This window comes from Elephas maximus, chromosome 6 (genome assembly GCF_024166365.1).
Source record: "Elephas maximus indicus isolate mEleMax1 chromosome 6, mEleMax1 primary haplotype, whole genome shotgun sequence".
Classification (NCBI taxonomy): domain Eukaryota; kingdom Metazoa; phylum Chordata; class Mammalia; order Proboscidea; family Elephantidae; genus Elephas; species Elephas maximus.
Genome location: NC_064824.1, coordinates 75,580,011 through 76,719,972, shown reverse-complemented (window position 1 = coordinate 76,719,972; position 1,139,962 = coordinate 75,580,011). Strand labels below are relative to the sequence as shown.

The window sequence follows — 1,139,962 nt, the reverse complement described above, 5'->3', positions numbered from 1 at the left end:
TGTTCCAACAGACAGAAATTATTTGCACCTCTACCTACAATTTTCTACAAAGTGAGCAGGCTAAGTAAATTGTAGAGTCTTGTACTACAAACTACCAAAGTCTGTAAGTTAACATGAATAATCACTAAGCCTGGAACCTTTAATCAAGAATAAGCAAGTTTTGGGCTAACAAACTTAGCCCAAGACAGGAACCATCCCCAAAGCCAACCCTTCAGACAGGGATTGGACTGGACTATGGGATAGAAAATGATACTGGTGAAGAGTGAGCTCCTTGGATCAAGTAGATATGTGAGACTATGTGGGCAGCTCCTGTCTGGAGAAGAGATGAGAGGGCAGAGGGGGGCAGAAGCTGGCCAACTGGACACAAAAATATAGAGTGGAGGGAATGAGTGTGCTGTTTCATTAGAGGGAGAGCAACTAGGAGTATACAGCAAGGTGTATATAACTTTTTGTATAAGAGACTAACGTAAAAAGAAAAAAAGAAGCAGCAAGTTGAAGTATATTATTCTGGATAATCCTGGAGTAGGGAGTGAGAAAATCAAATCCCTACTTCTCAGACACCAAACTGTCTTGATCAATCCAAATCAATTATCAGTTCTGTTCCACTTCTGTTTTGACACCAGCTACACATGAAGTACTTCCTCCTCTGACCCTAAACACCGAGAGCTAGGTCAGAGCTCACAATTAAGGGGCTCAATCTTCTGGACTGCCCAAGACCTCAAACTCGGAAGTCTACGGGACACCCTCACTTCAGACTTGCTGGATGCAAATTCCATAGTTTCCTTTACACTCTCAGGATACCAGCCTTAAGCTCAGGGGTCCCCAGCTCCCCTTAATTCTGACCTGCTGGCTCCCACTACTCCGATGGGTTTGCTAATTCAGTAGAATGACTCACAACTCACGGAAAGAGCTATACTTAACAATTCCAGATTTATTACAGCAAAAGGATACAAAAAAAAGAGACCCATTGGGCAAGGTCTGGAAGAGTTCCCAACGCAAAGCTTCCAAGTCCCAAAAAGGAATTCGCTACCTTCCCTCGTGCATCAGTGTCTTTTACCAACCAGAAAGTCTAGGGAGCGTCAGTGTCCAGACCCTTTATTGGGGCCTCATTAAATAGTCACGATTGATTGAATGAGGCCACCTCCCCTGAAGTCAGCTGGTATCATGAGGTGGTCCTTCTGGCTTAGCCAGGGCCCACCTGAGTCACTACCTTAGCATACCTCAGGTGAGGTCTGGAGGCTTCATCGGAGATACTTCAATCACTGAAAATTTCAACGTTTTAAAGGCTCTCCCTCAGGAACATAGGACAAAGACCAAACTTTTCAGGTAAAGTTAATGTAAACCCCAAAGGTAGCCTTCACTCCCATATGTCATTGAAAGGACACACCATCCGCCTTTGTGCCTTATTTCCAAATGTTAGATAATTTATCTTAACAGCTTCCATTTCCTAATTTATGAAAGGTGTATTTATTTATAATTTTCTAAATCCTGTCATCATGCTTGTAAATTCTAAAAGAAAACTCTATTACCAGCTAAGGGGATCTACATAGCAGTGTTTCAGGAAGCATTTAGAAGGATCAACTCTTGGACTTGTTGTTTGGTGCCGTTGAGTTGGTTCTGACTCAGAGCGTTCCTATAAGACAGAGTACAACTGCCCCATAGGGTTTCCAAGGAGCAGCTGGAATACTTAAAAAGTACTAGAACCTTACTACACCCAGGTGTTCAACCTAACAGCATTACAGCATTACTTATAAACCAAAAAAATCAAATTCATTGCCACAGCGTCAATTCCATCTCATAGTAACACTACAGCAGAGTACAACTCCCCCCCACTTCCCAAGGAGTGGCTGGTGGATTCGAACTGCTGACGTTTTGATTAGCAGCCAACCTCTTAACTACCTTGCCACCAGGGCTCCCATTATTACATATACGTGTGTGTGTGTATGTATATATGTTAAATATCAAGTATTTTCTAGGAATTACCGTCAGTGGTGTCAATAGGGTTGGTGTCACCCAGCGTGGTAACTCATGGTGTCACTCCCCCACATGGACCTCCTCCAGTACCAGACCATACAGAATCCTTTGTAATGTTTTTTGTACTGTTACTTATAAATCGTAGTTCCCATATATTACTCCTTTTTCTTTAATTACTACTTCACTCTCAAAAAAGTTATTGATACAGGTTCAGAAATATTAATTACCACAGTATTTTAGCCAAAACACCAGAAAATTAAGCACATGCTTAAGGAAACCACATGACTCAAAGCACCACTGCAATTGGGTAATAATGACAGCTCTAACCTGAGGGCATTAGAATGTTCAAAAAGTAAATTAGCATAGAGTTTCAGCCTTGTAAGTATACTGGTACAGGTAAACTCAGGTTAGAAAAAATTTTTTGTTGTTATAACTATCCACAGAGATATTTTTAAAAAAGTAATAAGTTTCTGCTGAAACAATGCAGAAAAATTTTATAGACAGTCATTTTAGTGTCACCTCCTGTCATGGATTGAATTGTCATGGACTGAATTGTGTCCCCCCAAAAATGTGTCAACTTGGTTTGGCCATGATTCCCAGTATTCTGTGGTTGTCCTCCATTTTGTGATTGTAATTTTATGCTAAAGAGGATGAGGGAGGTCACCTCCCTGATCCAAGGTAAAAGGATTTTATCTGGGGTGTGGCCTGCACCACCTTTTATCTCTGAAGGAAAGGGAAGTAAGCAGAGAGTTAGAGACCTCATACCACCAAGAAAGCAGCACCAGGAGCAGAGCGCATCTTTTGGACACGGGGTCCCTGTGCCTGAGAAGCTCCTTGACCAGGGAAGATTGAGGACAAGGACCTTCCTCCAGAGCCAACACACAGAGAAAGCCTTCCCCTGGAGCCGATGCCCTGAATTTGGACTTGTAACCCACTAGACTATGAGAGAATAAATTTCTCTTTGTTAAAGCCATCCACTTGTGGTATTTCTGTTGTAGCAGCCCTAGATGACTAAGGCACCCCCTCTGACAGTGTCACCCAATGTGGTCTACAACCCCCATCCCATCTTAGTGATGCCACTGTACTCAATAATACACACCTCAACCCTCTGAGAAAAGTACTATTTCAGAATGTGGTAAATAAAACTCACAGGCTTAATAATTTTTAAAGCCATCCATCTGGGAAGTATTGGATCTTTTGAATGTTGATTCTAAGTCCAATGTTCTTTCAAAAACCCCATGATGGTCACTCTGAGTCACTCATTGTTCTGCAGCATGCTCAATCCCTTTGATTCCAATATTCTTTACATCACATGGACTCTTGAGCTTCATATTCCTCACCAGTATAAGCTGCTCTATCTACCTCCCAGGTTGTTGGGAAGATGAAATGAGATAATGAATGTACAGGTCTTTTGAAAACCCTGAAGATGCACAAATATAAGGCATTCTCCTTACAAAGTTGTAAAATTGAGGTGACTCAGGGAGTTTCCAGGTGGTGCAAACAGTTAATGCATTCACTTGTTAACTGCAAGGCTGGAGATTCAAGTCCACTCAGAGATGCCTCGGAAGAAAGGCCTGGCAACCTACTTCCGAAAAGTCAGCCACTGAAAACCCTATGGAGCACAGGTCTACTTTGACACCCATGGGGTTACCATTAGTCAGAATCAACTCAATGGCAACTGGTATAACATTTTGACTAAGCCTTGAATACAGGTTTACAGGATCAGCAGAGTAAATAGCAAAAGTTTCACCCAAGCACTGAAGTCATGTATGGTATCCTCTGAATCTCTGCAGCAGCTCCTGTTGTTAAAATCTGTATTATATTTCTGATGATAGGCTTTTATCTTAAATAATACTGAGATTGTTCCTATTTAACAGTTTAGATCAGTGCTGTCTGAAAAAACTGTAATTTAAAATTTTCTAGTCATGTTTTTTAAAAAAGTAAAATGAAATAGGTGAAGTTTTTTTTTACTTCAATATATAATCAATATAAAATCGTAAATGAGATATTTTATATTTTTTATACTAAGTCTTTGAAATGTGGTATACATTTTACACTTAACAGCCCAACTAGCCACATTTCAAGTGCTCAAGAGCCACAAGTGGATCATATCGAGCAGCTAAGTCTCACCTGTCAAGACTAGATTGCCAATTCCCTGAAGGGGCTCCTCCGCTTGACTCAGCATCCTTTATCTTTCCCTGACTTCCTAAGAAATTTCTGAAAATGACTTTCTAGACCTTTCCCATGTTCTTTCAGACCCCAACTTCCACTTAATTAATTGCCCACAACCTCTTCTGTTACCACAAAGAAGTCAGAAACCCTTGATTTACTCTTTCCTGCCACAAAACTTTGCTCTAGAGAAGTGGTGAAGCTGTTGCCTACATGAGGTTCCAGGGTGGGGTCTTAGAAATCAACATTTTAAACAAACACATTTTGAAATACATTACTCCAATCACTCACATCCCTCTCACCACTGGAGAATTTCTTCAGATTTTCTCTCTTTCACTATTCCTTTTCTCTTGTCTCAGAGAAATCTAGCTGTGTAATCCCACAATCTCCTCTTCTTTCACAGAATTTGTGGCATCAATGACTCCCCTTTCTCTTCTACATCTCCAATTCTTCCCTTTCTCCTCTGCATGATTAGTTTTCTCCTGGTCCAATTCGTCCCTTTCTTTTCTTTCACAGGCAACTCCAGATAACAGAAGATTATAATCACTTTTCTATTTCCTCACCATCCACAAAGTCCTTCATCTTAGTAACCTGCTTTTTGAAACACTCTACTGACTTGTTCCCTCAAAGTCACCCATGCTCTTCTCACTGCCATATGGAATGGTAATTCTAGAACAGTGTTTCCAATAAGTTAAGTTCCACAGGTTGTTTATAGCTTTTATAAGTAAGGAATTTTTAAAAGATTCTATAAATAGGAGCCCTGGTGGTGCAGTGGTTAAAAGCACTTGGCTACTAACCAAAAGATTGGTAGTTCGAACCCACCAGCAACTCTGCAGGAGGAAGATGTGGCAGTCTGCTTCTGTAAAGATTCACAGCCTCGGAAACTCATGGGGCAACTGTACTCTGTCCTATAGGGTCGCTCTGAGTCAGAACTGGCTCGAGGGCAGTGTATTTTGAGTGGACAAATATATCTGGCAAACTCTAGGTTAAAAAAGTTAAGCAAGTTTATTTATTACAGGATTTATCAGAACCCTTTATAATCTCCAGGGTTGGGTATAAAATCCCCATTGCCATCGAGTTGATTCCCACAAATAGCAACCCTATATGACAGAGTAGAACTACACCACAGAGTTTCCAAGGAGCAGCTGGTAGATCCGAACTGCCAACCTTTTGGTTAGCAGCTGTAACGGACACCAGGGTTGGGTATACTGAATAGCATCTGATGTGAGAATTTTTTGAACACTTCATGGGATTAGTGCAAAGGAACACACTGGGAATACATCGCTTTAACTACTCCATTCTCTGGATCCCTATAGTTCTTAATGCTTATAGCACTGATTTGAAACTCAGCGTATACACTCTTATATATATATATTTTTTCCAAATGTATGGATCTAATCTTTTCCCTTCTGAGTACATACTGTCTTGTATGTTTCCACACATCAGACTTCTACAGGAAATGTCATAGAAGGTACTCCTAAGTTAGTGAGCTTTGCCTTAGACCTAACAACTTAAAATTAGCAACTGCCTTTAACCATCATGGGGCGTCCCTGGGTTGTGCAAATGGTTACTGGGCTCAGCTGCTAACCAAAAGGTTAAAGGCTGTAGTCAACTCAGAGACATGTCGGAAGAAAAGCCTGGCAATCTATGCCTGAAAAATCAGACACTGAAAACCCCATGGAGCAGAGTGCTACTCTTGACACAATGGGATCACCACGAGTTGGAATTAAGTTCACTGGAACTGGTTTGGCTTGGTTTTTAACCATAGAAAATTCAGCATGGTGGCCGCTAGGGGTAGCCACACAAGCACAGGGGCGATCCCAGCTCCTCAAATCCAGCCCTACTGGCCTCTACCTACTCTGCCCACTCAAACCCCACCCAAGAGATGTTAACTACCATCCATTACATCCTATTGTGGCCACAGAGCTTGAAGCAAAATCATTTGCAAAGCAGAGTTTATCTAAGGCTGACCAAGCCAAGAAAAAGCTCACAATCAGATTAAATTTTTTCAGATGTTAGAGTAAAATTTCCTTAGGAAATCCTGCTGGCAAAGTGGTTAAGAGCTATGGCTGCTAACCAAAAAGGTCGGCAGTTCGAATCTGCCAGGCGGTCCTTGGAAACAATATGGGGCAGTTCTACTCTGTCCTACAGGGTTGCTATGAGTCAGAATCGACTCGATGGCAACAGGTTTAGGCTTGTCCATACTACCTGGGCATTTAATTTAGTTGTTGTTGTTAGGTGCCATTGAGTCAGTTACGACTCATGGCAACCCTATGCACAACAGAACAAAACACTGCCCAGTCCTGAGCCATCCTCACAAACATTGTTACGCTTGAGCCCACTGTTGCAGCCGCTGTGTCAATCCACCGCGTTGAGGGTCTTCCTCTTTTCCGCTGACCCTGTACTCTGCCAAGCATGATGTGCTTCTCCAGAGACTAATTCCTCCTGACAACATGTCCAAAGTATGTAAGACGCAGTCTCGCCATCCTTGCTTCTAAGGAGCATTTTGGTTGTGCTTCTTCCAGGACAGATTTGTTCGTTCTTCTGGCATTCCATAGTATATTCAATATTCTTCACCAACACCACAATTCAAAGGCATCAATTCTTCTTCGGTCTTCCTTATTCATTGTCCAGCTTTCACATGCATGCGATGCGATTCAAAATACCATGGCTTGAGTCAGGTGCACCTTAGTCTTCAAGGTGACATCTTTGCTCTTCAACACTTTAAAGAGGTCCTTTGCAGCAGATTTACCCAATGCAATGCGTCTTTTGATTTCTTGACTGCTGCTTCCATGGCTGTTGATTGTGGATCCAAGTAAAACGAAATCGTTGACAACTTCAATCTTTTCTCTGTTTATCATGATGTTGCTCATTGGTCCAGTTGTGAGGATTTTTGTTTTATGTTGAGGTGTAATCCATACTGAAGGCTGTGATCTTTGATCTTCATTAGTAAGTGCTTCAAGTCCTCTTCACTTTCAGCAAGCAAGGTTCTGTCATCTGCATAATGCAGGTTGTTGCTGAGTCTTCCTCCAATCCTGATGCCCTGTTCTTCTTCACATAGTCCAGCTTCTCGGATTATTTGCACAGCATACAGATTGGATAGGTATGGTGGAAGAATACAACCCTGACGCACACCTTGTCTGACATTAACCATGCAGTATCCCCTTGCTCTGTCTGAACAACTGCCTCTTGATCTACGTAAAGGTTCCTCATGAGCATAATTAAATGTTCTGGAATTCCCATTCTTTGCAATGTTATCCATAATTTCTTATGACCCACACAGTCAAATGCCTTTGCATAGTCAATAAAACACAGGTAAACATTCTTCTGGTATTCTCTGCTTTTAGCCAGGATCCATCTGACATCAGCAACAATATCCCTGGTTCCACGTCCTCTTCTGAAACCAGCCTGAATTTCTGGAAGTTCCCTGTCGATATACTGCTGCAGCCGTTTTTGAAAGATCTTCAGTAAAACTTTACTTGAGTGTGATATTAATATTGTTCTGTAATTTCCACATTCGGTTGGATCACCTTTCTTGGGAATAGGCATAAATATGGATCTCTTCCAGTCAGTTGGCCAGGAAGCTGTCTTCCATATTTCTTGGCATAGACAAGTGAGCACCTCCAGTGCTACATCTGTTTGTTGAAACATCTCAATTGATATTCCATCAATTCCTGGAGCCTTGTTTTTCACCAATGCCTTCAGAGCAGCTTGGACTTTTTCCTTCAGTACCATCGGTTCCTGATCATATGCCACCTCTTGAAATGGTTGAATATTGACTAATTCTTTTTGGTATAATGACTCTGTGAATTCCTTCCATCTTATTTTGATGCTTCCTGTGTCATTTAATATTTTCCCCATAGAATCCTTCACTATTGCAACTCGAGGCTTAAATTTTTTCTTCAGTTCTTTCAGCTTGAGAAACACCGAGCGTGTTCTTCCCTTTTGATCTTCCATCTTCGGCTCTTTGCACACACGTCATTATAATACTTTACTTTGACTTCTCGAGCTGCCCTTTGAAATCTTCTGTTCAGTTCTTTTACTTCATCAAGTCTTCCTTTTGCTTTAGCTGCTCGATGTTCAAGAGCAAGTTTCAGAGTCTCCTCTGACATCCATCTTGGTCTTTTCTTTCTTTCCTGTCTTTTCCATGACCTCTTGCTTTCTTCATGGATGATGTCCTTGATGTCATTCCACAACTCGTCTGGTCTTCGGTCACCAATATTCAATGCATCAAATCTATTCTTGAGATGGTCTCTAAATTCAGGTGGGATATACTCAAGGTCATATACTGGCTCTCATGGACTTGCTCTGATTTTCTTCAGTTTCAGCTTGAACTTGCATATGAGCAATTGATGGTCTGTTCCACAGTTGGCCCCTGGCCTTGTCCTGACTGATGATATTGAGCTTTTCCATCGTCTCTTTCCACAGATGTAGTCAATTTGATTTCCGTGTGTTCCATCTGGTGAGGTCCATGTGTATATTCGCCGTTTATGTTGGTGAAAGGAGGTATTTGCAATGAAGAAGTCATTGGTCTTGCAAAATTCTATCACTCAATCTCCAGCATTCTATCACCAAGGCCATATTTTCCAATTACTGATCCTTCTTCGTTTCCAACTTTCACATTAAAATCACCAGTAATTATCAATGCATCTTGATTGCATGTTTGATCAATTTCAGACTGCAGCAGCTGATAAAAATCTTCTATTTCCTCATCTTTGGCCCTAGTGGTTGGTGCGTGTCCATCAGTTTGTCATACTGTGGGGTTTGCGTGTTGCTGTGATGTTGGAAGCTACGCCACCGGTATTCAGATACCAGCAGGGTCACCCATGGAGGACAGATTTCAGCTGAGCTTCCAGACTAAGACAGACTAGGAAGAAGGACCCAGCAGTCTACTTCTGAAAAGTATTAGCCAGTGAAAACTTTATGAATAGCAGCGGAACACTGTCTGATATAGTGCTGGAAGATGAGCCCCCCAGGTTGGAAAAGAAGGACCCAGCAGTCTACTTCTGAAAAGTATTAGCCAGTGAAAACTTTATGAATAGTAGCGGAACATTGTCTGATATAGTGCTGGAAGATGAGCTCCCAGGTTGGAAGGCACTAAAAGATGACTGGGGAAGAGCTGCCTCCTCAAAGGAGAGTTGACCTTAATGACATGGATGGAGTAAAGCTTTCGGGACCTTCATTTGCTGATGTGGCACGACTCAAAATGAGAAGACACAGCTGCAAACATCCATTAATAATCGGAACTTGGAATGTACGAAGTATGAATCTAGGAAAATTAAAAATCATCAAAAATGAAATAGAACGCATAAACATCGATATCCTAGGTATTAGTGAACTGAAATGGACTGGAATTGGCCATTTTGAATTGGACAATCATATAGTCTACTATTCTGTGAATGGTGTTGCATTCATTGCCAAAAAGAATATTTCAAGATCTATCCTGAAGTACAACGCTGTCAGTGATAGGATAATATCCATACACCTACAAGGAAGACCAGTTAATATGACTATTATTCAACTTAATTTTAGGACCTGTAAATACAATTGCTTTCTAGATGCACCGTATAATCCTAAATCAATTTACTGTGGTAATAAAAGATAATTGGGTTAATATAAACTGTTCCAAGGGGCTTTCTCATCAAGGGCTCAATTTTACTTCATTTGAAATGAGGTCAGTGTTCAGTTTTGCGAGTTAAATAATCTTGACTTTATTCTCTTGAAGAGAGCCTGGAAGAGATGAAAGGAAATTTCTTTTTCATACATATCAGAAACAAACTGTTTCTTATACCTACATTCATCAGTTCGGCTTGAGTCCAAGCTGTGGCCCTTAGTATCTTCGTGATGAACCAAACCAAAACCAAACCCAAAGCTGTCGAGTCGATTCCGACTCATAGTGACCCTACAGGACAGAGTAGAACTGCCCCACAGGGTTTCCAAGGAGCACCTGGTGAATCTGAACTGCCAGCCTTTTGGTTAGTAGCCGTAGCTCTTAACCACTACACCACCAGGGTTTCCTTGTGATGAGAGAACCTTCTTATTTGAAGGACTGGCACTGGCCCCTCTGTACAGGGTCGCTATGAGTCGGAATGTACTCCACGGAAATAGGTTAGGTACAGAACCGTAAAATCTGAAGGAAAAATTCTGTTGATATCACTTTACAGCCAGTTATTATCAGGTCAATATCAATATTTACTATACTTAGAGGACATTTGTTTGCTTATTTCACAGCAAAGATAAAGATCTTTCTGGAAAATTCCTCACAAGAACACTAAAATTCAACCTCCTGCTCACTCTTCAGCCACCACTGTTCAATCCTGCTTTTTGTTCGCATCACCTTACCTTATTTCAACAGAAGAAATAAATTACTAACGGAAGAGTTGACTGCCGTAAAGAGGTTGTCCGCGAAGCCTTCCCTCAGCTCCTTCCTGGGGGCTGCGCGGGGCAGACGAAGGCAACCCCCAAGGGAGTCTGGGGTCCCCGATAGCTCCTTTAGAAATACAGCGGTCTGCTAAAACCAGCGCGAGCGGGAGGCGGTGGGACAATGGACGCCAGCGCGACGCCGGCAACGCCAGAGGGAGTGCGCGGTGCGGCCACGCATGCGCGAGGAGCACGGCGGCGCGCGGGAGGTGAGACAAGGGGTCCGGCAACCGTCTGAGGTCCTCCCCGCACCACACCAACACCACCCTTGGGAAGGCAGCCTTCAGTAGTGGGAAGTTCCTTGAGGTACCGGGTCTCCTAATTGGGTGGCAGGTCGGTGGGAGGGTGAGGGTTTAACTGTGTTTGAGCCCTGACCCAGAAACTCTGTCCTGGGCAGCTGTTTGGGAGCAACGAGCTGGTTGGGAATTAAAGACACTTGTGTATTGGAAAGGGGATGAGGGAGCAGAAGAGATAGGGAGCAGACAACGTTTTAGAAACTGATGGGGAAAAATGCGTGTAAATAATGAGGGAAAACCATCAGAAGATTAGAAATAGAATGTATAACTTCTTCCCACAAAATAAATTTCCACTTATCTAATGGAAAGCTGGAAAGGGAGAAAATATTTTTTGAAAAGGTACGCTGTTGTTAGTTGCTCTCAAGTCGGCTCTGACTCATGGCGACCCATGTGTGTGGAGTAGAACTGTAAGGGGGAGAGGGAGAGCTTGCACTCAGGAGGAGAGAGACAGGGGTGGTGACATTCCTTAGAGGGTCCCTGCAGGGGTCCCTGAGGTGACAGTTAAACGTTGAGCCACAAGAGCTTCCAGCCCATGAAAGATCAACAAAAAGGAAGGCGACTTCAAGAGATGACTGGAGGAGGAGGTAGGAGAAAAAGGTATAAAGCTCTAAGAAAACTACTGTGTCAGAGCTCTCAGCCTCTCGCTGAGTAGCGCGCTTGTCGCTCCCTAGTCAAGTGTACTTTCGCTGTTAAACAAACAAACAACAACAAAAAAACCTTTTGCTAGCTAATAAACCCCTGCTTGCTTGGCAGTATTTGTCTCAGTGTTTGAATTCTTTCCTACACCCAAGACAAGAACAGAGGCTCTTCTCCGATAACGGAACTGCACTCCATAGGGTTTTCAAGGCTATGACCTTTCGGAAACAGATTGGCAGGCCCTTGTTCCAAGAGGATTCTGGGTGGGTGCGTTGAACTGCCAGCCTTCTGGCTAGTAGTTGAGCGCTTGACTGTTTGCACCACCCAGGGACCCCTTTTAAATGTATAGTTGGTAAAAAATTAATAAAAATAAGAGAAATAAGTCCTAACAGCTATTTTAAAAAATTAAGTAGATAAAACTTACAAACTAAGGTTATCTGATTAAAAAATAAACAAGATCTATCAATATGTATCTAAGACAGACACCTTTAAAATAATAGAATACAAAAAGGTAGACAATAACAATATAGGAAAAGATACACCAGATTTTATGAACCATAAAAACCAAAGGAAGCAATTTTTTTAAACTTTTTTTTTTATTGTACTTTAGATGAAGGTTTACAGAGCCAACTAGTTTCTCATCAAACAATTAATACACGTTGTTTTGTGACACTCGTTGCCAACACCACAACATGTCAACACTCTCCCCTTCTCAACCTTGGGTTCCCCAGTCCCAGCTTTCCTGTCCCTTCTAGCCTTCTTGTTTTTGTCCCTGGGCTGGTGTACCCATTTAATCCTGTTTTGTTTTATGGGCCTGTCTAATCTTTGGCTGAAGGGTGAACCTCAGGAATGACTTCATTTATGAGCTATAAGGGTGTCTGGGGGCCACACTCTTGGGGCTTCTCCAGTCTCTGTCAGACCAGTAAGTTGGGTCCTTTTTTCTTTTGGGGAGTTAGAATTTTGCTGTACTTGCATTTCTGCAGTTCATTTCCATCATCTTTCCTTCAAAACTCATATACTATCCAAGGTCTATTAATGCTATTACCATTTTCTAAGTCTCTTAGGATAAAAATCTTATAGCACTTTCCAAAATGCGTTCTATGGAATACTAAGGACTGTGATATTAGGAAACCCTGGTGGCGTAGTGGTTAAGTACTACAGCTACTAACCAAGAGGTTGGCAGTTCAAATCCACCAGGCACTCCTTGGAAACTCTATGGGGCAGTTCTACTGTGTCCTATAGGGTCGCTGTGAGTCGGAATTGACTCGATGGCAGTGGGTTTGGTTTGGTTTTTTGGTGATATTAGGTTCTGACAAATGAAGATTCTACATTTTTCTCCCATTCTGTCCAGGACCCTCTACTGTGATCCTTGTCAGAGCAGTCGGTGGTGGTAGCTGGACACCATCTAGGTGTGCTGGGCTCAGTCTGGCGGAGGCTGTTGTAGTTGTGGTACATTAGTCCTTTGGACTAATCTTTCCCTTGTGTGTCTTTGGTTTTCTTGAAAGGAAGCAATTTTAATGTCTGACAAAATTTAAGGTGAAAAGCATAAGAAGGACAAAGAGGAACATAATATACAGATAAAAAGAATAACTGATCAAGAAGATATTATGAGATGCATGTATATAATAAAACAACTGACAAGACAATGGAGAGAAATAGATAAATTAATTCTATTTGTAGATTTAACACCCCTACTCAAAAACTGATAAAAAAATCAATTGGTGATAATATGAACAATTAATAAATCATAATTAATGAGCTCAAAGTAATAAAAATATGTTGTTGGCTTTAGAGCCAACAAAGAATATACATTCTTTCTAATTATGTGTGGAATATTCACAAAAAGAATTTCTATGACCCAGGTCACAAAGGAAGCCTCAGTGACTTCTGAAGAATCAACATCATGTGAACTGTAATTTCTGACCATAAAGAAAAAAAAACCCATTGTTGTCAAGTCAATTTCAACTCATAGCGACCCTAAATGACAGAGTGGCTGGTGGATTTGAACTGCTGACCTTTGAGTTAGCAGTCTAAGCTTACCACTCTACCACCAGGGCCCCTTTCTGACCATAGTGAAATAGAATTAGAAGTCAATAGCAAATTGAGAGCTAAATCCCATAAATCTGGAAACTAAAATATATAATATCAAACTCTTGGGATAAGGAAGAAATTATAAAAGAAATCCCTAAATACATAAGGCTGAATGATATTAAAGCATTTCAGTGCTTGTTGTTGTGTGCTGTTGAGTTGATTTTGACTCATAGTGACCCATGTGGACAGTAGAAGAGCCCCCATAGGGTTTTCTAAACTGTAATATTTAAGGGAGCAAATTGCCAGGTCTTTCTCCTGAGGAGCCCCTGGGTGGGTTCAAACCACCAACCATTCAGTTAGCAGCTAAGCACTTAATTGTTGCAATACCAGGGCTTGTTTCAACAAACATTACCTAAAGGGAAATGTATAACCAAAAGTTTATTTGATTGAAAACATAAAAGAAATAAGAAAAAAGAGATTAGAAAAGCTAACAAATATGTCAAAGAAAACAAAAAGGATAGAAAGAAGCGTAAGAAGAGGGGAAGCCATTAAAAAAAGAGAACAAAAATACTAGGGATTATTGAGGAAACCAGAGACAATCTTGCTAGACTTCTGGTGGGATTTGTCAAGAGATAAACACAAAGATGCAGAGAAAGAAAATGCATAATGAAAAGGGGGAAATAATTACAGATAGTAGATATTTTAAAAATAAACCAATAATATGAACAGCCATGCAGCAGTAACTTTCAAAACCTGGATAAAATTGGCAAATATTTGAAACATAAAAGCCCAGAAATCTGAATAGACTAATAACTATTAAAGAAATTGAATTAGGAATAAAAACCTCCCTAAAAAGTCAAGGCCTAAACAATTTTAGAGATATTCAATCAAACTTTCAAAGCACTAAAAAAAATAGACAAACCTGTTGCCATCGAGTCGATTCATAGTGACCCTATAGGACAGAGTAGAACTGCCCCATATGATTTCTAAGGAGTGGCTGATAGATTCAAACTGCCAACCTTTTGGTTAGCAGCTAAGCTCTTAACCACTGTGCCACCAGGGCTTCTTGCAAAGAAAATGAAAACCAACAACTTTTCTGTGGCTATGTAATCTTGAAACTAAAACCAGATTAAGGATAGTACAAAAATAGACAGTTTTAGACAATTTCTGTTATGAACTCAATGGGGCTAAAGATTTTCAGCAAAGGTTAATTATATTGCTGTGTTTTCTCACTTTAACAGGAATTAAAAAAAAATGTGTTATAACTATATGGACACTGTTATGGATTGAACTATACCTGTGGCTATAATCCCATTTGGAAGTGGGTTTTCTTGTTATGTTAATGAAGTTAGTGTAGTTAATGAGAGTTATCTCTTCTGAGATAGAAAGAAATTAAACAAGCAGTAAGCCGAGATGGGAAAGATAGATGCCATGCCAGGTGAAGATCATTAAGGAGACAAGGAACAGCTGGGCCTGCAGATACAGTGACAAGGACCTTCCCCCAGAACTGACAGAAAAAGAATGCCTTCCCCTGGAGCTGGTGCCTCCTAAACTGTGAGAAAATAAATCTCTGTTTGGTAAAGCCACCCACTTTTGGTATTTCTGTTATAGCAGCACTAGATAACTGAGACAGACACTGTACTGTAAACTCACTAAAGATTGGGACTAGTCTTGTTTTCTGTTGTATCCCCACACACCCACAATAGTTCCTGACACCTTGTAGGCACTAGATAAATATTGGTACAATGGAAAAGTGAGTTCCTAAGGCCCACTTTCTGTTTATCATAAATTTATTCAGTAGTCTTTAGATCTCTTTAAAGTAAGCAGAATAACGGCCCCTTCTTATCTTGGAAAAGTTACTTAATTCTTCTGAGCCTCTGTTCCTTTGTTATTGTTGTTAGGTGCCTTCAAGTTGGTTCCAACTCATAGCAACCTTATGTACAACAGAACAAAACATTGTCCAGTTGTGTGCCATGCTCACAATCGTTGTTATGCTTGAGCCCATTGTTGCAACCACTGTACAGTCCATCTCATTGAGGGTCTTCCTCTTTTTCGATGACCTTCTACTTTACCAAGCTTCATGTCCTTCTCCAGGGACTGGTCCCTCCTGATAACACATCCAAAGTATGTGAGATGAAGTCTCGCCATCCTTGCTTCTAAGGAGCTTTCTGGCTGTACTTCTAGGACAGACTTGTTCGTTCTTCTGGCAGTCCATGGTATATTCAATATTCTTCCCTAACACCATAATTCAAAGTTGTTGATTCTTCTTCTTCGGTCTTCCCTATTGATTGCCCAGCTTTCACATGCATATGAGGCAATTGAAAACACCATGGCTTGGGTCAGGTGCATCTTAGTCCTTAAAGTGATATTTTGCTTTTTAACACTTTAAAAAGGTCTTTTGCAGCAGATTTGCTCAATGCAATACATTGTTTGATTTCCTGAGTGCTGCTTCCATGGGCATCGATTATGAATCCAAGTAAAATGAGATCCTTGACAACTTCAGTCTTTTCTTCATTTATCATGATGTTGCATATTGTGAGAATTTTTGTTTTCTTCATGTTGAGGTGTAATCCATACTGAAGGCTGTGGTCTTTGATCTTCATCAGTAAGTGCTTCAAGTCCTTTTCACTTTCAGCAAGGGCAAGGTTGTGTCATCTGCATATCAGAGGTTGTTAATGAGTCTTCCTCTAATCCTGATGCCCCGTTCTTCTTCATATAGTCCAGCTTCTCAGATTATTTGCTTAGCATACAGATTGACTAAATATGATGAAAGGATACAACCCTGACACACACCTTTCCTGATTTTAAATCATGCAGTATCCCGTTGTTCTGTTCTAAAAACTGCCTCTTGATGTATGTACAGGTTCCTTATGAGCACAAATAGGTGTTCTGTAAGTCCCATTCTTTGCAATGTTACCCATAATTTGTTATAATCCACACAGTTGAATGCCTTTGCATAGTCAATAAAACACAGGTGAACATCTTTCTGGTATTCTCTGCTTTCAACCATGATCCCTCTGACATCAGCAATGGTATCTCTCATTCCACGTCCTCTTCTGAATCCCACTTGAACTTCTAGCAGTAACCTGCCAATGTACTGCTGAAACCACTTTTGAATGATCTCCAGCAAAATTTTACTTGTGTGTGATATTAATGATATTGTTCAATAGTTTCTGCATTCAGTTGGATCACCTTTTTTTGGAATAGGCACAAATGTGGATCTCTTCCACTTGGTTGGCCAGGTAGCAGTCTTCCAAATTTCTTGGCATAGATGAATGAGCACTACCAGCACTGCATCAGTTTGTTTAAACATCTCAGTTGGTATTGTTAACTGGAACCTTGTTTTTCAGCAGTGCCTTCAGTGTAGCTTGGACTTCTTCCTTCAGTTCCATTGGTTCTTGATCATATGCTGCCTCCTGAAAATGGCTGAACATCAACCAATTCTATTTGGTACAATGACTCTGTACTCCTGCCATCTTCTTTTGATGCTTCCTGCGTAGTTCAATATTTTCCCCATAGAATCCTTCAGTATTGCAACTGAAGGCTTCAATTTTTTCTTTAGTTCTTTCAGCTTGAGAAATGCAGAGCACGTTCTTCCCTTTTGGTTTTCTAATTTCAGGTCCTTTAACATAAGGTTAATAATACCTCCTTTGTATGTTGTTGGGAGGATTAGATATATATATATTTTAACATTTTATTGTGTTTTAGGTGGAAGTTTACACAGCAAATTAGTTTCCCAGTCAACAATTTATACACAAATTGTTCTGTGACATTGTTTGCTATCCCTGAAATGTATCAACACTCTGCCAAATTCCACCCTGCCTTCCCCATTTCCATCCTCCTCCTTGTCTTCTCATCTTTGTTTTTGGGCAAATGCTGCCCATTTAATCTCTGATTGTTTTTAACCCAAAAACCAAACCTGATGCCATCAGGTCGATTCCGACGCATAGTGAACCTATAAAATAGGACAGAGTAAAACTGCCCCATAAAGTTTCCAAGGAGCACCTGGTATATTCGAACTGCTGACCTTTTGGTTAGCAGCCATAGCTTTTAACCACTACGCCACCAGGGTTTTCCTGATTGTTCTTAGGATAGCGATAATATTTTAAAGCACCTGGTGCACAGTGTTGTTGTTCTTAGGTTCTGTTGGGTCGCTTCCAACTCATAGGAGCCCTGTGTATAACAGTGTGCAGTGTGTTCTTAACAAATCATTATCATTGTGTTGTATAAATATTGAATGCTCTTAATTGGGGAGCCTTGATATGTAGATGGAAAGAGAAGGAAGCCTATTTCTCATTATTGGGGCAGGCCGTAAAACGGCTTTACATCTTTATTACAGAACGGTTATACAAGAATTATAGTTTTTACTACTTGATCAGAGCCTGGATGTTGTTGCTTAAACTTTCATTTGTTTTGTCCTGCTTTTTTGTTTAGTTTTGATATGTCAGGGGGGTGGACCAGGTATGTTTTGTTGCTTGCTGGTTTGTGGGCGTGGTAGTTCTCACACCTTGTCCCAGTGAGTATGGCAGCAACAGGCAGGATAAGCCTGCTTTGATGTACAGTGGTTTGGCAAGGTGACTGAGGGTGAACTGGGCAGGTGCTGTCTGTCTCCTGATGTTGGTCCTGTGGTGTGGAAGCCTTCCTAGCCCCTCACCAGATAAGTATGAGTGTTGAATGGGCAGTGGTGTGGGCACACTTCCTACCATTCAGCAGCTGGTCAAGTGGTGGGAGGGGACAGTGCAGGCCCAGTGTGGCCACTGGCCTGAGCACTGGGGTGCTCTAGCTGTGGTGGCATGTCAGGGGCCAGTGGGAAGGGTGGAGATGGCATACAGGGCTAGGTGAGGGTGAGAAAGGAAAGAGAAAGATAAAAGTAGCCGGTGGTTGGGTGCTGGGCAGACCTGGGGGCTGGAGAGGGGAGACGGTGGCGTATTAGGCTAGGTGGGAGGTAAGGAAAGAAAGAAAGTAAAACGAAAAAAGAGAAAAAAGATAAGTGTTGGTGCAGTTGGGGAAGGGCAGAAACCTGGGGCAGCAGCAGGAACGTGGCTCTCCAGCCTAGGTGGCATAGCAGGGTCCAGTGGTAGGGAGGAGGTGGTGTATGGGACTAGGCCTGAGGGAGAAGGAAAAGGAAAATAAAGAAAAAATAAAATAAAATAGAATTAAAAAAACAGTGCAGTGGGGGAGGGGTGGACCCAAGGTAGGGAAAGGAAGGGACATGATTGTGCAGAGATAGATGGAAGGGAGAAAGAAAAGAAAGGAGAGAGGGAAAGAAAAGCAAAGAAAAAAAAATGGTGGCATGATGGGAGCCGGCACATAGGGGTGAGATAGACCCAGGGAGGCCGTGCGCTGGTGGCTCTCTAGCTGAGTGATGCAGCACAGTCTGTCGAGAAGGGGTGTAGATTACACATGGGGCTAGGTGGGAGGGAGAAAGAAAAGGAAGAACGCGAAAGAGAGAGGAAAAAAATGATGCTGAGGGAGCCAGCCAGTGGGGATGAGGCAGATGGAGGATGGTGGTGAATTGGTGTCTCTCTCACCAAGTGGCACAGCACAGCACAGCACAGCACAGCACAGCACAGCACAGCACAGCACAGCACAGCACAGCACAGCACAGCACAGCACAGCACAGCACAACCCATCAGGAAGGGGCAGAGGTGACGCACAGGTCTACGTGGGAGGGAGAAAGAAAAGGAAGGGAAAGAGAAAAAAAAATAGCTTGGTACAGGCTGGCTGGTGGGGGCAGGGCAGACCTGAGGGGTGGATGGAAGGGAAGGGATGTGATGTGTGGAGCTAGGTGGGCAGGAAAAAAGAAAGGAAAGAAGAGTAGGTGGGTGGTAGCGGGGCAGCCTGGGGAGGCTGTGTGCTGGTGGCTGTCTAGCCAAGTGGTGTGGCATGGTCCCTCAAGAAGAGGTGGAGGCAGTCTGTGGGGCTAGATGGCTGGGAGAAAGAGAAGGCAGGAAAGGAAAGAGAGAGAAGAAAAAAAACATATGGTGCTGAGGGAACTGAATTTGGGGGTGAGATGGAACCAGGGTGGCAGCAAGTTGGTGTCTCTTTGGCTGGCCTGTCAGTAAGGGGTAGAGGCAGTGCAAGGGCCTAGGTGGGTGGGAGAAGGAAAAGGGAGAAAGGGAAAGAGAAAAAAGAAATGGCACTGAGAGAGCCAACTGCTGGGAGCAGGGTGAACGCGGGGTGGCAGTGAGCTGGTGCTTCTCCAGCCAAGTGGCCATGGCCCATTGGAGGCAGTGTGCAGGGCAGAATGGTAAGAGGTGGGAAAGTGTGTATCTCTAGTTACCAGGTGCTCTGTCTCCTGTTGGGAGCTCCGTGAAGTTGCCTTCCTGCACTCCCTGTCTGGGGTTGTTGCTGCCTCTGCTCCAAGAAGGTAGATTTGTGCCATGTTAGCTGACTAGGGACCTCCACTTCATAGCTCTCCTTTTTCTCTGTTCTTTATCAGTTTCTTCTTCCACTTGGTGCTTGATCTAGTTCTTTGTCCCTTTATTTAATGCTTAAGGTTGCAGGATAGACATTTGTATCTGTTTTACTTAGTTTTTTGGGTCTTTGCTGCAGAGGGACAGCATGGTGCTTCTGCCTGTAGCACAATGTTGGCTCTGCCTTGAATGTCGTTGCTCAAGCTTTCAATGCATGCTACAAGATCATACAAGATATGAAAACCATTGGTTTTCGTCAAGCCGAGATATCAGGCCCTTTATAGGTGTGCCTTTTTCCTGGTGCATGGGGAACTCTGTCTCTCCTTTTATACTTACGAAACAACTCTGGTTTCTTGGTCTTGAAAGGCAAATGAAACTGTAAGAAGAGATTTTCCCTTAGTTTTCTCTACTGTCTGGCCCTTTGTGAGAACAATTTTCAGAGCCAGGCAACCAGAACTATTTCTTCCAGACGGAGTCATTGCAGTGAAGAATTTGAGATTTGGATCGTAGATGATAGAACTGGACAAAATCCTAGACATCACCTCCAATCCTTCATTTAAAAATTTGTGACTTGCCCTATTAAGAGAGTTGTTAATTGGAGTTCATAATTTTTTAGACCCTAGTTATTAGAGGTGGGAGAGACTAACTTTTTTCCAAGGAATGGGTAAATCTTGTGTCTTTGAATTTGGAAGGAAATATCTGCCACTGCAGTTTAGTCTTGACCAAACTATGCTATCAGTTGTGCCTTCATGGTGTGATATTGAGTGATATACTGGAGAGAATCTGGGCTGTATTTTATAACTTACATGATATACTGTTTTAGGGAAATGAGGCATTTGGCATACAGAGTGAATTATTGTTGGGGACTCTGCTCAATAGGAAGCCATTACCAAGACCCCATGTCAAAGGGAAAGCTTGTTAATTCAACTTCCCTTGAAGGCTAATAACTTGTAATAACCATTACAAGGATTACTCGGTCCTGCTGGGTCCCAGCTTGTGAGAGTCCTTCTGATCAAAGTTACTCTCCTGGGCAGACTGTGGTTAAACAGGCTCTTTAATCTCTGTTGTCATGAAGTTCTGTTACCCTGGTCCAGGAGATTGAGTTGGTTTTAGTCTATAACTTCCTTATCTTTGAAGAGTCCTCTTTTTTAGGCCTAAATCCTGAGAGAACTGATGACTACGGAAAGAGGAGCCTTTGAGGAGTTTAATTTGGGAAAGAAGGGATACAGATATATATTTGGAAAAAACCAAACCTGTTGCCATCGAGCCAATTCCAACTCATAGCAACCCTATAGCACAGAGCAGAACTGCCCCATGGGGTTTCCAAGGAGTGGCTGGTGGATTCGAACTGCTGACCTTTTGGTTAGCAGCCAAGCTCTGAACCACTGTGCCACCAGGGCAGGGTAGCGGCATAATTTATTGTCAAAACCAAGAAACTTTTGAGAACAAGGTGTTAAAAATAATTACAACTATATTATCTTTTGAAATATTTAGTTACTGATCAACAAATTCATTTTATTATACTGGTGGACTGACAGAATCGTTCTATTCTGAAACTACTTTCTAAAATAAGATTATTTTAAAACATCTAGAAAATATAGTGAGTTTTATTTCTAAAAGATAAAATCTATATCTAATTAGCTTAAAGCAAAAATTAAAAAAAAACATATTGATTATATGAACATTAAAAAAATGATAGCAGAATAATTACTTTGGTACATATTGGCATACAGCTGTCTTAGACATACAGTTTTATAGCTGCTGTTGAGTTGATTCTGACTCATGGCAACCCCATGTGTGTCAGAGTAGAACTGCTCCACAGGGTTTTCAATAGCTGATTTTTCAGAAGCAGGTTGCCAGGCCTTTCTTCCAAGGTGCCCCTGGGTGGACTCCAACTTTTTGGTTAGCAGTCAAGCATGTAAACCATTTGCACCTCCCAGAGACTCCTATTTACCTTTACTCTGTATATAAAGGAAGAAGGCATTGGAATACTTTGAAGAATTAATCTGCAGAGACCTAACAAAATGACTGGTATATTTCGATAGCAAGCATATTAATTACATAATTTTAAGTGTGTTTTGTTCTCCATGAGAAATGAGACAGAATAGAGTAAGATTTATTAAGATTTGAAATCAAATTTTAAGGAAGATGAGAAGCTTAAAAAAAAATAATTACTAAAAAGAACTGATAGCATATAGAAAATTCTAAGAGTTCCAGTGGAGAATGAAGCATTTTAGAGGAGAGTCTCAGGAAGAAGGGTTGAATGTGAGGTGCTTTAGTTTTCTTTTCCCATTCTTATGTTTCTCTTCCTAAAATTCTACAGATAATAACCCTAATTTGAAGGGCAGTTTAATGTATGTGACCTGTTAACAGTTGGGAAATTCACTGTTGGTAAACTTTAAAATTGATGGACAATTTCAGGAGTGATTAGGAACTGCTGGGTATGATTATTCTTTTTAGATCTTAGAGCACTTTTTATTCTTCTTAGAGTATTAACTGTGTGACAACTTTATTAGGGACTTGAGAGCTTCTGGGATGAGATTTATTTTTATAATTTTTACTTTTTTTTTCCCTTCCAAATTTAGGAAAACCCACTGTTTAAAGCACAGAACAACACTGTTCTCCTTCTGACAGTCAGTTGTCTGCATGGCACAGCTGCCTGGTGAAGCAGCTGTCAGACAGGCCTCCTCAGTTCTGAATCAGGCCAACTTGCTCCTTCAGTATTCAGCCTGCACCATCTGATGGCTTTCCCTCTGAACTGTTGTCACAAATTCAATTATGTTTATCCTAGCGTGCCATCCAAATGTACCCAATGGACTAAAAATAAACCAAGAAATTACCACCAGTACACCAGAAATACTCAGCTTAATGTAACTGGTACTATACATACTTATGAGTTTATTTCTCTGGCATGCTTTTATAATTGGACAATGGGGCTGATTTGTAGTAACTGTGATTATATAATCACAAACTCTGCAAATAAAAATGTCATCTATTACATTTCTTTGATATTTATTTTCAGTTTGCTTCCCAGTTACTGCATACAATAAGGGGTAGGGCATTTCTTTGATATTTCAAGTTCTTACCATTTTTCTCTTTCTCCCTCCCTTGCCACCCACATCAAAGCTTCTTTTGGTACAACTCTAGGAAAATTTCCCCAGGAGGTGACATTACAAGGCCCTCACATTTCTAGTGATTAAGCAACATCAGGAGTTGGCTGTGCACCATCGCATAAATGCACCACAGAGGGCCGGGCTGTTTAAAGATCCCAGGGCATATACAAGGGTGCGTCAATAGGTATTGCTACAAAATCATAGAAACCTTTATTGAACAAAAGTATCAAAATGTGAAGCTATTGTTTCTCAACATATCCTCCATCTAGGTCTATACACTTCTGAAGGTGATGTTTCCATCTTTCTAACCCTTCCCTGAAGAATTCTGTGCCCTTTGATATATACCAAGTCAAAATGGCAGTTTTGGCATCCTTGAGGGACTCAAATCCTGTCCCTTTTAAATATTCTTTGAGTTTGAGGAACAAAAAAGTCTGAAGGGGCAAGATCAGGGCTGTAAGCTGGATGGGGTAAAGTTTCCCAATGAAATTCTTGTAGGACAGCTCTTGCTGCCCTCAAAGAATGAACAGGTGATGGGAAAAAAATTCTCAGTGCAACTTTCCTGACCTTTTTCTCACCAATGCAGTTTTCAGTTTTCTTAAAACTTCTTTATAATAACCCCCTGTGATTATCCTGTGTCCTTTGAGAAAATATATCAAGATTATTCCTTTGGAATCCCTAAAACAGTCACCATAACCTTCTGAAGGGTCTTCCCTCTCTTGGCTTATTTTTGAGTTCTTCCTAACCTTCCCTAAAATGCTTGATCTATCTAAAAACTGTTGTTTTATGTAGGGCAGCAATCCCATAAACTTGTTGCAAAGCTTCAATGATTTGGGAAGATGTCCATTTGAGTTTTATTAAAAATTTGTTATTATCCCTGACCTCAAAATCGTTTTTTTTCCACAGCACAAAAAGTATCCTTTTTTGAAGGCATCCTAACAAGACTAAGACAAGTGTATTACTGAGAGAACTCGTCTGCAGCCACCCACTGATCCCAGAGACATACTGTCTTAGTCATCTAGTGCTCCTATTACAGAAATACAAGTGGATGGCTTTAACAAAGAGTCTAGTTGGCTACCCTGGTGGCATAGTGGTTAAGTGCTACAGCTGCTAACCAAAGGGTTGGCAGTTCTAATCCACCAGGTGCTCCTTGGAAACTCTATGGGGCAGTTCTACTCTGTCCTATAGGGTCGCTATGAGTCGGAATCGACTCGACAGCACGGGGTTGATTTCGGGGTTCCAGTTGGCTACAAGTCCAAATTTAGGGTATCAGCTCCAGGGGAAGGCTTTCTCTTCTCAGCTCTGGAGGAAGGTCCTTGTCATCAATCTTCCCCTGGTTGAGGAGCTTCTCCGCACAGGGACCCCGCATGCTCCTGCTCTTCATTCTTTGTAGTATGAGGTCCCCGTGTCTCTCTGCTCGCTTCTCTCTTTTGCATCTCTGAACAGATTGGCTTAAGATGCTATCTAATCTCATAGCTCTCATCAATATAACTGCCACTAATCCGTCTCATTGCATCATAGTGATAGGATTTATAACAGGGAAATCACATCAGATGACAAAACGGTGGACAATCATACAATACTGGGAATCATGACCTAGCCAAGCTGACAGATATTTTTTGGGGGACACAATTCAATCCATGACACATACTTAAACTCGTTTCGTTTGGAACAAACCTGTGCATGTATGAACTGGAACCCTAGTAGCAATACATTTTGACCTACCCTCGTACATGTTTAACATATTCCAACAGTATTGAAATAGGCTGACTGCCACTATTTTTGAAGAAACTGACTTTACTCTAGTGACCCAAATCTGGTATATTGTTTTGACACTCCCTCTAAAATCTTTCCTTCTCCAACTCCTTTTCAGAGATTAGAGACTTTGAGATCAAAACCGATAAACCCTCTATGCATGTGAAGACTCAAAACCGAATCATCCCTATTTTATTGGAAGTGCTTTTACAGGACACAGATAGAATTCCCATGAAAACTAATCTATTGGATAAGTGTGAACTAACTTTTAGGGCTTTTCCTGAGAAGCCAGCGATTGAAAAAACTTGGACCTGAGAGATCTCCATTTTCCTATGGTCTTTACAAGTATGAGTTACAGTTTTACTCCCACAGTAGAAATAAGTGGAAAACTTTCTAAGTGTTTCAGTATAAATATGCTCAAAAGCCAGGGAAAATTCTCTGTTCTAGTATTTGATTTGCAAATATGGGCATTGTAAAAAAAAAATAATAAAAAACCAAACCCATTGCCATTGAGTCGAGCTATATGAAAAAAAGAGCTTGAAATGTAGCCAGATAAGCTCTTGATCTTCTTTATACTCTATTTATAGTCTCTTGCTGGAAATAAAAATATTTAATAATTTCGTGGAATGGCCCAGGGACACAGTATACACACAAAAAACAGATCTCTTTATATAACTTACTTAAAATTTATTGAGTTTCCTGTGCTCTTACAAATGTAACATTCTTATAGACAACATTCATTGAAGAGGCACAATTCTTATTTTGAGGTGGCACAAATTAGACATCTTTTTCAGTGAATAATTAATCTTTCATTAGGAAATTGTTTTTTTGGTAAAAAGTTGCTTGAAATTCTATCCTTAACATGATAAAATTTAATTCTTCTATCTCAAAATGACCATAAGTGCAAACAGTATATGACTACTGCCTTTATACCTTCAATTATAAGCAGAATAATTTCACAGTGGAGTTTTTAAAACAAAAAAATTTTTAAATATATTATTTTCTGGGAATAAGCTGACCTGGGTAAAGAATTTGCTGCTTATACCTCTTTATGAAATTACCAATTAGGTGATCATGACTGTGCTTTGCCACAGAATTTCCTTGCAGGGTTCCCTACCAACTAGGATCCATCAGTCAATTTAAAGACTCCCCCTATTGACATACTGTATTTTTATGCAAATAACACATAATTATTTTTTTTTGGCAAACATGCAACCCCCTCGTGCATTATTTTTGTAAGGGAGCTATATGTGTGGGCGTGCTATTTACGTGGGCATGTTATTTGCAAAATATGGTAGGTCTAAGAGGGAGTGGAAAGTAGGACAGGAGGATCCAGAGATGGCTTTGAAGAGTAAACCTGTGGTTCTGTGGGCTGGTTAGAATGCCTCCAGGAACACACATTTATGTTATCTGGCTTAATGAATTGGGCCACCTCTTAAACTCCAATTTCTTCTTTTAGGTTTCAGAGTTCTGCCCTCCCCACTGTTGACCTCCATATAACAGCACTGACATCTGGATGGAAGCCTTGAAAGTTACCAGAACCAGGCACAGCAGAGTGAGTCACAGGTCACTGAACTCTAATTAGCTTCTGGTTCTTGAACTAGACTTCCTTCTATATGTTTAAAAAAAAAAAGTTTAGTGACTACTAAATGTCCTTATGAGAAAAACAATAAAAGGCTCAGGTTGGGGCAGGGACAAAGGAGCATGTTTCTCATGGTTCCTGATCTGCCTCTACTAGGGGAGAGTGCTTGTTGAAATGCAGGTTCTTGGTCCACACTTACTGAATCAGGATCTCTGGAGGCACGCTCAGGAGGCTGCCTGTCAACAAACATGCAAGGTGATTCTGTGGCCCATCTTGGATCCATCCATTTGCCCCCAAAGAGCATAAATTCCCACCTCCACTTAAGGGTACCTACTTCTTTTCTTTCCCAGGTTCCCACATTTCTCTTTTACTCATTCTTGCCTTTTCTCTTCATTAGCATTTAATGTCACTCATGCTGTATTTGATCATCTTTTGAAAGTTTTTCTGTTTTAAAGATCAGGATATAAGGAATATTCAACTTGCAAAGCTACCAGTGGTGGGAAGTTCATTCATTGAACTTGGTGCTTCATTTCCAGTTCTTTTCCCAAACTGCGTTTAACAACATTGTTTCCAGATGAGGGAGGACATTTGAAGTTTAAGATGTCTGTGACACAAAGATGGGCTGGGAGTTAAACAGTAAGTAACACAGGCTACTTCCCTGATTATCATCATCATCATCAAAACAACAGCATTTCAAGAGCAGTCATTCTGGATTCCCATGGCTTTGTCAGTGATTCTTTCATTAAGGACAAGAGAAAAACATTTCCCAGGGCTTCCTCAGCACTGCCAGCAAGCTCAGTGTTACAAGTATTTTGGACTCCCAAAGGATGGAAATTTATCTATTAATTTGCATGGCTATTTTGGTAGTTTATTAATTTTCTAAGCATTTCAAATCTACAATTTTTACTGGGCTACCAGAACTAGAACTTAATGGGATCCACTTTCTCTTGAACTGTGGTACTACATGATGGTGGATACAGAGCTAATGGGTGGGAGGTTTCAGGTACACATTGACCCATACTGCACACAGCCTCCTGTAAAATCCCATATACAATAAAGACAAGAAAATATGTAGACTTTTAAAAATAACTATAGTAACAAAAGCAGTCAATGATTGCCTAGGGGTGGGAGCTAGGGCAGGGTAGGACGAAGGGACTACAAAGAGGCACAGCAAGTTTTTGGGAGTGATGGATAAGTATGTTACTGCATTTGTGGTGATGGCGCCATCAGTGTATACATATGTCAAAACGTATCCAATTATACATTCAAGTATGTGCAGTTTATTGCATGTCAGTTATGCCTCAAAAAGCTTTTAAAAAGTCTTGAAATGACTGAAAAAATATTTCTAGGACCCATTTTGTTTCCTAAAGGACTAAATTAACCTGTTGCCATCAAGTCAATTCCAACTCACAGTGACCCTATATGACAGCGTAAAACTGCCCCATAGGGTTTCCAAGGCTGAAATCTTTACAGAAGCAGGCTGCCACATCCTTCTCCTGGAGAGCAGCTGTGGGTTCAAACTGTCAACCTATCCGTAAGCAGCGGAGTGCTTAACCACTATGCCACCAGGGCTCCTTAAAGAAATTACAAAGGGTAATTGAGAGAAGGGAGGGATGCACAAGATAAAATAGCTTTACTGTTATTTTTCTCCTTAAGAGTATTAAGTTCAGTTGCTTCCCGTATTAACTAAAAAGCATAAGACAAAATAGGTAGAACCCAAATAGGATTACACCCTTTTTCCATATATACCCCCCTTTTTAAATATACCTCTCTCTACAATTGTCCTAACCTATAAATATTCACTAGAAAAAAATTTTTTGCAGAAAATAAAAACATTCTTGTTTAATGTTTTTTTCTATCAATGTGGAGATACTGAGCTAACAAATAATGTATAATTATGGAGTACTTTTTAATACATGAAAAATAAATAATGTTCCATGGGAGGCTTCATAACCACATAAATGCAGTGGTTCCAGTATTGATATCACCCTACAGCTGTGCAAAATACTGTATATTTTACAAACATTTAGTGACAGTGCAAAAGAATAGACATGTGTATCCCTGCCCCTCACTATGTTAAGTACCACAGGTTGCTGGTTTTGGAAAAAAAAAACATAAGGATGTATACTACTGACAGGCAACTGCTTCGCTACCTCAGCCAACTGTTAACTGCCTTGCTCAGGCATGTCTGGATTGCTTAAGGTGTTGGGCATGCCGTTTTCATCGCAGCAATTGTTAAAGAATTCATTCTTTAGATCTCTACTTAGAAGAGTTAAAGCTAAACCTTTCTTAAACAATTTACCATTTTCTCTAAAGGTGAAGGCTGCAAAGAGGGCCTTACAATTCAGTAACAAATGTATGCTCTGACAATTATGTATTAAACAAAATCAGGACAGTTTAACAGAATGATTGGTGCAATGTACAATTTAAGTGTATCAATTTTCCAAAAGAAATTCAATTAAGAGGCTTAGAGGATCTAAGTATTTCTAAATGACTTTATCTTAATTCCAATGACTTGTTTTTCCATCTTTCCCCCAAAAGAACATTTCTAGAGCACAAAATAGATTCATAATTGTTTAATTAGATACATTTTATATATCCTAAACATAATGGCTCCCATAGAAATAAATATTTTGTACACAAACTTTATTTACTGTGCTACAGTCATAATATACCAACTTAACCCAAGTGCAGAAACATTTCTTATACCCCTGTGGTGTAAGGAGCTCTGCTCCCACAAACACTTCATTATCTAGGATGACAGTGAACAAGATTAGACAAGTTGGATAATTAAAATCCACAAAAGAGGAACAAAAATGTGCTTTAGATTATGATGATAAACTCTTCTCCAGCCACAGCAGTAACCAGTACTGAGCAAAACAGTTTTATCAGCGTTTCTTTAACTTCCTCCCACCCTGATCCTTGGGGCCAGATCTAATGATTGATGAAGGAAGAGCACAAAGGCATGGAGCCAGAATAATCAAGAGAAGCAAAAGGTTTATTATATCTACAACCTGGCATCCCTGGTATTGAAAATCTCTTGGTTTCTCTTACCCAGAAAGTGATGTGTGATAGGTTTTTATGTCACATATAATTGATATATATTATTAAGCTGTATCTCAAATGAGGTTTATTTTCATAATTACCTGGAAATGATGGGGTATTTTAAAGTAATCCATGAAAAACAATTACTTAATTAAACACACACACACATTAAAATAACAGCAAAATCCGAGAGTAAATTTGCACCTTGGGTGGCAGCCTACAGAATCAAAATAATTAGTTTCTGGTCTGCCTCCACACATGCTGGGCTGGGCCATCGATCTGTTCAGTCTAGCCACATCACAGGACCATCATCACTTATTACTGCTTTCCTTAATGACTAGCTCAAATGAGATGAAGGAGCTTATGAATAAATCACGAAAGAGGTATAAAGACATATTAAGTCCTACTCTATCCTACATCGTTTTAGGGAAAAACAAACAAAAGTTCCTGAAATAAAAAGATTTATGTAAAACCCTAAGAAATAAATCAGGTTTTATCAACAGAATGATCTAATATTTACTCTACCTTTTTGCTGTTTAAACTATCTCAAAAGGTCAAATATTATGTAGATTAAGATTCCAAACAGAATAAGTCTCACAGTGGTACAACTGCCGTGTCAATAAAAAGTAAACATGAAATGGGATGGAGATGCAGCCATTATACCAACGTGTGGTCAATGGGAGAAAATGGTGAACTGAGTATTAGAGGAGTATTATCTAAAACTTAACTGATCATTTGAAATGGAATTCTAATTAGGATACATAAATCTTAAAAGAGATTCTAAACTTGGGATATTTTAACATGTTGTAATTTTAGTTTATTTGTAAATTTAATTAGTAAATTTAGTTAATTTCAGGTTAGTTCTGTCCACCACCCACTTACTTGATTTGTAGCCAGAAGTTACTATGTAGCATAGATCCTTTCTACTATTTTTTTCTCCCTTACTTATTTCACAAATGCTAAGTACAAGAGTTGCTTCCCCGATGGATCCCTGGTTCTTCTGCACCTGCCTGACTGATATTTTACCTGTCAGTTGCCTGATGTCTCGCCTTCCTATGTCTCTACTTGTAGTACCCTTACTTTGATGCTTTCCTTGTATTTAGGCTAAATATTTTGAGAATAATTAGGAAAATACTAGTAAGTATAGACCAGGACCACTTTAAATAGTATTTAAAGCTTTACCAATCATGGGAGAACAGCCTATTATATGGAAGTCAATAGGTTTCTAATTAAATTCTACTTAAAATTAAAGGCATGTATCTTAGGATGCAGATAAAAATTTTCAAGATGAATGAGCAGAAAAAAAATCAATAACAAGGGGAATATTTTACCACCACAGAGCTGCCTATAAAAAAAAAAATAGATACATGTAAAACAGGAGTTTAGGGAATGGGAAAGCATAGGGAGGGTGTTAAGTGAATCGCTTCGATCTGGTGATGGATTAGGGCATTTACTTCAGAATCAAATTCCATTCTAAACCGATGCATACTGCTACATTATATACAGACTCAGATGAAAAGAGGGATGAGATGTAGGAAAACTGGAACATTGCTCCAACCTGTGGAAACTTCAGAGTTTTTCCTTATGTCCTCATCGGCAGTTTTATGTTTGATAGTGTATTAGCCAGTAGCAGGAATGCTTTGCTGAGGAGAAATAACGCTAAAATCAACACCTCATAACAAAATGTAAAATGTCAGTAACCTGTTATCAGAGTTTAAATACTTAAAGCCTGATGGTAAGATTCTAAGAATAAAATATATGTAATTTTATAATTCTCTAGGAAAATCTCTAAGAAGATTTTTTCTTTTAAACATATAGGCATTTATATAGTCATCTACGTGCAGAAACTTAAGAATACTGATGCAAGTTACCTACAAAAGCCTCTGTATTAGTGGAGGAAAAACCAAATCCTGAAGAATGCCAAACACATTTCTGCCCCACTTTTTTGGGATGAATAAATTCCTTAGCTTAAGTTTATATCTCTGCCAATAGCAATGTAAATGCCTAATACGTGGTCATGTACCGTAGAGAATCACTTGATGAAAAATATGAAATAGGATTTGCATAGAACTCATTTAAACAATGCAAATAAGCTACTAGCATTCTTGCTTCTGTTCCCAGTGGAATCTGACTAGTGCCAATGAGTCGGGCATGGGATAGAAGGGTGGGTTACATTGTGCTTCACTCAAAAACTGTTATGTTTATAGTACTACTTAAGCCCATTCAGGAATTTCATATGCTTTTTGTTATCTTCTTCCAAGGTTTTAACACTGATGCCAAGTGCTTAAATTAAACACATATTTTGCCAAATAACAGGGCACACTGTGAGGTTAGGTCGAAGAGGGACGGTTTATTATCTGGACACAGGACAGGAACTTAACGAGCAATGTCAATACAGAGATCCAATTAGTCACACCTTTTCCTTTTCAGCTTTTAGATATATGACATAGAGACTGACTTATCAAAGTAAAGCACATGTTGCTTTTTTTTTTAAATCCATCTAAGTTAGTCTCATAATTTCTGATCCCATAGTGAATCATGCCATGATTCAAAAGATCTGTCCTTCACATAAACCTATAAGCACACATTAAAAAAATGATTTATTGTACATCTTTGCATTTCTTAAGGCATGAACAATGGCGTACAGATGGAACAGGCTCTGAGAAGCATCACGTCTTTTTCGACAAGGCCAGCACAAGCACACATCAAACAGACACACCTGAAGTCTGAACTGACCGACCGCTGTGGCCCAGGAGCCCCTCTGATAAGGTGGTGGTGCTTCCAGATAAAGGACCAAACGCGTGGCTTCTATGTCACGTTGCTTTGACTCTCTTGATCAGCTTTGAGCACCAGTTGCAGTTTGTTTTCTTGAAAAACTCTTCAGACTTTGGATTTTATATTCTACTCTTTTTATTCTGCTTTTCGAGGAGGGTATGGATGTTTTTAAGGAATATGGTTGCAGCAAAACAGAAAGGATCCAAGAGTGGTTAGGGGCCTTGTCTAATGCACTTCTTAGAGTCCATTATAAAGATGAATAGAAAAGCAAATGGTAGGTTTTCAGTTGACCCACAAACCACGCTTAGCTATAAGAAACTGAATTGTGCATAGTTATTTCTTCATTCAGAGTGTGATATGTTGGCTAGCTCTACATTCCCAGTTTACCAAAGAACAGGGCTGTCTACTTTACTAAACCCAGGGTCTTTTCGCAGCTCCCAGTAAGTGTCGTTAGAAACCCAGACTTCCCTTTGATTGGCATTGATAACTTTTCTGTGAAAATATAAAAATGAAGATTAGACAAAAATTGCATCAAGGTAAGCTGATAATTGGATCCTCTCCTGTGAATAAGACATACATAGCAGTACTTTTTTTTTTTTAGGGCAGTTAGTGTCTTATCTGCTTACTGATGACTTGAATATTTTTGGCCAGAAATGAACTCATTTTGTTGTTAAATGGAAGTGGGTAGGGTCATGAGGAGAGAGGCTGAGGGCAAGAATAAATCATCTCCAGGCAGGACTAGAAAGTGAAGAGCCCCAACCAAAGCACATACAAGTATTAAAACTGAGAACCTCAGGCCCCAGAGCCGAGAGTCTCTTGTGGGGAAAAGTATGCAACGTCAGTAGCTCTAAGAGCCTCTGGTTGGTCAGTCTTCAAAGCATGCACTTTAGACGTCTGAAGGGCAAGGCTGCATTTCTACCTAGGGCAGTCTTGAAATGGCAACTATAGAGGGTATGAGGTTATGCTGAGCTTTTTGTCTTGGCTCTGGAGGGCAACAGATGGATTTGGAAACCAGATTAATCTGTGTGAGGTATATACAATCCTGTAAATAATCCTGTAATAATCACCCACAATCATACCACAGTGGGTATAACTGTTCAGATTTAAGCTCCATGTATTAGAAATAAAATTAAATACTAATCAAGCTAGGATGACCTTGTGGACAGTAGGGTACCATCCCATCTCTGGGTGAGGAAGTGGGAACAAGTTTCTATAATTCTAAAGGGTACAGCTGAAGAACAAAGAGTCTCCTGGGCAAGATCCTCAGTCTCTTTTGCTGTCTATGAAAAGTGCTATAGAGAAGAATTTATTTTTATGCAAATCTGATTCAGTATTTCCACTGCCAAAAGCAAAGTTACCAAAATCAGTTTAATTTTTCTACCTTTAAGTTCTCTGGATACCAAACTATTTGTAATTTTCTTTTCACCTGGTGTTTCCCATTGTTTATGCATTTACAAAACATTTACTTGCTATCTGATTGAACTGACTTACTTAAAAAATTTTGGTATATGTTCAAGGTTATTTTCTTCCATGTATCGTCTTCGAGATCTCTGAAGTTCTTCTACTCTTTGTTTCTCTGCTGCTGCAGCTTCCAAATTTCCTTCTTCCAAAAATCTAAGCAAAGAGCAATTGATCTTTTAATATATTATCCTCTTTTCTGGGAAAAAATAATCTCATGTACACAAAATTACCTTCTGGTTGCTGTAAGTGTAACACTCTGGTAATGTCCTCTCACCCCTGCCCTAGGCACACCGCCTGTTTGTCCATCAATCCACATGCTTTCTGTGTATGTGGTCTGAATTACTGTGTACAGCAATATAATGGTAGGAGTGAAGGATCAGTGATTTGGTCCTTGAAGACTTTTCTTTGCCATTTGGGGCTCTACAACTCGAGGTTTTCAGGATGGCTGGAGGGTCCAGGGTTAGAGCAACATGAAGTAATAACTTGTGCTCCTTTTCCATATTGTCAAGAAGCACTTGTTAACCCAAAAGAATTAAAACTAGGGACTCAATCAGATACTTGTACTCCAGTGTTCACTGCAGCATTATTCACAACAGCCAAAAGGTGGAAACGAGTTAAGTGTCCATCAGCAGATAAATGGATAAACAACATGTGGTAAGTATACATATGATAAAGAGATACAATAAAGCTAAAAGGAAAAATGAAGTCCTGACACATGCTACAACACAGATGAGCCTTGAAAATATTATGCTAACTGAAATAAGTCAGATAAAGGGACAAATATTGTATGATCTCACTTATGTAAAATATCCAGAATGGGCAGATGCATAGAGACTAAAGTTTATTAGTGTTATCAGGGCTGAGAGGAGGGGGAAACATGGAGTGATTACTTAAGGGGTACTGAGGTTTTGTCTGGGGCATGGAAAAACTTTTGGAAATAGTGGTGATGGTTTTATAACATGAATTTAATTAATGTCACTGAACTGTACACTTGATGGTTAAAATGGAGAATTTGTTATATCTATTTTACCACAATTTAAAAAATATGAAACAAAATAACAAAAAAAGCACTTGGTATAGACCATAAAATAGAGGATGATAACTGGCTATCATCCATCTACTTTTAGAAAAATTGAGGGGGGAGGAGTTTTCCTGTTTTATTTGCGAGAATAAAACTGATGGAAAAAAAAAAAAAGGTTAACAGTTGGAAAAAATTACAAAAGGCCAAAGAATAGGAAATGAAATTCAGGAAGGGAATATTAAAATAGAATTGAGAAACAAAAAGCAGATTAAAAAAAAGACCCACTGGTGATTTGCAAATATTTAAATTTCAAAATAAGAGCAAAGGACAGGGATACAATATGATATACATTATACAGGAAGTTATTGATAGATTTGAATGTCAAATCGTGAGACTGCATGTCTGGAGAGAGAACAGAATAGCAGAATATAAGAGATCTGAACAGTTGAACATTCAATACTGAAAACATCTTGGCAGAAGACAGATAAAGTAAAAAAATACACTGGAAACAGGAAACTGACGTAGGTCTGGACAGTGTTTCGTTCTGTTGTATACAGGGTCACTATGCATCAGAACTGACTCGATGACACCTAACAACAACATAGAAATTTTGGAAAAAGTAAGATGAATTCAGTAGGAGTGAAAATATAGGACACAGTGAGTGCAGAATTATGTACAAATAATAAAACATAAGAGCCAGAAGGTATTAAAGTACATCTTACTCATATCCTATGGGATCAAAACCATGTTGGGCATATTCCAGGCTTTCATTCAAAGCATTTCTCAGTGCCCCTGTCACTTCATACTCTTATTATTTAGTTTGAAAGATACTCCATGTTACAGAGTAATAGGAGAAAAGAAGTTAAACAAAAAAACCAGTGGGGAAGAGTGATTTTGTATTTAGTGGAAAGACAGAGTCTATTGAATCTGTAAACCTTTGGTAATTTTTTTTGGGGGGTGAGGAAAGGAGATAAAACTTTTTGTTGAAAAACATCTGTGTTATTTTCCGTGGGGAATATTTTAGTTGAGATAAACAACCTTCTGGTATGATCACCCTATGGATACTGCTTTACCTAGGGTTGTGGTTGTGGTTAGTTGGCGTCGAGTCCATTCTGACTCATGGTAACCCCATGTGTGTGGAGAAGAGCTGCCCTCCATAGGGTTGTCAAGGCTGGAAACTTTCAGCAGCAGATTGCTAAGCCTGTCTACCGAGGTGCCTCTGGGTGGGTTAGAATCTTTCGGCTAGTAGTGGAGCACTTAACTATTTGTGCCAGAATTACTGACTGAATGAATAAATGATGGTGGAGAAGATAATCTCCATGACCTCTGTAGTCCCGTGCTATGACCTATGTACACCTTAAATACCACTGTCGTCCTTACCTCTGATCTGGCCTAAATCGTGCATCTGTCGGTGGAAGGAGGTCTTTCAGCACAGGATCTAACTCATTGAGCTCAATAGCAAACCTTGTGAAGCCATAATAGAGTTCATAGTTGGTTGGCATGGAACCTGGAGGGTGACAGATGGGCTATTGCTGAGAGACAAAAAGGCTTACAGATCTCAGAGAGCTGACTTACCCCTGTGTTTCATTAATACCCACTGTAGTACCAAATTTGTATAGTCATAAACACTACATTATACATGTTTTTCAAGTGAATTAAATCAGTTATATTTTGCTAGGTGGGGAACTTTATGTTACCAGAACTGACAGGTTCATATATGTAATAATAAAATCCAGCTTTCAAAATAAAACTTTACACATATAGTAGTCTCACTGGGTAAACTATTCCATAACTTTTCTTTCAAAAGTTCAGTAGCCTTACTACGTGCAAGCCTGACTTGCTATAAACATTAAGATTTTGCTAGAAATACTTATTTACTTCCCTTTAGAAAAGAAAAACATGAGGTCTAAATTGATTTTTATTGGCACTTTTTAACTAACCCCCTCAAAGGCAAGGCCTTTGTCTGCTTTGCCCATTGATGTATCCAAAGCTCCTAGATCAAAGCCTCATACCTAGTCAGTAGTCAATAAATAGGTGCTGAAATGAATGAACGAACCACTCTACTAGCAGGAATTTAAATGCTCATTTATCTGTCTTAGGAAACCAACATTTAATTTTAAAGTTAGGGATTAACTGACAAAATTCCAATGAGAATAAATGTTTTGTAGAGACTTGTTCCATCTATACTAATCAATTATATGCTACTGTTATTACCAGAACTCTTTTGATGTCTTTTGTTAAATGCCAACATATTGCTGCTTTTTGTTGCTCAAGTGAAGATACGACAGAGAGCAATGGCCCTGAGATTGGAGGGTGCCTGTTTGAGAAATAGCGAAGAGACTGGTGTGGTTAGAGGAGAAGCAAGTAAAAGAGAAATAGGCTATACTATAAGGGAGATAATAGGGGGTTGAGTGTGGAACCTAGAAACTTAGAGAACAGAGGGGCCTCCAAATCTGCAAACAAAATAACAAGAAATGGGCCAGACAGCAGAAAAAAAGCCATTCCCTGAAACAGTGGGGCAGGGTATCTAAAAATAGCCCACAAACTTCTTTAAAGTTGCCTTTCAGAAGCAGCTGGAGAAAACCAGGCCCAGGGACGTGCGCAGAACATCCACCTGTGACCGCTGTGTGACCTCCCACCAGGGGCAGTGAGAGGCTACAGCCCCAGCCAGGGAATTGAACCCAGAGAGCGAGAGACCGCACAGACGCGTCACCCCATAATAAATCCTGCTACGAATCCCAGAGGCTTCCAGGACCGGAGCCATCTTGGAAAGCTGCTGCATGCACACCTTAGTTAACATATCCCTGCCTGTGTCTATGAATAAACATGAATCTTTTCCTGCCAGAGAACTTTTAAAAACTCGGGCCTGTCTTTTGTTCTGTGAGGTGAGGGTATGCGCTGCTCTAGGCCCTCCTCGTCTCCACTTGCAAGCCTCTTCAATAAAACTTTGCTTGTGTGGAAAACTATGTGCCTTACCTGCTCATTCTTGACCAGTGAGAGGCAAGAACCTTATTCCAGTAACAAAAAGATCACTTACTCTGGCGAGTTATTAAATTTGAGGATTATAGATGTTTGCGAGCTTTCCTTTGTTTAATTAAAACAGAGGATAAATAACATCAGGAAGGATTTAAGTTTGATTTCAATTGTCTGAACTTTTTAATAAATATACCTAGCTTTTGAGATGCAGGCATTATACTTAAGAGTGATTTTACATGAAGCCAAAATCTAACTGCCTTTACGCGCCTATGTTTTTATAACATCACTGTTAAAGAAAACAAAAGGTAAACTGCATGGGATGATCTAACATTCACTCCTGGTACCCTCCTGGGGGCAGGACGCACATGCCAGTCTCACCTGGTCTCCAGATGCACTTTGCAGAAGGAGCCACGCCACAGTAGAGCCCTTCATGCCACTTCCCAAACAGCCGGTGCACCACCTTTCCCTCTTGATCCATAACAACACCCTGGACTTCATTCACATTAGAATTCCAATAATTCACCTGGAAAAATCAACCCCCAATTAAGAGTCAATCTCTTCAACAACGCCAAATCTCTACAACTTCTGTATGGGAAATTTTCTTAACCTTGAAGTTACACATTCAAGCCATTTCAAGAAATCTACCTTGAAATGTTTTTTTACAGAAATGGTGGCTTCCTAAGTGTTAGACAGCTAAGCTTTTAAGAAAGGGACGATCTCTACTCTATCATGGTAGCATGAAATAGAGAAGGTTTAGGCTCTATCCTAGTAACCTAATATCAATTTATAGGTTGGTAATTTCTTCCTCAGATCCTTCTGTCTTGTATTTTCCCTTTGTTCATGGATTTTAATGAATTTCAGTTGGCAATTCTGCAGAAGTGGTTTGTGAAATAATTTTCCCAGTATTTGTAAATGGTTAAATTTTATCCTGGGGACCCTGCTTTGGCCCTCTTCCAGCCATGCCCCTCCCAAAGGGGTGAAAAGTCTATGGGTACCTACCCACTTAGAGCCCATGATCCCCCTTCTAGATCAAGCCCAAATACCCAAGACTCTTATTAAATTCTCTGTCCAAATGGCTCAGAACTTATTCCACAGCCTGCACAGGCCTTTTTCTTAGATTCATCCAAGGGCAAACAATCCACCAGTGTATGCACCTTTAGGCCTGAAGGGTGGTCAAGAGGTGGCTCTTTGCAGGGAGTGTGGACAGAGCTTAGATATATGGGCTGGACTGCCTACATATGTGTGTGTGAGGTCCCCTGCAGTGCAGAACAGAGCTGAAAGTGGGAAGAAAAGCGGGCAAGGCCATGGGCCAGGACTGGTTCATCCTGTGTTGCCATGCTTCCAGCACGAAGCTCTGAAGTATCCAACCTGGCCTTGTGGCTTGTGATAAAAGGCATATTCATCAAGGCCAAAGGACAGAACATATTTTCTTTGACATTCTGTAGGCTTAATTCATATATTTTAAAATATTTACACATGTGGTATAGGCACCTCCATTTGTACTCTTGCCCTGGGCTCTGCAAGTATCAATGACAGGCTTAAAATGAAGTTTCTCATAGCCCACAAAACTAAATGCACACATGTACTCTTATCACCAAGTCAGACAAATAATGATCCCAGATCTTCACTTCTAAGCCATCTAATGAGTCTATAAGGAGAAAAAAAAGAACATCTCGAGCTAAAATAAAGACATTAAATTAAAACTAATATGATCTTCCAATACGGTGTAAAAGGATTTAACTAAGGGTTCAATGTTACCTGTTTACCATATGAGAATGTGATCATGAGGGTTCATGTACCACAATGGATTCTGTAGCACACCTAAACAAACATGGAGGTGATACTGAGGGAAAGTGGTGTTCTGTGGGCATTTCTATCCCAAACATCTTTTCTTGTTAATAAAGGCAATGCTTTTTGTTGGACTTATTTGGACTACAATAGCAGCATTTTTGGATAAGGGTTGTGATGAATGGTAGCTATCATCTACATGGCTGCTCTATTCAACTTGACAGAAATTGTCAGGAAATAATAATTACATGATATTTATCTTAAATAAGATCACCTGAATATGTTATAATCAAGCAGGAACAGAATATAAACCAGACTTGTTATGGGCAAAAAGTATTTTCTGGGGTTTTGCTTTTTGAAATGCTAACTTGCTGCTTAATAAAGAAATCATTTCTGTTTTCTGTTTTGAGATGGTGCTTTGTTGAACCTCCATACATAGAGATGCCTTCATGCCTCAAGCAACTCCATCGGTTGATTTTGCTTTCTCAACTAAAATGTCCTTAAGCACCAAAGATACAGGACAAATTCACTTGCTGCTGTTTAAAGGTAATTGTACTACTTCTTCCTCAGTAAGTGTTTTATACTATTTTTCCTACACTATGTTGTATGATGTTATTTACCTTGACAAATGTGAGTTTGCAGATGCAAACACTGCTTTTGGTATTTCTGATGGTGACTTCTCCATAATGCTCTATCCATCTCCTCCCACTGAGAATGTTATGTATGCACGTGGTGACTTTATTCCACACATAGCAATCTCCGTATCTGCTGGTGAAGAAAGAACGTTCATATTGGTTAAAAACAGTGAAGGTCACAAATAGGTATTACTGTATATACTAATGACAATGTTCTGTGATCAAAGCTTCATTTCCCTTATATCTTCCTTGGAAGTTTCTTCGTAGTCACAAATATTTATATGACATGATTCACTCATTCAAGGAAGACTTTCTAGAGGATGTGAGATGTTGTCTAAGATTTGGTGGGATGGATAAAAGGGTATTATGGACTGAGGAAAAGCAACAACAGAAGGCACAAGGGCCAGAAGAGCACAATGCATCTAGGGACCTATGAGCAGTGTGTTACAGGTAAGTGGGTGTGGCAGGCTGCGAGGCTGGAGAGGTGTGCTGAGGCAGAAGAGGGAAGGCCTTAAATGACACACCAAGGAGTCTGCATTTACCTTGCAAGCACTGGGGTTACTGCAGAAGGATTCAAGGTAGAAGGCATGATAGGGTGTGCATTTAAGAAAGGTTACTCTGAGAATGTTGTCTCGTATTTCAAGTTAAGACCAAAGATGTGAATACTTCTTTGGGAAAAGACTGACTAGCATTAACTAAGATGAAACAGATCTAATGCAAATTCCGGAAAGTAAGGTTATGAGAATTTCCGCCAAGGAATGAGATGACAGCTTCAAATCACATTTAGGTTTGCACATTATGTATATTTATGCATATTTTCAAATAAAATGAAATGCTTCTAAATCCTTATAAAATTAATGAATTGCTATGATGCAGGCACTACATATGCACCTGGGAAATATTTCTTCTTTCCAAATTTGCAAATATTGAAAGTTTATTTTGTGTACCTGGGGATACTTTCTTCCCCTCACCTTCCTCCACCAACCCACCAGCAAATTCTGTGATTTAAGAGGAAACAAAAAACAAAACGTAGCAACCAAAAAAAAAAAAAAAGAGAAAGAAACAAAGAACTCAACCTTCCTTCCTTAACAAGATAACTTAGAAATTAAAATAAATAACCCTGGATCTAAAATGAGCTCAAAATTAGAATTATAAATCATATAGAAAAGGGGAATGTTTCACATAAAATGCAAACTAGCACAGTGACTGGAACATGGTAGGTGCCTGTTGTTGACTGATGAATGAGGATGTAAATAGACAAATAGGCAGCTTTGACACATATTCTAACATTCTCATTGATTTTTGGGAACCATTCTCAAAACTTTGGTGAAGTTCGCAGAAGCTTTGAGCATACAGAGAAATGAACCCTTGGCACATTTTGAGATTTAGAAATTTCATTTCTGATTTAGAAAAACAGATAAGAAGCCAAAAGGAAGATGGGACCAACGTACTTGGGAAGCATGACATTCAGTGTTCCAACAGGCAAGATTTCCATTGACTTCCCCCAGAACTTGTTTTTCCATCTGATATCTACACAACATAGGTAGAGGACAAGAAACATGTACATCATGTCTTATCATTTGTTCCGTAAAAAATAACCTTTGTATTACACTTTACCTTTTACAAAGCACTTTCGTAATAAGAATTGATTCCGTATTTTTTTAATTAAAATGACAAGAGGCTGAAGATGGCCCAAGATGAAAAGATTAACTGTGAACCAAAAAAACCTGAATATCTATGTTTCTCTATAATACATGCTCTGTATTTGTTGTCAACTAATAAATCTCAGAAAAGCCTGAAATAATATGTGTGTGTATGCATATTCATATACACATATATACACAGACTGTACTGTGTTTTGGAGCCCTGGTGGCACATTGGTTAAGAGCACTGACTGCTAACCAAAAGGTCAGCAGTTTGAATCCACCAGCTGCTCCTTGGAAACCCTATGGGGCAGTTCTACCCCGTCCTGTAGGATTGCTATGAGTCAGAATCGACTCGACGGCAACAGGTTTGGTTTGATTTTGGTTGTACTGTGCTTTAATATTACAGATAACATTATATGTTCTTACAAATTTTCACTACAAGACAGAAATAGTTAACATAGAGATCACGTATGAGCTGTATAGCAACTGCAGTGTGGCAGTATCATTGATTTATATACATACTTTTTCCCCACGTGGAAGAATTATACAATTTGGGAGAACAGTAAAACAAAATAAAATCTCTAAATATAGATACACAAGATTTATGAGAAAGTGGGATTAACTTAATGTACATGTTCCTACACTAGTTGTTAAGATACAGCTCAGGGCCCAGCACTTTATCTCACATGATGATCTTATGTTTTCCTCTTAAAACTCAAGTTTACCTGTGTATTTATAATAACTGCCCTGTTCCCTTTTCATGAACTAAGGGAGCTTAATGCTGTTGCCACAAAATTTCTGAATGTTTGTCATAACCAGGAAATGATTTACTCTCTTATTTTGGAAGAAGGTACAGTTCTGGTGCTCTATCATTTTGTGTATTTTTTAGGTTGAGGAAATTCCCATAAGAAGAGTTACTCTGTGAGCAATGAAGCACCCTTCAAACTGTGAAGGAACTATTTATACTTAATGGTCAAATTTACATATTTTTTCTTTCCTTTCCAAAAGGGTTTTGTAACTTTTCCTTTTAGGAAAGTTTTTAATATTTGACTGAACACAGGGTATTAAGTAAAGGCTTCAATCCAAACCTCTGAGCCTCAGTGAGTAAATGACCAGAAACTACTGCAATGTTTATCAATCCAAATAGACTGTGACCACTGGTGATATGCCGCAAAGCCTTTGTTCAGGATGAAAATCTCTTTGTACACCCCAAGAAGCAAGAAGGCAACCTGCATAACCTCCATGGTATGGATACAGACAATGAGGCACAATGAGGTAAAGTAATAGCCTTAAGCTGGCAGGGTCAGCATGAACCTCTGCTGTCCCATAAGGCTGTGCCTCCTAGATGAACAATCTCCTCTCTTAAATGACATGGTATCATATTTCAACCTAGAAATTTAATTTCTCAAACTGAACTCAGTGCCAATTGCCAATATTCACTAAGTTCAAAAAGAAAAAACCTAAACACAGTATAATGTACCTTTAGAAATGAGAAACTTTTTCATAGGCTTGTAAAGTTGATTTTCAAATTATAACTAAAATACAAACCTTGCCAAAACACAAAATTCTTTGATTCACAGTGACAGGCAGAAATGGGTGGATGATGGCTAACCTGGTAATTAAAAACAAAAAAAGAAGGCAACAGACATTAGTGTTAAAACTTCCACATATGATAATTTTTTACACCATATATTGGCCACCCTAAAATACTCAATTCATCCATATATATTAGTGAATTATTCTCAAAATGCATAAGTGAATTACTAAATCTTTAACTTTTAAGATGTCATGCTTAAACATGGAGAATTTACAAACATTTAGGCAGATTAGCTAAGTAACTTTTCTGTTAAATGGCATCATAAACCACCCAAAACAGATAGTTCCCTCCTACTATACAGAGACGTCACTCAGTCCAATGGGACTTACCTGTTCTGAGAAAAATCGGAAACCTTTGTCTTCTCTAATGCATTCATAAGTCTCCCCAAGGACAGGGTTGAATGGCTTACTTCCTGCTCTGAAATAGGTGGAGCAATATCCTGAAACTGCAAATGCAGCAATAAGAACCTGTTAAAACATTTAAGAAAGGAAAATAATATAGGAGAGACTATTTCCAGGTCTGTTTGTCCCTTATTACTCTAGATTTTACATGCTCCTTGTCAACGGGCACTGATTTGATGGCCTTTGCTTTTTCTATTATTTTCACAGGATCTTCTGGAACTTAAGGGGGAAAAAAGCTAAAATGAGGCTCCCATAAGGGAATCTGGAGGCAGTTGGGGTCGAGTGTTCTTTATTCATATATCCAGCCAAATTTCATGATCATGAGTGTTGTAGGTTGAATTATGTCCCCCGAAAAGACATGTTCAAGTCCAAATCCCCAATACCTGTGAATGTGTTCTTATTTGGAAATACGGTGTTTACAGAGGTACTCAAGATAAGGTCACAGTAGATTAGGGTAGGCCCTAATCCAATGACAGGTGTCCTTAAAAGAGGGATATTTGGACATAGAGACACAGAGGATAGACGGTGATGTGAAGGTGGAGGCAGGGTTGGAGTGCTAATGTCTAAAAACCAAGGAGTGCCAAGGATTGCTGGAAACAAACCTTGGCTAGGGCGGAGGCATGGGACATTTCTACTTGAGAGCTTCCAAGGAAATTAACCCTAACGACACCTTGATTTTGGGCTTCTGGTCTCCTGAACATTGAGAGACTCAATTTCTGTTGTTTTAAGCCACTCAGTTTATGGTAACTTGTTATGGCAGTCCTAGCAAACTAATACAATGAACATCAGAGTTCAAATATCTGATACTCGGTGTGTAGGTCATGCAGGACGGTTGTGGTGCTGGTGATGAGAGCAAGTAAAGTTTCCCACAGCCACACTGGAATAAAGCCCAGGCCAAAGTACAAACAGGAAATTACTTTCTCAAACCAAAGCTCCTAAACAAATGGGGTATCTTGACATTCAGGGAAAGCTGATAAAGCGAGGCTAACCAGTTCCTGGCAAGTTGATTCTGACTCATGGCAACCCCAAGTGTGTCAGAGTAGAACTAAGCTCCACAGAGTTTTCAATGGATGATTTTTCAGGAGATTGCCAGGCCTTTCTTTTGAGGTGCCACTGAGCGGGTCTGAACTACCAACCTTTCAGTTAGCAGCTGAGCGCATTAACTGTTTGTACCACCAGGGACACCAAAGCGAGGCTAGACATGCATGCCTTAAACCTGTAAGGAATATGATCTTTTACATCCTAACTTTAGAAACCCTCTAAACCAGAGATAAGTCACAAAGCTCACCTGAAACTTTTTGGCCCTGCATGACTTATGCAAACGAACTCTCTTACCTATGTAGTAGGAAAGTTATGCAAAAACCATGTCTCCAAATATATCATCCTAAGGAATTCTGGCTTAGCCCTGGTCTAGGGTTGGCATTGTTTTGTGGCACCGAGTTTATTACCATGCGCTCATAGGGATCGTCGGTCTCCGAGGCCTTGTCCAGGAGCTCACTGTATTCAATTTCCTCACAGAGATGCTGCAGAGTGTTGAGGGGCTCATTTAGCTCCACAGGCATAGAGACTTTAGAAAGGTCTTTGCCAATGTTGTTCCTCAAGATATTCCACAGGTTGATGTTACTGGTGTCAGGACAGGGAGCGGGCAGGCACGTTCGGCGTCCATTTCGGAAAGCCCCCCCCGTAAGCTCCCCATTCAGGACTGGAAGAGGGAGAAAGACAAGAACCACAGTGAAAGATCCTCTGGTTTTCTGATTTCATAAAACCAGAGGGAATTAACCCTTCCGATGGAGCACCCTTCTTAAGCCTTCATCATGCTCTCTCAAGAATAAACTGAATTATTTCAATACAAGGTTGCTAACAAATGTACAAATATCAGTGCAAAGTTTTTAAAACACGATTGGGAAATATTCTCAAATATTATTTAAGAAAAGGTAAGTTAGATTTAAAAATTTAACATTTAAGGATGAAAACTTTTTGCATGAGCAAGAAGTAAAACTTTTTGCTCTTAACCATCTACTTAATACCTTTTTAACCATCTATTTCCACAGAGTTTACAAATATATTGAACAATCAGCTCAAACAGGACACTTAGCGAGGGGAAGAAAATGACTTTGTTAAGTCACCAGAGTTGTAATTTGCTACGTAGACAGAACAACCTGGAAGCTCGAATGATGCATACTTTGCCGAGAAATGTTGTCTGCAACGCTGGTGTTGTCTTCAGATATGTTATCACTCACATCACTGATATAAGACTCATCATCTGAAGCCTAAGGAAGGCAATAGAAGGGATTAGAATTCTCATTCAGTCTTCAAAGCTCTGATAATTAAACACTTAAAAACAAGAAATTATTGTCCAAATGAGAACCAGAGGTCATAGTGAGGAATGTACTTGGCATATATGCAGTGAACGCTTGAGGTTCTACCTCAGCCAGTATATATCAATTGCTAGAAAGCAGCCTTTGTCTTTAAGTAGCTACTTCCTTGTCTTGTTTGGGGAGGCCAGTACATAAACAAAAAACCTTTAAATACAATACAGTAAGAATGTGCACAAAGGAAGGCCCCATGACTCCACCGGGAGGAGTCAGGAGAGACTGCCTAGAGAAATATTTACGCTAGGTGTTGGAGAATTAATATGTTTTCCAATTGTTAGAGACAGATGCACAGGAAGAAGGGAGAGGATCACAAGAGAAACCTTTATTCTCAGAATGGTAAGAAGTTTAGTGTGGCTGGGATGGAGGGTAGAGAACAAGAAGAGAGCCTGGCTGAGAAGGGCTTTTCATGCCACCAAAAAGGCCTCACACATAATCCCTACAGGTCTTTGAAAACCAACAAAAATGCAAGGGAATGAGAGAATTCAATTAGTTTTCAGGAAAATACTTGGTGCCAGTGTAAAGAAAAAGCTAGCAGGGAAAAAGTCTCCAGAGTCATCTGGAAGGCAAAAAACAGGATACTGCATAGATCCCCTTAAGAAATACTGACAGCGTAGATTAAGGTGGTAGCAGTGAGGATGTGGCGGTGAAGCTGTGTATGAGATACAAAAGACCAAACTTGGCCGTTCATCTGGGGAGATGGGAGATTTAGGGAAGAAGAGAAATAAAAAATTAAGCCTACACGTAAGGTCCGTTTTTGAGGAAGATATGGAACTAAAATGAAACCAAAATATACATGAAAATAAGCTTAAAGGACAATGTAAGTCCTAAGAGGAGTCAGAGACAGCAGATAATAAAGTCGGGGCATGAGACAGACCCCACAGGGAGAAATGGGAGCAGCAATGCCTCTACTGCAGGCAAGGCTGCTATTGGTGCTTATTTACTTTCTCTAAAACGGAAACAGCACTCTATTTTTTCTGAACACAAAACCAAAACATTCGTTTTGTAAAAAGTTAGAAATTACATAAGGGTATAAAGATGAATATGAAAATCTCTCAAATCCTGTTACCTAAAGGAAACTACTTTTAACATTTCAGTGGGTATTACTCCCCAATTTTAAAATACCAGTACACATATATAGATATATCTGTCTAAATCTACTGAAAATGAGGATTCATCTACATATTGTCTTCTAGTGTTCTGAATATATTTTCATTATAATAAATATAGTGCTCATGTTTATTTAGAAGAGCAACATATATCATTATATAGTCATAACATTAGGAATTTAACCAGCTTCTAAAGATGGACAACTAGGTGGTTTCCAACTTTTCATTATTATAAACAACACTTGAACATCCTTATAAATATGTGTTTTGTGTATCTGTTTGTCTGATGATTTCATTAAGATTTATTCCTAGGCGTGAAATGCCTGGGCCAAATGGTATGCTCACTTTTAGGCTTTTGTCTCCTGCTGTCAAATTGTTCTCAATTGAGAGCATTCATCTTTCAACCCCCTTGACCACTGTACACTGTTAGTTTTTAAAAATATTGTCTTAGTCATCTAATGCTGCTGTAACAGAAATACAATAAAGTGGATGGCTTTAACAAAGAGAAATTCATTTTCTCACAGTCTAGTTTAGTAGGCTAGTCCAAATTCAGGGCGTCAGTTCCAGGGGGAAGACTTTCTTTCTCTGTTGGCTCTGTAGGAAGGTCTTTCTTCCCCTGGATTGGGAGCTTCTCTGCGCAGCAGCCCCAGGTCTAAAGGACATGCTCTGCTCCTGGTGCTTCTTTCTCGGTGGTATAAGGTCCCCAACTCTCTGCTTGCTTGCTTCCCTTTCCTTTTATCTCTTGTAAGATAAAAGGCGATGCAGGCCAAACCCAGGGAAACTCCCTTTACACTGGATCAAGGATGTGACTTTAGTAAGGGTGTTACGATCCTACCCTAATCCTCTTTAAAATAAAATTACACTCACAAAATGGAGGACAGCTACACAATACCGGGAATCATGGCCTAGCCAAATTGATACACATTTTTGAGGGGACATAATCCAATCCATGACAAATGTCTACCATCTAATAAGGAGCCCTGGTGGCACAGTGGTTAAAGTGCTCAGTTGCCAACCAAAAGGTTGGCAGTTTGAACCCAGCAGCTGCTCTGCAGGAGAAAGATGTGGCAGTCTGTTTCTGTAAAGGTTCAGTCTTGGAAACCCAGTGGGGCAGTGTTACTGACATATAGGGTCACTGTGAGTTGGAATAGACTTGACAGCAATAGGTTTGGTTTGGTTTAACCTACCTGATGAAAGATCTCTTTCTAACATGTGAATTTCATCTTTTATGGATTCTCTTCTCCTATCTTTAACATGTTTTACTACTTTACCATATGTTATATTTTTCCTAGCTTGTAATTTGGGTTTTTAACTTGGCTTATGCTAATTTATTTTTTCAATGTAAAAGTTTTAAATTTGTATATAGTAAAAACAATCAGTCTCTGCTGTTAAGGTTTCTGGATTTATTGTTATTTTTAAAATGAGGGTAGTGGAGAGTTCATATAAATAAGGAGAGAAGAAATGATTGGCAGAATGATTGCATGAATGAATGAATAAATAGCGGTGGTTTTGCTTCTGCACACTGAGCTGCGTTTCAGCAGTCTATAAACAATGCAAAATGAGAATAAAGGCTTTCTCTGATACATATTTTCCTACTGCAATTGGTTCTAAAGAATAGAGTTTTACAGCTCCCGTTAACTGCAATGGAGCTGAAAGCTAAACCACCAGGCTCATGAAAAGCCACCTTCTTAAGCCTGATAAAATAAATAGATAAAAATTCTTCTAAGAGATTGCTCTGCAAAAGCTAAGTAGACTCAGTTTCATTAGAGGAGACAAATGCCTGCCTGAACCAAATTCACGTTGCATGAATGTTTATTGTTTGAACATTTGTTAGGAAAATACTCATGTTTATCCTACAAAAAGCTATTTATTCCTCTTGAATTTTCAATCTCTCTCAAATTGATACATCATAGAAAAAATCATAGAATTAAATGAGGTAAATACATGGTATTGCATTGTAAGGTATGCAAGTGCTATTTGGAGTTAATTAGTGGGTCCAAGAGGGATTCCGACACCACTCACTCTTCTTTCCCTTCCTAGAGGCACTTTCACGAAAGTGGTGATTTTTTTATGGATGGATGAACTTAGAACATGGTAAAATTAAATATATCTAGATAGATGATAGACTAATAGATACATAGATAGTAAAAATAACAAGAGACCAGCTACTAATTGTAAAGAGTCTTTGGTCAGGTGGATCAATGGTACATAGATTCTTCTGTTTGCCATTTCTTCTTGCTTCTGATAAGACTTGACATTATAGTTCGAAAAATGGTGCCATGAATAAAAGAAGTTGCTTTGATTAAAAAAAAAAAAAAAAGTTAGGGGGCAGGAGGAAATGGTAGTTTGAAATTTTAGGCAGGGCAACCAAGGTAGGCTTCACTGAAGGTGACTTTCTAGTAAAGGACTGAAGCGAGTGAGGTTGCTGACATGTGGATATTGGGCAGAAGAGCATTCTAGCTAAGGTGGATGCACATGGTGAGGCCCAATCGCCTTTGGCAGCTGTACTGCAGAGGATCCAGTCTGAGCCTCTATGCAGCTGCTGCTAGGATTCACACACATATAGTAAACTAACCAGGTGGGCTTGCCAAAAGTCTGTGAGTGTGAAGATTTGAAGAGCCTTCTGGGGTGACCTCATCATTTAGGAGAGTCGGGCAGATACTGCTGACCCAACAATAAAGGCTCTTAGCCGAAGTAGAGGAGCAGCTCTGAGAACACCCTGAGTCTGTCACTTGAGTCCGTGTCCTGGTCCAGCCCCTTCAAGTACTTAAGACTGAGTGTTATGATAAAGGAAGAAGTTTTAAGTAAAAACAGTTATTTCATGAAAATCTGTAAGACACAGGGCATAAGGGACAGGTGTGCAAGTCAGTTCTTTCTAGTGTGGGTTATAGATGAGTCACTCTCCCTATTCCAGCAAGGGATACAAGGTGTCTTTAGCAAATTGAGAATTCCAGGATCACTCCTTTGGCCTCTGGGAGGCTCCAGAAGAATAGAAGTGGCATGAGATGAGGCTGCAGCTGTCTATGGGCATGGCTCAGATACAAGGACCTTTGTATGAAAGCTGAGGAGTTCAGATTGCTATTCTCAGGACACTGGGAAACTGGGACATGACCAGGTTTGTATTTTAGAAAGATTAATCAGGGTACCCAGTGGAAAATGGATTGGAGGGGGCAAGATGGGAAACAGGAAAAACCAGTTATGGGACTGACAGGGTAATCAAAGTGGGGAGAAGATGGGGGGTTGAACTGGAGCAGTGGCAGTGAAGCTGAAGGGAAATGCATGGATCTAAGAATACTCAGATGACAGAAGGTACAGAATCAGATGAGTAAATCAATGTGGGTGATGGGAGTAATGAGAGAAGGAGTGAAGGAAAATACCCAGGTATTTGATGCAAACACTTGGGTAGAAGAGTACTGATATAGGCAACATGAGGAGTATGTGCAGGGTTGTTTTTTTTCTGGTGTGTATATGTAAGGGGTTTGTTGATTAATTATTTTTTTAGATGTGTTGAATTAGAGATTCTGGGGGAACACCAGGTGGCAATGTCCAACAGGCAGCTGGTTATATGGATTTGGAGCTGATTCTCCTCCCTTCCTCTCTAGACCTGCTCTCTCCTTGAGCTTCAGACTTCAATACCCAGATGCCCACCAGATAACGCCACGAAGAGGCCTAATAAACTCATGATGCCTCAAAAGTGAACGTATCATTGCCATGTACCCCTGCCGTGCACCTCTACATGCCTCCTTCTACCACTAGGTTCTTTTTCCTCCCTCACCTCCAAGGAAGGTGCACCACCATCTTGCTTAGATACCTATAGTAACCTGATTCACATCCTATTCATTTCTGTATCACCCCACTAGTACCTTGGCACCCCAGTCAAGTGAGACCCAACAACCTGGAAATAGGGGGGATTGGGTGCTTTCAGAGAGATAAGCTATAAAGTCAACAGATGATGGGTCAGAGTCCAGACCTGCAGAGTCTAATTTGACTGTAACCTGACTGAAAATGGAAGAAGCAATGGGAGCTTAGAAAAGAAACAGTCAGAAAAGGAAATGCTGGTTAACATGCTTCCAGTATGGCGGTTCCAGTTGAGGAGAGGTAGTGGCCTGGCTCAAGACACAGATAACCAGTCCGCTGGTAGGGGTATCCCTGTAGTGGAGACAGAAGCAAGGAGCCAGTGTATCTTTATCCTCCTAGCCACTGTGTTCACTCAGCTCACTTTTCCTGCTGTGTCTCATTCTGTGCTCACCAAGCAACCTGCCTGTCATGCACATTTGCCTACAGGGAAAGAAGCACTAATCAGCAAGCATGGCTATTCTATCCATCTCCTATCAGTTATCATTATAATTGATTAAACTGGCACTCAGCCTGTGAAGGGGAGTCTCTGTGAACCTGCTATTTTATCACTTGACATCTGAGAGGCAGGGGCAAACCTTGGTACATTAACAAATTCAGTGCCTGATACAGGAATTCTATTTTACCTTTCTCGTATTATAAAAGTGATGTACGTTCATTATTTCTTTCTCTTTTCTACTTTGTTTTTGTTTTTAAAATCACTCGTAATTCCAAACATCCAAAAACAACTACGACTAACTGTCAGGATGTTTCCTTCCAATTTCTTTTCCAGGCACGTGGAAAAAACATTTAGCAACTATTTCATTTCCTTTTTATACGAATGCAGAACAGATTCTGCAATCCTAAGTGACAAAATTCCTAATCGACTCTGTGAGAAAGGGTTTCAGCTGCTTCCTCTATTAAAAAGAAAAACGCCTACTTGACTAAATTTCAGTAATGTCTATAACCTGAACAAGGAAGAACATCCCTGCTTCCATGATCTTGCCAAGACTCATGGGCATTAAGAGCAATCCAATAAAGCTTTCATGGTAGCTGGTGGTTAACTGCCAAAACCCACAATTATTCAACTAGCTGTATACTAGACATTATCCTCCTAAGTGTAAATCCACATCTTGAGCAAGAATATACGTATGGTGACATTCTAATTTTCTCATTCTTTCTACAGTTATAAGATAGACTTCTATAAAGAACTCTGTGATCAACTATCTGATTACTCTGACATATGGATCATACAAGAAAGTCAGAACAAATGTTTGATTCTTTCCTTTTATTCACCCAATTTAAGAGTAACAAGGTAGTATCCAGACTGATAAGTGCCCAGTAAATGGGAGTCAATATAGTTTTCATGCTTTTGGCTTTGCTAAAATTTGGACATCTTACTATGATGCCAAAAAAAAAAAAAAGTCCAGTCATACTTTCTTCAACCCAAACTTATGATCATGAGTAGTTGTGGGTGACATGTCATAGAACCTTACTTCATTCTCTGATGAGCTTGCAGAGAGGAGCACCTCTTGGGCATCGAAGAACTCAGAGACAGATTCTGACATGGAGAGGCGGCTCTCATTGGCTACTTGCTGTGACAAGGGGAGACTAACATGGATTTGCTCACCAGCCTAGAGAAGAGAAAAGCACATAGTTTAATCATTTTTCTGTTTTAGAAAAGCTATTCATTCGTAGCATGATGCCAAGTATCTGGAGAAATCCACACTGTGCATTCAAAGAGTGGTGAGCACAAGTAATTTTCACTTGCAGCTCAATCTTGACCACAGCCTAAGTCTTCTTCCAGTATGTCTAAAGAATCCACAAGGCAGAGTAGGAAGGAATAGGTACTGTGATTTGATTTTAAATCTCTGTCCAACTGATATTAAGTGGAATTTCATAGTTTGAGCCCCTATCAATCTGCTAAATTGATTGTGGAGGTAAGTTCATTCTCTTATTCTCAGGTCTAACACTACTAGTCATATTCTAGACATTATACTAAACCTCAAGAAGTATGTGTAGAAACTACTAGAGACATGCTAACAAAACAATCTACAAGTCTAAATTTTGAGGCAAAGTATATAAAAGTTATTGTCCAATTTGATCAGGAATTTTAACCAATGAAACATATAAACAGAGTATTGAACCTCATTTCAAACTGTATTTTTATTAAATAAGTGATAAATATTGTTTTCAAGGCATCTATCTAAATTTCAATCGTAAAAACATGTAAGAGATGTATAGTAGATATTTCTGTGCAGTAGATATTTCTTTACAGGTTGTGAAGAGGAATCCAACTGAGACTATTTTAAAATTTTTAAATGGCAACTCTTTAGAGCTACTTCTAAAGATTTTGGGTGTTAGGTGTAATGACAGATCACAGCACTCGTGGAAATGAACAGGCATAGAGTGGGCAACTTAAGTTAAAGAGAAGCTGTCTTGGGATGATATTTCCTAAGCAGTTAGAGGGTAGAACCCTTGCACCTGTAGATTTCTTGCTGCAAATACGGCCTCAGTATTAGTTAAAACTCTTCCCTTGTTACATGTATCACTCAATATGAGGCTCTAATATTACTGCTGAAAAGTGTAAAACTTCACAGATATAAAATAATTGTTCTGTCAAGGGTCATAAACAAAATTATACATTTAAGTCTTGTCCAAATACTGAGTATTCTTCTATCCCATTTCCATTTCTTCAATCTGAAAAATAGGAAATGGCATAATAATAGCACCGACCTCAGAGGGTCACTGGGAGAATTACATGAGCTAATACACGTAAAGTGGTTAATACAGTACCTAGCACACAGCATATGTACATTTGACAAGTATTAGCTATTAATTATCATTATCAGTAGTAGCTGTAGTAGCACCATTAGTATTAGCAAGGTCAAGTGCCTTCTCTTCTTAAACGGAGCTTTCAAAAGAAACCTTAAGAAAACTTTTATTTGGCACCTTCTCAAGTAAAAATGATTTTTTCAACATTTCATTGACCATTTGGGGATAATGAACATTAAAAATGAAGACTGAAGACAGACACAGAAAATTCACAAGCAGCATAGATATATAAGCAAAAATTTAGCAGCATCATGTGAACACAGGAATAAATAAAAATCAGCACTGATCACCCAGAATAAATGATATCAAGCACATGAATGTTCTTCACTCCAAAGAATACAAATGTGTATGTGGGGAATCTTATCAACAGTGAAAGAGCTGTATAAAAATAAAAATGTGCAGTAAATTTAGAGGCTACAGAGTAAGTACTCAACATCTATTAAAAATCAGTCTTACCTCATCAGGGCTAGGAATAATATTTACACTGACAACCTGCTCACAAATAATAGACTCTGAATGTATTCTGTTCAACCGACTCCTTAGTTCAGCATTCTGGTTGAGTGCCTTGAAATAACAAAAATTGCACATGAAACTTCAAATTAATAAGCAAGCATAAAACAAAACAAGTACACAGGTACAACTTAGACAACAAATTCTCTGATGTTCTCAGCTGTTAACTTTTGGAGTCATCATAGGCCAGAACCTACTGGTAAGAAGGAAATAAATGGCTCAGAATTAAGGAATTCAAAATTTGTTTTATAAGATTACTATTTAGTAGCTTAGTGGGCTGAAAGAGTTTATGTATTTGATAAAACTGATTTATTTCATTCTTTTCCCCTTAGATTCAGGCCCATTATATCCAAGCCCAGTCTACCACCACACATATATTACTTTTTGCAGCCTGGGAGAAGATCTGTTAGGTACGAAAACTGTTGATTCTTTCAATTTCTTATTCTACTTTCCAAAGTTTGGGAGTTGTTTCAAAGTGGGATAGCTATCTTAAAAATTATTTGGAAATGGAACGGGCAATGAGCTGGCTTTAGTTTATAGAAGTATATTTTAGTCTGATGAAAGAAAACAGCTATATCTTCATGTTCCAGGTAGCTGATGTTCCAGGAGCACAGAATTAACACATGACAGAGCAGGAGAACTAACTCACGTGCAGATGAAAAAGTGCCTTCACTCAACAGTGTAGATGCTGACAACCACAACAAAAAATGTAAAAATGAAAGTAAACTGATCCCAAGTTACCTACATCATACTACTTTCAACAAGCCTGTCATCAGTAAAACATGACATGCTATAACACAATTTAGTAGGTACAGCCATTGTATTTATTACGAGAACAGCTGTACATAAACATGGACCCTGTGGACAAAGGTACAGTGAATCCTCAGGGAATAGACTTCTCAGTGATACATGTTTCATTTACATAATACAGATGCACCTAACTGGAGTTACATCAAGCCTCAAAAAAAAAACCTATGTGAGGACAAGATTCTGTAAGAAGTTGGGCCATGTCTGATTGCTGCTTTTCTTCCCATTAAAACTAGCAATTGGAAGATGGAGATGTGTGTTTCAGAGAATGGAAGGTCAATGTAGGGCTTATTAAAGAGCATCTGCCCCAGGGAGTGGGCATTGTTTTTCTTCATACAGAGTCAATGAATACACTAACCCCTACATATGTAAATATGAGATCCTAACGGCATCTCCGCACCTATTAAAACAGCCAGGGTAGATACAAAAGCAGCTTAACTTTCCACTTGCACTGAGAAGTGCACAGTCCTTGAGCACAGAACATAGAACAGCCTAGCCCCACCCGCCACGTGCAACTGTGATTCCTGCTTCTTCTTTCCCTTCAACCCAACATTCGCTTTTTGAACACTGAAAACTGTTCATTCACAGCTTTTGGCTTTTGTTTAAAGTCTGTAGACCTTATTGGAGGAGTAGCAGAGTGCGCACAGCTTTGCATACCTAAGACATTTCTATAACCTTTGCCTTAATTCTCTAGACAGGTCTGCAAGTTTGGGCTCTGGCCATTTGCTAGTGTCACAAACACAGAAACAAGCACTTGCCTCAAATCCATGTTGGGATGAGGTGACACATGAACAAGCAAGCAAACACGCAATGCAATGGGAGGATGTACTCAAAATAAGAGTATTTTTATATGAACAAAGGATCTCTGGTGGCGCAGTGGTTAAGTGCCTGTCTACTTCTCTGTGGGAGAAAGATGTGGCAGTCTGCTTCCATAAAGATTACAACCTTGGAAACCCTATGGGGCAGTTCTACTGGCCCAAAGGTCGTTATGAGTTGGAATCAACTCCACAGCAAATAGTTTATAAGAACAGCAGTGGGGTAAAGGAAGGAGGGGAGATAAAGCTTGAAGACCTGGAACTTCAGTTACACAATACATGATACACTCTTCATCTTTATGGAGGAAGGGTATGAACTGGAGCCCTTTTCTGGATGGTGGCAGCAATGATTTCAGAGAGAATTTTAAGAGTGAAAAATGCCCAGTTTGTAAAATACGTCAAATAACACACCTAATCTGGTAAGCTGTCAAACAGTGATGGACTAAAGGTGGATACAGAGTCTACAGTCGTTAAATTTGGGAATAGAAGGAAATACAGATCTGGCTAGCTGAGAAAACAGGGAAGTGTTAGAAAAAAAAGTGATTACATTTTTAGTATACACCATGTGCTCCAAAAGAAGAATCCTATTATCTTTACATCTTGCAAAAGTGCTCAGGAGCATTTTTCCTGGTACAAAATCTCAAACACTTGGAATTAAAAGATAAAATAAAATAAAAAACTGCCTTACTCCGGTCCTTCGTGACTATAATAAATAGGCTTATTTATTCTTCTGTGATTTTTTTTGCCCACAAATATAATGAGATCTTAGTTGTTTAAATCTTTGGAACCTGATATATTTTTGCTGCCTTGTAAATGTCAGCTGCTAACTGGAAAGGTTGGTGGTTTGAGCGCACCAGCTGCTCCTCAGGAGAAAAGACCTGGGGATCTGCTCCCATTAAGATTTCAGCCTAGGAAACCCTATGGGGCAATTCTACTCTGTCTTATAGGCTCTCTGAGTCGGAATCGACTCAATGGCATACAACAACAAAAACAACCACCTTGTAAACGTTAAGGCCTCACGGTCAGTTGCCTGGTGGTTTTAAGTGCAGAATCACAGTCTTGGCCTGAAGGTTACCATTCAAACCTCTACTCATGGTTCCTCCATAGTGAATGCACCTTCTATTGTCCCTGGAACAACAGAATTAACAAAACAACCCCACAAAAACTCAAAGGCAAGGATAGATAATTGTTCTTCACAGTGAGAGTTTTAAACATAGCTTTGCCATTTGTAAGGCAAACTGCAGAATTGTTTAGTCTGGATATTTTTTTTAAAAAGCAGATTCTCCTTTAAGCTCTCATCTAATCCAATATTCGTTAAATGTGCTCCTGACCACAGGTGTTTGCGTGGGGGGGGGGGTGGTACACGAGACAAACTCTGGCCTTAATTTCAATAGGGAATGAGCTATAATTTTTAAAGGAATTATTTTTTTTCATAATATATATGCAGTGGTAGAATAAAAGTTGTTACTTAGTACAAAAAACACAGAAATAAATACTGTTCCAATTCTGGCAACCCCTATGGTGGAAACTGTAAGCAGACAACCAAGCATGCAACAGCCCATTTCTGAACATCTTTCTGGGGCTGGCCTCTCTCCTTTTGCCTTGATCACACAGATGGTTTGAAGTTTTTTACAATGAAGTGTCATGAGCTTTGTGGTGCCGCTCTTAGGCATTGCTCAGGACCACATTTAATATTTCCCTTCCTGAAACGCAACTATTTTCCTATATAATGATATCATGGAAACCTCGGGAACATGGAGGAATATAAGTATTTTCAGTGAAATGATGCCAGTGTTAATTAACATAAAAGGCCCCAGAAACTGGCAGAAAGAACATAGGGAATGTACTCCAGGAGGGTGAACAGTGTTGAGGCAAGGAAAAAGGAGGCAGGTCACCAGCCACTCACATTAGCCTGTGAGCGAGAAAAGCTATGAAGACTTGTCAGTAATAACATTGTTCTATTAGTTGCATAAAGGAGGCTTGGTGGCGCAGTGGTTAAGCACCAACTGCTAATCAAAAGGTCAGTGGTTTGAACCCAACAGTGGCTCCGAAGGAGAAAGATGTGGCAGTTTGTTCCTTAAAAACTACAGCCTTGGAAACCCTATGGGGCAGTTATACTCTGTTCCATAAGGTTACCATGAGTCAGAATCAACTCCACAGCAATGGGTATTAGTTGCATATAGGACCAAAGGCCTTCTAGAGAGGGAGCACCTTGATGATAGGAACCGTGCCTAGATTCTTTACTACACAGGTTCTGTGCTTATTCTCACTCCGTGCTTTCGTCAGTGAGCTCAGACTACACTAAAACTCTCCATGACACTTTCATTTCCTCATGCCTGGTATTCCTTGATAGGGATATGAATCAGACTCAACTCGATGGCAATGGGTTTGGTTTTGGTTGGTGTCCCCTGTACATATTCAAGTGAATATCTCTAAGAAACACTGAATTCCTCCCCAATTTACAAAAGAAGTTACAGTCTTGAAGATCTGAGTCATAATCAATTGTCCAAACCCCACCTCTTTAGCTATTATCTTCCATTCATGAATCCTGGCAGACAATGGGTGAGAATTAACCTTAGTCTGGGTGAGACTCTGACTTACACATTTTACTAAATGGAACTGTGGGTTCTGGGAAGGAATCATGAAAGCCTGCCGGGTTGGAGAAGGATATGAAACATATGGCAAGATAGAAACCCTTTGGATAAAAGCAAGAACCAAGTCCTGGATACCTCTTAAAAATTACCATTTTTTTTCCAATTTTAAAACAAATATATACTATTACAGTATAGTATAGTTCCATTTAGTAAAATGTATAATATATACTATTATAGTATAAAACCCTGGTAGCGTAGTGGTTAAGTGCTACAGCTGCTAACCAAAAGGTCGGCAGTTCGAATCCACCAGGCGCTCCTTGGAAAGTTTCTATGGGGCAGTTTTACTGTGCAATGGGTTTTTTTATAGGGTCGCTATGAGTCGGAATCGACTTGATGACAGCAGGTTTGGTATAGGAGCCCTGGTGGTACAATGGTTATGTGCTTGGCTGCTAACCGAAAGGTTAGCTGTTCAAACTCACCAGCTGCTCCATGGGAGAAAAGACCTGGCAATCTGCTTCCATAAAGATTTATAGCCTTGGAAACCCTATGGGGCAGTTCTGCTCTGTCCTATAGGGTCACTAGGAGTTGGAATCAACTTCACAGCAATTTTTTTTTAATAGTATATTTGGAAAAGACAAAGGAGAAAAATATTTTCAAAATTCATACCTTACTACCCAATCAACCAACTATAGGTATTCAGGTGTATTTACTTGTAGTTTTTTTCCCCCTTGCATTTTATCACATTGTTTAATGTGTGACATAATTGACATCCTGTGTCTGCTACTTACTCTTTTCACATAAGCATTTTTTTGTTTGTTGATAACTCTTTATAAACATGATTTTAATAGTTACGGAATAGGCAATTGTTTCCCATTATTGGGCATTTATGCTGTTACAGATTTTTAATAATATAAATCTCACTGCCGCGAACATTTCTGTTATAATGAGTTTTTGCATTCAGCATTACTTCCTTACTAGACATGATCAGTTAAGCCCCTACAGGATCAAAGGATTAAAATTTTAAGGATTTTAAATAAACAAATTATGTCTAAAGTCACATCAATTTAAACTTGCTGGATAACTACAAAAATACGTAACGGATTATATGACGAATATCTTCATACACAACAAACCTGGCCAAGTCTTAGGGAACTGTGGAAATCTGCAATACACTTGGAACTTTTATCCCAACTCAGTATATTTATTTTGGGCATGTGAACAGTTGTGGACAGGCAGGATGGCAGATATGACTGGGCTTTTAATTATGCTACTATGTAAGCTAAGCCAATTTTTTTTTCATATATACCACATTTCATTAATTCTAAGATGCTCAGTTTCATCCACACTTAACATCTCTGAAATTGGGGCGCATCTTACAATAAATACGTAAGAAAGCACAAGTTCAATTTGATTGACAGCTGTTTTTCTTTGTTTTTGGTTCTGTTAGGTGCTGTTGAGTCGGTTCTGACTCATAGTGACCCTATGTACAGCAGAAAGAAACACTGTCTAGTCCTGTGACATTCTCACAATCACTGCTATATCTGAGCCCACTGTTGCAGCCACTGTCATTGAGGGTCTTCCTCTTTTTCACTGACCCTCTACGTTACCAAGCATGATGTCTTTTTCCAGGGACTTAGTGGTAGACAAAATGATGATGGTGCATCTTACAATTGAGGGCATGCTGATTCAAGGAAATACGGTATTTCTAGCTGGAGTACAGGGATCATATCCTGCTGCTTACATTTATATGGCCCTAACTCCACTGCATTTACCATAAGCTGTGCACAGATTCTAGGACAAGAAATTAAACCAGTAAACAGTGATTAAGTGATAGACTCAAGTCAAATTGAAATTTTTATTATGATAATTATTATGCTATGCTGAGGCTGCCTTATTCTTATTATATACTATTTGATTTTCATGTTCAGGGTATGACATTAAACGGGACGTGAAATTATAGCTGATGCAGAATATAGTCATTTATAAAGGAATAGATGCCACATAAAATTCCCTGCCTACAGGCTTGAGTTTAACATCTACGCTGCCTCTCAGGTATGAAAGTCAATTTCAAAGTTTCATGGAGGTAAAATAACAGAATTATGTATGTGTCTATGTACATATGGAAACCCTGGTGGCATAGTGGTTAAGAGCTATGGCTGCCTACCAAAAGGTCGGCAGTTCAAAACCACCAGGCACTCCTTGGAAACTCTATGGGGCAGTTCAACTCTGTCCTATAGGGTCGCTGTGAGTTGGAATCGACTCGACAGCAATGGGTTTGGTTTTTGGTATGTAAGTATAGATCAGGGAAGAAATATTACTTTAGAAGAGGAATTCATTAGAATGCCCAGCATTGCAAATTTTACTTGCCCCAGGCAGGTAACAATTATGTTAAACATGTAGTGAAGAATGCTAATTGCATATATTTTATATGCTACATTCCTTCTAAAAGGATGATGGAATTTGCTGAGTTGATATACTTAAACTCTTTATTGAAAAATGACATTTTAATCATGAGACATATGTCAAGTAGGGCTTATGTCAAATAAAAAGAAGTAACTTTAAACATATTAGACTACATTAAGAAATTATTTAAACACATTTTCTCTCCTTCCTTCCCTCTCTGGGGGAGACTGGGCTTGGCAACAGGTCATGAGAATATCTGGGGTTTAACTAATAACACATGAATATGGACCAATGATATCTTTAGACTACCTAAAATCATACTATAATTCTAAGTTATACTAATATAAAAGCACATTCAGAATATGGGAAAAAAACTGTCTCTATTTACTCAAACTATTCTGTATTTTGTTCAATCCCAAGTGCCGTACTGACAGAGATACACTGAAAATAGAGTTGGCCAACCAAGATGGCCCCATCATTTAACCCCATGCCCATCTTCGATGTCTTCTAATCCACCTCACTCCTTACCTTTATGAAGTAAACATGCTGAGGTAACTCCAACCTCAATTGCCCTACCAGATTGTACATTCTCTCTCCTTTTCTTTACAACCAGGTTTCTAGAAAGAAACAAAGAAGCCAATCCTAGAAATTTCTGCTTCTTCACCATTCATCAACTCTGGACAATCCCATCATAGCTTCCCCCCCAGTCTTCTGAAATATGCTCTCCTGACTGCCAAAATGAAGGTTTTTTTTTTTTTAGTACATGTATTATTTGCTGCTAAATCGGATTCTGTTAACTTTTTCCTTCTTGAGACTATCAAAACTCTTTACCCTTGATCTCAATCGTCATTGCTTTCTAAATTCTTTGGCTGCTATCCCTGGGTCTTCACCAAAAGTTTCCCTCTCTTAGCATGTTTTTTAACTATTAATCTTCCTCATGGCAGCACCACTGGGTCACTTATATTCTGACTCAATACACAATTCATCGATACCTATAACTTCACCTATGTATTAGGATATCCACATCCTTTTCTATAGCCTAGACCACTCTCTTGGGCTCTAGATCTATATATCAAATTGCCTGCATAGTTGTCCAAGTAAAAAAGCTGGAAATTAGCTTTGACTTGTTTCTCTCCAAAATGCGGCTGATCTCCAAGCCATGCTGATTCTCCCTCCTTGGTGTCTTTGAACCCATCCCCTCCTTCAAACCCTACTGGCACTTGCTTAGTTTAGACACACATCTCTGGATTATCATAATAGCCTTCTAAGTAGTTTTGCCTTCATTCCATTCATCTGCCATACTAAACTAATCTTTCTAATATGCAGAAATTGTTGTTGTTGTGTCCTCAAGTCAATTCTGACTCATAGCAACCCTACAGGATACAGTAGAATTACCCATAGGGTTTCCTAGGCTGTGATCTTCATGCGAGCAGATCGCCAGGTCTTTTCTCCCATGGAGCAGCTGATGGGTTCGAACTGCCAACCTTTCAGTTAGCAACCAAGTGTCTTAACCATTGTGTTACCAGGGCTCCCTTATATGCAGAAATACACAATAATATTTCCAATTTCTGACATGATTGCACACCAGTTAAAATTCTTTAAGTTCTCCCTATCACAATAAGATAAATCCAAACTCCTTTGTGTGGTCCCTGATGCATTGGTTGCTGTAAACTAGCTGCTTCTAGAGTAAGTCTTCCTTGTTCACCCCTTGTTTCAGCCTCTATGAACCACCTGCCATTCTCTAGACACCTCTCCAGTGGTCTAGCCATGGATAGTGGTTCACTAGGAAGGAGTGAGCTGTCAGTCAATGTAAATACTTAAGTAAAGGCTGGCTGAGGTGATTCTCAAAAGAGAGTCCAGCCTCAGAGGTGAAGGGAATAGACAGCCTGTGAGGGCATGGCTGCCCCAGTGGGAGGATCTGAACAGACACCAGAATGTGAACACGTAACTGAAAGCACTGAATTCTCTAGTAGAATAGCCCCAAATTACTCTCCTATCTTCTGAGGATAAAATTGAGCTTTTTGGTTAAAAAAAACTAAATATAACAACTAAAAACAAAACCCAACCAAAACCCCAACAAAAACTTATTGAGGCTCTAACTCTAGATGCAAATAAATATGTTTGGATAAGAGAAGGAGATGTTTAACCCAAAGGACACACAATTGATAATTATTATTATTATTTTAATTTTATTGTGCTTTAAGTGAAAGCTTACAAATCAAGTCAGTCTCTCATATAAAAATTGATATACACTTTGCTATATACTCCTAGTTGCTCTCCCCCTAATAAGACAGCACACTCCTTCTCTCCACTCTCTATTTTTGTGTCCATTCGGCCAGCCTCTGGCCCCCTCTGCCCGCTTATCTCCCCTCCAGACAGAAGCTGCCAACATAGTCTCATATGTCTACTTGATCCAAGAAGCTCACTCCTCACCAGTAACAACTGATATTATTTTGGTTTTGCTTTATTTTACTCTTATCGTGGTAGCATCAGCTCTTGCCTTGGGAGCTGCTGCTATCTGCCCAGGCCCAATTCAAGGTCCAATTCCTCCACGAAGCCTGATCTGTGGCTCCTTTGTCAGCTCTGACAACAGAGCCCTGGAAATCTGCACCATTCATTTGTGCTCTGAATGGACTTCTGTGTGGTCCACTGAACTGTTTCCTGAGTAAATGCTGCTCATCCCACTAATCAGGCCATGAGCTTCCTGTGAACAAGGCCAGGGCTGCTGTCATCACCTCATACAGTACCTAGCACAGTAGGCTGAGTGAAATAAAATCAATAAACAAGTGATTAACTACTGTAAAAGTTCTGTTCTTAATCATTCAAATCTCACTTGATGCCCAAATCAGGATCTCTATATACCGTTCCCAGTCTTGACCAACAAGCAAATAACACCAATCAACGAAGTTTCTCAGTTTTCTTAGCAACCGGCTTGACTAACACCGCTAAACTGCTATCACTCAATATGCCAGAAGGCAACATTCCAATACTTAGGAGAACAAGAGCATATTTTATATATTTACAAAATGATTATCTGCATGCTTATTTGACCATTACTTTGATCTCTGTGATGTGTGATCAATTAACTTTCAACACATGAGAACAGTACAGGGAAAACCATTAAAGCATTCTTAGGAATAAAGCCTTCTGCAAACTGGCAGAATAGGTGCCACTTTTAATATTAGCTCATGCTCCCAAAGCCCCGGGTTTTGCACTGGAAGCGACGTATGCACCTCAACTGACGGCATTTTATGGTGGACACAAAAAGTGTGACTCAGGTAACAGCACTGAGTAACATGAAGCTTAACATGGAAAATAAGCTGACAGTTCAGGTACATCAAACGCAGTCATACAGCTTAGGTGTAACTTATAGGGACTGAAGGAAACTATTCAAGCAGGATCTGATCCATATGGAGAACCACTTACCCAGGATTTGCTTGCTCCTTCACTCTGGTCCAAGGCACCAGGAAGTGAACAATATTTTATATAAACACTGAGTTCTCACACAAAAATCACAATAACAACATTGAATTCCCAAAGGAATTAAAATAAGTGCATTTATTGACTAAATGATGAAAATACTTACTTCAGAGGAAATGGAAAAGCTTAAGGCATGACTTTAAAGAACTTTCATTAGAAATTTCAACTTTTATATCTGTATACAGGGATTTGATTGGTAATATAAAATCAAGTGTATAGTATATGTTGAGATATAAAAATTGAGCTTCAGGGAGCATAACTCTGAAAGGAAGTAAATCCTAAGACTGTGCACATCAAAAAAGTAGAGGTGGGTAATAAAAAAAAAAAAAATAGTAATCAGTAAATTCGAACAGATTAATAATATGTGTAATAAGAGGGACAAGTATCACATGTGGAATATCTATATACTTTGTTCTATACAACACTGGGCTGAACATATATTCTGGAACATATTTTAGATATATAAATCATGTATATATGCACAATTACTTTTTTAAAGCCAGGAACTGCCTTATAAATGACTTTAAGATAGGCATTAAGTATTCCATCAGCCAAAATAACAATTATATGGCTTGCAAGCAAATTTGGTTTATTTTTGCTCTTACTTTGGTTTGTTTTTTGGAAAAAAATGCAGTAACATTTAATACTGACACCTCGATGACTTGGGAAGATTTCAGATGAATGAACCACACCCATGGCTGACCCTCCCCCTTCTCTGGCCTTATAGGATTAGAGTGTGTCTTTCATGTGAAAACAAACACTTGCATTTACCTGAGACAGTGACTGTCTGAGCCGAGCCATCTGTGTGCTGTGGCCTTTATTGTGATCCTGCTCAGAAACCATCTGCTTAAGCTTCTCCTTCTCTATAGCTATGCTGTTAAACGCAGACTTCAGTAGAGAATGAACTGGGTGGGGATGCAGTTAGGGTTGAAAGAAAAGTGAGAAACAGCTATCAAATGTATCCAGAAAGAATACACAAAATTATAAACTTCTCAGAACTTCAGCTCATACACAGACATTTCTTGGAAGGTTATGTTATCATCTAAAATTTAGCCTTAAAAATAGAATCTATTTGAATATCTATACTCAAAATAAATATGGTTGTTGAGTGCTGTTGAGTTGATTCAAACTGACAGTGACCCAATGTGACAGAGTAGAACTGCTCCATAGGTTTTTTAATCTTTATGGGAGCAGATTGCCAGGTCTTTTCTCCCACAGAGGGGCTTGTTGCTTCCAACTGCTAACCTTTCGGAGGCAAGTGCTTAACCACTGACCCACGAGGGCTCCTTAATAAAGTATGGTAGTGGTAATTAATCAGGGTGGAATTTTTAGCATTTCATACCAAACAAGACAACAAAGATTTGAAAGTAGCACAGAAAATATCAATTCGAAATACCAATATTTAGAAGCTAATCTATAAATCTTTTTTTTTTTTATCTATAAATCTTAGGAGAAAAAGTTTTTGTCACATCTGACGATGATACTTCCAAGTTCTGTGTATCATGAAGTCTCATGTAAATAATTTAGAACTATCCAAAAATTATTTCCATAAAGTATGCATCCCAAAAGAGCATTTTTATGAGTCCTGTCACCAAAAAACAGGCAGCTGAACTAGAAGTTCTGACTAGTTCTTTTGAGGTAGAAAATGATTTGGTTTTAGGAACAGCACTTGAATTACTCATAGCGAAGAATATGCTGATGTTAGAAGGGCTTTGATTTAAAAGCAATGATAAAGACAACTTTCCCATCCCTGCATACCCAATAATCTACATTAGTTAACACCTGTGGCAATCTTTAACTCTGAACTACAAAAAGGATGACTCTCCAACTGCTATCTTTACAACATCAGAGTTTCTATAGAATACAAAGTCTTCTAAAGTAGGAATTTCCTTTTTTAAGGGTTATTTTTAAAGAAGTAGGAAATTTTAGCACAAATTACTGTGGCCTGAATTAAAGGGGTGGGGGAATGGCAGCATTATGAGGGAGTCCCAATCTATTGATTTATATGTTAAATTCCAGTTGTAATCAATTTAAAGGTGATAACTCAATAACTGGAATACATTAACCCTACTGGCAGCTCTGAAAGCAGAGTCTTTGCCCATTTTAAAACTCATAATGCTTTCTAAAGAGTTCACTTAAGTCACAGAAAAGCCCCTTTTTCCCCTAGCATAGAGATTTTGTGTGTCTGTTGAAAAGAAAATATGCAGTTTCAACAGAGGCTTTAAAACTGTTGAAATCTGGATTTCCTGAAAGCTTCTCAGGATTGCAACCAAATACACAAAGCTTTCCTGAGCTGCCTTCAGATTCACCCATCTCCCTATAGCAGCTGTGCTATATTCAACACACAGGTTGTGATCTCATTCTAGCTGGCGCCCTCTGCTGGAATTAAGAATTACTGGATTAACTGGCCATAAATCTATCCTGTTAGGGAAACAAAAGAACATTGCTCTACTCTCATAACATAGTTGGCACTCAGCTGAGAAATGCAGTGAAAATGTACTTGGAGTAAAATGGCAGATGAGAGCGAGAGGTGGCCTTACACAACCCCAGCTGAGAAATCTATGGAAAAAAAGGGTAAGGTGATGTAGCTTAATTTTTTGGGACTACTGAATTAAGGAAAACTAAAATAGTACATCTTTGCTAATGGTTTGAGAGTGTAAATTTCTGTTGGTTCAACATTCCCAGAGAGGTTCTCAGTGTGGGTCCCTTCTTTTCCTGAGCCACCAGGTACTTGGGCATTAGGGGCAGTGGAGATGTTCCAGCCCTGGTGGCACAGTGGTTAAGAACTGAGCTGCTAACCAAAAGGTCGGCAGTTCGAATCCACTAGCCGGTCCTTGGAAACTTTATGGGGCAGTTCGACTCTGTCCAACAGGGTCGCTATGAGTCGGAATCGACTGACAGCAATGGGTTTTTGGTAAGAGATGTTCCATTTAACACACATTTTTTCAAGAATATATTATAGCCTATTACGAGCAGCCCCAGGGGAAAGAAATACGATTAATTCACAATAAAGTTAAGAGACCAAAAACAACATAATGTATATCTCTCTCCAGGAGATTACACATTTTAAAAAACAATACCTAGGAAGGTTCCTATCTTAATTAAAAAAAAAAAAAGCTTTCACTGGCTAAAAGTTAAATGCTATGGCAGCAAGGGGGAGGTGATTTGGGAGCCATGGTTCTTTTTCTTAAGCACAGATAGGACTGCTCAGTCCATCTATATTCTACTATCCACCCTACTGTTGTTATACATTACTCTCCGTGGCTGACAATGACAAGCTAACTAACACTGTAAGCCTTATTGAAAATTTAACATAAAAAAGAGATTTAAAGGTAGGATCTTTTTCCCCATCCTCAAAAATCTGGGCTGGTTTGTGATGCTCTGACGAGCAGACTACAGTGGAGGTAATGCTGTGCCACTTCCAGAACTAGCCTTGAACTAGACCAGCAAGTTCCTACGTCTGGTCTCTTAAAGTCCTAAAACCACGACGGGGTCCCTGAGAAGACATGAAGAGGGAGAGGGGCATGGCTGAGTGCAGTCTTCCAGCCGTCCTGCCACGGTCCCAGGCACAGGATTGAAGCCACCTTGGGCCTTCCAGACCAGCCCGGCCTCATACCATCAAGTGAGCCCAGCCAATGTGATATGGAGCAAAACTGTCTAGTTGAGCCCTGCCTGAATTCCTGACCCACAAATTGTAAAGCACAATTAAGTAAGTGCTGTTTAAAAAAAGAGACAGAGGAACTCAACCAGAATCTGTTTTTTTTTTTCTCCCTTCTTTCTTGCTAAGGATAGCCGATAAATACATACTAAATGACAACTAAAGACACTGGGGGAGGGGGGAGATGCTGAATAGTAGTATCTGCTGGACTGTCTAGGATAACCCTTTCTTTCTTTCCCTCTTTCTTCATCCCAGTGACACTATCTTTATTCAATCAAAACTGTAGACCTCTGATGTGTGTTCACATCCCAGGCATAGCATCCTGATGTACTTTGTATAAAGAACTCCAAATAGTATAGAAAAACATTTAATCTTTCTAGCATGATGACCTAGACAAAGATAAAAGAAAAAATGGCAACCTCTCATCAAAGAAGAGAGCGTCCCTAAAGGGCATGTTACATTTGTTGTTACCTTTCTGGGCAATTAGACAAAATTCTTCTTGAAGCTTTGTATAATCCGTTGAACTTTCCAGAGGGTCAGTGAGATGGCTGGGGGGAGTCTGAAATTCAATATCTGCACAAAGGTTGGGGTTGGAGGAATGCAAGCGAACCGGTGACATTGTAGCACTGAATGGAACCTGAAAGAGGAAGATACAAATTATTAAAGAGCAACAGGCATTGTTCCCCCTTCTCCTACACAGAAAAGATCTCTTCCAGGCTGACACACTCGAGACACTGTACTGGTTTATTTTGCAGTGGGCTGCGGGGCGGGAAGGGAATCTCATTTGCCATAGTTGACTTAGCGCTGCCCCTGACTCACCAGTCTTTCTGTTACAGAAAGAGATGACTACAGAATGACAGGAAGAGAAGGCGGAATCCCAGATCAGTTTCACTTTTGAACTCAAGAATTTTATTGAAAAAATAACTGGCAGAAAAACAAACAAACAAAACAACAGTCTGAGCTGTGACACAGCTGACCTTTCTTATAAAATCCGTATCAGAGAACTATTTGTGTTCACTTCTCTCTGAGCCTGGAACAGGATCTTAAGTCAGACTAACCATTAAAAATTCACAAAGGTTCACTTTTTTTCATGGCAAGCAGATAAAACACAAATCAAGTTCAAAAGTAGATAAAATAGTGGCTTAAAGAGACTAAATTTGAAATAGAATTTTTAGAACATATACTAGTAACGAAATATATAAATTAAAGTTTACCTGCATAGGTTACATATATGAATATGGTTTATGAGCTGTTTACATATATGAACACGGTTTACGAACTGGCCAATACTGAAAAGTACAGAGTTAAAAAAAAAAAAAGAAAAGTCATATTACTATAGATTTTCCTAAATGGCTAGAGGTGCACGTCCCTGCCCAGGCTGAACCTGGACTAGGCTTGTGATGAGGGAAGCAACATGCCTGCCCTCTCTTCTAGAAGGTTCTTCCTGACCATTACAAATGCTGTTACCAAACATTCTTGAAAAACGGAAATACCAATTCTTCTTGTAAATCAGATCACCAGTAGCCTCTCCCTAATACCTACTGCACAGATGTTCATGATGGTCTCCAAGGACCAGACTCGTAGACTCCTCCATGCACAGAATTTTGAATAAATTAAAGGATAAGTCACATCTCCTATCTAACAGGAACCATACTGTAGGAGCAAAGAACCAATACCTTGTGTGATATAAACATGTATGTATGTCAGAACCACTTATATCAGTTTCTGCTTTAAACTTCCTGACAGACTTGGAGAGTTGGGGAGGGAGAAAAGGGAAGGGAAGGCAGAAGGAACAAAGAGAGGGAATGCAAGCACACTGAGGATATAGAGGAGAGATGAAGGAAATGGAGAGAAGAACCAAAAAATCTGCCTGAGCTGCAGTTTGGGGATATGGGTGAGGATGGTTGAGACTGTACAAAGGATCCTTCTGGTGTAGCTTTGCTCTGGCAGGGAGTTATTTATCTCAAACGTATCTCCCTCTTACTGGAAAAGGGAGGGAACATGGAGCTTTCCCCCTAAATTCAGCTAAGGTAAGCATGTTAATATATGTTTTCCAAAGCATTTAGTATCTAGAGTTATCAAAGTAACTCTCTCTCACCCTCCATGGATACCCTGGCCACTCGGGGCTGGGAGATGTTAACAGCTTGCTTAGCTCATCCAACTGTTTTGGAGAAGAGATACACAGAAGTGGCAGGTTAGCTATTTGAGAAAATGGAGTTCTTGGGTTCAATAATCTGCTGGAATTCTGTCCAGGTAACTTTATGATAACAATCACTGGGGTCCTTTTGAGATGCAATAAAAGAAGGGGATTTATATGGAAAAATATTTGAAGATAGATAAAGGAAATTCCTGACTTCAACATTGGTGATGCTAAATCTAGAAAGAGCAGTCAGCCCATAGCCCTCTAGGAGGGGCACAAAGGATCCCTGAGAGAGGTTTATGGAGATTCGGAGGCCGTGGGGAGAGACCCTGACCTGAGGAAATGGGTAGACTAGGGAGTTTTTAGACTTACGGATAAGGTTTCTAATACAAGGAACCATAAAAGCATTAAGAAAAAGGAATGTGGGTGTTTGATGATAGGGTTGCAATATGTTGATGATCACAGTCTAACGACTTTATCTGTACGCAGGGGCCCCCAACACCCCAAGGATTAGCATGGTTTAGGAGAGGAGTCTCCTTCCTTGAGTAGGTGGGGAGGGGGTCAAGACACCTAGGAGAGAGGTTGGGACACGAGGCCATTATGCAGTGAAGACCCAGAGAGTCCAGTAAGGACCCAGAGTAGTCCCTCGGATAATGGCTCCCTAGTAAAAGTTGAAATTAGATGCTGAAAAAAAAAAAAAAAGTTACAAATTTATATTTTGAACATAATGGAAGTTTAAATTGGCAATTAAAACTGTAAAAGTGGATTTACAGTTTCCCCACAGGGAAAGGGACTTGGAAATTGAAAACTAATTTTTATATACTTCTGAATGAAAATGTTTATATTGTTATCTTTCTTGCTAAAAAGAAGTGTGTGGAATGGGTCAACTTAATTGAAGAATTCATGAAATGAAATTGAAAATACAAATTGGGATGTATTAATCTAATTGTGGAAACCCTGGTGGCATAGTGGTTAAGTGCTACGGCTGCAACCCAAAAGGTCGGCAGTTCGAATCTGCCAGGCACTCCTTGGAAACTCTACGGGGCAGTTCTACTCTGTCCTATAGGGTTGCTATGAGTCGGAATCGACTCGACGGCAGTGGGTTTGGTTTTGGAATCTAATTGTAATGGAAAATTTCTCTTCAGCCTGGGGACCTATTTATTCTTTTTTTTTTTTTATTTATCAATTTGATAACTACGTTCTATCAGTGGTGGCTGGAGTGGAGCTGCCCACAGCTCTTAACGCTTATTCCTGAGAAGCATCAGTGCTGGGTTTGGGCCTTTACACACTGCTCAGGACAGAAATCCAAGCCTTCCTTGAAGTTCTATGATAGGGAGGAAGCCTGATCCTGGAAAATTCTAGTACCAATAACTGTAGTTTGGAATGGGGATGTTAGGATATGCTCTTAACACCCAACTATGAAGAAGTTAAAATAGAAACAGAGGTGGCCATGGAATTGCTGGCACCGAAACTAAGCAATGGTAAACATGAAAGAAAAAACACACCAATATGTCTAAGGTAGATTCCAAGTTTATACAACTCATCAAGCCAATGTGCAAAAAGCCCTCTGCTGTTGTTATTCTGCATTTTGGGTACAGGAATTCTTTTGGGGACCTCTGAGTGAACTGGGACCCTCAGTGTTCCTCCACGAGGAGGGGGTCAGTATTTCTCTGCCCCAAGTTTCTGTCTGTTGGGTCTGGCTGATGTTACAAGTAGGCCATTCTGGGTGCTGGTTCTAAGAGTCAACAACAGTAGATTTCTGAAACATCTCCTTGGGTGTATTTCTTTGGAAACAATCTCAACTGCCCCAGACACCTGAGTAGGTAAGAGAAATCGTGAGTAGGAGCCATTTGGAAGGATTCTAAGTAAAAGGCACCTAGCAGGATAGGAGAGGATCAAAAAATGTGTGGGATGTAATGTTGGGAAGAGAAAAGACCGGGAATTAAGGGGAACCATTGCACTAAAAGAAATATATCTAGGTGTTACTGAGCTTCCGCTAAGGGTGATGGAAAAAACTGGAAATAGTGGTGATAGTTGTACAACATGATGATGGTAATTAATGTCACTGAACTGTACATGTAAGGAATGTTGAAATGGCAAATGTTTTGTTATATACCACACACACACAGACACACACAAATTTAAACAGGGGGAAAAAGAAATAGGAGGGTTGAGTCACCAGCATCAGGCTCTTGAGATGTAGGTGAGAGAGCTGAGGGCGCCAGCTCAGAGGGTCCTGCTAGGCTTTGTTATGCCCTGGTTTGTAGTTAAAGCTATAAATCCTGGAGAGAGTAGAATAGTCTGCAAGTGAGCAGTTATTCCTCCCAGTTGTGACATTACTAAATGTCATTCTTAACTTCTATAGTCACAGCTATCCTGGAAGGTGGACATTTATGCTTTCTTCTTTCAAAAGCTTTTTCTTTTCTACCCCCAATTTTTAAAACATAAACCCATTCTATTCAAATAGGTTCTAATCCCAGTTTTATTACAGTCATTACTTGGATCTACAATTTAAAAAAGGAACAAAGTAGAAACAATCATTTTCCTGCTTGTCATCTTTGAAATACTTAAAGGAAACAGTACCTGCATAAAATGGTTGACCCTTCCTTTCCGCTGAGATGCTGTTCTAATAATCATATGGATTTCTTAATTTTATAAATGAAAAATTGTTTTAAGAATTATTTATTATACATGTATCTACTGTCAGAATCTGCTACTGCGTCAGTGTCATAGACTGTACGTGTCTACATTTGAATACATGCGTAAGATATGTATTAGCTATGAAATCAATTCCAATATTTTGTTTATTCAAATGTTCACAAAATTCTGAGTTTAGGTGTCAGTTCCCTAAATGAATTCCAGGTCACTGGTTCATTTCATAATCAAAAGCAATTTTGTTTCTGAAACAACCCAGCTAAGTATGCATATATAAAGCAAGACTCAATTACTAATCATTAAGTAGAAAATCAACCACCTTGGCACAGGTATCCAATCTACAGCAACGCAACAAAAAATTCTTCATTTTTTTTTTTTCAATAATTCTGGTCTGAAACATACTCCAGCATTAGCAAGAAAAGACTGTTGTTAATTCAGGAAATATTATCTAACAGCCAAAAACTAACATCTATGATTGCTGTGACTCAGTCCTCTGCATTAAAAAAAAAAACCAAAAAATTCATAGGATTTCATGATTAAGTAAATATGATGCTTTATGTTTATCTAGCAAACAGTCCCTGTGCTTATTCTGTTTTATAAGCATTCTGTAGGGACAATTCACTATTCTAAACATTTCTGCTCAATTTAAAATTCTGGTTGCTAGGATTGTCCATCACAATACTTTATCTACATGCCTTACAGCCATTCTATTTTCTCTTAAAAAACTACATAAGCAAAACTCTAGATATAAACACCCTTTAACTTTGTTATATCTTTACATACTACATGTTCTGATTTTCATTTCAATATTTTTCCAGAAAATAATTTTCCCTTGCTATGTGTAATTTTTTGGGGGTTTATGTGTAATTTTGGTAGCCATTTCAAAACAACATCAAAATTCACCTTCTTACCCTCTCATTTCTTTATTCTCACATCCTTTTCAAATAGTCACACTGCTGCCAAAAAAAAAAAAAAAAAGGCACAGTGTACGTCTGTAGTAACATGACTTTTCTTAGAAAAACAGAAATCAGTTGTAAAGGTTCCAAAATCACAATGGCAGAAAAATAACAGTACAATCTCAGGAAATTCCACACCATGGGAGCTGTACTCAGTTTTGTAAGCTTGACTTTAATTATTTCTTACACAGAGAGCAGAAGTAAAGAAGTGGATTATGTAATAGTTTTCCATTGCAAGAAGGGATACCCCTGAGTGTCTCCTGCTGTGCAAAGACAGCCAGAGAACATGCACCGGATCAGCCAATACATTAGAATGGCACCAACAGAACAGGGAAATGACATTTGCACACCATTTCCCATCCTTATAAACTCCCCTTTGAGATGGAAATCCACTCACTGTTGTAGCCACTGCTGCCGCTAGCCTCTGCCGGCGCCGAGTTGTGCTGAACTGGCCCTTCGCAGGTGGCCCTTCCTGACAGTGAATGGGAGAAGAGAAGGGAGGAGAAAACATGGGATGGGGAAAGGAGAAGATGGGATATGGGAGGATGAAAGATAATCAGACAACGAAGAGGGAGAATTTTTAACTGAAGTTGACTTTTCCTAAATCTTAGCATTGAAAAGAGCTTGAAGGGACATTCATGCTGTAAGTAGCTCACCATTCTCCTCATGGAACCCCTAAATACCTAAGGGTTTGCTGAATATAACTCTCACCCCAGAAAGACCCGGAGGGTTATGAATTGATGAGTAGTCTGTGATTTTAAAATAAATGTGCATACCGTTTTTATTGCTGCAATCTCATATTATATGAAGTCACAAGGCATTCAATAAGTGGCAGCAAAGAAAAAATAAGTTTAGGTAAAGCTGATAAAATAGTTAACGTGGGAAGGTTAAAATGAAAGCCTATGGTTGACCAGGAAGAGTTTTGCTGTTGGCTTCCGGGAAGAAAAAAGTAAGAGAAAAAAGAGAAAGGGTATCATAAATTGCCCCCTTCCTACTTTTTCTCCTACTGGAAAGTTTGCTAGGATTCAACATTAGGAGTGGAGTTGAAGTTGGGATTTTCAGGCTGAAGAAACTTCTGAGGAGGAAGCATGGGAAATAATTTCAAGTCATTCAGTGTACTGTAACAATTAATGCCTACAAAAATCAACTATGAAAAGAAGAGGCATAGGTTTCATTTAGTGATGGGCCCCTATGCATAACATACAGGAAAATCCTAGAGCTTCCTCTCATTTGTTTTCTTCCTGTTTTGACTGATGGGATTAAGAGATAATGATATTTTCTTCTAACCACTGAACTCTGCCCTATCTGACAGACCTGATTTGTCTTTTATTTAACTGAGATGTACTTTCTTAAGAGGCACCTATCAGTTCAGATTGAGAGAAAATGGCATGACCTCTTTAGTCCTTCTAGAATGACAGAAAGTATTTTCAGATTCCTGTATCTCCAATTCTCTTTATATTTTACCAATTACATTTACATTTCTTTTCCATACTCACAAACACACACAGATACAGACACACACATACACACACAACCTGTTTTTCACAAAAAGTACCCTTTATGCTTAATGTAACAAAAGAAGGAAAAACTTATTTTTATTCTTAGTAGAATCTGAGTATCTGTGAGATCTAGGGCAGCTACATAGAATGGCATCAGATGTGCTACTATGTACTCCCTACTATTCCTAGTCCCTTCCAACATCTAGGGGTCCAGTACTTAATACATGCTAATAGTAACATGGGAAATCCAGTGGTTCTCCCTTCTACAGCAACTCCTTTTTAATCACTCTCTCCTTGCTCTCCTCTACCCATTTAAGCCACAGCCAAATTGTTATGGCATAATGATGATACTGAGATTCTATTAGAGCAAGAAAATTTTACGTTCGTAAGATAGGAAACCCTTTTTCTAAAAGGTAATCCCCACAGATCCTTCTACGACAAATGTTGCCTTCAGTGAGTTACACACTGGGTTCCTGAGGCCAACTTCCCAATGGCTTCTTAGAAATATGGCCATATAGGTCCAATTTAACTCTCACACTAAAATTAGTAGCACAATCTAGTGTTTGCAAAAAGAAGCAATCAAATATCTAGTATAACATGTTTTTACTTTTACTTTTCTGAGATCAATTTTTTAAACGATCTATTTTGCAGTTATTTCGAAATGACTATTACTATAGAATGTTCAAAGCAAAGTTCAGTGAAACAACATTAACAACAGTAACAGTAACAATAACAACCACCACCAAACAGTCTATGTTCCTTCACCTACAGCCGGTATGCTGAAAGTTATAATTGTTGTTGTTATTAGTTACCGTGGAGTTGATTTTGACTCATGGCAACCCCATGTGTTGCAGATTAGAAACTGTTTTATAGGGTTTTCAAGACTGTGACCTTTTGGAAGCAGATCACCAAGCCTGTCTTCTGAGATACCTCTGGGTGGGTTCGAACTGCCAACCTTTTGGCTAGAAGTCGAGCTCTTAACTGTTTGCACCACCCAGGAACTCCTAAAGTTATAACAAAGAGGATGAAAATGAGCTGCTCACTACAAAGCCTCTCAAATTGGCTGACTCAACGAATACCAGAGAAGATGGTTCAAGTAGTAAGATGATTATGAACTCAAAACAAATGGTTGGCATCATTAGAATAGATTCAACAGTCACAAAACACTTAAAATGGGGATAGGGTGGGGATAGAACCATGTGTTAGGGCTGGAGAAGGAGATGGGTATGTTTTAGAGTCCACTACATTAAAGATAAATGCTCTGTCTTTCTGTAGGCAAAATACTGATGAGTAATGATGCTCAATACTGGTCACAGTCACACCCAGATGAGCTTATGATTCCCCAGCCAAGTGTACAGGTTGAAGAAACTTCACGTAACTTCTGACTAGTTGAGAATGAGCATCCTAAGAACTCCTGGAAGGCCTACTGGCTTTTATGGGCAGAAAAGGTTCAGGGATGGTACCAAATTCTACAGCACTCACTCCTATGATACCTTTTGTTTTACTAGTACAAGTGAAAATGGGTTTCTCTGGGAGTAATTAATAGCTCACTGCCACCGCTAAGTCTATTTCTACTTGGGAGCTGGAACTGAATCTCCCAGTTTTTAAGCGGCAGAATTTTCTTTTGGCCTGGAGATGAAATCATTCCAATTTCCTTTAAAAAATAACTAGAGTCAGAAGGGTCATCTTATTACTCTTTGGCAAAATGAGAACAGAGCAAAACTGCATGAATAAAAACATAAAAACAAACAAACCACCCAAAGATGTGGCAGGAATATGAATGAGGAATATTTTCCTGCTTTTTGCGCAATTTTGTTTGATGACTCAAAAGAAGCCTGTGACTAGGAGGGGTATTCACAGTTGCATTCTGTTTCCTTCAGAAAAAAACACTGAGAGACACAGGTATTATGGTGGGCCTCGTAGCAGCAGCAGCAGGGAGGCCAAAGGCACCACACGCAGGTTCACTGAGAATCAACCTATTCAAGACAACACCTGTGAACCAGACAGCTCTGCCACAGCAAACCTTGTGAACATAGGACTGAAATACTATCTATCCACAACTGTGTATGTTCATACGATGCTAGCCTTCTCAATTATTTTTTCCTGGCTATGATAGCCATGGACCCCTGGTGGCGTAGTGGTTAAGAGCTCAGCTGCTAGTCAAAAGGTTGGCAGTTCAAAGGCCACCAGCCACTCCTTGGAAAACCTATAGGGCAGTTCTACTCTGTCCTATAGGGTCGCTATGAGTTGGAACTAACTCGACAGTACCTAGTAACAGCAACATGATAACCACAGATACCATGCCTAAAAAAACAAAACAAAACAAAACAAACTAGCCAATCACAAATTCAAAACAAATGATACTGCCAAAAGCCATTTTAGGTAATTTTTTTTTTCTTGTGAAATAATTTGGCACATTTGTCTCTACTGTACTAATTTTATGAATAGAATGGAAAACACACAAAAACATACTGAACAAAAAAATACAAAAAAATTGTGTTCATAGAATATGGACATTCTAAATTAAAAAAGCATGGATCCTTAGTGTTTATGAAGGTTTATTTTCAAATACATTAAATAAGCAAGCAAAACAACAAGAGTTTGTTATTGACACATTCATAATTACAATATAAAGAATGTTATTAATGCAGTCTGAATTAGAGGATTTTGTTATTCAGAAGACAGAAGAAAGCTGAAAAGCAGTTCCTTTTGTACTAGAATATAAATTCATTTTATAGTATAATAAAAAGAAAAGCCAAATCATAAGTTTAATTTTTATGGTCCAAGACAAGGGTCCATTATAATACTAAGCTAGTATTGGAAGAGTGGAGATTCTAGTTTAAAGATCTGAAAGTAATATTTATGCCATAAGAGGTTTTAGGCATTTACCCAATTTCCTAGCATTGTAATATAATAACATATAACATAAAATGGTCTTATTTAAAAAATTTAAAACTACCCATTTCAAATATATAATTTTTTCAAGTAACTTTATCATGAAACATTAAGACTTTAGTTCAAATTTTAAAAGTGATTGTTGATGACCAAATAATATTTATTTTTGGAGAATTTTGGAGAATTTTAGAGTTGAAAGGAAATTCAGAGATCATTAAGTTAAATTTATCATTTAACCCAGAAGCAAATGGAAGCCCAGAAAATTTAACTGAAACATGAAATTCGACTGTCTGGAAATCATGGTGATTAGACTAGAACTTCTCAATTAGACTAGAACTTCTCAGTTTGTTGATTTCTAGTCTACAGCACCCCCACCCCTTTTCTTGAAAGATAAAAGTTTGGACAAAGCTAACTATGTAACTCAGTTTGAATAGCACTGACTTTAAAGAAGTTAAGCTGCTCTCTGAATGGAACTCCCATGGACTGATACATATCGACTAATATTTTTAAAGTATATAAAAACACGAAGGAAGGAAAGGAAAAGTCTGTACCTGCAGTTGTATTTTTGTATCTTTGCTGACGCTTTTTGTTCTCCATCGTCTTGTAACCCGCTTGTCTTTCTTTGAAATATCTACACAGTTAGCCTACATTACATAAATAGTTAAAAGCAACAAAGTACTGTTAAGTTCACACAGATGATATAGGTATAGGCAGAGAGAGCACAGCAGGTTAGTAAAGACAATTGTTAGACACCTGTAAGCAAACCAGCCAGGAAAGAACGGCATGTCTGATACATAGTGGGCATTCAAAGCAGAGGCAAGAACTTAATTACAAAATGTATTTTTTTGATACACAAAATGGAAATGATAGTAGAGAACTTTAACATTTTTTTCCTATGGGGAAAGATGGTAATAATTCTGACAGTACTGAAATGGTATCATTTTAGTTGTCATTTCTAATGCAACATAAAAATGGATTCAGATATTTCTTCCAGTTTGCATTTTGATGTAAAATATTTTAAAATAGTCAAATTTTAACCCAATGACTGAGATTCAAAAATATTAAGAGTAACTCTGGAATATAAACTAGTCTGTACTATAGTTATTTCCCTTTAAACACGATATAGTCATAGAAAAATCCAGTAAAAATTATGTTTGTATCTTAAATCCTTCAACCAGCAGCAGTAATATGTTTACCTGCATGTCAGTAAAGTTAGGTGCTGACTGAGTTCTCTGCAGTATTTCCAAATTTTGAAGGAGTTTGCTCAGTTCCACAAGGTTTGACTGGCAGTGTGCAAGGTCTAATAAAAATCAGAAATAAGAATGTGTTAAAACTGGGGTAGGGGTAGGGAGAGCGCTGGTGGTGGAGGTGGTTAATAAAAAGGAGTCAATCCAAATTATGGTAAATATAATCAGGTGAATCCATATTTTTATGATGATATTGGGAAATGAATCAAAACAGACCCTTTTTACTGGCTTCGAATTCTAAGACCATTTAAGATAATTTCAAAGTCCACTCTTACAAATGACCAGCTATTAGTATACAGAGCCATTAAAATCTAAATCAAATTGTGTATGCTCACTTTCCTGCTGGGAAGGCCCTAGCCACATGAGACACACACTCAAGGGACTGTTAGCAGCCCTGGTTCTATCCTTAGGAACCTGTTCGCCTGCTCCTATTAAAATGGAACTTGGGTGGAGCTAAAGTCAAGTTCAGAAAACAGGATGGAACACAAAATCAGATAAACATTCATCTATAATTTAGCTCACTAACCACAGTGCAATGAATTATTTCTTTAAGATCTATGTCACTAAACCAATGACTATGGAATGGTGGTCTCCAGTCCAACATCAGCATCACCTGGGAACCTGTCAGAGAAGCAGACTCTCCGGCCCCACCTGAGACCTGCTGAATAAAAAACTATGGGGTAGGGCCCAGCATCCTATGTTTTAGTAAGATCCCTGTGCTAAACTTTGCCCTGAATAATTTGTGATTATGGTGACATTATTGTTCTATCACATTTAAAAGAGCGGTATATAACTCGTCCCCTTTCAGGGCATCATTCTACCTTGGATGACATCAGTATGAGATAAGCCAAAAAAGAGACAGTCCAAGTGGATTAGAGGTATTGACAACTAAATTACATTAATTTAAAAAATACTGTTTTTTTTTACTAAGGAAAACAGTCACACTGGTAGAATTCTTAAAAAATACTATTCTTAAAGTAACATCCGTTAGAGTAAAAGAGAAAAAGATAATAATTATTGTGTTCGATGATTTCACATGTCATTTAATTTCAATTTTTTTATCTGTGAAAATAGTCCTCGGTAGGTCCTCACGCGCCCAAACTCTGCTTGGAGTTAGAATTGACAAAGATAAAACTTCTCTGAAAGGTTATTAGTCTTAGTGCATCCGTATGAGAATTCTGTGGCTGGTGGAATTAAAACCTCTAGTCTACTTACCCGCTTTCGCCCCCTACTGTGCAAAATTATTCAAATTATGTAAACCTTAGAAATGAAGGAATAGTTTAAGAAAACTGCAGAGGGCATCAAAATCATTCTGTTTGAATGAACATTTAGAATGAAAAAAATTTTAATTTAATTTTTATTCTTCTGGTGTATTTGAGAGACTTTTTAAAGCTTCACATAATAAAATGTCACCCTTTAGAAAAAACTGGCCTTTAGTATGTGAAATTAAACACAGTAAAGAATACTGAGTTATTAGTATTACCTACTCCATATTAAACGTTTAGAACATGTCTTCCAGGTACTTGATTACTTTTGCACGTGTACTCTTTTGAACAGACTGTAACAGGGCAGGCCTATAAATCTCTGTTAAATTATAAAGTGGTTGTTCTTACCTTTGAGGCCTCTTGGTAAAAGTTTCCTTTTTATTATCCTTGCTTGTTATTAAATCTTAAAGATATGAATTGTTACCTATATCATACAGCCAGGAAAACACGGCCAAAGATGAAGTAAGGTCAATAAATATAGATAGCTGTGTTTGGGGGTTTTTGGGTATAATTTTTTACAGAGTTTTTGAAACATTTCATAACTTTACTAACTGCTTCATCTTAGAGAACGGAAGTATAAATTCATAAATCAGTAGCTAAAAATCCTATGTAACTTCATTTTCTATCAAATAAAAGGCAATATTCTGTCCCATGTATAGAAAAATACAAAAACAGATTCATAGATAGGCATTTTAATTGTTATAATAAAAAAACCCCAATGAAATAGCAAATGAATAAAGGGGTAACTTCTATGAGGACTTTTACACAGGGCTCAGAATCACTGGGTCCCTCCTCTTAGCAGCTAAGCCTCACAACAGAGCCTAGTGTTCAAGGGCCACTGCTGTTCTTCCAAGAAACACTTGGCCATCAATGGCCTTTGGATTCCTTCATGGAGCCTAAAGGAGGTGCAGAAGGAAGTCAGTATTGACAAGACAATGGAGCAGCTCTTGGCCGCCCCCTGCCTTCTTTTCAATGAAAATAAGGTAAAGTGGCTGTTAAGAATTGAACTGCGTCCCCCTGCAAAATATGTGTCGTAGACACTAACCCCTATAGTGGTTATAATCCCATTTAGAAATGGGGTTTCTTTGTTATGTTACTGAGGCTGTATTGGTGTAGGGTGTGTCATAAATCAATCTCTTTTGAAATACACAAGAGCAGATGATGCAAACAAGCCCAGTTTGGTGGGAGACAGATGCCAAGTTACAAGAGATCGCCAAGAAATCAAGGAACAGAAGCTAAAGAGGCAAGGGCCTTCCCCCAGAGTGAACAGGAAAAGAAAGCTTTTTCTACAGCCGTGACCTGAATTCAGATTTCTAGTTTTCTAAACAGTGAGAAAATAAATTTCTATTTCTTAAAGCCACCCGCTTGTGGTGTTTCTGTTATAGCAGCACTAGATAACTAAGACAGCAGCTAAGAAGGCTAGGAAATTCAGGAGATAAAAGGGAAAGAAAGAGGGAGAAAAGTAGTGCAAAGATAGAAAAAGGGGGTAGATGAAAGAGGTTGTTGTTGTTGTTAAACGAAACAACAACAAAAAACCTGTTGCCATAGAGTTCATTCTGACTCATATAGTGACTCTACAGGACAGCGTAGAATTGCTCCATAGGGTTTCCAAGGAGCAGGTGGTAGATTAGAACTGCCAACCCGCTGGTTATCAGCCAAACGCTTAACTACTTTGCCACCAGGGCCCCAGTTGTTGTTTTTAGGTGACGTCAAGTTGATTTTGACTCACAGCAACACCATGTGACAGAGCAAAACCCCCCCATAGGGTTTTCTTGACTGTAAACTATGAAAACAGATTGCCAGGCTGTCTAGCTTAGCCATTTGCATCACCAGGGGCTCCTCAGACAAAAGAGGAGAAGTGAAATGGTAGAAAAGGACCTAAGTCCTAACATGTCTTTCAAAGAGCAAAACTACACAGTAAGCATCCTGCTGGTAGGAACTTTAACATTATCTTGGTTATCATTCACTGAACATTGTATTTATGTTGTTGTTGTTAGTCAAGTCGACTCCAACTCATGATAATCTTATCTACGACAGAATAAAGTGTTGCCTGGTCCTGTGACATTCTCACAATCGCTAGCATGTTTGAGTCCACTGCAGGTAGTGCCAATACCCAGCACAATCTTTTAGGCATAAGGAATACAGCCATCGGGTAGGATTTGTAGAGTTAACATTCTGGTGAGAGAGAAAAAATCCTAATGTATACAAAAAACAATCTGTATGTTAAACTATTATGTATGCATTTTTAATGATGGCATATAAAGCTGTATATACAAATGGACATTAATGCTTCTATGAAAAAAAATGTGCTCCAACTTCCAAGCAATCACTTAATTTAGATATCTGAGAAGACCTGGACTGATCTAAGTCCACACTTACGAATAGCCAGCCATTTTAAGTATCAGGATTATAATTCAGATATGAGTTCAATAAGATGTTACATGATAAGCTTTTGAAATGCAACCAATCTCAATACTGGGGACAAATGATCAGCACAGACCAAAAAAAAAAAAAAAAAGTGCCATGGCAGTTTAGGAAAGGATAGTTTGAGGTCATCAGAGCTTACTTCAAAGAGAGTAGAAATTATTCTTGGTCTGGAAGAGAGATGAGAAAGATTCAGCAAAATAGGAAGGTAGAGAAGGGCAGAGAGGGCAATCCAGGTTGGGAAGAACAACCTGTGCAAGGGCATGGAAGTGAGGATGTGCAAGTATGTTCAAGAGACAGCAACTGAGTTTAGCTGGGCTATGGATTCTCTTTAAGGGACCCACAGAAGGCAATGCTGGAAGAATAAGTAGGGCCAAAAAGCTGAAAGCCTGGATGCTAAGTGCTGCACTAAGCAGTTTAAACTAAAGCCTTAGAGCAACAGAAAACCACTGAAGAATTTTTTGCATAAAATCTACTTTAAGAAGTATCAGTCTTGAGGGAGCATTACATAGTGGAAAAAGAACTGGCTTTGGAGTTAGTTAAATGTGCATAGCCTCAGTCTCACCAGCATGGCAGCTATGTGATCTTGGGTATATTCCTTAACCTCTATGCACCTCACTTTCCTCATCTGAAAAGTGGGAATAATGGCAATACTGCACTAAATCCTGGAGGAGAACTGAAAGGCAGGACAGAGGACACAGGTAGATAAGACAGGAAAGGAGGAACACCCCTGAGACTGGAGAAAGAGGCATGAAGGAGATGGGGCTCAGAAGTATTCTGAAGCAGAGAGGGAGAGAGAGAAGTGCATCAAAGCCCATGTCACCTCATTTGATCAGATGAATGGATATTGTCCCAACTAATGGTCTAAATCTTTTCAGTAACAGAAGCGGTAAGATTATATGCTGTGAGTGTGTGTAAGGGTGTAGAAGTTAAAAGAGAGGCTGAAATACCTAGAACCTCTGCTGAAGCAAACCTGCAGAGTTCTAGGAAAATGAGGGTTGGCTTCTTTCTTCAACCTGAATTTCATATACTCAAATTAATGTCTGTGTGTTTTGTGAATACATCCAAGTAAAACCCTTCAGTGGAATGTCAGCTGGATATGCCTTATAAATATGACATCCCTCTTCAAATCATATTTTTACATGAAGATAGAGTTCGGGATACTGTTGTCTCAAGGGGCTGACAAAAAAGCTGCAGACTTCTGGAATTTGCAGACTAGTAAAAAATATGTGTGTTTTTTTCCCAGTATGTATATGTGTATTATTTATTTAGTTTTTTGGATTGGGGATCAACACAAATTCACAAATTTTACTTTTTTAAGTGATGACATCAAAATATAATGTAATATCTACTTTCACCATAATCTCATAAAAGAAATAAGCTTCTTGCAAGGGTGATGGCATAATTTGGGAATGGATAAGGGTGGTTGAACATGATGAACAAAATTAATGTCACTCAACTGTACATATGAAAATTGGTGAAATGTCAAATGCTGTTACATATACTTTTACCACAATTAAAATAAGTTAGGCCCAACATAATATCAAAATAATCTTTAAAAATTAAATCAATTTAGCCTTACAAAACACTATATACTCTGCCCTTGTTTTTCTCACTTTTGATGGTATTATGAAAACTGTCTCAGAATAGAAATGGTCTGTGGACCAACCCTGGAAATGTGCTCTGGATGATTTTAAGGAAAGAGAAAGGCTTCTACAGATTAAGAGGCTCAGGGATGGCAGATTGAGGGAACTGTGTACTGGTTGAGAATATTTAATAACCAAAACAGTGGAATACCACTAACAGGTCACTGTAGGTCACCTCTGAATTTTGCCTTTTTACCGGTGAGTTGTCAGGGAACATATACTTATTCTGTGGTCAAGAAAGAGCAACAAGATCAAAAGGGGGGAAATGCAGAACAGAATTCAAATTTTCACGGAATCCAGACTTTCAGGATCCATGAAGGCTGGATGAACTGCCAAAACTATTGCCCTGAGATAATATTTAAACTGTAAACCAAAAACATCCCCTGATGTCTTGTTAAAACCAAACAATAGTTTAGCTTAACTAGTAAAGTATGTCTGCCTTGAGCATTGTGCTCTTTTAAGATCTATACGGGATCAAACTGACCAAAGCAACTTAAAGGCTCAGATAGGAACTTTAGGAGGCAGTGAGTTTAAGTTAATGGGGGAGGAACAACTCAGAAAAGGAGGGTGAGAATGGTTGTACAACCTGAAAAAGGTAATCAATGCCACTGAATTTTACATGTAGAAACTGTTGAGTTGGTGTGTGTTTTCCTGTGTATATTCTCAACAACAGCAAAAGAAAGAACAACACAGGAGGCAGCAGTGGAAGTGACTAGGGAGGAGGGCAGAGGGAGAGCCAAGGACTGCAGCGGGAAGGCAACACTGACTTATGGTGTGACTGCCCTGGGTCCTGGTGTAGAAGACAGAGGGGACTGGTGATGAGATGAGGTGAGAAGGTTGAAGTGGTTGAAAGTCAGGGTAAAGGTAAAAACCAGACTTAGTGTGCAGAAGTGACAGGAACTGTGAGTCGAAGGACAGAGATGGATCTGGTTTATAAAAATAAGAAAAAGGAAAGGTCAAGGCAATAAAAAGGGGTGGGGTGGAGGGGTAACACCCACAATTCACATATCTTTTTTTATTTTGGCATATTCTTATAGCCTACCCTGGGAAGGAACTAACCTTCTGCACACCTGTCCATTTCTTCTGAGTCCTGTAGCCAGGCTGCCACTTTACTTTGGCCCGTCGTGCAGGTTGCAGGGAGGCTATTGCTGCATGGTAAAGGAGACTGCCATGGAAAGCTGTTTGGTTGCACCTACCGCACACAAAAATAGGATGGAACATATGGTTACACTAAGCAGAAACAGCACATGTAAATGATTTAAAAAAATACAAGTATTCTCATAGCAACATTAAAAAAGAAAGGATATGTTCAAAATATGGAAGTAGCCTCTTGGCTAAATGTGGCATGATGTGCTCAGTGAAGCCAAAATTCATAAGCACCAGGACTGTTATGAGGAATGTCATCAAAATAAACAGCACTGTCATCAAGTTGCTATCTCCATCATTTAAAGAAGTGGACATTCAAGTATTCTGTATCTCATACTCACAAGGGCCATATTTTCAGTTACTTAGTAAGTTGTATCTTGCAGCACTCTTAGCTCATGACTGAAGGCCTTTTCTTTCCAATAGGTGCCTGTACCCTGATATGATCAGTTCAAGGTGCCACCAACCACATACGGCTCCTAAATACATTACCCACTAGCAAGCAATGTTGCAATGCTTGGAATGCATACTGGAATTTATAATATTTTAAAAGGCAGTCTTGGGAAGTTACTACTATCTGTAACTGATAAACTTTTCATTAAAGAGATATTACGTGAGAGGAGTTATCCATATTTGACTTTAATATTCAATTACAACTGATTGTGTCTCTTGTAAATCATTATGAACTGAAGGATGCACATACTTAGCAAACCCAGACTTATTTATTGCCCGCACAGGGCCACAAGCCAATTAACATTCAAAAGTCTCATAATTTGATATTTAGAAAGTAAGCAAAGTGATAAAAATATCTTTCCACTCTTTATTGCATTTTGATAAATGTAATAGAAATCTTATCACTGAGTTAAATCTTAGAAGTATGTCACTGGTAACCAGAGCAATAGATTTTTTATGAAAACAGAGTTGAAGAGGTTTCTTACTTCAAGGCAAAAAGTGGGGAGGACTGGGTTTCATTTCTTCATTCTCAGGTATCTCTCAAGTTATTTAAAAAATAACACTAGGGATAAAAATAATATATCTTTTATCAACACTCTGCCAAAGATGTAGGGAGAAGCTGGAGGACTCCAGTAACTAAACATGTATATTTATAAAAGATCCATCGGATCTCTCATTGAATTTGGACTAACTCTGAAAATTTATTCTGGTTCTCTGCTGCAAATACAGCAGGCCCAGAGAAAACTGGGGACTATCTGGGGCATCGTGAGATGAGTGAATCTGTACACGTCATCTCTTCCTAACCCCCCTCTCCCTTTTCATTTTCAAGCGATTTATATTAAGGTTAACCTAACACCTTATCTCTAGGAGAAAGATAATTAAACAGGCATAGTCCTTGGCCAGGCTGGTAGCCAGAATGAAATGATACAAGATTTGAGAGCCTTGTGAAATATAATTAATGAGATTTAACAAAAATTACTTAAGTAATTTTCACTGAATATAGTGATCTGATTTGATTAGTCTTGCAGTTACTCCATGAGATTTTCCAATGCGCTGTAAAGGGAGCCTGGACATGTAATAATATCACATTCATGCCTGCATAAGTCAACAGAGAAGAGCAGAATCTGCACCGACACGTTCTTGAACCCAGCTCCCCCGGTGGCTCGCTCCCTTGCAGCTGTCTCCAGTCTCGGTTTCAGGTGCCAAGTGTGAAGCTGCGGCACCCCTGGGCAATGCAAGGCGGCCAATATTTGAAAAACCTTAATTATTGAATCAAAGGCGCAAACAGCTGTCTCCTAGCCTGTTGTCACAACCTTGACATTTTACCAGGCACCATCTCTAGATCTTCAGTGCCATAAAAAATGAACTCTTAGCACAGTCCAAAGAATAACTTCGGCTTCCTTTAGTTAGTCTGGCACTTGATACAATGGAAAGGGCACTGAGTTTGGAAACAGAGACCTGGGTTTAGATTCTGGCTCTGCTGTTTAATGGCTATGTAATTTCTGGACAGATTATTTGTTGTCTTTGAGCTTCAGCTAAGATCAGAGATGAATGAGTGACATATAATTAACCAGTGCCTGGTCGCTCACACTGGCTACTACTTATATTATTGTCCTATTTTCTAGCTCACTCACATTAACTTTGCAGGCAAATTCACTGTCTCTCTGTGGGTCATGGGTATGTTACAGCTCAAGGCAAAAAAGCAAGTTTCATTTTCAAAACTTTGGGGTCTTCAGCTCTTTATTACCACCCAGGAAGGCACCCAGTTTCTGGGTGCTGATTATTTCCTGATATTCCTACAAAGACACATGAAAGTGCAGGAAGGAAAAGTACCCATTAATTCTCTTGGTGATGCACATTTCTGCCTTATCTATTCTTGTGAATAACTTTGATCCCAAATGTCACTGTTGTCTTCTGAGTGTTAGTTTACAAAATAAACATTCTCTCTCTGGGGTTTTTCAATTGAGACTCAGTTATATACTTACAGACAGTTACATACTTGTGTAATTTTTTAAACAACTTCCACAGAACAAAGTCATACCTTTTCATCTAAAACGGAAACATTAGCAGCTGGTGAGGATTCAGCTGTGGAGGTTGAAGGAAATATGTGAAAACTAGCATCCCTTGGTGACCTCACAATTTCATTCTGACGATACAACCGATGATGGCGCAGTTTGGAGACCCATGCATCAAACCAGTCCTGGGATTTTACCTAAAACAAAGAACAAGAACAGAAAGTAATTAGGAAACCAATTTCCTGATTACTATTGACACTGGCAAGTGATTTCCCTTGATAACGGCAGAGAAACTGTTGAAAAGTGCTTTCACCTTCAAATGATAGATGTGCTCTTCTGTGTCAAGGTCTATTCTCCGAGCTTTCTTTTTAATTGACATGACCGAGAGGCCAACATCGATGCTCCCATGGACCTTCCCTTTTTGAATCTGAAATCAAAAGACTAGTCAATGGGCTGGAGGGATATATAATTAGATGTTTCCATGTTTAATTTAAGTGACCTCAATGTAATCTTTAACGTATCCATGGGAATTAGAATATGACACCTCCTCCAAAAAGAGGAAATGGTTAAGGTTCTCTTAATTTGGGGATGGGTGAAGTTGCAGTGACTTCACACCAGTTTCAATAAGTAATTGTTCATCTCTTATTTCTATTTTTGGCATAACCTATAATGTCAATTCTTCATAATTATAGATTGCACCATTTATATCCCAAAAAAGACATCTTTAGTGGTTCCTCAAATAACAATGGCCAATCTTTGACCTACAACACAGAACATCCTCAAGTAATCAACTGGCGACAGCTGCTGGGGCAGAACTGGGCAGCTGGGACCAGAAAGCACAGAGCAGCAGGCTCTGGCTTCTAGCTGTCCCTTTCTGATCAAGGACGCACAACTGATTCAAAGACAGAGATGGGGACAAAACCTAAATTTGAGTCCTCTGTTCTTTCCCCTATACCACAATAATAACAATGAGGGAAATTTCTAGTTTTGCATGCAAACAACTACTTATATCAAAGACAAATAATTTGGAATAATTTTACTGAGTTGGAATTCCAAAGAAATAGGGATGTATGAAATAGAAATGAAGTTCAAAGGACAAGTTTTAAAAGGACGTCAACGAGGAACAAAGATTGTTTTAAATCTCAAAAAAAAAAAAAAAAGCATGCAAAGCACAGTTTATTGAGAGATGCTGAAAGCAGGGTATTTGGGTTTTCTCTTTGAGAAAGGGTCATTTTATGAGTACATCACTTTTAGAGTTTAAGCTTCTGTTTTTAATAACATACATCACAATAGTTGAATTAGATCTTCATGCACCAGTTTGAGATTTTACACTAGTCTGACTATAAGCATAAAACATGCCTTGTATGGAATGTAGAGGTTTGGTAGCTTGTTAAATGTTACAGGTATAGAAATGCACAAAGCTGGTAACTACAGCACAAAGCTTGTACAATTATGGTATTTACTCACTTCAAGAAGAATTCTAAATCAGTCTTTGGAAAACATCCTGTGTGCTACTTACATCAAGTGGTGCCTTTGAATACTTTAACATTCCATTATCCAGGACAAAAAAACGCTGCAAGAACCAGAAAACTCACAGTTACTGTCTGTATTTTGAATTATATATAACATTCACAAACGCGGATCTAATGTTGCTTGGCATTTAGCAATCAATATGTTCAATCATTTTAATGTATTTGTATCCAGTGTACCTGGACATGGTCTGTCACGCTAAATGGTAAGGAGACCAGAGCTTTATTCCCATCCTTTAAACCCACTATGGTTCTTTTCACACATAATCCAATAGGCAAGGAGCCTTTAAACTGTGTTTTTCTCAATAGGAAGAAATCTCAGGGCCTACATCTGAAAGACCTTCTGAGTTAACCACATTGGGATATTTTTGAAACTGAGGTAACAAGACAGCAGATAAAATTAAAAGCTAAATGCCTTGCCTCCTGGCAAGTGTGGAAACAATCATCTGGAGTAAGTCACAGGGTGATTCCATGAGGAGTTTGTATACACCAAACTTTTCACCCTGGAGGTGAACTCCTGAACTTCTCCCAACACCATGGGTAATACCTGAAAATGCTCACGTCCATTACAGAATACTGAATTATCAGGAAAGTTTAAGAAGTGGCATTAGCAATACGCTCCTATCGCCACTTAGCAAAACACTTAAATTTCACTATTAGCAGAAAAGATGAAAAATGATTTCTGAACTACATTAAGAATTAAAAAAATTATTTTTGTCTCCTCCAAGGTGTTCCTGGTCAAATATAAACAGATGCTGCCATTTTTGTCCAGCACCCACTCAGGAACTCTCTACTGTTGATTTCCCTCCCCTGGACAACTCACAGCAGAACAACAGCTGTCAGGACCTAACCAAACAGTGGATCTGCTGCTCTCCTCTATGATCTACAGGTTCAGGAAGTCTTTCTACTGCTGGAAAATCTTTATGTGATTCAGAAACTCTTAGCTGCTGAGGTGGCAGGCAGTCAGGCCCGAAGACACCTGCACAGAGCTCCGAAAAGTTCACTCTATTCCCTCTGCTACAGGTTCTGGGAGGCAACAAGTAAGCACAGGAAGATAGAATTGCTAGTTAAAACACACTTGATCACTCAACCACCCACGACTTGGGCAATCTAATGGGCTGAGGCTTAGTATAAACACATGGCAGCATTAGGGACCAGGAGGAAAGGCAATGCAAGGGATGTTGTTATTGGTTGCTGTTGAGTCAATTCTGACTCATGGTGACCCAGCATGTGCAGAGCAGAACTGCCACAGGGTTTTCAAGGCTGTGACCTTTCAGAAGCAGATCGCCAGGCCTGTCTTCCAAGGTGCTTCTGAGTGGGATCGAACCACTTTTGGCTAGTAGTTGAGCATTTAACCATTTGCATTGCCCAGGCACTCCCTATGCAAGGGATACCCTCCTGTTATTTATTTAGCAAAATATTTAAAGGCATGATTCAGAAAGAGTTGCTGTTGAAACAGCCAGTTTTGCTGAAACATAAATTTAGAGCAATAAATTAAAGTGAGTGACCGATATGAAACTGGTTTCTCTGACCTCTTTCTCATTTATCCATTTCTATCAAAGAATCTTAGCAGATAAAACCTATAGGATAGTCATGGGAAAACAAAGGGTAGCAAAGCTTTTGATTGGAGAAATTACAAAGTGGTAAGGTCAGGGTTAAAGGCAAAGGTGATCCTAGGAAGGTGAATGACTAGGGGGGCCAAATTAAAGGAAAAACAAGAGTGCAGAGAGACTCCTGGCATTGGGATAATATTGTGGGTTCAGGGGAGGTGGTCTCAGACTGGGGTAAGGGCACATTAGTCAGAAGCTCCTTTTGACTGTTTTCACTCCACCCTTGGAGACAGAGGAGTGAGGTAACATTTTCCATCCATTTAGTTTTAGGTCTTCCCCTTAAAGAACAAAAAATATATTTCCTCAAGGAAGTTATAATCCATAGCCACATGCCTTGAATATAACTATAAAGAACAGATGGGTTAAGTGGAGGGATCATTCTCCTAGTGATTTCATAGAAGAGACGCGGTGGTCTGTCAAAGAGTTTATACTGAAAATGGAAGACGACTTTTTCTTGTTGCTGTTGCTATTAGCTGCTATTGAGTAAGCCCCCGACTCGTGGTGACCCCATGTACAACAAAACAAACTGCTGCCATGCCCTGCACCATCCCCACAATCCGTTGTAGATCGGACCATTGTGATCCGCTGGGTTTTTATTGGCTGATTTCCAGAAGTAGATCGCCAAACCTTTCTTCCTAGTCTGTCTTAGTCTGGAAGCTCCACCAAAACCTATTCAGCAACCTAGCAACATGCAGGCTTCCACTGACACATGGGCGGTGGCCGTCCAAGAGGTGCATTGGCCAAGAATCGAGCCAGGTCTCTGGCAGTGGAAGGTGAGAATTCTACCACTGATACACCAATGCCTTCTTCTCTTTCTTAGGGTTACAGAATTCTTGCTCAAGTATTTGCAACAATGTAATAAAAATTCTTTCTCCATAATTAAAACTGGGATGCAGACAAAGGATGTGGAGGAATAAGGAAGGAATAAACCACATACTTCGAAGAGCAGTAAACAAGCTTTCAGGATCAGTAATTTTCCAAGTTTAGATTGCACTGACAGCAGTAATTCTAGGAACTCACACCAAGGAACTAAACGGACATTCATGTATAAAGATCCTCACCACAACATCATAAGAGCAGAAAATTAATCAGGTCTTATATACCCAGCAATAAGGAACTGATCAAATTTTTTTTATATACCCAGCAATAAGGAACTGATCAAATCAATAGTGGGATATACAATCCAACAAAATACAAGCCTGCACTTAAAAACATCTCATATTTAGAAGAATATTTGATAGCATGAAAACTTACTCATACTAAGTTAAGTGAAAAAAGATTATAAAACAGTATGTACAAAATTTACTTTAAATATCTGGTTAAACTGGATTTTAAATATCATGTAAAATATTTTTCTCTGCATACGTACTGTATCACAGATGACTTAAGTAGGTGTAATATGACCAAGAGGTCAGCAGATGCAGCCTGTATGGTTACGATAAGGCCTTGAAAACTAGTTTTACACATTTACACATACAACCGTACTCTGGGTTTCCTACCCTGCGATATTAAATAAGATCCTGTCTATTACTGAAGATAATTTGAACATGAATGTGATTAAAATTTTACCTTGTGCCAGCCTTTTAAAGGCCATTTTCTTTTTTTCAGCATAAAGCCTTCATGTTTATCTGGTTTCTGGACATTGGTTTGGCCTATTTTCAGCCCTTCTATAATTTCCCAGCTGTCAGCTTCCTAAGAGGAAAGAACAAAAACAAGTCACACATTTCTAGGTGCTTCATGACACACTTCCAGCAGATTTTTAAGTAGAAGTTGCTTTTGAACCACTAAAAGTATGAACAACATTCCAGGGCAAACTCTAACATCGGACACAGTTATGCACTTTTTTAATTGAAGTTAAAATGAGTTTCCCAGGTTGACCCGCAGGTATACAGGGTCCATTAGAGATCGGTTAGAGCTACCTCATCTACTTGGAGCTGAATGGAATTTTGATTCACCTGTACTCAGAATGTTTAAAATGCATTTTTCCAGGCAATTAACCTCCTGGCACAGAGGAACTTTAAAGTTTCAAACTAAGACTGTTTTAAAGACAAATGTTCAATTAATTGTGTGGACCTGGCTTTCTGTCTAGTAATGGAAAGGTCACTGCAGGTCTAAAGTGCCCCATAACCTACTATTAACAGTGCAGTGCATCGCTTAGTCATCTGTTTCCTCTTGGTGAGGCTGCGTGCGCCCGCTCGCTAAACACACACCAAGAAGTTGAGGGTTTGGAAGCATCCTGAGATACACACACCCCTGGGAGCCTCTGGAGAGAGAACCAGACTGTAAGGCCAGAAATCTTGCGTTCCAGAGTCCACACCATCACCCTCCGCTGTTAACAACAATGACTAAATGACGGTAATCTCATCAGTAAGATTTTACATGATTTGTTCATCTACAGAGTTTTAATTTCTTTTAATTAGCTGCCAACATTTGAAAATAAGATTTCAGACTTTGAAATCTCAAATTTTTAGTGTTTTTTGAAAGCCTATCAAATCTGGCAACTCAGGGCCTGCCCCAAGTAAAGGCAGCTCACCTTCACTTTGCCACAATCCCCAAAGGGGCTGCTTCTCTATTACCTACCTGGCCCTTAGTGACATTCTGAGTTGTAACCCTAGGAGGTGAATTCTAAGGTCCCACATAATGCTAAGACAACCACTGGCCCATGATACACCTTAACAGCCCATATTCTATACCCCAGGCATGTCTGGTGACAGTCAGGGCCAAGATGAAGCCCTTTTAAAAATTAAACAGAAGCTGTGGCTCCTGAGGCAGGAACACCACCACCTTTTCACATCCCACGTACAACTGCTACAATCCTGCCCTCAACGCAGGGAAGCAAATGCTCTCAGTGTAATCTGCTCTGCTGCCTCAGCCTCTGAAAGCTGGACGCAGTGACCATTGATCAGAGCAGACCCCCTGCAGAGTGCCCTATCCCAAACTGATATGGGAAGCTGCCTTCTGAAAAAATACGTTCTATCAGAAATTACTCCCTTAGACCATAGAATAAGGGCCTCAATAGGAATGGCTGATGGATTTCATCTTAGGGCAGACGGATCTGCTGCCCACATGGCCAGATGGCAGCTGACCCAGACCCTGCTGAATGACTGACTGAGAGGCTTCGACAAGCCTCAGAGGCAAAGGTGCCATAATCCATTACTGACGCTGGGGACAGGAAGGGAGAGGGCTGCGGATTCACCATCCCCTCCTCCTTCCCCTTCTTCCTCCTCTCGTCAGAGAAGCTGCTAACCCTCTGTCCAAGTCAAATCTGTATGTTTAAGTTCAAATATGTGGAAGGGGGTGGAATTTTTACATAAATTTTATGTTTCTAAAAGATGTGGCTGGACATCGCTTCGTTCTAATGTTATTAACAGTAGGATATGGCCCTGACCTCCAAAAAGCTCTCTAAACCCAGCATCACAGCTCCATCTTCCCACATTTCCCATCGTCAACTTCTTGGTCATCTCCGAAGGGACACTAATGACTCAACTACATACAGAAACACATCTATCCGTGTTCATTTGGCTACATTAAGAATTCTTTAAAGGGCCTGTAAATCTTGAAAGAGGCCGTAAATAAGAACCCAAGAAGTAGTTTTCTACTTGGAGATAATTTATCAGAAACTATGACTGATCCAGTCAAAACTGCTAATTAGATAATTTTTTTTTTTTTAATATTTCTGATAAGACATCTCAGGCTCTATACCAAGTTTTTGGAGAATACTTTATAAATGTAGGTAAAGTGTACAGCTTTGAAATCCTAATTTTTTAATACTGAATTGTAATTTGGCAAGTAACCCTGCTTCTGAATACTGTAGGAGAAAATAGCAGGTGTTTATGAAAAGTCCAATATCTTTGGCTTTCTACTCTCACCAGAAAACTAGACAACTACTCTATTCTATACAAATGGTTAATTTTTACCGATTTTGTTTTAAAGGTTTACTATAACCAATAAATTCAAACTCTTCATATATGTGTAAGTATATTCATTAGTGCTTTCTCAGTTCTTAGAGAGAGAACAGCTATATTTAATAGCATTTCTGTATGTGTGGCCCCATCCATGTACAGCATCTCTAGAAGAACAGCATTTTTGTTTCTGGCTAGGTCTTATTTGAAGGCTAGTGTTCATCTTCGATTTATTCTGTATGTATGTGACGAAGAATACCCTGTTTAACTTGTGCAAATGTAAACACTTAATAATAAGACCAAATGCTTTCAGAAATTCTTTTCTAATTAAACTCAGGATGTAATAAAAGCTTGTCCCTGTGGTGCTACAGCTACTGCTTTCTATCACAGTGTTTTTCTCTTTCCTTCTATGGAAGTTTAACTGCAGAGGAAAAAGGAAGGATCACATTGTAATGGCGAAAGTTAAACATTTTTAAGCATAAGTGTAGCAGCTCTAAGCAAATAATTCTATTCTCTCTGATGCAATATTTCTAAAGCCCAGCAAAATAAACTGAAAAGAATTCAAATACGGTTAAATAAGCTGTCAACCTGACAAAGAGGCAAAGGATAAAACTAGAGCAAACAACATTCTACCTATTTCAATTATAAATGATGACGAGAATGTTACAAATAAGGTAAGAAACGAAATAACCCACCCCAGGACAAGAAAGAAGCTTCTATGTTCTATTTTCTGTTATGTTCAAATTTTTCCCCTTTATGCTTAGTAAAAGGAGCCCTGGTGGTGCAGTGGTTAAGCGTTCGGCTGCTTACCAAAAGGTTGGTGATCCAAACCCACCAGTCACTCCATGGGAGAAAGATGTGTCGGTCTGCTTCTGTAAAGATTCCCTGTTGTCATCGACTCCATTCTGACTCATAGCGACCCTATAGGGCAGAGTAGAACTGCCCCATAGCGTTTCCAATGAGCAGCTGGTGGACTCGAACTGCTGATTTTTTGGTCAGCAGCCTACCTCTTAACCACTGAGCCATCAGGGCTCCATTCCCTTGGACACTCTACGGGGCAGTTCTACTCTGTCTTATCCGGTCACTATGAGTCGGAATCAACTCGATGGCAATGGGTTTATGTTTAGTAAACTAGGTCTACCTTAAAACCAAAAAACCAAACCCGCTGCCATCAAGTTGATTCCGACTCATAGTGACCCTACAAGACTGAGCAGAATTGCCCCATAGGGTTTCTAAGGAGCACCTAGTGGATCTGAACTGCTGACCTTCTGGTTAACAGCCATAGCTCTTAACCACTATGCCACCAGAGTTTCCGGTCTATCTTAAAGCTAAAATCCCTTTCTGAAAATTGAAGAAAACTGGCTGGCTGTCATGGTTAAGATTGTGTGTTAACTTCACTGGGCCTTGATTCTCAGTGGTTTGGCAGTTATGTAATGATATAGTTTGGCAGTTATGATGTAATCTGGCAGTTATGTAATAATGTAGTCATATTTCATGATGTGATCAGCCAATCAATTGTAAGGGGAGTTTCCTTGGGGGTTTGGCCTGCATCCAATATATAGATGGAGGTTCTGGCGCAGCTTGCTTGCTTGCTCTGGATCCTGCATCTAACTCATCATCATTTGACCTTCAGTTCTTGGGACTTGAGCCAGTGGCCTGCCATATTGCCTGCCAATCTTGGGATTTGTCAGCCTCCACAGTCTGTGAGCCAGTGGCCTGCCATCTTACTTGCCGATCCTACAGCTATGTGAGTCAGGAGGAGCCTCCAGCTCTCATATGTATCTCATATATATGTGAGTGTGTGCATGTGTGTGTGTCTGTATGTGTGTGCTTCACTGGTTTTGCTTCTCTAGGGAACCCATCCTAAAACAGGGGTTAATTTTGATTGACAATAATTTTCTGCTCAAAATCTCCCACTTTCCTACGTTAATTATAATAGAAACAGAGTCAGAAACCTTAATGTGGTAATGTCAGTACAGTACTCCCCCTAATCTGTGGTTTTGCTCTCCATAGTTTCAGTTACCCACGATCAATCATGGTTTGAAAATGTCGAATGAGTATGTAGCATGATGAAATCTCACACTGCCCTGCTCTATCATTCATACAACTTATTTCAGTATATTGCTATAACTATTCTATTTTATTATTAGTTATTGTTGTTAATCTCTTACTATACTTAATTTATACATAAACTTTATCATAGGTATGTATGTATAGGACAAATTATAGTATACTCAGGATTCAGTATAATTTATGGTTTCAGGCATCCATGGGAGGTCTTAAAATGTATCCCCCTGGATAAGGGGGGACTACTGTATTTGGCTTGAGTCAAATACACATTTTTTTTCCAAATACACATTTTTGCTATTATAGAAAAATTTAAAACACTTCTCTCTGTATCTCTCACTATTGTGGTCTCTATTTCCCTCTGCTCTAATTGTCACACACTTCCCAGGTGACTCTGGACAACTTGCTTATACTCCAAGTCTCTGATTCCTTATCAGTAAAATGACAATATCTTTATCCACTTCATTGAGTTGTATGTTGATTAAGAGAGAGAAAGCATGTACTAATCCATTGCCTGGTACATGGTAGGTGTTCAATAAATGTTAGTTATCTTTTCCATTATGCCTGTGCTTATCTATACTCTTTCTCCTTTAACTCACTATGAGATAAAACTGAGGTTCCAAAGAGAGTACTAGTTATATCCACAAAGCAGACATTCTTTATTTCTCATCCAAATGGAAACAATCAGACTATTTTTTAAATTTCTCTCTAAATTACTTTTTACAGTTCAATAACACCCCTTTTTTAAGTTTAGCAGCTTACTCCATCTGAAAGAATAAGCTTTATAGCTTAAAATATCTCTAAAATATAAATAGGTGCAATGTATATATTCTACAACACTATGGTACTACACTATTTTTTTCTTAAAGTATTGTATTTAATATTGGGAAAACAAAGTGGAAGTATCATTTATACATAGTAAGATGTTAACCTTCTTTGGAAATAAAGTGCTATTTTTATATCTGAACTCACAATTTATATGTATTGTATTTTCAGAGTTTCTTGATAAGGTAGTCAGGCCACTGGCTATCTCTGGGAGTCAGTGAGGGGTTGGGGATGAACAGGATGGTGTTTAGAGTCCCCTCAGCTTTTCTTCATGATTTTCGTGTTTTATACAGAAATGCATTCAGATGTTTCCTTAGTCCTGGGAAGAGAAGGCTGAAGGGGAGGGAACACTGGCTTCCACGAGAGGGAAAAGGTCTTAATAAATAATTTGCTCCTACTAGGAAGGTCAAATGTGAGGAGAAAACTAGAATTCTGAATGTTCAACAGGCCCCCTGTGTGGGGACTATTTTACCTTGCAGGTGGCGTAGAGCTTAAAAGCACCGGTCATAGAATTAGAGAAATCTAAGTTTGGGAAAGTTACTAACTCTCTATTCCATATTTGTAAACAGTGTGGAGCTGTTCATAGGATTATATGAAATGGGATAATGTATTTAAGCATTTAGCACAGTGCTCGGTGAGCAGGATGTAGCCCATAAATGGATGCGGCCATTATTACTCTTACTGCTGCAAGACTCAGTGGTCTTTTTCTGTTAGCTCTGCATGAAAATATTTGCTCATTTCTCCAACAGGGAATGGCAATAGAATTTTTTGCCTTCTTCCTTTCAAACAGCGAGAATTTTGTACTTTGGATGTAACCTTGAAAATGACAAGAAAATATACGTTCATCTATTGCCTCCTAGCCCCATAGAACCCCTATATACCGGGGGCAGAAAGAAATGAAAGACCAACCCTGTTACTGGCTTCACAGCTACATTAGGGGAGTCAAGTGTAAAGGTTATTTACACTTCAACAGGTCCCAGAGCAGGCACTATGCCTTCTGAGAAAGCATGATATTTCGTTACTGACCTTGGAGAGGAGGATTGGCTCTGGTTCTAGCAATTGCCGACTTACAGAGGGCTCGGTGCTAGAGGAAGCAGTCCTCTCCAATATGTGAATACTCTGAAAATAAATATAAATAAAGCCCAAGGTTAGACAACTCACTTCTCATATGGATGGGCATGGAGGTGAGATCACATACATCACAGATTACTATGTTACAAACGGCAAGTTCCTGAAGAGACTAAATTCAGCAGCAACAGTCAGAAAAATACGTCAGCACCAGATTTCGGTTGTCCTCTCTATTGCTGCTGAACATCTGCTGTGATGACAGTTTCAGTTTTTCTGTCAGAGTAATATTCCTTGAAAAATTTAGGACACACACATACAAAATAGTAAGTCCAGAGTAAGTCTGAATGTTTTTATAAATTGATGAGACTAGGATATCTAATACTGAGAAAAAGACAAAGGTCTAAATGAAAAAAAATCAAGTCCCTTAATCCTATTTAATTTTTTAGTGTCTTAGACATACACGCAGAGAAGAAAACAATTTATCGAATACGATAAACAGTAGATGTCTTTTATGAAGACAATAAAGAGCATTTGTAGAGCCATAAGACAACATTCCAAAAACAAAAAAAAAGGGCCAAGTACATGAACAGACAACTTGCATGGAATATTGGAAAAGACGTGCAACCTCAGAAATATTTAAAGAAATGAAATCCAAACTAATAAGATTTTTTACCCATCAGGTCTAGGATTGGGTTGAGATTGGGGGAAAGGAATATAAAGTGGGTATTTTTTTTTTTTTTATGATCCTTCTAAAGAATAATTTTACAGTTACATCACAACCTTTGGGAAAATAAATATATGTCTCATCGACCCAGCAATTCTACCCCTAAGTCTTTAAGAAAATAATCAGACAGGTATATAGAGGTGTAAGAACAAAAGCATTATTTCTTGTAAAGAAAAACAAATCAAGAAAACCAAATATTGAATACATACAAGAATAGTACAGACCTATAAGAAAATACCACACTTATAATAGTATGCTTATGATTCATAATGACAATATGGATCTATGTTTATTGGTATGGAAAAATAACCCATGGTATTCTATCAACAAAAAATCGGGCTATAAAAAGTACGCAGATATTCAGCCAAAAAGAGAAATGAAATTGTGATACATGCTACGATATGGATGACTTGAAAACATTATGCTGAGTGAAATAAGTCAGACACAAAAGGACAGTGTATAATCTCACTTATACAAAATATCTAGAATAGGCAAATTCATAGAGACAAGTTCATCAGTGATTACCAGGGGCTGGCGAGAGGGAGGAGTAGGGAGTTTACTGCTGAGGGAGTACTGAGTTTGTGTTTGGGGTGATGAAAAACTTTCACAAATAGACGTGGTGACAGTTGCACAACACAGCGAATGTAATTAATATCACTAAATTATTGTACACCTAAAAATGGTTAAAATGGAAAGTTTTTAAATATATTTTGCCACAATAAAATTATATATAAAAACGCATACACATGTATATAAGATGATGTTATGCACGTAATCAAAATATACTTCAGAATGTTAACAGCAGCTACACCTCAGGGGTGGGATTACAGGTAAATTTTAATTCTCTCGTTACTTATTTACCTCATTTTCATATATATTTTTTTGCAATAAGTGATACTACTTGTATACTTGGAAAAAAAATTAGTCGCTTTCTATGGCAGGCATACACTTGAAAGAAATCTAAGGGATAACCTAATAGAAATAATATTCAAATACAGGCTAAAAAATGAAATGTAGCATTTCACTTTAGTAATAATTTGTTGCTTTAATAAACAAGGTACATGTTTTATTTATGTATTGAAGTTTCTATTTTTGGTCTCTGGAAAACTATTAGATCAATATTTGCTTTTTTATGAAAAATTACACTTGGATCTGTGTCAAATTATTCTTATTTTTCTACAAATTTTCTAGCTTTTGGGTATTTCTATTACCTTATAATATGTACTCTTCAAATATATCTGAACAAAACTTCCTTAAAAGTAAATTAGATGAAGTACTTTTTAAACATATGAGTTGACCATTTCTGACAAAGAACCTTGACCAATAAAGATATATGTGTCACTGTATTCCCAAGATTGAAAAAGGCTTCCTCCCATCACCTAAAATAAAATAAGTTTATAATTTCAGATGATTCCCTTCAGATGGGGGAAAAAAAAAGTTCCCTAAGATACTGTTTCTAAATATCAAGAATTAGAACCAATTAGAAACCACACATTTTTAGTACCAAGTTCCCTCTTCACTATTTAATAACAACAAAACAAAGTTCAGTAAATATAATTAAGTAGAAAACCAGACATTGCCAGTGAAACGTGCCATTCACTCGTTCACGCAATCAACAATTCAGTACTGGGCACCCACACTGTGGCAGGCACAGATGACAAGGCTACGAAGAACGAAACAGACAAAAGAACTGCTCTTGTCATGCTCATATTCCAGAGAGAAGACTTATCACAAAAAGGCCTAATAATGCTAAAAACACTGTTTTTAAACCCGTGCTTTTTAAACCTGTTCCATGTGGCTGCTGCTTTTACTTACTGTCATTTTTTCCAGTCAGGTATCTTATGTCTGAGCTTCTCTTTAAGAACCACCCCCATTCATGTACTTTCAGGTTGCTGGGCAATAAAACACACATACCTCCTCCTCCCCTCCTCCGCCCTCAATTAAAACACACACACACACACACACACACACACACACACACACACACACAAAACAAAACAAAACAAAACAAAACAAAACATGATAAGAAAAGCAAATCCTGGGAAGAAACTTGATCTTAGCAACTATGTAGGCAAGAAATAAAGGATTAACTCAAGCAAGTTGGCCAGGGGAAGGAAACTAAACCCCTAATTTCCAAATCAAGCCACAGATACAGAAGTCAACTTGGTACATTTAACATGTACGAAAAATGAGTTTTGTCTTTATAGATACCTGAATATATTAAAATGTTGCTAGAATATCGTGAATCAGAGGGTTGGCAACCAAACAAATCACACAGGACTCTCCTTCCCCCAATTTAAACAAGATGATATCTATAAAATACCTACTGCAGTACCTGCACAAAAACACAATATTTGTTTCTTCCCCACTGGATTTTACAAATAAGTTTAGATTACTAAAGAAAAGTAAAAAGGTTGTTCAATTTAAGTACAGTACAATATAGTACATATTGCAACTGAGTGAAAAATCTAAAGTCCAAATGTCAATTTGCCAAGGCAAAAATGTTTACTTAAAAATAGTAATAAATACATTTTTTATTCAAACTAGCTACCATAAGTATATGGCATATATTTTACTGAAAAATATATTTTTCATCATTTATAAAATTTGCTGATACCCATTATTACAAATGTAACTAGTTTCACATATAAGCAGTTTCACTGAACTTCCAGAATGATAATGAAGACCCTCATTTCCAGTGTTATATTTGTATAAGAACCTAAACTACTGGTATCTATCCGGTAATAAATTCATCCATTACCTTAAGAATTATCTTCAAACTCATGTTGTAAAACCAAAAGCATATCTATGAATAGTTATACAATCACATATACACGATCATAATGTGTGCTGTAACTTTTTGTACTTGTCTTCACAAGATGTTTATTTTCATATTCTTTCACTGTAACTTGGAAAGACATGCCACATATTCTCAAGGCATTATACATATAAGCAAGTTAAATTAAAGGGTTACATACACTCATTATTTTTCTAAAATCAAGTTTCTTCTCAAATGCTAAAATTACAACTTCATTTCCAGGTCAGTTTTTTAAGGAACATACACAGTAGGTAAGAGTACTTACCCGCCCCTTGTTCCCCCTGCTCAGAGGGAAGAGCTTCATATTTAACTTGAAACCAGGAGTCCAGAACACATTTCACTGCAGCCCTCTAATCTGGTAAGTTTGTTTCCCAGGTTAGTATTCACTGATCTCAATACCTCCTGAATAGCAGTGGAAATCTGCCAACATGACTGTATTCTAGTTTACTTGGTATCAAAGATGTGGGTAAACAGACAATGAGATATTTAATAATGGCTGAATGGTTTAGCACAACTCACACAGAAAGCAACAGGACTCTCAGAAAGAAGAGAGTCCAGAAGATTGGGTGAGCAGGTCTTCTGCTTTCTTGGACCTATCATTTATTTGCTGTAATTTCATTTCAAAAATATAGGGGAACTACTGGAAAGTTTTTAGTCTGTAGATAAAAATTTCTGTATAGACTCACTTCCCACACAAATTTAGGACAGTGATAAGGAGAACTGGACCACTGCTCTCTGAAAGTTAATTCCATGGAAATTGGTCATGTGATGATATTATCTAAGCTATTTTTATATTCATGAATAATATAAAATATTTTCAAAGTAAAATACACAAAATAGCTTTGAAACTTCTAAGATATTTTCTTCTTCAAGCTTCTGTCTGCTAGGCATGTCTCTCTTCTCAATATGTCTAATTTTAACATACCAACACACGGAATGTGATAATAGTAAACTTTATGTTAGTGTTGATGGTGATGACGGTAATAATGGTAGTTAATTTTTTAGTCCTTTATATATTTCTGTCTCTATGCTTAAATGGATTGGTTTACTTCATCTTCACAACAACCTTGTGAGTGGTAAGTTCTAAATTTATTTTATGGCTGATTGAACTTACACACAAGAGGTTAAATCATTTGCCTAATGTCATTTAACCAGTAAGTGTTGGAAGTTGGAATCTGAATTAAGATTTTATTCTAGAGCCCATGCTTTTAAGCACTACTTTCTCCTAAAGTTAAATGACCAAAATTACAGCAACTTCAAGTAGCAGATGACGTTAAGATTAATTGAACACATCAAAAGGCATCCTCTATCATGGAAACCGAGCTGTAGACATGAGTAAAACAAAAAAGAAAAGATTACAGCACTCTTAAATATGGTGCAGCCTCAAGGTTAATTTCCTTGCCACTCTTATTTCCAGGGTTAATTTCCAATTTTCAAGAATTAAGTGTAAGTCAGCTAGCGTTTACTTCAGGGATGCAACGTATGATGTAGGGAAAAGAATGTAAGTTTTGTTGTCACACAGACCAGTGTACCGATCTTCATGCTGCTCTTTACCATGTGATTTAGATAAATCATTAACCTCTCTCAGCCCCAGTGTCCTTTACCTATAAAATGGGGATAATGTCTACCATATAAGATGTTGTAAGTAACCTAGTGTATGCACTGTGCTCCTAGAGGCTGGCACATAGCAGGCACTCAATAAATGACAGCTAACATCTCAGTTATAAATGCTGTAAGAATGTCAAGGAACCTTATGCATTCTCATTGCCACTAAAAGAGGTCTCCAAACACTCTGTAAGACTGTGACCTCCAGTCAGTCAGAGGCACTCCACAGTTGGGATACCCGTTTGGAAGTGATGAATCTATACCCTACATGACCATCATGTTTCCCAATTAACCGAGTAACCATAGTTAGCACCACCCGTGGCCAGAGCATCAGCATTAACTGAGGAAGCTGACCAAGTGAGTGGAGACAGATGCCCTAGTTACATGGCAGTGTAATCAAGAGCAGTGGATGGCAAAGCATACTCTAAGCCCCTATGAAGCCTGCAACAGAAGATGGGCAGGGACCTGCCTACAATCTTCTCCATTCCCTTTAGGAAAAAAAAAAAAAAATTTAGAAGATCACAAAGTATTAAAAGCACCAAGCCAGAAGGCCACAGCTGAAGAAGTAGTACTTTTACTGCTTTTTGACAGTCACAATTATCTCACTCTCACTGAAAGATGACAGAACTGCACTAATAATAAATCTCCATATAAAAGTCACAAAAAAGAATGAAAGTATAAAATTTTAAAAACAGTGGCTAGAAAAAGTCCGTACAGCACACGTGGAAACCCTGAAAGGAAAAAAGCAAAGTCATCACAGTTTTGACTCTTCCTGTACAGAAAAATGGAAGTCATCTTGAACCGATAGCTTTGACCCCACATTGAACTGGTATGTTTTTGAAAACCCTGCATTTTAAGAAAAGACCATTTGGATCCAACAAGTGGTCCATTTATTGCTAAGAGCAGTTCAGTGATCTTTACTTTGAAGTAGTAAAAGGCATAAGAATAAAACACTTACAAATCCCATGGCTGCCTTTATGTAAACTTACTTACTGGTAAACCTTACTGGTAAGCTTGCACCTTATTCTGTACTCTTAGCATTCACAACAGAGTAACAAAATCACTGGAAACCCCAGTGACCTCATGATGGTGAGATGGAGTAAAAGCATATAATGATCATACCACATAACAGCAATTACAAACAAGTGGAATATAAAAGGGACAATGCTAAGCTACTTTAAGAGCAAAGGGTCTGGGACAAGTAGAGTTAACCTAAAAAGGCAGGAGAAGAGTACTGTGTGACGTGAAAAGAAAATTAAAGGTAAGTTAATTTGTCATTTTCTATAAGGCTATTAAAATTGCTAAGAACAGACAAAGGGCTTCAGCGTGAAAATCACTCACATGATTTTGCTAATGATACAAGCCAAAAAAAAAACCCATATCCCATACATATCTTTTTAGGTTCATGTATGTATGTTTTAGGTAGAGGCTTGTACTGCTTTGATCAGCCTTGTAAACTCAGAACATAGATGCAGGACTATACCTAGATATGCTCAATAAATACTTGCTGAATGAATGGGCAAATAAATATCTGCAATAATATTAGTGTCTAAGTTCAAAGTCTCCCGCAGACATAATTTCAATTACCATGAGATATGTGACAAGATATGGTGTTTTCAATCACCCCTTACCCATGTGGAAACTGGACAATGAATAAGGAAGACCAAAGAAGAATTGACATCTTTGAATCATGGTGTTGGCGAAGAATATTGAATATACCATGAACTGCCAAAAGAACGAACGAATCTGTCTTGGAAGAAGTACAACCAGAAAGCTCCCTAGAAGCAAGGATGGTGAGACTATGTCTCATGTACTTTGGACATGTTATCAGGAGAGATCAGTCCCCAGAGAAGGACATCATGCTTGGTGAAGTAGAGGGTCAGTGGAAAAGAGGAAGACCCTCAACGAGATGGACTGACACAGTGGCTGCAACAATGGGCTCAAACACAAGAACGATTGTGAGGTTGGCACAGGACCAGGTGGTATTTCATTCTGTTGTACATAGGGTCGTTACGAGTCAGAACCAACTCAACAGCACCTAACAACAACATGTGACAAGAAGCTATGTTTTTTTGTGGAGGGGCTTATTTTCACATGAGAAGAGGAAATAAGATAATGTAAAAAACACAGTTAACACAGGGTTTAAAATGGAAGGAAGTGCTTAATAAATGCCAATCATCACTATGAGTCCAAACCAACTCAATGGAACCTAACAACAACAACCTTCAAAAACAAAAAATTACTATGAGATTATACAGGTAGTAAAGAGGACAAAATATGGCTCAGTTCCTGCCTCAGCACCTCAAAGTTGGTTTGAAAAACTTGCTCCAAGTTTCCCTTCAGCATATCCCTCATATTCACTTATTTTTTTTATCTTCTTATTTATGGGGTTAGGACTTAAGCTTATTATTAAAATAATACACATCATATTTGCTATTCTCTAAATACTGTTCTTAAAGCTACACACACACCCCCCCTCCAACAAAATAGGAACTTTAATACGTATTTTTGATTATAGAAGCAATACCCATTCATTGCAGAAAGTCAGGGGGAAAAGAAAAAAGAAATTAAAAACATCTGCACCAGCAGTACACTCAATATCTTGGTATATTTTATTTCAGCTTTTCTTCAATGCTCATATACATTCAATTCTTAATAATAAAATTGGAATTTACTGTTTTAAATTTAATAAGCTGTTTTTTAATTAGTAATATATAATTTTCCCATGGCATTAAATATTATTGGAAAACATTTTTAGCAGCTGTGCAAATGGCTATGGAACAGGTTATTTAAACAATTCTTTGTTAAATATTAGACTGTTTCTAAATTTTTACTATATAAAAATACTTCAGTAATAAATAAATAGATAATAAATTTAATAAATATCTTTGCACAGAAATCTTCACCTGTAACAACAAAAAACCAAACCTGTTGCCATTGAGTAGATTCTGACTCATAGCGACTGTAAAGGACAGAGTAGTACTGCCCCATAGGGTTTGCAAGGAGTGCCTGATGGATTTGAACTACCAACCTTTTGGTTAGTATCCGTAGCTCTTAAGCACTACACCAATAAGGTTTCCTCTTTACCTATAGCTTTGATTATTTTCTCAGGATACATTTTTAGAAGCTGAGTTACAGGGTCATATGTTATGACCTTTAAAGAGTTTAGGTACATATTGCTAAATTTCCCTCCAGAAATCAATTAACACGCTTACCAGTAGTACATAAGTATACATTACCCTGAAGCTTCACCAACCTTGGCTGTGATAATTTTTACAAAACTGGCTCTTAATCAGAATTTGAGGTCAAGAAGTCTACAACATGCATGGGAACTTTCTGCTACCTTTGTGATGTATTTTACTTAGAGCCAAATATAGTTATCGTGGATATTGGGTAGAAGGATGGTAAAATTTTCTATTTGTTCAAGTTAAAAATCAAATAAAGCAGTTGTATAGTCTTATGGCCTTTTGGGATGATGTTTCTATAGTCCTAATGAAACACAAAGTGTATTCTGTTAGAGTGATGATTTTCAAACCTGGGTGAACAACAGCATCTTCCGGGGAAGCGTCTATAAATGACAGACTCCTGGGCCTCTTCAACAACCCACTTAATGAGACCCTCTGGGGTTCATTAACTGATTATACTGCGGCTATATCCATGTGGAGTTGTGCCTAAGAACCTAACATGAAGTGTTAAGCTTGACCTGAACAGACAAATATGCTGATATAAAAATGTTATCCAAAACCAGTTATTTCAAGGCAAGAAGATATAACCTTAAGTGAGACATCTATAAGGCAAGTCCAGAGAATCAGAGGGTTCTGGCAAGGAAAGCAGCAGGTTCTTACTCAAGTAATGACGGGTTCTGAATCAGTAGTGGATAATGAGCGTCTGAGTGCCATGGCAAATTTCTTTCCAGTGGTCTCAATTTTAGCATACTTGAAACAGACTGAACACATACGGTAAACAACACACAACAGCAACAATGATCTCCAAATGGGGATTGCAAGAAAACTGCAGGGCTGCTCGTTTCTTTTAACGGAAAAGGCTAATAGCAGTTTTCAATAAACATATGATCAGAAGTTCTGATTCCGAAAGTAATACATGTAGTGAAAATACACAAAAGAGAGAAAAGCACAAGTTCACCTATGATACCACTGCTCAATGATAACTCCTAACATGTTGGTCTAGGTACCATGTAGCCTATAGTTTTCTTGGACCAATGAGGATCAGAAAAATAGGCATTATTACTGAGGGGAAAAAATGACAAGGCAATACATAACTCAAAAATTACTGATATTAACACACAACCATTGGTCTCTTCCCATCGGGAGCAAAGGAGAGTGAAGGAAACCAAAAACTCAAAGAAGAAATTAGTCCACAGGACTAGCGGCCCATGGGAACCACAGCCTTTTCTAGCCTGAGATCAGAGACACAACAGAAGGTCCTGGTAAGAATGGAACGAAAACATAGACCAAAACTCAAATTCATAAAAAAGCCCAGACTTATTGGACTGATAGAGAGCAGAGGAGCCTATAAAGACTATCACCCTAAGATACCTGTTTAACCTGGATCTGAGCACTCCCAGAGGTCATCTTTCAGCCAAATAATAGACTCGTCTATAAAATAAACAACAGTACCTGTGAGGAATGTGCTCCTGAGAATAATCAACTATATGAGACCAAACTGTCAACATTTACACAAAAGCAAAGACAAGAAGGCAAGGAGAGGCAGGGAAACTGGATGGATGGAAACAGGGCAGGCAAGGTGGAAATGGTGAGAGTGCTGACACATTTCAGGGACTGTAGCCAATGTCACAGAACAATGTGTGTCTGAATTGCTGAATGGGAATCTAATTTACTCTGTAAACTTCCTCCTAAAACATAATAAAATATTTTTTAAAAAATCATTGACAAATGCTGTCTTACAAAGTTCACTTAGAAGTGTAGAGAAGGTCCTTCTTCTGGGGATTCATCTTGCCACATGTTTTACAACAGGACAGAGATGGAGTGTCCAAGAGCAAGAACTCCAGAACTGAGTTTCCATAACACAAACCCTGTCTTAGCCGCTCATTAGCTGTGGGCAAGTTATTTCATCACTTTATGCCATAGGTTAGTCCCTGAAAAATGGGGATAATGATAGCTTCAACCTTACATGGCATAGCCTCAAGAAATATCAGCTGTTGTTGGTATCGTTTCATTGGTTTATTCACTAACTTTGTCCAACATTTAGACCTTTCAGAATACCCAGTTTACAAAATGCATGTAAATCAAAAAAGTTCATCATAATGTGCCCTTTTGCAAGCAAATATTATTTTCCCATTGACACTGGTCCAAAGTCCTAAAAAGTTTGTACTGTGGGGGGATTCCTTGCAAAAGGCTAAGTTGAAATCGGAAGCAATGCAACAGTTTCAAGATACCTACTACCAAGGGCTTTATTCACCAGCATCACTCTACAGAGGATGCTCTTATAAGCAGATTTTCAGATCAAGCTAGCAGAAAGCGAGAGCTGGGCTCCAGGGTCATCCAGCAAAACCCTAGGCCCAGTGTAATTCTACACAGAGCTAGGGCTTTTCTGAGTCTCACACCAGCAGATTTCAAGTTATACTCCTCTCTAACAAGGTTGGAGATGATTTAAATTGGGGTTTAGGTACTGTTATGAATTGAATTGTGTTCCTCCCAAAACATACTTTGAAGTACTAACCCCAGTACCTGTGAATTTGGTCTTGTTTTGAAAATAAGCCTCCAAATAGGGACTTTGGTTTTTTAAATGAACATCCTTTGGTTAGTCCCAGAACTACTGAAACTGTCTCAACATGGTGGTCTCATACATGCGTACTTTCAAAAAGTTCCCTAAGATATGTAAACATAAGAGTAATTATGAAAACAAACAAAATCTAGTTAGTCCATCACAAACTTAGTAAACCTCTTATAGAATGCTAACATAAAGTACTATGAGAGAGACAATAAAGATTATAATATGTTCCACAGAAGAATTCTATGTTTCAAAATAAATCCTCCCATCAACATTTTTAACATCTGCACAGAATGCTCCCAACTCTTTGCTTTTGTTTGATGCCACTTCCTTCAAAGGCCTCAAGTGGAGGCCATTTATTCCACCACACAGCCACTCTTTCAGGAGCAAACAGAAGGGTCTACACTCTCTTAGCTCCCCTCTGCCACCTTTGGACCGTCCCTCTTCTACTCTCAAAAATCCAGTCTTCTTGTGAGACTCAGAACTCCCAACTACACCACTCTCTATCCTTTTTGTCTTCTACTAACCTCACCATTATTCCTCCACCAAACCAAACCCACTGCCGTCGAGTCGATTCCGACTCATAGCGACCCTACAGGACACAGCAGAACTGCCCCATAGAGTTTCTAAGCAGTGCCTGGTGGATTTGAACTGCCGACCTCTTGGTTAGCAGCTGTAGCACTTAACCACTATGCCACCAGGGTTTCCTTATTCCTCCACAGGCCTCTGAAAACCTGGTTCACGATAATCCTTTCCATCCCAACTCCTCATTCACTTAATAATTTATTCATTCAGATATATACTGAGCCATACGTATGGTTCTGTGCTAGGTGCTAGGGACATACTGGTGAACAAAATAAAATTCCTATTCTCATGGAACTTACATTCCATTTGGGAAGTAGAGGAAAGGGATAAAGACATATACAGATAAACAAATGTGTAACATGTCAGGTTGTGATTAGTACTTAAAAGAAAAATAAAATAGGGTGGTGAACAGTGAGTGATGAGAATATTCAGGGAAGGGAAAAGAAGGCTTTCCAAAAAGGATACATTTGGAGATTGAGTCAAGTGTATAGGCAAGCCTGGGGATGCCTGGAGAAAAAGCAGGCTAGGCTAGGGTTACCACAAATGAAAGGCCCTGAGGTGGCGGCATGCTTGGCACATCTGAGGAACATGCTGGAGAGAACTGTGAAGGGGAGCATGGTAGGAGATGGGATCAGAAGGGCAGGCAGAAACAGATTATGAATAACCTTGTAGACAATGGTCAGCCACCTGAAGGCTTTGAGCAGACTGACACGATCTGACTTAGGTTTTAAAGTGATCACTCTATTATGTAAAGAATGACCTGTATGTCAGGCAACGCTAGAAGGAGGAAGATCAATTAAAAGATTATGGCAATAGTCTAGGTGAGAAATGATGGTGGTTTAGACCAGGGTGAAGATGCAGGAGGTGGTTAGCTGGTCACATTCCAGATACGTTCCGAAATAGAACCAGCAGGATTCACTAACAATTTAGAAGCTGGGTGTGAGAGAAAGAGAAGAATCAAGAAAGACTCCTAGGATTTTGGCCTTACCAAATGAAAGGATGGGGTAGCTGCTTACTGAGATGGGGGAAGACTGGGAAGGGGCAGGTTTGAGAGGGAAACGAAGAGTTCAGTTTTGGACATGTTAAGTTTGAGATGCCTTCTCAACATCTAAGTGGAGATCACCCTTGATAATTTCACTATAGTTGACCTACTGACATCCGGTGTCAGTGTTTACAAATTCATATGCTTTTCAGGGCCAGGCAGGCAACATACACAAGTGTTGAAATTCAATAGGGAGTAGGAGCTACTATGACCAACTGGGGAGTAAATGTTCAGTCTAGGAGGGAAAGCCACCAATGAGCCTCCGTTTAGCACTGCCATTTGGAATCTGGGCCCAGTATTGCTAAATCTTCCAGTATTTTAATAGAAGGAAGAATCTGGATAATTACAATCATATCTTAGAGGGGGAAAAAAAAAAAGTAGCTCCACAATCTAATAAATTCTGAAATCGCTAGTGAAATAAAGTTTGTAACTGCAGCATTTTATCGGTGTCCTTAATTTACTTGTATACATTGATGAACAAATGCTTAGAGAAATCACAGGGGCACTGAATCACTTTATTTTCCAACTCCTCTCTCTCCTTCACCTGTTGTGCTACATAATTTAGAGACAGGAAAGATAGCCAATTACTACTACGCCCTTGGCAGATGTTCTTTGTTTTACTTATCTATGAGGAAGGAAGATGGGAGAACACAAAAAAATCTGGAATGGGAAACTTGTAATAAAAAGACAAGACTAATATTGATGCAGGTCTTTAAAAATATCCTCCAGAATGTTATTAAAACATTTGATGTGCAAGACTTTTGTCTGTGAAGACTATTAAAAAGAGCTTACAATATTGTTGAGATGAGTACATAAAAAGATAAACAATGTAAAAATGGCAAATACTATGAAAAGGTTCCAGAAAAGCTCAAAGAAGGAAGAATGCAATGCAGGTTTGAAAGCCAGTGAAAGTGTCACATGAGTCAGTCCTTGAAGGATGGGGAGGCATAAAGTCAGGAGGAGGGTGGTAGGAATTCCATGCACAAAGGACATGGGCAGAGACAAAGATAAGCCAGTTTTAGGAACCATGAGAAGATAAGACTGTATTAGGTTGGGAGAAAAACAAGACAGGAGGCTGGATCAGATCATGGGAGTCACTGGATACCAAGTAAGGAAATCTGGCCTTAAATGTATAGGTAGAAGAGATTCACTGAAGGGTTTCGAGCATGAATCTGCCATGTTAATGAAATTTGATCTGATGATGACATGAGGGAGCTGACAGCTGGAATGAGAAGAAAAGATGAATGAGGTTGATATTAGAAGGAGAAAATAATCAATAGGATTTGTTTACTTACTGAATGTGGGAGAAACAAAAGAGAAAGGAATGGCTTTGACTCTGTGTCCCTGAGAGAATGAGTACCACGACAGCAAACTGTTTTATATATATTGATTTGAGATGACAGTGGTACATTTAAGTAGGAATCCACAATTAATTAATGACTTGGGACTAGAACCCAATAAGAAAAGAGAAATAATGTGCATTAAGGAATCACTGCATTTTCACTCTTGTGCTAGCTCCTTTCCCTAGGTGATCAATTTTAGGAGAAAAATCAGGTTGGAGTTTACAATTTAGCACCATCCACACAGATGTCAGAGTCAAAGCAGGAGAACAGACAGTATTCAATGAAGACCAATTTATCACACTTTCTCTGCATCCCTTTATTATTAAAACAGACTTCACACAAAAATAAATGCATATAAAAAACACTCCATCGTATCGCATCACATTATAGCTCAAGATTTCTGAATACCATAAGTTAATACTGGGTTCTAGGTAGCATTTGAGGTAGGGAAGCAAAAGCAGAATTATAATTGTCCTTTTTTAGTCTTCTCTTCCCTGAGAGGAAATGAACAGATACAAAAAAGAAGCAGGAAGGAACCAGAGCAGAAAGTATTTTGGAGAGTTTCCACCTGCTGAGGTAACAGGGAAAAAAGGAACTCTCAAAAAACAATAACCACTTGAATATTGTTTCTTACTTTTCTAGGATTCATTATCAATTTACAGACATGCTATTTTCATTCCCATCATAAAACTTTCCATTCACAACCTGGAAGGTGTCACGCGTTCCACCTTTAGGCTCCTCCTTTGGCCTAGCAGGGTCTCAGTTTTTGCCTGCTGTCTTACATGCTGGCTCTAGAGCACAGGTGCAACAGGCAGATGAATGCACGACAGATGTTTCTATAGCAGTCATCAGTCTTCCCATTAGCCACAATTCTCCAGGGTGAGCTGGGTAGATCCCTTTCTTCCTACAGCAGCCACGTAGGCCATGCTGCTTAAAATGTCTCTCAATTTAAATACCCAAAGCAAGGTAACAATGGAGAAGCCATGGTAAGAAAGGACAGAGGGGCAGGAACAGGGTGGACTGAATTTGCAACCCTAGAAAGCATCTGGGCATGCAGTAGTTATTTAACATAAAATTATTTCCATTCATGGTACTCCTTTGACTCTACCCATGCAATGCAATAAACAGTTTAACTGCATGAAAGTTCCCAAAAAGGAAAGTTTTTTTTTGTTAAATTAACACCACCTACTTATTGTGAATTTCCAGTTACACTATAAAAATCCTGTCACAAGATAATTTTATACTGGAAAAAATTTACTCAGACATACGTTGGAAAAAACCACCACTTGTTTTGACAATAAAGAACATTCATCAGATTAGTTCCCACACAATTTTGGCAGCAGCAGAACCACTAAAACAGTAATGAAGTAAGTCTGTAAACAAAAATAATTTACAGAATGGGCTCAAATGGGACAGTGGATGGTTTCTACCACAGTTAAGCAATAACAGTTCATTTTCTCTATCGACTTTAAACATCGCCTGGGTTCTCATTGCTCTGAATTCCCTGATACTACAATAATTTTTTTTAGTATCTTGAATCTGTATTTTAAAAGGTTCCAAGAAACACCAAACAGAAGTTATTGCTTGGCAGGCTTGTGAGAAACTTGTAGGAAGAAGTCCTTTGCTGGTTCACAGATTCCTTTCTACCTCACAATTGAAGAGAGGAAGAGTAGAACATTCTAGTTCCTGATGCAGGCTCTCCTCTCCAGATATTGGTGGTGAAAAGAACACTGCAGGGCTTCCCCAGCCACCACCCGGTCCTCTTGCCGTGATATGCATTCTAAAAAAAGAATCCTAAATAACAGGAAAGCTAGAGTAGGATAAGTAAGGTATATCTATAGGAAATAATGAATTTTCCTGTGGAATGAAAGGCTTCACAACAAAATTTTAGAATTCATTAGCAACCCCATCATATCCTATTCATACTATATTTACATAAATTAACAAAATACATTTTATACCCCTCTCTTACCTGCCTACTGTCCCTCTGGGTGGATGTTGAAGAGGAGGCACTTCTATGGGTTGGAGTGGATGTTTTATGAGCAGGGGATATGCCCTTCTCGTCTGAACTCATAGCTGCAGTTGGTCTAGTTATATGCACAGAAGACCATCCCAATAGTGTCTCAGACCCACAGGCAAAGAAATGGATGATTTCTCAGCTTTGTTCCATTTCATGAATCATGCTTGACTAGGAAAACGACGCCAATATTGTGGGTGTCCAAATCACCTAAAAAGCAAAACAAACAAAAAGACTTCAAGTAAGTAATTAAAAAACAAAAAAAGATCATTAAACTTAGGAAAGAAACATTAATTGGTGTTGGCTGAGAGGAACACTAGTAAATATTATTTCTTCCTCTAGATTTTTTAGAGGATAAAATATTTATAAAAGGCTTTTTCTTGAACCAAAACTAGTACATCAGCTTCTTCTAAAAATTAATTTACCCTGCCAAATGGATTACATAAGAGCTCAGTATGTTCCCGTCTTCATTTAGTTCAGCCATGCCACGTACTTGACGGTTAAATCTAGAACAAAGCAGTTAATCACAGAAGGGTTAATACATTATGTTAATGCATTACATGTATCATGTGATCCAGTATTATGTGAAGGATCAAAGAATATACAGTTATGTGCACCTCAAGGCTACAGCATGCCTGCATAAGACTTTCATCTCAACAACCAAAAGGCTCACAAGCATATAGATTGACAGGCATGTCCCGGAACTGGGGTAATTAAAGTTGCTTTACTGACTCACAGCCAAGAGCCACTTTGCTTTTTATTTGGATTGATGTTAGGAAGGTTTGCATTATTAAGGTTAAAAGCTTGTGACTGAGAGAAGCATTGTTAAATTGGCCTTGTCTTCCCACAAGTGTAACACAGTTAAAAAAAGATTTAAAAAATGGATTAAAAAAATTAAAGGAAAAAAAAAAAGCTAATCAGGATGGTGTAAGATGAAACATTCCAACAATAACATGCAAATCTGTGACCCAAAACACAGACCACTAAGTTCCAATTCCCAATTTAGTAGTAATATTCCTTGAAGGAAGTTCAGAACACGTGTGTAGATCTTTTAGCACAGGTTAGGAGAGAAAGATTCTGGGATTGAATAGAAATCAACCTTTACATCAAAAAAAAAAAAAAAAGTGAGACTTGAACTTCAATCCAGAAGCGAGACAGTAACACAGAGATGAAGATGCAGGAGGTATTATCAGGACACATGACAAAGGCAACTGACCAGGTCTGGAAGTTAGAGGTTTGCCTGAGCAGTGGGTTACAACTGAGATCTGAAGGATGAGTAGGAGCTAACGAGGGGCCTGGGAGTCCAGCATCTCATGATGAAAGAATTAGCAGAGGCCAATATGATTAGAGCACAGACAGGAAGTGACATGAGGGTCAAGGAAAGGCAGGGGCCAGACCCTGCAGGGCCTTTGTAGGCCACATTTGGCATTTTGATTTTTATCCTAAGAGCATAAGAAGCTGTAAAGGGACATGGCATAACCAAATTTGTTTTCGGGAAGTTATTTTGGCAGCCATGGGGAGAACCAAATTGGAACGGTAAAGAGAGTGAGGGAGGCCCGATCAGGAAGGAAGATGTGATGGACTACAGTGGCAGCCAAAAATCTAACACCAAGTCCCATAAACTGTGAGGATCACGGGGAGGAAGGAAAGGGAGGGTCGGGGATTACTCCCAGGATGACAATGTTGTTTGTGGAAGAGGGCTGGCCAAAGGCCATCCACAATTGAGGCGAAGGTCATGAGTATGGCTTCAGACATGTTGAGCTTGAGGTACCACTGAGGCATTCAAATGGAGATAGACACAAGGAAAATGTGAGTCTGGAGCTCAGAAGAGAAGTCCGAACTGGAGACATAAATGTTTAATAGATTATGTTAATACTACAGATATACTGAGTGACTTATGTATAAACCAAAACCTGCTGCTGTCAAGTAGATTCCGACTCAGAGAGACCCTACAGGACAGAGTAGAACTGCCCCATAGGGTTTCCAAGGAGTGGCTGGTGGATTCAAACTGTCAACCTTTTGGTTAGCAGCAGTAGCTTGCTGTGGCTCTTAAAAAAAAAAAAAAAATTGGCTCTTAGATCATGTAAAATCGTCAAGTAAAATTAAAATTTATACCGCCAATCAAGTTGTATTTTTTAAATCTGTAAGGCTATGTTAATGGACTATGTGACTCTAAATGTGATAATTACGATTTTTTATGGTTACCTGGTTATATACAGGAAACTAAAAAAACCAAACCCGTTGTCATCGAGTTGATTCTGACTCACAGCAACCCTATAGGACAGAGGAGAACTGTCCCATAGAGTTTCCAAGGAGCACCTGGTAGCCCTGAACTACTGACCCTTTGGTCAGCAGCCACAGCTCTTAATCACTATACCACCAGGGTTTCTACCTGGTTATATATTTAAAAAGCAATCCCAATACCTAAAAAAGAAATTATTATAAGCTGGGAAAATTATATATTCTGGAGAATAAGACTCATAATCCTTTACGATTTCACATTCGTTGTTGTTGTTAGGTGATGTCGAGTCACAACAGAACAAAACATTGCCCGGTTCTGCATCATCCTCACAATCGTTGTTATGCTTGAGCCACTGTCAGTCCATCTTGTTGAGGGTCTTCCTCTTTTTCGCTGACCCTCTACCAAGCATGATGTTCTTCTCCAGGGATTGGTCCCCCCTGTTACCATGTCCAAAGTACACGAGATGAAGTCTTGCCATCCTCGCTTCTAAGAAGTATTCTGGCTGTAATTCTTCCAAGACAGATTTGTTCTTTCTTCTAGGAGTCCATGGTATATTCAATATTCTTCAACACCATAATTCAAAGGCATTAATTCTTCTTCAGTCTTCCTTATTCATTGTCCAGCTTTCACACGTATATGAGGCATTTAAAAATACCATGGCTTAGGTCAGGCGCACCTCAGTCCTCAAAGTGGCATCTTTGCTTTTTAACACTTTAAAGAGGTCTTTTGCAGCAGATTGGCCCGACACAATGCATTGTTTGATTTCCTGACTGCTGCTTCCATCAGCGTTGATTGTGGACCCAAGTAAAGTGAAATCTTTGACAATTTCAATCTTTGCTCTGTTTATCATGAAGTTGCTTATTGGTCTGGTTGGGAGGACTTCTGTTTTCTTTATGCTGAGGTGTAATCCATACTGAAGGTTGTGTCTTTGATATTCATTAGTAAGTGCTTCACATCCTCTTCACTTTGAGCAAGCAAGGTTGTGCCATCTGCATATCGCAGGTTTTAATGAGCCCTCCTCCAATCCTGATGCCCCATTCTTGTTCGGATAGTCCAGCTTCTCGGATTATTTGCTCAGCATAAAGACTGAATAAGTATGGTGAAAGGATACAACCCTGATGCCACCTTTCCTTGTTTTAAACCACACAGTGTGTCTTTGTTCTGTTTGAATGACTACCTCTTGGTCTATGCACAGGTTCTGCATGAGCATAATTAAGTGTTCTGGAATTCCCATTCTTCACAATGTTATCCATAATTTGTTATGATCTACACAGCTGAAGGCCTTTGTTACCATAGGATAAATAAAAGCTGCTTATCCCCCCAAAACTGGAAGGCTTTCTCTTGAAGCAAAACTAGTCTTTGCGCAAACAGAAATGCAAAGAGCCATGGAGCTCTTTTGTTGGCCAGAATTGAAGTTTTGTTTAGTATTGGCAAAAGGTAGCAACAAGCTGACACTTGACAGATAACCGCCTAATCCTTTTTTGTTTTATGAAGGTGTCTTAATAAGTGTGAGTAAAGTTTCTGAAGCCAAGCTCTGGTGCCAGCAAACAGAAAGCAAGAACACTGTTCAGATCCTGGATATGAAGTACTGTTTTCTGGTCCAAGATGTTTCACAAGTAGATGCTGACACTTGAGCCAAAAGTATAGTGGTTTTATGATGTGCTCAAGTGCCCCCAAGGGATGAGGCTGAGACAAGTAAGCTCATTAAACTGGTATCCATTTGGAAGTAAATTCAATCCAAGCTACATCAAGCGCCAACATTTCCTCTGTTGAACTTTTTTTTTTCCCCAAACTGCATCCAACTCTACTTTCCTCATTCATACCAATGCTAGCACCTGGGGTTTTGTTTTAATTTAAAGTGATATTTACAGGGTAACCTATCCATGGTACAAGGGCAATATTTCAGTTCAATTATGAGTACCTTGATATAAAAAATGAGTAAAAAATTTTAATTCATTCCAAGAATTGTTTTGTGCAGTTGCTGTTTTTATTAGTTTTTGGTCTTTTTTGTTTATTAACAAAAAGGGGTGCAAGCACCTATTAAAGGGTTGAATTTGAGGACCTTTAAAGGTTCTTCCAACCCCTGATAACAACCCAAAAATTATCAATCAAGGGCTTGATCACCTACTCTATTTCACAATGCATTACAAAAGTAAGTGTGTCTAAACTTTGTAAGTAGGCTGCATCTAATTATTGTTTATTCTTAGGGTGTAAGAATTGCTGTGACATAAAAAGTACTTACTTTAGCTCTATTAAAACACATTTTCAGAAACTGTCTAAATAATATTTTAAACCCAGAGAGACCACAGATTGTAACATCAACACAAACATAATTACTATACTCAATAAGAACAGTATTGTGGGTGAAAATAACAGCAATATGAGAACTGAACATTGAATTTTCCTGTCTCATTCCTCCTTCGTATCAGTGAGAGCACTACTCTTGTTGCTAAATGCTGTAACATTTTCATTTACACTGAATGATATAAAACTCAGATTTATGGCCCAGGGAACTAACAAAAACAACCAGTGGCATAGAAGGCTTCTAGAACAAACTTGCTGTTTATACACACCGTAAATTGTAAATGTCCAGAAAAGACATTTGAAACTGGGGATTACCTGATCTTGAGCATCATAAGCTTACATAAAACAAGGGAAGGGGCTGTTTTATTTACTACGGAATCATCAGAACCTAGAGTAGTCCCTCATCATAGCAGCCACTCAATAGTGAATAAATGAATTAATGAACAGGTAATTTCATAAGGCAATTCCATACTCAACGTCTCATCCAACCTACAAAAACAACACTGTGAGATGTTTCACAGATATGGAATCCATCAATTTCAGAGCCTTCCACGGGCTTAGTGCTGGGGTTACAGGAAGAAGCCTGATGGTCATGTTAAAACATCACCACAAGACACATTATAGAGAATCCAGAGCGTGGGAAGACCTACAAAACAGAAGATGCAGATCTGCAATATGGCGTAAAAGGACAAAAGGGAGAAGAAATTTATAGATTAAAAGAGATTTAAGAGATTCATAACCAAACACGGGTAGACTTTAGATCCTATTTCAGGCAAACTAGTATAAAAAGGATTTATTGAGACTTGGGGAAATCTGAAAATGAAGTGGATATTAGATGGTAATAACGAAGTATTCATTTTATTAAGGTGTTAAAATAGCACTGTGGTTGTTTTTAAAAATCTTTATATGTTAGAAATACATACTGAAGTGGTTATACATGAAATGATACAGCCTCTGAGATCTGCTTTAAAATAATTTTAAAAAGGCATGAGAATAGCCCCCAAAAACCCAGCAGAATATTAATATTTGTTAAATTATGTGTAAGAGAGATTTTGGTTATAGTATTCTCCCCATTTTGTGTATATTTGAAAATTTCCATGAATTTTTTTTTTTTTTTTTAAGAAAAAGCAAACAATTGTTGACTACAGAAAGTTTACAATTTAGTTGGGAAGAAAGTCTACTAACCAGTTTAAATACCACTCAAGAAGTGCTGTGATAAAAGAAGCAAAGGGTGCTATGTATATACGGAGGAAAGGTACTCATTAGTCTTGTGAGGCCAGGGTAAGACAAGGTGAAAATTCAGTCTGTCACAATACAAAATGAGAAAATTTAAACATGGGATTATTTAAACCTGCAGTGTACATGTCGAAGATGGTGTACATCATCAAAGATGGTTCACTGCGGATATTCTATAATGAACAGGCCCAAGCCCAGCATCACAACCGCTCAGGCTCTCAGTACTTTCTTTAGCTGCCAGCAGGCCTTCCAAAACCCTCTTCTAGAGGGTTACACACAAGGCCTCCCTTCCACTTCTCTGAGGAAACCCCCCACCCCACTTTAACCCCATTCTGTGCTTTGGAAAGGTGCAGTAATAACTATACTGAATGCTAAGAAGGGCACATTCCAGGAAGGCCATTGAAAACTATCACAATGTGCTAAGCTGTAGCGGAGAAGGAAGGGCATTGCCCTGACAGGTTCCTCTCACATGTCTAATGAGAGAGACACAAGGTCACATTTATTTTTAGACCTCAATCCTGGCACAAAATGAAACTGATGAGTGGACAAAATGACAAGAGCTTGAAGAAATTTTACACTGTGAATCTTCAGATACCGATAGCATGGTATTTTTCAGTTTATAAATTAGGGTAAAAATCCAATCACTGTGGTTTTCCTTAAAACTTATCTTTATATTATTGCATATTAAAGAGATTTTCATCTGTTAAGATTGGTTTCTCTCAGTAGCTAACATTTTTATTTTTTCATTAACACACATAAAATATAAATTCAAGGTATAGGTCAGCTTGGGCTAAATTATGATGTGGTAACAAACAAGCCCAAACATCTCAGTGGCTTACAAGGAAGGTTTATTTCTTGTTCATGTTACATGTCGTTTAGAGGTCAGCTGGAGCTCTACTCTGTGTACTCTTCATTCCAGGCTGAAGGAACAGCCCCCATGACAGGGAGAGAAAAGAGCATGGTAGAACCAGGGAATAGCTCTTTTTTTTTTTTTTTTCCTTCGGTCGCAATTTGGGTCATTATATATATATATATTTATATATATATATTTTTTTTTAATTAACTTTTATTAAGCTTCAAGTGAATGTTTACAAATCCAATCAGTCTGTCACATATAAGTTTACATACATCTCACTCCCTACTCCCACTTGCTCGCCCCCTCTTGAGTCAGCCGTTTCAGTCTCTCCTTTCGTGACAATTTTGCCGGCTTCCCTCTCTCTCTATCCTCCCATCCCCCCTCCAGACAAGAGTTGCCAACACAATCTCAAGTGTCCACCTGATATAATTAGCTCACTCTTCATCAGCATCTCTCTCCCACGCGTTGACCAGTCCCTTTCATGTCTGATGAGTTGTCTTCGGGGATGGTTCCTGTCCTGTGCCAACAGAAGGTCTAGGGACCATGGCCGCCGGGATTCCTCTAGTCTCAGTCAGACCATTAAGTTTGGTCTTTTTATGAGAATTTGGGGTCTGCATCCCACTGATCTCCTGCTCCCTCAGGGGTCCTCTGCTGTGCTCCCTGTCAGGGCAGTCATCGATTGTGGCCAGGCACCAACTAGTTCTTCTGGTCTCAGGATGATGTAGGTCTCTGGTTCATGTGGCCCTTTCTGTCTCTTGGGCTCTTAGTTGTCGTGTGGCCTTGGTGTTCTTCATTTTCCTTTGCTCCAGGTGGGTTGAGACCAATTGATGCATCTTAGATGGCCGCTTGTTAGCATTTAAGACCCCAGATGCCACATTTCAAAGTGAGATGCAGAATGATTTCATAATGGAATTATTTTGCCAATTGACTTAGAAGTCCCTGCAAACCATGTTCCCCAGACCCCCGCCCTTGCTCCGCTGACCTTTGAAGCATTCATTTTATCCCGGAAACTTCTTTGCTTTTGGTCCAGTCCAATTGAGCTGACCTTCCATGTATTGAGTGTTGTCTTTCCCTTCACCTAAAGCAGTTCTTATCTACTGATTAATCAATAAAAAACCCTCTCCCACCCTCCCTCCCTCCCCCCTTCGTAACCACAAAAGTATGTGTTCTTCTCAGGTTTACTATTTCTCAAGATCTTATAATAGTGGTCTTATACAATATTTGTCCTTTTGCCTCTGACTAATTTCGCTCAGCATAATGCCTTCCAGGTTCCTCCATGTTATGAAATGTTTCAGAGATTCGTCACTGTTCTTTATCGATGCGTAGTATTCCATTGTGTGAATATACCACAATTTATTTACCCATTCATCCGTTGATGGACACCTTGGTTGCTTCCAACTTTTTGCTATTGTAAACAGAGCTGCAATAAACATGGGTGTGCATATATCTGTTTGTGTGAAGGCTCTTGTATCTCTAGGGTATATTCCGAGGGAATAGCTCTTAAAGCTTCTGCTTGTAGATGGCATATGTCACTTTCCCTCATATTTTATTTGCCAAAGTAAATCACATGGCCAACCTTAAGTCAGTGAAACGTGGAAGTATAATCTTCCCGGAGGGAGAGGCATTGAGTACTTAGCCACAATAACATAATCTACTGTATTCACCATAGGAAAAAAATAAAAAATGCAGATAGATAAATGAAAATATTTCAACTGTCTCTAATTTCACCACCCAGAGATAACCATTTTTAACATTTTCACTTCTACTTTAGCCAAAGTAGGAGAATAATATGCATACTGGTTTGTAATATACTTTTTAAAAATCAACAATATATTGCTAAGAAGTATTCCTTTTGAAAAAATAAACATTAACAACACAATTCTTAATCACTAAATATGTTGCCACCACAGAGATATTTTGCAATATACTTAACTGGTCTTCAGATGGACCATTTAGGTTCTATTAGTATACTTTGAAATAATGATATTTATCACAGAAGAGCTCATAATAGCTATATATTCACTTTTGATTATTATAAAATGATCCTTTATGTTTCTTTACACAGGGTCGCTATGAATCGGAATTGACTCGATGGCAACGGATTTGCTTTTGGTGTTTCACGTTTCTTTGAATACTTTTTGCTTTATCTGATGTCATCTGCTCTTTTTGTTTAATGAATGAAATTTTGTCCATCCTTTTGCATTTAAACTTTCTGTATCATTTTGTATTATGTGTTTCTCTAATAAAGATTATCTCAGGTTTTTAAAAAAAATACAGTTTCAGCAAGGTTTTTCCCATTTCCATTTAATATAATAACTAATAGTTGGCCTTACCCCATCATACCATTTTAAACTTTTTTTTTTTGTTTTTTCCTTTAATGTTTGATGACTTTTCCTTTATATTCTCCCTTTTGCAGAATAATGACTTTTATATGTACTTAACTGATTTTTAAGGACCCCTGGTGGTACAGTGGTTAAGTGCTCAGCTGCTATCTGAAAGGCTGGCGGTTCTAAACCCACCCAGCAGCTCTATGGTAGTAAGATGTGGCAGTCTGCTTCAATACAGATTAAACCAAAACAAAAAAACAAACCCACTGCCGTCGAGTCGATTCCGACTCATAGCAACCCTATAGGACAGAGTAGAACTGCCCCATAGAGTTTCCAAAGAACACCTGGTGGATTCAAACTGTCAACCTTTTGGTTAACAGAGGTAGCTCTTAACAACTACACCACCAGGGTTTCCTTCTGTATAGATTACAGTCTAGAAAACCCTACGGGGCAGTTCTAAGTTCTACTTTATCATACAGGGTCACTATTAGTTGGAAGCAACACAATGGCACCTAATTACCAGTAATTTGAAAGACATAAATGAGCCTTTTAAATTTCTATTTCTGTTTCAAGTTTTTCTAAATCAGGCTGGAATCTAGTCTGAAGTGACAAAGTGAAGGCAAAAGTAAAATGGTATCTTTTCAGTCTTCTGCAATATAAGACCCAAAAAGAAAAAAAAAAAAAAAATCACCAAAGTTTTTTCTTCTCAGTCTTCATTGTCAATCTTGATGATATGATCTAGAGTTTTAGGTCCAGATTATTACTACACCAATTTTTATAAATGTTTTATACCTTCCTTATTTTTAACTTTTACTTTTTTTTTTTTTTAATGGTGGCAAAGGGTTTTACCAGGAACCCCTGGCATTTTAAATTATAATATCCCTTATCTTGGTTTCTTATTTTTCTTCATCAGTCAATCTATAAATGCTAATTTTCCTAAAAGGTACCTGGGAAACAGATATATTAAGACAAAGAAGGAAAGGTGGGTGGGAGGAAAGTGGGCAGGAGGAGGAATGAAAACTGGGTGGGGCAGACGGAATGAGAGACACACAGGACAGACAGGAGGAAATCACACCTGGGATTCTAGAGCAAAAGAGAGGAGCAGCTACTACTTTTTTAGGTTGGAGTCACACTTGATCTCAGAGTGAGAAGACAGCCTAGAAGAAAAGTACAAAGTTTTCTTCTGCCGTTTCTCAAGCAGACTCCTTTTCTGCAAAAGAAACTGAGGTATGTCATAATCAAAAATTGCTTAGGTTTTCTTCAACTTGAGATATTACCTTTGTAAAATTAAAATCTAGTTCTCCACTCAACACTCTTTCTGTGTGTACGTGTGTGTGTGTGTCTAGTGGGGTGGATTCTTCTACTTAACTATAGGGTGAAAGACTAAAGAAAAAAGCAACTGAATAAACAAAACAATATATTGAGAATATTACATATCAAAAATGCAACACATAGCTAAAGGTACACGGAAAGGAAAATTCATGGCCTCAACCATTTATATTACTAACATGAAAGAATAAAAACAAATGCATTAATATTTATAACTTAGGAAATTAGCAAAGAACAATAAGACAAATATAGGAAAAGTATAAGGAAATAAATAACTTAATAGTTGAGTTGATAAATCTAAGGGCTATTTCTTTGAATTAACAAAACATGCATATAAACTGCTAACTTGATCAATAGGGGATAGAAGGAAGATCCATAAATATACAAATAAGGTAATAAAACATATATAACCAAAGAATAGAAGAAAATATATTATGAGATAACACCTACAATCTATAATCAATAACTAAAACTAATAACCTATAATTGTCATGGATTGAGCTGTGTTCTCCCAAAAAATGTGTGAACTTGGATAGGCTATGATTCTCAGTACTGTGTGCATGTCTTTCATTTTGGGATCTGATATAATTGTCCTATGTGTTATAAATTCTAATTTCTGCCTTTGGTTAATGAGGCAGGATTAGGGTGGGATGGATGGAACACCCTTATGCAGGTCACAGCCCTGTTTCAATCCATGTAAGGGGAGTTTCCCTGGGGTGTGGCCCATATCACCTTTCATCTTACAAGACATAAAAGGAGAGAAAAGCTAGCAGAGAGAGAGGGACCTCCCTACCACCAAGAAAGAAGAGCCAGGAGCAGAGCTTGTCCTTTGGGCCTGTGATCTCTGAGCTGAGAACTTCCTAGACCCAGGGGAAGACTGATGCCAGGACACAGGGAGATCTCCAAGAAAAGCAGGGCCCACAAACGCTGAAAGGAGACAAGGACCTTCCCCCAGAGCCAACAGAGAGAAAGCCTTCCCTGGTACCCTGGTTTTGGACTTCTAGCCTCCTAAACTATGAGTGACTAAATTTCTGTTTGCTAAAACCATCCACTTGTGGTATTTCTGTTACAGCAGCACCAGATAACTAAGGCAATAATTAATAACTAAAACTAATTGTAGGAAGAAGTTTCCTACAATCAGTCTAAGAAGACTGAAAAAGTATATCATCTATTCCATACCCATTCCCAAATTTGTAAAAACTCATAGAAAATACTAGGATACAAGTATTCTTTATATATTTGTGCTATTTCCACAAGTGCAAACACATCAACACAGACACATCTATGAATCGGCCCAGCATCAGGCTTAATGATGAAACATTATTACCATCTGCATTAAAGTCAGCAACAAGACACTGATGCTGGTTATTGCCCTATTAACACTGCTCAGAGTGTGTTAGCCAATGCAATTAGACCAGATAATAAAACTATCTGAAATACCCAAGAGAATCAAATGAAAATTAACAAAAGAGGGGGAAAAAAAAATGTAAAAGCTTTTAGTAAGGTAGCTGGTTACAAAAGTAATATACAAAAATAGTTTTCTTATATCCCAACATTAAATAATGTTTCATAATCACAGAATATTTGAGAATAGATCAAAGTAGAAAACAAAAATACCCAATCCGGGAAAAGAAGGAATATTCTCCTGTTATAAATCCTAATTCAAAAAGCCATAAAATTCCCAGAAGGGACCTTATTGACTTATAAAGGATCTATATGAAGATTAACAGCAACAATAACAACCAGCACCTTCTATGAACTCTGCACTCTTCTGAGTGTTTCATATGTATTCATTCATTCTGTCCTGCCAATATTGATGGGGTGATGCTTTCATCTCCCCCATATTATGAATGAGGAAACTGAAGCCAAGAAAGGTAATGGTCACACAACTGGAAAATGGTGGAGCTAGGATGGAAACCAAGCTGCCCGTTATGTGTGTACAACAGTGTTCACTGCAGCATATTGTATAACGGAAGCACAGCCTAAACAGTGTAATCATAATAAAATTGGTATATGAATTATGGTACATCTACGCAGCCTTTAAACCTGATGGACAGGGAGTGGGATGGAGGTAGGCAAAAAGAAGGGATAAAGGAATAATTTGTTCTCTATTTACATAAGAATTTAATTTTTTCAAGCATTTAAACTTTTATATTGAATTAAATACTGTAAAACATTAATTCTTCATTTATTGACCCAATTTAATACAACTTTTATTAAAATCAAGGAGCCCTGGTGGAGCAGTGTTAAAGCGCTCGGCCACTAACTGAAAGGTTGGTGGTTCGAACCACCAGCTGTTCCGTGGGATAAAGATATGGCAGTCTGCTTCTGTAAAGACTTATAGCTTTAGAAACCCTGGGGGCAGCCTACTCTGTCCTATATGGTAGCTGAGTTGGAACCAACTCAGTGGGTTTTATTAAAATCTTAACGGGAGTTTTGGGGACTTGACAAAACTATTCTAAAGTTCATCTGGAAGAAAAAACATGTGAGAATAACAAGAAAAATTAGAGATAATTTATTTCATCATATATTGAAGCTATTTTAAAGCTATAGTAGTTAACAGACTCAGTGGCACCTAACAACAACAATTAACAGTGGTACACAGCCAGGAAACAGAGATGGACCAAAGGAACAAAACAGAAAATTCCAGAAACAAATCTATGCAATAATAAAAAGGTCTTTAAAATACTGGCAAGAAAAGGATGGATTATTTAACAACTACAAATAAACAAACAAACAAACAAATAAATAAATAAACAAATAAATAAATAAGTTGTATCCTCTTGGGGTAGGAAATAATTTTTTTTAATCATGGCATCAAAACCAGCATTCAGGAAGAAAAGATTAATAGATCTGACTACTTGAACACTTAAAACATCTGAATGCAAAAACAAACAAACTCCACAGAAACACAAAAAAATCAAAAACGGGAAAAACTATATAACAAAACCAATATCCATTGCCGTCAAGATGAATATACTAAGAGCTCTTACAAATCAGTGAGATGAATAAAAATACTAACAGAAAAATAGATAACATGCATTGGCAATTCACAAAGGAAGAGAAAAAAACAACCAATACATAGCTTTAGCTTTCTGGAGGAGTTTGATTTGATTGCCTTAGCACAAATGCCTACTTGATCGACAGATCGTTATAAATGAATTCCAGCTAATAAATCTATAAGAAATCACAGAATTAGATAAAAACCACCATGTTGAAATCCACAATGAAATAACTGATTAAGGAAATAATCAGGTACATAAAGATATATACCTAATTAAAGTGGTGGTAAGATGAAAACAACTCAAGTGTCTTAAAATTGGTGAAATAAATTATGGCACAAATAGTTAAGTTTTGGTGGTGAAATCTGAGCTGATTTTTATTTTCTAAATCTTAAATAGAAAGTTTTTTTAATATTAGGTATATTATTAATTCTATTTCCATTTTGAAAAATATTCATTTGAGATAAAGCATACAACTCAACTTTGAAAAGTTGGTTTGTGATGATGGTTACACAAATTTATACATGTGCTAAAACTCTGAACTGTACACCAAAAAAGTCAGTTTTGTGTATGTTAATTTAATAGTTGTTTAAATTTTAAAACAAAAACATATAAACTTGATGAAAAAATATAAATAAAACATGCTTTAATTATTTGCCTTCTATTAAAAGTAGAGAATCATAGAAAAGGGTTGTGAGGAAGGAAGGCAGACACTCATGTGTACTCTTTGTCTCTCTCAGGGACACACACACACACACACACACCCAACTAAACAAATGGAAACTGGAATAATGAAAGAGAAATGTGACATCCCACACACATTCCCAAAAGTGTATTAAAAAACAGAGCACAAAGAAGACAGAGGTTTCCTGAACTATCAAGTAACATCCCAGTCTTGTGGCTTTTAAAAGTACAGTAACAAAAATAACAACATCATTATGTATGTTTTTACAACTCAATCATATGGGGAAATAAGTTAAATGAAATCATGCCTGATTTGACCCAAGAAGGAGAAATAATTTCTCATTGTATTTAAAGACATTTGTAATTCAGGTATAAGTAAACGTTTTGTTATCCAAAGGTTTTCACTTCCACTGGCTCACATTCCCTCTAACTTTTTGAACCAATCTCAATTTTCTTCAATGACTTAAGAATTATTTTTTTCTACCTATTTACTCATACCTTTGCAGATGGAAGTTGCCCTGAAATTTGGCTTAAATCAGCCGTTTTCCAATATCATACTACTCTGTTAAATTATAAAATGATAATGTCTTTATTTGAAAACTGTAATTTGAGCTCCCATACCCTCTAATTGGAAACCCTGGTGGTGTAGTGGTTAAGTGCTACGGCCGCTAACCAAAAGGCTGGCAGTCCAAATCTACCAGGGGCTCCTTGGAAACTCTATGGGACAGTTCTACTCTGTCCTATAGGGTCGCTATCAGTCAGAATCAACTCAATGCCAATGAGTTTGGTTTTTTTTTTTTTTTTTCAGGTTTTGCCCTCTAATTAGTACATATGCCCCTAGATTTACTAATTATATATTCTTTCCAATCTAATTTTAATTTTGTAATTGGAATGAATTTATATTCCCAGGATATGGCTCAGCTTACTCTACCTGTTTTGGGTTTTGTTAGTTCTTGGGCATTATGCAATGGATTGTTCTCAGAACGGGGTCTTAAATAGCAGCGACCATTTTTGAGTTCTTGCCATGTGGCAGGTGTGAATGCCAAGCGCCTTCCATCCATTCACAGCAACTCTCTTGTAATCTCCTATGCACAGATGAGGAAAGTAGAACTTAGGAAGCTTAGACACAGTCCTCAGTTTGGTTTCCAAATCTATCCGACATCAAAGCCCATGCAACACATTCTCTTATCACTCTTTACCCTTGACTTACTAATAAGCCAATAAATCAATCAAGGAATAAATCAAGTTTTCAAGAGTATGGAACAGTACCGATGGCATACTATACAAATGTGTAGAGGATCTTAACTGGGGTCCATAAATGCACGTAACACATTCTCCAAGGCCCAAAAATGAAATGAAAAGTGGTGGGTATACGCAATTTTATTTTACTGGGTGGGTATTTAATAGCTTTCATCAGAAACCCTGGTGGCATAGTGGTTAAAAGCTACAGCTGCTAACCAAAAGGTCGGCAGTTAGAACCCACTGGGCACTGCTTAGAAACCATATGGGACAGTTCTACTCTGTCCTATAGGGTCACTATGAGTCAGAATAGATTCAATGGCAACAGGTATGATTTTTTGTTTTGTTTTGTTTTTTTCATCATAATATCAAAGGGCTAAGAAGTGCAGCCTTAGGAGCTTATGTTTCTAAAAGGATCGTTACCAGTACAGATTAAAACAAGAAAAATCTATGCATACAGTGGCTGCATACCATATTTAGTGTAATGAGATCACAGGACATTTGATTTTGATGTGACTGTATACCATGGACACTCTTGACAAGGCCATTTTGATACAATACTTGACAGTTTTACCAGTGCTGATTTTCCAAGATTTGTCAACCACGTCTTCATATTGGCTTCTAAAAGGGACAGTTTTAAAAGGAAGATTTGGTAATGTCATATTCATATTTCAATAGGAAAAATAATATGGTAAAATATGGTTCTGATGACTGCTGGTAGATATTGGTGGTCAGCACAGTGTTAAAGACTTTTTGGCAATAAGGGAAAATACCAGAAGATTATGACCTTAAATAAGGACCCATAAAACCACTGTGGAGTGTGTACAAACTCATACTGAGGTACCAAGTGACCGGAATAGCACTCAACAGAGATGTCCCTGATCACCCAAGGACTCTCCTGTTTCTGTGCTGAGTTGAGGCATACTGAAGGGTTGGCTAAAGCAGACAAAATTACTTACATTAAAAGTGTTCCTGACATACTTTTGTGGTTACGAGGGGGGGAGGGAGGGAAAGGGTTTTTTACTGATTAATTAGTAGATAAGAACTGCTTCAGGTGAAGGGAAGGACAACACTCAATACATGGAAGGTCAGCTCAACTGGACTGGACCAAAAGCAAAGAAGTTTCCGGGATAAAATGAATGCTTCAAAGGTCAGGGGAGCAAGGGCAGGGGTTTGAGGACCATGGTTTAAGGGGACTTCTAAGTCAATTGGCAAAAAATAATTCTTTTATGAAAACATTCTGCATCCCACTTTGAAATGTGGCGTCTGGGGTCTTAAATGCTAACAAGCGGCCATCTAAGATGCATCAATTGGTCTCAACCCACCTGGAGCAAAGGAAAATGAAGAACACCAAGGCCACACGACAACTAAGTGCCCAAGAGACAGAAAGGGCCACATGAACCAGAGACCTACATCATCCTGAGACCAGAAGAACTAGTTGGTGCCTGGCCACAATCGATGACTGCCCTGACAGGGAGCACAATAGAGAACCCCTGAGGGAGTAGGAGATCAGTGGGATGCAGACCCCAAATTCTCATAAAAAGACCATACTTAATGGTCTGACTGTGACTAGAGGAATCCCGGTGGTCATGGCCCCCAAACCTTCTGTTGGCACAGGACAGGAACCATCCCCGAAGACAACTCATCAGACATGAAAGGGACTGGACAGTGGGTAGGAGAGAGATGCTGATGAAGAGTGAGCTAATTGTATCAGGTGGACACTTGAGACGGTGTTGGCATCTCCTGTCTGGAGGGGGGATGGGAGGATAGAGAGAGTTGGAAGCTGGCAAAATTGTCACGAAAGGAGAGACTGGAAGGGCTGACTCATTAGGGGGAGAGCAAGTGGGAGTAAGGAGTAAGATGTATATAAACTTATATGTGACAGACTGACTTGATTTGTAAACGTTCACTTGAAACTCAATAAAAGTTAATAAAAAAAAAAAGTGTTCCTGAATTATGAGCTATAAAGACTTTCACAATACAGAGTTATTAGTTTTGTAATATTTTGTGCTCAGGTTATGGCTTCTTTATGATATTTCTCCTGACTCTATTAGAATTGTCACTCCAATCTGTATTACTTCTATACCTATGCATACATATATTATTGAACGTACACTGCACTATATTTATTTGTATTGAGTCTGAGAGATTCTTGAGGGCAGAGACTATGTCACTTCATTGCACTCCAATGTCACAGGCTTAGACTGCTTACTGACTTGATACTTTAAGACTTAAGTCCTTCATTTTATTCATTACAAGTACAGGTGGTTGTGCTCACAGGCTGTGTGTAAATAACCACCTTTGAGTCAGTTCTCTGAGTGATTTCTGAAGATAACCCAAAATAATCCAAATGTTTTGCAGACTGGGGTTTCCTATCTGTTCAGCAGTCGGCTGGAGAGAAAGACTGTACAAAGTTCAACATTCCCAAGAGAAAACTGTGTGGCTGTCCTAAAAAAAGACCCATCATGCTACAATGGTACTCTAGAGGACTGAGACAATTATTAGGTTTTGTTCTCCCTCGCACTGTGTTGTACATTAGAAATAGAGGCAGCAGCGTTAATTCTTGCCAAACACTGCTGATGGGTTAGTCTGGCCACACAGAGTTACTGCACCTGCTACCTACCTAATTGACCAACCATTATCTACCTAATTACAGGTATTTCATGGTCAGAACTTTAAGCAGACTTTAAAAAAAAAAAAAACTGTCATTGCAACAGAATACCAATGTTTGGGCAGACCTTTACCCACATAGCAGGGTGCCCACAATTTTACTTGTGTTGGACACCAAGCATAAGTGTTGGTTTCAATTATTGCTCATTCGTTGTTAGTGGAAGGAACAGCTGACACTGACTGATGTATTACTAGGCCCGAGGTTCTTCAGTCTCGTGAACTCAGTTAATTAGGATGTGGTAACTTTCCTATACAAGGAGCCCTGGTGGTGAGGGGTTAAGTGCTCCCCTGCTAATCGAAAGGTCTGCAGTTCAAACAAACCAGCAACTCTGTGGGAGAAAGATGTGGCAGTCTACTTCCGTAAAGATTTACAGCCTTGGAAATCCTATGGGGCAGTGCTACCCAGTCGTACGTATAGGGTCACCTGAATTGGAATCGATTCGACAGCAATGGCTTTGGTGTTTTTGGGTTGGAACCTTCCCATATATCCAGTAGTGACACAATTTTATTAAAAGTCCCTATAAAAGAAGTTTTGCTAATTTTTCCCCCAGTCACTGTCTTAGACTAGATCAGGGATTGGGGCAAGCTGTTTATATAGAGGGCCAGATAGAAAATATTTAAAGCTTTGCAGGCCATACAATCTTTGTCCCAGCTACTCAACACTGCTACTATAATGGAGAAGCAGTCATAGATAACATGCACATTAACGAGAGTGGCTGTGTTCCAAAACTTTATTTACAAAAACAGGTTGCAAGTCAGATTTGGCCTGTGGGTTTTTTTGCTGACCCCTGGGCCAAACTACGAAACATTAGGACACATTCTCAGGACCAGATGTTGGAGAGTACTTTCAAACACAACAATTAACAAGCAGTTTCCCATGGTAGTTGGTTAATCAGCACTAAAGCTGACAAAGCATTTACGTAGGAGATTGTGAATTTAATAGCTTCTTGCCAATTTCAGATTCCTCTACTTCCCCTAACATGTGAAAGATGATACGTCATGCACAAAATAAAAAAATTACTAATAAGGCAAAGGGTAGATAAACTTGTCTGGATTAGGGTAAACTTTTATCTATGACACCAATTTTATTAAAAGTCCCATGTGAAAAAAAATTTGCTAACTTCCCACCTGAAGGCTAAAACCCTAAATAGTCCAAAAGTATCTCAAGAAAACGTATGAATTTAAAAAGGGGGGTGGAGGGTGGGTAGGATGTAAACTAACTTTTAAAGTGGGCTTCTGAAATTAAGAATTTGGCAAAACGATGTATAAAAATGGGAAAATTTGTTGTCCAAAAATGCAAGACTGGACAAAAGTCTAGACAGCAAGAGTATTCAAGTAATAGATTCTCAACCCACCTCTCTCTCTTAGTCCTTTCCTGCGGAAGTCTTCCTTCCTCATCTTTGCTGAGAAGTCTAAGCAACACTGTACTTTACATTGTTTTAATACAAACTTTGGTGTTTCTTCCTCCAGTTTTTATTTTGAAGTAATTTTAGATTTATAAAAAAGTTACATAGTACAGAAAGTTCCATATATCCTTCAACAGCTTCTGCTTTCTCCAATTTTTATGTTTTTCCAAAACTGAACAAGAAGAGATGCTAATCTTAAAGTTTAAGTATTTATAGTGTCAGTTACAAAGACACTATTTCAAAATAAATTCAAATGCCAAATTTGTAGTTATTGCTTAAATAAACTGTACAAAACCAAAACCCACTGGCATCTACTCGATTCCAACTACAGCGAACCTATAGGACAGTGCAGAACTGCCTCACAGGGTTTCCAAGAACTCCTGGCGTTTTGGTTAGCAGCTGATCTCTAACTCTAACCACTATACCACCAGGGCTCCAAATAAACTGTACTGTACTTTCAAATTTAGTATTTAGTCAGCAAATCACCCTTCAGTTCCAGGCTCAAGTGCCTCCTCAGATCCCAATCCTCCCACTTTCTAGTGTATTATTCCTTTCATTTTCTTGAGATCATTTCTCTCAATCTACAGTTATTTTATTTATCAGCTTTCTATTTTTCCCCAGAGGTCTTACCTGTCTTGTTTCCCTGATACAACCCCGGGGCTCAGTACAGTGCCTGGCATACTACAGATACTCCATAAACTCTGCTGGGTAAATAAATGAATGAATGAATATCTACGTGAAAGGGGGGAACACTTTAACTTTAGATATGGCAGGAGTGATAAAAAACCTTTTTTTTATTTACCTCACCGCTGGTTTTGAAATTGAAACCTTTAAAACTCTACCCACAGCCATACACAGTTGAAGGTTTGGGGAGCCTGGTTGGATAAAAGATTTGAGAAGATAGAAAAGTCAACTGCAAAGCACTGAATCATGAAATGCAAGGATATATTTATTCTCCCCTTCAAATCACTTTTCACAGTAAACATGGTTTATAAAAAGCAAAAGGCACATAAGAAGTGTGTCAGTCCATCATCTTTGAATCACTTATTATTGTGTAGTTGACAAAGTTTAGAATTGCTACCCCTGATATATCCTTGTTCCCTGAAAGTCTGAGCTTCCAGAGTAGATCTGTGTTAGTTCAATGTGCACAGGACTTCCTGGCATTATTCATTTGATGTGAATAAAGTACATTTTAAAATCACCCTCAAAATTAAGCTAGTAATCATCCTTCCTTATGTGAAACATATTCGGAAAAAAAACAAAAACAAAAACATAACAATACTAGATTCCAACCTTATGGTGGCTTAGAAAGAAGACATTTTAAAAAGACAGGTAAACCATTTAAAAGGCTAAAGAGGTATTTCCTTTCCTTCCTTTCATTGCCTAACCCCCAGCTTCAGGTTGAAGGAATTATCTGGTTGCAGGTAAAGAAGGAAGGAATGAAAGAAGGAAGAGAACAAGGGAAGGAGGAAAGGAGGGAGAGACTACCTGTTCACATATTCTCTACGAATACTTATATTTCTCCGAGGTCCCATACTACAAATGTATCCAAAACGCAGAGCACTTGATCACTCGACCAACCAAAGGAAAAGTCATTCAAAATAACTACTCATAAAATATCCATTTATCAAACAAAAAGAAGCAAGAAGATGAAAATGCTGGGGCACCTTCAGGCTTTCTGCTTCATTTAGTGCTTTTATCTTTCTTCTGTTCCTGGTCCTGTACTACAACGAAGAGTAAAAAAAAGCAAAAAACAGTGCCATCTAGTCGATTCCGAATCGTAGTGACCCTAGAGGACAGGGTAGAACTGCCCCATAGAGTTTCCAAGGAGGGTAAAAAAATAATAAATGCATTCAATGCAGCACAAACTGATCCACCATCCAAGGAGTACAACAATTCCACTGTCACTCCTGGAACATGGCCTGCTTATGATGTAATGAGTTGCAAATAAAAAACTCAAATTATCTGGTAAGCTCAAGATTTAATAGACTGACTCTCACTGCCAAGAAAGATATCAGCATTTACACTAAAAACAGAGTTGAGGGGAAAATTCCTCTTCTGACCTCATATACAAACTTTGAAAGACCAAAAATAACAATAATAATAAAAGGTAAAACTGGTAGTTAACTCCTTACCATGTAAGGTTCCCTACAAAAAAATAGAACAATGATTAGTAGCAGTAATGCTGAGATTATTAAACTGAAACTATTTATGTACTAATTATAACATAAACCAAGTAAGTTCATAATTTTATTTTGAATCACGATTTTTCATTGTAGTTAGAGAAAGAGATACAAATAAAAAAAATTAAATACTATTATGTTAGAACTCTATAACATTAACTTGGAAAATCAGCATAAACTCGTGATTATTTTTCTCTTCAAAAATATGTCTCCTGAAAAAGCCTAGAAACACTGACAACCTATAGGAATGAGTATGCCTAATGTCCAGATCGTGTTTTCTAAATTCCATTTCCCACTACAAGGAACCAAGGATCCTTGGAATGGCTAATTCTTAGACTGTGGTACAAAATATACAAGATGAGCTCAGGGAATCTTGTAATAAAAAGCAGGATCAAAGACTAATGGGACAGGGGTGCTTCTGGGATGTTCTGTTTATTGATTGGGGTACTGATTATATGGGTATGCTCAACTTATGAAAATTCATGGAGCTGTTCACTTATGATCAGTTCACGTTTTGGTGTCTATATTATTTTTTCAATTAAAAACTTTCAAAACATAACGTGGTGCTGTCAAAAGGACAAAGAAGCCAACTTGAAAGGGCTTCCAATGCATCAAGAAGGTTCTATTTGAGCATCAAAAAGAGTAAATAATTTAAACATATCAAGTATAAAAGAAAATCCATAAATTTAAATAATACTCAAGGAAAAAGGGAGTCCTTCCCCCAGAAAGCAAACAATAAGCATCATGAAATCACCTTTGCAAAAAAAAAAGCACCTTTTTATTATTTTGAAATTACCTACTAAAAGGGAAGTATTAAGCACTCACCTATTTTTCCTTTATGAACTGTATTTCAGGATCACCAAATGCTTAGTTGATGAAAGATACACCATTATAAAAGAATTCAAGCTAATAAGTACAGTATAAGTAATCACAGAATTAGATAAAAATCACCATGTTGCAATTTCCAATGAAATAGTGGATTCAGGCAAAGGTTATTGGTGGTGGTAAAATCACCAGGTGAAAAAGGTTGATGTTATCCTCTGAAGCCATTGTTCAATCTTTGCATCGCTAAAAGTAAATGAGTTAAAAAAGGGGGGGACGGGGAAGAGGGCAAGTCTGGAAAAAAGAGATTTAAAAGTCACAAAAACCAAATTAAACATGTGCACTTTTTTGGATGTGATTCAAATAAACCAAGTATAAAAAGACAATTTTGGAACAATCAGGGAAATTTGAATATGTAATGAATTAACGTTCAAATTGTTAGCTGTGACAACAGCATTATGGTTTTGTAGGAAAATATCCATATTTTTAAGAGATACTTACTTAAGTTGGGGTGGATATGACATGATTATCTACTTCTATTAACTTTGGAATAAAATGTTAACAGGAGAGACGAATCTGGATGAGTGCAAATGGGAATTTATTACATTGTTCTCTTTTATAAGTGAGAAAATTTTTAAATGTTATTTTTAAAAATACACACACACACACAAAAAAAAACAGCAAGAAAATCAAGACCATCCCTAGTATTTACATATGAAATAGTTTGGCATTAAGAGCATACTCTTATTTATTTATTTTTTTGTTTCCCACTTAACTACCTCTTCATTCCCACTTTTACTGGATATGCATTTAATGTACAGTTTATTTTTTTCAAAGCTGGTCTAAGTCTTTCAGCCAGTTGGGTGACTCATCTTTCTAGAACCTCACCTACCAGACTGAGAAAGAGAATGTATAGGGCAGAGCTGGTCTAACAGTTTTTATCTCTAGACAAGGATTCTTTCCTGGTTCTTTGTTTCCATTCTTTCCAAATCCAGGAAATGGAACTAGAAGTTTTTTCACTGCTCTTCCCTGGAGAGAAGAGGTGGCCAGCTTTCTGACACCTCACTTGGCCTCTTAAGCTCTTCAGAATTAGGTGTGTTTTGAGCAAAGGAGACCTTCAATCTGGGAGAATGAGAAGGAAAGAAAGCCAAGGAGGGGAAGAATGAGAACAGCTAAGATGGTAACACTCCTGCCAGCCTTTTTGGTATTCTCTCCACTTTTGCTCCTAACGGAGAAGTTTCCTCACCCTAGAAGCAGATAAAAGGAGGCTAATGTCAGCTTTCTTACTATGCCAGGATTGGACACTCTTTCTCCTCTTCCAGTTTGTGTCTAACCATATTGTATTTGCTGACTAGTTAGCCGATTTCCTGAGTTTACCTTTTCACATTTTTACCCGTTTTACATGCCAATAATGGCTTCTAAGCCATTAAAAAAGCCCTACCTTTTTTCAACTTTGTCAGTCTTGGCTGTCCTTTCCTCAGGGTGTTAAGTGAAACAGGGTGTGAACCTAATTACAGGAACTTCAACAAGAGGAGATTAAGGGTCTTTCTGTATGCTTTTCTGAGTATAAATGCATATAAACTCTAATTTTTGAGACAAAAGGGCTAAAAAAAAAAAAACCAAATTTCATTAAAAAAAAATGAGATGTCAGTCACCTGTATTTCCTTTTGAAAGAAGAGTCTAATTTTTTTCTTCATACAGTCAAGTCACAGCTTAGCAAATGTCTGGAAACAAATTTCAAGTTACTTTATTTCCATGAACTTAGATCTGATAGTCAAAGGACGCCAATATATTTAATCTATGCTTGTTGTAAAGTATCAGGAGATAATGGGCAATACTGACCTAAGCCTAAGAGATTCCATGAGATAGGGCAAAGTAATTCAGGCAGAAGGACACCAGGTACCAGAAATAAAAATCCAAACCAACTGGCCTCCTTTCTTGATTACATCAACATTTAAAAATGGATGCCCTAAGGCTTGAAATCTGCTTAACTAACAATCACTACCAGTTTAAAACTAAATGGGTGGTTGGGGTTAAGAGCCAGTTTTCCCCTCTTCAGTAAACTACAATCAAATGATGAATGTCTGAGTTTAGCTAACACAAAGAAGTGCTATACCCATAAGGACCCTAAGATTTGAAACACTTTCGTGGTCAAGGTGTAAGGGGGAGGGAGAGAGCTTGCACTCTGGAAGAGGGTGAGGCAGGGGGTGGTGACATTCCTCAATAAGATAGTCTCCACAAAGGAAGAGGCAGGGAGTGGTGACATTCCTCAATAAGACAGTCTCTACAAAGGAAGAGACAGGGGGTGGTGATATTCCTCAATAAGAGGGTCCCTACATAGTTAAACTTTAAGCCAAGGAAATGATCTTTACAAGGGTCCTTAATTTTTTTGATTTGATAAAGTCCTTAACTTGATAAAGTCCCTAACTTGATAAGGTCCCCAACTTGGTAATTAAATCTTAAGCCAAGGAAATAGTCATCATAGGGGTCCTATCCTAGCTTTTAAATGTTAACAGAGACACTGAAGAGAAGAGACAAGAAGGGTATAAAACCTTAAGAAAACAACTATGGGGCACACTCAGATTCTTTCTCTACCTGAGTAGACCGCCTGATGCTTCCTATCCAAGTGTACTTTTACTACTAACCCTCTGCTTGCTAATAAACCTCTGCTCGACAGACAGCACTCTTTTGCTTGGCACTATTTAAATTTTTTTCTTTATTTGTCTCAGTGTTTGAATTCTTTCCTACACCCGAAGACAAGAACCGAGGCCATTGTCCGGTAACAAAGGCCCTCTTTAACATATGAAAGTTTGATTTAAGCTCAAATTAACAGGAATATTACTGTATATATTTTAGCTCACAAAACAATATATGATGATCAAGGATGGGGAAAAAGTTTTGTGATTTACTAAAACCCACCGTGCTTGAATGTATGCCTAGTTCTGATGGCTACATTTCTCAGTGTCAGAAGTGCTGCAGATGTGGATGGCACAGCATACCAACACTCTATCAACCTGGCAACCAGAAAAAGAAAGGGGCTAGAAAATGGGCTCTAAATCACTACAGGTGTCACTAAAATTGAAGCCAACTCAATGGATTCTTTTACCTCCAAGGGACCAAACCAGTCAGATTATTATAAGGCAACGGAACTCAGTTTACGAAACACCAGACCCTGAGACGATAATCTCAAGGTCTGAAGAACTACTCAGACTTTAGCGCTTATGCAAATCAGATCTCCTAACTAAAAGCAATGGAATACTTTATTTTTAATGTCTTTCTTTTTCATAGGCAAGTGTCAGCTTAACCTCAGAGAGACATTATTCTCAAAGCACATGTATTTTTCTGAAAAATAATAAATGCTAAGACTAACAGTGTTCTGCATAAAGTACATAGGTGTGACTTTAAGTAAGTAAGAGAAGAAATTGACACTTAAGCGTACTTCAAAGCAGGACTCTTGAACTCAAACATCTGCAAGGGTCAGGTGAAAACATAAATATGTATGGCTGGTTGGGTTAGATACTTAGGGAATGGTAAAGCCTAGAAAACTTCAGCCCTTAGAATAGTAACAAGACCATGGTTCCCAGATTATTCATCTCCCAAGAGAAGCCTGGTATCTGACTTTTTATGAAGTTTCCAGAGAGTCAAATGTTGACAATTAACTCATTTAAAAACAGCAACAACAAAACCCTTATGGGTTAAACAAAACTGAAGTCTAAATTTGTCCCATGGGCCACCAGTTTGCTAGCTCTGCTCTAAATGTAATTTAATTTTAAATAATGCAGTAGTAAACAGAAAACTTGTCACATAACAATGATTATGCCAGATTACTGAACCATGGTTTGTGCTCGACAGAGAGGACCAGAACACAGGAAAGGATAGTGGTGGTGGTGGTTTCACAATACCCTGGGGAGCTTTTCCCAAATTACATATGCTGAACTATTATCACCATCATCATCACCACCACCACCACCCCTGTCCCCGAGGGCAAATAAGAGTTTGGGTAGAGAATACACAGCTTTCAAAACGGTCTAAGATGACAGAGTGTATATCAAGTGGCTCTGAAAATAATAACTACAAATATCAAAGATGACAAGGAGACCATGATAAGTATCACTAGTACCATATTCATCATTTCAACTTCAAGGACAAAGAGAAAACCATCAATTGTGTAAGTATTTACTATGAAAGTTTATAAAACGATGCATTTTAAGAATGTGTGCATGCATGTACGGGTGGATTTGTATATGTATGTGTGTGTATGTATATAAAAGAAGCAAGGGTAGCATTTCTGCTATTTTTAAGCTTAGGTCTTCAAGTTCATCAATCAAAAAAGGGAAGAGAGCAGTGTCTTATTTCCATATGATGTCAGACTGCAGATAGAAAAAGGTAACAAATATTGTTGTATGTTTTTCTACTTCCTATGCTTAAAAATATTAAAAAAGAATTTCTTAAAAAAAATTTTTTTAAGAGATGGCTAAAAATAACCAGAATTACTAAATATCATTTTAAGATTTGATATGCATATAAAAGTTACGAAGAAACACCTTCCTGGGACTTGGTATTGTCTTGCTAACTTTTTGCTGTAAGTACTACCTAAACCAACCCTGCTTTTGGTATTAAGCTTGCGCAAAACACGTTCTCCTATCTGTAGGTAACCTTTAGATCCCAATGCTTTCCCTCTGTATGAATGTACATTATTAGTGTTATTAAAATGTTATTTCTTAATACTCAAACATTTGAACAAGTAGTCTACAGGCTGTGTATTTGTCCAAAAATTTCACAGGTTATGCTTGTAAAAGTTAACAGTTCTCCAGTTTGCAAAATCGATTTGTACTAAATATTTAGGCTTATGTCACTGAATTGAAATATATCCCAGGTTACTAGAAAAAGTTTCTCAAGACATTATTTCCTTACGAATAGCATAAAAACACTGTCATAAGGAATACAGAAACCTGAGGCTTTCATATATAACTTGAATACTAAAGGAGGGATCGAAGTACTTTTCTCTCCTCCCCAAAACTTCTATCAGTTATATGTGCAACACTACTGTACACAATAGGGACTCCTTTAAATAAGTGTTTAAGTAAGCAAAGTAAAAGTGAATCTCAAATGAAGTTGTAATTCATCTTCTTTCTGGCAACAGGTTTGTTAAAAAAAAATATTAAAAACAATTTTGCAATGATTTAGAAAAAAACCCAAAACATGTTCTTGTACCTTGGAGTCAAAGTCTTCCAGGTTGACTTTATGGTAAAAGCTGTTCACAGTGGTTTATCCTCAGATGTCTGCAGCTTTTCTCCTTGGGGACGCAGTCTATGGCCTATTGGCTGTTCTGGGGCTATCTGGGCAAATTATGGGTGGCTCCTTAATTTCCTTCTCTTGAAGTTTTCCAGCAGCAGCAGAAGCTGAAAAAAGAGAGATTAAAGTCACACACTGCATCTTTACACAGCCTGCATGCATGAGCCCCTCTGGGAGAAGGTCTGTGGCCAATCAGAAAATTCCCAAGTTGTCTTTTGAGGAGAAAGTTCACAGGGGAAGGTGCTTCAGCTTTTTACCTACTTCACTTAATCTTATGTAATCTCAAGGATGTAACCACTGAACTGCTCAGCAATATTCATAATTTATATCTTACCCAGAGCTTGGATAAGAAACCTCTCAATTTATATAACAAATATTTTCTAAAAGTATATTTTCCAGAACGACATTTAACCCTCCAATTAAATGTAAACTCAAAACTGAGTTTTTAAAAATAAAGTATGAAGTAGTTTCATCACATATGTACAATCCCTAGTGCCCTGACAAAGATCCAATAATAGTCTCTAATTTGCCTTACAAGAGTAGAATTGTTGCCAAGCTCCTAGAACAATTCTCTAGCAGAAAGTGTGCATTATACTATCAGAGAATACAATTTCAACTTGGCATAATTTTACAGAAGGCAAAGAACCAGTATTTTATGAGAAAATGAAATATCTTCACTTTTCTTTAAAAAGAAAAACCAGACAAGCAATCATCCTGAAACACAACAGCAGTGTTTATCTTCTGGCCATAAACCTCTCTAGCAGGATCATTTATTGACATATTCACAAGGTAGCTTTGATGTTTTCAAAGCCTGTCCTTTCACTGTATTTTAGTTTTTCTTCTTCTCGCTCTCTTTTTTTCTTTACTTATGGTGAAAGAAAAAAACAAAGTATATATGTGGTTTTTTCCCAAAAGACTATGTGACTCACTTAAAGTGTAAACAATTGATGTCTAGCCAGCATCATGTTGTTCCTGAAGTACTATCTTTTTGCAAAACAAGCTTCTTCTAAACCCTCCCTCTTCAAAAACACATTTAAAAAAACTCCCCTATGTACGCATCTTACATGTCCTAAATAAAACTTAATTGATGATTATGATGCTGACACAGAAGACCTAAGGTTAGGGTCTATCAGGATTATTTCTGTATGCTCAGCAGTTTATCTTTTTGTTTTTCCCAAACACTACTCAATCTATACTCTCATGTAACTATAGTCAGGCTGAACATGAATGGTCAGGTACAGAAACTCACCGGCCCCCTTCCTTACTCTTTCCTATGGTAGACTAGGCCAAGCTTTGAAAAAGGAGAGCACACGGAAAAAGGAAGATGAGAGAGAGGAAAATTCTTCCCCACTCCCACCCCTATTCCTCTTCCCTAGTTTTACCCTAAAACAGCACAAAGTGAGATGGAAAAAGAAAATAGAGGACTGGGAGTAAGAAGTAGCCCTGGTGGTGCAGTGGTTACGCACTGGCTGCTAATCGAAAGGTCAACAGTTTGAACCCACTATCAGCTCCAAGGGAGAAAAAAAAAGTCCCGGTCAGCTTTTGTAAAGATTACAGCCTTGGAAGCCCCATGGGGCAGTTCTACTCTGTCCTACAGGGTAGCTATGAGTCAGAATGGACTTGACAGCAATGGTCCAATGGGTCAGGGGTAAGATTAAGGTTTCCTCTGCTTCTCTTTATTTCCCCCACTAAGAAGCAGAGAAGGGAGGGAGAGGACAGGGCCAATCTTGCTAGACATACCTAAGGAATTCCTCTTCTTCCCACATCACACACACTGTGTATGTCCTAGTCTCCAGCCTACATAAACCAGATTCGTGGGGAAAGGAGCCCTCTTCTGTTTCACTCTTATCTTTCTCCCATAGTCTTTGCCCTATTAAAAAAACAACAACAAAAAACAAACCCGCTGCTGTCTAATCGATTCTGGCCCATAGCAACCACGTCCTTCAAAATGCAGTATGAAACCACAACTCCCAACTTTTTTGCTGATCTTTCTAGTTAGAAAGCAGCTTTTCATCTCACATGGTATTTTTGGTCCATTCTACTCTTGGGAGGCTGTCCTAGTCTTACAGTTATATGCGCTTACTCATGTTACCGTAAGTAAATTGCGGGTTCAAGCCACCTACTGCAAAGCCAATACTAAGACAGGAGGAGGTAAGCAGTAAGAGGGCTTTATTGAATACCAGTATTCAAGAGACAGAGGGGGTTAAATTTCTCCCAAATTCTGTCTGCCCTAAAGGGTTGATGGGAGGATTTTATATGGGAAAGATCAGGGTTACCTAATATTTTGAGCACGTAGTCTACAGATGGTCTTATACATCACAAAACAACTACAGAAACTCTTTATTAAACTAAAGATAAACATGTCAGGCACCTTGGACTCTAATCAGTATATTTATAACAGGCTGAAAAACTCCCAAAGGAATTTCTCGGCTAGTGGGGCTGTTTTGCCAAGTCTACTGTGGCTAAGATAGGGAGCAAGAAAGCAAACCTTCTTGTTGGTTTGCAGGCTGAAGGCCATTTCTTAAGAGAACAAAGAAAGGAGACATCAAGGCCACAGGAGCTAAGATAGCTCCGCATCCCATTGGAGGAGACCGGTGCAGCTGGTGCAATTAAAAAATGTTTAGAGATTACTTAGGGCATCCTTATGGCATTAGCCATGTCAAGCTCTCAATCGCCTATTTCGAATAAGTGAAAATACGTTGTAAGGTATTGGGGTGTTTGTTATGTTTAAGAGCAGAACAGGCTGCTCAGCTATATTTTGAACAGAGCCTGCACCATTTTTCAAGGACTAGAGATTAATGACAGCTTAAGTTTTTTAACACAGCTATATTAAAACAAATGAGAAAATATATTCTCCCTAATATTAAAACACTAAAGAAAAAACATTTTCACTACTTCACTCACACCTTTTGTCTCTCCTGCCAGCTTACCTGGGCAAGCTTAGGAAACAGGGACCAGATTTTAGTCCCCTGTACACAGTAGGTTTGAGAACTAAAACTGAAATTCGCAAGATTTCTGCTTCCATGTATTCTGTAAGGAACTCATCTATTATTGTCCATTTTGCTATAAAAAGCACAAAAGTGTGTATTTTCACACTGTAAGAGTGTAATGTCAGATTATAGGTTTTAGTTTGTTCTCAGGCTATAATTAATGTTCATACGGACATTCTGTACAACCTTCAAAAAGACAATAATCAAGATAAAGAACAGTGCAGACCGCTCCAGGTTACAACTTGTCATACTATTTTACATGGTTCAGATGTAATCAATCATCTCTGGTAATTATTCAGGCCAGGAATATTAAAAATATTTGTTTTAAGTCAGCTTCAAAGTATTGATTAGGATAGAAAAATTTGCACCTTCACTTTTGAATTCCAAGTTGCCAGGTTACTAATATATTAAGTCCTATTTGAAAATCAGGAAGCTCATCAAGTAGGTAACTAAACCTTACTTTAATTAAGAAACTGTAGAGGGTCTTGGTTTACCTTGCACATAAGCTGTGTGCTGGGCAGAAGTCCAAAGGTAATAAGCTTCTAAAGGTCGGGCCTGATTGCTCCTGTGACAAAATATACTGAATTCCTTATGACAAAATACACTGAAGATTAATTCTTACAGTTCTAATTAAAAAAAAAAAAACTTGAAGAGTTTATTTTTAAACTATAACAAAAATTGATTTTTTTTACCAGTATATCCAATTTTTATCAACACATGTTTACCAAAGGAATCACGTTCCAATTTAAAGATATCCTCTTGCAGACCAAAAAGAACTTAACTGACCCTCCTCCATTAATTAACCATAATAAATTGGATGCTGCAAACTTTGTAAAGGCTGATTAGAAATAAAGTCACCCGCACCAACTAGTTCTGGTGAAGGAGTCTCTGGGAACTCTCACTCAGAGGAGACCTGTGATTTGGCAAAGGTTCCTTCTGCATGGCTCACTCAGGAAGCAACAGCATTTTTCCTGTAAGCTGTGACTAACCCTCCCACGACCTGAATTCTGCCCACTACACACCATGTTCTAGTCTAGTATTCCCCACACATTCCCACTCATTTCTTATTCAAGCCCATCACAGACCACGATGTACTCAACTCAAGACTAGATCGTCCCGTGTAGCTACCAAGTAAATGCATAATGCAAAATCAAGACAAGAGAAAGCAAGCACCATCATTCTATAAAATAATGAGGGAAAGATTCTTAAAACAGTAAAGACAATAACAACCAGGAGAGTATTTATACAAAGGTAGTAGCAAAGCCCATTTCACAACAAAAATAAAGAGATGAAAACATATGTATTTTCTGTGTATATGGGGCCCGTGGTTTTGCTTCAATGCTAACACCATTTTCACAAAGAACTGGTCTTAATGAAATATCCTAAGTTGCTTTTCCAGAAAACTGTAGCACAAGACATGGTATAAGACCTTCAGAAACTTGCTTACTTTGTCTACTGCCTCCACTAAACTGCCTTAGTTGGTGGAAAGGAATTGTTTTCCTTTTTTGCTCTGGCAGCAATGTTTAGATAAGAAATTGATTTTTCTCCCCCTCCCTGTGACAATTCCAAACGCACTGAGGGTTTCTGCACTGTGTCTAAGTCCCTAGAGAATACAGTTTTAGTGCACAACCCAATAGAGTTTTTAGAGACAAGGTTGTGCTGAGGTAACTTTTCAAAGATGCAAATCTCAATCTCCAGTCACTGTTGCAATTACTGGTGGCTTTCTTGTCAATGACTGAAGAGTATAACAGGTAATAAGACTTCTAACCTTGGAAATATAACTAATCTCCTTATGCTACTATATAGCAAGACAACTAAAATTCACCAACTAAAATAACATACCAGAGTTGTCATATCTGTCATTACTGACTGATTCATTCATTGAACGATAGGTCAATTGTACGCTTATTGTGTACAAGCATCAAATCCAGGCAAAAAAGGGGATGTAGAAATGTAATAAACAATAAAAGTAAGGTTCTTGCTATTAAGAAATTTAGAGTTTAGCCATACAGATAACAAGAAAGGGTACATGAATAATCTGTTTAAGTGATAAAGGCAGAAAAATGTGCTCTGGATATACATGGCATGAAAACATGAAGGAGTTTGTGGGTTGGGTGTGAAGCAGATCGGAGGAAGTTGCTCGAAGGAGTAGGCATTTAAAAGATGATAGAATTGGGCAGGAAATGGACAAGCAAAGATGAATAAAGGCATTTAAAACAATGAGATGAGTGCATGAAAATCAAAAAGTGGGAAAGTATAGGCTGTAGTTCCTGTGCCCAGCGTAGGGAACAGAAAAGAAAATGGGGAGGTGAGGATAGAGGAGGTATGGAGCAGTGTGGAAGGTTTTCAGTGCTGGTGAAAGACGAGATTTCACTGTGTGGGTTGTGCAGAACCAGGAATGGAGTTCAGAGCAGGGGAGTCCCATGATTAAGCTTCGGGGAGACAAGAAAGAACTTGGGAAGACCACACACATCAGCAGCCCAGGAAGGAAGGAAGACAGGGCAACCTACATCAGAAGTTATACCTGGCAGGACAGAAAGCAAACACATACAGTATCACATATTTCTTGTCTTATCTACATACTCGATGGGAAGATAAATATTAATTTTTTCAGGAACATGATTCAAGTAAAAGAAGACATAGCCAGTATGCTAATAAACTAAAACTAGTTTACTGAACACAAAACATAATTTTTTTCAATCTGTTATATTTATCTGATCTAAGCAAATCTTCAGAATTTTTTTGTTTATATCTAACTTGGTTCAAATTGACATGTATTTCTCTGGGGATAAAGAAAATGTTTTATTTCTCCAAAATAAGAACTCCATCAACTCTAAAGCACCGTAAACATGCTAAGGTCATATCCTACTCTTCTAAAAGTAATATGCTCTAGAGCAAGAGTTAGCAAACATTTTCTGTAAAAAGGCCATATCAGTAAATATTTTAGGTTTGTGGGCCATACAATCTCTGTCGCAGTTTCTCAATTCTGCTGTTACAGCATAAAAGCAGCCATTGGCAGAATGTAAATAAATGAGCAGGTCTATGTTCCAATAAAACTATATTTACAAAAACAGATGGCAGGCCACATCTGACCCTTGGGCTGTAGTTTGCGGCCCCTGCTCTAGACTAGAATCTTAGGATACAAAGATTCATGGTTGTCAACCATTAGCAAACAACTCCAAAAGCCCATGACATGTAACAATTTTTAATTTTTCTGGGAAACCAAATTTGCATTGGGTACCTCATGAGTCTCTGTGAAAACATGACTCAAAAAGCTGGCAAGTGGCCCTAGCACATAGCCCAGCTTTGGATACTTGGCGTGGCTCTATTTTTCTTAGCTTCTTAATGTGTATAACTTTGATGTGAAAATAAAACATTATTCGGAGACGGCTGCCTCAAAGAAAATTTCCACTGATAAGGTATGGAAACCCTGGTGGCGTAGTCGTTAAGAGCTATGGCTACTGAACAGTGATTAAAAAGGAAAAGTGAAGAGGTTCTAAGGAAGTAATGGGTTCTAAGAGAAGCTCTGAAAGAGAATGTCAGATTTGGTGATATCTCACACTCACTAAGACATCTACCATATATTCTACATGGAAATATAAAAATGTGACTCATGAAACCATTTCAGGGAATGCTCTAACCAAGGCTGAAAATGCTCATTAATTAAGGGAAAATTCAGGGGAAATGTTAGGACATGCCTGCCTCTTGACAGAAAATGTGCATAAGAGAAAGCCAGGGAATTCTGGAGATTTATGAAAGTCTCAGATCATATTTTCCTCATGAATTCTGATGATCATTCTCTTTTATTTTATGTAGACGGTGAAAAGTAAGGAACGCTAAGATGGAGGTCCCCAGGCTACAGAAAATTCCAGTGCCTCAAGCAGCCTGCTTGGCATGCCCAGTAGCTTTACATTAACATCCTAGTTCCCTTGCTTGACTGGCTTTACATTAATATCCTGGTTCCCTTTTTTTTAAACTGTTGCCCCAAACTAGAGGAAACTGGCAGAAACTGGTTTAGGTGCCACGCTGACATTCTGGATAACCTTTCAGTTCATTAAGTACCTCATACATAGTAACATCCCCACCTTTGGGTGGAGTTTAACCACCACCTTCTGAACATGCAATACATGAAGTTATATGTAAACTCCATTGTGCCTCTGTAGTATGATTAAGAATGTTGCAGATGTAACTTGTATGAACTTCCTGCTTGTAAACCCAATAAAATTAACCTTTCAATGAGCAGTCTTGGAGGCAGCAGCACCGACTGTTCCTTTCCTTGTACAATGAAATAAAGGTACTTTTCAAATCTCCTATCTTGGCCTCTTGTTTATTGGCTGAGATGAGTCACACTGAGCAAAACCTAGAGTTTCCACTCAGCAACAATACTATCATCTTAAATCAATTATATTAGGTTAAAGATGCTACCAGTGATTTGCCACTGAGAGTGACTTACTAGTTTTGTGATCTTGTGCAAGTTAATTTCTCTCTCTGTGCTTCAGTTTCTCCATCTGTAAAATGTGGCTCTGTCACAGGGTTGTTTGAGGATTAAGCAAATCAATGCATGTCAAACATTTAAAACAGTCCCTGGCACACAGGAAGCACTCAGTGTGATAAAGCAGCTGCTGCTGTTGATGATGACTGAAAATTAAACTCTACATACACTTGTCATCTTCTCAGATAAAGTATCAAATCAGACCTGATTAAGCTCCTGTTAATGAGATTCAGGTTTTATAAAAGAAAGAAAGGAGAGAGGGAAGAAATCAAGAAAGAGTAAAGCAGACAAATAATTTACAGTTGATAGGGAGTATCTTGCTGCTGTAACAAATACCACAAGTGGGTGGTTTTAACAAAGAGAAATTTATTCTCTCACAGTCTAGGAGGTTAGAAGTCGAAATTCAGGACGCCAGCTTCAGGGAAAGGCTGGCGCTCTCTCTCTCTGTCTGCTTTGGGGAAAGATCCTAGTCATCAATCTTCCTCTGGTCAAGGAGCATCTCAGGGCAGAGACCCCAGATGCATGATCCTGGCTCTTCTTGCTTGGTGGTAGTGAGGTCTCCCATCTCACTGCTCACTTCTCTTTGATAAATCAAAAGAGACTGACTCAAGATATAACCTAATCTTGTAGACTGAGTCCGGCCTCATTAACACAACTGCCTCTAATCCTGCTTCATTAACATCATAGAGGTAGGATTTATAACACAAAGGAAGATCACATCAGATGACAAAATGATGGACAATCACACAATACTGGCAATCATATCCTAGTCACTTTGGGGGGACAAGCTTTGGGGGGACACAATTCAATCCATAACGGTATGTAAAAGAGAATAATATGGAAAAATGACCACACTCTCATTTATTCCAGCCCAGGTCTTTCTTGTACATAGGACTCCAACTCCACTGATTTAATTAAGTGTCATAGGAAACAGAGGCCACCTACACCAATTATGATTAGTCCACCAAAAGCAGAATGTATTATAACCCAGAACAGAACCCTGGTGGCTCAATGGTTAAGAGCTTGGCTCCTAACCAAAGGATGGCAGTTCAAATCCACCAGCTGCTGCTTGGGAACACTTTGGGGCAGTTCTACTCTGTCTTATAGGGTCACCATAAGTCAGAACCGACTTGACAGCACATAACAACAACAATAGCTAAAACGTATTAACTCAGTGTGGTACCAATTATAATATTCATTCCTAAGTCTGTTTTCCGGCCTGAGACCTTCAGCAAATATACCTTACTTTTATGATTCTGATGACTGGTTTTTTTTTAATGACTGTATCCCACACGTGTCTGCCAGTTTGTTGTACTGTGGGGGCTTGTGTGTTGCTGTGATGCTGGAAGCTATGCCACCAGTATTCAGATACCAGCAGGGTCACCCATGGAGGACAGGTTTCAGCTGAGCTTCCAGACTAAGACAGACTAGGAAGAAGGACCTGGCAGTCTACTTCTGAAAAGCATTAGCCAGTGAAAACCTTATGAATAGCAGCAGAACATTGTCTGATATACTGCTGGAATATAAGCTCCCCAGGTTGGAAGGCACTCAAAAGATGACTGGGGAAGAGCTGCCTCCTCAAAGTAGAGTCGGCCTTAATGACGTGGATGGAGTAAAGCTTTCGGGACCTTCATCTGCTGATGTGGCAAGACTTAAAATGAGAAGAAACAGCTGCAAACATCCATTAATAATCGGAACCTGGATTGTATAAAGTATGAATCTAGGAAAATTGGAAATCGTCAAAAATGAAATGGAACACATAAGCATCGATATCCTAGGCAGTAGTGAGCTGAAATGGATTGGTACTGGCCATTTTGAATTGGACAATCATATAGTCTACTATGCTGGGAATGACAACTTGAAGAGGAATGGTGTTACGTTCATCATCAAAAAGAACGTTTCAAGATCTATCCTGAAGTACAACACTGTCAGGGATAGGATAATATCCATACGCCTACAAGGAAGACCAGTTAATACAACTATTATTCAAATTTACACACCATCCACTAGGGCCAAAGATGAAGAAACAGAAGATTTTTATCAGCTGCTGCAGTCTGAAATTGATCAAACATGCAATCAAAATGCATTGGTAATTACTGGCGATTCGAATGTGAAAGCTGGAAACAAAGAAGAAGGATCAGTAGTTGGAAAATATGGCCTTGGTGACAGAAACAGCGCTGGAGATCGAATGATAGAATTTTGCAAGACCAACGACTTCTTCATTGCAAATACTTTCTTTCACCAACATAAACAGCAACTATACACATGGACCTTGCCAGATGGAATACACGTAAATCAAACTGACTACATCTGTGGAAAGAGACGATGGAAAAGCTCAATATCATCAGTCAGAGCAAGGCCAGGGGCCGACTGTGGAACAGACCATCAATTGCTCATATGCAAGTTCAAGCTGAAACTGAAGAAAATCAGAGCAAGTCCACGAGAGCCAAAATATGACCTTGAGTATATCCCACCTGAATTTACAGACCATCTGAAGAACAGATTTGATGCACTGAACACTAGTGACCGAAGACCGGACGAGTTGTGGAATGACATCAAGGACATCATCCATGAAGAAAGCAAGAGTTCACTGAAAAGACAGGAAAGAAAGAAAAGACCAAGGTGGATGTCACAGGAGACTCTGAAACTTGCTCTTAAGCATTGAGCAGCTAAAGCAAAAGGAAAAATTCATGAAGTAAAAGAACTGAACAGAAGATTTCAAAGGGCCTCTCGAAAAGACAAAATAAAGTATTATAATGACATGTGCAAAGAGCTGGAGATGGAAAACCAAAAGGGAGGAACATGCTCGGCGTTTCTCAAGCTGAAAGAACTGAAGAAAAAATTCAAGCCTCGAGTTGCAATAGTAAAGGATTCCATGGGGGAAATATTAAATGATGCAGGAAGCATCAAAAGAACATGGGAGGAATACACAGAGTCATTATATCAAAAAGAATTAGTCAATATTCAACCATTTCAGGAGGTGGCATATGATCAGGAACTGATGGCACTGAAGGAAGAAGTCCAAGCTGCTCTGAAGGCACTGGCGAAAAACAAGGCTCCAGGAATTGATGGAATATCAATTGAGATGTTTCAACAAACAGATGCAGTGCTGGAGGTGCTCACTCATCTATGCCAAGAAATATGGAAGACAGCTTCCTGGCCAACTGATTGGAAGAGATCCATATTTATGCCTATTCCCAAGAAAGGTGATCCAACCAAATGTGGAAATTATAGAAAAATATTGTTAACATCACATGCTGAAGACTATTCAAAAACAGCTGCAGCAGTATATCGACAGGGAACTTCCAGAAATTAAGGTCGGTTTCAGAAGAGGACGTGGAACCACGGATATCATCATTGCTGATGTCAGATGGATCTTGGCTGAAAGCAGAGAATACCAGAAGGATGTTTACCTGTGTTTTATTGATTATGCAAAGGCATTTGACTATGTGGATCAGAACAAACTATGGATAACACTGCAAAGAATGGGAATTCCAGAACACTTAATTGTGCTCATGAGGAACCTTTACGTAGATCAAGAGGCAGTTGTTTGGACAGAACAAGGGGATACTGACTGGTTTAAAGTCAGGAAAGGTGTGCGTCAGGGTTGTATTCTTTCACCACACCCATATAATCTGTATGCTGAACAAATAATATGAGAAGCTGGACTATATGAAGAACAGGGCATCAAGATTGGAGGAAAACTCATTAACAACCTGCGTTATGCAGATGACACAACCTTGCTTGCTGAAAGTCAAGAGGACTTGAAGCACTTACTAATGAAGATCAAAGACCACAGCCTTCAGTATGGATTACACCTCAACATAAAGAAAACAAAAATCCTCACAACTGGACCAATGAGCAATATCATGATAAACAGAGAAAAGATTGAAGTTGCCAAGGATTTCATTTTACTTGGATCCACAATCAACAGCCATGGAAACAGCAGTCAAGAAATCAAAAGATGTTGTATTGGGCAAATCTGCTGCAAAGGGACCTCTTCAAAGTGTTGAAGAGCAAAGATGTCACCCTGAAGACTAAGGTGCACCTGACCGAAGTCATGGTATTTTCAATCGCATCGCATGCATGTGAAAGCTAGACAATGAATAAGGAAGACTGAAGAAGAGCTGACACCTCTGAATTGTGGTGTTGGCGAAGAATATTGAATATACCATGGACTGCCAAAAGAACGAACAAATCTGTCTTAGAAGTACAACCAGAATGCTCCTTAGAAGCAAGGATGGCGAGACTGCATCTTACATGCTTTGGACATGTTGTTAGGAGCAATCAGTCCCTGGAGTGGCTGCAACAATGAGCTCAAGCATAACAATTGTAAGGATGGCTCAGGACTGGGCAGTGTTTCGTTCTGTTGTGCATAGGGCCGCTACGAGTCGGAACTGACTCAACGGCACCTAACGACGACAACAACGATTGCATAGGCTTCTCTACAGTAGACCATTAATAAAGTAATTACATTTTTTTAATACCCTTTCTCCCAGTGTATTAGTCCTTTCCTTGATTTACTCTTTCCCTACCTGAACTGGATACCATGGCCAACAATTTCAGCAACACTTACCAATGCTCTAAATGCCTCATATTCCCTTGTTCTGCCACACCTACCTTGCCAATCAGCAACTCAGAAAAACAGCTTTCCATGCTTCCATGACTGGGCTCCCAAGCACAAATGAACACATACACACACACAGTGGCAGTAAAAGTTTACACCTTTTAACACAGGTGAATCTCAGCACTGCTAAGCAGCCATTTTGCTTGTTCCTGGTCAGCTCTCCTTCCTGATCACCAGGTGGTTGAGCTGAACCTTAACTCTCCACCTCAGCCTCCCTAATGCTATTTCTGTCAAGTACACTCTCAGCAGATGACTTAAACTCCCACTTGAGTGGGAAAATAAGCAGATTTAAACTCCGTCATCTCCCTTCCTCTTCACTCCCTAACTTATCAGTATCCTAACCCATAATTCCCTTCCTCCTGCTGATGAGGAAGAGGGTTGGTCCTCATTTTTCATTGGCAATTATCCTATCCATGCCCCAGATTCCATTCCTAACTCTTCCCCTGGAATTTGCTGTGTATATAATCTTCTACCTACACCTTTCAAGATTTCCTGGGTGGTAGAAATGGTTAATGTGTTCAGCCAGTAACTGATAGGTTGGTGGTTTGAATCCACCCAGAGGCTCCTAGGTACAAAGACCTGTCCATCTACTTCTGAAAAATCACAGCCATTGAAAACCCTATGGAGTACAGTTCCATTCTGAAACACATGGGATCACCATGAGTTGGAATCGATTTGATGGCAAATGGTTTGGTTTATACTGTCTTCAATAGCTTTTTCGCCATAAATTCCTTACACTGGACTTACCAATATACCCAAGTTTCCACCAGTCTGAAGAATGAATACAGAATGTCCTATGATCCTACCTCCCCTCAGGCTATCATCATTACTCTCTCATTCCTCACTCATCCATTCAATAAACTTTTTTTTTAGTTCTTATTTTAGACTAAGAACTGGCAATCAAAGATGAAAAAGATCTGCTTCACTGTTTTAGAGAAAATTACAGTCTAAAAACCTAAGCCAGTGTAATATAACTTCTGCCAAATTTTTCATCTTCACTCTACTTAATCTTTGTGGCAAATGACAAAGTTACCCTCTATTTCCTTGAACTTTCTTCTCTCTAGGTTTCTAATACACTGCTCTCTTCTCCTTTAAGTTTCTTCTCCCCAAGTCAGCTTGATTGGCTCTTTCTCCTTTGCCCTTTTCTTCTTCTACACTCCCTTTGGGTGGCCTTATCCCACTCCAAGGGCTCCAACCAACCATTTTCCAGAGACTGCTAAATCACTCTCTTCAATGCTAGCCTCTCTTCTAGACTGTATTCCCAACCACCTATATTCCCAACTGCCTACTGATTTTTCCATTGGAATATATTATGTTGTTTCTGTTAGATGCTGTTGAAATGATTTTCGATTCACAGAAACCCCATGTGGGGGAACTGCCTCTCAGGGTTTTCTAGGCTGTAATCTTTGGGGGAGCAGATCACCAGGTTTTTCTCCCTTGGAGCAACTGGGTGGGTTCGGACCACCAGCCTTTTGGTTAGCACCCAGGCGTTTAACCTTTGCACCACCAGGGCTCATGGGCACCTGAAATTCAAAGTGACTACAAATCAAACCCCTTCACAATTATAAATACTGTGGGACTGGTTTCCTATGTTTGAAAGATTAGGACCATTGTCTTGGTCAACTGATCCATCTTGGTCAACTGGCATAATATGGTTCATAAAGTTTTTGTTCTACATCCTACTTTGGTGAGAAGTGCCTGGGTTCTTAAAAGCATGCGAGAGGCCACCTAAGATACAACTACTGGTCTGTACTCATCTGGAGCAAAAGAGAAAAAGGAAACCAAAATTCTAAGATGAAACTAGTTTACAGGATTAATAGTTTACATGAACCACAGCCTCATCTACCCTGAGACCAGAAGAACTAGATGGTGCCTGGCTACCACTACCAATCGTTCTGATTAGGGCCACAATAATTGGACCCTGAAAGGATAAGAGAAAAATGTGGAACAATACCTCAAATTCCTAAAAACAAACAGGCTTGCTGGACTTGTTGAGACTGGAGAACTCCCAGAGACTACTGCCCTGAGATATTCTTTAAACCTTGAACTGCAACTAGCCCCTGGGGTCATCTAATTTTAGCTAAACAACAGATTGGCTCATAAAATAAAGACTATCACCTGTGAGTACTGTGCTCCTTTAAAAAATCATCTCAATGAGATCAATGATCAACAATTAGTTTAAAACAAAGATGAGAATGTAAGGGGGAGGGAACTAGATTAATGGAAACAAAACAACCAGAGTGGAAATATTGAGACTATTCCTACATGGTGAAGAATGTAACCAATGTCACTGAACAACTTGTGTAGAAATCGTTGAATGGGAATCTAAACTGTTGTGTAAACCGTTAATGAAAACACAATAAAATATTATTTAAAAAAAAAAAACAACCAAGCCCCTTATCTTTCTGCCCCGGTCCTTTCCTCTTCATGTGCTCTGTTTTAATGACTTCACTATCCATCCACAAACCAAGTTAGAAACCAGTTACTTTTAACCATTTCATTTGCAGCTTTCCCATTCAATGCATCCTAAGTCCTCTCACATCTTGTTCCCAAATACCTTTCAAAGACATCATTCTCTTTTTGCCATCTCAGCTATCTCTGGCTTAGACTATTTATTTCTGCCTCCTGGTTTCTCTGCTCCCAGTCATTTCTCATTTCTCTCCTCCAATTCATCTTTCACATTGTCATCAGTTATACTTCTTAGAATGTATATCTGATTGTGTATCCTCTTATACAATTACTTTCTATTAGTTGAAGAAGGGGATCTCTGGGTGAGCTCCAGAGAGGCTGGGCACTCTTTAAAGTGAATACAAAAATTTATATGTGCCCTTGATTTAAAAAAAAAAAACGGTCAAAGAACACTGTCCTGTAGGACAAATTTTAAACTGCTTATCAAGGCACAGGAAACCCTGGTGGCATAGTGGTTAAGTGTTTGGCTCCTAACCAAAAGGTCAGCAGTTCGAATCCACCAGGCACTCCTTGGAAACCCTATGGGGCAGTTCTACTCTGTCCTATAGGGTTGCTATGAGTCGGAATCGACCTGACGGCAATGGGTTTGGGTTTTTTTAAATCAGGGTACAATCTGCAATCTGGTTTCAATTTGCCTTATTGGTTGCACCTTAGTCACTCTCCTCACCTTTCATGTATACTCTCAGACTCAACAAGCATCCTATTTTTCTCCACACACGCACACCGAATGCCACTACACCTCTCCAAGCCTTTGCATGTGCTGTTCCCTCTACCTGTAATACTTTTCTTGTACATCAAACACTTCAACATCCTTCCAGTCCTCGCTCAGAACTCAAATGTCACCACTGAGGTGGTGCACTATGCCTGGACAACAAAAGGGATGCTAGATAGATATTTGAGTGTCTGTATAACTTAACACTGGTCTGAAAAATTTCTTAAATTCAAAGCTTCACACTATATAAATAGTCATAAATTACACACAATATATTTATTTAAGTCTAGGGACATCCTTACTGGTGTCCCTAGATTTTAGTGAGATCAAGGATAAGGTGTCTGGAGCCCAAATGTCCAAGTTCAAATCCTGGCTCAGCTAATTACCAGTAACGTGACCTGGGAAAGCTACATCTCAATGCCTCAGCTTCACAAGCTGTGAAGATGTGGATAACAACAGTACTTACCTTTTAGGATTATTCTGAGAATTAAATTAGTTTATACATATATAAACTACATATATATATATCACTTAAAACTATGTAAGTGCTTCATGGTTTCATAGGACACTCCACTTAATTGGCCTAAATAACATGTTTAGTGCTTCTGTTTTACCTCCTGGAACCCTGGTGGTATAGTGGTTAAGACCTAGGCTGCTAATCAAAAGGTCGGCAGTTCGAAACCACCAGCCACTTCTTGGAAACCCGATGGGGCAGTTATACTGTGTCTTATAGGGTCACTATGAGTCGAAATCAACTCAACGGCAAAGGGTTTTTGTTTTTGTTGTTCTACCTCCTACTTCACTGTGTAGTACCTTGGGTCTTAAAAGTTTGCAAGCAGCCATCCAAGGCATAATAATTGGTTTCTATTCACCTGGAGCAATAGTAGAAGAGGGAGAGTCAGGAATAGGAGGAGAAAATGGAATGTATGGCTAACTGCCTCCATAAACAACTGCATCCTTTGCCATGAGACCAGAAGACCTAGATGGTGTCTGGCTACCATTACTGAACATTTTAATCAAAGATCCTATAGAAGAATCCTAACTAAAGTGGGGGAAATGCAGAACAGATTTTCAAATTCTTCTGGACTCCAGAGTTTCTGGAGCCATGGAGGCTGGATGATCCCTGAAAATATTTCCCTGAGATAATCTTTAAACCTTAAACCAAAAATATCCCCTGAAGTCTTCTTAAGGCCACAGTAGTTTTGCTTAACTAGTAAAAAATGTCGCCTTGAGCATTGTGCTCTTCTAAGAACTATCTATAACCCACCAGAAACCCACTGCCGTCAAGTCAATGCTCCCTCATAGCAACCCTACAGGACAGAGCAGAACTGCCCCATAGAGTTTCCAAGGCTGTAAATCTTTATGGAAGCAGATTGCCACATCTCCCACGGAGTGGTAAGTGGGTTCAAACTGCCCACCTTTTGGTTAGCATTGAATGCTTTAACCACTGCACCACCAGGGCTCCTAACCAAAATCAAACCAAACCCAGTGCCGTCGAGTCAATTCCGACTCATAGCGACCCTACAGGACAGAGTAGAACTGCCCCATAGAGTTTCCAAGGAGCGCCTGGCGGATTCGAACTGCCGACCCTTTGGTTAGCAGCCATAGCACTTAACCACTATGCTACGAGGGTTTCCACCAGGGCTCCTAGAACTATCTAAGTGGGATCAAATTGACAACAGTAACTTGAAAGATTAGATAGGAACTGTAAGGGAGCAGTGAATTACGTCAATGGGGGAGGAACAACTCAGAAAAGAAGGGTAATAATGGTTGCACAACTCGGACAGAGTAATCAACGTCACTGAACTGTACATGTAAAAACTGCTGACTTGGTGTATGTTTTGCTGTGTATATGCTCAACAACAACAACAAAATAAATAAATAAAATTTTAAAAAACTATGTAAGTTCTTTCTATTATTATATGTATTTATGAAAGCAATTACCAGGACTAAAGGTTCTAAGAAATAATCACAGATAAGAGCAAAGCTAATTGACCTTGCCCACATAAGCCTCAAGCTTTAGTCAACTAAGTTAATTAGCCGGTGAATACTAGCAAAGACGGCCTTTTCACTTATGTTTTTTAATCAACTGAAGAGAAAATTATTTCAAATCTATCTGATAAAATTCTTCTATTAGTCTCGAATAGCAAAAAAATAGTAGCTGAGAATATTTCCAAGCCACACAACAGGTATAATAAAATGATTCCTTTGATTAGAAAAAAGCCAGAGCTACTCTTTCCTGGACAGCAAATCAATCAGCCACCTCACTGCTACCAAAGTGCCCAATATGAAGGGAAAGTGCTAAGTAGGAAATTGGGAAAAAGACAAAGAAGCTTAATGACTCAGCTATCAAACCACCTTCAATAAATATTTGCAGACCTGGTGGCTTGTTTGCCAGAGAAATAGGATATTAGGCATTTTAGCACCACCTATCACAAATTTTTTTTTTTTTTTTTTTTATCACATAGCCTAAAAAAGCTATGAAATGTCTATGCTAATATCATTGAACCTAACGAGGATTCAAAATCAGTGCATGGCTGTAGGGATGCAGCAACTGTTCATTCAAGTGATATGATTATGTGATGGATTTAAGACAGTATCTGTGGATACTTTGCAGCCAAAAAAAAGCCGTTTTGACTCAGACCATAAATATTGTAGTTATGTAACAGTATTTTTTTTGTTGTTGTTCCCCAGCAAACCATCAGAAAGGATCACCTTACTCTTTATTAATGGCAAAATAATCAGACCTTACGTTAAAATACTTGAGTTAATATTTGAAACGAGCCCAAATAAAGCCTAAATTTTCTTTTTTTAGTATTAAAGGTCCTCCATGTTCTAAACCCAACTAACTTTCCAACTTGATCTTCCAAGTCACGCTTATTGAGATGTTCAACCAAACTGAACTTCTTCCAATTCCTCCAGTCATACCCATTCCTTATCCAATGTGTGTTTCCTCTAGTTAGAATAGTCCTCCCCTACATCTCCAAAGTCTAAATCTCACTCTTTCTTTAAGAATCTATGGGATGCCATGAAGTCATTCCCTATGGCCCAGCTGGAAGTAATTCTCAGGGTTGTTAATTTTCATAACCCTTGTTCAGCACCTCTTGCACTTTTCTCAGTCTATCCCAAGCAGAGTTACTGCTACAGTGTCTTTTCTTCCCGCTAGACTGAAAGCCTTTAGGGCAATGTCCACACCTGCTTTATCTTTGTAAGCCCAACTGCACCATGGGCACTCTTTGTGCCTGACAGATGCTCATTCTTCTTGTTCATAATTTAGCAAGAAGTATGCTAAATATGTTAGAGCTCATTGTAACTGATCATTTAAACCAAATGTACAGGTCCACTCAGACAAGCTTTGTGGAAGAAAGGCTTTGGTTAAAAAGATATGCAAGAAGACTTGTTTCTTTGCGAATCAAATGGAATAAAGAGAATTTTAATGCTGCAGGGCAAAGACACTACCATTTACATTTACCACCCAGAGATTTGCTAACTACTAACATTAAAAGCTTCCCTCCCACTCAAGTAACTGATAATACGCTTGCAAGTGAGGTAAATCGTAAAACAACTGGTCTTGTCTTTCCCCTAATAGAAACTCAAAACACTGCTCCTCTCTGAGCTTTGATAAAGAGCTCTCAAGACCTGTGGATATAGTGATAATTTCAATTACTACCTCTAATATGACAAACTCTAGGACAAAAATGTAAAAAACAGAATCTGATACATAACAGAGCCCACAAGTGCCAATGAAGAGAGGGAAAGATTAACAAAAGAACAACTAAAACTTGGCAGTCTGATACTACTAGGGAAGAATTCACAAGTTCTAACACGCCACATGGACTATGCTAATCGAACTGCTTACTGGGTCACAAAACGAAGGCTGACTTTACTTTTATGTGATGCTCCAGGGCTGCCCACTGTCTATAGTTCTATGTTCATAGATGACATCTCTCTGCCTACTTGGTTCACAAACTGCTGCCTAAATGAGTTTTAACATTCACTCTTAGAAATTAAGTACTTTTCCTAAGCCCACAGTCCCGAAGGAATGGAGGACCTAAGTCCTAAACTCAGATGAAATAACAGACTCTGACAAGGATGTCTTGACTGAGTCGTTCTAATGGGAAATTTTCTGTTGGGCGCTCTACCTGATATGGTTTTCATATCAATGACGTTCGGAACATTCAGTCTCCAATATCATGTTTCTAGTGTCTCTTGGATCACTGGAATGGCAACTGAATCCTTGGAGCCAATAGCAAGAGACACTTAAGTGTTCTAATTTAGCCTTTAAAATAACATTATATATGTTCTTTAAAGTCCATCACAGGCAAACAAAAGTCAGAATCATGTTAAAATTTGTTAATAAATTAGGGAAACACTGTGGTACCACCATAATTATGCAATGTTTCAAACATAAAATAGACTCTCAACAATTATGAGGCTTATAAAATCTGTATTGTTTTTCATATATGGGTTAGCTGAATAATGCTGGCCTAATTTCTCTTTGATTCAATCGCTTACCTCCTATGCTGCTTTGATGGAATTATTTCAAATTGTCCCATTTCTTAGGCCTCCTGTTGTATCTTTTCATCTAGATTTCCATTTGGTTTCACAGTGACGTACTTCTTTGCTCATTAGAACACACAAAAAAATTCACAACTACATCAGACATATTAGTATTTCTATGACTAAAACTTCCTGTATTTAGATAAATGATGTTGGCAGTAAATGTGGAATAAATTTTAAAATATTGAGACAGTGAACAATGCCATCCATTACAACTCAAAACTCTTCTACTGGAAATTTATTTTGATGTCAGAGACTGATAAAAAAAAAAAAAAAAAAACAGGTGGGGAAACCAGGTGAGATTATGTTATTGCTTAACAGCAATTTCCCTGAAATTGAGTGCTTCCTTCAGGCCCAAGTGGGTCCTGGAAAGGGCATGGGCCTTGTGGTTGAACAGACGTGGTTCAAATCCCAGCATGATTTTTTTTAGCTATGAGACCCTGGGCATGTTACTCAGCCTATTTCAGCTTCAGCACTCTCATCTGCAAAATGGAGATTGGGCTAATAAACCCTACTACAGATAATAATATGTTCCAACCTAGTACTGCACATAACACATGACAGGTGCTCAAATGCTAATTATGTGTAAAGTATTTTAACTCACAAAATTTGGGACTTTTAAGAATTATTAATTCTGCTGCAGTCTTGAACCATTCATTCCAATATTAACTCAATGTCTACCACTGTACTAAGTACTTCAGGCAAGTTATGCATGGTCCTCATCTTTAAGGAGTTTGGATTCTAGGGGAGACACTCAAGATCCCTCAATTGCTAAAATACTTCACTGGTAGCACTGAATTCATCATGTCACCTTCCAACATCTCATCTGTTTTTTCCTTCAATTATTTGACGTTTTGTATGTTGTTTAAATTTATAGCTGATGTCAACTTAAAATGTAAATTCCTTGGTTGTTTCAAATCTTGTTTGTATGCCCTTAAATGCCTAGTGCAGCAGGACAGTGTCTTGTACACAACAAACTTTCTTGTTTATTTAACCTATCGCATCACAGTATTTTTCTCAGCCTCAGTTTTACTTGCCAATGTTCTTTAGGTTTTCATTTTTCTCTGCCACCCATGAAACTTGCAGATCTGAAAAAAATGCTTACTAGGATGGTGCACTGCTTATGTTTGCATACGCCACTTCTATTAGGAGAATGTAGGATATGGGTTACGTTAATCTAAGTTTTCTCTCATTAACCCTTTCATCCTATAATAGAGTTTAATATGGAAGAGGAAAAGTGGGGGAAAATAAAGAGATAATAGATAAATGTATGCCACTGGGAAGAAAATAGTAATCTAGCTTTGACAGCATCTTAGTTATCTAGTGATGCTATAACAGAAATACCTCAAATGGATGGCTTCAAAAAACAGAAATTTATTCTCTCACAGTTTAGGAGGTTAGAAGTCCGAATTCAGGGCATCAGCTCTAAGGGAAGGCTTTCTCTCTGTATCAGCCCTGGGGGAAGGTTCTTGTCTCCTTTCAACATCTGTGGGCCCAGCGTTCCTCAGAGATCTTCATGTGTCTTGGCATCAATCTTCCCCTGGGTCTAGGAGCTTCTGAGCACAGGGATCCCGAGTCCAAAGGACGCGATCCACTACCAGCTCTTCTTGCTTGGTGGTAGGAGGTCCCCCTCCTCTCTGCTCGCTTCTCTTTTTTATATTTCAAAAGAGACTGACTCAAGATGGGACATAATCCTGTAGATTGTGCCCTGACTCATTAACATAACTGCCTCTAATCCTGCCTCATTAACATCATAGAGGTTAGGATTTATTGCACATAGGATAATTACGCCAGATCACAAAATAGAGGACAACCATATAATATTAGGAATCAGGGCCCAGCCAAGTTGACACACATTTTGGGGGGGAATCATTCAATCCATAACAGACAGCTTACAATGCACTGGTGAAAACAATAATAACCATGTCTCTCTGGACTCCTCTTCCTATAATGCTCAAGGCCCTGCTGATGCCATATGTAACAACATGCCCAGAAAATACCCTTGAAAATTATACATAGGATATCATGCTTATCCATCTCCCCAGTACCTACTTTTTCTAAAAATGTGATTTTTCTAAGTCACTAATGAGGAAAAAAAAAAAGTGCCAGGGAAAAACCTAAGCCTAGCAATAGAATGTAGCAACAGTATTTGTTGATGCTCTTGCAGAAAGAGTCAAATGAAGGAACCGTGAATGACTCTAGTTTCATAATTTTCTTCTCTGTGGTCTTGTTGCATATATGAAGTCTCATGTGATTCTTGAAGCCACCTGTTAGCACCTGAAGTCACAAGACCTTGGGGGTTGCACCTACATGTCTTGGCCTCAATCTAGGAGTTAAGGCTTCATGCTCACTTTCCTGCTAGCTACAGCATCGGCGTGACTGGGTGCCATCTGCTCCTCAGAAGAGCCAGACCCACCTTACAGACAGAGCAAGCTGGTCAACCACAAGCCCTGTGGCTCACAAGATGGATCATGCTGACATAACTGAATCAGTTTCTGTTTGGTTCGTTCACTGATATTCCAAAGGGAGAGTCCCAAGTGCCACAGGGCTTTATTTTCCTCTTCTGAGATACCTGCCCACTGTAAATTATAAAGTATTGTCCTGGGGACAAGCATCAGAAGTTGGGACAGGTCAGTAAAGAGCTGCATGGTTATCATTATCCCATGAAAATCAGGGAACACACATGCATGGGGTCCTCAGGGTTCACTGGGCTCAGTGTGGTACTGAAGAATTACAGGGCCCCAAACGTGGTCCTGAATCACAGTGTGGTCCCCCTGAATCATATGGGCACAATGCAAGTAGTGCACTTCACATAAGAAGATCCATTCTTAGGGTTGAGACCATGTTATGAATTGAATTGTGTCCCCACAAAATATGTGTTGAATTCCTTGCCCCTCTACTTGTGGATATGATCCTGTTTGGAAATAGTTTTCTTTATTATGTTGATTACATCATACTCAAGTCACATGGGTTATCATTCAAACCACTTCTAAGTTATAAAAAGAGCAAATTAGGCACGGATGTACACACACAAAGGAGCCCTGGTGGCACAGTGGTTAAAGCACTCAGCTGTTAACCAAATGGTCAGCGGTTCAAACCCACCAGCTGCTCCAAGGGAGAAAGATGTGGCTATCCACTTCTACAAAGATTTACAGCCTTGGAAACCCTATGGGGCAGTTCTACTCTGTCCTCTGGGGTCGCTATGAGTTGAAATTGACTCTACGGCAGTGGGTTTGTTTTTATACACACACAAAGAGGGAGACAGATGCATCTACCGGCTGAGGAATGCCATAGATTGCTGACAGCTACTAGAAGCTAAAATAGACAAGGAAGAACCTCCCCCTACAGCTATTCCCTGAATTTGAACTTCTAGCCTCCTAACACACTGCCCACTGCTGTCGAATCAATTCCAACTCATAATGACCCTATAGGACACGGCAGAACTGCCCAATAGTGTTTCCAAGGCTATAATCTTTATGGAAGCAGGCTGCCACATCTTTCTCCCACAGGGCCACTGGTGGGTTTGAATCACCAAACTTTCAATCAGCAGCCAAGTGTTTAACCACTATGCCACCAGGGCTCCTTTCTAGCCTTCTGAACTGTGAGAAAATAAATTTCTGTTCTTTAAAGCTACCCACCTGTGGTATTTCTGCTACAGTAGCACTAGGTACCTAAGACAGACCAGAATACAAAAGAAGGCCTACAAACTGACCTTTGCTTCTCTCCTTGCCTCATCCCATGCCACATCACTCTTCCTTTTAGTTGCTTGGCATATTCTGTTCCTTCTGCCTGGAACACACTTCCTTCCATTTCCTCATCATTTAGTTAGCCGCAATGCTGCCCAACTGTCAGTTCCCCAGGGAAGTTTTCCCTGATCCTGCATGTTGAGTCAGATCTCTCTATTACAGTCTCACAGAGCCCACATTTTTTTCTTTAGCATTTATCACAGTTTGCAATTAGAGATTTGTGTGATTTCTTATCAGGCATATGTTTTACCCACGAGCTTGTAAGCGTGTCAAGGCTACCTGGTATGCAATAAATACCTGTAGAAAAAAAAGGGGCAGGAAGAGAAAATGGAAGCAAGAGTGTAGAGCAAAGGGTAGGAGAAGAAAGGGGAGGGAGAAAGAGGGCAAGGAAATGAAAAAAAAAAAAGGTTTAAAAATGTAGTACACGCTTCAGCCTTGACAGATTTAGGTCTGTGGTAGGGGAAGCTTCCTCACCCAGCTCACACTTACCACCAAAAGGCTGCTATCCTTCCAAAAGCTGGCCTAGAATTTCCAAGTCAAAGCCACCACAGAAGACTCAGTGACTTCTAATACACTGGGGGACAATTATTCAGCTCTGGAACATGGAGACAGTGTGAAATCCATTAAAGTGCCCTGTGCAAGCTCTCTGGCCTGTGTTCAGGCATTTTAGGCACATACACACATGCATGGACACACATGCACACACAAAGACATGCACACACTTTATAGATGGATATAATAATCAGCACAAAACATGAGGAAAAGTAAAAGAGAAAAAGTTACTGTGCCCACTGATATTACCCTCCTTTGAGGTTTCACACTCCCCTTGAGGTCTACACCAGTGATTATCAATGTAGGAGCCAGGGACCCCTGGGAGACGATGCAGTTTTTGCAAGGTGTCCCCAAATGTACATGCAAAGCAAGCAGTACCTGAAGACTAAATAAATAAAAACCCAATTATTGCCATGTTGGAGACCAGGACAGTTTGCAAGTGAAAAGGGATTCTCAAACTCCAAATAGTTCAATATCACACAATTTAGAAATCAATTATGATTAGTCCTGTTGCTCAGTGGGAATGCTGTCTATTTTCATCTAAGTAATAAAGCATTGATGGAAGAAGCCTACCTGTGAAATGGGCCTTTATTGCTCATTCTGAGCCAAAATTGTTTCCATGCTCATTAGTACACTCACAAAAAAGTACTGCAGTATTGAAGGGATATGGTCAGTATGCATTAAGCAACGTCTGTGAATTGCCATAAGGTCTTTAGAGGAAAAGATGTCATATAAACCCAGGGTCAGTGTAATGACAATACTTGTGAACCACAGTTTGGACATGTACATCAGAGAATGACGCTTTGCATTAGGTAATTTCAAAGGGCTTTATTTATTTTCATCTTCACACATTTTACTTTCACCTGATTGAATATAACTGGCATTCACACAAGAAGTTAGGGCAGTGACCAATTATGGGTCACAAGAAGAGGAGGCCTCACACCGGATAGCTCCCTGGGCATCATTTCAGCATACCACCAGCCCCTTCGCTATTCTAAATATGAGCTTAGGGGGACTCAAGCCATCTAAAGGGGTAAAAGCACCAACTAAACAACATGAGGAAACGCTGGTGGCGTAATGGTTAAGTGCTATGGCTGCTGACCAAAGGGTCGGCAGTTCGAATCTGCCAGGCGCTCCTTGGAAACTCTATGGGGCAGTTCTACTCTATCCTAATAGGGTCGCTATGAGTCGGAATCTACTCGACGGCACTGGGTTTGGTTTGGTTTTGGTTTAAACAACGTGAAAGTCTTCAAGAATTCTGAGGCAAGTTAAAATTTACCATCATTTTAGAAAATACGGAGAATTTTCTTTCTCACATCGTGCACACATACACATTTATAGTTGCATGTGCTGGTTAATGTTATGTGTCTATTTGGCTAGGCCATGATTCTCAGTATTATGTAATTATCTCCATTTTTTGTGATCTGATGTAATTATCCTCCATTTGTGCTTTGATGTAATTATCCTCCATTTTGTGATCTCCCATAAGACATGTGATCACCTCTATGTGATCTGATGTAATCAGCCCATCAATTGTAAGGGGAGTTCCCCTAGGGGTGTGGCCTAAACCCAATAAATATATGGATGTTCTGTCAAAGTTCAGCTGCTTGTTCTGGATCCTGTTTCTGGCTTGTTACCATCTGATCTCCAGTTCTTGTGATGTGAGCCAGCAGCTTGTCATCTGATCTGCCGACTTTGAGATTCGCTGCTCCCATGGCACTGTGAGCCAGCAGCTTGCCGCCTGATCTCCTGATTCTGGGTTTGTTACCCCTGCAACCACCTGAGGCAGGAGATGCCTCCAGCTGACATCTGAACCACAGACTTTGGAACTTGCCAGCCTCCACACGGTGTAAGCCAGTTCCTTGAGATAAATCTCTCTCTCTCTCACACACAAAAAAAGATATATATATATATTTCACTGGTTTTGCTTCTCTAAAGAACCCAGCCTAAGACACTGAGAGTAATTGGTATTGAGAGTGATTCTAGAGAAACAAAATCATAAGGATGAGTCTCCTCATTTGGTTCTCAAGTCTGACTAGTCTTAATAATATAATAAAGGCACTGATAACTCTGCCTCCAGTAATAAAGAGGGCCCTACTAATCCATGGAATGAGGTGGGGATATTAATACACAAAATATCATCATCATTAGATCACATATTGGTGAGAGGCGAGGCTCTGGGTGATCCCATGTTTGATACTTTTCTAAAATTTTTTCAGAATAAGTATAGGGAAGATGGTTGGTTGGTCCTCCTTTAGCTAAAATGGTGAAAGAAAGAGAAGAGCTCAGAATTTCAAAGTCACAGTTCAACTGCCATATAAAAGACCTTAAAGTTGCCACCTGTGCCCTGAAACAAAGCCTGATGATTTCTTGTAGTAACAGAACTGATATTGCTTAAAACCAAACTCATAAGAGTGGCTGAATTACAATGCCAATTAATACCCAACCTCAAATGGTGTCTGAAGTTAAAGCGAGGGCATTGATTGAGAAGAAATGGTATCCTGAAACCTGGGATGCAGACAAGTGGGCAGATAACCAGGAAGCTGGGGGCACTGAGCCCCCGAATTCCTCTGAATCGCCCCTGCCAAAAGAATCAGTCCTCTTACTCCCACCTGAAGTGATCTCTTCATCTTTGTCTGCTAAGCCACCCTCTCCAGGAAAACCATTATACCTTCTACCCTTAGACCAGATTCTCTAGAGAAGCAAAACCAGTGAAGTATGTGTATGTGTGTGTGTGTATAAAAGAAATGGCTTACACAGTTTTGGAGGCTGAAAAGTCCCAAATCTGTGGGTCAGGCAGCATGCCTCTGGCTCACAAGCTGCAGAGGCTGACGAATCCCAAGATTGGCAGGTAAGCTGCTAGCTCAAGTCCCAACAACTAGAGTTCAGATGCAAGATCCAGAGCAAGCAAATGCCAGCGACCTTTGCTAGAAAGTCCACACATATTGGATCCAAGCCACACCCCCAAGGAAACTCTTTTTCAATTGACTGGCTGCTCACAGCAGATCTCATCATGGAGGTGATTATTTTAAATCAGATCTCATTGCAGAAGTGAGTACATCATTACGTAGCTGCCAAACTACATAACTGCTGCACTGCTAAGAATCATGGTCCAGCCAAGTTGATATCCAACCTTAACCATCACACACCCAGATCTGATAAGATTAATCCAGCTGTGCCTGAAGAGTCTTTGTCAGAGATATCACTTGGGGTGGCACTTTGGGCATTGCCTGGGCCACTGCTTGAGGCAGATGCCTTACAAGACATTGCTGAATGTTCCCAAGACCAACCTGCACCACCCATTTTTGCTTCTAGACCTATAACTAGACTTAAGTCCCAGCAAGCCCCAAAAGGGGTAGTACAAAGTGCGACCCAGGAAGAGATATGCTACACTTCAATAGAACTATTTAATTTCTCTAATATGTACAAACAGAAACCTGGGGAATATGTGTGGGAATGGCCATTAAGGGTGTGGGATAGTGGTGCAAGGAGCATAAAGTTGGATCAGTCTGAGCTTATTGATATGGGCCCACTAAACTCAAATCCTTCAATGTTTCAGCTTGAGAAGTTAGAAAAAGATCTAATAGTTTATTTAGTTGGTTCACTGAAGCATGGATTAAGTGAAGGGCTACACTAAATCAAGTTGAAGTGCCAGACCTGCCTAGGTATATGGTAGAAGAAGGTATCCAAAGGCTTAGGGAAATTGGCATGTTAGAGTGGAATTGGCAGGTGAGGCCACAGACCCACACATAATTGCCCAGAGGGCACACTTTTTAGCACAAAAGTAGGGAACAAATTTGGGAAAGGAGCCCCAGCATCCTTGAAGGATGCTGTGATTGCTATTTTACGTTAAGTCAGATTTGAGAGTGAGAACTGCCCTAACTGAATTAATGGGGCTGACTGGACCCCATGGTAGTAGTAGCCAAGTGGCGGCACTTAATTGACCAAGACAAGGTGGGCATGGTTACCAGAACAGACAACAAAGTCAAAGCAATAATCAGAATAGCCTGACTTGTATGGACTTAAAACAATGGCCACTTAATCATAATGTCCCTAGGATGAAATAGATGGGAAATCTACTAAATATTTACTTGATCTAAACAAGCAGAAGAATTCTAGGTCACGTGAATGGCAGTCTAGCTTGAATCACCGGAATAGAGGGTCACAGACCCCCAATCCATTCCCAAACTTGAACCAGTTTACAGACCCACAACCCCTTAATGAACGGAAGGCCAGGGCCTCTTAAGAAAGGACCCCACTACACTGCCAAAAATTTACACTGTTATTCTTACTTGCAGCCTTCCCCAAAGGGATCCATGGCCTTTTACAAGAGTCACTGTGCACTGGGGAAAAGGATATAATCAAGACTTTTCAGGGATTAGTGGACACTGGTTCTGAACTGACACTAATTTCAAGAGACCCAAAATGTCACTGTGGCCCACCAGTCAGAATGGGAGCATACAGAGGTCAGGTTATAATGGAGTCTTAGCTCAGGTCTATCTCGCAGTAGGTTCAGTGAGTACCTGAAGCCATCCTGTAGTGACTTCCCCAGTTCCAGAATGCATAATTGGAATAGACATACTCAGCAACTGGAAGAACACTCACATTGGATTCCTGACATGTAGAGTAAGGGCTATTATGGTAGGAAAAGCCAAGTGGAAGCCATCAGAAATATCTCTACCTAAGAAAATAGTAAACCAAAAGCAATGCCAGGAGGGATTACAGATATTACTGCCACTATTGAGGACTTGAATGCAGGGGTGGTGATTCCCACCACATTCCTTTCAAGTAGCCTATTTGGTCTGTGGAAAAAAACAGATGGATCTTGGAGAATGACAGTGGATTATCATAAACTTAACCAGGTGGTGGCTCCAATTACAGCTGCTATTCCAGATGTGGTTTCACTGCTTGAGCAAATTAATACATTTCCTGACAACTGGGATGCAGCTACTGATCTGGCCAATGCCTTTATCTCAATTCCAGTTTTGAAGGATTACCAGAAGCAGTTTGCCTTCAGTTGGCATGGCCAGTAATACACCTTCACTGTGCTACCCCAGGGGCGTATAAACTTCCCAGCACTGGGTCATAATTTAGTCCATGGGGACCTTGATTGCCTTCTTCTTCTCCAAGATGTCACACTGGTCCATTTCACTGATGACATTATGCTGAGTAGACATAGTAAGGATGAAGTATCAATGACTCTAGACTTATTGGTAAGATATTTGCATGCTAAAGGGCAGGAAATTAACCCAACAAAAATTCAGGTGTCTTCAACCTCAGTGAAATTTCTAGGGATCCAGTGGTATGGGGCATGTCAAGATATTCCTTTTAAAGTGAATGATGTTATTGCATCTGGCTCCTTCCAAAACTAAAAAGGACACATAATGCCTAGTGGGCCTCTTAGGATTTTGGAGGCAACATACTCCATATTTTTGTGTGCTTCTCTGGCCTATTTATCAAGTGACTTGAAAAGTTGCTCCTTTTGAGTGGGGCCCAGAACAAGAGAAGGCTCTGCAACAGGTTCAGGCTGCCGTGCAAGCCCCTCTGCCCCTTGGACCATATGAGCTGGCTGATCCAATGGTGCTTGAAGTGTCAGTGGCAGATAGAGATGCTGTTTGGAGTTTTTGGCAGGCCCTAATTTGTGAATCACAGCACAGACCCTTAGGATTTTGGAATAAAACCCCGCCATCCTCTGCAGATAACTACTCTCCTATTGAGAAATACCTTTTGGCTTGTTACTAGGCCTTAGCAGAGACTGAATGCCTAACAATGGGCCACCAAATCACCACGCAGCCTGAGCTGCCCATCGTGAACTGGGTGTTATCTGGCCCACAGAGCCATAAATTTGGACATGCAGAGCTGCACTCCATCATAAAATGGAAGTGGTATATATGAGATTGGGTTCAAGCAGGACCTGGAGGCACAAGTAAGTTATCTGAGGAAGGGGCTCAAATGCCCACGGTCTCCACTCCTGTCACATTACCTTTCACCTCCCAGTCTGTACCCATGGCCTCATGGGGAGTTCATTATGATCAATTGTTTGAGGGAGAGAAAACTTGTGCCTGGTTTACAGACGGTTCTGAGCGATATGCAGGCACCACTCGAAAGTGGACAGTAGCAGCACTATAGCCTCTTTCTGAGACCTCCCAGACAGTGGTCCCTTTCTGGGACCTCTGGTACAATGGTGAAGGGAAATTCTCTCAATATGCCTAACTTTGAGCAGTGCACCTGGTTGTTCGCTTTGCTTGGGAAGAGAAATGGCCAGATGTGTGATTATATACTGACTCATGGGCTGAAGCCACTGGTTTGGCTTGATGGTCAGGGACATGGAAGGAACATGACTCGAAAATTGGAGACAAGGATTTATGGGGAAGAGGTATGTGGATAGACTTCTCTGAATGGGCCAAAGAAGTTAAGATATTTGTCTCTCGCATGAATGCTCACCTAAGAGTGACCTGAACAGAGGAGAGCTTTAACAATTAAGTAGATAGGATGATACATTCTGTGGAAACCATTCATCTTCTTTCCCCAGCCACTCCTGTCATGCCCAATGGGCTCGTGAGCAAAGTTGTCATTGTGGCAGAGATGGAGGTAATCAACTTGGACTTTCACTCACCAAGGTCAACTTGGCTACAGCATCTGCTGACTAGCCAATCTGCCAGCAGCTGAGACCAACACTGAATCCCCAGTAGGCCACTATTTCTAGAAGCAATCAGCCAGCAAGCTGGTAGCAGGTTGATTACACTGGATCACATCCATCATGGAAATGGCAGCATTTCATTCTTATAGGGATAGACACTTACTCTGGATACAAATTTGCCTTCCCTGCACACAATACTTCTGCCAAAACTACCATCCATGGACTCACAAAATGCCTTATCTACCATCATGGTATCCCATATAGCATTGCCTTGGGTCAAGAGACTCCCTTTATAGCAAATAAAGGGCAGCAATGGGACCATGCTCATGGATTTCACTAGTCCTACCGTGTTTCCCATCATCCTGAAACAGCTGGCTTGACAGAACGAAGGAGTGGCTTCCTAAAGATATCATTACAGTGCCAGCTATGTGGCAATATTTTACAAGGTTGGGGCAATGTTCTCCAGGAGGCTGTAGATCCTCAAAATCAGCATGCAATATATGGTGCTATTCCTCCCATAGCAGGATTCACAGGTACAGGAATCATGGTGGAAATGAGAGTTTCAGTATTATCTCTAGTCATCCACTCACAAGATTTTTGCTTCCTCTCCCCGTGACCCTATGGTCTGTGGGTGTAGAGGTCTTACTTCCAAAGACATGAATGCTCCCACCTACAGACACTAATTCCATTGAACTGCAAGTTAAGAATGCCACCAGGCCACACTGGGCTTCTTCATGCCTCTGGATCAACATGTAAAGAAGTGAGTTACCATATTGGCTGGTGTGACTGATCCTGATTATCAAGGGGAAATCAGATTGATATTAAATAATAGAGGTAAAGAAGAGCGTGTGTAATACAGGAGACCCCTTACAACATCTTAGTACTACCATGCCCTGTGATTTAAAAAAAAAATTTAATTTTTTTTTTTTTTTTTTTAACGGAAAACTACAGCAACCCAATTCTGACCTGACTACTAATGGTCCAGACCCTTCAGGAATGAAGGTTTGAGTCACTCCACCAGGAAAAGATCTACAACCAGCTGAGGTACTAGCCAATGGTAAAGGGAATATGGAATGGGCAGTGGAAAAAGGTAGTTCTAAATACGATACGACCATGTGACCAGCTGCAGAAACCAAGACTGTAATTGTTATGAGTATTTCTTTCTCGTTTTATTATACATGTCTGTGTGGATACACACACGGCAAATATTTTTGTTATCTTCCCTCCCTTTTCCCATCAATTAAAAAATATAAGATGTAAACAGGGCTAGCATGTTTTCAGTTATAAGCATATTAGTTGTATCATGAGTAGGATGATTTTATAATTGCCTTTATTTAGAGGTAATGTATGATTTAAGGAGACGTGTACAGGTGCCAAGTTTATAAGAGCTGAACTGTGATGCTTAATGTTATGTGTCAACTTGGCTAGGCCATGATTCTCAGTATTATGAATTATCCTCCATTTTGTGATTTCCCATAAGTAATATGACATAATCACCTCCATGATGTGATCTGATGTGATCAGCCAACCAGTTGTAAGGGGAGTTTCCTCAAGGGTGTGGCCTGTAGCCAATATATGTATGGATGTTCTGGCAAAGCTCATTTGCTTGCTCTGGATCCTGTTTCTGGCTCATCATCATCATCTGACCTCTGGTTCTTAGGACGTGAACCAGCAGCTTGTCATCTGACCTGCCAACTTTGGAATTCAGCAGTTGTGCAGGCCTGGGAGGCAGCAGCCTGTTGTCTGACCTGCCAATTTTGGGTTCGTCAACCCTGCAACCACCTGAGTCAGGCGAAGCCTCCAGCCGGTGCCTGATCCACAGACTTTAGGACTTGCCAGCCTCTACAACCACATGAGTCATTTCCTTGAGACAACTCTTTCTCTCTATATATCTATAACCACCCACTGCTGTCAAGTCGATTCCAACTCATAGCGACCCTATAGGACAGAGTAGAACTGCCCCAAAGAGTACCCAAGGAGCACCTGGTAGATTCAAATTGCCGACCTTCTGGTTAGCAGCTGTCAGTCACACTTAACCACTGCGCCACCAGGGTTTCCCTATATATCTATACACCTCACTAATTTTGCTTCTCTAGAGAACCCACAGTACGAAGCTAGACTATGTGAAGAACAGGGCATCAAGATCGGAGGAAGACTCATTAACAACCTACGTTATGCAGATGACACAACCTTGCTTGCTGAAAGTCAAGAGGACTTGAAGCACTTACTAATGAAGATCAAAGATCACAGCCTTCAGTATGGATTACACCTCAACATAAAGAAAACAAAAATCCACACAACTGGACCAATGAGCAACATCATGATAAACAGAGAAAAGATTGAAGTTGTCAAGGATTTCATTTTACTTGGATCCACAATCAACAGCCATGGAAACAGCAGTCAAGAAATCAAAAGATGCATTGCAGTCGGCAAATCTGCTGCAAAGGACCTCTTCAAAGTGTTGAAGAGCAAAGGTGTCACCCTGAAGACTAAGGTGCGCCTGACCCAAGCCATGGTATTTCCATCATATCATATGCATGTTAAAGCTGGACAATGAATAAGGAAGACCAAAGATGAGTTGATGCCTTTGAATTGTGGTGCTGACAAAGAATATTGAATATACCATGGACTGCCAAAAGAACGAACAAATCTGTCTTCGAAGAAGTACAACCAGAATGTTCCTTAGAAGCAAGGATGGCGAGACTGTGTCTTACATACTTTGGACATGTTGTCAGGAGGGATCAGTCCCTGAAGAAGGACATCATGCTTGGCAAAGTACAGGGTCAGCGGAAAAGAGGAAGACCCTCAACGAAGTGGACTGACACAGTGGCTCCAACAATGAGCTCAAGCATAACAACGATTGTAAGGATAGCGCAGGACCGGGCAGTGCTTCGTTCTGTTGTGCATAGGGTCGCTATGAGTCAGAACCGACTCGATGGCACCTAACAACAACAACAACAGAGAACCCCGCCTACAACATTGAGTATCTCTGCAAGCCCTTAGGCTTCCTAACCCAGTCATGGGAAACAAAGTTTTACAGACAGGAGGAGCCTGGCACAACCCTGAGCACAATTTCACAAAAAAATGAGCAATCCCCAAGATCCCAATATAGCAGAAAAACACACTGACCAGGAATGGAAAGTCTGGGTTTCTACTCCTAGCTCTGCTGCTATGAAGAGTGTCACTTTGTACAAATAACTTAGTGTCTGTGTGGCTAGATCTCTTTACTTATAAAGTAAAGGTTGTCAGATGATATCAAAGCTCCTTTCAGCTCTGACACTCTGTTATAGGTAGACTTTTGTCCAAGATCATACTAACACTTTGTTTTTAGAGAAACCTATTATGGGATTATTATGAGATGGTTCAACAAACAGATACAACCTTGGAAGTGCTCATTCGTCTATGCCAAGAAATTTGGAAGGCAGCTACCTGGCCAAAAGACTGGAAGAGATCCAATGTATGTGCCCATTCCAAAGAAAGGTGATCCAATGGAACATGGAAATTATCAAACAATATCATTAATGTCATAAAAAATATACACAAGTAAAATTTTGCTGAAAATAATTCAAAACCAGATGCAGTAGTACCTTGACAGGGAACTACCAGAAATTCAAGCACGAGGCAGAAGAGGACATGGAACAAGGGATATCACTGCTAATGTCAGATGAATCTTGGCTGAAAGCAAAAAGATGCTTACCTGTGTTTTACTGACTATGCAAAGGCATTCGAATGTGTGGATCATAACAAATTATGGATAACATTGCGAAGAATGGGAATTCCAGGACACTTAATTGTGTTCGTGCAGAATCTGTACATAGACTAAGAGGCAGTTGTTTGAACAGAACAAGGAAATACTGCATGGTTTCAAATCAGAAAAGGTGTGCATCAGGGTTGGATCCTTTTACCATACTTACTCAATCTATATGCTGAGCAAATAATTCAAGAAGCTGGACCATACAAAAAAGAATGCACAATCAGGATTGGAGGAAGACTCATTAATAACCTGCAATATGCAGATAACAACAACCTTGCTTGCTGAAAGTGAAGAGGACTTGAAGCACGTACTGAAAAAGATCAAAGACTACAGCCTTCAGTGTGGATTACACCTCAACATACAGAAAACAAAAATCCTCACAACTGGACCAATAAGCAACATTATGATAAATGAAGAAAATATTGAAGTTGTCTAGGATTTCATTTTACTTAGATCCACAATCAACGCCCACGGAAGCAGCAGTCAAGAAATCAAATGACATATTGCACTGGGTAAATCTGCTGCAAAAACCTCTTTAACATGCTAAAAAGCAAAAATGTCATTTTGAGGACTAAGGTGCACCTGACCCAAGCAATCATATTTTTAACTGCCTCACATGCATGTGAAAGCTGGACAATGAATAAGGAAGACTGAAGAATTGATACATTTGAAGTACGGTGTTGGAGAAGAATATTGAATATACCACAGGTTGCTAGAAGAATGAACAAATTTGTCTTGGAAGAAGTACAGCCAGAATGTTCCTTAGAAGCGAGGATGGCGAGACTTCGTCTTACTTTGGACATGTTATCAGGAGGGATCAGTCTTTGAAGAAGGGTATCATGCTTGACAAAGCAGCAGGTCAGAAAAAAGAGGAAGACCCTCAACAAGATGAACTGGCACAGTGGCTGCAACAATGGGCTCAAACATAGCAACAATTGTGAAGATGGCACAGGACCAGACAGCATTTCGTTCTGTTGCACATAGTGTCACTATGAATAGGAACCAACTTAATGACTCCTAACAACAACAACATTATAGACCTAATTTCTCATTTCAGAGCATATAACAGAGAACAGATTCAGTCCAAAAAAAAAAAAAAGGTTTAAAAAATAAATCTAATTTTTCCATCCACTTCCATTATAAGTTTGGAACTATATCTTCAGAAGACAAAGTCTAGAACTTTTGACAAGACCAGGATTAATGAAGTAACAGGTGCTGGGTATATTGAGTTTTATATGGAATTTGGACATATGTTCTCCAAATCTGAATTTCAGTTCTGTTTGATTTCTCACCTCTGACTCATATTTTCCCAATTTACTAATTCCAAGAAACAATTTAAATAAAGTGAGAGAGATATATACATTGACATCCCCTAATTTTCCCATTAAACAAAGGCTACTACGATGGTGAACAAAGCTGATTATGTCCTAAAGTCATATCTTCCAACAGTGGCAAATTTGAAGCTTAATAATTCCATTTTTTTCTCTTTCACCTTTAATCCACTGGATCCTACATGCCTAGGCAAGGAGGCTAGTAAGCTACTTTCTTTTGAAGTATCAGAAGGAAGCCTGCCCTTGCCACACTGAATAGACAAGCTCAGTGATGTCTATTTTAAAATACTCATGTTTCTTTTTTTTTGAAAATGGATATTAAGATTAAATAAACACAAACACACTTCAGATATCTTTCATGTATTTTGATTCATAAAATGTTCTCTTGGAGACAGATTTTGAAAAACACTAATGAAATGGAGCTTTACTAACATTTGATACCACTCTTAAAAGTTGGTAAATTTGAACTTTTCCTCAAAAAAACAACTCCCTCTTGCAATGGATATTATAGGAAATTTAATTCTCAAACAATTGGGGATCTTTAACATATTTGCTTCATTTGTTATGGATAATCAATCTGAAAACTTACATACTTTCAAGTCTGGCATTTTAAACCTATATGAGCAGGGTTTTTCCAGCAAATAAAAAATTTTATCTCTGCATTTAATTTTGAATTTTTCTATGGAGTAATTAAAATAACTGGATTCTGTATTTCAATTTTGAACAACACACAAGCGTAATGTTTTCTTTAGATAGTGCATGAATGTATATGTCTTCCAGGCTACCCTGGGGGCTCCAAAGTCTGGGCCTCCCGCCTTCACCCTTGCCTCCACTAGTCAAAATGTCTTAAACACTGTCTCTCATTAAATAATAATGAAGTTAAAAATCAACAAGAGAAATCTGACAAAAATGATAACTTAAAACTCACTTAACCATAAAGCAAAACCAGAAACCGCATGGACATGAAGGGCTTGTAGCCAGGTAATTCGGTATTGCATTCACACACTGAATTTCTCATTTCTAGAGATAAAAGCCCTTTTCCAAGAAAAAGTTCAAAGTGAGAAAACAGTTAAAGGAGCGTCAACCAAAGTTCAAATTTTCTTAATACAAAATTCCCCGTTCGAACTGCCTTAATCTGGTTTCTGATCTCTTCACCTAAATCACTTCACATCAAGGCCTCCAGCCATTTCTGCACTGCCGAAGCCAGTGACTAATATTTGAGTTTCACCTTTTGTTTTTTAACCTCTTCTCTACTCAACACATTCGAAATATAGCTTTCTCTGAAAGGGCAAAGGAGAAAGCAGAAAAACAGGTTGTATCATATTTCGAGGTCCCTTTGCAGTTCGATTTTCCAAGATTTTATAATCATTTCCTTAGCTCTTTCTACATTATCTTACAGTTCTTGGTTAGTTACTCCATGCTTTTCTAACTAATCATATTTTAGTTAGTTCTTTTGTGATTTTCTTCTTTAATTGTTTTATGGACATATAACATTCCTGATGAATAAAGTAAGTAATTCTTAAGTGTATACAAACCCAGTGCCATCGAGTAGATTCTGACTTATAGTGACCCTGTAGGACAGAACAGAACTGCCCCATAGAGTTGCCAAGGAGCGCCTGGAGGATTTGAACTGCTGACCCTTTGTTTAGCAGCCGTAACACTTAACCACTATGCCACCGGGGTTTCCTTTAATATCCTATACGCTTAACTATATAGGATGGTATTTTACAAACGAAACCCTAGTGGCATAGTGGTTAAGTTGGAATCGACTTGACGGCAATGGGTTTTTTTTTTTTTTGTATACACCTATAGCACCACCGTCTAGATCAAGGGATAGAACATGTCTCCCCAACAATGACTCCTCAAAGAATCACTATTCTGATTAGTTTTCCCCCTTTTAAAATTTCATATATATAAACATCAACTTTTAACTAGAAATCTGCTCATGCCCACCTTCTTTTCCCATGTCAAAAATCCTGCTTCTCAATGACATCAGCATAATTCTTCATTGCTCTTAACCACTATGCCACCAATAAAAATGATAATCTTCTGGTTCTATCATTGTTCTTCAATTATGCTGCTATAAAGAGAAACTGCTTCTCATCAAGGCCTTAATTTATTCTGAAATACTGTTTGTAATGGAAAAGTAGGATGAATGCTTGATTCTTTCCTTTTATTTACCAGTTTCAAAATAGTGAGTTGGGTTCCTGACCTCTTCCAAAGGTGACCAGTAGATTATTATTTTTTAAGATCATTATGAACTTACAGATTTAAACACATTTAATATGTTTAAAATGTTCCATTTGCAGACATTATTCTTTTTGATGATGAAATTGTCCGATTTTTTCTGAAATAGCCTCTTCAAATTGGCACCTGAGCTATATATGTATGTAATTATATGTATCTATCTATCTTTCTATTTATTTATAATATGACCTAATTGTCTCTGATAGGCAAAATATTCCAGGCTCATTGTACTTTTTTGTCCCCAGACCTGGAATTGGCCATTTCTCCAAAGAACTCTGGTTCCTTTTGATGGAAATGGTATTTGAATGTACAGTCTGGGCACTGGGAATGGTCATTGCTACTGGGTTACTCATTATTTCTAGACCTTTTTAGAGGATAAAGGTAGGAAATTTTATTTTTAACTAAACAAACTAATGAACTTACACTGACGCTTCCAATTCAAATTGAAGATTACAAGTGATTTTTTTTTTTTTAAACAAAAAATTTCCTACAGAAGAAAAATACATTTGGATCTAACTCTACTGTTGAATTCTCACTGATTTCTTTTAAATTAAATTGAATGCAAGCTCTGGGTACAGTAATTCAACCACTATTTTGATCATTCCTCTTCTGCTTAATTAGCAAAACCGAACCATTAAGTAATCCCATTGAGAATGATGAGACCGGTAAATGGCTTTCTGGATCTTACAATTATCAGTACTTGACCTTAAAAATTCAGCACAATCTGAAAAGGAATTTGATCAAGCGACCTCCAAAAGCATATAGACAGGTACATGACTGGAAATTAGTAGGGCACTAGGGGTGGTAATGCAATGCTTATAAGCAAAGGACTTAGCTAGTTCCAGGCCAATTATTTCACGGTGCAGCATCTCTTCTGTCACCAACCTTACTTACAGAATCTGCTCTGTCACTGAAGTGAAAAATACATCTTTCATGAGGAAAAACTGCTTATCTCTCTACATCAGCTTGAGCAATGATAAGGCAACTCCAGGGCCTCGGTTTCTCAGAGTATTGTTGAGGGAACCATTTTCTGTAACTAGGAAATAGAGATGTAGTTTCAGACTCAATAAAAAGCAGTGAACTCTGGCCAAATGACTAGAGCTTCACAGACATTCTGCTGAAAACAAGAAGCCAGACACAAGAATACACACTGAGAGGTTCATATGAAGTTCAAGAACAAGCAAAGTAATCTTAGGTGGAGAGAAAAATCAGAACAGTGGTAACCTGCAGAGGGTGGGGAAGTGACTAAGAAGGGGCATGAGGGAACTTTGTCAGGTGATGGAAACATTCTATATTGTGATAGGTGTGTACGTTACATTACAAAAACAAAACAAAACAAAACCCAAACCTGTTGCCATCGAGTCATTTCTGACTCATAGCAACCCTATAGGACAGAGCGGAACTGCCCCACAGGGTTTCCAAAGAATGGCTGGTGGATTCGAACTGCTTATCTTGGCAAGTAGCTGAGTTATTAACCACTGTGCTACCAGGGCTCTATATGTTACATAGGTATATCCATATCTCAAAACTGTACAGCTAAGATCAGTGCTTTTTAGTATATGTAAACCCTACCTAAAAAAAAAAATCGTCATGTGAGGATGAGAGTGGATGAAGGTTAAGGTGCAAATGATACAAGGATGACAGCATATTGATGATTGTTGAGGCTGGGCGATGGGTCCATGGGGTTCGCTATAGTATTCTGTTTATTTTGTACAGGTTGAAATTTTCCATGATCAAATTTTTTAATAAAGTTTATAGCTTCAATCTATTCTCTACCACTTAATAGCTGTGGTTCCCTGGGCAAATCACAACTTCATTTTATTCATCTATAAACCCCTGCACACCTCCCTCAACACAACTCTGGGTTTTGCTAAGTATTGAGTGAGTCAATGGCTACAAAAGCAATTTCTAAACTGTGAAGCAGTATATAAATATAGCAAATTAATAATAATGAAGAATTTGTAATTACTAATAGTCTACATTCCACCCTGGCAATTTTGAAGAGAACGTTAATATATTTCTTTCAATAGAAACATGAGTTGTATCTATTCACTTTTCAATAATTCCTATTTTATAATGCAGAAATATGGATAACACGAATGTTATTGATATTTGATTAAAAAGTATACTACGTGTTTTTTTTTCCCCATAACTTCCTAACAATGCAAGTAATTTGGCCTTTAGAAAAAGTCTGTATTCCTTGTACATACACCAACCTGACAGCAAGAGAAGATGGCCAAAAGCACACCCCATAAGGAAGTTAGTTCAGTGTTTTAAATGATGTGGCTAAATCATATGCTCGTAATTGAAAATCAACTATTAAAAAACCTATTGAAGTTTGACCATCTGAAATAACGTTCAGGAGCATATGCAGATCACCATATTAGGCATAAGAAACACTAAAGCCTTGACAGGAATCAATTATACTTAGAAACTAGAAGGCTATGCGTTTGACCATTCAGTGTTAAAACACATGTATAATAAACTCAAGGAAGCCCAGCTCAAAGTGGACATATGAATTAGTCTTCTATTTTTTAATTTGCCTCTGAGGCTAACCTCAGTTGCAGCTACCACCAAATATAACTCAGTGCTGAGAGAGAAAGTGAGTTGCAGGTGCAATTCTTGTCTAACGTTCTGGTCTAATCCCCACAAGTCAGGGTGAACTCTGAAAAGACAAATCAATGGCCTCTTGTGCTGTTGTTGGCTCAAGTTTCAAAGTAAATAAGCAGACTACAGTTATGTCTTAAATGAGCACATTCTAGTTCAAAAATATACTTTTAAGGAAATCACTTGGATAGATTCTTTTGTATTAGTCTTATCTTCAAATAACAGATGTGCGCACCAAGTGCCTACCTGCAGTTTTCCAACAGCTTTTGAGATCCTGGTTTCTGGAGCACGTTGCTTTCATTTGAGCTCTCCACCCTGGTCTTTCAGCTCTGCCATGAAACGGTCTGGTGAACTCATCCTTGTGCCATGTCAGATGCTGCAACCGCTCCTTTCCACATGACTTCCTAAGAAGCACCAGCTAACTCTACCAACTGCTGGGTTTTAGAAGTTGCCTGAGGAAGACCATCTGAGCTGCTGCGTATGAAATTACTAAACAAAAATGAGGCTGTAACTGCTCACTTCTTATTCCTTTGTTATGCACACAGCACATCGCACAGCACCATGAACCTTGGCAAAGACACTAAGGGCTGGTCACTTGAAGGCAAATCGAGGCTTTGAGCTAACAACCCTGCTCCAACTATCAGGAAAGCCTTCAAGATCTAATTCCACAAAATACCAAAGTATGTTCAAAGTTTATATCTACCCTTACAGTCTAATATCCCGTCTGTGGAAAGGGTCTTTCTAGTTCCTAAGAGGCTGTGCCGCTTTCTCTAAACACCAATTTTTTGCTTTTCCCTTGTAAGTTATCACAGAGCTTTTCTGCCACTGAAGAGGAAAGCTTTCCTATCAGCCCATGAAACCACATAACTCCCTGTGTGGTCCACCAGGTAAAGAGAAGAGGAACTCAAGAGGAGCTGAGCTTCTCTACTGTTTTATCCCAGACTAGGATGTTCTCCTCCTGTGGCAGAGAAATCATAGACATCAAGGTCAAACCACAGGATGGTGTGAACACCAAGGCCTGCATGAATTCCAAGGATTTTGGACTAGACCATTTCTTCCAAGGTCATTTTAACTCAAATTCTATCATTCAGAAAGACACAGGAAATTGGAAGAACAGAGGAATCAAGTGAGAACAGGCAGATAGAAGGAAGCTCTACAGGATTTTGGACTGAATCATTCCTCTGTCATCCTCCTCCCCCAAATCAGTTTATTTTATCAAGTTTTTCTCCGCCGTTCCTCCAAATGCAGGCCCTGATGTCACACTATGATACGAAGGGAAAGACAAGGTGAGGGGCTGGATAACTGGTATAAGGGCCTCAAGGCAACCTCTATAGCACTCAATCAACCACCCAATCAATGGAGCAAAATCCTTATTATGAAGTTTTAACCAGCAAAGGGCAATGGTGTTGATACCAGAGAACTACCTTTTTGAAAACTTCTGTTCCAGAGAGCCCTAGTGAGTGAGCATTATAAAACAGCAGGCCCCAAAACTTTTCACAATCATCTGGGGGCACTGTTTAAAGATACTAGTACCTGGACTCTTGGTAACGCAGTGGTTAAGAGCTCAGGCTGCTAACCAAAACGTTGACAGTTCGAATCCATCTGCTGCTCCTTGGAAACTCTACGAGGCAGCTCTACTCTGTTCTGTAGGGTGACTATGAGTCAGAATCAACTCAAGGGCAACAAGTTTTGGTCAGATCCCACCCTACTCCAACTAGTTCAGACACTTTGTCATGGATCTGAAAATCAGAATTTTTAATAAGCTCCCCAGGTGATTCTTAAGTAGCTATGCTAGTATTTGGAAACTAGTGTACACTAGTCTTTTTCAATTCTCAGTTCTGCTTTGAACTGAGTGAGTCTGAGGGGTGGATATATTATCTACTTGGAGATGCCCAACAGGTAGTTAGAAAGACAGGTCTGACATCACAGAGAAAAGTTAGGTGTGAGAAACAGAACTGGTGGTTAGCTGACTAGAGCTGACAATGGATGAGGCTTGCCTAGGTAGAATAAAAAGAAGAAATCATCAATTGTAAAAAAGAAGAGTCACGGGCGGAATCTTTTTTTATTATTATTATTGTGCTTTAAGTGAAAGTTTACAAATTAAGTCAGTTTCTCATACAAAAATTTATATACACTTTGCTATATACCTCTAATTGCTCTCCCCCTAATGAGACAGCACACTCCTTCCCTCCACTCTCCCTCTTCATGTCCATTCCGCCAGCTTCTGACCCCCTCTGCCCTCTCATCTCCCCTCCAGACAAGGGATGCCAAAATAGTCTCATGTGTCTACTTGATCCAATGAGCTCATTCTTCACCAGTATCATCTTCTATCCCACTGTCCAGTCCAATCCCTGTCTGGAGTTGGCTTTGGGAATGGCTCCTGTCTTGGGCTTACAGAAGGTCTAGGGACCATGATCACTGGGGTACCTACAGTCTCAGTCAGACCATTAAGTCTGGTCTTTTTATGAGAATTTGGGGTCTGCATCCCACTGCTCTCCTGCTGCCTCAGGGATTCTCTGTTGTTCCCTGTCAGGGCAGTCATCGATGGTAGCCAGATAGGGAGAATCTTGAAGCAAACAATATTTAAAGGTGCAGCTAAGGTGACCAACCATCCCGGTTTACCCAGGATGGAAGACTTTCAGTGCTGAAAGCAGGCAAGTTTTAGCAAACACGGAATTGATCACCCTCTGCACAGTACAGGCAAGGCCAACAAAGATGTCTGAGAAAGACCAACCGGGATTGCAGGCAGAGAACCAGGCATGTGCATACCCCAAAGGCCAAAGCTGCGCAGGGTCTCCAAAGGGAGCCAAGAGCGTCAGTGATGACTAACCCTTACATCTAAACATAGAGAGGCACCACCGCCTAGAGAAGAACAGCAGACTCAGACAGAAGGCAAGGATCCCAGTCATACTTCTGCTACTTACAAGACTCTGGGAACTAACATTTTTCTGCACTTCATTTCCCTAACTGTGAAAAAGGATTGATCAGATCTGTAATTCCATTAAATTACCAGATAATAAATAAACCTTTACCCACATCAAATTTAAACATCAATGGCCAAAATTCTCACGTCCCCTGGAAAAGGTTTTCTCACAAAACAAAATGACCAAACACTCAATTTGTTGTCCATTCCTACTTCTTCAAAAGCAATTCCTGAAACATGTCTTCTTACAACACATTGACAATCCACACGTGACATAACACAAGGCTTATCTCATCATAACATCCATGTTATCGGGCCACTTTGATCGCCACTACAGTAATTTGAATGTCCCCCATTATTTGTCACCTTCTAGAGATGCTGGCCATAGTACACTTTCTCATAAATGTTCAGTTGCTGCAGAGAAACCAGGGGCCATGATCACATGTCAGGATCCCTGATATACTGCTTCCAAAAAGGTCATATGATTTTAGCAAAAGATCCAAATAATACTTAGATAGGGGTTGTGTCATGAACAGTTATCTCATCAAGCCAGGAAGGAACAGCAGATAATTAATTCATGCTGATGAAAGACTGTCTAGAACTATTAGGATTAATTATATGTGATGGGGTAGTATCTATGTCTCTCTGCAGATTTAAATTAGTTCTATTCCAGTAGCCTCAAGTAATGTGATCTGTAAATTAGATGGCATCTGATCCAATTTTATTTGTTTAACAAAGACCACTGGGCTATTCTGTAAAATCTTAGTTTAGGTCCTGACCAGATTATGAGAGCCATAGTCTCCTGTTATTTGTTTCACCCAAATCTTCTTTCCTGCTTTAAAAGTCTTGGTTTGGGGAATTATGCTAAAATGCAGGGGTCAGGAAGCTATAGACGCTAGATCAAATCTGGCCCTCTGCTTGTTTTTGTAAACAAAATTTTACTAAAACCCAGCTATACCCACTGGCTTATGTATTATCTATGGCCGCTTTTATGCTCTAACAGCAGAGGTGAATAGATGACAACAGAGAAAACAAAGCCAAAAATACTTACTAGCTGGCCCTGTACAGAGAAAGTTTACCAGTCCCTACTATGAAATACTAACATTAACACTATTTTTTTAAAAAAGGAAATGAAGTGATAACATTAAAAGCTTTATACCATTTTGGCAACAATTAAAGAAACTGGATGGTGACTTTTCAATTCAGGAATTAGCAATCAACAACTCAGCCCTTGTAATCACCAAGGGCTCATGGAACACTTTTTGGCATAGTGGTTAACATGGCCAAGTGTACGTTCAATACAACACTGCTCTTCACTCTCCGATAGTCTTAGGAACACAAAGAATAAATATGTCAACACGGAAAAATGATAAAGCACATTTCTTTCTGCTTGGAGTCCAGCATTTCAAAAGGAGAAATTATACAATGACAAGCACACACACACAGGCTGGCTGCTGCCACCATCGTTTATAATCTAATGAAGAAAATGCAGTGAAGCAGCAATAAGGGAATTGTCTCCATTTGGTGCCAATGCCTATGAGGGAACTGTCACTGTTAGAGGAATCTGGAATTTAACTCAACATAGTTCTTCTGTGGCTTCACTGCTTTAGGCAGAACAATGTGTGATGAGAAAGAACAACTGCTTTCAAAATCGAAACTACTGTGAGCCTTAAAAGATCACCAACATAGATGCCTTGGAGACAGATTAGATTGCCAGAATGACAGATTATATTTACCGAGAGGCTCTTGGTGAAAGTCCACCTCCTCTGCAGTAATTAAGCATGAAGAGCCCTGCAATCTCCTTTCTGCTCCCATGGAAAGCCCTTGCAAGCAGAAATGGCACACTCACAATTTATCAAATTTCATGGCACAGAAAATTAAATGCAGATATTCCTCTAGTTGAGAGAAACAGGGAAAAAAACAACATAGTAATGGTTGCTAAGTTTGATTTTACATTATTGACAGAGTAAATGCCTTACCAAATAAAAAGTTTAAGAGCTGGGTATAATTCAATCCTTCAGTTCCTATTAAGGATCACAATGGGTTTCTCCTACTGGGACACTGAGATCTGGCTCTTTACACCTTCTTTGGAGTCTTAGTCCTCTAGTATCCATCACCTTCTGCTCCCTGAGCCCATTCACTCCCTTGTTTAGCTAAAGGTGGGTCCCATGCCTGAAGTCCTTGGGCTTTCACTGGACAAACACGGAGACTACAATGCACGCTCACTCTCCTATAAAGGAGGAAGAGACATCACAGACTGTCTCACAGCCAAGAGCATGAACAGCTAAATATGTTTACACTTTTTTTGTTCAAATATTTGCTGAATGTCTACTAAGTGCCAGGTATTGTATTCAGGGTCAAAGTTTGACAGTGAGCAAAAATCAGATCAATCCAACAATACCAGAAAATTAAAAATAGTTTAATCCTGGATAATGAGATTTTAGCTGATTTTTAAAAAATTTGTTTTGCTTCTTTGTAATTCTTGTTTTCCAAAATATCAGCATTGAGTAAGTATTATTTGTACAAATAGGAACTGGACAATTCTCATCTCTTCCTCTCAAATATCTGCCACTCATAACCCTTAAGTCTCCAAGCCAAAATCTTAGAAGAAACCCTGAGTCAAAAGACCTGACACTAACTTCTCCATCCTCATCTGTTCAACAACAGGAACCTGACATTCTTGTGTGTATACAAAGCAACACGTCCTGATCTTTACTTAATAGAATCATGTTGGTTGTTTACCAGTGGCTGTCCCCTCCAACTAACATCAGGGTTGCAGATCAGATTACATAATTTCTTTTGTTGATTTTAATAATATGCATGAAAAGAAAATCATAAAAATATAGATATTTCATTATAAAAAGGTCAAACTTCCAACCTGTAAATATTTACACACAATCACACACACAACCAAACCTCTGAAACTTTTTAAAAAGAAGCATTAAACATTTTGAAAGGACCTTCACTTCCGCACAGTACTTTTAAAATGTATCAAGAAAATTTACATTGCTCCTCTGCTATACCATAAATAAGCTTTATAATATGGGGTTACGGAGCCCTGGTGGCAAAGTGGTTGAGCGCTCAGTTGCTAACCGAAAGGTCAGCGGTTTGAATACACCAGCCGCTCCACGGGAGAAAGACGTGGCAGTCTGCTTCCGTAAAGGTTTATTTACAGCCTTGGAAACCCTATGGTAAACTTTCTCTATGATAGATACAAAAGAACAAAGTCTCCATATAATACCAGCACTTAGTATCTGTGAAATCCTGGTCAAGTCATTTAGCCTTTCAGAGTCTTAGCTTTCTCTTCTACAAAGTGGGTATGATGTAACTTTCCCTGCAGGAGCTTCCAGGTTTGGAGGATAATGGGTACTCCATGGACACACTGTTCCCAAAAGATCACAAAATCAACAAGAGAACAAAGATAATCACAAGACCCATGCTATTCAGCATTATTAGGAGACAGAGAATACCAAAAACTTCAATTACCTGTTAAGTGGAGAAATAAACACAAAATTCTAACAGAGCTCCTGCCGCTATTGCAAACCAGTGAGAACTAGGGGATAAAGGTGCAAAGAGGACTTAGATGAAACATAGACAAAATAACTCCCCAAAGAGAGAAAGTCCTGCACTAAACGCCAATGTATCAAACACAGGCCTCGGACCTGGTAGTTCCCAGTACCCCAGCAACTTGTAGGGGAAGGGCTTAAAGATAACAAGGATCTGAGACTTTGGATGGAGGCTTCCTAAAGTGTTGCTTCTGGGAGAGAAGGAAATAAATAGAAGGACTGGTGCTTCTTGGAGACATAGCAGTGAAGTAAGGAGGAGAATTAAGGATACTACACAAATGAAAGAGAAGCAAGACACAGCTTGCTTCTCACCATCCACTAAAGAAACTGCACTTCACTGTATTGACAGAAATGAGCTCTTTAACTAGGAAAAAAAACCCTGTTGCCGTTGAATCAATTCCGACTCATAGTGACCCTATAGGTTCTACTCCTACTCCTCTAGGAGTAAAACTGCCCCATAGAGTTTCCAAGGAGCACCTAGTGGATTCGAACTGCCAACCTTTTGATTAGCAGCCAAGCTCTTAACCGTTGTACTACGAGGGCTCTTTCGGTTTTCTGATTTTTTTTCTATTTCTGGGCATTTTGTGGGGGATATTCCTCAATAAGAATCCAGTAGATTTAAGGATCTACAAATCTACTAGAAAAGACTTTTATGGCTGCTGAATACTCTCTGCCCCCCCCCCCAAAATCATGAACCAGAAGAAAACTGCAATACAATACTCCAAACTGAATTAAATATCTTCATGTAAGCATTTGGAGAATTTATAAAACACCTGGAATCAAAATAAGTTAAGAACAGAAATGACACCTCTCCTCAAAATAAGGGAAGAAACTCAATAAGAGCTGACTGAACTCAACAAAGGCAAATCATATGAGAACACCAATAAAGAGAATGATGAAAAGGAAATCAGGAAAATAATACCACTTATAATAGCCCCTAAAAAAAAAAAAACTTGGGAATAAATCTAACCAGGGATATAAAAGACCTATACAAAGAAAACTACAAAACACCACTGCAAGAAACCAAAAGAGATCTACATACATGGAAAAACATACCATGCTCATGGACAGGCAGACTCAAAATTGCGAAAATGACAATTCTACCCAAAGCGATTTACAAAGACAATGCAACACCAATCCAAATACCAACAACATTCTTTAAAGAGATGGAAAAACTCATCATTAACTTTACATGGAAAGGGAAGAGTCCCTGGATAAGTAAAGCACTACTGAAGAAGAATAAAGTAGGAGGACTCGTACTACTTGACCTCAGAACCTACTCTACAGCTACAGTAGTCAAAACAGCCTGATACTGGTACACTGACCAGTGGAACAGAACTGAGAACCCAGATGTAAATTCGTCCACCTATGGTCAACTGATCTTCGACAACGGCCCAAAATCCATCAAATGAGGAAAAGACAGTCTTTTTAACAAACGGTGCTGGCAAAACTGGATGTCCATCTGCAAAAAAATGACACAGGACCCATACCTCACGCCATATACAAAAACTAACTCAAAATGGATTAAAGACCTAAATATAAAGCCAAAAACTATGAAGTTCATAGAGGAAAAAATAGGATCAATGCTAGAGGACCTAATACACAGCATTAAAAAAAAAAAAATAGGATACAAATCACAACCAGCAACACACAAGCTCCAGAGGATAAGCTAGATAACTGAGATCTTGTAAAAATTAAACACTTATGCTCATCAAAAGTTTTCACTCAAAGAGTAAAAAGAGAACTTACAGACTGGGAAAAAAATTTTTGGCTATTACAAATCTGACAAAGGTCTAATCTCTATAAGAAAATCCAACACCTCTACGAGCAAAAGACAAATAATCCAATTAAAAAATGGTCAAAGAATATGAACAGATACTTCACCAAAGAGGACATTCAAGCAGCCAACAGACTCACGAGGAAATGCTCATGATCTCTAGTCATCACAGAAATGCAAATCAAAACCACAATGAGATACCATCTCACCCCAGCATTACTGGCATGAATCAATAAAACAGGAAATAACAAATGTTGGAGAGGCTGCGAGGAGATCCGAACTCTTATGCACTACTGGTAGGAATGCAAAATAATACAACTATTTTAGGAAATAATATGGTGCAGCCTTAGAAAGCTAGAAATAGAAATACCATATGATCTAGCAATCCCACTCCTAGGAATACGTCCTAGAGAAATAAGAGTCATCACATGAATAGATATACGTACAACCATGTTCACTGCAGCATTGTTCACAATAGCAAAAAGATGGAAACAACCTATCAACAGATGAATGGATAAACAAACCGCAGGACATACACACAATGGAGTATTATACAATGCTGAGGAACAATGAATCTGTGAAGCATCACGTAACATGGATGCATCTGGAGGACACTATGGTAAGTGAAATAAGTTAATCACAAAAATCATATAAGACCACCATTATAAAAACTCATGAAAAGGTTTACATACAAAAAGAAACAATCTTTCATTGCTGGGAGCCAGGCTGCAAGGGCGGCCCCTCTGCACCCACTGCCCCCAGCATAAACATCGAAGAATTCCTGAAAAGTCAGGTGCTGGGAGCCAGGCTGCAAGGGCGGCCCCTCTGCACCCACTGCCCCCAGCATAAACATCGAAGAATTCCTGAAAAGTCAGGAATATCTCTGTCATCTGTGTTATGTTTCTGTTTCATTTTCAGCCTGTGTATAGCAGAATGTATAAGCATAAAATTCCATTATAGATTTAGGGACCTTTGGAGGGGGGCGTCCTACTCATAATCCCCTGGTGAAATCCCGGGTAGGGACAGCCCGTGTATTACCTGGGGATCAACATGAAGTTGTCTTAGGGGGAAAACGAATAGCTCAACTATGGAAAACAAAAACAGGATGGTGGAATCCTGGTACTTACCGAGGCCCTTTTGTGATTAAATCACCACCCACACATGATCCCATAAAAGTGGAAAAACAAAAGGCAGTGAGTTCTCTCAACCGATTTCTCAGCCAATTACAGGTCGACCTTCTCGTCTACCCCGCTCACTGCTGCGCTTGACTGGTCTTTGGGTATAGAGATTGGGCTAATTGTCCTTGGCATAATCATGGACAATATGACGTAACCCAAAGTGGCTGGACTTCAAGAACTTGGCCACCCTGGACAAGATGGACAAAGCCTATGTGGCAATGGTTTTGCAAAAAGATTAATTGTTATAAAAACTGTGGAAGGTATTGCAAGATTAAGCATAACTGTAAAGCAGTATGAAGTCAATTGTTACTTTGTGTAAAAATAAATCAACAAAATATTCTCTTCAATTAAACAAAAACTCATTGTACTTGTGTGCATATGCGGAACTGTACTATGTGTCACTTGGAAAATTATGTCTCTGGGAAATGATGTTATGTATAATGATTATATCTTGTACTGCCCCTTTATTGATCATGCGATGTTATGCTTTTGTAAGCTTATGATATAAAAGACCATGTAAAAAATAAAGAGCAGGCTTCTTTTTCTGCAGAATGAAAATATAAGACACACTACGTCTCATTCTTTTTCGCCAAACTCTACCCCTCCTCTGGTGACCCTGTTCTTTGCTGAGGCTGGCCCTCGGCATTTCATGGTTATGAGGGTGGGGAGAGTTGGGGATAGAAAAACACTTAATAGACAATAGATAAGCAGTAACTTTGGTGAAGAGTAAGACAGTATACAACACTGGGGAAGCCAGCACAGCCTGTACAAGGCAGGGCCATGGTAGCTCCACAGACACACCCAAACTCCCTGAGGGACCAAATTGCTGGTCTGAGGGCTGTGGGGACCATGGTCTCAGGGAACATCTAGCTCAACTGGCATAAGAGAGTTTATAAAGAAAATGTTCTACATTCTACTTTGGCAAGAAGCGTCTGGGGTCTTAAAAGCCTGTGGACAGCCATCTGTGACACTCCACTGGTCTCACCCCTTCAGGAGCAAGGAAGAATGAAGAAAACTAAAGACACAAGGGAAAGATTAGTCCAAAAGATTAAGGGACCACATCTACCATGGCATCCACCAGGCTGACTCCAGCACAACTAGATGGTGCCTGGCTACCACCACTGACTGCTCTGACAGGGATCATAATACGGGGTCCTAGACAGAGCTGGATAAAAATGTAGAACAAAACTCTAACTGAAAAAGACAGAGTAGGCTTGCTGGCCTGACAGAGACTGGAGAAACCCTGAGAGTATGGACCCCGGACACCCCTTGGGCTCAGTAATGAGGCTACTCCTGAGGTTCACCCTTCTGCCAAAGATTGAACAGGCCCATGGAACAAGACTAAAGGGGTACACCAGCCCCGGGACGGGGACTGGAAAGTAATAAGGAACAGGAAAGCTGGTAATAGGGAACCCAGGGTTGAGAAGAGAGAGGGCTGACATGTCGTGGGGTTGTTAACCAATGTCATGCAACAATGTGTATACTAACTGTTTGACGAGAAATTCGTTCGTTCTGTAAACCTTCATCTACAGTTCAATAAAAAAAAAAAATATGAAAAATGAAGAATAAGTTAAGAGGTGCTTGAGAAAGAATAAATCTGAATTGATATTTAGTATGAATCAGAATCGACTCCACAGCAAAGGGTTTGGTTTTGGTTTAAGAAACACAGAAGAAAAGCTGAAAACAAATGCAAGGAACAGTAAAGAGCTTGAGGTGTTTGGGAAATGGTTAGAAGTTAAGTACACAATAGCATGGGGGCAGGGGGGTGGCAGCACAAGAAGATAAAGTTAACAAGCAAGAATGGAGCCAGAGTAACTCATTCAACAAGTATTTTTGAGTGTCTACTGCATGCAGGGCACAGTTGCTTGCGACTGTGAATGGAATTGGCTCACGCCCCTACAGGCAAGATAAGTGGAAAGTCAGGGACCTTTCATCAGAAGAGTGATATGATCAGTCTAAATTGAGAGGAAGGTAACTCTAGAAGCGGAATGGAAGACATTCTGCAATGAGGTGAAACTGAAAGACAGGCTAATTAGGAGATCATAATAAATAATTCTGAGATAAAAGCATCAAGATTTCCTGATGACCTCACTGAAGAAGATAACGGAGGCTTTTATTTGGGGAAGCTGAAAAATGACTCTATGAATAGATGGAGAGAATCTGAGCTCTATTTAGTGGCATATGCATATATATAGAGAGAAGAACCTTGGGAGAGTGTGGAAACTGGAGAACTAGATTTGGGAGTGGTCAGAAGGGGTAGCTCCTGGATATAAGGAGAGGGCCCATGGATTATTCAGTTCTCATGCCTCAGAGGATTATGGACCAACTCTGGAAACATCAATAAATATTTAAGGGTAGAAGTGGAAGAAGAGCACTGAAAGACAAAAAGAGACAAGAGTAGAGCCAAAAGAGAAGATGCCCAGAACCCACAAGAAGAGAGATTTTTCAGAAATGGTGGCTGGTCCACAGAGGCAAAAACTGCAGGGAGACCGAGTACAGTAAGGACTAAAAAATGGCAACTCAACACCACCAGTGATCTTACTAATAAGCAGTTTCAGAAGTGTAGGAACAGAAGCCATAATGTAACGGGTCGATGAGTAAATGGTATTCACAAAGCAGAAAAAGGAAACAGAGTACTCTCAGAAGAGGTTTCACAGTAAAGAGAAGAAAGGAGATAGAGGTTGGTGCCTTGAAAGGGAAGTAGGATCAAAGAAAACACTGGGAGTGAAGGGACAGGTAAGAGCCAGTGGTAAAGTCAAAACTGCAGAAACCCCCAAAAGAGAATATAACTGATACAGTAAGAGAGAAAGGGGCCAGACGGTCTGGACAGAAGCTACAAGGTCAGCTTTTAGGGCCTCTACCAAAGCTGTGAGAGCAGGGACTTAGGACACAATCCCAGTAGTCCATGAACACTGGTCTGTTTCTTCTCTGAATTTCTATAGGATGTACTGTAGGATTTAGGGTTGGGGACATAGAGTCTAAGACATGGCTTTGAATGTCAGTTCTGCCACTTACCATCTAGGCATCTCTGAACAAATCATAATTCATCTGAAGCTCAGTTTTCCCATCAGTAAATCAGGAGTTACAATACCAGCTCCATCCTCTACCCACCTACTTCATGGTGTTTTTATGTGGATCAAATGAGATAGTATATGTGGATGCATATATACACAAAGACAGGACAGCTCTATACATAAAATACTGTATTAGTATCTAATTATTCCACATATACTTGTTTCCCATCAGAGACAGTATTTGTTCAATCTGCGGTACATCAGACCCAGTCTTTTGAAGACAGTAGATGTTTAACACACATTGAATGAGTTGGAATAAGCACCAGCCTCCTATTCATGAAGGGCGTGTTGCTGAATTATTTTCTGTGTCCCACACCACTGCACAGTAAAACCATCATGCTTAAACCTGGGGGAGGTTCCCAAACTGAGTTTTTGGTAAGACTCTGTCTTGGTCATTTAGTGCTGCTATAACAGAAATAACACAAGTGGATGACTTTAGCAAAGAGAAGTTTATACTCTCTCAGTCTAGTGGGCTAGCTGTCTGAATGCAGGGTACTGGCTCCAGGGGAAGGCTTTCTCTCTCTGTCAGCTCTGGGGAAAGTCCTTCTCATCAGTCTTCCCTTGGTCTGGGAGCATCTCAGTGAAGGAACCTTAGGTCCAAAGGACATGCTCTGCTTCCGGCACTGCCTTCTTGGTAGTATGAGGTCTCTCTGCTCACTTCTCTTTTATATCTCAAAAGAGACTGGCTTAAGACACTATCTAATCTTGTAGATCTCATCGATATAACTGCCACTAATCCATCTCATTACATCATAGTGAGAGGATTTACAACACATAGGGAAATCACATCAGATGACAAAATGGAAGACAATCATACAATACTGGGAATCATGATCTAGCCAAGCTGACAGATATTTTGGGGGGACACAATTCAATCCATGACAGACTCCTACTAAACAACAGAGTTCAACTGCATACATTTTGCAGCAGCATTTTCAAATTAGCAGAAGTGCAATCATGAAAAGGTTGCCATATGTTAAAGTCAATAATTTTTTCTTTTTTTTTAATTAAGAAAAACAATAAGAAATCCTGTTCCAAGAGCACTCAGCCATTGGGTCTAGAGAAGGCATGTATACATGAGAAAGTCAACCAGCACACCCCAGCTGAGGAAGAAGGCACGTGCTCCCCAAACTGCTGTCTTGTGGTAGAAATCCACTAGTGAAAGAAGTCATGCTTGAGTTCTATCAAATGCTCATATAAGAAGTCACCAAAGTCAAATCCATCACGTCATTTCACATTTGCTTCCCTGTTACCCCTGAAATGGAGCATACACTGGAAAAGTGCATTTTGCTGTAACTCCTACAGTCCCACCTACCATTCTATCGAAATCTTTTTAATTTCAGAGGTAATATAGCATCTGTACCTTAGCACTTTGTAGGCAGAAAAATAACACATGGAGAAATACACTTTTTCAATACCAAAGAAGCAAATTATTTTTTCCTGTTCTACACAGTAAGTACAGTAAGGCTCACACATTTTAAGCAACCTAGATAAGCTCTTTCTTGTTCATACGAGGCATGAACAAGTGTTTTAAAATTAAACTGTTAACCAAGTGTCAGGGACCATAAAATAGCATAAGCAGTAGTCTCCCTCTGAAAAGTAAACACCAGGGTATTCAGAATCACATGAAACTATAAAAGCATATAGTAGTAGCACTATCTATTCAATGAATTTGAGTCAAGAGACCTACGTACTACCGTCACTACTCAAGAGGAAAATGTTAGTATTTGATATTATTATTATTTTCATTTTCTACAAAGCCATTCATTTATTATTCATGCAAATATATTTTGGGCCCCTAATGATGTGCCAAACACAGTGCTACGACCTGGAGATAAAGTGTTAAACCAGATAACCTCGTCCTCATTCTCATGGCCTGATGGTCGAAAGAGAGAACCAAATTTTAAAAATTAAACAAAAACTAAGCATATGATTCGGGGCTCTGGTGGTACAGTGGTTAAGAGCCTGGCTACTAGCCAAAGGTCAGCAGTTCAGCAGTTCAAATCCACCAGTCACTACCTGGAAACCCTATGGGGCAGTTCTACTCTGTCCTATAGGGTCGCTATGAGTCAGGAATCAACACACAACAGGTAAGCATATGATCCACCACTTATCTGTCAGTTTGTTGTACTATGGTGGCTTGCGTGTACTGTGATACCAGAAGCCATGCCACCAGTATTTCAAATCAGGATCACCCATGGTTGACAGGTTTCAGCAGAGCTTCCAGACTAAAACAGACTAGGAAGAAGGACCTGGAGGTCTACTTCTGAAAAAATTGGCCAGTGAAAGCCTTATGAATAACAGCAGAACATTGATATAGTGCTGGAAGATGAGGCCCTCAGGTTGGAAGGCACTCAAAATATGACTTGGGGGAGAGCTGCCTCCTCCAGTCACCCTTAATGATGCGGATGGAGTAAAGCTTTCAGAACCTTCATTTACTGATGTGGGACAACTCAAAATGAGAAGAAAATGCTGTCAACATCCATTAATAATCAGAACATGGAATATACAAATCAACTAAAAAGCAGTATGATGATAAACGGAGAAAATACTGAAGTTCTCAAGGATTTCACTTTACTTGGCTCCACAATCAACGCCCAGGGAAGTAGCAGTTAAATTAAACACCGCATTGCATGGAGTAAATCTGTTGCAAAAGACCTCTTTAAAGTGTTAAAAAGCACAGATGTCACTTTGAGGACGAAGGTGCAAGCCACTGTATTTTCAATCGCCTCATATGTGTGCAAAAGCTAGACAATGAATAAGGAAAGCTGAAGAAGAAATGATGCCTTTGAATTATGGTATGGGCAAAGAATATTGAATATACCATGGGCTGCCAGAAGAACAAACAAGTCTGTCTTGGAAGAAGTACAGTCGGAATGCTCCTTAGAAGTGAGGATGGGGAGATTTTGTTTCATGTACTTTGGACATGTTATCAGGAGGGACCAGTGCCTGGAGAAGGACATCATGCTTGGTAAAGTAGAGGATCAACGAAAAAGAATTACATTCTGAGAAAGTAGAAAAATCTTTGTAAAAAACCCGCTACACAGGGTTTTAACCCATCTTTTACATTTTACAACGAAAAAGAGGAAGACCCGCAGCGAGATGGGATTGACACAGCAGTTGCAACAAAGGGCTCAAGCACAGCAATGATTGTGAGGATTGCACAGGACTGAGTAGTGCTTTGTTCTGTTGTACATAGGGTTGTTATGAGTCAGAACCAACCCAATGGCACTTAACAATAACACAAGCATACAATTACAAATTTTAAGTGCTAGATAGATCATGGTACTATGAAAAAGAATAAGAGCGGGACCTAATGTAATTTGAGAGGAGAAGAAGGCTTCTTAAAGGAAACAGCATTTAAGCAGACACTGAAGGGCAAGGGAGAACGGGACACTCCAGACAGAGGGAACAGCATGTGCAAAGTCTTTGAGGCAAAAAAGAGCTGGCACACTACGAAAGGGAAAAAAGGCTGGTGGAGTTTGAGCACAATATGCTAAGGGCAGAGAAGCATAAAATGAGGTGGGAGTTGTAGGCAGGAGCCAGAAAATTCAGAGCCCCACCCCCCCCCAAAAAATTTGGGTTGTTTTACTTCTAAATACAATGGAAAGCAGACAAAGAGGTTAAAAAGAGCAAAGACAGGGTCAGATTTGTATTTTTAAAAGGATGGAGGAGGGCAGGATATGGGAAAGCTATGGCAGTGGAGATGGGGACAAAAGAGGATGAGCTTGAAATGTATTTTGGAAATAAATGAACAGGGATGTTTAACTTGGGTAGGGTAGTGCAGTGAGGGAGGGAGGAGTCAAAGGTGAACGCAGCTTTCTGGCTGGAGTGACTGATTGAATGGAGGTGCTTTATATAAAGAACCACTATTGTTCCTTAGTTGCTGTTGAATTGATTCCAAATCATGGCGACCCCATGTGTGAAGAGTAGAACTACTCCATAGAATTTCCAAGACTGCGACCTTTCAGAAGCAAATCACCAGGCCTTGTCTTCCCAGGCTCCTCTGGGTGGGTTTGAACTGCCACTTTTCAGCCAGTAGTTGACTGCTTAACTGTTTGTGCCATCCAGGAACTCATTACAAAAGGTACAGTTGATAAGTAGGAGATCAAAAGTTTGGTTTTGAACAAAAAGTTAAAGATGTCTTTGAGACTTCCAGGTGGAAATGTCAAGTAAGTGGCTAGATTAAGTGAAAATAAAACATAATACATATGCCATTTCACTTTTATGAGCTATTTTTTTAGCAGCTTACCCAGGTAAAGATTGTCCAGCCTTCTTTGAAGGAGTCACTCCCACAATCTGACTCAGCAGGGCAAGGGGTTGGGAATACAGGTCCTTTCTAAGAACTCTGAACTCTGAAAGTGCTCCTTCTCAACTACCGGACATTACATTCTGAAAAAGTAGATAAGTCTTTGTAAAAATCCACGACACAGGGTTTTAACTCATCTTTTACATTTTACATGCAAACACACTTTCTAAGGTTTTATGTATAGATATACTGTGCCACCTGTTTTATAAGAAGCCCTTGTGGCACAGTGGTTAAGGTGTTCGACTGCTAACTGAAAGGTCAGTGGTTTGAATCCATTGGCCACTCTGAGGAAGAAAGATGTGGCAGTCTGCTTCCATAAAGATTACAGCCTAGGAAACCCTCTGGGGCAGTTCTATTCTGTCCAATGGGTCACTATGAGTCAGAATTGACTTGATAGCAATGGGCTGTTTTATAGCTGCCTTAAAAAAAAAAAAAAAAAACTTAAGTTATAGATGATTAAGTGAGCTCATCTACCATTTCTCTAATACACAGTTAAACCATCAGTCTCCTACTCATATTATAACCAACTGGTGGCATTTTGAAAAGCACCGCAAGGTGGTATGAAATCACTGTATCAACCACTGATTAACTGGTTTCATGTTATAAGAAACTCCCAGCCCATATGTAATCCCTGGGTTATTTTGTTAACTAAGATATTATAACTCAAAATCCATTGTTCACTCAAAATTTACAGTGAGCTAAGTAAGAGCAAAAGCTGCAGAGGCAGGCTCACCACGCTTGACTCTGGCAGAGTGACATTTAACACCAGGGCGACTGCCAAATAAAAAATATGACATCATCCACATCTGCTGATTCACAGGGAAGGGGGGGAATAGGAGGAGGAGATACGGAAGCCAAGAGAAATGTGGGAATTGTGATTACATTTTGCTGGAAATTGAGCTAGACAACTGCTTAAAAAGGTTACTAAAACAAAAAACCCACTGCCGTCAAGTCGATTCCAACTCATAGCAACCCTATAGGACAGAGTAGAACTGCCCCATAGGGTTTCCAAGGAGCGGCTGGTGGATTCCAACTGCCAATCTTTTGGTTAGCTGCCGACCTCTTAACCACTACACCACCAGGGTTCCAAAAAGGTTACTGGTAGCCAGTAAGGAAATAAAGAAAAGGCAGGTACTTTGTGCAATGAGATACCAAAAACCAAAACCAAACCCAGTGCCGTCGAGTCGATTCCAACTTATAGCGACCCTATAGGTCAGCGCAAAACTGCCCCATAGAGTTTCCAAAGACCACCTGGTGGATCTGAACTGCCGACCCTCTGATTAGCACCCATAGCACTTAACCACTACACCACCAGGATTTCCGCAGAGATGAGTCAATAATATCGGTGAAGCGGGGAAGTAAATGGGCAGTTTTAGCCATAGTCACAGATGGTTGACAGCACGTGTTCCGTTTTATTCTTCTGAATGCATATTTTACACACTGAATCCACTTAAAAACATAGCTCTCAATCACACTTCCACAACATATATTCTAAAAATCATCTTAAAGCCACTTTTGTCAAGGCAATCATTTCAACTAGGCACAATTTTACAAAATATCTTTTTAAAAAAGTAACAAAATAAATTTAAAAATGGTCAATACACAGAATACAGAAATACAATTTCTAGAGTAAGAAGCATATTTGTGCTACATGTGCCGAACTGCTTTCACTATAAATTTATACCATAAATATGCATGCATACAGAGTTCATTTATGGTATCAAATAGAAATGAATTAAATATTTAATCATAAGCCAAGTTCATTTTTCACAGAATAAAAGCCCTAAAATAAAGAAAAGCAAAAACAATTCATTGGCATCACATCATTTGTGCAATAATTATATCCTAGGAACCTACTATTTGGTTTAGGAACCTACTGTGTATAAGGAACTGTGTGAGACACAAGGGTAAGGTGGTGGATTACTGAACCAAAAGCAGAACACTCTCTGAGAAGTGGGAACAGGCCCCTGGGTGACAATTAATAATAACAGCGGTAGTAGAAATAATAGTAACAACTATTAACATTAACTTTTATTACGTGATTATTACACGATTGGTTCTCAGTTAAGCACTTTTTACGTATCATTATTTCATTTAATACTCATAACAGCCCTATGAAAGAGATACTGTTACAGACTTCCATTTGGAGATGAGAAAATTGAGTCTTAGAGATAAATCCTTTGCCCAGGATTTTATCGCTAGTAACCTTCCAGCCAAAGAGCCCCAGTGGCACAACAGCTAAGTGCTGGACTGCTAACCAAAAGGTCAGAGGTTTGAACCCACCAGCCGCACCACAGGAGGAAAGATCTGGAGATCTGCTTCCAGAAAGATTACAGCTAGAAAACCCCATAGGGAAGTTCTGCTGGAAATCGACTCAACAGCACCCCATGACAACAAACCTTCCTTCCAGCCAGGATACAACCCATGTCTGTACAGCTCTGGTGTCTGTGCTCACATTCTCCAACAATAAGAATCCCTAATTCCAATCTTTTTAAAAATAATTTATTTTTGTTGTTGTTGAAAATATACACAGCAAAACATATACCAATTCAACAATTTCTACATGTACAATTCAGTGATATTGATTATATTCTTCTAGTTGTGCAACCATTCTCACTCTCCTTTTCCAAATTGTTCCTCCCCTATTGACATATATTCACTGCCCCCTAAATTTCTATGTAATCTTTCGAGTTGCTATTGTCATTTTGATACCCTATAGATAGTTCAAGAAGGAGCCCTGGTGATGCAATGGTTAAGCATTCAGCTGCTAACCAAGAGGTCAGAGGTTCAAACCCACCTGCCACTCCACAGGAGAAAAGACCTGGTGATCTACTGCCATAAAGATTAACAGCCTGGGGCAGTTCTACCCTGTCCTGTATGATCACTGTAAGTCAGGATCAACTTGACGGCACACAACAAAAACATTGCTTTGTTTTAAGAAGTTTTCAGGGAATATTTTTGGTTTAAGGTTTAAAGATTACATGAAGAAGAAAACACCTACGTAGGACCCAAATTCTAGAGGCAATAAGGGAAAATATTGAGACTTTTCTCTGTAAAAAATTAACTTGAATTTTCCATATGGAAAAAAATACCCAAAATAAAATTAAGTAGAATATCTCATTTTTTTTTTAAAGTCTTTATTATTATTGCCTTTTATTATCACTATCTTTATAAACCCAGTTTTTGTCTTTGAGGGTTGGCACGAGAATGATAACATCAGCAAGTTACATGCTGCAACACTGGATGTAGTACACTTTACTAACGATGTACAAAAGGGGAAGAAACCAAAATGGATGGTGGTAAGTACTCGTAAGTGCTCGGTTCTTCCTAACTTGAATACGTTGTCAGTCAGGGACTACCTGTATACGTACATATCACAAATGACAAAAGGTCCCAAATCAATACGAAGTAGACAACCAATCTGTCATGGGTTGAATTGTGTCCCCCAAAAATATCTGTCAACTTGGCTAGGTCATGATTCCCAGTATTGTATGACTGTCTACCATTTTGTCTTCTGATATGATTTCCCTCTGTGTTGTAAATACTACCACTATGATGTTAACAAGATGGATCAGTGGCAGTTATATTGATGAGATCTACAAGATTAGATAGTGTCTTAAGCCAACCTCTTTTGAGATATAAAAGAGAGAAGGGAGCAGAGAGACAGGAGGACCTCATACCACCAAGAAAGAAGCATCAGGAGCAGAGCGCATCTTCTGGACCCACGGTTTCTGCGCAGAGAAGCTCCTAGTCCAGGGTAAGATTGATGAGAAGGACTTTCCTCCAGAGCTAACAGAGAGAGAAAGCCATCCCCTGGAGCTGGTCCCTGAATTTGGACTTCTAGCCTACTAACCAAAAAACCAAACCCGTTGCCGTCGAGTCAATTCTGACTCATAGTGACCCTACAGGGCACAGTAAAACTGCCCCATAGGGTTTACAAGGAGCAGCTGGTGGATTTAAACTGCCAATCTTTTGGTTAGCAGCCATAGCTCTTAACCACTACACCACCTAGCCTACTAGACTATGAGAAAATAGATTTCTCTATGTTAAGGGCAGAGATGGCAAGACTCTGTCTCTCATACTTTGGGCATGTTATCAGGAGAGATCAATCCCTGGAAAAGGACATCATGCTTGGTAAAGTAGAGGGTCAGCGAAAAAGAGGAAGACCCTCAATGAGATGGACTGACACAGTGGCCGCAACAATCAGCTTAAGCATAATAACAACTGTGAGGGTGGAACATCTCCGGGCAGTGTTTCGCTCTGTTGTACATAAGGTCGCTATGAGTCGGAGCTGACCTGATGGCACCTAACGACAACCACATAGAGGTGACAATAAAAGATATGAGAAGGGATGAGAATTATGAAAAAAGAAGACATTGACGGTCTACCAGAAGATAATCCATATATTTAGGAAATATAGGAGAAAGGGCATCTAAAGGAGACAGGAAGACCATGGGAGACCTAAGAGAATACAATAAAACAGGTACCATGAAAAGACGCCACAGTGTCCAAAGGTGCAGAAAACTAAGGAAGATAAGAGCTAAGGAAAGGCTACTCACTGGATTTGGCTGCCAGGAAGTCACCTCCGTCCTCTGAGAGCATTTTCAGTAATGAGTAGTGTCAGAAGCCTGATTCAGGACTGAGTAAGTAGAGATAACAAGTGAGAGCGGTCACAGGTAAACTTGGCGATGATGGGAATAAAAGGAAAAGGAGGATGGTGACGGATAGAATGACACGGTTGCAAGAAGAATCTTTAAAGCAGTAGTTCTCAACCAGGGGTGATTTTGCCCCTAAAGAGACATATAGCAATGTCTGAAGACAATTTTGGTTGTTACAACTCTGGGTGCTCCTAGCATCTAATGGGTTTAGACAGGGATAAGCATCCTGCAATGCAGAGGACAGGCCCCACAACAAAGAATATCCCAGCGAAAAATGTCAATAGTGCTGAGATTGAGAAACCCTATTCTAAAGGATCGGAGAGACCTGAGCATTTTTTGTATGGTTATAACTTAATTGTTACAAGAAAGGAAGAAAATAAGTGACAACTCAAGAGTCTCATAAGATTAGGAAGGTATAAGATTAAGGACAGAGGCAGGTGGGTGACCCTTTCCAGTTGTTTGAAGCAGGAGGAACGGAAATGAGGAAGAAAAGAATGTAGAGAGCTGGAGATCAAAAAAGAAGGAAATTGAGAGAACTCATATCTGATGACTTTGATCTTCTTAGAAAAATAACCAAGAATTCTATGGAGATATTGGGGTGGAAATAGGGTCTTCAGACAGTGAAATACTTGGAATAGCCTCTGTGGAGGTGGAATCAATTAGAGGGACATGAAAGGATTACCAAGTATCCCTGAAGCCCCAGTAGGGGGAAAAAAAAAGCTCGGTTTCCTGAGTATCTACAGCAAAAAGGTTATTAACCCCTGGAGCAGGAGGTAAGAGCATACCATTAGAGTTTTCCCAAGGTCAGGATTGGCCAGTTGGATTAGAAAACAAGAAGTGAGAAAATTTAGACATTCCAGCTGAATCTGCTCATTTGAGGTCAAGGCTAAGGCAATGAAACCAAAACTAGATGATCTGAAAAGATTACTTACTTTGGTATCGGTATGTCAATTACACTGTTACTGAATCCCCTTACATATTTTACAGCAGGCACTAGTGAGATGGTCGTCAGAAGTTAGTAAGTCTGTATCTGAGCAATTCAGCCTCCCTCTGACCAGTGCTAGCAGGCCCACATGAAAATCAAACCTCTCTGACATCAAACCCTCCTTATAGTCATAAATTGCAGAAAGATGGTAGTATGATAGAGTAACACATAATATTCATTATTGTAGGAGGAACATCATGGCCTACAGCCGTAGCTGTTTTTTGACCACTCCACCATGGTAATAAGCGGAATTCAACTTTACAACTAAAGCAAAATTAGCCTTCCTTTCTTGCCTTCTGCGCTCTAACCGATTGCACTGTCTGAAGACACAAATACCAAGTAAATAGTATTCGCTAGACTTATAATTTTCTTTCAAGATCAAGATATGGGGAATACAGTTGTATGCCATCGTTATTTTAACTATAGTTACCTTTAATACAGACCTATTTCAACATGTTCTATCATCTTAAAGAAACAATTCAATTTTTAATGAACTGCAGCACGTAAGAAAGTAGATTGAATAAAACCAATGGAAGGGAAACTCCAGGGTGGAAAGAATTACGTCTTATACTTCTGCAAATCCTCTCATGGCTTCCTGCATACATAACTGTGCAATAATTATGTACTGATAAAATAAATAAAATATATATACTTCTGAAGATTCAACTAATGGCAAGCCTTTTCTGCTCTTCGAAAGTTGCAAAATTAGTCAGAGACCCTAATGTTAACTTGAGTAACTTAGGTTTCAGACACAGCAAAGTGTTCCAGAATAGGAGGCTGGATATTTAAATTAAATTAGGTAATGCACATAAAACATTCAGTGCTGTGTGAGCACCTATATCCACTTCCTCCTTTCTATAACCTGTTGGGAAACCGTGGTGGCGTAGTGGTTAAGTGCTACAGCTGGTAACCAAAAGGTCAGCAGTTCGAATTCACCACGCTCTCCTTAGAAACTCTATGGGGGCAGTTCTACTCTGTCCTATTGGGTTGCTATGAGTCGGAATCGATTCGACGGCAACGGGTTTGGGTTTTATAACCAGCTGACCCACTGACTTTGTCATCAAGCAAAACACTTAAGTAACTTCTGTGAGTCTAAACTTCTTTTCTAGCTAACTGTGTGATTCCCACTTTGCAACCACCTGAAAGACTTTTTAAAAGGAGCGAAGTCCATTAACAAGTTACCTTATTTACAGCTGACAGAAAGTCTGTGTTTTATTGTTGTTGCTAAAATGGTCTATAATACTAACTTATGTCTGAGTTAAAATTTTTTCCCATAGAAATTCATTTATAAAATGATAATAGAAGTCATTGTAATTTGGTCATTATAACTGGAATGAAATGAAAAAGAGATTGAAATTCACATTCTAGCTTTGGGCACATTTCAGGAAAGCATCAATGAATAAAATGAAATAAAATATTAGTGAGTAGGAAAAGAAGTCACAAAACAGACTCAATTTTGCATACCCGTATGTAGTGGGCTCTAGTTTTCCTAGATGTGTCTCCACTATTCCCAGCTACTACTACACCCAGAGTTCTCGCCACAGCCACCTTTCAACACCTGTGTCAGTTGGATGAGGCTTGGTAACAAATATTTACTCAACACCTACTACTTTTAATTCAAAAAGTCCTCTTTGGATGACAAGGAAATACTTTGGGGAGACTCCAAGCACAACAGAGGAAACAGGTTTAGCACAGAACAAGGTGGTCCAGCTGCTCCAGTAATACTTCCTCCTCCAACAAGTCTCCAGCTTGGGACACAGTTCACATGCCAATAAAAATGGAGGATGGAGAGGTGTCAGTGGAAGACAGGTGGGGGAGAGGAGTTCCACATCTGTCAAGTTTGATTACAGAGCACACTCTTTATTTTTAAAAGAAAGGGGGGAGTAACAGAAATCATGCCTTCTTCTCTCAAGAAGCTTAAAATCTAACAGGAGAAACATTTATATAAAATCTTTAAAAAAGAAAGAGAGAGAGATAGTATAGTCCTGCACACTCTTTTAACTCAGTATTGAAGTCACCCTTCGACCAAAGATTATGCAGGCCCGTAAAACAAACAATAACACATGTAATTCAACCATGTATATGAGACTAAATGGACTTACCAGCCCTGGGGCAAGGACAAGAAGGCAGGAGGGGACAGGAAAGCCAGACAAACGAAAATGGGAAACCCAAAGTCAAGATGGGGAGAGCACTGGCACGTCACAGGGTTGGCAACCAATGCCGCAAAACAATATGTGTATTAATTGTTTAATGAGAAACTAATTTGCTCCATAAACTTTCACCTAAAGCACAATAAAAAAAAAAAAGAGGCTCATTGTTTCTAATATCTAGAAAAATCCAAATCTGATGCTACCTATGCAACAAAAAATTGAAACGAGAAAAATTGCACGCATGCGTGTGCGCACACACACACTGGTTTGGTTGTGTAAAAGTAACGATTATAGCATAATCATTTCAAAATAAAGTTTCTAAAAAATGTCTATTTACCTACCTATCTACGTATCAGAGTACATTAGTAACAGGCCAGTGACAGCCTGAAATATGTTTTATTCAAAAGGGATGAAATCCAACAAAGGTTGACAATTCACAACTTGTGAAATCTTTGATTATATTAACCTGAATTGGACAGATGTTCTAACTCCATATTTATTGAAATAACAATTGCAAAAGTTGCTATTGTTGTTGAGATTATTATTGTTATTATTTGACTTTCCAACTTACTGCTCTGATAAGTATAACAGAATTTGAGTAAATGATATGACTTCAGACATACAGACTAATTACCATTATAAACTAATATGAAAATATTTCTCTTCTTCTCCTACTAATGTAACACTGGATGAACATTCAGTTTTTAAGACTATCTGATTAGTACTATTACAAAACTGAATAAAGTAAATTACAGAGAAAAGGAGAAAAATTGCCATTATAGAACTATTACTGTCTCAATATATAAAATGTGTTGGCAAGAGTATCTTCAGTTTCACTAGAATTCAGCCTATTGTGAATAATAATATTAATGATAATTGCTAGTATTTATAAGGAGATTACCATGTGCCAGATACTGTGCTAAACTCTATATGTGAGTCATCTTACTTAATACAACCCACAAGGAGGTACTGTCATTAAAAGATGTGAAGAATAAGGAGATTAAATAGCTTGTCCATGGCCAGATCTGAGATGCCAAAGCTCAGGCTCCAACTAATAAACATCCTACCTGAAACCCTTCTCACTGTCCCCATATGTAATCCCCACCTTAACATTCTAGACAGGATGAGGGATCCCCCAGGAATGCCCTGAAATGTGAGAGAAATTAAACTCTGATGGTTTTAATCTGACATTAAAAATTATAACTGGAGTAAATTAGCAAGTAATGATATCAGTTAGTAAGTATATTAGTAACTAGAGTAAGTAAGTAAATAACTAGAGTAAGAAAGCAATGATATCAATAGTAACTCCAGTTATTATGACAGAATTAAGCTAGGGAAATCAACATTGAAAACAGAATTGCCAGAAACAAAAAAGTCCCATCTAAGCCCACAGAGATGCCTCAACAAATTATCAGCCATGATAAAATAAGGCCAAATAAACCCCATGAAAATAGCCATAAGAAGACCACGTCACAGAAATTATAAATTCATTATCTAAAGGGGTTGTTATCTGATTTCTAATTTCACCTTTACTGTGTATTTCATTTCTGTAGCCAATTCAAGGAACTCTTCTGAGTGTTTTCTAAGTTTTTTTAAAGGGTAGGCTCTCATCCCAAGCCTATTTGAAGACTGAAGAAACTCTTCTCCCTATTTCTATGCTCAGAATATTGATCACGTTTCTTGAATTAGACGTTCTGAAAGTGCTTGAAGAGTTGTAAAAATGGAAAATAATAATTTATGGCTCCCAATATTATGAAAATACATACATCCCAGGCAGTACACCACGTGCTGTTTCTATTCAGCCATTAGGAAATCTCTTTATGCAATTATTCAGTATCCAATGTCGGTTGCCATTACAAATAATCTGACAGTTTAAAAAAAAATCAGGTGTGCTGAGTTATTCTGAGCTGTTTCTCAGAGACAGCAGTGAGAGTGCTTAAATGGCGATATCTGAGGCCAAGGAACAATCAGGTCCTGCCTGGCACTTAGAAGAGGTATTGCTGGGGCTACTTTTGAAAGGCCAATCTGGAGCTGTTAATCCAGAAGAAAGTACTTGGCTGAGTGGAAACTCAAACATTTGGGGAATAAACAGACACACCAGGGATTTCAAGACAGTATAGTTACTTACCCTAACGACAAGCAAAATGTAAATATCCTATTAAACCCTGAGAGTACCAAGCAGATAAATCCATTTCCTCCTCTATAAAACCAACCCATTGCCTTCAAGTCGATTCTGACACACAGCGACCCTAAAGGACAGAGGAGACTGCTCCATAGAGTTTCCAAGCAGTGTGTGGTGGATTCGAACTGCTGACCTTTTGGTTAGCTCTTTATGCACTACCCCACCAGGGTTTCCTCCTCCTCTATAGGGGAATAATATTAGTAACAATATGTATTTAGTAAGCTGTGCCAAGTATATTTTGATTTAGCTATCACAACCACCTTATGATGTATGTTCTATTATCCAATTTGACAGATGAGGAAACTGAGATTCAAAGAAGTTCAATATTTTGTCTAAGATCATACACAGTTGGATTTAGACCCAGGCACTCTGAATCTAGAGCCTCCCTGCCCGCAACAGTTGTGCCTTGTGCCTCTTAGTCATTTCCAACTATTTACTTCCTTGAAGTCAAGGTGCTCATTAGAAAGCACAATAAATTATCCATATATTGAATCAAAAGTTAAAATACACCTTTATGTAAATTCAGGTTATCTTAGACTAGATTCTAGAATAAACAAACAGCAAGATATGGCAAATGTTTAGAATAGGAGGAAAATACCAAATACTGGAAAGCTATACTATGATTTATCTCTGAACTAGGAAAAGACTACTACTGTTTTACCCAGTGTATGGACTTGAGCAGCAAAACACCTGTGACCAGCTCCTAGGACATGTGAGCTCAGCTGAAGATCCTCTAAGATGGACATTAAAGACGTGTAAATTTAAACAAGGATTAACTATTTGTTGGTTTAATTTTATTAATTTGCTTATTAGATTTGCAGAGATTAAAAAGAATGCCGGAGTGGTGAGGATGTGGGGAAACAGTTGCTCATACTGTTGTGGGTGGAAATATATCCTCTCCTCACTTACTGACATGGCTAAGTTCCAAAGAGTAAGTCATTATGTGAAACCGTTGTTATGCAAAAATGGAGGATGACCACATCATTACATAACTACCAAATTACATCATTATGTAACTGCCAAGTCACATCTTACATAACTGTCAAGTCACATCATTATATAACTGGCAAGCTACATCATTATGTTGTTGTTAGGTGCCATCGAGTCGGTTTCAACTCACGGCAATCCTATGCACAAGAGAACGAAACACTGCCTAGTCCTGCGCCATCCTCACAATTGTTGCTATGCTTGAACCCATTGTTGCAGCCACTGTGTCAATCCATCTCATTGAGGGTCTTCCTCTTTTTTGCTGACCCTCTGCTCCTCCAGGGATTGATCCCTCCTTATAACATGTCCAAAGTATGTGAGATGAAGTCTTACCATCCTTGCTTCTAAGGAGCATTTGGTTGTACTTCTTCCAAGCCAGATTCATTCATTCTTTTGCCAGTCCATGGTATATTCAGTATTCTTTGCCAAAACCACAATTCAAACCCATCGATTCTTCTTCAGTCTTCCTTATTCATTGTTTAGCTTTCACATGCATATAAGGTGATTGAAAACACCATGGCTTGGGTCAGGCACACCTTAGTCCTCAAGGTGACCTCTTTGCTTTTTAACAATTTAAAGAAATCTCTCGCAGCCAATTTGCCCAATGCAATGCATCTTTTGATTTCCTGACTGCTGCTTCCATGGGTGTTGACTGTGGATCCAAGTAAAATGAAATCCTCGACAACCTCAATCTTTTCTCCTTTATCATGATATTGCTTATTGGTCCAGTTGTGAGGATTTCTGTTTTCTTTATATTGAGGTGTAATTCATATCGAAGGCTGTGGTCTTTAATCTTCACCAGTAAGTGCTTCAAGTCCTCTTCACTTTCAACAAGCAAGGCTGTGTCATCTGCATAATGCAGGTTGTTAATGAATCTTCCTCCAATCCTGATGCCCTGTTCTTCATATAGTCCAGCTTCTCGGATTATTTGCTTAGCATACAGATTGAATAGGTATGGTAAAAGGACAAAACCCTGACCTGACACACACCTTTCCTAACTTTAAACCACGTAGTATCCCCTTGTTCTGTTCGAACGACTGCCTCTTGATCCATGTACAGATTCCTCATGAGCACAATTAAGTGTTCTGGAATTCCCATTCTCCGCAATGTTATCCATAATTTGTTACAATCCACACAGTCAAATGCCTTTGCACGGTCAATAAAACACAGGTAAACATCTTTCTAGTATTCTCTGCTTTCAGCCAGGACCCATCTGACATCAGCAACAACATCCCTGGTTCCACGTCCTCTTCTAAATGCGGCTTGAATTTTTGGCAGTTCCCTGTCAATATACCGCTGCAGCCGCTTTTGAACAATCTTCAGCAAAGTTTTGCTTGCATGTGATGTTAATGATATTGTTCAAAAAATTCTGCATTCTGTTGGATCACCTTTCTCAGGAATAGGCAAAAATATGGATCTCTTCCAGTCGGTTGGCCAGGTAGCAGTCTTCCAAATTTCTTGGCATATACAAGTGAGCACTCCCAGAGCTGCATCCATTTGTTGAAGTATCACAATCGGTATTCCGTCAGTTCCCGGAGCCTTGTTTTTTGCCAATGCCTTCAGTGCAACTTGGACTTCTTCCTTCAGTACCATCACTTCCTGATCATGTGTTACCTCCTGATTGGTTGAATGTCGACCAACTCTTTTTGGTATAGTGACTCTGTGTATTCCTTCCATCTTCTTTTGATGCTTCCTGCCTCATCTAATACTTTCCCCGTAGAATCCTTCAGTATTGTAACTTAAGGCTTGAATTTTTCTTCAGTTCTTTCAGCTTGAGAAATGCTGAGTGTGTTTTTCCCTTTTGGTTTTCTATGTCCAGGTTTTTGCATATGTTATCATAATACTTTGTCTTGAGCTGCCCTTTGAAATCTGTTCAGCTCTTTTACTTCGTTTTTTCCTTTTGCTTTAGCTACTTTAAGTTCAAGAACAAGTTTCAGGGTCTCTTCTGACATGCATTTAGGTTATTTTCTTTCTCTCCTGTCTTATTGATGACCTCTTGCTTTCGTCTTGTATGATGTCCTTGATGTCATTCCACTCGTCTTCAGTCATTAGTGTTCAACATGTGAAATCTGTTTTTGAGATGGTCTCTAAATTCAGGTGGGATACACTCAAGGTCATACTTTGGATCTCGTTGACTTATTCTAATTTTCTTCAGTTTCAACTTGAACTTGCATATGAGTAATTGATGGTTGGATCCTCACTCAGTCCCTGGCCTTGTTCTGACTGATGATATTGGGCTTTTCCATTGTCTCTTTCCACAGAGTAGTCAATTTGACTCCTGTATATTCCATCTGGCAAGGTCCATGTGTATAGCTGCCATTTATGTTGGTGAAAAAAGGTATTTGCAATGAAGAAGTTGATGGTATGGCAAAATTCAATCAAGCAATCTCTGGCATCGTTTCTATCACCAAGACCTTATTTTCCAACTACCAATTCTTTTTCTTTGCTTCCAACTTTTGCATTCAAATTACCAGTAATTATCAGTGCATCCTGACTGCATGTTCCATCAATTTCAGACTGCAAAAGTTGGTAAAAAATCTTCAATTTCTTCATCTTTGGCCTTAGTGGTTGGTGTGTAAATTTGAATAATATTCGTATTAACTGGTCTTTCTTGTAGGCGTATGGATATTAGCCTATCACTGACAGCACTGTACTTCAGGATAGTTCTTGAAATGTTCTGTCTGGTGAAGAATGAAATGCCATTCCTCTTCAATTTGTCATTCCCAGCATAGTAGACTGTATGTTTGTCCGATTTAAAATGACCAATACCAGTCATCATTATACAACTGCCAAACCACTGAGAATCATGGCCCAGCCAGGTTGACACAAAACCTTAACCATCAGAGCCAGCGTTACTCTCACCTCGCACCCTGGAGATCATTACTACCAGGCTTATGTTGTTAATGTGCAAAATAGTCAGATAGTAGATTTTTTACTAATGTCCTAAACTCAAAATGTCAAATAATGAGACAGTCAATAAGTGAGGAGAAGGTGTATACATAGATGTTCACTATGATGCTAATTATAAAACAGACATAGGAAGTAAAAGAAATATTTCACAGTAGGAATTACTAAATTACAGCATGATGTGGTCTGTTGGAAACCCTCCCCAGTTGCATAGTGGCTAAGTGCTATGGCTGGTAACCAAAAGGTTGGCAGTTAAATTCACCAGGCGCTCCTTAGAAACTCTATGGGGCAGTTCTACTCTGTCCTATAGGGTCACTACGAGTCAGTATTCACTCAACAGCGACGGGTTTGGTTTTTTCGTTTGGTATGTGGTCTGTTAATGCAGACGTATATTTATTGACATGGAAGGTATTTATGCTATAAATTGGATGGAAAAACAGACTACAAAAGTATAAGCCCAGTTCTTTTTAACATTTATTTATTGTCCAGCAGATATGCCATGAGTTTTAGCATCTAAAGAGATAAACTGGACAAACTGTTTAACCTCCCTATTTTTCACATCTTTAATAACAATACCTACCTCATGGATTGCTGAGAATATTAAGGTAGATTGCGTGCTTAATAAAGATCAGATGGTGTGAAACAATAAAACTAAGGCTAAAATCTAGATTGCAGAATAAATCAGAATGTGTCCACCTACTGGGATGAGACTGCAAAGTTCCTCCTGTGTCCATTTTTCCCCCTTTTCAAGAAGAGAACTTCCTCTACCACCCCACTTACATAAGTTTTAGCTTGGCATATGGCCGTTCAGGTAGAGTCTACAATTCTCAGCCTTCCTTGAGCTAGATGTGGCCACATGACTTAGCTCTGGTCAATGGGATGAGAGCAGAAGGATGTGTGCAACTTTGGGTCACAGTCTTTAAAAAGAAACTGCTTGCCCGTTCTGTCCCCGTCCCCAGCCTCCAACCTTCCTGCAGGCTGGATGCAAGAGTCATGCTAACCACCAGCTTCTACTATAAGGAATGGAGCCTTGGTCTCTGAATGAGCTCTAGACCAACCAGTGGCCATCGAGTCGATTCCAACTCATAGCGATTCTATAGGACAGAGTAGAACTGCCCTATAGGGTTTCCAAGGAATGCCTGGTGGATTCAAACTGCTGACTTTTTGGTTAGTGGCCGTAGCTCTTAACCACTACGGCACCAGGGTTTCCAGTGATTTTCAAACCTTAGAGTGCATCAAAATCACCTGGAGAACTTGTTAAAACTAGACTGCTGGGCTCCACCCCTAAAGGTTCTGATTAATAATTTGCATTTCTAACAAGTTCCCAAGTGATGCTAACGCTGCTCATCCAGCAACCCCATCTTGACAACTGATGATCTAGGTATGCTTTTCCAATACTGTGGCCACTAGCCCCATGCGTTTTCTGAGTATTTGAAATGTGGCTAATGCCAATGAGGAACTGAATTTTTAATTTTAACAAATTTTAACTTTAAAGTCAACACTTGATTTAGTTAACAGGAAACTTTTTAAGCACATTTTGAACATCTTAGGCATATGAATCTACTTTTTCAACTGTAAATTTCATGAAATACAAATACAAATTAAGTATTTCTGATAAAAATTAACTGTCCTAATTAAGGGTAAAATACACATTGGATTTTAAAGACCTAGTACATTAAAAATAATACATTTCATTAATCATTTTATATTGATATTGTGATAAAATATTTCAGATATATTATTAATACTATTAAAATTATTTTCACTTGTTTATTTTTACATTTTAAGTGGCTACTTTTTTATTCTTACCATTTAAATTACATATGTGGCTCACATTATATTTCTACTGGAGAGCAATGATTTAGACTATTATGTGAAAGAGGAAGTGGGAGAGAGATTTATCTTGCCTGGACCACTGGCTTTCTTTCAGAGTTTCTTCATTATAGCTGCTTGGCCTATACTCTGATTATCCTTCTCTCATGCAAAATGTACAATTTCCAAATGCCTACTGGTAAATGTATTTTGCTATTTTTATTTTATTCAACCTCAGATGTACAGAATTAGATTAATCACAATCTTTGATGTGAAATACTTTCACACCATTGGGCCATGCATGCTGCCTTCATTTACTCATTCTTCATTTTCAATGCTGTAATAAGAAACCATGAACCTACTACCCAACATGAAAACTAGACTCTGGCAATAATTTATCCACCCAAATGATCTTTCTCATCTCACCATCCTACCTCCCAGTACCAGAGGTAAAAACCATCCTGAATCTCATATTCAATATTCTACTGATTTCCTTTCTCTACATTATCATTGCACATACATGAATTCTTAAAAAGTATGGTTATGGTTTCAGGTGCTTTTAAATTTACAGAAAAGGGTACTACATGTAGTATTTTTAGAACTTCATATTACATTATATTCCTAAAACTCATTGTTGTAGTTATTTCATTATAATTTATCCTTATTGTAGCAGGTATTCCATAGGTTGAGTACCAGGGGCAGATTATCCAGTAAGCAAAGATGTGGTGAAACCCATGTGAAACTGTTCACTACAGATTAGTAAGTAAGCACAAGTAAGCCCGTGTTTATCTTGCTTACTAGGTCATCCACCCCTGTCTGGGACTGTAAATTTGAAGACACTTTGATTCTGTAGCAAGATGCTGTGGGGCTGGGAGAGAGGCAGATGCCAGCCATACCTAGAAGTGGAGTCTTTGATGTGGTTGAAAAATGTGAAATTATTCACTACAAATGATCTGGTAAGCAAGGTAAACACCGTGCTTACCTTGCCCATTGGATAATCTGCCACTGGTGAATATAATAACAGTTTATTCATCCAGTGTCCTATCAGTGAGCATCCAGGTAAATAGAAAGTTAATCCAGACTTCTGATCTTCCCAGGTTTTTTTTTTTTTTTTATCACATTGTGTACAGTGCTACCATAAACCCTTCTGTACATATACTAATGGACATGTGCAAAAATTTCTCTTATATTTAGGAGTAAAATACTGAGTTATAGAAAATGTGACTGGTCAATTCTATGAGATAATGGTAGACTATTTTCCAAAGTAGTTGCATCAATTTACTAGCAGTATATGAATTAATACTTTTCCATTTTTGCCACTTTAATAGTATTATGAGTTATTGTGTCCCTAAATTGTGATAGCTACTTGTAACTCCTACCAAATAACTGGGTTCAGCTATGCAAATAAGGTGCCTGTGGCCCACCAAGGGGGGCTAGATAGCTTGTTAATAATGCAAATAAGGTACATGGCACCATTGTGGGGGTAGGGCCATGCAAATAAGGTATATGGTATCCTAACAAGGGAATTTGTCAGTTTTGCCATCCTACTATGCTTAAAATGAGCCATCCAAGAGATGGCCAAGGGGACCTCATTACCTCTAAAAAAGAAGAGCTAGAAGTGGAGTGCATCCTTTGGACTCAGGATCCCTGCACTGAAAACCTCCTAGGCTGAGGAGGCAGAGAGAGAGTTGTAACTCTGGAGACAGTGAGAAATGGTGAGAAGTAGCAGCAGAGAAATGGCTGTAGCAAAGACAACAGAACCAGGAGACCAACAGGAGATGGCATGGTGGGCTTCCTGGCCCATGGAGCAACAAAACTGAGAGCCTTCAGACAGAAGGCTTGCTGGTGGAGTAGGGAGCCTTCAGGCACTTGAGGAGCTAGGTTCACTGACTCAGAGAGAGAGAGTTGAGCGCCTCTGGGCAGGAGGCTTGCTGGCAGGATGGGGTGCCTCCAGGCACCTGTCAGCAGAGCTAGGCTCATCAACCCAAGGAGTTAGAGAGCTGAGCACCTTCGGGTCAAGGCTTACTGATGAAGTGGAGCTAAAAAGCTTTATAACACTTGCCTGAACAGGGCAGTGGTGGGGCCAAGAGGCTGAGGGCCAGAGAGAGGCCCGCCTACAGATGTGGCTGAAAAGAGGCTGTCTGGATTGAAGAACTGTATCTTTAGTCCTTCCTGATCCTAAATTGTAACCTGTTACTTCCCTAATAAACCACATACTTATGAGTATGGTCTGTGAGTTGTGTGTGGCCACTGCAATGAATTATCCAACCCAGCAGAGAAGCAGAGGATGTCATGGGAGAAACAGGTGGTGTAAGAATTGGTAAAAAGGTTGGAGAAAGGAGGCATGTGTGACCTCCTCCTCAAAGGAATCAGCCTTGGACTGTTAATGATGATCATGATTCTCTCTCTTTCCCTTCCTGAAATTAAACAAGAAGGTCAGATGCTGTTGCCACATCATTTTTACAGTCCCCGAAAAAGACATGTTGAAGTTCTAATCCTCACTACCTGTAAATATGACCTTATTTGGAAAGAGAGTCTTTACAGATACAATTAGTTAGCACAAGTTCATAATGGAGTACAACAACAACAAAAAAAAACTCCATTGCCGTCGACTCTATTCCAACTCATAGCAACCCTATAGGACAGAGTAGACCTGCCCCATAGGGTTTCCAATGAAAGGCTGGTAGATTCCAAATGCCAATCTTTCAGTTAGCAGCCATAGCCCTTAACCACTATGCCACCAGGGCTCCATAAAGGAGTACCAAACCAAACCAAAACCAAACTCATTGCCCTTGAGTCAATTCCAACTCATAGCAACCCTATATAATGGAGTACAGTAGGCTCTAATTCAACATGATCTGTGTTACTCTAACAAGAGGCAAAGAAACAGATATACAGACACGACACAGAGAAAAGACAGTCATGTGAAGATGAGGCAGGCTTGAAGAACCCTCAAAACTACTGCCCTGACTAACAAGTGGCCATCTAAGATGCATCAATTGGTCTCAACCCACCTCGATCAAATGAGAATGAAGAACACCAAGGTCACACGATAACTAAGAGCCCAAGAGACAGAAAGGGCCACATGAACCAGAGACTAACATCATCCTGAGACCAGAAGAACTAGACAGTGCCCGGCCACAACCAATGACTGCCCTGACAGGGAGCACAACAGAGAACCCCTGAGGGAGCAGGAGATCAGTGGGATGCAGACCCCAAATTCTCATAAAAAGACCAGACTTAATGGTATGACTAAGACTAGAGGAATCCCAGCAGTCATGGTCCCCAAACCTTCTGTTGGCTCAGGACAGGAACCATTCCCGAAGACAACTCATCAGACATGGAAGGTACTGGACAATGGGTTGGAGAGAGATGCTGACGAAGAGTGAGCTACTTGTATCAGATGGACACTTGAGATTGTGTTGGCATCTCCTGTCTGGAGGGGAGATAGGAGGGTAGAGAGGGTTAGAAACTGGCCAAATTGTAACGAAAGGAGAGACTGGAAGGGCTGACTCATTAGGGGGAGAGTAGGTGGGAGTATGGAGTAAGGTGTATATAAGCTTATATGTGACAGACTGACCTGATTTGTAAACGTTCACTTAAAGCTCAATAAAAATTATTACAACAAAAAAAAAAAACCTACTGCCCTGAGATAATCCTTAAACTTTAAACCAGAACTATCCCCTGAAGTCTTTAAGCCAAACAATAATTTAGCTCAACTAGTAAAGAATGTCTGCCTTCAAAAAGATGGAAGCAACCAAGGTGCCCATCAATGGATGAATGGATAAAGAAATTATGGTATAGTCACACAATGGAATACTATGCATCGATAAAGAACAGTGAGGAATCTATGAAACATTTCATAACATGGAGGAATCTGGAAGGCATTATGCTGAGTGAAATTAGTCAGTTACAAAAGGACAAATATTGTATAAGACCACTATTGTAAGAACTCGAGAAATAGTTTAAACGGAAGAAAATATTCTTTGATGGTTACGAGAGGGGGGAGGGTGAGAGGATAGGAGAGGGGTAGTCACTAATTAGATAGTAGATAAGAACTACTTTAGGTGAAGGGAAAGAAAATACTCAAAACAGGGGAGGTCAGCACAACTGGACTAAACCAAAAGCAAGTAAGTTTCCTGAATAAACCGAATGCTTGGAAGGCCAGCATAACAGTGGTGGGGGTTTGGGGACTGCGGTTTCAGGGGACATCTAAGTCAATTGGCATAATAAAATCTATTAAGAAAACATTCTGCATCCCACTTTGGAGAATGGCGTCTGGGGTCTTAAACGCTAGCAAGTGGCCATCTAAGATCCATCAATTGGTCTCAACCCACCTAAACCAAAGGAGAATGAAGAACACAAAGGACACAAGGTAGTATTGAGCCAAAGAGACAGAAAGGGCCACATGAACCAGAGACTACATCAGCTTGAGACCAGAACTAGACGGTGCCAGGCTATACGGATGACTGCCTTGACAGGGAACACAACAGAGAACCCCTGAGGGAGCAGGAGAGCAGTGGGATGCAGACCCCAAATTCTCATAAAAAGGCCAGACTTAATGGTCTGACTGAGACTAGAAGGACCTCGGTGGTCATGGTCCCCAGACCTTCTGTTAGTCCAGGACAAGAACCATTCCCAAAGCCAACTCTTCAGACAGGGATTGGACTGGACAGTGAGACAGAAAATGATACTGGTGAAGAATGAGCTTCTTGGATCAAGCAGACACTTGAGACTATGTTGGCATCTCCTATCTGGAGGGGAGATGAGAGGGCAGAGGGGGTCAGAAGCTGGCGTAATGGACACAAAGAGGGAGAGTGGAGGGAAGGAGCAGGCTGTCTCACTAGGGGGAGAGCAATTAGGATTATATAGCAAGGTGTATATAAATTTTTGTATGAAAGACTGACTTGATTTGTAAACTTTCATTTAAAGCACAATAAAAGTTTAAAAAAAAAAAAAAAGAATGTCTGCCTTGAGCATTGTGCTCTTTTAAAGGACTATCTATATGGGATCAAATTGACAACAGCAACTGAAAAGGTTAGATAAGAAACTTAGGGGGGCAGTGAGTCTATGTTAATAGGAGAAGAACAATTCGGAAAAGGAAAATGAGAATGACTGCACAGCTTGAAGAATGTGATAAATTTCACTGAATTGTACATGGAGAAATTGCTGAATCAACAATAAAAATAAGTAACCATTATTAAAAAAAAAAAAAAAAAAAGGCACCATTTGGATGCCAAAAGCCAAGTAACACCTGGGGCTACCAGAAGCTGGAAGAGACAAGAAAGAATGTTCCTTATGGCCTTCAGAGGGAGCATAACCTTGTCAACACTCTGAATTTGAACTTCTAGTCCCCAGAACTGAGACAATAAATTTCTCTTGTTTTTGTGGTACTTTGTTAAAGCACCCCCGGAAAACCAATATAAATAGGTATAAAACAGCATTTCATTGTGGCTTGGCTTGCATTTCCCTTCTAATCATAAAAGATGTTGAATATCTTTCATATACTTCTTAGCCATATGTTTTCTTTTCTGTAAAATACCCATTCATATTCTTTACCCGTTTTTTTCTAGCAGATTATTCACACTTTTCTTCTTGATTTGTAAGACTTCTTTACATATTCTACTAATCCTTTCATCTTTTGTGGGACTAGTATAATGAACCTCTATGTACCCATCACTCAGTTTCGAAAATGATCAACTCATGGCCAATCTTCTTTCATCTATTCCCACCTCAAGGAGCCCTGGCGGCACAACGGTTAAGTACCTGGATGCTAACCAAAAGGTTGGCAGTTCAAAATCACCCACTGGCTCCACAGGAGGGAGACCTAGCAATCTGCTTCCATAAAGATTACAGTCAAGAAAACCCAGTGGGGCACTTCTACTCTGTCACATGAGGCCAATGTCACTAAGAGTTGAAATTGACTTGATGGCACCTAACGACAACATTTCCCTCTTCCACTCTCACAGATTTCATTGAAGCAGGTATCAGGCATTATATGCAGTACTCTTAATAAGGCTTTTTAAAAAAAAAAAAAAAAATGAAAACCTCTGCTGTCAAGTAGATCCCGACTCATAGCAACCCTCCAGGACAGAGCAGAACTGCCCCATAGAGTTTCCAAAGTACACCTGGTGGATTCGAACTGCCAACCTCTTGGTTAACAGCTGTAGCACTTAACCACTGCGTCACCAGGGTTTCCAAGGCCTCTTTAGATGTACAAAATTCTTAATTTTAATACAGTTGAATTTGTCAACTCTTTTTATATTGAATGTTTTTTGTGCCTTAAGAAATCACCTGCTTCTCTGAAGACTAAAAGACTTAGGAAATCCTTTTTTCTTTTCTCCTAAGGATAACTATTTATTTTCAGTTGCATTTACTGAACAGTCCCTCGTTTTTCTACCAGTCTGACATATGACAAAATTCTAAACATGTGTGAGTGTGTTTCTGGGCTTCTGGTCAATTTATCTCTGTCCAGGACCAACACCACACTATCCAAATTTCTATAACTTCAGAACATGTCCTAATGTATGACAGGGTAAATCCCTTCTTCTTACTCGAATCTTACAAATATTTTCAAGGTTAAACTCCAATTTAACCTGCTTTATTACAGAGTTCTCCTATCCCCTCTTCTCTTTACATCTGGTGCACTTGATAGGCACCACCGTGCTCAATTCTTACCCAGTTTTACATTGCTCACCCATACATGTTCAATGGGTGTTGCTCACACACTTAATATAAGGACCAGTAAACATGCTGGTCACAGAGGAGACGCTCAATGCAATTTAATGGCTAATAAGAAGAAAACAAATGTCTCTGCTGTGGCCACTAACAGGGCAAAGCCTTAGCTGGTGGGGAACTGAGATTCATGACTCCTCCATACTTTTGGCTGAAACACAAAAGCGAAAAGGATTCAGCACTGGGGAAAGAAGGTAAACTGTTTCATTACGAAGACAATACGGAAGTCAAATTTGTCCTGACAGAGGCTAGAAAACAGTCATTCCATCATTTACACATGACATAAGTTGCTGCTACATGCCAGGCACCATACTAGAAACTAAGATGAATAAAACGAAGTTCATAATCTAAAGCACCTATAGTCTAGAGGAAAAACACACATATAAAGAGATTAACAGAAACTGTACAATACGTCCTAGATAGAGTGGTAGCACAACCAAGAGAGTAATCAACTAGGAAAATCAGAAGACTGGCATTCCTCTTCTGCTGCCCAACTTTATAAAAGGCACCCTTTTAAAAATACTTTGTCTTCCAAATTCTTATGCTTTGAATGGGCAAGTAGATCCTTTTAAAAACAGAAGGATACTTACATGTTGCTCTGATCATTCTCCATTGGCCCAACCCCACCACAAATCCATTGTCCAACCTCCTCAGCTTTTCTCTGGACTCTAGGTAGTTGACCTCTATAAACTACATTACCCAAAGTCCTTTGCCCTCTAGCATCCATATGGATTTGGCCAACAGAATACACCAGCAGGAGATCAGAGAGTGGCAAAGAAAAGAGGTCAGAATATTTATGCCCTGCCCGTCCTTGCTGTAGCTGTAGCTACAGCTACAGTTACAGCTCCATGGCCAGGGGCCCCCTCCACGGCCACAGGCTTACTGGGTCTCAGTAACAGCGCTTCTACCCTGTCTCCTTCTGGGCTAGAGACAGTAGTGGTTCCCACTGTTGCTACCTCTGGGATGCTTCACCATCACTTCTGAGTTCCCTGAACCCAGCACTTACCTCTTTAAATAATTCCTTTATCAAATGCTCTTCAGGTAAATCTTTTACCTGCCAGGACTTTGAATGAAGCCATGATGTTCTGAAACTACAAAGGCCAAACTCTAGAAGATATCTGAGCAAATTTTAAGTTTTCAAAGAGCCTGCAATCTGAACAATATCATCACTATCCAACATTTGCTGAGTGACTACTTTGAAAACCACACTGTATCAAGAGCTGGATATACCAGTTTCAACTATAGTAAACTTTCATCTCTCCTGTATCTCGTTTGGAAACCCTGGTGGCATAGTGGTTAAGAGTTTGGCTGCTAACCAAAAGGTTGGCAGTTCGAATCTACCGAGTGCTCCTTGGAAACCCCGTGGGGCAGTTCTACTCTCTTCTATAGGGTAGCTATGAGTCAGAATTGACTCAACGACAATGGGCTTTGGGGTTTTTTTGGGTACCTTGTTTAAGATCTGCAAAGAGGAAGATCGTCTGGGAAGTTCTGAGTATTTCAGGAGGAGAGTCACAGGCTTTTTTTTTTTTTAAGTAACGGGACAAATTAAGCACCTGACTGATGGTTCTGAGGGTAGAGAATGGTTGGCTCGTTGCTATCCCCAGACAGACTTTCATCCCAGGGCTGCACGATGATGTTTTTCTGTCTGAGTCTGCTTTCTGCTTATTGTCATTGTATGCCACTGAGTGGATTCTGACTCATAGCAACCCTATAGAACCTATAGGACAGAGTAGAACTGCCCGGCAGGGTTTCCAAGGCTGTAAATCTTTACAGAAGCAGACTCTCACATCTTTCTCCCACAAAGTGGCTGGTGGGTTCAAACCACCAACCTTTCTGTTAGCAGCCAAGTGCTTAACCACTATACTACCAGGGCCTCTTTCTGTTTAGTAAAAAAAGAATTAGGGCAGCTAAAAAGCGTCACCTGTCATAACAACCATCCTGGTATATTTGCAGATTTGTTTTGTTACCATAAATAAATAAATAAATAACCTGACTTTAACTACACTAGTTTCAAATCTGTTAACAGTTCTGATTCATGGAAGTAACTAATAAAACTGTGTCATCTGATTCTGGAAAAATCACTCACAATTTGTTCAGGCTACAATGGGGAATAAAGGAAGAATACAATGGCAGTTCCTTAAAGCAGAGTTGATCAAATCATTACATATACAAGTCTGCTTCTTTGGAAATGTATTTTTGTTGTATACTTTTTAGAAGTCTCTTCCATTATTCTTCCTTCTACAGACATTTATTGGCTGTGTATTTTTTTTCCTAAACATGACTTTCACCCCTTAAATCTCAGAGTGCTTCTGCTCATTCTGTTTTCTTATACATGAACATTTGCCTTTATTTATTACTCTGAATGCTACCATTTGGTTCAATGCGACGTTCTCTTTATTTCTTCAATCCCTGTTCTCTTGATTCTCTTTTCCTTTATTTTCTCGCTTCCCTGAGTTGATCATCAGATCATGGCATAACTCCACTTCCCCCCAACATGAGTAAAATGTCCTGAAATCAACAAACTTACTTCCGCTGCAACTCTATGGCCAGAGTTTCTCTTTCAGATGTCATGTTCCCACTGGAACTTGAGCTATCCTTTGGGCATTTGACTAGAAGCAAGCGAGGTTGCCCAGGCAACCATTCCAAATTGTCCTAGGATGCCTGGCAAGCGCAGCCGGATGTGAAGGTCACACTAGCCAACCCTGTGACAGTTAAAGGCAGTCTCCACGCAGCCACCAAGGGCTCAGGGAATAGACATCAAGATGAGCTCAATAACATTTGCATAATCATAAAATTATCAGGCTCCCAATGCCATAAGGACCCATGCAAACAGACTATTTCAAAGAGCCCAAGATTCTAAACTTGAAAATGAACAACAATAGGTGAGTGTGCTAAAATCACTAAAAACAACACTTTAAAAGCCAATCAGATGGAATTCAATCAGTTAGCTGGTGAGCACGCTTTAGCTACCTGGTTCTTTTAAATGATTTGGGGACAACCATACCCTGAGGAAAGGGAATAAAGGCCTGAAAAAAGTCACTCCATACCCTTTTACTTTTTATAATAGCCTTCTACCAGAAGTGTTTAACATGCTATACTTAAACAGCAAGGCCCAATATTGAAAAATACGCCCAATATCCACTAAATTAATATTACATTTGACTAAATCTCAATCAAAATACCAATCCAGTAGGAAAGATGCCTATAACAAAGCAGGTAAGAATCCATATCCCTAATAAATTAGGTGCTCCCACAAAATTATAAGCCAAGAGGAACACCACTAAAGAAAAATGGGGAAAGAATATGAACCAGCAATTCATTACCAAACTCAACTGGCCACTACAATATAGGAAAAATGCTCAGCCTAAATAAACAAAGATGTACTTTAAATCAATGCAAAACCATTTTTCAAATAAACAGACTGAGGTAAAGAACTGGAACTTTCAGGACTGCTATCTGGTAACGAGTCTCACAAGCTTTCAATATACGCAATGCTTTGATCTAATAATTCCACATTTAAGAATTTATCTTGAGAATATAATCAAACAAGTGTACAATCATGTATAAAAAGATGTTCATCACAGTATCGCTTATTACAGCAAAAAAAAAATCAGGACACAACCTATGCATTCAACAAGTCTCTACAGCCACTCTAAATGAAAATTTAAATATATATTCACTAATAAGGAAAAGCAGTCCAAATATTTCATTTGGTTGGAGCTAGGGAGTAAGAGGAGGGAGAGGTTTATTAAGAAACATTTGTAGCATAACTCTATTTTTGCAAAAAATAAATACAGTGATTCATAGGAATAAATATTCTAGGGGGAAAAATTGGGAATTCTACACCAAAGATTGTCTCTCTCTCTGGATAATGGAATTATGGGGGATTGTTATTTCTTTGGATAAAGGTCTATCTATCTTTTCTTTATTTCTGCCAGGAACATATAACTACTTCTTGGTGCAATGGTTAAGCACTCGGCTGCTAACCAAAAGGCTGGAGGTTCGAACCCACCCAGCAGCTCCACAGGAGAAAGACATGGCAACTTGCTTCTGTAAAGCTTAAAACCAAACCAAATCCATTGCCGTGTAATGGATTCTGACTCACAGCGACCCTATAGGACACAGCAGAATTGGCCCATGGGGTTTCCAAGAAGTGGCTGGTGGATTCAAACTGCCGACTTTTTGGTTGGCAACTGAGCTCTTAACCACCGTGCCACCAGGGCTCCTCCATAAAGATTACATAGCCTGGAAAACCCTACTGGGCAGTTCTATTCTGTTACATGAGATAACTATGAGTTGTTGACAACCCAACAACACCAAAATAACATTTAGTTTTTAAAACATTAAAAGGTATCATGCAGAGGCGGAGCCAAGATGGCGGAACAGACAGACACTTCCAGCGAGTCCTCTTTACAACAAAAACAACAGAGACCTGAAAAAACAAGTGAAAGGAGTATATTTCTGGCGGGCTGGGAGCCCTGAGCCTCAAACGGAAGTATGGAGAATGAGCTGAGGGGCAGGAGGAGGAGGAGACCCTTCAGAGGTGGAGAGAAGTTGCCGGATCTGAATTAAGGGAGCCCTCAGGCACCATTCCCGGAGGGGTGGCGGCAAGCTGGTACTAACTTTCGGCCGCAGTTTCCTCAGGGAGAAGCAGCCAGCCACACAGCCTACTCACACCTCCGGAACCCGAGAAGAACGGCGCTCTCAGCAAAAGCTAAGTACTTGCGTAAATTTTAATGCCCCCCGCCGCAAACTGGCTTCAGCAGCTGAATTCCTTGGGCCTGAGATAGGCACTGTTGAGCACCCAAAGCCACCCTCCCGGCCTTGGGGAAGGAAAAAATTTGCATTTGGAGGAGAAGATAATTTGCAAACTCCACTAACCAGGGGAACTCAGGACAGAAGCAACTCCTGTCCAGGCATAAACCGTCCATGGACTTTGAGCACCTTCCCCTTCTGCATGGACCTGTGTGGGCCTATTTTGGGAGAATAGGCCCTTGTTGGCAGGCTCCAACCATTTCAGCTGTGCGGTGGAGAGGTGGGTGTTTGATGTTTGACAATGCTTTGCCTATAAAATAAGGTCCCTACCTACCAACATCAGGGACCTGGGAGCTCCACTCAGGTCACCCCGCCACCTGCGACAGGGGTCCAAAGATAACTGGTACCTTCCAGTACTTACAACCAAAAACATTGGGTGACCATGGTCCATCTGCAGAACCCTCTCACCTACACGCTCTAGGGAACGGGGACGAGCTTTCCTCAGAGACACTCTGGGGTCGGTTCTCAGCCCCCTGCCTTGTTCAGACCGTTACCCCCTGTTGCAATCAGATACTGGTATATGCGCCAATCACCCCACCCCTCTAAGACTGTAGGACAGAGCCTGTACAACACACTTGATGATCAGCTACCTGGAAACCTGAGCTGAATTCATACAAGAAAACTGAGTGGACTCCTACACTGATAAACCTGATAACAGCTCTAGCCATCTGGGGACAGGACACCAGAGCTCCAAAGGTGAAAATAATCAAGCTAGCTCACTCAAACAACCCATACGGGTATACCAAAACAAAACAAAGCAAGAAGCTACAACACAGTAACCAAGCATAAACTAATAACTTATAGATGGCTCGGAGACAACAGTCAATATCAAGTCACATAAAGAAACAGACCATGATCACCTCAACAGGCTCTCAAAACAAAGAATCCAGGGATCTTCTAGTTGAAAGTGCATTCCTGGAATTACCAGATGCAGAATACAAAAGTTTAATATACAGAACCCTTCAAGACATCTGAAGGAAATGAGGCAATACACAGAACAAGCCAAGGAACACACAGATAAAGCAACTGAAGAAATTAGAAAGATTATTCAGGAACATAATGAAAAGTTTAGTAAGCTGGAAAAATCCATAGACAGGCAACAATCAGAACTTCAGAAGATTAACAATAAAATTACAGAATTAGACAACTCAACAGAAAGTCAGAGGAGCAGAATAGAGCAAGTAGAAGCTAGAATTTCTGAACTCGAAGATAAATCGCTTGGCACTAATATATTTAAAGAAATATCAGATAAAAGAATTTTAAAAAATGAAGAAATCTTAAGAATCATGTGGGACTCTGTCAAGAGAAATAACCTACGAGTCACTAGAGTACCAGAACAGGGTGGGGACAACAGAAAATACAGAAAAGAATTGTTGAAGATTTGTTGGCAGAAAACTTCCCTGATATCGTGAAAGATGAGAAGATGTCTATCCAAGATGCTCATCGAACTCCAAATAAGGTAGATGTTAAAAGAAAGTCACCAAGACATATTATAATCAAACTTGCCAAAACCAAAGATAGAGAGAGAAGTATAAGACCAGCAAGGGATAAACGAAAAGTCACCTCCAAAGGAGAGCCAATAAGAATAAGCTCGGACTACTCGGCAGAAACCATTCAGGCAAGAAGGCAATGGGATGACTGATTTAAAAAACTGAAGGAAAAAAATTGCCTTCCAAGAATCATATATCCAGCAAAACTGTCTCTTAAATATGAAGGTGAATTTAAGACATTTCCAGACAAACACAAGTTTAGGGAATTCGTAAAAACCAAACCAAAAGTACAAGAAATACTAAAGGGAGTTCTTTGGCTAGAAAATCAATAATATCAGGTAACAACCCAAGACTAGAACACTGGGCAGAGCAATCAGAAGTCAACCCAGACAGGGAAATCCAAAAAAAACAAAGATTATAAAAATTTAAAAAAAGCTCAAAACAGGGTAACAGCAATGTTATTATATACAAGAAGACAACATTAGAATAATAAAGAGGGACTAAGAAATGTAGTCATACACCTTCCATATGGAGAGGAAGATATGGCAATACAAAGAAATAAAAGTTAGGTTTAAATTTATAAAATAGGGGTAAATAATAAGGTAATCACAAAGGAGACAAACTATCCTACTCATCAAAATAAAATACAAGAAAAAAATAGAGACTCAGCAGAAACAAAATCAGCAATAACAAATATAAGGAAAGGACAATATATAAAGATAATCTACTCAGCACATAAAATTAAGTGGGAAAAAGAAACTGTCAACAACACACAAAAAAAGACATCAAAATGATAGCACTAAATTCATAACTATCCATGATTACCCTGAATATAAATAAACTAAATGCACCAATAAAGAGACAAGAGAGTGGCAGAATGGATTAAAAAACAAGATCCGTCTATATGCTGCCTACAAGAGACACCTTAGACTTAGAGACACAAACAAACAAAAACTCAAAGGACGGAAAAAAAATATATCAAGCAAACAATAATCAAAAAAGAGCAGGAATGGCAATATCAATTTCTGACAAAATAGACTTTCAAGTTAAATCCATCAGAAAGGATAAGGAAGGACACTATATAATGATTAAAGGGACAATACACCAAGAAGATATAACCATATTAAATAATTATGCACCCAATGACAGGGCTGCGAGATACATAAAACAAACTCTATCAGCATTGAAAAGTGAGATAGACAGCTCTACAATAATAGTAGGAGACTTTAACACACCACTTTCAGTGAAGGACAGGGCATCCAGAAAGAAGCTCAATAAAGACAAACCAAAAAAAAAAAAAAAACACATTGCTGTCAAGTCGATTCCGACTCATAGTGACCCCATAAGTCAGAGTAGAACTGCCCCATAGAGTTTCCAAGGAGTGCCTGGTGGATTTGAACTGCTGACCTTTTGGTTAGCAGCTGTAGCACTTAACCACTATGCCACCAGGGTTTCCCAATAAACACATGGAAGATCTAAATGCCACAGTCAACCAACTTGACCTCATAGACATATACAGAACACTCCACCCAACAGCAACCAAGTATACTTTCTTTTCTAGTGCAAATGGAACGTTATCTAGAATAGACCACATCTTAGGTCATAAAGCAAGCCTTAGCAGAATCCAAAACACTGAAATATTACAAAGCATCTTCTCTGACCATAAGGCCATAAAAGTGGAAACCAATAACAGAAAAAGCAGGGAAAAGAAATCAAACACTTGGAAATGGAACAATACCCCGCTCAGAAAAGACCGGATTATAGAAGACATTAAAGATGGAATAAAGAAATTCAGAGAATCCAATGAGAATGAAAACACTTCCTATCAGAACCTTTGGGACACAGCAAAAGCGGTGCTCAGAGGCCAATTTATATCAATAAATGCACACATCCAAAAAGAAGAAAGGCCCAAAATTAAAAAATTATCCCTACAACTTGAACAAATAAAAAGAGAGCAACAAAACGAACCCACAGGCACCAGAAGAAAACAAGTAATAAAAATTAGGGCTGAACTAAATAGAAAACAAAAACAACTGAAAGAATTACCAAGACCAAAAGATGGTTTTTTGAAAAAAATCAACAAAACTGATAAACCACTGGCCAAACTGACAAAAGAAAAACAGGAGAGGAAGCAAATAACCCAAACAAGAAATGAGATGGGCAATATTACAACAGACACAACTGAAATTAAAAGAATCATATCAGATTACTATGAAAAATTGTACTCTAACAAATTTGAAAACCTAGAAGAAATGGATGAATTTCTACAAACACACTACCTACCTAAACTAACACAAACAGAGGTAGAACAACTAAATAAACCCCTAAGAAAAGAAGAGATTGAAAAGGTAATTTAAAAACTCCCAACAAAAAGCAGCCCTGGCCCAGATGGCTTTACTGAAGAGTTCTACCAAACTTTCAGAAAAGAGTTAACACCACTACTACTAAAGGTATTTCAGAGCATAGAAAAGGATGGAATACTCCCAAACTCATTCTATGAAGCCAGCATATCCCTGATGCCAAAACCAGGTAAAGATACCAAAAAACAAAACAAAAAAATTACAGACCTATATCCCTCATGAATTTGGATGTAAGGATCCTCAAAATTCTACCCAATAGAATTTAACAACATATAAAAAAAAATAATTCACCGTGACCAAGTGGGATTCATACCAGGTATGCAGGGATGGTTCAACATTAGAAAAACAATGCAATCCATCACATAAATAAAACAAAAGACAAGAATCACATGATTTTAACAATTGATGCAGAAAAGGCATTTGACAAAGCTCAACACCCATTCATGATAAAAACTCTCAGCAAAATAGGAATAGAAGGAAAATTCCTCAACATAATAAAGGGCATTTATACAAAGCCAACAGCCAACATCACACTAAATGGAGAGAGCCTGAAAGCATTCCCACTGAGATCTGGAACCAGACAAGGACGTCCTTTATCACTGCTCTTATTCAACATTGTGTTGGAGGTCCTAGCCAGAGCAATTAGACTAGATAAAGAAATAAAGAGCATCCAGATTGGTAAGGAAGAAGTAAAAGTATCTCTATTTGCAGACGACATGATCTTATACACAAAAAACCCTAAGGAATCCTCCAGAAAACTACTGAAACTAATAGAAGAGCTCAGCGGAGTATCAGGATACAAGATAAACATACAAAAATCAGTTGGATTCCTCTACGCCAACAAAAAGAACATTGAAGAGGAAATCACCAAATCAATGCCATTTACAGTAGCCCCCAAGAAGATAAAATACTTAGGAATAAGAATGAAACAAGAACCACACCTCACTCCATGCACAAAAACGAGCTCAAAATGGATCAAAGACCTAAATATAAAATCTAAAATGATAAAAGATCATGGAAGAAAAAATAGGGACAACGTTAGGAGCCCTAATACATAGCATAAACAGTATACAAAACATTATTAAGAACGCAGAAGAAAAACTAGGTGGGAGCTCCTAAAAATCAAACACCTATGTTCATCCAAAGACTTCACCAAAAGAGTAAAAAGACTACCTACAGACTGGGAAAAAGTTTTTAGCTACAACATTTCTGATCAGCGTCTGATCTCTAAAATCTACATGATACTGCAAAAACTCAACTACAAAAAGACAAATAACCCTATTAAAAAACGGGCAAAAGATGTCAATAGACACTTCACTAAAGAAGACATTCAGGTAGCTAAGATACATGAGGAAATGTGCACGATCATTAGCCATTAGAGAAATGAAGATCGAAACTACGATGAGATTTCATCTCACTCCAACAAGGCTGGCATTAATCCAAAAAACACAAAATAATAAATGTTGGAGAGGCTGTGGAGATTGGAACACTTCTACACTGCTGACAGGAATGTCAAATGGTACAACCACTTTGGAAATGGATTTGGCACTTCCTTTAAAAGCTAGAAATAGAACTACCATGTAATCCAGCAATCCCACTCCTCGGAATATATCCTAGAGAAATAAGAGCCTTTACACGAACAGATATATGCACACCCATGTTTACTGCAGCACTGTTTACAATAGCAAAAAGATGTAAGCAACCAAGGTGCCCATCAACGGATGAATGGATAAATAAATTATGGTATATTCACACAATGGAATACTATGCATCAATAAAGAACAGTGAGGAATCTGTGAAACATTTTATAACATGGAGGAACCTGGAAGGCATTATGCTGAGTGAAATTAGTCAGCTGCAATAGGACAAATATTGTATAAAACCACAATTATAAGAACTTGAGAAATAGTTTAAACTGAGAAGAAAACATTCTTTTGTGGCTACTAGAGGAGGGAGGGTGGGACGGTGGGGGAGGGGTATTCACTAATTAGTTAGTTGGTAGATAAGAACTACTTCAGGTGAAGGGAAAGACAACACGCAATACAGGGGAGGTCAGCACAACTGGACTAAACCAAAAGCAAAGAAGTTTCCTGAATAAACTGAATGCTTCAGAGGCCAGTGTAGCAGGGGGCAGGGGTTTGGGGACCATGATTTCAGGGGACATCTAAGTCAACTGACATAATAAAATCTATTAAGAAAACATTCTGCATCCCACTTTGAAGAGTGGCGTCTGGGGTCTTAAATGCTAGCAAGCAGCCATCTAAGATGCATCAATTGGTCTCAAACCATCTGGATCAAAGGAGAATGAAGAACACCAAGGACACAAGGTGATTACGAGCCAAGAGATAGAAAGGGCCACATGAACCAGCAACTACATCATCCTGAGACCAGAAGAACTAGATGGTGCCTGGCTACAACCGATGACTGCCCTGACAGGGAACACAACAGGGAACCCGTGAGGGAGCAGAAGAGCAGTGGGATGCAGACCCCAAATTCTCATAAAAAGGCCAGACTTAATGGTCTGACTGAGACTGGAAGGACCCCGGTGGTCATGGCCCCCAGACCTTCTGTTGGCTCAGGACAGGAACCATTCCCGAAGCCAACTCTTCAGACATGGATTGGACTGGACAATGGGTTGGAAAGGGATGCTGGGGAGGAGGAGCTTCTTGGATCAGGTGGATACTTGAGACTATGTTGGCATCTCCTGCCTGGAGGGGAGATGAGAGGGTAGAGGGGGTTAGAGGCTGGCGAAATGGACACAAAAAGAGAGAGTGGAGGGGGAGAGTGGGCTGTCTCATTAGGGGGAGAGTAATTGGGAGTGTGTAGGAAGGTGTATATAATTTTTATGTGAGAGAGTGACTTGATTTGTAAACTTTCACTTAAAGCACAATAAAAATTATAAAAAATAAAATAAAAAGGAATCACGATTAACTTTCACGTGTACAGGAGTCTGTTTTATTTCCTCACCTAACTTTTGTTTTAGGCCAAGATTATTAAATCTCTTGGCAACATCTGAGCATCTACAGATCAGAGTATAGAAGTTTTAAGGACAACTATGGACGTTTCAACAAGCGGATACAGCGCTGGGAGTGCTCACTCATCTATGCCAAGAAATATAGAAGATAGCTACCTGGCCAAATGAATGAAAGAGATCCATATTTATGCCTATTTCCAAGAAAGGTGAGCTCACCAAATGTGGAAATCATCGAATAACACCATTAATATCGCACGGAAGTAAAATTTTGCTGAAGGTAATTGAAAAGCGGCTGCAGCTGTATATGGACAGGGAACTGCCAGAAATTCAAGCAGGATTCAGAAGAAGACGTGGAGTCAGGGATATCATTGCTTATGTCAGACGGATCCTGGCTGAAAGCAGAGAATACCAGAAGGATGTTTACCTGTGATTTATTGCCTATGCAAAGGCATTCAACTGTGTGGATCATAACAAATTATGGATAATATTGCAAAAGAATGGGAATTCGAGAACACTTAATTGTGCTCATGAGGAATCTGTACATAGATCAAGAGGCAGTCATTCAAACAGTGTGGTTTAAAGTCAGGAAAGGTGTGTGTCAGGGTTGTATCCTTTCACCATATCTATTCAATCTGTATGCTGAGCAAATAATCCAAGAGGCGAGACTCTGTGAAGAAGAATGGGGCACTAGGATTGGAGGAAGACTTATTAGCAACCTGAGATATGCAGATAACAACAACATTCCTTCCTGAAAGTGAAGAGGACTTGAAGCACTCACTGATGAAGATCAACGACCACAGCCTTCAGTATGGATTATGCCTCAACATAAAGAAAACAAAAATCCTCACAACGGAACCAATAAGTAACATCTTGACAAATGGAGAAAAGATTGCCAAGGATTTCATTTTACTTGGATCCACAATCAATGCCATGGAAGCAGCAGTCAAGAAATCAAATGATGCACTGCATTAGGCAAATCTGCTGCAAAAGACCTCTTTAAAGTGTCGAAAAGCAAAGATGTCACCTTGAAGACTAAGGTGCATCTGACCCAAGCCATGGTGTTTTCCAACGCCTCATATGCATGTGAAAGCTGGACGATGAATAAGGAAGACCAAAGAAGAATTGAGGCCTTTGAATTGTGGTGCTGGTGAAGAATAGTGAATATACCATGGACTGGCAAAAGAATGAACAAAGCTGTCCTGGAAGAAGTACGATCAGAAAGCTCCTTAGAAGCAAGGATGGCGAGACTGCATCTCACATATCCTGGACGTGTTGTCAGGGGAGATGGTGAGCAAAAGAAAGGAAGACCCTCAACAAGATGGGTTGACACAGTGGTTGCAACAATGGGTTTAAGCACAACAATGATTGTGAGGATAGCTCAGGATCATGCACTGTTGTGTTCTGTGTATGTAGGGTCACTATGAGTCTGAACCAATTCGACGGCACCTAACAACATAACAACAACATGGATTTTAGGTGGGAGTCCCTGGGTGGTGCAATGGTTAACATGTTCAGTGGCTAAGCGAAAGGCTGAAGGTCTGCGTCTACCCAGAGGTGCCTTGAAAGAAAGGCCTGGAGACCTACTTCCAAGCCCTATGGAGCACAGTTCTACTCTGACACACATGGGGTCGCCATGAGTTAGAATCAACTCAGACAGCAACTGGTTAGTTACTTACTTTATAACACATCCCTTCAAGTGTTATCATATGCTTACCAGGTATATCCTCGTTATGTTTCTACACTACCTTACCCTAAAAGTATTTAGTTTACAATATCCCCACCCACCCAAATTTAAATGTCCCTCAAATTCTTTATATTTACTCAGGTTTACATTTACTCTTTCTTTTTCCTTTCCTTCTCTCTTTTATTAATGAGATGCTAAGTGGCCATCTCTAAACTGCACACAACCAAGACTTCCAGGGACTTCTGTCGTGGTTAAAATTTGCAGACGATATGAATAGTCTAGTTGAAATAGCCATGCCCCAGAATGGAGGGGGAAACAAAGAGGTTCTTAACCACAGAGAATCCTTGAGTGGCCTCAGTGGGCTGAAGAGTCAATTACGTCTGAGCTAAGCCCATCACGAAGCCAGCATTCTGGGGCAGAATCTGGCTTAATGGACACAGTCATGGTCAGTTATCCCACGAGAGCAATCCTTTTCAGAAGCTTTCACTGCTCATCGTCACTCTAGCAACATCCTGCTACTGCAGTTCCCCAGGCAGGGTCTCAGAGACATCCTAAACATCCAAAATCTGCAGGAAAATCCTACCTGAGGAGATAATCCTAAGGTCAGCTACATAAGCAAAACCACAAGTGACAAAATCAGGTTGTGTATACAACTCAACTGGTGACGCTTCTGCAACATTCCATTTTAGCTTCAAAAGAGAAATAAGTTTTAATTTCTTAATTTTCTCTGTAAAGCAGAATAAGGATGTATACCTATAGGGTCGCTATGAGTCGGAATCGACTCCACGGCACTGGGCTGGATGGACCTATGAGACATATTTATAAAGAAAGATTTTAAATTCCATTTAGATGTTTGTTCATTTTTCAACCTAAAAAAATAGAGCATACATTTCCAATTAAATCAAGGTGGTCAATTGTTGTTATATGTCGAGTCAATTCCAATTCATAGGAACCCCATGCAACAGAGTAGAACTGCCCCATAGAGTTTTCTTGGCTGTAGTATTTATGGAAGCATATCACCAGGTCTTTAGTCTGTAGAGCTGCTGGGTAGGTCTGATCCTTTCAGTTAGCAGTCAAGCACTTAACCGTTGCACCACCAGGGGTCCTTGGTGGTTACAAAGGTCGCAACAGAATTTGGTTTCTCACATCTCTGCAGAGCCTGTTTTCACATTTCCAGCATCCTTTCATATATTTTCCACAGGTTCCATTGGTGCATAGGAGTCACTATGTGAGTACTGTGTGGGAACAAAGATGTTCCCATGAGCAGCTCATAGTTTAACATGTCCTTATCTTCCATCCAATATCTCCAGTCCCTTTCCTAGGTACTCAAAATCTTAACACACTCAGAATTAGCTGTATTTTCATGTTTCTGAAATCGAGGCTATCAGTTAGGAAGACATCCTGTACTTGCTGCCTTGAGATCGTGTTGTTGTTCAAGTGACAGTGGTGGTTATTTAAACCTATAAATCCTGCTAGTATCTGTCACCCACAGCTTAGCATATTGAGGGTGACACGTCACAATATCACTAATTGCTCCTGGCATGTGAGGTTTACCAACGGACCTCTGAATGCAAAATGGGTCTTGGATTTAATAGCACATAATCAGTTCCTGTTACACCCCAAAAGGAGAATCCTGCCGGAAAGTGGTCCAATGGGAAGGCTTTCAGCTGCAACATGTGCTGATTATAAATAATTACTTGTCAGGACCCAGACATACAGAGTCTGAGAAATAATTCAACTCACCACCCCCTCCCGCTACCCCAGATGGCAGTGTAATAAGCAATACAAGACTCACTATCCCTGGCTCCTTATTGATACTCATCTAAATGTCACCCTTGGCTCCTAAGACATTATCTACAGAATGCAGTTGTTATGGAACTAATACCGTTGGACTATACGGTAAAATCGAAGCCACACAATTTTTAAAATCACCTTAGGCTTGAAACTTGACTTTGCCACTTACCACTGGCTTTGATTTAGGGCAAGTTGTTTAACTTCTGTGCTTTAATTTCCTATCTGTAAAATGGGGATAAAAACACCTACCTCAAAACGAGACAGTGTGTGTAACACAGCAGATGCAGTGTAGACGTTCAGCTCCTCAGTGGCAACTGTTACGTTTCACCCCCTTTACCTGCCCCAGAATGAAACATCCTTTCCTCCTCTGGTATCACCCACCTCCATTACCAGTCTCAGCTCAGTCTCCATTTTTCAGGCAAAAAAATCTCAGTCATTTTCAAAAAAGACCAGACTTACTGGTTTGACAGAGACTGGAGAAACCCTGAGAATATGGCCCGCGGACACCTTTTTAACTCAGTACTTAAGTTACTCCTGAGGTTCACCTTTCAGCCAAAGATTACACAAGCCCATAAAACAAAACATGACTGAATGAGCACACCAGCCCAGGGGCAAAGATGAGAAGGCAGGAGGGGACAGGAAAGCTGGTAATGGGAAACCCAAGGTCGAGAAAGGGAGAGTGTTGACCCAGTGCAGGATTGGCAACCAATGTCACAAAACAATATGTGTATTATTGTTTAATGAGAAACTAATTCGTTCTGTAAACCTTCATCTAAAGTACCAAAAAAAAAAAAAACTCAGTCATTTTCAAATCTTCCCTCTCCCTCAGAGTCAAATAAACTGTGCTGCTGGAATACAGCCTCTTTTCTCTACTATTACTTCCAAAGCCTTAGCAAAACAAGTATTATGTATCAAACATCTATTTGATGGTCAGTTTTATGTGTCAACTTTGCTAGGCTACATTCTCCAGTTATTCAATTAAACACTAATCTAGATATTGTTGTGAAGGTATTTTGTAGATGTGATTGAAGTTCATAATCAACTGGCTTTAAGTAAAGAAGATTATCTCAGATAATTTGGGTGGGTCTGATTCAATCAGCTAGAAGGGCTGAAGAGCAGAGCTGAGGTTTTCTGGAAGAAGAAATTCTACCTGTGGTCAGCAGCTTGGCCCCATGCCCCCATGAAGTTCCAGCCTGCCCTTCCTGATGCCTGCCCTATGGATTTCGGATTTGCCTAGCCAGCCCCATAATCTCATAAACTGATTCTTTGCAATAAGTCTTTTAATATACATCTCTTATTGGTTTTGTTTCTTTGGTTAAACCCTGACTGATTCAGTCTACTTCCAGAATAAAGGGAGAAATAGGATGCAACAGCTGAACAGCTACCAAAATCTCCTAAATAAGGTCCTCACAGTATTGCTTCGTTAGGTAGTGGGAAGTGTTCAAGTTCCTAGAACATCAGATACCCCACGTTCAAACGTAAGTACAAGCACATATAACATATGCCACAGCTTCTGTCCAAGTGCATTCATTTAGCAAATATCTGAAGGCCCTGGGGATAGAATGGTGAACCTGATAAGCATGATCTTTGATTTCATGGAGTTTACAGCCTAGTGGGAGAATCGGGCATCAAACCAGTAATCATACAAATAATCATAATTATGATGAGTGCTAGAAATACAGGATGCTGTTGGCATATTTAGTAGGGGAATGTAATCAACCAGGGAGAACTTTTAGAAATATCACTGACAAATGATACTAAACTGAAGACTTGAAGGATAAGTAGCCAGGCAGAGCATAAGAAAAAGAGCATCCCAGCAGAGGGAACCACATGTACAAAGGCCTTAAGGTGGGAAGAACCTAGATGAATCAAAGCACCTGAAAGATGGAAAGTGAGTCTGGGCTACTGTGAATTAGTGGTGGAGATCACGCTAAGGAAAGACACTCATCTTTAACTTAACATCAGTGGGTAACTAGCTGTACACTTTCAAGCAGATGGCAACATGATCATATTTGTGCTTTAATATTTCTCTAATGGCTGTGAATAAATTCACAGGGCAAACTGGATTTGGGGGGACGAGCTGCCAGGCTTTTGCTACAGTCGAGGCAGGAAACAATGGGGGTATGGACAAGGGCAGGCTGATGGGGATGGAGAAATGTGATGGAGGACAAGGTGTTGAGACGGACCATTTCCTAAACTATGCAGCCAGGGCATGAAGGGGGGGGGACAGGCTTGGGAGGGAAGGTCACAGTTCTGTTTTGGGTATGCAGAGTATGTGATTCCTGTGATATAATCAAGTGGTGATGTATGTCTGGAATTCAGAGGAGAACTAGGCCAGATAAACAAATTTGGGATTTGCTAGCACAGAGTCAGTACTTGATGAGGTGAAACAGAAACAGAGTATAGAGTGAGAAGAGAACCCAGGACTGAGCCCTGGGAGCAATGACATTTTAAGTGGGTGGAAGAAAAGCTTCCAAAAGAGCCTGGAAAGGAGCAATAAGGAGGGTCCATGTTCATACAGTGAGCATTCCTTTATACAAAGAACTTCTCCATGAGCTTCTTTAGTTTCCCCTTCCATGTTCAAAAGGGCACATGTTTTCACTGAAAAGGAAATAACCAAGTGTAAGGGTAACAACTTGGAGGAAAACTCAACTGAATAGGCACGAATAATTGTGTTTTATACAATGGATACCACCTCAATGATTACTGTTTGCAACAGTTACTCAGTCTTTGGGTCAAACTGTACTTGCTGAAAAGTCACTTCTTATTAACACTAATGGCTTGGCCCTTTATACATAATTGGTTCAGGCAATTAGTTGTAGGGCTCACATTAGAACACGCTGCTTTAATCTTATGAAAATAGCTGTGTGTCACATTATTTGAAGAGTGTCTTACTTGAAAGAAAACACTGAAACGATGGGAAATACTAATTTAAAAACACTCAGAGAGGAGTGCCCAGGCCCCTAGAAGAATCACACAAATTAGTGCAGGTTCAGTGACTAAAAGAGCTTGGGCTCCTTGAAAGGACACATTTAAATTAAAACTGCACTTTCTTTCTCAGACTAGCAATGCTCCTTGCCTTAATCCTCCCCATTAGTACAACTCAAGATACGTCAGGGAAAGATCTCCAGTGCCGAGGTTCAGAGGGCAATTTGTAAGGCAGCCTTATTATAGCGTATAAAAACAGGCCCAGCAGAGGCCCCATGGAGCCAGCAGTACAAGAGCACAATGCACAAGTAAGAGCTTAATGAATATTGGATGACGACATTTTTCCTCCCTTGTATACTGGTATGAGGCAGCCCCCAATTTACCAATGGGACTTGGGCCAAAAAATTGGTTTTCAAGTTGATTACCTGGAACTTGAAACATATTTTTCCTTTAAAATTGTGTTATAAATGTTGGCGTCCAGGCTGTGCTGAACCATAATAGAGTTTAACTACAGTTCCTCTCCACCATTTGTAACAATGTTTTTATGAAGAAACTCACTGAGTTACAATCTAGTATTCCAAGGATATGTCTTCCCTCCACAGCTGTCCCAGAATGGACAATGACGCTACCCTTCGTAGCAGTAGGAAAAGGCCTCATCTGACTTCAAGCTGGGGGTCTGGACAGGGAAGTAATGACGGGGACAGCATTTGGGGGTTGGGGCTGGTGGCTGCCAGCTGAGAGATGCTAATCTCAAAACGAGAATGTGGAAAGTACTTCAGAGCAGGTTAAAACAAAGGTTTAAACCCTGGCAAGGTTGCAGGGATGGGGCGGATAAGGAAGCCCTAACAAAAGGGCATCAGGCAGGGGACAGGAGAGGAGCAGCAAGTGGTGGAAGGAATCATGTTTTGGCAGGAGCCCTGTGGGAAGAGTTAATTCTGAGGCTAGGGACAACCTTCAAGGTGAGTCCCAGGAAAGATCAGATAGTAATCCGAGACAATCCCCTTAGGTCTTCAGGGCACACTATCACCCAAAGTCTCTGGAACCATATAATAAATCTCGTAGCTGCTCTCCTATTTGTACATAAGCAGTCCCTCTGCCTGGCCTTCCTAGGATTGACTTGGTGGTTCAGGACCCCCCTTGACTTCATATCCTGGTCTATCCATCTACTATCACCCACTCAGGCTTGGCAGCTTGGCTCCAGAAGACCTTCTTCACCCAATCCATGTCTTCATGCTCCTGCTCCTTCCCAGAAGAGACTGTAGTCATTTGTATGTCCAGTGTACATAAGGTATATTGTATCTATGTTAGTCTTCCAAAACTGATATCCAAACTCTAAAGGCCATCAAGCCATAATACTCAAAAGATGGTAGCTTAGTTGTCTATTGCTGCTATAACAGAAATACCACAAGTGAATGGCTCTAACAGACAGAATTTTATTCTCTCGCAGTTTAGGAGACCAGAAGTCCAAATTCAGGGTGCCAACTCCAGCGCAAGGCTTTCTCTCTCTGTCAGCTCTGGAGGAAGGTCCTTCCCCTGGTTGAAGAGTATGTCAGCCCAGGGACCCCAGGTCCAAAGTACATGCTATGCCCCCAGTGCTTCCTTCTTGGTGGTATGAGGTCCCCTGTCTCTCTGCTTATCTCTTTTATACCTCAAAAGACATTGGCTTAAGGCACAATCTAATCTTGTAAACACATCTCATTAACATCATAGTGATAGAATTTACAACACATAGGAAAATCATATCAGATGACAAAATCATGGATAATCACACAATACTGGGAATCATGGCCTAACCAAACTGATACATATCTCTGGGGGACACAATTCAATCCATGCCAGATGGGTGTCAACTAATATCTTTAAAATGAATCCTTTAACAGTGAAATCTTAAATTGTCCTAACTGCAGAAGAAGGTCAGTTTGTAAGTCTTTGTTGGCTTTTCATATTTTTAATTTTCTTACAGTCTTTATTTTTTAATATGGTCTTATTTTCCAAAGTACATGCAGCAATAATATGGAGAAGGAAAAAGGAGAAAAAGGGCACCGTGTATAAGTTATTTAAAAAAAAAAAGTTTATGATTCACATTTAACCGCTGCAGGTTATTACTTAAAGTTATTAAAACCAAACTCATTGCCATCAAGCTGATTCCGACTCATAGCAACCCTATAGGACAGAGTAGAACTGCCCCACAGAGTTCCCAAGGCTGTAATTTTTAAGGAACAGACTGCCACATCTTTCTCCCACAGAGCAGCTAGTGGGTTGAAACCAATGACATTTCAGGTAGCAGCCAAGTGCTTAACCACTGCATCACAAGGGCTCCTCCAAATTATTTAGTGAATAAGAAAATGGCAGCCAGGCCCATAGCCTTCACGCAGATGCTTGAGAAATTGTTCTCTGTGAATCTGCCCAGCCCAATAGGAAAAACCTAAAGGTATTAATTTGGTGGTGAGGGCAGGCTTCCTCAGCAAACCAGATGAGCCTGTGAAGGTGTCAGTTCACAAGCCACACTTCCACAGTATTCTACTAGGCAGCATTTTACTTCTAATAAAACTTTGCTAATAATCATCACACTGGCACACAAGTTCTCTAAACTCAATTTCCATAATTTGATTAATATTTCCTCATCATATCAAGTAGCTGAGAAGGGAAAAAAATACTTTCAATATTAGATAGAAGTCATTACCTATATTAGATTTTCTCAAACCAGTTTCTATCTAGCTTTGGAAATATCTCCAAATATTTGATATCCTCCCTCAAAATTCTTTCAAAATACTCTCTCTACCTCCACCTTCCCCACTTCCCCAGAAACACCCAGGAGCTTTAACTCCAGCTGAGTGCAACTGGGATTCTTACAGGTGACTTCCCCCGCATACTCCTGGCATCCAGATGTTTGCTAATTTACCTCTGCAGGCATCTCCTGGTGGCAGGGGTACTCACAGCCAGAGAAACCATCTCTGTGGTAGGCTGAAAAATAGACCCCCAAATATATATTGACTTTCTCATCCCCAGAATCTGTAAATATTACCTTATAGGGGAAAAGAGAAAATTTCTTTATATGGCAAAAGATGTGATTAATTTAAGGCTCTTAGAGGAAGTGCTTATCTTGGATTATCTAGGTGGGCCCTCTCCTTTAAGAGAGAGGCAGAAGGAGTTTTTACACAGATGAGAAACACACACAGAGAAGGTGATGTGAAGATGGAGGCAGAGGTTGGAGTGATGTGGCCACAAGCCAAGGAACATCAAGGAATGCTGGCAGCCATCCGAAACTGGAGGAGACCAGGAATGGATTCTCCCTTAGAGCTTCCAAAGGGAGCACAGCCCTATGAACAGCTTGATTTCAGCCCAGTGAAAATAACTTTGGATTTCTGGCCTCTAGAACTGTGAGGAAACAAATTTGTATTGTTTTTAAGACACCAAGTTTGTGGTAATTTATTATAGCAGCCAAAGGAAACGAATGTTCTGCTGCTATTCATAAGGTTTTCACTGGCTAATGCTTTTAAGAAATAGACTGCCGGGTCCTTCTTCCTAGTCTGTCTTAGTCTGGAAGCTCAGCTGAAACCTGTCCTCTATGGGTGACCCTGCTGGTATCTGAATACTGGTGGCATAGCTTCCAGCATCACAGCAACACACAAGCCCCCACAGTACAGCAAACTGACAGACACGTACAGGGTCAGCAGAAAAGAGGAAGACCCTCAACGAGGTGGACTGACACAGTGGCTGCAACAATGAGCTCAAGCATAACAACGATTGTAAGGATGGCGCAGGACTGGGCAGTGTTTCATTCTGTTGTGCACAGGGTCGCTGTGAGTCAGAACTGACTCGATGGCACCTAACAACAACAACAACATAGGAAATGAATACACCAACAAGTACACACTCAGGTGCACAAAGACGGGGCCATCTTTATAAGCAGGGACCCACTGGTTATACCACTTTCTCATTTACAAAGGGAAAAAAACACCTTTAAGGGAGAGCTGGTAAAGGGTTTACTCAAACTTTTGGTACTTACACTTCAGTAAGTGATTCAACATGAATCAAATTTTCTAACTTGAAAACCAAAAGATGAGTAACAATATCACTAGGTATACAGGTTACACTATTGTGTCCTCCTGGTTTTGTGCTCTGACTTCTTGTCCTAATGGTCCACTAAATATAGAAGAAAATCATAAAGTAATGACTCTGATTTTCATATTTGGTTTGTGGACTCAATCTCCTATCTATATCATACTTCGTAATCCACAACGGCACAACATTAAGTGATCTGTGTGTTCTCGCTTTCCTTTGTGTTGACATAATATGCAATAGAGCTTTTTACTCATACAAGAACCCAAGAAGGTTTTTTTGTTTCACTGTTGAGAGTGCTACTGAAAAGTATTTTAAGCCCTCACACAAGACAAAAAGTAGATGCTGATTTTCTCAAAATGGCCAAGAAGTCAAGTCCTAGTCACATGTACTTGAAGTATTACATTAAGGAAAGAACTGTGGAAAAATGAGATGCCTAATATCATTATCCAGCATGTTGAATAGGCTTGAATAGTTTAAGGTTACTGACTCAATTGTGACTAGATTTTAACAGTTTGAAAAATAATTTTAAAAGATGGCAGAACTAATCCCACTTTCATGAGTGACGTATGGGGTCTTAAATGCTAGCAAGCAGCCATCTAAGATGCATCAATTGGTCCCAACCCACCTGCAGCAAAGGAGAATGAAGAACACCAAAGACACAAGGGTAACTATGAGCCCAAGAGACAGAAAGGGCCACATAAACCAGAGACAACATCAGCCTGAGACCAAAAGAACTAGATGGTACCCGGCTAACATCGACGGCCCAGCCAGGGAACACAACAGAGAATCCCTGATGGAGCAGGAGAACGGTGGAATGCAGATCTAAAATTCTCATAACGAGACCAGACTTAATGGTCTGACTGAGACTAGAGAGACCCTGGAGGTCATGGTCCCTGGACACTCTATTAGCCCAAGACTGGAACCATTCCCAAAATCAACTCTTCAAACAGGTATTAGACTGGCCTATAAGACAGAAAATGATACTGGTGAGAGTAAGCTTCTTGGCTCAAGTGGACACATGAGACTATGTGGCCAGCTCCTGCCTGGAAGTGAGATAAGAAGGCAGAGGGGGGCAAAAGCTGGCTGAATGATCATGGGGAATACAGGGTAAAGAGGAGTGTGCTGTTGCATTAGGGGGAGAGCAACTAGGATACATAGGAAGGCGTATACAAGTTTTTATATGAGAGACTGACTTGATTTGTAAACTTTCACTTAAAGCACAATAAAAAAAAAAGATGGCATAAGTGATATAACATCTTTGCCCAGCCTTTGACACTTGCATAGCCAAGAGCCAACTGCTCTAAAGTGGGACAAATGATCATTCTAATTGAAACTGATCAAACACTTAGCTGTGCTGCTTAGTGGTGTAATGCCCTTTGGAGGATTAAACAAACAATTCTGGAAATATACAAGGCCATCATGCTTGTTAACAAATGTCCGATTTGAAAGAATAAAATATTTTAGTGTTTCAATAAACAACTGCACGTAACTTTTCACTTGTCCAAATGACTGGCCTAAAAATTATTTGGACGTAAGTACTGGCAGTATCTTCTCCCCTCTGTTGATTGCCTTTTTGCTGTCTTTACAGTGTTTTTGATGAGAATTTTTGTACAGTCCAATGTGTCAATTTTTTCCTTTACGGTGAGTGCCCTTTGTGTGGTACTTAAGAAGTTTCTTTTTTCTGTTTAAATAGAAGCTTTATTGTTTTATCTTCCTCAGTTGGATTTATCACCTACTTGGAACTGTTATTAGACACTCAGGATTTATTAGAATATCAGATAAAATTCTGGGGACTTCTGTCTTCCACATCACTTTTCACTGTCATCATCCAGGGCTAACTATGAGCTCCTTTGTTCCTTTAAAACCATTGCAGCCACTGTCAACACCATATAAAGCTCCAAGCTTCTGAAGCTTATTTTTGCTCCATCCATCAGCCTTCTTCTTTGACTCTCCTCCTTTCCTATCTAGTTAATCATGGGCTGTCACTTCAACATCTCTCTTTTTACCACTCTCATTTCTCTACACCCTCACTCAACATAAATCCCAACCCTGGCAAAAAGAAGGTAGTATGGGTCAGTTGGCTTTGGAGCTACAGGAAACTAGGTATTAAATCCAATTATACAATTTACAAACTGCAGGAGCTTGGCAGTCACTTGATATTTCTATTTTCTCATCTGTTAAACTCAGAAAAGCTGGAGTTGGGTGGAGGGTGTAGGGAGGAAACGGAGCAGGGGTTGGGCAAGGTGGGGAGGAGCAGAATAACAATATCAACACTCTGCAGGTCTATTGTAGGGATTAGGACTAATATATGTCAAGAGCCTGGCACAGAGTGGACACTAAATAAATAAATGGATGGTAGCTAAAAAAAGAACAATCAATCAATAAAGCCACTAACCAACTCACTCCACTGCTTCTGAACGTTGCTAGAGAGAATCCTACCACCTCAGCCTGACTTTAATGATAAGACATCTTTCCCATTCACCACACTGGCTACATAAACTTTTGCCACAAGCCCTCAAGCCCTCTATTTCACTCTTTTGCCTGCCTACTCACTTTCAACATATCCCTGAGGTAATTCTGCTTCCAGCAAAAATGAAGGAACAAGGTTCAAATTTATCTTCCTGCCTGAAACAACCAAAAAATGGACAAAACATATGAAGATAGTTTTCAAGACACTATCAGAAAATGAAAGACAGTGATTCCCGACAAATAGAAAAGATGTGAAGTGATCCTCTGACTGTACTGGCTTACCACCTTGAGATAGTTTCCAGCTGTGGCACAGGGAGTGGGAACCCACGTGGAGACCAGTAGATTCGCTGAGTTGAGTTCAGAAACACAAGGCAGCTATAGTTCAGAGGAAAGGGGAGAGAGCTTCACAGAGAGAGAATTCTAGAGATCTGGAGAGAGTATTCAGTTGAATCCTGATCATGGAAGTAAGGAAGTAAGGAGGCTTGAGGAAAAAATCACTGGAAAGGACTAGAGGTTATAGTGCAGTGCCTGTACTCACACAGAATCGGGAACAGTTCCTATTCCCACCCAGAATGGATACGAATTCAAGGGACGCTGGATAGACTGCACAGAAGGGTCTTGCCTCACTAGTTCTGGCGAATAATTAGCTTTAAACTGAGCACCGTTCTGGTCCCATCTAATAAATCTTAAAGCAAGACCTACAAGAATCGAGCTATTTCCAAATAAATTAACTGCATCCCAGAATAAAGCTTAAGACTTTTTATAGGAATACAAAAATATTCAGCACCCAACAAAGTAAAATCCATCCTATCAAATTACCAGGCACACAAAGAAACAGGAAAGTACAACCCATGAGGAGATCAATCAATCAATCCCAACCAAGAACAGTCATAAATATTGGAATTAACAGACAAGAACATTAGAACAGTCCTCACAGTTGCATTCCATATGTTTAAAAAGGTGACCCTGGGTGATACAAACGGTTAACACGCTCAGCTGCTAACCAAAAATTTGGAGGCTTGAGTCTACACAGAAGTGCCCCAGGAGAAATGCCTATCTACTTCAGAATAATTAGTCCTTGAAAACTCTATGGAGCACAGTTCTACTCTGACACACCTGTGGTCACCATGAGTTGGAATCAGCTCAATGACGACTGATCTTGTAGGCCAGCAGATGCTGGGTACAAGGCAGGCAGACTTTAAAAGAGCTGCCATGAACCCTAATCTGCAAATATACTAGGAAAAAAAGACTACTACTGGCCTCCATTAGTATTTTATCCACATCTATAAAAAATCATTCCTAATGTGTATGTAACGGGTCAGGTTGATTTTGTAGCCAGGCAAGTGACAGTCAAGCCAAGTTTGGCACTAACTTGGACACCTCAAGCAACTTCTTCAGTTTTTCATCTACAGAATGAAGGAGGTAGACCAGATGACTTCTTCTAAGATCCTTCTGTGGTTTGGGCAATGTTAGGAAAGATAATGCCCTAGTTAAGTCTCAGGTACTAAGCCACTAGGAAAAGATGACAACTGATACTTTGGACATCTGCTTGTCACAAAATATTCTCATAGTACATAATCCCAGAAGAACCATTTTTTTTGAAGGATGGCCCTTCTTCCCCTCTTAAGTTGTCATTCTAGGCTGATTTTACAAAAATCAGCTGCACACCAACTGTCAACACCCCACACTGCCTACTAATATTTCCTTTAGACTGAGCATTAACCATGATTCTTAACTTATTCAAATCAGAAAGGGGAATTAAATCTTAATTCTCAATAATATAATACTATATATTTTTTAAAGCATAAAATTTTAGGAATATTTCTGCAAAGGCTTTCTGGAATTCCAAAAGAAATCCATCTATTTTTAGAAAGAATCCAAGGAATTATGGAAAATAGCATGAAATTATCAAGTTACGCCCACCCAGACACAATAATACATTCTGACACAAAGCACTCATATGTGATATTATCATCTAAGTCACATATTTAAGCTAAAACCGAGGGGTAGACGTGCGGACTAATTCATCAGGGACGGCACTCTACCACCACACTCAAAAAAAAGGTTACTAATTTATTTTTGGATTCATACCTATGACAGCAGAGGAGAAAATTACATCATAATTTGTGGATAGTTTTTTTTAAAGGGTCTAAAGAAACAGAATCTTGCTTGCATTTAGCTCTTAAGCTATTGCTTTACAGAGACATGTCAAATAGCCTGTTTTAAACTAAAAGGAAGCAATTAAAAAGCTCTAGCATCTACAACTTAAAGAAATGGGTTTAAAGTTTTGTTTATGTTGCTGGTGGCCTCAAAGATATGATCCCTAAGCCTCCTCATGTCACATTATTTGGCCAACTAACAAAGAATGATACATTCTTCTAGAAGAATTTTTACAAATATTTCTTGTACAGAGAAACAGAAATAATTGTCAGTTAAACCAAATCTGTTGCCATTGAGCTGATTTCAACTCCTAGCAACCCTATGGAACAGAGGAGAACTGCCCTCATAGGGTTTCCAAGGAGTGGGTGGTGGATTCAAACTGCCGACCTTTTGGTTAAAGGCCTGAGCTCTTAACCACTGTACCACCAGTCAGCTGCCCTATAACGGCCATTCTGAGAATAGATGATCAGCACTGCTTTATCCAAATATATGTTTTCTTTTAAATTTTAAAAGGAAAAGCTCTGCAAGATTTTTCTTCAGTTCTTCCAAAGATTAGAGTTTAAGTACAAACTCACCAAACCTGTAATTAGCATTTCTAATGACAAACAATGTACAGTGTAATTTTACATGAATCAATTAACAAAAATTATATATTCAATAACACTTACTGAATGTCCACTATGTACAAGGATATGTGACGTAGGAGTTAAAAAGATGAATAGAGCGAGCTTTCCACTTCTGTGAAAAGCTCCTTAATAGCATTAGTTTTGGAGACTTAACAAGTGAAAAAAAAAAACACTTAATGGTTTTTCAGTCCCGCTGAGGCTCCCACGACATCTGAGCAGTCACTCAAAGGCAGCTAAAGGTTGAAGACTCAATACCTCACAGAGAACCACAGGATTTAGACCCAAACCTAGGCAACAGAATTTGCCTCCCTTCTTCTACGAATGACCCAGCAAAACACTTAATAATAAATACTCAAGCATATTCAGGAGCAAATTAAGAGAAATATTAAGTGTATGTGGAATGGGTAATGGTTGGGGGACAGAGGGGAGCAGAAGGGAAGAAAGGAAAGAATATGAGTTTTTATTTGTCTAAAGCAGAATTTCCACAGTAAAGTCAAAAACTGAAACATTGCCTTGGATACTGACACGTGGGAGCTCCAGCTGATTTAAGAAAATGAGTTTTTTATGTTTCTCTTAACCACCAAACGAGATTAATAATTCTGGCCATTTTTTACTATCTGCCAGATAGTATTTATACGCTGAAGATAGTAAAGGCAGAGTTAAGAATCCAAAGTATCCAATGGACATATGTTGCACCCAATTCCTGCTCAGAAAAAAAATTTTTTAATCAAAGTTATCATTGTATAATAGTCACTAAATACCAATGTTGTACTAAATGTGCAGCGAGTTAGACAAAGTTGAATTTTGAAGGAAATTATTTGAATCCATTCACTGAAAAAAAAAGATCCAATTAAATTTTTCTTGGTCATTTCAGTTGTCATACTTTTGATGCTGCTACTGATATATATTTTTTTTTATATAATGGTGATGACTCCCTAGGTACTACTGGAGACATTTGGTGCGTTTTTACTATGGACCAAGAGTGAACAGAACACAAAACTCAGGAAGTAGGGGCTAATAAACCCATTGCCACCCAGTCAATTCCAACTCAGAGTGATACTACAGGAAAGAGTAGAACTGCCTCATAGGGTTTCCAAGCTGTAAAGCTTTTATGGAAACAGGCTGTCTTATCTTTCTCCTGCTGAGCAGCTGGTAAGTTCAAACTGCCAACCTTTTGGTTAGCAGCTGAGCACTTAACCACTGCGCCACCAGGGCTCAGGGGCTAATAGTCGGCCCTCTGTATCCGTCGGTTCCGCATCTGCGGATTCAACCAACCACGTATCGAAAATAATGGGGGGAAGTGGGGGAAAAGAACGTTCCAAAAAGCAAAACTTGAATTTGCCACAGGGGGAGCACTACGCTGAATCCACATGAATGAAGTGACGTGTAGGCATCCCCTTCTGTAGGCTCCTGCCATTTCACAGATTCTCAGCCTTTCTCCAGCCCTCGTTATTTGAGCCTTGTTCCTCTCCCATCTTGTCATTATTCCCTAAACAATACAGTACTGTGTAATAACTATTTGCATAGCATTTACATTATATTAGGTATTATAAGTAATCTAAAGATGATTTAAAATACACAGGAGGATGTGCATAGGTTATGTGCAAATACTACACCATTTTATAGAAGTGACTTGAGCATCCGCAGATTTTTGATATATGGGGGGGTCCTGGAACCAATTCCTCATGAATACTGAGGGACGACTGTATCCCCTATTACAGGTTAGGAAATCCACCTTGGGCAAGTTACTTAACCTCTCTGTGTCTTGGTTTTCTCATCTTGAAGATAGAGCTGATAACTGTTCCACCCAATAGCACTGTTGTGACGGTTAAATGAGTTAATATATACCTCAAGCGCTTAAAACAACGCCTGCCCCATAGTAAGCTGCACATGAGTCTAAAACACCTTGGTGAATAAAGTTATACAAAGTCTAGTCAGACAAAACCTAGTAAAGAAGTATTACCTAAAACTGGTTAAGAGTCCAAGCTTCAGAATCCTGCTTGGCCTCTTATTAGTGATGGATAGTGAGCTGGAAGGAAGAACACCTCCCTCAAGAGCAGCTTCACAGCTTGAAATAAGAGCATTATTATCTCGAATGCTTAGGAGTATACAAAAAACGCTGAACAAATTATAGCTAGTTTTAAGAGTGCTCTTTTAAGGAGTTTTAAAAACTCCTAGACATCTCACTGTATATGAATCACATGAACATAAGCAGACTATCCGGATCTAATACTTTTTCAGTTATATACAATGTCCTATTAATTGTATATATTTTATCAAGAAAAGCTGATGAGTCTCCAATCAAAGCTTACTGGCTCCATAAAGGGTGGGGAAAGAACAAATTTCGTGAGCTTTCTTTAACCCTCATTCTCAACTTCTTTGCAGTATTTATGATAGTTCATTTCTCTTTTTAGAAATTCTGTCTTCTCCTGACTTGGGCACATGATTCTCAGTCTTTTGCTTATTAATCTAATAGTTCCTTCTCCATCTCAGATTTCTCTCTCTATTCTTCCTGTGCCTAAAAAGCCATCAGCTCCTAAATTTTTATCTATGGCCCTCTTACCTATAAAATCTCTGATGCTTCCAGAAGTACTCTTAGCACTACATTACATTCGCCTCATTAAACTTCATATTATAGTAAATGATAACTTATCTTTCCTTTGGATGGGCTGGGTCTTGAAAGTAAGAGCAACATCTTAATTATCTTTCTTTCACCCTTAAGACCTAGCAAAATCTCTTAAACATAGTCATTGCTGTAAATGAATAAATGGGTAAACATATAAAACACTTTGAACAGATTATTAACATTAAAACAGAGCCTTGAAAATACCGTTAACAATTTCCTTATCTCTCTCAAATTAGCTTTTTGTTTGTAACGAGGCGTAAGAGACATTATGCCTGTATTTACATTTCACATAGTAAGTTTTCCAACTAATGACTATTACTGTATCTAATTTGCAATTAGCATGCTAAAAATATTAATAGCTAGCACTAATACAGCACTTGCTGTGTGCCCTTTTCTAAGGAATGTATGTGCATTAATTCATTCTATCTTCCCAACAACCCTATGTATTAGGAACTATTTTTATTTTCCCATTTTACAGATGAGGTAACCAAGGCAGAGAAGGGTTAATGGCTTGTTCAAGGTCACACAGCTAGACAAAACCAAACCAGAGTTTGAACCCAGGCAGCCTTATCCCCAGTCTGTGCTCATACCTAAGCCTTACCTAAACAGCCATTCACTATAAAAATTTGATTTTACATAAACATTTTTGAACTTATATTTAGAACTCTTCACGGAAGATTGTTGATTGTTAGTATTATCTTTTTCTGTAATGTAAACAAGTTATCTGTATTAACTGCATCAGAGTTCTGGCTTCAGGAAAACTGCAGAACAAAATTCAAACTCACAAAAAAAGACCAGTATTATTGGGCTGAGACTGGAGAAACCCTAAGAGTACGGCCCCGCAGACATCCTTTTAACTCAGTACTGAAGTCATTCCTGAGGTTCACCCTTCCGCCAAAGATTAGACAGGCCCATAAAACACAATGAGACTAAAGGGGTACAACAGCCCAGGGAGGGGCAAGGAGAAGGCAGGAGGGGACAGGAAAGCTGGAGGAATAGAAATGGGGAGCCCAAGGTCGAGAAGGGGGAGAGTGTTGGCACATTGTGGGGTTGGCAACCAATGTCACAAAACAATACGTGTATTAATTGTTTAATGAGAAACTAATTGGCTCTGTAAACCAACTAAAGCGCAAGAAAAAAAATTTTTTTTTAAACTTCTGGCTCCAGTATACATATACAATGTGCTAATGCATATTTCATAATGCTAATTTTGCATCATATCTTATTTTATATATATGCTAAAAAATCTTATAGGTTTAACACAAAATCTGGATTTTCTTGGGAAGCTTTCATTTTCATATAGATTTTTTTCTATATTCTTTATAAATTTTCAAATTAAAAAGGTAAGAATTTCTGTAAATATGTAACATAAATCACACCAATGCTACTCAGCACTAGGTGTCACACAAGACAGCCACAATGTTATAATCTTGTTGAAAATCACAATTTAATATGATCTCAGTTTTTAAAGGCTATGTTTAGCCTTAATTTCTTACCACTAAGAAAAAATTTCTTAATTCTCAGATGTTATACTTACTGCTTTTAGGCCATTAAACCTAAAAAAAAAAAAAAAAAAAAAAAAAAAAACACCTGTTGCTGTCGAATCGATTCGAACTCATAGGGACCCCATAGAACAGAGTAGAAATGCCCCAAAGAGTTTCCAAGGAGAGGCAGGTGAATTCGAATTGTCGACCTTTTGGTTAGCAGGGTAGCTCTTAACCATTATACCACCAGGGTTTCCAACCTAAGTACGGTGATGGAGAATTCCACTCTTAAAATGCAAAACACACTTTTAAATACACAGAATTCTCACACATGATTAGCCAGTGCTGGTAGAACTGATTTCTCAGGAGTCACTTTTTAAAGAAAAACTGTTGCTGCCTCTGTTTGACCAAAAGTAAGAGCATCGAAGAGTGTTCAAGATTAAACAACAAAGTAACCTGCCCGAACCACACTTTTTTCTTTACCCTTTCTAAGAGTTCAAAACCTAATATCATATTTTAGACCCCAACAGGCTCCTTCCCCCGGTCCTCGCACCTTCTGTCCCCTCTGCCAGGAAGGGATTTGCATGCACCCAGATTTTCTCAGGACCTGCCCTTTCCAATCAGTCAGGGTCAGCTCAATGTTTCTACCTAGCAAGGCTGTGCCTGGCCAGGCCACTCAGAGCACCAACAACCGTTCTCCTCCCTATCAGCCACTTTTATTGTCCCCTTTGTTTTGTTTTTTTTTAATATTTTGAATGAGGAGGACTTTATTAAAGTATGTCTCATATATATCTTTGTTTTAATGACAGCTTTGTATTTAAAAATAAGACAATATAGTAGAGTTGATCATTAAAAGTTCAAAACCTTTAAAAAAAAAGTTCAAAATCTTATTCATTATTACAGGTAGGAATTATTTATTTTAGAAATATGAAATATAAAGTCTTTACGGTAACAAAAGTAGTTCTGAAAATTACAAATGATTCTATTTGGATCATGGAATTTGTGTTTTACATTTATACCTCAAGATAAAAAGTATATTCTCATCACATTAGCCCCTTAGTTTTTTTTTTCCTCAAACCATGAGCATTTTTTTTCTTGTACTTTAGATGAAGGTTTACAGAAGAAATTAGTTTCTCATCAAACAGTTAGTACACATACCGTTTTATGACATTGGTTAGCAACCCCACGATGTGTCAACACTCCCTTCTCAGCCTTGGGTTCCCTATTACCAGCTTTCCTGTTCCCTCCTGCCTTCTGGTCCTTGCCTCTAGGCTGCTGTGCCCCTTTAGTCTCATTTTGTTTTATGGGCCTGTCTAATCTTTGGCTGAAGGGTGAACCTCAGGAGTGACTTCATTATTGAGCTAAGAAGGGGTCCGGGGCCATGCTCTCAGGGTTTCTCCAGTCTCTGACAAGCCAGTAAGTCTTTCTGTGAGTTAGGATTTTGTTCTACATTTTTCTCCAGCTCTGTCCAGCACCCTCTATTGTGATCCCTGTCAGAGCAGTCAGTGGTGGTATCCAGTCTGGTGGAGGACGTGGCAGTTGTGGTCCATTAGTCCTCTGGACTAATCTTTCCCTTGTATCTTTAGTTTTCTTCCTTCTCCCTTGCTCCTGACCTGGTGAGACCAGTGGAGTATCTTAGATGGCCGCTCACAGTCTTTTAAGACCCCAGACGCTACTCACCAAAGTAGAATGTAGAACATTTTCTTTATAAACTATATTATGCCAATTGAGCTAGATGTTCCCCAGGACCATGGTCCCCACAGCCCTCAGCCCAGTAATTCGGTCCCTCAGGGAGTTTGGATGTTTCTGTGGAGCTTCCATGACCTTGCCTTGGACAAGCTGTGCTGGCTTTCCCAGTATTGTGTGCTGTCTTACCTTTCACCAAAGTTACCACTTATCTATTGTCTATTTAGTGTTTTTCCATCCCCACCCCTCCCCTAGCCCCTTAGTTTTTAATGGCGCTGCAAGTTTATAGGCTGTCTCCCTTCCTTAGAATATATAATACATGAGAGCAGGGACCTTTTGCAATTTGAAAGCACAGGGCCTGGTACACAGTTGAGTGCTCAAGAAACATTTTGTCAAATAAATGTATGATCCTGAGAAAGATGACAGGCTTAAAGAATGTCAGAATGATAATCTATTTCCAATACTCTGAGCAAGTATAAACCTATAATCTAAGAACAATGTCTAATCCCGAATTTATCTAGCACTGAGTTAGGCTTCTTACCATCGTACCTATCTGGAAAACGAACCTCTGAGCTAAAGAAAAACAGCTTTAGCAAAATGAGAGGCAGTATGCACTCATTACTTACTACTTCGAAAATGTATCTGAAATAAAATACTTCTTGGACCAAATGCTTCCTATGTATCAGGAGAAAAGACTCATGGCGTGGGAGGGCAGCATGAACAGGTGTCAGAAGCCCGACGGCTAATGGAGAGAGAAAGCAAAAGATCTTCAGTGGAAAAAAAAAAGTCAGTTACCAGTTGAAGGAGAGTAATTCCTGGGTTATTTGTGAAGGAGCAATTAGTGCTGCCTGCCTCCACAGCCCCAAAGTCATCTGTATTACAGGCAGGAATAATAACGGACATTCTGTCTTGAATCATTAACATCATTTTTAGGGGTTCTGTTTTGGCATTCTCTATGCACAATTTTTAAAAGCGAAGTGTGGAATATTCTAGAGAATTTTCCAATTTTAAAAAGGTTTAAAATTCAAGGGAAAAGAAAATATTGTTGTTTAACAGGGATATGTGTCACCTGTGTATAACACTTTTTTTCTTCATAATGCTGGAAAAACAGAGAGCCGCAGAGTGGGGCCATGTGCTCAGGGGGAAGCAACTGAATGGCCAACACAGCGGACACCCAGGGAGCTTTAAAGACATAAAGAAATACTAAAAGGGCCTGGTCCTTAAAAAAGGAGGCCCTTCTCCCACGTGGGAAGATAAAATATATAACGGGGCAACCAAAGAAGACCCCCAGAAGCACAGAACAAGAAGCCGAGGAGCTGTACACAGTGGTGACTGCCAATAGGCTCTATGGGCAAGGAGAGGTGAGATGAGGCTAGGAGGCAGAGAGGAAGGAAAGAGATCTGGGTGTGGAAAGGGCAATGGGCAAAGGCCGGGAGCAGGGTGGAGTAAGGGGAGGACAGCACCCTTAGAAACAGCCAGGCCTTAGTGAGTGTTTTACCCTAAGCTGGTCAGGAATTGAGATTTTCTACTTAGAGTTTCCACAAATAATAAATATTAGAAGCTAATTTTCAAAAGAACTACAATATTGAGCATTAAAAAAAAAAAAACTACAGAATGTAATAAAATTTTAATTATTTGTATTTGATTTATAAGTCACTTTTGAATTTTGGTGTGCCACAAGGTAAGTATTATATCAATTATCACTGCAGAAGCCTACAGAAAAAAATGTTGTTATCTTTGTTCCCTGGTTATTTAGATTCTAGGTAAATGGGAATTTAATGCAATGATTAACATATTTTCTGCCTATATAAGGACTTAATAGTTCTCTAAGTGTTTTCACATAGTATTGTGAAATATGAATTCAGATGAAAGTTATAGGCCCTGGATGGGCGGTTCATTAAGGGGGGAAGCTGGGAACAGAACTTGTATATCCATGATACCTATCTAGAGCTCCCCCTGTCAAAAATACACTGCTTCTCTGGGAAGCACATGTCCAGATAAAAACAGCCACAAGGATGGAAAAACTGGGGAACAAATAAGAGTGATGATTGAACAACATGACAAACCTAAGTTAATGTCACTGAACTGTACATGTGAGAACTGTTGACATGGCAAATGTTTATTACATATATATTCACCACAATTAAAAAAAAAAAAAAAGCGCCACAAGATAGTAGGCTATTTTCCCAGAGCAATGTATTGACAAAAGAAGTTGAATCTACAGCCAGAAGAAGCAGTTTAGCACAATACCATGGTCACATGTGTGTAATATATGGTGGCACAATGGTTAAGCTCTCAGCTGCTAACCAAAAGGTCAGAGGTTTGAACCCACCAACTGCTCCACGGGAGAAAGATGTGGCAGTCTGCTTCAGTAAAGATTACAGCCTTGGTGTCTTGGTTATCTAGTACTGCTGTATCAGAAAATACCACAAGTGGATGGCTTTAACAAAGAGAAATTTATTTTCTCACAGTCAGTCCAAATTCAGGGCATCGGCTCCAAAGGAATGCTTTATCTCTCTGTTGGCTCTGGAGGAAGGTCCTTCTCATCAATCTTTCCCTGGATTACGAGCTTCTCTGCACAGGAACCCTGAGTCCAAAGGACGTGCTCTGCTCCTGGCACTGCTTTGTTGGTAGTATGAGGTCCTCACCTCTCTACTTGCTTCCCTTTCATCTCTTGTAAGATAAACAGGTGGTGCAGGCCACACACCAGGGAAACTCCCTTTACATTGGATCAGGGATGTGACCTTTGTAAGGGTGTTACAATCCCACCCGAATCCTCTCTAACATAAAATTACAATCATAAAATGAAGGACAACCACACAATACCGGCAATTATGGCCTAACCAAGTTGACACGTATTTTGGGGGGACACCGTTCAATCCATGATACTTGGAAACCCTACGGGGCAGTTCTACTGTCTTATAGGGTCGCTTATGAGTTGGAATCGACTCCAGAGCAATGGGATCTCTTAAAGAAACATACTTAAATGTTCACGTGTGTAAGATTAAACCTGCTCACAAAGGTCACAGTTTCATGGGACATCCCAGTTAATTGGCCTAATTACATGTTTAGAGCTTCTCTACCTCCTGGTTCATTGCACAGTTCATTGCACAGTGCACAGTAAAAGCTTACAAGTGGCCATCCCAGGCACAACAGTTGGTCTCTATTCACCTGGAGTAACAGAGGAAGAATGAGAGTGTCTGGGATAGAAGGAGAATATGGAATGTGTTGGTAACTGCCTCCAAGAACAACTGCTTCCTTTGCCATGAGACCAAAACTGGATGGTGCCCGGCTCCCGTTACTGAACATTTTAATCAAAGATTCTATAGAAGAATCCTTATCAACAGAGTGAAAATGCAGAACACAATTTCAAATGCTCATGGACTCTAGACTTCCTGGAGCCATGAAGGTTGGATGAACTCCTGAAACTACTGCCCTGAGACAATCTTTAAACCTTAAGTCAAAAATATCCCCTGAAGTTTTCTTAAAAACCAAACAATAGTTTAACTACTAAAAAACATCTGCCTTGAGCATTATGATCTTTTTAAGAACTATCTATATGGGATCAAATTGAAAGATTACACAGAATCTTAGGGGGCAGTGAATTTACGTCAGCGGGAGAGGAACAACTTAGAAAAGGAGGGTGAGAATGGCTGCACAACTCGAAGAATGTAATCAATGCCACTAAATGGTACATGTAGAAACTGTCGATCCGGTGTATGTTTTGCTGTGTATATTCTCAACAACTACAAAAATAAATAAAGTAAAATTTAAAAAAACCTGCTCACAAAATTCTATTGTGAATTAGATACACTAAGTACACTGTTTAAGGATCAAATACATCCTAAAATTTCAACAGCCCTGGAAAGTCATGGAAAGCATTCTCTAAATACTTTCACACATCCCCCACAAAGCCAAGCCCACCAAGGTCATTCCAGTGCCTCTTCTGTGATATCTATCGAGCTTCTCTGACCTTCCCCACTCACCTCTATCATCCTTGGCTCTTCAAATCGCCCCGTTTTCCTTGTCACACCATTTAGAAACTATAGAGCCTATTCCTCCTAGCTTTCAAATGAACTTGTTTCAAAAAGAACATAACCACTAAAAATTCAGAACCTCCAGTGAGAAAAGAAATACATATTATTTACTCAATTCACTTATTAGGATACATATTTAATCCTAACTTCATCCCTAGAGGTTAAAAAAAAGAGATTGATATAACTTTTTTTTCCCCTGCGTATTTTCTCAGTGTCATTTCTAGCTTAAAATTACCAATTCCAAAAGAAAAGCTACATGTATTAACTTTGAATATTTATTAATGATTATAATTAAACTTTTTACTTCTTTTTAGGAAACATATTTCGTAACACAACAGCTCTCTCTGTCAGTCACCCAGCTTTTTATGTCTTCAGTCTAACTCATAATTATGCATACTACAGCTTATTAAATTCATATCCATACATAATTATTCTTCCCAAAGCTGTGACCCACTAACCATTCAATTGCTTCCTCAGCTTTCTCCTCAATATTCTATCCCTTTTTTTTTTTTTTTGCAAGCTCTAGGAGGACAAAGGCATAGTGAAACCATTGCTCTTATAAATGCATGTGCATAAGAGTAGGATATCATAAAAGGTTTTGGAGATTAATATAAAAATATCCCAGGATATTTCAGGGGATAAAAACCCAAAACCCACTGCCATTGAGTCAAATCTGACTCATAGTGACCCTACAGGACAGAGTAGAATTGCCCCAAAGGGTTTCCAAGGAGCAGCTGGTAGATTTAAACTGCCAACCTTTTTTGGTTAGCAACCGAACTCTTCACCACTGTACCACTTAGGCTCCTTTCAGGGGATACAGGGGGATAATATTTTCTACAAAATGAGGGGGTTGGAAGAAATCAGTGACTCCCACAACTGGCTCCCAGAATGAGTGCAGTTTTAAAAGAATACAGATTCCTGGACCCCACACCAAGTGTGTAGCAGATGATCTCCAGGCTCCGACCTTTAAAATACAGTCTTCTCTATTGTACCACTGCAAGTTGCATTACAGGGGGTGGAGCAGTTAATAATACTATCTCCATTTCTGTGTTCTCCCAGCACAGGCTTCTGTCATCACCTTCTTTAAAGTCTATTCTACCTGAGCTCTAGTCAGCAACCTACTCCTAATCAATGTTCCTGCGGTCTCCCTCCCAGTGAGACTGGATAGCTGGGGCATAGTGGCAAGGGCAGGACAACTACACAGAACTAAGGTGCGTCAACCCTGTCCCAAAGGACAACCACTCCCAGTTTCCTTCTTCTTTGAACTTTAGCATCAGAGTAGTAGTTAGGGTAACACTTCATGGCAACTATTACATTCTTTTATCAACAGAGAATGGGCCCCAAATCTGCAAAGGAATTCTGTTGGTTACAACTACTTAATATTCTTGATCAGCACAAGTGATCTTAAAGAAATTTAAAATTATTTTGGTTTGAATAGATAACATGTTCACATGTTTAAAAATCCAAAAGAGTGTACTGTAAGAAACTAATTGCCCTTGCCTTCCCCACCCCTAGCTACCCAGTTCTCTTCTCCGGAGGCAGTTACCGGAGTTGGAATCTAGTGTAATCTTCCAGAGATAGTCTTTGCAGTCATAAGCGTAAAGACACTGACACACACACAAACATTCCTATTTAACACAGATGACCATATACTGCTCTACACCTTCCTTTGTTCTCATTTTACATCCTAGAGATTATTCCATATACGCCAACAGTGATTTCATTCTTCTTAACAGCTACTGATTTTGTTTGTTCCTAATGTATTTGAACAGAATCTATCAATCCCATATTGATATTTAGTTTTTTTTTTTTTTTTTTTGCTGTTACAGACAACGCTGCAATGAATGTCCTCGTGCAAATTCATTTTGCAATGTACATCTGAAGAAAAATTTCTTAGATTAGAGGGTAGGTGAATTTTTATTTTGCTGGATATTGCCAAATTGCTCTCCATAGAGGCTGCACCAATTCGTACCCTCACCAACAATGTATGAGCCTGCCAGTTCCCTCAAAGGCTTGCCACCATAAGGTATTAAACTTCATAATCTTTGCCAATCTAATAAGTGAAAGGGTTTAAAATTGCATTTCTCTTATAAGTTGAGCATAATTTCATATGAGTGCCATCTGTAAGTCCTTTCCTGTGAACGTTCCTTTGCCCCTTTTTCTATTAGATTATCAGACTTTTTTTTATTGACACCCCGAAGCTCTTTAGATATTAAGGAGTTACGCTTTGTTGATGACACATGCTTTCCTCCCAGGGTGGTGATGTCTATCTTCTGATGGTTACACATGCTCTCTCTTCTTTTAATGGAGTTTAATTTATCTGCCTTTTATGCCTTCTGTACCCTTCAAGATGTTTAAAAGATTTCTTCTTTTTCCCTGTATGAAGGCCAACATCTTCCCAAATAACTGATCTCCATATGCCTTCAAATTTGCACTTTTATTTTCTCTGTCTATACTTTTTGAAATGATATTGAAAAGCAAACTAGGATATAATACCCATCCCCTTCCTTCCTTGTCTATAACCTTCCTATTCCATTACCTTGAGTTCCTGTGTATTTTGCTCTTTCCTTCTCCTTTGCTTTCTCCATGGAGCTACACGTGAACCCCACGTTTGCTTGGCCAACCCTGGAGATCAAACTCTTTTTATAGTTCTTGCTTCAATGTGAAGTTTACTGAGATCAAATGGAATTTCATTAGTGTCTTTTCATAATCAACATGCCATTCAAATTGCACTACTTTTTCTATTCTAAGGAAATTATACAACAAAAACTGTTCAGATTGTTGCCTGATGGGGTGCGAATATGCAAAAGCTTTTCTAGCTGCTACAGATAAATAGGAAGTGAAAATGTTATCCTGATTTAAAATAAAATCATACTTCTAAACTTTGTCTCCAGAAATGACATGTAACTTTTTTTTTATTGTAATGTCTTTCAGATATTTTATTCTTCAAACTTTAGTAGTTGATAATAGTTTACTTAGAGCAACACTGTATTACAAAACTCAAGGTAACTTTATATTTATAATAAAAATTCAGACACCAGTTTAGGAGATGTGAAATAAAGCTATTGCTGGAAATTGAGGCCAGGATTATTTTAGGTACCACTTTTGGAAAGAAAAAAAAAAAAAAGATTCTAAAAATATACTACTGTTGTTCTCCCTTTTACTTTATGATCTTTTCAAAATGTGGATAGGTCTGTCTCAAGATTTACAGCGAGAATTGCCTCAATTAAGATGCAAGATAAAAAAGTTTATATCCCCGTCCACTGAGTTAAAAGGCAAAGCTTCAGGCATTAAAATAGCAAACACCTAAAAAATTTAAGTAACTATAATTGGTAACACCTATTCCTGTCATCATACCCTTGAAAACAAAGCCTTCTCTCTAAAATCCTAAGGAAAAAACATATTATTTCACTTTTTAAAGCCAACTCCTCGAAAAGGAGAATGATGGAAAGTAAGCCTAAAATCCGAATGTAGAAAGTTCCCATTGGCACATTTTCTCTTTCACCCACCCATAATTTGAGGAAGAGCTTTATTTCATAACACCACCAATACAAGTAATTACCTGTCACATTCTCTCCTAGTCATATCTGCACCTGGGGCTAGCACCTCCCTAGGTAAGAGGAAAATGGGAGAGGTTGGATTAGTTTTTTTTACAAGCCTTTTCAGCTCTAACATCTTATGAATCTAATGTAAAGGTCATTCAAGCATCAGCATATCAAGCAAATAGATTTCCAGTCTCTGGGTAGTTCCTTAGTATATTTTATAAACAGACACACAGTTTTTCTGGAACAGTAACCCCAAAGAGATAATCCATCACCTCTGAGGCACAGGAAGTTTTCTGTGTACTAATCACGAATTCTTTGAACTCAGTCTCATAGTACTGGTGAAACACTCAAATGTTGATGCCAACAATTCTCTTTAAATGTTATTAACTTACTTAAACTTATCTTGAGTTTAAGAGTTAAATTATATACTTAATGCTCTCTTTAGCCTAGTAATCTCCAAAATAGTCCTGGATATTAAGCTACTTCGATTTGGCCTCTTTTCTAGCTCTGCATTTTGTTAGCTTATTATAGATTTCCTGAGACACTGGCCCTGTCAGTTGGAATTCCCTCACACGTGGCACTTTTTACTTTCAAGTAAGCTGCCAAACCACTGTCATCGTTGGACTTTTCTGTTTCCTATAATTTGACCACTTCATTAAAAGAATCCCTTTAATTCATAGTTGTTTAACATTTTCATTATGATTTATTTTAATGTAAACACTACACTCATTCACAAAATGAACACAAATTCACAAGAGAATAGGTTCATCTAATCTACCAAGGACTTAATCTTGAGATCAATATACATGACTCAATATACTCAATTCCCTGTAATATCCAAGTCAGGTCTTCTAATAACTACTTGGTGGCACAATGGCTAAGCACATGGCTGCTAACCCAAAGGTCAGCGGTTCAAAACCACCAGCAGCTCCGTGGGAGAAAAGCCTGGTGATACACTCCCATAAAGATGTACTCGTTGCCATCCAGTCAATTCCAACTCACAGTGACCCTATCAGACACAGCAGAACTGCCCTATAGGGTTTTCAAGGAGCGGCTGGTAGATTTGAGCTGATCACCTTTGGTTAGCAGCCAACTCTTAACCACTGTGCCATCAGACACCCTATGGGGCAGTTCTACTCGTCATATAGCGTTGCTATGAGTCAGAATTGACTTAACAGCACACAACAACATCTTTGTCTATTTCTATTTTTCCCTTTAGAAGTCAATTCAACACTAAGTCACACTCCATTCCAAACAAATCCAAACTCACCCATCCAACTATCTCTTCCTTGACTTTTGTCTTGCTCCTATATGATAACATTTGTCTTCATGACAAGAGAACTTACCATGAGTGTAAAGCCTTCCTTTTTAAAAAGCCAATAAAACAGAACTTCATTTAAAATAACTGTTCTTTGTCAGGACTGCATTTTTTTTCATAGCACCCTTAACTCAAGAAGACCTAAACATAAATTTGGAAAAAAATTTAGGGAATAAATGAAAAAATAGATACTTCATGCAGGTTCAAAAATCACCACCAAATCCATACCACAAACATGCGTATTCAGTAGAGACTTGTTTTGTATAGGCTTTGTTTTGGTCAGACCCTGCGGGCAGTCATGTTTATGACCCAGCACTTAATATGGTATCTGGCACATACTAAGTGTTCAATAAACACTGGCTGAATGAGGAATGGCACTCAATGTGCCCATGTCACCTTCACATGAGACCCACAGACACTAGATCAGCCTAGAGTTCAGTCTTCAAATGGATAGACACAGAACTGCCTCCAAGTTCACGAAAACACAGAACCACGGCAGAATTTTAGTCACTGAGATGTACATCATGTCAGTTATCCCTAAATTTTATTTTACTTCATTGTCTTGACCAAAGCTACTAAGTCCACACTGGATTTCAAATCATTAAATAGTTATATCTATTCAGGGAATATAAGGAATGTGTAGCTGAAGCAAGGGATATGGATAATCATCCCCCAAATAACAGAGGCTACAGACTCCTTTCTAAGGAGAACTGGTGGTGCAATGCTTAAGCACTCAGCTGCTAATCGAAAGGTTGGTGACTTGAACCCACCAGCTGCCCCACAGGAGAAAGATGTGGCAGTCTGTTTCCATAAACATTTACAGCCTTAGAAACCATGTGGGGCAGCTCTACTCTGTCCAATAGGGTAGCTATGACCAGGAATTGTTTGGATGGCAACGTGTTTGTTTTTTTTGGTTTTATAGGCTCCTTTATTCTATTTATTCTATTATGAGCTTTTTTATAATTTCGGACTTTATTGGTAAGCAACAAGCTTTTTTCTTTGGAAGTCAGTCTTTTTTTTTTTTTGTATTAAAGACATTGCCACATTTCCATTCAACTGCTGTTGCAACTACCGGCAAACTGTTCTCCAAATCACTATGCCAGGGAAAGGCAATCAAGAACTAGAGTCTGTTGGAGAAAATTTTACTTTGCCACCAGTTATTATATCAGCTAATACAAAACCAGTTGGAAGATAAAATTAGAGATAATCAAAAGACTGTCAAAAACATGTAAAATCAGAAAAGAATTTTAGAATATGAGAAAATGCTGAAAATGTATTACAGTGTGTACAAGATCATCAGTTATGATGATATTCAGTCAAAATATCACTATATATTACTTCAAAATAGATTTAAAAGTAAAAAGTCTAACACTTGTCCCCATAGGAGAGCATAAGTAACTCTTATTATAATGCACAGACTTAAAGTATTGTAACCTCTTTATCTTTTTCAAGGGGGGTGTATGTGACAGAATTTAAAGGCATGTGTTATTATCTCACAACATGAGATAGAAAACAAGTATTATGCCTAAAGGTTCTAGTCAGGCAATCACATCTTATTCCCTGCATTACATGAGGTGGCTATTAGTATCTCCATTTTAGATCTGCAATAAGTAGGGGTCAGAAATTTCTATTCCAACTTCCCCATTTCTTCTAATTATAGTCACGCATCTTTGACTCTTTCCTCCTCCTCTGAGTTACGCTTTGGATTCTTCTCCCAGCATCTTTTTAAATCTCTTCTCTATACTTTTCTATAAACTTGATGACTCATCTCAATCAGCAACCTTCTAACTCAGGTCCCTGCCTTGGGTCTCTCCCATCCTTAATCTATCAGCTTCTTACACTTTTTTGTTATTGTTGTTATTGTCCTTCCTCAAACACTCTGTAATCTCTGCCTGCTTCTCCCCCGCCCAAAGAGGTGCTCAGATATGAAGGTTGAGACCTAAGATTTGTTAGCCATGTGATCTCGGGCAAGTTTCTTAAACTCCCTGAAGCACAGTTTCTGCTTTTGAAAAATGAGATAACATCTCCTCACAGGGTATTTGTGAGAACCAAACAGTAGAATGGACTTGAAAGCAGTGAGTAAACTGCAAAGCACTACGCAAATATGAACTTAATGATACAAATCTGTGCTACTCTATGAACAGAGACTGTCCTTACACTTATTTTATAAACGCTTTAGTTAGTTTGAAGCCCTGGTGGTGCAGTGGTTAAGAGTTCCGTGCTAACCAAAAGGTCGGCACTTCAAATTCACCAGCCACTCCTTGGAAAGCCTGTGGGGCAGTTCTACTGCGTTCTATAGGGTCACTATAAGTCAGAATCAACTCGATGGCAATGGGTTTTTTAGTTAGTTTACTGTTTGAAAATTTCTCATGGCTCTCTTCAATTCTGTTCATATCATTTTCTCTGTCTGAGATGGCCTTTCTCTTCTCAGCACAGCCATTTCCTGCAAATCTCTTCCATGAACTCTTGGTAACTCATGCACGTATACAGGGACTGCTTCCTCACCCCTCAATGAACATCCATCTTTGTGGGCAATTTCCTTTTGGTACAGAAGTCTGTTCTGCCTGGTGATAATTATTGTCCTTATTTTCTTTTTCCTTAGAACTTTAAAATTATCATTGGTCCATGCATGACTCTGATTCTTTTCTTTACTATGATAATCACCTATGAACTCACCACCAAGCCCAAGTACTAGATCATTAACAATAACTTACATCCACCTATGTGCCCTTCCCCATGCCATCCCTAGTGTTCCTAAGACAGCCACCATCTTAAGTTTTATTTTCTCTTGCTTTTTGAAAAATCATTCCCTTGCTTTTTTTTTTTTTTAACTTTTTTTTTAAAAAAGTATATTTCAACATGTACGTGTATGCAAAGGATTACACCTCAACATGAAGAAAACAAAAATCCTCACAACCGGACCAATATACAACATCATGATAAATGACGAAAAGACTAAGTGGTCAAGGATTTCATTTTACTTGGATCCACAATCAACGCCCATAGAAGCAGCAGTCAAGAAATCAAACAATGTATTGCATTGGGCAAATCTGCTGCAAAGACCTCTTTAAAGTGTTGAAAAACAGAGATGTCACTTTGAGGACTAAGGTGACGTGGCTCAAGTCATGATATTTTCGATCGCCTCATATGCATGCAAAAGCTGGACTATGAATAAGGCAGACTGAAGAACGATGCCTTTGAATTATGGTGTTGGTGAAGAATATTGAATATACCATGGACTGCCAGAAGAAAGAGCAAATCTGTCATGGAAGAAGTACAGCCAGAGTGCTCCTTGAACACGAGATGTTGAGACTTCATCTCACATGCTTTGGACATGTTATCAGGGGGGATCAGTCCCTGGAGAAGGGATATCATGCTTAGTAGGTAGAGGGTCAGTGAAAAAGGGGAAGACTCTCAATGAGATGAACTGACACAGTGGCTGTGAGGATGGGCTCAAACAAAGCAACAATTATGAGGATGGCATGGGACCAGGCAGTGTTTCCTTCTGTTGTGCATAAGATCACTATGAGTTGGAACTGACTCGATGGCACCTAACAACACATGTATGCAATAAATCAATATAACCACTCTGAAAATAATTTGGCAACATCTAGTAAGGTGAATATTCATATACCTTACAAATTACCAATTCTATTCCTAGGTATATACCCAGAAGACACTTGTGCATGTGCCCCAGGAAACATGAATGATGAGGGGAGCACCGTTTGTAATTTAAAAACAAAAACCTGGGAAAAAAGTGTCCACTGGCAGGAGAATAGTGAAACATACGGTATTATAGACACGTAACGGGATATTGTACAGCAGCGAAAGTTGATGAACCACACCTACATACAAAAAGGATGAGTTTTAGTTTAATGTTGGATGGAAAAAAAAAAAAGGCCCAGAAGACAATGGATAGCGTAAGACTCTTTTTATAAAAATTTTTTTAAATAACAAAAAATATCATAATTATTATTTAACCTTTTCTTTAAAAAAACTTTTAAGAATTTATACCTTATCCTCCCAATCTAGACTTACACACTCCTGAGGGCTGGGACATCTTTTTATTCTTATTTGCAATTCCAATGATGCCTAGGTCAGTGCCTTGAAAAGAACAGGTACTCAATAAGTAATTCTCGACTGAATACTGGACACCAGTTAACCAAGACATTTTAATAAAATTTAAACCCTCTTTCCCTACTCCAACAGTTTCATGAATAAAGTCACATAAAACTTTTATCTATTTATGCATTTTGCCTACCTCTATTTCTGCAGTGGTATTACTGACATCCAACCACAAACATTTCATCTTGCAAGGACTTTATCCCACTTCTTGGAGTAAAAACTATCAGGTTAAAACTCTAAAGCTAACATAAGGTTAAAGAAATTTAGGAACACAAAAACTTTTATTATGCATTCCTGTAAAAGTCCAACAGAATCACACTATACTAAAGTCAAGAGACAACTGATAAACCACCATAATTTGAAACTGAGGTATCCCCAAAGGCAATCCATCCACTGAAGGTAATTTTGTTGCATAATTGAGCTGTCAACATCACTTAACTGAATACTAGCAAATCAGGATTTTCAGGTCTTCTAAAAGCAAAGATTTTAATTTCAACATATTTTGCTTCTACCTTGAATGAGAAAAATGATTTTAAGGAAAAACATGAAATCCAGCTGCAAAAGACTACCAGGCAGAAAAATATTCCACCAATCAGGGCCTTCCTTATAACCCGAGGAGGGTTATGCATATTCTCTATAGGTGAATATAGCTGAGTTACACTGCAGCTTCCCTTCGACCTTGGGAACCCTGCTCACTCTCAGAGTTACTGCGAGGTCTTCTGTTTCATTTATTATTAGTCCTTTTATCTGCAATGCTGTAGCATTCAGTAGGAATATTATCAACAGTGTGAGCTTACAGCACCCGAAACTGTAGAAATGCTTCCAAAAAACAACGGTGGGGGAGGAAAAAAATATATAACCGAGAGGAAAACAAAGTTAATGCTATTAAGAAGGGAATTTTTTAAATTTTCCCTGAGGGTTACATTTATTAGTCAGTTCTGTGATACAGTAACAAGCCATCCGCATGTGATTTTTTAAATTTTAGAAAAGATTTTGAAGAAAAATTTTGTTACATGAAAAACACAATCACAACTGGCTATAACATACGATTGCCAAACCTAGTCCAGCGGTTTTAAAATGGAGAACCTTACGGAGAAAAAGCCTCATAGGACTTTGTGCCCGGGAGAGAGAAAACCTCACAGCCCAGTGAGTTCACTTAGTTTCCTGTCATCTGCTTCACGTCCATTATGTAATGCTCTCCCCAGCTTTAGGACACTATGTTTAAGCTACCGTTCAGGTATATCACGGAATTGCCACAAAATCAGTATCTGCTCATAACTTTCAAAACAGCTTAAAAGGTGCCTTGCAGATGTGCGTGTATACAGTACAGGCTTAAAACAAAAAAAAACTCCTGGTGTCATTACTTCTTCCCGGCTTCCTCCTCAGGTCCCTCATTCCTCCTCCCCCCAGCATCTCCAGCGCTGCGATCCGCAGGCAGCTCCTAGCTCCACGCAGAGGAAGCACGTCTTGACTGCATTGCAAACCCAGTCCGGGTCTGAACCAGAGCAGGCAGACTCAGCCCTGGCCTGGGGGTGTGGACTAAGGCAGCAGGAAGGCTGCAGGAGGGCCAGCAGGGGTGCTCTATGAGTGCAGCCCGCAGTGCACGCGCACAGTAAAAGCCACTGCACAACTTCCCCATCCGCTCCTCGCAGCTCCCCGGGTTCCCCGAGAGGTGCAGCGTAGGCGTTCGCTTGCTAGGGCGCGAGGGCTCTCACCCGCGCTAGTTCGGTTCTCCACTGGCAATTACATCAGTCCTTCTTGCTCCAGCTTCAATCCCCAGCCTGGGGCGAGCCCGGGCGCCGGGCGACGGGGGGGAATGCGGGTGTGAGCTCTAGGCAGCCAGAATTCCCGACTACGAGGGGGAGGGGAGGACGGCGAGCAGGGACCGTGACACAGACGCCCCCTCCCACCTCTGCTGCGGGCTGGACTGACACCACCGCCCCCACTTTTCAAGTGCCCGGGCTATCCGGCCGGGAAAGCCGGGAGGCAGCGATGCTTCGGGGGGCTGCAGCAGATGCTGCCTACCCGCGCCTCCCTAGGGATCCTCGGCCCTCCGGACGCGCACAATGCCCCCGGGCCGCGGTGCCGGCACCACGGTGTTCGCTCCGGCGTGCCCTCTGCAACTAAGACACCTACCTGGAGGGTGAGCGGAGGCTCCACGGGTCCTGATACTGGCGGCGGCGGGAGGCAGGAGGTGGCCCCGGCTGGCGGGCGGACAAGCGCGCAGGCTGGCTGGGGAACCGAGGCACCGGCGCCGCCTGCGCCGAGCCGCGGTTTCCAGCACGGACAGCGGCGGCGGCGGCGCTGCGCCTCCAGTGGTCCGCTGCGCCGCAGCCCCTCCTCTCCCACGGGCGGGGCGCGCAGGCGGGGCGGCGCTCCGGGCTCCCCGCCCCCGGCTCCCAGCTCGCTGGCCAGGCCCGAGCGCAGCTGTAGGCGGCCGGCGCTCCCGCCGCGTGCCCACCAGGCAGGCCGCACCTCCCTGCGCCGCCCGGAGAATGGCGGGGCCCGGCGCGGCGACTACGATGCCTGGGGTCTCACTGCGCGGACTCGTCCACGGCCGGGCCCTGGGGGAAACCGTGGTCTCTATTGGTCACCCGCTCCGGCGACCCTGTCCGGATATCCCCGGACCCGAGCGCAGTAGAAGCGCCCCCGCCCCGCCCCGCCCTGGCCAGCGGAAGTGAGCCGGCCAGCCTCGCAAGGTGTGAACCCGAATGGCTTCAGCGCTCAGTGCCTTGCAGCGTAGCGGCTAAGAGCACCGTGGGAGAGTGAATTCAGAAGGGAACGGCAGCCTGGCGGCCTGCCCCCCCGCCCCCCCCGCGCCCCGAATGCTGCAAAGCCCCTGCCACCGAGCGCTGCAAAGCCCCTGCCACCGAGCGCCCTCTGAGGCCGTCATCCAGGCTGGTCAGTACACAACTGTGTGTACCTCCTACCCCTGTCCCTGCTGTCACTCGGGAGCAAAACTTCCCAGGTCCAGGAAAACACTTGGATTCTCTGTGAGAGAAACAGTCTGTTGCTGCAAGCCTGGAGCAAAGCAGAGCAATGTCAGCCCCACCCCACCACTGCCCGACCCTTTCACAGTTATACTGTTCTCTGCCTATGCCTGAGGACAGATGAATCCAAAGGCAAATTTGCTTGAAAGGAGGGGTAATTTAAATATTTGCACAGACGTTTCTTCTGTGAACAGATGACTTAGGAAATGTCAGAAGTATTTCTAGACATTTCTGTCCTCACTGTCTTCAGGGGGGTAAATTCCAGAAAACACCGACTAAAGCCTAATACTCTGGGCGGTGCAAAGTTAAGCTTTCAACTAGCTAAAACGTTGGTGGTTGAAATCCACCCAAAAGCGCCTGGGAAGACAGGCCTGGAGATCTGCTTCAGAAAAGTCACAGCCTTAAAAAACCCTACGGAGCAGTTCTACTCTGCATATATGGGTTGCCATGAGTCAGATTCCAGTCCCGGCAGCAGGCAACTAACAACAGCAGCTGTTACAGAAAACAGCACTGGACTGATCTGTGGGTTCTCTAGGGGTCTGGATTGGATGAGCAATGCCTTTAAAAATTAAATTTTAGATATTGCTATCACTGAGGCAACTGTGACATCGTTTCACTGTTCTCTTTGCTGATAAAATCTTGATTTGCTGTGAAATAGTCAACTATATGTACCTTCTCTCATATGTGCTTTCTCTTGAATCTCCAGTCTCACCTTTTTGAATTAGCTTCTTCCACTCTGACTAGCAACCTTCTCATATCAATCCTGTCGTAAAATTATAGATGCTGGACCCTGTGACACATCACACTTTTACATGAGCTCCTTCCCTGGAAAACAACTCCTCAAGGTAAAGGCTCAGACGCTGACCTTGGCTTGATCATCTTCTCCCTTTAACTCCTCCTTCCATCTGGGCTCCACTGACAGAGCTCCACAGAAACCGCTCTCTTGCTGGGGTGAGAGAGAGAGCCAAGCCCCAGGTAAGACAGTACAAAAGTGTGGAAGGAGATAGAGCGTACTCAGTCTTTAACATAAAGAAGTAGTTCGCAAAAGTTTTCACTCAACCCTTAATAGCAGAGAACCGTAAACTATGGGGGTGAGAGAAGGGGACTACCACAACCTAAATCTCAGGTTTTATCTTAAGAATGCTTGCAGACTTTTCATTCTATCCCACAGTATTTGTGTGTGTGTTACTATTTTAAAAATAAGTTTAAAACTGTTTACCATCCGGAAAAAAATTCTCCTACCTGTCTAACTAAGTAATGTTCAAGTAAGATGTGAGGGCATTACACCCATTCACTTGGAGAAATGGGGTGGATTAAAGAGAGCTGATGCTGCATACCAAGGCAGCTTCTCCAATGTGTTCCTGCGTCACAGTGTTTTGAAAACTCAGCAGGCATAGGTATGTAAATACAAATAGCAGGCTTTTCACTACTTTTTGAGATATGGCAGGGTTATTGCTCAGAAAGTTGTCTGAAGACAGGAATGTTTTCGTATCATGTATATTCACGCTGGGAGTTTAAGTCATAATGTCATATGTTTGGCTAAAAGAATCTCAGCTCCCCTGAGCCGTCCCCTTTTTTTTTTTTTTTTGTCTCAGAGAAACACTTGTTAATGGGCTTTTTCAGTGAAGAGATAATCATGTTCTTAAAATACTGTTAATGCTATAATTTCATCACACGCAAATAACCTGAGCCTGGCATGAATCGTGGCCCCCACCATCGGCTCTTTTCATCAAACTCTCACACTTCATGTTCGTTGCTTTTTTTAATTTTAACTGTCTAGTTGGGATTTCCTAGGAAGGCTGAAGTAACTAATACTTATTGCGGGATGCAATCCCAGGGCATCGTGAGTGAGGAAAAGGGCAAGTGAGGCAGGGAAGGATGGGAAGCAAGTACAAGGTGATAGGTAAGCAACCTGGCATATGCTCCAGGAAACTGGAAAGACAAAACCAGTTGCTTAGCCATGTAAAATGTCTGTGGATATGCTGTGTAGAAAATTGTCCCTAGGAATAGTCTACCAAAGGGAGCATCAAAGAAGATATTTATCTGCAAAGCTCCCCCCATTCTCCTATCTCCCACTGGTCAAAATTTACCCCCCTGGTGGTTAGCTCCTCCCCAGCTTCCAGGATATGTCATCTGACCCCTTTGTCAAAAGCAAATCCCATGCCCTAGAGCCAAGGTATGGTACTTATGCTGAATTGTTCTACAGTCAATTTCATTATGTAGTAAACTACATTTCCCAGAATCCCCTTTCCTATATGGTTTCAGGTTAAACAAACAAACAAAAAAAGTTGAATCCACCCACCTCATGGCAACCCCATGTGTGCCAGTGTAGAACTATGCTTCATAGGGTTTTCAGTGACTGATTTTTCAGAAATAGGTCACCAGGCCTTTCTTCCAAGGTATCTGTGGATGTACTCTAACCTCCAACCTTTTGGTTAGCAGCTGAGCGCCGTTAAACTGTGCCATCCAGGTTAGAGATGGACAAAACTGAAGTAGGGTGAGATTTGAGAAGCAAAAGTAAAGCAGCAGCTCTGCCACTCTGAAAGTTGTCATTGTTAGAGGTGGTGAGAGAAAAACACAAAGATGCAAGAGGGTTCCTGATTGTTCTCACTCTTCTCTGCGCTATAGTCTCCTTTGCTGAGCAACTGAGACCAAGATCAGCTACCAGATTCTTCACTGTGAACTCACAGATGTGGTAGTCATTAAAGACAACAATCATCCCTAGACTTCTACACCTGTCTTCTTGCTCCCTCTGCAGCAGCTGGATGTGCCTAGTGTCTAAATTTCCTCGCAAGCTCTGACTCGTTTGCCTGTGCCAGCCAGGGCTGCTCAGCTACTTTCCTATGATATTCCACATCCCCCTTTTCAGACGTTTACTTCCCCAACTCATCCCTCAAATGTGAAGGTCTAAATCCTACCATAAATTCCTTATTAAAAACACTCATAGCGATTTTGCTTCCCTGACTGAAACTTGTCTGCCAAGGGCTTAAACTTGTAGCTGCACTGAGTCAATCACTTGGGGGCAGCTGAGGCAGGCAAGTGGCTCAGAGTCCTGAGAAATGTGAGGCCAAGAGAATCTGAGGAGGCACCTTAGTCATGTCCTATACAAGCAGCAAAACATTTTTAGTTCTAAGAATTTTAAGTTCTCATGGAATCCAGACTTCCTGGAGCCACTGAGGCTGGATGACTCCCTGAAACCATTACCCTGAAGAAATCTTTTAAACCTTGAACCGAAACTATCTAAATGAGTAATTTCTTTTATAAGGACTGGCACAAAGCTGGTTACTATGAGGGGGAGGTTAAAGATGTCCCAAATGTCCAACTTTTCCAAGCTGCTGTAACACTCTATCATCTCTAACATCGACTACTCTCCCCCCTCCGCCCAGTACTCTCCCTCCCGTCTTTCTGTTCCTATTTTGCTGCGACATCCCGCAGAACTCAGAAACCATATACAGAAATGGTTCATGCAGTTGTGGAAGCTGGCAAGTCTCAAAATCCTTGGTCAGGCACAGGCTTCTTCCAACCCACGTGGCTGCAGGAGCTGATGAACTAAACCCGGCAGTTCAGATGACAGGCTGCTGGCTCACAAGGCTGCAGAAGCTGGTGAATCAGGTCGCACGATAGGCCCCCAGCCCAAGGGGCTGTGGAGGCCGGTGATTCCCAGAATCACCAAGTCAGACAGCTGGCCTCTGGTGAGGTCATTGGATCACAAACTGGAGGCAAGATCAAGATGCAGAAAAACAGAGAGCCTCTCCAGGCAACACTCCAGGAAGGGCGTAACTTTCATAAGGGTGGGGCTTGAGTCATGTGCTCCTGCAAGGCTGTGACCCAAGACACACCTTACACCAATCCTGCCTCATCAACATATGGAGGTCAGGATCTACAACACATAAAATGGAGGACAACCATACAATACTAGGAATCATGGCGTAGCCAAGCTGGCACATAACCCCAACCATCACAGGTTCCGCATACCATATTTGCATAATCCCACTCAATCATATCTTAGTCTGGAAGCTCAGCTGAAACCTGTCCTCCATGGATGACCCTGCTGGTGTCTGAATACTGGTGGCACAGCTTCCAGCATCACAGCAACACACAAGCTCCCGCAGTATGGCAAACTGACAGACACATGAGGGAAATGATGAAGTAAAAGAACTGAAGAGAAGATTTCAAAGGGCGGCTTGAGAAGACAAAGTAAAGTACTATAATGACATGTGCAAAGAGCTAGAGATGGAAAACCAAAAGGGAAGAACACACTCGGCGTTTCTCAAGCTGAAAGAACTGAAGAAAAAATTCAAGCCTTGAGTTGCAATAGTGAAGGATTCCATGGGGAAAATATTAAATGACACAGGAAGCATCAAAAGAAGATGGAATATACGGAGTCATTATACCAAAAAGAATTGGTTGATGTTCCACCATTTCAAGAGGTAGCATATGATCAGGAACCAATGGTACTGAAGAAAGAAGTCCAAGCTGCTCTGAAGGCACTGGTGAAAAACAAGGCTCTAGGAAATGACGGAATATCAATTGAGATGTTTCAACAAATGGATGCAGCCCTGGAGGTCCTCACTGGTCTGTGCCAAAAAAATAAGGAAGACAGCTTCCTGGCCAACTGACTGAAAGAGATCCATATTTATGCCTGTTCCCAAGAAAGATGATCCAACTGAATGTGGAAATTATAGAACAATATCGTTAATATTACACGCAAGCAAAATTTTGCTGAAGATCATTCAAAAACGGCTGCAGCAGTATATCGACAGGGAACTGCCAGAAATTCAGGCTGGTTTCAGAAGAGGACAAGGAACAAGGGATATCATTGCTGATGTCAGATGGATCCTGGCTGAAAGCAGAGAATACAGAAGGATGTTTACGTTTGTTTTATTGACTGTGTAAAGGCATTCGACTATGTGGATCATAACAAATCATGGATAACATTGCTAAGAATGGGAATTCCAGAGCATTTAATTGTGCTCATGAGGAAACTTTACATAAATCAAGAGGCAGTTGTTTGGACAGAACAAGGGGTTGTATCCTTTCACCATACCTGTTCAATCTGTATGCTGAGCAAATAATCCAAGAAGCTGGATTATACGAAGAAGAACAGGTATCCGGATTGGAGGAAGACTCATTAACAACCTGCATTATGTAGATGACACAACCTTGCTTGCTGAAAGTGAAGAGGACTTGAAGCACTTACTAATGAAGATCAAAGACCACAGCCTTCAGTATGGATTGCACCTCAATATAAAGAAAACAAAAATTCTCACAACTGGACCAATGAGCAACATCATGATAAATGGAGAAAAGATTGAAGTTGCCAAGGATTTCATTTTACTTGGATCCACAATCAACAGCCATGGAAGCAGCAGTCAAGAATCAAAAGATGCATTGCATTGGGTAGATCTGCTGCAAAGAACCTCTTGAAAGTGTTGAAAAGCAAAGATGTCACCTTGAAGACTAAGATGCACCTGACCCAAGCCATAGTATTTTCAATCACATCATATGCATGTGAAAGCTGGACAATGAATAAGGAAGATCGAAGAAGAATTGACTCCTTTGAATTGTGGTGTTGGCCAAGAATATTGAATATACCGTGGACTGCCAAAAGAACGAACAAATCTGTCTTGGAAGAAGTACAACCAGAATGCTCCTTAGAAGTAAGGATGGTGAGACTATGTCTTACATACTCTGGACATGTTGTCAGGAGGGATCAGTCCCTGGAGAAGGACACCATGCTTGGCAAAGTACAGGGTCAGAGGAAAAGAGGAAGACCTTCAACAAGGTGGATTGACACAGTGCCTACAACAGTGACCTCAAGCATAACAACAATTGTAAGGATGGCGCAAGGGCAGGCAGTGTCTCATTCTGTTGTGCATAGGGTCGCTATGAGTCGGAATCGACTCTATGGCACCTAACAACAACAACAACAACTCTCAATCATTGTGTGTGAGTCACAAAGGCCATGGCTAGAAAGGCCATGTTAAATAATTCATTGCACGGCACTATCTTCTGAAGTCATCTTTGTACCAAATAATATTTTCACATAATTAGAAAAGAATGCCTGCATTAAACATTATGCTTTTTAAAATAATTATGTCTATGTGATCACACTGACAACAGCATCTCAAAAGGGTAGATGAGAAGCTTAAAGAATAGGTGAGTTTATGTTAATGATGGTGAAATGGTTTGGGAAAGGTTGTCAAGAAAGGTGGAACAAGTTGAAGAATGTAACCAATGTCACTGAATTGTAGAAATTGTTGAAGTGGTGTATATTTTGTTGTATATATTTTCACAAAAAATAAAAATGAAAAAAAAAATTGTAGTTTTGCTTTGCATTTGTTCTTCAAGAGTGCTCACTCTGGTGAATCACTCTCTTCTGAACAATGACTTATCTTGCCTTTGCTGAGACATTGTTTTGGTTCCTTGAAAGAAAATAACAAATCAAGCCTCAGTTGAAAAACTCTGACCAGTATATTCCCCTGGCTATGGGAGTATCCTATCTGAGTTTTCCATTTTGTCATAAATTTGACTCTAAAAATGAGTATTCTATTTGTAATTTACTGATTGTTAAATAAAATTTTTAGCTTAAAATTTAAATTACTGCTTTTATTATCCCAATGGAACACAGTGAAAACATTTCCAGAGGGAAACTCCTTGAAGCAATGAGTTCTTGGAGTGAGTTTTAGGGGTGAGGGGCCTTGATCTACTCTTACCTGCAGCCTGTTTGTTAGATTAGGTGCTGTCTTTGAATATATGCACACATTTTTCCAGTTGATACAATGTTCCTTAAAATCATATGTATTGTTGAAACTTACCAAGAATATTGCCATAAAGAACTATGTAAGTGAATGTATCTTCATAGACATTGTTATTTTGAATGTAGAAATCACAGATCAATAAAAGGACAAATCATTAACATCAATGCTTCAGTAAAAACTTTAAAGTTAAAAACCAGGATAGCCTCAGTCTTTCAGCTATTTGTGTATAGTTAAATGTGTCCTTAATTGGTATTACTCAGTGTGGAAATTTTTTTCAGCTTAGCTGCTTCTTTTTTAACCAAGACAGATTCATCCATAACTAGAATGTTAGGCTTCACAACATTCTTCCCATTAAATGAACTTCTTCCAAAAAGTGTCTAACACTGGCCCTGAATGATGTTTCAAACAGTTTTATTTTGCTGTTTGTTCATGCCTTCCATTGTTGCCAACAGCCAGGATACATTGCAAAATGGAAAAAACATTGGTGGTGTGATGGTTAGTTTTATGTGTCCACTTACCCAATTATTCACTTAAACACTAATCTTGGTGTTGCTGTGAAGGTATTTTGCAGATGTGATCAACATCTACATTTGGCTGACTTTAAGGAGATTATCCTCCATAAACTGGGTGGTCCTCATCAAAATCAGTTGAAAGGCCTTAAGAGCAAAACTGAGGTATCCCCTGAGGAAGAAGAAACCCTGCCTGTGGACTACAGCTTCAACTTCTGCCTAAGAGTTTCCAGCCCAGTGGCTGGCTATACAGATTTTTAATTTGCCAATACCAACAATCATATATGTGAATTCCTTAAAATAAGTCTCTTAATAGGGATGTATATTCATTACTGGTTCTTTTTCTCTGCTAGAATTTTGACTGATACAGGTGGTTCTGTTCTAAATTTTAGATGTTTCTATAGGACTTATGGTTTTTCATACAGTTATTCCTGAAGGTTTTCTTGTACAAGGGGCACTTAAGACTTAGGTTGATTTGCCTTTTCAAAATATGATACACACTTTTTTAAAACATCGCATTTATTGAGGTATCATTTATATAAAGTAAAATTCACCCCCTTTTCAGCATACAGTTTGATGAGTTTTGAAAAATGTATAAAGCTGTGGATTACTTGTGGAAGCACCATGATCAAGTTATAGGACTTGGGGGTGGGGCCAAGAAGGCAGAGTAGTCAGATGCTTCCAGTGAACCCCCTTACAACAAAGACCCCAAAAAAACAAGTGAAAAGATTACGCTTACGACAAACTAGAAGCCCTGAATATCAAAGGCAAAGTTAGGAAACGGACTGAGCAGTAGGGGGAGGGAGAGACAGTTTAGAAGTGGAGAAGAGTTGCCAGACCTGAATTGCCGGGAACCCTCAGGCACTACTCCCAGGAGCAGCTGCAGCGGGCTGGTGGTAGCGTTTGGCTGCAGTTTCCTCAGGGGGAAACATCCAGCTGCACAGCCTGGTCACACCTCCGAAACCAGAGAAGAACGACGCTCTCGGCAAAATATAAGTGCTTGCGTATATTTTACCACACCCTCTGCCCTGAAGCTGGCTTCAATGGCTGTTGATTTCCCTGGGCCTGAGATAGGTCCTGATGTGCAATCTGAACCATTCTCCCGGCCTTGGAGAAGGAATAAATTCACAACTGGGGAAAAGATAATCTGCCAGCTCCACTAACCTGGGGAGCTCAGGACAGAAGCAGCTCCTATCCAGGGATAAATGGTCCATGGACTTTGAATACCTTTCCCTCCTGCAGGGACTTTTGTGGGCCTATTTCAGGAGAATAGGCCCTTGTTGGTAGACTACAACTGTTTCATTTGTGTGGTGGAGCAGTGAGTGTTTGATGTTTGACACTGCTTTTCCTATTAAACAAGATCCTCACCTACCCACATCAGGGGCCTAAGGACTGGTGGCTCCACTCAGGTAACCGAGCCACCCACAACTGGGGGCCAAGCATAACTGGTACTTCCCAGTCTTTACAACCAAAAGCATTGGTTGCCCACGGTCCATCTGCAGAACCAGCCATCTGTGCGCTGTAGGGAACAGGGATGTGCTTTCCTCACGGACACTCGGGATGGTTGTCAGCCCCCTGGCTTGTTCAGAGCCTGACCCCTGCTAAAATCAGATATCGGTACCTACACCAATCACCTCTGCCCCTCTAAGACTGTAGGACAGAGCCTGGACCACACACTTGATGACCAACTACCTGGACACCTGAGCTGAATCCATACAAGAAAAGTGAATGGACTCCTATGCTTATATGCCTGGTAATGCCTCTAGCCATCTGATAAAAGGACATTAGAGCTTCAAAGACAAAAATAATCTAGCTAGCTCCCTCAAGCAACCTATCTGGACATATCAAAACAAAACAAAGTAAGAAGCTAGGATACAGTAAGCAAACATAAAATAAACTAATACAATAACTTACAGATAGCTCAGAGACAACAGTCACTATCAAATCACAAAAAGCAGCAGACCAAGATCATTTCAACAAGCTCTCAGAAAAAAAGAATCAAGCGATCTTCAGGATGTAGATGTCTTCCTGGAATTACCGGATGCAGAATACAAAAGATTAATATACAGAACTCTTCAAGACATCAGGAAGGAAATCAGGCAATACATAGAACAAGCCAAGGAACACACAGATAAAGCAGTTGAAGGAATTAAAAAGGCTATTTAAGAACGTAATGAAAAATTTAATAAGCTGCAAGAATCCATAGAGAGACACAATCAGAAATTCAGAAGATTAACAATAAAATTACAGAATTAGACATCTTTACAGAAAGAGGAGCTGAATTGAGGAAGTGGAAGGCAGAATTTGTGAGATTGAAGATAAAGTACTTGCCGACAATATACTTGAAGAAAAATCAGATAATAGAATTAAAAAAAATGGAGAAACCCTAAGAATTGTGTGGGACTCTATCAAAAGAAATGACCTATGAGTGACTGGAGTGCCAGAAAGGGAGGGATAACAGAAAATACTGAAAGAATTGTGTAAGATTTGTTGGCAGAAAACTTCCCTGATATCGTGAAAGATGAGAAGATATCTATTCAACATGCTAATTGAACTCCACATAAAGTAGACCTTAAAAGAAAGTCACCAAGATGTGTTATAATCAAACTTGCCAAAACAAAGATAGAGAATTTTAAGAGCAGCTAGGGATAAAGGAAAGGTCACCTACAGAGGAGAGTCAATAAGATTAAGCTCTGACTACTCAGCAGAAACCATGTAGGCAAGAAGGGAGTGGGATGACTTATATAAAGCATTGAAGGAAAAAAATTGCTGGCTAAGAATCATATATCCAACAAAACTGTCTCTCAAATATGAAGGTGAAATTAGGACATTTCCAGATAAACAGAAATTTAGGGGATTCATAAAAACCAAACGAAAACTATAAGAAATACTAAAGGAAGTTCTCTGGTTAGAAAATCAATAATATCAGCTATCAACTGAAAACTTGAACACTGAACAGAGCAATCAGATGTTAACCCAGATAGGGAAATCACAAAAATAAATCAAGATAAGAAAAATACTCAAAAGGGAGAAACAGCAACATCATTATGTAAAAGAAGACAACATTAAAACAATAAAGAGGGACTAAGAAATGCGCCATAGATCTTTCATATATAAGGAAGACAAGGCGATATAAAGAAATAAAGGTTAGGTTTAAACTTAGAAAAATAGGAGTAAATATTAATGTAATCACAAAGGAGACCAACGATCCTACTCATCAAAATAAAATATGGGAAAAAAATAGAGACTCAGCAGAAACAAAACAAATTACAACAAATACGAGGAAAAGACAATATATAAAGATAAGCTACTCAGCACAAAAAATTAAGTGGGAAAAAGAAACTGTCAACAACACACACAAAAAAAGACATTAAAATGACAGCCCAAACGCATACCTATCCATAATTATGCTGAATGTAAATGGGCTAAATGCATCAACAGACAGTGGCAGAATGGATAAAAAAACACGATCTGTCTATACGCTGCCTGTAAGAGACACACCTTAGATTTAGAGACACAAACTAAAACTTAAAGGATGGAAAAAATATATATCAAGTAAACAACAATCAAAAAAGAGCAGGAGTGGCAATATTAATTTCTGACAAAATAGACTTTAAAGTTAAATCCACCACAAAGGATAAGGAAGGACACTATATAGTGATTAAAGGGACAATATACCAGGAGGGTATAACCATATTAAATATTTATGCACCCAATGACAGGGCTTCAAGACACATAAAACAAACTCTAACAACATTGCAAAGTGAGATAGACAGCACCACAATTATAGTAGGAGACTTCAACACACCACTTTTGCTGAAGGACAGAACCTCCAGAAAGAAGCTCAATAAAGACATGGAAGATCTAAATGCCACAATCAACCACCTCGACCTCATAGACATATACAGAACACTCAACCCAACAGCTGCCAAGTATACTTTCTTTCCTAACACAAATGGAACATTCTCTAGAATAGACCACATATTATGTCATAAAGCAAGCCTTAGCAGAATCCAAAACATCGAAATATTACAAAGCATTTTCTCTTACCATAAGGGCATTAAAGTAGAAATCAATAACAGAAAAAGCAGGGAAAAGAAATCAAACACTTGGAAATGGAACAATGCCCTGCTTAAAAACGACTGGGTTATAGAAGTCATGAAGGATGGAATAAAGAAATTCAGAGAATCCAATGAGAATGAAAACACTTCCTATCAGAACCTTTGGGACACAGTGAAACCAGTGCTCAGAGGTCAATTTATATCAATAAATGCATACATACAAAAGAAGAAAGGGCCAAAACCAAAGAATTATCCCTACAACTTGAACAAATAGAAAGAGAGCAACAAAAGAAACCTTCAGGCACCAGAAGAAAGGAAATAATAAAAATTAGAGCAGAATTCAATGAAGTGGAGAACAAAAAAAGAATTGGACAAGTTAACAAGAACAAAAGCTGGTTCCCTGAAAAAATTAACAGAATTGGTAAACCATGGGCCAAACTGACAAAAGAAAAACAGGAGAGGAAGCAAATAACCCAAATAAGAAATGAGATGGGCAATATTACAACAGACACAACTGAAATTAAAAGAATCATATCAGATTACTATGAAAAATTGTACCCTAACAAATTTGAAAACCTAGAAGAAATGGATGAATTTCTACAAACACACTACCTACCTAAGCTAACACAAACAGAGGTAGAACAACTAAATAAACCCATAACAAAAGAAGAGATTGAAAAGGTAATTTAAAAACTCCCCCCCCCCCCAAAAAAAAGCCCTGGCCCAGATGGCTTTACTGAAGAGTTCTACCAAACTTTAGAAAAGAGTAAAACACCACTACTACTAAAGGTATTTCAGAGCACAGAAAAGGATGGAATACTCCCAAACTCATTCTATGAAGCCAGCATATCTCTGATGCCAAAACCAGGTAAAGACACCAAAAAACAACAAAAAAAAAAATTACAGACCTATATCCCTCATGAACTTGGATGTAAGGATCCTCAACAAAATTCTACCCAATAGAATTTAACAACATATCAAAAAAATAATTCACCATGACCAAGTGGGATTCATACTAGGTATGCAGGGATTGTTCAACATTAGAAGAACGATTAATGTAATCCATCATATAAATAAAACAAAAAGAAATTGAAACGGTAATCAAAAAACTTCCAACAAAAAAAAGTCCTGGCCCAGACGGCTTCACTGCAGAGTTCTACCAAACCTTCAGGGAAGACTTAACACCATTACTACTGAAGGTATTTCAAAGCACAGAAAAAGATGGAATGCTACCCAACTCATTCTATGAAGCTACCATCTCCCTGATACCAAAACCAGGTAAAGACATTACAAAAAAAGAAAATTTTGGACCTATATCCCTCATGAACATAGATGCAAAAATCCTCAACAAAATTCTAGCCAATAGAATCCAACAACACATCAATAAAATAATTCACCCTGATCAAGTGGGATTTATACCAGGTATGCAAGGCTGGTTTAATATCAGAAAAACCATTAATGTAATCCATCACATAAATAAAACAAAAGATAAAAACCACATGATCTTATCAATAGATGCAGAAAAGGCATTTGACAAAGTTCAACACCCATTTATGATAAAAACTCTTACCAAAATAGGAATTGAAGGAAAATTCCTCAACATAATAAAGGGCATCTATGCAAAGCCAACAGCCAATATCACTCTAAATGGAGAGAACCTGAAAGCATTTCCCTTGAGAATGGGAACCAGACAAGGATGCCCTTTATCACCGCTCTTATTCAACATCGTACTTGAAGTCCTAGCCAGGGCAATTAGGCTAGACAAAGAAATAAAGGGTATCCAGATTGGCAAGGAGGAAGTAAAGCTATCACTATTTGCAGATGACATGATCGTATACATGGAAAATCCTAAGGAATCCTCCAGAAAACTACTGAAACTAATAGAAGAGTTTGGCAGAGTCTCAGGTTATAAGATAAACATACAAAAATCACTTGGATTCCTCTACATCAACAAAAAGAACACCGAAGAGGAAATAACCAAATCAATACCATTCACAGTAGCTCCCAAGAAGATAAAATACTTAGGAATAAATCTTACCAAGGATGTAAAAGACCTATACAAAGAAAACTATAAAACTCTGCTACAAGAAATTCAAAAGGACATACTTAAGTGGAAAAACATACCCTGCTCATGGATAGGAAGACTTAACATAGTAAAAATGTCTATTCTACCAAAAGCCATCTATACATATAACGCACTTCCAATCCAAATACCAATGTCATATTTTAAGGGGATAGAGAAACAAATCACTAATTTCATATGGAAGGGAAAGAAACCCCGGATAAGCAAAGCATTACTGAAAAAGAAGAAGAAAGTGGGAGGCCTCACTCTACCTGATTTCAGAACCTATTATACAGGTACAGTAGTCAAAACAGCCTGGTACTGGTACAACAACAGGCACATAGACCAATGGAACAGAATTGAGAACCCAGATATAAATCCATCCACGTATGAGCAGCTGATATTTGACAAAGGACCAGTGTCAGTCAATTGGGGAAATGATAGTCTTTTTAACAAATGGTGCTGGCATACTGGATATCCATTTGCAAAAGAATGAAACAGGACCCATACCTCACACCATGCACAAAAACTAACTCCAAGTGGATCAAAGACCTAAACATAAAGACTAAAACGATAAAGATCATGGAAGAAAAAATAGGGACAACCCTAGGAGCCCTAATACAGGGCATAAACAGAATACAAAGCATTACCAAAAATGATGAAGAGAAACCAGATAACTGGGAGCTCCTAAAAATCAAACACCTATGCTCATCTAAAGACTTCACCAAAAGAGTAAAAAGACCACCTACAGACTGGGAAAGAATATTCAGCTATGACATGTCTGACCAGCGCCTGATCTCTAAAATCTACATGATTCTGTCAAAACTCAACCACAAAAAGACAAACAACCCAATCAAGAAGTGGGCAAAGGATATGAACACACATTTCACTAAAGAAGATATTCAGGCAGCCAACAGATACATGAGAAAATGCTCCCGATCATTAGCCATTAGAGAAATGCAAATTAAAACTACGATGAGATTCCATCTCACACCAACTAGACTGGCATTAATCCAAAAAACACAAAATAATAAATGTTGGAGAGGCTGCGGAGAGATTGGAACTCTCATACACTGCTGGTGGGATTGTAAAATGGTACAACCACTTTGGAAATCCATCTGGCGTTATCTTAAACAGTTAGAAATAGAACTACCATACAACCCAGAAATCCCACTCCTCGGAATATACCCTAGAGATACAAGAGCCTTCACACAAACAGATATATTCACACCCATGTTTATTGCAGCTCTGCTAACAATAGCAAAAAGCTGGAAGCAACCAAGGTGTCCATCAACGGATGAATGGATAAATAAATTGTGGTATATTCACACAATGGAATACTATGCATCGATAAAGAACAGTGACAAATCTCTGAAACATTTCATAACATGGAGGAATCTGGAAGGCATTATGCTGAGCAAAATGAGTCAGAGGCAAAAGGACAAATATTGTATAAGACCACTATTATAAGATCTTGAGAAATAGAAAAAACGGAGAAGAACACATACTTTTGTGGTTACAAAGGGGGGAGGGAGGGAGAAGGCTTTTTATTGATCAATCAGTAGATAAGAACTGCTTTGGGTGAAGGGAAAGACAACACTCAGTACAAGGAAGGTCAGCCTAATTGGACTGGACTAAAAGCAAAGAGGTTTCTGGGATAAAATGAAAGCTTCAAAGGTCAGCGGAGCAGGGGCTGGGGTCGGGGGAACTTGGTTTGAGGGGAGTTCTAAGTCAATTGCCAAAATAATTCTATTATGAAAACATTCTGCATCCCACTTTGAATTGTGGCGCCTGGGGTCCTAAATGCCAACAAGCGGCCATCTAAGATACATCAATTGGTCTCAACCCACCTGGAGTAAAGGCAAAGGAAGAACACCAAGGTCACACGACAGCTAAGAACCCAAGAGACAGAAAGGGTCACATGAACCAGAGACCTACATTATCCTGAGACCAGAAGAACTAGTTGGTGCCCGGCCACAATCGATGTCTGCCCTGTCAGGGAGCACAACAGACAACTCCTGAGGGAGCCGGAGACCAATGGGATACAGACCCCAAACTCTCATAAAGAGACCATACCTAATGGTATGACTGCGACTAGAGGAATCCCAGAGACAATGCTCCCCAGAACTTCTGATGCCACAGGACAGGAACCATCCCCGAAGACAACTCATCAGGCATGAAAAGGACTGGTCAGTGGGGGGAGAGAGATGCTGATGAAGAGTGAGCTAATTAAATCAGGTGGACACTGGAGAGTGTGTTGACAACTCTTGACTGGAGGGGGGATGGGAAGATAGAGAGAGAGGAAAGATGGCAAAAATGGCACGAAACGAGAGACTGAAAGGGCTGACTCAATAGGGGGAGAGCAAGTGGGAGAAGGGAGTAAGATGTATGTAAACCTACATGTGACAGACTGATTGGAATGGTAAATGTTCACTTGAAGCTTAATAAAAATTAATTAAAAAAAAAAAAGACAAGAACCACATGATCTTATCAATTGATGCAGAAGAGGCATTTGACAAAGTTCAACACCAATTCATGATAAAAACTCTCAGCAAAATAGGAATAGAAGGAAAATTCTTCAACACAGTAAAGGGCATTTGTACAAAGCCAATAGCCAATATCATCCCAAATGGAGAGAGTCTAAAAACATGCCCCTTGAGATTGGGAACCAGACAAGGATGTCCTTTATCACCACTCTTATTCAACATTGTGCTGGAGATCCTAGCCAGAGCAATTACACTAGGTAAAGAAATAAAGGGAATCCAGATTGGTAAGGAAGAAGTAAAATTATCTCTATTTGCAGATGACATGATTATATACACAGAATATCCTAAAGAATCCTCAGGAAAACTACTGAAAGTAAAAGAAGAGTTCAGCAGAGTATCAGGATACAAGATAAACATAAAAAAACCAGTTGGATTCCTCTACACCAACAAAAAGAACATTGAAGAGGAAATCACCAAATCAGTATCATTTACAGTAGCCCCCAAGAAGATAAGACACTTAGGAATAAATCTTACCAGAGACATAAAAGACCTATACAAAGAAAACTACAAGACACTACTGCAAGAAACCAAAAGAGACCTCAAAGTGGAAAAACATACCTTACTCATGGATAGGAAAACTTAACATTGTAAAAATATCTGTTCTACCAAAAGAGATCTATACATTTAATGCAATTCCGATCCAAATTCTAACAATATTCTTTAAGGAGATGGAGAAACAAATCACCAACTTCATATGGAAGAGAAAGAGGCCCCAGATAAGTAAAGCATTACTGAAAAAGAAGAACAAAGTGGGAGGCCTCAATCTACCTGATTTTAGAACCTATTATACTGCCACAGTAGTCAAAACAGCCTGGTACTGGTACAACAACAGATACATAGACCAACGGAACAGAATTGAGAATCCAGGCATAAACCCATCAACATACGAGCAGTTGATATTTGACAAAGGCCCCAAAACAGTTAAATGAGGAAAAGACAGTCTTTTTAACAAATGGTGCTGGCATAACTGGACAACCATCTGCAAAAAAATGAAACAAGACCCATACCTCACTCCATGCACAAAAACTAACTCAAAATGGATCAAAGACCTAAATATAAAATCTAAAATGGTAAAGATCATGGAAGAAAAAGTAGGGACAACGTTAGGAGCCCTAATACATGGCATAAACAACGTACAAAACATTACTAACAATGCAGAAAAAAAACTAGATAACTGGGAGCTCCTAAAAATGAACCACCTATGCTCATCCAAAGACCTCACCAAAAAAGTAAAAAGATTACCTACAGACTGGGAAAAAGTTTTTAGCTGTGACATTTCTGATCAGCGCCTGATCTCTAAAATCTACATGGTACTGCAAAAGCTCAACAACAAAAAGACAAATAACGCAATCACAAAATGGGCAAAGGATATGAACCGGTACTTCACTAAATAAGACATTCAGGTACCTAACAGATACATGAGGAAATGCTCACAATCATTAGCCGTTAGAGAAATGTAGATCAAAACTACAATGAGATCCCATCTCACCCGAACAAGGCTGGCATTAATGCAAAAAACACAAAATAATAAATGTTGGAGAGATTGTGGAGAGATTGGAACACTTATACACTGCTGGTGGGAGTGTAAAATGGTACAACCACTTTGGAAATTGATTTGGCACTTCCTTAAAAAGCTAGAAATAGAATTACCATAGGATCCAGCAATCCCACTCCTTGAAGTATATCCTAGAGAAATAAGAGCCTCTACATGAACAGATATATGCACACCCATGTTCACTGCAGCATTGTTTACAATAGCAAAAAGATAGAAGCAACCGAGGTGCCCATCAACGGGTGAATGGATAGATAAATTATGGTATAGACACACAATGGAGTACTATGCATCAATAAAGAGCAATGATGAATCCGTTAAACATTTCATAACATGGAGGAATCTGGAAGGCATTATGCTGAGTGAAATCAGTCAGTTGCAAAAGGACAAACATTGTATGTGACCACTATTATAAGAACTCAAAAAATAGTTTAAACAGAAAAGAAAATATCATTTGATGATTATGAGAGCGGGGAGAGAGGGAGGGAGAAGGATATTCACTAGATAGTAGATAGGAACTATTTTAGGTGAAGGGAGAGATAACACACAATACAGGGGAGGTCAGCACAACTGGACTAAACCAAAAGCAAAGAAGTTTCCTGAATAAACTGAACACTTCGAAGGCCAGCGTAGCAGGGGCAGGGGTTTGGGGACCATGATTTCAGGGGACATCTAAGTCAAATGGCATAATAAAATCTATTAAGAAAACATTCTGCATCCCACTTTGAAGAGTGGCGTCTGGGGTCTTAAAGGCTAGTAAGTGGCCATCTAAGATGCTTCAATTGGTCTCTACCCACCTGGATCAAAGGAGAATGAAGAACACCTAAGACACAAGGTAATCATAAGCCCAAGAGACAGAAAGGGGCACATAAAACAGAGACTATATCAGCTTGAGACCAGAAGAACTAGATGGTGCCCAGCTACATCTGATGACTGTCCTGACAGGGAACACAACAGAGAACCCCCGAGGGGCAGTAAGCAGTGGGATGTAGACCCCAAATTCTTGTAAAAAGACCAGACTTAATGGTCAGACTAGAAGGACCCCAGAGGTCATGGTCCTCAGACCTTCTGTTACCCCAAGACAGGAACCATTCCCAAAGCCAACTCTTCAGACAGGGAATGGACTGGACTATGGCATAGAAAATGATATTGGTGAAGAGTGAGCTCCTTGGTTCAAGTAGATACATGAGAGTATGTGGGCAGCTCTTGTCTGGGGAATAGATGAGAGGGCAGAGGGGGTCAGAAGCTGACTGAATGGACACGAAAATACAGAGTGGAGGGAAGGAGTATGTTGTCTCATTAGAGGGAGAGCAACTAGGAATATATACCAAGGTGTACATAAGTTTTTTATGAGAGACTGACTTGGTTTGTAAACTTGCACTTAAAGCACAATAAAAATTAGAAAAAAAAAAAATAATAGGACTTTTCCATCACCCCTAGGAGTTCCTTTGTACTTCCTTCCAGTCAATATCCTTCTCCTATCTCAGCCGGGCAAACGCTGATTTATATATACTGTACGGTTTTGCATTCCCACAGAGCTGTTTGAGAGATTGGACCTTTAAAACTTCTTTTTTATTGATAAAACCAGAACAGAATGAATGAGAACGATGACACATTGTGAAAAATATAGTCAATATCACTGAATAATTTGTGTAGAAATTGTTAAACGGGAACCTAATTTGCTGTGTAAACTTTCATTTTCAGCACAACAAACTACTACTTTTTTAAAACATAGGCTAAAGATTTGACCAGACACTTCACCAAAGAAGATATACTGATGGCAAAGAAGCACATACAAAGATATTCAACATCAGTAATCATTCCCTGTTGCTGTTCAGTTGATTCTATCTCATAGCGTTTTCAAGGAGTGGCTGGTGGATTCGAACGGCTGACCTTTTGGTTAGCAGCCAAACACTTAATGCCCATGCCACCAGGGTTGGTAGTTATTAGTGGAATGCAAATTAAAACCACAGTGAGAAGATGGCCCAAGATGGCAGCTTAGTCACACACACCTTGCCAGCCTCCTGCAGCAAAGAACCAAGAAACCAAGTGAAACAGATACAGATGACAGTCTGGGCACCCAGAACAGCAAACAGAAGGATGAAGAATTAGATCAGCCACTGAAGGGAAGGAGAAGTGGGATGAAAACAGCAAACAAGGAGACTTACGGACTGCAGGCACCCTTCCGGTCAACCTGTGCCAGCATGACCATCTTGAGACAAAGCAAGCAGCATTCCTGGGTGTGGAGTACAGGAAGGCAATTTCACGGAAGCCCCAATAGAAGACAGAGATATTGTATTGACAAACCTAGAGTAAAGCAAGGTGAGCAGAACATGAACTGGTCACCCACGTAGTGACCACTGCACCCTCACCCCAATCACCCGGCACACACAGCACCCAACCCAAGAACCAGTGAGAATGCTTCCTGCACCCACACCCAGGTTGCCAGCCAGACAGACATCACCTCACCAGTCACATCCTCACAGGTGCCAGCTATACCTCTGCCAAACAATGAGCAGAAGATGCTAGTGTCCTCATGTAATGTCCACTCAGCTGCAACAGCAGATACCCCATGGCCAAACAGTTCCTTCAGGCTGTCTGGACTTGCACTGAAATGCCTTGATACTTCACCACCTACTGAGATGCCAATTCATGCACACACAGTGGGCCTACTGCATCCAATTAGGTAACACTCCCTCACAGCAGATATGGAAATGTTCTGCTCTGCCCTCCAGAGAACACTCTTACTGTTAGCACTAAACTTAGTGCCTTGGAGACAGCAGACTTCATAACAAATCATATGAAGAACAGGATAAGGTGGCTCAAATAAGCGAGCAAACTAAAGGGGCAGAAAACCTTTCTGAGGAAAAAATTGTAAAAGAATTACTTGATAAGGAATTCAAAAGACTTGTATATAAGATCCTCAAAGAGATCAAGGAAAACAGAGACAAAATCCTAGAAGAATTCATGAAAACAACAGAAGAACAAAATAACAAACAGACAATTAGAAACTAGACAAAAACAACAACTAGAAATCTAGAAGATTAACAATAAAATATCAGAAATAGATAATCCGATACAAGGACATAGAAGTAGAACTGAATCAATGGAAAAAAGAATCACAAAATACAGGACAAATTCTTTGATACTAATTTGTTTGAGGAACAATCAGAAAAAAGAATGAGGAAAGATGAAGAAAGCCTACAAGTTATGTGGGGCACTATCAAGAAGAATAATTTTTGTGTAATTGGAATTCCAGAACAGGAGGAGGCAAAAAAAAAAAAAAAAAGCACAGCGTTAATTGTAAAAGATTTGTTAGGAAACGTCCCTAATATTATGAAAGATGAGAAGGTTTCCATCCAAGAAGCTCAACGAGCCCTATGAGGAAAAGAACCCAAAAGAAAGTCATAAAGACATATAATCAAACTTTCCAAAAGCAAAGACAAAGAAGGAATTCCGAAAAATGAAATATCACCTAGAAAGGGGCACCTTTGTAGTGAAAAACAAAATATCACTTATAAAGAGGCACCAATAAGACTGAACTGTGATTTCTCTGCAGAAACCACGCAGGCAAGAAGGCAATGGAATGACATGTATAAAACACTGAAAGAAAAGAATTGCCAATCAAGAATCTTATATCCAGCAAAATTGCCTTTCAAATACAGTGGTGAAACTAGGTCAGTCCCAGATAAACAAATTAAGGGAAATATGTAAAAACTAGACCAAACTTACAAGAAATATTAAAGGAAGTCCTTCAGACAGAGGACCAATGACATCAGACAACAATCTGAGATGAAGACATATGACAGCATTGCCCAGATACCAATCTGGATAAAGATTATCAAAAGCAAAATAAAGCGCAAAACTGAAAACAGGGAGCTGGACATATCAATCTGTAAACAATGACAACTTCAAAACAAAAAAGGGGAATAAATGGTGTAGTTATATAACTGCCATATGGAGAGGAAGTCAAGGCTGTGTCAAGATAAAACATACTGTTTTAAAATTAGGAAGAAAAGGTAAATTTCAGAGTGACTACAAAGAAAATTAATAAATTTCCTCACCAAAATAAAGAAGAAAATAAAAAAGACTCATCAGGCATAAAATCAAAAACGAAGGGAATGAAAATCCAAAAACAGAAAGAACTCAGCACAGGAGATTAAGTGGAGCAAAGAAACCATTAACAACACAATAAACAGCATAAAAAAACGGCAGCAGTAAATTCATACCTATCGATAATCACACTGAATGTAAATGGTTTAAATGCACCAGTCAAGGAACAGAGAGTGGCAGAATGGATAAAAAAACACATGACCCATCTATATGTTGCCTATAAGACACACACCTTAGGCCCCTGCCACTCTCCTAACTCAGAACTGAAGCCACTCCTGAAGTCCACCTTTCAGTGAAAGATTAGACAAGCATATAAAACAAACAATAACACCTGTGAGGAAGATGTTTCTTCATTCAATCAAGTATATGAGACCAAGTGGGCAATACCTGCCCAAAACCAAAGACGAGAAGAGAGGAAGGGGTAGGAAAACTGGGTGAATGGACACGGGGAGACTGGGGTGGAAAGGGGGAGAGTGCTGACACATTGTGAGAATTACAACCAATGTCACAAAACAATTTGTGTATAAATTTTTGAAAGAGAAACTAATTCACACTGTAAACTTTCACTTAAAGCATAATACAATTAAATTAAAAAAGACATAAATAGGTTAAAAAGCAAAGGATGGAAAAAATATATCATGCAAACAGTAACCAAAAGAGAGCAAAAGTGGCAATAATAATCTCTGATAAAATAGACTTTAAGTAAAAACTCATTATTAGAGACAAGGAAGGGCATTACAGAATGACTAAAGGATCAATCCACCAAAACTATATAACCATGATAAATGTGCACCCAATGACAGAGCTCAAAAGTACATAAAACAAACTAACAGAATTGAAAAGAGAAATAGTTCTACAATAATAGTAGGAGACTTTAACACACCACTTTTGATGACAGATGGAACAACTAGAAGCTCAACAAAACACAGATTTAAATAACACAGTCAACCAACTCAACCTCATAGACATATAGGGAACATACCACCCAAAAGCAGCACCATACACATTCTTCTCCAACACACATGGATCATTATCCAGAATAGACCATAGCCACAAAGCCACAAAGCAAGCCTCAATAAATTAAAAAACACCGAAATGATACAAAGCATTTTCTCTGACCATAACACTATAAAACTAGATAGCAATAACAGAAAGAACAATGAAAAAAATTAAATACATGAAAACTGAGTAACTCTTAAAAACTATTGGGTAACAGAAACCCAGTGCCGTCAAGTCAATTCCGACTCATAGCGACTCTATAGGACAGAGTAGAACTGCTCCATAGAGTTTCCAAGGAGCGCCTGGCAGATTTGAACTGCCGACCCTTTGGTTAGCAGCCGTAGCACTTAACCACTATGCCAATTGGGTAACAGAAGAAATTAAAAATGAAATTAAAAAATTCTTAGAATCAAATAAGCATGAAAACACAACGTACCAAAACCTTTGGGTTATAGCAAAAGCAGTGCTCGGAGGAGAATTTATGGCAATAAATGCACACATCAAAAAAGAAGAAAGGGCCAAAATCAACAGCTTATCCCTACAACTGGAAAAAATAGAAAAGGAGCAGCAAATCCACAGTCACCAGACAAAAGGAAATAATATCGGAGCAGAAATAAATACTGTAGACAATAGAAAAACAATAGAAAGAATCAACAAGACTAGAAGTTGGTTCTTTGATAAAAACTGGCTGAAGGAAAAAAATGAGAATATGCAAATAACCAAAATAAGAAATGAGATGGGTGACATTGCAACAGAACCAAATGAGATAAAAAGAATCATAAAAGAATATTATAAAAAATTGTACTCCAACAAATTCGAAAACCTAGAAGAAATGGACAAATTTCTAGAAAGACGCAATGTATTTAAATTAGCACAAGTAGAGGCAGAAAATTTGAAGAAACTCATACCAAAGGAAGAAATTGAAGATGCTATTAAAAAAACTCCAACAACAACAAAAACCGGGTCCAGATAGCTTCACTGGAGAATTCTACCAAACATTCTGAGAAGAGTTGACACCAATTCTACTCAAACTATTTCAGAACATAAAAAAGGAAGGAATACTCCCTAATTCATTCTATGAAGCCAGCTTAACCCTGATATCAAAGCCAGGTAATGCACCACTAAAAAAAGAAAATTACGGGCTAATTATCCCTCAGGAATATAGGGCCAAAAATTCTCATCAAAATTCTAGCCAACAGAATTCAACAGCATATCAAAAAAAATAAGCAGGATTTATACCAGGGATGCAAGGATGGTTCAACATTAGAAAATAATCATAAATAAAACAAACAAAAAGAATTACATGATCATCTGAATTGACACAGAAGAGGCATTTGATAAAATTCAACACTCTTTACTGATAAAAACTCTCAGCAAAATAGGAATAGAAGGGAAAATCCTTATCATAATTAAGGGCATATACGCAAAACCAACAGCCGATATCATTCTCAACAGAGAAAGATTGAGAACCTTCCTGCTGAGAACAGGAATGAGACAAGGATGCCCTTTATCACCACTCTTGTTCAATATGGTACTGGAAGGTCTAGCTAGAGCAGTAAGGCAAAAAATCGAAATAAGAGGCATCCAGATTAGAAAGGGAGAAGTAAAACTATCCTTATTTGCAGATGGCATGATCCTATACATAGAAAATCCCAGAGACTCCACAAGAAAATTACTGGAACTAATAGAAGGATTCAGCAAAGTGGCAGGGTATGAGATCAACACACAAAAATCAGTTGGGTTCCTCTATACTAAAAAGGAGGACTCTGAGAAGAAAATCCAGAAATCAATACCATTAACAGTAGCCCCCAAAAGGATAAAATACCTAGAAATAAACCTAACCAGGGACGTAAAAGACTTATGCAAGGAAAATTATAAAATAGTACTGTGAGAAACTAAACGAGATCTACAAAAATGGAAAAACATTCCATGCTTATGGGTTGGAAGACTTAACATTATGAAAACATCAATACTGCCAAAGCGATCTATAGAAAGAATGCAATCCCAATCCAAATCTCAACAATATTCTTTAATGAAATGGAAAAACTAACCTCCTACTTTATAAGGAAAGGAAGGAGGACCCAAACAGCTAAAGCAGTATGGAAGATGAAGAACAAAATAGGAAGCCTTTCACTTCCTGATCTCAAAACTTACTATACAGCCACGGTAATTGAAACAGCCTGGTACTGGTTCAATGACAGACACGTAGACCAATGGAATAGAATTGAAAATCCAGAAGTAATTCCATCCATCTATGGGCAACTGATCTTCGACAAAGGGTCAAATCCATTCAACGGGGAAAAAACAGTCTGTTTTACAAACGGTGCTGGTAAAACTGCATACCCACATGTAGAAAAATGAATCAGGATACATGCCTCATGCCATGCACAAACATTAACTCAAAATGGCTCAAAGGCCTAAATGCTAAAGTTGAAACTATAAAGTTCCTGGAATATAACGTAGAGTCAAAACTAGGGGACCTAATTTTCAGCATAAATAGTCTATCAAACAAAACTAAAAATGCATGAATGACAGAAGATAAATTAGACAACCAGAACCTCCTAAAAATTAAATTCTTATGCTCATCAAAAGACTTTACCAAGAAAGTAAAAAAAGAACCTACAGACTGGGCAAAGATCTTTGCCAACAACATGTTTGATAAGGGTCTAATCTCTAAAATATATAGAAAACTTCAACAACTCAACAACAAAGAGACAATCTAATCAAAAAATGAGCAAAGGACATGAACGGATAGAACAGAACAGGTTGTTTCATCAAAGAGGACATTCAGGCAGCCAACAAATACAAGAAAAGGTGCTTTCGACCATTAGCCATTACATACACATACATACATACCCCGTTGCCATTGAGTCGATTCGACTCATAACGACCCTATAGGACAGAGTAGAACTGCCCCATAGAGTTTCCAAGGAGCGCCTGGCAGATTCAAACTGCCGACCCTTTGGTTAGCAGCCATAGCACTTAACCACTACTCCACCAGGGTCTCCTTGTTGTTGTTAGGTGCTGTCAAGTAGGTTCTGACTCATAGGGACCCTATCTATGTACAATACAATGAAACACCTCCTGGTCCTGCACCATTCTCACAATCGTTGTTATGCTTGAGCCTATTGTTGCAGCCACTGTGTCAATCCATCTTGTTGAGGCTCTTACTCTTTTTTGCTGATCCTCTGCTCTACCAGCATGATGTCCTTCTCCAAGGACTGATCCCTACCTGATAATATGTCTAAAGTACGTGAGATGTAGTCTCGCCATTCTTCCTTTTAAGGGGCATTCTGATTGTACTTCTTCCAAGACAGATTTGTTCATTCTTTTGCGTGTCCATGATATGTTCAATATTCTTTACCAACACCACAATTCAAAGGCGTCAATTCATCTTCAGTCTTCCTTATTCATTGTCCAGCTTTTGCATGCATATAAGGTAGTTGAAAACAGCATGTGTTGGGTCAGGTACACCTTAGTCTTCAAGGTGACGCCTTTGCTTTTCAACACTTTAGAGAGGTCTTTGGCAGCAGATTTACCCAATCTTTTGATTTCCTGACTGCTGCTTCTATGGGCGTTGATTATGGATCCAAGTAAAATGAAAATTCCTGACAAATTCAACCTTTTCTCCATTTATCATGATGTTGCTTATTGGTCTAGTTGTGAGGATTTTTGTTTTCTTCATGATGAGGTGTAATCCATATTGAAGCCTGTGGTCTTTGATCTTCATCAGTAAGTGCTTCAAGTCTTCTTCACCTTCAGCAATCAAAGTTGTGTCATCTACATAACACAGGCTGTTAACGATTCTTCTTCCAATCCTGATGCCCTGATATTCTTCATGTAGTCCAGCTTCTCAGGTTATTTACTCAGCATATAGACTGAATAGGTATGGTGAAAGGATACAACCCTGACACACCCCTTTCCTGACTTTAAATCATGTAGCATCCCCTTGTTCTGTTCAAATGACTGCCTCTTGATCTATGTACAGGATCCACATGAGCACAATTAAGTGTTCTGGAATTCCTGTTCTTCACAATGTTATCCATAATTTGTTGTGATCCACACAGTTGAATGTCTTTGCATAGTCAGTAAAACACAGGTAAACATCTTTCTGATATTTTCTGCCTTCAGCCAGGATCCATCTGACATAAGCAATGATAATGGGTTCCACATCTTCCTCTGAATCTGGCTTGAGTTTCTGGCAGTTCCCTGTCAATATAAATGCTGCAACCACTTTTGAATGTCTTCAGCAAAATTTTACTTGCTTCTGATATTAATGATACTGTTCGATAACTTCCGCATTCAGTTGGATCACCTTTCTTAGGAACAGGCATAAATAAGGATCTCTTTCAGTCAGTTGGCCAGGTGGCTGTCTTCCAAATTTCTTGGCATAGATGAGTAAGCACTTCCAGTGCTGCATCCTTTTGTTGAAGCATCTCAACTGATATTTCATCAATTCCGCAGCCTTGTTTTTTGCCAATGGCTTCAGTGCAACTTGGACCTCTTCCTTCAGTACTGTTGGTTCCTGATCATATGCTATCTCCTAAAATAGTTGAACGTTGACCAATTCTTTTTGGTATAGTGCCTCTGTGTATTCCTCCCATCTTTTTTTGATGTTTCCTGTGTCGTTTAATATTTTCCCCATAGAATCCTTCACTATTGCAACTCAAGGATTGATTTTTTTCTTCAGTTCTTTCAGCTTGACAAATACTGAGCATGTTTTTCCCTTTTGGTTTTCCAGCTCTTTGCACATGTCATTATAATACTTTACTTTGTCTTCTCGAGATGCCCTTTGAAATTTTCTGTTCAGCTCTTTTACTTCATCATTTCATCCTTTTGCTTTAGCTACTTGACATTCGAGAGCAAGTTTGAGAGTCTCTTCTGACGTCCATTTTGGTCTTTTCTTTCTTTCTTGTCTTTTTAATTACCTCTTGCTTTCTTCATGTATGATGTCCTTGAAGTCATTCTACAGTTCATCTCATCTTCAGTCATTAGTGTTCAACACATCAAGTCTATTCTTGAGATGCTCTGTTAATTCAGGTGGGATATACTCAAGGTTGTACTTTGGCTCTCATGGACTTCCTCTAATTTTCTTCAGTTTCAACTTGAAGTTGCATACAAACAACTGATGGTCTGTTCCATAGTTGGCCCCTGGCCTTCTCCTGACTGATGATACTGAATTTTTATATCGTCTCTTTCCACACATGTAGCCAGTTTGATTCCTGTGTATTCCATCTGGCAAGGTCCACACATATAGTTCCCACTTATGTTGGTGAAAAAAGGTATTTACAATGAAGAAGTCATTGGTATGGCAAAATTCCATCATTCGATTTCTGGCATTGTTTCTATCACCAAGTCCATAATTTCCAACTACCAATCCTTCTCCTGATTATATGTTTGATCAATTTCAGCCTGCAGAAGTTGGTAAAAATCTTCAATTTCTTCGTCTTTGGCATTAGCGGTTGGTGTGTAAATTTGAACAGTAGTCATATTAACTGGTCTTCCTTGTATGCATATGAATATTTTCCTACCACTGACAGCATTGTACTTCAGACTAGATATTGAAATGTTCTTTCTGACAATGAATGTAATGCCATTCCTCTTCATTTTGTCATTCTCGTCATAGTAGACCATAGGTTATCTGATTCAAAATATCCAGTACCAGTCCATTTCAGTTCACTCATGCCTAGGATACCAATTTTTATGTGTTCCATTTTATTTTTGATGATTTCCAATTTTCCTAGATTCATTCTTCATACATTCCATGTCCTGATTATTAATGAGTGTTTGTAGCTGTTTCTTCTCATTTTGAGTCATGCCACATCAGCAAATGAGCGTTCCGAAAGCTTGACTCCATCCACATCATTAAGGTCAACTGTACTTTTTTTAATTGGTTTTTGGGTACTTTGAGGAGGTAATTCTCCCCCAGTTGTCTTTCGAATGTCTTCTAACCTGAGGGACATATCTTCCAGCACTATATCAGACAATGTTCCACTGCTACTCATGAGGTTTTCACTAGTTAACTCTTTTCTGAAGTAGACCACTGAGTCCTTCATCCTAGTCTGTTTTAGTCTGGAAGCTCAGCTGGAACCCGTCCATCATAGGTGACCCTGCTGTTATTTAAAATACCAGTGGCATAGCTTCCAGCATCACAGCAACACACAAGCCCCCACAGTATGACAAACTGATAGACGTGTGGGGGAATGGAATATTACACAACCATAAAGCATAATGAGGAGTCTATGAAACATTGTATAACATGGATGAATCTGTAGGACATTACATTGAATGAAATGAGTCAATTACAAAAGGACAAATATTGCATGGTCTCACTTTTACAAAAAGTTGGGAATAGGTATACATACAGAAAGCAATGTTCTTTGATGGCTACCAGGGATAGACGGGAGAGGTAGGAGAATCACATTCTAGATAGTAGACATTTGTTGTTTTGGGTGATGGGAAAGGCAATACCCAATATGGGTGAAGTCTGCACAACTTGTTCAAGATAAATGAAGACACTAAGGAATATGCAAGAATAAGGGACAATTTTGGTAAATGCAATAACATACAATTTTGCAACAATAAAAAGAAAAATAAAAAAATTTTGTGTGGTTATGTAAGTAGACATGTATGCATCTATGTGCATAGGAAATCTCATATGAGTATACATAGTGGGCACAGTTACAGATACTTCCTAGACATAACCAAACACCTCACAGGATTAGAATTCTGGGGTTGAAGGCCTGAGCCCATCTTCTTGCAGGACAATTCAGTCAATTGGCATAACGTAGTTCATAAAGATAATGTTCTACATCCTAGTTTGTGGAGGAATGTCTGGGGCCTTAAAAGCTTGTGAGCAGCCATCTGAGATACAATTATGGGCCTGTACTTGTCTGGAATGAAAGAGAATGAAGGAAACCAAAGACTCAAAGAAGAAACAAGTCCACAGTATTAACAGCCCATATGAACCATGGCCTCATCTGCCGTGAAACCAGAAGAACTAGATGGTGCCTGGCTACCACTATTGACCAGGGATACAATAGAAATTCTTGGACAAAAAGGGAGAAAAATGTAGAACAAACTAAAATTCCTAAAAAAGGCCAGACTTAGTGGACTGATGGAGACTAGGTGAATCCCTGAGACTACTGCCGTAAAATACCTTTTGAACTTGGAACTGAAGCTACTCCTGGTGGTCACCTTTCATTCAAACAATAGGCTGGCTTTAAAACAAACAATATTACCCAGGAATACTGTGCTCCCTTAAATAATCAACTATAGGAGACCCAACAGTCAATATTTACTGTAAAACAAAGATGAGAAACTAAGGAAGGGCAGGGAAGCTAGATTAATAGAAACAGAACAAAAAGAATGGAAATAATGAGGAGGTTGATGTATTGTGAAAAATGTAACCAATGTCATGGAACAAGTTGTATAAAAATTGTTAAACAGGAATCTAATTTGCTATATAAACTTTCACCTAAGACAGTAATATTAAAAAACTAAAACAAAAAACACAGTGAGGTATCACTACATGCCTTTTAGGATGACCAAAAACAAAAACAAAAACAAACAAACAAAAAACCCAGACAACACCAAGCGCTGGCCCAGAGACAGAGCAACTGGAACACTAATACATTGCTGGTGTGAATGCAAAATGGTGCAGCTACTGCAGGTAAATGTTTGGCAGTTTCTTTTCTTTCTTTTTTTTATTGTGCTTTAAGTGAAAATTTACAGTCCAAGTTAGTTTCTCATACATAAATTTATACACACATTGTTATGTGACCCTAGTTGCTCTCCCTATAATGTGACAGCACACTCCTCCTTTCCACCCTGGATTTCCTGTGTCCATTCAACAAGTTCCTGTCCCTTTTTGCCTTCTCATCTCACCTCCGGACAGGAGCTGCCCATTTAGTCTCATGTATCTACTTGAGCTAAGAAGCACACTCTTCTGGAGTATCATTTTATGTCTTATAGTCCAGTCTAATCTTTGAAGAGTTGGCGTTGGGAGCAGTTTTAGTTCTGGGCTAACAGACAGTGCAGGGGCCATGTCTTCTGGGGTCCCTCCAGTCTCAGTCAGACCATTAAGACTTGACTTTTTATTAGAATTTGAATTCTGCACCCCACTTTTCTCCTGCTCCATCAGAGACTCTCTGTTGTGTTCCCTGTCAGGGTGGTCATTGGTGGTAGTCAGGCACCATCTAGTTCTTCTGACCTCAGGCTGATGGAGTTTCTTGTTTATATGGCACTTTCTGTCTCTTGGGCTCATTTTCCTTGTGTCTTTGGTGTTCTTCATTCTCCTTTGCTCCAGGTGAGTCGGGACAAATTGATTCATCTTAGAGAGCTGCTTGTTAGCTTTTAAGACACCAGACGCCACTCACCAAAGTGGGATGGAGAACATTTTCTTAATAAACTTTGCTATGCCAATTGACTTAGAAGTTCCCTGAAACTATGGTTCCCAGACTCCCGCCCCTGCTACTCCGTCCCTCAGAGTGTTTGGTTGTGTTCAGGAAACTTCTTAGCTTTTGGTTTAGTCCAGTTGTGCTGACTTCCCCTATATTGTGTGTTGTCCTTCTCTTCACCAAAGATAATTCTTGTTTACTGTCTAGTTAGCGAATACCCCTGTCCCTCCCTCCCCACCCTCATAACCATTAAAGAATGCTTTCTTCTGTGTTTAAACATTTTCTTAAGTTCTTATAATAGTAGTCTCATAAAATATTTGTCCTTTTGTGACTGACTAATTTCACTCAGCATAACAGGCAGCTTCTTATAAAGTTCAACACACACGTATGTATTACTTTTAAAATGTGTCCTCAAGTTCTTTGACATTCCCTTCAAAGGTTGAGCTGAATTTCTCTGTTCCTGAGGGTTACTTGCTTTTCACGAATAGATTGTGGCAGTCCCCTCTGAGACTAGGTTATAAAAGATCATTACAACTTTTTTGTTCTATTGGGTCACTTGATCTAGAAGAAAAAAACTGTTACGATGGCACTCAAAGGTACGGAAAAGTTCATATGAGGCCTCATGCCAACAGCCAGCACCAACTGGCCATTTATATGAGTGAGTCATCTGGGAAGAGGATCCTCCAGCCCCAGTCGACTCTAATGACTGCAGCCCAGGCCAATATTGTCTGTAACCTCATGAGAGACCTAAGACAGAACTACCCAGATATGCTACTCCCTGTCCCGATGGAAACTGTGTAGATAGTAAATATTTCTTGTTATTTTAAGCTACTATGTTTTGGAATAACTTGTTATGTAGCAATAGATAACTAATACAATTTACCATATGTTATGGATTGAATTGTGTCTCCCCCCAATTTTTATCAACTTGGCTAGGCTAGGCCATGATTCCCAGTATTGTGTGGTTGTCCACCATTTTGTGATCTGATGTGATTATCCTATGTGTTGTAAATCCTAACCTCTATGATGTTAATTAGGCAGGATTAGAGAAGTTATGTTAAAGAAGCAGGACTCAATCTACAGAATTAGGTTGCATCTTTAGTCAATCTCTTTTGAGACATAAAAGAGAGAATTGAGCAGAGGGGAAAAGGACCTCATACTACCCAGAAAGTAGTGCCAGTAGCAGAGTGTGTTCTTTGGACCCCGGGTCCCTGTGCTGAGAAGCTCTTAGGCCAGGGGAAGATTGATGACAAAGACCTTCCTCCAGAGCCAACACAGAGAGAAAGCCTTTCCCTGAAGCTGGAGCCCTGAATTTGGACTTCTTGCCTACTAGACTGTGAGAGAATAAATTTTTTCTGTTAAATGCATCCACTTGTAGTATTTCTATTATAGCAGCACTAGATAACTTTTTTAGATAACTAGGATACCATACAACCCAGGAATACTACGCCTATATATTCATCCAAGAGGTGAAAACCAGTGTTCATGCAAAAACCTGTATGTGAATGCTTATAGCGACTTTACTCATAATCTCCCCAAATTGGAAACAACTCAGATGTCCCTCAACTTATGAATGGATAAACAAACTGCGGCACACCTGTACAATGCATTACTACTGAGCAAGAAAACAGATCAAAATACTGATACATGCAACAACAAGGATAGACCTCAGATGCACGAGAAAAAAGCCAGTCACATAAGGCTACACACTGTATAATTCCATTTATTTGACTTTCTGGAAAAATCAAAACTATAGGGGCAGAAAACAGACCAGTGTTTGCCAGGGGCTAGTGATGATTGGAAGATTAACTACAAAGGAATGTAGGATAGCTTTGCAATGTTGGAACAGCTCTATGTCTTGATTTGGTGGTGGTTACATATTTATATGTGTTTGATCAAACTCCTAGAATTTTAGACTAAAAAGGGTGAATTTTATTCATGTAAATTATACCTTAATGAATAAATCTGAACAAAAAAGTAAAAAAAATAAAAAACTTTCCTTTTATTACCTTAGACCTCCTTGCACAGGCCTCCTAGAGGAACTAAGGGAGTAAGAACCAAAGCTTGATGATGGACAAAGACGCTAAGGGATTTGAGACGTAAGGATACATTACCATAGCGATAGATGCTGCTAACCAGGGGCACTTATTATCCTTCTTCCAACTCCCTAAAAACTTTCTCAGTATTTATCTCTAGACCCTCAACTACTATAAGCAATGGGGCATGTACAATAGGTGTGGTGAGATGATTTCAGGTGGTTCACAGACATTGCATTTTAAGGCATTGAGTCACAGAGTGAGAAAGTCTCTTGTCAATTCTCTTTCATTCTTTCAGTTGACCTCAAGGGGCAAGGTTCAACTGATGCTCATATGTTTTTACCATCTCTTTAACACCTGCTTACCCCATTTTTTAACAAAGAGCAAGCAGACTCTAAGAGGCCTTGACTCTAGTAGGATGTTTCCAAAACTTAATAACAGTTTTTGTTTGTTTATTTTCACTGCATTTATTTTTTGGGTTACTTTCTATGTGCAGCTTGTGATACAAAGTTTACTTTTAAAATACACACATTTGAGAATATTTTTTAAAAAGAAGTCTATCCAAAAACATATAGATAAGCAATATTGTAGATAGTATATAGATGTGGTCAAAAATCATAAAAGCAGTAAAAGAACAACTGAAAAATGAGGAAAACTGGAAAAAGCAAAGTCATAAATGTTGAGATTCTAAACCAGTACCAAACTTTCCTAGCTGTTTGATCTTGAAATTGTTTTTGAGACTTCTCTAAGCCCCAGGTTTTCTCTTTAAAATAGAGTTGGGAAATTTTCCCAAAATTTAAAAAGGTTGCTGTGAGGGTTGGTACAGTAACTTTGTTACAAAGTCAGGGAGTCCTCAACACCACCCTCACTCCTGACACCAACCGAAAGTGTAGCGGTCTCCAAGACCACCCGCAGATTCATAATTTGCTAGAAGGACTAATAGGACTCACTGAAAGTTGCTATAATTACATTTATAGTTTGTTACAATGAAAGGATACATATTAAAATCAGCCAAGGGAAGAGACCTAGGGCAGAGTTCAGGACAGTTATGACTGCAAAGCTTCCAGTTGTCCTCTCCCAGTGGAATCATGGACTGCAGTAATCTCTTCCAGCAACGATATATGACACTGCGCATGGAGTATTGCCAACCAGAGCAGCTTACCTGAACCTTGGCATTTCAAGTGTTTATTATGGCTTGGTCATGTAGACACAGTTGACCACCTGGGTGGCTGGTCTGAGTTTCCAGACCACCCAGAGGTCAAGCTGAGACTGCATGATCCAAAGCCCCACCACAAATCATACTGTTAGTATAGACTATCTGCATATCATGGGCTATTAAACACATTTGAGTTGTTTAATTCAATTAATAGATATATTCAGTGAATAGATATATTCAATGACAAAAATGTGCTGAACACAAGGACCTTAAATCAACCTGTCTGCTGAAATGCCTTGGACGCAACAGTACCGTCCATAAACAGAATGCCTGTCTCACACGTAATATGATCTATGTAGAGTAGAGGGTCAATGAAAAAGAGGAAGACCCTCAAGAAGATGGATTGACACAATGGCTGCAACAGTGGCTTCAAGCATAACAACGATTGTGAGGATGGTGCAGGACCAGGCAGTGTTTCATTCTGTTATACATAGGGTCGCTATGAGTCAAAATCGACTTGGTGGCACCTAACAACACAACAGCATGCTTTTCTAATGTATGTGGATGCTGTTGTGATTAATAAAATATAATTTATTTAGAAGTATGACTAAGTTCATAGTAGTTTTGGTTATTATGTTTTTTTCTCAATCGATACTCTCACAAATGGTTCTGTGAAGTTTTGTTTGTTTTGAATATTATGAATCTTTGCCTTGAAAGTGATTGAGAAACACTGGATTAAATGACACTCAAAAGCATCATACAGCTCTTGACTTACACTCTCATAGCTAGTGTCAAGATATGTTTAGGTTGATAAAACTGTTCAGATTGAACCATAATATCAAACTAGTTCATGAGATGTAAGTATGTCTTGCCTGATACACAGTATAGAAAAAGAGGTTATATGTTAATATTAAGTGTATGGGTAATACTAAAAGTAGCAATATGTATTGCTACACAAATTATACATAGCATTATTTAGATATAATGTTTCAAGTTCATTTTCTCATTTTATCACATGGCCTTGTGAAATACACAGGAATATTTTCACTTGACATAAGAGAAAACTGAGGCACTAAGAGGTTAGGACTTGCTCAAGGTCATACTGGTCAATGGCAGGTCCTGAAATTCATTTGGACAGCAATACCAGGGCTCCAGGTAATCCAAGTATGATGCACAAGAGGGACAAAGGCTCTGGGTGGGTATGCTAGCTGGGTCCTGTACATTCCTTGCCCAGTGGGGAGGTGCATGGCTAGGGAATGGTCAGAGGGAACCTCTAAAACATGGAGCAGAAGCAAAGGTCCTTCTCACCTGATACTGTGGACCATTTTGATCCGCACTTACATTTATGAATGGTTTAATTTCAGCATTCCTCTGGAAGGAAAATTAGTTTAACCATTTGCCTCATAAATATAAACCCTCACAATCTTTCTCCTTTATTATGAAACTCCATTCCATCTTTACAGAACTGTAAAAATTTCAAATCACTATTTCTCAACTTCTAAGAAATGATTGCTTTTAATTTGATTTGGAGGTACTAATAAACAGTGATATCCAAATTCTTCTACATAGGATAGAGGAAATTATCAAAAGTAATTCATAACATATAGATTCTTTTTTTTCTTCACTTTTTTTGTGAAATGTAATTCTCAAATTAAACAGACAAAAACAATTTCTCTTAGGAGGTATGCCTTTGATATCCAAAGAATAAATGTATGTAGATGAGTAAAACAATATACTAACTCTTCAAAGTTTTATGAACGAAGAGGTCAAGAAATAAGTGTCAAGATCAGGGAAAGTACTGGATGTGTCTCACTGAGACTCACCTTCATTAGGTCTCCTCGTTTCAATTCCCCTGATACCCACACCTGGTTCCCAAAAATTCTGGTCAATGCACAAAATTCTTTTCTTTGGTTCCATTTAGCAGAGCTGAGACATGCTGACATTTTCCAAAATATCTTCACTAAACAATGAAACAAACAAAAAAAACCAAACCCATTGCTGTCAAGTCCAACTCATGGAGATCCCATGTGTTACAGAGTGGAATGTCTCCATAGGGTTTTTTTGGCTGTAATTTACAGAAGCAGATTGCCAGGCCTTTCTTCCATGGTGCCGCTGGGTAGGTTTGAACTGCCAATCTTTATGTTAGTAGTTGAGTACAAACCGTTTGCACCACCCACAGACCTTACTGAACAAAAAGGGCAAAGCAAATGGAGAAAACTAGAGAAAAGTACGAATAGCTTAAATATGGCCTTGTTGCCAGAATAAGGTTTCAGGCCCCAAGGTAATTAACTGCATTTCAACACCTGTGGTTATAATTTCCTAGATATCTCACATAATTTCTTTCCCTAAGGGCTCCCAGCCTTGCTTGGTCAAGGGACTTCTGGCCACCGCCTCTCATCTTTCTGGTTCTCCAGGTATAATTTAAGCATCCATTTTGTCCTGATCTGTGGATGAGTCTTAAATACCCAGATTCATTTATATTGACACATTCCTTTGGAACTCTTGACCTAGCCTGTTTTTAGTTGGAAACAAAGCTAATCATGAGGATTTTGTTCATAAACAAATAGATAAACTTCTAGGGCTGTGATCAACTCTCTCCACAGCTGAAGAACTCAGAAGAGGCTTTTCTCCTTTCCCCAAACACAGGGAACTCATCTGTTATCAGCCTGATGCAAGAACATATACTGACCACGTAACAGTGTGCATACACTGACATAACATTAGAGTAGCCCAAAGAGAGATGGCTTAAAATAGTTTTAAAAGGAAATTCTCTGAATTACTGAAGCCTGGGAGGATATTTATGTTATTATGAAAGAAGTGTAGTAGCCTTCTCTTTTTTGCCCAGTCAGAAATCTACTTTTATAACCTGACCTGTTGCTGTCGAGTTAATTCCGACTGATAGCGACCCTGTAAGACAGAGTAGAACTGCCCCACAGGGTTTCCAAGGAGCAGTTAGTGGATTCAAATTGCTGACCTTTTGGTTAGCAGCTGAGCTGTTAACCACTGAGCCACCAGGGCTCCCTACTTTTATAATGGAGTATAATTTATAACTCCACCGATCAATACAATAGCCTCTAGTCACTTGTACCTATTTAAAGTTTTAATTAACATTAAACGAAATTTAAAATTCAGCTCCACAGTTGCAGCAGCCATATTTCAGGTGCTGGATAGCTACACGTGGTTAATGGCGATTGTATTGATAGCAGAGAATAATTTCCACGGTCCACAGAAAGTTCAATTGGATAGTACTGATCTAGATATTCTTGCCACTAAAAAGGAACAAAATTTAAAATCTTTTTCCTGTTACAACAGCCTTGAGCAGAACTTGAAGTGCTCAGAAGGAATGAGATAAAAACTTCAGGGCTCACAAGTGGAAAAGGAACTTTTTTTCATCTAGTCTGTAACAAGTGTTAGGACATTTTCAGCATTTTGGAAGGAAGCAAAGTCTCCTTAGCAATCGATGTATAAAAAGTCTGTGCTTAAAGTGAATTTTTAGGTGCATAAATGGACAGTAAGAATAAATTTCCCAATTTAGGAAGTGGAATCCCAGAGTAAACTAGTGTTGGTAGAACACAGAAGAGAGAATCTACAGAACTAGTGAAAAAAAGAGATTGAGATTAGACCAAATCAGATATTATTATCTTAGTAGTCATATCTCAGAGCCCTGGTGGCACAGTGGTTAAGCGCTTGGGTGCTAACCAAAAGGTGGGCAGTTTGAATTTACCAGCCACTCCTTGGAATTCCTGTGGGGAAGTTCTACTCTGCCCTATAGGGTCAACTCAACAGCAACGAGTTTGGTTTGGTTTAGCCACATCTAGCTAAGAGTCTCGCAGTTCCTTCATGAAAGGAAAAAAAAAAAAAAATCATTGCCGTCGAGTCATTTCAGACTCATTGAGTAGAACTGCCCCATAGAGTTTCTAAGGAGCACCTGGTGGATTTGAACCACTGGCCCTTTGGTTAGCAGCTGTAGCACTTAACCACTGTGCTGCCGGGCAGCAGGGTTTCCTTATGAAAAATGATTATAAATTAATATAAAAACCCCAGTACATGTCTTTTATAGTTGATTACTTACTGACTCAAGGGCAACGGGGTTTATACATGATTTTGTTTAACTACATAGTAAAAATCTATATAGTGAAAAAGTGATATATGATATCAGAGAGTATTGTACCAGTTGCCATAGAATCGATTCCAACTCGTGGTGACTCCATGTGTGCCACAGTAAATCTGTGCTTCATAGGATTTTCAAAGGCTGATTTTTTGGAAGTAGATTGCAAGGCCCTCCTTCTGAGGCACCTCTGGGAAAACTTCAGCCTCCAACTTTTTAGTAGCAGGCAACCATGTTAACTGTTTGCGCCACCCAGAGACTCCAGAGAGCGTTCTAGGATGGTAAAAAAAAAAACAGATTAGAAGTCCTTACAAACATTAAAGCTATAAATAGAGCAGACAGAAAATGTAAAGAAAACTTAGCAGATAGACCTGAATTTTTGGGTCTAATTCTGTTTTTAGTTTATGTTGTCTTTAATACTTAGTCTCTATGTAGTGCAAATGGTTAGGCACTGGGCTACTAAGTAAAAACTTGGTGGTTCAAACCCATCTAGAGGCCCCTTAGGAAGACAAACCTGGTGATCTGCTTCCCAAGGTCACAGTCGTGAAAATTTTATGGAACACAGTTCTATTCTGCAACATATGGGGTCACCATGAGTTGGAATGGACTTGACAGCAACCAGTTTATCTTTAAATACGTATTCCCTATGTTACACAGCTATGTCTGTTATATAAGATTTGGTAATTCATTCACTCTTCCAAAGATTCCTGTCTGGGAAATGGATTCTTTTGAACATTTTTTTTAATTAATCTTATTTTGTTTTTGTGATTTCCCTATCTGAGTTGAAATCAGGATGTTCTGTTCTGTGTCCTTGTATTGTGTTGATATCTGATATTATTGATTTTTTGACCAAAGAATTTCCTTTAGTAATTCTTGTAGCTTTGGTTTGGTTTTTTGCAAATTCTCTAAGCTTGTGTTTATCTGTAAATGACTTAATTTCACCTTTGTATTTGAGAGAAAGTTTTGCTGGATATATGATCCTTGGCTGGCAATTTTTGTCCTTCAGTGCTCTATATATGTCATCCCATTGCCTTCTTGCCTGCATGGTTTCTGCCAAGTAGTGTGAACTTATTGATTCTCCTTTGTAGGTGACTTTTCATTTATCCCTGGCTGCTTTTAAAATTTCCTCTTTATCTTTGGTTTTGGCAAGTTTGATGATAATATGTCTTGGTGATTTTCTTTTGGGATCTATCTTGTATGGGTTTCGGTGAGCATCTTGGATAGATATCCTTTCATCTTTCACGATGCCAGGGAAGTTTTCTGCCAACAGATCTTCAACTATTCTGTCTGTATTTTCTGTTATCCCTCCCTATTCTGGAATTCCAATCACATGCAAGTTATTCTTCTTGATAGAGTCCCACGGGATTCTTAGGTTTTTTTCATTTTTTGAAATTCTTTTATCTGATTTTTCTTCAAATGTATTGGTGCCAATTGCCTTATTCTCCATCTCTCCAATTCTGCATTCCAATTCCTCGATTCTGCTCCTCTGGCTTCCTATTGAGTTGTCTAATTCTGTAATTTTATTGTTAATCTTTTGAATTTCTGAATGCTGTCTCTCTATGGATTCTTGCAGCTTATTAAATTTTTCACTATGTTCTTGATTAATCTTTTTGGTTTCTTCAACTGCTTTATCTGTGTGTTCATTGGGTTTTTCTGTACATTGCCTTATTTCATTTCTGAGGTCATCCCTGATGTCTTGAAGCATTCTGTATATTAGTTTTTTATATTCTACATCTGGCAATTCCAGTAATGTATCTTCATCTGGGAAAGGTTTTGATTCTCTGATTTGGGGGTTTGTAGAAGCAGTCATGGTCTGCTTCTTTATGTGATTCAATATCGACTGCTGTCTCTGAGGCATCTATAAGTTATATTTGTTTTATATTTGCTCACTGAGTCTTATCTTCTCATTTGGTTTTGTTTCAATACACCCAGATGGGCTCCTAGAGTGCACTAACTTGATTGTTGGAGCCTTTGAATCACTTATGTCCTGTTACCAGCTGGTTTGAGCTGTTACCAGGTATATGAGCCTATGAGTACATTGACTGTTCTTGAATAGAACCAGCTCAGGTGTCCTGATAGTGGTTCACCTAGTGTGTGGTGTAGGCTCTCGCCTACTATCTTAGAAGAGTAGTGGTGATGGTTGTATGCACTGGTTTCTAGTAGTGGCAGGGGGTCACGCTCTGAAGAGGGCAGGGTGCTGACAGCCTTCCCCCAAGTGCCGGTAAGGAAGGAGCATCTCTGTTCTTTAGAGCGCTCTGGTGGGTGGGCTCTGCAGCTGTACCTTAGGCACCCAATACTTGTACCTCTAAAGATTGGTAGGTGTCACTATCCTCAGACCTTTTTTGCAGGTGGCTAGGTGGTGTGGATGGAGCCTCAACCCTCAGTTCCCTGCTGTGGATCAGTGAGGGCTCTGTTTAATAGGTAGAGTGGTATCAGACCTCCAAAACTTGCCTCTCTGCTGCTCAGCTAAAACAATTACAGTCAGATCTCTAATAGAATTGCCTTTGCGTTATAATAGCCACCTGGTTCCATGTAGGGGTGAAAGCCAAAGACTGTGGATCTCTTATGCCTGGATGGAGCTGGTTCTGTACTGTTATTCCAGTTTAGGGAAATCAAGAAAGGATTTTTCCCCTGATTGTTAATTGCTGCTTTTCCCAGGCCAGGAGAATGGGTTAGAGAAAAACACACACACACACACACACACACAGAGCACTTCTCTCTCTGGCCCAGGGAATTCCAATGTTAATGAAGATGGGGCAGGGAGGGGAGGGATCAGATAGATAGGAGAGAGTAGCACAGGTAAAATAGACAAAATCATTTATCTTGTTTGGTGAGGGCTGTTTTATCTGAGATTCCAGAGGGGTGTGTAGCCTGTGTGTGCTTGCTGGGTCCCCACTGAGATTGTCCCAGGGGTTAGGGCTGTGTCTCGTGCTTGCCTTGTCTCAGGAAGACACCATCAGCCCTGCGGCACTTGCTCTGAAGCCCAGCACAAAGGGATCAGGGCTGGGTGGCTGCTTCTGTGTGATCTCTCTGTCCCCCGTCATTCAGGTTGGTTTGTAGCCTGTGTGCCCTGGCTGGGTCCCTGTGGTGATTGTCCCTGGAGGTTAAGGCTGCATCTCGTGCTTGCCTTGTCTCGGGAAGCCACTATCAGCCCCGCTGCACTTGGTCCAAAGCCCAGCACCAAGGGATCAGTGCTGGAACGCTGCGCACCAGGCTCTGGAGCCAGTTGCTGCTTCCGCGTGGTTTCTGCTTCCCCATCAGCCACGTTGGTGGGTAGCCTGCATATGGTGGCTGGGTCCCTGCTGAGATTTGCCCCAGGGGGTTAGGGCTGCATCCTGCTGAGATTTGCCCCAGGGGGTTAGGGCTGCATCCTGTGCTTGCCTTGTCTTAGGAAGCCATGATCAGCCCCATCGCTCTCGCACCAAAGCACTGCAAGGGCTAAGGATGCCGGACTCCAGAACTGGTAGCTACTTCAGCATGAGGTTTCTTGCTCCCCTGTCACTCAGGTCAATTCCTTAGTTCTGTGTTTGATGGTCAGGGTTCGTAGATTGTTATGTATGTAATTGATTCACTTGTTTTTTGGAGTTTTTGTTGCAAGAGGGATTAGCAGAAGCTTCTGCCTAGTCAGCCATCTTGGTCCCCATTGGAAATGGATTCTTTTGAGGAAGGGTGATCACTAGTCATATTTCTGTGGCTGTTAACTATTTTATATCCTGTGCATTTGATAAGCCTGTTGCCTCTTCCTGAAGCTGAGTGCTTATGACGAAGGACCTAGAGCTTAGTTCAGTATAAGAAGCAGGGTAGTATTTTTCCTTAAATACAGAAATCAAGAAACACACACAATTTTGAAGTCCCCCCCCAGTGAAATAACATGTTATATAACACATTTTGAATGTTCATATATCTTCAGTCTTCTGCCCTCAATTATAGGTAAACTTCAGCAAAACTATTTTTGGCCTATGGTAAAGTGAAAATACAAAGTTCCGTTTACACCAGTCTAGGTGCCATAAGAAGATAAGCAGAACTTGATTAAGACAAGAAAAAATAACCATGTGCATAACTGCCAGAAGGATACCCCCCAAATTCAACACCGTAATGAGTTAACAAAATGATTCCGTCCATCTGATCACGATTTCACTGTCTATCAGTCCCCTCCTATTCCTCACATCCCTTTTTGTCCACATTATATGCTAGGTCCACCATTATAATTTCTCCAGTAAAAAAGTCCTCAATGCCTGCACTGCTTCTCTGACTGCATTCACCTGACTTGATTCCAGCCCTGTAAGATTCTAACTACCTCCACCTTCTCTTGGTCTGCATCCAAGTAGCTGAACATTGATGGAGAAAATTACATATCAGCCTCATTCTACTTTTGGAGTGTTGTCTTTGAAAGTATTCTTAAGGTTCGTGGATTTACTGTGTACCACCTACTTTTTCCAGCTCTCAGGTTTTTGGTAGTACACTTTTACATCTGAAAGTATTTGCTGCCCTCCAGTGGGGTCTTTCATAATGGTGCAAGGTGAAAGAAACATTAGTTGAAGCAAAATAGCTGGGGTATGAGGCTTGCAAGTAAGGTAGTATAACCAGGAAGTGTGATTGGTTAAAAAGATTTGTCTCTCTTGGCTTTTGTATCCCTAGATAAGCTTTGTAAGCATATTTATGGTTTCCTGTGTGATAGTTATGGAGCCCAGGTGGGTTTTTGTTTTGTTTTTTGCACCATATTTGGAAAGCCAGAGGTTCCGCATGTAACCTAATGGAAGACACCATAAAAAACACGAGCAACCAAGGACTGGTGGTAAAGATGGGGAACTGCTATTTAAGGGGTTCAAGAATCTTAAAAATTCTGTGGTAACCAGGTAAAACCAGACAATATTTCTCAAAATCCGTATTACCAACAAAAAATTTAAACATACTCCGTGACTCAGCATTCTTCCATTAATGAAAACATATGGTATAAAAAAAAATTCAAAGCAGAAAATAATTAGATCTTGAGAGGGTTATATAATACAAACAATCATAGAAATTTTCCAGTGACTTTCATTTTCTGCTCTCAGGAATATAATTTCATATTTTCTTATCCATCCTTAAATTTGCTAACTCCTTTCAGTCCAAAACTCCCAGTTGACAATCTTGCCTCATTTTTTGTTGAAAAAATAGAAGCTATCAAACAGGAACTTCTCATTTCCTACTTTGCCCATCTATGAACCTATCTGCATCAAGGCCTACCTCCTGTTACAACTGATAGATCACCCCTCCAATAGAGGCCACCACATGTGCTCCTTCCGTCAGCTCAAGGACTTTGCCCTTTGAGTTTTTCCTCCCTCTCCTGTATTATCAACCACTCCTTTTCTCTGGGATCATTTCCAACAATATACAAACACGCTGTAGTACTGCCCATCTTAAAAAAGCCTCCTTGATCTTATCATCATCTCTCCAGTTACAGTCCCTTTCTCCGTTGCCTTTTATAACTAAATTTCTCTACCACCTCACTTTCTATTCCCTCCACCAGCTATTCCATCTGGTTTCTGTCCAACAGTCCACCAAAACTGCTCTTTTTAAATACCATAGGTTTTTCTTAGTGGCCTCCATGTGGTCAGATCCAATGCACACCTTTCTATTTACATTTTGCTTTTAGCTGCATTTGACAAGTTTACAACTTCTTCCTTGAAATATTTTTTTTTTTCTTGGTTTCTGAGAAACCAGTCTCATGATTTTCCTACTAACTCTCTGGCTTCTCTCTCTCAGTTTCCTTCATGGTTCCCCTTCTACCAAGTTTTAAATGTTGAAGTTCCCTAAGCTTTAATCAAAGACTCTGGACACTTCTCTTCTGCGTGCTTTTACTCAGGTAATCTCTCCAGTCCAAACTTGTTCTCTGAGCTATAAACATTAGCAGATGAAGTACATTTACCAGAAGAAAATGTTTCCATAGAGCAGCTGAAAATTATGATAAAATATTTCCCCATGAATTTTTAAAACTTAATGAACCAATTACTTCTATGAGTTAAAAACATAAAGTAGAGATGTTTAAGAGTCCTTGGAAGAAATGTTAAGACAACAGGAAGAAATGAAATGTGGGCTGATAAATCTCACGGAAGAGTGGAACAAATGTAACCATTGTAGAAATGAGAGCAAAATGAGAAGGAATACATGGATAAATAGAACCTGCTGAAAACACATAAAAGGATAAATTGAGTGGAAATGGGGAAGTGAGTAAAATAAAAGAAATGAAGAAACATTTAAAAAATTAAAAAAAGATAGCTATAAAGGCAAGCAAAGGAGATATAACTGCATAACTAAGGTGTGAGGAAAACAAATAAAGAGTAATTTAAAGATTTAATTACAGAAAACGTTCCTAAAATAAAAGAACACTTGAACCTATACCTTGAAAGGATCCAATGTATCCAAGAAGAAATTTACCCAAAAGAGCAAACAAGACATAGCCTAATAAAGTTGCTGAACTTCAAGATAAAAAAAAAGAGAATCAGTGAAAAAGATCAAGTCACTTACCAGGGGGAAAAAATAAAGTTGGGCTCAGTTTTCTCCAGAGCTATGTTCAATGCTGGAAAATCCTCAAAGAGGATTTTGGCTTTCCAATGGCTGCTATCAAGTATAAAAGCGTAAAACAAAGTGTCTTGAGCATGATTATGGTTCCCTCGAGTTTTATTTAAAGATTCTATTAGATGACAAACATACGACTAACCAAAAGATGTCCTGAGAAACATGACAAAGACTACCAAAGAGCAAAGACTAAAAAACATGGGGAAACAAAATCTAAATTTTATATGCTTGGTTATATAAAAATGAAAAACTAACAACAGTTACAAAAGGAGGAAGAAATAAAGTAAAAGTCAGTGTAAACATATTGATTTCTTTATCTTTAACAGTTGGAGCTCAATGGATAAATATAAAATTATGTAGAGCAGGAGGATGGGGTGGAAGAGAAAAATATATTAATACTTATTATAGGAAAAGGGAAAACTAAAAAATAGAGAATCGAGGTCATTATATAAAATCTGTAATTATCGAGACAACAACTAGAATAATACAAGCTTTCCTATTTAACAGATAAAACACATAAGAAAAAAATAATCAAAGGAAACTGACTAGTGAAATATTTTTTAAAATACAAAATATAAATAACATGAAAATGTTGAGACCAAATATATCGGTTAAATCAATAAACATAAATGGTATAAACTCACCTATTAAAAGAAATGTATATTTAGATTGTTTCAGAAAATAAAATCTAATTCAATGCTACAAAAATATCTATATTCTTTAAATCTTTAGGGAAAGCATACTGTTCTATCCACTCTCCTCCTCTTCTGACTTAGTTTTCCTGACCCATGAACCACTTTCCTGATCTCTATCTCTTAAGAGACAAGTGTGTTTTCTGTGCACCCTCTAGAGGAATTCCTGGTGTTCAATCTCTATTAATAATATATTATCATATAATATTTTGGGCAACCATGTTCCTGATCAGATCTGCTTGGTGTCCTTTAGCAAACTTAATGAAACAAGCCTGGTTGGATCAATAACCACTGTTCTTTTATGATCTTTAGAATATACCAAAAAAAAAAAAAACCCCAAATCCGTTGCTGTCCAGTCGATTCTGACGCATATATGATTCTCCTATTTCAAAGTATAGATCATTTTAGAGATTTTGTTGCTCTTAGCTGATAAGAAATGAGTAACACCCAGGAATTCAGAGGACTTCAGTCCTATACTCTCTCTGTAGTAGACACTGATACACTGCCAAGGTCCTCCTTCAGTACTGAAGGATTTATTCCCCCAAGCTGTTGAGAGTGGTGCAAATGGACAGCCCTCAGCTGTCAGCCCCCTTCAGGACTGGCACAGCTGAAGAGAGCTTCATTGTCTCAACTCACACTCCATTACAGGATGGTTTATATCCAATGACTGGTCAATATAGAGTTATAAAGGCCTGATCCCATCTTCGGAAGGTCTGAGGCTTTCCTCTGTCTGCCTTGTGTCCTTCCCTTCCCTTCTCTTACATAGGTGATGATCCCTAGAGTACTCCTGATGAATCTCCTGCCTGCTAATCTCCATCTCAGTCTCTGCCTAGCGGAGAAACCAACTTGTGCCATCCATTGTTGTTGATTTTTCTCTGCCACCAAGAAGAACCCTTCACTCCCAGAGATTCTGATTCTGTAAATTTTTAGAAGAGCCCAGGAATTTAACAAGCCCCCTGAATTACTCTAAAAGATGTTTTTGAGACCCACACTTTGAGAAACACTGCTTTAAAATGTAAAAGGAAATGAACCACGATTGTTTTGTGCACCACTTTATCCCTAGTGCCTACCATAGAACCTTACATGTGTAGTCTACAAACATTTGTTGGATAAATGAATATTCTTGTTCTGTCTTTCAAATTGCCTCCACACTCATTTCCCAGCAGAAAAATAAATGTGGTATTATTAAAGCTTTTACAGATGTGGAAGGGATGGTAAGGCATCTTGTAATGAAGCCATACCTGTGGCCAAGGAAAATGGCAATATGACAAATATCTGTGAGAGATTCTGCTATAACTTAATGTGCATTTAGTTTCGCATTTTTGCAAATAAACAAACAAAACCTTTTCCATTTGAAGTAATCCTGAAACAGAAAGAACTTGCCAGAAGAGTACAAAGAACTTTTTTTTTTTTTTTAACCTTTGAGAGTAAGTTGCTAACCTGATGTTCCATTATCCGGTCATATTTTAGCATCTATTTCCTATATAAAAGAACATTTTCCTACCTAACCATAACACAACCAATCCAGATCAGGAAATCAGCATTGACCTGTTACTACCATCTCATCCTAAGACCCTGATCAAGTTTTGCCAGATGTTTCAATAATGTCATTTATAGTAAAAGGATCCAGTCCAGGATCACTAGCCGCATTAACTGCATGTCTCTCTATTGTCTTCAACCTGTAACAGTTCCTTAGTCTTTTCTTGACTTTTATGACCTTGACACTTTTAAAGATCATAGGTAAGTAATTTTGTAGAATGTTCTCTAATTTGGCTTTGTCTGATGTTACCTTATAAGATTATACTTCTTTGGCAAAAACATTACAGAAGTGATGCTGTATTCTTCTCCTATCAGGTAGCCCACAATTTCAATTTGTCCCATTAGGAGGTTGTTCATTTTGATTATTTGATTAAAATGGTGTTTTCCAGGTTCCTGTATTATAAAGTAACTCCCTTTCCCTTTGTAATTAATAAGTAGTTTCTCAGGAGATGCTTTGAGATTATGTAAATACTATATCCTGTTCCTCATCAAACTTTCAATTTATTCATATCAGTATATTGTTGTTGTTAGGTGTCGTGGAGTCAGTTTCAACACATAATGACCCTATGTAAAACAGAAAGAAACACTGCCTGGTCCTGTAGCATCCTCACAACTGTTGCTTTGCTTGAGCCCATTGTTGCAGACACTGTGTTCATCCATCTCGTTGAGGGTCTTCCTCTTTTTTCTGACCCTCTACTTTACCAAGCATGATATCTTTCTCCTTGCTTCTAAGGAGCATTCTGGCTATCCTTACAATACAAATTTGTTCATTCTTCTGCCAATCCATGGTATATTCAATATTCTTTGACAGCGTCATAATTCAAAGGCATCAATTCTTCTTTGGTCTCCCTTATTAATCGTCCAGCTTACACATGCATATAAGGAGACTGGAAATATTATGGCTTGGGTCAGGCACACCTTAGTTGTCAAAGTGACATCTTTGCTTTTTAACACTTTAAAGAGGTCTTTTGCAGCAGATTTGCCCAATGCAATGCATTGTTTGATTTCCTGACTGCTGCTTCTTTGGGCGTTGATTGTGGATACAAGTAAAATGAAATACTTGACTACTTCAATATTTTCTCCATATACCATGAAGTTGCTTATTGGTCCAGCTGTGAGGATTTTTGTTTTCTTTATGTTGAGGTGTAATCCATACCAAAGGCTGTAGTCATCAGTAAGTGCTTAAAGTGCTCTTCACTTTAAGCAAGCAAGGTTGTGTCACCTGCATATTGAAAATTGTTAATGAGTCTTCCTTCAATCCTGATGCCGAGTTCTTTTTCATATGGTCCAGCTTCTCAGATTATTTGCTCAGCATACAGATTGAATAAGTATGGTGAAAGGATACAACCCTGACACACATTTTTCTTGACTTTAAACCATGCAGTATCCCCTCGTTCTGTTTGAACAACTGCTTCTTGGTCTATGTACAGGTTTCTCATGAGCACAGTTAAGTGTTCTGGAATTCCCACTCTTCACAATGTTATTCATAATTTGTTATGGTCCACACAGCCAAATGCCTTTGCATAGTCGAGAAAACACTAGTATTCTTTGTTTTTGGTTAAGATCCATCTGACGCCACGAATGATATCCCTTGTTTCCCATTCTCTTCTGAATCTGGTGTGAAGTTTTTGGCAGTTCCCTGTCAATGTACTGCAGCAACCACTTTTGAATGATCTTTAGCACAATTTTACTTGTGTGTCAGTTTGTCATACTGTGGTGGCTTGCGTGGTACTATGGTGCTGGAACCTATGCCACCAGTATTTCAAATACCTGCAGGACCACCCATGGTGAACAGGTTTCAGCTGAGCTTTCAGACTAAGACAGATTAGGAAGAAGGGCCTGGCGGTGTACTTATGAAAAAAATGAGCCAGTGAAAACCTTATGAATAGCAGCAGAACATTATCTGATATCTTGCCTGAAGATGAGTCTCTCAGGTTGGAAGGCACTCAAAAGACAACTGGGGAAGAGCTGCCTTCTCAAGGTAGAGCTGACCTTAATGACATGGGTGGAGTCAAGCTTCCAGAACCTTCATTTGCTGATGTGGCATGACTCAAAATAAGAAGAAACAGATGCAAACATCCATTAATAATTGGAAGGTGGAATGTATGAAGTATGAATCTAGGAAAATTGGAAGTCATAAAAAATGAAATGGAATGCATAAAGATCAATATCCTAGGCATTAGTGAGCTGAAGTGGACTGGTATTGCCCATTTTGAATTGGACAATCATATGGTCTACTATGCTGGGAATGACAAATTAAAGAGGAATGGAGTTTCATTCATCATCAAAAAGAACACTTCAAGATCTATCCTGAAGTACAACGCTGCCAGTGATAGGATAATATCCATAGGTCTACAAGGAAGACCAGCTAATACGACTATTATTCAAACTTATGCACCAACCACTAATACCAAAGATAAGGAAATCGAAGATTTTTACCAACTTTTGCAGTCTGAAATTGATCAAACATACAGTTAAGATGCATTGATAATTACTGGTGATTGAAATGCAAAAGCTGGAAATGAAGAAGGAACAGTAGTTGGAAAATAGGGTCTTGGTGACAGAAATGATGTGGGATATCACAGGAGAGAATTTTGCAATACCGATGACTTCTTAATTGCAAATACCTTTTTTTCAACAACATAAACAGCGACTATACACGTGGACCTCGCCAGATGGAATACACAGGATTCAAATCTGCTATATCTGTGGAAAGAGATGATATAGAAGTTCAAAATCATCAGTCAGAGCAAGGCCAGGGGTCAGCTATGGAACAGATCATCAATTGCTAATATGCAAGTTCAATCTAAAGCTGAAGAAAATTAGAACAAGTCCACAAGAGCCAAAGTATGATCTTGAGTATATATCACTTGAATTTGGAGACCATCTCAAGAATGGATTTGATGCATTGAACACTAATGATCAAAGAACAGACAGGTTGTAGGATGACATCAAGGACATCATCATACATGAAGAAAGCAAGAGGTCATTAAAAAGAGAAAAAAGGAAAGAAAGAAAAGACCTAAATGGATGTCAGAAGAGACTCTGAAACTTGCTCTTGAACTTAGAGTAGCTAAAGCAAAAGGAGGAAATGATAAAGTAAAAGACCTGTACATAAGATTTCAAAGGGCGGCTTGAGAAGACAAAGTAAAGTATTATAATGAAATGTGCAAAGACCTAGAGTTAGAAAGCCAAAAGGGAAGAACACACTCAGCATTTCTCAAGCTGAAAGAACTAAAGAGAAAATTCAAGCCTCGAGTTGCAATGTTGAAGGATTCTACAGGGAAAATATTAAATGACACAGGAAGCATCAAAGGAAGATGGAAGGAATACAGAGTCACTGTACCAAAAAGAATTGGTAGAGGTTCAACCATTTCAGGAGGTAGCTTATCATCAAGAACTGATGGTACTGAAGGAAGAAGTCCAAGCTGTACTGAAGACACTAGAGAAAAACAAGGGTCCAGGAATTGATGAAATACCAATTGAGATGTTTCAACAAATGGATGTGGCACTGGAAATACTCACTCATCGAATGCCAAGGAATTTGGAAGACAGCTACCTGGCCAACCAACTGAAAAAGACCTGTATTTGTGCCCATTCCAAAGAAAAGTGATCCAAAAGAATGCAGAAATTATCAAACATATCATTAATGTGTATCAGTATACACCCATATATTCCTATTTCATTCAATGGGTTATGATTTTTTACTATTATTTATTTTGATTCTTATATTGTCCTAGGTTTGTCCAGTGGAGGCTCCTTCAAGTTGACTGCTGTGTCCTTTTGATTTGAGGGCATTTTCTTATATTATGGCACAAATAAGATGTTCCAGGTTCATTTTGTACTTCCTCTACCGCAACCCTGGAAACAGACATTTCTCCAAGGAACCCTATTTAAAAGTACCTGTCCACTAGTCCACGACCTTTCACAAGGACTTATTATAAGCCTAAAATAAATGCTTAAAGAGGAGTTTATGAAAGCTATGTAATGAGTTGTTTCTTGCTTTTTGAATTTGAAAGATACTACACTCTGTGCTTGAAATTCTAAGCTCCAAATGTACAGGTTTCCTAAGAATTTATTGCATTATCTTCACTGTAGAGATATGTATCTTTAGCATATCTAGGAAGTAATGTAAAGTTAGTAATACCTTGCATAGTATAGTACATTTATATAACCAAGGCCCATAAAAGACAATAAAACCTAGTTAAAACTGCTTTGTGGTTAGATTTGTGACTGCCAGTTCAGCAGCATGGGGTGCTGGACTTTGAGAAGACAACCTTTGTTTGTGCCTTGGTGAAATCGTTTAGAAGGAAAATGATCTCTTCCTCACTAGTTTGTTCTAAATGAGACCCCCCCCCCCAAAAAAAAAAGAACCAAACCCACTGCCATCGAGTTGATTCCGACTCATAGCGACCCTATAAGACAGAGTAGAACTGCCCGAAAGAGTTTCCAAGGAGTGCCTGGCGGATTCAAACTGCCAACCTCTTGGTTAGCAGCCACAGCACTTAACCACTACACCATGAGGGTTTCCTCTAAATGAGACAGCTCCCATAAAACTGTCATGTAAACTGTAAAAAGCTGTTCTAATGTAAAGTGTGATTACTTGGAAATGCTAACAAATACATAGCTCTTCAAGCCTCTAAAAGTGAACTCCTTGGTTTTCTCAAGAAGAAAACTAACATGGCACAAAAACACCATCACTAGCGTGAAAACGTGTGATTGGCATTATATGCCAAAATTTTCATAGGACCTTTAACAATATATTTCAGATTTCAATTTGGCTGAAATCTCTCTGATAACCATGCTATTATTGCCTATTAATTTTCTTACATGCTTTGCTAAATTCAAATATTTTATTCCTTGGGGTCATCTACACATGAAGTGTTTGTTAAGCTTGTAAAATTACTGAGAATGAATCATTAAAGAAAATAAAGAAGAGTCTGTAGCTCTTTCAAAGGTAAGAAAATGGTTTCTTAGATTATGGGTGAACTTTGAATAATTAGTTCAGAAGAAGAGAAACACTGAAATCCCGCTTATTCAGTGGGAGTTTTGTAGAAAAGACAAAACTAATGAATTACCATTAATATTTTAGGGTATGAAAAGAATTGTTTTGTAAAGAGTTCTGTCTTTTACAGATACATATTGAGATATTTTTAAATAAAAAATAAAGGAAATATTTTTGCTATGAGGAGTAGGAGAGAGTATAGTTTAGGGGTGAGCAAACTTTCTGTAAAGGGACAGATAATAAATATTTCAGGCTTTGAAGCTATATGATCTCTATCACAACTATTCAATTATGCCATTGTAGCACAAAACAGCCATAAACAATACACACAAATTAATAAGTGTGCCTGTATTGTAATAAAACTTTATTTACAAAAGTAGGCAATGGGCCAGAATTGGTCTGTGGGCCATAGTTTTCCAGTCCCTGGTATAAATGAAACAAGACTGACAATGAGTTAATAATTATGAAAGCTGGATGATGGGTACATAGAAGCCTTATTACACTATTCTGCATGTTTTTTACGTGTTCAAATTTTTCCATAATAAATTTTCTGTAAGAAAGAGACAAAAAATAAAAAAGGGAGAGAGAGAGAGAAAATTTGGATAAGGGATGTAGAAGAGAATAGAAATAAGTAAACTGTGATAAAATACACTAAATGTTGTTGTTAAGTGCCGTTAAGCTGGTTCTGACTCATAGTAACCCTATGTACAGCAGAATGAAACACTGCCGGGTTCTTACCATCCTCATAACCATTGTTATGCTAGAGGTCATTGTTGCAGCTGCTGTGTTCAGTCCATCTCATCAAGGGTCTTCTTCTTCTTCGTTGACTCTTTACCAAGTCCTTCAGGGACTGGTCCCTCCTGAAAGCATGTCCAAAATATGTGAGACAAAGTCTTGCCATCCTTGCTTCTAAGGAACGTTCTGGCTATCCTTCTTACAATACAAATTTGTTCTTCTGGCAGCCCATGGTATTTCAATATCCTTCACCAAAACCGTAATTTAAAGGCACCAGTTCTTCTTTGGTCTTCCTTATTCATTGTCCAGCTTTTGCATCATATGAGGCGATTGAAAACACCATGGCTTGGCTCAAGTGTGCCTTAGTCTTCAAGGCGACATCTTTGTTTTTCAACACTTTAAAGAGGTCTTTTGCATCAAGTTTGTCCAATTCAATGAGTTTGATTTCCTGACTGCTGCTTCTATGAACATTTGCTGTGGACCCAAGTAAAATGAAATTCTCGACAACTTCACTAATTTTCTCCATTTATAATGAAGTTGCTTATTGGTCCAGTTGTGAGGATTTTTATTTTATGGTGAGGTGTAACCCATACTGAAGGCTGTGGCCTGATCTTCATCAGTAAGTGCTTAAAGTGCTCTTCACTTTCAGCAAGCAAGGTTGCATCATCTGCATATCACAAGGTGTTAATAAGTCTTCCTTTGATCCTGATGCCCCATTCTTCTTTGTATAGCCCAGCTTCTCTGAATATTTGCTCAGCTTACAGATTGAATAAGTATGTTGAAAGAATACAACCCTGACACACATCTTTCTTGACTTTAACGCATGCAGTATCCCCTTGTTATGTTTGCACAACTGCCTCTTGGTCTATGTACATGTTTCTCATGAGCACAATTAAGTGTTCAGGAATTCCCATTCTTCCCAACATTATCCATAATTTGTTACGATCCACACAGTCAAATGCCTTCGCATAGCCAATAAAACACAGGTAAACATTTTTCTGTTATCTCTGCTTTCAGCCAAGATTCATCTGACATCAGCAATGATACGCCTGGTTCCATATCCTCTTCTGAATCCATCTTGAATTTCTGGCAGTTCTGTCAATGTACTGCTGCAGCCACCTCTGAAGGATCTTCGGCAACATTTTGCCTGCGTGTGATATTAGTGGTATTGCTCGATAATTTCCGTATTCTGTTGGATCACCTTTCTTTGGAATAGGCACAAATACAGATTTCTTCCTGTTGGTTCGCCGGGTAGCTGTCTTCCAATTTTCTTGGCATAGATGAGTGAGTACTTCCAGTGCTGCATCCTTTTGTTGAAACATCTCATCTGATATTTCATCAAGTCCTGGAGCCTTGTTTTTTGCTACTGTCTTCAGTGCAGCTTGGACTTCTTCCTTCAGTACCATCAGTTCTTGATCACATGCTACCTCCTAAAATGGTTGAACCTCTACCAATTTTTTTTGGTACAATGATTCTGTGTATTCCTTTCATCTTCTTTTGATGCTTCCTGTGTCATTTAGTATTGTCCCTGCAGAATCCGTCAGTATTGCAACTTGAAACTTGAATTTTTTCTTCAGTTCTTTCAGCTTGAGAAATGCTGAGCATGTTCTTCCCTTTTGGTTTTCTGACTCCAGGTTTTTGTACATTTTGTTATAACATTTTAGTTTGTCTTCTCAAGCCGTCTTTTGAAGTCACCTGTTCAGCTCTTTTATCACTTCTTCCTTTTGCTTTAGCTACTCTAAGTTCAAAAGCAAGTTTCAGAGACTCTTCTGACATCCATTTTGGTCTTTTCGTTCTTTTTAATGACCTCCTGCTTTACGTATGATGTCCTTGATGTCATCCCACAACTCCTCTGGTCTTCTGTCATTTGTGTTCAGTGTGTCAAATCTATTCTTGAGATAGCCTCTAAATTCAAATGGGATGTATGGCTCTTGTGGACTTGTTTCAATTTTCTTCAGCTTCATCATGATCTTGCATATGCGCAATTGATGGTCTGTTCCACAGTTAGCCCCTGGCCTTGTTCTGAGGGAAGATACTGAGCTTTTCCATCATCTTTTTGCACAGATGTAGCCAATCTGATTCCTGTGTATTCCATCTGGCGAGGTCCACATGTACAGTGGCCATTTATGTTGTTGAAAAAAGGTATTTGCAATGAAGAAGTTGTTGGTGTTGCAAATTCTATCATACGATCTCCAGCGTTGTTTCTATCACCTGGACCCTATTTTCCAACTACTGTTCCTTTATCTTTGTCTACAACTTTTGCATTTCAACCACCAGTAATTATTAATGCATCTTGATTGCCTGTTTGATGAATTTCAGACTGAAAATTTGGTGAAAATCTTCAGTTTCTTCATCTTTGGCCTTATTGATTGGTGGGTAAATTTGGATAATAGTCATATTAGCTGGTCTTCCTTGTAGGCATATAGATACAATCCTATCACTGACAGTGTTGTTCTTCAGGAAAGATCTTAAAATGTTCTCTTTGATGATGAATGCCAGGCCATTCCTCTTCATTTTGTTATCCCAGGATAGGAGACCACATGATTGTCTGACTCAAAATGGCCAATGCCAGTACATCTCAGCTCACTAATGACTAGGATATTGATGTTTATGCATTCCATTTCATAATATACATAATTAAAAGTAATTTATTTTAATGGTCAGGTTTACTAGCAAGAATTGACTAATTTCTATTTCCTTTTTATAAAATCTGCCTCATCATTTTTTTAATGTACTGAATTTGAGTATTTATATCTACCCTTCAAGAAAGTAGCTATTTTTTTGTAACACACTAAATTTAGGCAAAATTAAGTGCCAAGAGATATTAAAATAGATTTTATTTTTAAAAGTCTGCACAGATAATAGAAGATATCATTCATATAGGACGTTAGGACACCTAGTAACAATGCTGTTGAAAATTCTTTGCTCAAAGTATACCCCTGCTCCAAATCCATTGCTATGATATGCAAAATATTAAATACAAATTAAAGACACAGCTAAAAAAAAAAAAAAAGACATAGTTATCTTTGATAGAATAAACATCCTTTTTTAGCTAGGAATTGAAGAGAAATGCAAAGAAGTAAATGGGGCTAGAGCCATGGTCCTGCTGGACTCTAGGTCTGTAAGTAGGTGGAGGTAATTGGGAGTTCATGCCCTTTGGGGTAGTAGAGAATCAAAGTGCCTAAGATAGGATGGATATCAGAGAAAGGGTCCCCGCCTAAAACCAGCAGCTAGGCTGATGATCCCCACTTATCCCACCCCCTTCACGAGGCAGTTTAAAAAAAATTGATGCTGACTATTGCCTGTCACTATAGCTTTATGGGAAGCTGCATGCTTCAGAATGCAGGAGGACAGAACCACCACAGCCTGGCAACAAATACCTCATGTTACCATGGAATATGTGATAAATTACTGGCCCAAATTCTTCTCTCCTGTCTGTACCCATATCCTTTAACTGTGACGTTCCTCCTCCACAAGGCAGCATATTTTTTCTACCCTTTGACATTGAGCTGTCATGGGACTTGCTTTGTTGGAAAGTAAAACTTCTCATCTCCAGCCAGTAAAAGATTCTGATTCAGCCTGGGTGCAAATATCAAATTGAAGGGGGAACTATGATATCCTGTCTTAAGATACCTGAAAGAATTAAGGTGGTGCCTGGTAGATCCTCATAGCTGAATAGCAGCATTTCTAGAAAGATTGAGGACAGGGTCCCTTGGAAGCCTAAAGAGTGGAAGGTCCCCATAATAAAGTCTGGAGTAAGAGAAATGTTTCAGAAATAATTGTGGATGTGCTTTTGGCAGATATTGTTCACTGAAAGCAAATGCATAGAAAATCTACATTTTTGAGAGAGCTGTATTGGCAAGCACACTGCCAGCTGGAACTTGAAAAGATTGAGAATGTTTGAGATGTTAAAGGATCTGGGGGCCAGCAACTTTTTACGTGCAGGAAGTACCTGAGGAAGCTTCGTAGCACCAAAAAGAGCATATTCTCTAACGCCCTCTTCAGAAGTGGCCAAAAAGACCAACAACAGCCAAAAAAATATGGGTATGGTTACACAAATATGTATGTAGGCATATGAGTATGAATATGTGGGTACATATGTATACTCTCGACGGCACTGGGTATGTATTCTCAGAGAGCAGTATGTGTGTGCATGCATGTATATACATATACATAATGAACTACATAGGGGACACAGATCGGGATATTTCTTAGACATAACCAAACACCTCACAAGACTGCCTTTTGGGATTTGAGGACTTATGACCACAGTCTCGTGGGACAACTAGTTAATTGGCATAATATAGACCATAAAGTGTATGTTCATCCCAATGTGGTATGTAGTGTCTAGGGTCTTAAAATCTTATAAGTGGCTATCTAAGATACAACTATTGGTCTCTACCCACCTGGAACAAAAGAGAAAGAAGGAAACCAAAAACTCAGGGAAGAAAGTAGTCTAAAAGACTAATAGTCAACAGGAACCACAGCATCATCTAACCTGAGACCACAAGAACTAGATGGCAGCCAGCTACCGCTATCGACTGTTCTGATCAGGGCCACAATAGATGGATCCTTATAGAACAGAAGAAAAATGTGGAACAGAACTCATATTCTTACAAAGTCCAGACTTACTGGATCAGCTGAGACTAGAGGACTCCCTAAGACTATGGCCCTGGGATACACTTCAAACCTCAAACCAAAATTATTCCTTGAGGTCACCTGTTAGCTAAATAACAGAATGGATCATAAAGTAAAGAATATCATCAGTGAGTAATAAGCTTCTTTAAAAAAAAAAAAAAAAAATCAACTGTAGGAGACCAAATGGCCAAAAATTAAAGCAGAGAAGAGAAGGTAAGGGGACAGGGAAACTATAGTACAGGAAATTGTACAACCAGAATGGAATGAACGAGAACAATGACACTGTTATGGATTGAATTGTGCCCCTCAAAAATGTGTGTCAATTTGGCTATGTCATGATTCCCAGTATTGTGTGATTGTCCACTATTATGCCATTTTGTCATCTGATATGATTTTCCTGTGTGTTACAAACCCTACCTCTATGATGTTAATGAGGCAAGATTAGAGGCAGTTATGTTAATGAGGCAGGACTCAACCTGTATCTTCAGTCAGTCTCTTTTGAGACATAAAAGAGAGAAGTGAGCTGAGAGACAGGAGGACTTCATACCACCAAGAAAGTAGAGCCAGGAGCAAAGCATGTCCTTTGGACCTGGGATGTCTGTGCTGAGAAGCTCCTAGATCAGGAGAAGATTGATGACAAGGATCTTCCCCCAGAGCTGACAGATGGAGAAAGGGTTCTCCTGGAGCTGGCACCCTGAATTCTGACTTCTAGCTTTCTAGATTGTGACAGAATAAATTTCTGTTTGTTAAAGCCATCCATATGAGGTATTTCTGTTATAGCAGCAATAGATAGCTAAGACAGACACATTGTGGAGAATGTAACCAATATCACTAAATAATTTGATATTTAAAATTGTTAAATGGGAACCTAATTTGCTGTGTAAACTCTCACCTTAAACACAATAAATACTAAAAAACAAAACAGTGGCCAAGACTAATGATCATAGTTTCGTTCTGATTCTAATCCCTGCTGAGAATTTGCATTTCCACCCCAGATACACTGAATAAGAATCTATTTTAACAAGATCCTCAAGCGATTCTTTTGTATGATAAATTTTGAGAAAACATACTAGTGGTTCTCAGAATTTAGTCCTTAATCAGCAGCATTAGCATCATTCTGGGAACTGGGGTGAACCAGTTCTAAGCCCTGGTTGAAACCAAGAGCAGTGGAGGACAATGGACTGGAGACTCAACCCCAGACAGCAGAATGAGCATCTAATCAAGGAACATTTTCCATCCCCAGAGAAGGTGAATGTGGCAACGTTTGTCTAGTGGTATTTCAGAACAAGGGAGCTAATGCCTTCTAGTTGTCCCCTTTTTGACTAAAAATCCAGTGCCGAGTTGATTCCGACTCATAGCGACCCTATAGGACAGAGTAGAACTGCCCCATAGAGTTTCCAAGGAGCACCTGGCAGATTCGAACTGCCAACCCTTTGGTTAGCAGCCATAGCACTTAACCACTACGCCACTAGGGTTTCCCCTTTTCTAGAGGGTTAATTGCAATTATCCTATCCTTGTTCCATCATCTCCCAAATCATACACACATTTGATATATAAGATTTTTTTTTTTTATTGAACTTTAGATGAAGGTTTACAGAACAAACTAGTTTCTCATCAAACAATTAGTACACACATTGTTGTTCGACATTGGTTAACAACCCCACGACATGTCAATATTCTCCCTTCTCAACCCTGGGTTCCTATTAGCAGCTTTCCTGCTCCCTCCTACCTTCCAGTCCCGGCCCCAGGGCTAGTACAGCCCTTTAGTCTTTTGTTCCATGGGTGTGTTCAATCTTTGGCTTAAGGGTGAACCTCAGGAGTGGCCTCATTACTGAGCTGAAAGGGTGTCTGGGGGCCATACTCGCAGGGTTTCTCCAGTCTATCAGACCAGTAAATCTGGTCTTTGTGAGTTAGAATTTTGTTTCACATTTTTCTCCAGCTCTGTCTGGGACCCTCTATTGTAATCCCTGTCAGAGCAGTCAGTGGTGGTAGCCAGGCACCATCTAGTCGTGCTGGACTTAGTCTGGTGGAGGCTGTGATAGTTGTGGTCCATTAGTCCTCTGGACCAATCTTTCCCTTGTGTCTTTGCTTTTCTTCATTCTCCTTTCCTCCAGACAGGGTGGGATCAGTGGAGTATCTTAAATGGCCACTCACAAGCTTTCAAGACCTCAGACACTACTTACCAAAATAGGTTGTAGGACATTTTCTTTATAAACTGTTATGCCAATTGAGCTAGATGTCCCCCGAGACCATAGTCCCCAGCCCTCAGCCCAGTAACTCAGTTCCTCAGGGAGCTGAATGTGTCAATGAAGCTTCCATGACCTTGCCTTGATCAAGTTGTGCTGACTTTCCCTAGAAGGCATTATTATTATACTGACAGTAAACAAACCTGTCCTTTGCTGCAGAGGGAGACAGTATCCTTATCTTCCAAGGCATCCTTGAAAAGTCAGTGCCTCTGCTTGCAAGATGTACACAAGGGACCCATAGAAATAGTCACCAAAACTGGGTTACATGTGTGTATGCATTTGTCAAAATTTAAGACTTACACTTAAGATTTGTGCAATTCACTGTAATTTTTCCTCAAAAAACAAAACCCCCAAACCCTGTAAAACAAACAAAATCAAGTGTGAACAAACTGAGGACAGGTAAGGGGAATTCTTTTGTTCTGGTGAATCCTTTGAAAGTGGTGAGTGATAGGCTTCAGAGGCTGCTGCCTTATTTAAGTGGCCCACTTTACTTCTTCAAACTATACCATAATTAGACTAACCTACATATAAAAAAAAAAAAAATTTTTTTTTTTTTTACATAAGAGCAAGGAAGTCATCTGTTTTTTTCCTTCTCACCATTGTGTTCCTGACACCCAGTACACAAGTGCTCAATATATTTCGAGTAATGTTCTACAACAAAGCTAAAAAAAGGAGCTAACACTTTGACCCAGAAACTACCAAACCATCACCTCTTTATCCTGCCATCTGTTCTTTTCTCTCTTGCTGTCTTCACTTCCTCTCATCTCAATTATACTTTTCCTTCCATCCCACCCTCAAGGGGCCATACAATAGGATAAAATGATCTCTTCATTCCTAATAAACAGAACATGGTTGAACTAGTATATGAACTTAGGTGATGCCCAAGTCATACTCCATAGATGAAAATGTGGCATCTAAACAAGTATTCATAAATATGGACTTGTTTACAGAATCTCTGCTGTAGGAGACATATGATGACGTTAAACGTATTTTTTAAAGGCAAAAACAGGAAGCCTTTGTGCTATAATCCAAATGAATAAACATTTTGTGTCTTTTATGTGTAAGGTGCATAGCTGGGTTTGAGGTGGTTACAAAGATAAATAAGGTGTAGCCTTTGCTCACAAAAGCTTACAATCTAGTGGGATAATCTTTTTAGATATTTTATTATTATAAAAGACATGTTCACCAAGGAAAAATGGGCAATGATGAAAAACAAATACACATTTTGACTTCTCAAACTTTCTAGCTGAAAACAATTAAAAATCACATTATATGCAATTTTGTACCCTGCTTATTTTCACTGAACAGCCATTTTTTCCATACTACCCATAGTTCTTGAAGGATTTGTTGTTACATAATATTCAGTTGGGTTGTCAGTGTTTCTATAATCTCAACGTTGTTAGTTGCTGCTGAGTTAATTTCAACTCATGGCGACCCCATGTGTGCAGAGTAGAAATGCTCCATAGGGTTTTCAAGGCTGTGACCTTTTGGAAGCAGATCACTAGACCCGTCCTCTGAGGTGCTTCTCGTGGGTTTGAACCACCAATGCCAACTTCTTGGCTAGTAGTTGAGTGCTTAACTGTTTATGCCACTCAGGGAACCAAATTTCTACTATAGCTATTTAGTGTAGTGGTTGAGTGTGGTCTTGGATTACTGCCTGAATCTGAAACCCAGCTTCCCTGTTTGATGGCTATGTAACCTTAGTCAAGTGACTCTCTCTGAATGCATTTCCACTTCCCTTTCTATAAAACAGGAATGATAGTACTTACCTCATTGGGTTGTGGAGATGTATGTAAAACAATTAGCCCAGAGCCTAGCAAATATTAAGGGCTCAATAAATTTAGTTATCTAAGCAGTTTTAGCAATTGCCTCATCAATGCCCATTTCATGCCTTACTCATTATATAGCGATCATGTAGCTGGGGGGAGAATAGACACTGATTTATTTATAGAAATCAGGCCAATCCTATCTGTCCAGCTAGTAATTGTTTCAAGTAAACCAGTCATCATCCAAACAATTCGTAGGATTTGTATGGTTACAGGAATGGACAAGTAACCAATTTGGGCAAACAGATCTCATTGTGGTCCTATTAAGATATGTATTACGGTATTTTTTTCCTGTAACGTGTGAATTACTCAAAGGATAAACCCTACATGATGATGGTGTAGTGTTCTTTTAACATATTATTTACATTTTTTAATGTTTTACTTAGATTTGTTTGCATCCATATTCATGGGTGAAAGATCTATACCTTTGATTTTGTCTTCATTAAATTTTGCTGCTAGGGTAAAGTAAATTATGCAAAATGGATTGTGTATATTCCACCTTTTTATGTCTACAGGGAAAAAAAAACCTATATACCACAGGAATAATGTGCTTCTCAAAAGACTGGAAGAATGCATAAAATGATAAGGGGTCATCTGAGGAGATACAACTCATTGATTATATGAAATTTTTCTTTGGTTACTACATGTTCAGGTTTTTTAACTCTTGAGTAGATTTTCTAAACTTGTTTATTGAACATTTCATAAAATTTGTTCAAATTAAAATAAAATTGAGGCTAACATTTATTTTTAAGTCTCCTCTATGTTTCAACACCTTTATTATTTCTGTTCTTGATTTAAAAAAAGAATACATTTGCCAGCAGGGTCGTCTATTTACTTTTTTCTAATTAGTCTTATGTTTATGCTACTTTTGTTTCTTGTGTTGCATGTTGAACATTCATTTTCCCTGTTTTTATGTAATAATGGCTGTGAATTTGACTTTCAGCACACCACCCTCTACTGTTTTGCCATTCTTTTCACTCTATTTCAAATTTTTTTTTTTGACAAAATAGCTGCTTGAAAGAGGGTTGCTTTTATTTTCCAGATGACTGTGCTTTATTATCTAGTTGTATTACCTTGTGGTTAAGGCACAGGGTCTGTACAACTTCTGCTCTTTAAAAAGTGTTACAGGGGAAAGGTCAGGCTCTGAGAATTACTATCAGCTCTTTTTTTTTTTTTTTTCTTTTACAGTCCACTCAGGTGCTGATGTATATGCAGACATTAGACCCATTTCATTTCTCCACGAATCCAAGAAGGCCAATCAGATCTATGCATAGGGTAAAAGAGGGCAAGTGATTTCTCTGCAATAAGACCAAAGTTGTTAGGACAAAAAGGCTGGAAAGAATGTTTCCAGTTTTTTTTTTAAATTATTATTATTATAGGCCACTGTCTCTGCCTCATACTTTCTCTCTTAAACTGCATTCTGAGATATTTTTTGTGTTATGTGTTCATGACAGAATTTGATTTAATGGTGAGTTTCGTGGAAAAAGCAAGCCATTCCATTCTGTTTTTAAATCTAAATTATATTAACCCTTTAACAGAATTTAAGCAGTTTAAACTGTTTTGGTCTTAAGGGCTTTTTTCTTTTAACTTGTGTCCTTACACTATTTTAGTCTTTTCTAGGATTTGGACAGTAGACATTCCATGATTAATTTTATTATTAACCACCTTAACAAATCTCAAAAAGATTGTTAAACTTATATTTAACTGTCAAAGTAAAAAAAAAAGAATAAAAAGTTTTAATTTTTTTTTACGAAAGATAATTTATCCCTCACCTCACCCTCCCCCAACCCCCCCCCCCCCAAAAAAAACTGCCTTCTCTTCTTGGTCTTCATTAACTTAATCTGGGACTATAAACCCCATTAAAATTTTTTGGAATAGATTAAGCCATACAATAAATCTCAATTTAACAATCACATTTACAACAATTATCTTTATTATCCTCATAGTTTCACTGACTTCAGTACTCACCAACTGGTCTTTCTCATTCTTTTATTCTTAATTTTGATTCATCTTGGTAGTCTCATAATTATATTCAAGTAATTTTGTCAAGAAATGGTAAAGGAGTAGTATGCTGCATATCACAAAATGTCTGTTACCTTCACAACTTGGATGAGTGGTGAAATCTTGAACTACAACAACTCTATAGACTTTGCTTCATTCCAGCTGGCATTTAATGTGTACTAGAGGACCTTCAGACTTGAGCTCTTTTCAGATCAACAAGGTTTCTTCTATTAAAACTGATTATTGTTTCATTTGTTTTGTCATCTTCTTTGAGAACACCTATTATTCAAAGAAATCTCTGTGATCAGTCATTTTTATCTGTGCGTCTTCCCTTACTGAAGGTGCTGGTTTATTTTAACTTATTTAAGCTGCAGAATCTCTTAAAGGAAAGCTTATTAGGCACAACATGTAACACTGATGAAGGCAGATCTGTTCTGATTGACAGACAAGGAGAGACACCTCCACATGTCCCTTCTGGGCTCATGTGAACCCCTAGGGTTCTGAAAAGCAGTTTGACATTCATAGTTTTTCATCACGGATTAGATTTTCTTCAGGGCTATTACTATTTACTGCTCCTGAAACAAAATTCAATTTAGCTTCTCACCTTTTTTTCTAGTCCCTGACTCCTACCTCGCCCTCGTCATTAAAATGCCCTCTTACACCACAACAGGAGGCGAAGCAGATGTTTTCTAATATTTCCTGTTATACATCCATTGGAAGAATAAAGAAAGCCCTTACTTCTAAATGCCTCAGGGCATTGCTCCTCTCACACTGCAGAACTGGCACATAAAATTTGCTGATTTTTTCTTTGCTCATCAAGAAACAAAAACTTTAAAGTTCTTGATACAGCAAAATACATAAACCACAGGGGGAAAAAACCCTTGCCGTCGAGTCTATTTTGACTCATAGTGATGCCATAGGACAAAGGAGAACTGTCCCATTAGGGTTTCCAAGGAGCAGCTTGGTGGATTCAAACTTCAACCTTTTGGTTGGCAGCCGAACTCTTAACTACTGTGCCACTGGGGCTCCACTACACAGAGTACAGTTCAGAAAGGTATCATAAAGTGAACACCAACCACCCTGGTCAAGAGATTATCAGATTATATTATAAGCTCCCTTTATGCCCGCCTTCCCACTCTATTATGCCCGAAAGGGAAGGTCTGCTTGTTTTTGAAATTTCTATGAATGGAAATCATAAAACACATTTTATTTTTGGCTTGGCTTCTTTTGCTCAACATTATGTTTGTGAGATTCATCCAAACTGTTGTATGTAGCAAAAGTGAGTTCATTTCCTTGCTGCACAGTATCCCATTACATGCATTCTATTGATGGACACTGGGATCATTTGCAATTTGAAGCTACTGTAATGCCGCTAAGAATATTCTGGTATGTCTTTTGGTACACATCTCTGTTGGATATATGCCTAGAAATGGAATTGCTGAAGGTATACAAATGTCCAACTTTTGTAGATACTGTCAAACATTTTCCAAAGTAACTGGGCAATTTACACGTCCCACCAGCAGTTCATGACAGTTCCTGTTGCTCCATACCCTCACCAACACTTGGTATTGTCGATTTTTAAATTTTTGCTGTTCTTACAGGTGTGAGGGTATGGTATTGCAGTTTTCATTTGTATTTCCTTGATAACTAATTTGGTTGAACACCTGTTTTGAAGATTCTTAAACTTATATTTAAATATTAAAGTAAAAAAGAATTTCTTTATAAAAAATAAGGAATTTACCTAACATTCCTCTGCCCTTTCTCCATCAAAAAAAAGAAAGTGCCATCCCTTTGTGGTATTCTTTTGTGCATGACTGTTTAAATCTCCTACCCATTTAATTACTCATTTCTGAATGAGGATAGATTTATCTAAGGCAATTTCAGGGGAAATGTCAGGCTCTGAGGATTGTTATCAGCTAGCTCTTTTATAGTCCACTGAGGAGATGATGCAATCCAACAGGTGGTCACCAAATTTAGACCCACTTCATTCCTCTAGGAAATCCAAGGAGGCCCATCAGATCTAGGCTTAGGGTACAACCCATAAACAACAGAGTAAAGGATTTTCTTGCAATAAGACCAATGTTCTTAGGAGAGAAGAGGCTGGAAAGAACATGTTTCAGATTTTTTTTTTTCTAAATCCTGTTTTAAGTATTTTAAAACAGCTGATGTACAGAAGCTAAGAAATCTTTCTGGGCCCCTTATGCTGCCTTTGTTACTCAGAATTGCTCTTCTAGTCAGAGGTGGGATCTCTTTTATGATCCCACCGCCCAGGTATATGCCAACTGTGGTTCTGTTGATTAAGCAAAGGCTTCAAGACACTGTAGCTTCAGTATCATCAGTGAAGTAATGCAGAATAGTCTATTATGATGGGACTCTCAGTATCTGTCTCAGATTATTGGTAGAGCCTTCTCATATGTAATGTTGTTGTTCTTTGGTGCCGTCGAGTCGGTTCTGAACCTATGCACAATAGAATGAAACACTGACAGGTCCTGTGCCATCCTTACAATCGTTGTTATGCTTGAGCTCATTGTTGCAGCCACTGTCTCAATCCACCCCATTGAGGGTCTTGCTTTTTTCCGCTGACCCTGTACTTTGCCAAGCATGGCGTCCTTCTCCAGAGACTGATCCCTCCTGACAACATGTCCAAAGGACACAGTCTCGCCATCCTTGCTTCTAAGGAGCATTCTGGTTGTACTTCTTCCAAGACAGATTTGTTCGTTCTTTTGGCAGTCCATGGTATATTCAGTATTCTTTGCCAACACCACAATTCAAAGGCGTCAGTTCTTCTTCAGTCTTCCCTATTCATTGTCCAGCTTTCACATGCATATGATGCAATTGAAAACACCATGGCTTGGGTCAGGTGCACCTTAGTCTTCAAGGTGACATCTTTGCTCTTCAACACTTTAAAGAGGTCCTTTGCAGATTTACCCAATGCAATGTGTCTTTTCATTCCTTGACTGCTGCTTCCATGGCTGTTGATTGTGGATCCAAGTGGAATGAAATCCTTGAAAACTTCAATCCTTTCTCTGTTTATCATGATGTTGCTCATTGGTCCAGTTATGAGGATTTTTATTTTATGTTGAGGTGCAATCCAGAAGGCTGTGGTCTTTGATCTTCATTAGTAAGTGCTTCAAGTCCTTTTCACTTTCAGCAAGCAAGGTTGTGTCACCTGCATAACACCGGTTGTTAATGAGTCTTCCTCCAATCCTGATGCCCCGTTCTGCTTCATATAGTCCAGCTTCTTGTATTATTTGTTCAGCATACAGATTGAATAGGTATGGTGAAATAATACAACCCTGACGCACATCTTTCCTGACTTGAAACCAATCAGTATCCCCTTGTTCTGTCTGAACAACTGTCTCTCGATCTATGTAAAGGTTCCTCATGAGTACAATTACATGTTCTAGAATTCCCATTCTTCGTAATGTTATCCATAATTTGTTATGATCCACACAGTCGAATGTCTTTGCATAGCCAATAAAACACAGGTAAACATCTTTCTGGTATTCTCTGCTTTCAGCCAGGATCCATCTGATAGCAGCAATATTCCTGGTTCCACGTCTTCTTCTGAAACCAGCCTGAAATTTCTGGCAGTTCCCTGTCAATATACTGCTGCAGCCATTTCTGAATGATCTTCAGCAAAATTTTGCTTGCGTGTGATATTAACGATATTGTTCTATAATTTCCACATGCGGTTGGATCACCTTTCTTGGGAATAGGCATAAATATAGATCTCTTCCTGTCAGTTGGCCAGGAAGCTGTCTTCCCTATTTCTTGGCATAGATGAGTGAGTGCTAAAACCTGGGAAGCTAAGGTACCATCTTGCTTTACTGACAAGTCACTTGATATGAAATCTGAGTCAGTCACTTAAAAAACAAAAAAAAAACTCCTTTGTACTTTATTTAGTAGAAATCCCTTCTCATTTCCACTATTCTTACGTAAGTTTCTATGACTGATATTTTTTTCTATTTGAATGTTTTCATGGGTTTTTCTGTAGACAAATAGATATTTGTATTTACACAAATAATTATTACCAATCTTATTTTCTAGATGAGAAAACAGGTCCACAGAGGCAATGTGGCTAACACGTATGAAACTTGCTTTTGGGGAACTGAATGCTAAAAATATCGACAAGATCTAGAAAACATGACAAATTTCTATGTTACAAGTGACTGAAAGCTATTAAATGGAAGCTGGGTATCCCAGGTACATTGCTAATCTTTCAATATGATGTAAAGGAGATCTAATTCCATTCTTTTTCATGAAATATTTCTTCTGAGTTATTGTAGTGAAGCAAGACTGAGGTAGGTGATAGATGGGACTACATTTCAGTGCCTGGTATAGGCTCCTTATTGCCTAACATTTCTGTATTTAGAGTAAAAGTGGGAAGAAATGAGCTCTGTTAGGAATTTCTCTTGATAGGTTTAAGCCAAGATCATACCTAATGGTAGATCAGCCCTGGCAAGAGTTTCTGATGATCAAGCAAGATAAAAGTTGTCTCTTCTGGCATACTCTTTTTTGTCTAGTTGTTATAATCTTGACATTGCCAAGCAGGTCAGCCTGTCTAGTGCCCTCAGAAACTACTGCAGAATTCTCTTAAAGCCAGTCCTACAAGTAAAAAATTATCTCCTTTCTCACCTTCCCTAAAACATCACATTGGCACTTGTATTTCTTAAGTTATCCTAATGTACAGATGTGGAAAGAGAAGAAAGTCTTTTGTGTCAATGGAGCAACGATGTAAGAATGCAAAACCAACTTCTCCTAGAGTCAAAAACTAACACAACAGGCAGATCTTCTACTAAATTCCATAAAAACCATTGGTGTGGAGTTGATTCCAACTCATAGTGGCCCTTAAAGTCAGAGTAGAACTGCCCCATAGGGTTTCCAAGGCAATCTTTACAGAAGCAGACTGCCTCATCTTTCTTCCACAGAGCGGCTGGTGGATTCAAACTGCCAACCTTTCAGTTAGCAGTGGAGGGCTTAATTAGCAGACATCAGATGACTTCAAAGTAGCTGACTTCAATTCCCTTCTTTTAGCATTAAAAAACTAACAAACCCCAAAGAACTTTGTGCTATTGAATACTGTGATATGTGTATTGGTAATTCTGGAAAATAATATAAGAACAAAAAAATCAGTTAATTGCAGCATCATTTACCTACAAAATCAGACACGGAGATAGAGGAACGAGAATTCAATAAGTAGAGACTCATAGGATTATCTGAGTAAGCACTTTGGTGGCCCTACTGTGCTCAATATTCTGTTCCATTTTTATGGAAAAAAGTCCTTGCCTGTCCATGCAACTCTTGATTCTTGTATTTCACATATAAATAATTTTATTAAAAGTCTTCTGCTGCCTTCCTTCCACCGTTTCTGCAGCAATATGGTCAGATTGGCAGTCTCTATGGATGCTAAATTTTGCAGTCTTGGTTAACATGTGGGTTAGCTAGCTCACATGAACCTTACCACCCAGATATTGGCTACAATTCATTTTAGCCATAACCAACCGGTTGCCATCAAGTCAATTCTGGCTTATGAAAATTTCATGTGTGTCAGAATAGAACTGTACTTCAGAGTTTTTCTTTTTTTTTTTTTAGTTTTGGTGAAAATATTCACACCAAAAGCATCGCCAACTCAACAGTTTTCCATGGGTGATTTTTCAGAACTAGACCACCAGGCCTTTCTTCTGAGGCACCTTTGGATGGACTTGAACCACTAACCTTTTGGTTAGCAGCTGAGCACTTTAACCATCTGCACGATAGTCAGAGTTCCCTTTTCCTGTGATAACCACTCAACTATATTTTTACAAGGCCTGGTAACTTTCTTAAAACATAGCGGGGACTGCGTTTTCTCCTGAGGACAAGTTTTAACTTATATGAAGTCAAAGTGTGGTTACTGTAATGAATAAACTGTAACTTCACATTTTAATTAAATATTTCTGATCCCCTAGCAATACCATACCTTCAGTTCCCAGGATCCATGTATTCTTGAGTTACTGTTTCTAGAAAAGGAAATAATGCAATCCATTTATTAGAATTCAGATATTAAAATGGAATTTACCTAATAAGGATGACCTCCATTTTTCCTCTTTATTAAAATCACATATAAAAATAATTGCTATACCTCTGGTTGAAGACTATAAAATATTTGTTTTCGCTCTCACTGATTTTTAGTTTTATATATTTATTAAAGTTAGTTATGGAAAGTTAAAATGCACCCATGTATCAACAGATTTTTGAGTGCACCAAAAGAGCATTCATTTTATAAGAGAATTCACTTTAGGATTACAAGAACACCCACATATAGATATATTTCTGTACCCTTTTGATTATTCTATTCCAACTTTTTAAACATTGTTGATAACATCTCCTCCATGCTTGTCATTTAAGAATATAATTTAACTTTGAGGATGAATAATATAATGTACTTTAAGATCAATGTAAATAAGAAATAAAATTAGGTGGCAGCTTTAAATGACTGCTAAAACAATCCTCACCTTTTAAAAACATCAAAAATACTGCTAACATGAAAAAGCCGGCCTTTATTTTGTTATTAGTGAGGCTGCTTGTGTTTTTCTACATCTTAATGCAATTCATATTTAAAGACACTAAACTGAAGGAAAAGTGAATGCTTAATGATAAAAAATTCTAGAAGACTTGAAAACTTCTCAGTGCCTTACTTTTATACAATCCAACCTAAGTTTAACCTACAGAATCTCTTTAGGCCAGTGTATTGCAAAGTGAATGTCACTGACCGCCCATCACAACAACTAAAGGAGCTTACTGAAAAATCTGCACTCTGGGGCCCACCCCAAGCCTGCAGAATCAGCATATCTGTATTATAAACGAAACCCAAACTGATTCTTGTACATACCAAAGTTTAAGAACCACTGCTTCAGGCAATACAAATCTTTCATTTAAGGCATGGTGCCTTAAATAACATTGAAATGCTGTATTTCACTGTTTTTGAATAGCAAGGTTTATCACCATCTAGTGGTAAAATCCCTTACTTCTATTTTTCACTATTTCATTAATTTTGGGTAGGATTCCAAATGAAATAGAACAAAGTTCAGAAAAATTTAAAATTTCAGAGTAATAATTTCCTTAGTATTTTTCATTAACTTTTAACCTAAAGTAGGATAAAAAAGCCTGAAAAATAAAATGGTAAATAAAATCATACCAGACCATATGGATGAAAAAATACACATATTCTGGAAGAATCTTACCTAAAAGATACTCCTCAGAATACCAGCACCCTGTTAGTAGTGCTCCTCTAAAAACACATTTCATAAAAAAAAAAAAAATTTATTTTTATTTTTTATAGGTCAAATAAAATTGAAAACAGTGCATACTATGGCTCTCTCTTACAGACTCATGTTGTTCACTGCCACAGTTATGGCTCTGAGAAGTTCCATGGCCAAGAAACCTGTGCAACTAACATTAACTGAACATTTTCTAAATGTATCTGACCATGAAATTTTTTCTTCCTGAACAGTCATCAACTCCTCTCAAGACCCTAGTATTTCCAGTAACACGGTTTGGGAGATGATGCTCTAGAAGCTGTTTTTGACACCTGTAATAGATCCATACAAAACCCGAGTCAATGAATTTACAAGAAAGTTTTGATCAGGTCTTATTTTAAATGTTATGTATTACCTGAACCACATACTGAAGAGTTTACTGACTAGTACTGTTTATCATCTTTTTTAAAAATTAAGGAACTATTGTTGTTGTTAGGTACTATTGAGTCAGTTCCAACTCATAGTGACCCTATAGGACAGAGCAGAACCGTCCCATAGGGTTTCCAAGGAGCAACTGGTAGATTTGAACTGCCAACCTTTTGGTTAGCAGCTGAGCTCTTAACCACTATGCCACAGGGGCTCCAAGAAACTATATATCTAATAAAAACTCACTAAGTCAACAGTTTTAATAACTGACATATGTAGAACATCTAAATATCCACATATTATGTTTATTTTCAATGCATTTGAGAAATAAATGTTTAGGTGAAGACGTAAGCACTAGTTTGATGTTTTTTCTCAGGTTCCAGAACTTCTTCGTTTTAAGAAAAATGTGACATTCTGGCTCTTAAAAAGTTTTAGGGATCAACTTCAACAGACAGCAAAGCATCTAAGACTAAATATTTGAGATTAAAATTAAATGCACAGTGAAGCATTATTCATTGAGGCATGTAACTGGAAGAAAGAACATAAAACAGAAGATTGCACTGAAAAATCAAAGAAGTGCTTTGTAGGCTGAAAGGTATTATACAAGTCTCTTTAGAGCTTATATGAGGGACTAGAGGATATAAACCTGTATAAGGAACCTTAATAAAATTACAGCTGTTTGCTGACAATGGCTGGGCGATCTTAAATGCAGGAAATGCTGGAGAAATGGGGATTATATAATCTGAACAGAAAATTTATAGAAGGCAGGAGGTTATGTGATGGCTACCATGTGAAGGATTCAACTTCTATATGGCCCAGTGAAAAACTTAAGAGGGTGAAAACTGAACAGAATCAGATTTTATCTCAATTATGAAGATTAAGCAAAGATGCAATGGACTCTTGTAGAAAGTAGTGTTCCCTGCCTATTAACTGTTACTTTTGCACTGTTTAATGAGCTGGTGGGAATATTTTTGAGGAAATTCAAGCATTACTTGGGTGACAGAGGTAGACGATTTTTAAAGCATAATTAAACTCCCATCTGTGAAATTTGAATTATGGATGCAGTAAATGAGTTTGGGCTGAATAAATCTATCTGTTGCTAATTAATTTTCATTTCTCCTGATTAAGGTTTTTGATTTTTAAAGAGAATTTGCTTTTATTTTTAAATATGTCGTTTGGCCCAAAGAAAGATACTTGGTTCAATTATTATTCACTAAGTCCTACTACCTGGGAAGACAGGAGTGGATTTTCTTACTGAAATTTACTAAAATTACTGATTCAAAAAAAGGATTAAATTTTTCAGTGGAAGGATGTCCCAGCATGAAATACTCTACTATGTTAAGTGAATTTAATCTTTCACTATTTTTAGTTTAACTCAGAATGCGACAGGCATAATGAAATAATTAAATGATGTTTTAACAATTGTATACCATAAATACCTTTTTTAAGGTGCCATGTGTTTGATTTAGATGCGCCATTTCTGATATATATTGTTTACCTCAAGAGCTGACAAATTTTTTTCTTAGGTTTTTAAAATATAAGCGGAATAGGTTCCTAATGAAAATTTTAGTCTTTAACTTTGAAATTATTATCTCTTATCCTAGTATGTCTTGAAAATTGTTTACATGTTATATTTTTGCAGTGGTTACTATACTTCTGTGTTTATAAGGGAAAAACATCCACCCCCAAAACCTCTGTGATTTATTGAAACTTATTATAAACTATAACTTTTCATTTTTTCACTTTTATCACTACTGCTTTATAATCTTGAAAGGTCTTTAGAAAATTACCAACAAATTTTGGTATAACTATAAAAATACAGAATAAAAACATTTCTAATGATTTGTCTTTTGGATCTTCTTCTCAGAGTACGTGTAAGTAGCTAATCTGCATGTGCAGACTGAGAAGCAATTACCGTATTTTATTGAATCTAAGATGCAGATGACTGAAAGAAACACATTTATGTTCTACTAAGAAAGAAGGCTGTTAATTACACTATGACACACAATTGATAAAGCTGTTTCCAATTTCAGAGGCATTAAAATGTAAGAATGTGCATCTCAAAATCAATGAAATACATCATTTAGTCATATTCTAAACAATGTCTATTAAATTTTTTCATTCTCATCTTTCACATAAATAAGGCATGACTTAGTTAAGCAAAGAAAACTTTATTTATGCTACACATAAACAACATATTGTTCTATGAAACAACTACTATATTAGTTTAGCATTAATGTGTGGATTAGAAAATACATGTCAGCAATCCCTGCTCCCCAGACAAAACAATGTTGTGCACAGACTATCAGGTTATATGAAAAAAAAAAGCTGTCAACTGTCCACAGGGAGTGCGTCCAGTCACATTTTCAGTCAGTCAGCTGAGGACTATGTCATTATTTAGTCTCTGTTCTGCAGAAAGAACACAACAGAAGTATGAAAATCATCACCTGAAAGGAAAAGAACTATTGTATATAGTATTCCTAACATTTCCTAATTGTTCCTTCATTTCAATATAACTGATGTCATCTGCTTACTTAATCATAAATGCCCCCAGATAAGCAAAACCAAACTTAGAAAAGACGATGCAAGCAGGTACTGAATTTCTAGAGGGAAAACACTGTGAATTATTACAAAATCAGAATGCTTTGAAACACTAAAACTTCTATTTTCCTCTAATTGAAAAAGAAATGTATTTTGTACATCAGACCCAACTCCTTAGAAGAGAGCTTAATTACTTTCAAAGCTATATTTTTAGGCCAGTTTCTTCTTCTATTTCCTAGGTGTGGCTTACTTTAATCCTAGACTCATTCTTCAGAGACAAAAGGAACCAAGGCTTCATGAGCTATGTTTATGTCCTCTTGAAATTAGAGAAGCAAACAAAAAAGTGTACCCCTAAAAAATTTCAGCTGTCAAAATAATATAAAATTTGGGAATGTCTTTCATACTATTCTTGGAAACTTAATACAAGATACTGATATAATGTACCAACAAAGGAGAAGAATCTCATTATGGAGTCCACGGTAAATGTATCTGCAGCAAAATAACAAAATCATGCTGCTGTTAGAAAACATTTAAAAACAGTATTGCTAGTTATAGTCTACCCAAATCACCATACCGAACTACTCTGACCTTACTCTATTCTTGCCTTGAGTACGTGTAACAGTTCAATAACGGAAAAGTGACAGATATACACCTTCATGACTAGCCATGCTGAAGAATGTATATTTCCTCTAACATGGTAAAATGGATGAATGTGTATCGCTTTTAAGGGGGAAAAAGTGGTACTAAAAACATTAGCTCTCACAGAACCACTGGCTGTGAGGTAGTTTTTTTTATCATTGTTGCTGTGTGCCGTCAAGTCGATTCCCACTCATAGCAACATGTCAGAGCAGAACTGCCCCATAGGGTTTTCTAGGCTGAAGCCCAGTGGCACAGTGGTTAAGAGTTCGGCTGCTAATCAAAAGGTCAGTAGTTCGAATCCACCAGCTGTTCCTTGGAAACTCTATAGAACAGTTCTACTTTGTCCTATAGGGTCACTATGAGTTGGAATCAACTTGATAGCAATGAGTTTGGTTTTTCATCTTTACTGAAGCAGACTGCCACATATTTCTCCCTCGGAGCTGCTGGTGGGTTCAAAATGCTGAACTTTCAGTTAGCAGCTGAGCACTTAACCACTGTGCCACCAGGGCTCCTTTTTATATTGTTAAACTTTGAGTTTCTGACCATTCAGACTGCATTATATTGGATGAGATGACATTTCAAAGGTTTCACTGAAGCTATCAATGAAAATGTTTTATCTTAAACTTGCAAAGCATTTTCCATTTTACAAGCGATTTTTTTCATCTACTTTCTCTCAATAACCCTACGAAAAAACCGGATCTCAAAAGGGTGAAGAGACCACCCCAAACACGATCAGTGGCAGAGCTGGGATTTCAATCCAGACCTTCTGATCTTAAGTCCAATATTCTTTTTACTATGTAAACAGTCATTACTAAAGGCTCAGAGTCATTTATACATTTTTCATACTAAAAAGTCGGTATTATTGTCCTTTTTTAAGGACAGAGATTCTTTTAACAAAAGCAAGAATTAACTTTTACCTATATATTCAAATATTCAGACAGAACTAAACATACTCTTGTATGTTATTTTAGAGCACAAACTGTCTAAATAGAACTTAGTTCTTAACATTTTATTCATAAACACTAAAAACTGCTTTGTTACAAGAAGGACTTGCTAATTCTTTTTCACTGGTGATTTACTATTTCTCGGATTAAATTACTAACAATGTATGGAGTAATGGGAGTGATATCTATCATTAAATAAAATGTTTTTAAATTAGAATTCTTCATAATGGACCCAGTGGGCGCTTCTTACTGCCAACTGCCTTCTCTGGAGGAGGAACTGATCATAATCACCTAAGCTGCTTTATTAGAAGATGGTCATCAGAAGTTAAGGCCTGAGCCAATCTATTCTGACACTTGAGCTCACAAAAAGGGTCAGAAGGAAAACCTGGAGTGAAGAAAGACAGACTTTCAAGCCAGTCACTTCAAACTGAACTGAAAGTACCTGCCAGCTGCTACAATTTGATCTGTAGTGGACTTGGGAAGGAGGAAAACTTCAGCTTTCCTTGAAACTCAGAACTGATTTAGAAAATAAAAAGTCGAAAGAGCTGAACATTTCTAACTTTCAAGAATGTTTCCCCAAACCACAGAAATATAAACTGTTATAAAAAAAAGAAATTTAAGTTTTGATTTTTGAAGATCAATAAAAGAAAAAGAAATTCATATGGCTGTATGTATCACTATACAGAATAGGCAGCAGAATTTCTGATAAATTGTCAGGGTTATTTTTTTAATATATATATGTACATATGTATATACACACACAAAAATATTTTCTGAATGTATAGTTTTAAGGCACAAACTCACAAACGTTAAGTCCAGAAAAATACCAACATTAGGTTCAAAAGGTCTGAAAAATATATATTATCTGATATTACTCATTAGGCATTTTATTAGTGAGAAGCCAAAATGTTCTTTATAAAGACTTTATAAATTACCTCAATTTATAACTCAAGACAAAAATCCTGCAAGTTAAAAATTCTTTAGAAATATCTTAATATTAAAGTTTAAGCAAGCACACAGTGAAAAGTCCAATTCTCAAACAAAAAAGCCATTTAACTTCATCTTCTAATTGAAATCTTATTTTACAGAATGGCATTATTTTACATTTATCCAGTAAATGTCAAAAATATTTTTAAAAGTTTAATTAAAAGAAAAAAAAAATATATATATAGAAAAATTAACCCAAGCTGTAGCTTTCTCAGCAAAGTTTTAAGCCAAAGTACTTCCATGGACTACTAAATCCCTAAGACGAAAGCTCATAATTAGTGCTCATACATACTCCTCTTGCTATACTATTTAGCCAGTGCTTTTTATTCAGAAAAAGGACTTACCTCAAGAATCAGTATGTTCTTTGCCGTTTGTTAGATTCTTCTCTTGGGGAATCTGCTAGCATAACTTTAAGCCTGACCCCATTCAGGATCTTTCCATGTAAAGTTGTAATGGCATCATTAGCACTTATTCTATCTGCATACTTGGCATACCCCACATTTTTTCCTGACACAAGGTAAACTTCGATCAGGTTACCGAAACGACTGAAAGAAAGTCAAAAATCAACTGAAATTGATAAATACAGCTGAACAAGCCTAAAACTTGGCGTACATTCTTGGTTCCTTTTTCACCCCTCTCCCAACATCCAACCACTAATTCATGCCAATATTACTTCTTAAATATCTCCTCAGTAAATTTCTCTCCATTCTCACACAGGCTTCTTTCCTCATTCAGGCTATCATTATTTTTTCCTTATATTATTCTAATGCCTTCTTCACTAGTTTCCCTGACCACTGGGCTTGTCCCTCTCAAATCCATTCTCCATACTGTCTTCTGAGAGTGATTTTTCTAAAATACAAATATAATAATTTACTCCCTAAAAATCCCTTTAGCAGCTCCCCATTGCCTCCAGAGAAAGGACAAACTCCTTCATATAGCTTGTAGGCCTGTCTTGATTGATATGGTCCTTGCCTTCTCCAGCTTCATCTTTTCTCACAATCTCTTAAATTCCATATTTTAATGGCCTCCTTTCTCTGGCAGGAATAACCACCCACACCTCTGGTTTCTTCCCTGGTTAAATTATTTTTATTCTTCAGGTCTCCATGTACAACTTGCTTTTTTCAGGAAGCCTTCTGAAAGTTTTCAAGTGAGGTGCCCCCCAAGTATCCCATAGCTTGTATGGGGGCAGTTCAACTCTGTCCTATAGGGTTGCTGTGAATTGGAATTGACTCGATGGCAATGGGTATGCGATATATTCCTTATCATAGCACCAATCTCACTAGGCTGTAACTTCCTGTCTACTTGGCTATCTCCTGTGTGAGATAAGCTCTGAAGAAGGCCATGACTATAATATCTTGTTTACATAGTGTTTTATTCACGTATCTGTAGCACTTAGCACAGTTCATGGCACAGCGAAGTTCAATATATAAATTAAACGAATCAATTAAATAAAGGTCAAATACTTGAACTACATCCCTGATTGTTTTTCCAGCTCCTATCTTTCTAACTCGCTACCATTGTTGTAAGGTAAAAGCGACAAAGATCAAAAAAGAAAAAGTTAGAGTTTTATCAAAAACAGAAATGAACAAGCACCTTTCCCTACATTTTAACCTATTATATACTTTCCCATAGTCATGTAATTGCTTATTCAATGTGATTATAAATATCCCAAGGGCAGAGCCTACTCCCCACAACATCCAAATACCAAACAAAAAACCAAACCCATTGCCGTTGAGTTGATTTCAACTCATAGGGACCCTACAGAAACCTCCCCATAGGGTTTCCAAGGAGTGGCTGGTGGATTTCAACGGCCAACCTTCTGGTTAGCAGCCACACCAGGGTTTCAGCATCCAAACAGTACTGACAAAATATAAGATACTTAATAAATACTGTTCAGGTGAGTTACAACTAGAAAGGAAAAGGTATGTGAAAAAAATTCTAGTGGACAAACAGGCTAATGCAGTTTTATCTTCTCTAAAGAGCCAAATCATTTGCCCATTTCATGCATGTAGCTTATCAAAACAATCCTACATGTTTTATGTCTTCAAAACAAAATTAACATGGAATTCTGTTTTGAGAAACAAATGACCATAAATTTAAAAAGGTGATCAAATAGGGAGATTTTTTAAATCCCAGAACAAATTATCTCCACCTGATAGGTACTGAACATAGGGAGTTTCAAGACTGTGGTAGTGCTTAAATCACTGGTTTAAATAAATCATACCATAAAGCATAACTTTGTGAAATTGAAATCTTACCAGAATATATCCTCTAATACGTCTAAGGGTAAAGGATGAGGATTAAACACAATAAAAAGTCTTTCTTTCACAGGAGTTTCAGGAGGGGCTTTTTTTTTGCATGGTGGAAGTACAACATCTGTTTGGATTTGAGGCAACTGTGATCCGGAACTTCCTCCAAAAGGCTGTTGAAAAGTTAGGTACAAAATGAGAAAAAGAAAAACTACACTTTACAGATTTTTAGCTGAATAATAAAGACAGATGGCAATTATCTATACATGGCAACTACACCCACTCCTCACTTACTGAGGTGATTAGGTTCCGAAGACCAGATTGTTATGCAAAAATCAGCATTATGCGAAAACGGAGGATGACCACATCAGATCACAAAATGGAGGATGACTACATCATTACAAAACTGCCAAATTACATCATTACATAACTGTCAAACCACTAACAATCATGGCCCAGCCAAGTTGACACATAATCTTAACCATCATTGCCAATATTACTTTTGCCTTGTACCTTGGCATTCGTTACTGCCAGGCATACACCATCAATGCAGAAAAGAGTCAAATAGATTTTTTACTATTGTTATAAATGTGAAATGCTGGATAACGAGACAGTCAATAAATAAGGAGTAGGTGTATATACACGTGCAACTATACCATGGTAGGATTTGGTCTTTTATTAAAGTGCTGAAAATTTTCTTACATAGACAATCAACAAAGGTCACATTTTATACGCTATTTATGTACTGTGAAAGTTAAATTCTTAGCTACTTACCAGAAACTGTTGCTGACTTGGGTTATTCCACACCATTGATGCAAGCTGTGCTGCTACCATCTGCGTTGCCATTTTTCTAAGGAGACTGGAGATAATGACTGACAATTTACAGAAAACTACAAATATTCAGTTTAACAGTAACTCATTTTATGTGACGTCCTTACCTGAGAGGTTAACTGTTTTCTATTTTTATTCTTCAAGTCATAATCATGTACATTCAAAGCTTGGCTTAAACACTCCTGGAATGGTACTTACTCTGCTGCATTACTCCCATCATCAATGAAGGAAACACCTATTCGATTTCCAGGAGGGTACTGAAATCCATGTAATTTGTATTTTGCATAAATAGCTGATGCTACATTAAAATATTGAACCACTCCATGACCTAAAGTAGAAAACACAAAAAAATTTGAGGCAGTTTCAGTGCCTAAAGTTTGCATTGCAAAATGTCTCAAAATTGAAACAATATAGAAATACTCTAACATCACAGGTAAACAGTGGCGTCAGCTATCAAACAGAATTATAACATGCTTGAATGCTGTTTTGTTTTTTTTTTTTTTTTTGGTTTAGGATGTTACGTTTTCAATCCCTGGAGAAGGACATCATGCTTCGTAATGTAGAAGGTCTGTGAAATAGGGGAAAACCCTCAATGAGATGGACTGACACAGTGGCTGCAACAATGGGCTCAAGCATAGCAACAATTGTGAGGATGGCGCAGGACCAGGCAGTGTTTCGTTCTGTTGTGCACAGGGTCGCTGTGAGTCAGAACCGACTCAGCAGCACCTAACGACAACAAGATGAGGAAAATTCAGAAGCTCTACTCTGGGCCTCAAAGAATTTATGATTCAAAAGAGAAGATAAGGCATATACACGATCTATGGCAGAAAGAATGTGATTAAGTACATGACAAAGGACAAAGTGCTAGGGACCCTTATAGCAGGAAGGGACCACACGTGACTTGGAGATGAGGGGACACTTCAATGAGACTTTTTTCTTCTAATTATTTATATATATACAGTGCTTTAAGTTAAAGTTTATAGCTCAAGTTAGTTTCTCATGCAAAAATTTATACACGTCATTATGTGATCCTAGTAGCTCTCCCTATAATGTGACAGCACACTTCTCCTTTCTACCCCATATTTCCCATGTCCATTCAACCAGTTCCTGTCCCTTTCTGCCTTCTCATCTTGCCTCTGGACAGGAGATGCCCATTTAGTCTCATGTATCTACTTGAGCTAAGAAGCACTCTTTATGAGTATCATTTTTTGTCTTATAGTCCAATCTAATCTTTGTTTGAAGAGTTGGCTTTTGGGAATGGTTTTAGTTCTGGGCTAACAGAGTCCAGGGGCCATGTCTTCCAGGATTCCTCGTCTCAGTCAGATCATTAAGTCTGGTCTTTTTACTAGAATTTGGGTTCTGCACCCCGCTTTTCGTTAGGGACTCTCTGTTGTGTTCCCTGTCAGGATGGTCATTGGTGGTAGCCAGGTACCATCTAGTTCTTCTGGTCTCAGGCTGATGGAGTCTCTTGTTTATGTGGCCCTTTCTGTCTCTTGGGCTCATATTTTCCTTGTGTCTTTGGTGTTCTTTATTCTCCTTTGCTCCAGGTGGGTTGGGACCAATTGATGCATCTTAGATGGCATGCTCGCTAGCTTTTAAGACCTTAGACACCACTCACTGAAGTGTAATGCAGAATGTTTTCTTCATAAAGTTTGTTATGCCAATTGACCTAGATGTCCCCTGAAGCCATGGTCTCTGTCCTTTGAAGTGTCTGGTTGTATTCATGAAAGTTTTTAGTTTATGGTTTAGTCCAGTTGTGCTGATTTCCCCTGTAATGTATGCTGTCCTCCCATTCACCTAAGATAATTCTTGTCTACTAATTAATGAATACTCCTCTCCCTTCCTCCCTACCTTCACAACCACCAAAGAATGTTTTCTTCTATATTTAAACCTTTTCAATGAGATGACATTTAAATTGGACCTTGAAAGATGGGTAAGAGATGAGGGTTTGGGCATTCCAGATAGAAAGAACTGTCATTAGTCAATAATGTATTTTCCCAAGGGATTTGTCCTTCATCTGGTCACAGTGAAATTCTCTATCACTCTGGGATACGTAAGTGGTGCTGGAAGAAGCAAGACACTTTAAATCTCATTGTTTTAAAAGTTCAAATAGGTATCCAAAAATTGTCATTATGTTCTACTGTTTATTGCATTCCAACCTGTTCCAGTGAGATGAACAAAGATAAGACAAACAAGATCTTCCTCTACCACCTGCCAAAATCACCAAGAACAATAACATGGAAACAAACAACAGCATGTGTCTACCACCTTGTTTTAGTATAACAATGAGCTATTTTGGGAGTAACCATATCTAAATGTAACAAGGTATTCTTCAAAAAGTGACAATTTTGCCTTGGTAGTTAAGTTTTAGAGGGTTTGGGAGTTAAGTGGTACTACTTGAGAAATGTGAAAGTCCAGAATTTGAATGGTAGAATACAGATTTAAAAAGACCAAAGAGAGAAAAGTTAAAAAAAAAAAAAAAAATGCAGCATATAACAAGGAGAGTTGAACAGAGAAGATAACAGAACCAAGTCTTTCTGAACAATTCTCCCTCAAAGTGCACAGAACCATTAAAAAAAAAAAAACAAAACTGCTGTCAATCCTGACTCTTAGTGACCCTATAGGACAGAGTGGAAGTGCCTCATTAGGTTTTCCAAGGAGCGGCTGGTGGATTCGAACTGCTGACCTTTTGGTTAGCAGCCGAGCTCTTAACCACCACGCTACCAGGGCTCCATATGGAACCATACTGGTTTTAGACACACTGCTATCCCTGGACTGCTATTGCCAATCAGCTTTACTCTGGAGCCAGGTGAGCAAATGGAACAGCAAAAAAAGCAAAGAGAAGCTTCTAAAGTGGCACCAAGTAGCCACAGATTCAACTAATATTTGCAGAGTATGTACTATGTGCCAGCAGTAAATGCACTAGGCCTTACATATATTATCTCACTTAATTTTCATAAAGTAGATTTTCTTGTTTCCATTATATAAAGAAAAAAATTGAAGCTTTGTAAAATTAGGAAACTGTCAAAATCACACTAGTAAGTTAGAAAGCCAGGACTCAGACTAGGAATAAAAAGCACTAACAGAAAGCAGGTGGCTCAATAAAATTTTCCTTTCCTTTTGGTTTCTTCCATTGATTTGGGAGATTTGCAGAGTTTTATCATTTTACACTTTGTAGATAAATTTCATGAAGCTAGAATGTGGGCAGGCTAGAGAAGCTGGTTCAAATCCCCATTATCTTCTACCTTTTGTTGAGGTTATAGGGGCAGGTAAGATCATAATGGGGCAGGATGGACAATGGGGCTCCCTTCCCTTTTAAATCTTACTTTCCTATAGAGCTTTTCTTTTCTCTTTTGGTTGCTGGGAAAATGAGAAGCTATAATGGCAATACCTTGATAATAAGTTGAAAATAAGCGAAAATGATTCACTTGCATACTTTCTTTTTAATCTCCTTTCCTGCTTCCTGACGATCCGTCCCTTCCATCCCACCCTGTTAGAATATTCTAGGGCTATCTGGTCACTGCAGCATTCACACTTATATCATCACCGAGGTTTGCCATTCATGCCCAACTTCCCTAAACGTCAAAAGTATCCATTACTCTTATTTATTCAATGGTGCTTTCACACTGGCTGTAAGGAAAAAGCAATTTGATTGAACCACGCTAAAGCATGAGTGATCTAGAACTTCAACGTACTATCCAGGGTATCTGCATTTTAAAAGGGTACGGTAAACCAAATAGACCTCTAAGTGGTGAAATTCCAGAAAAAATATTTTAGCCACAAGTAGATAATGAGACAAAATGGGCAGCTCCTATCTGGAGGTGAGATGAGAAGGCCGAAGGGGACAGGAGCTGGCTGAATGGGCATGAGAAATACAGGGTGGAGAGGAGGAGTATGCTGTCCCAATATGGGGAGAGCAACTAGGGTCATATAACAATGTGTATGTAAGTTTTTGTATGAGAAACTGACTTGAACTGTAAACTTTCACTTAAAGGAGAATTAAAAAAAAAAAAATTTAGCCAATAAGAAAACCAGAGGCAAGGACTAGGATGAACAATGGGAAGACTACTATAGTGCCTTTCTGGGAACCTGGGAAGCAAACATACACAGGATGACATCATACTTTTATGGATTAGTAAATCATCAAAGGCTCACTTTTCAAAATTATATAGTTTGCAGCTACTCTAACACTGCTCTGTATGCAACATTAGCAGTGGGAGTAGTGTTAGTAATGTTTGGGTCATCGTGGCATTATTTCTCCACCTACGATGGAGAGAGCACAGTATAGGGAATAGAGATCTTAGTTCTGGTCCTGGCTTCACTATAAACTAGCTTCATATTCTCGAGCAAGTTACTTTACCTATCTGAGTCTCATTTCTCTGATTTGTTAAGTGAGAGGAGGGAAGGAGTAATAGACTAACTGATGTCTAAATTACATGACTTTCTGGGAACGTGGACTGACCTACCTAGTCTCTGTATAGCGTTACAGCTGCTGAACCATTGCCCAAAGGGAAATGCATACCCTCCTCCGCAGACATCAACCTTGGAGGAACAGCTCTGGAACCATACTGTGTAGACCTTATTTTCCAGAATGCTTGTCCTTCTAAAGTCAGGGTAGGCCAGGCTGTTGTATCATCCCTTCCCAATCAATCAGCTAAGGTCAGTTCTTGGGTACTTAACTTTCATAGTTCTCACCATAGTTTAACTTTAAAAATATCTAAAAAAGTTGGTGAATTAAGGAAACATAATAACAACAACAATGTTAAAATAATTACTACTCTACTACTACTCACTCACACACACACATACACACACACACACACACAGTGCTACATGCCAGGCACTGGTGTAAGGACTTTATGGATACTAAATTACTTAATTAATCCTCACAACATCGTTAAAAGGTAGGCACTCATTATCATCGTTTTATAGATGAGGTACAGATGGTTTAGGTGACTTGCCCATGATCACTCAACTAGTAAATACAGAATCAAATGTACCAGAAAAGAAAGTTCTGTCATACCTGTGTGCAACAGCTATGTTCTTAGAAACTGAAACATAAGTCAGCTTTTGTAAAAATATGAACACAATATTTTAAGAAAAATGGGATAATGTGCATAAGTTCTGTCCAGTGAATTTAAGCTTAGGATACTGGCTTTTCTTATATGGCATAGATATACCTATAAATCAGTACTTCTTAACTTTTTATTTTTTGGAATCTACTTTGAAATTCAAAATCAAAAGGCTTAAAACACAAGAATGGATTAAGGTAACACTAGATAATGGGTTTAATCAATTAACTAGTCAACACGTTCAAATGGCTGATATAAAGCCTTGTTTGTATTCTGTGGGAAGAAGCAGACAAATAGGGCATCTAGAGGCTTTAAATGAAGGGAAGGAGTTTCATTTAGGGGTATAAAGTTTAGGAAAAAAGGGACTTAGGGGTGAAAAGGAAACTTTAAGGGCTTTATAACTTTGCCTAGCTTTCATCAACAGAGTACACAGACCCTAGTCTGAGGTATCTTCATTGCATGACTGGAAATAAAGAATATTCTACATTATGGGAGTTAAAATATACATATATTTTAAAGTAAATGACTTAGCATAAAAGAGGTGTATTCCTAGAGGTTTGGCTGTTAAGGTATCACTGTGTTCAATCTAAGATGGAGAAAAAGGAAATCTATAATTCTTGTCACACAGTTTATCTGACATAAAAGGTATCACTGGAGAAAAGTCACTTTAACAAAACACAGTTTAATTAAAAAAATTATAGAAATCATTTTACCATAATTTGAATAAGGATCTCGTTGAACTTCACAATATTCCAATCCTGGTACTATATCAAAAATGCTGAAAAGCTGCTCCTCAGTGAAAGGAACTCTTGATACAACTGACAAGCGTTTGGAGATAGCTTCCTGTCCTCTGTTGTCATTCTTTTCAAAACTTGCAAATTCAGGTTGTTGTTCTCCAATAATATAAAAAAAGTAAATATTTAAATTTCTATACACTCAAAAGCTCATTTAACATTTTAGGTACTAGAAAGTAAAATTAACTTTTATTAAGTCTGCATATTGAACAAAGACACTATATTTTATATATACTCTTGGTAAGCAGCACTATCAGAAGGGATCAATGACAAGAAAACAGACAACTCTCTCCACTCCCCCATTTCCTTCAAAACTGAAATATATGCAGAAATGTGTAGCCTAACTTCACAGGAATTAGTTTAGTATGCAAAACTGTAAAATACAAGCTGAAAGTTTGTCAAAACATTTTAATTCATAAATTTCATCATTCATTTCCCTCTTTTTCTAATTTTCTAACTTTTACTTTTGTTATTCCTCTCACTTCTCTAGCCCTAATTTTAAAGCAGTAATTGTTCTGGGACAAAATTTTAGAGCTCATACCGAGGGGGAGTTTGTATGTCTTCCGTATTTTCTGGTCAGCTGCAGAGGCAGAAGCTCACCCCCAAAAGTGGCAGTGACATAATCTAATATTTATATAATGTATAAATACAAAAAAACTATAATAGGAAATAAGTTCAATAAAATAAGTGTTAAATATTATGGACATTAAGAGTCATGACCAACTTCCTAGGAAAAACAATTACATTCTGAAAATTTTTATTCACTACATGATGAAAGAGTATTTAAAAAAAAACTCAAATCAGATTGCATATATTACTTAAACTATTAAAATAATGGCAGCCCACTTACCAAACGGAAACATATTTACTCTAGGTTCATGTCCCAAAGTCTCCTGCCTCATACTACTATAATGATCTTGTTCAGAGGATTCAGACGCTTTATTTTTAGGTTCAGCCAAGATTGCCTTAAAACCTGGGGGGGGGGGGAGGGGAGGGCAAGAATACATGAATTTCAAGCTTCATACCAAATTTAACAAACCTGCAAATATATTTGACTGCTAGGGCTTGACCTGGTATTATAATTGTAAAAATTATAACAATGGCCACCTCCACCAGACCTAGTTCTTTGCCTTCTGGAAGATGTCAAAGTGTAAATGAGAACAGCAAGAATCCCAAATCATGGGTCAATGTAGACATGAAAGAGAAGCAATTCTATGCTATCCCTTCAAACCTCTCCCTAGTACAGATGACACCACACATCATCCCAGGCTTCTCAGTATCATAATCCTATAGGATTTCTTCATATTCAACCTGTCATCAAGAGTCTTCCTTTGAAATATGCTTAGAATATGCTATCTTCTACTTTAATCTCCCTGTCTTTTTAAAATTTAGATTCTCTTCAATGAACTACAACAGCCGTTTAACAGGTCTCCTTGCCTCTGAATTCAGAGTTCTAAACCAGGTGCTCAAGGATGAGCTTCAGAGGGTGGGAAGGTTCCATGAACTTTCTGAAACTTTAAAGAAAATGTTTATGCATATATGTACATATGAGCATTTAACATTTTAAAAAAGATTTATTTATTGTGGTAAATATATATGTGACAATTCATTTGCCATTTCAATATTCTTCAAATGTACAATTCATCAACATTGTGTACATCATGTTGTGCAATGATCACCATTATCTGTTTCCAAATTTTTCCATCACCCTTAACAAAAGCTCAGTGGCACGTGGGCATTTTTTAAGGGTGATAGTTCACAGCTTTCATCGTATTATTCAATGGCTCCAAAAAGGATAAAACCAACCAGTTTGGATTCTGGATTACAGAAATCCATCGTTGACAATATGGCCAGAGCAACTGTTCTAAAATGCCTTTTGTTATTATTAACAATCTAGAAAGGATTCCTAATGTGGACTAAGCTCAAACTCTTCCTAATCTTCCATATGTGGGTCTAGCATACCCAATTAACTCTGTTTCAAAATTTCTGAACAGGAATATTATGCTTCACTCAGACTGTTGCCTTCATAGTACTAAGTACAAGATGTGTTCACTCCTAGTTCTGTGCCTTTGTTAACGCTGCTTTCACCTTCTGTTTTGCCTACTCTGTATCAGAATCAAGTCCAACCTTCTTCTGGATGCGTTTCTGTGCTCATTCAGCTTGCTTACTGTTCATCACTGATAAACTAATACCACGCCCTTTTGAACATTTTTTTCAAGTGGTAAATTTTTATTGAGTCCACTATAAATGGCAGTATCGTTGATAAAGACCTCAATAAATATCTACTGAGGGCTGATTACTATGCTAGGTACTTGAGGGGACAGAAAGACAAATAAGATACATACCCTGCTTTCAAAGCGACTTAAAAAAAAATTGATCATTCCTTAACTATTTTTTGCCTCTTAGGTCTTACCTACCTGTTATGGATTGAATTGTGTCCCCTAATAATATGTGTCAACTTAGCTAGGCCATGATTCCAGGTATTATATGACTGTCCACCATTTTGTCATCTGATGTGATTTTCTTGTATTGTAAACCCTATGTCTATGATGTTAACGGAAACCCTGATGGCGTAGTGGTTAAGAGCTACTGCTGCTAACCAAAAGGTTTGGAATTTGAATTCACCAGGCGCTCCTTGGAAACCCTATGGAGCAGTTCTACTCTGTCCTACCGGGTCCAGTCAATGGCAATGGGTTGTGATGTTAATGAGGTGTGATGAGCAGCAGTTATGTTAATGAGGCAAGACATAATCTACTGTGTCTTAAATCAATCTCTTTTGAGATATAAAAAAGAGAAGCAAACAGAGAGACTTGGGGAATCTCATACAACCAAGAAACTACTGCCAGGAGCAGAGTATGTCCTTTGGATCCTGGGACCCTGCGCTGAGAAGCTCCTTAAGGCAGGGGAAGATTGACGACAAGGGCTTTGCTTCAGAGCCAACAGAGAGAAAGCCTTCGCCTGGAGCTGACACCCTGAATTTGGACTTCTAGCCTACTAGGCTGTGAGAGAATAAACTTCTATGTGTTGAAGCCATCCACTTGTGGTATTTCTGTATGGCTGCACAAGATACCTATGACACCACCCAATATAGCTTTAAATTCCTTAAAGGCCAGAGCTGCCATATATTCCATTTGTATCCACCTACTTAGCATATACTGTCGCTATGAGTTGGCATCGACTTGGCAGCGGGTTTGTCTTAGCATATTGATGGGTATACCACAGGTACTCAATAAATGCTGGCTAAATAAAATTAAATTAGAAGGATCTAGGAGAAGATTTTGGTATGTACCTTGATAGTATCTAAGAATTCTACTGATTAACAGTAATTCTTGCCAGTTTGTGCAGATTTTGAAAGTATCCTAAAACTCACTAATTTAACTATTCCACATCTCATTTCTAAAGATCAATATAATCAGAAACAAGACAATAAAGAATATTCTGGTTGGCTTCTTTAAAAAAATTTATTCCTCATTACGTATACTAGCAAAGCAGAAGATTCAATTAATTACATGCTAGCTTGAAATTAATCCAATCTATATTTAATTACCTATGTTAGGAAACTTTATAAATCTTATCCTTAACCTGTACGTTTATTAATCTACTTGATTCTATTTAGTATATTAACAGGGTTTAGGCTAACTATGAGCAAATATTACAAAAAACTTGTATTTTCTATGTAAAAAATAAATATAAAATTGAAGGAGTAAATCAATCTTTTTATAAAGTTCAGAAATTCTAAAACACTTAAAAAAAAATAAACTTATAAAATAACCCCAGTGTGACAATAGTATTTTCACTTATGATCTAAAAGTTAATATAGTTAATCACATTTCTCCTCAAGATAGTGCCTCAGTGAATGCTTTAACAGATTATAATCCCAAAATAACTTTCATCCTAGGGCTATACATATTTAACCTCCCCCCCACGACAATTAAATTAGCAGATACAGTTATTAGTAAAAACTACTATTAGACTCAGTTATTTAGAGTAATCAGAATTTTTTCAAAGGCTTCAACAATGTTAGCCAAACACATCCTTACTTCGATCACAGTTTTCTATTGCTTGGGCAGCTTGTGATGGTTTTAAGTATCGCACATAGCCCAAACCTTTACTTTCTCCAGTGACTTTATTCTTAATAATGCTGCAATACTCGATATCTCCATATACCTATGAGAGTTAAAAAAAATGATTTTAGGGGAGTCAAAATTAATAACTGAAGAGATTTTTTTCAGAAATAATATTTATGCTTAGTTGTGCCTCTCACAAAGAAAAGTAGAATTACAATTCATAGCCATTTTTAATGATTACATCAAAATGTTACAAATTAATGAGGTGCTAAAAAATAATCATAATAATGATATAAATAGTATATAATATAAAGAGTATCTAAGAATTCTATTGCTAAACAATAATTAATTAAAAATAAATTAAGGACCTAACCAATATAATGATAATTTTCATTTACTGAGTACTTGCTTTACATATAAAACCAAACCTGCTGCTGTCAAGTTGATTCATAGTGACTCTGTAGGACAGAACAGAACTGCACCATAGAGTTTCCGAAGAGTGGCTGGTGGATTTGTACTGCTGACTTTTTGGTTAGCAGCCTGAGCTCTTAACCACTGTGTCATCAGGGGTCCACTTTACATACAGAATAGTATCTTAATGTCACAACAGTACTTCAAACATATGTACATTATATTGCTTATCTCACAGGGGAGGAACGTGGGCCTTAGAGAGATTAAAACTTGACTAAGGTCACAGAGAAGCCCTGGTAGCACAGTGGTGAAGAGCTCAGCTGCTAATTAAAAGGTCAGCAGTTCAAATCCACTAGCCACTCCTTAGAAACCCTATGGGGCAGTTCTACTTTGTCCTATAGGGTTGTTATGAGTAGGAAAGGCAACAGAGTTTGGAAGGTCACAGAGGTAGAGCAAGAATTTGGTCTGGATAGCTCCAAAGATCTGTTCTGTAGCTGTTAAGAATGGTATTTGTGAAATTAGACTTTTTAGATTCAAATTTTGGCTCTACCATTTAATAACTGGCGGCATACTTATCCTTTCTGTGCCTGTCTCCTACTTACTTGTTAAATGAGACTAACAGCAGTAACTATCTCACAAGGTTTTTTTAAAGGTTAAATGAACTAATAGGCATGAAATGCTCATACAGGGCATGGGACACAGTAAACACCCAACACTAGCTATAATGATTTGTCTGCCTAACAGGGGCCTCTTAAAAAGAATATTTCTAAAAGACACTGATTAGCTCGGGAAGTTAATAACTTATATGAGAAATACAGGGTAAATATTTACTTTTTATGTTGGAAGAAATAAGGAATATAAATTGATCATTTAATTATCTTATAAAATTCTCTAAGCAATTAGCAACTTAAATTGCTCTCTAGATAAAAATGGTCTTATTTGCTCACTCAGAAAAAGATAAAAATTTACAAATACAGAAGGTTAAAAAAGCTTTTTTCTTACTATTAGAAGAAGTATGGAATATGTATTTTTGATATTTGTTATTATTACTATTTTTTATTGTGGTGAAAATATACACAAGACTTTCACAAATTCAAGTATTTATTTCTGTAGTACTCTATACTCAATTGGGGTTGCAGAAGGAAGTTTCAAAATTACTTTTCATAACTTGTTTCTTTTCTTTCTAGTTCACTGTCCACTTGATTCACAGTACTGGCAGAGTTTGAAAAAAAGTACAACTCAAAACAATTTTAAGACTGCTTTTTAGTAATTTTTGTGGGAATATATCAGCACATATAAAAATCAATAGCTAAAAAGAAATTTTAAATTATCTTTAAATTTCATTTACTATGATCTTGCTATAGGTTCAGAGTTGTAGTTATTATTTCCCAGTTTTTATATATTCTTTAAAGAGTTTTAGGTTAAATATTCAAAGATCTAAAAACAGCTATTTTCTTCTCTACCACCAATTTAATGATCTAACTCAAAAAATACTGCAGATTTCAGTAACCATACAACATATCACAGATGCTGGCTGATTTGAAGACATAAATACCTTAAATTTTTCCCGTAGATCTTCTTCTGTGTAGGATTTTGGTATCATAACAAAGATTCTTGTAAGCTCTTCATCTTCAACATCTCGGTGACTTCCAGATGATCTGGACTGAGCAATGAAAACCTAAGGAACAAAAACCAAAAGATAATTAAAAAAAAAAAAAATCAACTCTTTTCCTATTCCTTAAGTATACTTACTTCATGATTATATGCATGGGATTTATGTCTTATCAAAAAATTTTTTCCAGTCTTTATTGCAACGGTTTTTTATGTGAGATAATATCAATCTCTTCATTGTATTGTCATTTTTTCCAAACATGTTTCTATTTGTTATTTTTGTTTAGAAAGAGCAATAGTCGGGAAATCTTAATTTAAAATCTAACCTTTATTAAGTCAACAGTGCTCTTTGAAAGCAATTGAAAAAATCTATGAACGACTACTCTGAAATCCTATATGTGTAATCAAAATCTATAACATACAAAATGGGTATGTATAAAAATTACTTAATTGGGAGTAGATTCCTTAACCTTGTACTTTGGAGATAGCACCTTGATTTTTACTGCTGCATAAACATTTGCTGTAAATTTCATGTTCTGCTACCAGACTAGCTGAGGTTTGTTAATTACCTACTGCATAGAAGTAAATCAATACTTGGATTGGCCTTTCTGCCCAAGACACCTGAACTCTCTTATTTCCTTTCAGGAGAAAATGAGGAAGTTGAAGGTTTTCTTACCTAATTTTCATTTCTAATCTATTTGCTGCTGCCGTTTCTTTGCCCTGCTATTGGTTTCTAACATTCCCACCTGGCCCTCTGCTGGTTCCTCACTGATCTTTTTATCTTTCGTACTCTCATTTTCAAGCTATTTATAACTAACTCTTGTCAGTGAGAGCCTATTAATGGAAATAATGACTTCTGTTTTTTTTATTTCCACTCTTGCTTCTGTCCTTCAGCTCCCGCCATCCCCTCTCAATAAGTTTCTATTCAGATTATTAGATGCCAGGACACTGATAGGGCAGGGTCTCTGTGCATTGGTGTCTGGTAGGTTATCCAACCCAGCCAACTTGCTCTCCTCAGTCTGCATGAGTGGTAAGGAGTAGCAAGTCAGGCCAGTTTCTCTGTCCTTCCATGTTGTGGCATGTGCTTTGTGGCCCAGTTTACTTTGGTCTAAGCTCAGGTGCAAATTTTTTTCTATTTTTTTTTTTAGGTTTATAATCAATGAGTTGGCGAATGTTTCGGTGTGTTTATTTTCACAATTAAAAAAAAATCAGTGAGGTACATAAAGTGCACAAATCTTAAGTGTACAGTTTGAGATGCTTGTAAGTATATACCAGCATGACCACCATCCAGATCAAGATATGGAGAATTCCCATTAACCCAGAAGGCTCCCTACTGTCATTCCCAGTCACCTCTACCTCCAACTCCAAGTAATCATTCTTGTGACTTCTGTGAAGAAGTAAATTAATTCTTACTTGCTGCCTCTCCTTTTTTTCTCATGAGGAACAGGGGTTTGCTGTGAATTGTTTTTTCTTCACTTTATAGTGTTAAGATCCAAACATTTTTTTGGAGTGCTCAGGAAGTGGGGGTGGGAGAGGTAATATAGAGGCCTGCATATGGTAATTTAACTGGAGATACTGAAAACACTACCTTGGTTTTGGTGGACGACAGCCCAAGAGGCTGCTGCTGAAGAAATTAGACTACCTAGCTAGGTACTGTAGTGAAACAGCTCTCTGGCTGAAAGTGAGTGGACAAAAATGTTAAAAAAAAAAAAAGTAAACATTAGTTCTTTGGGAACAATCACTTTAATTTCTTTGCTGCTGAAAGGAAGTGTATATTTTAGTGTTGGGACTTCCGTATATGAAAATTTAATTAAGGGAAGTGGCATCTTTTAGGTTTAAAAATCCTCTCCACTAAGCTATGACAATCATAATTGCAAAGAGATGAAAATTAGCAATCTAGTGCAGGGTAACAAACTATAGCTCCCTGTTTTTGTATAATCCATGATCTAAGAATTGTTTTTACATTTTAAAAGCATTGTTAAAAATAAGAATATGCAACAGAGATTAGTATGTGGCCTATAAAACCTAAAGTATTTACTAATTGGCCCTTTACAGAAAATGTTTGTTAACCTCTGATCTAGCATATACTGTGGCCTTAAAATTAATTTTGTTGATGCCCTGTTCTGACCCACTTCAAAGAGGTGAGTAAGGGGAAAAATGGATATCTATTGTGTTGTCGATATATTCTGAGGCTTTTTCTCTTCTGTGGATGGAGCTATAAGGGAGACTTTCAGAGACTGAAATATCTGAGTCCTTCGTTTCTTTTTTTTTTCATTTCTAAATGCATATTAATACTCTTCTCAACAGTCTGTGTTAAAAAATGTTGGGGGGGGCAGTTTTTGTGGAAAGCTCTGACAACAGAATTACATATACACCAACTATTTCTACCGGACAGGTGAAGGGAGCAGTTTAGGCAATTACCAGGGTTTCACTCACTACTGGGTCTTGATTAGACTTCTCAGCAAGTAAGGAATGACATTTTGATTGCTACTGACCAACAAGGATCTACTGAGAGCTTACCTTGTGCCAGGAATTGTGCTAAAAGCATAGATTACCTCAAATAACCCTCAAAATGGCCTTCCCATGGGGCATTATCTTCATTTTAGAGGAGTAAGTATGGAAACAATATAAATACCACCAGGGTGAACTAAGAGTATAAATACAATCGTTCAGTAATACAAAAACGCACAATACCACCACAATGATTTGACTCTGAGGTCTGTTTTTAAAGCAATGTGGCAGTAACAGAGAGTGTGAAGAACCGAATGCATGCTATCGATACCTTCACAAATAGGGGTTATTAGAAGAATGTGCAGATGAAGCAGTTTTAATTACCTGCACTAATTTTATCTACATGCATACTTTTTTTGCTTGGTTTTGGGAAAATGCTCATACCAAGGCAGCTTTATGTACTTGTATCAAAAGTGCCACACCTACCTGATGAAAAAGTTACACGTTTTTACACATGGTAAATGGGGGCATCTGTGGGAGGATGGTGAGAGAAGTACTCAAATAAGACCAGGGTTAGAGTCGGGCGGTGGATTAAAGACTTTCTGATTAGAGACCAACAGGAGTGCGGGGAGGCCCAGCCTCTGCAACTTTGCGGCCCGAGTCCCTCTCGGGGGCGGACGTTCTCTCCGCACCTCCTCCCCGCCCCCAACTCCCGCACTACCTCACGGCTTCGGAGAAGGGGGTTCCTGAGAGAGCCCTCCCCACAGCCATTCCCCAGTACCCCCGGAAATGCCACGGGCTGCTGGTCCGCTCCCGGGGACCGACGTTCTAACAATCTCCCCCACCTCCACCCCAACACAACCACCCTGACACCGCCCCTGCGGGCACCCGGACCTTGATGGGCTTGGTGTCGTTGGGGCTGAGGCACTGGCCGTGCATCTCCTCCATGGCCCTGCAGGCCTGCGAGCTGCGGGCAAACTTGACGAAGGCGATGCCCTTGGACTCCTTGGTGTGTTTGTCCCGCACCACCCAGATGTCCTGGATCTCGCCGAAGGGCGAGAAGCGCTCCCTCAGCACTGACTCAGGCGTGTACTTGCTGATCACCAGGAAGATGCGACTGTTAGGCGGCTCATCTAGGCTATTTACGCCCGGTCGGAAGCCCCCGCCGCTCGCACAGCCGCCCGCTTCGTCCATGGCTCTCCAGCCCGCCGCGGACGGCCCTCAGCCCTAGCGGCTTCCGCAGCGCCAGCAACGGCCGCAGTCGCACACCCAGCCGTTGCGGAGACGGCGCTCCGCCTCCGGAAGACGGAATAGTCCGTCGCCGGGCGCTGTCCGGCCGCGTAGGGCGTCGGCTTCCGGGGAGAAGCCTATAGCGCCCCCTGGCGACGCGGGGTAACCTGACTAGGTTCAGGTCTCCAAACCTGTTACGCCAAAGCCTGAACATCAAGTGTGCAATCCTTGTTCCCTGAGGCCAGAGCTGCCCTGCCTGATTCCAGGCTTTTCCAGCACAGTCTTCATTCCACCCCCTAAGAACCCAAGGATTCGTCCCCAAAATTTGCCATCTTAGTCATAAGCTCAGTTGAGGGCCACTGTAAAGAACCTACTGCCGTCGGGTCGATTCCCACTCATGGTGACCCTATAGGACAGAGTAGAACGGCCTCGTAGGGTCTCCAAGGCTGTAAATCTTTGTGGAAGCAGACTGCCACATCTTTCTGAGTGGCTAGTGGGTGTGGGTTTGAGCCGGAACCTTTAGGTTAGCAGTTGAGCCCTTTAATAACTGTGCTGAGGGCCACTATAGGACAAAGTTAAAATCACACAGCCTAAAAGCTGAACTGAATCTTTGAGATCATCCAAAACCAGCCTCATTTATTAGAGATGAGAAAATTGAGGCCCAAAGAATAGCCAAAGGTCATAGACATACAAATTACAGAGCCAAACCCAGAACCAACCCTGGCTACTGATCTACTCCCACTGCATCCCCAGGGGGTTTGAGAACCAAAAACGTAGATTGCTAAACTGTGCAACTAAGGGAAATCATGGATGAAAGCAAAGTAGGAAGGGTGTACTGGCTTCTAAGGCTTGTTAACAGGCCTTGGAGGAGAGGTCAGCAGAAAACCAGGAGAAATCCAGAAACAAGGCCTGAATTTAGCAGTGATGTTGGAATGAAACTTAAGGAATAGACCAGAAAGTGGCCCAGGAGCAGAACTGTTTGAATGTCCAAGGCCAGGCTTTTAAGACCTGGGTTATTAGGAAGCCAAACAGATAAATATTTTTTGTGTGCCTACCATGTGCCAGGAAATCCTGGTGGTGTAGTGGTTAAGAGTTTGGCTGCTAACCAAAATGCCGGCAAGTTGAATTCACCAGGTGCTCCTTGGGAACTCTATGGGGGCACTTCTACTCTGTCCTACAGGGTCGCTGAGTTGGCATCAACACGACAGCAACGGGTTTGGGCTTGACTGTATGCCAGACTCTGTGCAAAAAGCTAGACATACAATGGGAAACACAAAAGACATGATCCCTGCTCTCAGGGACCTTTTTTTCTATTGTGGAAATCTTACAAGTAAAATGTAATTCTATGCAAAATAACGTCAGATTGTGGTAAACATAGAACTTGGGCAAGTTACTTATTTCCAGCTTCAGTTTCCTCAACTGTAAAGCACAAATAATATTACCTACTTTTTTTTTTTTTACTAAATAACAGTTGTTGTCAAGCTTAATTAATTCATCGTTTATTCAATTAACAAGTGTATTTGGCTGTCTACTATGTGTTGGGTAATTCACTATCCTCAAGGGGATATAGTATTAAACAAAGTGACCACCTTCCCTCGTGGAATTAAAAAAAAAAAAAAAAACCCAATGCCATCGTCCAGTCCATTCCGACACATAGCGACCCTATAGGACAGAGTAGAACTGCCCCACAGGGTTTCCAAGGAGTGTTTGGTGAATTTGAATTGCTGACCTTTTGGTTAGCAGCCAAATGCTTGACTACTTATGGAATTAGTAGTCTAAAATTGTATAATCAAAAAACCAAATCTGTTGTCGGCGAGTCGATTCTGACTAATAGAGACACTATAGGACACAGTAGAACTGCCCTATATAGGGTTTCCAAGGAGCGTCTGGTGGATTTGAACTGCCGACTTTTTGGTTAGCAGCCAATCGTTAGGATTGTACTAGACAATGCATATGGAGTTTTTAGAAACAAATGAGATAGTATGTATACAATGGCACAATAGAGATTTGATTTCTTTTTTTTTTTCTTTGTCTATGATGTCCACTCCTTTACCCTTGCTATTGTATAATTTGTGATAGCAACTAAGAGTCAGGGGTTCTGGACTCCTACCCTTGACCTTTCCACTGACAAGATTGTGATCTTGGACAAGTCAATTTCTCCTTGTATTACATTCCACAGTTGTAAAATGAGGGTTCTGTTTATCCTAGGGTTTAGGAAGCATAGGAAAGATCTTTCCATAGCTTTCCATTTTTCTTTCTCTTACAAATCCGCCAGGCGCTCCTTGGAAACTCTATGGGGCAGTTCTATAAGGGTGCTGTGAGTCGGCATTGACTCGACAGCACTGGGTTCTGGGTTTTACCAAGACCAATCAATGTGAGTGAAAGTAATGTGGTGGTGTAACAATTTTGAAAGAAAGCTCAAAGATTCTGAACAAAAATATTTACATACTAAGTGTGTGTTGTGGGTGTTGTTAGTGCCATCTAGTGGAAAACATGTATAATTTTCTTAAACTCCACAGACTGCATAATATTCATTGTCAATCAAGATTACGGGTGGGTATCCTGAAAATTTTAGGCTAATATTCAGAGCAGTTAATTTTTTTTTTTTAAAGAAGGGATAAAATATTGAATAAAATAAAACCAGGGACAGGAATACTGGGAAATGGTAGGAAAACAAATTTTCTTTACTACTTAATCATGTGACATACCACATTTCAAGTAAAATTAAAAGTTTACTTATAAATTGCGAAGATGTAGTAAATACAGTTTTCTTCATATGACATTAATATTTTAACATCTTTGCATACCGTACAATTCACCCATTTGAAATTTTCAAATAATTGGTTTTTAGTATGTTCACTGAATTGGGCAACCATTGCCTGCCACAAGAAATTTTAGAACATTTTCATCACTCTGTAATGGCACAGTCATCAAGTTTCAAATCATATATAATTACCTTTGAACATGAATCACATGTAACTAGTTGTCATTGTTGTTAGTTGCCATCAAATCGGTTCCAACTCATAGTGATCCTTTATACAACAGAATGAAACACTGCCCAGTCCTACACCGTCATCCTCACAACCACTGCTATGCTTGAGCCCATGGTCGGAGCCCCTGTGTCAATCTATCTCATTGAGGGTCTTCCTCGTTTTCGCTGACCTTCTACTTTACCGAACATGGTGTCTTTGTCTAGGGGCTGGTCCCTCCTGGTAATATGTCCAAAGTACATGAGACAAAGTCTCACCATCCTCGCTTTTAAGGAGCATTCTGGCTGTACTTTTTCCAAGACAGATTCGTTCCTTTCTTCTGGTGGTATATTCAATTCTCTTAGCCAACACCATAATTCAAAGGCATCAATTCTTCTTCAGTCTTCCTTTGTCCAGCTTTCGCATGCATATGAGGCGATTGAAAATACCGTGGCTTTCAACCAGTGTCACAAAACAATTTGTGCATTATCTGTTTAATGGGAAACTAATTTGCAATGCAAACTTCCACCTAAATCACAACTAAAAAAAGAAGAAAATACCATGCCTTGGGTCAAGCGCACCTTTAGTCCTCAAAGTAACATCCTTGCTTTTTTAAAACACTTTAAAGAGGTCTTTTGCAGCAGATTTGCCCAGTGCAATACATCATTTGATTTTTTGGCTGCTGGTTGCATGGGCATTGATTGTGGATACAAGTAACTAAAACATTTGAAAATTCTGAGGTTTGGAAGAACAATTGTTATTTCGTTTTACATTAGAGAAAAGATGTGCTGGGCATTTGCAAAATAAAAATTTTCAAGATTTTTAGACATGTAGCCTATAATTCGGAAACGCTGGTGGCAGAGTGGTTAAGAGTTCAGCTGGTAACCAAAAGGTCAGCAGTTCAAATCCACCAGGCGCTCTTTGGAAACCTTGTGGGGCAGTTCTACTCTGTCCTATAGGGACTATGAGTGGGAATCGACTCGACGGCAACGGGTTTTTGTTTTAGCCTATTATTTTAATTATTAGCATGATAAACACTTTTATTTATTTCACGTGAAATTTAGATGTCCTTTGAAATGCCTTCCAAAATTCTTGTGAATTTCTTTTTAAAGAATGACAGAGGGGATATTGTGACTTATTTTTTAAATGTAAGGAGATAATAAGTGGTAAGTTCTTGCTATTGTTCTCTGAAGTCTCTCAAAACATGAGGTAATTACAATAAGGCTTAGTTGGTTGGAGATATTAGTCTTCATGCATTATATTGAATCAAAAAAAGTTTTGCCTGGCTTTACCACTGATATTTAATGGTAATCAATTAATAACTTTCATTTTATATTTTTCTGAAGGAATATGGTCCTGAACCTGCATTTTTCCCATCTGTAAGGCCACTGATTATGTATGCAAGCAGCTGGCCTGGCCTCTGGCAGACACTTAATAAATAGTAGTTTTGTTCTTCTTCTTCAGTTTGCATGTCTTTGTATGAGTTTGAAAATAATTTCAATTCTTCATATTTTTCCCTGGTCCTTCTGATTCAATCTGATGATACACTTATCTTTTAAATGGGTAGATCACAGGTCAACACATAGTTACAACTGGCCAGCTTTTTATTCAATAGTCTTTATTTTCAATAAATTTTATCTTGTTATTGTGGCTATTTAAATTAAAATAAAAAAATTCAGTTAGTCACTCGCATTAGCCACATTCCAAGTGCTCAAGAGCATATTCAGCTAGTGGACAGCACAGAAAGAATATTTTCTCCTTGACAGAAGTGTCTATTGGCAGCACTGCTTTAGAGAACAAGAATATTGGGTAAACCTCCCAGATAGCTAATTCACAAAATTTTCACTATTACCTTCCAAAGTACCTTGATTGTTAAACAGTTGAAAAAGTATTTTAATATTCTTCCTTCTCTTTCACAGCCTTACCACTCATGTTTCACGAACTATGTAACCATAGCTAAGCTACTCTTCCTACTCACATTTTCCTGAACAAAGCTTTGCTTTTCTTACCTCTCTCAAGCCTTTAGCACCCTTATCCTTTTTGTAGCTTTCTCAGTCTCCCCGCCATATCTCCCTTCTTTATTCCTTCGGGACTCACTCTGTTTCTATTCACGCTCTCTCCCTCTCTTTTGGCAATTAGCAGCATGCTACCTTGCAATCAAGGAGCCCTGGTGGTGCAACAACGGTTAAAAGCTTGGCTGCTAACCCAAGGGATGGTGTTTTGAACCCATCCTGTGGCAGAAAAACCTGGTGATCTGCTCCCGAAATGATTGTTGTTGTCGTGGCTGTAATCTTCATAAAAGAGCAGATTGCCAGGTCCTAGAAAACCCTAACGGGCAGTTCTAGTTTGTCACGTGGAGTCGCTATGAGTCACAACAACCTTGCTGTCCGTTCTTGTATTATTGAATTTTTATTTAGTTCATTTATAACGATTTAAATTTTAATGTATTTACATCTTGCCCTAGTTGGCTTGTAGCTCATGGAAAACTGGGACTGAGGTTTGGTGTTTGTATCTCTAAGTTGTTTGGCACAGTGCCTTGCCCATAGTAAGCATTTGATTTTTTTTTTTTTTCTTTTGTTGATGTGATTTGAGTCCTTCGATCAAATGCTACTGGACCAATTCATTAAGAGTTGAGTTCCTACTTCAAGCAAGACTATGTACACACTAAATACACAGATAATTTAACCCTTTGGTTAAGCAAAGATTAAAATAAAATAAAAAAAACCCAACAACGCGCTTGGGACCATCGTCCCCTTAAAGGACTTTCACTTCGGTACGATTACGTGTAGCCAGGAGCCGCACAGTAAGTGCAAGACTTCAATCCCGAGAGTTGAGATCCCGCGGGATCTGGGGGCCAATCAGCAGTGCGGTGAAGCAGGCCCGCCATTGGCTGTGTCCAGCAGAAGCACATGCCAGGTGGGGCCTGCGATTCAGGGCGTCAGGGTGTCAAAGCGCGGCTTCTGGACCGTCCGCCTAGAGCTTGGGGCGCGGGCTCTGGTCCCGCAGTGTCCTCAGTGACTGCTACGGAGCGCCGCCGGGGAAGCGGAGGATGGCACCGCTGGCCCTGCGGTAGGTAGGACTGACCGGGTCGGGGTGAGCCAACAGCCGGGAAGTGTGAAGCCTTGGTACGGGCCGATGCAGTTTTGTTCTGGGACTACCAGAGGAGCCTCCGACCGTCCGGCTAGCTGGAGGCTCACCCCAGCTCCAGGCTGGCGGGGCCCCGGTGTCCCTAAGTGCAACAGAAGGCTTTGTCTAGTGAAGGGCTCCTCTGCACGTTCTCACATGTCTGAGTGGGTCTGATTCTGAGTAGAGCCTTCCACCCATGGATGGCAGAAGTCTTCCTCTACATGGGAGCGGGTGACGTGGAGGGGATGGCATCGAGGGGCCCGGGTTGGAGGTTTGGAGAGCTAGATTTTTATTCCAGCTCTGGGACTTAACCATAGACACTTAGAAGAGAAAAAGGCTGTAAACACCTGTGAAGTTTAAAGGTGTGAAGTGATTAACCCAGGGTTACATATTTATAACTACGTTCTACTTCAGTACTCTTCACTCCAACACACATGGTCCCAAATAATCTTTTAGAGTCTGTTTAGTATTCATGTGTAAAATGTTCTGGTGAATTTCTCCTCCCTCCTTCATCACTTCAATTATGTGGATTTTGTATAATTTGAACACTTTATTGGTGCGTTGTTTTTACTACTTTCCTTTACACAAAGTGAGAAATGGCCGTGGTGTGTGTATTAAACAGTATTTCACCTAGCCATCTTTAAGCACTCTTCACTCAGTTTGGTGAACAAAATTTTAAGCGTCAGCAATGTGTCAGAAATAGTGTTCCAGCACAGGGTTGCCTTAAGAGTGTTCATTCTGGAGGTGGATTGTTAAAATTAAACTTCTAGGATTACAGGTTTATTATGGCTTCACCTCTCACCAGCTATTTGAGCTCATATAAGTTACTTAAGATCTCTGTGTCTCATTTTCCTCTTCTGTAAAACTAGAGCTAGTAATAGTACCTACCTGACAGGACTGGTATGAGTATTAAATGAGTCAATAATATATAGAGGGCTTAGAACATGCCTGCACATAGTAAGCATACGTGTTTGCTGTTCTGTCTCCTCATCCTTGGATGAATGATCATTTTCATACCAGATGCTTGTTTCAGTGAGATATTTTTTTCTTAAATGCTGGTAGAGTGCGAAATAATTACAGCACAAAATGAATTCCCTTGATTTTAGTTTTCTTGCCCTCTCCCTTTCTGCCATTCACGAATCTTTATTTGGTTTTAATGTGCTTTGAGAAGATCATAGGTACTACTTCTGTGACTAAAGGTAGCGAAGTGAACATTTTAATGGTGACAAATACTGGTAATTTGAACAGTGATAATGGAACTTTTCTTGTAAGCGACTTTCAAGTGAAATATATAGGTTACGAGAAAAGAGGGTTTTTGTTTGTTTCTTTAATATCATTAGCATTCACTTCAGCGAAAGTAATGAAATTCCTTTTTTTCACAGGTTTGAAAATCTGATATTTACTTTGGTCTGAGGTTTAATGTTTCATTGCAGAACAGAATGGGAGATGCCGAAGCAGGAAAGAAGATCTTTATTCAAAAATGTGCTCAGTGCCACACAGTGGAAAAAGGTGGAAAGCACAAGACGGGCCCAAATCTCTGGGGCCTCTTTGGCCGAAAAACAGGACAAGCACCAGGATTTTCTTACACTGATGCAAACAAAAACAAAGGTAAAACCAGGCAGCTGGGAAAGGATCAGATACTTTGTAGCAAAGGAGAAAGTGCATGATTTGGCATTGATAATTTCTTTATGTGCAGCGTTAAAAATGAAGTTCTTATTTCTATTACTGAAATATTGTTATATATTTATATGTATATGATCTGTTTTTGGGTAACTGGTCACCTTTTTGATCAGAGGAATCCACAATATTGTGTGGCATAGGTTTTCGACTATACAGGAATTTTTTTAAGCAATAGATTTATGGTGAAAAAGTATGAGTTAAATTTTAAAAATCAAATAATATTTTAATGACATAATGGTAGTTTTCTGTTTGTAACTGATTTTTAGCAGGGTTGAAGGGATGTTATATAGATCGAAAAAGTATGTTCAACTTCTTTGTTGGAAAGGGAATAGATGGCAGTTAAAGGGAGAGTATTTTAGGATTAAGAGAATAAAAATGGTTAAAAAAAAGCTATAATAAATATCTTTGTGAAACAATTTATTACTCCTGGACTTACATATTTTTTGTTAACTGAGTTATATATATATTTTTAAAATAAGGTGCAACTGTATTTGAACTTTTCTCAGAGGGCTGGCATTTCTTATGGGCCTGAATGTCAGATTATTGCTGTTGGGAAATGTCTTGAACATAAATTATTGGCAGCTTTGAATCCTACTGCTAAATGATGTAAATGTAGTATTTTTAAATTTCTCAATGGGTTATTATAGCACTTGTGTAGACTGTTGCCATTAGGTGCAGTCGAGTCAGTTCTGACTTATAGTGGCCGTATGTACAACAGAACGAAATACTGCCTGGTCCTGTGACCTATTCACAATCGTTATGCTTGAGCCCATTGTTGCAGTCACTTGTCAATCCATCTCATTGAGGGTCTTCCTCGTTTTTGCTGACTCTCTATAATGTATTTAATTTGGATGGTGTCTTAGATGTCTAGCATTGGTGTAACAGAAATACCACAAAGGATGACTTTAACAAACAGAAACTCACTCTCTCACAGTCTAGGAGGCTAGAAGTCCAAATTCAGGGCACTAGCTCTAGGAGAAGGCTTTCTTTCTCTGTCGGCTCCTGGGGAAGGTCCCTGTCATCAATCTTCCCCTGGTCTAAGAACTTCTCAGTGCAGGGACCCTGGGTCCAAAGGACACCCTCCGCTCCGTGCATTTTTTTCTTTTGTATGAGGTCTCTGTCCTCTCTGCTTGATTCTCTCTTTTATATCTCAAGAGAGATTGACTCAAGATGCAACGTAATCTTGTAGATTGAGTCCTGCCTTATTAACATAACTGCCTCTAATCCTGCCTCATTAACATCATAGAGGTCAGGATTTATAGCACATAGGATAATCACATCAGATCACAAAATGACGGACAGCCGCACAGTACTGGGAATCAGGGCCTAGCCAAGCTGATATACATTTTGCGGGGACACAATTCAATCCATAACAGATGGTATCTGACCTTGTATTGGTATTTGTTGTAGGTGAGGGGCTTTAGTGAGGGGAATTGGTGGCCTATGCATTAATCTTTTTTGAGTGTATCGGTAATAGTTTGTACTTTGTCAAATGGAAGACTCTGCTTTATTTAACTTGTACTACTGTTTCTATTAAGATATGTAAGATATAGTGAAATTTTTGTTGTCTGACATTTTAGGGGAAAAGGACCTGCAGATAGTCAATAGTTTGGTTAAAACCAGATTAGCACATTGTGGGGACTGCCAGTTTTCTTTGTGTGTATGTAAAAATAAGATAGTTTTCATTTTTCTGAAACATTGAGAGCGGGGTGAAGAGCTGGCAATTTGGCAATGCCCTAGTCTCCTACACTTCTGGATTTCCCAGCAAACCATGGTAGGGTGGGGTGGGGAAGATGTGGTAAGTGTAACTACTTTGTTGTTGTTAGTTGCTGTCAGTTGGCTCTGACTTATGATGACCTTATGAATAATAGAATAAAAACTCCCCAGTCCTGTTTTAACTTCATGGTTGTTGGTATTTTTGAGTCCATTCTTGTGGTTATTGTGTAGCGCTTCCAATGTAGAGGGCTCGTCTTCCAGCACTGTTTTGAACAATATTCTGTTGTGATCCATGTGGTTTTTGTTGGCTAATTTTCAGAAGTAGGTTGCCAAGCCTTTCTTTCTAGTCTATATTGGTCTGGAAGCTTCATTGAAACCTGTCCACTATGGGTGATCCTGCTGATATTTGAATACCGGTGGCATAGCTTCCGTCCTCATAGCAACATGCAAGCCACCATAGTCCAACAAACTGACATAGACTGGTGGTGAGTAATTGTGTTAGAGCTTTACTTAGCATTTGAAGATTATATATACGTGTATGAAATAGATAATTTGTAAAGTACTTATACTAAAAATAAATAAAATTTTAGTCTTTGTTGAGTCAGGAGCACTTCAGCATCTTTTTAAACACTAGGGTAGTTGTTAATAACACAGTATCACTGTTTACAAAAATGCTGGTTAACAGACATTACCAATTTGTAGACTACTAAGCAAATCAGTTTTTTTTAAATAATTAATTTTTGTGTATTTATTGTTGAGAATATATACAGCAAAAGCATACACCTATTCAGGTTTCCACATGTACAATTCAGTGGCGTTGATTACATTCCTTGAGTTGTGCAACCATTCTCACCCTCCTTTTCTGAGTGGTTCCTCCTCCATTAACATAAACTCACTGCTCCCTAAGGTTCATTTCTAATCTTTCAAGTTGTTGTCAGTTTGGTCCAATATAGACGGATCTTTGAAAGAGCACAGTGTTCCAAGGCAGACATTCTTTACTAGTTAAGCCAAACTACTGTTTGGTTTTAAGAAACTTCAGAGGACATTTTTGGTTTAAGATTTAAAGATTACCTTAGGACAGTAATTTTTGGGGTTCATCCAGCCTTCATGGCTCCAGAAATTCTAGATTCCATGAGAATCTGAAATTCTGATCTGCATTTTCTACCTTTTAATCAGAATTCTTCTATAGAAATTTTGATTGAAATATTCAGTAATGGTAGCCAGTCACCTTTCAGTTCTTCTGGTCTCATGGTCAAGGAGGCAGTTGTTCATGGAGGCAATTACCCACAAATTCCATTTTACCTTCTTATTCCTGACTCTCCTTCTTCCTCTCTTGCTCCAGGTGAATAGAGACCAACTGAGCAAATGAGTTTTTAATTTGACTTATACTTTGTGTTTATATCGCTTTTTAGTTTTTTAAAGTAATATTTCTCTGTAGCGTCATTTTGTTATTTTATTATCCAGTGACAAGAGCAGTTAACTTTTGAAGTTCTGATTTATAGGCTGTTTATAACTTAATATTTATTCCTCTAGGTGCCAATATTTTGAAGACTTTGTTGCTTATTAGTATTGATTTGAAATTATGTTACAACTTGTTACAAACATATCTTTTATTATAGATTGTCCTCAAAGGTTGAAATTTGTTGCAGTGCTGTAGATCAGTTGTTCGGGCTTTGTCGCTGTGGTCTTGTAACTCCCACCAAAAGACTGGGTGGGACTGTGTGGATGAGGTGCTTGTGGCTTGCTAATAATGTAAATAAGGTACATGGCACCCTTGTGCAGGTAGGACCATGCATATAAGGTGTTTAGAACCCTAACAAGGGGGATTGGTCAGTTTTTGCCATCCTGCTAGGCTTAAAATAAGCCATTCCAGAGGTGGGAAGGAAGGATCTCATCATCGCCAAAAAAAAGAGCCAGGAGTGGAGTGTGTCATTTGTACCTGGGATCCCTGCGCTGAGAACCTCCTAGATCCAGGAGACAGAACTATAATACCAGAGATGGCAAGAGACAGTGAGAGGCAGTGGCAGAGAAGCAGCTGCAGCAGAGGCAGCAGAACCAGGAAACTGTCAGGAGATAGCATGGTAGGCTTCTCAGCCGAAGGAGTGAGAAAGCTGAGCACCTTCAGGCAGGAAGCTTCCTGGCAGAGTGGGGTGCCTCCAGGTACTTGGCGGTAGAGCTAGGCTCACCAACCCACAGAGTGAAATAGCTGAGTGCCTTTGGGCTGTGTCTTTCTGGCAGAGTAGGGTGCCTCTGGGCACTTATCAGTGGAGCTAAAAGAACTTTGTGACACTTGCCTGAGCAAGGCAGAGGCTGAAGGGCAGAGAAAGGCGTGCCTGTGGTCATGCTGAAAGGTGGCTGTCCTGACTGAAGAACTGTATCCTGAGTGTTCCTGAACCTGAGTTGTAACTTGTTACTTGCCTAATAAAATCCGTAACTGTGAGTATTATCTGTGAGTTCTGTATGGCTATTGCAAGAAATAATCAAACCCAGCATAGAAGCAGAGAGTGCTGTGGGTGGAATGGTTGGTGTCAGCAGTGTAAAAAGGTCGGAGGGTGAAGGCATGTCTGAACTCCACCTCATAGAAGTCAGCCTTGGGCTGTTGATCTTGATTCTCATTCTCCTTTGTGAAGTTAGAGTAGGTCAGACACAGCCCCATCCCATTTTTACAGCTGTTTAAAAGGCTTGGTTTTAGTGTTATTTAATTAATAGAAATAAAATTTTCCTAGGTCAGATCATTTAAGTAATATTTGTGACTTATTTGGGGACATAATAATGTTATTTGTTAGCTTTACTAATGAAATAAAGGAACCCTGGTGGTGTGGTGATTAAGTGCTCAGCTGCTAGCATAGAGGTTGGTAGTTTGAAGCCACCCAGCAACATTATGGGAGAAAGACCAGGTGATCTGTTTCCATAAAGATTGCAGCCTAGGAAGCCCTGTGGGGCAGTTCTGCTCTGTCACATGGGTTCGTTATGAGTTGCAATCAACTCGACAGCACCTAACAACAAAAAGTGATGAAACAAGACCAGTAAATAACTATCTTAATTGACTAGGGCTTTAAAATAAGGTTATTTAAAATAATTTAAAAGATCCTTTAGCATAGCTTGGTCCAAGACATACTTGAATAACTAAGGAGAAGAAGAAGAGCCAGGAAGATAATAGTTCAGTGTTACTGTACATTATGGTACACTGTCAACCATATTTTACTTTCTATGTATGATCTTTCTGTTGTAAATAATTACACTATTTGCATCTGTTGGTTTGTTGTATTGTGGGGGCTTGCGTATTGCTGTGATGCTGGAAGCTATGCCACTGGTTTTCAAATACCAGCAGGGTCATCTATAGTGGACAGGTTTCAGATAGGCTTTCAGACTAAGACAGGCTAGAACGAAGGACCTGGTGTTTTACTTCTGAAAAAAATTAGCCAGTGAAAATCTTTTGAAGAGCAGCTGAACGTGGTCTAATACAGTGCCAGAAGAGGAGCCCCTCAGGTTGGAAGGCACTTAAAATACAACTGGGTAAGAGCTTCCTCCTCCAAGTAGAGTCCTTCTTAATGACGTGGATGGAGTAAAGCTTTTGGGAACCTCATTTGCTGATGTGGCACAACTCAAAATGAGAAAAAATAGCTGCAAACATCCATTAATAATAGTAATATGGAATGTACGAAGTACAAACCCAAGAAAATTGGAAATCATCAAAAATGAAATGCATAAGCATCGATATTCTTGGTGTTAGCTGAAATGGACTGGTATTGGCCTTTTTGAATTGGACAGTCATATGGTCTACTGTGCCGGGAATGACAAATCAAAGAGGAATGGTGTCATATTCATCATCAAAAAGAACATTTCAAGATTTGTCCTGAGTATAATGTTGTCAGTGATAGGATAATATCTATACACCTACAAGGATGACTGGTTAATATGGCTATTATTCCAGGTTTACATACCAACCACTAAGGCCAAAGATGAAGAAATTGAAGATTTTTGCCAACTTCTGCAGTCTGAATTGATCAAACATGCAATCAAGATGCATTGATAATTACTGGTAATGGAATGAGAAGGTTGGAAACAAAGAAGAAGGATCAATAGTTGAAAAATATGGCCTTGGTGAGAGAAACGATGCCAGAGATCACATGATAGAATTTTGCAAGACCAACAACTTCTTCATTGCAAATACTTTTTTCACCAACATAAATGGTGACTATACACATGGACCTTGTCGGATGGATTACACAGGAATCAAATCGATTTCCTCTGTGGAAAGAGATGATGGAAAAACTCAATATTGTCAGTCAGAACAAGGCCAGGGGTCCACTGCTGAACAGGCTATCAGTTGCTCATATGCAAGTTCAAGTTGAAGCTAAAAAAAAATTAGAACAAGTCTATGAGAGCCAAAGTATGACCTTGAGTATATCCCACCTGAACTTAAGGACCATCTCAAGAATAGTTTTGATGCACTGAAGACTAATGATTGAAGAGTGGACGAGTTGTGGAACAACATCAGGAACATCATACATGAAGAAAGGAAAAGGTCATTAAAAAGACAGGAGAGAGAAAAAACCAAAATCGATTTCAGAAGAGACTCTGAAACTTGTTCTTGACCATAAAGTAGCTAAAGCAAAAGGAAGATATGATGAAGTAAAAGAGCTGAATAGAAGATTTCAAAGGTTGCCTTGAGAAGAGATGTGCAAAGACTTGGAGTTAGAAAACCAAAAGAGATGAACATGCTCAGCATTTCTCAAGCTGAAAGAACAGAAGAAAAAAATTCAGGCCTCGAGTTGCAATATTGATGGATGCTCTGGGCAAAATATTGAATGATGCAAGAAGCATCAAAAGAAGATGCAATACACAGAGTCACTGTACCAAAAAGAATTGGTCAACACTCAGTCATTTCAGGAGGTAGCATATGATCAAGAATTGATAGTACTGAAGGAAGAAGTCCAAGCTGCACTGAAGACACTGGTGAAAAACAAGGCTCCAGGAATTGATAAAATACCTGTGAGAGATGTTTTAACAGATGGAAGCAGCGCTGGAAGTGCTCACTTGTCTATGCCAAGAAATTTGGAAGACAGCTACCTGGCTAACTGACTGAAAGAGAGCCATATTTATGCCTATTCCAAAGGAAGGTGATCCAACCAAATGTGGAAATTATCGAACGATATCATTAATAGCACACACAAGCAAAATTTCGCTACACATCACTCAAAAGCGGTTGGAGCAGTACATTAGCAGGGAGGGAACTGCCAGAAATTCAAGCCGGATTCAGAAGAGGACGTGGAATGAAGGTTATCATTGCTGATGTCAAATGGATCATGGCTGAAAGCAGAGAATACCAGAAAGATATTTACCTGTGTTTTACTCACTATCTGAAGGGATTTGACTGTATAGATCGTAACAAATTATAGATAACATTATGAAGAATGGGAATTCCAGAGCACTTAATTGTGATCACGAGAAACCTGTGTATAGACCAAGAGGCAGTTGTTCAAACAAAACAAGGGAATACTGCGTGGTTTAAAGTCAGGAAAGGTGTATGTTAGGGTTGAATTTTTTCACCGTATTTGTTCAATCTGTATGCTGAGCAAATAATTCGAGAAGCTAGACTGTGTGAAGAAGAACAGGGCATCAGGATTGGAGGAAGACTCCTTAACCTGTGATATGCAGACGACACAACCTTGCTTACTGAAAGAGATGAAATCGAAGCACTTACTGATGAAGATTAAAGAGCACAGCCTTCAGTATGGATTATACCTCGACATAAAAAAAACAAAAATCCTCACAACTGGATCGGTAAGCAACATCATGATTAGCAGAGAAAAGATTGAAGTTGTCAAGGATTTCATTTTACTTTGATCCACAATCAACAGCCACAGAAGTAGCAGTCAAGAAATCAAATGATGAGTTGTATTAGGCAAATCTGCTGCAAAAGACTTCTTTGAAGTGCTAAAAAGCAAAGATGTCACTTTAAGGACTAAGGTGCACCTGACTCAAGCCATGGTATTTTCAGTTTTCTCATATGCGTGCGAAAGCTGGATGATGACTAACAAAGACTGAAGAAGAATTGACACCTTTGAATTATGGTGTTGGCAAAGAATATTGAATATACCATGGACTGCCAGAAGAATGAACAAAAGCTTGGAAGAAGCACAGCCAGAATGTTCCTTAGAAGCAAGGATGATGAGACTTCGCCTCACATACTTTGGACGTGTTATCCGGAGGAACCAGTCTCTGGAGAACGACGTCATGCTTGGTAAAGTACAGAGTCAGTGAAAAAGAGGAAGGTCCTCAATGAGGTGAAATGAAACAGCAGCTGCAGCAATGGGCTCAAGCATAACAGTGATTATAAAAATGTTGCAGGACTGGGCAATGTTTTGTTCCGTGATACATAGGGTCACTATGAGTAGGAATCAACTTGATGGCACCTAACAACAATAGCAGCAACACTATTTTAATTCTTGGAAAAATACAGACATTTCGTATTTTAAAGAAGGTTCTTTGTCCCCTATGGTATGCTTAGAATATAATTTTAGAAAATTCGTGACTGTAGCTATAATCTTTTGTTGTTTTTTCAGTAAATGTATAATTTTTCTTTTGAAAATTATACCTTTATAGTGTATTGAAGTGCCATTTTCATTTTTGGAAAATGATAATTGAAGCAGATATTAGAAACAGGTTGTTTGAATTAATTCGTAATTTGCCCAGGGTTCGATGCTAATAAATGATGAAACCCAGGTCTTCTTGGGTCTTCAAACACAACATTTCATGGGGTTAACATATTAGCTAAGCTAACTGATTATTAGGGATTAGTCTTTATTTTTTGCCTATTGTCACGTCAGACGTTGTAAATGGAGGCAATAGGACACACTGATTCATAAATGTGTTAATAATTAAAATACATCTACATTATAAGAAAATTTAATTAGTTCTAAAGAGTACTTCCCAATGTGACTGATGAGAAAACTACATAAGTTTACTTCTCCCTATCTCCCTAACTAAATTTGTTTGGTAGTAGTGTTATTTCTGATTTTAATGGCTATATTTATAAATAATATTCATATTCCTTTATAACTTGATTTACTCACTTTAAGCAATACTCATCTATCCTCCACTATGAAGGATGAGAAAATCAAAGTGTTATACAACTTCCCACTTTCTCACACTGTTTCCTAAGTCTTTGTTACTTGTATTATTTCTACCCCGAGATGATATATGCCATTTACATTGTATGTAACTGTAATTACCACATTTGTTTTGACATTTGTTCTGCTTATAAATAGTATCAATGCTTATTCTCAGATTTTACCACAGTGTCTTTTTTGGTTGGTATGGGGTTATCTATTAGTATTTAAGTCAAGAAAGGTGCATTGAAACCATATTACCCCACTTGTTCGATGTTCAAAAATATCTGTGCATTGCTGTTACAAGTGAATAATAGTTTGGCTGGATATAAAATTATCTCATTAATTAATTTCCTAGGATTTTATATGCTTCATGCTGAATGATTCTTTGCAAAAAAAATCAGAAGACAGCCTGGTGGTTTTCCACTACAAGTTACTTGTTTTTATCTTTACTCTTTTATCTCTGATTTTCAGCACGATTCTTATTTTTGAAATTTAGTAACTTTGCTAGCCCATGTCTAGTCTTTTATTGATATGTTTCAGTATTTCTTGGAGCGTGGTATACTCTTACAGTTGGTAGACTCAGAGCTGTTACCTTTTTAAAGTTTCCTTGAATTATATGTTTTAATAATTTTATTCTATTTCATTTGTGTTTCAACCTTACTTGGGTCACCAATAATACATATTTTGATCTCCTCTGTGTAAATATCTTCTGTATCTGTCATTTGCCCTTTGATTCTTTTAAATTCTTTACTTTTTCTATTTAATTTTTATCAATATTTTCAAGTCCTTTATGTCTTTCTTTTTTCTCATTTTCTCTTTGAACCTTGTAGCTCTGCTTTGAGACTTTGATTCATAAAAACCATGTTTGAGTATGTGGGAATGTGGTAATGATTTTCATCTGCTTAATGTCAGTAAGTCTGACATGTATTTCTCATTTATCTTTTATTTTTTATATTCCTTTCTGCTGTGTATGTATCTGAATATTTTTGGTACTCTTTTGTGCAGATACCTTTGGTTATTGATGAGGACAGTTATTTGAAGAAGAACAGTAATGATGAGGAACTGAGTGTTCCAGTGAGTTATTTGTTGTTGTTAGCTGCCGTCAGGTCAGTCCCTGACTCATGACGACCCCATGTGTTACAGAGTTGAATTGCTCCATAGGGTTTTCTTTGCTGTAATCTTTACAGAAACTGTTTGCCAGGCTTTTCTTTGTCAGAGTGTGGGTGAGTTTGAATTACCAACCTTGAGGTTAGCAGCTGGTCGCAGACTGCTTGTTCCACCCAGGCTCCTTTCTAGTTATAAGGTGTTCCTTGCCCACAGTTATGTTAGAGACATGTGTATGTGCCTGAGTGTGTATGTTTTTTAGGGGAGTTATTTGACTTTTTACTTCATTTTACAAAGACTAGCAGCTCTAGAGTTATCTAACACCCTCGATTTTTCTCCTATAACAAGGTAGGGTCCTTTTTTCAAAGATGGCATGTCTGTGTTTTCTTTTTCAACCGTGGCTCCATAGCCCGCCATGACATCAAACTGAATTTAGGGGGGCTTTCACAGCCTACACACTATTTTTGAACTAAACAAAGCGTTAGGACTTCAAGAATGTGTCACCCACTTTGGAGAACTCTTCTCTTCTGAGATCATCAGTAATGGGTGTCCATTCATTTTATGCTTGGAAGTCCTCGAATTATATAAAGTTTGGGGTTATCGGTGCTTCCTCAAAAGTTTCATCCATGTACATGATACTGCAAAAACTCAATTACAAAAAGACAAAAAACCCAATTAAAAAATGGGCAAAGGATATGAATAGACACTTCACTAAAGAAGATATTCAGGCAGCTAACAAATACATGAGGAAATATTCACAATCGTTAGCCATTAGAGAAATGCAGATCAAAACTACGATGAGATTTCATCTCACTCCAAGGCTGGCATTAATCCAAAAAACACAAAGTAATAAATATTGGAGAGGCTGTGGAGAGATTGGTACACTTATACACTGCTGGTGGGAATGTAAAATGGCACAATCATTTTGGAAATCGATTTGGTGCTTCCTTAAAAAGCTAGAAATAGGTGGATGATCCAGCAGTCCCACTCCTTGGAATATATCCTAGAGAAATAAGAGCCTTTACACGAACAGATAGATGCACACCCATGTTTATTGCAGCACTGTTGACAAGAGCAAAAAGATGGAAGCAACCAACGTGCCCATCAACGGATGAATGGATAAATAAATTATGGTATATTCACATAATGAAATACTACGCATCAATAACGAACAGTGATGAATCTGAAACATTTCAGAACATGGAGGAACCTGGAAGGCATTATGCTGAGGGAAATTAGTCAGTTGAAAAATGACAAATATTGTATAAAAGTACTATTATAAGAACTTGGGAAATAGTTTAAACTGAAAAGAAAACATTCTTTTGTGGTTATGCCAGGGGGAGGGAAAGCGGTATTCACTAATTAGATAGTAGATAGGAACTACTTTAGATGAAGGGAAAGACAACACACAATACAGGGGAGGTCAGCACAACTGGCCTAAATGGAAAGCAAAGAAGTTTCCTGAATAAACTGAATGCATCGAAGGCCAGTGTAGTAGGGGCAGGGGTTTGGGGACCATGGTTTCAGGGGACATCTAAGTCAATTGGCATAATAAAATCTATTAAGAAAACATTCTGCATTCCACTTTGAAGAGTGGCGTCTGGGGTCCTAAACGCCTGCAAGCAGCCATCTGAGATGCATCAATTGTCCTCAACCCACCTGGATCAAAGGCAAATGAAGAACACCAAGGACACAAGGTAATTACGAGGCCAAGAGACAGAAAGGGCCACATGAACCAGAGACTATATCATTCTGAGACCAGAAGAACTAGATGGTGCCCAGCTGCAACCAATGACTGCCCTGACAGGGAACACAACAGAGAACCCCTGAGGGAGCAGAAGAGCAGTGGGATGCAGACCCCAAATTCTCATGAAAAGACCAGACTTAATGGTCTGACTGAGACCAGAAGGACCCCCGTGGTCATGGCCCCCAGACCTTCTGTTGGCCCAGGACAGGACCCATTCCTGAAGCCAACTCTTCAGACATGGATTGGACTGGCCAATGGGTTGGAGAGGGATGCTAGTGAGGAATGAGCTTCTTGGATCAGGTGGACACTTGAGGCTATGTTGGCATCTCCTGCCTGGAGGGGAGATGAGAGGGTGGAGGGGGTTAGAAGCTGGCAAAATGGACACGAAAAGGGAGAGTGGAGGGAGAGAGCGGGCTGTCTCATTAGGGGGAGAGTAATTGGGAGTGTGTAGGAAGGTGTATATAAGTTTTTGTGTGAGAAATTGACTTATTTGTAAACTTTTACTTAAAGCACGATAACAAGTATAAAAAAAAGTTTCATCAAACATGGAATTAGCAGATGTCATGCAAAGTGATGGAGTAGGAGTCTCTAGGGGTCGGTCCATCTACCAAAACAGCAACTGAACTGAAAAGAGCAATTGAAATAAACTGTCTTGGAACCCTGGAACCTAATAAAGATACTTAAAACAATAAGGGAGTGCCTGATGAAGAGAGAGGCTGCTGGTCCTTCATAGGTGTGCTGCATTTGTGAACTGGTTACATTATTCAACCCCCACCATGGTGGTGGGGATGACAGCCCATGTGCTAGAGCAGCTGGCTGGTGCCAGGACAGGCAGTGGTGAACTTGTCCTCCAAGGATTTGGAGTTGTACATTTTAGTTGGAATAGTGGTGCTTGAAACTGGTGCAGATGCTTGCTGTGTTTTCGGTGTTTGCAGCAGTAGCTTCTCTCTGGAACAATAGCTTAAAGGATCAATGCTGCACCAATTTTTTTTTTTTTTTGGTTAGGTATTTGTCAGGTCACTGATTGACTGCAGAGGTAATGGAACAGAAATTTCCAGTTAGTGCATACAAGCAGTTGGAATACGCACTTTGTAAAAATAGTTTGGAAAAGTCACTGAACAGACAACCACAGCCTTCATCAAGTAACAACACAATCCATCAGGCATGGGAGAATCACATTTTCAGAGCCACCACATTACAATGTCCAGAATGTCCTGTTTTCAACAAAAACTTAAAAAACATTCAAACAAATAGGAAAGTATGACTCATTCACAGGAAAAAAAAAAAGAATTTGACAGAAATCATCTCTGAGGAAGCCCAGACATTGGAATTACTAGTTAAAGATGTTAAATCAACTGTCTTAAATATGCCCAGTGAGCTAAAGGAGCCCATCAGCAAAGAACTGAAGGGCGGTAAGAAAATAATGCATAAACAAAATAAGAATATTAATAAAGAGATAGGAAGTATAAAAAAAGAACCAAACAAATTCTGGAACCAAACAATAATGGAAAAAAAATTCACTAGAGGGGTTCAACAGCAGATCACAGCAAGTGGAAGAAAGTATCTGCGAACTGAAGACAGTTGAAATTATCTAGTCTGAGGAGCAGAAAGTAAAATGAATAAAGGAAGATGAACCGAGTCTGAGGTACCTGTGCAGGACCCTTAGTTGTACCAATGAATGCATCGTGGAATCCCAGAAGTTGAGAGAGAGAAGGGGGCAGAAAAAATATTTGAAGAAAGAATGGCCGAAAATTTCCTAACCTGATGAAAGACATAAATATGCACATCCAATCAACGGATGAATGGATAAGTAAGTTATAGTATATTCACACAATGGAATACTACGCATCGATAAAGAACAGTGAGGAACCTGTGAAACATTTCATAACATGGAGGAACCTGGAAGGCATTATGCTGAGTGAAATTAGTCATTTGCAAAAGGACAAATATTGTATAAGACCACTATTATGAGAACTTGAGAAATAGTTTAAACTGAGAAGAAAACATTTTTTAGTGGTTACGAGACGGGGGAGGGAGGGAGGGTGGAAGAAGGGCATTCACTAATTATACGGTAGATAGGAACTACTTTAAGTGAAGGGAAAGACAACACACAATACAGGGGAGGTCAGCACAACTGGACTAAACCAAAAGCAAAGAAGTTTCCTAAACAAACTGAATGCTTCGAAGGCCAGCAAATCAGGGGCAGGGGTCTGGGGACCATGGTTTCAGGGGACATCTAAGTCAATTGGCATAATAAAATCTATTAACAAAACATTCTGCATCCCACTTTGAAGAGTAGCGTCTGGGTCTTAAATGCTAGCAAGCAGCCATCTAAGATGCATCAATTGGTCTCAACCCACCTGGATCAAAGGAGAATGAAGAACACCAAGGACACAAGGTGATTACGAGCCCAAGAGATAGAAAGGGCCACATGAACCAGAGATGACATCATCCTGAGACCAAAAGAACTAGATAGTGACCGGCTACAACCGATGACTGCCCTGACAGGGAACACAACAGAGAACCCCTGAGAGAGCAGAAGAGCAGTGGGATGCAGACCCCCAAATTCTCATAAGACCAGGCATAATGGTCTGACTGAGACTAGAAGGACCCCAGGGGTCATGGCCCCCCAAACCTTCTGTTGGCCCAGGACAGGAACCATTCCGGAAGCCAACTCTTCAGACATGGATTGGACTGGTCAATGGGTTGGAGAGGGATGCTAGTGAGGAATGAGCTTCTTGGATCAGGTGGACACTTGAGGCTATGTTGGCATCTCCTGCCTGGAGGGGAGATGAGAGGGTGGAGGGGGTTAGAAGCTGGTGAAAATGACATGAAAAGAGAGAGTGGAGGGAGAGAGCAGACTGTCTCATTAGGGGGAGAGTAATTGGGAGTGTGTAGCAAAGTGTATACGGGTTTTTGTGTGAGAGACTGACTTGATTTGTAAACTTTCACTTAAAGCACAATAAAATTTATTTAAAAGAAAAATATGCACATCCAAGAAACTTAACTCCACGTAGAATAAACTCAAAGAGATCAAGAGTTGGCTGAGACACGTTACAGTCAAATTGTTGAAATCTTGAAAGCAGCAAGAGAAAAGCAAATTATCATGCGCAAGGGAGCCTCATTAAGATTAACAGCTGATTTATCATCAGAAACCATGGAGGCCAGAAGGCAGGAGGATGACCTATTTAAAGTAAGTTTTATGTATGTTTCACCACAATAATAAAAAAAAAAAATGGAGTTTTAGACTGGCTTTAGAATGGAAAAAGAGATAGAGGCCAATGTTTCTCTGTCATGTTAACACCAGCTTCCTGAACTTTATAGATTTTGATAAAGAGAAACTAGAACAAAGGCAGCTTGGTATGATTAGCAAAAAGAACATGAAAATATGAGTTTGTAGTTGCACATTCTTATCTCTAAATAGTCTTGTCGTCTTGGAGCATGTTACTTCTATTTCATTGGGCCATCATCTTCAAAATGAAAGGTTAAATGATCCCTAAGGTCTTTTCTAGAAGGAACTCTGTGATCCTAGGAGGAGGAGCACTGCTTAGGCACAATGTTTCTGGGGTGGTAGTTTAGTGGCGTACCTTGAATAATTCTAAACAGCATGTCAGTACTGGCTTTCTACAGGGAAGCCAAGGATTAGAGCACCAAAGACTATTTTTGAAATTTTCTTGTGGATCAGAAACCATAAGTGTTCTCAGCTGTAATAACGTTCCTGTTGAGTCCAAGAACTCTGTGGGACAGTTCTGCTCTGTGCTGTAGGGTCCCCGTGAGTTCGAATTAACTCGATGGCAATGGGTTTGGTTTTTTGATGTATTGAGTCCAAGAGTAATCTTTTGTTCATATATGTGGGTAACATCAAAAAAGTAAACCCTGCAAATGTAATTACAGAAACTTAAAACTTATTTTCACCTTTCTAGGTATTATCTGGGGAGAAGCAACTCTGATGGAGTATTTGGAGAATCCAAAGAAATACATCCCTGGAACGAAAATGATCTTCGCTGGTCTTAAAAAGAAGAGTGAGAGGGAAGATCTTATTCAATATTTAAAAAAGTCAACATCTTAATGAAATGTTTATTACAATTTCAGAAATACTAGTGATGAACCAAATTTTTCTAATTTCAAATTTTCCATATTTAAAGCAGTCATGTTTGATCTTTCTTGATCAGCCTGTAGCAACTTTAATATTTCAGAATAAAGGTTGATAGTTTTCATTGTGTGTGTTGTACTGAGCAAATGCCCTTCAGAGTCTGAATTTGCTTTTGTCTTCTTACTAAGTATGGGGATAAGGTCAGGATGGAGGAGGAAAGGGAAGGAAACTGAAATCTTTTGTCCTTCAGTAGTCTGTACATGCACAAAATATTTTATAAGCTTAGCAACTGCTGTTGATGGTTGAGATAGCTTCCACATACTTACATTGCTGTAATTTGAATGTAAATATAGCAGGCATTAGCTTTAGTTTTCATTAGGCTGTGTTTGGTTATGTGTTTGCCTTTTATTATAAACAATATTTAATTTTTAGGGAAAACGAAGTCAAATATTTTAATCTTAGGACTATTACTAGAAAAAAAATTGTTAACCATGAGTGACATGGAGCGGGGAATGCATGTTCCATGTTAATAAACATTTAAATTACATAATATATAATTTTTTTGCATTAACCTTTTTAATTCTGAGTAATGTAGTACCAGATTGCAGGGAGACATAACAGGGACCCTGAGAGCAGCCCATAAATTGCAGAGTCAGAAAATAAAACCACCTCACAGTAAGTGGCAGTGACATATGGTGGAGCACTTCCACAACAGAGCTTGTGTGGAAGAGCGGGGCCTGGGTAGTGTGAGGCAGTCTCTGAAGCAGCTATGCAGCCCTGCAAGTATTCTGTCACCCAGCTGATGTGGCCCAAAGCAAGAAGGAGAAGCAGTCAGAGAGGCAGGTAATGGTTTGGTCAGTGGTCATTATGGGGTGGGGATGGGACATACATTATCTCATTTACACTTCACAGTAACACTCCTGTGAGGTGGGTGTTAACTGTTTACATTGAGGCTTCCAGAGATCTGGTACCAAAACTAAAACTTTTATCTCGTTATCTAATTCTTGGGAACTTTCTCACAACATCATAGAATATGTTAGCTAGCTAACATAGCAGACCACACTTCTGAGAAAATACCCTAACAGAAGGTTCCCAGTCCGAGGGGAATGTGGTTGAAAGAGCAGTGATTTCCAGGGGAAGAAAACCAAAACCAAACCCGTGGCCATCAAGTCGATTCCGACTCATAGCAACCCTACAGGACCGAGTAGAACTGCCCCATAGAGTTTCTGAGGGGCGCCTGGTGGATCCAAACTGCCAGCCTTTTGGTTAGCAGCCTAAGCTCCTAACCACTACATCACCAGGGTTTCCTTCCAGGGGAGGGTCCGTTAAATCTGCTAAGTGCTTAGGCTTACCCTTAGTGCTGCTGGAAAGTAGGAAGAATGCACTCCTCTCATGGAGCCCAGTGCCAGTATTGTAGAAGGGAATGTATCCCTGGGGGCCAAAAGAGTGCTTCAGGCAAAACTGAGCTTGTTACTCTCTCCCTGGAGGAATTCTTAGATGAGGGCAGAAGCATTTGTAGGGACTTCAAGAGGTGCTGGAGATGTTGCCTATCTCAGAACTGAGCTGGATTTGTAGGAGGTAGAGTTAGGTAACATACCTTATATTTCAATCTGCATGGGGACAGGAAGCTTTGTGAGAAAGAACTTGAACTCAATTCACATTCACAATTACAGTTCAGATTTATACAACCCTGACGGATGGGATGATGTTGACAAAAGCCACAGTGCAAGGAGAAGCAAGAAAGCCTCATGTTTAGAGCTTAAATACTTTCGACTTAGGGAAGATAGAAGATAGAATAAGGAGAGCTGAGATAATAAAAAGTTGCGTGGAAAGAGAAGTACTGAATAGATTTATTCTACTTAAAAATGTTCAGTTAATGAGATGTTGGTGTTGCTTTAAGGTGTTGAATCTTGCTTTAAATAGACTAATATTTATCTTAGTGAGAGCAGAGTAAGTACCCCTTTGCTGGTAGCAATGTTTCCTGTATCAAAGTGCCAAAAAAAAAAAAAAAAAAAGTTGGAGGAAAATTTGCAAATAAATGTGGTAATTGAGATTCTGCATTGTGACAGGCCTTATGATTGGGTATTTGTTATCTCTGAGAGGCTTAAATTCATCTTAGGATCAGTTTGTATGAAGGAACTTCTGGTAATATAGTGATTTTATACTGTCAACTTAGCTAAGTTGGAACTGTTCCCTAGAAGTCTCTTCTGTATATGGTTCCTGGTTAGGATTGGCCACAGAGAAATTTACCTGAGATTTGGAAGACAGAGGAGTGAGGCAGAAGCCACTATATTTGGAATGCACAGGGCCCCAGGTGCAATTCATGCATGTTGTCACTGATCTGTTGACTCAGCTGTGTGTGGTGGGGCTACAGCCAGGCCTCACCTCCTCCAACTCCTGTGAGGTCTCTTTTAGCTTCTCTGAGTTCAACCTGGTGTATGGCCAGCTTTGAGGTGAAGGGCCCAGTTTGTCACCCACATCATCAAGGTTTGAAGTGAGAAATAGCACTGGTACCAGGTGGTCCTCACAGATTTGTCCTTGCCCTCTGTATTAGTTTCCTAGGAGTGCCATAACAAAGTGCCACAGACTGGGTGGCTTAAAACAACAGTGTATTCTCTCACATTTCTGGAAGCCAGAAGTTTGAAATTAAGGTGTTGTCAAGGTTGCTTCTTTCTGGAAGGATCTGAGGGAGAGTTTGTTCCATGCCTCTCTCCTAGCTTCCTTCTTTTGGTTTCCCACAATTCTTGGTGTTCCTTGGCTTACAGATGCATCACTCCAGTCTGCTTCTGTCGTCACATGGTGTTCTTCCTGTGTGTCTCCCTGTGTCTCTGCTTATAAGGACACCAGTCGTATTGGATCAGGGGTGCACCCTACTCCAGCATGACCTCATCTTAACTAATTACATTTGCAAAAACCCTATTTCTAAAAAGGTTATGAGATACTGGGAAGGACATGAATTTGGGGGGAACATAATCCAGCCTAGTACATTCTTCTTGATTTGCTTCCCAACCGCCTGCCCTGATGACCTACAACAACTTTAGGCCCACTGCCAGATGCAGAGCGAATAACCTATATAATCTATAGTTTTCTTCACAAGCTCCCCTTTGTGGTCTTAGTGACTTCTGAACTTTATTTCCTCAGCTTCTCTCAAAATTGTGTAAGGTCTGTTGTTGTTGTTAGTTGCCATCAAGTTGCTTTCCACTCATGGAGACCTCATGTGTGGCAGAGTAGAACTGTGCTGCATAGGATTTTCCGGGCTATAACCTTTAGAAGCAGATCACCTGGCCTATTTTCTGAGGCACTTCTGTGTGGGTTCAAACCACCAGCCTTTCGGCTATTAGTTGAGCACTTAGTACTTTGTGCCACCCAGGGACTCTGTGTAAGGTCTAATCCCTATAATAAATCCTTATTCACTGATACAGGCAGTGTAATACACCTGCTTTGTGAATGACAGGAACCTCTAAGGGGATTACTCTCTGAGTGCTCTTCAACCTAAATTTGGTGCACCTTAATGGAACAAAGAAGAAAATAATTAACAACTATTTGAAGTTGTCCAAATATTAAAGCCTGCAAATATCTCGGAATCTTGAATTAAACGTTCAATAGAAAAAAGATTCATGCTAGTTGGAGAACAGATTCCTATGATTATGAAGTCTGAAATAAAAAGTGTTCTTGTTTTACAGCCCCATTAGCAGGAACCAGGAGACTTCAGCAACTGGGAAATGTTATGCTGATCACATATCAATAAAATTACATTCGAAAAGTATTACAGGCAGTCATATAAGATGTACGTTTATATAAGATGTACTTCTATGGCTTTTAGCATACACAATTCTAATACATACCTTGATAAGAATCTGAAAGAATAAACTTGTTTCATTTAATTAAAGTAAAATGTGAAATCACTTAACTTGGCATTATTTGTGTGTTTTAGAAGGGACAGAGAGATCTTCAGAAAGCTGCGGAACATTGTTAGGTCCTGCGTCCTTTTAAAAAATTTTTATACTAGTGAGTGACATATGTCCTAGACGTCAACCAGTAGTCAGTGATTTTTGTGGGAAACAGCATACCATTTATTTCTCAAGAAGTGGTTTATATAATACAGCATAATTTTGAGAGTATTTTATTTGCTTATTCTCCCTCATCATCACATTCTTTTAACACGTATAGGAATTTAGAATCAAATTTTCTTCTCTGAATTTTCCCTCAATAATCTTCGTCATCACAGTCACAATCACTTTTCCATCCAGTTCTTGAGCCTGAATTCCTAATTCCCCACAAAGTGGGACCTCATTTAAATATGGAGCATTATGGGAGTAGGTACCTCAGTAGAGGGAGGTTGCATGAGGGCAAAAGAACTGATGACACAGGCCCTAAAAGGCAAAGGGGGTGGTGCAGAAAGGGACAATATTTGTTCAGCTATAAAATGTGGGGGTTGGGCCAGATCGCTCATTTTCACGTATTTATTTGCAGAACTATTTGTTTAAATGCAGTCCTCTCCCAAAGAAAAATAAGTATTTAAAACAGAACCACTCCGATTAAGGGAGGGCGTGACACCCTCTTTTCTCTCTCCTGCCCCATCTTTCTCCCTACCTCCTATGAATAAGACTACCTTTTTTTTTTATTGTACTTTAAGTGAAAGTTGACATAGCAAATTAATTTCTCATGAAACATTTAATACACAAATAGTTTTGTGACATTGGTTACGAACCCTGCGATGTGTCAACGCTCTCCTCTTCTCCACCCTGGGTTCACTGTTTCCATTTGTCCAGTTTTTCTGTCCCTTCCTGCCTTCTGTCTTTGCTTTTGGGATGGTGTGCCCATTTAGTCTACAAAGCACGTTCCTCACGAGTGTTGTTTGCCCTATAGACCTGTCCAATCTTTGACTGAAGGGTGAACTCTGGAGTGACTTCAGTACTGACTTAAAAGGGTGTCTGGGGGCCGTACTCTCGGAGTTTCTCCAGTCTCTGTTGAATAAGACTACGTTTGAATAAAAGATACAGGGGCTAGGAAACGTTTGAAAACTGATGGTTCCCATACTCTTCTTTTACAGCTGATAAAACTGAGGTCCAGAGACTTTGCCAAAATGAAACATCTAGTTAGTGTTTGTTCCAAGAACTGAGGCTAGAACCTAAGTCTTGATTTCAAATATCTGATTTTCCTATTTCTCATGTGGGGTTATGGTTTTGAGATGGGTGCACTTTTAATTACTATCATCCATCCATCTCGCTCACATTTAACTTTGTCTTTCTGTAAAGACTGGAATAACACCTTTAAATCACATGTAATAAGATTATTTTTTACTAAAATCTTTATTAATCCTGCCAAGAGGTTTATTTTTGGCTTATCTTTTTTTTTAATTGTACTCTAGATGAAGGTTTATGGAACAAACTAGCTTCTCATTAAACAGTACATATATTGTTTTTTTGACATTAGTTAACAACCCCATGACATGTCAACACTCTCCCTTTTTGACCTTGGGTTCGCTATTACCAGCCTTCCTGCCCTCTCCTGTCTTCTAGTCCTTGTCCCTGGGCTGGTGTGCCCCTTTAGTCTGGTTTTGTTTTATGGGCCTGTCTAATCTTTGGCTGAAGGGTGAACCTCAGGAGTGACTTCATTACTGAGCCAAAAGGGTGTCCTGGGGCCATACTCTTGGGGTTTCTCCAGCCTCTGTCAGGCCAGTAAGTCTGGTATATTTTTTGTGAGTTAGAATTTTGTTCTATATTTTTCTCCAGCTCTGTCTGGGACCCTCTATTGTGATCCCTGTCAGAGCAGTCAGTGGTAGTAGCTGGGCACGATCTGGTTGTACTGGACTCAGCCTCGTGGAGTCTGTGGTAGTTGTGGTCCGTTAGTCCTTTGGACTAATCTTTCCCTTGTGTCTTTAGTTTTCATCGTTCTCTTTTGCTCCCGAATGGTTAAGACCAGTGGAGTTTCTTAGATGGCTGCTCGCACAGGCTTTTAAGACCCCAGACGCTACTCACCAAAGCAGAATGTAGAGCATTTTCTTTATAAACTATGTTATGCCAGTTGAGCTAGATGTCCCCAAGACCATGGTCCTCACAGCCCTCAGCCCAGTAATTTGGTCCCTCAGGGAGTTTGGATGTGTCTATGGAGCTTCAGTGACCTTGCCGTGGACAACTTGTGCTGGCTTCCCTAATATTGTGTACTGTCTTACCCTTCATCAAAGTTACCACTTACCTATTGTCTATTTAGTGTTTTTCCATCCCCGTCCCTCCCTTCCATTGTAACCATCAAAGATTGTTTCCTTTTGTGTGTAAACCTTTTCATGAGTTTTTACAGTAGTGATCTTATACAATATTTGTTCTTTTGTGATTGACTTATTTCACTCAGCATAATGCCCTCTGGATTCATTCATGTTGTGAGATGCTTCACAGATTCATCACTGTTTTTTATTGATGCATAGTACTTCGTTGTGTGTATGTACCATAGTTTGTTTATCCATTAATCTGTTGATGGTCATCTAGATTGTTTCCATCTTTTTGCTATTGTGGACAATGCTGCAGTGAACATGGGTGTGCATATGTCTATTTGTGTGACAGCTCTTATTTCTCTAGGATATATTCCTAGGAATGGAATTGCTGGATCATATGGTATTTCTGTTTATAGCCTTCTAAGGAAGCACCATATCATTTTCCAAAATGGTTGTAACATTTTGCATTCCCACCAGCAGTGCATAAGAGTTCCAGTCTTCTGGCACCCTCTCCAACATTTGTTGTTTTCTGTTTTTTTGATTTGTGCCAGTAATGCTGGGGTGAGACGGTATCTCACAATGGTTTTGGTTTGCATTTCTCTAATGGCTGGTGATCGAGAGCATTTCCTCATGTACCTGTTAGCTGCTTGAATGTCTTCTTTGGTGAAGTGTCTGTTCATTTCCTTTGCCCGTTTTTTAATTGGATTATTTGTCCTTTTGTTGTAGAGGTGTTGGATTTCCCCGTAGATTTTAGAGATTGGACCTTTGTCAGATTTGTTATAGCCAAAAAATTTTTCCCAGTCTGTAGGTTCTCTTTTTACTCTTTTGGTGAAGTCTTTTGATGAGCACAAGTGTTTAATTTTTAGAAGATCCCACGTATCTGGCTTATCTTCTGGAACTTGTGTGTTGTTAGTTATGGTTTGTATCCTGTTAATGCCGTGTATTAGGGCCTCTATCATTGATCCTATTTTTTTCTTCTATGATCTTTAGACTTTTTGGTTTTATGTTTAGGTTTTTGATCCATTTTGAATTAGTTTTTGTGTTTGGTGTGAGGTATGGGTCCTGTTTCTTTTTTTTGCAGATGGACATCTAGTTTTGCCAGCGCCATTTGTTAAAAAGACTGTCTTTTCCCCATTTGGTGGACTTTGGGCCCTTGTGGAAGATCAGGTGATTGTAGGTGAATGTGTCTGGGTTCTCAATTCTGTTCCATTGGTCAGTGTATCTGTCATTGTACCAATAGCAGGCTCTTTTGACTACCGTAGCTGTATAGTGGATTCTGAGGTCAGGTAGTGTGAGTCCTGTTACTTTATTCTTCTTCTTCAGTAGTGCTTTACTTATGTGGGGCCTCTTCCCTTTCCATATAAAGTTAATGATTAGTTTTTCCATCTCTTTAAAGAATGCTGTTGGTATTTGGATCAGGATTGCATTGTATTTGTGCATTGCTTTGGGTAGAATTGTCATTTTCACGATGTTGAGTCTACCTATCCATTAGCATGGTAAGTTTTTCCATTTATGTAGATCTCTTTTGGTTTCTTGCAGTAGTGTTTTGCAGTTTTCTTTGCATAGGTCTTTTACATCCCTGGTTAGATTTATTCCTAAGTATTTTAATTTTTTTTAGGGGCTATTGTAAATATTTCCTGATTTCCTTTTCATCGTTCTCTTTATTGGTGTATAGTAATCCAAGTGATGTTTGTATGTTTGTCTTGTATCCTGCTACTCTGCTGAATCTTTCTATTAGTTTCAGTAGTTTTCTCCTGAAGTCTTTTGGATTTTCTATGTGTAGTATCATATCATCCTCAAATAGGGACAGTTTTGCTGCTTCGTTACCAATTTGGCTGCCCTTTATTTCTTTTTTTTGCCTTGTTGCTCTAGCTAGGACTTCCAGCACAATGTTAGATAGGAGTGATGATAAAGGGTGTTCTTGTCTTGTTACTATTCTTAACGGGAATAGTTGGCCTTTGGATTTGTATAGATGCCCTTTAATTTGAAGAATTTCCCTTCTATACCTATTTTATTGGGAGTTTTTATCAGGAATGGGCGTTGGATTTTGTCAAATGCCTTTTCTGTGTCGATTGAGATGATCACATGATTTTTTTACTTTTATTTATGTGGTGGATTATATTGATTGATTTTCTAATGTTGAACCATCCTTGCATACCTGATATGAATCCTATTTGGTTGTAGTGAATTATTCTTCTGATATGATGCTGAATTCTATTGACTGGAATTTTGTTGAGAATTTTTGCATCCATATTCATGAGAGATACTGGTCTGTGCTTTTCTTTTTTTGTGGTGTCTTTGCCTGGCTTTGGTATTAGGGCTATACTGGCTTCATAGAATAAATTCAGAAATATCCCTTCATTTTCTATGTTCTGAAATAGTTTGAGTAGTACTGGTGTAAGCTCTCTGAATGTTTGGTAGAATTATTCAGTGAAGCCATCTGGGCCAGGGCTTTTTTTTTGCTGGGAGTTTTTTTTTTTTTTTTTTTAAATTACCTTTTCAATCTCTTTTCTATTATGGGTCTGTTCAGATTTTCAACATCATTTTGTGTTAGGGTATGTACTGTGTTTCTAGAAATTTGTCCCTTTTCTCTAGATTCTCAAATTTGTTGGAGTATAGTTTTTCATAATACTCTGTTATGATCCTTTTTATTTCACTTGGGTCTGTTATAATGTCCCCCATTTCCCTTCTTTAGGTTATTTGTATCCTCTCCTGTTTTTCTTTTGTCAGTTTGGCCAGTGGGTTTGTCGATTTTGTTGATCCTTTCCAGGAACCACCTTTTGCATTTGTTGATTCTGTTATTTTTCTATTCTGAATTTCATTTATTTTTGCTCTGATCTTTATTTTTTCCTTCCTTCTGGTGGCTGTGGGCTTCTTTTGCTGTTCTCTTTCTGTTTGTTTGAGTTGCTTAGCTAATGTTTTGATTTTGTCCCTTTTTTTAAAATAATTTTTATTGTGCTTTAAGTGAAAGTTTACAAATCAAGTCAGTCTCTCATACAAAAACCCGTATACACCTTGCTACACACTCCCAATTACTCTCCCCCTAATGAGACAGTCTGCTCTCTCCCTCCACTCTCTCTTTTCGTATCCATTTCACCAGCTTCTAACCCCCTCCACCCTCTCATCTCCCCTCCAGGCAGGAGATGCCAACATAGTTTCAAGTGTCCACCTGATCCAAGAAGCTCACTCCTCACTAGCATCCGTCTCCAACCCATTGTCCAGTCCAATCCATGTCTGAAGAGTTAGCTTTGGGAATGGTTCCTGTCCTGGGCCAACAGAAGGTCTGGGGGGCCATGACCCCTGGGGTCCTTCTAGTCTCAGTCAGACCATTATGCCTGGTCTTATGAGAATTTGGGGGTCTGCATCCCACTGCTCTTCTGCTCTCTCAGGGGTTCTCTGTTGTGTTCCCTGTCAGGGCAGTCATCGGATGTAGCCGGTCACTATCTAGTTCTTTTGGTCTCAGGATGATGTCATCTCTGGTTCATGTGGCCCTTTCTATCTCTTGGGCTCGTAATCACCTTGTGTCCTTGGTGTTCTTCATTCTCCTTTGATCCAGGTGGATTGAGACCAATTGATGCATCTTAGATGGCTGCTTGCTAGCATTTAAGACCCAGACGCTACTCTTCAAAGTGGGATGCAGAATGTTTTGTTAATAGATTTTATTATGCCAGTTGACTTAGATGTCCCCTGAAACCATGGTCCCCAGACCCCTGCCCCTGATTTGCTGGCCTTCGAAGCATTCAGTTTGTTTAGGAAACTTCTTTGCTTTTGGTTTAGTCCAGTTGTGCTGACCTCCCCTGTATTGTGTGTTGTCTTTCCCTTTACTTAAAGTAGTTCCTATCTACCGTATAATTAGTGAATGCCCTTCTTCCACCCTCCCTCCCTCCCCCGTCTCGTAACCACTAAAAAATGTTTTCTTCTCAGTTTAAACTATTTCCCGAGTTCTTATAATAATGGTTTTATACAATATTTGTCCTTTTGCAACTGACTAATTTCCCTCAGCATAATGCCTTCCAGATTCCTCCATGTTATGAAATGTTTCACAGATTCCTCACTGTTCTTTATTGATGTGTAGTATTCCATTGTGTGAATATACCATAATTTATTTATCCATTCATCCATTGTTGGGCACCTTGGTTGCTTCCATCTTTTTGCTCTTGTCAACAGTGCTGCAGTAAACATGGGTGTGCATATATCTGTTCGTGTAAAGGCTCTTATTTCTCTAGGATATATTCCAAGGAGTGAGATTGCTGGATTGTATGGTAGTTCTATTTCTAGCTTTTTAAGGAAGTGCCAAATTGATTTCCAAAGTGGTTGTACCATTTTACATTCCCACCAGCAGTGTATAAGTGTTCCAGTCTTTCCGCAGCGTCTCCAACATTTATTATTTTGTGTCTTTTGGATTAATGCCAACCTTGTTGGAGTGAGATGAAATCTCATTGTAGTTTTGATCTGCATTTCTCTAATGGGTAATGATCATGAACATTTCCTCATATATCTGTTAGCTACCTGAATGTCTTCTTTAGTGAAGTGTCTATTCATATCTTTTGCCCATTTTTTAATTGGGTTATTTGTGTTTTGTAGTTGAGATTTTGCAGTATCATGTAGATTTTAGAGATCAGGCGCTGATCAGAAATGTCATAGCTAAAAACTTTTTCCAAGTCTGTAGGAAGTCTTTTTACTCTTTTGGTGAAGTCTTTGGATGAGCATAGGTGTTTGATTTTTAGGAGCTCCCAGTTATCTAGTTTTTCTTCTGCATTCTTAATAATGTTTTGTATACTGTTTATGCTATGTATTAGGTCTCCTAACGTTGTCCCTATTGTTTCTTCCATAATCTTTATTGTTTTAGATTTTATATTTAGGTCTTCGATCCATTTTGAGTTAGTTTTCATGCATGGAGTGAGGTATGGGTCTTGTTTAATTTTTTTTGCAGATGCATATCCAGTTATGCCAGCACCATCTGTTAAAAAGACTGTCTTTTCCCCATTTAACTGTTTTGGGACCTTTGTCAAATATCAGCTACTCATATGTGGATGGATTTATGTCTGGAGTGTTCTCTGTATTTCTATGAGTTCAAGATTGTGTCCTTTAGATCTTCTGTGTCTTTGTTGAGTTTCTTTCTAGATGTTCCGACCTTTACTGAGAGTGGTGTGTTGAAGTCTGCTATTATTGTGGAACTGTCAATTTTTCTTTTCAGTGCTATTAGAGTTTGTTTTGGAGCTCTGTCATTGGGTGTGTAGATATTTATTATGGTTATGTCTTCATGGTGGTTAGTCCCCTTAATCATTATATAGTGCCCTTCTATGTGTTTTATGGTGGATTTTGTCTTAAAGTCTATTTTATCTGAGATTTGTATTGCCACTCCTGCCCTTTTTTTGGTAGCTGTTTGCTTGATATTTTTTTTCCATCCTTTGATTTTTAGTAAATTTATGTCTTTGTATACAGCATATTGATAGATCCTGTTTTTTCTATCTAATCTGGCACTCACTGTCTGTTAATGGGTGCATTTAGGCCATTTATGTTCATCGTAATTATTGATAGATGCAAGTTTATTGCTGTCATTTTGTAGTGCTTTTTTTTTTTTTTTTTTTGGTGCTGGTATTTTCTTTGTTCACCTTACTCACCTGTGCTGAATTCCTTTTGGTTGTGGATTTTTTTCTTTTGTTTTTGTTTTTACTGAGACTTTATGTTGTTCTTCATTATTTTGATGAGTAGGTTTGTTAATTTTCTTTGTGGTTACCTTAAAGTTTACCCTTATCTTCCCTGGTTTGAACCAGTCTATTATTACTCGGTATTGCCTTGCTTTCCTCTTCATTAGAAAGTTCTATACATGCATCTTTTATTCCCTCTCGTATTGTTTTGACGTTGTTGTCATTTACAGATTAACCTCTCTGGTTCCTTGCTGTAAATCTTTTGGTTTTGAATAGTCCTTGAGAGTTCATTTCCTAGGTTGGTATCTGACTGTTGCGATCTTGTGTCCTAGATTCAAGCTGTTGTCTGATGTTGTTTGTTCTCAAGCCAAAGGACTCCCTTTAATAACTCTTGTAAGTTTGGTTTGGTTTTTACGTATTCTCTTAATTTCTGTTCATCTGGAAGTGTCCTAATTTCACCATCATATTTGAATGAGAGTTTTGCAGGATATATTGTTCTTGGTTGGCAATTGTTTTTTTTCAAGGTTTTTTATGTCATTCCATTTCCTTCTTGCCTGCATGGTTTCTGCCTAGTAATCAGAGCTTAGTCTTATTGTTTCCCCTCTGTATGTGATTTTCGTTTTCCTATAGCTGCTCTCAGGATTCTTTCTTTGTCTTTGGTTTTAGTGAGTGTGACTGTGCTATGCCTTGGTGATTTTCTTTTGGGGTCTGTCCTACCTGGGGTTCCTTGAGCTTCTTGGATGGTCAGCTTTTCAACTTTCATATTAGGGATGTTTTCTGCCAGCAATTCTTCTATGATCCTCAGTGTGTTTTCTGTCCCTGTTCTGGAACTCTGATCATTCAAAAATTTTTGCTTTTGATTTTGTCCCACATCATTCTCAGGGTTTCTTTATTTTTCTTTGTTCTTTTCTCTGATCTTTCGTCAAACAGAGTTGTATCCAAGTATTTGTCTTTAATTTTGCTGATCCTGTCTTCCATTGTTTCAAACCCGCTCCTCAGACCTTCTCTGACACTGTCCATTTCTGAAATCTTGTTGTTTATCTTTTGGATTTCTAACTGTTGATTTTGTGTGATTTCTAGTTGTAAATTTATTTTGACATTTTGTTCCTGTATTATTTTCCTGTTCTTCCATTTTTTTGTCTATTTTCTATGAATTTGTCTGCCTTTTCCATGAATTTGTCTATTTTTTTCTCACAGTTGTCTGCTTTTTGCTTCAACTCTTGCATAGCTCTGAATATTAGAGATTCGAATTCCCTCTTTGGTAATTCTAGTGCCTTTTCTTCTACTGGAAAGTCATCTGGTGTTTTATTTTGGACGCCTAGTGGACCCATCCTGTCTTGTTGTTTTATATGTTTTGATATTGTCTGCTGTCTTCAGGATATTCAGTAGTTGTTTTCTTCATTGCTTGGTTGTAGGTTTGTTTGTTTCTTCCTGCTTTTTTGTTTAATTTGGTTATGTCAGAGCAAGCGGGCTGTGCATTCTTTATTGTTTGCTCACCTGTGGGCATGATACTTTTCACCTTCTTGTCCAATGAGGAGGGCAGGTTGCTTAGGTATGGTGCAGTGAGGCAGGTCCAGTGGAAGGGGAGGGGCTGGGATGGGTTGTTTGTGACATGTACTGGGGCCGACAAGGTGGGCTAAGCTCAGTGCTGGGCAGGTTCCGGTAGGCTGTGCCTGTGCTGCTTAGGGGTGCAATGTTCAGTGCATGATGCAGATAGGCAGGAGGGGTGGGGAGGTTGTGATGTGTGGAGCTAAGTTGAGTATGGGAAAGAAGAGAGAGAGGAGAGAGAAACAGGAGCCAGAGAAAAAAAGTGCTGAGGGAGCCTGCCGTTGGCGTGAAGAGATGAGAAACAGAGAAATTAAGAAAAGGAAAAAGAGAAAAAAATTTACAAAATACCCCCAAGGATCCCACTGGTGACTGTGGAAGTGGCTCCCAGGCCTTGGTGCACAGCCCATCTAGAAGGGGGAGAGATGACACACAGCGCCAGGTATTCAGGAGACAGGAAAAGAAGGAGAGTAGAGAGAGATGAGAAACTGAGAAATGAAGAAAAACAAAAAGAAAAAAAGAGAAAAGAAAAATAAATAAAAAAAGAAAAGAAAAGCCCCCAAGAATCCCACTGGCAGCCAGAGAAGTGGCTCCCAGGCCTTGGGGCAGAGCTCGTCTAGAAGGGGTGGAGATGGCACACAGCACCATGTACTCAGGAGACAGGAAAAGAAGGAAAGTAGAGAGAGAGAAGAAACTGAGAAATGATGAAAACAAAAAGGAAAAAAAATAAAGAAAATAATAATAAAATTAAACAAACAAAAAGAAAGCCTCCCCGCCCCAGGGATCCCACTGGTGTGGGTGAGCAGACTGGGGCATTGACTACCAAGCCTGGCTAGAAGGGGTGGAGATGGCGCACAGTGCCAGGTATTCAGGACACAGGAAAAGAAGGTATAGAGAGAAATGAAAAACTGAGAAATGAAGAAAGGAAAAAAGGAAAAAAAGAAAAAGAAATGCCCCAGGGATCTTACTGGCCTGGCTGCTCAGACTGGGGAAGTGGCTCCCAAGTCACGCAGTACAGGTGGGTTAGAAGGGGTGGAGATGGCATATAGTGCCAGGTATTCAGGAGACAGGAACAGCAGGTAAGTAGAGAGAGATGAAAAATCAGGAAACGAAGAATAACAAAAAGGAACAAAGTAAGAGAAAACAAATAAACAAAACAAAACAAAGAAAGGCCCCAGGGATCCCACCAATGTGGTGTCATGGACCAAGGAAGCAGTTCCCCATCTGAGCGGCGCTTCACAGCCTGTCAAGAAGAAGCAAAGATGGCACACGGAGCCAGGTATTCGAGAGAAAGGAGGGGGAGGAGGTGAGAGGCAGGGAAGAATCCAAAGGAAGCCAAAAAAAGCAACATCAGCAACAAAGAAATGGCACTGAAGGAGCTGGCTCGTATGGGCGGGATGAATCCAAGCGGCACAGAGCAGGTACCTCCTGGCCGGCTGAGCAACCTCAGCTTGCTGGGAAGTGGCAAAGGCCAAGCAGGGGGAAGAAGGGTCGGGTGTGGGAAAGCGTGTATTGCTAGTTACCGGGTGCTCTGTCTCTTGCTGAGAGCTCCATGAAGCTGCTTTCCCATAGTCCCTGTCCTCTGATTTCTGACAGGAGTCCAAGATGGCATATCTGTGCTGTTTTAGCTGATAGGGGACCTCTGCTTGTATCTCTCTTTGCTCTGTGTTCTCTGTCAGTTTCTTATTCCATTCAGTGCTTCGTTAAGTTCTTTATCTCTTCATTTGATGCTTCGGGTTCCAGTATTGATGTGTGTCTCTGTTTTACTTAGTTTTTGGGTCTTTGGTGTGGAGGGATGACGTGGCTCTGACTCCTGGCTTTTTTTTTTTTTTTAAGATATTTGGAATAGTATTATGTGAAAATTGTTGCTATATAAATGTTGTTTGACAATGAAAATAAGGATGATAATTTTAAACTATTGTGTTCTAATCTCTACTATAACAATATGGTCTACTACAGTGGAAGGTCATTAATTAATTAGTTTTCCCAATAGTACTTATTGTACTTTGTGGTAGCTAGTCTCCAAAAATGGCCCCCAATAAACCATGATTCTTGGTGTTCATGCCTTTGTATAGTTTCTTCCCACACTGAATCTATGCTGACATAGATTTTAACTAACCTGTCTTTGACTAATAGAATGTTATAGAAGTGATGCTATGCCAGTTCTGGTCCTAAGCCTTAACAAGGCGTGGGAGCTTTCACTTTTGCACTTTTGGGAAACCTCAGCCACCATGTGAGAAGTCTGGCTATCCTCCTGGAAGGCTATGTAGAGAAACCTCATGGAGAGTAAGAGGCCCTGAGACTGGAAGGAAAGAATGTCAGACACATGCACACACGCACACACACTATAAAGAGATTGATGATTGATTGATTCAGTTGTCCTAGAGTCCCAGCTGAGCCTAGGCTTCCAGACATGAGAGTGAGCCATCCAGTCCGGTCAAACCCCTAGATGACTGCAGCCCCAAAATTATTTGAATGTTTTTAACAGTCGCACTTTTTTTTAAACCTCAGATTGTGGAGCTTTTGACAGTACAACTCTCCAAAAATATGATTTCGGTTTTTTGTGTCAGTAGTACTTTGTGCTTATCAGGCTTCCATGGAATTCTTTTTCCTGAGCCATTCCTTTGCCTAAGGCTGAGTCTTAATTAGCCTTTGTTGCTCAAGTGTATACTATTTTATTTTATTGTAAAAATGTAACATAAAGTTTCCCGTTTTCATTATTTTAAATGTACAATTCAGTGTCATTAATTATATTCAAATGTGTAACCATCACAGCTATTTCCAAAAATTTTCATCACCCGAAACAGAAACTCTATACTCCTTAAAAGCAATGACCCCCCACACCTTCCTACCCCCCAGCCCCTTGTAATCTATAATCTACTTTTCTGCCCCTACGAATTTGCCTATTTTAGATATTTCATGTAAGCAGAATCATATAATATTTGTCCTTTTGTGTCTGGCTTATTTCACTTAGCATAATATTTTCAAATTCATCCATGATATAATAAAAAAAATTTTTTATAGCACATATTAAAACTTCATTCCTTTTTATAGCTCAGTAATATTCCATTGTGTGTATATACCACTTTTTTTTTTCTTTTTGTCCATTTATCTGTTGATGGACACTTGGGTTGTTTCTATCTTTTGGTTATTGTGAATAATGCTGATATGAACATTGATGTAAAAGTATCTGCTTTAGTCTCTGCTTTCATTTCTTTTGGGTATATACCTAGGAGTAGAATTATATGTTTAAGTTAAAAAAAAAAAGTATTTGTTGTTATTGTGGTAAAAATATATACAACAAAGCTTCACCAGTTCAACAATTTCCAAGTGTATGGTATAGTGACATTGTACATGTTGTGCATCCTTTATTGCTATCCTTTTCCAAATTATTCCATCACCATTAACAAAAACTCGATGTAAAACTTCCTCTCCCCCCTTTCTTCCACCCCTGGTAATCACTAATACATCTTTGGTTTCTATATATTTGCTTATTTCATATAAGTGAAATCATACAGTATTTGTTCTTTTGCAGCTGACTTATTTCACTCATACTGTTTTCTAGGTTCATACATGTTGTAGTATGCATCATGACTTCATTTTTCTTTATGGGTGAGTAATATTCCATTGTATGTGTATACTACATTTTGTTTATCCATTTATTCATCTGTTGATGGACATTTAGATTGTTCCCACCTTTTGTCTATTGTGAAAAATGGTGCCATGAACACTGGTGTATGCTTTTTGTGTGTTTGTGTTTCTGCTCTTACTGGGTATATACCTAGGACGGGATTGCTGGGTCATACGGTAGTTTTATGTTCAACTTTTTGAGGAACCACCAAACTGTTTTCCACAGTGGCTGTATCATTTTACATTCCCATCAGCAATGTGTGACTGTTCAAATTTCTGTACATCGTTGCCAACACCTGTTGTTTTGTTTTTCCTTGCCATTCTAATGTGGGTGAGAGAATAACTCATTGTGTTTGATTTGCATTTCCATAATGGATAATGGCATTGAATGTCTTTTCATGTGCTTGTTGGACATTTGACTATCTTCTCTGGTGAAATGTCTGTTCAAGTCCTTTGCCCATTTTTTGATTGGGTTGTTTGCCTTTTTATTCTTAAGTTTTAGAAGGTTTTTATGTATTTTGGGTATTGGATCCTTATCAGATATATGGTTTCTGAGTATTTTCTCCCAATCTGTATGCTGTCTTCGTTTTTTTGATAAAGTCTTTTGATGAACAAAAGTATTTAATTTTTATGAGATCCCACTTATCTATTTTTTCTTCTGCTGCTTATGCTTTTGCTGTCATATCGATAATCCGTTGTAAAATACTAGATCCCACAGCCATGCCCCTATATTTTCTTTTACAGAATTTATGGTTTTAGTTTTCACATTTAGGCCCTTGATCCGTTTTTGAATGGTTTTTGTATATGGTGTGAGGCATGGATCCCAATTCATTCTTCTGCAAGTGGAAATCCAATTTTCATAGCACCATTTATTGAAGAGACTCTTTATTCCCCATGGAATGGATTTAGCACCCTTTTTGAAAATCAGTTGACCATAGATGTACAGATTTATTTCTAGACTTTCAATTCTATCCCATTGATCTATTATTATGCCAGTACCAGACTGTTTTAATCGCTGTAGCTGTATGATATGTTTTGAAACCAGAAAGTGTGAGTTCTCTTACTTTATTCTTCTTCAAGATTGTTTTAGCTATTTAGGGTTGTTTGCCCTTTCAAATAAATTTGAGGATGGGGGCTTTCCCATTTCCCTAAGTTTATGGCAAACTTATTTGATGCAAACTCTGGCTTGAACTGACATAAGGCTATTTGTAATCTTCATTTAATCTCACATAGTGTAAAATTCATATGTTTTACTGCAGAAATATTCATGTGAATGTGTTTGATTACAAGATATTGCCCCAGATCCCACAGAAGGCATTATGTAATATATGATATATGCTCCCATAACCTTTCTAAAGTATGAAAAATTTTGAATTTCAAAGGTGGCTCCAGTGGTTTTGGAAAAGGATATGTACACAAATTAAAATTGTGTTGTGAATGAAGAGAAACTGTGACTGGAAGAAATGCTCAAAATACTACACAGTGGTTTGACTATGGGTGACTTTTTTAAAAAATCTTTTTGATAATTTTCTGTGCTTTCTGATTTGAAATAATCACAAACATATCACAGAAAAAAAAAATTGTATTTTGAGTTTGTTCTTTGGATCCAAAGTTGAATTTTGAACAGTACAAGCCCTATCTTGGGTGACTGGCTCAGCAATTCATAAGGCTACATACATTAGCTGTTCTTACAACAAATAGCAGTGATGCAATTAGAGTTTCCAGAGTAACTAGTTATGTTAGCTCTTACTTTGCCTTATGCCCCACATTAATAAGTAAGAGTAATTTGGCAACAATGCGATGGTTTCTCAAAGTTCAAACTGTCTTTGATTTTGATGTGTTTATGTTGAAACAGTAAATTCTGACATTAAAACATTATATATGTTTTATGGGTAAATTGTATAGTACATTTAAAAATGATTATTTGAAACTTATAGCTGCTTGGCCTTGCACTAGTCTCTCATTTATCATGACAAATCAAAAAATAAAATAAAGAATTAAGAGTTGACATGTTTATATTCTGATGTTAGTTGCTGTGAAAGTTAGTCTTGGGAGTAATATTTCTTCTTTGAATCAAGTCATAAATAACAGATGAGACAACTGGAGATTGTCCTTTAACAACAAGGCATTTTAATTTTATTCTTATAAAATATTTCCTGTAAGACATATAAAAACAGTGCCTGGAATGATAAATACTTCTGATTTCGTGAATGAAGACTAGGCAGTTAAGAAGAAAGATGTGAGTGTTTTAATACTTATTTCCATCTGCCTTCTTACATATTAATTTGTTCCCCAAATTAAAACCAAATCATCTATTGCTGAATTTTTCCTACCAATGTTATCCTTTTTTCCTGTTAGTAGTAGGTGGCCTACACTCTGAATATTAATTCTAGTTATGGAATATTATTGAATATAAATAATGTCACATGTCATGGTATTTAGGAATGATTCTGATTTGTTTTATACATTTCCTTATCTGTCATATTCCACCAGTGGTATCTTGTACTGTCATTTGTACTTTAATGTACATGTCCTGCTTCTCTAGCTATATATATTCCTTGAAGAAAGCATATATTCTTTGAAGAAAGGGATTATTCTTGCACTATTTTATATTCTCAACATCTAACTTAACTGTGCTGGCTGTTGAAGATAATCTTAGCAAAGTTATTTTATTAAATACTCAAGGAATTTTTTTATAGTGCATTTACCCATATCCTGTTAAGTTTGAGTCTCTAAATATGGAGAAAAATATTTTGAAACAGTTGAACTCTAATGAATTTTTTTCACCAACAAACCTTTATTTAGCAAGATGCTTTGGTTATTGCTGTTTTTTTCTGGAGATATAGAATATTCTGTTGATTTTAAGAATAAGAAAACAATATCTGAAACATTTATGGCATTATATTGAAGCTTGTTTTTCTGTACCTTCATAGATTATTATTGTTCACTTAGATACCTTTGAAATTTTAAAACCTTATATTCTACTTATTAATTTTTAATATAATTATGAGTGCATAATTATGATTATAATTATGAGCCCATACTGGGCTATTTATCAGGGTGGTTTCTAAATTGAAAAAAGAAGTAGAAGACTATTACTATGTGCATTAATGTAAACATTTTAAAAATTAAGAATTAAATGTATAATCTAGGTCTAGATAAATATCAAGTATTAAATGATTTTAGCAGGTATCTGACCAAATATGTGGAAATATGGAGGGACACAGCAGAGTTTGTATTATGGAAGCAGGTAAAATTTCGCATAGGATATGACGTTTCAAATAGGCCTATGGGAGAAGAAAAGTTTCAGAGGCAGAAAACGGTAGAAGAGCATTTCAGGAGGAAGCTTAGGAGAGTGAAGGTGTATGTATGTTTGGAATATGGAAGGCCAAACCAAACCAAACCCAAACCCAGTGCTGTTGAGTCAATTCCAACTCATAGTGACCCTATAGGACAGAGTAGAACTGCCCCATAGAGTTTCCAAGTAGCGGCTGGCGGATTTGAACCACCGACCCTTTGGTTAGCAGCTGTAGCAATTAACCACTATGCCACCAGGGCTTCCATATGTAAGGCAGGGAGTAGCATAAGATGAGAATGGAGATGGAAAGCAGAGGTGCAATGAACGGTCTTTTTTTTTTGAACATGGCCAGCCTAGTAGCAATTAAGTGGTATCTCATTCTGGTTTTATTTTTTAAATTTTTACTCTACTTTAGATGAAGGCTTACAGAACAAACTAGTTTCTCATTAAACAATTAGTATACCTATTGTTTTATGACATTGGTTAACCATCCCATGACATGTCAACACTCTCCCTTCTCAACTTTAGGTTCCCTATTACCAGCTTTCCTGTCCCCTCCTGCCTGCTAGTCCTTGCCCCAGGGCTGGTGTGCCCCTTTAGTCTCATTTTGTTTTATGGGCCTGTTCAATCTTTGGCGGAAGGGTGAACCTCAGGAGTGAGCTAATAAGGTGTCTGGGGCCATACTCTCAGGGTTTCTCCAGTCTCTGTCAGGCTAGCAAGTCTGGTCTTTCTTTTTGAGTTAGAATTTTGTTCTACATTTTTCTGCAGCTCTGCCTGGGACCCTCTATTGTGATCCGTGTTAGAGCAGTCAGTGGTGGTAGCTGGGCACCATCTAGTTGTACTGGACTCAGTCTGGTGGAGGTTGTGGTAGATGTGGTCCATTAGTCCTTTGGACTAATCTTTCCCTTGTATCTTTAGTTCTCTTCATTCTGATGAAGGGTCTTTTGACTAGCACTTCATCCTAATAGATAAAAGAGTTTATAAGCAAGGCTGTGCCATTATCACGCTTGTTATGTGGGAGGCAATACTGGTTGGTAAAAAATGGACAGATAATGAAGGCTTGAATTAAGCTGGATTCAAAGAGAAATTTCTAAGGTAAAATATACAGGATTGTGTGATTTAAGGTGAGGAAGGAGTGAGAGTGATCTTGGCGATGATAAATTTGAGATATCTGTGCAAAATTTAGGAGCAAATGTTTTGCAACAGTTGGAAATGTGGATATGGGTTTTAGGAGAGAGCCTGTGTGGTCAATTGTTGTATCAGTGGCCCCCAATGAACCACACCTCTTGGTGTTCACATCTTTGTGTAATTCCTCCTACAACTGGCTCTGTACTAGGCTCCATAACTGGCTTTGGCAGATGAGACGTTAGCAAATGTGATACAAGCATGATAAGCTGTTGCACATTGGGCTTATCCTTTCAAACACTTCCTGTATGAACTCAGCTCCCCTACAGGCTATCCTATTGGTATATATTTATCTGCACAGTTACTTATTGATCATTCTCTGGTGGGTTACTATGGGTTACAAAACTTCAGTGGATTAAAGTGAAATCACCACCAGGATAAAACCCATTAACACTTTGCCATCAAGTCGATTCCGACTCATAGCGACCCTATAGGACAGAGTAGAACTTCCCTGTAGGGTTTCCAAGGAGCGGCTGGTGGATTTAAACTGCTGACCTTTTGTTTAGCTGCCAGACACTTAACTACTGTGCCACTAGTGCCCCTCCATCTTTTGTCTGATCTTGTGAACCACTGTTTCTTAAAAGAACAATGTGTCAATTTCTGTTTCTTAAAGTGAATGTTTCATTTTGAAAATGGCACTAACATTCATTTACATATCTGAAGGTGCCCAGTGGTCACAAAATAACAGTCTATATGACTGTTTTAGGAGATAGAATGAGTAGGAGACAGAATTAGAAGACAGAAGTTCATTGGGCTTGAAGAAGCTCTTTCTGAATTGTGGGATGTCACTAAGAGTAAGGTGAAACCAGGAGCAGATCAGAGGTTGAACTTGGCAGTTGTCTTAGTTATCTAGTGCTGGTATAACAAAAATACCACAAGTGGATGGTTTTAACAAAAAGAAATTTATTCTCTCACAGATAGGAGGCTAGAAGCCTGAATTCAGAGTGCCAGCTCCAGGGGAAGGCTTTCTGTCTCTGTTGGCTCTGGGGGAAGGTCCTTGTCATCAGTCTTCCTCTGGTCTAGGAGCTTCTGAGGTGCAGGGACTTTGGGTCTAAAGGATGCGTTCTTCTCCCAGCTCTGCTTTCTGGGCGACAAGAGATTCTCCTGTTTCTCTGCTTGCTTCTCTCTTTTATGTTTCGAAAGAGATTGATTTAAGACACAACCTAATCTTGTAGATGGAGTCCTGCCTCATTAACATAACTACCTCTAATCCTGCCTCATTAACATCACAGAGGTAACATTTACAACATATAGAAAAATTGCACCAGATGACAAAATGGTGGACAAACACACGATACTGGGAATCATGGCCTAGCCAAATTGATACACATTTTGGGGGGACACAATTCAATCCATGACAACAGGTGACTTTGGAGGAGTTATGTGCCTGCTCTAGGTCTGTTTCCAAATATTCAAAACGAAAGTGGAGTATTCGATGATCTCTAAGGTTCCATCCAGTTCTAGAATTTAATGAGTCCTCTTTAGAATAACAAAGGTTATCTTGTATGTTACCCAATGCTTTGCACATTAAAAGTACTCAATAAATACTAATGGACAATGTCAGTGATAAAGTAATTAGTAACTAGGATCAGAAAGAATCCACTTACTCTTGAAAACTACAAATAAGAAGGCTCTTTTACCTTCTTCAGTGAGAGGTTACTTGGACAGTATTTATAGCTTTGCGGGGCTGGGGTGGGAGAAAAGGAGCCTGCAAAGCTTCATTCGTGAGCTGGATGATCTATCTTCATAATATCATACATTTTCAAGGTGAGGGCCCTAGGGAATTTTGTTGACTGCAAATGTTGTAGTGCATTACAGAGAATTTTTATGGAATTAGCAGATGAGCAAGAAGAGAACAGAATTACCCAAGTGTTCTTTTCAGCTACAGTTCCCATTTTTTCCTAAGGGGACCTCTTCAAGTTTCCATATTGAGCCAAGTATCTGCATTTTTCCCTCTAGATCTTGTACAAATACTTCTTTGTCCCTGCTACTCTCTGCCCAAGAAGAATGACCTATATGGATTTCCACAGACTCCAGTGCCCTCTGGCTTCTGGTTGGGTTTGGGCAGTGAGGAGCCCCAGCAAGAGATAGGAGGGAGGGAGGAGGGTGAGTTCAGAGTATATATTCCCTGATATAACTTCTACAAGGTCACGTTGAACTGTCAGTGTCCTTCGACAGACTGTCACAGCTCCTCTCAAGGCCGTTGTCACACTACAGGAGCCTCTCTCTTTCTGGGTCCATATAACCTCTCCTTTCCTCCTTGCATCAGGTCTAGGGGTGGTGAGTTCTCTGCAGCTGCTAGCCCCAGGTTCCTTTACTATCCCTTGTGGTTCACCTGTGTTCTACCTTTGTAATTATTCCTTTTGTAAGTTAACCCTCCAGAATTACTCTAATTTGAGTGTGCCCTGTTTTCTGTTGGAACCATGACTAACACATATGCCATTTTACAAACTGCGAATGAAGAGGAAATGGCAACTGAGGCCACATCAACACACTTCTTATTATGCAGCCCTCCATCAGAGCCCTCTGGACAATCTTATGTGTACTCTCTGCCACCTTCTCATTCTCTTACCCAGTGACTGACTTCTTTGGGGAACTTATGCACCACACAGGGAACATGGCTATGGCCAACTTAGAACTAACCCAGAAATGCTGAGTTCATTTCCCCAAATCTTTGTTCCATTGCTTTCCCAGTAGTCTTCTCTACTCCCACTCCTCTTGGTGCTATAGACTACGAAATCCTCAAAAGTAGAGGTTTTGTCATGGTTCTCTTTTTGTCTCTAGAGCATGGAACATGATCTATGCTAAACAAATGCTTGTATAATGAATACATGGAAGGTGGAATTAAGGAAATGTTTATTTATTACACTTTTTTCTTTCCAGCCAGCCCAGTGCTGGTCTTTTGGAAACTTCTAATCTACTTCTCTCTCTTCTCTGAGGATGCTCGGTGCTTTTCTTGCCCCCGTGCACAACACTGCTGCTGTGTTATGACCAGCTGTGTGCTGATAAAAACATTTTTTTGGTTGCTATTTTGTAACAGCTTTATCAAGATATATATAATTCACATACATAAAATTACCCATTTAAAGTGTACAATTCAATGGCTTTTAGTATATTCACATAGTTGTGCAACCATCACCACAATCAATTTTAGAACACTTTTTATTACCCAAAAAAGAAACCCTGAACCCATTAGCAGTTACTTCCCTTCCTCTTTACTTCCCTATGTCCATCCCCAACTATTAATCTGCTTTCCGTCTATGGATTTGCCTATTTTGGACATTTCATATAAATGGAATCATACAACATGTAGTCACTTTTGGCTCATTTGTGAGTGACTTCTTTCACTTTGCATAATGTTTTCAAGGTTAATCCATGTTGTAGCATGGCTGAATAATCCTATTGTACCGAGATACCAAATTTTATTTATCCATTCGTCAGTTGATGGATATTTAGATTGTTTATACTTTTTGGCTATTACGAATGCTGATGAACGCTTAACAACCACCAATCAGGGGAGAAAAAGTCCTAATTTATGGCATTTGCTGATTTTGATCGTGTAATCGCTCCCATTATGGCTTATTTCAAGCTACCATCATGATGTCACCCAATATGGAGGTGTAAAGAAATGCTAAAATAGGCTCCTGTGAGTCCCTGTAAGTCAGCTCTAGGACACAGCTGACCATGTTCACTGATGAATCACTTAAATGACCATAGATGTGGCCACATACAGTGAGGTTCCCACATGCCATTACTTTAGGATAATAATAATGACAATAATAAAAGTACTCCAACAGCTAAATTTTTTGAGCACTTTCTATGTGCCAGGCACTGTGCTAAGCATTTTTTTTCTTTAATTTTTAATAACCACGCACCCCCTCAGTAGCCAGCATCTCCAAACTGCCAATATTTTACGCTTTGGCTGACTGTCAGAAATTACTCAACTCCTCGGTGTTTTCTCATTTGTAAAATGGGATAAAAACAGTCCCCACCTCATGGATCTGTTGTGAGGGTTAAATTAACATATTACTTTAAAGCGGTCAACACACAGCAAGTACTCAACACACTTTTATTTATCTATGTAGCTCTGAGGACATCTTCCAGGAGCAAGACAGTCGGAAACTGTGTGCCTGCTATGTAGAAGCCCTGTAAAGGTCTTTACCTGCCTCCTTTGCAGCTCTTTTTTATTGCTCTAATCACCAGCATTTCTTAAGAGCACTTCCACATTGTCCCATTGTCCCAGGGAACAGGATGGTGCTTCATCTGCTTTTGTTTCCCACAGAAGAGGATTCCCCTGGGGTTCAAGAAAAGTGTTATCAGCGGTACCTCTTTCCTGGCAAATAACCTGCAGCTTTACCACTAGGTTTGGAAAAGGCCCAAGGATAATGTGGCGTTATTCTCAGCCTAACTAGCTGAGACAAGCCAGATCCCAAGCATCCTCAGGGCAAGAGAAAGAAAAGCCTCCCATGTAGGAGAAATGGTTAAACACAAGCCTCAAGTCCCAGAACTTTGAGAGTAAAGGAAGTAGTGGTGGCCTTGTGGGGCTGAGTAGAGAAAGGAGAAGATGGCAAATTGTTCAGGAAAGGAAGAGTAACAGCCAAATATGCAGGAATGATTGGAAGGACGTCCCCTGAGACCCTCAGATCCACTTTGCTATATGCCCTTGCAAGGCAGGGTTTCCCTAATCCGTGTAACTGTTTTTCACTTCCCCCCGCCCCTCTTCTCCTCCTCTGGTCCATGAATTTGGTTAAACTCATAAAAGTGTTCACACAGGGAACTTCATTTGCTAATTTCTGGCAAATTCAGTTCCATTAATATTTACTGAAGGCCCACAAAGTGCTGGGCAGTGCTAGTGGGCAGTCCCAGGCATCCAGGGAACCAACAATACACAGCCACATCCCAGAAAAATAACCCTGCCCTTCTCTGAGCATCTTCATTTCCTCGGAGTCTGCTGCTGCGTTCCGATCCCTGCAAAACATCCACACTTCCTCGTACTTGGGCTCCCACTGGGCTCCGGCGTGGCCTCCTTGAAACGCTGAAAAGATTAAGGGGGCGGGAAATAGGGAGGGCTGGGGAGGTAGAAAGGAAGGAGGCGGGAGGAACTAGGTGCATTTCCCCCTTCTAATCGTGTTCCAATCAGGAGTCTACCGTGTTCCCAGGCTCCGATTCAGGCAGTCCAGAGACTTTTCCAGGAACCGCCTGATATCCTGGTCCGTGGACTTTGGCTCGTCGGGATCCTGGTCTTCCTCCTCCCACCTCCCTCTTTTCTCCAGGCTTGGTGCCTCACTCAGGGGCGTGTCCTACCCTCCCTCTTTCACAGTGGACCACTCATCCGGTTACAGCAGCAGCAGCAGCGGCAGCAGCCAGAGCAGCGATAGCTCCGTTTTTCCAGAACAGGAGACGTGACAGCGGCAGCAGCTCAGTGCGGGGCACCTGTGCTGAGCAGGACTGGCAGGACGAGGGGGTGGGGTTCGTGCCAGCCACTCTCTGAGTCAGAGAAGGAAGGGGCACCTGCCAGTTGGGATTCCACTGCTTAGCATAATCTCCAGTTGGCAGGAGAGGTGGCACCGAGCTGGGAGTACTGGTGGGAGTCATGTGTAGGCCCAGCTAGAGGCTCAGGGCAGGTAACCATTGGGTCAAAGTGTAGAGAAGCAGCTACAGCAGTGTCTGGGACTATGACAACCCCTGGCCTGGACTTCGGGGAGGTGGAAAGTTTCCTGGACAGGCACCCAGAGTTGTTCGAAGATTACCTGTTGCGGAAGGGGAAGCAGGAGATGGTGGAGAAGTGGCTGCAGAGGCACAGTCATGGTCAGGGGGCTTTAGGCCCAAGGCCCACTCTGGCTGGCACCAGCAGCTTGGCTCATGGCGGTGGCAGAAGAAGCAGCATCGTTGGTGGTGGCACTGGACCAAATGGCTCTGCCAACAGCCAGCCTACTCCTGGTGGTGGGGACTGTAGTGGGGTTCCTTTGAGTCCCAGCTGGGCCAGTGGCAGCCGAGGTGATGGGAGCCTGCAGCGAAGAGCTTCTCAGAAAGAGCTAAGGAAGAGTTTTGCTCGCTCCAAGGCCATCCATGTGAACAGGACCTACGATGAACAGGTGACCTCCCGGGCCCAAGAGCCCCTGAGCAGTGTGCGGCGGAGGGCGCTGCTCCGGAAGGCGAGCTCTCTGCCCCCCACCACAGCCCACATTCTCAGTGCCCTACTGGAATCGAGGGTGAATCTGCCTCAGTACCCCCCTACAGCCATCGATTACAAGTGCCATCTCAAAAAGCACAATGAGCGTCAGTTCTTCCTGGAACTGGTCAAGGATATCTCCAATGACCTTGACCTCACCAGCTTGAGCTACAAGATCCTCATCTTTGTCTGCCTCATGGTAGATGCTGACCGCTGCTCTCTCTTCTTGGTGGAAGGGGCAGCTGCTGGCAAGAAGAGCTTGGTCTCCAAATTCTTTGATGTGCATGCAGGAACCCCACTGCTGCCGTGCAGCAGCACAGAGAACTCAAATGAGGTGCAGGTCCCCTGGGGCAAAGGCATCATTGGCTATGTCGGGGAGCATGGAGAAACGGTCAACATTCCTGATGCCTACCAGGTAGGACTGTCCATTGTCCTCTCCTCCCAGAACCTCTTTGGCCTGGGAGCCGACTCTTCAGTTACCATTTGGCATCCAAGAATACAATATGAACCCAGCTATTTAAACTGCTTCTTGAGTTTAGACCAGTTGAATGTTATTACACCATCTTTGATGTAATGGTCTTTTCCTAATGCACAGTGGCTTATGGGAAATAAGATATCATACATTTTGTACCCAAATAATACTATGTGTTTCCCTTTCAAGATTCTTGTCTTTAAGAATGTCAGTGTATGGTTTAAGAATGCATAAGTGATTGCTAGAAAAGACATCTGCTCCAGAATTACAGTGTTAAGCTGAAGAAAATGGGCATTTGGTATATCTGATACTTTTTGGGACCATAATCCATAATGCCTTTATTTTCTCTAGTTCAGGGTGGGAAAAGGAACAAAGTGCCCAACTGCTTCCACATCACATTATCTAGTTTTAAGTTGCTTGAGTTCCAAGGTAGGGAAGAAGAAAAAAAGAGGAAGAAAGTTAGAGAAGAATGAGTCTTTGACCCATTTGTGCACTTTTAGCAACTAAATTAACTCTGTTTCTGTTGCTGAGTTTAGAGGGGTTGGACAGATAGAGGAATTTAGTTATCTTCAGGCTTGTATAGGAATCAGAATGGTCTATGGTCAGCTTTTGACAGGACTAAACAAGTAGGTTTTTAGTACGTGAGACAAACAAAAATTATATTGGTAATGTTTCAGCAGCTCCAAAGGCCAACAGCAGGGGAAACATGCTAGTTTCAAGTGAAAAAGGAAACTCAACCTGCTGCCGTCTGGTGTTTCCAAGCATTTCATTTTCACTGTGATTTGAACTTGATATTAGATGCTGGATCTGAAAGCCAGTCAGTTCTAATTTCTTCAGTATTTATTCACTGAACGTGATGAAACTGCATGTCATTTTCTATGAGGCTTCTTCAGGGTTCATAAGAACTGAACATTCCTATCCTTGGTTGTAAAAGTTTTGTAGTCATTTGCTGAGCACTTCTTCCGCTTGTCCCACAGAGCTACATGTTTCTCTAGAGTTCGGTTGCTGTTGGTCACAATAGCAAAAGTGGTGGGAGGTACACTAAAGGTAAATTTTCTCTATTTCACCTGAAAAGTGACAATTTTACATAGAACATTTACTAGCTTTACTAAAACCAAGTGTCATATTTTTATGAGATGTCTATCAGCATAACACTTTAATATTAAGTGATACTTGTGAAAATACCACTTTGATTAACCTTTTGTTATTGATTAGATGCGTTATTCATTATATCCTATTTAAGACTTTGATAGGTTTAGGTCAAGCAACCAATTAATATTCTTCAACCAGTATTTCTCTACAATCCTATAAAGCCATGGGAATAAATAAAAGCATTTGATATTCTGAAGATTCTGTAAAAAAAAATTGGTGAACAGGCACTAAATTTTCTTTCCCATTCTTTCCACATCCTTATTGTGTGCTTTTGCTAAAAAACAAAACAAACCCTTTCTAGTTGGATGATACTTGTTATAGCCTGAAAGTGCAGTCTTCTCTCTTTGTAGCCTTTATATTTTATTCTTCTCCAATTGATTTTCTCCACTTTCTATAGCTTTTATTTCTTACTGTCCTCTTCCAGCACCTAACTTTTATTTACTACTATTCATATACTGTCCTTTCTTCAAAACCATAATTCCTGGCTTCCTCAGCAGTTAATTTGTCCTCTTGCTGCCTAGAATTGTGGCTGTAGGTGTTATCAAAGGCATAGAAAATCAGAATTTCAGCAGCTGATGTTTCCTCTTTGCCCCCCTCTGCCCTACCTTGTACTACAGATACAGTATAAAGCAAAGGTGCTTTTTAAACATTGGAAGCTGACACTGGGGAAAAGGGATATTTTTTCCTTCCCCCCCTCCCCAGGGTAGTAATGATGGCTGTAAAGAAGACTGGTTGCTGGGCAGACTGGAAGGAGACAGGTAGAGAAGGCTGTTGTACAGGTTGGGAGCTTAAGTTCCTGGTTTACCTCTTGCCTTCATTTGAACTATCATTAGAAAGTTTATTCTTTCTCCATTGGGCTCTACTATATATTTCTAACTTTTTATGCTTTTCTTCATTTTATGTTCTCATCTTTGATAAAGCTTCTTTCCCCTTATTATGATTACCTACAGTCACCATTTGTTTATCCCTACTTCCACCGTCAAAGATTTTTCTCTTGTGTAATTTTCCTTGTTTATTGCCTTCTTGAGTTTTAGTGGTCACTCTTAGAAAAGAAAAAAAAAAATTTTTTTTTTTTTTCTTACCCTGAAGGGTAATGAAGTATCAATGAAGTCAAATTGGCCTGGACAGATACTATACACAACCTCTCACTACCTGTGTAATCTTGGGAATTTCTAATCTCTTGGAGTCTCAATTTCCTCATCTACAAAAACGGGAATAATAACACCTACCTTGCAAAGATTATTGCTGTGAAAATTAAGTGAGATATTATATTAGAGGCACTAAAACAGTATTGGCAAATTGCAATTATTCAGGAAATGATAACAGTTGATGATGATGATGATATCTAGTTTGTTAGTATTCTTTTTATTTACCTCATTTTCAATTATTCTCCTTAACTGGAACTGAGATGTGAACTCAGCAGATTTTGACCAGCGTAATCTGTCCCTGAGCCAAGCCCCACTCTTTTACTAGGTACTTTAGAACCAGGTTTGCATTCAAGGTATATAGAATTCTTATCCTTCCACCCTCCATTTAAGAGTCCTCTAAATGGGATTGATAACACCCGTCCATATTTTATCTTCTTAAAAGTTTTTTACTTTGTTTTTCTTAACAACTCATGCAATATGAACTTTTTATAAGGTTGAAATAATGTTGCATCCTTCCCCATCCTAGCGTTTCTCCCCATCCTGTTCATTTCCTACTGTTACATATTTCTCAGTGAAAACTGACAACCTCCCAACTGCATGTTCCTTTATCATATTGTTGTTTTTGTAATTTTTATCATATAGATAAATATCCTGAAGTTTTTATGCAAATGTATAACCTTTGTCCCAGATTCTTTGTTAACTATGTTTTTTTCCTGAATTTTATGTATTTTGTTGTTGTTGCTGAGAATATACACAGCAAAACATACACCAATTCAACAGTTTCTACATGTACAATTTAGTGACATTGATTACATTCTTCAAGTTGTGCAACCATTTCCACCCTCCTTTTCTGAGTTGTTCCTTACTCATCAACATGAACTCACAGACCCATATCTAATCTTTATAAGGCTCCTGTCTAATGTTTTGAGTTGCTGTTGTCAATTTGATTCCATATAGATAGTTCTTAAAAGAGCATGATGCTCAAGGCAGGCCTTTTTTTTTTTACTAGTTAAGCTAAACTATTGTTCTATTTTAAGAAAAGGTCAGGGATATTTTTGGTTTAAGGTTTAAAGATTATCTCAGGGCATTAGTTTCAGGAGTTCATCTACCCTCCAAGGCTCCAGAAAGTCTGGAGTTTGTGAGAATTTGAAATTTTGTTCTACATTTTTCCCCTTTTGATCAGGATTCTTGTATGGAATCTTTGATCAAAATGTTCAGTAATGATAACCAGGCACCATCCAATTCTTAGTCTCATGGCAAAGGAGGCAGTTGTTCATGAAGGCAATTAGTTACACCTTCCATATCCTCCTCCTATTCCTGACTCTCTTTTTTCCTCAGTTGCTCCAGGTGAATAGAGACCAATGGTTGTGCCCTGAATGGCTGCTTGCAAGCTTTTAAGACCCCAGGCATTACACAATGAACTAGCAGATAGAATAGAAGCACTAACTATGTTGTTAGGCCATTTAACTGGGATGTCTCATGAAACCATGACTCTAAACCTCCAAACCAAGGAATCTAATCCCATGACGTGTTTGTACATAAGCAGCCTCAGCATCTACTCTTTTTTTTTGTCGTTGTTGTAAATGTATTTATCACACAACTTTTGCCAATTCAACTTTTTATAGGTGTACAACTTATTGACAGCAATTACAATAATCGGCTGCAATTTTTCCATCACTGTTACCTTCCCTCCTCCTCCTCCTTCCCACTCCTGGTAACCACTAATAAACTTTGGTCTCTGTTCATTTGTCTTTTCTTGTCTTTTTGTATAAGTGGGGTCATACAATATTTGTCCTTTTGTGATTGGCTTATTCCACTCAGTATAATGTCTTCAAGCTCAATCCATACCGTAGCATGTATCAAGACTTTATGTCTCCTACTGGCTGAGTAGTATTCCATTGTATGTATATATCGCATTTTGTTTATCCATTTATCTGTTGGTGGACATTTAGGTTGTTTCCACCTTTTGCTTATTGTGAATAGTGCTGCAGTGAACATTGGTGTACAAGTCTCTTTTTGAGTCTCTGCTTTCAAGTCTTTTGGATATATACCTAGGAGTGGAATTGCTGGGTCATATGGTAGTTCTAGGAGCCCTGGTGGCAGCACAGTGGTTAAGTGCTTGGCTGCTAACCAAAAGATTGGTGGTTTGAACCCACCAGCTGTTCCGTGGGAGAAAAGATGTGGCAGTCTGCTTCTGTAAAGATTATAGCCTTGGAAACCCTATGGGGCAGTTCTACTCTATCCTGCATGTTTGGTGTGGATTGCAATTGACTGGACATGAAGGCATTTGGTTTTTTTTTTTAAATAGTAGTTCTATTTTTAGTTTTTTGAGGAACCACCACACTATTTTCCACAATGGCTGTACCATTTTGCATTCCCACCAGCAATGAATAAGTCTTCCAATTTCCCCACATCCTTGCCAACATTTGTTCTTTTCTTTTTTTTTTAATCTTAGCCACCCTAAACCAAAAAAACACTTGTTGCTGTCAAGTCGATTCCGGCTCATAGTGACCCTATAGGACAGAGCAGAACTGCCCTGTAGGGTTTCCAGGGAGCAGGTGGTGGATTCCAAGTGCTAACCTTTTGGTTAGCAGTCAAACATTTAACCACTGCACCACCAGGGAGTGAAATGGTATTTCACTGTGGTTTTGATTTGCACCTTTCTGAAAGCTAATGATGCTGAGCATCTTTTCATGTGTCCTCTTTGGTGAAATGTCTATTCAAGTCCTTTGCCCATTTTATCATTGGGTTATTTGTCTTTTTGTTGTTTAGTTGTTGAAGTTTTATATATATATTTGTTATTAAATTCTTATTGGATATATGGTCTCCAAAGATATTCTCCCAGGTGGTAGCTTGTCTTTTCACTTTTTTGGTAAAGTCTTTTGATAAACAAAAGCTTTTAATCTTTATGAAGTCCCATTTATTTTGTGTTTTGCTATCACATATTTTTAAGGTACTTCTTGCTCAGATTAAGCTAATATACTTTTTTCCTTAGGAGATGAAATTTTTATCACACTAAATTTCAAAATTTAATCGCTTAATAACTAGACTGATGATCCTCTTGGGAGTTCATGATACGGGCTTTGGAAAGGCATTAAAGACACTTAGGAAATTAGGATTATAAGCATGACGTTCTGGAGTTAGGAGTAAGATATTAAATGAAATGCTAAAGTTTAATAGCAAAAAACCCCTAGTTTATTTCATTATTTTTCATAAATTTTCCCTCTTAGTCCTTATCAGACTTAAAATAAGGAGAAAAATAAAGAATTGCAAAAGGAAAAGAAATTATTTTAGGTAACCAGTGTGGATCATAGTGACTGCAACTTACCTTTTTTCCCCTGACAGTTATAAGTTATTAAACAACCCACTTTAATATCCTAATGAAAAAATTGCCCTCAAGAGGTTGAAGATGATAAGAGCACTCAAATAACAGGTGTTCCCTTTGAGATTATTCTAAGCATTTAGAATATACCACTTTAAACGTTAACTAAAAGTGTGAGATAATATTTTCGTTAGTGTTGATAATGATGATACAGGTGTTTGATGAGCTTTGGGTCTGAAAAGCAGCCAGGATGTTTTGTTAGGTGAAGTGGGAGGCAAAGAAGGGATGACGCAGGAGGATTACAGGTGTGCCAGGCTTTCAGAAAACCTGCTGTTTACACAACAGATTCATTTATTCATTAATTCCAGCAAACACACACTGAGTACCCATTATACTTCAGGTCCTGGGTAGGGGCTTATGGGCATACAAAGTGAGAAAACATGCTTACTGCGCTCCAAGTGCTTACTATTTGAGGGGTATGTATTGTAAAGAAACACCTAATACCAAACTGTACTTAATACCACAGTCACGGCTCAAACTATGGTATTGGTTTTAGAGGAGAATGGGCTGGGTTTATGTGACTGGGCTCATGGCAGAAGACTTCATGTAAGAGGTGGCATACAATCTGGGAAGCTGGTTAGATTTCACAGTTGGAGATGTTTGTGGGGTTGGAAGAAGTAACCGAGCTACAGAAAAATGGCTCCAGCATTTTTGGCAACTGTGAGTGGTGTAATTTGGCCAAAGTGTTGCATATGCTATAGAATGAATGTACAGAAGTAAACCCCTCTCCCTCCTCCACAAAACAAAACAAAATAAAACAAAACCCACTGGCATCAGGTCAATTCCGACTCGTAGCGACTGTGTAGGACAGAGTAGAACTACCCGCCCCGGGTTTCCATGGCTGTAAATCTTTATGGAAGCAGACTGCCACATCTTTCCCCTGTGGAGCAACTGGTGGGTTTGAACTGCCAACCGTTTGGTTGGCAGCTGAGCACTTTAACCACTGCACCACCAGGTTTCCTTAACAAGAATGCCTTAGCAAGTGCCAAATCCAGGTGAGGGCAAAAAAGGGCCTTGAGTGTCAGGCTAAAGAGTTTGAACTTTATTAAGAGTAGGCCACAGGGAGCCTTCAAAGACACTTTAACATCAGAGTGGTATTTTGAGGGGAGTAACCTGGGGCAGGGGCCGGGGGAGCAGGAGGAGGCTTAAAGTCTATACAAAGACAAAGACTTTTTATATAAAAATCTTGGAGCCCTGGTGGTGTGGTGGTTAAGTGTTCAGCTGCTAATCAAAAGGTCAGCAGTTTGTATCCACCAGCTGCTCTTTGGAAGCCCTATGGTGCAGTTCTCCTCTGTCCTATGGGGTTCCTTTGAGTCAGATTCGACTCTTTGGCAATGGGTTTTTTGTTCGGTTTTATACAAAGACGATGTCAGAGTCTATACAAAGTCTATTATGAAGGTCTAGGGGAACCATGATGAGAAACTGAGATAAAGCAGGAACAGGAGAATGGGAAGCAGAGGACAAAAGGGACATGTCCTGCAGATATGGATTTGGGCAAGGAGGAGGGAGGAAACGGTTAATGATTACTTAGCGATCCTAAATCTGGATGATATGGAGGACAGTAATACCTTTTTATTAAAAGCAGGAAAAGAATCTGGGTTTAGGGGAAGTATTCTAAGCAGGGTTATATAATTTGTGGGGCCCACTGCAAATTGATAATGCAGGGCTCTGGACGAGGGTGGAGAAGTCAATTTCCTGTTCCCAAGGATGTGCCACCCCAACCCACAGTGAAAGGAGTACTCTCAAGAGATTGCAACTTTCACACTGGGATGTTCTCAATACCTGGATTGGGGGTGATCGAGGGGCTCCGGCTGAGTTGACCACCAAATATGCCATGGTGCTGCCAGCTTGGGGTGGGGATGGCCATAGCCTTGCTCCTCCTGAGATGGCTTAGGGCATGCACCAGACCGTGACCCTTACCCATTCCCCAACCAGAGGCAGAAGGCATTGGCAGCCACAGGCTCCTCCCCCACAGATGTGACCTAGTTGTCTCCCTTGGTTTCGGGGTAGGTATATGTCTTGGTTATTTAGTGCTGTTATAACAGAAATACCACAAATGGGTGGCTTTAACAAACAGAAATTTATTTTCTCACAGTTTAGGAGGCTAGAAGTTTGAATTCAGAGTGCTGGCTCTATGGGAAGGCTTTCTCTCTTTATCAGCTCTGGAGGAAAGTCCTTGTCTCTTCAGCTTCTGTGTCCCAGTTCCTCGGAGATCTGCTTGTGTTTTGGCATCTGCCTTACCCCATTTGTCCTCTGTTTGCTTGTTTAATCTCTTTTATATCTCAAAAGAGGTTGACTTAAGACATACCCTACACTAATTCTATCGCATTAACACATAACAAAGACAATCCATTCACCAGTGGGATTGTAACCACAGGCCTATAGGTTAGAATTTACACACATATTTTCGGGGAACATAATTAAATCCAAAACAGTGTGAGAGTGGTATAGGCTGGATGGGGCCTGGAATGCCAGGATGTGGAAATCTGTCAGTCAAGAACTAGTCCTGGGGAGGTGGTGGGAGTCAGGACTGAACGAGTTGAGCTCCAGCCTCCTGGCTCATGCGCAATTATCCCATTAAACTTCACTAGAAAACAGAAATTCAAAGATAAAATTACTAAGAATTCTATACAGCACATTATTAAACTTCAAAGTGGGCTCTGTGCAACTGCTCTGGTCAAACACCTGTGAAGTGGACTCTGATTCTGAGTCATATTGAAGCTAGGGTGAAGTTCAGTTTTACTCCAGCCTGACATCTTTGACATCTACTTCTTTCCTTCCCATGGCCTCAGCTCCGTCCTAATTAAATTACTTGCTGTTTTCAGTGCCCGGGTAGTGCTTTTCTATTTCTGGGCTTTGCCTCCCTTCTGTTAAGACTACTCTTTCTTCACCTTTGCGCATTCAAATCAGGCCCTGTCTATGTAAGAAGGGAGGGATTATTGCTTAGTTTTTGAAGACAGATGATGGAAAACAAAACAAAAAACTATGCACAAAGTTGTATTTAAGAATGCATTGTATGATGATATTATGTGAACTATTTATTAGATATAATAAATACTATTATAAATAATGATATTTAATAATTCACTTTCATTGTGATAATACTAAACCAAATTAAATTTTGTCCAATATCATCTTTAAGAAATCAGGGATATGTAAAAATATTTTAGAATAATCTCCATTGAAATAACTATGTTTAAAAGTGGTCTCAGAAGGGGTTAATTTCAGATAATTTCATCTAGAAAATTCAGAGATGAAAATGCTTCATTTCCTGATGAGCCAGTGGGGACAGACATAGTCTACACTCCTGTGAGTGAGTTACTGAGATTTGCTTAAAAGGCAGATGTTGACCCTATTCTAACACTACTATTATAAAGGAGTTTCATGAAATCTTATTTCAGCTTTGCACATAGTGTTTTAAAAATTCCCCCAAACCCACAAACATGTTCACTAGTCCAGAACCAGAATTGATTTTGTGCGCAAAGCAGGAAACATTTGCTATCTCAGCGCCCCTTCCAGACAGACGCAGGATCGTGATAAACATAATGACAAATTTCATTTGCTGCTTTCTACATGAGGATAGATTACAGAAAAGTACAGTCCCTACAGAATCATGGGGAGGTAATTTAAGGTTAACTTAATTTCTTCCCAGCCCATAAGCTAAATGTTTACTAATCTGACCAATTTATTTTTGTTCCTGAGGTTTGGGTCACCTGTTTATTTACGAGGGCTGGCTTAATTTGAAAGTTAGTGCTTTATGTTTAATATAGTGTTGAAGGGTCATATGAAGCTTTCCTCTGAAATAGATGTGAGTTGTTTTATAGGAGAGATAACAAGCTCTTTGAGGGACACTATTTTAAGTGCGATATTTTGCAATATAACCACATTCTTTTGGAAAGTGGAATTTTAAAATCCTAAAAGAGGCAGTTTAGTAATAAAAAAGTGGCTTGGGTTCCTTAATATTTTAGGAGAAACTTTGGTTCTTGGTCATTTATAGGCATGCAGTCTAAATTTATTTATTTATTTTTAATATTTAAAATAGTAGAAAAGCTTTTCTGGCATAAAATATATATATATATATATATATACACATGAATCATCTGTAATTCCAAGGTTTTCTTTTTTATTAAATTGGTTGGTTTCAATGACTGAGCAGTGGTTTCAATCATTAATGATAAATTCTGTTCCCCATCATAAAATATAGCTCTAGGGTGTTGCAAATTTAGTACAAGGAATCTTTTTCACCTGAATAAAAAAATGAGGAACCTATGAGATACCTCTTTAGAGTGTCTTTTTTTTTTTTTTTTTTAAATATAATGATAGTCTGAAGGTAAACTGCAATTCCACTGTTGATTAACAATAACTCTTTATGGAACATTAACTATGAACCAGGCATTAGCTCATTTGCATACATTGTCTCCCTTAAATCTCTCAACTCTTCCCTGAGTCAGTAGCTATTATCACTCCCATTTTACAAATGCGGACACTAAGGCTTAACGGGGTTAAGTAGTTTGCTTAAAGTCACTCAACTGGTAAATGAGGGAACTAGGATTCAAACTCAGGTCTGTCCAGCACCCAACCTTCGTGCCCAGGCATTTCCTAAATACTAGCCATTAAATGTTTGTTTTATGTGCAGTCATGCCAGTCCCTTTGCCTCCTTTTCTCTGCCAGTTTAAATCTCATCCTTCAAAGCCTATCCTGCCCCCTCCCACCCAAACTGGACATGACTTCTTCCTCCTTTGAACTCTTATAACTCTTTAATTATACTTATTTTTATTTTCTTAAGTACTATTTGTGTACTTAAGTGATCTCTGGACTGTGAGCTCCTTGAGAGCAAGGATCATGACTTCCTCATTTCACATTCCCTGCAGTGGATCTATAGGGCTTAATATAAGATTTTCTATTCAACTGAGTAATTGCCACTGATACTTCCCTTATATTGGTCAATTCGATCACTTCCAAGCAGAAAGCTCAGTTTACTCAGGGCAATGTAGACAGCTAACCATGATATTCATCCCCTAAACACATCTTTAACTCTTTGGATCTTATTTTGCCGATATTTTAAAAAAGTAGGGCCTATGAAACCTAGATAACTAGTAATTATCTGAATTGCCTGTCTGTATTAATCAAATTTTCACCTTAATTTCTCTGCCCTCCAATACTTTTTTGTTTTTTCATTTACTTTATTCTATGTAGAGACCACGTTATAGAGAGGGCGGACTGTCCACTAGCCAAATACTAGTAACTAACAACAGCCCACTGCCAACTTCTTCTAGACAATGGAATAGCATGGGGCATGAATGTATGAATGTTCTGGCTAACTGAATTTCCTAGTTTGCTAATGATTACTCCCTTCATGCAATATAACTTCTTGAAGGCAAAACACCCTTCCAATATAAAGCCTTGCAGATATCATGATTTCTTTCTTTGAAAATCCTTTCAGTTGTGGGAGATTATATTGGCCAAAGTCGTAATTATTTATTTTTCAAGAACATTGCACTTTCAAGTTTACCGATTACAAATTTTATGTTTCACATACTCTCAAAAGATCTCATAAAAATCTAAAACTCTGAGATAGTTGGAGTCCTGGGTGGTGTAAACTGTTAAGTGCTCGACTGCTAGCCTAAAAGTTGGTGGTTCTAACTCACCCAGAGGTGCCTTCGAAAACAGGTCTAGTGATCTGCTTCTGAAAGGCCTCAGCCTTGAAAACCCTACGGAGCAGTTCTACTTTGCGCATATGGGGTCTCTTTGAGTCAGAACTGACTCTATGGCAACCAACAACAACCTTCCAAGACGTGGCGATTAGATGTCCATGGGGGCATGTTCAAGTGAAATCCATCTCTTTCTCTTCTGGTCTTTATAGTTATCATCAGTAAACTGGGCTGGTTGTTATACCTTCTCCCTTCCAAACTCCCAGATAAAATAACAAGGTATTCAAGGGTAAGCAATACAACTGCTCTTGCTATGTAGAAAGGAACTGCTATGCCTAGATCTGAAGGAGAAGGTACAAACTACCAGAATCCTGAGAGAGAGCTACAGAGGAGAGAGGGGCTACCTGGCCAGAGCTGTAGCCTTGGGGAGAAGAACTCAGCTACTGTGAAACTATGACATGGAAAAGAGGGGGCCAGGGAAACATTACCCTCACCTCTTCAGTTTCCTGCCACTGCCACTCATTGGTTGAACCTAGCTAGAAGCCAAGAGGGCCAGGTGGAGTTTAGGGAGTTCCCCTCCTAGCACAGAATAGGGCGGCTAAAGGTGGCAAGCACATCTGGAGAGCCAATGGAAACCATCCAGCATAGCTGTATATATTATTTTACTCACAAGGGGTGTGTGTGCAGACACCAAGTGAGGTTGGGATAACCTTCTTTGAACAATAAATTTGTTAATTTTTAGAACATGGTGATTCAAAATTTGTTGAAAACTAGTTCAGAAATGCCACAATGGTATTTGGTTGTGTTATTCTCTTCAAATAATTCTGTTTATTCCCTATACCCTACACCCCAGAAGAAACTCCATAATAGGTAACCTGGGCCAAACATTACCCACAAAGAAGAGGTGACTTTGGCCGAGTTTATAGAACCTTTTCCTGTACAACCTGAATAAACCCATTTGTTTGCAATTGAGTTCTTAAGTTACTAATCACTTTGTTATACTGTAAAAGACATTGGAGTATAATAAATCATGCTGTAGAGTTGGTCAGGAGTCTTGGACTCTCTTTCCAGTTCTGCCTTAGTTTTTTCAGCTATAAAATAGAGCTAATATGTCTGACATGCCTAGCCCATTGTATTTTGTAAGGATCTAATCATTAAGCTTAATCACTAGTGTCTACTGAGATAAGGGGAAAGCATTTTAAAAGGATAAAGTAAGAAATGTAAGGTTTTATTAATGTTTTAAGATGCACTGTGCTACAAGCTTTATTCAGAGGGATGCTATGGCCCTGGATCTTACACGTAAGAGGAGACCTTTGACTGAAAATATGGTGGCACCACACATACATGATACATTACACACAGGTAATGATTATTTTAAATTGTAAAGTAATTGAATGCTTTAAACGAACATTAGACCTTGAGGATTTACTGGTCATAACATATATTCTACATTTGACAAGGACAGGTATATTAAATTTCTTCTTACAATTGATCAGTAAGCCTATTTTTTTAAGGTATAAATGTATTCCTGAAAGTAGACTGCCATCGTCTTTGAGTTACTGTGCTGTAAATGCCCATATGAAATCTCCAAATTGACCATTTGTAGTTTTCTTGTTAAAATCCTAGCGTTTTTAAAAGTGACAGTGTTTGGATCAAACATTCTGTAAAACAATGAATTAAAGTAAGGTAAATGAACACTAAATCTCCATGCTTATAATCAAGATCTAATAGGTGGAACCTGTAGCCCAATTTTATTTTATATGTGTTGACTATTCACTGAATAAAAGATAGGCTTTCCTTATTTTATGCTTTTCTGTTTGGACATGGTGTTACTTTGAATACTCTGCATTATCCTTTTTGCATTTATGCTGTCTAAACTATCAGATTATAAGACTCTGTTTTAACCTTTACTTTTTTCAATTAGAAAAAAATTAGATGGTTCTCCTTTTTCGTTTAAATGGCTGTGCACAGTTTAATGAGCTAACAATTTTTATGGGTATTTGGCAACTTAATGTGCATTATTACATATTTTAAGTTTTAATAACAACTGTAATGGAATTATGAACTGTAGGCTTGGGACATTGTGGGAAAGATCGTCCCAGGGTTGCTAAGGTAATCAGTCTAGATTTTTATTCTTCTTCACATAAGGTATTCTGGGAAGGACCAAATATAAAGACCACCTTTATGAGGAACTCACATCTCCCCCATAGTCTTCTCTTTCTCCTTTTGCTTCCAGTGGACCAAGTGAGAGGGTGTATTCTCTGTGCAGCTGTTAAGGCTGGCTTGTTTATCTGTTTTCAGGTATTTGAGACGGGTCAGATTCTTCTCTCACTTCCTCTTTGAGCAGGGACAGATTACTCAGTAAGCAAGGTACACATGGGCTTAATTATGCTTACTTACTAATTTGTATTGCACGATTTCACCACATCATGTGGTGAAACTCATGTTTAGATTAGAAAGTAAACATGATTAAACCCATGTGTACCTTGCTTACTGTAAGCAGGTGCACACCATACTTATTGGTTAATCCGCCCTTGTTTTAGAGTATTGGCTTTGAAAGCCCAGGACAGCCATAGTGTCTTCTTTTATCACAGCCCTGAGATTATCATGAAGAGAAGCAAGTAGGAGAGGAGCCAGTGGCAGTGGATGTGCCAGGCATTAACCAAGCAGGGAGAGAAACTCAGAATCTCTGGAGGGGGGACTGAAAGCACAGTTGGGATCATTTGGGAGATGAGGCTTCTTGCCTCTCACCATTTGCCATCCATTTTATAAGTGATGAAACAAGAGGAGCAAAATCTGATTTGGTCCCTCCTTTTTTACTCATGCCTGCTGTGAGTTCCATCGGATAGACAGAAAGGAACTGGCATTCAGGGAGTACATACTAATTTAAAATATAAAGGACAGGAAAACATTTTTCCACCCCTGAATTAAACAAATTGAGATTATATGCTTTGTTAAAGAACAAAAGGATCATCTGGGGAAAGAGGAGCACTATCATCCTAAGGGTATTTTATACTGAAAGCCTTAGATTTCTGTTGAAGAAACAACCAGTTTTCTTCTTTAGAAATAGCCTCAAAATAATCAGGATTATTCGGTTATATAGCAATATAAATTATTTTTTAAAGCAATTTTGGGAGGCTGTATAGTGTCATTTAATGCAAAATTAGTAGAGAAATATTAATGTATCAAATGGAATAGACGCATTTGTTCACTAGCAAGTAAAGCCAAAATTTATTTCCAAGCTATTTCCCCTCTTTACTATTTGCTGTTGAGTGGACCCTCCTCCTTTAATGCTAACTTAGCACCTACCACAGTAGTCACCATATAGTAGGTTTCTGGTAAATCATTTTTGAACAAATGGAAGAGCCCTTATTATAATCTTAATTTGTTTCAATACTGAAATGCACTAATGGGACCATTATGTAGGGCACACTTACTTTCTCAGCAGTGGACCTATTGACATTTGGCCCAGATAATTCTTTGTTTTAGGGGGCTGTCCTGGGTATTGTAAGATATTTAGAAGCATTCCTGGCCTCTCCCTACCCAGATGCTGGCATAGTTGTGAAAATTAAAAATGGTTCCAGATATTGCCAAATGGCCTCTGGGAGCAAAATCCAATCCCCCACCCCACCCTTAGTACCGCTGATGTAGGACAATTTGTCAGTAATCATGTACTGTCTTAAGAGTATTCATGACTTCTGAGGTAGCAATTCCAGTTCATCCTAAGGAAATTTTTATAGGTGTGTGTAAAGACTTGTCTGTATGAATACTCATTGTAGTAGTGATATTTATAACGGTATAAAATTATCAACCCAAACATCCAACTAGGGGGTTGGATAAATAAATTATGGTACGTCATAAAATGGAATACCCATAAAATGGAATCACAAAATATTATCAAGTGGACAAAGCCTATTAAAAACAGAATATAAGTTCTCTTAACAACAGCAATAAATCCTGAAGGAAGTGGTTGAGTGCATCAGCTTCTGAATCAGACAATGGATTTGATTCCCAGTCCTACTACCTAAAAGCTGTGTCATATTTTACCTTTCCAGTTATTTCTGCAATCCTAAAATGGGAATAATAATACCTACCCTAGATACCTACCTTACGACCACCGCTCGTTGGTCAATTTGTTGTACTGTGGTGGCTTGCATGTTGCTGTGATGCTGGAAGCTGTGCCACTGGTATTGCAAATACCAAAAGGGTCACCCATGATAGACAAGTTTCAGTAGAACTTCCAGACTGGAATGGACCAGGAAGAAGGATCTGGAGGTCTACTTCTAAAAAAATTGGCCACTGAAAACGTTATGAATAGCAGCGGAACATTGTCTGATACAGTGCTGGAAGATGAGCCCTACAGGTTGTAAGGCACTCAGAATACGACTGGGGAAGTGTTGGCTCCTCAAAGTAGAGCCGACCTTAATGATGTGGAAAGAGTAAAGCTTTTGGGACTTTCATTTGCTAATGTGGCACAATTCAAAATGAGAAGAAACAGCTGCAAACATCCATTAATAACTAGAGTGTGGAGTGCATGAAGTATGAATCTAGGAAAATTGGAAGCTGTCAAAAATGGAATGGAACACATAAACATCAGTGTCCTAGGCACTGGTGAACTGAAATGGACTGATATTGGCCATTTTGAATTGGGCAGTCATATGGTCTACTATGCCAGGAATGACAAATTGAAGAGGGATGGTGTCACGTTCATCATCAAAAAGAACACTTCAGGATCTATCCTGAAGTACAGCGTTGTCAGTGATAGGATAATATCCATACACCTACAAGGAAGCTGAGTTAATACAACTATTTATTCAAATGTACGCACCAACCACTAAGGCCAAAGATAAAGAAATTGACCCCATGCCTATGCTCAGGTCCCCACCAGGGATTGGGGGGGACAACAGAGGAACATGAGCCTCCCTGTCAACCTGACCTTGGCACAGCCCTGGGTAGACGAAAGCAGTGGTCATGAGGATGTGGCAGGGAGAGGCCAAGATCCCACCTTTGACAGGCAGTGGGAGGCCAGACCATGCATGAGCCCCTAGAGCATACAACATTGGATTTCACTTACAAAACAAAAATTCAAAAGTAAAATTGTTAAGAATTTCATGACAGTGACCAAAGAGCATTAAATCTCAAGTGTGGGGCCCTTCTCAGCATGGGATCCTGTGTGACTGTCTTGGACTCAGGCTCATAAAGCCAGCCCTGGGGGAGGGGGTGCTATACTATGACTTTTAACTGTAAGAATTAAGGCAAATTATGAAGATGGTGAGCTCCTCATGGAAGTTCATTACTTTTTCACTTACTCCCATAGCACTTTGCCTGTATTTTTTGGTAGCCTTAATTTTGTCTTACATATCTTTCCATTATACTGTTAAAGTCCTTGAGGGCAGGTACTATGATTTTCTCAGCTTTGTAGCACTTCCTGTATGTGGCACAGCACCTAGGTAGATACTCAATAAATACTCTTATATGAATGTACATAGGATTGTGTGTAAGGAATGTATAGTAAAACCTGAGAAAGCTAGAACCTGTGTAGGGTGGAAACCTGTCAGAGAAGGAAAACTCACATATTTTCCACTAAAACAGGTGACAGGAAGGTGGTAAGACTGCACCCTGTCAAAGGCAGAAAGCTTTTGAGACCTGGAAAAACAAGGCAGCCTCGTTGAGTTCCGGCAATCACAGGTTTCACTGTAATTGAGGATTCAGTCAGAAGGGCAAGTAGTCCAGGTACTATTACTAAGTTACAAGGTCATATTGGGACCAGGAGTTTAGCTAACAATGCTGAACTTAAATGCCAAAGGCCCTTTAATTTCCTCATATATGGGTTCACAGGTCACATGGTCAGGTATAGGGCTACACTGGTCCAGGCTGTGAAAGTTAGAGAAATGAAGGGGTAGGGAACCAAGCAACTTATCTATAACCACTAGAGAAGAGAAATTAGCAAGGTTGGGAGGATGAGAGGGAGAAAGGTATCAACTTTGACCCTAAAATGACTGGCCTGGGGCTTTGGGAAAATTCTCATGATGTGATTAAAATAATGGCAATTCTGACGCAAAGGAGATAGATGTATTCTGCTTTTCAAACGTTTGTTTTAAATGGCTGTGGTGATGTCTTTTCAAAAAGACAGAATGGTTCACTAGGGAGAATATAAAAGGTCAGACTGGGAGTTCTCTGATTTAGGGCTGGTAATTTAAGCCCAACTTTTTTTTTTTTTTTTAATGTGTATAGAGAGCCCACCACAAAGCCTCTGATGAAAGCAAATGCACCACTCCCGCCACTTCCATTTCCCCCCAAAAGAACCAGAAGTATTTATGTTTCTCCAGTCTATACTTGCTTTCCAGAAGCATTCTCCAAGATTGTCAGTTTCTTTTTTTGGGTTCTATATATTTTTATTTTGATTATCTACCATTACGCTAGAAGCTATTCAATCCTGTGAGAAGTCTACAATTCTTCTAAAGTCATTTGTGACCAGTTTTATTAAACATCGAAATAACATTTCCAAGATGGTGAACACAACTGTTAATACTCCAAAGCTCAAAGGAACAGGAGTGTTAACAAATACACTTACCTAACGCTTCAGAATTCTCTGAACTGCTTGCCTCAAGCTCTTTCCTTTTCTGATGTCTTCCTGTTTCCTTCCGCCTCTCCATTTCTTTGTCTTGTGCTTTCCATTTCCTCTTTTCTGACATACCACATCTATCTTTCCTTTTGTGCAATTGCCTCCCCTTGTCCTTCCCAAATTCTCCTATTTTCTTTCCTTTTTCCTATCCTCCCTCCCTCCTCCTTTCAACTTGCCTCTCTCTTTCTTTATTATCTTTTTTTTCCCCTTTCCTTTTCTTGCCCTCTCTGATCTTACTGACCTGAATACAAAACCGGCACCACACTAAAAATAATCACCTGAAAATAAATATTTGTTCCCAGTTTTTAATTTCAAAATCAAATGAACCTTGTTGGTCTCACAGGCCTCCCTCAAAAGGCAACTATGTTTCTTATTTCCATGTGGCCTGTGATCCTATCCTTTTTACTTTTAAAATCAGATGAAATATTTATTTTTCTTTAAAAATACACAGATTTTAATTACATTTTAAAATGTTACCTCATGTGGCCCTTGCTTATAATTTCTTTCCCTTGGGTCAATGCCATGCAATATAAAAAGGACCTTGCCTGGAAAGTATGTTCTAAGTAGAACAAGTAACAGGGAACTTGGTGCTTAAACTCTTGGTATACAATATCCAGGGTTTTATTAACATGAAAACAGTCATAAACATTATTTCTTGAGTATGTCTCTTAGCCTAGTATCCTCCAGGAACTCATAGCAACAGCAGTACAGGAGTTACCATGCCAGCAAGTCTTAGGCTGATTTGAGGTCTTGTCTCTGTTAACCTAATGTTGCTGATGGTGAATGTCCCCTGCAAGGCTCTTTTTTTTCTTCCCTTTTGTATACAGAAAAGAAATATTTCCCAGCCTCCTGAATCCACCAGGAAGCAAGTGGGATTTAATTGCCCCCATTATTATATTGCTTCTCTACCAATGTATTAGTGCTCAGAAACTTGCTTAGTCATTTGTAAAATTCAGCCCCAAGACCTACTGCTGCCCTCTCAAGACAGTCTATCTGAGGGAGAGTCAACCGAACTTTATAAGCCGTGTGACTATGTTTCTGAGAGCTGACGTTTCCTCTTGACTGAAAACCACATTGAAACTTAACATCTGCATCTTTCTTCATTATTGCTAAAAAAAAAAAAAAAAAAAAGAACAGTTGCTGTTGAGTTGAACTCATAGTGAGCCTATAGGACGGAGTATAACTGCCACATACAGTTTCCAAGGAGCACCTGGTGGATTCAAACTGCCAACCTTTTGGTTAGCAGCCGGAGCTCTTAACCACTACACTACCAGAGTTTCCTCATTATTGCTCGCTAAATGTAATATCTGTGTGTGAAAGTGTTTTGTTTTTTTTAAATCACTTTAGCTTTATGAAAGATAATTATTTTCCTTTCTTGATAAAAAAGGAACCCATTAATTTATGAATGCGTTTCTAATTCTCTATATATGTGTAAAGCTTATGAATAGGCTAGCTGTTCAATATTTGGAATGGGAGAACTTGAGTAAATGAGCATCAGACTACTGTTTTTTTTTCTAGTATGGTGTCACCTTTGATAAATCACCATTTGCCTAAGGAGACTTGTATAGTAAAAAATTATTATTACAATAGAAATACTAGTTTTCCATTTTCATTTTGCAGAAATTCCATCTATAAATTCCTCAGTCAGTGCATTTGGAACTGAAAGTAATGTTCGCTATGTTTGAATACAACTATGAGCCTGGCACTTTCATGCAATTATCTCATGTAATCTTTACAATAACCCAATGAGAAAGAAGGAATGGATATTACTCTCCTCATTTTATAGATTGGGAAATAAACACTGGAAGTTGTCATTTTCCTGAGGCCACAGCCCATAAGGGGCAGACCTGAGACTCTGCATACCTTCATAACTGGTTCCCCAACTCTTGGGCTTTGAGAGGACCTCTTAAAATAACATCTCTCTTTTCTGCCCAGAACCAACTGAGATGAGAAATAAAACAAAAGAGGAAGGCAAACAGGACATAAAATATCACCTTTAAAACTTACGAAGCTGATACTGTAGCATAGGCTTATATTTATGAGCATTTAGGGTTTCTAATACTGAACTGCAGAATTAGATAGAACTACCTTCTCAGGTACAGACAACTCTGGATACCCACAGTCCTCTCCATATCAGAGGCTTGTCCCTTTGAAATTTAGGGGACAGAGGAACAGAGCAGAAGGCAGCCTACCACCCTAAGAGTCAGGGGAGTAAAGGGCTGGGCTATGCATGCTCTCTTAGTCTCCCTAGTATCCCAATCAGGTAACTTACTGATTTTCCATGGGGAGGTGCAAGGAGTGGTCCAAAGGCTGGTGTGGTTTAGGGAAATCCCTCCTCCTGTAATCCAGGGGAGAGGAAAGAACCTATCCACCTTTCACATATACCATGATACTTCTCAAATAAATTTGTTATATCTGAACTGTTGAGAGAACCCTTTCTTTCACCCTCTATATACCCTCTTACCCTTGTCTTATCTTACTTATCCTCAGTTGCCAAAACCAGAAATCTAGAAGTCATCTTTGGTTTCTTCTTTTTATTCACCCACTGTATTAAATCCATCAGAAAATCCTTTGATTCATTCTTTGAAACAGATCTCAAGTGTATCCACTTTTTTCCATCCTATTGCTACAACTCCTATTCAAGTCACCATTATCTCTCACCTAGATTATTGAAACTGGCTGGTTAAATTAACTTGAAAGTGGTCTCTCAAATTCTGCTCTTAACTATTTTGTACATAGAATGGTTACAAGGCAGCAAGGAGTTCATTCTGGGTAGTGGTGGATAGAAAGGTCAAATTATTTTGATGGACTAGTTATCCTAGTCAGCTTCAGTTTGAAGATGAAGGTTCAGTTTGAAGATGAAGGTTTATTAGCAGGAGAAGGACCCAAATCTTGACTGCTCTTGCACTCATCACCTACGGAAACTCGGGCAGATGACTTGATCTCTGTGGCCCTCAGAGTCTTCATATGTAACATGGGAGGGATAGAAAAATGATTTCTAATACTCTTCCAAGGAGCCCTGGTGGCGGAATGGCTAAGCACTTGGCTGTTAACCGAAAGGTTAGTGGTTCAAACGCACCTAGCGGCTCTATGAGAGAAAGGCCTGGTGATCTGCATCTGTAAAGATTACAGCCAAGAAAACCATATGGGGCAGTTCTACTCTGTCACATGGGGTCGCTGTGAATCAAACATCGTCTTGTTGGCCTGTAACAACAACAAAACTCTTCCAGCTCTAAAATTGTTTGGAAGCATAGAATAGAAACCTTACCAAACAATCTGCCCAAGAGTTGTAGGATTAATTTTTTTGTAGCAAGTTATGCCCAGTGATGAATGAGTCTCATGTCTGAGCCATGCCTATGGTTTACCAACGGCTGCTCCAGAATGTTACAGGGTGGGCTGCAATCTAGCTGAAAGTGTGGGCAGGGGACTTGTAATAAAGCTCTATTTGCGTAGCAGCCCTTTGGCTTTATTTATTGTATGCTTATTTGGGATGGCTGGGGATAAGCCATTCCTTGCTCCCTGGGTCTTCCCATCAATTGCAATAGAGGATACAGTTGACTATTATGTTATAGAATCTGAGTCTCTGTAATTCAAAAATCAGCTAAAGTTTTCCTGCGTAATTATTCCTATTTAAGAACACTAATGAGACCACAGGAACAAGACAGGGCCTAGAATATAAATAGAATAGAAGCTGATCAAAAGGTATTGGGCAACGCTCTCTGCCCCAAGCTAACAATTTCACAACCTACAATTCTTCTATTACTTCTTAATTATCCTCAGTACCTGGCTTTTCCAAACATCTCTGAGACCCCATCAGCAGTGAATAAGTTAATTAGCAGTTAATGCACTAACAGAAATTAATTGACCACATGTTAAGAGCAACAGTGGAACTCAGGATAGGTTCATGGATTGAGAATGGTAAAGGAAAGCTACAAGATGAACTAAGGTAAGTTGATTAGCTTGGCTTTGCCAAAAGGAAACCGTGTTTATGTCTGCCTGATTCAAATGGGGCGGCCAACAGCCTTCCTCAACTAAATGTCTTCTAACCTTCTAACTCTACAATTATACATTCTGAATTTCCGACTCCAATTCTTAAATAAAAAAGAAAACAAAAAAAAACCTTAGTAGAAAGGAAGCATTGATGATTGTATTACTGAAGCCAACTACTTTTTCAACATTATGTTTCTATAAATTTCTTAGACAACCCACTTTAGGATTGTTCTGTATTGTATGGTTTATAATACAACCTTCCAAAGATGCTTCTTTAAGTGGACAAAATCCAATATTATGATGGCACAAGAAAAGGCTTCTGCTAATAAGACCTCATCATTACATTTTATAGGCATTAAAGGATCACCGGAAACCCTGGTGGTGTAGTGGTTAAGTGCTACGACTGCTAACCAAAGGGTCAGCAGTTCGAATCCACCAGGCGCTCCTTGGAAACTCTGTGGGGCAGTTCTACTCTGTCCTGTAGGGTCGCCATGAGATGGAATTGACTCGATGGCACTGGGTTTCGTTTTTGTTTTGGTTTTAAAGGATCACCTGGTAACATAATTTTTTCATTAATGCACAAACATAATTTGTTTTATGATTAACACACAATTGAAGAGTTCATATCAATTGGACCAACCAAACCAAAGAAAATTAATAATAATAGTTAACATTTATTGAGTATATGCTGTGTACACTATGCTAAGATTTAGTTATCTCATTTAATTCTCACAAAACTCTATTTGATACAATTACTTTCACCATTACATATGAAGAAGCCCAGCTTTGTGAAGTTAAGTAACTTGCCCATTCTGACGCAGCTAGTAAGTGGCAGAGCCAGAATGCAAACCCAGGTTGTTTGATTCTGTCTAGAATCTATACTCTTACTGCTATGTGACGTATTAAGGATTATACTCTTACTCTGCTCACACATTCAGGGCTGTCTGTGAAAGAGGAAAGTTCTTTGACAAAATATGAAGTTCAAAAATCTGTTAAAGTGCATTCTATAAGCTGTTTTAGCAATTCACATCCACTGACATCAGGTGCCATTATTTGCATGCCCCAAATCCAGCAATAGTTCATGTTTTCAGAGTTTGGGGCAAGATACCTCAGGCAACTTTACTGCTTGCCATAGGACTCCTTAGTGTCTGTAAACACAAATATTAATAGTAGTAGTAGGTAACACTTGTAAGGCGCTTACGATGTGTCAGGCATTGTCTTCTTGTTGTTGTTAGGTGCTGTCGAGTCAGTTTTGACTCACAGCGACCCTGTGTACAACAGAATGAAACATTGCCTGGTCCTGCAGCCATCCTTACAATCATTTTTATGCTTGAGCCCATTATTCACAGCCACTGTGTCAGTCCATCTCATTGAGGGTCTTCCTCTTTTCTGTTGGCCCTGTACTTTACCAAGCATGATATCCTTCTCCAGGGACTGATCCTTCCTGACAACATACCCAAAATATGTAAGAAGCAGTCTCGCCATCCTCGCTTCTAAGGAGCGTTCTGGTTGTACTTATTCCAAGACAGGTTTCTTCATTCTTTTGGCAGTCCACAGCATATTCAATATTATTTTCCAGCACCACAATTCAAAGGTGTCAATTCTTCTTCGGCCTTTCTTATTCATTGTCCGGCTTTCACATGCATATGATGCTATTGAAAATACCATGGCTTGGGTCAGGCGCACCTTGTCGTCAAGATGATGTCTTTGCTTTTCAACACTTTAAAGAGGTCCTTAGGAGTAGATTTGCCCAACGCAATGCATCTTTTGATTTCTTGACTGCTGCTTTCATGGCTGTTGATTGTGGATCCAAGTAAAATGAAATCCTTGACAACTTCAATCTTTTCTCCGTTTATCATGATGTGGCTTATTGGTCCACTTGTGAGGATTTTCGTTTTCTTTATGTTGAGGTGTAATCCTTACTGAAGGCTGTGGTCTTTGATCTTCATCATTAAGTGCTTCAAGACCTCTTAAACTTTCAGCAAGCAAGGTTGTGTCATGTGCATAACACAGGTTGTTTATGAGTCTTCCTCCAATCCTGATGCCCTGTTCTCCTTCATATAGTCCAGCTTCTCAGATTATTTGCTCAGCATACAGATTGAATAGGCATGGTGAAAGTATACAACTCTGACATACACCTTTCCTGACTTTAAACCACTTAGTATCCCCTTGTTCTGTCCAAACAGCTGCCTCTTAATCCATGTACAGATTCCCCATGAGAACAATTAAGTGTTCTGGAATTCCCATTCTTTGCTATGTTATCCATAATTTGTTAGGATCTGCATAGTTGAATGCCTTTGCATAGTCAATAAAACATAGGTAAACATCCTTCTGGTATTCTCTGCTTTCAGCCAGGATCCATCTGACATCAGCAATCATATTGCTGGTTCTGTGTCCTCTTCTGAATCCAGCCTGAATTTCCAGCAGTTCCTTGTCCATATACTGCTGCAGCCCCTTTTGAATGATCTTTAGCAAAATTTTGCTTGTGTGTGATATTAATGATATTGTTTGATAGTTCCCACATTCAGTTGGGTCACCTTTCTTGGGAATAGGTATAAATATGGATCTCTTCCAGTCGGTTGGCCAGGAAGCTGCCTTGGCATAGATGAGTGAGCACTTCGAGCGCTACATCCGTTTGTTGAAACATCTCAATTGATATTCCGTCACGTCCTGGAGGCTTTTTTTTTTTTTTGCCAGTGCTTTTTCAGTGCAGCTTGGACTTCTTTCTTCAGTACCATCGGTTCCTGATCACATGCTACCTCTTGAAATGGTTGTATGTTGACCAATTCTTTTTGGTATAATGACTCTGTGTGTTCCTTCCATCTTCTTTTGATGCTTCCTGCATCATTTAATATTTTCCCCATAGAATCCTTTACTACTGCAACTTGAGGCTTGAATTTTTTCTTCTATTCTTTCAGCTTGAGAAACGCCGAGTGTGTTCTTCCGTTTTAGTTTTCTATCTCCAGCTCCTTGCACATGTCATTATAATACTTTGTCTTCTCCAGCTGCCCTTTGAAATCTTCTGTTCAGTTCTTTTACTTCATCATTTCTTCCTGTTGCTTTAGCTGCTCGACCTTCGAAAGCAAGTTTCACAGTCTCCTCTGACATCCATCTTGGTCTTTTCTCTCTTTCCTGTCTTTTCAATGACCTCTTGCTTTCTTCATGTATGATGTTCTTGATGTCATTCCACAACTCATCTGGTCTTCGGTCATTACTGTTCAATGCATCAAATCTATTCTTGAGATGGTCTCTAAATTCAAGTGTGGTATACTCAAGGTCGTATTTTGGCTATTGTGGACTTGCTTTTATTTTCTTCAGTTTCAGCTTGAACTTGCACATGAGCAATTGATAGTCTGTTTCACAGTCGGACCCTGGCCTTGTTCTGACTGATGATATTGAGCTTTTCCATTGTCTCTTTCCACAAATGTAGTCGATTTGATTCCTGTATATTCCATCTGGCAAGGTCCATGTGTATAGTCGCTGTTTATGTTGGTGAAAAAAGGTATTTGCGATGAAGAAGTCATTGGTCTTGCAAAGTTCTGTCACGCGACCTCTGGCATTGTTTCTATCACCAAGGCCATATTTTCCAACTACTGATCTTTCTTTTTTATTTCTGACTTTTGCATTCCAATCACCAGTAATTATCAATGTATCCTGATTGCATGTTTGATCAATTTCAGACGCAGAAGCTGGTAAAAATCTTCAATTTCTTCACCTTTAGCCTTAGTGGTTTGTGTGTATATTTGAATAATAGTTGTATTGACTGGTTTTCCTTATACATGTATGGATATTATCCTATCACTGGTAGTGTTGTGCTTCAGGATGTATCTTGAAATGTCCTTTTTGACGATGAATGCTGTGCCATTCTTCTCCAAGTTGTCATTCCCGGCATAGTAGACCATATGATTGTCTCATTCAAAATGGCTGATACCACCCCATTTCAGTTCACTACCTATGATATTGATGTTTATGCACTCTATTTCATTTCTGATGATTTTCAATTTTCCTAGATTCCTACTTTGTACATTCCACATTCCAATTATTAATGGATGTTTGCATCTGTTTCTTCTCATTTTGAGTCATGCCGCATCAGCAAAGGAAGGCCCCAAGAGCTTGACTCCATCCATGTCATTAAGGTCAACTCTACTTTGAGGAGGCAGCACTTCCGCAGTCATCTTTTGAGTGCCTTCCAAATCTGGGAGGCTTATCTCCTGGCACTGTATCAGACAATGTTCCACTGCTATTCGTAAGGTTTCCACTGGCTAATTCTTTTCAGAAGTAGACTGCAGGTCCTTCTTCCTGGTCTGTCTTAGTCTGGAAGCACAGCTGAAACCTGTCCTCCATGGGTGACCCTGCTGGTATCTGGATACCAGTGGCATAGCTTCCAGCATCGCAGCAACACACAAGCCACCAAAGTACGACAAACTGACAGATGTGGGGGTGGGGAGGGGTCATTGTCTTAGCATTTTACATGTGTTGCACACAACAATCATATAGATAGTTGTACAGTTGAAGAAATCGAGGCCCAGAGAGGTTACGTAACTCCCCCAAGGTCACACAGGTAGGAAGCTGGAGAACCAAGGCTTGAACCCAGACTGTGTACTTTGAGTCACAGTCTGTGTTCTTAAGCATCACAATCTGCTGTCCCTGTTGTGGTACATTAAAGATGGGTAGCAATCAATTCAACATCTTTTCACAGTGCCCTTTGCCAAAGTTGTGAGACAACTTTGACAAGGACTACACATTGTAGGTGGTGCAGCAGTTAACTATTTGGCTTTTAACCAAAAGATTGGTGGTTTGAACCCACCCAGCAGCTCTGTGGGAGAAGGACCTGGTGATCTGCTCCTATAAAGATTACAGCCTGGAAAACCCTAAGGGACAGTTTTACTCTGTCATGTGGTGTCACTATGAGTCAAAAAGCAACTCGGGAGCACCCAACAATATACATTTGATGTTTCTGGAAGCTGGGTCATGAATATGCAGCATGGACAATACCTTTAAAAATGAAAAGCTTTCATTTTTCATCACAGTACCGAAATCTGCTTGGAAGGAATCTGTTTGCCTCACTAGGAATTAACTGGAGAAAAGTGTTAACAATTTCCCACAGTATCTTAGAAAAATTGAGAATTTTCAAGGCAGTTGCTCTCCAAAGATCTTATAATTGCATAAATCCATTGTAAATCAAGAGATGTACATTTGGCTCTGAGAAAAAATGCCTGAAGTTCTAGAATATTTAAGCAAGAAATTATTCTAGAATAAACTGCACATTTATCTTTACTGTGAAACTTTTTGAAACTATAGGTGAACTGTAGATAGAACACCAAAGTTGTGTTGTTGTTAGGTGCCATCGAGTTGGTTTCGACTCGTAGTAACCCTATGTACAACAGAACGGAACGCTGCCCAGTCCCGCGCCATCCTCACAGTCATTATGTTTGAGTCCATTGTTGCAGCCACTGTATCAATCCATCTTGTTGAGGGTCTTCCTCTTTTTTGTTGACCTCCTACTTTACCAAGCATGATGTCCTTCTCCCTCCAGATAACATGTCCAAAGTATGTGAGAGGAAGTCTTGCTATCCTTGCTTCTTATGGGCATTCTGGCTGTACTTCCCCTAAGACAGATTTCTTCATTCTTCTGGCAGTCCCTGGTATATTCAATATCCTTCACCAACACCATCATTCAAAGGCATCGATTCTTCTTCTGTCTTCCTTATTCACTGTCCAGCTTTTTTTCTTCAGTTCTTTCAGCTTGAGAAATGCTGGGTGTGTGCTTCCCTTTTGGTTTTCTATCTCCAGGTCTTTGCACATTTCATTATAATACTTTACTTTGTCTTCTTGACTGCCTTTTGAAATCTTATGTTCAGCTCTTTTACTTCTTCATTTCTTTCTTTCGCCTTAGCTACTCTACATTCAAGAGCAAGTTTCAGAGTCTCTTCTGATATCCATTTTGGTCCTTTCTTTCCTGTCTTTTTAATAACCTCTTGCTTTGTTCATGTATGATGTTCTTGATGTCATTCCACAACTCACCTGATCTTGGGTCATTAGTGTTCAATACGTCAAATCTATTCTTGAGATGGTTTCTAAATTCAGGTGGGGTATACTGAAGGTTGTACTTTGGCTCTCGTGGACTTGTTCTAATTTTCTTCAACTTCAACTTGAATTTGCATATGAGCGATTGATGGTCTTTTCTGCAGTCAGCCCCTGGCCTTGTTCTGAATGATGATACTGAGCTTTTCCATCCTCTCTTTCCACAGATGTAGTCTATTTGATTCCTATGTGTTCCATCTGGCGAGGTCCATGTGTATAGTTGCCATTTTATGTTGGTGAAAAGAGGCATTTACTATGAAGAAGTTGTTGGTTTTGCAAAATTCTATCATGTGATCTCTGGCATCATTATAGCCATAGTGATTTATTGGTTCAATAGCTCTTTTGCTCTTAGGCAGAGCTTCCAGACTAAGACAGAATAGGAAGAAAGGCTTGGAGATCTACTTCCAAAAATCAGCAGATGAAAACCCCCTATGGATCACAACGGTTCAATCATGGGGATGGTGCAGGACCGGGCAGTGTCTAGTTCCGTGTTGCATAGAGTCACCATGAGTCAGGGGCTGACTTGATGGCAGCTAATAACAACTTATGTTAGAAAACTTACTCAGCTTCAAGTTCCTCATGTGTATAGTGGGACCAATATACCAACTTTTCATGGGTGTTATGACTATTATGTATATGTAAAACACCTGGTAAAGATACCTGGCACATAGTAGGATCTTGGTAAATGATCACCATCATTGTTATCATCTGAGGAGTCAATAAGTTCCATAAGTACCTCATTTCCTTTACAATTTAAACTGATCACAAGCATCATTAATGTCTATTTTAAAGGGTAACTAAACACATTCGGTTGTGGAGTAATTGGTATAATACTTACGTCTACTTTTTGTCTATGGCTAGAAGACCAATTTTGAAAGCCAAAGACCTGAACCACCTGTGCTGCAGAGCCAAATTATGCTGTTTCTTTTTCTTCAAAGCAGCTTTTGGTGTTAGAAGAACCCTGAACTCTCTTTTCTGGATGGTCAACTTACACACTTACTACTGCAGGATTTGGCTAATATCTTGAATTAATGTGAAGGGAGAGCCCCATGGAGAAATTTCCTGAGGAATTCACACTATTTATAAGGCGTTGGTGTGATTCATCTGCCCATAGCAGATTCTTATTAAAAAATATGCCTTTTATGAAGTACTATTTCAGAATGTGTACTGAGTACTTACTATTAACCAGATATGATAGTGATAGTATATGGCCACACTGCATGAACCATAACTAGAAATTATTTTTATGGCTAGACACTATATCTAAAGGCTTATAATTAATTTTATACCAAAAAAGAAAAAAGAAGCAAAGTCTTTCTCTCTAGCATCTTAAATGAGTGCCTCACCACCCTCACCCAAGGGGGCCAGTAGCCCCTCATCTCAGGTAGTTGCTCCAGGCTTTACTTCCCATCATTGTCTGCCTCCCACTGGATGCACTGAATCTCCTGGTCATCTTCTTTGAAACAGTGTACTTAGCTTATCCCTCTCTGCTTGTCCCTCTAATAGACTACTTTTTACAGGATCTTCTCAGCCTTTTAATTTGGTCCTTTTAAAATGCTGACTCTTGGTTTGCCTCTCTATTACCTTTTGACCTCATGAACAGCATGTGATACCCATTTCTACACCTAACCATGGTTTCTCTTGTACCACACACTCATTTAGACCCTTTACTGATTGGTAGAGGAGACAGCAATGGAACTTGGTCTGTTTGTCACGACCCATCTAAGGTACTTATCTTTCCTTGGAAATTTATTAAGAAACTTTGGTCCAGATATACTGATTTTGTATGATCATCTGATGGGAAGAATATTTTAGTTGTGATAGTTCATTGCAATGATTTTAAAGTGATTTTATTATCTCAAATCACTGCTGCAGCAAGTAGAGCTCTTAAATCAGCTGTTTGTAAAAATACGGATTACCAGAATATTTCTCATCTGCCTTTATCCCAGATAAATATAGGAAACTTTTGGATAGGAAATTGACAAGCTGTCATCATCCTATCTCAAGCAAAATGCCAACCTGAAAAGAAGGTGCAAAATGCCAAGGACGCCCTTGGGTAGATGGTCGGAGAAGACAGGCCAAGTAGACTGGTTAGATTTCTGTTCCTAGCATGTCACTCAATGTCCCACATATGTAGTCAGTCCTGATGAGTTACTAAGGGTTTTAAGACCTCCATCTGGATTATAAGACAAAAAGCAACAGGAAAATTCTTTATTCCAACAAAATTCATATAGAGCACTTTTGCTTGGCCCTGTGGATCTGGAGCAAAGTCAGTTCAGGTTGTTGGAATTAAGGTTCAGACTGTGTGGTCTATCAAATCTAAGTACACAGTGTGTTGTTGGAAAATCAAGCAGCCCTGGATTAATATCCAGGCTCAGTGACTTATTGGCCATGGACTTTGGCACTCTTTGCTTCAGTTCCCCTATATGTTAAATACGTACCACGCAATTCTCAAGGCGTTCTTCCCACGGACACATGACAATAGCAGAGCCATTAGAGAAATTAGAGTTTTCTGTCATTGGTGTTTTGGATGCATTTCCTTAGTACCTGTGAATCACAAAACAGAGGGAGCCTAAATCCGTTGTTGGTTACAGCTGTCAAAGTTGAGTTGTAATTAACCCCTCAAGATATACCCCCAATAATAATAAAAGCAGAGTCAAAAAGGGCCCCTCATTCCTGGTTAAAAACTTGTTAGTCAAAAGGGAGATGGATATTATAGCTGCTTGGAAGTTGTGGGGTTCAGTGTAGGTTGTTTGGATCTTTTCGCCTCACCGTTGTATGCTACAATGATTTAGAACAAAATTAATACAGAGCAGTTTTATAGTAATCGAAGAATGTCTTGGTTGTGGCTCTCTTGCTTCTATTTTGTTTTGATTTTTAATTGCTATGCAACATAACACAGGTAGTCCCTGACTTAATGACATATTTGAGGTAGGATGAACTGCATTTAAATGACTGTCTTTTTTTTTGTACATTTTATCATTAGTAATATGTACTACATACAGTGTTGTAGCATGTAATTTGCTGATGTTATCGTTCTCAGATGTAATGTTCCCAACCCCCAAAGACAAATAAAGATCAGATTTATAAGATGCTGATAACAAAAGGCAATAATAACGAAAAAAAAAAGAGATATTTGACTTAACGTCAGAACTAACTTATGATGGAGTAGTTGTCAGAACAGAACCCTGTTGTAAGTCAGGGACTACCTGTACTAATTTTAGAGGGCTACATAGCACAATATCCTATATATCTTAAGGATTTTTAAACCAAGCTTAACAATCTGAATGTTACTTAACAAAATACATACTGAGCCCCATTGTGGTGAGAATGGAAAGTATATCATATAAAACTGATTAACCATGCATTAATATCTTCTAATATGCATACATTCTATTAATTTTGATTAGCCATCTACCCTTAAAATTGTATATACAAGATAAAAGTTCTATGTTAGATAGTTTGATATAAAATAGGTAGAATATGTAACTTGTAAATATTTAATTATATGTAGCTTTAGAATTATTGAATGGAAATGTCTATTTAGGTAATGTCTGAGGCCAGCTAAGCCTGTATAAAACAATGACCACGTTTACTGATTGTCTCCTTTCCTCACACAAGAAAGCATGCTCACCACGTAGACACTAAAGAAACAGAAAAGGAACAGTAATACTTACGCAGTTCTTTTAAAATTTTTTGGTAAGAAAGCAAAGCCTCTTGTATGGGAAAGAGTTATTTTTGTAAGATCATCTAAAGTTTTGGGCACTAATGCCCCAAATTAAATGTATACTTGTATGTCTGTCTATCTGCATTGCACATGCAGACAGGCTGTGCCTCAAACTTCTAGGCAGCCGTGAGAGTGCTAAGAATGAGGCACATACACCCACTGGCATCAACCATTCCACGGGTGCTACATTCATCTGTGATCGAGCCGAACACATGAGACACTTACACAGTGTTGGTAAAGTGAAAGCTAGTATTATTATTATTATTATTTGTGGAAAGCAAACAGTAAACAATAACAGATTCTCAAAGGGGAAACACTTGCCCTTCCCCAAATTATCCATGCCCATTCTTATGTTGCTGGGAAGATATATCATGGTTCTGATCAGATGCTGTGTTCAGGTCGCTGCTACTTCTGGCTACCGCCACCCTCTCTGAGGCTTCTGCTCTGCTACTGGGCCTTGCCTTGCCTGTGGGAAGACCCCTGCACAGGATTTCCCAAGCATCTGCTGCCCGCTCCTACTATCTAGGTCTGTGGTGCTCTCTTGCTGCCACGCTACCTGGGCCCCTGCTGCTGTCGGGGAGGGAAGCATGCAGCCCCTGCATGGGGCACACTCAGGCCTCTCTTACCCTGCACAAACAAGTATTATAGCTCTTTTGGCCCCGCTGGCAAGCCTCCTGCCCAGAGGCGTCTGGCTCTGCCCTGCTGTAGGAAAACCCCTGCACAGGATCCTCCAAGGCAACCCTTGCACAGGGCACACTCAGCTCTACCTTGCACAGGCAAGTGTTACCCTTTTAGCTCCACCAGCAAGCCTCCTGCCCAAAGATGCTCAGCTCTTGCTCTGTGGGCTGGCAATGCCACCATAGCCGTCTTGGTCTGTGGGCTGAAGCCCACTGCAGTCACCTTGTTCTGTGGACCAGCAAGCCCACTGCTGCTGTCTCCCGCCGTCTGACTCCTTCTTCAGTGTTACAGTTCTCTCTTCTGCATCTAGGAGATTCCAAAGGATGTGTCCAAAGTATGTGCTCTGCTCCAGGCTCTTCTTGATGGTAGTGGGTCCCCCTAAACCTCTGTAGGGTTGGTCTTTATGTAAGCGTACTCCTTGTCACGTGGAAACCCTGCTGGTGTAGTGGTTAAGAGCTACAGCTGCCAACCAAAAGGTAGGCAGTTCAACTCCACCAGGTGCTCCTTGGAATCTCTATAGGGCAGTTCTACTCTGTCCTATAGGGTCTCTATGAGTCGAAATTGACTTGACAGCAACGGGTTTACTCCTTATCAATTTCAAGACATGACCCTCCCACCAGGACCACAAACTGACCGGTTCTCTTCATAGGCCACAGTCACTCAATTTGCATAGCAAGCTGACCAATCCCTGTAAGACTAGCTCAGCCAATCATTTTGGTAGAGTTAGAAGACCATGGCTAGGAAGGCCATGTAAAAGCAATTCACTGCACTGTAGTAAACATATATTTTAAACCCTCTCAAGGTGGATAATCGTTAGCTGCCATCAAGTCGACCCTCGACTCATGAAGACCCCATACACAACAGAACGCAATGCTTCGCCATCCTGTGCCATCCCCATGATCGCTTAAGGATAATAGAACAGGTCTCATCAGAAACTTATGCTCAAGGTGGCCCCTGAATTCACAGGCAGACTCAGCTAACTGTATGGTAATACCCAGAGGAATGATACTTGAAATTATTTTCCTTTCTTAGGGAAAAGGAAACAGGGCAGATGTGAAACTGGACAGATAGTACTTCAAAAGGGGAATTAACTGCTTTTAATGCATTGGCAATGCGATCTGTCATACAAAATATTATGAAGGCATTGGAGAACTACTGCCACATGGACTTGAATAGATATTGCCTTCTGCTATTTTTGAAATTTTTTATTTTTGCGAAAATAGCTCAATGTAGGTGTTATCTAGTTAGAAGTTAATATTGAATATGCATTCTTTGGAAAAATGACATGATTTAAAAAATTCTCACTGCTTATTATCAATATATATTTGTTGATAAGCTTGCTAACTTAAAATTACATGTCAGACACTGGTATCAAAGTCATAAAAGTTACTTGGATAAAACTGTGTGGAAAGAATTGTAGAGAAGGCAATTCTATCTAACAGATTATCTGCAATGGTAATATCAACACACAATAAAAGAACAAGAACAGTGAACAAATTGGGGTGTGTGATTCTCTGAATAGACATTCAGTTTTAGTACCAGTAACTCTATGGGGTAAATTTTTAGTGTAGTGGTTTAGCCACAGTGTTCCCATTAACATAATGAGAACTGAGTCGTTAACTGCTCCTGGGTGTTGCTAAGCATACCCTTAGAACTCTGAAAATTAAAGTCAGAACAAAATGTGTGCTGAACATATTGCTACTGACAAGATCATTGGACCTTCAGTTTTCATTGTATTGCCCAATGCCTTTTAAAAATAATTGTGAAATATATTCTACATTCAAAAGTGAGGATAAAATATACATGTACTTCATAAAGAATAGTAATAAAACAGACACCCTTCTACTTACGTAAGGTTAAAACATAAAACATTTCCATTACCACTGAAGTCTCCTGCTGCTCCTTCACAGTAATATTATCCTCCCTCCCTGATCCTTTTATCACCATGCTGATTATTTTGTAATTATTTCATTGCCTTCTTTTTTGTGGGTTTGCTACCTATGACTTTTACTACACAATCTGCAATTTCATTTTACCTGCTTTAGAACCCTATGTAAATAAAACCATTCTATGTATATCCCATTCCTTGTTTTTTCTGCCCAATGTTATGCTTTTGAGATTCATTCATGCTGAAATATACAGCAATGATTTCTGTTACTCTATAATAGTCCTTTCTATAAATATGTCACAATTTATCCATTCTACCATTGATAAATTTTTGAGTTATTTCTAGTTTTTTTTTTTCTGTTAACAATGCTACTATGAACATTCTGTACATGTTTCTTGGAGATGTACACATCCTAATCCCCAGAACTCGTGAATATATTACCTTATATGAGAAGAGGGACATTGCAGATGTGATTAAATTAAAGATCTTGATATATCAGGGGAGATTACTGCAAGGGTCCATATAAGAGGGAGGCAAGAGTGTCAGAGTTAGAGAGATTGGAAGATGCTATGCTGCTGGCTTTGAAGATGGAGTATTGGTCCATGAACCAAGGAATGCAGGTGACCCTGAGAAGCTAGAAAAGGCAGGGAAACATACTACCAACAGCCTGCAGAAGAAACACATTCCTGCTGTACTTTGATTTTAGGACTTCTGACTTCCAGAACTGTAAGAATAAATTTGTGTTGCTTTAAGCCACTAAATTTGTGGTAAGTATGTTACAACACCAATAGGAAACTAATACACGTAAGATGTTGTGATGTCTAATTCAACAGTTAAATGTGGGCAAGGCCAGAGTCTGAGAGAATTTTAAAATCCATGCATTTTTATGTATCAGAACATTACCCAACTTTGGCATCTTGGCAATGTTTTGTTTCTTTTGTTTTCTGTGATTTTTAGAATATGTCATCAAGTTCCTTTGGCATTTTTATGGTTTATTGTTTTTGTTGTTGAGGAGAATATGCACAGCAGAACATATACCAATTCAACAATTTCAACATGTACAATTCAGTGACATTGATTACATTCTTCAAGTTGTGCATTCATTGTCACACTCCTTTTCTGAATTGTTTCTCCCCCATTAACATAAATCCACTGCCCCCTTAAGTTTCCTGTGTGATCTTTCGAGTTGCTTTTGTCAGTTTGATCCCATATAGATACTTCTTAAAAGAGCACGATGCTCAAGGCAGACATTCTTTTCTAGTTAACCTAAACTATTATTTGGTTTTAAGAAGACTTCAGGGGACATTTTGGTTTAAGGTTTAAAGATTATCAATAGTTTCAGGGGTTCATCCAGCCTCTGTGACTCCAGAAAGTCTGGATTCCATGAGAATTTGAAATCCTATTCTGCATTTTCTCCTTTTTGATCAGGACCCTTCCACAGAATCTTTGATCAAAATGTTTTTTTTTTAGCCGGGCACAATCTGGTTCTTTTGGTCTCAATTAAACCTAAGTTTTATGGTAAAGAGTTTTATAGCCAGGATGATAATGCCTTAAAAAAAAATAACAGTGCTGCTAGTTTAGACTTACTTACACCCTGCTAAAAGTATAGAGTGTTCTTCTGTCTATTTTTTATATATTTACATTCTTTCTGAAAATTGACCCACCTCCATCTTGACAGCTGTCATCTGGTATATCTTGCCTGTCTATTTTATTGGCAATTCACTAGCATAATGACTTGTATCTTATTGGAGGGCTCTTTTGAAGCTATAGTGCTCTCCTGAAAGGTAATCCAATTACCTCAAAGTAACTATGCTAATTATTCTTGCTTTCTAGACTACTTTTCCTTGTGTCATTTTTATATCATAATAAAATCATTTATATAAAATAACTTATAGCACATTCTTAAGTGGTCATATGGATGCACCATAATATAATCAATTTCCTGTTGAACATTTAGATATTTTAAATTTTCTTCATCATAATTTCCCAGAAATTGAATTACTGTTCCAAAGAGTGTGAAAAATTTAAAGACTTTTGTTACATATTACCAAATTATTCTCCATATATATTGTACTAATTCATACTCTCACAAGCTGTGTATAACACAAGGCATTTCACTGAAACTTTCAATACACTAGATATCTCGACATCTTAAATTTTTAACCTTTATCAATTTTATAGGAAAAAATTATAGTTGCCATTATAGTGTAGCAGTTTTCACATATTTGTAGCTCATTAAATTTTTTCTTTTGTTAATTTCTTATTCCTATTTGTTACTTATTTTTTCTCACTGATTTGTAAAAATTCTTTATATGTTAAGGATTTAACAGTTTGACAGCCATATGTTTAAAAATATTTTATCAATTATATTTTGCTTTTATTTTTGTTTGTATTATTTTTTAGGTACTGAAATTTCAAATTTTTATGTAGCTAAATATATCAGCTTTTTTCCTCTTATGCATCCTTCTTTTGGCCTTATGCTTAGAAAGACTTTTCTCACCCTGAGATCAGACAAAAACGTTCAGCTGTATGTCTTACATTCTTTTATTATTTGATTTTTAACATTTAACTTCTTAAATAAGAAATTTTTTTCTTAATTAAATGATTTAGTTTGTTGTTAATCACTCTTTTACTGAAAAATTTTTGACATTTGTAATTCTGGTAAGAATTCCAACCTAAGTGGAACAATAAAAGAAAAGGAATTAATCTTATTTTTATTGGCTGCTTTGTTTAAAGATTTGGTTGAAAAGAAGGCCAACATTTTAACATAAAGCCATAGACTTTTCTGAGTGCAAATTTAGAATTTACCTGATACTCTGTGGGATGTATTATACATTCTCATAATATTGACTGTAATGATTAATAGTCGAAATCTTTTTTTTTTTTTTTTTTGCTATTATTTCATTTTAAAATAGGAATGTGTTTTGGTAGGATTTTGAGTAAATCTTCTGTCCTACTTTTCTAATTCATCAAGAGATGTTACTTAATTCTTTACTGTGCTTAAAATTAATTTTAATACATGATGTGAGATGGGCCTTACTTATCTTTCCCAAGTACATAACTAATTGAATAATCCATAATCTTATGACTGATTTTAAATGCTTCTCTTGTGATTAACTATATTTATACAAACACACATGTTCACATGCTTTGTTGGTTAGGTCCCTTCGTGTTGGTCCTGTTACGTAGCGACCCTGTGTACAACAGAACACTCCCTGGTCCTGTGCCATCCTCACAACTGTTGTTATGCTTGAGCCCATTGTTGTAGCCACTGTGTCAATCCATCTCATTGAGGGTCTCCCTCTTTTTCACTGACCCTCTGCTTTACCTATCATGATGTCCTTCTCCAGGGACTGGTCCTTCCTGATAACACGTCCAAAGTATGTGAGATGAAGTCTCGCCATCCTTGCTTCTAAGGAACTTGTGGCTTTCTATTCTCTTTCACTAATTTTTCTACCTTTAGAACAGTATCTCTCTGTTTTAGTTGTCCCTTAAACTAGATTTAAATATCAGGTAATCACTGTACTCTTATTGTCATGTTTTCACAAGAGAAAAAAATGATTCTAAAACACATTTCATTTTAAAATGGTTTAAAATATTTTAGAACTTTTAAGTTTTAAAAACGAACATTAAAAAATTACTCATAACATGAAACTTTTGTCAAACAGAAACAGTAACTTTAGAATATTAACAATAAAAGTTAAAATATGTAATTAAAATATATATGATAATAGAAGTTGAAGTATTTGCCATAAATGTGGGGAAGGTCAGGACCTAACTGATATAGCTGTTTCCAAATCAGTTACATTTTTGGGCCACTTTTCAGGTTATCTAAATTCCACAATGGGAAGACTACAAAAGTTTTCTGTTGGAGGTGGCCCTTGTTAGGTTTTAAAGAATTGAGACCAAATCTTGAATGTGTCGTTATTTCATCTGCACTCCTGATCCGGACTTGGCTTTTTACAGTTACTGTCTTGACCTCTGTTTTCAGTGTTATTTCCTAGTTCCTGCCTGTTTTTTCTGGAATATGAACCAAAGTTCCATGCTGACTGTTCCCTTGTCCATATTCACAAACTTTTTGGCCTTCTTGGCTCCACTTTACAGCTTTGTCTCCCTAATTCACTTCAGTGTTTAAATGGGCCCTTTGTGACAGAAACAAAGGTGCTTTCTGGCTAGCTGACCCTGTCCATAGCTCTCTTCACATACTGCCCTTTGCTTAGATGTTTTAATTATGCACAATAAAGTTTATAGAACATTGGGTTGCATTTTAACTCTGCTTGCAATTTATCTGCATACTTATAACTGTAATAATAGATAAGACTTCATCATTTTCTTTTGTACCACCTCACCAGGAACTTTGGTTTCAACTGTGTCGTTCTTATGCTTTTTGCCTGAAATGCATTTGTATTTATTGTGAGAAAGATTAAATAATAATCATGATGACAACAACAATGTAGGACCAATGAAAAGTACCCAAAATAAGATCAACAAGCAAAGTTTACTTTAGCAATACAACTAAAGGAGGGATAATCCCCCAAACAACATGTAATAACAATGACTGTTTGAAAACCTCATATTAAATTATTTTATTTTGTCTGTTAACCACTAATTTAGTTAGACAGGCTTTAATGAAAGCATACTCACTAAACATTTACCAGATAGAGCTGACCTGTGTGTGAGTATACACTGCTCCACTACTTAATCACTTCAGGTTCACAAGAGTGAAAACTGCGAGGAGATCTGAAAACATAAATATTTGAGTCTCTTTCCTTATTTTTTTTTTTTTGGTTTAATATTTTATACTATACAGAGCTCTACAAGTTCTTTATGAAAATGTTGCAAGAGACAAGATTTGTGTTTACTGTAATGACATTCTGCAAATACATGTTAAGAATAACAATGATAATTTAGCACTTTTTCTCAGCAAATATCAAATTGGGAGGTCCCAAGAATTAGCTAGTTACCATATGCTGTGTCTTTGTTTTTATGCAGTCTCAAGCCTTCCATCAATTCAAACAATTAGTTGTTCTTTCTGTGGAGAAAAGCAGAATAGTACACTTCAAACCATTAAAGACTAATCAAAAATTTCAAGAGGCTAGCCTTCCAAGAGTTACCTGGAAAATAAGTAATGTTTAATGATAAGTCATAAATATAAGGAAATGCTTTTATGAATAGGATTTAAATGAGTGTTACTAACTGAGGTACTAATAAATGCAATTTTCTTTTTAGTGTCAGACAGTTTGGCAGTATGTTGGTTCAAGTTTCAATGGCGTATTCATTTTACATTTTGTATTTCCATTAGCTTGTCTGCATTAGAAGCCCATGAGGCCTTTGAAAGAGGATGTGGATGAAATGTGGAACTGAACTCTTATTTTCATACCTTCTTTGGGAGGGTGGGATAATGGGGTGGGATCGAAAAGATATGCAGGATCAGCCCGTTAAGACTTGGGGGAAAGTGGAGGGAAAACAAAACTAAATAAAATGAAACAAAAACTAAAAACTTGCCCTGAAAGCTCTAAAACAGTATTTCATGATCTGTTCCCTGCAGACCCCCACAGAAGCCTTAGTTTTCTTAAGCAGCCCTCTAATCCAGTGGTTCTTAACCTGGCCAGCAGCCAGAGTTCAGATCCCCTGCTCAGCCTGCACCCCTTCTCTCTCCCACCAAATTATGATTTAATTGGTCTGCATGGGGCTAGGAATCAGTAGTTTTCTGAAGCTCCCCAGGTGATTCCGATGTTAGTGAGGTTTGCCAACCACTGTTCTATTCCTGTGCACACCTAGCAGTATCTGTAGATTGAATACCATATATCTACACATACCTTGTATAACATTTCTTCCACAATTTATGGGTACAATAACTCAGATACAAAGCCACTTAAAAGTGTCATGAGACTGATGGAGACTTTTTGTCATTAGGTGTTTCCTCATCTGTATATTCTAAAAACACCATTAACGTCATATGGAGGTTCTCGGACTTGAAGAGTTTGAGCATCACATCTATGAAGAATCCAAGGTAGAATTGAGATTGTGGTTTAAAAAAAAAAAATCCTTTTAGGTTAAGTGACAGTCAAGACTAGTTCTAGGGATAAGGCTTAACCATGAGCACAAGGAAATTTTACTACAAATTGTTGGGGATGGAGGCCTTAAAAGCAGAAGAGAAGAAAGAGCTCTTAGGCAACTCATCCTTGCCTTGAATATGAGACCTGGATAAAATCCCAGACTCTGGCTCCTACTTGGGGAGCCTTGAGTGGCTTCTCTGAGGAAACAGAAAAACAGAATAAATTCCTTTTTGCTTTGAGGCCTCTTATGTGCCCCTACGAGCCCTGGTGGCACTGTGGTTAAATATTCAGCTGCTGACTAAAAGGTCAGCAGTTCAGTCCACCAGCTGCTCCTTGGAAGCCTTATGGGGCAATTCTACTCTGTTTTATAGGGTTACTATGAGTTGAAATTGGTAGCAACAGGTTTGGGTTTTTTTTTTTTTTTTAATGTGCCTCTAAAGAATATCTCTTTAGTGCAGTGAACCTAGCTCTTTTCTCAAGCATCTGTAAGCACAGATTCAGAGGTTGGTTCTTTCTGCAGTCTTAGTAAGTCTTGAGGGCAGGACCTGTTTTCTGGCTGTACCCTATAGAACCACATTCAAGACTTGCAGATGAGGTTGCAAATACAAGACCCTGCCCAGAAACAGATCCAGTTGCCATTCTTTTTGTACCAAGCACTAGTCATTTCTTTTGCTGGAAAGTAAAAATGCTTTATTACTTTGGCTTTAAAATGTTAAAAATCATAGCTGAGTGTCACATGCAAAACATAGATATGCTCAAAAGACACATAGTAGATCCTTGCACTTCTCAAGAGCAGCTATACTTAAAAGATCAGAGATTGGAAAAATATTATGACATAAAACTACATGAAGCAAGAAGAGTCTACCACAATCATAAGAAACTCATTCTAGATTTTAACAACCTTACTAAAGGAACGCTTGCTTTAATTTATTAGAAGTCTCTCCTGTTGTAGATCATTTCTTGTTCTTTTGTCCTAAGGAAGAGACATAGAAATTGGGTACCATTCTCCAAGTGATATTTCATTATAGACCAGAAGGCATTTGTTAGTTTCCTATCCAAGTTTCCGTTTTCGGGAATGAATAAGGCGAGTGTTTCTTCTTAATGGTCCCGTTTCTTCCTTTAATGGGCTTCTATGAAGTGTTGCCGGTGAGCGTGGTAAACTCCTGCAGATCTTCAGCTTGAAAGTTATTGGGCAGAGTCCCCATCCTTACCTTAACAGTCTTTAATCATTTCAAGTCCTTTTTCCTGAGATTTTAAGAAAGTCTATCAAGCTGCTTTTGAGGCATCTCCACCATGTGGATGGCCCACCAGCACAACAACAACAAACACCCATTGCTGTTGAGTCGATTCCGACTCATACTGACCCTGTAGGACAGGGTGGAACTGCCCCATAGGGTTTCCAAGGAGCACCTGGTGGATTTGAACTGCCAACCTTTTGGTTAGCAACCATAGCTCTTAACCACTACGCCACCAGGGATTCCAGATGGCTCACAGTCACCTAAAAGTCAAAATGCCAAAAATGGAACTTTTTTTTCTACCTCAAAATCTGTTCCTCTCTGAGTTCCTCGCTCAGTAAATCACCCCACCACCCAAGGAGGTACATGTGCCAGAAATATGGAGTCATTTTTGACTCCATTAGTTTTAACAACCTTTCATCAAATCATCACCTTCTAAGTATCTTTCAACTCAGTCTATTTCCTACCACACCTACTGCCACTACCTACCATCCCAGTCCAGAGATGGTTCATCTATCACCTGGATCTTTTGCTTCCAACCCATTCTTTACACATAGCCAGAGCTATGCTTTCTAAAATGAGCAACCAGTCATGTTACTTCCACCCATCTTCTTAAAACCCTCTAGCAACTCCCTTTTTTATGATAAAGTTTAAATTTCTAAACCTGGCCACTAGGCACCCCCTCAACCTCCAGCCAGTCTTTCCTGCCCCATCTGACTCTTCCTTTCAAAAGCCTATCTTCTACTTCTTTCAGTCTCTCAAACTGCCAAGCTGTCTCTTGCCTCTGGGCTTTGGATCTGTCTTTCTGGAACATCTTTGTCACCCCTTCCCACCTCTTTTATCTCTCGTTTTTCTGGATAATTCCTACTGATCCTTTGGGTACAAGCTTGAATAATTCACTTTTTTGGGGAGATTTTTTCCTCATCCTAGATTAGATGTGGGCTCCCTGCCTTGTGTTCCCCTATTACACCCATTTGTAGTTATTACTTGGTTAGTGAAATATATTTTGAAATATTTTCTGTTATTAAACTTTCCATCTCTATAACATCAGAGTAATATGCCCCCTTATCCAATTATTTCCCTGATTTTCTTCATCTCTTAAAGTTAATTTATGTCTCAATTTTGGGTTCAGCCTTCTTGATTTGTTAAATTGGAAAGTTAATCCAGAGATTAACATAGGGTAGAAAAGTGCAAAATTGTATCAGTTCTTCTGACTTCCTGTTAGGTGGACTGTATTATGTTTTTAGTTAATTTGTGAAAATTATCTTATAAGTAGTTAATAATGAAGACATGGACAAATCATATTTTGAGATGCATTATTTTTTAAAACCACTAATTTAATGAAGGAGCCTTGGTGTGCAATTGTTGAGCACTCTGCTGCTAATTGAAAGGTCTGAGGTTTGAACCCACTAGCTGCTTTGCAGGAGAAAGATATGGCAATCTGCTTCCATAAAGATTATAGCTTTGGAAACCTCATGAGACAGTTCTACTCTGTTCTATACCATTGCTATGAGTCGGAATCGATTCGACAGCACACAACAACAATACTCAGGGATGGATTACCCAGTAAGGTACACACGGGCTTTCTTGTACTTACTAACCTGTACATAAACACGATTAAGCCTGTGTGTACCTTGCTTACTGGTTAATCCGCCCCTGACAATTCTTAATGGAGTAAACCTTCCTTTCCAGGTTTTAAATTGGAAGGTCATTAATGATCACGCATATCAACACAATTATTTTTCTCCTCGAGTTACAAGTTTGTTGGGTGGGTATAGAGAGTTTTGTAGATGCTGGGGAGGATTTTTAATATTTTTGTGACCCTTGATCGTACTGAAGGAGCCCTGGTGGGGCAGTGGTTGCCAAACAAAATGTTGCCTGTTTGAACTTACCAGCCACTCTGTGGAAGAAAGATGTGGCAGTGTGCTCCCTTAAAGATTACAGCCTTGGAATCCCTATGAATGGGGCAGTTCTACGCTGTCCTATAGGTTACCTCTGACTTGGAATCGACGTAACAGCATTGAATTTGGTTTGGGTTTGTTCATGCTGAAGCATCCCAGTGTCTGTTGCTTTTGTGTGGCTTTAGATACTTTGGCAATGGATGCCCCATACCCTGGGTGATTGGTCTACTGAGGGTTGGCCTTTCGTAGTAAGAGACTCTCCTCCAGAGACACAGATTATCACAAAGGTAAAAGCAGACAGGCCATGCCTACTCCACAGTAGATTTTTTGAATCCAGTTCAACATGTTCCACACAACTTATATGCGACCACTATATATGCTGCTCTCCTTGTTCCTTCCCATTTTAAGGCTTTTCCCATCAGTGAATTATATTGATTTCACTAGTGACTAAGCTTTCTATCATTTAGGACAATGGTTCTCAACTCTGTATTCATGTGAGAATCACCTGCCTGCTATTAATTATTCAGTTTGGGATGGGGAGGGGCCCAGGCATTGGTGGTTTTGGAAAGCTTCTCAGATAATTCTTATATGCAGCCAGGGTACAGAACCACTGACTTAGGTCAAAGAATGTATCTAACCTTGTTTAAAAACTGATTTATCAATCTTCTTGACTCTTTCCATTTGTAGACTTTCACCTTTATCTCACTTTTCCCCATCTCAGTAAATGGCACTTCCATCTGAACAGTTAATCAAATTAAAAACTGAGGCTTATTTTTGTCTTTCTTCCTCCTTTCCTCAGCAATCCATCAAGAAATTATGTAAACTCAGCCTGCAACATATCTATTTCTCTTCGCCTCCGTTGCCTTTATTTTAGCCTAGACTATCCTCACATCTCACTGGGATGGCTGAAATGTTTTCCTATCTGGTCTTTTCTATTCCAATATTGTATCATCCTCCATAAAGATCATGATTTCTAAAAAAAAAAAATGGTCTTAATTTTTCTTATTATATTTCAAACATTTAGGCAAGAATAGACCATCCAGTTTAAAAAAATAACATTATGTTATGTTTGCTTCATATAGTTTTTTTAAATTTATTGTGCTTTAGGTGAAAGTTTACAGTTCGAGTTAATTTCTCATACAAAAATTGTACACATATTATTATGTGACCCTAGTTGCAATCCCTATAATGTAGCAGTACACTCCCCTTTTCCACCCCAAGTTTCCCGTGTCCATTCAACCAGCTCCTCTCCCTTTCTGCCTTCTCACCCCGCCTCTGGACAGGAGCTGCCCATTTAGTCTTGTGTATCTTCTTCAACTAAGAAGCACACTGTTCACAAGTATTATTTCATGTTTTATAGTCCAGTCTAATCTTTGTTGAAGAGTTAGCTTTGGGAATGGTTTTAGTTCTGGACTAACAGTCTGGGGGCCATGTCTTCTGGGGTTCCTCTAGTCTCAGACCATTAAGTCTGGTCTTTTTACTAGAGTTTGAGTTCTGCACCACACTTTTCTCCTGCTCCGTCAGGGACTCTCTGTTGTGTTCCTTGTCAGGGCAGTCATTGGTGGTAGCTGGGCACCATCTAGGTCTTCTGGTCTCAGGCTGATGGAGTCTCTGGTTTATGTGGCCTTTTCTGTCTTTTGAGCTAATATTTTCCTTGTGTCTGGTGTTCTTCATTCTCCCTTGCTCCAGGTGGGTTGGGACTAATTGATACATCTTAGATGGCCGCTCGCAAGCTTTTAAGACCGTAGATGCCACTCACCAAAGTGGGATGTGGAGCATTTTCTTAGTGAACTTTGTTCTGCCAACTGGCCTAGATGTCCCCCGAAACCATGGTCCCCAGACCCCTGCCTCCATCCTTCTCTACGCTCTGAAATACCTTTAGAAGTACTGGTGTTAACTCTTCTCTGAAAGTTTGGTAGAATTCTCCAGTGAAGCTGCCAGGCCCAGGGCTTTTTTTGTTGTTGTTGGAAGTTTTTAAATTACCACTTCAATCTCTTCTTTGCTGTAGGCTTATTTAGTTTTTCTACCTCGGTTTGTGTTAGTTTAGGGAGGTAGTGTGTTTCTAGAAATTTGCCCATTTCCTCTAGGTTTTCAAATTTGTCGGAGTACAATTTTTCATAGTATTCTGTTATGATTCTTTTAATTTCAGCTGGGCCTGTTGTGATATTGCCCATCTCATTTCTTATTTGGGTTGCTTCCTCTCCTGTTTTTCTTTTGTCAGTTTGGCCAATGATTTATCAATTTTGTTGATCTTTTCAGAGAACCAACTTTTGGTCTTGATAACTCTTTCAATTGTTTTTCTATCCTCTATTTCATTTGTTTCTTCTCTAATTTTTGTTATTTCCTTTCTTCTGGAGCCCGCGGGCTTCTTTTACTGCTCTCTTTGTATTTATTCAAGTTGTAAGGTTAATGTTTTGATTGTGCCTTTTCTTTTTGGATGTGTGCATTTATTGCTATAAATTGACTTCTGAGCACTGCTTTTGCTGTGTCCCAAAGGTTCTGGTAGGATGTGTGTTCATTCTCATTTGATGCTGTGAATTTCTTTATTCCATTCTTGATTTCTTCTTTAACCCAGGAGTTTTTGAGCAAGATGTTATTCAGTTTCCATGTATTTGATTTTTTTTCCTTGCTTTTTCTGTTATTGATTTCTACTTTTATGGCTTTGTGGTCAGAAAAGATGCTTTGTAATATTTCGATGTTTCAGATTCTGTTAAGCCTTGCTTTGTGGCCTAATACATGGCCATTTCTGGAGAATGTTCCATGTGCATTGGAAAAGAAAGTATACTTTTCTGCTGTTGCGTGGAGTGTTCTGTATACGTTTATGAGATCAAGTTGGTTGATTGTGGCATTTAGTTCTTCTGTGTCTTTATTGAGCTTCTTTCTGGATGTTCTCTCCTTCATTAAGAGTGGTGTGTTGAAGTCTCCTACTATTATTGTGGAGCTGCCTGTTTCTCTTTTCAATGCTGTTAGAGTTTATTTTATGTATTTAGGAGCCATGTCGTTGGGTGCACAACTATTATGGTTATGTCCTCCTGGTGCACTGGCCCTTTAATCATTGTATAGTGTCCTTCCTTATCCTTTGTTGTGGATTTTGCTTTAAAGTCTATTTTGTTAGAGGTTAGTATCGCCACTCCTGCTCTTTTTTGATTGTTGTTTGCTTGATATATTTTTTTTCCATCCTTTGAGTTTTAGTTTGTTTGTGTCTTTGAGTCTAAGGTGTGTCTCTTGTAGGCAGCATATATATAGATGAATCATGTTTTTTTTAATCCATTCTGCCACTCTTTTTCTCTTTATTTGTGCATTTAGTCCATTTACATTCAGCATAATTATTGATAGGTGTGCCTTTTTTTAAATGAGTTTAGTGCTGTCATTTTGATGTATTTTTTTGTGTGTGTGTGTGTTATTGACAGTTTTTTGTTCCACTTAATTTTCTGTGCTGAGTCGTTTTTCTTTACATATTCTCTTTTCATCTTTTTCACTGTTGATTTTGTATTTGCTGAGTCTTTATGTTTTTCTTGTTTTCCATTTTGATGTGTAGGATTGTTAGTTTCCTTTGTGGTTACTTTAATATTTACCTGTGTTTTTCTAAGTTTAAACCAATCTTTTATTTCATGATGTCGCCTTGACTTCCTCTCCATATGAAAGTTCTGTGACTACATTATTTAGTTCCTCTTTTTTATTTTAATGTTGTCATCTTTTGCATATCAAAGTCTCCGTTGCCCTATTTTCAGTGTTTTAGCTTTGATTTATTTTTGTGACTTTCCTATATGGGTTGATATTTGGTTGTTCTTAGTCCTGTGTTCTTGTCTTGGGTTGTTATCTGATGTTATTGATTTTCTAACTGGAGGACTCCCTTTAGTATTTTTTGTAATTTTGGTTTGGTTTTTACAAATTTCCTAAACTTCTGTTTATCTGGAAATGCCCTAATTTCGCCGTCATATTTGAGAGACAGTTTTGCTGGATATATAATCCTTGGTTGGCAGTTTTTTTCCTTTAAAGCTTTATATATGTGATCCCATTGCTTCCTTTTTTTAAAAAAATTTTTACTTTAGGTGAAGATTTACAGAACAAACTAGTTTTTCATTAAACAGTTAATACATGTCAACACTCTCCCGTCTTGAACTAGGGTTCCCTATTACCAGCCTTCCTGTCCCCTCCTGCCTTCTAGTCCTTGCCCCTGGGCTGGTGTGCCCTTTAGTTTTGTTTTGTTTTATGGGCCTGTCTAATCTTTGGCTGGAGGGTGAACCTTGGGAGAGACTTCATTACTGAGTTAAAAGGGTGTCCAGGGTCCGTTCTTTTGGGGTTTCTCCAGTCCCTGTCAGGCCAGTAAGTATGCTCTTTTTTTGTGAGTTAGAATTTTATTTTACATTTTTTTCCAGCTCTGTCCAGCACCCGCTATTGTGATTCCTGTCAGAGCGGTCAGTGGTGGTAACCAGGCACCATCTAGTTGTACTGGACTCAGTCTGGTGGAGGCTGTGGTAGTTGTGGTCCATTAGTCTTTTGGACTAATCATTCCCTTGTATGTTTAGTTTTCTTCATTCTCCCTTGCTCCCAAAGGGGTGAGACCAGTGGAGTATCTTAGATGGCTGCTCACAGGCTTTTAAGACCCCAGACTCTACTCACCAAAGTAGAATGTAGAACATTTTCTTTATTAACAGTATTATGCCAATTGAGCTAGATGTTCCCTGAGACCATGGTCTCCACAGGCCTCAGCCCAGCAATTCAGTCCCTCAGGGAATTTGGATGTGTCTATGGAGCTTCCATGACTTTGTCTTGTACAAGTTGTCCTGGCTTCCCCAATATTGTTACTGTCTTACCCTTCACCAAAGTTACCACTTATATATTGTCTATTTAGTGTTTTTTCCATCCCCATCCCTCCCTTCTCTTGTAACCATCAAAGATTGTTTCTTTTTGCGTGTAAACCTTTTCATGAGTTTTTATAGTAGTGGTCTCATACAATATTTGTCCTTTTGTAATTGACTTTTTTTACTCAGCATAATGTGCTCCAGATTCGTCCATGTTATGAGATGCTTTGCAGATTAATCATTGTTCTTTATTGTTGAATGATACTCCATTGTGTGTATGTACCGTAGTTTGTTTATCCATTCATCAGTTGATGGTCGTCTAGGTTGTTTCCATCTTTTTGGTATCGTGAACAATGCTGTAATGAACATAGGTATGCATATGTCTATTCATGTGACCACTCTTGTTTCTCTAAGATATATTCCTAGGAGTGGGATTGCTGGATCATATGGTATTTCTATTTCTAGCTTTCTAAGGAAGCGCCATATTGTTTTCCAAAATGGTTGTATCGTTTTGCATTCCCACCAGCAGTGCATGAGTTCTGATCTCTCCGCAGCCTCTTCAGCATTTGTTATTTCCTGTTTTTTTTGATTCGTATCGGTAATGCCAGGGTGAGATGGTATCTCATAGTGGTTTTGATTTGGGTTTCTCTTATGGCTAGTGATCTCGAGCATTTTCTCATGTGTCTGTTGGCCACTTGAATGTCTTCTTTGATGAAGTGTCTGTTCATTTCCTTTGCCCGTTTTTTAATTGGATTGTTTGTCTTTTTGTTGTAGAGGTGTTGGATTTTCCTGTAGATTTTAGAGATTAGACCCTTGTCAGACTTGCCATAGTCAAAATTTTTTTCCTAGTCTGTAAGTTCTCTTTTTACTCTTTTGGTGAAATCATTTGATGAGCATAAGTGTTTAATTTATAGAAGATCGCAGTTCTCTAGCTTATCTTCTAGAGTTTGTATGTTGTTGGTTATGGTTTGTATCCTGTCGATGCCCTGTATTAGGGCCTCTAGCGTTGATCCTGTGTTTTCTTCTATGAACTTTATAGTTTTTGGCTTTATATTTAGGTCTTCGATCCATTTTGAATTAGTTTTTGTATATGTTGTATAGTGTGGGTCCTGTTTCATTTTTTTTGCAGATGGACAGTCAGTTTTCCCAGTACCATTTATTAAAAAGACTGTCTTTTCCCTGTTTGATGGACTTTGGGTCCTTGTCAAAGATCAGGTGACCATAGGTGGATGGATTTACAACTGGGTTCTCAATTCTGTTTCATTGGTCAATGTATCTGTCATTGTACCAGTACGAGGCTGTTTTGACTGCCTTAGCTGTATAGTAGGTTCTGAGGTCAGGTAGTGCAAGTCCTCCTACTTTATTCTTCTTCAATAGCGCTTTGGTTATCTGGAGTGTCTTTTTCCATATAATGTTAGTGATTAGTTTTTCCATCTCTTTAAAGAGTATTGTTGGTATTCAGATTGATACTGCATTGTATTTGTAAATTGCTTTGGGCAGAATTGTCATTTTCACAATGTTGACTCTACCTGTCTATGAGCATGGTGTGTTTTTCCATTTATATGGATTTCTTTTGGTTTCTTGCAGTGGTGTTTTGTAGTTTTCTTTGTATAGGTCTTTTACATCCCTGGTTAGATTTATTCCTAAATATTTTATCTTTTTAGGGCCTAGTATAAATCTTATTGTTTTCCTGATTTCCTTTTCATTGCTCTCTTTATTGGTGTATAGGAATCCAACTGATTTTTGTATGTTTATCTTGTATCGTGCTACCCTGCTGAATCTTTCTATTAGTTCCAGTAGTTGTCTTTTGGATTTTCTATGTGTTTTTTTTTTTTTTATGTGTAGTATTATATCATCCACAAGTAGAGACAGTTTAATTTCTTCATTACCAATTTGGATGCCTTTTATTTCTTTTTCTTGCCTTATTGATCTAGCTAGGACTTCTAGCACAACGTTAAATAGGAGTGGTGATAAAGGGCATCTTTGTCTTGTTCCTGTTCTAAAAGAGAATGTTTTCAGCCTCTCTCCATTAAGAATGATGCTGGCTGTTGGTTTTGCATAGATGCCCTTTATTATGTTGAGAAATTTCCCTTCTATACCTATTTTATTGAGAATTTTATCAGCAATGAGTGTTGGACTTTGTCTAATGCCTTTTCAGTATTGATTGAGACGATTATAGGTTCTTTTGTTTCCTTTTATTTATGTGGTGGGTTACATTGATCAATTTTCTGATGTTGAACTACCCTTGCCTACCTGGGATGAATCCTACTTGATCACTGTGTATTATTTTTTGACATGCTGCTGAATTCCATTGCCTGGAATTATGTTGAGAATTTTTGCATCTATATTCGTGAGAGATATTGGTCTGTAATTTTCTTTTTTTGTAGTGTCTTTGCCTGGTTTTGGTATCAGGGTTATGCTGGCTTCATAGAATGAATTTGCAAGTATCACTTTCTTTTCTATGTTCTGAAATAGTTTGAGTAGTACTGGTATAAGCTCTTCTCTGAATGTTTGGTAGAATTCTCCAGTGAAGCTGTCTGAGCCAGGGCTTTTTTTTTTTTTTTTTTTTAAATTACCTTTTCAATCTCTTGTTATGGGTCTGTTCAGATTTCCAGCATCATTTTGTGCTAGTTTGGTTAGGTAGTGTGTTTCTAGAAATTTGTCCATTTCCTCTAGGTTTTCAAATTTGTCGAAGTATAATTTTGCATAATACTCTGTTATGATCCTTTTTATTTTAGTTGGGTCTGTTGTAATGTCCCCCATTTCATTTCTTATTTGGGTTGTTTGTGTCCCCTCCTGTTTTTCTTTTGTCGCTTTGGCCAGTGGTTTGTTGATTTTTTTTGATCCTTTCCAAGAACGAACTTTTGGTTTTATTGATTCTTTCTATTGTTTTTCTATTCTCTATTTCATTAATTTTTGCTCTGAGCCTTATTATTTCCTTTCTTCTGGTGGCTGTGGGCTTTTCCTTTTTTATTGTTTTTGTTGTTTCTTTTTTCTACCTGTTTGTTCAAGTCGTGTAGCTAATATTTTGATTTTGTCCCCTTTTTTTTTTTTTTGAGGTGCGTGTATATTGCTATAAATTGACCTCTGAGGGTGCCCTTGCTGTGTCCCAAAAGTTTTGGTATGATGTATTTTAATTCTCATTTGATTCTAGGAATTTTTTGATTCCATCTGTGATCTCTTCTTTTACCCAGTGATTTTTAGGGAGAGTGTTATGCAGTTTCCATGTAATTGATTTTTTTCCTTGCTCTTCCTGTTGTTAATTTCTACCTTGATGGTACTGTGGTCAGAGAAGATACTTTGTATTATCTCATTGTTTTGGATTTTGTTGTTGATGGTTGCTCTGTGGCTTAAGATATGGTCTATTCTGGAAAACGTTCCATGTGCATTGGAAAAGAATGTGTACTTTGCAGCTGTTGGGTGGAGTGTTCTGTGTATGTCTATGAGGTCAAGTTGGCTGATTGTGCCCTTTAGCTCTTCTGTATCTTTGCTGAGATTCTTTCTAGATGTCCTGTCCTTTACCAAGGGTGGTGTGTTGAAGTCTCCTACTATTATTGTGGAATTGTCGATTTCTCTTTACGCTGCTGCTAGAGTTTATGTATTTTGAAGCCCTGTCATTGGGTGCATGAATGTTTATTATGGTTGTGTCTTCATGATAGATTGTCCTTTAATCGTTATATAGTGCTGTTCTTTGTCTTTTATGGTGAATTTTGTTTAAAGTCCCTTTTATCTAAGATTTAATATTGCCACTCCTACTCTTTTCTGGTAGCTGTTTGCTTGATATATTTTTTCCATCCTTTGATTTTTAATAAATTTACATCTTTGTTTCTGAGGTGTGTCTCATGTAGACAGCATATTGATGGATCCTGTTTTTTTATCCATTCTGTCACTCTCTGTCTCTTTATGTGTGCATTTAGGCCATTTACATTCATTGTAATTATTGATAGGTGTGAGTTTATTGCTGTCACTTATACTGCTTTTTTTTGTGGTGCTGACATTTTCTTTGTTCCTCTTACTTGCCTGTGCTGAATTCCTTTTGTTTGTGCATTTTTTTCATTTCTTTTGTTCTTGTAAATTTTGTTTTTACTGAGACTTTTTGTTTTTCTTCTTTATTTTGATGAGTAGGTTTGTTAACTTTGTTTGTGGTTACCTTGAAATTTATCCTTATCTTTCTAGGTTTGAACCAGCCTATTATTACTTGGTATCACCTTGCCTTCCTCTGTATTAGAAAGTTCTATACCTACACCATTTATTCCATCTTCTGTTGTTCTGACGTTGTTGTCATTTACAGATTAACCTCTCTGATTCCCTGTTGTAATTCTTTTGGTTTTGGATAGTCCTTGAGAGTTCATTTCCTAGGTTGGTATCTGGCTAGTATAATCTTGCATTCTGGGCTTAGGCTATGGTTTGATGCCTGTTCTCAGACTGAAGGACTCCCTTTAATAATTCTTGTAAGTTTGGTTTGGTTTTTACATATTCCTTTCATTTCTGTTTATCTGGAAATGTCCTAATTTCAATGTCATATTTGAATGAGAGTTTTGCGGGATGTATAATTCTTGGTTGGCACTTTTTTCTTTCAAGGTTTTATATACGTCTTCCCATTGCCTTCTTGCCTGCATGGTTTACCAGAGCTTGATCTTATTGTTTCCCCTCTGTATGTAACTTTTCATTTTTTTCAAGCTGCTCTCGGTATTCTTTGTTTTTGGTTTTAGTGAGTGTGATTATGATATGACTTGGTAATTTACTTTTGGGATTTATCCTATATGGGGTTCGTTGAGCTTCTCGGATGGTCAGCTTTTCATCTTTCATGATGTTAGGAAAGTTTCCTGTCAGGAATTCTTCAGTGGTCCTGTGTGTGTTTTCTGTTTTCTCCTCCCTGTTCTGGAACTCTGATCACTCGGAAATTTTTGCTTTTGATTGTATCCCACATCACTCTCAGGGTTTCTTCATTTTTCTTCATTCTTTTTTGCTGGTTTTTCCTCAAATAGAGTTGTATCCAAGTGTTTGTCTTCAACTTTGCTGATCCTGTCTTCCATTGTCTCAAACCTACTCCTCAGCCCTTCTATGACACTGTCCATTTCTGAAATCTTGTTGTTTATCTTTTGAATTTCTAGTTGTTGTTTTTATATGATTTCTAGTTGTGAATTTATTTTGACATTTTGTTCCTGTATTATTTTCTTGGATTCTTCCAGTTTTTGTCTGTATTCGTCATGGATTTATCTGCCTTTTCCATGAATTTGTCTATTTTTTCCTTATTTTTTGTCTGCTTTTTGCTTTAACTCTTAGATAGTTCTGAATATCAGAGGTTTGCCTATTCCCTATCAGGTAGATCTAGTGCCTTTTCTTCTACCAGAAAGCCATCTGGTGTTTTATTTTGGATGCCTACTGGAACCATTCTATCCTTTTTTAAAAAAAAAAAATATATATATATGTTTTGATAGTATCTGCTATCTTCAGGACATTCGGGAGTTATTTTCTTCATTTCTTGAGTGTAGGTTTGTTTGTTTTGTCCTGTTTTATTTGGTTATGTCTGAGCAGGTGGGCTGTGAGTTCTTTGTTGTTTGCCTGTCTGTGGGCACAACACTTTTCACCTTGTTGTCCAATGGGGAGGGTCAGTCGCTCAGCTATGGTGCAGCAGGGTAGGTCCAGCTGAAGGGGAGGGGCTAGGATGGGTTGTGTGTGGCATGTACTGGGGCCGACAGGGTGGGCTGGGAATCAGTGCAGGGCAGGTTCTGGTGGGCTGTGCCTGTGCTGCTCGTGAATGTGATGTTCAGTGCACAGTGCAGGTAGTTAGGAAGGAGGGGGAAGGTTGTGCCATGTGGAGCTAAGATGGGTATGGGAAAAAGGAGAGAGAAGAAAGAGAGACAGGAGCCAAAAACAAACAAGCAAACAAGTGCTAAGGGAGGTTTCCATTGGAGTGGAGAGATGAGAAACTCAGAAATGGAGGGAAAAAAAAAAAATGAAAAGGGAAAGAGTAGAAAAAATAAATTAAAATTAGAAAAAAAAAAAAAGAAAAGCCCCCAGAGATCCCACTGGTGTGGCTGTGAAGACTGGGGAAGTGGTTCCCAGGCCACATAATACAGCCTGGCTAGAAGGGGTCGAGATGTCACACAGTGCCAGATATTCAGGAGACAGGAAAAGAAGATAAGTATAGAGAGATAAGAAACTGAGAAATGAAGAAAGACGAAAAGGAAAAAGAAATGCGCCCAGGGATCCCACCGGTGCGGCAGTACAGCCTAGTTAGAAGGGGCTCCAAAGCCATGAAAAGAAAAAACAAAACAGAACAAAGGAAAACAAAACAAAGCAAAACAACAACAACAACAACAAAGCCCTGGGGATACCACCAGCATGGCAGCATGGGCTGGGGAAGCACTTCCTCAGTCGAGTGGCGCTTCACAGCCTTTCAAGAAGAAGCAAAGATGGCACACGGAGCCAGGTGTTTGACAGAAAGGAGGGGGAGGTGGTGAGAGGCGTGGAAGAAACCAAAAGAAGTGGAAAAAGGCAACATCAGCAACAACAAATGGCACCCAGGAGCTGGCTGGGGTGGGTGGGGCAAATCTGAGTGGTAAGGGCCTGAAGCCAGTGCCTCTCAGCCAAGAGACTGCGGCTGGACAGGAAGCAGAGGAGGCTGAGCTGCAGTGGGGGAGATGGATGGGGATAGGAAGGTGTATATCAGTGATTACTGGGTGCTCTATCTCCTGCTGGGAGCTCCTGGAAGCTGCTCTCCTGTACTCCCTGTCCACTGATCTCTGTTGTGGGCAGGGCGAATCCAAGCTTCACGGACCCTGTGTTTCCTGGCCTACTGAGCAACTGCAGCCAGTTATGAAGTAGGGGAGGTCAAGCAGAGGGGAGAAGGACTGTGGATGGGAAAGCATATACAGCTGGTTACTGGGTGTTCTGTCTCCTGCTGGGACCTCAATGAAGCTGCTTTCGTGTACTCCCTGTCCGCTGATCCTCGACAGGAGTCTGAGATGGCAAATTTGTGCTGCGTTAGCTGATGGGGACCTCTGCATGTATTTCTCCTCACCGTGTGTTCTGTCAGTTTATTATTCCATTCGGTGCTTGGCTGAATTCTTTATCTCTTCATTTGACGTTTAGGGTTCCAGGATTGACGTTTATCTCTGTTTTACTTAGTTTTTTGGGTGTTTGCTACAGAGGGACAGCATGGTGCTTCCGCCTATAGTGCCATGTTGGCTGGAAGTCCCCCATGGTGTCCTTGCCTGAATGGTTTCTGGGAGTAGTCAGAGCTTAGTTTTATTGGCTGTCCTTTGTAGATGACTTTTTGTTTATCTCTAGCCGCTGTTAAAATTCTCTCTTTATCTTTAGTTTAGCAAGTTTGATTTTAATATGTTTTGGTGACTTTCTTTTGGGATCTACCCTGTGTGGGGTTCAATGAACTTCTTGGCTAAGTATCTTCTTGTCTTTCACGATATCAGAGAAGTTTTTTGCCAACAAACCTTCAACAATTCTCCCTGTATTTTTTGCTGTCCGCATCCCGCCGCCCCCCCCCCCCCCGCCCCGGCCCCATTCTGGTACTCCAGTCACTCATAGGTTATTCCTCTTGGTAGAGTTCCACATTATTCTTAGAGTTTCTTCATTTTTTAAAATTCTTTTATCTGATTTTTCCTTAAATAACGTGGTGTCAAGTGCTTTGTCTTCAGTCTCACTAATTCTGACTTCAGGTGCCTCAGTTTTGCTCCTATGACTTTCTATTGAGTTGTCTAATTCTGAAATTTTATTGTTAATTTTTTGGATTTCTATTTGCTGTCTCTCTTTGGATTCTTGTAGCCTGTTAAATTTGTCATTATGCTCTTCTATGGCCTTCTTAAGTTCCTCCGTTGCTTTGTCTGTGTATTCCTTGGCTTGGTCTGCAATTTGCCTGATCTCCTTCCTGATCTCTTGAAGAGCTCTGTATATTAATCTTTTGAATTCTGCCTCCAGTAATTCCAAGACTTTCTCTTCCTCCAGGAGGCTTTTTGGTTCTTTGTTTTGGGCACTTGCTGAAGCCATTATGGTCTGATTCTTTACATGATTTGATGTTAACTGTTGTCTCTGAGCCATTAATAAGTTATTATATTTATTTATTTTATGTTTGCTTACTGTGTCCTAGCTGCTTGTTTTGTTTTGTTTTGATATGTCCAGATAGGCTGGTCATGTGAGCTACTTTAATTATTGGTGTCTTTGAAAGTCTCGCGTCCTGTTACAGGAGGTTAGAGCTGTTACTTGGTATGTGAGCCCAGGAGTCCATTTACTTTTCTTGTGTGGATTCAGCTCAGGTGTCCAGGCCATCAGTCACCAAGTGTGTGGTGCAGGCTTTCACCTATAGTCCTAGATGAGCAGGGCTATGTAGCAGCGTTTGGAGCAGGCACAGGTATCTGGCTGCAGTAGGGGGTTATGTGCTGACCAAGATAGGGGGCTGATGGCAGCCTCTGAGTGCCTGGGTGGAAGATGTGTCCCTGTTCCCTAGAGCTCATAGGTGGGTGGGTTTTGCAGCTGGACTTTGGACACCCAATGCTGCTGACTGTAAGGACTAGGAGGCACCACTTATTATCGGACCCCTGTCTTGGATGGCTAGGTGGAGTGGTGCACCTACCAGTCTTCAGGCCCCTGATATGGGGAGGTGAGGGTCCTGATTAATGGGCAGAATGGTGTCAACTGTCAGGAACCTGCCACTCCCCCTTAGCTGTTGCAGTTGAAAATAGGCTTCAGGCATATAATCTGTTGTACTATGCTAATGAGGGCCTACACTGTTGAAATGGGAGCACACAGGCCTGGGCAGGGGTGAAAGGCATTCAAAGTCCGTGGACCCCTTATGCCTGTGCTTAGGCAAAAGTGCTGTGCCTGTCCTGAGATCCCAGCTTAGGAGAGTTGGCAGATTATTTTTTCCTGTTTGTTATTTGTTAATTTGTTCCCTCCTCAAAGCTGGGAGAATGACTCACTTCCGGCCCAGGGGCATGGCAATCACTGAAGCCGACTTGAACCACAACAGGGTAGGGAGGGGCCGGGTGAATGGGAGAGAGGTACTTCCCAGAGGGGAAAGGGTTTTTTTTTGGATCCTGCACCGTAGGTTAGACACTGGCACTTAACTTTTCCAGATCTATCCCCACTTTCACCTACAGGTTTGTGCAGACTCTCCACCACTCACTTTCCCCTGGTATGGAAAATGTGTCCGGAGCACTACTGCTTGCCTCAGCCTGTGTGTGCTGGCTGATCCAGCCTGCAGGGTGCTGGCCAGGTCAGGTCTGTCAAATCCTCGCTGGTTTTGAGCTGCCTTTCCCTCCATCTGCTGCTCAGTCCAATGCCTCAGTTTTGTCTTTGATGTTCAGGACTCCTAGATTGTTATATGTAATCAATTCACTTGTTTTTTCAGGTCTTTTTTGTAAGAGGAACCACAGGAAGCATCTGATTACTCCACCATCTTGGTCTCTCCTCATACGGGTTTTCTTAAGAACTAAAACTTTATTGTTGGAGTTGAGGCCTCCTTTATACCTCTCTCTGATGCCATTTCTTCCTTTGTTCCCCAGAGGTGGCCTCTAATATAAATTTAATGCATTTAATGCATTCCTTTATAGTTTTATAGTTTTGCTTCATATCTGTGAATCCTTAAAAATATTTAGTATTGTTTTGAAAAATTGGTAATGTTAAAAAATGGTATTAGACTGCAGCTGGATTATTTCACTTAATATTATTATTTTTTTAATGTTATGTTTTTGATAATCATTCATGTTGATATATGTAGCTCTGGTCAACTCACTTTAAACTGCTGAATATTTGAATCAGTAGATCATTATTTGTTTATCTATCCTCCTACTGACCAACATTCAGGTGCTGTATTAGTTTCCTAGGGCTGCTGTAACAAAGTCAATTAAAAAAAAACAAACCCGTTGCTGTCGAGTCAATTCCAACTCATAGCGACCCTATCGGACAGAGTAGAAATGCCCCATAGAGTTTCCAAGGAGCGCCTGGTGGATTTGAACTGCCAACCTGACTTAAAAGAACAGGAAATCTAATCTCTCAGAGTTTTGGAGACTAGAAGTAAAATATCAAGGTGTCAGCCAGGCCATGTTCCCTCCTAAGTCTCTAGGGGAGTTTCCTTCCTTGCCTCTTGCAGTTTCTGATAGCCCCAGATGTTCCTTGACTCGTGGCAGTATAGTAAGCTGCGTGTGTTTTCAGATGGTCATTTTCTCTCTGTGCCTGTGTCTCTTCTTATAAGGGCACCAATCAGATTGGATTAGGGCTCACCCTACTCCAGCATGACCTCATGTGAACCTAACTAATTACATATACAAAGATGCTATTTCCAAATAAGGGCATATTCACAGGTACTGGAGATTAGGATTTGAACACATCTTTCGGGGAGACACAAATCAACCAATAACAGGTGGTTTTCAAGTTTTTATTTTTATAATCAATATTACGGTGAGCATTTGTATATCTCTCTTCTGTACGTGTGCAAAAGTATCTCTAAGTATATGCCAAGGAGTGAAACATGGAGCCATAGGGCTTCTTTAACTTTTCTATATTTTACATAATTGTGATGCAATCTTTAAAAATTATAAACCATTATTCAAAAATGTTTTATCGAGCATCTACAGCATGCCGGGATGCAACAGTAAACAAGACAGACAAAATCTCTGCTGTTTTATATCTTATATTCTAGTGGAGGAAGAAAAAGTAAATTAAAAAGCTAATTTCAGAGGGTGCTAAGTACTAGAGAGTAAATCATGCCATTCTTCTGCTTCAAGGTCTTCAGTGGCTTTCCATTGCGTTTATAGGTCTATAAGACTTTGTACCATATGACCTATACATCCATTTTCCACTCTCCATTTGGCTCCCTGTGCTTTAGCCACATTGACCTTTGAGTTCTTGGAACTTGTAAGGTTTTTTCCTGCGTCAGGGCCCTCACATACATTGTTTCATATTTCTGGAAAGTTCTTACATAATTCTTTCCCTGGGAAATCCCTATTCATAATTTGTCTCAGCTTTCTTGTTCTGTTTTCAGAGAGACCTTCCTTGACTCCCATAAAAGTAGATCTCTCCTAGTAGTCTCTCTCATGGCACCTATTCCTTTCCATGGTATTACTCACCACAATATATAATTATATACTTACTTGTTGTCTATGTCACCTTTTAGATTTCAAGTTCTGTGAAGGCAGGGATGACGCCTCTTTTGCTTCCTGCTATGTCTCCACGTAGTGGTTCCTCAGTAAATTATTCTTTTATTTTTAGTTTTTATTATGCTTTAAGTGAAAGTTTACAAATCAAGTCAGTCTCTCACACAAAAACTTATATACACCTTGCTACATACTCCCAATTGCTCTCTCCCTAATGATATAGTCTGCTCCCTCCCTCTACTCTCTCTTTTTGTGTCCATTTTGCCAGCTTCTAACCCCCTCTACCCTCTCATCTCCCCTCCAGGGAGGAGATGCCAACATAGTCTCAAGTGTCCACCTGATCCAAGGAGCTCATTCCTCACCAGCATCACTCTCCAACCCATTGTCCAGTACAATCCCTGTCTGAAGAGTTGGCTTTGAGAATGGTTCCTGTCCTGGGCCAACAGAAGGTCTGGGGGCCATGACCACCAGGGTCCTTCTAGTCTCAGTCAGACCGTTAAGTCTGGTCTTTTTATGAGAATTTAGGGTCTGCATCCCACTGCTCTCCTGCTCCCTCAGGGGTTCTCTGTTGTGTTCTCTGTCAGGGCAGTCATCGGTTGTAGCCAGGCACCATCTAGCTCTTCTGGTCTCAGGCTGATGTAGTCTCTGGTTTATGTGGCCCTTTCTGTTTCTTGGGCTCATAATTACCTTGTGTCCTTGGTGTTTTTCATTCTCCTTTGATCCAGGTGGGTTGAGACTCATTGATGCATTTTTGATGGCCACTTGCTATCATTTAAGACCCCAGATGCCTCTCTCCAAGGTGGGATGCAGAATGTTTTCTTAATAGATTTTATTATGCCAAACGACTTAGATGTCCCCTAAAACCATGGTCCCCAAACCCCTGCCCCTGCTACATTGGCCTTCAAAGCATTCCGTTTATTCAGGAAACTTCTTTGCTTTTGGTTTAGTCCAGTTGTGCTGACCTCCCCGTATTGTGTGTTGTCTTTCCCTTCACCTAAAGTAGCTCTTATGTGCTATCTAATCAGTGAATACCCCTTTCCCACTTTCCCTCCCTCCCCCCTCTTGTAACAATCAAAGAATATTTTCTTCTCTGTTTAAACTATTTCTTGAGTTCTTATACTAGTGGTCTGATACAATATTTGTCCTTTTGCAACTGACTAATTTCACTAAGCATAATGCCTTCCAGATTCCTCCATGTTATGAAATGCTTCACAGATTCATCACTGTTCTTTATCGATGCGTGGTATTTCATTGTGTGAATATACCATAATTTATTTATCATTCATCTGTTGATGGGCATCTTCGTTGCTTCCGTCTTTTTGCTATTGTAAACAGTGCTGCAATGAACATAGGTATAAAGGCTCTTATTTCTTTAGGATATATTCCAAGGAGTGGGATTGCTGAATCGTATGGTAGTTCTATTTCTAGCTTTTTAAGAAATCGCCAAATCGATTTCCTAAGTGGTTGTACTATTTTACATTCCCACCAGCAGTGTAGAAGTGTTCCAGTCTCTCCACAGCCTCTCCAACTTTTATTGTTTTGTGTTTTTTGGATTAATGCCAACCTTGTTGGAGTGAGATGGAATCTTATTGTAGTTTTGATTTGCGTTTCTCTAATGGCTAATGATCGTGAGCATTTCCTCATGTATCTGTTGGCTGCCTGAATGTCTTCTTTAGTGAAGTGTCTGTTCATATCTTTTGCCCACTTTTTAATTGGGTTATTTGTCTTTTTGTAGTTGAGTTTTTGCAGTATCGTGTAGATTTTAGAGATCAGGCGCTGATCTGAAACGTCATAGCTAAAAACTTTTTTCTAGGCTGTAGGTAATCTTTTTCCTCTTTTGGTGAGGTCTTTGGATGAGCATAGGTGTTTGATTTTTAGGAGCTCCCAGTTATCTAGTTTTCCTTCTGCATTGTTAGTAATGTTTTATATACTGTTTATGCCATGTATTAGGGTTCCTAACGTTGTCCCTATTTTTTCTTCCATGATCTTTATCATTTTAGATTTTATATTTAGGTCTTTGACCCATTTTGAGTTAGTTTTTGTGCATGGAGTGAGATATGGGTCTTGTTTCATTTTTTTTCAGATGGTTATCCAGTTATGCCAGCACCATTTGTTTAAAAGACTCTCTTTTCCTCATTTAACTGTTTTAGGGCCTTTGTCAAATATCAACTGCTCATATGTGGATGGATTTATGCCTGGATTCTCAATTCTGTTCCATTGGTCTATGTATCTATTGTTGTACCAGTACCAGGCTGTTTTGACTACTGTGGTAGTATAATAGGTTCTAAAATCAGGTAGAGTAAGGCCTCCTGCATTTTTCTTCTTTTTCAGTAATGCTTTGCTTATCTGGGGCCTCTTTCACTTCCATATGAAGTTGGTGACTTGTTTTTCCATCACCTTAAAGAATGTCATTTTGATTTGGATCAGAATTGCATTAAATGTATAGCTCGCTTTTGGTAGAATAGACATTTTTTTAATGTTAAGTCTTCCTATCCATGAGCAAGGTATGTTTTTCCAATTATGTATGTCTGTTTTGGTTTCTTGCAGAAGCGTATTGTAGTTTTCCTCAGTAAATTATTTTTTAAAAAATTAATAGAAATTAGTGCTTTTCTGAAAGCTTGGTTCCAGGCTCATTTTGAAACTGAGGTTTGCTTTTGTTTAGATTTTGATTTTCCTCTCTCCTCTAGTCTCCCTTACCTGGCTAAGGATTTTAGGATGGCTTCCATGAATACCCAGGTGCCACTGATTCCACTTCAGCCAATGGTGACCCCATGTGTGTCAGAATAAAACTCCATAGGGCTTGCAATGGCTGATTTTCGGCCTTTCTTCCTAGTCTGTCTTAATGTGGAAGCTCTGCTGAAACCTGTTCATCATCATAACGACAGGCAAACCTCCACTGATAGGGGCGGTGGCTGTGCATGAGGTGCATTGCCTGGGATTGAACCAGGGCTCTCACATGAAAGGGAAAAATTCTACCACTGAACCACCATTGTTCTACTCTCTAGCCCTTGTTTATTCTCCAGATGGTGGTAAATTGCAGAGCTTTGTTTTTGTTTTTTGAAGCCTCCTTTAACTAGGGAGTATGGAGAACATTGGGAGAAGCTGTATTCCAGCCCCTAGGTTGAAACAGTGAGCCTGGATCCAGTTTATCATCTTCCTTGAAGCCTTTTTAGTGCCTGTTATTCTTTCAGGAGTCAATCTTTTTTTTTTTTTTTTAATGTATGTATTTGACCATTTCAAAGTAAATTGAAGGTATCATGACATTTCACCTCCCCCCATACTGTAACATGTATATCCTAAAAACAAGGACATTCTTCTACATAATTACAGTACAGCTACCACATCCAAGAATGTTTATATTGATACAATGTAACATTTATCTGACATAAAGGCCATGTTGAACTTTCTCTAATTTTCCTGCCAAAAATATCTTTTATAGATTTTTTAAAATACAACTTCCAATGATAGATCACACATTTCATTTGATTTTCAGGTCTCTTAAATCTTCTTTTACATCAGTACAGTCCATGGGTTTATTTCCTTTTTAATTTTGTCTTTCATGACATAGACATTTTTGAAGAGTCCAGGTCAGTCTTCTGGTTAAATAACCAATAATCTATACTTATTGTTTCCCCCCCCATATGATGAGATTCATACCACACATTTGACAAGAATACTCTGTAGGGAATGATGTTTCCTTCCTATTGAATCATTTTGGAAGGCACATGATGTCATTTTGTCTCATTAATGGTGATGCTAAGTTTGGTTTTTTTATTTAAAGGTGTTGTTCACCAGATCTCTCAACTGTAAAGACGCTCTTTCTCTCTTGTAATGAGTGGGGCGATACTTCGAGACTGTGTGAACATCCTGTTTAACAACAACCTTTTTACCCAGTGATATTGGCATTCATTGATGATACTTGTTTGCATCCATTATTATATTGGTAGTTCCAAAATAGAGACTATATATTTCTATTATTCTTTCTGCATTTATTAGCATACAATCTATAAATGAGCTTTTTATCTCCTACTCTCCTTTTTTGGGGGGAGTGGAGGAAGATTATTTTTGAAGTATACTATGGACTCATAGGTTCTTTTTTCACAGGATTATCTTGACCAGAAATAAATTAGTGCTTTTCTGAATATTTTTTCATAGTGTCTTAATATATGATTCACATGTATTTTTCTAATATGATATTTCATAGCTGGTTATCTTTGTGACATACCCTATTTTAATAAATAGCATACTCGGGGGTTCTCTTAAAACACTTGTCCCTTTACCAATTTTGATATGTTGTAGTCAGGTTTAAAGTCTTTCTTCATCTAGCATGGTAAAATTTATGGCAATGATTTATTATCATTTTATTCCTTTGAATTCAACATGAAACCAAATCTAATATTGTGATTTAAAATCGGGGGTAAAAGTTCCCACTGATAAACCAAATCCAAACCAAATCCATTGCCATCAAGTTGATTTGACTCATAGTGACCCTATAGGACAGAGTAGAAGTACCACATAGGGTTTCCAAGGCTGTAACCTTTATGGAAGCAGATTGCCACATCTTTCTTTCATGGAGAGGCTGGTGGGTTTGAACTGCCGACCTTTTGGTTAGCAGCCGAGTGCTTAACTGCTGCGCCACCAGGGCTCCTTTCCCAGTGATAAGGAATCATATACAAAAATACACTTCACTCTCCTTCTCCCTGACAGTGTGGTTAGTGCTTTCTCTGTCTTATTTTTAGGATCGAAGATTCAATGATGAAATTGACAAGCTAACTGGATACAAGACAAAATCATTACTGTGCATGCCTATCCAAAGCAGTGATGGCGAGATTATCGGTGTGGCCCAAGCAATAAATAAGATTCCTGAAGGTGCTCCATTTACTGAAGATGACGAAAAAGTAAGATTTCTTGCCTTTTGTGACTTGTACTTTGCTTTTTGATCATTGATTGCTATTCTCTCTGAAAAGCACAGGAATTTTATGAATAGCTGTTGGATTAGTCCATTCATGAAACAAAGAGCTTTTTCTCAAGTTATATACAATGTGTAATGGGTTTTTTTTTTTTTTGAAAGTTCATAGAATGTGGTGTAATTGAAAATAATTACTTCATCTTTTTCTTAACTTACTTTTCATTACAAGCCTCAGTAGTATTCTTGTTATTCCCTGGTCTTTATTTTCCTTATAAGTAAGCTTTTTAATTGAGGATCACACCACTACCACCCATGGCCCAAGGGAAGATAGGGATTACTATGTTTCAGAAACTCAGCACTTTTCCTTGTATTTTCATAATGACTAGGAAGAATTGTTTTCTTAGTTCTTATAGAAAAATCTCAATAAAATGAATGCTATTTAATTGGTATTCCAAACTGCTAATAAAAAAGAAAGTTATTTTTGTCCCTGAAGAGCAGTTGACCTTGGTAGAAGTGATGTATTTTTTGCTCTGACATTCTAAATTCTTTCACCAGTAGTTTATTCACCAGTTATCTTAAAAAAGAGACTCTTCAGGAAACTGAAGTTCCTGCTTTGAAGCAGTGACCTTATATTGAATGAGATCTGGTGGAAAATTTATAAAATCTGTGGTAAAAACAAATCTTGTATCTCTCAAATTTCATGATTACCATTCTCCTATTAGATAAAAAAAAATTAAAAAGACTTTATAATTTAAATTTCTGGTTGTGGGGCTGCTATTTGCCAGTGCTGATCACTAACATGGAGCCTTGATGGCACACTGGTTACGAGCTGTGGCAGGCTATGTTTGCTAACCAAAAAGTCAGCAATTCGAATCCACTAGCCACTGGTAGAATTTGAGTAGCCCAGATCCCAGTAAAGGTTTATTAACTCTTAGAGCATGATAGGACTTCAGTTTACCGAATTTTTAAACAATTCAATAAACTTCTACTGTGTGCAAGGCTCTTGTGTCAACAGTCATAGGAGTCCCAAAGATAAATTCTACATGTGTCATGCCAAGACAAGAGGCAAGGAAGGATCAGTTACAAGATGTTCTAGGGCATGCTATGAGTGTCTGGGAAACGGGGGATTATTTTCACTTGGAGGAGCTGAAGAGGCTTCTTGGAAGAGGAGCCATTTGAATTGACCTCTGAAGAGAGAATAGACCCCCTTCAGACAGAACCAGGTGAGAATGAGAGGATGTTTGGAAACATTTATAAATGCAGGGTACCTTAATCATTGTGCAAATGTTTCCATGGAATGTGCAGATAAAGCAAAGATTTCATTTTGTGCATTTTGTACAATGGATGACAGAGTCCTGTAATAATGTGCCACTTCTAAGGTTTTAGACAGAAGGATTTAGGTTTTGTGTGTTTTCAAACATACCAACCTCATACCCAAGACATCCCCCAAACACTTATACACAGATGGTAGTCCTGCTTTCATATGCCTTCTTCATTTAAAAGAATCCTGTTATATATTTAGTTCTCATCCTTGATTCTCTTTACAATACATTTGTGTTCTGGACTTTTCTCAATGGATTTATACTGATGACATAGGACTTCATGAACTTTGAGTGATTTAGTGCACAGGGCTTTGTACCTGTCTTCAACAACATCAATGTTTCATTGTTGTTATTAGGTGCTGTCAAGTCAGTTCCAACTCATAACGACAGAATGAAATACTGCCCAGTTCTGCACCAGCCTCACAATCATTGTTATGCTTGAGCCCGTTGTTGCAGCCACTGTGTCAGTCCATCTTGTTGAGGGCCTTCTTCTTTTTTGCTGACCATCTACTTTACAAAGCATAATGTCCTTCCCCAGGGACTGGTCCCTCCTGATAACATTACTAAAGTATGTGAGACAAAGTCTCAACCATCCTTATTTCCAAGAAGCACTCTGGCTGTATTTCTTCCAAGAAAGTCTTCTTAATTCTTCTGGCAGCCCATGGTATATTCAATGCTCTTCACCAACATCGTAATTCCAAGGCATCAATTCTTCTTCGATCTTCCTTATTCATTTTCCAGCTTTCCCATGCATATGAAGACATTGAAAATATCATGGCTTGCGTCAGGTGCACCTTAGTCTTCAAAGTGACATCTTTCCTTTTTAACACTTTAAAGAGGTCTTTTGCAGCAGATTTGCCCAATGCAATATGCTGTTTGATTTCCTGACTGCTGCTTCTATGGGCATTGATTGTGGATCCAAGAAAAATGAAATCCTTGACAATGTCAATCTTTTCTCTGTTTATTATGATGTTGCTTATTGGTACAGTTGTGAGGATTTTTGTTTTCTTTATGTGGGGGTGTAATCCATAGTGAAGGCATAGTCTTTGATCTTCTTCAGTAAGTCCTTCAAGACCTCTTCGATTTCAGCAAGCAAGGTTTTGTCATCTGCGTATCGCAGGTTGTTAGTGAGTCTTCCACCAATCCTGATGCCACATTCTTCTTCCTATAGTCCAGCTTATCAGATTAGTTGCTCAGCATACAGATTGAATAAGTATGGTGAAATGATGCATCTCTGACACACACCTTTCTTGATTTTAAACCACTCAGTATCCCCTTGCTCTGTTCAAATAACTGCCTCTTGGTCTATGTACATGTTCTGCATGAACATAATTAAGTGTTCTGGAATTCCCCTTCTTCACAATGTTATCCATAATTTGTTATGAACCACACAGTTGAATGCCTTTGCATAGTCAGTAAAACACAGGCAAACATTTTTCTGGTATTTTCTGCTTTCAGCCAAGATCCATGTGACATCTTCTGAATCTGGCCTGAATTTCTGGCAGCTCCCTGCTGATGTACTGCTGCAACTACTTTTGAATCATCTTCAGCAAAATTTTACTTTCATGTGATTTTAAAGATATTGTTTGATAATTTTCACACCTTTCTTTGGAATGCACACAAATGTGGATCTCTTCCAGTCAGCCAGGTAGCTGTCTTTCAAATTTCTTGGCATAGATGAGCACCTCCAGTGCTGTATCTGTTTGTTGAAACATCTCAATTGGTATTCCATCAATTCTCGGAGCCTTGTTTTTCGCCAATGCCTTCAGAGCAGCTTGGACTTCTTCCTTTAGTACCACTGGTTCTTGATCATATGCTACCTCCTGAAATGTTGACCAATTCTTTTTGATACAGTAACTCTGTGTATTCCTTCCATCTTCTTTTGATGCTTCCTGTGCCATTCAATATTGCCCACAAAATCCTTCAAAAATGCAACTTGAGGCTTGAATTTTTTCTTCTGTTCTTTCAGCTTAAGAAATGCCCAGTGTGTTCTTCCCTTTTGGTTTTCTAACTCCAGGTCTTTGTACATTTCATCATAATATTTTACTTTGTCTTCTCAAGCTGCCCTTCGAAATCTTCTGTTCAACTCTTTTACTTCATTTCTTCCATCTGCTTTAGTTACTCTACTTTCAAGAGCAAGTTTCAGAATCTCTTCTGACATCCATTTTGGTCTTTTCTTTCTTTCCTGTCTTTTTAATGACCTTTTGCTTTCTTCATGTATCATGTCTGTGATGTCTTCCCATAACTCGTCTAGTCTTTGGTTATTAGTGTTCATGTTCAGTGCATCAAATCTATTCTTGAGATGGTCTTCAAATTCAGGTGGGATATACTCAAGGTCATATTTTGGCTGTTGTGGACTTATTCTAATTTTCTTCAGCTTCAACTTGAACTTGCATATGAGCAATTGGTGGTCTTTTCCATAGTCAGCTCCTGGCCTTATTCTGAATGATGATATTGAGGTTCCATCATCTCTTTCCACAGATGTAGTCGATATGATTCCTGTGTTTTCCATCATGTGAGGTCCACGTGTGTAGTCACCATTTACATTGTTGTAAAAAGGTATTTGCAATGAAGAAGTTGTTGCAAAATTCTGTCATGTGGTCTCCAGCATTGTTTCTATCACCAAGGCCATATTTTCCGACTACTAATCCTTCTTCATTCCAACATTTGCATTCTAATCAGCAGTAATTACCAATGCATCTTCAACGGCATCAATGTTTAGGTTGAAAATGAAGACCTGGGACCAAGTCTCAGCTCAGCAGATGACAAGCATCCTGCTTTGGGTGAGCCACTGAATCTCTGAATCTGAGTTTCCTCATTTGTCAGCTATAGTCTCCACCCTGCCTTGATATGATAGTTAAATAAGATCATAAATGAAAAGTACTTTGCAAAATGTAAGAAACTAGGCAATTGTAAAACATAAATTTTATTTAAAAATTATATATTTCTAAAGAGTTTTAAAATATTCTTCTGTATTTGTCACCAGGCAACTTATTTCTTAGATTTTTTTTTTTGAGTATTTCCTTTCTCCAAATCTTATATTTTTTCCTTGTGGCATTATCCCGTGTGCCCACAGTAGAGTCTTAACTCCCATCCTCTACAAAATGTTCTTGTTCTTTCCCCCAAGAATTCTATGTATGGTTAATCAAACAGGAGTGACAAAGAAGAAGAACAGAAAACACAAGCTAGTAATGAATGGGAAAGAACAAGATCTGGATACATCTTCCAAATTAGTGAAGACAGTATGTGTAATGACTACACATAGACCCTTTATTGAGTCCACTTGAGTTGAACTTCCATCTCTGCCATGGCCTGTGTAACCCTGGGCAAATTACTTAACTTCTCTATGCCTCAATGACCTCCTCTGGGAAGAGGGATGATAATAATAGTACGCATCTCGGAGGGCCGTAGGGGGATTAAATGAGCGAATACAGAGAAAATACTTGGAAGAATGCCTAACATATAGTAAGTTATCACACACACACACACACAAATAGCATTTACTGATAGCATATTAATATATGTAAGATACAGCCAGCTTTCAGTTAAAAAAGGTTACCTCTGTATAATTTAAACCTCTAAGTTTTTATTAAGCACAACCTATATGCCAGGTAAAAACCCTGGTGGCATAGTGGTTAAGGGTTATGTCTGCTAACCAAAGGTCAGCAGTTTGAATCCACCAGGTGCTCCTTGGAAACTCTATGGGGGCAGTTCTACTCTGTCCTATAGGGTCGCTATGAGTCGGAATCGACTCGACAGCAATGGGTTTGTTTTGGGTTTATATGCCACGTGGAAACCCTGGTGGCGTAGTGTTTAATAGCTATGGCTGCTAACCAAAAGGCTGACAGTTTGAATCCACCAAGCAGTCCTTAGAAACCCCGTGGGACAGTTCTACTCTGCCCTATAGGGTCACTATCATCAGAATTGACTCGAGGGCAATGGGTTTTTATATGCCAAGTAATCTTCTGGTGGTGGAGTTTCAGCAATGGAAAGGGGAATGTACTTCTTTATAAATTCAAAATTATCTTTTTTTATTGTTAATGTACTACATACTGTTTTAGTTGGTTGTACAAGATTATGCGTTAGATTATTATACTAATTTATATTCTACTTTTAAAACTCCTTCTTAAACATATGTCCATATAGGCATGTAGTCTACATTTGCCATTTCTAGGGATTATAAAGTTTTCTTCTTTTCTTTTTCTATATACCTTAGTTTTCTTAGTCATTGCCCTATGACTGGAAATCTGAGTTGTTTCCAGTTTTTCACTAACATAAATAGTCCCTGAATGAGTATCTTTGATGAATTACTTTTTTCTTTTGTATTATTTCTTTGGGGTATATTCTGAAGACTGAAATTACTGCGTCAAAGGGCAAGAAAAACTTTATAGCTCTCATTCCATGTTATCAGATAGCTTTTGGAAATATTGAGCCCATCTACAATGGTTATGGGATGCGTGTACCTATTTTCACAGAGCTCTGCCAACTTAGTTCAGTTCACATTTTAAAACTCAAATTAGATTTCCTTAGTCTGCCAGCAGGCTTGAGACAGCTTCCTCCCACATTCAATAGTATAAACTCCAGCAACAAAAGTAATTTCAATGTTACGTACAAGTAAGGAAACAAGGAAGCTAAATGGAAGCCATGTGGTTAGCGTCTAGGTATACCACTCTGGAGTCAGGTACCCTCCAAGGCAGGCTCAAGTCTTTGCTCTGCTGTTGATTAGCTGAGTGAACTTGAGCAAGTTGTTTAATATCTCTAAGCCTCAGAACCTTCATCATAGGGTTGTTGTGAGGAGTCAGTTAGATAATATGTATAAAGTACTTAGGATGGCACTTATTATCAATAAATGGAGCTTCATGAAATATCTCGCCATGTATTTTGAAGCCAAATTGCCATGGATTGAATTGTGTCCCCTCAAAATATGTGTCTACTTGGTTAGACCATGATTCCCAGTATTGTGTAGTTGTTCTTCATTTTTTGAGTGTAATTTTATGTTAAAGAGGATTCGGGTAGGATTGTAACACCCTTACTAAGATCACACCCCTGATCCAATGTAAAGGAAGTTTTTCTGCAGTGTGGCCAGCACCACATTTCATTTTACAAGAGATAAAGGGAAAGGGAAATGAGCAGAGCAGGGTGCCTCATACCACCAAGAAAAGAGCACTGGGAGAAGAGCAAGTCCTTTGAACCCCATGTTCCTGCATGGAGAAGCTCCTAGACGAGGGAAGATTGATGAGAATGGCCTTCCTCCAGAGCCAACAGAGAGAGAAACCCTTTCCCTGGAGCTGACACCCTGAATTTGGACTCTCAGTCTACTAGACTGTGAGAAAATAAACGCCTCTTTGTTAAAGCCATCCACTTTTGGTATTTCTGTTAGAGCAGCACTAGATGACTAAGACACAAACTAAAATAATTTGAACTCTATTCATTATTTTGCTTTATACACATAACTGCTATGTCATAATTTATGTGGATAATGGTAAATTTATTGCACATTTATCATGATATGATTTATATGTCTTGGTATTGTAAAATGTCAACTTCTGGAGACTCTAAACTGTGGTATAATTTTAAAACATTTTGCAAAATGAAAATAAAAAAATCATTTGCCTCAGAGATAAATTAGAAATTAAGTATGGTATATTTATTTCTGGACTAACATAATTGCGCAGAGAATCCTATTGTGTTTCTTGAAAATTCTGTAACTATGATTCAGTGGCTGTGCTTTGGTATGTAATAATGGTTGGAAGAAATTGGAGAGATTTTGAAGGCCATGCCCTACTACCCAAGCCCTCATCCAATGCAGAAATCTTTACCCAATAATTCAGCCTCTGCTTGAAAAATTCGTTTTGATGACTTAACAATCATGCTTTTTAAAGTTCTTGCATAATTGGCAATAATTTTATCAGTAGTCATGAGACTTTTATGTAAAATATGGTCTACCATATGCATTTTATGTAATATATAGTGTACAGATTAATAATTTAAATCACATACTGATGGATTTTTATTTGGTAATTCATGTTGGAAGTACACACAAAAGCAGAACAGATGATTAGAATTTTCTGGTTCACTTCCTGGATTTCAAGCAAATGTTCATGTTTTTCAGTGATATGTTTAAGCTAGCTGATATAAGCGGTATGACTGAACTCTTTGCATCCAGTTAATTCGTCAATTTGTTATTCCTGGGTAAGTAAAGGAAGTATGATTTTGCAGCACAAAATAATGAGACCTGAATGGGAGCAAACATTTGTAATCTATTAAACTGTTTGGGCGCACCAGGATGAAACCTGGGAAATAAAAATGAGCACCAGCTCTTTTCCACTCTTCCCAGGTTGCCCATACCTCAGCCTCAAAGAAGCCATTTCTTCTTTTGGTGTTACATAAAGTATGATATGTCTATTACGGTTACTTTCCAACAGTAGAAGTAAGCAGCTGTGGCTTGAAGTTCTTCTTTGGGTAGTCTTTATAGGTTTCTTTGGCATGTGATCACCTCTCATAATTCAGAGAGCTTGGCTACCCTGCTGCTATCCATCACACTGACATGTTCAGATTCCCTGCAGTGCGGGGATGCAGCCAACTGAGCTTGGCTGCTTTGGGACTGGCCATGTTCCAGGAGCTTGTTACCACTGATGCTGCTCTGCCAATTGGTGTTGAGGATGGTGCAGGAATGATGTTAATGAATCTCTCCAGAAGCTGCCATTTTGTTATCTGCAGGAGACCTGGGACTCACAGCCAGATAATGGGGAGGATTTTATAAGCTCCTGGTGTGAAGGCTGATGTTTAGGATCCTTGTGGGATATGAAGTGTGCAAAGTTCATTGTCGTAAGGAAGGACGATATTGAATACATCACCCTGAAAGGGGTGGCAAATTGGTGGCCCCAGTACTCTGAATGTAGCTCATTGATGTGTGACTTGCATAGGATATTTGACTGGCATAGTCAAATATGTTTAAAAAAAATTGTTTTAAAAATTATTTTATTGAAATCCGTTAGACATGGCTGTAAGCTCTGCCATAATAACCAACCTCCAAACAACTAATCAGTTTAAAAAAATCAACTTAATGAGGGGCGAAGGTACTTTAATGGACAGGCTTCCTCTTTGATATTATGAAGAATTAGCTTCTAACAAAAGTATTTTTCAAGTAGCTATTTTTAAAAAGGCATCTTACTGTACACAACTATAGTGGTATTACAAGAACTCTGCCAGGCAAGTTTATGTGTTTGCTATTAGTACTCCATGTTTTCTATTTTTAGATACTCAAATGCCAAAAGAGAAGTGAATCAACTAATTGTAGAAATTGTCCTTTGTGCTCTCATCTTGTTTTTCCTTTTCTGCCTATATTCCAATTATTAGATTTTCAAACTTCTTGTAATAAAATACTGTTATAATTAAAAGTCAGGGTTTAGCAAAATGTTTTAAAAGCCCTGGCAGGCAGCTCATGATTTCAAGTTCTCTTGGATACAGTAAGGTTTCATTCCTTGAAAAAGTTGGATTGAATTTCATAACTGGTTAATTGCAACACTTTATCTACATGTAAACTGTCTAGTCACTGCACTGTTTATTTACCTGTTAGCAGCTATTACTCAGGTTTCAGATAATCAGTGTGAAACAAGAGCTTCAGCGACCAATTCCGTCATGTCCTCTGTGTTCGCTGGCCTATGTCTGATGAGAGCTTCAGAAACAACTGAGATTTGTGAGAAAACTGTGGCCAAAACATTACCAGTCAGAACTCAGGTTACTTTCAGGGAATTTTTCTGTTAAAGAAGTAATGTTATAAATCCTGGCTCTATTCTCTGCCTCTTCTTTAGGCCAGGTCTGATGGCCCAGTGGTTAAGAGCTCGGCTGCTAACCAAAAGATTAGCAGTTCAAATCCCCCAGCCGCTCTTTGGAAACCCTATGGGGCAGTTCTATTCTGTCCTACAGGGTAGCTATGAGTCAGAATTGACTCAATGGCAATGGGTTAGGTCTGGTTTTAACTTTGGGGACGGAAAGCAAATTGGCCTGCCAGGACCTAGCTTAAAAGTTAACACTCAATGAAAACTGGTCTATTTTGCCCGGTTTTGTCTTGTACGTCACAGTCCTATACCTTTGCTTATATTCTTATCCAATTGCATGGAATTCTCCTCTTCTTCACACTCAAGGCTAAGTCAAATTCCGTCATCTCAGACCTAAGTAGGCACTCTTCCAAAAGTGACTATTCTTTGTTCTTAATAGTTCCTAATATTTCATAGTTTAACTTTTTTTCAGATGTTCCCAAGTGATTGCAGTTGTATTTTTACTAACCATTTATTTAGGAAATATATAATGACCAAATACACAGGAATCAAAAAAAAGTAGTAATGAAAAAGTCAAAAACATAGAGGATAATACATACATAATGTATTTGGTATTTCAGATATAGATAATACTTGGTATGAATATAGATTTATAGGCCCTTTGCAAAAACTCTTACCGTCCTCAGATGGCTGATGTGCTGGCCTTTGTAATTCCTTGCTTCCTTAGCTTCTCTTTTTGTTTCTAAGAGTTATCAAGGAAGCGGTAACCCAGCAAGCTAGGTTATATATACTAGGAATATGAAATAAATAAGTTACAGGGCTATAGCTGTTACAATGCTGAATTAACAGTGATTGGGGAGGGTTTACAGTAATCACTGACCATCATTTTTAATAGCTGTATAGTGTTCCATTATGTAAAAGAACTATTTGTTTCATTGTTTATATAAAGTTTGAGGCACTGTTCTAAGTGCTGGGGTTCAAGTGATGAATAAGGCAGACAAAAACTCCTGTCCTCTCAGAGTTTGCATTCCAGTGGTGAAGACAGACAATAAAGTAAACACAAGAGTATATAATTTCAGGTATGATTAGATGTATAATTTAGGCACTTCAACATGTTTTTTCAGTAGCTTTTGTTCATCTGAGTGTGATTAATTATTTCTAGGCAGTATCAAAAGGGCTCACAGTAACGTGAGGTCTTTCACTAGATTTGATCCAAACCTCTCTCTCAATCATAACTGTTACCTCAGTTATGTAATAAACTGCGACTAACTGTTCACCTGAATCTCTCTTTTTTCCCCTTAACTCTTAAGCGTTCACAGAAGCCCCTTAAGCTGCCTTTTGTGCTAAACTTGAGGTATAAGAAAATGTTGTCTTATTATTGTTTTCACCTCGAGTGACTCTGTCCTGTATCTTCTTATGAGTATCGACTTGTAGTCACAGTACGACTCACCATCATCTGGACTGGGAAAGTTAACAGACTGGACGACATTAACCTGATACAGCCAGGCTGCAGATATTATAGTGCTGAACAGACATGACTCTGGGGAACCTGGGAGGAAAAGGTTGGGACTGAGGACAGTTCAGTGCATTAAAAAAAAAAAATGTTAAGGGACCGATAAATCAACAGTTCTTAATAGCTGGGAGAAATTGAAATTGTCTTTTGGTCCAGACAACTTCTTACAAGTGCATAATGACAAAGAACTAGCTCTCTTATAAACTCTCTCTCTCTGATTTATACGGGGTTTGGACAAGAGGGAATGATCTGCAGTTGCAGATTGGTAATAAATAAGTACTTTTTGGCAGTAAGAATTGTTCTTAAAGAACTAGAACAGGGTGTTGTGGATTCTCATTTACTGGAGACTTTGAGTTAAGACAGCTGTCTTTGAATAACTAGTTCAGTGTTAATTGAATAAAACAGCAAGTTTTTTTCTTTTTACCTTAGAGTGATGACATCAGAGTTTTTGCAAGGGGTCTGTATATCTACATGCATACCAAGCATTATCTATACCTTGATTTGGAATTTCAACAACTTGAATTCTGTTTTGCTTAAAAAGTGGGATTTAGAAGAATTCCAGGTATATTGACTATCTTTGAATTTGGTATCTCTGCCTTTCCTGGTTTCCTTTTATAAGATTTTTTCCTAATTATAAAAGTAATATGGGCTTATTTTAGAAAATATACAAGGTACAAGAAAAAAAAGAGGAAAAATGAAAATTGCCCATAATCATCCTACCTTTCAGATAAATTGCTGTTAATTTTCTATTTGTAATTCTCTATATTTATCTATTATACCTATAAATGAAGATTTTCCCCAAAATTTGCATCATTTAGTCTACACGGAAAGAACCCTTGATGGTCAGTGGTCTGTGTCTGTAAAGATTTACAGCCATAGAAACCCCGTGGGGCAGTCTGCTCTGTCCTGCAGGGCTGTTGGGAGTCAGAGTCAACTGGATGGCAGTGGTCAGTGGTCTGTGTCTGTAAAGATTTACAGCCATAGAAACCCCGTGGGGCAGTCTGCTCTGTCCTGCAGGGCTGTTGGGAGTCAGAGTCAACTGGATGGCAGTGGTCAGTGGTCTGTGTCTGTAACGATTTACAGCCGTAGAAACCCCGTGGGGCAGTCTGCTCTGTCCTGCAGGGCTGCTGGGAGTCAGAGTCAACTGGATGGCAGTGGTCAGTGGTCTGTGTCTGTAAAGATTTACAGCCGTAGAAACCCTGTGGGGCGGTCTGCTCTGTCCTACAGGGCTGCTGGGAGTCAGAGTCAACTGGATGGCAGTGGTCAGTGGTCTGTGTCTGTAACGATTTACAGCCGTAGAAACCCCGTGGGGCAGTCTGCTCTGTCCTACAGGGCTGCTGGGAGTCAGAGTCAACTGGATGGTCAGTGGTCAGTGGTCTGTGTCTGTAAAGATTTACAGCCGTAGAAACCCTGTGGGGCAGTCTGCTCTGTCCTGCAGGGCTGCTGGCAGTCAGAGTCAACTGGATGGCAATGGGTTTGGTTTAGTCTACACGGTATTTGATCATGTTTTAAACAATTCTTCAAAGGTACAGTTTACATGATTGGATTATATGCTACCATATAAATGTACCATAGTTTGTTTAATCATTTTATTCCTCAGCATTTAGTTTGTTTCTAAAACTGTGTTATTATAAAATTACACTGTAATGAACATCTTCATACATAAATCTGAGACCACATCTTAGGATAGCTCTTATCCCGAGCTATGAGAAATTGCTGTTCTATATGTAATGATCTGTTCTGTGTGATCCAATATCCGCAATTTCATATGGTTCCAACTAAAGCTTAGGAGTACTGGGACAAGGGGTTTGAACATATATTCAATTTTTTATACCCAGTTTATTGAGCTATAATTCACATACCGTACTACAATAACTGTGACACCAACTCCAGGTTAAACTTCACAGGTTAAGGACACAGTCCTCTGTAACACTGCCCTCACTTCAGATGCCAGCAGCAAGCTCAGGGGTCCCCAAGCCACCCTCACTTCTGACCAGCTGGCTACAAACTTGGGGGTTCCCGCTACCTCTCAGTTTCAATAATTGTCTAGAATGACTCTCAGGGCTCAGAAAGTGTTGTACATACAGATGATTACAGTTTTATTATAGCAAATGGATACAAATCAGACCCAGGAAAAGGGAGAGACTCATAGGATGAGTCCTAAGAAGATCCCATATACAAAGCTTTTGTTGTCCTCTCCTCGTGGAGTCAGGACACATTACCCTACTGGCACATTGATGTGTGACAATACGCAGAATATGGCCAGCCAGGGAAGCTCACTGGAGTTTTGGTGTCCAGAGTTTTTATTTCATAGGCGTGATTGGCTTGTGACTGAACTCAATCTCCATCCCCTTCTCCACACTGGAGATCAGTGTGATATTAGGGGACTCAGAGCTCAACTTCTGTTCACACGGTTGATCTTTCTGGCATGGCCAGCTCCGATCCTGAGTCACTTTCTTAGCATAAATTATGGAGGGGCCCACCATGAGTCAGCTTGTTAGTATAAACTATCAGGTGTGTCTAACATGCCCACCATGAATAACAAAAACAGTCCAATTGCATGGGTAATCCCAAGCATTTAGAGATCACCTCCTAAAAATTGAGGACAAAGGCCAGCCAAATTCTTTATTACACATATGCATTTCACCCATTTAAAGTTTACAATTCAGTATTTTTCAGTATATTCACAGAGTTGTTCAACCATCACTGCAATCAATTTTAGAACGTTTTCATCACCCCAAAAAGAAACACTGTACCCATTAGCAGTCATTCCCCATGTCCCTCCCAACCCTTCTAGTCCTAGGCAACCACCAATCCACTTCCTATCTCTCTGGATTTGCCTATTTTGGATGTTTCATATACATGCAGTCATACAGCATATTGTCTTTTGTAACTGGTTTCTTTCACTTTATGTGTTTTGAAGGTTCATTCGTGTATCAGTACTTCATTTTTTATGGCCAGATAATATTCCGTTGTATGGATATATCACATTTTATTATCCATTCATCTGTTGGTGAACATTTAGGTTCTTTCTACTTCTTGGCCACTATGAATAATGCTGGTATGACTATTCATGTGCAAGATCTTGTGTACACATTTCTCTTAGGTATGGACCTAGGAGTGGAGTTGCTGGTCATATGGTAACACTATGTTTAATCTTTTGAGGAACTGTTGACTGCATTCCAAAATGATTGCATTTCCATTCACAATGTCTGAAGATTTCAATTTCTCCATATCCTTGCTAACACTTATTATTATTTATCTTTTTAATTATAGGCATCCCAGTGAGTATGCAGTGGTATCTCATTGTGGTTTTGATTTACATCATCCTGATGACTAATGATGTTAAGCATCTTTTCATGTGCTTATTGACTGAACAATTATTTTTAAAGCTCTTGATACAGTTCACCTATTTTATCTCCATAAAATTGTATTAGTTTACATTGCCAACAGCAGTATGTCCACTCACTGCACTTTACTAGCTTCAGTATTATACTTTAAAAAAAAGATGTTTTCTTGATTTCTAATTTCACTGTATTTCCACTTCTTTGATTTAGTCTGTGTATGCGTGCATTGCACAAGTAATTACCATATTTTTACACAAATAACATGTTCCTTTTACATTTGTTGGTCAAGGTATTTTCCTAATCACCGCTATGCCAATTTTTACATGTTGCTGTAAAAAAATTAGCATACTACCCTTACGAAAATATCTCACAGAGGGAGGGCGTGGTTAGCAAACAAACATAGAAAGCACACGTTATTTGTGTAAAAATGCAGTAAAAATTATTGGTCTAAGCTAATATATTTTTTTAACTACAAAAAAAAAAAAAGACTGCAAACTGACCTAAGCCAATTTGGTCACACACAACTGTTTTTTTTTTACATCATAATATCTACCAAAAATTTTTAAGTAGGTGAGAATTGGCTACTTTCCCATAAATTTGCTACTTGCTTTTAATGAAAGCAGGTCTCAGACCAAATTCTACCACACATAAAGACACTTATTTAAACAAAAATTTATTAGCATTTGACCTTGTGGATCATAACAAAATATGGATAACATTGCAAGGAGTGAGAGTTCCAGAACACTTAATTATGCTCATGAGGAACCTGTACATAGACCAACAGGCAGTCGATCAAACAGAGCATAGGGATACAACATGGTTTAAAGTCAGGAAAGTTGTGTGTCAGGGTTGTATTCTTTCACCAAAATTACTCAATCTTTGGAGGCCTGGTGGCACAGTGGTTAAGAGTTCGACTGCTAACTGCAAGGTTGGCAGTTTGAATTCACCAGTCGCTCCTTGGAAACTTCATGGGGGCAGTTCTTCTCTGTCCTGTAGGGTCACTATGAGTTGGAATTGCTCGATGGCAATGGGTTTGGTGGTTTTGTATTCAATCTGTATGCTAACAAATAATAAGCTGGACACTATGAAAAAGAATGTGGCATCAGGATTGGTGGAAGACTCTAACAACCTGTGATATGCAGATGATACAACCTTGCTTGCTGAAACCTAAGAGAACTTGAAGCACTTACTGATGAAGATCAAAGACCACAGCCTTCAGTATGGATTGCACGTCAACATAAAACAAAAATCCTCACAACTGGACCAATGAGCAACATCATGATAAATGGAGAAAAGATTGAAGTTGTGGAGGATTCCAGTTTTCATGGATCCACAATCAATGCCCATGGAAGCAGCAGTCAAGAAATCAAATGACGTATTGCATCGGGCAAGTCTGCTGCAAAAGACCTCTTTAAAGTGTTGAAAAGCAAAGATGTCACTTTGAGGACTAAGGTGCACCTTACCCAAGCCAGGGTATTTTCAATCGCCTCATATGCACACGAAAGCTGGACAATGAATAAGGAAGACTGAAGAAGAATTGAAGCCTTTGAATTATGGTGTTGGCGAAGAATATTGAATATACCATGGACTGCCAGAAGAATGAACAAACCTGTCTTGGAAGAAGTATAGCCAGAGTGCTCCTTAGAAGCAAGGATGGTGAAACTTGGTCTCACATACTTTGGACATGTTATCAAGAGGGACCAGTACCTGGAGAAGGACATCATGCTTGGTAAAGTAGAGGGTCAGTGAAAAAGAGAAAGACCCTCAATGAGATGGATTGGCACAGTGGTTGCAACAATGGGCTCCAGCATAACAATGATTGTGAGAACGGCACAGGACTGGACAATGTTTCATTCTGTTGTACATAGGGTGGCTATGAGTTGGAACTGACTAGACAGCACCTAACAACAACAACAGGGTCAAACATTCATTCATTATGTTTAATAAGCTTCACAAAGTCCTAGCTCTCTTTGTTTTAGGTGATTTAAACATTCCTTGCAATATTCCAGGAAACCCTGGTGGCATAGTGGTTAAATGCTACGGCTGCTAACCAAGAGGTCGGCAGTTCAAATCCACCAGGTACTCCTTGGAAACTCTATGGGGCAGTTCTGTTCTGTCCTGTAGGGTCGCTATGAGTCAGGATCAACTCCATGGCAGTGGGCTGCAATATTCCAGAAGCAGGTTCTGGTTACTCTTATTGTGAACACCAGGCAAGAAGAATTGTTCCACGCAATAACAGAATTGGGTGGCCTCAGGGTTCATTCCTAAAAGTACATATCTGGAATTTACTAGATTCTTATACCTTATTAATGCAAGGGTGGGGAATAGTTCTAAAATATTATAACCAATACACATACCTTACTTATTTAAGTAAGCAGAATTCATCTCTAGCATCCATTGTGCTGATTAACAAGCCACGAATTTTACCGGTGAAAACCCATTTCAGACATGAACAAAGCCCATGCCGTTGATGTCAAATAAAGATATCTGAAGCACTTGTAGTAACTGCATTTGGAGTGTGGCTTTCTGATTAAATATCAACTGACCATGCTTGGAGTGTAAATTCTTGATAGGACAACTCTCTGTTCCTCAATGGCAAGTTACCCCCCTCCACACACATTGTCTTTGCTAAAGAATTAAAGCAAATTATAGGCATCATAACAGCATGCATGGTCTCTTGGTGTTTCTTTCTTTTTTTCTTTTCCCTGAAACAAGAAAGCATAATCATGGAAACTGTTAATTAAATGTCTTCTCTGTTATAGGTGCTTTGCTTTGCATACATTATTTCATTTAATTCTCACAACAACCCTATTGGTAATTTTGATCACCCTCAGTTTGTGAATGGGAAAACTGAGTGTCAGATGTCTTAAAGAACATGTCCAGGATCACTATGCTTGTACACGGCAGAACCAGGAATCAGCTGTGCCTGTCTGTCTTGGCATGGCACATGGGACCACACGGTGGATGTTCCTTTTTTTTATTGTACATTAGATGAAGGTTTACAGAACAAACTAATTTCTCATTAAACAGTTGGTACATATATTGTTTTATGACATTGGTTAACAAACCTGCGACATGTCAACACTCTCCCTTCTTGACCTTGGGTTCCCTTTACCAGCATTCCTGGGATTATATCCACAGGTATAGGGGTTTAAGATTTACGACATATATTTTGGGGGGACGTGATGCAATCCATAACATGAGATTCTACATGTTTAACAAATGGGGCGGGAGGAATGGAATGTTGTGATGGAGTGAAAAATTATTCCTAAATTACATTGTCATTCATGAATATCTGCTATTAAACTTAAGTTTTATGTCTGTAAGGAAAATAGAAAAGCTAACACTCTAAATGTTTCGGAATGATTAAAAATAATGATGGCTTCATACATGTACAACTATGAGGTAGATAATTTAATATTTTCCTTCTATTCCATTTTTTGCATTTTCACTGACTAATAACAAAACATTTTTAGTTCATGGTTTTTATGGGTTTTTTTTCCCCTCCGGAGGATGAAGAGGAGTTGAGGATCAGTCTAAATGTAGCTTTCTTTTGCTTTGAAAAGTTGTACTTTTCAAATTTGCAAGTCCTGTTCAATTTCACTGATCAGTGTGGTGAGGTTCCAGTATATACTGCCAGCAGCCTATTTGGAGGTTTTTTCCCCCTATGTTTAGCAAAATTATACAGTATGCTGTTTAAATGAAGCTACAGTATATTCCTTATTAGAGAATTTCAAATAGAATATAAAATGACTTTGTGGCATAGTTCATCATTTTTATTTTTAACAATGTGTCAATTTTTAAAATATACTTGGATATTTATTTTTTCTTTTTCTCTTCTATATATTAGAGGTAGAAATGAAACTGTTTCTTTTGTCATTTTCCATTATTTCCTTATATTTCTCCCACATGCATCCTGGATAATATCCTGGCTAGATAAGATTGTAGGCTGTTTTCACTGGGAAATTCTGATTCCATTGCTAATCAACGAAGTTTAGGAGCATTATCCCCATATGCTCTTCATCTTCTGCACACTCCATTTAGAAATGAGAAAAAGTCTCAAAGGTAGGCACTACTATATTACTAACAGGCAACAAAGTCCCCTCAAGAGAGAGCCGGAGCTGGAGTGAGAGGATGTTGAGAGGGGGAGAAAGTAATGCATAGTTTTGAAAAATGAGGTTATGTAAGTTAGAGCTGCCCAGCGATGCTCTGAAGGTCTGTTAGGCACAGTTCTTGAAAAGGAATTTAAATGAAACTAAAATGAAATAACAAAACTCTCTCACTGGGAGAATTTAAAATGATTCCTCATGAGAATTAATTGGCAATCAGGAGGCTGGAACCTGCTTTGTTCGTCTGAAAACTGTACTTGATATTTTGGAAGAATCACTGTCTATCTGATATAAATGATATATAATAAGTCACTGTTCAATCAATGTGGTAAATCGGTACCTTTTCTTTAAACCTGATACCCAGTCTATAATAGCATTGAGTATTTATGACCGCTATAGCATTGGGGTTTATAGCATTTGGGAAGTCTTAATTCCATCTTCAGTGCTTGACTATTTGGTATACTTCATTTCCAAAAGCCTATTCATGCCAATTTTTTTCTCTCTCTTGTTAAAACAATGTTTCTGATTAATTTTGTAAAACTCCTAATACTGACTTCAAATGCATTTGTCATGATTTCTCAGTTGTACTTGTGGTTTAGTAGTGTAACTGAAATTTCTTCCAGCTACTGTATCCAGCTTTCTATTTCCAAACCCAGAATGAAGGATCAAAATAGGCCTTGAATTTATTCTCCCCTCTTATGACGACAGAGAACCACAGTCCTTGGATGAACCTTAAGTGTCCACTGCTCTTTTTCAGTGTTGGCCTCTAAGATCTCGGCTTAACAGTTTGACATGCTACCATCGTGATTAGGATGGTCATGGAACATGATGAAAGTTTTGCTGTTGCTATTTTTAAAATAATTTATTGTATTTCATTTTATTGTTGAGAGTATACACAGCAGAGCATATACCATTTAACAGATTCTACACGTACAATTCAATGACGTCGATTACATTCTTCAAGTTGTGCAACTATTCTCATCTTCCTTTTCTGAGCTGTTCCTCTTCATTAATGTGAACTCATTTTCCCCTAAGGTTCCTATCTTATCTCTCAAGTTACTGTTTTCAGTTGACCCCATACAGGTAGTTCTTAAAAGAGCATCATGCTCAAGGCAGGCCTTTTTTTACTAGTTAAGCTAAACTATTTTTAAGAAGACTTCAGGGGATATTATTGGTTTAAGGTTTAAAGACTACCTCAGGGCAATAGTGTCAGGGGTTTATCCAGCCTCCATGACTCCAGAAAGTCTGGAATCCATGAGAATTTGAAATTCTGTTCTGCATTTTGCCCCTTTTGATCAGGATTCTTCTATATCTTTGACCAAAATGTTCAATAATGGTAGCTGGGCACCATCCAGTTCTGGTCTCATGGCAAAGGAGGCAGTTGTTCATGGAGGCAATTAGCCACACGTTCCATTTCCTGTGTTTCTGTCTCTCCTTCTTCCTCTGTTGCTTCAGGTAAATAGAGACCAATTGTTGTGCCTTGGCTGGCTGCTTGCAAGCTTTTAAAACCCCAGGCAATACACCGTAAGTAGGAGGTAGAACAGAAGCATTAAACATGTTATTAGGCCAGTTAACTGGGATGTTCTATGAAACCATAACCTAAACCTCCAAACCAAGGAACCAAGTCCGATGAGGTGTTTGGTTGTACACAAGCAGCCTCAGCAGCCTTTTTTTTTTTTTGGTCGCATTGTAAATATATCTATCAAACAACTTTTGCCAATTCAACTTTTTACAGCTGTACAACTTATTGTCAGCAATTATATTAATTGGCTGTGCAACACTACTTTTAATCAATGCAATTTTCTAGTACTTTAAACTGAGAGTCAGTAATAATCCATCCTTTCTCCATCTCTCCTACCCCGACAACCACTGATAAACTTTAAACTCTATATATTTGCCTGTTGTTACCCTGGTGGCATAGTGGTTAAGTGCTACAGCTGCTAACCAAAGGGTCAACAGTTCAAATCCACCAGGTGCCCCTTGGGAACTTTATGGGGCAGTTCTACTCTGTCCTATAGGGTTGCCATGAGTCAGAATCAACTCGGCGGCAATGAGTTTGGTTTTTTTGGTTTTGTCTTTTTATTTAAGTGAAGTCATGCAATATTTGTCCTTCTGTGATTGACTTATTTCACTCAGCATAGTGTCTTCAAGCTCTATCCATATTGTAGCATGTACAGTAGCATGTATGTAGACTTCATTTCTCTTACTTTCTGAGTAGTATTCCATTGTATGTATGTACCACATTTTGTTTATCCATTCTTCCGTTGATGTGCCTTTAGGTTGTTTCCATCTTTTGGCTATTATGAGTAGTGCTACAATGAACATTGGTGTACAAGTATCTATTTGAGTCTCTGATTTCAAGTCTTTTGGGTATATAACTAGGAGTAGAATTACTGGGTTGTATAGTAGTTCTATTTTTAGTTTTCTGAGGAACTGCTGTTACTGTTTTTTTTTTTTAATAGACTTTATTTTTTAGAGCAGCTTTAGGTTTACAGAAAAACTATGCAAAAATTGCAGAATTCCTACGTATTCCCTATCCCTTACACATTGTTTCTCCTGTTAATATTTTGCATTCCTGTGGTATGTTTTTTACAATTGATGGACCAATATTGATATATTATTATTAACTCAATAGTTTACACTAGGGTTCATGCTTTGTAATGTATAGTCCTATGGGTTTTGGCAAATACTTAATATCACGTGTCCATTATTACGATATCGTACAGAATAATTTCACTGCCTTAAAAATGCCCTGTGTTCCACCTATTCATTCCTCTCTCCTCTCTTGACCACCTAGCAACCACTGATCTTTTTATTGTCTCTATAGCTTTGCCTTTTTCAGAATGCCATATAATTGTAATCATACAGTGTGTAGGTTTTTTGGACAGGCTTCTTTCACTTAGCAGTATGCATTTAAGTTTCCTTCATGTCTTTTCATTGCTTGATAGCTCGTTTCTTTTCATTGTTGAATAATACTGCAGTTTGTTTATCTATTCACTTATTGAAGGACATCTTGGTTACTTCCAATTTTTGGCAGTTTTTTTAAACATTGGTGTTCCTGTTCTTTTAACATCTGACACAGGGTGACATGAATTTTTATTCCTTAGACACTGAAAATAAATGCATTTTATAGAATTTTCATTATTTTAAGATTTGATCCTGACACTTGTGGATTGTTGTCATGGATATTTCCATTGCTTTATACATTAAATACCCAGCCAGTTAGAAACAACAAAAATGAAAAAAATATGGCAAACTTCTAGTCTACATCACAGATTTCTTAAGTAAATAAAACTGGAAACCAAACCGCTTCTTCCTTTCTTGTCTGCAAATTGTTGCCGGGGGGCAGATTATACACAGATCACTGGGTCGAGCAAGGGTTTTTGTTCCCCCTACCATGCACAGAGTAAGAAGTCATTCTCCTTGAAATTACATCTTCACGAGGACCACTATGTAAAACACAGTTGTATTTGTGCTGGAAGGACAAGGTCACAGCAATTCACCTGGAATATGATCTTTCACAATTATTCCCAGAAAAAAAGCTCTGAAAAAATACTCTCTGCCCTTCATGGTTCAAAGATGATGTAAAATGTTTGTACTGTCCTAGTTACGGACACTAAAGGCAGGGAGCTCATCCAACAGACAGACTTGTGGGTCTGGTGCTAAGTTTAGAAAGATAGTCCATTAGAGGATGGCAAAATACATACCAGGTATGTTGTTCTTGTTGTTATTTACCATTGAGTTGATTCCAACTCATGGCAACCCCATGTGTGCAGAGTAGGACTGCTCCAGAGGGTTTTCAAGGCTGTGACCTTTCTAAAGCAGATCGCCAGGTCTGTCTTCTGTGATGCCTCTTGGTGGGTTCAAACTGCCAACATTTTGGCTAGTAGATAAGCACTTAATCATTTACACCACCCAGGGACTTTGCTTATTACTTTTACTATTTTAGAAGCTACTGGAAGTATCAATCATTTTAATAGCATCAAAATTTATATTTGTGGAGATTTCATTCTTCCCATGTATATTAACTCATATATTCTCTCAATATTCTTATGAGGTAGGTAAGACAGTTGTTAAAAGTTTTTATTATAGGTGAAGTAACTGAAGTCTGTCCTGTCTAGCAGGAAGTTAATAGTGGAGTTGGGAGTTCAGTGTTCTTTCTTCACCTTCTTCCTGGCTTGTCATTTTTGTAAACAGTGGCTCTTGATTCTTCCCACAAGTCTGCTTAAAAACAGGAGAGCTAAATGAGAGGGTACCCATTGAGTTAATGGTAGAAATTATTCCATTTAATATGCCAGAATATACAGTTAACCAATCAGTAGGAGATACAATTCTTTTGGAATATCATAATAATGAAATCACAGTTCCTCATGTCTGATGCACATTGAGCTTGTTAGAGAGACAAAGGCTACATAAGAGTTTTATTTTATAAATCCTCATGTAAAATTGTTAAGAACCACCTGCTCTGGATGGATGAAAATCATAGAAAGTAAAGATACTTGAGAAATTAATTTTGTTCAAACATTCATTTTAGAGCTTAAATAAATAAAGAGGTTCAGAGATTTTAAATGAGCTGTTCCAGGTTACATAATTAGAAAATAACAGAGCAGAGCCTTGAATTTGTGTCTTTAAATTCAAATGGCCCTGGCCTTACTCTCTATAATACAGACCTTTGTCTGCTTATTAGCAGAGGGCCATATGACAGTGGTGGTCCCTTTCAGCTCTGTGGTTCTTTGGTGAGCAAAACCAGAAGGGGTAGGGATCAAATTTCATTACCCCATCTTATGGACAGGGAAATCCTGGTGGAGGACTTGAATTAATGAGTGAGACAGTGACATAGTGTAAGTTTCCCAAGTACCCTTTTACCTGTCTTTCCAGAGACCCTGCTATATCACAGATGTGGTAGCCTACAATGCTTTTGCTTCCACAATAAAAAAAGATTTGTGGAGAATCAACTATATATGTCAGCTACAGTAGCTAAGAATAAAAAGAAAAGAAAGAAGAAGCTCTGTTCTCCAGTCCACACTAAAGTAAAGCACAAGACAGGTTATAAATATTTTCATGCTCTATGACAATCTCAGTCATGCTGGAATCACATCAAAATGCTAAGAACAGATTCTAGGGAGTTGTAGGTTTGTAGTAAGCACTAGTTCAGACTCTCTTAAGCTGATATTTGGATAGATCAAGGTTATGTCAGAATGAGGAATCTTCAAAAATTGATATGTAAATCAGTAGTCTACTTAGCTCAAGAACCTTAAAATTTCACCTACTTAATTACCCACTGGTGATCGCTGGTTTCTGGCCAAAGAGCTAACATAATGTATGTAAGAATAAAATGAACCATTGGAATAAAACTCTATAAGGAATGTACGCTTAAGAATGATAAAAAATAGAAGTTTTGGTGAGAATAGGTCAAGTGTAACCATGAGGTAGTTGTTTATTGAAGAGGTAAATAGTATGAGAGGTTGAGATATTTTATTAACTTCTCTATCATCTATCTATATAGGACATCTCAATTCAGGTGTTTTGATGCAGTCATTTTGACATAGTTAAAGCTAGCAGACACCCTAGAATCTCTTTCCAACCTTAACCCCATCTTAATTCTGGGCAATTTTTACTTTATTAATTTGCAAATGTTAAAACTTTGAGTTCGTATTACTTTTATGCCCAGGATGAATCCTGTTTGGTGGTAGTATATTATTGTTTTGGTATTTGCTGGGTTCAGTTAGCACTTACAGTGATAAGTGAGACTAGTCTATAGATTTGTGTGCTATCTTTTTATCCCTATTGTCTTTATTAAGATTATGTTAGGTGTATTATTTTAGAATTAGAATAAAAAAAATTTTTTTAGTTTATTATTTTTGGGAAGCCTATAAGGAGTTATCAGTCCCCCCAAAGCATTACTATAAATGAATTTTACTGTAAGTCTGTGTTAGAGAATAGTTAGAAATTTAATGACGATCTGTGCCGTCTAGAGCTGAGAATAAAGGACCTTATTATGGCCCAAATGTCCATCCCCGCCTCTATTATGTACCCAATTAAAAAGGAAAACTCAGGAAACTTGCAGAAAGCAGATATACTCTTCCTCCATATTGATGTTTTTCAGCATTTTTAAAGTCATGTCTTTTTAGAGACCCAAAAGAGACCTATCCTGACCAAGAAGATGTCCAATTAGACTTTATGCAGTTTGTTTTATGAAAACAGTATTTGTTTTTACATTTGCAAATATAAAATTATATTTTAAATATTTTTTGAGCTATTTTCCCCTCCCAGGAGCTTGTCACTTTGAAAAATTCCTGTTATAAATGTTAAAAGTAAAAATATATTCTGTTATTGATCAACCACATTATTTAAAAGCCAAAAAAGTAAATGACTGTCACTATTGTGACACTAGTGAAGGAATCAGAAAATTTGAGATGCAGAAAATTCAAGATACAAATGAATGTTTAGTGATTGTCATGGATTGAATTGTGCCCACCCCCCCAAAAAAATGTGTCAACTTGGCTAGGCCATGATTCCCAATATTGTGTGATTGTTCAGCATTTTGTTATCTGATTGCTTTTCTTATGTGTTCTAAATCCTACGTCTATGATGGCAATGAGGCAGGATTAGAGGCAGCTACGTTAATGAGGCAGGATTTAATCTATAAGATTAGGTTGTGTCTTAAATCAGCCTCTTTTGAGATATTAAACAGAGAAGTGAGCAGAGAGACTGGGGACCTCTTACCACCAAGAAAGCAATACCGGGAACAGAGCGTGTCCTTTGGACTCAAGGTTCCTGTGCCGAGAAGCTCGTAGTCCAGGAGAAGATTGACGATAAGGATCTTCCCCCAGAACCAACAGAAAGAGCCGGCACCCTGAATTTGGACTTATAGCCTCCTCAACTGTTAGAGAATAAATTTCTCTTTGTTAAAGCCACCCACTTGTGGTGTTTCTGTTATAGCAGCACTAGATAACTAAGACAGTGACTAAGCAATTATTTGACTGGAAGAACTCATATTTCCTTCTGAGATGAGTGCATGACTATGAATCATATAACCCTCACCCTACCCCCATCCTCACCTATCCTCACTGATGCTGGGATGAGGCTTACAAAAGGAAAGAATTTCTGTTTTATCTATTATTTGCTAATTATTTTTCAAGAAAGCTGAAACTGTGATGTATGTATTTTAGTCTGGATCAAAATGTCATAGCAGTCTATTCTCACTTCTCTCTCTCCCTACCCTTCCTCCCTCCTCCGTCTTGTTCCTCGAAGGATTTGAGAAAGCTGATGGGAAATCTTGGGATGTGAATAAAAGTTTTGTGGCCAGGATAAGGTGATGAACTGGGAATTCTCGAAGTCTCCCCCCTTGCCCGGCCATGCAGATTTGGGGGAAATGCAGGACTTCGGCCTGCTAGGGTATTATGGTAATCTCTGACTTTATTCAGTCTTGACCAGTATGTGTTATTGATTTACCCTTTCCTTTTCGCATGAACTTATAGCCGCTATGAGTCGGAATCGACTCGACAGCACTGGGTTTGGTTTGGTTTTTGTTTTTGGCATGAAGGGCTGGAGGATTCCAGTGGATTCCTGGTATTTAGATAAATGCCCCTAAGTCAGGTTGAAGGAATTTTGGATGAGGAGGAAAGACTCACTGAGAATACGTAGGACAAGTAACATTATTCAGGGAGACAAAGCAGTTTGTGACCTGCAACCAGGAAAGCTATTCTCCCTCAAAATGCGGAAATTCATTCATTATAATGAAGAACCTTGCCAATGCATGAGTATAACTATTAAGATTTTGGCTTCGGCAAATCAGTTAATGGATCCATTTTCCTACGTGTAAATGGCATAAATCCCTAGTTTGTGCATTAAGGAATTCACAGAAAAAATGTCCTCTGTTTTACAGAGGAAATGAAGCTTCATTTCCTTTCTTATTTGTAGCTTGCTTCTGGATATGATAGGCAGATTTACCCCTGGGCAAAGTATTCTTCTGAACTTTATTCATTCTCTGCTATGACTAATAGCTTTTTCACATAACCACATCAAGAATTGGTATTGCTTTAGGAAACAGCATTCTACATCTCTAGTGAATTGCTTATGTTTCTTGAAGCAGAGTAAATTGCTCTTATTGCCATTCTTATGTATTTTCTGACGTAATAGGGGCACTGAGGCAGTCAGTTGATTTAGACCATGATGGGTATTGAGGACCACTTAAAAGAATGCTGCACAGAACAACTGAATCAGATCTGATCTCACCAAAAAGTTCAGCATGTGTATGTGGGGCTTTGAATGCAGTTAGCAGGCAAGCCTCTTTTGTCACGCTTGCTGACATATCATACCAAAATTTGTAAGCAGAAGTGATACATTTTTATGTAAAGATATCATGTAAACCTTGATGCATCTGGAATACTCTGGTTAGTTTGGGGCAAGAAAAGAAGAATGAGGCTACAGAAGATCCTAAGAAGGCTTCAGAGGCTCTGATACCATTGTGCATCTTTTGCTGCCCATACACTTGTGGAAATGGGCTTCCCACAGCTGCTTTCTGTGGACCTCAGCTTGTTTTGCCCTTTTGGTTTTCTGCCTTAATTATTGTCTTAATCTCAGTGTCACAGACAGTGAAGAGAGGGATGGGCTTCTACATGAGAACATTGTTGTATGCAGTCAAGTCAATTTCAACTCATTGTGACCCTATAGGAACAAGTAGAACTGCCCCATTGCATTTCCAAGGCTGTAATCTTTTTGGGAGTGGATCTCCAGGTCTTTTCTCCTGCAGAGCCATTGGTGGGTTCAAACTGCCAACCTTATGTTTTTTTTTTTTTTATGATTAGCAGCCAAGCCCTTAACTATTGTGCCTACTCTCCTACAGGACGGTAGACCTAGACAGTTAGGACTCTGCCAGGACCAGCTACATAATTTGGATGGCCTAGTGCAAAATGAAAATGCAGAGCCCTTTCTTCAAAAATTATTATGAATTTCAAGCCAGTGACAACAGAGCATTAAACCAAATGTGGAACTCTTTTAAGCATGGGATCGTATGTGACTGCATAGGTCATATGCCCACCAACATACCTCTGCTCATTGGGCTGGAAATATAAAGGTAGAGAAGGTATTTGATTTAAATCTGTACAGTTTAGAAAGAAATAATTGAACTGATGAATTTTTTAATGACATCTCAGAATATTAAATCTAGGGAAACCACTGAAGTTTGGAAGTGGGTGCTGACAGGTTGCCCTCCTTACATAGCAAGAGCGAACTCTCTGAGAACTCACACAAGGTAGACCCAAGAATTTCTTATTTGTGCTACAGACAGGGTCAGGTTGAGCCATGGAGGCATCAAGATGTGACTCCTACAGGCTCAATCTGGATATGCAGTGATATTCTTGAATTCCTGGACTCAGAAGGATAATCATAAAGCCCTAGTGGTGAATGTTTTGTTATTGATTCAGACTTGAGTTGCTTTCATTAGTTCCAGTATAGAGTGAAGACTCACAAAGTTTAGAACAGATGAGAAAACATTGGCTGGGAAGATTTGGTGTGTGGCAGTGGTGGCACCAGTGACTTCTCAGTCTTGACTTGCTAGAAATTGTTTTGCAGCCTCCCCTCTTGCTAACTTTAATTTTATAGACCTGTCAGCTTTTAATGGCTGGCCTGTCACAATGGAAGAGAGAGCATTAATTTATCAAAAGCTTCTCTGAGGGAATTTTCTAGAACCAATGAGAAGTTAGTAAAAGAATTGGGTTGCAGTAACACAAGAAAAAAAAAATTATAAGAAATGGTAAAAATTAAAACACAACAGAGAAACTTCTTCTGTCTTTAAAGTTCCACAAGAAAAAGTAGATCCCATCTTTTAAATGCAATAGTCCAACCAAAAAAAAAAAAAAAACGTAGCTTTTGAGTTGACTCCAACTCTTAGCAACCCTATAGGACCAAGCAGGACTGCCCCATAGGGTTTCTAAGGAGTGCCTGGTGGATTCAATCTGATTAGTAGCCAAGTTCTTAACCACTGCACCCCAGGGCAATATGATGGGCATAGAATATTTGTTTTAAAAACAAAATAACAATTCTAAAGACAACAGCCTATTTTCTACTCATCTACCAGTTTAATAAATCAACTATTTATTCCAGATGAGAAAAGAATACCTCATGCAAGGAAGTGAAACTAGCATTTATACGGAGTGGCAGCACTGCGTTAGACACCTTCATATACATCATCTGCTTTCTTTTATGCAGCGATCCAATTTGGTATATGTTATTATCCCCACTTAGGGGGGGAAATGTGGTTCAGAAAGCAGCCATTTCACTAGCAATGTTCCTCAGAATAGTGACTCTGTAAAGTGTCAATATTTGTTCCATGATAGCGGAATGCTTGGAAAAATATTTGGTTTTTTCAAGGCTAGGGAAACTTGGAGTATATAATTGACATTTTGAGGTCCTTTGTTCTTTTCCCATTTCCATCTCCTCCCCCATGAGGGCTAGAGGGTCCTCTGACTCTCAATTATGACCCTAGCAAAAGCTTTTCTCAGAAATCAACAAAGAAAATAACATTTAACTGTAACATTATAGACATCTGCAAACTGTTGGGGGCAATTTGGAAGACAGAGGGTCTCCATGGAGTCACTGAAATTTTACTGTGTAAACAGATGTCAGTGGGTAAATCTGCCTACCTTTGCAAAAATATCTGGAAGGATGTAATTGCAGAAAAGTTTGATGAAAACAAAAAATCTTCCCAGCTAATATTTTAATTTATAAGATTTGAATTAGTTATCCGACAACAGGTGTTTAAGTAAAATAAATGTTACTTCAAGGTCATTGTGCACTCTGTAAAACCTCAAAGATGTTAGCATATGAGGTTAGGTTGAAAATAGGGCGACAACAGTATAGAAGCCCTCCTGTGGGCACCATGGTCTCGGGGAACATCTAGGTCAATTGGCATAACATAGTTTATAAAGAGAATGTTCTACATTCTATTTTGGTGAGTAGAGTCTGGGGTCTTAAAAGCCTGTGAGCAGCCACCTAAGATACTCCACTGGTCTTGCACCTTCGGAGCAAGGGATAATGAAGAAAACTAAAGATGCAAGGGAAAGATTAGTCTAAAGGACTAATGGACCACATCTACCACAGCCTCCACAAGACTGAGTTCAGTAGAACTAGATGGTGTCTGGCTACCACCATTGACTGCTCTGACAGGGATCACGGTACAGGGTCCCAGAGAGAGCTGGAGAAAAATGTAGAACAAAATTCTAACTCACAAAAAAGAAAGACTTACTGGCTTGACAGAGACTGTTTGCACCACCCAGGGACTCCACAATAACAAGTGTAACTAACATAAACAGATTTGGGAACAAATATACTTGACAGTAAGTGAATACACTCACCTATTGGGGGCACATGTATACAGGAGTATTGGTTTACTAGCCACAACCTTTCAGCGTGCCACCGATATGTTGGGATGTTCTATAGAGGTCATCAATTTATGCAACAAGGTGCTAAAGTGAAGGCCATCATGAAATCTTCAACTGTAGTAAAAAATCATGTTTTTCTAACTTTCAACCACCCTTGATACCATGAGGTCTTTAACTCTTTCAGGCCCTTCTACTTACTTCTGGAAAGTCCCAAGGGGATGCTTGACATGTGCTCCTAACAAGTTCTTTGATTTTTCTTAAACGTTTAGGCATCTCTTGGTCTAAGCCTCATGAAGGTATTGTCCCACAGATGGCTACAGCTAGGCTGCCTCCTGCAGATCACGTCACCGTGATAGAACCACCATTGTCCTGGGAACGAAGAACTTGCATTGCCTCCCTGGCTAAATGTAACTGGCTATTTCACGTTTTACTCATATCTTTCTTTTTTTTTATGAGTGAAGCATAAACATATGGAGGCTATTTAATTCTGAATGTCAGCAAACAGGATATACTACTAATCACTCCCTTCTGTCTAACGGCTGAGGTGTTGTCAGAGGGCTAAGTTTGTATGTCTGGTCTCCGCTCCCCTTAGGATGAGTTATTTCCCAGGAGACTCCTCAGGGTCTCATGCAAATGGACTCCTTACAAGTGTAGCCCACCAGTCCACCAGACATTGCTCAGACATGGGCCCACAGCTCAGACATTTCTTAAATCTCCATGTTACATGAGGGCAGCATTTTCTTTTTTCATCATTAGCTGCAGCAGTAGCAACTGGACACCACCTGAAGTACTTTACCAAATTTAATCCTCATAATCTACACACCATTATTATCCCCATATTTTAGAAGAGCAAGCCAAGACCCAGAGAGGTTTGAGACAGACACTAGTGAGTGGTGGAGTTAGGACTGGAACTAGATCCTTAATGACTCTCCATACTACCATCTACGAGAGAGAACACAGAATATATACCTCATTCATGAAAAGCAGCCCATAGTGGGCAGAATAGGCTCACAGGGACTGTGAAAAACCTGTAGTCAGGTATCACCTCTTCATTTTGTACCAGATGCTTCTGCTTGTCTTCTCTGCCTAGTTTCATGGCTCTGTGTAGCTAATGCTGCAGCAGGAGGGAAAGGCATAGCTAAGAAGAGGGGAAAGGAGTCAAGAGTGTATTCAGCTGGTGGTAGGAGCTGGAATCACCACTTCCCCAATGTCTCAGTGCAGCAAGGTGTGGTTACTCTTACCCTGTAAACTTACTATGCCAACAGGCAACAGTGCATAAGTCTGATTCTTTTTTCAGAAATACCCAAAAGGATGTAACTGCAGCAAAACTTGCTGAAAACAATCAAACAAAAAACCTGGGCACTTAGTATTATATTTGATCTTAATGGTTAACATTTTAATTTCAAAGATTTGAATTAATTATTCAGCAACAGTGCTTTGAGTAAAAGAATTGGCAAAAAAGGACTATGAAAGCCAGGGCCTGCTTTGTCCTGGTTATATTTTCCTTGCTACTTGAAATAGTTTGGCAACCTCCCTTTTGAGAAAACTTATTCTAGATCAAAGGGTTTTTGTTGAAGATCACTTTGGCTCTTAGTTTTTAGGGTGACTCCCCTGTTCTCTGATGTAGTGTCTAAGCTTTGAAGGAGCAGATATAAACACCTGGGCATTGTCCTGGCTCTTCATATAGCATTTTGTAAAATCCTTGAAATCCCTTTTGGACAAATATTTTTGCTTTTGTACTTTTTTCCTTTTGGTAATCCCCCCCCCCCAAAAAGCACTGCACCAATTCATAAAAATTTAAAGCTTAAGAGCAGAAATTCTCTTATAGGATAGGAAATTAAGGCAGATAGGAGAAATGGCTTGTCCAATGAGACAGCAGATTAGTGGTAGAGCTAGGACTGAGCTCAGCGTTTCTTAGCATTGAGCTCAGAGTTCTTTCTGCTATATTGGATTGTCTCCTGTGCCACTGATTAATGAATTTCTGTGGATATGGTAGCTGAATGCCCAAAATGCCTTTGAAAGTGACAAGAGACATTGTTCCTTACAGATTTTTTTAGTGTAAGTGACTCACCAGAAAATGATAGGAACCTTTCTTATGCATCTGTATTCCCTGCTTTGCATAATTTAGTTTGAATCATAGCTTTCCCAAATGATTATAGATATTGGATAAATAAAAGCAATACATTGATGAAATAAAATGGAGCTGAAGGTAAATTGTGGCAATTCTTAATAAGGTTTAGTAATGCTAAAATTCAGTACTAAATTATCATTTATTAAAAATGTTTCCTGTTAATTTACACTGCTAGTTTCAATTCCAACTCCCGTTGACATGTAGACATTTTAGTAGGTTTGATGAAGACAAAAAAAAGCACTATTTTAACTATAATCACCTGAAATGCTGATAGTGACAGTACAGTGTAACCTACTGGAAGCAGTTGAAGACTGCTACTAAGAGTCATATATGCACCTTAATTGAGGTATATGTCTGATTTGTTATGCTATTAAAACATCTGAGTATGTTTCACAAAAAGATTTATTTGTTATTTATTATTGTTTTTATTATTTATCAAGAGAAACTAGAAGATTCTTAGTTTTTGGACTTCTACTTTATAAACTGCTGGGTGGTATAATAATGACTAAATTTGGGCACAGAATGACTAATTTGGCCAAGACCATAAAACCAGTAAGCTTTGCAGACAGATAGAACTCAGGCAGTGTGGCTCTTAACCACTGTGCTTTTACCTCTGATCAACAAGGAAGCCAGGGGCCTTGACGTCAAGTATTCCTCAACTGAAAACTTGGCTCTGCCACTTAGTAGTTGTGTGAACTTGGCAAATTAATTTATACCTTTATTTCCTCTTTGATAATAAAGGGAGAACATCAGTAATCATCTCATGGGATTTTGGGGTGAGGTTTATGTGACATGATATCTACTTATCACAGTACCTGGCATCTAATAAGCATTTAACACATGGTAGCCTTTATTATATTAATATTATTATTATGATATGTGGGATTTAAAAATTAGAATAAATGTTACTGAGCCCAAGGAGCTTTTGATTTAGTTGGAAACTATAAATAGGTACAAATTAATGTAGAATCAGGAGTTGGGAATAAAATAATAAAGAATAATACACCACAATTTCAAAATGCTCAAAGGAAGCTCTGGTAAACCTATATTTGCTTTTTTTCTGTTTTTTTTTTTTCTCAATTAAAAGTGTATGTATGTCATGCCGTATACCTTAAGCAATATGCTGTTGATTTCATGTGAAAATTATTAAGTCTAGATTTTTATATATGAACTATCTAACTTTTCATTTGTTCTGTTGCAACAAACTTCTGTATTAGATGGACAATTTCATGCATTTTTGCTGTACATCATTATTAGCTCTTCCATTCAGTACCAGTCTAAAATCGGGACAGTATTAAGACACCTTCAAATTATAGTAGGTCTTTTTCAGTAATCAGTACATTTCTAATTTTTATATAAATAATTTCTTTTCCCAAGCCTTCCAACAGTTGCATAGTAACAGATGGTCATTTTGGTATTGATTGATAGCTGCTAAGTAGAAGTGAAGATTTCATAGAAGGAAATGTGAGCATCAAGGCATTAAAGAGACAACATATTGCTAATTTGTTTTATTAGTTGACACTATTTTGGGAGTTGGCTTTGTCAGGCCCTTCTGAGATGAGCCCCTCATCAGCTTCAGAATTCCTTATGTGGAAGGTCACTTTCCTAGGCTGTCAATGTCAGTTGCCTTGCTTAGTTGACTGAAACAATCAGATTACACAGACTTGATGACTAAACTTTTTATGTTATGGCTGTAACTGGTAAACTCAGTTTTTTGTCCATCTTGCTGTTCAGTTATAAATTCACTGGTGTTGTGTATTCCAAAATAAAAAGTTTAATTTTTTCTTTGGTCCATCGAATAACAAAACCCCTATGCGTTTATGTTTCATTTTTTCAGTAACTAATTTATCACAGTAAATAGCAAGAGTCTTTAAAGTGGCTTCTTATATAGTAGAACTGGAATGTGTTTTTAATATAGTGATTATAGCTGCTTTCTTTCCACTTAATCCTTCCTCACCTTCATCGTACATTGCAGCCTCAGAATTTTCTGGTTTTCTTTAAAATCATTTGGACTGAATCAGCTTTTAGAGTAGTTGCTGATTAAAATAAATGTCAATAGCTCATTGCTCATAGTGCCACCTTGTGGCCTTGGTCCATTACTGCTGCCCACGCAGCAATGAAGGCAGGCCATCTAGTGGAGCCGAATCTGAAATATGCAGTTACTTTAAGAAGTGCATCCCTAGTCATGTAATTACTTATTTTCAGGTCATTAACTACTTGAGAGGACTGAGGTAAAGACAAACTGTAGTTGAAATGAAAAGTGACTGCTATTGAAGACAAGTTAGAAATTAAATCATCTCAGAATTATTTGGAGTCCCTGGGTGGTGCAGATGTTTAAGCGTTTGACTACTAACTGAGAGGCTGGTGATTTGAATTCATCCAGAGCCACCTCAGAAGAAAGGCCTGGAAATCTACTTCTGAAAGATCACAGTCAGTGTAGTCAAGGGGAAAAATATTCATGATCACTTCTATAGTGTGGAGAAGCAGGTACATGCTTAGATTCTTTTTTTTTTTTAATCGGATATCAAGAAATTACATTTTGCTAGTGCTTTTCGGAAGGCAAAAAACGAGGTACCTGATATTTCCTCTTGTTAAATACTTAACCCATTTCCCCTCTCTGCTCTCTTCTCATCTCTTCGCATCTGCACATGAACTTCTTTCCCTCGGCCAAATGACTCTGTCAGAGGAGGTCAGTAATGTGCTTGAATGCTTGTGGATTAATATAGACCTGAAAAAAAAAAAAGTGTTGAACGTCCTACTAGCCCTGCAGTTTTTCCACAGATCTTCCTCCTGTTTCTATTTCTTATTGTATTACCTCATTTTATAGGTGTACCCATGAATACAGGGTTAGGAGATCAAACCTTCACAGCATGTTCCAATTTGGGGCAAAAATATCTGAATTTCCTAAAACATACAAAGAATTACAAGTGAAGGTATGATGTTTGGATGATGGAGGTGGTATTGGAATCAAGGTCATGGCAGAGAAAACTGGGCAATAAAAAGAACAAAAACTCACAGTACTCATTAAAAACATTGAAGGAGAAAAGAAAGAAATAGACTTGAAAGAATTCTTTTTAATTATTAAGTGTGTAATTTACACTCTTAAGTTCCGTTGAAAAGCCATTCTCCTCTGGTTGTGATGAGCGCAACTGAGGTTGTTATATTATTAACAAACAGTTTCGAGGCAGGGTACATGCTCTCTTTCTGTGGTATATACTTTTGCAGGCTTGGTTGCAAAGGCCTGTGACTGTTTTCCTGTCTCAAAATCAAGAAACCTTAGGAAGACAGAGAAGTCAATATGCAGTCATTTCAGGTTCAGCTAAGAGTAGACACTGACGAAGTCTAAACCCATCATTACATTGAAAAGATGAGCACTCCTTCCTTTAAAAAGAAAAACGAATCTCTAGAGAAGATTCTACAATTTTCTAATTTTATTATTATTATTTACATTAGATTCTATAATTTTAGAGTAATTTATTTACCAACCTATCTTTTGCAAAAGTATCTTTAGCAAGATAGGTTTGTAAGTAATAATATTGACCTTGTACTTCCTAAATGCCATGCTCTGTGATGAGCAAGCACCTTACAGGAATTGTCTTATTTATATCTGTTAACAACCCTGTGATGTCTATTATCATCACCATTTTACAGATGAGAATACTAAGGTTAATTTAACTGTAGGTTCTGCTATGTGTGTTTGTGCATGTAGGAATCTGGTCATCCTCACTGGATCACTTAGGGTCACAGCCACTTTCACACAGCCCCCATGTCCCATGTAGAACCACTAACCTCCATTTGGAAGAATATTACTCTTGGCAACCCCACCCTCCTTTTTCAAGGGCATGACTAAGACTTTTCATTTCTCTGACAATAAAGGAGTGGTCATATTCTCTTGACTGTTCGTAATTTGAAATTTATAACCTTACCTGCCTCTTCCCTCACACCTTCCCATTTCTTTCCGCCTTTCCATCACCTAAATCAGTGTAGTTTAATATGTGTAACAGAGTGAAAAATCTACACTGGGTCACTTTTCTACTTCAGAAGAATTTCTTTTAAAAAATGAAATTGATGTCTTTGTCAAAAGACTAAATAAATCATTGAACTGTTAGATATCATAGATACCAAAAACTGGGCTAAAACTTTAAACCCAAAATTTCATCTGTACGGAATAACCCAGTCGTTCTGAGAGCAGGACAGTTTTTCTAAATATCAGACTGAGTGCCTTCTTTTTTATTAGTGATCATTTCTGTTTTATAGTTTATCTCCTCTTACTGATGCAGAAAACTAAAAAATGAGCTCAATTTTTAACAATACCACAGGTTGTTGCAATTAAATTCCAGAAGGAACAGTAGTTAGACTAAACTAGTTGACTAGATATTAGTCAGAGGATGCAAAAAAGCTAAAGCTATCAAATTAGATTTCTATGCTACCTGATCAGAACTATAAAGAGAGATTTAGGAATCTCAGAGTATACTTGGTTTTTACTCTCTAACCCTCCTCCTTGACTTAGTACGTAGCCTTCCATTCAGTCATCTACCTTAAAGCAATAGGTTTCAAACATTTTTGAGTACAACCATAGTAAGGAATTGATTTTACATTGCAGCGCAGCACACATTTGCATATATAACTGAAATAAAGAGTCACAAAGCCATACTCACCCTGACTGTGTGCAGTGCACTCTGATATTTTTTACTCTATTTCATTTACAACAATGTACTCAAGTGATTTTATATCCCACTAGTGGGTCAGGACCCATAATTTGAAAAACACTGCCTTAGAGTCATACTTGATTATTCTGGATCACAACCACATTTGTTTGATGGGCTGGCAGATCCTGCCTGCTCTGCCTCAGAACTGTCTTCTCAAATTACCTTCTCCTCTCTGGCATCACTCCCTGTCCTTACCAAGTTCAAGCTTTTCCCCATCTGTCATCCAACTATTACAATAAGCACACCTTGCCTCTTGCCAACGTAGAGGACCTAATGCATTTCTTCTTTCTTTAAGTCCTTTACCATCCTCTACTCCAGACACATTCAAGTTGGGTGTGTTCATCAGTCACAGCAGAAGAGTATTAGGCAGGAGCTCCTTCAAATACCTTCCTGTTCACTTCTAAACTTACCTTTTAGGACCCTGGTCTTGACTTCTTAGTCTCTACCCTAGAAGAAGAGATGTCCCTCCTGTTGGGATCAACCCCTTCTCACCTGCACTGGACCTTTTGCCCACCGTCTACACTGGACCCTTTCACATCCATTTTCTCAGCTCTCTCTACCGCTCTGATTCATTCCCCTTTGTTCACCTCTCCCTCATCATAAAATATCCTTCTTTCAATTCAAACTTTCTTTTAACTTCTCTCTTTGCCTTTCCTTCTGTAACAAACATCTTGAAAGATGGGAACACTCCATCAATTTCCGTTTATTTTTCAACCTAGTTTAATTTGGCTTTCTACCACTTCACTGAAAAGCTTTCACTAAGATTGAGTATTACCTACCTGCCAAATCCTAAGGTGTGTTTTGAATCATCACTTCTTTTTGATCTTTGAGCAGCGATTGTTAGTTTTGAATCTTTCTGGCCCCCTTCTCTCCCTATCTCTGAGATCATTCCTTCTGAGTGCCGTGGAAGAAAGGCCTGGCAACCTACTTTTGTAAAGATTATAGCCAAGAAAACCCTATTGAGCAGTTCTACTTTTTAACACAGAGGGTCGCCATGGGTCAAAATTGACTCGATGGTAGCAGTTTTTCTTTTTTAAAAAAACGCGAGGAGGGGGGCCAAGATGGCTGACTAGGTAGAAGCTACCTCAGATCCCTCTTGCAACAAAGACTCAGAAAAACAAGTGAATCGAACACATGCATGACAATCTACGAACCCTGAACAACAAACACAGATTTAAAGAGTTGACCTGAGTGACAGAGATGGAGAACGAACAACTACGGGGAACCATCGACTGTTTTCGGAGCCTGGAGCCAGCGTCCCAGTCAGGTAACCTTGGCACCGGGCTTAGGACTGGGCGCAGGGGAGCTGAACGCGGCATCTGGACACAGCACAAACAGGGTGCGCAGCCCTACTCCCCTGAACTAACCCCGGGAGGGGGCCCAGCCGATCCGCAGCAGCGGCGCGGTGACGCGGCTGGCCGGACGAGAAGTCCCCGGGAGGCAGCGACTGATTTTGGAGCCGGGAGTGCAGCGTCCCAACAAGGAAACCTTGACGCTGGGCTTTGGACTGGCAGCGGAGGATCTGACCGTGGCTTCAGCGGGCCAGACCCTCAGGGACAACCTCCACACAGCCAGCACACATAGGCGACACGCCCCTTGGGAATCTCAGGTAAAATAGTCATCCCAAGCAAGATAAGCAACTTTGGCTATACTCCGGGGTGCTACTCTCTGCTGTTTTTCTGAACCCTCCCCTCCCCTTCCCAGGTGGCTTCATTAACATTGGAATTTCCTGAGCCAGAGGGAGAACGGCTCCGGATCTGCGGCTTTGCTTTTCCCTTTTTTTTTTTTGGTCTTTTCCTAACCCATTCTTCTGGCCTGAGAGAAGCAACCACAAAAAACCCAGGGACCAAAAATCCTTCCCTAATTGGACTAAAAACACAGAACCAGCTCCAGCCAAGCATATATGATCCAAATCTCGGGCTTTCATCTTTACAGGGAACAAGGTGGCTGTTATAATGCAAAGGCAGTTCTGATAGGGATCTCACTGCATTTTTTTTTTAGTGCACGTACTGGAAAAACAAGCTCCCCAGGTCTGATATCTCTGCTTATTCAACAGAGCCCTAACTGACCCACAACAGGGAACTGAGGGCTGAAGCTCCCCGCAGACCACCTAGCCTCTTGCCTTAGGGGTCTAAGAAGGGTGACACCTACCAATCAGTAGAGGTACTTGCATTGGGAGCCTAAGGTACAGCTGCAGAGCCCTCCCACCAAGGTGCTATAGGAATAGAGACATACCTACCTCACTGACACTTGGGGGAAGCCTGTCAGCATCCTGTCCCCCCTGGAGTGTGAACCCCAGCTGCTAATAGAATCTGGTGCACACAACTATCACCACTACTTCTCGAGGTGGATAGGTGTTAGGGTGCAGCACACACTTGATGACCCAAAATCAGATTCTACTCAAGAATAGTGAATAGACTCAGGCATATGTATCTGGCAACAGCCCAAACCAGCTGGTAATAGGTCATAAGTAAGTCAAGGGCTACAGCAAACAAGACAGCACAATCTAGTAGCCCATCCACGTATATTGAAAGAAAACAAAACAAGATAAGACTCAGTGAGCAAATATAGAATAAATCACTACTATATATATCTTAGTGATGGCTCGGAGACAGCAGTCGATATCAAACCACATAAAGAAGCAGACCATGACAGCTTCTACAACCCCCCAAACAAAAGAATCAAAATCTTTCCCAAATGAAGATACAATCCTGGAATTATCAGATACAGAATATAAAAAACTAATTTACAGAATGCTTCAAGACATCAGGGATGACGTCAGAAATGAAATAAGGCAAACTGCAGAAAAAGCCAAGGAACACACTGATAAAACAGTTGAAGAACTCAAAAAGATTATTCAAGAACATAGTGGAAAAATTAATAAGTTGCAAGAATCCATAGAGAGGCAGCATGTAGAAATCCAAAAGATTAACAATAAAATTACAGAATTAGACAACGCAATAGGAAGTCAGAGGAGCAGACTTGAGCAATTAGAATGTAGAGTGGGAAATCTGGAGGACCAGGGAATTAACACCAACATAGCTGAAAAAAAATCAGATAAAAGAATTTAAAAAAAATGAAGAAACCCTAAGAATCATGTGGGACTCTATCAAGAAGGATAACTTGCGTGTGATTGGAGTCCCAGAACAGGGAGTGAGGACAGAGAAAATACTTGAAGATCTGCTGACAGAAAACTTCCCTGACATCATGAAAGACAAAAGGATATCTATCCAAGATGCTCATCGAACCCCATTTAAGATTGATCCAAAAAGAAAAACACCAAGACATATTATCATCAAACGTGCCAAAACCAAAGATAAAGAGAAAATTTTAAAAGCAGCCAGGGAGAAAAGAAAGGTCTCCTTCAAGGGAGAATCAATAAGAATAAGTTCAGACTACTCAGCAGAAACCATGCAGGCGAGAAGGCAATGGGATGACACATACAGAGCGCTGAAGGAGAAAAACTGCCAGCCAAGGATCATATATCCAGCAAAACTCTCTCTGAAATATCAAGACGAAATTAAGATATTTACAGATAAACACAAGTTTAGAGAATTTGCAAAAACCAAACCAAAGCTACAAGAAATACTAAAGGAAATTGTTTGGTTAGAAAACCAATAATATCAGATACCAGCACAACACAAGGTCACAAAACAGAACATCCTGATATCAACTCAAATAGGGAAATCACAAAAACAAATTAAGATTAAAAAAAAAAAAGCTTATAACAGGGAATCATTGAAGTCAATATGTAAAAGATCACAATAATCAAAAAGAGGGACTAAATACAGGTGGCATAGAACTGCCATATGGAGAGGGATACAAGACGATATAGGACAATACAAGTTAGATTTTTACTTAGAAAAACAGGGGTAAATATTAAGGTAACCTCAAAGAGGTATAACAACTCCATAACTCAAAATAAAAGCCAAGAAAAACGTAACGACTCAACAAACATAAAGTCAAATACTATGAAAATGAGGATCTCACAATTTACAAAGAAAAACGTCTCAGCCCAAAAAGTAAGTGAAAAAATGAAATTGTCAACAACACACATAAAAAGGCATCAAAATGACAACACTAAACACTTATCTATAATTACGCTGAATGTAAATGGACTAAATACACCAATAAAGAGAGAGTCTCGGACTGGATAAAGAAACACGATCTGTCTAATATGCTGCCTACAAGAGACACACCTTAGACTTAGAGACACAAACAAACTAAAACTCAAAGGATGGAAAAAAATATATCAAGCAAACAATAAGCAAAAAAGAAGAGGAGTAGCAATATTAATTTCGGACAAAATAGACTTTAAACTTAAATCCACCACAAAGGATAAAGAAGGACACTACATAATGATAAAAGAGACAATTGATCAGGAAGATATAACCATATTAAATATATATGCACCCAATGACAGGGCTGCACGATACATAAATCAAATTTTAACAGAACTGAAAAGTGAGATAGACACCTCCACAATTATAGTAGGAGACTTCAACACACCACTTTCGGAGAAGGACAGGACATCCAGTAAGAAGCTCAATAGAGACACGGAAGACGTAATTACAACAATCAACCAACTTGACCTCATTGACTTATACAGAACTCTCCACCCAACTGCTGCAAAGTATACTTTTTTTTCTAGCGCACATGGAACATTCTCTAGAATAGACCACATATTAGGTCATAAAACAAACCTTTGCAGAATCCAAAACATCGAAATATTACAAAGCATCTTCTCAGACCACAAGTAAATAAAAGTAGAAATCAATAACAGAAAAACGAGGGAAAAGAAATCAAATACTTGGAAACTGAATAATACCCTCCTGAAAAAACACTGAGTTATAGAAGACATTAAGGAGGGAATAAGGAAATTCCTAGAATGCAACGAGAATGAAAATACTTCCTATCAAAACCTCTGGGACACAGCAAAAGCAGTGCTCAGAGGCCAATTTATATCGGTAAATGCACACATACAAAAAGAAGAAAGAGCCAAAATCAGAGAACTGTCCCTACAACTTGAACAAATAGAAAGGGAGCAACAAAAGAATCCATCAGGCACCAGAAGAAAACAAATAATAAAAATTAGAGCTGAACTAAATGAATTAGAGAACAGAAAAACAGTTGAAAGAATTAACAAAGCTGAAAGCTGGTTCTTTGAAAAAATTAACAAAATCGATAAACCATTGGCTAAACTGACTAAAGAAATACAGGAAAGGAAACAAATAACCCAAATAAGAAACGAGAAGGGCCACATCACAACAGACCCAACTGAAATTGAAAGAATCATATCAGATTGTTATGAAAAATTATACTCTAACAATTTTGAAAACCTAGAAGAAATGGATGAATTCCTGGAAAAACACTACCTACCTAAACTAACACAATCAGAAGTAGAACAACTAAATAGACCCATAACAAAAAAGAGATTGAAACGGTAATCAAAAAACTCCCAACAAAAAAAAGCCCTGGCCCGGATGGCTATACTGCAGAGTTCTACCAAACTTTCAGAGAAGAGATAACACCACTACTACTAAAGGTATTTCAAAGCATAGAAAATGATGGAATACTACCCAACTCATTCTATGAAGCCACCATCTCCCTGATGCCAAAACCAGGTAAAGACATTACAAAAAAAGAAAATTACAGAACTATATCCCTCGTGAACATAGATGCAAAAACCCTCAACAAAATTCTAGCCAATAGAATTCAACAACATATCAAAAAAATAATTCACCACGACCAAGTGGGATTTATACCAGGTATGCAAGGCTGGTTTAATATTAGAAAAACCATTAATGTAATCCACCACATAAATAAAACAAAAGACAAAAACCACATGATCTTATCAATTAATGCAGAAAAGGGATTTGACAAAGTCCAACACCCATTTATGATAAAAACTCTCACCAAAATAGGAATTGAAGGAAAATTCCTCAACATAATAACGGGCATCTATTTTTTTTTTCTATGCAAAGCCAACAGCCAACATCACTCTAAATGGAGAGAGCCTGAAAGCATTTCCCTTGAGAACGGGAACCAGACAAGGATGCCCTTTATCACCGCTCTTATTCAACATCGTGCTAGAAGTCCTAGCCAGAGCAATTAGGCTAGGCAAAGAAATAAAGGGCATCTGGATTGGCAAAGAGGAAGTAAAATTATCTCTATTTGCAGATGACATGATCTTATACGCAGAAAACCCCAAGGAATCCTCCAGAAAACTACTGAAACTAGTAGAAGAGTTTGGCAGAGTCTCAGGTTATAAGATAAACATACAAAAATCACTTGGATTCCTCTACATCAACAAAAAGAACATTGAAGAGGAAATATCCAAATCAATACCATTCACAGTAGCCCCCAAGAAGATAAAATACTTAGGAATAAATCTTACCAAGGATGTAAAAGACCTATACGAAGAAAACTACAAAGCACTACTACAAGAAATTAAAAAGGACCTACTTAAGTGGAAAAACATACCTTGCTCATGGATAGGAAGACTTAACATAGTAAAAATGTCTATTCTACCAAAAGCCATCTATACATACAATGCACTTCTGATCCAAATTCCAATGTCATTTTTTAAGGTGATAGAGAAACAAATCACCAACTTCATATGGAAGGGAAAGAAGCCTCGGATAAGCAAAGCATTACTGAAAAAGAAGAAGAAAGTGGGAGGCCTCACCTTACCTGATTTCAAAATCTATTATACAGCCACAGTAGTCAAAACAGCCTAGTACTGGTACAACAACAGACACATAGACCAGTGGAACAGAATTGAGAACCCAGATATAAATCCATCCACATATGAGCAGCTGATATTTGACAAAGGCCCAGTGTCAGTTAATTGGGGAAAAGATAGTCTTTTTAACAAATGGTGCTTGCAGAACTGGATATCCATTTGCAAAAAAATGAAACAGGACCCATACCTCACACCATGCACAAAAACTAACTCCAAGTGGATCAAAGACCTAAACATAAAGACTAAAACGATAAAGATCATGGAAGAAAAAATAGGGACAACCTTAGGAGCCCTAATACAAAGCATAAACAGAATACAAAATATTACTAAAAATGATGAGGAGAAACCAGATAACTGGGAGCTCCTAAGAATCAAACACCTATGCTCATCTAAAGACTTCACCAAAAGAGTCAAAAGACCACCTACAGACTGGGAAAGAATTTTCAGCTACGACATCTCCGACCAGCGCCTGATCTCTAAAATCTATATGATTCTGTCAAAACTCAACCACAAAAAGACAAACAACCCAATCAAGAAGTGGGCAAAGGATATGAACACACACTTCACTAAAGAAGATATTCAGGCAGCTAACAGATACATGAGAAAATGCTCTCAATCATTAGCCATTAGAGAAATGCAAATTAAAACTACGATGAGATTCCATCTCACTCCAACAAGGCTGGCATTAATCCAAAAAACACAAAATAATAAATGTTGGAGAGGCTGCGGAGAGATTGGAACTCTTATATACTGCTGGTGGGAATGTAAAATGGTACAACCACTTTGGAAATCTATCTGGCGTTACCTTAAACAGTTAGAAATAGAACTAACATACAACCTAGAAATCCCACTCCTCGGAATATACCCTAGAGAAATAAGAGCCTTCACACAAACAGATATATGCACACCCATGTTTATTGCAGCTCTGTTTACAATAGCAAAAAGCTGGAAGCAACCAAGGTGTCCATCAACGGATGAATGGGTAAATAAATTGTTGTATATTCACACAATGGAATACTACGCATTGATAAAGAACAGTGACGAATCTGTGAAACATTTCATAACATGGAGGAACCTGGAAGGCATTATGCTGCGCGAAATTAGTCAGAGGCAAAAGGACAAATATTGTATAAGACCACTATTATAAGATCTTGAGAAATAGTATAAACTCAGAAGAAGACATACTTTTGTGGTTACGAGGACGGGAGGGAGGGTGGGTTGGAGAGGGTTTTTTACTGATTAATTAGTAGCTAAGAACTGCTTTAGGTGAAGGGAAGGACAATACTGAATACATGGAAGGTCAGCTCAACTGGACTGGACCAAAAGCAGAGAAGTTTCCGGGATAAACTGAATGCTTCAAAGGTCAGCGGAGCAAGGGTGGGGGTTTGGGGACCATGGTTTGCGGGGACTTCTAAGTCGATTGGCAAAATAATTCTATTATGAAAACATTGTGCATCCCACTTTGAAATGTGGCGTCTGGGGTCTTAAATGCTAACAAGCGGCCAACTAAGATGCATCAATTGGTCTCAACCCACCTGGATCAAAGGAGAATGAAGAACACCAAGGTCACAGGATAACTAAGAGCCCAAGAGACAGAAAGGGCCAGATGAACCAGAGACCTACATTATCCTGACACGAGAAGAACTAGTTGGTGCCCGGCCACAATCGATGACTGCCCTGACAGGGAGCACAGCAGAGAACCCCTGAGAGAGCAGGGGATCAGTGGGATGCAGACCCCAAATTCCCATAAAAAGACCATACTTAATGGTCTGACTGAGACTAGAGGAATCCCGGCGGTCATGGTCCCCAAACCTTCTGTTGGCCCAGGACAGGAACCATTCCCGAAGACAACTCATCAGACATGAAAGGGACTGGACAGTGGGTAGGAGAGAGATCCTGATGAAGAGTGAGCTAATTATATCAGGTGGACACTTGAGACTGTGTTGGCGTCTCCTGTCTGGTGGGGGGATGGGAGGCAAAATTGTCACGAAAGGAGAGACTGGAAGGGCTGACTCATCAGGGGGAGAGCAAGTGGGAGTACGGAGTAAGGTGTATATAAACTTATATGTGACAATCTGACTTGATTTGTAAATGTTCACTTTTAGCTCAATAAAAGTTAATTAAAAAAAAAAAAAAAAAACTACCAACATAGTGAATAACTAGCTGTGTGGGCCTGGAAAAGTAGCTTAACCTTTATGAGTTGTTATTTCCTAATGTGAAATTACAGCATGCTAGGGGAAAGATTTTGAAAAGAAAAACAAACAGAAAAAAAAAAAAAAAAAGGGAAATAATACTGCAAACTGTTGTTAAATGTTTTTGTATTATTATAAGATAAACCAAAACCAAACCTGTTGCTGTTAAGTTGATAGCCAGGGCAATATTCAGAATACATAGCTGCTGTTTTGTGAGTTGTCTTAAGACTTGCTAATGAATGGCTTATCTAAACAACAATGTGTGTTGGAGCATGGAATATCTACTAAGCAGTAGTGTTTTCTTGCTGTTTAGCTTCTCAATCCTATAGAATCCAGTGACGTTTATCCCTCTGAGAGCCCATGCAGGAACGGATATCCTTAGATGAGCATTATATCAAACAACAGTGAAAACATGTGCTTCAGCCAATAACGATCCTCTAAGTATCAAGTAAGGAGCCCTGGTGGTACAATGGTTAAGTACTTGGCTGCTAACCAAAAGGTCAGCGGTTCAAACCTACCAGCTGCTCCGTGGAAGAAAGATGTGGCAGTGTGCTTCCATGAAGATGAAAAAAAAAAAAATTTTTTTTTTTTGGAAACCCTATGGGGGCAGTTCAACTCTGTCCTGTAGGGTCACAGCAAGTCAAAGTTTGCTCAACGACAATGGGAGTGTCAAGTGTTCCTAGAAATCCTTTTTTGTTGTTGTTGTTGTGCTTTAGATGAAAGTTTACAGAGCAAATGAGTTTCCCATTTGATAGTTTGTACATAAAGTATTCCATGACATTGATTTCATTCCTGACAATGTGTCACCACTCTCCCCATTACCGCCCTAGGTTCCCCACTTCCTTTCATCTTGATTTTCTACCCTTTCCTGCCTTCTCATTTTGCTTTTGGGCACATGTTACCATTGTGATCTCATATAATTGATTGTTCTAAGGAGCACGTTCCTCTCGGGTGTTATTGTTTATTTTATGGGCCTGTCTGTGGTTTGGCTGAAAGATGGTCTCCAGGAATGGCTTCAGTTCCAGGTCAGAAGGGTGTCTTAGGGCCAAGGTCTTGGGGGTTCCTTGTCTCTGTCAGACCAATAAGTCTGGTATTTTTTGTGAATTTGATTTTTTTTCTACAATTTTTTCTCCTGCTCTGTTCAGGACCCTCTGTTTTGATCCCAGTCAGAGCAGTTGGTATTGGTAGCTGGGCACCATCTAATTCTTCTGGTCTCAGGGTCATGTGGGCTGTGGTTCATGTGGTCTTTTAGTCCTTTGGACTAATTACTCCCTTGAGTCTTTGGTTTTTTTCACTCTCCTTTGCTCCGGACGGTAGGAGACCAATAGTTCTATCTTAGATGGCCACTAGCAAGCTTTTAAAACCCCAGATGCTAACATCCTTAGTTCTTAGTCATTCTTTTAATCCCTCTGTTGCATTTGACAGTGCTGACCCTTTTCCTTCTCGAAAGTCCTTCACTGACTTCCATGACTCCACGTGGTACTACTCAGGTTCACCACCTGCCTTGGGCTTCTTTTATTGTGTGTCGTCTGACTCACTTCCTTTACCTGGTCTGGGAGTGGTGGTGTTTCCAAAGGTGCTATCTTCTGCTTTCATTTCTGTTCTACACTCTATTCCTTGGGAGTCTCATGGTTGTTGTTGTGTGCTGTCGAGTTGATACAGTGACCCTGTATGACCGAGTCGCGTAGTGGTTAAGGGTTTTTCTGCTAACCAAAAGATTGGCAGTTCAAATCCACCAGCCACTCCTTGGAAACCCTATGGGGCAGTTCTACTCTGTCCTACAGGGTTGCTATGAGTCGGAATCAGCTCAACGGCAATGGGTTTGGTTTTTTTTTGGTATGACAGAGTAGAGTTACTGCATAGGGTTTACCGGGTTGTAATCTTTACAGGAGTAGATTACCATTGCTGATGGTGGGTTTGAACTGCTGACCTTTCTGTTAGCAGACAAGCATTTAACCATTACACCACCAGGGAGTCTCATTAGCATTTATGATTTCGGCTCTCGATCTCATGGGGAATCTAGGTCTCTAGGCTTATTCCACTTCTGAAGCTCCAAGGCTGCTCAAGTCATTTCTACTTGGGTCTCCTGCTGGCCTCTCAAATGCTACATATCCCAAACTAAACTTATTAACTTCCTTCACTCTCACCCTGACTTGAATCTTCCTCTTGAGTTTTTGGTGCTGGTCAATAACATCACCTTGATTCTGCTCCTCCCTGAATTTCCATGCCCAATTGGCTGTCAAATTCTACCAATTCTATCTAGAAATGACTCTTGGATCTATATCATTTAAGAGTGATAGTTTATACTCCACATTCTTGATTTTTGCCCTCACTGTCTGGACTACGGAGTCCTGGTGGCACAGTGATTAAGAACTTGATTGCTAACCCAAAGGTCAGCAATTTGAATCCACCAGCTGCTCCTCGGAAACCATATGGGGCGGTTCTACTCTATCCTATAGGGTCACTATGAGTCAGAATCGACTTGACAACAATGGGTTTGGTTTGGTTTTTTTATCTGGACTATTGTTTCTAGAGTTGTGTTTCTATAGTACTGATATGACCATATCATTCATTCAAATCTTTGACAGCTTTGTGTGGCTTCCAGCATAAAATCCAAACTCTTTATTATGGCATATGAATCATTTTAGGATTGAGTTTCAACTACTTCTTGAGTCTCATTTCTAGACACATCGCTCACTGGAATTCTTGCTATTTATAAAGTCCCAAATGAGTATCACCAACTCCTTGCCTTTGCTTATTCAAATCCTTCAGTCCAGAATTCAGTTAAAGTCATTGACATTTGTTAAAGGTCCCCTATAATACCACTCAGCAAATGTTGGTTGCGTTGAAATGTAATTGTCAGCTTCTCTCCTGAGCATAACTATGAAAGTAGAGGTCAGTTCTTTTTCATCTTTGTATTTCTAGCACTTAGCAGACTTCCAGATGCGTAGTAGGTACTCAAGAAATATTTATTTGGACGTAAAAGCTAAAAAATTGCTAGCCTGCTTGGTTATATGTATTTTTACTACCCATTTGTTCCCTAGGAGACACAAAGTAGTAAAACAAGCCCTTAAAGAAATAAAATCAGCATTCTTTACTGTTAGCTGAGCGTGAATTGTTACTTGCTGTGGGAGAATGGCTGTTTACCAGATTGATCTTTACATAAATAGTTGTAAACTACACTTTTACTCACTAAGATCTGATTATTGATAATAATGAATGTGTGTAGCGATGAGTTTGCTTATGAATTTTCCGTGCATGAATTCTTACACATACAGGACACTCAGGTTTCAGTATCATAGATGGCAGATAACGCGCCTGTTCCCTTCTTTTTGGCACAAAGTTTCCTGATGTGGTGTACATGAAACACTGAGTGTTTAAATCCATATCATTATCAACAATAAAATTATGGCTATGATGCAAACACTGGAGAGTCTTTAATAACTGAAAATTGACTCATCCTATTATAGGAATTTATTTGACTATGTACGAATTAAGTGTTTTCACTTGAATAATGTTTTTAAAGCACATTTCCAATGCTATATATGAATTATTTTCGCCGGAATAATGTTTTTAAAACACTTAACATTCCCAACCTTCAGTTTATTTTGTTTGTATGTAGTTCTTTTTACCTTCTCAAGCAGTCACTATTAATTAGGAGTGTACCAAAATTCTAAATCTATTTCAGTTTGTTACAGAAAAAACAATTTCTTCCTTAGGATAATTATTTTGATATAGATTAAATAGCAGTCAAAGAAAATCTACCAAAAAGAGAAATAGTTTTCTTCTTAATTAAGTTTACCTGAATGAATTGTTTTATTGTTTCGAGAACTGCAAAGAAAATTCAGTAATGTTGACATAAAAATAAATGTCTACATTGATAAGACTTGATTTATTAGGAGACAAAATAATCTTTTGCAGTTGAGGGTCAGAAAAGAAATATGATCTGTTCTTCCTTTTAGTTTATTACCATAAACTAAAAGTCTGTGGGTTGAGTCAAAATTAGCACCTTGTTTGACTCAACAACTACTTTCCCATTTGAGGGGATGTGAGAGTGCAAGGGCATGGACATTGGAATCAGTCCAACGATGACTTAAATCCTGGCTTCACCATTTATTAATAGTGTGACCTTTGTCAAATGGCTTGGTCTCTCTCGGTCTCAATTTTCTAATCCATAAATTAAGTATGCATTCATTCAACTATTTAACAAATATTTATTGAGCGATTAGTTATGTTACTATGTACCCACTCCTGTTATGAGAGAAGTAACAGTGAACAAAACAGGCAAAAATCTTGGCCCTCATGGAATTTACTTCTAGTAGAGCAATAACAACAGTGCCTGTCTCCTAGGATTGTTGTGGGAATTAGCTAGTATAATGTGTGGAAAGTGCTTAGCACAATTCCCAGCACCTTGTACATCCAGTAAATTAGGGAAAATGACTAGTTTGTCAGGCATGCAGATGAGGTGCTGGGGTGTGGCCTGGGAGGAAGGTAGATCCTGGCCAGGTTGTAGAAGTTGGGATTTATTGAGCACTTACTATTTGTCAGACCCTGTGTTGTTGTTATTGGGGTTTATTGAGCACTTACTATTTGTCAGACCCCGTGTTGTTGTTATTGGGGTTTATTGAGCACTTGCTATTTGTCAGACCCTGTGTTGCTGTTACTTGACTCATGCTGACGCCATGTACAACAGACAGAAACATTGCTCAACTCTGTGCCATCTTTATGGTCATCGGTATGCTGGAGTCCATTGTTACGGCCACTAGGGCACTAACCTTCCAGCCCTATATGGAACAATACCCTGTTGTGATCCATAAGGTTTTCACTGGTTCCTTTTCCAAGGTAGATAACAAGGCCTTTTTTCCTAGTCAGTCTTAGTCTGGAAAGTCTGGAAGCTATGCTGAAACCTGCCCATCATGGGTGATCCTGCTGGTATTTGAAATACCGATGACTTAGCTTCCAGCATCATAGCACCATGCAGGGCACACAGCATGACAAACTGACAGACGGAGGCTAGACACAAAGTATAGGGAGCTGGAGTAATTCCCATCACCCCAAAGAGTTTTCCTGTTTAGTTTTTTTTTTTTTTTTTAACAATTCTTAAGGTAGGCAGCTTTTTTCTTTTGAAAATGAAAACTTTGATCTTTGGGGTATAATAGTTCAAGACTTTTTTTTTTTTTTAAATGTTTAGATACAATATTAAATAAACCTACAGTTTAAACCTGTTTTTTTTCTTTAGTTTTTAATCTTCCCCTGCATCTACTTGTTTTCATTATAATGATGAAACACACCTTAACTTATGTAAGAAATATGTTCCTAAAATAGAAGATGAGCCACATTTAAAATGTTGTATTTGCTGTTTAAATGGCCTCTGTTGCAATGTAAGTTATTTGACCTAATTTATCTTTGATATACACTTGGATTTTAATCTATCAGGTTTGTTTAAAGCAAGGCACATCAATTAACCATTGGATCTGCTCCTGTTTATTATTCCAATAAAATCTAGAGCTATCACTTTAAAAATTTTAAAATATAGACTTTCATGTGCTTAGCACTAAGTTACTAGTAACAGCAGAGATTTCTTTTATTTATAATATATATTATGTCTAAGATGGTTCACTCTCTATATAAATTCAGTATATAATTAAATGGCTTCATTAAGTTTAACTGAATGATCGAACATCTTTCATTTTACTGATTGTATATCTACAAACTGTGACTAGGGGATATTGATATATTTATGGCCATTTATTTTCAGAAAGAAATATTTATTTAATGCCTATCGTGTGTCAAGCACTGGGCTAAAAACTCTGGGGAATGCAAAGTCTAAAATATAATCCCCTTTATGAACTTGCAATTTATTAGGGGAAATAGCATATACCCACATAAAGAGTTACATGCAAGACTTAAATTGCAATATGAGACAACAACATAAAATAGCGTTTCCAAAATTGTGGTATGTGAAATCATTTTGGGTAGTAGACACAGACATTTTTTATATAAATGATTATATCTTTACTGTGTATATTTTTATAGTTATCGACTATTTATGCCAAGCGTTATTGGTTTTCCATCATGACCATCATCTAAAATTTCCTATAAAATTAAATGTATGCAAGTAAAAATAACAGAGTTGGTTTTAAGAAAAATTTAAAGACAAAAACATAACAGGAAGTACATGGATATGGAAAAAAATGGTAAAGGGTATGTGAATACTGAGATTTGGGAAACTGATGAAAAGAAATGCCATCCCGTGGTTTGCAACTAAGCGTGTTGCCAGCATGCTCAAAGGAAGCAAAGTTCTCAGTGGGCTGGAGGGGCAGGGCAGGCTTGTGGAGAAGGAAGGACTTGAGACAGGCCAGAGAGGAGGGAGGACATCTTGGGTGAGGTTCTCACAGTGATAGGAGAATCTGGAGGCCAGAATCCATACTCCATCAAGGGGCAGGGAAAGGATTTAGAGTGGAGGATTTGTGGTGGGGAGGACAGGAAGAAAGGCTGAAAATGTAGGTTGAAGTGAGGGAGATTGTACCGGACTGTGACTTTTAGGCTGAGAAATCTGAGCTCTTACTGTTGTTTGTAAGAGGAAGCATTTTGCTCCACTCGGGGCCGGTATCTTGGAGGGGATGATCCAGAGGGCTCTGGAAAGCCTCCTGGATCATATATGTGTCTTTCAGCACGAGATCCTTAACATCGTTGGTACTGAAGGAGTCGCTGTCTGAGAATATCTCTTACCACTGACTACTGTTCTGTAGCAAGTAGTGACTTGAAAGGCGAAGTAGTCAGGAGGCAACAATAGGCTATGGATCAATTTGAAGGTGGAAGGAGGGGGGATGTCTAAGGCAGAATTAGAATAACATCAAAATATGGGATGTTTGGGGATGCCTTATGTTCTCTATATAGCTATGTGGTACATATAAAAGTGTTGTAATAAGGTGTTACTAGATTTGAAGGAGTTCTTGGGTGATGCAAATGGTTAAGTACTCTACTACTAGCTGCAAAGATTGGTGGTTCAAATCCACCCAGAGGTGCCTCAGAAGACAGGCCTGGTGATCTGCTTCTTAAAGGTCACAGCCTTGAAAACCCTATGGGGCAGTTGTATTCTGCACACACGGGGTCACCATGAGTCTGGATCAACTTAATGACAATTAACAACAACAACAGATTCATTGATTACAAATGTGTTTCATTCTTTTACTCTTTGGCTTTGCGATTTTTCTGTTTTAGATAATTAGATGTGACTGTGGTGAGTCCCAGGTTCCTTTTGCATAGTTTGTCTTAATTCTCTAATGTGATTTTACTTTGCGGCACCCTGGGTGTTTTTAGCAACTTGGGAATAGTTCTAAGTTTATTCTGAAGTATGTTTAAATACAAATTTGGCTTAAAAAATTAAATATGAAATGACTCTAATGGTTTATAATGAAATGTGATTTGGAAAAAATTCCTAAATAATACTATTCTTTTTACTATTATCGTTACTAATTTTTGCTATTCAGTTGAAATTTCTTCATTCCAAGTGAGTTCCAAAATGGTACCTTTAGCCTGTTGGTAATACAGTGGTATCAAAGTGGAATTAGTCTCAAATTGCCTCCTATTCTCTAAGGTGAATGAGAAGGAGAACTTTGAGTCCCCACCTCAATTTCAACTAGAGCAAATCTGTTTTAACTTATTTTTTATATCTGCCCTCTGATGACACTTTGAAAGTCTAAAATAAAGATGAAAAAGATAATAAAAACTCTAAGCAATGGGGTATTGCCACAAGTGGTTCAGAGATCAAAGTCATCCTGTCAGTGACTGCTCATCACACCTGCCAAGAGACGCTGTGATATGTACATAATCAAGACCATCGCTGTCTAGACTGGGAGTCAAGGCTTGGCTACTTAGAGAAAGAAGTGCATGGTTTTTACTCATTTACTCTATTGAGTATAAAGTATGTTATAATTATCTTAATCCTAAATATTAACCAGTATTCCTAATACCTAAACATTTAAAGGCATTACAACTGTGGTAAAGTGTAAAGAAATAAAATAAACATCTGACCTTTTCACTAATACTTGGCAAATTTATATCTCCACTTCTGCCTACCTAAATCCAACTCTCTATTTGATTTACTTTTGGAAATCTAGTTGATATACCAAATTTAAAATTTGGCTAAAACCAAATTTTTGAATTTTTCTGCAACCTGTTTTCCTCAAGCCTTCTATAATTCAACAAATGACACTAAGCATTTATTCAACCTCCAAACCTTTTCCTCACTTCTCAAATCTAATCAACCCATCAGCAAGTCTTCTTGACTCAAAATATATCCCAGTCTCTCCTTTCTCTTCATCTTTACAGCCACCATCTTGGTCATATTCCAAACTGCCATAATTTTTTACCTGGACTATTTCAATAGCAGAGCCCTGGTGGCACAGTGGTTAAAAGCTTGGCTGCTGCAGTCCGAATTCACCAGCCACTCCTTAGAAACCCCATGAGGCAGTTCTACTCTGTCCTATAGGATCTCTATGAGTTGAAATCGATTTGACGGCAACGGGTTTAGTTTTCTGGTTTATTTCAATAGCAGTAGCAATGGGTCCTCCTGATTAGACCAATACTCCATAACAATCTATTCTCTATAAGTAGCCAGGGTGAGCTTTTAAAAGTATAAATCACAGCATAGTACCTTTCTGCCTAAAACCTGCGACAGGCTTCTCACTCCATGCAAATTCCCAACTCTGGCTTATAAGGTGTAATCTGATCCCTGTCTTCCTTTGAGATTCATCTCTACTGCCTGAAACCATGTTCAGTATTCTCCAGCCAAAAGGCCATTTCTGTTCCTGGCACATGCCAAGCTCATTCCAGCCTTAGGGCTGTTGTGCCTCCTCTTCTTGGAATGCTTGGCTCTCAGATCAGCTGCTTCTTGTCACTGAAATGCCCCTTCCAAATTAACTTCTCTACCCACAAGTTGCTCTGTTTTCATAAGAGCAAAATTATCTCATTCGTTTATTTTTTTACTGTCTATCTAGCTCCTCCCCCTCCCTTGAATGTAAGCTACATGACAGCAGCAACCTTATCTTCTTGGGAACCACTTATTCCCAATAATTAGCACAGTGCCTGGAACATAATACAGGCTCAATAAATTTTGTTCAATTAGTCAATTTATTAATTCAGCACTCTTTTTCCTTCTTTGATGAGTTTAAGGCAAGAAACGTTTAATTCTTTCTTTCAGATACTTTGTGTTTGCCCTATTATGTCAATCCCTATTTAAATTTAAGATGAAATTTTATGAAGAAAATGCTATTAATTATAAAAATAGCCTTTTTTTTCCTCCTGAATCCAGCTCTGAGAGTTGTTCCATTTAAGGAATTATGTCCTCCTGCATGGCTTGATGCTGTTGAAAGTCACCAGATGCTTTAGCATTTCTCATTTGAAAATTGTTCTTTCTAATTCCTTCATGGGGCAGAAACCAAAAGAGGGTGTATTAGTTTCCCAGGCTGCCATAACAAAATATCACAAATTGGGTGGCTTATAAGAACAGAAATTTATTGTCTTATAGTCCTTGTGGTCATTAGGATTGTGTGTCAACTTAGCTGGGCCATTATTCTCAGTGGTTTGGCAGTTATGATGTAGTTTGGCAGTCATGTAATGGTGTGATCACTTCCATGATGAGATTTGATATAATGTGATCACCACCATGATGGAATCTGCTGTGAGTAGCCAATCAGTTGAAACGGAGTTTCCTTGGGGTGTGGCATGCATTGAATATAAGCGGACATTCTGGCAAGGCTCATGTCCTTTTTCTTGCTCTGGATCCTGCAGCTGGCTTCTGTTTGTCTGACCTCTGGTTCTTGGGACTGGGGCTAACAGCTTCCCTGCAGTCTTGCCTGCCAATCTTGGGGTTCATTGATCTTTGCAGCCTGTGAACAAGAGCCCTGCTGTCTGATGTGCTGATCCTGGGTTTGCCAGGCCCTGCGTCTATATGAGGAAACCCTGATGGCGTGGTGGTTAAGTGCTATGGCTGCTGACCAAAGGGTCGGCAGTTCGAATTCGCCAGGTGCTCCTTGGAAACTCTATGGGGCAGTTCTACTCTGCCCTATAGGGTCGCTATGAGTTGTAATCGACTCGACGGCACTGAGTTTGGCTTTTTGGATTTGGTGCCTATATGAATCAGGAGAATCCTCTATCCTGACCCACAGACTTGGAATATTCCAGCCTCTACAATTGTATGAGTCTTTTCCTTGATATAAATCTCTCTCTCTACATGTATTTATACCCTTTACTGGCTTTGCTTCTCTAGAGAACCCAGCCTAAGACAGTCCTGGAGGCTAGAAATACAAATCAATGTTTTGACCAGGCCATGCACTCTCTGAAGGCTTTAAGGGAAGATCCTTTCTTATTTCTTCTTGCTTTTGGTTACCTCAGGCATTCCTTGGCTTGCAGCTACAGCCTAACTCCATCATCAAATGGCCCTTTTCCCTCTGTCTCTCTCTCTCTTTTCCTTTTTCATAGGACATCACTCACATTGGATTAGAACCCATCCTAGTCCAGTTTAACCTCCTGTTAACTGATGATATCTTTAAAGATCCTATTTACAAATAAGGTCAAGTTCACAGGTAACAGGTGTTGGGACTTCAACATAAATTTTTGCAGGGTACAATCCATAACAGAGGGCAATTAATTTTTCCTAGTTTTTGCAAAAATGAAATTCACCAATTACCTCTTTAAAATTACAAGGGAACAACTTTCTGCTCTCTGTCTTATTTTATTTCCAGTCGTAGATATAAATTTGTTAGTCTGAATTTTCTGTCCACATTCAAGATAGAATATACTTGTTCAACATTTAAATAAAATTGAACAAAAATTTAAAGCAGAGATAGGTAAAATGTAGTTTCACAAAGGGCTTGTGCTGATCTTGGGATGACCCTGTGCTGCCTACCTCCACCCCTCTGCTAAATCCTCCACCCCTCCGTCAAGTCCTTCCACCTCTGTCAAGTCCATTAACCAAATCCTGTGTGTCCTTGTATGTACCGAGGGAAAAAAGGGTGTGTAGTACTTTATGTACTGCACGGTCCTAATTATATTTAAAAAATGCATTGAAAAAATAGAGGAAGGAAAAACAGCAATATATCAGTCTGCAAGAAATAGTTTTGGAATTAGAGATATTTTTGTTTTCTTATAATATATATATAGTATCTACAATATGGATATTTTCTTGATTTTTAAAAATCTTTCAATATTTGTTGGTTTTAAAAATAATGAACGTGTATCTTTTTCATTTATAATTTGTATTGCTTTTATAATTGGAAAAAATGGGACACTCTTTAAAAGAGAGAATTATTGAAACTAAGGGTCCAAGGTGGGTTGTACCAGCCAACCCCTGAGGCCCTTAGGTATGACAGGTGTGGGCGTCCATTTCTTGTCTCTAATAACCTGGGAAATCATGTAGCTCAATGGGCTCTGTTTTTTCTTCTGGTTCAGAAAAGCTGGTTTCAGGTTCACAACCTGGTTTGAAGTATAATTCTTTTCCAGACAAAAATGGTTTAAAAATCACATTGTACTACATAATGGAATTTCATTTCTTCCTGAGCAGCATCACTCAGGGGAAGTTTTTTGTTTTGTTGGTTTTTTTTTTTTCTTTGTTTCTTCCTCTCTAGCGTTAAGAAAATACTCCCTTTGAATTAATAATGTTTGGTACCATGAAAAGAAGCATATTGAATTTGACAGTTGTAACAATTGGAGTTCTAAGACCATTGAGAATAAATAATTATGTCTTTTTTTTTTTTAATCCTTTTTTGCTGGGAGAAATGGCATATGTTATGTACAGTCTTGGATTTTCAAAGAAGGTAGAAACATTTGAGCATTCATGTCCTTACGTATTAGGAAAATCCAATAAAGTTGATGCTATTTCCCCAAGTACTCTTAAGTCTGACCAGCAGCTTGTTAGAAATGCAGAATCTCAGACCCAGCCTAGTCCTACAGAATCAGAATCTACAGTTTAATAAGATCCCCAGGTGAGTTTTTTGCACATTAATTGAAAAGCATTGTCCTAGTATATTTGGCAGTTTCCAGGTCCTAACTGCCAAATCTCTAGCTTCATTTACTGCCTTTTTCTCCTCTCTCTGCGCCACCCCCTCCAGCCCCCAGTAACTTACTAAGAAGTCCCTAAAGCAGGAGTTCTTAACTTGGGGTCTGTAAACTCTTGGGGGTTGTAGCTTGTTTGTGAATCTACCAAAATTCTATGTAAAATTATGTGTGCATATACATACTCAGCTTTCATTAAATTCTCATGAAGCAAGACAAACAAGCAAATGTTTAACCGTTCCAGGCCACAAAAGCATGAATACCATGTTCTGCCTTGAAAGATAGAATAGGATAACTCTAGTGATTACAGAATTATTATCTTTACCTGGAAAATTCTAAAATAAAAAACTGGAAACACCAGTATTTTATTGTTTTAATAAAAAGAACCAAACTGACCACAGAATTGATCACAGATATGAGGATTTTTGGAAGTAGCTTTCTGGTTCCCAAAAATTGAATTCTGCTCCACTGGTCCTGATGTGTTTAGGTTAAGAGAAAATTGCTTACTAAGTCTCAGAGGTAATGTATCCTTTAGGATAATTAAAGAAGGCAGACTACTCTGTAACACGAGTTTTGTGTCCTTATCTTTTTGATTAGTTTGATTCCCTAGGATAGCACTCCTCACCCCTGACTGCATCTTAGAGTCATCCCACCCCAGACCAGTTGAGTCGAAGCTCAGAACCTTTGGAGCTGGGGACCAGTCATACTGGGTTTTGTTTTGTTTTAACTCTCCCTTTTTTTTTTTGGGGGGGTGATTTTAAAGTGTAGTCTGGTTAAGAACCATTTTCACTGAAGAGTGTGTTCTTTAAATTCCAGAATGGCCTTCTTGGGGAATCGCGTATCTTTAATTATCTAGGGGACACTTGATTCTGTTTCCTCTGGGCAAAGATACCTTTTTTCTATTGGAACAGCTTTAAATATGTGCCCTACTGTGCTATCTTCCTTCATCATGTCAGAGGGAGGCTGATGTACAGAGAAGTTGTCCAAATATGGACCTGACTCCAAGAACTATTGAATTTTCCAGCTTCCAGTCTGCTGCTCTAATTGCCAGTCCATCTCAGAAAAGCTCCTTGATTTTTATATTATGAATGACTTTTCAAATATGATAAATCTGAAAGGCACCTCTGTGTTGGGCTCCTTTATGGAGGATACTTGATATGCCCAAGAAGTGACGAAAATGAGTAATTGTGCTGTAACTAAAGAATTTAATTGTAAGTAACTTTTTTTTTTCCCATTTAGGAGTACTTGACTTATACTGTAGCTATGAAATGAACTGTCTTTGACGTTTTTGTAAGCCTAAGAACACATTAGGATCTTTAGGATTCAGAATTTCAAAGAGAACAGGAAAGAATATACACTGGAAGTAATTTACAGAGTCATGAGTAATAACCTTCATCAAATAAGGAAAATGAAATACCACGAAGTTCCCATTTATAAAGCTTTCCCCTAAGACATTCACAAATTGATACCCAATTACATATTCACATTTTTCCATTTTGTACTTCAAATATTTATAGCATTATTAGGTTTTGCAGCCATTTTTCTGAAAAATAACCTAAGAGTTTGTGTATTACCTTCTTCTAAAGGAGATTTCTGACAATCTTAACGCTTATCTTCTCATTCTCTTGAGAATTTACATGTGAATTAGTGGGATTTGTGCTCACCTCTGCTTACCTCGAGAATGGATTCACCAAGTGTTCATTTAATCACCATTTCTTTCAAGATGATTAGGGTACATTCTTGACAATAATAAATTAGGTTTAATGTCATCTTGGGGGATGGGAAGCAGGGAATAGAATTACAGAATAATTTCGAACCTGATGAAGATTTTTTGAAGTATTTTGTACTCAATATTAATGAAAAAAATTGTAACTGATTATTTCTTAGTATTTAAGCTTTGGTTTGTCAGGTTGGGGGAATAAATATTCAGAAGGATATAATATAACTTGCATGGTATTAAGTTTTGCTAACCTTCTAGCTAAGGGATTAATGCGCAAGACTTGCCTTTCTCTGTTGTCTCTTAGTAAATATACACAAACAAAGTGATTTTCTACTTGAAATGGAAAATGCATGCAGGTTGTGTTTATGTTTTCAGTCTTTACTTTGGATTCCTTAATTGTGGAGACCTCAATAGGAGGCTCTGTGATAAAGTTGCTCTTTTTCTGATGTGCTTCGGTTTTATTCGTGGAAGAAAGTTTTTTTTTTCTGGTTGAGACTACAGCTTTGTGATAGCTAAGATCCTTGTCTGATATTTCTCTCTTTTTCTGTCTTAAAAAAGAGACCTTACAGCTGAGTTTATGAATGACCTGCCTGTCTTAGTTTCCTAGTGCTGCTGGAACAGAAATACCACAAGTGGATGAATTTAAAGAATATAATTTTCTCACAGTTTGGAGGCTAAAAGTCCAAATCTTCATCTCAGCTGTGTTAATTCTTTCCTTGTAGATAGTCATCATACTTATTCAATCTGTATGCTGAGCAGATAATCCGAGAAGCTGGACTAGATGAAGTATGGAGAAAGACTTATTAACAAACTGCAATATGCAGATGATACAATCTTGCTTGCTGAAAGTGAAAAGGACTTGAAGCACTTACTGATGAAGATCAAAGACCACAGCCCTCAGTATGGATTACACCTCAACATGAAGAAAACAAAAATCCTCATGACTGGACCAATAAGCAACATCAAGATAAACAGAAAAAAGATTGAAGTTGTCAAGAATTTTATTTTACATGTGTCCACAATCAACACCATGAAAGTAGCAGTCAGAAGATCAAACGATGTATTACATTGGGCAGAGCTGCTGCAAAAGACCTCTTTCAAGTGTTAAAAAGCAAAGATGTCACTCTGGGGACTAAGGTGCACCTGAACCAAGCTATGGTATTTTCAGTCACCTCATATGCATGTGAAAGCTGGACAATGAATAAGGAAGACTGAAGAAGAATTGACACGTTTGCATTATGATGTTGGCGAAGTATATTGAATATGCCATGGACTGCCAGAAGAATGAACACATCTATTTCGGGAGAAGTATAGCCAGAATGCTCCTTAGAAGCAAGGATGATGAGGTTTGGTCTCACTTACTTTGGACATGTTATCAGGAGGAGCAGTCCCTGGAGAAGGACATCATGGTTGGTAAAGTAGAAGGTCATTGAAAAAGAGGAAGACCCTCAAAGAGATGTTTTGACATAGTGGCTGCAACAATGGGCTCAAACATAGCAACAATTGGGAGGATGGCGCAAGACCGGGTAACATTTCATTCTGTTGCAGATAGGTCGCTTTGAGTTGGAACTGACTGAATGGCACCTAACAGCAATAAGGTAGTCCAGGAATTTCTTCGTTCCTTGGCTTGTAGATGATCCTCCATAGCATCTATCTTCTGCCATATATGGTTGTGTCCATGCCCAGTCTGCTCTTTTATAACTCAGAAGTAATTAAGACATACCCTACACTGATATGGTTCATTAATATAACAAAGAAAACCCTATTTCCAAATAAGAATTACATCCACAGGTGTGGGTGTGGGGAGGGGGTGCACAATTCAATCTATAATATTGCCCATTTCATTTGTTTTGATAAGCTTTATTTTTAACTTAAGCCAGACTAAAATAATCAAGGAGATTTGGCAGCAAAATTAGAAATATTTTTCTCTTTTATGGAAGACACATGACTCTTCAAATTTTGACGTTTAATAATAATTTTAATTCAGCCCATGCTTATCAATGCCTAAAATGTTCCAGGCTCTGTGCTAGGCATTCCAGGGAAAGCAGTGATTGCTTGCCAGAGAGTCATATACTTGAGAAAGAATAGAAAAGAGCAATGTACAGAGTGGTGTCTGACACAGAGAAGGGGATAAAATTCTCTCTCTGAGAGAGTTGGAGAGGGCTATACAGAGGTGGAGTACTAGTTATCAGGATCATCTGTTCAATCACAAGCACCAGAAACCAATTCAAGGTGAAGGAGATAAGTTAAAAGAAAAGAAAAAGAGAGAAATTTACTGGAAGGATATAGGTTTCTGACAGAATTGAATAAATAAAGAGAAGACAAAGGAAAGAAAAAGGTTGAAGAACTGGACCTCAGAAAAGACCTAAGCTGGAGAGTTCTGGGCATCGAGGTAGTAGTCCCTGGGTGGTGCAAACAGTTAATGCATTTGGCTGCTAACTGAAACGTTAGAGGTGTGATTCCACTCAGAGGTGTCTCAGAAGAAAGGCCTAGCAATCTACTTCTGAAAAACCAGCCATTGAAAACCCTATGAACACAGTTCTATTCTGACACGCCTGGCATCTCCATGAGTCAGAATCGACTTGATGGCAACTGTTAGGTAGTAGAAACTCAAGAAGCCTCTTAAGGAAGTCTCTGTGGAATGAATCGACTCCAAATGTATTCTGTCCTTGTGTCGCTTTTCTTAAGATTCTCAAGTGATTGGCCCAGTGTGGGTCATGTGCTCACTCCTTAGCTAGGACAGGGCAGGGCACTTTGACAGTGCAATCAAGGTACAATCAAGGGAAATCAAGGTACTATTGTCAGAAGAAGGTGGAACAGGGGCAGTCAAGTAAAAATAACAGAAGTTTACTCCAAGAAGAGATTATTTAATCCTTGGAGGATAAGTAGGAGTCTCTTAGGTGAAATTAGGGGAGGGTCATTCTGAGTGGAGGACATACAATAAAAAACAAAGAGTCATGAAAGAATCTAGTTTGCTGGATAATGGCAAGAAATTTAATGTGGTAGGGACAAACTATATATTAGGAAGTTTGGTTGATGAGAAGTGATAAAAATAAAGGGAGATTTCCATATGGCATGAGGAAAGATTAGAAGTCAATCTTATAGGTAATAAGATTTTATTATTACTAATCTTAGAATAATTTAAAACAGTAGCAAAACAGACAAAAATGTGAACAAAAAATTGACAAATTTTTTAAAATAATTTATTTACTTTTTTCTTATTGTTGAGAATATACACAGCAAAAATATACACCAACTCAAGTTTCTACATGCACAATTCAGTGACATTGATTACATTCTTCGAGTTGTGCAACCATACGCATGCTCCTTTTCTGAGCTGTTCGTCCCCCGTTAACATAAATTTGTTTCCCCCTTAAGGTTCCTATATATAGAGTTGATGTTGTCGATTTGATCCCAGATAGATAGATCTTAAAAGACTTTGATATAATTAAGGAATGCATAAACTTGGAAATAATGTTTCCCAACATGTGTGTCATGAAATAGCATTCCCTTTAGAATCTGCAGGATAAATTTTAAACTATTTGTTTTTTCTGAGAGATTAACAGTGCATATTCATGTGTGGAAGGTATAAAGAGGATTTTGTTTAATTCAGTGATTTCTAAATTTATTTGACAGAAGTTGAACACTTATCTTATGACAGCTATTAATATCATACGGGACACACTTTGGGATAATTTCTTTTTTTTTTTTATTGTGCTTTAAGTGAAAGTTCACAAATCAAGTTAGTCTCTCACACAAAAACTTATATACACCTTGCTACATACTCCCCATTACTCTCCCCCTAATGAGACAGCCCACTCCCTCCCTCCACTCTTTCTTTTCTTGTCCGTTCTACCAGCTTCTAAGTCCCTCTATCCTCTCATCTGCCCTCCAGACAGGAGATGCCACCATAGTCTCAAGTGTCCACCTGATTCAAGAAGCTCACTCCTCATCAGAATCCCACTCGATCCCATTGACCAGTCCAATCCCTGTCTGAAGAGTTGGCTTTGAGAATGGTTCCTGTCCTGGGCCAACAGAAGGTCTGGGGGGCATGACTACCGGGGTCCTTCTAGTCTCAGTCAGACCATTAAGTCTGGTCTTTTTACAAGAATTTGGGGTCTGCATCCTACTGCTCTCCTGCTTCCTCAGGGATTCCCTGTTGTGTTCCCTGTCAGGGCAGTCATCGGTTGTAGCCAGACACCATCTAGTTCTTCTGGTCTCAGGCTGATGTAGCCTCTGGTTTATGTGGCCCTTTCTGTCTCCTGGGCTCGTAATTACCTTGTGTCCTTGGTGTTCTTCATTCTCCTTTGGTCCAGGTGGGCTGAGACCAACTGATGCTTCTTAGATGACCACTTGCTAGTGTTTAAGACCCCAGACGCCACTCTCCAAAGTGGGATGTGGAATATTTTCTTAATAGATTTTATTATGCCAATGGACTTAGACATCCCCTGAAACCATGGTCCCCAAACCCCTGCCCCTGCTGCACTGGCCTTCGAAGCTTTCAGTTTATTCAGGAAACTGCTTTTAGTTTAGTCCAGTTTTGCTGACCTCGCCTGTATTGTATGTTATCTTTCCCTTCACCTAAAGTAGTTCTTATCTGCTATCTAATTAGCGAATACCCCTTTCCCACCCTCCCTCCCCTCTTTTGTAACCACAAAAGGATGTTTTCTTCTCAGTTTAAACTATTTTTTCAAGTTCTTATAATAGTGGTCTTATACAATATTTGTCCTTTTACAACTAATTTTACTCAGCATAATGCCTTCCAGATTCCTCCATGTTATGAAATGTTTCACAGATTCATCACTGTTCTTTATCCAGTGTAGTATTCCACTGTGTGAATATACCATAATTTATTTATCCGTTCATCCATTGATGGGCACCTTCGTTGCTTCCATCTTTTTGCTATTGTAAACACTGCTACAATGAACATGGGTGTGCATATATCTGTTTATGTAAAGGCTCTTATTTCTCTAGGATATATTCCAAGGAGTGGGATTGCTGGGTCGTATGGTAGTTCTATTTCTAGCTTTTTAAGGAAGGGCTAAATCGATTTCCAAAGTGGTTGTACCATTTTACATTCCTACCAGCAGTGTATAAGTGTTCCAGTCTCTCTACAACCTCGCCAACATTTATTATTTTGTGCTTTTGGATTAATGCCAGCCTTGTTGGAGTGAGATGGAATCTCATTGTAGTTTTGATTTGCATTTCTCTAATGGCTAATGATCGGGAGCATTTCTTGTTAGCTACCTGAATGTCTTCTTAGTGAAGTATCTATTCATATCTTTTGCCCATTTTTTAACTGGGTTATTTGTCTTTTTGTAGTTGAGTTTTTGCACTATCTTGTAGATTTTAGAGATCAGGCGCTGATCGGAAATGTCATAGTGAAAAACTTTTTCCCAGTCTGTGGGTAATCTTTTTCCTCTTCTGGTGAAGTCTTTGGATGAGCATAGGTGTTTGATTTTTAGGAGCTCCCAGTTATCTAGTTTTTCTTCTGCATTGTTAGTAATGTTTTATATACTGTTTATGCCATGTATTAGGGTTCCTAACATTGTCCCTATTTTTTCTTCCGTGATCTTTATTGTTTTAGATTTTATATTTAGGCCTTTGATCCATTTTGAGTTAGTTTTCATGCATGGAGTGAGGTATGGGTCTTGTTTCATTTATTTGCAGATGGATATCCAGTTATGCCAGCAACATTTGTTAAAAAGACTGTCTTTTCCCATTTGACTGCTTTGGGGCCTTTGTCAAATATCAGCTGCTCCTATGTGGACGGATTTATGTCTGGTTTCTCAATTCTGTTCCACTGGTCTATGTATCTGTTGTTGAACCAGTACCAGGCTGTTTTGACTACTGTGGTGGTATAATAGGTTCTAAAATCAGGTAGAGTGAGGCCTCCCACTTTGTTCTTCTTTTTCAGTAATGCTTTACTTATCTGGGGCCTTTTTGCCTTCCATATGAAGTTGGTGATTTGTTTCTCCATCTCATTAAAAACTGTCACTGGAATTTGGATCAGAATTGTATTAAATCTATAGATGGCTTTTGGTAGAATAGACATTTTTATAATGTCAACTCTTCCTATCCATGAGCAAGGTGTGTTTTTCCACTTACGTATGTCTGTTTTGGTTTCTTGCAGAAGTGTACTATAGTTTTCTTTGTATAAGTCTTTTACATCTCTGGTAAGATTTATTCCTAAGTATTTTATCTTCTTGGAGGCTACTGTAAATGGCATTGATTTGGTGATTTCCCCTTCAGTGTTCTTTTTGTTGGTATAGAGGAATCCAACTGGTTTTTGTATGTTTATCTTGTATCTTGATACTCGGCTGAACTCTTCTATTAGTTTCAGTAGTTTTCTGGAGGATTCCTTAGGGTTTTCTGTGTATAAGATCATGTCATCCGCAAATAGAGATACTTTTACTTCTTCCTTGCCAGTCTGGGTGCCCTTTATTTCTTTATCTATCCTAATTGCTCTGGGTAGGACCTCCAATACAATGTTGAATAAGAGTGGTGAGAAAGGGCATCCTTGTCTCATTCTGCTTCTCAAGGGGAATGCTTTCATGCTCTCTCCATTTAGGATGATGCTGGCTGTTGGTTTTGTATAAAAGCCCTTTTTATGTTGACAAATTTTCCTTCTATTCCTATTTTGCTGAGAGTTTTTATCATGAATGGGTGTTGAACTTTGTCAAATGCCTTTTCTGCATCAATTGTTAAAATCATGTGATTCTTGTCTTTTGTTCTATTTAAATGATGGATTACATTAATTGTTTTTCTAATGTTGAACCATCCCTGCATACCTGGTATGAATCCCACTTGGCCATGGTGAGTTATTTTTTTGATATGTTGTTGAATTGTATTGGCTGGAATTTTGTTGAGGATATCTGCATCTAATTTCATGAGGGATATAGGTCTGTAATTTTCTTTTTTTGTGGTGTCTTTACCTGGTTTTGGTATCAGGGATATGTTGACTTCATAGAATGAGTTTGGAAGTATTCCGTCCTTTTCTATGCTCTGAAATACCTTTAGTAGTAGAGGTGTTAACTCTTCTCTGAAAGTTTGGTAGAACTCTGCAGTGAAGCTGTCTGGGCCAGGGCTTTTTTTTGTTGGGGTTTTTTTGATTACCTTTTCAATCTCTTCTTTTGTTATGGGTCTGTTTAGTTGTTCTACCTCTGTTTGTATTAGTTTAGGTAGGTAGTGTGCTTTTAGGAATTCATCCATTTCTTCTAGGTTTTCCAATTTGTTAGAGTACAATTTTTCATAGTAATCTGATATGATTCTTTTAATTTCAGTTGAGTCTGTTGTAATATCACCTATCTCATTTCTTATTTGGGTTATTTGCTTCCTCTCCTGTTTTTCTTTTGTTAGTTTGGCCAATGGTTTATCAATTTTGTTGATTTTTTCAAAGAACCAGCTTTTGGTGTTGTTAATTCTTTCAATTGTTATTCTGTTTTCTATTTCATTTAGTTCAGCTCTAATTTTTATTATTTGTTTTCTTCTCGTACCTGAGGGTTTGTTTCTTTTGTTGCTCTCTTTCTATTTGTTCAAGTTGTAGGGATAATTCTTTGATTTTGGCCCTTTCTTCTTTTTGTATGTGTGCATTTATTGATATAAATTGACTTCAGAGCACTGCTTTCTCTGTGTTCCAAAGGTTCTGATAGGAAGTGTTTTCATTCTCATTGGATTCTCTGAATTTCTTTATTCCATCCTTAATGTCTTCTCTAATCCAGTCATTTTTAGGAGGGTATTGTTCAATTTTCAAGTGTTGATTTCTTTTCTCTGCTTTTTCTGTTATTGATTTCTACTTTCATGGCCTTATGGTCGGAGAAGATGCTTTGTAATATTTCAGTGTTTTGGATTCTGCTAAGGCTTGCTTTATGACCTAGTATGTGGTCTATTTTAGAGAATGTCCCATGTGCACTAGAAAAGAAAGTATACTTAGCTGCCGTTGGGCGGAGTGTTCTGTAGGTATCTATGAGGTCAAGTTGGTTGATTGTGGCATTTAGATCTTCCATGTCTTTATTGAGCTTCTTTCTGGAAGTCCTGTGTTGAAGTCTTCTCTGATTATTATGGAGCTGTCTATCTCACTTTCCAATGCTGATAGAGTTTGTTTTATGTATCTTTCAGCCCTGTCATTGGGTGCGTAATTATTTAATATGGTTATATCTTCTTGATACGTTGTCCCTTTAATCATTATATAGTGGCTTTCCTTATCCTTTATGATGGATTTATCTTTAAAGTCTATTTTGTCAGAAATTAATATTGCCATTCATGTTCTTTTTCATTGTTATTTGCTTGATGTATTTTTCCATCCTTTGAGTTTTAGTTTGTTTTTGTCTGTAAGTTGTGTCTCTTGTAGGGCATATAGACAGAGCATGTCTTTTAATCCATTCTGCCACTCTCTTGTCTCTTTACTGGTGCATTTAGTCCATTTACATTCAGCGTAATTATGGATAGATATGAATTTAGTGCTGTCATTTTGATGTCTTTTTTTGTGTGTTTTTGACAGTTGCTTTTTCCCACTTAATTTTATGTGCCAAGTAGATTATCTTTATATAGTGTCCTTTCCTTATATTTATTGTTGTTGATTTTGTTTCTGCTCAGTCTTTATTTTTTTCTTGTATTTTATTTTGATGAGTAGGACAGTTTGTCTCGTTTGTGGTTACCTTATTATTTAACTGTATTTTTCTAAGTTTAAACCTAAGTTTTATTTCTTTGTCTTGTCTTTGTCTTTGCCTTGTCTTCCTATCCATATGGAAGATCTATGACTACATTTCTTAGTCCCTCTTTATTGTTTTAATGTTGTCTTCTTTTACATAATGACATCGCTGTTTGCCTGTTTTGAGTGTTTTTTTATCTTGATTTATTTTTGTGATTTCCCTGCCTGGGTTGACTTCTGATGGCTTTGCCCAGTGTTGTAGTCTTGGATTGATACCTGATATTATTAATTTTCTAACCAAAGAACTCCTGTTAGTATTTCTTGTAGTTTTCGTTTGGTTTTTATGAATTCCCTAAACTTCTGTTTGTCTGGAAATGTCCTAAATTTCACCTTTATATTTGAGAGACAGTTTTGCAGGATATATGATTTTTGGCTGGCAATTTTTTTCCTTCAATTTTTTTATATAAGTCATCCCATTGCCCTCTTGCCTGCGTGGTTTCTGCGAAGTAGTCTGAGCTTATTCTTATTGACTCTCTTTTGTAGGTGACTTTTCATTTATCCCTAGCTCTTAAATTTCTCTCTTTATGTTTGGTTTTGGCAAATTTGATTATGATATGTCTTGGTGACTTTCTTTTAAAATCTACCTTATGTGGAGTTCGATGAGCATTTTGGATAGATATCTTCTCATCTTTCATGATATCAGGGAAGTTTTCTGCCAACAAATCTTCAACAATTCCCTGTGTATTTTCTGTTATCCCTCCCCGTTCTAGTACTCCAATCACTCAGAGGTTATTTCTCTGGATAGAGTCCCATATGATTCTTAAGTTTTCTTCATTTTTTGAAATTCTTTTATCTGATTTTTCTTCAAATATATTAGTGCCAAGTGCTTTATCTTCAGGTTCAGAAGTTCTGCCTTCCACTTGCTCATGGGATAATTTCTTGATGACTATGATTTGCAAAGAGAATTGCTTGTATTTTTTAAAAATTAATTTTTTTAATGTACCAGAGTGTTTCTTTTCTAAATGAAATTGATAATGGTGTTAGCTCGGAGCACAGCAAGTTAATAGGAAGGCAAACTATTATAAATAGAATTTTCATCCTTCATTCAAGCAGCTACTGAAATCTCCCCTTCTTTATTAAGCTTTTCTGTACTAAATAAAATACCATAAATTCCCAGGACCCCATTCTGTCCTGATTATCATTTTATTTAGGTTTTCAAATATAATTCCAATATAATTGGGGCTGCCTTTTGGCCCAGATGCCTTCAAAGAAATAGCCCAACAACAAGCAGGTGATTATAATTAATTCAAATATTGGATTCAATCTCTGAAGAAAACACCTGATAGGAGAATATATTCTTAATATATAAACCTCCCGTTGCTGTTGAGTTGATTCCAACTCATAGTGACCCTATAGGACAGAGTAGAACTGCTCCATAAGGTTCCCAAGGAATGGCTGGTGGATTTGAACTGCTGACCATTTGGTGAGCAGCCGAGCTCTTACCCACTGTACCACCAGGGCTCCTCTTAATATATAGGGGGAAAAAACTTAAAAAAAATTTTTTATTATGTAAAGCTTCAAACTTTTTCACATTTATACTTTTTACAGAATAGTATAATGAATCCAATAAATCCATCACCAGTTTCACAACCATCTATTCCCTCATTCCATAAAGTAGAGCACCTTACTTTTCTTCATCTCCCTATCCTAGTCCTGCCTAATAACCATGGCACAAGTGGGGGAAGAGAGGAGGAAGAAGGGCAGCTGGTGTAATCAGGTCAAGTAAAGGTAATTTAAGAACCCACTTTGGCTAGACCCGCAAGATGTTCTGTATTCCTGTTTGTAGAGAGAATGAAAGGTACATTAGGGTGCTTTTTAAATTTCCATTGTCAGGTGGAACAATCACAATATGATTCAGAGCAGTCAGTGCATCCTTAGTATGCCCTGCCTCATCCCTAACCCTGCTCATTCTCCCTCCTCCCATCTTCTTCTGAAGCAGATTTCAAACATTCAATTTATCCATAAATATTTCAGTTATATATTCCTAAAAGAGAGTCACTCTTTGAAAAACTAACAATACTATTATCATCCCAAAAAATTAGCAATAATTTAATTGCCTCATAAATTTTTTTAGCAGTTCTTTTGTTTGTTCAGAATAAGATTCACATTTTGTAATTGGCTGTTATGTCCTTAAGCATTTTTAAAGTATAGGTTCCCTCTCCATCTCTTTTTTTCTTTCCCACTTGCAATTTGTTTGTTGAAGAGAGGGCTAGGTGATCAACTTGTCCTTGTTTGCCCAGGACCTTCCTGGTGTTAGTGCTGAAAGTCCCATGTCCTGGAAAGTCCCTCAATTCCAGCAAGTTTGTCCTATAGAGTTTCCCACAGCCAAGGTTTTGCTAATTGCATCCCTGTGGTAAACATGCCCCTCTCTCCTATTTCTGCAAATTAGCTGTTGGATCTAGGGTCTTGGTTTAATTTAGGTTCTTTTTTTGTGTGTGTGGCAAAATTGCTTTATCGGTTGTACTGTTGTGTACTGACATCAGGAGGCACAAAATGCTTGTCTCCTTTTTTTGTGATGCTATCAGTTGTTAATAAAAAATGTCTAAATTAGCAAAATATCATAAAAATCCTTTCATAACTCTTATTATCTCCTCCTGTTTGCAGAAGTTGTATACCTAACACTCCTGATTTCTCTTCTTCCTTTTTAATAGGAATCCACCCTATACCTCACCACTCTGGGTTTCAGGGGAGAGCAGCCATATCCCACACCCAGGGTGGTGAATTATGATCTAGGCTATGTGGTTGTCATGGACTGAATTATGTCCCCCCCCCCTCCCCCGGCCAAAATGTGTGTTTCAACTTGGTTAGGTCATGAGTCCCAGTATTGTGTGGTTGTCCTCCATTTTGTGATTGTAATTTTATGTTGAGAGGATTAGAGTGGGATTGTAACACCACCCTTTACTCACATCACCTCCCTGATGCAAGATAAAGGGAGTTTCCCTGGGGTGAATGTCCCTGGGATGTTGCCTGCACCACCTTTTATCTCTCAAGAGATAAAAGGAAAGAGAAGCAAGCAGAGAGTGGAGGACCTCATACCACCAAGAAAGCAGCACCAGGAGCAAAGCGTGTCCTTTGGACCTGGGGTACCTGCACCTAAGAAGCTCCTTGACCGTGGAAAGATTGAGGGAAAGGACCTTGCTCCAGAGGTGACAGAGAGAGAAAGCCTTTGTCTGGAGCTGACACCCTGAATTTGGACTTTAAACCTACTTTACTGTGAGAAAATAAACTTCTCTTTGTTAAAGCCATCCACTTTGGCTATTTCTGTTATAGCAGCACTAGATGATCAAGACAGTGGTGGCCTTATTTTCCTTGCTGGGGAATGAATGGTTCAAGTGTAGGTAGGTGTTGTAATTCTGGCCGATGAGATGTGAGAGGGAGTTTGCTAGAAAGCTTCTGAGAAGGATTTTCCTCACTCATTAAAAAGTAGACACGTGGGAAGAAATAGAGTTTATTCTGCTGGAACATGGGGGAAGCAGGCTTAGGTGGCTGGTTAGTGACACATTTCAGTTGACATGGATGGCAGAGTAGAAGGATGAAAGTCTTAGATGAGATTATGGAATCTGAATTAACCAACCCTACCTCCTTTATTTGGAATTTCTGTCTGTGCATGATGATAATTCTTCCTTAATTTGGAATTTCTGTCTATGCATGATGATAATTCTTCCCTTTTTAAAAAGCCACTTTTAGTTGGGATTTCTGGTACTTCTTTCAGAAGCATCCTAAGTGACCTATCCCCTAAACATTCTGTCCCACACATTCAATAACTCCAAACCTAGCTGGTGTTACTCTTCACCAACTCCTCCAACCCTCCCCTGGCCATCCTGGATCCCTTCATTTTTCTCCCAATAGACATTATTTCCCTTTCCTCTCCTCTCCCCTCCCATTTACCTCTATGGTTACAGGCAAAAGAAAAAGACTGTGAATGTTCACACTTAGTAATTTTTGCCCGCCTTCATACGATACATACTCTTTAGTTTTGAACCTAGTGGTTATGCCATTGCCTTTTGGCTGGTTGAGGAGCCCCTCTCTCTATTTCCTGGAAGGGTGCTTTGCATTGAGTGAGAGACTAATCTTCTTCCTGTCTGGGGTATACAGGATCTTCTTCTTATCTTGGAGGTCAAGGCAAAGTTAGTGTTCTTCTTGCTCATCTGTCCTCTTGTAGCTTTTTGAAAAGGACAGGCAGAAAGCAACTTTAGGTCATCTTGGTAGGTACATTTCACAAGAAAAGGGCCACACCTTCTTGCAAATAAAGCTTTCACTCTGTTATTAAATTTCTGTGTGTAATGAATTATCTTTGATATCTCCCTCAAGGCTGGCTCTTTTTACTAAGTGCATTAGAGATAGGGTGATCACATAATTTATCATCCGATTCAGGACACTTTTGGAATGAAAGGAGATGTTGTTAATAATTACCTTGGGTCAGTGGGCACAAGCCAGGACTATCCAAGCAAACTATAATGTGTGGTCACTCTAATTAGAATGTGTGACAGCATTCACAATGTTCCTCTGTGGAAATGTGTGGAAGAAATGTGTGGACAGCTGCTTCAAAAATATTTTAGGGACACGGTAATTAGCTGTTAATCCTCCAATAGTTCCCCCAACAGCCCAAATTCTCAGAAAATTACACCTCCCAGGAATACCAGAGGGGTATTCAAAATAAAAAATAATTTAATAGAAGTATTCCTGAATTTTTATTTATTTGTTTATTTTTATTATTGTACTTTAGATGAAGGTTTATAGAACAAACTAGCTTCTCATTAAACAATTAGTGCACATATTGTTTTGTGACACTGGTTTCCAACCCCATGACATGTCAATATTCTCCCTTCTCGAACTTGGGTTCCCTATTACCAGCTTTCCTGTCCCCTTCTGCCATCTAATCCCTGGGCTTGTGTACCCCTTTAGTCTTGTTTTGTTTTGCAAGCCTGGCTAATCTTTGGCTGAAGGGTAAACCTCAGGGGTGATTTCATTACTGAACTAAAAGAGTGTCTGGGGACCATACTCTCAGGGTTTCTCCTGTCTCTATCAGACCAGTAAGCCTGGTCTTTATTTGTGAGTTAGAATTTTGTTCTATATTTTTCTCCACCTCTGTTTGGAACCCTGTATTGTGATTCCTGTCAAGCAGTCAGTGGTGGTAGCTGGGCACCATCGAGTTGTGCTGGAGTCACTCTGGTGGGGGCTGTGGTAGTTGTGGTCCATGAGTCTTTTGGACTAACTTTTCCCTTGTGTCTTTGGTTTTCTTCATCCTCCCTTGTTCCTGACAGGTGAAACCAACAGAGTATCTTAGATGGCCACTCACAAGCTTTTCTGACCCCAGATGCTACTCACCAAAGTAGAATGTAGAACGTTTTCTTTATAAACTATGTTATGCCAATTGAGCTAGATGTTGCCTGAGACCACGGTCCCCATAGTCCTCAGCCCAGTATTCAGTCCCTCAGGGAGTTTGGATGTGTCTTTGGAGCTTCCATGAACTTGCCTTGGACAACATGTGGTGGCTTCCCCAGTATTGTATACTGGCTTACCCTTCACCAGAGTTACCACTTATCTGTTGTCTATTTAGTGTTTTTCCATCCCCACCTCTCCCCACCCTCATAACCATCAAAGATTGTTTCTCTTTGTGTGTAAACCTTTTCATGAGTTTTTATAATAATGGTCTCATACAATATTTGCCCTTTTGTGGTTGACTTATTTCACTCAGCATAATGCCCTCCAGATTCATCCATGTTGTGAGATGCTTCACAGATTCATCATTGTTCTTTATTGTTGTGTAGTACTACATTGCGTATATGTACCATAGTTTGTTTATCTGTTCATCTGTTGACAGGCATCTAGGTTGAGTCCATCTTTTCACTATTGTGAACAATGCTGCAATTAACATGGGTGTGCATATGTCTATTTGTGTGACAGCTCTTATTTCTCTGGGGTATATTCCTAGGAGTGGTATCCTTGGTTGTTGTTAGGTGCCATTGAGTCGGTTTCGACTCATAGCCACCTTATGCACAGCAGAACGAAACATTGCCTGATCCTGCATGATCCTTACCATCATTGTTGTGCTTGAACCCATTGTTGCAGCCACTGTGTCAATCCATCTCGTTGAGGGTCTTCCTCTTTTCCGCTGACCTTGTACTTTACCAAGTATGATGTCCTTCTCCAGGGACTGATCCCTCCTGACAATACGCCAAAAATACGTAAGATGCAGTCTTGCCATCCTTGCATCTAAGGAGCATTCTGGTTGTACTTCTTCCAAGACAGATTGGTTTGTTCTTTTGGCAGTCCATGGTATATTCAATATTTTTCCCCAACACCACAATTTAAAGGTGCCAATTCTTCTTCTTATTCATTGTCCAGCTTTCACATGCATATGATGCAACTGAAAATACCATGGCTCGGGTCAGGCACACCTGAGTCTTCAAGGTGATATCTTTGCTTTTCAACACTTTAAAGAGGTCCTTTGCAGCAGATTTGCCCAATGCAATGCATCTTTTGATTTCTTGACTGCTGCTTCCAAGGGTGTTGATTGTGGGTCCAAGGAAAACGAAATCCTTGACAACTTCAGTCTTTTCTCTGATTATCATGATGTTGCTTATTGGTCCAGTTGTGAGGATATTTGTTTTCTTTATGTTGAGGTGTAATTCATACTGAAGCCTATGGTCTTTGATCCTAATCAGTAAGCACTTCAAGTCCTCTTCACTTTCAGTAAGCAAGGTTGTGTCATGTGCATATGCAGGTTGTTAATGAGTCTTCCTCCAATCCTGATGCCCCGTTCTTCTTCATATAGTCCAGCTTCTTGGATTATTTGCTCAGCAAGCAGATTGAATAGGCATGGTGAAAGGATACAACCCTGACACTCACCTTTCCTGACTTTAAACCATGCACTATCCCCTTGTTCTGTCCAAACAACTGCCTCTTGATCTATGTACAGATTCCTCATGAGCACAATTAATAGTTCTGGAATTCCCATTCTTTGCAATATTATCCATAATTTGTTAGGATCCACACAGTCGAATGCCTTTGCATAGTCAATAAAACATAGGTAAACATCCTTGTGGCAGTCTCTGCTTTCAGCAAGGATTCATCTGACATCAACAGTCATATCCCTGGTTCCATGTCCTCTTCTGAATCCAGCCTGAATTTCTGGCAGTTCCTCATCCATATACTGCTGCCGGCCCTTTTGAATGGTCTTCAGCAAAATTTTGCTTGTGTGTGATATTAAAGGTATTGTTTGATAATTTCCACATTCAGTTGGACCACTTTTCTTGGGCGTAGGCATAAATGTGGATCTCTTCCAGATGGTTGGCCAGGAAGCTGTCTTCCATATTTCTTGGCATAGGCAAGTGAGCACTTCCAGTGCTGCAGCCGATTCTTGAAACTGATATTCCATCAATTCCTGGAGCCATGTTTTTCACCAATGCCTTCAGTGCAGCTTAGACTTCTTCCTTCAGTGCCATCGGTTACTGATCATATGCTATGTCTTGAAATGGTTGAAAGTTGACCAATCCTTTTTGGTATAATGACTCTGTGTGTTCCTTCCATCTTCTTTTGATGCTTCCTGCGTTGTTTAACATTTTCCCCATAGAATCCTTTACTATCGCAACTTGAGGCTTGAATTTTTTCTTCAGTTCTTTGAGCTTGACAAATGCCGAGCGTGTTCTTCCCTTTTGGTTTTCTATCTCCAACTCTTTGCACATGTCATTATAATACTTTACTTTGTCTTCTCGAGCTGCCCTTTGAAATCTTCTGTTCAGTTCTTCCTTTCTTCATCACTTCTTTCTTTTGCTTTAGCTGCTCGATATTTGAGGGCAAGTTTCAGGGCCTCCTCTGACATCCATCTTGGTCTTTTCTTTCTTTCTTGTCCTTTCAATGACCTCTTGCTTTCTTCATGGATAATGTCCTTGATGTCATTCCACACCTTGTCTGGTCTTCGGTCATTAGTGTTCAATGCATCAAATCTGTTCTTGAGATGGTCTCTAAATTCAGGTGGGATATACTCAAGGTCATATTTTGGCTCTTGTGGACTTGCTCTCATTTTCTTCAGTTTCAGCTTGAACTTACATATGAGCAATTGATGGTCTGTTCCACAGTCGGCCCCTGGCCTTATTCTGACTGATGATATTAAGCTTTTCCATCGTCTCTTTCCACAGGTGTAGTCGATTTGATTCCTATGTATTCCATGTGGCGAGGTCCATGTGTATAGTTGCCATTTATGTTGGTGAAAGAAGATATTTGCAGTGAAGAAGTCGTTGGTCTTGCAAAATTCTATCATTTGATCTCTGGCATTGTTTCTATCACCAAGGCCATATTTTCCAACTACCAATCCTTCTTCTTTGTTTCTGATTTTCACATTCCAATCACCAGTAATTATCAATGCATCCTAATTGCATGTTTGATCAATATCAGACTGCAGAAGCTGGTAAAAATCTTCAATTTCTTCATCTTTGGCCTTACTGGTTGGTGTGTAAATTTGAATAATAGTCGTCTGAACTGGTCTTCTTTATAGGCATATGGATATTATCCTATCACTGACAGCGTTGTACTTCAGGATAGATCTTGAAACGTTCTTTTTGATGATGAATGCAACACCATTCGTCTTCAAATTGTCGTTCCCATCATAGTAGACTATATGATTGTCTGATTCAAAATGGCCGGTAGCAGTCCATTTGAGCTCACTAATGTCTAAGATATCAATGTTTATGTGCTCCATTTCATTTTTGACGATTTCTAATTTTCCGAGATTCAAACTTCGTACATTCCAGGTTTTGATTATTAATGGATATTTGCAACTGTTTCTTCTCATTTTGAGTCATGCCACATCAGCAAATGAAGGTCCTGAAAGCTTTACTCCATCTCTCGTTAAGGTCAACTCTACTTTGAGGATGCAGCTCTTCCCCAGTCATCTTTTGAGCAGCTTCCAACTGGGGGGTCGGGGGGGGCTCATTTTCCGGCCCTATATCAGACAGTGTTCCACTGCTAGTCATAAGGTTTTCACTGGCTAATTCTTTTTCAGAAGTAGACTGCCGAGTTCTTCTTCCTAGTCTGTCTTAGTCTGGAAGCTTAGCTGAAACCTGTCCTCCATGGGTGACCCTGCTGGTATCTGAATACTGGTGGCAAGGCTTCCAGCATCACAGCGACACACAAGCCCCCACAGTACAACAAACTGACAGACAGGTGATATTGCTGGATCATATGGTATTTCTATTTCTAGCTTTCTAAGGAAACGCCTTACCATTTTCCAAACTGGTTGCACCATTTTGCATTCCACCAGCAGCGTGTGAGTTCCAATCTCCCTGTTGTTTCCTCAACATTTGTTATTTCCTGTTTTTTTTGATTGATGCCAGTAATGCCTGGGTGAGATGGTATCTCATAGTGGTTTTGATTTGTGTTTCTCTAATGGCTAGTGATCTTGGGCATTTCCTCATGTGTCTGTTAGCTGCTTGAATGTCTTCTGTGGTGATGTGTCTGTTCATTTCCTTTGCCCATTTTTAAATTGGATTTTTTGCCTTTTTTGTTGTAGAGGTGTTGGATTTTCCTGTAGATTTAGAGATTAGAACTTTGTCAGATTTGTCATAGGCAAAATTTTTTTCTCAATCTATAGGTTCTCTTTTTACTCTTTTGGTGAAGCCTTTTGATGAGCATAAGTGTTTAATTTTTAGAAGATCCCAGTTATCTAGCTTATCTTCTGGAGTTTGTGTATTGTTAGTTATGGTTTGTATCCTGTTAATGCTACGTATTAGGGCCTCTAACGTTCATCCAATTTTTTCTTCTGTGATCTTTAGAGTTTTTGATTTTATATTTAGGTCTTTGATCCATTTCAAATTAGTTTTTGTGTGCGGTGTGAGGTATGGATCCTGTTTCATTTTCTTACAGATAGACATCTAGTTTTGCCAGCACCATGTGTTAAAAAGACTGTCTTTTCTCCATTGATGGACTTTGGGCCTTTGTCAAAGAGCAGATGATTGTAGGTGGGTGCATCTGGGTTCTCAATTCTTTTCCACTGGTGAATGTATCTGTCATTGTACCAGTACCAGGCTACTTTGACTACCATAACTTTATAATAGTATCTGAGGTTAGGTAGTGTGAGTCCTCCTACTTTATTCTTCTTTATCCATAGTGCTTTACTTATCTGGGGCCTCTTCCTGTTCCATATAAAGCTAATGATTAGTTTTTCCATCTCCTTAAAGAATACTGTTGGTATTTAGATTGGGATTGCATTGTATTTGTAGGTTGCTTTGGGTGGAATTGTCATTTTCACAATGTTAAGTGTACCTATCCGTGAGCTTGGTAAGTTTTTTTCCATTTGTGTATATCTCTTTTGGTTTCTTGCAGCAGAGTTTCTTTTTTTATTTTAATTGTGCATTAAATGCACCTTTACAATTCAAGTCAGTTTCTCATACAAAAACTTATACACACATTGTTACGTGACCCCAGCTGCTCTCCCTATAGTATGACAACACACTCCTCCTCCCCACCCTGTATTTCCCATGTGCATTCAACCAGCTCCTGTTCCCCTCTGCCTTTCCATCTCACCTCCGGACAGGAGCCACCCACCTAGTCTCATGTATCTACTTGAGCTAAGAAGACACTTCTCACTAGTATCATGTCTTATAGTCCCGTCTAATCTCTGCCTGAAGAGTTGGCTTTGGGAATGGTTTCAGTTTTGGGCTAACAAAGAGTCTGGGGCCATATCTTCTGGGATCCCTCCAGTCTCAGTCAGACCACCAAGTCTGATCTTTTTACTAGAATTTGAGTTCTGCACCCCACTTTTCTGCTGCTCAATCACGGACTCTGTTGTGTTCTCTATCAGGGTGGTTATTGGTGGTAGCCCAGCACCATCTAGTTCTTCCAGTCTCAGGCTGATGGAGTCTTTGGTTTATGTGGCCCTTTCTGTCGCTCAGGCTCATATTTTCCTTGTGTCTTTGGTGTTCTTCATTCTCCTTTGCTCTGGGTGGTTTGGGACCAACTGATGCATCTTAGATGGCTGCTTGCTAGCTTTTAAGACCCCAGATGGCATTCACCAAAGTGGGATGCAGACCATTTTCTTAGTATACTTTGTTATGCCAGTTGACCTAGATGTCCCCTGAAACCATGGTCCCCAGACCCCCACTCCTGCTACTCTGTCCCTCGAAGTGTTTGGTTGTATTCATAAAACTTCTTAGCTCTTGGTTTAGTCTAGTTGTGGTGACTTCCCTATATTGAGTGTTGTCCTTCTCTTCACCTAAAATAATCCTTGTCTACTATCTAGTTACAGAATACTGCTCTCCCTCCCTCCCACCCTCATAACCATCAAAGAACGTTTTCTTCTGTGTTTAAACTTTTCCTTGAGTTCTTATAATAGTGGTCTCATACGATATTTGTCCTTTTGTGATTGACTAGTTTCACTCAGCATAATGCCTTCCAGATTCATCCATGTTATGAGATGTTTCACGGATTCATCATTGTTCTTTATCGTTGAGTAGTATTCCATTGTGTGAGTATACCATAATTTATTTATCCATTCATCCATTGATGGCACCTAGATTGTTTCCATCTTTTTGCTATTGTGCATAGTGTGCAATGAATGTGAGGGCTCTTATTCCTCTAGGATATAGTCCAAGGAGTGGGGTTGCTGAATCGTATGGTAGTTCTATTTCTAGATTTTTAGGGAAGCACCAAATTGATTTCTAAAGTGGTTGTACCATTTTACATTCCCAGCAATGTATAAGTGTTCCAGTCTCTCCACAACCTCTCCAACATTTATTATTTTGTGTTTTTTGGATTAATGTTAGCCTTGTTGGGGTGAGATAGTATCTCATTGTAGTTTTGATTTGCATTTCTCTAATGGCTAATGATCATGAACATGTTCTCACATATCTGTTAGCCACCTGAATGTCTTTGGTGAAGTGCTTGTTCATATCCTTTGCCCATTTTTTAATTGGGTTATTTGTCTTTTTGTGGTTGAGGTTTTGCAGTATCTTGTAGATTTTTAAGATTAGACACTGATTGGGTTTGTCATAGCCAAACTTTTTTTCCCAGTCTGTAGGTAATTTTTTTACTCTTTTGATGAAGTCTTTGGATTAGCATACGTGTTTGATTTTTAGGAGCTCCCAGTTATCTAGTTCTCATCTGGTGTTTGTGGATTGTTAGTAATGTTTTTTATACTGTTTATGCCATGTTTTAGGGCTCCTAGCATAGTCCCTATTTTTTCTTCAGTGATCTTTGTCATTTTAGATTTTATATTTAGGTCTTTGATCCATTTTGAGTTAGTTTTTGTGCACAGTGTGAGGTATGGGTCTTGTTTCATTTTTTTGCAGATGGATATCTAGTTATGGCAGCACCGTTTGTTAAAGAGACTGTCTTTTCCCCAATTAATGGACTTTGGGCCTTTGTCAAATATCAGCTGCCCATAAGTGGATGCATTTACATCTGGATTCTCAATTCTGTACCATTTGTCTATGTATTTGTTATTGTACCAGTACCAGGCTGTTTTGACTACCTTGCTCCTCCTGTTGTTAATTTTTACATTGAAGGCATTGTGATCAGAGAAGATACTTTGTATTATCTCAGTGGTCTGGAATTTTTTGAGGGTTGCTCTGTGGCCTAAGATGTGGTTTATTCTGGAGAACATTACCTGTGCATTGGAAAAGAATGTGTAGTTCGCAGCTGTTGAGTGGAGTGTTCTATACATGTCTATGAGTTCAAATCAGCTGATTGTGCGCTTTAGCTCTTCTGTATCTTTGTTGAGGTTCTTTCTAGATGTTCTGCCCTTTACCGAGAGTGGTGTGTTGAAGTCACCTATGTTTATGGTGAAACTGTCAATTTCTCTTTTCAGCGCTGTTGGAGTTTTATGTATTTTCAAGCCCTGTCATTGGATGTGTAGATATTTATTATGGTTACGTCTTCATGATGGGTCGTTCCTTTAATCATATAATGCTCTTTTTTGTGTTTTATGGTGGATTTTATTTTAAAGTCTGTTTTATCTGAGATTAGTATTGCCACTCTTGCTCTTTTTTTGGTAGCTGTTTGCTTGATATATATTTTTTCCATTCTTTGATTTTTAGTAAATTTACGTCTTTGTTTTTAAGGTGTGTCTCTTGAAGAGAGCCTACTGACGGATCCTGTTTTTTTTTAATCCATTCTGTCACTGTCTCTTTATGGGTGCATTTAGGCCATTTACGTTCAGTGTAATTACCAATAGGTGTGAGTTTATTGCTGTCATTTTGTAGGTTTTTTTTTTTTTTTTTGTAGTGCTGACATTCTCTTTGTTCCTCTTACTGTCCTGTGCTGAATTTCTTTTGTGTGTGGATTTTTTTCATTACTTTTGTTTTTTTAGATTTTGTATTTACAGAGACTTTATGTTTTTCTTCTTGATGAGTAGGTTTGTTAACTTTCTTTGTGGTTACCTTGAAATTTACCCTTATCTTCCTAAGTTTGAACCAGTCTTTTATTACTTAGTATTGCTTTTTTATTTTATTGCTTTGTGTTCCTCTCCATGTGAGCTTTCTATACCTACACCATTTATTCCCTCTTTTATTGTTCTGATGTCGTTGTCATTTACAGATTTACCTCTCTGGTTTCCTGCCGTAAAGCTTTTAGTTTTGATTAATCCTTGAGAATTCATTACCTAGGTTGGTATCTGGCTGATGCAGTCTTGCGTCCTAGATTCAGGCTATCATCTGATGTTTTTTGTTCTCAAACCAAAGGATTGCCTTTAGTAATTCTTGTAAGTCTGGTTTGATTATTACGTATTCCCTTAATTTTTGTTTATCTGGAAATGTCCTAATTTCACCATCAAATTTGAGTGACAGTTTTGCAGGATATATTATTCTCATTTAGCAATTTTTTTCTTTCAAGGTTTTATATGTCATTCCATTGCCTTTTTGCCTCTATAGTTTCTGCCAAGTAATCAGGATTTAGTCTTATTGTTTCCCTTCTGTGTGTGACTTTTCTTTCTTTCTTTTTTTTTTTTTTTTTTTTTTGAGCTGTTCTCAGGATTCTTTCTTTGTCTTTCATTTTAGTGAGTATGATTATGTATATGCCTTGGTGATTTTCTTTTGGGGTCTATTGCATATGGGATTCATTGAGCTTCTTGGATGGTCAGCTTTTCATCTTTCATGATATTAGGAAAGTTTTCTGTCAGCAATTCTTCAATGATCCTCTCTGTGTTTTCTGTTTTTTTCCACTGTTCTGGAAGTCGCAAATTTTTGCTTTTGATTGAATCCCATATCATTCTTAGGGTTTCTTCATTTTTCTTTGTTGTTTTTTCTGATTTTTCCTCAAAGTGCTAGCCAAGTATTTGTCTTTAATTTCACTGATTCTGTCTTCCATTGTTTCAAACCTGCTTCTCAGACCTTCTATGACACTGTCCTTTACTGAAATGTTGTTGTTTATCTTCTGGATTTCTAATTGCTGTTTTTGTATGATTTCTAGTTGTGAATTTATTTTGACATTTTGTTCATGTATTATTTTTCTGAATTCTTCCATTGTTTTGTCTATATTTTTCATGAATTTATCTGCCTTTTCTGTCAATTTGTCTACTTTTGCCTCATTTTTGTCCACTTTTTGCTTCAACTCATGGATAGCTCTGAATATTAAAGATTTGAATTTCCTATCAGGTAGTTCCAGTGACTTTTCTTCTGCTGGAAGGTCCCCTGGTGTTGTTTGTTTGTTTGTTTGTTTTGGACACCTACTGGAGCCATCCTGTCCTGTTATTTTGTATGTTTTGATATTGTCTGGTATCTTCGGGACATTTGGTAGTTATTTTTTTCATTTATTGATTGTAAATTTGTTTGTTTCATTCTGCTTTTTTGGTTTTATTTGGTTATGCCTGAGAAGGTGGATTGGATGTTCTTTGTTGTAGTTTGCTTGTCTGTGGGCAGTGCTTGTCCAATGGGCAGTATCAGTTGCTCAGCTATGTTGCACTAGAGCAGGTCCAGTGGAAGGGTAGGAGCTTGAATAGGTTGTTTGTGGCACATACTGCGGCCAACAGGGCAGGGTTCAGTGCAGGGCAGGTTCCAGTAGACCGTGCCTGTGCTGCTCGGTGGTGTGATGTTCAATACGTGGTGCAGACAGGCGGGGGGGGGGGGAGGTTGTGATGTGTGAAGGAAAGTGGGTGTGGAAAAGAAGAGAAAGAGGAGAGAGAAACAGGAGCCAAAAAAAAAAAAATGTTGAGGAAGCCTACTGTTGGAGTGGTGCAGACCAGGGGAAGCCATGTGCTGGTGGTTTTCTAGCCAGGTGGTGAGGCACAGCCCATCTAGAAGAAACAGAGATGGCACAAGTTGCCAGGTGTTCAGGAGAAAATAAGGGAAGGGTGGTAGAGAGAGTTGAGAAATTGAACAAAGAGAAGAAAGTCCCCAAGGGAGCCTACTTGCTTGGTGGTGCAGAGTGGGGAATTGGCTCCAAAGCCACTAGGCCCTACACAGCCCATCTAGAAGGGGCAAAGGTGGCACACAATGCCAGGTATTCAGGAGAAATGGAAAGAAGGAAAGTAGAGAGATGAGAAACTGAGAAATAAAGAAAAAAAAATTTTAATTAAAGAAATGCCCCCAGGGATCCCACTGGCGTGGCATTGAGGACTGGGGAAATGGCAGCACTGCATAGCCCATCTAGAAGGGGCAGGCACAGCACATGTCACCAGTTGTTCAGGAGAAAAGGAATGGATGGTGCAGAGAGACAAGAAATCGAGCAAAGGAAAAAAAATCCCCAAGGGAGCCCACTAGTGTGATGGCACAAACTGTGGAAGTGGCTCCCCATGGGCATGACACTGCACAGCCCATCTAGAAAGAGCAGAGATGGCACATGGTGCCAGGTGTTTTTGAGGAAATAAGGAAAAGATGGTAGAGAGACAAGAAACTGAGAAACAAACAGAAATTCCCAAGGGTGCCTGCTGGCTTGGTGGCAAAGATTGGGGAAGTGGCTCCCAAGCTGCTAGGCACTGCACACCCATCCAGAAGGGACAGAGATGGCACACAGTGCCGGGTATTCAGGAGATAGGAAAAGAAGGAAAGTAGATAGAAATAAGAAATGAAGAAAGAAAAAAAAAATCCCCCAGGGATTCCACTGACTTGGTGGTGCAGACTGGGGAAGTGGTTCCTCAGACAAGCAGCACTTTGCAGCCTGTCCAGAAGAAGCAAAGATGGCACACGGAGCCAGGTGTTCTAGAGAAAGGAAGGGAAGGAATTGTGAGAGACAGAAGAAATCAAAAGAAGCCAAAAAAAAAAAAAGCCACAACAGCAATAAGAAAATGACACTGAAGGAGCTGCCTGGTGTGGGCAGGGTGAATCCAAGCAGCATGGAGCCAGCACCTCCCTGGCCGAGTGACCTTGGCCCACCAGGAAGTGGTGAAGGCCAAGCAGGGGGACGGAGGGTAGGGGGTGGGAAAGCATGTATCACCGATTACGGGGTGCTCTGTCTCCTGCTGGGAGCTCCATGAAGCTGCCTTCCTGTACTCCCTGTCTGCCAATCTCAGTGGCTAAGGAGTCCAAGATGGCGAATCCGTGCCGTGTTAGCTGATAAAGGACCTTCACTCCGTATCTCTCCTTGCTTTCTGTTCTCTGTCAGTTTTTTACTCTGTTTGGTGCTTGGTTGTGTTCTTCATCTCTTCATTTGATGCTTAGAGTTCCAGAATTGACATTTGGGTCTTTGCTGCGGGGGAATGGTGTGGTGGTTCTGTTTATAGTGCCACACTGGCTCTGCCTCCTATTCCTTAGTTTTTAAAGCCGTGGTAATAAAGAAACACATTTTCAACCCAAGGCACTTTTCAAATATCTACCTATCCACGGTAGAGCATCTGTGATGGAGAAATTTCAAGAACTTTTCCTCCCCAGCATTTTTCATATTAGGAGAGATCTGTGAACAGTTGAGAAGTGATTGAGGAGTGAGTTACAGGATGCTTTGTTTAAATTGCATCAGGGGCCAAGAAGTGACTTTGTATCCATGGCTTCAAAAAATGGAAGGATAATGATAGCTTTTTCTAGAAGCTGAATGAAAAACAGATCTGGGTGTTACTTGAAGAATGTGAAATGACAGGCTGTGACCCTGATGTCACATAAATGCCAAAATACAACCAAGCTCAAAATAGACCAGGCATGGAAAATGTGAGCAGTATGTTCTGGGAGACCAAGAAAAAAACATAGTAAAGGAGTACTGTGTTATGGCTCTAGACTCACTTACGTTTTCCAAATTCCAATCTCCCTTGTAAAACATGTGCTTACCTTTTTTACTGTCTGTTGATACCTCACACTCTCTCAAATGACATCTCACCCATCTTCTTCTATTGTTCATCATAGGGATGACATTAGGTCCAGAGGAAATACATAGATATCTACAGAAGAACACCCAAAGAGTTGCGGGAGGAAATAAAGTAAAATTATATAAAGGAGAGATAAAGTATGTTGACAATTGTTTCAATGTTCCGAGACACCAAATGGAGGAGATTGATAGCTGATTGAATGTGTTGAATGGCCAATTCTGTCAGTATTTTGGTCTTTCCAATATCTCCTTGAGACATGGGGATAGGCTGAGATCCTTATTACCTCCGTATAGCAGGTGGTCATCGTCTTGTTCAATGTCACATTTCTGGTGGGTGTTATGGTCAGGGCCAGGACTCAAATTCAGGTCTCTGGCTCCAAATCTCAAGCTCATTCCATTGGTATATCCCCAGTAGCCTCCCCCCAAAGAGATATACCTGAGAATCCCAGGTCCTGGCCTTCAGGCTGGTAGGGATGAGGATGGGACCCAGCCTTGGGTGTGAAAGTAGTAGAAAAGCAGTTGGTTTATGCAGCTTCTTGGGTACTACCCATGGTTACAATTTGTTGTGTCATTAGTTGATGGCTCTCTCTAGCTTCTCTGCCATTGGTCAAGTCCGTAGCTTTCCTATACAATGCATGTAATATGTCCCCCATGAATACTTGTGGGATGAACTTTCCTACCCTTCCTACTCTTTTCTGCATCTCATTTCCAGGTAGAGGGACGTCTGGGTAGTTACTCAGTACTCTACTTTTAACTATAATTGCTGCTTCTGCCTTTGACCTGGGCTTCCCCCAGGTGGATACTAGAACTCACCAAGACATTTTTTTTTGTCTTTTCTGATATGTATTTAGTTCATTGACTACTCACCCAGGTATTGGACATGGTTAGTGATTACCTGCAAAGTAGACATTGTACAGCTGCTAATGCATGCTTGCCCATTTGCTTGGCTACAGGGCTTTCACTCAACAAGCATGTATATACCATCTACTGCATGCACTGAGGAAACTAATGTATTTTTTTCAAATTTATCTAAAAAAATTTGTTTCAGAAACACTAGTCATTTTATGACTAGCAAAACAAATACATAATGATGCTGTGGGATACATATTGAATTGCACATAATTAATTGATCAATTTAAACCTGAAAGAATAAGCTTTAAATTGAGCAATGAAAAGTCTAAAGTCTTAACTGCCAAATCACATACATGTACTGACAAAGTAAACAGCCCACACTTATTCTATCAAACTTGTAAATTGTGATTCATTCCCATTTCTTGTCAGGGAGTACATTTAGCTTATTATAATCATATTTATCCTGGAACTTTGGCTTATTAAGTAAATAACTTGTGGAAAAGCAGAATTATTGCTCAAGTAGCAGTTATCTATTTACGAATCTTACTGTTGTCTTTAGATTCCTGCATAGGAGCAGTCTGGGAAGAAAAGCAACGCTGCACACTGATTTCTGTGCTGTAAGCTTGATGAGCGACTGGGGGGAAAAGGCTTTATAGAATTCTAGATAGAATTTATTCAACTATAAAATTAACTCTCCCTCCCCACACCCCCACACTCACCTACACACAACCACCTAGAAGTAATTTAATCGAGATTAAGTGTAAAAGAAACTCAAGAAAACGTCAAGCATACCAATGTTAAAAGAAAGGGAAGGCAAACCACAGAAGCCGCCTCATGGAAGTTAGGAATTGAAAGAAGAGTCTTGTCCTTGTACAAATGAAGCTTCAAGTTCATTCTTTAAAATACCGATACAGGCTTTAAAATACTGATACAGTCTTTAAAATACCATTTTAAAGGTAAGGTTATTTAAGGTATAGCAGTCTCCATTTGGGAAACCCTGGTGGCATAATGGTTAAGTGCTACGGCCGCTAACCAAAGGGTCAGCAGTTTTTTTTTTTTTTTTTTTAGTCTCCGTTTCTCAAGATTAACCTAAACCTAGTTACTAAATATTCATTTGGTTTTGAACTTACTGACATCTAATTAGTGTTCCTGAACATTTTGCCCAGCAAATCGAGGGTCTCAGCTAACTAAAGAAGGATCTCTCCGCTTATGGTCTCCAAACCCAGATAGTGTGCGCTCCTCTTGGAGAATGAAGAGGAAAGCAGAGCATGATGTTGACACCCTGTGGGCAGGTGCACACTGGTCTGGGCGGGAGGAGGGAACAGCCACCCAGAATACTGAGGAGATTGGGGTGGCAGTGAGAGAGCCCAGGATGGTGGCATTTATGGGACAGGAGTGGGGTAGCCTTAGTCTCGACTCACCTCCTCCCCAATCCTCAAATTTCCCTGCAACCTCCAGTAAGGCTCCTGAAGAAAAAAGATTTCATTTTTGTTGTAGGGTATTTTTTTTTTCCTGTTGATTTTTCCACATTGATATAAAGGGACACAGACAGCTCAGGTTCTCCAGGTTCTCACTGCCTAGATTTTGAAAAACATAAAAATTAAAAACATAACCTCAAAATTATTTTTAGATGACTTTGCCATTTTGAACAAAGTTAATTCTTGAGTTTTGCAGAGTCAAAACTTCTACAGGAGCTAGAGTTATTGAACCTATATTATAGTTTTCTATAGTTTATCCTTAAAAAAAAAAAAGTTGCCATGGAGGTGATTCTGACTTATAGTGATCCTATGGGACAGAGAAGAACTTCCCCATAGGGTTTCCAAGGCTATAGTCTTTACGAAAGGGAGATTGCCACATCTTTCTCCCAGAGAGTGGCTGGTGGGTTAGACCCGCTGACCTTTCAGTTAGCAGCTGAGCACTGAAAAATTGTGCCACCAAAGCTTCTTAATTTGTTACGGTCACAGAAATTAAAATCTTCACATTCTGTCAAGTGATTGTCATGCAGCTTTATAAGTATTCATTAAATAAGATTGACTAAATGGTATTTCCTCTATCTCATGCACTATAAATTCCACTGTAGTAGTGCATAGTAGAACCTGGTATCACAGCATGTTAAGACAGTTAAATCATAACTCCTTTGTTTTAGGAAAGCAGCAAATATTGGTGTTTCTCTTTTTTTAAGTTTTATTGTGTTAAAATATATATAGCCAAAAGTTCTCCATTTTAACCATTTTTAAGTGTACAATTCAATGATATTAATTACATTCATCGTGTTGCACTACCTCAGTACTCTCCATCTCCAAAAGCATTTGATCACCCCAAACAGAAATTCAGTACCCCTTACACAGTAGCTCCCGTACCTTCCTCTCTCTAGCCCCTAGTAACTACTGATACATTTTTGTATCTATGCGTTTGCCTGTCTTAGACATTTCATGTAAGTGGGGTCATATAATATTTGTCTTTTTGTTTCTGACTTATTTCACTCAGCATAAAGGTTCATCCATATTGTAACACCTATCAACTACACTTCTCTTTATAAAAAAAAAAATTTTTTATATAGCTGAGTAATATTTCATTGTATGTATAAATATATATTTTTATATATATCTCATTTTGTTTATTCATTCATTTGTTGATGGACACTTGGATTGTTCCAGCCTTTTGGCTATTGCAAATAATGCTGCAATGAACATTGGTGAACATGTGATATTTCTCTTCTAAAGGTAAAGAAACTAATGCAAAGATTGAGACACTGAAATAGGTATTTTGTTGTCCCATTTTACCAATAATACATTATCAGCAAAGGACTTATTAGAGTATGGAAAATGTGTTTTTCTGAAACTCATCTATCTAACCATGTGACTCTTAACTCTTTTACTGTCAGCCATGTAACAGAGCAGTTTCACCTTTGGTACTGTGAACCAACGGTCTGGTATCCTGGGGGACAAATATTTCATTTCTTCTCTACCTCAGCAGGTATGAGACACATTTTCTTCCTCTTCACATTTTCACAGAACAAAACCAATGCTGGATATTGGCTATTTAAGAAATGTTTGCTAATTTAAGTACCAGAAGTGGCGGGTTATACACTAAGGACAGATTTTCTAAAATGGTAGTAACTGAGAAAAAGGAAACATTTCAAATGCAAAATCTGGCCTGAAAAGTTTGCTTAGCTCTCACGGCAGTGCTTGTTTTATTAATAAATAAAAGGAAGGGAGATATTGGCGAGCTTCATATTTCACTTCATAGGTGTGGGTAAGGGTCGCTTGTAGGAGGGCTACAGTGAAAGATGAAAGTGGAGAACATCTTAGGGCCTGACTGAGAAGGGCCAGGAATGCCCTTACCTGAAGGCAAGAGGGAGCCGTGGAGGACATGTAAGCAGGAGAGTACACGACCAGATCTGGAGAGTAACTGATTAAGTGGAAGGGTGTCTCAGTGGACAGACACTGGCAGCAGAAGACTGGTGAAGAGATTTTTCTAGTGGTGCAGGTGAGAGTTGATTAGATCTTGCAAAGTTGGAATAAAAAGAAAAGTTATTAGAGTATTTCAGTCCTTCATGTCCTTATAGTGGGCAGGGTTTTAAGTACACAGGTCCAAGAAGGTATGAGCACTAGTAGTGGAGAAAATTGAATAGAAGACAAAACTCTAAAGACAAACAGATGTATAAGGAATAAGAGACTGTCTTTACCAGTTTATGGACTTAAATCAGTCAATCAAAGGTTATGTAACTCTTTGAAATTGTCATCTCCCCTTTGGAACATTTGTGAGGGCCAGTCCTTTCTTCAAACTTTTCAAATCTCAAAAGTTGGAACTTGTTCTATGATATCATATTTTGTGGGCTCCATAATTTACTGCTTTGAGTTTACGCAGAGCACCTCAATTGCTTGCTTGCTTACTTCTATCGTATCCACTGAATTATAAATACGAAGGAGATATTGAACTAAATACCAATGAATTACAATGCCACTCTTCTCGAAGCCTCAAATTGGTTCTTTTAGACGTAGAATTTACTTCTTAGACAGTAAAAGGGTTTTCTAACAGGAAAATTTGAAGCTAATGTTTTCCTATAAACTTTTCCCTAAAATGTCATGAAACCAAGAGGGAAAATGGATGTTTGAGCTCTTTTTAACTCTTCAAAACAATTTAGCAGAAGTACAGATGATAAGTCAAGCATTCTTTTTTTTCTCTAGAAAATGAGAAAGACACTTCTGAAGTTAGTTTGAAGCTAGTAGCTGTATAGGAAATGTAGGTAAGATTAGATTAGTAGTAAATCCAATATCTAATTCACACAAATAATGCTTCCAATGATACAAAAGTTTTTGTTCCTATTATCTTAATTAACTTTCTAGATTGATATAATTTCAGAGAGGATTTTTGGCTGCTCTTTTTTTCTTTCTTAAATCTGAAAAGACTATATGGTAGTTGGTCCTCATGCAGCCTACCTCACCTCTGTCCCCTAAGCTCCCTAACAACTGTGTATGCATGAGGAGACAGGTACCACATCTTTTTCTGGTAAGGAATTGTGCCTAAAAGAAAGCTTAACAGCAACTAGAACTTGGTGAAGAAACATAGTAAACTGTAAGGATGCTCATATGCGTGTGTGTGTATACATTTATTTGTGTCTATTAAATTCAGTAATTATTTGTTGAGAAAATTTTCTTATGTCAGTTATTATGCCTTGTTTTAGAGGGACAGAAAAAATGAATAAAAGATTCACTTTGGCATCAGGCATCAGAGAGTTCACTCTCTATCTATGGTTTTGACATTGGATCTTATAAATTCTTTGGGCGGTTGACCTTGACTAACTGTCATGGTGAATGGATAACCATTAGATTTAGTCATAGAATCAACCTCCCTTTTTACAGTAAGTTGGTCAGACATATTAAGGAAAATTTCTGCCCTTAAGACCAATACAAATAGCATTATTGTTCTTAGCTCAAACAGACTCTACTTGGTAGTCAGTATTTCTGTAGTTAGTTAGGCCAGGCTCTGATTTGATCAGGGTCATGGATGCGTAGATGTGAGTATAAAATACAATTTGGGTTCACATGTGATCATGCTACAGTTGATTTTAGTAAGTGAAGACAAGAATTTAAAGCAATGACTCATATTCTGAACTTTTTTTCTAAAAGGAAAGGAGAAATGCTTCCATCAGTTAATCTCCCACAAGAAATGTATGAAAATGCTTGTTTTCCCACATCATTACTAGTCCTGGGTATTAGTATTAATTTTAATATTTGTCAACATAGGAAAAATGTGATAACTCATTATTTGTAATTCATATTTCTTTGATAATTAGGGTACTTGAACATCTTTATTTCGTTTTTTTTCTTTTTAGTTCTTTATGTTTCTTTTTTGTGAATTGCTTGTTTATAGCTTTTGACTACTTTTATGACTTTTTTGATTGAGGGAATTCTTTCCATATTTAGAGTATTAATAATTATCAAAAATGTTACAAATATTTTTCCCAGTTACAAATAAATTTCCCAGTGCTTTTAATTTTATTTATATTCTGAGATATAAATGTTTTGAATTCTTATGTACTCAAGTGTATCCAAATCTCTCATGTAATTTTCAAATTTAGTGTTACGTTTGGAAAGGTCGTTTACAACTAAGGACTATATAAATAGTTACAACACTTTCCCATGAGTTTATTTTTGTTATTAATGTTTTAGTTTATTTTTGGTGAAAATATACACAGCAAAATCTGCTTCCATTCAACAATTTCTAGACATAATGACCAGTGCACTGGTTATATTCTTCACATGGTGTCAACATTCTTGTTATTTCTGTCCTAGTTGTTTCACTCCCATTGACTTAAACTTTATGCCCTCCAGCCTTCTCATCTATGCATTAAAGTAGCTGTTGTCCATTTGGTCTTATATAGATTTTTTTTTAGAACTCAAAACTCAAAGGTGACAATCTCTACTTTTTGAGCTAAACTGTTACTTGGTGTGGTGAAATTAATTCCTTTATGTGGCCTTTTGCCTTGGTTCTTTGGAACAACAGCTTGAGAGGTTTTCTCCCTAGGCCATGAGGAGTTACCTTTCCCCTAGTCTTCTACCCTAGAGGGTTTGTTACTTTTCTACAAGTTATTGACATTTTCTGGGTAAGCTGTAAACAACTTGTGGCTTGATACTAATTGCCTGGTCCTGTGCAGCAGCCTGCCTTGTGATTGGTATGCACATTGCAGGGATTAGACTAGACTATAAAAATGAAATGTCTGTAGCCTACTATGCAGATTAAGTGTCTCTGGCATACCAAGAGGGGATTGGTCAGCTTGTGGCCCCAGCTGGGAGGGGCCCCTCCTTGAAATTGACAAGGAGTTGTGTATATAAACAGCCAACCCCAGAGAGGTTTTTCAGACAGAAAGAAAGAGGAAGAGAAGCAGCAGGAAGAATCAGAAAAAAGAAAAGAGAGAAAGGAGAAGAAGCAGAGAGGAAGAAGCGGCAAGGAACCTCCTAAAAGAGCTGTAACGTGGGTCAAGGGCTTACACTGAAGATGGTGACAGGCCTGGAAGGGGCCTAGCAGCAGAGCCAGAAGGAACAGGCCCAGAAGGGGCCCAGAGGCAGAGCCAGTGACCACAGAAGGCAGGGCCGAGAGGAGCCTCTCCTGAGGGGGACTAGAGAAGGCCTATCCTGAGGGGCCCTAGAGAAGGCCTGTCCTGAGGGGGCTGAAAGGAGGCCTGCACTAAAGAAGGGAGACTTTGTCTTTATGCTTCCTGATCCTAATCACAAGTTGTAGCCTGTTGATCCTGATCCCAAGTTGTACCCTGTTACTTCCTTAATAAACCCCTTAACTGTAAGTATGGTCTTTAAGTTTTGTGTGGCCACTGCAATGGGTTTTTGAACCCAGAAGAGAAGTAGCGAGTGCCGTGGGAGGGATGGCTTGTGTCAGAATTGGTAAAAAGATTGAAGGGTGGAGGTATGTCTGACCTCCACCTCACAGGGATCAGCCTTACGCTGATCTTGATTTTCATTACTCTCCCTGAAGTTAGACAGGTTCAGATAATACTACTACCCCCACCAATATTTTATAGGGGTTTTCCATTTTTCTCTGAATTTTAGAATAGTTTGAATAGCATAGGAATTACCTTGTGCTTGAAGATCTGACAGAATTTGCCTATGAAACCATCTGGACATGGCACCTTTTTTTTTTTTTTCGGCTTTAACAAAGAGAAATTTATTGTCTCACGGTCTAGTAGGTTAAAGTCCAAATTCAGGGTATCAGCTCCAGGTGAAGGCTTTTCTCTCTCTGTCGGCTTTCTCATCAATCTTTTTTTTTTTTTCTTAATAGATTTTATTATGCCAGTTGACTTAGATGTCCCCTGAAACCATGGCCCTCAAACCCCCGTCCCTACTACGTTGGCCTTCAAAGCTTTCAGTTTATTCAGGAAACTTCTTTTCTTTTGGTTTAGTCCAGTTATGCTGACCTCGCCTGTATTGTGTGTTGTCTTTCCCATCACCTAAAGTAGTTCTTATTGATTATCTAAATAGTGGATATCCCTTTCCCACCCTTCCTCCCCCCTCTTGTAACCATCAAAGAATATTTTCTTCTTTGTTTAAACTATTACTCAAGTTCTTGTAATAGTGGTCTTATACAATATTTGTCCTTTTGCTGCTGACTAATTTCACTCAGTGTAATGCCTTCCAGATTCCTCCATTGGAAATGGCACCTTTTCTGAGCATGATTCTTTAGCAGCTCTCTCATTTTCTGCTGTGGTGATTATTCTACTCAGGTTTTTCAGTTTTCTTGGTCCATTATGTTAATTTATATTTTCTTTAAAATTCATGAGTTTCAATCAGATTTTCATAGGGTTGTGCAAAGAATGCTATTATGACTCTTCTATTTTTTTTTTTTTCTGTAGCTGTAGTTATATCTTCTTTATCACCTCTGTTTTAGTGTATTTGATTTTTTTTTGGATTAAACTATCTTGTGATTTATCTGTTTTATTGCCTTTCACTATAAGAATCATTTCTGGATTTATTTACCAGTTTTACTGGTTGTTTTCTCATTTTTTTTTCTGCTTTTGTTTTTCTTAATTCCTTCCTTCTGCTTTCTCCACGTTTGTATTTTTTGTTCTTTTTTCTTACTCCAGATGTTATTTAACCTTTAAAATAAATATTTAAATCACAAAAAGAAACATCACTTAAAAGAAAGGTTTAGACTATGTAGCTGACAGATTAAATATGAGGTAAAAATTAAAAAGTGTAGATGGAGCAATAAAACATTTTGGTGTTGAAGATGGCTTCCTAGCTTGCTAAGTAGACTCTCCTAAGAAACATAATCAGAAATCTTGCTGAATTACAGATGAACCATGTAGAAAATTTCCGCTTTTCCTCTTTGGATTGATACCACGCTCTGGTAATAAATGATTAGCTCTTCACAAAGTTCTGTTTGTTGCCAAGTCAAATTTTAAGCTCTTTCTGCCTCCAAGATTGTCCATTAAGAAAGTCTTGAATTTACTAGCCACTAATTCTGTGTTTCAGTTGCATAGACACAACTTATGGATTTGATCAAGGCTTTTACATTTATAATATTAATTTTAGGTTTTACATTAATTAAATATTAATGCTCTAATCATATTTTTTTCATAGCCTTCTCTGTTTTAAACTCCACTGGAGAATATTGCTAGAAATTAAAAAATAGTATGGTTTATTGTCCATGTCATTGGTATTACATTTTGATGATGAATTATTTTTAGAAAATGAGAAAAAAAGATATACAAGAGGGAGAATCCCCTCTGGTCTTGTATGTATCTCTGAATAGCAATTTTATATTTCCTCACTATTTTTCCTGAGATTATTACATATCTTTCACAAGCATCTATAAAATACTAAGTCATAGTTTTAAATATTGGAGATACTTTCAGATGAGCTTCTAATGAGATTTTTAAAAATATAGTATAAAAATGCTCACAGAAAAGAAGTTGGGAGAAAAAAAAACTTAGTTTTTAATAAGTGTGAGACATTTATTTTTTTTTTATTTTGTGTAAAATTATGACTACAGGGCACATTGGGATGTACAGTCAGCATATTTAAAGTAATGGCTTTTCTCAATGGGAAATCAAAGCTTAGTGAGTTCTTAGCACATTGCAAGGATGAGAGAATCTTTGCCATTGATCCAGTAATCTAGAAATGCTGAGGGACTGGCAGTGCTGGGCTAGAGAGGATCATGGTTAAGGGGATGGGTGGAAGTTGCCATGACTTGTTCATGCCTATATCGATAGCAGTCAAAGAAGCCTTCAGGTGTTTGGACCTGGGTGTTTGGAACATTGATGGTTTGTTTGAAAGATATAGGGCATTTTAGAGGGGGAATCTCTTTAGAGATTCTTTAGAGGAGGACTGAGATGATGAACTTGGCTTCGGAGTGCAGATTTTAAGATAGGACCTCCAAGTGTGGTAGGCAACTGATGATGGAGTGCAGAGGAAAAAGTCAGCACAAGAGAGCCCTCTTTGAGAATTGTCCCAGAGGTGACTATTGAAAACACTGATGAAAGGAAGGAACTTTGGCACATGTCCAACTAATATGGCTGAGTCCAGAGTTCAGTTCAACCTAGGAACAGGAATGCTAAATAAACTTAAACTATAAGACAGAGGAAGCAAACATTTTCAGAGCTCATGTTTTTGGGTAAGAATCAGAGACCTGAGACCTGGAGCTGGAAGGTAGCACAAGAGGAAGTGGGGTTAGGGACATAAGAGAGTGAAGTCAGCTTCCAAACTAAGAAATCAGAGGCTGAGGGAATTAGTGATGGACCAAAGTTCAAGAGTGAATCAGGAGAAGCAAGTAAGCAGAAGGAGGAATTTTCTCAACCGCCTTAAATATTGGCCAATACCTGAAATTCAGTGTCTTTTCTAGCTGACTTTTGCTTAAAGGTTAGTTCTTGCATGCCCAACCTACTATATTTTGCAGTATTTTTATATTGTAAGAATAAATAAATCCTTAGAGGAAAAATATAGAAAGAGAAGGCTAGAAGGCTCAAAACTGAGTCTGGGACTATATCTTGAATAGGGTGTATCAGAAATACAGCAAGAGAAAGTAGGCTATATAGTATATGGAATCCAAGGTTTTTTTAATATTTAGCAGATAATCCAGTATTACAGACTACAGAGAGGATAAGAACTTAGAAAAAAGTTGCTGGATCTGGTGATTGGGAGACCATTGAGAAGCCTTGAGCCAACCATTCCTGTAGACTGCAGATTGTAAGCCAAATGAGAGTGAGGATATGAAGACTGACAGATTTAGGTCACAGAGTGAGATGGACACAGCAATGCCAAGTGAGGGGAATATATTCCTTTTTGAAGTGGAGAGGGAAGCATCCAGACATAGGACATAGAAACTACAATGGTAGAGACGAAGGGTCCCATGGTCCCCCAGAAAGAACAGGAATCTAAAACCCAAGGGCTTATCTCCACAGATAAAGGATGCCTTTTCCCTTGGGCCTGGACAAAAGGATATTCCCTGGGTAGGCTGATGTAGAGATAAGACTGAAGGTAAAAAAGGAAAAATTTTAAGGTCTTTGTTTGATCCTAAAGTTCACTGGAATCAGAATGGAGACAATAAACAAAATACCTGGTTAAGCTTTATGTAAAAATAACATGTCAAGTCTTACAGAAATATAATATCTCCTAGGACTTGTTGGAAAGAAGCATTTTTTATTTCTGTGCTTTCAAGAGGGCCCTTGGCTATCATGCTCTACATTAAGAACCAGGAATTATAAAAAGGAAGGAGCTAGGTAAATGAGATGGAGAATTTACTAACTGGAGGAAGTAGTGTGAGTATATTTCAGATTTAAAGAAAAACTTATGCATTTCTCACCAGAAAGTAGTCTAAGAGGAGTTTTTCTGATCATATACCGCTGACTATGATATACAGGAATTTTTCTAGCACTGAATGTTAACACCCTAACTGAGTAACTAGATCACGTAGCTTGCTGCATTTGTATCTGTGCTATAAGGTGTAAGCAGAGAATCAGAATGATCTTAATAGCTAAAGCTTAAGAATACCTGAATCTTTCTGTAGCTCAAACTGCCTTCTTGTAGGAGCTGTGAGTTACAAAGAAGGATGGAACAAATGGGCAGAATGAGATATGTAGGTCAACCTACTTATAAAAATAACCTTGGCGGAGTTATATAGTGGATATCTTTATAAAAATTTCTTCACACTATGAGAGGGAGTCAGCCAGGTTTACTCAGCCATAATATTTATTATGCTTCATCTAAGCAATCATAGTTTACTGGACTACATCAGACAGATGACAGTTATTAATTATCAAGTCAGATTTGCAAAAATGAAAAATGTTAATATTCTTTGTATATAAAGAGTGCTAACTAAGCGATAAGAAATAGATGAATCCCCCCATTTCCTTGTTGGCAAGAGGGAAGCCCAGTCACTTACCTGCTGTCTCAGTGGGTACCAGGAGCCCTAGGAGGGTCAGAGGGAAAAATCCACTTTATGACTGGTCAGGCCAGACTGGGGAACAGGTGGGCCTTCTATCTACCCCACATTGTTGGCACAGGTGCTGCAGTATGGCAGTCCCCCCCCAACCCCCCACCAACAACAGCCAAAATAACAAAAGAGAGACTCTGCCCTGGAGTCTGCCTCTATTCCACCTGAGGGCTGAACTGCCCAGCTGAGCCCTTCCTGGGTTGCTGCTCCGCAGAGTCTGTGAGCAGCATATGTGATTGTTTTATGCCATTAAATTTTGGGGTATACTGATATGCATGTGGCATTAAATAACCAGATACACCCTATCCCCAAATTCACCAGATTTTAAAGTGGTGACTCTGCCCCGGCTAATGTGGCCAAGGATGTCAGGCTGTCCCCACTTTTATCAGCCAAATGGGTCCCTCCTCCTTCTCCTTTGTAGAGTGAACAAGAGGAGTGGAGAGAGAGGGCAAAAGTAAAAAAAAAAAGATGTATCACCAGTGAAAAATAAACAACAGACATAAATAAATAGGCCATATTTAAAAAAATACAGATAACCAATGAAGTGTGAAAAATGTTCAGCTTACTAGTATTCAAACAAATGTAAGATAGACAAAAGTTTAAAAAGAATAACAATACCAAGTATTTTTTGTGTGGGGGTAAATAATTTGGCAGTACCTATTGTTATCTTTTTTATTTTTAATGCACACATTCTTCAGTCTTAAATGTTCACTTCTAGGAATCAAGACATATTGCCCAGATACACAAAGGTATATTTGTAAGAAAGTTCATGGCAACGTTATTTATAGTAGAGAAAAACTGGAAACAATGCAAGTGTATATTAGTGGATACATCTACCCCTTAGAATATTCTGCAGAGATTAAAAAGAATGAAAATCTTTTTGAACTGACATGTAAAGATTCCCAGGGTATACTGCCAAATTAATAAGAAGTTGTAGAACGTAACTTAGTGTGATCCTGCTTATGTTTACAAACACCCCTGAAAAAAACAGAACAAAACTAATTGCCATTGAGTTGAGTTAAATGTGTTCTCCCCTGAATTTGGATCAGTGAGGAGACCACCTGGGACCTCTTTTCTTTATAAGCTCCTCTTAGACCATATCTCTGCTTGCCTTGCCTCTGCTCCGTTTCCTAAAAATGGAGCTTCTGAATCATTACAGCAGCTTTATTCAAAAATTGTCAAAAATTGGAAGCAACCAAGATGTCTTTCAGCAGGTGAATAGATAAACAAACTGTGGCGCATCCACACAGTGGAGTATTATTCAGCTATAAAAAGAGATGAGCTGTCAAGTTATGAAAAAACACGGAGAAAACATAAATGCATACTGCTAAGTGAAAGAGGAGCCCTGGTGACATAGTGGTTAAGAGCTATGTTGCTAACCGAAAGGTCGGCAGTTTGAATCCACCAGCTGCTCCTTGGAAGCCCTACGGGGCAGTTCCCCTCCGTCCTGTATGGTCGCTATGAGTCGGAATCCACTGAAGGGCAACAGGTTTTGTTTTGTTTTGTTTTTAAGTGAAAGAAGTCAATCTGTAAAAGCTACATACTGTATGATTCCAATTATATGACATTCTGGAAAAGGCAAAACTATGAAGACAGTAAAAAGATTAGTGGTGTCCTGGGGTTCAGGAGGAGGAAGGGATGGATAGGTGGAACACAGGGTGTTTTAAAGGCAGTGACACTGTTCTGGATGATAATTAGTGGCAGACACGTGACATTCTGCATTTGTCAAAACCCATAGAACTGTACCACATAGAGAGTAACCCTAATGTAACCATGGACTTCAGTTAATAATAATGTATCAATATTGATTTGTCAGCTGGAACAAGTGTATCACATTAATAATAAGAGAAACTGTGCAGTGGCGAGAGGGGACGTATGGAAATTTTCTGTACCATGATTTTCTTATAAATCTAAAAATTCTCTAAAAAATAAGCTTCTCCTTTTACTTTATTCACCATCTTCTTCTCCCTCATCGTTCGTAAACAAAGTCCCCTTACTGCCTTCCCCTTCATTCTCTTTAGAATGTTAACTCTTAGACAATTCAAAAAGTATATCATTGGATCAACTATTCCAAGTCAATTTTTTTTTTTTTTAAACACAATCTGTAGCTTATGTCTCTGTGTATCTGTTGGAAGCAGTTTTCTTAGATGAGGGCACAACACTGTTAGGAAAAGCCACAGTTTAGCCAAAAGTGTATGCTTTAGAAACCCTGGTGGCGTATTGGTTAAGAGCTATATGGCTGCTAACCAAAAAGGTCGGCAGTTCAAATCCACCAGGCGCTCCTTGAAAACTCTATGGGGCAGTTCTACTCTGTCCTATAGGGTCGGAAGTGACTCCACAGCAACGGGTTTTGTTTTTTTTAATATGCTTTGGTGTGAACTGATAAGATTCATTTATGATTCTGATTCTTTTTTAAAAAAGCCTCGCCTATTATCTTTACTTAATTTGCACAGGAACAAGATTGTAGTGAACCAAACTATACCTCTGGAAGCAGTAATTTTCTCTGGAGTCTTTAGAAAACTCCAACTCTTTTATTTTTATTTTTAATATTCTATTCCTAAACTGCTCTGAAAATGTTTCATTATGTGATGATACCTTGTTTCCAAATTACTCTACTGCAAAAGTCTGTTTAGCTTTTGAATTACAACGATCTTAGAGCATCCCCAGTTCCAAATCAGTGAGACCTGAATCGGTGAAACTTTGCCCTCTAGTTAACACCTGAGGTCAGAAGGCTGCTAGAGCCCAACTCTCAGGATCTGCACAAAGAAAGCAGATGCTGACTGATGGGGGGAAACCTTCTCTGATCCTTTCATTTGACTGACAGTGGTATGGTTTTTCAAGCTATTCTGTCTTCCAGGAGTGAAATTCATGAAGGGGATGGTACCAGGCCCCTCACTGAGAATCTTACATAGACCTCCTGTGTTCTTTAATGTACGATTGTACCAGACCAGCGCAGATCATGGGGCTTGATGGCCTTTCTCTGTGGTTTGCAAATTTGAAAAGGTCGGGTACCTGCTGTCTTTCTTTAGTACATTGATGGAAGGCCCCAGTGCTCAGATTTTATGCTTATTAGTGATACTTTTCAAGAAGCCTTGGTGGCACAGTGGTTAAAGCACTCAGCTGCTAACTGAATGATCAGCAGTCTGAACCCACCACCTGTTCCAAGGGAGAAAGACCCGGCAGTCTGCTTGCATAAAGATTTACAGCCTTGGAAACCCTACAAGGCAGTTCTACCCTGTCCTAGAGGGTGGCTGTGAGTCGGAATCAACAGCAACTAGTTAGTGATACTTTTCATGAGTTTCCTGGGCTAAAATGGCTTTTTCACACTGTTTAATGATTTTCAGTTTAGCTCCCTCTCTGAATGGGACGTTGTAAAGATTAATTAGCCAATGTTCATAAAGTGCTTTCAAGCTGAAAAGTGCTGCACAAGGGTGTAGAGACTCATTAGATTCTTAGTCATTAAGTTTTTTTAGACCTTTTGGCATTCAGCAAGTACATGGTGAGGGCTGAACTAGCATAATTTTTGGGGAGGCGGGGGGCAAACTTCAGAAAAAGCAGAATGGAATATACCTTGTGTGTGTGTGTGTGTGTGTGTGTGTTTAAGACATTTGTTACACTGATACTGAAAAAATAATACAAAAATATTTTGGTTTTCATTATATTCTACTTCCACATGGCTTCAGCTTCTTAGTCCCTCCTCTCAAAATATATTTGCCTGCTTCTCCTGAACATTTATTTGGAAACTTTGTAGATCATATTGCCACATTGGGCTTTCATGGTGGAGTTGAATCTGGGATCCAGACTGCCACTGAATGACATAAGGCAGAGAGTTTCCTTTGTAAATAAAAATCCTTTCTCTGTGTGCCATGAGTCATAAAGTTATAATATTGTCTCTATCTGCAGTGATCTTTAATCAATATATAAGTTAGAGTCTTATATGATTCAGTTAAGTCCTGATTGAGTCTGGAAAATTACAAATTGGCCTGAAGGGATTTGTTAAAACAGTTGAATGAATTTTCCGAAAGAAAATGTTATTACAAATGTGTCAGGTGCAAAGTTTGCTCCTCACTGTAGGTGAAATAAGCAAATATCTTTATGAGAATGATTACCCTTGAATCCAATCATACCATCAGAGACTGAGTACTGGATCAAGTTGTTTTGTCCTTTCTTGAACAGCTAAGCTATGTAGTCATTGTGGAATGGTATAAAGAACAGCCCTCAATACTCCCTCTGTAGGGATGGTATTATGGATTGAATTGTGTCCCCACAAAATATGTGTTGTAAATCCTAACCACTATACCTGTGGTTATAATTCCATTCAGAAATGGGTTTTCTTTGCTATGTTAATGAGTGTAGAATGTGTCTTAAGTCAATCTCTTTTGAGATATAAAACAATCAAGTGGGCAAACAGAGACGGGGGAAGAGAGATGCCATGCCACATGAAGATGACCCAGAAGCAGAAGCTCAAGAGACGAGGACCTTCCACCAGAGCCGACAGAGAAAGCCTTCCCCTAGAGCTGGAACCCTGAATTTGGCCTTCTATCTAGCCTCCCAAATTGTGAAAAAATAAATTTCTGTTTGTTAAAGCCGCCCATTTGTGGCATTTTCTGATATAGCAGCACTAGATAACTAAGACAGGTGGTTAAGGACACTGTCCATTAAAGTATATTATACATCATCTTTATGAGGACGCATGGAAAAGTTTCCTCTCAGGTCCCAGATAAGGAAAAGCTGTGCCTCTTCTGAACCCATTTGGATTTATTTATTAATATTATTAGTCTTGTAACAGGAGCATTCTTCTCTTTGCTTTGGCTGCTAGGAAGCAGAGACAAGTGTGTTATCTATTTTAAGAAACTGTACAGTGCTCTTGTAAGGTATGGAGATGGTGCCAGGAGAGCACAGAGAAGGGAATCACTAACTCTCAGTCACTTTAGTCAGTTCTGTCTTGTCAGTGCCTCCATCACATCTTCTTCACACTTGCATTTGAGCTTTTACCCAGTTTTCTTCCCATCTGGTATGCCCTACTCTCTTGTCTCATTTCACTCACTTAAAAATAATAATAATAATAATTTTTTTTTTTTACCATTATGACTCAACTCAAATTAATTATTTGAAGCCTTTCCCAGATACTCAATAATTTTATTCCTCCCATGATTTTTATGGCCTAGAGCCACATTTTTAATTATATCTCTTTTGTTAGCTTTCCTTCCTTCTTTTCATGGTTTCAAAGCATTTTCTGGAGTAACACACCATATGTCAGGCACTGGCTAAACGCTACAGGATTAAAAAGTTCATTATTACAAAATATCTATGATATGTTAAGGGAAATGACATGTGCATCGGTAGATTTATATAATGAAGAATGTGGGCTGAGTCATGCAAAGTCAGTGAAGGGAATAATTATACATGGGGTATCAGAGAATGTATAAGTGCAGTTCAACTAGTCCTATAAACTAGATAAGGATTCCATTTCTGAGAATATGGCAGAGTAGATGTCTTGAACAACTCTAAGCAAAAACTACTAGAAATGCTGAATAAAGTTTTTGTTTTGTTGTTTGTTTTTTAATCTTAAAATAAGGGAACTCTTAGAGGCCAAAAATGAAATCAGAAAAACAGAAAGGTAAGCAAGTTTTGAAGTTGTCAGCTTCCCTAGGGGCCTCGATCAACCACTAGGGACCTTGAACTGCTTTCATTTTGCTGGCTACATTGGGACATGAGGGATAGAAGGTAAAGTATAAGACCCACCCAGGGTGGATAGCCTGATAGGACATGCCCACATCAAGTTAGGACCTTAAAAACTATACCTCAGTGAAAGTGTAAACTGAAAAATATTACTACCCCACATGTAGTGACAGTAAAGAAACTTGATTAATACTAGGTGAAAGACAAACCTCTCAGAATACAAAACTACATTGTGTGGGTTTAGTACCATCATGTGGGTATAGTCTGAAGAAATTCAAGCTAATAATTTATTATAACATGCTTTTAATCAAAAGCACTCATGGCAAAAATCTGTCTTGGAGGAAGTACCCAACATGCTTCTCAGAAACAAGGATGGCGAGACTTTGTCTCACGTACTTTGGACATGTTGCCAGGAGTAATCAGTCCCTGGAGAAGGACATCATGCTTGGTAAAGTAGAGGGTCAGTGAAAAAGAGGAAGACCCTCAATGAGGTGGATTGACATAGTGGTCGCAACAAAGGGCTCAAGCATAACAATTGTGAGTGTGGTGCAGGACTGGGCAGTATTTCATTCTGTGGTACATAGGGTCGCTATGAGTCAGAACAAACATGACAGCACCTGACAACAACAGCACACATGGCAATAAACAGAACAAATAATCTCTGGAGCATTGCATTTTCAACTCTGGCCTCAAAAACTTCTCACTGGCAAAATTCCATCAAACATGAGCCCACAATTAAAAATTTACCAAGTAAACAAAAAAACGAAAGATTGTGATCAAGAGCCAATTTCAGGCCTGCCAAATCTTTAGCTAATGGAATTATCAAATTAATACTATAGAGAAATAAATAAATGAGAGTATAAAAATATGAGAAATGAAAAGAAATAATAAAAATAGCAAATCAAATTGCAAGAACCAAATAGAACTTTATAAATAAAAAATGTACCTGTTGACATCGAGTCAATTCCGACTCATAGCAACCCTATAGGACAGAGTAGAACTGCCCCATACAGTTTCCAAGGAGTGCCTGGTAGAATCGAACTGCCAACCTTTTGGTTAGCAGCCGTAGCTCTTAACCACTACGCCACAAAAATTGTAAGATATATTAAATAGCAGAATTAACCCAATGCTAAAACCAGGAGCCAGAAGACAGATGTGAAGAAATTGTCTAGAATTCAGCACAGGGAGACAAATATATTGAAAATATAAAAGAGCAGTAAAAATGTTAAATTTAGATTTTGTTAAGTATAGGTAAAAATGTTAAATTTAGATAGGTAAAAATGTTAAACTTAGATTTTGTTAAGTAAAAACAAAATTTCTAATTTAATTACTAAAATAGAAGAAATAGAATCTATTAGAGTTTGGAATAAATGGAATAAGAAAATCAATAGCATTTGGTTCAATTAAAAAAAAAGGGAGTAAAGAAATTTTAACACTGATTTTAGTCATTGTTTCTGGGCCCTTCGCCTTGCAATTACAGGCGCTGAAAATGATTGTAAACATGTTTTCTAATGATCACTTAAAAAACCCATACATACTAAGTTGCTATGTTGTAGAGTTTATAAATATACAGGACAAATGAACAAGAACGATAGTCTTAATGTTATGTGAATGAGTGTTTATGGCTTGGGATAAAATGTTCAGTAATAGCATCATACACAGATGTCACAAAAAGCACTGTCTCTCTTAACATAGGTAACAGTGGAGGTGATTATTCTGTAAACTGTGTTATATGATTTCAACAGTGATTCTGGTAGTAGACACTGATACAAAGATACATCTGAAATGTTTAAATTATTCAAAGGAATGTGAATGTAAAAGAAGCAATATTTCTAAATTAATATATTATTTTATTTTATATGATTTAAAAAGCCCTGATGGTGCAATGGCGAAATCGCTGAGCTACTAACTGAGAGGTTGGAGGTTCAAATCCACATAGCAGCTCTGCAGGAGCAAAGACTTGGTGACCTGCTGCTATAAAGATTATAGCCTAGGAAACCCTATGGGGCAGTTCTACTCTGTTGTACAGGGTCGCTATGAGTTGGAATTAACTCGATGGCCTACAACAACAACAAAAATACATGTAACCAAAATGATAAATTAAATATAATGAATCAAAAAATGGCCAATAAAATTTTGATAAACAGAAGTGGGGATGGGGAGCATGGAGGAAAAGAATTGCAGGTGATACAGATGCTAGAGATATAGTAAAATATAGGTTTTTTTTTTGAGGAGTAGGCTCAGGGAGTCATCTGGTTTAGCTGGAGATAAGAGTGTACATACTTGGAGATACAGCTAGGGCCAAATCTTTCACGGGCTTCAATGCCTTTTAATGCCAAGTTAAGAAGTTTGAACTTTAGTCTATATTCTCTGTAAAACTATTGAAGGAGTTTGAGCTACTCATCTCGTGAATATAATTAAAACTAGGTGGTAAATTTGAGAGCAGTGATGGTATTATGTAATTTATTGTTCATACTGCATTGGTAACACAGTGCCAGACATGGGAAAGCAGTCAGGTAATTTGTTAAATTGAGCTGATCTGTACATTCCGAGTACAGTGGGTGGGATGTTGAGTTTTGTCATTTACTTTTGTTAGGGTACTGCTATAGAAGCCTAAACTTGATGAATTAGAATATACAAAATAAGACAGCACGAGTCCCTTGCCATTCCAAATGCCAGGTTAATGTTCCATAATTGGTTTAAATTAGCAGAGTTTTGTTGTTTTCCATTTCCACTGAAGAATAAGAATTGGAGCAACATTGAGATATGACAGTTTTTTTACATTTATGAGAGAAAATTTCATGAAAGTGACATTTGTTAAACATTTAAAATAGAGGGAGATTATGGGGTTGCTTTTCCTGAAGGCCATGACAAGTAAATACCACTCATCTGTCAGGAGTGAATTGAGGGGTGCTGTCTCAGACACAGTGGGGTAGGTTAAAGAACTAACCAAGCTAATCTGATTTATGTGCTTTCCTGACAGTACATAATGTTGTTCACAAAAAATAGCTTATACTATTTGGAACAAGTATTTGCAAATTGGAAAATTTTAGACTAAAAACTAGGCTTAGCATAAATAAGATTGGATGAGGATTAGGAGATTTTCCATTGACTGACAGTGTGACCTTGGGCTGTTCCTAGCCTCTTAGGACCCGCAAGTGTTCCCACTGGGCCTAAGAGTGGTACTCTTTAGGCAATGTAGCTAACAGAGCCTGGTTCCCAGTCCCTGAATCCCTCTTTACCACCTAGCTAGAACTACACCACAGGATCCTCACCTGTAGGCTCTCCTTTGCCAAAGCCCCTACTTAGGATCAATTCTGTGACTCTAAGAATGTTGTGCCCCACGTTTAATACCTGGGCTTCTTTAGCCTCATTCCTGAGCATTGCTACTCAACCCACCTCGTATGCCAGCCCCAGTCTAGATCTCTGACTGCTCACTGGGTTGGCTTTTCCTTTTTCATGCTATTCCCAACCTCTTTCTCTCACTCCATACCAAGAGTGTAACTGATCGTTGAACCCCACCTAGAGGCTTAGGTCTTGCTACCTACTGACAGGCTCTCCTAAAGCCAGTTTCTTGTCTGCTTGAACATTGCTGCTCCCCTGGTCTCCACAACTACTCTCTAACAACCATCAGAGTGGCCTGTTATCTGTCCAGTAGTTTTCTTAAATCAACTGCCAGACAGATCGCCACCTGAGGTCTGTTGCCCTGTTATCTCTGGAAACAGGCTGCGTCCATTATAGCACACCTTCTTTCTGCTTCAGCAGTTATATTTACCTCTCTTGTGACTGACTGCTTATGTACTGAAAGAATCTCATTCCAGTCCCAGCAGTCTGCTTTATTGTGTTACAGTTAACTGGGCATACATACAAATGATATGAAGGATAAATATTACCTTGGGACATAGGAACATGTAGAAGTAAAGAAAGTGAGTTCTAGGGTCAAACTGCTTGAGTTTAGAATCCAGTTTGACCACTAATGGTTAGGTGACCTTTTCAAGAACTGTGAAAGGTCTGAGATTTTATTCTGCGTGCAAGCTAATTAGTTATCCTGTCGCAATTTCATGGATGCTGGCAAAAGACACAAGACTTTTGGATCAGAGACAAAGGACAGTTTATTATTCATAGCCATAGCAGTAGTCAGAATATGAGCATTTGTACTAGTTCCCACAGGGCAATACATAGAGGGCCAGATGATATCTACACACAGTGGGAAAGTGGATTGCATAACAGAAGAGGAACCTTATTGTAGAGAACACAAATATTTCATAGTAATCCTGCCTGACCTCTGCCCCAGAGGGTGATGCAATCTAAATTATACTGGATAGTAAGCAGTTCTGCCCTTTGCCCTGAAAAGAAACACTATCTGTATCTTCCAAAGCTGTTCAAACAAACATCGTTGAAAAGAGATCCAGTGCCTCAGTTTGCAAGGCATGTAGAAACATGAAAGACCCATGGAGAATTAGCTCCCAACAACTTTGGGTAAGTTCTTAAAGCCTTAGTTTTCTCATCTGAAAAATGAAATTAATGGCATATACCAGATATAGTGGAGCCCTAATGGCACAGTGGTTAAGAGCTCAGCTGCTAACCAAAAGGTCAGCAGTCTGAATCTGTCCGCCACTCCTTCGAAACCATATGGGGCAGTCTACTCTGTTCTGTAGGATCGCTATGGGTTGGAATCAACTCGATGGCAATGGGTACTATATATAGGTGTGGGGACCAAATGATATGGTACATATAAAATGCTTAAAAAAAAAAAAACCAAACCCACTGCCATTGAGTCGATTCCGACTCATAGCGACCCTATAGGACAGAGCAGAACTGCCCTGTAGAGTTTCCAAGGAGCACCTGGTGGGTTCAAACTGCCGAGCTTTTGGTTAGCAGCCGTAGCACTTAGCCACTACGCCACCAGGGTTTCCATAAAATGCTTAGGTACATATAAAATGCTTAGCATCATACCTGAAAGGTATCAAGGACTTCGTCATCGCTAGTATTACTACTATACATCATTGTTTCTTGAATAAGATGCCAGGATGTTTATTGAATTCTTTGTTTTCATCAGCAAATAGAATGTTGTGGCTCACTGATGTTTCTAATTATTTGAGTCACTAAATATTAATATTAAAAAGGACCAGAAAGATTACCTAGTAAAAATTGTCATTTTACAGATAAGAAAATAGGTTCAGAGAGATTAGGTGACTTGTTGAATTTCACACAGAAAAGTCATAAACAGGACAGAGAACATCTGATTTAAAATTCAAAATATTTTTAATTATACACATTGCCCCAAGACTCAATAAATATTGGCATTACAAATGAATTGAAGCAAGACTATAATGTATTAGAAAACATTTTACATGTTCATTTGGCCACCCTTGCTTGACTTACAAACCACCTTAAAATTGGCCAGAAAAAGTGGTGGAGAGTTGAAATATGTAACCCTGATCTCCTCCTTTTCTCTACCTCCATCATAACCACGCTGTCCTTGGCACAGAAAAAACAGAAAATTGAAAGGAAAGTGCCTTCTGTGTGTGTAGGTGATGTTGAAAATGGGCCCATTCTGGCTAAAAGCAGAGAAATTCTGGCAGAATATCTGGCAGCTTTATGTCAATAGCTTTATGCCAGCTTATCAACAAGCTTCCTAAGGCATGAGGGGGAGTAGTGGGGAAGAGAGAGAGAGGGTGACAGAAAGAACATCTAGTTCTAGAAGGCAACGTGTTGTAAGGAATTAGCATCAGTAGCAGAATAAGATGACCTGGATTCCTGTGTGAACTTGGGCAAGTTACTGAGTTTCCACCTATCTAAAACATATATAACGTTCTTCCGTGAGGAGCTGATGTGAGATTCAAATGAGAAAACTAAGGGAGAGTGTATGGCACATAGTATATCTTATAAAATATTAATTTACTTTGAATCAATTCAGTGAAAGCATCAACCCTGAAAAGATTTGTAAAAATCAAGTAATTAATTCCTGCACCTTTTCTTAACATTGATTCCACTGTTTATCTCTCTTCTTTAAGAGAAAGGCCATGCCTTTTGGCTCTATAGCACTCTGTGGTGCTTTCAGGGATCCTGGGTCAGAGTTGAGCATGCCCAGGTAGCCAAGCAAGATTTTAAAAAGAAGGAAATGATAGGGAAAGTGAATTGTCCTTGATCTTTTGTCCAACCCAATGTAAGGGAATGTGAATTGTCCTGCATCTTTCGTTCACCTCGGGTCTTCTGCAAAATCACCCCCCTTCCAGGTAAATCTGTTCTGGGTGTCCTAGGGGTGTCTCACACATGCTCCTGAGCAGGTGGACTCTGGGTGTTATCCCTTACACACGGTGAGCACTGCACTGCCCGCTGCTGGGCCCAGCAGGAACTGCTCTGTTTTGTCTTCACAAGGCACCAAAGTATGTGTGTGTGAGTCAGGGGGGATAAGGTGGGGGGAGAGAGACAGAGATAGATTGTGATATGAAACATACCCTTTTTCTTCTGCTTCAGAGAAGCCCTGAAGCAATGTCACTTGTTTCTTCTATGTTATGAAGACTTCAGGGAAATAATTCTTTCGATTTTTACTTGGAGCATTCTATTTTTCTGGAATCAGAGATTCTGAAGATGAATTTGAGTGAGAGTGCTAGGCAGTTACTGAAAATTCCTAGACCCATCTGATGAGAAAGAATTTGTTAAGGGTTAGGCCCTTCAAACCTAGTTATTTCTTCCCATGGGAATTCTCTCTTAAAGGCTCCCCAAGTTTTCTTCAAACCAGCTTTTATAGAACCATTTTTGTTTATGGGTATGGAAAATTTGGCAAAGTGTATCAGTGATGGTCGTACATAACTGATATAACTGATCTCTCTGAAGTGTATACATGAAAAATGTTGAACTGGCAAATGTTGTGTCATCTATAATTTTCAACAATAAAAAAATAAGATGATTTAGACCCAGCTCCCGTATCAGAGCTCTCATAGTTTGTTGCCTTACTCTATGTCTTGGTAGATAGAGAATGTCTCCAGTTAAAGCTTGATTTAGACCATATCATAATTAACTCTGAAAAAATATCCCTTCTGAAGTTAAGATATTATAAATGACTCTGTGCTTAATCCTAGGGTTAAAAGGAAACTATTACAATCAGAAATATGCAGGAAGTGTGGAGTTTGGTTCAGCAACATTTTAAGGTTCTTAATCTTCTCTTTGTCCAGGTTATGCAGATGTACCTTCCTTTTTGTGGAATTGCCATATCCAATGCTCAACTCTTTGCTGCCTCAAGGAAAGAATATGAAAGAAGCAGGGTGAGTAGAGAGAAATATTGTGACAACCCTCACAGCTTTCTGTCTTTCTAGTTTCTGTGAGTCATTATGCCTTTTAAAAACAGCAGATGATCTTGGAATAGTCCAGGAATTTTTTTTTTAATTTGTATAATCCTAGTCTATGATTGAAGATACCTCTTAATGAATATGCCCAAATGGAAATGGATATAAATTCTCTGTAGTTGTGTGAGGGAAAAAGTGCCAGCTTCTTTTAAAAAGGAAATTAATTTCAAATCTATATTGTAAGGCAGCAGATATATCCTTGGTTATTTGTTGCTTTGAAACAATAATACAACTTTGTGATCTTTTGCAGTTTAGTTCCTTTAAGAACTAAGGTACGATACAAACCTTATTTCATCATCCTTTGCAAATTTTGTGTTTAAATTGAAAGTTTTTCAGGAATAGCATCACAAGATACCTGGTACAATAAAGTAAACATTATTTTATAGGATTATAAAGAAACATGTTCAGAGGGATGATCTTCTATACCTTCATCTTTATAGAGCTAAATAGTTAAAAAAAAAAATAGCTAACAAAAAAGTTAAGTTATTGAAGAGAGATTAAATTTTACCAGGCTTGATCTACTTTTAAATATAAGGAAATTACTTGCACAATTTAGGAATAAAATTAATAAGATGTTAGAAAAGGTTTGAAACTCAGTTAATCTGTTAACCAAATTGATTAAAAATTTCATTTGCTAAGCATTTTGATTCATGATTATTTTACAGGAAACAGATGAATACAATTGACTACTATAGCCATCTTCCTTAGCAGGGTATACCACACTTTTTCTCTCATCTTGATCTTCCTTTCATCTCCAGCACCTTGTCTTTCCATTCACCTCCTCTCATTTGGCCTTCCAGTAATATAGTCCTCAATTTCTAGAAAACGATCTGTTTGTTTCACTTTCTCATGCCTTTAACCACATCTCTCCCTTTGTCTTCAATGCCCTCATGTTCACCTTTACCCTCCCAGTGCCATCTACCTTGCATAACTCTTCAGGATGCAGCTCAGCCTTCTAGTTAATCTTCCCTTCTCTTATTTTTTTCCCTTGTATTTACTGCCTTGTTCTATTGTGGATACTTATCACACTATATTATAATATTTATTTATGGCCCTCCTCTCCAACTACATTTTGAACTCCTTAAAGGAAGCTTCATGCATTATTAATCTTTGCATCCTCAGTGGATGGAAGTATTCGTTCAACAAATATTTATTGGGTGCTACTATTTAGACACTGTCCATCCAAAGCCCCTGCCCTGATGGAGCTTACTTTTCTAATGGGAACATAGGTAAAAGCCATATATACTAATAAAAAATAATATATTATCAAAAACTGAAAAAACCAGACCTGTTGCCACTGAGTTGATTCCAACTCATAGTGACTCTAGAGGAAAAAGTAGAACTGCCTCATAGGGTTTCCAAAGAGTGGCTGGTGAATTTGAACTGCTGACCATTTGGTTAGCAGCTGAGCTCTTAGCCATTGCCCCACCAGGGCTCCAGTATATTATCAGGTAGTGATAAATAGTATAAAAAAAATAAAGTGAGTAAAGGGGTTAGAGACTGGTTGCTAAAGGGTAGGTTGGGAGAATGCTTATTTTAGATGTTGATCAAAAGATCTCTATAAAGAGGTGGGATTTGAGCAGAGACCTGAATGAAACTGGAGCAAATCCACACAAACGCATGGGGAAAGCATTCTAGGTAGTGGAAACATCAAGTGCAAAGGCCCTAGAGACAGGAGAATGCTTGGCCAATGTCTATAGAAAGCAGAGAAAGAGGGCAAGAATGAAAGGCAATGAGATGGGATAGGTGAGTCAAGGGTCAGATGGTAAAGAGATCTATGGACATGGCAAGGACTTTAGCTTTTATTCTGAGTGTAATGGAAAGCCACTAGAAGATTTTAAGCAGGTAGTCTGGTTTACTTTAAAAGAGGTCACTGTGGCTTCTGTGGAGATGATAACCTGGCTGGGGAGGGGGAGAGAAGACTGAAAGCGGGAAAAGAGGTAGGAGAGTATGTTAATACAGGCAATAATTAATGTGACTGGGACTAGGGCAGTGTTATGGATTGAATTGCTTCACCCCAAAATATGTGTTGTAAATCCTAACCTCTATGACTGTGGTTGACAACAATAGGTTTGGTTTGGTTTTTATGCCTGTGGTTATACATAATCCTATTTGGAAATGGGTTGTCTTTGTTATGTAAATGATGCAGGATTTGTTGGACGTGTTTTGAGTTAATCTCTTACACAATATAAAAGAAACAGATTATGCAAGCAGAGATAGGGAAAGAGAGATGCCAAGGCACATGAAGATTGCCCAGGAGTAGAAGCTCAAAGAGACAAGGACCTTTTTCCAGAGCCTACAGAGAGAAAAAGCATTCCTCTAGAGCTGGCACCCTGAATTTGGACTTCTAGCCTCCTAAGCGGTGAGAAAAATGACCCCAAGTGTTGCAGACAATCATCTTTCAGTTAGCAGCCAAGAGCATTAACCATTTGCACCTTTTAGGAAATCCCATTAACATATAGGTGGCCCAAACCAAAACCAAACCCATTGCCATCAAGTTGATTTCGACTCATAGCGACCTTATAGGACAGAGTAGAACTGCCCCATAGAGTTTCTAAGGAGCCCTTGGCAGATTCAAGCTGCTGACCTTTTGGTTAGCAGCCATAGCACTTAACCACTACACCACCAGGGTTTCCCATAGGTGGCCCAGATAAACTAATCTGGGGGAGGATGTAGACAAAGGAAGAGGTCCAAGGATGAGCCCGGAAGCAAAAGAAAGGCAATAGAGGAAGGAGGGAAAAAATTGGGATGTTTGTGTTCTCAAAGGCACATGAAGAAACCTTTTCAAGAAGCAGGGGGTGTTCAACTGTGTAAAATGCTCCCAGTGTCTGTTGAATTGAATGTAATCCTAGATTTTCTTCTCCTTTTCTCCTGTTCTGGAGCTAGTGGGCATTGTTATTTGTAAAACTTTCATCACTTGTTAGTAAAGCAGTGATTTTTAATTAGAAACAATAAAATTACTATAATGTGATTTGTCTGTACAAGATGCAAGCCACAATTAGTTTTTCCTCTGAGATAAATGTTCTGTGTGTAGATCCCAAAGGATCTATCCACGGAGTCACAACAAATTGAAAAGTTAAATAATCGTTCAGTAATATGCACACAGTATGATCAATCTGAAGAAAAAGTCTGGATAATTAAGGGAATTATGTTTATCTCCTTAATAACAGGCAATTTGGTTCATAATTATTCAGATAATTGCCTCATTTTTAATGTTATATTTGAACATGACATTATTGAGCATTGTCCTTTTACAATGATCTCCTGTCCAAATGCAAGACAATCAAGACACACTCAAAACTTTTCTCACCCCATTAGTATTTCTCTTTGTTTTGGGGATCATAGAGCAATCTGTGACCTTTAGTCCATTCTCAGAATCTTTCTTTAGAGATAGCACTGCCCAGGACATTTGGTCGTTTTTTAATTGCTCATTAAGCTAGGCTTATATCATGGATCCTTTAACTCGTTCAAATGCTTTTCTACCTGAATAGACTCAGAGAAGAAATTTCACTTGTTTCAAATGTTTTCAAGACAAATTAAATTCATTACCAACTTTGAAAATCAGTCACATCTTAGGGATAATGATTAACACCTTTTTTTTTACCTGAATAGATGTGAATTTGAAAACTCATGAAATCTCTTGTGAGAGGTAACCTGAGGTTGCACATCTTAATAAATTCTATTGAATAAGCATCCTCTGGCCAGCTCACTGGCTGTGTAATTTTCTGACTGTACTCTGATAGAAGCATAATAACTAGCACCTCTTCGTGGCCCAGTATTCTCAAATCTCTGGAATTACGCATGTCATAAAAAATTCCAAACAAATACTATTTTAATGCAAAAATTATAAGCTAACTTGGTTGGATAAAGTGACAGATTATTATAATTGAATTTTTAAATGAGTACACAGATTTCAAGTTAGAATTTAAGTTTTTTAAAAATTCACGTGCTTTTCATTTGTTGTTTTAACAAATTTTAATGCTGTTTTCCTTCCCCGAGATATATAGTAGTATGTAAATGTTCTCCTAGACTGGTTGGAATGCAGCAGTACTTCTTCTTGTGTGGAGGGATTAGTGATGGTTTTATATATTTTTTTGAAGGCTCTGAACCTTAATTAGCATTCACCTCTATAATTCTTTCAGAGTTCTGTGAGAGATGTATATTAGTGAAAATAAGTCTTAAATATGAATAAGAAGCTGTTTATTCCTGATGGTAAGGAAGAACTGCTTTGTAATTTCTGAAATAAATGTGCTTTGGAGGGAAATCAGATGTTTGTTATTTATAAAATGTTCGGTTTTACCTAGTCACCTTGCAGAAAAACTAAGGTAGGAAGGGGAAAAAGCTTATAGCTGGTGAATATGTGAATCTTGCTGTATGGACTGACACTATTATCAAGTTGTATTTTGCAGTTCAAGAGTGTGTTATAAAACAAAGTGATGGGAATATGTCATGAAATCATAAATGCTTTACAAAATTAGCCACAAAAAGCTAAATGGAATTTTTAGCAAAGAAAGAGAAACAAAACCAACAACCTTTTTTTTGAGTCCTATATCTGCCTAAATAGGTCCATTTCATCTTTCTAGGCTTTACTAGAGGTGGTTAATGACCTCTTTGAAGAACAGACTGACCTGGAGAAAATCGTCAAGAAAATAATGCATCGGGCCCAGACTCTGTTGAAATGTGAACGCTGTTCTGTTTTACTCTTAGAGGACATTGAGTCACCAGTAAGTGATCTTTCTTTTATTTTTCATACAGATTTAATGACTATGTAAATGTAATAAAGTTAGTTTACTTGTAATTTAGCTTGTGAAATTTCAACTTGATTTACTGACGTGGCTTGAATTATGTCCCCCCAAAATATGTGTATCAGTTCGGCTAGGTCGTGATTCCCAGTATTGTGTGATTGTCCACCATTTTGTTATCTGATGTGATTTTCCTATGTGTTGTAAATCCTATCTCTATGATGTTATGAGGTGGAATTTGTGGCAGTCACATTAATGAGGCAGGACTCAATCTACAAGATTGGATTGTGTCTTGAGCCAATCTCTTTTGAGATAGAAAAGAGAGAAGTGAGCAGAAAGACATGGGAACCTCATACCACCAAGAAAGCAGTACCGGGAGCAGAGCGCATCCTTTGGACCTGAGGTTCCTGTGCGGAGAAGCTCCTAGACCAAGGGAAGATTAATAAGAAGGACCTTCCTCCAGAGCTGACAGAGAAAGCCTTACCCTGGAGCTGGTGTCCTGAATTTGGACTTCTAGCTTACTAGGCTGTGAGAGAATAAATTTCTGTTTGTTAAAGCCATCCCCTAGTGGTATTTCTGTTATAGCAGCACGAGATGACTAAGACAATTGCTCTCTTTGTGACTCTGTTGTTGTTAGGTGCTGTCGTTAGCTTGGGACTCACAAGCAAAGCCCACAGGAGAGAAAAGAAAGGTTATGATCTTTGTTTTTTCTTTTCTTGGATGAATACTGCTAATCGTTCGAACTGGAAGCCAAGGATCAGACTGTTATAGTTAACGACTGAAAACAGGAAGAGTAAATCTATCTTCTTGTTGTTAGATACTGTTTAGTCAATTTTCAATTCATGGTGAACCTATATGACATGGTAGAACTGCCCCATAGGGTTTTCTAGGCTGTAATCTTTATGGGGGCAGATTTCCAGGTGTTTCTCCCGTGGAACCTCTGAGTGGTTTTGAACTGTGAACCCTTTAGTTAGCAGCCAAGCACTTAATCATTGTGCCACCAGGGCTCCTCTTCATGACTGTGGTCTTGAAACTATGTGTTCTAATAACTTCTCCTAGTAAGCTTCTAGTAATTATATCTTTAAAAGCTAATCTACAAGGCAATTATTAGGGAGACAACTTTTTATAAAATTAGAATTTTTATTTTCTTTGAATGTTTTGTTTAAATGCTTTGCTGTCACCTTAGAAACATAGACTCATAAGCTGAAGAGGACCTTAGAGATCTAGTCTAGCCCTGTGTATTTACAGATGACAAAACTAAGGGATTAAATGGTTTGTCCAGTCTCACACAGATAAACTCATGTCTCTCTTTTTGCAATCTACAACTATATTTACCCATCAAGGGGAAGACCCTCAGCATTTATAGCACTGAACTTAAATCCAGACAACACTGTACAGCCCTCTTAAGAGGATTCTGCCCTAGAGAAGCAGTGCCCTTAGCTCTTGGAGCCCAGTCAAAATTTGCCTGAGCTGTGTGCACTGACCAGCCTCATCAGGGCCGCTCTCTGCAGCAGGGGTTTGTCTAATTGCTTCTGAAAGTGCAGCTTCTAGTTTCTTTCACTGCTGCTTTGAGGTCTATGGGTACTTGTACAAAGCAAGCTAATCAGGTAAAGGGAGGTTCCTTTGGACTTCTGCTTAGGGGTTCCTGTTTCTCCAAAGGGAAGAGTCAAGCTAGTTCAGGGCCTCAGGCCTACTCAGCTTGGTGACTTGTGGCTGGCTTTTAGGTTCTGTTAAGCATCTTTGGCTCTTTGAGGGAAATCTGCTGAGTAGATACACAATAATATTGAAAATAATGATCATCATCAATCTAACTTCTTGAAGGTTAAATATCTAACCCTTAAAAAAAAAAAAAAACCCTTTAGTATCTTTGTAGTGAATTCTCTTCAAAGATCAGGAATTGTCTAGCAATTAAGAACTGTTTTAATGCCTCAAAAACAATGATATTTTACTGTACTTTACTTAAAAAACTTAGAAAAGATTATTGCCCTTTCCTTTAGGTTTGTTTTCCTCAAAGAATAAGAAACTAAGGGTATAAATTTTGGAGATTTAATAATAAATATTGTAAAACTTATAACATTGAGTTTTAAAATAAAGTCTATGTGTGTTTAAAATGTTTAGGAATTTCCCCCAGGTTTTTGCAGAGTTTGGAGTTATTTCTGTTTCCGAGAGGTTCAGCAGATGTGGTTCACACAAACTATAGACTTACAAGTCTGTGATTTTATAAAACTCAGGTGAACCTTGAGAGAACATATACACACATACCAATAGCCCATATTTAGGGAGGGCTTTTTTTCCAGACACTGGGTGAGTCACTTGAGTTTATTTAATCCTCACCACATCCTTATGAGGTAGGTATTGTTATCATCATCATTTTTTAAGTCAGGAAATAATATTTAAGAGAGACTGAGTGACTTATCAAAGTCACCCTCACCGGCTGGCCCTAAAGCCCTGAAAGGAATGGGAAGGGGTGGGGAATGCTTATGGATCCCTGCAGGCTATGTGGCTGCAGAGAAGCCCTCCCTAAGCAAGGTCAGGAGGGGGCAGCTGTTGGGGCTTTAGCTGCCAGGAGCCCCTGAGCCACTCCCAGGTCTCTGTGGGGAAAGTGGCCGGGAGGCCAGGCTGGAATCTGGACAGGGCAAACACTTTGTTTGCTAGTTCATTTGCATGCTAAAGAGAAAGTAACTTAAATCAGCCAAGGGTGGCCATCCTTGGTAATTCTCCATTCAGGACTAGCTTATGTGTGGTCTAGCTCTTTGGCAAATCAAACATTAAAGAAGACATGATAGAAGCTGGAATATAAAAGGTGGGGAGGGGGGAGATGGAGGGAATAGTAGGGACACTGATATCTTCAAGGTATAATAAAGAAAGTAAGGGTGGTGTCAAAAAACACCATCTATAGTAGACAGTGTATTAATACAGTGGCTTCAACAAGCAGGCTGAAAGACTTCTACTATTGTGAGGATGGCTCAGGACAGGGCATCCTGTGTACACAGGGTTACTATGAGTTGGATAAAACTTGATGGCACCTAACAACATCAGTAGAGTAGATGTTACAAGTAATAAAGATGTTAGTCTATTGCTGAAAGTTAAAACAGCCTTTTTATTATCACAACTGAGCATTCTAAACTGTAATGGTGGGGCTAGATCAGAAAGTTCTGGACCACTTGTCATCATTTCTTCTCTCTGCCTCCCTGCCCCAAATGAGGATAAACCAAAAGACCAAACCCACTGCCTTTGAGTTGATTTTGACTCATACCGACCCTACAGGACAGAGTAGAACTGCTCCATAGGGTTTCCAAGGCTGTAATCTTTTTTTTTTTTTTTAATAATTTTTATTGTGCTTTAAGTGAACGTTTACAAATCAAGTCAGTCTGTCACATATAAGCTTATATACACCTTACTCCGTACTCCCACTTACTCTCCCCCTAATGAGTCAGCCGTTCCGGTCTCTCCTTTCGTGACAATTTTGCCAGTTTCTAACCATCTCTACCCTCCCATCTCCCCTCCAGACAGGAGATGCCAACACAGTCTCAAGTGTCCACCTGATACAAGTAGCTCACTCTTCATCAACATCTCTCTCCAACCCATTGTCCAGTCCCTTCCATGTCTGATGAGTTGTCTTCGGGAATGGATCCTGTCCTGGGCCAACAGAAGGTTTGGGGACCATGACCGCCGGGATTCCTCTAGTCTCAGTCAGACCATTAAGTCTGGTCTTTTTATGAGAATTTGGGGTCTGCATCCCACTGCTCTCCTGCTCCCTCAGGGGTTCTCTGTTGTGCTCCCTGTCAGGGCAGTCATCGATTGTGGCCGGGCACCAACTAGTTCTTCTGGTCTCAGGATGATGTAAGTCTCTGGTTCATGTGGCCCTTTCTGTCTCTTGGGCTCATAGTTGTCATGTGACCTTGGTGTTCTTCATTCTCCTTTGATCCAGGTGGGTTGAGACCAATTGATGCATCTTAGATGGCCGCTTGTTAGCATTTAAGACCCCAGATGCCACGTTTCAAAGTCAGATGCAGAATGTTTTCATAATAGTATTATTTTCCCAATTGACTTGGAAGTCCCCTTAAGCCATAGTCCCCAAACCCCTACCCTTGCTTTGCTGACCTTTGAAGCATTCAGTTTATCCCGGAAACTTCTTTGCTTTTGGTCCAGTCCATTTGAGCTGACCTTCTGTGTATTGAGTATTGTCCTTCCCTTCACCTAAAGTAGTTCTTATCTACTAACTAATCAGTAAAAAACCCTCTCCCACCCTCCTTCCCTCCCCTCCTCGTAACCACAAAAGTATGTGTTCTTCTCAGTTTATACTATTTCTCAAGATCTTATAATAGTGGTGTTATACAATATTTGTCCCTTTGCCTCTGACTAGTTTCGCTCAGCATAATGCTTTCCAGGTTCCTCCATGTTATGAAATGTTTCAGAGATTCGTCACTGTTCTTTATCGATGCGTAGTATTCCATTGTGTGAATATACCACAATTTATTTAACCATTCATCTGTTGATGGACATCTTGGTTGCTTCCAGCTTTTTGCTATTGTAAACAGTGCTGCAATAAACATGGGTGTGCATATATCTGTTTGTGTGAAGGCTCTTATTTCTCTAGGCTGTATTCCGAGGAGTGGGATTTCTGGGTTGTATGGTAGTTCTATTTCTAACTGTTTAAGATAACGCCAGATAGATTTCCAAAGTGGTTGTACCATTTTACATTCCCACCAGCAGTGTATAAGAGTTCCAATCTCTCCGCAGCCTCTCCAACATTTATTATTTTGTGTTTTTTGGATTAATGCCAGCCTTGTTGGAGTGAGATGGAATCTCATCGTGGTTTTAATTTGCATTTCTCTAATGACTAATGATCGAGAGCATTTTCTCATGTATCTGTTAGCTGCCTGAATATCTTCTTTAGTGAAGTGTGTGTTCATATCCTTTGCCCACTTCTTGATTGGGTTGTTTGTCTCTTTGTGGTTGAGTTTTGACAGAATCATATAAATTTTAGAGATCAGGCGCTGGTCGGAGATGTTGTAGCTGAAAATTCTTTCCCAGTCTGTCGGTGGTCTTTTTACTCTTTTGGTGAAGTCTTTAGATGAGCATAGGTGTTTGATTTTTAGGAGCTCCCAGTTATCTGGTTTCTCTTCATCATTTTTGATAATGTTTTGTATTCTGTTTATGCCTTTTATTAGGGCTCCTAACATTGTCCCTATTTTTTCTTCCATGATCTTTATCGTTTTAGTCTTTATGTTTACGTCTTTGATCCACTCGAAGTTAGTTTTTGTGCATGGTGTGAGGTATGGGTCCTGTTTCATTTTTTTGCAAATGGATATCCAGTTATGCCAGCACCATTTGTTAAAAAGACTATCTTTTCCCCAATTAACTGACACTGGGCCTTTGTCAAATATCAGCTGCTCATATGTGGATGGATTTATATCTGGGTTCTCAATTCTGTTCCACTGGTCTATGTGTCTGTTGTTGTACCAGTACCAGGCTGTTTTGACTACTGTGGCTGTATAATAGATTCTGAAATCAGGTAAGGTGAGGCCTTCCCACTTTCTTCTTCTTTTTCAGTAATGCTTTGCTTATCCGAGGCTTCTTTCCCTTCCATGTGAAGTTGGTGATTTGTTTCTCTATCACCTTAAAAAATGACACTGGAATTTGGATCGGAAGTGCATTGTATGTATAGATGGCTTTTGGTAGAATAGACATTTTTACTATGTTAAGTCTTCCTATCCATGAGCAAGGTATGTTTTTCCACTTAAGTATGTCCTTTTTAATTTCTTGTAGTAGAGCTTTGTAGTTTTCTTTGTATAGGTCTTTTACATCCTTGGTAAGATTTATTCCTAAGTATTTTATCTTCTTGGGGCCTACTGTGAATGGTATTGATTTGGTTATTTCCTCTTCGATGTTCTTTTTGTTGATGTAGAGGAATCCAAGTGATTTTTGTATGTTTATCTTATAACCTGAGACTCTGCCAAACTCTTCTATTAGTTTCAGTAGTTTTCTGGAGGATTCCTTAGGGTTTTCTGTGTATAAGATCATGTCATCTACAAATAGAGATAATTTTACTTCCTCTTTCCCAATCCGGATGCCCTTTATTTCTTTGTCTAGCCTAATTGCTCTGGCTAGGACTTCTAGCACAATGTTGAATAAGAGCAGTGATAAAGGGCATCCTTGTCTGGTTCCCGTTCTCAATGGAAATGCTTTCAGGTTCTCTCCATTTAGAGTGATGCTGGCTGTTGCCTTTGCATAGATGCCCTTTATTATGTTGAGGAAGTTTCCTTCAATTCCTATTTTGGTGAGAGTTTTTATCATAAATGGGTGTTGGACTTTGTCAAATGCCTTTTCTGCATCAATTGATAAGATCATGTGGTTTTTGTCTTTTGTTGTATTAATATGGTGGATTACATTAATGGTTTTTCCAATATTAAACCAGCCTTGCATACCTGGTATAAATCCCACTTGGTCGTGGTGAATTATTTTTTTGATATGTTATTGAATTCTATTGGCTAGAATTTTGTTGAGGATTTTTGCATCTATGTTCATGAGGGATATAGGTCTGTAATTTTCTTTTTTTGTGATGTCTTTACCTGGTTTTGGTATCAGGGAGATGGTGGCTTCATAGAATGAGTTGGGTAGTATTCCGTCATTTTCTATGCTTTCAAGTACCTTTAGTAGTAGTGGTGTTAACTCTTCTCTGAAAGTTTGGTAGAACTCTGCCGTGAAGCCGTCTGGGCCAGGGCTTTTTTTTTGTTGGAAGTTTTTTGATTACCGTTTCAACCTCTTTTTTTGTTATGGGTCTATTTAGTTGTTCTACTTCTGAATGTGTTAGTTTAGGTAGGTAGTGTTTTTCCAGGAATTCATCCATTTCTTCTAGGTTTGCAAATTTGTTAGAGTACAATTTTTCGTAATAATCTGATATGATTCTTTTAATTTCAGTTGGGTCTGTTGTGATGTGGCCCTTCTCGTTTCTTATTCGGGTTATTTGTTTCCTTTCCTGTATTTCTTTAGTCAGTCTGGCCAATGGTTTATCAATTTTGTTAATTTTTTCAAAGAACCAGCTTTTGGCTTTGTGAATTCTTTCAATTGTTTTTCTGTTCTCTAATTCATTTAGTTCAGCTCTAATTTTTATTATTTGTTTTCTTCTGGTGCCTGATGGATTCTTTTGTTGCTCACTTTCTATTTGTTCAAGTTGTAGGGACACTTCTCTGATTTTGGCTCTTTCTTCTTTTTGTATGTGTGCATTTATCGATATAAATTGGCCTCTGAGCACTGCTTTTGCTGTGTCCCAGAGGTTTTGATAGGAAGTATTTTCATTCTCGTTGCATTCTAGGAATTTCCTTATTCCCTCCTTGATGTCTTCTATAACCCAGTCTTTTTTCAGGAGGGTATTAGTCAGTTTCCAAGTATTTCATTTCTTTTCCCTTGTTGTTTTGTTATTAATTTCTAGTTTTATTGCCTTGTGGTCTGAGAAGAAGTTTTGTAATATTTTGATGTTTTGGACTCTGCAAAGGTTTGTTTTATGACCTAATATGTGGTCTATTCTAGAGAATGTTCCATGTGCGCTAGAAAAAAAAGTATACTTTGCAGCAGTTGGGTGGAGAGTTCTGTATAAGTCAATGAGGTCAAGTTGGTTGATTGTTGTAATTATGTCTTCCGTGTCTCTATTGAGCTTCTTACTGGATGTCCTGTCCTTCTCCGAAAGTGGTGTGTTGAAGTCTCCTACTATAATTGTGGAGGTGTCTATCTCACTTTTCAGTTCTGTTAAAATTTGATTTATGTATCGTGCAGCCCTGTCATTGGGTGCATAAGTATTTAATATGGTTATATCTTCCTGATTAATTGTCCCTTTTATCATTATGTAGTGTCCTTCTTTATCCTTTGTGGTGGATTTAAGTTTAAAGTCTATTTTGTCCGAAATTAATATTGCTACTCCTCTTCTTTTTTGCTTATTGTTTGCTTGATATATTTTTTTCCATCCTTTGAGTTTTAGTTTGTTTGTGTCTCTACGTCTAAGGTGTGTCTCTTGTAGGCAGCATACAGACGGATCGTGTTTCTTTATCCAGTCCGAGACTCTCTGTCTCTTTATTGGTGCATTTAGTCCATTTACATTCAGCGTAATTATAGATAAATAAGTGTTTAGTGTTGTCATTTTGATGCCTTTTTATGTGTGTTGTTGACAATTTCTTTTTTCCACTTTTTTGTGCTGAGACGTTTTTCTTTGTAAATTGTGAGATCCTCATTTTCATAGTATTTGACATTATGTTTGTTGAGTCGTTATGTTTTTCTTGGCTTTTATTTTGAGTTATGGAGTTGTTATACCTCTTTGTGGTTACCTTAATATTTACCCCTATTTTTCTAAGTAAAAACCTAACTTGTATTGTTCTATATCGTCTTGTATCCCTCTCCATATGGCAGTTCTAAGCCACCTGTATTTAGTCCCTCTTTTTGATTATTGTGATCTTTTACATATTGACTTCAATGATTCCCTGTTATAAGCTTTTTTTTTTTTTAATCTTAATTTGTTTTTGTGATTTCCCTATTTGAGTTGATATCAGAATGTTCTGTTTTGTGACCTTGTGTTGTGCTGGTATCTGATATTACTGGTTTTCTGACCAAACAATTTCCTTTAGTATTTCTTGTAGCTTTGGTTTGGTTTTTGCAAATTCTCTAAGCTTGTGTTTATCTGCAAATATCTTAATTTCGCCTTCATATTTCAGAGAGAGTTTTGCTGGATATATGATCCTTGGCTGGCAGTTTTTCTCCTTCAGCGCTCTGTATATGTCATCCCATTGCCTTCTCGCCTGCATGGTTTCTGCTGAGTAGTCTGAACTTATTCTTATTGATTCTCCCTTGAAGGAGACCTTTCTTTTCTCCCTGGCTGCTTTTAAAATTTTCTCTTTATCTTTGGTTTTGGCAAGTTTGATGATAATATGTCTTGGTGTTTTTCTTTTTGGATCAATCTTAAATGGGGTTCGATGAGCATCTTGGATAGATATCCTTTTGTCTTTCATGATGTCAGGGAAGTTTTCTGTCAGCAGATCTTCAAGTATTTTCTCTGTGTTTTCTGTCCTCCCTCCCTGTTCTGGGACTCCAATCACACGCAAGTTATCCTTCTTGATAGAGTCCCACATGATTCTTAGGGTTTCTTCATTTTTTTTTAATTCTTTTATCTGATTTTTTTCAGCTATGTTGGTGTTAATTCCCTGGTCCTCCAGATTTCCCACTCTACATTCTAATTGCTCAAGTCTGCTCCTCTGACTTCCTATTGCGTTGTCTAATTCTGTAATTTTATTGTTAATCTTTTGGATTTCTACATGCTGCCTCTCTATGGATTCTTGCAACTCATTAATTTTTCCACTATGTTCTTGAATAATCTTTTTGAGTTCTTCAACTGTTTTATCAGTGTGTTCCTTGGCTTTTTCTGCAGTTTGCCTTATTTCATTTCTGACGTCATCCCTGATGTCTTGAAGCATTCTGTAAATTAGCTTTTTATATTCTGTATCTGATAATTCCAGGATTGTATCTTCATTTGGGAAAGATTTTGATTCTTTTGTTTGGGGGGTTGTAGAAGCTGTCATGGTCTGCTTCTTTATGTGGTTTGATATCGACTGCTGTCTCCGAGCCATCACTAAGATATTAAAAAAAAAAAAAGATATAGTAGTGGTTTATTCTATAATCGCTCACTGAGTCTTATCTTGTTTTTTTTCTTTCAGTATACGTGGATGGGCTACTAGATTGTGCTGTCTTGTTTGTTGTAGCCCTTTACTTACTTATGACCTATTAGCAGCTGGTTTGGGCTGTTGCCAGATATATATACCTGAGTCTATTCACTATTCTTGAGTAGAATCTGATTTTGGGTCATCAAGTGTGTGCTGCACCCTAACACCTATCCACCTCGAGAAGTAGTGGTGATAGTTGTGTGCACCAGATTCTATTAGCAGCTGGGGTTCACACTCCACGGGGGGGCAGGATGCTGACAGGCTTCCCCCAAGTGTCAGTGAGGTAGGTGTGTCTCTATTCCTATAGCACCTTGGTGGGAGGGCACTGCAGCTGTACCTTAGGCCTCCAATGTAAGTACCTCTACTGATTGGTAGTTGTCACCCTCCTTAGACCCCTAAGGCAAGAGGCTAGGTGGTCTGGGGGGAGCTTCAGCCCTCAGTTCCCTGTTGTGGGTCAGTTAGGACTCTGTTGAATAAGCAGAGATATCAGACCTGGGAAACTTGTTTTTCCAGTAAATCCGCTAAAAAAAAATGCAGTCAGATCCCTATCAGAAGTGCCTTTGGATTGTAACCGCCACCTTGTTCCCTGTAAGGATGAAAGCCCGAGATTTGGATCATATATGCTTGGCTGGAGCTGGTTCTGTGTTTTTAGTCCAATTAGGGAAGGATTTTTGGTCTCTGGGTTTTTTGTGGTTGCTTCTCTCAGGCCGGAAGAATGGGTTAGGAAAAGACCAAAAATAAAGGGAAAAGCAAAGCCACCGCGGAGCTGGAGCCGTTCTCCCTCTGGCTCAGGAAATTCCAATGTTAATGAAGCCGCCTGGGAAGGGGGAGGGGGATTCAGAAAAACAGGAAATTAGCACCCCCGAACATAGCCAAAGTTGCTTATCTTGCTTGGGATGACTATTTTATCTGTCGCCTATGTGTGCTGGCTGTGTGGAGATTGCCCCCGAGGGTCTGGCCTGCTAAAGCTGCGGTCAGATCCTCCGCTGCCAGTCCAAAGCCCAGTGTCAAGGTTCCCCTGCTGGGACGCTGCACTCCCGGCTCCAAAACCAGTCACTGCCTCCCGGAGACTTCTCGTCTCGCCAGCCGCGTCGCCGCGCCACCTCCGCGGACCGGCTGGGCCCCTCCCGGGGTTAGTTTAGGGGAGTAGGGCTGCGCCCCGTGTTTGTGCCGGGGGTAGATGCCGTGTTCAGCTCCCCTGCTCCCAATCCAAAGCCCGGCGCCAAGGTTCCCGGTTGGGACGCAGCACTTCTGGCTCCAAAACCAGTCACTACCTCCCGGGGACTTCTCCCACCAGCCGCGTCTCCACGCCGCCCACGCGGACTGGCTGGGCCCCCTCCCGGGGTGAGTTCAGGGGGGTGGGGCTGCGCCCCTTTTTTGCGCCCTCACAAGATTTTGAGTTCAGTTCTCCTGGGCCCAGTCCTAAGCCCGGTGCCAAGGTTACCTGACTGGTACACTGGCTCCAGGCTCCGAAAACAGTCGCTGCTTCCCCGTATTTGTTCATTCTCCGTCTCTGTCATTCAGGTCAGCTCTTTAAATCTGTGTTTGTTGTTCAGGGTTCGTAGATTGTTATGTATGTGATCGATTCACTTGTTTTTCCGAGTCTTTGTTGCAAGAGGGATCCGAGGTAGCGTCTACCTAGTCAGCCATCTTGGCCCCTCCTCCCCAAGGCTGTAACCTTTATGGATGCAGACTGCCACATCTTTCTCCCATGGAGCAGCTGGTGAGTTCAAACTGCCGACCTTTTGGTTAGCAGCCAAGTTCTTAACCACTGCATCATCAAGACTCCTTCAAGTGAGGATAAACCCATGGAATCCAGAGGGGCAACTTCAGGACATTAAAAAAAAAAAAAAAAAAGAAGGGACCAATCTGCCTTGTACTGAATAGAAGCTATGAAGATTTTTGTCAAGGCTGCTGCCTGGGGAGGTGGTGGAAGAGTTGGGTGGTGAGGAGGGCTATGTATGTTGGCATCACCACACAGATGACCTCTCAATGCTATACTTTCCTTTTTTTTTTTTTTTAATTTTTATTGTGCTTTAAGTAAAAGTTTACAAATCAAGTCAGTCTCTCATACAAAAATTTATATACGCCTTGCTGTATACTACTAGTTGCTCTCCCCCTAATGAGACAGCACACTCTTTCTCTCTACCCCCTCTATTTCCATGTCCATTAAGCCAGTTCGTATCCCCCTCTGCCTTCTCATCTCCCCTCCAGACAGGAGCTGCCCACATAGTCTCGTGTGTCTACTTGATCCAAGAAGCTCACTCCTCACCAGCATCATTTCCTATCTTATAGTCCAGTCCAATCCATGTCTAAAGAGTTGGCTTTGGGAATGGTTCCTGTCTTGGGCTAACAGAAGGTCTGGAGACCATGACCTCCGGAGTCCTTCTAGTCTCAGTCACACCATTAAGTCTGTTTTTTGTTTTTGTTTTTGTTTTTTTATGAGAATTTGAGGTCTGCATCCCACTGCTCTCCTGCTCCTTCAGGGATTCTCTGTGGTGTTCCCTGTTAGGGCAGTCATAAGTTGTAGCCAGGCACCATTTAGTTCTTCTGGTCTCAGGCTGATTTATGTGGCCCTTTCTGTCTCTTGGGCTCATAATTACTTTGTGTCTTTGGTGTTTTTCATTCTGCTTTGGTCCAGGTGGGTTGAGACTAATCGATGCATCTTAGATGGCCGTTTGGTAGTGTTTAAGATCCCAGACGCCACTTTCCAGAGTGGGATTGCAGAATGTTTTCTCCATAGAGTTTATTATGCCAATTGACTTAGATGTCCCCTGAAACCATGGTCCTCAAACCCCCATCCCTATTACGCTGGCCTTTGAAGCCTTCGGGTTATTCAGGAAACTTCTTTGCTTTTGGTTTAGTCCAGGTGTGCTGACCTCTCCTGTACTATGTTTTGTCTTTGCCTTCACCTAAAATAGTTCTTGTCTATTCCACTATCTAATTAGTGAATACCCCCTCCCTCCCTCCCTCTCTGCTCTTGTAACCATCAAAGAATATTTTCTTCTCTTTTTAAACTATTTCTTGAGTTCTTATAGTAGTGGTCTCATACAATATTTATCCTTTGACAACTGACTAATTTCACTCAGCATAATGCCTTCCAGATTCCTCCATGTTATGAAATGTTTCACAGATTCCTCGCTGTTCTTTATCAATGTGTGGTATTTCATTGTGTGAATATACCATAATTTATTTATCCATTCATCCATTGATGGGCACCTTGTATGCTTCCATCTTTTTGCTATTGTAAACAGTGCTGCAATGAACATGGGTGTGCATATATCTGTTCGCGTAAGGGCTCTTATTTTTCTAGGATATATTCCAAGGAGTGGGATTGCTGGATTGTATGGTAGTTCTATTTCTATCTTTTTAAGGAAGCACCAAATCGATTTCCAAAGTGGTTGTACTATTTTACATTCTCTCCAGCAGTGTATAAGTGTTCCAGTCACTCCACAATCTTTCCAACATTTATATTCTGTGTTTTTTGGATTAATGCCAGCCTTGTTGGAGTAGATGGAATCTCATTGTAGTTTTGATTTGCATTTCTCTAATGGCTAAGGATTGTGAGCATTTCCTCACGTATCTGTTAGCTTCCTGAATGTCTTTAGTGAAGTGCTTGTTCATATCCTTTGCCCATTTTTTAATTGGGTTATTTTTCTTTCTGTTGTTGAGTTTTTGCAGTATCGTGTAGATTTTAGACATCAGACGCTGATCGGAAATGTTATGCCTAAAAACTTTTTCCTGGTGTGTGCATGATCTTTTTATTCTTTTGGTGAAGTATTTGGATTAGCATAGGTGTTTGATTTTTAGGAGCTCCCAGTTATTTCGTTTCTCTTCTGGTGCTTGTGCATTGTTTGTAATGTTTTGTATACTGTTTATGCCATGTATTAGGGCTCCTAGTGTTGTCCCTATTTTTTCTTCCATTATCTTTTTTGTTTTAGATTTTATATTTAGGTCTTTGATCCATCTTGAATTAGTTTTTGTGCACAGTGTGAGGTATGGGTCTTGTTTCATTTTTTTGCAGATGGATATCCAGTTATGGCAGCACCATTTGTTAAAGAAACTGTCTTTTCCCCATTTAACTGACTTTGTCAAATATCAGCTGCTCATATGTGGATGAATTTATGTCTGGATCCTCAATTTTGTTCCATTGGTCCATGTATCTGTTGTTGTAACAGTACCAGGCTGTTTTGACAACTGTGACGGCATAATAGGTTCTAAAATCAGGTAGTGTGAGGCCTCCCACTTTGTTCTGCTTTTTCAGAAATGCTTTACTTATCCGGGGCCTCTTTCCCTTCCATATAAAGTTGGTGATTTGTTTCTTCATCTCGTTAAAAAATGTCATTGGAATTTGGATTGGAATTGCATTATATCTATAGATTGCTTTTGGTAGAATAGATACTTTTACAATGTTAAGTCTTCCTATCCATGAGCAAGGTATGTTTTTGGAAACCATGGTGGCATAGTGGTTAAGTGCTACAGCTGCTAACCAAGAGGTCGGTAGTTCAAATCCACCAGGCGCTCCTTGGAAACTCTATGGAGCAGTTCTACTCTGTCCTATAGGGTCTCTATGAGCCAGGATTGACTCGAGGGCAGTGGGTTTGGTTTTGGTTTGGTTAGGTCTCTTTTGGTTTCTTGCAGTAGTGTCTTGTAGTTTTCTTTGTACAGGTCTTTTGTGTCTCTGGTAAGATTTATTCCTAAGTATTTTATCTTCTTGGGGGTTACCGTAAACAGTATTGATTTGGTGATTTCCTTTTTGATGTTCTTTTTGTTGGCGTAGAGGAATCTAGCTGATTTTTATATGTTTATCTTCTATCCTGATACTCTGCTGAACTCTTCTATTAGGTTCAGTAGTATTCTTGAGGATTCCTTAGGGTTTTCTGTGTATAAGATCATGTCATCTGCAAATAGAGGAACTTTTACTTCTTCCTTACCAATCTGGATGCCTTTTATTTCTTTATCTAGAATAATTGCTCTGGCTAGGACCTCCAGCACAATGTTGAATAAGAGTCGTGATAAAGGGCATCATTTTCTGGTTCTGCATATCAAGGGGAATGCTTTCAGGCTCTCTCCATTTAGGATGATGTTGGCTGTTGGCTTTGTATAAATGCCCTTTATTATGTTGAGGAATTTTCCTTCAATTCCTATTTTGCTGAGAGTTTTAATCATGAATGGGTGTGTTGAACTTTGTCAAATTCCTTTTCTGCATCAATTGATAAGATCATGGGGTTCTTTTGTTTTATTTATATGATGGATTTCATTGTTTTTCTAATGTTGAACCATCCCTACATATCTGGTATGAATCCCACTTGGTCATGGCAAATTATTTTTTTGCTATGTTGTTGAATTGTATTGCCTAGAATTTTGTTGAGGATTTTTGCATCTAAGTTCATGAGGGATATAGGTCTGTAATTTTCTTTTTTTTGTGGTGTCTTTACCTGGTTTTGAAATCAGGGATATGCTGACTTCATAGAATGAGTTTGGAATATTCCGTCCTTTTTATGCTCTGAAATACCTTTGGTAGTAGTGGTGTTAACTCTTCTCTGAAAGTTTCGTAGAACTCTCCAGTGAAGCTGTTTAGGCCAGGACTTTTTTGGGGGGAGTTTTTTATTACCTTTTTAATCTCTTCTTTTGTTACGGGTTTGTTTAGTTGTTCTACCTCTGTTTCTGTTAGTTTTGGTAGGTAGTGTGTTTCCAGAAATTCATCCAGTTCTTCTAGGTTTTCAAATTTGTTAGAGTACACTTTCTTGTAGAAATCTGACATGATTTTTTAAATTTTAGTTGGACCTGTTGTGATATCACCCATCTCATTTCTTATTTGGGTTATTTGTTTCCTCTCCTGTTTTTCTTTTGTCAGTTTGGCCAATGGTTTATCAGTTTTGTTGATTTTTTCAAAGGACCGGCTTTTGGTGTTGTTAATTCTTTCAATTGTTTTTCTGTTTTCTATTTCATTTAGTTCAGCTCTAATTTTTGTTTTTGTTTTTCTGGTACCTGAGGGTTTGTTTCTTCTGTTGCTCTCTTTCTATTTGTTCAAGTTGTAGGGATAATTCTTTGATTTTGGCCCTTTCTTCTTTTTGTATGTGTGCATTTATTGATATAAATTGACTTCTGAGCACTGCTTTCTCTGTGTCCCAAAGGTTCTGATAGAAAGTGTTTTCATTCTCATTGGATTCTCTGAATTTCTTTATTGCATCCTTAATGTTTTCTCTAATCCAGTCATTTTCGAGCAGGGTATTGTTCAATTTCCAAGTGTTTGATTTCTTTTCCCTGCTTTTTATGTTATTTATTTCTACTTTTATGGCCTTATGGTCAGAGAAGGTGCTTTGTAATATTTAATATTTCGGGTCCTGTTAAGGCTTGCTTTACGACCTAATATGTGGTCTATTCTAGAGAATGTTCCATGTGCGCTGGAAAAGAAAGTATAATTGGCTGCTGTTGGGTGGAGTGTTCTGTATATGTCTATGAGGTCAAGTTGGTTGATTGTGGCATTTAGATCTTCTGTGTCTTATTTAGCTTCTTTGTGGATGTTCCATCCTTCACCAAAAGTGGTGTGTTGAAGTCTCCTTTTATTATAGTGGAGCTGCCTATCTTACTTTTCAATGCTGTTAGAGTTTGTTTTATGTATCTTGCAGCCCTGTCATTGGGTGCAAAAATGTTTAATATGGTTATATCTTCTTGCTATATTGTTCCTTTAATCATTATATAGTCTCATTCCTTATCCTTTATGATGGATTTAACTTTAAGTCTATTTTGTTAGAAATTAATATTGCCACTCCTTCTCTTTTTTGATTGTTGTTTACTTGATTTATTTTTTCCATCCTTTGAGTTTCAGTTTGTTTATATCTCTAAGTCTAAGGTGTGTCTCTTGTAGGCAGCATATAAACAGATTGTGTTTTTTTTTTCCCACTCTGCCACTCTGTCTCTGTTGGTGCATTTAGTTCATTAACATTCAGCATAGTTATGGGTAGGTATAAGTTTAGTGCCATCATTTTGATGTCTTTTTTTGTGTGTTGTTGACAGTTTCTTTTTCTCACTTAATTTTTTGTGCTGAGTAGTTTATCTTTATATATTGTCTTTTCCTCTTATTTGTTGTTGTTGATTTTGTTTTTGCTGAGTCTTTATTTTTTTCTTGTATTTTATTTTGATGAGTAGGATTGTTAATCTCCTTTGTGGTTACCTGAATATGTACCCTTATTTTTCTAAGTTCAAACTTAAATTTTATTTGTTTATAGCACCTTGATTTCTTCTCCATATGAAAGATCTATGACTACATTTTTTATTCCCTCTTTATTGTTTTAATGTTGTCTTCTTTTACGTGGTGACATTGCGGTTTCCCTGTTTTGAGCATTTTTTTTTTATCTTGATTTATTTTTGTGATTTCCCTATCTGGGTTGACATCTGATTGCTTTGTCCTGTGTTCTAGTCTTGGGTTGATATCTGATATTATTGATTTTCTAACCTGAGAGCTCCCTTAAGTATTTCTAGTAGTTTTGGCTTGGTTTTTACGAATTCCCTAAACTTTTGTTTACCTGGAAATGTCCTAATTTCACCTTCATATTTGAGAGACAGTTTTGCTGGATATATGATTCTTGGCTGGCAATTTTTTTCCGTAAGTGCTTTATATTAGCCATCCCATTGCCTTCTTGCCTGTGTGGTTTCTGCCAAGTAGTCCGACCTTATTCTTATTGACTGTCCTTTGTAGGTGACTTTTTTTTTTATCCATAGCCGCTCTTAAAATTCTCTCTTTATATTTGGTTTTGGCAAGTTTGATTATAATATGTCTTGGTGACTTTCTTTTGAGATCTACCTTATGTGGAGTTCAGTGAGCATCTTGGGTAGATATTTTCTCATCTTTCACAATATCAGGGAAGATTTCTGCCAACAAATCTTCAACAATTCTCTTTGTATTTTTTGTTACCCCTCCCTGTTCTGTTACTCCAATCACTTGTAGGTTATTTCTCTTGATAGAGTCCCACATGATTCTTAAATTTTTTTTAATGCTTAATCTGATTTTTCTTTGAATGTATTGGTGCCAAGTGTTTTATCTTTAGTCTCACTAATTCTGCCTTCCACGTCCTTAATTCTGCTCCTCTGACTTTCTTTTGAGTTGTCTAATTCTGTAATTTTATTGTTAATCTTCTGAATTTCTGATTGCTGTCTCTCTACGGATTCTTGCAGCTTATTAAATTTTTCATTATTTTCTTGAATAACCTTTTTAATTTCTTCAACTCCTTTAGCTGTGTGTTTCTTGGCTCGTTCTGCATTTTGTCTCATCTCATTCCTGATGTCTTGAAGAGTTCTGTATATTAATCTTTTGTAATCTGAATGTGGTAATTCTAGGAATACACCTTCATCCGAGAGATTCCTTGATTCTTTGTTTTGAGAGCTGGTTGACGTGATCATGGTCTGCTTCTTATGTGATTTGATATTGACTGTTGTCTCCGAGCCATCAATAAGTTATTGTATTAGTTTATTTCATGTTTGCTAACTACTGTATCCTAGTTTCTTGCTTTGTTTTGTTTTGATATGTCCAAATAGGCTGCTTGAGTAAGCTAGCTGTGAAGCTCTAATGTCCTGTCACCAGATAGCTGGAGGTGTTACCAGGTATATGAGCCTAGGAGTCCATTCACTTTTCTTGTATGGATTCATCTCAGGTATCCAGGTAGTTGGGCATCAAGTGTGTGGTACAGGCTCTGTCCTACAGTATTAGAGGGGCAGGAAGGATTGGTGCAGACAACGGTATCTGGTTGCAGCAGGGGATCATGTTCTGAACAAGACAGGAAGCTGACAACTGTCCCCTGAGTGTCTGTAAGGAAAGTGTGTCCCTGTTCCCTATAGTGCACAAATTAGTGGGTTCTGCAGATGGACCATGGGCACCCAGTGCTTTTGGTTGTAAGGATTTTGGGAGGTACCACTTATCCTCGGACCCCTGTCATGGGTGGCTAGGTGACATGGGTGGAGCCACTAGTCCTTAGGCCCCTGATGTGGGTAGGTGAGAACCCTGTTTAATAGGCAACACAGTGTCAAACATCAAACACCCACCTCCCTACCACACAGCTGAAACAGTTGCAATCTGTCAACAAGGGCCTATTATCCTGAAATCAGCCCACATAGTTCCATGCAGGGGTGAAGGGTATTTAAAGTCTGTGGACCATTTGTGCCTGGACAGGAGCCCCTTCTGTCCTGAGTTCCCCCAGGTTAGTGGAGCTAGCAGTTTATCTTTTCTCCCAATTGTGAATTTATTCCTTCTCCAAGGCCAGGAGAATGGCTCAGGGTGTGCAGCCAGCCCTATCGCATGCCCAGGGAAATCGACAGCCACTGAAGCTGGTGTAGGGGCTGGCGGCATAATAAAATGAATGCAAGTACTTAGCTTTTGCCGAGAGTGCCGTTCTTCTCTGTTTCTGGAGGTGTGAGTAGGCTGTGCGGCTCGCTGTCTCTCCCTGAGGAAACCGCATCCGGAATGCTACCACCAGCCCCACCGTGGTCACTCCAGGAAATGGTGCCTGGGGGTTCCTGGCGATTCAGGTCGGGCAACTCCTGTCTGCTTCTGAACCTTCTCTCTCTGCCTTTGCCGCTCAGCCCATTTTCTAACTTTGTCTTTGCTCTTCAGGGCTCTTAGCTTGTCATATATATAATTGTTTCACTTGTTTTGGGGGGGTATTTTTTGTAAGAGGGATCACCAGAAGCATCTGATGACTCTGCCATCTTAGCCCCGCCTCCTGTGCTTTCCTTTAACACACTTCTGACCAAAGGTTTCTCCAAACTTCAGTCTTGGAGGGGCTGCTGTTCTGTGTACTACCCCAACTGTCAGGTAGAAATTATAAGAAGGAGACCAGACACAGTCACACAGGGTACTACAGGAGAAGAAGCCAGGCCTAAAAGGGAACCAGACGTCAAAACCTGGCACTGCTGCATTGGTTTCAACAAACAGAAAATAGTGCAGAGACAAACTTCTCTGGCTGGGACTTCCTCCTTCCCTGCCTCAGAATGCTGAATGGATAAATGGATATTAAGGATATTAGCCATCTAGATTTAATGAATGATGTAAGTGATTATCAGAGAGAGGACCCAAGGAGCAACCATAGGAACTATTTTATTTTATCGATGAAGGGCAGGCCTAGGTAGATTTCTATCCATTCAAAGTGTTCAGCCTGAGACTAGAAGAACTAGATGGTGTCTGGCTACCACTACCAACCACCCTGACTGGGATCATAACAGAGAGTCCTGGACAGAACAGGAGAGAAAGGTAGAAAAGAATTCAAATTCACAAAAAAAGACCAGACTTCCTACCCTGACAGAGACTGCAGGAACCCCCACGACTATTCCACCTGGGCACTCTGCTAACCCAGAACTGAAACCATTCCCAAATCCCACTTTTCAGAGGAAGATTATACAGGCCTATAAAACAAAAAATAACACATGAGAGGAAAGTGGTTCTTACTTCAATCAAGTATACAAAACCAAATGGGCAACTCCTATCCAAAAGGAAGATGAGAAGCCAGGAAGGGACAGGAACTGGACGAATGGACACAGGGAACTCAGGGTGGAAAGGGGGAGCGTGCTGTCACATTGTGGGAATTGCAATCAATGTCACAAAACAAAATGTGTGTACATTTTTAAATGAGAAATTAACTTGAGCTATAAACTTTGACCTAAAGCACAATTAAATTAAAAAAAAATAAGAAAACATAAGTGGAACTTGACAACATGGCTTTTCTTTTAATTTCTAAATTCTGTATAGAAAAATAACATGTAAGTGTAGCCAAAAAAATAGTTTAAAAGGTAACTAAGATGAAGAATGGATAGGGTTTTGCTTGTGAAGCTAGTAAAATTTATTATAAAACTAGAGGGTGTTGCAAAGGAACAGTTGAGCAGAGTAGAGTTCAAAGACACCAATATATGTGACAGTCTAGTAAAGATTGTTTTATAATTCGTGAAGTTTAGAAAATTGTTTCTAAGAAAACAAAAGTGTATTAGAAGACTGGAGAGTTTTAGGCTTCAAATAAGTTAGTTTTACTACAACTATTTCAACAATAAAGATGTTTTTATGGTTATAACAGCATACATACCAGATCTAAGTGAGCAAATCCAGAATTCAATTATACTGTTTGCTTAACATTTATGGCCTTTCTTTCCTTATTATTATCAGCACATCTGTTACTACCAGGATGCTTCTTAGACATTCCCCATCACCTTTACACCCTGGTATTTATGATAATCAGCAAAGAGCTTTTTTACTACGCAAAGTGCTGTCTCTAGTTTTAGATGTGTTATAACCAATAGCCATCTATATAACACAAAGCAAAAGTTGCAGGAAAAAAATGTGACATCAAGGTGTTGGTGGAAGTCCCCCTCTCTACATTTTTCCCCAATCTTCCAGACAGCCTGGTGTGTTGTTTCAAGGAAGAGATTACACAGAATATAGAAACAAAAAACTAAATTCTGGACTTTTGAGTTCCAAAATGGGGTTTTAAATTTATAACAGCGTTATTATTCTTGAAAACCAAGACTTTTTATTTACAAGAGGTAGGCTTTACTAAAGCCTTGAGGAAATCAGAGCTCAAAGTTATGACAAAAGCAATATATTAGAAAAACTATAGATGAAGCCCTAGATGATCCCACTTTTGCATTGCATTTGCTTTTGTACAGCTGTATTTGTGACCTTTGAAATTTATAATCAATACATAAATTACATTCTCTAATTAATCCATCATGTAATATTCAGCTCACGTATTGACAAAAGAAGTATTTGAAATTAGATGGATGGGGAGAGTGGTGGATTATTTTATAAATGTGTGGGAACAAATGCCTGGCAATTTATAAAAACAAAAAAAGTTGAATTTGTACTTCATACCTGTTAAAATACAATTTTTAAGACAAAATCATGACTCTCATGCAAATATAAGATAAATGCATATCAAAGATTGTTTTTAAATCATTAATTAATGAAAGAATCAATAAGATTCTTGTCTTAGTTATCAAGTGCTGCTATAACTGATATACCACAAGTGGATGGCTTTCACAAAGAGAAATTTATTCTTTCACAGTGTAGTAGGCTAGAAGTCCAAATTGAGGGCACCAGCTTCAGGGGAAGGCTTTCTGTCTGTATCAGCCCTGGGGAAAGGTCCTTATCATCAGTCTTCCCCTGGCCTAGGAGTTTCTCAGGAGCAGGGACCCTGGGTCCAAAGGAAGCGCTCTACTCCCGGCACTGCTTTCTTGGTGATATGAGGTCCCTATGTCTCTCTGCTTGCTTCTCTTTATATCTCAAAAAAGATTGGTTTAAGACACAACCTAATCTTGTAGAGTGAATCCGGCCTCATTAACATAACTGCTGTGAATTCCACCTCATTAACGTAGTCATAGAGGTACGATTTACAACACATAGGAAAATCACGTGAGATGACAAAATAGCAGACAGTTACACAATACTGGGAATCATGGACCAGCCAAGTTGACAGATATTTTGGGGGGACACAATTCAATCCATGACAGTTGTAAAACCCATCCAAAGAGCATTTGAGAAGCTAGGTGTTTATAGGCAATGTTAGGTTAAGATTTCTCAGGGACAAAACTGGTTAATGTACAACAAGGCTGTAAACTGTAATCTTTGACATCTTTTCCATCATATGGAAATCACTTGTATCTCTACCAGACAAAAAGCTACCAAGTACAAGTTAAGTCTGAGTCCTTTAATCAGTAGTAAACAATGAGTTGAGGTAAGTGTATTCCTTAGATCAGGAATTAGCAATTTTTTTTCTGGAAATGATCAGATAGTAAATATCTTAGTTCTTGTGGGTCATACAATCTCTGTTGCAGCTACTCAACACTGCAATTATAGCACAAAAACAACCACAGAAAATACATAAAGACTGAGCATGGCTGTGTTCCAAAAAAATTTTATTTACAAAATAGGTAGTAGGACAGATTTGGCCTGCAGGCAGTAGTTTGCAGACCCCTGTCCTAAATAATCCTTGGGTGATCATCTCCCTCTTATGACATTGAAAGATAACCACCACCTTGTTGGCCAATTTCTGTAGTGCCTATATAAATTTGACATGAATCAAAGATTTATTGTATAGAAAAATATTGGTGAATATTGTTTGTAATTGGGTAGATAAAGGCTTTCTAAAGCATTCATATAATTGCTATGAGAATATAAGCACATTAAAACACCAGCTGTGGTTTTTCAGTCATCAGGTTGGCAAAGATTTAAAAGAATTTTAAATAACATATTTAGAATTTCAAAACAACTGGTATGAGCATGCATATGAGAAAATGGACAATTTCATTACTGATGGTGGGAATTTAAATTGGAGTAACATTTATGGAAATCAGTTTGATAAAATATATTTTGGTTTTCTGAGGGCATAGCCTTTTCACTCACCAACTCCTCTTCTTAAAAGTTAGCGTAATCAATTGGTCTCAACCCACCTGGATCAAAGGAGAATGAAGAACACCAAGGTCACAAGATAATTATGAGCCTGAGACAGAAAGGGCCACATGAACTAGAGACTTACATCATCCTGAGACCAGAAGAACTAGATGGTGCCCGGCCACAACCGATGACTGCCCTGACAGGGAACACAACAGAGAACCCCTGAGGGAGCAGGAGAGCAGTGGGAGGCAGACCCCAAATTCTCATAAAAAGACCAGACTTAATGGTCTGACTAAGACTAGAAGAATCCCGGCGGTCATGGTCCCCAAACCTTCTGTTGGCCCAGGACAGGAATCATTCCCGAAGACAACTCATCAGACATGGATTGGACTGGACAATGGGTTGGAGAGAGATGCTGATGAGGAGTGAGCTCCTTGTATCAGGTGGATACTTGAGACTATGTTGGCATCTCCTGTCTAGAGGGGAGATGGGAGGGTAGGGGGGCTAGAAACTGGCAAAATGGTCATGAAAGGAGAGACTGGAAGGAGGGAGCGGGCTGACTCATTAGGGGTGAGTAAGTGGGAGTATGTAGTAAGGCGTATATAAGTTTATATGTGAGAGACTGACTGATTTGTAAACTTTCACTTAAAGCACAATAAAATTATTTTTTTAAAAGTTTGCATAATAAATTAGCTAGAGAAAAGAGAAACATGAGTATACAAGAATGTTTACTGCAATATTTATAATAGTGAAAAATAAAGTTATTCAAATAACAATAGAATAATTTTTATATAATGAAGTTAAATACAGTGAAAATTGGGTGGGACGAAGTAAAGGGCTAAATGAGGCTACCTGTATGCAGGCATCTTGGGCGAAGTACAGTGTTCACCAGAACAAGTCTTGCACACTTGCTTGGAGCAGTAAGGGCAGGTACCTGTGCAGGCTCAGGGATGTTTCCTGAGTCCTCCTTGGAGCCACAGTGGCAGGAGAGGTGGGATGGAACAAGGAAACTTGCAGACAAGCCGTTTTGGAAACGAGGCTTTCAATATATCAGGACAAATGAGAATGTGAGTAACAAATCACCCTGTAGCTGCTAATCTTAGTTAGCTAAAGAGAACTAAAGCCAAATTCATCACAAAAATATCTGTGAGTATGGGGCTTTCCAGTAAGTAAAGTAAGTAAGGGAGGCAGGTAGGCAGGAGTGAAAATTGCTGCCCAGAGGAGAGTATTGGTGAGAAAATGGTCAAAGACAATAGACTGAAATTCAAGTGCAGCCATGCTAGGTCACTCCTCTGACTCCATTCCCTCTTCTCCCACTATCCATTCAAAGAACAAGTAACAAAAAACCACCAGCATGGGACCTATGTAAAGGTAATATAAGAAAAAAGGAGGAAAGCGACATGAAAACAAAAGCGAGATGAAGAACACACACCAGAAAAGTTGCTAACAATTTTCCATCAAATGAAATTAAAGATAATATGATTTCTCAGAGGGAAAAATAAAGTGTTCAAAGAAGAGGTAGAAGCCTCAAAGGATAAATGATAAGCAATAGAAAGACAAGAAAACTGAGTTGGCAGAGCTTAGAAAAAAGTAGAAGAAAAATATGTGAGCATACAAAAATGAATATTACATCGAGAACATCAGAAAAAGAAAAGATGCCTTCAAAATGCTTTCAGGAGCATGAAGAATAAAGTTGGAAATGAAATGGAAAATAACAGAGTATAAAAAGATAAGAGAGAGAATGATAATAGTAGAGTCAGAATAAGGAAGTCCAAAATAAGCATAATTGGTATTTCTGAAGAGAACATGACAAATGGAACAGGGCAAAAAAATGAAAATTCCAATGCTAGGACATTATACTAAAATAAAGGCAAACTTGAATTTACAGGTTGAAAGAGCATATGATTTCAGGAAAAGTTGATACTGATTGCTTAGCACTGAAATAAATGCAGTCTTAATGGACTTCAAAGGTAATGAAAAAATTTTATGGGCCTCCAGACAAAAAATCAAGTCACGTATTGGAGAAAAATTCATTCTTTTGTTAGACTTCCTGATGGCATTCTCCAGTGCTAGAAGATAACTGGGCACCGTCTACAACGTCCTTAGGGGGCAAAAAAAATATGACCCTACAATTTTAAATCCAGACAAAGTAATATTCAGTTATAAAAGCCACAGCTAGATATTTTCATTTATGCAAAGAAGAGCACAGGAAATACAGTTCCAAGAGTCCCTTCCTGAAAAAATTTAAGAGGTTGAAATCCAGCCAACCAAGTGATGAACGAAGAAGACATGATAAACAAGACTAGTATTGAATGCATAAAAAACAGGAAGCCTGTGATTTTAGAAACAACCATAAGCTTTATATTGTAAATGATAACAATAATGCTAGTTCCCCACGCTCCCAAGTCTGAAAGGGGCGACGTATTGGTATGTGTCTGCATGGGCAATGAGTTTTGCTACAGAAAAAGAACATTGTGCTTGGGGAATCTATCCCTTTTATATGGAGTGGTATCAAGCCTCACCTCTCCAGGTTGTTTGGTGCAAACACAAGCCTGATCAATGAACTGGGTAAAGAGAGGTGAGGAACTTCCCTTGTGATGTACACAGTAAGCCTATGCAAGCAGTGCTCATGGCAGATTGCCTTCTGCCAACAGGTATCTTTGGATTCGCACAGTATTTTAATTTTAATGTGTGAAATTTATCAATCTTCCATTTTGATTTGTGCTTTAAGAGTTTTGTTTAAAAATCTCTATCTACTTCATATTATAATCTCCTCCTGTATTTTCTTTAACTCATCTTGTATTTATGGTCTTATACATCCATCTGGCATTTATTTTTGTGTGTAGTGTAATGCCATTTATGTGTAAACAATCATCTCAGCGCTGTTTTTCCCCCATGTTGTCATGCTGCCTCTATGTTACATCAAGTTTCCATACGTACCTGAGTCTGTTTCTGAGTTCATGATTTTGTCCCACTGATCTGTTTGTCAATTTCTGCACCAGTATCGCACTGTCTCAATTTCTATAGTTTCATAAAACCCAGTGCCGTCGAGTCGATTCTGACTCATAGCGACCCTACAGGACAGAGTAGAACTGCCCTATAGTTTCATAATACACTTTAATGTCTGAGAGGGCAAGCCCTCAGTCTTGTTCTCCTTGGGCTTGTCTATTCTTTACCCACTGTTTTTCCATATAAATTTTAAGAGCAGCTTATCAATTCTATGAAAAATTTGGTATAGATTTTGATTGCAGTTGCTTTAATTTAGGGATCAATCTGTGGGAATTATACAAGTAACAGAATTCAAAAGAAAGTGGCTTAAATAACAAGGACATTTATTATCTTACATGATGAGAAGTCTGGAGGAGGTGATTCTGGGGATAGTTTAGCAGCCTGATGATGTAATCAAGGACCCAGGTTCTGTCCATTTTCCTCTGCTTGTCTCAGTGACTGGCTTTCAACGTCTGACTTTTTCTCTCAATGTCTGGGAGGCTGGCACAGCTCCAGGCAGCATGTCATCAAATAACTGTGTCCCAGGAGAGGAAGAAAGAGAAACTTCTTTTCATATATCTTTCCTTTCTTCTGAGAAGAAAGTATTTTCCAAAAGCCCCTGGCAGCTTTTTCCCTCAAGGCTCATTGGTCAAGACTGGGATGTTGTTCAAACCTTTTATATTTTTAAGACTTTTTTGTTCTCCATCTGTTACCGGAGAATGGCCTCGGTTCTTGTCTTCGGTGTAGGAAAGAATTCAAACACTGAGACAAATAGTGCCAAGTGAAAAAAAAAACCAGTGCCAAGTGAGCAGAGGTTTATTAGCAAGCAGAGGGTTTTTTTTTTTTAGAGGGTTAGTAGTAAAAGTACACTTGACTAGGAAGCGTCAAGCAGGCTACTCAGGCAGAGAAAGAATCTGAGTGCCCCATAGTCGTTTTTTTAGGGTTTTATACTCCTTTTTTCTCTTGATTTGTCTCTATTAACATTTAAAACCCAGGACAAGACCGCCCCACGAAGACTATTTTCTTGGCTTAAGGTTTAATTACCGAGTTAGAGATCTTATCAAATTAGGGACTTTATCAAGTTAAGGGATTTATCAAATCAAAGACCCCTGTAAAGATCATTTCCTTGGGTTAAAGTTTAACTATGTAGGGACCATCTTATTGAGGAATGTCACCACCTCCTGTCTCTTCCTTTGTTGGGATTGTCTTATTGAGGAATGTCACCATCCCCTGTCTCTTCCTCTTCCCCTTCCCGAGTGCAAGCTCTCCCCCTCCCCCTTACACATCTGTCATTTTCTGATAGAAGTATGTTCAAGTCTTCAGTGTAAATGAGATCACTATCTCCTTGTAACTCTGTAGGTTGTGGATTTAGCTTCTCATATTAGTATTAATTGTTTATGTTTTTTTGAATTTGGGATTGCAGCTCATTTTGATGGGATAATTTTTTGTTAGTCTGTGCCATTGTTTTCTTATTTCTTCCTTGTCCTCATCCCTCCCTGTCTAACAGTATGCACAGCTCCCTGGCCCCTAGTGCAGAGCCAGGTCTTAAAATAGTGGCTCGAGTCTCCTGCTGTGTGGTAACATTACACTAAGCTAGAGACAGCTTGATTCAGTTTCTGGGGTTACCTGTCTCAATGGAACACATTTAGTCCCCAGGACGCAATAGAAGCTGAAATTCCAGCCATAGCTTCCTGCCTGTTTCTGGACTTGTGGCACTGTGATTTCAGGCCGATGCCTTTAGAGGTCTTTTTTTTTTTCCTCCCATCCCTCTTCCCCTTTCTCTTTCCTTGTCCTTTTAAACTCTTGAAGTCTTTTTGGTTTTTTCTTTCTGTGTTTTATCAATGTTTGCTCTGTATTTTGAAGCGAGCAGGTATGTCAAAGCATGAACTTACAGCACATCTCCACTGGCATCCCATATGGTACTTTTATAATCAGGAAAAAATTAAAAATGTCACTTCAGGGAAAAAATGCTCAAACTTTCCTTCCTCCAAAAAGAACTTTGGCTTCTTGTCTCTATTTTATGTGAATCATTCCTGGAAACAAAAACTTCTAGGTATTTTTGTGATTCTAATACTTTAAAAAAAAATGTTACTACCAAGGTGTATTATTTTCATGGCTTTGCTAAATTTTAGAGAAAAAACATTTGTCATAGATTGAATTATGTCCCCCCCTCCAAAATGTATGTATCAGTTGAGCTGGGCCGTGATTCCCAGTATTGTGTGATTTTCCCATATGTTGTAAATCCTGCCTGTATGATGTTAATCAGAGAAGATAGGCAGCAGTTGTGTTAGTGAGGCAGGACTCAGCCTACAGGATTATATTGTGTTTTGAGGCAATCTCTTGAGATATAAAAGATAGAAGCAAGCAGAGAGACAGGGGGACCTCATACTACCAAGGAAGCAGCACTGGGGAGCAGAGCATGCCCTTTGGACCTGGGGTCCCTGCTCCTGAGAAGCTCCTCCACCATGGGAAGATTGAGGACAAGGACCTTCTTCCAGAGCTGACAGAGAGAGAAAGCCTTCCCCTGGAGCTGACGCCTTGACTTGGGACTTGCAGCTTACTTGACTGTGGGGAAATAAATTTCTCTTTGTTAAAGCCATCCACTTGTGGTATTTCTGTTATGGCAGCACTAGGTGACTAAGACAACATTTAAATCTAAGTGTAGAAGCTTTGATTCACCAAGATCTTAACTCAGTCTTGACAGACTGTGTTCATGTTCTGTAAGCTGGGCATTCAGGCGTAAACTGACCAGCTTACTAAATGGATGCCAAAAATAGAAATGAAGAATTCCTTTCTAGCCTTCTTTTCATGCCAAAATTAATATTTTACCCTCTTTTGCGTCTCTTAAGTATTTCAGTAGATCAATTTTATGTGACTTTGCCAATGGTATTTTCCACTAGACTGAAAAAAAAAAAAAAAAGATTGCTCCATAGCTAGTTGCTGTCAACATTAGTAAATATTTAGTCCTTTGAACTGAATTTTTCCTTGTTAATGTTATCCCACTCCATGAATCCGTCTAAGCAATTCCTATCATATCTCTTAGTTTCTTTCCAGCTCATGTATTTACTATTATCTTTATTTCTTTCTGTGCTTAGTCAAGTAGAGCAAATGTAGACATTTTAATCCTATGTCCCAAGGCACTGTCTAAGCCCCAGCGTTTGCACTGTTTTCCTTTCATGGATCGTCCTGATGGCTGGCAGTTACTGTGTTGTCTAGGACTCTACTGAGCACTTCACAGCTAAGCTTATAAATGTGAACCTAGTTTCTGGAGTTCATAGAGCAAGCTAGCTAGGATGCTTGTTTTCTAATACATGCCTTAGCATCTTGGTTCTTACATAATGTACATACAATTAGGTCATTGAACTACATGATCTTCCTGAACCCAACACTTGAGAGGAAGAGGTGGGGTGACCATCAATCTGATTGTTGTCCAGCAGCCTTTGATTCAATCCCCTCCGTCCTCCCGGAAGGGAAAAATTGCTGCAGGCTTTCCTTCCAATTTCACTTCCTTTCCATTTCCCCAACTTTTTTCTTTTTTTCTCCCTGTAAGGAAGCCAACTTAAATTTGATTTAATTTTTGTCCCAAGTGCTTTTTCTGTAGTGCAAAATGCAAGGTATCAAAAGAAACTGTAATGATTATCCAGACGGTCATTGTGTTTTATAAATTATTAACCATGAACATATATTTTAATATATTAACCCAACCCACTTTATTAATAAATATATATCAATATAACTTAACTCACATCATTAATCATTTACATATATGTTAATTACATGTATGTATGGAAACCCTGGTGATGTAGTGGATAAGTGCTATGGCTGCTAACCTTAAGGTTGGCAGTTCGAATCCACCAGGCGCTTCTTGGAAACTCTATGGGGCAGTTCTACTCTGTTCTATAGGGTCGCTATGAGTCGGAATCAACTCAACGGCAGTGCGTTTGGGTTTTGGTTTTATGTATATGTATGTAGACATCTCCATCACATCCTGCCCTAAATCTTCATCACCTCTGGTATTTCCGATTTTAGTTAATAGAATCGTCATCATTTAGTAAGTAACTCAAGCTAAAAAACACAGAGTAGTTTTTAAGTCTTTTTCACCATCTACATTCTAAGTCTTGTTGATTCTATGTCTGAAACATCGTTTCTGGGTCCTCCAGTAAACCTCTTCTGCCACTGTCTTGACTCTGTCTATGCTAATCTCTGAACTAGATAATTTCCTCCTGACTCATTTGCTTGCAGACAGAGCATTCTCCCTTCCAATCAACACAATAATGTTTCTAGTTATCTTTTTAAAAGACCCATCTGCCCATTCCATGTTCAAAACTTTTGGTAGCTATCTGTTCCCTACGCATTAAAGTTCAAACTGCCTATCATTCAAGGCCTACCACCTCTGGCCCTAATGTGTCTTTTGGTTCTACTTTCTGGTCCACTAGTTCCTTCTATCCCTTTCTTCCACCCAGGGCCGGATTAAGGCATGTGAGGGCCCTAAACACTGATAATCTGTGGTGCATCCTCTTCTGCTTACTCATTCATTCAAACGGGATATGTGAATTAGATATATACATATATATGTTATATGTGTATGTCTTAGCTATCCATGATGTGACTTCTTTTTAAATATGTGACTATAATATTTTTTTATAATATTAGTGATTGAATGCAAAAGTGGTGTATGCTCTTATAAATTCTTCAATGATTTCATCACAAGTTAGCTGCCAAACAAACTCTACTTCCATATATAATGAGGATAATGAATTGAGTCTTTCTTAAATCATTGCTGTGCACTTACTTTTCCTTGTGTCCTGTATGCCTTACATCTATGGACCTTTACTTTGAACTACTGGCGCCCCTATTTTATTGATGGCCTAAGCATGTGTTTACCTTGCTTATTGGGTAATCTGTCCCTGTTTCCACTTGTACCCCACCACACATGCTCAGCCTGTGAGTGTGTTGTTGGCCTCTGTATCTTTGCACATATTGTCCCATTGAAAGACAAAATGCACTGGACAATTAAAAAAAAAAAACTGGACAATTAAAGAGATTATATTTAGGCAATAGGGAGAATATTCATTAATGAGGAATGTGTGAAAGAAAAGGGAGGGGGCCTGAGGTTTTACAGAAGCAGGTAGACAAGGCAGTTATAGGCCAGTCTATGGGAATCATGAGGAAGGAAGGAGACGGGTCTCTTCTTAGAGTATGAGAAGATGAACTGGTCCTCTGTGGTTAACCAATTCCAGAACCCAAAATGGTTGAAGGATTTGTTTACCATTGCTGTTTTCCTGAAGCAGAGGGGCTCAGGTAAAGTTTAGCATTGTCATATCTGTACTGGCTATTCTGTGTGCACGAGTACATGCACACAAGCAAACACACACACACACACACACACACACTCACCAGCTGTTGTCTCCCTTTTTTCTTGCTCAGCTGATCTCTACATTCTTTACCATGGGCTTTTTTGCCCTCTGGCTTTTGGTTGGGTTTGGCTAACAGGAAAAAAAAAAGGGGGGCAGAAGAAAATTAGAGAGCTGGAGGAGAGCGAGGTTGGGGGTGGTTATTGCCTCTGTTTATTCTTTGCTACCTCTAGCAGTGGCTGTGACTGAATTCTTCCAAGATCCCTCTATACAGCTCTAACTTCTGCTAGGTTCCAGTAACACTGTTTCTTCCCTTTATTCCTTCTTTCCTCCCTCTTTACTGTGTTCCTTCATACCTAGAGGTCTTAATGGTTTTCCAGTGTAGCTTGTCTCTAGGTGCCTTTCCTTTCCTTCCTTGTTTCTCTTAACCCTGCCCACACCTGTGTAGCTAGGCCTCTTATTGAATTATGTTCATTTAGACCCTTTTGAGTGTGTGTTCTGTTTCCTGCAAAAATTTATTTAATTCCTCAGCCTGGAAAGCATTCCCCACTTCTTGGTTTGAAGCAGGCCGGCTCATCCTTTAAGATAGAGTTCATACAAAGCCTTCCTGAACACCTTCTTCTGTGTACTTGTAGCATTTTGAACATATATTATCTCGTAATTATATATTTGTGAACTGTTTTGCCCTCTGTACTATGTTATGAGTTCCTCAAAGGCAGTATATGATTTATGCCCCTTGGTATTTCCAGAGACTATAATAATGCCTGGTGCAATAAGTATGTGGTAAATGTTGATTGAGCGAACAAATAATTAGAATAAATTATCCATTGGCAGAAGTGAGATGAATAACTAGTTTATCAAGAAAGATGATAGTGGATAATTATTTAATTCATTCATTTGCTCTTATAGAAAAATAGGGATTCAGAAAACAAAACAACCAAAAACAGTGATTACTTAGTAGATCATTCCCATTTTCTTTTTGGTGGCAGGAATATCTATTTGAACATAGTTTTGTTTTTTAAGTTGTTTTTAAATTAAAAGAACAGAGAGAAACTAGACCAACTAGTGCTTGACAAATATCCAAATCAAAAAGACTTCTGTCCATGGAGCTTTTCCAAAGGACAGGCAAAGGCAAACGGAGGATATTTTGTTTACTTCACTGTGGCATGTGTACTGCTTTCCCCAGGGCGCGATAACCAGCGCTGATCCACAGTGAAGGGAACTTAGAACCGCTTGTTCCTTGACCTATAAGCCATTTCTATTCTGTCCTTTACAAAATTGTGTTTTTACTTAGTGTGAGTGTGCATGTTTGTTTTTTTAACTGATGCTCATTTAGAATTAGAGAGTAAATAAAAAAAGTTAATGAAACTAAAAATCATAGGATTGGTCCACATCAATAAAGCATACATTTTATTATCTTTTATTTTTGCCTTTACCTGCTTTTTAGTTGGTCATAATCTATCCAGTGGCACTCTATATATCTCATCAAATTATATAAAAATATTTTAGTGGTTGTTGCTGTCTTATTTTTTAACCCAGATGTCCGACTATGAACAATTTTCTACTTGAATGCATTGTACTTTCAATAAGTTCTTTTTAAAAATATAAATCAGTTGATGCTTTGAGGGGTAGCCAAAGGCTTGCCTGCCTAGAATTTGCTTTTAAAAGATAAACTTTTGAGAGTGAAAAGAGACGCTATTAATAATTGTCCCAGGGCCTCCATATTGTCCCAGAATAACAGGCTTAATTAAAGTGGGACTCTCTGATGTCAACTGGAACATATAGTAATATGCATGTTCTCAAGTATACCCCCCCACCACTTGCCTCAATGCCTAAAATTTCTGTTGTCATGATGTTGCCTTAGATTAAGAGATTATGACACCAGAAATCCTTTTTTTCCTGAAATATGAATAAGTTATATGGGAGTATTAATATATTCCTCAATCATCAACCATTAACACTTCAGCAGAAAATAACTAGTTGATCGGGCCCAGAGAAGGTTCTAGGGCAGGAGTCTCTAAACTTCATCTGTAAAGGGCCGGATAGTAAATACTTTAGTCTTCGTGGGGCATATGGTCTCTGTTACAACTGTGCAACTCTGCTCTTGAGGTGAAAAACAGTCACAGATAATATGTAAATGAATTAATGTGGCTGTGTAACAATAAAACTTTGTTTACAGAAACACCTCTCTGGCTGGATTTGGCCTGGGACCATCTTTTGTCCACCTCTGCTCTAGAGAAATGGGAGCCAGGAAGATTAGTCTACATATCCATGCCATCCATGTGCCAAAGGGCAGTTCTTAAAATACCTAACTCTTGAGCAAATAGAAAGTGAGCATGTATCAAAGATTTATTTAACTCATTAATAAGGGAAACCAGCAAGGGTGGTATAGCAGGCACTGAAAGAGTGCTGGAATAAGATTGCTAGATTAAAAAAAAAAAAATGATTATTATCCTCCAGGACGATAAAATTGTCACTATTGGGCTTATTTTCTTTCTACTGCACAGAAATCACTTGCATCCGTACCCGTAAACAAAACCCTTTGCCTTGGAGTCGATTCTGACTCATAGCCACCCTACAGGACAGAGTAGAGCTCTGGGTTTCCAAGGAGCGACTGGTGGATTTGAACTGCCAACCTTTTGGTTAGCAGCTGAACGCTTAACCACTGCACCGCCAGGGCTCCTTTGCATCTGTAGTTGGATAAAATGTATTTGTCTTGCTATAGGACAAAAATCATTTGTATTGCTAAATTAAGTGAAACCAAGTGTTCTTAGTAATATCAAAGAGTTTAATTTTATCTATCAGATCAGGAAACTAAAGAAAATATCTGACTTGATTTCCAAATGCAGAAATAATTAATAGTTTATTAACAACTTGATTGATTTTATGCAAAGCTGAGTGTTTTACTTCAAGTTACTTGCAGTCTTATTCTGCAAATATATATAAAGTGCTCCTACTTTTATCCTGTTACAGTTTTAACTTTAAGACTTATTTAGCGTATAGTTTGAGGGATTTATTATTTGGTAATAACAAATAGTCTCTTCACAGTTTGCTGACCTTGTGAGACTCAAGTATATTTTAGCTGAATCAAGATTTCTAAGTGATTGGTTTCTGTTTAAGTCTTCAGGATAGGTGTTCCAGTTACTTTTGCTGTGTAACAAATAAGCCCAAAACTTAGAGGCTTAAACCAACCATGTTATTGTGCTCATAGTGCCTATGCATCAGGAAACTGGAGAGGGCACAGCAGGGATGGCTTATCTCTGCCCAGGATATCTGGGGCCTCGGTTGGGAAATCTGGAAGATTGGGGGTGACCTGATGGTTAGGAACTGGACTCATCTGAAGGCTTGTTCAGTCAAACCTGGTACCTGAGCCAGGCTTCTGGGCTGGGCTGGCTTAAAAAGTGGGACTGCTGACCAGAACACCTACTTGTGCCCTCTATGTGTGATTTGACTCCCTTTCAACGTGGTGGTCCCAGGGCAGTTAGACTTCTTACATGGCTCCAGGGACAAGTATTCCAACAAAGTGGATGCCGCATTGCCTTTCATGACAGTCTCGGAAGGCACAGAACAACTTTTCCATCTATTGCATTGGTCAAAGCATGGCATCTCAGGGCTTCAGGGACAAGTATTCCAATGGCCAAGGTAGAAACTGCATTGGCTTTCATGACAGTCTCGGTAGGCACAGAACACCTCTTCCATTTATTGTATTGGCCAAAGCAATTGGAATCTGACTTGATTCAAGAAGAGGGGACATAGACCCTACCTCTTGGTAGGAGAGTGCAGGATCACATTGTAGAAAAGACTGTGGGATAGGAGATGTTGTTGTGGCCATCTATGGAAAATAAAATTTGCCACAATGATTCTTAGTTCACATTAGAATATTAAATGAAATATGTTCTATGGTTTTGTCAAGGATATTTCCTTATAGTTGAACAGTTGTCATTTAGCTAGTCCCACACAATTTCTTTGTGATAGACTTTTCTTTCTTTCTTTTTCCTAATGTTGCATTTTTAGTGTAGGCTCATTACCTCACGGATGAAACTTTTTATATTTAATCTATTCCCTGTTCCCAAGTCATTTTCTCAGGTATCCGTAATACCCTGTAAATGGTTAATTTAAAAGGCTTTTGAAACATGATTGCATCTGGCGGAGGCAAATATAAATGTCAACCTTGGAAGCATCCAGTGACATTCAGATATATTCCTTTCAGCACAGGGGACTTGTTTTTCTAGCGTGTAGCGTATCTTGTCAAAAGAGAGCCAGAAGGAGGCCCTTTCCACTCAACATTTTTAGTGTCATTGAAAGTGCTGGCATTTTAGAGTCAAGCAGAATTAATCCTATTTGCCCCATTTAGTTGTGTAACACTGAGCAATTTTTAAAAAAATTGTGGACTAATTTCCTCATCTGTACACTGAGGATCAAAAATCCCTACTTTATACCACTGTAATAAGGAAATTAAAAAATTTAAGAAACTCCTGATATAAGGCCTGGCTTAGTAGTAGCTAATAATAAGAAAAGGAGCTCTGGTAGTACCATGCTTAAGTACTCAGCTGCTAATCAAAAGGTCAGCAGTTTGAACCCACCAGCCACTCTGTGGGAGGAAAAGTGGCAGTCTGCTTCTCTAAAGATTGCCAGCCTCGGAAACCTTAAGGGGCAGTTCTATTTGTCCCATAGGGTTACTATGCGTTGAAATTGACTCGGCAGCAAAGGGTTAATAATAAGAAAAACAAGTAGGAAATGAGGAGGAGGGCTATGAAAGCTCCTGAGAGGAACAAGCAGCTAAATACTGAGGGCCTATAAGAGTCGGAAACGACTTGATGGCACTAGTTTTTTTTTTTTATGAGGACTGCAGAGGACTCTGCCCACTGTCGTCCCTTGGTTCAGACCTGGTGGAATCTAAACAAAAGTGTAACTCATTGCAAACTTTCTTTTCTCTCTTTTCCTAGCTTGCTCTTCTCTCTCCTTTACTTTTTTCTTGATTTTCTCCTCTTGCCTTTTTTCTCTACCTCTATTATCTTTTTTTTATTATTATCTATTCATTCTCATCACCCCTATATAACTCAGCGTCGAGTTCAGCTGCGTATTACAGAAAAATCCAAAATAATAAAGGCTTAAACAAGATAGAGATTTATTTCTCAAACATACTAGAAGTCCACAGGCATTCAGTCTAGGGATAATATGGTGGCTCTTCAGTTCTCAAGAACCCAACTAGCATCTTGGTTTCTATCTTGTTCCTCTTCTATCCTTTACACATTGATGTATGGCTCCAGCCATCCTTCAGGCTCCAGCCATCACAATTGTATTATAGGCAGCAGGACACAGGAAAGATCAAAAAAGAGCATATAAATACTAGCCTGCTGCCACCTTTAAGTAGACTCCGTGGAAGTCCCATACTACACTTCTGTTTAATAGTGTTTACATTGAGTAGAACTTAATATATGACCATACCTAGCTGTAAGAAAGGTGAGGGAAATGATCTTTCATCCTGCACAGCAATATGGCCAGCTAAAAATTGGAGTTCTGTTACTAAGAAAGAGACAGTGGATGTTGGGGTAGCGATGTGCTGTTTTTGTCAAAACTCCTGTTGCCTTTTCGTACTCCTATTTTATCTTTGTAAACTCATAGCAAAAATGCCCTTCCCACCCAAGAAGTGAACAGAAGAAGTGAAAAAGATGGGGACTTATATAATAGAATGCAAATATATAAGCTCATATAATTTAAAATAATTTAGTGTTAAATATTAAGAGGGCCACATGGGGGCTGTCATTAGCAGCAAAAAGTGAATCCCAGAGAAGGACTTGTATTCACTCCGACAGCAGTGAGGAACTGAGGAGGCACAAAACACTGGGAGCCAGTTATGAAGAGCTAAAAGCAGTTTTTTAATGATAAGCGTAGAAGAATGGAGAAAAAGAAACAGGAGGAATGGAACTTGGGGAGTAGATTTCTGGACATGCTGACAGAGAAGGGCAACTCAGACATGGAAACTGAGTCAGAATCTGAGTATTGAAAATCCTGAGAATGTTCATCAGTGATTTCCTGTGGGCAGACATGGAATTAGAGTGATGGGGGGAGAAGCAACTCCTGTCTGGGTAATGAGGCAGAAGCCCACCAAGATAGCAGGTGGTAAGGAAATAAAGCAAATAAAAAAGAGCACCTAGGACTCATTCAGAAGAAGTCCTTGCTCTTTTCAAGACCAAAGAGGAACAAAATAGAACTTAAAATGTGAAAACGTAGTAGAAGATTATGAGAATGAGGTATTTGAAAGTGGTTCTCAACCGTTGCTATGCATCTGAATTACCTGGGAGAGATTTTTAAAAGGTAGATGCTGAGGGCCCACCACTAGAGAGTCTAATTCAGGTGACCTAGATTGTGGCTCCAGTGTCAGTAATTTTTAAAAAACTTCTATAACACTGGCCTAGAAAAAAACTGGAGAAGAAGTGACTTTAGAGGATTTCTTAAGGCTTTTACTCCCTTCTCAAATGAATACCATGAGACTGAATGTCTGTATTTCTGAACTATATTTACATTTTCTGTGCCAATAAATTCCATTTCAATGCAATAAAACTTGGGTCAGGTTCTTGCACTGAGTGTGCTGGCTTCATTGGACAGGGTGAGGGAGGAAGTGTCCACACTGGGATGATTGTTGAAGAAGGTGCCTTCCTCTTCTTTATGCTTTGAGTGGTGGCAGCAAAATGTTCACCTGGGAGCAATGATGAGCCAGGGATGCTAACTTTAGGAGCTTGGGATTGAAGAAGGGCATCCTTTTTGAGGGTTGGTGTCTTAGTTTCCTAGAGCTGCCATAACAAAATACCACAAAGTAGATGGCTTTAAAGACTGTAAATTTATTGTCTCACAGTCTTGGAGGCTAGGAGTCTAATTCAAGGCATTGGCAAGGCCATGCTCACTCTATCTGCTCTTGAGGAAGATCCTCCCTTGTCTTTTGCAGCTTTTGGTAGTTCCAGGTGTCTCTTGGTGTTTCTTGGCTTATACACACATCTTCACATGGCATCTTCCCCCTGCACGACCCTTTCTCCATGCCTGTTCTCCCTTTTATAAGACCTCACTTTGAAGGAATTAGGACCCACTCTACTCTGGCATGACTTCATTAACTGATCACATGTTCAGAGACAAACTCTATATCCAAACAAGGTCACATTCACTGGTACAGGGGTTAAGACTTCAAAATATCTTTTGTGGGGGGCACAATTCAATTCATAACAGAAGGTGATTGAGTTGTTAAAACGGCAGTTAAAAAAAATTTGGATTCCAATGAGATATCCCTCTGAGTGACCACCACAGGATAGTATACTTCATTGTAAAAAAAAATATGTATTTTATAAAGTATTAAAACTTTGGCAATGTATGCTATGTAAGAAGAAAACACAGAACACAGGATAGAATTTTCTTCTTCGGTCACTTGGCATTTCCTCACTTAAAATCTCTCTTTAATCTCCAATTTTCATAATAATCATTATAAAGATACATAACATTTATTGCATTATTTTAGAACTGTGGAAAAGCTTTAATTGACCTGAATTTATTGTCTTTCTGTGTGGCAGGTGGTGAAGTTTACCAAATCCTTTGAATTGATGTCCCCAAAATGCAGCGCTGATACTGAGAACAGGTAGGGTTTGTGGGTTTCATGTTTGACTTTTGATATTCTTTGGTCCTTGGTGTTATTAGCAGTGTTGCATAATTCTTTGAAGGTAAGGGTTGAGTCTTTCTCTATATCAGCAAGTGTAACCAAATATTATTACTCTTCTGTATTTCAGGGCTTAAATACAAACTATAGTATAAAAATACATGCATATGTATCTAGCTTGTGATTCGTTTTTAAGACCAAATTTTGGAATTTATTTTACAATTAAATGTTGTTTTTAGTCCCTTATTTCCCTGAATCTTGTAACATTTAAAAAAAAAATCTCAGAATATTCTGATGATTTTTGGACCTTGTATTGAAATCTTTTATGCAAGTTAATAAGGCATGGCAACAGAGCAAACTTGTTTTCTTTTAGCCAACAGGTTTAATTTCTCTGCATACCAAACATTTGACTGAAAGTGCTAACAAAGTAAATTTTTAGATATTTCCTAACTCTGCAGATAGCCTAACTTTTTTACTTATTCCAGCCTTCTCTTTTTCATTTTCCCATTTGTTTTCTAATATTTGACTAATAACATCCCCTTATAAAAAATAGTGAGTTCCTAAGAATTCAATTTTTGACCCTGTTGGCATTTCTGAGGCTATAACCGGGTAAAAGTGAAAGTTAGGGACAACCAGCAAATTTCTGTTAGCTTTGCACTGCCCCAAATAAGAAGCGCTGGCTGCTATAAGAATGGATTCCCTTTACTTTTGTTGCCTCTGGAGAAGGGCTAAAAAATAGTGAAATTGACCAAAATGCAGAGATATGGAGAAAGACAGGTAAAATACTTGGGACAACCTGATGATGATGACAATGATGAAATTACTGATATTAATGCTAAATATATGAGCAGCTTCCATTCATTGAAGGCTAAGTGTGCCAGGTACTGTGCTAAATGCGTTATATGCATTTAATTCTCTGTGAAATAGCCATCCTTACCCCCTGCATGATGGAGGAGAAAATCAAGGTTCAGCAAGCTTATGTAACTTGTTCAAGGCCCTGCAGCCAATAAGTTGTAGCCATATCCAAGGGCAAGATCATATAGATAAGACTTTCCCAACCTCTGGACTTTGGCCCCATTGCTGCCCACAATTTAAAATCTGGTAGTTGATCTCATATAGGGAATATCTCTTGGATTAATGTTTCCCAAATCTGGCTGACCTTCAGAATCAGCTTGGAGAACTTGGTAAAAACTAAATTCTTGGTATCCACATTGACAGATTCTGATTCTTTATGTTGAAAGTGAGTTCTTAAATATGTACGTATTCAAAAGGCTCCCCAAGTTATACCTGTATCAGTACGTAATATGCAAGGATAATTTGATTTTATGTATCTATTATTGCCTGTGAGTTCAGGAAATAGAAATCAGTAAATTAAAATGGACATTTAGTTACTGTTTATCAAGAGCATCATATTTATAAGAGGCCTTTTCTACATACTGTATAATTTCATTTATAGGATATTCTTGAAAAGGCAAAATTATAGGAACAGAAAATAGATCAGTATTTGCCAAGGGCTGGAGATAGGGAAAAGGGCTGGCTACAAAGGGGCGCAGGGGAATTTTGGAGTGTGATGGAACTGTTCTGTATTTTGGTTGTGGTAGTGGTTATACAACTGTATACATTTGTCAAAACTTGCAAAACTATTCACAGGAAAAGGATAATATTTGCTGTATATGAGTTATACTTTAAAATGTGAAAAAAGTGGCCTTTTAGAAGTGGTTTTTATGTACATATCTACCTCTAATGTCAGCTAATGTATACCTAACAAAGATATTTAGGCATAGAGAGTTATTAGTCACAAACTCAGCAATTTTCCTAAGTACGATGCTGTAAAATAGCTATATATATAACTATATAAGTGTATATGTATATATATATATACATACACACACACACCAAAAAAAAAACCCTATAGGACAGAGGAGAACTGCCCCATAGAGTTTCCAATATTCAGCTGATTAACTGTGTCTGTCAGTTTGTCGTACTGTGGGGGCTGTGTGTTGCTGTGATGCTGGAAGCTATGCCACCAGTATTCAGATACCAGCAGGATCACCCATGGAGGACAGGTTTCAGCTGAGCTTCCAGATTAAGACAGACTAGGAAGAAGGACTCGGCAGTCTACTCCTGAAAAGCATTAGCCAGTGAAAACCTTATGAATAGCAGCAGAATATTGTCTGATATAGTGCTGGAAGATGAGCCCCCCAGGTTGGAAGGCACTCAAAAGATGACTGGGGAAGAGCTGCCTCCTCAAAGTAGAGCCGACCTTAATGATGTGGATGGAGTAAAGCTTCTGGGACCTTCATTTGCTGATGTGGCACGACTTAAAATGAGAAGAAACAGCTGCAAATATCCATTAATAACAGGAACCTGGAATGTACGAAGTATGAATCTAGGAAAATTAGAAATCATCAAAAATGAAATGGAACGGATAAACATCGATATCCTAGGCATTAGTGAACTGAAATGGATTGGTGTTGGCCATTTTGAATCGGACAATCATATATAGTCTACTATGGTGGGAGTGACAACTTGAAGAGGAATGGTGTTACATTCATTGTCAAAAAGAACATTTCAAGATCTATCCTGAAGTACAATGCTGTCAGTGATAGGATAATATCTATACGCCTACAAGGAAGACCAGTTAATACGACTATTATTCAAATTTATGCACCAACCACTAGGGCCAAAGATGAGGAAATAGAAGATTTTTATCAGCTGTTGCAGTCTGAAATTGATCAAACATGCAATCAAGATGCATTGATAATTACTGGTGATTTTAATGGGAAAGTTGGAAACAAAGAAGAAGGATGAGTAATTGGAAAATATGGCCTTGGTGATAGAAACAATGCCAGAGATCGAATGATAGAATTTTGCAAGACCAACGACTTCTTCATTGCAAATACCTTCTTTCACCAACATAAATTGTGACTATACACATGGACCTCACCAGATGGAACACACAGAAATCAAATTGACTACATCTGTGGAAAGAGACAATGGAAAAGCTCAATATCATCAGTCAGAACAAGGCCAGGGGCCGACTGTGGAACAAGCCATCAATTGCTCATATACAAGTTCAAGCTGAAACTGAAGAAAATCTGAGCAAATCCACGAGAGCCAAAATATGACCTTGAGTGTATCCCACCTGAATTTAGAGACCATCTGAAGAATAAATTTGATTCATCAAACACTGGTGACTGAAGACCGGATAAGTTGTGGAATGATATCAAGGACATCATCCATGAAGAAAGCAAAAGGTCATTGAAAAGACAGGAAAGAAAGAAAAGACCAAGATGGACGTCGGGGGAGACTCTGAAACTTGCTCTTGAACATTGAGCAGCTAAAGCAAAAAGAAGGATTGATGAAGTAAAAGAACTGAACAGAAGATTTCAAAGCGCCCCTCGAGAAGACAAAGTAAATAAAGTATTATAATGACATGTGCAAAGAGCTGGAGATGGAAAACCAAAAGGGAAGAACACGCTCGGTGTTTCTCAAACTGAAAGAACTGAAGAAAAAATTCAAGCCTCAAGTTGCAGTAGTGAAGGATTCTATGGGGAAAATATTAAATGACGCAGGAAGCATCAAAAGTAGATGGAAGGAATACACACAGTCATTATATCAAAAAGAATTAGTCGATGTTCAACCATTTCAAGAGGTAGCATATGATCAGGAACCGATGGTACCGAAGGAAGAAGTCCAAGCTGCTCTGAAGGCATTGGTGAAAAACAAGGCTCCAGGAATTGATGGAATATCAATTGAGATGTTTCAACAAACAGATGCAGTGCTGGAGGTGCTCACTTGTCTATGCCAAGAAATATGGAAGACAGCTTCCTGGCCAACTGACTGGAAGAGATCCATATTTATGCCTATTCCCAAGAAAGGTGATCCAACCGAATGTGGAAATTACAGAACAATATCATTAATATTACACGCAAGCAAAATTTTGCTGAAGATCATTCAAAAACAGCTGTAGCAATATATTGACAGGAAACTGCCAGAAATTCAGGCTGGTTTCAGAAGAGGACGTGGAACCAGGGATATCATTGCTGATGTCAGATGGATCCTGGCTGAAAGCAGAGAATACCAGAAGGATGTTTACCTGTGTTTTATTGACTATGCAAAGGCATCCGACTGCGTGGATCACAACAAATTGTGGATAACATTGCAAAGAATGGGAATTCCAGAACACTTAATTGTGCTTCTGAGGAACCTTTACACAGACCAAGAGGCAGTTGTTTGGACAGAACAAGGGGATACTGATTAGTTTAAAGTCAGGAAAGGTGTGAGTCAGGGTTGTATTCTTTCACCATACCTATCCAGTCTGTATGCTGAACAAATAATATGAGAAGCTGGACTATATGAAGAAGAATGGGGCATCAGGATTGGAGGAAGACTCATTAACAACCTGCATTATGCAGATGACACAACCTTGCTTGCTGAAAGTGAAGAGAATTTGAACCAATTACTAATGAAGATCAAAGACCACAGCCTTCAGTTTGGATTGCACCTCAACATAAAACAAAAATCCTCTCAACTGGACCAATGAGCAACATCATGATAAACAGAGAAAAGATTGAATTTGTCAAGGATTTCATTTTACTTGGATCCACAATCCATAGCCATGGAAGCAGCAGTCAAGAAATCAAAAGAGGCATTGCATTGGGTAGATCTGCTGCAATGGACCTCTTTAAAGTGTTGAAGAGCAAAGATGTCACCATGAAGACTAAGGTGCGCCTGACCCAAGCCATGGTATTTTCAATCGCATCATATGTATGTGAAAGCTGGACAATGAATAAGGAAGATCGAAGAAGAATTGATGCCTTTGAATTGTGGTGTTGGCGAAGAATATTGAATATACCATGGACTGCCAGAAAAACAAACAAATCTGTCTTGGAAGAAGTATAACCAGAATGCTCCTTAGAAGCAAGGATGTCGAGACTGCGTCTTACATACTTTGGACATGTTGTCAGGAGGGATCAGTCTCTGGAGAAGCATATCATGCTTGGCAAAGTACAGGGTCAGTGGAGGGGAAGACCCTCGATGAGGTGGATTGACACAGTGGCTGCAACAATGGGCTCAAGCATAACAATGATTGTGGGGTTGGTGCAGGACGGGGCAGTGTTTCTTTCTGTTGTGCATAGGCTTGCTATGAGTGGGAACCAACTCAACGCCATCTAACAACGACAACAGCTGAGTAACTAGCCATGACCTCATATAAGTCATATTTCTCATATATTAAGAGAAAAAGCTTTATGGGTTTATTAAAATCTCAACTTTTCAAATTCTAATTCTTCAGTGTTCTTTTTATACAGCTGAATGTGTTCCTATGGTCAGGGCAGAGTTAAATACTTCTGGCCTTTTGAAGATTTTTAATAGTGAAAGAATTTCCATGTCACAACTAAATGACCCAAGGCCCAGGCTGCCCTTGGCAAACTTTCTGATAATAAAAAAAAGGAAGGAAGAGAAAAAGGTCAGGTTTTCTTTAAAGAGACATTTAAAAAGTGCCTTTGAACTTTGACATTATGATAGTCCTCTCCATCATTCTACTTATGGCCTTTAAATTAATGTAGAATGTACATTCATCTCAGAAGATCTTTCCTCTTGTAGATGTGAGATCCTTCAGTCATCTATTGGAAGTTAAAGGAATAAAGACAAGTGACTCTAACACTGACTTGGTCAGTGGCCATGGAAGAGACATTGAAACAGGCTATGAGTCTACAAATCACAGCCAACTCTCAACACATCATAAATCTTTCCTTTAACCTTTCATCACTTAACATCTTTGCTATAAATAATGTCCATTAAACACTTTAGTCCTCTGGATATCATTTACAAGAGGTATATTAGAATAGCTTTTTAAAGAGAATTTCTATGGCTTCGTGAAACAAGGTTTCAGGGTACAATTTCAATTTCGATGAAGTCTGTTTTGGGGCTTGCCCATTTTTATAGACAGTCCTTGAAGATTAAAAAAATTTTTTTTTGTAAATTTCCAACTCATCATTTCTGCATATTGTCTTGCGCTGCTAACTCCTTTGTCGTAGATAGTCTCCTTTTGGCCTCCATGCAATAACCAATTCAAGAGCTGGAAATGCTTTCACTCATTCCTCTCCTCCTCTGGGCTATCCTTGATAGCACCTCCAGTAATAAGATTCTCACTGTTTGTTGTGATGGACTTCTTTCATTGATGTTGTTGTGTTCCGTTGAGTCGATTCCTACTCATAGCAACCCTATGTGACAGAGTAGAACTGCCCCATAGGGTTTTCTAGGCTGTAATCATCAGTATTAGAGGAAGACTTAATAACCTGGATTATGTGGATGACACAACCTTGCTTGCTGAAAGCGAAGAGGACTTGAAGCACTTAGTGATAAAGATCAAAAACTACAGCCTTCAGTATGGATTACACCTCAACATAAAGAAAATAAAAATCCTCAGAACTGGACTCATAAGTAACAGCATGATAAATGGAGAAAATATTGAAGTTGTCAAGGAGTTCATTTTACTTAGATCCTCAATCAATGCTCACAGAGGCAGCGGTCAAGAAATCAAATGACATATTTCATTGGGCAAATCTGCTGCAAAAGACCACTTTCAAATGTTAAAAAGAAAAGATGTAACTTTGAAGACTAAGGTCTCCAAGCCATAGTATTTTCAATCATCTCATATGCATGTGAAAGCTGGACTGAAGTATTTAAATTATGGTGTTGATGAATAATATCGAATATACCACAGACTGCTGGAACAATGAACAAATCTGCCTTGGAAGATGTATAGCCAGAATCCTCCTTAGAAGAGCGGATGGCAAAACTTCATCTCAGGTACTTTGGACATGTTATCAGGAGGGACCAGTCCCTGGAGAAGGACATGATGCTTGGTAAAATAAAAGATCAGTGAAAAAGAGGGAGACCCTCAACCAGATGGATCGGCACAGTGGTTGCAACAATGGACTCAAATATAGCAACAATTGTGAGGATGGCGCAGGACTGGGCAGTGTTTTGTTCTGTTGTACATAGGGTCACTATGAGTCAGAACTGACTTGATGGTATCTAACAACAACAAATCTTTACAGGTACGTATCACCAAGTCTTTTCTCCCACAGAGTGGCTGGTGGGTCCCAGCCTCTGACCTTTCATTTAACAACCGAGTGCTTAACCATTGCACCACCAGGGCTTCTTCTTTCATTGATAGGTAGTTTTATTATTAGAAAGACATTTTTGTTGTTGTCGTTGAACTACAGTCCTATAACTTCCACTTTTTCTAATTTGTTTTATTCCTTCATTCGGCAGTCATATATTGAGTGCCTACCCTTTGTTGCATACTCTTCTAGGTAATGGGGTTACAAAGATCTTAAAAAAAAAAATCAGTGGTCTTTGCCCTCAATGATTTCAAAGCCAATGAACAAGGGTGGAAGCAGGTTAAGAATATGTATGTAACCTAGATTTTATCAGGCATCTGGACTATGGCTATAAATAGAGTCACATTAACAGTGATAATTCACATCTGGCTGCTTGGTCATTTCTCCCTTATAGTGGAAGAAGACTCCGAGCCCCTTGCAAAATCCATCCTTGAAGTATTTCTTGGAGTCCCAAAGATTTTTAAAAATTCTCCCTTTTTTGCCGACTCATTTATTCCAAGCTTGTTGCAGTAAAGTCAATTACGACTCATAGAGCTCCTATAGGACAGAGTAGAACTGCCCCATAGAGTTTCCAAGGAGCACCTCATGGATTCAAACTGCCGAGCTTTTGGTTAGCGGCTGTAGCACTTGACCGCTATGCCAGCAGGGTTTCCTTCTTCAGAGTACTCACCCACACATAAATCCTCACCTTTGGACATGGCAGAGCAGCATCTGCTAGGTATGGGCTTCCTTGCCCACTCCAAAATTCCCATGGGCATAACTGGCCTTCTCTACAGTGCTATGTCACAACTCCCCTGGCACTGTCTTTGATGCACTAGCGGCCTTCCCAACCCCCAGCAGTTTCCCCTATGATGTGTCACATTTTGTTATCTAACTCCTAAACAGCCCTGCATAGATCCCATTTTTTACAAGCCTTTCTGCTCCTAAAGCTTTTATTTGCAGCCTTTCTTTCTACATAGGACTTAGTCCATGGGGCTAGGCTTAGGAACCAAACCACAGGTTGTGGGCCAACCACTGGGTTATTCATTCCCCACCTTACTTCCATCTCAGCTCAGATGCTCCAAACTTCCTCCTCATAGTCTCTTTCTCTCCATGCAAATAAATGCCGAGAGGCCACAGGTCCCTCTTATACAGATACTTCTGACTTTCATTTTAGGCTTTTAATTCCTACTATGTAAGTCAGTGACCACAAAGCAATTCAATACCTTCTATACAAGGTATGTACAAAAGGGTATATTAATACAGAGGAGGGGCAGCCAACTCGTCTGGGAAGAAATGGAAGGTGATCCTTACGGACACTTGTGGATATGGTAATGCTTCAGTTAGATCTTGTAGAATGATGAGACACAACCACCTTCTAGGTAGGCGAAACATCATAAGCAGACATAGAGGTAAGAGAGAACAAGGCATGACTCAAATAAAAAAAATCCAAATCCACTGCTGTTGAGTTGATTCTGACTCACAGTGACCCTGTAGGACAGAGTAGAACTGTCCATAGGGTTTCCAAGACTGTAACCTTTACAGAAGCAGAAAGCCACATCTTTCTCCCATGGAGCAGCTGGTGGGTTCCAACCACTGACCTTTCGGTTAGCAGCTGAGCACTTAACTACTGTGCCACCAGGGCTCTGAGGCATGACTCAGTCAGGGCTTGAGTGGTTGTCATGAAGGTCATCATGATTGATGATGATGGCTCGTAACTTCTCCTTAGGGCATCCAGCTGCCGAGAATGCCATCTGATTGGGGTGAAAATTCTGTCAGGTCCTTCTTACAAGTTCGAATCTTCCGATGCTTTGGATGCCCTCCTAATTGGAGGAGTCTACATGCCTACTTGCTCACAGGGGACATATTCAGATTTGTCTTGAAAAGTCACCTGGGCAGTAGTGTGGAAGGACACAGGGATTAAATGCATTGCCTCACCCACATGGCAATGATTCTGGACTGTAATACTGCCACTATCCACCATCTTCCCTTCTCCAGATAAACAACCTCTACCCTTGACCATTCCCCCTATTTCATGGTCCATAGACTCTTCACCACCCTTTTCTCTCCCCTGGATGTGCTTCAGCCACCAGAGTGCTTCTTAAAGTGGCCTTTCCTAGAATGGCATATGGTTTTCCAGTTTTTTTTTTTTGGAATTAGAGCAGATTAGAGAAGATACACCTTTCCATTTCAGAATATAATGCTGCTAATGCACTGATTATTCGCAATCATCTTTTGTTGTCAATATTGACTTTTTTTTTTTTTATTAAGATCTTTCCTATTCCATTAAACTCTCTGCCTCCCCAGGTCTCACTTAGGACCTTTCCTAAGAATGCTTATTTAAGAATATTTGATGAATCAGCCTGAACAAACTTTCTTGGGTCACTTGTTCAACCTTTAATAAACCTCTTTTTCATCCTCAATGGGAACAGGTAGTTTGAACAATCATATATATACTTAAAGATGGGAAAGAACATTTATGGAAATGTTAGTAGTTAGACATTTTTTACCAGTTTAAAATATATTTGGCTAGATTCTGTTTATGGATCGCCTACATATAAATATGGACGCTTTGGAAAATACATTTTCTCAGCTTTACTACTTTAGGTGTCAAAAAATTACACCAAACACCTACTCTCTATAATTTCTTGAAGGTAACAATTGACTAAAAAGGAATTGTTCATGCAATTATTTAATGGGAGGTAGTGAAAATATTGTTATTTAAAACCCAAACTCTATAACCGCTTCAGCCCTCTAGGGGTTGAGGGGACACGATTTATTTCTTAATCTTTTTTTTTTTTTTTTAACTTAATCTTATATTCTATTTTTCATTTGTTATGACTGGAAGGAGAGGGAGAAATAAGGCTGGAAATCCCAGAGCCGCTAAAGGACAAGATTCTTTGTTTAAATAAGCCTTGGAACATGCAGGTCTGTCAGAGGCGGGGGGGAGGGTAGGTAGAGGGGGAAGAGAGGAGTATGGAGAGCTGAAATGTTCTGTTTGAAAAGGTAAGGATTTATGGCAAACAGAATAATGGCCCCCACATCCTAATCTCAGAACCTGTGAATATGTTACCATACATGGCAAAATGAGCTTTACAAATGTGATTAAGAGTCTTAAAACGGGAGATTTATATTGGATTATTTGAATGGGCTCAGTGTAATCACAAGGGCCTTGTAAGTGAGGAAGGAAGGCAGGAGAGTCATAGAAGGAGGCGATATGATGGAGCAGAGTTAGAGTGATGCAGCTCGACAAAGACTCACCCTGCCATTGCTGGCTTTGAAGATGGAGGAAGGGGCTACCAGCCAAGGAATGTTGGCAACCTCTAGAAGCTGGAAAAGGGAAGGAAACAGAGTCTCTCCCAGAGCCTTCAGAAGGAAGTCAGCCCAGCTAACACCCTGATTTTAGTTTAGTGAGACCTATTTTGAACTCCTACTAAATTGTGAGTATTTATAATAATTTTGTGCTGTTTTAGGCTACTAGTTTTGTGATAATTTGTTGTAGCAGCAATGCATAACTAATACAGGGATTTTTAATTTAAAAGGAATCAAAGAAAAATAGAACTCAGGAAAAAGAAGTGGAGTAGGAAGAGGCAAGCCAAGTCTTCAAGGATCGAGTGGGAAGAGCAGATGGGGGGAGGCTGAAACTTGTGGGGAAAATGTGGGCAATGGGAAATCCCTGGGGGTGGAGAACCTAAAGGATTTGTATGAACTGGGTTATGTTGTACTCAGTTTTAAATTATTATGCCTGCTTTGTCCCTGGTGGCGTAGTGGTTAAGTGCTACAGCTGCCAAGCAAAGGGTCGGCAGTTCGAATCCACCAGGCGCTCCTTGGAAACTCTAGGGGGCAGTTCTACTCTGTCCTATAGGGTCGCTATGAGTCGAAATTGACTCGACGACACTGGGTTCTGGGTTGTCCCTTATATGACTCTCTGTCTGCTGTCTTCAGTTACTACTGGAGCTGTGATACCTAACCCAAAGGCCTCTCTGGACAGCCACTCTTAAGTGACTCTTAGCTCACAAAACCAAAAATTCATGTTTTTATTGGTCAATTCTGAGGAGATAGAGATAGAAAAAAATGAGATCTTTTAAGACTCATAGATAAATTGAAAATTAGAAATTTGTTTTATTTTGAATATTATTTCAGTTAAACTTCTGTTTTCTCAGAATAGTGTGTTAAATAGTGTCCTGCAAAATTCATGTCCACCCAGAACCTCAGAATATAACCTAATTTGGAAATAGGGTCTCAGCAGATGTAATTAATGTTACTTAATCAGTTGACTTTCAGATAGGGAAATAATCGTGGATTATCTGGATAGGTCAATCATATGAGCCCTTAAAAGTAGAACTTTGTCCCAGTTGAGGGCAGAAAAGGAACCTGGAAGAGATTTGAAGCCTAAGCAAAATTCAACACATCATTGCTGGCTTGAAGATGGAGGGGACTACATGTAAAGGAAGCCAGGACCTTCATCCTACAACTGCAAGAACTGAATTCTGCCAACAACCTGAATGCACTTGATTCTTTCCCAGAGCCTCCAGGAAGGACCACAGTCTGGCCCCCATCTTGATTTGGACCCTGTGAGATCCTGAGCAGAGAATCTAGCCATGCCACAAGGAACTTCTGACCTACAGAACTGTACATAATAAATGGGTATTATTTTAAGCCACCAGGTTCGTGGTAATTTCTTATACAGAAATAGAACTAATACACTAAGAACGAGATTGAAACCAATGATGTTATTGTGTGTGCGTGCACACATGCACTAAAAGGATAAAAGACAGCTGAGCTCTTGAATGAGTGTTGTAAAGCCATGTGGGACAGATGACCAGGAGCCCTACATAACCTTCCAAGTTATGTTAGTTCTTGATGTATTTTTTAGACATGTATCTCCATATCTGTGCGGTTAAAGAATTGCTAGTGGCATGACCAGACAATATCAAACACTTACCCTTCAGTCAACAAACCAATGACTACTTGAGGAGGGAATATGTCTGGTTGTTATTGAAAAACCTTCCAATGACACCTCCTTGTAGAACCAAAAGAATTCCAGCATCAAAACTTGTAGGAAGGCGTCAGCAGCTTGGAAGAAAATCCTGGAGTTGGTAGTATAGCACTCTTAAATGCTACATCCTAAATGACCTGATGGCTCAGAGGATATGTGTGAACACCAACAACTCTGAACTTGAAGAAATTTTAGAAATGTCTTAACCAATTTATTTTGCTTATAATTTTTCTTATGTATTATCCACTTGTACAGTTTATATTTTGCTTTAAGCGTGATACATGGCAAATTTTGTCTAATCTAAAAGATCTTTGCAAGTAAGATTAAAATATTTTAACTGTTAAGAAAGCATTGTCTCATAGTTTAATTGGCAGCATTTTTTCTGTTTTTTCTTAGTGGTCCAAAAATAACAGTATATCTTACAATTGATGGTATTTTTAGATTCAATTAAATAATATGATCTTACCACACTTTGTTTTTCCTGTGGTTTCTCTACCTCTAGCTCACCTACATCTACCACTGAAGGCACCTCAATTTTGAGAAGCACTTGGGAGACCTTTAGGATTTCTTTCAGTCTTCTTAGGATTTTTTTTTTTTTTCTCTCTCTTAGGATTGGACAGTCTGTGATTTTTCTCAACATAAGTTTTCCACATTGCATTTTTTTTAGGTCAGAATAATGAAACTTGTGTTTCAATGCCCTATTGGTTTTTGTTCTTTTCCTTTAAAATTTTGTGTGGAATCTTGTTTTGCAAACGCAAGAATATAACTCCTTCCAGCAATGCTTTACAACCATTTCTGACTTCTCTGTAACTCTTTACTTTAGGCTTCCAGCCCCCATAGCCCAAATCCTGCCATTCTTTTAAGGGAAACTGACTTCATCAGATGTTACGATAGTGAGACAAAACTCAAGAATGAATGAACTCTGTAGTTAGTCTAAGGGCTGGCTAGCAAGACTCCCAGAGATGTCTGGCTAGTTCAGCAGCAGGGGTACATTCAGGAATAGACTTGGAACAGATTATATTAGTCTAGAGAGATGGAGGATGGTGAATGGGGATTTTGTTTATTCTTGAGTATACTATGATTGTACCCTAAAACCATATTGTACATTTTATAACTCTGAGATGCTCCGGGTGCGGTGATCTCCACTACTTATTCAGATTATGAATGTGATTCTGGGCCTGAGGAACAGTCGTTATTCTAGAAAGTCTGATGTGACTCAGTCTACTCCCATCTCCCTCTTCCATCTAGGATTTGTCGTTTTTGCTGTTTGTTTTTTTAGTGATTTTCCTGAGTTATGTAAATCAGACCCCACCCCACCCTCACCATCTAAGGTTTGTTATTGTAGCCATTAACATCCTATAAGGTATCTCATAGAGCTAGGATTGCTATGAGTCAGAATCAACTCGATGTCAATGGGAAAGTCTCTATTCTTTATCGTATGTGGCAACTGAAATCTCTGCTGGTTAGCGTGGTGATCAGCTAATGATTGGACAGAGATTTCCTTAAATGTCTTGAACAAATTAAGTCTCCTAGCCTTTGCTGAAGGGTTTTGTATGTGTGTTGGGGGTGCCTTCATTGCTCTGGTAGGAAGTTTACAACTCAGTGTTAGCCTTTACTTCCTGCTTATGCAGAGCTTCAAGGCCAGCCAGGGATGAGAGATTAGAGCCTTCTCAGGTCTTTCCTGGGCATGCGCACAACCCTACACATGAGCATGGCCTTCTAGAGTCCCAGCAATATGTCAGAGCTTTTTAAAGCCCCTTGTGGACGTGTTATTCCACAGCTTCTCATTTTCAGTTTTTGGGTCACCTTTTTGTTAGCCCAAATATTATCATCACTTAAGCAGTTGCATTGTTAAACAATTGCTGCTGATTGTTTTTGACAAATGCTCAGTGAGTGAACTCTGAGTCAGATCATATGAAGACAAGCTCTGTCAGTGGGATATCCTAGGAGCTGCCAGACTGATCGAATAATGACAATTCTCTGGGGACGGGGCCTTTGGGGAGCTCCAAACCTATTCTGCTCCATCCAGTGGATGCTGGGCTGTGGGTTTTCATGGCTACTGTGATTATGAGACCATTGGTTTTCAAAGCTACTGTGGAGTTGAGGAAAAGGATATGGGAATAAGGTAAATTCAAATGTCACAAAGCTTCCTGTTCCTACCAAGATTTTTCCTGAAGAAACATTTTTTGGATTGTTGCAAGCCTTTTTGTTTATTTCCAGAGTTTTGAAAAAGTTTATTTTGATGGTTTTGCCAGTGTTCTCATTGCTTTTATGGAGGAGCAGGGTTTGGGTGGTCCTTAACTCCCACGTTCTTGAAGTGCTGTCCTCTTTTTTTTACCTTCTCTTTTATACCCCTAATACCCAGAGTAATTGAGAATGTTAGAGAAACCTACCCACTGATGTAAGACAAAATATTTCTATAGTATCTCATGAATATATCTTCTTTCTTCTTTATGAATCTTCTTTCTTTACTGTGCCTCTGTTAGTAAAGATTTGATGGGTGTTTTCTATAGATAAAAATATGCTACCTCTTCTGATTTCTAGGAAATGAACAAAATCTTTAGAACATTAAAATTTTGATTTGCACCATCGCCACCACTACCAGTCATTTTGGAACATAAAGCAACAAGATTGGTATTGCTATGTAACTTCCTTTAAACAAGAAATCTCAGGACATCATTTTTGGCTGTCTATTTTCTATCAGAAACCTTGGTGGCACAGTGGTTAAGAGCTATGGCTGCCAACCAAAAGGTTGGCAGTTCAGATCTACCAGACGCTCCTTTGAAACCGTATGGGGCAGTTCTATTCTGTCCTATAGGATTCCTATGAGTTGGAACCGTCTCAACAGCAATGGGTTTTTTTTTTTTTTTTTTTTCATATTGTCTACCACATTCAGGGCTGCTGAACCTCATTATGCCAATATTTAATGTTAATGTAAGAGGGATAAATTCAGATGGCTCTGGAGGCTCATTTCCACACCCTTCAGTTAATTAGCAATGAGGGGGCCTCAGCAGGTCTGAGTTAATAGAAGACAAGGCTGATATCAGAAGCTTCCTCTTATGCTCTCTCTTGGTATCAAGGCCACTCCCTTGACCAGAAAGCTCTGTTGTTACAGAGATACCTAGATGTTTTCTGCCTTGTAACCTATAAATACCCACAGTGTTACAGTGTTAAAGTGTTCCCACTGAAGCACTTTATACCTGGCTTAAGCACACATCTCAGGGAACCATGTCACTCTGATACTTTGTGCTTACAACCCTTTCCCCCATTAAATCTATTTTTTAAATACGCTCCATGGCACTAGTGGAGTATGTATCTGTATCCAGTTTCCATGATGTTAATTGTAAGAAATGTCAATGAAAAGATGAAACATTGTAATGAATTTGTGTATCTTCTAAATCATCTTAAGAAACTCAAGGAAACATGTTTCCCAACTGTCTAACCCTCACCTCTTAAACATATGTAATTTCTATCTTTTCTTTTTTCTGACTTAGAATATGAAGACTCAGATGAAAGATAAACCCTGTCATTACTCTTATTTATTTCAGGCCAGTGAGCTTGTCACTCTAGTAAAACTGTCACAGAGGAGAATGAAAGCTATTAAAATGTTTCATGAACAAGAAAATACATGAATAAGTACTGAGATCAAGCATAATAAAGTAGCCTATGTAGGTCAGCTGTCCCTTAGATTGATGCTACCAAGTAAATAGGATTATGTCAACTCAGGAACCATAACAGTTCGTTTTTATATTTGGCTAGCTTATTTTTGTAGGTCTCTCATTTAACATGGCTTAGTTAATTTTTTAACACATTGAGTCCACTTCTCCTTTCTTGCTGTGTAGACAAATGCCCAGGACTTGTTGGAAAGTTGTGCCCTGACTCCAGAAGAGATGTATGGAGGTGGCCACAGCATCCCTAAAGAGAGATGTGTGGGGTGTCTTGGAATATCTAGCAGGATGGAATCCAGGTGCATGCTGTTTTATGAGCAGTTTTGCCAGCTAGCACCTCTTTAGCATCTCTACAAATCTAACAATGATGGCTCTCCTGCCCTGAAAGTTAAGCAGTTAAATGGAGCATGTCTCATCTTGCTGCTTTAAATAAAAGATAAGGAACTGATAATGATTTAGGGCCTTCTAAGTGCTGTGCACTTTTCATGCACTAGGTATATGTGTCCGTGCCTCATTTCCATGATGTTTAAATTATAAGAATTAAACATCAGTGAAGAGGATGAAGCATTTGTAAGAAATTGTGTATCTTCCAAATCATTGTAATTTGGAAGATCTCAATAATTTCCACATCATTATATTTTAGTATCCTCAAAACAGCCCTGTGAAAATGGGTTTTATTTCCCCTATTTTACATTATAGAAACTAAGAATTAGAGACATTGTCTTAGGCTGGGTTCTCTAGAGAAGCAAAACCAGTGAAGTGTATACACATGCACACACATATATATGTATGTATATATAGAGAGAGAGATATTAAGGAAATGGCACACATGGTTTTAGAGACTGGGAAGTACCAAGTCTGTGGGTCAGGCATCAGGCTGGAGGCTTCTCCTGACTCATGTAGTTGCAGGGGCTGACCAACCCAAGACTGGAGGTCAGACAGCAGGCTGCTGGCTCAAAGGCTGCAGAGCTGATGAATCCTGGCAGGCAGTATGGTAGGCCACTGGCTCAAGTCCCAAAAACTGGAGATCAGATGATGACAAGCCAGATGAAGGATCCAGAGTGAACAAAAGCCAGTGAGCTTTGCCAGGAAGTCCATACATACTGGATGCAGGCCACCTCCCCAAGGAAACTCCCTTTCAACTGTTTGGCTGCTCATAGCAGATCTCATCGTGGAGGTGATTACATCATCACATAACTGCCAAACCACTGAGAATCATGGCCCTGCCAAATTGATACACAACCTTAGCAATCACAAATCCTAATACGCCGATCTGTAGTTTTACAGCTAGGAAATGTTGAACCAAGACGAGAATTGAGATTTGCTTGGCTGTGAAACCAAATTGTTGCTATATATTCCTAAAAGGTAGACATCAACCACTCACAGCAACACCGTGTGATGCTCATCTCAGGTTTATAAGACTACCTCAAAGTGACACCAACTACTAGGAGTGATAAATCTCATATTTCTTATTGAGGAAGTGAAGCATAAAAAATGTGTGCTGTGACCACCATGCCTTAATTTTTGATAACCCTGAATACTTAAAATGTGAGACATATGAGTGTGATGAAATGTCCTCAGGCAAGACCTTAAAGGCAAGTTCATGAGCAGTCACAGTAAATTGCAGGAACACCTACAACATAGATCATCTTCCTCTTCTACCATAGTGCAAGAACTGACAGCCTGGTTCTGCTTGCTAATTACATCCTCTCCCATTACTTTTCATCACTAAATGACTTATTTGCTAACCTTTAAAGATATACTGAAAACAGTAGGGGATTATTAATGTCCCAGTCCTGCATGTTCGAGACTGTCTCCTGCTGGAGTCTTAGCTTTGAATCCCACTGGTATTGACTTAGTTCCTTAATCTCCTAATTGAAAGACAACTTCAAATAATGTTGCACAGCTTGAGGCTTCAAGATGGACCCAGAGATAAACAGGCTTACCTGGCAAGAAGAAGTAAGGAAAGAGGCTTCTCTTTGTGAACGAAAATTCAGACAAACCTCTAGTCAATGAAGCAAAATGGCAGGTAGTACCAGGTACAACCTGTGGATCAAAAATAGACTTTTATTTGCCAAACATAAAAAGAAACATCTTTCGTAAACAGTACTTTGAGTTCTTGTCTCTTCACCTATCTGGATCCTATCCTGGCTGAATAATACTCAGGATTAAAGAAGCGCAATTGACAATTATTCTTTGACAACGAGAAAATAGATTGTATCTATGTTGAAACTTATACCGCCATCATAATGGTCTTTTTTTTTTTTAATTAATGGTCACAGACTTCATTAATTATTGCTAGCATATGAAGGGGAGTGCATTAGTCAGTCTTGAAAATATTACATTTAAAGTGCCTGGGGATAACCAGGAGGAAGTGTTCAGAAAGTTCTTGGGTATATACATCTGGAACTCAGGACTCCTGGAAGTCATCAATATGTATGTAACTGTAGAAACAAATTATGTGCATGGGACCACTCAATACATAGGCCATCCTCTTGCATGGTAGCATTACTCATCACTTCTACCATGTACCCTAAGATTTAGCTCTACAATTTACCACGCCAGTACAGAAAATCTCATACTTCAAAAGCGTTACTTGTGCTGTGGTTTTGTTTAAATTGTTTTTCTCTCCTTTCTCTGCCAGGTGAAGTCTTACTTATCCTTCAGAGCCCAGCTCAGTGACTTCCTTGGTGAAGTAGTTTCCCAAATGCCATTTCCAACCCGAACAGAACTAACCCTTCTTTTCTCTGTTTCCATAATATTTTGTACATCTTTTCACTAAGGCATTTATCATAATGTATTATCATTATTTGTGAGTTTCCTGAGGGTGTGGCCTCTCTCTTATTTACCCCAATACTCTCCAGGGCCCAACAGTGCTTCCAGAACTTAGTAGGGGCCCAACCAATGGTCATTCTTGAAAGAGTGAAATCCAGAGAGACTCTAGTGAAGACATTCAAGTAAACTCAAGCACACAGAAATGCCAACATAGATACAGTCTAAAGATTAGCATAATTTTATTCAGATATTTTTGTTTTCTGATTTAGACTTTTTCTTGAGAAGTAATTCTAAAGATAATCTTAAATTTATTTTCATATAGTTTTCTGTATCTGGACCTTTACCTAAGCTAGGTTTTTCGAACATCAAAGATTTTGAAGTCACTTGTCCTGGAGTATTTTATTTTGTCTTGTTTTGTTTTGCTTGTGTTGATTTCTCACCTACACTTCTCTGCAACTTCCCAACCCTAAGGTTTATACCTGCCTCACTGGCCCTCCCTTCAGGGGCAGCCACATTTCAGGAATTATGTATTTCTATAATAGGGCAATTCTCTTTTATCCCTTCGCAGTCAATATATTTGAGTTTATAAAGCTCTCTTTGAAGTCAGTGTGATTCTCACATTTGGAAGCAAGATACCACTGAGAAAAGGGCTAAACTGCAGCCCTTTTATGTGAAACCCACTTAAAAACCTACATCCTCCTACGTATCCAGTTTTTGTAAAATAAGAAGCTACAGAATTTCTTTGCAATTAGTTTGTTATTTTAAATGAATCCAGAGCTTAAGGATGTTTACTTTTTTTAGAGTGAAAATAATAAGCTATTAACAAGTAGTAGTTAATTTTTACCTTTCAAGTAACTTTCAGGTAGAAAGTTGAAGTTTAGATGTCAATTATATTTATTTTTTTAGACTCTTATTTCAAGAATTTTTTTCTGTCTATTGTACTTTTTTTTTTTCCAGTAGACTTTATTTTTTAGAAGCAGTTTTAGATTTACAGAAAAATTTGCAGAAAGTCTGGAGAGGTCCCACATGCCCCCTCTTCTCATGCACACTGTTTCTCCTGTTATTACCATCTTACATTCCTGTGGGACATTTGTTACAACTGATGAGCTGTACTGATACATTATTATGAATGAAATTCCTATGTTTACTTTAGGGTTCATTATTTGTGTTGTACAGTCCAGTGGGTTCTGACAAATGCATAATGTCATGTGTCCACCATTACAGTATCATGTAGAATAGCTTGACTGCCCTAAAAATGTGCTCCACTTATTCATCCCTCCCTCACCCTCCCCGAAATCCTAGCTTTTCTTTATGTTAAGAATATATATATATATATGTATATGCACACACACACACACACTCTGTGTGTGTATAGGATGGAGCACTGGTGGTACAGTGGTTAAAGCACTCAGTTGCTAACCAAAAGATCGGTGGTTCGAACCCACCAGCAACTCTGCCAGAGAAAGATGTGGCAGTCTGCTTCTTAAAGATTTACAGCCTTGGAAACCCTATGGGGCAGTTGTACTCTGTTCTATAGGGTCACTATGAGTTAAAATTGACTCGATGGCAATTTTGTTTGTTGTTGTTGTTTGTGTATCTATATATGTCTTTATAAATCTCTATTGTAGGGGACTTTTGTGTTATGTCTTGCATGTGAAATGGTTAATAAAGAATTACTAACTAATGTTCGTCAGGATGGCTCCTGAGGACATCTCCAAATCTGATCATTTATATCCATGACCTTACTATGTTCTGTTCCAACAGAAATCAATGGAAAGGAAGGAAAACATTCAGAAAAAAAGGGAGAATAAGTCAGAGGGAGTTGACCTGTAGGACCTTTATTAAAAATCTGACCCTTTAAACCGTATGTGTCCCTCAAGAAGCAGAAATAATTTGGCCATTTCCTTTCTAATTAAATTCACACCACATTGCTGAAATGTACACCCCTAAGGTATACTGAATTTGCTTTAAAAGTTGGTATGCTTTTTAAAAACGTTACTATGGGCAAGATTATATGAAAAGAACTTGGTATAAATCGTTACCTTAATCTGAGTGATAAATCTCTAAATAGTATTATACCCGCATTTTACAGAGGAAGTGTAAGTAACTTGCCCATAATCACTCAACAAAACAGGCCAAACAGGCATTTGAATTAAATATGTCAGACTTCAAAGTTCCTGGGTTTAATTGTAACACAAAATTAACTTTGCCTGTTGTCTTAATCATTACCTAATTAAGCCTTAAAAAAAAGAAGAAGCAAGATTTTGAAAGCTTTAACTTAGAATCATGATTCTATATTACAATTGAATATTAGGATTTGAAAAGAGTAACTGGTACAAAAGCCAGGCTGTGACGCAAATACCAAGAGTGACAAAGGAACCCTCCTGGCTGTCTCTCTAAGCATCCTGTCACCCTGGACCTTAATTTATGTACCTGTGTAGCTGGTGATAGGTTTTCTGTGAGACCGTTCCCATAAACATTAAGCTGCAGAAATGGAGAGCTGGCTTTCGGGGAACCTGGTAAAACCGTTTGCACTGTAGCAGCTATAGTTTAGTACAAATCTCATCTCCTCTCTAAAGCCTTACATGGATTATAATACCTCGAGTCTTTTCTTCTCCAGCACTCGTGATTGGTAAATTGACTTGGTAACTAGTCAGCACTACCATGTGACAAATTTTTACTTGAAATTCAAACTGGGCATTCTAACTGTATAATGTGTAAATGTCTGTGTGTTTATTTCTCATCTTTCCAACTATGCAGCTAGTCCTCTGAGGGCAGAAGCCAAAGCTTATACTTTTTAGAAACTGCCTCATCAGTGCCTGTGCACAGTGCTTTGCACAAAGGTGGCACATCTTCTGTACAGGTCAACAATTTTAGGATGATTTTGATGTAGTATGCAGCCTGAACCAAACCAAATTCTAAGCATGTTTTAAATTTAATGGTTCTATCATCATCTTTTCTTTGGGAATTCTGTAAGTAGAGACTAAAGATGTTAATTGTCAAATTCAATGTTTTTTTTCCTCCTCCTTCCTTAGACTGCAGTCTCAGACTGAAGTGCTTATTATCTGCACCATCTTCCTGAAACCCTCTGTAATGTCAATTCCTCCTTCCTTCCTGGAGTCCCTGGATGGTGCGAATGGTTAATACTCTTGGCTGCTAACTGAAGGGTTGGAGGTTTGAGTCAACCTAGAGTTGCCTTGGAAGAAAGTCTTGGTGATTTATTTACAAAAGAAAAAGGAAAAAGCCAGCCATTGAAAAGTCTATGGAGCACAGTTCTAACTCTGACAGACATGGAGTCACCATGAGTCAGAATTGACCTGATGGCAACTGGTTTGGTTCCTTTCCTCCTTCCTTCCTTCCTTTAGGTGCTAACCCACTATTCTTGCTCTATTCCTACTCATTAACTTCTTCCCTGAAAGGCAACAGGATAAACAAAATAATCTGGAACTTTGGAGTCAGACTTTTATGAAAACCCTATCTGCTTGGAGACATGTAGCACCTCTGAGCCAAGGTTTTCTCATTTCTGAAAATTTAGGTGATAGCACTTATCTCATAGGATTTATGAGGACAAAACAAACTAATTTAGGTAATGCATCTGGCCTGACTCTTGGCCCATGTGGGTGGTGGTAAGTACAAGTCTTTCCTTTTTCTTCTCTCCCTTTTTCCTGATTTCTCAATATGTTCTTTCCCTGAGAAATCTCATCCATTTTACTCTCTCTGAAGATAATCCCAAGTCTCTAACAGTATTTTCAGTCCTGAGGTTTGATCTGGGTTCTAGTCTTTGATTTTCGACAATGACCAATATGACCCAGGCTCGCAGAGAGCCTAAGTCATCTCTCTTCATCTCCTCAAAACAGCGCCCTTCTGATAATAGTACCACAAGAACTTGGGAACAAAATGTAAGCCATGGCTGAACCTTTCACAATGCCTCTTGAGTCACCAGCATCATCCCCTCCCACCTGCACAACCTCAGAGGTCTACTAGGAGCTCTTGCTTCCTTCAGTCTCTCCTTAGCCAGTTCTCCTTGTGCCCCGTCCCTGGATTAAACTTCCTAAAACCACAGCTTGAATCATGTCACTCCCCTGCTCAGTAATCTTAAATGGCTCCCCAGTGCCTATAACTAAGGTCTCGACAACTTGGTTGAAGCCTCTGCTCTTAAATCCTGACCTACTTTTCAGTCTTGCTCCCCACGCTATGTATCTTGTATCCGTCATTATTCCAAGAACACACCTTGCACTCTCCTACCTTTGCTCTGTATGTTCATGATGTTTCCTCCTCTCCTCTCCAGTCTCTCCTTGCTGAACTCTTGTCCAGCGTGAGAGGTCTAGCTTAAAGGTTTTGCCATCTGTGGATAAAACTTGCTCCTTTCTTGGTTCCCTGCCCCCAGCTGTATTCCTGTGTCTCTCTTCCAGACTCTTCTTCTGACTCCTCTTCCCAGATCCACTCCTTCAACATTGTTCTCCACCCCTATGGTCTCGCTGCAGCTTTTCTTTCCTGTACTGCCCACCACACGCTAGGGCAGCACTTTCCAAAGTGTTTTGTTACAGAACACTTTACAAATTGTAGCCTGGAGTAAAGTACACAGACAGCACAGAATGAATGGACAGGCCAATTAATCTCTGCAAGAGATGAACAGAATTCAATCCATACACTCTTTTAAACTTAGAAATGATATCATTAAATCAGATCCTCCTATCAGGTGCATCAGCCGCTCTGTGGGAGAAAGATGTGGAAGTCTGCTTCTGTAAAGATTACAGTCTTGCAAACTTCAACATCTCAACAATAAAAAGACAAATGGTTAAATTAAAAAATGGGCAAAGGATGTGAACAGACACTTCACCAAAGAAGACATTCAGGTGGCTAACAAACATATGAATAAATGCTCGCTATATTTTTTTTTTTTATCATTAGCTATTAAAAATATATATATATATATATATTTTTAGCTATTAGAGAGATGCAAATCAAAACTACAGTGACATACCACCTCACCCTGACATAACTGGCACTAGTCACAAAAAAACAGGAAATAACAAATGTTGGCGAGGCTGTGGGAAGATTGAAATTTTATACACTGTTGATGGGAATGTAAAATGGTACAACCACTTGCAAAACTGTATGGCACTTCCTCAAAAAGCTAGAAATACCCATATGATCCAGCAATCCCACTCCTATGTATATACATTAAAGAAATAACAGCCGTGACATGAACAGACATATGCACACTCATGTTCATTGCAGCATTATTCACAATATCAAAAAGATAGAAACAACCTAAGTGTCCATCGACAGATAAATAGATTAACAAACTGGCACATACAAACAATGGAATACTACACAACAGTAAAGAATAATGATAAATTTGCAAAATGTTTCACAGCGTGGATGAATTTGGAGGACATTATGCTGAGTGAAGTAAGTCAATCACAAAAGGACAAATATTGTATGAGACCCCTACTAGAAAGTAATAACAAAAAGTTTACACACAGGAAAAAAAGAAAAAACATTCTTGATGGTTACCAGGGGAGGGGGAGAAAATTACCAATTAGGTAGAAGTCAGCAGGTAACACTGGTGAAGGGAAAGACAATACATAATATAGGGAAAGTCAAGACAAGACAGGACACTGAGAGAAACTCAAGAATAAAGGGAAACTCCTTAGACAATCCTGAAACAATAGTATTAACAAATGATAATTTATGAATGGACAAATAGGTAGATAGAAACGCCAGGAAGTGTGGGAGGATTTAAGAGAACACATCTACTGGCAGATGTAGGTTTGGTAGTAGGTATTTCTACATGCATGACTGTAGGTGTGGTTCATATAGCACACATAAGGGCTATAGTCAGGGACCCCTCTTAAATATAAGTAAATACCTCCTAGGATGAAATCCCTAGGCTAGAAGACAAAAGACCATAGACTGGGGGGACATCTATGTCAACTGGCACAACATAGTTCATAAAGACAATGTTCTGCATCCTATTTTGGTGAGTAGCGTCTGGGGTCTTAAAAACTTGTGAGCAGCCATCTAAGATACAATGATTGGTCTCTTCCCGTCCAGGGCAAAGGAGAGTGAAGAAAACCAAAGACCTAAGGGAGCAATTATTGCAAAGGACCAATGGACCACATGAACCACAGCCTGAATGACCCTGAGACCAGAAATACTAGATGGTGCCAGGCTAACACTACCGACTGCTCTGACTGGGATGACAACAGAGGGTCCTGGACAGAGCAGGAAAACGAAACATCAAATTCACTGAAAAAATTAGACTTACTGGTCTGGAAGAGACTAGAGGAACCCCCGAGACTATGGCCCTAAGACATCCTTCTGGCCTGGAACTGAAGCCATTCCTGGAGACCGCCTCCCAGCCAAATGATAGACAAGCACATAAGATAAACAATAACAAACCAAAGACACAAGGAAAATATTAGTCCAAAGGACTCATGGATCACAACTACCACAACCTCTACCAGACTGAGTCCAGCACAACTAGTTGGTGCCCGGCTACCATCACTGACTGCTCTGACAGGGATCACAATAGAGGGTCCTGGACAGAGCTGGAGAAAAATGTAGAACAAAATTCTAACTCACAAAAAAAGACCAGATTTACTGGTCTGACAGAGATTGGAGCAACCCTGAGAGTATGGCCCTTGAACACCCTTTTAACTCAGTATTGAAGTCACTCCTGAGGTTCACACTTCAGCCAAAGATTAGACAGGCCCATAAAACAAAACAAGATTAAAGGGGCACACCAGCCCAGGGGCAAGGACAAGAAGGCAGGAGGGGAAAGGAAAGCTGGTAATGGGGAACCCAAGGTTGAGAGGGGGAGAGTGTTGGTGTGTTGTGGGGTTGGCAACCAGTGTCACAAAACAATATGTGTATTAATTGTTTAATGAGAAACTAGTTTGCTCTCTTTACCTTCATCTAAAGTACAATAAAAAAAAGAAGAAAAAAACTGAACATTTAAGAGTTACGCAACTATTTACAATTTGTAGACAACTGTGAATCTGAGTGTTAATCAGATAATGAAAAAAGGAGCTGTGCCAACTTACTGTGTACCTGTATACAATATCCTGTATGATGTATACCATATACATTATACTTCAATGAAAACATTGTACAGATACAAAAAAAAAGAACGGTAACACCCAAGAGGAACTTACTTTCCTACTAAGGATACAGTACTCCTTAGAACAACCAATTATATGAGACCAAAAGGACATTATTTGTCAAAAAGCAAAGACTTAGGAAGGGGTAGAAAATCAGGATGAAAGAAAATGGGGAACCGAGGGCAGAAACTAGGAGAGGACTGACACGTTATGGAGAATGAAACTAAGGTCATGAAACACTTTATGAATAAACTATTGAATGGGAAACTAATTGCTCTGTAAACTTTCACCTATAAATGCACAATAAAAACAACAGAATAGAGCACAGTTGTACTCTGACACACTTAGGGTAGCCATGCGTCGGAATCAACTTGATGGCTTTTTTTTTTTAGGTCTGTGCTCTACAGTAGAATATGAGTTTTCTTCACATAGGTCCTGCACATTTCTTGTTAAGTTTCCATTTTATTTCCTCACTGGTGATAATTCACTGAAGGGTTTAAACAAGGAAGAGGCATGACTAGCAGCTGTACCTAGAGGTGGTGAGAAGGGGGTAGCCTAGCCTCAGGTGGGGAACCTGGTTAGAAACCCCTTGCCATGGGGAATATGTTTTGATGCTCTGCAAGTTTTGCCCATTCTGTTATCGTAGTTTTTCTCATCAGGCAGCTTTCCCCCCTCTTGTGGCTTCTCTGAAGTGCGTACATCCTTCAAGAGAATGACTTAACACCCAGTGCGTATTGAACCCACCCTCTGGAAATAAGCCTCTGAGACCAAGAGTTGACTTCCAAGGAGGTGTGCATGGGACAAGTGTTGAAGAAACATCAAAATGACACCAGAAACCTCCCGTCTGAAAAAGTGAGAAAATGATTTATGCTCCCTGTCCCCACTTCCTCGGAGCTCTAACACAGATGACTGCGCTCCTGGGAAGCTGCTTTCAATTAGTCTGGGGCCTTTGGGAGCCATTTCCCTGCCTCTTGTTTGGAAATACTGTAAAATGGAAAGATGGCCCTGGAGGAGGATGCCTGGCAGATGCCTCTCCTAGGTGTGTGAACAACTTCCCCTTCTTCTCCCCTCCTGAAGTGCCTCAGAGAACCAGGCCAGGCAAGAGCAGGATATTAAAAAAAAAAAAAAAAAAGAAAGAAAGAAAAGAAAATGAAATCCCCCTAAAAGAGCTTCCATAGAAAAAGATTTCAGGAGCTAGGTTGTACACAGGAGGGCTCTGCGGGAGTGGGTTTAGAAAAAAAAAAAAAAAAAGATTTTTTTTTTTTTTTACTAATGCTACATTCCAGCAACAGCAACAGCAACAACATAAATAAAATTATACCTAGCATTTAAAAAAAAGAAAAGATTACAGCCTTGGATACTCTGTGAGGCAGTTCTACTCTGCCCTGTAGGTTCACTGTGAGTCAGAATCAACTCAATGGCAATGTTTTTGTTTTTTTTTAAAATCAGGTACATAATCACGGTTCTTCCTGTATTTTGCTTTCACTGCCACACAACATAAAATTTCAGTCCTGACAGGTATAATATAGCAAAGGGAAAGTAAAGCATGGGCTTTTGGTTATTTGCTGGTTTGTTTTAGGAAACAAAGGCTTCAGCTTATCTTTGAAGTGCTTTGTCTTTTTGCTGCTTTGATTTCGGTACTATCTAAGAAGTATAACCTAGCTTTTTATTAAGACTACCATTTTTCAGGCAGAGATTCATAGAGAATAACTTTATGTACTACACTTCTTCCTCACTTATTGACTACCTCATTATCCAACATTCTGCATTTAGGACAATAGTAAAAAAATCTATTATCCAGCTAGTTTGCACGTTAATGATGAGATGTATGTACGGCACTAACGAACGTTGAAGTGTGAGGCAAGAGTAACACTGGCTGTGATGGTTAAAGTTATTTGTGAGCTTGGCTGGGCGATGATTCTCAGTGGTTTGGCCGTTATGTAATGATGTAGTCATCTTCCATTTTGTGATCTGACGTGGTCATTCTCCACTTTTGCATTATACCAATTTCCCATAACAACCTGTTCTGTGAAACCTAACCATGTTGATAAGTGAGGAGAGGATGCATTAATATTTAATATGCAATAAGGGGTTAATAACATCATAACTATATGTTGAACTTATAAGACATAGATCAGCAATCATTATAGATGACATACACTAATTTTTTTTTTATACTAATGTTGGTGAATAATGCTAACACTTCCCATTCATTCATGCATCTGGCAGCCTCTTCATGCCAGCTCCCAGTATTCCTAGTATGGTACAAAGTCCACATAGGCCCATTATTGCATAATAACAATGACTATGTACATGTGTTTAGTGTTTGTCTTACATATAATATACATTTTAGATTAAAATTTCAGTAGAGCTATTATTATCATTGTCATTATTGTTGTTAGTTGCCATCGAGTTGATTCCAACTCGATGGCAACCTCAAAGGTACAGAGTAGAACTGCTCAATAGGGCTTTCAAGGCTGTGACCTTTCAGAAGCAAATAGCCAGGTTTGTCTTCTGAGGCACCTCTGGGCAGTTTTGAACCACCAACTTTTGACTAATAGTCAAGCACTTAACCATTTGCTCTACCTGGAGACATTTATTAACATAATGTAGAGCCCAGAGTTCTACAGAATGCAGTTTGGAAAACATTGCCCTGATTTACTTTCATTCATCCCCATGAAATTTCACTTATTACTTGCCAAGCCACAAATTCATACCCTCCATGGAAGTTTTCCTTGGTAATGTTAGTTTGAGTATTATTCAGTTTTGCATTTCCATAGCTTCTAATTGTACTGTGTGAGAGAAAAGATGGAAGAGGGAGGGAGTGAGAAATCTCACTAGTTCTTACACCTTTTTTGTAAATTTGATATTTGTAGTAAAAGTGATAAAAGGGAAAGTCCATGAAATCATGTAGCATGAAATTCCTTGTTCATATGGATGTAATTTGAATTATTAATATTAGGGGTCAGTAGAGTTAAAACAGACTTTTAATGAGATTTTGTAGCTAGGCAATGTGCTTTTTGTTAAGAAACGTACTCTGAGACTAAGAAAAAAATTACGTAACTACTATGCAATCTTGCTATATCTAAAATTTTGTAAATTCTCAATGTATTTCCTGATTTCCCTCCATTCTTGGGTTTAATTTTACCTGGTGCCAAATCATCTAGTCTGTTCAGTTGAGGGGTAGGTATGTGGAGATTGGGGAATTTCATCAGACTACTACCTTGGGGTCAGGTAGTAACCTAATTTCGGTCATTACCTGATTATCTATTTTTTGTCTGCCTGTGGTGGGGCAGTTGCTGTCTGGATCATAGAGAATATATAATTTCTACCCATGGATCTGATTATTTTATATTATAGCGGATAAGTCTTTTTGAGTTAGCTCCTGATAATTACCTCGCTATTGTTCTGTGACTAATGTCACTTATCCCTTCTTAATGAGGAAGATAGTCCTGCTAGTATTGTAGTTTTACAAGGTTCTTTCAAGCAAATTTATGTTTCTCTCTTTTCTTACTGCTTGCCTTGGTAGTTTCAAAGAAAGCATGGAGAAATCATCATACTCAGACTGGCTAATAAATAACAGTGTGGCTGAGCTGGTTGCTTCTACGGGCCTCCCAGTGAACATCAGTGATGCCTACCAGGATCCTCGCTTTGATGCTGAGGTGAGAGGAGTTCTGTGGTTCCAGACACTATTGATGGGTTGCGATAACAAACGGCAGCTCGCTGGTTGAAAGGGAAAAAGGGCATCATATAGATCAACAACAACCCCTGAGTTTACTGGCAATTCTTTTGCATCCTTCTCTTGGGATCTGACTTTTAGCATTGCCTACTGTCTCCTTGGAAACCATATGGGGCAGTTCTACCCTGTCCTATAGGGTCGCTATGAGTCAGAATCGACTCCATGGCAATGGGTTTTACTCTTGACTGAAAGTTAGAAAAACTTCATATCTCTACCCTGATTAGGTACATTTTATATTAAACTATGAAATATTTGATAAGAAGATGTATGTAAGTTATTTCACAATAGATCCTAGAACAACTACCATATTTAAAAAAATTGCTGCCCAAAAACAGTGAATTGGTTGGTATTATTGTTTATTGTTTACTATGTAAGAGCAGAGTGCTGATGCACAAACTATCTTAAAATAATATAGGTTCTGACTTGTAGAAGTTTAAATTCTAGCATAGCATAGAATGCCATAGAGATAAATTCACACGAACATATAAAATGTTGCTTCTTTATACATATACTGTTGCGATTGAGTTAATTCTGACTCATAGTGACCATACAGGACACAGTAGAACTGCCCCATAGGATTTCCAAGGAGCAGCTGGTGGATTCAAACTGGTGGATTCCAACTGCTGACCTTTTGGTTAGCAGCCGAGCTCTTATCCACTGCACCATGATGGCTCCACTTTATATATATAAATTTCTTTAAAGGAATTAAAATTTTCTTATTCTAGATCTCCAAGCTGAGATCTGAAGATTAACAGGATTTTTCTTGGTGAAGAAGGGTGAGGAAATGTGTGTTCTAGGCAGGTCGAGAGTATGGGGGGCTGGGGAACTGAAAAAAAAATTTAATGTGGCTGAAGGGCCAAGCTAGAAGAGGCTGGAGAGGGAAGCAGGGGCCAGATCATCGAGAGACTTTGGAAGCTGTATTCAGAATTTTGAGAATTTACCCTGGGTGATGGGAAACCTATAGTTGTGTTTTAAATGGAGAAGCAGAGAGTTATATTTTAGAAAGATCACACTGGCTACAGAAGCAGGGATAGATCAGTAATACCAACAATGGAACATTTAACCTATGCACCCCTGAAATTGAGAGCTGGCCTATGACTGTCAAGGTAGACAAACATTTGGTCCTACACCTCTCAGACTTCACAGTCCGGACTGCCCTGTGCTGTCTCCATGGTCAGGAGTGGGACACGACCATGGGCAGGGAGGCCAGGAGCTAAGTCTAATCTATAACATCGGTCAAGTCTTCTTTACAGATCTCTGCAAGGAAATTTTTTCTAGCATTTTTGAGCACTTACGAAATGCCATCTACCATTCTAAATGTTTTATGTGGCTTTTTTTTTTTTAATAATATTTTATTGCATTTTTGGTGAAGGTTTACATAGCAGTTTAGGTTCCCCATTCAACAATTTCTACACAAGTTGTTCAGTGACATTGGTTACGTTCTTCACAATGCATGAACATTCTTATTATTTCCATTCTGGTTGCTCTGTTTCCATTAATCTAGTCTCTGCAAGGAAGTTTTAAATTGCCAAAACTCGTCGCCTCAACCCACTTGCCTGGAACGCTCTTTCCCCCAATCTACATTCTCTGAGTGTTTCCTACTCTTTCTTCTGGCCTGAGGTTAGTTAGACACTCCTTCCTTGGAAATCCTTTCATGATCTCCCAGTCTGTGTTGGGTGCACCTCTGGTGTGCTCTCTGAGCTATATTAACACTGACTACCCTCTATCTCTTTTCAGTTTTGAGTCATTAAATCTGAATTTTGAGTTATCTTCCTTATGAAAGTATAGTCCAACGTTTCTGTAGTTCTTCTCCTTTATGGAAGAATACCAACACCTTGGTTCTGTGATTGGCACAGTGAAAATGATTTACCAATGTCAATACTTGTATACTATAGTGATTGTGTTCAGACTGATATTATAAAGTCTTGCCTTTTCATATCTTTCTCTTCTCCTTGATTTTAGAGAGAGAATGCTGAAGAACGAATATCGATACTCAATTTTATGGAGAAATACTCTCAGTATTCTATTATTAACATTAGTAAAAACTGAACAAACAGAAATGCTTGTTATACAAAAGCAAAAAATCATTGCTTGCCAATTCATTGTTACAAAGTCAACATATTTGATTAGACGTCAAGGGATAATGATCATTTCCTAACCCAAATTAAAGTGCTAAATTTGGTAAGAGTTGCTATTATTCTGCTCTAAGCTTTGGACCATAAAAAGCATCAAATTCTGGAGAAGCAAAAAGAGTCCATGAATTACATCATTACTTTTTTTTATCAGTTCATTCATAAAACATGTATACAAAGGTATGACAAAACATGATGCAGTGCACATGTATGCACTTGCTACCCAGATTAAGAAAAAGCACATGATCATGACTTTTGAACCCTTGTATTGACTTTTCCAAATCTCATCTCCTTTCTTTCCCCCAGAGAGGTAACCACCATCCTGAATTTTGAACTTATAATTCCTTTGCTTTACTATATAGTTTCATCAATCACACATGTTTGAATCCCTATATAATATATTGTTATATTTTGCATATCTCTGAACTGTATGTAAATTGAATTAACCTCTATGTATTTTTCTGTGGCTTGCTTTTTTCACCCAACGTTATGCTCCTGAATTGTGTGGGCAGAGAAGAAGCAAGTCTGGGAGGCAGCTGGATATGATGTGATGAACCAGGATTATAAACCTGGGTTCAAACTCTGGCCCCACCACTTGCAGGCTATGAGGCTCTGGGTAAACTAACCTCTCTGAACCTTACTTTGCTCGTCTGAAATATGGGAAGAGTATCTTCTTTGACTTGTAGGTTTTTCCATTATTAAATGAGATAATGTTTGTAAAGCATTTGGCCCAGTACTTAAGACATAGTAGACGTTCAGTAAATGGTAGCTTTAATATTTGTTTACGCTGTAGTTAAATGAAATTGTTCCACAGCAACTACTGAATGACTTGCTAGGGGATCACCCTGTAGATTCTTCAGATCTCTAACTGGTGATGATGACCCCAATATACGCACTTGTGCATTTTGTAGTTTCTTCTGCAATTTGGACTAACATGGGAATCTTGCCAATGTGGGGACTCATTATACCAGTGGCTAGTTTTTGTTATTAAGAGGTAAGTTACTATATCAAACTTTGCTTTAGCTTTACAGTTAAAGTGTTAAACTAGATTTCTGATTTCTATGTCTTTCCCACCGTGTAATAACTTGTGGAAAGCCCTCAGAAACTTTGCCCAAAGATACACACCAAGAGAATGATCTTTATTTTGAAATCTCAGCTTTGAAACTGTTTGTCTTTCTTTTGATATAAGCTACAAAAGGATATCTTTAATATCGTATAAATCCCATCCCAGGTGCTGTCAGGCCCTTGCTGAGAGGGTTATGGGGCAAGTGATCATAGTTGTCCACCTGCTGGGTATATTCTTTGTGGTTATGTTAAATTATTAATAGAGTTCCCTTCTTGTGGTGAACAGAACTACAGTGATTACTTGGCTTCTGTTTGCCTGTTAGAGCTGACTCTTAGAATGGCACCTGCTGAGCTTGATAGTGTGCATGGTTTGAAAGCCAAACTCCTTGGTTTATGGGTGGAAAATAATGAGTGAATAGCTATATCATATAGTCACAGAGCCAAAACTAAGTTTCTGGGCTTTAAATTCTGCAAACCTATGAAGATCACTATATGTTTGTTCTGTTACAAGTCTCTGTAATCCTTGAAAAGCATGGAGGACGGACCTAGTAAATACAACTATATAATATTTATATTTATAGTGGCTCAATAAACAGTTGTATGCATGGGTTTTTTAGTTTTATCAGTTGTTTGCTCCTTGGGAAGGGAGTACCCACGCTTAGCTCTGAAGACATTGAAAGGAATTCCATGTATATTGGCTTTCTATTGCTGCATAACAAAATAACGCAAACTTAGCGGCTTAAAACCAAGGGCTTAGAACTGGTTTGTTCTGGTTTGAACCTCTGCTAATCATTTGCATTTCTAACAATTTTCTCTGCCGAGAATTTGCATTTCTAACAAATTCCCAGGAAGGTATACGTAAGAATCACTTACAGATCTTGTTAAAATGTAGATTCTGATTCAGTATATCTGGGGAGGAAATACAAATTCTCAGCAGGGGCTTGAACTGGAGTGAACCAGTTTGAAGCCCTGCTTAAAACAACACCAATTTATTCTCTCACATTTCTGTAGGACAGATGGCTGGGCACAGCATAACAGGGTTCTTTGCTCAGGGTGTTGGCTGGGCTGTGTTCTCAACTGGAACTTGGCATCCTTTTCAAAGCTCATTTGAGTTGTTGGCAAAATTGAATTCCCTGCAGTTGTAGGACTGAGGTCCCCATTTTCTTACTGGCTCTTAGCCGAGTCTTGCGCTCAGCTACTAGACACTGCACTTCAGTTCCAGCCATGTGGCTGTCTTGCAACATGTCAGCTTACTTCTTCAAAGCCATGAGGAAAATCTCACTGCAGTTGGCTACCACAGAGCCTGATATGATATAATATAATCCCAGGAGTAACTATCCCATCAGATTCACAGGTCCCATCCATACTCAAGGGGAGGGGATTATACAAGCTTGTACACAGAGGAAAGGGGGAATCTTGGGGGCTATCTTAGAATTCTGCCTAGTATATCTTAATAAAGACTAAAGTTGAGTTTACACAAAATGTGTTGACCCCATGAGGCAGTCTATATATTCTGATATGGAAAAATGTCCACAAGAAAAAAAGCAAGCTATAGAGAAATATGTTTAGAATAATATATATAGAAATATATATACACACACACACATATATATGTATATATATATGTGGGAATATATATATGTAGGAATATATATGGGAATATATATATACACATATGTATGTTATTTTTCTAATAGATATCTCACACTTAACATGTCCAAAACAGAGCTCACAATCTTTCCCCCATGCCTGCTCCTCTGTTACCCTATCTCTGTTAAGACAACTCCTTCCTTCCTGACATTTATGCCAAAAATCTTACAGGTTTGACTCTCTCTCGTGTTGAACGTCTAACTCATCAGGAAATCCAATTATCTGTAAAATTTATCCAGAATCTGATCACTTCTCGCCAACTGCTACCACCCAGTTCCAAGCCATTATCATCTCTGAACTGTTTTATGGCCATAGCCTCTTAATCTGTTTCTCTGCTTCTACCCTTCCCCTCTATCCTCTATTCTCAACCAATAGCTAGAGGGAACCTTTAAAATTTAAGTCATATCATATCTCAACTTTGCTCACAAACTCTTCAATGTCTCTGTATTTCAATAGAATAAAAACCAAACTCACGGTTTTCAGAGGCCTACAATGCCCTACACAATCTGGCACTTTATTAATATCTTACTTGCCTTGTTCATACTGCTCCAGCCACACTGGTCTCCTTGTTGTTTCTAGAACTTTCCACTTACACACAGTCCTCAGGGCCTTTGCACTGGCTGCTCCCGTGGGTAAAATACTCTTCCCCCAATATCTATATGGCTCACATCATCACCCCCTTAAAACCCTTGTTCAAAAGTGGCCTGTCAGTGAGGCCTGGAACCCTGGATGTTCGTAGTCCTGCTTATGCTGCTCTATTTTTCCCCCATATTTCTTAACACCCTGTAACGTGTTAAGTATGTTATTTATGTATTTTGTGTATTGTTTACCATCTGTCTCTTCTCACTAAATGTAAGCTCTACAAAGATGAGGATTTTGTTGATTTTGTTGACTGATGTATCCCTAGCAACTAAAACAATGCAGAATACACATCATTGTTGAATATATTATCTATTATTTATGATTATGTATTGTCAAATATGTTGAATTAAATTATTTATTAATATATATTATTGAACATATTATATATTAATATATGGATATATTATATATTTGTAGGAAAAGAACAGGAAGGACCAACATCGAGCTGTTAATAGTTGCAATCTGTAGAGATTGCAAGATTGAGCTTTTGGTGTTTTTGCTTTAAAATTTTTACAAGTATTTATATTATTTTTGTAATCGAAAAAAATTATGAAGATATTTTTTAAAATTTAGACCCTTTACATATTATATGAAATTATATTTCACCAGGTCATTGTGAGCCCTCCGAAAACTATAAACAATTACTCAATCAGGGATTGAAATAACTAAGATCTTAACTTGCCTTACTTGTATCTTTGGGGAATTTTGATGGATCATTTTCTGTTGCCTTTGCCTGTATAAAGTGTTGCTTAGATTTTATTTTAACTAAGAGCTTTGTCTGAGCCTATCCCAACAGCATATATATATAATGCATTTGCAGATGACCTGTTGTTGTATCAGGTAGCTTCCTGAAGTACATGCTCTTTACAACAGTTATTCTGGCCTTGCTTTTAGTTGCCATTGTGCTTATGAATTCAACTCCCAATAATTAATTGCACTCTAATACATCATCTCTGGAGCTTTCTGCCCTTCTTTTTGTACTAGATTCAAAAAAAAACACATTAAAACAAATACACTAATGCAAAACAAACCATTATTTAGTCAATCTAAGGTATTATATTCTATTGCTTAATTTACTATCTCCTTCCATTTGTAGTTATGGAGAGAATTTTCAGAGCCAGCATCTACAGGGTTTGTTTTCTGCCTATGATAGGAATGAACAATTGGACCCAATGTTTAAATAGGAAAGGCTCAACAAGGGGAATGGCTAAAAGTAGACCAGGCCTTACGCATGGATGGATTAGATGCATCCATTTGTTACAAATGCAAGTGTGGTGGGCAACCCATCAGCACCCAGATCTCCTCTGCTACCCATGGCTGATGCTCAGAATTACCCATTAAAGCTAACGTGTCATGACCCAAAGTCTGTAGCTCTTCAATCGCATGTAGTTCTTTCATGTGAAGTTCTTTCTCTTATTTATTATTATTATTATTAAAACCTGTTATGGACTACTCAATAGTGCTTACCCTTATCATGTATCGCTTAAGGATAATGGGGCTCCAGGCTCTGAGAGCTTCTGACTTAGAGCATTAAGGCCCATTTCACTAGTCAGCCCTTCATATTGGAGCATCCTATAATCTGGAGTGCTGAGTGCTAGCCTGGAAGGACAGTTCATTCCCTATTCTTTGTAGCACCTTCTAAGCTATCAGTTATGCTCTTATTACAAAGGAAAATGTGCAAAATTGAAACCATTAAGAGATAAAGCTCTGTGGATCTGCTGAAATGCATTTGCTACTGGTAATATTCTCTTGGTCACTGATGCTTAGTGCAAACTAGCTTAAGATCCTTTCCCAAGAGCAGGGTTTGGTAGGGAAGATTGGGCAGTGAATTCCAGATAACCAGGAGAGGCAGGGAAGGTTAGGAGAAGGGGTATAACTAAGACCAGATATAGAATGGGGATAGTTGTCGGTGGTGAAAATAAATATGAGTCCCATGGTTTTGAGAGTTGAACAGACTTTGTTGCATAGGTGGTGGAGACAGTGCCTCAGCTCTAAGCACAAATATGTTTTTGTTTTTGGTGTTTTTAGGAGTGTTTTTGTCAGGGATTTAGGTAATTATTTGTAGGCAGTGTTCTAGAAGTCATTAGGACTGATCCTATGTTCAGGTAAGGTAGGCAAAAAGAAACTGCCTCTATATTGTTATTTCAGGGAGATCAAGGGGCTGACTCCATAAAGTCTCCTCCATCAACTTGTCCTAGTGCCAGAAATTCTCACCAGATGATTGGCCTTTTGGAGTCAAAGCATTGCTTTAGGTTATTGTTAAAGTTGTACATATCTTTCTTGGGAAAGGAAACATGTTGCACATTAATGGTTAGTGTTACATTATTATTGATTCCCTTAACATTTCCTTTGACCACCCTTGAGAGTCTGGAACATATGGCAAGTATTTTTTGATGGCTCCAAGAGTTAAACCATCTCTAATTAGATCCATTAGCTGGAAAGAGCCAGTGAAGACAGGGTCTAGGTAAAATTTTTAAGTAGACAATTGTCTTAGTTTTTTAGTGCTGCTATAACAGAAATACCACAAGTTGCTGGCTTAATGAACATAAATTTATTTTCTCACAGTTTAGGAGGTTTGAAGTCTGAATTCAGGGTGCCAGATCTAGGGGAAGGCTCTGTCTGCTCCTCTCTTTTGGCTTGTCTTCCTCAGTACCTTGGCGATCTCCACATGGCATCAGTCTTTCTCCATTTGTGCTTGCTTCTCTGTGCCTAATCTGCTCTTTTTGTATCTGAAAGCTGATTGGTTTGAGACACACACTACACTGATACGGCCTCAGCAACATAACAAAGAAAACCCTATTCCCAAATGGAATTACATCCACAAGCAGAGGGGTTAGGATTTATAACACATATTTTGAGGGGACACAGTTCAATCCATAACATACATCTTTAATTGGAAAGAACTAGAAACTCCAGATAATATATTTATTTTTAACTATAGCTTCCTAGAAAGGGTACTTACTCTCACATGGTCTAATTTTTGGGACCTTAATGCTATGAATTTTAAATTAAGAAAATTTTTGATAATAAAAAGCACAAATAAAAGAGATAAGAATTAGCCATGATCCCATAATTTGGAGATAACCGGTGTTACCTGTGCAGGAGACAAATATCGATGATGCTGCTGAGGCTTAGAGTTCTGGTGACTTGACTGGGATGGTGCAGCCTGTGGGTAGCTTTGAACTCCATTCATAACAGTAATCTGGAGTCTTCATGGGCTTCTGGATGAACTTCCATCACCTCCCTTCTTCTCCTTCAGCCTCTGTAGAGGATGGAATGTGCTCCTGGGTCCTACATTTTTGGGTGAAATGTAAGTTATTCATTACATTCATTCATTTCATGTAAACTAATCTGGATTAATGTAAGTTTCCAGAAAATAAAAAAAAAAGAAAAAACTCTTGAAAGAAATAGGCAATTGGAGAGTTGACTTAATGATATTAAAATTAGAAAATTCACTCTATTTACACTTGGACATCCCTCCTTCTCACCAGCTCCCATCTTGGGCTCATCAAGCTTGCTGATCACTACCACCTCCTCTTTCCTGTTCTCCTAGCCAGTTAGTGCTGGCTTCACCTCTTTTCCACAGCCACAGTAGGAATAATTTCAAGACATTATCAACATAATTCTCTCCCCTTGTGTTCATCCCACACGTCTCTAGCTCTTGATCGATGCAGCTTTGTTTTCTCAGGGGACCTCCCACTTCTCCAGGACTAACCACTTCATTCATGTTCCTGATCTCATCCCTTCCCCCCTTGACTGTCTTCACCTTCAGTTATCCTAACATGTTGCTAAATTCAGTAAACAATTTTTAGTCCTTATCCTATTTGACCTCTCTGTAGCATTTGACACCATTGTTCTCCCTTAATTCTACTTAAAAAATGACTGTTTTCCTTGTGTACAAATAATCATGTTCATTATCTAAAATTTAGAAAATAGAAACTTGAGAACGTCCATAAGCAAACAATTCAATGGGAACTATTGTGAATATAATCTTCCAAGATTTTCCAAAGTATATAATATGTATTTATATTCCTCCATATATCCACACAATTGCATAAACTATTACCACTTAATATATTAAGCATTTTCCATGTCAATAAATATTCTTCTATAGCATAATTTTAATTAGATGCATAATATTCAGTTGTATGTATGTATCATGATTTTTTAAACCAACTCCCTCCCGTTGAATACTCAGAATATTTCTAATATATCATTATCATAAATAATGTTATGGTTCATAACTTTATGTGTAAACTTTTATGCATAGCTTTGATAGTTTCCTTAGGGTAAATTCCTAGACATGAAATTGATAATTCAAAGGGTATATGTACTTTTTAGGCTCCTGATACACATTGATTAATTTATTTCCAGAAAGGTTGTAGCAATGTGTGTTCGTGCACAAGAAATGCAGCAAAGCCTTGAGGTTAAGAGCATGAGTTTGAGATTCCTTTTCCATCCCTATCGTTGACCCTACCTTTTCTTTCCAGTCCTAAATATTGGGTCTACCAAGGTTGAATTCTTAGTCTTTTTTGTCTTGTTTTGGACAAGTTCTTCCTTGGTGATTTTACTCATTCATTTAATACCAAAGTGCTGATGACTCCAGGATTAGTATTTCTAGCATCTCCTCATATATTGCCATATCAATGGTAACGTGTGTCACCTTGAACTCAGTACTGGTTTCCCTCAAACTTCCTGTGTTCCCCACCTCAAGGAACTTCATCACCCTTACTCAAACCATTGAAGCCTCAATGTTATCTTCCATAGAGATGGTAGGGCACATACCTCCTCCTATGTTCCCAGGATAAAAAATTCTTTTGTGGAACAGCAGTAACTTAAAAATGATTGGTAACAAAACTCTCTTTAGGTGTATAGCCTCAGACTTGTTTCTCTCACCACCCCTCTGCAGCTGTCTTTCTCTTCATCTCTCTCACTGCATGTTCCTTTTCTTCTTGTCCACTGTGACCTCTTCCTTAGCTACTTGAGATTCCCTAGGAGAAGTTAGACGGGGGCTATGGTTGTCTCAGAGTTGGGAGAGACAGTTGTGCCTACTGCTCAGTGCTGGTTCAGGACCACAGACAATAGTATATGACCCTCTCTCAGCAAAACAAAACAGACCCAACCATTTATTATTTTTGTGTGTGTGTGGCTAGTTCAAGCCTGTAGATTATACCTCTAAAACCTCACTAAAGTTGGATTCCTTCTCTTCGTGCTCATCGACATTGCTGTGATTCAGACTTTATCCCAAGGGAGAGACAGAAAACCACTTTGTTCTTTTGGAAGATAACTTTGATGGATGTGTTTGTTATTTTCTGGCCTCCTTTGAACCAGTCTCTTCCCATTCAAGGCAGTCAGTCTCTCTAAATCTAATCTGATGTGGGAGGTAACAGTACCTATCCCACAGGGTTGTTTTAAAGTATATGATGAAATAATGCAAGTGAAAGTGTGGAGCTGGGTGCCTGACACACAGTAAACTCCTAGTAAATGTCAGCTTATCATCATCATCATTCCCATCATCATCTTTGAAAAACGAGTTTAAAAGGTCTAAGCTGCTCCTGATTTCTCTAAACAGAGTCAGTTGCTGGCTTTTCTATGGTATTTTCAACATTCTGTACTTGGACATTTTATCTTATCTGTTTCTAGTTTTTTTAGACTGTGAGATCCTCAAAGTCAATGACTATTTGAATTCATTTTTATATCCTGGCGTATGTTGTTGTTGTCATCGTTAGGTGCCATAAAGTCAATTCTGACTAATAGTGACCCTATAGGACAGAGTAGAAGTGCCCCATAGGGTTTCCTATGCTGTAATCTTTACAGGAACAGATCGCCAGGTCTTTCACCCTGAAGAGTGGCTGGTGGGTTCAAACCACCAACTTTTTAGTTAGCAGCTGAGCACTTTAACCGTTAGGGCTCCTTCATCTGCTGCATAAAAAAAAAAAAAAAAGGAAGTAATAAATAAATACCTGCTGGAAAAGTGCACTGGATGAATTTGTATCCATTTTTTGGTTGCTATTTTTTTGTAACTGGAATTCTCAAAAATCGATCAATATGATATACATAAGAACAAACCAAAAAAGAAAAATCACATGATTAAAAGATGTAAGAATTGAAAAATAAAATAACATGATGTTGTGCCTAGAAAATCCAAAATACTCTATAGATAAGGTATTAATAATTTAACTTAGCAAGATTGATAGATACAAGTTCAACAGACAAAAAATACTTAAAGCTCTATATGCCAATTAAAAACATTAGAAATAAAATAATTTACAACAACATGAATTTTTAGAACACTTAAGCACAAAAGTGACAAATTATGTATAGAGGCTTCTACATAAAAGCCTGTGAAACTTTGCTGACAAATTTTTTAAATGCCTAAATAAATTAAGGGGGGTGTTTATAGATTGAAGGTGTCCCTGGGTTGCACAAACAGGTAAATGCTTGGCTATTCACCAAAAGGTTGGTGGTTTGAACCTACCCAGAGGCTCTTAGGAAAAAAGGCGTGGTGATTTGCTTCTGAAGGGTCACAACCATGAAAACTCTTCACGGTCCTACTCTACAACACATGGGGTCACCATGAATTGGAATCAGCTGGACAGCAAACTAGTTGTGGTGATAATGGGCTGAATGATTCACTTTTGTAAAGTTGTCAATACCCCTCCCCCCGAAATCTGATCTGTAGATTCAATGCAATCCCAATCAAAATCTCAGCAGTGTGTGTGTGCATATGTGTGTGAATTACAAGTCGAGTCAAAAATTTATATGGAAATGCCAAGGGCCAAGAAGAAGGACAAAGTTGAAGAATTTACATCGGAGGATATCGTATTTAAGTCAGTATAGTACTAGTATGAGACTAGACACATAGTTCAATGGAATAGATTAGAGAGTCCAGAAACAGATTAGCACATATATTGACACCAAGAGCTTGGCTACTAACTGAAAGGTCGACAGTTTGAACCCACCAGCAGCTCCGTGAAAGAAAAGGCTCAATGATCAGCTCTTGCAAAGATGACAGCCTAGGAAACCCTAGTGGACAGTTCTGCTCTGTCTCTGTAAGTCGGAATTGACTCAATGGCTCCTAACAACAACAGATTAATGACAAAGACGGTACTGCAGAGTGCTGGGAGAAGTTTATTTTTTTTTCCCAAACTGTACTGGGTCAATTAGATATCCATTAAAAAATGAAACAAAACAAAACGAAAAAACTTGACTCTTAGCTTATACTATACATGAAAATCAGATGGATTATTAATCTAAATGGAAAAGTTAAAATAATAAAGCTTCTAGGAAAAACATAGAAGAATATCTTCATGAGCTAGGAAGAGGAAAAAAATTTCTTAAACAAGACCAAAAAGTTTGTTGTTAGCTGCCATCGAGTCATGGTGACCCCATGTATAACAGAATGAAACGATGACCATCCCTGCACCATCTTCTCAATTGTTGGTATGCTCAAATCCATTGTTTTGGCCACTGTGCATTTTGAGTGCCTTCAAAAAAAAAAAAAAATTTTTTTTTTTTTCCAACCTAGGGGACTCATCTTCTAGCACTATTATATTGGACAATATTGTGTTGTATCCATAGGGTTTTCATTGGCTACTTTTTGGAGGCAGGTCTCCAGGCCTTTTTTTTTAAAGTCTGTCTTATTCTGGAAACTTCGCCAAAACCTGTTCACCATGGGTGACCCTGGTGGTATTTGAAATACCGGTGGAATAGCTTCCAGTATCTAGCAACATCCAAGCCACCACAGTATGATAAAATATCGATATATTGAACTATATCAAAATGAGGAATGTCTGACTCGAAAGACACCACAGTAAAAGAATGAAAAAAACAAGCCACAGAGTGGGAAAGATATCTGTAATGTATATATCTGGTTAAGGGCTCTTATCCAGAATGTAGAAGAAACATTTAAAAATCAACTTTAACCAGACTGAGTCCAGTACAACTAGATGATGCTTAGCTACCACCACTGACAGCTCTGACAGGAATCATAGTCGAGGGTCCTGGACAGAGTTGGAGAAAAATGTAGAACAAAATTCTAACTGAAAAAGAAAGACCGGACTTACTGGCCTGACAGAGACTGGAGAAACCCTGAAAGTGTGGCCCCTGGATACCCTTTCGGCTCAGTGATGAAGTCACTCCTGAGGTTCACCCTTCAGCCGAAGATTGAACAGACCCACAAAAAAAAGATGAGACTAAAGGTGCGTACAAGCCCAGGGGCAAGGACTGGAACACAGGAGGGAACAGAAAAGCTGGTAATAGGGAACCCAAGGTTGAAAGGGGTGACTGTTGACATGTTGTGGTGTTGTTAGCCAATGTCATAAAATAGTATGTGTTCTGACTGTTTAGTGAGAAACCAGTTTTTCCCTAAACCTTCATCAATTAAAAAAAGAGAGAAAAAAGAAAAAAAAATCAGTTTTAAAAAGTCAGCAACCCAATGGGAAAATGGGCAAAAGTTCTAAACAGACACCTCATGAAAGAGAATATTCAAATAGAAAATAAATATATGAAAAGTTGCTCAGTCTTATTATCAGTAGGGAAACTATATAATTTGTTGTCTATATTGGAATATTTTTGAGAGTGACAAGGCATGCTATTGATTTTGCCAGAAAAACAGACTTAAGCCAGGATGTCACTCTGGTCATCAGGGAAATTCACATTACATTCACAATGAAATACCACCACATATCTACCAGAATTGCTAAAATTAAAAAAAAAAAAACTTACAATATCAAATATTGGTGGTGATGTGAAGCAACTGAACCTCTCATATGCTGTTGTTGGAGGACAAGTTGGTACAGCCAGTTTTGAAAACGTTTTAGCTGTATCTGCTAAAGCTGAATATGTGCATATCCCAGCAATTCTATTCCTAGGTATATGTGCAACAAAAATACATACGTAAGAGTACTAAATATGTACAAGAATATTGATAATTGCATTATTTATGTAGCTCCAGACTGGAAACAACCCAAATGTGTACTGAAAGTAAATGAATAAACAGTATTGTATCCACAAGGTGGAATAAAATTTCTTCTATGAAACTGAACAAAACTAATAAATGTTGAAAACATAATATTATGCAAAAGAAACTGGACACAGAAAAATACACATTGTATGATTCCATTTATATAAAGTTAAAAGCAAGCAAACTAGTATATGGTGTTAGAAGTCAGTATAGTGATTGTCTTTTGGGAGGAGGGGAGGAGCATGGAAGTGGCTTCTGGGTTGATGATAATGTTCTACTTCTTGATCTGAGTGATGACTACATAGCTTCGTTTACTTTGTGAAAATTCATTGAGCTGTATGCTTATGATTTTCACAGTTTTCTACATGGATGTTACTCTGCAAAAAATAGTAAAAAAGAGACACTAACATATTGGTGTCAAAAATACAAGACATTTGGAAAATTAATTTCTCAAAAAGGAAAACCAGTAAAGGAAAGATAACCAATATAAAATTTAGGTTTGTAAATTAACTTCCAATTTCAAAATTTTTTTAAATGTAGCTCTTAACTTCTACAATGAGCATTTTAAAATATCTTTTTATCTTAATAATCATGTCCAAAACATTGATATATTTGTTTCTCTTATAGTATGGGGATGACAGGTTGACCTTTCTCACTGGTAATCAAGATCGTATTAACCCACTGACATCCCTCCTGTTTTAGCAGATCCTATCTAACTGTTCAAATATGGACCATTGTTTATAATACTAAGTGGAGCTTCTTATAGAATCATATTTGATACTGATAATTATACTTTCACATTAGATGAAAGTTTACAGAGCAAATTAGTTTCTCCTTAAACAATTAATACAAATATTGTTTTGTGGCATTGGTTGCCAACCCTGGGATGTGACAACACTCTTCCCGTCTGGACCTTGGTTCCCCATTTTCATTCATCCAACTTCCTGTCCCCTCCTGCCTTCTCATCCTGGCCCCTGGGCTGGTGTGCCCATTTAGTCTCGTGTACATGGTTGAGCTACATATATTATTGTTTGTTTTATGAGCCTGTCTAATCTTTGGCTGAAGGGTGAGCTTCAGGAGTGACTTCAGTACTGAGTTAAAAGGCTGTCTGGGGTATACTTTCATATTTTAAATCTGTCATCTCCTAACAATCTGTTAGGTTACAGAAAGAAGATCTTTAGAACATCTGTTTACATTTATCTCATCATTTGCAATTTCTATTTTTTGTATGTGATTTTACAATGTACACAATACATTAGTAACAGTATAACCATGGAATATTAAAAATGTATACACATATGGTAGCATTATAGGCTTAAACATTTTTACCAGCAGGTGTACCCATTCAAAGAAAAATGCAGATTACAGGCTTAATTAGGATGTTTAAAATACTCAGAACAGAAAGAGTGACCGGAATTCTTGTCGGCTGGTGTGATTGTCACTGAGTTAGGTTTAAATCCAGCTCTCTATGGCTGCAGAGATTGGAAGAGGTAGTGTTGGTTGGGGCATTTTGGTTGACTCATATTTGGTTAGGGTTTGATTTCCTTGGGACGTTCATTGTGACATTTTAAATGAAGCGGTGAGTGTATATGTTAAAAAATCAGATTACAATGTGTCTTTCAAAAGTTATTTGAAGATATCTTTCATGAAGAGTGGTAAGCTATAAATCAGATATGGGTAGTTAATATTTAATTTCAGTTATCTTCTTTCTTACGTCTAGGCTGACCAGATATCCGGTTTTCACATAAGATCTGTTCTCTGCGTTCCTATTTGGAATAGCAACCACCAAATAATTGGTAAGACATTATCTAAATAGTTTGTTTCTTTTATGAATAATATAAATTTGCTTCAAAATGTACCCACATCTGTTTAAGGGTATCGTCCTTTTTACGTTCATGACTCATTAATATATGTCTCATACACTTGTATGATCTCTTATGTGCAGACTTAATCAATATTAGTCAGAACAACCAACAAGTATTTATTAAGCTAAAGAACTAATACATTTTGAACTTGGAGAGAATCTCAGAAATAAACCAATAGAACTCGCTTATTTTACCTTGTGGAACCTGAGGCTCAGAGAGAGAGAGAAAGTGACGTGACTTGTCCATGATGACAAAGTGAGTTAGTAGCAGGGCCAGAACTGGAACTGGGGCCTCCTAACTCCTAGTGCAAACATCCCTCACTATGTCTACATACTTACATGTGTGCTTTTACTCCTGGAGTAAATGCAAAGGAGGAAAGAACATGCACTATTGCACATATAGTGAACACACATCTTTCTGCCTGGACAGTTCTCAAATAGGCCAGGCTTTCCCCAAGGTAAGGGAGCAGTGGGCCAAAGCAGCTTCCGGTTTTTCTCCCCCTCCCTGCCCCCTTCCCTCTCCTCGAAAACTCAGTCAGGAAAATATCAAACCTAAGAAAGAAGCCTAGGCAAGAAAAGTTTGGTCATTAAAGGAGAGAAATCGTGAAGGATGGAGACATTAGTAAAAAATTATTGAAACACAATGAAAATGTGTTTTTTTTCTAAGAAACATAGATAATTAATGCATTTGGTAACCAATGCATTTATTTACTCCTCTTTGCATCCCCTAAGAGCACCTGTTAGACTCTAAGATAGCACTACTTACCAGAGGGTTTAGTGTTCTGTAAGTGTTGCTGGGAAACCCTGGTGGCATAGTGGTTAAGTGCTACAGCTGCTAACCAAAAGGTCGGCAGTTTGAATCTACCAGGCGCTCCTTGGGAACTCTACGGGGCAGTTCTACTCTGTCCTATAGGGTTGCTATGAGTTGGAATCGACTCGACTGCAGTGGGTTTGGTTTTTTTGGTTTAAGTGTTTCTGAGACCTGAATTCTGAAAGGATTTTTTACCATCAGTTTGCATACTTTGCAGAAAAATACTGGTTATTATTGAACAGAAAGAATATTCTAAGATTTGGGAAGTTGAGTCCTTAGTACAAATCATTGGATTACATCATGTATTGTTTTAAAAATATTTATGTTTAAAGAGAAGACAAAGTCCCATAAGAAACATGATACATCATGTGTTGTCTCATCAGCAATCTCACATACCATCCTTCATTTCAATCCAGACAGTAAACAGCTGTTGTTGCTTCCAAATTAGAACTGTACTTTGCCTGTTCCATGTTAAAAAATTTGAGTTTCACTTATAAATGTCTTCTAGCATATGATGACTTACCTCTCCGGTGGGAAGTTGTGCATTTCAAAAAGTGCAAGCGTGCTGTAGAATTACAGCCCTTTTCTGGTTTTGTACTAAATGGGGACGGAGGGTAATTGTTTTCAAGATTGTTGAGTTTTTCTCATTGACTTGTGGATTTTAATAGTCGTGCTCTAAAAATCTGGTATAATGCTGGAAATGAACTTTAGAAAAAAGAAGTACATGTAAATTAAGTTTGTTAGAACTGTATGTACCCCATGGGTTGCAGGCAACAGGACTAACCTTACTTTGAAAGTTAACTGTATAGAATCAGCTTCTGTTGGTTGTAATAATTCCTCACACTTCTTGAGTGTTTATTCCCCATGGAGCAATATGCTAAATGCTTTACAGGCGTTCAAACATTATCTACGTTAATCTTCATAAAACCCTCTGAGATAGTTAACATTTTAATCTCCATTTTACGCATGAGAAACTTGAGTGCTAAAAAAGGTAACTTGCTAGAGGTAACACAGTTGATGGTAGAGTTAAAATTTGAAACCAACAGTCAAACTCCATAGCCTGTTTTCTTAATCACTCTGCCATACTGTCTTACTCAAGCATTGTGCTCAGAGAATTGTATATATATATATGCCAGTATTCCGTTATTTTATGCATATATATACATGTTGTTGTTGTTAATTGCCATCAAGTAGGCTTTAACTCATGGTGAACTATGTGAAACAGAATGAAACATTGCCCAGTCCTGTGCCATCCTCACAATCATTGGTATGTTTGAACTCATTGTTGCACCGTGTCATACACATATATTCAGTTATATATATCTTTTAGTTATATATTCAATATATATTCAATTCAATTTTAGTTATATATTCAATATTTGTTCAGTCATGTAGATTCAGTTTCGTATCTATAACTGATGTGAGTGTATATACATATTTGTGTATATATGTATATATAGACACACACATGTATATATACAAAGTTATTTCGGAGATATAGTGCATAGCCATCTTGAAAATCATTTTCAGGAATCCCATTGATTTCTGGTAGAATGCCAGACTTTAGTCAGTCCACAGTCTTTGAAGATTGACTGTACGCTTCACATTTACTCTCACAGAGTCAGCAGGCACTAGAGAGACCAGAATATAAACTGAATGTCTGCAATTACTTAAAAGAGTCATAGAGTCAGTTGTGGCTTGCTATATTATACAGTACTAAAAATGACCACGTACCCCAAACTTTTCCCACAGGGGTGGCTCAAGTGTTAAATAGATTGGATGGGAAACCTTTTGATGATGCAGATCAGCGACTTTTTGAGGTAAGAAAATAAAACCGAGGGTTATAGCTGAGTTATCAGTAGTCTCCTGATTGCAGGTTGGGCAAATTTGTAAGCATAAATAATTATTAATCCATTACTATTATGCTTAAATGTTGTAATAAAATTTAAAGAAAGATTTAAAGAATATATGAACACTTAGTTTTTTTTTTTTTAGGTAAGATTTGATTTTTTTTTTTTTCACTAATCAAAATTCTTTTTAATCATTGATTATTTTTATCCTAATTTTATTACAGAATTAAATCCTGCCCATTGGTCTGGTCTTGGTTTTTTTGGGCTTTGGTCTTCAGAGTGTTACTCTTATCCTTGTCTTGTTTGCATGTGTTTAAAGCTGTGAGGCCCCTAACCAGCTCAGCCAGGTCACCTTTCTTTTGTTCACAAGCTTCCATTTACTATAGTTTGCCCTCTAGAGGGAGAGATAACAGGCATCTCTTCTGAGGTACCTCTGGGTGGGTTTGAACCACCAGCCTTTAGGTTAGTAGACCAGTGTTTAACCATTTGCACCACCCAGAGACTTATCAAGCCTGGAGTGAGCTTCCTTATAGACCTTATACCACTAGCCAACAAGAAAACCCCTTCTCATATTTTTAGTCAAGAATACCTCACAGCTTTCTTTATTCCAAAAAACCAAACCTATTGCCATCGAGTCTATTCCGACTAAAGCTGTAATCTTTACAGAAGCTGACTACCACATCTTTCTCCCTTTGAGGGGCTGGTGGGCTTGAACTGCTGACCTTTTGACCTTTTAGTTAGCAGCCGAGCTCTTAACCACTGAGCCACCAGGGCTCGAGCTTCTTATTAGATGCTTCTAAATCAGTCCTCCTTCCCCTTAACATTTTACCTTATGGTTACTTTTATGTGGTTTCTTTACCGGCAATATTTTATAGTCTAGCAACGGAAAGAGGTTGCTTTTGGGCAAGTAGAATGGACTCATTAAATCAGTTCACAATCTAAATAAATTAAGAACATATTTAAAGGAGTTATTAAGTATATTTTTAAGTGCATGAAATAGTTTCTTCATAATAACATTAAATTAATCATTTTTCTCATGCTCAATGTGAACTATAAGGTTGTTACTTGACAATAGTAATTAAAAATTTTAATGTGTATATTTCCCCCAGGCCCACCTCTCTACAATAAAATTATATTTTCAGACCTATCCCTGATGACTGCTTACTTTCATATTGGATTTTACCAATGAGGTATTAGGATTTCTAATTAGTGAGCTTTCTCTTTCACAGGCTTTTGTCATCTTTTGTGGCCTTGGCATCAACAACACAATTATGTATGATCAAGTGAAGAAGTCCTGGGCTAAGCAGTCTGTGGCTCTTGATGTAAGTGTGGTATTTATGTCAGACTCCTATGCTAAAAAGCCCCTTGTTATGGGCTTCATTTTATAATTTTTAATGATCTTTTTTTTAATTATCTACTTCTTGTTTCTTAATTTTTGTATTATGGATTCAAATTTGATGAAAGCTAGAGACTCATTCTAGGGAAAAAATGCACATATGTACACAATTTTGCATAAATTTCAGTGAGTTTAGAGATTCCTTGAAGCCCATTCATGTATATCTCATGGTTAGATATAGATTTTAAAGCTTAAGTTTTATTAAATAGTAGTGATCCAAAAATAATTTGTCACGATTAAAATGTATTATGAACATAGATTTGAATATGGGTGAGTATTTTGGAAATTCACAATGTTTCTTACCACAGGAGAAAGCCTCACTATGAAGATGAGACTCAGAGTGCTGGGAGCTGCTCCTGTCATTATCCAGCCACCCCCACCCCACGCACACCCCGCTGAGAACTCTGACATGTTTCCCTTCATGGCATCTCCTCTCAGATGCACTAAGTTCTCAAAGAACTGTTCTTGTTTTCCTCAATTCCAGATGCTTGCTTGATCCAAGACCTTGTTTTTTCCAACTTCTTCTCGGTAGCTATTACCAAAGATTTTTTTTTTTATATGTCTATGAAATATTTAGTAAGTAGAGCAGATAAAATGTCACTGTCATGATAACAATATATAGAACAGTATGATATAATAAATGCACGATCTTCAAAATACTCCATTAGCCAAGCTAGATATTGGATATTGGTAGAAAGAGTAAATCAAGGGGAAATATAAATAGGCAAGTCAAGGGTACCTGCAGTAATCTGATTTGAGATTTAAAAGACATAAAATTATACTTATCTGTTTACATACTTTTTTTCTCCTAACTAGATGGTAAGCTCTCGAAGCACAGTGATTTTTATCTTTTTCATACGAAGTTATTCCCAGTGCCTAGCAAGGTGCTTAACACCAAGGATGCATTCATGGAATGGTTTTTGGAAGGAGGGAAGGAGAGAGGGAGAAAAGGAAGGTGAAAGAACAGAGAGGAGGGATATTTTTGCTCTCCTTTTAAGATAGGGCTGTTATATGTAACATCTTTACAGTAAAGACTATAAAACACTATATTTTTTTTATAGGATGAATTAATAAATGGGTAAACTGTAAACATAGAACCAACAGACAAGAATCCCTTGTATAGCATTAAGGTTTGCGTGCAGAACTATTTTCAAATCCTGGCTGTCACCTCCCTCAACTGTGAGAACTAAATGAGATGATACATGTGAATATTTTAATAATCAATCAATAAAACTATAGCAATAATAATAACCAGTATATTATTATCCATAGTCATATTTTCATTACTGACAAATTACCATGGATTAGGAAAAAGAGCAAAGGATAGGAATTTGAAACATCGAATGTTGAGTCATTCCTCCTTAACAATTATCAAATTCTGATCTCCAGTCTCCTCACCCTCAACTACAGAAAGAAGGACACACCATATACAAGTCCCATCTTAAACTTTACTTCATATTAAGATATGGTCATGGTAGAATTAACACACTAACTCTCACACACACATATTCTTACTCCTTATCTACTTCCTGGAGGAGCTTCATCATGTTGAGAAGGGAGAATAATTAGGATGAAGCATGGATAGCATAGAAGATTTGATACTCTCACTAGTATCACCTCCTAATTTCTACCCTGCCCCAGGGAACCACAGTCACCATGTCCTAGAAAATGCTAACATACCCTACTATCTTTAGCCACCTTCTCCTCTTCATGAACTTGTGTTCATAGTGAACACTCTCTTGTTTGTGAAACTCAGATCCTCCTCTCCTTAGAGACAAAAATTATTACTGATACTGCTCAGTTTCCAGGCCAACTCTGAGTCTTGTGCCAGTCTCACTTTCAGAAGTTTAAGGTGTTTAGTTGTACATTCAGTATGCTTTATTTTGTCCCGGTGTCAAAAGTGTCAAGTCTGGTGTCGCCATCTTGGTTTTGTCTTCCCCTGCCCACCCAACTGTGTACCAGATTCTCGACTGTAATGATCACGTAGCATTTACCCCACTTCCCAGCTCAGGAATCTATATGCAAGACTATCTAGAAGGACTTCTTATCTCAGGGCTTTATGAAGATAAAATGATTTGTTGAGACCTACTAAACCTAAACTCTGGAATGAGATGTACATACACTGTACTGTACATTAACTTCTGAATGAATAAACCTATTTTAAATTGATGTATTTATAAACATTATAAATGGATGTGAATAAGTGTAATATTTATGCAAATATTTCTATTAAAAGTACACAGTCATATATATGTTTTTGTAACCAGCATAGTACCATAAATGATTTGAGCTACTTTATAAGAATATAAATAATCCAGCAAAAAAAAAAATGACGGTGAAACCTGTGAGAGCTGAAACTCAATGGTACTTTGTTGTTTTTCCAGGTCTTGCAAATTTTCCACCTTTGACAGGGTGCAGTCTTACCACTTTTCTATCACTCTCTATTAGTGGAAAATATTTGAGTTTTCTTTCTCTGACAGGTTTCTGCCATACACAAGTTCTGGCTTTCTCAGGTTTTACTGTAATAATAATAATAATAATAACAGAGCCAAGGGAGAGAGAAAGCCAGGGGAAACAGAACCACAAGTGTACTATCCTGACACCATCTTCACCTCTCCTCCCGAAGGACCTGGGGTAACCCTTTTTGCCTTTTTCACCATGGCAAAGGAAAGATTACTCATAACCACAACAATGAACTCAACATACCATTGATTGTTAAAATGGCGCAGGACCAGGCAGTGTTTTATTCTGTTATACTTAAGGTCACCATGAGTCAGAGCTGACTCGATGGCAACTAACAACAACAGCAACAAGGGAAGACTCTTCACTTGAGTCTTGTAAGGTTTCTCTTCTACTTGTGTTGTCTCATTTTTGCTTATTTTCTTCAAATTTTATCCCACCTAATCTTGCCCCAATAAAAGCTGTGTCTAAACGTAGTTTTCTCACGTCCAGAATCTTATGTATAGTCCCTTGCAGTATCTTTTCCTCAAGGACAAGAGTGGGGGCAAATAATTCATCCCACAGCCCCCAGTTACAAAAACCCTCCTGTCCCCAGAAAGAGAGCAGGCTTGGAGAGTTTATGTGAATACATTCCTTCTTACAAATTCAGGGCACTCTTGAGAGACAGCACAATTCTATTCTCTTCTGTCTTTAAAAAAAATTCTTTTCTTAGTGCAACCACTGGATGTAAATATTCTCCAGATAAATTATCTGGGAAGACCAGCGCCCACCAACGGTGCTAAGTACAGCCTATTTGAAATACTCAGAGCTCACTGGAGGTGCTCTTTTTATGCAGGCCTCTGTTCGCGTCAATATCCCCTGCAGAAGGAGGCTTTGCCTAAACAAAAAGCCGTGTATGGGGAAGAGTTAAAGAGCTGTCTTTAGCATTAGTCTCATCAGTCTACCTTGGTTTAGTCAGTCACTGGTAACCTTAGGCATGTTATTTAATCTCAGTCTCAGTTTTTTCACATGCTAACTGGGTATAATAAATGGCTTATACCTTTCTGAAAGGGTGTTTTACAGTTAAAGTAATGCAGGTAAGGTATTTATTGTTGTTAGATACCGTCGAGTTCATTTTCAACTATATAGTGACCCCAAGTGACAGAGTAGGACTGTTCCATAGGGTTTCCTAGGCTGTAATCTTTATGAAAGCAGATCACCAGGTCTTTCTCTTGGAGAGTAGTTGGGTGAGTTCAAACCACCAACCTTTTGGGCAGCAGCCGAGAGTGGCAATCACTTGCACCACCCAGGCAGTTGTTATTAACTACAGCACTTGCTGTCCTTACTCTGTGTGAGTTCTGTCTGCTCAGCCCAGAATTTGCTATAAGACTGTGCTGATTGGGGAGCTAGGAAATGGAGCAGTGTTTGTATTCTAGGGCTGCTGTGAAAAAGTACCACAAAGGGATGGCTTTAAACAACAGAAATGTATTCTGTCACACTTCTGGAGGCTAGGAGTCTGAATTCAGAGTGTCAGTAGGGCCATGCTCTCCCCGAAGTCTCTGGGGGAAGGTTCTTTCATGTCTCTCTCGGTTTCTGGTAGCCCCCAGGCATTCCTTTACTTTCGGATGTATCTTCACATGGTCATCTACCCTTTCTGTCTGTATCTCTGTGTCTCTTCTCTTATACAAGGAGTCACTGAGATTGAATTAGAACCACCCTATTCCATCATGGGAAACCCTGGTGGTGTAGTGGTTAAGTGATACGGCTGCCAACCAAAGGGCCGGCAGTTCAAATCCACCAGCTGCTCCTTGGAAACTCTGTGGGGCAGTTCTATTCTGTCCTATAGGGTTGCTATGAGTCGGAATCGACACGTTGGCAACAGGTTTTTTTTTTTTTTTTTTTTGGACTCCATCGTGTTAGTGAGCTGATCTTAACATCATCAAAGACCCTATTTCCAAACAAGGTCACATTCATGTTCACAGGTACCAGGGGTTAGGACTTCAGTGTATTTTTTGTGGGGGCACAATTCAATCCATAGCGCAGGTGTAACTTTTTGTCCCTTTTTTCAGGAATATCACTTCCATTTGAAGTTTGAGCTGAAAACAGATGGCCCATTTCCTAATCCTATGACACATCCTGTGCAGCACCACTGAACACCCAGCAACATGGCAGCCACAGCTGTTCAGGGCATTGCTGCTCACTCAGTGCATGTCTGTGTGACCCTGTATGTTTCTGCAGAAAAATCCAGGGCATGGAAATACATTTCCCATGTCAAAAACAAGTTTGTTTTTTCTTTTAAGCTGTACATCTTTAAGCACAAGGTTTCAAAAAAAAAAAAAAATTTGGAGTAAGAAGACCTCTTGTTCCTTCCCTGTTGCCACGTTTTGGCAACTTCAGCTAATTTTAGCCATAATGGTGAAAAATAGAAATATAAACACATAAATATTTTCTGCTTTTCTGCGCTTTAAAACATGATGTGACTAATACATTATCTGGATTTTGTTTAACAATTGAATTATCAACTCCATTATTTAGATGACTGCTTCTCTTAATTTAGCTATACAAGTCTGTTGTTAAACTCCTTTTTCCCAAATATGTAAAATTAATACTCTAAGCTCTTAGAGAGCAGAGAAGTTCTTAAAGCTGAATAATGCCACAAAGAGAGTAACTTACTATCATTTGTTAGCAATTTTAATGTTATGATCCTGATATCCATTCTCCATGAGCCGCCAAGGGCTTCAAAAAAGCTATGCTGAGATATGTTCACATTTGCTGAGAGTAAAGATCTTAAGGTAAAAGGGGGGAAAACTTTACCTAAAAGCCCAGGGTACAAAGAAAATACAACATGAATGTAGATTTAGAATATTATTTCCTCGTTTAGAACATCAAGAACTGCCCTTTGGCTTCTCTCGTAGTTACTGCAAATGAAGCCTTACCTAACACTGATGAAAAATATTCTAAGAGATATAAATCTGTGTATTAAGGGACTCCTTGTTCAGCTTTATGATCGGAAGAGGGAAGAAATGAGGGTGCAAGAGGGGGTGAGAAAAGGGCATATGCAATTAAGAGCCAAGTCCCATTTATTCTCCCTTCAAATGCCTCTCCCCTTCATTTTTTCTTTTCTAATTCCCACAGCAGGCATCCGACTTAAGGTCTTCATTACCTCTGATTGGACAATTGCAATAACCTTCTACCTGTTCTTTTCTAAACCATATTTTCCATTGTATCACTCACCTTAAATTACTCCCCAAACCTATCAAAGGACAAACCTCTTAGCCATTAGGGCCTTTGGAAATCTCATACCAAACTACCTTCCTACTCCTGGGTCTCGTTTCTCTTCTTGGAATATTCTGTGCTACTTACAAATTCAACTATTTCATAGTCTACAAATCAGGCACCTGCCACTCTGCTATCCAGCCTTTAACATCCCTTCCACTTTTGTTATTTTCTGTTCCGATTATGCTATCTCCCGTCAAAATTGTCCCATCATCCAAAGCTCAAATGAAATGTAATCTTCTCTGTAAAGCTTCAGATTCCATGGTTATCTGTTCTTCTTTTGAGAATTATTACCTTTGTCCTATATTGTAGTTAGTTGTAAGTGTATTTTCTTTCTCTGCTAGATCTTAAAGGGTACTATCATGTCTTATCTATCTTTGTATCTTCTCAGCTTTTACATATAATAGGTACTCAGTGAGCGTGTATTGAATAAACGAATGCATGCAGCCACAAGTAATCATTTTTGTCTCCCATGGCAACATTCTGAAAGGAGAAAGCTTGAGTTGTGACAATGAAACTGGCAGTCACTTTAACTGGCAGTCCTGCTGGCCACAGGCTGGCATAGCCACCTCTCTTCTCCCATCCCTCATTATAACCCATGATTACACAGATTTTTGTCATTGTTTTTGTTGTCAGGGGGACCTCTTCCCAGATACGTGTCTTCTGGGGTATTTCCTTAGGTGAGGATTAAGGGGCCAATGCTGCTTCCTGAAGATAAGGGAGAAGGATAAGCGACAGAGATGATTCTCCCAGCAGGAATCTCCTAAACCCCAAGGAGAGAATTTTAACTGGGCGAGTGAAAGGATTCAGGCTAAATGTCATTTCATTGTGTTTCACTCTTCCTTTAAACCTATTCTGCTGAATTAATCTTTCCTTTTCCTGGAGGACTCTTTGTTACATTCCTTAGCTCTTCCAACACACTCAGGTGTTAAATAATCTCAGTTTCTCCCCTAGCCCAGGGTTAGAAGCCTGTTATGAGGAGAGGGTTACAGTGCGTTTCTTTACTCTTCTCCACTTTACCCCCTCCCCCAAACAAGGGCAGGGGGTAAAAGGGAGGTAGTATAAAAGAGCAAAGCCTTACATGACTGGTGTGTCCTAACCTGGTTTCAGGGTTTTATGTGTCAGAGGCCAACATTCTCTCTCTCTCCCTCACCCCTCGCCCCCACACTCTCTCTTTTTTTAGTTAATAGACTTAATTTTTTAGAGCAAAGGAGACCTTGTGGCGCAATGGTTAAGCTCTCGACTGCTAACCGAAAGGTCAGCAGTTCAAACCTACCCAGCAGCTCTGTGGCAGACAAGACCTGGTGATCTACTCCCATAAAGACTGCAGCCTAGAAAACCCTATGGAGCATTTCTACTCTGTCACAAGGGGTCACTGTGCATAGAATCGACTGGACAGCACCTAACAACAACAACAGCAACATTTTTTAGAGAAGGAGCTGTTGGGTGGCAAAAACGGTTAAGTGCTTGACTGTGCAGAAAGACTGGAGTTTGAGCCCACCCAGAGGCACCTCGAAAGATAGGCCTGCGATCTGGTCCCGAAGTGACAGCCTTGAAAACGCTTTCTTTTTTTATCATGAGTTGCTTTCTTGAACTCTTCGGAGAACTCCTAGGGCTGGGGACCTGCCGTTAACAGTTCCTTGATATGGGTTCTCCTTTCCTGACTGACAGCTTAGAATTTACTCTCTTGGTCCCTGGTTTCCAGTGCCCCATCTAGACCTTTGCTCTGTGGCTCTGTGAGGGTTATCTCACTCCTCCAGAAAGTTCTCTTGGTCAGGGTTCTGTTAAAGATGACACAAGTCTGTTTACCTTTCATGGGTCTGGTTGGCCCATGGGAAAACTCACCTGTCTTTACCCGCCAGGTGGCACAAACGCAAGGTTTCTCTCAAAGAAGCTATCTTTCCTTCTGCCCACGGGGCATTATGGATATTCATAAACCTTTAGATTTTTTATGTATAAATTAGGTACCACTCTCTGTTCCCACACCACAAAAAAAAAAAAACATTGCTGTTGAGTCAATTCCAACTCATATTGACTGTGTAGGGCAGGAACAGGCTGCTACATCTTTCTTCCACGGGGCAGCTGGTTCGAACTGCCAACCTTTCGGTTAGCACATGAGCACTTAACCACTGCACCACGAAGGGAAATACATGTTAGTTTCTCCAAGTAGTTTTCTGACAGGAACCTTCAAGAACTTCCAGGAAATTCCAGCTAAGAAATTCAACCTAAGAAATGCTCAATGTAGGGCTCTCTTCATGAGCTGTTACCCTTTTCTTATACAATGCAGAGATAGGCAGTGAATACCTTTGCTTGGAGGTAGCAGAGTTAGTTTGGGGCATCTTCTTTCTAAGTCATGCCTAGATGGTCTAGCATCTCCCTTTAGAATGTAGTACTTATTAGTCTCAACTATAAACTCAAACAGAAAGAGTCCCATTTAAACATCCTGTAATGTACCAAAAGCATTTTTCCAGACCAAGCTACTATCATCCCATGATCCATTGATTGTCCAAATAATAAATGTCGGCTCTTGGAACACCCATGTTCATTTGCAGGTACAATGGCTACAGAGCCAAATACAACATACCAGCGAATACGGAATGTTCTCATTTGTAAATTCTTCTTTACCGAACACATGCTAGATTATGTTAACACTTCCCTTGGAGAAAGGAGGAAAAGGAAACCCAAATGAATTACTTCCCTGAAATGGTTATGTGGTAATTAGCTCCCTGTTGTAGTCACTACTATATCTTAAGTTTCTATAAAACGATACAAAACTTTGGAAGTCGCTCTCTGAAAAAGCAAGACTCTTATTGAGCTGGTTTATTAATTATGAGCAAATGTGGCTTTTAAAACGGCCTTAAGAGAATAATCATACCAACTCTATTCAACTTCTTTTTTGAATAGCACAGTAAAGATCGACAAAACAGACAGTGTGAGCTTCAACTTTTCACTTTCATTCTTGTTGCCAAATAAAGTTCTAACAGTGACATACTGATTAGGTTTTAGGATATTTCAGCACAGCCCACACAGTAAAATCAACTGGGGGAACTTTTAAAACATATTGGTGCCTGGGCCCTTTCTCAGATAAATTGAATCAGAATTTCTAGAAGTAAGACCTGGGCATATATGTTTATTGAAAGCTCTCCTGGTGTTTCTGATGCACAGTGAAGGCTGAGAACCGTTTGTACAGAGCAATCAATCTGTGAGATAATTTTTCCAGTCTTCTTTTTTTTTTAAGGCAAACAGTGTTGGATATTAGCACTTCGTTTATAGATATTTTTCATTATTTGTAATTACATTGAATAAGTCATATTGAAGACAGTAGATAAAGTGGATTGGGGCTAAAGAGTGCCATTTACTCCCTGCTTTTAAAAAAAATTTTTTTTTTTTTTTTAAATACCCATTCACTCTTTGACCCCTTTTAATGTCATCCATCCCTACCTCTTTTGAGAAGGTCTGCAGTGAATGCCTATATTCAGTTCTCATCCTCAGTCCTTAACTTCTATTATTTCTTCATGCTGTTGACTATTTACTCCTATTATTGAACAGAAAATAACCAGTCCATGATGGTAATTAGCCTGTAAGTAACCAGTTTATTTCATGACCATAGGAGAGACCAGGATCTAGAGCAAGGATGGATGAACCTTAAAAAACAACAAGGCAGCAATTTTAGGTTTCATTACACTACTTATATGTGATTTACTAGAATTTTATAAATGTCTATAATATATTCTTTTTTTTTTCTTTTGGTAAAAGGAGAGATAATTTCTATTCCAGTACTTAGAACAATACCTCACACTTGCCAAAAAAGACAAACCAGTTGCTCTCGAGTTGATTCCAACTCATGGAGTCCCCATGTGTGTCAGAGTAGAGTTGTGTTAGTTTTTCAGAAGTAGATCATCAAGTCTTTCTTCTGAGGCACCTCTGGGTGAACTCAAACCACCAACATTTCTGTTTACAGCTGAGCTAACTGTTTGTACCACCCAGGAGCCCAACCTGACATATGCTAGGTACTTAATAAATATTTGTTGAATGATGAACTTAATTTGGCTAATTGGTGTCTGAAGCATTTTGTGACTTGCTAACATTTGAGCAGCCATTTTTGCATGTTTGGGACATGGTCTTATGAAATACTTGTGAAAACTCAGGTCACTCTCTTGCCTAAACCCTGAAAACCTCAATGGTTTCCATTGACCATAATAAAATCCCTGATTGGCCTACAACATTCTGGATGATCTGGCCTCTGCCCAGCTCAACCACCTCATCTCAAGTCTCTCTCTCTTGCTTCACTCACATTGCCCTTAAATCCCTTTAGGTTTACTTTTCCTTCTTCCCAAAATGCTTTTTCTCTGCTCCTTTTTATTTTCCAGGTCTCAGATTAAATACCTGTCCTCAGAGAGCTTTTCCCTGTCCAGTTTTCCTGCTGTCTCCCCAACACACCCCCATTGTCTCCCTCAGCATTTTGCTAGTTGATTTTGTAGCATTTATATAGGGTTGCTATGAGTCAGAATCAAATTGACAGCACTAGGTTTTTTGGTATCCCAACTTTTATGTTTGCCTGTTTAATGTCTGTCTCCATTATTGAAATGGAAGTTCCATAAAAACAGAAACCATGTATCTGGCACAGTTGAAGTCCTCAGTAGACATTGATTGATTGAATGAATGGCTTATGACCTAGACACCTAAAACTGGCTTGATGCTATGCCCTGACTTTCCTCCTCAAATCTAATCTGACTTTATGGCCACCAACCCTAGCCCAGACAGACTGGATAGTGACCACCTTGTTAGTCTTACTTTTGAACTTCCCTACCCTCAAGTCACCCTGTGGCACTTCAGTTAGGCAATGCCCCAAACTAGGCCTGCTTCTCCTTAACTCCCTCTACTCCAGAGAGAGATCTTAGCAAAGCCACGCTGCTTCCAATGTAAAGTTCTCCATGCTGTTTACGAGTAACCAATGTAATTAATCAATGTATCTCCCTCCCAAACCATCAGCCATGGTAGCCCAGTTGATTTCGAAAAACCATGGAGGCAAGGAGTGGTGTGCAGAAAATAATCATATATAAATATGCAGTAATGAGCCGTTCAGAAGTATGGCTTTAAGTGAAATCAGACTATTCATGGTTTCAGATAAATCAATTATAGATTTGAAAAAGCATTGGACGTATTATAGTTGTTTTAGAAACAGCAATAACCAATCCAAGTTGCTGAATTAGTCCAAAAGAATGCCATGTTCTTCTTTGTTCTTATTAACAAACAAGAAAAGCAAGTAAGCAAAGAATTCATTAGAAAAGCATTTGTGAAACATTAATACATTTAATAACCTACATGATTAAGAAAAACAGCCTCACTTTAAAGTAAATTGTGGGAAATAATGCAATTGTGGGAAAGGAACACTTATTTTGAAACAGTTATAAATTATAGCCCAGTGTATATATGCATGGAGTCATATTGAATCACACTAAGAATTAATCATAAAAACCTTTTTTAATTTAAGTGTTAATGGTTGAGATCCTTTATAAGAGTTTTACTGAAAGCTTAGAAAAATTGGGAGAATTATTATCACATGCAACTTTTTCAAAAGAAATATGCTGTTTCTTTCACTCTAAGGACATTAAAATGTTTGAAATTATAACTAAGCGGTTTCTGAAAGTTAGGTAACAGAAATAATCCAATCACAATCCTTCACATACAATAATTTTTTCCTATAGGTATCAGAATATGTTAAGTCAAACAAATAGTATTTAATGACCATATATTATATGCAAGGTCATGTGGTAGGTGCGTTATATTCCCACCTATTTGGAGATCCTGCCTACCCAACACAACTCTTTGAAACAGAAGGGAACCAGGAACTAAGCAAAGGTCAAATAAACACTACAGAATTCATATACTAGAGTTCATACATTGGACTCTTTTACTTTGATTTTAAACACAATTCTAGCAAACCTTGTTGTGTGATTGCATAACACATCATGGTAATCATTAGGGGTCATCATCAAATATTTCTGGTTCTCTTCTTCTGGCCCCTAGTAGAATTACACTTCCCCACTACCTTGAATTTAGGTGGAACCATGTGACTTGCTTGGGCCAGTGAAATGTGAGTGGGAAAATTCAGATATGTTCCTTTTTCTACTGATGAGAAAAATTGACACTCAGAGAGGTTAAGTGATTCACTCAAGGTTACAGGATAAGTTTACAGGATTACGAACACAAGCAGCCTGACACCAAAGCTGCTATGCTCAATGTCCAAGCTATACTGCCTCCTAATGTTGGCATACTAACTGGTGACAAGTTAAGAAAACAAAATTTTACTAAATGAAAGGAAATTTTCAGCCCTAAAAATTTCCATAGATAGTCTCCACAAAACAATTAATCCACATATACGAATGAAGTACTACCACTTATCCCTTTGGATGGAGAGACAATGAGGTCATACTACAAACCAGTGACAATTCAGGGAATGAATTCTGATTTCTGTGCTCAGAAAATGTGGTAGAGTTGACTTATATGATGACATGATTTTTAACAGGATCTTGACCAAATGACTCTCATATGTCAAAGGTTACTAAACCTTGATATTCACTGAACTAATATCACAGCATTTTTGCATTTCTACTTTCAACGTAAATAAGAAATTAAAAAAAAAAAGCCTAGTGATGAAAAGTATAATTAGAATAAAGCTAAGGAAACATTCCCAAACTTTTAAAAGAATCGTCTGAAATCAGTATTTCATTCCGTTGTACATGGGGTGGCTATGAGTCAGAACCAGCTCGACAGCACCTAACAACAACAACTTAAATCATAGTGAGATTTGGGAGAAAAACCAGACAAATTTTGTCTCTTTTCTCTCTGCTCACTCCCATATCCAACCAGTAACATATATAGCACTCTAATCCAGGAATTTTTAGCTTCAGATCTATGGATGGACTTTAGACTTGTGGCTCTCACAGTGTGGTCCACAGATCAGTAGCATCAGCATTACCTGGGAACATGTTTGGTGTTGTTATCAGTTGCCTTCAAGTCGATTCTAACTCATGGTGACCCCACCAGGTGCAGAGTAGAACTGCTGCATAGGGTTTTCAAGGCTGTGATGGTTTGGAAGTAATCCTACCCCAGACCTGCTGAATCAGAAACTCTGGGGGCAGGACCCAGCCATCTGTGTCTGACGCATGTTTGAGAACCATTGAGTTATTGAATTACTTAGGTTAATGAATGCTAAGGAATGAAAGCATATGAGACTTTCTGAAGCATAACAGACCCAAAACCCATTGCCATTGAGTTGATTCTGATTTACAGCGACCCTATAGGGTAAAGAACTGTCCCGTAGGGTTTCCAAGGCTGTAATCTTTACAGAAGCAGACTGCCACATCTTTCTCCCCACACAGTGGCTGGTGGATTCAAACCACTGACCTTTCAGTTAGCAGCCGAGCACTTTAACCACTGTGCCTCCAGGGCTCCTGACATATAATAAAATGGGTGAAATATTGTCTAACAACCGTAGGCACCAGAATTCCTCTAAGGAAGGAATTCTCTGGGAGAATCCTTGATAAACCATTGGGATAGTAGAGATTGTGAAGAAATAAATACTGTCTGCCTCCAGCAATCAGGACCAGGCAGTGTTTCATTGTGTTGCACATAGGGTCACTATGAGTTGGAACCAACTCGAGGGCACCTAACAACAACAACCAGCAAACAGAGGATGAGGAAACCATTCTGTATGATAAAGGGAGAGAATTTTTGTATTTTACATTTGATATGGAGGAAGAGGGAAAAGGAAAAAAGAAGTTTACATTGGGAAGAAGCCAGAAAAATAAAGAGAGACTGAGATTGGATGAGGTTTATGGTCAGTGAAACACCTCATTGGTGGAAGAGTGATCAAAAGGCATTTTGAGGATGGGGAGGCTGACATATCATTTAAAATTGTTTGTTTTGATGTAACTCCCTCATTTGTCTTGGAAGGAAGGAGGGAAGGAGAGAGGGAGGGAAGGAAAGAAGGAGCTAATGATTGTATTGGTACTTACAGAAGAATTTTAAGGGATGGCTTTTAAAACTTAGATTGAGATTTGGGGTGTGTTGGGGTAATATTAAATTTTTAAACTGGTTAATGGCAAAGAATGATTAAGTTAAATCTTTGCTTTGGGTGAATAAATGATGAGTGCATCCCTGATCCTAAATTGAGGGTTCTTTCAAGCCGCTGAAGAGGTTGACTCCTTACCTTTGAATAAAACCAAATGGAAAAATGGTATATCTATTCTTTCAATAAGTTTAATTTGAAAAGAACCCAGCCAAATGGGCAGATCTTACGTTGACCTAGAAGTCCAAGCTTCTTGTGTGGGGACATTGTTGTGAAGGTAGACTTAAGTCCACCAAGCTCTTTGGAAAATTCCTTTTACTCACATCTTCCTGAGCACAATTTGGTAGATGCTTTTATTTTCTTCCTATTCCCATATAAATTTTGAAACTGAGTTTTCAAAATCAAGACTATTCTTGGTGCCCAATATGACTGACTCAGTAAGAATTTATCACTTTCTTGTAATTGTAGTTTCTTGTGCCCTCTACTAGTTTGCCCTTCTAGTTAAATGGAGAACTTTTAGCTTCTAACAGGTCACTGTTTCTTATATCACAGAGGGCCAGAGGTTAGCTACAGAGCTGATAGTTTCTTGCTAATACAAATTTCACCTAATGCAAAGTGAAATTGAAATTCGATATTACATCTGTTTTAGGTACGTTGCTGATCATTTAACTTCAGACGTCCATGATTTTCTCAAAATATTTTTTTGTATCTCTTTCATCAGCAGAGCCCTGGATTGAATGAGTCTGATCCAGAGAGTCATTTCTTATATTCTGATGTTTGTAGCAATGGCAAATACGCGGATAATATTCTTCCCTCCCAATGGCCATGGCAGACACCATTGATCAATCACAGCACACCTTCCTGTTGAGCTCCTCCTTTAGACTGAACAGTCATTTTCAGCACATTGCTCCATACAACTACTAGCAATCAGATAAAATTGAGACACCAAAGAAAATCTATTTGCCAGAGTAGAAAATAGAAGCCCAAAGTATTTATCACAGTGACTTACACATATTAAGTACCCTGTAAATATATGTTCATATGAACTACACATGTAGTAGTAGTCGTGATAGTTAAGTAGCTAAGCAGTAGTTACGTAGTAGTTAAGAAGCAGCTGATCCTGGAAGTCATTCAGACAATTGATAAACTATTTCCTATATTACCCCAGATTCAGCAGTTATCTTTGTTCTACTTTAAATTCAGAACTTTTGAGTCCTTTTTAGATTTTTAAAACTTTTTTTTTTTAAATGAGAGATGTATTCTGAAGGTCGTTATAACAGATCATCCAGCAGAAATGTTATCCAAAGTACTTTCTTGAACATTTCATTTCATTAGACAGCAGGCAGTTTCTTAAATATTTGACAGTAGAAACCGATGATTTCTCAGGTTCTATGCATTCATTCAGTTGCAGCGTCTTTGAAAGCTGTCATCATCTTGTTAAGGAGCGTGGGAGTATGGTTCTTCATGCACTGAGATGACACTGTGTCAGGTCATTCCCAGTAATAGGCTTTTCATTCCTTGTTCACCACCTTTCTTAGCCAGAGGCCTACTGCAGATAGAAGAGCTTTACTTTATTTCCTTGGAGCCTGTCCATATAAATTATTTGGGATTTTACTTCAAATTAACTTAACTTAAATCTGATATCAATTTAGCTTCCACATGTCTCCAAGTGCCACTTTGCCACCAGAGCCGTAAACGTATCCGTAACATTCATGCAGCCTTTTCCTGCCCAAGACAGCCAGTCTTCAGTGAGGTCTGTATTCCTCCTCTCTGTTAAGTGGTTCTTTACATTTGCAGTCCTCTCAGCCAGTGTCTGTAGTGGTCCATTTCTCATTTCTGGCTACCCAGATCCATAATAAATTAACATTCAAAACTATTGGTGTGAGAGACCTGCCCTCAGCTCCTCAGAGGCAACTCCAGGAATTACAAGGCAAGTGTTTGGCTCTGGTTTGGAACTGCACATGGCAGAGGGCAGGGCTTGATACAGTGGCGCTATTTCACAGCTCTGCTTATTGTTTTTATTTTGAAATACAGTTTATTGTCGTTTCCTGCTGTGCGAAGTCAACACAAAAGAATGGTTTCTTTCCTCTGTCTCTCATGGGTCCAATAATTGCTTCACCTTGCTTTTTTGTTTTGCTATGAGCTTATTTTTTTTTTTTTTATGAGCAAGTTCAATCCAAAAGTTAATTGAAGTTGGCAGGGTTTTGCAGATAATGATTTGTTTTTGACTATAAAGATTTCTAAAGTCAGAGCTCACCAACAAAACTGAGTAACTAGTTTTTATTTTAAATTAGAAGCAATTAATAGAAACACACAAGAAAAATCTACCTGGGACAGAAATTTTCTTGTGAAAGTTTAATGTTCATCAAGAGTTCTGTGGATCATCTGTTTACTTTTGTATGTAAGCTTTATACAAATCTTACTTAGCTGTCAAAAAAAATTAACTATTATATATGTTATGGCTAAATGCCCATATCTAGCAATGTTTCTCACTGGAAGAAAAGCCTGGCAATCTAACTCTGAAAAATCAGCCATTGAAAACCCTATGGAGCACAGTTTTACTCTGATACACATGGCGTCTCCCTGAGTCAGAGTCAACTCCACAGAAAAGGGTTAATAGTTAACGATATTTCTCATAGGGAAAGACTATATATATGGGTGTGTGTGTATATGTATATATATATATATACACACACATACATATACATACCATGATGTGTCTGTCAGTTTGTTGTATTGTGGTGGCTTGTGTGTTGCTGTGATACTGGCAGCTTTGTCACTGGTATTTCAAATACCAGCAGGGTCACCGTTGGTGGACAGGTTTCAGTGAAACTTCCAGACTAAGACAGTCTAGGAAGAAGGACCTGGCAGTCTACTTCGGAAAAAACTGGCTGGTGAAAACCTCATGAATAACAGTGGTACATTGTCTGACCTAGTGCCAGAAGATGAGCCTCTCAAGGTTGGAAGGCAATGCGTCTTTTGATTTCTTGACTGCTGCTTCCATGGGCGTTAATTGTGGATCCAAGTAAAATGAAATCCTTGACAACTTCAGTCTTTTCTCCGTTTATCATGATGTTGCTTATTGGTCCAGTTGTGAGGATTTTTGTTTTCTTTATGCTGAGGTGTAATCCATACTGAAGGCTGTGGTCTTTGATCTTCATCAGTAAGTGCTTCAAGTCTTCTTCACTTTCAGCAAGCAAGGTTGTGTCATCTGCATAGCTCAGGTTGTTAATGAGTCTCCCTCCAGTCCTGATGCCCTGTTCTTCTTCACAGTCCAGCTTCTTGGATTATTTGCTCAATATAAAGATCAAATAGGTATGGTGAAAGGATACAACCCTAACATACAACTTTCCTTACTTTAAACTACTCAGTATCCCCTTGTTTTGTCCGAAGAACTGCCTCTTGATCTGTGTAGGTTCCTCATGTGCACAATTAAATGTTCCGGAATTCCCATTCTTTGCAATGTTGTCCATAATTTGTTATGATCCACACAGTCGAATGCCTCTGCATAGTCAGTAAAACACAGGTAAACATCCTTCTGGTATTCTCTGCTTTCAGCCAGAATTCATCTGACATCAGCAGTGATATCCCTGGTTCCATATCCTCTTCTGAATCTGGACTGAATTTCTGGCAGCCGCTTTTGAATGATCTTCAGCAAAATTTTGCTTGTGTGTGATTTTAATGATATTGTTCAATAATTTCCACATTCAGTTGGATTACCTTTCTTGGGAATAGGCATAAATATGGATTTCTTCCAGTCCGTTGGCCAGGTGGCTATCTTCCAAATTACTTGGCATAAACAAGTGAGCACTTCCAGTGCTGCATCTGTTTATTGAAACATCTCAATTGATATTCTGTTAATTCCATCTACTGCTTAGGCAGTAGAGGCTTAAAACCTCAGGATAAACTCCAAAAAGGCTTTGGTTCCGAGTTATCATCTAGGGAAATTTAAAATCTTGAAAAAGTAACCAAGGCATTTATGTCTTTAAAGTCTTAATCTCACAATATTCACAAATTTAATTCCAGATGGATCGTAGAACTTAGTATATAAGATAAACCTATACATTTTCTAGAAGACAACATAAAGATATATACTTGTAACCTGGAGGTAGTCAGATTTTCGTAGACAAGACACATAAAACCATAACCATAAAAGAAAATATTGACAAGTTAGACTTCATTAACATTTAAAACTTCTGTTTACTGAAAGACCCTGTTAAGAAAATTAATAGACAAACCACAGACTGGGAGATCATATTCACAGAACATACATCTGAACAAAGGACTTTTATCTAAAATATACAAAGAACTCCTACAACTCAATAATAAAAACAGACAAAATAAATTTAAAATAGGAAAAAGTCTAAATTTGTAATAACTGTCTGCTTCAATGATTCAAATAATTCTAATTTAGTGACATTAATAGTTTTTTGTTTGTTTGTTTGCTTTTTAAATAAGAAAGGAAGTGGGGTTGGGAGAAAGCTGATTGAAAAAAGGGAGTGTGGAGGGCATTAGTGTGCCTTACTGTTTGGGCCTGGCTAAGCACCATCTGGTGGCAGAAGTTTTAAATTACAGCTAGAGATTTTGTGCGTTTTTTTTTTTTTTTTTTTTAAGGCACATAAAGATAAATTTTGAAGATTGAATCTGCAAAAAGACATGTACAGTAAGAAATTCTAATAAGATGACAGCCAAATTAAAGTTTACCACAGTAAAACTGAACCAAAAGAACAACATCTATTCAGTTATTTTTGCATTGAAAATACCTATTAATAATTATGAGACAACAAAAATAATAATAATACGATGGTATAATACCTTACCAAATATTTACATGGTAGAATTTTAATTGAATATTAATACAATAAACATAAATCAATTATTTATATGCCAGGTTCTTGACCTGTATTATCACATTTAATCTTCCTAAGAACTCTGAAGTATAGGCCTACCCCACAGAACAATTCCATAATAAACATTTCCCCAGTAGAAAATCTCTCAGTTTTTAACAGCCAAATCTCATAGATCATACTTATCTGTCAATACAACATATTTAAACCTTTGCTTATATTGGAAAAAATTATATGTATGTCCCCTAAACTCTGTGCAACTCTAACAAAATGATGTGTAGGAAAAGTTGAGATTTATACTCCAAATATAATCGGTTGGAATAACATCAGAATCATTTTGAAAAGCACCTAGAGTTTTATTGTGAGTACGTGCATCTCAGCTGTTGCTAGCCCTGAGAAATATTTTCTGCCATGAAAGCACCTGTCCTGAATGTGTTTCCACCATGTTTTGAATATTTAGTTCTTGTTTTTGCTTAGCATTATACAATGAGTCTCCTCCCAAAGCTCAAAAAATATTGAAGAAAACAATGGAGAAAGAAGTAAAATGGGCGAGAAACGTTTCTACGATGGAAGGAAAATGTTACTGAATATAAAGCAACTTTTTGTTAAGAGCTATATTATGATCAGAAAGTAACATTTTAAGTAATTTATAACCTAACATTTTGTTTGATAGGTGCATACACATTTTTAACTGTCTTTTACTTGTGGAGGTCATACAGTGCATCATATATTTTTTTCCAGTTAAAAATGACGGAAACTAGGTTACCGGTTAGTGTTTTCAATTAGAATCTCTGATTTTCAAGAATATGATGTTAAATAGGAGGTGCCTGTATAGTAGGTACTATACCATTTTACAAATGAAGCCTAAAGAGATTAAGTAACTTGCCCAAACTCTCACAACTAGGATAGTGATGGAACCCTAGAAGTTGGGCTCCAGAGCCTGTGTTCTAAACACTCTGAACACTGCCTTCATTGTGGCCCTGCTCATATCACACAAACAGTATGTGCTCTCAGTCAGCATTTCTCAAAGTTCTAGGTCAACAGGTATTTAGGTTGGAATGTTACTAGATTAATACGTTATGTAAAAGGGGGTGCTGTGACCAGTTGAATTTGGGAAACGCTGAGTTTAACAAAATAAAATGTGTTACTTTACTCCTCAGAGCCAAATGTGTGCTGCGATTCTTTTAGGTTGGTAGGTGAAGAAAGTTTTAGCATTTCCCAGACTTTTTTGTTTGAAATTTGTATAGATTAAGAATGGGTTTTGCAGTGTATACATATATACATTAATACGTCTGTGTGCGTATGTATGTGTGTGCATACGGATGTTTGTGCTTATATATATATATATGTATATATATACTGGCTTAGATGAACAAGTGTGTATTTCTCTCATGAAACAAGAAGTTTAGGGCAGGGAAGTCCAGGCTTATTTCTCTTTCCCTTTCTGCTCTACTGACTGTAACAAGTTGGCGTCCATACTCAGGGTCGTTCCCTCATAGACACCAGATTTTGCTGCAACTCCAGGTCATTTAACTGTATTCCAGGAAGGAAGAAAAGGGAAAGAGAAGAGGCAGCCCCAGCGCCTCCACTTGCATTTCTTTGCCCAGAGCACTATCACATGGTCACCCCACATGACCAGCCCTAGCAGCAGAGAAACTGCAAATTGGGTTTAGGGCTTTTAAGCCTCTGTACCAGTAAGTTACAATATGGTGATAAACCACAAAGGTTGAAGTCTTGCTCACATGACATGTCATCAGCTGTGGGTTGGCTGTGGATCTGCTCAATGTGTCTTCTTTATTCTGGAACCCAGGCTGAAGGAGCAGTCTCTCTTGTGGCCATGCCGTTCTCATGGTGGAGGGAAAAGGGAAATAGCAGAACCATGTAATGCCTCTTAAAGACTCCGCTGAAGAGCGGTATCCATCACTTCCCCCACACTCCACTGGGCAAAGAAATTTACATTCTAAACTTGACGTCAATAAACCACTGCTGTCAAGTTGATTCTGACTTATAGCGACCCTATAGGACAGAATAGAACTGCCCCATGGGGTTTCCAAGGCTGTAATCTTTATGGAAGCAGACTGCCACATCTTTCTCCCTCTGAGTGGCTGGTGGGTTCAGACCACTGACCCTTCAGTTAGCAGCTGAGCACTTAACTACTGTGCCACCAGGGCTCCCCTGACATCAATAGGGCAGGGAAATATAATCCTCTTACAAAGAGGGCAGCAAATGATTTGTCATAACAATATAATATTTCCTATATAATAAAGCAGGCTAGTGAGAATAAAATAGGGAGTGAAAGTTGAATCAACCATCTGCTGTGTCTGCCACAGAGCATGACTGCGCATGTGTGCATGCACACACAGACACACACACACACACACTCCCTTCATTCCTCCCTTTCTTTTTTTCCAGGGCGTTTAACAGGACAAGTAGTCATATCCTTTGGGAACTACAGTCTTGAGTTACGTTATGTCTCCCTGATGAAATAACTACCTGTAGAAAAAGCCTGGTGTAAAATACTTAGTCTTTAATGTGGGGGTAGTTCCATTCAGCATTATAACGGATTCCACTGTAATTACACAGAAGACAATCTGTGTCACAGACTGTTATCAGAACATTCTTGTTGTGCATTAAAGTTTGCTGTCAAGTCAAGGCGATATACATGAGCAAAGCTTATTATTAAACAGGAGAATTTCAGAAAACATAGTCATGTCTGGTTATTAAAGTTTTTTTTTTTTTAATTTTCATCTGAATCAGGTGCTGTCCTACCATGCGACATGTTCAAAAGCTGAAGTTGACAAGTTTAAGGTAAGGAATGAAATGGTTGCCCTTTTGGGGCATAAATTAAGCTTCACGTGGCCTCCTGACCCTTCATCAAAAAAAAATAAAATAAAATAATGGCCTCTAATTAGTCCTGCTGACTGGGAGCTGGGAGTTGGGAGACTAGAACGGGGAAAAGGTGTGTTTTGAATATTTCAGTATTGGAGGAGAAGAAGGACTTAGGTATAACTGAGTAGCCTCTCTGTGAGCATTTAAATGACTCAGCATTCATTTCTTCCCTTTGGTTACGTAAGCAGGATATCCGAGAACAATCTGTAATATGGTGAGAATCAGGACACCTGGTTTTAACAGTGGTTTTATCTTTAACTTGCTAGGCACTTAAAATCTTAGGGCCTATCTCTTCATCTGTAGAATAAGCGAAGAGACTAGGATAAGAAGAGCTATTCTTTACCAAGTACTTACTATGTGCCAGGCATTTTGCTTGTATTAATTCATTTAATCCTCACAATCCTGTGAAGAATGTACTGTTTTACAGATGAGTAAACTAAAGCACAGAGATGTTGAGTATCTTCACCAAGGTCAAATGATTCTGATGGTTATAGCTAGGCAATCTGGCCTCAGAACCAGAGTTCTTTGCTGCCACTCGTGGTAATCCCTTCCAGCTCCGATGTCCAATGAATCTGTGAGTGTTAGTCCTCTTCATCTTGTTGTTGTTCTGTGCCATTGAGTCAATTCCAACTCATAGCAACCCTATAGAGCAGAGTAGAACTGCCCCATGGGGCTTCCAAGGAGTGGCTGGTGAATTCAAACTGCTGACCTTTTGGGCTGCAGCTGTCGCTCTTAGCCACTGCACCACCAGAGCTCCATTTTAATCTTAGTCACCACCACTCCATTAAAGGCAGCTCAGAATTTGCTTCGCTCTCTGCACTCCTAATGGGCAGTTTTCAACAATGGTCAAAACATGGCAGTCTACAGAAACCTAATTTTCCTCCCTTTTGAAAGGTTTGGTGTCTGCCTTTTTTAGTTTTTGGGTAGGGTCAGAGAATTATCAGGTAAGCTACCACAACCATGAGAAAGATAGTATTTTGTATTTTAATATTACAACAAAACTGTGTGAGCTGGAAGTCGACAGGACTGCCTTGTTTTTCTGGGTCTTGCAAGCTTTCCACCTTTGACAGGGTGCAGTCTTACCACTTTTCTATCACTCATTTTAGTAGAAAATATGTATTTGAGTTTTCCTTCTCTGTTAGGTTTCTGCCTTACACAGGTTTCAGCTTTTGCAGGCTTTACTGTAATATGTATCTTGGTGGCGGCTAGCCTTCCAAAAGCCTGATTTACATGTAAATGCATTCATCTTCCCAAGAAAAATGGCACAGAGATCTTTGGGCCTGATAATTGAACCAGGTCATTAGAATTGAGTCACACTAACAAAGAAAGTTGGAATCGGCTCCACGGCACCGGGTTTCTGGGTTTAACAAAGAAAGGGAACAAAGGAAGACCCCAAACTCTGGGAGTGGGTGTAGGAGGCTCCTTGGAAGGGCAGGGAACAGCACATCTAAAGTGAGAAATAATGAGCTGCTTGGGCTCTGTATCACCCAGGCTACTCTAGAGAAACAGAAGGAATAGGATTTATTTTAAGGAATTTGCTCACCCGATTGTGGCGACTAGAAAGTCCAAAATCCCTAGGGCAGGCTGAAACTCAGGCAGGACTTCTATGTCACAGTCTTGAGGCAGAATTGCTTCTTCCCTGGGAAACCTCAATTTTTGCTCTTAAGGTTTTCAACTGATTAGATGACAATCACTCACATTATTGAGGGTAATCTCCTTTACTTACAGTCAACTGATTGTAAATACTAATCACATCTACAAAATACAAGCAACGTCTACACTAGTGTTTGCCCAAACAACTGGGCAACAGAACTTAGCCAAATTGATACATAAAATTAACCATTACAGGATCCATCCAAGGATATGGTTTATTACTGGCTTAGGGAAAAGACCTGTGGTGGTAATCCAGGTCAGAAGGAGGGACAGGCTGACAGCAAGAGGTGATAGCTGACAGCAAGAGTTGATAGCTGACAGCAGAGGAAGGAGGCAGGCCAGCCCTTAAACACAACAGTCAGAGTCCATTTGTTGTAGGGGCAAATATCCCACATACCAACTAGAACCTGAGTTCCACCAGGGCTTGGGGTTTTGTGTATTTTGTTCATTGCTCTATCTCTAGTGCTTTTTACAGTGGTTGGAACATAGTAACACTCAATAAATACTTGTTCAATGGATGAATGAATGAATACAATGACTAACTAAACCAAAAGAGCATCAGTGATTGAGAACTCAGAGCAATGAGTCATCAAGAAAATGTTAAAACCCTGGTAATACATAATTATTTTATAAATATTTCCATCGAAAACATTTAAAGCCTTTTCTCTTTAATATATAAAGTTCATTTACCTAGAAATCCTATTTATAGAAACACCTAGTTCCCACTGAAATGCTAGTATAATGTCTATATTATTATATTTTTACTGTTATAATTATTATTGTTGCTAAAAGAGGGAAGAGGTAGGCAGCAAGAAGAATAGCAAAGCTCACGGTGGACTAAATATGACTGTGTGTCCAGAGCAATAGGAGGCCAGTATCCATAGCTCTCTACTTTCTGAGGATTATTGCCCTATGTTCAGACTTAATGCTTTGTTTAAAGTAAAGAAAACCCCATTATCCTGGAATTTGCCATGTCTTTCTATTCTTAACTCACAAACATACTAAAAATATGAAGTATTTAAATTTGAGAACGAAGGGTTATTTCATCTTATAATTGTCAAGATTATTAATTTAAGTAATTTATTCCAGATTTTATCCTGAAAGATATTAACTGGTATCTCGTTACAATGTAACTGAGATAGGGTAAATAATTATAACTTAATGGCTTTTTTCCTTGATATGTAAAGTAAATAAAACATCACAATTGGTAGCTGATGTCTGTTATAACTGCAGCAATAACATTAAAATGTAGTGGGCTTAAAATAATCCTACAAGTCGACAACAAAAAACATTTACTGAAATTCCAAGCTGGAGTATATACAATGGCAATATCTTAACATTGTGCCTAAATATCAGTAAATAAGTGCTTTGTTTTGACCAACTATGTGCTGACAATTCATGCTTGCATTCAAATATATTGTGACCTTTGCTACCTACCAAAACAAAAAACAAAAAAACCAAACCTGTTACTGTCGAGTCGATTCCAACTCATAGCGACCCTACAGGACAGAGTAGAACTGCCCCATAGGGTTTCCAAGGAATGCCTGGTGGATTTGAGCTGCTGAACTCTTTGATTAGCAGCCGTAGCTCTTAACCACTAAAGTAAAGAGGAAGTAAAAAAAAAAAAAAAGTGTGTACTGATTTGAAATTTGAAATCCAAATTACCCGTGAGATTTGATGAATTAAGGGGTGGCTGAGTCCCAGTGTATTGGATTTTACCCAGCTGGACCAAGCTAGTCATCTGTGATTCAGGGGTTAAGATGGAGTTTGGCAAGAAAATGATTTTGTCATCTAGTACTAAAAAAAGACCTGGAGGTTAACTACATACATACATACATACATACATACATACATAGGGCAGACCCCAGTTTAAGCCCAAACTGCACCACATCTGGGATTCAGACACGTCTGGGAGACCAGAGAAATGTGGTCTATTTACATGCAGAGGCTGAGAAGCCTCTGGGTTGAGAATTCTTTCTAATGGAAGTTAAGGTGACAGAGCTCCATGTCTGGATGATTCCAAAGACAGCATGGGATTTATCCCTTACTCTTAATTCATTACAATTTATACCCCTGGGTGGTATGGCCTAAAATAACATAGATTTCATATAAAATACGCCGATAGACAATCTTTAGTAATCGTTGATACTAGGCTGATACCACCGTAACCCACTGCCGTCGAGTCAGTTCTGACTCACAGCAACCCCATGTGTTACAGGGTAAAACTGCTCCATAGGGCTTTCTTGGCAATCTTTATGAAAGCAGATCACCAGACCTTTCTCTTGTGGCACTGTTGGGTGGGCTTGAACCACCAACCTTTGGGTTGGCAGCCAATTCAAACATTTTGTGCCACCCAGGGGCCTAATACAACCTTCCCCCGTTACCCATTGCCATCGAGTCAAAACCTTAGCCTTCCTCATATCTGGTCTTCCTATTTCACATCCCTTCATGTTTTGGGATTTCTTTCCCTGTTCAGGGATAACATGGGGAAGAGGGTTGTTTTTTTCGTTTTATTTTGTTTTTTTAATTCTACTTCTCCTGCTGGAAAAAAAAAAAAATCTCTTTGGGGGAGTGCATGGTGGTGACTTGAATAAGTGGTGGTCAGAGCGTAAAAATCCTTTAGAAGTGTCATTGGACTGCCCAACCAGAATAAATACGTAAAACAACATTGTAATTGCTCACCCAAGAATGTCAGACCCTGAGCTTAAATTTCCTGGTTCCGATATGTCATTTATACCACAGGAAACAGTCCTTTTTGTTGGCCAACTGTACACAAAAGGATCACAGAACTTCCTGGAAAAAATGAATTTATTTTTAAAAGTCTGATTCAGTTTATAATGTTAATAGTATATCCTTTATGTGTTGGTTGCCCTGTGCATTGAATGAGGAAACCATGACCTAAAGGATGGTTAACATTTACCGGTCTTCTATGAACTCGAAATAAGAAAGGTGTGCACAGAAAATGTGTGCAGTTTTTAGTGCCTGTTTATATCACTTTTGCTCTGTGCTAAGGAATAATGTATAAAGGCCATATTGAAAATTAGATCTCTTTGAAGATGACTGGTTTAAAAGCTTTTAATAACCTGAAGATGCCAGCTGTGATTGCATAGGAAAATGAGTTTAGTACACCAATTATATGCTCCTGTAATTTTATGCACTTGACTTAGATTCTAATGCAGTGGACAGACCAAACAGTTATCACTATAAACTGCCAGTTTGCCAATTAAAATCAACTCGTGGTCCTTCTCATGCTATATTGCTACCTTCTATCACCCCTTCTTTCAATTCAGAACTGCATGGGTTATGGATACAATCAGAGATGAACTCGTTTATAGCTCTATAACTGCCCCAGTAATTAAACGCCAATAACTCATATTGGGTGTTTGGGTTTGGACTCCCTCTTGCATGTTTCAGGTTTTCAATGTTAATGCCTAGGCCACAAATTAACATCCTGGTAAAGTAAATAAAGCACCAAGAATAGGTACTCCCTGAGCCTGTATATACTGAAAAAAAGAGTGCATACACCAAAAATAAGATCATATGGCATTGTCTGTGGGATCGATGACAGGAGACAGGTTGATCAATGGGATGTGATTTACTAGGCTTTTTTTTTTTTTTTTTAAGTAATTAGATTTGAGGAAACAAATTTGATCCATGAAATACTCAAATATGTATAAGAAGCTGCAGCCTTCCAGACCACCTTTCCAGTTATGCCGGAAATGTGTCATGTGGTGTCTTAGTTTCTTAGTGGTGCTGTAACAGATGCCACAAATGGCTGGTTTTAAAGAATGGAAATTTATTTTCTTGCAGTTTAAGAAGCTAAAGGTCCAAATTCAAGGCACTGGCTCTAGGGGAAGGCTCTCTCTGTCGGCCCTGGGAGAAGATGGTTTTTCATTTCTGTGGACCCAGCATTCCTTGATTCATTGGTGGTCTCTGCATGGCATGTATCTTCCCCTCCATGTGTGCCTAATCTATTCTTTTTGTATCTCAAAAATGAGTAGGTTTATGACACACCCTACACTGGCATGGCCTCATTAACATAACAGAGAAATCCCATTCCCAATGGGATTACATCCACAGCTATAAGGGTTAGAATTTCAACACATATTTGGTGGGAGGGGCACAATTCAATCCATAACGTACTTTGAACAAGCAGGCAGGAGTGGGGGCTGCCCAACCCCACCTGGTTGGCTAAGTGCTTGGAATGCCTTTTAGTAGTTGATCCTCCAGAGGGCACTCCTTTTCCTAATTGACACAAAGGCACCATATGTGCTAGCCACTGCCTCATCCAGACCTGTGGAAAAGCCCAATCCTTGCAGCAGCCTTTTGCAGAGGAAGAGTGCACCAAACCCAGGTGAAGTGGTGAGTGCTGAGGACGGGCCGGGATAGAGCAGGGCAGTGTAGAGGGCTGGCAGATAGCACAGCCCTGGGGAGCTCATGTTTCCCGCCCCTCAGGTTTCTCTCGCTCAGGGCGAGTGCTCCCACAGAGGCATCTCCACAGCCCAGGCGATAACCCAGGGCCTCAGGGTGCTAGAGAGAGAACAAGAGAAGCAAAGAAGCCCATTTTCCCCATGTCACAGCTCTCAGAGCCTCCCTGAAATGTCACCTTTGGCAGTCTCAACAATGGGTTTTTGGTTCATCTCAGCTTATTTCAAAGTTGTATAAAAGATGACCTGAGCAGTATAAATGGAATTCGAATATCATCTTATGCATAACCTATTCTGTCTCCTCCCTTGTCTCCACCTCCTGAATTTAAGGGGTTGTTTTGACTCTAAATAGTAATTATGCCAAGTTTAATATCAGAGTTTTTTTTTATTGTCAGGGAAAGTTATTGAACCTTCACCAGGAAATTGACTGCAGAGGAAACAGCTGAATCAGCACCCTAAAGGGCATCTTCTGCTCATAAGGAGCAGACTGAGCTGGGCAGCTTGTACTGCACAGGACACCGCCATAAATATGTGCAGTGCTTTGTGTTCAAATGTCTGCTTGTTTATATGGGGTTCTCTTCATGAATTGTGTCTTAATCAAATGCCACATCAGAAAAAGGATGGTTGTACTTTGTCACTCTTGAGTATTGAAAACACTGGTGAGGCGGGTGGCATGAGGGGAACTAGGCCTGGATGTCCAGGCTGGCCTTTCATACTGCTGAACTAAGCAGCTATGAATAGAGGGCCCTCAAGGACCTGCCTGACGAAGATACATCCTATGGTGACCCTGACCTCCCCCAAAATAAACTTAAATAGCCAATATTTGTCACTTCTTTCCATTTGAAAACAAAGCGGGGACACTCTCTAGAAGGCTACTGGGAGTGTATATAATTTTGGGAAGGAAGAATGACCCTGGAAGTCTTCCTCCCACCTTCTTCCTTCCGCACATTAGCAGAGCTGGGTTCACTGTGTTCATTAATTTAAGTATCACCTTTGAAGGCCCAGGGAGTCTGAGCCTGAGGAAATGAAATAAAAAGCAGTTCATTTTTGGTTTCAGAGCAATAGGTTTCAGAGCATTTTAGGTTTCAGAGCAGAGGAGTGACAAGTCCTGAACATCCAGGGAAGACAGGATTGGAGGGCGATAATGTGGCAGTGAGAGCCCTGGCCCCTGAGCTGTGAAAGGAAGGAGCATAAAGGCCAAAGGGGTCAGAACCTTCCATAACACAAGGGCATCTGAGTCGCTTTACCTTCTTTCTGGTTTTCCCCTAATTAGAGTGGAAACCTTGGTGGTGTAGTGGTTAAGTGCTACGGCTGCTAACCGTAGGGTCGGCAGTTCGAATCCACCAGGCGCTCCTTGGAAACTCTATGGGGCAGTTCTACTCTGTCCCATAGGGTCACTATGAGTCGGGATCAACTTCACGGCACTGGGTTTGGTTTTTGGTTTTGGTCTAATTAGAACCCTCTGTAACTATAAATTCAGAGGTGGGAGGTAAAGAACTGGTAGCTCCTCGCCTCAAAGATGTGGACTTGGTTTAGCAGTCAAAATAGTTGACTCTCCCTCCTCTAGGATAAAAAGGAGCTAAAATGGAACAAATAGTAGCTAAAAACTCCTGACTATAATGCCTTCTCAACCCTCACTCTCCAGATGCACACTTTGGATGTATTTGTACAGCCATCTTTGGGTTCTCATACCTCCTCATCCTGCACGTGCTGTCTCATCCCTTCTGATTTCAAGACATCTCTCACATTCAGCCCACCTCAGCCATCCTCAGAGCTGTCACCCTAGCTCAGATCCTCTTATCTCTCGTTCCGGGTTCTCCTAGCTGGTCTCCCTACCCTCTTTTCTTTCTTTTAATGTATACCCTTTTTTATTTCCTTTTCATAGGGTTTCCCTTTATCTTCCAAGGTCCTATTCTCTGTATAATTTTTTTTTTAATTTTATTGTGCTTTAGGTGAAAGTTTACAGCACAAATTACTTCCTCATTAAAAAATTTATGCACAAATTGCTTTGTGACATTGGTTGCAATCCTCCCTTTTTGTCAGCACTCTCCCCCTTTCCCTTGCAACCCCAGGTTCCCCGTGTCCCTTCGTCCAGTTTTCGTGTCCTTTCTTGCCTTTTTCCTCTTTGCTTTTGGGCAGATGTTGCCCATTTGGTCTGTGTACTTGGCTGAACTAAGAAGCACGTTCCTCACATGTGTGATTGTTTGTTTTATAGGCCTGTCTAATCTTTGGCTGAAAAGTGGACTTCGGGAGTGGCTTCAGTTCTGAGTTAACAGGATGTCCGGGGGCCATAGTCTTGGGGGTTCCTCCAGTCTCTGTCAGACCAGTAAGTCTGGTCTTTTGTGTGTGTGTGTGTGTGTGTGTGTGTGTGTGTGTGAATTTGAATCTCATTCTACATTTTTCTCCCACCCTGTGATCCCTGTCAGAGCTGTTGGTGGTGGTAGCCAGGCACCATCTAGTTCTTCTGGGCTCAGGCTCATGGAGCCTGTGGTTCATGTGGTCCATTAGTCCTTTGGGACGAATATTTTCCTTGTGTCCTTGACTTTTTTCATTTTCCTTTTCTCTGGATGGAATGGGACCAATAGATATATCTTATATGGCCACTCACAAGCTTTTAAGACCTCAAACGCTGCACACCAAAGTAGGATGTAGGACATTTTCTTTATGAACTATGTTATTTTAGTGGGTTTTTATGCCAGTTGCCCTAGATGTTCTCTGAGACCATGGTCCCCAGTCCTCAGCCCCAGTAACTAGGTCCCTCAAGGTGTATGGATGTGTCTAGGAAGCTTCTATGACTTCGCCTTGGTCAAGCTGTGCTGAATTCCCCTATATTGTGTGTTGTCTTTCCCTTCACCAGTTAGCACTTGTCATTGTCTAGTTAGTGATTCTTCCCCCCACCCCCCACCTTGTAACCATCAAAGATTGTTGTTTTCTGTGTATAAACCTTTGGGTTTTTATAGTAGTGATCTCATAAAATATTTGTTCTTTTGTGATTGACTTATTTCACTCAGCCCAATACCCTGCAGATTCATCCAAGCTGTGAGATATTTCATGGATTCATCATTGTTCTTTATTGCTGCATAGTATTCCATTGTGTGTATGTCCCATAGTTTGTTTACCAATTCATCTGTTGATGGGCACTTAGGTTGTTTCCATCTTTCGCTAGTGAATAATGCTACAATGAACATGCGTATACATATGTCTATTCAAGTGATGGCTCTTACTTCTCTAGGATGTATTCCTAGGAGTGGGATTGCTGGATTGTATGGTATTTGTATTTCTAGCTTTTTAAGGAGGCTGTATATCGTTTTCCAAAGCGGTTATACATTCCCATAAGAGTTCCAGTCTCCCTGCAACCTTTCCAACACTTGTCATTTTCTGTTTTTTTGATTAATGCCAATATTGTTGGGGTGAGATGGTATCTCGTTGCAGTTTTGATTTGCATTCTTCTTCCTTTTCTTGACCCTCTCCCAAATTCATCCTGTACACAGCTGGCAGAAAAACTGTACTCTCATAACAATGCCAGTTTCTTGTTCACAAAACTTTAGAATCGTCTAGAAACCTCTAAATTCCATAGTTTCAATTTGTTTAAGTGGACACTCAAAGTGCTGTAAATTCTAACCTCCCCAGTTCACTTTTCCGGCCCATTTCCCATTTACCCTCCCCTCACCACAGTTATTTTTGATGTTTTCTTTCCATTTCCTGCCCTTTCCTATCTTTACTCCCATGGGTCCATGCCCTGTTCCTTGCCTCTGCATATTTAAGTCCTATCAATCTATCTGACCCTGCTCAATTGCCCCCCTCTTCATGAAGTCTTTCTAGCTGACTTTCAGGCAACAGTAATCTTCTCATTCTCCATTCTTTGTGTGTGTGTGTTTATCAGTTTCTACCTTGCATTATAGATCTTTGTTCACCTGTGTAATCATTAAACTAGGAGCATTTTTAGGAAAGAATTTTTGTCTTGTTCATCTTTGTAACCCTTATCCCACCTAAAACTGTGCTTCATACTGAGTGCTGGAGAAATATCTACCAAGTGACTGAATTCATTTAAACGTTTGCAGTTTTTAAGGCAGAGGAAGTTACGGGGTGTGGGTAGAGGCAGGGATCTATGACAATAGGAGTGTCTGCAAATTCTATCTCAATCCTTTGTTTTTAACTTTTCCTATTTTCCAATAGAAAACTAACAACCAAGAACTCAAAACAAGGGATTGAGACAGAATTTTCCCTCTTCAATGTTTCATTTTGGCCTTCAAATGGCTAAATAAGACAATGAAAACAAACAATTTCATAGAATTTTATCCTTAAGTTATTTTCTTTTGATTCAACTATTATTCTTGGATCCCTGGCATTTTGATGTTTTGGGGGCCAACATATATGAAAATAAAGGGATTAATTTTCTTTGTTTAGGATAAACACCGATTTGACCCTATTCTCTCTGGAGTGCTCTGTAATGACAATCTTCCCTTCCCTGCTGTGGGCAAAAGCCCCTTGCCATCAGTTCTTAGTTGATTCATCAATTTCACCAATATTAAATAAGATTCTTCAGTCATGAATCCTGTCACCCCCACTCTGCAGGCTAGATTTTTTAAAAACCTACTATTTTCTTGAATCATAAGATGCCTTTGTAATTTTATTTTTATAGTCCTCTATTCTGTCTCTTCTACCTACTTTAAAATCATGGGCTGGTTTGGCGCTTTTTCATATTTTTCTCTCAGTTGGAAATGGATCCATCCAAAACCTTTAAAATGTGCGTGAATCGTGATTCTATTAGTCACAAGGCACCACATAAAATAGGAAATAAGTTAGTAGAGAATGTCTGACCAAAGGGTTTTCTGCAGTCTCAGTAGGCAGAACTCAGTTTTTGTAAGGCCTACAGACACAGCAAGACTAGAGGAAGCAAACATGTGAATACACAAAACAGCCACAACTCCCCTTGGTTCATTTAGAATTTCTAGGCCTTGAGTTTCCTCATCTATAAAACAAAGCCATTTCCTGCTATAAAATGCCATAATTTTATGAGCCTGTAAAGTTTATCTCTAGGAGAAAGGAGAAAATAAAACATAAAGCAACGAAAATATGGACAAAACATCTAGAGGGAAGGCCCTTAAGAGTTCTGAATGCCCAAAGGTTTGAATTTAAGCGCTGTTTAAGAATTTGGGTATTTAGTGGGAGACTTGGCTCAGCTTGATTTAATTACATATTATAAGTGATTGCCGAAGCCCACCATGGCTACATTATATTTGAAGTGTTCTATAATACAACGGTAACTCTGAGGAATATAATTGATTGTTTTAGCTAAGACAAGAATCTTAATCTCACCAGTATCAAACTATGTACTAATGCTACTTATAAATGTTCAAATAATAATAATGTCTTAAATCATAAGACCTAAGAGTATATAAAACCTTTTTCACACCTATTATCTCACTTGATCCACATGACCAGCTGGTGAGGGCAGGGTTAGCATATCTTCATTGTACAAATGAGGCAACCAAGGATCAAAGAGCCAGAAAGGAAAATGGACCTACTTGGCTTTGGCTTTCCCTCTGAAGGCTTTGCTGTGGCTTTGAAGAGGAAGCTTCTCTTCGAATGGTTAAATAGGAAAATGGAAACAATTTCACCAAAGTTTATCCTTAAGCCATTTTCTTTTGATTTAATTATTATTCTTGGAACTTCCATGACATTTTGATAGTTTTGGGGTCACATAACTGTGAATGGTGATGATGTCTGAGAAAGACAGAATTTTTTACCTAAATTTAACATGGACATTTAAAAAAAGACATTTCATGATACTTTTTGGGCAATTAATATATAATGCTGTTTTATTAGAAGCTTCTTTTTGTATTGTGACTGTGCTATCCATGTAACTCTATGTCCTGGGGTTTCAGACTGCCTAGAAACCTAGGGAAATTGGAACCAGCAAACATTATGCATCATTCTTAGCAAGAGGGTATATAATCCATTATTCTGACATCTCAGCTGTCTTCCTTACAGTCTAATTGGCTATCTAGCTGAATAGAAATCTCTGGACATGTGGAAAGCTCAAAGGAAAAGGAGCAGTCTCGCTTTACTATCACATGCTCTTCAGGCCTGCCAACTACCTCCTAAGAAAGTTAACAAGGATATGAGATTGCGAACATCAGCTTAATGATAAAGCACTTGTCAGGAGATAAATCTAATGTTTAAGGCATGAGAATTTATGAAGTAGAGACTAGTTGGGGGGAGATATGAAGTGAAGAATGGGAGACTGGGTTTATATTTGTATGATATTGGCTATGATACTTTAAATTAGGCACGTGAGGGACAGGAAGCTGCATATCTGAAATATGATGATTTTAACAGAAGACTCATAAGGTAAAATTTTAAGGATCTTTAAAAATTATTGTTCTGAATTAATCCCCGTATACTGTCTCTCTGTGTGTGTGTGTGTGTGTGTGTGTGTGTGTGTTTTAGAAAGCAGTCTTGTGGCAATTCATTGTCTCCAAAGATTCAAGGAATGGAAAATGGTGTGAGATGAAACACTTTGGCCACTGGGTGCCGTCCTTGCTCCATGTAAGGATTGCTGAGCCCATTTCTTAGAAAATGGTTAAAACCTAAAAGACAGTAATTTAAAAGTAATTTCAAGATATCATAATGTTTGTGTGTGCGCATGACCTGGAATATGTTAGTGACACAGGCAGCTTATTGATTTGCCTGGGCGTGAGGCGGAAGGACTGGGGAATCTCCCCTCTGGTTCAGACTTATAAACAAAGCCTGGGTAAAGTCAGCACGCTTGCTGTGTCCCAGTGATGCAGCCCGTGGGTGGCAGGGGCGGCACCCTAGAGAGGCTGGGGAGAGCCGGTGAGGTACCGTGGTAGGTATCTGGAGGTCAGTGGGTCACATGCCTCATTAATTATTTTTATTGTTGGGTGTAATTGCAGCGTGACACTTCGCAGCGACCTGAACCCAGCTGTCTCTGTGGCAGTGCTCTATCCCTTCAAACACATTTCTTTCATTACCAGAGCGTGTGAAGCTATTAAGCACTCCGTTTCTTCCCCCTCCCAGGATGCAGCATGTAGGTAGAGAATTGTAACTCTGTTTCAGGTGCTTTCTGTCTCCCTAGGTTTTTAGAAGCAATTCATGGAACTTAAAAAGATGCTATCACAGGAAAGCATCAGAATGCCCTTCGTCAATGACACAATAATTGTGCGGTCTTTTGTTATCTTTGAATCTAACTCTGACATACCTAAAACCAAGGAATTAAATTTAGCGTTATGTGTAAGAATAGCCACAGAGAATATTCTAAGGCTGTCATGTAATGGAAGCCGATGGTTCCATCCAGGACCTAAAACATTTGGGACTAAAAGAAATTAGGCTGTGAACATGTAAGAAATTTAATAAAAATTGAAATTCTGTTACAGTACCACTATAACAGAAAACCCTAGAATCCTTTCTACAAGACCACACAGTAGAAGGGATCCAAGCTCAAAACAGGTTTGACATCATCCCCCCAGGTTGGAGGCCACAGCAGCCAGCCTTATAGGGTTCCCTGTGTCCCAGAGCAGCTCCCAATGGGACTACTTTAGGCTGACTGTAATCAAACCCACACATCCATGAAAGGAGAGTGTGAGAAGGGCTGGAAAGAACGTACAGTCAGCCTGTTTTCAAACTACCCAGGGATAAGAGGGATATGTATTATTCTGCTGTTAAGCATCTACAGGTGGATGGACTTTAAAATACATTTCCTGGGCTTACAATAAGATAACATGATACCAATCGCTATATACTTTCAAATATTGCTATTTGCCAAGAGTAATCCTATTGCTGCAGCATTCTTTCTGTCTCAGAGTGCTTTTGTTGCTGTTATTTCATTGAATGTTAACAATAAGCCTCTGAAAGACCCATCAGTGGCTAATTTGAAACTCTCCATTCCTGCCGCTGAGGCCCTTGGGCTCTCCCAACCCTGCTGTCCATTCAGTGTGCAGTCATTTGGATAATGACAAACATTCAATGAACATTTTGCCACATGTTGGAGCTGTTTTCAGTGTCTTACCTATATAATTAACTCTAATCCCCACCAAAATCCTACTATTATTTTTTTTAAATATTACAGGTGATGAAACTGAGGCACAGAGAGAAATACCCAGTTAATTAGAGTGTACAAATTAGAAACAGACATATGGGTGAGCCCGCTGCATTTGAAATATTCCCTTTCTAAATGACATGGAACCTTTTGTGTTTTAGGTTATTTTAATCTTGGCTTGGCCCTATCCTATGGTCTGAGTATGAGCCCTTCAGTAATCCTGGCTTGGTTCCTTGACAGATGACTTCAGATTTCAACAGACTGTGATAAAGGTGTTTTTGTTTTTTTGTTTATCTTGTTTTGTTCTTAAGGTTATGTAGTCAGTTGTAAAGTAATCCAGCCTCACTGTCTAAACCAGGTGTGCTTTCTCAGCCTTCAGCACGCTGGGATATCAGCTTCAAAGGATAGGCTCATGAGATCTAAAAACAATTTTTCTTCAAACGGTAAATCCCCAATAATTCCTGTACTGAATGATATAGTTTCTCTTGCTACTAGATTCATTTTCCTAAAAAATTTTTACCCCAAAGGATAAATCACCCACACTTCTTGTGTTGAATGATCCCACTTCTCTTGCTAGTGGGTCCATTTTCCTAACATATGTTATGGGTTGAATTGTGTTCCCCAAAAATGTGTGTCAACTTGGCTAGGCCATGATTTCCAGTATTGTGTGGTTGTCCTCCATTATGTGATCTGATGTAATTATCCTCTGTGTTGTAAATCCTAACCTTTATGATGTTAATGAGGCATAAATAGAGTAAGTTATATTAATGAGGCAGGATAAAATCTAGGCATTAGGTTGTATCTTGAGTCAATTGCTTTTGAGATATCAAAGAGAGAAATGAGCAGAGAGGAGAGGGACCTCCTACCACCAAAAGAGCCAGGAACAGAGCATATCCTTTGGACCCAGGGTCCCTGCATTGAGAAGCTCAGGAACCCAGGGAAGATTGATGATAAAGACCTTCCCCAACAACCAACAGAGAGAGAAAGCCTTCCCCTGAAGCTGGTGCCCTGAATTCAGACTCCTAGCTTCCTAAACTGTGAGGGAATAAAATTCTGTTTGTTAAAGCCATCCACTGTGGTATTTCTGTTATAACAGCAGTAGATAACTAAGAATTTGATACCGAGAGTAGGATGCTGCTCTAACAGATACCTACAATGTGGAAGCAATTTTGGAATTCAGTAATGGGTAGAGGCTGGAAGAGTTTTAAAATGCCTAATAGTAAAACCCTAAATTGTCTTGAAGAGAATGTTGGTGGAATTATGGACGTCAAAAACAAATTCTGGTGAGGGCTCAGAAGGAAGTGATAAGAGCTCTAACACCAGAGACAGCACAGATGGCAAGAAGCAGCAGCAGAGAAACAGCAGCAGCAGAACGAAGAGACTGGCATGAGATGGCACAGGAGCCAACCCGTGGAGCAAGAGAGCTGAGTGCCTTTGGGCAGAAGGCTTCCTGGTGGGGTGGGGTGCCTCCAGGCACTTATCAGCAGAGCTAAAGAGCTTTGGAACACTTGCCCAAGCAGGGTAGACACCAGGCTGGCCCAGGAGGTCTGAGGGGCTGAGAGGCCAAGGGACCAGGAAGCAGAAGTTGAAAAGACAAGAACCACAGGAAACAGAAGTTCCTCAGTCTCAAAGGGTAGGGCCACAATTTCTGGGGTCTGAGAGGGTGGAATCATGACCTGCTGGGTCTCAAAGGATGGGGCAATGTCCTCTTAGGTTTCGAAGAGTGAAACCTTGACCACCTCGGTTCTGGAGTGTGGGAATGCCTTTCACCAGGTCCAGCAAGATGGGGCTGGATCCACTGCCCAAAGCTAAGGGGGCAGGGCTGCCATGCCCAAGAGACAGAAGAATGGGGCCTGCCAGGGCTGAGGGGGTAGGGTCTCCATTCAGACAGACTAGGAGAATGAAAAAAAAAAAAAAAAATGGAGCTGCCCAAATCTGAGGAAACAGAGTTACCATCCCATTGGACCTGGAAAGTGGAGCTGAAGTCCAGGGCCAAGGGCCTTCTGTCCAGAATCCAGAGAGCATGGCCAACACTCATACTCTGGAGGGCAGGGCTGTTGTCAGGATGGTCTCAAAGAACAGAGAATTATTTTGAAGCTTTGATAGCTAATGTAAATTGTTCTGCTGGGCTTTGGACTTGCTCGATGCTTGTTCTCATGCATTTGTAATGGAAACGTCTACCTTGTGCCTGTTCTGCCATTGCACTTTGGAAGCAGATAACTTGTATTCTAGATTTCACAAATGAAGAGAAATTTTACAGAAGATGAGATTTTGGACTTGGAGTTGATTTAAGATTTTTGGGATAATATGGTACGGTGAATGTGGTTTACCTGTGGCAAGGATATGAATTTTGGGAAGGCAAAGGGTGGAATGTTATGGATTGAATTGTGTCCCCCAAAAATGTGTGTCAACTTGGCCAGGCCATGATTCTGAGTGTGGTTGTCTTCCGTTATGTGATCTGATATAATTATCCTACGTGTTGTAAATCCTAACTTCTATGATGTTAATGAGGCAGGATTAGAGGCAGTTATGTTAATGAGACAGGATGTAATCTACAGGATTAGGTTGTATCTTGAGTCAGGTTGAATCTTTAGAGATATTGAAGACAGAAGTGAGCAGAGAGGGAGAGACCTCCTACCACCAAAAAAGAATGACTGGGAGCACAGCAGGTCATTTGGACCTGGGGTCCCTGCGCTGAGAAGCTCCTGGACCAGGGGAAGACTGATGACAAAGACCTTCGCCCAGAGCCGGCAGAGAAGGAAAGCCTTCCCCTAGAGCTGGCACCCTAAATTAGGACTTCTAGCCTGCCAAACTGTGAGAAAACAAACTTCTGTTTGTTAAAGCCAACCACTTGTGATATTTTTGTTACAGCAGCACTAGGTAACTAAGACATGTTGTAATTCATCTTGAGCCTTTCCAGATACAGAGGGAGTTATGAGGAGCCAAGCTTTGTGAATAGGTTAGTTCTGGTTCAAACCCCTGCTGAGAATTTACATTTCTAACAAGTTCCCTGTTGAGAATTTGTATTTCCACCCAGATATGCTAAACCAAAATCTACATTGTAACAAGATCCCCAGACAAGTCTTATGTATAAATAACCTCCTGGGAACTTGTTAGAAATGCAAATTCTCATCAGGGGTTTGAACCCTACCAGACTGATTCGAAGACTGTTCATGATGATTTCTGAGCAACAGCTGGCTGAACTCACCAGTGACCTTGAATTTGTCAAACAACTTTGTCAAACACTGGAGCTGGATCTTGAGGTAGGACATTTTGTACCCTTCCCCTCACCACTAACAGAAAAGCCTTACAATTTAGAAAAGAAAAATAAGAGGGTAGGAGATTTCCTGTTACGAAGTTTCTCCAATATGAAAGCTCTAGTGAACACTAATCTTGGAAAGTGGCCCCCTGCCTTAAGACCATGGAGAAATTTATGCTTCTGCCTGAAATATCTTTCAAGCCATCAGTAACCTTCTTGAAAGAGCTTTACTCTGATTCCCAGAGGAGTTGTGTATGAGAGCAAAGTCTGATTATTTTGATAACCCCCTTAAAGCCAGAGGTCCAAGTGTTCTACTGTTAGGAATGTCTGTGTCTGCTCTGGGCTGTAGTCAAGCTCCTCTCTCCACAGGGCTCTTCCTCCCACTGAGTAATAATAAATCCACTTGTGAGAGGGCAGAGTTGAGTAGGACGCAAGGCCCCAGATGTAAAATCTCCTTCCAGTATATAGCGTCCATGATTCCATAGTTCCTCCTGCGAAGGGCAACAAGCAGGAATACGGTACATACCGAAAACCAAACCTGCCCCACAGAATGTGCTCCTACAAAGCCAACTGCTGCAGGCAGAGCGGTGACCACTCTCAAGGCTGGCTGCCTGCGACAGTCTGCACCAAGCGCCCAGGCAGTCCTTTCTGGTCCAGTGTGCAGAGCCATCAAACTGCTGCACAGAGCATGTGTGCTCACTGCAGACTGGCTTTGCTTAAAAGAAAAAAAAAAAATCTTTGCTTAGAAGGGGGTAAATGTGGCCTCTCTCAGGGCTTAAGTTTCTCATCTTTCAGCCACCTCCTCTAGAAAGGAGCTATTCCCAGGTTCCTGTTTGGAGACTCTCAGGGAAGCTTTCTGGTTGGTCCAGCTTGAGTCATGTGTCCATCCCTGGACCAATCAACTGTCAGCTCCTAGGTGGGACCACATGGTTGGAATGGAAGAAGGACCAGTTCCTCTAGAAAGGAAAGAGGTATCGGACAGTCAATATTATAGCTATCCTATACAGGTGAGGTGTACATGCATATAACTTTCAGGTAATGATTTTCAGATCCAATCAGACCTACCCATGACAAGCAGGTACTTCCTGAGGCATAGGTGAGATGCTTACAAGGGCACTTTCATAATTTGTAAACACTGCATGACACCCACGAGTGATCTCTTTTCTGTAAGGGTTCCCCTGGCAACTTTGACTAGGCCACCTTATTGAAAAGAATTTTCTATTATGTCTTTAAAGCATTTCTGTTTCCACAACTAATCCCACTGATGGTCACCCTGATTTGGCTCTCAGACTCACTCAAATAGTATAAGGCAGACAAATGTAATTTCCAGGGAAGTACCAATTAAATTGGCCCAGGAAAGCTTTGTTAATTACAATCGCATGAGGTGATAATCATTCCATCATCTTTTTATTGTGCTTGAACTCAGGAGGCTCTGATATATAACTGGAAAAGCCCCCTTCAACCTCGATTAGATCAACCAATAAGCCACAGATTCCTTCTGAAGCAGTCATTTTTTCCTGAATTAACTAGAATCTACTGAAGAATTAAGCCCATCAAATAGGCCAAACATCCCTATATCCTGGTATTTGAAACTCAGTGTAAAAAAGCTCAATTTCTAGTCTACTTCCTGGCATCATTAGAATTCAATTAGCAGAAGGACATTCTTTTCTAGAGGCTCTTTGGCAGATTTGTGTGTGAACAGTTAACCCAGTGTTAGCAAAAGCAGTTATTTGTATCCAAACAGCTCTGTCTGGCTGCAAAGATGCATCCCCAAGCGTTTAGACAGGACTGTTCTTATCCTCCCACCAGGATGCAAATATTTTAAGTGGACAGAGTGAGATAAAATGCAGCCAGTGCTGCCCCTGACATTGACCACATCCTGTGGCTGCTGGGATTTTTGGACTCGAGGGTCAGGGGAGGAAGGTGAAAGAAGGGGCGCTGGAGACAAGAAGACGAAGAAAATTTATAAAGTCCCCTTGACATTGTTTAAAATTATTTCCCTGAATAAACAAGTTTGGACTTTAAATGTATAAACACATAGCCACAGTACAATAGGTATATAGAAATATACCTATATTTCTAGGAAAGGGAGATGTGCTAATCAGACCATGAAAAGCAAGGTATCAGAGGGTAAGACAACCTTGATTTTTTTTTGTTTGTTTTTTACAGTATTCCCGTAACTGCTCTTCAGATGCCTGAATGTAGATTCAGGAAGATTTATTTTTCTTCTAACAGGGTATGTTATAGTTGTCACTCAGCCTTGAAATAGTTTTCCTCTCCAGCAGAACATCAGGCCAGTAATATATTTGCATAGCTATTCCCACCTGTCACTCTTCTGCCAGCCTCCTGCGTCAGCATTGCACAGAAAGCCCAGCCAACCAATGGCAAGCTTGTAAGCTGCTGCATTTATAGCACATGTTTTCAAAATATTCCCACTTACCCAGCAACAGGAAAGGTATTTCATTGGCTCTTTTGCTCTCAGCTGGAAAGGAGGACAGTCCAGACTGACCTTTAGCTGTGAAAGTCAAGATGAAACATTAGCAAGGGGGGGAAGCCACATGTTTGGACATAGGAGCTTTACAGCGGCAAATGCAGTATTTTATCAGTATCATATAAAGCATGATGTTTTCATCGCCGCAAATAAAAATCAAATGTAAAAGAATGGTACCTATCAGGGCAGATAGTTTTAATCTGCAGCGTTATAAAAAAAAATAGGACACACAAAAGAGCAAGATTGGCCCCCGATCTTATCTGCCTGATGACAGCAAGTGCTGCTGAGCACGGAGGCCTCACTGGGAAGTGAATTACGGCTTTTTGGTGGGGAAACAATTAAGCCTCTTGCTGCTAAAGGTGAGATGCCATATATAGTGGTTATTCTAAATATAAAGTAAATCCTGAAAGTTACTTTATCAATACCTGATCTTGTGAATTTATCTTTGCCCTTAAAAAATTCTTCATTCTACTCAACTCTTCAGGCTTCCCCCCTCCCCCCCCCCCGCCCCCAGAGAAAACCAAAGGACAGAACCAAAGAGAAAGTCAAGGTTGCCCGGCCCTTGACTAACAGGCTATATAGCACCACCCCAGTCCACTCTAATTTCTCCTTCGTGTGGTCCCATGAAATCCACGGAGGAAAATTAAGGCTTTCCTCTTTACTCTTACAGGAAACCCTGGTGGTGTAGTGGTTAAGTGCTATAGCTGCTAACCAAAGGGTCAGCAGTTCAAGTCCACCAGGTGCTCCTTGGAAACTCTACGGGGCAGTTCTACTCTGACTTATAGGGTTGCTATGAGTCGGAATCGACTCGACGGCAACAGGTTTGGTTTTTTTTTTTTTATATTCCTATAAAAAAAATTTTTTTTAATTCATATTGACTTAATGCATGTGCGAACTAAAACAATTAGGGAGTGCTCTGAAAAGAACATGCTGTAAACCAGACTAGGAAAAAAAAAATTCTTAAACTGATGATACCCAGTCCTTGCTGAGGACCTGGCCTCACATCACTTCAGACTGTATGGACAGATGGGCATACTTTCTCAAACACTAAAAACAGTTAAACTCTAAATGGTTCAAAGTCAGGAGCCCATACATATCTTGTCATTAGTTGAGGACTTCAGCCTACTGCCCAGCAAGCAGCAAGGGTGATGGTAAGAGCTCCCTCAGTATAGATTCTTCACGCTGATTCCCCAGAGTGTCTCTTATTTGCCAGCTTAGAGCAGCAACATGCACGGAAGGTGCTGACTGCTTTTCCAGAAAGCTAGTCAAATTGGAAATTAACCGTAATTAATAGTAATTATAATTACAACAGACAACATAGTAACTGTAGATCCGATACTATTACATGCATGTTAATTCTGTAGATTCACATTAATAAATTTTAGTATGTGAATATAATTTCTGTGCACCACTAACAGGCTTAAATAATGATGCAGTCTGTAAGCTACCTTGAAGAACACCATATCTCCAGTGCCTAACACAATTCCTGGAACATACAGGTGCTCAATAAAATATTTGTTAAATGAATAAAACAATAAATTGATGACTGAATTAATGAATTGATACATGACACAAAGCTTGTGAGTCTGCCCCAGCTTCACAGATGATAAACCTTGGAGAGCTGTTAAACATTTAGATCTTCTTTTAAATGTTTGGGTGTAAGCATCTAAAGGAGACTAAACTCAGGAAATCTAAGTTGTAATCTTGCTCAGTTGCAACTCTATGAGCTAGATATTATTACCTCATTTTATGGGCAAAGAGAATGAGACCTAAAGAAGCAAAGTAACTCACCCAAGGTCACAGAATTAGTAGGTCACAAGGACCTGCCCCATAGGATTTTCTTGGCTATAATCTTTATGAAAGTATTGCCTGGTCTTTCTCCTGCAGAGCTGCTGAGTGGATTCAAACCGCCAACATTTTGATTAGCAGCCATCACTTAACTGCTGCACCACTAGTGCTCCTTCCTGTTTTACCTAAGTCCATGATTGCATTTTCAGTGGGGAGGGGTCAGGCTGGCTGCTTTATCCAGAACCTTTCCTAAAAACTGATAACTGCTAATATTATGGCAGTTCAAATCCACCAGGCGCTCCTTGGAAACTCTATGGGGCAGTTCTACTATTATGGCCTCACTTACCAAAAGGCATGATATTAGCAGGTATGGGTTTTTAAGAAAGGTTCTGGGTGGAGCAGCCAGCCTGCCACTCCCCACTGAAGATGCCAACAGCCAGGGAAAAGAAGCATGATAGGACATAAGCCCCATGACACCAGCAAATTACGGCATCAGCTAAAATTTTAAGATCAGTTGGTAGATCCAGATCTGCCCCAGAGAAAACATCTCTGCCATGTCAGTGCTTTGGAAGGATTTTACTCTTCTCTCAGTCGCTGTGGCTCCACGCACTAGAAATGGGATAATTGGCGTGTAAGTGGAAGGTCTGGGTCAGTGATTCTTAGCCCTGGCTGGACATTAGATTCGCCTGGGGAGCTGGCATTGGTATATATTTTTTAAACGCCTGCATGATTCTATTGTGGAACTAGGAATGAAAAGCACAGGTCTAGAATATTTCCCAAACTGGTGTCTCATAGAACATTGTACCACAGAATATTAATAGATGTGCCACACACCCACAAAAACTTCCCTGTAAATACTAGATTAAATAAAGTAAAACAGGAACCTTTACTGTAAATTTCTGAGTCTTGGTATCTTCATGTGCATTGCGACTCCTACGGTAGAGTATCAAATTTACCCAGCCATTTTTGGCTACACCTTTTTCACGGCCCATCTATTAACAGCTCCCGTAACAGCGTGCCAGAGAACACCAGTCTGGGCACACGCTGGCCTGGGCCAGAGTTGTCAAAGGAAAGGCACAGAGGGTCTCAAGAAGAGTGAGCCTGAAACACTCCAGGACACCCAGGTCCTGACTTTGATACAGTTCTGAGGATGAGCCTTTAATTATTATGCTTATCATTAAATAACAGTTAAAATAAAGACTCGTCTTGGGTACTTCTAAAGAGCAAGTCATTTTAATTACAGTAAAGTATATTTCAAAGCTGCTCCATTTTATTGTCAGCATTTCCATGCTGAAAATAAAATCTGTTACTGTTTTGAGCTGTAAATTGCGTCAAAGAAGGAGAGCTCCTAAAGAGTCATATTGTCTTAGAATACCTAGAGACACTCAGAGAGCAGGTCTTTACCTCCAACCAGGGATCTGTGAAAGAAAGAGGTGGAAATAAAATGGATCTGACAGTGATGCTGAGCTTGAGTATGTGCAGGAATTAACGATATACTAACCACCTAACTGCCTGAGATAAAAACAGGTAGTCAGTGATTTGTATTTTACTGGGCAGAGGTGGCGAGGTTTCTTATGTGCAGCTGAGATTATGTACTGTTGTAAAAGAAACCTAAACTCCAGTCTTCAGGGTCTAAGAAGGGAGCTTGCATCTCCCTTCTGCCCAGGACATTCCCTGAATATCTGACTCATATATACTCCTTTTTCCAACTACCTCATCTTTTTCCATTTGTAGTTGGTAATATAACAATCAGCAGTTTTTAACTCACAGCAAAGTATAGTGGCCATGCTCTATGCCAATAGCCAAGGGCCTAGGAAGTTATTCAAGGTAGGTGTGATGAAAATCATAATGATAATAATAAACATATCTATCATTTATTGAGTATCTATGATGTGCCAGGCACCTTACATATGTTGTATTAATTTAGTCATCAAAACAATTCTCTGAGATTAGTGGTACTGGCTTTCTTGACCTAATGGGGAGCTACAGTTCAGGAAGGTGAAATAACTTATTCAGTGTCAAAGCTGGGATTGGACCACTGTCTCTAAATGCCCTTTGCAGTATGCCCTGCTGTAACATGTAGAGTACACTTTGCTCTACCAATTAAGGGAAATAACAATTAATATGGAGGAGAGAATGATGGGAGGATATGCTTATAAATTCACATGTGAACTATGTCAGTATATACATATTTACACTCCTATCGATGGTTTGAAACCACCAGTGGTTCTGAGGGAGAAGGGTGTGGCAATCTGTTTCCATAGAAATTTATAGTCTTGGAGACCTTATGGGGTCGCTATGAATCGAAATCGACTCAATGACAGTGGGTTTTTTTTTTTTTTCTGTAAAATAGAAATATCTTTACAATACTTTTCAGTTTTTTAAAGAACATTTTGCATCAATGATTACCAAATCATTACCAGATGGGATGGATTACCCAATAAGCGAGGTACACACAAGCTTACCTGTGTTTGCTTACTAATCTGTAGTGCACAATTTTACATGGGTTTCACCTGGGGTATGCACAGGCTTACTTGTGCTTACTTACTAATTATGCACTACAGATTAGTAAGTAAACACAAGTAAGTCCATGTGAACCTTCCTTACTGGTTAATCCACCCCTAGGCATCATATAATTGTGATCCTTATTTGCAAAAAATGATTCATAAGGCTTAAAATAATAGATTATTTATATTTTATTTATTTAGATGTAGATATACACATTTTTTTTATACACATATGCCAGCTTCTATGTTGTCTAGTGAGTATCTTTTGACATCTTTATTATGGGAAGATGGCTTTCCAGACCCATCTCTGTAGGGTATTAACTAATCCTAGTTGTTTGGGGAGCTGTGGTGTGGGATTTGTCTGGTCTAGACACATTCCTTTTATCAGGCCTTTGTGACACATTTATTAATGTGAAAGTTGACTACAGTAAAGACCATATCTGTAGCCATAGAAAATAACAGTGCTAACTAGCTTCTTAACCCTGCACCCTCAACTCAGAAATGGAAGATTAATTTTTGGCATACTTAAAACTGACTGAAATATGAATCTAATTTTGGTGACCTCTAGGAGAGAAGTGTAAAAATAAACAATAACAACAACAACAACAAAATGGGCAGATGAAATCCTGTTATCTCCAGCAAAAATAATAGTAGATGATTAGAAAAATATAGTGTGTCTGATGGGAAAAGTAGTCCACTCTAGCCTATACTTACAATGGCGTACTTCATACTTGATTCAAAGAAAATGGCTTTTGGAATTAATCCATATTACTTTCCATCACCTAATTCTAAAGCAGTAAATTTCTAGTTCCGGCAAAAAGCTGTTTCTACATTTTACTTTTATTTCCTAGAAAACAACTTCCAATGCTGAAGAATAACTTCATCAATATAAATAATCTGCCTTCAGCTGTTTTATATCATATTCAGTGACAAACTATGAAATGTAACATTTTTGCTTTGACAGCTCATGAAATCCATCACCTATTTTCAGAGATCCTTCATTCAGAAAAAGATTTGATTTTTAAGGATTTGTGGTCCAATCAGAAATATTTGAACGTAAGATTTGCAGCTTTTCAAATCAATATCAGGATTTACTAGTAAAAACCTACAGTCAGTGGTTGAAATGTTATTGTAATCATTTATCCTATGTGACCTTTAAAAGAATAAAAAAATAACTGCTGTCTCATATCCATAGTTTATATCCAGCAACACTAGACAAGAGCAAGAAGCTTTTTTTAATTCACTCTGCAGTTCATGACTCTTCCAAGAATGATCCATACAGAGGCACTGTATGATCTCAGTAGTTAATAAGATGTGAATAGATAAAATGGAAAAAGGGCTTTATTCACCTGGTGTGTCTTTGTAAGAGTAACTTGAATTGTGAGAAATATTATTTGATTCATTTTCAGAATATAAATTTATAATATGCCTGCTCAGTTTTTCAGATGAGCTGGTGTGCAGTTCTCCTACATGGGTCGGTAAGACAGACTCGATGATCTAAAATTTCCATTTAACCAAATTATCTTCATAAAGGAAAAAATTTGCTCTCAGTTGTAATTACAATTTGAAAATATTCTCTTGGATAAATTATCATTTATTGTTGTTGGGTGCTGTTGAGTTCATTCTGACTCATAGCTACCCCATGTGTGCATTGTAGAACTGCCACATAGCATTTTCTAGGTTGTAATCTTTACAAAAGTAGATTGCCTGGTCTTTCTCCTGTGGAGCCAGGGAGTGGATTCGAACATTTTGGTTAGCAGCTGAGCACTTAACCATTGTGCCGCTAGGGCTCCTTATCATTTATTAGATTTATTAAAAATGTTTCATGTGCCAGAACTTTCTGGGTATAAAAGTATAAATGTGATCATTATGTTAAATGCATTATCTGAAATGTCTCACATTCAAGATAAAAGCCAGAGAATGTTACCAATTAGAATCAAATCTAAGACAGAAGTTGAGCAGGGTGCCTGGAATGTTAGTGAATTCTGCCTTAAATTGGAAGAGGGACTTGGGAGGGGCAGCAGGATCTGGTAGAGAAAGGCCTAACCTGGAAACCAGGAGATTCTAATACTGGCTCTGCTGTCAGCAGGCATGCTCACGTTGGGCTAGTTGTTCAACTTCTCTGGCATTAAACTGAGGTGCCAGCCTTCTACCATTTTGGGGGATTTCTGAAGGGTATCCAGAGACTCACTTCTATTCTGTTTGTTCCAAATGAGCTGAGCTGAGGATAAGACCAAGATCTCTCAAATGCTTTTCTGAAATCTCTCAACACAACACAATAAAAGACAAGCCACAAGTTCCCCAAGAACCCAAAGATTGAAAATGAAGCTCAGATTTAGAAGGAACCTGGAGTACATGGAGAGGAAATAAGAAAGAAGATGAGTAGAATCATCCCAGCATCCCCAAGTATTTGAACTGGTCCAAGAGAGCTATTTGGAAATAATACTTTCAGAATCAACTTCTATTCTTTCCTTCTAGAGTAGAAGATACAGAGCCATCTTGGGCTTGGCCCAGACTCTTCATAGTAAACTGCCTGTGCTGCCACTATCCCACCTAGCTGAGAAGTGTGGTGACTGAGGGGTGGGTAAGGCTGAAGCCCAGACTGCTGCCAAAAACGAATGAGTACAAAGGAGAGCACTAAAAAAGGTCAGAGCGGGAAGTAGTGGTCTCCAGAGCTAGGGAGAATTTAGAAATGGGAGCCAAATTTTCACAACAGGGCACAGTTGAGGAAAATTACATATTAATTCAGGAATAGTGAAGCCAGCCCCAGGTGTATGGTACTTCTCAAGCTAACCTCTACTCCTCCACTTGAGAGAATACCCCAATAACTTACTGTTATATGGAGACATAAGCCAACTGTTTTCCCACTGTTTTTGTTGTTGCCACCACCTTGATAAACCTTTAAAATGTTTCTACTTCCCACCTCCATCCCAGCTGAGTTATTTGAAATGCTTTTCTTTTTCTTACCTGTGCCCACCCACCTCACCTGCCCCCACTCTCAGTTTTGTTATCGTAGTTTAATACATTCAGCTCCAGTCGGTTATTAGATCTCCCCTGGCAGTCAATATCTCTCTTATTTCAGAAATTCTTGACACTTACAATAGATAATTCCATCACTCTTTTATTATCTTCTGTTTAGATTTCACTCTCCATATTGCAATTTCATTGCTTACCACCTTTTCCCTTTCCTCTTCATTTTTCATTCCCTTGGGGTCCCTGTTCTAGCCCAGTTGTTTGGTAAGAAGCTCTGAATCCTTAAGGATTCAGAGAGAGAAGCTCTGAATCCTTACCTAGCCACAAATACTCTTCTCTCACACCAGCAGGCGAAGCCCATCTTTGGGAATGTAAGAATCTAGGGCCGCAGTCTTTGTCTTACATGTACATAGATGTTATCTTTTGGCTTCCAAGGTTGCATTGAGAAATCAAATGCCAGTCTGGTTTTCTCCTTTTTAAGTTACTCACTGTTTCTGTTTGGCAGCCTGTTAGAGTTTTTTCTTCTGTCTTAGATTTCAGGAATTTTACCACAGTGTGCCTGGGTATAGGTAATTTTTTTTATCAGTTCCACAGACTGTGTGTTTTTTCTATTTAGGGAAATGTTCTATTTTTGTTGAATTATTTCTGCTGTTCCTTTTTCCCCTTCTAGGACCCCTGCTGTTTACCCATTTTCCTCCTGGACCTCTCCTCAAAGTATTTTATCTTTTCCCACCAGGTTTCCAAATTTTTATATATTTTCTTCCACTTGATCTTCTACTTTGGTTGTGTTTCTTCTACTTTGATGTGTTTCTTCCACTTGATCTTCTTAACTACTTTGGCTCTCCACAGAGACCATCTTCTTCAGTTTACCTACTGAATTTTTACTGGGAAATTACATATTTCATCCTATTTTTGTGCTGTAGGCCTTAGACATAATTGTGGTGCTGATGATGATGTTCACATTTTCTTCTGTCTCCTCTAGCAGCTCTATTTCATTAGCAGCCACTTAATCTGTCTCTCTCTTGGCTGGGTCTGCTCCTGTGCATTATTATTTTCCTTTGCTCATTGTGGCTTGGGTCCAGCTCCTGGAATACTTCAGTGGCAGCAGTCCAAGAACTACTGGAAGGTGCAGAGGCCCCATGGGTAAGCAATAAGCTAACAGACAGGCTCTGGCAGGAGACCTCTCTGTCCCCTGGTCCCCTTGGCTGATGCCAATCCTGCTTCTCAGTGGTGAGGAGGACTCAGCCCACTGGAGAAACTTTTGCCTATTGGTCTTTTTGGTTTGGACACCAGGTGGCAACTAGCTTTTCTTTCTTCTGAATGACCCAGATACCCAAAAATCAAAAGTTATCTCATCCAGCCAAAGCTGACGTAGATGTTAGGGTCTTTTGCTCACATATTCTTTCATTTCCAACTTGGATTTTATGCATAGCCCCAGTCTGTTACCCCTTTCTGATTCCTGTTTTGTTTGTTAACCAATACCATGACAACAGGTGAGGGGAAGGGCACTGTAGACACATTTTATTCTTAATACCAGATGCTAAGATACTGTCTGAATTTCCTTACTTTCCTCCTACTACTAACTCCCTTTTTCCATGCAGTAATCATATGTGGAGTGGCATAACTGGACTTAAGAGTTATAAAACTGTCCAGATCATTACTCTATCACCTGCCTTTTCTCTTTAGATTTCTGGTAACGTCTTAAGTTACTCAAGCTTCTTACAGCAAATTAGTTAACCTCTCTGAGTCTCAGTGTGGTGTGAATATTCAATGAGAAACTAGCTGCAGGTAATAGCCATTAAAAATATGTTAGTTCCCTTTCTTCTTATTTCTCTTCAAAGGATCTGAATGAGCCACAACTTCTCAGCCATCCTAGATCAAGCAAGGTTGGTTTGGGAGGCATTTCCACACTATGTCCTCTTATTCAGTGCTTGAATTTTTCAAGGCATATTTTAAGTGCCCAATGAATACTTGATGACCCAATCTCCTTCCTTCACCCCTAACTTCCCTGTCTCCCATTTTATAAGTTCTATACCAAAACCAAACCAAATCTGTTGCCATGAAGTTGATTCTGACTCATAGCAACCCTGTAGGACAGAGTAGAACTGCCCCGTAGGGTTTCCAAGGTGCAGCTGGTGGATTTGAACTGTTGACCTTCGGGTTAGCAACCGTGCTCTCTCAACCACTGCACCACCATGGCTCCATGAGTTCCATACCCTCTTCATATGCCCTTGTTCTTAGCTTCTTTCCTTCACAGCTGAAACCAAGAGAATAACATTTGCACACTTAACTCCTATGAGGCGGTAACCATCAATAATCCTAATTACCAAAATCTATGAGAGTTTAACAGAAAACAAGGAAAGCACCAAAATACCATTACTTAGAACCTAAGTTCTACATCTGGTGTCTGTAATCAGCATCTGTGTTAAGTTTGATTCTTCTAGCCCTCTTCTTGACTCAGAAGAGAACTAAAGGAAAACCATTACAAACAGCTCTGGCAAATAACTCTTTACGTCATTAAATCATTTTGCTACTTATGTGGAGGAGTCCCTGAGCGATGCAAATGGTCTTGGAAGAAAAGCCTGGCAAGCTACTTCCAAAAAATCAGCCATTGTAAACCCTATGGAGCACTCTGACACATGTGGGTTTGCCGTAAGCTGGAGTCAACTCAATGGCAACTGATTTTGTTTTGTTTTTGTTTATATAAGCAGGAAGCAAAAGCAGAAACACTGAATCCAAAAAATTTGGAAGCAGCAGAGTAGTAAAGTATAGCTGGCAGTACACTGCTCTAAGATTGGTCCCTAACTCTCCCCATGATGCTGGCCCCTCCTCCCTCTTATCAGTGGGAACCACTCTCAGGAGAGGGGTTAAAAGTTGGCACCTCCATAACACCTACTACCCATTTAAAATGGAGCTTTTCTTCAGACTTGAAGATACGGCTTCCTATTTTCCTAACCAACTCTTCCTCCTGGGGAAAGTGTTCCCAAAGTATCTTCCTACATTTGTCAATGGAGTTTAGTTAATGTTTACTGAATTCCTGCCACATGCAGGCCCCCTGGGTGGTACAAGAATAAAGCAGACAGAGTTTCTGTTCTGTCCTGCTCTTCAGGAAATCCCTGTCTTGTGGGATAAATGCATAAATACACAGCACTTCGCAAAGTGCCTGGCACATAGTAAGCCCTCAATAAATATATTGAATGAATGAGTAGATTAATGTAAATGCTACAGAAGAGACAAAGACAAAATTCTGGGCGAATTCGTGCTGGAGACGTTGCCCGTGGTTTGTGAGAGGCACCTGGGAAGGCTCCATTGAGGAAATAGATATGAGCAGAGCCTGGCTGGCTGAGGAGTTCTGTTGGGCTAGGTGGGTTGAAAGGAGGTGAGGCGAGCATCCTGGAGGTCTCTGAGAATGAGAGATCTTTCCTGGGCCTTTTCTTGACGGCATAGCCATGCAGTAATTTTCTCAAAAAGGGAAGTACAATGATACAAACACAAGGATGGTAAGAGAAGGCTTGAATGAGCAAGATGTAGGTGGAAGAATGACTCCACTGCCCACTCTCCACAAGAGGATCGCCTTCCCTGGCAGAACAGCAGCTTGATTTCAAGTTTGACAAGTTTACTGCCTCCCTGATCCTTATCTTTTGAGATGTTTAACTTGAACTTGATGAATCATGTTTTCCTCCAGTGTATCTTGGATACGCCAGCACTGAATATATTTCTTTTCAAGTGTAAATATGGTGTTTGTTGGGGTAGAGAAATCCTTTCCAGATTTCCTTCTCTAGGACACCAGGGAGAGGAAGGACTGGAATTGTAATCAGGATACTTTTTAAGGAAACCACTTTTCCTGGGATGACATGAAATATTTATTTTGAATTCCTGGATACTTAGTATTCAATTCATTTGCAACAATGACAGCCATCATATGTTGAGGGCGTAGGACTAGCCTGGCACCGTGCTAGGTATTTTATCTGATTAACCTTTTTAACAACCATCAGAGGTGGTTATTGGTATGTTTCTTTTTCAGAAGAGGAAATGGATGTCCAAGACCATAGTTCTAGGAAGTGGCAAATCTCACCGTCAAATGCACATCTGTTTGGCTTCAGAAACGATTATGCGCTTGACATTCCACCAACCCACATTTAAGTACCAGCCATGAACGAGTGCTAAAAACACATTTAGGCTATAATAATTGCTGACACTGGAGAATCTTAATATTTCCTTATGGAACTTATAAATGGTGAGAGACGGCAGGGATGCATTATCCATAAGCAAGGTACGCACAGGCTTACTTGTGCTTACTTACTAATCCATAGTGCACAATTTCACCCGTCATTCATCACATCAAAGATGTAAACACAGGTAAGCCCATGCATACCCTGCTTACTGTAAGCCTCTGCATACCTTGCTTACTGGTTAATCCACCCCTGAGAGACAGATTCACAAAGACCAAGTTATAATTAAAAAAAAAAAAAAAAAGCTGCATGGAAGAGAAAAACGCTGGAAGCAATAATACCATGGCAACGCCACAGTGGAGCTAAGCTGAGAGTGCATTCAAATGATCATGCAGATAATATAGGGTAATGGTCACGAACATCGAGTGCAGGGGACCAATTACTTGAGTTTGAGTTCTAGTCCCATCAGTTTCTTGTTATATGACTTTGGGCAAGTTACTTATCCTCTTAACCTCAGTTTCTTCATCTGTAAATTGTACTTTGCTTGTTGTTGTGAGGAATAATTGAGATACAACAAAGCACTTAGCACAATGTCTGTTGTTGTTAGGTGCTGTCAAGTCGGTTCTGATTCATAGTGACTCTATGTACAGCAGAACGAAACACTGCCTGGTTCTGTGCCATTCTCATGATCGTTGTTATGCTTGAGCCCATTGTTGCAGCCACTGTGTCAGTCCATTTCATTGAGGGCCTTCCTCTTTTTCGATGACCTTCTACTTTACCAAGGATGATGTCCTTCTCCAGGGACTGGTCCCTCCTGATGACATGTCCAAAGTATGTGAGATGAAGTCTCTCTTCTAAGGAGCATTCTGGCTGTTCCCTGTTGATGTACTGCTGCAACCATTTCTGAATTACCTTCAGCAAAATTTTACTTGCATGTGGTATTAATGGTATTGTTCGATAATTTCCGCATTCGATTGGATCACTTTTCTTTGAAATGGGCACAAAGATGGATCTATTCCAGTCTGTTGACCAGGTAACTGTCTTCCAAATTTCTTGGCATACATGAGTGAGCACTTCCAGTGTTGCATCTGTTTGTTGAAATGTCTCAACTGGTATTCCATCATTTCCTGGAGCCTTGTTTTTTTTTCCATGCCTTCAGTGCAGCTGGGACTTCTTCCTTTGATATCATCGGTTCTTGATCATATGCTACCTCCTGAAATGACTGAATGCTGACCAATGCTTTTCGGTACAGTGACTGTATATTCCTTTCATCTTCCTTTGATGCTTCCTGTGTCATTTGATATTTAAAAAAAATATATTAGTGTTGTTATATTTTTGAATATTTTCACTGACTGTTACATGTGGGTTTTGAAATATAATTTAATTTCCAAAATATCTTTGCCCTACTCAGTATATTCAGTTTAGGTGGTATGCAGATATATACCACCAAGAACATAATCAGGACAAAATTAAAGTGCTCGTTATCATGAGGGAACAGTCTGGCTGAAGGGCAAGACAGAAACAGCTAATGAAATATCTAAGTCAAGACCAGATTAAAAACAAGGTGTGTGTGTATGTGTGTGCATGCACATGTATATGTGTGTGTATGTATACAGGAACACCTCTGTCCAGCCAAGAATAAATCCAGGTACAATTTAAGACGGGGAATTCTGGTTGAGGAATTGGGCCATGAAGCCCCTTTGCCTCACTTGATCGATTGCTTCTTCACTGCAAGCGATTGCTTTATTCAGCCCTAGGAGTAGACACTGTTTTTATAATGTTTCTTGTGCTTTTATGGCATGAATCAATATAAGTATTTACTGGATCTATAAGTAAAAGTATATAAATTCTTATTTCTCTTATTGTATAGAGGAACCATGAAAAACACATGGAAAGTAGAGTCAATTTTTCTGCAAGAAGACACACAACACAACTGAATGCTGAGGAAACAGTAGAGAGCTACGTAGTTTGAAAAGTAACAAGAAGCTCTGCCATACTTTTTTATGCACAGAATGGAAAAAATAATTTATACTGAGTGCATGGATATTGAAATATTTCTTCTGACCATAGTGATAGTTGGGTGACCAGCTCCATATGTCCACAGGGGCAAGTACTACTAGCCTCAAATAGCAAATCAAAAAGAGGAGACCTGGGAAGACAGAGTGTAGGGCCAGGTAAGTGCCATGAATGGAAAACCCAAACAACGTCCATGTGCTGGTCAGTGACTCTGCACCATCCTCTTCATCCCTGGGTTGGCCATTAGCTACTGATTCTAATCCAGAGTTTTGCCCCTTCTTGGTTTTGCTCTGATAGTGGAGTGTAGAACTTTGGAACAGGGCCATGACGCAGTACACTTGGGACAGAGTCAGCTTGACTTTTATCAAAACCATGAGGAGGGGAAGTTGAGCTTCCAGTTCCCTTTGATCTCCCAACATTGTCCTTTTCTACCATTTCATACCCTTCCAGGCTCCAGGCATCTGTGCCTTAAGTGTTGTGGTTCAGCATTAGTGTTTACTTGCTCTCTTAAATTCTTATTGGTGGTAATCTTTTGATAAAACATAATTTCAAACTACAGAAACAAAGGAATATGATATTTATTAATCTTTAACTGTTAATTAAATGCTGACCCAAGCCACCTTGTCCCTATTACTGGTTTCCTAACCCTATTCTATCACCAGGGCTTAAAATTCCTCGAAGTCTCACCTCCAGTACTCTTGCTGGTACACAAGTTCTCTTGTCTTCTTTTTTTTTTCTCCTTTTCTGTGTAATCACCACTGAGATGCAGTTATTGTAATCTCATTCCTTCGGGAATTATTTTCATTTTCTGCTCTTCATTATGAGTCTTTTCTTCCATCCCCACTGCCCCAGAAACATTTTCATTTTAATAGGGAAGAATTCTCTGATCAATGTTGATAAATCTCTAGTGGTGGTATTTAGGACAGGTAGGAGAAAAAGCTCACCTGGAATCATAGCTCTTTCCTCTCAGCTTTCTTACAAAAAAAAAAAAAAAACCCAATGCCATCAAGTGGATTCCGACTCATAGCAACCCTGTAGGACAGAATAAAACTGCCCCATAGAGTTTCTAAGGAGTGGCAGGTGGATTCAAACTGCCAACCTTTTGGTTAACAGCCGAGCTCTTAACCATTGTGCCACCAGGGCTCCTCAGCCTGTCTAGTAGGCAGTTATCCATTGGACTCATGTGAAGGTCATATTTGTACATAAAGTCACATTTTTTTCTTTACACCATTTCTACTAACAGTTGGGAATTTCTGACTGTTTTTTTGCAAGTTTCTGTTTGTGAAACATATAAGCCTATTCACTAAATCCAAGTCTTTCTGGAAATTACAGTGTGCCAAGTCTAATAGCGGAAAAGTTGAGAATGTTGGGTGAAGTTGTTTTGTTTTCTAAGATCCTTAAAAAAGATTGTTCTAAAACTAATATAGTGTGGCTGTTGGTTGGGGTATTTAGGCTATAAGAAGCTGACATTTGAAGTGTATTATTCTTTAAAATGGAATCAGTGTTGATTAAACCTAATTATTCATTTATAAAATCACTATTATTTTATAAATGGTGGCCTATGTTATTTTCTAGAAATCTCTTTATATCATTTAACTTCCTACGCCTCTTTTAGTACTGTTGAGGTGGATTTAGGTACTCAGGTAAACTACCAGTGGATGCAGAGCTTGCCCTCACTCATCACACAATTATAGAGCCTTTGCCACATGTTCTATATGCTAACGGGTGCCGTGGAGTGTGGAAGAAAGATCAGTGGCTACCATCTCTCAGGTGAGGCTCCAGGAGGGAGAATCAGCAAGGACTCAAGCAAGGCCCACAGAGCATCAGATTGAGATTGGGATTTGCAAACAAGCACATGAGTCAAAAATCGGGATATTAAAGGGTGGTAGTTCTGGCAGAACCAAGACTAAAGGCAGCAATTTGCTGGTTTAGAAAGACCATGCTGGACTGGCAGCACCTTCATTAGGGAATTCCCATCTCGCATCCCTAAACCTTAAAGCCTAATGCAATCAACAGAACCTCAGCTGCTTGAAAATATCCCATTCTCCCACTGCTAAGATGTGGGAAGAGGGGCACAAAGAGAAGTTCGTGATAACCTCATAAGACCACCATGGAACATTCACACATCCACCCTGCAAGGATCCATGTCCTTCTTGGAGGGTGAAGGAGGCTAAATTACCTCTCAGAGTCACACAGCTGCCAAGCTCAGACTGGAGTCTGGAGACCAGAGCCACAGGTTAGGGGCCCCTCTGTGCATCTCCTACTGCAAACAGCCCTTGTGCTGTTTAAACAAATAGATCATTAGAGTCACCCAGAGATAAAAGACTACTGACTTATTTATTTTACCGGGTCTTCAATTTCTGCATGTGTGTGTGTGTGTGTGCATGTGTGTGTGTTGATTCAAATGCCAGGATATTCACAGGGGTGATTGGCAAAAAGTTCCTATAAACCTCAAATCCACCAGGAGTTATTGTGGCACAGCTTGGGGGGAAATAAAATAACTTTCATCGGGACTATCAGGCTTTAATTCACACATCCAATAAATATTTGATGAGTTTCTTCCACGTGCCAGGCATCGTCCACAATAGCGAAGACTGTGCTGGACACTTAGGACAAATGACTCCACGCAGCATTACTGCGGGCAGGGTGTCATGGACCACTGCCCCAGCTCTCAGGGGCTCTGGAGCTTGTTCATTTCAGTCCTGTCCAAGTTCAGGTACACAGGGCTCCCTCATCTTGCTAGCTCAGAGCTTTACACCTTTGTTTTTCTCCATAATCACTCTGTTTACTCTTCTTTCCTCTTTAATAGAGCATGAGCATATCAGATATAGGGTCTACATCTTTTCTTTGGTTTCAGAACAGATTCTATGACCTTGGAAATTTTTATTGTGTTAGCTCTTTTTAAACATTTTTATTCTAAATATGTTTTATAAAGCCAGAGTTTTACAATGATTTGGAATTAAGGCAGGGACACTAAGTTAAAAGTATTTCATCAAGCTCCCCAGGGTATTCCTCTGGTGCCTGGTACTTCCCCATCACAGCATATATCACACTGTATTGTAATTGTCTGCTCACTTCTTGATGGCCCCCACCAGACTGTAAGCACAGGGATCCCACCAATTTTACAAGTGTATCTCTAGCGCCTAGTGGAATGCCTGGTGCAGAAGTACGCCTTCAATAAATGTGCATAGAATTAAATGTAGAGGTCCCATATGGGAGTGAAAAGGATCCCTGGTGGTGCAACAGTTAAGCACTTGGCTGCTAACTGAAATGTTAGTGATTCAAACCCACCCAGGTAACTCCGTGGGAGAAAGACATGGCGATCTGCTCCCATAAAGTTTACAGCCTAGAAAACCCTATAGGGGGGTTCTACTCTATCACATGGGGTTGCTATGAGTCAAAAATTGACTCCATGGTACCTAACAACAACAACAATGGGAACGGATAGAACGGATTCCTCAGGGTCTTCTTGTTGAAATCTTATATGCCCACCTTTTCCTTCCTTGGGGCTTAGAGACGCAATAATGAGAGTAACAGCAACACATCAAAAACAACGACAATCACAACACTCTATTATTCAGTGTTTCCGACTTCCAAGCACTGTGCTAGGCTTTTTATGTGCATTATTTCATTTACTTCTCACAACAGCCACTCAGCAAGTAGGTGTCAGAGCAAGGGCTAGAGCCCACATCTCTTGTTATAAGTGTTCTAGGCAACTGCAAGGTAAATTTAATAAATTGTTTCAAGAGAAAGCAATTACTAGAAGAATTTAAACCATACTTTTTAGTAACATCATTGCAGAAATTCCTAGTAGAGTCAAACCTTTTCTTTGGAGGATAGTATTGTTAGTTTGGTGTTTCATTACTTATTGGCAGCGAATTATTTTATCCCTGTTTTATTATGAAATTTTTCAAACATACCAAAAAAGTTAGAAGAATTATACAGCCAGCAGTCCTCAAGCAATGGTTTTTCACTTCTTGGACAACCCCTCACACTCTTACTTTCATGCTCCAAATCTGCACACCTCTCCAAGCCACCCAAGTCTGAGTAATTTGTTGCTATGCTTAACAAAACCAGTTGCTGTCAACTCTGACTTATGGGGACCCCGTGAGTGTCAGAGTAGATCTGTGCTCCACTGGGTATTCAATGGCTGATTTTTTGGAAGTGGATCGCCAGGTCTTTCTTCTCTGGGTAGATCGACCTTTCAGTTAGTAGCAAAGTGTCTTAACCATTTGCACCATCCAGGGACTCTATTGCTGTGCTTACTCTAAGGATAATGTCAGGGACAATGGTTCTCAATCTTTAGTGACCATCAGAATTGTCTTAAGGGCTTCTTGAGCACAAAAGGGGCGGCAGCGGCGGTGGGGGGGGGGTGGGGTGGGGAGGGTAGGTACCTCCAGAGCTTTTTTATTCAAAATTTGAATTTCTAATAAGTTCCCAGTTGGTGTTTATGCAGCTGGTTTGGAGACCACATTTTAAGAATTACTGGCTTAGGAAATTTTTCACTGAAAAACACAAGAGATGTTTCTCTCTGGACTCAGAGCCAAGCATAGCTGTGCCTCTATGGGTTTCCTTAGTCCTTGTTTTGTTTTTGTCTTATGAACACTATAAATCATCTACCATGTGTTCTCTTTGTAGTGGTGCTAGTAAGCTTGCAGAAACATTTGTGGCCATCTTTGCAAATGTATTGACTCTATGGCATGCATTTAGTCTAGCCATGTCACTTCAAATCATGTTTTGTATTCCTATCCTTAGTTTCCCTTTGACTTGTCTTTCTGGCCTATTTCTGTTTATTCTCTGGTATTGCATGAATCTTTGAAATCTACATTAAACACTTTTTTGGAACAAAGCTGGGTACGTATGTAACAAGAAAAACTTTGATATACCATATTGACTAAACTTGAAACAGAAGGCAGTAAACTTTTATAACAGAAACAGTTTTCAAAAGGAAATTTACTTCAGAGTACCCACCTGGTTTAGAGACTATAGGCTTGATGAACAGCACTTTTAAATCAAAGGTACAACATATCATCAGCGCTTAGTGCTGATTCTCTTTCACCTTGCATACTGCCTTTACAATCATTGTACAATGTCCATGATGCCTTATGAACTGATCTTGTAAGCTTCCTTTTAAACAACTGTCTTTCATGAAACAATTAGAGAAAGGTATAAAAAAAAAAATAGAAATACATAAACTGATGTGGTATACGTACATGTGTTTAAGAAGAAATACTTGACACCTTTGTTTAAGAAATTATACCAGATTGTGTTTAATTTTATTTTAAACACTACATCCTAGAAAAAAGAAAATCTCTTTAAAAGTGACTTGCTTCTGTTGAAATGCAGTATTCAAAATTTCAGTGCTGCTAAGGAGAACTGTTTCATTAATAAACACGAATAATCAGGGCATGTAAGAAATATTAAAGAACTAGTCACATGGGGAGAAATGTTCCTATTTCAAAGGGACAGTTGTGCACGTGTCTTTTGGTTCTCTCCATGACAAGCAAAACACGCGGCAACCATGACTGTCTGTGAAGCTTACATTGCTTCTGGAAAGATAACAAAGAGTTTCTGGAATGAATGGAACCCAGTTATAGATAAGATTGATTCACTAGAACAGCTCAAAAAAAATAAATAAAAAGATGTTTAATTCCTGGTAAGATTTCTGAAAATCACGCAAAGAAGTGATTGAGGTATAGAAGATTTTCCTGCTGCTAGGTCTACTTGAACCTAGAAAACCAAGGTGATTAAGCAATAATTTAGAGTAATTAAAGGTGAACAAGAAAAGGGATACATTGTACTTAGGAGTTTGTCTTTCTTTAAATCTTCTTCTCATTTTTATCATCGTTATTAGTAACTAGTAATATTTTTGCTTTTATGCACTTAAAAAGACAAATGTATAAAGTGCTCTTTGATTTGGTAAACAGTGTTAAGGGAAATTTTGTCACTATCTAGGTGAAGCTTAGACATTGTAGGGTACTGAGATCCTAAAAGCAAACAGTCCCAGGGGAAGTTCTTCTTAAACTTAAGTGTGTATGAGGGTCACCTGGGGTGTTTGTTAAACCCCAGGACCTACGTTAAACTACACAGGGGTCAGAAGAAAGCTACGGACCCCTCCGCAGAGATTACACATAAACACATTCATGACAATTTTCATACATGATTCAGGAAGCTCATTTCTACTCTAATGGGTGTGCTTGAAAACCATAGAGCATGAAACCCAACCCAGTGCCGTCGAGTAGTGACCGTAAATATTACAGTGATTTACATAACATCTGATAAAGAAAGGTCACTATAGGATGGGATAGGAAGGAATGAGTGGGAATTAATATGTAAGGAAGATGGGATTTGAATTCCAATTTGCAAAGAGTAAGAGGGAATTTAAATCCAGTAGGTGGGGTTAGGATAACCTGAAAGATGAGCATAAAGATGGTAAAATGACTAGCCTGATGTATTGGAGGGCTTCCACAGAAAACTAGAAGATTTGGTGGTCAATGTGAAGCCAGTTTATTAAGGGCCTTGAATGCCAAGCAAAGGAATTTTACTTTATCCAGCAGGCCACATTGAGCCCTTAAAGGTATTTAAAGAGGGGGTGACATGATACAAATGGTATAAGCTGAGTTAAAGGGAGAAAATCTATATTTTACTATATTTTTTAATAAGAGCTAAGGGAGGTTCTCATAGTTCTTCTTTTTAAAATATTTCTTGGCAATTCTTGGACATTTATATTCACCCGTATGTTCTACTTCTGTGTACAGAAGTAACCCATGCAGTGTAAGAGCTTGGTTATCTCAGTGTTGTATGCTTGTCCCCAGGAACATAACTCAGATCTTCACATCATTGCTACACATGCCACTAGGTGGCTTCACAGCCTTTTGTAGCTTTTGGTGTTGTTTTATAAATGAGCTGGCAGAGCCTGAAAACGTGCTGGGCCTTCTCAGCCAGCTGAGTAGTGCACTCCTCAGATTATCTCAACTTTATTGATCTTTCTCCTTGGAATGCTATAGTTTTCCTCTCGGGTGTCACATGTTGTAGATAAACCTGTAAGGGACCTCAACATCCCATTTTTCCCTGCTTGGAAGTTGGTACAGACAAGCTACATTGTTCTAGGATTAATAAGAAATGATGTCCTCCTTCCTGAGCAAGAACAGAAATGAGTTAAAATTTCATGATTCACCACTAAAAACATGGCTGTATGTATCCAATTAAGTATCTAATCCCTCTAAAGACTGAGTTCATGTGTGTGTTTTTAAGCACTTCTCGGCCTTATCCCAGACTCCCATCTAGACAGAAGGATCTCTTTTCTTCCTGCTCTCTGCCCCACAAAATCACTGGTTTGCTGCTTCCGTCATTTTACCAAGTTACCTTGCAAAGTCAAGGGTGGTCTTAGAACCCTGTGAATGCTCTGCTGGCTGGCCTGGGCTAACATCATTTGTCCAAGGTCTGCTTCTGCTTGCCTAGAGGACAAGTTACTATTTCAGGATGGTTTTGGGAGTATTGAGCTGATTCTGTTCACTCTGATCAGTCCAAAGCTAACAGCTGGGGCTCCTCAAAGCCAATTGTGAGTTTAGAGACTCCCCCAAGTGGGTCCGTAGAAGTAAAGACCAAAACGTTGTCCCCTAAATGGGCCCAGACTACTCATCATAAAAAAAAAAAAAATAGACCAATGGGCTAGTCAGTGCACCCATAATAAAGAAACACGGGACCTTCTGGCTTAGCATAAGCCTCAATTTTAGAGGCAGGGTAGTGGTTAGGAGCCTGGTTTCTAGAACTAGACTCCACAGGTTCAAATCCACCTCTGCCAATCGCAACCGTGCTACCTTGAGCAAATTGCTCTGTTTCAGTTGCCTGATTTGCAGCCCGGGATTACTAATATTACCTACCTCTTATGCCCTTGTGAAGACTAACTAAATTAATACACATAAAGTGCTACAACAGTACCTGCCATGTAGTAAGTACTATGAAAGTATTGGCAAAATAAAGAACTTAGTTGTGCCTTCCACATCACCACAACCCATGCTCCCATCTCCAATAATCCCAGGATCCTAAGGTTCCCTGACTTTTGCTTTTGCTCAGAGGTATAAGTGAGGTAATGGGCTGTATGGCAACAAGTCGATTTTCCTTTGAATTTCCAGGGCTAGACCATCACCCATTTTGTTGTTTCTTCCCATTTTCTGAGCATTGCAAAATGTAATATTCATGTCTCAAGAGGTCTAGGATTGTATTTTAACATTTTATAGCCTCTTTGTAAAGCTACCTTTTCAATTTTAGAGGAGACAGTTTTATGACTCCTTTTGATAACCACTTAACTATTAAGACCCAAACAAAGAAGAGGAATGGTCAAGGGATATCAGGTACTCCCAGCCAGCTAGAGTCCCACCTCTCGAACATTATTCAGATTAGCTCCAGGACTCATAATTCTGCGTTTTCATTTATTGCTGCAGTAAAGCAAATGGTTCTTTTATCCAAATGTTATTTTCTGGCTATTAATTCAGTAGTTGTTTTGGATTGTGGCACTCCTCATTGATTTAGGGATATGGCGCTTTATAAATATTTAAAAGTCGAAGACTGACATTTGGAGAAATTGACTTTGATTTGTTTTGTTAATATCTTATGACTATAGTAATTACAGGTTTGGAAGATATGGTCCCATTTTCTTTATAACTGATAAAAAGAAGAAGAGATGGGGAGCACATATCTCTATAACAGTGAACTTGGCAACTGAAGGCTCTTCCTAAATCTCTCGCAGACCAGACCTCTATGCACACCTCCTCAGGACACATATGACTCTTTACTCATTTTAGTTTTCTCCAGAGACTGCTCTTGAACCCAGGAATGTGTAGATGAAAACTACCCACGCTTCTCAAAATAGCTGAAAATGGTCATTCCTGAAAGGCTTGGGGTTCTCTCTGCAGCTACAAGTGCCAGCAAGGGTTTACAACAGGGCTCAGGGTGATCTATAGACTGGTATGATTTAACCATGGATCAATCAACCCATTAGGAAAAAAAAAAGGCAAGGTCAATAAAGATGGGTCTTGGTGAACCAGAGGTCATCCAACATTTTTCAACCTAATGTTCTTATTTCCTTTCCATTAACATTTCATAATGAAAAAATGCCTATATTCCTTAATTTTTAAGATAATTAAGTGAATTTAGTGCCTTTGAAGGGTAGAAGATTTATAACGACATTAGGGAATACACTGTTAATAATCTGCAAGACAGAGGCCACGTGGATAGCTCTACACAGTTTCCATCACCATTGCTGCACCTTGACTATAAACTATAAGGGCTCAACCTCCACTGGCAGTTCAGAACCAAACTTCTCTCCTGAGACCAGAAAGACTTACATCTTTTGGGACAAGGCTTCTCCCCTCATGGGAAGTGGTCTTCCAGTTGTACTTGAATTTGAACAAATTATAATGAGCTCAGATCTTTCCAAGAACTTGGCATTCTTTATATACAAGGCCCTGCAACCTGTGTTGGAAACAGAGAGCTGTTCTGGTGCTTCACTAAGGAAAAAGAAGCATGGCATCTGCCTCTAAGATTGTTGTAGGCTGATGAGGAGATCAGGATTGACACAGTGAACACACCGGGCTCAGAACAAGACAAGGAGATCTACATGGCTATAGCCAGGCCATGCCCATATGGAAAAACAGGGACTAAAGACCACATGCTGGCTTACCCATGAGTTTCCCAAGCTGATTACTTAAGGCATCATTTAATAAAAATAATTGCAATGATTTTGGGGTAAAGATGGTAGATCAAACACACTCATTTTTCTTTTGTTCTCTCCCCTAAACTCCACTAAAACAACAGAGTTTTTTTTTTTTTTTTTTTTGAGGCATACACTCTCAAAGTAAGAAAAAAAGGGGGGGAGGAGAGAGGAGAAGACTCACATTGACAAAATTTTAGAAGCTAGAAAGCAAATGGACAAGAAAGCAAAAATAAGCTAGCAATAGGAAAAGCTAAGGGGCAAGCAGATTTATACCATAGACTCCTGCCCCTAGTAGCTCAGAAATTGGCTAATTAAGTACCTTTGGAAATGGGAATGAAAGGTGGACAATAAACAGAAAAATGGAGATCTAAGAAGCAATTTTTTTTTTTTTCAAGAAGCAATTAGATCCTTTTGGTCCTTTTTCAGAATCCTCCACTTCTTAGAGACTAGAAGTTTAGTCTCTGAAGAGGGTATAATAGAGAGCCTTTGGGTTAGAGTGCAGAACTTGAGGGTAGAAGAACATACTAAAAACAGGGAGGATTAAATGAACAGTTACATACCAGTGCTAAGACCCTCTTCTAACCCGATTCCCTATTAAGCTCCAGCCAGAAGATTCTTCTCTGGGGCATTTAAGTAGCTGAATAGCAAAGACCTAAGATATTAACATTTGGTGGCTACTCCAAGGAAGCAGGTCAGCCAGATCCCCCTACAGAGAAGCCCCCTCCCCCTTCCCCCAAGCTACAAATAGATGCTTTTAGAGCCCCCACTTTTAAACAGGAACCATCAACAAAGATGACCAGACAGCTAGTGAAACCTCTAATGTGGAGGAAAGACACTAAAACAATGTGAAGAAAGTGAACTAAACTGTGAAGGAGAAGAAAATGTCAAGGAACTACCATTAATACCCTCAAAGAGGTAAGAGAAGGAATAGCATCCATGAAACAAAATTGAGTGCTATTAAAAAACATTTTTAAATGAATATCCAGACAACAACAAAAAAAGAGGTCTTAGAAATGAAAACTGTATACTAGAAATTAAAATCTCAAGAATAAGAAGAGAGGATGCATCCAAGAAAATAGAGCAAAAAGAAAAAGAAATGAAAAATGGAAGGAAAAAAAAAAAGAAAAAAAGTCCAAATATCAAATAATGGGAATTCCAGAAAAATAAAAGAGGGGAAGAAGTCATCAAAGAGCTCATTTGAAAACTTTCCTAGAATTAAGGAACATGATTTTCCAGATTAAAGGGCTTACAAAGTACCTCGGATTATGGATGAAAATAAACTCACAACAAGGCACATTTTCATGACACTTCAGAACTCTGAAAGCAAAAAGAAGATCCTACAAACATCACGGGGAGGGTGAGAGGATCAGGACTCAGAATAGCTTCTAACTTCTGAAAAGTAATATTGGAATCTGAAAGACACTGGAACAATGCCTTCGAAATTCAAATGGAATGATTTCTAACCTAGAAATCTCTATCTAGACAAATTATCAATCAAACTGAATGATAATAACATAAAGATATTTTCAGACATGCAAAGTTTCAAAAATTTTATGTACCCACACCTTTTCTTTGGAACTTTTGAAGGATGCTGCCAAAATGAGGGGAGAAAGCAAGAAAGATGTGGGACAGGAAACACAAGAGAGAGGTGAAGGCATTCCCAGAATTATGGTAAAGAAACATGCTTGGCTGACAGCTATATATCAGACATAGAAGACCAGTCCAGATGGGAGAAGTTGGGTAAGTTCCGGGAGAGATATCTTCAAGAAGAAACTGATGGAGTACCTGAAGCATCTGAAGTAATCATTATGAGAGGAGACTTAGACAGCTGGTAGAGAGTTTGGAGATTGAATCAGTGATAAATACATAGAAAACTAAGCGAGCATTAAAAAGAAGAATTGTTAACTCCAGAGAATACAAAATGCTGTCAAGGAAAAGGAAAAGCAATCACAGAAAATTGTGTGACTTAGTGTGTCTTTTACATAGTTGTAATAATGTAGACCCTGAATATGCACCTAAGCAAAGTTATTATATCAGTATATTGGGTAGTGAGAAGAGTCAGTGTATGAGGCAGCAGAGGTTGGCAGAGGTCATGTAGAACAGCTTAATCTTCTTCATCTCTAATGTTGTGAAGTCAATGGATAATGCTTAAAACAGAGATAATCAAGAAATAAGACTATAAGCATCTTACTTAGGCAAACACAAAAGAAATCTAAAAGATTTGGAAGTGGTTGTCTCTGAGCGAGGGAAAATTTTTATATCAGGTATTTGCTTGTGTGTGTGTGTGTGAGTGTAACTCGCCTTGTAAAACTAGTTTACTCATAAAACTATGTGCATGTATAACTTCGATTAAAAAATATTTTGAAAGTAAAAATTAAAAAAAAAAGTGCTTGTCATGGGGCCAGGAGCAAAGAGTAGGGACACGCACATGTGTGCACACGCACGTTTTCTGCCACTGTGCTTGGATTTCACACCCTTGCCTTTATTGCAAAGAACTGGTATCTAAAAAAAAAAAAAAAATTTTTTTTTTTACAAGCATGTTAATATATGAAAGTGATTTACTGAAGGATAAGCTGATTGATTTTTTTTAATGAGAATAAATAATCATCAGAATAGAAGGTAAATTATTTTGTAATGTACATATTTGTTCATCATTCTTTCATATTGTGAATAACCGGTGTTCAGATTTTAACCTGAAGATGTAAACTCCTGTGGAGGAAGACAGAGTTGGGAAGGAAGAATTGATTATGTGGTTTCTGGAATGCTTAGAGTGACCACAGTTGCATTTAATTGCTTAGGCAAAGTAGTCCCAGGGTGTGAATTACTCCCTGGGTAATTTACACCCAGTGAACAGACTGGGAATATGAATGTGGAATGGTCCGTGATAACCCGACAACATAAAAATGACTTCCTTAGCAAGAGTGGCCTGAAGGAAATGGCAGACCCAATCAAATCAGCATAAAATGATTTCAAAGATTTTTTTCCTTCTCTTTCGGTTTGTGCGGGTTGACTGATTGACAGTTGCCTAACATGGCTGTTTTGATATCCCTGCATATGTATGATGAGTATTGTAATTATGTTGTCAGGTTTGTATAGAATAAAGCTAAACAATATTGCAAAATTTATTCCTTAAATGAAGCATATACTATGCTACCTTCCAAATATCTCTATTTTATTAAGAGAACATATTTTGCACCAGAGATGTGCTGTCTGATCCTTTCCATCCTTCTGAAGACACGGAACTCGTATGCAACAATGAGCACGTGTATGGCTACATGATATAAGGATACAAGAAACAAGACAAAGTGGTGTATTCCATCTCCTTCTGAATAGCAGCAATTAAAATTCACAGCTGCTGGCTGCCCAGATGTTTCTTTCATTTAGTGCCCCGTTTTTTTTAATATGCATCAGAATATATTGTATGAACGGGGTTGTAGTAAACTAGACAGCTCTATATTCTAAATTCTGCAGACTAGATCCTGTGTGTATATTTTATCTTCAGATTAGCTTCCCTCCCCTCCTCCCCCCTTCATTTGCTTGGGGCATTTGCAGTTCAGAAACAAAAGACATTTACAGCTCAGAATTTAGCTATATCAGGGTGTAAGTGCAGGTCAGGCCTGATTTATGTGGCACTGCTGATAAGCAGGGAGGACAGCAAGACGTGGGGTTTGGGAAAGCTGGTGAACTTGGCTTGACTTATGTCTTCTGCTTTTGCAGGCAGCCAACATCCCTCTGGTGTCAGAACTTGCCATCGATGACATACATTTTGATGACTTTTCTCTCGACGTTGACGCCATGATCACGGCTGCTCTCCGGATGTTCATGGAGCTGGGGATGGTACAGAAATTTAAAATCGACTATGAGGTAAGATGTTCTGTCCTGGATGATCTCAGGATGGCCCCTGGGGCAATGGGTTAGCCCCTCTGAGCCTCAGGTTTTCCAAATACAAAATAGGGATGATAGCACCTTCCCTGGGCACCCTGCGGGATTACCATGAGAATCATATGATACGTTTATGGAAGGACTTTGATCATTGAAGGTTGTTACTCAGATGCAAGGCAGCATTTGGATAATGGTCCACTGGAGACACATACCACTGCCATGACACAACCTCCCCCTTCCCATTCCAGACTCTGTGTAGGTGGCTTTTGACAGTGAGGAAAAACTATCGCATGGTTCTGTACCACAACTGGAGACATGCCTTCAACGTGTGCCAACTGATGTTCGCGATGTTAACTGTAAGTAAAGTATGTTCAGTGACGGTGGATACGGTGGCGGCTGTCCATCACTTGTGTGGACCACAGACCTTCTCCTTCCATTTCCATTTCTCTAACAATTGCCATGTGATTTAGTTGACGTCAGAACTTACCTGGGAGTATATATTTGGTAAGCGTTTCTAAGCTTTAGAGCTGTAAAATCACTGACACACTGAGGCAGGCACAGTCTTGGAATGGTCGCTGGAGCCTCTTTTCTATGGTTTGTCTCAGGAAACTAGTTCTTTTACAAAAGAAATGCTTGGCTTTTCAAAGTAATCTTTTGCAGAGGAAATGGGAATGAGTAACAGAACAAAGAGATCACTGGATAAGAATCTAACCTGGTGGAAAGCCAAAGTGGGGAGGTGTCAACGTTACCCACAGGAACACAGAAATCCTGGGAGATACTTATCTGGCTGGAGAGGGCAAGAGAGAGCAGAGTGGGGTAGGAGTGTATACTCTCAGGGTTAGGGGCTCACCAGACTTAAAATCTCTGCCCCAGGGGCTGGAACCCAGTGAAGGTGTCCACTGTGTTTTATGGAGGTAGCTGGGGCAACCTGCCAGAGGTAAGCCTTGGAATTTAATCTAGAGGCAAATGTTTGTGGCCATGATTGAAACAAAATCCTCTATTTATCCTTATTCCTGGCAAAAAAATAAGGCTTGCCTTGGCCTTATTTTCATTTATATTGTGAAGATATCATCAAGTAAAATGTTTCCTGGCTTAAATTTGTTGGCTTTTGATATCATGGAGAGATATGTGTGTGTGTGCATGTGTGTATCTTACGTACATATGTTTAAACATATCTACCATAGGAAAAAAGAGAACATGAGTTTTGGATTCTCAAAACATAAATCCAAATACCTTGCATTTTTGCACCCAGGCTCAAATTTAGGGAACTCCAAGTGAAATAAATTTTCCTTTGGTCTAACTGAATGGAAACTATTCTGCTCCTTCCTTTTGAAATGCTCTGCCCCATTCTCTTCCTATTAAAATTTTACTTATCTTTTAAGGCATTGACCTGATACCAGTTCTTCCACGAAGCCTTCCTGCTTCTCCCCAAGCATCAATAAATACTTATTTCTCTGCACTGTATTTAGTATAACACATATATTTTTCTGCTATGTATTTTAAGTTACCAAACTCTTTCTCCTATAGGGTAAGCTGCTTGAGTTAAGAGGTAAATTCTTATTCTTTCAACAACATTCACCCATTCACTCAACACCTATTTCTGAAGGTTTCACCAGCACCTTGCACTCTATTGTACAATTGTTAGATTTTCAACAAATGCATATTGAATTGACTTGAATCAAACGTCACATGGCATAAAAAGATGGGACAAAATCCTCTGCTCTCTTATACTTGAGGACTTGTTTTTTGGGTCTTCAGCTGTTTAAGGAGTAGGCAGACTGACCTGGAAAAATTGGACTAGCCCAGTCCTTTGTTACATACATTATACACCATCAAAGCAATCAGCCAGTCAAGTGAGGAAGGACGATGGTTTGAACTGTGAGGCTTCATTGTTAAAGAGAAAATATTGGTTGAAAAAAATAATGCACTAGCTTCATTTTGTTTTTCCATATCAGATCTCAGCAGATAAGGAATCATTTTCTGTGTGCAGAGTTCAAGAGTGTGGCTCACAGAAGCTATTCGATAAAGAAATTATTAAGTGATTATTTTGAAGTACCTGTTAATTTATGGTGAATTGCCAAAATAAGTAAGCAAGAACCTTGATCAACAAAGAAAAAAGGAATAACTGTGACATTGTGAGTTAGAGGTGTCAAGGTCAGAGATAAATTTTTATGACAAGCCTTAAAAGAGCTGGGGTGGGGGAAGTTGACAAGGATAGAGGGATAGAAGTGGGCACGCAGGAGAAGAAGGAAATACATACTGAATTTTTCTCCAATGTTTTTATGATATGGACAATCTTGATCCTTTTCAAAAAGCTGAAGAGAGTGGAACTCAAAGACTGTGTCACCACAATGGGGATACTCATACTGTCAGGATATTTCAAGGGTACAGTTGTTTTTGCAAGCCTGCTCATCAGCCTTGAAGAGTATCTCTGTTGGTGAACGTTTGGGTTTTGTTTTTGTATTCATGCTAGTGTAGAAAGACGAGAATTAGCTGTTAAGTTCTCCAAGGGGTGGGAGCTTGGGGAGAGGCTACAAAATCAAAACATGTCTTTGGAAAGACTACATTAGTGAATATTATTTTTTTTCTCCTTCACATTGAATTGAAGAACTACATCTGGAAAAGATATTATTTTCCGCTCGTGAAATTTGTGCTGAACTTGACTAAGGGTATAAGTTGAAAATGTCAACTATTGTTTTTCTCTAACCAAGCGATCAGTCCTCAGTATCTTCTCCAACTTGACCACAGGCAATCTTGTTGCTCAGGATATTCTAAGAAAATAATTACAGCAATAACAAAGATTACTTGATAAGTGAAGATGAAAATGAATTTAATTTACTCATCAATTTTAATTTCTAAAATAGGAACCTCAGTTTATGGGAAGCTGATAACCTACTTGCTTCCACGAATGGGCATTTCACTGTCGTTGTGTTTGTTTTTTTTGTGTGTGTCAATGATACTCATATTCCATTTTTTTTTGTTTAGTACCCAAGTTTTCTATTAATCTGGGCGGGGGGGAGGCGGGGAATCACCATACAACCATTGCATTCAGCCAGGGTCACAAAGCCAAGAAAGCACGGCACGTATATGTTGAATTTTCCTCTAGATGGCGCTCCAAGGCAAAGTTTCTCAGCTAGTTGCCAGGGAAAATAGGAAAAAAAAAAAACAAAAACTTGCCAACCTTCCCTGAGAGTGTTTCTTTTCTTCAAGAACAGGAGAAAGAAAGAAAGAAAAGAGTTATAAACAAAGCCAATCTGCCCGGAAAAGAGCCCCTGCTGTCAGGACGGACCTGTTTTCTAATTGACCACACCGCTGATGTTAGTTAGCTTGAATAATCTCCATCTCTGTGCAACCTTAAATCTGTTGTGTATTTTCCTAAGTCCATTGTTTCTGGCAATGGAGAAATGCATAATTGTATGTCATTGATGAGCAAAAATTTTGGCAGTATGTACAAAAAGACGAGACGATTATATGTACCCACCAGCTTCCTAACCTTTAACCCTAAAAAATCATTTAAAACACAGAAAATAAACTTACTGTCTCGGAATTGTGTTTTGCAAAAGTATTCAAGTGTATGCCTAAGTAACAAAGCAGTTTTTGTTCCTTTGGAAATTTTAAAAAAAGAAAAAATTTGTAGGATAGGCAATTTGATATGGAGTGGTGGAAATTTAGTTCACTAGGAACCCTATTAATCCCTCTAACCGAAATTTCAGATTTGAAAAATGAAGGCTTCAATAATTATTCTTTGATTTTAAAGAGCTACTTAGGAAGCTAAAATATACCAAGTACTTTGAATTCCTCAGATAAATGCAGTGTAGAGTACCAGTTACTATTTGTGGTTAAAAAGAATAAAATCCTGTAGATGAATGATAATTATAGAAATTCTATTTATATGTGCTTGTGGAATAAACATCCCATCAAGCACATACAAAATGAAAGAAGATGAACAAATGTCTTATATTCACTGTGTAGACCGGATAGGAAATGGTGGTGCTTTTGTTCGTATTCATAGAATAAAAGGCACACAGAGGTGCCGAGGTTGCAGAGACGTTTTTTGGTTTTATAAATGATGCATGATCTCTGACAGATTTTCCAAGGGGAAAAAAAAACAAGGTTTCCTTAAGAGTCAGTATTCTTTACTGTCCCATAAATGTACTCGTTAGCACTTCGGGCCATGCCCTGCATCCTGTAGGGGCTCAATAAAGATTAATTGAATGAGTGAATTTAGTTTAAAATTAGGGTAATATTATTCAGGGAACCACGTTGCTCAGTGTCCAGTTAAAAAAAAAAAAAACTATAAAATGATGAACAACTATCACTGCTAGAAATCTTGTTCTTTCTTCATATCACACTAAGGTTCAGTGAGGGTTCATATAGAATATTATGATCTTGCAGAATTTGCTGGATATGAAAAGAGAAGAGCACATGATCACATTAAAATTTATGGTGGTGCTGGCGGCAGAGTGCTGGTGGGGAATCGCAGTTAAACACTAATAATAACCAGGTATCACAGCAAACACATTGACACCCCCTGACATTTACAGGGGGGGCTTCTTAAATCTTAAATGTGGAGGTAGCATGTTTAAGTCCATATTTGTGTTGTCAACAAGGTTATTTTCAGAGATAAGCTAAGCCGTTTTATTGATAATTCAAACGAGAGAGCAGAAGGGACATTTAGGGAGAAAAATCCGTCCTGTTAGCCAGCATGATGACAATGCACTGTCTGCTATCTGCAGTTTTCAGGAAACTCCTTGATTTTTGAGGTAGAGAATTTCTTCTGGAAGGGGAATCTTGGAATTCGAATTGGAGCTCCCCTCTCCCAAAAAAAGGACAGAAGCAATTAAATTTTTAAATAAAATATTTTTACTCAATAACCAGAATCCTAATCTCAATAAAAAGAAATCTAATTCCTTTGTAGATGTAACCTTGGAAGGTACAAAGAGATCTAGGTATTTTGTTCTGTAACAAACTGACTGTAATGAAGTAATAAACTATACTAATATCAATAATCATCAAACATCATTTTTTACACTGCATTTCCTTATCAATCTGAGTAGTAACTACTTATATTTTCTTTAAAGTAAATGACAGTATTATCATAATAATACAATAAAATCTGCGTATTAGAAAAACAAATTCTTTAATCTTCATGTAGGTATATTTTGGTTTCTGGTGTGACTTTTAAAAGACGGCAAATTTTTTAAATTTAGGACAGTAGTGGGTTTTAATGTTTTTGCAGAACATCAGTGCTGGGCACTATAAATTAACTATGGAGCTAATCCATTTGAATGCTATGTTTAAATTATATTTAAGACTCCTGCCTTTAATCAAATAAGAAGGCTCCTGTTTTTTGTTCTCTCTGGCTACATCTCAGAGTCCCAGTTAGGCACTCCGTGCTTCTCGCTGACATTTCCTTTATCCACATTTATTTTATAAAGGAAAAAAGTCAAAACCACACATAATTAAGAACCTGGCGGGCTAATAACCAAACATACAATTGAGCAGAGGGATGATCCAATCCATTTTCTCACACAGGAGAGTAACCTCCATAACTCACTTTAAGCTCTGCCACTCATGAGTTATGGGTCATTCCTTTTCTAGTGAAAATAAATTCTCCTGCACCATCAGCCAGAGCTGGGTGTTTTTCTTAGGACATGTAAATTGTAAAACTGTATGAATGCAATCATGTCCAGCATTATGGGGAAGTATAAGCTCTGGCTTATGGACACAGGCTTGTAAGGAGACATGTATGTGGTTTCAGGGCTGTGGCTGCCTAGTTACAATATAGGATTTTTTTTTTACTAAAGTGAATTTATCCTTGATATTTTTACGATGTTGGTAAACTGCTTAATCTGTCGCTTTGTGTTTTACGATGCCAGCCAAATCCTTCAGGTCAGGGAGACCCAGCAACAGAGCCACGACCGTTTATCACAGCCTCCATTTTCCCCGGTTTACGACTTGGTTGGTAGTGGCCTTTCTTAAGACTGAAACCTGGCACCTAAGCATGTCAAGTTGAGAGCTTTAAATTTTTAAAAAAATTTTATGGGTCTCATGTTTAATTTTGATCCAATGATGATGAATAAAAATTGGGATAAGCTTTGAAGAAGCTTCATATTCTTGAAATTCATATACCTGGCCTTTCATGGCACTTAGAGAGATGTCTTTCTGCACAATTAATGTTCACCATGTGATCTGTTTCATTTACTGTGCTCACTAACCACATGCTATATGGTATTTGGTTCACTAATAATTTATCATGAAGAAAATATAAGCTACGTTCCTGAACATGGACAAAATATGCTGTCCTTAGGCTCAAAAAAAAACATAAAGCACATACATTCTTAATGGTAAAAAGCTAAGCCCTTAAGAATCTACTATTTGAATGTACCCTAATGTTGGCCCACTTAGCTCAGGAAAAAAAAAATTTTTTTTTGCTTTTTTTTGAGTTGTAGTATGTGTACAAGTAGATAGATGGAACAAGCCTGGTGAAATATGGGTTCCCATTGAAGCAAAGTGATACATACATGAATGTTCGTTATTGTAGTCTCTATATTTCTGTACATTTTTAACTTCCCAGAATAAATACTTTTTCTTTTAATTATGGTGAAAAGTAGGTTAAAAATGGAGTCTTGGTAGTGATTAAAATAATAAATGAAATAATATAAAATCAATCCAAATTCTTTTTATCCATGAGTTAAATACATACTCAGTATATACAATTGTACCAGACTATTAAGTTTTGCTACCTTGCCTTTCTAAGACTTGCAAGGACAAGCATTTGCAATCTTATCTGAAGTTGAGCGTCAACATCTGGCCAAAATATGACTTAGGTTTTCTGATTTTATAATAAGTGCCTTCAGAAACTCCTGCTTATAAAAGAAAATCATTTAAGTGTAGCCATAACATCTTTACAATTCTGAGCTTGGTAAGGAAGGGACCATTGTAGACTGAAGTCAATATTTAATTAACGGCAAATCAGTATTTGGTCACATTCATTTTGAGGAGAGAAGCAAATTTAATCCAAACTATCCTATCCCACTGCTGTGGCTACTCAGACAAACCACAGTTGGTTTGTGTTGTATTGTTGTGCACTCTAATGAAGGAGACATAGCACCCGAGTAGCTGGGAAGGCCTGGTTGCTAGAGTTCAAAATGGGGCTGAAGTGCCCCTTTATCAGCCGTCAGTTCAGTAGACCCAAATATTGGCAGGCAAAAGTTACCGCAAATGCCAAGTGTGCTTGAACATTAAACCTAGATACTATAGTTTTGTAGCCCTGGTGGTACAGTGCTTAAGTGATACAGCTGCTAACCAAAAGGTCAGCAGTTCAAATCCACCTCCTTGGAAACCCTATGGGGCAGTTCTACTCTGTCCTATAGGGTCGCTATGAGTTAGAATCAACTCGATGGCAATGGATTTGGTTTGGTTCGGTTTTCCACCCAAAAGAAAAAGCTTGAGAAGGTCCTCTGCTTAAAAGCATTGCTTTGGGACCTGTTGTATAGTTTCATACCCATGAGCCTGCCATTGGATTTTATATGTTGAGACATTGCCATTCCACTTTGAAGCACACAAAACATCACAGAAGCATGCTGTACTTGCCCTAAATGCAGGTGGAGCCCAAACATGTCCTGTGTTAGTTTCCTGAGGCTGACAGTTTCTCACTAGAAAAGGGCGCTTGATGGTACTATTCTGGCTGGTACCAGGTGTGATTGAATTGTATGTACAGCAAGAGCCAGTATTCTGCCTGTCTTTTTCACCATTCTGCCCTTGGTGCCTGGAACAGAGTAAGTGCTTAATAAATATTTAATGAATGAGTAAATGAATGAGTGGACACATCTTAAGATATCAGTATTTTATTCCAAGCTAAAGAGTTTGATGAAGTTTGGATATATTCTTAAAAATAAAAAAGGATTTATACACACACGTATGTGCGTGTGTATGTGTGTGCATACACTGTATTTTTAAGCAAATACCGTACACCTTCTATGTTTTGTTGCCAGCCACACCCTCCCCATGTGAGGCATCCTCATAAGGGCACTATGCTAATTTTTCTTCACAACAACCTGTAAAAAAAAAAAAAAAAACTGACATAGTGGCACCTATGAAGATACCTCGTGGGGGAGAGTGTGGCCAGCAAACAAACAGAGAAGGTGCGTGTTATTTATGTAACAATACTCTGAGTGTGTGCATGTGTATTGGGTTTATATAGAGACATATATATAAACCCATTGCCTTTGAGTCAATTCTGACTTACAGAGTGGAACTGCCCTATAGGGTTTCCAAGGCTTTTTTTTTTTAATCTTTATGCAAGCAGACTGCCACATCTTTCTCCTGCAAAGTAGGGTGGTGGGTTCAAACCACTGACCTTTTGGTTAGCAACTAAGTGCTTAGCCACTGCACCGCCAGGGCTCTCTGTCTGTCTACATGCACACACACAGATACACACGCACGTATATATACACATACAGTATATGTTTAATTAATAAATATGCCTCATGGAAAATATCCCATCACTGCTAACATTTTGATGTACATCCTTACAGTCTTTTTCCTATGCATATATTTATGTATTTTATAAAGTTAGAATATTCCATGTGTACTACTATATCTTGCTTTTTTCTCTAAGCCTTAATTGTAATAAAGCACTATGCATTATCAGCTACCTCTTGGTGCACCAGAACCATGTTTAGACTCAAAATGTCAATGGCTCTGTAACATTAACATCTTACTATTTAAGAATAATTTCCTTCATGGAATAAAGTACACACTGATTGATTTTTGAAAGCCCCATTACCTAATGCTCTATTATCATGAGTGTTGAAAAGCTGCCTAACTACACCTATACCCTCACCGTATAAGCTTTATAGCCCAGTAGATATGAACACAGACTCAGAGCCAGGTTGCCTGGGCTCTGTTACATTCTAGCTGTGTATTCTCATACCTTAATATCCTCATCTATAAAATGGGGAAGATAAGAACAAACTCTATTTCAGAGGGTTCTTGTGAAAATTAAACAAGGTTATATATTTGAAATACTTTGAGCAGTGCCTAGAATATACTAAATTCTATACAAATGTTGGAGCACTGGTAGCACCGTGGTTAAGAGTTCGGCTGCCAACCAAAAGGTCAGCATTTCAAATCCATCAGCCCCTCCTTGGAAACCCTATGGGGCAGTCCTACTTTGTCCTGTAGGGTCACTGTGAGTTGGAATCGACTCGACAGCAATGGGTTTTTGGTTTTTATACAAGTGTTAACTATTGTTAATATTATTCCAAACCTCTTTTCTCAGATACACCAATTGCTTGGTACATAACAGGCACCTAATAAAAATAGCATCTGTTAAATTAATGAATTCTCTATAGTACTGTCTAGTGTTGATATTATAGCTGCTGTTTTTATATCTTTTTGGATTCAACAGAACCACAAAGCAAGAGTCATTTTTCTCTGGCCATGATATTCCCCATCCTGTAGAATCACACAGGATCAGTTTTGAAAATGTGGTACATCTGAGCTGGTTTAAATTTTATGCTGGCTAATGATGGGAGATCACGGGATGGCTTAGGGGCCCCAGTGAATCAATCTTACTGGTTTTGGCCCTTTGGAGCTCCAGTTACTTTATGCTCCAGTGGCTAGGGCAGGGTAAACCCAAGCCAAACCTGTTCCCATCGATTCGATTCCAGCTCATAGCAACCCTATAGGACAGAGTAGAACTGCCCCATAGGGTTTCTAAGGCTGTAAATCTTTACGGAAGTGGACTGCCACATCTTTCTCCCACAGAGCAGGCTCGAACCACTGACCTTTCAGTTAGCAGCCAGTGCTTAACCACTGTGCCACCAGGGCTCCTTTATGGTAGGGCACCTGTAAATCTGTTGCCGTCAAGTCAATTCCGACTCATAGTGACCCTATAGGACAGAGTAGAACTGCCCCATAGGGTTTCCAAGGAGCACCTGGTGGATTGGAACTGCCGACCTTTTGGTTAGTAGCTGTAGCTCTTAACTACTATGCCATCAGGGTTTAAAAGGACAGGGTTATTCCTGGGTACATTTTAGCCCAACGAAGGGTGGTCATTGGAAGCCTGCTCAGAGGACAGTCACAAGGCCTTTGTTCAGAGGATGAGGTGGGAATTAGGTCTATATTCCTTGACCATCTCTTTCCTTAGATGCATTGTATTCACTACTTTATATTTCTAATATGGACCATGAGGGAATGCAGGTAAGAAGATATAGCAAGCTAAAAGCTAATAAATTCCGTAATTATTGGGTCAAGAGCAGAAAAGACATAGTTGTATCTGAAAATTGATTAAGAATAAAATAGAGTGGTCAAGGGTGGGATAAATACATTAAAATACTCTTCCTGCTATTCTCTTTTGAAAATAGCTTGTCTTCAGCAGTCAGTTTTTTGACTCAATATGGGTAAATGTGGGTCTGAATGGATAGGACTAGAAGGAAGATGGATGAGGAGGGGGAGGGGCAAATGGACATGTAGTGGCAGGCAGACACTTTTCAGGCCTGACGGTTTTCAGAAACCATTTACCAGGCAGCTTTAAATCACAGTCATGAGATAGGTCCTGCTTCAGTAACTCAGGTATCGCAGTCAAGGGAGGTAAATATGTTTTGTGTGACTGTGGTTATGCTATACTTCAGGGATTCTTTACTGTGAAGATTCAGCGATGTGCTCCAGGGTCTTTGAACACCATAAAATTAGAGAAAATTTTCTGGGAAGAAGGTCCATGGCTTTCATCAAATTCTCAACAGTATCCATGATACAAATAGTTTAAGAGGCGGAGAGGAGCAGGGAGGGAACATGGCTGTGCAAAGCATTATAGCAAAATATGTTCTATTATATAATGGATGAAAACTCATGGCTTAAAAATTAGGATGGCATTAGATTTTAACTTCTAACTAAATTTCTAGCAGAATTGCCTTATTTTCACATTATCCCATCCCTGTTCTTACAGTTCTGATTCAGCAGCTAGTTCTAGTCAACAGCATTTTCACAAGCAAAATCTCCCTAGACCTCAGTGCCCTTCCATTGTTGTCTACAACACTTAACTCCTCGGTATCATTGATAATTATTTTACCCTTGATAGACTTTCAGGATTTACTTAGTGTTAGCAAGATTCAAAGCAACAAAGTTGATTTACAGTTTCAAGATGATAGATAAAGACATTTATACCCTCTTCTCCTTTGGGAATGGGTTCTCCTTTCAAAAATCACCCCAAAATACCAGGAGAGCAAGAAACAGTCTCAAATTCTACATTTCATGGAACCATAATATATGAAGGCAGAATATGGGAGGAATGGTTCATAACTTAGCAGAGAAGAAGGTCCATCCCAAGTGCCTTCACGAGTGAGAGTGTGGGTGAAAAAGCACGCATGAGAAACAATGGCCCCCAGAACCTATCATGGCTCAGGAACTGGAAGCATCAGATACCACAAAAATGTAAGGTGGGGGTGAGGGGGTGATGAAAACAGTGAGTCCCCGGGTCCCCATCCAATCTCCACGTAGTTAGAGGACTATTCTTCCCCCACCTATACAGGAAACCAAAGTATTTGCTGGGGAAAATGATCCCCAGAATTTAGAATATCGGCAGTGGGGAGGGGGCAGTTAATATGAGATGCACACTGAAAACAACAGAATTAAGGAAACTATGAGGATTAAACTTCCTAAATATGGGAAGGTACAGTCCTCTTTGCTTAGAATGCCAACACCCAAGTTTTCACCATCTCTAGGCAGCAGATTGGAAACCCTGGTGGCATAGTGGTTAAGTGCTATAGCTGCCAACCAAAAGGTTGGCAGTTCGAATCTGCCAGGTGATCCTTGGAAACTCTACGGGGCAGTTCTACTCCGTCCTATGGGGTCGCTATGAGTCAGAATCGACTCGATGGCACTGGGGTTGGTTTTGGTTGGGTTTAGACAGCAGATTGGAAATTCCAGAGAAAATAAACGATACTGACAGTTAAGGATCTCCAGCAAAGGAAGAGCCAGTTACATGGTCATCCTGTAGTAAAACCCAGCAACCTATTGACACCACCAACATACACTGGTGCATTTTGTAAGCTTTTTAATGATTTTCTCTTCAATATGACTAGACAACCAAGGATTACCAGACATTTGAGGGAAACTACCACACACAGAGAAAAGAAGGAATTCAGAGGAAACAGTTCAGGGAGTAGAAGGAAATCTCAGAGGAACCATAGTATCTTTAGAAAGATAAAATACTACATCCATGAAAGAAGACTAGCATGCTGTCAGAAAAGGAATAGACAACAAGAAAATGCTTATAAATTAAAAATAGTCTTATTCCCGGAAAGTAAGTGGAAAATAAGTCAAAATAAACAATGGGAAGAAAAGATAAGAAATGAGGAAATCAATAAGAGAAGTCCAAGATTCAACCAATTACAGTCTCATTCCAATAGGTCAGAAAAAATAGCAAAGAGGAAATTATTTTAAAAAAGAGATTATAAGAAAGTTGTACTGAAGAAGACAAGCTTCCAGATTTAAAAGGCTTATCAAGCACAACGAATGAAAAAAAAAGTTCCAAACCGAAGAGTATCTTTGTGAAATTGCATAACGCCAGGGATTGGGAGAGGGTTCTAAAACAGAGAAAATCTAGTCACACTTCAAAGTATTAGGAGTAAGGATGGTATATACTTCTCAAAAGCAATTTTGAATACCAGAAAACAATAGAACAGGCCTTAAAAATTCTGAGTGAAAATGTCTCAAACCTAGAATTGTTAGGCAAACTATCAACTGAGTATGAGAATAATGACATTTTCAGTAATTCATAGTTTCAAGAAAAAAACAAATTATCTACCCCAGTTTTAAAAAATTAACACCCTTTTTCATGAAGCCACTAGCAGATGTGGTCCCACAAACAAACGAGTAAACAAAGAAAGAGAAAGACGTGGGATGCAGAGGTAGGAGACCAACTCAGGGACAGGAAAGAGGAGCCCCCCCATCCTTGATGATGGCAAGCGGAATCCGAGAAGGGAAGCTGGCAGCAAAAAGAGAGAATTCAGACCAAATGGTACGATCAGGGTTATAAGAGAGAGGCCCCATGGTACAAAGAGATCTAATAAAAGATCTGACAGCTTTGACCCCATTTTTTTTATACTTGTTTTTAGAGGCATTTTACAGAATTGGACAGGGTGTGTGAGAAGAATTAGTTACATGTTCAAAGAAGTCTTAACTCGGGAAATGTAAACATTTACATATGAAAAAAAACACAATCATTGGACACTAGCTGGGTCAGCAGTGAATAATAGTTACAAGGTAGAAATGCAATGAGGAAAGCAGTGAGTATGGATGGAAGTATGAGGGGAGGGAAGAAAGGGTGTGTGTAGGAGAACATAAAGCCTCACCTGGCACAAGGCATCAATGTGTAAGGGCAGACACTGGCACAAGTATGCTGGGAATTTGCCAGTCTCTGCCACTTATAAGAAATTCAGTTCTGCATTTTCCGCTTTAGATCAGGATTCTTCTGTAGAATCTTTGATCAAGCCGTTCAGTAAGGTAGCTGGGCACCATCCAGTTTTTCTGGTCTCGTTGCAAAGGTGGCAGCTGTTCTTGGAGACGATTAGCCACACATTTCATTTCCTCCTATTTCTGACTTCCCTTCTTCTTCTGTTGCTCCAGGTAAACAGAGACAGTACAGGTAATATTTTAAGTAAAATAAAACTTAGAAAAGCCAACAGTCAACCCTAAATTTTAAAACATAGGGGTACAAACTTTGACATGGACTATTTCATACCCCCAGGTAATTTATTAACATTTCCATTTGCTATGCAAATAAAGTTATATATATTTCTAAAGGTAAGAGTGGACCCAAGTCCATTTTTAAAAATAAAATTGTCAACACGGGAGCCTATTAGTGAGTTATTCTGCAATAAAAGCATAACTAATGCAAAAATAAAGTGTTTATTGCTCTAGGGCAAGTATCATACAGATACTAGCCACTGCTCCTAGCTTTCGGGGAGAAAACACACATGAAAAGTGAAGCAATTTGAATCCTACCTCTCCTCTCCCCCACCCTCCGTGAAGACTTTAATAAGTGATGCAACAGGAAACTTACAGAGTAGAAGGGGGAAAGACATAAAGCCTGTGATTCCAGAAAGTGTCCAGGCCTGCTTTCCCAGAGGTCCATTTCTTCTCCTAAACGAATGAAAGACCCAGCAGGAATCAAAGAACCATTTCTGCTCCTGGTTACTTAATTATATCAAACTGTTTCCAAAAGGTACCACATCCCACCTATGCATTTCACAGGCAAACTACCAGAGGATAATAAAAAAAAGAATTCCAAGGAACGGACACTCCACTTGATGCTCAGTCTGAGTTGCCTAATCCTTTGCCGAATTCTGGTTTTCAAGACATGTGCTGCCTTATTAACTGCAGAACATTCATCTGTCCGCCAAGGGAATATAGAATTAAGGCTATATGTATAAAAGAACTTCTAAATGTCATCCAATAACACTTGGAATACTTTTAAGGTGTTTCTTTTAATACATTTTATTTTTGCCTGCTTTCATCTGAGTGGCACCTGGCAGACACAGCATTCAGTTCTAAAGCCACCTTTCCTCTTCTTCCCTCGACCACTAAAAACGATGCTCCCTAAAACGTGGAGTTACAAACCATCTTTTGCTCTGGTCCTTTGCCGAACTGTCACTGTATCTGGAGAGAGCGAATTCCTCTCTAAAAAGGCTACAAGATAGCCTGAACTTTGGCCTGGTGTGCCAGTGCAGGCCGCTGTGACAGTGAACTAATTCATCATGGTGGGGACCCTAGGCTGTGCAAGTGGCCACCCAAATGACTGCCGTTGAAGGGGGTGGCAGTTAATCATTTCCTTAAACGATGCGGGTATGAAAACAGAGCTGATTGTTGCTCAGCCGACTGGTGTTTTCCATCCTTCCTGCCCCCAGTAGTGACTGTGGCCATTTTCCCTTCCCAGACTGCAGGGTTTCAAGAGATTCTGACCGAGGTGGAAATTTTAGCTGTGATTGTGGGCTGCCTGTGTCACGACCTCGACCACAGGGGAACCAACAATGCCTTCCAAGCTAAGTAAGTGTTCTAATTGTTGTTATTTTAATGCATTTGCTTTCTGTTCAGAGCCAAAGGTGACAAGTGCTAAAGAGTAAAGCATTAATTTCTGGCATCCGAGGCCAAGGCCACGCAGGCTTGGGCATGCGTGTCATGGGGCCCATCCATCTTTATAATTCCCTATTCTTCTTTTAATTGCAAATTTGCCCTTCATGTCATGCTTGTTGATTTGGTCTGTCTCTGTTGACCTCAGTCAGATAACAAAGCTCAGTTTTTAAAAGGCCCTTTTTTTCCCCCCTCCCAGAATATTTGCTTTCATGGTATTATAAGCTTTTTGAAACTGCTACTCTTAAAATCCAACTTAGAGGCTATTAAAATAAAAGTGTTACTAGGAGATTTTATGAAGCAAAGTGTCTCTTGCTTCCCCAGTAGAATCTCTTCCTGGGAGTCTTTGGATGTTGAGTCTTGTATAAACTGCAGTGAAGTAAAGCCGCACACAAGGAGCACAGTCTGTGTGCCTCCCATCCTTACTCCCACAGAAAGGTGGGGAACAAAGCAATTACGGACATGCTGGGTGTTTACATAACGTTCATGGACAGGATAATCTGTGCCTAAGGAAGTTGTAGAAACCCTGGTGGCATAGTGGTAAAGTGCTGTAGCTGCTAACCAAAAGGTCAGTGGTTCAAATCCGCCAGATGCCCTTTGGAAACTCTATGGGGCAGTTCTACTCTGCCCTATAGGGTCGCTATGAGTCGGAATTGACTCGATGGCAGTGGGCTTGGTTTTGGTTTTTTAAGGAAGTTGTAGATTCTCAGGATGGTGCAAATGGTTAACACGCTCAGATACTAACAGAACGGTTGGAGGTTGGAATCCACCCAGAGGCACCTGGGAAGAAAGGCCTGGAGATCTACTTCCAAAAAGTCAGCCATTGAAAACCCTATGGAGCACAGTTCTACCTTGACACACATGGGATGCCATGAGTTGGAGTCAACTTGATGGCAACTGGTTTTTTAATCAAGATGTGCTGGTCAGTATAGCCATTGCCTGGTGGCTCCTGCTGTGGCCAAGGCCACAGGACTTATGGGTGCTAAAAATAAGACCTAAACCCAGATCTCCTGACTCTTATACTGAGGGTCCAGTTTTAACATTGTGTCACACAAAATGACATCAGAAATCAGAAGCTGGAGAGAAAAGTTTGGGGTGTAGTGGTTAGGGACGGCTTCAACAAAGAGGTAAGATTAACTTTCAGATAATCCACTTCAAAACCCTCAGAAGAGGTCTACCTCTATAATCTGAAACTCTTAACATCCCATTTGGTGACGACAGGCTCCTTCCAATCCACTACTCTTTTTGTTCCCCAAAACACTTACCCATTGAGACCTTAGAGTCCTGAGCCCCTGCATTTGCTCTGGGTCTAGCAGATGAATTTTGACCTTGTATTCTTCTCTACCCATCCTGTATCCCATCATTTCAACCCTCTCTTCTCAATACCCTAAATTTTCTTGTCCTTCTTAACTTTGGATCCCTGGTGGCGAAGTGGTTGAGAGCTATGGCTGCTAACCAAAAGGTAGGCAGTTCGAATCCATCAGCCGCTCCTTGGAAACGCTATGATGCAGTTCTACTCTGTCTTATAAGGTCACTGTGAGTTGGAATCGACTCGACAGCAACAGGTTTGGTTTTGGTTTGGTGTCTCTTAACTTTCTGTGACACGCACCTGACAAAATCAGCCCTGGATCAATGTAACAATTCAATCTCTCACTGCTGTACCTAGACTTTTAAATTCTACAAGAGAAGATGTCACAATTGTGAGAGTGTGGGACATACTAAATTTATGTTCTCCCAACTCACCTGGGCACTCAGTACTCCCCAGCAATCTTTCTGTGTCCCTCTCTGGCTCCACCTCCCATTACTCTTAGCAGTTATATATGCCAAACGTTCTCTCTTCCTACACCACCTCCTGCTCCACCACCTCCCTCACACCACTCAGCAGATGACCTTGCCTCCTACTTCATGGAGAAAATTGAGGCCATCAATCGAGAACTCCCTCAATTTTCTCCCCTGCCACCTGCAAACTTATCTATCTGTCCCCGTCCTTCCCTCTTTGCCTCCTATCTCAGTGAAAGGGCTGTCCTTTCTCTTATTTGAGGCAAATCCCTCTACCTCTGCTTGGTTCCCTTCCCTGCTACCACCTCAGGGATCTTGCTCCATCAATCTTCCTTTCTCTCCCCTGTATTAACCTCTCCCTTTCTATTGACTCTTGGCATTCTATTGATATGAAAAATTCTCCCTTCTTGGGGGGAGGGAAAAAAAACACCTTAATCCTCACTTCTCGCTCTAGTTGCAGTTCTGTTTCTCTTCTTCCCTTCACAGTCAAGCTTCTTTGGAAAGTTGTCTATGTTCATTGTCTTCACTTCCTCCAACCTTTTCCTCCCACTTGGCTCCCGGTTCCACTTCATCAGGGCAACTGCCCTCGGTAATGTCCCGATGGTCCCTTTTCCCAAATCTGCTGGATCCTTTATTGTCCTTCTTTTTTGAGACTTTTTGGAATGAGACATATTTTACACTCCCTCCTTCCAGAAACTCTCCTCCCTGTCAAAGGGTTATCCTCCACCCTTATAGCCTTCCTTCTCAGTCTGCTTCAAAGCCTTTGTTCCCCTGCTCAACTCTTCACGGGGGTTGTTCTCTCCCATCTTCTCCTGCTCTACAGGTCCTTATTCAGGGCCTCCACCCATCTGCAGATGAGCCCCAAATCCATATTTTTGAACCATAACTCTCTGCTTATCTCTAGGCACTTATTCCAGCTGCTTGAGGGACACTTCCTATTTGAAGTCCCACAGCCACTTCAATCTTAGTCTTTCCCTTCAAATCTGTCCCTCTGTCTCTTATTCTCTATCCTAGTTAGAGGAAATTTTATTTTACTATTTTAATGTAGCTTTTTAATAAATCTAAAGTTTTCTGATTTCTTAAACAGAGATAGAGAGAAATCCTTAAAAAAATATAATGGAATGCAGACAAGAACTCAAAAATAGGGGTGACGAGTTACCCCACTAGATGATGGGTGACACCAACCCTAATGACACCACTGCCTTGCCAGCCCCTCCCCCAACGGCACCAGCTCACCCGCCACCACCGCCACCGTCACTTTGGACCATGGGGTCATTTCGGTGTCACCCCATCTGGCAGTGTCGGGGTGCAGCCCGTACCTCGCCCCACCTACCCCCTAGTGATGCCACTGGCTGGTTCTACCTCATTTCTGTTCTTTGCAATTAACAGTCCCTGAGACGATGAGGAAAACTACAATTTATTTGTTGTCTGCTGTGTTTCAAGCCAACATCCCTGTGGGGTAGGTAATTTTATCTCCATTTTATAGGAGGAAACCAAGCCTGAGAAGGATAAGGAACTTGCCCAAATTGATACATTTAGAATGTGGAATAGCTGCTGTTTGGACCTGGGCTGCTGGATTGCAATAATCATTCTTCAGTCGATGAATCATACCATACTCTCCTCCATGATTTGTGATATCTAGTTTGGACCTTTGAACTTCTGGTTTCTTGGCTGACCTTCCAGATACATGAGCTCTGGAAAACTAAAATATATTTTGACATTTAGCAATTCAATTCAAGACATGGAGTCATAAAAATCATAGAACTCAGTGCTTTAATTTTACAAAAATGGAAACTGAGATCCCTGTTATGGTTTGAATTGTTCCCCCCAAAAGTTACGTTGAAGTCCTAACCCCTATACCTGTAAATATGATCCTCTTTGGAAACAAAGGGTTTCTTTTGTTACATTAATGAGGACATACTGAAATAGGGTAAGTCGTAAACCTAATCCCTTCTACGTGGTATCTTATAAAAAGAGCAGAATGGACACAGACACACACAGGTCAAAGACAAATACCATGTGAAGATATATCTTCAAGCAGTCGAGGGACGCCCAGGAGTTACCGACAAGGGAGGATTCTCCCTAGAACTGATGCTCTGATTTAGCCTCTAAAACTATGAGACGATAAATTCCTACTCTTTAAAGCCACCAACTGTGGTAATTTTTTGTTATGGAAGCACAAACAAAATAAAATAGTTCCCAAATCTCAGGTTACTTATGTAAGATTGAACAGCTTTCATACATATGCCAAAAAAACAAACCAACTCATGGCAACTCTATGTGTTACAGAGTAGAACTGTTCCATAGGGTTTTCTAAGATGTAATCTTTACAGAAGCAGATCACCAGGACTTTCTTTCACAGAGCTGGTGGGTGGCTTTGACCTGCCAACCATTAGTTTAGTTGAGCACAAACTGTTTGTACCACCCAGGGACCTCTTCACACACCTTAAGTAGGTATTAAGTCTCTGATACTAGAATTCAGTTTTTTTCCCATCCTCATGCCACATGATCAAATCTGCCCCTTTCAAGATAGCATGATGTGTTTCCTCAAGACAATTAACCTCATATATAATTTACCACAACTTATCAGCTCATGGGATGCACCTACCAAATGGAGTCACTTTTGAACTTAGGACACCTAATACCACCACGCAACCCTAGTTAAGATTTCCTTCAACAATGAATGCTGAAAGAGGCCTTTTTTACATCATGGTATAGGAAAACCCCTTGCCATGAGTCAATTCCAGCTCATGGTGACCTTATAGGACAGAGTAAATATGCCCCATATGGGTTTCCAGGGCTGTAATCTTACAGAAGCAGACTGCCACATCTCTTTCCCATGGGGCAGCTGGTGCGTTCAAACCACCAACCTTTCAGTTAGCAGCTGAGCACTTAACCACTGTGCCACCAAGCCTCCTTATGGTGAAGGAACTATCTTTTTATTGATTAGAATAAAATTCATTCAGTGAGCATGCTGTTGTTCAGAAAGTTTCTAAAAAGAAATATATAGCCTTATCTCTTTTCATAAACCCACTGCTGTCGAGTCGATTCCAACTCATAGCGACCCTGTAGGACAAAGTAGAACTGCCCCATAGAGTTTCCAAGGAGCGCCTGGTGGATTTGAACTGCCAACCTCTTGGTTAACAGCTGTAGCACTTAACCACTATGCCACCAGGGTTTCCCTCTCCTTTCATAGTCTCTCAAATTTGAGTGTTTTCTATGTGCAAGGCATTGTGCTAAGTACTGTGGAAACAAAGAAGTGTAACAAAAGGTCCCTTCCCTGAAGTATACCTGTCTCTAATTCCAGTCCGTCTAGTAGTTTGGAAATGCAATTTAAATGCACCAATTATTATGTGACAAAGCATATGCTACCTTTTTTTCACGTAGAAGGCTATAAAGAAATAGGAGACATTTAGCAGGGGACAAATTACTATATAAAGTGTAAAATGTCTCTACGATAAAAAGTTGTGACTTTAGTTATAGTGTATATGATTTATTCTCTTAGCCTTTCTGATAAGTGAACCTTTGCATTTTCATATTTTATTATTAATTTTTAAGTATTGGAGTGCATGCGATGAATGATCAGTAGGTAGAGCAGTAAGACCACAGTGCTTTGAAATGACTCTGTTCACACCTCTCCCCTATTTTCTCAAGGGACAGCGTTTCCCACTCATCCCCCTCTCTATTACAGCTGCCCCTGATGATTAAATATCAGTACCAAGCAGCTTTCTACCATATTCTCCTAGGAGACTTCTTCTATTCATTTCTAGCATAATCTCTTATACTCATTTCTTGGGAACGAAAACCCATCTTGTCGCTTTCGGCCAGGTCCCAGAAGTGAAATACTAGGGCACATTAATCTGCAGTGACAGCCTAATCCCATTCCTCACCACCTCCCAACAATTCTCAATTTCCTAATTACCTTTCATAGTTTTCCTTTTTAAAGTTTCCTTTCAGCCTAGGCTGCACACTGCCATTAAGTCACTTTTTCAAAGAATATTCATATCTTGGGAAGTTATGAAGGTACATTTCCTTTTGCACGCTGATTTTTGGTGCCTATGCAAAGCACTGAATGCCTGTAGGGACAGAATTTCCACTTTGCCTTTTCTTTTTAATGCGTTTCTGCTCAGTGTGCTGCATGTCTAAATGAGAAACTTTAGTTCATTGGAATGACCTAACCAATAATGAGCATCAGAAGTAATCATATATAGAAATGCACTAGTGCTTACAAAGTTTGGATACATCTCTTTTTTTCTCCCTTTCAGTCCCCCTCTTGCTCCACACACCCTCCGTACGTGTACCCGTTGCCGTCAGGTCGATTCTGACTCATAGTGACCCTATAGGACAGAGTAGAACTGCTCCATAGGGTGTCCAAGGAGCAGCTGGTGGATTTGAACTGCTGACCTTTTGGTTAGCAGCCGAGCTCTTAACCACCATACCACCAGGGCTCCACATCCTGCATATATATAATTATATTTTCACAACTACAGTGTGTTGGAAACCCTGGTGGCGTAGTGGTTATGTGCTACGGCTGCTAACCAAAGGGTTGGCAGTTCGTATCTGCCAGGTGTTCCTTGGAAACTCTATGGGGCAGTTCTACTCTGTCTATAGGGCCACTATGAGTCAGAATCAACTCGACGGCACTGGGTTTGGTTTTTAGTTTACAGTGTGTGTAGGCGCCAAAGTTACTTACATGAGGGTATACTTACCACAGACAATTAAAATGAAGTTTGGTGTTAAAACCCATTCTGATTTGGATTTTTTTTTTCATAGTTTACATGAGAAATTGAAATATACCTTTACACAAATATATTCCGTGAAAGATACACACCTCTGTAAAAAGTGGTTTTATGACCAAACAAGATTGGATAATGCTGTGTGTTATGTTCCTCTCCAGCAGTATCACAATGCACATCCACATATTAACACCTCTGAGAAATCCCACAGGAAAGAAACAGTTTAACTTTTTAAACCCAACATTTCCCAAACTTACTTGACCATGGAACCCTTTTATTTCTGCCCATAATACCATTTATTCTCTAGAATACTTTTTGATACAGCTTGTCCTAACAGATAAATTTTAATTATTATTATTTTGCCATTTGTTTCAAGTTCTATGACTGTGACCTTCACTCTTGGGGGTCCTAGGAGTTCAACAATATATAGAGGCAGATATAGGCGGCATTTTCAGTGAGTCTTGGCCTGAGAGAGAAAGCACCAAGATGTTTTGTGGTCTTAGAAAATCTGACAGAGAACAAGCCTAGTCATGTGGGTAAGAGATCCCTGTGGAAATGGAAGCATTCGTGCTTAAAAAATTACTGTACAAAACTCAGAGTAGAGCTAGTATCGTGCTCCCTTCAGTGAGTGTACCTTGTTTGCAGGTTAGCACTGGTAGTGCAAGACTGATCAGAGAAAGCCCCCAACACAATTATAGAGGTGGTGGGGGCTCGGTTGGGATGTTCATAAAAGGCTATAGACCCCACCAAGATCCATGCTGAGTCACACCTCTATGACTCACTATCTGCCCTAGTAGTCTTTAATTCTGTCTGGGAAACAGTGAAGACCCAAATCAAACCTTGTTGCTTCAGTGGAAACTTCTATGGAAGCAGGTTATCAACCAGGTTACTGCACTCCTACCCTTACTTATCACTCTGCCTTATGATAATTTGTTATCTTCCCTATTAGACTTCGAGCTTCCTGAGGGCAGGAGCTATGTCTTATTTATCTTTGTATTCCACGTGCCATGGGCCTGGCATGGTAATAGTCATCAATACTTGTTGGTTGAATGAATGATGGATGAATAAATGTCTAGAGAGCCATGTTGGCTCCACCTTCTCGATGGATAAATGAATGAATGAATGAATGAATCACAATGTCTTCCTTCACTTTCATAGCATTAGTCTGAATGCTGTCTTGCAAAATCTGCTATGTTGCAGGTTCAGCTGCAAAATCTACATAGTTTCTCTGACTGGATCAGTGTTGCGTGAGGGTGGGGAGAATTAAGATGGAATTACAGAAGGGAAGACGAAGGGATCTGATGCTGAAGATGCTCAGACCAATGCTGTCACATGGCTGCATGTGTACAAACACCAGACAACTGAGAAAGCACCTGAGATGAAACACAGCGGTTCAGAAGCTGTGTGGACATGGGGGAGAGGGAGAGGTGCAGCAGAGGTGTCCCCTGGTTAAAGGAGGAAACATCTCCATACTCATCCTGAATGTTGAAAATATAAAGTGAGTTGTGATCATCTACCTGACTTAACTTTAGTGGGGTCCAATAAACCAACATGAATAAGGGAAGACTGACTATTTTGCATCTTGACCCAACCTTACATCAATGGCCCTGTTAGCAAAATTCATGAGTAAATAAATGAGGTGCATCTGAGCATGGCTGTTAAACAAGCTGCAGGAATGAGCCTGCGTTGGCAATTGTAACAATAGGATTCTGAATTAAATTTTGAAATCTTCTTTCATCGATGACAGCCAACTTGGTGAAAAGGAAGAATCAAATATCAGAAATGTATGTTATAATGATCACACTTGTTATGTAACAAAAAGACAACATAATATGGTGGAAAAAACCTTAAAAACTTGGATTCCAATCTAGATCTGGTGCTTACTAGCTGTGTGACCTTGGAAAAGTTACATAATGTCTCTGAGGACTGGTTTTCTCACCTGTAAAATCAGAAAATAATATCTATTTCACTGTTGTCAGGATTAAGTGAAATAATGTATGTAAAGTTGTTAATATGTTGCCGAGTGCATGGTAGGCACTTACGAATGGTGTTGCTTTGTTAGGCTTTGTTAGGTGCTGTCGAGTTGGTCCCAACTCATAGTGACCTTATGTATGACAAAATGAAACACTGCCCAGTCCTGCGCCATCCTCACAGTCATTGTTATGCTTGAGCCCATTGTTGCAGCCACTGTGTCAATCCATCTTGTTGAGGGTCTTTCTCTTTTTCACTGACCCTTTACCAAGCATGATGTCCTTCTTCAGGGAGTGGTCCCTCTTGATAACATGTCCAAAGTCTGTGAGATAAAGTCTTGCCATCCTCACTTCTAGTGAGCATTCTGGCTGTGCTTCTTCCATGACAAATTTGTTCTAATGATCGTTTTTATTATTAATAACATTATTTTTATGTATTATTATCATAAAAATGTTAACATACTTATTACTGTCACCCTGCCAATTTGAAGTTATCAGCCAAGCAACTACACCTACTCCTAACTTATGGTCTATCTCATTATCTGACATTTTGTATTTACAATAATAATAAAAAATCTACTATCGGACTATTTTACACATTAACAACATATATCTAGCAGTAATGAATGCCGAGGTGTGAGGCGAGAGTAACCCTAGCTATGATGGTTAAGTTTAAGTGTCATCTTGGCTGGGCTATGATTCTCAGTGGTTTGGCAGTTGTGTAATGATGTAGTCATCCTTCATTTTATGATCTAATGTGGTCATCCTCCATTTTCACATAACGCCAATTTTTCCATAACAACCTGGCCTTTGGAACCTAGCCATGTTGATAAGTGAGGAATGGGTGTAATATTTTTTAAGCACCTAGTCCACGCAAGGCACTCTGGTGTGATGTGCATATAAAACTCCTAGAATAGCCAAGACAAAGTGTATACCACACATTTGGAGACACATATTTTCATAAAAATGAACTCCATCATAGAAATATAGTCGTTAATGTTAAATATTGATTACTAAATAATATGATTATCCAAATTTTTACTTATATGATAAGACTTAAAGAAATAACACATACCTGACTAGTACCTTCTTTATTTTTATTCACAGTAAGCCCTATTGAACCTAACATTGTTGTTTCTCCCAGCGTGGGCCAGCTCTGAGTCTTTCTAAGGGTTGCAGGCCCCTGAGCCCCTGAATTGACCATGATCTTGGGCTGCTTTGTACCGGAGATGGAGGGCAGCTTGTGACCAAAATCCTTCACATTGTACTTAGATGCAGTCTTTGCTCCTCTCACTAACGGGACAGGCTGCGCACTCTCTCTTCCCAGGGCTTCCAAGTTAAGGCCAAATTGCCCTTTCAATTTCCATGGCTCCTGCATTAAGCAAGAAAGAGCACAAGTGACGGGATTGTCTAGGATCTCTCTTCACTCTTAAGATACTCTAACTCCTCATTAGAAAATAAACATATTTGAACATTTTAAATAAACATTGCTGAAGTGGCATTGTTGAGGAATGAGTTGTGCTACATAAGTGAAGTTTACAGATAACTGAAAGTCATTCCTTCAAGTATCAATTAACACTTTATTGATTTAAAATGAAAATACCTATATGTATATTAATTAAGACTTAATTATAGACCACAATCTATTACGTGCCAAGCATTGAGATAAAAAAAAAAAAAAAACCCACTGCCATCAAGTCAATTCTGACTCATAGCGACCCTATAGGACAGAGTAGAACTGCTCCGTAGAGTTTACAAGGAACACCTGGCTAATTCAAACTACCAACCTCCCGGTTAGCAGCTGTAGTACTTAACCACTACACCACCAGGGTTTCCAAGGTATTGTGATAGGCACCTTCAAATATTTTACTTTATTCTCTTAAATAACAGGTGAGATAGATGTAATAGCATTATTTTAGAGACAAAGAAACTTGGTATCAAAAAGGCCAAGTAATTGTATGAAACTACTATGTAAAGGAAGAGCTGAGGTTGGACTCCAAATGCAGGGAACTTTCCAGAATTACACAATGAGATACCATAGTGCGAATGTGAGCTGGGAAACCATATTAGAAATTTGTCTACCTTGTATGTAAAGTAGATAAAGTGGTCTCTGAATGATATTCACAAGGTCTTTTCCCATGGAGGTTCAAGTACATTGGGTTTAAGACAGCTGTTCTAGACACTCGGAAACCATACAGCCTGATCTAAAGATCTATTGGGCATTAACTATACTTTCCTCACTAACTTGCCCAGTTTTCCAGCAGTTTTAAAGTCTGATAGCCAACGGGGATCTCTGATATGAGCTGCTGTTTTTTAAAGGGACAATACAAGTTTTTCTTAAAACTAAGAGATAGGGTTCGAGTGGCTTCTTTAAAGATTCATTATAAAAGAACCAGTTGGATTATAAGATCTTGAGAAATAGTATAAACTGAGAAGAACACATACTTTTGTGGTTACGAGGACGGGAGGGAGGGCGGGAGGGTGTTTGCTGATTAGTTAGTAGATAAGAACTACTTTAGGTGAAGGGAAGGACAATACTCAATGCACGGAAGGTCAGCCCAACTGGACTGGACCAAAAGCAAACAAGTTTCTGGGATAAACTGAATGCTACAAAGGTCAGCGGAGCAAGGGCGGGGGTTTGGGGACTATGGCTTAGGGGGACTTCTAAGTCAATTGGCAAAATAATTCTATTATGAAAACATTCTGCATCCCACTTTGAAATGTGGCGTCTGGGGTCTTAAATGCTAACAAGCAGCCATCTAAGATGCATCAATTGGTCTCAACCCACCTGGATCAAAGGAGAATGAAGAACACTAAGGTCACACGATAACTATGAGCCCAAGAGAGAGAAAGGGCCACATGAACCAGAGACTTACATCGTCCTGAGACCAGAAGAACTAGATGGTGCCCAGCCACAACCGATGACTGCCCTGACAGGGAGCACAACAGAGAACCCAAGGGAGCAGGAGATCAGTGGGATGCAGACCCCAAATTCTCATAAAAAGACCAGACTTAATGGTCTGACTGAGACTAGAGGAATCCTGGCGGTCATGGTCCCCAAACCTTCTCTTGGTCCAGGACAGGAACCATTCCCGAAGACAACTCATCAGACATGGAAGGGACTGGACGATGGGTAGGAGAGCGATGCTGATGAAGAGTGAGCTACTTGTATCTGGTGGACACTTGAGACTGTGTTGGCATCTCCTGTCTGGAGGGGAGATAGGAGGGTAGAGAGGGTTAGAAACTGGCAAAATTTGTCACGAAAGGAGAGACTGGAAGGGCTGACTCATTAGGGGGAGAGTAAGTGGGAGTATGGAGTAAGGTGTATATAAGCTTATGTGTGACAGACTGACTTGATTTGTAAACATTCACTTAAAGCACAATAAAAATTATTAAAAAAAAGAACCAGTTGGCTGCAATTCCGACCGCGGCAACCCCATGTGGTCAGAGTAGACCTGTGCTCTGTAGGGTTTTCAAAGGCTGGTTTTTCAGAAGTAGATCGTCAGGCCTTCCCTCTGGGTGGACTCGAACTTTGAATCTTTCTGGTAGCACCTGGGCGCCTTAACCATTTGCACCACCCAGGAACTTCAAAGACCTATTACAGGTAGCAAAAACTGCTGTTGGAAGAGCCCCATGGCAGTGACAGCTAATGTTTCCTTTTCAGTATTAATGCACTGTTTGTGATTTATGAACTGGGTTGACAGCGTCAAGTTCTCAGGGAGACCCTCTACCCTCCTGGTCACAGTTTGCACAGTTTTAGTTATTACTTCCTTCGCAGCAACAATCACAGCAAATCTGCATTGTTTCCAAGCCTATGCCCTGTCCTCTACTCTCCATTATCAGATTGTAATTCTGCTTATATATGTTGAAGCCACAATGCCAAATCAAACCAAATGTTGTTCTTATATACTCACTCCTGCTCCAGTTCTTTACTGGTTACCCAGACCCCAAAACTGCAGCAGTACTTCCCCAGGCGCATTCTCTAAAACTCTAGTCCATGAGGTGCTCCTTGGATGAATATTTTTGTGGCCAAAAAAGTTGTCCCGGTTATTCTATCATGCTGTAAATGCATATAAGTTTATATTAAAGATTCTGAGAAATTGTGTACATATTTTATAAGATTATACCTTATATACCCTTTTTTGGGTATAAGATTTTGGGGGGGCGTTTACCTTATATTAGAATCTTATTTTTTATAACCCCTATTAATAGTATTTGGAGCCCTGGTGACACAGTGGTTAAGAGCTATGGCTGCTAACAAAAAGGTTGGCAGTTCACATCTACCAACTGCTCCTTGAAGACCCTTTGGAGCAACTCTACTCTGCCCTACAGTGTTGCTCTGAGTTAGAATCAACTTGTTGGCACCAGGTCTGGTTTTCGTATTAATAGTGTTTATTACTATTAATGGGGGTATAAAAATTAATATAGCCCTGGTGGCACACTGGTTAAGAGCTCGGCTGCTAACCAAAAGGTCGGCGGCTTGAATCCTCCAACCTCTCCTTGGAAACCCTATGGGGCAGTTCTACTCTGTCCTGTTGGGTCGCTATGAGTTGAAATCAACTCGACGGCACCAGGTTTGAATAGTATCTGCAAGAAACATCGGGAAACTCTGTCTTAGGGCAACTTGGCCTCTACTGGCTCCTTGACAATTACATGTAGTCAAAAGCTAAGTTCTGTTGACTCTCTCTCCTCCCATTCCGTTTCTTTTATCAAAAAAAAAAAAAAAAAAGTTGTTATCAAGTCTATTCCAACTCTTGGCTACCCTATATGTGAGAGAATAGAACTATGCTTCATAAGGTTTTCAATGGCTGATTTCTTAGAAATAGATCACCAGCCCTTTCTTCCAAGGTGCTGCAAACCTCCAACCTTTTGGTTAGCAGCTGAGCAGGTTAACCATTTACACTACCCAGGGACTCCTCCATTCAGGCCCTTTTCCCTCTCCCCCAGCCCCATGGTAGTTAATGTGCCCTGGCTGCTGTCACTGCCTCATAACAAGTTGGCTTTGTTGCTCCCTCCTCACCCACCCTGCAGCCCCTGGTGCACAGTTCATATCATGGAACCCCTTCCCCATTCAAAAACCATCAGACCCCTCATTACATAGTGAAAACATCCAAAGACGTTGCCCCTGAAAGCAAACACCTTTCTAGCCTTTTCAGAAACAATTTTCCATCACATATCCATCCCTCCAGCCATCCCTCCAGCCAAACAACTCGGCTGTTGTTCTGGGCATGCCTCCTCCTCATTTCCTTTCAGCATATTTCAGCTCATTCCACCACATGCTCACACCCCATCTCTGCCCTCAAAAGGCTTACCTTCTTCATGATCCCCTGAGCCAGAATTTTTTTTTTTTTTTCCTCAGAGCATGCACAACACTTTGATTAGATCTAAAGCACTTTCTCTAGGGCATTAGTATTTGTGTTGTATGGTATGTGCCCACTTTTTCCTTACGATTATGTCTTGTTTTCGTTACTAGTCTTGGATTTCTTAGAGGCAAGAACTGTGTCTTATTCATCATTACATCACCTGCAGCATCTAGCCTGACACACAGAATATTCCCAAAAAAGTTTATTTAATGGATGAGTGAACTACATAAGCAACTAGCTTAGGATGTATCTGTTCATGGTCCTTTGCCAAAAGCAGGAAAAGTAGTTCCATCCAAAGAGCTGGTGTAGGGGAAGGGGTGGTAGGTGGAGGGTCCTGGTCACTCACCTTTTGGTCTCTTTCAGGAGCGGCTCTGCCCTGGCCCAGCTCTATGGAACCTCTGCCACCCTAGAGCATCACCATTTTAACCATGCAGTGATGATCCTTCAGAGTGAGGTACAGACTGCTGTTCCACTTCTCCCCTGACAGAAATAAAACTCTTGTTTTCTACCACTCTTTCTTTGCCGTGTCACAGGTAGCTACAGAGCAGTAGGACACCTTATTTTAAGCCAAACTATTGAGCTTCTCCTTGGCAGCTTTTTTATTCTTTCAGAAGCCTGACCAAGGACCTTGTTCAAGCTCTGAGTTGATTCAATTGCATTTCATTATTGCTTAGGAGTCTTTTAGATTCATGTAACAGAGTAGGTTGCCCATAGCTCGTCACTTGAGCATGACCTTACCCTCCTTAGTGGGTACAGAAGCCCACTAAGGAAGTGACTTGGTCCAAGTGACAAGTATAACCCAAAGCCAATTTAAAAGGTGATAGAAGCAGAAAGAGGGTGAGAAAGATGTACTTTATTAGCACAATGAAGAAACCTATAAAAGATAAAAAGAACTAAAATTGCTGGTGGGACCAGTTTGAAAGTGACAACTGCAACTAAATTTAGACCCAGGGCTAATGCCATATGCCCCATTTTTCTTCAGTGGCAATGCAGGAGTTGGAAGCAGTTAGAATTTTATACTTTCAGCTCTCCGCAGGGAAAAACAGAAACCACTGTCTGGCTGAGGCTTCTGAGTTTAAAATTGTCAAGAAAGGATCTGTTTAATTTTCTGCAGGCATACAGGCTTTTTTTTTTTTTTTTTTTTTTGAGGCCAGGAAGGAATCATCTGTTCCCCATTATTTGTCAGTTCTCTGGCTGTGCCATTAATTATTATTATTATCATCATTAAGGCCCCGCTTCGCTGGAATAGCATCATTAAATATGGAGGGTCTTTTCCTCCAGCCTATCTGGGGAAAGCATGTCTTTTGCAATATGGTGAAAGCCCTCCACCCCATAAAGGGGAGTCGGCACTGGGAACCCGAGTGCAGACCAGGGAAGGGCACACCCGTGGGGGTGACACATTTTCAGATGGGAATAGAACCCCAAGGTTTAGGCTCTCAGTAACTGACAAGAGATCAGCATCCGGGCATTTGTGGCTCTGGAATTTTCCACCCAAAGTCATGTTTTAGCTGAATCCTGTCAAAGAGGGAAGTAGGGCTCAGAGGAGCTGCAGTTCAGATGTCCTTTCTGCACAGGTGAACATGATGGGTGTACACCTCCACCCCCCAAAACCCCACCTTTGTAATAACAAGCACTATAAGGCTTACTCTGAAGGCCATTTGTTTGTGTCCTTGGGGACTTTCTAGTATAAAACCCCACTAACTCAGAATTTGTGTTCATACAAATAAAACACATCGGCTGCCCTTCATGTTGTGGTTCTCTATAAATAACAGAGAATAATAATTACAGAGCCACCCACTGAGTGCTTGGTCTGTGCCAGGCACACCGTGGGGCCTCACCCACATCCCCTCCTGCCCTGCCCATCAGAAAGGCAGGTAAAAAGGTGTTATTGTCATCCCATTTTCCAAATGAGGGGACTGAGACACAGAGAGGTTAAGTGGCTTGCTGAAGGTCACACAGCCAGTTGGTTGCCCCAGACTGTCTGCCTCCACATTTGGCTTTCTTCCCATCAATACCACACTCCTGCCTCCCTAAACAAGAGTGGAAACAGCATCTGAGGGAGACTTAAATCTTCTTCAGGGAACAAACCCTTGAGGCAGTATAGAAGGTCCCTTTGCAAATAAGCAATACACTGATTACAAATTAACTTTTTTTTTTTGCAGCTTGTCTGGGTAGCTTCGTCACTCTGTTAGCTGTAAATTGCGTTAATTACTAAATATGCTTTGTTGTTGTTAGGTGCCCTGGAGTAGATTTTGACTCCTAGCGACCCCATGTGACAAAGTAGGACTGCCCCATAGGATTTTCTAGGCTATAACCTTTACTGAAGGAGCCCTGGTGGTGCAGTGGTTAAAGTGCTCAGCTGCTAACTGAAGGGTTAGTGGTTGGAACACACTAGCTGCTCTGCAGGAGAAAGATGTGGCAGTCTGCTTCTGTAAAGATTACAGTCTTGAAAACCCTGTGGGGTAGTTCTACTCTATCCTATGGGGTCTTTATGAGTCGGAATCGACTTGACAGCAATGGGTTTGTTCTTGATTTGAACCTTTACTGGAGCAGGTCTTTCTCCTGCAGAGTTACTAGATGGGTTCCAACCCCCAAACTTTTGGTTAGGAGCTGAGCGCTTAACCGTTGCACCACCAGGGCTCCTTATATGTGTCCTTTAAAAGTAGTAAAATGCACTCCCTCACAAAATAATCAGAATCCTCAAATTCAGACTAGCTTTCTTCTTAGTCCTCTTTAGTTCTTACTGTAACTTTTTCCCAATGGCTCTATCTCTTCTACTGGGAGATGCTGGGCATGGAGCTGGATCCGGGGGACTACTTTTCCCAGGGCTTCCGACCACTTTTTCCCAGTCCCCAGAACAAGGACCTATGATTGATCCATGTGGCACAGTTCAGACAGAGAAACCTGGCCAGTATCATGGTGAGGTACTCCTTTAGTGATTTGTCTTATTCCTAATGGCAGAATTAAAGGTCTGGAAGAGTCCATTTGAAAATTATTATTAATATTGGACCTGGTCCCAGGTGGAACCAATATACTCTTCAAGGAGTGTCGGGTTCACCCAGAGATAAATTAACTCAGGGGAGCAGATTATCATGTGATGCCTGGTAAGAGCTCATCTACTAATTGATATTCTGGTTCTCTGAGAGAATTAACTTACTTTCCGCTGGGGAATAGTTTCTTCTCAGGCAGGTATGCTGTTCCCTCTCTTCTCCTCCGTCTTCTGGCTCTCAACATAAGGGTTAAAACTGGTCCACATTCTGGGCCACGTGTTTATGAGTTTGTATTTCATACTAAATTGACCTGATAAGTGAACAGTCCTGACTTTCAAAGCAAAGTCAGTGAATTGTTGGTCACCTTATGGAAGGATTTTTCACTTTATTAAGAACAAATTGTGGAGCTGCCTCATGCAGTTAAAACAAATTTTGATGAATGGAAGTGTGCTTTTCAAAGGTGTAGAGCTATAGGTATATTTGCAAGTTTTCCTAGATAAATTAGAGTCCGCTGTGCCAAGAACTAAAGCAATCAGCTGCTAAGCAAAAGGTCTGTGGTTTGAAACCAACAGCAACTCCGCGGGAGAAAGATGTGGTAGTCTGCTTCCATAAAGATTACAGCCTTGGAAACTGTATGGGGTCACTGTGAGTCAGAACTGACTCAAAGGCAGTGGATTTAGGTGCCAAGGATAATGTCTTATACATCTTAGCCGTTCCCTAAGTATTCATTACACTGAATTTAATCCACTGTACATTAAGGCATATCTTAGCAGTTTAACAAAGGGCTTCATAGCTTCAGCACTGTTGATATTTTGGGCCAGATAATTTTTTGTTGTAGGGAGCTGCCCCATGCACTGTAGTGTGTTTACAGTTTCCCTGGCTCTATCTACAGGGTGCCATAGCACCCTTCCCCCAGTGTGACAGCCAAAAATCTCCAAATATTGCTGTCTCTTGAGGGGCAAAATCACCCTCTGTTGAGACGCAATGGTTCAATGGACTGTTTTTTCTCCTCCTTGAAGTCACTTGTTTCCTTAGCAAGTGTTTCCAAAATGTCAGCTTAAATTTTTACTAGTAAAATCAGTGTTTATTTTAGGGTTGGGAAAATTCCCAAATGTTTTGCCAACTTCTCTACTCAGTAATTCCATAGGAAATGGGCCATCAGCTACAGTTGTTGGCACAAACACTTCCACAGTAAGACAAGTTCAACCATTTCTAGAGTTTTCCCTTCAAAAGAGGATGGAGTGTCCTTTGGTAAAAAAAAAAAAAAAAATTTTTTTTTTTTCTTTTACCAATAGGCCTCCCCAAAAAATGGTTGCACTCTCTAGCTTTACTGTTTGCCAGGGAATCTGTTTGTATTTTCATAAGATTTCCTTAAATGAGTTTTTATTATATCCCCGGCCCCCTTTTTTTTAACACAGGAAAAAAATATCATTAGCAACCACAGATGTAATGTTCTCTTTTGTGACTTTACTTTCTCATTACAGGGTCACAACATCTTTGCTAATTTGTCCTCCAAGGAATATAGCGACCTTATGCAGCTTTTGAAGCAGTCAATCTTGGCAACAGACCTCACGCTGTACTTTGAGTAGGTATTGGCATTTGATCTATTTGACAAATGGGTATCTAAAGTTCCATCCTGTAATTAATTTTCAGGTTCGTATTGGGAGTTGCATGCTATTCTGGCATTGATATCAATGTGCAAATGAGCTAAACTTTGTTGGTGTTATTTCTCCCTCATCTAAATGAACTCATTCTCACTTTAAGGCCGCATCTGTAAACCAAGAGAAGCATGGCCACAATCACCAGATTTATAGCTTTCTTCTGTTCTATGGGCCTTGTTTGGGACTCTTGACTCTGTAACTAAGTGGTGGCCATTTTAGAGACTGGCTAAGATTCCTAATTTCGACTGTTATTTCTGGTCAGATCTGTAAAGGCACTAATGATGATGATGATGAAAAAGATTTGTTTCTGGGAGGTTGACTGGATATCCAAGCCTTCATTCCTTGCCTGCCCTGTATCTCTCTTCCTCAGAACGGCTATCCCCGTTTTTCCCACCATTCAGGCCCCTGTCCTAGCTGGAAATCCCATCACTCCCATTCTCTTTTGGACCTGCTCTATCAGGCACCATCTTTTTTAGTAGCCTGGTAATATCTCCACGGATATGTACAGTTCTCTCCTTTCTTACAAACCAAACAACCTCCTTCCCTGAAAAAATTCTGTCACTCAACTCCATGGAGATCTTTAACTGTTTTTCAGTTTACCTTCCTTTTATTGTCTTCCTTTTTTGATAAAACCATAAACCAGTTCCATTGACTTGATTCTGACTCATGATGAGCCCATGTGTATCAGAGTAGAACTGTGCTGCATAGGGTTTTCAATGGCTGATATTTCAGAAGTAGAATCACCAGGCCTTTCTTCTGAGGCTCCTCTGGGTGGATTTGAATCTCCAACCTTTCGGTTAAGCAGCCAAGTGGATTAACTGTTCGAGCAACCAGGGACTCCTTTTGATAACTAGAGAACATTAATACCTCTATTTTCCTTATACCCAGTCACACCTTGAAGAGCAGCATCCACCTCTACAGTCTACCAAAATTGGACTCTCAGAGTCACCAGAGACTTCCCTGTTCCCAAATTCAGTGTCTTTTACTAATCTCTCGTATGTTCTAGATTCTTTGAGCTATTTACTGATTTCTCCAGGCCAGTCTACTGTCTTTGCTTCCATGATATCCTGCTGCCTTCCTCTCTCCTTTTCTGAATACTTTGTAGGTTTCTTTTCCTCTTGCTCCCAGATAGAAGTCCTTGGACCCATGTTCTTCCTTCTCTACTTAGATTCCATTCACCCCCCTAGCCTCACCAGTTACCTCTATATAGAAGACTCTCAAATTCTTCACTCTAACCCTATGAGTCGACTCGACGGCAACGGGTTAACCCTCCCTCCCATCCTAGGCCTGTCTCTCCAACTTCCGTTTCAAAACCCTTCAGTGGCTTCGTTGCTAACAAAGCAAGCTCTAAATCTGGTTTGGCTGTCAAGGCCTTCCATAATCTGTCCCCAACCTTTTCTTCATTCTTCTCTCCTACATGATTTATTTACTCCAGCCAGACTGGTCTACATACAACCCTTTGAAAACACTCTGCACAGTCTGGCGCATGTGCCACAGTCACACCATTTGTTCCTCCATGGGATATGTCCTCCCACTCTCATCTGGCTGAACTAACCATCCTTGAAGGTTCAGCTCTTGTCCTATATTTTCCATGAAGCCTTGTGTCACCTTCTCTGAAATCTTACTGCATTTTGGCACTGTATCAGTTATAATTAGGTTCAATTGTATGTGACAGAAAGCCCAAGTAACAGTGACTTACTGCTCTGTCACATGAAAGAAGTCTGGAGATAAGCAATCTGGGGTTGTTAGAATGGCTCCATTAAGTAGTCAGGGACCCAGGCTTCTTCTGTCTTGCTGTACTGCCACCTTCAACACATGGCTTTCACCTCTTAGTGTAAGATAGCTGCTCAAGCTCTAGCCATAATGTTCACAATTCAGACAGCTGGAAGAAGGAAGGGACAAAGAAGAAAAGGGCCAAGGGACGATGCAAGCTGTATTTTAAGAGTATTCTGGAAGCCGCCATATGACATGTTTAATTGGCCAGAATTTAACCACTTGGCCATACCTAGTATCAAGAAAGGTTGGGAAAGGAATTCTTTATTCTGGGTAGCCAAGTGTGCAGCTGAAAACCAGAGGTTCTATTACTATGAAAGAAATGAAAGAAGGCTATTGGGTAGAAAACTGGCAGTCAATGCCACAGGTATTTATTGTTGGATTCCACTCAATGAGTTGCTACATAGTACAGAGGAAGAAGTAAAGGCTTTGGAGTCATATTGGCCAGGATTTAAATCTCATTTTGGCTTTCTGGTTAAGCCTCCTAGACTGAGCCAAGTGTCTATATCCTCTCCCTCCTGAAGCTCCATTAAAATGACACTAAATGAATTTGAAAGGGAAAAAAAAGGCATAAGTCTGCAAGGAGAAAGAGTGAGAGAACACAACAATTGACATCAATACATTTGTGGAAAAGGGAAGGCAGACCAATGAACGGTAACTACCAGAGTAGAAGTGGAAAGCAAAGGCCTACAAAGGACAACTCTGAGAAGCAAGCCAGTTTGCCCTGCAGAACCTTGCTGGTGTATTGGAGATAAAAGGTACTGTGAAAAGTGGAGTTTACACTCCAAGCTGAAGACATGCAGATTTCTAGAAAGTCAGTTTGCAGAGCAGTCAGAACCCACGAAGTCCTCCACAAGCATAGCCAGGCAGCTCCCTTTTCCTCTAGCCCAGGAGAAGGCCAGTGGTTTATTCTCTGGCTCTGGAGAAATGAAATAAAGAGCTCTAGAATGGGGAGAAATATAGGGAAGGAATGCCATGCAGAGCTCAGAAGAGGGAATTAAGTGAAATGGAATGAGTCTCTGGACTGAAAACCCATGACCCATAGCCCAATCACACAGAAGCTAGGAGTCTACAAGTTACACACACCCAGGGTTGTCAGATTTAGCAAACAGAAATACAGGAGGCTCAGTTAAATTTGAATTTCAGATAAGCAATAGATAATTTTTGGTGTAAGTGTATCCCATGCAATATTTGGGGCATGCTTACACTAAAAAAATTATTTGTTGTTTATCCGAAATTGAAATTTAACTGGACTTCTTGTATTATATGTTATCTAGCAACCCTACGCCCCTCCCACACACACAAACACAATTCTCACTCACCTTTTTAATGTGTTACTATTAAACACAAACAGACAACCAAGAGTCTTAGAACATTCTTATCTCCAATATGAAAGACAGAGGCCAAAACATAAAAACAGAATTCTGAGGAAAGAGAGAGAGGAAAAAAAAAAGAAGATCTAAGATATTGCATCTATGAAAGAAAAACAGGATGCTAAAAAATAATAATAATAATAGGTGCAACCAGAGAAGAGGAAAGAGTTCTTGGAAATTAAAAACATGATTTGCAAAATAAAAAATCCAATGAAAGCACTGGGAAATAGAGTCAAAGAACAAAAAGGCAGCAAGATGAAAAACACTGCTAACATTGTATGCCTTTTAGTACTATTTCTTTGGTTAACTATGTGCATGTGTTACTTTGATAAATATAAATTTTAATTAATTTTAAAAATATATCTAAAAAATTGCAACCTCAGCTCTGCCACTAACTAGCTGTGTGTCATCAGACAAATTATTTACCTCTCTGAACCTCTTTTCTTCATGGAGATTGTAGTTGGATAATAGTTGATGTGTTGCACCATTATTGTGAAGATTAACAATAATTTATATAAAGCACTTAATAGCGTGCCTGAAGTAAAGAAGACAAATGTATGTGAAAGCTTTTGTTATTACCAGGTTGTTTTTTTAAATTTTTCAAAGTTTTATAAATACGTTAGATTTTTATGTGTGTGTCTTATCACCCAAAGTAGGTTACAAAATCAACTCTTTCGTTAGATTGTTTTATAAGTGGCAACATCTACAAACTCATTTGCTTTACGTCCTATTTATTTTGCATGTTTTGGGTCCCTCGTATTTGCCTTAACTATCATGATTCTCCATCTTTTTCTGGAGTGATGTTCCTTGATTTAGGATTTGTGAGATGCTGGTTTCCTTTTAACATTTTTACTTCCTGACCCACATACTTGCAAGATTTTGTGTTATTTTTCTCAGGGTAGAAGTGTTTCCCCAAACCAAGTTCCCAAGTAACTTCTAAGGGGGAAAAAAAAATCTCAACACTTGGAGTCCATTTATCAAGCCCTGTTAGGGATGTGACAAATTCACTGAGTGACCGCTGGAATGCAGTCAAGGAAGTTGGTTGCAACTCGTTTTCTCATTACTCTGTTCTTATCTTAATGCTGCAGCCCCTGCTAATGTTTGCTGACTCCTAAAGAAGCTGGCTTGTTCCCTCTTTGTCAGAGTTATTGTTTTTTGAGGTTCTGAATAGCTGCTCATTCTCTAATCTAGACCTTCGGGAGGCTAATTCACTTGCCTGTCTTCTGTTGTGTTAAAACGTTGCCATATTTTTTAGCCAAAACAATCCCAGAGTTAATGAAGGGAAAACCAGCTACCACAAACTGCTGCAAAGATGATTTTATCCCACAAATGTCCAACGGTAGAACTACAGGAATTTTAGAAATTATGTAATCCAATTCATCTCCTTCATTTTGTAGATCCCGTGCTGAGATCCAAAAAGTAAAATAGCAGCAAAACTGGAGACCTCACTTCTTCACAGGGCTCTTTCCACAATTACCATCTTCCCTCTCTAAGGGAAGAATCAAGAAATAGTTTTCATTTGGATTTGGGATACAGGATGTGGCAAGATTTACCTTTCTACCCATTGCTGTCAAGTCAATTCTGATGATTACCTTTCTAGGTGTATTTTAATGGGTTTAATATGAAAACCGAGCTGGGTTCCCCTGTGCCCTTTCCCAAAGTAGAGCCGAGACCAGGGCTTGCGTGCAGGTGGTTTAGATTTGGAAGTGACTCCAGAAACCGGGAATGGGGCCTGGGAAACTTCCTAGTAAGGGCGCATTCCTTAGTTAGTCATCACAGTGGCAATTGGGCTTGATCTTGCAGAAACTTTCCGAGAAGTCCTGTATGCTACCCTTAAAATTGTCCACTGGGTCCTCATCCTCCATTGGCCAAAGGTTGCCCGATGAGGTGCTAAATCCCACACACTTTCAGGTCATGCATGCTTGCTCCAAAAGGGGAAAATGTTCAAGTCAAGGAAATGTGGAAAACCTCTAAAAACAACCAAAAAATCTTTAACTTTAATTTTTAATGGCATTGAGTGTCCTTGGGATTCTGTGCTACAAATGGCATATGAAAACAGTATTTACAAGATTAAAAAACAGCAACCACACACACACACACACAAAACCTTCAGTGTGAATTTCTAGACTTCACAACAGAAGTCTAGGGGTTAATTATTCAGTCTGATTTTCCAAGTCACTGAAAACATTTTCTAGTTACTGTTGAGTAATTTTCTGAGATTGATTTCTGTGCCTATCTCTGAGTCCCTGTAGTGAATAAGGCTTTGATAATTAAATAGTAATTCCACCGTCTCTAGCAGGAATTAGAAATACCTTATCAGTAACCAGCCATGTGACTTTCAGAGAGTCATTTCATCTCTCTGCCTTGGTTTCCTTCCCAGCAAAATTGGGATAGGCCTGTCACCCATACCAATCTCCTAAGGCCTTTGTGCTGATCAATAGAGATTACCTATATGAAAAAGCTTTAATAATTTAACACACTTTGTGAAGAAAGGAATATTCAGCCGGAAAACTTAATAAAATATGCACCCACCATAGAAGATGATACTTGTTTAGAAGCTTTTGAACTTCATTCTAATAAAACTTTGAAATTGAGGGTGTGGGGTAGGCAGAGAAAGAGATCCAGAATTACAAATGTTAATACTTCAAAGGGTTGCTGGAAGGCCCTGTACAGGTCTTACATGTCTGCATGTAAGTCAATAAATGTGACCCATGCCACATCCGTAATTGATAATAAAGACAACAACTAACATTTCCTGAGTGCTTACTTAGGAGCTTTATACATATGTTATCCTACTTCATACCTAAAGCAGTCCTATTAGAATAGGTACTATTACCAACCTCATAATACACATGAGGAAACTGAGGTTTGGAAAGATTCAGTAAATTGCTCACAAATGTTAAATAGTAACGCTGGGATTAGAACTATGTAGTTGGACTCCAAAATGTTTTTAAATACTCTGTCTTTGCTCTCTGCGTTTATATAACTGATAGCTGAAAAGTGCTAAAGGGAAAACTGAAGCCCATTCCAGGACCTTTTAGGCATCAGGGGCAGCAGTAACTTGAGTATACACATGCCTGAAGCATTTGCAGACACACTAGGTATTAGGCCTAGAAAAATGAATGAACTCCAGGCCCCACCGTGAGCAGTAAAGGGATGAGGGTGAGGCTTCCTGGTTAGAGTTGCTCAGAGCCTGCATAGTGGGTCAACACTGCAAGTAGAGGCTCCTCGTTTGCAGTTGAGAGCCCTGGTGGCACAGTGGTTAAGGGTTCAGGCTGCCAACCAAAAGGTCAGCAGTTTGAATCACCAGCTGCTCCTTGGAAACCCTATGGAGCAGTTCTACTCTGCCCTATAGGGTTGCTATGAGTTGGAATTAACTTGACGGTAACGAGTTTGGGTTTTTTGGGGGGGGTTTGTTTGTAGTTGAGCTGAGCTGGAAGCATCAGAGGATGGTAATTCTTTAGCTTTAATACGGTCAGGGAGGTGGTTGCTGTTGGGTGGCACTGAGGAATGGCCCCACAACTAGTTTAGCATCCATTCATAACAGATTGTGATTACATCACACTATACAAGCCCAGGAGCCCTGGTGGCACAATGGTTAAGAAGTTGGCTACTAACTGAAAGATTGGCCCACCCAAGGGGCTCCATGGGAGAAAGACCTGGCAATCTGCTTCCATAAAGATTACAGCCCAGACAACCCCATAGGCAGTTCTACTCTATCACATGAGGCTGTTATGAGTTGGAATCAACTTGATATCACCTAACAACAACAATAACATACAAGTGCTGCACTGTTCTAGGCATTGCAGTATCTCCCTGCATCACCACTACAGTGGATGCTCCATGAAGGCGGACACTTTGCTCTTTAGCTCACTCTTGAAGCCCCAAAACATAATGGTTTCTCAACTGAAATTCTTGTATCAGCCTGCAAGGTAGATATTGTTATCCCTATCTTACAGGTAAGTGTATCTGGGCTTGGAGAGGGTAAGTGATTCGCCCAGGGGCATCGGATTGTCCGTGTGCCTTTCTCCATGCCACGTTGCCCAGAATACAATTTAAGCAGAGAATTATCTGATAATTCAGGTTTTATGAGTCCGTGTGGATATTCAATGCTTTTCGGATTGACTTTCTAACTTAATCAGATTAATCTTCAAATTGAAATGTTTCCACTTTCCTTTGTGCCCTACAAACATCAGCAACTGTGGGAGATGTTCAGTTTGGTGGTTTCTTTGTCTTTGTCTTTTCAAAGGGATCCAATGAGTAGCATTTCTCAAAAACATCTAATGATGACAACAAAATATACTAAATTATTTTATATCGTTAAGGATTATAGTTTGACTATACTTTTAAAAATTAAATTAATACCTAAAACGATTTATTAAAAATGCAGTAGGAACTCAATAAATGTTTCTATCACTGTGCAGACAGGAATATTCATTCATTCATGATTCAACAAATGTTTATTAAGACCCCACTATGTGCAGTGTTTTCAGCTACCACAGTTGCCAACACTGAACTAGCTGCTGTATTGGAAATGAAGAGGATAAACTAATGTACACCAACAAACCCACTCCCGTGGAGTTGATTCCAACTTATAGTGGCCCTATAGGACAGAGTGGAACTGCCCCATAGGATTTCCAAGGTTGTAATCTTTACAGAAGCAGAATGCCACATCTTTCTTCTGCAGAGTGGCTGGTGTGTTCGAACTGTCAACCTTTCAGTCGGCTTCTGAGCGCTTTAAATACCACGCCACCAGGGCTCCTTAAACTAATACATAGTAAGGTGTTAATGACTGTTAGGGCTTCCTCCCTCCCAAACATTCTTAAAATTTAACAGAACCTGATGAATTAACCCACTGACATTATTCTAATGTTAGAACAACAGGCCAGGACTGCTGGAGGAGATATTTTTTTACTTCCTGACACACTTCAAAGCATGTTTACATATACTCATCCCCATCCACATGATATCTCAGTGGATTAAAGAAAACTAGAAATTCATCCGCTAACACTTATTAATGCCTTCTTTGTGCCATCCCCAGTGCTAGTTACACAGGATACAGAGGCAGATAAAACATGGTTCTTACTTTCAGGGGCTCAGAGCCCAGTGGGGAAGAGAGAAAAACAATTACACTACAGCTTGATGAGTGCTACAGCCAAAGTAAATGCAGGGGACAACTGAGGACGCTCAGTCTAGTAACAGCTTAAACAACTTCTTTGCCTGGTGATACGGCTTAACCGAACTGATTGCTGGGGCGTTGTGTTGTCTAATCGTCTACCATTTCCAACATGCAGAATAACTCTAGACTTCCCATTTCCCACATTTTGCCAAATTTTCTTCCTGCCATCAGCAACAGCACAGCATTCAGCAAATCATTTCAGTGAAATTCTTTGCTGGCCTTTGTATTATCAGTGCTAGTCTAAAGCAGAAGAAAATTCACTTTCAAAATTAAATATGTAACTTTTCTCCTTTAGTCATAACTACTAGACTTAACATGTACATATTAATTTTCTATTCCTCTCCAGTGCTAGTATGCTGGAAGCCCAGGAAACACCAGAATCTGCATTTAACAGGCCGATGTGTGATTTGCCTGTTGAATGAGCTGGAAGAACACTGAAAGAACAAACGCCCTCTTCCCCTGTACCCATCCCACCCCTTCCACTCACACTCACTCCTGCCTCACAATTCTGGAGATGATACTGCAGGAGGATCACAATGATGATTTGCCACCTCAGCAGTAAAACCTTCCCAGCATTCATGGACTTTTAGTAGACACAGAGCAGTTAGATAAATAGATAGATAAACAGTATGTGTACATACATACACATATAGCTATATAAATTTACCAAAAAAAAAAAAAAATCCTGATTAAACCCAAAATATACACAGGAAGGGTAATTTCTCCCTGTACAAAGAAAAAATGCCATGCATATAAATTACAAACCAGAAAGATTTTCCATGTAGTGATGGGTGACCGGTAACCAATCTTTAGAATTATTTTTGTGAGTAATTTTAGCAGTTCTGTTCAGATGATGCTTTTTTAAAGACTGCTATTTTTCTGATTGGAACATATGTCAGGAGAGCAGGATAAAAGCCTAATAAAAGCATATCTGATTATAAATGAGATTTTCCAGTAAGTTGCTTTTCACTAGCCGAGTACTTGCCATCGTCCTTGAAAACCAAGGTTCCCAATGATCTGCCTAAGAAATTAATGATATAGTTCCTCATGACAGAGCCGAGTCTGGATCCAGGAGGTATTGTATAGTTTTGTGGGTTTTCAAATGCTCATTTTAGCAGCCTCATGTTTTCTAAATGCTCCTAATCTAACAGTTTTGCATATGCTAATGATCTTGACTATAGAATCTGTACACATATACACGTATAGGTGTAAAAGGGGGCAGCTCTTGGGTAAGCTGTTTCTCAAAAGCACAGTGACTTTCACATTGCGGCTTTGTAATGATTATCACTAAGGAGAAGAGAGGAAATTCATCACCTGGAGCCATGAACCAACCCAGGCCCGGGCTATCTGCAGCTCTTTGGAGAACCCTGTTATTCTCTGGTGTCTGCCGGGTACTTGGTATGTTGCTGTTGTTAGGTACCATCAAATCAGTTCCAACTCAGCGGCCCTGTGGACATCAGATCAAAACACTACCTAGTCTTGTGCCATCCTCACAATATTTGTTGTGCTTGAGCCCATTGTTGTAGCCACCATGACAATCCATCTTGTTGAGGGTCTTGTACTTTTTCGCTGACCCTCCTCTTTACCAAGCATGATGTCCTTCTCCAGGGACTGGTCCCTCCTGATAATGTGTCCAAAGTATGTGAGATGAATGAAGTCCTGCCATCTTGCAATGCTATAACAGCTCATGGGAGTTGCCAGCCATGACTCTGCATATACTCAAGAGTCCTGTTACCCACAGGTTTACAAAGACTATCTCAGAGGCCAGAACTAGGAGGCTGAGGACATGAAATCTACCCATATCTGCCCATAACTGACCTGGGACCCTGAGCAAATCACTGCATCATCTTCCTTCATCTTGAGTTTCCTCAACTATGAGAGAATTACAGCAGAGTTTTTCAACAGTCCCATGCAGCTCTAACTGTATGGAAAATTCAAATTAAAGGTAGAAAAGAAAGTATTTTTGACCTGGCAATAATTTTATATTTACATATAACCTTGAAGAGTTGCCGTGGATTGATTCTGACTCATATTGACCCTATGGACAGATTGGAACTGCCCCACAAGGTTTCCAAATCTGTAATCTTTACAGAATCAGAATACCACACCTTTCTCCTGTGGAGCAGCTGGTGGGCTCAAACCAACAACCTTTTGGTTAGCAGCAAAGCACTTAACCACTGCGCCACCAGGGCTCCTATATTTACATATATATCCAAACACATATACTGGCAAAGAATATTGAATATACCATGGACTGCCAGAAGAATGAACAAATCTGTCTTGGAAGAAGTACAGCTAGAATGCTCCTTAGAAGCAAGATAGCAGGACTTCATTCATCTCACATACTTTGGACACGTTATCAGGAGGGACCAGTCCCTGGAGAAGGACATCATGCTTGGTAAAGAGGAGGGCCAGCGAAAAAGTACAAGACCCTCAACAAGATGGATTGTCATGGTGGCTACAACAATGGGCTCAAGCACAAGTATTGTGAGGATGGCACAAGACTAGGTAGTGTTTTGATCTGATGTCCATAGGGCCGCTGAGTTGGAACTGATTTGATGGTACCTAACAACAGCAACATCTGTATACGTATATACACATACATACATATATGTATATGTACATATATGTATGTATGTGTATGTATATACAGAGGGGAGAAGCTCACACATGAATTTATTAGGAGACGTGTACAAGGATGTTCATAGCTGCACTGTATGTAATAGCAAAAAAATGGGGAATTAAATTTTTATCAACAGGAAATGAGCAAATAAAATATAATAATATGGGAATCCCTGAGTGGTACAAAAGGAGCCCTGGTGGTCCAGTGGTTAAGGCACTCGGCTGCTAGCCAGAAGGTTGGCTGTTCAAACCCACCTGCTGCTCTGCAAGAGAAAGATGTGGCAGTCTGCCTTTGTAAAGATTTACAGCCTTGGAAACCCTATGGAGCTGTTCTACTCTGTCCTATAGGGTCTACTCTGTCCTACAGGGTTGCTAAGAATCAGAATTGACACAGCGGCAATGGGTTTGAGTGGCACAAACAGTTAACATGCTCAGCTGCTAACTGAAAGTTTGGAGGTTCAAGTCCATCCAGAGGCGCCTCAGAAGAAAGGCCTGGTGATCTACTTCCCCCAAATCAGCCACTGAAAACCCATAGTTCTACTCTGAAACACGTGGGGTCACCGTGAGTTGGAACTGACTTGGCAACAACTAGGGCTGGGTTATAACAGTATACGGAATACCATGCAGTACTGTGAAGGAACAGCCTAGGACTCTGTGTAACAACACGGATAACTCTCACAGACTAACAGTGAGTGAGGGAAACAAGTCGCCGAAGAATGCACACCCTCAGATGATACCACCTGAATAAAGATTTAAAACAGGCAAAATAATATTGTGTATCATTTGTTTTGTAAAATTTTAAGGCTATTTGTGAGGATGATCTATACAAAATTTAGGAAATGATCACCTTATGTGGGAGAGAGGCAGACAGAGTCAGCAGTGCAGAGACACCCAACGGCCTCAACAGGATTGGAAAAGCTTTATTTCTAAGTTGGATGGTGCATAAATACTTTGTCCATTGCATGATTTTTACACCTTCTAAAATACATTAAATCTGCATCATAAATCTTCGTCTATCATCACGTCAGAATCCTTTTTGCAGCTATATGAAGATGATTAACTATATCTCTTGATCTTTCAAGAAGGATTTTTTTCCAGGAACTTTTTAAAAATTTAAAGTACAGTTAGTTTTAACCTTTAAAGCATCTATTTGGCTGTTGATGTGACTGACTATATCACCAGATGTGTGATGTACACAGTTCCACTATTGACTAGACATTTCTCTTGTTTATCTTGACAAATCTATGGTGTGTAGGAAGTCTCCTATTCTGAGTTCATAGCCCAATGTTGGGACCTCAGAACCTGTCAAGAAATAACCACACCATTGTGAGTGAAGGAAAAATCATTGTTTTATGCTGTATGAAAAAATTTCTTCCAACCCTCCTGTATCCACCATCCCTACAATTCATGTTTATTCCCTTTCACCCTGATGCAGTGGAGTCTAGCTTTGTTAATGTGATGGAAGCCTGTGACTGATTTTGAACTCCATTGATATAAGACTTTCGCACCAGCAATTTAGCTATTTAAATGTTCACCACTGGGGAATTTATTATTATGGTGCTATTTAGTTGTCAATTCATAGATTTGAATGCAAAAAAAAAAAGAGCTTGTTTTCTGCGTTGTGTTAGCCGCTGTGTTAATATGCCTCTTTGTATCAGATGTTATATCTCATGTACTGAACCTACTCGCAGCAGATATAACAATAGTCAGTGGAAGGAGGGTCAGACATTGAATGGATATTGTGTTCTTATTTCTTATTACTTGTTATATTGTCCATACATTTCAGGTTAGAAACTAGTCTTCAAGGGTCTCTCATGGCTTATCTTGAGTGGGTTTTATGTTTTTTCCTCATCTCAATCTTTCCAAATGTCAACCATGAAGATCCCAAGCAATTAGAACCGAGGTACAGCCAGTGGCTGAAAAGTTGTTTTTAAAAAATAAATAGCTTTCTGAGATAAACAACCATACACGGGAAATGAATTTCATTCTTCAATTCAACAAATATTTATTGAGCTCCCACTACACACCATGCACTATTGTAGGTGCTGGGATGCATCAGTGAACAAAACAGTCAGGCCCCTGTCCTCATGGAGCTTGCATTGTAGTGATTTCTTAGAATAACTCATAGGATGGAAATGGCTACCCAGCTACATATGATGACAGGGACAATGACTCCATCAGCTCTTCCAGGAAGCCTTCCATGATCCTCCATGACTCTCCAAACTAAACTAAGTACCTTTCTCTGTGCTCCCAGGACACGTGGGTGTATCTTTGCTATCTGGTGCAATGATTAAGAGTACATGCTGTTTATTCCAATAGATTGTGTTTGTATCCCAGCTGTGAAACTTTGGGGCAGGTACTTAACCCCTCTGGGCTTAACAACAGTAGCTAATCCATACTGAGTACCTAATATATGCCAGACACTCTGCGAAGTGCTTTATGTAAATTGTTTTTTATTAATAGATCTCATTACTATTACCCTTTTACTGGTAGGAACACTGGTGCCTCTCAAGGGTAAGTAGCCTGCCCAAATCACGTGGGTAGTGGTAAGTGGCAGAACCCAGGAAATCTGCCAGGTACACACTAAACACCCTGTAAATATTAGTCACCTCAGGGCCAAGACTAGGGTGAGACAAATGAAGTTACTCATGGAAATCTAGGGTCAGACCTGCCTTTATTTAAAATTTTGTTATTTTGTTTATTACAGAATTTTGGCATTAATTTTAGTTTTTTAAATATTGCATTAAACTATTATTTACCTTGATGACTGAGATTTTTGGCAGTCCTTTAAATTTTGTGCCTGAGGCTGGTGTCTCACTTGCCTCACCCTAGTTGCCTCACGTTAGTATCATGTTTGAAGGGGAGTTACTCATTTATTTTTTTGTTGCCCCTACTAAACTCTGAGGTGTTGAAAAGTAGCACCTGTGTCTTGTGTCTGTAAAGTCTAGTACAAACTTGGCACAGAATAGGTGTTCAATAAATACTCGTTGAACCAAATTGTCTTCTCCATAATTATTCCAAAAAAAGACTAATTTGCATTCAGTAAGAAGAGAAAACTAGGTGGTCTTTTCAATCTCCATGTAGTCCAGTTAGTCCATCAAGTATTGTTGGCAGTATTACTATTAATATTATTTACATATAAACTATAGGTATCAAGTATTGAGTATCGACCAGTGCCAAACACTTAACATACCTTATCTCAAATCTTTACCACTAAACTTGAAATTGAGACTCAGAAATACGGAATCACTTGCCTAGGACCACACAGCTAATAAGATACCAAGCTAAAAAACCAAACCCACTGCCATGGAGTCGATTCCAACTCATAGCAATCCTATAGAACAGAGTAGGACTGCCCCCGTGGGATTTTTAAGGCCGTAAATGTTTACAGAAGCAGACTGCCACATCTTTCTCCTGAGGAGTGGCTGGTGCCTTCGAAATGCTGACCTTTTGTTTAGCAGCCTAACACTTAACCACCACACCACCAGGACTCTCCAGTAACCAGGGTGGTGCAATGGTTAAGTGCTGGGCTACTAAAAAGACTGGCCATTTGAACTCACCCAGCCGCTCCACGGGCAAAAGACTTGGTGATCTGCTCCTGTAAAGATTACAGCCAAGAAAGCCCCATGGAGGAGTTCCACTCTGTCACATGGGGTCGCTCTGAGTTGGAATTGTTTCCAGGTACCCAACGACACCATTAAACCCAGGAGTGTGCGCCCAAAGCCTGCTCTTTCCACTGAATCACCCTTCCTTTCTATTTCAGTTCAGTCAGTGGTGGTGGGGAGAAAGAGGCGGGACCTTTTCTCTCCATAAAGAAGAGAGTGGGCCAAATAAAGAAAATGTTGAAGTTATAAGAAGAAATGATAAGTGTGCGCACAACCTTCTCACCTCCCCGCCTCCCCACACACCCATAGTGGAAGGGTTTTGCTGCGTCCTTCAGTGTAATTGAGTACATGTCATCTCTGCCAGTTGCTATAAGTTTGAGTAGAGATTGTCCCATAATATGGCATGGCCTTAACCTGTATCCAGTTCAAGGAATAGGTCCAGAACCTGTCGTTATATCTTGAATAAAGCAATAAGCTATACGTTTGACTTCCTGACCTGCCATTCTTGGGTAAATTGAGGAGCCAGTCTGACCAGGTGACAGGAAGTCCGTACAGTCAGCCAGCTGGTCGTGGGCACCTCAAGCCAGACACAGGGGAGCCGACTGCCCTCAGCATCATGTTCTTTGTCCTCCAAACTGTAATGGGTCAGGACTATGTTTTAAGATCCTCCGTTGTCTGATTCCCACCATAAATGATGTGTAATGGCAGCATTTTCCAAAGTGTATTCCTTAGACTGTCAATACTGTGTATGTCTGTAGTTAAATGCGGCTAAACAGGCTTTTCTATTTCTCAGAGCCTTCAAAAGTTTTACCAAGAGAGGTAAATTGTAGGCAGCATTTCTCAAAGCTACTTAGCCAGGGAATCCCTTTTCATGGAGCACCTCCTGAGATGAGAATTTTGCAGGATGTACTTTGGGAAATGAGGCATCAAGTTCCTTTAAATACTCTCTCAGTGGAAAGTACCTAGAGGGTGAAACATGGAAAGTGATTCTTAAAGGAATCAGAATGGTGATGTTCTCTTTTTTTAATTGTTCCTTGTAAAAAAGAAGTCATATAACTACATTAAAGAAAAATAAATCATTCATATTCTCACAACTTTAAAATATTTCCTTCTTGTCCATTTGGAGGTGTATAAGGCCTGTGTGTATGTGTGTGTATGTATGTGTTTCGAGTACTTAAAAAGTACAAACGCTATGCTAAATGCTTTACGTATGTCATCTCATTTAATACTCACAATTACTCTGTGAGTTAGCAAATATAATCCCCAGGTTAGAAACGAGGAAACTGAGGCTCAGAGGGTTTAAGTAACTTCCCAACATTGCACAGAAAGTAGGTGACTGAGCCAATAACTAGTTGTCTTCTGACTCCAGAGCCTATGTGCTTAAGCACTGAAATGGTGAAATGGTTATTTTCTAACCTGGAAAAACTACTTATCCTGAATTTACTACCAGGAAGTTTATCTTATCTTGGATCATCATACAGATCAGTTCTATGTTGAATGAAAAAAGGACATTCCAGAATTGTTCCCACTTTTTATTTGTCCTTACCTCCCTTTTCTGCCTTTCAGTAGGTGTCACAAAGGGCTTCACAGCACGTAATCCAAAATGCAGTACTATGTTGTTTTCTGTATTATGGCTCAATCATCTCCCCTGTTGTAAATACATTCAGAAATGAATGTGGCTTTTTTTGAAGTCTCAACATTTTTAAAAAATGATTTATTTTGATAGCACTTTAGCCTTATGATTTCAAATGTTAAGATACTTGGTTCAAGTGGTCTTATATTTTCCCCATAAATGTGTTTATGTCACCCCACACACTGAGAAACCTCATTCCAGGTTTGTTTCTGTTTTCTTTCTTTCTTTCTTCATTTGATTTTTGTGCAGGAGGAGAACCGAATTCTTTGAACTTGTCAGTAAAGGTGAATATGATTGGAACATCAAAAACCATCGTGATATATTTCGGTAAGAAAAAGCTCTTGTTCATGTGTGTTTTCATTGTTTGAAGATGTAGCCACACTTTTCTGACAGTGCTAAGAGCATACAAATGATTTTTAAAGTAGCAAAGCCTGGCTTATATTCAACACTTTCAGATATTAGTTATATAGAGAAAAGAGAATGTGTCTCAGAAAGTGAACCTTACTATATTTTGGTTTCCTCTTCATAAATTTTTCAAAATTAGAAAATGATGTTAAAATTAGTGAACAAGCCATGACTTCCCAGTTGTTTAAAAAGGACAAGCACAAACCATCACGTTTATGTGGTACATTTTAACCAGCCTACCACAGTCACTCCAGATGGTCATGCACCATCCCTTTCTCTCATCCCTCGACCTTCCGCTATGCCCACCTTACCCATCCCCAGACTTCTGCTTTCTTGTTCCTGTTCTAAAGCTGCAAAGTATTACTGGGAAAGCTCGTGAGGCCAGCATTATGGGCTCACTGTGTCCCCGCCACAACCAGACATCCACTGAAATGAACTTGAATGAACTCAATGACCTTGGAGAAGTAGGCCTCAAATTATCAAGTGGATGAGACCCAAGTAATTATCCAAGTTATGGTACAAGAAGGCGACATCACAGAGATTCCTGATTATACCGTTGCCTATCTAAGAAAGAGACTTGCAAAGCCCAATGCATTACCCTATAGTCTTGTTCTCCTCGGTACCCTCAAAACCTAATATGAGAAGCATTGGAGTGTGGGGAGAAGGGGTCTGGGAGTATTGTGATAAGCACAGAACCCTGAATCCTTTTCTCGCTTTGGGAAATTTTACTTACTCTCTCCAAGCTTCTGTTTTATATATCTGTAAAATAGGAATAATAGCATCTCCCTCTAAGGATCATGCTGAGGATTCTTCCTGTTGGTATTTATAAAACACTTAGAACAGAAGCAGGCCCACAGAAAGCACTGTAGAAGTGCTGGTTACAGAAGATCAAATATGAAGAATAGGCTAACGTGTATCTCTTTGCATAGTGCTTAGCACAGGGATGTTTGGAATGAGATGCTTCATAAATACAGCGTGACTCTGCAGGGCCGGATGCTGGTGCTGCCTGGCTGTGCTCTGAATGGTCCATTGTTATCTGCAACTCTGCCTTGTTCCCTAGAGGGACTTCCTGGGGAAGTACACAAACCCCACTACCATCTAGGCACGCTCTGCCATCTGGGAAGCAGACGTGTTTCCAAGGAGTTGGAATCTGGCAGGTGATGAAATGTTAACACCTGACGTCAGGATAGCCCCCTGACCTTTGACAACATAACCCTTTCTTCCAAAAGGAATTAGCCAAGATGTTGTTTCCCAGCTCGAAATCTTCATTCCTTGTCATCAGATACTGCCGGTTTTAGTACAAAGACAGCAGATTTTGTACAAAGAGTGTGCCTTATTTCCTACCCCGCAAATTACAAGCGCCTGAGCTATCTACTATTTGAATTGTTCTCCATGCCATTGTAGCCACAATTCAGCATGAATTCTAGTTAAACCCAGTAGAAATCCGCCCCTCAAAAATCAGTCTCGAATCTTCTCTGTGCTCTCTTATGTACTTAAATTAATGAAAGCTGTAGCTGAATATGTTTCTTCTTCATAATGCTTATAAAACATGGTTGTAGCCAGGTTGTAAACTGGAGTGAAACTGTGCCTCTTCCCCGTAAATCTTAGCTGTACAGAGCAGATGAAAATAAAAGCACCTCTCCTCTTTGGTATGGGTTTTCTTCCATTCCCATCAATCAGTGGTAAGTTGGTAAATTGATTCATCAGCCATGTACACATCATTATATACAGATTCCCTTGCTTATAGTAAAAAAAAAAAAAAAAAAAAAAAGTGCATTGTCCGTTGTAAATTATTTTAAACAGAGCTTGCTTAGCTCAGGTATGGAGAAAATAGTGCTTTGCTTTCCTTGATCTGCTGCAGACCAAACAAAAGGGCCACTGGAGGATGTGTGATATAGCTTTGTCTTCCTAAGCAGAGTGGCCACATGATGGAGATGCTGAACATAGGGACTATAAACAGTGCTGCCCCTTGTTGAGGTAAAGATGATGTGAGCTGGCCTCGTTTCCATTTTATTTATTTATGTATCTGGGACGGGTTTGTTTAAGAATGCAACAAAAGATTATTCAGGCTGTTTTGTTTGGTTCTGCTTTTCAGATCAATGTTAATGACAGCCTGTGACCTTGGAGCCGTGACCAAACCGTGGGAGATCTCCAGACAGGCAAGTGGTGATTAATGACTGGGCTCAGCGGTGGAGGGTCTGGGTCGGGGGACAACATTCCCAGAGCCCCCACTTCTAGACACTGAAACCCTAGTCAATTTGCATCAGTATTAACATGGTGTAAAAAATAGCAGGAGGCTTGGGCACGACATAGTTTATTGCACAGTCTTTTTCTTTATCACACTTCCACTGAGCAATATTTCTGAACTTGGTAAGATTTTTTGTTAGCCTACTAAATCAAATAACATTTTGACCATTTCTTAAGGCAAGAGTTTCAAAAATAGTGTTTTAAAATAGATAATCGTATTTAAGCACAAGGTCCTGTTTTTTACATCCGAGGAAAAAAAAAAGGAGGATGTGAAAAGGAAATTGTTTTTCTTTTAGAAGGCAATTTAGAGATCAGCGGGCTTTTTGGCCAAAGTGTGCAGTGTCCAGTATAATTTGTACCAAAAAAAATCATGCCTTTCCCACTTATTGGGTTTCACTGCCCAAAATGTTAGTTCTGCCACAATGATAGTTTTCAGTCAGGTAACTACCCAATGTAAGATTGTTGTTTACTGATATTATTTGGAAATTAATAGCTCTTAAAGTTTTATGAGGCACCTACTGTGCGGGCAGTGGAGTTCAGAACAGTAGCTTGGTATCTTAAGACTTGGCATTTTAGGACAAATAAGGTAGACTTGGAAACTCTATGGGGCAGTCTACTCTGTCCTTATAGGGTCACTATGAGTCGGAATCGACTCTACAGCAACGGGTTTGGTTTTTTGGTTTAAGATAGATTTATATAACAATCAAAAACTAATATTATTGACTGTTTTTTATGTATTATTTCATTTAATCCTCAACCTCCTCCTTTAGGTTAGATATAGGTATTGCAGTAGATTGAATAACGGCCCCTAAAGATATCAGGTCCTAATCCCTGAAATTTGTAAATGTTACCTTAGAAGGAGAAGGGGACTTTGCAGATGTGATTAAGTTAAAGATCTCGACATGGGGAGTTTATCCTGGATTATCTGGGTAGGCCCTAAATCCAATCACAGTCTCTTTATGAGAGGGAAATTACACATACAGAAGAGATGAAAGCAGTGTAACACAAGACAGATTGGAGCGATAAGGCCACAAGCAAAGGAATGCAGGCAGCCACGAGAAGCTGGAAGAGGCAGGGAACAGATTTTCTCCTAGAGCCTCCAGAGCGAGTGGGGACGTGCTGATACCTTGATTTTGGCCCAGTGAATCTGATGTTGAACTTTTGGCCTCTAGAACGATGAGAGAATAAGTTTTGTTGTTTTAAACCAAAGCTGCCAAGCTTAAGGTAATTTGTTTCTGCAACCTAGGGAACTAATACAGCTATTATCCCCCATTTTATAAATGGGGAAAATGAGGCTTAGAAAGGATAAGTAGCCTGAGGTCATATACCTAGTAAGGATGGAGCTAGGTAGTCAGATCCTAGCAGATTAGGTCCGAAGCCTTCATTCTTGTCAGTGTTCTACATTTTCTTACACGGAATGCATCAGTCCTCATTTTAAAATGATGCAACTGTGTGAGCAGAATAGGCTATGATATCACTAAATCCTAAATCTCAATGGCTAAAAACAAAAAATTGCTCACACACATGTGCATCCAGGATTAGATGGGGCCTCTGTCTTCATTCTGGAGCAACAGCTATTGGGATTATTGCCATTCATTGTGGCAGAGGAAAAGACAGCCCTTGACAGTCTTGCACTGGCAATTAAATGCCCCCATCCCAAATAATTCATTGGCCCGAACTTGTCACATGACCTCACCCAACCACAAGGGGACCAGGAAGTACAATGCTTCCATGTGCCCAGAAAGTAGAAAGCCTAGAATAGTTGATGAAAACGTACTACCACAATCTGCTCTTCTAATCACCAAAAATGTGATTCACTCTCATTCCTGCAGGCAAAATATATTTATCCTCTCCCCAGAAGAGACAACCTAAATGTCCCAATAGTCAAGGCATCAAGCTCAAAGTTCAGGATCTCGAGGTCATACATGTTAGACTCTGCATCAGATCTGGAAGCAAACTAAAGACCTATGTACACCCAAACAGAGTGTCTAGCATACACTCAAAACACAAAATACGCATTTGAACACTCCCACTCAGAATGGGAAAAGCTGGGCAATATTTGGTGTTGGTGACCTATAGCAATTCAAAACCCTGCTGGATATTCACTGTGGAGCCCCCACCCTGTCTTGGGCCCTTTGGAATAGACTCCCCAGTTCACTTTTTTCCATCACCTTTAGATCTACCTGGGAAATTATTCCTTTTCCCTTATCCTCCATGGTTGTATCTGAAGGCCAAGCAGCTTTCTCAGCTTGCTTCCCACCTACAGAAGGTTGAGGGCCCAAGGCTTGTTTTAAGTTTTAAATAGTCACAAGTTCATGATTTCTTTGACATTAAAACAGTCTTAAACATTTAGTCTTTGATTGTAGTTATTTCCATGTGTCAATAACCACATCCACTGTTCTTTTCTATACAAACTTCTTAGATTTTCCATATTTCTTTGCTTCCTTACTTTCAGAAATATAGCAAATATATTTCTTTCTTCTCTTTCATGACTTAATTCCTAGTACCTTGGGCTGAACAGGCATTAATGAGAGAACCATATAGACTAATTACTGAGTCATTTTTGTCCAGTTAAAAAGAATTGCTGCATTCCACCTAATTATTTCAGCCTTAAACTACGGTGTGCTGGCCACACATTTGATTTGATTCTTGTTGCATGGCTGAGTTATAACTGATCTTTGTCATTCAAAGCATATCTCAATTTTCATTTTTACTGTTTGGTGTTGAGAATTAGCTTTATCTTTCATCCCTGTAAGACCCTGATTTCGTGACTTTCTCTATTCCATTTCATTCCTGGTGATAAACCTGATGTCCTTTTCTGAGCTTATCTCTTGTGATACCTTCCAAGACACGGTCAATAGCAATCATCGCATGCTACTGATAATTGTGTTTTCCAATCTCTTCCCTAAAGCTATACTTTCATTAGGTACATTATTTGCTTTATTTTAGTGAGAATTGCACAATGTATTTTTTTTACTTTGTAGCATGGACCATAATCCTTACAGCCTCCTCACTATCTCATACCTGGCTACTAAACTGATGTCACGTATTTTAGGTTTCCTCCTTCCTTTCCTTTATTTTCCTTCCCTTCCCTCACGTCCCTTCTCTTTTCTTTCTTTCCGGTCCCCTTCCTTTTCTTTCCTTTCTAATAGCAGCACCTTACTTCCATACCAATTTTTTGAGTCAATCTAGGCTAGGAGCCCTGGTGGCACAACAGTTAAGCTCTTGGCTACTAACTGAAATGTTGTTTGAACCCACCCAGCAGCTCCTCTGCAAAAAGACCTAGCAGTCTGCTCCTGTAAAGATTAAAAAAAAACAAACCCATTGCCGTTCAGTTGATTCGGACTCATGGCAACCCTATAGGACAGAATAGAACTGCCCCATAGGCTTTCCAAGGAGTGGTTGGTAGATTCAAACTGCCAGCCTTTCGGTTAGCAGCCATAGCTCTTAACCATTGTACCACCAGGGCCTAGAAAACTCTATGGGGCAGTTCTTCTCTGTCACATGGGATCACTATCAGCCCAAAATTGACTCAGTAGCACCCAACAACAACAAAAGGATAAGCTAGGCTGTGTTCCAAAACGTCAAATAAAAAACAAATCCAGACTTTGATAGGTGGAAGCTTTATTCAGCAAGAAAAGGGAGGAAAGGACTGTTACAATAGGGGAGAGTCTGTTGTAATAAGGAGAACACTCAGACCGTAAGATCAGCAAGTGTCTCATAGAGTTAGGGGAAAGGAGCTTTCTTTTATAGAGACTGAGAATGAACAAGCTAGAGAAAAACCCAGGTGTGGGGAAGTGGAATGAAGGGCTGACGTCATCAGGTAGTAAATTGAAATGTTTCACACCAAGGTCAGTTCGTTATCAGGAAAGAGCCCTTAAAGTGGGCTAGTATGTTGGCTCAGGCTGTGGGTGGGCCAAAGTTCAGGGACTTGGGGGAAGGAGAGATGCTTAACCAAAGTTTGGTTAACAGACACTTTGTTTCTCATTGATCAGTGGGACAAGCAATTCAGTTACTCATTTATGAAACAAGGAATAGGAACTTGGTGGGTTTGTGTCTGGCCTTGTCATAGGTAAATAAGCGGCAGCCGTGAGTCTTATCTAAGTCATATGGGAAAGGTGGTTATTTGCAGTAAGACCTTTTCCTGAACACAAAGGACGGGAGATTTGTTTAACCATCGCTATTTTTTGGTATCACAGGGTTCAAGTAAAATTCAACATTATCAAGAAATAAATACTGAAATTTCAGTTGCTTAACACAATAAAAGTTTATTTCTTGCGTACATCATAGTCCAATGCATTTAGGCAGTTTTCCTGTGGAGCTCTCCTCCAATTAAATTTTGGTCTGAATTTTAGTGTGATACAGTTGAAGTGGGTAAGGTAAAGAAGGGTAATTGTGGAGATTTTGTGTCACTGAGTCGATTATTTCCACATCTCTGTTCCCCTTCACTTTCCTAGTGTGGGAAGGCCACCTATAGGGTAGAGTTTGAGAATAAATTGCTAAGAAGTAGGTGGCTTTTCCAGGTATTTGGAAAAAGTGTAGTGCTGGGGGTGTCTTCTGTGACAGAAACTGAAGGGCTAAAGAGTGGGAGGGTATGGGGGGAACAGAACTGACTGACTGAAAGAGGGGTGCTGAGGTATGATGTGCCAGGGTCTTCAGAAACTGCATATCAAGGGCTCAAGTTGCTCAGCCCACTTGGGGCCAGGGAAGTGACAGGGCAAAGTACTTGGAAAGAAAAAAAACTTCTGCAATAATATTTAGACCAACTTGGGGGGCCCAGTGGCTGCTTGCAGGTGGTCTTCTTGGTCACTGATGTAAATATTATTTTGTTTATAGGATATGTAATTCTGCCAATAGTGCAGAAAATCAAGAGTTCAGAGATAGAAAACACAAAGCCATGTTTTTCCAAATGGTTCCTTCAGAAACGTTTTCACAGCTCTAAACTGGATATCTCCTTTGTGTTTGTCTCCAAATTGAACAGGCTAAGATATTTCTAAAAACATACTCATTCTAAGATTTTAATAAACACTTTGATTAAAAAAAAAGAAACTTAAAAGAAATTAATATATCTCTACCTAGATGTTGATTTTTTCTCTTCCTTTTCAAAATCGGTCTTCCTCCTCACAAATGTGAGTCTAAGCATGTGGGTTTCCCCGGTGAACCCCCAAGGCCTGATTAGCATCTCAATTTCCTTCTTTAATAAAAAATTCAATCAGGAGCCACTTAATGTTCCTGATTGAGTTTTTAAGTACAAATGAAACAGTGGTCCAAGTTGAGCTGTGAAAGAAGCACAGGGGAGATACCCAAGACCACTTAGGAAGAGCAAGGGCAGGATTTTTCTTTTAATTTCTTTGTTTTCCAGGGGCTACAGATCTATGCAGGACTCCCACCTTGGAGTGGACTGATGAGCAGCACATTTACATTCTTTAGTGCAAAAGAAAAAAAAAAAAAAAACAGCCTCAGAGCAATCTGAGGGAGAGTTCTGGGAACTGAATAAATGAGGCCATACCTTAGGGGACCATTTCTTTTTTAAAGGAAGGCCAGAGGAAAATGAGAGAGGCCTGGGGTGCTGACAGGAAAGGTGGTGGCAGAGATTGCAGAGGAAAGAAGTGAATCAAGTCCTAGAAAATGGGCAAAAGTACACGTGAGGTGATTATTGACCCAGCAGTCAGGGTGAGGGTAATTTTCAAGTCAGTTCCAACTAGGTTTATGCTGTTGAGTTCTTTAAACGGACCCATGTTTCTTATTAGAAATGTTAAAAATCTGAACGGACTAGATATTCTATGTCTTCATGTATGATTGAATACTTGCAACTCTCAGATTTTTTAATTTTTATTTTTCAGTGATCTGAGTTTGATGTTGTTTTTAAGGTTTATCTATGACTTACGGTTGACAAAAGTCTTTTGAGAGACACTTAGGTGAATTATCTTGATTCTATGCACTTGACCAAAATAACACTTCTAACCTTTGGCCAGACCTAAGAGCCTGATCATTACAAGAGCCTGGAATAGAGAAAATTGACTTTGGGGACCCAGGTATTCTTGCCATCAAGTTGTCTGGATTTCTTTCTTCTCTTTCAGTATTTTGTAAAGCTAGCTTATTCTTCGTCCCAGAGATTTCCTAGGCACATACCACCACATCATTGAAAATGCCTCTTCAGCACTTGCCTGTCATATCGATTGCTTCTCACAAGCTATGCTTAGAAGGACAGGACTTTGAGAAGGAAAAAAAGATCTTCAGCTCAACCATGGTCAGCAATTGCTGATCTTCCACTCTAATGCATGAAAAGTGAGAAAATTCAGGTCATTACTTTGGAAAAACCTTTGATTTGGGATAGAACAGCCATTACGTTGTGCTTGCACCTACTTTTAAATATATTAGCCTACTATAAATTAACATTTAAATTTATAGATTCAGAGATCCTTGAAGAGCAAATTACGTTCTTTGAACTATATTGTGATACACTTTAAAAGTCCCATATGAACAGTTAACCTAGCATTGGTGCTGTCCTTTGGCTGATTGCTACAGTAGGGAGGAGAGAGCGTGTCCTAGGGTTCTCCCTTCCAGAGGGCATGAAAGTATTGGTAGAACAAGCCAGTTAAGGAGTTTTTATGGTGGCAAGATAAAGCTAAAATAAACGTATACCACAAGATAAAAATCTACATAGAAACAACCAAAAATTAATTATATTGTTACCACAAAATAACATAATAACATATAATAATAACATAAATGATTATTACCTTATTTGCTTCATTTTCCATATAAGAGCACATCCTACTTCCAACCGGTGCCTCATCCGCAATATGGAAGCTGTACTGTGAAAGATGGTCTGTCTCTCATACGGGGCCAGATTAAGGCATGTGAGGGCCCTAAACACTGATAATCTGCAGTGGCCCCTCCTCCACCTATGTATTCACACAGGATATGTGAGTTAGATATGTACATGTGCATGTATACGTGTATGTGTGTGTCTTAGCTATCCATGATGTAACTTCTTTTTAAATGAAACTATAGTATTTATAGTATTAGCTCTGGGTTTTGTCTGGGTTATAGTATTAGCTATTGAACTCAAAAATGGGATATAGCAGAATGAGATGAACTGATTATAAAATTTTTAGTGGGTGAAGCATACTAAGATTTTTACTATACCACATTTTCTACAAAAAGAATATTCCACATATTCTACAACAAAGGAAATGAACCAGTGAAATCAGTTGTTTCAACAATCGATGAAAAATTCTGTTGGTCTCCCACAAAGAAAAATTGACTTTCACTGATTTTGCTTTAAAAAGCTCATACTTCAATTTTGATGCTTATTTCATAATAAATGCTATAATTATAAATATGAGCAAATGAAAATATGTCACAAAAGAAAATTTAATGATCAGAAAAAATATTACAACAAATTACTATGTTTTATTTTTAGATAGACCTTTCATTTCTAACATATTATAATTAAAAATATTTCTTTCTATTCTTTACTCTTGCAAATTCTTCAATGATTTTGTCACAATTAAGCTGCCAAACAATATCTACTACCATACATAATGAAGATAATGAATCAAGTCTTTCTTGAATCATTGTTGTACACTCAGGGTGTTTGAGTCTCTTTAGGGACGAAAATGAGTGTTGTGTTGTGCAGTGTATGATCATTAAAATTAGGAATATGTGTAAAGCAATTTTAACATTGGAAAATATGGATTGTATTTTATCTTCTATTTATAGAATCATACATGGCTACACAAGTAGAATGGAGTTGCTGGATCAGCAGACAAGGATATACAAGACGGTTCTTTCAGAATGGATCAGAGACCTGTTATCTATTAATATAATCAGTCCTTGCCCAGCAACCACTCATGTTGGATCCAGTTGCATATTGGGTGAATGCAACAAGAGTTAGAGTCAAAAATCCACTCCCACCTCTTATTAATTAGAAAGAAATAATGTACTCCCAAGAGACCCGCTGAGATAAGGAGTTTCAATTACATGGGAGGGAACTGTAGGAGACAGATGTCAGTAAAGGTGTTGAAGCAGTAGGGCCTTCATAGCTTGCTTCTGGGTACCGTTGTGACCCTGTGTGAACTTTATTTCTGGCTGGTACATTCTCATACACTGGAGCTGGTATCAGTTTCATTTAGTGCTCGGCCTGTTCCCTTCCACTGTAGTGTTGTCTTTTCCTTGTGTTCTGTCTGCTTGGCATCTAGGGTCTTTGATCTGGACAACTGCTGTCCCTGTTTCATTGATGCCCTAAGCACATGCTTACCTTCCTTATTGGGTAATCCATCCTTGCTCTCATACATCTAACAATACATTGCAGAAGTTCTGATTAAAAGAAAATCAGTTTCATTGATGAAATTCTGTAATACCTTCAAATCTGAAAGGTTAATGTCCTTACTTCCTTATAAGCTTATTCTGTGATTATCAGTGTTGAAAATAATCACGACACACTTAAGCCGAAAGTAACTTCTGAATCTCATGATAAATCACACATAACCATAAACTAAAATATGTGTATATTTCAGGTGGCTGAACTTGTAACCAGTGAGTTCTTTGAACAAGGAGATCGGGAGAGATCAGAACTCAAACTCACTCCTTCAGTAAGTTCATCATTTTTTTGCATCCTATTTGCTAACACCTTGCTTTGTTACAATGTCTTAGTTACCTAGTGTTGCCGTAACAGCAAAAACAACAAAAATACCACAAGTGTCTTTAAAGAATATAAATTTATTTTCTCACAGTTCTGGAGGCTTAAAGTCAAAATCAGGGTCTTGGCCATGTTGATTCCATCTGTGGGCCTCTCTCCTAGTTTCTGGTGTCTGCCAGCAATTTTTGGTTTGTTTTGCTTATAGGTGCATCCTCAAACCATGTCTGTCCGCCTACCCTTTGCCCTTCATGTGAGTGACTCTGTGTCCATTCTGCTCTTTTTATGAGACACTATGGGAAGTGATTAGGTTTAGGACCCGCCGTACTCTGGTATAGTCTCATTAACATAAAAAAAGAAAACCCCTATTTCAGAACAGTCATATTTACAGGTATAGGTGTTAAAACTTCAACACATATTTTTGGGAGACACAATTCGATCTGTAACATATGGAAATTTTATATGAATAGAAATTATAAAAATAAAGAACGAAGGTAGATTTCCTGGATGAAATTCTTGGATTGTGCCAGCCTTGATATTCTGGAATTTAAATGGTTGCCCAAACGATATCCTAGTGGCCTGACTTTTTTTTTTTTTTTTAATTGTGGTAAAATATATATAACAGAAAATTTGCCAACTTAACCATTTTTGTGTGTGTACAATTCAGAAGCATTAGTTATTATCACAATGTTTTGAAACTATCAACACTATCTCCAAAACTTTCTCATCACCCCAAGCAGAAACTGTACCTATTAAGTGATAACTTCTTTTATTATGATTTATTTACCCTTTTGAGTAACTATTTCAAAAATAAACCTAAATCACCATTTGAAAACCAAAAAAAAAAAAAAAAAAAACCAAACCCATTGCCATCGAGTCAATTCTGAATCATAGCAACTGGGTAGGGCAGAGTAGAACTGCCCCACAGAGTTTCCAAGGAGCACCTGGTGGATTCAAACTGCTGACCTTTTGGTTAGCAGGCATAGCACTTATCCACTATACCACCAGGATTTCCAAAGTGGAGAAGAAAGAGAATGGTTTAAGGAAACACTTCTGAAAGTTTAAAGCTTTAATTAAATTTAGATGCTAAACAGTCTTATTCCCAAGTTTCTGATTAAGAGTGGTGAGCTACTTAACAAGCATTTCTTGAGTACCCACAGTGGGACAGGTAGGAATGAGGGAGGAGGTAGAAAGTGGAATTTGAATAACACAGAGCCCAGCACTGGCATTTCATATGTGAGCAATACCTACGTTGTAATTGACATATACAAAACAATTATAGACAAGCTACCCAGAATTGAGAATCTAGAACAGATAGTTGTAGTCAATAATGGAGAATTCTAGATTTTATTTTCCAGCTTTGAACTTTTCAAAATCCCAAAAGCAAATCATGTAAAGTCTTTCTTTTCTTTGTTTGCATAATGAAAAATTTTACCTGGGGAACTAGGTTCTAGTAATTGAAATGCTATTTATATTGGGCTTGCCCATTTAATTGTTGTTTATGAATTCTTACTGGATGCCCAGGATGATGCCAGGTTTTTACTCATGAGGATACAGAAGACATAAATGCCTCAATCACCAGCCTCAAGAAGAGGAAAGCCTCTTTATTCTTAATGAGTAGATAGCTCAGCTCTGTGATGGTGGAAGGTATTTGAAAGCCTGGCATAGCACAATAGAGTCATTGAGGCTCAAAGAATGTGTCAATTGTGAGGAATGTCTGTTTATGAGGTTTCAAATCAACTGAGTTTTGAACATTTAGAGATACTAATAAGATCTTCAAGTTTTAAGACACATTGCTGACATTTAAAGCAAGGAAAAGCAGAATGAGCTCCTAGCTTAAATAGTTTCACCAGTTTGAAGTCAGAAATCAGTCTTAATGGTCTTATCTATTTTAAATTAGTTGCTTACCTATGAAAGGTCAGAAGACTACAAAGGTGAAACACATGCTAATTATTTAAGTTTTCAAAGCAAACTGTATACTATGTGTTTTGCAAACATCCCTTTATTCTTTTTTGGTGGTGTCACCAAATTTGGTTATTAAAAATATATGTATTAGTTTGGGATATATACAGTTAATGTCTAAAAGCTAGTTCACCTAGATTTCTCTCAGCTACAAATCTATTTTCAAATAAAAGCTTTTGTTTCCCTTTTAAAAACCGTTTCAGAGGCACCCACTGAAGGGTTTACAATGCAGCAATGCCACAGGTCGTTTAATTAAATGAAAAAAATATGAGTAACTCGCCAGTGCTGGAGAGCTGAGGGTGTAGTGGGGCAGCACTAAGGAGTCTTTGTCTGCAGGCTCTGCTGAGGCATTTTCTGAAGGCATAATTATAATGAACCCAGTGGTGGAAATACAGCTGTAAATGATATTCTGTGCTCATAAAAGGCTACTTAATATGACTGGTGACTGTCCCCTCAAGAGAGACTGGGCTGGGGTGTCCTCCACTGGCCCTTTCCCAGAGATATCTGGTTATGCATGCACCCAGAGCTGACACCTGCTGTGTCCATTATTCCTTGTTATTTTGGAAGAAAATTGTCTGGGAGTCCCCTTCAGGTGTCATGATCCCTGAAGTCATCAGAGTAACTTTATGAAGACCAAGGTCTGAACAGGATCACAGCCAAGGTGTTAGTACTGGAAGCAGTGAGTCAGTTACTGAAACATGGCTTGAGCATCTCTATGTGTCGAGCATGAAGCTGAGCACTGTGTAGACAGAGTGAACAAGGTGCCATCTTCCCTGCCCTCAAGGAATTTGTCAAATGGTAGGAAATTAGACATTAAATAAGTAATCACTAACAATCAATTACAAGACTGCAAAGTGCTATATAGGAAAAGCACAGGATAGTGTGGTACCTCATACTCCCATTCATTTTCCTCTCATCAGACATTTATTTAGAAGTGACTAGTCCAGAAATAAGCCCTTATAATTATGGTCAACCCATTTTCCAAAAACTTGCCAAGACAACTCAATAGAGAAAACTAGTCCCTTCAACAAATGGTGTTGGAACAACTGCAAAACTAGCCATGTGCAAAAGAATGAATTTGGACCCCTACTTCTCACCATACACAAAAACAAACTCAAAATAGATCATAGATCTAAATGTAAGAGCTAAAATTATGAAGCTTAGAAGAAAATATAAGTGTAATTTTCATGACCTGAATTAAAAAAAAGAAGTGACTTATAATACACACTAAGGACACGGTAATTATTTAAATAAGAAAATGTCAAGTAACAATGAAAATGATAGTGAAAATAAAACAGAAGCATATTTTTTAAAGGAACGAACGTTTTGGACCAAGACTCAGATTTCTCAAAAACCATCCCTTTCTCTACCACATTTCAGTCTTCTCTGAATTTCATTTCTTTCTCCTGATATTTAACATTTTATATTGCAAGATAAGGATGAACAGAACCTGTATGATTTAGTGACATTCTCCCTAATTTGGAGCTATTTCCTCAAAAGTGCCCTTCTGTCTCTTGTGAGCCTTGGCAGCTACTGCTTTTGCCCCTTCCACTCCTACCCTTGCCCATTAACTTGAAGGACCCAGGCTTTTCAACATCTCGGGACCGAGGGTGAGGATCCCTGGTGGTACAATGGTTAAAATGCTTGGCTGCTAACCAAAAGGTCAGCAGTTTGAACCCACCAGCTGCTCTGAAGGCAAAAGATGTGACAGTTTGCTTCTGTAAAGATCACAGCCTTGGAAACCCTATGGGGCAGTTCTACTCTGTCCTGTAGGGTTGCTGTGAGTTGAAATTGACTTGATGGCAAAAGGTTTGGTTTTTTGTCTTTGGTACCCAGGGTATGGCTTGGATCCTCTCTGAGGACCTACATGAATACTGAAATGACGTAGATGCTTCATTTTATATAAAAGAAAGATAAAGCCTACTCTAAGACAATAAAACAGGGCAACTTATAAGCCTTCTAATTAGTAAGGGCTCCACTCACTTATCCACTTATCTTCTTCCTTAGACCCTGGCCTTACTCCTTAAGAACCAAGAAAAGGACGTTCTCACTAGAGTAGAGCTGGCAGTGTTTATTTAAGGAATCCATTTTAGCCTTCCAACTTCCAACTTCAATTGATTGTTTCTCGTTTTAACCCTGCCCAGCAGAAATATGTCACTTCTTTTTCTCAAAAGTATACCTAAATTACCTCAAACATTATAACATCATAAAGTTTAAAGGCAGGGACTAATGATCATAGATAAAAATTTAGGAATTTATTAATGACAAAACCTTGTTGAAAAACACAGAAAATTACCAAACTAACACCTGAAAAAAAAATAATATTGATGGCTTCTATTTATAATGAAATTCCTTTCCCATCCTATCCCCTACTCCTCCAATATAAAACTAAAAGCTTGCCTTATTATTATGGCAATAAATAAATATGTCTCCTTCCCCTTGTCTTGTACCCAATTCCCAGTGACTTGATGGCTTGATTTTAGTAGCAGTTACCTATATCTGAAGACAGATTTTGGCCTCAAGGAGTTGCGTACTATAAAGTTTAAATACATTCACTTACGAAACTCATAAAAAGAGAGGAAAATAGTTTATTTCTTATCATAGATAAAGGAAAAGAAAGTCCGTGTAAAGATTGATTGTGATTTGTGAAGTGTTCAGCTGATAAAAATTGGATCATTGTGGCAAAGTGTTTGACAACTCACCTGTAAAATACTCAGTGTAATAAAGCAAGGTTCTCCTCCTCCATTCTAGGCTATTTTTGATCGGAACCGGAAAGATGAACTGCCTCGATTGCAATTGGAATGGATTGATAGCATCTGCATGCCTTTGTATCAGGTAATCTTAATCATCAGAGTGTCCTGATGAGCCAGAAAAGGAAGAGTATGTTTACACTATTTTCGGAAGCATTAGTTCAAGGAGACCCTTCCAAAGTCTTCGAAATCGACTCGGCAATGGGTTTGATTTGGTTTGATTTTCCAGGGTATGTATGTTTCTGAGGATTCAGATTGATTTTATCTTTTCTCACATTTCTGACCCTGGAAAGTTTGTACTAGGAGGTCCAGAGGCCTGAGTTCTCCACCACCTTCTAGCACATAATCTCGCTGGGCCATAACTCCCTCATCTATGAATCAAGGCTACTAATATTTTATCTCAGCATTTCCCAAACTGTGCCTCATGAAACACAAGAACCTAGCTCTAGCCTGGCAGATATCGAGCAAACAAACAAAACCTTTTGCCTTCGAATCCAACTCACAGTGACCCTATATGACAGAGAAGAACTGCCCCATAGGGTTTCCAAGGCTGTATATCTTTATGGAAGTAGACTGCCACACCTTTCTTCCGTGGAGCAGCTGGTGGGTTCAAACCACTACCTTTCAGTTAGCAGCTGAGCACTTAACCACTGTGCCACGAGGGCTCCTAAGTCTAATAGATACCCCTTCAAAAAGAGTTTCCTGGTCCAACAACTAAGAAACCTCTTGTGCACATTAAAATACTGAAGACTTGATGAAGTCCTACAGGAAAAAACATGTTTAACCTTGACTGACTCTAAGTTTCTCAAACATGTTTGGCCATGGAAATCTTTCTCTCTTTTTTTTTTTTTTTTTGTTAATTTTACTTTTATTGATAGCAGGTGAGACATGAAGGTTCTATGAAACATGGGTTTCTGCTCTGACCCCATGGTCTGGGCCAGAAGGTTTTGTGAAGCATCTTCCATCTTAAACCCTTGTGGCATAGTGGTTAAGAGCTACGGCTGCCAACCGAAAGGTCAGCAGTTCTAATCCACTAGCTGCTCTTTGGAAACTGTATGGGGCAGTTCTATTCAGTCCTATAGGGTCTCTGTGAGTTGGAATCCACTTGACAGCAATGGGTCTGGTTTGGTTTTTGGTTTTCCATCTTAAAAGTTTGTCACTGTCTGAGGTGCGTGTGACAAATCCAAACTGCTGGATTCTGAGGGAGATACACTACTGATTCCTAGGGCTGCTGCCCGGTGTGCAGGACTCGGCTCCTGGCAAGGCCACAGGAGTGGGCGCTAAACTGTTCACGCTACTTTTTGAGACAGATTAGGGCAGGCATCAGTTAATACTAAGAGTTTAGTGTGCACTGGCTTTTAATTCTGTTTCTAAGCATTTGCTTTCATGTGTAAAACCTGACGAGTTCTTTACCCCCCACCTAGCTCAATCAGACTGAGCTTCTTTTCTAGCTTAAGTGAGAAACACATGCAGGGAAAGCAGAACCTCTTTAGTTTCTCACTCTGTGTAACTCCATTGAAAACACAGTATTGTTTTTTAAGGACTTCACAACCATTAAGTTTCAAGCTTATCTACCACTTAGTTTTCAGCACTTTTAGGAGCTGTGGAGCCCTGTCGCATTACCCTAGAAGAGAGAAAAAATAAAAAAGATCTAGAATACTGTCTTGAAGATGGAAGTGTAATTTTCCTAATGACAAGAAATAACAAAAGTAAATTCATTTAGTTTTATATAATCCATTGCATAAGTAATAGTATAAAATCAACCAAATAAAGTATTAGTCCAAAACAGATTATTCTGATTATAAATGGAGAGTGATGTTCTTTTATTTAATAGTGAAAGCTCAGGTGAAAAAACTAAAAAATGATGTGCACTTATGAGGGAATGTTCAACTCTCTTTTCCTCCTGCCTCCTCCCACTGTCACTACCCTGATATCTGTGAATAAGCTAAACCTCCATGTGTAAAGGCCACAGCTGTTGCGTCAGGGATATCTTGCTCTGCTAAATTGACCTTGACTACCCACATTGAATTATTTTTTAATGTTTTTCAGTTTTCTGTGCACACTTAGCCAATAAATGAGATGAGTAAATTATTCTTGCAATTAATAAATTCTTTTTATTGTTGGTAATGCTTAGGAGATTGAAGACAGCGTATTTGTGGAGCCGATTAATTTTGGCACTATTCTGCAAAGCCACTTTGGAACAAACCCAAAGTTTACGTACTTTTCCTATGTTATTAGCTATAATACATGCTGGAAGAATTCTCCTGTGCTTTTCCATGTTAATTTAATTTTTTCATTACTAATTCACAATTGCTTGGGCTCATCTTATACTTCCTTTTAAATAGTTTGACATCTTCAGGTTAAAAGGAAGTTACTTGAATTTAAACTTAAAATAAGCAGTTTCCAGAATTTAGGGAGTAATATTGCCACCTCACTTTACATACACCCCAAGTTTTCATGTCTGTTTTTACTGCTTATCTGTGAGGTTAGATACACCTACTGTTTTCATCCACAGGAAGTTAACATATAAAGGTTAAGTGATGCCACCCTCCCAAATCAGAGTTGCATCCTGCTCACACGTGGCCTTGGCTTTGCTGTAGTGGCCCTTCTACTGTCCCACTCCATCTCGGATGGGTATTTCTTCCACCATCTTATTATTTAACTAACCGGAAAAAACCGGAAAGAGTCATGTTATTCTAAAGAAGAATGTTAAAGGAGCTGTTTCCAAAAGCTCATATTTATCCCTACTGCTGTATGGTCTCAACTGACAGAAGATGAAAATCTTGCCCTTTTTGTGAATTTCTTATCATCACTAATTCTTTAAAAATCTCACGAGATTTATTTGGTAAATTCTTTGCAAGACTTTGAAACCAATATTTCAAAGAGCCGTCAAAGTAAAACTTTGTAGAGTGTGATTTGAAGTAGACTCTCTGAGGGCTTCTATTTTTGCTCTATCTTCATACAGTTGGTTTTTTCCCTCTGTTTAACTAGATAATCTCCCATTAACTCTTAGCCCTCCAGAAATGCAATGGATCAGTCAGTGGACAGGAATTTTAGTGAGAAGATACAAAATCTAAGGTAAATGATGTACCAAGCAAGTAAAGTCACTGAGGGGAAATGTCTGAAGGAACTCAGGTTGTTGCTGAAAGACCCATAATCAGGGATCTGGAAGGATAGGAGGCAAATGGAAGGGTACAGGTGGAAGAAATCCTAAGTATGACTGGTCTGAAACGAAATATAACAACAACAAAAACCTGTTGCCATCAAATTGATTCCAATTCATAGTGACCCTATAGGACAAAGCAGAACTGGCCCATGGGGTTTCCAAGGCTATAATCTTTAGGAAGCAGACTGCCACATCTTTCTTCTAAAGAGCAGCTGGTAGGTTCGAACCACCGACTTCCCGGTGAACAACTGAGAGCTTTAACTGCGGTGCCACCAGTTGTCATTGTTAGGTGCCGTTAAGTTGGCTCTGACTCATAGCAACCCTATGCATAACAGAACGAAACACTGCCCGGTCCTGCGGCTTCCTTAAAATCGTTAGTATGCTTGAGCTCATTGTTGCAGCCACTGTGTCAATCCACCTCGTTGAGGGTCTTCCTCTTTTCCGCTGACCCTGTACTTTGCCAAGCATGATGTCCTTCTCCAGGGACTGATCCCTCCTAACAAAATGTCCAAAGTATGTAAGATGCAGTCTTGCCATCCTTGCTTATGGAAATGAAATATAAAAGGTAAGAATTCAGTTTGGCCTTGCTAAGTCAGTCTGAGGATATGACAAATAATCCAAAATAATGCACTTGAGACAAAGAATGCCTCCTTTAATGTCTTATCTGCCATTTAGTTTTCAGCACTTCTAGGAATAATAATATTTGACCCCAAAGTGAGGCATGTCTAGGTGGCAAGAAACTTCATGTAGAAAACTAAAAACCAAACCCGTTGCCATCGAGTAGTTTCTGACTCATAGCAACCCTATAGAACAGAGTAGAACTGCCCCCATGGAGTTTCTAAGGAGCACCTGGTAGATTTGAAACGCCAGCCTTTTGGTTAGCAGCTGTACCTCTTAACCACTACACCACTAGGGTTTCCACTTCATCTGGAGCCTGAGGCAAATGGATACTTGTATGTTGTTATCTGCTGCAGCCTCACCCCCGACTCATGGTAACTCCATGCACAACAGAATAAACCACTGCCTGATCCTGTGCCAACCCCATGATTGGTTGGGGATTGGACCGTTGTGATCCACAGGGTTTTCATTGGCTGATTAGAGAGCTAGAATCTCCTTGCAGGTGGAGCAGTGTGGAGAGATGGAGTCTAGAAAGAGCAGATGCTAACCAAGGGCATGCCACAGTTGGAGGATGCTGGGTACAGTAGTAGAACAGACTGTGAGTCTGGTAGAGGAGGGTGGAGATACAGCTGGGCAGTAGATACAAATACAGTTTAGTGCAGCCTTTTTGTTTCATTGGCTTTCAGTGGGTGTTATGGATTGAATTGTGTCCACCAAAAACATATGTTGTAAATCCTAACCTCTATGCCTGTGGTTATAATCCCATTTGGGAATGGATTGTCTTTGTTAGGTTAATGAAACAGGATTAGTGTAAGGTGTATTTTGAGTCAATCTCTTTTGAGATATAAAAGAGATTAAACAAGCAAGCAGAGGAGAGATGGGATAAGACAGATGCCAAGACACATGAAGATTTCCAAGAAACCGGGAAGAAGAAGCTGAGGAGACAAGGACCTTCCTACAGAGCCAATAGAGAGAGAAAGCCTTCCCCTAGAGCTCGCACCCTGAATTCGAACTTCTAGCCTTCAAAACTATGAGAAAATTAATTTCTATTTGCTAAAGCCACTCACCCATTTATGGTATATCTATTATAGCAGCATTAGCTAACTAATACAGTGGGTAATTCAGTTTTACTTCATGGATTTAAAGTGTTGTGCTTGTTAAATATCAAAATAGATCAGGCACTTTCTACTTGTGCTCCAGTTTGCAGAGTTGTATCTCTTCTCCAAGCTAAGGGTAAAGATTCCTGCTATTCAGAGGTGCCTGAAGGGCTACTTGTGTGCCTAGATGAGAACTCACATAAAGTACACTGGTGCATTTTGGATGCCCATTGCATTTAAAATTGAAACTCTTAACTCTGGGACAACTTCAATTTCCATTACTTTGTGACTATGTTGAGGGAAAACGATGAGGAACACTCTGCCCCCCCCAAAAAAAAAATCTATTCCTTGGGAAGTTACCTAAGTCATACAGTAATTGACTGATAAGTTTCACAGAAAATATTTAAAGAAAGCAGAAAAAGTGATTTATGGGCCCTCTTTATCACATGTATTGTGAATGAGAGGCTAACTGGTTCTATTTCAAGTGGAGAAAGAGAGCAATTACTTGTCGCATTTATTTAGCTCTCACAACGTGCCAGGTGGGAAGGGAGCATGCCGAGAACAGTCCTAGATCCATAAATAGTTATATCACAGGGAGACATGACATGTTTATACACTCATTCCTCACTCATCGACACGGTTAGTTTCCAAAGACCAGGTTGTAATGTGAAAATTGGCATTATGTGAAAATGGAGGATGACCACATCAGATCACAAAATACAGGATGAGTACTTCATTACATAACTGCCAAGTTACATCATTACATAACCGACAAATTACATCATTACATAACTGACAAACCACTGAGAATCATGGCACAGCCAAGTTGACACATAACCTTAACCATCACAGACAGCATTACTCTCACCTAGTACCTTGACGGTCATTACTGCCAGAAGTATATCATTAATGTGCAAGTAGTCAGATAGTAGATTTTTTACTATTGTAAATGTGAAATGTTGGGTAACAAGATAGTCGATAAGTGAGGAGTAGGTATGTGAGGATATAATTCTGTGGAAATTGCCTAGCTTCTTAATCTTATAACTCCACATTTTTCTTTCAAAAAAAAAGAAAGAAAATCGTGCTAATAGGCAGAAGTCATGATTTATCTGTGACAGCATTTTAATCAGGAAGCATATAGGAAGCCAAGAGTGGGCAGGGAAGCATCAAAGCGTGTTCCCCAAGAGAAGACTAAAGCCGGGATGGTTAGCTCTGTCCTAGCAGGGTATCTCAGAGGAACACATTGACATCTGATTCCCCTGCTTTCTGCTGTCTTTGCACCCTGCTGGGGATTCATTAGCCTGCTGCTTAACGTCTTTGGAGGAAAAAAAAAAGAAGAAGAAAGAAAGAAAAAAAGATACCATCAAACGTTGAAGTCATTGCCGTACCAGCCTTAGGGATAAACAGAAAACCCGGTGTCACAGTAACATACTGAGCTGCTTTTTGCAATAGCAAGCTAAATTTTTGCCCTTTATTTCTATGCCCAACTTAATTGAACCTCAATATACTTAAAATTTCAATAATGCACAGAGGTGTTGTAAATTGTCTGTTTGTTATGGATTGAGAAATTTAATTTTTATTATCCACATTTTCAGGTTTTCAGCTCATCCCAAACTGGCGGTGACTTTGGAGTGAATTTACTTACAGATAAAGCAAAAGGGCTTGACTGGCCTGGGCAATGTCTAGCTAGAATAATTCTCTGTCTCTATTAAGAGAAGGGAAGCTTCAGCCAAGAGTGTTGCTTCTTTATAAAAACGTCGTAGGGTAGTACTTCTGCAACAGGAAGTACTTCTGATATTAAGATTACCGTAACCTTTGACTTTTTTTTCTGCCTGCAGTTGCAGGGGTTGTTTTAGAAAATACATTAATTAATATGCTCTTAAGAAATATAAAAGAAAAAAAAAAAAAAGGTAAAACCTGTTGCCATCGAATCAATTCCAACTCATAGCAGCCCTATAGGACAGAGTAGAACTGCCCTATAGGGTTTCCAAGGAGTGGTTGGTGGATTCAAACTGCCAACCTTTTGGTTAGCAGCTGTGCTCTTAACCACTGCTCCACCAGAGCTCAAAAAAACCTTTTAAAATATACTTGAAATTATATATAGTGGGAATCAAAAACTGATAAACTGGAAAAGAGGATGCAAGGTGCTATTCCAGGACTGTTTCTGTAGATATCAATTAAAAGTACTTTAAAAACTACTCAGTGTTTTCCCAAATGGATCATTTCCCGTGTCCAATTTAAAAAATCAAACAAGTTACGAGCATAACATCATCTCCTCTTAAAAAAGCCTACAAGGAATGGAATGTGGGCATGGAGAGGAACAGCTTCATCAGACATTTAAAATAAAACAAAAAGGACACCACCCAAATCAGTTTTCTATGTTTTTCTCTTCTACACTTAGTGTTCTTGTGGCTGAGAGGCAGAGATAGTTGGGGTTGATTTCTGTACTTGTCTTTGTAAAGGGAGGACATGTATGGAGTGACACCATCCATAACTCAAAAAATTTAAAAAGTAAAGAGAGAGGGAATATAATTTCCTATATTCTGTACAATTGATCTATCTTGCTTACCCTTCTCCTGGTAATCAAAGGGGGATCAGGGGCTGGTAGTTAAACTTGACAATTACAGTACCTTGATCTTCTCTGGTTAAAACAGGTCTTTGGGGGAACTCAACTTTGAATTGCTCCCAATTAGAGCCATACCTTCTCCCTAGCCAGCATTTAGGTGCCGGGGGCCCCAACTATCATGGTGACCTCACAACTGTTGTAACCATGAGGGAGAAGGACCCCTGGTCCACACACTGCCTACTGCATCTTACTGGGCTCACTGAGAGATGGCTGGTCAGGATTCTGGGTGGCCTCTGTGTGACTGTGAGTATGGGTATGATGAGCACTGTGTGTTGGCCATGGCCACTAGCCCTAGCTACTGATATCCATGGTCCTTGTAGCCTCTGGTGGCAAACCCTCGCTTCTCCAACACCACCAGCTTCCTGGTCAATTCTAGTCTACTGGTTCTCTTGGCATTTGCTCAGCCCCTTTGGGGCACTCATGAACTCCCAACTACTTTCTCCTCACCCTGCTGTCCACATACCTTCCTTGTCCTTTCTAATATGCTCCCTGGTAGTGCCAGGTTGCTCTGTGAAATTTCTATCATTTTCCTGAATTAATCTTTAAGATTCAAGAGACAAGCTCCTTCTCCCCATCCCCAGGGTTTGACCTCATGGAGCCTGGAGCCAGGAAGTCACTTCTGGCCATTCACTTCTTGCTCTTGCTCTCACTCTTGTTTTTGCTCTCAACTCCCCTTCCTCTTTCCTGTGCTCTTTTCCCTTCCCTTCCCTCTCTCTCTCTCTCACACACACACACACACACACACACACCCTACCACTCAACAGTGGAAAGTTTTATCATTTCTTTTCCTTGTCTGATGGGAACTATCCTTATATGGTATCGTCTGTGCTCTCCATGCTAGAGCTTGTAGTAAAACTTGGTAATTTGACTTATCCAGGCTTGACTCTTAATAGGTGTCATTGATTGAATTGTGTCCCCCCAAAATATGTGTCAACTTGGTTAAGTCGTGACTCCCAGTATTGTGTTGTCCCCCATTTTGGAATTGATATAATTTTCCTATAGGTTGTAAATCCTAATCTCTGCCTCTGGTTAATGAGGCAAGATTCGATTATGTTTAGGAGGATTTAGGGTAGAATGTAACACCCTTGCTCAGGTCACATCTCTGATCCAATGTAAAGGGAATTTCCCTGGGGTATGGCCTGCGCTGCCTTTTATCTTAAAAGAGGTAAAAGGGAAGGGAAGCGAGCAGAGAGAGGGAGACCCCATACCACCAAGAAAGCAGTACCAGGAGCAGAGTGCGTCCTTTGGTCCTGAGATTCCCATGTGGAGAAGCTCCTAGTCCAGGGGAAGACTGATGATAAGGACCTTCTTCCAGAGCCAACAGAGAGAGAAAGCTTTCCCCTGGAGCTGATACCTTGAATTTGGACTCGTAGCCTCCTAGACTATGAGAGAATACATTTCTCTTTGTTGAAGCCATCCACTTGTGATATTTCCATTATAGCAGCACTGAATGACCAAAACAATAGGTAAAGAAGAGTTCTGGAATTTAGAAATCCCCTTTCTTACCACACAAAGTTGGCATTTGGGGTTATTCTCTCATAACTGAATAATGACAGCTCGATGTTTCTAGCTGGATCTACATTTGCTTGAAGGAGGGAAGCCCATCATACCAATGGTGAAAAGCCACAGGCATCACAATTCAAGCAGAACAAAAAATACATTGGTTTAATGTTGTTGTATGCTGTCGAATCGATTCTGACTCATAGCCACCCTATATGACAGAGTAGAACTGCCCCTTAGGATTTCCCATCTTTATGGGAGCCGATTGGCGGGTCTTTTCTCCCTTGGAGCAGCTGGTGGGTTCAAACCATCGTCCTTTTGGTTAGTAGCTGATTGCTTAGCCATTGCATCACCAGAGTTCCTTATTGGTTTAATATTTTCAAAATATTGTCCTTGTTACATATAAACCAAAAAAACCAAACCTGTTGCCATCAAGTCAATTCTGACTCATAGCGACTGTATAGGAGAGAGTAGGACTGCCCCATAGGGTTTCCAAGGAGCACCTGGTGGATTTGAACTGCTGACCTTTTGGTTAGCAGCTGTAGGCTCTTAACCACTATGCCACCAGGGTTTCCTTGTTACATATACCATACCCAAATACAAGTACTAATGGTAAAGCCTGTTTACTTCAAAAATATTCCATGTACTATTAGTCAAATATGAATGCAAGGGAAATATAAACATTCAAAAGTATCAGTTGTATATAGTTTATAGCTCCCTCACTATAGTCTTCCAAAATTTGCCAAAATGATCTTCCTAAAAATAATTTTTTTTTTTTTTTAAGTCTGATCATGGCATCCCTCTCCCTTCCAGATTCCTTGATTTAGCATTCAAGGGCCTCATCATTCTGAGTTCTCCCCCCTACCACTTATCTCCTGTTATCCTACCCACACCCCACCAAGGCACTCTTTGTTTAAAAAGCATAGGACTCACTGCCCATGCCTTTGTCCATGTCTGTGCTGATGCTTCCTGCTGTCTCCTTTCTGCCTGGAAGGTGTCAGCCCAAACTGCTCCCTCCTCTGGAAAAGCTTTTCTCCACCTCAACATTTCCATGACACTCTATCAATGCCTTCAGAATCACGGGAACACTCTGTATCATGATTACTTGTCTCTCTTCCCCATTAGGCTAGTTTCTTGGGACCATCGTATTCCTGGCACCTAGCACAGCACCTAGCACCTTAGAACTGCTCAGTGTTTGTCGAATACATGGATGAAGGAACAGAAGAATGAATGATGGGATGCAGTACCAGAGAATTAATTATAAGCAGTGGAATGTATGAAGTAAGATTATAATGTCGCTTTAAATTATCATCCATAAATATATAAAGCCTTTCATCAGAGTAGGCACTGTTATATTCTTGCCCATAATCTAAAGTATATGGCCTATGATATCTCTTTAGAAAGTGGTTTGGTTCTCATTGTGGTTGAATTGGCCCTTAATTCTTACGTAAAGGACCCATTTGTTATAGCCGTGAGTTTTTCAGGGATTTGACTTTTTCATCTAAGAAATACATTAAACTTCCTTTTACCTACCATTGGCAGAAAATGTAGTCTTCTAGTTATTTTAATATTCGAGTTAATAAAGAACTAGGACATATCATGCATCAGTTACAATTTCAAGAAAATATAATTCAATAGAACATAGTAAATTTATTAGGATTAAAATGTCATCTTTCTTTGATTTCAGAAGACTTTTTAGATCCTACAGTGCCTAAACAGTTGTTGATATAAACATCAAATTATAATGTGCTATGTGGGGTGAAGTGCTAAATAGCAGAGAGGCCTCACTAATAGAAGAGCATTTACGTTCATGTCACTTCCTGTATCGCGTGTGATATGTGGCAGGTGAGAGATTCTCCTGCCCTTGGCTACATCGTGGAGTTCTTCCTAAATACATTATGTGCCAGGATGTTTGATTTTATACAGAGCTTTCCACCTCCAAAAAGGAGTATGGCTTGATAAAACAACCAGCTCTATGTACATTTTCTTATAAAGAAAATGGACTTTATTTTATTATTTAATGTAACTGAAAAACATGTTTTTTATACAGTAGTACTTAATCTGGAGCCCTGGCGGTGGAGTGGTTAAGTGTTCAGCTGCTAACTGAAAGGTCAGCAGCTCCTTGGGAACCCTCTGGGGCAGTTCTACTCTGTCCCATAAGGTCGCTGTGAATCGGAATCAACTCGACAGCAACAGGTTTGATTTTGGGCTTTTTTAGTATTTAATCTATTCCTATTTGTATGTATTTCATCAGTTCAAAACTGCCATCACAAATCTGTATTAAGATGCTGGAATCTGGTGAAAAAATTATAGTACATTCCCTGATAAGACTGTCAAGGGTAAATATTTTAAGATAAGATCTTCAATTTCTTTTGTTTTTAATCCAGCTGACCGGCATAAATAATTCTTTTTAAAAGTGTTTCTGCTGTGGTATCATGAAGCTAAAAATCACTTAACCCCAAGATATCCAAGGTTTGGAATGTTGTCTTTTATTAAGTTACATGCCAGTTCACCTAGAAAGCATATTTTAAAAACTGGTTTATCTCTTCTTCTGGGCCCTATCTCCTTTGTCTTTAGCAGAGAGAGAAAGGAAGAAAGAAAGAAAAAAGGGAGGGAGGGAGGGAATTGCATTTTTCCCCAGAAAATGAATCAAGAACTCTTAAACATTGTTGTTTTGAACTATGCACGCCTCTCCAAAATATCTTGTAATGTTTATTTGGAGGGTCGGCATTGTTTGAGCTCCTGGGAGGTAAGGCATGCGATAAACATGAAATATTCTTATTATGCTTTTGCCAAACAGACTCTTCTGTACTATTCTAAATGTTTCCTAAGAGAATTCAAGGAGGCACTATCTGCATCCTTGGTTATCACTACTGTTATGTTTAATTATCGTAGCCACATCCTTATAACTAGAAAATATAAATGTAAATAAATCTCCCAAAGCACACTGCCCCATCTTAGTGAGCAGGTCCTATGTGGCAATGTGATCAGAGAGGACCAGGTGCTCAGCCTCATGCACCAACCAACATGGGCAGCTCAGCAGTTGAGTCTGTTAGCCAGTCTTAAATGAAATTGAAGACGTCTATCAGACTTTTTTTTTTTTTTATCAGACTGAGATTTTGGAAGAGAAGGCTCAGACTGAGATTTTTGAAGAGAAGGCTAGTGTTAGAGTCGTACAGATACAAGGGTAGCCTTACACATACTTTTTCAATAAGCAAACAATGGATACTGACTGTATTGGCCACTGGAGAAAGGCTTAAATTTTAAAATTTGTAAAGTGCTTTTACATATACAACCCTAACTCTGTGAAGGAAGAACATACTTAATTTTATTTTGGATCCGATACTGCATAATGGCCTAATTTTTATAGATGAGGAAACTGAAGCCTAAAGAAGCTAATGGACTTAATTACCATGAAGCAACTATACACAGCAGAGCCAGAATTTTGAAACCACATTCTCTCAGTCTTTCTCTGCTGTACTGCCCTGAGGAAGTGAAAGTGATTCCATGTTGTCCAGCAGTACTCTACCTTTGTATGCCTCCCATTTACAGAATAAAACTCTGAACCCTTCAGAGGGGAAGATACAGAGACCTGAGTACAGATTCCACAGGAGAGATTCCTAGAGGACCGCGTGGGCTGATGGATTCTGTTAAGCTATTCTGTTACTATACGAAGCTTTCTCAGAAATATTTTGTGTCAAGTTGTCCTTGATCTAGTATTTTCGCCTATAAAGTGGGTTGATGTTACCAGTTAGAGATGGTGAATTGACCTTACTTATTTATCTCCTCATCCTTCTGGCAAGCCCATTAATACAATAACAAAGGATTTTTTTTTAAGAGATAGAAACTCACAAAGACCACAGAATATGAGAGGAGATGAGCAGCGAATAAAAGCTATCCTCAAATATTGGAAACTGGGAAGCAGATGAAACAAAGGGAGTGACATCCTTCTTGTCTTTGAATTCATGTGTCATCTGAGGTCTTAGTTCTGAGGATGATGTGAACAGCTGAAAAATCTAAGTAGGAAGGAAGAAAAAGAGAAGCAGAGACATACAGAGAAGATAGAGAAAGGAGATCTAAGACGAGACAATAAGGGCTGAGTGTTGTTATAAGTGTTCTTCCCATCTGCCCTCCACACTCCCAAAACCTACAGCTTTCTCAGCTTTCTTCTTCACCACTGGCTGGTAGGTTTGACTGCAAGTAGCTTCACTGTGCTACATTTGTAATCTCTTTGGATTTACAAAGTGACTTTCTTCTTGGAACAAATCGAATTGATGATAGTTAATATCAACCCTTTTAAGAGCCTGAATCAAAGAAGATAATATATGTGTCAATGCTTTGGAAAGGGTAAATATTCAACAATAAAGTCCTCAATACGAGTAAGTTACTGTTATTCTCAACAACATCATCTTTAAGCCTCAGTATCCTCTGCTATGAATTCAGATAAGGGTTGCCAACCTGCCTGTCTCACTGAGATGCGTTGAGTCTATAACGTCTATTCAACATTTACTATGTGCCAGGCTAGGACTTTTCAAGCATTATCTGATTTAATTCTCTTAGCAATACTGAGTTAGGTGTTACTGTTATCCTCGTCTCAGATGTGAAAAGAGTCTAGAATTTCTGAACTTGCCCAAGAGTACATAGTTAGTAAATGGCAGGACTTAGATTCTTTCTGCCTTCAAAGCTGGGGCTCCTAACTGGTACAACTTAGCGTCGCCTGAGATGATGTGTGTGTGGGCATTAGTGTTATACAAACCTCATATCCTGATTGGGTCATTTAAACAGAAGCTACATACTGTTGTAATACTGAAATTACTTGCAGATCATCTGTAAAGAAGGAAACAAACCCTGAAAGGTCGCTTGTGACCCCACTTACAGTGGCAGAGCTGGGTTTAGAACCCAAAACTTTTGACTTTGCATTTAGGGTTTTTCCCAATAAACTCTACTGTCTGTATAGAGAGGATTTAAAGCATATTATCTCCAGGTTTTCAAAGCTACCCTGAAAGAAAGTATTAAAAAAGGAAATCCATATGAGTGGCAATGCAGGTTTCGAATAAGTAGAAAGCAGAATTAACCAGAGAGTGTTTTGAAGGACAGCATGGTGAACCAAGATGCCTCTGAGAACGGGGGAAATGGAATGAAAAGTCAGCAAACAAGGTAGAAAAGACAGCCCTGAGCGGGCCTGAGAAACTGAACAGAAAATCTGAAAGAAGATAAATGGATAATTTAACAGCCATTCAGTTTTTAAGAAAGACAAAGAACAAGCTACACTGCATCAGAAAAGGACGAGAAATGATGATGGATGGGGTCCTTCAAATGAGTGGTGAACACAACAGAATCACAGTTGCCTGCAGAATTCCCAGCTGAGGGCAAATTTGAGGAACTAAATAAGGATATGAGACTGATACCGATTGAAGAGTTTTTCAAATTCTATTTAATGGCCAGGCAGGGGACATTGATCGCTTTTCAGAGGAAATGTTGAGAAGCAATGAGGTAGTCGGCCCTTATTTGTGATGTGGATGGGCAAGTGGAGGGAGGCGGAGGATGTGTGTTTATATACAGCATCACCTCAGCATACATTGAGGTATTAAAATAATTTTTGAATTATGGAGGTAAAGCACTAATTATTTTGATCTTTGTGAAATAAGCATGTCTCTTTTTTACCCTTATACTCTTAAGCCTTCTTTAACTATTAACCATCAGGTAACTTATTATTTATGATTGTAACACATGACCAAAGATCGCTAGTTTCTTTTTCAGTTCATGTTAGATGTTTAAATAAGATATTTTATTGTTAAATAGTTCATAACACACACAGTACAAAATTCAGAAAGTGTGAAAGGGACAAAAAAGATTAGAGAAAAGTGATCCTCCTCACACTCCTGTCCCCCAGTCACCCAGTTCCTCTCCTTAGGAGCACCCACTTTCTTGTCTGTACTTCCGTAGATACTCTATGTATATAGAAGCACAAATACAGTGTGAATGTGTGTGTCTATGTATACATATGTACATGTATACATATATACACATACACACACACATATATATATATACACATATAAGGAGTTCCTAGGTGGCACAAGGGAGCACTAGTGGCACAGTGGTTAAGTGCTCGGCTGCTAAACAAAAGGTCAGTGGTTTGAACCCACCAGCTGCTCTGTGGGAAAAAGATGTGGTGATCTGCTTCTGTAAAGATTGAAGCCTTGGAAACCCCATGGGGCAGTTCTACTCTGTCCTATATGGTTGCTATGAGCTGGAATCTACTAGATGGCAATGTTTGTTTAGTATTTAGGTGGCACAAACAGCTAAGTGCTTAGCTATTAACTGGAAAGTTGGCTATTCGAATCTGCCCAGAGGCACATCAGGAAAAAATCCTGGCAATCTGCTTCCAAAAGATCACAGCCATTGAAAACCCTATAAAGCACAGTTCTACTTTGAAACACATGGGGTCAAAATGAGTCAGAATCAACTCAGGAGCAACTGGCTTAGTTTGCTTTATATAGATATGTATGCCCATAGTATACATCCTGTTCCATACCTTGCTTTTTAACACTAAATATATTTTTGAGATTATTCCTTTTCAGTGTCCATACAGCAGCTGTTTCATTCTTTTTTTTATGGCTGCATAGTATTAGATTATAAGATGAATAAATCATTTAATCCTTTATTGATAGACGCTGATGTTGTTTCTAATGTTTTGCTATTGTAAACGTACAATGAATAATACAATGTGACTACATTCTTTTCACATTTTATCTATAAGACAAATTTCTAGACATGGAATTAATGAGAATTTGGAGTATGGGCATTTGAAATTTTGATATATATTGCCAAATTTCTCTCCATGGAGTTTGGACCAATTTATATTCCTACTAGCAAAGTCTAAGGTATCTGTTTCCCCCACACATTCATCAATAGTGTGTTATAAAACTTCTTGAATTTTGCCAAGTTGATAGGTGCATGTCTTAGTATCTAGTACTGCTATAACAGAAATACCACAAGTGGATGGCTTTAACAAAGAGATCTGGAATATAAGTTATGTGTTTTCCAAAGTATAATAGTAGAACGGGCACAAGGTAGACATTTCTATTACAAATGGATCTGTGGCCCCACCCTTTGAAACCAAGAAGGCACTGTATCCCATGCTCCTTCCAACAGTTCTGCTGATTTTCAAGTTGCTTCAGGGATGATCCTTTTCTTTTCTTGGAGGACAACTGTTGTAGCTCCTTTGGGCTGTTCCTGCCTATAGAATTCCAAGAGGCAGGAAACATCTGTTCCTTTTGTTATTTCTCTGTCTCTTCAGTCTACCACCACTCATCTTTCAGTTTGTTGTACTGTGGTGGCTTGGGTGTTGCTGTGATGCTGGAAGCTACCCCACTGGTATTTCAAACACCAGCAAGATCACCATGGTGGACAGGTTTCAGCAGAACTTACAGACTAGGAAGAAGGACCAGATGGTCTACTTATGGAAAAATTGCCAGTGAAAACCTTATAAACAGCAGCAGAACATTGTCTGATATAGTGCCCAAATATGAGCCCCTCAGATTGGAAGGCACAAAAATATGACTCTGGCAGAGCTGCCTTCTTTAAAGTAGAGTTGAGTTTAATGAGCTTAATGTGGATGGAGTAAAGCTTTCGGGACCTTCATTTGCTGAGGTAGCATGACTCAAAATGAGAAGAATTAGCTGCAAATATCCATTAATAATCAGAACATGGAATGTACAAAGTATGAATCTAGGAAAATTGGAAGTCATCAAAAATGAAATGGAATGCATAAAAATTGATATTCTAGGCATTAGTGAGCTGAAATGGACTGATATGGCCATTTTGAATTGAATATTCAAATGGTCTACTATGCTGGGAATGACAAATTAAAGAGAAATGGCATTGCATTCATTGTCAAAAAGAATATTTCAAGACCTATCCTGAGTACAGCACTGTCAGTGATAGGATAATATCCATACACCTACAAGGAAGACCAGTTGCTATGACTATTATTCAAACTTACTCGTCAACCACTAATGACAAAGAAATTGAAGATTTTTACCAACTTCTGCAATCTGAAATTGTTCAAACATTCAATCAAGATCAAACTGGTCAAACTGGTGATTGGGATGTGAAGGTTAGGAGCAAAGAAGAAGGATCAGTAGATGGAAAATATGGCCTTGGTTATGGAAATGGTTATGGAAATGATGCCAAAGATTTCATAATAGAATTTTTGCAAGACCAATGACTTAGTCCTTGCAAATACTTTTTTTCAACAATGTAAATGGCAACTATACATGTGGACCTCACTGGATGGAATACACGGGAATCAAATCAACTACATCTATGGAAAGAGCCCACGGAGAAGCAGCTCAGTATCATCAGTGAGAACAACGCTAGGGGCCAGCAGCAGAACAGACCATCAATTGCTCATATGCAAGTTCAATTTGAAGCTGAAGAAAATTAGAACAATTCCACAGGAGCCAAAATATGACCTTGAGTATATCCCATCTGAATTTAGAGACCATCTCAAGAATGGATTTGTACATGGAATGCTATTGACTAAGACAAGATGAGTTGTGGGATGACAGCAAGGACATCATACGTGAAGAAAGTAAAAGGTCATTAAACATGGAATACCAATTGAGATATTTCAACAAATGAATGCACTGTGCTGAAGGTGCTCACTAATCTATGCCAAGAAATTTGGAAGACAGCAACCTGACCAACCAAGTGGAAGAGATCCATATTTGCACATATTGCATTGGGCGAATCTGCTGCTGCAAAAGACCTCTTTAAAGTGTTAAAACAAAGATGTCACTTTGAGGAGTAAGGTGTGCCTGACACAAGCCATGATATTTTTAATTGCCTTATATGCATGGGAAAGCTAGACAATGAATAAGGAAGACAGAAGAATTAATGCCTTTGAATTATGGTGTTGACAAAGAATGTTGGATAAACCATGGAGTGCTTTTAACGAACACATCTGTCTTGGAAGAAGTACATCCAGAATGCTCCTTAGAAGCAAGAATGGCAAGATTTCATCTCATGTATTTTGGACATGTTATTAGGAGGGACCAGTCCCTGGAGAAGGACATCATGTTTGTTAAAGTGGAGGCTTGGTGAAAGAGAGGAATACCTTCAATGAAATGAATTCAAACAGTGGCTGCAATGATGGGCTCAAACATAGCAACAATTGTGAGGGTGGCACAGGACCGGGCAGTGTTTCATTTTGTTGTACATAGAGTTACTGTAAGTCAGAACTGACTCGAAGGCACCTAGCAACAACTTCAGTCTAAACTGATGGGTTTTCTGCTTTGGTAGTTGGTTAGATCCATCAGCCACAGGCTTAATCTCTTCAACAAAAGATTGTGTAACCAGGTCCTTGTTGCACATTCTAGTTTGTACAACAGAACTTTCTAAATCTTTAAGTTCTGTTTTCATTTTGCACATTTCATTTTTAAGTTCATCTCTTTCTTCTTGCATTTTACTATAAGCAGCAAGGGGAAGCCATGCAGTCACTTTAAGATCCTGCTTAGAAATCTCATCAACCAGATCTCCAAGCTCATCACTTACAAGTTCGACCTCCACCAAACATTTGAACGTAATTCAAACAGGTTCTTTGCCGCTGCAGGAAAGCGTCACCCTTCTTCCAATGTCCAATCACATATTCATCATTTTCTTTTAAAGCGTCACTAGAAACACATCTTACATGCATATTTCTAGCCACGTTCTGTTGCTGACGCCATATGTTTTCTCTAAGGCAGTAGAGACTTTCTCTATAGCTCCCCTTACTTACTTCTGAGCCTTCACCAGAATTGCCTTTGATGTCCATAATTCTACCAAGCCTTTTCAAGGCAATCTGGGTTTTTACTCTTAAAAACTCAAAACTCTTCTAGCCTCTACCCACTATCCAATTCCAAAACCGCTTCCACATTTTAGGTATCTGTTAGAGAAGCACCCCACTCATCCGGTACCAAATCCTGCTATAGCAGAAATACCACAAGTGGATGCTTTAACAAACAGAATTTTTTTTCTCACGATTTAGGAGACTAGACACCTGAATTCAGAGTACTGGCTCTAGGGGAAGACTTTCTCTGTCTGTGGTCTCTTAAGGAAGGTCCTCATCTTTTCAGCTTCTGCTTCCTGGTTCCTTGGAGATCTCCATGCATCTTGGCATCTATCTTATTCCATCTCTGTCTGTGCTTCCTTGTTTAATCTCTTTTTATATTTCCAAAGAGATTGACTCAAGATACACCCTATACTAATCCTGCCTCATTAACATAACAAGTACAACCCATTCCCAAATGGAATATAACCACAGGCATAGAGGTTGGGATTCACAATGCATGTTTTTGGGAGACATAATTTAATCCCTAACAGTGGGAAATCTATCTTACTGTAGCTTTAAGTTGTATTGTTCATATTATAAATGAGTCTGATCATATTTTTAGTATAAATTTATTTAAGAGCACTTTGTACTTCTTTTTTTCTGCAAACTCTTCCTATTTTTTCCATTGGGCTGGCGTTCGTATTTATTTCTATGAGATCCCTAGATATAAAGAAACTAGATCTTTATCTGTAACCCAAGTGGCAAATATTTTCCATTTGTCATTTATCTTTTCACTTTGTGCAATGCAGAAACATGTTATTTTTACAAATTCATGAATTTTTTTCTTTTATGGCTTCTGGAGTGTCATACTTAGAATGATTTTCCTTCTCCAAAATTATGAAATTTTTAAAAATTCAGAATTTCTTTAATATCTTTTTGTTTCTTTTTTTAATATTTATACCTTTGATTCATCTGGTTTTGTTTGGTGTAAAGCATGAGGTCAGAACCCCTCTTTATTTTTTTGGATGGCTACCCAGTTTTCCTCCCATCAGTTTTTGACTAATTTTTTGCCTTATGATTTGAAATGTCACCTTTATTGTATACTAAATTCCCTTATGAATTTGGCTCAATTTTAAAATTTTTTTATTCTGTTCATTGGCCTGTCTGACCGTTCATAGTATTTTAACTAATATCACTTTATAATATATTTTAACATTTGATACCCTTCTTTTTCAGTATTTTCTAGATATTCTTGGTTATTTTTCCACAATAAGCTTTATAACAATTCAAAAACAAGTCTAGTTTGTCTTTTTGTTGGGATGCTTATTTAATTTTAAATGGTCAGTGTTTGAAAGTTAAATTAATATAAAATTTTCCAACATTTAAAAAACAGAAGATGTTACCCATTTAAAAAAAAAAAAAAAAAACCATTATGGAGGTTTTTTTCCATAAGATTTGTACATTCCTTTCCTTAAACTGCATTTCAAAAATTAAAAAAAATATTCTGGGTATTGGTCTCCATGCCCCCAGACATACAAACTTTTCCCTGATCTTAGCCTCTTGAGTTAGCAGTGTAATTAAAGAGCCACAAAGGCATGCTCTCTGCCAGGTCTTAAAGGGGACAGACTGGCCCCTTCCTATGGACAAAGAGAGGCCAGCTAATTATACAACACCCTCCTCAGACATACACCCTGTGGTATGCATTAAATATCTCCCTTCTCGTCTTCCTATTTTTTCTCTCTGAAATCTCACCTTCTTTTTTATGTTGTAAAACTAAAAAAGAAGTTTCTCTTTCCACGTGGAGAGAGACCACCAAAATAATACAGGATTTTTGTCCCTGAGGATCTTACCTAAAGACAAAAACATCTCTCATGGGTACTTTGGGGCCTGGTCCTCTAGATCCGGGCATTGGAATGTGTGGGCTTTAATGACGCCTTCCTGTCTTGGATTCAAGCACTGTTTGGTGCTGGGCATGGGACCACCTTTGAACTCTCACAAGAAATACAGCTTCTAAAAGGTTCAGTAATCATCAGGCTTGCACAGCGCTCCCTCAGTTCATTAGTGCAAATAATTTGTCTCCTGACCGTTTTCAGACTCTCGAATATACGCTAAAAAAAAAAAGTAAATGCTGATATTCTAGAATCCATTTATGGAGATCTCATAGTACCTCGAGGTCCCTGGGTGGCACAAACAGTTTGCTCTCGACTACTAACCTAAAGGTTGGCAGTTTGAACCCACCCAGCGGCACTGCAGAAGAAGGCCTGGCAATCTGTTTCTGTAAAAATTACAGCCAAGAAAACCCTAGGGAGCAGTTCTACTCTGTAACACATTGGGTGGCCAAAGGGTTTGTTTGTTGTTGGTATTTTTTTTTTTTTTTCTTCATAGTACCTTATTCATGTCATTAAAACTAAGGGCAGGGAATTGCAATTTCATTTTTATACAACCTTCTCCCACACATGCACTCCATCCATTATTCTTGGAGTAACTTAAAAAAAAGAAAAAACTTAGGACCCTAGAAATATAAGAAGTATGTAAATATATACATAGTGAATGAATGCTTGCAACTCAAGAAACTAAAATTTTTAAATTGTTCTTTTTACACATTGAACTTTGCAAAAATAATAGATTTTATATATGTCTATAAAATACCACATGACGCAGTTTTACCAGAAAACAGTCTGGTGTGTGTTAAGGTGGATTATTACCATGTGGCTGTGTTTTAGTTACATGTTCCAACTACCTCTTCTATGAAGCCCCATTCATCAAAGGCTGTGGCTTCTGGGTCAGTGGCCATTCCTTCCATGTCAGAAGTTGCCTACACAGTGAACATGATTGATTAGCTACCAGTCCGCTCTGAAAACCCAACCAAGAGAATAACCTAGGACAGTATCCTAGAGGGGCTCATTATAACAAAAAAGACTGTTCTTATAGCTCCCATTTATACAAACTGTCTTTCGGCCTGCCTGTCATTTACTACTTAAGCCCTTGTTTTCTTTTCCCTGGCCATGATAGAGTAGATGAGGCACAGATAAAAGATTCACTGTCTACACCTAGTGTTTGGGAGGTGGTGTTCCTTCCTTACTCAGCAAGGGTGCTTCCCTCCTGTAAATTTGTTCTGACTGGTGTCAGTTCTTCTCTGTCCTAGAGTATCGTTATGACTCAATGGCAATAGGTTTGGTTTTTTGCTTTGGTGTCAGGGACACTAGAGCAAAAACGTAACTTCACTAATGTTGACACTCTGCAGTTAGGCATGAGATATCTGTTGTTAACAACACCACAATTGAAATGCCTGATGTGAAGACACCACAAGCTTTGTAGTCAGACAGGCCCAGACTCACATTCCAGCTCTGGCATATACTTAACAATGAAAATTTTAGCTCTTCTAACTTAATTTCCCTAATCTCAGGTTCCTTGTCTGTCAAAACAAGGCTAACAATACCTATCTCACAGCATTGTTGTGAGGTTCAATTAGCTCGTGTGGAGAGCGCCTGGTAGGGTACCTGAAACGTAGCGTGTGCCTGAAACGTAGCGTGTGCCTGAAACGTAGCGTGAGCGTGCGTTCAGTATGCTATAGCTAGTTCATTTTGGCGTGGTGTGTTTTACTCTGTCACAGGGAGCAAACAGTAACCCACAGGATAGATTCAGCCCACAGACATGTTTCATTTGGTTGATTGTTATTTCTAAAATTGTAAAATATCCAGTTTGCCACAGTCTGCACCACTCCCACCTGCTTCATGCAGCCCATTTCATTCACTGGTCTGGCACTGCAGACATTTGTGTTTAAGACCCTTACCCTATGTTGAGGAAATAACAATGCTATTAATTCAAGTAGGCTAAAATTCTTGCCTCGTTAAGTCAGACCTACAATGTCATTTGTGAATATCATTTCTCACAAAGGAATCCCTTGAGCATATAAATAAAATTAGCAAAACAAGTGACCTTAGAAGTTAGGAAGGAAATGGAAAGGGAGAGAACTGCTATAAAGCACTGTTGCATTTTCACCTTTATATGTGCTGCTAATCTGCTTCAAACCTTGGAAAGAAAGTAATCTCTTTCTAAGTTATCTCTTGTGCTATAACTAGCTTTCTGGATGTTGGACACCGATGTGACAAACGTCGTCTTCAGTTATAATGTGGGAAGACTGTGCCGTTAGGGTTCTGAATACAGATCTGAATCTTTCTTGCCCTGGATTCTAATGAGCTTGCTTGCCTCACACTAAGCGTTACTTCTGTGGCTCTATCATCTTCTGTGTTGTTGAGGTAACTGTCTCACATGATTTAGATTTTAAATTCTCAGGTATCTCTAACAAAACAGAAGAACTTGATTTATTTTGTCATGTGCAAAAAGCACACACACACAGCCAGCCTGCCACTGCCAAATAGGAACAGATCCACAGAGTAAAATACCCTATATATAAAAACCAAACCCTCTGCTGTCGGGTCGATTCTGACTCACAGCAACCCTGTACGGCAGAGGAGAACTGCCCGTAGGGTTTCCAAGGAGTGGCTGGTAAATTTGAACTGCCAACCTTTTGGTTAGCAGCTAAGCTGTTAACCACTGCGCCACCGGGGCTTCATAAGTATATGAAGCACACACCTTCATTACAACTAGTTATTCTACAAAAAAAGAAAACTTCATTTTCAGCAGCTTCAGGTAAAATCCCAAGGAGAATTCTGATGTGCTTAGCTTGGGCCATCTGCCCATCCCTAAACCAATCACTGTGACATTCTAATTGGTCAAGCCTGAATTGTGCGCCTACTCAGAGCATATGAGCTCAGTGGATAGCCTCTGCTGCCTAGTACACTGTACTCATAGCTCACTGCCAAAAAAAATAACTTCTACCCCCTTCCCAAAGCAGGCATCAACTTTTTCAAGTATCAAGATGCCTAGAACGCTCAAACGCCTGCACAGGTGGGCAGAAAATACCCATTGCTGTCAGGTCGATTACAATTCATAGCAACCTTTTAGGACAGAGTAGAACTGCCCCATAGAGTTTCCAAGGAGCAGCTGGTAGATTTGAACTGCCGACCTTTGGGCTAGCAGCTGGCTTCTTAACCTTTCAGCCACCAGGACTCCAGACAGAAAATAGATACCTACAACATGACATCAATTCTCTCAGTTAGGAATTGTATTCAGCTACTAGTAACAAAGACCTGAAATCACAATAGCTTAAACAAAATCAAAATTTAATTTTCTCTCTGGTGAAAAATAATCCAGAGAAGTCAATCCTGGGCTGCTGTAATATGGCAACTCCATAACCATTAGAGACCCAGATCCCCGTGACCTCCCTTTAACACACTGCTGCCATACTCAAGGCTGCCTCATTGTTATAAGATGATCGCTCTGACTTAAGCCATCATATTCATGTTCCAGCAACTAGAAGGAGAAAGGGGCAAGGGCAAGAGAATGCAATTCCCAGCTGAATGTGCCACATTTAAAGAGGTATCCCAGGAGCTCTGCTTTATGAATTCTGCTTTCATCTCTCTGGCCACTCCTAAGCTCAAAAACCTGAAACCGATTCATAGTGACCCTATAGGACAGAGTAGAATTGCCCAATAGGGTTTCCAAGGAGTAGCTAGTGGATTCAAACTGCTGACATTTTGGTTAGCAGCCAAGCTGTTAACCACTGCACTACCAGGGCTCCAAGGGAGGCTAAAATAGATACTGGGTAGGCAAATAGCTGTAGATACCAGAGTCCTAGCAGAGTAAATGGCTATGTGTCCAAATAAGGCAAAAGTCAGAAGACCTAGAGTTCTTTAAACTCTATTGTGTTGTAGCCTGGGAAGGACCCAATAAGTATGTCTTTTTTTTTTTTTTTTTTTAAGATCTTCAGTTGTGGTGAGTACACTGAGTCAGCTATTCAAAGCCCTTGCCTCTGGCTGGGTCTTTCCTTATGCTTTCACCCTTGGGCTTGTTCTCAAAACTCCAACCTTGTATTTGGACAACTCTGAAACCTATTCACTCTTTTCCAGGTTGAGTCTCTCTCTTACCTGACCCTCTGATCTATCTTGACCTCTTCAGACCTAAGTCATATAAACACAGTAACACTTCTGTCTGGATAGTCAGATATTCCTTAGGATGGACAATTTTATCATCTTGTTAATTCTCTTGTTAATTGCTGTCAAGTTAGCTCCAACTCATGGTGAACTCAAAATGCAACAGAATGCCCGGTCCTGTGCCAACTTCATGATCATTGGCACATTTGAGTCTATTGTTGCAGCCATTGTGTAGTGCCTCCCAAACTGGAGGGCTCATCTTCCAGCACTATATCAGACAATATTCTGTTGTGACCCATAAGTTTTCATTGGCTGATTTTCAGAAGTAGTTAACCAGGTCTTTCTTCCTGGTCTGTCTTAGTCTGGAAGCTCCATGAAACCTGTCCACCATGGGTGACCCTGCTGGTATTTGAAGTACTGGTGGCATAGCTTCCAGCATTATAGAAACACACAAGCTACCACAGTATGACAAACTGACAGACAGGTGGTAGGGACCAACAAAACTTGTATAGAAATTCACTTTTTATTCATAACTCTAACGAGCAAGGTTGCCCTATGCAAAATTGGGCCATATGAAAGTGTAATCATATGTCAATATTACAAATATAGTAATTGGTGAAGAATTCAGGCTCTGGAGTCAGAGAAAACTGAGTCTAAACCCTGGTTCTGTAGCCTCAATGGGTTTCATAACTTTTCTGGGCCTGATTTTCTCATTTCTAAAATGGAGCTGATAATATGCCTCCCTCATATGGTTGTTTTGAGAACTTAATGGGATAAAATATATAAAGCATAAATATAGTCTGGCACAGTTATGTGTGTAACATATGTAAACAATTATTATTAATTTTCCAGCTTCAGCAAATTACACACTAAAGATACATTTTAAGGCTGGGATCTTTATGTGAACGTTTAAAAGCATTTACCCAAAGGAGGCTGGCCTGCTTTTGTGCTCGCCATTATTGTTTGATTATTTGTTTTTAGAAGCAATTTTTTTTAAAAAAAAACTTTTGGAAGCCTCCTAAGGTACTTAATACATTATCTTAAGCAATTTAATGCAAATTAATTTTTACACAACCTTGAGTTTCAAAACCATTGGAACTGGGGAGGGAAGAAATGAGGTTTAGGAGGAATCTTTTTGCTGCCACCCATCTGAGCCCCACAGCCAGTTCTATCTGCTCTCACATGTCATAGCTAACATTTCAGCTACAGCTACTCCCCTGCCAAGTATACCAGGTAGAGTTTAGCTTTTTCTTTTTCCACTCATGAAAATGTTAAAATGCACAGAAACATGTGTGTTTCAGGTTTTCTAGAAATTTTGATGGGATTTTTGGGCATTTCAATATTTTTTTGTACCATAATCCAAATTTTCCATAAGGCTTTATGTGGTTTTTTTCTGTCTTGTTTCTGATATCTCACTCTCTTTACATACCACAATTCTCTTTTTTCAATAAGGCCTTATAGGCAATGTTAAGGGATTTGGACTTGATATGATAAGCATATGCATATCAAATGAAAGCTATTGAAAAGTAGAGAGTGGCAAGCTTGGATCTGTATTTTTGATCAACTCTTCCAGGGTGACTTCAGTGTAGAAAGTTGACTGGGCAAGAGCTAGAAGGCTGGAAGAGCAGTAGAAGATTTAGAATAGTTGAGATGATAATGGTAAGCTAAACTAGAGTTGTAGAAATGGAAGTAAACTGACCTAAAAAGGTACTTTGGAAGTAGAATTGACAGGACTTGGTGATAGATTGGATGGTGGAAGACTGATAGAGGGATATCATAGATGACCTGTAGATTTCTGGGTTGGGCAGCTGGGTGGAAGATAATGCTCAGTTCTCTAAGAGAGTAGCCCTGAGATCAGAGGAAAGCTTGAAGAGAACGTGTTTCAGTTCTGGACAGCCAGTCCATTGTATCTCTGGCCTTGTCAACATGATGGAAGAGTAGAAGGTTGGCAAGCCAAATTTGATTCCCAGCCAAGAACATCACTACAGTATGGCTTGTAAAATCCAGGGTTATGTCAGTTAAAACCATGAATAACCTTTTAGTAGAACAAAGAGGGCTTAGCAGTTCAACAATTCACTAATTTAAAAGTTTGGAATTGTTCCCACAATTGGCCACTTCTCTCTGAAGTCGTATACCTTACACAGAAGCCTTCTGTGATCCTTAGATATGCCCTTTGCACCTATGACTGGCCAAACAAATTAAAGGGAATATCTGTCCCTCCCACCCCTTTTATGCTTTCCTGCCCCTCCTATTGAAGGCCTGAGCAGAGCTGATGCCAGCCAGTCATACCATTAATGATTTTCTATGTCAAAAAAATTACTATAAAAGAAGGTGGAGCCAAGATGATAGAATAGCCAGATGTTTCCTGCGATCCCTCTCACAACAAAGACCTGAAAAAACAAGTGAAATTATTATATTAATGACAAGCTAGGAGCCCGGAACATCAAAGGCAAAGTTAGAAAACGGACCGAGCCGCAGGGGGAGGGAGAGATGGCTCAGAAGCAGGGAGGAGTTACCAGACCTGAATTGCTGGGAGACCTCAGGCACCATTCCTGGAAGCGGCTGCGGCAGGCTGGGGGTAGCATTTGGCCGCAATTTCTTCAAGGAGAAGCAGCCAGCCACACAGCCTACTCACACCTCCAGAACCAGAGAATAACAGTGCTCTCGGCAAAAGATAAGTACTTGAGTATATTTACTGTGCCCCCAGCCCCCAAGCTGGCTTCAGTGGCTGTTGATTTCCCTGGGCCTGAGTTAGGCTGTGTTGAGCACCTTGAACCATCCTCCTGGCCTTGGAGTAGGAATAAATTCACAATTGGGGGAAAAGATAATTTGCCAGCTCTGCTAACCAGGGGAGCTCAGGACAGAAGCAGCTCCTGTCCAGGCATAAACAGCCCATGGGCTTTGAATACTTTCCTCCCTGCATGGACCTGTGTGGGCCTATTTCAGGAGAATAGGCCCTTGTTGACAGACTGCAACCATTTCAGCTGTGCAGTGAAGAGGTGGGTGTTTGATATTTGACACCTCTTTGCCTATTAAATAGGGTCCTCACCTACCCATATCAGGGGCATAAGGACTGCTGGCTCCACTCAGGTCACCCAGCCACCCATGACAGGGGTCCAAGAATAACTGGTACCTCCCAGGCCTTACAAACAAAGCATTGGGTGTCCATGGTGTGTCTGCAGAACCCACCCACCTGTATGCTCTAGGGAACAGGGATGTGCTTTCCTCACAGGCATTTGGGGGATAATTCTCAGCCCCCTGCCTTGTTCAGAGCATGATCCCCTGCTGCAACCAGATACCTGTACCTACACCAATCACCTCTGCCCCCATAAGACTGTAGGACAGAGTCTATACCACACACTTGATGATCAGCTACCTGGACACCTGAACTGAATTCGTGCAAGAAAAGTGAATGGACTCCTAGACTGATATACCTGATAACAGCTCTAGCCATCTGGTGACAGGACGTCAGAGCTCCAAAGGCAAAAATAATCAAGCTAGCTCACTCAAGCAACCCATCTGGGCATATGAAAACAAAACAAAGCAAGAAGCTAGGACACAGTAAGCAAACACAAAATAAACTAATACAATAACTTATAGATAGCTTGGAGACAACAGTCAATATCAAGTCACATAAAGAAACAGACCACGATTGCCTCAAAACAAGCTCTCAAAACAAAGAATCAATGGATCTTCTGCATGAAGGTGCTTTCCTTGAGTTGCTGGATGAAGAATTCAAAAGTTCACTATACAGAACTCTCCCAGACATCAGAAACAAAATTAGGAAGGAGATCAGGCAATACACAGAACAAGCCAAGGAACACACAGATAAAGTAGTTGAAGAAATTAAAAAGGTTATTCAAAAACATAATGAAAAATTTAATAAGCTGCAAGGATCCATAGAGAGACAGCAATCAGAAATCCAGAAGATTAACAATAAAATTACAGAAGTAGACAACTCAATAGAAAGTCAGAGGAGCAGAATTGAGCAAGCGGAAGGCAGAATTTGTGAGCTTGAAGATAAAGCACTTGGCAACAAAATATTTGAAGAAAAATTGGATAAAAGAATTTTTAAAAATGAAGAAAACTTAAGAATTATGTGGGACTCTAAATAACCTATGAGTGATTGGAGTACCAAAACAGGAGGGACAACAGAAAATACCGAGAGAATTGTTGAAGATTTGTTGGCAGAAAACTTCCCTGATATCATGGAAGATGAGAAGCTATCTATCCAAGATGCTTATCAAACTCCGCATAAGGCAGATTCTAAAAGAAAGTCACCAAGACTTATTAAAATCAAACTTGCCAAAACCAAAGGTAAAAAGAGAATTTTAAGAGCAGCTAGGGATAAATGAAAAGTCACCTACAAAGGAGAGTCAATAAGAATAAGCTCGGTCTACTCGGCAGAAACTATGCAGGCAAGAAGGCAATGGGATGACTTATATAAAGCATTGAAGGAAAAAAATTGCAAGCCAAGAATCATATATCCAACAAAACTGTCTCTCAAATATGAAGGTGAAATTACGACATTTCCAGATAAAAAGAAGTTTAGGGAATTCATAAAAACCAAACAAAAACTACAAGAAATACAAAGGAAGTTCTTTGGTTAGAAAATCAATAATATCAGGCATCAACCCAAGACTAGAAAACAGGACAGAGCAATCAGATGTCAACCCAGACAGGAAAATTACAAAAATAAATCAAGATAAGAAAAATGTTCAAAACAGAAACAGTGATGTTATTATGTAAAAAAAGACAACATTAAAACAATAAAGAGGGACTAAGAAATGTAGTCATAGATCTTTCATATGGAGAGGAAGACAAGGCAATACAAAGAAACAAAAGTTAGGTTTAAATTTAGAAAAATAAGGGTAAATATTATGGTAACCACAAAGGAGAAAAACTATCCTACATGTCAAAATAAAATACAAGAAAAAACATAGAGACTCAGCAGAAACAAAATCAACAACAAAGAATGTGAGGAAAAGACAATATAATAAGGATAAAAGACTCAGCACAAAAAAATTAAGTGGGAAAAAATCTGTCAACAACACACAAAAAAGACATCAAAATGACAGCACTAAAATCATAGGGAAAAAAATCATACCTATCTATAATTACGCTGAATGTAAATGGACTAAATTCACCAATAAAGAGACAGAAAATGACAGAATGGATTAAAAAAACACAATCCATCTATATGCTGCCTACAAGAGACACACTTTAGACTTAAAGACACAAACTAAAACTCAAAGGATGGAAAAAAATATACCAAGCAAACAACAATCAAAAAAGAGCAGGAATGGCAGTATTAATTCCTGAGAAAATAGACTTTAAAGTTAAATTCACCACAAAGGACAAAGAAGGACACTATGTTGTGATTAAAGGGACAATATACTAGGAGGATATAACCATGTTAAATATTTATGCACCCAATGACAGGGCTGCAAGATACATAAAACAAACTCTAACAGCATTGAAAAGTGAGATAGACAGCTCCACAATTATAGTAGGAGACCTCAACACACAACTTTTGGTGAAGGACAGGACATCCAGAAAGAAGCTCAGTAAAGACACGGAAGATCTAAATGCCACAATCAAACAACTTGATCTCATAGACACATGCAGAACACTCCACGCAACAACAGCCAAGTATACTTTCTTTACTAGTGCACATGAAACATTCTCTAGAATAGACCACACATTAGGTCAAAGCCTTAGCAGAATCCAAAACATCGAAATATTACAAAGCATCTTCTCTGATCATAAGGCCGTAAAAGTAGAAATCAATAACAGGGAAAAGAAATCAAACACTTGAAAACAACAATATCCTGCTCAAAAATGACTGGGTCACAGAAGACACTAAGGATGGAATGAAGAAATTCATAGAATCCAATGTGAATGAAAACACTTCCTATCAGAACCTTTGAGACACAGCAAAAGCAGTGCTCAGAGGTCAATTTATATCAGTAAATGCACACATACAAAAAGAAGGGCCAAAATCAAAGAATTATCCCTGCAACTTGAACAAATAGAAAGAGAGCAACAAAAGAACCCTCAGGCACCAGAATAAAGCAAACAATAAAAATTAGAGCAGAATTAAATGAAATAGAAAACTGAAAAACAATTTGAAAGAGTTAACAATACCCAAAGCTGGTTCTTTGAAAAAATTAACAAAATTGATAAACCATTGGCCAAGCTGACAAAAGAAAAACAGGTAAGGAAGCACATAACCCAAATAAGAAATGAGAGGAGCGATATTACAACAGACCCAACTGAAATTAAAAGAATCATATCGGATTACTACAAAAAATTATACTGTAATGAATTTGAAAACCTAGAAGAAATGGATGAATTTCTAGAAACACACTACCTACCTAAACTAACACAGAGGTAGAACTAAATAGACCCATAACAAAAGAAGAGATTGAAAAGGTAATAAAAAACTCTCAACAAAAAAAAAAGTTCTGGCCCGGATGGCTTCACTGCAGAGTTCTACCAAACTTTCAGAGAAGAGTTAATACCACTACTTCTAAAGGTATTTCAGAGCATAGAAAAAGATGGAATATTCCCAAACTCATTCTGTGAAGCCAGCATATCCCTGAAACCAAAACCAGGTGAAGACCCTGCAAAAAAAGAAAATTACAGATTTATATCCCTCATGATCTCAGATGCAAAAATCCTCAACAAATTTCCAGCCAATAGACTTCAACAACATATCAAAAAAACAATTCACCATGACCAAGTGGGATTCATAACTGGTATGCAGGGATGGTTCAACATTAGAAAAACAATTAATGTAATCCCTTATATAAATAAAACAAAAGATAATAACCACATGATTTTATCAATTGATGCATAAAAGGCATTTGACAAAGTTCAACACAAATTCATGATAAAAACTCTCAGCAAAATGGGAATAGAAGGAAAATTCCTCAACATAATAAAGGGCATTTGTACAAGCCAACAGCCAACATCATCTTAAATGGAGAGAGCGTGAAAGCATTCCCTCTGACATCAGGAACCAGACAAGGATGCCCTTTATCATCACTCTCATTCAACATTGTGCTGGAGGCCCTAGCCAGATCAACTGGGCTCGATAAAGAAATAAAGGGCATGCAAATTGGCAAGGAAGCAGTAAAAGTATCTCTATTTGCAGATGACTTGATCTTATCAGCAGAAAACCCTAAAGAAAACTACTGAAACTAATAGAAGAGTTCAGCAGATATCAGGATACAAGATAAACACACAAAAATCACTTGGATCCCTCTACACCAACAAAAAGAGCATAGAAGGAGAAACCAGCAAATCAATACCATTTACAGTAGCCCCCAAGAATAAAAAATACTTACGAATAAATCTTACCAGAGATGTAAAAGACTTATACAAAGAAAACTACAAAACACTACTGCAAGAAACCAAAAAAAGACCTACATAAGTGGAAAAACATACTTGCTCATGGGTAGGAACACTTAACGTTGTAAAAATGTCTATTCTACCAAAAGCCATTTATAGATAAAATGCAATTCCAATCCAAATTCCAACGACATTTTTTAATGAGATGGAGAAACAAATCACCAACTTCATATGGAAAGGAAAGAGGCCCCAAATAAGTAAAGCATTACTGAAAAAGAAGAACAAAGCGGGAGGCCTTACTTTACCTGATTTTAGAGCCTCTTATACCACCACAGTCGTCAAAACAGCCTGGTACTGGTACAACAACAGACACATAGACCAATGGAACAGAATTGAGAATCCAGACGTAAATCCACCCACATATGTGCAGTTGATACTTGAAAGAGTCCCAAAGTTAGTTAAATGGAGAAAAGATAGTCTGTTTAGAAACGGTGCTGGCATAATTGGATATCCAGGTGTAAGAAAATGAAACAAGACCCATACCTCACTCCATGCACAAAAACGAACTCAAAATGGATCAAAGACCTAATATAAAATCTAAAACAATAAAGATCATGGAAAAAAAAAAAGGACTATGCTAGGAGCCGTAATACATGGCATAAACAGTACATAAAACATTACTAACAATGCAGAAGAGAAACTAGGTAAGTGGGAGTTCCTAAAAATTAAATGCCTATGTTCATCCAAAGACTTCACCAAGAGAGTAAAAAGATTACCTACAGCCTGGGAAAAAGTTTTTAGCTATGACATTTCTGATCAGCTCCTGATCTCTGAAATCTACATGATACTGCAAAAACTCAACTACAAAAACACAAATAACCCAATTAAAAAATGGGCAAAGGATATGAACAGGCACTTCACTAAAGAAGACGTTCAGGTAGCTAACAGATACATGAGGAAATGCTCACAATCATTAGCCATTAGAGAAATGCAAATCAAAACTACAATGAGATTCCATCTCAGTCCAACAAGGCTGGCATTAATCCAAAAACACAACATAATAAATGTTAGAGAGGTTGTGGAGAGACTGGAACACTTATACACTGCTGGTGGGAATGTCAAATGGTACAACCACTTTGGAAATCGATTTGGCACTTCCTTAAAAAACTAGAAATAGAATTACCATATGATCCAGCAATCCTACTCCTTGGAATGTATCCTAGAGAATTAAGAGCCTTTACATGAACAGATATATGCACACCCATGTTCATTGCAGCACTGTTTACAATAGCAAAAAGATGGAAGCAACCAAGGTCCCCATCAACAGATAAATGGATAAATAAATTATGGTATATTCACATAGTGGATTACTATGCATCAGTAAAGAACAATGATGAATCCGTGAAACATTTCATAACATGGAGGAATCTGGAAGGCATTATGCTGAGTGAAATTAGTCAGTTGCAAAAGGACAAATATTGTATAAGGCTGCTATTATAATAACTGGAGAAATAGTTTAAACAGAGAAGAAAATATTCTTTGATGGTTACGAGAACAGGGAGGGAAGGAGGGACGGAGAGGGGTTTTCACTAAACAGATAGTTGATATGAATTATTTTAGGTGAAGGGAAAGACAACACAATACAGGCAAGTTCAGCACAACTGGAGTAAACCAAAAACGAAGAAGTTTCCTGAATAAACTAAACGCTTCAAAGTCCAGCATAGCAGGGGCAGGGGTTTGGGGACCATGGTTTCAGGGGACATCAAGTCAGTTGACATAATAACATCTATTAAGAAAACATTCTGCATCCCACTTTGGAGAGTGATTTCTGGGGTCTTAAATGCTAGCAAGTGTCCATTTAAGATGCATCAATGGGTCTCAACCCACCTGGACCAAAGGAGAATGAAGAACGCCAAAGACACAAGGTAATTATGAGTCCAGGAGACAGAAAAGACCACATAAACCAGAGACTACATCAGCCTGAGACCAGAAGAACTAGATTGTGCCTGGCTACAACCGATGACTGCCCTGATAGGGAACACGATAGAGAACCCCTGAGGGAGCAGGAGAGCAGTGGGATGCAGACCTCAAATTCTCATAAAAAGACCATACTTAATGGTCTTACTGGCACTAGAAGGACCCCAGAGGTCATGGTCCTCAGACCTTCTGTTAGCCCAAGGCAGGAACCATTTCCAAAGCCAGCTCTTCAGACAGGGATTGGATTGGACTGTGGGATAGAAAATGATACTGGTGAGGAGTGAGCTTCTTGGATCAAGTAGACACATGAGACTATGTTGACATTTCCTGTCTGGATGGGAGATGAGAGGGCAGAGGGGGTCAGAAGCTGGCTGAATGGACATGAAAATAGAGAGTGGAGGGAAGGAGTGTGCTGTCTCATTAGGGGGAGAGCAATTAGGAGTATATAGCAAGGTGTATATAAATTTTTGTAAGAAAGACTGACTTCATTTGTAAACTTTCACTTAAAATACAATAAAAAAAATTTTTTAATTACTATTAAAAAATGCTTTAAATTTTCTCCTTTTTATACCATGAATTGTATCTCTTAGTTTCTGGTTATTTCCCTTGAATAAGGTTGGGGTGGGAGGAGGTTACTTATTGCAAACAACTCTGGAAATATAACTCAACAACAAACAAAGAAACCAGTTGGCATTGAGTCGATTTCAACTCATAGTGACCCCATGTTCGTCAGAATAGAACTGTGCTCCATAAGGTTTTCAATGGCTGATTTTTTGGAAGGAGATGTCCAGGGCTTTTCACCTAGTAGAAGAAACTGGGTGGACTGAAACTGTGAACCTTTCAGTTAGCAGCCAAGCATGTTAACCTTTGCACCACCCGGGAACTCCATTTCAATTATAGAAGGCCAAAACCATCCTCTCTTTTTTTGCTTTTTTTAAAATAAATAAATAGCAAACTCAAACAGTGTCCTCAAAGTTCTTTAAGAGGTGTTAATGACACAGTTGGATATTTTCAGATTTAAAGACACTTCGGTTTTAATTTGGCGGGGTTTCTCCATCCCTCCCTCCAAAAACAGAATATAGAAGTGCTGACTTTTTCTGAGTGCTTTACAAACATGTCTTTCTCTTTGCTTACTCCTTTGTCCCGCATCTGCCCTGTCAATCCAGTTGATTTCTAAGAAGTGATTGTGATCAACTAATGAGCACATGCTGGGCCAGATGATAGCAGATGTGGGTCACGAGGCAGAGGGGAAGCAAGGGCAGAGTCTGACTCCCAGCAGCTTGGTGAACTGATGAAAACAAGATTTCAGGAATAATGGTAATAAGAGAGAATACTACACTCATTTCCTGAGGGAGTCATTCTGAGTTTGTTTTTACAGCAGGATTTTGTAGCAGGTTAGAACGTCCTGACCCCAGTGTCGGCTGCTGGCAGCTGTCCTGGCCTTGGCCCTTCTTCCTACCACTACTCCATGGGGGGAGTAAAGGGAAGGCTGTTGTTCCACAGGTTTACTGTGCTAGGTGCTACAGATACAAAGATGAAAGTCCCTTCCCTCCATTCTGGGAGCTCATAGGATAGTAGGGAAGACACAGTTGTTAAAAACAATGACAAGGAACTTCCACTGCAAGCCATGATGGAGTAGCAGAATCCAGATTTACCCTCTCACCTTAAATAACTAAAAACACACAGCTAAATATACAAAACAGCACTTTTCAGACATTAGATAACAGACAGCATAAGGCAGTGATTCCCAAGAATAGGGAATAAAAGAAGTATCCCCTACAGTTGTCCCATCTTACTGCCTGGAGAAGGAGCCCTGTTGTCGCAATGGTTACATGTTCAGCTGCTAACCATACAGGTGATGGTTCGAACCTACCAGCTGCTCAGAGGGAGAAAAGACCTGATTATCTTTTCTAGTAAAGATTACTGCCTAGAAAACCCAATGGGGGCAGTTCTACTCTGTCAGATAGAGTCCCTATGAGTCAAAGTCAACTGGACAGCACAGAACAACAACAATACTGTCTGGAGAGAGTTTCCAGGCCACAGCACAGGTAGGAGGATCCCAGGCAGACCCCAGTATTTCTTTGAGTTGAGGAGGCAGAGCCAGAAGTCCAGGAAGGCCAAGCAAATGAGAGTTTTCAGGACAGAGTACCAAAGATGAGAGTGCTTCACAGAGATAGTGCTACAGGGATCTGCAGAAGGCTTTCTTAATTCTTCAGCTGAGTACTGATCACCACATGCATATGAGGAAAGTACTGAGGTAGGGGGAAAAAAATCAGAAAGGAGAAAATAGGAAAATCCTCAGACCTCACATGGAGGAATAGCTTATGCTGTTAACAGCCAGAGTGGGAAAAGTTTGAAATACATGAGGCACCAAGTGGAGTGTTCAGAAAGGCATTACCTCAGTAATGTGGCCAAGTTAGCTGCTCTGGATCCACCTAACAAAGTTTAAATGCAAGTCTGGAAAGAATCAATTGTTTCCAAATAACCAAACTGTGTTTCAAGATAAAGTTGAAAAAACTTGGGACTACAAAAAAATCCAGCATCCAGCAACATTAAATTCACAATATTTGATATTTAATAAAAAATTATCAGGCATATGCTGCTGCTCTGCTCACACAGACAAGGTAGTAAGAGCTATCATAACCACAGATGAGTAAGCAACAAAGCACACCTGGCCTGCCCACCCTGACATATCCAAACAAAACAAAAAAGCAGGAGGAAACAAATGAACATACGATCAGTAAATAAAGAAAATAATACCTTAATGTCTCAGAGACAGCAGACAATAACAAAACATAAAAAAGCAGGACAAGATGGCTCCAGCAAGTGACCAAAATAAAGAATCAGATAACCTTCTGGTAGAAGAAAAGGCAATGGAACTATCTGACATGGAATTCCAAAGACCAATATTTAGGGCCTTCGAAGAGATTAGGAAAGAGATCAAGGAACACACAGACAAAACCAAGGAAAAAAGACAAATTTATGGAATATGCAGACAAAACCAGTGAAAACATAGCCCAAATCAAGGAAAACACAGACAAAGCAATAGAAGAATTCAGGAAAATAATACAAAAACAAATTTTCAAAATAAGTAAGCAATTAGAAATCCAAAAAAAACAGCAACTAGAAGTCCAAAGGATAACAAAATTTCAGAAATGGACAACTCAATAGAAGGTTTTAGGAGCAAATTTGAAACAACAGAAGACAGAATCAGTGAGATTGAAGACATCCGTGGACACCACTTTGAGGAAAAATCAGAAAAAAGAATGAAGAAAACCTAAGAATTATGTAGGACACAATGAAGTGCAAAAATTTGCACATGATCGGATTTTTAGAACAGGGGGAGTTAATATAAAACACAGAGAAGATTGTTGAAGATTTACTGGCAGAAAACTTCCCAAATATCATGAAAGATGAAAAACTGACCATCCAAGAAGCTCAACGAATCTGATATAGGATAGACACCAAAAGAAAGTCACCAAGACATATCCTAATCACACTTGCCAAAACCAAAGAGAATCCTGAGAGCAGCTCGAGAAAAATGAAAAGTCACATACAAAGGGGAGACAATAAGACTAAGTTCAGATTATTCAGCAGAAACTACACAGGCAATGGGATGACGTATATAAAACCTTGAAAGAAAAAAAAACTCCCAACCAAGAATAATATATCCTGTAAAACTCTCAGATATGATGGTGAAATTATGACCTTTCCAGATAAACAGAAATTAAGGGAATTCATAAAAACCAAACCAAATTTATAAGAAATATTAAAAGGAGTCTTTCAGTTAGAGAACCAACAACATCAGGCAAAAAACAGAGTCTAGGACACAGGACACATCAGCCAGATACGAACCTAGGTAAAGAACTCTCAATAATAAAACAAAGCTAAAGATTTAAAACAGGGACACAGAGATGTCGATCTTTAAATGACAACAACATCAAAACAACAAAAAAGGAGGGAATAAATGGTATAGGTATGGAAGTTTCAAGTGGAGAGGAAGTCAAGGTGATATCAAGAAATAAAAGACTGGTTCAAACTTAGGAAGATAAGGGTAAATTTCAAGGTAACCACAAAGAAAGTTAATAAACCTATTCATCAAAGTAAAAAAGAAAAGAAACATACTCAGTAAACACAAAATGTATAATAACAAAAGAAAAAATCCACAAACAAAAGGAACTTGCACAGGAAAGTAAGAGGAACAGAGAAAATGTCAGCACCATGAGAAAAAGTACAACATTATAGCAATAAACTCATACCTATCGATAATCACACTGAATGTAAATGGCTTAAATGTACCCATAAAGAGAGAATGGTATAATGGATAGAAGAAAACATGACCCACCAATATGCTGTCTATAAGGGATATACCTTAGACACAGGACATAAATATATTAAAAAATCAAAGAATGGGAAAAAAATATATCAAGCAAACAGTAACCAAAAAAGAGCAGGAGTAGCAATAAAAATCTCAGATAAAATAGACTTTTAAGGCAAAATCCACCATAAAAGACATGGAAGGACATTTATATAATGATTAAAGGGACAACCCACCAAGAAGGCATAACCCTAGTAAATATTTACACACCCAACAACGGGGGTCCAAAATACACAAAACAAACTCTAAGAGCTCTGTAAAGAGAAATTGACAGTTCCACAATAATAGTAGGAGACTTCAACACACCACCTTTGGTAAAGGACAGAACATCTAGAAAGAAACTCAACAAAGATAGAGAAGATCTAAAGGCCACAATCAGCCAATTTGACCCCATAGACATATATAGAACACTCCACCCAACACCAGCAAACTATACATTCTTTTCCAAAGCATATGGAACATTCTCCAGAATAGACCATATTTTAGGCCACTAAGCAACCCTTGATAAAATCCAAAACATTGAAATAACACAAAACATTCTCTCTGATCACAATGCCCTAACAGTAGAAATCGATAACAAGAAGAGCAAGGAAGAAAAACCCAAATACGTGGGAATTGAATGACACTTCGCTTAAAAATAACTGGGTAATAGAAGGAATCAAAAAGGGAATAAAAAAAAATTTCTAGAACCAAAGGAGAATGAAAACGCATCACACTCAAACCTTTTAGATACAGGAAAGGCAGGGCTCAGAGGTCAATTTATAGCAATAAACACACACATTAAAAAAGAAGAGCAGGACAAAATCAAAACGTTAGCCCTACAACTCAAACAAATAGAGAACATCAAAAGGAGCCCACAGGCACCAAAAGAAAGGAAATAATAAAGATAAGAGCAGAAATAAATGAAATAGAGAATAAGAAAAGAATCAACAAGACCAAAAGTTGGTTCTTTAAAAAGATCAACAAAATTGACAAACCACTGACCAAACTGACAAAAGAAAAATGGAAGAGGAATCAAATAACCCAGATAAGAAATGAGATGGGGGACATTACAACAGACAACTGAAATAAAAAAAAGATCATAACAGAATACTATGAAAAATACTATGTGTTCCTATAAATTTGAGAACCTAGAGGAAATATACAAATTTTTAGAAACACACTACCTACCTAAACTAAGAAGAACTAAGATAGAAAATCTGAACAGACCCATAACAAGAAGAGAGATTAAAGAGGTGTAAAAAAAAAAAAAAAATTTTTTTTTTGACAGCTTCACTGGAGAATTCTACCAAATATTCAAAGAGCTCACACCAGCGCTACTGAAGCTATTTCTGAGCATAGAAAAGGAAGAAATACTCTCAGATTTATTCTATGAAGCCAGCATAACCCTGATACCAAAGCCAGGCAAAGACGCCACATAAAAAGAAAATTAAAGACCACTATCTTTTATGAATGTAGATGTAAAAATTCTCAACAATATTCTAGCCAATAAAATTCAGCATTATATCAAAAGATAATACACCACGACCAAGTGGGATTCATACCAGGTATGCAAGGATGGTTCAACAACAGAAAATCGATCAACATAATCCACCACATAAATAGAATAAAAGAAAAGCATCACATGATCATCTCAATCGAAGCAGAAAAGGCATTTGATAAAGTGCAACACCTATTCCTGATAAAAAATCTCAATAAAATAGGAACAGAGGGGAAATTCCTCAGCATAATAAAAGGCATCTATACAAAACCCTGGTGGCATAGTGGTTAAGAGCTACAGCTGCTAACCAAAAGGCCAGCAGTTTGAATCCACCAGGCGCTCCTTGGAAACTCTATGGGGCAGTTCTACTCTGTCCTATACAGTTGCTGTGAGTCGGAATCGACTCAATGGCAGCAGGTTTTTGGTAAACAAAACCAACAGCCAACATCATTCTCAATGTTGAGACGCTGAATACATTCCCCCTGAGAATGGGAACAAGACAAGGGTGCCATTTATCACCACTCCTCTGTAACATTGTGCTGCAAGACCTATCTAGAGCAATAAGGCAAGAAAAAGAAATTAAAGGGCATCCAAATTGGAAAGGAAGAAGTAAAACTATTCCTATTCACAGATAATATGATCCTATCCATGGAGAACTCCAAAGATTCCACAAGAAAACTGCCAGAACTAGTAGAAAGATTCAGCAGAATAGCAGGATACCAGATCAACATAGAAAAATCAGTTGCATTCCTCTACACCAACAAAGAGAACTTCGAAAAGGTAATCAGGAAAACCATACCATTTGTAATGGCCCCTATAAAGGAATAAACCTAACCAGGGATGTAAAAGACCTATACAAAGAAAACTACAAAACACTATTTCAAGAAACCAAAAGAGACATATATAAATGGAAAAAACATACCATGCTCATGGATAGGAAGACCCAACATTGTGAAAACGTCAATTTTACTCAAAGCGATCTACAGATATAATGCAATCCCCATCCAAATACCAATAGCATTCTTTAATGAGATGGAAAAACTAATCACCAACTTTATATGACAAGGAAAGAGGCCCCAGATAAGCAAAGCATTATAAAAGAAAAAGAACAAAGTAGGAGACCTCACGTTACCTCATCTCAGAACATACTCTACAGCCATGGTAGTCAAAACAGCCTGATACTGGTACAGTGCCAGACACATAGACCAATGAAACAGAATCGAGAATCTAGACGTAAATCCATCCACCTGTGTTCAGCTGATCTTCAACAAAGGACCAAGTTCCATTAGATGGGGGAAAAGACAGTCTTTTTAACAAATCGCACTGGCAAAACTAGATGTCCATTTGTAAAAAATGAAACAGGACCCATACTTCACACCATACACAAAAGCTAACCTCAAAATGGATCAAAGACATAAATATAAAACCTAAAATGATAAAGATCATGGAAGAAAAAAGTAGGGACAATGCTAGGGGCCCTAATACATGGCATAAATACAACATAAATCATAACTAACAATGTGCAAACACTGGAAAAGAAACTAGATAACTGGGAGCTCCTAAAAATTAAACAGTTAAGCTCATCAAAAGACTTCACCAAAAGAGTAAAAAGAGAATGTACAAACTAGGAAAAAATTTTGGCTGTGACATATGGAGCAAGGGTCTTATCTCTAAAATCTGTAGAATACTTCAACATCTCAACAACAAAAAGACAAATAGCCCAGTTAAAAAATGGGCAAAGGGTATGAACAGACACTTCACCAAAGAAGATTTAATGTGGCTAACAGACATACGAGGAAATGCTTGCAATCATTAGCTATTACCCGTTGCTATCAAGTCGATTCTGACTCATACCGACCCTACTGGCCATTAAAAAAAAACATTAGAGAAATACAAATCAAAACTACAATAAGATACCATCTCACCCAACGGTACTGGCACTAATCAAAAAAAACAGAAAATATTGGAGAGGTTGTGGGGAGATTGGAACTCTTATGCACTGCTGGTGGGAATATAAAAGGGTACAAACACTATGGAAAATGATACGATGCCTCCTTAAAAAGCTAGAAATGCAAATACCATATCATCCAGCAATCCCATTCCTAGGAATATATCCTAGAGAAATAAGAGCCATGACATGAATAAACACATGCAAACCCATGTTCATTGCAGCATTATTCACAATAGCAAAAAAGTGGAAACAACCTAAGTGCCCATCAACAGATGAATGGATAATCAAATTATAGTATATACACAGAATGGAATACTACACAATATAGAATAATGATGAAACATCTCACAAAATGGATGAATCTCAAGGGCTTTATGCTGAGTGAATTAGGTCAATCAGAAAAGGACAAATATTGTGTGAAAGCACTATTATAAAAACCCAAGTAAATGTTTACACGCAGAAAAGAACAATCTTTGGGAAAGGACGGGTGGGGAGGGGAAATCCCTAACTAGATAGGAAACAAATGTTAACTTTGGTGAAGGGAAAGACAACACACAGTATAGGGAAAGTCAACACAGCTTAACCAAGGCAAAGTCATAGAAGCTTCCTAGACACATACAAATGCCTTGAGGGGCCAAGTTACTGGGGCTGAGGGCTGGAGGCCATGGTCTTGGGGGACATCTAGGTCAATTGCCAAAACATATTTCATTAGGAAAATGTTCTGCATCATACTTTGGTGATCAGTGTCTGGGGTCTTAAAAGCTTGCGAACAGAGATCTAAGATACATCTTTTGGTTTCATCCCGTTTAGTGCAAAGGAGAATGAAGAAAACCAAAGGCACAGGAAAATATTAGTCCAAAGGACTAATGGACTACATGAACCACATTCTCCACCAGGCTGAGCCCAGAAAAACTAGATGGTGCCCAGCTACCACCATTGTCCGCTCTCACAGGAATCACAATAGAGGGTCCTCGACAGAGTGGGAGAAAAATGTAGAGCAAAATTGAAGTTCACACACCAAAAAAAGAAAAAGATCAGACTCACTGGAGACTGGAGGAACCCCTGAGACTATGGCCCCTGGACACCCTGCTAACTCAAAACTGAAGCCACTCCTGAAGTCCACCTTTCAGCCAAAGATTAGACAGGCCTGGAAAACAATAACACACGTGAGGATTGTGCTTCTTAGTTCAGTCAAGTATATGAGACCAAACGGACAACACCCGCCCAAAAGCAAAGCCAAGAAGGCAGGAAGTGACAAGAAAACTGGACAAATGAACATGGGAACCCAGGGTGGAAAGGAAAAGGGGGAGAGTGCTGACACATTGCAGGGATTGCAACCAATGTCACAAAAACACTTTGTGTATAAATTTTTGAATGAAAAACTAATTTGTGCTGTAAATTTGCACGTACAGCACAATAAAATTTAAACAAATACATTATCAGGCATAAAAAGAAGGAAGAAAATTCAATGCATAATAAAGAGAAAAATCAATTAACCCAAACAGACACTGATCATACAATTGGTAGAAAAGAGCATTAAAACAGTTATCATACCTATGTTTTATATGTTTGAGAATAGAGGAAAGATTGAGCATGGTAAGCAGTGTCATGGGAGATTTAAAAAAAAAATCAAATTTCTGGAAAGGAAAATTATAATTTCTGAGATAAAAATACAGTAGATGGGATTCACAGTAGATTAAGCACTGCAGAAGACATAGCAAAAGAAACCATCCAAAACGAAACTCAAAAAGAAAAAAGACTGAAAAAAAAAATGTGAGCAAAGGATTAGTTGAGTTTTGAAATTAACACCAAGTGGCTAAATATATGTGTAATTGGAGTTGGGGGTAAACAGAAAAAATAATTGAAGAAATAGTGGTGGAAATGTTTCCAAATTTGATGAAAATTACAAACCCACAGATCCAAGATGTTTAATGAATTCCAAGCAGAAAAAAACACGAAGGAAACTACACCAAGGCACATCCTAATCAAACTACTTAAAACCAGTGATAGAGAAAACATTAAGGGGAGCCAGAGGGGGAAAAAATACACATTCTGTACAAAGAAACAAAATATAATCAAGAAGACAACATCTTTAAAGTACTGGGGAAAAATCCCGAAGGTATTTTCAGTGTGAGAAATATGATTGAAGTGATAGAGAGCATGTTACAGCAGGCATAAATAAGAGTCTGGATTCTGAACCAGAGAAGACTTCACAGAGGAGGTAGAGTATGGGCTGAGTCCCTCAAGGGAGGGAAGTTTTCATATAACTCTTTAGAGTCAGATAGCGTCAGAGAGACTTAGGTGAAAATCCTAGCTCCATTTCTCACTGTAGGACCCTAGACAAGGCACTTAATCTTGCTGAACCTCAGTTTCCTTATCTGTAAAATGGAGATGATAAGAGGACCCACTGGGAGGTAATGAACTCACTGCCTCTTGCTAGATGGTCATGTAGCAGGGATGCCACAGAGGAAATTCCGGCATCCGGTGGCTGACTAAGCCACCTACAACATAACCTTTACCGTTCCCCTGTGTGAACGTCAAGAATGAGCAGACAGGCAATTAAGTTTCCCTTTTCTCTTTCCTTAAATGAAGAGTAAGTGAAACAGATACTAGTAGTATGCTCACAGAAGTCATCAGGTCTCAGTCTCTGATGAGACATTTTTAGGAATGCTTGCATCTTTCTAAGGAGCACTTATCTTGATGATTGCACATTGTGTATAATGAATATAAACTTTGGAATTTAGTTTGCAGCTAATCCCTTGCTAATAGTTCCATATTCTCTCAACCAACTGGATTTATGTAGCAAATCTATAGTGTGGGCAAGAGAATTCTTTAGGACAGAATTTTTGCTACCTTTGCCTAGAACCAGCACCTGGCCAGACGAAAATGATATTCTACTATGGCAATTCTGTGTTTCAGGAGGACATGAAACAATGAGAAAGAAGGAACTCTGAGAAATATGTACCCCTCCCCATAAATATTTTATTCAACACAAAGGAAGCAAGAGAGAGAACAAAGATTGAGAATAAAAGAAAGAAATCTGTTTGAGGCTAAGCCAAATGAACTTAAATGGTTTACGGAATAAATTGCTGGAGTAATTCGAATCATGGGCAGGTGCTACGAATGTAATTTAGGAAATGTTCGGGAACCTGCCAAGGAAGAGAAAAATGTGTTGCTTTTGAGATCATTTCCCAGCAGCTTCATAAAAGAAAACTGATTACAGGAATTTAATAAGTAAAACAGAGCCAGAAATACAGTAATCAAATGAGTTTTTAATTACATTTCAAGCAGAAAAAAATTCCGATTTGTGCTCCTGGGATTAAAAAAAAATTAAGTTCTAGAGAAATGCTTTCTGTAGCAGGAAAATAACATAAACACTAATTTCCATAGGAATTACAGTAGTCAGTTTAATTAAAAGGCTTGATCAGAGTGAAGAGGAGCCAATGCCAAACTACACTAGATAAAACCATGGCAGTCGTGGTTACCTCATACAATTGTCTAAATAAAAACACTGTACAGTGAGTGGAAAACAGGCACCTGCATCTTTCCCGTGCAAATAGAGAGAAATTGGATTACTGCCTCAGGACGTTGCTATATATTATTATGATATGGAATAACTGGTACATTTGGCCTAAAATTAAATGTTTTTGCCTGGTGTGATAAACGTCACTTTTAAGAGAGAGAACATACTCTGTTGGAGGGACATTGATGTGAAGATGTACCACCTTAGCCAGGGGTGAGCACTCACTATTCATATGGTACCTAATTATTTCTGGCCTTTTCTACCCTCCTTACATCTAAGGAGTCCTGGTGGCACAGTGGTTAAGGCGCTCAACTGCTAAATGAAAGTTTGGTAGTTCAAAGCCACCAGTGGCTCCACAGGAGAAAGATGTGGCAGTCTGCTTCCATAGAGATTTACAGCCTTGGAAACCCTATGGGTTCATTAAGAGTCGGAATCGACTCGATGGCAGTGGGTTTTGGTTATCTAATGTCTAGTTACAGCCTACTCATATCCCTGGAGTAGATGGCTATATCTGGGGGATAAGTCAGGTCTTACTAACAGATTGTTTGCAGTCCTGCTTGGGGAAATACATTCTGCCATCCTCAACATGAAGTGGTATCTTGCCTGGTAGAGGACATCACTGTTGAGCACTCTAACCACAGGTCATGCTTGGAGAAGGCTTTATAGGAGGCGTGCTGGAATTGTGGTGGTTTAGTCTTATAGGGTTGTTGTGAGTCAGAATCGACTCAAGAGCACTCAACAGCAATTACAATAGTCACATGTTCACCTTTTTCCCCTTGTTATGAATGGGACATACCTGTAAGATGTCTACGTGCAAGGGGTGGGGGGGGGCGGGTATAATCTGTGGCCACGGAACGGAAGCAGCTAACTGGCCCCAGGTATAAAGTAGGAGCACCACTGTTCCATGGGCTAACACTCCCACAGCTCCATGTTTATTTTTTTATTCAGTGCTTTATAGAGAAAGCGAAACTATTTTTTTTTTTTAAGCGAAACTATTTTACAGGGCTTAAAGCAACAAAAAAGAAACTTTGATTCACCAGAATTCCATGGAAGGTGGGGAAGGCAGGCTATCTGGCAAGGCCAAAACTAAAAACCAAACCCGTTCCCATCGAGTCGAATCTGACTCATAGCAGCTCTAAAGAATAGAGTAGAATTGCCCCATAGGGCTTCCAAGAAGCAGCTAGTGCATTTGTACTGCCAACCTTTTGGTTAGCAGCCAAGCTCTTAACCACTCTGCCACCAAGCAGTGAAATGGGGCTAGGAAGAAAACTCGGTTGCTCTTCCCATGGGGTGAATATCAGGACTTTAGTTTTTGAGGAGACGAGAAGCATGTTGAAGTTATTCAGCGGGGTACTCATTTCCTCTATGAGAACCTCTAAACTTCAGTGAAGTTATTAGGTATCCAAAATGTTGAGGGAGATTGGATTTCCTGTGAAAAAAAGGAAATGCAGTAGAACTTTGGATTGGAAATGATGCAGAGTGGAGTCAAGAAGTCCAAATGGACTCAAGAAAGAAGTCAAAGAGAAGCACAGGGAAGTAAGACTTGGAAATCATGGAGAGGAGTTTGAGAGGTGCCCAGAGCATGAAATAGGGTTGAGTGTTACATAGATCTCAAGTGACACAGAGGCCCCAAATGACATAAAGATTCTACTCAATGAACAATGTCAGGATCCATGAGAAAGTCCTGTGCATATGTGAGATGGATGGATGACAGGATGCATGGATAGGAGGAAGGAAAGAAAGATGGGTATAAGCAAGAAAGGAAGTTCCTGGTGTCAGGCCTCACTCCAATTTGATGACAATAGCCATCACACTCCAAAGTGTCCTCAGAAGTTTATATCTTCTGTTCATTTAATTTGGGTATTCAGTAATATCCTTGGTGATAATACTAACTCCATGGCTTCTGGCCCCAGAATTGACCCTGCTGCCGCTGTTCGTAGCCCTGAGATTGATTTTGTAGCCATGATTGTTTCCTCTGAAGTTCTGGTTGTAGTTACCTCTGTTTGAAAAATCACCTTTGCTGGGGAAAACAAAGCCCAAGGGCATCGGTAGCCAATTCCACTGCTTCTCTCACCACCACCACCTCTCTGTGGCATATTGCCCCTCCTATTATACGCACCGGAAACCCTGGTGGCATAGTGGAAACCCTGTGGGGCAGTTCTACTCTGTCCTATAGGGTCGCTATGAATCGGAACTGACTCCACGGCAGTGGCTTTGTGTTGCTTTATCACATGGACCATGATTTCCAGGAGCAGCCGAACACTGCCTGATAGAGTGCTAGAAGATGGGCCTCCCAGCTCCTGGTAAACACCAATAAACTTTTGTCTCTATGCATTTACCTGTTCTAGATGTTTCATATAAGTGGGATCATAAAATATTTGTCTTTTTATGTCTGACTTATTTCACTCAGCATAATGTCTTCCAGCTTCATCCATGTATCAGAACTTCATTTCTCTTTATAGCCAAATAATATTCCACTGTATGTGTGTACCACATTTGTTTATCCATTCATCTGTTGTTGGACATTTGGGTTGTTTCCACTTTTTGGCTATTGTGAACAATGCTGCAGTGAACATTGGAGTCCATGTATCTGTCTGAGTTGCTGCTTTCTTTTGGGCATATAGCTAGGAGTGGAATTGCTGGGTCATTTGGTAATTATATATTTAATTTTTGAGCAACCACAAACTGTTTTCCAGAGTGGCTACACCATTTTACATGCCCACCAGCAATGGATAAGGATTCCAATTTTATAAACTTTTAAATTCATCTTTTACTTAAAAAAAAAATCAGTGGAGTAGAGAATAATGGAATTTCCCTGTTGGACAGCGTAAAGGATGTGTTCCTCTGGCCTGTATTTCTCTACTGCTATTTAATCTGCACTTCCCAAATTTTTTCCAGCCCCTGGTTCAGTGGCAAGATCCTAACCCCCACTATCCTCCGCAATAGTCCTCTGATATGAAAACTGCAGAAATACTCATTCAAATTAAATTCAAATGCACCATCTCACATTTAGGGCTCTCATTCCACTGCAACAGGTAATCCAGGTTTTGAGAAGCTGGAAGCTTATACTATTTTGGAGTAGAGTACTCTAAAAAAAAAAAAAAAAAACACAAAATTAAGTACAAAAGAAAATATTTATTTAGAAGGGTCTGGCACAAGTGAAAGGAGCCCTGGTGGTGCAGTGGTTAAGCGCTCGGCTCCTAACCGAGAGGTTGGCAGTTCAAGCCTGCTAGCCCCTCCATGGGAGAAAGATGTGACAGTCTGCTTCCATAAAGATTTACAGCCTTGGGTACTCTTTTGGACAGTTCTACTCTGTCCTATAGGGTCGTTATGAGTTGACAGCAACAGGTTTTTGGTTTTGGCACAAGAGGGGACCCTGAAGCCTGAGCTTCATTAGTCTTATGGCCAGTCCACCTCTGGCCACACCCTACATTTCCTCTTCCCTCATCTCTCCTGCATCTCCCTGTCACTCTCTTCCATATTCTTTTTTCCTTTCTACCATGTCTATTTTACATGTTCCCATGTTGGTCTGTATATTTAGCACAGCAACTAGATCCTTAGCTTTGAGAATGAGCACCTCGCCTTGTTTCAGGATTTTAGCTGACTTTTCTTATTCAGGTAAGCCTACCTAGAGTCATCTATGGCACAGCAAATGGTGGGTTGGTTTTTGTAAAAACTTAAACTCACAGTCTGTTGGAATGTAAGCCGTGTATGGAGTCCTGGTGGCATAATGGTTAAGATTGGCTACTGACCAAAAGTCAACAGTTTGAATCCACCAGCCACACCTTGGAAACCCTATAAAAAAAAACCTGTTGCCGTCGAGTCGATTCCGACTCATAGAGCGACCCTATAGGACAGAGTAGAACTGCCCCATAGCGTTTCCAAGGAGCACCTGGTGGATTCGAACTTCCAACCCTTTGATTAGCAGCCATAGCACTTAACCATTATGCCACCAGGGTTGGAAACCTTATAGGGCAGTTCTACTCTGTCCTAAAAATACATATATTAGTGGACATGTGACACTGAGTATTTTGTTTTTCTGTCTCTCTTGATGTGGACTTAAGACAGGATCATGGTCTGTGTGGCTGGCGCCCCCTGGAGTTGTACACGGCCATCCTTTTTTTTTTTTTTTTCTGCATAGGCTCTATTAATGGAACACAATGGTGTTAAATGCATGTTTCTTTCAAGTACATAGCTCAAGTTTGTAATCTAATCATCACTTTCAGTTCTTACAGACAGTTGCCATTCACCTCACAAATGAAACCTGGAAAATTATATCAGTGACTGTCTTCCTCTCCCACTTCTTTTTGTTTGTTTTGCTTTAGGCATTGGTGAAGGTCAATGCGAAACTGAAGCCCATGCTGGATTCGGTGGCTGTGAACAGAAGTAAGTGGGAAGAGCTGCACCAGAAAAGGCTGCTGGCTTCGGCCGCCTCGCCCTCTCCTGCCAGCCTCACGGTGGCTGCAGAGGACAGAAAGTAAACCTCCCAGCCAACCGCTGCTGCAAGATGACTGCAGCCTGAAGGGCCAGCTTCACTCCAGCCATACCATCCCTTTGTCCATTTCTGCTCAGACAGACCGAAGGCCTTGGGGATGCGCTGTGAAGCATGCCTATGCTTTACTGTGAAGTGCAGTCAGCAGGGGAGAGAGTGACAAGAAGGACAAAGGAGGGGGTGGGGTGGCGCACACCAGCCCCAGGACTCTCAACCTTCCCTGATGCTGGGCAAAGAACACACAGAGGCTGAGACGAAGGCTCAGGGCAGAGGATAGTTGTAGATGCAAGGACCTGAGGAAAGCCGATCCTGCTTGCTGCAAGCTGAAAGAGCACTGAACAGTGACAGTGTCATTAGCACTGCTTCATTTTGTATATGGGTCTTCTGTTGTTGCAAGCCAAACACTGCCTGCCTTTGTGCCCTCTCTCTGAGAGCCCTTTGTGCCAGGCTGTCCCAAGAATACTGAATTGTATTCCATAGAGGTATTTTATTTCTAGTCCTAGAATTCTTCATGACGGGTCAGACAGACCCTTTAGAGTTACCTACCTAAAAGATAAATTATATTATCCTTACAAATAACCAACCAATCCCAATTCTCCCCCCCACCTCACCCCCCAAAGTGGTCCATAATAGGAAGACAGCAAATGTGTTTGGCTGGCTGGTGTTTATAAAAGATTCACAGCACTGCATTGGAATTGTGGTCACCTTTTTCAGAGTTTTTAATTCAACCTTGATTGTAGATCAAGGTTTCTCCAAAAAAGAATGAATAAATAGACCTTAATATTAAAGTGAGAATGAGAGAAAATCTATAGCTGGATTTACCACAGTGACACATGAACATTTAGGGAACTATTTCTAACAGTGATACACATTTCACAGGACACAGCAGAGCCACAGACACTGAGTGTTGACTACTTTGAGTCTTTCTAGTGATGTTTTGGTATGAAATTTAAGGTTACTACCTTAAGCCCTTGTGGCACAGTGGTTAAGCGTTCAGCTGCTAACCAAAAGGTCTGCAGTTTGAATCCACCAGCCACTCCTTGGAAACCCTGTGGGGCAGTTCTACTCTGTCCTATAGGGTCACTATGAGTCAGAATCGACCTGACAGCAAAGGGATTTTGTTGTTGTTGTTGTTGTTTTTTAACCAGTAACCAACTTAAAGCCAAATGCAAAGGTCCCTGGTTTTGGATTTATTCTTCAGTGTAAGAAATAATGCTTGAAAGGTCTGGGCGAGAGAACACATTTGGTAGGCAAATGTGAATCTATTCAGTTGGACTACACTCGGTTTATAATGGCTAAGAATAAGCTGTATTAAATAGATGCACTGACTAGAAAGCTGCTTTGCTCCCCATTTTACTTGAGATGTTGAAGACGTGGTATACCTTATCCAAAGAACACTGGGCTAAAAGATAGATTTCTATCTCCAGCTTTGGCACTATTGACTGGAGGACATTAGACAAGCCACTTAACTTCTCCCAGCCTGCTTCCTCATCTGTAAAATGAGATTACACTAGGAAATGATTTTCAAACATGTTTTAATCTTAGAACTCTTTGTTGAGATAAACCTTAGAAGGAATCCTCAAGATATAAAATGTCTAAAAGCTGAGCTCCTCGGTTAGATGCAGGTTGGCGTACCCAGGGCCCCCACAAATCCTCATCTCTTTGAATACACACATGGTGGTCCATAAACTCTGAGGAGTTTGCAAATCCCCAGACTAGATGATTCTGAAGGTCCATTCCAGCTCTGAAAAGTCTAAAATTTACAACCATTTTTGTTCTTGTTGATACTAGTCAGTATCAATTCTTGACTTTACTACTTAGATGTTAAAATAAGGGCCAAGTTCCACAAGGGTCATTGTTTCCTGCCACATAGTTGACATTCAAGAAATGTTTGGAGAATGAATGGTTAAATTAAGGTACCAAACTGGAAGTGAAGGTGAAGTAGATAATTGTAGAGAAGTAAGATTCTATATGGTAGGAATGAAGTAAAAGAAAATAAAAAACCAGGCAAAGAATAAAGCAAAAAAAAAAAAAAAAAGACCAGACCAATAGAGGAAAGGCAGAAACCAAAGCAGGTGGCAAGAAAACTGCAAAAGGAAAGGTGAAAGTCAAACCAAATGAAGAAAAATGGCACTTTTAACCAAAAAAATGGGGGTGTGGAATCCTGTCATCAATTGCTTAGAAAAGAGAGACACTAGAGCAGGGAGATGCCTTACAAAGGAGAGAAGGAAGGAGTGGGAGCCCTAAAGAATAATGTTCCTGGCTACCCTTTACAGCTGTCTCTGCAGGGAAGGCGGGAGAAACTAGGGAGAAAATGAGTGCAGGAAAAATTGCCTCTGCAGAGCAGGTAAGAAGAGGTTGTTCAGATTTATGGATTTTATTAAGCCAGTTTTCTGAATCACTCTGCTATAAAGGAAAATAGCTTCTGCTGGGCTATCTCCCCTCCTTGAGGTGAGGAACAAAGGGTGGGTGGGGTTAGGGACAGACCCTGGTCTGCCTGAACAACGTGCGTCTGCAGCTCCAGAGGCACTGCAGGTGTTTCTGGGTATTGCACCGCATCATGTTTATATCACAAACGGGAATTGAAAATCAGCCCATGTGAGGCAGAGATGAGCCCACATCTGTTATCCTTCCCAACAATAAATAAATAGCCCAGACAGACGAATGCCAGTCCGTGTAAAGCAAAATTTTAAAGCGTCTGCTTTATGATAAAACTGGACCCAGGGTCTGACGGAGACAGCAGGCAGCTACGGGCACTGTAGCTACCCTGAACGTTGATGCTGCATATTGATAAGGGGAACATAATTTATAGCACAAACCCTATGGCTTCCACTAAGGTTGAGTTTTCCTCTCATTTTCTTGCCTATTTATTGGCTTCGCTGCACGGTTGCCAATAGCAACATCCACTGGTAGCAAGGGGAGTTCAACACCATTGCAGTCTGCCGTACAGTGGAGCCCTGACAATGTCAACCATCAATCCAGTAGCTGTTTGTAATTGCCTCCATCTATTTCTCCTGTCTCAAGGTATCTTTCCTATTGTGGGCCAAAATTCAGAAACTGCTGACTAATGCCATGGGTCTGCTCCTCCACGACCATGAAGCAGTGGGAATGGAGGGTAGCAGCCTCTCTGGTACCAACACTGCTGGGGGTTAGAGATTGAACTCTTGGAAGTGTGAGGTATTTTTAATCCCTTTTCTAAATAAGTTATAATTTTCTAAGAATGTGAGGTATATGTGGTTACTCGTATATTCTTTCCCAAAATAACGAAAGAGAAATTTTCCCATTCCAGATTATTAATGTTTATTTTTTTTTTTCTTGGAAGAAGACGTTTGAAATGCGAGTCTTCTTATAAAACAACCGCAAACTGACCATGCTATGTGTGCTTTCTCAGATCTCTTGGCGTTAAAGGTTAAAATGGTGTCATCATACTTTCTCTAAGAGAAGCATTTTTTCAGATATGATATTTATGCCTGTTAGCCCATGCGCAGGTAATACCTACACAGCCTACAAGGTTGCTGTCAACCCCTGGCAAGTAGGGACAGCCTGGCATGCTATAAAGGGCACCTTTATAAAGGGCACCATCCAGTGCACAGGAGACCAGGGTTCCATCCTGGCTTGGCCACTGGCTGGATGTGTAATCTGGGGACTCTCCAGGTCTCAGGTTTTCAAAATAAAATCATTGATTTTTTTTTTCAGGTCATTTCCATACTGAAGGACCAGCCTGTGTTTAACTTGTTAAAATTTTTCCAAATAATTTTTTAATTTACCCATTTCAAATAAAATAATAGCAAACTTAAAGATGTCATCTTCTCACTGAAGACAAAATAAAAAGTTACATATATGGGGTACATATAAAAACAACTTTACCACAGATGTGTCTGAATCTGCCTCTAGTGATTGTGAAAGATAAGGTCATCAACACGAATTTAAAAAAAATACATCCTTTTATTTCATAAATGACAATTTTAGAATATTCCATAGCATAGCTATCCCATAGTGGTAGTCAATGGAAGTAAAGTTATAAATGTGAGTCAAGAGAAGCTAAAACAGTACATGTGCATTTTCTCTGTTTCTGAAATCTGAGCTGTCCCTGCATTTCCAGGTATTTTATATTTGCAAACATGTTGGGTTAGAAATAACCTTTAAACATTTGCTAATGTAATAAGAATATTATTCAGTATTAATGCCACAGAGTTCAGTTTTTTTTTTTTTGTAGCAAAGTTTATCATACTTTATCCACTTAGCTTAGGTCATTAAACAGAGTCAGCTCAGTTTACCTTGAGGTACAATTATTTTAAAATCAATTTCTCTGCTGACTTTTATGAATTGCAGAAAGATAAACTGTTTCATCCCCAGTAATAGGGTGAAGCAATTTCCTTCACGCAGGACAGAAATCTACACATAGGAAGGAAAGATTTAAATCTAAAGAAAAATGCTTTTGGAGAAAGGATAAATTAAAGCAACAAAACCAAACCTAATTTTGGAGCCTGAAAACTCTGGCAATGCCACCGTAGTGAAGTTGCATTACCTGCTTCAGCATAACAGTCACTGAAAACACAAGGCTTATTCTGCCACGTGCTATAAACGAACTCCCCAAACTCAAATGTACCAGGAAATTTAAAGGTCGAGTCTGGCTACAAGAAAGACAAAATTTCATAAGCTTCACAAGCGAGCAATAATGGAATAAAACCCATAGATGGCAGAAATAAAATGAGGTGTAAATGGAGAATTTCATGCTGAGCATTCATATTTAGCAATGCCCAATGTCTGCTTACATTGTTTGTGTTACAGTAGCTTTTCCTCAGCTAATAATTTGGGGTTCTACATCTTTTCTAATTATCAATTTTCCTGCATGTTTGGTATAGCACTCAGCAGTGCTAAAGATAGATTATTTATCTGTATAGCATACCGGTACCAATGTCTTTGAATGTATACACTGGTACAGAAATAATTTGTTTATTAAGTAAATGAAGTATTTGCTGTGAAAAATGTGTTATTCGGGCCATCATTAATCTCTGTTTTCATTTTGTATGTGTGTGTATGTATGTATTAGAATTTCAATTTTTTTGCTTTAGTTTAGATTCAGATTAGATCATATTTAGATGAATTTAAAAAAAAAAAAACAGCATAATGTGGAAATAGGAGGCGAAGTTTTGTTGAGTCTCATTCCCTGGGGGGAAAATTGCTTTTGCCATTTTATTTTGATGTATAATAAACTAAAAGGGATCCCCTATTGATTTGCTTCCTAGTTATTATTGTTTTACACAAAGGAAGGGAAATATGTCTTCAACTGAGTTGGTTGAAGTCATTCTCTTTGTGTAGATTTCCCAGGCTGATGTTTCATTGTAAGAATACTACATTATAGAATGTTGACCATTTCACAAGCAACTAATCCATCCTTTTGAAGCAATCAGCTTTTAGAGACCTGAATATCTTTTGTTTTTTTTTTTTTAATAAAATGCTTAAAGCTTAACTAAAACCCTGGCATAATTATTCTTTATTTCTCTTAAGCAGGATAATTTAAGGGCTGAAAGAAGGAAGCACGCATCAGGATACCCACAATTAAAATTCTGGCCAACAGTTTAAACCATTACCTTTGTCTTGGTCTGTGTTTGCCTATGTGAGTGGGATATTGGGACAGCCCTGTCCATATAGCATTTTAAAGATTAAAAAAAAAAAAAGGTTCTTAGAATTATTGAAGTTTTTCTGGAGGTAAAATAGTCTGCGGCCCAACGCCAGGTTCCTGTGTCTGTTAAAGATTGCTCAAATTTCCATGGGCAATTACACAGGGGGATCGCATGAACGCAGGGCCACCAGCCACACTGACGCCATACAATTACACAATGGCTCCGGTGCTTAAACTTCAAAATTCTTACACCATTGTGCCTGTTCTATTAGAACAAACTGCAGCAAATGATCCAAAGCCAATTCAAATGACTGGAGAGGAGGTGCCTAGGGGAAGCAAGCAAAAGGTGCAGCGCGGCCCACTACTGGCCAGCGTAAGCCATCACCAGACGCCGCGTGCCTCGCTGCTGCAACCAGCAGCTTCTTTGTGCTTTGCAGTGGAGCCGTTAAAGTGGGACCAACAGTAAGGATCACCTATTTCACAGAACGGCTGTGAGGAGTAATGAGGGAAGTTAGACAAACCAGGCCGTGGTCCTAATACTCAAAGTGCTGCATAAACACAAGGGGCTTAGAGTGGCTCTTTTGTTTGAATGGTTGGTTGAATTTTTAAACGCCAGTATCCACAGTTGTGTCTTCTCTGCTAATTCCTTTTATAAACCATAATGATATTGTGCTCTCCCTGATAAATTTTGAATAATGACACCACAAAATCCAAAATGGAAGCTACTTGATCAAGAGCAAGGTATATATAAGGAAATATATTACCAATTAAAATATTAATAAAGCTGGAACTACCAGCAAATGTAAATTAAGTTCATAATGAGGTTAAATTTCTCACCATCTGAACGTAAAAGTTTCCAAGTGTTGATCTGGTGTTAAGTCTTTCCAAAAGTCCCAAAAGTTTGAACAGATGCTCCTAAAAGCTAGTTAACTACATTACCAATTTGACACTAATTTATTCTTTTCTTCCCTGCTTTTTATGGAGGGGGTTAGGAGATAATTGAGCCTCCCAAACTGACCATCCTGAAGAAAATGTTCTGGGATGGCAGGAGAAAGAAATAACTTCCAGAAAACTGTTTTGCAGAAGGTCTTCCTTTATTAAGGAACATATTTGACCACAACTGTGCTTGAGATGGCAAGCCTGGTGGCATAGTGGTTAAGACCTATGACCGTTAACCAAAAGGTCAGCAGTTTGAATCCACCAGGTGCTCCTTGGAAACCCTGTGAGGCAGTTCTACTCTGTCCTATAGGGTCACTATGCATTAGAATCCACTCTATGGCAATGGGTTTGGCTTTTTTTTTTTTTTTTTGGTGGTTGAGATGATCATAAATTAACAAATTTTAACAATAGGAAATGGTTATATTTACAGAATAAATAAGAAAACAATCCCTTTCAATTAGTTTTAAAAGAGAACGCCAATAGATCCCACTTGGGATTTGATCATCTCATATTTTACAGGTAGAAACATAAACATATTAAGAACTAAACATCGTGCTTTGAGCTCCTATACATTTTTCATGAATGGAATTCTTCTGCGTGGTAAACACACCTCCACTTCTGCAGCAAAATCCACCTTGAGTACCAAACTGTTATCTCATGGCCTAATTCCTTTCTAAAAAAAAAAAAAATTCTACCAGTCACTAAATCACTTTATTGCAACCACTAAATGCCTTCCTGTTACTTGGAATGGTACGATACACTTACTTTTTTGATATATGCTCCAGGTTTTCAAGGTTCTATTGGAAACAAAATGATCCTTTATGGCATTTTATAATATTCCACCTCATTTATTGCTTAACAGAATTTCTATCATTAATTAAAGGGATTTCTTTCACCCATCCCCACAAAAAAGAAAAAAAAAAAAAAACCCTAATCTATTCCCCAACCGCCTATCAGAGGCTAAATAAAAGTTGCTCTATCACAGCAGCAGTGATGGTCATGCCAATTTCACAGTGTGATTTGTGCACTCATTTCATTTTGAAAATGACCCTGCCCTCCATCTGTCTAAGCCGAATGTCCTGCTTTTTTCAAGCCAGGCCTCTGGAGCAGCATCACATGAAACAAGGAGGCAGGCACACAACGGCCTCCTTCCTGCCATTTCAGCTGCCACACTCACAGATATGTACCAACACAAAGAGGAGAACCCCAACTGATCCCTGCAGACATCAGTGATATTTGGGGAAAGCAGACAGTCCATTTATTTTTAATACATTTAAGAAGCCATTTGAAGGTGGATGCTTTTGTGATGAAAACACAAATGTGCACAACAGAGACAGACTAAAGATACAAAAAGCACTTTCATGTTTCCATGGTCTGTCATCTTTAACTTGACTTAATAGCAATTTACCCAAGGTAACAGCTCAATACATAAGGATTTTTTAAAAATAATTTTTATTGTGCTTTAAGTGAAAGTTTACAAATCAAGTCAGTCTCTCACACAAAAACCCATATACACCTTGCTATACACTCCCAATTACTCTCCCCCTACAGCCCATTCTCTCCCTCCACTCTCCCTTTTCGTGTCCATTTTGCCAGCTTCTAACCCCCTCCACCCTCTCATCTCCCCTCCGGGCAGGAGATGCCAACATAGTCTCAAGTGTCCACCTGATCCAAGAAGCTCACTCCTCACCAGCATCCCTCTCCAACCCATTGTCCAGTCCAATCCATGTCTAAAGAGTTGGCTTCAGGAATGGTTCCTGTCCTGGGCCAAGAGAAGGTCTGGGGGCCATGACCACTGGGGTCCTTCTAGTCTCAGTCAGACCATTAAGTCTGGTCTTATGAGAATTTGGGGTCTGCATCCCACTGCTCTCCTGCTCCCTCAGGAGTTCTCTGTTGTGTTCCCTGTCAGAGCTGTCATCAGTTGTAGCCAGGCACCATCTAGTTCTTCTGGTCTCAGGATGATGTAGTCGCTGGGTAACGTGGCCTGTTGTATCTCTTGGGCTCGTAATTACCTTGTGTCCTTGGTGTTCTTCATTCTCCCTTGATCCAGGTGGGTTGAGACCAGATGATGCATCTTAGATGGCTTCTTGCTAGCGTTTAAGACCCCAGACGCCACTCTTCAAAGTGGGATGCAGAATGTTTTCTTAATAGATTTTATTATGCTAATTGACTTAGATGTCCCCTGAAACCATGGTCCCCAGAGCCCTGCCCCTGCTACGCTGGCCTTCGAAGCATTCAGTTTACTCAGGAAACTTCTTTGCTTTTGTTTTAGTCCAATTGTGCTGACATCCCCGGTATTGTGTGCTGTCTTTCCCTTCACCTAAAGTAGTTCTTATCTACTATCCAATTAGTGAATGCCCCTCTCCTACCCTCCCTCCCTGCCCCCTCTCATAACCACAAAAGAATGTTTTCTTCTCAGTTTAAACTATTTCTCAAGTTCTTATAATAGTGGTCTTATACAATATTTGTCCCATTGCAACTGACTAATTTCACTCAGCGTAATGCCTTCCAGGTTCCTCCATGTTACGAAATGTTTCACAGATTCCTCACTGTTCTTTATTGATGCGTAGTATTCCATTGTGTGAATATACCATAATTTATCCATTCATCCGTGGATGGGCACCTTGGTTGCTTCCATCTTTTTGCTATTGTAAACAGTGCTGCAAAAAACATGGGTGTGCATATATCTGTTCACGTAAAGGCTCTTATTTCTCTAGGATATATTCCAAGGAGTGGGATTGCTGGATCATACGGTAGTTCTATTTCTAGCTTTTTAAGGAAGCGCCAAATCGATTTCCAAAGCAGTGTAGAAGTATTCCAATCTCTCCACAACCTCTCCAACATTTATTATTTTGTGTTTTTTGGATTAATGCCAGCCTTGTTGGAGTGAGATGAAATCTCATTATAGTTTGGATCTGCATTTCTCTAATGGCTAATGATCATGAACATTTCCTCATATATCTGTTAGCTACCTGAATGTCTTCTTTAGTGAAGTGTCTATTCATATCTTTTGCCCATTTTTTAATTGGGTTATTTGTCTTTTTGTAGTTGAGTTTTGCAGTATCATGTAGATTTTAGAGATCAGGCACTGATCAGAAATGTCATAGCTAAAAATTTTTCCCAGTCTGTAGGTAATCTTTTTACTCTCTTGGTGAAGTCTTTGGATGAGCATAGGTGTTTGATTTTTAGGAGCTCCCAGTTATCTAGTTTTTCTTGTACATTCTTTATAATGTTTTGTGTACTGTTTATGCCATGTATTAGGGCTCCTAACGTTGTCCCTATTTTTTCTTCCATGATCTTTATTGTTTTAGATTTTACATTTAGGTCTTTGATCCATTTTGAGTTAGTTTTTGTGCATGGAGTGAGGTGTGGGTCTTGTTTCATTTTTTTGCAGGTCAATACACAAGGATTTTAAAATATTAAAGCTATTTCCAAAGGACAAGTGTCAATCAGGCAGGCAAAAAGGAAAAGAGTCCTCCCCTCCCTGATTACTGAACATGACTAGCAAGCATCCCTCAACCCACATTTTGCCCTGAGTTGAAGACCCCAAAGAAGTGAGTCTGGAGACCAGGTAGACAGAAGCCTTGGAGTGGGGCTTTAGGGGTCTTGCTCAGCTGGTTTCTCTGGGGATACTGGGTAGTCCGAAGCCACATTCAACCTCTTTAGAATGGGTATAATTTGTTCTTTCCTGGTATTGATGCAGTAGGAGGATCCTTGTCTAGTCCCACCAAGCACACAGCTCTGGCAAATTCTCAGCAAGGAGGAGCAAAAGAATACATGAAGTTAGTCACTTTATTGTATGAGCAATGACACACCTACTGAAGTTTCCTAGCTATAAAATGTGACTAAGAGCTACACTACTTCCACTAGTCACTTGCTAACATCTGCTCACTGATGAGGATATCTAAATTTCTGCTGCCCAAACCAAGTTGGATGTTTTAATGAGGAGAAAAAAAAAGACAACCATCTTCCCTCACACATACTTGGCACCAAAAATTGGCCTCTTACATCCTCAACTACAGGAGATACATAGATGAGTATTCATCAGTCATATTTCCCATCCAGTTTGTATATATATAGTGTGTGTGTGTATATATATATATATATATATAATTTCTTTTACCAGGATTAGCACAAAGCTGATTCCTATGAGGCGGAGGTTAAAGATGTCCCAAACGTCCAACGTTTCCAAACTGCTATACTACTCTATCACCTCTAACATCAACTACTCCTCCATCTCTCAGTACTCTTCCCCCCTCCCTGTCTTTGGGTTCCATAATCCTCTGCAACATTTCACAGAACTCATGAGTATTACCAAGGAAATGGTTCACACGATTCTGGAGGCTGGCAAGTCCCAAATCTGTGGGTCAAGCATAGGCTTCTCCCGACTCACATGGCTGTAGGGGCTGACAAACCCAAATAAGCAAGTTAGCCCACAGGCTGCTGGTTCGCAAGGCTGCTGAAGATGGGAAATCAGGTCAGATGATAGGCTGCTGGCCCACAGGGTTCCAGAAGCCAGTGAATCCCAGAATTGGCAGGTCAGATGGCAGGCTGCTGGCTCAAGTCCCAAGAACTGGCGGTCAGACAGTGACAACACAGACACAGAATCCAGACACAGAGAGAGCCCAACAGAACACCCACATATGTACCTTGAATGCAGGCCACACAACAAGGCTGTGACTCAAGATATACCCCATACTAATCCTTCCTCGTTAACATACAGAGATTAGGATTTACAACATATAAAATGGAGGATAATTAGGATAATCACATCAGATCACAAAATAGAGGACAACAATACGGTACTGGGAATCATGGCCTTGCCAAGTTCACACATAACCCCAACCATCACAGGTTTCATATACACTATTTACACAGTCCCACTCAGTCATTGTGTGTGATTCACAAAGACTATGGCTAGAAGGGCCATATTAAGTAATTCATTGTGATACATAAAATGTTAAAAAGCAAAAATGTCACTTTGAGGCCTAAGGTACACCTGACCCAAGCCATGGTATTTTCAGTAGCCTCATATGCATATGAAGGCTGGACAATGAATACGGAACACGAAAGAAGAACTGATGCCTTTGAATTACAGTATTGGCAAAGAATATTAAATATACCATGGACTGCTAGAAGAATGAACAAATATGTCTTGGAAGAAGTACAGCCAGAATGCTCCTTAGAAGCAAGGATGGCAAGGCTTTGTCTCATGTACTTTGGACATGTTGTAAGGAGGGACCAGTTCCTGGAGAAGGACATCATGCTTGGTAAGGTAGAGGGTCAATGAAAAAGAGGACAACCCTCAACGAGATGGACTGACACAGTGGCTGCAACAATGGGCTAAAGCATAACAACGTTTGTGTGGATGGTGCAGCACTGTGTACTGTTTTGTTCTGTTGTACATAGGGCTGGTATCAGTTGAACTGACTCGACTGGCACGAAACAACAACAAATATATATACACACACACATACACATAATCAGAGCCCTGGTGGCATAGTGGTTAAGAGCTTGGCTTATAACCAAAAGGCTGGCAGTTCAAATCCACCATCTGCTCCTTGGAAACCCTATGAGGAAGTTCTACTCTGTCCTATAGGGTCGCTATGACTCAGAACCGACTCCACGGTACCTAACAACAACAATAACATGAATATACAGTGGTTAAGAGCCTGGCTGCTAACAAAAGGCCGGCAGTTCAAATCCACCAGTCACTCCTTGGAGACCCTATGGGCAGTTCTACTCTGTTCTATAGGGTCACTGTTGAGTCCAAACAGACTCAACAGCGCCTAACAACAGCAACACACAGATTTATAAACCGCAATATTATTAAGGAGGCAGCCAGGGAACTTGTACTGATGTCTTTAATTATATAGCAAAGACATAGTTTTTATGTGGGACGTTTTTATTTTAGGAATTAGAGAGGCCGATGGAAATCACGGAAGGCAAAGAGAAACCACGCCGCTCACTGGCAATGAAAGTTGGAGAAAAAGTACCAAGTTCAAAAGCCAACATATGCTCGGCAGTATTCGTTGTTATATAAAAGGGCAAGCGGGTGACACTTGGAAATAAAGCCAAAAGCCTCCCACTACAAGCTGAGATTCACAGCATTCTTTTCTCTGGCCAACTTCTAAAGAGCCAATATAAGGAGTCATGATCTCTGCACTATTCTGTTCTTAGAAAGTGTGCTATCAGGGCACCTTAAAAACCGAAGGTACTCTAAATCTAGGAGGATTCAAAAGAGACATTCCGCCTTTTCAATCTCAATTCTTTTACAAAAACAAAACGTGAAACGACATTACTTGCTTGAACCAAACAAAATAAGACCTCAAAAGTGAAAAGGACTTCGGGCTCCCTATCTCGCGCAAGGAACCAAGATGGCGCAAGGGACACAGCCAGCAACCGTCAGCTGTAACAAGGCGCCCAAACCAATCCACTGCCGTCGAGTAGACGCCAACTTAGCCTCCCTATACAAGCCTGTGAAGACGACATATCCCGGAGGCCTTGGGTCGGTCCCACAGAAACTACGCTTCCCAGCATGCAATGTGGCCAGTTACGGGCAGTGGCGCGATTAGAGAGATGCATGCCGGGATTAGAGTTTCCATCTCTGAATAGCTGCAGGAGCTCCGTCTCCCCCCGCTCCGTGACTCACACCTCGGCGCAATCTATAATTGTAGGGAAAGTAAGCCAGTAATTGAGAGACACACGTCACTGAGTCTTTTCTACTCCTAGCCGGATCCTTACGCGGCAAACTTACTTCCGGAGCAAATATTTTCTCAGTCTTCCGTTTCCGGTCGACTTGTTGCTGTGGTAACCAAGGTACACAACAGTCCTGGCCGTTATGGAGGGAGTGAGCAGTGGACAGATCCCCGATGGGGAGTTCACCGCGACCGTGTACCGGCTCATCCGCGATTCCCGCTACGCCGAAGCAGTGCAGCTGCTGGGCAGGGAGATTCAGCGGAGTTCGAGGAGCCGCGCCGGCCTGTCCCTGCTGGGCTACTGCTACTACCGCCTGCAGGAGTTCGCGCTGGCGGCCGAGTGCTACGAGCAGCTAGGCCAGCTGCATCCGGAGCTGGAGCAGTACCGCCTCTATCAGGCCCAGGCCCTGTACAAGGCCTGCCTTTACCCAGAGGCTACCCGGGTCGCCTTCCTCCTCCTGGACAACCCAGCCTACCACAATCGGGTCCTCCGCCTTCAAGCGGCGATAAAGTACAGCGAGGGCGATCTGCCCGGGGCAAGGAGCCTGGTGGAACAGCTACTGAGTGGGGAAGGAGGGGATGACAGTGGGGGCGAGAGTGAGCCTGATGGCCAGGTCAACCTGGGTTGTTTGCTCTACAAGGAGGGGCAGTATGAAGCCGCGTGTTCCAAGTTCTCTGCGGCCCTGCAGGCCTCGGGTTACCGGCCTGACCTTTCCTACAACTTGGCTTTGGCTTATTACAGCAGCAGGCAGTATGCTTCAGCTCTGAAGCATATCGCCGACATTATCGAGCATGGCATCCGCCAGCACCCGGAGCTAGGTGTGGGCATGACCACGGAGGGCATTGATGTTCGCAGCGTTGGCAACACCTTAGTCCTTCACCAGACTGCTCTGGTGGAAGCCTTCAACCTCAAGGCAGCTATAGAATACCAGCTGAGAAACTATGAGGTGGCCCAGGAAACCCTCACTGACATGCCACCAAGGGCAGAGGAGGAGTTAGACCCTGTGACCTTACACAACCAAGCACTGATACACATGGATGGCAGACCTACCGAAGGATTTGAAAAGCTACAGTTCTTGCTCCAGCAGAACCCCTTCCCCCCAGAGACTTTTGGCAACCTGTTACTGCTTTACTGTAAGTATGAATATTTTGACTTGGCAGCAGATGTCCTGGCAGAAAATGCCCATTTGACTTACAGGTTCCTCACACCCTATCTCTATGACTTCTTGGATGCCATGATCACTTGCCAGACAGCTCCAGAAGAGGCTTTCATTAAGCTTGATGGATTAGCTGGGATCCTGACTGAGCATCTCCGGAGACTCACCAAACAAGTACAGGAAGCAAGACACAATAGAGACGATGAAACTGTCAAAAAGGCAGTTAATGAGTACGATGAAACCCTTGAGAAGTATATTCCTGTGTTGATGGCCCAGGCAAAAATCTACTGGAACCTTGAAAATTACCCAATGGTGGAAAAGATCTTCCGCAAATCTGTGGAATTCTGTAATGACCATGATGTGTGGAAATTGAATGTGGCTCATGTTCTGTTCATGCAGGAAAACAAATACAAAGAAGCAATTGGTTTTTATGAGCCCATTGTCAAGAAGCATTATGATAACATCCTGAATGTCAGTGCTATTGTATTAGCTAACCTCTGCGTTTCATATATTATGACAAGTCAAAATGAAGAAGCTGAGGAGTTGATGAGGAAGATTGAAAAGGAGGAAGAGCAGCTCTCCTACGAAGACCCAGAAAAGAAAGTCTACCATCTGTGCATTGTCAACTTGGTGATAGGAACACTTTATTGTGCCAAAGGAAATTATGACTTTGGTATTTCCCGAGTTATCAAAAGCTTGGAACCTTATAATAAAAAACTGGGAACCGATACTTGGTATTATGCCAAAAGATGCTTCCTGTCTTTATTAGAAAATATGTCAAAACATATGATTGTTCTTCGTGACAGTGTTATTCAAGAATGTGTCCAGTTTCTAGAGCACTGTGAACTTTATGGCAGAAACATACCTGCAGTTATTGAACAACCCCTGGAAGAAAAAAGAATGCATATTGGAAAGAATACAGTCACGTATGAATCCAGACAGTTAAAAGCTTTAATATATGAGATTATAGGATGGAATACATCATAATGACTGATAATAGCTTTTATCCTAATGGCATTATCAATATTTGACATTCTTATTTATCAGTATTTATTGTTTCATCTTTATGTGTTACAGATTGAACTCTGTACACTTGTACATTGTAATAAAAATAAGTACGTAAGACTTGTTTTGAGAACCTCACAAAATGAAGTATAAGGAGAACTTGAACCCTAGAAGAATTTATGAAAAAAAACTTTTAAACTGATGGGGGAAGTTATTTCTAATAGAATTTGCAAGCCTGTGGCCCTTCTTTGTTATCTTTTGTGATTTACTGTGCCTTGAGGTGCCCCGGTATGACAGGATTGCATCATTTATGGACTAGGCATCATTCAAGTACAGAATGAAGTAGTGTATAGAACTTCTGGGCATTAATAATCATTTCAGAGATTGTATTATTCTCACACCACCTTAACTATATTTATAGTTCATACATTTTGCATAGAATTTAGGATGTTCCAATACATATGTAGTCTTACAGCCTAACAAAATTATGGTGCTGTGGTATAGATACAAGGAACAATTAACAAGCAAATTTCTGTGGTTTTCTTTTGCTCCATTTGTTAATATATGAATAAGATATGCTCTTACTGTTTTTCATAAGTGTGCTTTCATTGATCTTTAACAGTGATTAGTAGCAGAAGTATCCTTAGAACTCAATTCTAAAATCCTACCCTTGTGTTGCAACTTAGAACATGTTAACGTTGGGGCTTCCAGTTGTAGCCTCGTGGGTAAGGAAGAATATTCTACGCTATTCCCATTACCCCATCAAACTCCTCTCCTGTGCACATCACAGATAGATCAATCAGTGGGTTGTAAAACCTTATGTGATAGGTTCATAATGCCATTTTCACATCAACAACCTTACTAGTCATTTCTGGGGGGTTCTTAATGGGAACCTCACTCATTCTGCACAGGAATTGTATTTTCTGAACCCCGTAAATGCTTTGTTTTCCCATGCCTCACCCACCAATTTGCTCTTCATAAATGTAACTGTCAACCCCCACTTGACTTATTAAAAAAATTAAAAGTATTAAATTGATTCATATGAGATTGCTGATTTTGAATGTTTTTGACCTATAAAAACAGCGATTTTTTATTACTCAACCTAATAGCTTGCCACTGAAAGGTATGGATTCCTGCCATGATTTTTTTTTTCTTCAAGTAAGGCTACTTAGCCACATAGGTACCCAGATGAAGCACGCTCAGGATAACTGCTCTGTAGCAGGACCTATTTGGTGCTGAAATTCTGTAAAATCTATGGAAGACTTTGTCTCGTTGTGAAGTCTAATGTACGGTCTTTAATTTATGGCACTTAATCTAAATGATCTGAGCTGCTTCCATTTACCCAGTTGGTGGTGGTGATCTCATATCTGAAGGAAATCTGAAAAGAATTTTATTGTGAATTATACTGTATATTTGAGACACTTTTCCATTTTCTGAAAAAGTAGGAAACACACTGGGTCAGGTCACGGACTCCTTTGCAATTGTAGCCTGTTCCTTATATTCTTTAAGTTACAAATTAACTTCCAGAACCCAAAAAGAAAATTTTTTTTTGCAGTCTTCTGTTTCTGTTGGTTTATTGCAGTAGTAATGAGGACGCACAACAATCCTGGCAGTTATGGTGGGACTGAGCAGTGCTCAGAGCTGGGATGAGGAGTTCAGGCCCATCCTGGATTCCCGCTATGCCTAGGCAGTGTAGTTGTGGCTGAAAATGGCTTTTATCATAATGGATCTGTTATCTATATTTGGCATTCTTTTTCATTTGCATTTATCCTTGGCATCTTTACATTTGTTGCACGTTGAACTTTGTACACGTTAAAAGTATAACAAATAATGTTTGAAGAACTTTGCCATTAAAAGGGGTGTATAGAGTGTGCAGTGTAAACCCAGTCATTTCCATGTTATTTCTTGTCACTGTCTGTCACCAGGTCTTTCCTTGTAGCAACAACTTATAGAGACATCTTTGTATAAGAAAAAAAAAAAGTAACCCTAAATTGCACTTGATGCTTGAGCTTTAGACTGTTGAAGAGAGTGTGGCATGAGCCAATGGACTGTTGGAGTGGGTGTGTTTCATTCTTCAGATGACTGATATGTCAGTGATTCCTAGGCTGTGGCTGGACCATCTCAATCAGCAAATAAACACGGTTCTATATTGCCATCTCAGGATAGACCGTGCTGTCTAATAGTCTAGTTTTTACCTTGACTGTATGCCTGCACACCATTCTTTAGGCCTTTAACTATCTGAATCTCAACAAACTCAAATTTGGGTCTTGGCATAGGCCCATTTAGTAGTACAGATACTAGATGGGTGAGAATTTTTTTCTTGTATTTTTAGATTGTTAGGTCCGTGACTTAATTTTTCTTCCAAAAGTTAGTTGGCTGGTTGATTGATTCTTAAGTTTTAAGATCGATATTTCCCTTCATTTTCCATTTTTTATTTTCCAGAATTGATTGTGACTTTTTATAAGTAGTGACAAATATTAAGAGGAGAAGCTTTTTAATGTTCTCAATGTAGGGGAAATAAGCCCTGAACAGAGAATAAGAAGACTTGAGGCGTGAGTTCCAGGCCTTCCACAATCTAGTTTCAGGCCTTAAGAAATCAATTCACGTCTTGGGGATTGCACAGTAATTTGAACTACTAGCTGCTCTCTACAGTTACCTCTGGTTTAACATCTGATTCTGTATAAGCCATAGAGAAGAACTTTACTTCTTTTCTGACCTTGCTGTATAAGCAACTCAGTTAGGAAATATATATTTGTATTTCAAATGAAAGTTTTCTTTCTGGTATTTTGGCTTACATAAATGTCCCCTAAGATAAATGTTTGTTATTATCTTACAGTTGGACACTGTAAAATATCAATTTCTACTAAAAAATAGATTTTTGCCTTTTCTACTTGGAGCTTTTACTTATACATTTAGCTATGAATGTACAAAAGGCAATCACTATTCTCTACTATGGTTGTACATAAATGAATTTGGTAAATATTTAGAAATTAATTCTCTTAACTTTCACATTTAGTTCACCTGCTAAAGCACGTATTTGTTGGGGAAGGGAGGTTTGCTTTTAATCCTTCCAAAAAATGCTATATCCCCCTTCAGTTCAGGAGCTTTATTGACAGGCTATTGTACAATTTTTTTCCAATTATTGTTGGGCTAATTAGTGCCTCTCCTACTCCTGAGGTAAAGGTCTTCAGCTTCCAGTCTTCCAGAAATCTGGTAAGAGAAGAATGGGTGAAGTGAAGATGAAATGGAGACTTGGCTAGGTGATTTTCTTCACAACCCACCTTAGATCCCCTTCATGTCCAAATCTCGGTAGTTAATCAAATGCCTGCTGCCGTTAAGAGAACAGAAGTAATGGATAACAGAGTGGAAGTAACAGATGTCACAGCTACTTCTGTAACTGACTCACCAAATCAGATCATCAGTCCTTACACCCTTGTTTTATTTAATACAAGGAGGAGAGGTCATGCAGACTTTCCAAAAGGACGAACAAAGCCAAATAGAACAGGAAGACAATCACCAGTTTATAAAACTCTCTCTTGTGTTTTCTTTTCCTGCCTTCAAAGGGTCTGGTTAACAGATTGTGCTGTTTACTGTTGCAGAATGTATCACCAGATAAGAAATGAAAAATCTGCCCTCCTTACCATCCTCTTTTTTCTTTCTCTTGTTTATCTCCTATTTTCTCCCTTTTGTCAACTATATGGACACCTTTCTCTGGTAGCTGGCAGCTGAAACCACAACCAGGTGTAAAAGATGCATACCAGCCTTTTAGCAATAAGTGTCAGGGGAGCTAGCTCTGTGAGAATCAAGATGACTCTAGAAATGTGTGTTTTAATCATACATTTTTGCAAATCAAGATAGCATCTATCAATAAAAAGTGACTCTGTAATGGGTAAGGCCAGAGGAAAATTTTAAGAGGACTCACCAAAGGCAATGAATCTATATAATTTGTCAAACACAGTGCCCTTTATTTGTATATTTATGTTACCCCATCCTTTTTTTTTTTAGATGATCTGTGACTTCAATAGAAAAGGATGATTGAAATTTTAAAGATGTACAATATTTTTCATTACTTAAAATGTCATGTGACATTCAGAGTTAAATATACTCTTAGTTCTAGAAGACACTTACTTTTCTGTATCCATAATATTGAAAAGTGGGGCTGAGCATTAGCCAAAAGGTAATTAATTAATTAACCATAGGCAATGGTCTTGCTTTAATAGTCTCCTGGGTGAGAGGTGTTCGTGCAAGGTGATTACTTTATATTTTAATCCACTTTTAATTGAAATTCCTTTGGTGGTTTAATTAGCTCCTCGGATTCGGGCCAGGATTGATTCACCGCATACAGAAATCCCTTTTACAACACCATAATGTATATGTCTGAGAAAAGAAATAGCTTCCATAGGGAAAAGTTATTAAAAAATAGAAAGTTATACGTACATGTATACTATTAAAAAGATAAACATTTGTTAATTTAAATAGGACCTGTCAGTAACTTGATTGCAAATATTATTACTAGGTGAACATGTAAACTGAGCCCAGTTCCTTGTTCAAATGTGAAATTTGCACAGGTTTGTGAAACAGCACATTATTAACAGCAACTGGATGACTTAGTTCAAAATAACATATGGCTAAGATTGTACTGCGCCAACAGGACCCTAGCGAAGTGTGGGAGAAAGCATTCATTGCTATTATTATTTTGATTTCAACTCTTTATTGGAAGAGGCAAATGCTTAAGACAAAGGACACATAATGAAAAGTTCCACCAGCACACACAGCAACTGCTGTAAAAAGCGTATCCACAGAGAACCCAGAGTGGCTCGTTACTGGCTAGTTAGTTTTTCTATCTCTGCTGTATAAGGTCAGACGCTGTTCTGTAAAAACTTAACTTCTTGGTCCCAGTTATTCCAATACTCCTTTGTGGAAAGAAGAACATATACTTTTGGGAATAGATGTTTATTTCATCCTTAACTAAGTCAAGAAATGCTATAGCAAGAGATGGTCACACTACCATTGTGACACAAAAGAAATCTTCTGGAATCAGAGCATGACAGAAACGCAGCTGAAAGAGATTCTGATACCAGGCAATACACACACCCACAAATGTTAAGGGGTGCCATTACGTGTATGTACGTTAGAAAAGAAACAAATTTTCCTGTCATTCATGCAGCATTTTTATTTCCAGATCTTTTTTCCTTGCACTAATTCATTACAGTTTAAACTTTTGACAAAGCGCCAAAGAGGTGAACATATAATTTGATCAGTATGCTAAAAATAGTTATTAACTCGTTTCAGAAACTAAAGAGACCATTTCTCCATCAATGTACATAAGATTTATAATAAAATCATTGGCAAAAGTGTAAAATTATTTGGGAGTAATCATGTGAAATATAAAATGGGAAATAATAAATGCATTCTTTATAAAGTTTGTATAATTTCTGTAGATAAGACCTAAGTAGATTTTTTACATTACAAATAGGGCATTACAATAAACATTTGGAACATATCTCTAAGTAGGGCCTGAACACTGAGCCCAGGGATTTTGACTACCTCATCTCTTGAATCATAAAACTGAGGTCCAGAGAGACTATGACTTGCCCAAGATCACAAAGTCAAGGACTGTAGTGACAAACTCAGGCTCAGAATCCAAGGCTTCTAGTTCAATTCTAGGGGTCTTTCCACTATACCACATTCCTTCCTGTAGGTTATTTTTCCCAAATTTATTCTAACTCTATCAATGCTAAGCATTCCTTTCTCCAAAGCTATGACTTTCACCACTTCCATTGCTGCTGGCTATTTAATTGGTGATTTAAGAAACTTTTTCCAAAGTACACTTAGTAAGTACATTCCTGGGCTGGCCTAAATTACATTACAGTCTCTAAAAGTATACTGTAGAGGATTTCAGCAGGCACCACATGTTATCATCGGGCACAGATTTAGCTGTGGTACAATCTGGGTTGGGCACAAAGATTATTGATCCAATTATTTCATTACCTCCTTAAAATATCACTTTTTTATGGTCTTTCTATAAGTTAGTGATATTCCTCTTCCCATTACACTTTCTAGCCACTAGCCACTGGGTTCTGGGTCAGCCACAGTAAAAACAGCTGTCAGGAGGCTTCTCCACACCTCAAGTGCAAAGGGCCCTGCGGTACTTATTCAGCAATCCCAGTAGACGGACAGCTGTGCCACAAGTATTTATGGAGTGTTATCAGAGGCTTTTGAGGTTCCCTAAATCTTTGCCTTTACTTGCAAATCCATTGAGCCGAACCTTAAACACTTACCCTCTTCCAGGAGCTTGATTACTCAGCTGAAGTTTTAGGGAGGAAAAATTAAAAGCAAGCCAAGAATAAGAAAATAGAGATCCTGTTATACACCTTCTTTTTTCCCTTTATGCCAGAACCTCTTGGTCCTCACTCTACATCAGAATCAGCTGGTAAACTCTTAAGAAATAGAGATGCCCAGGCCCTAGCCCCTAAAGATTCTGTTTCAATTTATGGGAGTGGGAATGGAGGGACAGTTTTTTACAAGCCCCTCAGCTGATTCTAACGGGCAGACAAGGTTGAGAACCACTGTTTTATGCAAACATAAGCGCTGGTGCTTCACAATGGGGCACTGGGTGGGAAAGGACGAGGGCCCTGTTTGAGAATAGTGACCCTGACGCCCAACCTAAAGAAATTTTAATTGGAACCTATCAGGGTATCTGAATTTTTAAAGGTATTCAGTCTGGGGTATTCTGGTTTATTCATATGCAGCTTTTCATCAATGAAACCTTAAAGTTTTAAAAAACTATCATACACTCAAGGATTCTTAAGAAGTTTTTGGATTTCATAGAAGGAACTTGAAAAATACTAAAGTAGCTAAATTTATAAGTGGAAACATAACTTGTTAAAGTGGATTTCCCAAATCTTTCACACTTTTTTCTTCAAAGACCCACAAGTATCATTTCCTGTTATCACTCCTTAGTTTACTATACTTTGCTAAAGTCAAAAGTAACACTAGACATGTGTTATCATAACCATTCTCATAAAAGCTTTTGACTGGCTTTGGATACACCTAGGTTGTTCTCATATGGGCCAAATACATCTGGTCTCCCTATAAACATGGATTCCTCCAACGTGACTCCAATACCATGTGCGTGTTTATATATACACATGCATCTTTTTAATTTGCATTGAAAATACAGCAATACTCAGCAGTTATGGTGGTTCATAACCCAATATCCATTCACCCCACTCCCACCCCCAGTAGTTCGGTCTACCAATGGCTCTTAGAAAGCTTGGATGCATATTAGAAGTATCTGAAGAGCTTTTAAAACTCCCAATGACACTCCCTATTGCTGGAGGGAATGTAAAATGGTGCAGCTGCTGTGGGAAACAGTTTGGTGGTTCCTCAAAAAGTTAAATATAGAATTAGTACATGATCCTGCAAATCGCCTCGTGGATATATACCTAAAAGACTTGAAAGCAGTGACTCACACAGATACTTGTACACCAATGTTCATAACAGCATTTTTCACAACAGCCAAGAGGTAGAAAAAACCTAAAATTCATCAACAAATGAATAGGTAAAGTGTGGATATACATACAATGGAATATTATTCGGCCATAAAAACGAATGGAGTTCTAATATATGCTACAACATGGATGAACCGTGGAAACATTATGCTAAGTGAAATAAGCCAGACACAAAAGGACAAATACTATACGATCCCCACTTATTTGAAATATCTAGACTAGGCAAGTATATAGAGATAAGAAGTAGATTAGTGGTTACCATGTGCTGAGGGAAGGGGAAGGGGGAGAATTAAAGCTTAATGGGTCCAGAGTTTCTGTCTGAGGTTACGAAAAAGTTTTGAAAACAAACAGCGATGATGATTGCACAATACTGTAATTAATTCATTAATACTGTAATTAATGTCATTGAATTGTATGTACACTTAAAAATGATTCAAATGGCAATTTAATATTATATATATTTTAAAACAATAAAAAAAAGAAAGTCGTTATAATGTCTGTCATAAATGAAGTCTTTTCCTTAAAAAAAAAAAAAAAATTCCCAAACTGTATCCCAAAGCAATTAAAGCAGAATCCCTGGGGGTGGGAGCCAGGTAGCAGTATTTTTCTAAGCGTTCAAAATTCATCCAGTGTTGGGAACTACTGGTCTAAGGCCATCATTTTAACACCCTTTTCTTTCTTTTTTTTTTTTTAATAATTTTTATTGTGCTTTAAGTGAGAGTTTACAAGTCAAGTCAGTCTCCCACATATAAACTTTTATACACCTAACTACACACTCCCATTTACTCTCCCCCTAATGAGTCTTTTTTTTTTAATGAGTCAGCCTGCTCCCTCCTTCCAGTCTCTCCTTTCATGACCATTTTGCCAGTTTCTAACCCTCTCTACCCTCCCATCTCCCCTCTAGACAGGAGATGCCAACACAGTCTCAAGTGTCCACCTGATACAAGTAGCTCACTCCTCATCAGCATCTCTCTCCAACCCATTGTCCAGTCCAATCCATGTCTGATGAGTTGTCCTCGGGAATGGTTCCTGTCCTGGGCCAACAGAAGGTTTGGGGACCATGACTATTGGGATTCTTCTAGTCTTAGTCAGACCTTTAAGTCTGGTCTTTTTATGAGAATTTGGGGTCTGCATCCCACTGTTCTCCTGCTCCCTCAGGGGTTCTCTGTTGCTCCCTGTCAGGGCAGTCGTCGGTTGTGGCTGGGCACCATCTAGTTTCTCTGGTCTCAGGATGATGTAAGTCTCTAGTTCATGTGGCCCTTTCTGTCTTTTGGGCTTGTAATTATCTTGTGACCTTGGTGTTCTTCATTCTCCTTTGATCCAGGTGTTAACCCCCTTTTCTATCATTGATTTAGGATAGGCATGAGAAGAAGTCTCCTGGGGGGCTGCTGGGAAAGGTTTCTTCAGCCCTTAAAAAAAAAAAATCATGAAAGAGTACCTCTTCATCCTCTGGGCATTGTTGATCTGAATCTGCTATCATCATCTTATGACCGTGATAGAAACCAGCCTAAGGGTGCAGGTGACCCAGAAAATATCCAAAAAAGGGAAAAAACTTGTGTCCTTGACATCTTTAGACCACTGTATTGCCCACCCTGGAGCCTGGCCAACTTCTGGGACTTGTAAAGAATGTAAATAATAAGTTGTCTTATTGTTTAAACTTTTTTAAGACAGATTTTTCTGTTGCTTGTGCTTAAAAGCATCCAGACCACCCTCACCATACATAGGCTGTACATTTTGAGTGATATCCAGGAAAGGATTAGTTTTTACGCATATTTGCAAACACTCTGGTAATCTAGTCCTACTTGAGACCCAGCATCACTTCTTGTGTTTGTCGTTAGGTGCCGTCGAGTCAGTTCCAAGTCATAGCTGCCTTATGTACAACAGAACAAAACACTGCCCGGTCCTGTACCATCTTCATGATCATTGTTATGCTTGAGCCCATTGTTACAGCCACTGTGTCTATCCATCTCCTTGAGGGTCTTCCTCTTTTTTGCTGACCTTCTACTTTACCAAGCATGATGCCCTTCTCCAGGGACTGATCCCTCCTGATAACATGTCCAAAGTATGTGTAACAAAGTCTTACCATCCTGGCTTCTAAGGAGCACTCCAGCTGTACTTCTTCAAAGAAAGACTTGTTCGTTCTTTTGGCAGTCTATGCATTCAATATTCTTTGCCAACAGCATAATTCAAAGGCGTCAGTCTTCTTCATCCTCCTGATTCATTGCCCAGCTTTCGAATGCATGTGAGGCAATTGAAAACACCATGGCTTAGGTAAGGTGCACCTTAGTCCTTAAAGTGACATCTTTGCTTGTTAATATCTTAAAGAAGTCTTTTGCAACAGATTTGCCCAATGCGATGCATCGTTTGATTTCCTAACTGCTGCTTCCATGGGTGTTGATTGTAGACCCAAGTAAAATGAAATCCTTGACAACTTCAATCTTTTCTCTGTTTATCATGATGTTGTTTATTGGCCCAGTTGTGAGGATTTTTGTTTTGTTTATGTTGAAGTGTAATCCATACAGAAGGCTGTAATCTTTGATCTTCATCAGTGCTTCAAGTCCTCTTCAGTTTCAGCAAGGAAGATTGTGTCATCTGTGTAATGCAGGTTGTTAATGAGTCTTCTTCCAATCCTGATGCCTCATTCTTCTTCGTATAGTCCAGCTTCTTGGATTATTTGCTCAACATACAGATTGAATAAGTATGGTGAAAGGATACAGCCCTGACATACATTTCCTGACGTTAAACCACACAGTATCCCTGTTGTGTTCAAATGACTACCTCTTGATCTATGTACAGGTTCCTCATGAGCACAATTAAGTGTTCTGGAATTCCCATTCTTTGCAATGTTATCCATAATTTGTTATCATCTCACAGCCGAATGCCCTTGCATAGTCAGTAAAACACAGGTAAACATCTTTCTGGTATTCTGTGCTTTCAGCCAGGATCCATCTGACGTCAGCAACGATATCCCTGGTTCCATGTCCTCTTCTGAATCCAGCTTGAATTTCTGGCAGCTCCATGTTGATGTACTGCTGCAACCACTTTTGAATGATCTTCAGCAAAATGTTACCTGTGTGTGATATCAATGATATTGTTCAACAATTTCTGCATTTGATTGGATCACCTTTCTTTGGCATAGGTACAAATATGCATCTCTTCCAGTAGGTTGGCCAGGGAGCTGTCTTCCAAATTTCTGGACATAGACGAGTGAGCACTTCTAGCACTGCATTTGTTTGTTGAAACATCTCAATATGTATTTTGTCAATTCCTGGAGCCTTGTTTTTTTGCCAATGTCTTTAGTGCAGCTTAGACTTTCCTTCAGTACCACCAGTTCATAATCGTATGCTACCTCCTAAAATGACTGAATGTCCACCAAGTGTTTTTGGTACAGTGACTCTGTATATTCCTTCCATCTTCTTTTGATGCTTCCTGTGTCATTCAGTATTTTGCCCATAAAAAGCTTCACTATTGCAACTCAGGTCTTGTATTTTTTATTCAGTTCTTTCAGCTTGAGAAATGCTGAGCCTTCTTCCCTTTTGGTTTTCTAACTCCAGGTCTTTGCACATGTCATTACAATATTTTACTTTGTCTTCTCAAGCCCCCCTTTGAAATATTGTCTTTGGCTCTTTTACCTCATCAGTTCTTCTATTTGCTTTAGCTATTTAATGTTCAAGAGCAAGTTTCAGAGTCTCTTCTGACATCCATTTTGGTCTTTTTTTCTTTCTTGTTTTTTTAATGACTTCTTGATTTCTTCATGTATGATGTCCTTGATGTCTTTCCACAACTCGTCTGGTCTTCAGTCATTAGTACTCAATGCATCAAATCTATCCTTGAGATGGTCTCTAAATTCAGGTGGCATATACTCCAGGCTGTACTTTGGCTCTTGTGGATTTGTTCTAATTTTCTTCAGCTTCAACTTGAACTTGCTTATTAGCAATTGATGATCTGTTCCATAGTCAGTCCTGCCCTTGTTGTGACAGATGATATATCGAGCTTCTCCATCATCTCTTTCCATAAATGTAGCCAATTTGATTCCTGTGTATTCCATCTGGCGAGGTCGACATGCATAGTCGCCATTTATGTTGTTGAAAAAGTATTTGCAAAGAAGAAGTCGTTGGTCTTGCAAAGTTCTGGCGTTGTTTCTATCACCAAGGCCATATTTTCCAGCTACTGATTCCAGAACACTCAGCTGTGCTCATGAGGAACCTCTACATAGATCAAGAGGCAGTCATTTGAATAGAACAAGGGGATACCGGGCAGTTTAAAGTCAGGAAATGTATGTGTCAGGGTTGTAGCCTTTCATCATACTGATTCAATCTATATGTTGAGCAAATAATCCAAGAAGCTGGACTATGTGAAGAAGAATGGGGCATCAGGATTGGAGAAAGGCTCATTAACAACCTGTATTATGCAGGTGACACAACCATGCTTGCTGAAACTGAAGAGGACTTGAAGCACTTACTGATGAAGATCAAAGACTACAGCCCTCCGTATGGATTACACCTCAACATAAAGAAAACAAAAATCCTCACAACTGGGTCAATAAACAACATCATGATAAACAGAGAAAAGATTGAAGTTGTCAAGGATTTCATTTTACTTGGGTCCACAATCAACACCCATGGAAGCAGCAGTTAGGAAATCAAACGATGCATTGCATTGGGTAAATCTGCTGCAAAAGACCTCTTAAAAGCGTTAAAAAGCAAAGATGTCGCCTTGAAGACTAAGGTGCACCTGCCCCAAGCTATGGTGTCTTCATTTGCCTCATATGCATGTGAAAGCTGGGCAATGAATAACGAAGAATTCACACCTTTGAATTTTGCTGTTGGTGAAGAATATTGAATATACCATGGACTACCAAAAGAATAAACAAATCTGTCTTGGAACTAGTGCAGCCAGTATGCTCCTTAAAAGCAAGGATGGTGAATCTTCATCTCACATACTTTAGACATGTTATCGGGAGAAATCAGTCCCTGGAGAAGGACATCATGCTTGGTAAAGTAGAGTGTCAGCAAAAAAAGAGGAAGGCCCTCAAGGAGATGGATTGACACAGTGGCTGCAACAATGGGCTCAAGCATAAAAACGATTGTGAGGATGGTGCAGGACCAGGCAGTGTTCTGTTCTGTTGTATATAACGTCACTACGAGTGGGAACTGACTTGTCATCACTTAACAACTGATCCTTGTTTGTTTCCAACTTTTGCATTCCAATCACCAGTAATTATCAGTGCATCCTGAATGCATGTTTGAACAATCTCAGACTGCAGAAGCTGATAAAAATCTTCAATTTCTTCATCTTTGGCATTAGTGGTTGGGGCATAAATTTGAATAATAGTTGTATGAACTTATCTTCCTTGTAGGCATATGGATATTTTCCTATCACCAACAGCATGATACTTCAGGATAGATCTTGAAATGTTCATTTTGACAGTGAATGCAACGCCATTCCTCTTCAATTTGTTATTCCCAGCATAGTATACCATATAATTGTCTGATTCAAAATGGCCAATACCAGTCCATTTCAGCTTACTAATGCCTAGGATATTGATGTTTACAAGTTGCATTTTATTTTTGAAGATTTCTAATTTTCCTAGCTTCATTCTTTGTAAATTCCATGTTCCTATTATTAATGGATGTTTGCAGCTGTTTCTTCTCATTCTGAGTCATGCCACATCAGCCAATGAGGTCCCAAAAGCTTGGCTCCATTCACATCTTTAAGGTCGACTCTACTTTGAGGAGGCAGCTCTTCCCCAGTCGTCTTTTGAGCGCCTTCCAACCTGAGAGGCTCATCTTCCAGCACTATATCAGACAATGTTCTGCTGCTATTCATAAGGTTTTCACTGGCTAATTTTTTTCAGAAGTAGACCACTTGGCTCTTCTTCCTCATCTGTCTTAGTCTGGAAGCTCAGCTGAAACCTGTCCACTATGGGTGACCCTGCTGGTATTTGGATGCCGGTGGCATAGCTTCCAGTGTCACAGCAACACGCCAGCCCTCACAGTATAGCAATCTGACAGACGCATGGGAGGCATCACTTCTTAGGACAAAGTTAACTGACCTTTGTAAGACATTACCTGATACCTCTACTTTACTAGTATCCAATCCAGACATTTAAAGTTGCAGCAGCTACTCATGAGATTGGATATCTTCATTTTCTTATGTCAAAACAAACAAACACACAAACAAACAAAACATCGCCCTAGAGTGGATTCCAACTTAGAGCAAACCTATAGGAGTGGCTGGTGGATTCGAACTGCTGATCTTTTGGTTAGCAGCTGTAGCTCTTAACCACTACACCACCAGGGCTCCACTCACTGGTATACACGTATATAAAAATCCTTTTCTGTCACATTGATTCTGACTCATAGCAACCTCTTAGAGAATTAATGCTCTACTCAAACGAGCTAGCTCTAAATCTAAAGCTTGCCTATTGTGTGTTGGCAAAACCACAAAACAAACACTCATGCACATAGTGACTCTTGTGGAAAATGTACTCTTCAATTTTAGAATTTCCCTCACGTTCATGTAAAATTGTACCCGTAAAAGCTCAATAGTAATCAAAGAATAAAAATGAAAACAATGGCAGCATTTATTCATATATAGTAAACCCAAGTGTTAAAGTGAGGCAACTTAATCTTTCCTCCAGTGAGAAATGCTAACCTATATACTACACTATTTCAGCCTTGGCCCTTTTCAGTCATAAACCTAGTTATGAGAAAAGCTTCATAAAAAATAAATAGTTTTTCCTGATAACCTCCCTCAGCAGTGCATTCCACGTATCTGGCTCAACTTATTCGGAGTTGTTGGCTTATATCAGTTCTCTAGAAGAAGGACACAAAAAATTCAAATTGAAACCGGATGGTCCATATCACATCATGGGATTGGGACAATTGATTCAGTTACATAATCTCTTAAAACATCTACCAGGAGAGATTCTAAGACTGAATTTATGGCACCCCCCCACCCCTGCCATTTTTGGACCTACAAAAAGCAAAGCAAAATCCTTCTATGAAATCTGAAACCCTAGTCGCTGATTTCCTGGCTGATGTCATTTCAAAGGCACCGTGCAGCCCTGTGAGAGTCGCAGTGGATATCTGCTTGTCTGTGGCGTTTCCATCTGTTTCCCATCAGAAAGGACCTCTTTGTGGAAGCACGGTAAATGTAGAGCACCCATTCCTCCCCGTGGGTCCTGGGCTTTGTTACTAGTCTCCCATCCTGCTTTTTAGGATCACCTGCTGTTAGGATTGAGTATGCTGAGTTTTGCCAGAATAAGAAGGGATATAGAATTGCATTGCTATAGCTTTACTTTTCATCCATGTTCAGCTTATCATAGACCCCAAAAAACTACTGTGTAAAAATTTCCATATGATTCTGAAAGGACTTTTGCAAATGTTACTGAAATGGAAACTTGGTCACTCAGGTTTTTTTTTCCTTTCGGAGAAGAGTTTTCTATATAACTTACGTACTGCGCTTCCTATTTAGAAAACAGCTTGTATTGGAAGCAACTCTTTCTGAGCTCTTCAGGTACAAAGTTGCTTAAAAATGTAAATATTTTGTGTCAAAGGGCTATTTCTTCACTTCTTATTAAAGGTCAACAAGAGACCATATAATAAGCAAAGAAAATCGATAATGACAAGAGGTTTCAAAACTGATCTTTTAGGGCTCAGCTTCAATACAGATAATCCACTGTAAATAACTGTGGGTTCGTGGTGGTACCAGATTGTAACTAACTGGGAATTGGCTGGATTCATCCAGCAATAAATGCATAATGGTCGCCTTTATTACTGAAGAAACAAAGCTTGAGTCAATTCCATGGGAATGTTTAATAAGGGAAAAGATTTCATGAAGATCAGCCTTTTTCTCATCTCCGTTCTCCCCCATAGGTATTACAAACTTCACAGTGTCTGAATAAAAACAGACTCTCCATTATATTCCTAAAGGGATAATTTATAAAGTATGTGTTTATAAATTGGACTTTCTGTGTGTATGTGCCATTTCTTCAGAGAAGGTTAACTATAACGATAAAATAGAAATAACACCACTTTTCAATATTCCTCAAGTCCCAATCTCTAGAAAAAGACAGGCATACAAAGGTCTTTTTATTCATCCTGTCGAACACCAGTTTGTGCCAATATGGTTTCCTGGAGTTCAATATCAAACGGGCATGGTCTCCAGTGACAGACAGAGAGGGCAAGTTTTCCTCTTAACACTGGGGAAAAGGAAATATGAACACTGAACCAAACAACTGTGAAAAAGTGGAAAGGAGATGAGGGAAGGCCTTGAGATAGAGGGAGAGACATCAGGGAAGGACCAAGTGAAGAAGGGAAATAAACAACTTGCCTTTAAAGGAAAGATTAAATTATCAATCCTATATTTATATGGGAGCCCTGGTGGCACAGTGGTTAAGAGTTGGGCAGCTAATCAAAAGGTCGACAGTTTCAATCCACCAGCCACTCCTTAGAAACACTATGGGGCAGTTCTACTCTGTCCTATAGGGTCACTATGAGTCAGAATCAACTTGACGGCAGTGGTTTGGCTTTGGTATATTTACTTGCCACCACCCATCTGTCATTTTGTCATACTGGGGTAGCTTGCATGTTGTTATGATGCTGGAAGCTATGCCACTGGTATTTCAAATACCAGCAGGGTCATCCATGGTGGACAGTTTTCAGCAGAGCTTCCAGACTAAAACAGACTAGGGAGAAGGACCTGGTGGTCTACCTATGAAAAAATTGGCCAGTGAAAGCCCTATGGATCACAACAGAATATGGTCCAAGATAGTGCTGAAAGATGAGTCCCTTGGTTGAAAAAAAAAATACCAGTGGCTGCAACAATGGATTCAAGCATATCAACAATCATGAAGACGGCACAGGACTGAGCAACGTTTCATTCTGTTATACATACCATCTCCATGAATTGGAGCAACTAACAACAACAACAAAACATAAGGGATCTTTATCTCAGTTTCTAAAGCATGGTACACACATGAGATAATTAAGATAAATTTAGTTGGCACACAGAAAAGCAGTTTTTTATTTTAATAGTAATGTATTTACTTTATTTATTAAAATATATCTACCTAACATATCCAACCCAAAATTCCATGGATTCTATTGCTTTAGGATAAGGCTAAAATTACAAAGTAAGTTCATTGAAAGAAAAATATTAAATAAATAATAGTATGTGTAGTCTTGGCTATAGGAAGAATCACGTCAGTGATACTTGAATGACCAAAGTTTAGGAAACCGTGGTTTAGGCAAATGGAACACAGAATTTCATGTGAGGTTGTGAGGAGAAATCTGCTCTTCATTGGACACAATTGTGGTTTTTATCCATTATTGATTTGGTATATATTTGTCAAAACCAAAACTAAACCCATCGCCATCGAATCAATGCCAACTCATAGTGACCCAATAGGACAGGGCAGAACTGCACAGTAGGGTTCCCAAGGGTGTAATCTTTATGGGAGCAGGCTGCCACATCTTTCTCCCACAGAAACTGCTGGGTTCAAACCACTGACCTATTGGTTAACAGTAGAGCGCTTTAACCACTGAGCCACCAGGGCTCCTTTTTATCTGTCAAGGGCCTTATATTTTCAGAAAGCTAGCTTCACATTTTTATACAGAGATTTTTGTCACCAAGTGCATATTCCTCAAGAGAATGTCGCTTAACAAATCTATTGGGAAAAAAAATAATAACTTTCTAGATCTGTTCCCTGTCTGAAAAGTTGAGACTTTAGATATTTCTCCCCTTTCCCTTAAAGTTCTAATCTGTTCTGATCCTATGGTTCTTTTTTTTTCGTGTTTACAAACCTAAAAGTTCTTACTTTTTTGGTGGATGATGAGTCCTACCAGTAGAGGGGGCCTCACTCTGCTTGAAAGTACGGCTGAAGGGATCTTCACTCCATTCTATACAGGATCACTTCTCCATTTGTTGGCTTAAACCCAATTCTGTCTCTCTTTCTCAGAGTTAGTAATTTTAAAGCGGCACCGCTAGCCTATGGACCACCCTGGCAGTAGATGTACTGTCTGAGATCCAGTCTTAAGATTTCGTAAGGATTGGGTTAGCCCCTGTACCCCATCATGTCATGTGAACGTTCTGATCATTTACCACATTCTTCATTACGTGTCTGGTAGTTTTGGGCTGCCTAGGCAGGAGCCGGAGCCCTGGTGGTGCAGTGGCTAAGGGCTTGGCTGCTAACCAAAAGGTCAGCAGTTCGAAACTACCAGCTGCTCCTTGGAAACCCTTTGGGGGCAGTTCTTCTCTGTCCTATAGGGTTGCTATGAGTTGGAATCAACTCGACGGCAACAGGTTTTTGTTTTTGTTTTGTCTAGGAAAGGGTCCACTTGTGTTATTTGGAGTTGGATTCAAAGTTTTAGAGTTGGAAGGACTTCTGAGATCGTGTGTTCCAACTCCCTCATTTCACAAATGAAAACTAGCCAGTCAGAGAACTTAAAATCCCAAGAATGTTATTAGTGGGGAAATACAAGTTAGATAAGAAGTCATTCCCAGTTTGGCTGGGAATCAAGAGACTGCCTGTTTTGTCCTGACTGCCCCTAGGGGCTGTGGGACTTTGATGTTGTTGTTAGTTGCCATTGAGTAGATCCCAAACCGAGTGGAACTGCTCCCTACGGTTTTTCAGGCTGTGGCCTTTCAGAAGTAGATCCCCAGGCCTATCTCCCGAGAGGCCTCTGAGTGGGAGTAAACTGTCAACCTTTTGGCTAGGACCCAAGCACTTAAACATTTGAGCCTCCTAGGGACTGTGGTACTTTGAGCAGGTCATTTAAACTCTGGGCCTCAGTTTCCTTTTCCTGTAAAATAAAGGCACAGGAGTGGTACTTGCTTTGTTTACTTAGGCTCTATCCTACTGAACTTTGTGCTTCTAAATTGATTCCTTTACCTTTTACTCGTAGATAACTCTAAGACCCACTGTTTGTTTTAATGCTCTTTCATCTCCTTTATAAATGTGTTGTACCTTTTTGAGTATGTTGTTGTTGTTGTTAGCTGCCATTGAGTTGGCCCCAGACTCATGGCAATCCCATGCACAGTGGAATGAAATGCTGCCCAATCCTATACCATCCCCACCACCAGTTGTGGACCAGATCATTTTCATTGGCCGATTTTTGGATGTAAATAGCCAGGCCTTTCTTCCTAGTGTCTTAGTCTGGAAGCTCCACTGAAACCTGTTCAGCATCCTAGCAACACATAAGCCTTCAGTGACAGATGGGTGGTGGCTGGGCATGAGGTGCACTGGCTAGGAATCAAACCTGGGTCTCCCACACAGAAGGCAAAAATTCTACTCCTGAACTACCAATACCCCATCCCTATATGAGTAAAAAGAACTTAAAAAAAAATTGCCGTCGAGTCAATTCCAACCCATAGCAACCCTACAGCACAGAGTAGGACTGCCCCATAGAGTTTCCAAGGAGCGCCTGGTGGATTCGAACTGCGGACCTTTTGGTTAGCAGCCATAGCTCTTAACCACTATGCCACCAGGGTTTCCCATAGAAGGGATTAAAATTCAACTACACCAGAACTAAGAGTTATAACTCCATTATGAATGCAACAAATATATAACCCAAGACTATAAGAGAGCATAGAAAATTGAAAGCAGTTGGAGTATTAAGGTTGTAGAATTATGGAAGATTTTTCTTTTTTAAGTTTATAACCATTGTGTAATAAGCATAATTTAAGAGGATTAAAAAATCCAATCTAAAATGGCAAAGCAGCAGTTAACAAGTATCAAACTACAGCCAGCTTAAGACTTCACTAGGCAGAATGAAAGCAATCAGCAGCCCCACGCACACTCACCTCCAGCCCCCTCACTGCTGGTGTGCTTCTGCCTTGCACTAAACCTTCCCATTTTTCAGGATATTGAATTTGAGTCCAGGAACAGCTGACAACATGTAATCAGAGTTTGGAATTACAGTGTGTATCTAATAAAAGCTTACAGACCTTGCCCTTCTTTTCCCCTTCTCCCAAACACACGCACACAAATAGAATCTTTTAAAGAGGTATGTATTTGCTCAGAAGGAAGGGGGTGGGAAAGAAGTCATGTGAAAAGGACACTGTTCCAAAGAACCAGGTGGGCTCCAGACCAGGACAGTTACTGGCAGAAAGGATAGCTTCACACAGGAAACTGCCATCAAGGGAAAGCCCTCCTTTGAATGAAAGGAAGAAAGGGAGACGGAATCAGTCTCCACTGCAGAGTGAAGAGACTCTTGTTCAGACTGGAGCCTAGAGGCCACACACCCTCTTCTGCTGACAGTGCTGCTCTGTGGAAAGGACAAAGGTCTCTCTTTGACTGCCAAGTAAAATTAATGCAAAAGTATTGGATGATGTGCCCTACACATCTGGATTAATTCTGCTGGAGACCCAGGGCCGGCTTCATTAGTGTGGGACCTGTACAGCCACACAGGGCCCCTCGCTCAGGAGGACCTTGTGCTTGGTTGAATGCTCTGCTGTCATTATTTTGAAATTCTTAAGAGTTTATGAACAAGTGGCCCCATATTTTCATTTGTCACTGGGCCCTAAATATTATGTAGCCAGTTCTGGCTGGACCTGTTTGTGAAGCTGTTCATATTACACACACATTTCTTATATCACGGCTCTGTGGTTAACCCTTTCAACATGCTTAGCCCTGGCCTACCTGCGTTGGAGTCTGTTTCTTCCCACAAGTTCCTCGCGGCCGTTCATGGGCTCTCCTCGGGGAGCAGTCCTTTCTCTCCTTATAAACTCCAGGTCAGAACTGTGTCTTGTCACATACAGTCCAGCACATGTTTTGTCTCTTCCTCCCAAGCTCAGAGTCCCATACTTTCTACACCGGGCTGCTCTAAGAATGCACCCCCTTTTAGAACTGACATTAAAAGTAGTCAAGTCCTTAAATCTTTGGGGGAGCAAAGACATGTGCAAACTCAGGCTACCCTGGGAGCTCCACACTGGCCTTAATGAGGGCTTGTGTGTGGCAGTGAGGCTGTACGAGCAAGCAACAAACAGGTTACCTATGCTCTGCTTCGTCTTGCTCAAACATCCATTGATCCTTAACACTTGGTCTTCCAGAGGTCAGTTCTACTTTAAGGTTGAAAGCAATTTCTTGGAGTGGGTGAAGTACAGCAGTTAAACTATAACTCTGGATCATTGCCACAGCCAAAAACCCATGCATGGGCTACAGTGAGAACTGGTAATCCCTCCCTCTCCCCCAGTGCCCTCCCCTACACCCGAAAGGCCCAGAAGAAGATCGGAATGGATTGTAGGTAATATAGATCCTTTAATATTCCAGGCATCTTCCCGTAAGGCCCCCAGTGCAGAGCAAAAAAGAAGCCAAACACTGTTCTGCACAAAAATGGGGCTCATTGCCTCAAGGGGGAGGGGAGAGGAGGAAGGAGAGAGAGAGAGAAGAGAAAAGGCGCTTGCAAATTTGGAAAATACTTTTCAAGATTAATTTAGATTGTATCAGCCCTGAAAATGGATGCTTGTTATCGGATGAGACCAGCAGACACAACAGGTAGCTCACCTAATAGGAACACTAAAAACCAGGTCTGACCAGTAGACATCAGGTTCTCCCTTCTTCATGCAACAAGGGCCCTCTCCTCCCTGTGCTGTGAGGTTTGAACAGCAACAGGGCATCACCACCCGCTTTGCCCCAGAGGGCTTCTGCAGAGCCAGTGATGGGGATGGACAGGGGTGGAATTTTCATGAAGGAAGTGGATGTGCACCTGACAGCAGATGTGCTAGGTTGGGATGGGAATCCACAAGGGTCGTTGTCTTAGTTATCTAGTGGTGCTATGACAGAAATAACTCAAGTGAGCGGCTTTAACAAAGAGAAACTTACTTTCTCACAGTTTAGAGGCCAGAGGTCCAAATTCAGAGCACCAGCTCTCGGGGAAGCATTTCTGTTGGCTCTGGAGAAAGGTCCTCGTCTCTTCAGCTTCTGCTGCAGGTTCGTTGGAGATTTCCATGTGTCTTGGCATTTATTTTACCCCATCTCTCCTCTGTTTGTTTAATTTCTTTTATATCTCAAAAGAGATTGACTCAAAACATACCCATGCTAATACTCGGAAACCCTGGTGGCACAGTGGTTAAGCGCTACGGCTGCTAACCAAAAGGTCAGCAGTGTGAATCCACCAGGTGCTCCTTGGAAACTCTATCGGGCAGCTCTAATCTATCCTGTAGGGTCACTATGTGTCAGAATCGACTCCACAGCAATGGGTATGGTATGGGTAATCCTTACTCATTAACATAACAAAGACAACCCATTCCTAAATGAGATCATAACCACAAGCATAGAGATTAGGATTTTTGTTTTTGCAGGGGGGAACATAATCCTATCCATGACAGTCATCTTTCTGTGAGAGGCCTAAGACTTTGAAGTGCATCCCTTTAAGGTTAAGGACAAAGTCCAAATTAGCTAGAGTCCTGGCTTGTCCTTTTCTGTGTAGTTGTTTCCAAAACCACAGAGCTTTGGATGGGTGCAAGAGACAGGCTGCTAATCTCTGTTTTAGGGAGGGGCATCACCTTACGGAGTAGATTGGGATTCAGAGGGCTTGAGACAGAAAGTAAAATGAAACTTGCTCCTTCCTCGGTCAGTGAATATTAGGGCCCTCTGAAAAAGGACAGGTCGAGTTTGGACACTCAGGTAACCTACTGATATGCCTAGTAGGGAATCGGCACTGCTTCTGTTACTTTCAAAAAGGATTCATCAAATCACCATCCTATTTCTAAACACCAACAATGTAAATACGCTCAACCAAAACATATTGCATACTGCACACCTTGATTGCTTTGCTGCATGAAAATATCAGTGACTCAGTGGCATGACACAAAAGTGCCTATTGGTCTGTGCGTTGTCCTGGGGGATCCTGGGAAGGTGGATCAAGGTCAAGGTGGCCACAGGAAGGAGGGGTGTGGATTCAAGAGCTTCAGAGAAGCACACTACTCTCAGTAATTAGAGTAGCTGCCCTCTGGAAGGGCTGGTGGAAGCTGAGCTGCTGCTGCCTGCAGCACAGCCTTGCTGGATCTAACCAGCCTGATAGAGCACTTCCGTTGCACCTGGCACGGTTCTAAGCACTTTACAAATAATAACTCGTTTAATTCTTGCAATAACCGTATGCAGCAGGTTTCATTAACATCCCTATGTTTTGAGGTAGGGCACACTTCTGGCACCATAGAAAGCTTACATAACCTTGCTCAAGGTCATGCAACTGGCAAGGGTAAAGCAAGGATTTGAGACCAGGAAGTTTGGCTCTAGCATCTGTGCTTTTAACCACTAGATTACGCTGCCAGATTCTGCAGCTACAACAAAAAAGCACAAAATCCCAGGACGTGGTAAGGCTCAGAAAATAGCATCCATGTCTGAGAAGTTTCCAAGTCTCTGCCAGAGAGCAGTCCCTGTTTCAGCTCAGGCCTCCACAACACCCAGCCAGGATGTCCTCTGACCCACAGAACAGGGCTGTTTGGCATCAGTACCTGACCATCTCCTAGGGTCAGAGAGGATTCCCATTCAAAAGGCTCTGTAGATCTTTTCTGCAAATCTACTTTCACAACAAGCATAAACTTGGGCAGTCCAGGGAGAAAAGCCCGTTTTTCTGCAAAGGGTTGTACAAAGCAGCAGTATCCAAGAACAGCTGGGCAATATCTCAGTCGCCTCGTCCCTGCGGTCCTGAAGCTCGGGGTGCCCTTGGCTGAGTTCTGCAGTGCTTGACCCGAGCATCAAGGGCAAGTCAGACTCCACTTTTGGCAAGTTGAGCAGTATTTAGTGAATACTTTTTCTCCTTGCCTCTCGCTCTTTCCAATATACTTGCCTCCCTCGCCTCTCCAAACAGTGCAGAAGACCTTTGGCAGAGCAAACTGATGCTTGCACAACGGAAAGAAAGAGAACTGTAGCGCTGCTCACACCCCAACTACGCAAAACGGATGCCTTCACTGAGTCCTGAAGTTGCACACGGAACTCCAGAAGGTCTCTGCGTGGACAGGCTGACCGAGGCGTGGAGAGACCCGGGCTGCGCGCCCAGCTCACCACATCATTCCCTGACCCTTCATTTTTCCATCTGTAAAAGGCGAGTCACAATATCCGTGCTTTGTGCTCTCCTGCGCTGTTATGAGGCTCAAATGAGATAATGTATGTAAAGCGCTTTGTAAACTGTAGAATGCTTTACAAATGTAAGGGATTATTACAAACCACAATACAGCGATGTTTTATGCTTTTATAAAAGTACTGGCTGGAACTGCAGGCAGGGGAATCCCTCTGGTGATTTTTATTTTGGAAACAGGAGGACTTGGGTTTGCTTCCTTGCCAGGAATTGGATTCCTGGCAGCAGCTGTTTATTCCATTTCGCTGCGCGACGCACATATGGCCACAGCGCGCCTCCTGCGGAGTCGGCAATATGTACTACTTTGTTTGAGCACATCAAGGAAAAGCGTCTTTTCTCCACCCTGGCTTTTTGTAACTTGCCAAGTCTAACACCTAGGAAATAGAATCTTTCACCTCACACTTCGCCACGGCAGCATTTGTTTTTTTAGATGAGATTTTTCCTCCTTAGCAACCGGAAATTTACAGCCGAACTGGCACCATAAAAATGGCCTTCACTTTAACAGATTAAAATCCTCGGCTGCTGCTCTTTTTTTTTTTTTTTTTTTTTGAAGCTCTGCTGTGGTTAAAATGAAAAAATAATATTGATATGTGTCCTGGGACTGAGCTGGGGCCAGCAGGAAAAGACTGAGACACTAACACATTCTCCTTTCCATCTCTCTGCAGCGCACACTTGGACCCAACCGGCGCTGGGGACTGGGTGCGCAGGCTTCCTGCAGTGACTGTCCGGGGTACGAAATAGTTCAGCACAAAGCCCTGCACCCAGCCGTCATTGCCGATAACCACTCGCTGCTCCTCTGGGTGTCTTGAGATCACCCTATGTCTAAGAACTACTACTTGCTTGTAAATGTCAAGAGGAATTACGAACATTTGTAGAAACTAACCGTTTGACTAATTTCCTGTTCCATGGAGCAAATACACTATGCCGTATGTATTTAGAGTCTGGTGCTGACAGCTAGGTCGTGGCAAGCTTCAAGGTTACTGGATCATAAATGGGATTAGATAACCCAGACGGTGTGGCTCAGACTCCAGCACTTCTAATATCTTATTAAAACCCCAGAAAAAGGCAAACAACTTTGAAGGGAAAGTAGGGTATAACACACCCCCAGAAAGGGAGAAAGGAATCCTGCATATGGAACTGGGGGGCTTGATAACCCCCTGGAGCATTTCTAGAGTACAGGTTAGAATAAGCAAGCATTTTAGAACACGAGACATGAAGAAACAGGTCGTGATTTATAGCTTAGAAAGAATTTTCTATTAGATTTGAGTGATGGCAAGAGAGAGAAAGTAAGAGGCTGGGAGAGAGAACTAGAAAAAAGGGAAAGAGAAGGAAGGAAGGAAGGAGGGAGGGAGGAAAGAAAAGAAGGAAGGATGGTAGAAAACATTAAGAAGACCAGAAATGACAATAAGAATTTGCAAATCCAGATAGTCGAATGCAGTGTACCACCTGGAAGTCTTCACATTTTAAATTATCTGTTTCCTTTTTATTGGCCAGATTAATTATTTCCACCTTGCCACTTGGCAGGTAGGTCACTGCTCCTTTTCACAGCATTAATGAACCCATTCACTTTTTCTCCATGTAATTAAGACTGGGAGTTACAGATCATATTTTTAAATTGGTTTAGTGTATAGCCAACTCAGTCTTTATTAAACAAAATACATGACATCAGGTATTTCTTGTTGAAAAAGAGTGTTGTTTCTACTGAGGGTTCCTCCAGTGGTTGAGGATGGGTGTAAGGGGCTACTTTGTTCTTTTTATTTTCGGAGAAGAAATACAGACCTGTAAAGTTATAGCATCCAGGGTGGTGTTTCATCTTAATGTGCTCAAGGCCTGGAGACTTAAGGGGCAGCTGATGGATTCATGTTTAAGTATTTGTATTGCGCCAAAATTCTGACCAAGGCCTTTCATGAGCTATTTGAAAAGAAATAACTTTGGGTATGCTATTAAGTTAGTTAAGTGAAATATATTGCCCTCTCCTGTTAGCTTTATTTCTAGCCACTTAGGAAACCCTAGGAACATCAAGAGTTATTCAGTACATTGAATACAGTAGCTGAACACAGTAGAGAAGGCTTTGTGGTTTCTACAGCCCTCAAGAGAGCAAGCTTTAATTTAAGCCAAACCAAACTGTCTCCCAAAGCATTCCATTTCATTCAAGACTTCTGGATGTCAACTTGTTTTCTAAGGAACTAAAGGTCAAGGTACTTTAATCTTTCCAGGACTTGAATCGAATTTGCGGCACTAAAATGCATCCGGTGGTACACCTAATTGAGGAGGGGGGCTATTGGACAGACATCTTAATGATGATCATCTTTGTTGCTAGCAAATAACTAGCAACACTAACCCAAAATATTAATACTACTACAGTGTGTTGTTTTTACATATTGAAAGCTTGGAAGAAATTCGTTTGCCTTGTTTGAATACAATGGAATTGGCATCAGGGATATACGAACTGGTGTTTTTCTAATTCTTATTCCATTTCTTAGCAAAAGTGGAATCTTCCAGTTACAGGTAATAACTAAGCTCAACTAATCAACTCTGTGACAAACCACTCAAAAAAAACAAACCACGCAAGTACATAACGAAATTTAGTTACTTCTTTTTTAAGAGACCCTACATTTTGCAATCTTCTTCCCTACTGTTGTAAAACTTTATGGTGTTCTTTTGTCTACTGAGATTTCACGTGGTTAACTGCTGTATTTCCTTCTAACCCAAAATGCAAGTGTGGTAATGATATCCATGTGCTTCGATAAAGGCATGTTGGTCTGTGGTCATGTTTTAAGTAAGTGTCTAAACACACACAGTCACTCAGAGTCAGCTGGAATGGCATTTCATCTTGTTCTCATGTATGGCAGACTGTGGTGTGACAAAAAACATACAAAGCTAATTACACCATGGCTTGGTGCAGCTCTGTCCCTCGCACTAAAACGAATGGCTTAAATGCTTTTTACTCATTGTTGGGGTGGCTTGAAACCGTGTGTAGTCTTTACATGAATAAGGTATTTCAAATTCATGTCATAGCCATGTGCTAGGATAGAAGTAATTGGAAAGAAAACATCAATTTCAGGCCATTGGAGCCCTTATACACACTATTGGGAGTCCTCTTTTTGGCCTATACCCAAATTGTTTCTTGTGGGGCAAAGCTGAAGCTGGGATCTCTGGAAAGCACAATAATTGAAGGGAAAAATGCTCAGAGAAATGAGGTTTTCAACTTATAGGACACTAACCAAAAAAGGGAACCATCTCGATGTATTACCAGTCCCTGCTGGGCCAACTTCTCCACAGGGACAAAGATTCATGCCAAATGACAGCAAGCCTATCTCCCTGCCTTTCCCTCCAGGAATGAGCTGCCAAGAAGCAAAAACATCTGCCATGGGGAACTGTTCAGGCGTCATATAAGTTCCCTCTCCCCCTTCGACCAGATTTTCCTTCTGTGCTGGCACAAGAGGGCTGCCAGACCCAGCACTGAGGGAAGCCTGCATACTGTAATGGCCAGCTCAGTCGCCTTCAGGTCTGGGCTAGGTTCTCTGCAACCACCTTTCCCTACACCACCCCCTCGTTGCCTCCCTCCCCTTATCCACTTCCCACAATTAGCTTATCTCATTCCAGGCTGGAGTCTAGATCAGGAGAGCTAGCCTTGGACTAGAAGAGGAAAACAGCAACCATGGTTAGATTAGGCTTTGAGAGCCTATCCTACTGTATACACCATTACAAAAATAATAAGTATGTTGAATTGGTATATGTTCTGCTATGTATAATCTCAACAATAACCAAAATAAAATAAAAAAAATAATAATCATGAGAGATCTATCTAGTGGTTGCAATACTTGTTTTCAGTTTTCTGAGTTAAGTATAACATGCTATTTTTATATACAGAAATACTGATATTTTCATTGGTGTAATAATGTTTTTTAGACACCAGTCAACTTGAGTCTCTCCAATTCCAACCCCACCTGTCCCCTACCTATCTCCTCTACTCATCACTGATACCTTGACCAAAAGCCCTCTCAGCTCCTCTTTGCTACTCAGTTCTTGTAACTCCACTGCTCTTTCACCCCCACCCAAAGCCCCAGTGCTTACTTGGACTTGGTGGGAGGAGCCAGATCTTCCTGCTGGAGAAGGGGAGGAGTAGATCCCAGGTAGGCTCATCCTTTTTGGTCAGTGGAAGAGAAATCACCCTGTTACAACTGGAAGTCGCTGGCCAGAACCAGAAGCAGTGCAGATACGGTGATTCTGAGAGCACCACTCAATAGAGCCAAACATGGTCCTGCTGGGCCAGTGACCTTAAAGGAGGTGGCCTCTCCAAGGGCATGTGGGACATGAGATGAAGAAGGGGACTGAAGGGACCAAAAACAGCAGAGCCAGAAGCAGCTGATATTTGATATCAGAATGATAACATATGCTTGTTGTTTATACCTTTAAGAATTTATGTTTTTACTTGATATTTTAATAAGTTAATAATTTTTTGTACATGAAATATATCAAATATTTACTTATACTGAATTCAATTTTTTTTTTAATGAACTCTGAACACTTCTTAATAAAATAACTTTCAGAAAGTTATTTACCTAAAATGAATACTCCAGTACTGGTGGTGTCACTTTGCGCCAGAATTGTAATCATTCTAGGGAGGCTCCCCTAGAAGCCAAGGCTTTCTACAGCAGAGATAGTCCGTGCACCCTACTAAATCAGAGGGAGGGGGTTGGTCTCCACTAAAACACAAGAATCCACAAACAGCCTACGAACTCCATCTTGCCATGGGTTTATTTGTGACTCATCTGCAAAGCATTCCCAGACTATAAAGTGCGCCCTGTGTGCCAAGAACTGTGGGCCAGAAGCCTGACATGTATTATTTCTATTCTTCTTGATACGTCATGAGGTAGGTACAGGTGAGGAAACAGAGGTCCAGAGAGGTTATGAATTTGCTCAAGGTCACTGAGCTAGTAAGCTCCCAGTCCAGGTTTTAAGCCATAAGCACCTGAGCCATATCTCACACACTTTACTCCATGTCACAGTGCCTCTCAGGGGCAAGAAAAATCTGAAGCTTGGGCTGGCACTGAGAGGTCCATGCAAGACCCCTCATCTATCCCTACTGACCATGGACGATTTTGCTGCTTAATAAATGCAAAGTGACATGAGTCTCATAAGGAGGCTCAAAAAGCTGAGGTGGCCAGATCTGTTGGACGATTTGTTCCCAGGTTTCTTTTTCTTCCAACAGAATGAAGGACCACCGTGAGCACCAGCCTCTCAGTAAAATGTAAAATCAGGAATTTGGGGTTGGGGCTTCTCATGGATTGAGTATCCTCCCAAAATATCTGTCCACTTGGCTAGATCATGACTCCCAGTATTGTATGGTTGTCTATCATTTTATCATCTAATGTGATTTCCCTGTGTGTTGTAAATCCTATCACTATGATAGGATTTACAACACACTATGATGTAATAAGATGGGTTAATGGCAGTTATATTGATGAGATCTACAATACTAGTGTCTTAAGTCAATCCCTTTTAAGATATAAAAGAGAAAAGTAAGCAAAGAAATATGGGAACCTCATACCACCAAGAAAGCAGTGTTGGGAGCAGATTGTGTCCTTCAGACCTAGGGTTCCTGCGCAGAGAAGCATCTAGTCCAGGGAAAGATTGATGACAAGGACCTCCCTTCAGAGCCAACAGAGAGAGAGAAAGCCTTTCCCTGGAGCTGATGCCCTGAATTTGGACTTATAGCCTACTAGACTGTGAGAGAATAAATGTCTCTTTGTTAAAGCCATCCACTTGTGGTATTTCTGTTAGAGCAGCACTAGATGACTAAGACAGGGCTTTATAAAATTTTAATTTGTTTCACAAGTGTAAGAGCTGACTAAATGTCTTTCTAAGTTCTAAGCCTAGCTATGTATGCTAAATGAAAAGAAGGGCACAGCTGCTGTCCAGAGACCACAATAAGCAGCAGAAACAGTAACTTGCAGACCCACCAAGCCTTACCTTCACAGCATTTCCTTGGGCTGCAGAAGTGACTTGTGCATTTATGGTTAAACCACAGAGCCCACCAAGGTGTCCTTGAGCCGATTTCTTTCCTGTTATCAATTTTCCTTTCTACAAATTCCAGTGCAAATATACCCAGAAAGAGAATTGAGAATCTTAGATTCCCCAAAACAAGGAATCCATATTGCTTCTTTACCCCAAAATACTTAGTCTTGGCAGGAGAATCATTTCCTCTTCCTTCAATAATGTGGTGTGGTGAAAAGATTCAGACAGACCTGGCTGAGATCTGGCTTTCCACTTACTGTCTCTAAAACCTTGAGCCAGTTATCTGATCTCTTTGGATCCCAGTTATCTCATCTGGAAAATGGTGGTGATTTTATATACCTTGCAGGGCTGGTGTGTGAGGAGCGTGTAAATTCCAAATAGTGATACCTGGCATTCAGGCTCTGAGTAAATGATAGCTTTTGTTATTATTGAGACCCAACAAATTCCATCTGAGCTGAAATGGTGGCCCATAAAAACAAGGAAACAAATGCCTATAGTTTCATATACAATTTTGGAATTACTGAACCTTCACCCCAGGCAAGTAATATAAGGAGATTGAGAGTTTTTCTTTCTTTCTTTTTAAAGAAATGAAATGTTTCCATAGTCTGCCCAGTATACTTTATGGGCCCTTTACTAATCAAGTTAGGCTAAGTTATTCTGCAGTAAAAAAAAAAAAAAAAAGTCGCCCATACTTCAGTGGTACCTCAGTGGCTTATAACAACAAAGCTTTATTTCTTGCTCAGGCTCCACGTTACTTCAGACAAGCAGTGGTGATGCTATGCTTGGTCTGCACTGCAGGACAGGCTAATGAAGCAGCCCTTGTATGCGGAACTGAAGGTCTGACAAAGAAGAAAGAGAACATGGTGAAGCCACACAATGCCTCTCAAGCTTCTGCTCAGATGTCACTTCCCACATTTCATTGGCCAAAGCAAATCATATGACCAAGCCTGATATCAACAGGGTGGAAAAGTATAATTTACTACCAGGGAGGAGCAGCAAATATTTTGAACAATAATACAATCCATCGTAGGCCCAATTATCAAACAAACATATGGAGCTAGAAGCCTGGAAATTAATGAAAATGAAAAAGAAAAGTTATAGATGATAAAAAGACACTGGTCAGACCTGAGTGACTGAAGAGAATGTGATGTCTGATTATAACAAAGACTGAACAAAGACCAAGACATCATGACTTACATGGATTTTTTATAAATGACCTAGACAGAATCTGGCAGGAATGACCATCTAGAGCTTAGAGCCATTGGCATCTGGAGAGGTGAATTCAAGTACTATGAAGTATTTCCAGCCAATATGGAAGCAGGTGAGAAAAGTTACAAACATTTGTTAGTGTTGGGGGGAAAGCCGGACATCTCTTCAACAAACATAATTCATCAATATGATTCCCTCTTTAAAAAAAAAAAAAAAAAAGACATCTAGAGCCACGAAGCAGTTTTGTGGTGGATGCAATGTGGCCCAGAAAGGACGGTGCAACCTAGAAAGAAGAATAAACATCAGTCCTAATGGGGCCAGGCCCAAGGGGCCGGCAACTCTAAGAGCTAGGATGTCTTCACCCCTGACCTTGTGTTGGTCACATATTTGCACTGACCTCACTCCCACTCAGCCTGTAGCCTGGCCCAGGAACCCCTTTACAAGATCAGATTTAGAAGGCTGCACTTTTCTGCCCCACCTCAGAGTCAGGTGATAAGAGAGAACTCTGGCTCATGAGGCAGATAGTTCTACATCTGTAGGTTTTGGATTTTATTTAACGTAGTTAGTTAACCCAGGAACCAACCAGAATTATTCCCCTCTTCTAAGGTTTTGGCTTTGCCTAGTCCCAGAACTAATCTCCGGTAATGCCCTACCAAGGCCCGACTGCAGGTTCACACAGACCCACTTATCTCTGGAATGCAACCTGAGTAAGTGGCTGAAGGGCACAGCAGTTCTCAATTATGACCCTGCAGGCCCTCACACCCAGAAACACTTAACTCTGAGCTGTATGCTCACTGATGGTGGGGAGGGGTGACTGCACACATAACAGCCCCTTTCGTTAACTGAAACCCTTGTAAGCAGGTTGTGCTGACATGCCCTCGGTGGCTCTTTGCCCTCTCCCCATCTGAGATGTGAGGATGATTAACTAAAAACATCCCTATTACAAATCCCCCATCTTTTCAGTGCCTGAATATTCCTTTGCCCACATTAGTCCTACCTTGATGTATCCCAGTGTGTTTTTTTTACAGTGGTAATGGATTTTTAGGAGGGGGTCTAAAGCTGCCCTAGGCAAAAATGAAGCTGAGATGTATGAGGATGAAATAGCTGGATCACATAGCAGACAGGAGAATGGTTGCAAGGTGAAAATGTTTCTAAGGCTAATTGAGTGACTGTGATCCTCAGGATTAGGGGACACACAGTGGGTGCATGCAGCTATGACAGTTTCCCCTATACAGGGAACATCCATCATTTTTATCTACTCAGCACCCTTCCTCCAAAACACACTCTTTCTCCAGGAAGGAATCCAACTCCTCTGGCCACAGGTCTGGAAACATGTGACAAAGTGTGGCCCAATCATAGTACCTCATAAGCACTTGTATTAAAAGGGTGGACAGGTTATCCAATCTAGACTAAACAGACTCTTACCCTGAGATTTTTTTATGATAACGTGCCTCATGGATCGGTGAACTAGGTAGGTTTTCATTTCAAGATGGATCATTTGATCTTGTCTCTGATAAGAGTTCAGTGGCACTGAGGGCCACTAAACTCAAGAGTGGCTTCTCCACTTGTTTTTTTTGACAGTGTGCTGGAAACTACTGCTTATGACTTATGCCATTTCCCTCCAGTTATCATGCACATTTTTGTCCTGACCCATGAAGTCTATCATTTTTCTTGGAAACCCTGGGCCAGGCAGAAACTTCTTGGCCTTGACTATTCACTATTCAAAAGGCGAGAACCACAGGAATTACTAGCTCAAGTTCATCTATCTGGGCACCTACTTGAGCCATTTCCATCTTGCTGGCATCAGGTTGGAAGTGGGACCATGTCTATCAGAAGTCTTCTTTCCAGCTGTCTCTGGAGAAACAAAGAATAATCATGCTCTTACAGTATCGTCCCAGGCCTTCCTAGGTGTTTGAATTGAATTAACGAAGCAGAAGCAAGTGCTACTCAGAAGACAATTACTCTAACATGGAGACAAGAAGGAATCCAGACACCACTCAGGAGTCCTCCTGAGCCCAGAGCTGTTCCTGTCACACTCTTCTGTCCCCAGAACCTAGTCATGTTCCTAACAGGCTGTCATCTCAGCATGTGAGCAAGAAAAAACAGTCTGCTAGGTGTTTCATCCAGAACCTCCCTCTGACTTTAAAAAGTACCCCACTACTCAGTGCCAATGACAGGAGCTTGACACAAGGGGCCTCTGGAATCGGAGAGGACTTGAGTTACGCTCCCTAATTAATCTTAGGTTTGGCAAGAGTGACCTGGAGTGTCAAAAATCTCTACTCAAACAGATGCTCCGCAGGAGCTCTGGCAACTAATGAAGTTGTCAACAATGCTGAGGAATAAGAAACAATAATATCACTTAAGAGTCCAATGCCCTTGTTTGGAGGCATGGAAGGGAAAGCACTGGGCTTGGACTCAAAAGAGATGAGTTTGAGTTTGGGGACCACTTATTAACTGGTGGACCTTGGAAGAGTCGCTTTACCTCTAACACACTCATTTTCCTTTAAAATGTGGATACTCATTTCTGTCATTCCCATACCTCATTTGGTTGTAAAGACCAACTTAGGCGACATTTGGGAAAATAGTTTGTAAATGGGTGAAACATTGTACAGATGTAAGGGACTGTTGGTAGCATCAACAAGTAATTAACAAACAAACGGATTGATGCTAGGCAAATCTGGAGGTAAAAGGCCAGGTAGGGGCTGCTACAGGTCACCAGCCTACAGGTAATGCTAACACAAACCAAGGCAGAGGCAGTGGAAATAGAGAAAAGGGACAGGGATTGTTATGGATGAAATTGTGTCCCCTGAAAATATGTGTCATAAATCCTAAGCTCTATTCCTATGGTGTGAGCCCTGGTGGCACAGTGGTTAAAGCCTTGGCTGCTAACCTAAAGGTCAGCGGTTCGAACCCACCAGCTGCTACTAGGGAGAAAGATGTGGCAGTCTGCTCCTGTAAAGATTTACAGCCTTGGAAACCCTGTGGGGCAGTTCTTCTTTGTCCTATAGGGTCGCTATGAATCAGAATCAACTTGACGGCAATGGGTTTGACTACACCTATAGTTATAATCCCATTGTGGAATGGGTTGTCTGTGTTAGGTTAAAGAGGCAGGATTAGTGTAGAATGTGTCTTGAGCCAATCCCTTAAAGATATAAAAGGAGCAGATTAAGCAAGCCGAGATGGGGAAGATAGATGCCAAGGCACATGGAGATTTCCAAGGAACCAGGAAACAGAAACTGAAGAGACAAGGACCCTCCTCCAGAGCTGACAGAGAGAGAAAGCCTGCCTCTAGAGCTGGTACCCTGAATTTGGACTTCTAGCTTCCTACACTGTGAGAAAATAAATTTCTGTTTCATAAAGCCACCCATTTGTGGTATTTCTGTTATAGCAGCACTAGATAACTGAGACAGGGATCCTCTCTTAATTTTCTGACACCTAGGAGATCCTCGATGGCACTGGGTTTGGTTTGTTTTTTTTTTGGTTTAGGAGGTATCTACAATTGTTTAAGAAATGAGTAAGTAAAATATAATCAGCAACTCTTTAGAAAAGAATACTCTCTAAGTTATCAACACATTACCTGTTAAAGTAATTTTTGATCATTCTCATGTTTGTAATACCACTGAACCTGGTATATATTATTGCATTTATCACCCTGATTTCATGTATTGTAGACTTTTACATCTCCTCTCCTAGACTTGCCCCTGTGGGGCAAGGACCATGCTTTATTAATATTTGAAACCTCTCTAGGTGCCCAGCATACTGCTTTATGCATAATAAATACGTAATGTTTGATGGATGAATGAAGGATTAAAATACAATCATATAACTATGGATTTATGTATTCAAATCTTAACAATAATCTTGTAAGACAGGCATTTTATTCCATTTTACAGATGAAGAAACTAGGACTCAGAGAGGTTAAGTAAGTAAGTAAATAAAGTCATGTAGCTGGTAGAGTCTGGATATAAATGGGCCTGCTCCAGAGCTCACCAGCCTCTGCCTGTGTCCCCAGCGCTTAATGACTAATACAACCGCCCTGTATGAGTGTGTGTCTTGGTTATTTAGTGCTGCTATAACAGAAATACCACAAGTGGATGGCTTTAACAAAGAGAAGTTTACTCTCTCACAGTCCAGTAAGCTAGAAGTCCAAATTCAGGGTGCAGGCTTTAGGGGAAGGCTTTCTCTCTCTGTCAGCTCTGGAGGAAGGTCCTTGCCATAAATCTTCTCTTGGTCTGGGAGCACCTCAGTGCAGGAACCTCAAGTCCAAAGGACATACTCTGCTCCCGGCACCGCTTTCTTGGTGGTATGAAGTCCTCATGTCTCTCTGCTAACTTTTCTCTTTTATATATCAAAAGAAATTGGCTTAAGACACTATATCTAATCTTATAAATCTCTTCAATATAATTGCCACTAATCCATCTCATTACATCATAGTGATAGAATTTACAACACATGGGGAAATCACATCAGATGACAAAATGATAGACAATCCTACAATACTGGGAATCATGACCTAGCCAAGTTGATGGATATTTTGGGGGACACAATTCAATCCATGACAGTGTGTCCTTGTGATTTTGCACTTGTCTTTAAGTTGCTAAACTCCTATTTGACCTTGTAATTGCCTAGACTGGACACACACTTCACTATGATGAGGAGGGAAGTGAAAGGGTCCCTAGGAGGAGGGCCCTATTGTGAAGACTACGGGAAAGTTTGAGTACATAAAACTTTTCTGAAAATAATCGGTTTCCTCTAGGTTGAGGCCCCCAGGGTCGAGGTCCCTGGGACTAAATCTAATATAAACTTATAAACAAAGCTAAGGGAAATGCACACTGCTCTGAGCATGATGAAACCTAGCATGTCCCACCTTGTCCTGTGAGAAAGAGCATGGGGAGGGTGGAAAGGGCCAGGACTCCACATCTGTCTAGCCAGGAAGGCAGCTGGCAAAGATAATCTAGATAGGAAAGGAGGTTTCTAGGACGACTAGCAGTCCAGAACGTGTAGCTTTCAAGGCTGCTTATCATTGATAAGGACAACTCAAATGTTATTATATTTTTGTTTGTTCCTGTGTTTTGTTTTTTTCAGATATCATAAGCACATCTGACCTGCCTGGTCCAGCTACTGCAACAGTGTTCAAACATATTCTCCTAGTAGACTTAACCACTATGCCACCAGGATTTCCGCATTTTTTTTTTTATTCTCCTAGTAGAGGACCCAGAATTTGCAGTGCTCTTTATAAAACACCATTAAAAGTTGCTACATTTAATGCCATCATGCAAACTAGTGACACTTTTATGAAGAGACAAGTGGTACTAGGCACCAAAGATTTAAGGATATTTAACTAAATTCAGAGAGTACAGAAGGGTATAAAATGACTAGTAAATGTCTCCCTCCTGAACTGCCACCCGCCCCACTCCCTCCCCAGAGAGAACCACTGTTGACGGTTTCTTAAGTATCCTTCCAGACATGTTTCCACATCTACACAAGCACATATAAAAAAAAGAATACGTATATATTGCATCCCACTCTGGTGAGTGGTGTCTGGGGTCTTAAACACTAGCAAGCAGCCATCTAAGATGCATCAATTGGTCTCAACCCACCTGGAGCAAAGCAGAATGAAGAATACCAAAGAGACAAGGTAATTATGAGCCCAAGAGACAGAAAGAGCCACATAAATCAGAGACTACATCAGCCTGAGACCAGAAGAACTAGATGGTGCCTGGCTACAACTGATGACTGCCTGACAGGGAACACAACAGAGAATCCCTAATGGAGCAGGAGAGCAGTGGGATGCAAACCTCAAATACTAGTAAAAAGACCAGACTTAATGGTCTGACTGAGACTAGAAGGATTCTGGAGGTCATGGTCCCCAGTCTTTCTGTTAGCCCAAGACTGGAACCATTCCCAAAGCCAACTCTTAAGACAGGGATTGGACTGTACTATAAGATAGAAAATGGTATTGGTGAGGAGTGAGCTTCTTGGCTCAAATAGATGCATGAGACGTGGGCCAGCTCCTGTCTGGAGGGAAGGTAAGAAGGCAGACGGGGGCAGGAGCTGGCTGAATGGACATGGGGAATACAGGGTGGAGAGGAAGAGTGTGCTGTCTCATTGGGGGAAGAGCAACTAGGAGTACATAGCAAGGTGTATATAAATTTTTGTATGAGGGACTGACTTGATTTGTAAGCTTTCACTTAAAGCACAATAAAAAATAAAATAAAACAAGAAAAAAAAGAATATGTATATATCTTTTTTAAAAAAATCAGTTCATATTATAGATGCTCTTTTGTCCTTTGGTCTTATTCACTACATCATGCTGTAAATGTATTATTAAATGTTTTTGAATGACATAATTAATGAATTGTGAATGAATAAATGAGATGTATTTATATTATACCTTGGTACGGTCCTGAGATGCTCATCTAACTGTAAAACACCCACAGGTCCTGCTCTTATTTCCCAGTCAGTTCCCCTTCTGACTTTTGAAAGCCCTTTCCCCTGGTCAGTCAAGTGAGAAGAACAGGAGCATTGGTGGGTCCTAAACTCCACCCCGTTCCTCATGAGACATCCCAAACAAATGAGGCTGGGGAAGGGAGGCCAAACAGGCTCAGCATTTCTTTGACGACCTCCATTCACACCTCTAACATCTCACTAACTCATTTGAAATGGGTTTGAGTTACAAGATAATTCTATGCACAGATTCTCAATAAGGTTAAAAATACTTTTTCAAGTAAAGCTCCTGCCAGACCTGCCTTAATTAAGGAAAAAGCAAGATTCATATGCTGTTGATTTGTATGCTGCACATCAACAAAAAATATTCTAAAGACTTTAACTCAGATTCCTATTAATTACTTTAGCAAACACTTTCTGGACAGCTACAACAAAGATTAACTTTAGCCAGATGTTGGTTGAAGGATATGAGATTCCAAACTGATCAGTGTGAAGAAACGACATTTGACCACATTCTTGGCTATGGACAGAGCTCTTGGTCTTGAACCCCAGGGTGTGGCTCTACTCCAGGTCCTCAATCTGGATTTTACAGGGGTGGGGGACAGTTGGAGGGAGTCTTACTCTGGGGTGGGTGTGGGGGGTTGCTGATCTACGTTGGTCCCTTACTTATAGGGTGAAAGGAGCTGCAGCAACGCCTGGGGAGTCCCTACCTGCCTCAGGAGCCTTGGGGCAGGAAGCCCAGGCTGGTGCTGACTTTACGGTGCCCTCATCATCACCTGTCCCATGGGTGAGCTCCTGACTCCTCTCTGGCTCCCCTTACAGTCCCTGTGATGACATTTCAGTGGCCCAGCAGCTGGGCATGCAGATTTGTTCCCAGCAGGATTGGGCCTTGCACCACTCACTCTGGAGATGTCCCAAGCTCCTCATCTCCATCACTCAATGCCACACAGAGAAGAATTTACCCATTCCAATGGCCCTGAGTGGAAAGAGGGGCTGGTATCTGGAAGGTTCTTTCCCCATCCAGCTGAGATCTGTGGGAATGCTGATTATAGATCTTCTCACCTTTCCACTACAGTGTAGCCTAGTGGAGAAAGAACCACAAAGGGATCAGGAAGACAGGAATTCATATTCCGACTCCTTCATTTAAAGCTTTGATCAAGTTACTTGTCTTCTCTGAGCCTCATTTTCGCAACCAACAAAATGGGGATAACAATACCCACTGTATTATTGTTGTGAGAATTAAACTAAATGTAGCACAGAATTGCCCAATGACAGATACTAATATTAATGTTAGTTTCCATATTTTTCTTTTGTCTTTAAAATGGGATACCTAACCTAGGTTAACATACTCTCACTGCTGATAGTAATCAGTCTTATAATAATGTATATGTGTCAAGTGAGGAGAATATACTCCGACTGTGCTCTAATGGAACACAGGGTATAGAATAGAAGACAAGACCAGATTTGTGGTTTTGTGGGTTTTTTTTTTTTTTTTGTCTTCTGCAGACATGGTATAGCAATGCTGGCCAGATCAGGGATTAGGCAAGCCCACCAATTGAAGGAAGTGACAGTTGACTGTGCCATTCCATAAACTTTACAACCCATGACAAGCCCTAGAGTAGATTCCTGAAAACTTCTGAGTTTGCAGGAGCCAACCAGCCTATTGATTAGTGTGTACTTTCTGAGGCATGAAGTCAAAGGCGAATGGCTCTCTCCCTGCCCACCTCTGTAGCTGGAGAGAAATGCACAAGCCTACAAGGAGGGTTGATGACGCAACGGGGTGTGTGATAATTGCCCAGGGGTGGCACAGACTTTCCCCTGGTGACATAGCACATCTCACTATAGAGGATGAGGAATTGACAATCGGCCCTTTCCCACCATTACTGCCATGTTCTGAGTTGAACCTGAGCTGGTCTTTAGACCTTGAGGTCCTGTTACTTTTGACCTTGTTTTTGTCCCCCACTAAACAACCAAGGTCCTTAAGTGCTTCCTATATAGCACCTAGCACAATACCTGAGACATAGTAGGTGCCTAACAAATGACAAAGTAAGTTTATACCTGAGGCTATCAGTTGCCTGATATTTTAGACCAGGTGTGCCTATGGGATAGATAACAGGTACCTGCTCAAGGCAGTTCGTCATTACTTTTTATTGCTGCCTTTGATATTTCTTTGTAGAAATATAAGACAAACATTTGTATATTAATGTCCTCTGACAACTCAATTTTAGAAGCAGGATGGGTGCTGAGGAAAGAGGAGAGAGGCTTCCTTGGTTAATGGAAGCTCAAAGGATTACAGAGAAAGACAGAAGTGAGCCCAGGTCCAAGTACCAACAGATGTTCTGCAATTGCTCCTGGCTGCTGGAGACACTGAGAGAGCTACAGTTCCTGGATGGCTACAGACCTGCCCGGATGTGACAAGGAGGGCCATTTGTTAAAGCCTCCAGAAGGAACCATTGCTGAGGACCCAGCATCATGTCTCTGGGCACCCCACATGGGCTGCAGGGCCTGAAAGATTACCTTGGTGGCCCCATCAATTTGGCAGAAACAAAAAAGCACCAAGATACCAGGCAAGCTGCTACTAGTGGCTATTTGTGATCTCCTTGGCACTTGCAGCCCAGGCTGGCTGGCTTGCCAGCTTGCCCTGGCACTCAGGACCAGCATTTCAGAAAGTTCTGGCAGCAGAACCTGGGAAATGGCATCTCTAAAAAAATGTGGGGAAAGCTAATGTCATGTTGGTGAAGCTCACCTGAGGCCCCTCCATCTGTTGGTTTCCCTTTATGGCTCTCCATTTTTACTTTCTCTTTAGCAATCAGAGCCTCAGCTGTCCTTTCCATGCCCTCGATGGGGAGGGGGTCGCGGATGGTCTTCTTCTGTCCACTGGTTTACGATTCCCTCATCATTATAGCCTGACAGCCGGGCAGGGCAGCTGAAGCAATTCCAGTCAAGGTTGTCATATAAGACCAGGATGGAGGGGAAGATGGTTTAGATGTGCAGGGCGTGTACCTAACTCCCTGCCACAGATAAGCAGAGGGCCTGAGTGGAGCATGGCCATAATGGGGCAGCAGGGAGTGGTTTTGTGGTCTCAGGACTTCTCCTGCAGCCTAGGTGGACCCAATACAGGTAATTTTGGGATACATGGCCTTTCCAGTCACCCTCTGGGCATCATCTGAAGTTCCTTAATTGCAAGCAAGAGAAACCAAGTATGGTTAACTTAAGTCAAAAGAAGTAGGAAAAAAAAGGGGGGGGGGAATTTACTAAAAGAATATAGGGAAGCTCTCAAAATCAAAGGAAATACTGAATTCCTTTGTCTTAGAAGGTATAGGGTGAAGAGAAAGTACTGGGATCTAGATAACAGGGCACATGTTGTTGTCGTGTATCATCAAGTCAACTCTGAGTCAATTCCAACTCATAGAAACCCCATAGGACAGAGTAGAACTTCCCCCATAGGTTTCTTAGGCTATAATCTTTACCGGGGCACATCACCACATCTTTTCTCCCACGGAGCTGCTGGTGGATTCAAACCCCAACTCTTTGTTAGCAGTCAAGTGCTAAACCTGGAGCCATTAGGGTTCATAATACAGACTAATCCTTTCAGAACATTTGTGGTCCCTGAATCAAGCTGCTCAAGATTACTGGGAGAGTCTGACTGGCTATGTTTGGATCAGGTGACCGAATCAAAGCCAATCATATTGGCTTAATTTGATTGACAGGTTCATGAAGACTTCCCAGTGTACAGGGGAGGGCTTATTCCCAGAGGCAAATCAGAGCTCTATCAACAGAGAGGTGGACACTGGGTGGGCAAAAGCCACAGACGCCCACCACTCCAAGCCCACAAAATCCCTTTCTCTTCACTCCCATGTTTGGGCTAACAAGTTCCCTGACAAGAATTTGCATTTCTAACAAGCTCCCAGGAAGTTATATATAAGAATCACCTGGGGATCTTGTTAAACTGTAGATTCCCCCTGAGGGACTGAATTCTCTGGGCTGAGGGCTATGGGGACCATGGTCTTGGGGAACATCTACTCAATTGGCATAACATAGTTCATAAAGAAAATACTCTTCATCCTACTCTGGTAAGTAGTGTCTGAGGTCTTCAAAGCTTGTGAGTGGCCATCTAAGATACTCCACTGGTCCCACCCAGTCTGGAGCAAGAGAGAATGAAGAAAACCAAAGACTCAAGGCAAAGATTAGTCCAAAGGACTAAATGGACCATGACTACCACAGCCTCCACCAGACTAAGTCTAGCAGAACTAGATTGTGACTGGCTACCACCACTGACTGCTCTGACAGGGATCACACTAGAGGGTCCCAGACAGAGCTGGAGAAAAATGTAGAACAAAATTATAACTCACAAAAAGAGGACCAGACTTACTAGTCTGACAGAGACTGGAGAAACCCTGAGAGTATGGTCCCGAGACACCCTTTTAACTCAGTACTGAAGTCACTCCTGAAGTTAGACCATCAGCCAAAGATTAGACAGGCCCATAAAACAAAAACAGACTAAATGACACACCAGCCCAGGGGCAAGGATGAGAGGGCATGAGGGGACAGGAAAGCTAGTAACAGGGAACCCAAGGTCGAAAAGCAGAGAGTGTTGATATGTCATGGGTTTCACAACCAATGTCATAAAACAATATATGTATTAATTGTTTGATGAGAAACCAATTTGCTCTGTAAGCCTTCATCTAGAGTACAATTGAAAAAGAAGAAGAAGAAATGGTGGAAGAGTTAAGAAAGTCAAGGACAAGAAGGGACACGGTTACTATCTACAAATGGACAGACCTTGAGAGGGGTGTCCTGGAGCTGTTTCCTACTTCCATGAAAACCTGAATAGAGGAACAGCATCCATGATCTAGAAACCTGGGAATAAGCAAATGCCTCTGTTTCCTTCCCTCTTTTCCCCAAATTAAATTGGGTTCCAAATTCTTTCATTTTCTTCTTTGAACATTTCTCCTCTATACACAACACTTCAGGCCCCATTGTTTCCCCCTCCCAGGGTCAGAGTCTCCTAAACATTCTTCCTGCCTCCAGGCTGCTCCCTCCTCCAATACTCTCCCTCTATGTAGCCAGAGGAATTTCTCAGAAACCCAAGCCTGATCACATCTCTCCCTCTTAGGGCCCTTTGTGATCTATCTCCAGCTTACTTCTCCAGCCATCTTGCTCGTCTCTCCTTTCCCCACAACTTTCACATGGAGTTTCTTGTGAAGGCAGGTACCAGTGCCTACTAACCATCTCCATTTAAGAGTGGGTAAAAGAACTATCTTCTCTCACTGCCTGGATTTGGGGCATAAATGGAAGTAGTCTGCAAAAAGCTTGCCACCTCTTTGAAGTATTTTTGTCCTAGAATAAGTTTTGATATTTGTGCATTCTGCTTCACCATAGGCTTATTTGCTTTAATGTACATATATTGTTTTAAATATTGGCCATATCAGCTGCTGACTCTGGTATCTCAGGCACACCACCTCAAGGGAGTTTAGAGCCCCTGTTTCAGGGCCCACCCCAGCTGTCTCCCGCCTTGAGGCTTTTGCACACTCTGCTCTCTCTGCCTGATTGCCCTCTCCCAGACTCCTTTTCGTCCACTTGGTGACATCCACTTGGTGACAAAAACTGAACTGTTACTTTTCCCCCTTTAAGACACTCCTGGCCACACATCTCAACATGGGGCTGACCATCCTTCTTGATGCCCTCACTATGTCTTTAGTGGGCACATGCATATTTATTTGTCAATCCTCTAAGGGATTTTAAGCTTCCTGAGGGCAGGCATAAGGTCTGATTTACTGGTGAATCTCCAAGGCTGAACAGAAGGCCAAGCACAAGGTACATGGTGGTTAATTATTGAATGAAAGAATTCACAAATGAGCTTAAATTAAAGCAGGAGTCATTTCTGTGGGATATACTTGGGGATGGTGACAGGATGCCAAAATGCTCCACAAAGATTAACAGTGAAATTTCCATTCCTGAAGAGCAGTAGCATCAAGATAGGGAGAGCTCTGCCCCCTCCTCAGAAGGTATGAACATTCAGCCACCTATAAATGCAGGGAGGGCTGGTTAGAGGGTCTCCTGAGATTTCTCCTACTTGGATTGTGTGAGCCTATTCCCTAAAACCTCACTGCCTCTCTCACTGAACACTGCTCCCCCTTTCTGAGTTTCCTCTAACCTAGTTTGAGCCCCTTAACATCTTGTGCTTGGGCTAACACACTTATTTCTTAGTCACTTGCCTAAAAGTACCTCCCTCTCCCATTACCCTGTATATCACCTACCGATTTCTCACCCCACCTCAAATCCCACTAAGTCCTCCACACATCTGGAGAACATGGTCCAAGATATTTTCTTCTTGTTGTTAGCTGCCAATGAGTCGGCCCCCTACTCATGGCAACCCCATGTATAATGGGATCAGACTATTGTGATCCACAGGGTTTTCAATGGCTGATTTTTGGAAATAGATTGCCAAGTCTTTCTTCCCAGTCTGTCTTAGTCTAAAAGCCTCGCTGAAATCTGTTCAGCAACACACAAGCTTCCATTGACAGATGGATGGTAGCTGTGCATAAGGTGCATTGGCTGGGTTTTGAACCAGGTCTCCTGCATGGAAGATTACCACTGGCCCCCTAAGGTATTCAAGCTCCTCCAATTTCTAGCCTCAGCTAAACTTTCAACAATATTCAACAAATATAAATTTCATGTTTACTGGTTCCAGACACTGCAATCATGGTGTGCTGGGGTATCTTAGCCCTCGGGATCTTGCATTCCATCCTTCTAGCCTTATCTCCCTTCGTATTTCCTAACCTGTTCCCCATCACCTGAACACACCTCCTCATCCCCACATCCTTGCCTATCCTCCCAGTATTCCCTGGCCTAGAATACCCTCTCCATCTGAGCTGCGCATACCTTAGTCTCAGTTAAGTTTCACCTGACTACTGAGACTTTCCCAAATATCTCAGACCACAGGGATTTTTCTTGCCCGCCTCTGAACTCCTGTGGCACTCACCTAGGCTCACATAACCACTTACGTTAGCTATGTTTGTCTGTATGTATGTGTGTATATGGCTTCATGTGTATGTCTTTTCCACCACTAGAAGGTAAACTTTCTACAAACTAGAAGGCAGAGATGGGTTTTTATCTATCTCCTCCTTGATCTTGCTTAGTGCTTGGCACATGGAACTCAATGAATATTGATGAAAGCATGGACGTTAATTGGTAGGAAATAGGTCTCAGGGCTCTCCCTGACTTCGCTGGCTTCATTCCTGCTCCCCAAGATGCCCACTTCTCACAATCACACTGCCTGATTCTTGTTTCAGATGGGGTGTTTGTGGACATCTGTCAGTTTCTGATAATGCCCCACACAAGGGCACTGGCAATGGGAAAAGGGACCCAGGTCTTGAAGGTTTCACAAGGCAAATTTTCCTTGGAACCTGATAGACCTGGTCAGATCTCTCTTTCCACTTTGACTTCTCCAGAATAGAAACTGGATATATACTCTGAGGCATATTCTAACTAGCGCGGGATTCTCTTTTTATTCCTGTGAAGGACAAGGATATTAAAGCAGAGAGGAAACATAAGGCAGCAAGAGGGCCTCCAAAGAGCCTGGTTATCCTGTTAGAAACTTCATTACGCACACATACACTCACACAGAGGCACACACACACACACAGCCCTCCCAGGGAGCTTCCTTACACATGCACATACAGGCACACATATACAAACATACACCCACATTCACAAACGTGCACACACACACAGGCCTATGCATACACATGGACACACAGGCACACACACAGTCCTCTCAGGGAACTCCATTATATACACATACATACAGGCACACACATATACAAACATGCACTCACATGTACACACACACAGAGTCTCATGTGCACACATGGATACACGGGCATACATACAGTCCTCTCAGGGAACGCTATTAAACATACAAACATACACACACACACAGGCACACATGCATGCACAGTCCTCTCAGGGAACTCCATTATGTATGCACATGCACACATGAACGTATATACACGCACATGTATACACACACAGGATCACACACAGGCACATGGGCCAGGGAGCCTGCAGCTTTCACTGCCACTAGAATGGAGTCACAACAGAGGTCTTAGCAACATGACCTCCTGATGATTGCACTGGCATAGCCAGATAGAGCCAGCTTAAAACACGTGGTTTCTTCTCAGCAGAATGCACAGCCACCACCATTTTCCATCATCTCCAGCCATTCCTGCTGCAATCTGCCAAAGAGAAGGAAGGGAAGCAGCTTACAGACATCATCACTTGACCAGCAACTTGGTCTCCTCATCTAAACTGCCCTTCTTGGCTGCCAAACCTGGCTGCAAGACAGTTTCTGCCCTGGGACTGAAGCAAAAAAGAGAAGAATTTAACAACAACAAAAATTCTCCTAGATGACAAGACCTACAATGCTCTGGGGCCGCATCTAATTAACTTACAACCTCTGATGTCAACAGCTTCCAAGGCTGGTGTGGTACATTTGCAAACACATTCCAGGAGAGTCAATATGATCTGGTGTTGACACAGGCCCATAACTGTCAGAGGCAGTAGTTTTCAATTTATGGATGCCATAAAGCTTTGGATATGATTACTACAATGTGTGGTGTTTTTGACAGTAAGCAGGAGTTGGGGCTTTGGGGAATATCGGCTCCACGTTTGTCCACGGGTTTGGGCTCATGAGGGCCAACCTGTAGTGATTCCTGCTGTTACAAAGCAGCTGCAATAATGACTCCAAATAATGAACCCAAGGATGTTTTGTGGTTCTTTACTGGTAAACTCTACTCTTCTACATCAGTCCAAAGGTACATTATTCATTCAACAAACATTAGCTACCACCTACTATGTGCCAGGCACATCGTGCAGAGTAAGTACAGAATACAGTGGGAACACAGGAAATGGCAAATTTACCTTCAGGGCAGGGGATACAAAGAGAATCCTGATGGAGCAGAACAGTGGGATATAGACCTCAAATTCTCATAAAAAGACCAGACTTAATGGTCTGACTGAGACTAGAGGGACCCCAGTGGTCATGGTCCCCAGACCTTCTGTTAGCCCAAGACAGGAACCATTCCCAAAGCCAACTCTTCAGACAGGGGTTGGACTGGACTACAAGACAGAAAATGATACTGGTGAGGAGTGAGCTTCTTGGCTCAAGTTGACACATGAGACTATGTGGGCAACTCCTATCTGGAGGCAAGATGAGAAGGAAGAGGAGGACAGGAGCTGGTTGAATGGACATGGGAATACAGGGTGGAGGGGAGAAATATGCTGCCTCATTAGGGGGAGAGCAACTAGGAGTACATAGCAGGGTATATATAACTTTTTGTATGAGAGACTGACTTGATTTGTAAACTTTCACTTAAAGCACAATAAATGAATAAAACTTTACCATCAGGGGAGTAATAAATGTTAGGTCTCCTTGCATCCAAGAACTCTTCTAGCAAGAACCATGATGGAAGGAAAAAGAAAAACAAGGAGAAGGATGGCGAATGCAGCTGCCATCAGCCTTGGCTCCTATCACCTGGAGATGTGAGTGTTCACAGATACGGATGCGTGTGACTTGTTCGTGTTGGCTACAACAGGAAGAGTGACATTTTCATCGTCTAAGGGTCTGCTTGGAGCCCTGGAAGCACAATGGTTAAGTGATACAGCTGCTAACCAAAAGGTCAGCAGTTTGAATCCACCAGCAGCTCCTTAGAAACCATATGGGGCAGTTCTACTCTGTCCAATACAGTCACTATGGGTCGGAATCTACTCAACGGCAATGGGCTTAAGGCCTGCTTACTGACCAAAATAAAGCATCACCAAAAACATTCTTAATTTATTATCACTTACAGACCTCAAGGTCAACATTTGGAGGTACTCATAGTCGGTAGTTCAAAAGCCGGGACATACTGCCCCAAGCTGGTGCAGACAAGACTGCCTGTGTTTTTGTGTGTGTATGTATGTGCACGTTCTGGCCTGAATCTCTCTAGATAGATCCCTTATGGTTCACAAAAGCAGGGAAAGCCAGGTCAATGAGAGTCACGTAACCAACAAATATTTCCTAAATACCTACTGGGTGCCAAGCACAGCGCTGAAACAGAGGGGCTAGAGGAAAAATTGTGTTGAACGGAATGTGCTCTCAAGGGGCTCTAAGAAGTTAAAGGACATTTGCTCAAGAGCAGACAGGAGATAAGTTATTTAGATTGATATTCACAACACTCATTTTCAGGTAATTCCAACTAAGAAAGGCTTTTATCTAAAATAAAGGAGAGGAAATGGCATTCCAAGTTGTGGCTCTGAAGCAGACAGTTTTAGAAAGCAGTGAGTGGATCTGCTGGGTAAAAGTGAAGCAAGGCAGAACCCTGAGCATATTTCTTGGATTCTTTTTGACACAGAAATACTTTACATTTTTTTTGCTGACGTTATCACTTCCGTGAGTATACAAACAAGTTTAGAACTGGGGTGGTTTCACACATGAGGCTTTCTAGATGACTCCAGGGAGCACTCCCCGGAACCAAGGGTTGCTTCCGAGCTGGAAGGCAGACAAGGTCAGCACAGAGGACTGATGCGTGAGCTAGTTGAAACCAGGAGCGCTCGGTGCTGTAAGGCCAAAGGGGCCAGGAAGAATCGTGTTGAAGAGTGACCACGCTTGGCCAGGCATGGTAACAGGGCTGTTAGTCTATTTGATCATGGAAAAAATAAGACCAGAAAGACATACCAACTGTTAGCAGCATTTGTCTCAGGGTGACAGGCCAATGTGTGCTTTTGGTTCTGCTTTGTGCATCTCTATTCTACGTTCCAAATGTAACACAATAAACATGCTGTGACTGCCAGGCAAAGGAATCTATTATTGTCAATCAACTAGATAGTTTAATTTTGACTCATTCATCTTAGAGATCATCTATCCGACCTTCAATACTGGATGAGTATCTCAAATTCAACTCTCTGGTTAATGTTGTAAAGAATGCCCTTGATTTCAAATGGGATACCTGGAAAAAAAAAATTCACGGGCCCAGAGAAGTTGAGTTAGATAATGCATGAAAGAACTCAGCATGGGCTTGGCTCAAAACTACTGTTGGATAAAAGCTAACTACTCATATTAACAATCATAACAAAAGGGCTTTTTTAAATTCTGTGGTTCTATAGTTAGAAAGGAAACCCTGGTAGCGTAGTGGTTAACAGCTACAGTTGCTAACCAAAAGGTCGGCAATTTGAATCCACCAGGTGCTCCTTGGAAACCATATGGGGCAATTCTGTTCTGTCGTATAGGGTCGCTATGAGTTGGAATGGACTCAAGGGCAACAGGTTTGGTTTTATAGTTAAAAAATGTCCTTGAGTGGTGCAAACAGCCTGTGCTCGACTATTAACCTAAAGGCTGGCAGTTCGAACCTGCCCAGCAGCACTGCAGAGGAAAGGCCTAGTGATTTGCTTCTGTAAAGATTACAGCCAAGAAAATCCCATGGAGCAGTTCTACTCTGTAACACATGGGGTCGCCATGAGTCAGGGGCCAACTCAACGGCAGCTAACAACAACATGGTTTGAAACTTAGCATTTTTTAAACATTGACTTTGCTCTGCCTGCATTTGTGTTTTTAGTTTCCAACAAAGTTGTGCTGTGCGAAAGCAAGCTTGCTTCAAGGAGAGAGAAGGGGAAACCCCACATACCTAGGCATCTGTGGGAATTAGTTTTCAGATTGCTTTATCTCTTTAGTATTCAAGCCTCATGACCTGATCATCAAATTCATTTCAGCCTAAACTGCCCTCTGATTTTTTTTTTCCTGTGTTTGGAGTTTATATTAGAAATTTAGATTTACTGTGTTGCAGACCATTTTTAGCCATTTTATGAAAAAAGGGGAGGCAATAGAGACCCACTTGTCCAATGTGTCATTTTAAACACGGTGGGCAAGCGGAGGGTGGCAGCTTTATTTATCAGCACATGCTTACTGGAGGGCTGGTAAATGGAATTGCTTGCTCTGCCAAGCACACAGGGAATAAACACAGCACTGAGCTGGGCTTTTACAGCAGCTCTGTGATGTTGAATTATGAAAGGATTAGGCAAGGTGTGGGAGAATGGAGGCTCTGTATGTTGTTTTTCCTCCCTCTTTTGTGAAGATTTGAGGGTGAAGAAAAGCCTAGGATAAAGGCAATAAAAAAGTCCGCCAGTTGATATTCATTGGAAAATGTGTTGGGAGATTTCTGATTTACTCCTCTGGCTATTTGTTAAGTCAGAAATCATGATGGGAATAATGACTTCTCTCTCTGAGGGAGGAATTCATTAGTGTTAGACCCAAAGTCCTGCTGTGGCTCTGGAGCACTTGCTTTTACTGCCAATCTTAAGGGCCACAATATTCTGTTTTGGTGAATTTGAAAGTTGAAGCCCATGCCTGCGTAGCAATGACATTAGTAAGTGAATTGTAGTTTTCAGATCTATTTCTCTTTTCTCTTACCGCTAAACTGTGTCAAATCCAACTGACCTAGAAGCTGATAGCACTTGAATATCTTCTTCATCAAAGAAGATATGCATACCAGTACTACCATTTCTGCGCCAATTCTTCACTTCTCTCTACCTGTCTAATTGTTAGACCAAGTTCCCAGATCCCTCTGCTCATCCCATCATCTCCGAGTCCATGGCATGCATGTGACAGAAACCGTCTTCCTGGAAGCCTTATTCAAAGGTCTTAGAACATAATGTGAGGCCTTCCCTTCAGATCCAACTTTAGTTTTCTTTTCCAACCTCATCTGAAGCCTCCAAACTCCTTGAGTAGATCATGCTTGCTCTTTTGGGGGTTATTTTGGGGGCCTTTACAGAGGCCGGTCCCTTGGCTAGAAATACCCAACCCACCATTGGACTTCACTTAAATGATACCTTCTGTTGAGAGTCCTACCTGAAGTGCCCAAGGCTATGTTCTCTCACAGCATACCATGCTTATCAGGGTACTTACCACACTTTATTCGAACTGTCTGTATATCTAGATGTCTTTGCCTTCGAAGCTGAACTCCTGAGGGCAGAAACTATGTGTTATTCCCTGATGATTGCTGCTTCTCAGCATGGAGTCATGCACATAGTAAGCATTTAATAAGTGCCTGTTGCATGACTGCATTAGTCAGGGTAAAGCTGTAACAAGCAAAAAAAAAAAAGACATATATTTCTCAGGCACACAATAGTCCAGTGTAGTTGTAGAGTAGGCAACCTTCCATGGGGTGATTCAGGGATTCAGGTTCCTTCTATTTTGTGGCTTCACCATCTTTTAGGGCCTTGCAGTCCTTCTATTAAGTCAGCAGATGGGGAAAGAAAGGGTGGAGAAGACATATGTACTTCCTAATCATTTCCCTTCCAATCATATTCCATTGGTAAGAACTGGCCCAGCTACATGCAAGGGATGAGAGGGCAGGAGGGTGACGCTGAGAACCAAGATCCCTGATGGGCAGCTGCTTCCAAGCAACCACTCCTTACTATGGAATGAATGAATGAAATCAAAGATCAAGTGCAGTGGCAAGAACTGAGGGATATTGAGACTGGGAGGGAAATCATATTAAAGAGCCCCAAACCTTATTTTGTAGGAGAAGCAGCAGGTCCACAGTGGGTAAATGACTGACCCAGTATCACACAAATATTTAGTGGAAGACCTAGGGTTGAGTTCAGGTAACATTGGTTCTTGCCCTAGGCTGCCGAATGAGAAAGTTGCCCCTACCTCTCTGAACCTCATTTTCTCATTTGTACAAAGAAAGTTTTGTGCCAGATGTTCCCTAAGATCCAGCCCAGATGGCTGGGCTGGAGGTGGCACATGCAGGATCTTGGAGATTTCTTCTGAGAATCATACAATTCAGGTTCCTGAGATTACACTGAAAACCAAACTCAGGAGAGGAATTTCGATCCGTGACCAATCATTTCATCTGCACATCCTCTTTCAACCAGAAATCAACAAAATGGATGACATCGTGAAGATGTTTGAGAACCAGGCAGACATATCTGCTGTCCACATACCTTTATCCATCCAGAATTGGCTTGGGTTTGCACTTGACATTGGTGAGCATGATCTGAATGTCCTTGTCATTCCTCAGGCAAGACTTAGACCATCGCACAAGGAGAATGAAACTGAGACTGCTTCCCAGTTATTTGAGGTGAAAATTTGAGATTTAATTGTATTCTGATTGCTAAACGCTACCCTATTCTTTCTTTCAAAACAGCTCTAATCATGCATTTCACATTATTCTAAATCTCAAATTTTAAAACAACTGGATAGAAAGAAGATTGAATAACATGCTGACTTCATTAGAAACCTATTTTTAGGAGATAAAAAAATTAATTTGAATGATGGAAGTTTCAAAATGAACTTCAAACACAGACAAACGTAACTAGCCATTTTTCAGAAGTTGCTAAAAAACTTCAAATGTATTTTGCCCCCAAGACATTTTTCTTTTAATGTTAGTGACTGTCTAACCTCCCATACAACTAAATGACTCATGCTTAAATCCTCAAAGAGCAAATCAGTAGGAATGCGTTCTAGACCTCTTATAAGCTTTTATGTTCAATTAGGCCATTTCTTTTTCTCAGAAGATGAAAGGGATCCACAGTGTTCTAAAGTTAAGTGTGCTTCCACGCATATGACTCAATAAATGCTATTGTAATACTTCTTTCACATATCCCGAACCCCAAGCTGTTTGTTTCACTGTGAAAATCTGTTCTGATGTATGTGCCTTACCTCCGTGTCCTAGAGAAAAGCATCCAGTAAATATTTCCCTTTTTATCCTTACACACTTTCACTCTCAGGAAGAATGTCTACTTCCTGAGGGGGGCACTAGGGTGATGTAGAAGTGAGGTTGCTTTGGAAGTTACTGGTAAAGCACTTCCTAGGTCCAATTTGGCAAGGAAGGCCTCCCCACCCTCCCCCACCACGGGTGCCATTTCCTACAATTTCCCTTCCACCCTAAACCTGGAGCCCCAGTCTATAAAGAAAAAAGGAATAAGCAAGCTGTCTAAAGAGTCTTAATTCTTCTTCATGGTCTAAAACAACATGTTACTGTGGCTTTTGACCTCCAGGGGTTGGATTAAGATGGTATTCCACATGGTTTTATTGTGAGAGGTTTTATTGCACATTCACCTCACAGATCTCCCAACAATTTGATTGCCATAAAAATAGCTAACATATGTGGCAGATTTTTAAAACATCCATCCACCAAATGGATTTGCTTCTCATGTGGCCACCCGGCAACTTTCTTCTCCACATACTTTGCTCAGGTTCTAAACTTGAGGGTGAGAATCACCCTGATGAGCTGTAATGAATGTGGATCCCAGGAGACAGACTCTCTGCTTCTATGACCTCTGAGTTAAGTCTTAGTTGCCAACTTTTTCTTTTTGATAGTGGTGATGGTTTTGTTTGTTTGCTTGTTTCTTTTCTTTGGGAGGTATGTTATTAAAGATACATCTTTGTGGGCCATAAAAAAGCCTGTGGTCTTACATTCCAGGGCCCGTGGACACTGTCTCAGTGGGCTAATCTAGCCCTCATGTATCCCGAGTCTTCTCATTTGTAAGCCACTACGGTGCTAACCTTTCAAAAACAGAGGCTGAAACTATCATAATCTACTAGAAGCAATGCAATGGTTTCCTTGGAAGGAGCTCATTGTTTTTACGTTGCATTTAGATAGTAAAAACAATACTAAAAATCACACATAAATGCACCTCTTTTTACATAACAGCTGCTTCTTTTTAAAGTGACACTGCTTCTTGAATAATTCTTCAAGGTCCAGTTCATTAATGCCTCCTCCATAAACCCAATAACTGGGTATGAGGTTGCTTTCCTCTCACCTCTCTTTTGTCACTTATCAAAGTGTCCCCTAGATATTTCTGGGGAACTCAAAATGGAGCCTTACAAGGGGCCCAACCAAGCCTATTAAGTGTAGCCCCCCACCCTTCGTCTGTATTGGCTCCACCGGCAGCCGACTGCAACCCAGCCTAAAGAGCGCACTATCTGTCAAAAGAATACCAGTATTTGCCCCCGGATGTTGGTAAGGTTTCCTGTATTCCAGGTACCATAAGGAAGCTGAGGTAGGTGGGGGAAGGCCTCTGCTTCTCCCACTCAGAGCTGTGCCTTGTCACCTGGCTCGGACATCTCTGTCCAGGCCCAAAGAAGTCTCTCTTGAGCCACTCCATCAGCCTCTAAATCTTCACCCTTCTCTCTACAGGGGCTCAAAATTAATCCGAAAGACCATGGAGGGTCCCTCCATCCTTCATTCTCCTGGTTACGCTGGCATTTCTGACCCTGTATCTCTCTTCCCTTTGCCTCCAAGCACTAGCAGAATCCACTTGGTAGAGACTTGTGTTTTGTTTACCAAAACATCTTAATAAAGCCACTTCGGCTTTGGCAAGATGGTCCTTCCAGCATGGGCTGGATGAGACAAAGTGAGAAGAAATATTTGGTTACCTAGAACAATGCTGGCCTGGGAACGGGGATAAACTAGGGGTAGACAAATAAAAAACCCCAAAACCCCAAACCCATTGCGGTCGAGCTGATTCCGACTCCTAGCAACCCTACTGGACAGAGTAGAACTGTTGCTTAGGATTTCCAAGGAGCGCCTGGTGGATTTGAACTGCTGAGTTTTTGGTTAGCAGCTGTAGCTCTTAACCAGTATGCCACCAGTGTTTCCAAACAAAAAACACACTCAAAAAATCTTTCCAACTAATTTTCAACTTCATCAAGATGAAACTTCTACAGATAGACCTTGTGCTTTTTCACCTAGTTTATCAAATCCATTTATAGAAACCCTCAAGCTACAGGTTTAAAAATAATAAAGACCATTTTTAATTAATGAAAGTCATTATTAATTACTTCAGTATATCAAAATATGTTACATATATAGGCAACCAAATGAACTGAAGCTTTTTTTTATATGTAGCCACATATTGTACCTGGTATGAGAGATACGGATTTTTACTATCTCTCTTTAACACCACTATTCTCACATACCCTCCTCTCTCTCCAAGGTTACTCCTAGTGGTGTTTAGGGGTGGTGTTTGGGAGAAATCAAGGAAAAGGAAGATTCTTCCATATTTGTATACCTGTGAGGCCTAAAGACAGGATGTACCATGAGAAAGAAGTCAAGAATTCAGTGGGAGTGAGAAACCTGAGTATGTGATACTGGGGTGAGGTAGGATTTCCAGACAAAATACAGGATGCCCAGTCAAATCTGAATTCCAGATAAACAACAAATGATTTTCTGATATAAGCATGCCCCAAATAAACTACTTGCATTAGATATCTTGTAGTTCTGTTTGCAAAATCTGGCAACCCTAAGTTGGGGGAATGCTGGAATGTGTTAGCAGTAATTAATTTTAAATTAGCTATTTTAATTCAAATATCATAGATGAGTATGACTTGGGTACAGTGACTGGGTTAAGTAACACTGTACATTTTCAGAGGTACCGTATTTAGAATCAGCCTAAAGTCCGTCACAAATTTACATCAGTGACATGGTTCTCCAGACTTCATAATCTGAACATCCTCCTCCCATGTCAAAAAGCCAAGAGATCTTTAAGGAAGTCCTAACACCGTTGTCCTAGTGACTGTCTAAAAATCTAGCTCTTCCATCTTTAAAGGATAACGCTAGTTAGACCCTTTAAACTTACAGAGAAACCAATTACTACAGAGGCAAGTAAATAGCACCCCTATTTCCTACCCATAGAGTTAACAACAGAGGGATATGCAGACTGAGGACCCCTAACAAAGAATGCAATTCTCAATGAGGTCAGCTTAGTCACCACATAATCAAGATGGGGCCCTTTCCCCACTCTCCCGCTACCTGGCTTTCTCAGCAACCACATACAACCATGCTTTCAAAATATCCAAATTTTGCTTTTAAAAAGACCTAAGCAAAAAAAAAAAAAAAATTTTTTTAAGCCATCCACAGCAGCAAAGCAAAACATTAGAAAATAATTTTCAACTGAAAAAAAAAAGTTATTATAAATGTACCAAATAAAATACACTGTCAATATACTTATCAAGTTACTACCTAAAGTGAAATGTGGGGACCCTGTTTCATTTTATTAAAGCTGGATTTATTGCTCTGGTTTATGTTCTCAGAACTTAATTTCGTCTCTAGGTAATCTGCCCAAAGGAAAGCTGGTGGGTCAGTTGTATGTTGGACTACACCAGCCTAAGCAGCTGTGATATAGGTATCAACTAACCTTGGCCTGTGCCAGCACCCCCCCAAACAAACAAAAAACACAGCCAAAAAATCTTTCCAACGAATTTCCAACTTCATTAAGATGAACCTTCGACAGACCTTGTGCTTTTTTACTTTTGCACCATCCCTCTTCTCTTAGATCTCCCAGCTTAAATCCTATTCATCATTTAAGACTCAGCTGAAGTACCACCTCCTGTACAGTATCTCTCCAGCTCTCTAGCCTGTCAGTTCTCAACAGGGGATGGACTGCTAATGGGGGCATCCTACAAATCAATAAGAAAAGCACAAATGATCCAATAGAAAAATGAGCAGAAGACAAGGACACGTTTGTCATAAAAGAGAAAATATATATGGCCAATAAACATAAAGTCTGACAATACCAAATGTCAGGGAGGATGTGGATTTACAAAATCTCTTATGCACTGATTGTGGGAATGCAAATTTGGGCAACCATTATGGAAACCAGTTTGGCTTTATCTCCTGAAGTTGAACGTTCAAATATTCTAATGATACAATAGTTCCACTTTTAAGTATATATATAAGAAAAAATCTAGGACACATACACCATGAGGCATATATAAAAATGTTTGAAACATTAAAGATCCAGAAAAAACCCACATGTCCATCAACATGAGAAGGGATGAGTAAACTGTGGTATATTCACACAATAGTATGTAATAGTCAAAACCAGTGAACCACACCAATACATACAGCAACATGAATGAATCAAAATTACAACATTCAGTGAAAGCAGTATAGCCACATGAACGCTTTTCATAAAGCTGAAACAAAATAATGTTCAAGAAATTCATATAGATACAATGAAACTATATAAAAAGGGAAGCAGAATAATGACAAACAGGGTATTCAGGATAATGGCTACCTAAGACAGAGACAAGAAGATGGTTTGAAGGAATCTCTATAGTCAGTAGTAGCATGTTATTTTGTGTTGGGTGATGAGTTCTGAGGTGATTATTACATTATTAAAAATAACTAAACAAACAAAAACCCCAAATGACTAGAAGTGGACCATGCATGGACCCATAATGAGAGTGGGTCAGTAACCAAAGGTTATAACTAATCAGTCATGTGAACCTGGAATTTAAAAAAAAAAAAAGGAAGGAAGGGGAAGGAGGGGAGACAGGAGGGGAAGGGAGTGGAAGGAAAGGAAAGTAAGGGAGTGGATGAGCAGAGAAAAGAAAAGAAGTTATGTGCATGAGAGATGTTACTTAATATATATAAATCTCATTTCAGAATAGATAAAGGGCCTGTCTTAGTTATCTGGTGCTGCTATAACAGAAATACCCTAAGTGGATGGCTTTAACAAACACATTTATTCTCTCATGGTCTAAAAGGCTGGAAGGTCAAATTCAAGGCACCAGCTCTTAGGAAAGGTTTTTCCTTTGTGCCAGTTTTGGGGAAAGGTCCTTGTCATCAATCTTCCCCTGGTCTAAGAGTAGCTTCTCAACACAGGCACCCCGGGTCCAAAGGATGTGCTCCGCTCCTGGTGCTTCTTTCTTGGGGTATGAGATCCCTCTCCTCTCTACTCGATTCTCTCTTTTGTATCTCAAAAGAGATTGACTCAAGATACAACCTAATCCTATAGATTGTGCCCTGCCTCATTAACATCACAGAGGTTAGGATTTACAACACATAGGATAATCACATTAGATCACTAAATGGCAGACAACCACACAATACTGGGATCATGGTCTAGCCAACTTGACACACATTTTTGGGGGACACAAACTCAATCCATAACAGGGCCTTAGCAAATACTTGCTACAAAAGGGGCACAAGGTATCTGATAGGGCTGCAAACCACTGCTCTAGCCCCAATGAGGGTTTGTTTTTACTGTGACCTTTGAACCTCTGTGTTGTGTTGTACCACCCCTAAGGCACTGTATACATATTTTCTGGATTGTAATTTTCAATGTACTTCAAGTATTGCCTCTGGTCTGTAAATTGCTTAAAAGTTCTGGATCCTCCACAATGCACAGTGCCTTGGGTGAAGGACGCACTCACAAATTTTCTGAATGAACAAAATACACTGTTTAACTTGGTGCTTTTATGTCTTGGAGAAGCAAGTTTAATGTTGACACTAATTTATGCCAGATAACTGCCACTCCACATTCAAGGCACATTACGAGGCACTCTTAGGAGCGCAACATCTGAAGCGTCAGGAAAGCATCTACTCCTATATGGTAGTTTAGCTCAATAATTCAGGGCCATTGTTGTTTAAGCCTATACTACCGTAGTAAGTTTCCCAAGGAATCTCAATAAACCAAAAAACCAAATTGATTAACGCTGAGTGATTCCGACTCATAGCGACCCTAGAGAACAGAGGAGAACTATCCCACAGGATTTCCAAGGCTGTAAATCTTTATGGAAGCAGACAGCCAAATCTTTCCCCTGCAGAGTGGCTGGTGGGTTTGAACCACTGATATAAAAATGACTTGGGGAAAGTGTCTGACTTCCTCTAACTTCACAAGTGGAAAGGAGATTCAAGGTCAACAGCCCAAGGCTGATTCCCATGAGGCAGAGGTCAGACATGCCTTCTCTCTCCACCATCTTTAGTAATTCTAATACAAACCGTCCCTTGCACAGCAGTGCTCTTCACTTCTCTGCTGGGTTCAATTGTTCATTGCAATGGCCACACAGAACTCAGAGACCATACTCACGATTATGGGGTTTATTACAGAGGTTACAGGTTACAATTCATTCTCAGGAACACTCAAGGATACAGTTCTTCCACCAGGACAGCCTCTTCCCAGCTGTGCTCTCAGAAGCGCCTCTTCCTGGCCTTAGGCCTTTGCCCAAAGGCACTTGGCTTTCTCTCTTCATGGGCTTGGAAGCTGAAGGGTGTCTGCGGCCACTGATTCTTACCATCTTCAGGGTGACAGCTCTCTCCCTCTCTCTCTCTCTCTCTCCCAACCATTGCTGGCTCCAAAGACAGAAGGGGGCCATGAGCCAAGAAATGTGGCAGCCTCTAGAGGTTGGAAAAGGCAAGGAAGAGTTCTCCCCTAGAGATTCCAGAAGGAACACAGTTCTCCTGACACCTTGATTTTAACCTGTAAGACTCATTTGGACTTCTGACCTCTGGAACTGTAAGGTACTAAATTTATGTAGTTGTTTTAAGCCACTGGTTTTGTGGCAATTTGTTATAGCAGCGATAGGAAACTAATACTGTATATACCTATTTTTACCAATATGGAAACTGCAATTCAGCCAGTTAAGAATCTTTTCCTCTGATAGGCTGTTGGAAACGGCAGAAAAGGGATTTGACTACAGTTGCTCTATACTAAACTACCCTATCTCTTTCAAATATATTATGCCACCTGGGGATATTTTCATGTCTTGATTAATTTTGTTTCTTCTTTTGTTTGTATTTAAAGGTCCTTTAAAAATGGAAGGCAAAGTCTCCAGAATTCCATTTGCGCAAGCCACAGAAGGACAAAACCATCTCAGAAAAGGAGAAGAATCTCACCACAGGATAGAGATCAAGAGGTATGTGAAGCACCTGGTGTGCTTGTAAAACAAAATAAAGTTATTAAGTTCTTCTTTTCCTAGGAAAAAATGACTAAGTCAACTGAAGTTTTCTCTACATCACCCTCAACCTCTAATACCAAATATATAGAAACCATTCAAAGCCATTTGAAGCCTCAGTTCCAAGACATTCCCAGACACTTAGGCAGCAAGAGTCACTGGGATGGGCGGCATCATTCTGCAGAACTAGGTGACAAGCTCTGACAAAGAAGAGAAGCCACTAGGAGTTCTGTTTTGCACATGGATCCTGCAGCCTTCTGAGAAAAATATCAAAATGCATTGAGGCTTAATGAGGTCCCCAAAGTAAAATCCTGAACAAAAATGGGTAACAAATTGCCTTGGAATCTTTGGAAGGGCACCAGAAAAGATGAGGAAAGCCATTTAGGAGGCTATTGCAGTACCCAGGAGAGATGGTGGTGGCAGGGCGGCAGTAGTAGTGATGGAGACAAGTATAAGGACTTATTTCAGAAGCGGAATTGTCAGAACTTGATTAGTTGGATGTGGGGAGTGGGGATGTGGGGAGTGAAGCAGAAGGCTTGAAGGACAGGCTTGGTTTCTGGTTCAGTCCGTCAGCACAGGCCCTGGGAATATGTTCCATAACTCTCCAGAGAGAGCCTCAAAGACCAGTATGATACTTAGGTTGCTGCTCAAATTCCATGGCAATTGTCACCCAGTTTTTAAAATTATTCTTTTAAGGTTGATAAGGAGTAGGGAGGGCTTAATGTATACACTGAATCATTCTTAGTAAGAAAATTTAAATCATAACCCAATGGGGCAGTTTGCATTTACCCCTGCCCGGGGCTCAAAGAGAAATCAGACTAGACCTGTAACATCTCAGGCAGTATCCAACGAAAAATTTCAGAACTAAATAACATAGTTCAAATGGGTGCCATTTCAGACAGTTGGATGGCAGGCCATGTGAGATGTCATGGATGGGTCTCTGACGCTGTGATAAAGCAGCTTGGAAGTTTTGCAAATGAATAAACATGTTTAGAGACTGATAACATTTTTCTTTTAGGAATCTTGTCTTCTGCTTATGGATCTCAAAGACCTTTTCCATCCTCTTTATTATTTTCATGATTGTGTTTCAGAAATAAAAACAGGTATAAATCCACTGCCATCGAGTCGATTCTGACTCATAGCGACCCTATAGGATAGAGTAGAACTGCCCTGCAGAGTTTCCAAGGAGTGCCTGGCAGATTTGAACTCCCGACCTCTTGGTTAAGAGCCATAGCACTTAACCACTACACCACCAGGGTTTCCAAAAACAGGTATAGACAGGATATATGTGAATGTGAAAGGTACCGGTCTTGGAGGAAAGAAGTGATCCTTCCATTCATTTCTTGCCTCTTGGAAATGAGAACTGTGAAAGACGCTCTGTCTTAGTTATCTAGTGCTGCTATAACAGAAATACCACATGTGGATGGCTTTAACAAAGAGAAATCTGTTCTTTCACAGCTCAGGAGGCCAGAAATCCAAATTCAGGGCACCAGCTCCAGGGGAAAGCTTTCTCTCTGGATTAGCTCTGAAGGAAGGTCCTTGTCATGAATCTTCCCCTGGTCTTTGGAGCTTCTCTGGCACAGAAACCCTAGGTCCAAAGGATGCCCTCTGCTCCCAGCACTGCTTTCTTGGTGGTATGAGGTCCCCATGTCTCTCTGCTTGCTTCTATCTTTTGTATCTCAAGAGATTGATTTAAGACACAACCTAATCTTATAGATTGAGTCCTGCTTCATTAACATAACCGCCTCCAATCCTGCCTCATTAACATCAAAGAGGTAGGATTTACAACACATATGAAAATCACATCAGAAGACAAAATGGTGGACAATCACACAATACTGGGAATTATGGCCTAGCCATGTTGACACACATTTTTGGGAGACACAATTCAATCCATAACATGCTCAAATGTGGAGACTGGGCAACAGCCTTGCCAATGCATCCCACAGCACATTCCAACTTCAGGGAATGGCGTTATCAACAGCAGTACCCACAATTGTGTCTTCTCTGCTAATTGCTTTTTATAAACCATAATACTATTGAGGTCTGCCTAATATATTAACTTAGATAATAACACCATGTCTTAGTCTTCTAGAGCTGCTATAACAAAACACCACAAAGTAGGTAGCTTTAAAGAACAGAGATCTATTTTCTCACAATTTTGGAGACTAGTAGTCCAAATCAGGGTCTTGGCCACATCAATTCCTTCTATGGGTAGAGAGGAACTCTTCCACGCCTCTCTCCTAGTTTTAGGTGGCTCCTAGAGATCAGTGCTCTTTTGCTTGTAGACGGATCCTCACGTGCTGTCTTCCCCCTGAGTGTGACTCCCTTTTTATAAGACACCACCCAGACGCGAGGAGAATTAGTATTCACTCTAGTATGACCTCATTCGACTTAACTGATAACCAAAGAAAAACCCTATTGTCAAACGAGGTCACATTCACAGGTATAAAGGTTATGATTTTAACATATCTTTTGGGGGGATACAATTCAATTCACAAAATGCCATAAACCCCAAACTATTTGATCAAAAGCAAGGTATATTAAAGATGGGAATATGTTGCTTATCAAAATAGTAATAAAGCTGGAAACCAGCAAAAAAAAAAAAAAAAATTAAGCTCATAATAAGGTTAAATTTCTTTGTGTTTATTCAGTTTACAGTGTTTTCAAAAAGTCTTAAAAAATTAAACAACAACAACAAAAAGATTAAATGGATGTTCTTAAAAATCAGTCAACTACATTACCAATTTTGTACTAATTTACTTTTCTTTTTCCCTGTTTACAGAAGGGTGAGAGGAGGACAGTAGTGGCAGGATAATCAGTCCTGTGTGTCAGTGGACACACAGAGGCAAAACAGCAACCTAGATTCCAGAGGAAGGAAGGAATCTGAGCCCTCAAATTGGCCATACTAAAGAAAATGGCCTGGGATGAAATGAGAGAGAGAAATAAACCTGAAAAATGGTTTTACAGAAGGTCTTCCTTTATCATGAAAGACTTTTGACCACAGCTGTTATTGGGATGCTCATAAATTAACAATGACTGCCAACAAGAAGTGGTTACACTTAGAGGATAAATAATAATTCCTTCAGTTAGCTTTAAAAGAGAATGCCAAATAAATCATACATGAGACTTGACCACCTCATTATTTCCCCAGGCAGAAATACGAACATATTAAGAATCAAATATGAAGCGTTGAGCTCCTACACGTTTTGCATGAATGGAATTCTGCATGGTAAACAGGTCTCCACTTCTGCAGCAAACTCCACCCTGAGTCTAAAACTGTTTTCTCATAGCCTAATTCCTTTCTACCAGTCACTAAATCACTTTATTGCAACCACCAAATGCTTTTCTGTTACTTCAAATGGTATGATATACTTTTTGATAAATGCTCCAACTTTTCAAGATTCTATTGGAAATAAAATGATTGTTTATGGTATTTTAAAATATTCCACCTCATTTATTGCTTAACAGAATTTCTATCACTAATTAAAGGGTTTTCTTTCACCCCCCACCCCGTCCCCCCCCAAAACCTAATCTATTCCCCAACCGCCTATCAAAGACTAAATAAAAGTTGCTCTATCACAGCAACAGTGATGGTCATGCCAATTTCACAGTGTGATTTGTGTGCACTCATTTCATTTTGAAAATGACCCTGCCCTCCATCTGTCTAAGCCGAATGTCCTGCTTTTTTCAAGCCAGGCCTCTGGAGCAGCACCACATGAAAAAGGAGGCACGCACACAACTGCCCCCTTCCTGCCGTTTCTGCTGCCACACTCACGGCTACGTACCAACACCAAGAGGAGAGCCCCAGCTGATGCCTGCAGAGACCAGTGATATTTGGGGGAAAGCAGATAGTCCTTTATTTTTAATACATTTAAGAAGGCATTTGAAGGTGGACGCTTTCACAATGAATGCACAAACCTGTACAACAGACAGAGACAGGCTGAAGATATAAAATGTACTTTTGTGTTTCTGTGGTCTGTCATCTTAAATAGCAACTTACCCAAGGTCAATATATAAAGATATTTAAAAATTGAAGCAGTTTCTAAGGGACAAACGTCAGGTAGGCAAGCATAAAAGGGAAGAATTCCCCGCTCACTGATTACTAAGCAGGAGTAGCAAGCATCCCTCAACCCACGTACTTCCCTGGGTTAAAGACCCAAAAAGGGTGGAGTCTGGAGAATGGGTAGGAAAAAGCCTTGGAGTACGGTTATAGGGGTCTTGCTCAGCTGATTTCTCTGGGGATTTTTGGTGGTTCAAAGCTGCACTCAACCTGTCTCAAATATATAGCTTGTCCTTCTTGGTAACGATGCAGGCGGAGGCTCCTTGTCCAGTCCCACCCGAAAGGTCACAGCTCCGGCAAACTCAGCAAGTGAGAAGAATGAATGAGTACATGAATTCAGTTGCTTTATGGTGCAAGCATGAGATGCCTACTGAAGTCTCTTTATAACAGATGACTAGGAGCTACAACGCTCCCACTAGTCACTTGCTAACATCTGTGCACAGCTGTAATCCAGGACAGTCATATGCAGTTGTACGCAGACAGTCATATGCAGCAGTGGCAGGAGATAGTGAGTGTTGGTTATTAAGTTTTCAAATAATATATGTAAATGGTCTTGCAGAGTACCATACAGTACGGTTGGTGCTGGCTCCAGAATTTATACATAGAAAAGATTTATGGGCAGAAATACTATTGAAGACACAGCTAAGGGACTTGCATTGAAGTCTCTAATTATATAGCAAAGACATGTTTTACTTGAACTATGCTTATCTTGGGTTATGGAAACCGTGACGGTGTAGTGGTTAAGAGCTACGGCTGTTAACCAAAAGGTGGGCAGTCTGAATCCACGAGGCACTCCTTGGAAACTCTATGGGCCAGTTCTACTCTGTCCTATAGGGTCACTATGAGTTGGAATTGACTCGACGACAACAGGTTTTTTTTTTTTTTATCTTGGGTGGTAGAAAGGCTAATGGAGATCATGGAAAACTAAGAAAGCCAACACTCACTATCTCCTGCCACTGCTGCGTATGATTCACCACCACTAGTTGCAAACTGGTTGACTCCAACACATGGTAAACTCATGTGTGTCAGAGTAGAACTGTGCTCCATAGGATTCTCAGTGTTGCACAGGATAGATGCTAAATATATATGAATACAAATATATACATATATATAAATCATAGCTATTATCTTAAAAAATGCATAATTTGCCACTTAACTCACTAGAATAAGGTAGTTTTCTTTTGCTATCTTGTCTACTTCCTTGACTGAAAAGTTTAATTTGTTCTCCCACAAATTTTACAGTCCTCAGGTCAGTCTGGAAACCGTGGTGGCATAGCGGTTAAGTGCTACAGTTGCTAAGCAAAAGGTTGTCAGTTCGAATCCACCAGGAGCTCCTTGGCAACTCTATGGGGCACTTCTACTCTGTCCTGTAGGGTCGCTGTGAGTTACAGTTGACTCGATGGCAATGGGTTTGGTTTTTTTGGTTTCAGATCAGTCTAATCTATGAGTATGTTTTTTATTAGTTATCCAATATAATTGTATGGCATAATTAAGACCCTACTTTTGCAATGCCCAAAAAGGGGTCTGCACTCTGCCGCAAATCAAAAAATCAATAGTTTGAACTCACTACCCACTCTGTGGGAAAAAGATGCAGCAGTCTGCTTCCGTAAAGATTTACAGCTTTGGAAACCCTTTGGGGGTGTCCTATAGGGTCGCTATGAGTTGGAATCCACTTGACAGCAATGGGTTTTCACTGCCCCTCAAAAATAGTCCCCAGGTAGGAACATGGAGTAGGAATGTGGAATCCAGAACATCTATTCTAAATATCTGACAGAGAGACAAAAGAAAACTCAGAATGGTTTCTTGTATACTTCAGCAAATCCGCAGTCTTTGTTGTTGTGTCCATCCCACAGAGACCTACAAGAAAGAGCAGAACTACCCCATCGGGTTTCCTGGGCTGTAAATCTTTACAGGAGCAGATCACCAGGTCTTTTTCTCCTGTGGAGATGCTGGTGGGTTCTAACCACCAAACTTCCAGTTAGAAGCTGAGCTCTTAACCATTGCACCACCATGGCTCCTTGAAAATCTCTTTAGAAACCTTCAAATTAAAAATTTGGGGGGAAAAAATGAAAGTGTAGGCAAATTGGTGTCTTCTTGTCATTTTTCAACTGAAAGAATCATCCACTTTTTAATCACCCACCCCCTTGTTGATTCTGACTCATAGAAACCCTACAGCACAGAGCAGAACTGCCCTATAGGGTTTTCAAGGAGCAACTGGTGGATTCAATTTCTTAAACACTGTGCCACCAGGGCTTCAGCGACCCTATAAGGCAAAGTAGAACTGCCCCCATAGAGTTTCCAAGGCTGTACATTTTTACCCAGGCAGACTGCTACATCTTTCTCCTGCAAAGGAACTGATGAGTTCTTGGTTAGTAGCCAAGGCCTTAACCACTGCACCATTTTATCAAACAAGTGATATCCAAAAACACCATTACAAGTCTGGGCCTCTCACACACACATAACTCACACCCAGGCTAATTTGGTAGGATTAACTGAGTTAGAAAAGTAAGTGCATAGAGATTATAGCACATTTTAGTCTTCCTTTTTTTTCCCTTGGAAAAGAGGTCAAGTATTTCTCCAACATTTCCAGCTAGTAGCGCTTGGCAACCAACCAAAAGGTCCTCCGTTGTAACGCACCAGTCGGTCAGCGGAAAAAAGACTTGGAAAACACTTGACGACTCATTCCCGTAAAGATTACAGCCTAGGGGGCAGTTCCACTCTACCCTATAGTGTCGCTGTGAATAGAAATTGACTAGATGATACACAACAATAGTGAATGTTGGAGGACCACGGCAGTGGGTTGAGACAATTTATGCTCAGTAACATTTATCGTTTATGAAAAACGGGGGCTGGAGATACTTGGAACTAAGGCGTTCCTCTCTCCTAGTCCCAGATGAGATTCTCAACACTTTCCTCTAGCCAACCTCTGGAAAGAACCAAAATAAGGAGTCGTGATCTCTGCACTCTTCTGTTCTTAAAAACCGTGCCTTCGAGGCACATAAACTGAAACTAACTGCACAATTCCAAGGAGACATTCCGCCTTTTCCATTCCAGTTATTTTACAAAAACAAAACGCGAAAGACATCATTTGTACAAAGGCTCAAAAATGCAAGGGACTTCAGGCTGTGAACTTCCCTTCCCAACACAAGGGTCTGAGTCCGCACAACGGACACAATCAGTAACCCTTACTTGTAACGAACAGAAAAGAATTCCGTTTGTAAACCACAGCTGTCGGAGACCGTGGATCAGTCCGCCGGAACTACGCCTCCCAGCATGCAGTGCGGCCAGTTCCTGCCGAAGCGCGACTGAAGAGGTGCATGTCGGGAACTAGAGTTTCCGTCTCTGAACGATTGGAGAAGTTGCCTTTCCTATACCCTGACTTACGCTTCTGCAGTCTAGAGTTCTACGGAGAGCAAATCAGAAATTTAGAGACTCATTTCAGGGTCCCCTCCCTACTCGTAGCCGGAACCTTACGCGGCAAAGTTACTTCCGGAGCAAATCTTTTCGCAGGTTTCCGTTTCCGGTCGTTTTGTTGCCTTGGTAACGAGAACGCGAAAACAATCTTGGCAGTTATGGCGGGAGTGAGCGGTGGCCAGATTCCGGATGGGGAGTTCACCGCTACCGTGTACCGGCTCATCCGTGATTCCCGCTATGCCGAAGCGGTGCAGCTGCTGGGCGGTGAGCTCCAGCGCTGCCCTAGGAGCCGCGCCGGCCTGTCGCTGCTGGGCTACTGCTACTACCGCCTGCAGGAGTTCGCGCTGGCGGCCGAGTGCTACGAGCAGCTAGGCCAGCTGCATCCGGAGCTGGAGCAGTACCGCCTCTATCAGGCCCAGGCCCTGTACAAGGCCTGCCTTTACCCAGAGGCTACCCGGGTCGCCTTCCTCCTCCTGGACAACCCAGCCTACCACAATCGGGTCCTCCGCCTTCAAGCGGCGATAAAGTACAGCGAGGGCGATCTGCCCGGGGCAAGGAGCCTGGTGGAACAGCTACTGAGTGGGGAAGGAGGGGATGACAGTGGGGGCGAGAGTGAGCCTGATGGCCAGGTCAACCTGGGTTGTTTGCTCTACAAGGAGGGGCAGTATGAAGCCGCGTGTTCCAAGTTCTCTGCGGCCCTGCAGGCCTCGGGTTACCGGCCTGACCTTTCCTACAACTTGGCTTTGGCTTATTACAGCAGCAGGCAGTATGCCCCAGCTCTGAAGCATATAGCCGACATTATCGAGCGTGGCATTCGCCAGCACCCGGAGCTCGGTGTGGGCATGACCACGGAGGGCATTGATGTTCGCAGCGTTGGCAACACCTTAGTCCTTCACCAGACTGCTCTGGTGGAAGCCTTCAACCTCAAGGCAGCTATAGAATACCAGCTGAGAAACCATGAGGCGGCCCAGGAAGCCCTCACTGACATGCCACCAAGGGCAGAGGAGGAGTTAGACCCTGTGACCTTACACAACCAAGCACTAATGAACATGGATGGCAGACCTACCGAAGGATTTGAAAAGCTACAGTTCTTGCTCCAGCAGAACCCCTTTCCCCCAGAGACTTTTGGCAACCTGTTACTGCTTTACTGTAAGTATGAATATTTTGACTTGGCAGCAGATGTCCTGGCAGAAAATGCCCATTTGACTTACAGGTTCCTCACACCCTATCTCTATGACTTCTTGGATGCCATGATCACTTGCCAGACAGCTCCGGAAGAGGCTTTCATTAAGCTTGATGAACTAGCTGGGATGCTGACGGAGCATCTCCGGAAACTCACCATTCAAGTGCAGGAAGCAAGACACAACAGAGACGATGAAGCTGTCAAAAAGGCAGTTAATGAGTACGATGAAACCCTTGAGAAGTATATTCCTGTGTTGATGGCCCAGGCAAAAATCTACTGGAACCTTGAAAATTACCCAATGGTGGAAAAGATCTTCCGCAAATCTGTGGAATTCTGTAATGACCATGATGTGTGGAAATTGAATGTGGCTCATGTTCTGTTCATGCAGGAAAACAAATACAAAGAAGCAATTGGTTTTTATGAGCCCATCGTCAAGAAGCATTATGATAACATCCTGAATGTCAGTGCTATTGTATTAGCTAACCTCTGCGTTTCATATATTATGACAAGTCAAAATGAAGAAGCTGAGGAGTTGATGAGGAAGGTTGAAAAGGAGGAAGAGCAGCTCTCCTACGAAGACCCAGAAAAGAAAGTCTACCATCTGTGCATTGTCAACTTGGTGATAGGAACACTTTATTGTGCCAAAGGAAATTATGACTTTGGTATTTCCCGAGTTATCAAAAGCTTGGAACCTTATAATAAAAAACTGGGAACTGATACTTGGTATTATGCCAAAAGGTGCTTTCTATCCTTATTAGAAAACATGTCAAAACACACAATCATGTTGCGTGACAATGTTATTCAAGAATGTGTCCAGTTTCTAGAGCACTGTGAACTTTATGGCAGGAACATACCTGCAGTTATTGAACAACCCCTGGAAGAAGAAAGAATGCATATTGGAAAGAATACAGTCACGTATGAATCCAGACAGTTAAGAGCTTTGATTTATGAGATTATTGGATGGAATATGTAGTTATGGCTGATAATGACTTTTGTCATAATGGCTTTGTTATCTATATCTGACACTTTTATTTGTATTTAGTCTTTGGCACCTTTAGATTTTGTTACATGTTGAGCTTTGTACACTTTAAAGTTATAAGTTAGATAGAACTTTTGATAATTCCACAAAATGAATACGATCAAAGGAATTTTAACCCACGAAGAATTTATGAAACTTTTCCAAATTGATAGGGAAAGTTGTGTCTGATAGTACTTGTAAGGACTGTGTTTTCTGCCCTTTGTTATCTTTGTGCTTTGCTGTATCTTGAGGAGCCCCAGTGCAATGGGTTACATCACTCAGAGACACAGTACAATCAAGTCTGGAACTCAGTAGTTAATGTAGAGGACTACTGGGCTTTATCACTTCAGGGATTCGTGTTCTATCTTATTTACCGTCATAATTCTATTAATTTGTAATGCTTACATTTTGCACAGATTTTAGGATGTTCTGGTAGGGTATTTCAATATAGATGTAATGCACTACCTAACCAAAATTTCTTAGGTTATAAATGTTTTTGTCTGTTTTTTGACGTGTAAGATTTAGGAAGAAAACTTATGCCCTAACAGAATTATGGTGCTATGGTGTAGAGACAATAAACAATTGACATATTTCCCTGACTTCCTGTTGCTCCAGTTGTTAATAGTTCCAATACATGAATAAGATATGCTCTTACTGTTTCCTGTTTTTGTTTGTAATAACTCTTCCATTGATCTTTAACTGTGATTAATAGCAGAGATGGCCTTCAAACTCAATACTTAATTCCTACCCTTGTTTTTTCAACTAAGCGTATGTTAATGTTGGGGTCTGTTTCCACCTTGTAGCCTTTGGGTAAGAAAAAACGTTCTACACTATTCCCATCACCCCCACCAAACTCCTATGCACATCACAGATGGGAAGTTTAGTGAGAGGGTTCTGAAACCTTACCTGGAGGATTCATAATGCCACTGTCACATCCACAACCCTCCCAATAGTTTTCTGGTGTTTTCAGTGGGAACCCCACTCATTCTGCTCAGGCATTTTATTTTCTGAACCTACGAGTGCTTTACTATTTGTTTCCCCACTACTCATCCCTTTTCCTAAATGTAACTGTTAACCTTGACTTGACCTGGCTTAGGAAAAAACCAAAAGTATTACGTTCAATCATAGGAAACTGCTGATTTTGAGTTTTTGACCTAAGTTTCAAACTAACATTTCCACTGAAAGGTCGGAACCTCTGCCATAAGGAAGTTATATATATGTGTATATATATATTTCTACCTTCAAGGAAGAGCCACTTAGCCATATAGGTATCCAGATGAAGTACGCTCAGCATAATTCCTCTGTTGCATGACCTATTTTGATGCTGAAATTCTATCAAATATATTGGAGATTTTAGCTCATTGTGAAGTCCAAGGTGTGGTGTTGAATTTTTTCTTGGAATTATCTGAGCTGCTACCATTTACCACTGATGCTTTGATCCCACATTTGGAAGATAATGTTTAATGACCTTTCAGTGCCTCCCATAGCACATTCTATCTCCAGGGAAAGTTCTTTCTTTAACAACTTTTGTATTAAAAGTATTGCAGTTTCTTTGTGCAGTGGCTCTGTGCCCCTCTCAATCTACACAGTCCCTTTTAGATTTGGAAAGTAAATGAACTGGAATCATTTTCAACAGCCACATTACAATTCTGATCTTTTTTTCCCCCCCATTTCCTCTAAACTGCTTTTTCTTTAAAAAAGAAAAAAAGCATATAGTGTGAGTAACGTTAACCACCCCAAAGCAAATGTTTTCCAGATTCCTTTTTGCAAATAGCCCAGCCTTTATTCAGCCAGTTTATTTATCCAGGTGCTGTGTGTTTGCAGTGTGCATGTATGTGTAATTTAGCTTTTCAGAACATAAAAAGCTTTTCAGAAGTTTTTAACCCCTTGGCGCTGGGCAGTTGGGATTTCCTGGTTAGTAATGCATCAGGAAAACCCAACTGCTCCTACCACTGAATAAAGGAATACCAGTCAATCATAGCATTTGTCCCTTTCCTTACCCTAACTCTCCAGGGAGGCATTCACCCTAGAATGACAGATTGCTGCCTGGCAACGAGAGACTCATGATCCACATCTACAAAGCCAGCAAGTCAGATCCAGAACACTGGAGGGTACTGGGAAGGGTGAGGGTATTCCTGGCTTCCTGGAGACTTATTGACTCTTTATAATATAGATCTTTTAAGCTCATGTTCAAAGTAACCTGCTCCGTTTCTTGATTCTAAAAGGCAAGTGACTTTACAGTTATCCCATATTTTGCCATTTGAATGAAAGCTTCCATTCCTACAAGCTCCGTGCTTTTAGAACATGTAAGTGCTAAAAGCACTTTTCTTGATGAGATTTATCTAAATTCCTAAAACTTACACTCCTTTAAGTTTTTTTATAATATCTGTATAGTCTATTTTAAAGAGTTCAAATATTAAATCCAGTATTTCATAATCTTAGACAATCCCCTGGTCTCCACACATGCACGAGCAGAATATGGGCATGAGTTTGTACACAGGTAGTTACATCCGCATTCTCAGACATGACCAAGAACTTGATCTTTCTGAGGAGAATAACCAAGCACAGACTCCTGTGATCAGTGACATGACACTGAATTTGTGCTCCACATGACAGTCCATTTTTGAATGTGACCTCAGCTATGGCACAGGTGTTCACACTAATCCCATCTGTGAAAGTTCAGTGTACAGTGACTAACTCTAAACCATTCATGAAAAGCAGCCAACAGGGAATTGGGAGGACTCTGTGGGGATAAGATGCCTGTGATCAATGACACTCCCTCCCAGAGGGGTGATATAGGTACATATAGGTATGGCTTCTCAGACCTCAGAGAAGCACCTCAGATGGAAACCATACAGAATTGTAATAGGTTTGGCCTGCAATCAGAATGATTTGTTTCCGTTTATACACAGAAGGCTATGAGGTAGAAGGCTAAATAAACTTATTGAGAAATGTGAGATTAAAAAAAAGGTAAATGACTTTGAAAGGACGCTTTAAGGGAGTAACTTTCCGACCCCTCTGCCCATGACCCTCCCTGGCTCATTTCCAGGCTGGCATCCCTGAGAGGTAACACTGCGGGAAGTCTGACCTCTTGGCAAGTAGGGTGTGGATATCTAAACACTCTGACCTTAAAAGGACAACATCACCAAAGAAAACCCTTTTCTTTTGGGTGAACATGAGCTTTTTCAAATACAATTTTTTTTTTTTAAGTTCCTGAATTTTTCCTTCTCTTAATGACTATGGGTGATCTGAAAGCATCTGGTTTCCTGAGGGTATTCTCTGCCATACTGTGATGGTTAAGATTGTGTGTCAACTTGGCTGGGTCATGACTCTCAGGGTTTATATGTGATCACCCCCATGATGGGATCTGCTGTGAGCAGCCAGTCAGTTAAAAGGAATTTTCCTTGGGCGTGTAGCCTGCATCTAAATTAAGCAGATGTTCTGCCTTTTGCCCTTACTGGATCCTGCAGCTGCCTCTTGTTTGTCTGACCTCTGGTTCTTGGGACTTGAGCTAGCAGCTCTCCTGATGATCTTGGGATTCATCGACCATACAGCCTGTGAGCACCTGCCAATCTTGAGTTCGCCAGCCTCTGCGGCTATCTGAATCAGGAGAAGCCTCTATGGAACTTGGGACATGGCAGCCTCTACAATCACATGAGCTGTTTCCTTGATATAAATCTCCCTCTCTCTCTATTTATACGCTTTACTGGTTTTGCTTCTCTACAGAACCCAGCCTAAAACAGATACTGAGTACTTCCTGACATTGATTTGACTTGCAGCTCACTATTCACCATTCACGAACTGCCTTTTATCCCTTGTTAACCTACCTCTGGGAGCCATGATGGCACAGTGGTTAAGCACTGTGGCTGTTAACCACAAGGTCAGCAGTTTGAATCCACCAGCCACTCCTTGGAAACCCTATGGGACAGTTCTACTCTGTCCTATAGGGTCACTATGAGTTGGAATCGACAGCAATGGGAACTTACCTCTGATACTAAAGGGATGTTTGGGTTAGCTGTAGTTTTCTTTCTTTTTTTTTTTTTTTTTGCCCATAGTATTACTCAAACAGCACATTTTGTGATGAGCCATAACTCTTGGCTCTTGGTTGTCCAATCACAGTCATTATGAATGTAACCACCAGATTCTAAACTTGTTATTTTCATTTTAGGGGTAAAATATATGCACATTTCAAGTACCCCAATGTAACTCAAATCTTTCAGCAGCAAACTTAGTTCTTAAATTAGTAGTTTTAAGGAATTGTTACTTGTCAAAAAACCTAGATTGTCTCTAGGTTATAAAAAAGTTTCTTTCATTTTAAGCATTTCTTTAAATTTCCACTCTTTCTATGGGAAGATGTCTAACTTATAGAAATAGGTTGTTCTTACATGTTAAAAAGCAGCTCAAAGGAGTACAATACTAAAAGTTACAAAAATGCAAATATATTAAGCCCATTAGACACAGCACTTCCTTTTAGGGGTTTCATATTAAAGTTGTGAACTCATCACTTCAGGACATTGTAGATTAAACATTTACAGAGAAAGATAGCATCTGAGATGGAAGTCTTGCTGGCATTTCTATGGCATATAGCAGTGAAGATAGCTGTACCTTTTGTTCTGTAGTAGGAAGCTCCACTGCCGCACCTGTGCCCTTATGTTGAGGACAATGACGAAGAAAACCAAAAACCAAACCAGTTGTGGAGTCAATTCCAATTCACAGCGACCTCGTGTACAGAGCACAACTTCACTCCATAGAATTTTCAAGGCTGCGACCTTTCAGAAGCAGATCGTCAGGCATTTCTTCCAATGTACCTCTGGGTGGGTTCCAACTGCTGCCTAGGAGGCCCTGAGTTATTGAATAAAAAGTCTAGTTGTAGACAAAATGTAAAAACATGAGGTGAGCAACAGCATGTCAAGTGGGAAGTGTAAATGCCTGAACCCTGGATGCTCTTTCATGGATGTGTTACCAGGCAGGTCTGAGTTATGTACCACAGATATCTGCCATTACTTGGGTGAGAATCCAGACATTACGTGTCTCAGTTTTACTGATGACCCAAAGCTGGATGGGATAGGAAATATTCTTAGTAAGTCAAGATCCTAAAATATTTTGAAAAGTTTGAACTAAATCCAGTAAGATAAATGTTAGTAAGGATAAATGTAAGTCAAGGAGCTTTAAAAATTCAGCCTCCAGGGAGATGTGGTCAAAACAGAACATGTGGAAAAAGACAAGCTTCGTTAAAATTCAAGTTAAGTTTGAGTTGATAGTGCAATGTCTACCACAAATGCATTTATTAGTGACTAAAATAAGGGAAGCATTGGTACTGCTCTGAAACATTGGCATTCAGGCCTAGACTCCTCAGTTTAAGAACATCAAACTAACACACATGGAGAGAGATAACGATGATGAAGGGTCTAGAAACTGACATGAGCAAAAGTTGACCGGAGAAGATTTGGGGGAACATGAGAGCTGTCCTTAAATACTTGAAGAGCTGTCCTTCGATACAGCGATTGGACAATTCTTTGACTTTAGAAGGCAGAAGTTGCATTACTGGGTAGAGAAAAACGGAGGTATATTTCAGTCTAATAAGTAAAAATCTTTTAATTCCTGAACATTTCAGACATAGGAAAAGCCTTCCTGGAATAAACTTAGTCAAAGCAAATGTTCAGGAAGACTGGTTATCTGTTTGGGGCCTAAGGGACTAAGGAAGTTAGGTAGCAATTACATAAAGGGTAGAAATAAAATGATTCCTGTGGTGCAATAAATCACTTTTATATGGCCTTTCTAGCCATAGTCTTGTAACTCCCACAAAATGACTGGTTGGGCAACAGTTTTGTAAGGGATTCGTCAATTTACTATGCAAATAGTGGCTTGAAAATCCACCCAATAGGATTGAGCTCCTTGAGGTCCAGCTATGGGATTGGTCAGTTTTGCCACCCTGCTAAGCTTATATAAGGGCCGATTCCACAGAAGACTCTCAAGAAGTCTGGAGAACAGTGCATCTTTTGGACTCGGGGTCCCTGCACTGAGAACCTCCTAGACCCAGAAGAGAGAGTTGTGTACCTCCATGCAGAAGGTTTGCCTGCTACTCAAGAGTTACTCAAGAGTGATATGCAGGTGACACAACCTTGCTTGCTGAAAGTGAAGACGACTTGAAGCACTTACTGATGACGATCAAAGACTACAGCCTTCAGTATGGACTGCACAACATAAACAAAAATCCTCACAACTGGACCAGTAAGCTACATCATAATAAATGAAGAAAAGGTTGAAGTTGTCAAGGATTTCATTTCACTTGGATCCACAATCAAAACCCAAGGAAGCAGCAGTCAAGAAATCAAATGACGTACTGCATTGGGCAAATTTGCTGCAAAAGGCCTCTTTAAAGTATTCAAAAGCAAAGATGTCACTTTGACGACTAAGGTGCTCCTGACCTAAGCCATGGTATTTTCAAAAGCCTCATATGAATGGGAAAGGTGGACAATGAATAAGTAAGACTAAAGACAAATTGATGCCTTTGAGTTACGGAGTTCGCAAAGAATACTGAATACCATGGACGGCCAGAACAAACTCATCTGTCTTGGAAAAAGTACTTTCAGAATGCTCCTTAGAAGCAAGGATGGTGAGACTTCGTCTTAAGGATTTTGGACATGTTATCAGGAGGGACCAGTCCCTGGAGAAGGACATCATGCTTGGTAAAGTAGAGGGTGAGCGAAAAAGAGGAAGATCCTCAACGAGACGGATTGACACAGTGGCTGCAACAATGGGCTCAAGTATAACATTTGTGAGGATGGTGCAGGACCAGCATTATCGTTCCGTTATATACAGGGTTGCTATGAGTAGGAACTGACTCAACGGCACCTAACAACAACAAAGAGCTCTAACACTTGCCCATGCTGGGCAGAGGCCTGACTGTGCCTGGTGCAACAGGCCTCCCTCACTGTGCATGCTGGGAGCCACACAGGCCCTTGGGCAGCACAGACCTGGGTAATGTGGTGGCAAGAGAAAACCATGCGGACCTGGGTAGTGTGGTGGGAGCCAACAGCAGAGACCTCGAAGGACCCAGCGGCAGAAGGTCCGGAGATTCTGTACAAGAGTCTTCCTGCCAGCGAGGCAAGGCTGTGAGGCCCACTGGAAAAGCAAAAGCCTCTGAAGCCGTGGAGGCTCCCCAAGGCAGCATGGTGGCAGCCAGAGGCAGCGGTGACATGAATACAGCATCTGACCTGAACCACGGCATGGCTGCCCAGTGACATAAGAATGGACATGGGTAATTTGTGGAAGGGTAAGCTTTTCCCCTTTGAGAACCTGTTACTGTTTACTGTTCGCTTTCTGTGAATAATAATGGCTTTCACTTTTTTTTTTTTCACTTTGCCAACAGTGTATGTCTCGTGTGTTCAGCTTGATCACAGATGAACGTAGTACCTACCCATGGAATGGGTGATGCCAATGGGTGTACGTGCCTCATTCCTAGCAGTCTTATGGCTGCCTGGAAGTTTCAGGCACAGCCTGTCTGCATGTGTAATGCATATAATTTCTAAGGTTCATTCAGTTTGAGCTTGTATGACGCAGGTAGAAAATTGCTTTAAATAACATAAGGGATAAAATCTTAAGAGTGGGTAGTATTATTGTTTAGATTGAGTTCAACAGGTCTGACCCTCGATCAGTCATTTCAAAGCCCAGACACAGCGACACCTTTCTTCCAACATGGAAGCCACAGGCAGAGATGAAATCAACATCTGTCTACATGTCCTGCACTACCAGAGAAGCTACTCATGGGCATGGACTGTATCCTACTCATTTTCTCCACATAGCTGTCAACAAAGGGTCTACATGAAAGAAGCAACAATTTTTGTAACAATGAGTGGTTTTGGTATTGTTTTATTTTTTCCCAGCACATCTTAAAAATCACAACATGGGCATTTGCTCATACAGTCTAGGAAAACCAATAAAAGAAGAATCCGAATATACACTGAAAGCACAGTATTTAGACTACGTGTTGAGCCCTTGTGGAAAACAGTATGGCTCAGTCTGAACTGACAAAAGCTATGCTGGAATCTCTCAGGAAGTCTCCTTCCCACTACATATTCACATTTAGACTATAAATGTAAAGAGAAGAATTGTCTGTATGCATTAGTTACAGCAGTATAATGGCTTACATACAAGTGCTTACCCACATGTAGTTCCCAAAAGATTACTACAGTACTGGCAGGAATATGTACTGCCTTGGAGGAAGACTCAGGATATTATTCAAGTTGTGTCAGAGCCAAAGTATTTCACAGGCTTAGCAGAAAGGACAAAAATTAAGAAAAATAACCTACACATATTTCTCCTAAGATTTATCATTGTCCAGGAACAGAAATACTCATTATTCTGAAGGCACCATCACACAAAAAAGGACACACAACATAAGAACTAGAAACCCCCCTCACAGGCTCTGCTCCTCAGGGAGTATGTGAGCGAACATCCAGAAGCACGCGGTGTCTCAGGGTCTGGGTGAGTATGTCACATCCGCCAAGCCACTTTAGGGTGACTATGTTTGGGACAGTAGAAATGAAAAGTACATATAAATCCCCACTGACTTGTTAGATTTATGTGAGAGTACAGGTCCACCACACAGTTAAATATGTTAGAGTAGGTGATCCAAACCAATGCTGTTGAAAGGACTACCAGGGTTTCTACATACTACTTAATGCCTGACGTGTTCTTGAAGAGGAACGGCCTTGAACTTCCAACCAACCTCTGTCTTTAAAAACCTAGCCTCTCCACTCATTTTAAATAATGGCTATTGCACAAAAAACAAAAAACCCCAACAAGGCACTGTGAGCTTTTGAGAATATTCTTTTAAGAAGCTCAAAAAATGATCAGTTATAGAAACTGCATACCAGTAGGAGCATTTCATGTCCTTTCCAGATATATGAACAAGCACATTCTAAGGACTGAGCATGTTTTATAGGTGTTTGTGTCATTCATGAGAAGGAAAACACTACCAACGGTAAAATGTCTTAAAAAATGTTATGTATGTTGCTAAGAAACCCACTGTAAAACAATTTTTTCCTTCTCTCTCTGATTCAGATGCTCAGAGTCTGAAAAAATGTTAATGATACTTAATGTATTATTTTTCTTCCCTGTAGGAAAAAAAGTGTAAAATAACCTCCTTTGGGAATCAAAAAAATAATCTTTTCATGTTCACAGAACTAAAATTACTTCTTCGATGGTTCTTTGGCTTGAATGTTGTGTGTGTGTATATGTATGTATATACATACACTTATCAGTGGTCCTTACTCATGTTTACTAAGGAATTGTTGTGGTTAGTAGAGCACAGGAACGCTCATTCTTTGAGGATCTTCCAAAGTTCAAGAGGGAATGCTTCAAGCTCACAGGAGGCTAAACATCCCCTAAGAATACACCATTAATTTAAAAACAGAGATCGATAAAACCTTTTAGTTAGCATTAATATACTCAGCTATAATTGAAAGGGATTTAGTCATATTTAGGTTGCACACAGTGATTATGCTACATCAGTGAAGTTATACGAAAGAATTTTCCACTTTCAAGTCAGTGGATATATGGACGAAGACGAAAAACTGAAGTTCAAAGAAAAACCCATATGCTAACAGAACAATCAAGTTTCACGCTTCCTTTGAAGAAAAAAAAATTCTTAGACTCATGTCCTTTTTATTAATAATATAAGTTTCTATAATCTTGACATTACAAACAATTTTTACAGTTAAATTTCACACTGAAGACAAACACTGTTTGGCTTAGGGAGGAGGATAGCTGAGTAACTTACATCCTTCATATGAGACACTATATTTCAACAGTTTGAGAATATTTTTTATACTTTCTGTATTTCATCATCATGTATGAGTTGTTTATTTTTCAGGAAACTGAAATTATTAAGAATTAAATGAATTTGTTGACGTGGTTCATTTGGAAACATGATGCCTTTAGGAAAGCTAAGCTTCCATAACTCATAAGTCAAAGGTAAAACACTGGATCCTTCAATCCTAAACTACATTTATTTTCAGCTTTTATCCCACCATGAACTAAGCCCTACTTAAAACGAAAATTACTAAAGATAAACTGGTGAATAAAAAATTATTAAAGCTGTCCTTAACTCCCGTTTCGGTTTCTTAAAATTTTGATATGCTTCCTGTGGCCTTCCGTCCTGGCTGCCCCCAACACCAGCGACACATGCATTCTGTCAATCGATCCATGTAAACAACCATGTTCTACATCTTTGTGGAAAAGTCGCTCAACAAAACCCAGCCCCCATTTGAACAGGTTATGTAACACACTTCTGACAGGGACTACAGAGCTTCTCTGATCAATTATGGTTAAGAAGTTGCAGCCATAAAAGAATATGACAAAGGAAAATCTTTGAGGCCAAGAAGTAGAAAGGCATTTTGAAAATGCAAGGTAGGACTTAGCAGTTACTAACAGAATATTCTTATACCATCTGTATCCAGTATAGTACATACACTGATGGAAGCTAATCCATTACTGTGCTTTTGTTTCCTGAAATACATCAACCAGCTATGCACACTAAAAGGCTACCAGCTTCATAAACCACTTTTAAGTAATAGTAATATAATATGTAAGCAATTTTAAGAAGACAACTCCCAGCTCCTCAGAAAAGGAAGTACGTTAATCCTCTCTGTGGTAAAATGCTGGGCACAACAAATGTGTAGCTTCCACAATCCTTACTAAACTAAAAAAGCTCAAGTTACTTTACCTATGATGAAATTGACTTACGCACTATAAACTGCCCCAAACATTAAGGCAACAGGTTCTGTAAGGGTCGACAAAGCCTGTTCACGTTGAGTCGTCGTATTCAATACCATTTCCAACTATCCGGAAATTCCCATCCTTACTGAAACCTCAACCCAGATGTGACCTCATCAAATTTAAGAAAAATATAATTTAGGGAAGATGAATGCGTGTTACACAGTACTAAAAACCAAATAGGCTAAGGACTTCTAATATTTAATATAAACTTACTCAAAATGAGTTAAGAAGGCTTACAACATTCTCCCAGCTTTAACTTTTATGAAGACTTTTTCAGATATTTTAGCGTTAGGAGGCAAGACTTCAGTGCTTCTTCATGAACTCAGTCCTCCATAAGCACAGACCCAGGCACCTCTCAGAAGCAAGTGTGTAACAGTAGAGACAAGGCTACTAAATCAGAATGAAGCAGTATTGATGAATGTTAATGTGATTCAAAAATGATCGCTGTAGAAATGACTCCAGCTACAAAATGTAGTCACCATTATAAAATCAAAGATGGGAAGTCCTGCATATGTGGAAAAAGAAAAACCAAAATAAATCACTTATTTCCAGAAGGTTCATACAGAATACTGAACACGACAATTTCAGGTGTTACATTTATTTTTTGTTTTTGTTAGGTGCCATCGAGTCAGTTCTGACTCATAGCAATCCTATGTGTAACAGAAAGAAACACTGCCCAGTCCTGTGCCATCCTCACAATCATTACTACGTTTGAGTCTACAGCTGCAGCCACTGTGTCAAACCATCTCCTTGAGAGTCCTCCTCTTTTTTTCGCTGACCCTCTACCTTACCAAGCATGAAGTCCTTCTCCAGGGACTGGTCCCTCCTGACTACATGTCCAAGGTATGTGAGATGCAGTCTCACTGTCATCACTTCTAAGGTGCGTTTTTACACTTACAGTTTCCTAATACCAAGTACTGATTTCTGGGGTTGGTGAAATCTGAACTCCCTGGGAAAGTATGTTATAACAATCACATGCAAGGGAATGGATCTGCTTATGAATCTTTAAGTTTTATTAAAAAAAAATTACTCAGAAACATGTATATACTTCTAATGATATTAGTAACTTATTAAACTTTACATTTTGATCACTAATTAGAGAAATTACCTTCACAAACAGCTGCATTTTATAAAGCTGAGATTTTTATAATTTTAGAAGCAATTTCCTCGTAAGTATCCAACTATTTCAAAAATCATGGGCTTCACACAAAGATCTGCTGGAAATTTTATAATTGAAAATAAATCACCAATGAAGAGAGGCAGCTTCTAATAAATATATATTTAGTTTTATTGTTAGACTAATATTTAATTTTAATTTGCTTACAGATTTAAGTTTATTAGTTTGAGGCCAATTTTAATAGTTAAAAATGATTTATCATTTTGAAGTCTTAAAAACAGCATTTTGTCAATTTTGAATTTTTTACTTTTCTGGTTAAGGCTACTTCAGATATAAAAGGTATCAAACTGCCCAAAAATACTTTGGAGCTGCTGTTACACAGACAGACAGTGTGTCCTTTTAAAGGATTGTCTGCATTTTGACTTACATTATCTGATCAAATATTAATTTAAAAAATTATCAAAAGTATTGTATTAAGAAAAGAATCCATCTTGAATTGTGAATCATGAACCTTGACAGACAGTAATTCAAAATAATCATTTCACTTATTTTAATATCCAGGTTTGAATGTAAAAATGCTTGCTAATGTGATTAATGTTCTCCCTATTATTTAAGAAATATGATATTTCAAACTTTTGATTATGGCATATGCATTACTACATAACATTTCTTTAATTTTAGGTTAAACCAGTAATTCAAAAAAGACATTATACCATTATTAAAAACTAAATGGAAATTTTACTTTCAGGTGAAAATTGATCACGCTGCTTGGATTCATTAAAAAAAAAATTTTTTTTTTTTGTCATTGAAACTGTTGAGGCTTTCAAATTCAATAGCTGGACGATGACTGTGTGTCTTTAGTCAAACAGCCCTTCCTACTGGGGTTATTAAGGGTAAAAAATCTTCCTTCTTCTGCCCTCTTGTAGCTGCTGCTTCTGCATCTCAGCACAAGAAAGTGAAACAAGAAACAATAGGTCTCCAAGGTGAAGAAAGACATTAATTTCATGGTAAACTTGTTCTTCACGTACAATGAGTGAAAGTCAGCTTTTCTTACAAAATATAATGAATGAACTAGGATATAACAATAGGTTATCTCAGTGATACAAATATAATTCATACCTCAGTAGAAACAAAAACATGGAAAACAAAAACATGTCCCCAAACAGTACAATTTGTATACTGATAATTTGATGTTTAAATCTGTATACTAATTACAAAGAAAAATGCAGGCCAAGCACCTGACAGAACTCAAGGCATCCCAAATAACACACTGCCTATATTCTTTCATGAATATTCTCTCTTAACAGCGTTCTCACACTAGAATGTGCTCTTAAAAAGCATTATGTCAATCACTCCTCTGTGGAATTCTTCCCTAGATACCGACTTCCCAGAAACGTCCTTTTAAAAAGAGGTTAGATAAGGAATAGATGACATCAAAACCTGCCTTTGTTCCCCAAGAGGAAGCTTCAATACCAAACAGCTGGCAGCATCTTCCTTGGATATAACAACTGGTAGCTTTGTGCTGCCTGAGTAAAACTTGAAATAATAACCATTTGGCTATGAACCAATGTACCTACGACCAGAGAGATTTAGGAATACCATCTGTCAATCCATAGATGTAGAAACAAAACAAACTACAGAATGAAAACAAACATTTTAAAACCAATTAACAAATACAGCCAAAATACAGTCCATGATATATTTGATTACTGGTATAACCATACTTGAAGAATTAAAAAAAAATGACTTTTTTTGTAAGAATAGTAACGAATTTATAAAAGGTTTCTGTTTCCAAAGATGTTATTGGGGTCCACATATTCCTTGACAGACTTCAGCATCCCAAAGCCGACATCAGAGATACTTTCCTTTAGCCACTGCTTCCGTAACTTGCCCACTGAAAAAACAAAATCAAAAATGCTTCAGTATACACTATGATGCTGGGAACCAATCAATCTTGTGGCCATGAATGAACAAACACTATGTGATAAATGCTTTTATTCAAAAATGAGAAATGTTTTGCTTTATTTGATTTATTGAGCCCACCAGACTATCAAGCTCATTAAGCCCGATGTATTCCCAGGGGAAGCCTGTGCCCCACAGTGTCTCTTTTCTCTGTAAACTATGAAACGGAGATGAAGGAAGCTTGGACTGAGATTATGGCCCATTTTACAAACAGCAAAATGAGAAAAACATGCTTTTCAAAAGAACACACACCGTCTTAACTACCAGAATAGGTCAAAGTTTCAGAGAAAATGAAGCTAACAAAAGAAAAACAGAATATCCAGATGAATTTGTTGGATACAGGATAGCAAAACTGACAGGATATATTTTGAGGGGCACAAAAGCTAAGAAAAAAAATAAAAGAAGAAAATCTGTCCCTTAATAGGCATAAGAAAAAAAAAAAATCTGGTCATGAAGCTTTCTATTTACATTTTCTTTTTGTATTACTTTTAAGTGAATTTGTATGTTCCCACCTAATGGCTACTTTCTTCCTACAGTTTTTCCAGAATTAGAGATTTTTTAAGGTACTAAAAAGATCAAATACCTAACCCATTTTAAACATAGTCTTCTGCTTTTTATATACTGTATTATGTTCCCCTTCTTTTTTTCTAGGTCTTGGTAATTTATTCTGCTAATAATGAAGTAACATAATAGTTAGCAGCATAAATTATATTTTAAACGGTACTTAATGAAAAACATAACCTTTTCTAAGTTGAACTTTTGCAAGAAAGAATATATACTTTGTCATTAAAAAACAAAGCAATATTCTGGTTTATCTATGGTGAAATAGAAAAATCTTTTAATTTACAGTTAAGACTATTTGTGGTTAGCACTTCTCAACAAACACATTATTGTAATAACTGAATTCAAATGGTCATTTTCCACGAATGTTCATTAATGATTCAAAATTATCAACAGTGATTTAATTCGTCAACCAAAATAAGAAACCTTTCATTAAAGTACTCAGCCTGTCATTAAGGCTGCTGTGATACACTGTAGCATCTGCCTTTTGGAAACCTTAAGTTAAATACCATTTCAAACTTAATTCAAACTATCTTTTGTGTCCAGTTCTGCAGGAAACTACCAAATTGTTACAAAAATATTAAATAGCATAACACCCTCACAAGGAAAAATATTTCTGCTTGGCTTCTAGAAATAACATTGCTGGTACTAAGATGGGGGACCCAAAAAAACCAAACCCACTGCCATCGAGTTGATTCCGACTCATAGCGACCTACAGGACAGAGTAGAGCTGCCCCGTAGAGTTTCCAAGGAGCGCCTGGCGGATTCAAACTGCCGACTTCTTGGTTAACAGCCATAGCACCTAACCACTTACGCCACCAGGGTTTCCAAGACGGGAGATCAAAAAAAAAAAAAAAAAAAAAACCAAACCCACTGCCATAGAGCCGATTCCAACTCACAGCACCCCTACAGGACAGAGTAGAACCGTTCCATAGGGTTTTCCAAGGAGCACCTGGCAGATTTGGGGGGGGGGGGAAAAACATTTGTAGTAATTAACCACTACGCCACCAGGGTTTCCACAAGATGGGGGAAGGGAGTCTTAAATTCAAGAAGAGAAATTTGTTAAAGAGACCCCTAAAACCAGAAGACAGTACAAATTCCTACTTACTAAGTCTCTACCGCCTAAAGGATGTTCTACCAAGTCATCTTCTATCTCCCTAAAGGACAACCCACCACAATGCTTTGGCTCCAGTTTTCTCATCAGCAAAGAGGAATCTATGAGTTCTAAAGGCTCTTCAATCCTAGTATCTTATAATTTTTATAAACTTAAAAAAGTTACAAACCAGTTATTTCCAGAACTTCCCCCAAGGGATTAAAAATAAATAAATGAACAGCTCCTCTGTGAGCACAGAAATGGCATTCCCATAAGCTGCCCACACTGAGGCTGCTCAAGAGAGACGGGCAAGGGGCAGTCAATGCCAGTCTCTACTGTTATCTGTAATATAGTTTCAGTGAATGTCTCCTGTGGTTATGGATGTAATTGTCCTGAAAAGACTGCAAACAACTGCTCCAACAAGATGGAGCACATTAGAACCTCAGCAGGATGCCCAACAGCTAGCTTGTCTGCCAGGTTTTACATCTCTAGTAATAATGCAATTCCACAAGGAACTGAACCATCGTCTGAGAAGCCACCCAACAGCCACTGCATATTTAATGAAGTTGCTCACCAAGTGCTGGAAAACAGAAGGTGCTCGGAGTGCATCATTAGTTCTGTCAGAAGGATAATTTACACATCTATCTTGTCAAATTTTCTATGGTTTATACTTTTACAACAATCAATCTAACATGCATTTGATTACTGAACTAGAAAGTTACAACAACAAAAAAAGGCAGTACGGCCGGCACAGCGACGGCCCTTCATAAACATATTTGATGAAAGAGTTTAACCCCTTGATGGTACAGGTCCTGAGCTGCTTCTGCCACTGATAACAGGATTTGAACTGGGGTCAAAAATCACAGCTTATGCAACTAAAGGGACTAGGAATCTTTGGTTTTGCTGAACAACTGAAATCAACCGCATTGTAGGATATGTGTACAAATAGAAAACAACAGTTTGAGTGAAAATGCTAAATGTGCCTTCATAACAATTACTGGAAATAGTCTTCTTAAGCTTTTGTAGAACCTTCTGCGACTGCCTCAGAGGAATCAACAAATTAAACAATGAAGACACAACACCAAAGGCCCTAATCTCAGAGAGGGATCTTACTTCAAAGTGGAAGACTTTTATTACAGAGCTAATATCACTCTCAACAACGTCCTTTGTACAATCCCTATTGTACACTGCTAAGACATTCAGAAATTACCTGATTATACTAATCTGTACACGTGTTACACATATCTACACAACTACATAGCAGCTGCTCAAATATTTGAAGAGATTGTTTTCAGAAATGGAAGCAATGATACTTTTATGTATCATTTATGTAATATGCCATATTGGGGAAGGGGAGAATGGATGAGTGTAAAAACAGCAAATAAAAGGTGGCCTAAGATTATTTCAACATTCCTTGTATGTGATATGTATCCACTGAAAACTCACATGTACATTCATGCATACCACATGAAGCCTATTCCTCTTTCTAGACCTGGCTCATCTGATGTGGGTATGCATGGCTGTGTGTGCAAATACTACTTTTGATTTCTCATTCTTTAGAAGTACAAACCTAGCCTGAGAGTCAACACTAGAGCTACAAAAAGCCAAGCCCACCACCTCTGGAAACAAGATAGGGACACTGTATTTCATAATTCACTATTATTTTAAATATAACACGCTAGGTTTTAAGCGTCTTAAGACGTAAAAAGACACCAAAATGATGGGCCAAATACTGAACATTACTGAAAGCAAATGGAAATTTTTGTGTGCTTAAAAATGGATTTCACCTTTTTATAATTTAATTTCTAATGATGTATATCCAGACAGGATAAAAAAAGATTTTTGTGTTCTTCCAAAATATACAGTACATTTAAAAAATTTTACTTTAGAAACAGGAAAATGGAAGGATTGGGGATAGTCTTCAAAATCACAGGCTGTTCCCTTTGGATGTGAACAGCTCCAAGAAATAATGTATTTTGTAGTATGATCAACAGCATTAACGAATGAACAGACATGTGTGGGTGAACAGACGTGTACATGGTGGCCAGCCTAGCCACCAAAAATTATCTGGAATTACTCTCTGTGGTTTAAGGGACTGAAGGCTTAGCAGAAACTACCGAATGGTCCCATCTTTAAAAAGCTAAATATTGGGGTCTGCTAGCCAGAGCTCTCTTTAAGCTAGAAAATACTAATTTTTTTTTAAATCTATGAATTTGATTATAAAGGGAAAAAGATTATTTACATATTAAAAAAAATTATGAATAGGTCATAAATTCAAGAAAATTCAGAAGATTATTGAAGCTAAAGCTCAGAAATAAAATTTAGCCAAAGCAGAAGCCGTTATTATAACTTTATTTTGAAAGTTCTAGTTTGAACATCCTGTACACGTAAACATTACTCTATAGGTCAGATTTAAAAAAGAAAATCTAGATTTAGCTGCTTATAGGAATGAACTGAGCATCGAGTTTGTATTTCAGGATTTAATTAATCCCACCAAACTGCTAGGGGATTATTTAAGGGACTAGTGCTGGAGGAACACTCAATCACTTGACAAATGAGGTTCTGACACTCTGGAACTTGCTAGGTACTGGTGGGAACAGAGAAAGACAACAGGAAATTTCCATTTTTTGAGATGCCTGGTGATCTGATGGTGATGATGTTTCTTTAGAGGGGTTTTAACCTGAAAAGAGGGTTTAGCTGTCCATTTGTTTTTGCTAAAAGACACACTGGCTTTTTGCTTGGTTGGTTTTAGTGGTGGTACATGCTCAGTGTTAGCCAACAGGCCTCCGACCGTGAACGCTAACATGTAGCTTTTAAGGGAGTATGAGATAGGATATGACTACCCAAGATTCTATAAAAGGTAATGCTTACCCATTGCTGTCGCGTCAACTCCAACTCATAGCGACCCTATAGGGCAGAGCAGAATGCCCCTATAGTGTTTCCAAGGAGCAGCTAGCTGGTGGATTGGAACTGTTGACCTTTTGGTTGCCAGCCAAGTTCTTAACCACTGTGCCACCAGGACTCCAAGTTGAATGCTTAGTGGATACTAAAATCCCAACTGATTTCTTTATGAAATCATATGACTTTATTGTCTACTAATAAAACTTCTGATAACAAGATAACAAATTCATAGTACTATGGATGTTACAAAGCAATTAAAATTCAGTGTTATTTTAAGATTTTTCTCTTATTATGAATATTTAAAATGGAAGATTTCTTCATGTTGAATTTCATCTGTGCAGTTTATATTAACAGCTCTAAGTGCTCACAGAGCCATAAATAGGTCTTTCGAGATTGTGAAGCAGAAAAAAACTTTTAATTAGCAGGGTGACAACAGATCACGAGAGCTGGATTCAACCTGCCCTCAGGACCAAAACCAAGTGCTATTTCTGCTATGCACCCCCCCAAAGACGGCCTGACATGCTAGAAGTTTAAACTATAGTGGCAATCACTGCCCATATGATAAAGTCCAAACCAAGTGAACAGGTCAAATAACACCATAGAAAGGGTAGAAAAGGGATAGAAACCATCATATGCTCTGTTACAGATTAAATTGTGTCCCCCTAAATTATGTACTGGAATTTTAACTCTATACCTGTGGATGCAATCCTATTTGGAAACAGAATTTTCCTTGTTATGTTAATCACTTCTGAGTTATAAAAAGAGAAGATTAAACACAGATGCAAGCAGAAACGGCGCAAGACAGATGCCATGTGAAGATCAGCAAGGATCCAAGGAATGCCAGGGCTACAGAAGCTGAAAGAGACAAGGACCTTCCTAGAGATGATGCCCTGAATTTGCACTTCCAGCCTCCTGAACTGTGATAAAATAAATTTTTGTTATTTAAAGCCACCTAAAAAAAAAAAAAAAAATTTTTTTTTTTTTTTTTTACCTGTGATATTTCTGTTACAGCAGCACTAAGAAATTAAGACACACTCCTTGAAAATTAGAGCCACATTTTATTTTATTTTGTCCTAGTGTAAAACACGGTGGGCACAGTGCAGTAAGAATTCAATAAATGTTAGCTGAATAAAAAAATTCAAGCACAGTTATTCATAAGCCATGTTAGATAAGGAGTAAGGACTCAACTATTCAGGGAAAGCAATCTGGGTTTCCTTAATTTCCTCTGATTATATCTGCCTTACATTCCCTGTATTTTGATTACCTCTCAAATATATTCAGAGCTATTCTGTAGGAGCTAAGACAGGAGAAGGTATGTCACTGAACCTCAAACTATTGTTTCCTTCAAAATTTCTGGAACTCCTTGGACTATATCAGTGGTTCTCAACTGGGGAAATTCCCTCTACCTCCATCCCCCACCACATTTAACAATGTCTGGGCACATTTTTGGTTGTCATAACTGAGATGTTACTGGCCTTAGTGGGTAGAGGCCAGGGATATCATTAAACATCTTATAATGTACAGGGCAGCCCCCTGACAACAAAGAATTATCTGGACGAAAATGTCAGCACTGCCAAGATTGAGAAAGCTTGCACTATATGCTCCAAAAGGTCTGTTTCCTAAGAACTCCTATCATTTCTATAAAGACAACATACCTTCATTATTACAGCCAACTGTATTAACAGCAAATGGCTTATTGTCATTTGCAAGGTGACCTTGCTCTAAATTTGAAACTACTGACTGAGTCAAGAGAAATTCTTGAAAAGGTGGTTAGACATAAACTACACTGAGAACATCAACCATTAATGACAAATGTTACTTTATTTTAAAATTTAGAATTGATTCTGGTATCTACTGAAGAAAAAAATTTAAGTGATTTTTTTTGGCTATTTTCCTAGCCAATAGGTGAAAATATATATGAAATAAAGCCTCACAGCACCGTTCAACAGAACTTTCTGTGGTAACGGAAATGTTCTATATCTGTACTGTTTAATATAGTAGCCACTAGCCACGTGCAGATATGGAACACTTGAAATGTGCCTGGTGTAATAAAGGAAGTAAATTTTTATCTTTATTTATTTAAACTTAAATGGTCATATGTAGACTAGTGAGTTCTGTATTGGGCAACACAGCTCTACAACAACATTAAAAATAAATTTCATATAAAGTCACTTTTGCTATACTATAAAACCTCTATTAGAATTAACTGCTAATCACATGAAACTAAGTATAGTTAATTATTGTGTAATAATAATGTAGTTCAGAAATTCTCGAAGTAACAAACATCTTACTTATGAGAGCCCTGGATAGAAAATTGCTGGGAAGAATGAAAACTCTCTTTAGAGGTCCAAAGAGAAGTGGTATTACCCAAGCCACTTATTCTCTCCTAGGGATACATCCGAGGCTGGATACTACTCCAGGTATTGAGTGTAGTAACCATGCAAGCAGCAGTCAAGAAATCAAATGACATACTGCATTGGGCAAATCTGCTGCAAAAGACCTCTTTAAAGTGTTAAAAAGCAAAGATGCCATTTTGAGAACTAAGGTGCACCTGACTCAAGCCATGGTATTTTCAATAACCTCATATGCATGTGAAAGCTGCACAACGAGTAAGATGACAGAAGAACTGATGCCTTTGAATTATGGTGTTGGTAAAGAATATTGAATATACCATGGACTGCCAGAAGAATGAACAAGTCTGTCTTGGAAGTACAGCCAGAATGCTCCTTAGAAGCGAGGACGGCGAGACTTCCTCTCACATACTTTGGACATGTTACCAGGAGGGATCAGTCCCCAGAGAAAGACATCATGCCTGCTAAAGTAGAGGGTCAACAAAAAAGAGGAAGACTCAATGAGATGGACTGACACAGTGGCTGCAACAATGGGCTCAAACGCAGCAACGGTCATGAGGATGTCACAGGACCAGGTGGTGCTTCGTTTTGTTGTACACAGGGTTGCTACGAGTCAGAACCGACTCGATGGCACCCAACAAATAAACGGCAAACACAATGTTGTCCCTGGCCCTTTTTACCTTGGACTGGGCATCTGCAGTTGCACTGGTGGGAAGGAGCAGGGATTGGGTGACTCTTCATACAGATTTTTTCTGTCATTTCAAATATTTAACCTATGGTATAGCTTTTTTTATAGCTAGAATACTTTAATGTTCAGCTAAATTATAGGTGAAGCTGGGTTTCACAATCTGGTCTGGGAATCCATTACTACATTTTTTCAGTGGAAAAATATAATTAACTTACTAAATTTTGTGAGAAAAGGCCAGTCACAAAAAGAAACAGAAGGAAAAAATTAACTTAAAGGGAAAAACAGGTTTTCTAATATTAAATAAATAAATAAATAATTTTTTTTTTTTTTATGGTCATCTAGGAAACCCTGGTGGCGTAGTGGTTAAGAGCTACGGCTGCTAACCAAGAGGTCGGCAGTTGGAATCCGCCAGGCACTCCTTGGAAACTCTATCAGGTAGTTCTACTCTGTCCTATAGGGTCACTATGAGTCGGAATTGACTCGACGGCAGTGGGCTTGGTTTTTTTTTTTTTGATATGGTAATCTAATAAGGATTCAATGGTGGAAATGCTATACTCATCTGATGGGTACCAAAAGACCAATCACAACCAGGATATTGACACTGATACAATTAAGATACAATTCATTAGGTGAAGGGAAGGACAACACACAATACAGGGAAGTCAGCACAACTGGACTAATCCAAAAGCTAGGAAGTTTACTGAATACAACCAAATACTTTGACGGACAAAGCAGCAGGCACAGGGGTCTGGGGACCATGGTTTCAGAGGACATCTAAATCAACTGGCATAACAAAGTGTATTAAGAAAACATTCTGCATCCCACTTTGGTGAGTCGTGTCTGGGGTCTTAAAAGCTAGCAAGCGGCCATCTAAGACACCATCAATTGGTCTCAACCCACCTGGAGCAAAGGAGAATGAAGAATACCAAAGACACAAGGAAAATATGAGCTCAAGAGAAAGAAAGGGCCATATAAACCAGAGATTCCATCAGTCTGAGACTGGAAGAACTAGATGGTGCCCGGCTACCACCAATGACTGCCCTGACAGGGGACATAAAGAATCCCTGATGGAGCAGGAGAAAAGTGGGATGCAGACATCAAATTCTAGTAAAAAGACCGGACCTAATGGTCTGACTGAGCCTGGAGGGACCCCAGAGATCATGGTCCCCACACTCACTGTTAGCCCAAAACTGAAACCATTCTCAAAGCCAACACTTCAGACAAAGATTAGACTGGACTGTAAGACACAAAATGATACTGGTGAGGAGTACGTTTCTTAGCAAGTAGACACATGAGACTATGTGGGCAGCTCCTGTCTGGAGGCGAGATGAGAAGGCAGAGGGGGACAGGACTGGTTGAACGGACACGGAAAACACAGGGTAAAGAAGAGGAGAATGCTGTTACATTGCAGGGAGAGCAACTAGGGTCACATTACAATGTGTATTTAAGTTTTTGTATGAGGAACTGACTTGAATTGTAAACTTTCACTTAAAGCACACACACACACACACACAAAGATACAGTTCAATGACCACATGGATCCCTGTGTTGCTTTTATAGTCACACCCCCACCCCTACCATCCCTGACTCCTGGAAACCATTAATCTGTTCTTGTTCATACAATTTTATCATTTGAAAATCTTATCTAAATAGAATTATATAGTATGTAATCTTTTGGGACTGGCCTTTTTTTTTTCTTTAACTCAGTATAATTCCCTAGAGATTCATCCAGGTTGTTACATGATATCATTTGTTCCTTTTTATAGTTTGGTATTGCTGAGTAGTATTCTGTGATATGAATATACCACAGTTTGCTCAACCATTTACCCACTGAAGGGCATCTGGGCTGTTTCCAATTTGGGACTACAGTGAAGAAAGCTGCTATGAACACTCATGTTCAAGTTTTTATGTGAACTTAAGCTTTCGTTATTCTAGGATAAACGCCCAGCAGTGCAATTGCTAGGTTTTACGGCAGCTACGTTTTTAGTTTAAAAGAAACTACCAAACTGTTTTCTTGAATGGCTGTAGTGTTTTACATTTCCCACCAGCAATTTATGAGTTATCCAGTTTCTCCACATCCTTACTAGCATTCAGTGTTGTCCGTTTTTTTTTTTACTTCAGTCATGCTGACAGGTGTGTAGTGATGCAATGATGTGGAACGTCTTTTCATGTGATTATCTGCCATCTGTATATCCTCTCTGGTGAGATGTTTCCTCTTTCTTTTGACCATTTCCTAATTAGATTGCTCGTTTTTCACATTTGACTTTTGAGGGTTCTTTGTATATTCTAGATACAAGTCCTTTGTTGCACTGGTTACATTTTCTACATCAGGTCAACATTCTTCATGCTTCCATTAATCTAGCTTCCCTATCCTCCTTGACCTTCTCATCAATGCTTTAGGGTAAATGTTGACCATGTGATCTCATATAGATGATTTTTTTCTTTTTAAAGGACTCACAGGTGGTATTATTTTATGAGCCAATCTGTTGTTTAGCTGAAAGGTGACCCCCGGGAATCGTTTCAGTTCAAAATTTGAAGGGTATCTCCGGGCAATTGTCTCCGGGGTTTCCCTAGTCTCTACCAGTCCAGTAGGTCTGTTTTTTTTTTTTTTTAAAGTAAGAATTAGATTTTGTTCTACAATTTTCTCCCATTCTATCCAGGACCACATATTGTGTTCCTGGTCAGAATGGTCAGTAGTGGCAGCTGAGCACCATCTAGTTCTTCTGGTCTCAGGATAGATGAGGCTGTGGTTTGTGTAGGCAATTAATCCTATAGGCTATATTCCTTGAGTCTGTGGTTTCCTTCTTTCTCTTTTGCTCCAGACGAGTAGAGACCAACAGTTATATCTTAAACTCGCTAGTTTTTGACACGCCAGACACTACTTAACATACTAGGATGTAGAACATAAACTTCAGAGGCTGTGTTGTGTCAACTGACCAAGTTGTCCCATAAGACTATGGTCCTAAGCCTTCAAACTTAGTAAACCAACCTTGCGAGGTGTTTGCTTATGTCTGGGAGGTGACTGTGACTATGTCCCCTCTGTACTTTATTATACATAAATCGTGCATCACGTAATGCCCACAATATGTTTTGTGAAATAGGACATTATGCAATATGTTATGTAAACACAATATCACAGTATATACAGGCAGTCTCCGGGTTGCCCAGACCCATCCGCTGTTCTACCTGCCTAAACAGCCCAGACCCGGCAGCACTGGAGGCCTCTTACCTGCCAGACAAAGCCTAAGAGGTGTATCCGCTGGATACAGGAGGCTGGCCTTGCCAGGTGTATGGCTGTGGGCTGGGCAGGGGCTACACCAGCAGCCAGTCAAGACTCTGCACACATTCGCATGCAGGGCTGGGGGCACATGATGGAGGGATGCAGAGAGGTGGCCATGGGGACTAGGCGGGGAGCGGGTGAGCAGGTGCCAGGAGCGTGGCTGCTTTTGGCAGTCCTGGCTGCCACTATCTGTTGGTGCGGCTGCTTTCTGATCACATGCAGCTATCATCGCCACCACCAGGACCCTGTGAGTACCCAGGGACAGGCCTAGAGACCGTGGCAGGAGTGGGGGAGGCAGAGCAGGCGCTATGCTGCACAGTCAGTGAATTAGCTGCACATCAGGGAGAAATAATAAATAAAAGGAGAGCTGCTTTCCATTTATTTAAAAAAAAAAAAAACCTTATGGGACCACAGACTATATGCTGTTGGATGTTGCCTGAACGTACCTTATGCGATGCATGGCTGTATATGAATACCGTATTTTTACACAAGTTTAACACACGCTTTCTGTTTGCCAACAGTGTCTTCCCGTGAGGTATTTCCCTAAGCACACTATGCTAATTTTTTTTTACAACAACATGTAAAAAAAAAAAGGCATAGCTGTACTTAGGAAAATACCTCTAGGGGGAAGGTGCCATTGGCAAACAAACGTAAAAGGCGCATGTTATTTACATAAAAACATGGTGTGTATGTTTATATATATATCAAGATGATATATATTTATCAAGACATGACAATTGGCACCCAATGCCAAAATTTATTAAAAAAAAAAAAAAACCCTAACAGAATTGAAGAAAGAAGCAGACCCACAACAACAGTAGGAGATTTTAACACACTACTTTTGACGATGGACAGAACAACTTGAAAGAAACTCATAGATATATACAGAACACACTCACCCCACCCCGCCCCCACAGCAGAACAATACACATTCTTCTCTAAAGCATACGGAACATTCTCCAGAACAGACCACATCTTAGGCCACAAAGCGAGCCTCAATAAATTTTGAAAACCTGAAATTATACAAAGCATCTTTTCTGACCATAATGGTATAAAACTAGAAATCGATAAAAGGAAGAACAAGGAAAATAAATACATGGAAACTAAATAATGCATTACTAAAAAACTACTGGGCCATAGAAGAAATCTGTTTTTTTTTTTTCCTACAAGTTTTGTTTTATATCTAAGTCCATTATTCATTTTGAATAATTTTTGTAGAAAGTGTGCGGTTTATGTTAAGGTTCTTTTTTTGTTTTTGGCCTATGGATGTCCAACTGTTCCAGCATCACTGTTCATCATTTGTTGAAAAGGCTACACTTCCTTCAGCAAATTGCTTTTGTACTTTTGTCAAAAATCAGCTGGACACTTTTTGTCAGTCTATTTACAGATTCTTTGTACTGTTCCAGTGATCTATGTGTGTATCTCTCCACCAATACCACACTGTTTTGATTACTGTAACTACACTAAAAAAAACAAAAGCAAAAACCAAACCCATTGCCATCGAGTCAATTCTGACTCATAGCGACCCTATAAGACTGATCAGAACTGCCCCATAGAGTTTCCAAGGAGCATGTGGTAGATTTGCGCTGCCAACCTTTTGGTTGGCAGCTATAGTACTCAACCACTAAAGGTCAGAGTGGAACTGCCCCATACAGTTTCCAAGGAGCACCTGCTGGATTTGAACTGCTGACCTTTTGGTTAGCAGCCATAGCATTTACCCACTACACCACCAGGGTTTCCATAGCTATACAGTAAACCTTAATAGTGGGTAGAGCAATTCTTTCCACTTTATTCTTTTTTTTCAAATTGATTTAGCATTCTAGGCCCTATGCCTTTCCATATAAATGGTGGTACAAGGATTAAGCTCTTGAACAAAAGGCTGGTGGTGATTTGAACCCACTCAGTGGCTCTGCAGGAGATAAGACATGACGATCTGCTCCATTGAAGGTTACAACCTACAACACCCTATGGGGCAGCTCTACCCTGTCACATGCAGTCTCTATGAGTTCAAATTGACTTGACAGACCTAACAACTATCTATAAAAATCTCTGTTGGGATTTTCATAGGAATTGCATTAAACAGATAGATCAATTTACTATGTCAAGTCTCCCAATCCATAAACACTGTATGTCTCCCTACATACACAGGTCTTCTTTGATTTCTTTTATCATCATTCTTCAGCTTTCAGAATACAGATCTTGTACATGTTTTGTCAGAAGGAGTCCAGGTGGCACAATGGTTAAGCCCTCGGCTGCTAACTGAAAGGTTAATGGTTCAAACCCACCAGCCACTCTTCAGGAGGAAAGACCCGGAGATCCGCTCCCGTAAAGAGTACAGTTTAGGAAACTTTATGGAGCAGTTCTGCCGTGAGTCAGAATTAACTTGATAGCACATAACAACAACATGTTTTGTTAGATTTATGCTTAAGTATTTAATTTTCTTTGAAACAATTGTAAATGGTTTTTTTTTTTAATTTTTCATTGTTAACACATAGAAATGTGACTGATTTTTGTGTGCTGATCTTGTATCCTACAATTTTCCTGAGCTTTTTCTTTGGTAGATTCTTTAGGTTTTTCTATATTAAAAAATTTGTCATTTGCAAATGATATTTTAAAAAACTTGTTGCCTTCAAGTCGATTCTGACTCACAGTGACTTTATAGGACAGCGTAGAACTGTCCCATAGAGTTTCCAAGGTTGTAAATTTTTACAGAAGTAGATAGTCATATCTTTCTCCCATGGAGTGGCTGATAGGTTTGAACTTGCCAACCTTTAGGTTAGCAGCTGAGTGCTTAAACGCTGCGCCACCAAGGCTCCTCTCATTTGCAAATAGGGAGATTTTTATTTCTTCCTTTCCAACTGTACGTTTTATTTCACACTATAGGTTCTCAACCAACTGCCCCAAAGCTGATCTTTTGATCATTCTTTTGAGCAGTTTCCTTTTACTTTTAAAGTTTCTGATACTACTGGATTCTGTTAAGACCACACAAAAAAAAGCTAAAAGCAGTTGCCCTGTGATTATTCTCTGAACAATAGGAAATAATTTTGGTTAGGTAAAGACATCAATATTTAAACTAAGACCGGTTATACTTAATCAAGCTTTTTTTTTTTTTTACTTCCTGACAAGGACTTTACGTGTAATTTTAGCAAATGAACAACTTAAAAACTTAAGTCATAAACTGAAATTAAATATGTGGCTGACATAAACGCTGTTGTTTAAACTGACCAGCTCATCAGTTACAAAAACAAGCATTCAGAAGATTAAGTTAAGCAGGCTTTATATTTCCTAGAGCCTCCAGTTCCAGACTACATCTGTTTTCTTTGATACACAAAGCCAGAGTTAAAATAGCTCCATTTATCACGGCATGATTGTAGGCAGACAAACCAGCCTGTCTGTTTCCAGATAGCAAAAGGAACTGTTATTAATCACAATTACAGGCCAAACACTCTAAGAGAAATTGCATCAATATTCTCCCACCCCCAGCCCTTCCACTCTGGAACTCAAAAATGGTACTGAGAGTATCATGACGCTGCCTGAAAGTCAGTAAATAAAGATGCTTCTATGAGGTCAACTACAGTTTTAAGTTCTGGGTGCAAATTAAGTAAAACCTTTTCAATAGACAAAAATAAGTGATCTCTCAAAAGCTCTAGTATTGAATATGTTTGGCAGGATAATTAGACACACTCTCTATTTTAAGTTTATATTGAAAAGGTTTCTGCTTTATGAAACTACACTGAATAGCAGCAGGCATCTGAAATATACAAATTAGATAATTATCTCTAAGTAGACAAGCATTTTTCTGTAGCATATTTTATAGCCAGTAGTGTGAAGAGAATGTCTTTCTCTTTCATACACATTGTAAGAGACATTCCTAAAGAGTGAGACCAACTGCAGGTTATAGATGATGGGGAAAAGGGCATAGTACGTCTGAGAAATAGCGGGAAGGACAATACTGCTAGAAGGACAGAACAATGAGAGATGACGACAGAGAGGCAAATCATGTACATCCTTGAAGGCCTTGATAAGGAGTTCAGATTTTATTCTGAATGTGAGGAGAAATCACTGATCTTTTTTTCAAAAGACTGCTCTGGCAGCAAGAGACATAAAAGCAGGGGAGCAAGAGTGGAAGCAGACAGACCTGAGAGGCAGCGAATGCAATAGTCCCAGCAGGAGAAGGTAGTGACTGCAGCCAGGGTAGTGGTGGCAGCAGAGGTGATATATTTGGGAGTCCTCTGCATGTAGATGGTATAGATAGTATTTCCACTCACGGGACTAGAAATAATGACCGAGGGGGTGAGTGCTCACAGAGGAATGAAGGTGGCCGAGGCTGAGCCCTCCATCAATTTAGGAAGTGGACAAGGTGGCAAAGGGAATGCATCTTCATTTTACCAGTACCCGTGAAATATATTTTGTATTCAGACTTACCTGGTTTTCTTTTCTAAGCAAGAAAGGAAACCAGATAGTTTAGCATTTGTTTCCATGTGGCCATATTTTGACCATATAAAATATAAAAATATGAGAATAAGACAGAAATAAGGTTTATATTTAAATGAGGCAGAACTTCTCAAATTAATATGTGATCAAATCTTGCTACATTCAACTTCAAGCCAATAATTTATGGAAATAGATTATTTCGTCAAACTTGGGAGCCAGCAACAAATAACAGTCTATAAGCCTAGAGCCTGAAAACGTATATAAATTATACAAGGAATTTTACTGTAATACACTCTGACCTGCATTTGTTTTACTACATGATACCACCAACATTTTGGGAGTCTATAATCAGGAAATACAAAACAACGAGAAAGCAAAACTGACTTATGAGTAAGAACTGAGAAAACAATGAAATATCTAACCCAGTGCCGTCAAGTCGATTCCGACTCACAGCGACCCTATAGGACAGAGTAGAACTGCCCCCATAACTGCTGGACCCTTTGGTTAGCAGCCATAGCACTTAATCACTACACCACCAGGGTTTCCATGAAATATCTATGATGAGGAAATTAAAATTTTCATTCCTTTCTTTTAAAATCTAAAGTAAGGTAAGTAATTGACTTAGACAATGTCAAAATTATAGAAACAGGGGTTTTGTATTATAAAAGAAAAATAGTAACATTTCGCATTTCTTCATTTTATAATTTGCTAAAATAGTGCATATTTTTTAAAAAATTGTGCCTTTTTTCAAAGGCTGTCATTTTCAGTCTTTTTAGGTTTTGCCCATCTCAGATACTTCAGGCTTTTAAGGAAGAAGTCAGCAATGGGCACGGTGGCAAGAGGAATTTTCTAATTCAAATTCTGGCACCAACAATTAATTACTGCTGATACTTTTGGGTAAAACTCTGGTACCACTCAGAGCTGTAGGGTCTTCACATGAAAAACAGGAATAAAATAAGATCTATTCCACAGCATTTTAAGTACGATAAAAGATTAAGTTATATAGAGTACCTAGCAAATATTAACAGCTTTATAAATGTTAATTCCGTCCCTTACTCCATCTCCCTTCTTTTCACTGTTTCAACTCTATAGCATTTACATGTTTATTAAAATCCCTTTTTTGAATGATTTTTTGAAGAAAAGGATAGACTCGGACCTTGATCAAAGTGATGATGACATCATAAGCTCACCAGTTTTGATCAGTAACCTTTCGAAACCAATAAAACCAAACCAAACCCACCACTGTCGAGTTGATTCTGACACACAGTGACCCTACAGAGTAGAATTGCCCCACAGGGTTTCCAAGGAGCGGCTCATGGATTTGAACTGCAGATCTTTTTGGCTGTTAGCAAACGGAACTCTTAAGCACTGTACCACCAGGGCTCCAGCATTCTGAAATACTGTTTTATTCTACTAGGCTATAAGGTCCTTCAGGGGGAATGACTGCCATTCTTTGAAACCCTATTATTGCCTACAGGGCTACTAATATTTATAATAGGGAAAACAGACTACACAACAATATTAAAAGGTATTAACTTTGTATCAAAAACATCACAGGAAGCTATTTACATTATTTGTTTTGGGATCAAAAATTGAATAAATATGGTATCACAGGTAAATTAAGATTTACATTTTTCAACTACTGCTTTTTATTAACTCCTATTTATGCGTATGGATTAATTCAATGGACTAATACCATAGCTTTCACAGATAACACAACATAAATTTTAAATAAACTTATACTAGGGTTGTTTAACCCTTTGTTATGTAAATTTATATGTATTTTCTTTTTTAAATAATGGCAGCTTAACAGATACATTATTTCAAGTATGTCTATGTACCTTTGTCCATGCCTGCCAAAGTGCTCTCAGTGTCTAGGGGTATATCTGAATAAGTAATATCAGCAGCACTGCCCTATTAGACTTTCAGCTTCTCAGATTATGGATATTTATTACTGGAGGGACTTGAATATCCTCATAGTTCCTAAAGGGATAAAGTGTCATTGGCAAGAGAAAAAAATTGTTGGTTTAACTCTCCTTTGCAATGCTGCAGATCATTCTCATCTCCAATTTCTACAGAATTATTGTCAGTATAAAGTTTGAGTAAACTGAGAACACCATCTCACAATTAAGCAAATATCTAACATCCAGTTATCTACATGACAATTAAGCCTCTATTTCCTCCTATATACACAATTTAGCTATTCTAAGCCTCTTGCAGAATCACATCTCTTTTCATACTTACCGTTAACAACACAGAACCAATATTCCCTGATCTTAAAGGAGAAAATGCATTGTTGGCAGCTGACGTGTATCAAAAGGCAAAATTTTTGGCCACAGAAAAGAACTTTTAATTTTTCTTCAAATGACTAATTATGGCTAAATTATTTTGCTCCCTCCTACCATGCAATCAATTTGGAATGAAGGACATATCAATATTTTATGATATGTTTCTTACGTTCCTCACATATCAATATGGTGGCATTCCGAAAACAGAACACATAAAAAGATTTTCTGAACATTTTAAAAAAAAGTGCTAAAATCTAAGTATAAAATACCTCATGTCTGAAACCCCACAAATTAGGTTTAGACCTTTGGATTAATCAGAAGTTTTTAATTCTATTTAGAGGTTTCTAATATCCGTTTTCCTTCCTTCTTCATTTTTGTCATTCTAGCATTCATTAGTACCATTATCAAAGGATAATAAACAGGAAAAGGAGGGAAAGAACAAATTTATTCACCTTAATACTTATCAGTCAGTTAAGAATTTATTTGTTGGGGTTAAGAAAAAAGTAAGGTGGTAGCAAAAGATTAAATTTTTACAATAAGGCTGGGAACTATCTATTTCATTCATCCACATTAGCAGCCTTCTCCAGCCTACCCCCAAAACCCCAAACAATAATATTACATGAACACAGACTCAGGATAGTCTACTCCTTTTCCCACAAAAAAATCTTTCATTCATTCTACACACACGTACTGAGGGCTGACTGGGCCCAAACATTGTTCTAGATGCTAGGTACACAGCAACAAATAGAACAAAAATCTCCGTCCTTATGGCGTTCAAGGAGGGGACACACACACACACACACACACACAAGAGAGCGCATGTTAGACAGTAAGCGTTATGAAGAAGAATGAAGCAGGAAAAGAGGGATATAGAGATTTTAGAGCAAGGGCCGAAGTTGAATTCTTAATCTGGGCGGTCATTTATCCTCATACTTCTCTCTAGAAAAAATGCATTAAAAAATCTATGTATTTCTATTTGTCTAAGTATCAAATTATATTAAGAGGGATACGGTAAGAATAAATTTCCATTGTAACTTCAAAAATTATAATTTTAAAGACAGAATGGCCATTACTTAGCTTTTAAGGAAGATTGCCTTGTACTATACTTTTGTTAGCCTGCTAGTAAACATAGGTTGATATAATAATTTTTATTGGTGATGTGATGAATTCTCTGGTAAAATTTGACATTTACCACAACGATCAACAAGTAATAACAAAACAGCATTAAAATCTTGAAAAGAGATTTTTTCATATCCTGTCTTGATTAGTTTACGGAGTTTTGGGTGGGCAGAGCGAACTGCTCTTCAATACATAGCACAACTGATGTCCAGCTACACTCCAATAGTGGTTGAAAAACACTTATGCAGTTTTTTTTTTTTTTTTTTTTTTCCTGTAAAAAGTTTTGCTATAATGGTCAAATATCTGCCAGGCAAGCTGGGATATTCTCTCGGTAACCTGAGGTCCCTGAGAACTCAGAAGGCTGTCTAGGTTCTATCTAGACAGACTTATCTAATCAAGCTTCTGTTGGTTACTACCTCAACCTAGACTACCTTAGTAATTGCTGTTCTAAAACAGAAAAAACTTTTAAGAAATCTCAAGTACTCTCAAATCACTCATATTAGGATTTTTTCCCCCAGCACTGTACTGAACCAAGTGTTTTTAAAAAGAAGGAATACTAGAAACTCTATCCCCACCCCACCAAAAGAATACCTCCGTGGTGATGTGACAGGCTCCCTCCATTAGCGAGGATCTCTTCTCTAGCAGCTGCCTGTATGTGGAAACAATACAACAAACAATTGCTGGATTTCAATCTGGAGTGAAAGAGTAAATCCAAAGGAGGCACATACTTCCTTGGTTAAATAATAAGCTAGCAGCCTATTTTTCCTCTCTTAGGTTAACTGTGTTTAAAAAGCAATTAAAATGTACAGTCTAACCTTATAAACTTTTTTCTAGTGAACAGTCACAATGTCTACAAAGACCACTTTAAAATGCTAGGGGGGGAAAAAAGGTGGCAAAATGATATGACCATCAGATCACCAGCGGCACTAAACTGTTAAAAGAAAAAAAAAAAAAGTTCTGTGCATGTGGAGTAAACTTCTCACTATACCAACAAGTATTAGTAACTAACATTTATTGACTGCTTAATGTATACCCAGGAAAGTGCCAAGCAATTTGCCTACAGCATCTCGTTTCTCTTCATTACAATCTTATGGAATAATTAATAATTACTCCCATTTCACAGATAAGGAAAATGAAGCTTAGATAGGTTATTCACCTAAGATCATAACAGTGAGCAACAGAGTCAGGTTTACTTACAAGGCTACAAAGGATCGACCATAAAAACCCTTATGGAGAACATGTCTTAGGCCAATGCCTTGGGATAAATTACTTGCCAGTCCTATATATAATAGCCATAAGGTGAAATATTTAAACTGCCCTGAACCACTCAGAATTACTCAGGTGTGTAAAAACCATCAGGGGTTAGGCTAGAGGAGGAAAGGGCCCAGGTGGCACAGAAAGGCTACATCTCACTGCAAAGTAATCTGTAAGAACCCTCATCATTTAGGATATAGGGTTTTCAAATGAGTCATGAATAAGCTAGTCCCTGCTCTAAGAGACTATGTTTTCTAACAAATTATTTTAAATAATCATAGAAATAACTACTTGAGGTCAGTAACACCTAGAGAATGGCAGTTTGGACTGAGAAAGAGGGAATAATTTCACTCTTGTGGTACTGAAGGAAAGGGGCTTTTGGGTAGCCATGGTACAGCACCGAAGCACTGAAAGGCTCAGGGGATGGGAAAATACTCAAACTTTTGGGGGTAATGAATATGTTCGCTATTTTGATTGGGGTGATGGTTTCAAGGTTATACACATATGTCAAAACTCATCAAATTGTATACTTTTAATATGCATAGTTTACTGTATTTCAATTATACCTCAGAAAAAGCTATAAAACAGCAGGGAAGGAATAGGAGGAGGCCGAACTCTGTGTATACTTTAAGTCTAAAAATATGTGACTGAAAACCGTCCTGCAGAACTATCTTTGGCAGGCATTCAGTGAAGGGAAAACACCAGGACACCTGAGGCTTTAACAAACCTCGGTCTCCTACAGGTCAGCTCTGGCTCCTTCTGAGTCTAGTCTGTGTCACCTCCAGGCATACTTGTAATGAGAAACATTGGCCATCAAAATAGATGGCTTTATAAAAGTTACCTGCTCAAGGAACCTCAATGGCCTATACACAGCTTTAGCAAACAAAGAAACTGCAAGCCTAGAATGATATTACAACATGGATAAAAAGCATTAGAGCTGTTGACCTCAACCAAAGCCACCACCGGAAGATGGTTGGGCTGACAAAGTGGTATCAAGGATTCGTATAGTCCTTTGCTATTTAATCAGCTATTATGTACTGAAAGTAGCATCCAAAGAATCACTGACTACAGGTATAGAGGATATTAATTTTAAGCCCATAATCTAGTATACAGGTCCGTAGAATAGTATGCTTCTCATTTCTATGGGCCAGCAGCCAGGTAAACTATGTGTAATTACAGAGAGTTCAACTAAAGTTCATACATCAATAGTACATGTTTATTTAAATTAATAATGTATGCATAATTACCTCAGTTTGTTCAAACACAGTCAGTGGGTCACTAATTCCCCTGTAGTTAAAGGCAAAATAGAAGTAGATACATGCACCTGCATCATAAGTCTGCGTCACCCTAAAAAACAAAGACAAAATCCCCATGAGGCTTTAACTTAAGTAAAATCAGATTTAACATCTAGAAACTCAAAGGCAAAATCACCTGAATGATTTGCTTAAGCTATAATCTCACTGTCTGCCCACTCTCCTTCTCTGTTATAGAAATGCAGATTGGACATTTTTCTTAGAGTTGTGGCTCAAACAGGTGAACTGAGGATGCAGTGGGAAATAAAAAGATTTTACGTTCATTAAAGGGCCAGTTTAGTCAGTATTATAGGCACACATTCAGTCATTCTTTTGTCTTGTTTAATCCCACGTCTACTGGGAAATTAAAAAAACATTTACACATTTTACCAGCAACACTGCCACTTTCCCCTGACCTTATCAAAGTTGTTTAGTTACCTAGAAGTAACGGGAGCAAGCGTGTGTGAAAATACACTATATATCAGATGAATGTACTATATTAGTTGTTTTAAATTATATAATCAAAATAACATTACAACTAAATGGTAGAAAGGTGTATGTATACTTTAACAAAAAAATTTTTTAACAACAAAAAAAACTGAAAGAATAAAAACATATCCCAACAACAATAAAAGTAATGTAATTTTTTTAATCTTTCCTCTATTCAACTAATTTTCTGTACAATTAGTTCCTCATGTAACTGGTATGAGACATCATTTGAGGCACATTCATATGTCAAACAGTACAGCTCTATTATTTTTCAAAAGCATGTTTTCCAGCCAAAGGAAAGCAACAGGTCCATATGTGTAGATGTCAACTATTTTGTGTACTGCCACAGTAAACAGACAGGATACAAAATGTCTGCCCCTTGAGAGGGAGTCCCTGGGTGGTGCACATAATTAACATGTTCGGCTGCTAACCAAAGGGTTGGAGGTTTGAGTTCACCCAGAAATGCCTTGAAGAAAGGTCTGATCTACTTCTGAAAAGCCAGCCATTGAAAACCCTATGGAGCATGGCCCTCCCCTGACATACATGGGGTTGCTGTGAATCAGAACCAGCTCAACGGCAACTGGCTCCTTGAGCGAGGCAACATCAGACTAGAAAAAAAAAAAAACTTGGTTCCATTCACTGGCCTAACACCACAGAGACCACGAGCGTGAAGGCATCGAGTCCATATAAACATTCAAACACTTGACTAAGATCAATTTTCATTATTTTAAAAATGTATATTGATAAAATGTGGACAATTACAACCTCTTCAAGGTATATTAAATGCTCTGGCAACAATACTATGAACTTGCCATTTGCTTGGATTCTCCTGGCTCAAGAGACTTAAACATTGTGGCCAGGAAAAAAAAAAAAAAAAAATCACCAAAATTGGAGGCCAAACTGGAGACTCTTTTCAGTCCCTACAATTTAGAAAATAAATGACTATGAAATAAATATCAGTAATATTTTTTTCTACACAGTTAATTTAAATGCACCAGAAGCGACTCTTCCATACTCTCTATAGACAAAACAAGATGTAGCCTTAGGATACAGGATGATGAATAGAACTCAAGAATGCTGACAATCTTGGATTCAGTTTAATAAGCCATCTGATGATGTGCTAGACACCTTGAAAGAGAGAATATAAAGACAGACAACATAATAGCTTTATGTAGCTTAAAAACAAGTCTAGACTCTAGACTAAATGGAAGGAAAATACTAAAGTAATAAAATCACAATAAGTGATTACACAAAGTATAAGAAAATTGAGGCAGGTCAGGTTGGGAAAGGCACTCTCGAAAAGGTATAACTGAATGGAGACTGACAGAAAATGTCTGAGACTGTTCTAAGTAAGAAAAGTGCCATATTATCAAGGTATAAAATAGATCAGCCAAGAGATAATGGAGGAAGAGTAAAAAAGCCAGACACTCGGCAATAAAGGAAGCAGACAGGCACACAGGAGATTGAGGGAACAAATTAGGGGAGGATGAACTAGTAATAACCCTAATTCTGATGTCAGGAATAAGAAAATAAAAGAATTTGAGAAAAGAAAAACTGAGATAAAGAAGCAATGGTAAATAACTGCTGTGATAGCACATGGAGATGGACCTTCACTTAGCACAAGCTCTGTAGCATACAGTCCCTGAGTGGCAAAGACACATCTGCTACTCTCTCTCCCCACGTCTCGTATCTTACATGCCATTCACCCTACGAGCATTAATAACCCTTCCTAAGTATGGGCACCTTCCAAAAACTACGTTCCTGAGCTGAAAGGACACAGATGCCAACCTAAAGGCGTTCCCAATGGCAAAGTCTGGGACAATTTGAGCAACAAAGTGAATAATGATAACAACAGCTATAACCCAGAGGATAAAATATCTGAGTCCATACTGATATAAATAAAAAACAATTAAATAAATAAGCAAGTAGGTAAGTGGAAGAATGTTTTCTTATAGTAGAATTCCAACTAATAAATAGAAAATTACCATTTGCAAGTATCACAACAACAACTGTTGTAAGAGTCATCAGTGGGAGATTGATGATTGGAGACGGTATGATAAGAAAAAGACTATTCCATAGTTTTAAATCTTATTTCTATTCCAAATTTCCCCATAAGATATTTATTAAGTACAATGAGGGAAAAAATAGTAACTTTTAAGTGGAGAAAGCTGACAGGCACCACCATAACCAAGTAATCAAAGTTAATATCATGGTAACGGGCATATGGACATCATGTGCCTCCTGATATGATACACCAAGAAGAACACACATCACTTCTGTGGTACTCTTGCTAAAATGTATAACCTGAATTCAATCACAAGGAAACATCTAACAAACTCAAGCTGAGGAACATTTCACAAAATAATTGTCCAGTATTCTTCAAAAATGTCAAGATCATGAAAGAATAAAGAAAATCATCCCAGATTGGAGAAGATTAAGAAGCCAGAATAACTAAACACATTATGTGATCCAGGATTGGACCCTGAACTAGGAAAAGGACATTAGTGGGGCAAATGGTAAAATTTAAATAAAGTTTGTAGAACAGTTAATAATATTGTAACAATGTCAGTTTTTTGGTTTTGATAACCATACTGTAGATAATAAGATGTTAACATTTGGGAAAGCCTGGTGAAGAGTATATGGGAGCTCTTTTTACTATTTTTACAACTTTTTAAAAAGTCTGAATTATTACCCCCCAAAATTTAAAAAAATCTTTTAAAACTACGTAAATATCTCTCCAGTGGTCTGAAATAAACAAAGCCCCATCTCCCTCAGAAGGAATTAAAACATAAACAAAGGGTGTATTGCAGTTAAAAACAGCCCCAAAACAGACTAGATGAAACTGCATGATGAATTCTAAGTCTTCCTTCCTCAAAGTTAACAGAAATAAAGGAGAACTTAAAACTCAGAAACAGGAGAAATGTTCAAATATCAAAAATGATCAGACTGGGTGAAATGCGGCATCTTCAATAAGTTCACATTAGTAATTGGTACCGATTTGGGAAAGGAACGATCAAACCAAATGCTGTGAACTGGCCTTAAAATAGACACAGACTCCATATGTGTGCACGCTGTCTATTTACAAAAGCTACCAAGAATGTTAGCTTATTAAATCATATACATGATATATATCTAGGCTTTAAGAATGCAATTAGGTGAACATTTGAAAAAGAGCTAAAGTAATCATAGTCAAATCTCCAAATCCAATTTACTGAGTTTTCCACAAAAAATCTAATTTAACAGAAGGAGCAAATACAGAGGAAATACTCTTTTTACTACACAATATAAATAGAACATAATCTAAAATTTTAATAGCCTGTTAGGCCAAATGTTAGGTGCCTCAGAACAGAAGAAATGAACTGTTTAACAATGCTACCGTCAATTTGCCAGCTGTGCTTTTCTTCCAGTGTTAATTCACATTCATAAAAAAGATTCCTTAGATGTTTACATTTTGAATACCAGATTTTCAAAGTTTAAGAAAAGCTAGAGAACCATTTAACTGTGAGGGCACTACCTTTAGGAAAAATCAAATTCAAATGAAATTTGAAAGGTGAATAAATTAAGTGATTCATAAGAGAATCGTTAAAATCAATAAGCAGAAAATATAACTAAATGTTAATAGGACACTGTCATCTTCCAACGAATCCAGCATCTATACTATACAGTTCAGTTTTCAGTAGATAACCCAAAAACCAGTTGCCACCGAGTCTATTCAACTCATAGCAACCCTATAGGACAGAGCAGAACTGCCTCATAGGGCTTCCAAGGAGCAGCTGGTGGATTTGAACTGCTGAACTTTTGGTTAGCAGCCATAGCTCTAACCATTGAGCATCAGGGCTCCTTCGGTAGATAAGCAGGTTACTGAATTCACAACAAAGCTTGATGGGACTGACTGAATCAGTATTGTAAAACAAAGACTAAGTCCAAATAATGAAAAACACCTGTGAAAAGCTTCCGTTTGGGTCCATTTCAGAAAGGGACTCAGAGCTTAGATCTTTAAATAGATCAGTTCTATCACTTGTGACACTTTAATCTCTTCCAAGACCACCTGGACAAGTGATAGTGTATGTGACAAAGTCACAATACTGTTAATTCTGAAGGTTTTTTGTGCTCTACACTTCTTGGAGTACTTTGTGTTACAGTCAACTGACTAGGAATTCCTTCCCACATAACCTCTTCAGAAAATTTAGAGTTGGGATTTCTATCCCAGTATAGAATTTTTTTTCTTTTTTATAGAAAGTACCTTTTAGTGGACAAAATGAATTAAGTGAACTCAATAAATGCAGCCCACAGCTGAATTAATTTCCTTAGGATCTTTGATTTCAGTTAGAACTATACTGATCTTAAATTCATTTTGAAATAGCCTTTCAAAACCTGGTTTAAAAAAATATGCTTATAAATTCAACAGTTACATTCAACACAGAATAATCTCCTTGTCCACCACCAAGCAGCTCAAATCAACTAAATTAAGTCAAACTCTAGTTAAATGTTAGTTTAATCAAGTGTGAGCCATAAAAAGTATGTTTAAAACTCCTATTTATCAAAATCATTTAAATAACTAGACATTGCGCACTCTTAACTTTTGGTTTTATAAGCTGATCACAGAAGCTGACCGTATCTCTTACCACAAAATCATTCTTTAAAAAAGAAAAAAGCTACTTAATAAATATGGCATATAGTCAACTCAGTTTAAGTATACTAATTTTATCTACCCATAATACAAAATGAAGATTCTTAGTCCTCATGAGCATCTTCTGAAGAACCAAGATTTAAGCATTAATACAGAATACGCTGTAAGGCAAAATCTTTTACTTCCCAATCATTTTCGGTGGTGATTTATCATAATGATATTTTCATAACTGGGGGAAAGAAGGTTCTTGGGAGGTGTTGAATAGGGAGTTGGGGCAGAGGAGAGAAGCAGGTTGGTAAAAAGCTGTAAAAATTGCTACTTGACAAACCAAAGGAATAACAGTTTCTCAACTACATGAGAATAGGTTGTATAACCTAAAATATTTCAAACTTTACTGGTAACAAATAACATTTGGATTATTAGACCTGGTTTGCCTTTAGTATTATAATAAAAGGCCTGATAGACTGGACTGTCAAGAGAAAAGCCAAGGATCAATTTTGGTTGATAATTTAAATAAACACAAAATTTATTCTTGAGTGTTAAGGACTTTAAACTAAACCGTTCACTTTTAAACATACCCCAAATTAAAATCAAACAAACAAATGTATATTTTTATATCTTCATTTGGAAAGGCTCTCTCCAAGGTCAAACACTGAGCTACCATTAAGCTTTACCAAGTTACAAGCCTTTTTTTATACAGAACATTTCCCTTCCTTCAGGCATCTCAAATTCCGATTTTTTCAGGCTTTACACTCTCTGATTCTACCCCAATGTACTTGTTTGAAAACAAGTTAAAACAGAGTTGACTCAGTACTTCCTGCAATACTCTTCAAATGCTGACGGTCCTTCCCACTTAGAAGGAGAAAAGACTATTTCAAGGACACATTCCTGAATTAAAATGAACAGTTAAGGTGTTTTAAAAAATGCTTTGCCTACATCTCATCATAGAATTTTACTTTTCACCCTGTGGAAGTATAATTTAACAAATTCTAAAAGGTACTTGTCCCAGTGGAAGCAATAAGTAAAAGAAATACAATATGGTAGCAGGGAAGTACAGGATGAAAGAATGCAAAAGACGGAGACACCACAGAAGAGATAGCAGTTTAAAGAGTACAGAAATATTTCCAGTCTTGCAAAAGAAAATACAGAAATTATCATTCTATGACAAAATATTAAGGATCAAGGAGGCTTCACAACTGGATGTCTTCATGAAGACTTACTGAAGAGGAAGAATAAAGCAAATTTTCCTTACTAATACTAGTATAGATTGTCTACCTCAACCTTAATGTCCTTACCCCACAATAATACTATAGCACTTATATAACCCTTTAGAGTTTACAAGTTTTTTTCACACGCTTTCTCATCTGATTCTTAGAATAATCCCATCAAGTAGATGGTGTTACTACTATTGATGATAAAATTAGAGCTCAAAGAGATTAAATTACTTATAAACAGCAGAACAGTGCCTTCATTCTTCAGGACACATGTAGTTTTCTTACGATACAAAGAAATTTAAAAAGCTAGACAGGAAACTGCCAGGGCAATGCAAGGTGGCAGACAGGACACGATCCCCGGGCTGCAGTAGCCCAGGTGTGCACTGCTGGGTTGAGCTTAAGTCATTCCAGGCAAATCAGAGGAACAAGCATCATCAACAGAAATATACAGAATGTGCAGTTATGCTGAAGCCTAAGTGTTGTTTCAGAAATCCAGCATCTGGTGCACTTAATAATAAAAATAGAGACATTAAATTATTATTATTATTTTAGTCATGCTTATATTGTTTAAACAAAGTTTTCTGCTTGTTTCTTAAATAAATATCAGAGATGTATTTCTAAAAACACACACACAAGAAAGGGAAAGTGAAGCAGTTATACAATACAGACTGTTCAATAACTTTTAAAATGCTAGATTACTATTGTATCATATATGGTTTCCCTTCTCATGATCTGTTCTGATTCCCACTGACTCTCCACTCCAATTAATTCTGTAACTTTTTAGACAGTCCAATGTTCAACTCATCTTGATCAGCTGGTTACACAGAAACCAAATTCTGTTGGTTACACAGAAAATTAGTATCAAAAGAGTGAATACAAAGTGCCCCTTCTCAAGAAAGCCTCTTTTTGGGCTGCTGCTATTTAACATAGAAGACAAGATCATCAGTTAATCATGCACTGTCCAGTTCGGAATATACTAGCCACATGTGGCTTTTTTTTAAATTAAAATCAAATCAAATTTAAAAAACAGTCACATTCACAACATTTCAATAGTAACATGTGGCTAGTGACTATTACATATTGAATAGTGTAGATAAAGAACATTTCCATCATCACAGAAGGATCTATTGAAAACCACTGAGTTAATCTTCATTTGGATCTTTTTGCTCTTCCCTTTCCTTTATTCCACTCCCATTCATTTAATCAACAACTGATAAAACAGTTAAAGGACTCTGATGAAGAAAGCTACCGTTGACTGTGTATGTAATTTGTCATTTCTTTCTCCAGGAGCTCAGGCTCTTGGCCCACTGTCATGCTGTCCAAAGGGTGTCTTACTCCTAAAGGGCTTAGGACTGCTGTAAAATTCCAGTAGTGCTATCCTAACAAGGTGGCAAGCTAAGTTTAGGAAAGCTTGCCGAATGGAACAGATTGAAGCTTTTCCTCACCTGGCAAATTACATTTCTCCATTGATTAAAAAACGGTTTTATAAGAACAATAAAACACTCACCTGCATGTAGAAAAAGGAGCAAACTGAACACCTTTCTCTTTGCACTCCCTTGTTATTCTTTCTTTGACATTTCTACAGAGATCTACAACTCTAGAAAAGACAATTGAATACATCATTAAGTTTTCAAATGAATTATACAAACTCTAATAAATGCTGGTTTATCTGGCATCCTTCAAGTCAGAATTCTCTGAACTTTTATAGTTATTCCTTCGAGAATAAAAAAGAACCTTGATCATTCAAAATTGAGCCTTCCATTCATAACCTCAGAGGGAGTAAAGTCTTTTTTTTTTTTTTTTGCTATAGGAAAAAGAAGTCAGAAGAAGACACACAAGTCTTTTGAAGGCAGGTTCCTATCCTCAGGAAAACCCAATTTCAAAATAAATTCAATTATAAGGTTTTAAGAGCTTTAAAAAAGCAATAAAGAACATGTCGATAAATATTCAATTTTGGGTTATGTGAATACCAATCTTTATCCACGTGTAAGATGTTTTCCTTAATTGAAAAAAATTCAATTAACAATTATGACGTCACATCAAATATTCAACAGCCTATTTTCAAACACTGAGCCGAATTCCAATTCAACAAATAAGGCTTATTGGACACTATGCATAAAGTGCTAATGTGCTATGCTAGACTGTTTTATATTAAAAGTCAATGAAAACAGGCACGTGAGGGATGATAATTCTTAAAGGGGTAAAGAGGTTGACATTACTAATCTATTTTTGAACGTGAGCTGTAACATTTTGTTATAACTACATATGTTGTTTCAACTTGAAGTATTCATAAGCCATTTCATTCCCTAATGAATATCTAGGCCATGCACTAACACTGCCTATGTTCAGAATCATGAGAACTGAAAAGATAACAAAGAAACTCAGAAGGCTGGCCTATCTCTAGGCTAAAGACCAATTTGACTGTAAAAGAACCAATCAGATAAAAATATGAACACTTAGATTATGCTTTATAAAACACATTAAAGTTATCTATAAGAGTATATGATTAAAATAAAAACACAAAAAGGGTTTTAGTGTTTTAGTAACACGTCACATTTTCTATTTTTATAAGTATAGTATCTGAAAGTTCTATAAATGCTAATTTTACAAAACAGTGCTAAATTCAATTCTGCTTTAATCTGTGAAAGCTGCAGACAAGCTTGATTGGCCTGTGTTATGTATGCCTGATTTATGAAATGGTAAGAATCCACATTTAAAAAAATCTCTAGTAAAGCATTTAGATTACTAAAATTTAACATCTCTTTTTGTATAATCAAAATTGTTAAAGTTGTTGAAAATTGTTAAAACAAATACTTTACATAATACATAAGACCTACTAAGCTTTTATATCGAGGAGTTAATGAATATTACTTTTTTTTTTTTTTTAAATCAAAGTAGCAAGTTCATTATCATGACTCTAGAAAACAGGACTCAAACACTACAGCTGAGTAGTCTAAAAAACATTAAGAATTGCAATTCATTGGCTTTTATAGTTCTTTGCAAATTAAACTATCAGGTGGATTGTATTTCAGTTCAAATGCATTTAAATGTATCCAATAATCACAAACAAACTCCTGTAAAAATGCAATAGGAAACATGGACATGTTAAGAACAGCCTATACCTAAACCCTCACCAGTAGCTAAGCTGAATAATGAGGAGGAAATGGAAGAAAGAACAGGACTGAATGGCTATAATCCCCAATGGTACACTTTCTATACATGATTTCTAAGAAGTGGGTTCTGAAAGTGTTCTTTCATAGAAACTGAACAAAGGTCAATATGGTCCATTTTGACCAATCATTTCATAGGACATAAATGTACTGTGTATACTTTTTAATTCTTACTTGACCTATCAGCAAATTTAACGCTGCTGACCATCCATTCCCTCTTCAAAAAAACTCCCCAGGCCTTCTGTCACATCATTGATATTTATATTTCCCAAAATCCCCTAGTTATTATTCCTCAATCTCCTTTGCCACCTCTTGTTTGTATGACTATCCCTTAAAAGTTGGGATTCCCTGGACTTCTTTCTTAGGCCTTCTTTTTTACCCCCCTTCACTCCATATATATATAAATGTTCAAATCTACCCCCTTGGTTTTAATCACAAGCCTTATGCCGGTGCCTCCAAAATCTCTAACTCTGACCTCTTAGGCAATTATTTTTCAGTGGGCTGCATTCTTATTCCACTCCAGAGTTTGTTCATAGGACTCTATGCAGAATATTCACTACGTACCAACTAGTGAATATTAGTGCCACCGAGGGTACACAAAGACTATTAAGACCAAAAGTCCCTCAACAGGCTTACACATGAAAAGACCAATGACTCAATGTGTGAGGGTTAAAGACCCTGATCCCACCAGTAACTGCTAAACAAGGTCTCTATCCAGTTAGTACTCTGAGAGAAAAGCAAGTTGCTAAATGGGTAACTATCAAATTTTATGTCAGGAATGTAACTACTTTCCAGTAATGATATTTATTAAAAAAAACTTTAGCTGAAAAAATTATTATAAATGAAAAGAGATAACCCTGCATAAAACATAAATTATCAGTGAGTCAATTAAATAAACATGTAAGTATATACAAGGAAAGTATGAAGAAAAATGAAAAGATAGTACATGATTAGCTCCCATAGTTGGATGAAGAAGAGAAGATGGCAATTAGTAGTAGTAACTGAATGACAAGGAAATTCGTTACACTGAAGAAGAGGCAAGTACTACACTAACCCACTTAAGGAGAGGTATTAAAGACTAAAATGGTCTTTGAGGCCACTACAAAGAGCTGCCAACCGACTTCCATTGCTCAAAAAAGTCAGATGTCAGTAACTTGCTCATTTTTTACTTACTTTGTTAAAATTCAGCATCAAAAATTGTGACTGATACTGTAAACTCGGTTAAAATCTAACAAAGCATGGAATCTGAGCACCTATGCACCAAAAGTCATAGTCGACAGTAGATGAAGACTGAATGTAGAAGGGTAAAAAGTTTTCTGGTGGAAAAAAGATCTTGGGAGAACAAAATGTTAAAATATGTAATTATTTAGAAGGTAGATTCCTAGAAATTTGTTCTAATAAGCTCTATACTCTTCTGTAGATCTAAAATATTTCATAATTTTATAAAGAAAAAGTAAAATATAAGGCACAGTAGAAGAAAATAAAAATATATTGACATCAAGAATTTTTTTTTTTATTATTCAATGACTTAACAACTTACAAATCATTTTTAATGAGACCATTTCACATTTTCTAACAGGTTTTGGAGTGCCTGGGTGGTGCAAATGGTTAACGCACTTGGCTGCTAACCAAAAAGCTGGGGGTTTGAGACTCTCTAAAGGCACCTCAAAAGAAAGGCCTGGTGATCTACTGAAAAACCAGCCATGGAAAACCCCATGGAGCAAAGCTCTACCCTGACACACATGAGGTTGCCACCAATCAGAAGTGACCCAATGGCAGCTGGATTTTAACCCTTACTTCCTTAACCAATATTTATGCATTCGTGTGTATATGTGAATAAGTGTGTGTATTTCTTATAAAGAAGCTCTTCTAAAATTTATCTCAATTTGTCTTATTTGAGCCATTTACTGTAGTGTGTTCCAGTAACAGAATTTTTGCTTAAATTTAAAGATAGAAATTGTACAATTTCTTAAATTGGGTTTCTTTCAGAAACCACTTTAAATGTAAGTTTTAATGTGTACACATATAATATCAAAAGTTAAATGATAGATGATAAAAGAAGGTTAACTGGCTTTATAATTTGGGGGGACTTTTTAGAGAACACTTAAGCATATTAATCACTTAAGAATTTAAATCAAAGCCAAGTAAAACCACATACTGACATTTAGTGCTCAGCAAGATTCTTTACAACGTAAACGTCAACAATACTTTCCTTCTTCTAGGGGTTACAGAGAAATTTGCCTCAAACCAAAAATGGCTGGCAAATATGACATTCTGAGGAAAACATTAATTTAAATAAAAGTGGCTACCTTGTTTCAATGTGCATAAAATCTTAAAAGTTTACCTATTTACACACAAAATTACATTACTTTGAGAACTCATATAGCATAGTTGGATAATATCAAGCATTTTATTATGTTTTACCTGTCCCAAGGAGCAGAAGTCTCAAAGGATTCTCCTAATACGTAGTATTCCAAACCCAAGTCCTGTTAAGACACATACACAAAAATACAAAAAAATTAAAACAGATGCAGAAGAATCAATAATACCAATTGCTAGCATTTCATGTCCCTTGTTTATATTTCAGAAGCCCTTGTGGCATAGTGGTTAACAGTTTATCTGCTAACCAAAAGACCAACAGTTTGAATCCATCAGATGCTCCCTGGCAATGCCACGGGGCAGTTCTACTCTGTCCTATAGGGTCACTAAGAGTCAGAATCAACTGGAAGGCAACGGGGTTTTTTGGTTGTTAGTATTTCATGTCATCTTTAGTATTACATGTTTCTAATTTAACCTCAACTACTCTTTACTATCCACATCATAAAAACACTGGAAAGTCACCCCAGCAGTGAGATATAACCTCCATGAGGGTAGGAACCTTGTCCTATTCTCTTCTATATGCCTGGCACCTCGCAAAGTACCTAACACATGGTAGGAATGGAAAAATTTCTCCAGTGAATGGGTTCTCTATCCTGGAATGGTCTATGTACATGAAGAGAATCTTGGCAGAACAAATTTTCCGTGGTTAAAACAGCAAATTAACCAATGTCATAATTGGTCATCAGGGTTGGAGGAGGGGAGGGAGAAAAGTCATGGGGGGAGTTATAGGGAAGAGAAGATCTCTTCTTAAAATCAACTTTTTAAAAAACAAATTTAGAAAACAGAACGCCTCACTTTACAGAAGGGACAGAATGGATAGAGCATCTGGATGTACCCTCGCTACGAAGATATAATTTATAGTGAAAACGGAATGTGTACAAGGTGGAATGTGTACAAGATGGAATACACATATTACAAGTAACTTATAATAATTAGTTTCTTTACCCAGAGCACAATCCGGTTTTAATATCAAAACGGAAAGAACCATTCACCATCACAGAAATACAAATATTTGAAAGAAAACTTCATAAGGCAGAAAAACCAATACATGACTAAGTTTTAATGCCCAGTAAAATGAATCACTTCAATTCCACCACTGGTTGACAAGAAAAAAATCCAAATTCCCGATCTAAAATGTGTGCTTTTCTCCTATTCAAAAAACATTTATACGGTGACAATGATATTAAGAATTGGGATAATAAGAAATAAAATAAAACCATTGATTCCCCCCAAAAATCTCTTAATTTGCTTATAGTATTAACTATCATTAATTAGAATCCTAATAATCAAGAAACTTAATCCAAACTAACCGTGTCTATGTTGAAGTTGGTACAGTTTACTATTTCGCTTTCCACAATTCTGAATTCAGTATTATGGAAAAAGTCAATACCCTCAGAGAAAATGCCTAACAAACATGGGGAGAAACTGGTACAATGACAGTGTAAGGAGACAGGCATTATTTACCAAGTGCATAAATCTTATTTTTCAGATCTAAAATTACCCATTACCTTTCATGACTTGTGTATCTCTTAATCACAATTTCTAACACAGGGCACAGGCAATGAATACATTTTTTCTTACCTGCATTATGGGCAGAGGGGGAGAAAGGGGGTCCCTATATGCTTCAATTCACTGCCATTTAAAATCTGTTTTTTAGCTATAATTACATTATTTTTATAATGAGAACACATTAATTCAAGCTTTTTAGAGAAGTGAAAACAAAGGCTTATGTAAGTATTTCCTTCAAAACAATCTCTAAGTAAAAAATTAGAAAATTTAGTACTTGAGGAAGCCAAAATATCTATAGGATATCTGAGAAATGACCTTTTAAATTAAGATCCTTCAAATTACTTGAGAAGCAAAGTTAAAAAATAAATGAATAAAAGTAACCCTAGCAACAGCAGAAAATAATTAAGAAACTTCAGTTTGTTAGAGTCAAAGTAGAAAAGCAAAACAAAATAAATAAATATTTCAAAAGAACAATTTAATATCAATAAGTATAGCAGACTCTTGAGGTTAACAATGACTAGAGAACAGCATCTTACAAATAGTAAATGAAGAATTATAAGAACTATGGAGCTCATATATAAACAAATTATCTAATTCTATATCTTAATCATCACCAATGAACCAGTAACTACTCGAGATCGCGTTAAATACCAACTTTTAGGCACATTTAAAGAAATATTTATGTATCTTTAAAGCAGATTATATGAACAAGTGAGGGATATTGCTATATAAGACAGCTTGATTCTAACCAAGTAATGTTAGAAATGTCAACTTCCTGACAGAGAATGGCTTTATTCTTTTAAAGAGCAGAAAATTGATTAAATCATCTTTTAAGTTTCTCGAAAGCATACACGAAAGGTTTAAATGGGCTTCTGAAGATTTGTAGCTGATCATATAAAATGATACGCTAAATTACAATAGGTTAAAAATTAAGGAAAAAAAGATAATTTTATATGCTCAAAGTAAGAAAGCGTATTATCCGCAACATAAATTAGTAGTGACAGGAGAAATATGAGATAACTTACTCGAATATACGCAATGACATAGGTCAGCAAGTAACCCCTTTGTCCATTATCTTCTCCAACGGCCAACCCACTGTAATTAAAGAATAAACTGTTAATGTATTCAAATGAACAATTAAAAATATAAAACTAACCAAACTGATTATGATGCCTCAAAATAACTCCTTAACAGATTAATGTATACTACAATGCATCTTGTTATTATCTAAATATATCAAAGAGCTGTCAAGAGAATAAGCTTGGATAAAAAAATCTAAAAATACTTTTAATATTTTAGTTTAGCCATTAATTTCAAACTTTTATCCACCAAACTAATAAAACTGACTCATTTGAATTTGAATTATTCCTATCCATACTGTCAAAAGAGTAGAGAAAGAATGCTAAGAAACAAGCTTAAATAATCTCCAAAAAGCTTAACAAGATACTTAAAAGCTGATTTTATTTATATATAAAGAATTATGATGCTAGACTAGCATCCCAAACACCAGGAAGTTTCTTGAATATTAAGCACGTAGTATTTGAAGTGTTAGACATGGTTTTTATTTTATGGAACTTATGGTTTAAATGGGAAACAAAACACAGTCATATAGAAATATTAAAGTTTACAAAGCATGTAGATAAGCACAATGCCAACAGGTAAGGTCTATTGCTATGACTATATAAACTATTCATTCCTATTTGAAAGTAGTTTTATCCACAGAAATTATATTTGGTCATCTAGTTAGAATTAATCCCACATGGCATACAATTCAGCCCAAATATACTCTCTGGTTCCTTGCTTTAAAAGCTATGAATGAATACTGCTTCCTAGTACCTGCAGTAAAAAGCTTTTAATTATGCTTTTTTTCATCATCAGGCAGAAATTAACTCTTAACTAGTCTTAGCCAACAAAACAAAACTTACCCCAAACTCTCAAAGTACCCACTAAAGACCGCTCAATAAAACTAAATAACAGAAAAATATCTTTTCTTGTGACTTTTGGTCATGATTGATGATTAGCTTTTAGGCCACTTTTCTCAGTGACCTAACTGCATCTCTTTGGTCTCACTTCATATGCCAAGTCATTAGCCATGAGTGTCACCTAAGACTCAGTCAGTCCTTGAAACTGTTACATGAACCTCTTGTAGAAGAATCATTTCTCTATTGCTTCAGTTAACACCTTAGGGTTAAATTTCTTTCTTCCCCTCAAGTTTCACTGAATTAAAAAAAAAAAAAAAAAAATTTTTTTTTTTTTTTTTTTATGACTATGGTGTAAATAAATAATACAATGTAGCTGTACCCTTGTTCTATACAAATACTGTAAGGAAATTTCAGGCTAGGATATATTAGCTAAATAAGAATTTCCCGACTTACTACTGTAGTTTGATATACATGGATTAAAGCCATCCAAAAGGACTGGTAAAGACTTGAGAAGACACGCTAGTCTAGAACTACTTGGGGATGGGGTACAATGAAATAAATGGGTTGTGTGTATTACTAAAATATTAATGAGCAAAGAAGACAGAACCTAGGTCAAGTAAGAAAAGACAGAAGACAATTCTGAGTTGGGAAAGGGGTAGAAAGTCAAATCAAATTCCAAAACAAAAGGAAAAAAAAAAACACTGAAGATTGCTGAAACAAGCACTTTAAGAAAAAAAGACAAGCCCTCAGGTAGATATGAAACGGTCAGATTCTAAGTCCAAGAGAGAAAAAACACCACTGATATAGAATAGAAACAGTTCACCCTGGGTCTAACAGAAAAGGAAAGGAAGGAAGTGAAGACTAGGAAAGGGTACAAGAGGCCTGTGTTGAGAATCTTTAGGAAGGAGCAGGCTAAGTATGTATTTGTAAGAAGTCACAGCTATATGTAAACCCTGGTGTCACAGAGGTTAAGAGCTGTGGCTGCCAACCAAAAGGTCAGCAGTTCAAATCCACCAGGCGCTCCTTGGAAACTCTAGGGGCAGCTCTACTCTGTCTTATAGGGTCGCTGTAAGTTGGAATCCACAGGTTTTGGTTTTAACAGGTATGAACATTTAGTAGGCCTGCCTATGTCAGGATAAGACAAAGTTCTACTTCTTAGTCTCAGGTAGCTTATCTATCTAATCTTATTTATCTTATCCATCTAATCTTATCTATTTATCTAATCTATCATCTTTTCCCTAACCTCCTTCTAATATCTGGCAGGAGGAAACAGAGATCTGCTCCACTATGGGATCCATTATGACAAATCACTATATACATTCTCTCATCCAAAGAGGAAAAAAAGAGATGTCCATTTTAAGGTTATAAATTCCAAAGGAGAAAAAAGGCAATGAATCACAGGTTTCCCCACAAATTTAGCTATCTGGGATTTCTCTTAGCATTCAAAACTGCCTATCCTATCCTCGCCCAGAATTACCTTAAGAATCGATTTGTAAACAAAAAACAATAGCAGGGCTTAAAAAATTAAAGGCTTCAAACTTGCCATCTTTGTAGCCACTCCAAAAAACTATATTTAGATTCAAAGCACTTTATCTTGGAGCAGCGATATCTATCGCCTACTTCCTGTTCTTTCCCAAATTTCAAACATCAATTAACAAGGTTCTTAAATTTAAAGTTGGTGGGTGAGGAAGGACTGGGAAGACTAATGAAAGAGGAATGAGAGACAATCTTTTTATATAAAAGGGCCATCTGGTGAACCTAATCATTCTCATGTTAAATTACATTAACAACTTAAACACACACTTTAAAAATAACGATAACACATTACCTTAAATTCTCTGGTAAATGTCAGTACATCCGTCATGAATGCTGACAGGTACTGTTTATTCTGCTCAGCCCTTAGCAAAGTTAAAGCACATTACTATCAAATATGGATCAACTACCAAAGTATGATTGTTCAATATTTGACTGCTATGCTTTGTTGGGTTTGATGTGTTCAAAGGCGCTTAAGAGGCTTGGAGTGTTAAAGACAAGGCAAAAGAAATGGCTAAGACAACACACAAAAATATTCAAAATTGTTAAAAGTACATCATTAAAGACAATCAATTTAAAACTAATGAGAGGGATGGAAAAAGAGTATAAAATTAAAAAAAAAAAAAAGAACAGAAAGTAAAGGATAGAGTAATGCCATAATTCAAAGGAAAATACATGAGCTAAACTAACGAAAACTTTAGCAGGAAGAAACCTGGTGGTGCTTTCCTTCACTCTTTTATGCAGAAGAAGAAATGACTGAGAAATGAGAGTTGACATCTTAAGTAAGAAAAATATCCCTGAATCTTTCAGTGATTAGCACAAAGAATTAGTGCCTAGAGGTAACTGGGGGGAAACCAGACTTCTGCTAGAAAAACACAAGAAGCTATTTCCAAGTACCAAAAAATCAAAACGGCCCTAAGTCATCTGCTTTAAGTCAGTAGTCCAGGTTGTTTAAAATAAATTTCTGCATCTAAATAAAGGAAGCCATGACAAAAGTACATTAAGAAATTAGTCATAATATATAGCGAAGAAGTAACAAATAATAGTAGCAAAAACATAAGATACCAATCTGGGCATGAGTTTCTATCACTTTGCTTTTAATTGACAGTTGATTTACTATGATCTGTTTTTAGTGGATGAATCTGATACATCAGAATAAGCAAAATCGCTAGAGTTAAATCAATAGTTCCGGAGCCTAAGTATCAGCATCTGAAGACACTTGAATTCCACATCTTAAGGAAGATTCACTCTCATTTCTAAGTTGTAAATAGATGATGCTGTGTGGGAAAAACAAACTAGCATGATGTGGAAAGAGAGCTCATGAGCAGCTGGCTGCCCAAATTAAAACTGACAAAATGATTCTGACAAATACCTAAAGATTAAAACACACTGTTTAAAGGGTGGTATAGTAATTAGGCACAAATGAAGAAGAATAAAAGATGTCAGGGGTAAAAAGTATTTAGTTTCATTAATTCATTTAGTAAATATTTAATAAGCATCTAATATGTGCCAGACCATCAGAGGTGATATCTAAAAAGAGACAGGTCATGCCCTATAAAAAATTGTGTGTGAGGTAGAATAAACAGACATTTTGTCATTACCCTATCCTAATCTAGCAGGTAGTGTGGCACTACTAAATACAGTAGTCCCCCTTACCTCCTGGGGATACATTCCAAGACCCCCAGTAGACGCCTGAAACTGCAGAGAGTACCGAACCCTATATACTCTGTTTTTTTCCTATACATACATACCTATGATATTGTTTAATTTATAAATTAGGCACAGTTAAGAGATTAATAATAAAATAGAACAATTACTAAGTAAAATAAGGGTTACCTAAAAAAAAAAAAAAAAAAAATTTTTTTTTTTTTTTTTTTTTTAGAACGTGAGTACTATGATGTTGCAACCATCAATCTGATAACCAAGACAGCTACCAAGTGACTTAACAGGTGGGTAGTACATACAGTGTGGATATGCTGGACTAGGGATGATTCACATCCCAAGAGGGACAGATCGGGAAGGTCTGAGATTTCATCACACTCTCAGAATGGCATGAAATTTAAAACTTACAAATTGTTTGTTTCTAGAATTTTCCATTGAATGTTTTCAGACCATAGTTGACCATGGGTAACTCAAACTGTGGAAAGCAGAACTACAGATAAGGGCAGACTACTGTAGTAATGACTTGTTGGCTAATCTGAATTGTAATTATATAGACCCTACAAAGTAGAACTCCTCCCTGTGTGTGTTGGGGGGGAAAAGGGGAGGGTTGAGGTGAAACTAAACAAATTTAACCTGATATAACTCATATATGATTCAAATATTATAGTAAAACTTCACAGAATTCAAGCAAAATGTCGTTTTCCATGTCCCTACGAGTCCATCAAGAAAATTTTTAAACCTGTTATTTAAACATATACAGAAACATTCCTTTTTTTTTTTTTCAAACAACATTTCAGTCTCTGATATTTAAGGCTATTATTGGTTTTAGTTGGTGTCAAGTCGGCCGTCAACTCATGGTGACCCCACTGCACAACAGGATCAGCCCATTGTGAACTATCTATAGGGTTTTTGCTGGCTGGCTTTTCAGAACTACATCACCCAGCCTTTCTTCTCAGTCCTTCTTAGTCTGGTAGCTCCACTGAAACCTGTTCAGCATCACAGCAGTACAGTTAAGTCTCCACTGACAGACAGATGGTGGTGGCTGCTCATAAAGGGCATTGGCTGGGAATCAAACCCAGGTCTCCTATATGGAAGGCAAGAGTTCTGCCACTGAACCACCACTGCCGCATATTTAAGGCTAGGGTAGATAAGAAAGATTTTAATTTAACTTCCTTAAATCTTCCTAATATAATCTGCTTTAAGAAAAAAAGTTTTTTAATCAAATTATATATGTTCCCCACATAACCCAGAAAGTAGAAAGTAGGTACACACACAGGGCTAAATTCATTTTGGAGAAGGTAAACATGTACATTTTAAAAACTCAAACACCAATGAGAACACCTGAAATCCAAGCTGTTAGTTCATTAAATGAATTTTTATAACATAGTTACTTGTAGCTAATTGAGTTAAAACATCAGTGATCCTCAAAAAAGGAACTGTGGGAAGAGGGAAAGTAAAAAATTGTTGTTGCTGTTGTTAATGAATCTCAGATTTTACTAAAGAAATTAAAATTCCACTTGCTAATTTCAGAAGGGGGTGAAAACAAAAGTGAGGAATTAATTTGCAATACTGAAGAACAGTACAAAAATGATTTAAAATTATGCCCAAGATTAGACCTTCTCCCCCTCTACAAACACTGTGTTTTAACGCAAAATTCAGAAAATTCCAGAAATAAAGGGCAGAACATTACTTATGAGAAAAATACATAAAGTGGGGCATTCTAAGACACATGGCTCCAAATTAAGTGTTTATTTGCTCTTGTAAAAAACAGCCAAAATTTTACAAAAAGGAATAAAAGTATTTATAAAGATGTTTCAGAACTCAGTACAAGCATAATATGTATGTATATTTCAAGTCCTGAAATAAAAAGAGAAGTAAGGGATAGTATCTGGAAAATTGTTACTTTATGTTCTAGAAAAGGAAAGGAAAAAATATAGTCCTGATTAATGACATTTTCACTGTAGTTCTCATCGATCAGTCTTATAATCCATCAAGCCGACAGACAGAAACCACCCTATCATTATTCAGTTGGTTATAGATGTGAAATGTTTTCTGTTTCTTTGTACCAGCACAAAACAGTAAGTGACAGGAGGTGGAGTATACATAATTTATCAAATACCTTTGATTAAACACAGTTTCCTTTTAAAAACATACTAACGGCACACTTAATTCATACACTATTATCCCTAAACAGTTAACATGACTATGGATTTTTTTTCCCTATTTCACTCTAGCACAAAAAAATATTATAAAATTAACATTAACATAAAAATCTATCAGAAATGCAATAAAGATACTTAATATATCACATGTATGACTGGACATGTAAGAGTAACATACCAATCTAACATCTTGAAAATTTTTAAAGCAATCAGAAACAATACTTTAAATTTGACTACAAATTTAATACTGAAAAGGGAAAATAACTGATTAAAGATATCAAAATTTTAGCTTAACTTTATCTAGGCATTATCAATGTAAAACCATACCCAAATTTTGCAGCAATGTCATACACTTGCTTTTCGTGTTGAAGAACCTTCTCACGGTCCCCCTCAAACAGTAATGTAGCTACACTTAGCTGATTGGGATCAAATCCTTTAAACTATAAAAAAATAAAATTTTATTATTACAGATAAATCTTATTCTGCAAAATAGTAAATTGAAATACATTTTGCTCTTTTCTTCTTCTGATCTGGGCTCAAACATATAACTCCTTAAAAACTGAGCTTTAAAACTTTACACGTCAATCAACAACAAGATGTCTAATGAACCTACTCAGGTCATTACAATGTAACAAAAAACCCAGTGGATTTCCTAAAATGATGAAGAGCTTCTAATATTCTTCTAGAAGAATAAGGAGGTGATGATGGTAACAAAAATTCTGAAAAACAAAAGGGAGAACAAGACCTATAACAATTAAATCCATTTAATCCTTTAAGAACAGAAAATCATTACAAAAAATTTGATACATTAAAATAGGTTCTATTTCATGGATAAGTACATAAAAGGATGTCTTAGGCATGGAAATCAATGTAGAGAAGCAAGGATTAGATCACTAATGGTGCTGCCACAACTGGTTAGCACCTGGAGGAAGGGGAGATGTAAAGATTAATTTAGATATTAATTTCACATCATAAAATTGAAATAAAGTCAAACAGTAATAAAGAGAAATTGTTTTAAAATTCTCATTAAGAAAAATGGGGTGGGGGGGAGGAGAAAGAGAGAGAGGAGAAAATGGCCCTGATCATTGTTCTGGAGAAAGGAAGGCTTTTCTAGGCTTAGAAGTAATCAAATAATCACAGGAAAAAATCTAAAAATTTGAAACTTTTACACAAGAAAAAAAAACTTCTATTAAAAAGGCGGGTACTTGATGGAAAAAAATTATCAACATTTATGACAAAGAACATCTAATAATTTCATTACTAGAAAGGGTGCATATCAAAGCACCAAGGAAAATAACTTGAAGTTGGCAAAGTAATTATATCCAACTAATTCACACCGAAATGACTTTTGGAAAGTATGTAAAATGTTCTGTCTCACTGAAGCTTCAAGAAAGATCAACTACAATACAGTGAAACCTGCAAAAGCCAGAACCTGTGTTAGGCAGAAACCTGTCAGAGCAGGAAAACTCAAATATTTTCCACTAAAATGAGCAATGGAAAAGTGATAAGCTGTACCCTCTCAAAGGCAGAAAACTTGTGAGACCCAGGAAAACAAGGCAGTCTCATTGAGTTCCAGTTCTCACAGCTTTCACTGTACTATTTTTCCCCTACTGAATGTAGGACATAACAAAAAATCCTACATGTAAAAACAAGGATATGATAAAAGATTGCTCATGTGTATCACTAGTGGTAGTATAAGTTGGTATAACCCTTTATGAAAGGAATACAGCATTCAAGAGCTTAAAAAAAACAAACAAACCTTATTTCACTTCTACTTATCTACTCTAAAGGAAAAAAATCACACTACAGAAAATTCTATATGCTTGAAATTTTTAAAACAGTGTTAATTTTAGGAACTTCAAAACTGGCAAAGAATTTAAAATTTCTGAAATTACATGATTGATTTATGTGATAAATATTTATTCCAATGTGAAAATCTGTGATTATTAAATCTACACAGTAGCACAGAAAAACACACTCATGATAAGTGGGGGTAAGGAGGAGAAAGCAGGGGATAAAAGTATACTAAGCACTTATATTTTTAGCATTTTATAAAAATTCTTACCTTTGTAATATAAAACTTTTTCAATCCATCCAAAAATGATGTAAAAATAGAGGAAACCTGAGGTTTAAGAGCATGACCTTAAGAAGGAAAAAAAAGTTTGTATTTTAAACTAACAGCAAGTTCTGTGTTTTTCAGGACAAGAGACTACTTCAGCTTGAGTATCCTGAAAGCGAAAGTTTTCATGACTTTAGTTTTTATATCTTCCTGTTATTTTTTTTATGTTATATACATAATGCATATCTATATTAAGATCTACACCTTCCACGTTTATCGTCTTACAAAAATCACACAAAACTTTTTATTTACAAAACTTCTTGTTTGTTTTTTAAGTCAAAGTACATCATGCAATTAATACTACACACAGGTTATCTTTCAGTGGCACGGTTTATACACAGTAAACTTACTTCATTAATTTTTACTTCATTAAGAACACCCAACGGTGGCTGGTTTTACTTTTATTTTGTTGAATTATACAGACACCATTGAGAACTATAACCAAACATGGAGTCAATGCCAAGTTTAAGGTTGTTTCTTAATTAATTCTTAATTCATGCAGAATTCTTGGCATAAAGCTAGTAATTGCTTTCTTAATCACACCCAGAGAATTAAAATTGCCAAAATAACATAAATGGTGTCTCAGAGCCGGTTAAATTAACATCTTTGCCTAAGGACTGGGCTTAACTGAGCAAAAGTCTTTTACTATTTTTCCAATTTTCTGAGCAGCAACTTCTATAACTCCCAGGACTGTTATATTTAAGAGTCATGCATCTGGCCTTCACAGTATGAGCCCAATTCAGAAAAATGTGGAGGTACGTATTTACATAGAATTTTTATAAAGAATTTTAAAGCTGCAGTAAATATAAAATTATCTCCAAATAAAACACATTTTTTAAAAAGCACTTAAAGTTTTGGAGCTTTTTGTTTTTTAAAGTGTAGGTCCTTTAAAATGGGTACAAATAGCAAACTGGCGATTTCTGAAGAAGAAAGATATCTCTGGGGGGAAAAAAATTATTACATGTAGTCTTTTATGTTCATCTGATTTCTTAAAGTGTGAACCTGAATATGTAATAGTTATTTACTACACTTTTACTGGATATAACTGGAAACTGCTACGTAAAAAATCAAGCACCATCATCTTAATTAATCAGAAGCTAAGAGACAGACATCTGAGCTATAGCTGAGATATTAAAAAATAAATAAAGTGCAAATTAGATAAGAGATGAACCTAGCAATCTTTTTGAGGTCCTGGATCACAAGTAGGAGGTCTATTTGAGGATTATCTTTTAATAACCTTCTCTAGTATAAACAGTGCTTTAAAATATACTTCAGTATGTAAAATATACTTCAGCATGTAAAAAGTTAGAAATCACATTATCATCAGAACATTCACTTCCTATCCCAAATGGAGCTCATTCGACCTTAACAATAAATACATAAACATATATATGCACGAATGTGTGTGTTGTGTTTAAAAAAAAAAACCTGAAATTATATATTCCTTGTACAAAAGTCTTCTGGATCCATGTATCTTCATATAATAAATGAGAAGTCCAAATGTTACTATCCTAATGTGAAATAATCATCTCAATGCATTAAGATTTACATGCACAATTTCCATTAATACTAGTGGGAGTGGATCACCAAACCAAAACCAAACCCACTGCCGTTGAGTCCTTTCTGACTCATGGTGGCCCTATAGGACAGAGCAGAACTGCCCTATAGGATTTCCAAGAAACACCTGGTGGATTTGAACTGCTGACTTTTTGGTCAGCAAACGTAGCACTAAACCACATACATCCCTAATACTGAGCTGATATGATTAACGTATAGTAAAAGCGATAAGACCTTTAAGTGGACAAACAATATTAACTGAAACCAAAAAAACAAACCTGTTGCCATTGAGTCCTTTCCGACTCACAGCGACCCTATAGGACAGAGTAGAACTGCCCCACAGAGTTTCCAAGAAACAACTGGTGGATTTGAACTGCCAACCTCTTGGTTAGCAGCCACAGCACTTAACCACTACACCACTGGGGTTTCCTTAATATTAAGCAGAGGATATTAACTGCTGTCTTTTACTTATTCTTAATGTTGCCTATCAAATTAATTACATTCCAAATATATTCTAGCTATTGTGTTTCATCTTTTATACTAAGCTCACACATGAGGTCACCATGAGTCAGAATCAACTCAACAGCAACTAGTTTTCAGGAAGTATTATTCAAATTTACTAGCTGGACTGTTTGATTAGTGAATTTTGCTGTAATAGTGTTAAATAAGAAAGATTTATTAGAATCTATGTTTCAAAGAAGTACATGAGGCAGTGGGAAAAGTCTTGGGCTTTAAAATCAGATAGGTTTGGGCTCAGCTTCAGCTTTATCACATATGACTTATAGATTTGGGTCCAAATGTTTAGCTTCTGAGTCCTTTGTAAATCAGGAATACTCTACCTTGAATAATGGTTGTGAGGAGGTATTTGATAAATTGTACTATGCTACTATATATTATCCAGGATCTGTTCACCCTCTTTTGCCAATTCGATGATTCATTCAATCAACATGTTAATGACTATTATGTGGCAGGTATAGGAGATATAAAAATAGAAACATCCCTAAATTTGAGAAATTTGAGTCTACAGAAGAAACAGAGGCATTAACAGGTCATTCGACTATATTAAAGGTTGTGTCAGAGGTAGGGGTGATATTAAAAATATTACCAACCAATAATATGGCTTGTGCTGTAACAACCAATATGGCACAAACACTGATCAATCAGAAGAGATGCCAGCCATATTGCTGGTGCAAAGTCCTAGGCACCCTTTGCTCTGTTAAGTGTTATTCCTTTAGTTGCTTGATCACGGAGCCATGACAGAATATATAGATGGAAAGGCTTCAGTGGGTACAGAGGAATCAAAGGGGTTACAGGCAGCCCTGAAGCATAAGCAGGGTTGCATTTTTTTTTCCATATGTAGAAATTTAGTTCAAGATTTAAGTTTATAGAATTTAAATGATTATTCCCATAATTTCAGGGATTGTTTTGAGGATGTTTAAATTCTATAAATTACAGGAATGATTATTCCCATAATTATTTAAGTTCATAGAATTTAAATGATTATTCCCATAATTTCAGGGACTGTTTTGAGGGTATTTAAATTCTATGAACTTAAATCTCAAATTAAATTTCTGCACATATAAAAAATATACAGAAGCAATAAAACTAGAATTAGATGATAGTATCAGAAAATTTAATACTTTAAACAAAATAGAAACATACACTTTCAGACATGACTGCATACTAATTCTCCACCTAAAACAGACCTAGGGCACCTTAAATGCAACCCATTGTAGTATCTTTTCCCCCCAAATCACCACCTCTTCTACACTGTCATTCTACCCACCCCATCGATCAAATTCAAAACCTGGGAGTTGCCCTCAACTCTTCCCTTTATTTTTCTTTCCAAATTCAGTTGGCAAATTGATCTTTCTAAAATCTATCCCCTTCTATCTTCTTTGCTAGTGTCTTGTTCAAGGTCCCTAATATTTGCCTCTTAACAACATAACACACAACCTGATATTTAAACAACCATCACGTATGCACACATTCTCAACCACATTAGGATATTACCCAACTACCACTCATCGGATCCTGCCCTATCTAGGCCTTACTATAAGCCAAAACCTAGCAACAACTATTATAGACTCAATTTGACTAGAAAAAATAATTCCCAAAAATCTAGCAACTATACAGAAAATAGCCGCCAGCCTGGTATCTAACCAAAAAGGCCTAATAAAACTCTACTTCCTATCATTTCTCCTATCAATTACACTAGGCTTACTAATCGCCCTGTAACGCTTTCGAGTAACCTCAATAGCGATAAAAATACTAACAAACAGTATTCACCCAGCCATAGCCAAAAATCAAAACCCATAACCATACAAAGACGCTCCCCCAGAATAATCCTCACGTACATACTCAAAAACCCCTTCGCCAAGAACTATAAAACCTTCCAAGCCACCAAAATAAAAACCCACCAATTCATACTCACCACTGAATAACCACATAATTATAAAAATCTCCATTAACAAACCTACTAAAAATGCACTCAAAACTACAATATTTGACCCCCAAGTCTCAGGATACTCTTCAGTAGCCATAGCAATAGTATAACCAAAAACTACCATTATCCCGCCCAAATATACTAAAAATACAACCAGCCCCAAGAAGGATCCCCCAGAACTCATAATAATTCCACATCCTAAATAGCTGTTTCATCTCCTAAATAGTATCCCTCTTCCACACTTGCACCCATCTAATTCATCCTGCACAATGCTACTAAAACGCGCTAAGATGTAAAGCCAAGTTATTTTATTCACTGCTGACAAAAAACCCAAGTCTATCTTTTAAGGCCCTAGTCCACCTATTCAGCTTTATCTCTTTTAACAACTCTTACCCTATCTATTTCGGCCACACAGAACTAACCGAAACACCCTAAAACATGGCATTGTGGTTCATAATTTTATATTGTTGCTGACAATCAAAAAAGTTTGGTAGAGGAGGAGAGAACAGGCAAATGGCTATTCACTTTTTAAGATTCAGTTCAAACATCACCCTCCTTTAAGGGGTAGCTCTACTCTGTCCTATAGGGTCACCATCACTCAGAATTGACTGGAAAGCAACGGGTTTAGTTTGGTTTTTCCTGACTCTCCATCTCTACCTCAAGTAGTATCAGCCATTCCTTCATCTGCATCCCACAGCATCCAGTGCAGTCTTCTTTGGCAGCACCTCCAGCACCCATTCATTTATGTAACTGACTGTCTTCACTGGACTCAGAGCTCTCTGAAAGGAAAGGACTATAACATTCATCTTTCTAGCTCTGCACTTGGTACTATTCCTAGCACCTAACTGGTGTTTCATAAATTTTTGTTGCTAAACAAATCAGATTCCTTCCTTGCTGTATTCTTTTCCCAGGGCTGCTGTAACAAAGTACCACAGATGGGGTGGCTTATAAGAACAGAAATTTAGAGTCTCACAGTTCTGGAAGCCTGAAGACCAAATCAATGTGTCAGCCAGCAAAACTCCCTCAGAAATCTATTGGAAAAGATTCTTTCTTGTCTCTACCAGTTTCTGGGAGCCCCAGGCATTCCCTGGCTTGCAGCTGTAGCATAATTTCCTAATCACAAGGCCATCTTCCCTCAGAGCCTCTGTGTTTCTTCTCCTTTTTATAGGACGCCACTAAGATAGGAGCAAGACCCACCCTACTCTAGTATGACCTCATGTTAATTTAACTGATAAAATCTTCAAAGACCCTATTTCCAAACAAGGTCATGTTCACTGGTACCAGTGTCTAGGACTTCAACACAAATTTTTAGAAGACACATTCAATCCATAACACTCACCAAACTGAAACTGCTGGTTGTCCATGAGGCGAATAGATGCAGGAGCACATCTCTATTTAAAAAAGGAAAAAAAAAAGTGATACATGTTCAATTCAGTAGGAAGCTAGATAGGTAGAATATGAATATTATCTTTCTATACTTAAAAGATCAAAAGCTTAGATCCTAAGGATATATACGAGAAAAGAATCTTAATTTTTCATCCAATTTTATGAAGACAAATAGAACATCAGTGGCTTCCATAAAATATTTAGGGAGAAAAAGAGATCTATATACCGTACTTTTATGCAAATAATGTGCACTTTCTACTTTATTTCCTAACTGGGCCCTCCCCACCTTGAGGTATTTTCGTAAATGCATCATGCCAATTTTTTTTTACAGCAATATGTAAAAAAATTGGCACAGTGGTACTTATGAAAATACCGGGGGGGGGGGGGTGGCATGATTGGCCCACAAACACAGAAGGCACATGTTATTTGCCTAAAAATAGGGTACATAATACACATATAAATGCATACATACATAATTTTTTTTATTTATCTACGATAAGAGTTGCTTAATGCCTAACAAAGACCTATGGAAAAAGCCTAAAAGAAATACCAGTCCTCAGAGTGGATTATTTCAGAACAAAGTAGAAATTTCTAAGACTTGTCAAAAATCTAAATGCACAGAGAAACACCAAAAATTAGTGTAACAGAATATACTTATTGTGAGTGGATCCAATTTGAATTGGGCAGTGTCAACCCAAATAGACGGGTCAGTAAGACACTCTGAAGAATGGAGAGTGAAAGTGGGTTATGTACATCATTCTTATGTTAATTTCTCAGGAGCCAGCATCAGAACACATAAGGGTTCTGGGGTCAGTTGGTTGTAGAAACAGAATCACTAAGGAAATGCCATGCATTTTCCAGTCAGACCCCAGGTTCCTGCTTCTCGAAACTGGCTGCACGTAGATGATTCTCTAAAGGAGTCCAGTGCTCTGGCTACGTTGGACTTGAAGGTGACTTTAGGAAAACAATTCCTTAAAGGCTTGAAGTTCAAAAGGACACCTAAGGGCAGATGGCCTGAGCAGGTCACCCCAGCTCCATGGGCCCAGAAATTTGGATTCTAGGAGAATTAAAACTATTTCTCAGACTACAGTCAGTGCCTAAAGTATTATGCCAGTTATCAACTAGGCCTGTGTGCTGTGCCTGCCCTTCTTGATGAGTTGTGCTACACGGCTCAGCTAGAGAGCCACTAGCACACGGCCTCCCCATCCCACCGCCAGGCTCCCTCAGAGCCGGTTTTTTTTTTTTTTTTTCTCTTGGTTATCAAGTTGTTAGACACTTTTAAAAATAAGGATGGTGGCAAAAATTTTTGTGGACCAAAATATTTTTAAAAATTGTCTGCACTGTCTTCATAAGTAACTTGAGGAATTGCTCCTTCTTTTTATTGCTTCTCATAGTCCATTTTAAACAGAAAAACAATGCAGACAGTGCCCAGAATTTTAGGATCTTTCACGGTTAGCTATGGGTAAATAGCAAATAAACTTTTGAAGCTTTGAAGTTATGTATCTAAAAATGCACCTGTGCTACATTTGTCTAGGTATATCCTAAAAGCTGCAAGAAAAGAAAAATGAGGGTAGCAGCCATTCCTATTAATTTTGTGATGCTAAAACACTACAATACAAACACAATCAAAGTGCAAGTTAGCTACAACTGTTTTAAAGAAGCAATCAAGCTGTACCTCAAATGGGACTTTTATGTTTGTATGCAAATTTTTAACATGGCTAAACATCTATTAGACTATACATGCTTTTAGACCCTAATATTAACATGGTTAAACATGTTTTTAGACCCCAATATTTTGACAAATGATAAACTTTTTAAGCATTTATCTTCTGAATAATATTTATCCATGACATGCATATCAATATGAGACTGAGACTCACTCAAAAGAACAAAAATTAATATACACCCCAACTAAGCACTGTAATGTTTTGCTATTATTTACTCTTAATTGGACAAATACTTAATTTTTATAAAATCACTCACAATACACATTTTATTTCATCCAGTAAACCAACAAAATGATTACTTACATTCTTATTTTGAACACTACACAGTTTATTTGCTCACATTTCATACTAAAGGTGAGATTATATAATCTATATCTTAAAAGTCACTGCCAACTCTAAAGAAACAGTATTAGGTAATTTTATACACACATCATAATAATACCAATCATCTTACATCTTTTATGACACTATCACTTCTAAGCTGTTTTCATATGTCATTATTTAATGTAAGAAACAACCCTGTCAGAATAGTAGAACAACTGGTATCCCGATTTTACAGGTGAGGACACAGAATCAGAGAGGTTAAAAATTAAAAGACTTGCCCAAAGTCAGATGCCTGTTACATGGTAAAATAGAACTAGGACCAAGGTATTCTGATTGCTAGAGATCAGCACTGTTACACTGCCTCCAAAAAAAAATTTTTTTAACATACATACACGCACTGCTTTAAAGCCAAGTTTAAGGAAAATCTAAATTAAAACTATCTTTTTGCTATTCTGTGGTTTTATTAAAACTACAGCAGTTTATAAAATAAAAATGTACATCCTGAGTATTTTTGGATCTTGGTATAATGGTATCTTTGTACCTTTATCAATTTCCAAAGTAGTAAGGGAAGATCAATTTTCTTCACATTTACAAATCTGGATTTTTTTTTTTTTTAATAACCCAAAACCCACTGCCATTGAGTCGATTCCGACTCATAGCGACCCTGTAGGACAGAGGAGAACTGCCCCATAGAGTTTCCAAGGAGTGCCTGGCGGATTCGAACCGCTGGCCTCTTGGTTAACAGTCGTAGCATTTAACCACTACACCACCAGGGTTTCCTTTTTTTTTTTTAATAGGCATATCAATTTCTAATAAAATATGGAAGCCCAATCAGACCAAGTTTCCTTTCTTCACATACATTCAACACACATATTTATGTTTTAGCTCAAGCATACCATTAAAATGTGAGAGAAAATTCTGAGCTATTCTGCCATCCTTTAAAAAAAAAAGTTTAGATTCCTACCAACAACTTGTACATTCCACCTCCTACTGCCACTCAGATTCTACTTCACCTGTATCTATAGGTCTTATTAATGAAAATAACCAGTATAGGCAAACATGTCAGAAAACCTGAGAAAAATATACTAAATTTAGTATAATAAATTTCTAATGGAATTCACAATCCCTAAAACACTAAAATACAATATGCAGACTTTGGTTAAATCTTGATTTTAAAACACTATCTATAAAAAGCATTTTGGGGACAACTAGGATAACCTGATTATAAAATGGATAATAGATGGCATTAAGAAATTACTGCTGATTTTCCTAAACATGATAATGGCATTGTGGTTATAAAGAAGAACACCTTTATTTTTAGGACATGTATGCTTGCTTAAGTATTTAGAGGTCAAGTGTCATAACATCTACAACTTTATTTCAAATGGTCCAGAAAACACATCAACACACATATAGAACAATCAGAGCAAAAATTAACAATTGTTGAATCTAGGAAGTGCATCTACAGGTTATCACTGAACTATTCTTTCAAATTTTATGTATGCTTGAAATTTTCAAATTAAAAAATTGGAAAAATAGGTTAAAAAGCTTTAAGACACTTCGTATATCATATGGCAACTTATCTTCAATTACACTGAATGTGATTTTAACTTGACAGCTGAGTTGCATAAATTAGTAACCCATTATTCCTATTCATATTGAAGAGATAACTGATACCAACAGACTTAATATGATCAAAAAAGAATAAGCTAAAGAAAAAAATTTTCTTCCACATAATAAATATTAAATGTTTTCAATATTAAGTCTTTTTAAATTATCAAAATCAAACCAACAGCTTTATTAGCATTAGGTCTTATACTTTAATAGTGCCACATTTTTTTAAAGTCAGTAAATGGAGTTTCGGTTATTACCATAAGTAAATTTTCATAAGTAAAGCATTCAAGTTAAATACATACAGATTGGTTTACATGATAGCCCTGGCAAATGATAGTTTGTAAATCATTGTGTTTCATTCTAATTATACAAGCAGGAAAAATGTCTTAGAATTCCAAATAATTAACACCGCTACCGTTAATTAAGCATAAGTTTCTACAATCTAAAGGCCAAAATGTTATTATTCTTAAACAACAACAATAATGACCACATTCAACCTGAGTTACTACACAAAATTAAGACTAGGTTATATTTCAATTGCTTAAAACTAATTTGGTGGGCAATTAACTAATTTTAATTGCCATTTAAAGTTAGAGGCAGCACAGATTCTGAGAATGTTAACACTAAATTTACTACCATGCTACTCAATTATGCTGGGCTGAGAGTACCCGTTACAGGAGAAAAGGGTGAAAAAAGTCCTTAAGTTAAAGTGACCCCTGCTGGTAGGTGATCAGAACTAATGTGAGAGGGAATGTCTTTTCCAAGTAGTTTCTTTGGTAGGTTATTGATAAATTCAGAGAATTTAAGACTCTCAAAAACTGCTTATTCACATCAAAGCTAGTAATTTATTCCTTTCCTATTATGATAAATGAGCCCTTATTAGAATCTTTCATGTCAACTGACTTGTAGCTAAGTATAAGTAAATAGTCTGATAAAGGTATGAGAAACTTATTACATACTAATAAAAACTCAACAATATCTTTGTTTTATCTGAACACAGAAGAAATAGATAACCACACTATCTTTCAAAGACGGGTATAAGATTTACTAAGTAAATTTTCTGGCAACTTCTTTAATAATGGTATGACCAGGAATATACTTGATACATAACCTGAAAAATAAAAATAACCACTCTGGTTAGTAGTCTTATTCATCCAGTAGTATTCTCTGCACTAACCGAAAGGGCAACAAATTTCTGTATCCAATGACTTTTAATCTAAAAAAGTCTCTATAAGAAACACGTCAAAAGATTTTGTAAAATTTCTTTTTATGAAATTAAGTCATATCTCTTATTTCCCACAGAGAAAACCATAACTTTCACTTGAGATGAGACACATTATCTGAGAAAGTGTCTCTTAATTTGCTAGTTACTGACAAAAGAAATTCAGTATTAATACTCATTTCCAATGTCTGAGGGATTTCTACTATTCTAACTTAATAAGGAAAACAAATTATAAAGGTATAAGCACTGAATGGTATTCTGTATCTCTGGTATCATGGCTAAGAAATAAATCATCTTTGAACTGAAAAGGTTTGGTTCTTCAAAGGATAAATCAAACTTTCTGAGCAGACTTTGGAGCATGGCCCAAATTCCTGAATCTAAAGACTATATTAGAGATAGTCTACTAATCTCATACTGTATCAGGAGCAAAAACTTCAATATCAAACCTTTTATGCAAAGGTTTGGCCATAAAATAGGGTTTATCTATACAAAAATTTAAACAGAGAATTTATCATGATATGCAATATCCTTAGTGATTACTAGGGGTTTATTTAGTGATTATCCAGTCATACTATTATCTAGTTAACTTGCATAATATCTATTGCACTATACTGGCTATACAGTTAAGATCACAGTACCTCACAAAAAGACACACAATAAAATTAATGATAAGAAGTTCAAAAAAGGATATGTGAATGACAATCTGAGAATTATGTTAAGTGCAAGTTTCTAGATATAAAAACTTAAAATGTACAAAGATAATTAGTTCTTCCTCTAACTAAAAGTCAGCACTGACACCACAGATAAAAATCATACAATATTCAAGGCTATTATTGGTTGCTCATATTACAAATGGCCAACCAAATGACTAACTTACAGCTAGGACCATACATAGTAAACAAAAACTTTATTTTACAAGAGAATTATCTCTTTTAAAGAATTCTGGTTTTCAAGAATGAAATAATACATATCATATAGTGGCTATTCCCTCCAATTGTAGCAAAGAGAGGGCCAAAAGTTATGCCAAACAGTCTCCTAATTATAATTTTTAATTTTTCAGTTTAGTAAAGGTGAAATGCCTCCTTCTGTGTAGTTCCTGGTAAAGAGAATGTCTTATAACTGTTCTCAAGTTCCATACATTTTGCTGGTAAAGAATTCAACAGACTAAACATTTAGCCGGGATTATCCCTCTGCTTCAGAGATAGAAGTGTGAAACAAAAAATGGTTTAAAACGACAATTCTGTTTTCTATATATAACCAATTATTCTCAAGAATTTCTGCTGAGTAAAAAAAAAATTTTTTTTTTTTTTTTATAAAGAGGTTTTAAACGTTTTAGGTTAAATGCTAAAGCCAACTCCTTTCAATTTACCTGAACCCAACCAGGATCAATTAAATCAAAAACAGAGCAATTGAGAATTAACATTTCAAGGCATCAGGCATGATCTATTTTTTTCTTTCCAAATCACGATCTAAACTCATTAGAAAAAGCGCCCTATCAATGTAAAATTGTTTAAAATAAAAGTGATGGTAGGTAGATAGGACCACCTCTTGTCAAAAGGTTGTGTGAGAAAAAGCTGTCTTTTAACCTCTAATCCTAAACACCTGGCTCTGATGCTGAAAAAAGACAGTCTTCACAGGGATAAGTACAAACCCATGCCCAACATATGGCCAGTTTTTCCTCTTATTGGAACAAATGGCCCTCTCTCAATACTATAAGGCATAATGCTTAAGTTTTTATTGAGGAAAAACATCCAAACTTCGAAAACTGCTTTTGTTTTAACACTCAGTTTTCCCCTCAAACATTATAAAGGTAAAATTGTCATCACCAAGCAATAAAAGAGAATAGAAAATTTTATCTGACACTGATAATTCTGATTACAAAAACACCACTTTTCCCCTCTTGAGAGGCTACAGTAGCTAATCTATTTTCTGAGAAAAGAAAGTCTTAAAAATCACTTACCCATCTACTGAATAAAGCTGGAAATTGTAGCAGACTGCCACTTATGAGATATAATTACATTAATCTTCCACTAATCTTCCTTTCTAGCTCCTCACAAGGCAGTGAAGTACTGAAAGAGGACAACTCCACACATGGCCAAAGATCAGATGAGAGACCTTAGTAGAATCTTCTGCTGCCTGTATAAAGTTGCTTAATTTATTTCCTTCAGTAAGAATAGTGATGAAAATATACACAGACCACCTTGCTATTTCTGAATAATCATGTATGCTCCTTTCCAAAAGATACTCATTCAAAATACGGTTTCCCATTTCAAAAGCAACTTGAGTCTGAAAATATTGCAAAAATATAAGTGCTATGAAATGACAGTGAAGAATTACAAGCAGCCAACTCATTATTCAATCAAGAATTTGGCACAATCATAAACCACATACCATCTATTTTAATGGATCTTAATTCTTCTGCTATCAGCTGAAATTCCAAATCCCAAATTGAACAATGCCTAGTGCAAAAACCTGGTAATTTTCTCAATTTTTCTACCGAGAATACTGTTAGAAAGCAGGACAGCAAATACTGTACTGTTCTTACCACACAAGATTTGTACATTCTGTAAACTAATATGTAAATGTCCCTAAGCCATAATACTAATATTTATCCATCTCCAGAGGCAGTAAGCATTAATGCCTTTCTCTACATGTGTATTGTAACAGAAGTTCCTAGAGGGGCGCAATATTTCCAAATTCAAGTAACTATTCTTAGCCATTGTTTCATTTAATAAATAAGAGCAAAGCTTGAAAATATTATCCAGGCTTTTTAATCAGTTTCAAATAAGGCAAGTTTCTAGTCCGCGGTATTTATGTCTCTAAAAACTGTCTATTACTAAGTACACTGCACCAAATTATTAGAACTATAGATTAGAAAGCTTTCTTTTTGACCTGCTTTTTAACCATGAGGTGGCACTTTCTATCAATCACCACCATTATTTATTCCAAGGGGAAAAAAATATATCTCCAAAATGGTTTGAGTAGTGAATTTAGGTTATGGTCATTAGGTGACTATTCCAAGGATTTTCAAAAAACACTAAAAGCCATTTTTTACTGACTTAGGCAAGGATGAGAGAAAATTCCATTCCCTGCTTTTCAACAGCACAGGTAGCACTTTACCACTTTCTTATAGGGGTGTATCAAACTCTTTTAGAAAAAAAAATGTACCAGATTGTACTATGCTTAAAATATAATATTTTCCTTTTTAATAAAATTATAAACAAGATTTTGAGACATTTTCCACATCACTTCTAATTAATGAAACCTAAGATATATATATATTTTTAAGATATATTTACATGTAAATATTTACAATGTGGAAAAGTAGAACACTCAGGAAAGCATAAAATATGTACACCTCTACTCTAAAGATCACATAACATTTTTATATAAGTATACTAAATCTGTGTTCTATAGAGGGGAGATATTGTAAAGGGACAGAGTTGGCCAACACAGACTGCAGGTGTCCTCATTCAAGAGCTTTTGAAAATAAATACAAATATAAACTACTTTTGTAAATTCTATAATTGGTTTGTAACCAATGTCACTGAACAATTTGTGTAGAAATTATTGAATGGGAACCTAATCCGCTGTGTAAACTTTCACCAAAAACACAATAAAGTATTAGTTTTAAAAAATGGAGGCAATAATGGTCAATTTGAAAGATGTTATTCAAAAACCTGAACAAGAGAGACAGTATGAATTTTTGAGGGGAAATGGTCAAAGCTGATAGAGAGGAAAGTAAATAAAAGTACTTAACACAAAGGATATAATTTAAAAAAAAGATTTGAAATTAACAAGAAAATATAACCTATATATGAAAAAATGTGTTTTTTTATTTGGTGAACTGGTTATTTCCTTAAAAGCTTAGCTTTCCGTTCCTCTAGGTATTAACTCACAGGCAAAACCTTAACGCTTTGCAGGTTGTTCTTTTACTCCTTGATACCTTAACAACTTAAATTTGAAGTTACTTTCCTTGGCCTTTGAGTAGAGGCTTTAGAAACAAGTATCAGAAAACACTTGAACTTCACTGCTAAGTGCTCAGGCCTATTTTAGCATAACAAATATTATTTAATCCTAAAACTTCTCTCCATTGCCCGTAGTTAATAATCCTGCTTCTAAATATTTTGTGATCTTATCATTCCAGCAAACATGGCATAACAGACTACTCTACTTCCCTAATCGTGACACGATATCCCCAAAGTTCTAGTGAATCACGAGCTCTTATGTAAGGTTTCAACTGTTAACAGTCACTTATGTTTTAGCCCTAAACCAAAGCAACTTGTCACAAGCCTACCAAGAATGTTCATCCCAGAACTGTTCTGTTTTTTAATCAAGATTAAAGAGACCTATTTTTTTTTTTTATACTATGTCTGGAAACCCTGGTGGTGTAGCAGTTAAAAGCTACAGCTGCTAACCAAGAGGTCGGCAGTTCGAATCCACCAGGTGCTCCTTGGAAACCGTATGGGGCAGTTCTACTCTGTCCTATAGGGTCGCCTTGAGTCAGAATCGACTCGATGGCAATGGATTTTTGGTTTATACTATGTCTAGATGGGAGAAGCAATCTTATTGATAAGTAACTGAAGTTACTTGAAAATTATTAACATTATCCTTGTCAACTTTATGTGCTCATGTAGTTGGATTTCCTGAAAGTGGAAAACTGCCAGATAAAATGAGTGCTTCAGAAAGTTGTTTACGCAAAACTCTGAGTGTATGGGTAGCAAAAAGTACCTGGAGCTAAATTTGAGACTATGCCACTTTCTAATTGGGTGAGCTAAAACTCAAAAAGGAGAAGAAGCAGATGAAGGTCAGTTTCTTCATATCAGGAGTAAATAAAGATCATCAGCCAAAATCGGTGCGTTGTTGATAACAGATTTTACTTATTAGTATCATGTTAAGACTCTTCAATATCTGGCCCCAACCATACTGTGCCTTTTTACTCTCTGTACTTTTCTACATATATTGTTCTTCAAGCCTGCAATGGCCTTTCTTTTTCCCTATCTCCTCCTACCTCAGTGAGGGCAATGATCACAGGATTAACAGGAGAATGATATTTTAAGATACGTGTTTACAAAAGATTACTTTGACTATTGTGGGAAAACGGAACCTGACTGATGAGAAAACCAATGTGGCAATTCAGGTAAAAAGTGATGAGAACTGACCCAGCACAATATCATTATATGGATGGAGATGATATTTGATGGTGGAGAGGGCACAGCAAGAAAAGCTTGCAGGTATAGTCAACAGACTTACTGGAGGTAGTGATGATGACGACGATGATGGCAAAAAAGAATGATGATAATAAAAACTTAAGAGGTAACAAACAATATTATTTCATTTTATAAATGAGGAAAATAGAAAGGGTAAAGAAGGCCATATAGCTAATAGTAGTGGACTTCAGATTTGAACCCAAACTACTTGAGTGCATATAAGCAGTGAGGGAAAAAAGAAGGAATCTAACTGTAAAGGTGATTTCTTAGGGTGAATGAATAGATGTTAAAGTCAGCTATAATTTTATTGTGGCCTTCTACATTAAGTGCACATTAATGTTATTTAGCCTGGAAACAGCCAGTAATAAAATGCAACACTTTTGTCCTCACATTATTTAATTTTCTGGACTCCCAGATTGAAGGAGAAGTGCTTGTATCTGCCAAATTTATGCTCAAATCTAAGGTGAATCTAGGAAACTCTTTAGATACGTATAATCTTAACATAGGATTTCTTTAATTCCCAGTACTGTAATCTAAAGACACTAGCCAAATACTCTGTATCTGAGCTGAAATTCTCAGTATCATGTCTGACTTCCTGAAAATCCTTCACCCGAAATCTTCTTTATCTACATTATATTTCTCTCTTCAATTCACTACATGCCTGCTACTCATTTGACAAATATTTACTGAGATCTAACTATGTACACAGGCACTGATCCGGAAACAAGCTCTTGAGCTAATGGGAGAGACACATATATAAATAATAGAACAAGATAAGGTGTATACAGATTTTCACAGTACGATTTAAAAGAGAAGAAAAATTAACTGACTAAGAAAACTAAGGATTTGTGGATGTGACTTAAGACATGGTTTTGAAAATTTGCCAGGAAAAAGAGATGAAATAATGAGTTCAGTTCCTAAACAAGTGTGCTGTGGTTACAGGATGATCACACGGACAAGCCATTAGAAATATCAAGACGGAGCTCAGGAAACGATAGATTTTAGAATCGCTAGCAAGAGATGGAAAATGAAACGTGAGAGTAGATGAGATAATCTTAGGGATGACTGAATAATCAAGAAGAGATTTTATTTCATTCTACCTGAGAGTTAAACATGTTAAATATGCATTGTATTCAAAGCAAATATCCACGAACTACTGGAAATAAAAATCCCAATGCAAATAGCCTATGAACAAACAGAGTAAGCTGCCATCTAGTTCTTTTTCATCAAGCAAATTTTTGCAGCATGAATAGAAATATGGCTAAAAATGCAAAATATTAAATTGTACTTCTAAAAAGTAGTTGTATGTTTACAACTATCTTTAAAAAAATCATTGAGAACTTATACACTGAAAAAAATGTTAAAGTACATCAAAACATTAACAAGGTACTTCTGCTTCCAGCCACAGGAGAATAACAGGATCTAGACTTACCCTCCTGTCAGTAATAAGTGGAAAATTAATAAGATACATCAAATATTTTTTTTCCAGATATTGGACAACATGCAGCACAGGAAGACAACATAAAAATGTTTATACAAAACGTAAGAGAATTTGGTAGCCGATCTGCACAAGAAATTTTAAAAGAAGTTCTTCAGGCAGGAAAAAAAATGATACCAGACGTACCGTTGGATTCACAAAAGGAATAAAAAGCAATGGAAATGGTAAATATGTGGGTACAAATGCAATATTTTTTCTCATTTTCAATTTCTTTAAAATATTAACAGTGGCTGTTTTGGAACTGTAGGAAGATGAAACTCTTTGCTACTTTTCATTTTCAGTACCTCAGAGAAGTCCACATTGTATATGGACTACTTGCTTGATATTCCTCCTTTGCCTTGCCAGATCCTCCCTCCACCCTGCTCTGGGTATTGGGAAGATGGCCTACATGGGTCACATCAAAAATCTCCCTTTCCCTCAAGATTTCTAGTTGGGTATGGCTGATGGGAAGGATTAAAGAACTCTAGGAGATCAGAAAAGCAAGAAAGGGACTGAAATATATTCCCTTGACTTTCCCCTGCTGGAAAACGTTGAAATAAAAAATTTTCACAAACTATTGTAGTTTAAGCAATGACCCAAGTGCCTAAAGAAATGTATAACTTTCCACACTGATACACAGAATTAAACAGAGGAAAAAAAACTTACTTGGCCTTATCTAGTCTTAAAATACTTTGATAAAATATCCTTAAAGAAAGGAAGAGAACATGAGAATTCTTTTTGGCTTATAGCTAAATATGTTATACGATGCTGTATTATTTAAGCTATACCTTAGATAATATTATAAAATTAAGCAGGGCCTAACGGCAGCACATTCTAAAAACTATAAAAGTTTGATTACCTACATTCAATTTCTAAATTTTGGGGTCTCTGATATTCAGCCATTTCTTTAATTTCAATAAATGTCTTAATTTAAGAAAAATGAACTACTACTTCGATTAATCATAAAATATCTTACCCAAAAATTACTTAAGAAAATATAACATTTAATAAAGGGCAAAGTCATTTGAAGCCACTGAACCGAGTGCATATCTTACCTTGGATTAAAACTGTACCAAAAAAAACCAAACCAGTTGCTGCCACCAAGAAAAGAGGTGTCATAGCAATTACTGAAAGAAATATCAACTGCACTTAAAGGAATGATTTTATAACATTACCTTTCTATATAGAACTGGAGAAAAGAACACAAACATAAACAACTAAATATGACGATTACTTGTCACACATCACAATCAATTATTGCAGAATTTAAAAATATAAATACATATATGCATTTTTTTTTTTTTTACCTGTTTTGCAATTTCTCTTAAACAGGCTACTCCTTGTTCAAAATTAGGAAAAGCTACTGAGCCATACTTTTGGTATTCAGGGACTGGTCTGATTTTTATTGTAGCTTCTGTTATCACACCAAGAGTTCCTGAAAAAGAAGGGGGAATAATCCATCACATGCCAACTTTCTAAATCATATTTAAAACTATTCTATTTGGGGAATAATGGTCACTTAAGTTTTCTGAGAAAAACAACTGAACAAATTTTATAATTTCCAAAAAAATTTTTTTACAATATAATTTTCTATTTTAAAAACATTTTAAAGGTAACCTTCCTCCAAGAAAGTTACTTTGAAATGGCTTAAAAATTAATAAGAATTATTAAAAGGAAAAAAATTAGAAAAACAGGTTTTTATCTCAGACAAAAGTATGTTCTGATATTTTTGTCTATTTTTACCTTGAAAATAATTTAATGGGGGTAAGAAGAACCTACTCTATGAGAATTTAAGGTTTTAGAAGAAATTAGAGGGGATATGACTATGTCTTTTCTCCTAAGAGCTCGTACCAAAAAAAAAAAAAGACAAAGACAATACTGAGATATTCTTGTGTTTTGGATTGAACTACGTCCCCAAAAAGTATGTATTATAAACTGTAACCCCTATGCCTATGGTTATAATTTCATTTGGGAATGGGTTGTCTTTGTTACATTAATGAGACAGGATTAGTGTAGAGTATATCTTGAGTCAAGCTCTTTTGAGATTATTAAATAGAGATATTAAACAAGCAGAAACAAGAAAAGCAGTGATGGGATAAGACAGGTGCCAAGACACATGGAGATCTCCAAGGAACCAGGAAGCAGAAGCTGAAGAGACAAGGACCTTCCTCCTGAGCCAAAAGAGAGAAACCCTTCCCCTAGAGCCAGCACTCTGACTTTGGATTTTTAGCCTTCTAAACTGTGAGAAAATAAATTTGTTTGTTAAAGCCATCCACTTGTGGTATTTCTGTTTTAACATCACTAGATAACTAAGATACCTTGTAAGAAAGTAGATATTCCAGAGAAAAAACAGATATCGTAAATATCCAGCACAAGTGGACCACCAATGGAACAAATGTTCTTTTTCTTTATTACATGTGGGAAGAGTTGTAATCAGTGAGGAAAAAACTAAAATATAACCACATGATCTAAATATCTATGCTAAAATAAAGAGACAGTTAGGAACTATTATATTCAAAAACTAAAGTTTTTCACATCAATGGTTTCTGATGTATAAATGGTAGAAATTATAATAAAGTATTAATGTTGCTAGTACATGTTTCTGAGAACCAATAAAAAACAGTAAAAGGGAGAAATCTTTGAAACTGTAAAATTTGATTATGACACCAGAAATAAAAATATCACAAAAACCAGTTTCCAATAAATTTACAATATACCTAAAACAACCTGTCAACATATATTAAATCACAACATATTCTCCACATATTTCCTACCAAGAATATCATATTTGACCCTATTATGACCTGTATAATCACAAAAGCCTTGCAAGTTAGGCCTAATTAATATTTGATAAACACACACACACATTCATTCATTCTTGTAAATTCTAAAAAATAAACAGGTGATTAGATTTTCTCTTTGATTTTAGCATCTTTATTGAGATATAATTCACATACCATAAAATTCACCCATTTAAAGTACAAAACTCAGTGGTTTCAAGGATATTCAAAGAGTTGTGCAACCATCACCCCAAAAAATAAACCCCGTACGCATTGAGCAGTAACTACCCATTCTCCCACCCCCACAGCCCTAGGGAACCACTAAACTGCTGTCTCTATAAATCTTGCCTATTTTCGATATTTTATATAAATGGAATCTTACAATGTGTGTTCACTTATGACTGGCTTCTTTCACTCAGCACAGTGTTTTCATGGTTCATCCACGTTGTAGCCTGTATCAGTACTGCAGTCCTTCTTAATTATCGAATAACACTGCACTCTATGGTATACATCCCTTTGTTTATCCATTCATCAGCTAATGGACATTTGAGTTCTTTCCACTGTTTGCTTACTATGAATAAAGCTGTTACGAACACAACACAAATTTTTGTGGGGAAATATGCTTTCTTTTTTCTTGGATATGTACCTAAAGACTTCCTTAATTTCAGAAAAATCCTTGATACACTATTTTCCTCCCTTAGCCTCTCCCCTCCCCTCCCCGCCCCTTTTCAGGCTACACAGGCTAGGTTATAGCTAAGTTATTTCCTGGAGTATTTATAATGAAAATCTTTCCCACGTAGCTATCTTCATATGCAGACCCGAAAACTGAACTCTAAAAGTTTCACCTCCACCCAGAATTAACTTTACGTAAGTCTACATCTTGACCAAATACAAAAACATTTCAAAGTGATTTCTTACATAATTTATTATATAAAATATGAAGAAAAGCTGATTTAGTAGGGTACTACAAAGCATAACACTTTGAGAAATTTTTTTAAAGATGAGAGATGATGAATTCAGGAAAAAGTGTGACTCCCCAAAATGTAAAACAAGAATTTATAGACAAGCAAAAAATGTTCCAGCTAGAAGTTAAATTTCCTATTGCCAGGTCCTCATTAGAAATACTATTAAGATTCATTATTTTAGGTAACTATGGAATTCTTTTTAAAAATAAAAGTTTTCAAACAACACGAAAAATAATTAAATCAGTCCCTTTAGCACGGCTTTTAAAGAAAGTATAAAAGTTGGGGTTAGTTTGGCACGCAGAAAAGAGAACTAAAGTGAGAATGAAAGTAGAGAGCAGTTTTCCATCACTGAGAATGAAAGAAAAATGAACACTTTAATGAGTCACAAGAAATAAGAAGTAACTAGCATAGGGATAGACCTTGGACGTGACGTTGTAAAGAACCCCCCAGACCCACACCCCAACGAAAGTGGTGAAAATCAGAAGAAAAACAGCCATTAAAGTGTCTGGAAATAGTCCTGAAACAAATGAAGAATCATCTATTCATGTGAATCTATTAAAATTTGGTAAGAACAGCAAGAGTTTTTGTCACCTGAACCAAGATTATGCCCTCCTAGCCCCCTTCCCAGCTCAGCAAGAGGGGAACTCCACTCCAGACTGGTACACAGCCAACAATAAGAAGTCTCTTTCCAGCTCCCAGCTGGAGGGCTATCATTCTGTGAGGAGCAGGATGTCAGTGTTTCTCATCTGGCCCCAGATACCTACTGCTGAGGCTAACTTGCAGGCAAGTGCAGCAGACAGCTGGAGATGCTGTTCTTGCCTTCAGCCACCGAAAACAGAACAGAGGCTCTAGCTTGAGTGCAGTACTACTGAGAATACTGGTGGCTAGTGGTAAGAGCTACAGCTGCTAAAGAAAAGAATGGCAGTTCGAATCCACCAGGTGCTCCCAGGAAACTCTATGAGGCAGTTCTACCATGTCCTATAGGGTTGCTATGGGTCAGACTATACTAGAGAGGAACGGGTTTGGTTTTTTTGATCACCCCCGCACTGGGTCATAAGGAGCTGGTTCCGTGTTAAGAGAGGCAAACTGAGAAGACCTGAGGTTACTGCCCTCCTTAATGACACTAAAGTAAGACATAATGCAGCAATGTCACTCAGAGAGGAGTACACCATTACATTGTTGCCATCCCCATGCCCAGAGCAGTGGCTCACAAAGTATCCTTGGGAGACACAGGCCATAAAACAGATAGCTCCTGATCTCTTCCCAAAGAACTAACTTCAATTGTAACAGAACATGGGGAGTTTCAAGACTAAGGGCACTCTCAAAAACAGTGGAGCATGTGGTAAAAGGCAATTAGGAGGAGACTGGGAGATTCACTGCAGATACAGGCTAAACTGTAGGCTGGCTAGTTTTCTGTAGAGAAGAAGGGAAAAAGATGTGAGGAGGAGCTCTCCTGGAGTCAAAACAAATCTCAAACACAGACTTCAGGAACTATTCCTTCTACCAGAAAACCAGTTTCTATCAAGTCAATTTTGAATCATGCAGACCCCTAGTGTGTCAAGAGTAGAAATGGGAGGGAGGGCCAAGATGACGGAGTAGTCAGACACTTCTGGTGATCCCTCTTACAACAAAGACCCCAAAAAACAAGTGCAACAGTTATATTTATGACAAGCTAGGAGCCCTGAACAACAATGGCAAAGTTAGAGAACAGATTGAGCGGCAGGGGGAGGGAGAGACAGTTCAGAAGCAGAGAGGAGATGCTGGACCTGAATCGCCGGGAACCTTCAATACCATTCCCAGGAGCAGCTGCGGCAGGCTGGTGGTAGCATTCGTCTGCATTTTCCTCAGGGAGAAACAGCCAGCCGCACAGCCTACACACACCTCCAGAACCAGAGAAGAATAGCGCTCTCGGCAAAAGCTAAGTACTTGTGTATATTTTACCGCGCCCTCAGCCACCAAGCCAGCTTCAGCGGCTGTCAATTTCCCTGGGCCTGAGATAGGCTCTGCTGAGCACCCTGAGCCATTCTCCTGGCCTTGGAGAAGGAATAAATTCACAATTGCAGGAAAAGATAATCTGCCAACTCCACTAACTTAGGGAGCTCAGGACAGAAGCTGCTCCTGTCCAGGCATAAACAGTCTGTGGACTTTGAATAACTTTCCCCCCTTCATGAACATGCGTGGGCCTATTTCAGGAGAAGAGGCCCTTGTTGGCAGACTGCAACTGTTTCAGCTGTGCAGTGGAGAGGTGGGTGTTCCATGTTTGACACCGCTTTGCCTGTGAAACAGGGTCCTCACCTACCTACATCAGGGCCATGAGGACTCGTGGCTCCACTCACATCACCCAGCCACCCACGATAGGGGTCCAAGGATAACTGGTACTTCCCAGTCCTTACAGCTAAAAGCACTGGGTGCCTGTGGTCCATCTGCAGAACCCACCCACCTGTGCGCTCTAGGGAACAGGCATGTGCTTTCCGCAGACACTTGGAGGACAGTTGTCATCTCCCTGCTTTATACAGAGCATGACCCCCTGCTGCAACCAGATACCAGTACCTACACCACACACCCCTCCCCTCTAAGACTTTAGGGAAGAGCCTGTACCACACACTTGATAACCAACTACCTGGACACCTGAGTCAAATCCATACAAGAAAAGTGAACGGACTCCTAGGCTCATATGCCTGATAACAGCTCTAGCCATCTGGTGATAGGACATTAGAGCTGCGAAGGCAAAAACAATCAAGCTAGCTCACTCAAGAAACCTATTTGGGCATATCAAAACAAAATAAAGCAAGAAGCCAGGATACAGTAAGCAAACATAAAGAAACCTAATACAATAAATTATAGATGGCTCAGAAACAACAGTCAATATCAAGTCACATAAAGAAGTAGACCATGATCACTTCAACAAGCTTTCAAAACAAAGAATAAAGGGATCGTCTGGATGAAGGTACCTTCCTGGAATTACCAGATGGAGAAGACAAAAGATCAATATACAGAGCTCTTCAAGACATCAGGAAGGAGATCGGGCAATACGTGAACAAGCCAAGGAACACACAGATAAAGCAGGTGAAGAAATTAATAAGGTTTTTCACAAACATAATGAAAAATTTAATAAGCTGCAAGAATTCACAGAGAGGTTGCAATCAGAAATTCAGAAGATTAACAATAAAATTACAGAATTAGACAACTCAATAGAAAGTCCAAGGAGCAGAACTGTGGACACGGAAGACAGAATTAGTGAGACTGAAGACAAAACACTTGGCACCGATATATCTGAAGAAAAATGAGACAAAAGAATTTTTAAAAAATGAATAAACCCTAAAAATTATGTGGGACTCTATCAAGAGAAATAACCTACGAGTGACTGGAGTACCAAAACTGGAAGGGATAACAGAAAATACAAAGAGAATTGTTGAAGATTTGTTGCCAGAAAACTTCCCTGATATCGTGAAAGATGAGAAGCTATCTATCCAAGTGCTCACTGAACAAAAGGCAGATCTTAAAAGAAAGTCACCCGGACAGCTTCACTGCAGGATTCTACCAAATTTTCAGAGAAGAGTTAACCCATTACTACTAAAGGTATTTCAGAGCATAGATAAGGACCGAATACTCCCAAACTCATTCTATGAAGCCAGCATATCCCTGATACCAAAACCAGGTAAAGACACCACAAAAAAGAAAATTACAGACCTATATTCCTCATGAACTTAGATATAAAAATCCTCAACAAAATTGTAGCCAATAGAATCAACAACATATCAAAAAAATAATTCACCATGATCAAGGGGGATTTATACCAGGTATGCAGGGATGGTTCAACATTAGAAAAACAATTAATGTAATCCATCATATAAATAAAACAAAAGACAAGAACCACATGATCATATCAATTGATGCAGAAACGGCATTTGAAAAAGTTCAACACCCATTCATGATAAAAACTCTCACCAAAATAGGACTATAAAGAAAATTCCTCAACAGAATAAAGGGCATCTATACAAAACCAACAGCCAACATCATCCTAAATCGAGAGAGTCTGAAAGCATTCCCCTTGAGATCGGGAACCAGACAAGGATGCCCTTTATCACTGCTCTTATTCAACATTGTGCTGGAGGTCCTAGCCAGAGAAATTAGGCTAGATAAAGAAATAAAGGGCATCTAGATTGGCAAGGAAAAAGTAAAAGTACCTCTATTTGCAGATGACATGATCTTATACACAGAAAACCCTAAAGAATCCTCAAGAAAACTACTGAAACTAATAGAAGAGTTTAGCAGAGGATCAGGATACAAGATAAACACACAAAAATCCATTGGATTCCTCTATACCAACAAAAAGAACATCGAAGAGGAAATCACCAAATCAATACCATTTACAGTAGCCCCCAAGAAGATAAAATACTCAGGAATAAATGTTACCAGAGATGTAAAAGACCTATACAAAGAAAACTACAAGACACTACTGCGAGAAACCAACAGAGACCTACATAAGTGGAAAAACATACCTTGCTCATGGATAGGAAGACTTAACGTTGTAAAAACGTCTATTCTACCAAAAGCCATCTATAGATACAATGCAATTCTGATCCAAATTCCAACAACATTCTTTAAGGAGATGGAGAAACAAATCACCAACTTCATATGGAAGGGAAAGAGGCCCCAGATAAAAAAAGCATTACTGAAAAAGAAGAACAAAGTGGGAGGCCTCACTCTACCAGATTTCAGGACCTATTATACCGCCACAGTAGTCAAAACAGCTTGGTACTGGTACAGCAACAGATACATAGACCAATGGAACAGAATTGAGAATCCAGATATAAATCCATCCACATATGAACATTTGATATTTGACAAAGGCCCAAAGTTAGTTAAATCGGGAAAAGACAGTGTGTTTAACAAATGGCGCTGGCATAACAGGATATCCATCTGCAAAAAAAATGAAACACAACCCATACCTCACACCATGCACAAAAGTGAACTCAAAGACCTAAATATGAAATCTAAAATGATGAAGACCATGGAAGAAAAAATAAGGACAACGCTAGGGGCCCTAATACATGGCATAAACAGTATAAAAAAACATTACTAACAATGCACAAACACCAGAAGAGAAACTAGATAACTGGGAGCTCCTAAAAATCAACACCTATGCTCATCCAAAGACTTCACCAAGAGAGTAAAAAGATTACCTACAGCCTGGGAAAAATTTTCAGCTATGACATTTCCGATCAGCATCTGATCTCTAAAATTTACATGATACTGCAAAAACTCAATTACAAAAAGACAAATAACCCAATTAAAAAATGGGCAAAAGATATGAATAGACACTTCACTAAAGAAGACATCCAGGTAGCTAACAGATACATGAGGAAACGTTCACGATCATTAGCCATTAGAGAAACGCAAATCAAAACTACAATGAGATTTCATCTCACTCCAACAAGGCTGGCATTAATCCAAAAAACACAAAATAATAAATGTTGGAGAGGTTGTAGAGAGACTGGAACACTTCTACACTGCTGGTGGGAATGTCAAATGGTACAACCACTTTGGAAATCGATTTGCTGCTTCCTTAAAAAGCTAGAAATAGAACTATCACACGGTCCTGCAATCCCACTCCTTGGAATATATCCTAGAGAAATAAGAGCCTTTACACAAACAGATATATGCACATCCACGTTCACTGCAGCACTGTTGACAAGAGCAAAAAGATGAAAGCAACCAAGGTGCCCATCAATGGATAAATAAATTATGGTATATTCACACAATGGAATTCTACACATCGATAAAAAATGATGATGAATCCGGGAAACATTTCACAACATGGAAGAATCTGGAACGCATTATGCTGAATGCAAGTAGTCAACTGCAAACGGACAAATATTGTATGAGACCACTATTGTAAGAACTCGAGAAAAGTTTAAACAGAGAAGAAAATATTCTTTGATGGTTATGATAGTGGGGAGGGAGACAGAAGGGTATTCACTAATTAGACAGTAGACAAGAACTATTTCAGGTGAAGGGAAAGACAACACACAATACAGGAGAGGTCAGCACAACTGGACTAAACCAAAAACAGTTTCCTGAATAAACTGAACGCTTCGAAGGCCAGTGCAGCAGGGGTGGGGGTTTGGGCACCATGGTTGCAGGGGACATCTAGGTCAATCGGCATAATAAAATCTATTAAGAAAACATTCTGCGTCCCACTTCGGAGAATGGCATCTGGAGTCTTAAACACTACACCAAGCAGCCACCTAAGATGCATCAATTGGTCTCAACCCACCTGGAGCAAAGCAGAATGAAGAACACCAAAGATACAAGGTAATTATGAGCCCAAGAGACAGAAAGGGCCACATAAGCCGGAGACTACATCAGCCTGAGACCAGAAGAACTACATGGTGCCTGGCTACAACCAGTGACTGCCCTGACAGGGAACAGGAGCAGGAGAGAAGTGGGATGCAGATCCCAAATTCTCATAAAAAGACCACACTTAATGGTCTGAGACTAGAAGGACCACGGAGGTCATGGTCCCCAGACCATCTGTTAGCCCAAGACAGGAAACATTGCCAAAGCCAACTCTTCAGGCAGGGATTAGATTGGACTATAGGACAGAAAATGATACTGGTGAGGAGTGAGCTTCTTGGATCAAGTAGACATGAGAGTGTGGGCAGCTCCTGTCTGGAGGGGAGATGAGTGGGCGGAGGGGTTCAGAAGCTAGCCAAATGGACACGAAAACAGACAGTGGGGAGAAGGAGTATGCTGTCTCATTAGGGGGAGAGCAACTAGGAGTATATAGTAAGGTGTATATAAATTTTCACATGAGAGACTGACTTATTTGTAAGCTTTCACTTAAAGCATAATTTAAAAAAAAAAAAAAACACACATATAAAAGAGTAGAAATGTGCTCCACAGGGTTTTCGGAGGCTGGTTTTCAGAAGAAGATCCTCAGGTCTTTCTTCCGAGGTGCCTGTGGGTGTACTCGAACCTCCAACCTTTTGGTTAGCAGCACCCTTTTAAGAAGGCTGAATTTGGTTATATTAGTATGTTGAGCAATTTATGCCTAGAGCATTGTTGAAAACAGTGAAGCAATCAGACTGCAATTAGTGGTGATTAACTTTTGGGCATAATTGGAAAAGAAACAAAGACACCCCCACCAAAATCAACGGCATCCCAAAATGACCGGGCATATCCAAGACTGCAATCCCTGAGGAGAAACATCAGAGGGTTAACACTGCAGGGGGTGGTAAACAGATTTCACTAAAATAATACAACTACACTAAACAAACAAGCACTACATAATTAAGTGAAAAGCTAAAAGTAGTAAACTTTTTTTTTTTTTTACAGTATACACATATATGCTTATATACAGCAGTACTGTTGACTCTAGGTGGCGGGGGCGGTTGGAAGGATGCCCAGAAGACAGGGATAGAAGGCAGACTTTTCCCTATACATTCTCGTGAGTCTTTTTAATTTTGTACATGTTTGTATTTCATACACGCACATGTTATTACCTATTCAACCACTAATTTAAAAATGTATATCCCTACATTAGCAAGCTTTTCTAAAAATTCTCATTCTATGTCAAAATTCTAAGGTACTAGTGAGAAGGGGACATTTAAATTTTTATACACGTGCTTTAAATTTTTATACACGTGGAGCCCTGGTGGCGCAGTGATTAACAGCTCAGCTGCTAACCAAAAGGTGGGCAGTTTGAATCCACCAGCTGCTCCATGGAAACCCTATGAGACAGTTCTACTCTGTCCTATAGGGTCACTATGAATGGAATCATCCGATGGCAGTGGGTTTGGTTTTTTTTGTGGGGGGAGTTTAACACCTCTTATGTACAATGTAAGCACTCGAAAGTAGCATAACCCACCATTAATGCTGTAAAACCAAAAAAAAAAAAAAAAAAAAACATTGCTACTGAGTCAATTCCGACTCATTGCGACCCTATAGGAGAGAGTCGAACTGACCCATGAGGCTTCCAAGGCTGTAATCTTTACAAAAGCAGACTGCCACAGCTTTCTTCCATGGAGCGGTTGGTGGGTTCCAACTATTGGCTTTTTGATTAGCAGCTGAGCGCTTAACCACTGTGCCACCAGTGCTTCTCTCATAATACTGAAAGTGAGGTTTAAAAAAAAATCAGTAGTATAAAATGAGATACTGCATTATTTCAAGGTAAATGAAATGGCCAAGGTGACTCTGTGCAACTAGCCAACTGAGAGTTCTAGGGGTCCCACTGTAAAACCAAAATCCATTCAGGTCCTAAAGGCAGTCTGACAGGAGGCAGCTTCCATTCAGACTTATATTCAAATTACACCACTCATAAATTAACTTCATCAAAAGGCCCATTTCTGCAGGGTTTTATTACATTTATTAATTCTTTTGCTCTGGGAAGATTTTGCTGGGTGAATGACATAAAACTACTCAGATTACTTACCACTCAATTATATGTACATTATACCAATATTTTATATCTACTTTATATAACTGTTTATAAATAAATATACAGCAATGACATATCATAAATGGATACTTTTACATCATTTACTTTTCTTTCTGTTTTATATTGCAATAAATTCAAGAATTTTCTGTTTTACAGTTTTCAAATATAACATTTGTTCTCAAAGAAAATTGAGGGCTTCAATTTTTGACATAACATGCAAGTAGCGAATAAAATGTTACATAATCTGAAAATATATTTTCAAGTGATTTCAGAGAAGAATGGCAATTATCTGATGCTGAATTTCCTCCCTTCCTTGACTTTTCCCCACCCCTCAAAGAAAACACAAAAATCAACAAGGAGAACAAATAAAACAATACAGAACCTATACCTTCAGTATTAAAAGGAGACAAAAAAACACTGCAACCTCCAAATTACCTGTAAGGAGAGAGAAAAAGAAAAAATTCTAACACACTTCCTATAGCTTTCCAAATGCTGCAAATCTGTAAGGGTGGAAAATGGGTAAGGGGAAGCCTAAAAGATTCCATAAGAAAAAAGAGAGGGTAGGAGAGGAGTTGGTGGGAACATAGACAAAAATCATACCCAGAAAGTGAAAGTGCAACAATAAATGCCAAAATACTGTACAGGACTTAGTACTTCATAGTGCTGACTACAAGAAGGGGCTTGAAAATAAGTGGAACCAGAAATGGCAGCCTTGGAGAAGCCCTGCTTCAGGGGATTATCATATATATAGAAGAAGTGGTACCTTTTGGAAACAAAGCAGTAAAAGGAAAGAATGAAACAAAACAGAGATATTAAAGGATTTGTAAAAATGAAAAATAACAAGACCTGCCATCCCTCCCCCCACCAAAAATACTACCATTCATAAAACAAATAGCACAGAAGAGGGAAGAAGTAACAGAAAAGAGCACTCTCATACTAGGAACCCTTTGCAAGTAACAAATAGGAATGGAAAAAGAAAACCAAATCCATTTTTTTAAAAAAACTACTGCGAAGTCAGAAAATGCAAATACAAGCTTTTCTGCTGATAAAATGGGTCCCTTAGAAAACCAACCATGATTTGAAGAAAAACATAACACATTTTAAATTGAATTAAATATCCTCAAACAAGCATTTGGGGATAGAGAAAAACAACCAAAATCAGAAATACAAATACTAAAAACAGAAATGGACAAAAAACAAGAAGAAATGAAACAAGATGACCAAACTCAGAAAGGAAATAGAAAAGCAAAAAAGACAAAAGAGAAAATGAAGGCAAAGTTACGAGGTACCCAAAGAAGAATAGCTTCAGATGAAAACTTAATAAGGGCACTGAAGAAAAGGAGGAAAATAATCAAGGGAATAAAACTGAAATAAAGAAAAAAGTCAGAGATAAAGAATCAGAGAAAAGGTGGTTGATATGGGTTTTTTGGGATGGAAGACAGGCAAAGGAAGTCAAATATGTGTGTAATTGGTGTCCTTGAAACAGAAAAATTAAAACAATGAGAAAAACCTGGACATTTAACGCTACAATCCAAGAAAGCTTTGCAAAATAAAAGACCATCTGAATTTACACATAGAAAGAGTTCACCAGGTACTGGTGCAAACTGACAGAACAATCAACTCTAAGACATACCTAGTAAAATGATTAGGCTTTAATGATAAAGAATTCTCAGGGCCCAGGAAAAAAAATACCAAACAACCTACAAAGGCAAGAGAATCAGGCTAGCATCAGATTCCGTAGAAAAACGTTCAAATCCAAGGCAACGGTGCAGCAGCATTTTCAAGAAACATAAAAAAAAATTAAGTGTTTAATCCGAAGATATTGTATCCATCCAAGCTGTCCTTCAAGTTTCAACCCCACAGACAAACAGAACATTCCAGAACTCAGGAGATATACAAATGTGTCTTTCCTGAGGAACCTACTAAAGGATGAGTATATGAAAGATAACTGATAAAAGTTCACGAAATGACCGATGGTGAGCATTTCAATATACTTAAGTTGTAGAGCAAAGATTAAAGCCCTTGATATATGTGTGGGTTGAAAAAGAAAAATGTACTTTTAACTGTTTTTTAAATAAACAAGCAAATCATTTTAAGTTATTAGTAAATTCTACATACTAGGAAAAAAATGTATTTTTTTCCTAGTATGTTTATTATAATTTTAATTATACTGATCATGTTATAGCATCTAAAAATAGGAGGAAGCTGCTTATTGAAAAAATTATTATGAAAAATTAATAATGCAAAACAGACAAAAACTTTAAACTTAACACGGTCAGTCATGAGTGAACTTAGTGGGATATGGAAGAAATAAGTTTTATGATGTTAATACTTTCAAGGTTGTCATCAAATGATTTATATGAAAATAATTTTTTTTAAAGTGTGGGGAAAAAGTTTATGATTCACATTTAACAGCAGCAGGTTATTACTTAAACCCGTTAAAATTGTTGCCGTAGAGTCTATTTCAACTCATAGCGACCCTATAGGACAGAGTAAAACTACCCCATAGGGTTTTCAAGGCTGTAATCTTTATGGAAGCAGACTGCCACATCGTTCTCTCCCAGAGTGGGCTGGTGGACTAGAACCACCGACCTCTCAGTTGGCAGGCGAGCGCTTAACCACTCAACAGCAACAGGTTAATGTGGCCTAGTATATAACTATTTTTTATCAAGCATATTTCCTTTATCTTTTTGTTTACTTTATTATTATAAGTTTGCTTTCCTTAAATTCATACAATAATTTACTACTGAGAGAGGTATTCCAGTCTTTTAAATAAAAGCTGTTGTAAAAGCCGTGAAAACCCCAAGCTATTTCTCCAGCCACCTTGAACCCTTACCTAGAGCTCATCCCCCCATACACAATTGAACTTTATGTTCTAGTTACACTGAAAAACTGGCAACTTCCTGAGGCACACATGTTTTTTCTCACTTGTAAGCCTACATGCATGGGGCAATTCCCTCCCCACCTTTCCTCAATTCTACAGGAGTTATTTTCAGCTTATCAACCTTCAAGGCTCACTGTAGGCATGGCCTCCCTGGGGAAAGCTTCTTAAGCACCCACCTACGTGATTTCGTTTACATTTCTCCTGCATTTACTTCTGTCACAGAATTGATCCTACTGTATTAAAATGATCCATCATTACCAGCATCGTACCTAGCAACCAGAGCTTTAAAAATGCTAAATTATGGGAGAAAAAAATATTTTTGATGAGGTTACTTGAAAAGATAATTTATATTTATAGAGTTGACTCCAACTCTATTATATATCAATAGTATACTTAATAATTCAGTTTTAGCACATACTTGCTATTCCACTTAACCTTTGATGGTAAAAAGTTATATTCTTTTAGTTACCTTTTAGATGATACATTAGTACAAGAAGTTCCAGAATAATATATATTAAAGAACTATGTTATTTTAAGCATTTTTTTTTGTTAAAAATATAGCTGTTTTTTCATATAAGAGTATGCTGATCAGAAAAGGAATAAGAGTAAGTTGGTGAGATAACCTGACAAAAGTTTTCCATCGAATATCATGAAAAAAATCTAAGCTATCCTAAGTCTCACTGAGAGTTTTTTTCCTTCCTTGATGTCACTGCCAAAGGTAAAATGTATGCCCTAACATCCTAGCTCATTATAATTTATCTTTTATCCATTATTTTAGCTGTTTCCTGAATCTATCTCTTTTTTCAGCTTGTACCATTTTCTGAATAATGAGTTCCACTGATAGTTTAGAAACAGTTTCTTGCTTTAATTTGAGTTCTCTACCATTCTAAGCACTGAAAAATAAGTCCATCTTCATCTTATCATTGTAATTCACAGTGCCTATATCAGTTACTTTGCAAAACAGAAGAAAAAAGGTTAATCTTTTTCTGATCTGTATAGATCATTGAATGTAAATTACGAAAAAATAAAAACGTAAATTTTTAAAAAATTAAATGTTTTGGATGAGATGTGAAAAACTATATTCTAGTCTACTCAGCATTAAATAAGCAAAGATACTACTTGAGTAGTGAAAATTTTAAAAAACAACAGAAGTTTAAAAAATAGATGAGTCAACGGAGTTTTAAATTCCGATTTTCCTTTAAAAATCAAATAGTAAATAACAGAAGATATAACTATAGACAAACAGGACTATAAGACAATGTTTTATTAGTCCTTTCCCCTGATAATTCTGACACGATTAAAAAATACTATGATATGTTAAAACAAACCATTTACACTCTTAACAATTACCCTTCATAAAATTATTGATTAAAAACTCTAAAAGGAAAATTAAATAAAAACAAAAAGACCAAGCTGTTTCTAGAAATACAGAAAAGCAAAATGTAAGGATATTTAATAAGACATTCTCATGATTAAAAACTTCATGAAGTACCAAGTTAAAACACTGGACTTAAAAAAAAAAAATCATTCCTTAAATATATAAAACATGTCTTTCTTCCAAAGATCTGATATCACAATATCACAGGCTTTCACAAAACTGAGTCACTAACTTGTTGGTTTTTTTTTTTTTTTCATAATAAATTTGCAGTTATATTTACCTTCAGATCCCATGATGAAGTGATGGATATCAGGGCCTGTTGACATACGAGGTCCTTGACAGCTTTTTTCTATTATACCTCTAGGTGTTACCATTTTTATATGAACCACCTGTTTAATACAATACATGATGTAAATTCTAGACATCTGTCAATAAATTATGTGTAGGTGTGTATATGTACACATACATATTTATGTAAAACAGTACTTTTAAAATATGGGATTAAGTGATAAATTGTGACGCCCTTCAGAATTCTAATATCCTTTAGTAACTCTTAAAGGTAAATTTAGTACATAGCTTTAAAAGGGGGAAAATCATTCTAAAATTGTACACCTTGTTTTAAATTGGTGTAGGTATATTCATCATCTTAAGAATTGAACAACACATTTCTTTAAACCAAATTTAACCTAGGGTTATCCAGATGGCATTGAATTAATTAAAGGACCCAAGAAATAGTCAATGATCACATCTTAATAGATTCATTCTTACATTTATTTAACAATATTTACGGCACACTATCATTCATGTCAGGAGCCTGGGTAGTACAAGTAGTTTGCAACTGGCTGTTAACCTAAAACGTTGGCAGTTCAAACCCACCCAGTGGTTCCGTGAAAGAAAACTCTAGCAGTCTGCTTCCACGAAGATTACAGGCAAGAAAACCCTATGGAGCAGTTCTACTTTGTTAAACAAGTGGGGCACCATGAGTCAGGGACCGATTCAAAGGCAGCTAATAACATTATTCATGCCAGGCACTGCTTGAGATAATTAGAATTCTAAGGAAAAAAATTTTCTTGCCTCATCCCCACCCTCAACCTTACTCTACCCACTTAGTAGAAAATAGTGAAAAGAATGGCACAGTTAAAGATCAGGTCAAAATCGGGATGAAGAGGGAGATACAGTTAATCACTTAAAGAGGTGGAAAAGAGAGATCTGTGTGATACATGTATGAGCTATATCTCACACAGGTGAGAAAATAAGTATACGGGGGAAGTGGTGTCACTCAAAAATAGTTCCTGAGATCTCAATTAGAAATGAGTAAAAATGCAACACACTTTTGGAAATTTTTTTGATAGATAACTATTCACTAATAAAGGAAATGGCGAGAAAACATCAATAATCAATTCACAAAATGAGGAGTAAAAATTATTCAATCAGCACATTTTAAAAGTTTACATTCACTAGCAATTAAAGAAATACAACATTAAAAGACAAAAAAAAAAAAATTCCAGTGAAACAAAGATTCTCACACTACTAGTGGGGATGTCAACTGGTACAAAATTTCTATAGAGCAATTTGGTTGTCAAGGATTTCAAAATGTATAAGCTTTTTGATCTAACAATTGAAAACTCCAGGAATTTATCCAAAGAAATTAAAGATGTATGCCAAAGAAATTAGTTCAGAGGATTTTCCCTTTGTTTTCAGTAAACTGAAATGGAAAATAGTTTAAATATTCATCAATAGAGAATTGTTTTGTTAATAATATCAAAACAAAAATCATATTAAGCCAATTAAAGAAGTTGAATGAACTTCGTTTAATAGAAAACCCACTGCCGACCGGTCGATTCTGACTCATAGCAACCCTATAGGACAGAGTAGAACTGCCCCATAGAGTTTCCAAGGAGCGTCTGGCAGTTTCGAACTGCTAACCTCTTGGTTAGCAGCCGTAGTACTTAACCACTATGCCACCAGGGTTTCCTCATTTAATAGACGATTTGCAAATTGGAGTAACATTTCGATTAAAGAACTTCCAAAGATTCCACCCTACGTTATCAACTCTGCCACGGAACGGGGTCAGAACAGTGTTTATGTAACAATTTACCCTAAAATACGCCTGGCTTCTTTCTAGTCTGACTTCAGAATTTCTGCACAGGTAATTCTTCAAAAGAGATCAATGCCTAAGGCAAATGGTCTTTACTAAGTTCCTTACTAGGCTATTGTTTGACTTAAAGGTGACTTTAGGAAACCAGTTTTCTCAAGGCTCAAGGTTCAAAAGAAGATCTCAGGACAACGGCCTAGGTGGGTCACCCCAACTTCATGGACCCCAGAAATCTGGATTCTAAGAGAATTAAACTCTGTTTCTCAATAATTACCAGTAAAATAATTAAGCAGTCTTTCAAAATGATGGTGCAAATCTATGTTCATTTATACATTGATAACATACAATTTAAAAGCAGATTAAATACAGAATGATTCTATTTTTGGTATTAAAAGCTAGATATACACATATGTTTGTGGGTATGCCTAGAAAAGGGAATGGAAAGATGAACATGAACATGTTAAAAGTGTTAGAAGTGATTATATATATTTAGTACATATGGCATACTTGGAAACACTGGTGGTGCAGTGGTTAAGTGCTACAGCTGCAAACCAAACGGTCGGCAGTTGGAATCCGCCAGGCGCTCCTTGGAAACTTTAGGGGGCAGTTCTACTCTGTCCTATAGGGTCGCTATGAGTTGGAATCAACTCAATGGCACTGGGTTTGGTTTTCTGGTTTTATGGCATACTTGAATTTTTTATACTTCTGTAATGAGCACATATTTTTTAAATTAGTATTTTTAATTTCTTAATTGTATTACAGTTATGATTTAACAGAAGCATTTTCTTCAGAAAATTTTAAAAAATTAAATGCTCACTATAATTGTTCAAGTTCAGAATTTAGTCTGATTTTATCACTATAGTTTTGGTTTTTTTTTTTTTTGCTTTCTAACAGGGGGAAGTATGGCAAGGCATCTTTCATAGTAGCAATGGATTGGTGATAATGGCACTGAGCTTTAGCTCTACAGCACCAGCATAAGAAAGTTTAGTCAGAAATGCTGACATAATCCTTCAGTGAAGGAACAGTCACTGAACCAAGAAATACTTCAGTTCAACTCTAACAGCATTCCTTAAAATGAACTTGAAAACAAGCGGGGGCCAGAATTAAAGTTTATCCCACTGTATACAGAAAGCATCTAAAACTTCTGAGTGTTCAGGTGATTATATTAAAAACTGAGAATATGCAACTACCTGTAGCTTTTTTTTCAAACCAGTTAAATAAGGTACTAGCATCATTACCTACTATACTTGAACTAAATATGCACTAACATTGATTAGAGAAATATATTAGCATACTCAAAAAGATTAAATTTCTTTTCATGAGTTCCACTGCAGCCACTTAGATAAAGAGTATCAACTTTAATAAAGTTTCTATAAAAACAATGTCAGTTCAGAGGAAACTATATATTGCAAAAGAAATTTAAGTTAAAAATAAAATATGGTAAATAATTACTAACGCAAAAAAGTAATTAACATCTATGTTTATAATTTGTGGCTCTTAAATCTCTCCCAAAAATGATTAAAATAAATTACATGCTTTAGGAGTACTAAATGAAGCAGTCTATCAATGGTTACCTAACTCTGATAAAGATCTTAATAATCAATAGCAAAAGGATCAAATTCTCCTCTAAAACTGAATTTAAATTATTTTAATTCTAAAAAGAAAAATGTGATTTTTTAATGTCCTTAATTAAAACAAACAAGACAATGTAAACAATAAGTGTTAGGAATACAGACACTTAAAAATCTTAAATGACTGGGTGTTAAACTATTAAGAAGCAATGTATTTAAAGATTCTATATTCCTATCAATAATAAAGATGAAAATATTGAAACTTTAAACCTGAAAAGCAAAGCTCAACAGCTCCAGGTATAATGTTAGGAACATCACTTTAATAGTTTCATAAATTAAAGTTATCTTAAACTATTATTAAAACATCAAGGACCATGAAGTAATTCCTACACACCAGGGACTTGGTAACAGTTTTCATTTTATGTCCTTTACATAATTCCATGCAGTGAATATTATTACTCATTATACAGAAGGAGTCACTGGGTGGTGCAAACAGTTAATGTCCTCAACTATTAACCAAAAGATTGGAGGTTCAAGCTCACCTAGATGAACCTCAGAAGAAAGGCCTGGCAATCTACTTCTGAAAAATCAGCCATTGAAAAGCCTATGGAACACAGTTTTACTCTGACACACATATACGGTCACCATTGAGTCAAAACTGACTTGAGAGCAACTTTTTTTTTTTTTTTTACAGAAAAGGATATTAGATTTAGAAAGGCAAACCAATTTGCACAAGGTCAAAAGGTTAATTATTAGAAAAGCTGCAAATGGAACAAATAATACCTAATTGCTAACCAGGCTGCCCATATTTATACTATTATCACACTAACTCCCAGAGAACTGGTACTGGTACTAAAAAAAAAAATAGTACTAGATCACCTAAAATAAAATGGAGTGCACATGAAACATTAAGCATCATACTGCTACTGCGCAGAACACTTTGAATCAATCAGGCTCTTCAATTCTATACAGAAAAAATTTTTTTCAGAAAAACAAATATTGAATCCTTAGACAACAGAGTACCAATGATGAGATCACATAAGTAAACGGACTATTGGTAAGTTGAAGACTGAGTGTCTAAAAGGCTTGTAACATATATTTTATAAATCGAATATTGTGAAACATTACAAAGTTTACATATTAGTCACCTGAAGAGCTGTTGTTAGGCCCATTGAGTTGATTTTCAGCAACCGGAGACACCCTTAAGTAGTGACCACAGTTGCTTCTTTTAATCATGTCTATTATACATATTTACACATATTTAAGAAGCCCTAGTGGTTAAGCTCTTGGTTGCTAACCGAAAGGTCGGTGGTTTGAACCCACCAGCCACTCTGCAGGAGAAAGATGTGGCAGTCTGCTTCTGTAAAGACTACAGACTTGGAAACCCTATGGGGCAGTGCTACTTAGTCCTGTAAGATCACTATGAGTCATAACTGACTCGACAGTAATGTGTTTGGTTTTCTGGTTTTAGTTTATACATATTTAACATTAATCAAAAGGGGTATATTTTTTCAGAGCTCCACCCATCCAATTCTTAATTTTTAAAGTCATTTAATCACTTTATAATAATCTCCATATACTAATCAATTATTACATAACAATTAAAAAAATTTACCAGGTCTTCAATGTTGCCATAGATATTCTTCTTCATGCCTGATGCCCGAGTAGATACCCATCCTCCCACAGTGCTGAACTCCAGGGAATCCGGTTCATGACCTGTACAATAACCACTTTCCTTAAGCTGAAAAACAAAAATGCAATATTTCACTAGTGAAAATGGTCCCACTTCACACAGCACTCAACACATTAACCTTTCCCATTTAAAAAAATTTCCATATATCACTGGTATTTGGACTCATTACAACCTGTATAGACAAAAAAAATACTCTTACCAAACTTGTCCAAAAAAAAAGATACTTTTTAAGCTTTTGCCTAGTAGAGAGACTTCATAAAACTAAAAAATATGGGTTAAAGATAGTTGTATAGGTTCTATAGTTTCTAAAGGTTCGCCAGACGGTCTCACTTCTTGTATTTTTTTATTTTAAAGCCAGCCACCCTGTCTCTACTTTTTTTCCCCATAAAAAGACAATTTAAATACTTACAGAGATCAGATTATGCTTAAGTAACTGCCAACTTCACCTAAACACTTTCAATAAATAAAGCATTTAATCTCTTGTTCTCCCTACCCTAATATAATATGCAGCAGGTCTGCAGAAAATCTGAGTAAATTGCCTGTACTTAATTCTCTCAAGGAGTCATGTGTTTTAATGTACAGCCATCTGGCTGGGTTTCCTGCATGTAATACCATCATTTATTTGTGATGCGGATCATGCATTCCAGTACATTAAATAGTCACTTGTTTCTCATTTTTCTATATTAGCTTGGCTTTGCCATCTGCACAGCACCTGAGGTTGAATGGATGCCCTTTGCTGAAACAACACCAAAGCCATTTCACTGAAATCATTTTTAAGACTCAGCCATCTTGTGTCAAACGTACAGGCACCACCATCTGCATACCTACTCTCTACTGCACTCAAGTCCATCAATCTGTGTTGACCGCTTTGATGGTCGTCCAGTTAGGCAACTATTTCTATTTTTCAAATAAGACAAGCAGAGATGTAGAATATATCAGCTATATTTGTATCAGTATATTAAAGTATGGTATGACAGTTGTAATCCAAAATTTGAGAGCCCATTAAGTTAAATATAATTTATCAGGTTTCATACTCCAGCAATGCAAATTATGTAACTTTTCTAAATTTTCTGCTAGAAGAACAAGATTTAAAGAGGTATCAATTGCTACATAATGGATTTTTTTTTCCACCAAATATTTAATACATTTATTTATGAGAGGCTAATAACCACCCACAGGTGTAAGTACCTTAAATATATGACTAAACAGGTTAAAATGAAGATTATCAGACTGTTATATTTCTTCCTTAACTTATCCCCTAAAATCTATATTCATATTATTTACTCTAAAAAGAATACTGCTATTCAATTTTTCTGAAATAATTAGGAAAAGAAAAAGAAAAGACATTCATGGACTCCCTAAGATGTGCTAGGCAGTAAGCAGAGAGTTTTCACATATTCTCATGACAAAAGACACCTCCACATTATCTATACAGAAGCAGATCATTAAACACACATTTAAATTATTTGTATCAGTACATTCAATATTAGATTATACTGTTAATTTGCCTCTTACGTCAGGTAGGCTACTTCATTGCCTTCTCTAATTACGAGTATCTACTATGTGCCACGAATTGTGTAAAGCAATGAAAAACAAGGTAAGAGAAAAAAAAAAAAAAAGACACTACCCTCCCCACACTTGGGGAGTTCTCCCTAGTACGCCAATTTAAATATACTTCTTTGTTGAAACCTAACTTTCTACTAGCTAAATGTAATGCTTAAGAACCTAGATTTGAGACTTGACATTTACCTTACCCAGAAAATTTTGATACTATAGTATGCTAGAAAACCCTGGTGGCATAGTGGTTAAGAGCTACGGCTGCTAACCAAAAGGTCGGCACTTCCAATCCACTAGGTGCTCCCTGGAAGCTCTACGGGGCAGATCTACTCTGTCCGATAGGGTCATACAAGTCGGAATCGACTAGACGGCAATGAGTTTGGAATTTTCTTGGTTATGGTACGCTAACTCAGTGAAAAGCAATTCTTGGCACAGTAAGTACTTAATAAATGGCAAACAAGGAGCCCTGGTGGCATAGTGGTTAAAGCACTTGGCTGCTAACTAAAAGGTCATCAGTTAGAACCCGTCGCTTATACCATCAGCTGCTAAGAAAAGTCTGCTGAAGAAAGTAAGGTCCATAGATTTACTCATACACTTAATTAAATACCCTTTTTTAATAAAATACAATAGTCCCTCTGGTCCACAATACCCTACATAAAAATAACAACTACAAATACATCAATCACTTACTATGTACCATCAAGCTCTACAGGAACAGGAAATTTATCTTACTCACTTCTGTATCCCCATTTTGAAACAATAAATATTCACTGCCTACTACATGCAGAGCTTTGGATACGTCACTAAAACAAATAAGCAAATAAGTTCCTAAACTGTGGAGGGTATATTATACAAAGAGAGTGGAACTAAAACTAACAATAAACATATTGAAATTATCAGAAGTTAGAAGAAAAGTACAACAGAAAAAATTAAAAGTAGTGCAGGAACTTCCACCTGCACCGAAGATAGAGTAAAAAGGACAAGAGTTACCCTCTCGCCTGAAAAAAAGAAAATATATACATATATATATACATAAATTTAAGAAACAAGTTTTCAAACACTGGACATGAAGTATAAAGTAATAAATACAGTGATCCATAATAGAAAGCCAACAGAGGAGATGAGCACTACAAATGCCCCAGCTCCGTGCCTTGAGAGTATCTAGGCTGCAGCACAGGGAAAGAGAATCCCGGCAGAACTCAGCAAACACCCTGCATTGAGGGGATGGATTTAAGAGTCCTGGGAAACTAAGGCATCTACAGCTCACAGGAGAAAGTACCAAAGAGGAGATAGCAGCAACAGAGAAAAACCTGGAGATCTGTAGCGGGTCCTCCTTGAGTATTCAGCACAGGCAAGTGAAGAAACTGCCCAAGGCCAGAGAAAAAAATAAACCAAAAGGATTAGAGGACAATATAGGCACTCACACGGGGCATGAAATGGTATCTGTGCCCAAAAGCCAAACTGGAAAAATTCTTAACTCACAGTATGAAAATTATTAACACTGCCTCAACAAGTATGTTCAATTTTATTCCAGTTCTTTGCATCTTACTATACATAGAATACTCAAGAAGGTCAGGTCTCAGTAATGAAAAAAAAGTTAGCTCTAAATTTGCCTAGCAAATCACAAAAGCAAGATCTAAAAGGATCAAACTGTTTCCAAATGACTCCATCCCAGAAAAAAAAATCTCAAGAATATTTACACAATATAAAAATATCCAAGACCCAACAAGATAAAATTCACAATGGCTGGCATCTAATAAAAAATTATCAATCATACAAAGAAGCAGGAAAATACAACCCATAAAGACGACAATAATCATTATCAGAATAATCAAAACTGATACAGAACTAATACGCTGTTGTTCTTAGGTGCTGTTGAGTCAGTTTTGACTCACAGTGGCCCCATAGGACAGAGGAGAACTGCCCCATACAGTTTCCAAGGAGTGGCTGGTGGATTTAACTGCCAACCTTTTGGTTAGCAGCCAAGCTCTTAACTACTACACCACCAGAGCTCTGAGAGCTAACACAGTTATTAAAGTTAGCTGACAATGACACTGAAACAGTTAGTATAACAATATTCTTTATATTCAAAAAGTAGAGACATGGAAGATGTAAAAAGATCCAAATCAAACACCTAGAGATGAAAGCACAATGTCTGACATAAAAAATACACTTGATGGAATTAAAAGCAGAATACACATAAAAAAATTTCATGAACTTCAAGACACAGCAACAGAAACTAAAAAAAAAAGTGAAAAGAACAATAGTAAGCAGTGGGACAATTTCAAGCAGCGTAATATGTAAATAAATAGAGTCCCTAAAGGCTGCGGGAGGAAGGATATCTGAAAAGTAACAGCAAATTTTTTCCAATTTTGATGAAAGCTATAAACTCACAAATTAAAGTTCAACGAACCCCAAGCACCAGGAACATGAAGAAAACTATACCAAGGCCCATCATAATCAAATTGTTCAAGCCACTGATAACAAGAACACATAAAAAACAGCCAGAGAAAAAAAATGTTGCATAAAAAGGAACAAACATAATGGTAACATCAGATTTCCCATCAGAAACAACAGTAGTAAAAAGACAATGGAGCAACATCTTTAAATTAAGAAAACCTGTCAATCTATAATTTTATACTCAGTAAAAATATCTTCAAAAAAAAAAACAAAGAAATAAAGACTTTTGCAGACCAAAAAAAGAAAAAGAATTCACCACCAATAGGTCTAGATTAAGGACATGTTAAAAGTAGTTCTTCAAGTTTCCTGAATAAACTCAATGCTTTGAAGGCCAGAGTAGCAGGGGCAGGGGTTTGGGGACCGTGGTTTCAGGGGACATCTAGGTCAACTGGCATAATAAAAACTATTAAAAAAAAAACATTCTGCATCCCATTTTGGAGAGAGGCATCTGGGGTCTTAAACACTAGCAAGTAGCCATCTACGAGGCAACAACTGGTCTCAACCCACCTGGAGCAAAGGAGAATGAAAAACACAAGTATGCGCCAGGAGTCAGAATGGGCCACATAAATCAAAGACATCAGCCTGAGACCAGAAGAACTAGATGGTGCCCAGCTATAACCAATGACTGCCATGACAGGGAGTACAACAGAGAATCCCTGAAGGAGCAGGAGAGCAGTGGGATGCAGACCCCAAATTCTAGTAAAAAGATCACCCTTAATGGTCTGACTGAGACCGGAGGATCCCAGAGGTCACGGTCCGCCGACCTTCTGTTAGCCCAAGACGGGAACCATGCTCGAAGCCAACTCTCCAGACAGGGATTGGAGTAGACAACAACACAGAAAATGATACTGGTGAGGAGTGGGCTTCTTGGACCAAGTAGACACATGAGACTATTTGGGCAGCTCCCATCTGGAGGGGAGATGTGAAGGCTGAGGGGGACAGAAGCTGGCTGAATGGACACGGAAACACAGGGTGGAGAGAAGGGATGTACTGTGTCATTAGGAGGTGGGCAACTAGGAGTATATAAAAAATATATATATATATATAGCAAGGTACATATAAGGTTTTGTATAAGAGACTGACTTGATTTGTAAACTTTCACTTAAAGCACAAATAAAAATTAAGAAAAAAAAGTAGTTCTTCAGTTTCCAAAATGTTGATTTTGAAATGTCCATTAGATATCCACGTGGAGATATTAACTAGACAGCTGGATAGACAGTCTAGAGTTCAGGAAAGAATTTTGGGATGATAATATAAATTTGGGAGTCTTCAGTATACAGGAGGAATATTCAAAGTCAGCTGCTTTTAAATAAAGCAGGCACAGGCTCAATAAAAATGAACTAAATAAATCAAAGTTCTAAGTACTTTATGGTATTAACTTATTTCACCCTAACAAAAACCTTATGAAGTAGGAATTATCATTCTCATTTTACAGAAGAAGAAACTGAGGCACAGAGTTTAGTAACTTGCCCAAGGTCACATAGTTAGGAAGTATATTTGAGGATAATGGCTAACAGCTAATAAAATATTTTCAAAAGGTGGGTTCCTAAACAAAGAAAAGTAATATGAAGTTATTAGTGATACTGCCCATGTTGTTACTGTGCCACCAGGTCGATTTCAACTCACAGTCACCCGATATGACAGAGCAGAACTGCCTCAAAGGGTTTCCTAGGCTATAATCTTTATGGAAGCAGATAGCCAGGTTTTTCTCCCACAGAGCCACTGAGTGGTTTCAAATCACCAACCTTTCAGTTAACAGCCAAGTGGTTAGCCTAAAAACAAATTCCAAAAATCCATAATAAGCATGTTAATGATATGCCTTAAATTTTATATACATTAAAAAGCAAAAACCCATTGCCGTCAAGTCGATTCTGACTCATAGTGAGCCTGTAAGACAGAGCAGAATTTCCCCATATGGTTTCCAAGGAGCGGCTAGTAGATTTGAACTGCCCATGTTTGGTTAGCAGCTTGAGCTCTTAACTACTGTACCACCAGAGCCCCCAAAAAACAAAAGTAATTACATATTAAAGAGGTTAAAATCTGTGTTACCCAACTACTGTATCTATATCATTTTAAAACATCCAGAAGGAAAAACTAACTGGGACAATCTAAGCTGGTTACCTTTGATGAAGTAAAAATTGAAGGACACAGAAGTTTAATGAGCAAGAAATGGAACTGGGATCAAAACAGGTGTAGAAACTGTATATGGTCTACTAGAGGCAAAAAATAAAGTTCTATATTGCCATTTAGGGAAATGAACTAGTAGGTAAAATATCAGAAGATCCCAGTCTAGGAAAATGTCACTTAAATTTCAAGGAAATATGTTCCTTGAATTTTAATTCTAACCTTTCAAAAAAAAAACGAAAACTTGGAAAGGTTAAAATACTACATCAAATGCTATAATAAAGGATATAAAATTTGAGACAGGAAAGGCCATCCTGTATTATTAAAAAATTGCTGATGATAATACTTCATTCAGGCATAATGGAAGACCAATACAGAATTTTTTGAAGTTTTTCATTCCTCTGCCCACTGAAGTTCATTATTAACAAATCTAATTACCTTGACACAGAAAACCTTGACTTCCTGAAAATCTTTAACACTTCCTCAACGAATACGTTCAATTTTATCCTAGTTCTTTGCATCTTACTGTATTAAAAAATAAAGAGAATAGTTTGTTAATTTTTTTCAAAGTCTTTCATTCACACCTGATCACAAGCAGAACAACTTCAAGCAACTAGAGGCAGGCACTACAATGAGAAAAAGAATTCCGACATCAAGAAATGTGGATATAAACTATCCAAGAAAACACTGTCTACCTGAAGACCAAGATTTTCCTATGCTGTACGTACGGTTCAGGCAAGAGAATGGTTCATATTTTTTGCGTACGGATATCCAACTGTTCCAGCAGCCTTTGTTCAAAAGCTTATCGTTTCTCCCATTTATCTTTGCACTTTTGTTGAAAATCAACCGACCGTGTATGTGTGGGTTTATTTCTGGACTCTCAAGTATGTTCCATTGACCTATATGAACATCCTTATACCAATACCACACTGTCTGGATTACTGTAGCTTTATATTAAGTTTTGAATTAAGGCATGCAATCCTGAATCCTCCAGTTTTGTTCTTGTCTTTCAAATTGTTTTCGCTATCTTAGGGTCTTTGCATTTTCACCTAAGTTTTAGAATCAGCTTTTCAAATAAAAGAATGTATGCTGCAGATTTGCTAGGAAGTGCATTGAATCTGTAAGTATGTTCGTGAAGACATGGCACCTTAACAGTATTGAGTCTTCCAATCATACAGTGGTAATCTATCTAGGTCTTATTTTGTTCCAGCAATGTTTTGAAATTTTCAGTGTGCAGGTCTTGCACTTTTTTGTTGTTAAATTTATTCCTAATTTTTTTTTTTTATGCTACTGGGATATAATTATTTTAATTTCATTCCTTCATTTTTCATTGGTAGTATATGAAATAGAACACATTTCACATATTCATCTTGATACCTTGCTAAAGTCACTTATTTTGTGGATTTCTTAAAAATTTTTACATATCAGATTATGCTGTCTACAGTCTGTACATCTTTAATTTCTTTCCCTTTCTAGATTCTCTATTACAATGCTAAATAAAAGTGGTGAAAGTGGATGTCCCAGCCTTGTTCCCAATCTTTAAGGATAAAGCATTCTGTCTTTCACCATTACGTATGATGTTAGCTGTACAGTTTTTATTATATTAATATGTGTATTAATTAATTTTCAAATGTTACAACAACCTAGTTTTGCTAGAACAAAATACATTTGGTTATAGTATATGACCCTCTGTATGATACTGAATTCAGTTTGCTAATAGTCTGTTAATGATTTTTACATCTATGAAACATTGTTTCCTTTTTATGCCATTTGTCTTTGGTATCAGGTAACACTGATCACATACAGTAACCTCGGAAGTGTTCTCTCTTATTCTGCACAAGCTTGCAGAAAATTGATGTTACAGGCTGCCTCTGGGTTATGAAAGAGAGCCATTTCTAAGTCTGTTCTTAAGTATAAGTTGTCCCTAACTCTGACGTTCGTAACCGTGGGACTGTCTGTATTTCATCCTTAAATATTTCATAGAATTACTAATAAAGCCTTCAGGACCTGGACTTTTCTTTATGGTAAGATTTTTTAATTATTAATTCAATTTCTTGACATAGTATTCAAATTTTTTTTTTTTTAATTTTCTATTTTTTCTTGAGACCATTTTGGTAACTTGTGATTTTCCAGGAAGTAGTCCATGTCACCTAAGTTGTCTAAAGTTTTAGTATTAGCATTAGTGTGGTTCTTAATATTTCTTACAATTCTTTTACCTTCTATTGAATCTAGGTAAATATACCCTTTTTCATTCCTGAGTTGTAAATTTGTGTCTTTTTCTTCTTGTCCAATCTAGCTAAAAGTTTACTGATTTTGTTAATCTTTCAAAGAGCCAACTATTGGTTGACTTTATCTATTGTTGATCTATCTCTTGCTGGTTGACTTTTATCGTTATAAAATGTACCTCTTAATTATGTTCCCTGCCTTAAAATTACCAGTCTTAAAGTCTTTTTTGGCTAATATTAATGTAACCAACACAGCTCTCTTACAGTTACTGTTTGCTTGGTGTATCTTTTCTACCCTTTTGCTGTCAACCTATTTCTGTCTTTGAATCTCAAGTGCGTCTCTTTAAAAAACAGAGATGGGATTTTCTTTTAATCCGGTCTTATAACTGTACCTTTTGAATGGAGTACTTAGTCCATTTACATTTAAAGTAATCATCACTGATATTGTATTTACATCTGCCATTTTGCTATTTATGTCTCATGCCTTGTTCCTGTCACTCCTTTACTGCCTTCTCTTGCATTAAACAAATATTTTTTAGTGTATCATTTTAATTTTTTAGCTTTTATTATTTATTTATTTTTAAAAGTTTTAGTGGTTGGTCCAGGGACTAAAATATGTATCATTAGCTTATCATAACCTATCTCAGGTTAATATTGATTTAATTCTAGTAAAATAGAGTAACGTTGTGTCAATATAGCTCCATTTCCTCTCCTTCCTTTGTACTCTGATTGTTCCATACACTACATCTGCCCTGGCACAGTAGTTAAGAGCTCAGCTGTTAACCAAACGGTTGGCAGTTCAAATCCACCAGCCACTCCCTGGAAACCCTTAGGGCAGTTCTACTCTGTCCTAGAGGGTCACCATAAATCGGAACTGACTCAATGGCAATGGGTTTGGTTTTATATATGTTATAAAACCAACAAGTGTCAATTCTTGCTCTATACAATTTTATGGTTTTTACAGACATTAAGAGAAGCAAAAAGGAAAATGTTGTTGTTGTTAGTTGCTGTCGAGTTGATTCCGATCCATGTGTGCAGAGCAGAACTGCTCCATAGAGTTTTCGAGGCTGTGACCTTTCAGAAACAGATCACCAGGCCTGTCTTTCAAGGTACCTCTGGGTGGGTTTGAATCACCAACCTTCTGGTTAGTAGTCAAGCACCTAACCATTTGTGCCACCCAGGGACTCCAAATAGAAAAATAAACCCTTCATATTACGTACGCATGTAAATGTGTACAGTTTTTAATATTTACCTACATAACTATCATGCCCAATGTTCTTCATTCCTTTGCATCTGAGTTAGCCTCTGGTGTTATTGTTTTCCTTTCAGCCTTAAAGATTTCCTTTAGAATTTTCTGCAGGACATGTTTGCTAACAGTAAATACCCTTTGTTTTTTTTTAAATCTGGAAATGATTTTATTTCACTTTCACTTTTTAAGGCTACTTTCTCTATAAACAAAATTCTTGGGGGACATTTTTTTTTTTCCTTTCTTTTAGCACTTTAAAAATGTCATTCCACTACCTTCTGGACTCCACTGTTTCTCATGAGAAGGCAGCTGTTCCCCTGTATAAGTTGTTTCTCTTCTACTGCTTTCAAAATTTTCTCTTTGTCTTTCAGCTGTTTGATCCTGATGTATCTAGATGTGCTTCTCTGTGTTTATTCTACTTGGGGTCCCTTGAGCTTCTTAGAACAATGTTTTTCACCAAATCTAGAAAGATTTCAGCAATTATTTCTTCAAATTTTTTTCTCCCTCTTTCTATCTCTCATCTCCCTCTGCTACATCCGTTACATGTATGCACTGCATGATACTGTCCCAGAGGATTTTAATGCTTTCTTCCCTTATCTTTATTTTTCTGTTCTTCATACTACTTTCTACTAATGTATCTTCAATTTCATCAGTTTGTTCTTTTGTTGTCTCCAATGTGCTGTTGAGCACAACTAGTGAACTTTTCATTTCCATTTCTGTACTTTTCAATTCTAGATGTTCTATTCACTTCTTTTCTATGCTTTGTATTTTTCTACAGAGATTCGTAATTTGTTGACTCATGCTCATCTTATTTTCCTTTAATGCTTTTAATACAGTTTCCTTTAACTCTTTTAATGTACTTGTAATAGCTGCCATGTGCTATATGCAACATCTGGGCCCACTCAGTTTTTTCTTTCTAGATCTACTAATTTTGGGTTGAAAACTAAACATGTGAATTATACATTGTAGCACCTCTGTTTTATTTCTTCTGAGGGCTCTTGGTTTTTTATTAACTTACCGCGACTTAATTAATCTTCCTATGTGGTATAGCTGCTGCTGCCTGTACTCAGCCTTTTTATTCTTATTTTGTAGTCTGGCTTCTCAGAGACACCCATTATGTCTACATAGCTTGGTGTTCAGCTAATAATTTGGGCAGAGGTTGTGCTATACCATTTCAAAGCCCATAAGGCTTCCATTCTCTGCCAATTGATCTGTATAAATAAAGATTGGGTGGACCAAAAGCAAGGAAGTTTCCGGGATAAAATGAATGCTTCAAAGGTCAGCGGAGCAAGGGCGGGGGTTTGGGGACCATGGTTTAAGGGGACTTCTAAGTCGATTGGCAAAATAATTCTATTATGAAAACATTCTGCATCCCACTTTGAAATGTGGCGTCTGGGGTCTTAAATGCTAACAAGCGGCCATCTAAGATGCATCAATTGGTCCCAACCCACCTGGAGCAAAGGAGAATGAAGAACACCAAGGTCACACGACAACTAAGAGCCCAAGAGACAGAAAGGGCCACATGAACCAGAGACCTACATCATCCTGAGACCAGAAGAACTAGTTGGTGCCCGGCCACAATCGACGACTGCCCTGACAGGGAGCACAACAGAGAACCCCTGAGGGAGCAGGAGATCAGTGGGATGCAGACCCCAAATTCTCATAAAAAGACCAGACTTAATGGTCTGACTGAGACTAGAGGAATCCCGGCGGTCATGGTCCCCAAACCTTCTGTTGGCCCAGGACAGGAACCATTCCCGAAGACAACTCATCAGACATGAAAGGGACTGGACAGTGGGTAGGAGAGAGATGCTGAAGAAGAGTGAGCTAATTATATCAGGTGGACACTTTAGACTGTGTTGGCATCTCCTGTCTGGACGGGGGGCTGGGAGGATAGAGAGAGTTGGAAGCTGGCAAAATTGTCACGAAAGGAGAGACTGGAAGGGCTGATTCATCAGGGAGAGAGCAAGTGGGAGTACGGAGTAAGATGTATATAAACTTATATGTGACAGTCTGACTTGATTTGTAAACGTTCACTTGAAGCTCAATAAAAGTTAATAATAAATAAATAAATAAATAATAAAGATTGGGGGAGACCATTCATAGTAGCCAATTCTCAAATATCCTTTGACTTTCACTTTTAACCAGGCTCTCTCGGGTTTCCCTTAGGTATGCATAGTTTCCCAGTCAATCAGGGAAGTGTGGAAAGCTTATCTCAGTCTTTCAATGACTCTCATTTTCAGCATTTTTTCAACAAAATGTTGACTAATCTGCTGCTTACCCTAACCAGGAATGCATCTTAGCCAACTAGGCTGAGGGCTTTTTTATGGACCCAAAGCTAGGACCATCTCCTCTGGCAGCAAAGCTGCTGGTTTTCATGGCCAGCTCCTAGCTGTTAAAACCTACAGCTCTTGTCGAATGAGTGTGGGTTGGGATGGGGTGTGGGTATAGTGCAGTGAATTCCCTTACTTGGCCTTCTGCCCTTGGTCTTTGGAAAAATAACCTTAGGGGATTCCCTAAGTAACTATCTCTGAGGACAGGTCTGTCTAAGGAGTCCGTCTAGTTACCTAAAAGGAGCATGTGGACTGGATAATAAAAAACCCTGGAACCCAAGTGTTCAGAGAGCTTTACTGCTCTGAGAGCTGTCCTGATAGACAGTTGTCTAGCCAAGAGCTATCCTGGTTGATGAAGGGACCCTTTCAGACATAACTTGTGTGCCTCTTCTTGCCACTGATGCTGAGTTGTATCCTGTTACTCCCAAATTATATACTCTTACCCTAATAAATCATGTGAGTATAGTCCTGTGAGATGTTTCAGCGAATTATCGAACCCAGCAGAGAAAGAGTAATGTGGAGGAAGCAGCTGGTATAAGAGATAATGGAGGAGTTGGACAGCAGGGATATACTTGATCTCTGCCTGATGCCTGACAGGAACCAGCATATACTGATTCTTATTCAAGAAGTTACCCGTCAGTTGGTGGTGGGATAAAATGATGGAAAGAGAGCAGCCTCGAACGGTAATGTTGCAGGCTCTTGCATTCTGACCCAAAACTCTAGAAGCTTTTCAAGAATGCTTCCCAAGTTGTTGCCTACCTTCAGTTGATTTCCAGTGTTTTTTTGATAATTTCTTCCAGTTTTACACTTTTTTTTTTGCAGAGAGGAATCATCAACCCCCCTGCTGCCTCTCTGAAGTCCCTCCTCCAGAGAAGCCTTTTTTTTTTTTTTTTTTAAAGAATATGGTAGGGAAAAAAAAAAGCCTGAACATATTATTTAAAGATCTTGGCATAAACATATTCATTCAGCCCACAACCTATTTAGTGTAAAAATACTGTGGGGGAGCAATCTTCATAAAAATTGTTAAAATGGGAACCTAATTTGCTGTGTAAACTTTCACCTAAAACACAAAATATTTTTTTAAAAAAATGTGGAAACAACAAAAATGAATGAGACACGGACTTCCATGGAGTTTAGGTGAAGCAGCACGTATTGTAATTAAATGACTGGCGCACAGTAAAAGCTATACCTTAAAAGACAGTAAAACTGATATGTATGGCAACAGGACAGAGGGAGAAAGAGTAAGATTCCAAACAAACAGAGCATAGCAATAAAATCCAGAATTCATATGGGAGTCTACCTACTCTGAAGCCCATGTTCTGCCTGAAGTACAAGAGTATGTGAAAAGAACCAGTGGGAGGTGAGGTTAAAAGGGTAGAGCTCAGTTAGACTGTAACAGGGCTTGAAGCTAGACTAAAAAAGGTTGGTCTTTTTTAAATAAGTAATGAGTTGCAATCGAAGATTTCTGAGCAGGAGACATCAACAACCAGGCTCCAACTGAGCTTCGAGATTAATCAGAAAATAATACAGGGAGGATTAGAAAAGAGTATATGTCGTGGTTACTTAAACACATGTGAAAATGCTTTCAAACTTCTAGCAAGTATGCATGGTTTACAGAAATCTAACCTTCTTTACATGACAACATAAAAGTGATTTAAAAAAAGAAGTTAGGAGACTTCTTAAGCTTAAGTCCCCCACACGTCTGTCAGTTTGTCATACTACAGGGGCTTGCGTGTTGCTGTGATGATGGAAGCTACGCCACTGGTATTCAAATACCAGCAGGGTCACCCACGGAGGACTGGTTTCAGCTGAGCTTCCAGACTAGGAAGAAGCTGGTGGTCTCCTTCCGAAAAGAGTTAGCCAGTAAAAACCTTATGAATAGCAGCACAACATTGTCTGACACAGTGCCAGAATATGAGCCCCTCAGGTTGGAAGGTGCTCAAAAGATGGTGGGGGCACAGTGGCTACGAGCTCAAGCATAACAACGACTGTAAGGATGGCACAGGACCTGGGCAGTGTTTTGTTCTGTTGTACATAGGGTCACTAGAGTCAGAACTGACTCGACAGCACCTAACAACAACAATAATAGGCTTAAGTAGCTTAATTGTGATAATTTTTTAGGCTTAAGATCTTCAGTATAAGGAGTCATTTTATTCCATATTAGTAAAATGATGAATTACTAAACTGTTCATCAAATCAGCAAGAAAGAAGTAAAAACACATCACATTGTTTTATAAAATAAATAAAAACAAGATCACATTCAATCACATCTCTCTCCACGTCCTGTTAAAGGGCTGGAAAGAGCTATAACCCAAGTTAAGCAAAATGGTCAGTACATCACCAACAAATTGGACTTTCTAATTCTTGTTTATAAAAATTAAATTACAGTCATCCTAACCATGTTTGAGGGGACTGAAGGAGCCAATACAATTTAACAATTACCTGCTTAGAATTTATGAAGGAAACTTAAACTTCTCCAAAAAGTCATTAAAACAAAAAACCAAACTCTTGCCGTGGAAAATCGACTGATAGCAAACCTATAGGAAACTATAACTGCCCATAGGACATCCAAGGAGTGGCTAGTGGATTCAAACTGCTGACCTTTTGGTTAGCAGCTGTAGCACTTAACCACTGGGCCACCAGAGCTCAAAAAAAAAAAAAACACATTAGGATCCCAAAAAAGAATCTGTAAGGACACCAAGAGTTTCATTAACTCATTACATGAGTAGTTTAAAAAAAAAAAAAAAAATGATTGTAAAGTTCATTGAATAGCAAATACTAACATCTACCAAAAAACCAAAAACCCACTACCGTCGAGTAGATTCTGACTCATGGAGACCCTATAAGACAGAGTAGAACTGCCCCATAATTTTCAAGGAGCGCCTGGTGGATTTGAACTGCTGACCTTTTGGTTATCAGCCGTAGCACTTAACCACCACGCCACCAGGGTTTCCAACATCTACCAGGCTGATCCAAATTATCACCAAGCTCTGAGAACTCTATATTCACTTTATTCCATTCCTACTACTATATTTCAGATCACTATCAGCTCTTGTCTGAATTAACTGCAGCAGCCCCTTACCCTACCCTTACACCCACCCACCCCCATCCATCCTCCACACAATAGCCAGAACTGTTTAATTACAAAGGTAAGTTCGAACTTCTAAAAGAGGCTTTACAAAACCCTTTATGATCCTATTTCTTCATGGTTTCCTAGCTTCATGTTTTACCATTACTATACTTAACCAGAATGCATTCTGCCGTATACATCTGATAGGCTTCAGCCATACTCAGCTACTTCAGTCACCTAAGAGCAACAGCTGTCCTTAAACGATCTGTACATGCTACTTTCTCTAACTGGATTGCTTTCCCCACTTCCATCTCTTTTTGCTAACTCCCACTCATTATGAAGTCTCATTTTAAATGCTACATCCTGCAATGCTTTCTTTGGCCACTGCTTTCCCCTAACTCTATTTGATGTGCCATAACATCTTGCATTTAGCCCTCACATAGTAATTCTCACTCTGAATCATAATTGTTAATTTATCTAACTTTCTTTCCTAATATAAGCTACCAGAGGGAAAGGGAATAGTGTCTTATTTACTATCATGTCAGCTAGCTCAATGCCTGAGCCAGAATAAAAACTGAACAAATTTGTTGAGCGAGTGAAAGTTTTATGAAAGATACTTCATTCAGAAGGGGCACAGAGCAGTTTTGAAAACCTTAACAAAGAAGAAACATACCTGTCTTTCCAACTCTTGTCCAGTTATGCCAGCCTCTACATGAGCAGTCAGATTATTTTCATCGACCCAGAGGATTCGATTCTGTTGTAAAAGAAAAAAGAAGTCTGAGCTCCATGAGCTACTATCATCCATTGTTTCAGGAATTATAACTTCGTAACTCAAAGCAGCAAGTGACAAGATAGTAATTAAGCCAGTAGGGTTTCCCTCCCTCACATTGGAAAGCTCCTCTTATCCCTAACTATACAAGATGACAGACATAGTAAGAGAAGCAGTTTATTATGAGTCGGTTGGTTAAAAACATACACTTTGTCTTTAGTCAGATATTAACTTGAATTAAATGCAACCTTTTACCTTAGGTAAATTATTTAACCATCTAAGCTTAGTGTTTCCTCATTTGTAAAATGTGGATAGTAATAATACCTACTCAGGGTTGCTGTCAAGATGAAATGAGAAACTACATGTAAAAAGCTGAGCATACACAGGTCCTGGCACTCTGCAAATACTATCTGCACTACTGTTAGCATAGCTAGCAATTTTATCTGATAATTTAGAAATATCAGAAGATAGTTATAAGATTAGATATCTGCAAAGACATCTGAAATACAGTAAATGATATATCTACTTTATTTTCAATCCAAAATAGAACCAAAGACCCCAGGTTTTAAAAAAAACACATCCCTGCCTCATGCTCAAAACAAGACATTGAGTATTGTCTGGCTCAACTTGCCAAATGTGTGACTGTCAAAAAAAAATTGTTTTTTAACATTCTTATTTTGACTAATTTATATATATAAGAATTTTCATGAGTTACTTTTGACTTTTAAGAGCAGGCTCTTTCATCCCTTCTATTTGGCTGAGCAATCAGGTAATATACAGAATCTTCTTCTGGATTCCAAGGATGCTTTATTTGCACTTTGATATGCTCAATTTCACAGCAATAACTAATGAGGATAAGTCTAGCTAATAATAAAGAAGGAGAATCAAAATAATACAAAAATAGAGGTCTCTGATTAAATTTCAAATTGGAACACATACAAGTAACTGCACTGTTTAATTCACAAGGCTATGCCATACCACGCCACACCAGTTGTTATCAAGTCAGTTCCAATTTATGGCAACCCCATGTGTGTCAGAGGAGAGCTGTGCCCCACAGCGTTTTCAATGGCTGATTTTCAGAAGCAGACTGCCAGGACTTTCTTCTAATATGCCTCTACATGGACTTAAACCTCCAACTTTTTGGTTAGCAGCTGATCATGTTAACCTTTTGTATCACCCAGGGACTCCCACAGAGCTATACTAAGCACCAAATAAGATGATGTAAGTGCATGTATTTTTTATGTTATATAAAGCCATCTGTGACGGTTAACATCATATGTCAACTTGGTTAGGCAATGATTCTCAGTGGTTTGACAGATACCATGTAATCATCTTCCATTTTGTGATCTGATGTGAGGAGGCTATCAGTTGAAAGGTAACTTTCCTTGGGGGTGGGGCCTGCCTCTAGTATATAAATGGACGTTCTGATTAAGCTCTCTCTCTAGATCCTGCACACTTCTCATCACCTGATCTCTGGTTCTTGGGACATGAGTCACCAGAAGCCTTCAGCCTACCACCTGACCCACAGATTCAGGCCTTGCCAGCCCCCACATCTGCATGAGCCATTTCCTTGAAGTAAATCTTTATATATTAATATACATGCTTCACTGGTTTTGCTCTATTAGAGAACCCAGACTCAGACACCATCATTAAAATTAGTACTCTTTACATAAGACAATAGTAATTCCAAGGTAACTATGGGGAAAATCAGGTTTTTTTCCTGTAACAACTATTCAAAATAAAGTATTAAACCACAAAATAAAAAGACAAATTTATTAAGCCGATGGCACCTTAAATTGTACACATCTTCCCCCAAAAAATTGGTTCTTGAGGCAATTATATACTTGTCCTAATTATATATCTTATACCTTTCAGGTATCTGAATATATTTTTTGGTAAAGGAAAGAAATTGAAGGAGGCAGAGAAGAAAACTACTTTTATGGAAAGTTTAGGTTTCTTGTACATGCTACTCTGTTACATCCAATATCTATTACTCAATCCGAATTAACAAGAACAATAACTTCTTATATTACCATATATGTTATAAAAATGTCACAATTCTAACTACTTTCTACATATCACATCAGAGAGGAGCACTGGTAGCATAACCATTAAGCATGCAGCTGCTAACAGAGTGGCTGGCAATTCAAACCCACCCAGCGGCTCTACGCAAGAAAGACCCAGCTATCTGCTTCTGTAAAGATTACAGCCTAGAAAACCCTATGGGGCTGTTCTATTATGACACACAGGATAACTACGAGTTGAAAATCAACTCAACAGTACCCAGCAACGTATCAGAAGTACACTGTGCAAAATCATGCACAGAGAAGGCTTATTGACTTCAGTCAAATCAGTTATTGAGTACCACCCATCATAATAATATCTGAGACAGTTCAAGGTTAAAGTGAATATACTTTCTCTGTACAATAAATGCTTAGAAAAAATACATTTAAAATTCTACCACAGAATTCTAAGCATCTACTCAGTGTCAAAATGTACAATATACCTTTTTTTAATAACAACTAGGACTGAGTCATAGAGATGTTTTAAACAGAAAGCTATCCTCCAATACTTCAATTATCACATACCATTTGTGAAGTATCCAAAGAAATAATGGTCCTCGTCTCATCTGCAGGACACATCAGGCCATATGAAACACTTGTTCCTCCTGTCAAAATAGGAAACAACTTTATGTTTAAGTATTTTATTTTTAAGCTATATTTCTAAGGCAAACCCCTAATGCAAAGTACATATATGCCAGCTAACAAGGTGATGCCTATTTCTACTTTGCAAAATACGATTTGCAATGCTAATATACTACAAGCAAACTCACCTTTATTTTATGCTGAGTGCCAAAATGAAGAAATATTATGGAGCTGAAAGCAATGGGATATGATTCCATTCCCTGGGTATGGCACACTCAAGTGAAGCCCCTAGCAATTTGTGGAACTCCAAAAACACGATTAGAAAAGTTCTAAGCTAATGATTACTGTGGAGAGTTAGCTTAAAAGAAAAAAATTCTCATCCTATAAAAAATTAGAGACACCATTACCTCATTTCTATCATAATTATGAGATTCATTTATCGTTTAAAATAATATTTTATAGTCCCATACCAAAAGGCTTTAATAAATTAGAATATACATAAGTTCAAATTGTTCAGATTATGGAATATACAAAAACAAGTTTATATGTTCTTTGGCGAAAAAGTGTTTTTAACATAAAATAAATAATACAAGTATTTAAGCAAGGTGTTGCTGTTTTCCCTTGACACTGGTTGTCAAAGAAAAAATGCTTTTTTGACACCAATAAAGAAAAATACAGCGTTAACAGTTTTTAACATGATTTGTATCACCATATATCAGAATACTTTCTTAAACGGTACTTTCATGCATTTTGGATGGAAAATATGTGGAAGTCACCTTGGTACAAGAATTATAGGGGGTGTTGATCTACAGGGTTTGGCTTAATTTTACAAGGTGAAACCATGAATTGTCAGTTAAGAACATGATGCCTATAATCAGGAACCACTATTTACTTGTCACAGTCATTTGAAATCAGAAAAAGATTCATAATAAAAACTGACATTGTGGTGCTTTTTTTTTTTTTTCATGAATTCAACAAGTAAAGCATCAGCTGAAGAGAGTATCCAGAGCTGCTAGATTTGTTGAGTCCCCATTTCCATTCCATCAATGGCAATTCAGTCAGTGAAGATAATTTCCTTTGGTTTGTGCAAATTGGTAAAACATTACGGTGGATAAAAGATCCAAAGAGATGAAATTTTTCTTAAAATTAAAAAATAGCATTAGTTTTCTATCTTAACAGATATTAGTGATTTGGTCATCACTGAACTGGTTAATCTCTTACTCTGCAGAGCACTCCTTCTCAAAAGGTTCCACCCCCTGCCATCGAGTCGATTCCGACTCATAGCAACCCTACAGGACAGAGTAGATCTGCCCCATAGAGTTTCCAAGGAGTGCCTGGCGGATATGAACCGCGTTACACTGGTTATATTTAGCCTTTGGAAAATAAAATTCTCTCTGTAAACATACAAGTTGGAAAGCAGTTATTAAAGCAGCACTTCTTCAGGCATTAAACCACAGCTTCCACAAGGATCCATATGGGAAAGAAGCCACGAATGGAGTGTACACCCATCGCAAACAATTTAGTTGGATCTACTTAGAACAGTAATGAACACCATAAATTTTTAGAGTAACCACATCACAATTACAAAAATGTTGTTTTCAGTGAGATGACACAAGTTTACATCATTAAAATTCAAAAGGTGCAATACCTACCACCAATTGGTATGATACAAAGGTTATATTTGCACGCTAGATTCACAATCTTAACTACATCATCGTGACATGCTGTTGGAAAAAAAGGAAAATTAATTAATCACAGGGATATGAATAACCCTGCAATATAAGGGTCTATATATAAAGTTCTCTAGTATCTAAACTTGTCCTTCATTTATTCACTCATTGACATATTAAATAAATCAAAAAAGTTGTTTTAACTTTTCATTTTGAAATCATTTTAGACTTACTAAAAGTTATAAAAGTAGTACAAAGAATGTCCCTCACCCAAAACAACAACAACAACAAAAAGCCCAAACCCGTTGCCATTGAGTCAATTTCAACTCATAGTGACCCTATTACATGACAGCGCAGAAAGGTTCCCGTAGGGTTTCCAAGCAGCTGGTGGATCTGAACTGCTGACCTTCTGGTTACCAGTCGTAGCTCTTAACCACTGCGCCACCAAGCATCCCTGAATATTAGCATGTTACAGAACTCCAGTTCAATTATCAAAACCACAAAATACTGACAATACTATAAACTAATGTACAGACCTTATTCAAATTTTGCCAGTTATTCCAATAATAACGTCCTCTTTTCTGGGCCAGAATCAAATCCAGAATCACACACTGCGTTTAGTTATCATTTCTCCTTACTCTTCATTAATTTAAGACAGTTCTTTGACTCTCATGTCCTTGACACTTTTGAAAAGTATTGGTCAGTTATTTCACAGAACATCCCTCATTTTTGGGTTTGTATGATGTTTCTTCATGATAAAATTAGGATATATACATTTTTGGCAAGAATTCGCCTTTCTCAGTGCTTTATATCTGGAAGTGGATGATGATTAAAAAAAAAAAAAATCCGTTGTGTCGAGTCAATTCCAACTCATAGCGACCCTATAGCACAGAGTAGAACTGCCCCATTGTGTTTTCAAGGAGCGCCTGGTGCATTCGAACTGCCGACCTTTTGGTTAGCAGCCATAGCTATCAACCACTACACCACCTGGGTTTCCGTGGATGATGCAGACATGTCTCATTTCTGGTAACGTTAACTTTCATCATTTGGTTAGGTGGTGTCTGCTAGGTTTCTCAATAATAGGGTACTATACTTCTTGTTGAAATTAATAAGTATCTTGTGGGAAGATACCAAAGATAACATAAATATCATGTTTCTCATATTTTTCAGACCCACTAATTTTAGCATCCATTGTTTATTCTCTATTCTGTTTTTTAAAAAAAATGTTAAAATATTACATATAATGCACTGTACTTGAATTCCCTTCTACTGTGAATAACTAAAGGACACTCTATCAATGTACAAGTTACGTAAGTAACGAAAACCTAATTGTAGACCATTTTAAACGCAAAGTAAGAGGTGCTAAGACTTAATTTGACTGGCAATCCAAATTTAATGGAGGTTTTTAAGGAGGGGAACAACATGACAAAGGGAATATTTTAAAAAAGACTTTATCGTCAATCGGAAATTTACATCAAAGACCTCAATGAACTGACAATCTGTTGGAAAACAAACTATTTTCAAGAAGTCCTTAAACTGGAAGATTCAACAGAATAAAAGTATAAACTTGATTTGGTCAGCAATACATCATTCTTGTAGATGCCTGAAGCGTGAAACAAGATGGCAAAGAATATTTTTAGAAAAATTAACCTCTCAATGGTGTAGGGGTGGGACAAAAAACTTACGGCATGGAAACCTTTAAGAATATTGCAAAAATCTGGGTATGTACTAATCAAAGCCGGAATTGAAAATTAGAATGGAGAAAAAAAAAATCAAAGGGCAAAGTTGTGAGGGAACTAACCAAAAGGGAAGGATTTTACAAAGCAAAAAATCTTCTGTGCGATGAGTAACTCCATCTGTTTCCTAAATCTGGACTTTTATAAATATTTAGATTTCTTAAAGCAAGCCACGTATTACCATTGATGGTATTCTCTTAGTATTTTAATATTCAAACATACAAAGAAAATACATAGAAGGCACCCTGGAAAGTTCTACTCAAAATATATGAAAGGATGTTCTATTAGGTTTCCTGTGAGAAATTAAAATTGCTAAATTTTGCTTTTGTTTTTTCCAGCGAAAAATGGGTCTCATTACGGGGAGAGTAATTGGGAGTGTGTAGCAAGGTGCATATGGGTTTTTGTGTGACAGACTGACTTGATTTGTAAACTTTCACTTAAAGCACAATAAAAATTATTAAAAAAAAAAGAAAAACGGAATGAATCTCCCTCAAATCTTGGTAGAAGTAGCCTAAAAAAAAAAAAAAAATTTTTTTTTTTTAAAGCTAATAAAAAACAGGCAAAACAAAAGTATTTCCTCTATTTGAGGATCTCTTTCTCTTTTTTTCCAGGAACAGCTAAATTGCTATACAAACTGACATCCCAATATGATTATTTACATTCAAAATGAAGACTTAAATCATCAAAATAACATCGATCATCAACACCAACAGTTCAGGACAATAATACTAAATTAATGGTACAAGAAGGAAAAAAAAAACTTACTCGGCCATAAAACTATATCAGGAATTCGCTGAAACATTCCTTCCCTGAGTGTAAATATCTCATGAAGACAATGACCTGTTTTGCAGTTTAAAAAAGAAAAATGCAGAAACATCTTAAATTATAGGAAACTTTTAAATTTAAAGTTAACAGTACTCAGATAAAGTAGCTTACCATGAGCTCTAAATACTCGATCATCTGCTTCTTGTGAATATGAAATATTAGTTTTTTTAAGGTCATGAAGAAAATCTTCATTTACAATAGAAGGAGGTGTATCATTAGGGTTTAAGGATGCCTAGAAAATAAAATTGGTTGCTTTAACTTATTTCTAGAAAATAAATTCCAAATATCTCTGATAGCGAGAACAACTATAAAAAGTAGTTTGTTCTGTTTTTAACATCCAAAGTAAGGCAGAAACATAGGAAAATACCAAATAATACGTATGGAAATCAACTTTGTGACAGTTTGCCGTTTTGGTTCTAAGGCCTGCCTTTTCACTGCATCATGATTGTCAGTAAGAACACAGGAAACAGCAAAGCTTCAAATCTTTAATTTTAGATTAAGAAGAATGGAGAAAAGTCACTTGACAGCTGTATTATCTACATTTTACCTATAGATAAAGCTCCGCATTTCCTATACTTTGATTTCCATTATAAAAGATCAAAAATTAGCCCTACAGTAACAGATCCATTTTTATAGGACTGTTTTAAAACTTACAACATAATTAAACTCAATTTCAACTAATAAGCAACTTGAAAAATAAATCCTCAACGTTAGAGTTAAATCGGTATGACCCTGGGCAAGTTACCCAACTTCTGTGAGCCACTGCTTCTTCATCTGTTAAATGAGGTTATTACCACAAAATTTATAGGGGTACCGTAAAGAAGGGAGGTTAAATGTAATAACTTTTGCCAAAAGCACCTAATATCACACCTAGCATAGTGGAAGAGGTCTATAAATGACTGGCTAAATCAAATCTGCTATGAGTAAAAAAAAAAACCCATGGCATAGTATTTGGGAAAAAGAAAAACTTAAGAATATTTAAAGGAAAAATATGATACTTCTATATAAAGATCAATATCCTAGCCATTAGTGAGCTGAAATGGACTGGTACTGGCCATTTTGAGTAGGACAATCATATGGTCTACCATGCCGGGAATGACAAATTGAAGAAGAATGGCATCGCATTCGTCGTCAAAAAGAACATTTTAAGATCCATCCTCAAGTACAACGCTATCAATGATAGGATAATATCCATACGCCTGCAAGGAAAATTATTATTCAAATTTACACACCAACCACTACTGCCAAGGACAAAGAAACTGAAGATTTTTACCAACCTCTGAAGTCTGAAGTTGATCAAACATGCAATCAAGATGCATTAGTAATTAGTGGTGATTGGAATGCAAAAATTGGAAACAAAGGAGGATCCACAGTTGGAAAACACAGCCTTAGTGACAGAAACAACACCAGGGACTGCATGATAAAATTTTCCAAGACCAACAACTTCTTCATTACAAATACCTTTTCTCAACAACATAAATGTCGACTACATATGTGGACCTCACCAGACGGAATACACGAGAATCAAATAAACTACATCCGTGGAAAGAGGCTACAGGGAAGCTCAATACCATCAGTGAAAACAAGGCCAGGGGCCGACTGCAGAACAAACCATCAACTGCTCTCACAGAAGATCAAGTTGAAGCTGAAAAAACTAGAGCCAGTCCCTGAGAGCCAAAATACGACCTTGAGTACATCCCACCTGAATTTATAGACCATCTCAAGAACAGATTCGACGCACTGAACACTATGAACCACATGAGCTGTGGAATGACATCAAGGACATCATACAAGAAAGCAAAAGGTCATTAAAAAGACAGGAAAGAAATAAATGAACAAAATGGATGTCAGAAGAGACTCTGACACATGCTCTGGAACATAGTGCAGCTAAAGGAAAAGAAAGAAATGATCACATAAAAGAACTGAACAGAAGATTTCAAAGGGTGGCTGGAGAAGACAAAGTATTACAATGGCATGTGCAAACATCTGGAGTTAGAAAAACCAAAAGGGAAGAACATGCTCAGCATTTCTCAAGCTGAAAGAACTGAAGAAAAAATTCAAGCCTCAAGTTGCAATACTGCAGGATTCTACATGGAAAATATTAAACGACACAGCATCAAAAGAGGATGCAAGGAATACACAGAGTCACCATACCAAAAAGAATTGGTCAACATTCAAGCATTTCAGTAAGGAGCAGACGATCAAGAACTGATGGTACTGAAGGAAGAAGTCCAAGCTGCACTGAAGGAAATGGCGAAAACTAAGGCTCCAGGAATTGACAGAATACCAACCGAGATGTTTCAACAAACAAATGCAGCTCTGGAGGTGCTCACTCATCTATGCCAAAAAATTTAGAAGACAACTACCTGGCCAACTGACTGGAAGAGGTCCATATTTGTGCCCGTTCCAAAGAAAGGTGATCCAAAAGAATGCAGAAATTATTGAACGATATCATTAATATCACACGCAAGTAAAATTTTGCTGAATATCATCCAAAAGCAATTGTAGCAATACACTGACAGGGTACTGACAGTAATTCGAGCCGGATTTAGAAGAGGACCTGGAATGAGAGATACCATTGCTGATGTCAGATGGGTCTTGACTGAAAGCAGAGAATACCAGAAAGATGTTTACCTGTGTTTTACTGACTATGCAAAGGCATTCCACTGTGTGGATCATAACAAATTACGGACAACATTGCAAAGGATAGGAATTCCAGAACACTTTGTTGTGCTCACGAGGAACCTGTACATAGACCAAGAGGCAGTCATTCAAACAGAACAAGGGGATACTGTGTGGTTTAAAGTCAGAAAAGGTGTGTGTTAGGGTTGCATCCTTTCACCATACATACGCAGCCTGTACACTGAGCAAATAATCCGAGAGGCAGGACTGTTTGAAGAAGAATGTGGCATCAAGATTGGAGGAAGACCCATTAAACAACCTGCAATATGCAGATGACACAACCCTCCTTGCTGAAAGTGAAGAGGACTTGAAGGACTCACAGCTGAAAATCAGAGACTACAGATGTATGTATTACATCTCAACATGAAGGAGACCAACGTCCTCACAACTGGACCAAGAAGCGACATCATGATAAATGGAGAAAATATTGAAGTTGTCAAGGATTTCATTTTACTTGGATCCACATCCTGTGGAAGCAGCAGTCAAGAAATCAAACGACGCACCGCACTGGGCAAATCCGCTCCAAAAGACCTCTTTAAAGAGTTAAAAAGCAAAGATGTCACTTCGAGGACTAAGGTGTACCTGACCCAAGCCATGGTATTTTTAATTGCCTCATATGTATGCGAAAGCTGGACAATGAATAAGGAAGACTGAAGAAGAATGGATGCCACTGAATTGTGGTGTTGGTGAAGAACACTGAATATACCATGGACTGCCAGAAGAACGAACAAATCTGTCTTGGAAGAAATACAGCCATAACACTCCTTAGAAGCAAACGGTAAGGCTTTGTCTCATGTACTTTGGACATGTTATCAGGAGGACCAGTCCCTGGAGAAGGACATCATTATTGGTAGAGTGTCAGCAAAAAAGAGGAAGACCCTCAACAAGGTGGACTGACACAGTGGCTAAAACAATGGGCTCAAGCATTACAATGACTGCGAGGATGGCGCAGGACCGGGCAGTGTTTCATTCTGTTCTACACAGGATCGCTATGAGTCGGAACCAACTTGACGGCACCTAAGGACAACATATTTTCTTATTCTCTTATTAAGTCTCTTAAAAAGAGGAGAGAGAGGTACAAAGAATTAAAAAGATGAAAAAGGAGATCTTTTTCAGAAAAATTAAAAGAATCTGGTTTGGGAGAACAGGAACTAGTTTAGCCTAATGCAATTACTAGAATAACTTTGGATTTATAAATAAATATAATGGGCACTCACTCAATATCTACAGCATCTCGCATGTGGAGAATACAGTGTAGAACATTGCCCTTGCGCTTATGGGACTTATATTCAGTTAGAGGGACATGCAGAGTACCAAGCTATGGCAAAATAATAATACAAAGAAATGCTAAACATTTTATTAAGCTTGTTATGAATAGACAATTTAATGTTTTCTAATCCTATTACAAAACAATGAAATTATATGAGCAAACTAAAAATTTCTATCACTTATATCGTAAATTTTTACTTTTCTGTAATTCTGCATATATTCTAATGTCCTAATATTAAACATAACATTATATTTTTAAATTATTCTATATTAACCCTAGATTACTATCCGTAATTATTTATTATTTAATAATATCTAAAAATAACAGCAACTTATATTTTTATAACAAAGTACTCTCACATAATTGACTAATTGAACTTCATTACCAACCTATAGAGGAAAAAGAGATAGTTATTACTCCCACGTCTCAAATGAGGATAATTGAGACTCAGAAAGGATAAAGAATTTGCCAGATAAATATCAGATAAATTCTGAAATTAGCATCTAGATCTGAGATGAGAGATCTAAATGAACTGCATAACCAGCAGGTTTCTTAACAAAAAATACGGAAAAAGCATTAAAGCAACTATAGCCAATTATAAAGGTGAATCTAATTAAACACAGTTGGGGATTTAAAAAAATACAGTTAAACATGTTATCAATCATTTTTATTTGCTTACTTTAGAGGTAGTTTTATGCTCCAGACTTACTCCAAGGGTATTTTGGATCCAATCTTTAAAAGTTGGTAAAATCATGCCACTAAGTGGGTATCTAAGGTACAAAGAAGGCAAACGTTAGACAAAGGTATCTCCATTCAAATTTAAAGCTTAGACTCTGCTTCCAGTAATGGTCAAGTAGCTCCTACAACACAAATACAAGTGAGATCATTATGCTTTATGAATGATAGTTAGAAAATCACTGTAGCCATATTCAGCAATTTTCTTCCACTATAATGTTTTGGCTCTAGTCTGATTCTTCCCTTGCCACTGCTCCAAGTGAGATTGTTTTTCTGTAATTCTTTATGAATGATATTTAGAAAATCATGGTAGCCATATTCAACAACTTTTTTTTCATTATAATGGTTTTGCATCCTCTCTACTTCCCCCACAAAACTGACGATGGAACAGCTGGATAAGAATATTATACCATAGCTGCTTTATTTTTTGTTCTGTAAATACCTTACTTCCCCTCATGCCCTTTTCCAGGCACTATCCCCTTTCCCCACACCAAGGAATTACTATCTGACTTTTAACATCACAGGTTAGTTTGGATGGACTGTTTTATACTTTAAATGAAATTATAATTTAAATGAAACAAAATGTATTTGTTTGTGTCTGCGTTTTCTTGCTCAATAGCATTTGTGAGATTCATCTATGCTGTTACATGCAGTTGCAGTTCTTTCATTTCCACAGCTGAATTCCACTGTATGAATATATCACAATTTCTTTATCCGCTGTATTGCTGATGAACAACTGTTTATAGCTTTTGGCACATGCAGGGGCATTCTTGAATTTGTTTTCTGGAGAGTATATACACACTTCTGTTGGGTACATAACTAGAGTAAAATTTCTAGGCCACAGGCTACGTATGTGTTTAGCTTTAGTAGATGCTGCTTGGCAGTTTTCCGAAATGTTTACCACAAGCAATGCATGAGAGTTCTAGACGTTCCACATCCTCCCCATACTTGGTGGTGGTGTTCTTTTTAGACATTTTAGTGATACATTGGAGCCCTGGTGGCACAGCTGTTAAGACCTCAGTGGCTAACCAAATGTTGGTAGTTCAAATCCACCAGCTGCTCCTTGGAAACCCTATGGAGCAGCTCTACTCTGTCCTATAAGGGTCTGGCAACAGGCTTTAGTAATGCCTCGTTATGGTTTTAATTTGAAAAATCACTATTACTTACTAAGAGCCTATACCAATAGTTACAACAGTACGTCTATTATTGAATAGATCTTTACTACAAAAAAAACAAAACCCACTGCTGTCGAGTCGATTCCAACTCAGAACAACCCTATAGGACAGAGTAGAAGTGCCCTGCAGAGTTTCCAAGGACCACCTGGTGGATTTGAACTGCAGACCTTTTGGTTAGCAGCTGTAGCTCTTAACCACTACACCACCAGGGTTTCCAGGTCTTTACTATAACTGAAGATTAATTTGAGAACTTTATAAGAACTGGTTCTGTTATAAAACATCATAAGGTGAGATCAATTTACCACTTTTTTTTAGGACTAAAGTAGACTGTAGAAGATATAGAACCAGAAAAAGTTTTCAAGACCAATGAAACAAGCCTATCTGCAAAGAAAACGCCTTGTGAATATACATTTCCAAGAAGAAGTGCACATCAAGATTTACAGTGATGAAAGACAAAGGGACTGATTCAACTCTGTAGCAGTGCAAGAGACAGCATAAACATTAGCAGACTAAACCATCTCTTCTCAAGGTGAGTTCTACAACTGCTAACCCAATCAACAGCTTTTTTGTAATTAGATAAAACTTTTTTTTTTTAAAGAAAAATGCCACCAAAAAATATAAAGTGTAACACACCCAAATTCTATTTACACAGTAACTTGTACTTTTTAAGCACCAATTAATATATGATACCTTTAAAGTCACAGAATAATGAGTTTTCAAAAATTTGTAGTTTATAGAAATCAATAGCATTAGCTTAAATTACTTAAATATTGCCTTATGCTGTCTAATTCCAGAAGGACACAATTCATCTATACCCGGAGGGAATAAGAGTGGCAAGATTATAAATCTAAGGATTTATAAAATGAAAAATTATAAATTTGTTCAGAAGATAATAAAACTACCTACTTTTTCCCTAAGACCTGTAATAGCTTAGAGTAATTGTTTCTAACTTAATGGCTGGGTTTGAAATGTCCAAATCACCCTCCCAAAAATATATACACACAATCAACTATATTTGCTTACAAAAATCTCCTACCTTTTCAACATTCTTTGGATCAGAAATAGGGGAACACCTCATACATCTTCACTGAGAGTTACTCTTGGTTTCTGGCACCTAAGGATTCCCCTTTCTTCCTACTTCTGTTAAATATTTCTTTCTTGTGGTATTTTACGTATTACTTTCTGTGTTTATAGAGTACAAAGGGTCTGTATTTGCTCAGTCCACCACACTATCATAAGACAAAGTCTGTAAGAAGAATTTCAAAAATTGTCCTTACAATCTAATATTATTACTACATAAGCTGACTGAATTAATATTGTTCAGCCAAATCAGTATTTTCTTGTACTCATCCTTTGTAGTCACAAACTTTATTTTTCTTTTAAGAATATCACAATCTTCCTATGCTTCTGCCTGTGAAGGGAACTTCTGCCACAGGATAACTTTTTATGACTAACCCTGCTGTTGCTGGCATACGGGCTGTAGAAAGCTTCTGTAGAACAAGAACAGGGATGAGTTCGATTATCTGAAGAAGTAACTCACAAGCACAGTGTAACAAACAGAAAAAGAATGAAGCTTAAAAGCACCTGGTTTCAATTCCAATTTCCCATTAAGCAGGTGACACGAGGTAAATTATTTAACTTCTCCCATCCTCAACCGAATTATTTTTACGAAAATACCACTACTCATCTGATAACAGTTATTGTAAGATAATTCAGTAGACACTCAAGCAGTAGCTATTATCTTTAAACATGTTTATAAATGTTTTCTGATAATAATCAGAGAAACCCACTAATTCACTCATTATCTTCGGGAAACTAGTCTGGATATAGAGAAAGCTATGATCCAATCTGGAGCCCTGATAGCTCAGTGGTTAAGAGCTACAGTTGCTAATGAGAAGTTCAGCGGTTCAAATCCACCAACTGCTCCCTGGAAACCCTAGAGGGCAGGTCTACCCTGTCCTCTGCTACAAGAGGCTTGGTGGAAGGCCAACTACCTTCCACTGAAGTGAATATCCAGATACGTACTTTCTTGGTCTCCCTTACAGGCTCTGCCAGAGAGATGCACCCCTACTCTCCTGTTCCCCTACTGGACTTTGACTCAGGAGTCAATGATGCAAAGAAATGAGGCAAAAAGGAATCTATGACAGTGGTGGCAATCTTCCAATTTCTAAAGCCAACAAATAAATTCTCTGGTTTTATTGCACCCTACATAAAAATCTCTCTCAAGACCACTGAATCCCCTTTGCTCTGATTTTACGCTCTCCCAACAATCTCTAAATTGCAAACTTTGTTTTCTAGATACGTTAATATCAGGAAGGGTATTAACAAGTATTCCATACAGTGAGAAAGGAATAGTTTAATCACGAATACACTGCGGTTCTAACTTTAAAATCAGTCTCTTACTATGACACATGAGTCAGAACCTTTCAGCCTAATTTCCCTCTGGGAGAATTAACAAATCAAGTGCCAGAACACCCAAATCTGAACCAGATTCTGAACCCACAGGACCCACTAAGGTACAGTTATCTGTGTTTTCCCTAACCATTCACTACACACACACACTTCTAACATAAACCACTACAGAGCCCACAGTACTCTATAAGAGACTGTAGATGTCCTATGCTTTTAACAGCACTGTGCTGAAGTAAGGAGCCCTGGTGGCACAGCAGGTAAAGCACTCATCTACTAACAAAAAGGTCGGCAGTTCGAACCCACCAATTGCTTCGTGGGAGAAAGATGTAGCAGTCTGCTTCTGTAAAGATTACAGCCTTGGAAATCCTATGGGGCAGTTCTACTCTGTCCCACAGGGTCGCTAGGAGTCAGAACTGATGTGACAGCAGTAGGAGTGGGTGGGTATTGAAGTATAAGTGACTATCTGCTCCTTCCTATAAAATACGTATGTTGTACCTCCAAGGTGCAAAGAAAGAGAGAGAAACAGAGAAATGAGGACACTGAAAGGACAGAAAGTTGGTTTTCTGAGTTCAGAAGATTCATCTTTTCCCTCCAGATTTGAAAACCCACTCTACATAGCCAAGTTTCTACTGTATCAGGCATTACTCTATCATTTAAAATATAAAAGACTCGACATTTAGAATACTGGCAAATTTAATTTTTTAAAATAATATTTTGTGTTTCTGGTGAAGGTTTACACAGCAGTTTAAGTTCCCATTGAACAATTTCTACAAAAATTGTTCAATGAGGGGTGGGGCCAAGATGGCAGACTCGGTAGACGCTACCTCGGATCCCTCTTGCAACAAAGACTCGGAAAAACAAGTGAATCGATCACATACATAACAATCTACAAACCCTGAACAACAAACACATACTTAGAGACAGAGAATGAAAAAATACGGGGAAGCAGCGACTGTTTTCGGAGCCTGGAGCCAGCGTCCCAATCAGCGGATTTTCTGGAAAAACAAGTTTCCCAGGTCTGATATCTCTGCTTATTCAACAGAGCCCTAACTGACCCACAACAGGGAACTGAGGGCTGAAGCTCCCCCCAGACCACCTAGCCTCTTGCCTTAGAGGTCTAAGGAGGGTAACACCTACCAATCAGCAGAGGTACTTGCATTGAGGGCCTAAGGTACAGCTGCAGTGCCCTCCCACCAAGGTGCTACAGGAATAGAGACACACCTACCTCACTGACATTTGGGGGAAGCCTGTCAGCATCCTGCCCCCCCGGAGGGTGAACCCCAGCTGCTAATAGAATCTGGTGCACACAACTATCACCACTACTTGTCGAGGTAGATAGGTGTTAGGGTGCAGCACACACTTGATGACCCAAAATCAGATTCTACTCAAGAACAGTGAATAGACTCAGGCATATATATCTGGCAACAGCCCAAACCAGCTGCTAATAGGTCATAAGTAAGTCAAGGGCTACAACAAACAAGACAGCACAATCTAGTAGCCCATCCACGTATACTGAAAGAAAATAAAACAAGATAAGACTCAGTGAGCAATTACAGAATAAACTTTTTTTTTTTCATATCTTAGTGATGGCTTGGAGACAGCAGTAGATATCAAACCACATAAAGAAGCAGACCATGACAGCTTCTACAACCCCCCAAACAAAAGAATCAAAATCTTTCCCAAATGAAGATACAATCCTGGAATTATCAGATACAGAATATAAAAAACTAATTTACAGAATGCTTCAAGACATCAGGGATGACCTCAGAAACGAAATAAGGCAAACTGCAGAAAAAGCCAAGGAACACACTGATAAAACACTTGAAGAACTCAAAAAGATTATTCAAGAACATAGTGGAAAACTTAATAAGTTGCAAGAATCCATAGAGAGACAGCATGTAGAAATCCAAAAGATTAACAATAAAATTACAGAATTAGACAATGCAACAGGAAGTCTGAGGAGCAGACTCAAGCAATTAGAATGCAGACTGGGAAATCTGGAGGACCAGGGAATTAACACCAACATAGCTGAAAAAAAATCAGGTAAAAGAATTTAAAAAAATGAAGAAACCCTAAGAATCATGTGGGACTCTATCAAGAAGGATAACTTGCATGTGATTGGAGTCCTAGAACAGGGAGGGAGGACAGAAAACACAGAGAAAATAGTTGAAGATCTGCTGACAGAAATCTTCCCGGACATCATGAAAGACGAAAGGATATCTATCCAAGATGCTCATCGAACCCCATTTAAGACTGATCCAAAAAGAAAAACACCAAGACATATTATCATCAAACTTGCCAAAACCAAAGATAAAGAGAAAATTTTAAAAGCAGCCAGGGAGAAAAGAAAGGTCTCCTTCAAGGGAAAATCAATAAGTTCAGACTACTCAGCAGACACCATGCAGGCAAGAAGGCAATGGGATGACATATACACAGCACTGAAGGAGAAAAACTGCCAGCCAAGGATCATATATCCAGCAAAACTCTCTCTGAAATATGAAGGTGAAATTAAGATATTTACAGATAAACACAAGCTTAGAGAATTTGCAAAAACCAAACCAAAGCTACAAGAAATACTAAAGGAAATTGTTTGGTCAGAAAACCGATAATATCAGATACTGACACAACACAAGGTCACAAAACAGAACATCCTGGTATCAACTCAAACAAGGAAATCACAAAAACAAATTAAGATTAATTAAAAAAATAATGCTCATAACAGGGAATCATTGAAGTCAATACGTAAAAGATCACAATAATCAAAAAGAGGGACTAAATATAGGTGGCATAGAACTGCCATATGGAGAGTGATACAAGGCGATATAGGACAATACAAGTTAGGTTTTTACTTAGAAAAATAGGGGTAAATATTAAGGTAACCACAAAGAGGTATAACAACTCCATAACTCAATATAAAAGCCAAGAAAAACGTTAACGACTCAACAAACATAAAGTCAAACACTATGAAAATGAGGATCTCACAATTTACTAAGAAAAACGTCTCAGTACAAAAAAGTAAGTGGAAAAATGAAATTGTCAACAACACACATAAAAAGGCATCAAAATGACAACACTAAACACTTATTTATCTATAATTACGCTGAATGTAAATGGACTAAATGCACCAATAAAGAGACAGAGAGTCACGGACTAGATAAAGAAACACGATCCGTCTATATGCTGCCTACAAGAGACACACCTTAGACTTAGAGACACAAACAAACTAAAACTCAAAGGATGGAAAAAAATATATCAAGCAAACAATAAGCAAAAAAGAAGAGGAGTAGCAATATTAATTTCTGACAAAATAGACTTCAGACTTAAATCCACCACAAAGGATAAAGAAGGTCACTACATAATGATAAAAGGGACAATTGACCAGGAAGATATAACCATATTAAATATTTATGCACCCAATGACAGGGCTGCAAGATACATAAATCAAATTTTAACAGAACTGAAAAGTGAGATAGACACCTCCACAATTATAGCAGGAGACATCAACACACCACTTCCGGAGAAGGACAGGACATCCAGTAAGAAGCTCAATAGAGACACGGAAGACCTAATTACAACAATCAACCAACTTAACCTCATTGACTTATACAGAACTCTCCACCCAACTGCTGCAAAGTATACTTTTTTTTCTAGCGCACATGGAACATTCTCTACAATAGACCACATATTAGGTCATAAAGCAAACCTTTGCAGAATCCAAAACATCAAAATATTACAAAGCATCTTCTCAGACCACAAGGCAATAAAACTAGAAATCAATAACAGAAAAACTAGGGAAAAGAAATCAAACACTTGGAAACTGAACAATACCCTCCTGAAAAAAGACTGGGTTATAGAAGACATCAAGGAGGGAATAAGGAAATTCATAGAATGCAACGAGAATGAAAATACTTCCTATCAAAACCTCTGGGACACAGCAAAAGCAGTGCTCAGAGGCCAATTTATAGCGATAAATGCACACATACAAAAAGAAGAAAGAGCCAAAATCAGAGAACTGTCCCTACAACTTGAACAAATAGAAACTGAGCAACAAAAGAATCCATCAGGCACCAGAAGAAAACAAATAATAAAAATTAGAGCTGAACTAAATGAATTAGAGAACAGAAAAACAATTGAAAGAATTAACAAAGCCAAAAGCTGGTTCTTTGAAAAAATTAACAAAATTGATAAACCATTGGCTAGACTGACTAAAGAAATACAGGAAAGGAAACAAATAACCCGAATAAGAAATGAGATGGGCCACATCACAACAGACCAAACTGAAATTAAAAGAACCATATCAGATTATTATGAAAAATTGTACTCTAACAAATTTGAAAACCTAGAAGAAATGAATGAATTCCTGGAAAAACACTACCTACCTAAACTAACACATTCAGAAGTAGAACAACTAAATAGACCCATAACAAAAAAAGAGATTGAAACGGTAATCAAAAAACTCCCAACAAAAAAAAGCCCTGGCCCGGACGGCTTCACTGCAGAGTTCTACCAAACTTTCAGAGAAGAGTTAACACCACTACTACTAAAGGTATTTCAAAGCATAGAAAATGACGGAATACTACCCAATTCATTCTATGCAGCCACCATCTCCCTGATACCAAAACCAGGTAAAGACATTACAAAAAAAGAAAATTACAGAACTATATCCCTCATGAACATAGATGCAAAAATCCTCAACAAAATTCTAGCCAATAGAATTCAACAACATATCAAAAAAATAATTCACCACGACCAAGTGGGATTTATACCAGGTATGCAAGGCTGGTTTAATATTAGAAAAACCATTAATGTAATCCACCACATAAATAAAACAAAAGACAAAAACCACATGATCTTATCAATTGATGCAGAAAAGGCATTTGACAAAGTCCAACACCCATTTATGATAAAAACTCTCACCAAAATAGGAATTGAAGGAAAATTCCTCAACATAATAACGGGCATCTATTTTTTTTTTTTTTATGCAAAGCCAACAGCCAACATCACTCTAAATGGAGAGAGCCTGAAAGCATTTCCCTTGAGAACGGGAACCAGACAAGGATGCCCTTTATCACTGCTCTTATTCAACATTGTGCTAGAAGTCCTAGCCAGAGCAATCAGGCTAGACAAAGAAATAAAAGGCATCCGGATTGGCAAAGAGGAAGTAAAATTATCTCTATTTGCAGATGACATGATCTTATACACAGAAAACCCCAACGAATCCACCAGAAAACTACTGAAACTAATAGAAGAGTTTGGCAGAGTCTCAGGTTATAAGATAAACATACAAAAATCACTTGGATTCCTCTACATCAACAAAAAGAACATCGAAGAGGAAATAACCAAATCAATGCCATTCACAGTAGCCCCCAAGAAGATAAAATACTTAGGAATAAATCTTACCAAGGATGTAAAAGACCTATACAAAGAAAACTACAAAGCTCTACTACAAGAAATTCAAAAGGACCTACTTAAGCGGAAAAACATACCTTGCTCATGGATAGGAAGACTTAACATAGTAAAAATGTCTATTCTACCAAAAGCCATCTATACATACAATGCACTTCCGATCCAAATTCCAATGTCATTTTTTAAGGTGATAGAGAAACAAATCACCAACTTCATATGGAAGGGAAAGAAGCCTCGGATGAGCAAAGCATTACTGAAAAAGAAGAAGAAAGTGGGAGGCCTCACTCTACCTGATTTCAGAACCTATTATACAGCCACAGTAGTCAAAACAGCCTGGTACTGGTACAACAACAGGCACATAGACCAGTGGAACAGAATTGAGAACCCAGATATAAATCCATCCATATACGAGCAGCTGATATTTGACAAAGGCTCAGAGTCAGTTAATTGGGGAAAAGATAGTCTTTTTAACAAATGGTGCTGGCATAACTGGATATCCATTTGCAAAAAACTGAAACAGGACCTATACCTCACACCAATCACAAAAACTAACTCCAAGTGGATCAAAGACCTAAACATAAAGACTAAAACGATAAAGATCATGGAATCAAAAATAGGGACAACCTTAGGAGCCCTAATACAAGGCATAAATAGAATACAAAACATTACCAAAAATGACGAAGAGAAACCAGATAACTGGGAGCTCCTAAAAATCAAACACCTATGCTCATCTAAAGACTTCACCAAAAGAGTAAAAAGACCACCTACAGACTGGGAAAGAATTTTCAGCTATAACATCTCCGACCAGCGCCTGATCTCTAAAATCTATATGATTCTGTCAAAACTCAACCACAAAAAGACAAACACCCCAATCAAGAAGTGGGCAAAGGATATGAACACACACACTTCACTAAAGAAGATATTCAGGCAGCTAACAGATACATGAGAAAATGCTCTCGATCATTAGCCATTAGAGAAATGCAAATTAAAACCACGATGAGATTCCATCTCACTCCAACAAGGCTGGCATTAATCCAAAAAACACAAAATAATAAATGTTGGAGAGGCTGCGGAGAGACTGGAACTCTTATACACTGCTGGTGGGAATGTAAAATGGTACAACCACTTTGGAAATCTATCTGGCGTTACCTTAAACAGTTAGAAATAGAACTAACATACAACCTAGAAATCCCACTCCTCGGAATATACCCTAGAGAAATAAGAGCCTTCACACAAACAGATATATGCACACCCATGTTTATTGCAGCTCTGTTTACAATAGCAAAAAGCTGGAAGCAACCAAGGTGTCCATCAACGGATGAATGGCTAAATAAATTGTGGTATATTCACACAATGGAATACTACGCATCGATAAAGAATAGTGACGATTCTATGAAACATTTCATAACACCGAGGAACCCAGAAGGCATTATGCTGAGCGAAATTAGTCAGAGGCAAAAGGACAAATATTGTATAAGACCACTATTATAAGATCTTGAGAAACAGTATAAACTGAGAAGAACACATACTTCTGTGGTTACGAGGGGGGGAGGGAGGGAGGGTGGGAGAGGGTTTTTTACTGATTAATTAGTAGATAAGAACTGCTTTAGGTGAAGGGAAGGACAATACTCAATACATGGAAGGTCAGCTCAACTGGACTGGACCAAAAGCAAAGAAGTTTCTGGGATAAAATGAATGCTTCAAAGGTCAGCGTAGCAAGGGTGGGGGTTTGGGGACCATGGTTTAAGGGGACTTCTAAGTCGATTGGCAAAATAATGCTATTATGAAAACATTCTGCATCCCACTTTGAAATGTGGCGTCTGGGGTCTTAAATGCTAACAAGCGGCCATCTAAGATGCATCAATTGGTCCCAACCCACCTGGAGCAAAGGAGAATGAAGAACACCAAGGTCACACGACAACTAAGAGCCCAAGAGACAGAAAGGGCCACATGAACCAGAGACCTACATCATCCTGAGACCAGAAGAACTAGTTGGTGCCTGGCCACAATCGACGACTGCCCTGACAGGGAGCACAACAGAGAACCCCTGAGGGAGCAGAAGATCAGTGGGATGCAGACCCCAAATTCTCATAAAAAGACCAGACTTAATGGTCTGACTGAGACTAGAGGAATCCCGGCGGTCATGGTCCCCAAACCTTCTCTTGGCACAGGACAGGAACCATCCCCGAAGACAACTCATCAGACATGAAAGGGACCGGACAGTGGGTAGGAGAGAGATGCTGATGAAGAGTGAGCTAATTATATCAGGTGGACACTTGAGACTGTGTTGGCATCTCCTGTCTGGTGGGGGATGGGAGGATAGAGAGAGTTGGAAGCTGGCAAAATTGTCACGGAAGGAGAGACTGGAAGGGCTGACTCATTAGGGGGACAGCAAGTGGGAGTACGGAGTAAGATGTATATAAACTTATATGTGACAGTCTGACTTGATTTGTAAACGTTCACTTCAAGTTCAATAAAAGTTAATAAAAAAAAATTGTTCTATGACATTGGTTATATTCTTCACAATGTGTGAACATTCTCATTAATTTCTGTTCTGATTATTTGTTTCCATTAATCTAGTTTCCCTGCCCCTTTACATTCTCATCTTTGTTTTAAAGTAATTGTTGACCTTTTGGTCTCATGTAAGTGATCTTCTAAAGAAGCACACAACTTACAAGTGATATTCATTATTTTTTTAGCCAATTTGTTATTTAGCTACAAGGTGACCTCGGGGTTAGTTTGAAGGGTATCTCAGAGCAATAGTCTTAGGGAGTTCTCCAGTCTCAACCAGTCCAGTAGGTCTAGTTTGTTGGTTTGTTTTTCAGGAATTTGAGGATCTGTTCCACATTTTTCTCCCATTCTATCAGGGTCCATTTACTGTGGCCCTGACGGTAAATTTAATTTTCACCAGAAATGCTTTCTATCTAAATGACACCATTTTTCAACTAAGCCCCCATCAGCATACTGCCTAGTCATACTTACTGATGGGAATGAGAAAACAGATATTTACTTTTCATATTAAAAACCAAGTGTCAAATGTAACTATAACTTCACTAACATTAGTTTCTAATTACTATTTCAGAGGTTTTCTTTCATGTACAAAGCACGTGTAAGTCATAAAAATGGAATGCTGATGTTTCCAAGGAAATGAAATGAAAAACTTTAAGTTCTCAAAAAAATAACACTTTTTTCCTGACATTTTAACTTATTAAAATACCATGTAAGTTTTTTAAAACATTAACCAAAGCATATTAATGCCCAAAATTTATTAAGCCGAAGTGCAATACTGGAACAGAGTCATAACATATCTAACCCAGTTTTTTTCCTAGTCTCAATTTTTAATTTATTTTTTAGAGTCGGCATTCAAGTATCACATATCTGCACTCACTGCCCTTTCAAAAGTTGTATTAAAATTCAAAAGACAAACTGAAAACATCAGCTTTGGCAGGAGCAGTGCAATGTTGCTTAAAATCAACTAAAACTTCATTTTACAATTTCGTCTGCACCTAGGACAAACAGTAACAATACAAATAACTTTTAGAATTCTTATCAATATATTACCAAAAACATTTCGGAAATATTGTGAAAGCTATCACACAAATGACTGATCTTTCTTCATCACTTCTTCCCTGATACATGGCAGAAAATAATAAAGACACTATATTCACACAGAATTGAGACTGTACCACTTTCATGATAACCCACACCCAAAGGTGAACTCCCAAATTTAAAAAAGGAGTCACTTTCAATGTCATGAGATTGGGTGGTAGGGTAGATGTAGACCTTGTTTGGATCCCAATTCAACAAACTACCTAAAAAAAGTCCTTTTTGAGACTGGGGAAATGTGAATGTAGAATAGATATATAGGTGTTATAAAATTATTGCTGTTTAGGGGAGTATAACAATAGGCTTATCAAAAAATAATACGTTAAAGGATACAAAAAAATGTAAATATTTAGAGATGACATGATAATGTCAGGATCTGAAATACTATAGCAAAAAAAAAATGAAGCAATTATGGCAAAATGTGGAAAACTTTTAAATCTGGAGTCATTATATTATTCTTTTGTATGTATGGTTACAGTTTTTCATTGAAAGAAGGAACAAAAGAAAGAATAAACAAACCAGGGTTACCTTTTCCCAGTCAACTCAACTTGACCCTTCTTATTGATGAAGAACTTGGAATCATTATATCCCCATCCATTCCATTTCAGAACTTCTTGCCTAATGAGAACAAAAAAGCATATACATGAGACCTATGCTAAACATCTCCAAACTGAAAAGTATATCATTGATTATTACCTTTCACAATCACTTAAAAGGAGACCGTATGCCCACTAATACTGTATTAGCTTAAATAAAATGAAGTACATATCAAAATGTCTTTATGTTAACATTTCTAAATATAGAATCACTCCAAGGAGCAGCACCAGCTTCCTAGAGAGCTACAAACTCTAACGTAACGCATTCAAGGGAAGAAGAAAAAGAGGGAATAAAGAAAGTAAGTTTACAGTATAAATACATTTCACTTTGTACATGTTATTGAGTTTACACTGGAGGACGGTCTAAAAATTTTTACAATTAAAACTAGGAATTCACTGAAAGGAAACAAAGGTCTCCATATATTAGAAAAAAAATCATAATCATTAATTTTCTGCTATGATGAAAAAGACCAATTTACAAGGTGGATTCATTAGTAGATTAAAAATCTGAGTACTGAGTTTATAAACATTCTAAATTCTTCAACTTCCATGTAACTACAGATCTCTATCTTGACCTACATATCTGTCATGGATTGAATTACGTCCCTCAAAAAAAGTGTGTATTAACTTGATTAGGCCATGATTCCCAGTATTCTCAGGTTGTCCTCCATTTTGTGATTGTAATTTTACGTTAAAGAGGATTAGGGTAGGATTGTAACTTCCTTACCAGGTCACATCCCTGATGCAATGTAAAGGGAGCTGCCCTGGGGTATGGCCTGCACCACCTTTTATCTCTCAAGAGATAAAATTCACAGCAACCCCCAAGTACAACAATCATTGTTATCTTGAGTTCATTGTTGCAGCCACCATGTCAATCCATCTCACTGAGGGTCTTCCTCTTTTTTGCTGACCCTCTATTTACCAAACATGATGTCCTTCTCCTGGAACTGATCTCTCCAGATAACATGTCCAAAGTATGCGAGACATAGTTTACGATGACTGTATTAAGGGCACGGCTGCTAATGGAAAGGTCCATGGTTCAAACCCACCAGCAGCTCCTCGGGAGAAAAGACCTGATGATCTGTTCCTGTAAAAATTATAGCCTAGGAAACCCTGTGGGGCAGTTCTACTCTGTCATGCTGTCATATAGGGCCACTATGAGTCAGAACCAACTTGACAGCACACAACAACAATAATCTTTACAGGAGCAGATCACCAGGTCTTTATTCCCACAGAGCTGCTGGTCAATTAGAACTGCAAGACCTTTCCATCAGCAGCTGAGAGGTTAACCGCTGTGCCACCAGGGGACGGGTCCCAAAAAACCATTGCCGTGTAGTCGATTCCCACTCATAGCACAGCCCTATCTAGACAACAGGAAATCATTCCAGTATAGATGTTGAATTTGGCATGTTTACATGGCTTAACAATGAGAATCACTTTTCTTAAAATTATGTGTAGAATTTTTAAACAGTATTCCCAAATAATCCCAAGTAAAATGCTAAACCCTCACCGCTTCACAAGAAAATGAATCGAGGTGAGTAGGGAAGAGCTATAGCTCTACACTAAAAAGTGAAGAGACTGACATACTGAAAAATCTTTAACCTTAAATTTTCAAGTTAGGTCCTTAAAAAACTTCTATATTTTCAACTGTAAGCTAATGTGACTTTTTCCATCTTTTCATCCCAATCGGAAAATTCTTTCCTATGACATGGGCCTTCCTATATTTATACCAGCTTTCGTAGCCTTCCCAGAAGTTGAAGTATACACATTCAGAATGCATTTAAGCCCAAACCCAGTGTTACAGAGCTTAGATGGTATATAATTGACATCTAGATTACCCCCAAACCAATCTTCGGACATCTTCAAGATTTCCATGTGTTAAATTAAAAAGTAGATAAATTTCCTAGGCTTCTGGTTTTAAACTTTATACACACGTACCCCCCTCAATGTATGTACAATACACAATTTGTGATTACATTAAATTTTAAAATAATTTCTTATACAGAAGATAGAGCATAATGAGTAATTGAAGGGCATTACAGAATTAACATTTTAAAAATTAGAGTAAACCTTTTAACAGTCACAGAATTCTAAAACTAAAAAGGTCCTCAGAAACCACCCAAATCAACTACCAATTTTTCAGGTGAAGAAGTGCCTATAAGTTACAGCTAAGCTAGTGATTAGCCTGTGAAGGCTGACTCCCAGTCCTGTGATTCTTCCTCTTTAGAGGGGTAATATCTGAAACCCACTAAGTCATGCCCTCAGGTAACCAAAATGATTTAAAGCAACCCTTTCTTCATCACTTCAAGATTTTTTAAGGCACTCTTACGTGTTGTTATTATTATAGTCACTATTGTACACGACTTAAAAAAAATTTTTTTAAATCAAGGCATACGGTTGTTTCAGGCACTGTAAGCACTGAAATGAAGAAGACTGATCAAAGAATCACCAACTTTCCATAAGATCTAAATAAAAGTATGCAATTCTCAACTAACCCCAGAGGTCAATGAACCAGTCTTTTTCAGACATTCCACTTCTTACATCTACTACACCGAAATTAATATCTTCAACATACAAGACCCTTCTTAACTTCCTAACTGAAATAAAAACAAATGTTTTATAAATTTACACATCTGAGCCCAGCACCAAATGGTTTTTTACAAAAAGGTACTGCCTAGCATAACAAAAGAAAATGGAGATTTATAAAATAACATCACATATACACAAGGTGGCAGTATTCTCCTATGATATACACTATGTATATACTCAGCTCTCTGCATTTCCCAGTGCTGCTGTTCACACAATCTTTAACTGAACTATTAACCCAACACCAGAGAGAATCATTATGAGCATCAACAGCCCAAAGTCACTTCCTCTGAGGCGGGGCTTAGACATACCTCCTCCCTCCAACCTGTTTACCAATTCTGACACCAGTCATCCCTCCCACAGCACACTCTACTTCTCTGCTGAGTTCCATGATTTGTTTCAATGGGCACACAGAGCTCACAGACCACACTCACAGTTAGGGGATTACTAGGGAAACCACAGTTACAAATCAGGTTCAGGAACACTCAGGATACAGTTCTTCGAGTCAGGACAGCTTCTTCTTAGCCATGTCACAGGCAGTACTCTCACTGGCCCTTGGCCCCTTGGGCCAACCTGGTCTCTGCCCTGCTCGGGCAAATGTTACAAAGCTCTTTTAGCTCTGCCAATAAGTGCCCGGAGGCATCCCATTCAGCCAGGAAGCCTCCTGCTTGAAGATACTCAGCTCTCTCGCTCCATGGGTCAGCACACCCACTATAACCATCTTTCTCCATGGGCCAAGAAGCTCACCGAGCCATTTCCTGCCAGTTTCCTGGTTCTGCTGCCACTGCTTCTCTGCAACTGCTTCTCATCATCTCTCTCCATCTCTGGTGTTACTGCTCTGTTTCCTGTCTAGGAGGTTCTCCACACAGCGATCCCAGGTCCAAAGGACACGCTCTGCTCTCATCTCTTCTTCTTGGCGGTAGTCAGGTGCCCCTTTTCTGGGATGGTTTGCCTACTGGAATGGCAAAACTAACCAATCCCTTTGTTAGGTTTCCATACACCTGACTTGCATACTCCCAACCCCACAAGGGTGCCATGTTCCTTAATTTGTATTATTAACAAGCTGTCCAATCCTCCTGATGGCCTACAAGTACCTTATTTGAATAGTCCTGCCTAATCTTTTGGTGAGAGTTACAAGACAATGGCTAAAAGGGCCATCTTCAGTAATTCACTACACCACATCACTGCAAACCTTTATTCTTAAAATAGGAAATTTTCACTTTTAAGTCACTGTTTTCCCATCGGATTACTGTTTCTTAAACAGTAATAAATCCTAAGCATCCTGGTATAAATGCATGGTTTTTCTATCATTATTACTATTTTTAATCATATTTTTCACTATAAAATAAGAAAAAGAAAAAAATGTTCCAGTCTACTTTTATTTGGGGCTAATTTTTTTTTTAATAATAAAAAATAAGTTAAACTAGCTGATAAAAAAAAAAAAATTCCGAGTTCTAATAAAAGACACTTCACAGCTCAGTTCATATGAAAAGCAAATTTATACCTATCTTTTCCAATTTAACCAATGAGAAAAACATCATATGATCTCAGAGGTTTTGAAAAAAATAAAAATTGGAGTATGAAGAGCCAGTGCTGGATTTCTATCTCATCAGCCTCAGTGTCAGTTTAATTCAAATTAATTACACATGCAATGTATAGAAATTTTTAAAAAATCTTTGAAGACTTTTTGTGTCATTAAAATCCTTATTAATCTGGTTCTGTGCTTAATTACTTCAAGATTCAGACAATCTAACGGAAATCAAGAGTGAAATAAAAAATAAAAGTGATAAGAAAGTAAAGACGCCAGAATTAGATCAACAAGACATATCCCTAAAAAGATACGTTTCAGAAAATTCAATAAATAATATTCCTACTGACTTGTTTATTTAAAGAAAAGTTGAAGTTCCCAATTTTTAGGTTCTAATTTTAGAATTAATTTTTAGATTCCAATGGGAATCTAAATTTCCATTAGAAATACAAAAACCCAATGATGGGGGGAAACGAGAATTTTTTCTTAATTCTAAATTTAATGAAAAATGCAAATGCTTAATGCTTGCTTCAGGAGCACATATACTAAAATTGGAATACAGAGAAGGTTAGCATGGCCCCTACGCAAGGATGACATGCATTCGTAAGGTGTTCCGTATTTTTAATCAACTATGTGAGACCAAATGGTCAACATGTACCCAAAAGCAAAGATGAGAAGGCAAGGAGGGAAACGGAAGCTACATCAATGGAAACAGAACAAGCAGAATGGAAATAATGAGAATGCTGATACACAGTGAAAACTGTAACCAATGTCATGGAACAATTTATATAAAAATTATTAAATGGGAACCTAATTTGCTGTGCACACTTTCACCTAAAACACAATAAAAATTTTTAATGTGTATAATTACAATAAATTTATAACTGTGTTCATATCTAGCCCACCTAAAAAACCCAAACTTGCTGTCAAGTTGATTCCGACTCATAGCAACCCTATAGAGACCCTATAGGGCAGAAGAGAACTGCCCTGTAGGGTTTCCAAGGAGCCGCTGCTAGATTCAAACTGCCAACCTTCTGGTTAGCAGCCAAGCTCTTAACCACTGTGCCACCAGGGCTCCGCCTAGCCTAAAGTTCCTACGAAATTTCTAAAAACACAGTAGGAAAATTCCTGTCTCCAATGCTTACTGACTCAATCTGGCAGTGCAACTATTTCCTTTTCAAATAGCTTAGTAAAGTGAAATAATTTATGCATACTTAGGAGAAATCCTCCTTACAAGAAAGAATAAGAAAATCAAATGAACACATGGATAATCATGGCACTCAATTCATACTGCTACAAATCTCATGGTTCCAAGATTGCTACATCTGACTTAGAAAATAGATGAATGTTATAGGGTCGCTATGAGTTGGAATCGGCTCAACGGCACTGGGTTTGTTTGGTTTTTTTTTTGTTGTTTTTGTTTTTTTTTGGTATCAGGCTTTGATAGCTTAATACAGTCAAACATCTGGATCATACAATATTTCCTCTTGCCCTGATCTAAAATGTACCAACCTACGTTCTTCTGATTTCCTTGCCTTCCAACAGAAAGAAACAGACCAACTCAAATGGCTTAGAAGGTGCGACAATTTTATTTTTCATGATTTAGTTAACACGAGTCAGACCACCTAATGAGATTGACTCCAGGACCCTACCAAATATCAGGTTTCTGGACAGGTCAACAAGGTAACATCCTTGCTCTCTAGGCAGTGAGTCTTCTCCTTGCAACACTTTTAACTTGAACATAAATTTCAATCTTTCCTCAATATCCCCACTGTTTCTCTTACAATGCCACCACCAGCTGCTGTCCAGCTGATTCCTACTCATAGCAACCCTATAGGACAGAGCAGAACTGCCCCATAGGGTTTCTAAGACTGTAATCTTTACAGAACACTGTGATCTTTACAGAAGCAGGCTGCCACATCTTTCTCTCCCATTGATTGGCTGGTTGGTGGCAGAATGGCTGGTAGGTTCAAACCACCTACCTTTGGGTTAGCACCTGAGCGCTTTAACCACTGTAGCACCAGAGCTCCTTCTTACAGCACTAGTTGCCATAGTAAAAACTGGGCCTTCTGATGTAATAAGTGGTTAATCAATTTTCTAATTTTCACCAATGTGATGGTGTAAAATAGCTTAAATTTGAGGTTTAAGAACACAGAAAGTTGTTAACAAGAATATGGAGAATAGGAACCCACATACCCTCTTGATAAGCCACTCTACAGAGCAATCATGTATAGTACTAAGTTTTCACAAGTATTGCCAATTTAATGATGACCCAGCTACACTACTCCTAGGTACATATTCTAGATAAGTGAGTACACAGGCCCAAAGGGGACATGTCTGACATACTCCCCAGAGCATTGTTTGTGAGTAGGAGTGGCTAGAGGTATCACTAGAGAAATGGATGACTGAAGTAGTAAATGCAGCAATCAGAAGCAGTGAGGTTAATAAAAATACATACAGAAACATGAAGAGATTTTTAAAACTGTGGTGAACACAAAGAAAAGGAGAAACAATAAGATCTACAGCACAAGAGCATTTTAGCAAATTAAAATATACACCTAAGTAACAATGCACATTTTACAAAACACATATATATATATATATATATATATTTAAGAATATTCATGAGTGCCCACGGGAGGAGGGGTGGATGGCATTAAGAATCGGAGACAGAGGAAAATGGAAGTAAGAGAGACCTTGCATAGACAAATGTCACGAAATAAAGAAGTATGATTATCCCAATTCTCTAAACCTCGGGCAAAAAAAAAAAAAAAAGGTAGAATAATTTCTATTTAAAAGCATAAAATCTGTAAAGACATTTTAAAAACCCAGTGCCATCAATTCCGACTCATAGCGACCCCATAGGACAGAGTAGAACTGCCCCGTAGAGTTTCCAAGGAGCACCTGGCAGATTTGAACTGTCAACCCTTTGGTTAGCAGCCATAGCACTTAACCACTATGCCACCAGGGTTTCCGTAAAGACGTTTACAAGTATTTAATAAGTAAAAATCTTATAACTGTCCGCTTGAGACTACACCCAGAGACAAATGTGTGCCTAAATATGCTCACCCTTGAATCTTAGTTCCATTTGTCTCTGTTTCAAGAAAACAATTCTTTCTTTAGTGTATGCGCAAAAATTCCATGACGGCTTGTTATAAAATCCTTAATTAGATTTTTAGCTACCTCTACAATTTTTTTTTAATGATAGAATTCTGTTAAAAATGAGTTCGTTTCAAACAGATATCAAACAAAATACATACTTAAGTCCCTACAGTCAACTTTTCATAATTTGTAAGAAATTAGCACTTTGAAGAAATTCTTTAATGCCCGAATTCACAGGTCAAATGTTGCATCCCAAAGGTCTAACTCCTTTCACTATACTTCTGACATATAGTAAGAGTTAAATAAATTTCTCTCTGAATAAATGAACCAAAGAAGAAAAGGTAATGTATACGTATTTTTTTTTAATCTTATAGACAGAGGCACAAGGAAGAGAGAAAGCCTAAGGGACAGTAAGGAGAGGCCAGCCTTACACATTGGCAAAATAACCTGGTACTCTACTGCAGGTTCATGGGGCACCTTCCCTTACCCCCAACCTTCTCTTACACACTACCAAATTCTACCCACCCACCCAGCCACTCCACGGGATAAAGACCTGGCAATCTGCTTCTGTAAACATTACAGCCTAGAAAACCATATAGGCAGACACAGATTACACCCAATAAGCAAAGTAAGCATGTGCTTAGGGCATCAACAAAACAAGGGCACCAGCTGTCCAAAGCAAAGACTCATAGATGCCAAGCAGAAAGGACACAAGGAAAAGCAAGCACACAACAATGATTCAAGAAAGGCTCAATTCATTATCTTTATTATATACGGAAGTAGATTTTGTTCAGCAGCTTAATTGTGACAAAATCACTGAAGAATCTGTTAAGAGCAAAGAAAGAAATGTTTTTAATTATAACACATTAGAGATGAAAGATCTATCTAAAAATAAAATACAGTAATTCGTTGTAGTATGTTTCTGATCACTACATTTCCCTTTATGACATCTTTTCATTTGTTCATTTATAATCATAACATTTACTATGAAACAAGCATGCAAACTGAGGTATAAGCCATTTAAAGCAAAACTGGTAAAAATTGATTTTTCGTTATGGGAAATCAAGAGAATTTTACATTGTTGAAACAACTAAAATTCACTGACTCATTTCTTTTGTTGTAGAATATGTGGAATATTCTTTTTTGTAGAAAATGTGGTATGTAATAAAACTCTTAATGCCTCGTATCCACTAGAAATTTTATAACCCAGTTCATCTCATTCCACTAAATTGGCATACGCCACTTTTGTGTTCAACAGCTAATATAGTCACATTTAAAAATCAGTTATATCATGGATAGCTAACACAAACACACATATACATATATATTTATCTAACTCACATATCCCATATAAATGCGTAAGCAGAGGAGGGGGCACCACAGATTATTCCTGCTTAGGGTCCTCAAATGCCTTATCCAGCCCTGCCTATGAGGCACTTCTACTCTGTTACATGGGGTCACCATGAGTTGAAATTGACTCGATGGCACCTAACAACAACAACAATCACTTGTACCTTTAGTAGTATATATTCCAAATATTGTGTGCTAAGGCAGGCGGGCATGCACATACACACTCAAACTTGGTTATCTGCCATTCTGAGGGCCTGGAAAGGCACAAGCATCCTTTTACCCTCAAGTGTTGGTCTATATAATGATGAAAACAGCCCAAACTGGTATCAGGGAGTTAGCTGTCTTAGCAAAAGACAAAGAGCAAGGATGTATACTTCGCTTGGCTACTTCTGATCCTTGGATTGTACTTTGAACGTCATGATTTGTTCCGTCCACTGTCCACTTGTAATCTAGTCAATGTGACAGTTTTGGCAACCAATCCCAGGCTTTCCCTACCACAACTGGGAGTATGCCAACTCACTTTCACTACTCCATCCCTTCTTGCTAGGAATTGGAAGAGGAATTGTATTACAAGCTGATTATACTCACCAATCTGCAAGTAGCCAATGGCCATTTCTGGTACAGCCTTGCAATTCCGCAGAAAGTATTAAACTGACCAGAACAAAAAATATATATATATGAATGTCTCCCAAAATCCTTATGTTCTTTACCACAGAAACCCAGCCTCTGATTTCCCTTTCTTAGTTGTCATCCAAGGGACAGACCACCAATAGCCTTGGCAAGACCCTGAAAATCCATACCTGCTTGATGTACACAGTATTCTTGTTTTAATAAATGTTATCTTTGCTTAAATTAATATTATTTATTATAATAATAAGAAGCCCCTTCTACTTTAAGTGATAGGCAGTTGAGATTATTACTTTCATTCTGGAAAACCCACAGAGAAAAACGAACCACACACAGTTTAGGGGAGAGAAAAAGAAATATTAAAATTAGTACCCAATCTTGGGAGTGTAAAAATCACATTGGGTACTTATTTTAAAATCATGTCTCACCAATGATTAGAATCTCTGGCAGCAGGGTCTCAGGACCCACATTTTAAACAAGCACTGCCAAGAAATTCTAATGCCGTGCCATCCACAGACCACCTTTGGGTGAATGCTGGCTAAAGACATGAGGAAAGGTTGAGAGGAGAAGCCTCATCTGCTGAACAGCCACAAAGGATATAAAGCCTAATGCAAATGGTTTTAAATCAAATTGCTCTCATCCAAGCCTTACCAAAATCAGAAGAGGAGTCAAGTTAGGGAAAAAAAAAAAAAGACAAAACTTTAAACTCAGTGACTTGCAGCAGGAGATGAATCTAAGTAATTCTGAAACAAAGCAAATGCAGCAAGAGGGCACTCACCACGTAGAAGACAGAAGAAAAGGGATAACAGGAGATGGAGATTGGGTACATGACAGGGGAGGCATCACAGGTCTATACCCAAATTTTACAAAGAACTAACCTAGAATGGGAGTCTCTGGGTGATGTAAACCTTAAAGTGCTTGGCTGCTAACCAAAAGGTTGGAGGTTCGAGTCTATCCAGCAGTACCTTAGAAGAAAGGCCTGGCAAACTACTTCTGAAAAATCAGCCGTTGAAAACCCTATGGAACACAGTTCTATGCTGGCACACATTGAGTTGCCATAAGTCAGAAAAGACTCAGGCAACTGGTTTAACCTGGAATGGGGAGTGAGAGCTATAGAGGGATTATATTTTCTGATTCAAATTTTAAGGAATCTGATCTGATACAGGACCCTTTCCGGTTTATACATGTTAAAAGTCTTACAAAGCATAAAAATTAAAACAATTATTCATCAAATAACTTGTCTTTAGCACAAGGACATAAAAAAAAATATTTACTCAAATTTCAATATATGTAATTACCAAGCCACATACCAAGTAGACTCAGTGATGTGCCATGGTTCCTAAGAACCTCGGAGAAGAGCTTCAAATGAGAAACACCACAACAGTGCACGATAGTGATACTCAGCCTACCATGCAGTACTAGAGGTTACTGATGCTCTTTGGTTTTCTTCCCTTCCTCCCCAATACATAAGGTATTTATCAGAAATATGTTTTTGCTAATAAAATGTCATTGTTTTCGTTGAGTACCTCCTACCTTTTGATGTGCTTCAACCTTCAAAAACTATTTCAGCACTGGATTCTTACTTCTTTCTATGCCATTTGCTGCAATAGTCATAATCACATACTACTGTAAAGCTAAGGGCTTTACAATCATTATCTCATTTTCTTCTCATAACAATCCTGCAATATACGTGTTATTATGAGAAAACAGGTTCAGAAAGATTCAGTAACTTGCCAGAATTGCACAAACATTGTATGATACAGCCAGGACTTTAATCGTGATCATCTTACTGCAACACCCTTAACCACCAAGTTATGATTTCAATATACTGATTGCCACACAAGGAACACAAAGTATTACAAGAGCTCAGAGAAAGTAAGTAGTGTTCATCTCTTGCTCAGAGAAGGCTTCACTGTGGTGACATCCAAACTTCCAATTGTTTTGGAAAGTGGTAGAAATTCAACAGTCAAGCAGAAGCAGAAAAGCACAAGGGCTTTCCCATGCTGTTGAGTAGCCCAAACTGGCCGAAGCATAGAGCATATATAAGAAAATCAGGAAGAGCAGCAGAGAGCCCTGAATGCCAAATTAAAGAGATTAAGCTTTAGTATTTCAATAATTAATAGGGAGCAATAGACAAAAACAATCCATTCCCAATATCAATGAAGTTTTAAAGCCACCGAAAGTAGAAATCTAACAGTCTGCTTTAAATTTTTGCTGACTCTCCAGTATGGATAAAAACCCAATGCTTTAACACAGCATACACTGTCCTTTGGAAACCCTGGTGGCGTAGCAGTTAAGTGCAGTTCAAATCTGCCAGGCGCTCCTTGGAAACTCTGTGGGACAGTTCTACTCTACAATGTCCTTTACAATCTGGCTCCAATCTACCTTTTTACCTTCTTTAACAGCTATTCCTCCAGTCACACTAAAAGTTATCACAATTCCTTATACACACCATGTCTTTTATGTCTTCATGTCCTTGCATTTGCTATATACCCCCATCTGAAATGCCGTTTTCTCCCTAGAGAACTCTTATTTAACATCAAGAACCAGTTCAGAAGTCACTTCTCCTATAAAACCGTTGCTATCTTAAGGAGAATTTATGGTACCTTCATTTTTTTTTTTCTGTATACATTGATTATAGCATTGACAACATCGTATCTTCTACATATCTGTCTATATATCTCCACTGAACTGTCGATCATTTTTGTCATGTTAAAATGCAGCACTGCACCAACAGGCAGCAAATGTTCACTTTCCCTGAACAAAAATTGCAGGGGAGAAAATGTGAAACAATTAAGATTTCATCTAGGGTGTGGCAATGAAGAAAACACAAAGTATCTTGAGAATCAAAGGTAACAAAATCTATATGATTTGCCAACTGACTGGATAACGGATTGGGAACATAGCTCACCAAGGTCTTATGACTGAGGTGTTGAGCTCAGGTAACTAAATAATGATGGAAATGAATAGAAATATTGGAGTACTGGGAATAAAGGCTAAAATAATGGCCTAATACATGCATACTAAGTTGGAGAAACCAGCAATATGTTCAAATACAAATGCCCAATAATTGAAAATGTGAAAAATCGGGGTTGAGAAAATTCGAGATATTACCTTAAAAGTTCCCATAATAAAGTTGAAAGTTATGCAGTCCAAGAGGGTGAGATTACCAAGGAAAAAAATGTAGAAGAACTAAGATCCTCAGGAATTTGTGAATTTAGGAAGCAGAAGGAGAAGTCAAGAAAGGCATGGCCAGAAAGGTAGGATGGGTAGGAAGAAAACGAGGAGTATGCAATAACATGGGAGCTAAGGAAAGAGAGAAGAATATCTACCAGGTATAGGGAATTCTTCAGGAAGATGATTAAGGATTTTATAATTGGGCTATTGATGGCCTTTAAAGGGGCCATTTCAAATGAGTGATATAGGCAGAAAACAACTTCAGAGAGTTACCTGAGCATGCTTTTCAGTAGCAGAAAGTCAGCAAAGAGAACAAGATTGATGACACAAAGGGAAAATAAACAGGCTAACTCACTGAGCAAGATTCTGGAGATGGAATCATCAAAAATGATGAGCAGATGATCTGGCTGTGACATCTTTGAATGTACTATAGTCAGGGTCAGTTCAGCTCATTTAGCCACCAAGGCAGCTATTTTTGCACTATGATCACTAACACCTCCTCTTCCAAGGAGTATCTGATTGGAGCAATGCAGACATGTGGCTCAGATACTGGGAACAAGTGGGTTCAACTTGCTCTCTGCAATGGGCTAAATATCCCGGAGGAGTGGAGTGGCCATATCTTGCCACTGGGACAGGAGAGCAGAGAAAAGCTGATCCACTTACAGAAGCATGCAGCAGAATAAGAAGTGATGCTAGCAAGATAACTGATGGCTCTCCAGTTCTTAATTTTAATTTCTTCCTGAGGTCAAGCTCCATTGCTGTCCTTGGGTGCTCCTGCTGTTGTTAGGTGTCGTTGAGTCGCTTCTGACTCATAGTGACCCTACATACAGCAGAACAAAATACTGCCCATTCCTGTGCCATCCTCATAATCATTGATATGCTTGAGCCCACTGTTGCAGCCACTGTGTCAGTCCATCTAATTAAGGGTCTTCCTCTTTTTTGCTGACCCTCTACTCTATCAAGCATGATGTCCTTCTCCAGGGACTGGTCCCTCCCAGATAACATGTCCAAAGGATGTGAGACGAAACCTCGCCATCCTCCCTTCTAACGAACATTCTGGTTGTGCTTCTTCCAAGACAGATTTGTTCACTCTTCTGACAGTCCATAGTATACTCAGTATTCTTCACCAACACCATAATTCAAAGGCATCAATCCTTCTTCGGTCTTCCTCACTCCTTGTCCAGTTTTCACATGCATGTGAGGCCAATGAACACACCATGGCTTGGGTCAGGCGCACCTTAGTCCTCAAAGTGACACCTTGGCTTTTTAACACTTTAAAAGCAATCTTTTGCAGCAGATTTGCCCAATGTAATGCACTGTTCGATTTTGTGACTGCTGTTTCCATGCGCATTGATTGTGGATCCAAGTAAAATGAAATCCTTGACAACTTCAATATTTTCCCTGTTTATCATAATGTTGCTTATTGGTCCAACTGTGAGGATTTTTGTTTTCTTTATGTTGAGGTGTAATCCATACGGAAGGCTGTGGTCTGTGATCTTAATCAGTAAGTGCTTCAAGTCCTCTTCACTTTCAGTAAGCAAGGTTGTGCATCTGCATATACCAAGTTGTTAATAAGTCCTCCTCAAATCCTGATAACGTGCTCTTCAGATAATTCTGCTTCTTGGATTATTTGCTCAGCATACAGACTGACTAAGTACGGTGAAAGGATACAACCCTGATACACACCTTTCCTGACATTAAACCACACAGTATTCCCTTGTTCTGTTTGAACGACTGCCTCTTGGTCTAAGTACACGTTCTTCATGAGCACAATTAAGTGTTCTGGAATTCCCATTTTTCACAATGTTATCCATAATTTGTTACGATCCACACAGTCGAATGCCTCTGCATAGTCAATAAAACACAGGTAAACATCTTTCTGGTAGTCTCTGCTTTCAACCAAAATTCATCTGACATCAGCAATGATATTCCTTGTTCCACACCTTCTTCTGAATCCGGCCTGAATTTCTGACAGTTCTCTGTTGATGTGCTGCTGCAATCGCTTTTGAATGATCTTCAGCAAAATTTTCCTTGCGTGCGATATTAACGATACTGTTTTATAATTTCTGCATTCAGTTGGATCACCCTTCTTTAGAAGTGGTACAAATACGGATCTCTTCCAATCAGTTTGCCAGCTTCTTGGCTTAGATGAGTCAGTACTTCCAGCATTTCATCTGTTTGCTGAAAACATCTTAACTGGTATCCCGTCAATTCCTGGAGCCTTGTTTTATACCAATGCTTTCAGAGCAGCTTGGACTTCTTCCTTCAGTACCATCGGTTCTTGATCATATGGCAACTCCTGAAATAGTTGAATGTTGACCAATTCTTTTTGGTACAGAGACTCTGTGTATTCTTTCCATTTTCTTTCGATGCTTCCTGCGTCATTTAATATTTTCCCCATAGAATCCGATATTGCAACTCGAGGCTTTCATTTTTTCTTCAGTTCTTTCAGCTTAAGAAATGCCAAGCACGTTCCTCCCTTTTCGTCTTCTAACTCCAGGTCTTTGCACACTCCATTATAATACTTTGTTTTGTCTTCTTGAGCTGACCTTTGAAATCTTCTGTTCAGCTCTTTTACTTCATTTCTTCCATTTGCTTTAGCTACTCTCTATTCAAGAACAACTTGCAGAGTTTCCTCTGACATCCATTTTGGTCTTTTCTTTCTTTCCTATCTTTTTAATGACCTCTTGCTTTCTTCATGTATGATGTCCTTTACGTCATTCCACAACTCGTCTGGTCTTCAGTCATTAATGAATATTTAGTGCATCAAATCTATTCTTGAGATGTTCTCTGAATTCAGGTGGGATATACTCAAGGTCGTACTTGGGCTCCTGTGGGTGCTCCTATACTCTTATAATAAACACCCTTTTTCTGCTGTAATCTAGCTCAAATTAATCTTTGTAACCAACAGTCCTAATACACTTACCAAAAACAAGAATTCCTTTACAGAAAAATTATCAATTGGATAAAATTTAAAGGCATGCAAGGCAACCTAAAACATACTTCCTGAAAACAATGAGAGATGGAGGGAAAATTTTGGAAATAAAATGAATATGAGACTAGCAGTCAAATAGCAGGCTGATACTTTGAGAAGCTGAAGCAGATAAATACTATCTGAAATCAAAACTAACCAAAATATTAAAAAGGCAGAACCTTTCCGAAACAGATTTTACTTCAAAAGTGAAGCTGCTCTGGGGTCTTAAATGCTAACAAGCGGCCATCTAAGATGCATCAATTGGTCTCAACCCACCTGGAGCAAAGGAGAATGAAGAAAACCAAGGTCACACGATAACTAAGAGCCCAAGAGACAGAAAGGGCCACATGAAGCAGAGACTTACATCATCCTGAAACCAGAAGAACTAGTTGGTGCCCGGCCACAACCGATGCCTGCCCTGACAGGGAGCACAACAGAGAACCCCTGAGGGAGCAGGAGATCAGTGGGATGCAGACCCCAAATTCTCATAAAAAGACCAGACTTAATGGTCTGACTGAGACTAGAGGAATCCCGGCGGTCATGGTCCCCAAACCTTCTGTTGGCCCAGGACAGGAACCATTCCCGAAGACAACTCATCAGACATGAAAGGGACTGGACAGTGGTAGGAGAGAGATGCTGATGAAGAGTGAGCTACTTGTATCAGGTGGACACTTGAGACTGTGTTGGCATCTCCTGTCTGGAGGAGGGATGGGAGGATAGAGAGAGTTGGAAGCTGGCAAAATTGTCACGAAAGGAGAGACTGGAAGGGCTGACTCATTAGGGGGAGAGCAAGTGGGAGTACGGAGTAAGGTGTATACAAACTTATATGTGACAGTTTGACTTGATTTGTAAACGTTCACTTGAAGCTAAATAGAAGTTAATAAAAAAAAAAAAGGAAGCCGCTGATTTACTCTGAAATGCAACAAAAATATGATAGCTTAATTGTGGACGGAGAAACGGTTGCATTGATGGATAGATATGTGATAAAACAAGCACAGTAAAATGCTAATGGGTAGAATCTAAATGTTTGGTATAAAGGCGTCTATTATAAAATTTAACTTCATACATGTTTTAAATTTTTCAAAATAAAATGCTGGGGAGAAAACGAAGCTGCTGACACCATAATCCTTAAAGTACATCACCTCATATAAAGAGATCTGCCTGCACTGTAAGTGGTAACCATCTTAATAAGCATGGAGTTTGCAATACTTACTGAAAACAATAAATGCTTTAAATTGGTACATGCAGGCCAGTTGTCTCGGCTCTCCCCACTTGTTACCACCCCAGAGACCCAGGCAGGGTTTCCTAGGCTCCCTGTGGTCATGTTTTGGTTTCTCCTTAGAGATGCAACCTAAACATCTGATTTCCTTTTATATGAATTTCTGGAAAGCTGCTTTTTTTTAAATTATAAGATACAAATTTGCTCAAACATGAAGCAATCTTTCTCCTAGGATTTCTACAATTTCCAATTCTTTATTCTTGGTCAGAATAAAGTCCAAACAAGCAGTTGCCTTTTATTTCTGTCTCTACCCACTGATGAGATGAATGAATGATGTATTCTAATGCTCTTTGATCCACTAAGGCCTTTTTTTAAACTGTCCCTTTAGGAAATTATTAAGGATCTAACTGTAAAAATGCTTATCACAGCCATTGTTATAATAGGGAAAAACGGGAAACAACTAAACAAAATACTGGTTATATAAATTGTAGACTACACATAATGCAGTATTTCTTGAGTCACTGAAGATGTTACAGACTAATATTTCTTGGCATGGAAAACTATATACAAGATAGTGAGTAGAAAATGGTGATTTTCAAGGCATTATTACAACATGGCCTTAGACACATACCGTGTCTGAAAGGATTTATGCCAAGATGCTATAGTAGTTATCTCTTAACTAGTTTGAAATTTGAGATAGGCCCCACTGAGCACCTAGAGCCATCCTCCCAGCCTTGGAAAAGGAAAAAGTTTGCAACCGGGGGAAAAGATAATCTGCCAGCTCCACTAACCAGGACAGCACAGGACAGAAGCAGCTTCTATCCAGGCATAAACAACCCATGGACTCTGAGTACCTTTCTCCTCTATATGGACCTGTGTGGGCCTATTTCAGGAGAATAGGCCCTTGATGGCAGACTACAACTGTTTCAGCTGTGCAGTGGAGAGGTGGGCATTTGATGTTTCACACTGCTTTGCCTATTGAACAGGGTCCTCACGTACCCACATCAGGGGCATAAGGACTGGTGGCTCCACTCAGGTCACCCAGCCACCCATGATAGGGGTCCAAGGATAATTGGTGCCTCCCAGTCCTTACAACCAAAAATACTGGGTGCCCATGGTCCATCTGCAGAATCCACCCACCTGTATGTACACTCTAGGGAACAGGGACACGCTTTTCTCAGAGACACTTAGGGGACAATTCTCAGTTCCCTGCCTTGTTCAGAGTGTAACCCTCTGCTGCAACCAGATACCAGTACCTACACCAATCACCCCTGCCCCTCCAAGACTGTAGGACAGAGCATGTACCACACACTTGATGATCAGCTACCTGAACACCTGAACTGAATTAATACAAGAAAAGTGAATGGACTCCTAGACTGATATATCTGATAACAGCTTTTGCCATCTGGGGACAGGACGTCAGAGCGCCAACGGCAAAAATGATAAAGCTAGCTCACTCAAGCAACCCATTTGGGCATATCAAAACAAAACAAAGCAAGAAGCTACGACACAGTAAGCAAACATAAAATAAACTAATACAATAACTTATAGATGACTCAGAGACAACCGTCAATATCAAGTCACATGAAGAAACAGACCATGATCGCCTCAACAAGCTCTCAAAACAAAGAATCAAGGGATCTTCTAGATGAAGGTGCATTTCCGGAATTACCAGAGGCAGAATACAAAAGATTAATATACAGAACCCTTCAAGACATCAGGAAGGAAATGAGGCAACATGCAGAACAAACCAAGGAACACACAGATAAAGCAACTGAAGAAATTAAAAAGATTGTCAAGGAACATAATGAAAAACTTCATAAGCTGGAAAAATCCACAGGCAAATAGCAATCAGAAATTCAGAAGATTAACAATAAAATTATAAAAGTAGGCAACTCAATAGAGAGGCAGAGGAGAATAATTGAGCAAGTGGAAGACAGAATTTCTGAACTTGAAGATAAAGCATCGGGCATCAATATATTTGAAGAAAAGTCAGATAAAAGAATTAAAAAAAATGAAGAAACCTTAAGAACCACGTGGGACTTTATGAAGAGAAATAACCTACGAGTGACTGGAGTACCAGAACAGGGAGGGATAACAGGAAATACAAAGAGAATTGTTGAAGATTTGTTGGCAGAAAACTTCCCTGATATCGTGAAAGATGAGAAGATACCTAACAAAGATGCTCATCAAATTCCACATAAGGTAGATTTTAAAAAGAAGGTCACCAAGACATATTATAATCAAACTTTCCAAAACCAAAGATAAAGAGAGAATTTTAAGAGTAGCTAGGGATAAATAAAAGACACCTCCAAAGGAGAGTCAATAAGAATAAACTCAGACTACTCAGCAGAAACCACGCAGGCAAGAAGGCAGTAGGATGACTTATATAAAAAATTGAAGGAAAAAAACTGCCCGCCAAGAACCATATATCCAGCAAAACTGTCTCTCAAACATGAAGGTGAAATTAGGACATTTCCAGATAAACAGAAGTTTAGGGAATTCGTAAAAACCAAACCAAAACTACAAGAAATACTAAAGGGAGTTCTTTGGTTAGAAAATCAATAATATCAGGTATCATTCTAAGACTAGAACACTGGGCAGAGCAATCAGAAGTCAACCCAGACAGGGAAATCACAAAAATAAATCCAGATTTAAAAAAAACGCTCAAAACAGGGAAACAGTGATGTTATTATGTAAAAGAAGACAACATTAAAACAATAAAGAGGAACTAAGAAATGTAGTTATAGATCTTCCATATGGAGAGGAAGACAAGGTGATACAAAGAAATAAAATTTAGGTTTAAATTTAGAAAAATAAGGGTAAATAATAAGGTATCCACAAAGGAGACAACTATCCTACACATCAAAATAAAATACAAGAAAAAAATAGAGACTCAGCAGAAATAAAATCAACAATAACCAATATGAGGAAAGGACAATACATAAAGATAATCTACTCAGCACAAAAAATTAAGTAGGAAAAAGAAGCTATCAACAACACACAAAAAAAGACATCAAAATGATAGCACTAAATTCATACCTATCCAGAATTATGCTAAATGTAAATGGACTAAATGCACCAATAAAGAGACAGAGAGTGGAAGAATGGATTTAAAAAACACCATCTGTCTATATGCTCCCTATAAGAGACACACCTTAGACTTAGAGACACAAACTAAAACTTAAAGGATGAAAAAAAATATATCAAGCAAACAACAATCAAAAAGGAGCAGGAGTGGCAATATTAATTTCTGCCAAAATAGACTTTAAAGTTAAATCCATCATAAAGGATGGGGAAGGACACCACATAACGATTAAAGGAAAAATATACCGAGAGGGAGAAACCCTGATGGCATAGTGGCTAAGTGCTACGGCTGCTAACCAAAAGGTCAGCAGTTTGAATCTGCCAGGCACTCCTTGGAAACTCTATGGGGCAGTTCTACTCTGTCCTATATGGTTGCTATGAGTCAGAATTCACTCGACGGCAATGAGTTTGGTTAGGTTTGGCATACCAAGAGGATAAAACCATATTAAATATTTATGCACTCAATGACAGGGCAGCAAGATACATAAAACAAACTCTATCAGCATTGAAAAGTGAGATAGACAGCTCCATAATAATAGTAGGAGACTTCAACACGCCACTTTCGGTGAACGACAGGACTTCCAGAAAGAAGCTCAATAAAGACGCAGAAGATCTAAATGCCAAAATCAACCACCTTGACCTATACACAACACTCCACCCAAAAGCAGCCAAGTATATTTTCTTCTCTAGTGCACATGGAACACTGAAATATTACAAACCATCTTCTCTGACCATAAGGCCATAAAAGTATAAATCAAGAACAGAAAAAGCAGGGAAAAGAAATCAAACACTTGGAAACTGAACAATACCCTGCTCAAAAAAGACTGGATTATAGAAGACATTAAGGAGGGAATAAACAAATTCATAGAATCCAATGAGAATGAAAACACTATCAGAAACTCTGGGACACAGAGAAAGCAGTGCTCAGAAGTCAATTTATATCAGTAAATGCAGAAATACAAAAAAAAAAAAAAAAAGAAAGGGCCAAAATTCAAAGAATTATCCCTATGACTTGAACAAATAGAGAGCAACAAAAGAAACCCTCAGGCACCAGAAGAAAGCAAATAATAAAAATTAGAGCAGAACTAAATGAAATGGAAAGACAATGGAAAGAATTAACAAGACCAAAAACCGGTTCCTTGAAAAAACTAACAAAATTGATAAACCATTAGCCAAAGTGACATAAGGAAAACAGCAGAGGACGCAAATAACCAGAAAAAGAAAGGAGATGGGCGATATTACAACGGACTCAACTGAAATTAAAAGAATCATATCAGATTACTATGAAAAATTGTACTCTAACATATTTGAAAACCTGGAAGAAATGGATGAATTCCTAGAAACACACTACCTACCTAAACTAACACAAACAGAGGTTGAACAACTGAATAGACCCACAACAAAAGACAACATTGAAAAGGTAATCAAAAAAACTCCCAACGAAACAAAGCCCTGCCCTGGAAGGCCTCACTGCAGAGTTCTACCAAACTTTCAGATAACAGTTAACACCACTACTTACTATTAAAGGTATTTCAGAGCATAGAAAAGGACAGAATACTCCCAAACTCATTCTATGAGGCCAGCATATCCCTGATACCAAAACCAGGTAAATACACCACAAAAAAAGAAAATTACACACTTATATCCCTCATGAGGAAACCCTGGTGGCATAGTGGTAAGTGCTACAGCTGCTAACCAAGAGGTTGGCAGTTTGAATCCGCCAGGCGCTACTTGGTAATTCTACGGGGCAGTTCTTCTCTGTCCTGTGGGGTTGCTATGAGTCGGAATCGACTCAACAGCACTGGGTTTTGTTTGTTTGTTTTTTAATCTCTCATGAACTTAGATGCAAAAATCCTCAACAGAATTCTAGCCAATAGAATTCAACAACATATCAAAAAAAATAATTCACCATGACCAAGTGGGATTCATACCAGGTATGCAGGGATGGTTCAACATTAGAAAAACCATTAACGTAATCCATCATATAAATAAAACCAAAGACAAGAATCACATGATTTTATCAATTGATGAAGAAAAGGTATTTGACAAAGTTCAACACCCATTCAAGATTAAAACTCTCAGCAAAATAGGAATAAAAGGAAAATTCCTCAACATGATAATGGGCATTTATACAAAGCCAATAGCCAACATCATCCTAAACGGAGAGAGCTGAAAGGATTCCCCTCGAGATCGGACACTAGACAAGGGTGCCCTTTATCACCACTCTTATTCAACATTGTGCTGGAGGTCCTCGCCAGTGCAATTAGGCTAGATAAAGAAATAAAGGGCATCTAGACTGGCAAGGAAGAAATAAAAGTATCTCTACTTGCAGATGACATAATCTTATACACAGAAAACCCTAAGGAATCCTCAAGAAAACTACTGAAACTAATAGAAGAGTTCAGCAAAGGATCAGGATACAAGATAAACATACAAAATTCGGTTGGATTCCTCTACACCCACGAAAAGAACATCGAAGAGGAAATCACCAAATCAATACCATTTACAGTAGCCCCCAAGATGATAAAATACTTACGAATAAATCTTACCAGAGATGTAAAAGACTTATACAAAGAAAACTACAAAACACTTCTGCAAGAAACCAAAAGAGATGTACACAAGTGGAAAAACATACCTTGCTCATGGATAGGAAGACTTAACATTATAAAAATGTCTATTCTACCAAAAGCGATCAATACATTTAATGCAAATCCAATCCTAATTCCAACGACATTTTTTAAGGAAATGGAGAAACAAATCACCAACTTCATACAGAAGATAAAGAGGCCCCAGATAAGTAAAGCATTACTGAAAAAGAAGAACAAAGTGGGAGGACTCACTCTACCTGATTTTAGAACCTATTATACCGCCACAGTAGTCAAAACGGCCTGGTACTGGTTCAACGACAGATACATAGACCAATGGAACAGAATTGAGAATCCAGACATAAATCCACCCACATATGAGCAGCTCATATTTGACAAAGGCCCCAAAGCAGTTAAATGGGGGAAAAAGAGAGTCTTTTTAACAAACGGTGCTGGCATAACTGGATAGCCATCTGCAAAAAAATGAAACAAGACCCATACCTCACACCATGCACTAAAACTAACTCAAAATGGATCAAAGACCTAGATATAAAATCTAAAACAATAAAGATCATGGAAGAAAAAATAGGGGCAACACCAGGAGCCCTAATACATGGCATAAACAGTATAGAAAACATTACTAACGATGCAGAAGAAAAACTAGATAACTGGGACCTCCTAAAAATCAACACCTATGCTCATCCAAAGACTTCACCAAAAGAGTAAAAAGATTATCTACAGCCTGGGAAAAAGTTTTTGGCGATGACATTTCCGATCAGCATCTGATCTCTAAAATCTATATGATACTGTAAAAAACTCAAGCACAAAAAGACAAATAACCCAATTAAAAAATGGGCAAAAGATATGAACAGACACTTCACTAAAGAAGACACTCAAGTAGCTAACAGATACATGAGGAAATGCTCATGACCATTAGCTATTAGACAAATGCAGATCAAAACTACACTGAGATTCCATCTCACTCCAACAAGGCTGGCATTAATCCAAAAAACATAAAATAATAAATGTTGGAGAGGTTGTGGAGAGACTGGAACACTTATACACTGCTGGTAGGAATGTAAAATGGTACAACCACTTTGGAAATCGATTTGACACTTCCTTAAGCTAGAAATAGAACTACCATATGATCCAGCAGTCCTACTCCTTGGAATATATCCTAGAGAAATAAGAGCCTTTACACCAACAGATATATGCACGCCCATGTCCACTGCAGCCCTGTTTACAACAGCAAAAAGAAGCAACCAAGGCACCCATCAACGGATGAATGGATAAATAAATCATGGTATATTCACACAATGGGATACTATGCATCGATAAAGAACAGTGATGAATCTGTGAAACATTTCATAACACAGAGGAATCTGGAAGGCGTTATGCTGAGTGAAATTCGTAAGCTGAAAAAGGACAAATATTGTATTAGACCACTATTATAAAAACTCAAGAAATAGTTTAAACAGAAAAGAAAATATTCTTTGATGGTTATGAGAGGGGTGAGGGAGGGAGGGAGGGAGGCAGACGGGTATTCACTAATTAGACAGTAGATAAGACCTATTTTAGGTGAAGGGAAAGACAACACACAATACGGGAGAAGTCAGCACAACTGGACTAAACAAAAAGCAAAGAAGTTTCCTGAATAAACTGAATGCTTCGAAGGCCAGCACAGCAGAGGCGGGGGTCTGGGGACCATAGTTTCAGGGGACATCTAAGTCAACTGACATAATAAAATCTATTAAGGAAACATTCTGCATCCCACTTCGAAGAGTGGTGTCTGGGGCCTTAAACGCTAGCAAGTGGCCATCAAAGATGCATCAATTGATCTCAACCCACCTGGACCAAAGGAGAATGAAGAACACCAAGGACACGAGGTAATTACAAGCCCAGGAGACAGAAAGGACCACGTAAACCAGACACTACATGAGCCTGAGACCAGAAGAACTAGATGGTGCCCGGCTACAATCGATGGCTGCCCTGACAGGGAACACAACAGAAAACCCCTGAGGGAGGAGGACAGCAGTGGGATGCAGACCCCAAATTCTCGTAAAAAGACCAGACTTAATGGCCTGACTGAGACTGTAAGGACCCTGGTGGTCATGGCCCCGAGACCTTCTGTTGGCCCAGGACAGGAACCATTCCCAAAGCCAACTCTTCAGACAGGGACTGGACTGGACAATGAGATGGAGAGAGATGCTGGTGAGGCGTGAGCTCCTTGGATCAGGTGGATACTTGAGACAACGTTGACATCTCCTGTCTGGAGGGGAGATGAGAGGGTATATAGGGGATTAGAAGCTGGTGGAATGGACAGGAAAAAATAGAGTGGAGGGAGGGAGCAGGCTGTCTCATTAGGGGGAGAGCACTTGGGAGTATGTAGCAAGGTGTATATATATAAGTTTTTGTGTGACAGACTGACTTGATTCGTAAACTTTCACTTAAAACACAATAAAAATAGGAAAAAAAAAAAGATTAAGGGTTGAAGGATATGTGACTACGGGAGTAATGCTAATACTAAATAAGAAAAGCCAGAAAAGAAACTTCATTAGAAAAGAGAAGGTGCAGCGCCATGAATCACTTAATATGGCCCTTCTAGCCATAGCCTTTGTGACTCCCACAAGATAAATGGGCGGGACTATGTAAATAAAGCCTTTGGCCCACCAAGGGGATCAGACAGCCTGCTGAGAATGTATTTAAGGTGCAAAGAACCCCTGTGGAATACAAGCAGCAGAGAAACAGCAGCAGCAGAACCAGGGAACAGGCGCGAGAGGGTGCAGTAGGCTTCCTAGCAAGGTGGCTACAGTGGGTATGCTAACCCATGGATTAAAAGAGCTGAATGCCTTTGGGCAGGAGGCTCCCTGGTGGAGTGTGGTACCTCCAGCCACTTGCTGACAGAGCTAGGCTTGCCAAGCCACAAAGCTAGGAGCTGAACGCCTTTAGGCAGAGGCTTACTGGCACAGTGCGGTGCCTCTGGGCGCTTATCAGTAGAGCTAAAGAGCTTTGTAACACTTGCCGGAACAGGGCAGAGGCTGGCCCGAGGGCTCAAGGGGCAGGGAGAGGCCTGCCTGCGGGCACAGTCGAGAAGCTGTCCTGACCTAAGAACTGTATCGTGAGTTGCTCCTAATCCTGAATTATAACCTGTTACTTCCCTAATAAACCCCACAATCCTGAGTATTGTCTGTGAGTTCTGTGTGGCCACTGCAAAGAATTATTGAACCCAGCAGAGAAGTAGAGAGTGCTGTGGCAGGGATGGCTGGTGTCAGAATTAGTTAAAAGGTTGGAAACAGGAGGCAAGTTCTGACCTCCACCTCTTAGGAATCAGCCTTGGGCTGGTGTTGATGATGATTCTCTCACCCCCTTGTGAAGTTAGAGGAGGTCTGACGCTCCCATCACACCATTTTTACAGAATAGACAATAAGTTAGGTTTCAGTCTTCAGCTGCACGGTCCAACATAGCGTCACTAGTCAAATATGCCTATTTAAATTTAAATTAATTAAAATTTAAAATTTCTCAGTCACACTAACCATATTTCAAATGCTTAACAGCCACAGGTGGTTATGGCTACCGTATTGGACAGAACACATTACAGAACATTTCCATCATCACAGAAAGCTCTATTGGACAGTGCTGATTCATAAAATTTGAGTTGATAGCAGAACTTCCCATCAGTAGAATGTCTGACTAGTTAAAGTCGAGAGACATCCAGAATTCAAGTAAATGTCATTACAATATCCCTGATACTGGATTCCTGTGAAGTTCAAACACCTTTAGAAGAAATGCAAAACCCAACCAAGTAATCATTCTAAGCAGTAGCTGCAAATTTCTGTGACTATAATGAATTAGATACTACATATAACTTGATTCCAAGGTCCTGGGATACATGAACACTCCTCCACTTGATGGGATGATGTTGCTGACTTAGCAACTATAAATAGAATTTGAAGAGTCCCAGTGAGGTCCCCAACAAGAATCTGGTCGGCATCCTGGCCACAACGTTTGGTAACTTCAAACATGCTGGCAAGGTCAAATATTACATGCCATCATACAATAGTTTTCTTAATGACTGATGAAGTGGTATCTGCAGCTCTAAATCTCACCCAGAAGTGAAAACTCTCTCATCAAATGTAACCACAATTAACTGGAGCGATGACAGCCTTCCTTAATGGTAAGCATCTTTCAATTACAGAGAGATCTGGAGTTAAGTATACAAATGTTTAAGAGTATTAAAGTTTTTGTTTTAAGAAAACTATGCAAAATTTTATCTTTTACATACTTGTAAAATTTAAGAGAATCTGGCCTGTAAGAACGGCTGATTTATAGCTCCAATTTAAAATGTGTAATTGTGTAATAGATTTAAACTTGTGATTTAACACTGGCATCTTCTAAATTCATAAACAATATTAAACATCACAAGGACTTTAAGGCCACTGCATTTATAAATTCAGTTTAATATATTTATAAGGATGATTTAGTACTTGGGAGTTTACTAATTCCAATGATGTACTTAAGAAAATTGAATGCATTAAATTTATAAACACAGTTTAAATTTTAAGAGTATTTAACACTTTATAAGATTGAAACATATGAAACTGCTATTTTTATAGGTCAGAAATGGTCATATGTCAGCAATTTCATATGGTTCAACATAATACGAAGGTCCCTTAAAAGCGACAAAATTTTCTAAACTTATAAAGACGTTAATAAGATTTATATTGATTTATAAGCTCAACTTAAAAGCTTAAGTAAAAACTAAGTTTAAATTTCCTTCAAAACATCAAATATTAATTTTAAAAATCAAAATAAACTTCTGAACAGTCATTTCCATACTTAAAAGTCACACTTGATGACATTAAACGCAGAGACACACATATGCACACATATCTAAGAGATTCAAAAGCAGTTAAAGATATGACCCTGGAGTTCAGTAGAAAGATTGGGATATTCTCAAATCTATTCTTTAAAAAAAGTGGCAGCTGAAAGCAAGAAAAAAGGTAAGATCTGAGGTACTACAGAGAATGAGGGCCAAGAACCTCTGAGCCATTTACTTAACACATTTGTTTCCTACAGGTTGATACCCTAGAAGGATTCCTTCAACAATTACTGGATACCTAAACAAAAAGTGGTGTCTGTGTGGCTGGGGGGGGTGGGGGGGTGGGGGGGGATGGAATATTATTCAGCCATAAACAGAAATGACATTCTGATATATACTATTACAGGGATGACCTTGAAAACATTACACTAAGTCAATCAGTAAGACACAAAATGACAAATATTGTATGATCTCTCTTATATGAGATATCCAGAAAAAGGAAATGCATAGAGACAAAAGTTTTATAAGCAGTTATCGGAAGCTGGGAGCAGAGGGCAATGGAGAGTTACTGCTTAAGGTGCACCCAGTTATTTGAGGTAATGAAAAACTTTTGGGAATAGATAGTGGTGATGGCACAACATGGTGAATGTAATTAATGTCACTTGAATTGTATACTTAAAAGTGGTTCTTATGTGCCATAGAGCTGATTCCAACTTACAGCGACCCTGCAGGACAGAACAGAACTACCCCATAGGGTTTCCTAGCCTGTAATCTTTATGGGAGCAGATCGTCAGGTCTTTTCTCCAAAAAGCAGCTGGTGGATTCAAACAGCCTAACTTTTGGTTAGCAGTCAAGTGCTTAACCATTGCACCACTGTATTATTTTTTACTACAATAATTTTTTTTTAATTGCTAGATACTCTAAAAAATCTAAGCCAATGTAGGATATGATATTAAGCATAATTTTAATACAAACAATCAAACTGGTTATTACAAGAAAGATGGAGAACAGAGAAGGAAGAGACAATTCCAACTCGTAGGGGCAGTATAAATGTCATCACAGAGGAAATGGCATACCTCAACAAGGTTCAGAAATCTAAGATCAAAACTGCCTGAGAAGCAAGCCTTCAAAATAATAGTGCCAACTAGCAAAGATGTCACCAATAGGGATTCCAGGCAGAAAAAATAGCATAAGCCAGTGTTTCTCAAACCTGCACTATTCACAGTATCTTTACAATTTCTGCCTTACTCTTCAACCACCTATACTACTAATGACCTAATTTTTTCTTTACACCAACTCAGTTTTTTTAATCTTGTATTTCATATATACCAAGGGATATATAGCATATAAGATGAAAATTTATTTACGCAACATCTAGCTTAAAAACACTAAAATAGCACAAATATCTTTGAAGCCCTCTATATACTACTCGAGCACTAATACAAATGAAGCCACTGTCAACTTCTGTAAGTCACATTTTATAGTATTGCTGCAAAAATCCAGAAATTCAGTATTAAATAATTCATTTTAGAGATCCATATAAACCATTCTAACCAGAATTTCAAAATAGTTATGGCAGAGGTCTCAGTTACTAAAAGTTTAAAACATTCACATTCTGAACGCTGAGCCTACAATTCATGTGATATGTAGTATACAGTATATGACCACAATGCTTTTTTAATTATATTAGCCTAGCCTATGCAATAATATCTGTAAAAACACTAGCTCGGTGTGTACTTCATATTAAAATAAATATATAACTATTCAAACCCTGGTGGCATAGTGGTTAAGTGCTACGGCTGCTAACCAAAGGGTCGGCAGTTCAGATCCGCCAGGCGCTCCTTGGAAACTCTATGGGGCAGTTCTACTCTGTCCTATAGGGTTGCTATGAGTCGGAATCGACTCGACGGCACTGGGTATTTGGATTATTGATAGACATTTGGGTAATTTCCAACTTTTAGTTTGAATAAACCAAAACCAAACCAAACCCAGTGCCGTCGAGCCGATTCCGACTCATAGCGACCCTATAGGACAGAGTAGAACTGCCCCATAGAGTTTCCAAGGAGCGCCTGGCGGATCTGAACTGCCGACCCTTTGGTTAGCAGCCAGAGCACTTAACCACTACGCCACCAGGGTTTCCCTATCAATAAGAGGCTGGATAAATTGTAGTACATCCAGCCAAAAGAACACCATTTAGCAATGAGAATGAACAAAATACAACTACACACAACAACGTGGATCAGTATCACAACCATAAAATTTAAGAGTTACTGGTTTCCATTTTATGACTCCATTTATATAAAGTTCAAAAACGGCAAATCCAAACTACTGTGTTAGAGGTCAAGGTAGTTGATTATCCCGATGGAAGGCGACACTGGAAAAACACATGAAGGGGACTTCTGGGGTGCCTGTAATGTGACTAAATACTAATAAGATAGATGTGTTCACTTTGTCAAAATTCATATGCTGTACACTTATGATTTGTAAACTTATTTATGTAATAAATTATGTAATAGGTTGATAAAGTTTAGTTAAAAAGTATATAAAAACATTTATAACTATAGAAACAAGTTTTCTATTCATGTTCCACCCCAAATACCTCAGGACCATCACTGCTGTGTGTGTGTGCACTACCCCTTGGGAAACACTAACATATCAAAGAATGAGGAACGGGAAGGCAAGACATGTTCCAAGAATGGCAATAATTCTGGTATGTAGTTAAAGTATACAGTAGGTGTCAAGGAAACAACAGATAGGCCTAGAAAGGCTGGTTAAGATAAACCCTGAAGATCCTTAACTGTCCTACCAAGGAAACGGTATAATGTATTCAGTAGGCAATGGGCCTAACACATGCTAATAATACAGATGTAAGACTATTTACCTACCATAAAGTTTTCAGCCCTTTCCCCTAAATTTCTTCAAAAACATTCCAGCAACACCTCCATTCCCCAGCCTTCCATTTCCATTTCCAATGTGGAGGGACTTCAGCAAGAGCAATACTCCCAGCCTCCCCTCTACCTTCACACATTCACTATTTCTAATGGGAGGAAAAGTGAGTGACTTATCCAGTTAGTGAATTCTGAGAGAAGGCACCAAGCACCTGGGGTCACACCTTGCTCTCTCTTTAGAACGTACCTGCTCCAGAGAGGTTATCAATCTAGTTTCTCTACACCATGTGTCAGGCTTCTTGGAGCTGGCTCTGCCTGTCACTGAGTCTATCTAATTCAGGGTAAATATTAGGAAGTCCGAATCTAAACCATGTTCCCCAACCAGGTTTATCAGTAATACAGCTGACATTTTCATCTCCACCTATCCTGTATCCTGTGTCTTCTTAACTGATTCTAAACTTAGATGCTGGGATACTGATGTGATTAAATATTACCCTTAAAGCCCAACAAACAGACTATTAATGGAGGGAGGGCGATTACTACTTTATGCCAAATGACTGGCTCTACTTAAGATCCTTTGATTTGGTTTGAGGCTGAAATTAACATACTAAAATCTGTTGACTAGCAGAAGTTATCTCCATAATAAGGAAATAAAACCAAAAGGAGTAATACTTGCTTAGCACTTCAGCTAAGTGCTCCATAAAGTATCTCTACTGACTACAACAGCACTCCATTTCTCTGTAGCCTAAAAACAGATGACTTAATTTATTCCTAGATATTTTTATTAGGTAACGTAGTATAGATGGCTCTTTAGTAGTAACTTCCTGACATAAAGAAGTCTATTTTGAAAAGATCCTGGTCATCTCAAAATGATACGTGCAATCTAAGCATGATACCAAATAACCATAGAGATTATTAATCCATCAGGGTTCCTTGTTCACTCACAATCTAACAAGCGTTTGCTTACAGCCCAGTAGTGAACTCTCCATGTTAATCCTTCTCGTGTTTTCCTCCTTTCTCCTCCGACCTTGGGTCTTCCACATTCTTCCTCCTCCTCTTCCCAGCACTGTCTTCTCCCACAAGTCAAACGGAAAAATTCACTCACAAAAGAACACACTGGTCTCTTTCAACCATGCGTTATATTTTCTTAAATTACAAATTTTATTTTGACACTATCATATACTTTATAATTTCTTCAATAAATACAATATGAACTAATGTTTTAGCCATATGCCACAGTATTTGATCACGATCAATTTAATCACAAAAGGTTTGAAGGTTGGCATGATAAAGAAAGTAACTTGATGAACATTAAGTAAATAATTTTCTACCAAGGAACATCAGCAAGGGTGGCAACAAATTACAGGGGAAGGAGCACAGGCTCTGGGGTAATACAGACCAGAGCTGGAGTGCTGTCTCTTTCATTTCATAGTTGTATGACCTTAGATAAATTAACTTCTCTGACCATCCACTTCCTCACCTATAATTACAAATAGTATATTCTATTTCTTAGGACTGTTTTGAGAAAATGTCCATAAAGCCTTAGCATTGTGCCTGGTATGTCTTACTCAAATTAAAACTCTTCCTGTTTCTACTATCACTAGAATTCCTAGCAAGGAACTCAAAGTATACTAAGTATTGCACCATAACTACCAAAATAAGCCATAGTTTTGCCAAACGTTGTTAAGTCATAAGGCAGGTCACTTACTTGTGCAAATAACCTTTGCTGCAGAAATGCCTCAGCTCTTACAGGCTTCAGGATGCCTTCCTGGGGAACATTTACAAGAGGTTAACTCAGCTTTTTTCATTCTTGAAAACATCTACCAAAGCTTCAGGTAGATGTTAAATTATTTTTTAAAGAATGGCGTGAGAAAATGACATTATAAACAAGTAAACAAAACATTTAGTAGGATTCTTAATCAGATATTCTTTTGCTCTGAACCAGAAAAGTTTATTTACGACCTCTGTAAAAACTGCCATTGAACAGTTCTAGTGAAAACTACAATGAGGTTGAAACTGAAGTTACAGGTGGGAAAATGATGATCAGTAGGGAGGGGGCTGGATGTCAACAAGAGATTTTTCTCTTCTTTTTTTCATAACATTAAAATAGCTAAAACAACTAAATAAAATTTTAAAAACAGAAAAATCCAAAGTCAAGATGTAAAAATGTCACATACTTCATTGACATTTACTGTGAAGTATAGCCACAACACTAAGTGAGGATGGTGAGACTTCATCTCATGTACTTTGGACATGCTATCAGGAGGGGCCAGACCCTGGAGAAGGACATCATGCTTGCTAAAGTGGAAGGTCACTGAAAAAGAAGAAGACCTTCGACAAAATGCACTGACACAGTGGCTTGCTCAAACATAGCAAGGATTCCGAGGATGGTGCAGGACCAGGTAGTGTTTTGTTCTGTTGTACATAGGTTTGCTATGAATTGGAACTGACTCGACATCACCTAACAACAACAACAACATGATTTTTAACAACCTAAAACTGCATTCATAAGCAAGGTAAAAAAGAAATTGTATTTGCTCAAAAGTACGTGGAGGATTTACTTAAAGTAAAAAAGGAGAACTCAAAAGTAATCTGTCCCTCTCAAAACTTGCTCAGCAACATCAAATAATGAGAATATACATTCCTGGCTAGAAGTAATTAATTAAATCAACTCATAGGAGACCATGTGACACGTAAGAAACAGGTTTTGGTCAGTCAGCCCCCTTAAATGTCCACATTCCTTGGGATTCTGTCACCCCTCTTCTACTTTTATTCAGCCTCCACACTCCCATGGGATCTAATTTAGTCATATAGTTTTAAAGTATCACTTAATGCACTGGTAACTTCCAAAACTCTCAAATCCATCCTTTCCTCCTCATTCTAACTGCCAGCATCTTGGTTTAAGCCTTCATTATTTCTCACCTGTTCTGCTTCAGTGGCCTCCCCTAAGCTGAGCCCCCTATAGCCACCCTCACCCTTCTCCAATTCATTTGTAACACTGCAGCTGGAGTGGTTTCTCTCAATTGCAAACCCAATCTGACCACGTCTCTTCCTGGTTTAATTCCTTCAAGGGTTTCCAGTTGTGTAGCCCCTCAGCTGCTTCATTTTTCTTCACTCCATTTATCACCATCTGATGACTTGTTCCCTGTCTCCCCTGAGCTAGACGAGGACAGAGATTTTGTGCGCTATTATATGTTGCATAGTAAGCACTTAAACATGTATGAGTGAGTGAGTGAGTGAGTGAGTGAGTGAGTGAGTGAGTGAATGAATGAATGAATGAATGAATGAATGGAATGAGAACCCACAGGGCAAAGGCCTTCCTGTCTGCCACTGCCTACCTCTTTTCATTTCACACAGACCTCTACCAGTAATGAATTTAATTACTCAAACACAGATAAGTACTTTCATGTCCCCTTGCTTTGCCACATGTTGCTGTTCCCTTTGCCTGGAATGCACACTCTCCTCACCATCCAAGCAACCTGCCAAACTATCATCCGTATTGTAAAGCCTTTTACAGAAAGCTTCCCCTAATCCTTGATCCCCTATATAGAGTACATCATTCCTTCCTTTGTGCTACATCTGTACCTGTTTCTACAATGGCTCTAATCAAACTGTACTGGAACGTGTATCTCCCTTACTAGACTGTGAACTCCTTGGGGCCAAGGACTATTTATTCATCACTTTACCTTCACTGCCTAGCACAGTACCTGACATTAAGTAACCATAAATACTAAAAAATTTATCAGACCAGAACCAGTCATGAGATAAAAGAATCACAACCAATTCCATCTCCCAGGATAATGAAAGGGAAGAAGTGATATAAACAACACAAATCACCAAATGATCCCAAAATAACTGACAGTCATACCCACACCTTATTAGATACAAACTCTGGCTCCTTGCTCCATCATCTGCCTTCTCCTTAGGCTCAGCTCTGCTTCTGGCAACTTGAGGCCCAGCTAAGCAGTAGGAAGTAAAAGGGAGACCTGGGTTCCCCTGTGAATAATCTACTGAGTAGATCACTCTCTGAGGAAGCTTTTGATAGTCCATCTAACACAAGTTTTTGTGTTTCCTCATATTTTGATTCCAACTTTGAAGTACCTGTACAGGACTAGATTTTATCACTAGCCACCTAAAACCCTGAACCAAAAACCAGAACCTCCTACACACAGTATCTTATGCCATAAATGGGTTACAGGTATGCCTGAGCTATTGCTGCCTTCAGTCTCTGGAGTAGCCACATAGATATCCCACATCAGTCACCTTCAGCCATTTGGGCAGCCTTGCTCATTACCCTAGTGTGCCTTACAAACATTATTATTTTTGTTCTCTGACTGCTGTAGACCAAGGCCCTTAAATCCAACCATAAGGGAAGCCTGCCCTATCTACTTAGTTCTAAGTCTGTGAACCTGTGTATAAATGTGTACAAATGAATAAACATAAAAGTACATGAAGCCATTTAGAAAAGATAAAAATTTTATACTCAATGACAGCTAATACAGTATCAAGTGAAGCCAAAGCCTTGATGTGATCTTGATTCCTCCCTTCCTCACCATTCAGTAACCAAGATGTGGAAAATTTACCTCTTAGTATTTTTTTTAATAGGTTGCCTACTTTCAATACCATGCCTTGGTTCAGAATTTCAGCATTTCCCATCTGGATAATAATCTCCTAATTGGTCTTCCTGTCTCTGGACTCAGTGAAAATTGCGGCTATCATTTGAAGGGTTATGTGACAGGTACTGCATTAAACACTGGATTAGTTAACTCTGCTTTTCAATTCTCACAGCCAACATTGAAAAGCAGAAATTACTGATGAGTGAACTGAAGCGCTGAGAGGTTAAATGACTTGCCCAAGATCACACAGCTGGAATTGTGGAGTGGAAATTCAAAATCAGGTCTAGCTCCCAGGTAACCTGCTCAACCTTCTTCAATTTGATCCTCAGTGTGACCTTTTAAAAGGTAAATTTAATCCTATTTTGCCCCACATGAAATCCTACGATGGCTCCCCATCACCATCGCGGTAAAATCTAACCTGCAGAAGCAAGACAAAACGCTCACCTCTCCATCCTCATCCCCTGCCATTCTCACCCCCTCTGGCCATACTTAGCTCCCTCTCAGTTTCCTAATCTGTGTCTCACCTCCTTGCCTGTGAGCAAACTGTTTCTCTGGCAAGAATACTTTTCCCCTTTGGCAGGTTATTTCCAAAGCATGTACTTCAAGATTTACTCAAGACAATCCTTGCTCTGGAAAGCCTTCACCCTAACAAGCACATACCCAAAACTGGGTTAAGTGACCATGTTTTACAGTTATCAGCTAAGTTTCTTATCACACTGTATTATATCTTTGCCTTATGAGGCTATTTGTTCCTCAAGAGCAAATACTGTATCTTGCAATCTCTGTATTGCTAATAGAGTATGTAGTAGAGAAAACACTCAAATGTATGCAGAGTTGATGAATGAATTTATAAGACGCAGTATACCTGAAGAACTTGGGCCTGAAGTCAATTTGATATGGTTTCAAATTCTAACCTGCCATGTATCAAACCTGCCAAACCTGCAGCAGACTTAAGCCTTTTCTTTTTTTTCCCCCTTCATCTGTAAAATGGAAGATAGCTGCATCTATCTCATAGTTAGGGGAAAAATAAAAGAAATAATGCATTTAGCACAATCCCTGGCACACAAAAAGTACACATTAAACATTAGCAACATTTTTTTTTCCAAAGTTTATTTGCCCTGAGAAAGCCACATCTCAGAAAAGAGCTTCGCCCAAAGCTTTCATCAGAGATTAGTTTCTTCAAAAAGTCGAAAGCCCAAAAATCTCATACAACCCTCCTTCATTCATAGACAAGGATCTTTCAGCATTCTGGTTACACAGAGCTGAGTAGCTACCACACCCAAATCAGTAACTAGTCTTTGCGGTTTATCGCTTCTTATGCAACCATCGGTTTACTCCCTCAAAGTTAAAGACCGTGCCCCTAAGCAGGAGGGAAGTAGCCCCACAGAAACCAGTCAACACTCTCCTCCAAGGCCCCATCACCTCTCCCTCCAGTCTTTCGCAAATGAGAAATACAGATCTGAGATCACCAAACTTAAAACCCCTAGGAGAACCATAACAAAATCTTTTCTACTCATACCAACGCTTTAGCCCCCAAAGTATTAATTCAAGATAGAGAACGAATTCCTGGCAGAAAGAGTCCAAAGAAAAGGATTCCCTTAACCCTTTCCCCAATAAAAGTTCTTCAGGTCTACTGCCCTCAAATAGGGATCAAAATCCACCGTTCCACCCCGCCCCTTCTCGACAGAGTCCAGGGTCCCCTCTTCTCTCTCCAGAAAGAGAAGCGGTTCCGTACCTTCCGGGGCTAGGATTCCTTCCGCCCACCCAGGGCACCTCCCTCCCAACCTCGCCTGTGCCCTCCTGCAACACAGGCCCGGCCTGCTCCTTCGCCGCCAGCTCCCTCCACAGTCCCGCTACTCACCGCTTCTTGGGGATGGTGCCGGACTCCTGCGCAGCGGGAGTGGCCGTGGGCGCCGCCGTGGCCGCCGACGCGGCTCTCCGCGCTTTGCACTCATTGGCACCCAGAGCATCCTGGGGCCGGCCCAGTAGATGGCCCGAGAGAACCCGCAGCCTCCGCCTGGCGCGGTCCTGGTCCTGATCCCGGTCCGCTGCAGAGCCGGGGCCCGCGCCTCTCCCGCCGGCTACAGCCACCGCCTCCGCCATGGCTTCCGCCATGGCTTCCGCCTTGTGCTGCCGCCCCGGACCGCTGGGCGCGGGTGAAAGGTCACTCAGAGAAGCGCCCGATGCGACCATTCGCTGCGGCGCATCCCGGCAGCCACCGCGGCGACTGGGCGGCGGGTGGCACGCGCCTGGAGCTTCACATCCTCTGCCCCCGCCTACCTCGTTCGCCCGCCCTCCGCGGCCACGCCTGGGGCCCCCGCGCACCTGCTAAGCAGGTGAGTTTGAGTCGTTACCGAATTGGCCCAGCCTGAGTTGTCTGTACCAAGAGCCAAGCCACAACAGCCCCCGAGGTGTCCTAGTACCCTGGATGGTGTCCTTGGGTGTGGCTTGGGCCTCCAGAGGAACATTCGTGGGCAAACGCCTTGGGGCAGGAGGAATATGGGCAGTGCTCCTGAACCAGACAACGAAACCAGCAGCAAGCTGTGATTGAGATCCGAGAGCTCCACCTCTGCTTCCCCCTCCCTGTGGGGCCCTAAAGTGACTAAAAACTAACTCTTGTTGCCTGTGACCGTTACAGCAAATAGCTGCCATTTACTCATCGCCTACTTCGTGCCTGGCACTGTACTTAATGCTAGATCTCCATTTTACAGATGAGAAAACTGAGGTTCAGGGATATTAGCTTGCCCGAGGGCATGAGCATGGAAATAGCTAAAGCCTGGTTCCAACTTAGGTAATCTTTCCATTCCTGGATGCTGTGCCCTTCTATACCCTAATGGAAGTAGGGTTTTTTATTGTCATAGATAAAATAACCCCAACAACTGTTCTTAGGACTTCTCACTTACTTACAAATTGACTTCATTTTTGGAGGATGGAACTCAGTGAAATTAGGGACATCTCATAGAACACAACCATTTTCAGCCAGTGTCATGCTTAAGAATTACACAAAAACTGCTACCTATACTGGATATTGTCGTTCTCCATCATGGATGTCACTATCTTCCTAGATAAAAGAAAAATATTGGCAGAATCTGAAGAACACCACATTCCTAGGAGTAGATATTGACTCACTGACCTCTAGGATCCTATCGCCTTCTAAGATTGAGTTTATGCTTTTAGGTTGAACTTTCAAAGAGTCTCAGACTGGTTAAGAACTATCAATTAAAGGCTAGGCAAATTACCTTTGGAGGGCCAACTCCAGCCTGCAGCCTGTTTTTGTACAGCACTCAAGCTAAGAATGATTTTTGTATTTGTATAAAAAAAAAAAATACGGTTGTTTAAAAAAAAAAAAAAAGAATATGTAACACATCTTATGTGGTTCCGCAAAGCCTAAAATATATATTATCTGGCCATTTACAGATCTTTATGTCCTCTGAAATTCATGTGTATAAAGGGGTGCCAAGCCACATTGAAAACAACCCAAATGCCCAGCAATAGAGAAGTGATTATGTAAGTTATAGTACATCAATATGGGGAAGTATCTTTTCAGCTATTAAAATAATTTAATACAACTGTGGAAACTTAGGAAATGCTTATGAATCGTGTTAAATGTAAAACAATGGCCATAACCTAGGCATTTTTATACGTATCTCTTTACTCAACCTTTGCAACAAAACAATGACACCGATTTTATTATCCTTATTTCACAGATTAAGGCTCAAGGAGAATAAGAGGCTTTTCTGAAATAGCTGTATATTATCTGAAATACGGTGTTTTCCATTTTATTGTCCTTATTTCACCCTTAGAGTTTTGGGACATTAACATTATGTGTTAAAACTTGCATAGGCTTTGTTTTATATGTAATTTGTTTTTTTCTATGAATTTTAAAATTAAACTTACTAAAACAAATTGTCACCCCAGGCTTAAACCCTACCTCTAGTTCTTAAAGATTGAGTTGTCGGAAGAATTTCAGAGATTGCTACCAGAGCTATCCCAGAACCCAAACCCAGTGCCCTCGAGTTGATTCCAACTCATAGCGACCCTAGAGGACAGAGTAGAGCTGCCCTATAGGAGCACCTGGTGGATTCGAACTGCCAACCCCTTGGTTAGCAGCCGTAGCACTTAACCACTATGCCACTATCAGATGGACCTTATTTCTGGAGTACAAGAACATGAGTCACATACAGACTTTCTTAGGTATCTGTAACTGAGAAAGAGAATCTTTCTTAGTGGCTTTGCATGATTAAATATGGAATCCTCCAAGCCACTAGTTCCTGACTTTTGTGTACTTTGGCCCTGTTTTTTGGTATATACCATGTACAGCACAGTAGAACCTATTCCTGGTTGGTATTTTCAGGATTCAGCTGATGACTAGAAAAGCAGGTATGTACTACTACACATTTGATAACAGAGAAGAGAGATCCTGACTCCTTCTCCTTTACTTGATTTTGTCAATTAGAGGTGTTGTCACCTACTTAACAGTTTTAAGACCCACTGCTGGTACTGTATTTGAGAAGCCTTCAGATGCCAAGTATATAATCCTAGTGGTCTTCGTTTTGTCCTGCACAATCTGAAGAAAAGTACACTCATCTCCTCTGACTCGATACAACAGTCATCAAAACATATGAAGGTGGTTCAAATCAAGAATTAATGAGCCAAGGATTATTTCTAAATCCTGTTCCTTCAGTTCCTCTGGACATTACCTCTATTGCCTTATGCTTAACCTCCTCCTTTGTCTTTATAATCCAGTCTCGGATGTCACTGGTGAAATTGTTGCAGAAGGAAATAATGACAACACTCTGATCTAGAGCCACCAGTTACCAACCTTTTGATACAGCAGATCATCCTTTGCTTTTGTAAGAGTATAATCTCCTTATTCTTCCTGTGCTTCCCTGAATGGGGCAGAAAAAGCTCATTTTCCCCATCCCTTTTATGCTGCTCTGTTGCCTACCAGTGGCACCACTGTCATCCTGTTCCATCAGCCACAGGGTTATTTTCAGCCTTTTTCTCTTTTGCTTCTTACATCCAGTGCATCAACAGTACATTGTCCTCTGTGTCTCTTAGATCCAGTGTTTCCCTTAGAACTTATTGTCTGTGCTTCTCATTTATCATATACTGCCTAGATTTGTTAGTGAACTTTTATTTGCATGTATCTGTTTCTCCCAACAGGCCATAGGCTCCATGAAGGCAGAGTTCATGTCCTGTACAAGAATCTGAGTCTTACAAACACTTAGTTTATAAGTGACTCATAAATTTAAATTTGGAGAGACTTACTAGAGCTACATTATTCACAGGAATGATTTCCCCCTTTTCCCCCAGCTGGAAATGCCTACGTCATTAATATACAAAGTTATTTCATAGGACAGTGCTTTCCAATAGAATTTTCCACTATGATGGAAATGTTCTGTATTTGTGCAGTTCAATTCACTCACTACTAGCCACATGTGGCTATTGAGTGCTTGAAATATAGCTAGTATGACTGAGAAACTGAATTTTTAATTTTATTTAATGTTAATTTAAATTTAAATAACCACATGTAGCTAATGATGACTGTATTGGATAGCACAGTTATAGAGTACGAATAAGTTACTGGTGCCTGGAAATGTCAACCCCCATCTTTCTTCCTCCACCACCAGGATAATCCATACCAAGATACAGAGAAGAGGCATATGCAGAAAAAAGATTTGTTTTTTATATACCGACCTAAGGACTGTAAATATATTTTATAATATAAATATATATAAATACGTGCTTAAATGTGGTCAAATACATGCTTAAATGTGGTCAATCTTCCAGGTACATTATGAGTTACATAGGCTTTTATGAGCCACCTTACAGACCTAACCATCAGAAGTAAAGTTCCTTTTTACATAATGTGCAATTAAAAGATAAGTCTTTGTGGAAGAAAAAATAGGGACAACGTTAGGAGCCCTAATACATGGCATAAACAGTATAGAAAACATTATAAAGAATGTAGAAGAAAAACTAGATAACTGGGAGCTCCTAAAAATCAAACACTTACGCTCATCCAAAGACTTCACCAAAAGAGTAAAAAGACTATCTACAGACTGGGAAAAAGTTTTTAGCTATGACATTTCTAATCTGCGCCTGATCTCTAAAATCTACATGATACTGCAAAAACTCAACTGCAAAAAAACAAATAACCCAATTAAAAAATGGGTACAAGATATGAATAGACACTTGACTAAAGAAAACATTCAGGTAGCTAACATATATGAGGAAATGTTCATGATCATTAGCCATTAGAGAAATGCAGATCAAAACTACAATGAAATTTCAACTCACTCCAACAAGGCTGGCATTAATCCAAAAAACCCAAAATAATAAATGTTGGAGAGGCTATGGAGAGACCGGAACACTTCTACACTGCTGGTGGGAATGTCAAATGGTACAACCACTTTGCAAATCGATTTGGCGCTTCCTTAGAAAGCTAGAAATAGAACTACCATACGATCCAGCAATCCCACTCCTTGGAATATATCCTAGGGAAATAAGAGCCTTTACACGAACAGATATATGCACACCCATGTTTATTGCAGCACTGTTTACAATAGCAAAAAGATGAAAGCAACCAAGGTGTCCATCAACGGATGAATGGATAAATAAATTATGGTATATTCACAATGGAATACTACGCACTGATAAAGAACAGTGAGGAATCTGTGAAACATTTCATAACAGGCAGGAACCTGGAAGGCATTATGCTGAGTGAAATTAGTTGCAAAAGGACAAATATTGTATAAGACCACTATTATAAGAACTTGAGAAATAGTTTAAACTGAGACGAAAACATTCTTTTGTGGTTATGAGAGGGGGGAGATAGAGGGGTGGGTGAGGGGTATTCACTAATTAGTAGAAAAGAACTACTTTAGGTGAAGGGAAAGACAGCACACAGTACAGGGGAGGTCAGCACAATTGGACTAAACCAAACGCAAAGAAGTTTCCTGAATAAACTGAATGCTTCAAAGGCCAGCGTAGCAGGGGCAGGGCTCTGGGGACCATGGTTTCAGGGGACATCTAAGTCAATTGGCATAATAAAATCTATTAAGAAAACATTCTGCATCCCACTTTGAAGAGTGGCGTCTGGGGTCTTAAACGCTAGCAAGCAGCCATCTAAGATGCATCGATTGGTCTCAACCCACCTGGATCAAAGGAGAATGAGGAACACCCAGGACACAAGGCGATTACAAGCCCAAGAGACAGAAAGGGCCACGTGAACCAGCGACTACATCATCCTGAGACCAGAAGAACTAGATGGTGCCCTGCTACAACCGATGACTGCCCTGACAGGGAACACAACAGAGAACCCCTGACCGAGCAGGAGAGCAGCGAGATGCAGACCCCAAATTCTCATAAGACCAGATTTAATGGTCTGACTGAGACTGGAAGGACCTGGGTGGTCAGGGCCCCCAGACCTTCTGTTGCCCCAGGACAGGAACCATTCCTGAAGCCAACATTTCAGACGTGGTTTGGACTGGACAATGTGTTGGAGAGGGATGCTGGTGAGGAGTGAGCTTCTTGGATCAGGTGGATACTTGCGACTGTTGGCATCTCCTGCCTGGAGGGGAGATGAGAGGGTGGAGGGGGTTAGAAGCTGGCGAAAAAGACACGAAAAGAGAGCGTGGAGGGAGAGAGCAGGCTGTCTCATTAGGGGTAGAGTAATTGGGAGTGCGTAGCAAGGTATGTATGGGTTTTTGTGTGAGAAACTGACTTGATTTGTAAACTTTCACTTAAAGCACAACAAAAATTATTAAAAAAAAAATGATAAGTCTTTGGAATGGTAACAAAAAGGATAGCATGAGGGTTCCAAGCCCAAGGAAGGTGCCCCCTTTCTGATGAACTAGGAAGGCTCTGTGAAACTGTTGAGAGATTCCAGGAATTATTTGAGTAATGCAAAAGAATATGTAATGGCTCTGAGGGAAATATGAGGCATAGTGAGAAACAGATGGTTTGTATGCCAGATCTTAAGATATGATATCCAGTCTTAGCTCTAGAATCCCTAGGCCCAACTCCTGTTCAGCTGCTGCTTCTAAGCATTGTATTCTTTCTAAGGGAAGCCTTTGACTGTTTCACATGGACTGTTGCTGTTAGTTGCCATCAGGTTGATTCTGACTCATGGCAACCCCAAGTGTGCAGAGTAGAAGTGCTCCATAGGGCTTTCAAGGGTGTGAACTTTCAATAGCAGATCACCAGGCCTGTCTTCCAAGGTGCCTCTGAGTGGGTTCAAGCCTTCAGGCTTTCAGCTAGTAGTCGAGTGCTTAACTGTCTGTACCACCCAGGGACTTCACATGGATTGTTATTGTTGTCGTTAATTGCTATGGAGTCTGTTCCAACTCATGGAAACCCCACGTGTGCAGAATGGAACTGCTCCATGGCATTTTCAAGGCTGTGATCTTTCAGAAGCAGATCACTAGGCCTGTCTTCCAAGATGCCTCTGGGTGGGTTCGAGCCGCCAGTCTTTCAGCTAGCAGTCAAGTGCTTAACCATTTGTGTCACATGGACTCATGTTGCCATCGAGTGAATTCCAACTAACAGCAACCCTGTGGGATAGAGTTGGAAACCCTGGTGGCGTAGTGGTTAAGTGCTACGGCTGCTAACCAAGACGTCAGCAGTTCAAATCCACCAGGCGCTCCTTGGAAACTCTATGGGGCAGTTCTACTCTGTCCCATAGGGTCACTATGAGTCGGAATCGAGTCGATGGCAGTGGGTTTGGTTTGGTTTGATTTATGGGATAGAACTGCCCCATAGAGTTTCGAAGGCTGTAAATCTTTATGGGAAGCAGCCCACCACATCTTTCTCCCACAGAGCGTATGGTGGGTTCAAACCGCTGACCTTTGGTTTAGCAGCCTAGTGCTTAACCACTGCACCAGCAGGGCTCCTTTCACATGGACTAGGAGTAAAGGAAAGAACAGAAGGAGTAAATTGTCAAATATTCTAAACAGAAAAGCTCTTCAAGTTTGAGTCCAGTGACTCTGGTCTTTGAATTTCTCACACGTTTTATAGATGTTGCTAAAATAGAATCAGAACATCAACTAGCACGTTTGCTTCCTACTACCATGTAAAGTTCATAGATTTCTTGCCAAAATACCATATAACCAACAACTTCCTCAGATTCTTTTTGGAATGAGGTGGGACTATTCATTTTTGCATAACTCCCCAGAAACCTCAATCTAAGGCAACTAGCATGCCTTAAGTGTACTAAATGTACAGTCTCATCCAAATTGAGGAATATGGACATGCTTCTTGCCAACTATCAGAAAGCGAAATTCGTACATTTTGCAAAAATCAACAGAATAACAAAAAGGCTTTTCTCCTGGGTGATAAAAAGCTTGAGGTAAATGAAAAATAAGGGTCAGTCGAAAAATACTGCATATATGGAGCCCTGGTGACATGGTGGTTAAGAGCTCAGCTGCTAACCAAAAGGTCAGCAGTTCTAATCCACCACCCACTCCCTGGAAGCCCTACGGGGCAGTTCTACTCTGTCCTATAGGGTCACTATGAGTTGGAATGAACTCAAAGGCAATGGGTTTTGTTTTTATTTTTGTTTTTTTAATGAAGTATATATAGGCAATTTGTCGAAAGCCAATTATGTACCTAATTCTCTACTAGGTGCTGTGAGGTGCAAAGTACATAAACCAATGTCTTATGTACATGGTATAATCAGGTTATAATCAGGTTAGTTAGGAGTTAATATATATGTAGGAAAAAGTTGTTTGATACCAATTTGGTGGAATAAGTGGGATGTAGATGACCTTAGTGAAGGGTTTCCTACTGCCTCTCCTTACAAGAGCAAAGCCCAAGCAGAGTGCTCTGAAATTTGTTTTGTGCTACCTAAACAGAGCATCGTTTGTTTTCTTGACTGCTGTTTCCATGGGCATTGATGGTTGATCCAAGTACAATGACATTCTTAACAACGTTAATATTTTCTCACTTTATCATGATGTTGCTTATTGGTCCAGTTATGAGGATTTTTGTTTTATGTTGAGGTGTAATCCATACTGAATGCTGTAGTCTTTATGAATGCATATACCACAGTTTATTTATCTTTTCTAAAATTAGTGGAAATTTGAGTTGTTTCCAGTTTGGGACTATTATGAAAGCGTTGGTATAAACATTCTTATCTATGTCTCTAGGTGGATATATACATGAATTTTGATCGAGTATATATCTAAAGTGAAATTGCTAGGTCATAATACGTGTATATTTAATAGGTAATGAAATGCCAAACTGTTTTCCAAAGGGATTGTACAAAATCTTCTGCCCCCATAGTATATGAGAGTTTCCATTTCTTTAAGACATGTTATTGTCAATCTTGTTAGTTTTAGCGAATCTGATGGTTGTGTATTATTGTGGTTTTAACTTGCATCTCCCTGATTACTACGTTTTTGTATGTTTATAGGCCATTTGGACATCATTTGTGAAATTCCTGTTCAAGACTTTTTTTTAATTGGATTATCTGTCTCTTATTATTGATTTGTAAGAATTGTTATGATTCCAGATATGAGCCTTTATGAACAGAATGCATTACACATTTCTAATCCCATATGTGATTTGCCTTTTTATTCTCAGTAATGTTGTTTGATGAACAAGAGGCCCAAACATGGTCAAATTTACCAATCTTTTCCCTTATTTAATAATTTTTGTGTCTTATTGAAAACCTTTTCTTACATTCTGATGGATTTGTTTAGGGCTACAAATTTCTCTCGAAGCAATTAAATTCATTACTTCCAGTTTTGATGACAGTATCCTCATTATTACTCAATGACAAATAGTTTCATTTGTGTTTGAAAATAGTAAGTACTCTACGGAAGGTCAGCTCAACTGGACTGGACCAAAAGCAAAGAAGTTTCCGGGATAAACTGAATGCTTCAAAGCTCAGCGGAGCAAGGGTGGGGGTTTGGGGACTATGGCTTAAGGGGACTTCTAAGTCAATTGGCAAAATAATGCTATTATGAAAACATTCTGCATCCCACTTTGAAATGAGGCATCTGGGGTCTTAAATGCTAACAAGCGGCCATCTAAGATGCATCAATTGGTCTCAACCCACTTGGATCAAAGGAGAATGAAGAGCACCAAGGTCACACAATAACTATGAGCCCAAGAGACAGAAAGGGCCACATGAACCAGAGATTTACATCATCCTGAGACCAGAAAAACTAGATGGTGCCCAGCCACAACCGATGACTGCCCTGACAGGGAGCACAACAGAGAACCCCTGAGGGAGCAGGAGATCAGTGGGATGCAGACCCCAAATTCTCATAAAAAGACCAGACTTAATGGTCTGACTGAGACTAGAGGAATCCCGGCGGTCATGGTCCCCAAACCTTCTGTTGGCCCAGGATAGGAACCATTCCTGAAGACAACTCATCAGACATGGAAGGGACTGGACAATGGGTTAGAGAGAGATGCTGATGAAGAGTGAGCTACTTGTATCAGTGGACACTTGAGACTGTGTTGGCATCTCCTGTCTGGAGGAGGGATGGGAGGATAGAGAGAGTTGGAAGCTGGCAAAATTGTCACGAAAGGAGAGACTGGAAGGGCTGACTCATTAGGGGGAGAGTAAGTGGGAGTATGGAGTAAGGTGTATATAAGCTTATATATGACAGACTGACTTCATTTGTAAACGATCACTTAAAGCTCAATAAAAATTATTAAAAAAGAAAATAGTAAATATTCTGTCTTGTTTTGGGGGGTCAGTGTTCCATACAATGTCCATTAGGTCAAATTTGCCAATCATGTTGTTCACATCTTTTATATCCTTACTAGATTTTGCCTGTGTACTTATTTTATTAGTTACTGAAGTATCTTAAAATCTCTCACTATTATTATGGATTTATCTATTTTTTTCCTCAGAGTTCTGCCAATTTTTGCCAAATGTATTCTGAAGCTCTGCATTGTGTTCAAATTTAGAATTATTGTATCTTCCTGGTGAATTGGAACTTTTGTAATTATCAAAATATCTCTTTGTCTCTGATAATGATTTTTGCCTTAAAGGTTACTTTAGCTACACCAGCTTTCTTTTTGTGAGAGTTTCCATCCTATATCTTTAAATTTTTCTGTATCCATATATTTTAGATATATCTCTTTTAAACAGCATGTAGGTGTTTTCTTCTAAGTGGTTTAAACATAAAATCTGGGATCACTGATCCCATTTAATTTAAGTGAATTGCTAATATACTTGGTATTAGGTTAATATGCCTGGTGGCAAAATGGTTAAGCACTTGGCTACTAACCGAAAGGTTGGCGGTTCAAACTCACCCAGCAGCTGTGTGGGAGAAAGCCCTGGTGATCTGCTCTGGTAAAGATTACAGGTTAGAAACCCCTATGCACAGTTCTACTCTATCACATGGCTTTGCTATAGGTCGAAATCGACTCAGTGGCAACAGTTGGCTAACAGCACAGGCCTCAGTGCCAGACAGACATTGTTCAAATCTTGGCTCCACATTGACTCTACCATTGACGAGATGTGTTGTCTCAAACTTGTCAAATTAATATCTCTGGACTTGATTCTTCATCGAGAAAATGAGGATAGTAATGACTGCTTCCCTGGGGTGTTTAAGGAATGTTGTTGCATGCCCTCAAGTCTATTCTGACTCATAGCAACCCTATAGGATAGAGTAGAACTGCCCCCATAGGGTTTCCTAGGCTGTAATCTTTACGGGAGCAAATCACCAGGTCTTTTCTCCTGGAGAGTCCCTGGTGCGT

The 1,139,962-nt window shown here is 39.0% G+C and overlaps 7 protein-coding genes, 1 long non-coding RNA gene and 1 pseudogene across 16 annotated transcripts; 5 read left to right on the top strand and 4 right to left on the bottom strand.

Moving 5' to 3' along the window:
- Window positions 1–10,761: 10,761 nt before the first annotated feature.
- LOC126077843 (uncharacterized) lies at window positions 10,762–32,285 on the top strand. Its single transcript, XR_007517878.1, has 3 exons — window positions 10,762–10,869; window positions 26,267–26,362; window positions 32,062–32,285. It is a non-coding gene; the product is annotated as an uncharacterized LOC126077843 (long non-coding RNA).
- Window positions 32,286–32,374: 89 nt separating this feature from the next.
- Window positions 32,375–142,988, bottom strand: OSBPL6 (oxysterol binding protein like 6). Of its 9 annotated transcripts, none has more exons than XM_049887529.1 (24): window positions 142,890–142,988; window positions 115,331–115,585; window positions 99,449–99,541; window positions 93,198–93,320; window positions 90,009–90,062; window positions 88,803–88,916; window positions 88,516–88,686; window positions 85,938–86,070; window positions 79,493–79,596; window positions 78,848–78,940; window positions 68,623–68,788; window positions 65,265–65,398; window positions 54,341–54,448; window positions 52,546–52,683; window positions 45,917–46,004; window positions 45,183–45,436; window positions 43,663–43,800; window positions 43,285–43,348; window positions 41,542–41,620; window positions 40,076–40,223; window positions 38,046–38,190; window positions 36,072–36,198; window positions 33,701–33,823; window positions 32,375–32,701 (listed from the first exon to the last, which is right to left on the bottom strand). In XM_049887529.1, exons 2-24 carry the CDS (start codon window positions 115,430–115,432, stop codon window positions 32,593–32,595), a joined length of 2,808 nt encoding a protein of 935 aa, XP_049743486.1. In that variant the 5' UTR covers window positions 115,433–115,585; window positions 142,890–142,988; the 3' UTR covers window positions 32,375–32,592. The 9 variants fall into 9 exon arrangements, with proteins under 9 accessions (XP_049743486.1, XP_049743487.1, XP_049743488.1 ...); XM_049887530.1 differs by having other exon boundaries at window positions 40,076–40,220; XM_049887531.1 differs by lacking the exon at window positions 78,848–78,940 and adding an exon at window positions 74,300–74,374.
- Window positions 142,989–263,198: 120,210 nt separating this feature from the next.
- On the bottom strand, window positions 263,199–319,564 carry LOC126078331 (uncharacterized). The gene is made up of 4 exons (XM_049888828.1): window positions 319,458–319,564; window positions 313,546–313,717; window positions 272,050–272,117; window positions 263,199–271,690 (listed from the first exon to the last, which is right to left on the bottom strand). Exons 1-4 carry the CDS (start codon window positions 319,562–319,564, stop codon window positions 271,162–271,164), a joined length of 876 nt encoding a protein of 291 aa, XP_049744785.1. The 3' UTR covers window positions 263,199–271,161.
- On the top strand, window positions 271,796–871,842 carry PDE11A (phosphodiesterase 11A). The gene is made up of 22 exons (XM_049887539.1): window positions 271,796–271,825; window positions 272,897–273,091; window positions 374,678–374,852; window positions 483,045–483,203; window positions 593,318–593,407; window positions 598,072–598,212; window positions 637,214–637,278; window positions 666,489–666,621; window positions 682,873–682,948; window positions 685,580–685,647; window positions 686,907–686,999; window positions 708,467–708,517; window positions 755,379–755,525; window positions 755,792–755,899; window positions 770,488–770,597; window positions 784,893–784,983; window positions 789,004–789,104; window positions 805,615–805,692; window positions 807,866–807,929; window positions 816,543–816,617; window positions 821,375–821,458; window positions 871,184–871,842. Exons 3-22 carry the CDS (start codon window positions 374,691–374,693, stop codon window positions 871,337–871,339), a joined length of 2,052 nt encoding a protein of 683 aa, XP_049743496.1. The 5' UTR covers window positions 271,796–271,825; window positions 272,897–273,091; window positions 374,678–374,690; the 3' UTR covers window positions 871,340–871,842.
- Window positions 335,472–367,228, bottom strand: RBM45 (RNA binding motif protein 45). The gene is made up of 10 exons (XM_049887543.1): window positions 366,814–367,228; window positions 363,413–363,535; window positions 361,420–361,546; window positions 358,230–358,352; window positions 357,299–357,478; window positions 351,712–351,841; window positions 351,457–351,541; window positions 350,692–350,855; window positions 348,778–348,978; window positions 335,472–345,731 (listed from the first exon to the last, which is right to left on the bottom strand). The coding sequence occupies exons 1-9, from the start codon at window positions 367,111–367,113 to the stop codon at window positions 348,786–348,788; spliced, it is 1,425 nt and encodes a 474-aa protein (XP_049743500.1). The 5' UTR covers window positions 367,114–367,228; the 3' UTR covers window positions 335,472–345,731; window positions 348,778–348,785.
- A 12,684-nt stretch (window positions 871,843–884,526) lies between the features above and the next one.
- LOC126077840 (tetratricopeptide repeat protein 30A) lies at window positions 884,527–886,801 on the top strand. The gene has a single exon (XM_049887541.1). It carries the CDS (start codon window positions 884,757–884,759, stop codon window positions 886,755–886,757), a length of 2,001 nt encoding a protein of 666 aa, XP_049743498.1. The 5' UTR covers window positions 884,527–884,756; the 3' UTR covers window positions 886,758–886,801.
- Window positions 886,802–953,376: 66,575 nt separating this feature from the next.
- Window positions 953,377–956,099, top strand: IFT70B (intraflagellar transport 70B). Its single transcript, XM_049887542.1, has one exon. It carries the CDS (start codon window positions 953,414–953,416, stop codon window positions 955,409–955,411), a length of 1,998 nt encoding a protein of 665 aa, XP_049743499.1. The 5' UTR covers window positions 953,377–953,413; the 3' UTR covers window positions 955,412–956,099.
- Window positions 956,100–963,317: 7,218 nt separating this feature from the next.
- AGPS (alkylglycerone phosphate synthase) lies at window positions 963,318–1,129,470 on the bottom strand. Its single transcript, XM_049887540.1, has 20 exons — window positions 1,129,101–1,129,470; window positions 1,092,614–1,092,703; window positions 1,079,431–1,079,521; window positions 1,074,911–1,075,031; window positions 1,074,740–1,074,814; window positions 1,072,221–1,072,292; window positions 1,070,512–1,070,591; window positions 1,067,828–1,067,908; window positions 1,052,062–1,052,187; window positions 1,047,061–1,047,169; window positions 1,031,638–1,031,765; window positions 1,018,710–1,018,761; window positions 1,013,314–1,013,390; window positions 1,011,576–1,011,688; window positions 1,004,995–1,005,064; window positions 1,002,506–1,002,567; window positions 998,419–998,508; window positions 990,534–990,633; window positions 988,624–988,681; window positions 963,318–969,249 (listed from the first exon to the last, which is right to left on the bottom strand). The coding sequence occupies exons 1-20, from the start codon at window positions 1,129,430–1,129,432 to the stop codon at window positions 969,128–969,130; spliced, it is 2,049 nt and encodes a 682-aa protein (XP_049743497.1). The 5' UTR covers window positions 1,129,433–1,129,470; the 3' UTR covers window positions 963,318–969,127.
- LOC126078628 (uncharacterized) lies at window positions 1,097,321–1,097,418 on the top strand (annotated as a pseudogene).
- Window positions 1,129,471–1,139,962: the final 10,492 nt, after the last annotated feature.

Coding starts and splice junctions, on each gene's coding strand:
- OSBPL6 (XM_049887537.1), bottom strand. CDS start 115,432: ATGAGTTCAGACGAGAAGGGCATATCCCCTGCTCATAAAACATCCACT. Junction 93,321..99,448: donor AGCCAATCCTCCTCTCCAAG/GTCAGTAACGAA, acceptor CTTTCCTCTTAG/GAAGCTGACAGCTGGGAAAT. Junction 65,399..68,622: donor TTGTCTAATTGCCCAGAAAG/GTAACAACAAAT, acceptor ATCCCCACCCAG/TTCATTCTCTACTGAAGTCT.
- LOC126078331 (XM_049888828.1), bottom strand. CDS start 319,564: ATGAACAACCTCCTAATGGGACAAATTGAAATTGTGGGCTACCTGATA. Junction 313,718..319,457: donor AAGAAGTATAATCTTATAAG/GTAACATCAGAC, acceptor AAATCTCAGCAG/GGACCCAGCCACCATATGCA. Junction 272,118..313,545: donor TAGTGGCTTCCCGAGACAAG/GCAAGCACGAGA, acceptor TTTCTCTCACAG/AGAATCCAAGTGTTTTCCTG.
- RBM45 (XM_049887543.1), bottom strand. CDS start 367,113: ATGGACGAAGCGGGCGGCTGTGCGAGCGGCGGGGGCTTCCGACCGGGC. Junction 350,856..351,456: donor CAAGTCAGCAACAGTTTCTG/GTAAGTAGCTAA, acceptor ACTTTTCAACAG/CCTTTTGGAGGAAGTTCCGG. Junction 348,979..350,691: donor GTATTAGAGGATATATTCTG/GTAAGATTTCAA, acceptor ACTTTCTTTCAG/TCGTTTCGGTAACCTGATCG.
- PDE11A (XM_049887539.1), top strand. CDS start 374,691: ATGCCGAAGCAGGAAAGAAGATCTTTATTCAAAAATGTGCTCAGTGCC. Junction 593,408..598,071: donor AAGAATATGAAAGAAGCAGG/GTGAGTAGAGAG, acceptor TCATCTTTCTAG/GCTTTACTAGAGGTGGTTAA. Junction 666,622..682,872: donor ATCCTCGCTTTGATGCTGAG/GTGAGAGGAGTT, acceptor TCTTACGTCTAG/GCTGACCAGATATCCGGTTT.
- LOC126077840 (XM_049887541.1), top strand. CDS start 884,757: ATGGAGGGAGTGAGCAGTGGACAGATCCCCGATGGGGAGTTCACCGCG.
- IFT70B (XM_049887542.1), top strand. CDS start 953,414: ATGGCGGGAGTGAGCGGTGGCCAGATTCCGGATGGGGAGTTCACCGCT.
- AGPS (XM_049887540.1), bottom strand. CDS start 1,129,432: ATGGTCGCATCGGGCGCTTCTCTGAGTGACCTTTCACCCGCGCCCAGC. Junction 1,067,909..1,070,511: donor CTTTGGATACTTCACAAATG/GTATGTGATAAT, acceptor CTTTTACAACAG/AATCGAATCCTCTGGGTCGA. Junction 988,682..990,533: donor CTGTGTTTGAACAAACTGAG/GTAATTATGCAT, acceptor TTCCACATACAG/GCAGCTGCTAGAGAAGAGAT.